This window comes from Odocoileus virginianus, chromosome 28, assembly GCF_023699985.2.
Source record: "Odocoileus virginianus isolate 20LAN1187 ecotype Illinois chromosome 28, Ovbor_1.2, whole genome shotgun sequence".
In the NCBI taxonomy this organism is placed as follows: Eukaryota; Metazoa; Chordata; class Mammalia; order Artiodactyla; family Cervidae; genus Odocoileus; species Odocoileus virginianus.
In genome coordinates this window covers 40,924,299-42,059,188 of record NC_069701.1, presented here as the reverse complement: position 1 = coordinate 42,059,188, position 1,134,890 = coordinate 40,924,299, and the positions used below count along the sequence as shown (strand labels likewise).

The following is a 1,134,890-nucleotide window of genomic DNA, read 5'->3' as shown; positions in this document are numbered from 1 at the left end:
TTCCCAAGAGGCCATCTTCACTCAGGAATGTCCTTTATTCTTGATGAAACAGTAAAAACTCTTAATTTTATGAAATATATGCCTTGAGTACATGAGTTTTTAATATTTTATGTGACGAAACAGGAAATATATATATATATAATCTAAATGTATAATACACAATAAATTTGTATATTATATAATTAATACCACATATTTAATAAATAAATATAAATACATGTCACTTTTGCTTTACATCAAAGTACAATGACTTTCTCAGGCTATACAGCATTGCAATTACTTGAGCTGAGAACTTAACTAGCTTCTTTCTTCTCTTGATCACCATTTTATTTGAAAGCATGATTGATTGACCAACTGTGGTTACTCGGACTAGGAGATCTGCAGTAAACTTTTTCAAAATGAATAAAGTGAGCTAGTCATTTCAAGGAAAACAACTGGAGGTTTTTATTGCCACTGATACCATTTGGGCTTTCAAGAAAAAAAATCAGAATCCTGAAAAAACCTGTATCTGCTACGTTGAGTAAAATGGCTCCCCAACGATTTAGACGGTGATGTTAACAATGTGATAGACTGATAAGTTCTTGTTTAGTCGCTAAGTTGTGTGCGACTCCTTGTGACCTCACGAACTGCAAGCCTCCATGGTCCTCTGTCCATAGGATTCTCCAGGCAAGAAGACTGGAGTGGGTTGCCAATTCCTTCTCCAGGGGATCTTCCTGACCCAGGGATCGAACCTGGGTCTCCTGCATTAGCAGGTGGATTCTTTACCACTGAGCCACCAGGGAAGCCCCATGACAGACCAACAGATAGATAGATAAATAGAGTATAGAATGAAATGTGTCAGTATCTGAAAAATCTACATAACTCCACGAACCAATGTTTTCCAGATGCCTTATACATGATATTACAAAAATCATACCTGGTAAAAGATCTAACCAAAGTGTGATTTAAGTCAATGGATTTTAACAGAACAGAGTATGAAAGTTTATTGATACGGTTTCGGATTCCACATTACAGCTAACCTTGAAGAAACTACCACTTGTTGTTTTGGCATAACTTCGAGGAAGCATGGGCTTCCCTGGTGGCTCAGTGGTAAAGAATCTGCCTGCAATGCAGGAGACTCGGGAGAGGCAGGTTCACTCCCTGGGTCAGGAGATCCTCTGGAGGAGGTATGGCAAGCAACTCCAGTGTCCTTGCCGGAGAATCCCGTGGACAGAGGAGCCTGGAGGGCTACGGTCCACAGGGTCGTGAAGAGTTGACATGCCTGAAGCGGCATCCGTGCACAGGTCAGATTTCACAGAAGGGTCCTGGAAAGGCCATCCAACTCCTCTTCCCTTTTCCTTCAACATCCGTCTGTGAGGTCAGGCCGTCTTCATACGCATCAACCAAAGCAACATTTTGCACAGATCAAATGCAGAAACGGGTCCTCCAACTGTCTTCCCAGGAGCCAGACACTGAAAAGATGTGCATAACAGGTAAAACAACACCGCTCTTCTCACTGAGATTTTTTATTTAAAAAAAAATCTGTATTTACTTTTCATTAAAAATATACCGGGTGACTGAGACAGTAAAGAATCTGCCTGTAATGTAGGAAACCCAGGTTCAATCCCTGTGTCAGGAAGTTACCAAGGTAACATGACATGGGTTTATTGTTTTATTTTAAAATGACTTTATACATTGTAATTTTTCAGCTTTAAGATGGTAAATATCAACAGGTATAAATGACATACACCAAAGCTCTTTGGGGTCTTAAGATCAAAATATTTGTGAACCACCATTGAGGGGTTCCTAGAGACATGGGAAGGGAGGACGTGGTGACCTTTTCGTTTACTGTATCCAGTTGTGGGAGAGGCTTGAGCTGGCTGACACAAAGATGCCAAGCCTTGGACATGCACCTGTCTTCTGGGCAGACATAGTCAGTGTCCTCTCTTATGACCAGCAGGACCCTTTCCTTCACTTCTTTTTCTTGTCGAGTATGTCTAATTATCAATTCTAGGAGGCACAATCTTGGAAAGATCACACCAGCTCCTCATCACTGGAAACATATCTCAAGCAATTGAAAGTAAAACTAAACATGGTGGGGAAAAGTCCTCCTGGGGAGAATTTGGAAGGTGTTTTTCAGTCACTAAGTCATGTCTCACTCTTTGCGAGCCATGGACTGCAGTGCACCAGGTTCCTCTGTCTTCCACTATCTCCCAGAGTTTGCTCAAATTCATGGCTACTGAATTGGTGATGCTATCTAACCATCTCATCTTCTGCCACCCCCTTCTTTTGTCTTCAATCTTTCCCATCATCAGGGTCTTTCCTAATACTTTGGAAGGTGTGATAAATGATTTCTGGTTCTGCTCATCCCTGGGAACCTTAGGAGCCTGGGCTGGACCATGGTGATTCCACGCCAGAGGGAATGACTTGAGACTTTCATCATTTATTTCTGATCTTCCCAGGGGGCTTGGCCAGAGCTAGCCTCTCTTTCCATCCTCATCCTCCTGCTGTCTCTCCCCAGGGGCAGGAGGTCATGTAGTCCACAACTAGACGTGATTTCTGAAAAGAACGTGGCTCACGTCTTCAGTTGTTCCCACCCAACCCTATGTTGCCCCTGGATGTGCTGATCTAGAAGCAAAGGGTGCTCAGTGTCCAGGACATCTGTGTGGTTGTGGGGATATCAGAGGCTGAGACTTGGAAAGAGATGAAAGGACAGAGTACCTGGGAAGGTCAGGATGTGAGTTGAGGAGGAAGATCGCACACAGTATGGCCCTGGAGGGACATTCTCCCAGGCATGACTCTCACATAAGGAGAAGCCGCCAAAGTATCACGCAAGGTTCAAAGTCTCGAACATCACCGAGATGATGGACACCAAGGGTGAGGCTTGTTCCAGCGCACTGCAAATGTGCAGTAAAGGTTTGGTTCAGAGAAAAAGTCACAGGTAGAGAAAGCGATTCTGAGAATATCGAGGCAGAAGCCAAATGTGAGGATGAGGAAACACGGGCGGAAACGTGATCTTGAGATATGCTCCTGAGATGATGCCTGGACTCTGATTGGCCGGTGACCCCACACAGGAAAAAACAAGCCACCTTGATGACACTCAGAGCCCCACTCTCCTAAGGAGCTCCTGAGAGCGGCTCAGTGGTCCAGGGAGAGAGTGGACTTCTCCAAGATCAGACTCCTTGAGAAGGTCCTTCCTGCTCTCACAGACAGGATCCTGGGCTGAACCAGCACCTCAGGGAAGAGCAATGGTGCACCTCCTCCCAGGCGGTGAGCTTGTGTCCGCTTTGCAGCCCAGAGCATCTGCGGCTTCTCGGATTCCCCTTGCCCACCACTTCCCTGTGTCCTCCCTGACCTGCCCTTGCTGTGTCGTTCATCCAGCCTCTTCTCCCTGCCCCCTGGGTTTCCACCTGATGCCTGATGTCTCAATAGGGACCAGACCACTAATGCCTAGGTCCTGCCCTTCCAGACGTTTCTCCATTGGGGTTTCCCCTCAATTTTAGTTGCCTCCTGTCTTCTCTCTTCCCTGCCCACCTTACTCGACCCCAGCATTCTCATCCAATCACTTTATGGAGTGACTTATGCCATTTTTACATGAGGACTACACAGCACAGAGAGACCAGTGCCTTAAACCATAGAAGTCTGAAACAAGTGCCTTAAACCAAACGAAGTCAGCAGTCACAGGGCTCCTGAAAGAGGCAGTCTAGGACCACGGATGAGCCTACCACAGCAAAGATGGCCTCGTCCTGACCAGCCTTCAACCAATGAAGCCACTGCCCAGCCCAGGGGAGCAGGTTCTCTCCAAACACAGGGCCCCAGGAGATTTTACTGAGCGAAGTACAAGTTATTCTTGATGACACTGATCTCCCAGTGATCAATCCTTTGTGTCATTAGAATATTGTTACTAGTGCATTAGGGAGCGACAGTCTAAAACCACCTAACATACGGTAAATCCTACCTGCTACTGATGTATTTCACTAGTTCAAACTTCCAAGGAACGGCTACTGTCTGCTTCTGAGCCTGCTCCAGCGCTCCCTCCCCACCGTGTCTTCTTCCGCACTCTCTCTGTGTCTCCGTGCTCCTGACGGTCCTTCTTCATCTTCCCAGCGGAGGGCACTTTTCCCCAGCCCCGCCCCTTTCCTCCCGATGATGTCATCCTCTTTAGCAGCTTCAGCTCTCACTTAGGATGTGGGTTAAATCTACATCTCCAGACCACAGCTCCCTTCCAAAATCTTGGCTATCTGGACGTCTTCACGTGGGTGTTCCACAAACAACCCCAAATCAACATAAGTAAAAATGAATTATCTCCTACTTACTTCCTTCTTCAAAATCTGCTTTAAAACTTTAAAAAAATTTTTAAATTAAAGTATCATTGATTTACAATGTTGTGTTAATTTCTGATGTACAGCAAAGCAACGTGGTTATATGTATGCATATATATTCTTTCTCAGTTTCTTTTCCATTATAGGTTATTACAAGATATTGAATACAGTTGCCCGTGATATGCGGTAGGTCCTTGTTGTTTATTTGTTTTATATGCAGCAGCTTGCATCTACTACATATAGTACAAATTTTGAGTACATCATACAAGTGTTAATCGCTCAGTCGTGTCCAACTCTTTGCGACCCCATGGACTGTAGCCCTCCAGGCTCCTCCGTCCATGGGATTTTCCAGGCAGGAACACTGGAGTGGGTTGCCATTTCCTTCTCCAGGGGATCTTCCCAACCCAGAGATTGAACTTGGGTCTCCTGCATTGAGGGTAGACTTTACCGTCTGAGACACCACGGAAGCAAATGCCCTATCTAACTAGCGGGAAGGGCAGGAACCCAACCCAAACCATCTGATCCCAAAGTCCCCCTGGCGCCCTCCAGTGAGTCCACATTTCAGATCTAGCGGACTGGGTCCTGTGTGGCGATGTAACTTGTAGCAATAAGAACATGCATTGAAGAGCAGACATTTGGGGGATGGTGTTAAACATGGCATTATCAGTCGGCAATTGGATAAGCAAGTCTAGGGCTGAAGAGAGATGGAGGCTGACGATGTGTGTTTGGGAATTGAGTGAAGAACAAGAGACCATGTGAGTGGATGAGATCAGATTCAAGGGCATGGTTTAAATAGAGCAGGACAGAAAGCTGAGAAATACGACCTGGAAAACATCAGTGTCCAGGGGATGAGAAAAGAAGAGGAGATGAATTAGTCCGAGTACAAAATAAGGGGAAGTTGGAAATAAGGGAGGGGGAAGGCAAGAAGCATGTAACCTGAAGGGTAGGGAGGACCTCTCAGAACCTGAGCCCGACCACGCGATGGGAGACCTCGTGCAGGAGTTTCCTAACAGCTGGCGGCAAATGACCAGATTCATAACCTACAGTTACGGAGGTCCAAGATCCAAAACAGGTCTCACTGGGCTAAAACCAAGGTGTGAACAGGGCTAGCTCCCTTCCAGAGGCCCCAGGGGAGAAGCCGTTCCCTTTTCGTCTTCTGGAGGCGCCTGCGTCTTTGACTGGTGGCCCTTCCCCTGCTCTTCAAAGCCAATCATCACATCACCCCACCTCTGTTTCCCGCATCACAGCCCCTCTCGACTCTCCTGCCCCACCTCCTTCTTCTTTTTTTTTTTCCATTTATTTTTATTAGTTGGAGGCTAATTACTTTACAACATTGCAGTGGTTTTTGTCATACATTGAAATGAATTAGCCATGGATTTACATGTATTCCCCATCCTGGTCCCCCCTCCCACCTCCCTCTCCACCCGATCCCTCTGGGTCTTCCCAGTGCACCAGGCCTGAGCACTTGTCTCATGCATACAACCTGGGCTGGTGATCTGTTTCACCCTAGGTAATATACATGTTTCAATGCTGTTCTCTTGAAACATCCCACCCTCGCCTTCTCCCACAGAGTCCACAAGTCTGTTCTATACATCTGAGTCTCTTTTTCTGTTTTGCATATAGGGTTATCATTACCATCTTTCTAAATTCCATATATATGTGTTAGTATACTGTAATGGTCTTTATCTTTCTGGCTTACTGCGCTCTGTATAATGGGCTCCAGTTTCATCCATCTCATTAGAACTGATTCAAATGAATTCTTTTTAATGACTGAGTAATATTCCATGGTGTATATGTACCACAGCTTCCTCATCCATCCGTCTGCTGATGGGCATCTGGGCTGCTTCCATGTCCTGGCTATTATAAACAGGGCTGCGATGAACCACCTCCTTCTTATAAGGACCCTGTGGTTACCTGAAGGGCCCGCCTGGTTGGCTTAGGGTAATCTGCCTATTTTACAGTCAGCCGGTTGGTAGCCTTAATTCCATGTATAACTTTTATCTCCTCTCTCCAAATCCAAGTCCTCATGGGCCCTGGGGATTGGGACACCTTTGGGTGGCTGACCCTCTTCTCTGAGTCATTAGAATCAGGATGGTATTGAAACAGCTGGAGTTGACGAGATCCCCTAGGGACTCAGGCACAGGTCTGCCTATAGCCCCCAGTGCATCTGAGCTGCTACTGAACACAGTGGACTTGCCACCTGGACCTAAGTAAGGAGGTAGACCAGATGCCTCCACCCACCTTTGCATCATCCATCATTCTCTCCCTGGACCCCAAACTCTTCTTCATGGACTAACTATACTAAGAGGTCTACCCTTGGAGTGGACATGCTCCCTCAAGCCCCTGGCTCTTTCTCAAGTGGTTTCTTTGCACTGGGTATCATCTTTCTTGGTTCTTCCTAAAATGGTTTCTTTGCATTGGGTATCATCTTTCTTGGTTCTTCCTGAAGTGGTTTCTTTGCATTGGGTATCATCTTTCTTGGTTCTTCCTGAAGTGGTTTCTTTGCATTGGGTATCATCTTTCTTGGTAACATCTACCATGTCTTCAAGGGTCAACTCCCCTCTGAGATCTAGAGCTCCAGTCACACCGTCCTGTAAACGGTGGATCCCTTGGGTTTCTTGGGGTCAGAGACCAGATCCCGCCAACTACCCCCCACCCTGCTTTCTGCTCAGACCCTAAGCTGGAGGGGACACCCAGCAGATCAGTTTGTTGAGTGTAGAGATGAATGAGTGACTGCATTGATGCCCGAGGCCCAGCTCATGAGGACAAAGCTGAGCTCCCATCTCACCCTCTAGAGAGAGCCAACGACCACAGGAAGGACCTGCACTCAGGGCATTTGTGTCCGGGCTTGGTGGGGGGCTGGAGTAGGGGGGGGGGGGGGAAAGAGAGACAAGTGGAGGGAAGGTGGGAGGCACGGAGGGAAGGAGTGGGGGAAGAGGGAGAGGAGCGAGAGCCCCCCTCACTTGCCTGAGGGTCCATACCTCCGTCTCTGACTCCCCAGGAGTGCCAGGAGCCACAGGGCAGGGGAACCCAACGGTCCTGCCGAGCCCGGATCACCTCACCATGGACGATTACTGCGAGATGAATCACTGCAGCACTGACGCTGTGGGGCTGGCTGAAGGATCCCTCGATGTTGGGCATGTGACCCTCCGGTCCCTCACCGTGGTTGTGTCCCTTTGTGGACTGGCGGGAAATGGAATCGTGATCTGGCTTGTCCGTCTGTCTCACAAGAAGACCTCCTTCCTCATCTACAGCCTCAACCTGGCCATCGCAGACTTCATGAATCTCAGCTTCCAGATTCTGTTCTCTGTCCGCCAGACCCTGAAGGCCGCTCCTCCACCGCTGCTTTGGTCTTCATGCCCTCTTCATGGTCCTGAGGTGGTTCTTCTACCTCGCTGGCCTGAGCATCATGACCGCCATCAGCTTCCAGCGCTGTCTGTCCTCTTCCCTATCTGGTATCGGTGTCATTGCCCCAAGCACCTGTCCGCCATCGTGAGCGCCCTCCTTTGGATTCTGACCTTTTTGTTAAACACGCTGAGAGGTTATGCCTGTGGTCAGTTATTCACCAAAGAGAAAAAGTTCTGTGATGGATTTAAAACTGCCACCGCTGTGTTGGTCTTCCTTCAGTTCGCCATCCTGGGCATATCCAGTCTGCTGTTGCTCCACCGAGTCCAGGGCAGCTCCCAGAAGCATCAGCCCAGAAGGTTCTACCTGGTCCTCCTGCTCTCGTTCCTGGGCTTCCTCTTCGGCCTGCCCCTCAGTATCATCCGGTTCTACACAACTGAGAAAAAAAATCACATCTTCAATGACATCTGTGTCCTCTTGTGCTGCGTCAACAGCACGGCCAACCCTGCCGTTTACTTCTTCATCGGGGGCCTTCAGAGGGAGCGGCCCACGGAGAGCCTCAAGGCAGTCCTTCAGAGAGCCCTGGATGAGGAGACAGAGGATGCCGAGGACCAGAAAGTGATTCCAGCGGGCAAGATGGACAGCGTGGGCCTCTGATGCGGGGGGGGGGGGGGGTCCCAGTGGATCAGTGGCCCTGGGGGCACGGTCCCTACAGTCTCGTGGCAGTCACTATGCCTCACCACCAGCAGGATAGAAGTGCTCAAGTCAGCACCCCCAAAGAGCTCCCTTCCCAGCCTCCTTTCTGTGTAAAAATCGAGAGCAGATCACCAGAAGTAGGTGTGTACGTGCGTTAAGAAACCAAATGCACACATTTCAGCCTTCTGCTTGTGCTCAGTCACTCAATCATGTCCAGCTCTTTGTGACCCCATGGACTGCCGCCTGCCAGGCTCCTCTGTGCATGCGATTCTCCAGGCAAGAATACTGGAGTGGGTTGCCATTCCTTTCTCCAGGGGATCTTCCCCACCCAGGGATTGAACTCAGGTCTCTTGTGACTCCTGCACTGGCAGATGGATTCTTTACCTCTGAGCCGCTGGGGAATCCCACTGAGCCTTTCAAAACCTGTCAAATTATCCTTCAGAAAGTTCATGAAGTCACACTGACCAACCTCAGAAGGTCGGCTTTAACATCTGACTTATTGTGAAAGCTCTGCTTGCTTCCAGGTTGGGATGCAAAACTCCTCTCGGGTAAAGCCTGGGCCTTGGAGATGCTGTGCCTTTGTCCTCTGCCCACTTTCCTGGCACCTTCTGGGGTCTGAATGCACTGCTTTTGTTGTCTTCTTCCTTGAATTTAAGTGATCTACTTTCTGGAATGTGTGATCTCTCTCAAAGTCCTCTCCTTCTGTCTTTAGAAATCCAGCAAAAGAAAGCTTTGTGACCAGTGCTATCTGGGGGACAATGTCCAGTTGGTGCTGGTTTGGCTCCGTCAGTAACTCATGCTCCAGGGACACTCGGCTGTCCATGTGGTCCCCAGACTGCTCTGGTCGTTTGAGGGAAGTGCTTCAGCCCAAGCTTGTAGGACCACCCCTGGTGAGAAGAAGGTGCTGGTGGGTCTTAGTTTTCAGGATCATCCCTGGAGTCTCCGAGTTAGCTCTGGGTTTGACATGAGGCTTGACAGGAGATGGGGCATGGGGCTAGTCTGTGGGGCTCAGAAAAAAGGACCCCGTGTGACAGGCTGCTGCTGCAGACGGGAACCCATCACTTCTCATTAGCCAAGCTCTGGCGACTCTTATAACCGGGGAATACTGCCCTAGAGCTGGGGGGACACTTTCTATAATTGGGGGACATTATCTTATAGTGGGGGAACACTGCCCCAGAGCTGGGGGACACTTCCTATAACTGGGGGACCTTACCTTATAATGGGGGAACACTGCCCCACAGCTGGGGGACACTTCCTATAACTGGGGGACCTTACCTTATAATGGGGGAACACTTCCCCAGAGCTGGGGGACACTTCCTATAATTTGGGGACCTTACCTTATAATGGGGGGGGATGCTGCCCTAGAGCTGGGGGACACTTCCTATAACTGGGGGACCTTACCTTATAATGGGGGGATGCTGCCCTAGAGCAGGGGGACACCACCTTCTAAATGGGGACACACCCTGTGCATTGACGACCAGCAGCCAGGATCCTGGGGCCTTTGACTGCAAGCGGCCCCTGCAGGACAAGGTGCAGGACCCTGACGCTGACCTCTACCCTCGGGCTGACCACCCTCCACCTTCCTGCCTGGGGCAGAGGGCGGAGGCCCCCACCCTGTGCCCAGGGCATACGGCGTGGGAGTCGTGGCCTCCGGGGGGCGTGCAGGGCTGCGGGCACCAGGGTGGCAGACAGCAGGATGTCTCCTCCCTGGGGAGTCAGCAAGGTGCCTGTCCTCCCGGGAACAATGGGGGGATGTTGACACCTCACTGGGGGGCCTGCCCATCACCCTGGGTGGCAGCCATCCCAGAAGCTGACTGCATGGTGTGAGCTGTCACCCCTCCACTGCTGAACCCCGTGGTCACATTGTCCTGCGTTTATCTGCATCACCACCAGTGAAGGCCCTAGACTGGGATGAGACCCAGATGGTCAGGGAGGACCGCCCACATTGGACCCACCCACTGGTCGGCCATGCCCCCAAAACCATCCTTGAATTAGGAGAGTACTCATCAGCATGCCTGGGCCACATCACCTGCCTTTTGCCAGTTATGTTTTCTTTCTAGAGTCTCCTGAAGGTGAAGGTGAACTGTTGCTTTGTTTTAGGAAAAACACCTTCATGGGGTCTTGGTGCACGCGCGCCGCTGTAACGAGTATTGCAGACTTGGCGACTCGTGAACAGAGCTGCAGGGCTCAGAGCTCCGGAGGCTGGGCGTCCAGACCTGGTCCAGCGGGGTGCCGGGAGGGCCCTCCTCTGGGTCGGGCTGGTGACGTCTGCCTGGAGCCGGGGGCTCTCCGGGGTCTCGATAAGGACCCCGATCTCCACGGGGCTCCACATGCAGGCCCACATCCCCTCGCAGAGGCCTCTCCTCCGACATCATCACATGCAGGGACAGGGTTTCCACACGTGGGTTTTAGGGGGTGCGAACATTCAGTCTGCAGCCCTGGGATTTGTCTCCACAAGGCCAAGACTCTTCTAGAACAGGGCTTGGAGATGGTGGGCAGGACATAGCTTCTTATCGTTGTATAATACGCTGTCTTTATGTCGGGTGACTTTACATCACAAACTGTGGCCCTTGGTGGGGTGACGTAGGAGTGGTCATTCTGCCCCCGCGCCTGCAGGAGGGGCTCTGGATCCCGGGGTGGGAGACACGCAGATGGTGGCGGCCTTCGAGGAAAGAGGACAGGGTGCGCTGTCTCCTCCCCTCGGCCCGAACCTGCGGTGGAGACTTCTTAACATGCCCCTGGGTGTTGCCGTCACCGTGGGGAGGTGAGGAGAGGCCTGTGCACGTGCTGTGTGGCCCAGGATCTGCAGGCGCATCAGCAAGAAGCGTGGACTTGGGTCCAGGGAGCCGTCGTCCACAGCCGGGCCAGGCCGGGCCTGAGTGTGTGCTCGGCGGCTGCTCCTGGCCACAGAACTTGCCGTCTATTTTTCCTAATTCTGGAGCACCTCCTGGTCCTCTTTGGAGGACCTGGGGTGGCCGCTAAATAGTTTAGAAATGGGCATATGACCCAGCTGAGCTCATCCAGGGCTTCTACTGAAGAAACCCTCGATGCACTCGCTCATCTCCTGCTGGACTTGAACCTGGGAGTTTGTACAACCAGAGTCACAGTGTCGTGATGCAGAGAACGGAGGAAGCCCATGTTGAGAGCCAAGGCCAGGGAGGGAGAAACAAGTTCCAACGGCCGAAACCCTGGGTCCAGCCAGCCCTGAAGCTGTCACTGCCTCTGGACTCGGCACGTCAACCAGGAGATTCTTTCTTTGTTCACCAGGTTCTTTTCTTGGGTAGGTCTTTTGGTGACTCATATGCAGAAACTCCATGCTGACGCAGTTTGCAAATATTCCTGGGGACTCTCAGGAATTCCTGGGGTTCCAGCAGAACGGGGACTGAGCTGTACTGCCCATACCTAAGCTGGACCTTCCACAGGTCAGCAACCAGAACCCAGCTCGCTGATCCCACCTACACCAGCCTCACCCCAGGATGGTGAGAGCAAGATGGACGGAGGAGCCTGGCAAGGACAGTGGACAGCAGCCTCCCCAGAGGTCTCTCCCTAGGGCAGCACATGGCAGGGTCAGGGATGACGCCCGCACAGCCTGGCCCCGGGTACGCGTGAAGCCTTCCCTGGTGGCATGGGACAAGCTACAGGAGGACCTACATCCCTGCAGGTTAAGATCCTTAGGATGACAATCACAACAACCGGGATGAGTGGTAAAGAACCCCCCTGCCAATGCAGGAGACATAAAAGATGCAGGGTCGGGAAGATCTCCTGGGGGAGGGCATGGCAACCCACTGCAGGATTCTTGCCCGGAGAATCCCCAAGGACAGAGGAGCCTGGCGGGCTACAGTCCATAGCATCGCAAAGAGTCAGACACTTCTGAGCAACTGAGCATGCACGCAGGAAACACAAATGAGGGAAATGGGCTGGTTTACAGTGAGAAGAACCATAAGCAAGACAGAAGAAGAAAAGAAGAAAGGGCTGCTTTGCAAAAACTACTGCGACCGCAAGGGCGCATGACTGGTGGTGACAGTCACTCTAGAACCAACCTCCATCCCCAGCACCGCCTCCGTTCTTGCCTGAAAAGTTCTCCTGCAGCTCAGGTGAGACTCAGGAGATGCCACACAAGGGCCAGAGGGGCTGGGGGAAGTGCTGGCTTCAAGAGGAGGGTTTAAAAACCATATCCTCTGTGGGGTGCAGAGAAGGCAACCCTCCTCCACTGTTGGTGGGAATGGAAATTGGTACAGCCACTTTGGAGGACAATATGGGGGTTCCTTAAAAGAAAAAAAAAAAAACAACTAGAAACAGAGCTGCCGTGTGATCCAGCCATCCTACTCGTGGGTTGTTGTTCAGTCGCAAAGTCGTGTCCAACCCTCTGCGATCCCATGAACTGCAGCACACCAGGCTTCCCTGTCCTTCACTTCTCCCAGAGCTTCCTCAAACTCAAGTCCGTTGAGTCAGTGATGCCATCCAACCATCTCACCCTCTGCTGCCTTCTCATCTGGGGGAAACTCAAACTCAAAAAGACACATGTACCCCAATGTTCCTTGCAGCACTATTCACAACAGCCAGGACATGGAAGCAACTTAGATGTCCACCAACAGATGAACGGATAAAGAATATGCGGTGTACACACACAGTGGAATACTACTCGGACACAGAAAAGATGGAAATGATGCCACGGGCAGCAGCGCGGGTGGACCTAAGTGAAGTCAGACAGAGAAAGACCAACATCACATGATGTCACTTAGACGTGGGATCTGAACTACGACACGAACGAACCTCTCTGCGAAAACAGAACAGACACAGAGAACAGACCTGTGGCTGCCAGCTGGGAGGGGCTCGGGGGAGGGCGGAGTGGGAGGCTGGGGTCAGCAGATGGGAACGTTTACAAGTGTTCTCAGAACGGACAGACAACAAGGTCCTACAGCACAGCACAGAGAACTGTGTTTGATATCCTACGATCTCCTCTAATAGAAAAGAATATTTTAAAAAAGATGAAAGTATGCATATATACATAAACTGAAACATTTTGCTGTCCTGCAGTAATTAACACAACACTGTAAATCAACAATATGTATTTCAATTAAAAATTCATTAATTAAATTTTAAAAAAATTAATTTAAAACTAAAAATAAAATCGCATCCTCTTTCTTTCAGCCTTTTTAAAAATGGAACTAGACGGTATGGATCCCTCTCCTTGAAATACGTCAGACAGGGCTCCAGTCCCGCTCTTGGTCACCGGCGGGCAGGGAGCCCACCACACAGGGCCCGGCCTCAGTCCACGCCATCTAGCTCCTGCTGCTGTCTCCCCTCCAGCTGGAGGACCTAGGGGAGAAGACGCGATGTCATCATGAGGGCCCAGACAGCCACGCTGCTGAAACACACCGATCCACCCCCAAAGAGGGTCACAGTCACGGGACTGAGAAAGCAGGTCTGCACACTGCATCTGCAGGGCAAGGAGACCTGGGAGGGATCCTGACTCTGGAAGGGCGTGTGCTGGCTGGGGGTCGGGGCGGGCAGGGGTCACTGCTGGGCTAGAAGGTCACAGCAAGCCCATCTTCACCAAGCTGTGTTTTCCTACATGTGCGGATCTTCCAGCTGCTGCCTCTGAACCCCACGCCTGAGTGCGTCTTGGTGGGAGCCAAGCCTTGCCCCTCACTAGTTCTTTGTGGGGAGGGGGTGTCCATGGCACTGCGGGGTGCTCAGCAGCAACTCTGGACTCTGTCTGCTAGACGTGGGGGTACAGACCTAACCCCGGGCGGGATAACCGTCTCTGGACGTGGCCTGACGCCCCCTGGAGGAGGGTTGCAGCCACATAGGGCTGCTCGACTCCCATCTCAGTCTGCACCTCCTCATGCATGCTCCCCTCTGCCCACCCCGCGGTCCTCCAGCTCAATGCGCCTCTTGATGTAAAAGGAAAGAAGCTTTGGGATTTATTACAACTCATCACTAAAGCAGGGGTCCCCAACCGCCGGACTATAGACCAGCGCCAGTCCACCGCCTGTTGGGAACCAGGCTGCACAGGAGCTGAGCGGCGGGTGGGTAAGCGAGCGAAGCTTCATCTGCCCCCCATCAGTCACACTACGCCTGAACCATCTCCCCCGCGCCCCATCCCTGGAAAAGCTGGCTTCCATGAAGCTGGTTCCTGGTGCTAAAAAGGTTGGGGACCACTGCCCTGTTATACGTAAGGCTCACCTCTGGGAACCCTGCCTCCCAGGTAATCAGCACCAAGTTAAAATACCTTCGTTTAGCTCACGGGAAACACTCTGACCAGAGCCAGCTGCGAGTGACTGCAAGGCAGGAGGCAGTGAGCCAGCAGGTGTTTGAGTCTGCTCCTTCCCCTCTTAGTACAGAAGGAGCCTGGATTCTGACTCAGGCAAGATGGTTCACTGGGACGTGAGTCCCCCATCTTCTCCGTCTACTGGCTTTCCCAATAAAGTCACCGTTCCTTGTTTCAGCAACTCATCTCTCAATTTACTGTCATGCATCAAGCAGGACGAGCTTGGACTCAGCAGCATTATCACCATTTATCACTTTCACGGATCCCATGTTCAACTCATCAGCCATCCTTCTCCTCTCATCACCTTCACTGCAGAGGGGCTGCCTCGAACTTGCCTCCATCACAGAACAGGGAAGGACCTACACTTGCCCTATTAAATTGATTTTGTTTCTCCTTCCTTTATTCCACTATTAATCAATAAGGAAAAACAGATGGTTCAGACAATGCGAAGCCAGTTGGACCCCCCAGTAGTCTAGAAATCACAGCGGTTGGTCTCACACTGACCGCATGATGGAGCTGCTAACTTTAGCATCCTCAGTACAGCCCCGAACAGCACATGCCAAGCTCTGATGGACCTGAAACATACTGGACACTTGGGAGACAGCAGGACAATAAGAAAAAAATGCCACCGTGTACATTAACCACGGACAGGGAAGCCTGGCGTGCTGCAGTCCATGGGGTCACAGAGAGTCGGACACGACTGAGCGACTGAACATTAAAAAGCTTTTCAGTCCTCTGTGGAGACGAGCAGGTGGAGGAGACGGGACTGGCGTTCCCTCGACAGATGTCTAACAGGGAGAGAAACCACCTCCCCCGGCTCACCTGGTTTTCGATGCAGCGGAACTGCCAGGGCCAGCGGCTGTTGTACAGAAACGGCCGCAGGTCGAACCTATTGTCGTCCGGGCTGTAGCTCTCGGCGTGGTACGCGGGCGTCAGTGTGGTCATTTTGTGTCTGTTCAGGGAATACTTGGAGAAAAACCGCTTCACTTTGTCGGCGACCTGGGAGGTGAGGGGCGCACGGGGCCTGGTGTTGGCAAAGCCGGGAAGCCCTCAGGCCAGCGTTCTCAGCAGCATCGCCCCAGCCAGTTAACATCCTCCCCCCAGCACCCCCAGAGTGCTGCCTTGGGACCTCCTCAAAGGCAGGAGTGGACCGATGCTGCTGCTCAGGCTAGAGCAGCTGAGTGAGCTGTAAGGATGCGGGTTCCTGACTCCAGCATCCTGGAAACTGCATGAGGAGACCTGGGCAGGGGTCCAAGGAAGATGTATTCCTATTTCATGAGGCTTCCAGGTGGTTCTGCAGGGATCGCCCTGTCTGTGGGCTTCAGCCCTAATGAGCCTGACTACTAGGGAAAAAGAAGCCATATCTGACCTCGGAGTTCGCCCTCTGCCCCCCAAAGAGGGAAGGAGCTTGCTTGTTGTGACGGGGTCCAGCCCCACTCAGATAAGCTCAGTCAGGGCTGCGGGAGGGCTGAGAATGGGGCCGTGGCTCCTCACGGAGTGCTCTCCTTCTAAAGTCACACAGCGGCCACCTGCTCCGGAGCCAGACTCACTCACAAGGTGAGCTCACCTGCTGACTCCCCGAGGGCGCCGGGCACGCCTCACCTGCCGGGGCGAGCAGGTGTCCTTCCACATGTTGAGGAGTTTGCAGAACATGCTGTAGGGGCCTGTCTTGGCGACCTTCCGGAGCCTCCCATAGATGGACAGCTCGGCGTACGTCATCCCCATGTCTTCCTGGGGACGAGAGAGATGTGTCTCACGAGTGACAGCAGGTCAACGCTGGGGGGACAGCCTGAAACCTCTGCTGGAGACGGAACCAAGCCCCCCGGCCCCACCTCCTCCCGGACCCAACCTCGAGAGACCCGAATCGAACATCAGAGGTCAGCAATGGATGATGCTGAGCTCTGGACTCCCAGCGGGGGACCCAGTGATTGAGCATGCTTGTTCGGGGGCAGATAGGAGGCCACGTAGGAGCCCTGGAGTGGGGAGGTGGCCGGGGAAGTGCAGTGACAAAGCCAGCACGGTTACCTCATCGGTCTGGGACACCCGCCCGTGGGCCAAGGGCTCCAGCTCAGCTGTGGCCGGTGCTGCCAGGATGCTGCGGTCAGGGCACACAGAGCTCGGTCACAACACCTGGGTGATACCGCAACAGACACCACGCAAGTGCAGAGATGGGAAGCGCCAACCTTCTAGCCTCTCGGGGGGCAGAGGGAGGCGGTGGCTGCCGAATCTGGCCACAGCCAGGGTGGCAGCAATGGGAAGGAAGTGGGTACCTGGTCCTGGCGCCCGAGTGCCCTTGGAGGCCTGACCGCTTCCATCAGGTGATGGGCGGTACGGAAGGTGGCTGAGGGGGACAGGGCGGCCAGGGCTGTGCTGAGAAGACGCATACCCAGCGGCCCACAGGCACAGCTGTGGCCTCGCGGGAGCACACACACCTCTGCAGGGCGGGAAGCTGGAAGCGTTCCATGCAGAGCTGGACGAAGGCTCTCAGGTCCGTCTTGCTGATCCCGCCGATGGGGTTGATGTCGGCGCTGGAGCAGTCGTACTTGGTCAGGTAGCCGAGGAGGCTGCAGTCGGAGAAAGGACAGGCGGTTTTGAGGCAGCAGACCCGGGAACTGCAGACTCCGAGAACCTGGGGGGCCTGGCCATCTGGCCCCTGGGCACCAGGACATGCGTCTTCCGGGGCCCTGGAGCCAGAGCTTGGCCGACTCGAGGGTCTCAAGAAGTCTGATGTGCTGGGGCAGACTGGGGAAGGGGCAGGTGCTGTGGACGGCCGAGGAGGGGTATCCAGCAAGCCAGAGGGTCAGTTTGGGGGATGACCAGTGCCAGCCACAAGTGGGGCTCCTTTAACCAACCCCGAGGTGGGTGTAAGGTCACTCCCCCTCCCATTAAACAGAAGGCTGACGGTACAAACAGGGTCCGGTCTGTGGGCAAGGGTCAGTATTCCCAGGCAGGAGCGACGGCCGTTTCCATCTGACCCCTGTGCCTCTCCTGCCCCTCGACTGCTCCCAAAGGTGCCCCCAGAGCTGCGGCACAGTGAGCGGGGCACGGACCCCAGGGGTGGCCTCAGGTGGAGCGGGGTCTCCTCCAGCCGGGGGCCACACACACCTCTCATCCACGTTGGCGGATCCAAGGACGAGAAGCCCGCCGGAGGCGCCGCGAGACCAGAGGCTCAGCTGAGCGAAGAGGTAGGCGACGACCATCCTCACCCGCGCCTGGCCCACAGGAGCGGGCGTCACCGTGCAGGCTGGGGCTGCGCACACACGCTAATACCACCTCCCCGCACCTCGGAGAGCAGGAACGCTTAAGAGATGCAGGAGCTGCTAGCGGCCAGAGAGCTGGAGCCCATGGTCCCTCCCCCGAGGGATCCTGCACTCAGCAGGAAGGGACCAGAGCCCGGGATGAGAGGTGGGCAGCGGGGAGACTGGGCTGCAGAGCCAGCGGGAGAGACCTCGGCTGCTCCGGCCAGTCCCTGCACCCCCGGAGAAGGCCACCATGGAGACAGGGCAGACCGCAGCAGACGCAGCGCACGCCCCCTCTTTCCCTGCACGGGCCACCCAGGGTCCAGCTCCCCTGTAGCCGATCCCCGAAGACGCAGAAGACACACACCCTCGTACACACTCACACACTCTCACGCTGATGCACACTCACACACACGTGCTTTCACCCCCACACACTCACGCACACTCTCAGATACCCCACCCCCTTACCCTTGCCCACTTCCCTATTCCTGGGCACACACCTGTGCACACTTTCACCCTCATACCCTCCCCGCACCTCTCACGCACACACGTGCAGACCCCCATCCTTGTCCAGGAGGCTGCACGCTCCGCGTCTCTAAGAGGCGGGCTGCTTGCGGACCCCAGCGCCGGCCGTCCCCTGGGCTCCCTGCAGTCCCCGCGTGCGGACAAGGTGGGGGGCGCACCTGCACGTTCTGCAGAGCCAGGTTCTCCCGGCCGCTCCCTCCGTGAACCGCAAACCGAGGGCTCGTGCCCGTCACCAGGCTAAAGATGCCCACGAGCGCCTTGACCGCTGGGTCAATGCTGAGACCGATGTGGTGGCTGGAAGGAGAATGGGTGGGCGTACAGACAGTGACAGAAACACACAGGGCATGGAGCGCGCCGCCTTCAAGGGCACTGTCCAGCAGCACTGAGCACATTCATGACGTGCCACCACCACCTCTAGTTCCAGAACCTTCCAGCGGCCCAGAAGGAGACCCTGTGCCCACGAGCGGTCCCTCCCCAAGCCCTCCTCTTCCAGCCCCTGATGACCACGGACACCCTTTCTGCGTGTGTGTGTGTGCATGCGCGCTCAGTCGTGTCTGACTCTTTGTGACCCCATGGACCGGAGCCTGGCCAGGCTCCACCATCCACGGAGTTTTCCAGGCAAAAATACTGGGGTCAGTTGCCATTTCCTTCTCCAGGGGATCTTCCCAACCCAGGGATCGAACCTGCATCCCTTTCGTCTCCTGCACTGGCAGGCGGGTTCTTCACCACTGAGCCACCAGGGAAGCCCTGAGATCTGCCTATTCTGGACCTTTCGTAGAAATGGAATCACACACGACCTGTCCTTTCGTGTCTGGCTTCTTTCACTGAACCTAATGCTTTTGGGTTCACCCAGGTGGTAGCCTGTGTCAGCGCTTCCTTCCTTTTTAAGGCTGAGAAGCACCCCCATGTGTGAACAGACCACATCATGATTCTCTCCTCGACTGCTGATGACGTGTGAGGTGTGACCATGCTGCGTGGACACGAATGTGTATAATACTTGCTCATGTCTTTGCTTTCAGCCCCTCTGCCTGGGGGCAGCACTGCTGGTAGGGGGCAGCTTTTAGCTGAGCTCTGCTTACAGAATGGGCAGCTACCTTATCTTTTCTTTGGAGGCAGAACAGATGGAACGTTCTGAACGGAACCAAGTCTCCCTGAACAGAAAGACGCACCCCCCTGCACGTGTGTCTGGTACATGGCCCCCGAGAAAGGAGGAGGAAGGCAGGGGGCTGTACCCCCAGAGCGGCGAGGGGCTCCTGTGCTCCCACCCGGAACGCATCAGCCCACTCCTAGGAAGGATGGAGGGGAAGGGGGAATCTCAGACATGGAGAAGATCTGGGGTGAAGCTGAAGGGAAAGCTGCTCGCCTCTGGGGTGCTCAGTGACCCACCAATGGGGTCTCGGGGGAGCTTCCTGTGGTCCCCGCCAGCCGCCGGGCCCGACACCAGGGACCAGCTACCTTCCGATCTGCTGGGCCAGCTCTCGGGCCCTGTCACAGGTCTCCCGGGAGGAGTTCTCGCTGGCCATGTAGCAGGTGGTCAGGACGCGGCCGCAGAGCTCCCGGGGGTCCTGGGGGGTGTAGCTGGGCTGGTTCACGATGGTTCGGACGTCAGCCAGCACCTCTGGATCTGAAACCCATGGGACAGAGGGCACGTGCTGTGAGTCCGGCGCCTGCACCACCCGGACCTGCTCCGCCGCCCGGCAGTCTCGCTGGATGACCCCACAGTGCCCGTTTCTCAGCTGCGGACGCTTCGGGAATGGCTGACGTCGTCTCTCACGGCGGCAGGGTGTGAACCTGGGCTGGCCTGACCCCAGGGCCCTGTGCTTTCCTCCCGGCCAGGCTGCCGACACACAGCAGCGGCAGGCACCCTGTGGGCTGATGGACCCAGCCATGTGGGCCTGAGGCCCTGGAAGGGACTTTAGCGGCCTTGCTGTGCCCAGGTCCTGAGACTTGGGTTGACGCTGGGACATCTGAGCATGCCCCCCACCATGATGCCCAGGAGCTGGGTTTGCCCCTCTGCTCCTCCCGCAGGCTGAGCCCCCGCCCCGGAATGTGTTCGGGCCCCAGGCATCACCTACTTCCACGCCTCACAGCCTCGCAGACCTGGTGGCACATGGAGTAGACCAGGCAGGCAGTGGCCGCGCTGTCCACCCCGCCGCTCAGGGGAAGGAAGAACCCCGCCTGGAACAGGCCAACCAGATGGCGGTGTGAGTGGAGCCTCATGCCCAGCAGTGAGCCCGGTTCCCCTGGCAAAAACAAGCGCCCACAAAGTGCTCTCCCCCGGGGAGGAGAAGGGAGCCCTGCATGTTCCGTAAGGCGAACGGAGCTCCACCGTGGAGGGCCCAAGGCTGTGTCTCTGCTGTGAATTATAGACGCGCACGACCACACAACTAGGCAGAAAGTCTTGTAACTCGGGGTCATCAGACAGGACCCCAAAGACAGAGCCAAACCTCAGTGCAACCTTGGCCAGGGTAGCCGAGACTCCTGACTGAGGCAGAGTCAGGAAATGTTTGCATGAAGAAATACCTGTCAGGGCTTCCCCGGTGACCGAGGAGTTAAGAATCTTTCACGCAATGCAAGGGACCCTGGCTCGACCCCTGGTCTGGGCGGACTCCGCCTGCCGCAGGTCACCTAAGCCTGTGTGCCGCATCTACCGAGCTCACACTCGAGAGCCCGTGTGCCCTCGAGCTCCGGCTCCACGACAAGAGGAGCCGGCACCGTGAGAAGCCCACACACTCAACCTGGAGAGCAGCCCCCGCTCGCGGCAACTAGAGAAAGCCCGTGTGCAGCAGCAAAGACCCACCACAGTCAGAAAGCAAACTAAATAAATTCATCTTAAAAAAGAAAGTCATCAGCATGCCACAGGGTCAAACGCAAACCCACTGTAGAAGGATTAAAGGCGGCTGGCCAGATCCCCCCATCGCCCCCGACATCTTACCTGTCGGCTGCGTCTTAAGAAGTCCCAGAGCCAGCACGCGGGTCCCAGGCTGGGGAACAGTGGGAAGCATGAGGTTGGCGAGCCGCCGCCCTGGTTCGCAGCTCACCTGGGGGCAGGTGCCCAGGTGGACGCAGGGCCGGTGGGCGGCGCCAGCATGCTGCCCCCGGCTGCTTTCAGCCTTTCGAGGGAATGAGTGCATCTGAAGCCTCAGAGCGGCCCCAGGAGGTAGGAGCGATCATTGGTCCCGTGGGGGAGATGGAGACACAGAGAAGCAAGCCCGGTGTCTCTATGCCCGAGGGCCCGAGGCAAGGCGGGTGGGCTGGGCGTGGGGCCCGCGGTCTAGTCACAGTGTCGACTGCAGGCCCTGGAGACCAGGGCGCAAGGCCCCCAAGAGGCCACGTGGCAGCACAGCGGGGGACGGAGGGAGTGCCTTGGGAAGGACAGTGCGCCGGTCGCTCAGTCGTGTCCGAGTCTTTGCAACCCCGTGGACTGTAGCCCGCCAGGCTCCTCTGTCCATGAGATTCTCCAGGCAGGAAGGAGTGGGTTGCCATGCCCTTCTCCAGGGGATCTTCCTGACCCAGGGATCGAACCCCGGTCTCCCGCATTGCAGACGGATTCTTTGCCATCTGAACCACCAGACCCCCCCCTCCACCCGCTCCCTTGCACACCAACAGCCCCACCTGATCTCCTCGGCGGGGCTGTGGTATTTCCACTCGATGGGCTCAGACACGGGCTCCAGCAGGTCCTCGTGGCAGGAGAGCGCGAAGTCCACCTTCACGCGGGGGTAGGAGCTCACCCTGCTGGCCTGGGAGGACACCCCCCTGAGAGCCTGAACCCAGACAGGTCCCTGGGATGACTGAAGGGGGAACACTACGCGGCTCAGAATCCCGGTGGGGACCCTTCACAGCCACCAGGACAGCCAGGACACAGATGGGTGCAGCAAACACTGGCGGGATGTGGGGATCTGGAACCATCGCACAGTGCCGGGGAGACGCGAGACGGAGAAGTGACTGAGGACCGTCTGGCAGGACCTCCCACCACTAAACAGAGAATCACCACAGGACCCCACAGCCAGCCCCAGGTAGATAACAGAAGACGCGCACACGTGTCCACACAGATGCCTGGCATAGGCCCTCAGCAGCACCGTCATCATGGACAGAACAGAAACGGCCCAAATGTCCACCGACGGGTGAATGGACACACAGCATGTGGGCTGCCCATGCAGTGGAATATTACTCAGCCATAAAAAGGAATGAAGAACTAACACACACCTCAGCACGGATGAACCACAAAACACTATCCTCAGTGAAAGAAGTCAGTTGCAGAAGGCCACATATTATACGATTCCATTTATATGAAATGTCCAGAATTGGCAAACCCATAGAGTCAACACAGACCGTGGTTGCCAGGGGCCCTGAGGGAGGTGAATGAGACAACTCATGGGTCCAGGGTTTTTTCAGGTGATAAGAACGTTCTGACACTGATTGTGGTGATGCTGCTCAACTCCACAAATATACTAAAAACCACTGCATCATGTGCTGAAGTCAGTGAATTATAGGGTATGGGAATGACATTTCAGTGAAGCTATTATTAAAAATATTTCCCCATCTTTGATGAGCATCCTATGGATGTGTTTATAATCGCTTACCGCCAGGTTTCGAGATGAAATCTCTGCCCTGTAGCTTCTGATGTCCTCCAAATCCAACGTGGCAGTGAGGACTTCCTAGAGAAGGGAGTTTCAGAGAAAAATCGTGATTTCCTATTTTTTCCCTCACACATCTATGTTCATAGGTATGCCACATTACACACAATGAGTCCCACCTTCTAAGGCAGGCACTGGGGGCCTGGGGAGAGGGGAGTACCACTGGTGGCCCACCCAAAGCCCTTCCCTCTTGTCATTGCCACCAGAATCTCTGTTGAACTGACACACTTGCTGATGAGACACAATAAATGTCTGTTGGGAGCTTTTGAGAGTTTCTTAAAAAGACACAGGGAGAGCAAGGGCCCTCTTTCTGCCTTTGAATGTGGTTGTATGCAGATGAGATGGCTGGAGCTGCTGCAGCCATCCTGTGACCATGAGGCAGCTGACAATGACGCCTACACAGAGGAAGGCCCAGCTGGAGAGTGACAAAGGGATGGAGCCAGAGCCCCAGCAGTCATCACACGAAGGCCCCAGCCCAGATGTGCTGCATGTGCTCCAGGACATGACGCTTCATTGCCTTTGAATCCAGAGGAGATGGAGGTTCTGGCACTTGCAACCAATAGCAGAAAACAGAAAAGTTTTAACTCAGCGATATTACTCCTTTCTTTATGAAAAAAATCCTAACCAGGTCACACCACTAGGATACTGTCTCATACATGCAGGTGCAGGACAGCAGGAACTACTTCTGAGGGGGACCCACGGTGGCCAGGCCTCTGCTCCTGCTGCTGGCCGTGGGCAGCCGTCTATGCCAACACCGAGCCTAACCCAAGATAGAAACGCCTGTGAAGAGACAGACAGCAAAGAACTCCCATGTCCACTAGTCCTTCTGTCATTTCCCAAGTGCTGACCACAGAAGCCACCAGGCTGCTCCTGATGAAGCCACAGAAATTGGGAAGACCCCAGAGGAGTGAACCCTTCCTGAGAGGAAGGCCCCAGTCCACTTTTCCTGGAACTAGGTTAGCTGCACAAAAAGGCTGGGTCAAGGCCATGGACCAGAGAGGTGGCAGAACCAAAGGGCACTGCCCACACCCCAGGGCAGTGATGCCACCTCTGCCAGGAACACTCAAATCAGAAAACTCTGGCTCAAGGGCCCCCCTGGGGGTGTGGGGCAATGGTCCCCAGGTTATAGTGTGGCAAACAATCACCCGGGTGCTTGGTGAAATGGGGGCTCCTGGGGGGCCTGGAACCTGCAGCCACCTGCACACCTGCTCATCCAGGTACAGGCGATCCCCGAAACTCACTGCCAGTCAGTCCCACCAGCAAGTACCTGTGGCCCGGACGTCTGGCCAAGAGTCCTGGCCAAGCAGACCTGCGCTGAGGCGTGTCTGGAGCAGACGAGCGCCTGGCCGTTTGCATGGACCTCACCCGCACCTCCAGAGGCCTTCCGTCTTAATCAAGGTTAACACTGAACAGCAGGAGGCCTCTGGGGACCCCGCCACCAGGAAGGCAAGGTCTGGGGACTATGCTCATTCCCACTGGGAAGGCAGGATCAGGGTCCCCATGGTCTGGGGACCATTTGCAGGGAACTGGCTTCTTCCAGCTGCTAGGGCCAGACTGCCAAACCCTGGGCTTCGTTCTGAGCAAGAAATACCATGAATTCATTCCAAGGTTCCTTTCCTCAGTCCATTCTGAAACTGAAGTTTCATTTCATAACCACTTCCTTGCCGACAACCCCAGTGAGACCGCACACGTATGTGAAACAGTGAAGCAACAGACATCGCATCAGAGGGTCCTGGAGAAATTCTTATTCGGAGACACCCGCTTGTGCTGTTCTGACAGAGAAATCCCCAGAAACCCTTTCTTCTCCTGCTACTACCTGCTTCTGTGAATAAGCATTTCCAACATTTGTTTCCAAAAACCCTGAAAAGACAAGACGAGAGATGCCATGTGAAGCCTATGCTGACCGCCTGAGCCCAGTCACAGCAACTCTTTTTGGCAGAACCGAAAGTTACTTTGTGTTTTGTTTGCAGATTTGGAATGGATTCCCATTTGGGAGCAATGACAGTCACTTTCTTTCTTGGAGGCTTAAAAAACTCTCGAGAGCCACACAATTCTCTTTGTTGTTGTTCAGTCGCTCCCTTGGGTCCGACTCTCTGCAACCCCAAGGACTGCAGCACGCCAGGCTTCCATGTCCTTCACCATCTCCCGGAATTTGCTCAAACTCAGGTCCACTGTGTTGGTGACGCTATCTAACCATATTATCTTCTGTCATCCCCTTCCCCTCCTGCCTTCAATCTTTCCCAGCATCAGGGTCTTTTCCAAAGAGTTGGCTCTTCACATCAGGTGGCCAAAGTAGCTTCAGCTTCAGCATCAGTCCTTTCAATGAATATTCAGGACTGATTTCCTTTAGGATGGACTGGTTTGATCTCCTTGCAGTCCAAGGGACTCTCAAGAGTCTTCTCCAGCACCACAGCTAGAAAGCATCAGTTCTTCAGCCCTCAGCTTTCTTTATACTCCAAATCTCACATCCATACATGACCACGGGAAAACCAGCTTTTGATTAGATGGACTTTTTTGGCAAAATGATGTCTCTGCTTTTTAATAAGCTGTCCAGGTTGGTCATAGCTTTTCTTCCAAGGAGCAAGCATCTTTTAATTTCATGGCTGCAGTCACCATCTACAGTGATTTTGAAGCCCCCCAAAATAAACTTTCTCACTGTTTCCATTGTTTCCCCTTCTATTTGCCATGAAGTGATGGGACCGGATGCCATGATCTTAGTTTTCTGAATGTCGAGTTTTAAGCCAGGTTTTCTCTCCTCTTTCACTTTCATCAAGAGGCTCTTGAGTTCCTCTTCACTTTCTGCCATGAGGGTGGTGTCATCTGCACATCTGAGGTTATTAATATCTCTCCCGGCAGTCTTGATTCCAGCTTGCGTTGCCTTGACCTCTGGGGAAACTCCTCTGAGGGCCCACGTGCACGGCTCTCGGCTGCTCTGCTCCTGCCAGATGACCGCATGATTGCTGGACCTCATGCGGTGTCTGCTCACTCCTGGGACTGGCTCCAGCCACCCGCCAGCCATGGGGTTCTTCCCACAAGCCCATGCTCTCCTCCCTGGAGCCGGGGACACCCGCCCTTCGGTCACCACCAAGCCCCCTCCTCCCCAGCGCCGAGCCTCTCCTGCAGCTCCACTGCAGCCCCGTGGGGACCTCCAGGGCGTGCGGGGCGGATAACCCACCACGGATCCGTCCGTCCAGTGCATTGTGTGGGGGCGTCCCTGTAACCTCAGGGTAGGAAACCCTCACCCCACCAAGGAGGTGAAGAGGAAGCAATCACAACTAGCAGGATCCCTCCCGGGGGGGCACATCAGACCCCCGGTAATGGGGAGAGCAGAGAACACAGCCTCTGAATGAGGGACCCTCCCGCCATTGCTCGGGCCGGCTCGAACCACATCATCCAGAGAGAACTGGGACCCCTGGGCAAAGATGCTGCCATTCATGGCTATGAGGGCACAGCCGTCGTAGTAGAGCCGGTCCCCGTCACACCCCTTCTGATTGGCCAGCAAGTAGATCCCGCCGTTCTGCAAAACACAGGGGATGGCAGTGGTCAGCTCTGATCCATCACCTTCACCCTCTGCCGGCCCAGACATGCGGGGCTTCAGGCCTCCACCCCCCGCAACTGTGCTGTACTATCAGCGCCCCAGCTCCAGCCAGTAAAACACACGCCTCCAGGGAAGGCCCCGCGGCTATGACGGCCTCGGCCTCCCAAGGCAGCAGGCGTCACACAGAGCGTCTACTCTCACCCCCAACAACCCTCCAAGGCGGGTGCCGCCACCTCCCCCAGGAGGGGGGAGAGACGGAGCTTCGGAGAAGGCAACTCCGGATGCTGCCCCCGGAAAGAGCAGACGCGGCCCCTGGGGTCACGCTGCCCGCAAGAGCGGCAAACTCATGGGCGTTCCCCGGGCCCGGCTATGGTGCCAAGGGGGTCCTGATTCCTGGTCACTTGTCCCGAGACCAGTGTGATGGCTGAGAGCGCAGAAGCTGGACGGCTGGGGTGTGAGGCCAGAGGCCACGCGACAGCCATGTGCTGGGTGCCCTGCTCCAGAGAGCGGAGGTGGCAACAGCGCCTGCCTCATAGGGTGCTTTCCATCACTAAACAAGGTCATGGACGTGGGGCCTGGGAGGGGGAGTCACAGGGGCCGGTCAGCCACGGCCGGACCCAGGAGCAGCGGGCAGCCCCACGCTCAGGCCTCGCTCTGCGCTGGGCACTGGGGTCCCGCGTGTGTGAGACACACGTGCACCCGTGTCCCCGCCACTGCCTACCTTGGTGGTGGCCATGGTCACCAGGTCTACCCGGGCGTGGGCTTTGCGCAGCACGTGGTGGCTGCCCGAGGCGTTGGTGAAGATCTCCACCCCGTCCAGGCCCATGTCCACGTGCGGGCTGTGGGCAGAGGGGGTCAAAGAGAAGAGACTCGTGTCCCCAGCCCGCCCACCCAGTCCCGCACCTCCTGGGGTATCTTCCCTGCCCCGGGCTGAGACGCCAAGATGGCTGCAAATACTCAGCCCCCTTGGGCCCTGCAAGGATGGGGATCAGAGGGTACAGAGGGCAGGGCTAACCTGTGGGGCGTCCAGAGCTCCTCACAGACCTCACTCCCGATGCAGGTGTCCCGCGTGGAGAGGACGGCGTCCCCAAAGGGCACAGTTTCCTAGGAGGGAGACCAGAGCTCATGAGGCCCCCGGCCGTCCCGTCTGGGCCACATGCTGAGCCGGGACCCCAGAGGCCACACATGGGACTCGTAGGAAGGCCGACGTTTTGTTTCAAGCCCTAATGAATCCCTCCTCCCCCGGGGAGCATTCCCAGCCCAGGGCCAGCGGGCATCTCCTCTGCCCGCCGGCCAGGGTGGTGCAGGAAGCCCCCTCCCAAGCTCCCCTGAGCCCAGCCCACGGTGTGAGCCAGAGGAGAGGAGGGGACATCACGCAGCAGCAAGGAGGCGCCCATCCCCCCCATGCTCCTGGGACCCTCCTCACTTGTGACAGAAGTCACCCCCCATCTGTGTTTTCCTTACATTTTCCTTACATTTCCTTACAGTGATGCTGTGACCCTGTCCCCAAGGGTCCTGCCCCCACGGCCCACCCCAGAGGGGCAGCCTGACGGACAAAGAGCTTTCTGCCCCAAGACTCACCTGCTTAGTCAGGTCCTGTAACATCCGGGGGAGAAAATACTCCTCTGTTTGCCTGGAAGGGGAACCACCACAGACCAGAGTTGGACCGTCTCAGGGAAAACACAGAAGGGCATCCGGATGCAGGGCAAAGCTCAAACTGAGGGCGCGGAGCCTGTGAGCTGGCAAAGGAACTATCAGGTTTTCACACACGCTGTTGCGACCAAGTTAAGGTAAAAAGGGAAGAGCCAGGCGACTCCATGAGGCTTCCGGGCCACGGGACACCGAGGCACTTGGGAGCTCCCTCACTGGCCCTGCTTGCCCCACGCTTTCATTACAGCGTCTGAGAGGCACATCGAGGGAACTGTCCGAGAAGGAGACACATTTCCCCACAGAGAAATGCGGCTGGAATTTCTGAGGAAAACCAATCAGAAAGATCGCACTGCATGAAGCCAGCATGCAGAGACAAGCCTGTATCATCACTGAAGCAATCATGTCCGAATCATGTAAGATGGAGCGAGAGTTTAATACACAACTCTGTACAAGCCATCCTAGAAAGTGAAAGTGATAGTCGGTCATTCGTGTCCGACTCTTTGCAGCTCCATGGACTATAGCCCACCAGGCTCCTGTGTCCACAGAATTCTCCAGGCAAGAACACTGCAGTGGGTGGCCATTCCCTCCTCCACGGGATCTTCCCCACCCAGGATCAAACCCGGGTCTCCTGCATCGCAGGCGGATTCTTTACCATCTGAGCCCCCAGGGAAGCCCAAGCCACCCCAAGGTCTACCCTAACAGGCAGAATTCAAATACTAGATCGTTTCCAAATCTGACCTCAAGTGGGCTGTTGCCAGATGTACCATGAAGACACTGAATTAACTAGATTTCTTTTTGCTTTCTCAGAATTCACAAGAACCTCCTGGGAGATCTTAGTGACTTTTATTTCAGTAATTTTTTTGATAAAGATTTTTTTCTTGATGTGGACCATTTTTAAAGTCTTTACTGAATTTGTTACAATATGGCTTCTGTTTTATGTTTTGGTTTTTCAGCCCTGAGGTATGTGGGATCTTAGGTCCCCAGCTGAGGATCGAACCCACATCCCCTGCACTAGAAGATGAAGTCCTAACCACTGGACCACCAGGGAAATCCCTTAACTAAAATTTAAGAGCAGAGACATTGAGGGGATGACACCATGGCGCCCTCATTAATGAAGGGAACAGACGCCGCAGACGCCCTCTGACCCCCGAGCTGCTGTGGCACCCCACAATGAGCACTCGATTCACCATCGGTAGGTTTGCTCATCATGACTGATGTTGCTGTATCACAGTCTGTTTTCAAGGGAGAGCTGCCCAAGGTTTCTCCCTTCATCCCCTCCTCCCCTCCTCAATTCACACATGAAGAAGAATGTATACAGGGCTTTTTTAGTGGTAAAGAATCTGTCTGCCAATGCAGAAGACACGGGTCTGATCCCTGATCCCGGACGACCACACATACCGCGGAGCAACTAAGCCCGAGCTCCACAATCATTTAGCCTGTGCCCTGGAGCCCATGTGCTGCAAATACTGAGGCCCGTGTGCCCCAGAACCCACGCTCTGCAACAGAAGCCCCCCCATACCGCAGCTAGAGAGTCACCCCCTCTCACCACAACTAGAGAAGAGACCACACGGCAACAAAGACCCAAGAATAAATACACAAAATTTTTGAAAAAGAATGTATCTAGACATATAACTGAATCATTTTGCTGCTCAGAAGAAATTAACACAACATTGTAAATCAACTATATGCCAATAAAATGTTTAAAAATCACGTTAAAGATTTCATTGGCAATAGCGGCGACAGTGAAAAAAAATAGCGATAACTATTAAGAAGAACGCAGGGTAGGCAAACAGGGACAATTCTGTCCCAGGGGATGCTTGGCAATGTCTGGAGACAGCATAAACTGACAGAGGGATGCAGACGTATCCCCCAGTGGAGGCCACGGACATTGCTGCACACTCTTCCAGGCACAGGACACCCCCACAGCAAGACCAAGCCAGATGTAGAATGATGGGTGACGGGTGACTGATAACTGAGCGTTTTTTGTGGTGTCTGATAAACTAGCTACAAATTAATTAGCAGCATCAGGCAGCCATCACTAAATGACAGGTCCCGTGTGGGACAGGGACGCCAGCCCGAATCTCTATCTCCCCCACGCATCCTAGGAGCGGCCACCATCCGGGCTCCCACGCGCAGGCAGACTCACCGGCTCCTGGACCACGGCGTGAACCAGCGCAGCTCGCGGTAGTTGCCCTCATTCGCCAAGGCCATCTTGGGTCTGATGAGCAGGATCTTCCTACAGACAGGGGAACAAGGCCGCTCCTGAGATGAGCACACCCCACGTGACACGGAGCAGCCACCAGTCCGTCCACCCTGACCATTGATGGGGACAGAGCAGCTAAGACCCGGAGGGTGGGCACTTGCCAGCAACTGATGCCCAGGGTCTGCGAACGGGACATTATTACAAGGCCGCCCTCCCAGGACTGACCTCCAGGCTGCAGGGCTGTGTGTCCCCAAACTCCGCCCATCACCCCTGTTTCTGATGTCTGAAGGTGTCAGTGGCGACAGCCCAGGGCAAGCAGTGCCACCTGCGACGCCTGCCTGCCTGGCACCCCACCCCCACGAAGGCAGTTCCAGAAGAAGCCCCTGGGGACCAAGCCCTGAGCCCAGGGGAAAAGGGGGTCGCGCTGCTCCCAGCAGTCACCCACCTGTTGAGAAATATCACCCTGCAGTTATAGCGGACATTTCGGTGCATCACAGGCCTGCGGAGAGAGGGGATGTACATCTGCAAAGAGCGGAGCCCCACATCTGCTTTAAAAGGAAGTTTCTCCCAGTCCTCTGTGGGAACCAGAAGGCCTCCTCTTCTCAAATGAAAGCGAGCAACGAACCCGAGCGTTTCTGCTACGGCACAGACTAAATAATGGGAGAGTCTTCTAACTCGCGCACAAAGTCCTTCCCACTCGGGGCCTGTCCTCTCCTTCCAGGAGGTCCTCAGACCATCAGGTGGCCGCCTCCTTCCCTCTGCGTGCACCCCTGCTGCCCTGTCACCTGCCCATCCCCTGCTGGCCTCAGGGACCCGCCCGCTGCACAACCCCAGTTCTCCGCCATGGCATCTCTCCTGACTGAGCGCCCCCCCACCAAGAATGCAGGGCAGGGGGACCAGCCCGGGGGGGGGGGCAGGGCAGGGGCAGGGCATGCAGGACACTGGACAGATCTGCTCGCCTCTCTGTCTGGTCCCCTCAGGACAAACACCCTCCCCGATCACCTGGAACCTTCCTCCTCTGCAGTGGAGGGGCTGGTGCTCTGGAAGCCAGGGCACTCTGCCGGCCGCTGGCCAGGGCAGCGCCAGGCAGGGATGACAGAGCCCAGCTCAGGGCAAGAGTGCAGGAGCTCAGGGCAAAAGGCATCAGGTACCCAGGGAGGAGGGCCTTAAGGATGGATCATCAGATAAAAAATAATACGGCCCAGGGAAAAGAGTAAAGAGGGCAGGGATGCAAGAGGAGATGAAAGCATCCGTAAGCAGTGTGCGCTGTCAAGTCAGGTGGCCGGGTTCCAATCCCGCTTCACACTGGCTGAGCTGAGCGGCCCCGGTTTCTCTTCTCGGGGCATTTTAAGGGGCAGGATGCAGGCGGGCTGCCTAGGCCCGGGCTCGGCACACGGATGCCAAGAGCAAGCACTCCCACCGTTCCAGTTTCCATTCCTCCCAGGCCAACCCAAACCCACCACGCTCACATTCATACAAAAACGTGTTCAGGGTAGGAGGTGAACATCTTTTAGACGAAAAAGAAACCCTCAGTGAATATCTGGTTTCCAGCGGGAGTAAGCCTCTCAGACAAAAACAAACAAAAAGCATGACCAGAAAGATTTCAAGCTCAAAACATAAAATTAAATAGCAAACAACAGACAAGGAAATGTAATTTTATCATATATGGGGACCGCTTGATATCTTTCATATATAAAGAACTCTTAATAAATCAGACACAAACACTTCAATTGCTGGCAAAAGAACAAGCAAGATAGTGTCACAAATGGCGAAAAAAGAAAAAAAAAAGAAAAGTTCAGTTTCATAAATCATGACAAAAATAAATATGATAGCTTTTTTTAAAAAAAGTTATTGCTCACTCTAAGATTTTGTCTATTTTGTTTTTTAAAGTTTTCTTTATTTTGAGCTAGCCCTCTGTGATCAGTGCTAAGGGTAACATGCCTCTAACCACAGAAAGCTGGAGGGAGACTCAGTGTCTTTCTCTTGGAGGAATAAGGCAATTCTAGATGGTGAATATCAGTGACATCATGGTATAACTGCTATTTTGTTCAGTGGCACTTACAGATCCAGGTAAATGTTGGATTTCAAAAGAAAAATTTCTTTTAAAAAATATTCCCCTACCAAGCAGCATCAGGTCTTAGGGGCAACACTTGGGACCTCTGGTCTTCACTGCAGTATGGGGGGTCTTTCTTTAGCTGTGGCGTGTGTATTAGTCACTTCAGTTGTGTCTGACTCTGCAACCCCTGGACTGCAGCCCACCAGGCTTCTCTGCCCATGAAACTCTCCAGGCAAGAATACTGGGTGGGTTGTCATTCGAACTCTTAGTTTCAGTATGGGGGAATCTAGTTCCCTCACCAGGGATGAAACCTGGCCTCCCTGTATTGGGAGTGCAGTCTTAGCCACCGGACCACCAGGAAAGTCCCAGAAAAAACATTTTAGAATATGATTGTTAATGTTTTAAGGGCAAAAACGTAGAAAAATTAAAGTCAGATTACAAATTCAAGGCCAGAAGAGGAAAACAGGCCAAGAAAACAAACAAAAAGACAAAAAGGGGAAAACAATAAAGAAAGAAAACACGGTGACCAGGACAGCTAATAAAGTGGCAAGAATCCGTCCATGTGGTGGGCTGAGTAAAGACCCCCACTGATGTCCCCATCCTGATTCCCGGGACCCGTGGACATGTCACCTCACGTGGCGAAAGGGACCCTGCTGACATCATTGAGCTACAGATCCTGAGACCAGAGATCCCCCCAGACTCCCCAGGGCCCTCCCCGGAACCACAGGGGTCCTTAAATGAGGGAGGAGGGCACCCGGAGGACACGCGGCAGCAGGAGCAGGGGCTGCAGCGACGTGATCTCTGGCTGTGAGGATGGACGGGGGGCCGCGAGCTGAGGACTGCGGGCGAGCCTGGAAGCTGGACTTGACAAGAACACCGATTCTCCTCCAAGAGCCTCCAGAAGCAACCAGCCCCTCCGACCCATGTAGACTCGTGACCTCCGGAACCACAAGACAGCAGGGTTGTGTGGTTCTGTGTTTTGCATTGTGGTAAGCTGTCACAACAGCACAGCAGGAAACAAACATGGTCCACATGTCAAGAATTATAATAGACGTGAACCAAGTGGGCCAAAAATCCCTCTAGTCACTGCTTAGAAGAGATCCTGCTACACAGCTGTCACAGCAGGTTGAAGTGAAGAACACATGCAAGGCTGAGGAAAAAGAAAGCAAACTTGGCTACATTCACACCACGTAACACAGAACAGAGACGCAAACAGAAGCAACACGAAGCCTGTCAGTCGGCCTGCTTACACAAAGTTGGTCACAGACACAATCTAGAATAGAATAATCCTAGGCCAGAGTCCTCCCCATGTGACCTGCACTCGGGGAATCTATACCATAAGGACCTACCGGTAGACCTCATTTTATTGCAGTTTGCTTCATTGTGCTTCGCAGATACTGTATTTTTTACAAGTTGAAGGTCTGTGGCAACCCTGCGTGGAGCAGGTCTATTGATGCCATTTTCCCAACAGCTTTTGCTCACTTCCGGTCTCTGGGTCACATTTTAATAATTCTCATGATATTTCAAACCCTCCACCAGCAAAAAGATGATAGCTCATTGGAGGCTGAGAGGATAGGATTTTTTAGCAATAAAGTTTTTTTAAAGTAAGGTATGTATGTGTATTTTTAGATAGAACAGTAAAATGTGAACATAAGTTTTATATGTACCGGAAACCTCCTCCCTCAAATTGGTGTGACTTGCTTTATTTCTATATTTGGCTTTACTGCAGTGCAGTGGAACTGAGCTTGCAAGGTCTCAGAGGTCTGCCTGTAGGCCTCGGGGCCTGCAGCTATGGGACCTACACCATAGACATCTCTACATATGGAGCCTGCACCCATGGACCTACACCGTATGCACCTACACCTACGGAGCCTCCACGTATGTATCCACACCCTCCGGAACCAGATGGCTTGTGTGTCAACACGGAATGACATGCGTGCATGCGTGCTCAGTCACTCACTTATGTCCAACTCTGCGACCCCACGGACTGTAGCTCACAGGCTCCTCTGTCCATGGGGACTCTCCAGGCAAGAACACTGGGGTGGGTTGCCATGCCCTCCTCCAGGGGATCCTCCTGAGCCATGTCTCCTATGTCTCCTGCCCTGGCAGGAGGCTTCTTGCCCACGAGCGCCACCCGGGAAGCCCAGAGTGACAGGGAGCCATCCCCAAACTGACTTCTAAGTGGGGAAAATGCTACACAGGAGACTGGGGGGACTGTGCTGTGCCTTGTGCAAGGCGTGTTCCCACGGTGCACAGTAGTGCTTGGAGAAACATAAAAAATCTCCCCAAAGCTGCATCCACCTGGGGAGTCAGGCGTCTGCAGGGCCAGGCAGGGAGCAGACGCCCCATCCCCGCTGCGGGGATGCCTCCGGACACGGCAGGCCCTGGAATTGGCCCTTCTCCCACGCCACCCCCCCAAGCTGCACTTACATCCCCACGTCGCAGATGATATCCTGAGTGACCGGAGACTCCAAAAGGGCCGCCAGGACCTGGAGCGAATGCAGGAGGGTGTCCGACTCGTAATAATGATCCCAACAGCCGTAGCCGCTGCACAGGAAGGGCGAGAACAGTGAGTGCCTGGGACACAGCAGGTGGGCGTGGGGTGGCTGGGGCAGGGGCCTGGGGCCAGGCCAGGGCGACCGGGCGAGGGTGCGACTTTGGCACCCGTATCTTTACAAAGCCTCCCAGGAGAGTCTATTGTTCAACTAGAGTTAGACTCACTGCTACAAAAAAGAAGAAAAGAGATGTATTGTGTTGGAAATTAATGGACTGGGCCCCATCCGTCGCTCCTAGTTTCAGTTACTATGAGAAATTTTCTGTCATGTCAAAAACTGTCTGCCCTTGGATTTTTTTAAACCTTCAACGTGGCCCAAATTACACAAATCTACAAGAAAGGGATGCAAAAGAAACTAAGCTGGAAGAAGAATATTCTTTAGGCAAAGGGGCCATGAATAACCATTCAAATGCCACTTACACGGCTACATGACTCTTGCAATTTACTCGAGCTTTCGGCAGGCTGAATGGTGTCCCCAAAAGAGACGTGTCTATGTCTTAACCTCCAGAACTTATGGCGTGCATGTGCATGCTCAGTCATGTCAAACTCTTTGCAACCCCATGGACTGTCGCCCACCAGGCTCCTCTGTCCATGGGATTCTCCAGGCAAGAATCCTGGAACAGGTTGCCATTTCCTTCTCCAGGTGATCTTCCCAGTCCAGGGACTGAACTCTCATCTCCTGCACTGGCAGGCAGATTCTTTACCACTGAGCCACCTGGGAAGCCCTTAGAACCTGTGGATGTGACCTCATTTGGAAAAAGTGTCTTTAGAGATGTGAGTAAGTGAAAAGATCTGGAGAGAGATGATCCTGGCCTATCCAGGTGGGCCCTAAACCCAACGAGAAGTGTCCTTACACGAGACAGAAGGAAAACCAGCGGAGAAGAGGCAGGGGCGGGGGGCTGGAGGGATGCAGTCATGAGATGAGGAGCTGGGAGTCAGGAGCTGGAAGAGGCAGGAAGGACCCTCCCCTAGAGCCTTGGAGGAAGCAGGACCCTACCCACACCTTGATTTTGGACTTCAGGCCTCCTGAACTGTGAAAAGAATAAATTTCTGCTGTTTTAAACCATCCAGTTTGTGAAACCGCAGTATAACAGCCCCTGAAAAAAACTAATACAATGCTCAGTGAGGTCCCAACATGGGCAGACTGGGTTGAGAGTAATTTTTCAGTGCAGGGGTCCCAGTAATGACATGTAGAATATTTGTAAACTACTTTTTTTTTTTAATATTTATCTAATTATATATTTGACTGTGTAGGGTCTTAGTTGTGACTGTGTAGGGTCTTAGTTGTGGCATGTGCAATCTTCCGTTGCAGCTTGCAGGCTCTAGAGCAAGTGGGCTCAGTAGCTTGGGCACAGGCTTAGTTGCCCTGAGGCATGTGGGATCTTAGTTCTCTAACCAAGGATCAAACCCACATCCCCTGCCTTGGAGGGCAGATTCTTAACCACTGGACCACCAGGGAAGTCCCTGTAAGCTACTTTTAAATCTTCAAAAAGTCCTTCACACTCACTACATAGCAAAAGTGATGTTAAAATGCCAAGCAAACTTTGCTGACATGAACACTAACCTCCAAACTGGCCTTTGTCATTCTTAATGCCTGGAGGAGCATTCCTCTGGGCCTCTGGTTCTGATGAGGAGGAGAGCCTGGTTCTTAGATGAAAATGGGGTCAGTGAGATGCCCTGTGTGGGATCCAGACCTGGGATGCCCTTTCCTCTCCAAGGACAGACTCCTGCTCAGAGGATGTCACTACCTCAGTTCCTAGGCCAAGTGTGAGACCAAACACCAATGCAAGGCCAGATGTCCAGCCAGCTTTGACATTGGCCCTGGACTGGGAAAAGTCAGCCTCTCTACAATCTCCTGTGTTACTCAACGTAGGAATCCAGGATCACCTAGGCAGGCTGGCCTGCTCTTGTCCAAGGGCATCAAGCAGGCCCACTCACGGGGCTTCTGACTGTCTGCTAGGTGGGCCTACATGTTCAGTTCTCAATCCCAGCCTCTTCTTCCCTGCCCTTTCACTGGGGGGAGCGATACAGTGGCTTCTCCCCGCCCACCCTAGGGCGTCCATGCGCTCTGCTCTCACCAGATTTCCAGTTCTGGTCCAAGCCTGTATCTTGCTCCTCTGTGTTTGGCAATTTCAATACCTACATGCACAGAGAGAGAGAGAGAGAGAAAGGCAATTTCAGCACCTACAACTGGTCCAAAGGAGGCAGATTCAACCTTCTGCTGCCACTGGTATCATAAAAAACCAAAGGGCATCTCCCAGCGCCTGCTGACACGCACAGGAAATGAGAGGCGGGGCCTGCAGGGATGAGCCTTAGCATCAAGGAGGAGAGCAGGGTTTGGGCTGGGGGAGTCACACACTGGTATAGCTCATTAACAGTCAGACAGAGAGGACTCTGTGCAGGGAGAAGGCAGGACCTGAAGGCACCAGTGACAGCTACCATTTGCCTCTGGGTTTGAGCAGCAGCTTCCAGATGCAGTCTGGGGAGGAGAGGCTGGCTGAGTGGACACACAATTCTGGCCACCCGAGATGACCTCTCATCAACTAGATTTGCTCTGAGCTCTGACGAGGTAAAAGCAGGTTGAGATTGAAAAAAATAAAAGGAAGAAGGCCCAAGGCACATGGCTGATATAAGACGCCCTCACCTGAATCACCCTGTTTTTACTGTGGTTGGTGGCCCTGCTGCAGGAAGCAACTGAGGATGGCCAGCCTGCAGACCACCCAGGGCAGCCCCATTTCAGGTGTAGAGGTCAACGGTGCAAACTTCCACTCTCAAAGGTGAGCTGGTACAGGTGATAACTACACGGACCCTGTCACACACACACAATGGCCACACCTGGTCTCTAAGCTGGTGGCCTCACCCGTGTTCCACTTCCCTCTCTGGACTGGATTCGGCTCTATATATGCCACATGGGACCCAAGGTACCTTAGGACCGGCTCACTCCAGCCTGCTCATCTCCACCTCCAGGGCCAGACTTTTCTTACCAAGTGTACACACCACATGCCCCAGTCACTGTAACCCACCCCCACTCCCCCCACCTCACTCAGGAGGAGGACCTGGGCACTCGGGCATAGGCGTGGTCATAAGATAGGTTATCTTATCTGTCCTCATACCCATGGCCACGAGTTTCTCCAGAGGAAGGCTGCGTACGCGTCACAGCAAACCTGGTGACCAGAGCTGACCTTCACCTGTCCACCCCACGCCAGCCCTAGACTCACTTTTTAAAATCCTTTGCAAATTGCCCTCAAAGTCCAGGGCCCACTGGTTGAGCGCACAGGTGGCCACGGTCACCTTCCGCCCCATCCTGGCTGCAGACGCCTGGGCAAAAAGGCCGGCCGGATAGTGGGACTTTGTGTCCTGCGGAGAGAGGCGGCCGCGGCTCGGGTCCTTCCGGGTTGTCCCTGCAGGGACAGGCCCGCAAAGATGCAGCGTCTCGCCCCGCCCCTGATGGCCCCGCCCCTCGGGACTAGGCTTCAGAGGCAATGGTGATAGGCCCCGCCCCCGGATCGCCCCGCCCTTCAGGACTGGACTTCAGAGGCAATGGCGATAGGCCCCGCCCCCGGATCGCCCCGCCCTTCAGGACTGGACTTCAGAGGCAATGGCGATAGGCCCCGCCCCCTGATCGCCCCGCCCCGCTGGCGAAGCGAGGCCGGGACTGGACCTCCGAGCCAGCGACGGCAGGCCCCGCCCCCAACCGTCCAGTCCCCGCTCCGCCCCGCCCGTGGAGCTCCTCGCCGCGCCTGCGCGGGGGGAGGCCCGCCGAGCGGCCTGGGGCCGGAGAGAATCCTCCCCCGGTACCTCTGCCGGCGCCCGCCTGACGCAGACCCAGGCGGGTGGGACCGTCTCCGGGTTCTGGATCGCAGGTGGAAGGGCCGGCCGGCCCGCGTGCCCCCATCCCTCTGTTTCATTCCACACCTCCCCGCAAACTGCGTCTTAACAGTCCTGTAGGAGTCCCCCGCCCCACGTCAGTTACGTTCCTTTTCGTTATTGCTGCGCTTCGGCACTGCGCAGTAGGACTAAAGCACACTTCATCGGTTCATCCCCGACGGGCATTTAAGTGAGCAGCCCCGTGCCAGCACACACGCGCTTGAACATACACGCACTGCTACTTCCGTTCCTATGTTCGTCTCCTTGGAGGGCACCTGTAGTTTCTTTGCATCTACGGTTGCCAGTTTCCCCTGGGGCTGCAGCTATCTGCACCTCCCCAGACGCCTGACCTGGGTTATGCATATGTGCAACTTGATTAAATGTTGCCCAATTTCCTCTGTAGCGTTTGAACCTGTTCACTACCAGTAGTTTTTCAGCTTTTGTTTTCACATTTCACCCTTTGGTCCCCTTAGGGGACGAATTCATTTTTTTCCCCCATATGAGCAAGCAGCTGGCTGGCTATCTTTGATAGAATAGGCACTCTTTTCTCCCGGTTTGCAGTGCTGCTTCTCCTATACATACACATTTTTACATTTGAAACAAACTTGTTTCCTATTTATAAAGCTGGACTTGTTCATGATAGACAATTTGGAAATCTCAGAAAAGAATGAAAATGTTTATATGTTCATTCATTTAATTCTAACTTTGACCCTTTGGGGGATAGTTTTCTTTGCCAGAAACACCTCAATCCTTTTCAGTTAACTCAAATCTCTCCTGCCAACCATGGCTGCAGATGGTGACTGCAACCATCAAGTTAAAAGACACCTGCTCCTTGGAAGAAAAGCTATGCCCAACCTAGACAGCATATTAAAAACCAGAGACATTACTATGCCAACAAAGTTCCATCTAGTCAAATCTATGTTTTTTCCAATAGTCATGTATGGATGTGAGAGTTGGAGTATAAAGAAAACTGAGGGCTAAAGAACTGATGTTTTTGAACTGTGGTGTTGGAGAAGACTCTTGAGAGTCCCTTGGACTGAAAGGACATCCAACCAGTCCATCCTAAAGGAAATCAGTCCTGAATATTCATTGGAAGGACTGATGCTGAAATTGAAACTCCAATACTTTGGCCACCTGATGCGAAGAACTGACTCATTTGAAAAGACTCTGATGCTGGGAAAGATTGAAGGCAGGAGGAGAAAGGGGATGACAGAGGATGAGATAGTTGGATGGCATCACCATGTTGAATGGACATGAGTTTGAGCAAGCTCCACAAGTTGGTGATGGACAGGGAAGCCTGACGTGCTACAGTCCATGGGGTCGCAAGGAGTCGGACACGACTGAGAGACTGAACTGAACCATGGCTGATTCTAGGCCTTAGCCAGGAATGGAACAAATCCTACAAAGTCAGGTTGGAGTGGAAACTAAGCACATTCTTTCATAATGATGTGAGCATGTTATTTGATAAAGAGAGTTGGTTTGGAGGGGTTCCTACTGGCCAATTATGGGACAATTTGTATATCCAAAGATAATAACTTTTTTAAAAAAAGGTAAATGACAGTTCCTCAATGAGCAAAAAATTTACTAGCCCATACTGACAAAGAACTAAACATGGAAGGGAAATTCTTTACAGAAAAAAATGCCAACTAATCAATCCTGAAAGGATGATGAAGTTAGATCACCCTTTTGCATCAAGAAGTTTGATTCTGGCAAGAGTCATCATTAAATGCTAGATAATTGGACCGAAGGTTATTTGGGAGCAGTGTATTTACACAGTTTCAAAGTATCACTCTACAGCTTATTCATTAATCATGAAAGTGGAGACTTGTCAGAAACCACCTGAACCACAGGATCAAACTCACCATCAACGAAGGGACAAAGTGACATCGTGTTGCACCCTGCTGTGCTGTATGACATCTATGTAGGATATTATCCTGCCCCCCAGTGCATCACCTAAATGCGAGGGCAGGGACTTCCCTGGTGGTCCAGTGGTTCAGACTCTGGTTTCAACTGCAAGGGGCACAGGTTCCATTCCTAGCTGGGGAACTAAGATCCCGTGTGCTATTCAACATGGCTGGAAAAAAAAAAGGACAAGGAAAACAACCAAACCAAATCAAGAGACTTGCTGTGAAGAAAAGCTAGCCTTGACTCTTCAAAATGGTCAAGGACCAAGAAGATACAGTAAAACAAAACAGAAAGCAGTGCTGGGGCAGAGGTCTAGATTAAGGGAGGCTGAGGAACCAAGATAACTAAATGCACAGTGTGGTTCCCCAATTGGATCCTGGATTTTTAAAATGAGCTATAAAGGACATATGGGCTTCCCTGATAGCTCAGTTGGTGAAGAATCCACCTGCAATACGGGAGACTCTGGTTTGATTCCTGGGTCAGGAAGATCCGCTGGAGAAGGGAAAGGCTGCCCACTCCAATATTCTTCAGCTTCCCCTGTGGCTCAGCTGGTAAAGAATCTGCCCGCAATGTGGGAGACCTGGGTTCCATCTCTGGGTTAGGAAGATCTCCTGGAGAAGGGAAAGGCTACCCACTCCAGTATTCTGGCCTGGAGAATTCCATGCACTGTATAGTTCATGGGGTCACAAAGAGTTGGACACAACTGAGCAATTTTCACTTTTTCATAAAGGATATGATTGGGACAATTGGAGGAAACTGAATATGAGTAATATATCAGACAATAGCATTGAATGAATGCTACATTTCCAGAGTATGGCGACTTTATTTTGATAATGTAGGAGGATGTCCTTGTTATTAGGAGATGGATACTGAAATATTCAGGAAGGAGGTATCATCTATAGCTAATTAGTGTTTCAGGGAAAATACACACAGCTACAGGAAGGCAGAGAGAAATTAAATGTGGCAAACTGTTGACAGCTGCTGAATCTAGGTATGTGGGTGTTCACTTTACTATTTATTCAACTGGTTTGCATGTTTGACATTTTCAAAATAAAAAACTGCAGAGGGAACAAATGTTTCCATGAGGGAGACAGAAACGCCCGAGCAGACCCCTCTGGCAGAAAGGCTGATGCCCAGATATTGCAAATGGAGCTGTCCCTTGCCACCAGACGCTGTCTGGGTTCCGCAGTCATCCAGGTCGAGGTCATGCCCTTGCAAAAGTAGCCTGTGTACCATGATTGAGGGAGACAGGGGTATGTGAGAGAGGGTTGGCCACTCCTGCTGTCAACAGAAATAATAAACGAATCTATAATAGGAATAGAAGAGTTTTATTTGAGCCAAATAAAGGATTATAGCCTAGGAGACTCTGATTCGAGAAGCAATTAAAACTACAAAGTGGGGGATGGTTATAAAGGCAAAACCCCCCAAAATGATGAAAGCTATTTGTCAGTAATTGTAATCTCAATTGGCAAGAGGTAAGTATGTTTGTTAAGCAAGGATTATTGGAGTCCAAAATGGTTGCCTAATGACAAGAGGAGGCCTTGAGTCTTTGAAGTTTGCTGCCGGCAGCTGGCAGATGGCTGTTCGGAGACTTAGCTGGTGGTGTCCTTGAGGGTGATAAAGTTCAGGAAACTCGAGTTCTCAGTGACGCAGGAACAGGTCTGAGACCCAGTCCACAGTGGTCATCCAGATCCATTTCAAATGCCTGAACCGTAATTCTTCCCTTTTGATTTTTTTAAACGACCTTCTTTGTTTTGAATGGTTAAAGCGGATGTAGAACGCCCTGTTTAATAGGCCACAGACAGGTGTTTTTGGTGAGCCTACAGTCGGGTTGACTCAGGGCTGGAATGAATGCCCCAGTCCTTGCCATGTGAACCAGGGGACCACTCCGAGGGCCTCTCTTATTAGGGGGCTTCGCCACGTGGTTGACCTAAGCTGCAGCCCCCCACCCCCGCCCCCCATCCCTCATTCAAATTCTCCCTCTGCCCAACCCTGCTACTTCCTGCCCTCTGGGCGGCCCTGCGCAGCTGATCGGTACCCTGAACTCCATCACTGGCCCCCTTCCAGGCGAGCCCTCGCCTGTGATGGCCTTCCAGCTGAGAGCTCTCCGAATAAAACTGCAACCTGCACGCCCTGCTTCAGTCTCCTCCACACCAGTTTTCACCATATTCCTCAATGACGGTTTGTTTACTGATCCCGCTTCCCCCGTATCCCCTCCCCCTATGTGCACCCCAAGGGCAGCGATCTTGTCTGTTTCGTGGGTTGATGTGGACCCCACTGGCAGAAGAGGAAACAGGCTGGGGAGCTCAGCGGCCTGCCCACGACCGCGGCTGGGGACGCGCCCCCCAGCTTGGGCCGCGCTCCCGGGGCCCCCGGGGCCCGCCCCCGCCGGCAGGCAGCGCGAGGGGCAGGCCCTCGGCTGTCAGTCTCGCGCCCAATGGCTGCCGAGTGGAGCGCGCGGTGGCCCGGAGTCAGCCCACGGGGTGGGGCGAGGCGCCGCGGCCAATCGCCGGGCCCGAGGGGCGCCGGGTCGCGCGGAGCCCGTCTGCGATTGGCCGCCTGTCTCTACACCTCATCGGGGGGACCCAGCGGCCATCGGCTCAGACCGCGCGGGTCAGAGCTGGCACGGAGCCGGGTGCGCAGGTGAGCAGGACCGCGGCGCCGGTGTGGGCTGCGCGCAGGTGGGTGCGCGCAGGGGGCGGATGGACAGATCGGGGTGGGGGGGGGGGCGCAGCCCGGGGGTGGGCTGGGCGTGGAGGGCGGCGGGTGATCGGCGTAGGAGCAGTCGCATGGGCAGGGGGCGCGTGCGTGCGTGCGAGCAAAGTCTGGAGGTCTCGGGGCGCGGGTTGGCCACCCGAAGGCGGCCCTTTGGGGATGCTAGTCCCCCCGGCGGTGGTCCGGAGCTCGCTGGGCGAGCCGAGACGAGGCGGAGCTCGGTGAGTGCCTCTTGGGCCGGGGGGACCGCTTCCTTCCTCGCGTGCCCCGCGCGAGTGGATGCAGTTTTCTCTTGAGGAAACATGGACCATCTGTCTGCTCCCTGAGAAGCGGGGAACCGGGAGCAGCGGACTCTGAATTGCTTCTGAAATGAAATGAAATGAAGTCGCTCAGTCGTGTCCGACTCTTTGCGACCCCGTGGACTGTAGCCTACCAGGTTCCTCCGTCCATGGGATTTTCCAGGCAAGAATACTGGAGTGGGTTGCCATTTCCTTCTTCAGGAGATCTTCCCAACCCAGGGATTGAACCCCAGTCTCCCGCGTTGTAGGCAGACGCTTTACCGTCTGGGCCACCAGGAAAGTCACAGAATTGCTTCTAGGAATAGACTAATTGCAGGGGGCTGGAGGGTGGGGGTCAGCCCGGCCTGCAGTGCAGGAAGTTAGTTGCTCTCAAAAGACCAAAGCCGCCCTCCTTCTCTCCCAGCGTTCCTCACTAACTTAACTGACGGAGTAGTATTGCCTTTCTTGGACATTTTATAATTTTAGGGAAAAGGTTTTTAAGAGTAGGAATTGCTCTGGTGAGATTTCAGACAAAAAGAGAACAGAGGGAGGAAAACTGCAAATGAGGAGATCATGTTTATCAAAAGTGGTGTTTCCTGAATGTCTGGCACTGTGCTGGGTTCTCAGAACACCCTGCATTCTAGACATCGCTCCATCTTACAGATGAGAAGACTGAGGCTCCCCAGAGGTGCAGTGACATGTGGAGAGTCGTGTACTTACCGACATAGCCATGGTTCAAACTCAGAGATACTGGCGACAGACTGGTTTGGAGGGAGGAGTCCTCAGGGCACTGCCTGCATTTACTGGGGGGGTGGGGGGTGAATGGGCAGGTGAACAATTCCAGGTGCCTTGAAGGGCCCCAGGAAGACCAGAGGAACAGGCCTGAGGGGGTGGAGTTACCCCACCTGCAGGACACTCTCCACTGAAAAACCAGGATGGTTTCCCAGGCAAAAACCCAGAAACAACCATGCAGTTACTTCTTACAATAATTCTCATAAAAATCCTTGTGTATACCTACTGCTTAAAAAAAAAAGTTACGGATTTATGTAGTAGATCTACTAAGATTAGAAAGAGCCAAGAAGTGAAGTTGCAAAAGAATTTGGAGGTAAACTAATTTGGGGAGGAAAAGAAGGAGGGAGAGTGGGTGTGTATGGAGTGACAAGTAGCTTGCGTGACAATCTGGAGAATAAGCAGCAAAGTTCAGGGACTCCTGCGGCTGGACTGAGGGGATTTGCACTTTTTTAAGAAATAATTTTGATTCTTTATTTCTGGCTCTGCTGGGACTTTGTGGCTTCACTCTGTGGCTTTCTCTGGTGGCAGCGAGTGGGGGCTACTCTTTCGTTGCCCTGCACAGGCTTCTCATCGCGCAGCTTCTCGTGTTGTGGAGCACGGGCTGGAGGGTGCTTGGGCTTCAGTAGATGTGCACCATCAACATCCCAACGCAGGCTCAGTTGCTCCAAGGCATGCGGGATCGTCCTGGATCAGGGACTGAGCCTGCATCTCCTGCCGTGGCTGGACTTCCTGAGCCACCAGGGAAGCCCCTGGCTTGGCCGTTTGACTTCTCAACGCGATTGTGTTACAGGGGGCATGTATGTTGCCACTTTTGAGAAACAGAAACCCTTGCATCTGCAGTCAAACCTGCAGTTTACCCTTTATAATTCAGAGAGTTAGAATTAGGACTTGGTGTTTCTGGAATTTCCTTCCAGGGCTCTTGCCTGTTTCTGGAGGCGCCAGAAGGGCCCCAGGCATGGGTTGCTCTGCCCCAACCAGGACCTTAGCCCTCTCCATGGCAGTCGGGCCAGAGCTCCCCAGGGCCACGCTCTGGGAAGGGTCAAGAGCCATCTCTGCATTTGGCAACCGAGGCTCGTGAATTGCATGTGCAGGTGAGGGCATGACCATCCCATCCGAAGTGGGTGGGAGGGTGTGAAAAAGCTGCAGGTAAACTCAAGTGTCACCCCACACATCACTGCCCCTGCCTTGAGGACCGATGACCTCCCTGCCCCCGGAGAGAGCCACAAGTGTTCCCGGAACTGTGGATTTAAGGACTCCAAGAGCTATTTCAACAGCTCTTTTTATTGTTAAATTGTTTTGTAACACAAGTACATGTCTGCTAGAAAAATCAGGAAAAGGGGCTGGGGGAGCCCACGTGGCGTCCCGCACCATTGAGGATTTTGGTGTATGGCTTTAAAACATTATGTGCCTCATCAGGTCTTAGCTGCAGCATGTGGGATCTCGTTCCCCGACCAGGGCTTGAACCTCAGCCCCCTGCTTTGGGAGTACAGAGTCTTAGCCACTGGATCAGAATGAGTTTCTGAATAGCTTTTTAGTGATAGATTGTCTTACAGCTCGCCCTTGTGCTGGTACATACCAAGGAAACTTCTTCCATGTTGTTAACCTCATTCTTCGTAACAGCTGCTGCATCCTCCGCTTTCCCAGGGCGTCGTTGTTTTCCCATCGCCTTACTGATAGTCATCTTCTCATCTCCAATATGTGGCAAGTGCTCCAGAATGAAAGTTCTTGCGTCTGCCTTTTCACATGGCCGTCTATTTATGTCCCTGGATGAATTCCGACAGGTGGCGACTGAGCTAGCCTGAAGGTCTAGGAACTGGCCAGAGGTCCTGGCCTCTGGAACTGTCCTCCAGTTGAAGAGTAGCTGCCCAGCCCTCACTGGGCCTGAATTCTCTCATTCCTTTAAGTACAAGTTAGGGCACATCTGTCCTTTTACCTGTCTCTTACTCCTTAAACGGGCACATTTCTAGAACAGAACCTCTGCAGTTCAATAATGTTCCAGCTGCTTGTCTATGTATGTTAGGGTAGTACCGAGCCCAACACTCACAAAGATTGACTGTTGTCATCACTACTCTGAATTTATTATTATTATTATTTTTGTCTTGGCTGTGCTGGGTCTTCGTTGCTGTGTGCAGGCTTTCCCTGCTTGTGGCAAAAGCGGGGCCTACGCTTTGCTGCGGTGCGTGAGCTCCTCATTTCGGGGGCTTCTCGTCATAGAGCGTGGCTTCAGGGGTCGTGGTGCAGGGACTCTGTCGCTCTGTGGCAGGTGGGCTCCCCTGGGACCAGGAATCAAACCGGTGTCCCTTGCATTGCGAGGCAGCCTCTTAACCCCTGGGCCGCCAGGGAAGCCCCACTACTCTGGATTTCACTCCTTAGCCTCCCAAGTGTGTCACAGGAGGTGGCGTGCCCGCCAACCCAGCTCCATCCCCATAGGTCCGTGCCAGCTGCCTTCTCCACTTTCCTTGCCTCAACTTCTCCATCTGTAAAAGTGGGCCCAATAACGGCAACTCTCCAGAGTGGGGTGGGAATTCTGTGGGTTCACAGGTGTCTGCAGCTTGATAGATCCCCAGCGAATAGTGGCCCCCTGTGGCTGCCTGCGTCACCCAGGGATGGCCCCGACAGTATCTCGTGCTCCCCTGATACCTTGCTGCTCCCCCATCAAGAGTCAGAGCCTGCTTCCCCTCCCCTTGAAAGGTGGTGGGCTTCTGACTCAGTGTGGCCAACATAACGCCCTGGGAGTGATGTCACATGCCTTCCCATGAAGAAAAGGCAGCTTGGGCACCTCTCCCCTCCTCCCTGAGGCCTCCATGCTGGGAGGAAGCCCAAGCTCCACCCGCACCATCACATCCCAGGCTGGAGCTAACCTAGCCAGCCTCCCCAGATCCCCGACCCACAGAAACACTGAAAGAGGACAAAAGATGGTTTGGTTTGGTTTTTGACCGCACCACTTGTGGAATCTTAGTCCCCTAATCAGGGGCTGAACCCAAGCCCTCAGCAGTGAAAGTGCAGAGTCCTAACCACTGGACGGCCAGGAGAGTCTCAAAAGACTGTTGTTTTCAGCCTCTGCATTGAGAAGAGACGAGTTGTGTGGAGGGCAGCAGGATGCTTCAGGGTTGGGCATTGCAGGGGCATTCGCCTTAGACCTCTGCCAGGCTGAGCTTCACCCCAACGCCCTGTGTGAGCCCACCTTCCTGAGGCCTGTGTGGTGCTGGCGGCGGTCTTGGCAGTGGCTGCCTTTCTGGAAAGAACTCCGATGGGGCTTGAGAGGGGTTCTGAGCACCTGGCCCTGGGACCTCATTTATCCCACAGAGTGGGTTACTTAGTAGATGAGGAAACTCAGGCTAGCGAGTAAAGTAGCTGCTCACAGTCACCCACTTTGAGTTCCAAGTGGGAACATGTTGGCAGCAGGACGTGATCCTGCAGGGAACTTGCAGCCTTACCAGTGACATCCGGGCCTCCTGAGCATCACTGTGCCATCCCACCTCTGCCGTGCTTCTGCATCTCAGATGCCTCTCCAAACACCAAACCCTCAAGATGCCAAAAGGGCTGCCACAGGACTTAAGCCATCTGTTGCATGGATCCCGGGCTGTTGATGGTGGTGTTCTCAGCAAGGAACGCTGAAGGCACTCGCCTGGCCTGCTTAACTGTGAAGACACCGCTCCCCCTGGGACTATGTACTGGCCAGACCGGCCCTTGCGGTTCTTATGATTGCAGGACAACTTCAGCAAAGCCAAAGAACAAGGTTTATTACTCACAGGTCCTGTGGGTACTTGCCTGCCTGCATCCACTCAGCCAAACTGTAGGTGGAAAGAGGATGAGTGTGTGGGCCTGGAGCCCTGCCTTCACGAGGGCATGAGAGTGGAGTGTTTAGAGTTTCACGGGCTCACTCTTTTTAAAAAATTTTTTGTTTATTTTTAAATGGAAGATAAGAGCTTTACAGTAGTATTGATATCTGCCATACATCAATATGAATCAACCATAGGCATACATATGTCTGCTACCTCCCACCTCCATGAACCTATTTGCAGGGCAGCAGTGGAGACACTAGTCATGCATGGATGTGAGATCTGGACCATAAAGAAGGCTGAGCACCAAAGAATTGATGCTTTCGAATTGTAATGCTGGAGAACACTCTTGAGAGTCCCTTGGACTGCAAGGAGATCAAATCACTCAATCCTAAAGGAAATCAACCCTGAATATCCATTGGAAGGACTGATACTGAAGTCGAAGCTCCAATACTTTGACCACCCTATGCCAAGAGCCGACTCATTGGAAAACACCTTGATGCTGGGAAAGGTTGAGGGCAAAAGGAAAGGGGGTGACAGAAGATGAGATGATTGGATGGCATCATCGACTCAATGGACATGAGTTTGAACAAACTCTGGGAGATGGTGAAGGACTGGGAAGCCCAGCAGGCTGCAGTCCATGGGGTCGCCTGTGGAGCTCAAAATGCGGCCCGGGGAGCTGACCAGGGTGCCGAAAAGCCCCATGCAATTCCCTGGCTCCTCCCTGCGTGTGTGTGTGTGTGTGTGTGTGTGTGTGTGTGTGTGTGTGTGTGTAGGCTTTGAAGTCCCAAGACACTCGGGAAGGTCACTGGGTCCAGGAAGTCTGCAGAGAACCAGGCTCCAAGCCCAGATCACTGTCTATGATGCCCTGTATTCATGGCACTCAGTGGTTCTGGGAATGCCTAGGGGGAAGATGCATGCTTGGGGGCAGGGGTGGGGCTGGGGGTGGGGGTGGAGTGGGCAGGGTGGGACTTGATCCAGGTCGATGGTACAGACATTCCGGGGGCGTGTGCGCTGCCCCGTGTGAGTCTGCAAAGAAGCCAACTTGGGCTGTTCCTCAGTCCACCTTGTTAAGGCTCGTCTCCAGGGCGACTCCTCCAGGAAGCACCCCCACATCCAGCCCCACCCGTTGTTTATAAGTGCTTCCTCCATGGCAGACGTGTGTGCCAGGCAGAGAAGCTACAAGATGAGATTGCCTTATCCTGGAGATCCCCACCCATGGGGACTCTTGTACTTTCAAACCCTGGGTGCTGAGCCATTACCAGGCGGGACTTGGGAAAATTATCATTTGGGTCCTTATCTCCCTGAGTCTTCGTGTGCCCTGCAGGACTTTGTTCAGCGGGTTGAAAAGGATCTCGCAGGCCTGTGGAGCGTAAGAGCCTAGAGAGTTGAAAGGGGACAGTTCAAGAAGGGAAACCCACATTCCGCAGTGGAGCCGCTCGGCAAGAGGTTGGAGGTAAGCCTCAGCGCCGCTGCTCGTTTTCAAAGGCAGCTGGTCCATCAGTGCTCAGTGTCGATTCCTGCCTGACTCTTAGGGAAAAAGTTAATTACTTCCTGGACACCACCCTCTCCCCTATTTTCAGCCATCTGCTGCCAAGGGTGTCCCTTCTACGTTCGTTAAAAATTCAGTGCTTATGACAGAGAGGCGCAGGGATGGTTCAGTGGTAGACTTCTCACCTGCCACGAGGGAGGGCCACGTTCATTCCCGCCCCCCCCCCCCCCGCCCCGTGCAGCCACAGCGTTCCCTTTCTAGGCTTCCCTTGTGGCTCAGGCGGTAAAGAATCCGCTTAAACAGTGCAGGAGACCCAGGTTTGACCCCTGGGTCAGCTGGATCCCTTGGAGAAGGGAATGACTATCCACTTCGCTATTCTTGCCTGGGAAATCCCATGCACAGAGGAGCCTGGCAGGCTACAGTCCAAGGGGTGGCAGAGAGTCAGACACGGCTAAGCAGCTCACACACACATGACCGAGAGGTGAATGAAGGCCACTACAAGCTCAAAATAATTATGTGGGCTTGTTTTAATCCTTAGAAAATATGCTTTTGGTGTTCCAAAGTTAGCTCTTAGCCTATACTGTTCTGGCCCTTTTGCAGTTTTCCAGCACGTTAGATCAGAGTAACTGCCACGTACCAGGCTCAAAATTCTGCGTTTTGGGCTGTAAACATGAGTGGCCCTCTGTCCGTAAAGAACTCTTTGGTCTGCCTTGTACGTCATAAATGCTCCATAAACCAACCTGTGAAAATAAAGTGATTGCTGCAGTTTTCATCACTGAAAAATTTTAAGTGAATGTACAGTTGTATTACAGTGATTCATCTTCACATTTAAAATAAAACCAGCATTAAAAGACTTATATATAAAAAATAAACAGTTCCCTACGTCATCTTAGAGTCTCACTTCCCAGAAGCAAATGCTTTTTCATTTTCTGAGCTACTTTTGTGTTGTTTTTTACCTGCTTATTTCTAAATGATTTCCTTTTAGCACCCTCAACTTTACACATTTTTTTTCTGTCTGGAAAAATTATTATTTACTGTTAAGCCATGTAATGTACTATAATTATGGTTTGGTGTTTTTCCCCTTATATGGCTTTTTATTTATTTATGTATTTGGAGTTAGTGGTTGCCTCACTTTTTCCATATGCTAAGTTTTCTATATATCTGTTACTAATTGTTTTTCCTGCATGTTATGACAGAGCCATCATCAGTAATTTTTGTGTGCTCTCCAACACAACAAAATGTATTATTTTCATTCCCTGCTCCCCCCGCCCCTGGCCCAAAGTCATCCATCTTGTGCCATTGTGGACCAGTTACTGTCTGGTCCACTGCCCAGCTATTATCTTGGGATTTCCTCTTGTTCTTTCACTGGCCTTTTCTTTAGCAGCTGAAGTTTCCCTCAGAATATTTGAAGTTTTCCATCTTGTCTTCTAGAACCAGCTTGCTACTAGCACGATTCTTAATCCTGGATTTTTTCTGGAAGCATTTAAGATCATCTTTTTTTCATGCCTGATATTTTTAAACGTCACCATTGTGAGCTCATTCTGGAAGTCGGGGTGTCACTGCTTCCCTCATATTATGACCATGGGTTGGCTTGTCTCTTGGTACAAGATGAATGGCTATGGGTGGGAAGGAGGAATGGAAATGATAAATTGTGTTGGAATATGTAGAAAAGTTATTAATGTGTATGAGAGCTCATTAGAGCATTCAGAAAAAAAAAAATTAGTGATAGATGCATAGAAATCTTAGCGAATGGAAAAAGTGAGGCAACCATTAATTCCAGGAAGAATAAAAAGTCATACTGAGGAGGGAACATTTTATGAGACCCAGATAAGACCGGTAAAGCGTGTTCTAAGCAGAGAAGCAGCAGGCATCATGAATAAGATAAATCACATTCATGGACGGATAGAGCCGTCTGTGTGCCTGGAGCAGTGGGTATGATGGGAGCGCGTGGGGGAGGGGAGGCAGGAGCATGTGGTGGGAGGTTTCTGAGCCACAGGTATTTGGGTTTCTGTAACAAGAAGGATGTTCTGCTGTTGTTGGGAAATCAACTGAGATAAGATCACAAGTAGGGCCAGGTGGGAGGCTATTGCAGGTTCCGGGAGTGGGAGTCCCTGCCTGGAATCACCCGTCCAGGACAAGGTGGAGAGTCTGAATGAAGGAGTCCAGCCCCGCGGAGGCCTGTGAATGACGGCAGGGGGCTGCAGTGTCCGTTTGTCAGGGGATGACCTCAGCGTGGCTTCTCCTCCCCGCAGGGCCCGATGGCTGCGAAGTCCCAGCCCAGCGTCCCTAAAGCCAAGAGTGCCAGCGGCATCACCAACGGCAAGGCTGCAGCCCAAGGGCAGTGGGGCCGCGCCTGGTAAGCTTCCCACCGCCTTCCCGGCTGGAAAGTAAAGGGGGCTCTCGGCGAGAGGCTGCCAGCCTTTGGGATTTCAGGAACCTGTGAAAGCGATTCTTTTTATCAGCAGGACTGTCATTAGTAGCAGTTTGCCAGTTTAGAAAGTTAGGAACCCAAAGAAGAAGCTACCGTAAAAGCCGCCGTCAGGGACGGCAGGTGTCCTGGTCTGCCCTCAGCGTGTAAGACACGGGGCATGGGGACTTGGTGAGGGTCCCGGATGGCCCAGAACAGGAAGCCTCTGGACCCGTGGGGTGTGGGAGGCCTTCTGTGCTTGGTCCTGGGCCCCGGGCTTTCTGGGGTGCCCCTGGGCCCGTCGGCCTTCAGACTGCTCCAAGCGGAGCGTGCGAGTGGGGTGCCTTGCCTACGCGGTGGGGGCCTTGGCCCTGCGAGCCGACAGCCTCCTCTCGGGAGGCGCTGGCTGGTGTGCCCGCGTGTGAGGTCAGGGGGCCGGGCCGCCCCCGTGACCTGCTGCCGTCCGTCGGCCCACAGGGAGGTGGACTGGTTCTCCCTGGCGAGTGTCATCTTCCTGCTGCTGTTCGCGCCCTTCATCGTCTACTACTTCATCATGGCCTGCGACCAGTACAGCTGCTCCCTGACGGCGCCCGTGGTGGACCTTGCCGCCGGGCGGGCTCGGCTCGCGGACATCTGGGCCAGGACGCCGCCCATGACCGCGAAGGCGGCCCAGATCTACGCGGCGTGGGTCACGCTCCAGGTCAGCCCTCCTGGCCCCCGCGGTGGGGACTCAGCCTGCACGCATGTCCCCTCCTCGAGGTGGGCCTGGCCCCTGGTTGGGGATGGCATCCAGCTCACAGTGACATCCTTATTCCTGGGACCCAGCCAGGCCTCACCCGCCGCCTGACGGACTTAGCTTTGTCTTCAGCTCAAGGACCACCGGGTGACATCTCAGTGTCCGGCTCGCCTTCCATTGAGCCTCTGTGCTGAGCAGAGAGCGACACCACCTGGGAGAGTGTGAGGGCGTGGCTCCCGCCCCGGAAGCCATGTGCACAATGGGAAGCATGGCCTAGGATTGCCCAGCTCCTAAGAGCTGCTCTTGGTCTTGGCCAAGCCAAGGCCATGTCCCCAGAGGTGGTCACACAGGCCTGGCCAACGAGGGGGGCGTGGCCTTGGCTCTGCTGTGACCTCACTAGCTTCCTAATCAGGAGTTCATCAGAAGGCTGTCTGCACCATGAACTTGGTGAACAGGGAGTGTTTGTTATCTGAACAGACAGGATTTAGTTTCTGAATATTAATGATGATGCTATCGTTATCCTGGGAAATGGTGCAGGGAGGTGCCCCCTGCCCACCCCAGCCCCCTGGGGTTTCCTGGGCTCTGACCTCTGCTAGCTGTTTCTCCCTGCGATCCCGGCTTTTGGGCTTCAGCTTCCCTCTCATTTCAGGCCTCTTGGTCCTTTTGAGTAAAAGGTGATTTGGAGCCGCGAGAGGCACAGTAGCCTAAAGGCAGAAACAGTCCACGTGTGCATCGACAGACGTGGACACACATGTAGTGTGATCCAACCACGCAGGGCAGTGTTGTTCTCATGGAAAGGGGTGAGGGTCTGACACAGGCTGCAGCCTGGTGCCCTGAGAACTTGGTGTTCAGTGAGAGAGGTCGGCTCCGCAGGGGCGTGTCCTGCCTGATTCTGTTTATATGCGAAGTCCAGGACAGGCAGATCCAGAGACAGAAATTGCACCGGTGGTTGTCAGAGGCTGGCAGGGAGGGGCCGCTGGGAGGGACTGCCAGGGGCTGTGGGGCTCCTCTTCGGGGTGATAAGAATGTTCTGGAATTGGCCACTGGGAGCAGTGGCACGAGCTCGGGAATACACTGAGCTCTTTCAGTGAACACTTTTCAAGGGTGAACTATGGAATGTAAGCCAATGGGCTCTCCCAAAGGGAGTGGCTGAGCCCCGTGAGGAGACGACATGGGTGTTCTGACCGGTGGTGACGCGTTTCCTGTTCAGGGCTCCCTTCAAAGCCCGCAGTCAGCCTGCGGTCAGCGTTCCCAGAGCCATAAGCTCTTCTGGAAGAAGTAACCAGCCGCAATCATGGTTTCTCCCACTCGTGCGGTGCCTGCACACGCGTCGTCTCAACTGAGAAAGCACAGCCGTGTCGAGGCACAGCCAGGCCCCGCAGCCCACGGGGAAACCAGCTGAAACATCTCTGCGTTTCAGGTGCTTCTGTACATGCTGCTTCCTGACTTCTGCCACAAGTTTCTGCCGGGCTACGTGGGGGGCGTGCAGGAGGGCGCCGTGACTCCCACAGGTAACCCAGGGCCGCCCCGCTCGCCCACGTGCCGCCTTTCCCTGTCCATCCTCTTACGGGGCCTGACCCCCACCCACCCCGCCAACACACACACACACACACAGAGCTTCCAGGGACGGCCGCCAGAGGTGAGATCAGAAATCACATTCCCAACCAGGGACCGAAATAGCCCCCGCTCCCTGCCGGTCATGTGGCTGGGCTCGGGAGCATCTTCCCGGCAGGGACACTTGGAGCGCCCCAGGGGCATCGCGGGGCCCAAGCTTTGACTTAAGGGCCTTAGGGCCGCCTGGTCCATTCATTCCCCGTAGTCACTGAGACCCTGGCCCGACCCACAGAGAGCTCTTGGCTACCCTCCCCCCACCCCAGCTCCACCAGGAGCCACAGGGGACCCTTGTCCCTTCTGCTGTGGCTCCAGCTTCCGGCAAACTGCAGGCTGGTGACTCAGCCTCGGGCCGGCTATAGACGTCCTGCGCCCTCTCTCCCACTCTTAGGGATTCAGCCAGCACGCGCGGTTAGTCCCCAGCTCCCAGTGTGAGGTGTGCTGCCGGCGTGTCGGCCCTGAGTGCCTGAATGGCACCAGCCACTGACTGGCTCTGGGGCTGGGGTCTGGGGGCCCCAGAAAGGAGCCGGGAGCAGATACAGCGGGCAGATGGCCCCGCTCTCGCGTCTCCCCTCTGCAGGAGCCGTCAACAAGTACGAGGTCAATGGCCTGCAGGCGTGGCTTCTCACGCACCTCCTGTGGTTTGCCAACGCCCACCTCCTCTCCTGGTTCTCTCCCACCATCATCTTTGACAACTGGATCCCACTGCTCTGGTGTGCCAACATCCTGGGCTACACCGTCTCCACCTTCGCCATGGTCAAGGGCTACCTCTTCCCCACCGATGCCCGGGAATGGTATGTTCTCAGCGGCTGCGTGAGCCCTAGGTGGCGGGTCAGTGCCTTTTTCTGGGACATTGGGCTAGGACATTGCAGAAGCCTGAGGATTGAGCATCCTTGAGGAGGAGCTCAAGAGACCGCAATGGACTCTGGGGGGCATCCGTATTGAATGGGTGGCTTCTCCTGCCTTGGGGAGGATGCAGTTGAAGGTGGCCAAGTCTATCTTTGGTAGCTGAGTTATCTCCAGCAGGGCCATAGGGAAGAAGGAGGGCGGGAGAGGCAACGCCTTCTTGCAGGCAGGAGCAGCCCATTCCCTCTTTCTGTGAAACGTCAGTGCGGCCTGAAGCAGTCTTAGTGAGAAGTCTTGTTACCTCGGTGGCTTTAATGTAATAGCTTCCCAGGAAGAGCCTGACTGATTGGTGTCCATTCTCATGGAGCCTTGGGTGAGATAGTTATCAACCATCCACCTACCCATCTCTTCATACACCCATATATCCAATTCTTCATGCATTCATCCACCACCCACCCATCCATTTATCCATCGTCCATCCAGCACATCCACTCATCCATTCATCTGTTCATCTACCCGTCCAACCACCCATCCCTCTATCCATCCAGCACATCCATCCAACCATCCATCCATCTCTTCATACATCCATATATCCATTCTTCATCCATTCTTCCACCACCCACCCATCCGTTTATCCATCCGTCCATCCAACACATCCATCCAACCATCCACCCATCCACTCATCCATCTAGCCACCCATCCAACCATCCACCCATCCACTCATCCATCCAGCCACCCATCCAACACATCCATCCAACCATCCACCCATCCACTCATCCATCCAGCCACCCATCCAACACATCCATCCAACCATCCACTCATCCACCCATCTACCCATCCAAGCCCCCATCCATCTATCCATCCAACACATCCATCCAACCACATACCCATCCACTCATCCACCCATCTACCCGTCCAACCACCCATCCATCTATCCATCCAACACACCCATTCAACCATCTACCCATCCACTCATCCACCCATCCAGCCAGCATCCATCTATCCATCTATCCATTCATCCCACATCCCCTGTCCCTCCCTCCCTGTCTCCCTGTATCCATCCATTCACCCAGCCATCCATTCATCTATCCATGCATCTACTCATCCCCCCTTCTCTCCCTCCCCGCCTCCTTCCATGGACACATTCATCAAGAGATGTTTGTTGGGTCCCTCCTGTAGACAGGTGTAGGCAATGATTCTTGTTCTCGGGGTGATCGCATTTTAGTTTTGGTTCCAGATGAAAGCAAAGTGTGCTTCCTTTAACTGTTACCCCTAGGCTCTTAGGAAGCGTGTTTGGATTATGGCACTTTGAGCTTATGTGATGAGCAAGTAACGAGGCCTGTCTTCTACACCTTGTGGAAATCATTTTCTCTGCTTTATAATCACACCCCCTATTGTAGACTTTGTATATTTTGCTTCTTTCTGCTTATCCTAGTTGAGGGAAATGGACATGACAATATATTTCCCTAACTAACAGAGAAATCCCCGTGTATGTGCAGCAGGTGGTAGAGCAAGTCTCCAGCTGAGTTACCCTGGCTGACTCTCTGCTCACTCCTCTGGTCAGGTGATGAGGGCAGCAAAGCATTTAAAATTTGCCCAGCAAGGCATGGGTGTGGGCCCTGGAGCTGGGCACCTGGCTCTGAGACTGGTGCTGTTTTTGATGTCTACCTCGGCATCATTTATAACCCCGCTCGCCCACGGGGGCCCAAATGCTCTATGAGTCATTCAGAATAAAGTCTCTGTCCAGCCGAGCCAGTTGGGCAGCTCGCCTCTGGGGAGCCTGGAGGTGGGAGGGAGGATCCTGGGCACCTGCCCAGGTTACAGTCTCCCTACCTTCATTACAACAAAGTGAGCCTCTCAGCTTGAGGCTGGGGCTGAATGCGGAGTGAAGTGTCACGGCTGTCGGAGAGGGGCCCGAGGCTGACGTGGCCTCCGCGCGCTGGGTCCTTGCAGTTCACGGCAGGCCTCCCCCAGGTCTTCTCTCTTGGGCCTGCAGTACCCAGGCTGGGCTGAGCACCTGAGCACCAGCCAAGGAGGCTGCTTGTGAGAGGCACTCGCTGACAGCATGCATCTGTCGTTTGTGTTTTCAAGCAAATTCACAGGCAATTTCTTTTACAACTACATGATGGGCGTTGAGTTTAACCCCCGAATTGGGAAGTGGTTTGACTTCAAGCTCTTCTTCAATGGACGCCCTGGGATCGTCGCCTGGACCCTCATCAACCTGTCCTTTGCAGCCAAGCAGCAGGAGCTCTATGGCCATGTGACCAACTCCATGGTCTTAGTCAACGTCCTGCAGGTAGCCTGCTTGTGGCCTGGGTCAGGGGTTGTGGGCTCTGACACCAGCTGGGTGCTGGGGAAACCCGAAAGCCAGATAGCTTTCAAAAGACAGTAAGAAATATTAGTCGCTCAATCGTGTCTGACTCTGAGACCCCATGGACTGCATAGCCCACCAGGCTCCTCTGTCCATGGACTTCTCCAGGCAAGAATGCTGGACTGGGTAGCCATGCCCTCCTCCAAGGGCTCTTCCCAGCCCAGGGACTGAATGAACCCCGGACTCCCGCATTGCAGGCAGCTTCTTTACCATCTGAGCCACCTGGGAAGTCTCTTGAAAGACTGTAATCTGCGCCTTTCGAAGGGGGTTGGCACCTTCGCACGTGTCTGGGAGGCTGGCAGCGGAGTGGGAGGCGAGGGAGTCGTGTCCTCACCTGTCAGACACTGCTCTGGCCCCGGGGACTCGCGTAGCCCACGGCAAACTCCTGTTTGCTGCTCAGGTGTGTCAGTGGTCCTGGCAACACAGCTCTGACGGCTGTGGAAGGACCCCGTCCCAATCCCCCGCCCCCACAGCCATCTCTCTGCTCCCAGCTCCACAGCCCTGGACTTCGGCGTCCAGGACGCTGCTGGGCGCCCCTCTTGTGGGCCACGTGTCATCTCAGACTGCGGACGGGGACTCCCTCCCCCCACTTACCCCCTGATGGCCCAGGACCAGCAGGAAGTGCAGCAGCTGCCCCACCAGGGGAGCTCGGGGACACCCAGGGACCCCATCCCGTCCTGGAGAGTGGTTTCCCCCTCTGCGCCCGTGGTCAGTACCTGACCGCTCCTGTGTTGCAGGCCATCTATGTGCTGGACTTCTTCTGGAATGAAACCTGGTACCTGAAAACCATCGACATCTGCCACGACCACTTTGGGTGGTACCTGGGCTGGGGGGACTGCGTCTGGCTGCCGTACCTGTACACGCTGCAGGTGAGGAGATGACCAGGGAGCCCCCGTGACGCTCACCCCCCCCCCGCCCAGCAGGACCTTCGGTGGCTGGGTCCCTGGGCCCGCCCAGCGCTGCCCTCAGAGCAGACAAGCTGAGCATGTGCCAGGCCTTGTCCTTGCCCACGTGTCTGGATTTTTCAGGTTGGGGGGGGGGCACCAGAACCTGGAGAAGGGAGGCTGGCGCCCTTTGAGGGAGAGGAGAAGGCTTAGTGTGAGTCACCACAGGCCGCTGTAACAAGTATCTCAGACCAGGCGACTTGAACAACAGGATTCACTGTCTCCAGGAACAGGACTCACCATATCCGGTCCTGGAGGGTGGAGTCCCAGACCCAGGTGTGGTCGGGCCTCTCTCCTGGGCGTGCAGACGGCCGTCTCCTCCCTGTGTCCTCACAGGGCCATCCCTCTGAGTGTGTCTGTGTCCTGACAGCAGTCATGTTGGATGAGGCCGACCCTGGTGGCGTCACTGTACCGTAATCGCCTCTTTAAAGGCTCCTCTCTAGATATAGCCACTTGCTGAGTCCTGGGCTCAGGACTGCAACCTGTGAACGTGGGGGACACCACGCAGCCCCGAAGACTCAGAGAACAGGGTGATTCAGAGTAGATTTGGGTCTAAAGAAATGACTTGTGACACCAGGGAGGAAGAAGCTGGCTACTGATAGTCATATTTATTCAGATCTTAACAGTGAAAGGGTAAGAGTCCTGCTCTCCTGTTTTTTTTCCCATGAAGGCTCTGAGTATCCACACGCATGAGTGGTGGACATGCCGGCGGGTCCTGCCCGCTTGGAGCTCATGGCCTGGCAGGGAAAGGCCCCATGCGGGCAGCCCAGGGTGGGGAGGGGTCGCTGACCGCTGAGAGAGGGCCAAGGAGGCGCCCCCAGCCTGGGCAAGCGTCTTGGGGTGGCCACAGACAGACCAAGAGCAGAATGAAGAGTCTGGGGGTAAGAACACTGCCAGACCAGAGGCTGGGGGATCAGAGCCCACTGCCAGGCGGGAGGCCCGCAAGAGGGGAGCGTTCCAGGGGAGAGGAGGGTGGAGGCTGGCCGGGGCTGCAGGCTCTGGGAGAGGCTCCCTCACATGCGTCACAGGAGTCGAGTGTAGAAGCCTTCCTGGGGAGCCGGAGGGGCCTGGCTTTGCACCTCTGCTGGGCCACCAGCCAGGGGATGGGGCCTCGCGCGTCTCTAGAAAATCAGGGCGGACTCACCTCGGTTAGGGCTAGGCTGATGACTCAAGGTAGGCTGGGCAGCTCTGCCCTGGTGCCTGCTATGTGCTCCATGCCACGGGAGCCACCTCGGGGACGGGCGCTGGTTCTGAGGCTGTTGCGTACCTGCTAAGTCACTTCAGTCATGTCTCTCTGTGACCCCGTGGACTGTAGCCTGCCAGGCTTCTCTGTCCGTGAGATTCTCCAGGCAAGGAGACTGGAGTGGGTTGCCGTTTCCTTTCCCAGGGGATCTTCCCGACCCAGGGCTCAAACCCACATCTTTTATGTTTCCTGCATTGGTAGGCGAGTTCATTACTGCTGAGTCACCCAGGAAGCCCTCTGAGGCTGTTGGGGGATGTCCAGCCCTCCACACCGCTCCCAACTCGCAGAGAACAGCCCTACCTTCTTCTGCGTGGTGTGCGGGCCCCCGTGTAGGGTGGCTGCGTGCCGAGCCCGGCCACATGCCGCCTGCTCGTGGCGTGAGCCCAAGTGAGGAGGTGCGGGGTGGAAGAGAACAGGCTTCTGGGCACATGCGTGGTTCGCAGCAGCTCAGGTGGGCTGCTTTAACAGACTGCAAGTGTGGAGGGAACCCATGCGGACAGACCTTGTAGGCTGGCCAGGACGTGCATGGGCAACGTGGTGAGCAGTCAGCCAGCCCTGCGGGCAGTGATGGCAGGGCTGCTGTTACCTGGCTGACCACCCTGCAGCATCCCACAGCAAGAGCGGAAAGCAGAGCCGGCAGGGTAGAGGGGAAAGAGCCTTGGGCTGGAGGCTGGAAGTTCTGGCCTCCGGTCCCCACTCTGGGTCTTCTGCACAGACCCTCTGGACCCATTTCTCCACTTGGTGGTTGCAGGCTCTCTGGTTCCCTGAAACTGTGAGCACCATTTTCCAGGCATGCAAACTGATAGCAGGAGATCACACACACACACACACACACACACACACACACACACACACACGTATGTGTCTGTTTATTTGATTGTGTGATTGTGGTCCTGTCAAGTCCAAACTCTTCAGGGCAGCTGGCAGCAGGCTGGAGATCCTGGGATGAGTTGGTATTGCAGCTGGGTCTGACAGCTGTCCACTGGTAGAATTCACACTTGTTCCTGAGTCTTTTGTTCTTAGTGTCTTCAACTGATTAGATGAGGCCCACCTGCCTTGTGGAGGGTGATCAGCTTCATGCATTCTAATTGGAAACGTTAATTGCATCTTAAAAATACCTTTGTAACAACTAGATTACTGTTGGACCAAGTATCTGGGTCCCGTGGCCTAGCTAAGGGGACACAAAAAATTAACTATCCTATTCAAATGGTATTTTTAATATTATGCTGTATGTGTTAATTGCTCAGTCGTGTCCAACTCTTTGCCGACCCCATAGACTGTAGCCCACCAGGCTCCCCTGTCCTAGGGATTCTCCAGGCAAGAATAATGGAGTGGGTTGCCATTTCCTTCTCCAGAGGATCTTCCTGACCCAGGGTTGGAACATGGGTCACTTTCACTGCAGGCAGATTCTTTACCAGCTGAGCCATAATTGGAAGTCCCATTATGCTGTATATTTTACATTTATACTATATGTGATGTGTGTGTGTATAGATAGAGAGGCAGATAACTAACTAGGTGTGTGCATGCTAAGTCGCTTCAGTCACATCTGACTCTTTGCGATGCTATGGACTGTACTCCGCCAGCCTCCTCTGTGCATGGGATTCTCCAGGCAAGAATACAGGAGTGGGTTGCCATGCCCTCCTCCAGGGGATCCTCCCAACCCAGGGGTGGAACCTGCGTCATTTGCACATTTGCTTGTTTGATCCCCTCTGAGGCGGGTGCTTCTGTTCACGGGAGAGGAAACCAAGGTAGGGCCAGGTGGGCAGCTGGTCAGGGGTACAGCTGGGGTGTGAGCCGGGCCGTGCCCCTGAGCCCGTGGCCTGCCCGCCCCCCGGACAGGCCAGCCCTGACCTCTCGCCTCACCCCGCAGGGCCTGTACCTGGTGTACCACCCCGTGCAGCTGCCCACCCCCTACGCGCTGGGCGTCCTGCTGCTGGGCCTGCTAGGCTACTACATCTTCCGGATGACCAACCACCAGAAGGACCTCTTCCGCCGCACGGATGGGCGCTGCCTGATCTGGGGCAGGAAGCCCAAGGCCATCGAGTGCTCCTACACATCGGCCGACGGGCAGAAACACCACAGCAAGCTGCTCGTGTCGGGCTTCTGGGGCATGGCCCGCCACTTCAACTACACGGGTGACCTGATGGGCAGCCTGGCCTACTGCCTGGCCTGCGGCGGCGGCCACCTCCTGCCCTACTTCTACATCGTCTTCATGACCATCCTGCTCACCCATCGCTGCCTGCGGGACGAGCACCGCTGTGCCAACAAGTACGGCCGCGACTGGGAGCGCTACACGGCTGCCGTGCCCTACCGCCTGCTCCCCGGCATCTTCTAGAGGGGGCCCGTGCCAGGAGGAGCCCCCACGGGGCGGTGAAGAGCGCGGTCCCAGCCCCGCCCTCCAGGAGCCTCTGCATCCTCACGTTCACTGGAGCTCTTGCCCCGAGCACAGTGGCCAGGGTTCACACCAGCTGCCTTCTCACCGTGTGCGGCGCTACCAGGGCGAGAGGATGGCTTGTCTCCTCTCTGTCTGCGGTCCAGACAGTGGGTGTCTGACATCAAAGGGGACCTCCTCCAGCCCCTGTGGTCACTCCTGCCCTTAGCTCTTGCTTAGACACAGTAGCACTGGGCCCGCCAGCTCTGCGGGTTGTCGCCCTCCCAGCGTTCAGCTCCAGGTGTTGCCTGCGTCACCCGCGCGGCGCTGGTGAGCTGCGCCCGTCAGACTTCTCCTCTGTGCCCGCACCGTGTTACGTTTGTCTGTGGAGGGCTCTGAGGGGCGCTGCACGAGGAAGGGCCGCTTCTGGTTCTGGTTCTTTACGAACTCTGCTCAGGTGACCCAGAGACCTTGGCCACCATCAAGGGGGTCTTCACCCAAGCCTTCTCCAAGGAGACCTGAGCCCCAGCCTCAGGAGGCGACCCCTTTCTTACCATGGCCGGCTCCTCAACCCACGGGTATTCTTGACTTTTAGATGTGACTGGCCTGATAGAGTTAATCTTTTATTCAGGTACTTGGGAGACATCGCGAGTTCAGCTCCTGACCACCCCGATAAAGCAAACACAGTAAGTCCCTGACATACGAACAAGTTCTCTTCTGAGAAAGCATTTGTAAAGTCCGATTTGTTCATTAAGTCCAACAGAGTTCGTGTAGGTACCCAGCTAGCACAGTTGGCTGTTTAATACTGTACTGTAGTAGTTTTATAGTACTTTTCCTACAAATAAAACATTTTTAATCTCACAGGATGTAAGTTGAAAAGTACAGTCGTACACTACAGCGGCTGGCATCAAGTGAGCGGGCAAGAAGGCTTGCTGACTGGAGCGGGGAGAAGAGGCGGGAGATGGTAGAGCTGAACGATGGTCAGCGGCAGGAGACAGGGCCAGCTGCAGTGCCACGCCTAATGTGGACAGAACACATGTTTGCATCTTTGAAAGTTCACATCTTAAAGGTTCCTATATAGAGGACTTCCTGTGTCCCAACAAAGCGAGTCACATGAGTTTTTTGGCTTTGCGGTGCATATAGAATTTATGTTTACACGATTCTGTACTCTTTTAAGTGTGAAATAGCACTGTCCTAAAGGACAGTGTGCATACCTTTGGTTAAAAAATGCTTTATTGCTAAAAAACGCTGAAATGATGACCGTAGTAATATCAAAGGTCACTGATCACAGATCAGTTCACAAATGTAACGAAAGTTTTGAAGTACGGCCATAAATGCCGAGATGTGACAGAGGGACACAGAGCGGGCAAAAGCTGTCGGAAGAATGTCACCAGTGTGGTTGCTGGACGCAGGGTTGCCAGAAATCTTCAATTTGTATAAAAGCACCATATCTGCAAAGCACAATAAATGAGATGTGACCGATTTAAACCTCCCCAGTTCAGACTTCTATGTGGTTTGTCTCCCACTGGTACCCGGCCGTAGACGAGGGCTCAGGTTTTGGTGTGTAGAAGGGATGCTCAGGGAATGTTGGATCAGAATGTTGGATCAACGGTCTGCCTCATAGCTCTGGGTACCCATCGTGGGATTCAGGGGAGGGACCCCCTGCTTCCCCCACCGTCAGCCCTCAGCTGGGGCTGCTCTTGTGCTGGGTGTGAGAATCCATTCCATTTGCCAAAGGGAGAAGCTCCATTTGGACCGCCTGCCCCCAGCAAGAGACTGGAGAAACCAGAAAGCTGGTGCTAGGCTTGCTTCACGCCTGAAGGAACCGAGGACCAGGGTGAGCTGGGAGCCCCACGTCCTGTGCAGGGAGGGCAGGTGCAGGACAACGTCTCCCCTGCTCAAGTTAGAATCGGTTAAGCAAAGCCAGGCAGGATAGCCAGGAAGGATCAGGGCCTTTTTCCCACCTGGCCTGACTTAACTGTGTGGTTCAGTTGCTAAGCTGTGTCCGACTCTGTGACCCCATGGACTGCAGCATGCCAGGCTTCCCTGTCCTTCACCATCTCCTGGAGTTTGCTCAGACTCATGTTGGTTGAGTCAGTAGTGCCATCCAGCCATCTCATCCGCTGCTGTCCCCTTTTCCTGCCCTCAGTCTTTCTCAACATCAGGGTCTTTTCCAGTGAGTCAGCTCTTCACATCTGCTGGCCAAAGGATTGCAGCTTTAGCTTCAGCATCAGTCCTTCCAATGAATATTTAGGGCTGATTTCTTTTAGAATTGACCGGTTTGATCTCTTTGTTGTCCACGGAGAAGACACTTGAGTCTTCTCCAGCACTGCAGTTCAAAAGCATCAATTCATCAGTGCTCAGCCATCACTATGTGAGCCGTCCAACTCTCATATCCCTACACAATTACTGGAAGAACCATAGCTTTGACTATACGGACCTTTTTTGGCAAAGTGATGTCTCTGCTTTTTAATCACTGTCTAGGTTTGTCATAGCTTTTCTTCCAAGGACCGAGCGTCTTAACTTTCATGGCTTCTGTCACCATCTGCAGTGATTTTGGAGCCCAAGAAAATAAAATCTGCCACTGTTTCTATTGTTTTCCCATCTATTTGCCATGAAGTGATGGAAGCAGATGCCATGGTCTGGGTTTTTGAGTGTTGAGTTTTAAGCCAGCTTTCCCACTCTCCTCTTTCACCCTCATCAAGCGGCTGGGCCGGCTTAGCGCCATGGCTTCCTGTGCTGGCGCCCCACGCCTGCCCACTGCAGCTCAGGGCTCAGAGGGGGTCCTGGGCATCCATGTCTGTCACCAGCCACACGAGGCACTTGAGAAGCAGCCAGAGCACTGGGCCCCCACTGGGATGGCTCTGAGAACAGTGGACCCCCCGTTTCCTCCCATACCTCAGGTGAATTCACTTTAAGAAGGCCGGAGGGTGGTGTCTGTGAGCCAGATCTTGTCTTCCCCGTTCAACAACTGTGTGACCGCCAGCAGGTGACTTCCCTCTGTGTGTCCTTGTTTGAAGAATAAGGGTGATGATTCTTTTGCCTTGTGTGAGAAGCCTTCTGAGATGGATTTCCCAGGAGAGCTGTAGGTTCAAACCTTAGATCGGCCTATCTATCACTTGGCCAGGTCTCATGTGTTTGTGTCAGCGTCTTGGAGCTGGGCTGCAGTTTGATCTGTTTTGTCCAGCACGCTCAGCCAGCACAGTGAAGCCGGGCACCTCATGCAACAGGGCAGGTCTGTCTGCCTTAGCCCACCTCTTCTGGGGCCTGGAGTGTCACCCTGTGCATGGAGAGACTGGTGTGGGCAGTGGGGAAAGGGTGGTTCCCACACCAGAGACTTGCTGCCCACAGTGATGGGCTTGGCTTCACTACTGTTTCTGGGGAGTTATTCCAGGAGGGTATTCCCCTAGGTCTTGGAACTCCCTTCTCTGGATGTGGGTGTTGTTTCATTGGTGAGAAGCCAGGCCAGGCAGTGACACAGCCAGCTTCTCTGGGTGAGAGGCTGAGTTGAGTAAAATATATAAAATTAAGACATAAGATCACACCACACGCTTCTTTTCTAGAAAGGGCAAGTCATTCTCACCCCATGGGCGTGAGACCACAGTGACTGGGAGGCTAAGAGGGGACGACATTCATTTCCAGAGATTCAGTGCCCTGCGTCGGCTCGTCATCGACGACCCGCGGGCAGACCTGTGCCCTGCGTCGGCTCGTCATCAATGACCCGTGGGCAGACCTGTGCCCTGTGTCGGCTCATCATCAATGACCCGTGGGCAGACCTGTGCCCTGTGTCGGCTCGTCATCAATGACCCGTGGGCAGACCTGGCCATGCCACCCAGTTCCTTGTCCCAGAAAACAGGCAGTGGTTGGAGGTTAGTGCAGGACCAGTGTGGTCACCTGGACAAACGGGGGCTCAAGGAATCTCTCGGTAACCTTGACTGTCGTTAAGTGCGAAGTCGCTTCAGTCGTATCTGACCCCGTGCGACCCCGTGGACCAGCCCACCAGGCTTCTCTGCCCATGGAATTCTTCAGGTGGGAGTACTAGAGTGGGTTTCCATGCCATTCTCCAGGGGATCTTCCCACCCCGGGGATTGACCCAGGTCTCTTGCGTTGCGGGCAGATTCTTCACCATCTGACAGAGCCCAGGGAAGCCCATGGACATGACATAAATCACCGGCTTCTCTTGCTTACCTGTGTTCCACACGAATACCAGCCCAGTGAGGGTAAATTTCTGACTATTTCATGCCCTGATTGTATCCCTAGCCCCAGAACACTCATCTGCCACAAGTCGGAAGCTGACCTTTACAGTTCCTACCGTGCTCCAGCCACCATCATGGAAACCTTACACATACCCTCCGACCCTGACAATAACCCTGGTGCTAAATACTATTGTCACTCCCATTTTACAGTTAGTGAAACTGAGGCACAGATGGTCAGTGAGACCCGTCCAGGTTGCAGGCTGATGCATGGCAGAGCTGGGGCTCAAACTCCATCTGGTGTAGAGTCTGTGCCCTTGACCACCTCCCTCTGGAGCTCCGGGTGTTAAATAACCAGACAGGCTGTGCCACGAAGCAGGGAAGGTCCAGAGGCAAAGCTTTCCACCAGCACTTTCCAGACAACGGATTGCACCCCGCTCTTGGGTAATAAAATCGTTACTAGGACGGGCAAGGTTATGTGCTATCCATACCTGTGTTGTAAGTGACTCCTACACTGAATGGCTTAAACCAGCAGTACACTTGATCTCACCCAGTTTCTGAGGTTCTTGACTCCAGAAGGACCTTAGCCAGGTGGTTCTGGTTCAAGGTCTTTCACAGGGTTGGTTGCGGGCAAGGTGTTGGCCTGGACGGCATCACCTGAAAGGTCAACTGAGGCCAAAGGACTTGCTTGCAAGGCAGCTCCAAGTGTGTTCGACAATTGGTGCTGGCTTCGGGCTTCCCTGGTAGTGAAAGGTTGTTGCTGAACCACGAGAAGACGCCGGGATTCTTGGCCTCCGGAGAAGAATTCAATCCGGGGCCAGAGACGAGACTTGATTGCTCAGGGCTTTTGTGTAATAAAGTTTTATTAAAGTATAAAGGAGATAGAGAAAGCTTCTGACAGAGACATCAGAAGGGGGCGGAAAGAGTACCCCCTTGCTAGTGTTAGCAATGGAGTTATATACTCTCTAATTAATTATTACAGTGAATCAAAAGAATGTCTGGAGGTTGTAAAGACCTCAGCAGACCTACTCCCATAATTTACATTTTAAGATAATAGGATTAGGCAGAAGGCTTAATCCAGAGACTGTCCTCAGGCAGGATACATTATTGTTATATAATCCTAAGCAATGTAGAGGGGGAAAAGTTTGTCCTTTCCTCTCCTTGAGAATTCCAGACCCCTCTGTCCTTGGGGACCCCTAGACTTCTTATCAACCTGCCTAGGAAATGACTCTCTCAGTAGCTCAGCTGGTAAAGAATCTGCCCACAGTGCAGGAGACCCCAGTTCAATACCTGGGTTGGGAAGATCACCTGGAGAAGGGTGTGGCAACCCACTCAAGTATTCTTGCCTGAAGAATCCCCATGGACAGAGGGGTCACAAAGAGTCAGACGTGACTGACTAATGTACATGTACGTGTTCGCTGGGGGCCTCAGCTTGTCCCCACGTGGGTTTCTCCATAGGCTGCTCAAGGGTCCTCCCAGCACAGCAACCCCCATGGTGGGTGATCCCCTTCACGCAACGTCCTTCACGCCAACCTGGGAAGTCCTGAACCCCACCTCTGATATTCCCCTGGTGACACAAGTCAGTGCCTCTCAATGTGGGAGGGGGCTACACAGGGGTTACCAGCAGCCGGAGGTGTCATCCTGGAGGCAGGCTGCCGTAGGTTACTTGACAATAAAGGAACTTGCAGAGGTCCTTGGAGGTCTGATGGTGGCAGAGTTCCACTAAGAGGTGAGAGCGGGTCACCCTCCACCGACTGCACCTCCTGCTGGGGTCCAGGGCTCCCTGTGGCCTGTAGCTGCTGCCTGGCTCTGCCTTCTGGCCTGGCACCTGGATGGCTCTCAACACCTGCCACTCAACAAAGAGCACCTGAGCAACCACGGGACATGTGTCAGAGAACTCAGTCAGGTGACGAGGCATCTTATGATCAAGGGGGGAAGGAGGGGCTTTTCAATAAACTTGTTTTATTTTTAAAAAGTTATTTGCTTATTTTTGATTGTGCTGCGTCTTCATTGTTGTGCACGGGCTTTCTCTAATTGCAGTGATGGGAGGCTACTCCTCGTTGTGGTGGGTGGGCTGCTCACTGCGGGGTCTCTCTTGTTGCTGAGCATGGGCTCTCGGGCCTGTGGCCTTCGGTGGGTTTCAGCATGCGGGCTCAGTAGCTGCGGCTCCCAGACTCTAGAGGGTGGTCTCAGTAATTGTGGTTCACAGGCTTAACTGCTCCATGGCATGTGGGATCTTTCTGGACCAGGGGTTGAGCCCGTGTCCCCTGCACTGGCACACAGATTCCTCTCCACTGAGCCACCAGTGAAGTCCCTAAAAGTTGTTTTAATTAAAAAATAATAAATGCAAACTTGGGTCAGATGAATACCCACATCGAGGAAAGTGAATCTTGACTCCAGCTCATATCGTATTGTCGGGGGACTGTGTGATTCCCTCGGTTCTGTCTTGCCACAGCAAAAATTTGAAGCGGCGGATCAGTGTTACAACTCAGTTTAAACAAGACCAGTGTTACAGCTCGGTGACAGCTTAGTCTTATTTGGCAACCAAAGGAAAATCCATCCTTGAGGTGAGAGGGTGGGCCAACCCTGAAGCTGGGAAGAGAAGAGGGAGGCTCAATTTTGGCTCCTGTTTTTGTATGTTTTTTCTCCTCCCTCTGAGCCTGCCCTATGCAAATTGGGCTAGCCAAGAAGGGGGCGTGAATGATATTTTCCATGTTCAGCTGTAGTTTTATATATCCTTGTTGACCTGGACAGAGACAAAATGGGTTAGACAATTGATAATACGTGGAGCAGTCATAAGCAACATCAATATGATGATAACAGGGATTAGTAGGGGCATTCAGTTCAGTTCATTAGCCAACTCCAAATACCCCCTTCCTGGGAGAAGGATCCCTCAAAAAGAGGTTGTGATCACCCCCAAGAACCCTCCAGCTTGTTCTCTGAGATCCTATAGGGTCTGAATGTTTTTCTTGAGGACGGTAAGACTTTCTCTAACTTGCCTGGAGGTATTTACCCAGAAGCAACACATCTCACTCAAGATGGCTCAAGTGCTCCTGGTTCAGGGAACAGGAGACCTATCTCCTGTCTATTTGGGGGACAACCTCTGCCAAGCTGTGTTGGCTCTTTAGAGCTATCCTGGGAAAGCTTATCCCCAGAAACTTGATTTTGGGGGTGTTCATTAGAATGGCACTCATGTGTAGTTCTGAATAGGTATCTGAGATCTCCCAGGGGCTCCCAGGGGTATTGAGTGTCCTCTTCTGTTTTCTTCCACAGCTTGACTCGTGAGCAGTGAATCCAGGAGTCATGTCCTGGTACCTTGACTGCTGTGGGTGCAGAAAGTATTACAAGGTAGGGGCCCTTCCATGTGGACTGCAGTTGAGCCTTTGGGGACCCATTTTTCCAGACTTTAATTAGGACTTGAGCCCCTGGAGCATATAGTGGTGGCTGTTTAGAATCTTTTGGGTCCTTGTTGACACCCCACAAGCATATATCCTGTTGGAGTTGCCCAATGGCCATGGAGGGTCTGAGCCTCTGGATCTAGGAAGAGGTCATTGACATAAGCAAAAGGTCTCCCATAGAGCATCTCATAAGGACCAAGACCAACCTGTTTCTTAGGGGCGATACAGGTGCAGAGGAGAGCTGTTGGTAAAGCCTCCTTCCATCCCAGGGAGGTCTCCTGGTTTATCTTTTTTATCACTGATTTTAATAATTGGTTGCCTCTTTCTACTTTTCCTGAAGACTGAGGCCTCCAGGCACAATGGAGATAATAAGTAATGCCCAATGCTTTAGAGACCCCTTGGGTGACCTTAGAAGTAAATGATGTCCCATTGTCACTTTGTAACGACCTGGACAGACAAAATCTCGGGATGATTTCATGGAGCAGTTTTTTTTTTTTTTTAACCAGCTTCTCAACCTTCTCAGTCCGAGTGGGAAAGCCTTCAATCCATCCTGTGAATGTATCTATCATGAGACTAATAGGTATTTATACCCTTGAGAAACTGGCATCTGGGTGAAGTCCATCTGCCACTCCTCTCCTGGGTAGGTCCCATGCTGCTGGATGGGCTGGGGTCTTTGAGCTCCTTGGGGGTTGTTTAATTGGCAGGTGGGACAAGAGGGGACCACTTGCCTTATCGTCATTTGGAGGCCTGTTCCTCTGAACGTCCTTTCCAGTAATGTTTGGAGGGCCTTCTCCCCTAAATGAGTGGTGGCATGTAAGGAGCTAACCAACTTCCCTTGGAGGTTCCCAGGCAGAAAAAGGAGTCCCTCCTTTTGGAACCACCCAGTATGATCCTCTCGAAAGCCCTCACTCTTAGCTTTAAGAGTCTCAACTTCAGTGTATGAAGGAGTTTCTGGCAAACTAGTATGTGGACCTAAGGTGGCAACCCCTATTAGGTCATGGTTCTGTAACGCTGCTCTCTTAGCTGCCTGATCAGCTGCTTGGGTCCCTGGTGCCACTTCTGTGCTCCGTTTCCGTTGTCCTTTACAGTGGGAGACTGAAACCTCAGCGGGCAGATGGACTGCCTCCAAGAGCCTAAGGATTTGATCACCATCCTTTACTGGGGACCCTCGGGTGGCCAAGTGGTCTTTCTTTCCAAACAGCAGCATGTGCATGTAGCGCCGTGGAGTCAGTGTAAATGGCTGCTGTTCCTCCTTTTCCCAGCTCTAAAGCTCGAGTCAGGGCTTTGAGCTCAGCTCATTGGGCTGAAGTACCTGGTGGCAAAGGTTTAGCCTCTGTGGTCTCAAAATTGGAGACTACTGCACACCCAGCTCTTCTATTTCCATCCAAGTCAAAGCTGCTTCCATCAATGTACCAGATTTCCTCAGGACTGGCGAGAGGATCTTCTGACATTCCCTCTCGGGGTTTTGTCCAGTGGCCCAAGGTTTCTAGGCAAGAGTGAAAGGGGAGAGAGTCCTCGGGGGTAGGCAGGAGGGTGTCTGGGTTAAGAACCTCACAAGGGGATATAGTCAGGATTTTCCATCAGCACTACTTGATACCTGAGGATCCTTTGATCAGACATCCATAAATGGTCTCTCCCATTCAGGAGTTACTTCACTTGGGGGCTGGTAAAAATAGTTTGCCCCAGAAGAGAGTTTTAAAGCATCGTCTGTCAGGACTGCAATAGCTGCAAGATTTCAAAGGCAGGGAGGCCAGCCTTGGGCAGTTGGATTGAGCCTCTTGGATGAGTAAGCTACAGGCTGGGGCTCAGGTCCCAACCTTTGAGCTAACACTCCCAAGGCTATACCTTCCTTTTTGTGGACACAAAGTTGGAATTTTTTTGGGGGGGGTCTGGCAACCTCAAGGCAAGTGCTTGAGTTAAGGCTTGTTTTAGTGTAGCCTCTGCCTTCTTTTGAGGAGTTCCCCACATCAATGGAGTTGAATCATCCTGTCCCTTCAAACTTTCCTAAAAAGGAAAGGGTTTTTTTAAGAAAGCCCTTTAAAAGGGCTGGGCAATTAGCCCATAGTTGGGTATCCAGATTCTACAATTCCCAGTTAGCCCCAGAAAAGCTTGCAATTGTTTTTGAGTCATAGGGGAGTGTAATTTGAGGAGTCCTTGTATTCGATCAGAGGACAGCCTCCTGGACCCATGAGTAATCTGAGCTCCCAGATAAGCGACCTTTGTCTCGATCATCTCTGCTAAAAAGTTTAGAAACTGAATTGCATGTTGTTAGGCCATTTTCTCACCCAGAGAGCAGATTAGTAGGTCATTTACATATGGTAATATTCTCCTATTAGGTCCCAGGTCCAGAACTAGCAGATCCTGGCTAAGAGCATGCCCGAACAGGTGGGGCTGTCTCTGAACCCCTGAGGTTATACTGTCCAAGTCATCTGTCGGCATTTTTCTCCTGGAGCCTCCCACTCAAAGGCAAAAAAACCATTGGGATTCTTTAGCCAGTGGTATGTGAAAGAATGCATCTTTGAGATCCGGGACTGTAAACCACTTGGCATTGGGCGGGATCTCTCTCAAGATTCCATGGGGATTGGGTACTGTGGGATGGAGGGGACTGCAGCTTCATTGACGATCCAGAGATCTCGAAACGTTCACCAGGTCCTGTCCTTGTCCTTTACAGGGAGGATCAGGGTGTTACACAGCAGATTTGTGGGGACCAATAGCCCACAGGCAAGAAATTTATTTATTAGAGGCTGCAGTCCTTCCCGAGCTTCTCTTTTGAGGGGATGTTGCTTCCAGCTGGGAAACCAAGTGGGCTCTTGGAGGACAGTGATGACTACTTCAGCTTGGTGGGCTCATCCAGGAATCCCCTGGCCCCACATCTGGGGGTTAATTTTGTCCTCCTGTAGTTATTGGTCCCTTCCTATTGGAGAGGGTGTAATGGGTTCCTCAGTAGTAACCAGGAGCTGTAGGGCTCCAGGGACTGAAAAGCTTCGCATCACAAGGGTGGTCCCCAGTTTAGGGAGTATGTCTCTTCCCAATAAGGGAGTAGGACACTCAGAGACCACCAGTTTCCAAATGTGGGAAATATTTGTCCATCCCGTCAACAAAGAAGTTCTCAGGTGAATCTTTTTGTAATTGTTTTTCCTGTAGCACCCAAAATGGTACAGGTTTGGGAAGAGAAGGCTCCAGAGTAGGAGGTCAGGACAGAGTAGGTAGCCCCTGTGTCAACCAAGAAATTCTCAGACCTACCTGCCACATCCAGTTGCACCCTTGTCTCCAGCCCCATGATGGTTATCTGTGACAGGCAGCCGTGAGATGTCAGAGGAGTGGGTAATTTCCTCGGTTCTATCTCGCCACAGCAAAAATTTGAAGCAGCGGACCAGTGTTAAAGCTCAGTTTAAACTTTAGACCAGTGTTACGGCTCGGTTATAGCTCAGTTTTATTGGGCAAGCAAATGAAAATACTTCCTCGAGATGTGAGGGTAGGCTGGCCCAAAAGAAGCAAAGAGAAGAGGGAGGCTCAATTTTGGCTCCTCTTTTTATATATTTTTTCTCCTCCTCCCCCCACCCCCACCTAAGCCTGCCCTGTGCAAACTGGGCTAGCCAAGAAGCGGGTGTGTTTGTTTCACCTGAAGTTCTCACTCCGGTCCGTGGGTTTTCTTTTGTTCCATTTTCACGGGCTTTTCCCTTTCTTTGTCTTTTAGCCACCACCATTTTGGACTCCTTTTTCCTATCCTAACTACCTAACAATATACAAAAAATTGAGATGTAACAGGTAAATCAATAAAATCTTCTTTAAAAATAAAAGAGGCGGGGGGACATCCCTGGTGGTCAATGGCTAAAATTCCGTGTTCCCAATGCAGGGGGCCTGGGTTCAAACTCTGGTCAGGGAACTAGATCCCACATGCTGCAACTAAAAAACATCCCGTGTACTGCAACTGAGATTCGGGGCAGTCAAATGAATACATATTCTTTTAAAAATAAATTTAAAAAATGAAAGAGAATCGTCTTGGTTAGGCAAAGATTTCTTTAAAAAGGACAGTGAAGCACTACCCACAAAAAAGAAAAGACTGCATTTCAAAGAAATTAAGAGTTCCTTTTCATCAAAAGGGAACATTCAGAGAGTGAAAGGGTAATTCACAAGGAGGGAAAGGTGTGTGCAGTGATGCTCCCTCCACTGGAGGACTCACAGACAGAATGTGGTTAGATAGCATCACTGGCTCAATGGCCGTGAGTGTGAACAAACTCCAGGAGGTAGTGGCGGGCAGAGAAACCTGGCATGCTGCAATCCACAGGGCCACAAAGAGGGAGACATAACTTGGCGACTGAACAGCTCCAGCAACAAGCCACTAAGATAGTGATGGGCAAGCTGATTTTTGTCAAGGAGGAAGAGACCTGAGAAAAGGACCAATAGCCCTATGAAAATGTGCTCGTCATCCTTATTGTCAGGAAGGTGCAGATGAAACCACCAGCCTGGGTGGGGGGAGCGAAGATTAAACGGCCCAGAAGCCCACCTGTTGGTGAGGATGTGCAGCCTCAGGCAGTCTGCCCCGGACGGGGGTGCAGACTGGGATGGCCCCTTCAGGGAGGAGTCTGGCAGCATCTCAAAGCCCAATGCCTGTGTCCACTCAGAGTAACTCCCCTCGCCAGGTTGGCCTCCAGGGACCACGCGTCTCTGCTCACAGCAATGTTCACAGAGGCACTGCTCATAAACAGGAAGGACCCCGAAAGCCTGTGGACAGCAGAGTGAGTGAGCCAGGTAGCCCCCTCCCCCAGGCTACAGTGCACGGGAGACTCGTGTGCATGGGGCGGAGAGAAGGAAGCCCGACCCAGGAGGAAACACTCCCAGCAATTCCAAGGTCAGGCCAGCCTCGTCACTGCACCAGGAGACAGGGGGCGGTTACCTCCAAGGCCAGCAGGGCTGTGGCCAAAGTGGAGGGTACAGGGCGGCCCTGCTGGGGACCAGAAACACCTGAGTCTCCGTCCAGTTATACAGGAACAGCGAACATCAAGGTCACCCCGGTGTGCCCGTAAATGCATGCGCTCCATTACCTCAGCATCTTGTCTTTCCACAAAGAAAGAAAGGAGTCAGGCAGCTCCTCTGCGTGGCCACACAGAGGAAGGGCTGGTGCAGAGCTCCTGAGGGTGGAGAGCTAGGCCGTCCAGCGGCCTCTGGGAGGAAAGCGCCAGGCCGGCAGGGGGCAGCTGTGCTACAGATTTTGGCAGAGACCCTCTGAGTGCAGAGGGGGGTGGCAGAAGGACAGACGCCCTGAGCAGACGGACAAGAGGGAGCCACAGAGCCCCCGAGCTGAACGGCAGCCGGCATTCATCACACACGTGCATTTAGAAGTCCATCCCTTGCAGCCCACTCACTCACGCCTCACCTGACCGGGTGGATGTGTGCATCCTCCGTGAGGTGCTCACGGAGACAGCTTTAGGAGGGGATCGCGGACTCAGGAAAGCAGGGCTGTTACAGCTTAACCCAGTGGGTCCCCGTGTTTGCGCCCTGCATGCCAGAGGCTATGCCGTGATCCTCTGAGCAGACGGGTTCCAGGAGTCCCATCACCCCTAGCTTGTGGGACCCCAGCCGCTGGGATGGGAGATCCAGAGCCGCCCCACTCCCTGCCCCACTGGATATGCGCCCTTTCAGTCAAGGTGCTGGGATGTCCTGCCCACAGAGGGGACTGCACTGCTTCTGCCCCTGCCTTGTCCAGGCCAGGATACCTGCCTCCACCAGCCTGTCACCTTCCTGCCCAAGGCTGAAGGCAGCTTTGCCCAACAGTCAACTCTCCTGCAGCGCCCCGGGCTCACATCCCAGGGGCAGGCCTCGGGGGTCCGGCGGGGGCCTGCGTCTCCATTCTTCTGCAGCAAGGCCGATCCCTGGAGGGCCCCACATGTCAGATCAGCCGCAAGAGTGGATACAGGATAAGCAGAAAGGAGGTCATAAACACTGGACTGCAAGCCGGGACCTGGCAGGCTGGAGCTGAGGTCAGGGCGGGGCCCTGAGGTCACAGCTGTGTCACAGCACAGTGCAATTGTCCTGCGTCATGGTGGCCCCAGGCCCCCCCACAGCCAGCATCCTTGGTGAAGCAGGCAGAGAGGCTTGTCATCGCCTCGAGAGGCTTGTGAGTTTGCACACGTTGCATTCACGAAGTTTCAGTTAAGCAGATAGCTCGTTTTTATGGAAGGGCTTTCCTTTGGTGGACAGGGCGGGGAGGGCGTTCCTGGGCCGCTCTGTCTGTGACGGTCATTCGGCCCTTTGTTTCCGTATCTCTGGTTTGGCCTAGATGCTTTCACTGTTTAATTAGAGGACTTTGAAATCTTTTTTCCTAACAGAAAGAGAAATGTTGCTGAACAGACTGATGGTTGCTGAATAAACGAGAACCCCTCCTCTGAGAACCAGGCCTGCACCTGCCACGTCTCTTCCCCGGGAACTTGGAGGTAAGAGGGGGCTGGTGGCTTTGCAGGAAGCAAGATGTGCTTGGGAATTTCAAACTTCCTGCTGACTAAGGTGTGTATAGTTAAGGCTATGGTCTTGCCAGTAGTCATGTACTGATGTGAGAGCTGGACCATAATGAAGGAAGAACACTGAAGAATTAAATGACGTACTGTGGTATGGGAGAAGACTCATAAAAGTCCCTTGGACAGCAAGGAGATCAAACCAGTCAATCCTAAAGGAAATCTACCCTGAATACTCATTAGAAGGACTGATGCTGAAGCTGAAGCTCCAATATTTTGGCCACCTGATGCCAAGAGCTGACTCATTGGAAAAGACCCTGACACTGGGAAAGATTGAGGGCAGGAGGAGAAGAAGTCAGCAGAGGATGAGATGGTTGGATGGACATGAATTTAGTTATGCAAACTCTGGGAGATTATGGGGGATCGGGAGGCCTGGCATGCGCAGTCCATGGGGTCACAAAGAGTTCGACATGACTTAGCGACTGAACAACAACAAAAATGAATGGTTTCACATTTTCTCCTTTCAAAAAAAAAATTAAACAAAATTTTATTTTTGGCTACACTGGGTCTTCGTTGTGGTGGGTGGGCTTCTCACTGCGGGGGCTTCTCTTGCTGTAGACCACACGTTTGCGGGCAGGTGGGGTCAGTAGTTGAGGCACATGGGCTTAGTTGCCCCATGACCTGTGGGACCTTCCCAGATGTGGGATCAAGCCCGTGTCTCCTGCATTGGTAGGCAGATTCTTAACCAGTAGTCCACCAGGGAATTCCTCATCAAATTTTCTCCTGATGCTTCTTTTAATCTTCTTCCTTCAGATATATATATATATATGACTTCTAAGTAGGGATTGAACCAAATTACTTCTGAAACAGTCTAGAATTCAATACTCAAAGTCTCAGGAATTCCCCAGTTTTTGTAGGTCTGGGCACCTGAGCAGGCTCCCAGGCCCCAGAGTCAGGGGCTCCTGGCAGAACACAGAGCAAGGCAGCCTGGGTTTCTTTTCATGTGTTCAGACAGCCCCGCATATTCACATTTAAATTAAGATTCTATTAAGGAAAAGGGTCCATTTGGGGCTGCTTCTGGCCACTGGTAAATGAAGATACGTCGGCATTTTCTTTCAAATGTGTTTTTGAAATTCACAAGCACTTGCATTTCTCATCAGTGACACAAGCCAGGGTGACACAGGTGAGGAAATCTTCAGTGGAGCTCTAAGGACTTCAGGGAGCAGAGCCTTGACTTAACAGCAGGTGCAAAAAACGAGACCCAGATTTCCTCTCCCTTCCTGTGGGCCCTGACCAGGTGAGGTGGACACTTCATTGTTGTTGTTCTCTCTGGAGGATGAATTTGGCCTCCAACGCTATCAGGGGATACAGGTGAGTGAGGAGAGGCGCCCATGATAAATTTCAGTCTAGCAGACAGGGCAGCTGTGTTGAATGGGTGAAACCTTGGTCCAGGTGGTGGGCTTGGTGTGGAAGCTGAAAAAGAGTGAGATGCTGTTTTGGGTGGAAAATGCCGGTAACTGGCATGACGATTGTCCAAACTGGAAATACGGAAGCTCTCCAAGGTTGAAAACGTCGAGCATCTCTTCTGACCAGAAATAATGCCTGGCACACAGTAGGTCTGCAATAATTTTTGGAATGAGCTGATGAAAAATCAGACCCACAGAGGAAACTTCTTTCCAAGCTAACCATAGTCCGCTCTGCAGGTGTCCCCATGAACCAGTGCACCCAGGAGCAGGGAAACTTTCCAGAAAAACGCAACTAGGAAATGCTTTAGGCTTTGTGGGTCAGACAGCGTCTGTCACGACCGATCGGCACTGCTGCTATAGTAACAGAGCACCGGAGACAATGTGCAGACAAATGGGTGTGGCTGTGTGCCAACAAAACTCTAAGAAAACAGACGGAAGCTGGAAGTGGCCCGTGGGCCATGCATGTGGCCCTCTGTACTAGATGGACCCATCACTTCTACAAGATAGAGACAGCACCTTTCTATTCTTTCAGGACCCAGAACTGGATATGTAAGTTAAGTACAAATGTGCTAAAATTGCCCCTCCCAAAGGGAGCCCTCCTACACTGTTGGAGAGAAGGTAAGCTGGTGCAACCGCTATGGAAAACAGCATGGAGGTTCCTCAAAAAGATAAAAAAAAAGAGTCACCATGTGATCCAGCAACACATTCCTGGGCATTTATCCAGACAAAACTCTAATTTTAAAGGATACAAGGCTCTCTATGTCCACAGCAGCACTATTTACAGTAGCTAAGACATGGAAGCAACCTAAGTGTCCATTGACACGTGAATGGGTAAAGAAGATGTGGTACATATATACACAATGCAATACTACTCAGCCGCGAAAAAGAGTGAAACAATGCCATTTGCAGCTACAATGCCATTTGCATCCTGCCATTTGCAGGATGGACCTGGAGATGATCAGACTAACTGAAATAAGTCAGACAGAAAAAGACAAGCACCACGTGATATCACTTACATGTGGAATCTAAAATACAACACAAATCAACGTGTCTGTGAAACAGAAACAGACCCACGGACACAGAGAAGAGACCTGTGGTTGCCGAGGGGGAAGGGTCAGGGGAGGGCTGGAGTGGGAGTCTGGGGTTAGCAGACGCAAACTATTGCACTTAGAATGGATAAACAGCACCGTCCTCTGGGCAGCCCAGGGAACGATGGTCAATACCCTGCGATAAACTGTAATGGGAAAGAATGCGTAACTGGATCACGTTGCCGCACAGCAGAACTTAAAACATTGTAAATCAGCTACAATTTTAAAAAGAGAAGAAGAAAAACTGCCTCTCCCTTTCCCTGTTGTACTTAACATTTTTTTAATGTTGTCAAATTACTCTGCATTGTGTTAGAGGTCAGTTGAAAGGCTGAAAGCCTTTCTTGGCTCCAGAAGGAAGAACATGGGAAATCTTTCCTAACTTGGGTCTGAGCGCTGTGGTCTAGTGAGCGGCCACCAGGGGACAGGCAGGACTCACAGGAAACAGCTGCTTTGCAGGAAGAAAGAGCAGGACCCAGCATCTTGAAGGGCTGCACCATCCCAGGCCACATTGTGCAAGTCCTGGGGTCCAGGACGGAAAACGCTGAGCCAGAAGCCTTCTTCTGATGCCACCCTCTGCAGACAGTTTGCTGACACGTATTAACTTATGCACGCGTGCGGCTGCTGCTGCTAAGACACTTCAGTCGTGTCCGACTCTGTGTGACCCCATAGACAGCAACCCACCGGGCTCCTCTGTCCACAGGATTCTCCAGGCAAGAATACTGGAGTGGGTTGCCATTTCCTTCTCCCAACTTGTGCATACAAATACTTAATTCTAAATGTATAACTGTGATGTCCTCTGGACTAGACCAAGAAGTCTGGCATTCTAGGAGAGCAAGCCAATATCGCTTTGGGCCTCACTACTTAAATAATTAACCTCAACGTTTGTTTAGGGGAGACATCAAGTGCTGTGCAGGGCACGTGGTGGTGCTGAGCCTCACCTGGATGCTGTTATTGTTGTTTAGTCGCTAAGTCATGTCCGACTCTTTTGTGACCCCATGGACTGTAGCCCCCAGGCTCGTTTGTCCATGAAATTTTTCAGGCAAAAATACTGGAGTGGGTTGCCATTTCCTTCTCCAGGGGATCTTCCTGACCCAGGGATTGAACCCATGTCTCCTGCACTGTCAGGCGAATTCTTTACCACTGAGGCACGGATGTATATCATCATAGAATAGGACAAAGAGAAAAAGAATGCTCACCCCTCTCCTGTGAGTCTGAGGATGCAGCTCCTTGTCCAAGTCCTCCCAGGCCGACTTAGAACGTCGCCTCCTATGCACAGCCCTTATCACATCAGATTACAGTGATTTTAAATAACTTTTCATTTAATTTCACTGTGCTGTTCCTGCACGGCTTTTCTCTAGCTGCCGTGAGTGCCGGGCTTTTCTCTAGCTGCCGTGAGTGCCGGGCTTTTCTCTAGCTGCCGTGAGTGCCGGGCTTTTCTCTAGTTGCGGTGCATGGGCTTCCACGGCGGTGGCTTCTCTTGTCGTGAAGCAGCGGGCTCTAGGCCGCACGGGCTTCGATAGTTGCAGCAAGCGGGCTCAGGTGTTGCAGTTCCCGGGCTCCAGAGCGCAGGCTCAGGACTTTAGTTGCTCCTCAGCACGTGGGATCTTCCCGGATCAGGGACTGAATGCGCGTCTCCTGCACTGGCAGGCAGATTCTTTACCATTGACCACCGGGGAAGCCCCAGTTGCTTTTCCTAATGGTCTGAACCTTTCCCTTCCAATCTCCATAACACCCTTTGTTAGACTTTTGCTTCTGTGTGTTGATACTGAACATTTAGGCTCATGAGTGACTCCCGGCTCTGTAAGGGTATGGGGTAAAGCAGGAACGCGCCCCTTCGGGGACTGTTCCGTCCTGGGTTCAGCAGCCCTGTTCCCCTCTCCAGCAAACGGCAGGCTCAGGGAGTCGGCGGGTTGGAGGCAAATCCCTCCCCGCTCTGAATCAGTTCTAGGTTGGGAGTTCCTTCTTTATCCTTCTCATGTTTTCCAAACTTGCCAAAACCTGGAAGAAGTTGTCTAGAAGCCAAGTGGAGGGGAGGGATTGATTTTGACCTGGTGCCAGGCAGTGTGGGAGGCCTCCCAGGAGAGAGGTTGGGGGTCTGGCCGTGACACCAACATGCAGACCACCAGGGCCACTGTAGCTCCCAGGGCCCCCTGGCCAAACCCCCTGGTTGGGAGAACGGTGAAGGGGCTGCTTCAGGAGACCCCAGTGAGGCAGGTCACGGGCCGCACCCGGCAAAAGCCACACGGCTCCAGGGCAGCCAGTGCAGGTGGTCATTTCAGAGCCCGGCCGCTCCAGCGAACTGCCCAGTGCCTGCAGACGGCAGCTCACCCCGCAGGCAGGCCGGCTCTGGGGGCCCAGAGCCGAGGTCCTACCTGGCTCTGCAGCTGCCCCTCGGGCGGGCACCTCGCACACGGCACAGACAGCCGCACCCTCTGTCTTCCCCGCAGCTGGCTCACGCGGCGCCATGAACGTGCCCCTCATCTGCGACTACGGCTCGGGCTTCAGCAAGGTGGGCTTCGCGGGGACAGAGGCGCCCCTGGCCGTGTTTCCAACCATCCTCGGGAAACTGCGCCACGAGGTGAGTCCCAGGCGTCCTCCCTGGGGGCCGCAGCCCCTCTCCAGCTAAGATGCAAAGGGCCTTGAGCCTTGTCTTAAGACATCCCAGCAAGAGGACCTGGCTCGAGAATGCTACACGTTGCTTCGTCTTTGGCTTTGTGTTGCTTTGCTTGAGCTGCTGGGACAAAGGCCCACAGCTGGGGCAGCTAGAACAGCACACAGATACTCTCTCCAGGCCTGGAGGCTGGAATCCGAGACCCGGGTGTGGGTGGGACTGGTCCTCCTGAGGCCTCTCTCCTGGGCGCGGAGGCGGCCGTCCCCCCCTGCATCCTCACAGGGCCGTCCCGCTGGGTGTGTCTGTGTCCTGACCTCCTCCTCTTGTAAGGACAGCAGTCCTGCGGGTCTAGGGCCCCACCCTCGTGGCCTCATTTTACTGTGATCACCTCTTTAAGGGCCCGGCTCCCAGTACAGCCACACTCTGAGGTCAGGGCTTCAACACAGGGTTTGCTGGGAGGGCATGAAGTTCAACTGATAACATGCTTTAAGCAGTAATGAAAGGTGTGCTCTCTTGGGTGGGGAAAGGAAGTACCAGCCTTGCCCAGTCTGAGCCCCTTCTCTCTGAGGCCGTCCCCTCCCTCCTTCTGTGTCTCCTGGCTGCCCCTCCAGCCATGCCCCCTGGAGCCAGGTGGGCCCGTCCTGTGCATCCAAGAAGCAGAGAGAGGAAGGGCGGGGGGCGGGAGGAGGCAGGGGGCTTCTACAAGTCAGAGGCAGGGGAACCTGTTGGGTGTGCAGGATTCCTTGGAGACTGAGCCACTCGACCTCCCGGAAGAGCCGCCCAAGCTCCCCACGTCTAGCCTTTTTTGCTAGTGGTGGCGGCTGACTTCCGGTCCCGTAGGCTCCGGAGTCTGGGGCGGCGTGAACGCTGGAGATAAGAAAAGGCCGCGAGAGCCTTGCTTAATCCACTTGCCACAGCTCAGCTGGGTGAGAGAGGGGTCCCGACACCCCTCCAGGCCCCTCCCAATGCGCAGCGGCAGGCAGGGCTCCGGCCACCGTGACGGCTGTCGGTCACGGCCAGGAAGGAGCAGACTGTCCGTCGGCCCCTGCCCTCCCCCCGCCGCATCCCCAGAAGCAGGGGCTCGGCCCGGGGCCTCCCCTGGCTCCTGCCTCCCAGAGGTTTGGGGCCTTTGAGCCCCCTCTGCTGTCCACTCTTTCTGAAACTGAACTGTCTCTGAATAATTCCCCACCAGCCTCGAGAGGATGGAAATGCATTTACCCCCCTCCTCACCCACCCTGCTTTTTAGGGGTTTATCCACTCAACAGTTGGGAGTGGGGAGTGGGGGTTAGCTGGGGGTGCATGGAGGAGGGAGGCTTATACTTCATAAGTTTCATTCTGGAGCCCCAGGTCCAGAATCAAGGTGTTGTTGACGGAAGCAAAGAGACAAACTGGCACAGCCTGAAAGCTGAGAATTCTGTTTTGTTCGATGGATTTGCTGAGGACTTTGGTCCAGTAGACAGGCTCTCAGATCGCTCTGAGGATCTGCTCCGAGGGGTGAGGGAGGAGTCAGGGCATATAGTGGTTTTTGTGACGAAAACCAGGTAGTCAGTACATCAAAAGTTTGCTGTTAGTTAAGGAAAAGCGCATATCTCGAGTCAATAAATTTAGCGGTCTTCTGTTTATGGGAAGAGGCAAGAGTCTGGGCTCGTTGGAATCATCCCTTTGATGTGCACTTTGTCTGGCTCAGCTGGTAAAGAGCCTGCCTGCCAATGTCGAGACGCGGGTTTAATCCCTGGTCGGGAGGATCCCCTGGAGAAGGGATAGGCTACCCACTCCAGTGTCCTTGCCTGGAGAATCCCGTGGACAGAGGAGCCTGGGGGGCTACAGCCCATGGGGTCGCAAAGAGTCGGACACATCTGAGCACTTTCAGACTAGCACTTTCAGCTGTCTGGGGCCAGCTGCTTTTCTCCATCCCGAGTCCCCTGGGGGTGCAGTCGGGGCGGCTGCAGCGGCCGAGGGCTTGTTGGCTGCGACACCCTCTGTTCACTTATACGGCAGGTGACAGGGTGTCGAGGGCCACACTCTCCAGGGTCTGGGGGAGGGTCCTCCCGGCGTCTCCCCGCTTCCGGTGGCGTTCACGGGCCTGAGGCTGGGTCTCTGTGGCCTCTGCCCCCATCGACCCGTGGCTTCTCTCTCCTCCTTCCCCTTTCCTGCCCACTCTCCCCTCCCTTCTCTCACATAAGGACATTTGCCACTGGGTCTCAGGCCTGCCCTAAATCCAGCTGCATTCCAGATCCCTAAATGAGTCACATCGGCAAAGCCCCTGTTTCTGAACAAGGTCGCACTCGCGTGGGTTCTGGGGGCTGCACGTGGACCTGTCTCAGAGGCCGCCATTCAATCCTCTGCAGCTGGTTTCTGCTGGGGCTCCCCTACCAGCGGCCCCTGAGAGGTTCTGCAAGGAGGAGGCACCAAAGCCTCCGGAAGGCGGCAGGAGGGGGCAGGCTTCCTGTTTTCCCACGCTGTTCAGCCCCCCGACCCCCCAGCAGCAGGCAGTCCTCACCCTCCCGCTTCATCCACAGATCGCCCTGTGACCCGAGAGAGCCCCTCCCAGCCCTGAGGGGCCTCCTCTGAGCCCTTGTTCTGCAAACCCACTGCCTGGTTCTTCCCACAGCCAAGCGGCCTCCAGGGCGTCCTACTGTCTGCCCTTTCGTTCAAACTCCCAGCGCGGTGTAACCGCCCCCCTGTACTCGGGCCCTCTGTTTGAAACCCTTGGTGTGACATCTCTTGCCCCAACAGGTGTGATCATTTGTCTGGAAAGGTCAAACTTAACGTTGACCCTAAAGGGGTGGGAAGAGGGGCTCAAGAGGGAGGGGTTATGTGTGTAACTCACACTGATTCATGTTATGTATGGCAAAAACCATCACAATATTGTAAAGTAATTAGCCTCTAACTGAAAGAAAGAAACAAAGAAATAGCCTAAATCCTAAAAAAAAAAAGAAAGAAAGAAAGAAAGAAAATTAACATTGGCCCATAGAACAACATTCTACAGCCCCAGGGAGGACATAATACCTGTTCGCTCTACAAAGAGGTTCAGTGAGAAAAAGAATGTAGGTTACATACCTGGGGAAGCACAAGATTACTGCAAAGAAGCTCAAATTCCTCACCAAAAAGCCACGTGTGACCAAGATGAGTGATCAGGCAGCAAACCCTCTATTGGAACTGCAGCCTCCTGGGTTCTCAGTCTTCGCGTTATGTGAGGCATCTCAGTGCTGCCTGTGCGGGCTTCAGGCGAGTCCCTGGTGAAGCTTCTGCCTCCACGAGGGGCCGGCACACGGCAGGATGCTCCACTGTGCCAACCACACCGTGGTCCCTCCCGGGCCCTTCTGTGAAGCAGCGGGAGGGCAGGGAGACCTCGGTGGGGGACCTCTGGCCATGGAGGGGCGGGACAGGCTCTGCCCAGAGTCACTCAACCACTGTAACCAAAGCGATCGTCAGACCGGAGCACCGTCCACGTCAAACCAGGACGAGGCTGCCTCTTCCTTGTTCCCGCAGGCACCCCTGGTCCCTCTCCCTCCTCACGAAGATTGGGCTGAGCTGAAATCTGCCCCTTGCATCACTGGATACTTTCGGTTTATAAAATGTGTTCCCAGCCACAGACTTACTAGACTTGATCCCTGGCAACACTGTGGCCAGATGCAGGGCCGGCCGGCCGTTGTCACACCGGCCAGAGAAGGAGGCGGAGCTCAGAGAGGGCGGACTCCATGCGTGCGGCTCACGGCCTCTTCCGCCCAAAATACAAACTCCTGAGATGGAAGAGCTGTGTGCGGAGGAGCCGTGCTGCTCCCTGAGGGGGCCTCTCTCTCCGAAATCCGCTGCAGCAGGGCAGCCTGGCGCCGCCAGGCCACTGGATCAGCAGCATCCCTGCCGCGTGCACCATCGCAGGCTGGCGCCGTCGCAGCGTGACCCCCGCGCACCAGCACACCGCCACCGCCCTCTGCCTCCGCACCAGGGCCCGCCTGCCCCGGGACACCAAGGCCGCGCTGCCCGCACGTGACTGGTAGCCGACAACGGGGCGCGGCGGGGACACGCAGGAGACCCGCCTCTGGGGACACGAATGAATGAACGGCCCTGATGAGTGACTTTGGCTGAAGGACTCCTCAGCGGCTTTGCCGACTGGGCGGTCTGCCAGGCCCCCACCCGCCCCACCTGGCCTCAGACTCGGGCAGCCGCTGGCGTCTCCCCTCCTCATCTGGCGTGTTCCCTAATAAAATCCTCGTACCGTCCATCTCCTCTTGGTGTCTGGTTCTTGGTGGACTCAGATTTACACACAGCCGACTCTCAGATCGTTTCCAGATGATGGAATGCATGGTTTAATCTGCATGAAAGCAGATTTGTCTTCCCCCCAAATAACGAATTATATTAAATTGGAGACTCCTTGCTTACTTTCCAAAGCAAAGATAGAAGCCAGCGTGTCCGGCCCCCACCCCCACCTCCAGAGCTCCTTCCTTCCCGCCCCTCTCTTTGGGCCTTAGTCTCCTCACCTACAAAGTGGGCAAAGAGCCTGTCCCAGCAGGGGTTCCCAGGTGCACCTTCTGCTTGCAGGTCATCTGCTGAAACCCCTTGGCAGTGTTTTGACACAGTGTGGGGGTCTGAGGAGGCCAGCAGTGATGCTGTGACCCAGAGCGGTCCCCAGCAGTACGTCGGGGTTCCCCGCCGTCCGCAGTGCACCCACAGACCAAAGTCGAGGGAGATGCTGCTGAGGGCAGACATGCCCTGGCCTGTGTGTTTCAGAAGCTGTTGGTGGGAATGCAAGAGGAAGACTGGTTCATTGGAAATGAGGTTCCGAAAAACCGAGAGAAACTCAACCTCTTATACCCCATCTCTCGGGGTGCCATCACCAACTGGGACGACATAGAGAAGGTAGGCTGTGGCTTCTGTTGGGTGGGGCGTGCTCAAGGGCCCCCACCAATGCCTGGGGTGGCCTGCTGCCCGGCACCTCGGAAGGGATGTACTGACAACATCCAGGGCTCTCCCGGCATCTCCTGGCTCTGGGTCCCTGGAGATACTACATCACAGTATTCACCATACGGCTTTAGAATTACAAACCTGGACCTGAATCCCATCTCCATCATGCATGACCTGCATCATTTTGGACCCGTAATTTGGCTCTCTGGTCCTCAGTTTCCTAATCTGTAAGAAAGGGATCTAACTTTTCCTACCATGTAATGCTATTGTGAGAATTAAAGGAGACAATGGATTTAAGAAAATATGAAACTCACTCCACACCTATTAAGATAGCTATTATCTTAAAAACAAATAAACACCTCACCCCTCACCCTCCACCAAGTGACAAATGTTGGTGAGAATGAGGAGTCAGAAACTTGGAATTCTCAAACACTCTTGGTGGGAATGTAAAACTGTGCAGTCACTATAGAGAACAACATGGTGGCTCCTCAAAAAATCATGCTAGAATTAACATGAAAGTGAGCGTGTTAGTCACCCAGTCACGTCTGACTCTTTGAGACCCTACAGACTGTAGCCTGCCAGGCTCCTCTGTCCATGGAACTCTCCAGACAAGAATCCTGGAGTGAGTTTTCATTCCCTTCTCCAGGAAATCTTCCCGACCCAAGGATTGAACCCAGGGTATCTTGTAGATCAATCTCCGGAAGATTCTTTGCTATCTGAGTCAGCAGGGAAGCAATCCCCCTTTGGAGTGAATCCCCAAAGACTTGGAAGCAAAGCCAGGAAGAGATATTTGTACACATGTGTTAATAGCAGGAAGAGTCACAACAGCTAAAAGGTAGACGTGGCCTAAGTGTCCTTCAGTGAATGACAGGATGCACACAGTGTGGCCCTTCCATGCGATGGAATACTACCTGGTCTTTAAAAGGAAGGAAATCCTGACACAGCTACGACGAGGGTGAACCGTGAGGACAAGATGCTCAGAGAAGTAGGGCAGTCACAGAAGGACAAACAGTGTATGACGCCACTTCTGTGAGGACCGAGGGTCATCAAGTTCATGCAGACAGAAAGTTGGAGGTTGGGGACCAGGGGCTGGGGGAGGGGATGGAGACTCAGTGTTTCCTGGGGACAGACTGTCAGTTCGGGGAGATGGAATGTTCTGGAGGCGGACGGAGGTGATGGTCGCACAACAGTGAGCATGTACTTAATGCCCCTGGACTGTACGCTTGGAGAAAGCTTACAGTGGTAAAGTTTATGTTCTGCATATTTTTGCTACTGTCGTTCAGTCGCTCAGTCGTGTCTGACTCCTTGTGACCCCATGGATTGCAGCACACCAGGCCTCCCTATCCCTCACGATCCCCTGTAGTTTGCCCAAGTTCATGCCCATTGAGTCTGTGATGCCATCCAACCATGTCCAGTGCAGTAAGGATGGGATGGACACAGCTAACTTGAACCACTCTCTCAATAACTGAGGGCTCCATATGTAGTCCAACAGGTTCACAGTGCCTTGGACGACGCGGTAACTATCCAGGGCTTCAGGTCATCCCAACACGGAGTGGCTGGAAAGAGAGGTGGTCACCGGTCCCCTCCCACGGTCTCCGAGGGCCAAGAACTTGGGGGCAGCTTAGCTGGCTGGTTCTGGCTCCGTTCTCACGGGGCTGCAGGCAGGTGTTGGCTGTGGCTGCAGCATCCAAAGGCTCGACTGGGGCCAGAGGACCCATTGCTGAGACGCTCTGCAGGGCCAGCAAGGCGGACCCTCTCGACGTGGCCTCTCGGTGGGGCCTCCATACGGTCCTCCCGGCCCTTGGCTGGCCTCCTCCGGGGTGGGCAGCGGTAGAGGCCGGGGTGGGGGCTGCAGGGCGTGACAGCCACACCCCCTCTCTCATCAGATCTGGCACTACTCCTTCTACCAGATGCTCCACGTTGCCCCAGAGCAGCACCCTCTGCTGATGGCAGAGCCGCCCTTGAACTCCATGTCCAGAAAAGAGAGACTGTCACAGGTGAGAGGCCAGGAGGCGAGCTCGGGGGTCAGGGAGCAGGCTGGTGGGGGGCAGCAGGGGTCCCTCCCAACCTCGGGGGAGACAGAGACACCAGCGAGAGCTGACTTCTTGGACGTCGGCAGCAAGAGGGATGGCTTCCACCAGAGGGCTCGCCAGACCGTTGAGCACAGGTAAGTTGTTGAAGCTGAATGGTTTCATCTAGACCTGCAGCCGCTCTATGTGCAGGGCGCTTACGTGCCCCTTTGGGCGGGCAGGGAAACTGGGGCTTCCAGGAGCCGAGGAAGTCGTTGGCTGAGGTCACACAGCGAGTGCCTGTGGACACACCGAGACCCCTGGGGTCTGTGTTCACAGTGTATTCTCAGCACTGATGCTGGCTGTGTCCAGCCTGCCGGTCTAAGCCTGACTTCAGAGCTCCGGGACCTCCTCCATCTCTAGGCCTCACCCCCGGCTTGCCCCCCAACCCCAAGGAGTGGGTGGTGTGTGCTGGTTGGACTGCCCCAGCTTGAAGTGGGTTGAACTGGGTGACGGAGCCTATCAAGGCTGGTGGGGGAAGGAGTATGCATGCCCAGCGCAGATGGCAGAGTCCTCCTCAGGCCTGGCATGGGGTCCAGGTGGGGTAGGGGCCGCAGGGGCTGCCTAATGAGGACATCGGCGAGCTAATTAAGTGAGCAGCCACGTTCTGCCACCTGGCTCGGACTCCCTGGAGCTCAGCGGCACGTCCCACGGTGAGCGGTGACCCAGCGGGCATGCCCAGCGGCCCGAGGCACCACCTACCCAGGAAGGAGGCTCCCTCCGTGGCCCAGAAACAGACAGCGTCCATCGCAGCACAGATGTGAGCTCGCCTCTTTTAACACGGAGCTTGAAGGCGCTGACGAGTCCTCTCCTGCATGTGGACGGTGGGTCACAGAGATGGGCCACGCCAGGCGGCATGTGGACCCGGCATAAGCCTCAGTCCTGCCACGGCAGACAGCAGCTTCGAGAATGCCCAGGACCTGAAGGGGCCCCTGTGAGCTGGAGAGAGGAGAGAGAGACAGAAGCATCCCTCCCCACCGAGGGAACATGCTGCTCCAGACAGTTGTGTTCGGGGCTCCCCAAGGGAAGCAGAACCAGGAGGAGATACACATGCGGTGGAGGAGACACAGAGAGTCAAGGGATTTAGACCTGTCACTCCTAAAGGAAATCAACCCTGAATATTCACCTGAAGGACTGATGCTGAAGCTGAAGCTCCAATCCTTTGGCCACCTGATGCGAAGAGCCGACTCATTGGAAAACACCCTGATGCTGGGAAAGATTGAAGGTAGGAAGAGAAGAAGACAACAGAGGATGAGACAGTTGAATGGCATCACCTACGCAATGGACAAGAGTTTGAGCAGGCTCCGGGAGATGGTGATGGACAGGGAGGCCTGGTGTGCTGCAGTCCACAGGGTCGAACATGACTGAGTGACTCAGCGACACCAAGGAGAAATACGCATTATTGTAAGGAGTCAATGACGGTCGTGGGAGCCGGCAAGTCCCAGCATCTGCAGCCAGCAGGACGGACCCCAGGACAGCCAGCGGTCTGAGTTCTAGCCCCAAACCACACACACACACACACACACACACACACACACACACACACACAAAACTGATGTCCCAGGATTTCCTGAGGGCTCAGTGGTAAAGCTCTGCCTGCCGACGCAGGGGACATGGGTTCGATCCCTGATCTGGAAGAGTCCACACGCCTCAGGCAGCGGAGCCCGAGCGCTCCCACCACCGAGCCTGGGCTGCATAACTCGGGGGTTGCGGTTATGGGGCCTGCAGACCCAACAGCCTGGGCTCCACAGCGAGAGGCCACAGTGACAGAAGCGTGTGCTGGCCGCAACCAGAGGAAGTGCCGGCAGCAGCGAGGACCCCGCACAGCCAGAGATAAAAAACTAATAATAAGGAATATATTAAAAAAAAAAAAGACCTGATGTCCCAGTTCAAAGGCGTTCAGCAGGAGGAATTCCCTCTCCTTCAGGGAAGTTCAGGCCTTTTGTTCCGGTCAGCCCTTCAGCTGATTAGATGAGACCCACCTCCCCTGGTGGCGCAGGCAGTAAAGAATCTGCCTGCAACGAAGGAGACCCAGGTTTGATCCCTGGGTGGGGAAGCTCCCCTGGAGCAGAGAACAGCTACCCACTCCAGTAATCTTGCCTGGGGAATGTCATAGACAGAGGAACCTGGTGGGCTACAGTCCATGGGGTCGCAGAGAGTCAGACACGACTGAGCGACCAACTCTTTCGCTTTCACGTCACTGACTTTGGGAAGAACAATCTGCTTTGCTCAGTCTATGGGTGGCGCTAGTGGCAAAGAACCCGCCTGCCAATACAGGAGACTTAAGAGACACAGGTTCAATCCCTGCGTGGGGAAGATCTCCTGGAGAAGGAAATGGCAACCCACTCCAGTATTCTTGCCTGGAAAATCTCGGGGACAGAGAGCCTGGCGGGCCACAGTCCACGGGGTTGCAGGAGTCGGCCATGACTGAGCTCAGCACTCAGCACATGCACTTAACTGCCAGTCTCATCCGGAAACACCCTCAGACACACCCAGGCGTGTTTGACCCAGTGTCTGGCCCGTGTGGCCCAGGCAAGTTGACCACCCTCATACTAACTGCAGTGCCAGCCACAGAGCCTGGCTCGGGCGCTTCCCCACCACTCCCAGACCCGCTCCCTGCCTTTCTGCCTGAACTGTCTCTGAATTTACTCCCTAATTGTATCAGGATCCCAGCAGGAAACCAAAGGACGCCCACATGGGGTAGTGTTGATGAGTTTATTGAAGAGCCGACATACACGTGTGAGCCCAAGTCTCAGAACAGTCACATGAGAGGTGCCGGGCTCCGGGCTGGTAACTGGAGCCGACACACGCCCAGGGCTGAGCGGGCAGCCGTGGGCACCAGCTCCCAGAGGGGCCAGGAGGCAGGGAGTGGGGATGTCAGCGGTCCTCCGCCACCTCCCACCTCCCTCGTTTCTCCTTCGGAGCCCCCTGGGCAGATCCCAGCAGGTCACCCAGGGCAGGGGGACCTGTGAGCACAGCCCAGGACAGAGCAGTGCTGGAGAGCGGAGGCTTCTGCAGACAAACGAGAGGCAGCCGGCTGTGGGGCCTGCACTGAGGCCCCGGAACGCCACCTCCCTGCCAACAAGGGACTTCACATCTGCGGCTCTGCGCCGAGCTCCCCGTCCGCTCCGGCCTTCCAGCCGGTCCCCTCCCTGCCTTTGGCCCTCGGTCCAGCAGCTGATGTCCGGGGCTCCTCCTGGAGACAAGCAGGCTGAGGACTGCGGGGCTGGTTCTCCTCTGAGAATAAATGTGTATCTGAAGAGGGTTTCTGGGGGCCAAGTCCCAGGAAAGAAACCAGTGTGGGGAGCAGCCCAGCATACAGGGAAGGGCGCGGGCTGGCATTGAGGCCCCCAAGTGCTGGCCCTGTGACCTCGAGTGGGTGACTGGTCCTCTTGGTGTCCTGGTGTCCCCTCAGGAGGATGACGGTATCGCCCGGGGTGCTATGGAAATGAGATGAGTTAACCGCTCTAAAGCACCTTTCCCAATGCTCGGCACCATCAAGCACTCACTAAATGCTGGTTCTTGTCCCTAGGCCTCTGTTTTCTCATCTACGAAATGGGAGCTTGACCTCAGGATCCCTGAAGACCCTTCCAAGCTCTTGCCAGCCCAGGGGGAGTGGAGCTGGTTTTTGTCTTTGTGTTTTTAAGGGGAAGGGTCTCTAGTTGAATCATAAAAGCTGCCCTCCCACCTCCACTAGGATCCAAATTCCAGGATCCAGGTGGGGGGGAACCTAAGAATGGCAAGACTGACAGGCTAATCTTCGTATGGACATGTGTTCTCACTTCTCTTGGTAAATCATCAAGCCCCCAGACCCTGCTCTGTAATAACCCCCTTAGAGGGAAGCATGCTTTGTGAGTAACACACTCAGTGGTGTGTGTTCTGTGTATAATGTTGTTTAAAAAGGATGTCTTGACCTGGTTTGGGGTCTTGGCTAGAGGCTGGTTAATTTCCATCTTGGGCAGCGGATTAAGCCCACACCCCAACCACTCTGTCTGTGGTCCCGTCACACACCTCAGGGCACTATACACCTGCCCTAATCGCTTCAGAGATGGGTACTAGACCGTTAGGGTGTGTTTCTATGCCCAGGAGCCCATGACATTAGTCAAATGAGCCGATTCAAAGGATCCCTTGAAACCTGGCAGACCCCCCCGCTGGCCATCAGTGCTCTGTCCCCGGCAGCTCCAGCTCACTGTTACCCTGTTCCTGGGTGCACCCCCGGCCCACCCCCATGGCGCAGCCTGGCAGTTGACCCTCGTTTGGAGCTGCATGTGACAAAGTTCCATCTATCCGAGGGACACCATGTTGAGTCCGCCATCGAAAGAACCAATACAATTTCCCTGCTGGTCCAGTGGTTAAGAATCCTCTTGCCAACCAATCATGGGTTCAGTGGGGACATAGCTTCAATCCCGGGTCTGGGGATATTCCATACACCATGGGGCACCTAAGCCCGTTCACCACAAGTACTGAGCCCGTTCACCACAAGTACTGAGCTCACGTGCCTGGAGCCCAGGCTCTGCAACAAGAGAAACCACCCCCACGAAACTAGAGAGGAGCCCCCGCACCCAGACCAGAGCCAGCGTGCAGCAACCCCGCCCAGCCAAGAAAAAAGAAAAAACCAGAAGTGGTTGCCTCTGGAGTGTAGGGGCAGGAATAGACTTGGCAAGGACTTGTAGTCCCGTGGACCCCAGTGTCGCCATCTGGCGGCAGACTCGCTCACTCACCCAACCAGGGTCACAGAGGCCGTGCCCCGCAGCCCGTGCTCACGTCCCACTCCTGCCACCTGCTCCCTCACGTTCTTGCCCACCGGTCTCTCATGTGGACGGGGCGGGGGGAATCCTACGTCACATCCACCAGGGGCCGCCCCCGTGGGCCGTAAACACGAGGCTGTGGCTCCCCTGTTTGCTGCTTCCCCCGTGTACGTAGCACCCAGGAGAGGTTTCTTGACCAAGCCATGTCTGGACTAAGTGCCTGGCCTGTACGTGACACACAGTAGCCGTTAGCTTTCATTGCTCCATCATGATGGGACAAATGAGTTGTCTAAAGTCCAAGTGTCGGGATTTTGAGGACGTCTGGAGACAGGAGGCCCTGGGACCTGGCCTTTGCTGTGGTGCTTGCACTGGGACACACCTCTCCTCCAGCAAAGAAACTATACGACACCAAAAATAACTGCGTCATGTGCACCGGGGACAAATTCTGGACCAAAGGATACAAAGAGACCGAAAAACTCAACTGCCACTTCTGAAGAGCTGGCAGCAAAAAAAAAAACTGTCAAAAACTGGGTAGTGGTGGCAGAAGCAGGGCCCTGCGTGTGCCCCCTGCTCTCAGCACCACGAAGCGGGGCAACCCCCCTACAGCACTCCTCTGCTCACCCCGGGACACACCCCGACCCCACTCAGGGGGAGCAGGCACCTGTTAATTGTTCCTGCCACCCCGCCTTCTGCAACAGGGGCCCCGCCCCGATCAAGCCTTGCCTGAGTGCCTCGTCTGGCCTCTGATCAATTTCTATTGATTGGGGAAGGCCAAGAACCCTGCTCGGTATGGGTCTGCCCGCCCTCGGAGAGAGGAAAGAAGGGTGTACTCAGTGGAGGGACCAGCAATGGCTTCTCAGAGGCTTTGGGAATCTGTGTTTTCCCCACTGTGAGGAAACGGTGGCTTACAAGACGATGTGAGGCCCTCTAGCTGGTCCTGAGAAAGCGCAGAAGACGCTCCCCCTTTTGGTACCTGGGAAGGGTGCGAGCCCATTCTGCAGACGGGGAGTCGGTGTCATGTGAGCTCGTCAGGGCAGGGCTGGGGTGAAGAGTGGCATTCCTGACCCGCTGTCTGGATCCCTCTGGGGCAGTCACGTGCCTCTGGCCAGAGGGACTTGTTTGCTCATGGAATTTAGGCAAAGTGCCCCCTGACTGCGTTCACATCTCCCGCAGATCCTGTTTGAGACCTTCAGCGTACCTGCCTTATATTTAGCCAACCAAGGAGTCCTTTCTCTCTATGCTTCCGGCCACACCGCTGGTGAGTTGCCCCTGGGAGCCCATGGCCATGCCCACGCCCAGCCCTTCCCTCTGGCTGCCCACTCCCTTGTTGTCAAATAGAAAAGAAAAGAAAAATTCATAAAAGCCACTTACGAGCCCTTTTCATGCCTCGTGGTTGAACATTCTCTCCCACCTCCCGCACTGAGTCACTTTTTTCCTGAGCATCTTTATTGAGGTATGATTGGCAACTATGAACTGCAGTGTGTACAGCTGGATACACCTTGAGGTGTGGATACACTCTGAACCCACCTGCACAGTCAAGAGGACGAACTTACCCATCATCCCCAAATACTTCCCTCCCACCCCCACACGCTGCCTCCTCCAGTCTGTCCTCAGACAACCACCAGCCTGTCCCCACACATGAGTCTGCATCTTCTGGAGTTCCCTACAAGTGTCATTATGCAGCGGGTACCCTTTCCTGGGCAGCTTTTGCACTCAAAATGATTATCTGGGGATTCACTCTTGTTGTTTATATCAACAGCTCATCCCTTGCTGCTGCCGAGTAATGCTCCTCGGTATCAGTGCCCCTACTTCATCCATTCACCCAGGAATGGACATTTGGGATGTTTCCAGTTGGGGACTTTTATCAATAAAGTTTCTGTGGACATTTGTGTACAAGTGTCCATCTGTGTACATTTGCACAGACATTTGTTTTCATTTCTTTTGGGCAAACACTTAGAAGGGAGGTGACTGTGTTATGCGGTAGAGGGTTGTTTAACTTTTTAAAAACTCAGCCAAACTAGTCACAGCGTGGTGATGCATGGGCTGTTCTGTGTGGTCCCACACAACCGTTGTGAGAGGCCCGGTTCCTCCAAGGCCCTTGATGGGGTCAGTCTTTCATTTCTGGTTTTGAGCAGATGTGCAGCGGTGTCTCATTGTGGTTTCGATTGGCATTTTCCTGAAGACCAATCAGATTGAGCATTTTTCACGTGTTTATTTACCATCCGTAGATCTGCTTCAGTCTGTTCGAATGATTTGCCCAATTTTCTTTAATTGAGTTATTTATCTTTGAGCTTTATGAATTCTTTTTGTATTCTGGGTACAAGTCTCTTATCAGCCAGACGTTTTGCAGCTATTTATTCCCAGTTTATGACTTGACTTTTCACCCTCTTCACTGTGTATTTTGAAGAGCAGAAGCTTTTAACTTCAAGGAAGATCAATTCATCAGTTTAGTTTCTGTGGATCTTATTTTCAGTGTCATAACTAAGAAATACACGCTGAGCCCAAGAAGTTTTCTGCTGCTTTCTTCTAGAAACTTTGTCATTTAGTTTTCCATTTAGATCCATTTCGAACAAATTTTTGTATATGGTATGAAGTATGAGTGAAGTTTTATGTGTATATAGAGGTCTCATTTCCCTCACAGTATTTGTTTAAAGACTATGCTTGCTTCATTGAATTGCCTTTGCACATTTTTTAAAAACCGGTTGTCTGTGTGTGGGGGTCTGTTTCTGTGCTCTCTCTTCTGCTTCATCAATCTATTTGTGCGTGCTCAGTCGCTAAGTAGTGTCTGACTGTTTGCGACCCCATGGCCTGTAGCCCGCCAGGCTCCTCTGTCCATGGAATTCTTCAGGCAAGAACACTGCAGTGGGTTGCCTGCTCCTGGCTTAATAAGTCTTAAAATGAGAAAACGCTGGTGCCACGCCCTTGTTGTTCAGTCGCTCAGTCATGTCCGTCTCTCTGTGACCCCATGAACTGTAGCACGCCAGGATTCCCTGTCCTTCACCATTTCCCAGAGTTTGCTCAAACTCATGTCCATTGAGTCGGTGATGCCATCCAACCATCTCATCCTCTGTCATCCCCTTCTCTTTTCTTCTCCTCAATCTTTCCCAGCATCAGAGTCTTTTCCAGTGAGTTGGCTCTTGGCATCAGGTGACCAAAGTATTGAAGCGTCAGCTTCAGCATCAGTCTTTCCAACAAATATTCAAGATTTATTTCCTTTAGGACTGACTGGTTTGATCTCCCTGCAGCCCAAGGGACTGCCAAGAGTCTTCTCCAACACCACAATTCGAAAACACCAATTCTCTCGTGCTCAGCCTTCTTTATGGTCCAGCTGTCATGTGCATACATGACTACTGGAAAAACCATGGCTTTGACTATACAGACCTTTGCCTGCAAAGTAATGTTTCTGCTTTTTAATACACTGTCTAAGTTTGTCATAGTTTTTCTTCCAAGGAGCAAGTGTCTTTTAATTTCACGGATGCAGTCACCATCCACAATGATTTTGGAGCCCAAGAAAATTAAATCTGTCACTGTTTCCCCTTTCCCCCCACCTGTTTGCCATGAAGTGATAGAATCAGATGCCATGATTGTCGTTTTTTGAATGTTGAGTTTTAAGCCAGTTTTTTTTCCCTATTTGACCCTCATCAAGAGGCTCTTTAGTTTCACTTTGCTTTCTGCCTTTAGAGTGGTATCATCTGCATATCTGAGGGTGTCGATATTTCTCCCAGAAATCTTGATTCCAGCTTGTGATTCATCTAACTGGGCGTTTCACGTGATGTAGTCTGCAATAAGTTAATTAAGTGGGGTGATAATATACAGCCTTGACATGGTCCCTTGCAGAAGGGAATGGCAAATCGCTTCAGTAGTCTTGCATTAAGAACTCCATGAACAGTATGAAATGGCTAATACCTGAATGTCTGATTTAATTAGAAAGCCTGCAGGCTTCCTCTCCAGCACATTTAGCCATTGGTCTGACCCAGATTGGCACCATCCTAGCACACTCTCCTGCAGGGAAAGAAAGTTTTCTCCTCGGATCCCTTGTCTTCCCGTCTGGTTGTTGCTCCTCTGCCATGTCTTCAAGCAGACCTGACAACCACCTAGCAATGCCCTGCATGTGACATGATGATCCCAGAGTGCTTTCTTGCCTAGGGATGACGATTGAGTCTGGAGAAGGAATGACGTACTTCGTGCCCATCATTGACGGCTGTCCTTTGCATCAGTCAACCTTCCACATGGACATTGCGGGCCAAGACCTAACCTTGTACTTCCTACGTCTGCTGTCAGAAAGTGGGCACTCGCTGGTGAGCACAGGTAGGATGCTGCTCTTCCCAGCCAGGTAAACCGGTCTTCGGGCCGCAATAGCCTCCTTAGCTTCCTCCACCTACAGCCCTCAATTTGTAAAGCACAGGCTACTTTACCACCATTCTGGTCCTAAAAAGCAATGCTCTCTATGTCGAGGGACATTTAGTGCATTGATGATGGCAAAAAGGATGATGGTGAAGATGAGGTTATGATGGTGATGAGGGTGGTGATGCGGGTGTAACGGTGATGAGGAAGGTGCTGACGGTGGTGGTCATGATGATGATGGTGGGGAAGGTGGTGAGGTGATGCTGACGCTGATGCTGATGAGCTAAGCTCTACAGAGTGCTTACCCTGTGAAAGGCAGCTGGCTAAGGAAACAGTCCGCATGCATTCTCTCATTGCTTTGTGCTTCAGTACTCTGAGTAGAAACAATTACCTCCATCGCAAGAGGAATAGGTTTAGGAAAGTTAGATGACTTCAGCTTCCTGTGACTAGTAGGTATAACTTCTGGGAAGGGAATCCAAGGACTCCAGACAAGGAGGTGCCTGTCCACTCTTCACCCACTTCCTGGACTAAATTCCCAGCCTGTAGACCCTACATGACCCCCATTCCCACCAAACCTGTAACCCACCTTGTGGTTTCTGGTCTTCTCAGGTGAGAGGTCTATATCCAAACCATGCAAAGCGTGGAACCCAGAAGAATAGTGGCAATTAGAGGAAAGCAAGGGACAGTGGTAAGGATCGACTGGGATGGACTCATACATTTCACAGACACCTCACACTTAGCAAAGTCAAATGTGCATTACTTCCTCTCATCCTTACAGCAATACTGTGAGGAATGATCAGTCCCACTCTTGAAGACGAGGAGAGGGAAGGTTAAGAGGATAATGAGCTTGAAAGTGAAAGTGAAAGTCGCTCAGTTGTATCCAACTCTCTGTAACCCCATGGACTATACAGTCTATGGAATTCTCCAGGCCAGAATACTGGAGTGGGTAGCCTTTCCCTTCTCAAGGGGATCTTCCCAACCCAGTGATTGAAACCAGGTCTCCAGCATTGCAGGTGGATTCTTTACTAGCTGAGCTACAAGGGAAGCCCAAGAATATTGGAGTGGATAATCTATCCCTTCTCCAGAGGATCTTCCCAATCCAGGAATCAAACTAGGGTCTCCTGCATTGCAGGCGGATTCTTTACTAACTGAGCTATCAGGGAAGGTTGGCACTTGGTAAATGGTGGAAGAGGTAATTTGAACCTATACTTGTCTCACCAAAGCCCAAACCAGGCAAAGAAGGGGAAACTATAAGGTGTTACTCAGGAGGCAAGGAAAGAGAAGGGTGTGACCAACAGCATCAGTTGTTGGAGGGAAAGAAGTCAAGAAAAAGTCTACTTTCAAATTTCACCTCTCCCACTTCTGCCATTACCAACTGACAGATTCATCATCCTGGTTTAGGTGAAGTGACAAGGTAAAGGTCAGATGTCCATGAGCTGAAGAACCGGTGGGATTTCCCGGTGAGCGGGTGCAGGGAAAGCCCTCTGACCCAATCTCAAAAGCGATGATGGATCAAAAATAAAAGTGTAACACCAAGAGATGTAGCTGAGTCTGAAACCTGTTGTCAGGAGTCCAGAAGGTGGGATGTTTCTGGAATAGGGGGCTTCTGTTGTCTTGGGCAGTTCTCCAGAGGAAGGGGCAGTTGTGAACTGTTTGGAGGCAATATTCGTAGCAGGTAGGGATGCGAGCACCATCACCTCCTAGATTAATAGATAATAAAATTGAACTTGATTATCCAGCCCCCAAAGCACACCGCATATAAAATGAAGACACTTCTCAAACATTTGCGTTTTAGTTCAGAACATCCCTAGTCCACCCTTCTCAGGCACAGAGCTGGCCCCGACACGTGTTGCAGATCAGCAGGTACTAGAGTGCTGTTTAGTCACTATGTTGTGTCCAGTTCCTTGCAACCGCATGGACTGTAACCCACAAGGCTCCTCTGTCCATGGGATTTCCCAGGCAGGAATACTTCAGTGGGTAGCCATTCCCTTCTCCAGAGAATCTTCCCAACCCAGGGATCGAACCTGAGTCTCCTGCATTGCAGGCAAAATCTTCACACTGAACTGCGTGAAGTCTGGTACTAGAACATGAGATGACAATAGAAATTGCGGCTGCAATGGCTCCGTCTGGTCCCCCCACCTGCAAGGAGCTGAGGCTTTAGAAGGAGGCGCCTGGAGAAAAGAAATCCTTTTGTGAACTCAACTCACAGTCAGACCCTTTTCGTCTCTTCCACAGCTGATCGGGAGTGTGTGCGGGACCTGAAAGAGAAAAATTGTTTTGTGGCTTTGGACTTTGAAAAAGAGAAGGCAGAAGCCAACTCTCCCTTCTACCCACAAAAGTGTCAGCTGCCTGACGGCCAGGAGATAGACCTTGGGAGGGAGAGGTTTTTCTGCCCTGAAGCGCTTTTCCAGCCAGACCTTATAGGTGAGTCCGTGGAGGGGGTCAGAGACGAACTACACACAGGCAGATGAGCGTGTCGCAGGGCAGAAGGAGACGGGTTACCAGGAGGGCATTCTATTTTGAGCAGCAAATAATAGCAAGCTGACACCTCATTTCAAAAGGTCCCCTGATATCACTTATTAAGCACCCAAACACGGCTTACCACTGTTTAAGAAACAGTCTCCAGGACTTCCTTGGTGGTTCAGCAGGTGAAGAATCCACCTGCCAATACAGGAGATGAGGGTTCCATCCCTGTGTCGGGACGATCCCCTGGAGAAGGACATGGCAACCCACTCCGGTATTCTTGTCTGGGGAATTGCATGAACAGAGAAGCCTAGTGGGCTACAGTCCATGGGGGGTCACAAAAGAGTTGGACATGATTTAGTGACTAAACAACAATTAACATCAACATACCCATATGTTGCTGACCATTTGTACGTGTGTTGTGTCCTTTCAGCCTTCCCCAGATCTCACATTATTTCATCTTACAGATGAAGAAACCTACTGTAAAGTGTTAGATCATTCATCAAATGTGATGAGATACTACCCTGGACAATAAGTCTTTTTCATTACGTATTATTTATATTCTACCTACTTACAAAATAGTTCGGAATATAGATGTTCAGACAAAGCAAAGAAGCAAAACCCATGGAATTTGAAGGAAACTTTAAAAATCTGGCTGATCCAGAGATTTTAAATGAAGGTTGAGCTGACAAAGCTCTCTGGCAGACATGGGAGAACAGGAAAAAAAATGATGAGGTATAAAATTCCCTTTGATTGGGAAAATGAAGTCTGCAAAGTAGTCAGGGAAAGCCAGCTCTTGCCTGAAATCAAAGCTTAGAGATAATTGGTTACATTAATAAGGGACAAAGGGGAATAAAAGATGTAAACTTCCCCAGAATGTGTACCTAGTAAGGACCCAGCATTTTTATCTAGTACAGGTGAGCCAGGTTCTGAGTTCTCCAACAGGCTGTGAGGGGGTGAAGGTTTAAAACATGGCGCACGGCTCCAGATTTTCAGGGTAAATGAAGAAGCCGTTGGGTGAAGTTTCACCCACAGCATGAAAGCTCTCTTCTGGGTCTAGGTGGACGGCAGCTTTGCGGGCACAACTGTGACTTTGACGGTAGTTGCAGGTCCACACGTCTCCATGGCTCCTGCGAGTTAGACTTTCCAGTCCTTATCCCAGGGCCACACGGCCGGTACCGTCACAGCTGGGGACACAGTGATAGGCACCAGCCATCCCTCCCAGGACCTCACAGTCTCCGAGAGACAGGACCACAGTGCACACGTCCTTTAGGTCTGTTCTCATCGCCTCTGAGGCCACGCAGGCGAGGGATGAGTCAGGAAAGGAAGGACCAGGATGATTTTCCAAGGCCACCTGAGCAAAGACCCTGTGGCTACAGAGTCCTTTCATAAGGAAATGGATGCCAACACGTTAAAAACGAATAACTCACAGACGCAGAGAACAAACACGCAGACACCAAGGGGGCGGGGTGAGCTGGGAGACGGGCTGACATTTATACACTGCTGATCCCGTGTGTCAAGTGGACCGCTAACGAGAATTCCGCACAGCTCAGAGAACCCTCCCCAGGGCTCTTTGGTGACCTAAATGGAAAGGAAACCCAGAAAAGAGGAGATGTATGTATGCATATAGCTGAGTCACTTTGCTGAACAGTACAGACTAACAAACAACATTGTAAAGAAAGTATACCCAATAAAAATTAATCTAAAGAATTTTTTAAAATTAAAAATTAATAGCTGTCGGTGACATTTGGATGCAAGGTCTTCCAGATGAGCGAGGAGAATTAACATTTATTTCTTCAGTCGTGAGTCGCGGACCCCACGCCTGCACTGGGCAGTTCACGTACTTTATTGTGTTGAACCTGTAAGGGCCTCGCTGTCAACGGTGCTGTCTATCCACTGCACTTGAACTGCCTGAGACTCGGGGGCCCCCACCTCCCTGGTCCCTGCCGGGGAAGGGAGGAGCCCAGGGGTGCAGCCACTAGGCCTCTGGTCCCCTAAGTTTCCTCCTTGTTCCGTCCATCCTGACAGAGCGGAACGACCTGGGCATCCACATAAAGGCATTCGAATGCATCAGCTCCTGCAACCCTGCCCTCTGGAAGATCCTTTTTGGCCACATCATCCTGTCGGGCGGTACGGGCACCTGTTCTGGCCTGAGAGCCCGGCTGCAGAAAGAAGCATCCGCCCTGGTCTCCCCGAAGATTAATGTGAAGGTAGGGCCCCTCCACCCACCCTCTGAGACTCGGTGATTTATTCCATGTTCCTGGAATGCCTCTGAGGTGCCAGGTGCTTGCAGAAGCCTCAGTTAACAGAAAGCAACAAAACTCTGGGAGCTTACGTTCCAGTGTGTGTTGGGGGGAGGGTGATAAGGAGTAAGCAATTCAGATCATATGTACGGAGGGTGATATGCTGGGAAGCGCTATGAGCCTCGGGGTCGGGGAGACAGACAGGAAGGAGAAGGGGAGAGAGGTCAGGGCAGGGGCACTCCTGGAAAGGTGGTGTTCAGTGAATACTTGAAGGAGGAGAGGGGAGCAGGTGGATATGTGGGGAAGAGCATTCAGGCACAGGGAATAGCCCACACAGCGGCTGAGAGGCAGATTTCTTAAGGAAGTGCTGAGGAAAGTTGGCTGGGCTGAGAGAGGGAGCGGGGTAAACAGGGTCAGAGAAGCCATGCGAGATTTTACCGTGAAGGAGCCTGGAAACCAACAGGAGGTTTGGGCAGAGCAGTGACAACATCAGGCCAGGCTCTGGAGTGGGGGTCAGGCTGCTGTGTGGGGAGTGGACTGTGCGGATGGAGCTGGGAGGTGATGCTGGGGTCCAGATGAGGGATGCTGGTGGCTCAGAGTCAGCAGCACGGAGGGTGTGGGAAGGTGGCCAAATTTTGAGCTCACACTCAAGGCAAAGGCAGTAAGATTTTTGGAGAGATGTGAAGTAGCAGTGAGACAGAGGAACCCTGGGCATGTCCTGAAGTTCTAGCCTGAAGTCATTTTGGACGCATCCCCTTGGGGATGTCCCCTGTCTGTCGGGGAGCAGAATTCAGGAGGGATAGAGCTCAGAGGTGGGAGGAGGCTGGGCTCCAGCTCCACACTGGAGACGTCATCAGAGGCGGGCCGCCTAGAGACCAGGGGCGGGGGTGCAGACAGGGCACAGGGCGGAGCGCTGCTTGCAGCCCCTCGGCCCATCGGGAGAGGCTGGAGGAACAGGGATGCCCGGGAACTGGAGCTCCAGAGCGCAGGCAGGAAAGGAGAGAGGGCAGCCCTGCTGGGAGCAGCAAGCTGGCCTAGAAATCCTGCAACTTCGGCAAGTGGGGCAAGGCTGAAGACCGGTTCCTGGGGGCCTGGGATTCAGCATCTTCTGTCGGGTGAGACAGACCACCTGGAGGGCCTAGATAGCCCATGTCTGGAGGGGACTGGAAGGACTTTTGCTTCAAGAAGCACAGAAAAGCCAGGCGACAGCTGGGAAGTGAGATCAGAAGGAGTTTTGCGGTTGTGGTGGCGGTGGTTTTAAGACGGGAGAGCTACCTGCCTGTATGACCTCTGCCGGGGACTATCTGTGGGGAGAGGAAGCTGACGGTGCAGAGAGAGGCTCCGCTCACGTCCCCCACCCCATCCCCACTTCCCGGATCCAGGTCTGCAAAAGGCAGGCCGGCTTCCACGCAGCTCGGGCTTTAGGAAGCCAGGGCCCCTCCCCTGCCTGACCCTCCACCCCTGCCAGGGGCTTCCTGCCATGCCCTCAGCACCATGTAAACTTTTCTTCTTTACTTTCAAATTCACAGCCTGTATTTCTTTAGAGCAGTCTTAGGTTTACAGAAAAACCGAGGAGAGAGCGAGTTCCCGCATATCTCTCCCTGTGCGCACAGTCGCCCCTGTGAGCCCAGCCGTGGTTTTCCTGGGTGCATTGGTTACAACCGCGGAACCGATCGTTGTCAGCTGAAGTCTGTAGTTGCCATTAAACTTCACCCCTGGTGGCGTGCGTGTGACGGGCTTTGAGGAGCGTAGAAAGGCATGCGCCCACAGATAGCCTGTCCCGCAGAGGAAGTAATTCCTCATCCACGGGGGCTGTCACAGGATAGTTCACGTTAATAGCGCCCTGGGCGCTGCCCACTGCTCCCCACCTCCCCCGTCCCCGAGCAACGACGGATGATTTTAAGTCTCCATAGACCTGCCTTTTCCAGAACGCCACGTAGCTGGAATCAAATCGTCGGAAGCTCGTGTGGTTGGAATCACAGAGCATGTAGCCTTTTCACATGGGCATCTTTTTTACTCCATTTTTCAAACATTTTCTTTTTTTCCCCCCTGTTTATAAAAGTAGCTCTATAAGCAAAGTTTATGCACTGGGTTTTTTTCTGCTTCTGTTAGGTCCATACCATTTCTGTCCTTTATTGTGCCCATCTTTGCATGAAATGTTCCCTTGGTATCTCTAATTTTCTTTAAGAGATCTCTAGTCTTTCCCATTCTGTTGTTTTCCTTTATTTCTTTGCACTGATCACTGAGGATGACTTTCTGATCTCTCCTTGCCATTGTTTGGAACTCTGCATTCAAATGGGTAGATCTTTCCTTTTCTCCTTTGCCTTTATTTTATTTTATTTTATTTTTCCTTTGCCTTTAGCCTCCCTTCTTTCCTCAGCTATTTATTAGGCTTCCTCAGACAACCATTTTGCCTTTTTGCATTTCTTTTTCTTGGGAATGGAATTGATCACTGCCTCCTGTACAATGTCACGAACCTCCGTCCATAGTTCTTCAAGAGATGGGAATACCAGACCACCTGACCTGCCTCCAGAGAAATCTGTATGCAGGTCAGGAAGCAACAGTTAGAGCTGGACATGGAACAACAGACTGGTTCCAAATCAGGAAAGGAGTACTTCAAGTTTGTATATTGTCACCCTGCTTATTTAACTTACACGCAGAGTACATCATGAGAAACGCTGGGCTAGGTAAAGCTCAAGCTGGAATCAAGATTGCACGGAGAAATATCAATAATCTCAGACGTGCAGATGACACCACCCTTATGGCAGAAAGCGAAGAACTAAAGAGCCTCTTGATGAAAGTGAAAGAGGAGTGAAAAAGCTGGCTTAAAACTCAACATTCAGAAAACTAAGATCATGGCATCTGGTCCCATCACTTCATGGCAAATAGATGGGGAAACAATGGAAATAGTGACAGACTTTATTTTGGGTGGCTTCAAAATCACTGCAGCCATGTGTGATTTTGGCTGCATCCATGAAATTAAAAGATGACTGCAGCCATGAAATTTAAAGTGACTGCAGCCATGAAATTAAAAGATGCTCATTGAAAGAAAAGCTATGACCAAACTAGACAACATGTTAGAAAGCAGAGACATTACTTTGCCAACAAAGGTCCATCTAGTCAAAGCTATGATCTTTCCAGTAGTCATGTATGGATGTGAGAGTTGGACTATAAAGAAAGCTGAGTGCAGAAGAACTGATGCTTTTGAACTGTGGTGTTGGAGAAGACTCTTGAGAGTCCCTTGGACTGAAAGGAGATCCAACCAGTCCATCCTAAAGAAAATCAGTCCTGGGTGTTCATTGGAAGGACTGATGCTGATGCTGAAGCTACAATACTTTGGCCACCTGATGTGAAGAACTGACTCATCTGAAAAGACCCTGATGCTGGGAAAGATTGAAGGTGGGAGGAGAAGGGGACGACAGATGGCATCACTGACTTGATGGACATGAGTTTGGGTAGACTTTGGGAGTTGGTGATGGACAGGGAGGCCTGGCGTGCTGCAGTCCATGGGGTTGCAAAGAGTTGGACATGTCTGAGCGACTGAACTGAACTGAACTGATACACTGGGTTTGGAATTTCAGTCCCAACTTGCGCCATGAAGAAGCATCTTCCTGTCTCTCCCTCTGACTGTAAGGAACCAGCTCAGCGTGAGCCCAGGCTGGGTGGCTGGGGTTGGAGGGATGGGACCACCCATGTGCTCTTGGTTAAGTAGAGGCCTTCTTTTCCCCTCAGAGACTGAGGACCGAGGGTTGGCCCCCAGGCACAACAGTGCTTCTTGCTCTGGGTGGTCTCTGCCTCCTCCTCCAGAGCCACTGGGGCAACAGGGAAGACTCAGGAATTTCATGGAAAGATAAATGTATCAGGTATTATATAATCAATACAGGCCTCCCTTCCAAAGTCAGCAGCCGTCTTGTATATACATTAGAAAACTCCATTATTATTATACAAATCCATGTAATACTGGAAAATTAATCCCATCCCTTCCTTCCTAAGCCTGCAACCCTCATCATAAAATAGGATCCACCAGGGCACACATTTATATTAAAGAACAGTGCCCCCGCCTTTGCGCTTCCTAAGGCTGCCGTCTTCTTTATACAGTTTCCTATGATGCTACATAAATATAGGTAATGTTGGAAAATTGTTACTGACCTGCTTCCTCACCTCCCAAGGCTGCAGCCTCCTTCCAGCATCTCACATGAGATGAGACATTTACATAATTATTAGAAAGCTCTTAGCCCTCACGGCTTCTCACTCTGAAGTCCTGCGCTCTCCTCAGGAATGCTTTTCCGCTGCTCCTCCTCTTGACCCTCCGAGTTCTTACCTGTAAAAACCTTGCATTAAACCAGGAAGTGAAGGTATTAGTAACTCAGTCATGTCCAACTGTTTGCCACCCCATGGGCTGTAGTCGGCCAGGCTCCTCTGTCCATGGGATTCTCCAGGTAAGAATACCAGAGTGGGTTTCCATTCCCTTCTCCAGGGGACCTCCTCGACCCAAGGATCAAACCCCGGTCTCCCACATCGCAGGCAGAGTCTTTACCACCTGAGCCCCTTAGGAAGGGAAGCCCCTAAACCAGAAAGAAGGCAAGCTTAGCCAGAATGGAAGACAAATGGAAACATGCTGCAGGCTCGCTGTGCTTTCTGACCACCGTTGCAAAAAGCACCCGTCACACTGTCTTGCGTTGGCTTAGCCCGCCAGCCTGTGGCTGGACTGAGGTTTGAACCCAACTCTCCATCCCTACTTCTGAGCCCTCAAGTTACCCCCCAGCCCCCCACCCCAAAAACTTCTCCATATGAAGCTTGAAGGCGTCTCCCTTTTCCTATAACTTTATTGAAACTTAGCTCTGGCTCTGCCCAAGTTCTCTCCCATCTAGACATCTCTGGAGAGAAGGGGATGTGGGTTCACCTTTAGTCATCTGCAGGGCTCATTGTATTGTCCCCTAAAGAACAGAATGCTCTCCCTAAAACAGACTCCTCTCCCTTCGGAGAACAACTGGTTTCCATGGGGCAATAGCTTCTCCTGACAACCTAGATCTTGCTATAATAATGTTCTTGTGCCATGATTTCCCCTTATTTCTTTAGGAGAATTCCCCCCCGCCCTTAGAATCCATTTCCAGATGGGAGTTTCCTGAGCCAGAAATATACGCACTGTTAAGGCTTTTGGAACCTACGGCCAAGGTGCCCCTGAGAATAGCCAGCCTCCAGTCCTGTCAACACCGGGGAGACAGTGTCTCATCCACGCTGTTCCTTCAGCATCAGTTCAGCTCAGTTCAGTTCAGTCGCTCAGTTGTGTCTGACTCCTTGCGACCCCATGGACCGCAGCACTCCAGGCCTCCCTGTCCATCACCAACTCCTGGAGTTTACTCAAACTCATGTCCATTGAGTCGGTGATGCCATCCAACCACGGCATCCTCTGCCGTCCCCTTCTCCTCCCTCCCCCAATCCCTCCCAGCATCGGGGTCCTTTCAGATGAGTCGGCTCTTCACGTCCGGTGGCCAAAGTATTGGAGTTTCAGCCTCAACATCAGTCCTTCCAATGGGGTCCATCATTTTTAAAACTCTTTTCCAAGTGGGTGGATGAAAAATAACTGTTTTAATTTTGTTTCTTTAATGACTAATGAAGGTGAGTCTTTGGCAGGTTTCCCAGCTGTCTGCAGTTTTTCTCTTTTCCTTTTTTTAAATTGAAGAACAATTGTTTCTCAGTGTAGTGTTCATTCCTGCTACCCACCAAAGCGACTCAGTGACACACGTGTATTCATTGTTTAACGTTCTACCCCATTATGGTTTATCTCAGGATACTGAATACAGTTCCCTGTGCTATATACCTTCTTGTTTATCTTCTTTTACTTTAACATAGTTTTGTAATCACTTATTCCAACCTTCTGGCCATTTTTTTTCTGCTGGGGGCTTTGCTCTCTTTTGAATGAACAGATATCATTTTAGACAGGACATAGCTGGGGTCTGTGGCTCATCTAGAGTGGCAGCTTGTTGATGGAAAAAAAGTGAGAACATAGGGTCCCAGCTCTTTTCCCTGCCTGATGCCTGACCCTGAATATGCCTCCCATGCCCCTTCTGATCCTTTTCCTTGTGGTTTTTTTTACCCTTAAAAATTCAGCAGTTTTTCTTGTCTTAACCAATAGTAGCAGACGGTTTCCAAGCCAAGCATGGTTCTGTGGCAACAGAGTCAGCAAGCTTCCCGTGACTGAACCTGATAACTCATCTCCCCTCCCTCCCACGTCCAACTGGACCTTGAGTGTTTGAGATCCTCCTTCTAAATCCCCTTGCCCTGCAGTAAGTAGTGTGCTCACCTCTCTGATTAGGAGAAGAAACATGTTGAACTGTGATGTATCTAAGCGCCTTAAGGAAAGTCAGTGAACAGGTGAGGATGACACCATCTGACCTTGAGCAAGTAAACTCCTTCAGCACCTCGGTGATGCCGCCGGCAGGTGGGTGTGCAGGCGTTGACCTGCTCAATCCAGGGGTGACCTGACTTGGATAAGAAACACTGCTATCTGCCACACACATGGCTAATGTCCGTCTAAAAGTAAGAACAGAGCAAAAGCCAGAAAAAGTCTTGATGTGATGCCCCAGGCGGTAGACGAGATCTTCTCCACCTGGTCTGATTATTGGATTTTTTTGTTTGTTTATTTGTATTTTTTTCTGCAAAATGATGTATGCCTTTTGCATGGTCTTAATATGGAACTAGTGTATCGTGTATTTTAGAGTGAATCCAAGAGTCAACTGTGAGTCTTTTGTGTTCTTATTGCTTTTATCTATAATTTTAAGCTACAAGCAGTGGGATGAGGGCCACAAAGCATCTTTAAAGGTTGGAATAGACTGTACTTGCTTTAGGGGTGGGGGAATGACTGCCTGTGGAGTTCGCTCAGGGGTTGGCATTTCGTTCCCCCAGTTTGTTGGTATTTGATCCGGGTTTCCCTCCCTCTCTCCCCTCTGGCCCTCCGTCCTGCCTCACCCTCCCCCCTCCCCTCCTCCACTCCGCCTCTGCCTCCTCCACCCCCATGCAGGTATCCACCTGTCCGTACTCCGTGTATGGTGCGTGGGCAGGTGGCTCCATCCTGTGCTCACTCTCCACCTTCAAGGACATGTGGGTCACCAGAGAGGAATACAGGGAGATGGGCTCCTCGGTCGTCGGGAGGAGAACCCTCTGATCCATGGCTGGACTACATCACCAGTCTCACCATCTCCAGGCTGAACCTCGGCTTGACTGAACTGATCAGAGCTCACAACAAACTCAAATGTGGGCGTGGCCCTTCCTCCCCCTGACTTCGATTAAAAGGGTCAACAAAGAACAGACAGCCTCTTTGAGCAAGGCTTGGAGCATTTTGGGAAATGCTCACAGGGGTCTCTCTGCATCAGAGCAGAGTCATGAGTGGAGGGGACCTCTGGCAACTGTGTATCAGTCAGCGTGGCTAAGCTGTAATGCAGAAACAAACATTCCCCAAGACTCGGTGCCGCGGAACAAGAGGCCTTCTCACCCATGTTGCACGTCCACTGGAGGTCCCAGGGACTCTCTGCTCCTTCACCCTCACCCCAGAAGCAGGCTGACAGAGCCGACACCATCTGGAACACTGTCTCACCCTGTGAGTGCACATGTGGGTGGCCTGGAGGACCTTCCACTGGCTGCAAAGGTACACACTGCACATCTATCCACAATTAATGGTCCAGAGCAAGTCACGTGGCCCCAAACCACCATGGGGGCTGGGGAGGGCCACCCTGACGTGCACTTGACCTCCAACATGGGAGGAACAACATAGATGCTCTGGTTCCTGAAAGCACAGTTAGGTTCATGAAAGCATATCCTTCACGTATTTATTCTTCATTTATTCCACATAAATACCAGTAAAATTGTTTTGTATGTCACCGAATTAATACTTAAAATGGCATACATCCTTTACCAACTGTACGGTTTCAAGTAAGGATTTAATCACTGTAAAATATTAGTTTTAGAACTGCATAATATGAACGTGGCTAAAAGCCACATGCGTTCGTATGTGCTGAGTTGCTTTGTCCTGTCCAGCTCTTCGCAACCCCCTGGCCTGTGACCCCCCAGGCTCCTCTGTCCACGGGATCCTCCAGGCAAGAGTACTGGGGTACGTTGCCGTGTCTTCCTCCAGGGAGGCATCAAACATGCATCTCTTAAGTCTCCTGTGTTGGCAGGTGGGTTCTTTACCACTAGCACCACCTGGAAAGCCAAAAATCATAGCTTCTTATTTATGTTTGTTAATCACATTTGTATAGTAATGCCAGTCTTTGTTCTGTTTACTGTCTTATGTTCCAGGGTGTAGGATTTTTATTCCTTTAAAACTGGGTACATAATATGTATACAATAAACTGAAATATCTGTATTTAAAAAAAGAATATGCGAAAGCTGGTGGTCATTGCTGAAGAGAGATATTACAGACTTTGCTACATAAGAAATAAGTCTGTGAGATTGGCTTATTCGAGCTGATTTCATGGTGCAGGAGCCGAAGTTGAGAGAGAGGCTCACGAACTTGAGCAAGGTCATTTGACAGGGATGGGTTTAAATCTGGCAAGAACCCCAAGTAGGGCCACCGGAGATCAGGAGCAGAGAACTAAGGAAAGAATGTCAGCACGAGCATCCCGAAGTAGTTCCCACCTAGAGGCCCGCATTCCCCCTGCATCCATCAGCAGCCCCTTTGCATCCTCCTCTCCCCCAGCCCCCGGCAACCTCTCACCTACTCTCTGTCCCCGTGGAAACGCCCTTATTCATTTCATAAAAATGGAGGTACACAACACATGGCCTTTTGGTGTGGCTTCTTTCACGCACTGTATTTCCAAGGTGCATCGTGTTGGAGCCTGTGTCAGTAAATCCATGCCTTTTCGTGGCTGAATGGCATCCCACTGTATGTCTGGACCGCATTTTGTTTTTTCACTCATCCTTTGATGCTCACCACTTCTGTGTAGACCCATAAGCGCCACCCACACACCCTCCTCCCTCCCTCCTGCCTAGATTGGAGCCGACCTTCAGCTGACCTTGGGAGCCCTGGGTTGATGGAGGCTGAGTCCTGGAATCCCTGCTTGGAGAAGAGGCACTGGAATTCTTAGATGCTCAATCAACAGACTCATCTTGGGTTAAGCTGCAAGACCAAGGATCATCTGTTGAAGCAGCTGGTGTGTCCCTAAACGATACATGTGTGGAGGGCACAAGGAGGGGACGGTTTCATCCTTTGGTGCCTGAAGCCAGCCAGCCCTCATTTCTGAGTTTGATGACATAATAAATCACACACCCCTTTTTGTTATAATTAAGTCTCAACTGAATCTTTATCTCTTGGGAGCCAAACAAAGTGTGCATAGTGCAATTTATAATAGCCAATTAGAAAGTAAAATTGACAAAGTGAAACAAATACTATGAAATACCCAGAGAAGAAAAGTAAACTAACAAGAAATATAGGAGCCTTCCATTAAGAAAACTGTAAGTTTCTATCGACTTCCTAAAGAAGACGCCAAAACAGGGAGGAAATGACATGCTTGAGAGTGAGAAACAATACATAAAATGTCAGTTCTCCCCAGTTCACCCAGAGAGCCAGTGCAACCCTAATCAAATCCCAGTGAGATTTGAGTGGAATTTGATGAGATGATCCAAGGGTCATTCAGAAGAGAAAATACCAAAAATACAGGCTCCCTCTTGGGGTGTCCAGAGCCACCCCTTTCACAACAGCCAGCAGCACACCCAGGCCATGGCCCCAGACACACCTGAGTCTCAGCGCTTCTCAGAGAGCCACTGCCCAGCACCCTAGGATGTGGTCCTGGCTGGTAAAGGTCCCCAGGATACGGAGCACAGCATGTTGGAACAGGACTGATACAGTTATGGTCCAGCCCTCTTTCTCCCTCTGGGTCTTCCTCTGGGGGTGGTTTGGATGAAGTTTACACCTACCCTCTCCTGCAAGTATGGGCATAGTGGAATGTCACCCAGGCCAGGCCAGTGAGACTCAATTCCAGGACGTTAGCTGTTGGATAGCAGCTCCCATTGTGAGGGAGCTACCCCTTAGATAGAAGTCTAGAGCTGCTGACTGCAAGCTACCACTTTGGAGAGCCTGCATGAGAACTAAGCCGTGGCAGAAGATCCTGGGGTGGGGAGAGGAGAAGGAAAGGGTGGAAGAGGGAGAGAGACAGAGAAACAGAAAGAGAGAAAGAGAGAGAAAGGGAAACAGAGAAAGAGATTCTGATGCCTCACAGCACAGCTTGAACCAACCAAGCCTGAAATCCACCACAGAGTCATTGTTTGGGAAGCCAGTATATCTTAATTTTATTTAATTTAGTCTGTAGTTAAAGATGATTCTTTAAAACAGAAGAGGTCTGGGAACCAACCTTAGGTATTGTGGATAAATATATAAAAATGAAATCCTTTTCCTTGTCAGTGTATTTGGGATGGAATTTTGCCCTGGGATTTAGACTTGGACAATCTTTTCCAAAGAGAAAAAGGTGATGACAGAGGATGAGATGGTTGGACATCACCAACTCAATGGACCTGAGTTTGAGCAAGCTCCGGGAGAGGGTGAAGGACAGGGAAGCCTGGTGTGCTGCAGTCCATGGGGTCACAAAGAATCAGACGCGTCTGAGCGACTGAAGAGCCACAATCTTTGCAAACACCTGGCTTTGGAACATACCTCCTCCTGGGGCATATTATCCACTCATTCTCTCATTTTCTCATTCACCCTAAAGCCCCTTTCTACCAGGAGTGGGGTGTGGATGGTTGAAGGCAGGAGGTCCCCTGAAGTCTCTCTTCTTCCATCTGAGAGAGGGGGTGTCATACAGCTAGCAGGTTTGGTGAGGTTTTATTTTCCTGGGGAAAGGGCCTCGGTGCCTGCTAGGAGGGCTCTCAGTCTTGACATCGTCACCACCAGGGCTGTGAGCCCAGGCGGACTCTCCAGCAATGCCAGCCTCCAGCAGAAGGCCTCTGGCAGCTCTCTCTCCAATCCCCACGCCTCAGCCGCCAGAACAAGTGCAGGCTGTGGATATGGGAGCATCCTCACCTCCCTAGTCTTTCCTTCATCTCTTCTCATCATCATTCAGCCTGTGATTATAGCAGGTCTCAAGCTGAGTGCTCAGGATAGAGTAAAGCATTGACCTTGCTTTCCAAACTCCCCAAATAGCCAAGAGAGGCTTCCAGTGCAGGTGGGTGGGGGGCGATGCTGGTGGGATGCCCAGAGCGACGTCCATCTTGAGTTCCACAGGACAGATGTGAAACCCACCCTGCAGTTGTGAGCGGAGGGTGTGTCTGACTGGAGAGGTGAAAAGTCCATTCAGGGAGGGTGAGCCAAGGGGAACTTATGGCTTCATACACAGAGATCCGGCTTGCCTGGGGAGTGTGGTTATCAGCATTCAGCAAGTGATTTACACTAACTACTCGAGAGTGAGTTTCCCCTATTAAATACACAGCAATTAGTGATCCTAATAGTCCATTGCGACTTACTTGGATGCTGAGAATGGCTTTGTTAAAAGCCAGTTGAGAGGTGGGGGTAAATAACAGTAAATTCAGCCCCCAGGTGACTCTCCTGCACCTGGAGACTTTGGTCTCTGCCTTTGGTTGGATTCCCAATCCGAGCCCAGGGTGTTGCATGCCCCGGGCAGCTCTTTGGACTCAGATTAGGGGGCTGTTTATGCTCAGTCTGGACAACAGCCGTGAGGGAAGACGGTTCAGCTGGGGCCATCCCATCCCTCCCAGGACTTCCTGACTTGAGTTCATTTCAAGTGAGCCCCTCCCAGCTCATTCTGGGCGCCACCCCTGGCCCAGCCCAGCCTTTATCTGTGCTCTTCGTGCTGGATGCTCGGGCGTGGAGAGTCCAGGCTAGAGGTGACCCATGGGTACCACTTCTTGTTCTTTACTTTCATCCAGCTGGCCAGCCAGTCAGCCCTTCATCCATCCATCCCCATTCATCCATTGCCCCCTCCCTTCTCTCCTTTATCTGTCCATCCATCCACTCCTTCAACCATCCATCCATCCATTTACCAATCCATCCATCCCTTCTCCTTCACTTCATCCACCCACCCTTCCATCCCTCCCTGCCTCCCTCCCTCATTTGTTAAATACTGAGGTCACACCTCGTAAGTGTACAAGTTTGCAGTGAAACACTAGGATTTGAAGTCTGGTTCAAACAAGCTATATGACCTCATGCAAGTTACCTAACTTTATAGCACAGTGTCTTCTGCTGTAAAGAGGAGAAGACAAAAGAATTGCAGTGGATTCAAAGAACTGACCCATATAAGAGGCTTAGAAAACTGCCTTGTGGTTAAAAAGTGCTCAGTAAATTTTCTGAGCACTTTTTTTATTTTTGGTCTTTTCTCAACCTTTATTTTTTTAACCAAAGTGAAATTCACATAAAAATTTGACAATTTTAAAGTATACAATTCAGTAGCATTTGGTACATTCAAAATGTACAATTACCACTCCTATTTAGTTCCAAAACATTTTCTTCACCCCGAAAGAAAATCCTGGGCCATTAAGCCACTTCTTTCTGCCCCAGGTAGTCATCAATCTGTGTTCTGTCTATATTTATGTACCTATTCTGGATATTTCACACAAATGGAACCATATAATATGTAGTCATTTATGAATGAATTCTTTCACTGAGCATAATATTTTAAGGTTTACTTATCATGTAGCATTTATTAATAGTTTGTTATGTTTTATTGCCAAAGGAGAACATTCTGTGTATGAATAAAACACATTTTTGAAGAATTACTTGGCAGTCCTGTGGTTAAGACTTTGCCCCTTAATATAGGGGGCATGGGTTTGATCCCTAGTCAGAGAGCTAAGATTCCCAAGATCCCACATGCCTCACGTTGAGTACTTGTTTTATTACCGCTATTATTAAATATTCACCAAGAGTTACTGTAAACCAGATTTAAAGAGATGTTTTAAAGAGAAGTCCAGAAAAAGTTCTGGAGTTCAAAGAAGGTTTTATAGAGCTGGTAGCATGCTAAGGAATTATATAATACTCAAGTTTGCTCAGACGTTGGAAGACGAGGAGCTTGACTTGGAAATGTGGTAGTTAAATGCTTCCAGAGAAACCTTTTTGCTCCTTTGAAATAAAGACAATACTGTGATCTTATTCTTATGTTTTATTTCTGTTCAAGTCATTGTTAAAACTTGGTGCTTTTTTAATGCAAATCATGGCACTGCATCAAACTAAAAACTTTTGATGAGAAGACTGGTTTAACATACCGGTATTCTTAATTACCAACATTTTAGTGAGCAAAGCAACTCGCTGTTTCTGTATCTCCATAAAGAACAGACCCAGATGGTCTTCCAGATGTCTCCTAACTCTGGACAAAGTCGGGGTGCATGTTAGATTTTCCAGCACCAAAGCTCACTGATTTACAGAAGATGCTGAAATCTGTGACTAGGTGTCTCTTGAGAAAAAGCCATAACGCCAGGGGAAAACGGATAATTTAAAAATAAAAGCTAAGCTGTGGAGTAGTTGAACCCACTTGGAAAGTCTCAAGTTTGCTGTCTGCAACTCCCACCAGGCGGACCGACTGCCAGGCTCGACAGTCAGGGCGCGGGAAGGGCACGGGGAGTGGAGAGCTGGTCTACCTGGAGCAGGCTGCGGGCGCAGGGCGCGGGAAGGGCACGGGGAGTGGAGAGCTGGTCTGCCTGGAGCAGGCTGCGGGCGCAGGGCGCGGGAAGGGCACGGGGAGTGGAGAGCTGGTCTGCCTGGAGCAGGCTGCGGGCGCAGGGCGCGGTGCGTCGCCGCAGTCTGCGCAACTTGCAACCTCAGGCTCGTAGCCGTTTTGGCACACCCAACGTGGGACGGAAGCCTGAACTTTAAAGGAAAAGTCTACGTAATGCAAAGCAGACACCATTGGCTTCTCCTTTCACACAACTCCCTCCTTTCCGAAGGAGAATGGCACGATGGGGAGAGAGGAACTTCGCAGTCATGGCGGAGCTGTGACCTGTGACCTCAGGCAGGTCACATGATCATTCTGAACTTCCCTTGACCCAGCATCGCCATTTCTGACCGTCCGCTTTTCTCTATTTCTGTCCTTATGTCTATGTCTACCTCATCTCCTGCACTGGAGAAGGGAATGGCAGACCACTCCAGTGCTTTTTGCCTCGAGAACCCTATGAACAGTAGGCTATGACAAACTTAGACAGCATGTCAGAAACCAGAGACATCACCTTTCCAACAAAGGTCTGTCTAGTCAAACCTATGGTTTTCTCAGTGGTCACGTACGGATGTGAGTTGGACCATAAAGAAGGCTGAGCACCAAGGAGGTGATGCTTTCGAACTGTGGGGCTGGACAAGATTCTTGAGAGTCCCTTGGATAGCAAGAAGATCAAACCAGGCAATTCTAAATGAAATCAACTCTGAATGTTCATTGGAAAGACTGTTGCTGAAACCAAAGCTCCAATAAACTGGCCACCTGATTCAAAGAGCTGACTCATTGGAAAAGACCCTGATGCTAAGAAAGATTGAGGGCAGGAGAAGAAGGGGGTGGCAGAGGATGAGATGGTTGGACGGCATCACTGACTCAATGAACATGAGTTTAAGCAAGCTCCGGGAGACGGTGAAGGGAGGGAAGCCTGGTGTGCTGCAGTCCATGGGGTCACAAAGAGTCGGACACAGACTAGTGACTGAACAACAACGGCATCTCTGTCTCTATGAGCAGAGCTGCTACGAGAATGAGTAAGAAATGGCATGTACAAATGGTCAAGCTCTCTCCAAGCATAAGACATTGGCATAAACCAGGGGTCCTCAGACTGAAAGTGCATCCCAATCACCTGGAGGTCTTTCTGGTGACGGCTGTTCTGGTGGGTGTGAGGTGATATCTCCTGGTTTCGATTGGCATTCTCCGATACAAACTCTTCTCTGGTGTTGAGCAGCTTTTCAAGCACCTGTTGGCCATCACTATGTCTTCTTTGGGGAAACTCAGATCTCCAAATATTCAGATATTTTGTCCATTTTTTAATTGAATTTTTAAAAATATTGAGTTGTATGAGCTGTTTGTATATTTTGGATATTAACCCCTTATCTGTCATATCATTTGCAAACATTGTCTCCCATTCCATAGGCTGTCTTTTCATTTGTTGAAGGTTTTCTTTGCTGTGCAAATGCTTTTAACTTTAATTAGGTGCCATTTGTGTTATTTTTGCTTTTATGTCTTTTGCCTTAGGATATGGGACCAAAAAGATATTGTTACAATTTATGTCAAAGACTGTCCTACCTATGTTTTCTAGGAGTTTTGTGGTTTCGGGGCTTACGTGTGCATGCACGCTAAGCTGCTTCAGTTGTGTCCGACTCTTTGTGACTCCATGGACTGTCGCCTGCCAGGCTCTCCTGTCCATGGGATTCTCCAGGCAAGAATACTGGACTAGGTTGCCATTTCCTTCTCCAGGGGATCTTCCAGACCCAGGGATTGAACCTGCATCTCTTATCTCTACCTGCATTGGCAGGCAGGTTCTTTACCACTAGCTCCACCTAGCAAGCCCTTCAGGTCTTACACTAGGTCTTTAATTCACTTTGAGTTTATTTTTGAATATCAAAAAGACCAAAAATAGCAAATGTTGGAGTGAAGTGGAAAAAAGGGAACACTGTACACTGCTGGTAGGAATGTAAATTGGTGCAGCCACTGTGCAAAATAGTATGAAGATTCCTCAAAAAACTAAAAATAGAACTGCTATATGATCTAGCAATTCCACTCCTGGGTATTTATCTGAAGAAAACAAAAACACTAATTTGAACAGATACGTGAACGTCAATGTTCATAGCAGAATTGTTCACAGTAGCCAAGACATGGAAGCAACCTAAGTGTCCGTCAAAAGAAAAACGGATAAAGAAGATGTGGTGTGTGTATATACAATGGAATGCTACTTAGTTCTAGAAAAGAATGGAATACTGCCATTTGCAACAACGTGGTTGGACCTAGAGAATACTGTGCTTAGTGAAATAAGTCAGGAAAGACAAACACTATGTGTCATCACTTATACGTGGAATCCAGAAAATAAAACAAATGTACATAACAAAACAGAAACACACTCACACATATAAAGAACAAGCTAGTGGTTCCATCTCTCCCCTCTCCTCCCATCCCCAGCCTCTCTCTTCCTGAGTAAACTTAGAGAAAATCTTATATCTGCCCTCATCGACATTTTATGCCGCCTTCTTTAGGAAGGTTGTGAGCAGGAGGGTGGGCTTCCAGGAGGGGGCGCTCTATGGAAAGACGCATAAACTCATTTCTCCAAAAACAAACACAAAATGATAACCCTGACTCTGCTCTCTTTAAGGCATGGACAAGTTCCGAAATCCAGACTCAATGATCGTAGCCTCACTGTACTGCCCACTTTGCCCTAAGGAAAAATTTCGCTCAGATCCTGAACTGGTAAGAACTATTGGAACTGTTGCACCTTACAGTTGCTGACCTGGGGTTTGTCTCCTATAGTAAGTGGATGGGGAGCTGATGTTGTCTGGGAAATAGAGAGATGCAGAGTGCAGAGCAAGGCTGTGAAGACAACCCTCCATCCTAGCCTTCCCTAGCATTTTCCTGGGTGCATTTCCCACAACCCCTTGCAGTGAGTGGTCCAGCTGTGATGTGGACGTGACCCATGGATACATTTCCATCCAAATGAAAGTGCATGTAAGGCAGAGGCTCTCCCACCACCGCTGGATGTTCTTCCAGGTGAGCACAGATGTGTAGCTTTCCTACTGGCGGCTTCCCAACCCAGGCGGTTTCTGGAAGTTTTCTGATGGCAGCAGTGGTGGCCTGACTTTAAAGCCAAAGGATGTCACAGCAGCTTCCCAGCTAAGCAGGTGGCTTCCAGTGAGCCGGGAGCCCCTTGGCTGGCCCAGCTATGTTTTCAGTCATTCCTGAGGCCACAGCTCAGTATCTGCTTTCTCAGGATCTCCTATGACCCCACTGCCCTGTTACTACCCCACGACGATCTCCTTTCGACTAAAATCAGCAGGAGGGAACCTCGTTCTCTGCAAGAGCCCCAGTACTTACAACATGGGAGTGTGCTTTCCGGGGAGAAGGCCCACTGTTCCCTCGGCTTCTCAGTGGGGCTATCACCCAAGGGAGGCTGGGAACATCCCCTGTTGGTGGTCCACACGACATGCCCCTGGGTCACAGCAGGTGTCCCAGAACATTGGTGGGGAGTCAAATCACTGTGAACTTGGCATCTAAAGGAATGTTCTGAAAAGCACTACTAATTTGCATGCTCCCCATCTGGAGTTTCAGATCCTGGGTCTAATTAATGCATTGCTCACCTGCAGCCATTTTCACTTTCAATTCCATTAAACAAATTCAATGGCTTGTTTAATAAACATTACCGAGTAAGACATGAGAGACACGGGTTTGATTCCTGGGTTGGGAAAATCCCCTGGAGGAGGGCATGGCAACCTGCTCCAGTATTCTTGCCTGGAAAATCCCATGGACAGAGGAGCCTGGTGGGTTACAGTCCCCTGGGGTCGCATAAGAGTTGGACAGAACTGTGTGACTGAGCATGCATGTGTAAGATGCGTTTCCCCAGACCCTTTGCTTGGAGCTGGGCAAATGGATTGTTGTTGTTGTTCAGTCGCTAAGTTGTGTCCTACTCTTTGTGACCCCATGGCTGCAGCACCAGGCTTCCCTGTCCTTCACTATCTCCTGGAGTTTGCTCAAGCTCATGGGTATTATATCAGTGATGCCATCCAACCGTCTGTCTCATCCTCTGTCATCCCCTTCTCCTCCTGCCTTCAGTCTTTCCCACTGTTAGGGTCTTTTGAGTCAGTTCTTCAGCTCAGGTGGCTAAAGTATTGCAGCTTCAGTCCTTCCAACAAGTATTGGGGGTTGACTTCCTTTAGGATTGACTGATTTGATTCCTTTGCAGGCCAAGGAACTCTTAAGAGTCTTCTCCAGCATCACAGTTTGGAAGCATCAGTTCTTCAGATGCATTTGCCATAATTCCAGGGGGACCCCCACCACTGTATAAGGAGGAGGAGCCCCAGAAAGCAAACCCTTGCCTTTATGGTCACCACAAACATGCACCAGCTGGCGAGAGAGCCCCGAGGACAAGGCAGCAGACACCCCACGTCTTGTGAGCGCCTGTCATGGCAGATTGCAAACTGGTTCCCTTCCTCTCCCATCAAGGGAGGAGTCTGTGTATATATCCCTTAATACAGGTTGGTCATGTGACTAACGTGGGCCAATGAGTGGCAGGCAACTGCAGAGAGGATGCAGGCAGGGGCTTGAGAAGCACATGTGCATCAGGCTCGCCCTTAGAAATGCTGCAGCCGCCACCTGGTAACTGGTGGACCCACCAGAGATGATGGGAGATGCAAGGCCTACTGATCCCCTAACTCCAGCTGACCACCAGCCAGTCAGCAGCAGAGGTGAGCCGCCTGACCACCTGCTGACCACAGACAGTGAGGAGCCAGGGAGGCCAGCCCGAGTCACTGGGGCACTTGTGCCTACGTGCTAAGTCGTTTCGGTTGTGTCCAGTTCTCTGTGACCCCATGGACTGTAGCCCGCTAGGCTCCTCATCCATGGGATTTTCCAGGCAAGGATACTGGAGTGGGTTGCCATGCCCTCCTCCAGGGGATCTTCCCAACCCAGGGATTGAACCTGGGTCTCCCGCATTGCAGGTGGATTCTTTACCATCTGAGCCACCAGGGAAGCCCAGAATTTGAGTATTTTTCCAAAGACAGAGTCCACTCAGGAACATTTTTCCCTTGAGGAGGGGCTGTTTAGAACCAGGGCTCAGCCATCTCCCTGAGAGACAGATTCATAAATGAGGCAGATTTCAAGAGAATTCACTGCAGGCCACCAGCTCATGGCCCTCCCCGGCACCTCCCACCGCTCCCTACCAGACGGAAACCCCGCCCTCCCCCGCATGGAGCACGGTCGGGTGTCTGTGTGTGGGAAGGAGGGATGCACAATTCCAAATTCCACTTTCTCCCTGGGGGACCAAGACCAGGTCAAAAACCAGTTCCCAACAGCAGGTCAAGGCGAGAAGGCCAGTCACCCAGAGTCGCTCTGAAGGGCGCCGTGCCTGTGCTGGGGACCGAACCTCGTCCCCTGGGGTCTCCCCCCACGCGCCGCCCCCGCCACGCACACAGCCCACCTCTCTCCTGGCCTGTGCATCGGCTCGGGGTGCCAACTCGCTCCTGGCTGGCTCATCGTCCGTCGCTGACTGAGTTTCTGCCCAGCTCAGTGAAGTCCAGCGGTACCAGCAGGGCCCTCGGGCTTGTGGAAATGCAGATTCCCAGCCGCCCCAGCCCAGACTCAGGACTCCTGGGCAGCGGCCTGGCTGGGAGTTAGCACCCGGGTCTCTGCCTAAGTCAGGGCCAGGCTGGGCTTCCCAGGTCGCTCAGTGGGAAAGAACCCGCCTGCCAACGCAGGAGACTCAAGAGATGCGGGTTCGATCCCTGGGTTGGGAAGATCCCCTGGAGAAAGAAATGGTAACCCACTCCAGTGCTTGCCTGGAGAATCCTATAGACAGAGGAGCCTGGCGGGCTATGGTCCATGGGGTCACACAGGTTTGGACACGACTGAAGTGCCTTAGCACACACACAGGGCCTGGGACGCCCTTCAAGGCCGTCTCTACGTTTCAGAACTGACCAGCAGGTGTCGCCCTGACACCAGGCTGCAGGTCGGGCCGTCCAGCTGCTCTTGGCCGAGCCGCTGAAGATCGGTGGGCAATCACCTTCGACCAGGCCCTGACCAGGAGCAGGAGGGCGCGCGTGAGTGCGTGTGTCCGTGTGTGTGTGTGCATTCAGTGAGTGGAGTCGCTCAGTCATGTCCGACTCTTTGGGACCCCACGGACTGCAGCCTACCAGGCTCCTCCGTCCACGGGATTTTCCAGGCAAGAGTACTGGAGTGGGTTGCCATTTTCTCCTCCAGAGGACCTTCCCCACCCAGGATCAAAGCGAGGTCTCCCGCATTGCAGGCAGACACTTTACCGTCTGAGCCACCGGGGACAAGGAGGAGTGAACGCCATGAGTACGTCCCTGACAAACCTCAAATCAGACCCGGGAGTGGGAGGAGGGGGCAGCTGTCCGGCCTCGCCCACCCCGGTGAGCGCCGTAACCCCGGGGAGGCCTTGCGGGGACCCGCTTTCCCGGAGGCGCTGCAGCTGCCCCATCACAGCGAGGGTGCAGACTGGCCGAGGAGGGCATGGGGAGCCTGGGGACTCGGTGAGCGGCAGTCCCCGTCACCCTGGTGGGGCGGGGGCGCATTTCATTTGGCAGATTCTCTGAGCGCCCATCAGGCACCAGGCAAGGTCTCATTCAGAGCTGGAGAGACGCTGCCGCCCGTGAGCTGGGGCCCCGGGGGGAGTGAGAGGACCAGGAGCGAAGCCGCGCGGAGCCCCCTCCTGCCTCTGAGGCCCGGTTTCCTCCCGACACTGCCTGGCGGGATGACAGCACCCATCCCCAGTCACTGGTCCTCCCCGCCAAGGTCGGAGCGCTGGGGCCATTTCTGGGGCCGCTACGTCTCCTGCTAGGACCCCCATCCGTTACAGAGAGCGAGCCTGGCCAGGCTTCCCTTTCAGAACCACTTTCCTGGCAGGAGGATGGATTGGGGGGCAGGGCCAAGGGCGTGGAGTCAGCATCCAGAGGCCAAGGCCACGTGGGCCTGCGCGGGTGCCCGTCCTGGGTGGTGGAGCTGGTGAGCGTCTGGTGTCCTGTGGAGACTACAGGAAGCTCATCAAGCACGTGGACCAGCGCTGCTCCTAGAATCTTCCCCGAAACATGGAGAGGGGGCTGCTTATTTCACTGAACAAGCTTGGCCTGATTCATTCTCCGGCAGGAAATTCCGAGGACAGCGACCCTCGGGACGGAGGGTGACCCCCCCACCGCCCCATCAAGGCGTCTTCCTGCTGCACCTGGCCCCGCCCCGACAGCGCCCCAGGGAACCTGTCCTGGCCTCCGGTGGCTAGTTGGTGAGGGTGGTGGGCAGGAGCCACAGGGAGGGCTCGTCCCTGCCAGGAAGGCGACCAGGGAAGCATTGAGGGTGTCCACGTGCAAGGCCAGGACCGCACCAGTGCCAGGCATCTTGGCCCTGCAATCAGTAGAAACTGACTAAAGGCCAGACGAGAAACTCGGGCAAGGCTTTCCTGGGGCTCCTGTTGCAGCAGGGGCGTGAGAGAACAGAAACAGATCCCCTTGCTCCCTCCCCGAAGGGGGATGCGCTGCTTCCTGGTATGGGGTGAGGGTAGGGGTGTGTCCGGGGAGCCGGCCAGAAGGGTGGCCGAGGGGGCCTGCCCACCCTTGGCTGGTGCTGACTGCAGGGGGCTTGCACAGCGCCCTGCGTTTGCTCTCAGCTCTCAGCAGTTGGGCTTTTGGTCTCTTCGCGTCTTGTCCAAAATTCGCCCCAGTTGCACATAATTGGGTTTCCCCGGTGGCTCAGATGGTAAAGAATCCACCTGTCAACGCAGCAGATGCGAGTTTGATCCCTGGGTTGAGAAGATCCCCTGGGGAAGGGAGTGACGATCCACTCCAGCATTCCTGCCTGGGAAATCCCAGGGACAGAGGAGCCTGGCGGGCTGCAGTCCACAGGGCCGCCAAGAGTCCGACGCGCCTGAGCGACTGAGCAGAGTTCCTTGGTACTTTGTTGCTTGAGGAGACGCTTGTCCAGGGGCGAGCACCGCAGCAAAGGGTCCCTGGTCCCAGCCTGCTCACCTGGAGTGCAGATCCTGCCTGTCCACCGTGTCGAGCCATCAGGTGCGGTCCACAAAGAACTGAAGGCTGCCAGGAGGGGAGAAATCCTACCATCACAGGCGGGGAAGCAGAGGCGCTGAACCCGGCCATTCCGCATTTGATCCACCAGCAGCTGCGTGTCTGGCATCCCAGCCCCTCTGGGGCTCAGTTCTCCCGTCTGCAGGTTGGGGACAACGTCAGGCCCCTGGAGACTCACAATCCAGCCTGTGAGATGCCTGGCAGGGCGCCCCACTAAGGGCTCTGTGCCTCCCATCGCAGGGCTGAGCCAGCAGAATCTCCAAGAACGAAAGAGGAAGCAGAGACCCAGGAGAGGCGGGCAGCCTGTCGAGTGGACAGAGAGAGCTGGCGGCTCGGATGCCGCACTCGGCCCCGCTGCTGGGCGGCACGGCAGGGCCTGGCCTGAGCTGCCGGACCCGCGGCCTCACTGGGGACCGGGGAACCGCGGGAAGGCCCCGCAGAGCTGTTGAGAATGAGAGTCACGGGCGAATGTGCGCCTGGCCCAGCATCACTCAGGCACTAACGACGTGGGCACAGACGCCCCAGCCCCTTCTCACGGTCCAGTGGCCACAGGCAGCTCAGAGCCAGACGGCGCTGGGTGCTTCTGAGCAGCCGCCCTTGGGGGTCCATGGGGCTCTGAGGCTGGGCGGGCGTCCAGCTGCTCCGCTGACTGGGGAGCAGGCTCACGTCCCCTGGAGAGAGCTGAAGAACTTTCCCAATGGTTGGCGGCTTCCCCAGGCCCTCTGAGGGGACCTGCGGGCCCTGGACTGAGCTTCGTCTTAAAGGACCAGGCTTCCATTACCGGAAGGGGCGCGCACACCCCCCCCTGCAGTCTCCTCCCGCTAAACCGGCTGCAGGCAAAGCCCGGCTGAGGGGCTGTGTGGGCCCACAGCCCCTGACCGAGGCCCTGGGTGTCCCGCGCAGGGCCCCTCACGCCCCGAACAGCTTAGGGAGCATCTTCGTGGCTGTTGGCTCAGGTGGCGACGGCAGGGACAGGTGTTGGGTGTGAACAAGTGTAGAACTCATGGCAGACGGGTGGTCTCTGCGAGCTCACCCAGCCGGTCTGTGGACGAGGGGAGCCTGTGAGCACCTGGGGAGCCCGAGCTGCCCTCGAATCGGGTTTCCACCTCTCCGCGCTCCAGGTTCAGCTTGGATTCCCCTAAAGGAGCCCTGCACGCAACACACAGCGGGGTTCTGACCTCGCAACACCTGCGGAACAGCGTCGCAGGGCTTCACCTCTCCTTCATCCAAGTCGGCATCCTCCAGCGGTCCAGAGGTCAGCACGGGGCTCTCTGTGCCCCCGCACAGGTGGTGTCACTTTCTGCTCCCTGACCCTTTTCTCCAAACCAACGGAGAGATGCCTCTGATGGAGGGCTAGATTGGGAGAATAGATGGATTAGCTAGCTTGAGAGCGAGAGAGATTGGATGGATGGAGGACTGGATGGATGGATGGGTGGGTGGATAGATGGATGGATTGGTAGATGAATGGATGGATGGACGGATGGATAGGTGGGTGGATGGATGAGTGGATTAGATAGAAAAATATGAAGATAGAAAAATAGATAGAAAATATTGATAGATTATAGATAGAAAGGCAGACAAGCAGATACATTGACAGGTGAGCAGGCAGGCCTGCAGGCAAGCACCATGAAGAAGCTCACCCAGCCCCCTCAGTGCGGGCTGCCCCTCCCACGCCCACCCCAGGGCCCCTCCTCCTGCCTTTCCTGCAGACTCGGGATGTTCTTGTCACCTTTCCCCTGGTGCGAGGCTTCTCTGTATGGATGTGATGATGAGGCCCGTGGTAGAAACTAATACAGAGTAATTATACTCACTAATGACGCCCTTGCTGAAAGAGATGGGAATCCAGACCACCTGACCTGCCTCCTGAGAAACCTGTATGCAGGTCAGGAAGCAAGAGTTAGAACTGGACATGGAACAACAGACTGGTTCCAAATCAGGGAAAGGAGTACGTCAAGGCTGTATATTGTCACCCTGCTTATTTAACTTCTATGCAGAGTACATCATGAGAAACGCTGGGCTAGAGGAAGCACAAGCTGGAATCAAGATTGCCGGGAGAAATATCAATAACCTCAGATATGCAGATGACATCACCCTTATGGCAGAAAGTGAAGAAGAACTAAAGAGTCTCTGGATGAAGGTGAAAGAGGAGAGTGAAAAGGCTGGCTTAAAACTCAACATTCAAAAAAACTAAGATCATGGCATCTGGTCCCATCACTTCATGAAAAATAGATGGGGAAACAGTGGGAACAGTGGCTGACTATTTTTGGGGGCTCCAAAATTACTGCAGATGGTGATTGCAGCCATGAAATTAAAAGATGCTTACTCTTTGGAAGGAAAGCTATGACCAACCTAGACAGCATATTAAAAAGCAGAGACATTACTTTGCCAACAAAGGTTCATCTAGCCAAAGCTGTGGTTTTTCCAGTAGTCATGTATGGATGTGAGAGTTGGACTATGAAGAAAGCTGAGCGCAGAAGAATTGATGCCTTTGAACTATGGTGTTGGAGAAGACTCTTGAGAGTCCCTGGGACTGCAAGGAGATCCAACCAGTCCATCGTAAAGGAGATCAGTCCTGGGTGTTCATTGGAAGGACTGATGCTGAAGCTGAAACTCCAGTACTTTGACCACCTGATGCAAAGAGCTGGCTCGTTTGAAAAGACCCTGATGCTGGGAAGATTGTGGGCAGGAGGAGAAGGGGACGACAGAGGATGACATGGCTGAATCTCATCCAACTCGATGGATGTGGGTTTGGGCAGACTCTGGGAGTTGGTGATGGACAGGGAGGCCTGGCATGCTGCGATTCATGGGGTCACAAAGAGTCAGACACTACTGAGCTACTGAACTGAACTAAACAGAATGACGCCCTTTCTCAAGCCCAGACTGGGAGCTCACAGTAACAGCTAAGCAGGAAGCCCCCTGCCAGGAAGCCTCTGCAGCCGCAGCCTGGCCCCAAGTCCACGCTGACCAAGGCCATGGATGGACCCTCCCCTCTGGACTGCACCGTGTCCTCAGACCCTGGCTCTGCTGCGGGCCAGCTGTGTGACTCCCGGCCAGCGGCTCAACCTCTCTGAACCTTAGCGCTCCCCGCGCCTGCCAAGCTTCTCCAGTGTGTTGTCAGGAACCAAAGGAAACAAATGCCCTGCAAATTGTACTGCTCCTGTTACTAAGTCACTTCAATCGTGTCCGACTTTGCGAACGCATGGACTGTAGGCCTCCAGGCTCCTTTGTCCATGGGATTCTCCAGGCAAGAATACTGGAGTGGGTTGCTATGCCCTCCTCCAGGGGATCTTCCCTACCCAGGGATTGAACCTGGGTCTCCTGAGTCTCCTGCATTGGCAGGCAAGTTCTTTACCACTAGCGCAATTTGGCAAATTAAGAAATGTTGGTTATTACTGCTCTGCTGCGGTCTTCACTGATGTCCCAAGACCAGTTTTAAGAACAACGATGACGACAATAAGGTCTGATGCTGGTGGCCACAGTGAGAACATAGCAACAAGCCCGTTATCTCCCAATTGCCGATCGTACCGTATCGGGGAGGTTCTCAGCCCAGCGCTTCCCGTGCGTGACTTCAGGTTATCCCCTGGGGAGGGAGCAACATTGCCCCATCACTGGGATGGGAAAAGCAGATCTCCAGGAGGTGAGTATGTGGATGACTGCGGGTCTCCAGACCCTGAACCGTGTGGAGACAGTCTGGCTGTCCGGAGTTGGTCCCTCATTCGGATCCTTAAATCAGTGGTTTCTAGAAGTGACTCCCATGAGTCATCCCATCCCAAGCCTTAGGATCTGCCTCTGAGAGGAGAGCAGAAAGGACTGGGCCAGTTGGGTCTGGAGTCTCCCCCGAGTCTCCCCCAGAAGGTGGACCCCACCCAGGCCACCCGTCACAGCCCTGGGAGACTCCTAGTCTTGCAGGCCCATCCTGACGGGGCTTCCTCTGCTTCAAGGTGGAGGAGGGTGAAGTGCTGAGTGAGGTCACCATGATTAATCGGTGAGCCGGCTTGTCCTAGAACTGAAAAGAAAATGGGTCACTCTCAGAGGACCCAGGTGAAAGCATGCACATGTCACCTCTGAGTCTGCACATGTCCCCAGCCAAGGGGAGAAACTTCTCGAAGGAGTCGAGAAGCAGGTGGCTTTGAGGGAAAGTCGACCTAAAACCACAGGAGCGTGGCAGATGGCAGGCGTGGTTACAAGTGGCATCAAAGAGTCGGAATATTCTCTTGAGCTTACTCTGTCCACAGGCATCCCCGTCTTGAGTAAAATTTGTCATTGTTGTTCAGTTGCTCAGCTGTGTCTGACTCTTTGCGATCCCGTGGACAGAGGAGGACCAGGCTCCTCTGTCCATGGGAGTCTCCAAGCAAGAATGCTGGAGTAAGTTGCCATGCCCTCCTCCAGAGGATCTTCCCAACCCAGGGATCAAACCCACCTTTCTTACAACCCCTGCATTGTCAGGCAAGTTCTTTACCCCTAGTACCATGTTGGCTTAGTCTAAACACGTTTAGAGATCCAAATACATAGAGAGATTCACGTATATGTAGGTTCAAAAGAATTTTGAGATAAATGCTTGCGTGAGACCCTTCAGCCGTTGCCAAGGTGACATGGAGGCACAGAGAGAGCTTTGGGTTTGTTCTTAAAAAGAGATGTAATCCCAACTGAACCAAACCAAAGTGAAAGAAAAGAGATTATGTTTCGTCTTGCATACGTGAAAGGTCCAGGCATCAGTTTTGGGTATTAGTTAAGTTCAGGCAGATTTGTTGTATAGCAAAATATCCCCAAACTTAACAACACCATTGTGTTATTGCTCATGAGTCTGTACATCCACTGGACAGTGTACCCTTAGCTGAGGCCGTTAGACTGGGGACTGGTGGTTCAGAGTGTCCTGAGTCATGTGCAGGCCAGTTGGCTCTGGAGGTCAGTTGGAGCTGAAGGCCAGCAAGATGATGGGGGTGACTGGGCCATGTGTCTCTCACTGCCTCGCAGGCTATCCCAAGAGCAACCCTACATATAAACACCTTCCCCGTCTCTGCTTGGGTCACATTTTCTACTGTTGCTTTGACCCAGGCAGGTCATGTGGCCCAGCCAGCCCAGATTCAAGTGGGTGGACGAAGGGACTTGACTTATTGGGAGGACTCTAAAGTCACAGAGATGGGAAAGATGTGTGGCCATGTTGGCAATCTACCACACTGGGCTTCAGGTTAGGCTGGATCCAGGAGCTCAAGCAGCATCTCTGCTTCTCCACGTCAGATCCTCTCTCAGGCTGGCTCTCCCTGGGGCTTGGCATGCTGGCCACCAACAGAGCAACTCTGGACTCTTACCTTCGCAGCTCAGGTCCATGAGGACGGAAGACTCTCACAAGCTTCCAAGTCCTGGACTTGCCTGACCCTGGCTCTGATTGAGTCAAGTGCCTATCTCCGAGCAGACTCTGTTCGAAGAATGTGATGCTCTGATGGCCTCTTTTAGGGACCAGAAGGGAAGTGACATCTGTCCAACCACGTGGACAGAGGAGGAGGGCAGAGTTTTCTTTTCTGACCAAGAAAACCAGGGGCCAACATCAAGGGTGCTCAGTGGGCAACTGAAACTAACATCGGGGGAGTGTTGGATGGCCAGCGAAGGGTCTGTTCATGTATTTTGCCCATTTTTATTCAGGTTGTTTGTCTTTTTATTGAGCTTTTGGGGGGCTTCCCAGGTGGTGCTAGTGGTTAAGAACCCACCTGCCAACGCAGGGGAGGTAAGAGACACGGGATCAATCCCTGGGTCGGGAAGATCCCCTGGGGGAGGGCATGGCAACCCACTCCAGTGTTCTTGCTGGAGAATCCCATGTTCAGAGGAGCCTGGCGGAATACAGTCCATGCGGTCACAAAGAGTCAGATACAACTGAAGCGGCTTGGCCCACAAAGAGGAGTTCTTTACAAAGGCTGGATACGAGTCTACGGTGAGATATGTATTTTGAGAATATTTCTTGACGCTTGTGGCATTCCTTTAATTTTCTTTTTTTAAGGTGTTGTTTTAATTTTTATTTTTAAGTGGCTTTATTTATTTGCTTATTTATTTTTATTTTTTGATTGCACTGGGCCTCCGCTGCTGCAAAGGCTTTTCTTTAATTGCAGTGGACGGGGCTGCTCTCTGGTTGCGGCGGACGGGCTTCTCAGCGCGGGGGCTTCTCCTGCTGCAGAGCCCGGCTCCAGAGCTACCCCACAGCATGTGGGATCTTCCTGGACCAGGGATCAAACCCGTGTCTCCTGCATTGGCAGGTAGATTCTGGGAAGACCAACTTTTGTGTATACTGTGCAGTAAATGATGAGTTTCATTTCTTCCAAATAGATCTCCAGTTATCCTGGAACATCCAGGTGACCTTCTGGGGCCATGATGGAATTAAATTAGAACTTCACCACTGGGAGACGAGTGGGAAAACTCAAGTGTTTGAAAGTCAAGCAACTCATTTCTAAATAACCCATGGATCAAAGGAGAAATGATAAGGGAAATTAGAGAAGTAAAGAGACAGCCCTGGTCGCTAGGACAAAGCTGGGACTCAGCACCTCCTGTCTCCATCCCTCCGTCCACACAAACTCTCCCGCAGTCTCCTTGACAAAGAGGTGAGTGACGCGCCTTCCAGAAAACACAGCAGACCTCCGAGAAGCGGTGCTGCAATGCAGCGGCTGGTATGTGAGAGAAGCATCCGGAGGTGAACTTCATTTTCTCGTAAGCCTTCTAATTTTTAAAATTCTAATCATGCATCCACTCAACAAATACACATTGAGAACATTTCTCAGGCACCAAGAAATCACAGCCATCACAGTCTTTGTTCACAGGGAGCTTCCCAATGAGGGACACAGACAAAAATAAATCACCAGGTAAATAAAGAGCCGACTCACCAGGAAAGACCCTGATGCTGGAAAGGATGGAAGGCCAAAGGAAAAGGAGGTGGCAGAGAATGAGGTGGTTAGATAGTATCACCTACTCAAGGGATGTGAATTGGGACAAACTGAAGGAGATAGTGAAGGACAGGAAAGACTGGCGTGCTGCAGTCCATGGGGTCTTGCAGAGTCGGACACGATTTAGTGAATGAACAGCAGCAACAAATAAAATAACTGCAAATGTGCTGTCTTCTGTAACGGAAACGTGGACCCCCCTGCCAGGGAGCAAGGGGAGACAGGGCTGGCCAATATCCCCTTGACTTTTGGTTGAGCCTGTGAAAATACTGTTTCCTCTCTCTACCTAATATTTCAGAGGACTTCCTGTCTCTCCACAGATATCAAGATCACAGACACCAGGGATTTCTTCCAAGTCTGCAGCGGGGGGACCACTCTCTCCCTCCCAACCTGGGGGCTGGCTCAGGGCCCCGCTTGGGGCCTCTCATCCATCTATTTCTGCCTTAGATAATAAGCCTGCTGCCCAGGGCCTGGTTCTGGAGGGGCGATCAGTCACTGGTGAATGTCACTGATTCCACTCCCCATCCTCGGGTCTGGGTCACTGAGGGACAGACTGGGAGGCCAGGAAGAGCAGCCCACGGCAGGGGCAGTGGCCGGGGCATGGACTGGGGGTGCCTGAGCTGGAGCAAACCTTGTCCTTAATGCCTTCGGCCTCCAGCACAGCTGAGGCCTCTAGGCCTGGGCTTCCCAGGTGGGCCGGTGGTAAAGAACCCGCCTGCCAATGCAGGAGACGTAAGAGACGAGGGTTTTATCACTGGGGCCGGAAGAGCCTCTGGAGAAGGGCCTGGCAACTTACTCCAGTCTTCTTGCCTGAAGAACCCCATGGACAGAGGAGCCTGGCGGGCTATAGTCCATGGGGTCACAAAGAGTTGGACATGACTAAAGCGAATGAGCACGCCAGGACTGGAGGGAATTTAGAGGCCATTTGATCTGAGCTCTCAGCCAAAATTTGCGAGGCCTTTATCATGTTCCCAAGTGGCCATCCAAGTGCCCTTTGATCACGTCTGCCATGAACCACTCTTAGATCCCCAAGTCAGCCACACCCTCCTGGGAGAGGTGACAGGGAGCCCAAAGCCAAGGAAACAAAGTGTCCCAGGTGGGGTAGATGCTTCATTAGACAGTCAACACTAGGGGAAAAGTACTTTATAGTTTTCTGAGCCTGCCGATAATTTTCTGTGACACATTTTCTGTGTCACTCAACAGATGACTCAAAAAAGCCAACCCAGGTGTTTCTCCTAGGGTCCTGGGATGAACCTCTACCTCGAGTTTGGTCCTGAGGGTCTGGTGAATTCAGGAGGTGTCCTGGGCTCCTTCATGGATTTGGACAGAGTCTTGGGTTGGAAGTCAAAGCAGGAAGCCCCTCAAACCCAAGGGCCCAGGTGGATGATCTGGGCCAGCAAGTAGGCTCACGCACCACCTATTTTGAGAAATGGGGCATCAAAAATAGAAAGGCCTTAATTCCACAGCCTGAGAGTTTCATCTAGCGAGTTGGTAATAAGGGAAGACAATAAGTCCCAATCCTGTGATACTGGCACAATGGAATCTTTTTCTCAAGTACCTTGAAATCGTTGAGGGAAAAAAAAATGGCTAAATTGTCTTTAAAGACAGAACAAAAGTTGCCAGCAATTTGGAGGCAGAATAACCTGGCAAAGGCATAAAGGGTGGCCCCGTTCACCCTTCCACGGTGAGGCCGCCATTCACCCGTCCCGGGAACCTCATGCCCTGGTTTGACGCAGCAGCCTTTAAAGCGTAGCAGGAAGTTGTTTGGGGGAAGTTCTGGTAGAAACGACTGAGGTCAAATGTTTCTACTAGTGCTTGGTCAATGCTGCCCCAAACCCAGACGAGCATCTCTTTAAAGATAAGCAACAAATATTAAAGAAGGAGGAGGAAGAGGAAGGAGAAGGAAGAGGGGAGAAAGAGTTTACAAGCTCTAGAATTGAGGGTATTCGAGTGATTGTCTTTTCTCCTCTCAGACAATTCCTGGGCGACTTAGTTTTGGCTGAGCCGAAACATACACAGAGTTAATACTGAATGAAAGATGTTTGCCACAGTCTTTGAGAATAAGAGACATCCTTTTTACCTGATTTCTGAGAGCACCATCTGCGTGGAGATCGGCCTTGGAGACCCCTCACCATGATGCTAGGAGGATGCCAATCAGTGTTTATGAAATATTTATCGAGCAGGGGCTTTGGGCAAAGCTTGGTGAAGGAGGTCCCCTGGGCTGTCGGCAGCTCACATTCCAGGGGACGGAAAGACTGTGGCAAGTACAGCGAGCCGTGTGCAGTGGTGGGAAGAAAGGGAGGCAGCAGCTTAAAAGAAAGCCGGTCATGAAGGGGGAGAGAGGCAGAGGGAGCGGCTGCCCTCGGCAGAAAGTGGGCTGGGGGTTGCGCAGGCAGGGACGGGGTGGAGGGGCCGTCAGGCGGGGGCCCAGAGAGGGAGGAGGCGCGACAGAAGGCAAGTCGGGCAGCGGCCACAGGACGCCTGCCATTCCCTGGAGTTACTCAAAGAGGTGCTCACTCGTGCCGGAGCTGAGCCTGGCCTACGGATTAAGACATGGTGCAGAAGGAGAGAACACGGCAGGGAGCACGGCAGCACACGTCTTAACCAAACCTGCAGGGCGGGGGCGCAGTGAGACGCTGAAAGCACCGCCTCCAGGGTCTGCAGACTGAACGGGGATCCCTCTCCCCACCAGGCCCCCATCCCTGCCCGTCTACAGTCTGAGATCTCAGGCCTCGAGAGCAAAGATCCAGAGTAAATAAAATGGCTGGAGGGAACCCAGAAGAAAGGGTGTAGGAAAAAGAGAACTAAAGGCAACCTGATGGGCTTGGTGTCAGGGGAAAATTGAGGAGAGGCTGCTGGAGTGTGGGAAGACATAGCCACAAGTAGACATGATTAAAAAGAAAAAAACCCAAGCAAGTTAGGGATAAAAAAAAGGCAGGTATTAACACCAGCAAAAACAAAATGTTGCGTGAGAAAAAAAAATCAGTTATCCTTGACTCAAAAGCAAATGACAATTACCTAGTTGCAATAATGAAAACGCAGAAGAGTGATTGGCCCAAAGTTTGGGCTGCAGCTACTTTGAGGGACTGGGAGAGGAAATGATAACTTAAAGAGAGGTAAATGCCTCAGCATCCTGTAATATTGCCTAAAGCTGTTGAATCGAGAGACTATGATGAAAGGAATGTTTCTTTAAGTGTATAGATGATGTAAGTATTCAGTACTGAGAGGCTTAACTGAGAGTTGAAAGCCAATGTCTTTGAGAAGTTGGGGTGTGGGTGGGGACAGTTGTTTATAAGCCCTTTAGCAATGTTTGACTTGCTGTGTGTGCTAAGTCACTCTAGTCATGTCTGACTCTGGGACACTATAGCCTGCTAGGCTCTTCATCCGTGGCATTCTCCAGGCACAAATACTGGAGTGGGTTGCCTTGCCCTCCTCCAGGAATATTTGACACATGTGTCCTCTTAAATGTATATCTGTATACACACACACACTCTCTCTTTCACACACATGCATGCATGTCCTACTTACAGAAAGATGAAAAGGAGGAATGGAGAAGAACCAGCCCTGCCTTCTAGGAGGGGGTATGATGAAGGGTAATAGGGTGTGACAAGGAGCTTAGAAGCTGGCAAGGGCATCTCTGGAAGAGCCCGGATCTTCTCGTCTAAAGTGGATCATGACATTTTAAATCCTCATTGTTGCTTTTAAACTTTCCAAAACCAGGAAGGAAACCTTACTGCCCCGGGGGGCAGGTGCCCCTGAGACCCAGGAGTCACTGGAGATCTGGGCTCACGATTTTGTCCGCATGTTGCCTTCTTCGCTGAGAAGCCAGGGTCCAGCCCCTTTGACCTCTGCCCGCGTCCCATGCCTGCTGCCGGGGGCTGGTGGGCACCATCATAGCAGGCGAGGGGACGCATTTGATCATCTTCCTGAGAGCAGGCAGGCTCACCAGGACAGTGTCAATCTCCTTGTTCACGGGAGGGGAGACCGTGGATGTCTGGGGTGGGGGCGAGCACTGCTGGGACTCACCGTGGCAGAGGCTGGGGACTCTGAACCCCGGAGGATTTGAGACCAGACAAGGACCCGTGACCCCTGTCCTTGCACAAACACAGGTATGACAAGGAGTCCCCGCTGAAGACATTTACAAGGAACACAGCCCTTGGCCAAGGCTTCCCTGGCATCTCAGATGCTAAAGAGTCTGCCTGCCAATGCAGGAGACTCGGGTCTGATCCCTGGGTCAGGAGAATCCCCTGGAGAAGGGAATGGCAACCCACTCCAGTATTCTTGCCTGGAGAACCCCATGGACAGAGGAGCCTGGCGGCTACAGGCAGAGAGTCCGCAGAGAGTCGGACACAGCTGAGGACTGACACTTCCACTTTCACTAGCCCTTGGCCCATGCTGCTCATTCTTCAACACCGTTATTTCCCACCTACCGCCCGTTTCACTTTTCCAGAAAGCCCAACCCTGCTCCGGGTTCAAAGGCAGCACCACTGACTCACAGCTCTCCTGGGAGGTAGTGATGGGACCAGAGTTGGCATTTTGCAGCCACTCAGACACAAGCGATTCCCAACTCAGGATCTTAGCAAACCCCCGGGGGCCCCAGTCTCCTCTGTGAAGTGAGAAGAGAACCCAGCTCCCGAGGTTTGGGCTGTGACTCTGCAAAGCAGGAGCTCGGAGATCACAGGCCTCCAGAGAAGCCCCTGCCGGCAGCCCAGCCAGCCATGCCTTCCCTGGCGGCCGGCTGCTTTCCACTCTCTCTTCCTCACAGATTCTCTTGCCCTCTTTATTTTTTCTCTCTCTGTCTCTAAGATAATCCTCAATATGATAGCAAATTCTCAGAGGCAAACGCACAGACAAAAATCACACGTTTCCAAACACCATGTTTCACCTGGGGGGACGCACGGACGGCCACGTTTTCTAACACATTGCTCTCTCTGCAGAAGGTGGTAGCGCAAGGACACTGCATCTGAAAGAGCAGACTCTGGGCCCCAAGATGGCAGGCGCGCCTCCTGCCGAGCCTCTTAATAGCTGTGAGCCCCGGAGCCCAGCGGAGCTGCAGTGACTCAACAGTTGGAGGGAGGGGCGGGCAGGGGAGGAGGGGACAGAGCGGGAAGGGGAGCCGGAGCTGGGGGTGGCGGCAGGGTGGTGGGCGAGGTGGCACCCTAGTCCAGAGCCTACAGGACAGGGGCATCCTTTTGGACGTGCCCCAGTCTGGAGGGGGCTTCTGCTGTCTGCATCCTCCGGGAGGATGTTCACGCTGGGGAGGTCACGCTGTCTGCGTCCTCTGGAGCCAGCTCCCCTCTGCCCTTGGGGCTCTTGCCTTGGTGCTGGCCTCTCTCCTGGGACAGGTGGTCTAGGGCCGCTTGGATCTGTTTTCCCAAGGAAGCAGCAAGACCCCAGGGATGGTGGTGATAAGGACCACCCCCAGAAGAGCTATTTCTCCCAGCCCTTCTCTGCGCCAGGTCAGAGGAGTCTGTGATCACCTCTCTAGAGGTCCAGTCTGGCTGGCTCCTCTGCTCCACCTCCCACCGTCTCCTGAACCCCCCCGCCCCCACCGCAGCTGCCCTTCTCATCAGTGTACCAAAACCATCCTTGTCACGTCACCAACCACTGCATCTGGGCAAATACAGGAGCTAACTCTCAACTCACCTTCCCTCCAGCACTTGACGTGCGGATCATCCCTCCTGGAAACATTTAGCTCTTCTAACTGTCTTCTAAGACGCCATGGTCTCCCGTGTCAGGAAAAATAGGTAAAGACTTTAAATGGGCAAAAAACAATCACCAAAACTGCCTAGAAATTTCCTGAGTGTCCTGTCTACTGCACCTGTCCATTTTTTTCCTCTATTTTTCCTTGAGCTATTTTACAAGTTGCACCAAACTGTTGTGGAAAACGGAATAATGAAAATGATTCCCAGGCACTGAAATGCAAATTAATTGCCGCTGCCGGAATGAAATTGGTTTTCGCCCTGTAGACAGAACTGCCAGGAATATATGTAAGTTTGTTTGTGGAATCCTTACGTCCTCTATAATGCTCTTTAAATTCTCCCGGCTGTAACATCTGACTGATGTCCTTGTTAATTAGCAAGTCAGAGAAACCCTTGGGGGTTCATTTTATGCTCATGTGAGCGTCGTGATTCTGCCTTTTGTTTATTCTCTGCTCCTGCTCTTCCTTCTCCTTCTCTGGAGACCCCTCCTCTTCTTCCCAGCTGTACCTGTGGCCCTACTGTTGCCCTCGGGTCTCTGCTCTTGTCTATCTATCGGCCCCCCTGCCCCCGCCCAGTGATGCTGCCCAGCCATGGGCTCAGCATCCAGAGACGTTAGAGGTCCTCAGACTTCACCCCGAGCCCCGCCGTCTCCCGTGGGCCGCATGCTAGCAAACACTGTCCCCTACATGGCCATTCGGCCACCTCAAGGCTCCATCAAACTGGCCACCATCGCCTCTCCCTAGTCTCTGACGTCTGTCACCCCCAGCCCCACCTACCCTCTGACTCTCAGCCAGAGGGGTCTCTGTGGCTCCACCCACCTCCCCAGCCTCCCTGCCTCAGTCTCCGCATTACTCACTGCTCTTCACACCTCAGCCGTGGCACTGGCCTAAACTGTTTGTCTGAAGAAACTGTTCCTCTGGACATATCCTTCCCTGCATTATCTGCCTGGTGAATTTCTCACTTTCTTCAGATGTCAGCTCAAATGTCACCTACTCCCAGGCTTTTCTTCACCTTCCTCTGAAAACAGCATCACCTACCACCTACCAGCCCTTTCCCCGGTTAACCTTTCTTCAGGGCATTTGGCGCATCTCACATAATTTGACATCTTAATGTGCTTTTTATTGCCATCTTGTCTGTCCTTTAGAATATAAATACTTTTATCTGTTTTGCTTATAGCTGCAGACCCAGAATCTAGGGACATACTTGGTACATAGTAGCTTCTCAATAAATAGTTATTGGGTGATTGATGACTTTCCCCATAAGGCAGCTCCCTTATGGGTGGGTATGCACATAATAGGCATAGGTGGGGACTCAGAAGATGAAATAAACACTGCAAGCAAAGGAAGACGTATGAGCAAAGTCATGCAGAAAAGCAAGTCTACCACAGGTCTCCCGCTTACTGTCTGTCTGCATGTGTCCCGTTTCTCTTCGATTCAACACGTCTTTCGAGGGTGTCCCGTGTGCCAGGCACCATTCTGGAGCTGAGATCGAGAGGTGAGTAAACCCTGATCCCAACCCTTGGGAAGCAGTGCAGTGAGAGGTCAGGGTGTGCAGACAGCTGATAGCCAAGGAGCCGCTGCTCTCGTGGGGTACCTGGCAAAGAAGAGGGGAGGCACGGGGCCCATTCGTCCTGAGGAGGTCAGGACAGCCTTCTCAGGGACAAGCAGCTGGAGTTTGAAAGATGGATGAGTCTGAGAGTGGAGTGGACAAAGTATATGTAAGAAACTGTCTAAAAACATTAAGTCATCTTACGGGATTGTTGATATGTATTGAGAAGAATTACATCAGTCAGGGTAAGCGAGGTTATGCTGAACTAACAAGCATCCCCTAAGTCCCAGTGGTTTAAACAGCGCCAGACGGTTTCTTCGCTCAGGTAGCGTGTCTATCATGCGTCAGCAGGGATCAGGAACAGCAAGCAGAGAGACTGTTTGTTGTGGTCACTTGGGGCCCCGGGCTCAGGGAGCAGCTGTGTCCTCAAACCCCGCCAGCTGCCGTGCAGATGGAAAGAGCCCTGGAGAGTCTCAGGCCCGCACTCCAAATGCTTGACCTACTTCTACGCACAGTTCATTGGTCGCGCTTGTTCCATGCCTCCCAGTCCCCACAGGGAAGACAGGACCCGGCACGAGTGGGTATGCACAGGCACACTCTGGGGGTGCCTGGGACCCATTCTTAGTCTGCTCTTTGCAGCAGAAGCCCAGTGGGGCGGGGGCGGCCTGCAGTCCGGCTAAAAGGCTGTGTTTCCTAGCTCCCATCCCTCCAGCTACAGCCACATGGACAACAAGGTGCTCGTGATGTTCTGGGGGGGCTTCTGTGAAAGGGGCTGCAAGGGGCGGGCCCAGCCCGGCCTTCTCCTCTCCTCCTGCCTGGGCCTCAGGAAGGGGACAGTCATCCTAAAAAGGCACGGCCACCAGCATGAAGACAAACTCTGCACACAAGATCTGAACAGCCCTCTAGAAAGCATCCTGGTCGCACACCACCCCTGGGAGGTCTGCCTGGCACTTCTCATTACCTGGGGAGAATAGATCCCTTCCTCATTAAGCCCGGGCTTATAAACCAGATCTCTGATCCAACACCCGGAGATTCTGACTCATGGGTCTGGGGTTTGTGCAGGAGCCTTCTTCCCTAATAAGCTCCCGAGTGACTGATGAGTGCGTGGTGCTGCTGACCGTGGACCACACTTTGAGATGCAGCCTGATGGATGGGGGCGGAGCAGGGGGCCGAGCCTGAGCAGAAGAGGGAAGCTCAGCCTGGTCCTGGAAAAATCGTGGGATTCCTGGTTACAAAGCAGTTAACCCACGAGCCCTCCCAGGTGGGGACTGAGTTTTGCTCATCGCCACACTCATTCACCATATCAGTCTTTTCTTCCTCAACCCCCTCCCACGCCCACGAGCGTGCTAACCCACCTAATATGTGTGTGCACTGAACAGAATGACATCGTTCCCTCTGCAGTCCATTTTTAAAAGCTTTTTTGTTTGTTTTTGGCCGCACCACATGGCCTATGGGATCTTAGTTTCCTTTAGTTCTCACTTCTCAGGGACTGACCCCAGGTCCTAGGCAGCGGGAGAGCGTGGAGTCTTAATCACTGGACCCACAGGGGGTTCCCCTCTGTGGTACCGATTTGAATCTCACCCTGGCCCAGCACTGAGTCCTGTGCGGAAGGTGGGTCCCACATTCGGCCTTGAAGCAAGCGCCCAGGTGACGCCCATACGGCTGGTCTGCAGACCACGCCTGCAGAAGCAGGGGCCAGGGCGTCCCCTCCCCACCGGCCAGGATACAGACCGGGGCTGAGCCAGCATGTAGTCTTCTGGGGCTGGCAGTGGGGAGCATGGCAGCCCCTCCGCGAGCCCCCCAGTGCAAGGGGCACCGTGTGGGAAGCCCCCAGCAGCCCCGGCTCCCTCTCCCTGGGCTGCGGCCGATAGCACCTGTGCACTCATGGCGGTTCCTGAAGTTCATGTCTCAAAGCCAAGCACCCAGGGCCTCCTCGTTCCTTCTTGAAGTCCCAAACCCCCGTGGGGCCCAGATTAAGAGGATGCAGAGAAGGGTGCCTTCCAACCGTGTGGTGATGTCTGCCGGGAGCTCTGGTGTGAATTGGACTTTTCAGCCCCAGCCCCAGGATGGGAAACAGCACAGACAGGGGGCAAAGGTCTGGACCCCAGGAGGGTGAAGACACGGGGTGGGGCGGGAGGCCAGGATGGGGCGCGAGGTGGGACCCGTGGGCACCCCTCCATGGCAGCCATGTGGCCCTGCCTCTGCCTCTTAGGGCTGCTCCACACACAGCCCAGCTGTGTCTGATCGCTTCCGTCACGCGTGGCCTGGAATTCCTCATCTGACGATCACCTGCACCCCGTGGGCCCCCTCTGTCCCCTCCTCACTGCCAGAGCTGCCCCACCCCCAGCACAGGAGTCTTGGCACGTGTTAGGGCCCAAGACATGTTTCTTGAGTGGACTGAACAGACCACTCAGCAGATCCGAGGCCTGAACAGACCTGCCCGGCCAGGCTCATATCGGGAACTCGTTTGGCAGCTTTAAAGTCGGCGGCAGTGAGGACTTTTGGGGGCGTGACCATCTACGTGTTTTGTGACTTATTCTCAGAACCAGCATCACAGAGGCCCGTGAGCAATTACAGTGAATTAACCTCAATCTCACTCCAGCACAGCCCCTGCCGGGCACTCCCTATAAAGACTGCTATATCCGCTTGGCAGGAACAATGAAGCACGGGCGATGCTTCCCCAGAGATGCTGACCAGCCTCCCGAAATGCGGTCCCCGAGGCCCACAGTCACAGTTAGGAATCCTGTCTGAACCACCGGTTCTGCGGCCTCCGGACAGAGCCCACGGCAGGGGCGCCTCTGACCCGGGCACCTGCGGCTTTGTTCTCCCGTGGCTGGAGGTCCCCACGTAGCCCCCACCAGCTTCTACCCTCCACGTGCCACTTTGGGAGGGAGAGTCTTTTCCAGGCAGCCCAGTCCAGGAAATGGCCTCTCTCCCTGGGTGATGCAGTAAACCTTCACGAGAAGCGTCCGTGTCTGTCTGGGGGAGGGAGACTAGGGGGTTGAGGCTTGTTGAGCAGACGTGTTATTCTCTCTGGCTGCAGTGGACGAGGGGAGTGCATAATGGCCCTGGGCTGAGCAGGGCTGTGAGGCACGGGGCTGGGCTGGAGGGGGAAGGATCCCAGGCACCCGCTGAGAAACAGGCTCTTTGGGATGCGAGAATGAGCTGTAATGAGCCAGAAGGGTGTTTATGCTTCCTACTGGACTCCCTGTGGTGAGGAGCGTGAGAGTGCTGGCCGTTTCATTATTGAGACTCCATTGATTCTGGAACATGGCCACAGGTGCGCACATGTTCCTCGTCATTGTCAAAATGGCCTGACCTAATACGCTCGGAGCGAATGCAACAGGCTTTCAGGGACGCGTCGGGTAACAGCCAGTGATGGTCAGCAGGGCCCCTGCAAAGTGCAGGCTCAGTGAGGGTGTGGGAGACGAACTCCCGAGGAAGCCAAGGCACAGGCGGACAAAAACGCAGGGCAGCCGGGTACCCTGGCATCTCAGACAAGCCACCAGGACGCTTGTAGCAGAAATGTGTCCTGAATATTGCATGGGACATATTTATGCCGTAAAACGTGGTTGTCTGGGGATTTCCTGGCAATCCAGTGGTTAGGACTTGGTGCTTTTACTGCCGGGCTCTAGGTTCAATCCCTGGTCAGAGAACTAAGATCCTGCAAGTTATGAAGGGTGGGCAAGAGTAATAATAATAATAATAAAATTAAAATGATTGTTTGAGAGTCCAATGTACCAGGGGTCCTGTATTTCAGCTGGCAAACCTACCTGGGAAGCAAAGCTCCTCACAAAGACTCCTAAATGGACTGCAGAACGCCAGGATGCCAGCACCCCAGGACGACAGCACCCCAGAAACCCAGGGACTGCAGCAGGCTGGGCTTCCCTGTCCTCCACCACCTCCCTGAGCTTCAGACTCACGTCCATTGGGTCGGTGATGCCATCCAACCATCTCATCCTGTGCTGTCCCCTTCTCCTCCTGCCTCCAATCTTGCCCAGCATCAGGGTCTTTTCCAACGAGTCACCTCTTTGCCTCAGGTGGCCATAGTATCAGGTAACCAAATCCGCTTAAATGGTTTGACATATTGTATCTGATAGACATTTTTTGCTTCTGAAAATGTCAACCTCTTGACAGAAAGGAGGTTAATAAATAGGCTAACAAGCTATTATTTAGCAAGGTAGCTTCTGCAGCTACACTGCTGTCCACACTGCTCTCACAGGTTCTCCAGACCACGCAGGTGGCCCAGGGCCACACATACAGCACACGTCTTAACCAAATCAGCCGGGGGTTCTCATCCCACTTTGAGAAAGACCACTTAAGGCTCAGAGATTGGCAAGACCTATCCCAAGCTCACACAGCGTGTTAGTCAAGGTGCTTTGGTTGTAAGTCAAGGTGCTTTGGTTGTAAGCAATGACAAACCTAGACAGTGTATTAAAAAGCAGAGACAGCATTTACCGACAAAGGTCCATCCAGCCAAAGCTATGGTTTTTCCAGTAGTCATGTGTGGGTGTGAGAGTTGGACCATAAATAAGGCCAAGCACTGAAGAATTGATGCTTTCAAACTGGGGTGCTGGAGAAGACTCTTGAGAGTCCCTGGTCAACAAGAAGATCAAATCAGTCAATTCTAAAGGAAATCAACCCAGAATATTCATTGGAAGGACTGATGCTGAAGCTGAAGCTCCAATACTTTGGCCACCTGATATGAAGAGTCAACTCATTGGAAAAGACCCTGATGCTGGGAAAAATTGAGGTCAGGAGAAGGGCGTGACAGAGGATACGATGACTGGATGGCATCACTGACTCGATGGACAGGAGTTTGATCAAACCTGGGTGGATAGTGGAGGACAGGGAAGCCTGGTGTGCTGTAGTTTGTGAGGTCACATAGTCAGACACGACTTAGCGACTGAGCAACGACAAAAGGGGAAAATGGATTCTGACCAGTATATGCAAAACAGAAATGAATTAGAAAATGAGGCACAGCACACAACGTTGATAAGAAGAAGAGAAAATGTTGCTCCAGAGGTGTGCAGACAGAGCTTCGTATCAGGTCAAGCGAGGGGACTGTGGTCAAGACCCTCCCTGAGGGCCAGATGTCCCAGCCAGGACACCTGAAGACTGACCCAGATGGGAATAGTCCGGCCTGACTGGCCAAGTAATTCATAGCAGGCACATCTGATTGGCTGGAAAGTTCAGGGGAAGTCTATCAGATTGGCTAAAAAGTATAGGACAGTTCCATCTGATTGACCACATGATTCTGAGCAGATGCAACTCATTGGCTAAGTAGATCAGCGGGAGAACATATGATTGGCTGGTTCAGAACACCTTCCCACACCCAAAGCGCAGGAAGACTGGTAAAGCCAAGGTCTGGTGCTTTGAGCTTCCTTCATAGTGTTCTTGGAGGGACAGTAGTCTTGAATCAAGATCTTATTTCCCTGTCCAGGGATTGAACCTAGCCTCCAGTCCACCAGGGCCTAGAGGCTAGAAGCAAAGTTCGGAGTCTTACTCCATCTGAAACCAAGAATGTTTCAAGGAGGCAAAAAACTGCAAAACAGATACAAAGTTTATTATTAGAGATGAAGTACAATATTTGGGAGAACACAGAGAGAAACAGTTTTATTTATTTATGTCAGAGGCATGGCAGAGAAACACACCAAAAGAGGAGCGCAGGTGTCCTGAGTAAGGAGCACAGTAAAGAGGTGATTTACATCACCTTCTATAGGACAGTCCTTCTGGGTCTTTTCCTATGTATGGTCAATTAACTTTTTCTTTCTCCACACCTGACTGGTCTTAGACCCTCCCCAAGATGCATGCACAGCTTTTTTCTAAGATGGATCCCTCCACAGAGGCCTATGGGTGCATGCCCACCCTTATTATGGGGTGGGACCCCCTCCGTTTTCAACCCCCATGAAGCTTTCCTGGGCATGTGCAGGCAGGGAAGTCTTCCTTGACCTCAGGAGTGCGTGCTTCATCTCTGTGCTTTAGCAGAGCTCAGCTTTTGCCACTAGCTCTGTCCTTGGAGTGTCCTTGGTGGGGCCTGTCCTCCCCACCAAGACCCAGGAGAGCAGGAGAGGAGAAAACCTTCCCCGCTCGGCTGGGGCGCTGTGGGCTGGGAGCTGACCTGAACCGGGCGGCCCGCATCCGAAGCCCTGTCCTCTCCATTCCACCTGTTGCGTCTCTTCAAAGCTGGCTGCGGGGAGGGCACGCAGGCCCCAGGTTGTCTCGCTCTGTGACTGCCCCCAGGCCACACAGCCAGCGCTCAGCTGCCTATGGGATGAACGAACTGGCCCGCACATCGCAGATCTCGGACGGCGGCACTGTCTTGGTTTCCCAGCCCTCCTGTCCTTGTTTGTCATCCTTGCAGACTGCACCGACATCACAGCGGCCACAGGTCCTGGTTTGCCAACACCATCCCTGCTTGATGGGCTTCCCTGTAGCTCAGCTGGTGAAGACTCTGCCTGCGATGCAGGAGACCCCAGTTCGATTCCTGGGTCGGGAAGATCCCCTGAAGAAGGGATAGGCTCCCCACTCCAGGATTCTTGGGCTTCCCTTGTGGCTCAGCTGGTAAAGAATCTGCCTGCAGTGCAGGAAACCTGGGTTCGATCCCTGGGTTGGGAAGATCCCCTGGAGAAAGGAAAGGCTGCCCACTGCAGTATTCTGGCCCGGAGAACTCCATGGACAGTATAGTCCATGGGGTCGCAGAGAGTCGGACACGACTGAGCGACTTTCACTTTCACTTTCCCTGCTTTATTCCTGCTGCCCATGTGATTACCGGTAAAACTCCCCTCCTCAAAACCGTCCAGTGAGGACGACAGAGGGTCCCCCCAGATGGGGAGGCTCCTCTGAGGAGCACGGGGAAGGCGGCCGCAGGTGGTGGGATTCACCGTGTGCACCTGGCGTGTGCTGCTTGGGGTTATTTTTGCCATTTTTATATCCAGTATTTCCTTGTTACCTCTCCCAGAAACATCAACTGAGATGAAGTAGAAAGACGTCTGGCCTCTGGCTCATGTCTTCTCGGCTGCAAGCTCGACTCCAAACCCCAGGTTCTGTTCGGGGTCTGGAGTAGGGAGGCTTTGCAGAGGCTGCCCTTAACGTCAGTAGACTGTCTCCTCCCAGGGTCTGTGTTCAGCAGATGACCCACCCCCCAGCTCACCGCGCTGGCTCTAGGAGGGCAGCTGGAATCCCAGACACACCCCTCCCCCTACCCCACCCAGCCCTCCTTCCCACCCTGGCCAGCCCCCCGCTCAGCCTGAGCTCTGCCACAGCCGCGGGGGAGAGCCAGCTGACCAGGGTGGACGTCTCAGAGCAGCCAGAGGGACTGAAGGCGGGCGCTGCAGCGGCTCACCCCAGAGAAGCCAGCCCCGGCCGAGAGTGACCCTGCACCCGCCCCACTGCGGCGGCCACGTCCTCCGCTCTCTGTGCAAGCTCTGGGCCGCTAATCACACCAAGTTCAGTTCAGCTCAGTTCCGTCGCTCAGTCGTGTCCGACTCTTTGCGACCCCATGGACTGCAACATGAGCCACCCCCAACCTGGGATGCACGAACAGGAGTATTACGTCCACAACAGGGGAGGTGAAGTGCAGCTGGGCTGCAGGCTTATAGTCCCAGACTCTGGAATACAGCACTCACTTCCCAGCACCAAACTCTGGACGGGAGGCGGCGGCATGTTAGTAACAGACCCAGGAATATAGACGAACTAGACATTTTCTAATTTTGATCTTAAATAAAGCCATTACGCTGAACTTTATTTAATTCTAATGCAACGTTTTACTTCTTTCCCTAGTTGCTAAGTTGAGATTTTCCCCCTACCTATAAGTTTGATAACTTAGATATTGTAAGCATAACTCTGCAAATAATGTCATTAAATATGTCTCCTTACTATAATATTATCTTTTGTGGCTTTTCTTCTTCTTCCACCTAGGATTTTTAATTTTTCAGCTACAGGTGTATTGTGTTCTGCTGAAAGTAATAGCTGCTCTTCATGGAAATGAGTATGTGTTTACCTCTAACCCCATTTACTGATTTCTTTTCTCAAGCATGGCCATCATATTTTGCAAGTGGCTTTCACTATCTCTCAAGAGGGCCTCGTGGTTTTGTTGTTTAAGCTGTTAATATGTGGAGCTGTATTGATATGTGTTAATCATCTCTCAAATTCTTGGATTAACCCTACTTGGTTATGTTGAATTAATTCTTTAAAAAGAAACAGAATAGATCGAGGAAAAGTGGCAAGGAAAGACAGGGACCCTTGAGCCAGGAGAAGGGTTGCTTCAGGGGAGCGTGAAGATGCGTAGTATGGGAAATAGTGCCCGGTCATGGAAGACAGGTGGTCCTGTCCCGCACACCCCAGAAGGCTGAGCTATTGGTTGGATGTTCATTCCTTTGTAGCAACAGTTTCCTCAGACAGAGCTCTTCCTGGGTGCCCGCCTCCAGGGGGACCGCTTTGCGCACGTTATCTTTTGAAGGTTGGTAACCTCCTGCGCTGGGGATCCGGTCTTTCCCTGGAGCACAGTTTCTGACACTTGTCCACCTTGTGCAGTGGGCACCCGTCGTGGGATCCCGCTCGGGCCCTGTCCCTGCTCGGAACCAGCAGGGCCTCTCCACGTGGAGCAGCTCCAGTGCCGAAGTGGCCGGTCCCTCACTGAGCAGCCCCTGGGTCTGTGCCTCTCGCCCTCCACGCGTCTGCAGTTACAGTCCCCGGGGTGACCAAGGAGACGTCCTGCTTCACGAGGGTTCAGCCACAGAGGGAGGGGTCTGGAGAAGGGAGAGTTCCCAGCTTGGGGTGGGGGGTGCTCCTGCTGCCAGGGTGCTGGGGGCTGGGTGCGGGGTTTCGTGCGTCTGCTGGACCTGCAGGCGGCTTCTCAGAGTCACGTTCATGTGGGGACCCTCTGAGAAGCTTCCAGAGAATGCAGAGCTTCCAACCCCCAGGCAGGAGCTCGATGGCCGACCCTCCCTGAGACCTGGCCACACATCGTTCCTCCGGGACAGTGAAGGTGAGATGGGAGGGGGCAGGACCCCCGGGGAGGCTGACTCCTGGGCCCGGCACAGGGACCAGCGGCCAGCAGGGCCAGCGGGAGGGCCCCCTGGAGCCCGGGGAGCAGGCCGGCCAGCAGGAGATAATTAGCATCTGGGTGCGGCTCAGTGTGCTGGCACAGCCAGGGCTGGCAGTGCCCGTCCTCCTCTCTCAGGCCAGCTCAGTGGAGATAGGTGATAGGGGTGCTCCTGGAGTCCACGCTGAGCTCTTGGCACCAGCCTGGGGCTAAGGGCATCCTGCGGGGTTGCGTTTAGCCCTGGGAGCCAAAGGCTGTGTCAGAGATGAGGATGGAAGCAGAGGAGAAACTTGTTTGGGGACAACTCGAAAGGTCCAAACCCCAGGATCCTGATTCCTGCGGTCAAAAAATAGTCACAACCTAAAAGTTGAGAGTTGTGTTTTATTTGGCAGAAATTTTTAGAACTCAAGCCCGGGAGGCAGTGTCTCAAGTGACCCTGAGAGAACTGCTCCAAGGAGATGATGAAGGAGGAGCCAGGTTACATAGAAGTTTTGCCACAAAGGGCAGGTAGTTTGAACATCAAGAGGTTATTGTTAATTACAGGAAACCAGGGGCTTCCCTGATAACTCAGTTGGTAAAGAATCCATCTGCAATGCTGAGACCCCAGTTTGATACCTGGGTCGGGAAGATCCACTGGAGAAGGGATAGGATACCCACTCTAGTATTCTTAGGCTTCCTTTATGGACACAGTGTCAGACTTTATTTTTGGGGGCTCCAAAATCACTGTAGATGGTGACTGCAGCCATGAAATTAAAAGACTCTTACTCCTTGGAAGGAAAGTTATGAGCAACTTAGATAGCATATTAAAAAGCAGAGAGATTACTTTGTCAAAAAAGGTTTGTCTAGTCAAGGCTATGGTTTTTCCAGTGGTCATGTATGGATGTGAGAGTTGGACTGTGAAGGAAGCTGAGTGCCTAAGAATTGATGCTTTTGAACTGTGGTGTTGGAGAAGACTCTTGAGAGTCCCTAGGACTGCAAGGAGATCCAACCAGTCCATCCTAAAAGAGATCAGTCCTGGGTGTTCATTGGAAGGACTGACACTGGAGCTGAAACTCCAATAATTTGGCTAACTTGTGTGAAGAGTTGACTCATTGGGAAAGACCCTGATGCTGGGAGGGATTAGGGCCAGGAGGAGAAGAGGACAACAGAGGATGAGATGGCTGGATGGCATCACCAACTCAATGGACATGAGTTTGGGTAAACTCCAGGCGTTGGTGATGGACAGGGAGGCCTGGCGTGCTGTGATTCATGGGGTCAGAAAGAGTCGGACATAACTGAGCGACTGAGCTGAACTGAACTGAACTGAACTGATGACTCAGCTGGTAAATAATCTGCCTTCAGTTCAGGAGACCTGTGTTCAATCTCTGGGTTGGGAAGATCTCCTGGAGAAGAGAAAGGCTACCCACTCCAGTATCCTAGCCCGGAGAATTCCATGGATTATATAGCCCATAGGGTCGCAAAGAACTGGACACAACTGAGTGACTTTCACTTTCACAGGAAACCAGACATCCCAAGTTAAGGAACTGAGTGCTTTTCTATGTATGGGAGGGCTTCCCAGGTGGCACTAATGGTAAAGAACCCAACTGCCAATGCAGGAGGTATAACAGACGTGAATTCGACCCCTGGGTCGGGAAGATCTCCTGAAGGAGGGCATGGCAACCCACTCTAGTATTCTTGCCTCGAGAGTCCCCATGGACAGAGGGGCCTGGTGGGCCACAGTCCATAGGGTCGCACAGAGTCAGATATGACTGAAGCAACTTAGCATGCATGTATGCTCTGTATGGGAAGATGCAAGTGTCTGGGTTCACTGAAATCATGCCTTTCAAATGCATCTCAGCTATCTGGGACCAGTATCACGTGTCTTTCACACCCAGAGTTCCTCTGTGCTCACCGTAGGGAGTGGCTGCAACTTGATGGCTGAATGCCCTGGAAGGCTGGAGTCCATGATAACTCTGACATCCTTGTGTACTGATATGGCAGGAAATACTTCATTTCTCACACCAACCATCCATCCAGCACCACACTGACCTAGTCCTCATGGTCTGCCGTCCAGCTCAGCTCAAGTTTACTGAACACTTGCTATATGTGACCACTGGTCCTGGTTCCCAAAGAACCATCTCCTCTATTTCTCCTAGTAGCCTCTGTGTAGAAATTCTTAACCCCACTAATTGCAGGGAGGGAACTGAGGTTTGGAGAATTTGTCACTTGCAGAATGGGGAAGGTGGAGCCCAGGTCTGACTGCGATCCTGGCTCCCCATCACCCAACACTCAGTTGCTCCCAGATCTGAGAGCGGTCCTGATGTAAGGAAAGGCCAGCCATTCGGAACACAGAGAGCCAGAGTGAGTGGAGATGCGTTGACCTTTCCTGGGCCTGGCAGTGACCAGCTCATGGGTGGGGTTGGCCTGGTGCATTGGCCCACAGCCATTCCATCTGCCTTCTGGGGAGCCTGCCTGTATTGCAGAAGCTGGGAAACTGCAAACTGCATTTCTCGGGTTCTTCTCCCTTGTGAGGCAGGAGGTAGACAGGCTCCAGGTTGAGCAACTCGAGTTTCTCCCCTGCAGACAGATGCTCCACAATAGCAGGAGTGAAGAGAGAAGACCTGAGCCTGCCCAGATAAGAGACAAAAGACCACATATCCCTCATTCTTTAGGTCCAGGAGCCCTTTCTGACTACCTGCGCAGGAAGGCTCCTTGAAGGTCAAAAAGGGAGTGATGTCAACTCCCCATAGGCCTCTTCTCTAGAGCCCACCTTGGCTGAGAGCTGCGTGCATGCATATGGTGTGGGGGGGACCCTGAGATGAACCAAATACGGAGCAGAGAAGACAAAGCAGATGACTGGCTAGAGGAGATCTGAAAGAAACGCCCCAAATAAGTGATCCAAACCACCATGAGGGCGTGCCTCTGTCACTGAGACTGCCCCTGTGCCTATCCACACATCCTCTTTTCCTCCCAGTAAAGACTTTTCTGGGCTTCCCTGGTGGTTCAGATGGTAAAGAATTCCCCTGCAATGCGGGAGAGCTGTGTTTGATCCTTGGGTTGGGAAGATCCCCTGGAGAAGGAAATGACTACCCACTCTAGTGTTCTTGCCTGAAGAATCCCATGGACAGAGGAGCCTGGTGGGCTGCAGTCCATGGGGTTGCAAAGAGTCAGACACGACTGAGTGACGGAGCACAAAGACTTTACTTGCTTCACTACTTTTTGCCTCTTTGTAGAAATTCATTTTCTGCAAAGGTGATGGGCCAGGGCCTTTTCGCTGACCACTGTCCCTGGGGGTCTACTGGCCGGGATTTAGCACTCTCACTCTCATGGCCTGACTTCATTCTCTGGCCGGGAAACCGAAACCCTGCTTCACGTTGCGCAGGTTGAGGCCACCTGAGATCACGTGCAGCTGGGGTTCTGAATGAAAATTTTGCTGAATGCAAATTACACAGGGAGGACCCTGTCCCCCGTTATAGCCGTGTGTGAGCTGTGAACGGCCTGTGTTTCTGCTATAGATGCAGCCGTGGAGCTGTGGGTGCCGTGGCCTGGCCGCTGGTTTCATGGCTGTTGAGGGGTGGCTGCGCAGGTGGCAGCAGCCGACCCCCACATCCCAGTCCCTGGGGATGTTCGAGAAATCAGCTCTTCCAAGGGCAGCGTCCTGACTGAGCTCTTCTGGCCGGGCTCGCCTGGAGGCCCAGCCTGGGACTGTGACTCCTGCCAGTCCAGGATCCTTTGTCTTAAAACCTAAATCAAGAGTGGTATTTGTTTCCTGCAACTTAAACTTAACTGATGACTCTGGGAATTTTTCTAGCAACCCAAGAGACAGAGAAGAAGCAAAGGTTGAAGCTGTCTTTTTTAAAAAACATATTATTTTTATTTATTTATTTATTTGGCTGCATCAGATCTTAGTTGCAGCATGAATGATCTTTAGCTGCAGCTTGCAAACTCTTAGTTGCTACATGTGGGATCTAGTACCCTGACCAGGGATCAAACTCGCCCTCTCTCCCTGCATTGAGAGCTGGGCGTCTTAGCCACTGGACCACCAAGGACGTCCTGAAAGTATGTCCATTTTATAGATTAGGGACCCCAGGCAAAAGAGGCTAATCAACCCAGAATCCCTCATGGTGCTAAGACTACCCATGGGGTTTTAACTCCAAGCCAGGAGGGGTGCAGTGCAGACTAAAAGGAAAACCTGCTGTCAGTGTTTGGACCCCTGCCTGCTTTGGATCCCAAAGTATTTCTTCCCAGAAGAGCTTCACTGGCAACTCTGAGTCTAGTCATCAGTGTGATCCCATTGTTGAGCTCCCAGAGAGTGGGATTCATGTCACTTGCAGGAAACAATACAAATGCGGTAGGATAAAAGTGATTGTTTTGGATTGATTATGCAACTTACAATCCGTTATAATAGATGCATATAATATGCAAATGTATGCACACACTTCCGAATGTGAAACTGCATAATCTCTTACCTCACCCTTTGAAATCTCTGGCAAAATGCAGTGTCGGCATCGGGATCTGTTTGGACATCAAACTGAGCTCAAATAAGGAGATTAGAGAAAAGGGAACTGCCGGCCTGTCTTTTTCCATATCATTTCACGATAATTTCGTGGATCCATCTTCAGGATCAAGGCAGGATGCTCTTAATGCCTTTAATGCAGGCTAAGAGCCTAGAAAAGCACTAGGTGGTCCCATTTGCTGTGGCAGCCACAACCATGGCGGAAATGACCAGTGACCAGGGTCCCATCAGGCCTGACCCCTGCCCAGAGCCCTGCAGGGCAAGAAACCTGTGAAGAAGAGGGCCCTCCTCTCCCCTTAGCTTCAGCGGGTATCCAGGGTGGGGATTGAGGGGCAGGATAGGGGATGTCTGGCATCATGGCTGGATGGGGAGGCCCAGGATTGGGACCGAATCGGGTGCTGCCCAGTCCTCCAGGGTGTGGGCTGGAAAGAGGCAGCTTTCCCTGCTCCCATCCCCAGGGTCCCCATCCCCAGGGCCTCTGGTGGAGCCTCAGTTAGTGGGGGAGGGAACTAGGATCTGCCCCCCTCACCCCCGCTGTGGTCCTGCCGCCCACTGCCAGGCACCCAGGACAGTCCTGGAGCCTCACCTACCACCCCTTGCACAAGAGCGCTTCCCAATGGGGCCCAGGACAGGATGGGCAGGAGAGCCGGCCCGTGCTTCTGCAGGTGGGGAACCAGGTCAGAGCGGAACGGAAGGCAGGCCTGAAGCGTGTCCCTGACTCTGGGCCCACCTGCCACAGCCCCTGTCTGCTCCTTCCCAGAGATCCTACGCCCCCTCCCCCCTCAGTCCCCCTTCCCCCGCCCGAGCTCCAGTGTGAAGCCTGACCCACCTTTCCTGGCTGGTCCTGGCACACTTGCTATTTTCCGCTAACTTCCGTGCCCACTTCCCAGTACTCCCTGAAAATAAAAGCGCAGCCTAAACATGGAGAGCTATATTCTATTTGATGGACAGATCTGAGGACTTAAGCCCCAGACACAGCATCTCAAATAATTCTGAGGGGCTCCTCTGATGAGTTGTGGGGGAAACCAGGATATATAGGGCTTTTTGCAAGAAAGACCAGGTAGTCAGAACATCAAAAGATGACTGTTAGTGAGAGCTGGACCATAAAGAAGGCTGAGCATCGAAGAACTGATGCTTTTGAACTATGGTGCTAGAGAAGACTCTTGAGAGTCCCTTGGACAGCAAGGAGATCAAACCAGTCATTCCTAAAGGAAATCAACCCTGAATATTCATTGGAAGGACTGATGCTGAAGCTGAAGCTCCAACACTTTGGCCACTTGATGCGAAGAGCCGACTCATAGGATAAGACCCTGGTGCTGGAAGATTGAAGGCAGGAAGAAGGGGAAGACAGAGGATGAGATGGTAGGATGGCATCACCAACTCAGTGGACATGAAATGAGCAAACTTCAGTAGATGGTGAAGGACAGGGAACCCTGGTCTGCGGCAGTCCATGAGGTTGCCAAGAGCGGGACACGACTTAGCAACTGGACAACAGACACCTCAAGTTAAGGAATTCAGTGCTTTTCTCTGAATGGGAAGATGCAAGAGTCTGGGCTTGCTGAAATGATGCTTTGATAAGCAGTTTATCTCTCTGGGGCCAGTTTCCTGTGCTTTCTCATCCTGAGTTCCTTTAGGGCTCACCTTCCAGCCAGGGGGGTGGTGGCTTGATGGCTTCAACACCCTCTGTTTGCTGATATGGCAGCAACAGGACTCCAAGCGTCTTCAGGCCTCTGTTTCCTCACCTTGAGCACCGAGAGATTAATCCTACACCCGAGAGATGATAGGAGAGGGGAAACTGGGAGGAGCTTTACAAAGGGCGTGAAGATTCAGTTCTGCAGGATGAATGAATGAGTCCTAGAGAGCAGCTGTCCAGCACAGGGCCTGTAGACAACAGTACTGTATTGTGTGCTTCCAGAGGGTTCGATCCCTGGGTTGAGAAGATCCCCTGGAGAAAGGAATGGCTATCCACTCCAGTTTTCTTGCCTGCAGAATCCCATTGACAGAGGAGCGTAGCGAGCTTACCGTCCATGGGGTCACAAAGTCAGACACGACTGAGCGACAAAGCGCAAGGCAGAGTCGAGGAGGGGTGGTGACCATGTCCCGGCGCGTCACATGCCGTCAGCCGCAGAAGGATGGCAGATGCTGGCCGCCCAGAGGGGGGCAGGGGCTCGCACACCCTCCTGGGCGGTGTGCGCGCTGCCCGGCAGACTGTTGGCTTTGTCTTCCATGTCTGCCTGCCCTCCCCTCCACCCAGGCCAGCACAGACCCCTTTGCACCCCGAAGCTCAGGGCAGGAATCAGGAACTGCGGGGTATCCACAGGGAGCTGTTTTGGAGATAATGAGGTCAGGCCAGGTGCCCCCTGCAGGGGATGGGGAAAGGGCAGTCCCCCCACTAGGGTCTCCCCAGTGCTCTCCCCTGAGCCCCTGAAGACCTGCTTCTGGGGGCCGCAGCCCCAGGCCAGCATGTGCCCCGGGAGACGGTGACGGGGGGAGGGGGGGAAGGAGGGGCCTCAGCCCGGCAGGGCTTGCTTGCCCACCAGCACCTGGGGGTCAGGCAGGTTGGGGTTGATTTAAAGGAAGTGAAGACACGTGATCTCCTCACGCTCTGGGCTAAGACCCGGGTCTGCTGTAAAGAGACAGAGACCCAGGTCAAAACAATGGGGTTTGCTCCTTGATTTACCTGGACAGTGTCTGACAGAAGTCAGAAGCCATGGAAGTCAGAAGTCCTTGAAAACCCCGGACAGAAGAATCGAAACTCATGGTCCATTCTCGGACCCCTGGCGGGGGCCCTCTCTCCAGTGGTTCTGCCATCGGGAGGCGCTGAGCTGGGGACCCAGGACCTGCATGAGGGCCTCTGTGTGGGACCCACGGGCAGGGGGCTGGGGCCGGGAGCGAGGTAGAACCCGAAGCCGCCCCAGTGGTCACCCTGCCAGCCGGGGAGCGCCCGGCTAGCTCAGCAGAGCAGCTAATTACACCCGGCAGACGCACACGGTCCCAATCGATGGCCCCAGAGCCTAATTCAACAGCCGTCAACGGCATCAGACGCGTCCAGTCTGTGTGGCCTGGCTCCCGTGACAACCGGATAGAAGCTGGGTAACCGCGAGGTCAGCATGCTGCTTCCAGCCCTGTCGCCGGGGTGAGTTCGCATGTTAGACTTGTAATTCCTTCCAGGCTGTTTGTAATTGGCCCAGTGGTCAGTCTGTAGATGAGAAGGGGAGAAATTACCTTCCATGTGGCCAAAGGCTCGCTAGAAACTGTTGACATAGAGGGGCGAAAGATGGCCTGGTCACCCCCTGGTGGCCCCACTGGACCAGAGGGAGAGTCTGCAGGCCCTGTGCAGCCCATCCTCAGCCGGCCAGCCCTGGTCCTCGGATGGCCTGCGACGGGGCTGCTGATGACGCGTGCTTAGGGCACAGCCTGGCTCTAGAGACTTCAGTATCCAGGAGACAGCGGGTCTGCTCTGAAGATGGGGAAACTGAGGCAGAGGGGTGTGTGGCTTTCCCCAGATCAGCCAGAGAGAGGAGGGTTCTCACTGCAAACCCTTTTCTCCGCAAGTCACCCGGCACTTTGACCTCGGCCTGGACGAGACCCCAGTCCGCCCCCAGCCTGGCTCCACCCACCAGCTGCCTGTAATCAGTGCACAAGAGCCTCCGGGCACACACTGCGTGTTGCGTGTTTTTGTTGTTGTTTTTGGTTTTTTTAATTTTTGGTTGCATCAGGTCTTTGTTGCAGCGTGTGGGGGCTTCTCTCTGGTCATGGCGATGGGCTTGGCTGCCCTGCGGCATGTGGGATCTTAGTTGCCCAACTGGAGATGGAACCTGGGTCCCCTGCATTGGAAGGCGGAGTCTTAAGCCCTGGACCTCCGGGAAGCCCGCTTGTCCTGTGTTAGGGGTGGGATATTTGTGTCCCCAAATTCACACGGTGAAGCCCTAACCCCGGGGTGGCTATTTGGAGTCGGGGAGGTAATAAGGCTGAGTGAGGTTGTAAGGGTGGGGCCCTGACCCGATGGGCGAGCGTCTTTATTGCACACTCTCTGGCTGCTGTCTTTGTCTCTCTCTCTCTGTCTGCCTGTGCGAGCTCAGAGGAAAGGCCGTGTGAGGCTGGGGTGAGAAGGCAGCGGTCTACAAGCTGGGAAGACAACTCTCATCAGACACCAAGCCAGCTGACCCTTGATCCCTGAGTTCCAGCCTCAGGATTGAAAGCAATAAACGTCTGTTGCTTGAGCCCGCAAGTCTGCGACACTTTGTTATGGCAGCTGAGCTAAAACAAGAGGCTTCGGATAATGATCTCCTTTAAGCCACCTTATAAGCAAAGGGTCACTGAGGCTGAGAGGGAAGGGGACCCCCTGCATGTGGGGGACTTTGGTGCTTTCTGAGAAGGCAGGTGCAGACACAATAGACCCCAACTCCCCAACCCTGGATTCTGTTACTGTTCCCCAGCATGACCATTCACAACACCGAGGCTCAGGCGTCCTGGGGGTTTCTCAGCTCTCCTCATGTATTTTGCCTTGTGATCATTTCTTACAGAAGAGAGCGCAGGGCTGGGGAAGCAGCAGTGAACAAAAGCATGCACCCCTCTGCCCTTGTGGAGCCCAGAGCTCCGGTGCAGAGAGGGGCTCAGAGACCCCAGTCATGTACGTCAGGGGTTAAAGCCCTGCCAGCTTGTACTGAGCACTCAGGCTTATAATTAACACTATTATCATTAGCACTTATTGCATCCTTCTTAACAGATGTTGAGGTGCATTTTTGGAATATTAATGTTTACCGAACATTTACCCTCCTAGAAGCAGGCTTTGGGAATTTAGTAGAACGACTCTTTCTTCCTGCAGTGCCCGTTCCAGGGCTGGGGAAGCAGCTGCAGGCATGCTGCGATTTCAGAGCGTTGGAGACCTAGTGGTTTCCTCCCTTGAAAAGGGACCCCAGGCTCCCGCCCAGCCCAGAGCTGGACGAAGCTATACCCCCTCCCTTGCTCAGAGGTGAGGATCCAGGATTCGGGGGCCAGCTCACCACTCCCTGTGAAACTGGAGGAAGTTACTACTTGAACTTTGATTCAGGTCTGATGAAAGAGGACTTTTGTGTGCTGACTCTGATTCCCTTGGAATTTGTTGGAGACAGAAGAAGGGATGTCAAACACTCTCCTCAAAGTAGGAGGGGCAGGAGCTTTTTTATTTGTTTTCAGGTTTACCAGATGGAAATATCGACCCTGTCAGTCCTGTGTTGGGTCAGGATCTTGGTTGGACTTCCCAGAATGTAGGAAGAAGGTCTCAGGCTGGTGTGGGCTGGCAAAGAAGACGTCGAGTTGTAGCATCAGCCGGTGAAGTGAAAAGCTGTTCAGTTCTGTCCAACTCTTTGTAGCCCCATGGATATACAGTCCATGGGACTCTCCAGGCCAGAGTGCTGGAGTGGGTTGCCGTTCCCTTCTCCGTCAAGAAGCAAGAAAAAAACACAGCCTGAAAAGACAGAGCAACCGTCAGAGCAAGTCTCAGATATGACACAGATGTTAGAACTATCTGATGGGGGATTTAAAACAATTGTGACTAATACACGAAGGCTCTGATGGAAAAGGTAGATAGTACATGGGTAATGTCAGCAGAAAACAGATGGATAATGTCAGCAGAGAGACGGAAACTCTAAGAACCAATCAAAAGGAAACATTGGAAACAAAACCCACGGTAACAAAAATGAAGGATGTCTCCAATGGGCTCATCACGAGCTGTAAGGCAGCAGAGGAAAGAATCTGAACTTGGAGAAAGGGCAAGAGAACCTTCCAAAACGAAACTCAGAGAGAAAAAGAAATGTGAAAAGAACAGAATATGTAGGAGCACGTGTGTGTGTGCCCAGTCGTGTCTGACGCTGTGCGACCCTATGGATTGTGGCCCGCCAGGCTTCTCATCCATGGGGTTTTCCAGGTAAGAACACTGGAGTGAGTTTCCATTCCCTTCTCCAGGGGATCTTTCCAACCCAGGGGTCGAATCTGCATCTCTTATGTCTCCTGCACTGACAGGCAGGTTCTTTACCACTAGTGCCACCTCGGAAGCCCGTATGATCCAGAAAGTATACTCTTGGGTATTTCTCCAACAGATTCAAAAACTTATGTCCACACAAAAATCTGCATTTGAAAGTTTACAGCTCTACTCATTATCACCAAAAGCTAGAAGAAGCCAAGGTATTAATAGAGGAATGGATAAATGAACTGACATACATCAATACAGAAGAACACTATCTGGCAATAAAAATGAATAATCTATAGGGCCACAAAAAGACACAGAGGAATCTTACATGCATATTGCTCAGTGAAGGACAGATCTAGAAAGATGGAAAAAATGATCTTCTATATAAAAAAAAAGAAACTACTGACAGAGTAGGAATTCAGCCTGTAGAAAGGGAGAAAGTATTTGCAAGCCATGTAGCTGAGAGGAAGTTAATGCCCCTAATTTATAAGGAATTCCTACAACTAAACAGCAACAAACAAACAATAAATAAACCAATTCAATAAAGAAGTTGTGGTACATATACACAATGGAATATTACTCAGCTATATAAAACAATGCATTTGAGTCAGTTCTAATGAGATGGATAAAACTCCAGCCTATTATACAGAGCAAAGTAAGTCAGAAAGAGAAACACCAATACAGTGTATTAATGCATATAAATGGAATTTAGAAACACAGTAATAACAACCCTATATGCAAGACAGCAGAAGAGACACAGATGTAAAGAACAGACTTCTGGACTGTGTGTGGGAAGGCGAGGGTGGGACAGTTTGAGAGACTAGCATTGAAATGTGTGTTACCGTATGTAAAATAGATGACCAGTGCACCCAAAGCTGGTGCTCTGGAACAATCCAGAGGGATGGGGTGGGGAGGGATGTGAGAGGGGGGTTCAGGATGGTGGGACGCAGGTATACCCATGGCTGACTCATGTCAATATATGGCAAAACCCACCACAATATTGTAAAATAATTAGCCTCCAATTAAAATAAATTAATTAAAAGCAAACAATTAATAAACCAGTTCAAAACTTAAATACTTAAATAGACATTTCCCCAAAGAAGATGTGCAAATGGCCAACATACATGTGAAAAGACACTCAGCTTCACTAATTCTCAGGGAAATGGAAATCAAAACTGCAAAGACTTATTACCTCTAAGATAGCTATTATCAAAAGAAAGGTAAGTGTTAGTGAAGGTATGGAGAAACTGCAACCTTCTGCAATGTTGGTGAAAATGTAAAATGGTGCGAGGACTGTGGAAAACATTATGGAGCTTCCATAAAATTCTCTAAAAATAAGACTGCCATATGATCCAGCAATCTCACTTCTGGATATACCACCTAAAAGTATTAAAATCAGGATCTTGGAGAGATCTATGTACGTCCATGTTTACTGCAGCATTATTCACAGTGGCCAAGATAGAGAAACTACCTAAGTGTGCATCATCAGCTAATGAATGGGTAAAGAAGATGTGGTTTATACACACAGCAGAATATTACTCAGCCATGAAAATGAAGAAAATCCTGCTGTGGACCACAATGAAGATGAAGCTTGAGAACATTTTGCTAAGTGAAATAAATTGGCTTTAGAAGAACAAAACCCTTATTAGACTACTTCTACGAGCTCTCTAAAATAATAAAATTCAGTGATAGAGGGCAAATTTGTGTCACTGGGGTGGAGGGGAGGGGCAACCGGGGAGATGTCTCAGAGGCGTGAAGTTTCAGTTAAACAAGATAAATAAGTCCTGGGCGTCTGCTGTACAACACATGTCAACGATGCTGTATCCTGCATCTGTATCCTGCTGTATCCTGCATCCTGCATGTGAAGCTCTGCTAGTGGGTAGATCTCTGGCCATGTGTTCTAGAGATTTCTTTTTAAAGGAAGAAAATGTCCATCATACATCAGTGTGGTAGACTTTTTAAAAAGGAATCCTTAAATTCTCTACAATTTTTGCTCCTTTCTTGACCCAGCTACAGAGTACCCAAATGGCAGTGCAGACCCACAGTTTCTGGAGTGGGCAGTGGTTCAAGGCCAGTGGCATCCGGATGGCGGGGTCAGAGGGCTTCTGCCCATCTGGGGTGCTGTTGGGTAGAGGCCAGTTCCCAGGGAAACTGGTAATTCACATTGAGGAGTGTGGCTCCAGGCCAGCCATCCACATTCCAGAAGCATCTTCTCAAAGTACAAACCGAGGGCATGTGTAGGGGGACTCGCAGGCAGCCTGGGGTGAGAAGGAGCCTCCAGACCCCTCGGAGGGTGTGTCTCAGCCTTCTCCCCATTCCCTTTCACATCCCACATGTAGAAAGGGATGTCAGGGAATGAGGGGCCTGGTGTCTAGGAGCCGGGGACCCACCTGAGGACCATGAGCCCAGGCAGACGTGTCCCAGCGAGCAGCTCCTGGGTGCAGGCTGCAATGAAGATGGTGCACTTCACGAAATAAAACCAAACTCTGAAATGTCCCTTGGTGAGCACCTGTTTTCTTCCTGACTGTCCCTTTTTTTTTCCTTCTGCTGCCCACCTCGGCTTGCAGAATCTCCTTTTCACAACCAGGGATGAACCGAGGCCATGGCAGTGAGGGTGCTGAGTCCTAACCATGAGCCAACCACGGAACTCCCTTGATGGTCTTTTTACTCACAGAGCCTGGTTCTATCACAATATCATTGAGTGTTTATGTTCCCATAAGGAAAGCCCGAGACCAGAACCTTCCAGAACAAGCACAAGGTCCCACGGCAGGTCAGTTCATGCCCCTTCTCCAGACCCCGGGCTGGCAGACTGTTTCTACCACACCTTCTGCAGCCTGGAGCCCGCCACTGGGGGCAATTCTGCACCCCCATGGGACAATGACAATTATCTAGAGACATCTTTGGTTGTTAGCACGGGGAGCTGTCACTCGGGTGCAGTGGGTCAAGGTCAGGGATGCTGCTGGACCTGCCAGCACACAGGACGGCCTTCACCCCAGAGAGTGACCCAGCCCGTAGGCTGGACCTGCCAGCACACAGGACGGCCTTCACCCCAGAGAGTGACCCAGCCCGTAGGCCAGGGATGCTGCTGGACCTGCCAGCACACAGGACGGCCTTCACCCCAGAGAGTGACCCAGCCCGTAGGCCAGGCAGGGAGTTTGAGAAGCGACTTTACAGTTTAACCCCCACCTAGCAGCCATCTCTAAAGGCATGAGGATGAACAGTATTTAAAAAGGGAAAAGTTGGTCAGACTAGACAACAATTCTCCCAGCAACACCCAGCCTGGGACTCGGAGCAGCTGTTTCTGGCATTGCTCGAGGTGCCTCTCCCGGCCCGGGCGTGGCCGAGACCAGCTTCTCTGGCCAGAGTGGGTCTGCAGAGTGGAGGCGAGTCCTCCAAGGAGCATCGCTCAGTGAGCTGCTGATTTGGCGAGTTGAATGGTAACCCCCTCCCCACCAAATATCCATTTCCTTGATGCTTTCCAATTGTGGCATTGGAGAAGACTCTTAAGAGCCCCTTGGACTGCAAGGAGATCAAAACAGTCCATCTTAAAGGAAATCAACCCTGAATGTTCATTGGAAGGACTGATGCTGAAGCTGAATCGCCAATACTTTGGCCACATGATGCGAAGAACTAACTGACTCATTGGAAAAGACCCTGATGCTGGGAAAGACTGAAGGCAGGAGGAGAAGGGGCTGACAGAGGATGAGATGGTTGGATGGCATCACTGACTCGACGGACATAAGTCTGAGCAAACTCAGGGAGATAGTGAAGGACAGGGGAGCCTGGTGTGCTGCAGTCCATGGAATTGCAAAGAATCGGACACAACTTAGGAACTGAACAATAATAACCACTCACCCTTGAACCTGACAACGTGACCTTGTATGGGGAAAGGGTCTTTGCAGATGTGATGAAATAAAAGGTCTTGCGATGCGATTATCCTGCATCGTTCGTGTGTGGACGTGTGCTCAGCCACTCAGTCCAGCTCTTTTGCAACCCCACAGACTACAGCCTGCCAGGCTCCTCCGTCCGTGGGCTTTCCCGGGCAAGAATCCTGGAGTGAGTTGCCATTTCCTCTTCCTGACCCAGGGATCTAACCCACGTCTTTGGAGTCTCTTGCACTGGCAGGCGGATTCTTTACCACTGCCCCAACTGAGTGGGCCCTAAAAGCAATGAGCAGCACCCTAACAATGACAGGAAAGAAGATGCAGACCCACGGCGGGGAGGAGGCCGTGTGAAGACGGAGACAGAGGCTGGAAGGATGCAGCCATGAGCCCAGGATACCTGCAGCCCCCGGAGGCTGGAAGATGCAGGAATGACCCTTCCGAGGAGTCTCCAAAGGAACCACAGCCCCGGGACTCCCCAACCTCAGATGTGTGGCCTCTAAAGCTGAGGAAGGATGAATTTGTGATGGTTTAAGCCCCCAGTGTGTGGGAAGTTGTTATGACAGCCTCAGAACACTTGTAAGACAGTCTTTGCCTTTTGGTTTCAAGTGCTTCAGGGAAACTGCCCGAGGATAGCAAGAATTCAGAAACATTCGTGAGTGTTTTCATCCAGGATCTCAGGTCCCAGATCACCAGGTGTTCTCAAGCGCCTTTCAAAACCAGACGCCACTGGAATGAACAGATTGCCGCAGAATGAAAAAGGCTGTTTGTGAAGTGCCTTCTCGGCTCTGCTAGGTCACGTTCAGCGATGATCTGATGGAAACAAACCCTAAACTCCGTGTGCACGGTTCTTGCCAGCCTTGCACTTGGCAGCTTTTCACAGCATCCTGCAGCCTTGCATTATCAGGCAGGGCAGGAACGTGGCGTCTCCACCCCACGGATGGGAAATTGACCCCTGGGGACCAAGGAGCAGGAGACTCAGTTCAAAGTGATTCGAGGCAAGTGGCTCAGGCGGCTGGAACCTAAGAGCCAGCCAAGCACCGGGGGGCAGTCACTGAGTCTCCACGTCTTCTTCCCTGTGTTTCTCCCGGCTCCATTCTTCACCTCCGTGCCTCTTCTCAACATGATCCTGAGACTCTGACGTCCCTTCCTGGGCACACGACGGCACCCTGGCATTTGTTCTTATATCCAGGGCTCAGGCCTGGCACGTCTTAGAAGGGTTCTGCCTTGGCCACTGCTGACTTGAAGTTCTCAAGAATTTATCCTTGAACGTGTGTTTGGTAACTGAAGTCCAATGACAGAGCGGAGCGGGTGTGTGCCAAAGGAGAGGTGGGCCACATGCCTGCCCACCATGCCATGTTGTCTCCTCTTGTATAGCATCTGTGACGGCCCAGGAGAGTGGGAGGTGGACCCACGGTGAGGCACGGGCGATGAGCAAGACTCAGTGAGAGGGAAATGTAATTGTGTTACATCTGGAGACCTGTAAGTGCAGCTGAAGGACTGATGCTTTCCAACCGTGGTTTGGAGAAGACTCTTGAGAGTCCCTTGGACAGCAAGGAGATCCAACCAGTCCATCCTAAAGGAGATCAATGCTGCATACTCATCGGAAGGGCTGATGCTAAAGCTGAAGCTCCAAGACTCTGACCACTTGATGCAAAGAGCCGACTCAGTGGAAAAGACCCTGATGCTGGGAAAGATTGAAGGTAGGAGGAGAAGGGGATGACAGAGATTGAGATGGTTGGATGGCATCACCGACTCAGGGGACCTGAATCTGAGCAAGCTCCAGGAGATAGCGGAGGACAGAGGAGCCTGGCGTGCTGCAGTCCATGGGTTTTCAAAGAGTCGGACACAACTTAGTGACTGAACAACAACAACGCTTTCTTAAAACCTTTGGGATGCCTTGGAAAATCTACCACAACGTTAATGAGTTATATATCCACTTGTGTGTTTAACCTCCGTCTCTCCAGAGACTCTGAGTTAACAGGGGCAGAGACATACTTCTTTGGATCACCGCTGGGTCCACAGAGGGAAGAGTGGTACCCTGTGACCAGGAAGCAGTCCATCACTGATTCTGGAACATGAAAAGAATGGCGAGATTAAGATACTCAGTAAAGGTCACACCAAGGGCTACACCCAGTTCTCCTGCCCAGCAGTCCAGCATGTTATCTCTCTGACAACCCTCCCCTCTTGGGCCTAAGATCAGGAATGACTTTTAGGACTCCCTGGCACCAAGTGTCCACGTGGCCTGATGCTGTGGACTCACCCTAATGGACTAGCACCTCAGAGCAGGACCTGAATGGATGGCTTTCCTTAACCCAGCTTCTACCTTCTTGGTGATCCTGCCAGTCAGCCTATTCTTATTCCAAATAAGCATGTCAGACCTCCCTCCTGGGGGCATCAGGGTATCTGACTTGGTCGGGGGCAGGGAGCATATTCACAGAGGCTGGATCTCGACCACCCTCCGGGTGGGTGTTTAGGGTCTCCTCCAATTGACTTTGTAGCAGAAAGTCACCTGGAGCTGCTGTAGACTTACAGGCCGACACATGACATAAGCAGGGAGTAATTTGGTCCTCCAATAATGCTCATTTAGAAATTAATCAATAATGATCAAACGTTACTCACTTGCCAGGCAACGGGCCAGCGTCAAGGGGGAAGAGGGCTGATTTCAGCAAACTGCTTATTACGCAGAGTGAACGGTGGGGGTCTGAGGCCCCCCTGGTTCCCCGCCAGGACAACCATTGGCAGGCTCCCGCCGCTCCTGCTCCGGTTCCCGGCATCCTCCGGTCATTGCTGGCTGGGGTGGGCAGGGGAGCGCCTGCCCTCCGCTACAACCACGTGCAGGCTGCCCAGGCCATTCCTGCCTGGTTACGTAACCCTGATCTCGGAGAGGGAGGGCCGGGCTTGCCTCTGCCGCTCAGCGCCCAGCCCCAAGCCTGCAGGAGGCCCCAGGGCAGCTGCAAGCTCCAGGAGGAAAGATAGCTCTGGCTGTCCTGCCCGCAGAGCAGGTAACTGAGAGCTTGATTTGGTTAAAGAAAAGTCTAAGTACGAATGAAACTCTCAGGTATGTGTGTTTAAACCTCAAGGAATACGGGGTCTCAGTGAAGACTCCGGTGGTGTTGCAGGCACACGTGTGGGCTCGTGCTCCCCAGCTCCACCCACCCTGCAGATGGGAAGACTGAGGCTCAGGAGCCAGGTCACAGGACGGCATCGCACTGACTTGTGGGCTCTCCCCTTCCTGGAGGCTGCTTTCGGGGTTCCCTCTGTGATCTCGAAAGGCCGGAGCTGACCCACCTCACCTCCTCCCAGAAATCCAGAAGGAAAGGCTGACGGCTCAAAACATGCCTGTGAATCCTTCAACGCCCCGCCGTCAAGACTTGGGACCGAATTTCATGCCCTGAATAACGGTCGTCTGAGCACCTCGCGGCCAATGAGCAGAATGTAACAGATGAGAGGCTGCGTGACTTCTGGGGCCAGAGGCCGGGTCCTGAGAGGCAGTCCAGCTTCTGCCAGCTCTCATCCCCGCTTGGGACCCAGCTGCCAGGCTGCGGGGAAGCCCGGGACCCGTGGAGAAGACGCGGGTTGGCATCACACACCAGCCACGTGAGCAAGGACGCCTCCGAGAAAACCCAGGGCCACCAGTGGCTGGCGGTAACACATGAAGGAGCCCCGGTGAGGCCGGTCACCCCAGCGACACTCGGGAGAGAGAGAGACGACGCTGTGGTTTTCAGACTCTACTTCCTGGGGTGGCTTCTTGATCAGGAACAGATTCCTAGAACAAGGTTCTGACGAGGGGTTCAAGACCCTGCGGCCCGCGGGGCAAGTGCAGACACACAAGAGGGGCGCCATTCAACGGCCCCCTCTTACACCATGACCCTGGGTGCTGAACCGGCCATCCAAAGGCCCTGTTGGCTTCATGCTCACCCCGTTCCAGATTTTCATACATGCTGTGTCAACCTCTGACCCTCAAAGTTTTGTTGAAAAGGCTGCCACATTTAAAAAATGCATTTACCACCCAACCGACATGGGCAGAGCAGCAGCCCCCATGAACTTGGCAGACTTCCGTTCTCCCCTGGGGGGGCCCGGACTGCCCGCCAAGCTCGCACCATCATTGAGCTTCTCAAGGGCCTGAGACGTGTGTGTTTCCAGGATAGCTCTCCTGTCCCTCACCCCCACGCCCTACCCCCAACTGACATCCCTTTCCTTTCCTTGCAGTTTCCTGATCCCTCCTTATTTCTTCATGGAGCGAAGACATTCTGGGTGGTTTTCGGCGCTGATGTCCTGCATTTGAGGCTGTGGGGGCCTTTATTCTGGGGCCCACGCTGGTGGGAGAACCATCCTGTTTTCTCCAATGTCCCCTAAGTGACTGGTTTGGTAGACTCTGAAGCCACGGCCCCTCCATTGGCTGGGCTTGCCGGAGAATCCTCCTTCTAGGAGGCAGGGAAGTCTGGCTCCACTCATGGGAACAGAGTCTCTCATCCCGGGCGGGGGCTGTGGCGGCCAGGGTCCTGCCCTCCGGGGCCGGGGCCGTCTTAGCTCTCCTGACTGGCCCGAGCCGGCCCCCAGCAAGGAGGACTGCCCTGGACACACCCGTGAGGTCATGAGGTGCGGTTGCTTCCTGGGGACGCGGTCCCCCCCCCCCCCACACCCCCTGCGTTGCCCGAAGCCCCGGGATGACCCTTCCCTGTGCCGTTCCATCTGGTCTCATGTCCCCGAGGCTCGGGTATTCCTTTTCTGTGTCTAGTTTAACGAATCAGTACAAACCGAGTGGCTCCGAAACACCAGGAATCGGTTCCCTCCCAGCTGTGAGCACAAGTCTGGAACCGCTGGGAGCAGGCCGGGCTCCTGGAGGCTTCCAGGGGTCTTGCACCCGTTCCTGCCTCATCCAGCTTCCGGGGCTGGCCAGCAACCCTCGGCATTCCTGGACGTGCAGACCCACGGCTCCCGTCTGTGCTGCCATCCCCACCTCGGCTCCCTCTGTATCTCCACGTCGTCCCCAGTTCCCATAAGGACACCCATCATTGGATCTGCCCCACCCCCCCCAAATCCAGGACCATCTCATCTTGACATCCTGAGGTTTATTATATCTGCAAAGATTTGGTTTTCAAATGAGGTCACATCCCCACGTACCAAGGCTGAGAACTGAGGGGGTGGCATCTGACCTCTTACAGCAGGCTTTGTGCTTTCACGTTTTCCCTCCTACCTTTTCTGCTTTTCTTGTTCTTTTTTAAAATTGAAGTATCGCTGATTTACAATGTTGTGTTAGCAAAATCCTTCCATTACGCGAACATGTGTGTTCTTTTTCAGATTCTTCTCCATTATAAGTTATTACAAGATATTGGCTATAGTTCCCTGTGCTGCATGGCAGGCCCTTGTTGTTTATTTTGTATCCAGTTCCATTCTACTTTTTTAAAAAGAGATTTACTTATTTATTCATTATTTTGGCCGCATCAGATCTTAGATGCGGCACACAGGGTCTCCGTGGCTGCCCGGGGCCTGCTCTCTGGTTGCAGTGTGTGGGCCCAGCAGTTGTATTGTCAGTTGCCCCTCATCATGTGGGATCTTAGTTCCCCGGCCAGGGATCAAACCCAAGTTCCCTGCATTGGCAGGCGGATTCTAAATCCCTGGACCACCAAGGAAGCCCCCCATTCTGCTTTTTGATAGAGAACTTATGAACCAGTTCATACTAGGGTATGAATTCTTGATCACTGCTCAACAAAAGCAGTATGAATGTTCTGACTGCCTTATCAGTGACATAAGTCCAATAGAAAAACATGCCTTAGTCTTCGATATGCTGGCTTCGGGCACATAGACCTTGTCCTGCTTGATTCCAACGGGACAGCCCTCCCGGGGTGTAGACACAGTGCTGGGTCTCTGAACGCTCACGACCGGCCTCCTGGGAGCAGCACGCCTGGGCACGGCTGCGTTCACAGGGGCCCATTGCCTTGCGTTTACTGAACATCTGACTGCGTCAAGCTCTGGACAGGATTCTGGGGTTCCAGAGAAAGAAAGGTGAGAAAGATGCAACATTTCTGATTTTAAAGGCGGAGGAAGGGCCCATAAGCCAAGAAATGGGGCCGGCTGCCTCTAGAAGCTGGAAGAGACGAGGAAATAAATTTTCCCCTGGCGTCCCCAGGAGGAACACAGTCCTCCTGCTGGGAGCCCAGTGAGACCCTTGTCAGACTTCCAAGTTCCAGAACCGCAGGACATAAATCCGTGCAGCCTGAAGCCACCTGACTCTGTGGCCATGTGTTCCAGCGGCCGTAGGGAACTAGGACCAACCATGACTGGGTTTGAGAAATACCTGGTGTAGCCCAGAGGGGTGGTGTGAGCCCCCTCCCAGGACACAATGACAGGCGGGCTCTGGCAATTCCTCATTTTGGGGAGAGAATGAGAAAATCTTTAAGTGAATGAAGGATATCAGTTGCACGAAGCTTTGTAAGCAGAAACACAGTTTGTTTTTTTCTTTCGGTAGGGATGTTACAGAAGTGTGCAGAGTCTGAATAGACAAAGAGGAGGACCGAGCCAGTTATAAACCAGAGGGCTCCCAGCGCTTTGCGCATCCAGGGCTGGGGCTCCGCCAACCACGCCATCACTCCCGGGAGGCTGTGCCCCTAGGGGGTGCCCGAGGGAGGCTGCAGGACTGTAAGTGCTTTCTGCCTCTGGGCGCATCTCCCAGCAACACTTATGCCCTCTGTCTACGGCAGATCCTCCCCATGACGCAGTTGGTACGGTCTGCTGACTTCTGGGCTTTGGCAGAACCAGTGACACTGTACTCTCTCTGCGATACCCACCGGGTCAGCCAGTGATTCCTCCTCGGAGGTCAGAGTCTGAACTTGTAGGGGCAGCTGTTCCCCGTTTCCACCTTCCCCTGTTGGAGCAGCCTCGGCGTCCTCACACGGCCCCCATCAACCAGATCTAAAGAAGCTGACCCCAGGCAGCATGCTGCCACCTACTTCTTGAGCAAATTCTGCTGAAACGACTACTGGGTTTCTGTCTCCTGACTGGACCTCTGCTGTTGTTCAGTCTCTAAGTCATGTCTGACTCTGTGTCCCCGTGGACTGCAGCACGCCAGGCTTCCCTGTCCATCTCCAACTCCCAGAGCTTCCTCAAACTCATGTCCATAGCGTTGGTGATGCCATCCAACCATCTCATCCTCTGCCACCCTTTTCTCCTTTTGCCTTCATTCTTTCCCAGCATCAAGGGCTTTTCCAATGAGTCAGCTCTTTGCATCAGGTGGCCAAGGTATCGGAGCTTCAGCATCAGTCCTTCCAGTGAATACACAGTATTGGACCCCTCGCAGCATGCTATGTGTCCTAACAGAGTCACAGGTGGGTGTTTAGGCAAAGCCATGGAGGAAGCGATTTATCCTGCTGGGCTCCCTGGAGGAGGGGGTTTCAGGATCCACGGGGAAAGGAGAGCTCTTTGGGGTGGGTGCTTTTTGGGGTGGACCATTTATCCTGGCATCTCCTGGCATCTAACACACAGTCTCCAGACCAACGCTGCGCTCCTCTGTCGAGGTCGCCCTGGAAACTTCCCAGTTGTGCAAATTCCTCATGGTAGAGGCAACACTGGCGGAGTCGTCTCAACGCTGGAACAACACACGAGGACCAGCAGGTGGGACAAACAGGAGCCCAAACCCCGGACCCAGGGCCTGGGGGCCTTCAGGCACCCAGTGTCTCCGAGCATCCTATGGTCCCTCCCTCCCGGGGGGCCACCATCAGCACTCACCGAGAGAGGTGGGCTGAGGTCGTCACCTTGGAACAGCAGCCCAAACCCCGGACCCAGGGCCTGGGGGCCTTCAGGCACCCAGTGTCTCCGAGCATCCTATGGTCCCTCCCTCCCGGGGGGCCACCATCAGCGCTCACCGAGAGAGGTGGGCTGAGGTCGTCACCTTGGAACAGGAGCCCAAACCCCGGACCCAGGGCCTGGGGGCCTTCAGGCACCCAGTGTCTCCGAGCATCCTATGGTCCCTCCCTCCCGGGGGGCCACCATCAGCGCTCACCGAGAGAGGTGGGCTGAGGTCGTCACCTTGGAACAGCAGCCCAAACCCCAGACCCAGGGCCTGGGGGGCCTTCAGGCACCCAGTGTCTCCGAGCATCCTATGGTCCCTCCCTCCCGTGGGGCCACCATCAGCGCTCACCGAGAGAGGTGGGCTGAGGTCGTCACCTTGGCAAATGGAGCCATCCTGAAAGGTTGAGAGCAAAGACCTAACGTATCCTTAGAAATGTTCTTCATGTTCCTTAAGAAAAAGCAGTTTCTGGGAAATCCACTGGTGCAGATAAATTCCAAACCGTTGCTCGCATCTCCTGCCTGCGTTGAATTTGCACTGTTGCCGCCTCTGTCTTTCATCTTCCTTCAGGGAGCTGTGCCTACCCCTCTCCCCGCCCCAGGGTCATCAGAACAGCCCGGCCCCCTCCCTCCCGCCAGGTTGAGCAGACATCCATAGTCTCGGGGGTTTCGCTGATATCATTTGGAGAGCCAGGGCCACTAACTTGGCTGACCGGAAAGAACTTGAGATGATGTTGTTCTGTCCTTCTCTGGCCCCTAGAAACTTGAGCTTATGCAACATGTTCTTTTTCGGTGGAAAAAAGAAAAATCTTCATTGATCACTGTCTGGGTGGCAGAACAGGCAGAAATGTGAAATACAACATTTTTCACATTTTTGTCTGCGCCGTGTGGCCACTTCACCCTCCTTGTTTTCTGGTTTCCCTGCTGTGATGAACAGCTCAGACCTCTTATTTCTTGGTCTGCCCTCCAGAAGCGGTTTTGGGGTGTCCCATCCTAGGTGACTCGTCTAGAGGGGCCCCATGCACCCACACTTCACCTGTACATTTTCTGTTTGGGGGCACTATAGCTGCTGTGACAAATGACCACAAAGTGAGAGGCTTGAAACGACAGAACTGGATTCCCTCATGGCCTGGAGGCCAGACGCATGAAGGCAAGGTGTGGACAGGGCTGCCTCCTTCCAGGGACTCTGAGGGGATCCCTTCCAGGCTCCCCCCAGATTCTGGTGAGGACCAGCATCCCCTGCTTGTGGCGTCCTCCCTCCCGCCTCTGCCTGACCTCACGTCACCTTCTCCTCTCTCCTCTCGAAGGACACTGGTCACTGAATTGAGGGTCCCCCTTAATCCAGGTGGATGCATGTCGTTACACATCTGTCCAAACCCACGGAATGTGCAACACCAGGTGGGCCCTGAGGTGAACGGGGGGCTTTGGGGCTGACACCGCGTTACTGCAGGTTCCGTCGTTGTTGCTGTTCTTCAGTCGCTAAGCCATGTCTGACTCTTTGTGACTCCATGAGCTGCAGCGTGCCAGGTCCTCTGTCCTCCATTAGTTTGTTCAGATTCATAGCCACTGGGTCAGTGATGCTATCTAACCATCTTATCCTCTGCCACCTCCTTCTCCTTTGGCTTTCAATCTTCCCCAGCATCAGGGTCTTTTCTGATGAGTAAGCTCTTCACATCAGGTAGCCAAAGGATTGGAGTTTCAGCTTCAGCATCAGTCCTTCCGGTGAATATTCAGTACTGATTTCCTTTAGGATTGACTGGTTGATCTCCTTGCTGTCCAAGGGACTCTCGAGAGTCTTCTCTGGCACCACATTTCGAAAGCATCAGTTCTTCTGTGCTCTGTACCACCTTGTTGGGGGATGTTGATGGTGGGGGGGCTCTGAGTGGTTTTCCAGGGGACAGAGGGTATACAGGATAAGAAAACCCTGTGCTTTCTGCCCTATTTTGCTGTGAACCTAAAACAAATTAGGAAAACAGGATGACTTATAGATACAGACTTTTAAAATACTCAGTGCATGGTCAAGTCTGAATTTCAGATAAGGAACAAATAATTAGTTTAAGTGTATCACCTGCCATATTTGGGACGCATAATCTATCTGCTGGCAAGCTTACTTTGGAGACGGACAGGAGAGGAGGCTGCAGACTCGGAGGAGGGGCGCCATCCCCGGTGGACCGTGGGCTTCCCGTCTCCGGGGTCGCCACCCACCTTGCTGTCTGCTGCTCCCAGACGGAGGTTATAGGTTTCCGTGCTGACGGGATGAGGCCACAGCCCTGGACCTGACCTTCACACAGTGTCAGAGGTCTGCGGAGTCCCACTCCTGCGACCTCAGTGGATGCGGACGGTGCGCCCCAGCCTGGTCTGGGCGTCACCCGCTCAGCTAGAGGGGGCGGCCCTGGGACAGGTTTCCTGGAGCAGCTGTCCCAAATTTCCGCCTTTCATCTTCCATTCCAGCACCTGCTGAAGTCTTGGGGGATTCCTCTCCAGACACTGAGCGCCCGTTCTGGCTTTCATCATTGTGTCGACAATTCATTTATTTACTATTATTTTATATTGGACTATAGCTGATTAACCAGGCTGTGTTAGTCTCAGGTGGACGGCACAGTGATTCATTTATACATATCCATATATCTATTCCTTTTCAAATTCTTTTTGCAGCTAGGTTATTGCAGAGTATTGAGCAGAGTCCCCTGTGCTATAAATTTTGCTATTTATTTTATTTTATTTGTCTATTTTATTTTATATATTTTTTCTTATAAAAATGTTGATAGTTGATTCAATATTGTGTTTGTTTTAGGTGTACAGGAAAGTGACCTAATTATATAAAATATATGAAAAAATGCAAGTTGCTCAGTCGTGTCCAACTCTCCGTGACCCCATGGACTGTATAGTCCACGGAATTCTTCAGGCCAGAATACCAAAGTGGGTTGCCTTTCTCTTCTCCAGGGAATCTTCCCAAGCCAGGGGTCAAACCCAGGTCTCCTGCATTGCAGGCGGATTCTTTACCAGCTGAGATGTCAGGGAAACCCTATCTATCTATCTATCTATCTATCTATCTATCTATCTATCTATATCAGATTAAATTCCACTATAGGTTATTACAAGGTACTGAATATAATTCCATGTGCTCTACAGTAAATCCTTATTGCTTTTCTATTTTACATACAGTAGTTTGTATCTACTAATTCCCTCCTCGTAATTTACCCCTCCCTTCCTCTCCATTTGGCAAATTTGTTTTCTGTCTGTGAATCTGTTTTGCATAGGGGTTCATTTGCATTATTTTTTACTTTTTATTTTTCAGGGAAGTTTTTTCATAGCTGTGTGTGCATATCAATACCTCACTCTTAATCTATCCTGCTTCACCCTTTCCTCTCCACTGATAACTGTAAGTTTGTTCTCTAAATCTTAGAGTCTGTTTCTGCTTTGTAAATAAATTCATTTGTGTCAATTTTTTTTAGATTCTACGAATAAGGGATCACATGATATTCGTCTTTCTGTGTCTGACTTGAATTTCACTTAGTATGATCATCTCCAGGCCCACCCAGGTTGGTGCAAATAGCATTATTCCCTTCTTTATAACTGTGCCGACAATTTAAACTGGACATTTTTCGAATCTCGCTATCTGGTTGCTTTCAGATACAGCCTTTAAAAATCCTGCATGAATCCCCCAGTGTTGAGAGCCGGGCTCCGAGGACCAGATGTGCCTGGCCGCCGTGACGGTGGCCTACTGAGTGACTGCCCGGTTTTGCTTGTCAACAGCTGAAGGAGCAGCTGGACTGACCGAGTGAGTTTAAAGAGCCTGGCCAGGCTCAGGCCTGCGGCTCTGCCTGGACAGGACGTGGGGCCCAAGGGCCGCCCCGCCCGGGCCCCTTCCTCAGAGGCATCCCCGAGGCCATGGACCGAGTTCGCACGCTTGCCGCTGAGACAGCACAGAGTGTCTGGGAAGCAGCTGTCGGGCGGGACCTGACCTCCAGCTGCGTGTGGAACACTGTTCTCATCACAAGTCTGCTTTCAGTGACAAGTAACCGGGGTTCCTGCCGTTTCAGTGACAGAAGGCAGGGAGGGTGCTTTAAGGCTGATGTCTTTGGGAGAACAGTTCACAGAAGGGAAGATGGCATGATACATGTACCAGGGATGAGGTGATCAAACCTACCCGTGCTCAGAGAAAGCGAATGTGGACTGGGAAAGCCCTCCACACCCAGCAGATCTGTAAGGGTTAGAGGGCAGCCGATGCCCAGTGCTGGGGAGGTGGTGGGGAGGCAGAACCCTCCTGAAGCACCTACGGTGGGGGCAGACCCCAAGCTCACCAGGCTGGCCAGGATGCCCAGGGCCCTGTGGGTCTGCAGTCCAGCAGTCAGGCTGGGGAGGGCACACGCGAGAGAAACCCTCCCTGCAGCTTCCCCAGCAGGGCTCACACCAGGGACCCGCATAGCCCCGGCTGTGGAAGGGAGGCCGTGGGCCCACCCGGCATCGCCATTAGTGCTGGGTTAGAACATCGTGATGCGGAAATGGACTCGGCACCTCGCTCCATGGCGCAGGTGTGCCCACGCCAACGTGGAGACGGCTCGTAACAACAGTAAGTGCCCTTCACACCCGTTAGGATGGCCACTGTCAGAAGGACAGGAAGTGACAGGTGTCGGCCAGCACGTGGAGAAATCAGAAACCTGTGCACTGTTGGTGGGGATGGAAACTGGTCAGGGCTTCCCTGGTGGTTCAGATGGTAAACAATCCACCTGCCAATGCAGGAGACCAGGGTTCGATCCCTGATTTGGGAAGATCCCCTGGAGAAGAAAATGGCAACCCATTCCAGTGTTCTTGCCTGGAGAATCTCATGGGCAGAGGAGCTGGCAGGCCACAGTGCATGGGGTCACAAAGAGTCAGACACAACTGAGTGACTAACACTTTCGGTTTCACAGCCGCTACGGAGAACAGTATGGTAGTTTTCCAAAAATTAAAAATGGAGCTATCATAGGATCCCGCAGGGCCCAGGGAGGACCCCACAGCTGTGCTTGGCCTGAGAAAGTCTCCAGGTTGCAGGGCTGCCCCTGGGCTGCTCTGTGCTGCTGGCGAGGGGAGGGCTGGGGTCTGGGGAAGGGCCGACTTGTAGAACTGTCTGACAGCTTCAGGGACCACAGCGTCTCCCCAGAGAAACAGAACCAGCAGGGTGGCTATGTATACACACACGAAGGTATGAATTATAAGGAACTGGCTCCCATGACTGTAGCTGCCGGGAAGGGCAGAGCCCAGAGAACCACTGGTGCAATTTCCAGCCCGAGCGCAAGTCCAGAGGCAGGAGAAGACCAATGTCCCAGCTCCAGGACAGTCAGGAAGAGAGAGCGCATGCTCCCTTCCTCAGCCTTTCGCTCAAGTCGGCGCCTCCCTCAACTGATTGGACCTGGCCCACCCACTTTGGGGAGGGTGATGTGCTGGCCTCAGTCTGCTGATCCAGATGCTAATCTCACTCAGAACACTCTCCCAGGCAGACACTCATGTCTGACCCAATATTCAGGGCCCCCGGGGCCCAACCGAGTGGACACATAGAATTGACCCTCACACATACTGGACCACAGCGCTGGGAAGAAAAGTGTCCAGCTGGCTCTTGAGCCAGCGCCAAGCCACCCAGGCACACTGCAGCCAGGCCCCATCCCTGGGCCTTCCGGCCCGGCTCCTGCTTCCCTCTGGGTTTCCCAGGCTCCGTGCATTCCTGAACAGACCTCTTGGTCCAGTGGGGTCTTTCTCACGGAGCCCGTCCTGCATCTCCGAACAATCCTGCCCTGTTTTATTGTTTGCAGTAAACAAGCTGGATTATGAAGAACAGCGTCCTTCTTCCTGATTCTTGCCCTACACAACCCACCCAACCAGCCGGGCCTGTTCCTCACGACACTGGCCCTGAGAAGCTGGCCTCCGCCTCCCCGCAGGGCTGACAGGCCTGCAGCTGCCCCTCCTTCTGCGGGCCTTTTGAGGTCATGAAATTCCTTAAGAAAGCTAGTTTCGGGGGGGAGGGTAAATGAGGAGTTTAAGATTAACAGATACATACTACTGTATATAAAATAGACAGATATTAGTAACAAGGACCTTCTGTAGGACAGAAGGAACTTAATAACTTGTAGTAACTGATAATGGAAAAGAATCCGACAAAGAATATATATATATATATATTTATGTATATGTAACATATATGCAACATATATATGGGCTTCCTTAGTGGCTCATATGGCAAAGAATCTGCCTGCAATGCAGGGGACCTGAGTTCGATCCCTGGGTCGGGAAGATCCCCAGAGAAGGGAATGGCAACCCACTCCTGTATTCTTGCCTACAGAGTCCCAAGGACAGAGGAGCCTGGTGGGCTCCCATCCACGGGGTTGCAAAGAGTGGGACACGGCTGAGCGACTAACACGTCTCTTTTTCGTATTCGTGTGTGTATAACTGAATCACTCTGCTGCGCGCCTGAAACGAATGCAACCTTCCGAAGCAACCATACTCCGCTAAAAGAAAGGGGGAGCGAGAGAAACAAAAAGAAGGAAAGAAGGCCAGTTTCATTCCACCCTCACTGAGCAGGTGTATTCAGCACCCAGCACTGGGACATCTCTGAGCCAGACAATAAAACACAGCACTGAGGCTTCAGAAGTGACTGAGACGCAGATACTCCCTCAGTCTAACGGGGAGACACCTCTGCCGGAGAAGGTGGAGGCATGGGGGGTGTGTGGTCCCCAGGGATGTCACCCAGCCTTGGAACATCAAGGCAGGCTGCCCAGAGGGACCCCTGTTCCAAGAGAGTCCTGAGTCCCCCATGGGGTTGGAATTGCCCAGGGTCAGCGGGAAGGGCATTTTTAGCAGAGGAAACACCATCAGCGAAGACGGGCTTGCCCAGGCTGTGTGTGGTTCTCCTGGAGCGCAGAGGGCAAGGCTGGAGGGCCGTGAGCCTCAGTGGGGCCCAGAGCTGGTGCCAGGCCACTGCCTGCCTCTGTTCCAGGGGGCCAGGATTCATCCTGCAGACAGCAGGGGCCTCACGGTAGCTCCGGGGCACGGTCAGGAGTGCGGGTTTCTCTCTTGACTCTAAAGGACCAGAAATGGGCTCCTTGTTCCCAGAGGACCACAGGTCTGTGGGAGGAGGGAATCCTGGAATTCCCCGGGGCCCACTGCCACCCTGGCTGCCTTCTTGAAGAGGCTCTCAGTTGCTGCTGCATCATGTAGGGAATGCTGACCTCGGGAGACGAGCAGCAGGTGCCTGGGGTTGAAGACACACAGCTCTCGGCACCCTCTGGGACAGAAGGGGGCCTGAAGGTGCCACGGATTGTCACAGCGCGGAAGGCGGCCCTACCCCCACCCCAGCACTGGATTCTGAAAGGCCCCGGGACGGTGTGGGGACAAAGGTGTGGTGTTTGGCTGTCCCGGCAGTCTCCTCCATCCTCCCCAGCGAACAAAGAGCTGATTGAACACCCCAGTTTCCTGCTTCCTAAGCCCTCTCCTATTTATCTTCCTCAAGGTGCAATTGAATCGAGGAAAGGGAGGGCCCAGCGGGGGTAAAGCTGTGATTACTGGGTCTAAACTATAGAAATATGCCCGGTGAGTAACCGTGAACTGGTCCCGCCAGGCGCAGAGCCCAGACTCCAGGGCAGCCCTCGAGAGGTGGACTCTGATCAGAACTTCAAGCTGCTTCAATTTTCTTGAGTGTTTTTGTGGCTGAAGCCCAGTGAACGATCATCTTTGCCAATGCGTAAATTAATCTCTCTCTGCCTTAAATCACATCAGAGTCATTATGTCCTGTTGGGAGTCAGACTGAAAGTCAGGCCTCAAGGTCATCTCAAGGTCCTCACTACATACAGATGAAGGGACAACCAGTCTCCATCTGGAGCTTCTCCTCTGCCCCCACGGTCCTGGGACCATCGCCTAAAGAGTCCTAGGTCATTTGTACTGGGTCTGCTGGTTTCTGTAAGACTGGAGTCCGGTGAAAATGTCTTTTCCATGGATGGTTTATCGAGTTCCTTCCCTGGTGACAGAAGTCAGCTCCCTATGCCTGAGACGTGGAGCAGTTCAGCCTCAGGGCCTTATTTCCTGCTAAACAAAGCTGGGAGATAAAGGTCATCACCCCCCCATTTTCAGAGCAGAAACAGGCACCGAGACGAAGTCAAGCGCCTAAGGGCACACAGCCAGCCAGCGGCTGGACTGGGCTTTCGTCACCTTCCATCCTTATTGATGAAGACCATGTGCAATAAACTGCCCAGCTTAATGTGCAACTTGGCGGGTTTTAACAGGTCTGCACACCGAGGTTTCAGCCTCGGCACGACTGGCATTTGGGACTGGGAAATTCTTTATTGTTGGGGGAGGAGGGTCTGTCCTACACGTTACAGGATGTTTAGCACTGTCCCTGGAGGCCTCTGTCTGCGAGACACCTGTCCCCAGGTGTGACAACAGAACCATCTCCAGACAGTGTCACACCATGGGCCACAGCGTGCCCACGTGAGGTCCACAAGTGTGCTGTGCACACCCGTGAAATCGGCACCGCATCCACAACTGTGCCCATGCCAGCGCCCCCCTAAATTTCCGTCCCCGCCTTGTGATCCCCTCTACCCAGGTAACCGCCACCCAGACAACTGCCTGTTACCTGCTGCTATAGATTTTTCCAGTATTTTCTAGACTTTTGTATAAACGGAATCAGACAGGATGGATTTTCTTCTTTTGATTCTGAGCTTCATTATTTTCAAACTGCCCATAGCTCACCCTTCTGTATTCCCGGGTTGTCTCCGAGGTGTGGAGATACCACGCTTGGCTTACCCATTCACCTGTTGGTGGATGTCTGGGGAGCTTCCAGCTTTTGGCTTTTACAAATTGAGCCGTGGTAAACATTTATGCACATGCCTTTGTGCAGACACGTGCCTTTGTTTCTCCTGAGAAAGTACCTCGGGTAGAGTGGCTGGGTCATACGGAGTGAATATGTTTATTTTCTGTTTTAAAATGCTATTTTGTTGTGGGTTTTTTGGGGGGGCGGTGCTGTGCCGGGTCTAACCTTTAGTGGTGACATGTGGGACTTAGTTCCCTGACCAGGGCTTGAACCTGGGAACCCTGCGTGGGCACGTGGAGTCTTGGCCACTGGACCACTAGGGACGTCCTCAGAGGGGGTGTGTTTAAAGTTTCAAGACGCTGTCATCCTGTTTCCAAGGTGGCCACAGCTCTGACTCCAGGTTCCTCACCTTCCATCTCTTTGCTCCTCACTTGTGAGTCTCCAGGAGAAAGCAGACCTGGTGGGTGGGATTCCTGGGCACCTGGAGACCCGCAGGGGATTATGGATCATCTAGAAAAATGCCAAGAAGAGGATACTGAAAAGCCTGTTGAAAAGCACCAAAGACATCCTCCACTGGATGGGCCAGTGCAGACCCCAACCAGGACCTGCCCCGAGCTGGACCCCACGCCTTACTCCACAGGTCTTACCTTCTACATCCTCGATGGAGAAATTGGCTTTCTGAGAGCCTGGGGCTCCCCCCAACCCCAAAACAGGCCATGTTCCTTGGGTAAATTAGCCAGTTTCAATGACTCGAAACTCTTTTCAAACCGGGAAATACGCTCCACTTAAAACACACACTCTTGTCATCATGGGAACCTACTTCTCGTTTGTCAGTTTCACACGACTGTTTCACATATTGATTGTGTCTGTTTCTATTTGACTTTTTCCCTTTGGTTGCTTCCAGGAGCAACATATTTGGATCACAGAGATGAAGACATAGTAAACTTCCAAAGAGCCTAATATGTCTAGTTACTTTTCTTTCCATTCACGTGGCATCATCTCTTAACTGCAAATTCCACTAAGCGGAAAAATTTTTAAGCCACACGGTAAGCCTGGAAGTGCTGGAGAACTGACCAGACCTTGTGAGATTTTTTCCTTTCTTTAAAATTCTTTACAAATGATTTCAAAATGGATCTAATGACACAATAGATAATCCTGCATTCTTGCATTAAATGAGATTTATTTTTTCAAAGATAAATATAAACCTTTCAGCCCAGTAAACAAATAAGAGTACAAAGGCTTTTCTTATTTCTAGAAATGTGGGGATTAACATTTGATCCTTAATTTTAATGAGAAACAGATTAGTTCTGTGTAGGACATTAAGGATTAGTCTTAGGTATAATATTATTTTAAACCATAAGTTCTTTCACTCAGAGATTCTGGTGAAACTTCAGCTCCTTGACTAGATGGTGAATCAGAGTCATTTGAAAAATATGGCTACTATGGAAAATTTCTAGAATGATGCCAAGAAATTATGATCTCTGATAAATGAGACTGGGGGTCAGACTAGGAGAAAAACTGATTTTTTTAATTGTATATCCCTTTCATAATGCTTGGAATATTTTTTTTTTACAATCTGTATAATAGATTTATAATTTAAAAATAATGCAGAACATGATTTTCACTATTAAGAGGCAAATATTGTTCATCTTTTAGAATTTATTTTTGCAAGTGACTTTTTATGCATTTAAGTATGTATACATGGATGTGAAGTTGTGAAAAAACATATAATAGCAAACATTTTCAGACACCATGTTTCAAGCTGCAGCGGATGGAAGATGTCTTTCTGTATTAGCAAATCTGTCTTGTTTAGCTCATCTGGACGGTCAGTCCGCGATCAAGACAGGGGCTCAAGATCTTCCCACAGCCTGAGTGTACCAGTCAGTTTTCCCCACAGTAACAAGCAGCCCTGAACTCTCCGTGGCTGACTGCCCCAAAGCGTGTGTTTCTTCTTCACTGGACATGGGGCGGGGCGGTGGCCTCCGCTCCTCCAGGCCTCCCAGCTGGGCTGGGCCCAGGCTGTGGGTCGGACGAGGCCCAGGTTAGCTCCCCGCCACGTGCCCCTCATTCTGGGACTGAGGCTGCGGGAGCAGCCTGTGTGGGGTCTGCTCTCCTGGTGGACACCAAGGAGGCGGCGGGCCGGCGGGCACCCAGGCTGCTCTTCCACCGTCAGCCCAACATGACGGGCCCCGTCACCCACTGGGCAAAGCAGGACAAGAGGGTGGGGGGGTGTGCTCCACCTGCAGAGGAAGGGCAGGGTGGGTGGGAGAAGACAGTAGCTGTTCCCGGAACAAAAGGGCAATCCAGCACACGTATGGAAAGAAAGGAAAGAGGAAGTTGGGGTTCAACTGGGTAACTGGGTAACTGTGATATTTTGTTGTTGGCACAACAGTTCTTTAAATCTTGGTCCATATTGGTTTTTGGGCTTGAAAGGTGAGCATGTTAGTGAGTAGAACATAATTTGTGTTAATAATACCATCATGGATAGCTAAGAATAACTCACCTTTTGAGCACTTGTTATGAGCATTTTACTTGAATTTATTCCAATTTTCATCCAACCAGATAAAATAATCATCATTATTATTCCCATCTGAAAGATAAGAAAACTGACGCTTAGAAGATTGATTTAGTTGTCCAAAGTCACATGACTGGTAGGTAACAAACACAGTTCTGTTTGGTTCCAAGATAAGCTCTTTGACGCTATAAATTCTGAGGCCACTGTTTTAGAAGTATGTGCATGCCTGTGAGTTTAATATTCTCTTTTGTTACCGATAGAGGAGGGGAGTATATTGCCTGCTCCCAGGGAGAGGAAATGACTCACATCAGAATAATCCATTGAGTGGTGGATGCCATGAATGAAGGCTCAGTCCCTAAGAAGCTTGTTCCTGCATTTCTGTATAAAACATGGACTCACCATAAGCATCTCTGAGGCTGGTCTATGCTGTTTCCTATTCTCCTCCCCTTCCTGAACACATCCCAGAGGACACTACATTTCCCAGCCCCCTTCAGGTTGGACACAGCCATGTGACCAACGTGCCTTAGTCAACAAGGAACAAGCATCAGCAGATGCACAGGCGGTTGAATGCTGGTGGGGGTTCTTTCCCTTTGTGGTAACAACCTACAGGCATGTGAAGGACAGCTTTTCTGGAAAGCCACCCAGACCCACGGTGGGGATGGAGAAGCAGACTGTGATTGTGTGACTCCAACTGGAGTTGGGGGACGTTTGTCATCACAGCGTAACTCAGCCTGCGCTGGCTGATAGAGCTCCTCCTGGCTGCCTCCAGCACCACACATCTCTTTTGAGGGCTTGATCTCCGACCAGGTCATTTAAAAGAAATATTTCTTCATCTATTATGTCAATAAAAAAAATACGAGCCTACTCTGCCATCTTCTTTCTCTCTGATCTAAAACCAGCTCCCCACTGGCAGCCCGTATCTGCCTGCACTGGTGCAGGATGGAGTCCCCATGGTCGGGAGCCCAGAGAGGGCCCCCACCCAGCACTGTCGTAACTGGACGGGGCGGACGGCTGCCCCTGAAGCCCGTCCGGCCCCGCAGGCAGGTCCCTCGGTGCAGCTAACAGGAATCAGGCTCCCATTTCCAGCCACGTCTTAGAATTGGGATAACTATGCCCCCATCTTTCAGGGACCACCGGACTGTCTGTCAGGCCTCAGCAACCCAATGAGCCCCCAGCTTTCCTCATGCAATAACCATCAGCACTTTTCCACAATGTGTTGGGCAGGCTCTTTCACAGCCATTTCAATAGTTATTAATCCCACGACCCAGGGAGACATGTTAAAAATAAAGCAACTAAGAGCTGAAATTAAATCTTTGGAAGCAAGTCAGGGTTCCACGTGGGACAGTATTTCAGCCCCATGTCGTGGCCGGTGGGTAGAACACAGCCTCTCCTTTGCTTTTGCACGACAGGACCCACCTCCCACCACGGAGACAGCATCCACCCTCCATCTTCACCTAAGGTTCGGCCTGGGGAGTCTTAAGCCAGACAAAAGCCAGCTCCATCTCGCTGCTTTAATTTTTTCCAACCGTGCCTTCCGCTTAATTTGCCATTTTTTCACAACACACGTGGCAACAAAAACTCGTCACCTTGCAAGCTCTCATTATGGAATCAAAAATAAAACTGAATGAAAGAATTCAGGTATGGAGTCTATATTCAGTGGTTGTGAAAAGCATCAATGGCAAATTCCACAATTAAATAAAAGCGAATGAAAGAATTCAGGTATGGAGTCTATATTCAGTGGTTGTGAAAAAGCATCAGTGGCAAGTTCCACATTTGCCTTTGCATCTTTTGTCCGTCTTCACTTAGGTTCAAAGCTCCTCTTTCCTTTGCGTCTCTTATGGCGGCAAAATACAGTCCTCTCCCGGCCTGTGATGCTCTTAATGTCAATTCTGCAGCTTTCACGCTAAAAGGCACTCAGGGAATCCATGGGAAGGAATCATTAAGTGGAAGACACTGGTTATAATTCTTTGTAATGTGCCTTCCGTAATTAAGTTATTACTGGACCAATTAACCTTAATGCCAGGGTTTATCACGTGAAAAGACTCGCTGAGGGAGCGCATTAATCATTCGTAATGAAGCGGGCTTGGGAGGACCTCTGGGTGGTCCAAGGGTCGAGCTGAAACCCCTGTTTGTTCTCGGAGGGTACTGCCCTCGGAGGGTTAGGAAGCCCATCTGCGTTCCTTGCTCACTCCTCCAGCCAACACGGGGAGGCCCCCTACAGAATCCACACTGGGCCCATTTCACTTCTACCAGACCCCGTGCAGCGGTCAGGAGGGCTCCCCCTGAGACAGTCCAATGCGTTCTGCAGGGGGACAGACCAGGCTCCAGAGGGATGTGCCCTGGGGGACCTCACACCTCCAAGAGGCACCAGGGAGACTGTCTTTAGTCCAGTGAACGGTGACATGAGCACTCTCCACCAGGACGGGCATAGTCAGGCACTGTCTTTCAGACAGAATCCAGGTTGAAATGGGCCTGTGTGAGGAGGGCAGCCAGCTACACTCACTGTGGATGAGAAGGAAGCTCCCGGCATCATCGTCCAGCAGCCATCGAGAAAGGTCATAGCTCACAGAACATCAGACCGTGGCTTCCCGGGGCTAGGAGAACAGAGGGAACGGCAGTCAGCATCCCGTGACAAACTGTGGGGGCAAAGAACATGAAAAAGAACATGTATGTGTACAACTGAATCACACTGCTGAACAACAGCAGTTAACGCAACATTGTCAATCAGCTATCGTTGTTGCTCAGCCACTGGGTGGGCAGACCCAGTTCTGCTTGGCAGAGACTTTGGCAAGAAGTGTAAGGGGAGATTCTACTACTGTTAAAAAAAGTCATTTACTTAAAACACTTTTTCTTTTATTTTTTGGAATTGAAAAAATTTCACTGACATATAGTTGGCTGCTAAAGCTGAAGCTCCAATCCTTTGGCCACCTGATGCTAAGACCTGACTCACTGGCAAAGACCCTGATGCTGGGAAAGACTGAAGGCAGGAGGAAGAAGGGGACGACAGAGGATGAGATGGTTGGATGGCACCACCGACTCAATGGACATGAGTTTGAGCAGGCTCTGGGAGACAGTGATGGACAGAGAAGCCTGGCGTGCTGCAGTCCATGGGGTTGCAGAGAGTCGGACACGACTGAGTGGCTGTATTGCTATACAATACGGCCTTGCTGCTTATCCACCCCGTATAAGGGAGTCTTTTGCATCTGCTAACCCCAACCTCCCACTCCTTCCCCTAATTTTAATTGAACATGTAATTTAAGCATCCATTCATTTTACTACTCTTAGCAAACCAAATCTGTGTTCTCAGAATTCTGAAACATGCTTCCAAATCAGTCCTCAGGGTCCCTGTATGTTCCTCCCCAGATTCTAGAGTTTGGATGTGGACTCTGAAGGCAATGCCACAGGGACTCTTGACCCGATGTCAAAGAAAGCTCTTTGTGTTGAACCCAAACTACAAGAGTGAAACAAAGCCTAATTCTACATCCACCAGACATCTCATCAGTGACTCGAGGGCGGCCCTAGCGCTTCCTTCCACTACTAGATCAAATATCTTTAATTCTCTCCAACGGTCTTCATGACGATATCAGCTAGCACTGAAAGAGCTCTGTCTTTGTGGCAGCCTCTGTCTTAGGCACCTCCTATGCACAATTTCATGCACCCTCGTAAAATGCAGTGAAATACACACTAATGCCTACTGTAGTTGACCCAAGGGCTTCGGGCTCAGCATGCATAAGTAAGCCCCCACCCCCAGCCCAACCCACCCACCAGGCGGCCCCTCTCTTAAAGGCGGCTTCTGCTCCCCGTCTGCAGGACTTCTGAGATGTATGCTTCCACTGACCCTTCTTGTCAAATATGTAACAATCACACAATTGCACGTTGTTGACGGGGTGTGGTGGGTGGTTTTGAGGTCCCCAAAGGCGCAGCTCACAGTTAGCACCAGCTTCTGCTGTCCGCCTTGCAAATCAGAGAAGTTCTGGAATCAAGGAGTTTGTGTAGCCCACCCTCCTCCCCACCCCAGCTTCTCCTCCCCCTCTCCACCGCCCGCCCCTCCTACTTCTCCTCCTCCTTCCCCCTCCCCAACTCTCCTCTCAAATTCAGGCCTCTCGCAGGCTCAGGGATGTGCCTGGACCAGGGAGCTGGGGGACACCTTCCGACAGGGCAGGGTGGTGTCCACCTGAGAGGTCCTTTGTATCTTTCTTGTCTGCCTTGACAAAAATCTGCTGTTCTATTACTCTATCATTTTAATTGTTGTTGTTGAGTTGCTTAGTCACGTCCCACTCTTTGCGACCCCATGGACTGCAGCACGCCACTGGCTTTCATTATCTCCCCGAGTTTGCTCAAACTCAAGTCCATTGAGTCGGTGATGCCATCCAACCATCTCATCCTCTGTCGTCCCCTTTTCCTCCTGCCTTCAATCTTTCCCAGCATCAGGGTATTTGCCAATGAGTCAGTTTTTCGCATCAGGTGGCCAAAGTTTTGGAGCTACAGCTTTAGCATCAGTTCTTCCAATAAATATCCAAGGTTGATTTCCTTTAGGATTGACTGGTTTGATTATTTTAATAGTTAACAACAACATAACAAAGATAATAATGCAATAATAATGATAATCACATGATCACTAATGCAGATGTGAGTTTGACTGTTAGCACCCTGTTCGCAGCTCCGTGCAACTCCACATTTCCACCTCCTCGGGGAACATTGGGTCAATACAGGAACAATGCAGTGGGGTAAGGGCATGTATCTCCTTTCAGGCTCCCTCCAGTCTTCAAGCTTCCGCCATTTCTCCATTCCCACCTTGAAGGTCAGATTCTGGAAACTGAAAGTGTTGATCACTCTGTCGTGTCCAGCTCTTTGCGATCCTGTGGGACCATAGCCCACCAGGCTCCTCTGTCCATGGAATTCACCAGGCAAGAATACTGAAGTGGGTTGCCATTTCCTTCTCCAGGGGATCTTCCCGACCCAGGGGTCAAACCTGGGTCTCCTGCATTGCAGGCGGGGTCTTTCCTGTCTGAGCCATTATAACCCATGTTTTTGGAGGAATTTGACAATCTAAGAAATGAGGTTTCAGAGCCCAGCACGGAGCAGCGTTCCCAGAGGAGAGGCTCCCCTGGAGGGTATGAGATGATTCTCGGGGTGCCCAGACTCCCGGCTGCCCCCGACACCCAGTTATGAGCATTGCAGTGGCCCAGGCTTGTCTGGCACAGTGGGTTGCTGGTGGGGGGGAGGGGGCTGCCCTGAGCAGAGGGTGGTGTGGTTTCCAGTTCCCTGGGCAGCAGACCAGCAGGAGGAACTCAGACCCCTCAGCTGGGACTCTGGAGCTCCCCTGACTCCAACCTGTGAGCCCCAGACACGGCCTCCAATCGGAGGCCCCCATACCCAGCCCATCCCAGGCGGGTGAGGTGGGGGTTCAGTAGCTGACACCTTGTTTTCGTAAAACCCTGCAGATCCTACCCACACTCTGTCCTGTGTGCATGCCGCAGTCCAGAGAGAGAAAGTTCAATCATGTTAATAAAATGGTTCCGTATTCTGCTTCTTTGTCCTAAGGGTGGACCCGGGGTGGAATTAGAACATCCGGACCCTCCAATCCAGGCTGTCAGCGGAGAAGGCATCCATCTCTCGCGCAGAAAATCAAATAATTCATCGCTGACATTTTCCTTTGACTTTTATGTTACCTCTTCCCTCTAGAATTAATTTCCTTGACTCTGACCTGGGAAGGGCGGAGGAAGAAGGCTTTGTTACAAGCGGGAAACCTACCAAATGCCCAGGTGGTGGCAGCAGGCCAGATTCTTCGCTGAAGCCATCACTCACTTATTTGAAATGAAAATGTTTTACTCTTTTAAATATGACTGCCTTCAGAGTACTGGATGCCTGGAAGTGATCTATCAGCTCTGCACGCTTGTGAAACTTCAACTGTCACGGGATTTGCTTTCTGGGCATGAGAACCCCAGCGGTGCGGTCAGTAGGAACACTTCCTGGATGGCCCCTCCCATCTGGAGACCCTGAGCCAAGGTGGCCTGTCCTCTGTGTCGGGGCATGTCCCCTCTCTGTGATGGATCGGGAATCGGAGATGTTTACCCTGGGACGGTTTAGGGGAGCCCTGTCGTCTACAGCACCTCAAACACTGGTCCCCAGAACAGCTCCGTCACGCTTCTTACATTAAATGGCTTCAGAGACCGGCTGGTGGAGAAGGTCACCCAGAGGACGTGGCCGCTGACTGACCCGTGGGCTAGTCCCAGGCAGCTGGCTGTCCCTCACCCATCCCCATCCCTGAACCTGTCCTCTGCCCACCTGGGCCCGCAGTGGGAGCCACATTCAAGGGCGCGGCCTGGAGAGATGAGAGGGGTGTCGAGACCTCCGCTGTGCACGTGACTGAGCCCTGAGCTCCACATAAACTTCAGGATTTGGCAGGTGGTCATGAAGACACACTAGTTTCGAGTACACATCTGTATGTAAGTTTCCTGCTAATTCCACTTGCCTGTCTGGGGCGGCTGCCTCTTCCTTTCATCTCTCCTGGCCCTCCATGCGGGGGCCAGTGTGTGAACCAACCCCTAGCCCTAAACTCCACCCCCCCTGAAAACACGAAGGGTGCCCTGGGGACAGGAAATGCCACACACCCCCAGGATTCTAGCCCAGGGAGGGACCTAGTGACTGTGTGCCATCAAGGCTCTCTGAAGGGAGGGGCCCGTAAGCCAGGCTTTGGAGGAGATGGGGACAGAGGCTCAGGTCTCTGAGAACCTCACGAGGAGCCTACAGCTGATCCAGGAGGTCTGGGAGGCTACAGGGGTTATAGCAGGGGAGGAATCCCATCAACCCTCGGGAGGTGGTGAGCTGCAGGGCTGGAGGCCGCTCAGAGCCAGCAGCAGGTGACAGAGGTCAGGGTTCAGGCACCTCCTGAGTTGGGGAGGCACGTTGGATGTAGGGCAGGTGAAGGAGAATGTGAGGGACTTGGAGATGTGAGGGGCTGGGGTGGGGGACCAGGGCTCCCAGGGGCCTCCAGGTCCCCTGCCTGGAGCACTAAAGCTGCTACCAACATCCATACAGTAACATTTTCCATTTCTTTTGGGTAAATTTGTGTTTTCAATCACTAAGTTGTGTCAGACACTTGTGACCCAATGGACTGCAGCACACCAGGCTTCCCTGTCCTTCACTGTCTCCCGGAGTTTGCTCAAATTCATATCCATTGAGTCGGTGATGCTGTCCAGCCGTCTCATCCTCCGTAGTCCCCTTCTCCTCCTGCCTTCAATCTTTCCCAGCATCAGGGTCTTTTCAAATGAGTCAGTTCATCACATCAGGTGGCCTAGGTATTGGAGCTTCAGCTTCAGCATCAGTCCTTCCAATGAATATTCAGGACTGGTTTCCTTTAGAATTGACTGGTTTGAGCTCCTTGCAGTCCAAGGGAATCTCAAGAGTCTTCTCCAACACCACAGTTCAAAAGCATCAGTTCTTTGGCACTCAGCCTTCTTTATGGTCCAACTCTCACATCCATACACAACCACTGGAAAAACCACAGCATCGACTATATGGAGCTGGGTCAAATATACTAAGTATATGTTTAATTTCAGGAGGAGTTGCCCAACTATTATCTGAAGAGCTTGTCTGCTTTTACATAGCCATCAGCAATGTGTGAAAGTTCCAGCCATTCCATGTCTTCAGCACTATTTTCTTGCAGCCCTTGGACTGCAAGGAGATCCAACCAGCCCATCCTAAAGGAAATCAGTCCTGGGTGTTCATTGGAAGGACTGATGTTGAAGCTGAAACTCCAATATTTTGGCCACCTGATGCGAAGAGCTGACTCATTTGAAAAGACCCTGATGCTGGGAAAGATTGAGGGCAGGAGGAGAAGGGGACAACAGAGGATGAGATGGCTGGATGGCATCACCGACTCAATGGACATGAGTTTGGGTAAACTCTGGGAGCCGGTGATGGACAGGGAGGCCTGTCGTGCTGTGGTTCATGGGATCGCAAAGAGTCAGACACGACTGAGCGGCTGAACTGAACTTAACTGAATAGGTGTGTAGTTTAAATCTGCCTTCCTTTAATGATTAATGAGATTGAGCATCTTTTCATGGGCTCACTTGCCCTCTGAATATCCTCTTTGGTGAACACATTGTCCTCATCTTTTGCCATGTTTTCCTTAGGCAGCCTGTTTGATTATTCCTGAGGTTTTCAAGCTCTTATTTCAAGTATTCCAGATCCAAATCCTTTGGCAATCTGTGACTTGAAGGACTTTTCTCCCAGTCTATGTCTTGCTTTTCATTCTCTTTATAGCATATTTTTCAAAGAGCAAAATTGAGAAACTTTGATGAAGTCCAGTGTATCCATTTTCTTTTCTTTTATGGATAATGCTTTTGTTGTCATAAGTAAAAACCCTTTGGCTAACCCAAGACAGAAGAGACTTTCTCCTAGCTTTTCCTCTAAAAGCTGTTTAATTTTATCTTTTATACTGAGTTCTGATCAACTCTGAGATCATTTTTATAAGGTGTGAGGTTCACTTTTCCCCCCATATGGATGTTCAATTATTTCAGCACCATTTGTTGAAAAGACCATTAAAAAAAAATCTTTTAAAATAAGTTGTCCCTTTCTGTCATTTATCCATTTTTCAATTGGTGTTTTTAAAGATTTCTATTCCTTTCTAAACAGACATTTAGTCTGTAAAGAACCCATGTTTTTATAGCTTGTAGCCCGACTCGGCGACCCCTGGACGGTAGCCCGCTGGGCTCCTCTGTCCGTGGAACTCTCCAGGCAAGAACACCGGAGTGGGCTGTCACTTCCTTTTCCAGAGGATCCTCCCAGCCCAGGGACTGAATCCGTGCCTCTTGCATCTCCTGCAAAGGCAGGCAGATTCCTTACCACTGGTGCCGCCCGCGAAGCCAGGAGACAAGGCTAAGTCCACCCAGTTAGTACTGTTGGTAACAGGCCCTGTTCTTAACCACAACCCTATACCTGCCCTTTACTGAGTCTAGTTTTTTTCATTCTCTTCAGACAATGTTTAGTTTTCCGCCCTCTGAGTCTCACAAAGTTCTCATTATATTTGTCTTGGTACTTATTTTTCCCTTTAGTTCTGCTGATTCCAAGAATGTCACTGGTTTCTATTCCAACTGTTTATTGTTCATAAACAGAAAAGTTATAAGTTTCCTATCGTCCTCTTACTAAGCTCTTTCATGAGCTTTCAGTTTATTTCCTTAGATTTTTCATCTAGAAAATCAGGGCACCTCCCCAAATGGTAAATTTCCCTCCCTTTTCAAATAGGTATATTTGTTATTTCATTCCCTTATCCCATTGCATTGGCAAACACTCCTAGAGAAATACTAAGTGCTGGTTATGTTAGCAAGCTCTCATATCTTATTCCTGAATCAAATGAAAGTGATTCAGTGTTTAACACTGAACATCACCCTGGCTTTAGCTTGATATTTAAAACAGGACAATATCAAAGCAGTCTCAAACAATTCATTTTTGTTTACTAAGAAGTTTTGTTTGATCAAACATATCTCCTAATAGATTTCCTTAGAGTGAAGCCTTCCAGCCGTATGGGAATAAACCTCACTTAATCAGACTGTGTTGTTTCTCCAGAACCCTGCTGCATTCCGTCTGTAGATAATTTAAAAGGTTTTGCCTAAGTTGCCTGCTTGCCGAGCAAGCCCCAAGAGCCTCTGAGCTAGTTAGAGGGGGACCTTCCGACAGGCTTCATTTCCCGGTGACAGCCTCCGGCAGCTCCTGCTGTTGTGCGTGGGGCCAGGCCCCTTCTCCTTCAGGGACCTTCCCTGGCCTCCTGCTGCCTCCAGGCTGATCTCAGCTGTCCCTTTGGGCGTCACCTCAGGGACACCTCACGGGATCACAGACAGAGTTCACTTTGTTGGGGTTTCCCCTGAAAGCCTTTTCTGGGAGAAGGACTTAGATGAGAGATGCTGTATTTGAGAGTGGGTACCTGGAATCAGTAGTGAGGGCGTCAAGACAGGGAGACACAGAAGAAGAAAGCCCCAAATAAAGGGGTTTTGTTGAGGTCTCCGCCGTAAGCCTGGGAGGCCCCAGTGGCACCTCTTAGAGGCCTCAGCGTCCCCAGCAGGACTGGTCACTCTCTGGGGAAGGCAGAGACTCTCCATCTCCAATCTCCCAGGATGCTTCCGGGAAGGCTGAGCACCGCCCCCTCACCCCCAGGGCCATGTAACTCCTGCAAGCTTCAGGCTGCACCGGTGCCTGCAGGAGGCCGGGCAAATGTGCTACAGCAGAAAGCAGGAAGATGCGGGCCTGGAGGGAAGCCTTTGTCCCCCTGCCGGTGGCTCCCCCATCCTCCAGTCCAGCAGGAAAAGCTTCTGACCAGCCTCTCTCACCATCGCAGGTTCCAGGGGAGCCGACTCCCCCTGGGTGCCTGCCACGCGAGCAGCCCCGACTCTCTGCTCAGACATCAGTCCCAGGAGGCTTTTCAAAACAAGTCCGTGGAAAACAACTCCGTGGAAAATTAAAGGAGAGTAATAAAACTCTTAGTTGAGATACAGAGGGTTGCATGGGAGGCTTGCTGGCAGGGGAGGTAAGGGATGTGCAAGATCTGGGTATATACTTATAGTGTCGGGTTGTGGGACCCAGTTAGAAATTGTCATGAAATTACAAAGAAAGGAATGAGTGGTCCAATATTTGATGTGGGGGGAACATGAGGAAAGTAAATCTCTTGTTATAGTGGAAAACTCAGGGAAAAAAATTGCAGGAGTGTGGGAGTCTGGCAGGGATGGGGGAATGGGGAAAACGTGCTGGCTGGAGCACCTGCCTTTACCTGGCTCTGTCTGCGTCTTCTCCGTGAGACCCATAGCTTCCTGGCCCCTAGGTTAAGCTGGAGGGTTCAGCTAGGCTGCCCTTCTCACCTGGGCAGCCTAAGACCTCTTCTCTGAAGAAGGATGCTGGCCTGCAACATCCCAAATCAGGAACTTCTTCAAGCGAGGGACCGGCCAGGCCTGCCGCTGAATGCAATGAGCATCTGGGTTAATCAAAGCCACAAAATATTTATAATGTTTTTCCCCGGACAGAGGAGCTGGGTGATTTCGCATCTCTTCACGGTACGATGCCCCAGTTTCTAGTTCTCTGTAAAGCAGTTACTCTTTCTGGGAAATCCTGGCCTGCCTTGTGCTCAGGGGTACAACCCAGAAATATGGTGACTGAGAGTCAGATGCTTCATGTTTTACAGGGAAAAAAGAAACTCTCAGAGGTGGAAAATGTCACATCTTCCATTCACATATCATCAGACATGTTGGGGGTGGGGGTGGGGTCCAGGAAAAGACAGCTTCCAGAAACAAAAACAGACAGTCCTGACACCAAAAAGAGAAAGAATGACTTCCCTTTTCCTACCCTGAGATGGAGCTAAGGCGCTCTGAGACGTGACCATGCTGGGTCCGCCAGGAGGAAGACCGCTTCGATCCGGGATGTCTAGGGGGCAAACCACTGGCAGACCCCGGCTCTCCAGGGCTGAGGGTGCCCCCGACGTGTTCCCGGGGCACTGAGGAGTGAGGAAAGGCACCACTGCATGGTTGTTGGGTCCCCAGTCTTCTCACAAGAGAAGCCTGGAAGGACGTTGTCTCATCCATGCAGGGCTGAACTGGATACTGAAATGGACACAGAGAAACTGGGACGAAAGCAGGCTACTGTCCTTAAAATGCCAAAAGATGTGGCTCGCACAGAGCCCTCTTGTCAAGCAACAAACACATCAGAGGGACTGGAGAGGGTGGCCGACAGGTGTCCAGTGGGGTGGACAGGCGGATGGAAGCCTGGGCCCCCAGGGAAGTGTTTCTTCAACACAGATGGGTTCTGGCGTTGGCCCCCTCTGTGATAACAGCCACTTCCTCTGACATCTGCATGGTGGTTCTAGAAATCTGGGCAGGAGCTTTTAGGGGTCAGGAATCTGATTGGGGGGAGTGATATTGTGGGAACTTGAGTTATAGTCGTAGGGCAAAAATTCCATTTAAAAATTTTATTTTATTTTATGTTGAAGGGTTTCCCAGGAGGTACTAATGGTAAAGAACTCGCTTACCAGCACCGGAGACTCAAGAGACACAGGTTTGATCCCTAGGTCTGGAAGATGCCGTTGAGTAGGAAATGGCAACCCACTCCAGTATTTTTGCCTGGGAAATCCTGTTGGCAGGGGAGCTTGGCGGGCTAGAGTCCGTGGGGCCTGCAGAGAGTCAGACACGACTGAGCGGCTAACACACCGAGTTGATGAAGTTGGGTTAGTTCCAGGTGTACATGAAAGTGATACAGTTCTACATATACACGGATCTATTCTTTTTTAAATTCTTTCTCCACATAATTATTACAGAATACTTAGCAGAGCTCCCTGTGCTACACAGGAGGTCCTTGTTATCTATTTTAAATACAGTAGTGGCAAACACCAGAAACATGTTTTATTTGGGATCCGGGGGGGATGGGTGGAAGAAAGCCCTCCCCCCACCCCCTCAACCCCTGTAAAGCACTTCCCAGAAGACCCACCACTGAGGAACCCAGAGAACAGAGGTTCTGCCAACCGCGCCCCCCCCCCCCCCCATGCCCGTCCCCTGCTTCCAGGTGGAAGACACTCCACCGCCAGGATCCTGCCAGGCCTTCATTCTTCCCGTTTGAAGGATCATTATTATTGGATTGATTGCCTCCTTTATTCATTCAGTAAATATTTTATTAGATCTCATGCTTAAGGGAGCAGAGGAGAGAAAGGAGTTTGCATCCGGCAGCTGCCCTAAAGGACTTCCAGTATTTTACCCCCATGTGTCCTGAACTATCAGGCCCTAAACACAACTTTTTTTTTTTTAAATCTAAGTGCTTTTAAAGACTTCTTTGAAATGTGGGACAATTACGCAAGCAGGAAAAAAAAAAGATATCTAGAGCAAATATTTAACTTTGCCTTAGGTATGTTGAAGTCACTGGCCCATGCAGATCTCTCAGGCATGTCCTATAAAATTGACTTAAATATATATATATACACGTATATATTCTTCACGGGGAGACGTGGATTGAGGTTTTGTATAGGGGAAGGCTTGCTGAACGTCACAGCCCGGACTCTGGTGTTTGCCAACCACACACCGCCCTCCCCCCGACATGCACGCTTTGGCGGCCGGAAATGCTTTCTCTTGGCAGAATTCTGGCAATCTCAGGACCCAGAAACCTCCCTGGCGTCCTCAGAGACAGGTGGAGTGACCAGTGAATCATCAGGGTCTTGAGAAAAGTTATAAGCCGACGGCTCTGACCCCCCAGGTTGGGAGGAGTAAAGCCAGCTTCCCAGCTCTGAGTGGGGGGCGGGGGGGGGGGCAGGGGCTTAGGACACCCGCCTTGGGGTTATGGCAAACCTAGCGCTGCCGGGGTCCTGGATAATAACAGAATTCCCCGGAGGGTGCCTCCTCTGAGCCGCGGGCTTTAATTCCCCCACCCGGGTTGGCTGGGAGGGCCGCGGGCCGAGACGCGGGTCAGCCCGCCCGGAACGGAGGCGCCCATCCGGGCGGACGGCGGCGCGCTGCCCAGGCACAAAGTTTGCATCTGCCCCGCAAACCCTCGGAGGTGCGGGCGGCTCTGCATTTCCGAGCCCTGCAAACAGAAAACGCTCCTGGGCCGGAGCCGGCCGCGCAGAAGGAACCGGGCTTTACAAAATCCAGGGACGTTAAGGTCCGCTGGGTTTCACCGGTTGGGGGGGCGGCGAGCCACGCAGCCCGGGGCGGGGCGGGGCGGCGGGCGGAGGCGGCCCCGGGCGCCCGCCGGCCCCCGGTTGCTACAACAGACCCCGCACGCCGCGGCCGAGTCGCCACCGCGGGCTGCAGCTGGACAGGGCCAGGTGGGGAGGGGTCGACTGACCTCGGCGGGGCGGGAGGAGACCCCGGGCGAGGGGCGCACGTGAGTCCCGGGCTGCGCGCGTCCTTTGGCGCCAAGGGGACCCCTCCCCCACCCTCGCTGGCCCCGACCGCTCGCGGCCGGCCGGGGGAGGGGCTGTCCGGCCGCCCCTGCCCGGAGCCCCCAGCCCGGCTGCCGCGCGGGGCGGGGCCGCGGCGTCCCCCCGCCCCCCAGCCCGAGCACCTGAGCGGCGGCGGCGGCGGCTCCCGCGCTCGGGCCAGCCGAGGCTCGGCGTAGCTCCGGAGCCCGCGGCCGAGCCCGGAGAGCGCAGACGCCCGCCCTTCCCTGGGGGCTCTGACCCGCCCGGACTCCCGGAGCCGCGCCCCGAGCCAGGTGAGGCGGCGGCGGCGGCGGGGGGTGGGGTGGGGGCGTCGCGGGGCGCTGCGGTTGCAGGGTGGGGGTGGCGGGGGCACCGTGTGCGGCCGGGAAGGACAGTGGCTGGTCCCTTGGGAGCCCGGCCGTGCGGATAGCTGCCCTTTGGGTGCTTCTGGCTTCCAGGAGCACCAGCCACTGGGTAAGCGCGGTTCTGGACTCACAGAGGCTGAGGGTGGGGGGTTGAGAAAGGGTCCTTCGAGTCCTGCTGGGACTAACTTCTCTATAGAGACATCCCCACCCAGCCGCCCCCACCGTTTCGTTCGGGACTAGGGGTCGATTTAAACTGCTTTGGAAGAGGCTTGGGGGCAGAGCGCAGGAGCACCCTCTTCGTCCCCTGCGCCCATGAACCCCCTTCACCTCTAGCGCCTCCCCTTGGGGCACCGCAGGTGTACCTACCTCCGCCTCTTGCCCGGGGTCTCCTTGCCTTAGGTCGCCGCCCACTGGCGCGGGTACCTGGGCCCGCTTGCCTGGCGGTGGAACTGGCACGGGGCCGCCAGAGGGCGCGCGGGGGGCGGGGACCCGTGCCGCGGTCGCAAGGTCCCCGGAGACCCTGCGTCGGCTACCCCGGCCCCGCACCGGCTCCCAGAGCCCCCATCCAGGTGCGCGCGGCTGGAGCAGCGGGCTCGGTGAGGCCGGGGCCGGTGCACCTGGCGCAGGCCCGGGAGTCGTGGATGGACCCCGGGGCCCCTGGGGTCGAGCAGAGCCTCCGCCAGATGCCTGGCCTCTGCCCGCCGCGCGCCCCAGCCGGGTTGGGGGGCCCGACTGAGGCAAGTGAGTGGCCCCCCTTGCTCCGCCGCCCGTGAATTATGCAGGAGGCTGGCACCGGCGCGCTCGAGTTGCTCAAGTTTCCCTGGCAACTTTCGCCCGGGCATCCCTCCCCGGCTGCCGGGCAGCTCCGCCCGCGTAGCGCCGTGGCCCTGGCGCCTCCTCAAGGTGTCCGGGGCGCCGGGGGCGCCTGGAGACCGCGACCGCGCACTCGCCGCCTGAGTTGGGGCCGCTGGATTTTGCGAGCAGGTATGATCCTGGTGGAGGGTCTTGCCGCCTCTGATCGGAGGGTGGGGGGTCGAGGTGGACCTGGCCCCAGTGTTCGGAAGGTGCCGGGGACGGGGTGGACCTCGCCGCCGGAGTTCGGAGGCTGCTGGACCGCGGTGCGCCTCCTCCCGCGCCTAGGTGCGGGGAGGGTGGGCGCGTTGGCGGGGTCAGTGTTTCCTTGGGGCTGGGGGCGTCCGAAGGGGGCGAGGCCGCTTCTGGTGACGGTGGGCTTTCAGGCGGAGCTTTTAAAGCGACCCTGGGCGGCTAGATCTGAGAAGTCGCTTGGGCCCCGAGATGGGAGCTTAGTCCGGGGTACCTGGGGGCCCCGGTGGGCGGCAGCTATGGGCACGGTCCCAGGGATCCTCAGAGACCTTCCGAAAATAAAGCGGTTCCCACGTGGAAGTTCGAGGTAGTAAATTGGATAGTTTCGTGACCTCTTTTTGTTTGAAACTCAAGTTCCAGGCTTAATGAGGTCAACCCGCTAATTAAATTAAGCACCAAGAAGCAGGGAGGTAATTTCGGAAGTCGTCCGCGGAGGGATGGCTGCGGCTCGGTCTCTGCCAGGGACTTGCCCTCCGTTCGGCCGACTCGGCCTCAGGGAGAGCCCGTGGGTTCTGGGTCCCACCTCCATCCCAGTGTCGGTGGCCGCGCTCAGTAATCCTTCCTGACCACCTGTTCCGCTTGGGGGACTTCGGGATGTCCTGAAGAGCCCCCGGAGGTGGCTGCTTTTGGAGACCTGAGTTTTCAAACCACTTGTCTGCAATAACAAGGATGCTATTTGATGAAAAGGCAGAACATCTGTGTGCCTGGAACTTTGTACCCACTGAGGGCTTGGCAGTGATTAAATGGGGAAGGTCAACGTGGCTGTTCAGTCACTAAATCGTGTCTGACTCTGTGACCTGCTGTCCTCCACTGTCTTCTGGGTGGGTGTGTGTGTGTGTCTGTGAGAGTCGCTTAGTCGTGTCCGACTCTTTGTGACCCCATGGACTATAGCCCGCCAGGGTCCTCTGTCCATGGGGATTCTCCAGACAAGACTCTGCGATCCCACAGACTGTTTCTGCCCATGGAATTCTCCAGGCAAGAATACTGGAGTGGATTGCCCTTCCCTTCTCCAGGGGAACTTCCCAACCCAGGATTAGAACCCTGGTCTCCTGCAACTCTACTATCTTCTGGAGTTTGCTCAAATTCTTCTCCAGTTGAGTCAGTGATGTTATCTAACCATCTCATCCTCGGCCACTGCCTTGCCCTAAGGGGGATCTAGAAGTGGTAGCATGGACCTTTGCCCAGGAAGTCACAGTATCCTTGAGGAGGCCGGAGGACGACCCTGTCTGGATAGGAATTAGGCCACTTTGCAAGTGGCTGGATGTAAAACTCCTGGGGCGCAGGCTTCTCCTGGAAGCCGGTTCCATTATTGTGCAGGGGAATTTCTGCTTTTCCAAGAAGAAAGAATTGACTGGAAAGCTGGTGCTTCTTTGGGCTCCCTTGGAAGAGGCTGTAATTCTTCTGGAATCAAAAGGAGTCCTTGACGAATGAAGTGATTTTACCTATAAAGGTGCTTGCCTGTGGGCGCTGTTGACAGCACTTGGCTGCTCCGAACAAATTAGATCCCTTTGAGGGCTGGGGGAGGGAAGGGAATCTTTCTGCCTCCTGGCTCCCAGCACAATTGCTTTAGAAAGCCCTATTCATATGCACGTGTGATTCCCAGAGGTTTTCCTTCTTTTGTTTTTCTGAAGTGCTTGGGGCTGTGGGCGCACCCCGCTTACTGGCATCTAGGGGTCACTGCGGGCAGGCGATTTGGTCCAAGCCTCTGGGGGACCCCTGTGTAGGAGAGGCCCTGGACTGTGGGGTCAGGTATGAGGCGTGCCACCAGGAGGAGGAGGAAGGCGTTCCAAGATAGCGCTGCATTTTGTATTTCATCAGTGATGGGGAAAAGGAGGGAAGAAAAAGCTTGAAATAAGAAAAAGGTGTGGGGAGTTAACCAGTGTGCAGGAAAACAGTAGTCACACTGGCTTTTATGGAAAAATGATTCTTTATCTTACGCCCTCTATTTCCAGATGCTAGAGTCCTGGCGTCCTTGTCACCTCGGGTGAGTGCAGGAGGCTTTTCCAAAGTGGGGCTCAGCTTGGGAGGTGCTGAGGGAGTTGTGGGGTGCGTTTGTCATGGACCCCAGCCCCTGGTTGCCGGGCTCCGCTCCCCAGGTTTCCATCTCCTGCCTGGTAATCCCAAGGCCAGCTTGGCGACAGGCTCTCAGATCTGGAGTCAGTCGTTGCTCCTGGCGTCGGGGGTGGGCGGAGTGTGTGGCTAGAAAAGCCTGGAGAAAAGTATCAGCACAGCCTCCTTGCGCCTCACACTGTCCTGAGCCCCAGGGAGGGAACATTTAGGATCTTCCAAGTCACCCCCGGGGCCAGTTTATTGAATCCTCTGCTTTGTGGGAAGGACTAGATTGAGGAGGAAAACACCCCAAACAAAGGTCCGATGTTTTCGTCTTGGAAGCCCCCTCGCCCTCACCTGGTACTGTCTGGGTGAAGGGCTCAGAGCCAGGCCTGGGGACCCTTGTGACCTGGCCTTGACCCGCCCACCCGAATAAGGGGCTGGGCATTCATTCAGAGGCGGTGTAGGTTATACTGCATTTTCTCTGTGTCTTGCAAACATGAGCCCATCAAATAGTCATCTGGGGGCCTGGAGCTGGGCGCAGGGGGCCTGCTCCAGAGGTTCCAGGCTGGAGAGGAGAAAGGAGGGGTCGGACAGTTAGTGTTGGCGGCACAGGAGTAGTGATGGAGGTGACCGTCGTGTGCTCTAGGGCACAGAAAGTGTCCCCAGCCCAGTCTGGGAAAGGAAGGCGAGGGGTATCCAAGAACACCTGGACGAGGCCCGGGGTGTCAGATCATGTCGCTGTGATGCCCTGGGACCTGGCAGGAATGTTCTGGTTCTTATTCTGGCCGCGTCTCCCCTTCTGCCCACCTTGCTGTAGGTGGCCTCATCCAAGTTTCCTGAAACTCCAGGAAGAGAAGGACTTCCCTGGTGGCCCAGTGGATAAGACTCCACTCTGTGCTGAAAGGATGCAGGTTCAGTCCCTGGATGGGGAGCTAAGATGCCGCATGCCTCGGGGCCACATATCTGGAACATAGAGCACAAACAATATTGTTGTTATTGTCGTCAGTCATTAAGTCTTGTCCCACCCCGGGGACTGCAGCACGCCAGGCCTCTCTGTCCTGCATTGCCTCCCAGAGTTTGCTCAAACTCACGTCCATTGAGTCGGTGAAGCCATCCAACCATCTCATCCTCTGTCATCCCCTTCTCCTCCTGCCCTCAGTCTTGCCCAGCATCAGGATCTTTTCCAATCTTCCCATCCGGTGGCCTAAGTATTAGAATTTCAGCTTCAGCATTGTAACCAATTCAACAAAGTTTTTTAAAAATGGTCCACATCAAAAAAACAAACAAACAAAAAAAACCTTCCATAAAGAGATTGGTGCAATTGGTTATTCCCATTTTACAGATCAGGAGCCTGCAGCCCAGAGGAGTGAAGCCACTTGCCCCAGACCACCCGGCAAGGGAATATGGGAGCTGGGGTTGCACCAGGCAGCCTGGAAGAGCCCAGCCCTAAGCCCCCACACTGCACACTTCACCCAGAGGGAAAACTCATCCCATTAGAAGTTTATTTTTCTTGTTACTATGGTGTGAGAAAAACTGTAGCCAGCAAGTGAAAACCAGAGTTTCTGATCACACTTCCTGATGTGATAGACCTTTTTATTTTTTCTTCGAAAGCAGATACAAGAAATGCTTTGAAGGGGCTCACAATGTTGCTGTCACTGGCTCCCGTGGTCATTCTGAAGTGGAGCTCTGGGCGGCAAGGATGCATCCAGCACAGGCCTGGCCACCAGTGAAGGGGCTTCCAGTCTTGGTGGAAGGGGAAGGGAGCCCGCTTCCCCACCTGAGCCGGCTCGGGGCCAGTACGCTGGGTCAGAGCTGACGGATGTGCCCCGGGATGGGCCAGCTGAGGCTCCTGTCACCTCCTGGGGTGGGGGGGGTGTAGTGGCAGAAGCCAGTGCAGTGAGGGGCGGGACAGGGCTTGAAAAACCTCCTGGGGAGGTTTCCAGAATGCTTCCTTTGACTCTCAGCACTGAATGGAAGCCACAGGCCCCAGAGGTCAAAGCTGCCGAGCTCCTCCGTCCCTTCCTTCCTCTCCCTCCCACCTCTCTCTCCCCCTTCCATCCTTCCTTCCTTTGCACAGGGTGTCGAGCTTGGTCTGGGGAGTAAACACTGACGTTTGGAAAGGAACTGTTCCCTGACTTTAACTGTATCTCTGCAGCCTAGAGTGTGACTTGATACCCACCTTTTCTTGACAGGTAACTGAGGGCCTATAGAGGATGTCTTTGCTCGTCTCCTTTCCTGAATTTATACCCCCTGCTTCCTTCCCCTAGGCGTTTTACCCTGATGTCATAGACTTATTTTTGTTGTTCAGTCACTAACTTGTATCCAACTCTCTGCAACCCCATGGACTGCAGCATGCCAGGCTTCCCTGTCCTTTGCTATTTCCCAGAGTTTGTTCAGATTCATGTCCATTGAGTAAATGATGCTATCTGACTATCTCATCCTATGCAACCCTCTTCTCCTTGCCTTCAGTCTTTCCCACCATCAGGATCTTTTCCAGTGAGTCGGCTCTTTGCATCAGGTGGCCAAAGTATTGGAGCTTCAGCTTCAGCATCAGTCCTTCCAATGAATATTCAAGGTTGACTTCCTTTAGGACTGACTGTCCAAGGGACTCCCAAGAGTCCGCTCCAGCTTATGGGTCTTTATGCTTGTCGGTCTCTTATTAACTGATCAAGTGTAGTTCTCTGCAAGGAAAATATCCATACATTGACTTTAAAATCCTGTGACCTCAAGCTACTAAGTATTAAAAGAAAAAAAAAATCCCTTTTGGATTGAGAAAGCCCCGCGATCAAGCAGTGTGAGTACATTGCAGATTTTTAGAAATGGAAAATGTTCCTGGAAATGCCTCTCTTAGCGATCAGGAGGTGGGTGTTTCAGGTGCTTGAATTAAAGCCTTTGTTTGGGGTTTGGGAGTCTGCTCCCCACAAGATTCAGTGAGGGCTGGAAGGCCCTTGGCAGGTAGAAGATGGGAGGGGCTGCTGGGGGAAGGGGGGTGTCCCAGGCCTTGCTGTGACAGAGTGATTTCGGGGAAGACTGATTCTCTTTAGACTGGGCCCCTTGGAAAGGGTTCCACTTTGGAGCCCCCGCAGTGGAGGAGAGGAGCGTAGGTAAGACTCAGCCCAGCCCTGCCGGTTCTGGCAGGAGTTTCCCCCGGGGACGGGGTGACACCTGGGTGAACGAAGCGGCACGGGATGCCACCTGCTGCTCCGCGCGGGCCAGGCCCTGTGGACGGGGAGTCCTGCCCCAAACTGTGCTCACGCAGGGCTCCACCCAGGTCAGGGCCCATCGTCCCGGCCAGGTGGGGAGTGGCTCCCCCCGGGACCCTTCCTGGGGCTCTCAGGGGCCCGTGGTGTGGCTAGAGCCTGGCGAAGGGCAGGACGGAGCTGCAGGACCGTGGCCCTCCAGACTGGGTCTCAGGAGGGGCTCAGGGAGAGGGTCACACCTGCTGGGGGCCCGGCTTGGAGGAGGGAAGCAAAGCCCTGGAACCTTCCTGGGAATTCTGGGCCCCCTGCCCTGGAGGAGGCAGGCTGGGTGAGTGGTGGAGGGGTGCTTCTGCCCGCTGGACCGCGCCCCTCAAAGCCCAGGGCACAGCGGCTCTTTCTCGGGGTTTTCCTGATCCCTACCCCCATCACCCTGGACGGGGTCTGGCAGACTATTGCGCTGACCTATGCTGCGTGGGGGACCCGTCACCAGGCCGGCAGGTCGCCAGGAAAGGACCAGGTCTTGCTTCTCTGTTGCCCAGGGTTGGGAGGGCACCGGTTCAGAGTAGCCCTTGTCACATGGCTGGATGGCATCAGTGGGTCCAGACTTCCCCTCCCACTTGGGTGTTCAGCTCCCAGGCAGGCCACTGGCCCGCTCTTTCTTGGCCTCACCCTGAGGCTTCAGACCAGGGGACAGTGTGGCCGCTCCCTGCCACCCGCCTCCAGGATACTGGGTCGTGGCAGGTGGCACGTGGATCTATGGCACCCGGACGACCGCCGGGGTGTTCACAAAGCTGGCACCCGGGGAGGGGGGATAGGGCAAACCTTCAGCTGTGGTTAAATGGTTTTGTTGTTGAACCTGGAGTCCAGGTGACGCTGGCGGTGGAATTCCTGAAGACGGCTGTGGTGAGCCTGGTGTGTGTGGTTAATGATTCTCCAGACACGGGGTGGTAATTGGCACGCTCTGGGTTTCCAAGGGTTTCAAGACTTCTTGGCTTTCCTGTAGGGAAATGGTCCAAAACTGCGTGGGGGGCTGCCTGGCCCGGGTGTGTCCTGATTCTTCGGGGTCCTTCTGGGCATGTCCCGGGCCGGTGAGTGACGGCAGAGGAGTCTGGATTCTGCTCTCTCTTCGTCAGCCTGTTTCTGATGAGGGTCTTTGGGTTGAGGGGGGCGGACACCCGCTCAGGCCGGGGTCAGGGGTGTTTTAGGGGATCCAGGCTGTCACTGCAGGGTCAGACGGCTCGCAGAGTCGTCTTTCCCTCGGCCTCTCTTTCTCGGTGGCCCATCTTGATGACTCTACGTTGTGAAAATCAGGGATATATGTGTACCTGTGGCTGATTCACATTGAGGTTTGACAGAAAACAGCAACATTCTGTAAAGCAATTATCCTTCAATAAAAAAATAAATTAGAAAAAAACCAGGGTAACAGCGAGTGTGTGAGCCTGCAGAGCTCCATGCGTGGACGCACCCCATCCTTGATGCAGTCCCGAGAAGTGGACACTTCTGTCCTCACGCCCATTCTCTGGGGAAGCAAACCAAGGAAGAGGGAGCCAACCTGGCTGCCAGGACCTGGGCCAGGCAGCCGTCCACTCCATGGTGCAGAATTAGGGACCCTCCCTTCCCTCGACTCTACACATGGACATCACCAGGTGGTCAGTATGGAATCAGATTGATTATATTCTTTGTAGCCGAAGATGGAGAAGCTCTATACAGTCAGCAAAAACAAGACCTGGAACTGACTGTGGCTCAGATCATCAGCTCTTTATTGCAAAATTCAGGCTCAAATTGAAAAAAGTGAAGAAAACCACTAGGCCATTCAGCTATGACCTAAATCAAATCCCTTATGATTATACAGTGCAGGTGATGGATAGATTCAAGGGACTCGAGCTGGTAGACAGAGTGCCTGAAGAACTATGGATGGAGGTTTGTCACATTGTACAGGAGGTGGTGACCAAAACCATCCCCAAGAAAAAGAAATGCAAGAAGGCAAAGTGGTTGTCTGAGCAGGCCTTCAAAAGCAAAGGAGAAAGGGAAAGATATACCTAAGTGAATGCAGAGTTCCAGAGAATAGCAAGGAGAAATAAGAAAGCCTTCTTAAGTGACCAGTGCAAAGAAATAAAGTAAAACAATAGAATGGGGAAGACTAGAGATTTCTTTAAGAAAACTGGAGATACCATGGGAACATTTCATGCAAAGATGGGCACAATAAAGGACAGAAATGCTATGGACCTAACAGAAGCAGAAGATATTAAGAATAGGTGGCAAGAATACACAGAAGAGCTATACAAAAAAGCTCTTAATGACCCAGATGACCATAATGGTATGGTCACTCACCTAGAGCAAGACATCCGGGAGTGTGAAGTCACTTGGGCCTTAGGAAGCATCACTATGAACAAAAAGCTAGTGGAGGTGGTGGAATTCCAGCTGAGCTATTTCAAATCTTAAAAAATGATGCTGTGAAAGTGCTGCACTCATTATACCAACGAATTTGGAAAAGTCAGCAGTGGCCACAGGACTGGAAAAGGTCAGTTTTCATTCCAGTCCCAAAGAAAGGCATTGCCAAAGAATGCTCAAACTACCGCACTATTGTTCTCATTTCACACACTAGCAAAGTGATGCTCAAAATCTTATAATCAAGGCTTCAACAGCATGTGAACTGAGAACTTCCAGATGTATAAACTGGATTTACAAAAGACAGAGGAACCAGAGATCAAATTGCCAACATATGCTGAATCATAGAAAAAACAAAGAATTCAAAAAAAAAAACTACTTCTGCTTCATTGACTATGTTAAAGCCTTTGACTGTGGATCGCAACAAACTGTGAAATATTCTTAATGAGATGAGAATATCAGACCACATTACCTGCTTTCTGAGAAATCTGTAGGCAGGACAAGAAGCAGCAATTAAAACTGGACATGGAACAACAGACTGGTTTTAAATTGGAAAAGGAGCACGTCAGGCTATATATTGTCACCCTACTTATTTAATTTATATGTAGAGTACATCATGCAAAATGCTGGGATGGATGAATCACAAGCTGGAATCAAGATTGCCAGGAGAAATAGCAATAACCTCAAATATGCAGATGTAACCACTTTAATGGCAGAAAGTGAAGAGGAACTAAAGAGCCTCTGGATGAAGGTGAAAGGAGAGTGAAAAAGCTGGTTTAAAACTCAACATTCAAAAAACTGTGATCATGGCATCTAGTCCCATCACTTCATGGCAGGCAGATGGGGAAAGTTGCTGGAAAATGGTGGAAACTGTCATATTTCATTTTCTTGGGCTCCAAAAATCAATGTGGACAATGATTGCAACCATGAAATTAAAAGATGCTTGCTCCTTGGAAGAAAAGCTGTGACAAACCTAGACAGTGTATTAAAAAACAGAGATGTCACTTCCTGACAGAGGCCTGTGGAGTCAGTGCTACGGTTCTTCCAGTAGTCGTGTGTGGATGTGAGGGTTGGACCGTAAAGAAGGCTGAGCACTGAAAAATCGATGCTTTAGGACTGTGGTGCTGGAGAAGACTCTTGAGAGTCCCTTGGTCTGCAAGGAGATCAAACCAGTCAATCTTACAGGAAATCAATCCTGAATATTCATTGGAAGGTCTGATGCTGAAGCTGAAGTTGCAGGCCTTTGGCCACCTAATGTGAAGAGCTGACTCTTTGGAAAAGACGCTGATGCTGGGAAGATTGAGGGCAGAGGAGAGGGGGTGACAGAGGATGAGATGGTTGGGTGGCTTTCCTGACTCAGTGAACATGAGCAAGCTCTGGGAGGTAATGAAGGACAGAGAAGCCTGGCGTGCTGCAGTCCGTGGGGTCACAGTCAGACACGACTCAGCGACTGAACACTAGCAACAGGCCTTCGCACCCCCTGTCGTCTTAGGGATGATGCCCAAGCTTCCCTTTCTGCTCATTGCAGGATGAATGCAACAGGGTAGCACAGGGCTTCTCAGACTTTTGGTCTGAGGATCCTACCCCCCTCTTTGAAGAGTTTTAGGGACCCCCGAGGACTTTTTGTTTATGTGCGTTTTATCTATGGATATGTATCCTATTAGAAGGGCTTCCCAGGTGGTGCTAGTGGTTAGGAACCTGCCTGCCAGTGCAGGAGATGTAAGAGATGCAGGTTCATTCCCTGGGTTGGGAAGATCTCCTGGAGGAGAGTATGTCAACCCAGTCCAGTTTTCTTGCCTGCAGAATCCCAGGGACAGAGGAGCCTGGCAGACTACGGTCTATAGAGTCGCAAAGAGTTGGACATGACTGAAGCGACTTACATGCACACACACATACTGTTAGAAATTTAAAAAGATAATTTAGAGATATTTAACAGTGCATTTAAAAATGACAGTAGCTAAACCCAAATATGTTAATGTAATTAATGTCTTTTTATGAAAAACAAAAACAAACAATAGCTATTTTTCAAAACAAGCTAAGACAATGAGAAGTGTGGCATTGATCCAGAAGGTTATCAGGTAGTCCCCACCCCATGGGATGGGATTGCTGGTGGTAGGATGTGGGCTCAGCCAGGCCAGAGCTGGTTCGGTCCACAGCTGGGGTTGTATCTGACTCTTTTTCGACCCTATGGGTAGCCTCATGCCAGGTTCCTCTGTCCATGGGATTCTCCAGGCAAGAAAACTGCAGTGGGTTGCCATTTCCTCCTCCCAGGGATCTTCCCGACCCAGGGATCCAACTGCATTGGCAGGCAGGTTCTTTACCTCTGAGCCACCCAGAAGGCTAGATGGTGTGGCGGTGACATTTGGGAGCCAGGCAGTTCCTTAGGCGAGAAGGCTGTGTCTTGATCCCGGAGGGGGGCCGCCTGCAGCGGGACGGGTGGACGGAGGTGGCTGGGGGCCGGGGCAGCCCCCGGGAGGGAGGGCGACTTCACCTGAGAGGAGAGATCGTCCCACACTTCTGCCTTTCCAGACTGAGTGCCTCTGTGTCACCGTCTTGCCCAGGCGCCCTGGCCGGAACCCTCTCCACACCGTTGAGTGGGGTGGTGAGAAGGCGCCCGGGTCTGGCTCCTGGTCTCAGGGGAGCCTCTAGCCGCCCACCATCACTGTGCTGACCGTGGCGGGCGCCGTGCGGATGCCCTCCGTCAGGCTGGAGAGGCTCTCTTTTCTTTGCTGAGTGTTTATGTCATGAAGTGGTGCTGTGTTTTGTCAAGAGCCTTTTCTGTATCTCTTGGGATGATCAGCTGCATTTTGTCCTTTATTCTATTAATGTGGTGTCTTACATTAATTGATGTTTTTTGATGTTAAACCAATTTTGCATTCTTGGGATAAATCCCACTTAGCCATGGTTTATAATCCTTTTGGTAAGCTGTCAGATTCGGTTTTCTAGAATTTTGCTGAGCTTCTTTGTGTGTATGTGCATAAGAGTTTGTCGTTGTCTTGGGATGGTATCACGGTAATATTGGCCTCATAAAATTATTGGGGTGTATTCTCTTCTACTTTTTGGAGGAATTTGAAATGAGTTGATATTCTTTTTTTTTTAAATTGAAGTATAGTTGATTTATGTACCGCAAAGTGATTCAGCTATACATATGTATAAATCCTTTTTTGGTATTTTCCCATATATATATGTAGTTTATCACAGGATATTGTATGTAGTTCCTGTGCTATACAATATATGTGTAGATGGATCATGCTCAGTTGTGTCTCTTTGCGACCGCATGGACTGTAGCCCGCTGGGCTGCTCTGTCCATGGGATTTTCCAGGCCAGAATAATGGAACAGGCTGCCATTTCCTCCTCCAAGCGATCTTCCCACCCAGAGATCAAACTCGACTCTCTTGTGTCTCCTGCATTGGCAGGTGGATGCTTTGCCGCTGAGCCGCTTGGGAGGGCCTTGTTTGTCATCCATTCTCTATATGATAGTCTGCGTCTGTGAACCCAAGCTCTGAGTTCCGTCCCCCTTCCTTCCCCAGCCCCTGCAGCCTCAAGTGTGTTGTTTCTGTCTGCGCATCTGTTTTTGTTTCATTGACAGTTTCATTTGTGCCATATTGTAGATTCCACGTGTAAGTGATCTCATGTGATACTTGTCTTTCTCTGCTTTACTTAGTGTGATAACCGCCAGGTCCATGTTGCGGCACATGGCATTATTTCATTCTTTCCATGGCTGAGCGATATTCTATTGTATACATGTACCGTATCTTCCATCTATTCCTCTGCCAGTGGGCACTTTCGTTGCATCCATGTCTTGGCTGTTATGAATAGTGCTGCTGTGATAGGAGGACCTGTGTGTTTTTGAGAAATTAATTCTTTCAGTGTTTCAATGTTTGAATTCACCAGTGAGGCCGCCTGGGCCTGAGCTTCTCTCTGTGTGAAGTTTTGAATCTGTTAACTGCTTCCTGCTGGGTTTGCTTGTGCCCAGGTCTTCCGTTTCTTCTTGAGTCCTGGTGGTTGGCTTCATTTCACTGAAATCTGATTCCTCTCAGCATCTAACTCATTGCCCCTTGGTCGTTCATAGCGTTCCCTTGCCTTCCTTTGTGTTCCCGTGAGGCTGGTAAGGTGTCCCCCCTTCATTTCTGAGTTTGGTGATTTGAGCGTTCCCCCTCCTGATCATTCTAAATGAACAGTTTGTCAATTTTATTGACTTTTTCCAAGAACCAGCTTGGGTCTCGTTCGTTTTTTGCTCTGTTTTTCTACGTTGGTTTTCATTAGTTTCCGCCCTCACGTTTATGACTGCCTCCTTTCTGCTTGCTCAGTGTTAGCTGCAGCCGGAGGAGACAAAGGATGAGAAGAGGGTTGGCACAGAGGCACCTCCGCGGTCCAGAGGGGAGGGAGGGCTTGGTGAGGGGCTTGGGAAGGAGGTGGGTAGGATGAGCCTCACTGAGAAGCCGCACTTGAGCACTGACTTGAAGGAGGAGAGGGAAGTGAGAAGTAAGGATGGAAATTGATGTGTAAAGCACTGTTTTGCACTTAACATTTTAAAGTTGTGCTAAGACGTATGTAACACACAATTTACCATCTTAACTATGTTAAGATGCTCACTCACCATCTCCTCCTCCAGCCCCGGGCCCCCGCCATCCTGTGGTGTTGGAGAAGAGTCCCTTGGACTGCAAGGAGATCAAACCAGTCCATCCTAAAGGAAATCAGTCCTGAATAGTCGTTGAAAGGACTGATGCTGAAGCTGAAACTCGAATACTTTGGCCACCTGATGTGAAGAGCTGACCCATTTGAAAAGACCCTGATGCTGGGAAAGATTGAGGGCAGGAGGAGAAGGGGGTGCTAGAGGATGAGATGGTTGGATGACATCACTGACTCAATGGACATGAGTTTGAGCAAGCTCCGGGAGATGGTGAAGGATGGGGAAGCCTGGCGTGCTGCAGTCCGTGGGGTCACAAAGAGGCGGACACGACTGAGCGACTGAACTGACTCACTGACCGAACCCTGTTAAGCCCACAACTCGGTGGCATTAGGAGCATTCACACTGTCATACGACCATCACACTATCCATCTCCAGAGCCTTCCATCGCCCCAGACTGACGCTGTGTCCCCATAAACACTCACCGCCCATCTCCTCCCCCAGCCCCCAGCCCCCACCATCCTGCTGCTTGTCTCTGTGGGTTTGATGACTGTAGGTCCTCATAGAAGTGAAAACACACGTCGCCTGTCCTGCATCTGGCTTATTTCACTGGGCGTAGTATCCTCAAGGTTCATTCATGCTGTGTCTTGTGTCTGAATTTCCTTCCTTTTTAAGGCTCAATAATCCTGGTGGCGCAGGGGTGAAGAATCCACTTGCTGAACAGGAGACTTGGGTTTGATCCTTGGGTGGGAAAGATCCCTAGGAGAAGGGAATAGCAACTCACTCCAGTATTCTTGCCTGGGAAATCCCATGGACAGAAGAGCCTGGCGGGCTACAGTCCATGGGGTCGCAAAGAGTCGGACGGGACTGAGTGACCAAGCAACAAACAGCAAGCACCTTCCACTGTGCGGATGGACCACACTTTGTGTATCGGTTCTCGGTCCATGGACACTCAGCTGCATCCACCTTTTGGCTGTTGTGAGTGAAGGTGGAGATTCAAGCCCTCCCTTTCAGAAGGCACGTTTTAAAGCGATGAGCAGCCCAAGGCCCATCTGCTCTCAAGATGGCAAAGCTGAGACTCTCACCACTCTCCTTAGCCCGATTACTCTCCCACGGGAAGAGGCCCATCTTTCCTCCTGGGTGTCTCCACAAGGCGGGGGGTGACCTCATACGCTGGAGAAATCCCACGTCCAGTGTTCCCACCCCCAGGGGGGAAAGGTGCTTCTGCCTGGGAGTCTGGGTCTCCCCTCTGTGGGTTTGTCCGGGACCAGGACAGGACCGAGGAGGGCGCCGGGCCAGAGAGTAGCAAGGGTGGGAATGCCTCCTGCATGATTCGCTCATTCACTTCGTTGGTCAGTTGCTAAGTTGTGTCCAACTCTGTGACCCCATGGACTGCAGCACGCCAGGCTTCCCTGTCCTCCACCACCTACTGGAGCTTGCTCAAACTCACGTCCGTTGAGTCGGTGATGCCATCCAACCATCTCATCCTCTGTCGTCCCCTTCTCCTCCTGCCTTCCATCTTCCCCAGCATTAGGGTCTTTTCCAATTAGTGGGCTCTTTGCGTCAGGTGGCCGAAGGATTGGAGCTTCAGCCTCAGCATCAGTCCTTCCCATGAATATTCAGGGTTGATCTCCTTTAGGATGGACTGGTTTGATGTCCTTGCAGCCCACGGAACTCTCAAGAGTCTTCTCCGGCACCACAGTTCAAAAGCATCAGTCTTCGGCGCTCAGCCTTCTTGATGGTCCAGCTCTCACATGCGCACATGACTATTGGAAGAACCATGGCTTTGACCAGGCGGATTCATTCACTGACTCTGTGCCTTCTGATGTCCCAGGATTTCTCTGTTCTGAGTCCTTCCACGCCCGTTGCCGTGGGACATGCTCCTCTGCTCTCTCCTGATCAGCTCTGTGCGTTGCTTTGCACGCGTGTGTTATTTCTTCCGTGAGGACTTAGCCCTTGTGTCCGTGTGGATCCAGTTTGCCCCTTTCTGCACAGGAGGACCCGCCCCTTTCCCTGCTGGCTTTGCTCCCCGCTGTCCTGGCTCCAGCTCCCAGAGTCCTTTTGGGGATTGCTTTTCTATCAATCTGGCTCAAGTCCAGCGTGTGTGTTTACAGTCCCTCTGAAGGAAGCTTTGATGCTTGGCGGTATGAGCTCCTTTAGACCGCACACAGCCACGTTGCAAATTGTTTACTTTTGTGGTTGAGAGAACGAGTCCGTTCAGAGGGATGGGTCAGCTCAGGGCTTCCCATCAGGGAGGATCGAGCTTAGACAGGCTGGACCCCCCGGGCTGAGACAGTCCAAGGTGATGCTGGAGTGCTGAGTCAGTGTCTTATCTTCTGCATCTGGGACCGTTGACTCCTGGACGAGATACCTAGGTCGGCGCCGATCAGCTCTGTTCGTTCAGGATGGTGGTGCCAGCCCCATGGGGCTATGGAGCCCTTGAAACGTGGCTAGTACCACAAGTTGAAATGTCAGTATTTTACATGTTTTGGATTCCATAAAATATGTTATAAATATTCATTTCAACTGGTTTTCTTTTTTTCTTTTTTGAAACATGGCTACTCGGAAATTGAAAATTACATTTGTGGCCTCAATTCTGTTGCTGCCACAACAGAATTGTAGCATCCCTCACTGCGGGCTGCGATCGGCTTCCTTATTTCTTTGTCCCCTGTCTCCCCACCACCCCCCGCCAAGTGCCTCCTGCTTCCACCTGTCATCCCACTGTCTTTTTCTCAGATGGAACCCCCTTTCTGCAGAGGTGATTCCTGGATTTAGCAGTAGGACTTCATTGGAGGAACAGGGGAGAGGTGAGAACTTCTGTTTTGTCAGCTTTCTACTCCAGGGTGGGCTCAGTCCCACCTCTCAGAGAAACTGGGGGTGGAGGAGACCCCAGAATTAACTAGGATGGATCAGGGTTCCAGAATGCTGGTGCTGGGGGGGCCCAGGCCCAGCCTTTGGGAGCACACTGGGCCTTAGAAAGGAGAAGGGACCTAGCCAGGTCCCGGTAGGTTTCCTGCAGGACCCCTGACCCCCAGGGCTGAGCAGCTTCCCCTAAACCCTGAGGCTGTGGACTAGTGTAGATGCTCCACCCAGACCAGGCCCAGTGAAATAGCTTTTGGGGTTTATTCTCAAAACAACACCGAAACACCTAGATTCTTACTGGAAGTGTCTGGGAACAGTATTATTATTATCTAACCTTCACTGCTGTGTCTGGACAGAACAGGATTATTTTTATGTAACATTCATTGCTGCCCCTGCACGCACAGACAGTTTCCTGGCCTCCACTGGAGTGTCCGCCCAGTACTCAGGCTGCCGGGGTGTGCAGTCACCTGAAAGGCCTGGGAGATTCCCCAGCAAAACGTAACCCGTGCTTGGTTGTGGGGTCACTGAACTGCGGGAAGGAGGGGTGGTTTGGGGCTTTCCCAGAAGACAGGAAATACCTCCAGGGTAACGGACTACTCAGCCAGCTCCACGATGCTTCACGTCTTCAGGCAAAAATGATTTCTTTGCCGGGCTTACTTAATTACATCGTAATAAATAGGGCATGAAATGGTACGGACCTAACAGAAATGGTATGGACGTAACAGAAGCAGAAGATAGTAAGAAGAGGTGGCAAGAATACACAGAAGAACTGTACAAAAAAGATCTTCACGACCCAGGTAATCACAATGGTGTGATCACTCACCTAGAGCCAGACATCCTGAAAGTGATGCCTTAGGAAGCATCACTAAGAACAAACCTAATGGAGGTGACAGAGTTCCAGCTGAGCAATTTCAAATCCTAAAAGATGATGCTGTGAAAGTGCTACACTCAGTATGCCAGCAAATTTTGAAAACTCAACAGTGGCCACAGGACTGGAAAAGGTCAGTGTTCCTTCCAATCCCAAAGAAAGGCAATCCCAAAGAGTACTCAAACTACCACACAATTGCACTCATCTCACACGCTAGTAAAGTAATGCTCAAAATTCTCCAAGCCAGGCTTCAGCAACACGTCAACCATGAACTTCCAGATGTTCAAGCTGGTTTTAGAAAATATAAAGGAACCAAAGATCAAATTGCCAATATCTGCTGGATCATCAAAAAAGCAAGAGAGTTCCAGAAAAACATCTATTTCTGCTTTATTGACTACGCCAAAGCCTTCGACTGTGTGGATCACAATAAACTGTGGAAAATTCTTCAAGAGATGGGAATACCAGACCACCTGACCTGCCTCTTGAGAAACCTGTATGCAGGTCAGGAAGCAACAGTGAGAACTGGACATGGAACAACAGACTGGTTCCAAATAGGAAAAGGAGTACGTCAAGGCTGTATATTGTCACCCTGCTTATTTAACTTATATGCAGAGTACATCATGAGAAACGCTGGGCTGGATGAAACACAAGCTGGAATCAAGATTGCCAGGAGAAATATCAAAAATCTCAGATATGCAGATGACACCACCCTTATAGCAGAAAGTGAAGAAGAACTAAAGAGCCTCTTGATGAAAGAGAAAGAGGAGAGTGAAAAAGTTGGCTTAAAGCTTAACATTCAGAAAACTAAGATCATGGCATCTGGTCCCATCACTGCATGGCAGATAGATGGGGAAACAGTGTCATACTTTATTTTTTTGGGCTCCAAAATCACTGCAGATGGTGATTGCAGCCATGAAATTAAAAGATGGTTACACCTTGGAAGGAAAGTTATGACCAACCTAGACAGCATATTCAAAAGCAGAGATGTTACTTTGCCAGCAAAAGTCCGTCTAGTCAAGGCTATAGTTTTTCCAGCAGTCATGTATGGATGTGAGAGGTGGACTATATAGAAAGCTGAGTGCCAAAGAATTGATGCTTTTGAACTGTGGTGTTGGAGAAGACTCTTGAGAGTCCGTTGGACAGAAAGGAGATCCAACCAGTCCATCCTCGAGGAGATCAGACCTGAGTGTTCATTGGAGGGACTGATGCTGAAGCTGAAACTCCAATACTTTGGCCACCTGATGGGAAGAACTGACTCATTTGAAAAGACCCCGATGCTGGGAAAGATTGAAGGCAGGAGGAGAAGGGGACGACAGAGGATGAGATGGTTGGATGGCATCACTGATTTAGTGGATGTGAGTTTGAGTAAACTCCGGGAGTTGGTAATAGATAGAGAGGCCTGGTGTGCTGCAGTCCATGGGGTCACAAAGAGTGGGACACGACTGAGCAACTGAACTGAACTGAAATAGGCCATGAAATAAACAATGCCATCACATAAAATAGAATAAGATAAAACAATAAAAAATATAGTTACATATGTCTTCGTGGGTAGCTTGATTATTATTATTTGCATTTTATTGCCAGCTTTTGTCAGAATACATGTTGTTGTCTACCTGTGTCAGGCACTGCCATGCCAGTGATCTTGTGGCATCTTCACAATCCACCCTAGGGGTGGAGGAAGTATTTTTATACCTATTTACAGAAGGGGAAACTGAGGCCCAGAGAGGTGCAGTGACTGGGGTTTTGAGTCCAGCAGGTGCCTTTGTGCTTTGACCAGGCCAGCCTCAGAGCTGGAGGGATATGAGCATTTTGTCCTGCTTCTCTCCCTGAGTGTCTGTCTGTCCTGATGTCTCTGCTGACCACTTACTGTGAAATCTGCCCAGTGACTAGGTGTTTGTATAGCCCCATCCCCCGACCTCTGGGAGGAGGGATGATGATGAAGGCAGGTTCAGCTTCTCAGATGTCCTGACTCCAGCAGGCCCAGACCCTGGACGGTGCCTTTGTCCTGGTGGGGACGAGTGCCGTGATCCAGAGCATCCTTCTCCAAGGCTGTGGTCGGGGGTGTGTGGCCTGGAGGGTTTTATCCACATGGGAAGTACCATGCTGCTGCAGGACGGAGCAAGGCTCCAGTGGTTTATGTCTCTGTTCTTGCTCCTGAATCTTAGCAGCTTTGGGGAGTATTGACTGGCCCCCCATGCATGCTGTAGTGTCCTGACGCATGACTGCTGTGTGACCTTGGGCCAGCCAGCTGACCTCTCTGGGCCTCAGTTTCCTCTTCCTGAAAATGGGGTAATGACATATGTCTGGCGACATTGACTGTTAAGTGAAATCACCTACATAAAGTTGAGACTGTTGTGACTGACCAGGGTTCTTGGCCTCCTTAATCAATAGAAATTGATCAGAGGCCAGACAGGGAATCCAGTCTTTATTGGGGCCCCTGCCGCAGCCAGGGGGAGCAAGGACAACCAGCAGGTTCCCTTGCTTCTTCCCGAGGGGGAAGGAGCTAGTTCCTTCCCTGCGGTGAGGGTGGGTGTGTCCAGGGTCAGACGGGTGCCTCGGGTGGCCTGCCTGCCCGTTAGGCAGTGTTGAGAGCAGGGGGCGTGCGCGGGGCCCTGCCTTTGCTCCTTGCTCTTCAGAAGTGCCAGTTGGGTTTTTTGGTCTCCTTGTGTCTTTTGTGCAGAATTTGCCCCAACTACCCATGCAGTGTTATTTTTAGCTCCTGATGGTTTCCTTGCTGGAGCAGAGGTGTGTCCAGGTGCAGGCACTGTGGCGAAGGGCCCCGGGTCCCCACCCGTCTCACCGAGATCCACCTGCGTGTGCCGTGAGCCTCTCGCGTCACCATCATTGGCAACACCTGTCTGTGCTCGAGCTGTTCGGATTGGACTTGGGCCACGTGCAGGTCGGAGTCAGTAAACTGCCTTCCCCTCTCCTGCTGGGACCTCCTGTCAGGCCCCGTTGTGAACTCCTGCCCCGTCTGGTCTCTGCAGAGCCTCTGGTCTGAGCTGTGAGTGCATTGGGTTTATGGGGGGCTCAGGGTGACAGTGTCGGGGCAGGGACCCAGCAACCTCTCTGGGTACCCGTTGCCCCCGCAGGGGTCCTCGAAAGCCTTGGGGACCCACCCGAGCTCCTCTGCTCCCTGGTGCATTGGGGAGGTCCCCTGGGGGGCTCCCATCGGGGCTGACACTCCCCCACCCCCCAGGATCACCAGGGAGAGGTGGGGGCTGTTCCAAGTGGGTCTTCTTGGCCGCGCTTTTGTTCATTTGAAACTTTATCCCGCTGTCGTTTACTAAAGAGGGAGGGGAGGGCCTGGAAGGTGGGGATGGAATATATATTAAAGTGATCCGGTTAGGAGCCCTTTCTGGAAAGCCTGCACTGTGACGGGTAGGGCCTTTGGTGTTGGACAAGCCACAGTTCCATTCTGCTTTGTGACTGCTGCCTGCGTGAACCACCTGTGCGATCTCGGGCGCTGCCTGGTCCTCCACCGCGTGGGGCTGGTCACACCGACCTAATCAGTAACAGTTAGATGGCGGTCTGTCAGCTACCAACCTGCACAACAAAAGCCTGCAGAACTTAGGGTAAAATGGCTACTGCTCCTTTCAGGACCAGAGTAAATATTTTTTGCTTTATGCTGTAAAGTCTCTCTACAAAGCAACAGCAGTCACCAGCATCATGTGAATGAATGGTCATGGCTGTGCCCCAATAAAACTTTATTTAGAGGAACAAGCTGTGGGCCAGATTCGGCCCACGGGCAGCAATTTGCCAGCCCCTGGCTTGTATATCTCACCATTTGAGCAGGAGGAGGATGGGTGGTCCTTGTGGTCACCGAGTTCAACCGTGGTCGGCTGGTGAGCAGGCCTCACTCACGTCTCTAGGGTGGGCTAGCTCTGGGCTGGGGGTGGGCGGTAACTGCATCATCCATTTCTCACCACCCCCCCGGCAGGCCAGCCTGGCCTGGTCACTGGGGGGTCCCAGGGTCCCCGAGAAGAGCAAGAGGGAGCAAGTGCCCATGCGTCCCTCTGCACTGGGCCGTTTGGCTGAAGCGAGTGGACTGGCCAAGTCCAGGGTCACTGGGGGGCCCTGTGTGGGTTCGGTGCAGCCCTGTCTGCGTGTGGTCCCCCTGCTGCTGGTGTCGCGCGGAGCACCCAGCTGGGGTTTCACACTTTCAGGGGGCACTGGCTCTGTGGTTCGGCTGGCGGGCCTAGTTCCCATTTTAGCCGCGTTCTTGAGTGACCCTCTGCGGCAGCTCTTATGAAGCTGGTGTGGAGCCAGAGCAGAAGCGGAGTTAAGAGCGTTCTCCGGAGGTCAGGGACCCACAGGGTCTTCATTAGTGATGAGCGATTTTCCAGAGGGAGCGGAGGGGTCATGGCAGAAAGGCAGGAGTGGGAGCTGTGGTCCTGACGGGGCTGCTCAGCAGCTCTGGGAGCCCGGCCTCAGTTTCCTCATCAGAAGAATGGGTAGATCAGACAAAGTCACGTTCTTGCCTCCCCAGACTTTTAAAGCCGTGGCGCAGACAGTACAGTGGCGAGGCGGAGTCCACACTCGGACATCCTGGAGGGTCTCGGGAAGGTCAGCCTCAGAAAGGTGCTGTGACAGAAGCTGATGAGATGCTTTTTCCCCTTTCCTCCTCATCCCTGAGAATGTTGGCGTTTTGCCTTGTATTGAGGTTTTCTGTCCTCCCTCTCTCCATAAAGTGGATTCTGAATCCTTGTGAGCTTGTGTGAATGAGGTTCTTTTTTATTATTGAGGTGAGATACACATAAAACCAACCATTTAAAACTGTACAGTTCAGTGGCATTTAGTACAGAAAGTTCTGGTTCTGTCACCCCAAAAGGACACCCCTCTCCCAGGAACAGTCCGATCCTTGCAGCCCCCAGCAGCCATCTGTCTGCTTTCTTCTGCCTTTGTGGACTGACCTACTCTGGACGTTGCATGTAAGCGGCTGGTACGACGGGAGGGCGTTCATGGCGGCTTCTCTCCGTGATTAGAACGCTCCCCGCGTTCGTCCACCTTGTGGCCGCGTCAGGGCGCCGTCCGTCTTAGCGGCTGAGTTCTCTTCCCTTCTCTGGATGGAGAACGTTTCCTCTGGTCTCCTGTTGTGGCTTCCCTGATGGCTCAGTGGTAAAGAACCCGCCTGCCAGTGCAGGAGATGCAAGAGACGTGGGTTTGATCCCTGGGTCAGGAAGATCCCCTAGAGTAGGAAACAGCAACCCACCCCAGTGTTCTTGCCTGGAGAATCCGTGGACAGAGGAGCCTGGCGGGCTACAGCTCAGGGGGTCGCGGAGTCAGACACGCCTGAGCACCACCAGCTCCTGTCGGTGAACACGAGCTGTTCCCGCTGTCTGACTGTTGTCAGTGATGCTGCTCAGGCAGTCAGTTCAGTCGCTCAGTCGTGTCCGCCTCTGCGACCCCATGAACCGCAGCACGCCAGGCCTCCCTGTCCATCACCCACTCCCGGAGTTTACTCAAACTCATGTCCACTAAATCGGTGATGCCATCCAGCCATCTCATCCTCCGTCGTCCCCTTCTCCTCCTGCCCTCAATCTTTCCCAGCATCAGGGTCTTTTCCAATGAGTCAGTTCTTCACATCAGGTGGCCAAAGTATTGGAACTTCAGCTTCAGCATCAGTCCTTCCAATAAACACTCAGGTCTGATCTCCTTGAGGATAGACTGATTGGATCTCCTTGCAGTCCAAGGGACTCTCAAGAGTCTTTTCCAACACCACAGTTCAAAAGCATCAATTCTTTGGCACTCAGCTTCCTTTATGGTCCAGCTCTCACATCCATTCATGTGTCTTTTTCAGTTTTGGCTTCTTCTGAGTATATGCCCAGAAGTGGTATTGCTGGGTCCATTCCTGTCCTTTAGTTTTTGATGAAACAGCTTCTTTTCACCTTTGGCAGAACCAGGTTCCACTCTCTCAAGAAGGCCTGCAGTTATGGGGCTGCTCCCGCTGCCTTTCTGGGTGAGAGGTGGTGACGTTTCCTCTGACGGGGGCCCTCGGGGAAGCCTTCTGTGCCCGCTCTGTCACTCCCCAGGGCTCCAGGGTGACCCTCATGCGTTCCCGTCCCACAGAATTAGCTGGAACACTCTCGGGGTGCCGCAGAGCAGAGCTGCGGGCCCGGGAGCTGGATTCCAGGAGCTCTGCTCGGGCGGAGGGGCCCCTGGGGGCGGAGCGGCCGGCTCTGTCCAGGGCACAGGCTGGTGCCTCCTGACTCCCAGCCCAGGACACCGGGCCACTCTGTGCCCGGGGTGAGGCCTCAGGGCCACAGAGCTGTTTCAGGACGCTTCACAATTATGATTTCCATCTCTCCAGAAATGATGAGCACTTCTAAAAATAGCTGCAGAATGCTGAAGGCTAACATTTTAAAACAGTTCAATAATTTAGTTATTCTCCAGCAGGGACAGGGAGGTCACTGTAAAGTGGGTGCTTTTAAAATTTCCTAGAACCCAGTCGCTGCTTGCTGTTTTTCCCCCGGACAATTTGAGATGTAGTTCGCACACCATGCAGTCCACACGAAGGGTTGAATGCACTGCATTTTTAGTAGATTCCTGGGTTGCTCAGCCATTACCACAAGTAATTCTGGGACATTTTTGTCTCCCTTGAAACAAACCCTGTACCTGCTAACAGTTTGCCCCTGACTCCCATCCCCACCTTCCTGGCCCACTGGCAACCTGCTTTCTGTCTCCCTGGGTGTGCCTGCTCGGAGCACTTGATGTCAGTGGAACCTTTGTAACTGACTTCCTTCACTCAGCATCCTATCTGGGCGGTTCATCCAGGTGTGTGCTGTGTCTGCATCCGGGCTGAATGTGGCTCCGTCGCATGGCTGGCTGACATTTTATTTATGTACTCGTGGCTTGGTGGACCTGTGGATTACTTCTGCTTTTTGGCTGTGACGAAGAGAGCGGCTACGAAGATTAGGATTCAGGTTTTGTTGCGGTCATATGTTCCTTTTTTTAAGCTTAAAATTTTTTTAAAAATTCATTTTTGGTTGCATTGGGTCTTCATTGCTACCAGGGCGTTTCTCTAGTTGTGGCGAGCAGGGCCGCTCAGGCTCTCATGGCGGTGGGTTATCTCGCCGAGCACAGGCTCCATAGCACGTGGGCTTATCCGTTGCTCAGGGACATGTGGAATCTTCCCAGACCAGGGATCAAACCCATGTCCCCTGTATTGGCAGGTGGATCATTAACCACTGGACCACCAGGGAAGTCCTGGACCTAATGTTCTTATCAATTTTAGGTATATGCCTTGACATAGAATCATGTATCTTCGGTCGCGTGGCAACTGTGTGTAATTTCATTTGTTTTGTTTTCCACAATGTAGTTTATAACATAGAAAGAACCTCTGTATTTTAAAAATAATTGCAGTTGTAAGAAAGAATACAGAACCACCCTCTGTACCGTCTACCCAGCTGGCCCCACGAGTCGTGTCCTGCAGAACCCAAGGATGACATTTAGTAGGATGCTGGCCGTGTCGCCGTCCAGACACAGTGTTGCCATCAGGGCCAGGGTCTCTCATGCTGGACTTCTATAGCCTCATAGACTCCCTCCTGCCTCACCTGCTTCTCAGCCCCGGCAACCACTAATCTGTCTTCCGTCTCTATAATTTTGTTTCAGTAATTATACAGAAATGAAATTATACAGTAAACAGCTCTCTGGAGTTGGCTCCTCTGTCATCAGAACTCTGCAGAGGGGCTTCCCTGGTGGTCCCCTGGAGTAGGAGGTGGATACGCTCCGTGTTCTTGCCTGGAGAACCCCATGGACAGAGGAGCCTGGCAGCCAGAGTCCATGGGGTCGCAAAGAGTTGGACAGGACTGAGCGACTGACACTCTCACTTCCACTTTCCGAGCATTAATGCTGTGGGTTTTGTGTGATGTTGGTCTTCATTTCCCTGGGGTGAACGCCCACAAGTGTCGTCTGTGGGTTGCACAGTAGCTGCATGTTTGGATTTTTAGGAAACTGCTGCACTGTTTTCCTGCATCGCTCTTGCATTTTATACTCCCATCAGCAGTGTGAGAGCTTGTCTAGCTTCTCACCAGCGTTTGGTGTTACTGTGTCTTCCACTGGCCGGGATGGTGTAGGGACGTAGGTTTTAGTTTCTTTGTTTTAGTGGCTGATGACGTTTTGAGCATCTCCCGTGCCCCTTTGCCACCTGGCTGCCCTCCTTTGTAAAATGTCTCTGCGTGTCTTTTGTCCCTGTCTTAATTGGATGGTCTGTTTTTTTTTTTTAATCCTCTTTATAAGTTTTGAGAGCTCTTTATACCGTGGACACTAGTCCTCTGTTGGATGTGTGCTTTGCAGATATTTTTTCCCATCTGTGATTTGTATTTGTATCCTCTTTTTCACAGAACGAAAGGTTTTCATTTTGATGAGGTCTGATTTATCAGTTATTCTGTGTGTGGCACATGCTTTTGGCATCCGTTTGGCATTCCTAACCCTAGAGCCTGAAGGTTTTCTCCTGTGAGAATTTCTTTTCCAAAGTTTCATAGTTTTGCATTTTACATCTAAGTCCATGATTCATGCTTTTAAAAAAATTTAAATTTTACTGAAAAAAATTTAATTTATTGTTTACTTATTTTCAATTTTTCACACTGCACCATATAGCATGTGACATCTTATTCCCCAACCAGGGATTGAACTGATGCCCCCTGCCTTCGGAGCTCAAGTCTTAACTCCCGCGCCACCAGGGAAGGCCCCAATGATCTGTTTAGAGTTGTTTTTTTTTTTTAATTGAAGTATTGTTGATTGACACTGTTGTGTTAGTGTGAGGTGTCCAGCACAGTGACTCAGTTATCCATTATTGTTGTTTAGAAGCTAAGTCGTGTCCAACTCTTCTGCGACCCCAGGGACTGAAGCCTGCCAGGCTCCTCTGTCCATTAGATTTCCCAGGCAAGAATACTGGAATGTGTTGCCATTCCCTTCTCCAGGGGATCTTCCTGACCCAGGGATTGAACCTGTGTCTCCTCCATTGGCAGGCAGATTCTTTACCACTCAGCCACCAGGCAAGCCCTCAGTTAAACATAGATGGATAAGATGGATACATGTCTAGTTCTTGTTCAAGTTCTTTTCCATTATGGATTATTAAAAATATTGACTACAGTTCTCTGTGCTATACAGGATGCTTTCATTGTTCATCTGTTTTACTACATAATAGTATATCCATCTTCCCTGGAGAAGGAAACGACACCCCACTCCAGTATTCCTGCCTGGAGAATCCCAGGGACAGAGGAGCCTGGCGGGCTATGGTCCGTGGGGTCACAAGACTTGGACACGACTGAGTGGCTAAGCCAGTGTATCTGTTAATCCTAAGCTCCTAATTTGTCCTCTCCCCACCCCTTCCCGCCTTGGTGACCATAGTTTGTTCTCTATGTCTGTGGGTCCGTCTCTGTTTTGTGGATAAGTTCCTTTGCGTCCTTCGTTTAGATTCCACATGTGAGTGCTATCCTGATGTTTGTGTTTCTGTGTCTGACCCGTTTCACTCAGCATGACTGTCTCTGGATGCATCTGTGTCGCTACAAATGGCATTATGTCACTCTTTTTTATGGCTGAGTAATATTCCACTGTATATATGTACCACATCTTCTTTATCCATTCCCCTGTTGATGGAATTTAGGCTGCTTCCATGTGTGGCCTGTTGTGAATAGTGCTTCTCTGGACTTGGGTGGTGGTGCATGCATCTTTCTGGATAAGTCTCGTCTGTGTGTGCGCAGGAGTGGGATTGCTGGGTCATCCTGTGAGGCTCGGGTTGGTGGTGCTGGTGCAGTTGCTCAGTCGTGCCCGACCCTTGCGACCCCATGGGCTGTAGCCTGTCAGGCTCCTCTGTCCGTGGGATTCTCCAGGCAAGAATCCTGGGGCGGGTTGCCGGTTCCTTCTGCAGCTCCAGCCATTAAGGCTCGGGTTAATGGCTCTCATTTGCTATCAGTGTCCAGTTGCTTCGGCACCTTTGTTGGGGGGCCACCTTCCTCTGTTGAGTTGCTTTTATGACTTTGTGTGGGTCTGTTTCTGGGCTCTCTGTTGAATTCTGTTGGCCTGTGTCCCTGCCTGTCCCCCAGAATGCCAGCGCCTTGGTTCCTTTAGCTGTAAGTCTTAAAATTGGGTGAACTGAAGGCTCTCAGTTTATTCTTTTTCAAATTTGTTTTAGTAATTCTAGGTCCTTTGCTTTCCCATATAAATTTCAGAATAATACCATCTGTATCTACCAAAAGAAAAAAAATCTTGCTGAGATCGTGTTTCACCCAAGTGTTTTCAATTTGGGGAAAGTTGATGTCTTGAGTGTGTTGAATTTTCCAACCCATGAACGGGGTTTGCCTCTCTGCTTCCTTGAAAAGTGAAAGTGAAAGTGTTCGTCACTCAGTCATCTCTGACTCTTTGCAGCCCTGTGGACTGTAGCCGACCAGGCTCCTCTGTCCACGGGATTCTCCAGGCAAGAACACTGGCGTGGGTTGTCATTCCCTTCTCCAGGGGAGCTTCCCGACCTAGAGATGGAACCCAGGTCTCCTGCACTGCAGGCAGATTCTTGACTGTCTGAGGGCTTCCCTGGCGGCTCAGCTGGTAAAGAATCCGCCTGCAATGCAGGAGACCTGGGTTCAACCCCTGGGTTGGGAAGATCCCTTGGAGAAGGGAATGGCTACCCACTTCAGTATTCTGGCCTAGAGAATTCCATGGACTGTATAGTCCACGGGATCACAAAGAGTCGGACGCGACTGAGCGACTTGCACTTATTGAGGCACCAGGAAAGCCTAAATCCTTAGATGTTCTTTTATTTTTCACTGATTTATGTAGACTTCAGCGTAAAAGTTTTGTTAGATTCACACCTAAATGTTTTTTTGAGAAGTTACAAATGGTATTGGATTATACATTTGGTTGTCCACATGTTCATTGCTAGTATACTACTGCTACTGCTAAGTCATTCAGTCGTGTCCGACTCTGTGCGACCCCGTCCCTGGGATTCTCCGGGCAAGAACACTGGAGTGGGTTGCCATTTCCTTCTCCAATGCATAAAAGTGAAAAGTGAAAGTGAAGTCGCTCAGTCATATCCGACTCTTAGCGACCCCATGGACTGCAGCCCACCAGGCTCCTCCATCCATGGGGTTTTCCAGGCAAGAGTACTGGAGTGGGGTGCCATTGCCTTCTCATTGCTAGTATAGGGGGATGCATTTGACTTTTATATGTTGATCCTGTATTTTGTGACTTTGTTCAACTCTTTTATTATTTGTAGGAAGTGTTGTCTTGGAGATTCCTTGGGATTTTCTACAGTCTTGTCACCTGCAAATGGGAGCAGTTTTATTTCTATCTTCCTGATCAGGGGGCTTACTTGGTGGCTCAGACAGTAAAGAATCCACCTGTGTTGCAGGAGACCTGAGTTCGATTCCTGGGTCGAGAAGATCCCCTGGAGTAGGAAACGGCAGCCCGGTCCTGTATTCTTGCCTGGAGAATCCCAGGGACAGAGGAGCCTGGCGGGCCACAGTCCACAGCGTCGCAGAGTCGGGCACGACCGAGCGACTAACACTTTCACTTTCCTGATCTGTACGCTTTATATCTTCTTTTCTTGCCTTTTCTGTTGCCTGGAGCATCTACTGCTGTGTAGAGTGAAAATGACTAGAGCAGACATCCTTGTTCCTCGTCACAGAAGGAAAGCGTTTCATCTTTCCCTATTTGGAATAATGTTAGCTGATTACATGAAGTTTTGCAGATTCTCTTGATCAGGTTGAAGAATTTCCCTTCTTCCTTTTTTGCGGGGGAGAATTTGTCACAGATGTTGAATTTTGTCGAATGCTTTTTCTGCATTGATTGCTTTGACTGTGTGATTTTCCTTCTTTAACCTATTGGTGTGGCGTATCACATAAATTAATTCTTTTAAAAAGAGATTGAACCAGCCTAGCATTCCAGAAATAAACCTTACTTGTCTTGATCTATAATTCTTCTCTTGTATGGTAATTGCTTAGCTCTTATTTGTTAGTATTTTGCTAAGGATTGTTTTTCCATCTATATTTGCGGGATATGGGCCTGTGATTGTCTCTTTGCCTGGTTTCAGTGTCAGTATCATATTGGTTCCATAAAATAGATTGGATTCTGTTTTCTGGAAGATACTGTATAGTGTGTACTCAGTTATTCAGTCGTGTCTGAGTCTCTGCAGCCGCATGGATTGCGGCCTGCCAGGCTCTTCTGTCCACTGAGTTTTCCAGCAGTAATACTGGAATGGGTTGCCATTTCCTACTCCAGATATTTTATAGAATTGATACTAACTCTCTGAACATTTCATGGAATTCTCTGGTGAAACTATTTGGGTGTGGCGATTTCCTCTTTCTTACAAAAACGTGTGTTTTATAATGAGGAACTCAATCTTGTTAATAGCCGTAGGGCTTCTGAGATTACCTATTTCATACAGAATGAGCTGTAACTTTGCATTGCTTGGAGAATTGGTTTCTCTCATTTAAATGGTGTACTTTAAGCGTGTGGAGCTGTTTACCCTCAGTGCCTGCAGGGTCTATAGTAATATCCTGTGCTACATTCCTGGAATTGGTAATTTGAGCCGTTTCTGTCTTTTTTGGATAGTTTTGTCAATTTTATTGACTTTTATGAAGAGCCAGCTCATCATTTCATTGATTTTCTCTATTGTTTTTTTGGTTTTGTTTTATTTATCTTTACTCCTTTGATTATTTTCTTCCTTCCTTCAAACCTTTGCTTTGGATTTATTTTCCTCACCTTTTACTAGCTTCCTGAGATGGGAACTTAGACTTCAATTTTCAATTATTCTTTTTCTTTTTTTCCCTTCTCTGTTTTCTTTTAAAAAAATTTTTACTGGAGCATTGTTGTTTTTAGCTGCTCAGTCATATCTGACTCTTCGTGAGCCCATGGACTGTAGCCTGCCAGACTCCTCTGTTCATGGGATTCTCCAGGCACGAATACTGGAGTGGGTTGCCATTTCCTTCTCCAGGGGATCTTCCCGACTCAAGGATCCAACCTCCGTCTCCTGCATTGGCGGGCAGATTCTTTGCCACTGAGTCAGCAGGGAAGCCCTTCTACTGGAGTCTAGTTGATTTAAAACGCTGTGTTAGTTTCCGTTGTCCAGCAGCATGACTTTTTGATGGTGTGAAAATGATACATATTCAGTAGAGACTGGACTTTGAATCTTGAATGTTGACCTTCCTGGGCCTGTGACACGTGGAGCCATCCTCTGTCGTGGCGGGAGCAGTGAGCTGTGGCTCAGCCACGTGGTCACAGGGGTGAGCGACCAACGCGAAACCACTCTGTACCCGGACGGCCATCCTGCTTTTCACTTTCAGGACAGTTCCCAGTAAATTTAGTGAGATAGTCAGCACGTCGTTATACAACAGGCTTTGTGTTAGATCATTTGGTCCAAGTGTTCTGAGTATGCTGAAAGGAGGTGTGACTGAGCTGTGACGTTCAGTAGCTGGGTGTATTACGTGCATTTTCGAGTTACGGTATTTCCTACTTATTTACCCAGATGGCACCCCATCATGTATCAAGGAAGACCTGTATTTCCTTGTTGAGATTTTCTGTTCTTTTATTCAGTGAGGTTTTCTGTTTTTACGTGTTTCCAGTGTGTTCACAGTTAACTTGTTGAAGCGTTTTTGTTTTTGCCGCTTCAGACTCAGTTTCAGCACAAACATCTCTGTCCGCTCAGTGATGTCATCCACCGGTTGGCTTTCACGCATTTGAGATCTTCCTGGATTGGGGGATGACGAATGGTTTTCAGTGGACATGTGCACAGTTTTGTATTCTGCCGCGAGACCGTCGGTCTCATCGAGCCTGCCGGTTTAGCCCGTTTGTTCAGACGTCACTCTCAGCCCGCTGAAGGCAGACGTCCAGGGTCCTTGGTTGAGCCCCGCTGATACCCCAGTGGGGAGGCTCCTTGCTGTTGCCTGTGGGGGAGGGGACCTGCTCCCCATGTGGTCTCCACGGATACGAGGTGGGGGTGGCCTCACTTGCTGGCGATGGGGAAGGTCCTTACTCTCTGTTAACACTCTTCTGACCACTGAGGTGAGGGAGGGATGCTGTGTGCATGTGGAAGTCCAGTCTCCACGTGGTGTCTGTGTTAATACAGTGGAACTGGAGGAGGATGCGTGCCTGCTCGGTGGGGAAGAAAGTTCCAGCTCCACAGCTTGGTTTATCTGCCCCCTCCCTCCCCGTGGAGGTTTGAGTGCCTGTGACGGCCACTCGAGGGGACGTCCAGGCTGCCCCCTTGGCCTCTGCTCCTGGGACTCAGGGTGGGGGCCGAAGTTCTTCTGTGACATCTGGGTGAAGTAGCGGAGTGATTGCCTGAACGTTTTTTTTTCCTGTTTTGCTGCCATTTTCCTGGTTTTTTTTCCTGGAGAGAGTAGTCATTCTTTGCAGCTTTTCCCCCCTGCTTCAACTGGTGTTTCAGCTGAAGCTCCAGTCATTTGGCCACCTGATGGGAAGAGCTGACTCTCTGGAAAAGGCCCTGATCCTGGGAAAGATTGAAGGCAGGAGGAGAAGAGGGCAGCAGAGGATGAGATGGTTGGATGGTATCGCTGACTCAACAGACACGAGTCTGAGCGAGCTCCGGGAGGTGGTGGAGGACGGGGAGCCTGGCGTGCTGCAGGCCAGGGCGCTGCAGAGAGTCGGACACGACCGAGCAGCTGAAGAGCAGCACCTGGTGGTCTGACCATCGGCTTCTCAGCTCCCAATCTGGGACACGAGGCAAAAACCCAACTCAGAGGACCGACGGCTGTGCCGCTCCCTGGGTCCCTGGTCCCTGACCCGCCTGCCTTCTCTCCACCCCTCCGAGTCTTTGGTTTGGTTCTTATACAACGTCCTGCGGTTTTTGTTGCAGGTTTTGGGAGGAGTGGGGGAAGTGCATCTGTGCCATCTTTCAGGAAGCAGAAATGCAGCTGATGCTTTTCAGCTCGCAGGCCTCAGAGCGCTTGTAGCTGTGACTTCTGCCTCCTCGTGGAGCCTCCGTCTGACGGCGCCCTGGTTGTCTCTCTCAGCTCTGGACATGTCTCCTGTCTCCCTGCCTTGACCCATTGGAGCGCGGTCGGTTCTGGTTCTGAGAAGCCTTCCGGCGGTGCCCAGTCTGCCAGCGCCTCTGGTGAGTTAGAACATCTTCAGTGCCATGGTGTGGACTGCCTCCCCGCTTTGGCACCCCGGCCGGAGGACAGCGGTTCCTCGTGGCCAGGGCTCCAGTCCCTGTGGCAGAGTTGTGGGGGGGGTTGTCCTGGGTGCTGGAGGAACACACCTGCCCTTGGTGCCCTTGGGGGGACTCAGCGGGACTGTGGCTGAGACCCCAGTCTGGCTGTTCGTCTCTGCTCCGAGATGTCCTGGCTGGACTCAGCTGGCACGGCTCAGGGTAGGTGGGGGAGGAGGTGTGACCGGCGCCCTGCCTCCACTGTTTCATAGGCCAGGAGATGCCTGCTTGTGTCCGGCGCGGGGACCACAGAGGGAAGCCTGCAGCCTGTGGTTCGGTGGAGCTGAGATGTGCTCTGAGCTCGCAGTCTGACGCCCATTGCTGGTTGCATGTTGACCATCTACCATGTGCTCCTCTGGAGTCGTTTATCTGTAATTTGTGCTTAAAATGGGCTTGTTCTGAGTGTTGCCTGGACGCTGGGCTTTACCACGCTGACCTCGTGAGGCAGGGGCCCCAACTGCCGTCCTCGGGTGAGGGGCTGGGCCCCCAGCGGTGAGACCCCCTGCTCCGGGCCTTGCTGGTCCCGAGAGGCTCTGCCCGGCTGTGGCTCTGCACACCCTGCGCTCCTTGTGGTGTCACAGCCGGCCGCCCAGCCTGGGGACCAGAGAGGCAGGTCTGTGAGGTCCACTCCCGCTTGGACATGTTTTTCAGGCTTTTTAAAAAATGTATCACCTATCCAAGGAGACATTTTAAACCCTTGTTTCAAATTGTCCACCCCAACGAGATTTTAATACATGGACGTGCTGTGTATCTGTTTATGGTTTGCTTGTATATCGCTGCTTTCTGCTTAAGAACACTGAGACCCATTGCACCTTCCCAGATCCTGATAAGAAGGAGAAGAACATCCTAGGGTTACGAGTACCCCAGGCAGGAGCAGAATGTCAGGGCCGCTGCCCCAGCCCTGGTCACCTTCCGCTTTAGGGTGGGGGAGCACCTGCTACCACTGGCTTCCCGGGCCTCCAGTCCTGCCTGAGATCCAGTTCAGCCCCTTGCGCTGTCCTTGTGCAAGCCCTCCCATGAGGCCGTGGTCCCTCCGTGTGCCGCGAGTTGCTTCTCTGGCCCCTGCTCCCGCCCTCCCCCCAGTGCACGTGGTTGCTGTCCTGGCAGGCGGGCGGTGACGGGGTTCTGGGAGGACTGCAGGCCCGCTGTTCCGGCCAAGTGGGCAGAGCCTGCAGTCCCCTCGTCCTCTGACCGTCCGAGAAGCTGGATGCAGTTCCCTCGTGGGGAAGCCCCTGGCGCCGATCTCCACAGCTGCTCACTCGCGTGGCTCCACGGAGAGCTGACAGGTGGGTGCACACCATGGGTGGCTCTCGTGGAGGCTGTGGCTACCCTTTCCTCTAGCGGCGGAGCAGGCTCGGAGAAGGAGGTGTCCAGGTTTGAGGGAAGGTCCAGCACTCGGCTGAACTGCGTGGCCTTGTCCCCACCCGCGAGCTCTGGACTTGGGCCTTGCTTAGGGTCTTTATGGTGGCAGCCGGGGGCAGGGCACAGAGCCCCCCAGCAGCATGTTTCTGCATTTGTTGGGGGGCCGTCTGCCCCAGGCTGGGTGGGGGCTTGTTGGCTTATGACCAGGTCGAACCTCCCTGAGGCTGGGTTTGTACCAAGGCCCACTCACCTTCTCCTGTCTCCTTTCTGAGAAAAGGACCCTTGACCGATTGACCCGAGCGCTTGCCTGTCCCTGGCCCGGGGTCGGGAACCCTGCGTCAGGGCTGGGCCTCCAGCGCTTCTTCGGGAACTCCTCTCTGCTGGCCCTAAGTGGTGGGAGCTGTGGTCTAAGAATCCATCTTTGTGATCGTGGTCATTGATACACCAGGGGAAGAGAAGAGGAACGGCTGGACTGGGCGGCCCTTTAGGCTGGGAGTGGATGCACTGTCAGCTTGCTCTGCCGGCCAGTGCGCCTTTCACCCGCAGAGTTGGTCATCTCCAGGACAGGGGGCCTCGGGGGGCTAGGTGTTTACAGAGGGATGAGCCTCAGGGGAACCTCCCAAGGCCTTTCAGCTGGAGAAGGATGGTGGTCTTGTGCTGTGGATGGAGGAGGGGAGTTTCCATCTCTCGGGGGTCAGTCTTCGTGAGCTCAGGAAGTGCTGCGTCCCGAGGGGGTTGGGGGAATGGAGGCAGAATTCTCCATCAGGCCCAGGTTTGTCTGCGTGCTTCATCTTCCTCTCAGCTGTTTTTCCTGCATCCTCAGGTGTCCCACAAAGGGACCCTGCCTTTCAGCGACCTCCGGATGTCCCAGAGGCCGCCGTTCATCGTGGACGCCCCTGCATGGGCGCCCCATGGCCCCTGTCCTGGCCACTGCGTCCCCTTGCAGTGGAGATGGTCATCATGTAGCAAAACGGTGTGGATTTCAGGGATTCTGGGTTTCAGGCCTTGGAAGCAATCCCTTCCTTTGCCACTTGGAAAAACATGGAAAATGACCCTTGGGTGGTAATTTAGGGAGCAGCCAGGATGTTACATAACGTGGCAGAGGGTTTCACTTCAGAGTAATGGAAATAACGCACAGTGTTGTGAATTCTCACCCGTGATTGAAGGTGCTACCTTGAATGGATGCAGAGATTACGTTTTCATGAAGTTGTGCTCAGTTGCTAAGTTACGTCTGACTCTTTGTGACCTCATGGACTGCAGCACGCCAGGCTTCTCTGCCCTTCACCATGAACCCTAAGCGTCCTGTGACGTATGGATTACCCAGGGTTATCTCATTGGGCCTTTAATGCCATCACAAGAGGCCTTACGACAGGCAGGTCTGAACAGAGGAGACCCTGTGAAGGCAGGGGCCGGAGGGGTGCAGCCGTGAGCGGGGACACCTGGAGCCCCTGGAGGCCGGAAGAGGCAGGAAGGCCCCTCCCCGAGAGCCTTGGGAGGGAGCCAGCTCTGTGACGCCTGGATTTCCGTCCCGTGAACCTGGTTCCAGACTTTCGGCCTCCAGGATTGGGAGAGGATACATTTGTGTCTCCCAGCCTGCGGCCCTTTGTCACAGCAGGTTCTGGACAGTCATATGCCACGTGAATCCCGATTTCACTGTGGTCGGGGGACAGGGTCACATTTCAGTGAGGAGGAAGGGAAGTGGGGCCTCGCGTGCGGCTGGGGCTCAGGATTTGAACAGACTTACTTTGATGGCTAGCTAGTCACCACGGGAAGACGTGATGCCCTTTCCCCAGGTCACAGTGGCCCAGCTGAAATCTTGGGGAGTGGGCTTGGCACTGGTGTGGGCAGGACTGCCATCACCCTGTCACTCTCTGCAGGATGCGCCCCAGGTAAACTGCTGGGAGAGGCGTTCAGTTCAGTTGCTCAGTCATGTCCAACTCTTTGCGACCCCATGGACTGCAGCACACCAGGCCTCCCTGTCCATCACCGACCCCTCAAACTCGTGTCCATTGAGTCGACAATTCCATCCAACCATCTCATCCTCTGTCGTCCCCTTCTCCTTCCATCTTCAATTTTTCCCAGCATCAGGGTCTTTTCAAATGAGTCAGTTCTTCCCATCAGGTGGCCAAAGTATTGGAGTTTCAGCTTCAGCACCAGTCCTTCCAGTGAATATTCAGGACTGATTTCCTTTAGGAAGGCCCTGAGCACCTCCCCTCTCAGCCAGACTGAGCCTGAGGTCCGCACGCCGGGCTCTCACTGCTGACCCCCACAGAAGTGCCCCGAGTGTCCCCCACGATGTCCGCTTTCAGCGCTTCCACCCGCTTGCAAGGCCTGGAGGTCAAGTGGGCACCCCGAGCCCTGCCCACACGCTTCCTGCCTGTGGTCTTTCTGGGTGGGTAAATTCTGCTCCGGCCACCCCAGGACCTTCACCTCTCACCAGAGCAGAGGGAGCCAGGAGGCCCAAGGGGTTGGGGAACCTGCCAGGCCATGCCCACCCCTCATGGGAACACGCGGCTCCACACTGTCCGTGGGCCTGTTTCCCGTGCCCTTGACTGTCAGGAGACCCCACCTCCCAGGAGGGTTCCCCGTCTCCACCCTTGCACACTCTCTGAGACCTGTCATTGCCCCCAGCTCCCAGGGCCTGCCCAGGACGCAGCTGCACCCTCTGGGCATCTCGGGGCCATTTGGGGGAACGAGCCCAGCGCCCCTGGGTTTCCTTCTGCTCCTCTGCCCCCCACCTCCTCCAGCCACGTTAGACCTGGTCGCCCACTGAGACAGGTGGGGAGGGGAACATCCCCCCGAGTCAGGAGGGGGACCTGAAGAGCTGATGCCGGAACGACGCTGGGCTTCTCAGAGCCCTGGGGTTGGAGTGCGATGTCGAGAAGGCCGCACCGGTCCAGGTGGACCGGAGTCTCCACGGGAGCTGCTGGTTTCTTCTGAGGACTGCGATGGAGGCCATGCGGTCTCGGGAAGGCCGTGCTGGTCATTGTGCTCCTCGTATAGATCCTCCCAGATCTCTCGGCCGAGGGGGGGCCGCGCCGCTCACGTGGACCCTCCCAGATCTCTCGGCCGAGGGGGGGCCGCGCCGCTCACGTGGACCCTCCCAGATCTCTCGGCCGAGGGGGGTCCGCGCGGCTCATGAAGATCCTTCCAGATCTCTCGGCCGAGGGGGGGCCGCGCCGTCATCTCGGCAGGCGGAGCCCTTCCCCTGAGCTGCGTGTGCGAGCCGGCCACGTCTACCACAGCCCCTGCACACAGCACCTGGGCCAACTCACCGATGCTCCCTGCTGGGCTGAGGACGATCGAGGATGAGGAAGAATTGGGTTTGTTGACCCACATGGGTCATCTCAGTCCTAGGAAAAGGGGTGTGTCTTTCATGTTGCTTTTGACTCGGAACCTGAGCCAAGGACCGGGAACTCTTGGGCGTCTTGTTGAAATCGCAGGTTCTAAGACCTCCTCCAGTTCAGTAGGAATCTGCCTTGTTAGTTTACTAACTGATTCTGCTGCAGGCCCCACTGAAAGAGCTCTGCTTTAATGTCGGGTCATGCTGTGTTTAGTTGCTCTGTCATGTCTGACTCTTTGGGACTCCATGGACTGTTAACATTGGGTTAAAGACCAGTAAAACTCCACCAGAACCATCAAGCTATGACCAGCTCCTGGGAGGACAGTGTGGCTTCGCAGCCACATGTGCTTTTTTCTCTCTGAGCCTCCTAGCAGCCAGGGGGAAAAGGGAAAGCTGCGCTAGCAGAGCTCTCTCTTCTAGTCTGAGTTCACCTGGAGATCAGGTTTCCTTAGTGCTCTAGTCTAGGAGGAATGCTCTCAAGTGGTGTTTTCAGTTGGGGTTTGACCAAAAACGCCCCAGTAGTTTTCATACTCTGTTTGACCTCAGTGAAAGCTGAGGACATGACAAAACCTTTTCTCAATTATTATTTTGGCTGTGATGGGTCTTCATTGCAGTGCACGGCCTTGCAGCATCACGAAGCTTAGTTCCCTGACCAGGGATCAAACCCATGTCCCCTGCATTGGACAGCAGATTCTCAAGTGCTGCACCATCAGAGAAATCCCATAGCAAAAACCTTTTTGAGATGGACACTAAGCTGAGAGGTTCAAGTGTATTATAGTCTCATATTTTGAGGTGATTCAGGCGTAGAATTCATGGAACTGTGGGCAGTGCTAGCTCTGCCCAAGGACAAGGCTTTTCACAAAAGAGAATCGAAGAAAAGAGATAAAAGAGAGTTGAATGATTCTATAGCATGTGATTCCATTTTATATGAAATGCCCCCAAAAGGCAAATTTGTAGAGATAGAAAAAAGTCATGAGTGGTTGCCAGGGGTGGTGGGGCTGGGAATTTGGGAGGTGATGGCTGAGAATGATGGTGTTCCTGAGACTGTGTAGCTGTTTTAATATGGGCAGAGGTGGTGGTCTACCCAACTCCATGATCACAGGAGAGCCCGCTGAATGGTACCTTCCTGAGAAATCTGTGTGCAGGTCAAGAAGCAGCAAAACTGGACGTGGAGCAACGGACTGGATCCAAATCGGGAGAGGAGTACATCAAGGCTGTATATTGTCACCCTGCTTATTTAACTTACATGCAGAGTACATCATGTGAAATGCCAGGCCTGATGAAGCACAAGCTGGAATCAAGATTGCTGGGAGAAATATCAATAACCTCAGACATGCAGATGACACCACCCTTATGGCAGAAAGTGAAGATGAACAAAAGAGCCTCTTGATGAAGGTGAAAGAGGACAGTGAAAAAGCTGTTTTAAAAGTCAACATTCAAGAAATGAAGGTCATGGCATCTGCTCCCATCACTTCCTGGCAAATAGATGGGGAAACAATGGAAACAGTGACAGACTTTATTTTCTTGGGCTCCCAAATCACTGCAGATGGTAACTGCAGCCACGAAATTAAAAGACACTTGCTCCTTGGAAGAAAAGCTATGACAAACCTAGACAGCTTATTGAAAAGCAGAGACATTACTTTGCTGACAGAGGTCTGTCTAGTCAAAGCTGTGGTTTTCCCAGTAGTCATGTGTGGATGTGAGAGGTGGACCATAAAGAAAGCTGAGCGCCGAAGAATTGATGCTTTTGAACTGTGGTGTTGGAGAAGACTCTTGAGAGTCCCTTGGACAGCAAGGAGATCCAACCAGTCCATCCTAAAGGAAATCAACCCTGAATATTCATTAGAGGGACTGATGCTGAGGCTGAAGCTCCAATACCCTGGCCACCTGATGTGAAGAGCCAACTCATTGGAAAAGACCCTGATGCTGGGAAAGGTTGAAGGTGGGAGGAGAAGGGGATGACAGAGGATGAGATGGTTGGATGGCATCACTGACTCAATGGACATGAGTTTAAACAAACTCACAGAGATAGTGAAGAACAGGGAAGCCTGTGGTGCTGCAGTCTGTGGGGTTGCAAAGAGTCGGACATGACTGAGCGACTGAACAAGTGAGTTGTATGGCATGTGGATTATATCTTCACCAAGCTGTTTAAAAAAAATAATTGATGACATGTTTGCGTGTTATGCTGAGTCCAAGATTGTGTGCTGGAGAGCTGGAAGGAGACGATTTGTCCCGACGGAGCCTCACGGAGCTTCCTTGGGGCAGGGAGGCCTCCGGGGCTGCAGCCTCCTGGGAGGCCTCTAAACCCTGGCCCCGAGCAGCGGGCCAGCCCTCAGGTCAGCGGGGCTCCCGCCCTGGCCCCAGGGTGTGTGTCGTGTGTCTGAGGATCCCAGGCGCTGGTTACGTGTTCTCACGTGTTGCTGTCTCTGTTCCCTGAGATATTTTTACCTCCAGGCCCGAGGCTGCTGAGTGAGATCTTTGGCTCAGGGCTTGCCCGCATCGAGGTGTGGAGGGTGGTTTCTCTGAGTGGAGCAGGCTGTGTGTGTCCTGGGTTCTCCCGGCAGAGGCTGGGTCTCTCCCTTGCTCTGAGCCTGTGCCAAGTGAGTGGAAGTAGCCCAACGGGAATGACTTAGATCTGGTCTCTGGGTGGGGCCGGATTTACTGAGGCTCATAGAGACAGCTTCCTGGTAAGAGAGAAGTTAGATGAGACTGAATGCAAGCAAAGTGATATTCCTGTGACTGTAAATTTACATGTGTATCTTACTCCAGTATTCTTGCCTGGAAAATCCCATGGACAGAGGAGCCTGGTGGGCTACAGTCCATGCGGTCGTGAAAGAGTCAGATATGAGTTAGCAACTAAACAACAGAGCGGCAATAACAGTTTCAAATGAAAAAAGTCATGTCGCCAAATCAGGAGTTTTCTAGGTTTGGTAACACTGGGCGTTAGCCACATATTCACAAGGGGGTGGCTCTTGTGAAACAGGGCTCCAAGGGGCTGTGTGGGGGGAATCCGGTGGAGAACCTGGTGTCTGGATCTCCCTGCTGTTCTGCAGACCTGGGATTCGCCCAGCAGAGGGTCTCACACAAGCCCCGGCTGGGCAGGGGCTGATGCCAGCCTGTGGTCCAGCTCTCCTGGAAGGGTCAGCTGCCGTGTGGCTTTATAACTGCGGGGAGTCAGCGATTCGTTGACTTCACCTTTCCTTGGAACGAACAAGGGAGAAGTCAGAGAGACTGTAGCTCACCAAAACAAACACATCAGCCTTCCACTGAATGACGTTTTTCGTATCTCGGACGGTTGGAAATAAAACTCAAGGTGTTTGCATGGATGCAAATTGTCCCCTTTGCTTCCTTTTCTCTTTTTTGCTGTTGACATTTTTATTCTATTACAAACTATCGCCTGTTTGCCTAGGTAGCGAGCCGGTCTCTGTCATTTTGCTGTGGTCCCATAGCCATGGATGGAAAAACAGGGCAATTTACCTGTGTGTCAGGCGCACAGCCGGGGATGGAGGGACAGGCTGCTGTTCTGCGTTCTCTGAATATTTACGCTCCTGTTCCTCTTTTGTGTTTATTCCTTCCACCCGGATGGCAGGTACACAGCCGCCTTCCAGCGCTCCTTCTCCCTGGGTGTTTTTAGAGAGAGCGGCTCCACTCACCAGAGCTGTCTCATAGTCACGAAATGGATTCAAAGTGATATTCAATCCGGCGACTAGGACGTTGGAATGTAGTTCAGGCCCATTGGGCATTTCTTTTGCACATCCTTTAATTCTTTGGGAATATAATGGGTTCAGTGCCGTGTTAGTTTCTGCCGTCAGTGAAGTGAATCGGCTGTGTGTATACATGTAGCCCCTCCTCCTGTGGCCTCCCTCTCACCCCTCCTCCTCACCCATCGAGGTCGTCACAGAGCCCCGATTTGAGCTCCGTGTTCCTTATGGTACAGACGCTTCCCACCAGCTGCCTGTTTCACACCTGGTAGTGTTTAAATGTCAGTCATATATACGCTGTGTCCACACGTTCATTCTCTACGTCTGTGTCTCTACTCCTGCCCTGGAACTAGGATCATCTGTACCATTTTTCTGGATTCCACGTATATGCATTAATGTATGATATTTGTTTTTCTCTTTCTGACTTAATTTCACTCTGTATGATAGAGTCTAGGTGCATCCCTGTCTCTACAAATGACCCAAATTTCATTCCTTTTTTATTGCTGAGTGATATTCCACTGTATAAATGTCCCACATCTTTATCCATTCATCTGTTGATGGACATCTAGGTTGTTTCTGTGTCTTGGCTATTGTGAATAGTGCTGCTGTGAACATAGGCGTGTATGTATCTTTTTGAATGGAAGTTTTCTCTGGCTGTCTGCCCAGAAGTCAGATTGCTGGATCATACGATATTTCTGTTTTTAAGGGAGTGAGTGAAGTAGCTCAGTCGTGTCCAACTCTTTGTGACCCTGTGGACTGTAGCCTACCAGGCTCCTCCCTCCATGGGATTCTCCAGGCAAGAATACTGGAGTGGGTTGCCATTTCCTTCTCCAGGGGATCTTCCCGACCCAGGGATCAGACCCGGGTCTCCCGCGTTGCAGGCAGACGCTTTAACCACTGAGCCGGCAGGAACCTAAATTGCTGGGTCCCGTGGTAACTCTGTTTTCTGAGGGCTCTGCACACTCTTCTCCATAGAGGCTGCATCTCTGCATCCTCACCAGCAGTGGAGGGGGCGCCCTTCCTGAGGAGATGCTGGTTCTGTGGCATCTGTATCCTGCATCCTGCCCAGGACTGTCTCCGTGGCGGTGTCCAGGGAGGGAACTAGTTCATGTGACAGGAAGCACACCCCTGGGCTTGCTTCTGTGTCTCTGATCAGGCCGCAGCTGAGGGGTCCAGGTGAGACCTGGGTGGGGCTTGCCCTAAAAGTGCAGCGGTGGCTGGTGGGGGCAGACACCCAGTGTATGTGATGCACACCTGTGTCTGCCGTCCCAGGCAGCACCGTGTCCTCGTCTTCACGTGGGGAGCCTGTCACCTGAGAACTTGTCCATGGGGACCGGTCCATCCCCGCACAGGCTCACCTTACCTGGGAGTTGGCCACTGTTCCAGGCAGTGCAGATGGGAAGCGAGTCGGATCCTGTTACCTGCCTTGTGGGGGTGGGGACGTTGTTCCTGCAGCCACCTCGAGCCAGGAAACGTGCCCACAAGCCAGGGTGCTTGTCCTCGTCCTCCGGTTACTCTGGGAGCAGGCTTCTCCAGATTTCCTCTCTGTGGTATTTGATTCTTTTTTTAGATTTACCTGTTTTACTTTTATGCAAGTGACCTACCTGCCAGTACATCAATCCAGGTATCAGATTCCCCACCTCTCCTATGCAGCCCTGCTCCTGAGAACTTCAGTCACTTACAGGACCGGCTATTCAGGGACCCTCAGACCACCCTCAAGTTCAGAGATTCTCTGGAAGAACTCGCAGGACTCAGCCAAGCTGCTGTAGTCACACTTCGTTGCAGAGAGAGGACACAGGTGGAATCAGCCGGTGCACAGGCTCCTGGGCCAGGGGCCGGGGGGCCGGGGGCCGGCTTCCAGCTGTCCTGTCCCAGAGGACTCTCGCAGCAACACTCGACTCTTCCAGAAGCCCTGTGTGACCGCACGTGTGAGCTGCCGCCAACCAGGAATCCTGCCCAGGGAGCATTAGGGAGTCCAGGGGTTTTCCTGGGGGTCGGTCACAGAGGCATGGCAGACCACCCGCAGGCGGAGCTTAGCCTCCAGCCCCTCGGTCAAGCCCGAGGCCCTCCCCATAAACCATGTTTTCAGTATAAATGACCTGTTGTGGCTCATGGCCTCGTATAAACAGTCACTCTTCTCAGGAGGACATTTCAAGGGCTCAGAGGTGCCCTCCCAGGAGTCCCATCAAGGGTCTGGACAACCCTGACCAGCTGTGTTCACCCTTCACGGCACAGCAGTATTTCAGAGAGTGGACTCTGGGTCCAGCATCACATCTTGGTTCTGCCCCGTCTTGGCTCTCTGGTTTAGGTATTTGTTCTATCTCTTTATGTCTCTGTTTCCTTATTGGTAAGATGGGGGCGATACTGGATAAGCATGGGGCAAAGAGCTTGAAGACTGAATGGCCACTGATGAAAGAGGGACTGCTGTAGCCACGCCGCGGACACGGAGGAAATGTGGCTGCCCGTGGAGGAGGGCAGGCGGCAGGTCCTCAAGGAGTTAAGTGGACCCAGCGGCTCCACTCGTGCGCACATACCCAAGAGGCATGGACACGTTCCCACATGTCTGCCCAGGAGACATGGACACGTGTGACTCTTCACAGTAACATTACTTCCAGTAGATCCCAAGTGTCAAAAACACTGACAGCCATCCACAGACGAATGGATAAACACACGTGGTCCCTCCGTACAAGGGAACATCATTCATCCATGGAAAGGCATGAAGCCCTGACACTCGCTACAACATGGATGAACCTCAAGAATATTATGCCAAGTGAAAGAAGCCAGACATAAGAGGTCTCACGCTGTGTGATTCCAGGTATGTGAAGTGCTCTGAATGAGACAGTGGGGTTCATGGTGGGGAGGGGCGGGGCTGGCTGGGGTGGGATTTGGAGGAGGAAGAAATGGGGAGTGGATATGATGGGTTGGGGTCTCCATTTGGCTGATAGAAATGGCCTGGAATTAGAAATGGCCTGGTGATGCTCGTACGAAGCACCTGAAAACCACTGAGCTGTCCTCTTTAAATGGTGAACTTTATTTCTGTATAAAAATTGCTAAAATAAGCCCCAAATACCACCACACGTGTAGGCGAATGGCCCAACCTGGAGTGTTCGTGTCAGCTGCGGGCAGGGTGTGCAGCTGCGGAGAGTCGCTCTGTTGCTGCTGGCGGTGCGCGCCGCGGCGCGGAAGACAATCCGACCGCTTCGTACAAAACTGAACAGTCTTACCACCTGTTCCAGTGACCGTGCTCCTGGGCGTTAACCCAGAGTTGAAAACTTAATCCACACAAAAACCGGAACACAGATTTTTATAATTGCCAAAAATTGGAAGCCACGAGGTGCCCTGTAATAGGTGGGTGGATGAACCGTGGTCCATCCAGTTGATGAAATGTTACTCAGCTCTAGGAAGAGATGAGCTGTCACACCGCGGAAAGACACGGAAGAACCTTACATGCTATGACAGTGTGAAAGAAGCCAGTCTGAAAAGGCTGCCCACTGTGTGTGCATGTGTGTGCGTGCGCGTGTGCGTGTGTGTGCGTGCGTGTGTGCGCGCGCGTGTGTGTATGTGTGTGCGTGTGTGTGCATGTGCGTGCGTGTGCGCACGCGTGTGCGTGCGCATGAGTGCATGTGCGTGCGCGTGCGTGTGTGCATGTGTGCGCGCGTGTGCACGTGTGTGTGCATGTGTGTGTGTGCGTGCGTGCGTGCATGCATGCTCAGTCTTGTCTGACTTTGTGGCCCCGCGGACTGCTAGGCTTCTGGGGGTTGCCATTTCCTACTCCAGGGAATCTTTCCGACCCAGAGATTGAACCTGAGTCTTGCGTCTCCTGCATGGGCACGCTGATTCTTTACCACTGTGCCACCCGGGAAGCCTGCAATGTACAGCTCCGACTAGATAAAATTCTGGAAAAAGCAAAACTGTGGAGACAGTGAAAACATCATTGGCTGCCAGGGGTGGGAGTGTGGAGAGGGGTGAGTTGAGAGAGCATTTCTCCCTCAGGGTTTTCAGGGCAGAAAATGCTCTCTCCGTGATGATGCAGTGGTGGATACATTAAACATCTGTCCAAACTCACAGGAGATACAAGACCAAGAGTGAGCCCTGTTTAAACTGTGGACTCTGGGTGATGATGACATGTCAGCCTAGGTTCATCAGTGACCAATGGACCGCTCTGGTGGGGACGTCGATGGTGGGCAAGCTGTACCTCTGGGGGGTGGGGTTGGGTAGGAGGTACACAGGAAGTCTCTGTACCTTCTTCTCAATTTTGTTGTGAACCTGAAACTGCCACACACAAAAATAAATGAATTAAAAAAGACAAATGAGAAAACAAAACTGCACGCCTTGAGGAAGAATAATCTGTTTTGAAGTGAGATGCCATTCTCTCTGTGGGGAGGGGGAGAGGTCTGCCCCCCGGACTTTTGCTGTTTTCTCGCATCCTTGGTGCCTGCGACCCCGTTCCCGATAACAGGTTACGTGCAGCCCTCGCCCGTGGTCTGCTCATCCTGGACTGGGTCGCCAGCTGTCTCTTACAGCCACAGGGCGTTGGATCTGCCCGCCAAGGCGTGACGTCCTGCCAGGGTCGCCGGAGAGCCGACCCGCTTTGGAGGCATCCTTGGAGGGCTGGCACTGGGGACCCTCGCAGTCACACTGTGCCCCCCTCCCTCCCGAGGCTGCGCCACCTGCAGGCTGTTACCCAGAGACCATGCAGAGGAGCTGGGTCACCTGTTGCTGCCTGGGGCCCTCTCTTTCCACAGAGCGCCTCTTAACAGGGGCAGCACCGCCGGGGGGAAAGGATGCTGTGAACTGCCCTCCCGTTGGCTGGGGGCGCCCGCAGGCCGGCTGCTGCCTGTCCTTCCGCTCCAGTCCGCTCAGTCGAGGCGCCAGGCTTCTGCCCGCAGACGCGGCTGCTTTGACTCAGGGACAGCAGTTTGTTGCTGAGTCTCTCATATCCGGATAAGAACTCGTTTTCATCAACTATTTACATTTATTTGAGTCTGACTTCCGTGATGGCCTTTGTGCTTTAGCCAGAAACAGAACTTGTAGTTTACAAAGCGACTGTGCAGAAATCGTCTGGAACTCAGACGATCGTCTGAACTCAGGAAAACGAGAACTACAGCTTCGTGTGACAGGTGAAGGGGGGAGGTTCAGAGAGGTCGAGGGGCTTTCTCAAAGGCAACACAGCGAGTGGCAGTACCAAGGCTGGCCCCTGATCGTGACACGCGGGAGCGTGGGCCCCAGGTCGGCCGTGGCGGGCCGGGCAGGCGGCAGAACCCCGGGGTGGGATCAGGGAAATGGTGCGTCATCGCCAGTGCTGCTGCGATGCCACAGACAGCTGCGCCCGGCAGGATGAGCCTGCCCCGGGGCCTGTGGGTGTGGAACCGAGACCACAGCTTTACGCTCCAGGGCTGCCTCTCCCCAAGCGGAATTTCAGATTTCACACGAGCACTTTGTGGGCAAAAGTGTCATCACCTCGGGCGGTGCAACCTGAGGGGCCAGTATGCTGGCTCCAGACAGCTGAGGTTCGTGTCAAAGGAGTGACTCTTGCATCTTCCGGTTCAGGGAAAACCGCTAATTTCATTAACCTGAGCTGTCTGGTTATCTTTCTTCATAATCTTCTGATGTTCCAGTTACTTGATTTTGTTTCAACAACGCCTGTATAACCTGGCTCTGCCTTACCTTTCAGGGCGGTCCCTCAGTGATCTAAGAGGCTGTTTTTCCGGGCTTAAGTCCTCAGAAAGCCCACCGAGTAAAGCGTAATTCTCAGCTTTGAGGTTGTGTGTTTTCAGGGGACAGCTGGCTTTCCTTGTTGGCAAGCAGTCTGCCCCTACAAGTTTCCTGTTCTTTTCCCCAACAAAGGCTTCCCGTGAAGCAAAGAGAGCCTTCAGTTATTTCTGATTTTAGAGTTAATATTGAGTTTATTCAAGGTACACAGCCTAAGACTTAGCTTTCCTGAGGCTCATAAACGTGATTTACGGCTGTTACTCTATTTATGAATCCCGAGGTGATTCTATAACCCCCTGAGAAGAGTGGGACTTCGGCACTTCCCCGTGGAGCAGTGGTTAAGATGCACCTTCAGCGCAGAGGGCGCAGCTTCGATCCCTGGTTGGGAGCTAAGGTTTCACGTGCTGTGAGGTGCAGCTAAAAAGTGGAAAAAGAGTGGGCCTTTGGTGACAGTGGGATCTCACAAACTCAAATGCCCATGAATTTTAACAAAAATTCTGTTTCAGGGATGAAAATCATTCTTTTATTACTTTGATTAGTAAAGTGTAACCTAATTATACTGAAAATCAGGGGAACTCACGTTCTCTGAAACATTCTAGATATTTTTGAACTTTCTTAAAATTATACTTTGGGTGCAAAGTCTTATGACTAAACCTGCCATTCTGTTGCCAATTTTGATTGGGATGACGAGTATAAACAGGTCCAGGGTGGGAAAGTGAAACCTAATTTCACTTTAAGATGATTTAAAATGTTACAGAAAAACCCAGACAGATTTAAAATGTTAAGAAAAACCCAAAGGAACCTTTTGGCCAACCCAGTATGATACTGGTTAGGTGCTTTTGGTATTTTTTTTCTTTTCGCCCTTAGGTTTAAGGCTTCTCGGGGGTTACAGAGCACTGGCCCAAAGACCAGCCCGGCAGTGTGGCCCTTTCGTCTCAGGCCCGGGATTGACCATCACCAGGCCGTCTGGCTGGGACCAGGCCCCTGTGGCTTTGTCCAGTCCTGCCTGATTCTGAGGCCTGGACTCTGCAGTCCAGTAGCCCAGGGCCCGCTCAAGTGCAGAAGGTGGGGAATTGTGAACACTTCGAATCCTCCATCCTAGTTCCTAAGGAAGTCTGTGGCTGACTCCCTTAGTTGCTTGCAGCTATTCTGTATTTTTTTTTGGGGGGGGGGGGCTCTCTTAAGCCTCTAATTACTTTCAGCCTGGCTCTGAAAACACTTGATGGCGATTTCAAACATCTTCAGGCCCTTCACAGCTGCATGTAACTTACAGCATTACCGGGCCTGGGTTCCACATTCTTCTGCGTCTCTCTGGCCGGGCCTCTCCTTGACATCAACCCCCTCCCACCCTCATCTGCCCTTTGGATCCAGCAGTTAGGTCATGTTTACTGGCTTGATTCTGGTTTTCCTTTCTAAATAAAATTTGAATTTAAAAAAGAGGGGTAATTCAAAGACGACCAGGGAGTGAGCAGCGTTGGGGCCTGAGATCATGACAGTGAAGGTGGTTTGTGCGTAGCTGAAGGTGGAGGGTCGGGGCTCCAGGGTCCCCGAGTGGACTCCCAGCCCTGGCCGCCCGGCACAGTGCTGGAGTCAGGGCCCACGCTGACTCCCACGGTGCCCGCTTCTTAGGGCACTTGAGGCCCAGGCACCTGCGGACAGGCCTCAGGTGCAGCCTCGGGGGGGCCACCTGGGGAAGCTTTGCCTGTGAATTGTCTGGACGCCCACCCTGGAGTTTCTGGGGATCTGTTTCATGTTATAAGACTTTGGGGTTCTCTCTCTGCAGTGAAGTCCATGTAACACGGAAACGGGGCTGCCCTTTGATCTGGTCACTCCAGGGACAGTGCTGTCATAGGCTGGGCTATGTCACCCAAATTCATGCATTAGTATCCTAATCCCCATATCCAGAAAGTGTTTAGTCTCCAAGTTGTGTCCGACTCTTTTTGACCCCATGGACCTGCCAGGCTCCTCTGTCCATGAGATTCTCCAGGCAAGAATACTAGAGTGGGTTGCCATTCTCTTCTCCAGCGGATCTTCCTGACCCAGGGATTGAACCCAGCTCTCCCTCTTTGTAGGGGGATTCTTTACTGTCTGAGCCCCCAGGGAAGCACCCCCATCCCCATATCCAGAATGTGACTGTATTTGGAGCTGGGCTGTTAAAGAGGTGATTCAGGTAAAACGGGGAACCTAGGGTGGATCCTCTTCCAGTGTGACTCCTGTCCTCATGAGCAGGGGGAATTTGGAGACAGACGTGCCCATCGGGAGAAGCCAGGTGAGCGTGAAGACGGCGTCCACAGGCCGAGGGGAGGGACCTCAGCTCCTTCCCTGGCAGGTCCCGCGTGGAACCTGACAAAGTGATCTTGCACTTGCAGCCCAGAAGCTGAGAGACAGGAAATGTCCGTTGTCACCCCATCTGCGGCGCTTCATCTCGGCAGCCCCAGCAGAGTCCTGCAGGCGCCGAGGGGTCAAGAAAGGGACAGGGACCTCCAGGCGGAGGGCTCCCTGTGGAGGCAGGGACATGGGGGGGACATGGGCACCCAGCTGGGCCGGGACTCTGGTCCTGATGGCCAGGCGGGGCCCCTTGACCTTGGGGAACCGGCAGGAATTCCACGGCTCAGTTCTCCCCTGTGATGGTGACCGTGGTCCCTCTGCTGTGTGGGGTCAGGAGGAGTCTCGCTCTGGGGATGGCCTCATTCTGTGGACAGTAGGTAAACCCAGGGAATGGGCATCTCTTTCTGGCAAAAAAAATTAAGTCCTTGGACTTGGGATTGCTGCAGGGCTGTGTGAAGCAGTGTTGGGATCTGGCTGGAGTGCCAGGGGGAGTCCCACACCCGTCCCCTCCCTTGAGAGTCCCTGTCACATCTGATCCGAGCGGATTGTGTGACTTGGACGTTAAGTGTGTTTGGCTTTGGCACAGCCTCTGCTCCGGAGTTCTCTCTGAGCATCACCTAATGAGACAGCCGCAAGAAGGATTTTATTCCTCCCTCCCTCTCTTCCTAATACTTTCCAAACAACCAGGCTTGGTTCTCTAGACTTTTTAAGGTAGTAAGGAAGAGAGGGCTTCCCAGGTGCCACTAGTGGTAAAGAACTCTCCTGCCAATGCAGGAGACATAAAGAGACGTGGGTTCGATCCTTGGGTCAGAAAGATCCCCTGGAGGAGGAAGTGCAACCCACGCCAGTCTTCTTGCCTGGAGAATCCCGTGGACAGAGGAGCCTGGCGGGCTGCAGTCCATGGGGTCGCAAAGAGTCAGACACGACTGAAGCAACTTAGCACACATGCAAAGAAGAGTGAACTACATGGCTTCTGTTTGGAGTGGATGTTTACCTTCGGCGGAGCCTGCTCCCCTCTGGAGGTGTAATGTTTTGGAGGAGATGCTCTGTTATTTTCTCGGGTGCCCTGCACACGACTTAATTAGGCAGGCTTGATTGCCTTCTCTGGGTCTCGCTTTTTCTGTCACCTTTGTGAGCCGATAGCCTCCTGATGGCTCGATAAAATCTCCAAGAAAAAGAAAGTCTTAATGAGTATAGATTTCCTTGCCATTTGCATTTGTAAGTGAACATTCTAGTAATGACTGAAGGCGGAAAGTGTAAAGTGGATTGATTAAGTAATTTTCCTGATCAAGGCGAGGCTCTTCCATTTCAGCTGGTGCAGCCAGTCCCATTAACCCTTGCCTTAAGTTTCCCTTTATTTATGACATCTTTGTGAAGGTTCGGGTTCCAGGGGGCAGCTTGGGAGGACACAGCATTGCCTTGTTCATCAGGGGCACTGGGTTCCAGCCAGTGATTGGAGTGAGAGTTCATGTAGGTGGTTCTCGGTACTTTTGCCTTAAGCATTTTTGCTCTGCTTTCTTCCTACAAGTGATGGGCCGTAGGGTAAATGTGCTGTAAAAGATAAAAGAGGAATGTTAAAAAGGACATAATGAAACAAATGAGTAACAAAAAAGGCTTTATTGTGAAATACAAAACATTTGAAGAAGAGCTGACTCATTGGAAAAGGCCCTGATGCTGGGAAAGATTGAGTGCAGGAGGAGAAGGGGATGACGGAGGATGAGATGGTTGGATGACATCACCGACTCGATGGATGTGAGTCTGAGCAAGCTCCGGGAGACAGTGGAGGACAGGGAAGCCTGGCCTGCTGCAGTCCGTGGGGTCACAGAGAGTCGGACACGACTGAGTGGCTGAATAGCGACGACAAGGTGTGTGTAAGTTCATGCAGCGCTGCGTGAATGATGCTTTTATCATGTTGGTTGTACCTGGACTCTTGTCTTCCAGGTCATCGTATCTACAATTTTTTTGCTTGTTGATTTGTCTCATTTGGCATCGCACTGATTCTTTTCTCTAAAACGTCTTCCTTTGTTAGGAGAGGTGCGTGCTCATGCGTGCTCAGTCTTTGCGACCCCGTGGGGCCTGTGAAGAGATGATGCAGGTGAAGTGAGGTCACGTGGGTGGTCACATATATCTAAGGACTGGAGTCCCTGTAAGAAGAGGCGGTCAGGACACAGACACTCAGACAGGGATGACCCTGTGAGGACACGGGGAGGAGACGGCCGTCTGCACGCCCAGGAGGGGGGCCTCTGGAGGCCAGCCCCGCCCACACCCGGGTCTGGGAGTCCAGCCTCCAGGACCAGGAGGAAATGGTCTGTCGTTTGAGCTGCCCAGGATGTGGGCTTTGTTACGGCCGGAGCAGTCTCACGCGAGGATGGAGCCAGCTGGGATGATACACAGAGCTTCACTTCGCGTTCAGTTAAAGCGCGATCATTCAGTGAGTACCAGCTGTGCTGAGTGCGTTGCATACAATTTTTTTAAAAAATTCTTGCCTTCTCCGGTACCACGGGGGCTGGCCCCCCACCTTACAGTTGAAGATGGTATGGCTGGTTCACTCCGGCCACATGGCCGAGGCTGGGGAGGTCAGCTCTGTCCAGCTTGAAGGCCGGAGCTGTCTCCCTGTCCCTGGGCATCTCCTGTCCCCTGTTCTGTCTGTCAAGTCCTGCTGGAATGTCTGGCTGTCTGGACATCCACAGTTGGAGAGGGGAGATGCCTCAAGGGGCCGTCTCAGCCCCACTGCCGGGGAGGGTGGTGGCTGCACCTGGTCTAGAACCGTCGACCACCCATGGGTTCCACCATCGCAGCAGTGGATGGCGGCCACCCATCATCCGTTCCCCGGAGAGGTGGCTCAGACCTCCCTTGTCCCCGCCGACATCCTGGTCCCTGGGGCTCCCTCACTGAGTTCTGACCCCCACCCTCAGGGCCTGGTTGTTGATTAAATGCTGGGGGCTCACAGCCTTCCACAGTGTGAGCATGGGTGCCTGCCTGTGGTGTTGACGAAGCTTTTCTCTAATGTACGCAAGGGGCCATCGGCCGGCTCGGACCAGAGCCTGGACTGGAGAAACAGCAGCGGTGGGGTGGTGTTGGCTCAGCTTTGCTGGCCGTGTCCCTTCTCCGCGTGCGCCTGTGGGCCCCACCTGGACACATCTGCTGTCTGGGGCTTATGGTCGACCACTTGCAGCATCCTGGCAGATGAGGTCTGTGCTGGGCTGGGACAGAGAGCCGCCCTGCTGGACAGGCCTGGCCCCTCCCTGTCCTGCCCGAGGCTCTGGTTTCCGCTTTCTTGTCTTTATGACCAGGCAGCCTGCCCCTCCCCCGGGCTCTGGGCATTGAAATCTGTGCAGCGGAGGAAGCCCAGGCCTTATCCTGCTTCATGCATCTCCCCAGAGGAGCAGAGGCCCAGCAGTCAAGGATTTAGAAGGGAGGTCCGGGTTCAGAATCTGCGTCTCAGTTGTGCAGCGCTGGACCTGTGATTGCCCTCCCCGGGCGCCGGTGGCTCACGTGTTAAGACAGGTGCTACTCCGTCTGTGTGCTTTGTCACTTACATGCACACGCACAGCCAACCCGTGATGCCAGGCGCCGGGTTAACGCTGCTGAATGGGGGATGGGATTCATCAGGGTGGGCGGTGCCTGGGAAACCCTTGGAGCCACAGGGCATCTGGCAGGAGACGGGGACGCCGAGGTCAGGAGGGGGCTCGGGAGCAGGAACCAGAACACAGTGGTGGGGAGGGTGGATGGCTGATGGCTGCCTCCGTCACCCAACCCGAGCATCTTGTCCACGGGACCAGAGAACCGGTCCTGGCCTTAGCAGGCATGCCCCATGGTTGGCAGCTTCCAGGGGCTCAGTGCCCCATGGTCTGGCAGCATCTGGGGTCTCAGCCTTCATCCAGGTGGGAGCCGTGCTCCGAGAACCCCCGCCTGCCTTGACCCACCACTTGATGGAGTAAGGTGGTGACCCCCTCCTTCTGCTAGAGAAAAGCTCAGGGTCCCCAGGAGACCAAATGGACATGAACTCTGTCTGGACGTTGTCCATCGACAGTCACCGAGAGTGGGCAAGGCTCTGAGGGGGGACCAGACGACATCCTTGGGCACCAGCATTGTGCATCCTGGCTCCAAACCCGGCCTGTCCAGACTCCTGACCACTGTGGTCTCTGCGGCTCTACCTGGTTGCCAAGGCAATTCGTGCGGCCACGGTTATTTCTGTCTTTCTGTTATTCACGTGCCTGTACCTTCTCATATGTCAGCTGTGATAGCTGTGTTTTCCTGTTGCCTTGCACAGATGCCTCCCTCCCCGGAGGACCCATGCGGGTCCCGGTTGGAAACCTTCAGCCTGAGGGACGGGGGCGGGGACGTGTTTCCGTGGGGCGAGTGGAGAGCCGTGGGGGCTTTTCTGGGCCTTCCTGATGGTTCAGGATGGGAGGGAGTCCGGGGGCCTGGCATGGGGAGGAGTGCTCTGCTCCTGTTCAGAAGATGCTTTGATGCAATGTCTACCCCTGTGGCAGCTTACAGAGGTGACGTGATGTCCGTCGAAGCCTTGGCGTGTTCTCTGAATGCACATGGGTTGAAGGCCATGAGCAGCACTGCCCAGCAGTTAGCAGACTTGACCCTCCTCCCTTGAAGCGAATTCCAGTCTAGCCAAGAAGTAGGCCTAGAATGTTCTCTGGTCATCTACCGCTGCTGGAGAAACAACCTTGGAACTTCGGGACTTAGACAGCCGCCTTTTTTGTTGCTCGTGACTCTCTGGGCTGGGCTTTTGGGCAAGGATGAGCTGACGGTACTCTCGCCCCTCCAGAATGTGGTCCCTGTGTCGTGGGTGGCTTTCCGGGGCTTGGGTTGGTGGACTTCTCTCGTGGGAGCTGGCTTCCCGGAGGTGGGTTGTTCCAGCAAGTAAAGACGGGAGCCACAGCTCTCAAGCTCTCTGCCGAGAAGCAGGATGGGGTCATCAGGCTGGGCCTGGGCCCCATGGGTCTGGTGTCCTTCTGAAGGACAGGGTGCAGGGGGTGTGAGGGGGCCGGAGGATGAGCCCCGCACGTTTTCCGCACATCCGTTCCGGAGCTTGCTTTAGTCTTGCTGGGACATCCTTGCGCTGCTCCCAGTTGTGTTGTTAGGCTGTTAACCCTTCTCTCCCGTTTTCCACCTTTTTGCCTTTTTGTCTGCCTTCCTGGAGTTTCCCCCAATTTTATCCCCCTGGTCTTCTGTGATCCTACTTCAAAAAAAAATTTTTTTTCACTTATTTTTAATTGGAGGATAATTGCTTTACAATATTGTGTTGGTTTCTGCCATAGATTATGATCAGCCATAGGTGTATGTATGTCCCATCCCTGTTGAACCTCCCTTCCACCTCTGACCCCATCCCACCCCCATCTGAGCTCCCTGCATCATGCAGCAAATTCGGTTTTAGACGTGGTGATGTACATGTTTCCATGCTCCTGTCTCCATTCTTCCCACTCTGTCCACAGTTTTCTCTATGTCTCTGTCTGGTTCATCAGTACCATCTTACTAGATTCCATATGTATGTGTTAATAGATGATATTTATTTTGCTCTTTCTGACTGACTTCACTCTGGATAGAAGACTCTAGATTCCTACACCTCACTAGCACTGACTCAAATGCATTCCTTTTTACGACTGAGAAATACCCATTGCATATATGTACCACAGCTTCTTTATCCATTCGTCTGTCGATGGGCATCTGCCTTGCTTCCATGTCCTAGCTATTTGTAGTAGTGTTGCAGTGGACATTGGGATACATGTGTCTTTTTCAGTTATGATTTTCACAGGGTATATGCCCAGTAGCGGGATTGTTGGGTCATGTGGTAGTTTTATTCCTAGTTTTTTAAGGAATCTCCATATTTCTTTCATAGTGGCTGTATCAATTTACATTCTCACCAACAGTTCAAGAGGGTCCCTTTTCTGTACACCCTCTCCAGCATTTATTTTTTGTAGATTTTCTTGAAGATGGCTATTCTGACCGGCTTGAGGTGATAGCTCAATGTAGTTTTGATTTTCATTTCTCTAATAATGACCGATGTTGAGAATCTTTTCATGTGTTTATTAGCCATCTGTGTGTCTTCTTTGGAGGCATGTCTGTTTAGGTGTTCTGCCCACTCTTTGATTGGATTGTTTTTCTGATATTGAGCTGCTTATATATTTTGGAGATTAATCCTTTGCCTGTTCTGTTTGTTATTAATTTCTCCCATTCCGAGGGTTGTCTTTTCACCTGATTTATAGTTTCCTTTGCTGTGCAAAGCTTTTAAGTTTAACTGGGTACCGTTTGTTTATTTTTGTTTTTATTGCCATTGTTCCAGGAGGTGGATCATAGAAGATCTCTCTGGTGCTTGTGTCAGAGGGTGTTCTGCCTATGTTTTCCTCTTAGAGTTTTATAGTTCTGGTCTTACATTTAGGTCTTTAATCCATCTTGAGTTTATCTTTGTGTATAGTGTTAAGAAGTATTCTAATTTCATTCTTTTACCTGTAACTGTCCGGTTTTCCCAGCACCACTTATTGAACAGACCATCTTTTCTCCACTGTATATTCTTGCCTCCTTTGTCAAAGATAAGGCACCTAAAGATATAAGGCCACCTGTGTAGGTTTGTCTCTGGGCTTTCTCTCTTGTTCCATTGGTCTCTATTTCTGGTTTTGGGCTGGTGCCACACTTTATTGAGGACTGTAGCTTTGTAGTATTGTCTGAAGTTGGGAAGGTTTATTCTTGCAGCTCCATTCTTCTTTCTCAAGATTGCTTTGGCTATTCAGGCTCTTTTGTCTTTCCATATGAATTGTGAAATCTTTTGTTCTAGTTCTGTGAAAAATGCCATTGGTAATTTGATAGGGATTGCATTGAATCTGTGGATTGCATTTGGCAGTATAGTCATTTTCACAATATTGATTCTTCCAACCCAGGAACATGGAATACCTCTCCATCTGTTTATGTCATCTTTGATTTCGTCAGTATCTTATAGCTTCTGTATTTTGTATAGTTTCTCTTTTGTCTCCTTAGGTATGTTTATCCCATTTTATTCTTTCTGTTGCAGTGATAAAACAGAGTTTGTTTGTAAACAGAGATTGAGTCCTTAGTTTCTTGTTCTGATTTTTCATTGTTAGTGTATAGGATGCAAGTGATTTCTGTGTATTGATTTTATATCCTGAGACTTTATTAAATTCACTGATTAGTTCTAGTAATTTTCTGATAGCATCTTTAGGGTTTTCTGTGTATAGTATCACGTCATCTGCAAACAGTGAGAGTTTTACTTCTTCTTTTCCAATCTGGATTTTTAACTTTCTTTTTCTTCTCTGATTGCCATGGCTAGAACTTCCCAACTATGTTGAATAATAGTGGCAAGAGTGGGCACCCTTGTCTTGTTCCTGATCTTAGAGAAAATGCTTTCACTTTTTCACTGTTAGAATAATGTTTGCTGTGGGTTTCGCCATGGACTGTATAGTCCACAGGATTCTCCAGGCCAGAATACTGGAGTGGGTAGCTGTTTCCTTCTTCAAGGGATCTTCCCAACCCAGGGATTGAACCCAGGTCTCCCACATTGAAGGCAGATTCTTTACCAGCTGAGCCTCCAGGGAAGCCCAAGAATACTGGAGTGGGTAGCCTATCCCTTCTGTAGGGGATCTTCCACACCCAGGAATCGAACCAGGGTTGCAGGTGGATTCTTTACCAGCTGAGCTACCAGGGAAGCCCTCTTATCATATATGGCCTTCAGTATGTTGAGGTTCTTCTGTCCTCATTTTTGGAAGAAGTTTTTTTTTTTTTTTTAATCATAAATGGGTGCTGAATTTTGTTGAAAACTTTTCCTGCATCTATTGAGATTATCATATGGTTTTTTATCTTTCAGTTTGTTAGCATGGTATATTACATTGATCAATTTGCATATATTGAAGAATTCTTGCATCCCTGGGATAAACTCAACCTGATGAAGGTGTATAATCTTTTCAGTATGTTGTTGGATTCTGTTTGGTAGAATTATGTGGAGGATTTTTGCATCTATAGTCACCAGTGATATTGGCCTGTAATTTTTTTTGTGGTTTCTTGATCTGGTTTTGATATCAGGGTGACGGTGGCCTTGTAGAATGAATTTGAAAGTGTTCCTCTGAAATTTTGGGGAAGGGTTTCCGAAGCATAGACATTAGCACTTCTCCAAATGTTTGATAAAATTTGCCTGGGAAGCCATCTGGCCCTAGGCTTTTGGTTTTTGGGAGATTTTTGATCACAGTTTCAATTTTAGTGCTTGTGTTTGGCTTGTTCATAATTTCTATTTCTTCTGGGTTCCATCTTGGAAGGTTGAACTTCTCTAAGAATCTGTCCCTTTCTTCTAGGTTATCCATTTTATTGGCATAAGGTTGCTTCTAATAGCCTCTTATGATCCTTTGTGTTTCTGCATTATTTGTTGTAACCTTTCCTTTTTTCATTTCTAATTTTGTTGATTTGATTCTTCTCCCCGCCCCCCCTTTTTTTTTTATAAATCTAGCTAATAGTTTGTCAATTTTGTTTATCTCCTCAAAGAACCAGGTTTTAGTTTTATTAGTCTTTACTATTGTTTCCTTCATTTCCTCATCTTTATGATTTCTTTCCTTCTACTAATTTGGGGGCTTTTTGCTCTTCTTTTTCCAGTTGTTTTAGGTGTAAAGTTTGGATGTCCGTTATTTTTCTTGTTTCTTGAGGTAGGATTGTATTGTTATAAACTTCCCTATTAGAACTGCTTTTGCTGCATCCCTTAGGTTTTGAGTGATCGTGTTTTCATTGTCATTTGTTTCTAGGAATTTTTTTTATTTCCCTCTTTATTTCTTCAGTAACCTGTTGATTATCTAGAACTGTATTGTTTAATCTTCATGTGTTTGTGTTTTTTACAGTTTTTTTTTCCTGTAATTGATATCTACTCTTACTGAGTTGTAGTCAAAAAAGATGCTTGATATGATTTCAATTGTCTTAAACTTACTGAGGCTTGATTTGTGACTCAAGAAGTGATCTGTCCTGGAGAATGTTCCATGTGCACTTGAGAAGAAAGTGTATTCTTCTCAACTTGGAACATCCTGAAGGTATCAGTTAGGTCTGTCTGATCTAATGTGTCATTTAAGGTTTGTGTTTCCTTATTTTCTGTTTTGGTGATTCTGTTGGTGTAAGTGGAGTGTTAAAGTCCTCTGTTACTATTGTGTTACCATCAGTTTCCCCTTTTATATCTGTTAGTGTATACTTAATGTATTGGAGTGCTCCTATGTTGGGTGCACAATTGTTATGTCTTCTTGGATTGATCCCTTGATCATTATGTAGTGCCCTTCCTTATCTCCTGTAACATTCTTAATTTTAAGGTCCATTTTGTCTGTTGTGAGAATTGCTACTCTGACTTTCTTTCTATTTCCATTTGTATGAAATATCTTTTTTCATTCTCTCAGTCTGTCTCTAGGTCTGAAGTGGGTCTCTTGTAGACAGCATATGTGTGGATCTTGTTTCTGTATCTATTCAGCCAGTCTGTGTCTTTTGGTTAGAGTGTTTAATCCATTTACATTTAAAGTAATTATTGATATATATTTTCCTATTGGCATTTTCTTAATTGTTTTGGGTTTGTTTTTGTAAGTCTTTTCCTTCTCTTGTGTTTAACATTTGTTGTAAAGCTGGTTTGGTGGTGCTAAATACTCTTTAATATTTGCTTGTCTGTACAGCTTTTGATTTCTCCATCAGTTTTGAATGAGATCCTTGCCAGGTAGCATAATCTTGGCTGTAGATTTTTCCCTTTCAGTACTTCAAATATATCCTGACGTTCCCTTCTGGCCTGCAGAGTTTCTGATGAAAGATCAACTGTTAATTCTATGGGTTTTTCCTTGTATGTTAATTGTTGGTTTTCCTTTGCTGCTTTTAATATTCTTTATTTGTGTTTAATCTGTGTTAATTTGATTTGTATGCATCTCGGTGTGTTTCTTTTTGGGTTTATCATTTCCTTTCCCATGTTAGGGAAGTTTTTGACTATAATCTCTTCAAAATTTTTCTCAGACCCTTTCTTTTTGTCTTATTCTGGGACCCCTGTAATTCAAATGTTGGTGCATTTAATATTGTCCCAGAGGTCACTAAGACTATCCTCAATTCTTTTCATTCTTTTTCCTTTATTCTGCCCTTCAGCAGTTATTTCCACCATCCAGCTCACGTATCCATTCTTCTGGTTCAGTTATTCTGTGAATGGCTCCTTCCATGGCATTTTTGATTTCAGTAATTGTGTTGTTCATCTCTGTTTATTCTTTATTTTTTTTAGGTCCTTGTTAAGTGTATTAATTGATTCTTGCATTATCTCCGTCCTATTTTTGAGATTTTGGATCATCTTTACTATCATTGCTCTGAATCTTTTTTCGGGTAGTTTGCCTATTTCCTCTGTTTATTTGGTCTTGTGAGCTTTTACCTTGTTCCTTCATTTGCGAAATATTTATGTCTTTTCATTTTTTCTAACTTAAGGTGTTTCAGGCCTGCTTTTGCTAGTCCTTAGTGTTGTATTCCTTTTTCCTCCTGGCTTCTTCCCTCAGCGGGTGTGGTTAGTCCAAGGGTGTGTTAGTCCAGCGGTTTGTGGAGGCTTCGTGCTGGGAGGGACTTGTGCCTGCACTCTGGTGGGAGGGAGTGCATTTTTTCCCTTTCCAATGGGCAGGGCTGTGTGAGGTGGTATGTTCTGGGGCGTGTGTGGGAATCCTGTCTTCTGATGGCCGAGCTTGTGCTTCTGTCTTGCCTGTGGTTTGAGCGATGCGTCTTCACTGGGTGCTGCCTGGTCTTGGGTACGGGTGGCGGCACGAGGAGCGTGCTCGCAGATCAGTACCCCTGGGGTCAGGGGTTCTCTGAGCCTAGTGTCCTAGGTTCAGTGCGCCCGCTCCAAAGGCTCTGGCCTGATACCCGGCTGGTGAGCCAGGGTTCCACAAGCCTTTTGTTATGGCAATAACGGGGATTAAAACAAACACACAAAAACAGAAAATGAAACAAAACAAGAAATGAAAAATGCACTCCGACAAATGGTAAATACAAAATCAGACAATAACAGAAACAAAGGAACACAGGCAGGAAACCCAAAGAGTCTGAAGGGAAGGCAGTACGAGAGAGTGACCTGGTGAGCCAAGGAAACCGAAAACGGCATTGATCAGTTAAAAACAAGATAACAGACCAGAAAATAAGACCAGAGGGAGCGCCAACTGGGGAGCAAAGCAAAGCAAGCAAACTAACAAACATGGTGAGATAGAGAAAAGCAGGAAGAGAAAAGACAGAAAAGCAAAGCTAAATAGAAGTATGTGTGTCTGATTGTGTGTGACCCCATGGGTTGTAACCTCTCCAGGCTCCTCTGTCTATGGGATTTTTCTGGCAAAAGACAGTTCTCAAACACTTAGAGTTAATAATTTTAATGAAATCAATAACCACAGCAATGGAGAAAAGAGAAAAGAAAAAAAAAATCCAGAACCAACTACAGAACATTGTATCAGAATGTAAGAATAATAATAACTGCTCTTCTCAGATCTCAGCTGTCAGCATCCTTTCCCTTGCTGTGAGTCACAGTCCGCCTCTGCCTCGCTAGGATGCCCTCCATCACTAGGCTGGTCCCCGGGCCTTCTGTGGGGACAGCTCACCCTCTACCCTGGCCCTGTCCTCCACATGATCTCTCAGTGTCCAACGCTGCCAGAACTGGGACCTTTTCTTTTGCAGGAACTCGCATTGTCCTGTTACGTGCTTCGTAGACAGTCTGCCTAGTTGATGGTGTGAATTTAATCTGCAGCCTGTCCGGCTGGCAGAAAGGCTTTCGACCCTCTTTCCTAGCCACACCGCGCCCGGAGTTCGGTTGTGGTTTTACCGCCACCTCTGCGTGTGGGCCATCCACAGGGGGTTTGCTCCTGAGGCTGCCCTGGAGGACGTGGGTCTGCCCCGGTTAAGACCAGGTGTGGAGGTGGCATGGCCGCTTCGACTGCAGGGGCCCTGGCAGTGCAGGTATGAAGGGGAGCAGGTGGCCCCAGACACGGGAGATATGGACCTGTCTTGAGTTGGTTCTAGCCTTCAGCAGCTCTGCCCCCGTGAGTGAGCATGGAGGTGGCCAGCTGCGTGGGTCACGGACACGGGTGGCATGCAGGAACACCGTCTGAGCTATGGCTCTGTTAGTCTTTCTCCAGCCTCCGGCAGCATTCAGAGGGCCTCCCTGACTGGTCCTTCTCTGTTGCTGGGTGCAGCAGGCACTCCAGGGCCCCCCAGCTGGGGTCCCTCTCTGTTCAGCCTATCAGGCGCTCAGATGGCCATCCTCTCTGGGGTCTTTCTCTGTTTTCAGCTGCTGGTGCCAGGGGGCTCCAGGGGAGGGAGAGGCTACAGTGATGGCTTCACTCGCCGCGCGTGACTCGGCAGTATCGCCTTGCCTCCGTGGCTGCCGGCCTCTGGTCCACCGTGGTCTCCCTCGTGTCTCCTCAAGCCATCTCCCTGCAGTCAGGAGCCGACAGCTCCCAGCCGCTGTGTGCTCCAGGGGACTTGCGTCCCTGGCCGCGGCCAGGATTGTCTGTGTGGTTGTCACTCCATTCAATCACAGATCAGCTGTGGCACTCGCCAGCAGCCTCAGATGCTGGCTCTCTGTCCCAGACAGTTGCCCCGTTGTGGGGATCTGACCCCTGCTCAGTTCCCCCAGCCCGTGGGTGCAGGTCCAGTCCTGCTCTCGCTCTCTTTTCCTCTCCTTCCTTTTGTGAGGGTCTGTGTACCCCTTGCTGGGGGTCAGGGACTCCTGCCTGCTCTCCGATCTCCCACAGCTGAGGACGTGGCCCTGGTGCACCCGTGGAGAGAGCGGTACCCCACGTCCACCCGCTCCTCTGCCACCTTGTCCCCTCTTGTGAGCTTACTTTTAATTTGCTCACAGTCGGTCTGTCTTCGGCTGTTTATTTAAGATGGACTGTTGGCAATGTGATGGGAAGGATGGTCGATGGTGGGTCATCCCACGTGAAGGGTCAAAGGAGGGGATGGACCATTTCACTGGGGAATCCTGACATCTGGAAATGAAGTTCTTATCTCGGGTTCATTAAGTTTCTCAGAGACATCTTGAGTTCAGGGTCCCAGTGAGGGGAAGGGGCCGTGGTGGGGGGCAGAAATCCTGCTGTTGCACCCTTGTTCCCTGTGTGGTTCCATCCCCCCACATTCAGAGTCTTCCTCTAGAATGTCCACTTTCTCTCTTTCATGGGATGGGGATGAGGAGAGTCACCCAGCTGCCTGGTGGGAGGACAGGACCCAGGGGTCTGGCTGCTACCGGACAGCCTTTGAACCGGTCTTCCTGCCTTCGGCCCACTGTGAGAAGCCCTTGAGTCACTTCCGAGCCCTCTGGAATTCCGTGCTGCGAGCTGGTACCGGTTCACGCCTGGTGCCCGCCACGCTCACCAGCCTTCGGTCAGCAAGGAGTGTCTGCTTTGCTGTTCTAGCGGCTCCTTTTCTGTCTTTGCGTTCATGTGTGTTAAAAGCAAAATCACTTTCCTTTTTTCGCGGGCTTTCGAGGGGAAGCAGGGCTGTGGCCAGTCTGCCCTGTAAGAGTGGGGGTTCTGTGATGAGGAATAACGGGGCGGCCAGGACAGGGCTGTGATGGGGGGTCCTCTGGGAGGAGGGGGGCGCTGTGTGACCATCCGTCCTCACCCCCACCCCCAGGGCTTCTCTTTTTGATTTTTCTCCTTTTTGAATCGAGGGATAGTTGGTTGGCAGTGTTGTGTTAATTTCTGTTGTACAGAAAAGTGATTCAGTTATACACATGTATGCATTCTTTTCAGAATTGGTTCCCATTGTGGTTTATTTATGGGACACTGACTAGAGCTCCCTGCATTATGCAGTAGGACCGTGTTGTTCATCCGTGGACCGTGGTGTTCATCCCTGGGCCGTGGTGTTCATCCGTGGACTGTGGTGTTCATCCGTGGACCGTGGTGTTCATCCGTGGACCGTGGTGTTCATCCATGGACCGTGGTGGTCATCTGTGGGCCATGGTGTTTATCCGTGGACCGTGTCGGACCATGGTGTTCATCCGTGGACCGTGGTGTTCATCCGTGGACCGTGGTGTTCATCTGTGGGCCACGGTGTTTATCCGTGGACCGTGATGGACCGTGGTGTTCATCCGTGGACCGTGGTGTTCATCCGTGGCCCGTGGTGTTCATCCGTGGACCGTGGTGGTCATCCATTCTCCCTGTAACAGTTTGTCTCTGCTAACCTCAGACTCCCACTGCTTCCCTCTCCCCACCACCCCCCAGCCCCTTGGTGACCCAGGATTTTTCTCCAGCAATCTACTGAAGTGTCACAGGTGGTGGCCAGAGATTGTAAAAACCCCACGGGGTTGTAGTTCCAGCACTTTCTAGAGGCTGAAATTAATTTAATAAGTTATAAAAATAACTCCTGGGCTGAAATTAATTTCACCCATGTTGGCCTGTGGGCAAGCGCAGTGTGCTTTATTTATGTGGATTGACAGGCTTCTTTAAACATGCCATCTGTAGGTGTCTTCTGGAGGCCTGCATCTATTTCAGTTAGGACCTGAATGTTGTTTCTGTTTGTTTTTCTGACTTGGACTTAAGCCGTGGGCTCGTAGGAAGCGTTGTTAGACGGCCTAGGGTGGAAACTTGATGTTTTCTTGCCTTTCTCCGGCTCCCACCCTGGCAGGAAATGCTGTTTTAACTGCCCAGACCATCAATTAGCCAAACGTGTCACCGCCTCCATACTTTTGCATGGAAGCCACTTCCTCTGTTCTCTTCACTTCCACCCTGTACCAGTTGATCAAAAGTAGCAGTAGGCAGCATCCATTCAAATAAAGCAAAGAACACCCCACGCCCTGTGGCTTGGGGGTGGGGGCGCGGTGGGGCGATCTGGTTGGGGGTACTTCTGGGAAGAGGATCCCCAGAGCCAGTTGCTTCTGCATCACGTTTTTCTGCAAGATGGAAGTAATGACATTTGTTCCCAGGAAAGTCAGCCGAGCTCCCTGTCATGCCCATGTTGCAGGGGACGCCCCATGCTACCGGGACCCTAAATGGAGCAGAGATTGCTGACGCCTGAACCTCGGGGCTCTCCTCCACGGACCACCTCTTGTTTCTGAAGTCTTCTCCCAGCGTCGGGTTGGCCTTTTGAGTGTGTGAGTCCTTCACTTGTCAGGTTTTCCCCAAAGCACATCATGTTTTTGGTCAGTGTTATAAATGGTATTATCCTTAAGGTTCAATTTCCAGTTGTTCCTGCCACTCTGTAGAAACACAGTGGGTTGTTTTTTTAAAAAATATTTATTCGTTTATTTTGGGTGCACCAGGTCTTAGCTGTGGCATGTAGAATCTAGTTCCCTGACTAGGGATTGAACCCCTGTTCCCTGCATTGAAGGTGCAGAGTTTTAGCTACTGGACCACCAGGGAAGTCCCCACAATGGATTGTTTTCTCTTCATCTTGTATCCTCTTAACTTGCTTAAGTCACTTACTAGTTCTAGTAGATTTTTTTTTTTTTTTGAGGATTCTGATGAATTTTCTGCATGGACAATGATGTCTGCAAATAAAGACAGTTTTATTTCTTCCCTTCGCATCAGGACGTGTTTTATTTATTTTTCTTTTTATTGAGCAGAAGCTGTGAAGTTGGACATCTCTACTTTGTCCCTGATCTGTGGAGGGCTTTTTTCAGTCTTTCACCGTGAAGTGTGATGTTCGCTGTGGGCTTTGCTGAGACGCCTTTTGTCAGGTTCTTCCTAGCCCTGGTTTGCTGAGAGTTCTTGTCCTGAATCAAGGTTGGGTTTTGTCGAACGCTTTTTCTGCAGCTGTTGAATTGATCTTATGGTTTTTATTTTTAGTTTGTTAATATGGTGAACTTCATTGATTGATTTTTCAAATGTTAAATCAACCTTGCATTCCTGAAATAAGCCACCCTTGGTTATGAATTATTATATATTGTTGGATTTTATTTCCCACAGTTTTGCTTAGAATTTTTGCATCTGCATTTGTGAAGGATATAAATCTGCTTTCTTTTTAGTATCAGGGTAGTAATATTGACCTCATAGAATAATTTGGGAAGCATTCTTCTTGTCAGTTTTCTGGAAAAAAAATGTAACTTCTCTAGTTTTCTTTTGATTAGCTTTAATCTGGTATGTTTTCTCCTGGCCTCTTACTTTTCATTGGCTTTCGTCTTTATTTTTAATGTGCATTTATTATCAACAGCTTAGAGTTGAGTCATATTTAATGTGAAAATGATAATAGTTTGATTTAAATCTGTCATCTTGCTATTCGTGTTCTTCTTGTCCCATCTGTTTTTATTCTCCTCTTTCTGCCTTCATTTAGATTAGTAGAATTTCATCATTCTATATTATTTCCTTTGTTGATGTACTAGCTATAACTCTTTGTTTTATTATTTCAGTGGTTGCTTAGGGTTTCTCACACACATCTTTACCTTCTTACAGTCTCTTCAGGGATATCGTACCAGCTTGTGTACAGTATAAGCACCTTATGATGATGTGCTGCCTTTTCCCCTTTTCAGCTCTTCTGCTTTTGTTGTCATATATTTTTCCTACATATTTAAAAACTCCTAAATGTGTATGTAGTTTTATAGATAAATACATATTAGTAAATATATATATATATATAAATAGGTTTAAATAAGAGAAACTCGTGTATCTACCCATGTGATTGCCATTTCCCGTTGTCTCCATTCTTTTGTGTAATTTCATTTTTTTTCTGGTATCATTTCTTTCTGCCTAAAATTTCTCCTTTAGTGTCTTTTGCAAGGAAGACTTGAATTCTTTCAGCTTTTACATGTCTGAAAAGTCTTCATTTTTGAAAGACATTTTCCCTAGTCAAGTAATTCTCATTTGATTTTTTTTTTGGGAAAATGCTTTAAAAACATGGCCCTATCGTCCACTCTCTTGCATTGGTTTCAACCAGGAATCCACTGTCAATCTTAAGTTTGTTTTCTGAATATAATGTGTGTTTGTTTATTTCTCCTTTCTCTTGTTTTTATGATTTTTCTCATTATCTTTGGTTTTGATTTGTTATGATGTGCCTTGGTGTAGCCTTCTTTACAGTTCTTATGCTTGGGTTTCACTGAGCTTCTTGAGCCTGTGGGTTTATAGTTTTCATCAAATTAGTATTATTTTTGGCCAAAATTGCAAATAATTTCATGTTTTCTTTGTCATCAGGAACCCTGGTTCTATATGTGTCAAGCCGACTGAAGTTTCGTAGCTTTCTGATAACCTGTTCTCTTTTAGTAATTTATTTTCTTGCTTTTCTACCATATTTTCAATTTCATCATCTTTTTATCTGTTGTCTGTTTTGCTGTGAATCTTGTCCAGTGCATTTTTCATTTTAGATATTGTCATTTTCATCTTTGAACACTTGATTTAGGTTTATCTTTCATGTCTCTGCTTGCCTTTTTGAACATGCAGAGATCAGTTAATATAATTTTTAATGCTTTTTCTGCTAATTATAACATCTGTGGCAGTTTTGGTTAGTTTTGACTGGTTGGTTGTATTCCTCATTGTGGTTCGTACTTTCCTGTCCTTTGCATACCTGATTATTTTTTATTGTTTCGTTAATATAGTAGTATTTCTACTGCTAAGCTTTGTAAGCTGTGGGTTTTTCTTGTTGAGTATGTATATTTTTGACTTTGGGTAAATGTTCTTGACCTTTGTCCTGCTGATGTTCCTTGTTAACATTCAGTTACAGGCAGTCTGATCCGTCCAGGCCCTGCTTCCTGTGTTTGCTCGCTGGGTGACAGCAGCACTCACTCGGGGCCTGGGTGTCCCCACTGCTGAGGACAGCCCTCTGTGTGTCCTGTGTCCCATGAGTCAGGAGGTTTCCCAGTCTGTCCAGCGGGAGCAGGCAGTGTTCCTGGGCCTGTGCGATCCATGGGCATTGTGACCTGCCGTTCCCCTGGAAGGCTGGTCACATCGTGTGGGCCGATCTCATCCTTCAGAAGGCTCCAAGGACCCCCTGCAGGTCCCTCGTGGCCTCTGTGTTCCAGTCCGTCCTCTCCTGTTCTCGGCCCCCCGGGGCGGTTCTCACCTTGGCCCCCCTGCGTTCTCAGCCTGTTGCCTCCACTCAGAGGACTTGCCCAGCGTATCTTGGTCCCTTCTTGGACCGTGGCCCAGACACTGTGAATGCAGGAAGCTGAGAGCAGCCCCAGGACTCACCTGGTCTGTTTCCTGGCTCTTTTGCATCATGGTCCTGCATGTTTGAAAACCACATATCATGTATTTTGAGCATATTTTGGTGGTTCCAGGCAGGAGGGTAAACCCAGCACCTGCTGCTCTGTCTACCTGGAAGTGGAGGGCTCTCTCTCACCATTTTGCCTCTTCTGCCCCGTGTGTTTTGCCTCCACGTCCCTCCGTCCGGCCTGGATTCTGTTCCTCCCCACCTGCTTGCCTTCCCCTTGCTCTGTCGCCCCATCCCTCTCGCTGCTCCAGCATCTGCACGACCGCCGTCGGCAGCCTGGGCTTCCTGGTCACCCCGCCTCTCGGGTTCAAGGGCAAGAGGTTTTCCATTTTCTGGAGAGAACCGTCTTGCCCTTGTTGTGTTGATTGCAGGTCCCCCTACAGTCCCGGACCCCATGACTGTTCGTTTATTATTCTTCAAACTTGTCCTCCGTTGGACTAGGTGCTAAAGAAGCAGCAATACAAATAGCAGGCTCCGTCCTGGCTGTCCGGATGGTGACAAAAAATAAAAAATATACAGATTTAACAAAAACCAGGGTGTTAATTTCAGCCAGGCAAGCATGTGCTGTGTTTGTGTGTGTTTTGTAGCTTGAGAAAGGGCAGTCAGGGAAGGCGTTTCTGAGTGGCTGGGAGTAGGAGCAGGGAGGGGTGAGTTCCAGACGGAAGGAACAGGAAATTAAAGGTGGATGCGTTCACTGCATCCTTGCCCAGGGGCTCCAGCGTTGAGACCCAATCTGTGCAACTCCCCAAAGCCTGTCTCCCTTCTGCTGCTTTCCTCTCTCGTCACTTTACTAGCCAGTGGCTTCCAAGGGCCTTTTGTTTTTTGGCTGCAAGGCATGCGGAACTTCTTTGACCAGGGATTGAACCCATGTCCCCTGTATTAGAAGCACAGAGTCTTAACCACTGGATCACCAGGGAAGTCCAAGCGACTTTATATAAATGCCAGTGTGATTATCTATTACTATGATTGTTTCGTTATTCTGAAGAGGTTACGGGGTGTGAGATTTTGGGTGTGCGGTTTGCCCAAAGAGGAATCAGTTGAGAAGAGCTTTTGAATGGTGCTCCTCTCTTGAGTATAAATCCTTGGCGTATTAGTTTTCTGTGGCTATTGGAGTAAATGGCCGCGAGGTGGTGGCTTAAAGCAACAATATTCTCTGACAGTTCTGAAGGTCACAGTCCAAAATCAAGGAGTCATCAACTCAGGTACCAGGAGAGGATCCTTCCTCACCTCTTTCAGCTCCTGGCGGTGGCTGGCAACCTTGACTTGACCTTGACCCATGGACACATCCCTCTGCCTCCATCATCACCTGGCCGGCTCCCTGTTTCTCCTGCCTGTGGTCTGCATCTTCCCATGGCGTTCTTGTAAGGACCTCAGTAATGGATTTAGGACCCGTTCTCTTCCCAGCGGCCTCCCCAGTGTCTCAGATGGTAAAGAATCTGCCTGCAGTGCGGGAGACCTGGGTTCGCTCCCTGGGTAAGGAAGATCCCCTGGAGAAGGAAATGGCTGCCCACTCCGGCCTTCTTGCCTGGAGAACCCCATTGACAGCGGAGCCTGGCGGGCTCCAGTCCACAGGGTTGCAGAGTCGGACACGACTGAGCTGCTGGCACGTACACGTTCACTTTCCCCTTGGCTGTGGGTGTGAAGTGGCCTTTCTCGGGGGTGTTGGCCTGGCTGATCAGGGGAGTGGATTCCGCAGTAGTCCCTCGTTACTGCCGTCCTGGGGGATGACTCACTCCCACGCCGCAGGAAGTGGTGCAGACGCTGAAACTAGCACAGCCGTCAGCCTGCTTGGCGGCATTTGGGACATTCATCCTCACTCTGCTCAGAAAGCTCAGATCACAGCAGGCCCAGCCGCCCAGCTAGAAGGAGAACCAGGTCTCGAATTCTGGAATTGATTTCTTCCCCACCTCCCCGACCTTTTTTTTGTTTTTAAACTGTGTCCTCCATGAGCGTTGGGAATGATTCTCCTTTTGTTGTTAGTGAAGTTGACAAAAGTCCAAATGCTTAAAAAATTAATGAAGTAGGTTTATAAAACACCGTCAGGAAGTCACCATCACCCCTCCCACGTGGGAGAGACTGTGTGACGTTGGGTGGAGGACGGCATGCTTGCTTCTCAGCCCAGGAGGCTGTGGGACTGTGAAGCGCAGCCCTTACAAGTGTCTCTGGAGAGTCCCGGATCCGTGTGTGCGTGCATTTTCCATCACGTTCCCCCTCTGCGCGGGCTCTGGGAGGCGTGTGGAGGGGCCACTGTGCCCGATGCCCGCCTCTTCCTGCCTGCCGTGCGGGGTCAGACCCTGACCTGCAGAGCTGCGCGTTGCCCTAGCATGAACTGGGCAGTCTTCTGGAAGGCAGCCTGGCTTCGTTCTCTTGTGGGGGAGCCCACGGAGAAATACACACACGCTGATAACACAGCTCAGTCACGTGTAAGAACGCTTTCCGAGGAAGCTATTCGAAATATGGGAGAGGATGCTTAAAAGACAGTTTCTTTTATGTTTTCTTAATATGTATATTTTATTGAAGTATAGTTGACTTCCAGTGTTTAAGGTTCGCAGCAAGGTGATTCAGTAACACATATACACATGTATTATTTTTCCGATCATTATCCATTATAGGTTATTACACGATATTGACTATAGTTACCTGTGCTCTATAGTAAACCTTTGTTGCTTGTTGCATATCTATTTGCTTAAAATTAGAAGTCTAGCATTCTATTCGTACTAAGTCAAACAAGTGGAATGAAAATGTCATAAATTTTTTACTTAGGCGAAAATTGATGTTTTCTAAAATACACATATTATGCATCCTATAATATGTATATGTATACATGTAGTATGTATGTATGCATACTACTATATATATATATATATATATATAAAACTTTTCTACTACACTTGATAAGCCTTGAGAAAGAAATTTAAAAAAAGAGATGGAGAAATGGGAAAACATAGACTGAATGAAATGGGAGCACTGAACATGAAATAGAAAAAGTGAAACAAACTAGATAAAAGTAAAAGATCCTCACATAATCCAGTTGTTTTTAAACATGGCTGCTCATTAGAAACATATCTGGAGCTTTGGGGGGAAAAAGCAATATCTTGGCATTTGTATTTTTCAAAAAATTCCAGGATAATTCTGATCTGCATCTGGATTTTTAAAAGGCGGTTTCTTTTAACTAAAGTTCCCGGAGAAGCGTGATCATGGCCCCCGTCTGCGTTCTTGGTGTCCGAGCCTCTCCTGGGCATCCTTCCTTCCTTCCTCCTAGCGAGGTCAGGCAGGAAGCTGGCGGGTGGGGATGGCGGCTGCCAAGGTGCTTTGTGAGCTTCCTTTGCTCCGGGGGCTGGTGAGTGCTGGGCTGGAAGTCCTGAGTGTGCTGGCCCCTTCTGCTGACACAGTCACCATGTCCCAGATGGCATCAAGCAGGTGATGCTTGGGTCCTGTTGGAGACTTGAGCACCCATGGGGGTCCTCTCCTGACGCCCGTCCTGCATCCCTGAAACAGGCCTCCCAGCCTAGAGCTCCGGCATGGCCCGGGGTGTGCAGGAGCTCGGGAGCCGAGATGGGCCTTCCCAGATGGTGTGAACTGAGCGTTTGTGTTCATCTGTTGAAGCCCTCACCCCCAGTGTGGCCGTGTTTGGAGATGGGGCCTCCCTGGATGTCATTAAGGTTAAACGAGGTCACGAGGGTGGAGCCCTGATCCTATAGGATTAGTGTCCTCCCCTGGGTTGGGAAGATTCCCCTGGAGAAGGAAATGGCAACCCACTCCAGTATTCTTGCCTGGAGAATCCCTTGGACAGGGGAGCCTGGCGGGCTACGGTCCATGGGGTTGCAAGAGTCGGACATGACTTAGCAACTGAACCAGCGCCACCAAGAAGAGACCCAGAGCACCCCCTCTCTGCTTGAAGGGACACGGGAGGAGACACCGTCTGCAGCTAAGAGGAGGGTCCTCACCAGGGAGTGAGCACACGAGCGCTGAACCCCGGGACGTGTGCTGGGCGCCTGTTTTCCTGCAGCCCCTGTGACTTTATTCACAGGGCCAGTCCACAGTCCCGAAGAAACAGCTGCTCCTGCCTTGTTCCTGGGGGTCCCCGAGCTTTTACACCTTGACTCTGCTGAGAGCTTGGTGTGAGAAGTGGCCCACACGCCACCTCCCAGCAGCCCTGTCTCATTATTCGGGGACTGGAGCAGGACTCCAGATGGAGTTCGACAAGCCTCGTCCTTCCTATTTAAAAATCATAAATCAAGCTGGCAAGCTGTTGGATAAAATATGTTTTCTCTTTCTGCTTTTCACAGATTAACCTTCATACTGACATAAGTTTAAACGTGTGGACATTTTATATGACTGATAGCTGGCAATATACCAATGTGACTGGAGTTAATTATTATTTATACACTTGGGTACTATGTTGATGCCCAATGATATTCAGATAAGTTATAAACATCTTTTGTTAATTACTATATATTCCATAAAATGTATTTGTCTTCCCTTCTGTTTAGCAAAATTGCTATGCATGTTGTTACAATCCAGGTTTTTTTTTTTACATAATTTATGTTCCATTGAGAGTGATCATCTGAATAATTAAGAATTGAATATGTTCACAGTGTACAGAACCTGGATGGATTTTCATAAAAATGTAAATTAACATAAATTTAAGCATGAGCTTTTTTTCAAAGGGTTGTAGACACAAGAGCTTCTAAAATTTCTAATCACCCACTCTGAGGCAAAATACATATTAAAGTTAATGACCATGGTAATTTCAAATCACAGTACTTTAACTGGACGTATTTAAATTCAGATTTCTGAAAATTTAATGTCGTTGAATCTTTTTATGAACCTACAGTGAATCTCAGTTCTGCCACTCAGATGTCGTGTCTTTTAGTTGCAGCATGTGAGATCTAGTTCCCTGCATGCATGTGCAAGATCAGTTGTGTTTGAGTCTGTGACCCCATGGACTGTAGCCGCCCAGGCTTCTCTGACCATGGGATTTCCCAGGCAAGAATACTGGAGTGGGTTGCCATTCCCTTCTCCAGGGGAGCCCTCCCCACCCAGGGATCGAACCCAGTTGCTTGTGTCTCCTGCATTGGCAGGTGGGTGCTTACCACTGCTGCCACTCGAGAAGCCTGTGTCGTGTCTAGACTTACGTAGATACACATTTTGGACGCACATGGATTCTTCAGTATTGTCATGTGTGCCCTGGAGGCCCCCCGCACTGTTGTGACTGTCGCGTCTCTGTAGGGCGGGGATGGGAAAGGAAGAAAGAGCCGTGCCCAGCAGCACTGTGGGTGCTGCCTCCCCGTGTGCCCACCGCCTCCCCGCCGTCTGCAGAGACGTGGCTTGTGGACCTGTCTCGTACCCAAGCACTTCCCCTGCTCACGTTCTCTGCAAGCTCAGACATCCTGTCCGTCAGTCCGTCCGTCTGTGCAGCACTGGAGCGTGTGGAAGAGCCGTCCTCCCGTGGAGGTCAGCAGAGGACGAAGAGAAGGTGATTTCCTGCCAGGGGTCACCGAGATGCTCCCTGAACATGGCTTCCCGCCAGGGGTCACCGAGATGCTCCGTGACCTGGCCTGGGTCCTGAGGACTAGGAAGGGTGGATTGTTGGGTCAGCCAGAGGACAGCATTGCAGGGAGGTTGCTCACGACAAGGGGTCTCTGCTCCCGGGAGAAAGCTGGATGACATCCTAAGAAATGCATTAGATTCTCAACCCTGGTCGGGCATGTGTACCTCCTGGGGGCACCTGAATATGAGTGACTCTGGCATCCCAGGACAGCCTCCTGTTCCTGCATCTCAGTGAGGCTGGGAACTCCCGGGACAGGCTGAGTGTAGGGGTTCCAAGGAGCAGCTCTGTCGGCTGGGTGATCTCTCTGTGGGGTTACCCCAGGCTGTGCTGAGGTGAGTCGGACCCAACTTCTGGGCTTGGTGTTTGGACCTCATTCTTCTGGCTGTAGGGGGCATGGAAGGCCCTTGAGCTGTTGGACAGATGTGTCCACTTAGGGGGGCATCCCCAGAGAGCGTGCAGGACCAACTCACACTGGGAGTGTGGCTTGGTGACTTTAAACCCCTGGAGGGGAAGATGTTTCTTTAAGATCCTCTCCTGGGAAAACAGAAGAAGAAATTGGAAACCATGGTTGCAGGTTCCCTCAGCCTGGGATGATAGGAATTAAACAAAACCCATCCTCAGCTTAAACACTGTCATTACGGGGGATCGCAGGACCGGGCTGGCTGCAGCCCCACCTAGGGTGCAGCCATGGCCGTCCCCCAGGAAGTGACCACAAAGCTTCCTGCAGGGTCAGGGGCTTGGCGCCTGGACAGAGTGTCCTGCCCCCCGCCCCCAGGGCAGCGCCTGACACCTGGTGCAGAAAGCTGTTGGGGGCCCCCATGCTGGATCTGAAAAACTGAACGCCTTTCTGTTACAGACTCAGCTGGGTTTTCAGGTCTCTGGGACACTTCGTCTCCCCAGGACGTCTCAGCTCAGCAGCCTTGTCTGATGTGCCCAGTTCCCAGACTCGCTGCCTTGACTTTGCTGCCGGTAACCCATTGTTTGGCTCCCCTGGAGGCTCAGATGGTAGAGAATCTGCCTGCAATGCCTGAGACGCAAGAGACTCAAGACAGTGGCAGCCCACTCCAGTGTTCTTGCCTGGAGAATCCCACGGACAGAGGAGTCCATGGGGTCGCAAAGAGTCGGACATGACAGGGTGACCCACACACAACCCATAGTTTAGCAGAGACCTCGGGCAGCCCTCCAAAAGCCAGAGCTTGCTGTTGAGCTGGAGCTGCCTTCCGCCAGCCGTCCGTCCAGGGACTCTGCTGTGGTTTGTCCAGACCGAGTGGGCAGCTGGGAGGTGGGCCAGGCTGGAGGCAGACTGCTGAGTGCTTCATGCCAACACCGTCAGCCAAGCCAGATGCGGCTCACGCACAAAGAGGAGGCTGGTTAATAGCGAAGGGGCACACACAGAGCCCCCCCTCGTCACCACCATGAGCTGGATCCTAAGAGCTCGCGTGCCCTCGGGGGTGCTTTGTCTGGGTGGGTGTCGCCTCCCAGGGGAGCCCCGGGGTGCGGCTGCACTCCCAGGGGGTTCCAGCAGAGGGAGCAAGGGAGGAGGTGCCCCGGCCGGGTCCCCACGCCCCTCACCCTCCTCACAGCGCATGGCCAGAACTCCCCAGGGGGACCCACCCCAGCCTCAGGAGCCTGGGGCTGCAGGGCGCCCAGCGTCTGGAGACCACCCACCGTGCAGGCCCCAGAGGCGTGTTTGGATGTTGCCTTTTGTGTGTGATCCCAAATACAACAGGCTTTTCAGAACCGGAGAAACTAGACGGGACTAGAGACCTTTGTCCCGACTTTCAGGCCTTGGCCCAAGAGAAACTGCCCAGGAGGCTGGCCTGAGGCAGAAATGGCCCAGGAGTTAAAGAGGACCTTGCTTATGTGCGCAGGACCAGGGCGGATTGCTGTGTGCTGTCAGCCCTCAGGTTTTCTCAACCTCAGGATGCTGTGAAAAAGAAAATGTCACCCCAGAGTATTATATATATTTTAATATATACGGGTGAAAATTGTATATGTTTTTGTCTGTCAGTAATATGTTTTGTAATTTATTTGTTTTTACTCGGCTTACCCCATGACTCAGTGGTAAAGAAACTGCCTGCCGATGCAGGAGACCCAGGTTTGATCCCTGAGTCAGGAAGATTCCCCTGGAGAAGGAAATGGCAACACACTCCAGCATTCTTGCCTGGAGAATTTCAGGGACGGAGGAGCCCAGCGAGCTACAGTCTATGGGGTTGCAAAAGAGTTGGACATGACTTAGCGATGAAATAAATAATAGTATTTGAAAGGTGGTGTTGGTGGTTTATTTGTTAAGACATGTCCGACTCTTATGACCCCATGGACCGTAGCCCACCAGGCTCCTCTGTCCCTGGGATTCTCCAGGCAAGAATACTGGAGTGGGTTGCCATTTCCTCCTCCACAGTGTTTGAATGTCTGTTAGTATTTAATAGTATTATGTATAAACAGCGTATGTAATGTGTTTTATATAAACATGTTACTGTGTCTTACATAATACATTTTAATAATATATATTATGTGTATGTAGCATTCTGCCCTCTGTCCTTCGTCTTCCCTGGTGAATAGGAGGGTGCTTGGTACCCCAGGAAGGAGGTGATGAGGCCATCACAGGCAGATGTCATAGTCCTTAATTTTTTTTAAAGTCTTTATTTTTAATTATAAACATCATAAACATAAAAAGGTAGAAAAACATAGTACCAATTCTGTTGTGGTTGTTCAGTCGTTAAGTCCCGTCTAACTCTTGGGGAACCCAGGGAGCGTGTCAGGCTCCCCTGTCCTGCACAGTCTCTCGGAATTTGCTCAGATTCATGCCCTTTGAGTTGGTGCTGCCATCTAACCGCCTTATCCTCTGTTGCCCTCTTCTCCTACCTTCGGTCTTTCCCAGCATCAAGGTCTTTTCTAACGAGTTGGCTCCGCATCAGGTGGCCAAAGTATTAGGGCTTCAGCTTCAGCGCCAGTCCTTCTGGTGAGTATTCAGGGTTAATTCCCTTTAGGATGGACTGGATTGATCTCCTTACTGTCCAAGAGACTCTCACGAGTCTTTTCCAGCACCACAGTTCGAAAGCTTCAATTCTTCAGAGCTTGGTTTTCTCAATGGTCTGCCTTTCACATCTGTTTATGACCACTGGGAAAATGGTAACTTTGTACACATCTGTGTTGGCAAAGTGATGTCTCTGCTTTTTAATATGCTGTGTAGGTTTTTGGTCAGCTGAGCCTTGGCCCCCAAAGATACCAGGCTGTAATCTCTGGATCCCACGAATGGGACCCTATAGTAAGTCCCCTGTGTACCAATGAGTTTTTGTTCTGAGAACACATTTGTAAGTCCAATTTGTTTGTCATTCCAGCAAAGTTAGCCTTGATACCCAACTAAAACAACCGGTATATAGTCCTGTGCTGTAATAGGTTTATAATACTTTTCACACAAATAATACATTAAAAAACAAAAAATAAGGAAAGCAGTTTTAATCTTGACAGTACAGTACCTTGAAAAGTACAGCCGTAGAGTACAACAGCCAGCACACGGGCTGGCGTCGGGTGAGCCGGGAAGAAGTTACTGACTCAAGGAGGGAGAAGGGGTGGGAGATGGCAGGGCTGAAGGATGCTCAGAACAGGAGACGGAGGGCGGGCTGCACTTTGATCACACCTGCCACTGATGGACCGCACGTCGCATCTTTGGATGTTTGCACCCTGAAGGTTTGAATGTAGGGGACTTATTATATTATGGCAGAGGGGGCTCTGTGGATGTGATGAAGTTCAGGATCTTGGGGTAGGGAGGATGTTTTAGACGATTTGGGTTGGCGCTGACTGTCATCTCAGGGGTCCTCATTAGAGGAAGGCAGGGGGGCTTGGCAGGTATAGGAGGGAGAAGGCAAGGGGACAGCAATGCAGAGACTGTGCGCGGGGGAGTAGGGGGCGCCCCAGAATCTGAGAAGGGCGAGGAGACAGATTCCTCCCTGAATCTCTAGGAGGAGCCAGCACTGACCACACCTTGGCATTAGCCCTGTGTGGCTCATTTGGGATTTCTGCCTCTAGGACTGTGAGAGAATGCCTTTCTGTTGTTTTATCCCAATAATCTGTGGTCATTTGTTATAGCAGCACCAAACCTGCATCTCTTGAGGAGGAGATCTTGTGTTTTTTCCTTCCAGACGTTTGTAGTTTTGCTTTTTCATGCCTAGGTCTTTAGCGTGTGTGGCGTTGGCTCGTGTGTGGGGAGGTGGGCTCCGTTTCTGACACTTTGCGTGTGAACAGCCCACAATGTCAACATCGTGCATTTATCGGTTCTTTTCCTCCCAACACATGGACACACATTGCATCCCCATGTTTGCAAGGCCTGTCCCGAGTTCTCTGCTCTTCCTATTGATCTGTATCTGTCTCTGTAGCAAAGTCCTCCTGATCTCATCTTATAACTGTTTAGGGAGATTTGGCATCTCTTTGTTTCCAAAGTTAGTCCTGGTATTTTTTAAAAAAATTATTTTTTGACCGTGCTGCAAAGCATGTGGGATTGTTCCCTGATCAGGGATTGAACCTGCGCCTCCTGCATTGGAAGGGTGGAGTCTTAACCACTGGACCGCCAGGGAAGTCCCTGTCCTGGTTATTTTCGGCTCTTTCTCCTTTTCGGCAAACGTTACGACCAGAATAAGTTCTGTGAACAGTCCTGCCAGGGTTTCTGTTGGAAGTTGCCTCAAATCTGTGTTTTGTGGAGAACTATTATCTTTAAAATCTTAAGCCCTAGCTTCCATGATTATGGTGGATCTCTCCATTCATCTGGTCTTCATAGGAAGACCTGTGTCTTTCTTATTTTGTTGTTCTGAATAATGTCCTTTTCATTTTCTCCATAAAGGTCTAGCATAGGTTGCTTTAGATAATTTTTCTTATATGTCTGTGGTTATTGTTGGGACTCTGATAGAATTTTTAATGCCTTTAAATTATTTATTGCAAATGTAGCAACTTAGTTAACTTTGTGTATTAATTAATTTCTTGTCTAGCACTTGCTGAGCATTTTCACTGGTTTAAATAATTTATTTCCAAGTGCTCGTGGCTTTTCCACACAGAGAAGCTGAGTATCTGAAAAACAATTCTCTCCCCCAACCTTTTTAATCCTGAAACAGTGTACCCACTTATCTCTTGCCTTGTGTGTTAGTTATATTGATGGCTGCTGCAGGATTGGGGCAGATTCACTGCTCCAGTCGGGGAAATGCTCCTTCATTGTGATCTTCTAGATGTTTGGGGCCTGACTGAGGAGGTTTCCTTTCCTAGCCCCCTGACATCCACCCCGTGGCTGTCAGAGTCCAGGCCTCTGGTCCCCCAGGACACAAAGCCTATCGAACAACAGCTTGGGTTTTCGAGGTGCTGGGCGGGGCCGCCTCCCAGCAGAGGAGGTCTTGACCTGTTAGTCCTCATGTCCTGATATCCCAGGGACCCCTTTTCTTCAGCGTGAATGGATTCTTGCTACTGCAAAAGTGTTAGATGAGTGAACCACGTCTTTTGTGATGAGGTTAGAAACGGGGGGCACACTGGTTGGTCAGAATCTCTTCATTTATGCTGGAAGAAAACCAAAATGTGGGCCTGTGATAAAAAAAACAGGCCTTCTTTAGAATCGCGTGGCCCTGTTTACGTTGGAAAAGACCCTGATGCTGGAAAAGATTGAAGGCTAAAGGAGAAGGAGGTGACAGAGGATGAGGTGGTTGGATGGCATCACTGACTCAATGGGCATGCGTCTGAGCAGACTCCAGGAGATAGTGGAGGACAGAGGAGCCTGGCGTGTTGCAGAGTTGGACGCAGCTGAACAATATTTACAGCAGATGCTCAGAAGGGAGCCCCCTGCAGCCCAAACTCCGCAGCTGGCTCTCCAGGAGGAGGGGAGGTGGAAGCCGTGGGGGCCCCGCGCCTATAGTCCAAGGAGCACAGGGTCCTAAGGGAATTCTGCTGCGTGGAAGGGAAGTGGGTCCATCTGGTGAACGTTCCAAATCCCAGCCTTTCCGTTAACCCACCTAGAATGCCTCTCGATGCCTTGCACGCCAGTCACCACACAGAACTCGCCAGTCACCACACAGAACTCGCCAGTCACCACACAGAACACGCCAGTCACCACACAGAACACGCCAGTCACCACACAGAACTCGCCAGTCACCACACAGAACACGCCAGTCACCACACAGAACTCGCCAGTCACCACACAGAACACGCCAGTCACCACACAGAACTCGCCAGTCACCACACAGAACTCGCCAGTCACCACACAGAACTCGCCAGTCACCACACAGAACACGCCAGTCACCACACAGAACTCGCCAGTCACCACACAGAACACGCCAGTCACCACACAGAACTCGCCAGTCACCACACAGAACACGCCAGTCACCACACAGAACACGCCAGTCACCACACAGAACTCGCCAGTCACCACACAGAACTCGCCAGTCACCACACACAACACGCCAGTCAGGCATGTGATCCTCCTCCTTACGGTCAGTGATCCTCAACGGAGACATTTTAATTCAGCATCTGGCTCGTCAGCAGTTCTCTTTCTGATCTGGGGAGATCGATTTTGGCCGAAGGATGTTGAGCAGCGGTAATACCCCTGGAGCCCTTTTCCTTTGGGTGGAGGAGTGTGTCCAGTTCCCTGCCTTACTTGTCTCTACCCAGTGAGCGTCCAGGGCGGTTGTGCTCGGCGGGGAGCTGGGCTCTGCGGGACATGCCCTGCAGGCGTGCGACGTGCCTACTGCGGGAGGTGACATTTGCCCTCTCCAGGAGCAGGTGATTCAGGGGTTAAGTGGTTTGGGGAATGTATTGCATCAGCCACTCTGAGAGACGACCACTGAAAGCACACCAGTAAGTCCTGCAGTAAAGTGACTGGGCTTCTCTGCTGGCTCAGACAGTAAAGAATCTGCAATGCAGGAGACCTGGGTTTGATCCCTGGGTCTGGAAGATCCCCTGGAGAAGGGAGTGGCTGCCCACTCCAGTATTCTCGCGTGGAGGAGCCTGGCAGGCTACAGTCCATGGGGTCTCAAAGAGTCGAACACGACTGAGCAGCTAGCACTTTGACTTTCAAAGTGATTGGTCCGTGTTTGTTTCATCTAGTTTCCCAAACTCCTTTGGCCAGGGATGGACTGGAGTGTCTGTGATGGCGTGGTTTTCAGAGCACTAGCTGAGAATCATCAGAGGTTAACGGGGAGGTGTGGACAGCGGGGCTTCCCGGGAGAGACGGAAGGAGAGTGAGTGTGGTCTGGTGAGCCAGGCGTGAAGGAAGGGCTGGGGGAGCTAGGCAGAGACACCCCGGGCAGAAAAGGACATCAGCAGTTCATGGGGGAGAGAGGACAGCTGTCCTTCTTGGAGTTCATCCGAAGATGCAGGAAGGGACAGACATGGAATTTACCTAGACAGTGGTTTCAGAAGAAAGCCCGTCTTGATGGCGATTCTCCTCAGAAATATAGTCCATGTGTCTAGTAAAGAACATCCGGAGGGCCTCACCCCTTAGGCATTTCTTGTGGTTGCCATAGCAAAGGCCCCCAGCCTGGGGGCTTAGACAGCAGACACTTCCTGTCTCCGGTCCTGGAGGCTGGAATCCCGGACCCGGGTGTGAGCAGGGCTGATCCTCCTGAGGCCTCGCTCCCGGGTGTGTGGACGGCCGCGTCCTCACAGGGTCGCCCCTCCGCGCGCGCGTGTGTGTGTGTGTGTGTGTGTGTGTGTGTGTGTCCTGACTTCCTTGTGTGATGAGGACACCAGTCGCATTGGACTGTCTGTTGTTGTTCAGTCACTGAGTCCTGTCTGACTCTCTGCGACCCCGTGGACTGCAGCACGCCAGGCTTCCCTGTCCTCCACGGTCTCCCGGAGTTTGCTCAAGTTCATGTCCGTTGAGTCGGTGATGCCATCCGACCATGTCATCCTCTGCCCACCTTCCATCTCTCCCAGCATTCGCTGGAGGAGGGAATGGCGAACCCCTCCAGTGTTCTTGCCCCGAGAACCCCGTGAGCCGTACAAAAAGGCACGTCAGACAGGCCCCCCCCCACCCAGTGACCTCATTTTACCATGATCACCTCGTGAAAGTCCCGAACTCCAAACACAGCCACCTTCTCGGGTGCTGGAGGTCAGGACCCCAACGCGTGAAGTTGGCGGTGGGGGGACGTGGGCTGATGCCACGTTGGTGGGCGGGCTCTGCAGTCTCCCCCCGGCCTGCGGTGTGGTAGCGGACGCTGTCCTCGCAGATGGGGTGGCTGCCGCGTGGCACCATCTGGGCTGCAGCTGCGGTCAGTCTGCTGGAGCCGTTGGGGGCGTGGCGTCCCGCAGGGGTCGCCGGAAGAGGTGGCGTGTGGCCTGAATCCTGGTGTCGCCCCGCCCTCAGGGGTGTGGTCTGATCCCTAGACCACGCCTCCTAGATTCTGACGCAGTTACTGGGGGGCCGGCGCGGCAGAAGCTTCTAGGGCAGCCCCCACGCCCCCCACAGCTTCACCAGTGCTGCAGTGCCTCCCTGCCGCTTCTCACTGCCTCTGACGTGCGGCTGCAGGGAAGTGTGTGTGCGCGCGCTCAGTCGTGTCCGACTCTGCGACCCCGTGGACTGTAGCCCGCCAGGCTCCCTGTCAGTGGGGTTTCCCAGGCAAGAAGACTGGAGTGGGTTGCCATGTCCTTCCCCAGGGGATCTTCCCGCCCCAGGGGCTGAACCTGCGTCTCCGGTGTCTCCTGCATTGGCCTCTGGGCTCTTTGCCGCCTGGGAAGCCCAAAGGGAAGAGCAGCGCAGATTAAATGAGTACTGAGACACAGGCGTGCTTTTCTCGCACCTTCCCAGGCGCCTTCAACCTCCACCTGGCCCACTGCTGCCCAAAGCCCACCTGCCCTGCACCCCCACTCCCTGTCATTCTGTGTTAACTCACCGTCCTCTGTTAGTGACTTTCCAAGGGAGTGGCGGAACCTGGGCCCCTCCCGAATCTAGTTCTAGACCTACCGGTTCTGGTGGAGGCTTTGCCAGTCCTTGGCCATGACCTTGACCTGAGTTCTCTGTCTGCACAGAACCCCAGAGCAGCTCCTGGGAGAGCAGGGTCTCACTGCTATGAGGACCAGCCGGTTTAGTATATTTGTAAATAAATAGTCACAAAACCTTGCTTCCTGTATGTTAAATACGTCAGGTGTCTGAGATTCCACTTGAATAAAAACTTTTTTTTTTTCCCAAAAAAACCACATGTGTGTGTGTGTGTGTGTGTGTGTGTGTGTGTATTAACTGTGGCCCACCAGGCTCCTCTGTCCATGAGGTTCTCCAGGCAAGATTACTGGAGTGGGTAGCCATTTCTTTCTACAGGGGATTGTCCCAAGCCAGGTAGTGAACCCGGGTTTTCTGCATATCAGGCAGATTCTTTACCATCTGAAGTCAGCAGGGAAGCCCATATGTGTATACACACACATATAAACTAAACCAGAGCTGATGGAACCCTTGCCTTTTTATAGGTTATCTTCATACATGTGATTCTTGCAGCTTTGACCTTGGTGAAGTCATTCTGTTTTTACTATGTGTCTTCTGTCCCAGGGCAGCTTTCATATTTTCTCTGTGCCTGAGGAAGGAACCAGGAGGAAATTTGTTAGGGGACTCAGGAGACAGTTTGAGATTTTATGTTTTCTTGGAACACTTGCGTGCTTTCTTGTAACATTTCGGCAGCAAAATGTGGCGTTTTTGTTAAAATTGCTTTTCCACTGTTACTTTCCTTTACCCGTATTAATAGGTGCCCAGCAGGGCCAGTGAAGCAAACACATTCTGAGAGATGTTGAACTTTATCGACTTGTATTTGTATAGTTTGGTATTTTCCCCGAGAGGTGAGTTACACTAGAAATGTCTGCCCACAGGTGGTGAGGAACCTTCCCTTGCGGGTCCTGCCGCTGACTTTTCCTGGGGAAGCTGGTTTCCACACTGAGTTGTCGTCCTTGGCTCCCTCTCCTGGGAGCATCCCCCGCCCCCAGCAGTTTGGAGAAGGCCTGCTACCCGCCATGGCTTTGCCCCGTGTGATGCAGGACACCCACTTCTGTGCGAATTTCAGATTGCTAGTGTTTCAGTGCAAATACCCTGCTGGCTCCGCAGGTGAAGAATTCGCCTGCAATGCAGGAGACGAAGGAGACGTGGGTTCGATCCTGGGTCAGGAAGAACCCACTCCAGTCTTCTTGGCTGAAAAATCCCATGGACCGAGGAGCCTGGCAGGCTACAGTCCAGTGGGTTACAAAGAGTCAGACACGACTAAGCACCTCGCACCCCATGTCCTACCCAGTGTTTAGGAAGTACTTAGGATGAAACGTCTCTGTTGTTTATCCAAAATGCGAGAGTCCCCGGGTACCCTCCTGTCACGCGCAGCCCCAACCACAGTTAATGATTAAGTGTTTCTGCAGGTGTTTGCTTTTCCCATGGATCAGCTGATTGAGTTACACACACTCCTTTTCAAGGTCAGGATCAGCCTGCTGGGGCTTTTGGCCTGAGCTCCCAGGACGTCCTGGGAAGAAGTGGGCACAGGTCTGCCTTTTCCCCTCAGGCCCGTCCAGTGGGTTTCGGTGGCAGACACGTCCATGTCTGACCATCATCTCTAAGCTGATGTAGTAGCAATGGTGGCTCCTTCTGGCCAGATAAGGACCCCCACCTCCAGCTTTGGTCTTGTGGAAGGACGCCCCTGGGCTCAGGTATACTTTACTGTTCAGACTGTGTGTCCACAACGGGTCACCGGCCTGGGCACCGCGGCTGCAGAGTCACCCTGGAGAAACACGGTGTTGCCAGCGTTTGTACATCCCAGTGTTTGCCCATCGTCTGACCTGACTCACAACCACCTCTGGATCTGGACCCGCGGGCTGTTCCCACGCCCTGGGCAGCAGCAGCTGACCGTTAGTCGCTCGGTCGTGTCTGACTCTGCAACCCTTGGACTGTAGCCTGCCAGGCTCCTCTGTCCGTGGAATTCTCCAGGCAAGGACACTGGAATGGGTTTGCCATTTCCTTCTCCCGGAGTTTGCTCAGATTGGTATCCATTGAGTCTGTGATGCCATCTGACCATCTCACCATCCACCGCCCCTTCTCCTTTTACCTCAGTCTCTCCCAGCTTCAGAGTCTCCAGGCATCTAAAGGTCACATCCAGCAGGGGGACTTCCCTGGTGGTCCAGTGGCTAACGTGGCCCCAATACAGGGGGCCGGCGTTCCATCCTTGGTCAGGGAACTAGATCTCAAATGCCGCAACTAGCATCTGGTGCAGGCAGATAAATATAAAAAAGTAAAGACAATGTCCATATTGGGGCCTCACCTAGACCAGTTGAATCGGACCTCCTGGCACCGTTGTTTTTTAGAAAAAGATGTCAGGTGGCTTCCGTGTGCAGCCAGGACAAAGAAATACTGTTCTGTAGGATCGCTGTTCATTTGACAAGCTGTGTCCGACCCTTCATGACCCCAAGAAATACTGTTCTGTAGGATCGCTGTTCATTTGACAAGCTGTGTCCGACTCTTCGTGACCCCGTGGACTGCAGCACACCAGGCTTCCCTGTCCCTCACCATCTCTTGGAGTGTGCCAGGTTCATGCCCATTGAATCGGTGATGCCATCCAACCATCTCATCTCTGCCGCCTTCTGCTTCTGCCTTCAATCTTTCCAGCATCGGGGTGTTTTCCAGTGAGTCGGCTCTTCACGTCAGGTGGCCAAAGGATTGGAGCCTCAGCATCAGTCCTTCCAATGAGTATTCAGAGTTAGTTTCCTTTAAGATTGACTGGTTTGATCTCCTTGCTGTCCAAGGGACTCTCAAGAGTCTTTTCTAGCACCACAGTTCAAAAGCATCACTTCTTGGACGCTCAGCCTTCTTTATGGTCCGACTCTAATCCACGGCAGTGAAAGTGCAGAGTGCTTACCACTGGACCACCATGGAGTTGACCTTTTCTGGAGGATATTAAAACCTGGAAACCTTGTTGGAAATGATTTTGTATATAATATTTATGCAACTATATAATGGTACTTCCCTAGGGGCTCAGACGGTAAGAACCTGCTTGCCACATAGGAGACCCAGGTTCGATCCTTGGGTTGGGAAGATCCCTGCAGAAGAAAATGGCAAGCCACTCCAGTATTCTTGCTTGAGAAATCCCATGGACAGAGGAGCCTGATGGGCTACAGTCCATGGGGCCACAAAGATTCAGACACAACTGAGCAACTAAGACAGCACACACAATGATGTACATAATTTATATTTGTATTATATTATAATTGTGTGTATATAATCATATTATATTATAATAACATACAATTATTTCCATATTACAATAATTGTAACTGTGTTCTACTTTATATAGTATATATGTGACATATAATTATGCCAGGCACTTATTTTTTTCATGTGTAAGTGGTGAATGAGCGAAGGCAGGAGTGAACGTGTTGGTGGAAGTTGCAGCCAGACTGGCTGGGACCTTCCTAAGGTCGAACCCGGGTGGCCAGACCCTGTCCTCGGCCTCCGCCCCCCCCCCCCCCCCCCACTCTTCAGTTTGTGCTCTTGTCCGGTTGGAAAAATATGAAGCTCAACTGACAGAGGCGTTTGTCAGTGAATTCAGGAGTCCCCGGGTGCTCTGAAGTTTTAGTGGAGGATGGGATGTACTTTGGAAATTTTAGGCTTCCCTGGTTTCTCCAATGCAGGAGACCCGGGTTTGACCCTGGGTCGGGAAGATCCTCTGGAGAAGGGAATGGCAACCCACTCCAGTGTTCTTGCCTGGAGAATCCCCTGGACAGAGGAGCCTGTGGGGTCAGACATGACTGTGTGACTAGCTTGGTAACTTTCCTTTAAGAAACGAGACCCTTCCTGGGTGATCCGGGTAATCTGCTGGCTGAGATGTTTGACCAGGGACCCTCTCGGGAGGTGTGAAGGCAGAAGACCGAGGACGAGGCCAGGCTGGGGTGTTGGGTGGATCTGTTCGCAGTTGCTCAGACTTGAGGCCCACGGGCCAGGGAGAGAGCTCGGCGGCAGGAGCTCTGACCGTGCGAGTCTCTCGGTTCTGGGAGGACCTGGGGAGGAGGGCAGGCTGGCCAGGGAGTCGCAGCAGCTTGCTCCAGCCCCGGGTGCTGCATGGCCGACCCCAACCAGGCCAGATTTTGCTGGTGGTCAGGATGAGCCAGATATCAGGGTTTTTCCTGAGAAACCTCCGGGTTAGGACTCACTCAGCTCCCCTGCAGGTTGGGCAGAGCCGCATCTATGGACCCCGTGTGCGAGGACAGTCCAGGTGCTCTTGGCAGTAGGGGAGCCCCCGACCCAGTTGTGGTCTTGCCTTTCCCTGGGTGTGGGGGGTGCATTTTCTAGGGTGGCGTCTGCACTTTGCTAGGCTTTGAGTGTCTGATCAGGGGCTAGGAATGTCCTGGGACCTGGTGGCCCAGCAGAGAAGCATGTCCATGGGTGTCCGCTGACCTTAAATGAACTCTGGAGGTAAATGGTGGGTGTCAGCCTTCTCAAACTGGACGCCAAGTTGGCACTGGCTGAGCTGTGTCCTGCCTGGGACTTTTCTGAGGCTCGTCACCCCAAAATGAATGGCTTCCAGGTCCGTGCTCCCCAGCCCCTAGGGTAGTCGGCCAGGTGACCATCTTCCTCCCTTCCCCTCCCCCTTGCTTCCCCCCTGCCCCCCCCCCCACTTCTACTGTGAAATATTTCACGCACAAAGAGATGCCCAGAGAAGAGCGTTGCAAGCCTCTGTGTCCCAGGTTTGTCGAAGTCTGGCTTTCTGTCTCATCACCTGGAACTGTTTCGAGGAAACCAAAGTTACAAGTAACGTCACAGGCGCTGTGACCCCCTTTCTGCCCCCCCGCCCCCCACTTTGGCGTTCCTGTCGCTGTGGGTGCCTCTGCCCCGTCAGTCACGTCGTGTGCACTTCAGGCTCCAGGCGAGCCTGCATCCTTCCAGCCTTTGTGAGCAAGGATGCCGTGTCTGAACGGTCCTTTCTCAGGGCTCCTTTCGGGGCCCTGTGGGGGTCGTTGGGGTCCATGGTGCTCTCAGCTGTGCTGTCCGTGGGAAGTAGAGACCACACCCTGGTCAGGCAGATCCTGAATGGTCAGGGTGGCGTGTGAGCTGGGTTAACCAGGGCACCCGTTTTGCAGGGAACAGCCTGGGACATCTTTCTTGTTCACGTGAACTTGACCTTTGACGTCCTTCACAGAGTTCACACAGAAGTGCAATTGCTGGTTTGGCATGCACCCCCCTGCCCCAGGACCCCTGGTCATCTCAGGTTTTAGCCTGACCTTTCTGGCTGCTGCCTACAGAGCTGGGGGTGTTCCTGGGCAGGTTTTAGCCTGACCTTTCTGACCGCTGCCCACAGACCTGGGGGTGTCCCGTGGGCAGCCTGCCCTCCCAGTTCTGTCCTGCTAACGCCCGTGGAACGAGGCGGCAGTCGGCCCCCTCACCTGGGTCCTTGCCGGGGGGCTTTTATTGCACTTGATGGTGAGGAAGCTGCCCTCCCAACCTCCGCGGGCTTTTGGGGACCCCCAGCCCTCCCCCATCAGCCTGCCCCCATCAGTCTTTGGGTTCCGCTGTGCTCCTGGGCCTGGAGATTCTCTCATTTCTGAGCCTGGCCCTGCCTGCTGGGTCTATTTTTGCACAGTACCTATCATTGCTGTGTTTGAAGCAGAGGGGGTTATTATAGCAGGTGCTCGGTACCCTTCTGACCCACAGCCCGCATCTCTCTGCCTGCTGCTCCTCCAAGAAAAACAGAGAGCTGTTCCTCTTACTCCCGAACGCTTCAGACCGCCCCGCCGCCCCCTTGGTCCGTCACCGTAAGCCGCGGCCGGGCTCCTGTTAAGTGCTGGTTTCCGAGCACCCGGGCAGGGCTCTCGGGGCCCCACAGGTCCTGCCTGGCTCGGGCTCCGGGAGGAGCTGGGGTGTGTGGAGGTGTGTGTGTGTGTGTGTGTGTATTACCCACGCAGGTCTCCCAGCCTGCGATCACGCCCCTGGACACCGGTCTCCGCCACACCCCCGCTTCTCTCTGAACCTCCCCTGATGTCTGTCTCCCTCCTCCCTTCTCCGAGCAGACACGCGCAGCCATGCCACGCAGCCCCACGTCCAGCGAGGACGAGATGGCCCGGAGCTACTCAGACTCCTCGGAGGAGTCGGACTCGGACAGTTCCAAGGAGGAGACCATCTATGACACCATCCGGGCCACAGCCCAGAAGCCAGGTGGCGCCAGGGCGGAGGAGGGCCAGGCCCACACGCTGGTGCTGCGCATCGTCATCGAGGATCTGCAGCAAACGGTGAGCCTGCCCGCCGCCCGCCTTCCGGCCCATGGCAGGCGTGACCTGGACTCCAGGGGCCTCTGCTCGCCCCCTGCCCCGCCGGTCCCAGAGGCCCGAGCTGCTCCCGCCCCCTCCCCACGAGCGCCCCGCCCGCCCCTCCTGCTGGGCCCTCCTCCCCCTCCTCGCTGCACCTACTGTGTGCAGGGATGGAGGCCAAGCCTCAGCACGGAGACCAGGCCTGCAGCGGCAGCGAGCACAGTGGGTGCCTTAGTAAACGGGCTGCCCGCCCCGGGCAGGCCCTGCCACCTCCCCTGGCACTGCGGCTCCCGCTTCCTGGCATCTGCGAGCTCTGCCCGGCATACCCTTCCCCGCCCTGCCCGCCGGCAGCCCTGAGTCGTCCCTCGAGGTCTGAGCCCCGTGCTGTCTGAGGCACACGAGATGGTCCTTCTGTGGTGAATTTGCATGAGGTCCCTGTGGCCACAGCGGGTGCCGGAGAGGGGTCTCCCTGGCTGTGGTGCTGTTGTGGGGGCCTTGGAGACGCAGGAGGGGCTCCCTCTGGGGTGGGCAGCACAGGTGGCAGGGCAGCACGCTGAAGCTGGGCGGGTGGAGCCTGGCGGGGGCGGGGGGTGGCACCAGGCCTGGTGGGGGACCTTTCAGGCTGGGCGGGGCTGGACCTGAGCCCCCCGTGGAGTCACGTCCAGGGTCTGGCTAGTGGATGCGCGTCCGGGGCCTTGGGGAGGCTGGCAAGGCTCAGTGACCCCAGGAGGGGCTTTCCGGAGGCTGGCAGGCGGCACTGGACCCACGGCCGGCCGAGTGGGCCCCTCCCAGTGGGTTTCTTGTCTCTTGGGATCAGGTGACCGGGGTCTCAGCCTGTGCCGATGGGCTCCCCGCCGGGGCGTCTCGTTTCTCGTGGTCTCTGCTCCTTAGGTCTCCCTGGGGCTTGTGTGCCCGAGAGGAGCCCTCCTGTTAGAGTTTAGAGAGGAGGTGGAGAGGTGGGGCTGGCGGGTGTAGACTGGGCTGGGGCGGGTGTAGACGCCTCTGGGAGGCTCCAGCCTGTGTGGCTGAAGGCCCTGCTGGGAAGGGGCCCGGCTGGGATCCGAGGGACTGGGGAGGCCCGCAGCGCCACCTCCTGGCCGAGTGGCGCCAGTGCGACCCTTGGGGTCTGACCCAAGCCCAGTCTCCTGCGCCTCAGGTCTCCTAGGAAACCCCCGCTCCTGGGGAGGGGCCCTGCGCCCTGGGGTCATCTCAGGGCGAGCTCTCACGACCCCACCTTCCAGGGAGAGCGCGGGAGGACCTGAGCCCTAGGACCAGCCTGGCAGCAGGCCAGGCCCAGCGTTCATTCTCCCTTCCGTGTCATCTGACATCTCTCGTGAAAGTTACGTGGTTATTATAAAAGCCTCAGGTCGTTTAGAAAAGCACAGATGCCAGCTCCTGGAGCGGTTGTCGCTGACGTTTCACGGACGTTTCAGACGTGTCTCTCCAAAGGGTTGCAGGTAAAGGGTGGCCTGGGTAAGCACAGACTCAAAGTACACGCTGTTAATAATATTATCAGCCTCATTAAGGTGACTTAATTTGAAAGTAAAAGGAGAAAAACTCAGTGAAGGAAAAGCTGAACTTTAGTAATTTTTTTTTTTTGCCACAAGAGAGACTGTTTTCAAATGAATCTATCAAGTTAAAAGAAATGATTGCAAAAAACACTGGAAGGCTGATCTCTTTATTGGTTTTCACTTTTGATTACAGTTTTCTTTCCTCCTTTTTTTTTTTTGCTGTAAGGAACTTAGTGTTCTCTCCCTGTATATTGGGAGTGGATTAAACTAATTGCTGTAATAAACAGCCCTCCAAACCTCAGGCACCTGACACATAGATGTTTTATTTCTCAGTCCCCTGGGGATTGGCAGGGACGCGGAGGGGGTGGTTCACATCCACACAGCCATTCAGGGATGCAGGCTCCCCAGACTCTGGAGTCTTTCTCGGGTCTCCCGTACCTGCTCAGAGGGAGGGAAAGAGGAAGCTCCTGGACCACATCTCTCCTCCCACCTTCCCTTGTGTCCTCTGGAGGTTGCTTCTGACTGCACGCACCTGACCCATGCGTTTGACCCATGCACTTGACCTGCAGCTGACCACATGCTCCTGACTGCACGCACCTGACCCATGCTCTTGACCTGCAGCTGACCACATGCTCCTGACTGCACGCACCTGACCCATGCGCTTGACCTGCAGCTGACCACATGCTCCTGACTGCACGCATCTGACCCATGCGCTTGACCTGCAGCTGACCACATGCTCCTGACTGCACACACCTGACCCATGCGCTTGACCCATGTACCTGGCCGCAGAGGAGGCTGCGGAACGTAGCTGAGCTCTGAGACTGGGAAGGAAAAGGTCAGTGTGTGGAGAACAAGCAGCTGTTTTGCACGTGCACACACTCACACACACACACACACGTGTACACATGAGGCCTCTCCTCCCCACCCACCGATTCTTGCTGGTGTAGGGCTCCCTGCCCGGGGTCGCCGTCCACCCCACCAGACGCCTGTCCTGGTGCAGCCTTCACAGCCCTGGGGTCTCCTCTCCCAGGGTCACTGCTCGCTGCCGGGCGCACGGCAGCCTTCTCCTGTCACTGCTCTGTATTCCGTCCCACCTCTTAGGTGGATGGAGCTGGCCGTCCAGGGTTTTCTCGGGAGGAGGTCCTGGGGGCAGTGCTTCCCCAGTGACCGGCCCGCTGGTCTCACCGCTGGTGGTCGTGATGCCCATTGAGGCCCATTGCCCGTGGGGGATGCAGTGGGTGAGGGTCCCGAGCGCCTCTGGCTGCAGCCTCACCCGTGGAGCAGTGCACAAGCTTGTTGCATATGCGTTTCCGTGTCAGGAGTGTTATTTAACACACGCGGTGCACTCAGGATTAGTGCCGGGCTCACGGCCAGCAGCCTGTGACTCACACTGGAGGCAGCTCACCTGACACGTGACTTCTCCCTGAGGCTCGACCCCACCTTCTCGTCCGTTGTCACCAGACCCCGCTTCAGCTCTGCCTGGGGGCCATTTTAAACCTCAGAATCACCAGCGAAAAGCACCGAAATGCAAAACAGGGCTCCAAATAGACCCGGATAAAGACAGTTGTTTATAAGATCGCAGCGGACACAGAAGGGAGCTAGCTGGTCCTCTGCTCAGACCCAGCTTGGAACCGGCATGTCTGCTCTGTCTGCGAGTGGTCACAGCGGTGCTGCTCATATTGATTTGGGGTTACCAGTAAGTTTTAGCAAGGAGGCAAATTCCCAATACAGGATCTGCAAAGAATAAGAACTGTGTACGTGAACATGTCAGCTCATCTGTGGTTTTCCTGTGTAACCTTTGAGCCATAGTTCCTGCCTCGTGTCGCCCCAGACCTATAGGGATGTTGTTTGATAGTCTGCTTGCCCTGAACCTGTGCTAGACGTATCTTGTCCAGGACTTGATTTTTTTTCTTTACTGGGTTCCTAAAGAATTGACTTCAGTTACTGACCCAGGTAGCTCAGATGCTAAAGCGTCCGTCTGCAGTGCGGAGACCTGGGCTCGATCCCTGGGTGGGGAAGATCCTCTGGAGGAGGGCATGGCAACCACTCCAGTATTCTTGCCTGGAGAATCCCATGGACAGAGGAGCCTGGCGGGCTACGGTTCCTGGGGTCACAAAGAGTCGGACACGACTGAGTTGACTAAGCACCTAGGAAGTGTTTGGCGCTGGCCATGCTGTTTTTCCTGAAGAAGTCTGTTTCCTATATTTTTCCTTTTCCCCTTCCTCTCTCTGGGAGCTGTTCTCTGTCTCAATGACACAGTTTCCCCTTTTTACTGAAATAAGTTGATTTGCAATGTTGTGTTAGCTTCAGGCATATAGCAAAGTGATTCAGGTACACACATACATGTATCAATATGCGTAAATATCTATTCTCTTTCAGATTCTCTGCCCTTAAAGGTTATTACAGAATTGAGTATAGTTCCCTGTGCTATCCTGTTGGTCCTTGTTGGTTATTTTATATGCGTGTATATGTTGGTCCCAAACTCTTAATTTCTTTGGTAACCGTAAGTTTATTTTCTGTGCCTGTGAGTTTATTTCTGCTTTGTGTATGAATCTTTTTTTAGATTCCACATGTAAGTGATGTCGTGTGGTCTTCGTCTGACTCACTTCACTCAGGATGATCGTCTGTAGGTGCATCCACGTTGCTGCATCCTTTTTATGGCTGAGTAATAATCCGTTGTACGTGCCACGTCTTCTTTATACATGTCTGTCGATGGGCATTTAGGTCGTTTCCAGGTCCTGGCTACTGTAAATGGTGCTGGAGTGTGCACTGAGATGCATGTGTCTTTTTGAATTGCAGTTTTCTCCAGATGCGCGCCCAGGAGCGGGACTGCGGGATCACATGGCGGTTCTGCTCTCAGTGTTTTCGGGCACCTCCCTGCTGTTCTCCGTTGTGGGAACACGGTCACCTTCAGTGTCGGCTTTTCCTCCTCTCGTTCCGTCATCTTTTCTCTCATTCCTTTGATCACCTGTCATTTTCCCTGTTTGTCCTTTCTTTACGGTATTTTCAGATGCATCCATTCTGACTTCTGATTGATCACCGATCACTTTGTTTTTGTAGCCCTGCGCTTGCTGTTTTTGGAAATTATTCTTTGGAGTTATTGTTTGTTTGGAGTAGGTTTCATGGCTTATTATTGTTCCCCTGGCACGAAGTACTGAGCTCTCTCTTCTTCTAGTCGGGTGTATTTTCCTCCAGAGCAGGTGAACCTGGTGTCTGATTTTTACATGCTGTCCTGCTTCCTTTTCTGTTTCTTTTCCTGCAGCGTCTTCCTTATTTCTGCGCTGTTTCTCCTGACCTGTCTCTGTGGTTTGTCAGTGACTGGAATTTCTGTTTGTTCTGGTCTCGAGAGTGAGTCAGACTTGGGGGTCTGTCTGTTGGCCCTTTTACAGACAGGCCCGGGGACAGGGAGTGCTGAGTGTTTTTAGAAGGTCCAGGCTCTCTTTTCTGCGGTTTCCTGGTGCAGGGAGCTGCCCACTTCTTGTGAAGGGGCACCCTGACACTCCCACTCAGAAGCCCCGCCAGGAGGGGTCTCTGCTGGGTAGTCAGCCCCAGGGGGCTCCTTTGTCCCCCAAACCCCGGCTCAGTCAGAGGAAGGAAGAGAGAAGGACGTTGAGTTCACATCTGTCAAGATTTGAGGATAGTAGTGCATAATGTCTGGATTTTTAGATACTTCCCTGGTAGTCCAGTAGCTAAAAATCCACACTTCCAATGGGCAGGGGGCAAGGATTTGATCCCTAGTCAGGGAACTAAGATCCCACATGCCACAGGACGCGGCCAGAAAAAACAAAAACCCACAAAATACCTGGATTTTTGTCCCCACCAGTGAACATCGGGGGATTCTCCCCTCGGAGGGTTCGGTTTCCCTGGAGCATCCAGGAGGGATGTTTCTGGCCATAGGTCATGCCTGTTTTGACTTTGGATGCTTTCATTGTTTGGGGTCATTGCGTCAGACCGACGTCACCCCTTGTTGGCCCCTGGTGCAGCCCTGCTTATCCCCTCGGGGAGCTCAAGTGGGGACCTGGTGACCCCCCCACCCCCCCCATCGGCGTGGATGGATCCTCACGCTGCAGGTTTAACCCTCTGAGCCCCTAGATCCTGTTACTGTTTATCAATGCTGGAGGATTCAGAGACTGGGGAAGCACTCCCCTCAGATTCAGACTCCATTCCCGAGGCTGAACGGGAAGGCCGAGGGCGGGGTGAGGACAGAGCCCCTAGGGTGACGTGCCCCCTTCTCTGCCATTTCCCCGAGGTGGGCTGCCCGCGTCCCTGGGGCTGGAACTCCAGGGCTGCAAGCCTGGGGTCCCCTGGCAGGTACACGGTGAGCCGAGCGGCTGGACTTACAGATGTCAGTGTCCTCCATGGCTTTCCTTGGTCAAAGCCCGACCATCAGCACCATCCACCCAGGGAGGCCCTTTTCCTTGCAGTGGGGAGGGGCCGTCTGCCAGCCTGCCTGCTGAGAGGTTCCGAGGGCACCCTGGTGAGTGTGTGACGTCAGGCCAGGCTGTCCCAGGCCTGCTGATGGGGCCCAGAAGGTGTTCTGTCCTCAGGCCATGGGCTTTGGGGACCCACAGGGGGCTTCCCAGGTGGCGCTAGTGGTAAAGCATCTGCCTGCCAATGTGGGAGACACAAGAGACTCAGGTTCGATCCCTGGGTCGGGAAGATCCCCTGGAGGAGGGAATGGCAACCCACTCCAGTATTCTTGCCTGGAAAATTCCCTGGGCAGAGGAGCCTGGTGGGAGGTGCCTGGTGGGCTACAGTCCATGGGGTCACCAAGAGTCAGACACGGCTGAGTGACTAAACCGCCAAACCATTGGGAGTTACTGGTGGAGACACACCTGCTCTGCAAAAGGAAGATTCTTCCCCAAAGGAAGATCCTTTCAGGGTCTGGACTCCACTCCCAGGGGCATAACTGTTTCCAGAACCTTCTGAAGACCACCTCTCTTCTCTTTCTTTGTCCGAGACAAACAAAGGCCCTGGAGCCTGAGACTAGAAATCCCACGGGTGTGAGCTCTTGGGACAGAGCGGCCCTTGTTCCCACGAGAAGGCCTTACCTAGGTGAGTCCTGGAGGCGGGACTGAGATTGGCCTGGAATCCTGCCCGGAGGGCTCTCGATGCTGCCGAGCAGGTTCCTCTGCCCAGCGCCAGCCAGCGGCTTCTCAGGGGCACATGTGGCTATGCCACTTCTGCACCAGGAGGGTCCCTCCCCAGGTGAGGTCCCTCCCAGGTGGGGTCCCTCCCCAGGTGGGGTCCCTCCCCGGTGAGATCTCTCCCAGGTGGGGTCCCTCCCCAGGTGGGGTCCCTCCCCAGGTGACGCCCCTCCCCAGGTGGGGTCTCTCCCAGGTGGGGTCCCTCCCCGGTGAGATCTCTCCCAAGTGGGGTCCCTCCCAGGTGGGGTCCCTCCCCAGGTGGGGTCCCTCCCCGGTGAGATCTCTCCCAGGTGGGGTCCCTCCCCAGGTGGGGTCCTTCCCCAGGTGAGGCCCCTCCCTAGGTGGGGTCTCTCCCAGGTGGGGTCCCTCCCCAGGTGGGGTCTCTCCCCAGGTGGGATTGCCTCCCCAGGTGAGGTCTCTCCCCAGGTGAGGTCTCTCCCAGGTGGGGCTCTCTCCCAGGTGAGGTCCCTCCCCAGGTGGGGTCTCTCCTCAGGTGGGATTGCCTCCCCAGGTGGGGGTCTCTCCCAGGTGGGGTCCCTCCCCAGGTGGGGTCCCTCCCTAAGTGGAGGTCCCTCCCCATGTGGGGCCTGGACATGCTTCTTGGCCGGAGTGACTGCTCTTTCTGTGTCTCAGTGGGACTGAATGTTGAGCTTTGGATGGCAAGCGCTGGTCCTCCTTCCAGGAACACCCCCTCGGGTTGCTGCACACTCTGGGGATCAGAGTCCTGGGTGTGGGGGGTGCTTAGGCCTTGCTGTCGAGTGGGCTCCCGGGCATGACGGGTGGGCATTCCGGCTGTTCGCCGGAGCATTGCAGATGCCCAGGGAGCTCACTGTGGGATGGAGGGTTGGCACGCGTCCATTAACCTGGCCTTTTAAGCAGAAGGCGTGTGCCAACATCATTAGAAACTGTAACTCTTGTGTTCTTTCTGCTTGGGGTGCAGCGAATAGACGTGGAACCAGCCCTGGCACCGGGGCCCCCACAGTCCTGTCCAGCCCTCCCTGAATGTCACGCCACATGGACGGCGCAGGAGAACACAGAGGGGACGGGGATGAGCTCTCTGGGTTCCCCTGGGTGTATATGGCTTCAGCCCTCTCACCCATCTCCCCCCAAGAGTTGGCACCGAGTAGATGCAGGGAGCTACCAGCCCTCATGTCAGTCCCCGCCACCCGCCTGGGCGCATAAACGGGGTCCGTGGACCTGGTCTGCCTGGCAGAGACTTTGGGAAAATGCCTTTGTGCTTTAATCAGTGCTTCTGTCTGTTAGATAGTTGCGTCTTCAAGTTTATGTAATTTGGAAAATGCGTCTCAGCTGCTCTCCTCTCCCCTAGGCCACAGTCATCTCCTTTCACCTGTTTGTCTCTCACTCAAACTTCTCCCCAAGAGCAGTATCCCATAACATCCCACATCCTGTATCTTCACTGCATCCTGCATCCCTGCAACACCCCGTATCCCCGCCCACCTGCCCCCCACACCCAGCCCCACACATCAGTTGATAGCAGCACTTCTGGATCCATCACTGGCCTCCAGTCAGGCCGTCAGATGGGCTTAATTCAAGGACCTCGACCCTCCTGCTCGTCACTGAGGCTTCAAACAGAACTCCAAGCCCGCAGAAGTTTCACCTCCCCCTCCATCGGGTTTTTAATCCCTCCTTTATCCTGTTGCCACAGGCAACCATCATATTTGCTTTTCACATCTGAGGCTTCCTGTGTTGTTGAATAAGGGATGGACTTTAGCCTGTCCTGGCAGTTTTGAGTCCATCTCCTCCTGCGGTAGTGGAGAATCCAGCCCTATGGCTGGCCTCTGGCTCTGCAAAGACCAGGAGGTGGGCATGCATCGTGAGAGAAGGTTCTGGAAGGGCCTGTGCAGGAGTGGCTGGTTGCCTTCAGATGCTCCATCAGAGCGCATGGCTGGGCAGGTGTCCCGTTCATCACTCTGGGCTCCCCGGGGGTTGGAGTCTCCTTCCAGACTTAGTTCCACTCCCAGATGTGGCCTCGGTTCCCTAGGAAGTGTTTTTCCCGGGGGTGGTGAGGTGGGTTGGATGGACCTTCTGCCGTGTTCTCTGGACTTCCAGGTGCTGGGTCAGCGGAGAGCGGGAGGCTCGGGCCAGGGGACTGGTTGGCCGAGCCTGGCCACTGCAGCCCAGCACTCAGGGTCCCCTGCTTCCCGGGCTTGTCTCATTCAGACAGGATTCCTTCTTGGGGGACTCTCATCCCTCATGACAGCCGGGCTCGGCAAGGCTCTCCCCGGCCCCCCACAGGAGGCCCTGTTAGCACCCACGTCTGTCCAGTGCCTGCTGCCCTTGGTCACATCTCCGGCTGGACCTCCCGTCCGGGGCACAGACTTCATTTCTCTCTTGAAATGTTCTCAGTTGGAAGCTCAGAGGCCCCTTGACTCAGATGGTCCAGAACAGATGCTACCACGCTGTCCCCTTCCCTCTGACACTCCAAACTTGGCCCGCAGCATCCCTCTCCCTGCCGCCGCCGTGGTTACCGTAGAAAATCCCAGCCTTATGGAGGTGTCATTACAGGCCATGAAGTTCACTCCCTTTGAAGGGCACCATCCAGTGGTTTTCAGTAAGTCTGCTGAGCTGGTGCACCCACCATCCAGGTCTGGACTCGGCCCATCACCTGTGTTGTTCCTCTCTGCCACTCATCCTCCATCCCCCTTCCAGCCCTGACAATCGCTGACCGTGTCTGTCTCCACACACGGAGCCCCCTCTTCTGGACGATCCACGTGAGCACGTCACGTGGCGTGTGGGCTTTCACGTCTGGCTTCTCTCACCCAGCAGCATGGCCGTGAGGCTTGTCCTCATGGTGGCATCATCTGTGTTTTATTTCTTCTTATCGCCAAGTAGTAACTTACTGATCATGTGGTTCGTTCCCTCCCCTGGTGATGGTCAGTTGGGGGGTTCCCACTTTGGGCTGTGAACCTTCTCTGATTGCTTTGTCTGAGCCAGAACCCAGGAGCTACCCAGGGCCTGCCATCACCCCTCAGCCAGTGCACTGACAGGTCCCGCCCTGGACCTTCTGAATCCCTTTGAACCCGCGTCACCGTCTCCCCACCCCAGCCCCGTCTCTCCCATCTTCCCTCTGGGGGGCTGCGGATGCCTCTTTCCTCAGAAGTGTTCTGCACCTGCTGAAAGTGAGTTTTTAAATGTGAACACAGTTGCCGCTTTGTTGTAGAACCGCCCTCCCTCCGCGAGTCTCTCTGGTTTTAGGGTCAGATCAAGTGTACATGGCATCCTGTCCCCTGCAGATCCACCAGCTCCACGTTTAGGAATCATGAATTCGTCTCAGCCCCCTCCTGCACTGCACAAGTGGTAACTTCTGATTGAGCCCCAGGTGATGAGAGATGAGCTTGTGAAGATCTTTGGCCCGGACCTTCTGGGCAGAGGGTTGCAGGAATGGCATGCCTGAGGTGGGGATGGATGGGGCTGGTGTGTCAGAGCAGTGGAGGAGGTCAAGGCTGCCAGCTGGGTGGGTGCTCGGGGCGGAGGGCGGTGTGTAGGGGCCGAGGTGGGGTGGGGTGTGATTCCCCCTGAAGAACAGTGAGGGCTTCGGAAAGGTTTGCTGCAGAGCGCGTGACCTCTTCTCTCAGCTTCTCTCAGGGGAGGACGGAAGGAAGCAGGGGCAGGTAGGAGGTCCCTGCGAGAGTCTGGGGCCAGGGGCAGCGGGAGAATGTGGAGACAGGGGCAGGTTCCTGATGACAGAGTTGGGGTCATCACAGCAGATGTGACTCTCGCAGGAGCGTGTGCTCCGGCCAGGAAAGAAAGGGTCCTTGGCGACTGGCGGCAACATGATTTTAAATGTACTGCCTGCATCTTTGCACCTTCTCAGGAAAGGAACAAAAAGACTCCTTTTCTTTTAAAAATAGAGATGTCACTCACATACCGTGCACGCACCATACCGTTTTTCCCATTAAAAGTGTACAATTCAGTGAATTTTAGTTAATTCAGAGGTGAGGGCACCCATCACAACAGTGAATCTTATTTTTATCACCCCAAAAAGAAACCCCATACCCATTGGTGGGGATTCCCCACCCCCTGCCCCAGGGGTTCCCCACCTCCCTCCCCCAGGGTTCTCCGCCCCCTACCCCAGTCCCTGGCAACCACTGGTCTGCCTTCTGTCTCTGGATTTGCCTGTCCTGGAGGTTCTGTGTTGGTGGCATCGGTGATGCGTGGCCTGGGAAGAAGGCTTCTATTTATTTCCTCCTGTTGTCTGCCTCTCCTGTTGGAGGCAAGCCCCACCCCACAAGTCTTCCCTGCAGAACAACACTTATCCCGTTGACCTTAAACACCTCCATTCACTGGCCGCGGGTCGCCCACAGCCTGGGCAGCAGAGATGAGAGCATTCTTCGTCTGTCTCACTGCCGTTTGTCTTCAGGTTTTCCTTACCCACCCGCTGTTTGCTGACCACAAGGAAATTCGTTTGGCATTTTAGACATAATTAGAAAGTTAGTGTGTGTGACCCTGATTTGAGTACATGTTCTGCCCTAAAAAAAGTCCTCAAAGAGGATTCAGTGGGCAGAAGGAGACAACAGTGATCACGTCCTTCATTCGAGAGTGGTGTTTCCAGCTTGGAGTGTGGTCCAAGGCCGACTCCAGTCTAGCCAGGGAAACCCTCAAGAGACCAAGGAACGCCTCAGGTTCCAGATTGATGTGTCTTTTTTAATTTAGAGAAAATTGAAAATACAGGAAAAGACAAAGAATAATACTATCCGTACCAGTTTTTATGATTTATTATGCAGAATTGACAGTGGTTAACATTCTGTCATTTTTTAATTACAGGGTTAGAATGTTGCAGATAAAGTCAGTGTCCCTCTCACCCTCCTGGCCATTCTGCTCAGGGGCAGATGTTGTCACGAACCCCACTCATCCCTTGTTCTTCTGTGTGTGTCAGCGGTCACTGTATGGTGTTGTGTTGTTGAGTAAAAAAAGAAATTATAGGTAACCTGGTATCATGCTGGGCATGTCATTTGTAACTTATGTTTTCCACTAGATGTTATGTTTTTAAGGTTTGTCTTTATTGTTTTTATCCATCCATTTATTCATCCATCCATCCATCCATCTCTCCTTACACCACCCACCCATCTGTCCATTTGTCCATCCATGCATACACCCATCCATCCATGCATCCATCCATTCATCCACCCAGCCATCTATCCATCCATCTGTTCATCCATCCATCCACCCGTCCATCTCTCCATCCAGTTGTCCATCCATTCATCCATCTGTCCATCCATCCATCCATCCACTCACCCATCCATCCATCCGTCTGTCCCTCCATCCGCCCAGCCAACCAGCCAGCCATCTGTTCACCTGTCCATCCATCCATGCGTCTCTCCCTTCATCCATCCTTCTCTCCATCCATCCATCCAGTCATTCATCCGTTCAGCCAGCGATCCATCCATCTGTCTGGCCATCCACTTATTCTCTTTGCCTTGCAGAAATATGTGGTTTGGATATTTCTCTCTACTCTGAGCCACCCTGCTTTGTCCTTTGTAGTGTGCATTTGGATCACTTGGCAGGGACAGAAGCGTGGAATCTGGTTTTCTTTGTGGTTTCGTTAATTGCTTGTTAAGGCCAAGGAGAGCCCCCTCCCCTGGCCCCTGACTCCCCCCACCTCCATTTTCTCTGTGACTTGGTGGTAATCAGCCTCACTGTCCTTAAGTGCAGTGGTTTACACTTCACGGTTTTAATCAGGAGATTGATGCGTCATCGGTTGTTGAAACCAAAGGGGAAGGCTTTGGGGCTCTCTGGTGAAAGCCCGTGAGAAAGTTGGGCTGTGACCCGGCTGGTTGTCATTCACGTCCCGGGGCAGCTCGCTAGAGGCCAGGAGGAGCTTTATTTTCATAGGTATCATTAAAAAAATCAAAAGCCTGTTTAACCAGACCCAGCTTTGTGTGCTGTAGGGATTCTGCACTCCCTCTCCCTGTTAGATGTGAGGCTGACGCTTCGTCTGTGAGCGGGACCGGTGCGGCTCTCCGGGTAGATGCGAGGCCGACGCTTCGTCTGTGAGCGCGACCGGTGCGGCCCTCCGGGTAGATGCGAGGCCGACGCTTCGTCTGTGAGCGCGACCGGTGCGGCCCTCCGGGTAGATGCGGTTAGATGCGAGGCCGACGCTTCGTCTGTGAGCGCGATCGGTGCGGCTGTCCGGTTAGATGCGAGGCCGACGCTTCGTCTGTGAGCGCGATCGGTGCGGCTCTCCGGGTAGATGCGAGGCCGGCGCTTCGTCTGTGAGCGCGATCGGTGCGGCTCTCCGGGTAGATGCGAGGCCGGCGCTTCGTCTGTGAGCGCGATCGGTGCGGCTCTCCGGGTAGATGCGAGGCCGGCGCTTCGTCTGTGAGCGCGATCGGTGCGGCTCTCGGGGGTCTGCAGCCCGGACGGCAGACGTCTGGCTTGGTGTGCTCGTCTCCTTAAGCTGTGTGTTAACACCCTCTTAAACCCCTTAGAGAAAGTAATGCCTGGCTCTGGAATTATTGCACGTCCTGTCAGAAGCTTTGTAAAGCTCACGTTGTGGTGGGAATGCTGTGGTTCAGAGACCACCCTGGGGAAGCAGGGCTCTCCTCCTCCCCCTGTCGTGTCCCAGGCTGATGAGAATGGTCCAGAACGGGCAGAAAGAGGGCGCGAACCATCAGTATTTAATCTTTTGTGTCAAAGCCGAGGGGGAGACCCTCTGATCTGTAGTTGGAGTTCTGTTTCCCAGTTCTGATGCTCTGCTCACCACCCTCCTTTCTAGGTGGATGGATGGGAGCTCTTACTCCGCTTGATGGGCGCAGTGTCTGGCCCTGTGCTCTGGGCCACACCTCCTCCGTCTCCCTCTCTCCCCTGGACTCCACGGCCCCCCGAGTGAACCCTCCCAATTCACGGCTGCATCCTGTGCTGTGGGGCCAAGTTGAAACTCCTCAGCCCTCAGGTCCCTTCATTCCAGCCCCGCCTCTGGCAGCTGTGTGATGCTGGGGGCAGACCTGAGGGTCCAGGGTGTTCCCTTCTGGGCTTGGGGCTGCTGATATCTCCGCCAGGAGAACATGGGGAGCAGGTGATGGATTTGATGCACTTTCTTCGCTGGGTTGGCGGGCACATGGTGAGCACCTTGAGTTTGCTGTCAGCACGGCTTAATCCTCCTCCTGCTCTTACCGCTTCTGGGAGGACCTCTTAGCCAGCATCAGATCCTCCACTTTGCTCTGTGCTTGCCGGAAATCATGGGGACTGACAAGGAAAACAAACTCACCTCCAGGGAGGGTGGGAATCTCTGGCAGAGCCCAAGCCAGTGCCTCTTGGGTGCCAGGACTTTGATGGTACAGAGGATCACTAGCTGGCCCCTCAAAGGTCACCAGGTCTGCCCACCGCTTCATCACAGCATCAGGGGCTGCTCTGAAACTTTTATCCTTTGAAAAATGTTATCCTGATTGGAAGAACCCTAACCCATGGCCACTTTGGCCTTTGTTAGTGTTTAAACATTCAGAAGCACCAGTGTGGCTCCTGGCCGTCACCTTCCTCGGACCAGGCTGTCCTTCTTGGTCAAGGTCACCCACGGTTTTCCCCCTTCTGTGTACTTCCCTTCATGTGTGACCTGTGACAGCATTTGGCTATTCTCTACCACGAGCCCAGCCTGTTGGATCTTTGTCCACAGCAAAAAGCATCATTTCATTTGGGCAATTGCATTTGGAAACCGTCCCGGTCACGGTTTGGGGGGCAGAGGTTCGCAAGTGGCGGGTGAATGGCTCTCAGAGACCAGGCACCCCTCGATTCACCTCTAAATGACTCCTGGCAGGTTCTGTTTACTGAGAGTCTTTGAAATGCATCATGAACGCATTGAGGACGACATGAAACGTGCTTCTTTTGCAATGAAAGACGTGCTCAGAAGCAGGGATTTCTTTCAGAACATCCTGCTTTCCTGCTGAAAGCACAGGGCTCTGTGTCTCCAGCTCGGTATCCGGAATGGGGTGATGCCGGGGGCTCCCGCAGCAAGATGACCCCCGAAGGCTTTGTCAGTTCCCCTCCCCCCCTCCTCTTCCTCCTGGCTTTTTCCTGGAGAAAGTCAAGAATGAGCTGAATTTAAGTCTCAGCTGAGGTCTGTGAGCGAGCGGAGGAGGTGATCTGAACAGATAGGTAATTCAGCCTGTGTTGTTGATGGTTCTTCCCTTGGCCTCCAGACAGCTCCCTCTAATGACGCGTATTTCACGCAGTGTAATATTTACCGTTCTTTCAAGCTTTGTGTGTTTCAAGCCTCTTACTCCTGTAACATCTCACAAAACAACCACTGCCATCAGCTCCGCTTCCCAGGGCCCAGGACAGATTTGGAGAGCAAGTTACTCTCTGACATAGAATTCTCTTGCCATGTTTTTTTGTTTGTTCATTTGTTTTCAGTTTTGTCTGAGTCCTTTTTATTTATTTCTAAAAAAATGTAAAATTTTTATTGGAGTCTAGTTGTTTTACAGTGTTGTGTTAGTCTGTGCTGCACACAGCAAAGTGAACCAACTATATTAAGTGTATATTTATATATAATATTTATATATCTGTTTCTTTTCGGGTTTCCTTCCCGTTTACGTCATCACAGAGCCCTGAGTAGAGCTCCCTGTGCTATCCGGTAGGTTCTCGTTACTTATCTGTTTTATACATAGTTGTGAATACTATATATACGTCAGTCCCATCTCCCAGTTCATCCCATCCGCTTTTCCGCCTGGGTGTCTGTGCTGTTCTCTGCGTCTGTGTCTGTATTTCCGCTTTTTGCAAATAAGATCCTCTCCACCATTTTTCTGCGGGCTTCCCTGGTGGCTCAGTGGTGGAGAATCCGCCTGCCAGTGCAGGAGATGCCAGTTTGATCCCTGGGTTGGGAAGATTCCCTGGAGAAGGAAATGGTGACCCAGACCAGTATTCTCGCCTGGAGAATCCCATGGACAAAGGAGCCTGGCGGGCTGCAGTCCATAGGGTCTCAAAAGGGTCAGACATGACTTGGTGACTGAACAACAACAACATACCGTTTTTCTAGATTCCACATCTATGCATTAATATGCAGTATTATGCAGTACTCATTGTCACCATCATCACTGCCATCATCACCACCATCATCACTGTCATCACCACCATCATCACATCTTCACCATCACCACTATCATCACATCTTCACCATCATCACCCCCATCACATCTTCACCATCATCACCGTCATCACCACCATCATCACCCCCATCACATCTTCACCATCACCACCATCATCACCCCCATCACATCTTCACTATCACCACCACCACCACCACCATCACCACCATCACATCTTCACCATCATCACCGTCATCACCACCATCATCACCATCATTACATCTTCACCATCACCACCACCATCACATCTTCACCATCATCACCACCATCACCACCATCACATCTTCACCATCATCACCACTGCCATCACCACCACCATCATATCTTCACCATCATCACCACTGTCATCACCACCACCATCATCACCACTGCCATCACCACCACCATCATCACCACCATCACATCTTCACCATCATCACCACTGTCATCACCACCACCATCATCACCACCACCACCATCATCACCACCATCACATCTTCACCATCATCACCACCATCACATCTTCACCATCACCACCACCATCACATCTTCAGCATCACCACCACCATCACCACCACCACATCTTCACCATCATCACCACCATCATCACCACCACCACATCTTCACCATCACCAGCACCATCACCACCACCATCATCACCACCATCACATCTTCACCATCATCAGCACCATCATATCTTCACCATCATCACCACTGCCACCACCACCACCAGTACCGTCATGATCATTACCCCCTACTAGATAGACTCGGAGCTCCTTAAGGAGTGGGAACCCTTATCTTTTTTGGGAGGGACACAGTTCAGCCCGTAACAGCACATGTCGTCTGTTCTGTATGATCCTTACAATAGACCTGCCAGTTGTGTAGTTGGCATGGTTTTCATCACAGAAACAGGGAAACCGCTGAGCAGCTGCGTTGCCCAGGATCACAAGGTTAGAATATGAAGCTGGGTCATAAACCCAAGCCTTTCTGACCTCCGAGCTCCTGTTCCTTCTAGCAGTTTCTCAGTGGGGCCGTCCTGGCACTTTTGGAGCAGGACATCCCTTCGTCGTGCAGGGCCCACCCACCATAGTGCACAGAGGCGGCCTCCCAGCTCTGCCCACTGCGTGGCACTGGGCGCCAGGAATCTCTGGGACCACCTACAAATGCCACGCGGACTCCCCGGGGCCCGACTCCCAGCCTGTGCTCCACTCAGCACCCGCCTGCTGGCAGCTTCCTTTCTGCCGGCCACAGGGAAGGACCCTCAGGCCCTCTGGATGCTGGTGTCTAAGGGAACTGGAGCTGTGCAGTTGGAACCAGAGGCCAGCAAGGATTCTCCAAGCAGGAATTGCAGGGGCATGCACAGCCCCACTTGCTCACAGCTGGGAGAGCTCAGAAGGACTGGGAGTTCGCAGACACTCTTCTTCCTCAGCCCGAGGTGGTGGGGGCTGGCTGGCAGTCCCCGAAGTGAACAACTGGGCCCCCACCTACCTCGTGGCCCCGAGATGAACTCTGAGCCTTACTCTCCAGTTCAGCCTTTGCCATTGGAGACGGACAGATGGCACATCCATGCCTGTGGGGTCAGGTTTCCTGGCAGTGGGATTCTGGGCTGCCTGCTCCACCAACCTCATTGTTGAGAAAAGCGGGATCGTCTTACCCCCCGGGAGGCGTGGCCCAGGCGGAGGGTCAGGGAGAGAGAAGGGCCCTGGCGCCGCCTCGGGCGTGCGGGCGCCCCTGCAGAGACCTGGTTCCAGCCTCTGGCGCAGTCAGTCCTCTTCCTATCCGAATGCTTTCACAGCGAGTAGGCAAAGTTTTGAGCCCCTGCTGATGGCTGTGCAGTAGAACATAACTTTAATTGCGGTCAGAAGTGGATTCGGCCTAGCCTTGTTTTCCTGGCTCATGGGCGGGTCTCACGGACGGGACCTGGGAGTTGCGACCAAGTCGCGTGTTCAGGTCCTGGCGGCGCTGTTCTGTTCTTGAAAAGCATTCACAGTTGGTCTGCGGGAACCGTCTGTACCATTTAACCTTTTCAAAAATTAACTTTCATGGCACCGGATACGATTTCTAAGTCAAACCCTTTTTCCTAGTTGCCTCCTTTATGGTTTGGGACGGGCGCTGTGAGTGTTTTTACAGTCGGGGGTGGGGCGCAGCCGCTGGTGCCCCGGGCTCTCCCGTCAGTGAAGTGAGGAAAGGAGACCTCTGTCTGTCCGCGAGACGGCAACGGAGAGCCATCGCTGTAGAAATCCAGCCACGCTGCGGTTTGCTCGAGCCGTGGTCCTCAGTCTGTTTCCTGCGTCAGCTGCGGTCACATCACCCTGACACTTGTGAGAAAGGCAGCTTTGTGGTCGGACCCAGGCCCGCTGCATGGGACACTCTTCCCAGAAGGGGCAGGGTCATCCGTGTGTGTTTTAACAAGCAGGGAAGTTTGAGAAACTCTGTCCAAGTGAGAGAACCGCCCAAGGCAGTCGGTGATGGTGAGTGACGTCAGAAAACGCAGCTGGTCCCCGAGTGAGAGCCGGGGCCCCGGAATCAGTGATTCCATCCGAGCTTTTCCCCTTTTATATTTGCCAAGGAGATAAGGAGGTCATGGTTTTCACCTCAAAGCCAGGGAGTCCAGAGCTCAGAGGAGCCCTCAGGATGGAATGGAGGCCCCTTGGGCATCTCTGACCACATGCCCCGGGGGGTTCCTGCATTGCTAACCAGGGGTCTTGTCCTCTCCGCAGAAGTGCATTCGATTCAACCCAGATGCTACGGTGTGGGTTGCAAAGCAGCGGATTCTGTGCTCGCTGAACCAGAGCCTGAAGGACGTCCTGAACTACGGGCTGTTCCAGCCGGCCAGTGACGGGCGCGACGGCAAGTTCCTGGATGAGGAGCGGCTGCTGCGCGAGTACCCACAGCCCACGGGCAAGGGCATCCCGTCCCTGGAGGTAGTGCCACCTGCCCAGGGCCAGTGCGATGGGGCGGGGCGGGGGTGGACACGCCTTCCCAGACTCCTGGTTTGACTCCTGTTTGGAAATCACTCTTAAATCAATAGTTTGCATTCGTGAGCTCACAGGTGATTCTGTCCTGGTCTGCAGACCAGGTGGTGCCCGTGGTAAAGAACCCGCCTGCCAGTGCAGGAGACGTAAGAGACTCGGGTTCGATCCCTGGGTGGGGAAGATCCCCTGGAGGAGGGCATGCAACCCACTCCAGTGTTCTTGCCTGGTGAATCCCATGGACAGAGGAATCTGGTGGGCTACAGTCCATGGGGTGGCGAAGAGTCGGACACGATTGAAGCGACTTAGCAGGCGCACATGCAATGCGTAGCTGTTTGTTTTCTCACTGTGGATCAGACGGACTTGTTGGAGGGACGTCCTGCTGCAGGGATGTCTTGCTGTGAGCGAACCGTGGGTCTGACTCAAGCTCATGTCTCCGGGACCTTTGAGTCTCAGGGTGCAGAGTGGGCTTTGCTTCTGCCCCACTGGGTCTCTCCCTGGTGCGGGTGGCCGGCGGCCATCCAGCTGTAGTCAGAAGCTGAGTCTCGGGAGTGACCAGTGGGCTGTGAGCCCCTGTGGCCGGTCAGGTGCTCCTGGGTGGGTGGGCTGCCTCGTGACGTTCGGGGGGCATCCACTGGCCGTCTCACATCCACAGAAGGGGCGTCCCCAGACCCTGCCTCTGGGGAGCTGAGATTTACATATGGAATTTCCACATCATTTTTAAAAGATTATTTAATTAAAAAATTTTTTTTAATTATGAAAGTATGATAACACATTTACAGGAGACTTGGAAAGTACAGAACAAAGTTACATACAGTTCCACAATGTGTTACAATTGTTTTTTAAGTAGATAAATTAAGATTTTTTTAGTTGGAGTTTCAGTATCAAGCTCTCAAAAATTAACGGAATGAACAGACAGGAAAGTAGAAGGATACCGTAGACCTGAAAAGCACCACGACCCATTCAACATAATTAAGATTTATCCGGTTTTCACACGACAGCAGGATACAGAGTCTATTCAGGTTTTTTTAAACTGAGTTTTACTGAAGTATTGTTGATTTACGGTGCTGTGCTAATCTCGAGTGTACCGCAGAGTGAGTCGGTCATTCATTTACGTGTATCACCTTTTATGGAGTCTTCTCCCGTATCGGCCGTTACGGAGTGCGGAGTGGCGTCCCCCCACCGTGCGGCAGGTCCTTGTTAGCGTCTGTTCTGTGTACAGTGGTGTGTGCACAGCGGTCTGTCTCTCAGTGGCCCCTCCACCCACACGGGGTATTAATGCAGAGACACGAGTCGGAGGAGCGTGGACATTTCTACAGGTGCCCCACGCGCCCCTCATTATCAAGCGATGGTGTTTGATTCTGCCTGGCCGACGGCGAGAGCCCGGGAGTGGCATCTGTGCCCTCATGGGGGTGACTCTGAAGTCAGAGACGCCGAGGTCTCTGAAGTCAGAGAAGGCCCAGGCCGCACCTCACCTGCATGTTCCCAGGCCTGATGGGGATGTCGAGGCTGAGGTTCTGCGATCCCCAGCGTGCCCTGGGCCAGGGAGAAGGTTTCCCACGGAGGAAAAGCTGACGTGCCTCTCGGGAGTCATGTGGGCCCCTGTCCCGGCCTTGGTTTGCATCTGTGAAGTGGGGATACATTGAGCAACCCCTTGTTGGGGGCCTGCCTGCTCAGCACCAGCCCTTTCTCGACACGGGACAGTCAGGGTTCTGGTTCAATGAGGCTTACACTCTGTGGGAGGGGACAGGCCAGGAGCAGTAAACCCACAGCTCCTTTAGGGGCTGATAATTTCCATAAAGACAGTAAAACAGGTGGGAACAGGAAGTCCAGAGCCTACTCTTGATCGGAAAGCATCTTGAGGAAGGCTGGCCCATCCCACCCCCGCCCCCAAATCCCTGAACAGGAGGAAGCCGGGGAGAACCGCGGAGAACCAGGGAGAACCGGGGAGAACCGCGCAACCAGAACCGCTGTCCTGGCTTCCAGAACAGCTGGCACACGTGCGCTTCTGACGTCCTGCCCGGGGACCACGGGAGCCGGGGCTGTGACCTCAGACAGCCTGGGTCCCGTCCTGGCCGCCGAGGGCCCTGCGTGTTCCCCACGCCCAGCCTCTCTGAGCCACAGGTTCCCAGCTGTGAAGGCAGGGCAGCCTTCGGGCCGCCTTCTCCACGGCCCTGAGGCCCGGGTGGGCTGCTCCACGAAGCACCGCTCTGAGCACACAGCCTGGTGACGGGCGAGCCCGAGCGGCGGTGCTGCAGCTGCCCCTGCCGTCTGCTCTCGTTGCCATGGAAGCATCACTCACACGTGCCTTCATTCATCTCCTTGGACCACCGTCCTGCCCGATGATCTGCTGGGCGGGGCTGAGCCAGGCCTGGCGGTGGACACAGCAGGGGCGGCGTGGGTCTGAGCCTTGGATCACTGCAGTAGGACAGGGTTGGCTGCCTACGACACATGGAGAGAAGGGCGAGAAAAGGATTTGTGTTTCTGAGCCTGGGTCCCTCTGTAGCCACACGTTGCAAACGATTGTGATTCTGGAAGCAGGACATCCTCCTGTAAGTGCTCACCCTCCTGCCGAGAGATGTTACCGACCCTACTGTGTTTTTTTATAACTGGAAGAAGCACCCAGTGCCTTGAAGTCCTACAGATCCATCAAGTTAGCAAACTGTGACAGTCTCTCACGTCACTCCCAGGGGCTTCCCAGGTGGCTCAGTGGTAAAGAATGCCTCCCAATGCAGGAGACGTGAGTTCGATCCCTGGGTCGGGAAGATCGTCTCGGGGAGGAAATGGCCACCCACTCCAGTATTCTTGCCAGGGAGCATCCCATGGACAGAGGAGCCTGGCGGGCTGCCGTCCGTGGGGCTGTGAAGGGTCAGACACGGCTGAGCAGAGGCGCACGCACGCAGCCGCGTCCCCAGGGCCGCGGATGAAGACGGGTGGAGAAGACGCGCGTCCTCGTCTGGATGAGGACAAGCAACAGGGAGGTTCACGGCCGTCCCCTGGACGCGGTGTCCCGCTGGACTCTAGAACCAGGGGGCAGAGTCCTAAAACGGCCTGCGTCTCTTCCCACAAGGTCGGTTCAAGAGGATGGCCGCTGACTGTTCTCAATAGCACACATGATCCAGGAACTGGGTGCTGCCTGCGTTTCACAGGATCTTCTGATTGCACTGGTTTATTTTGGCACCTAAAAAAAAATAAAATAACAGGTTCCGATCTGTGGCACCAAGGAATGTGGTTTCTTACGGGATTGCTCTTCTGTTTGGAGTTGGGGGGTGGCCATAAGGGGGTTGCTCTGGAAACGTGAATGGAATCAGACCTTCAGAGTTAGCTCATCCCCCGCTCTGAGCCTTCATGTCACTTCCGTGGTTATTTAAACTCCGCAGAGTGAGAGGGGGGAATCAAAGGAAGTGGGGGTGGGAAGGGTACAGTGTTTGCCCAGCACTGGTCCTGGGCCAGGAAGCTCACGTTCCTTCCCGGGGCGCCCTGGGAGCTTTGAGTGTGATCCCCGTGTGACTGACAAGGAAGCGGAGGCTCCGGTGAGGCAGGCGTTCAGCCCCGTGACTCAGCTGCTAGTGAAACAGGGCAGGACCATGTGCTCCTGACCCCCCATGTCCTCTGCCCACCTTTTGTCTGTGGAAGAACTTTACCCAGAGAATAAGTTTAATCAGACAAGGGAGAACATGCAGAAATAAAGGAAGATGTTCAAAGGAGACCAAGTCATAAAGGTTAGTCTCTAAGTGAAGTCAAGGACTTTTAGTTCTTCCTCAAGGACTGTAGATAATTCTCTGAGCCATGTCATGTCCCGGGAGCTGTCTTTTAGATCCTGAAACCCCCACCAGGTGGAAGAAGTTAACTCCACGGTGACCAGACTATAGCTGTGACATGCATCCTTGCACGTGTGCGTGCTAAGACTTCAGTCGTGTCTGACTCTTCATGACCCTGTCTGTAGCCCGCCAGGCTCCTCTGTCCATGGAGTTCTCCAGGCGAGAATACTGGAGTGGGTTGCCACGCCCTCCTTCCCGACCCAGGGACCGAACCCACGTCTCTTACATCAGCTGCCCTGGCAGGCAGGTTCTGTACCACTTAGGCTGCCTGGGAAGCCCAGCTGGGACGTAAGCTGCCACAGTTCCGGAAACTGGCCTCAAAGAAATGGGAACAAACCAACCTCGCAACTAAAGACGAGCTGTACCTAAAACAACCAAGACGATGCTGGTCAGACCACCGATGACCCATTTCAAGATGCCTGTCAGAGCCGACTGTGCCTGCAGCCCCCTCCCTCCGTCAGTGAAAGCTCTTGCCCAGTGACTGTTCAGGAGGGGAGTCAGCCTTTGAAGAGGCACTTGGCCCCCACTGCCAGTTGCCAGCATCCAAAATCAAATAAACTTCCCTTTCCACCAACCTGGCCTCCTGATTGGCTTTGAATGGCGAGCAGCTGGACCCCACTTTTGGTTACCCTGGGACAGTGGTGGGGCTGGAATTGGAGCCATGTTTCGACCTAGAAACTTAGTGACGCCCAAGCAGCCAGCATCTTCCCAAACCCACCCTGGTGCATCTACTACAGAAGCATCCAGGGCACCTGGGAGAAGCGGGGGGCATCAGGCGGGGTCACTGCGGATTCAGAAGCAGCCTGCAGCCCCGCCACACCCACCTGGGCACTGTCACTGCACCTGCCCAGGGTGTGCCCTCTGTTCCCCTGTCTTCTCCAGGTTAGCGGAGGCCCTGACATTTGAGGGAGTGAGGCTGAGCTCTGAGGTCCCAGGCGGAGACTGTGGGCTGGCGGCTCCACCAGGCTGGGGCTTCTGTTGTGGTTCAGTCGCTCAGTTGTGTCCGACGTTATGTGACCCCATGGACTGCAGCGTGCCAGGCCTCCCTGTCCTTCACTATCTCCTGGAGCCTGCTCAGTCTCATGTCCGTTGAGTTGGTGATGGCATCGAACCATCTCATCCTCCGTCACCCCCTTCTTCTCCTGCTCTCAATCTTTCCCAGCATCAGGGTCTTTTCCAATGAGCTGGCTCTTCCCATCAGGTGGCCAAAGGACTGAAGCTTCAGCTTTAGCATCAGTCCTTCCAGTGGAATATGCAGGGTTGATTTCCTTTAGGATGGACTGGTTGGATCTCCTTGCTGTCCAAGGGACTCGCAAGAGTCTTTTCCAACACCACAAAAGCATCAATTCCTCGGCCTTCTAATGCTTGTTTAATAAAGGTGGCCGATGCTGGGGACATGGCCGATGTGAGAAGTAGGTCCCGATTTGGTGCCTCGCTGACAGCGGGGAGACTGGCTCACTGGGAGAGGAGGCAGAGGACTCCAGGCTCCCGGGTGCTTGTCCCTCCAATTGCTCTCGTTTCTCCCAGTGACTTTCCAGCAGCATCTCTGCAGAAGTTACTCATGCGCTGTCGCAGTCTCTGCGCTTCGAATACAAACGGTTTATTTAACACCACAGGGTTTGCTCGGGAGCCCCTGCCGTGGGTGAGACAGCCATGGAAGAGGCCAGCTTCCCCTCCCAGTGGCCAGCCGTGTGAAATGCTTACCTGGTTTTCTTTTCTTTTTCCCCCGTTTCTTTGTGTCAGTTTCGCTACAAGAAGCGGGTGTATAGACAGACCAACCTAGACGAGAAACAGCTGGCCAAGCTGCACACGAAGGTAAGCGAGGAGTGTTGGTGTCGGCTCGTGGTGTCATTCCTGCGGCGGCGTCTCCAGAGATCAGCGCGGTTCTCAGACAGTGGTTCTTCTTCCCGGGAGATGTTGGGACTGAAGGGACCCCTGCAGCCGCCAGAGCCCCGTTAGACACCGCCAACGTCTCCTCCCGTGGGAGGCAGGCTTGGTAGATGCCCGTGTAGAAGGGAAGTAATGTCACTGAGAGAGGAGACTGGGACCCTGCTTTCTACTCACCTCCCTCCGTGTTTCTGGAAGGAGGGGTGGCCATTCCCTCTGAGCCATTGCTGCCCAGATTGGGGCCAGCACTGCAGTAGGTGTCTGCTGCTGCCGCCCTTGTGATTAAAGTGCTGTTTACATAAGCTGCTCGGAGGCCGGACGGCTGCTCGAGGGCGGCAGGGGAGAAGGAGAGGGTTAGCAAAGGTCCATGGGCTGTTCTGCAGGCACAGCTGTGCCCTGCCAGGGATGCTGTGTGTGTCCAGGGTGCGCTGGAGCGTGTGGCGGGCACCTCGCCCAGCACAGAGCACGCGGGGTGATGCCCAGGGATGCTCGGGGATGCCCTCCCCCCGCCCCGCCCCTCCCCAGGGAGCCCAGAGCATCTCCTGCGGAGCTCGGGCAAGGCCAGCGTCGGGTCGCTGCCTGACGGCCTCCCCGAGCCAGCCCTGACCTGCCCAGGTGAGCGCAGCTGGGGCCACGAGCACAGGGGGCCTCGCCGCCCTGCAGGGTGCCCTTGTTGTCTTTCGCCCCCATTCGTATCAGGAGGGACGTGAGGATCTTCGCTGTGTTCAGTGGGTTGTCGCCTGCCAGTTGTGGTGTTCTTGTGCTCAAGCTGTCCAGACGCAGCTGGTGGCCCTTCCCCTGGCTCTCCACACCCTTGGCGTGTCCCCACTGTGCTTTCAGCGCTGGCGGTTCTCAGGCACAGGACAGTTAGGCTGCCCTTGGGCTTTCTCTGCCCAGCCCTGGGATCCGCCCGCACAGGGGTGTTTAGACTCCAAGTGTGGGTCCTTTGGTTTTTTAATTACCCTCCAGCATGTAGATGAAAATGATGAAAATGTGTTTGTGCCTTTAAAATAACGTCGATTTGTAAATAGCAGTGAAGGTGTTCAGTGTAACCAAGTGTGTCCTCTGTCCTTGGATATTTGTGAATTTTTATTCCCCCGGTGTACAGAAAGCGTCCAGGTGGAGATTCAGCCTTTGTCCCTCGGCTGAAGGGTCCCGGGGCTTCGGGGTGTCTGGGAGGAGGGCTGTGGAGTGGAGGCGGAGGACTGGCCAGTGAGAGCCCTCAGTTTATCCGACAGAGCTGTCTCGGATTCCTTGGTTACGGTCAAACGGCCGGGCTGTCTGTCTGATGGACACATGATCGTTATTTCCCTGCAGGTATGGCTGGGCAGCCCCATCAGGGCTGAGTCCCCAGTAGTCTGGTCTCTTGAGGAGTGACTGTCTCTTTCACCTTGACTTGCTTGCATTAAGCCGAGTGAGCTGTGCCCTTTTGCTCCCCGTTGAGCCTGCCGCTTTAGAGATTAAGAAGCACAAATACCAATCCCTGGGCCTCAGTCACCAGGGATGAAGTCAGAAGACCTGGGGTGCGCCCTGAAAAGTGTTGTTTTCAAAGTGGTCCAGGATGCTCAGCCTTTTGAAAGTGAAGAAATGTCCTGTGACTCTAGGCAAGGACAGGAATCGGTGAAGATGGTTTTTAGAACATTCATCCAGGGTGGGCTAATGGCATTTTCCATGTACTGGGCTCTGAGCTTGGCCCTGGGGTTCCAGGCACAGGACAATGCTACCCCATGAGCCTAGGGTCTGCAGTGGGGCCCCTTCAAGGGGTAGCTCTCCTCCCTGGAGAGGAGGCCAGCGTGCATCCCAAAAGGAGCCTTCCCGTGGTCTGTAGAGACGTTTCTCCATAAAACCACTTTTACTTTTCTCTCCAGACCAATTTGAAAAAATGCATGGATCACATCCAGCATCGGTCAGTGGAGAAAATTGTCAAGATGCTGGACCGAGGCCTGGATCCGAATTTCCACGACCTGGAGACCGGAGGTAGGGCTGGTTGGAGAGACTTTGGGAAGGCCCCCTGAAGCGTGGGTTCAGGGAGAGGAGATGATGCTCTTGTTGAGACTCCACGTGCACCCACAGCATCACCCTTCACTGGGTCTTAAACGCGCTTTCTGCCTGCTCCCAGGGCCCGTGTTGTACCCGGAGTTGCCAGCAGTTGGCCAGCGCCTGGCAGGTGGTAGGAGCTCCGTAGGGACCTGAACTGAATGAGTGAATGAACGCGTAACAGAGCTGTGTCTCCCTCCCTGAAGACAGGCGCCCACTCGCAGGTGTCTAACTCCCGCCGCTGGAAACCGAGTCTCTAAGTGTGGGGCCTCGGATCACGTGTGGTCGAGAAGAGTACAGGCCGCCATCCTCTGGCCGACTGACCTTGTGGCTGGACGAGCCTTTCTGTTTTTCTTACCAGTTCCAAATGGGCACTTTTATTGAATCTTCTCTTTGCTCTTTTGGTTTCCGGTTTTATGGCTAAGCAGTTGACACAAACCTTGCCTTAATTTCCGGCGTGCAAACGACTTGGTTTGTGGGTGCCCTGGGGAGTGACCACTGAAACACGTCTAGTTAACATCCAGCCCCACCCAGAGTTCCGCTTTTTTTTAAATTTTCTTAGGATGAGAAATTTTAGGAGCTACTCTCTCTTGTTCAGTTGCTCAGTCATGTCCAGCTCTTTTGCGACCGCATGGACTGTAGCCCTCCAGGCTCTTCTGTCCATGGGATTCTCCAGGCAAGATGCTGGAGTGTGTTGCCATTTCCTTCTCCAGGGGATCTTCCCAACCCAGGGCTTGAACCTGCTTCTGCTTCGTTGTCAGGAGATTCTTTACCACTGAGCCACCAGGGAAAACCCATCTGCTTTCTTAGGCACTTTAAATATGCAGAGTATTTTTTTTTTTTGCTGAGCCGCACAATGCCATGTGGCATGTGAGATCTTAGTTCCCCAACCAGGGGTCCAGTCTTTGTCCTCTCCGTGGGCAATGCAGAGTCCAGACCACTGGCCCTCAGGGGCCTCCTGGCAACATGGCATGATTAACTGTAGACCCCACGCTGCCCACGACATCCGTGGGGCTTACTTATCTTACAGCTGGAGGTCTGGGCCCTTAGCTGCCCTCCACCTGTTCTGCCCACCCCTGCGTCCTGCCCGGGGCGGCCACGGAAAAAAAAAAAACATTCTGTTTTCTGTTTCTGTGAGTTCCGTTGTTTTAGACTCCACACGTCAGTGAGATCGTTCAGTGTTTGTCTTTCTCCGTCTGACTTATTTCAGCATAGCGTCACACCCTCACGGTCCATCTGCATCCTTGCAAATAGTGGGGTTTCCTTCTTTTTCATGGCTGAATAGTATTCCACCACGGGGCCAGGCAGTTCTTCATGCTGGGGGCTGTCTGTGCACCGTGGGAGTGTTTACGGCTTCCTTGGCTTTCACCCATGAATGCCAGGAACACCCCAACTAGCTGTGGCCACCAAAGATACCTCCAGACATTATGCAGTGTCCCCTGGGGGAAGGCATCGTCACCCCAGGGAGAGCCCTGTGCCCACGGGACACGTGAACTCAACCAGCGGAAGTGAGGCTGTTGTGAGAGCCGGGAGCAGCTCTGGTGAGGGTCTCCATGGCAACTTAGGGCTTCCCCCCCTCCCCCCAGCAGGTGGGTGATGCTGAGCAGAGAGCGTTCATCTTGGACTCAGCAAGCAGGGACTCCCTCCCCTCCCCTCCTGGGATGGGGCAGCCCGCCCACCCCATGTCAACGTCACATGCACATGTGGCCCTCACAGTTCCTGAACCACCAGCAGGTGTGTTTGTCAGCTGAGGAAGGGAGCTCTCTCATCACTGTGGGGGCTCCTCTGACCCCTAACGTGGGGGCAGGACCCACCCCTGTGCTCCTCCGGCCGTGTCAGTCCCTGTCCACGCAGAGGTGGCCGTGCTGGGACCACTGTCAACTCCTGTCCCCGAAATCTAGCCGCGCCGTGTGAGAGCAGGGCTGCTGGCTCATCAGTGACGCACCTGCAGTGTCCGAGGTGCCAGGGGACAGGACAGTGTGAGTGGGTACTTGGAGGGGTCAAGAGATCGCAGGCCTCGAGGGCGTGAGTGCAGAGGCCTGGCTGAAGGTGAGCAGCTTACCAGCCCAGTGGACGTGGTGAGACGGCGAATCCGGGGGTCTGTGTGCTGGGGCAGGGGGGGCAACATGGACAAGCCGGGCTCCTGGCTGTCCTGATGGCTGATGTGGGCACGAGGCTGAGGGGGCTTCTGTGGGTGGGGACCCCTGGAGGAGGAAGCTGTGCCATGCCTGCTGGGGCCTGACCTTCCAAGGGCAGAGGTGGTGAGGTAAGGCCCTAGGGCTGGGGAGAAGGGCGTGTCCCAGGCGGCAGGTGGGGGGCGGTGCGGGGGGGTGGCCGCTGTGAAGAGTCTGGATGGGGAGCAGGGGGGAGGCAGGGGCGGGCACTAGAGGTTCTGACTCCCTGGGTCTGAGCACCAGGCTGGAGTTGAGGGGCAGGCAGTGAGCACGTGCTGGTTCTGGCCCCGTGGTGAGCGGGCTGCTCCTGTGGGCCTGGCCACCTAGGCTGGTGCCCAGCTCATGGTGGGGTAGGGGGAGTTCTGTCCATCATGGTGACGTGGTTCCCGGCACTGAGGCTTGGACCACAGACGGGTCCGTGGGTTCTTGAACGTGAACCTGAGCCTCCAAGGACAGTCACAGACCTGAGCCGGGCCTGGGGTCTGTGGTCCCTGACCTGGCTTCTCTCCTTGGGTGGCCTTTGGCCTGGGGCCCTCCTGACCTGGCTGCATCCATGGCTGTTTCCTGATGGTTCTTCTGGGCTGAGCACCACGCCTTCCCACTGGCTCCTTCCCACTGTGAACCAAGCCCGCCAGCGTCTCGGGGTTCCAAGAGTTTGAAATGACTCTTATTCCAGAGCTGACCCTAATGGAGCTTCTAACTATACGTCAGCATAGACCCCCAGGTTGCTTCCAAACGGGGGTCAGTGGGCATTCGCTTGGCCTCCCGCGTTAAAAATGCTGCCCTTGGCCTTCGCTGGTGGTCCAGCGGTTAAGAATCTGCCTGCCGATGTGGGGGACACAGGTTCGATCCCCATTCTGGGAAGACTCCACATGCTGCGGAGCAACTAAGCCCGTGAGCCACAGCTACTGAAGCCTCTGTGCCCTGGAACCTGTGCTCTGTGATGAGAGAGGCCACTGCATTGAGAAGCCCCCACTCCAGAGATGGAGAAAGCTCACGCACAGCAACGGAGACCCAGCGCAGCCAGAGATAAATAAAGGTTAGAAAAAGCAGCCAAATCGAAAAAAAAACACTGTCCTTGTTGTGATGGACGGAGTCATCGCAGGAACAGGTGCAGCGGAGCCACAGGCACCCAGGAAGGAGGAAGACAGAGGAGGATGTTCCTTACTGTCCCCCGAAATTGAAATAGACTTGACCCGCCGGTCGCAACCCGCAGAGAAGGTTGCATTTGGTCAAATAAACGCTGCGGTTTCCTGACCCAGCCCCGTAATGACGGCCTCTGGACTCACCGAGCCAGTTCTGTGAAACCCGTCTTCCCCCAAATCCACATGAACTAGCGCCTGCCAGGGCACAGGCTCGAGGGCAGGGGGCTCCAGCAAAGGCTGAGACCAGGCCTCCCGCCTGCAGGGGCGGAGCAGGGCAGGGCCCCCGTCCTGGGCAGACGGTCCTGTTCCAGGACGTTCCAGGGTCTCACCCAATAATTAACAGTCATCAGAGGGTTTGGGTTGGTGGTTTCTGGAGGTGAGTCTGGGTAGATAAATTATAATTTTTTATTTATTTTCACTTTTAACATTTTTTTTTTTTTTACTTTATTTTCTTTCTTTTTTTTTTTTTTTAATTTGTATTAGTTGGAGCCTAATTACTTTACATCATTACAGTAGTTTTTGTTATACATTGATATGAACTAGCCATGGATTTACATGTACTCCCCATCCCAGTCCCCCCTCCCACCTCCCTCTCCACCCGATCCCTCTGGGTCTTCCCAGTGCACCAGGCCCTAGCACTTGTCTCATGCATCCAACCTGAGCTGGTTATCTGTTTCACCCTAGATAATATACATGTTTCAATGCTGTTCTCCTGAAACATCCCACCCTCGCCTTCTCCCAGAGTCCACAAGTCTGTTCCATACATCTGAGTCTCTTTTTCTGTTTTGCATATAGGGTTATCGTTACCATCTTTGTAAAGTCCATATATATGTGTTAGTATACTGTAATGGTCTTTATCTTTCTGGCTTACTTCGCTCTGTATAATGGGCTCCAATTTCATCCATCTCATTAGAACTGATTCTATTTATTTTCACTTTTAACATTTAAAGCAGAATTATTCAACAGCTCTCACGTGGAGGCTGCCAAATGGTAACTTTCTACATCAGTTTTACTTTTTGTAACTACTAGTCTCTGTACGGCAGAACTTTCGCTTTCCCCTGAAAGTGAGAGTGTCAGTTGCTCAGTCCTGTCCCACTCTCTGCCGTCCCCTGGACCGTAGCCTGCTAGGCTCCTCTGTCCGTGGGATTCTCCAGGCAAGAAGACTGGCGTGGATTGCCATGCCCTTCTCCAGGGGAGCTCCCCAACCCAGGAATCGAACCTGAGTCTCCTACATTGCAGGCAGATTCTTTACTGTCCGAGCCACCTTCGACGCTGTTTTTTTAGAGTGGTTTTAGGTTTACAGAAAACTGAATGGAAGGAACAGGGGTTCTGTATAACCACCCACCTCCCAGGCTTCTCCACGCGAACGTCTGACATCGTGTGGCCAGGGACACCCTGATGAGCCAGGGTTGATGCGTTAGTGTTAACTCAGATCCACTCTTACACTCGGGCTGCCTCGGCGTTGTGCATTCTGTAAGGACAGATTCTGTGCAAACGTGTAAGGACACGTATCCACCATCAAGCAGAGTTGAGTTTTGTTTCCCGAAAAACCCTCTGTGCTCTGCCTGTCCCCCCCTCCCACTAACCCCTGGCAACCACTGTTCTTTTTACTGACTCCATAGTTTGGCTTTTTGCAGAATGTCATGTCCTTGGAATCACAGAGTGTGTGGCCTTTGCAGACTGGCTTCTTTCACTTAGTCACAGGCATTTGCATTTCACCCGTGTCTTTTCATGGTTTGATAGCTCATTTTTTTTTATTATAGTCGATTTACAATGTTGTGCCAAACTCTGCTCTCCAGCGAAGTGACTCAGTTTTACACATATAGACATTCTTTTTTTATATTCTTTTACCGTCATGGCTTATCCCAAGATATCGAACACAGCGATAGTTCCCTGCGCTGTTACAGTAGGACCTTGTTCTCCTGTCCTGTATGTGATCGTTTTCCTCTGCCAGTCCCACACTCCCGGTCCTTGCCTCCTTCGTTTGTGCCTTTTTAGTTCCAAAGAGTATTCCACTGTCTGCATGCACCACAGTTTTTATCCATCTACCTACAAAAGAGCACCTCGGTGGCTTCCAAGTGTTAGTGATGAAAGTTGCTATAAACATCCGTGCAGGTTTCTGTGTGGACAGATCTGACAGTGATCAAACACAGTGGGTTTTTGGTTTTTCTTTTTTTAAGTCAGTGGTCTTAGGGCCATTTTTTAAGAAATTACTTCTTTGTTTAATTTCAGCTGTGCTGGGTCTTCGTTGCTGTGCGTGGACTTTCCCCAGTTGCGTGGGGGCTGCTCCCCCGCTGGTGTGTGTGGGCTTCTCGTTGCAGTGGCTTTTCTCGTTGTGGAGGACGGGCTCTAGAGCCTGGGCTTTAAGTAGAGTCGCCAAGCTCCTGGAGGGAGTCATCCACTGCAGCCCCGGGGAGGCAGAGCCGCCCCCCCTACGCCCTTTATTCCAGATGCTGCACGGCCATCCTCCGCAGCTCTGATGATCCCAGGGTGAACCCGTGTCCTGGTGGCTCCTGGCTGAGATCTGTGACTTCCTCAAAGCCAGGCGCCAAGAGGCAGAGCCCGACCGAGAGCCAGACTTCCCTCCTGGAGCAGAGAGCTGGAAGCGGCTTCCTTCCCAAGCGCAGGAAGTGCAGTGAGGCTCACGATGCGCGTGCTGCAGCCCTGCACATGAGCTGCGTGTCCTGGGGGCGCTCCCAGGCTGAGCGTGGGGGCCCGCGTGGGGCAAAACGGCAATTCAGGACTAAGGGATGCACAGGCGATAATTAAATCCCGGAGGAGCAGCCTGTCAATTAAAACAAAGCAGTCCAGGTTATTCCGACTGTCTGGTCCCCATTCGGATGGAAATTTGATCAGGTAACAGTGAGAGTAGCAGAAAGAAATAGACTCGTCCAGTGGGGTCTTGGCTCATCTCCTGCTTTGGTGGGAACCTCTGGGATGAGACGGCTGGTGTTTCGAGCCCTGAAAAGGAAGTGAAACTAACAACTGGAGCAAAACTTAGGGTTTTTTTGGTGCTGTCTTCCCAAACTTGAAAGTAGCCCAGGCACGGTGAAGACAGGGCTGTAATAAAGCTAGAAGCGTCTCTCAGCCCTGGAAGAATCTTGATGAGAAGTAGAAATTGAATATGCGTTGATTGGGCTGGTTTTGCAGAGCCCCTGCGGTGAGTCCTGGCCTCATTTCTGAGCTACAGTGAAGACATTAGCTTCCAGGCGGAGGTAGCTCATCATCTGGGCCAAGATGTGCCCAATGCTGCCGTGCGCCCCTGCCCAGCTCCCGCACGGCGCAGTCAGAAGGATCCTTGGGCGGTGGATCCCGGTCCTTGGATGGTGGTCCTTCGGTCCATATCCTGCTGTCTCATCCTCGCCCTGAAGGAGTCTGGTGAAATTCCCCAGAAGTCACAGCACCTTGAGGACATGGTCCTGGGCCCTCGTAAACATCAGTCCGCAGTGGGTCCGAGATGCACCAAGTACCCAGTGCCCATGGAGGCCACTTGAGGGCCACCGAGCCGTGACCCCAAAGACATCTGGGCGCGTGTGGCTGGTCAGGTGTGAAAGAAAGCCTGATTTCTGGTTCAGAGAGACCTGCGTTTCCGTGAGACTGCAGCAGCACACGCAGGCCTTGCTGACTGTTTCTTGTTGGTAGCGCGCCGTGTTTCAGAAAGGATCACAGGTGGGCTCACGAAGTGAGACCCGCACGTTGCTCGTCTCTCCGTGGTCGTTACTGACTGTCCTCTGTGTCCCTTGCTCCCTTCCGTAAGTTACCTGGACTCCTTCAACGTCCTCTTTCTGTTCCCGGATCCCTCTGTCTCTGTAGGCCCCCTTGGTTATGATGCATTGCAGGGCTGTCCTTGTTTTCGATGACCTTGGCCACCTGGAGGAGAAGCGGTCAGGTGTTTTGTGCATGTCCCTCTGTTGAGGTTTGTCTGACGTTTGGGCCATGATTAGACAGGGGCACGCAGGTTTGGGAGGAAGGTCACAGAGGTGGATGCCGTCTCGTCACAGGGTATCAAGGGCACGCTCGTCACTGGGGTGTGGACCCTGCTCCCCTGGCGGAGCTATGCGTCCAGGCTTCCTCGCTGTGGTTCCTCTTTTTCCTCCTTTATCGACTGTCTTCTGGAGAATCACTGAGCCCCACCCACACTCACAGGTGAGGAGTTCTGCTCCGCCTCCTCCAGGGCAGAGCAAATTCCATCAACTGCTTGGAATTCTTCAGCAGATGACATTTGTCTCTTCTCTCCCATTCACTTACTTATTCAATCACAGTTATTTTTACCAGCGTGGACGCATGGATATGTAATTATAATTTGAGTTGTCATACAACACCACTTGGACTTCCCCGGTGGTGCGTGTGCTAAAGAACCTGCCTGCCAGTACAGGAGACATAAGAGATGTGGGTTCGATCCCTGGGTTGGAAAGGTCCCCTGGAGGAGGGCATGACAGCCCATTCCAGTGTTCTTGCCTGGGGAATCCCAAGGACAGAGGAGCCTGGCGAGCTACAGTCCATGGGGTCACAAAGAGTCGGACACGACTGAAGCATCTTAGCACGCACGCACACACACACACACACACGCACGCATGTACAGTGCTACTTAATGTATTTTGTAGTTCGGATGGTTCCAGCCTTGACCGCTGGGGGCTCTTGCATTTGGCTCCTGTGTCAGCGTGGATTCTTCTCTTTCTCCTCCTCCTTCCTGCCCCTGACCCCCTCCTCTTCCTTCTTCGTCGTCGTCTCACACCGCTTTCTTGCTTCTGGGCACCAGAAGGTGTTCCAGACTCAGCCTGTCTGTTTCCTGCCCTAGTCACAGACTCTCCCGTTCCTCCAGCAGTCCTGGGGGGCGGTGGTCTTAAAGACCAAGACCTGGATGCTGAGGGTGCTCATCGCCTCTGGGGAGCCGTTGCTTGTGTGCTGTCTCAGAGGAGGGAGCAAGGAGACACGTGTGTGCACCTGTTCGTGAATAGATACAGGTCTGTAAATGTTTCCGTGTGGACCCATCTGAATCTAGAGTAAGCTCACCATGAGTTCACACTGATGTCCCCAGTCCTCCTCGGTCGCCATAAGGGTCATTCCTCTCCCCACACCTTGCTTCACTGTAACAGCCCATGCAGATAGTGAGAAGCCTGGGTCCATTCTCAGCCGTCTGCTCATGTCTAGGGTAGAAATATAGTGGTGCCCAGATTGTTGACCTGCACCCCACAGTGGAAGACAGCTCCATCCCCTGGAGAACAGTGCTCGTGTGACGTTCTTTTTGCCTTTGCTCACTCCCGCAATCACCTAGGTCAGCGCTTTATTCCCCCACCTCCGGTGAGGTGGTTTTTTATATTTTTAATACAAGTAGACTCTTTTGTCACATTCTGCATTCCATCCTGGGATTCCACATCTTCTAAATGAAACTTTTAAGCTTTATTTTAAAAAATTTGCATACCTTGAGCGTCCCTCTTTGTAGAGTTTATGGTTTTGACAGCTGTTTGATTCTCATATTCATCATTACAGAATCATACAGGATGGTTTTGCAACTTAAAAAAAAAAAAAATCCCCTGCCCTTTTCACCTGTTCATCCCTGCCTCTCTTTAGAACCCTTGGCAACCACTGATCTGTTGAGCATCCTCATAGTTTTGAGTTTTCCAGAATGTCTTGTAATTGGAATCCTGCAACACATAGCTTTTTCAGATTGGCTCCTTTTGCTTAGCAACATGCATTTAAGATTGAGCTGTATCTTTTTAGGACTTGATACACTTTTCTTTCTGGTCACTAAGTAATAGTCCATTGAACAGATTTCCCAGTTTTGTTTATCCCAGTCACGAACTGAAGGACACTTTGGTTGCTTCCAGTGTTTGGCAGTTGGCGGGTGTTCAGAGCAGAGGGTCTCAGACTCAGCTGCAGGTTAAAAGCCACCTGGGGAGGTTGTACCACTCTAATTCTTGGGTCATGCGCCACAGTGGTTCTGTTAGTGTCTGAGGTGGGAACCCGTGATGTCGCTGTGGAGCTGAGTCTGGGCAGCCGTGTCCTCCAGCGGAGCGTGCCCTTGGCCCCCCAGGCTCACTCCTCGAGCTGCGGTGTCTCAGCCCTTCAGCCCCATCCAACCATGTCTGGGAGCGGAGCCGGCACCCTTTGCATGAACGAGCCCCGTGACCGATGCGCTTGCCTGCCACACTCTGAGGGCCGTTGCTCTAGGTGATGAGCAAGGACTCCCCGAATCCCACGTGTCCCGTCGCTGGTCCTGGGGGGCTTTGAGGAGTTGCCGAGGTCCCTGGATTCGTCACAGAAATGTGGACATGTCCGCCTGTGATGTCGTGACATTTGGGGCCATGTCAGAGTTTTGCTGACGTGGAGGAGAGATACGGGCAGAAGGGCAGGGCCAGGAGTGTTGCCCTCAACTCTCTGCTTTTTTGTTTGTATGAGCTTCTCAGGTCTCCCCTTCCAAGGAGACACCTTCATTGTGGGGACTTCTAGAACATTCTAGGCTACTTCTCCCCTGGGTTTGGCAGTCACAGTCTCAGATGGGAAGGTGTCCTGGGTCATTGTCCAGAGTTCTGCATTTGGGTGGCAGAATTTCAGTGTGACTTAGAAGGGATGTGTTGTGTTTTAGAGATGCATGTTTTAACCAAACGGATTGTTTAGGAACGTGAGGTTGTATGAACGTGAGTGAAGGCAGAAGCCCCGAGTCCACTGGAATACTGTCCCTCTTGCGAGTGTCGTGGGGACTCAATTTCCAGGTTAAACTGGAACCGTGATTCTTACCTATCCTGTCACTGTGGATCCTTTGCCTGCTTGGGTGAAGCATGTTCAGAGCCGTGGCTTCCTGTGGCCCTTCGTGTGGGCGGAGCTTTGCAAAGCAGATGGGGAACCCGCAGCCTGTAGGGTTCAGGGTTTCTGTCAAAATCATAGCTGAGCCCAGGCTGGACCTCAGTGGTTCCACCCCCAGGTCAGGCTTTGCTGGCCGGCGTTGTTCTGCACGAGGCAAATGGGCCGTGGCCTGAGGTGGGCGTGATCTCTGAATTAGGAGTAGCTCAGTAATGGGTTTTATATTCAGTGATGGGCTAATTACTTACAAAGGTAAATGCAGTCATGGTTTGTGTCCCCTCAGTCTACCTTGAGACCAAATATGAGTCTTCTGTTGTTCGGTTCAACTCATTCTTAGCCGTGCCTGTGTGCCGTCTCTGTCTGTATGCCATCGGCCGGCACTTTGCCTTACCCTCCCTCCCTCCCGCCCTCCGATCTACCCAGCTACCTGTCCACCCTCCGTCCTGCCTGTCTGTGTGGCCGTCTGTCCTGTAGGAGTTCGAGGAGACACATCTGGTCCTCCCCTGGGGCAGCTGCCGTCCCTTCACAGGGCCGGTCACTTAGTAGGTCTGCAAATGTTCGTTTCACTGGGTCTGTGTCCGGGGGCACCGTGACTGTCTCTTGCTGAGAAAAGCGTCTTGTGGGCTTTGTGCCTGTGCAGGGGGCGGGGGGACATGGGAGTGAGCAATGGCTTCATGGTTCATTTTAGAAATTACTTTTATGATTATATGATAATGAAGGCATTGCGTAGGTTTTTAAAAATACTGAAAAAAAAAACATGTTGTTGTTCAGTCGCTCAGTCATGTCTAACTCTTTGCCAGGCTTCCCTGTCCTTCACCATCTCCCAGAGTTTGCTCAAAGTCATGTCCATTGAGTCGGTGATGCCATCCAACCATCTCATCCTCTGTCACCCACTTCTCCTCCTGACTTCAATCTTTCCTAGAATCAGGGTCTTTTCAAATAAGTCAAGTCTTCGCATCAGGTGGCCAAAGTATTGGAGCTTTAGCTTTAGCATCAGTCGCTCTGATGAATATTCAGGACTGATTTCCTTTAGGATTGACTGGTTTGATCTCCTTGCAGTCCAAGGGACTCGCAAGGGTCTTCTCCAGCACCACAGTTCAAAACCATCAGCTCTTTGGTGCTCAGCCTTCGTTATGGTCCAACTCTCACATCCATACCTGTTTACTGGAAAAATCATAGCTTTGACTAGACAGACCTTTGTTGGCAAAGTAATGTCTCTGCTTTTAATACGCTGTCTATGTTTGTCAAACAATAATAAAGGAAATAAAACCATTTCTAGCCAAATCCCCTGGAGAAACTCTGACTGTGGGCCAAGCACTGCTCTGTCGTAAGATGTGGCATCTGATCCACCCAGAGCCCCACGAGATGCCGGTCCTACTTTGATTCCCGTCGTACTGGTATAGGAGGGCTTCCTGGGTGGCTCACTGGTAAAGAATCTGCCTGCCTGCCAGGAGATGCAGGTTCGATCCCTGGGTCAGGAAGACCCCCTGGAGGAGGAAATGGCAATCCACTGCAGTATTCTTGCCTGGGAAATCCCATCGACAGAGGAGCCTGGCGGGCTACAGTCCTTGGGATGGCCAAGAGTCAGACGTGACTTGGAGACTAAACAACAATAACACAGGTGTGGAAACTGAGGCCCAGAAGGTTTGGAACACATGCTGGAGGCGGCCCAGGCCAGAGCTGGGCGGCGCTGCCCCTCTGGGAGGTTCTCACCAGGCTCCCATCCTTCTGAGGTCCCGGCTGCGCCCCTGAACCTGGGCTGGAGCACATTACCAGCTGAGGGGTTGGCAGCTGCCCTGTGCCTGCACAGTGTCCTGCCGCCTGCCTTCCAGCCACCGGGCCTCACTCCACATCCAGACGGACAGGAAGCCTTGTAGTCGGTGTCCTCCCCCTGGGTTTGTAGGCACCTCCCATGCTCACGGCCGAGAACCTGCCTTTCAAAGCATGTCCCGGTCATTCCTGGAGCCAGAATTCCATCAGGCAGTTTGTAGGTTAGAGGGGATGCTGTCTTTAGAGTCACCTCCAAAATGAGAGAGACTGGTCCCCTGTGAGGTTATACTCATGGAGGTTCCGGTGCACTTTTTAAAACTTAGAAGATTTCAAAATGCCAAAACAGAAGTATTTTCAAAGAACCAGGCTGTCAGGCGATTGCCGTTCCCAAGCGTGCTGGAGGCGGGATCACGATACCCGGTTATAGACAGTGCAGTCCTGTGGGGCCGCATGAGTGAGCTGGTTGACGAGCATCTCCTTGGTGCTCCCACCCACCCACGTGGGGTCTAAGCTGGGGGTCTCTCCTGACCTCGCCAGGGTGGGTCCTGGCTGGATCTGAGCGTGCCAAGTCTGCTGGGTCGGTCAACGAGGGTCTCTGAAATTCTTATGACACGGTTACGGGTCACTCAGTGTCCCTGGTTGGCGTCCAAGGGCTGAGGTCCCGTCTCATGCAGGAGACACGCAGCGCCCGACGGGGTGTCTGCTCCCCTCCACCCGCCTGCGTGCCCAGCGCTGGTCCCCGGGGGGCGGCCGGGCCGGAGGGCTCTGTGATGTGGAGTGTCACCATCTACCAGCACCTCCCTCTTAGACTGCGGTCTCAGTGTAAAGTGACATTGAGGTTGTCAGCTATGAAAACAGTGCCGCATAAACAAAAAATTCCTCCTTTGGACCGCCTGGCTGTGGCACTGGCCAAGTGCAGACCGTCAGTAAGAAAGGAAAACCCGAATCGTTTGGAAGGTTGACCTTGCCCTGGGCGCCGTCAGTGCGGATGTGCGCTCATATCACACACGAGGAGCTGCTGTAGAGACTTGACTTTGGAGGGTGGTTGCTGGCGGCTCCTGACGACCCCATCCTTACGCCCTTCCCAGGTCACCCTCACCCACACCCTCCTGCAGTGTCCTTTCTCTGCCAGGCGTGGCTAGGCTGAGGCAGTGAGGGCCTGGCCCCCTCCCTCTCCCGTCTCCGGTGGGTGGGGGTCTCTGAGTCTTTCTTTCTGCCCATCAGCCCTGTGTCCACACCGCTGTCCATGATCACAGCCGGTCTGGATTCCCAGACACCCTCTCCAAGTCCTGATTTTCTTGCCTTGCTGATGTTTTTTGTATAGGGAATGTCCCCACTGTCGCCACGGTCCTTTAGTCATCCCAGAAAACTCCTTTGTTTAAATATCTCTGCATGAGAGGGCGCCTCTGGTAGATTTTCAGCAGGGATGTGTCTGTGGCATTTGTGAGCGTCATACCATTTCCCTCGGAAGAGAACACATAAGTTGTGTGTTCACACACTCTGGGGTATGTCTACCTGCTGCAGACAAGTTACAAGGAGCAGGTTAAACCCATGGATCTCACCACGAAAAGTCAAGGCACAGAGGGATTCCAGCAGTGCATTTTAAAAGCCCCCCAAACAAACCCCTTTGCCGATAGATCAGTGTCGGAATTACAAATAGAAGGGAGTCGTCAATCTGAATTTGTGATGAAGTTGCCTTTTCTCAGGGTGCAGGGTGATGTGTTGGTGACAGGTGGTCTGAAGGGAATTCTGCCCCCAGGTGATAACCCACTTCTCTTACTCTCGAAACTTGCTCGAGGCTAGAACGACTCATTATTAACTATCAGTGTTTCAGGGGAGCCTGCGTGTTGTCATATTACTCTTTGCCCTTCACTGTAAGTTAAGAGCCTCATCAGGGCCATGCAGTCTGCTCGACAGGGGTGATGGCGGGAACTCGAGGGACAGTGAGCAGAGCTGTCTGATGACAGAGGCTCGTCCTTGGCCACAGCCACCTGCAGACTGGCCCACCTGGCCAGTGTGGGGCTCCTTCCTGACCCCTGTCCCCACGCAGGCGGACTTCAGCCTTCTGTCCCGGGCTTTGTAGATTGGTCCTTGTTTGCATTGGTCCCCTCCCATCGTGATGACTGTCGGGGTCTCTGTGCTGGCTCAGTGGAGACCCCTGCGGGGCACGAGCCTGTGTCTTAACCCACGTTTGTTTCCCTTCAGCTCAGCCCCTGGCGTCTCCCAAGGTGCCTGTAGATGTTGTGAAACTGACATGAGAAAGGCAGGTGTCTGCCTTTCCAGTCTTTTAATTTTGTTTTTATTTATTTATTTTTACTTTCTGGCTGCACCCTGCCTCACGTGGGATCTTAGTTCCCCGACCAATGATTGAACCCACGACCCCAGCAGTGGAAGCGTGGAGTCTTAACCACTGGACCGCCAGGGAAACTCCTTCCTCTGCATCGTTACCTGCAGCCCTGACGGATGGCTCCTCCTGTAGGGAGGCGTCGGCTGGGGCTGCGGGATTCTCTGTGCTGCGGGCAGAGGCCGCTTCCCAGACGCAGGGCCCACGAGGCGATGAGGTTGAATGTTGCCTCTGCCCCCGTTGTAGTTTTGCACGTGACCCCGAGAGTCACCGCCGTCGCCTCTAGCGTTGCCAGAGCTAGGCTGGAACTGCGTGGACGGTTGGGGTCAGCAGGTGGGTGGGGACCGTGTTACTTTGGGGAAGTCAGTTTGTCGAACTCTTTGGGATGTTTGAACTTGGCCGTGGGGGTGATATGACTGGGCTAGTTCTAACGTGCGTGTGTTTGGGCCCCTAGAGACTCCCCTGACCTTGGCTGCTCAGCTGGACGACCCCGTGGAGATGATCAAGGCCCTCCGGAACGGCGGGGCCCACCTGGACTTCCGCGCCAAGGATGGCATGACAGCCCTGCACAAAGCCGCCCGCACCAGGAACCTGCTGGCCCTGAAGGTAACACAGGGCCCATCTCACACGGGGACGCCCCCTTGTCTGAACCCCTGCGTCTGCCCTGAACCCCTTCCTGCCCCACAACAGCCACCCCAGGGTGACCCCAAAGTTGGGTTCTCACTGGAGCTTGGAAGTGCAAGCTGATCACAAAAAGTCCTCTTTCCCTTCCCTTTCAGCTGAAGGGCTCGTATTTTCAGCTCAAACCCACTGCCTCCTTAGAAAGGTGGGTTTGAGCTGAAAATATGAGCCCTTCGGCTGAAACAGAAGGGCTGCAAATCCAGCCCGAGGCCGCTGAGCCAGCCTCGCTGCTGCCGCCCCTTTCCTGGACACTGGGAGCCGATGCTGGCGGGGCAGGGGGTGCGCCTCAGCCCCATCTCGCTCCCCACACTGTTACTCAAGCACGCTCTACCAGCCCAGGCTCTGCCGTGCCGAGGAGCGCGGGACAGCGGGCTCAGGCCCTGGGCCCGCTCTCTGTCAGGGCGAGGAAGGGAGGGGACCCACTGCTGTGGGCGGAGGGCCCCCAGATGGTGCTGTTCTATAAAGCAGATTTCTTAACTTCATAGCGGCCGCCCTTGTTCAGCTGGCTTCCTTGGAAATCACATGTTTGTGACAACTCTGGCTCATTTCAGCCCCTGCAGGATGCGCACAGAGATGGTTTACACTGTACTTTTAGGTTCAACAGTACAACTCTTTCCTGCAAATGTCGTCTCCCGCCTTACTCTCCACTGGTCCACGGGGGTCAGCCGGGCAGCAGGTACTGCCCGAGGGTCACCTGTGCAGAACACCTCCATCCCCCGGGTGTGTCAGCGTGTGTACATGCCTGGTACCAGATGCTGTTTCAGTTCCAGGAGGCCAGGAAAAGTACAGGAACCCAGGGCTAATGGTCACCTGGGCCTGGGAGCAGGGGGCATGACCCGCCTCTTCCTTCTTGATTGCTTCATCCTGCAGAAGGGGCCATGAGACCAGTGACCTCACGTTGGTGTATTTTTTTTTTCAGACCCTCTTGGAGCTTGGCGCGTCCCCGGATTACAAGGACAGCTACGGCCTGACCCCGCTGTATCACACGGCAGTGGTCGGGGGCGACCCCTGCTGCTGTGAGCTGCTGCTCCACGAGCACGCGGCCGTGAGCTGCAAGGACGAGAACGGCTGGCATGAGATTCACCAGGTGCGCGGAGCTGCCCTCACCTGCCAGCCGGGCGGACAGGGCTGGGGTGCAGGGCGAGCACCCCTCTGCAGGAGCCATGGGTGCTCTGGGCGCCCCCCAGCCTGGGCCCCCCTGTAGAGCCTGGGACCAGGGGCTTTCTGAGTGTGGGTGACCCAGCGCAGGGCCTGATGTCCTTGCATGAGGCACAGGTTTCCGAGACACCCCCTGCAGCAGTGGGGCTGGGGGAGTGTCGGCTGCGGTTGTGGAGGAAACAGAATCCACCTGGTGGCTCCGATGAAGCGTCTTTACTGGACGGAGGGCACGGAGAGGAGACAGTGTTCAGGGAAGCGGGCGGAGCCTGCAGAGGAGGGCGCCCAGAGCTGGGCAGAGTCAGGGAGGATGCGTAGAAGAGGCACCTGGGTCTCGGTCCTCCCGCCCTCCCATTGGCTGAGTCCCTCCAGAGCCAGCCAATCAGAGCCCGGTGGTGCAGGGGTGGACATGAGGGCCTCCCTGCGGATGGAGGGGAGAGAGGGGCAGGGATATCCCGCCAGGAGGTCATGGAAGAGGCTCTGACGGTCTCACGCTTGCCTTTACATTGCAGTGACTTTCACTGCTTCTCAGTGTCTTTCACTGTCCTTCCCTTCGACACCGTCACCTTATACACCTGCCCATCTCAGCCGGTTGACGCACCCACCCCCGGCAGGTGGAGGGGTGCGGGGGTGTGGCGGTGGGCCCACCCCAGCCAGGTGCGCCTAGCGTTCAGTTCTGGCGCGTCCGCGCAGTCTGGAGGAGCATCCGGTTCCCTCCTGTGGTGTGAGCTGGGGGCGACGGGCCTCTGCGACCCTGCTCACCAGGCCTCCATTTGCCCATCTGTGAAGTGGGCTCAGCAGGGCCTCCCACACTCTCAGGCAGTAGAAAGGATGGAACGCTGGCTCTGTCAGGACTCGAGGCTGTGTTACTGGTGAGGCTGAGGGCCCCGTGAGAGGACAGCTGCTTGGCGAAGGAGTCTCGTGTTTCCACACACCTTCGTAAGCAGCTGTACCCACGGCCCACATGGGGCACCTCCTTCTCTTCCTCCTTCTCTGATTCTTTTTGGGAGATGTGAGATTTCTTCCTTGAGCTGTCAGTACAGCTTATTCTGGGCTGGGATTGCAGGACCCCCCCCCCCCCCCCCCCCCCCGCCTCAGCATGGCCTGGGCCACCTGAGCAAGTGTTTTAGCCTCTCTGAACTTCTTTGTTAAATCTCTAGAGTTAGCTGAGTAACAATTCAAAGAGCTCTTGAGACAGTTAAATGACACAGTTATAGTGCCTGGCATCTAGTAGGTGCTCAATAAGTGCTGGCCACGCCCCCATCGTCATCATTATCACCTGGCCACGCCCTGTGGTGACATCTTTATGATATGGCCATGGCCGTCATCACTGTCTTTATCTGGCCACACCCCATCGCCATCATTACCTGGCCACGCCCCCACTATCCCCACCACCATCATCTGGCCACGCCCCCATCATCACCATCATTATCACCTGGCCACGCCCCCACTATTCCCATCATCATCTGGCCACGCCCCCATCACTCAGCCTCACCGTATCCTCTTGGCCCTGTCTGGTTCTGTCTCTAAGGAATGATGCTTGACAGAGGGCACCTAACCCGTTTGCTCACAGGCCTTCACACAGATCTCATTTGATTTCCTGCAACAATTTTCTTAAGGATGTTTACCTTTCGGTCTTAATTTGTATTGGTTGCTGTTTATTATTTATCATTTTCAAATGAGAAGCTTTAGCCTTAAGGAAAGTACAGCTTCGGGCCACTGCTCCCTCCTGTCCCTCTTCCTCACAGGGCTAAGCCCTGCTCACCCTCAGACCTGGGCTGCAAGTCCTTGGCGCTCCCCCGACCCCACAGTAGTGGGACAGGCCCCCCGGAGGTTCCCTGGTGGCGCTCACAGCCGGGTGTGGTTCTGGGTCTGTGTGGGCGCTGCATGCTGACTGTTGTGCTGTCGTATCTCCAGCTTGTCTTACAAAGCACATGCTGTAGGAGAAATGCCCCAGTGTGATGCGGACTCAGGTAGTTTTGCTTGTGGCACAGACCCAAGCAGAAGCCTTTGCGGCGCGATGAACTCTGCGTTGCTCTGGTTGCATTGCGCAGCCCCAGGGGGCACTGTTCCACGTGCTGTAAATTCAGGCTTGTAGCTGTATCGCAGCAGGTGTCCAGCAGGCGGCAGTGCAGTGCCTGGAGGAAGGAGCAAGTCTTTCTTCCCTCATTTGCGCCTATCGTGTGTTTGGCTAGTGGTAGGGGGAGGGGGACGCTCAGCATAGGTGAGGGAATCCCAGATCCCAGATTCTGTGGGGAGTCTCCTCCGAATGCACCTGCCCAGGAAATTTGCAGGAAGTGGTTGTGGGATGGAGCCCCAGACACATGCATTTTCCAAAAAGCGTCTCAGAAGAAAATAGTTAAGCAACGTGAATGTAGGGGGTGCTGTTTTACATTCTAGCTACTTTCTGACCTCTGTCAATCCTTTTAATCTGTCTCCCAAGGGCCAGAAAGCACAACACCCTTTTCAAATAAAGGACAAAGGGTTAGCACGACTTATCTTGGGGGGAAGACACATTTTTAATAAGCTTTGAGGTCTTTTTGTCAAACAAGTACTAATTTCTCTTATTTTAAAACTGAGTGAATATTTTAACTTCAAACTTAAAGAGGGCTTGCAGGAGTAAATACAGAGAAACCTCGGTACTCAGAGACCACGTCTGAGTTTTTCTCATTGTCCCAATAATGACAAATACAGTAAAAGGACACGGGGCCTCCCAGATGGTGCTGGTGGTAAAGAACACACTTGCCGATGTAGGAGACGTAAGAGGTGCTGGTTGATCCCTGGGTCTGGAAGATCCCCTGGAGGAGGGCATGGCAACCCACTCCAGTATTCTTGCCTGGAGACTCCCGTGGACAGAGGAGCCTGGAGGGCTACAGTCCACAGGATCATGAAAAGTCAGACACGACAGAAGTGACTTGGCACGCACGGTGAAAAGATCCAGGCTGGGAGGCTGCAGGAACCCTTCCATCTGGCAGAGTTCATCCGTCTTCCCTTGGTTCTCTCAGGGGCCTCTTCTGAAGGTTGCAGGGTGGTCATGTGGAGACTGTTGCCTGGTGTGGATTTGCTCAGTGTTTCCTGGTGATGAGATGCGTGATGGGCATTTTTGCAGGAATATCATGGAGGGGACATGTGTTTCTGGTGGTCCAATCTGGGGGCAGTGGTGACCGTGTGCCGTCACTGGTGATGTTCACTCTGATCCCTGCTCACCTGGAATCTGCCGGGTTCTCCATTGCACTTTTCTCTTCCCTTTGTAGTCAGGGAGTATTTGAGAAAGCCCGTTTCCCCGTCTCCCTCTCACCTGCTAGTTTTAGCATGCATCGGTATTTCTTGCCTGAATTAAGTAATTAACTGCTAAATGGAGATTTTCCTACTCCCATCCTTACTTCTCACACTAATTAGTTGGCTTTCCATTATCAGAAGGCGCTTTCTCTTCCTGTTTGTTTATTCACTTGTTTATAATAATGTGGTTTCATGGATTTCTGTTTGTTCAAGAGGTAACTGTCTGTTAATGTTATCCCACTTCAGGTCCAGGGAGCCCCTTCAGGATGGCCTGTGTGTCCTGTGGACACATCCTCATCCTTTTTCCTTCGGGCTCAGCAAGGTATTCCAAGCTCATCTTATTTTTTCGTGCCTCAGCCCTCGAATCAGCCATCTCTGCTAGGAGTCCCGATTCTTTGGAGTCCTGAGTGGTGTTTAGAGCCTAAGATCTGGGTATTAAGTGCGCTCACTGCTCCTGGGCTGTTCCTGACCCCAGGCCCTCTCAGAGGGGGTTGTTTTTTCATCTCCCAGTCATGCCTGACTCTCTGTGACCCCGTGGACTGTAGCCCACCAGGCTCCTCTGTCCATGGGATTTCCCAGACAAGAACACTGGAGTGGGTTGCCAATTCCTTCTTCAGAGGACCTTCCCAACCCAGGGACATCTCCTACGTTGGCCAGCGGGTTCTCTACAGCTGAGCCAGCAGGAAAGCTCCTCCTATCCTGCTCCACCTCTAAGTGGTGGGTGCCCAAGGCTCTGCCCTTGTTCTCTCTCCTCTAAATGCTCTTTCTAAGCGACTACATTCAGACCTGCGGGTTTAAATATCCTCTCTTAGACTGAACCAGCGAAACCACCATCATTCAGCCATTTTTTATGAGAATTGGCCATTTCACACGATTTCAGTCCATATCTACCAACAGATTCCACAACTTGTTTCAACTCTGACTCTCCCTGAAACTCCAAACTGGCACATGCAAACACTTGGGTGGCGTCGCCACAGAGGAGTCTCATAAACATGGGATAGCCTGTTTTGGTGAAAACAGAAATTTTGATTTATCGTTTCTCAGTTCTTGAGACCTTCACTTCTCATTTTCCCCCTGTAGGTTAACACCACCCTCATCCAATCTTTTGCCGAAGCCAGAAACTCAGGTGCATGTGTGTGTTAGGTCAGCGTTAGGGGCGTGTGTCCACATACATCCAGGCATGCCTGCACAGTTACTCTTTTGCTTTTCTATTGAGAACCGAAATCTCCTATTGAAATACCTCTTTTTCTGGTCCAGTGCCACAGAGGTTCCTCTCATTTTCTCCCGCACTGCATCACTGACTCCCTCCTTTGACACTGGGAAACCTGCTCCCGTTTCCCTTCATTTATGTACCTGTTTCTCACCGCCCCCCGCCCGCCAACTGACTGCAGCCGGTCTGCTCACTCCTCTGGCCACCGCCTCGCCCCGATTCCCTCCTCCCTTTCCTGTGCGCCAGGCCGCTTCTTCAGCAAACACGGCTTCTGTCACCTAACAGTTCAGCTCAGTCGCTCAGTCGTGTCCGACTCTTTGCGACCCCGTGAACCACAGCATGCCAGGCTTCCCTGTCCATCATCAACTCCTGGAATTTACCCAAACTCATATCCATTGAGTTGGTGATGCCATGCAAGCATCTCATCCTCCGTCGTCCCCTTCTCCCCCTGCCCTCAATCTTTCCCAGCATCAGGGTCTTTTCAAATGAGGCAGGTCTTTGCATCAGGTGGCCAAAGCCATGTAACAGCCAGTGGTTTAAGAGAAGAGATGAGCAAAGATGATCCTTTAGAAAAGCGATTATGGGAGTTTGTTGTTGTTCCAGCACTTGTCTGAATTTTCTGGTTTTGCTTGTTTTCAGACACTGGGCTCTGAGAAAGACAGGGGTGGAGAGGAAGCCCTTAGGGGTTCTTTCCCAGACAGTCTGCCCAGGGTCAGCGGCGCTATTCTGTCTCTTCGCATTGATCGTGTCGTGACCCTTGGTGAGGAGAGCGAGACACGATCCCATGATGTCGCATAAAACCTCACAATTTCAGATTAACCATGGGAAGGGGGAGGGTGGGTGTGGAGTGACGTTAATTTTTTTACGCCAATGCAGCTCTCTTCGCTTCTGACTATAGGGTAGTTAAGCCAAATACAGTCTTGCTTCCTGGAAGGCCTTTGGAGAGAGTGGTTTGGCGAGGGCTCCTTCAATTTGAGGGTCAAAAATCTCCAACTGATATAAGGGGAAAATTAAAATTATGCCTCGGCTTACGTCTTGAAGAGCCCCAGGCACAGTTTTAGCTGAGAGGGGTTCACAGGGCGTTACCTTGGCAGCGTCTGTGTGTGTCTGTGTGTGTCTGTGTGTCTGTGTGTGTGTGTCTACGTCTGTGTGTCTGCATGTATCTGTGTGTGTGTGTGTGTGCCTGTGTCTGTGTGTCTGTGTCTGTGTGTGTCTATGTGTCTGTGTGTGTCTGTGTGTCTGTGTGTGTGTGTGTGTATCTGTGTGTGTCTGTGTGTGTGTGTATATCTGTGTGTGTCTCTGTGTGTGTGTCTGTGTGTGTGTGTATCTGTCTCTGTGTGTGTGTCTGTGTGTATCTGTGTCTGTGTGTATCTGTGTGTGTGTGTGTCTGTCTGTGTGTATGTGTGTGTCTGTGTGTCTGTCTGTGTGTCTGCGTGTGTGTCTGTGTGTCTGCGTGTGTGTGTGTGTCTGTGTGTGTCTTGTTTTCTCTCCTGCCTTCAGCTCCCACTTTTCCCTTCCTCTGCGTCGGTGGCCCCGGCAGCTCTGAGCTTCTGTGGCTCTTTTTTTGCCGACCCTCCTGGAGGAAAGAGAGAACTTCATTTTCTCTGTCGTTCTGACAAATGTTTCAGCCTCCGTCTCCGCGGCTCCCTAGAGTCACTTGGGCATCCCCAGCCCACGCCCATGGCCAGAAGCTAGAAAGTTCTGGGTGCGCTGTAGGCGTGGGGAGGGGCGGGCCCCCAGGCCTCTGGGAGCGGGGTCGGGGCCCCAGAGGAATAGGCAGGTGCTGTCGCCAGGAAAAGGGAGGGTGGTGCAGGCAGGTAGAAGCAGCCTTGTCTCTGGTGATGATCTGCTCTATAAACGGCACCGGTGTTGAGAGTGGGTGTTTCTCAAGGTTTTTTTTTTTAAGCTCATCCGATTACTAATCCCCCGTATCCTCCTGTCCTCTCTCCTCTGTTAATTGGCGAGGTGTAGCGCTCTTCTCTTGCACGGCACAGAGGTGGAAGTTCTGCTCAGCCTGTCTCAGTTATCAGAAAGGCAGGGCTAACGAGCTGAGTGCCAGCCCGACCCCAACGCCCCGCAGCTATCCGTCCTGGCCGAGCCAGCTATCTGCTCTGCCCAGCGTGTCCCGCCCTCCGTGTGTGCAGTCCTGGGTCTGGACCCCGTTCGCTGGCCTCTCGTGTCTCCCCGTCCACGCTGTCGCCCCAACACAGGGACAAGGGGCCTCAGCACCTTGGTGCTGTGCACCACTGGCGGTGCGGGCGGTGCTGCTGGATGGGGTGGGGTTAGTCAGATAGGATCTGCTGCCCAGGGTCAGGAGACCCCCCCCCAGCCTCTGGACCCCCTGCGGGAGCTGAACAGCCCCTGCCCACTCCCAGCCTCAATGCCAGCTCTCCCCGCTTGCTGTGGGGGTGGGGGGCAGGCCTATTCCTGAGCATCACTGGGGGTCTTTTCAGGCCCCGTATTCACGTGACTCATGTGAACCCCTCGAGTAGGGTTTCTGTTGGCACGTGAAGACATAGGCTCCGAGTGAAAGCTCTGGGAAATCGAGCCAGGTTTGGTGGAGCCCAGAACCCTGTTGGCTCCCACGTCACCCCCTAAAGGGCTCAGAAAAGTGTAAATCTCGCTGTGGGGCCACCTCCCCTGCTGCCTGCACCCCTTCAGGGTGGGTTCATGTTAAAGTCTTAGCGGGGCTGCCCCTGCCTGGAGGACAGGACAGGGGGGCGGGGTCTCTCCCCAGGACACAACAGGTCCTCGCACACCCACAGATGTTCTCATGGGTCATCCTGGGGTCCGGGGGCTTGGATTAGCAAGGCCAGGCACGGAGCATCCTGATCCACGTTTCCTGGGGCCGGTTGCTGAGGCCAGGGAGCAAAGAAATACCCCCTGGGGCATGTCTCTCTGGGGTTCCCCTCCTGCGGGTCCCAGTGGAAGGAATGCGTGACCCTTTATGCAGACCCACCCTTCTGTTGAACACAATCCTCAGTCCTACTGCGAGCCGCCTTCCTGCTCCCCACCCTGGGGTCTGTCGTGGGGGCCTGGTCCAGAGGCAGGAGCGGGCTGTGAGCTGTGCCGGCTGCCCCGTCAGCTCTGGGGGAGCCGGGTACGCCCCAGGCAGCTCTGCTCATGGTGTGGACTCTCGTTTCAGGCCTGCAGGTACGGCCACGTGCAGCATCTGGAGCACCTGCTCTTCTACGGGGCCGACATGGGGGCCCAGAACGCCTCGGGGAACACCGCCCTGCACGTCTGCGCCCTCTACAACCAGGTCAGTGAGCCGGCACGCGCCCCACACCCCCCATGACTGTGCGCCCCGGGGCCGGGGCTGTGCCCAGCGCTTTGCAGGGGGGTGTCCAGTCCCAGCTGCTGTGATGAAGCCCCACAGATGGGGCGGCCTAAACAGCAGATGTTTTTCTCCTCACAGTTCTGGCTGCACGTCCCAGACCAAGGGGCTGCCCTGCTTGGTTCCAGGGCAAGGCTGTCTGCCCGCTTTGGGTTTGCCTGCCCCCTTTCGGCTGTGTCCTCTCTCGTGCAGAGACAGAACCAGCCATCCACTGTCTCTTCTGCCAAGGATGCTAATCCTATCAGATCAGGGCCCCACCCTCACAGCCTCATTTAACCTAATCACCTCGTAAAGACCCATCTCCAGACAGTCACACTGGGGGTTAGGGCTTCAAGGTAGCACAGACCCTCAATGCTTAGCTGGGAGAGGTCTTCACCAGCTTCTTTGAGGATGGTTATCCCTATCGTGCGAGCTTCCCAGGTGGCGCTAGCAGTAAAGAACCTACCTGCCAAATGCAGAAGACATAGAAAATCAGGTTCCATCCCTGGGCTGGAAAGATCCCCTGGAGAAGGAAATGGTAACCCACTCCAGTATTCTTGCCTGGAGAATCCCATGGACAGAGGAGCCTGGTGGGCTACAGTCCACGGGGTCACAGAAAGCCGGACATGACTGAAGCGGCTTAGCACACACGACACACATCCCTGTCATAGAAGGAGAACCTGAGTCACGGGCCGTGAGAGGAGGGTCCTGGACGCAGCTAGTAGGGTCAGAACTGGGCAGAAACCCCCCACAGCAGAGTCTGCAGTTACCGTGTCTCACGTACCCCAGAGCGGGTCTCCCCTGGGGCCTGGAGGCGGGCAGGTAGGAGCCGTGAAATGGGGATGGGAGCGGCTGACAGAGCCCCCAAGATGATTTTGGCACCCCGCTGAACGCCAACGGGACTGCCGTGTAACAACACAAGGCTTCCATCGTATGTACACACATGTCCCTGGTGGGCCTTTTCCGTGTAATTCCTTCTTGTGTGCTAAGTCGCTTCAGTCATGTCCAACTCTCTTGTGACCCCATGGACTGTAGCCTGCCAGGCTCCTCTGTCCGTGAGATTTTCCAGGCAAGAAGTGGGTTGCCATGCCCTCCTCCAAGAGATCTTTCCTACTTAGGGCTGGAACCCACATCTCTTATGTCTCCTGCATTGGCAGGTGGGTTCTTTACCATGAGCAACACCTTGGAAACCTAATTCCTTGTCCACTGTGGTTAAATAAGTAAAACAGAGCAAATGTTTGACCGTCTTGAGCGTGCAGTTAAGGTACGCATCTCAGTAGCGTTAAACATGTTCACATCCTGCACGAGCGTCACCCGCACCCGTCTGCAGAACTTCCCATCTCCCCAAACTGACACTCTATCTCCATTAGCCCTCTCCCCGTCCCCTCCCGCAGCCCCCACCATCTGCGTTCTGTCTCTGTGAACTTGACAACCCTAGGGACCTCCTACAAGTGAAATCGCATAGAATCAGATCTACTTCCCTCAGTGTACTGTCCTCAAGTTCATCCAGGTTGTAGCTGTGTCACAGTTTTCTTCCTTTTTAAGGCTGAGTAATGTTCTCTCGTCATAGCTTTCAAAAGCTATAATAAACCTAGGCACCATATTAAAAAGCAGAGACATCACTTTGCAGACAAAGGTCCCTCTGGTCAAAGCTGTGGTTTTTCCAGTGGTCATATATGAATGTGAGAGTTGGACTATAAAGAAGGCTGAGCACCGAAGAATTGATGCTTCTGAATTGTGGTGCCGAAGAAGACTCTTGAGAGTCCCTTGAACTTCAAGGAGATGAAACTAGTCAATTCTAAAGGAAATCAACCCTGAATATTCACTGGAAGGACTGATGCTGAGGCTGAAGCTCCAATCCTTTGGCCATCTGATGTGAAGAGCCAACTCATTGGAAAAGACCCTGATGCTGGGAAAGATTGAAGGAAGAAGGAGAAGGGGACGACAGAGGATGAGACAGTTGGATGGCATCACTGACTCAGTGGACATGAGTTTGAGCAAGCCCTGGGAGATGGTGAAAGACAGGGCAGCCTGGCATGCTACAGCCCATGGTCGCAGAGAGTCGGACACGAGTGAGTGACGGAACAGCGGCAGCAGTTTCCCCTTGTGTAGATGGAGCACGTTTTATCGTTCCATCCGTCAGGGAACACGGGATGCTGTGAACACAGGAGTGCAGGTCTCTCTTCAGGACCCCGCTCACTTTTTGGCTCCACGAGTGGAGCCTTGATGTGAGCAAGTTTATATAAAGCCCTTGCTCTCCCAGGTGAGATGGACTGAAAACTCAGGCGAGCTGCGTTGCCTGCATGCTCAGAAAGCAGCAGGGGGTGGGATGCGAGCCCTGCCCTCCAAGCAAGACTCCTAAGTGACGGGAGTCAGTTTGCCCTGGAAAACTCGCATGCATTCTTCACAACCCAGTTGAGATACCTGCCCTCAATCAAGCCTTTCCTTGATGAGCCCCTGAAAGAGTGAGTTGTGCTTTTCACACCATAGCCCTTTGCAGTACAGCCCAGGGGAGCTGCCCAGAGCCAGGCCATTATTAGGCCTTACCTGTCTTCCCTGCAGGCGTCCCCTTGCCCCTTGGGCCCACCTTCTCAGGGACACAAACCGCCATCTCTCAGGGTGCCCCCTGATCCTGGCACAGGAGAGCAGCTTGGCCAGATGGGGCTGGGGAAGCATTTCAGTCTGACTTCAAGGGATTTCCTGAAAGCTGCTGGCCTGCTCTTTAATGAAAGCATATTGATGGGATTTGCACACAGCTGGGGCCCTAGGTGTTCCAAGGCACAGGGATGCTGGAATGGATTTATTAGCGCGGGGATATCTTGCTCGGCTGGGCTAGAAAAACACACATCATGAGACTTGGCTTTGGCTGGTAAAACATCTGTGCCAACATGTGCTTCTTAATTATTGCCTTAGATGGGGAAAGCATTCCTTAATTTTCCCTGGTAGATTTTAAGCATATTTTATCATGGGGGAAAAAAAAAACCTAAACAGAAAACTGTTTTCTGTCTTTTGAAATAATGGAGGACGGGATGATCTTTGAAAGTGTAACCTTTTTTATTGGAATGTTGGGAACCTGTATTCTGAGTTATTTCTGGGGCTGGGTTCCCCCTGTGTCCTCTGGACCTGTCCTCATCCCAAACACCGATGGCTTTGGGATGACCCAGAGCCGCCCAGGGCTCGTAGGAAGACCCTGCCTCTCTTGCCTTGGGTTAGAGAGGCCAGCCGACTTTTTCTATAAAGAGTCACTGAGTGAATATTCTGGCTTTTCAGACCACATGGACGTCTTCACAGCTACTCCACTCTGCCTCTGCCGTGTGAACTTAGCCACAGACGATATGCAGATTAATGTGTGGCTGTGCGCCAATAAAACTTTATTTATAAACCAGGCAGCGGGCCAGTTTAGCCTGTGGGCCCCAGTTTGCCAGGCCCGGGCGCAGAAGGCTGCATCTGGTCTCTCAGCAGGTGTAAGTTAAGGACAGACTCCCTGCTCCAGGCCGCGTGCCTTCCTCCCAGCGTGCTGGGGAGCCTGGCCGAGGCGTGAGGGCCGTCTCCTCTCCAGGGTCCTGGGCCCGCCTGCTGCCGTCCAGCCCTGCCCACCGGACCCTCCGCAGCAGCACGGGCAGAAATGCCTTTGGGGCCCCTCCTGTTTTGGACACCCAGCCTTGCATTCTGTCCCAGAGGCCATCATGGAGGGCCACAGGCTCGCTGGGTGGCCCGTGGGTTCTGGACAGCACGTCCAGTTGGGAGTCGGTGAGTGTTCTGGGATCCAGCCTCCTGAATCCCTCGTGCCCCTCCCTGGGATGCTAGTGTGACCTTTAATCTTTTCCCTCAGTGCCGCCCACTTCCCAGCCATCGAGAAAAGCTGGTACAGATGGCATCTCAGTGTAATTCAGAGACACACAGCTCCGTGAACACTAGCATCCTTCTGATGAGCCGTCCTCGGGGGGACGGAGGGGTGGACGGAGGGATCAGGGGTCCCCCAGCCTCTGTCATGCACACCTGGCAATTGTGTTGATACCTAACACGAGGCCCTGTCCTCTCCAAGTCACCAGCGTGCTGGCCTCCTCGCTGAGTCCACTTCCTCTTTCTGCACACACGGGATGTGTGAGGCTGGGCTCAGGGCCAACGAGAGAAACTGCTTCAAGCAGAAGGAGGTGTTGTATAGGGCACTCTGGAGAGTGATGCTGAGAAATAGACTCTCGCGGGGTGTCAACCTGATGCCTTTGGGTCAGGACAGGAGCCAGGGAAAGGGATTAAGAAGCTGCCTCAAGACAGAGCTGCAATGCAGGGAGACATGGCAGTCTGGGTTCCAGAAAATCCCTCCTCTGTAATGTGGAGATAATTATACCTAACTGGCAGGGCTGCTAAGAGGCTTAAAATAGAAAACAAACATATGGTATGCCTGGCAAGCGGTAGATTTTCAGTAAAAGTGACTATGATGGTGATGATGATGGATGGTGACTGGTGATGAAGGTGATGATTATGGTGGTGACTATGGTGATGATAATCAAACCTATGGTTTTCCCAGTAGTCATGTACAGAGTTGCACCGTAAACAAGACTGAGCATTGAAGAATTGATGCTTTTGAATTGTGATGCTGCAGAAGACTCTTCAGGGTCCCTTGAACGACAAGGAGATCAAACAGCTCAATCTTAAAGGAAATCATCCCTGAATATTCATTGGAAGGACTGATGCTGAAGCTGAAGCTCCAATACTTTGGCCACTAGATGCAAAGAGCTGACTCATTGGAAAAAAGAGCTGACCCTGATGCTGGGAAAGATTGAGGGCAAGAGTTAGAAAAGGGGCGACAGAGGACAAGGTGGTTGGATGGCATCACCAGCTCAATGGACATGAGTTTGAGCCCACTCCAGGAGATAGTGAAGAACAGGGAAGCTTGATGTGCTGCAGTCCATGGGGTTGCAAAGAGTCAGACACAACTGAGTGACTGGACAATAAATGGTGATGCTGATGGTGGTGATGATGGTGGTGAAGGTGGTGATTAGGATGGTGATGGTGATACCACTTATAATGCTGTTAATTTGACTTAACGGAATTCTCATTAAATGTGAAAACATCAACTTTATGGATTGATTGTGTATTTTATCAGTTTTAGGCAAACCTCATCTTTACACTTCCAGTAAAACACACTGTGATCAGAATATTCTCTCTTTTATGAAGTCAACTAATTAGGGCTTTGATTGTAAGCAGCAAACTGCATCTAATCTTCCAGCTCCCTCGGTCTGTTGGCTGGCTTTCCAGGAGCCCCAGAGGGAGGGGGGCAGACAGCCTGGTGTTTGTTTTTCTACCCTGGATAATGAAGGGAGGGAGGGAGAGAGTTTGAAATATCAAAAGTTACTAAGCCAGGCAAATTTGCCTGGAAGGTTAAAAAATAAATAAGCCCTGCCTCTCTGGAGCAGGCCTCTTGAGACAGGCTGTGTCCTGTCTGGTCTCTGCCTTTTCCACACCCCACACCGTGGCTGTCAGCATCGTAGCCAGTGGGAGTCTCTGCAGAGGGTCCTCATAGGGGCGACCGTCTCCTGGGCGTTGAGGGTATGCAGAAAGATGGCCCACAGTCATTCCCCTTAGATTCTCCTGACGAGCCTTTGAGGGCTGCTGTTGGTTGTCATTCCCTTGTACAGGTCAGGAGTCACAGGCTTAGTCCAGGCGGCTGAGTTGTGAATGCCAGAGCCCGGCTCAAAGCCCAGCCTGCATCTCTCCTCCCCCAGGTCCTGGGGACGGGTTCCTCTGACCCCTTGACTGGAGGTAGGAAGATGCTCCACTGTAGTCAGGTGAAGCCATGTGTCAGGGCGCGTGTGCGGTGTGGTCCTTGGGGCCCTGCCCTTCACAGAGGCTCGGTCTTTGGAGCCAGGTTCCACCCCTCGCTCTGGTGACAGCAGCGTCCCAGCTGTGCACTTTACCATTTTATTGATCGCACGTATCTGGACTCTTCCTGGATTTATGTCTACCAGGACAGGCTCGTTTTAAGGGATCATTTAAACTGGAAACGAATTCCTGACTCATAATTTGGAGTGCTGAGTAGCTCATGTCTGTGACATTTAAGCGACTATAGTCACGTCTCCAAAAGTCATCCCTGGATGATAATTGGATGTTCTTCCTGATGCTTTGGCCCTCAAGACACGCAGGGTGCGTCTGTGTCTGCACCCGACGGGCTCCTTTAAAACGATGAAGACACACCTCACTGTGTCCTCAAGATCCCCTCGCAAGGGGACTCACGGGGCAGCCAGCAGCCGCGCACGGGCGCCGCGAGGCTCCCCCAGCCTCTTCTCTGGGCCAGGACCTCCTCTCGGTTGCTTCCTGAAGCTGCAGGTTTCATTCAGGCCTTCCTGAACTCTGCTGCTTTATCTGTGAAATGGGCCTCCTCCTACCTCTCGCAAGGATGCTCTGCGGGTGGAATCAAGGGGTGGGATCGGTGTGCTTTCTGAACTGTAGAGCGTGTGTGTGCGCACACACACACCTGTTTGCTCACAGCACACACGTGCACACAGACATATACACCTGTCTGTACACACAAACACATGTGTGCACACAGACATATACATCTGTCTGTAAACACACACATATGTGCACACAGACACACACACCTGTCTGCACACACACACGTGCACACAGACATATACACCTGTCTGTAAACACACATATGTGCACACACACACACACACCTGTCTGTACACACACACGTGTGTGCACACACACCTGTTTGTACACACACGTGTGCACACAGACATATACACCTGTCTGTGCACACACACACACACACACGTGTGCAGACACATACACCTGTCTGTACACACACACACACACACACACACACACACACATGTGTCGTCGTCATAAAGTCACGGGAACCGCCTGCCCTTCGGTTTTGAAACCTCTCCTCCTTCCGAGTCTGGCAGCCATTAGAATGACAGGGTGTGTGCCTCAGAGCTTGGTTAACATTGACTCAGAGCCGTCCCTCTGGGGGGGAGCGGGGGAGGTTTCTGGGATCCTGGCTGGCTTCCCCCTGGGAGGATGTGACTGGCAGTGCCTGGCAAGGGTTATTCTTCGCTTCCTAGGAGATAAACCTCCCTGATGGGAGTTTTCAATGGAAGTCCTTGCGGAGCGGTGGGGAGCGGTTACACGGAATTCCTGGTCTGACTCCTGTCCTGGGTTCTGATGGGCCCCAGTGGCTCCGGACATCTGGGATGGTCACCTGGTGGGTCCTCCCTGGCCTCCCTGGAGCTGGGCCAGGGCACACTTAGGCCAGTGCGAACTCAGTTCAGAATGAGCCCCCAGGCAGCCTTCAGGTCCCCGAGCCCTGGGGGGGCTCGCCCTGGCTCAGTGCCCCCGGAGTTCGTTCTCGCTCACCTGCACCCCTCCCCCCACACCCCGGGTGGTAACCTGCAAATCCCGCGCATCCCCGGGCCCCATGTCCCCTCAGGGCCAGGGCTCTCTCAGTCACCCTTTCCTCTTTCCTCTCTTTGCAGAGCACTGCTCACTGAGATAAGATCACGCTGCTGTTTTAAGTAGCTGACTGACTTCGGGTCATAATGAACAAGCCCCAGCTGGTGGGGTGGGTTCTGGCGGTCTGGTTAGGGGCCAGGAGCCTGGGGCAGGACCCGAACATTCAGGAGCCCGAGTTCCAACAGAAGCTGATTCACAGAACCAGCGGGGCGGGAGGTGAGGCTCCGAAATCAAGTGACAGGACCAGCCTCACTCCAGGGTGTGTGACCTTGGGCCGGCATCCAGGGCTCATCTCCCCTGGAAGTAACGCCCGGGGCTCTTGTTTTACAGCCTGGGATTAACTGTATCCCAAATGTGAAAGGTATGTTTGCCAAGCAGAGGTCCATCTTTAAAATTTTTCTTTTAAGTGTTTTTAGTTACTCAGAGCTCCGCTTGAAATCAGATTCATGGAAAAGGTGCAGACAGTGTAGACCAAGACTGGGGTTTCCCTGCAGTTTCCACCTGTCAACGTGGTGCTGGCCTGCCCGCCGTCTGAACCAAGGGCATCACGTGCTCACGACTGTTTCAGCAGCGGGCTCCCGGCCGTGTGTCCTTCCAGCCTCTTTTTCTCTCCTAACCTCTACCTGCGCATGTCCTTCTTGGCACCACGGGGGCTGCCCTCCATCCCAGGGGCTACCTGCCTTGGAGACCCAGCCCGCAGTGGTCCTCAGGCCCTCTCTCCAGCCAGAGGTCCCCAAAGGCGGCCTCCATCCAGGCCTGTGCAATGTGCACCCCAAGTCTGCAGTGACCCCCACAGCCACCCACGTGTGCCGCTGAGGCCCGGGACCCCGGCCGCCCGACAGCAGTCTTTCCTGCAGAACTCGGAGCCATCCCGCCTGTGGCTGGCGGGTTTGTGAGCAGACCCCACCCTGTCCCGTGTGTCTGCCTGACCGCGGCTCAGAGAACAAGGGTCCTGCTGCCTCGGCTCCTGTTTGCTCTGTGCACGGGTGTCCCCCCCATTCGTATCATCGTCCTGTGATAGAGGCCCCGGGGGGCCCTCACCCGGGCCTTGGGGGTCAGGGCGGCCCCAGCGTGCTCCGGGCTGGGCCTGGCGGGCCCAGAGCCACCTTCCTGCCGGCGTTCTCTGTCTGTGTCCACCTTCCTGCCGGCGTTCTCTGTCTGTGTCCGTTCGTCTCTCCCTTGGTCTCTGTCTCTCTGTTGGTGTCTCTGGCTTTGTCTGTCTTTCTCTCTGTCTCTCTTGGTCTGTGTCTCTCTTGATCACTGTTTCTGTGCTGGTCTCTCTGACTTTATCTCTGTCTCTCTGTGTCTCTCGATCTCTCTGACTGTCTCTTTCTTACTTTTCTATTGATAATATTTAACACCTTTATTGAGATTTATCTCACACACCATACAGTTTGCCTGCCTAAAATATACAATTTGGTGTTTTTCAACCTACTTCAGTTCAGTTCAGTTGCTCAGTTGTGTCCAACTCTTTGTGACCCCATAAACCGCAGCACTCCAGACCTCCCTGTCCATCACCAACTCCCAGAGTCTACCCGAACCCATGTCCATTGAGTCGGTGATGCCATCCAACCATCTTATCCTCTGTCATCCCCTTCTCCTCCTGCCCTCAATCTTTCCCAGCATCAGGGTCTTTTCAATCTGCATACACATTGGCTAACTACCCCACAGTTACTATTAGAACGTTTTCATTGCCCCAGACCACTCCCCACACCCAGCCCCCGCCCTGGGCAGCGCTCACCCTTTCTGTCTCCGGATCTCCAGCCTCGTCTCCAGGCCACTATTCGTCCAGATCCTCCGCCTGAGCCGTGTGTCCTGGTCTGGCCCCTGCCCTTCCCAGGGTAGTGGGTCCCCCGGGGTTGGGGTGGGGCTGCTGGCCTGGCCCTGTAAACAGGTCCCTGGGTGGAAAACCCTGTCAGTTGCCTCATGGACTCTTCATTCCGCAGTTATTTACCAAGCGTCCAACCTGGGCAACCTGTTGCCTCTGCTCTGGGCTCTGTAGATGCAGGTGGACCAGGGAGATGGGCTTGGGGCGGGGCTTGCCCCGTGGGAGACAGTGCAGTCCCCCTGCATGAGGCGCCAGCGCCTGTGGGCACTTGAGCATCTAAATACTCTTCCCCAAATATAAGCTGCTCATGCGTAACAGCCCAGCTGCCTCCAGTAGGCAGAGGACTCGTATCATCACCGCTTCTACATCAGTCTGCTTCCACTGGTCTCTCTTTCATTTTACTTGGTGCTCCATGCGGTTAGCAGGATCTCAGTTCCCCGATCAGGAATTGTACCTGGACCCCGGCAGAGAACGCATGGAGTTCTCACCACTGGGCGACCCGGGAGCTCCCTTCACATGCCTTTTTCTCTGTGGGTATTTGACCCCACTCTCCCCATCAGGACTTCCAAGAGGGTTAGCCTCTCCAGGTGAATAGTAGATGCTCACTAAATGGACAGGACTAGATCCCTTTTCATTGTACACATAACACAAGGAAAGAACATTGGCTGCCTCTTAAAGACATTAGAAAGTGTAAGTACAGAAAATAGCAGCAAAAGATTCCTTCTGATTACTCCCTCACCCTTTCTCCTTCCTGAGAAAGTAACTCCTGTTAACGGGTAACTTCTTTTCAGGATTATTCATTGCTTTCTAAAATATAGACTGTAGAATGGAAATGAAGTTAAGCCATGTTGTCGTCCTGAGGCTCATATTTTCCAGTTAGACGTTTTGGATTTTTTTCTAGTTACTTTATTATTGGCGTATGTTGGTACTTTATTATCGGCGTATGTTGGTACTTTACTATCGGCGCATGTTGGTACTTTACTATCGGTGCATGTTGGTACTTTATTATTGGCGCATGTTGGTACTTTATTATCGGCGCATGTTGGTACTTTATTATCGGCGTATGTTGGTTTTGTTTTGTTTTTGCTATCACTGTCTTGGCAAAGAACGTTCTGTGGAGAATACCGTGGAGGTTCCTTAAAAAGCTAAAAATAGAGCTACCAAATGATCCAGCAACCCCACTCCTGGGCATTTATCTGGACAAAATGCTAATTGAGAACGATCCCTGCACCCCAGTGTTCATAGCAGCCAGGAGATGGGGGCGACCTCAGTGTCCGTCAGCGAAGGAGTGGATGAAGGAGTCGGGGTGCATGCACACCACGGGACAATACTTGGCCGTAAAACAGAAATAATGCAATTGGCAGCGACATGGCTGGACCTAGAGATGATCATGCTAAGTGAGCCAGATAAAGATATGTATCACTTTTGTATGGAATCTGAAATATGATGCAAATCAACTTACTTACAAAACAGACTCATAGACGTAGGAAAAAACATGGTTACCAAAGGGGAAGGTGGGAGAGGGATAAATCAGGAATTTAGGATTAACAGGTACAGGTCCTGCTAAATATAAAACAGATAAACAACAAGGACCTCCTGTATGGCTCAGAGACCTGTGCTCAATATCCTGTAATAGCCTATGATGGCAAAGTATCTGGACAAGCAGTGCGTCTGTGTATAATTCAGTCATGCTGCTGCATACCGGAAACATCGTAAATCAGTGATACTTCAATGGAAAGTTGTTTTGAAAACAAAGAATATTCCAGAATGATTCCCACTTTTCCTTATTTTAGAGTATTTTTGCCATCTCCGCGTTTTCTCTTCTTTCCTTTTGTAGTTTACTTGTGGTCTTTCAACTAGTACATATTTTATATGCGTGTGCATAGCTCTCTATAAATTGCTCAGTTGCTCAGTCGTGTCTTACTCTTTGCAGCCCAATGAACTGTAGCCCGTCAGCCTCCTCTGTCTGTGGGATTTTCCAGGCAAGAATACTGGAGTGGTTTGCCATTTCCTTCTGCCTGCATCAGTTCAGTTCAGTTCAGTCACTCAGTCATGTCCTACTCTTTGCAACCCCATGGACTGCAGAATGCCATACTTCCCTATCCATCACCAACTCCCAAAGCTTGCTCAGACTCATGTCCATTGAGTCGGTGATGCCATCCAACCTGTCATCCCCTTCTCCTCCCGCCTTCAATTCTTAGAGCATCAGGGTCTTTTCCAATGAGTCAGTTCTTTGCATCAGGTGGCCAAACTATTGGAGTTTCAACTCCAGCATCAGTGAATATTCAGCATTGATTTCCTTTAGGATGGACTGGTTTGATCTCCTTGCAGTCCAAGGGACTCTCAAGAGCCTTCTCCAACACCACAGCTCCAAAGCATCAATTCTTCCATGCTCAGGTTTCTCCATGGGTAGTCAGTCTTAAAAAGAATCACTGGCCATGGGGTGTATGTATGTGAAAGTTTTATAGATTCTGCGGAATTGCTGTCCCAAGTCTTTGCAGCAGTGAAAGTTCAGCTGACAGCATCCGGGCCATCTACCCTCCTCCTGGTCGCTCCAGTGAGCAGAAACGCCCTCCTGTTGACTTTGTTTCCACGTCTCTGAACTCCTGTGAGCTCACCCTGTGAACAAGCTCCTTTGGAAGATGTATGTGCGGTGATTTGCAAACAGATCTCTTCTTCCCTCTGCAGGACAGCTGTGCGCGCGTGCTTCTGTTTCGAGGTGGAGATAAAGAACTGAAGAACTACAACAGCCAGACCCCGTTCCAGGTAAGCAGACTCCTCCAGCCCCCGCGACGCCAGGCCGCGTGCCCGCACTGGTTTTGGGGGCCGGGTCTGCGTTTGGAGCTGGGATCCTGTTTCAGTTTCCCTGTCCATGCTGGCTTCCTTCCGATTAGAACAAACAGCTGAGGCAGCCATGCCTCCGGGGGGCGATTCACGAAGGCAGTTTGGGAAAAGCAGAAGGACGTGGACCTTGTCATCGCAGTGGCGGGCAGTGCTGGCTTTGCTGCCTGTCGTGTGAATGGGGACCATCTCCTGGGGGATGGGGGTGGCTCGCATCCGTCCTGTGCCCCCACCTGGCCTGCTGTCCTGGATAGAGGGCGAACAACCCAGCTCGGAGTGGCCACGGGGTTACGAAGTGGATTGAAAAGCCAGGGTCCTGATTTTTACTTTGTGGTAAAATATGTATTACACAAAACATACCATTGTAGTCGTGTCAGAACGTGCAATTCAGTGGCCGTGGGCACACGGCACAGTGTGGAGCATCACTCTGTGTGGTTAAGAGCTTTGTCATCAGCCCTAGGGAAACAATGCTGGACCCAGAAGAGTCACTCCCTGACCCTCCCTCCCACGGCCCCTGGACACCCGCTCCTTCCCCTGCGCCCCTGGGGACAGCCGCCCCTGGACGTTTCAGAGGAGGGGCTCATACCATACGGCGTCTTTTGTGCTCAGCTGCTTTCACTCAGCGCGGCCTTTTCAGGGTCCATCTGTGTTGCTGGCTGTATCGCTGCTTCATCCCTTTTTATGGCTGAGTAATACCCCATTTTATAAACGTGGGGCTCATCGAATTTTGATGCAGCTGACCAGATGGTTTAGGATGAAAGAGCTTTTTTTTTTTTTTTGGCTAAATGCCTGAAGTTACAGAAATGCTTTTTCTTCCTAAACACAGTCGGTGCGCTCTCTCTCTCCTCAAACTGAACATTGAGGTGCCTGTGACTCTTTTTGTTTGGAAAGGATTTTTACAGCTTCCTGGGCAGAGAGGGGTCTCACGTTTGGCCCCGGCTTCCCTGGGTGACGGCTGAGCCTCTCCTTGTCATTGTGTCAGCGCTCAGTCGTGTCCGACTTGTTGCGATGCCGTGGACTGTAGGCCACCAGGCTCCTCTGTCCATGGGATTTTCCAGATGAGAGTCCTGGAGTGGCTTCACCATGTCCTCCTCAAAGGGGTCTTTCCAACCCAGGGAGCGAACCCGCATCACCTGTCTCCTGAATTGCAGGCTGAGTCTTTACCCACTGAGCCGTCAGGGATTCCTCCACTGAGATATTGGTGATATAGATGGGCTTGCTGTCTTTGTAAGAATCACTGTGTTTTTGGCTGTGCTGGGTGTCTCTGTTTTTGCCTAGTGGCGGCCACTCGCTGGTTGTGCTCACAGGCTCCTCACTGCAGCGGCCTCTCTCGTTGCTGAGAACGGGCTGCAGGCGCGTGGGCTTCAGTCGTCACAGCGTGCAGGCTCTCGAGCACAGGCTCAGCAGTGGTGGGGCTTGGACTTCGTTGCTCCAAGGCCTGTGGGATCGTCGCAGCTCAGGGATCACACCCGTGTCTCCCGCATTGGCAGGCAGACTCTTTACCACTGAGCCACTGGGAAAGGCCCTGATGGCTTGAGAATGAGTCAGCTCAATCCCCAGGTGGAGCTGGGTGTTTAACAGTTGGCGTTAATAAGTTTGCTCAGCTCGTGAGCAGCGGCGGGCTTGGGTTTTACTCTGCGTCTGTGGCTTAAAGGTATTTGATGTGAAATGAGTCATGCAGGTGAGTTCCTGGTGTGCTGTTGGGTCTGTGAGGACTGTGCTTTCATCCCCAGAGCATGTCCTCTTTGCAGTGGTGATAATGAGGGAGCCGTGGGCTCTTGCCACTTCATGGTGGGACTCATCCGTGGGTCGGTGGTCTAGGTTTAAATATCTTGCTGCTATTAAGTGATACATTTCCATGGCCCTTTTTTCTGAAGTCAAACAGTACTTAAATTGCTTAGAGAACAGCAGCTAATGCCCTTGGCTGGGAAAGATTGAAGGCAAAAGGAGAGGAGGGCAGCAGACGATGAGATTGGATGGCATCACCAACTCGATGGACATGCATGAGCTTGGGCAAACTCTGGGAGTTGGTGAGGGGCACAGAGGCCTGGCGTGCTGCAGTCCATGGGGTCACAAAGAGCGGGACAGGACTGAGCGACTGCAGAACAACAACAGCAGTGCCCTTTGATTCAGGTTGGCACGGGGACGGCAGCACAGAGCCCTTGCTGCCATTCTAGGCAGAGGTTTGTAACCGCCGCCTGACTCTCCAGCGGAGTGAGTCGTGCGCAGCATCCGGGACAGAAGGTCACTGTTGGCAACCCCCCTTGTGAATCCCCACTCCCGTCCCCACGGGCAGCGACCACCTCGGGGGACACCCCCTCCTTCCAGGAGTCCTGGCAGGAACGCTTGTGCACCCCACTGGCAACAGATCCACCCCAGCTCACACCCGAGGCCATCTGTCTCGATTTTGCTAACAGTAATCAATCAAGAGCCGCAAATGGTTCAGGAAGACAATTTCGCCTGAATAATAGGGCTCTGTGCCCTGCAGACATTGTTCACGGGCGGGGCAGAATCAAAGCCTGGGTGCACGCTCTGCACACCCAGTACGGGCTCCGACTGTGCGTGTACAAGCTGGTCACCCCTGTCTCTCCGCCTCCTCATGTTTTCATGGTACAAAGAGACTGACCTCAGCCTCTGCAGTCTTGCCTGTAAAATGTCCCCAGCATCCATGTTGCATTCATGATCCTTCCCCGCCCTGTGATGAAAAATGAACCCCTCACTGTTGATTTCAGGGAGAATGTTAGCTTGCCGCATCATTTAACAGAGCTCAATTGTGTCCACCTGGGAAGCCTTGATGGTATTCAGCTGCTGTTGTGAGCAGGGGCTTTTCTAACAAACCATGGGATATTTGACAGACTTCATCTGGCCAAACTTTGCTTGATGATTTAATCCAAAGGCTGGAGCAACAGCAGCAGGACTCAGGAACTTGAGAGAAATGCAGGTTCTCAGGCTTCCCTTTCGGTCTCCTGAATCCAAAGCTTGCATACGAATTTTGAGGGTGATGCAGTTCAGTCATAATGTTAATGATGATGGTGGTGATGCTGCTGGTGATGTTGGTGATGATGGTGGTGGTGATGGTGATGATGTTGGTGGTGATGATGGTGGTGATGTTGGTGATGATGGTGGTGGTGATGGTGATGATGTTGGTGGTGATGATGGTGATGATGTTGGTGATGATGGTGTTGATGATGGTGGTGATGATGGTGGTGATGGTGATGATGTTGGTGGTGATGATGGTGATGATGTTGGTGGTGATGGTGGTGATGTTGGTGATGATGTTGGTGGTGATGATGGTGGTGGTGGTGGTGGTGATGGTGATGATGTTGGTGATGGTGGTGGTGGTGGTGATGATGGTGGTGGTGATGGTGATGATGGTGGTTGTGATGGTGGTGGTGATGGTGATGGTGATGATGCTGGTGTCTAGTGTATTGATGATCATAGTGATGATGACTCTTCCCAGTTGCACAGAATCTCAAAGCTCACAAATGCTCTTCTGTACATTTTCATTTAATGTTTGACAATCCAACGAGGTGGGATTTTTATGCCCAGTTTATGGGAGACGTGGACTTAGGGATGGATGCCTAGGCTTCCTGAACTAGTTAGTGGCCATGTCCGCGGCCTCCAGGCCATCTGAGTGCCATCCTGGGCTCTGGTCTGGGGAGAAGGCAGGCATGTCCTCTGGCCTGTGACTGCTCTTCCATCCTGGCATGGAGTGAACAGCGACAGGGAATTCTTTGTTTTCTAGATTGCTCAGTCCAAGAAAGCAAGCTTGTCCTGGTTCCAAAGCTAAAGGAAAGTGGGATGGAGAGAATTCTAAAGAGGCGGAAGGTCTAAGTGAAGAGAGTGTGCAGCCAGTGGGGAAGTGGGGAGAGGAGCAGCCGTGGATGCTGGGACGGCCGTGGTGTCTGCGGGGTTAGGCTCCCGTGCTGTGAAGTTGCTGTAGGTTCAGATCGGCAGTCAGCCGACTCAGTTGAGGAGGTGAACCCTCTGTGATTTGGGTGGGCCTCTCTCCCATCAGCTGGAGGCCTTGGGAGCAAAAGCTGAGGTTTCCCAGAGGAGAAGGAATTCTGCTCCAGGCTGTAATACAGAGACCCTGCCTGGATTCCCAACACTGGCCTACCCCGGACCTCACACTTGCCAGGCCTCACAATCTCATGAGCCAGTTCCTTAAAATAAATCTCTGTGTGTGTGTGTGTGTGTGTGTGTTCACATCCTCTATGTCTTTCCCTGGAGAGCTCTGGCTGGTGCCCAGGAGGATGGCATTGAACCCTTCCCGCCCGCCAGCGGCTCCATTCCGCAGGGGCTCCGTGGTTCTGAGGGCAGGCCTCCAGCCCCTGTGTGTTTGGAGAAGCATCTTCCCCCGCACCCACGCACCACTGATGTGTTGGTCCCCAGGCTGCCCTCTGCAGCTGCTCTCAGATATCAGGAAGCAGAGAGACAGGAGAAAACAGGAGGAGGCAAGGCAGTGAGTCATTTCGAGCATCTACCGTCCGGCTGTCCTCCAGGGAGGGGCTTGTGAGAAGGGATCAGAGGCAGGACTGGGGTGGGGGCTTAGGGAAGGCCCTGCTGGGAGTCTTTTCAGTGAAGGTCATGCACAGGGGGCAGAGCTCTTGGCCCCGCAGATGCTGGCCTTTAACACACATCACTCGTGACGCAGGTTTCCACCGTCCCCTCCGTATGGAAAGGTGAGCGGACGCCAGGGTCCACAGCTCGAAGGGGATGGTGAGGGTCGCTCACGGCCTTGGGCCCCGAGTCCTTCCTCTACTGTTGCTCGGGATGTGACAGGATGAGAAAGGCCAGCACTAGGAAGGAGGGTGTTCACATCCTAAGGTCTCGGGCGGTAAATCGCTGAGCTGTGCCCGGTGCTGGCAGACCACCATACATTCCATCTCCTCGAGCCCTTCCTCCTGTGATGTGCTCTCTGATGCCCAGGACATGGCCGTGGAGCTGTGGGTTCTCTGGGGGACACGTGGTTCATGGGAATGACCTTGGGTCCCTCCTGAAGTGTCAGAGCCTAGCTCTTGTCCTTCAGACCCACGAGCATCTCCTATAGTTCTGACTCGGCTCGCTCATCCCGGGACACAGCCAGAGACGAACAGACATTCTCCCGGGTCACATTCCATGTCGGGCAGGGCGGTGACCCCTTGCAAGTGACCGAGTCTCCCGTCCTTCTCCGAGAGCTCTGAGCCGCTGGGTTGGGGGATGGCCCAGCGACAAAGGCAGCCTGACATTCGAGGGGTGGCGTCTGGGTTCCAGGTGCTGTATTTTTTCTGGGAAGTCGATGAAACCGACTCAGCAGGCCCTTGGGTGCTATTTCCTCCGGGCGCCTATTCGGACTTCTTCCCTTGTTAGTGACTCGACTAGGACTGTTCGGCGGTGTGGAGTCGTGGGGAAATCCATACGGACTGCAGTGCAAGGTCGAGGTGGGGCTCCCTGCCTCAGCCTCCCTGGTGCAGGCCATGGGCAGGGCCCCAGCGGGACTGCCTTCTGTGCCACAGATGGAGTGAGGTGACGTGGGGGACGCGCAGAGTTTACGTTAAACTACATCAGAGGCACAGAGACGCACAGACACACGGACGTGCACACGTGGATACAGTGTACACACAGACACATGCACGCACCAACACAGAGACACACACTTGCACACACACGGACATGCATGCATAGATACAGACACACTTCACACACACGTGCACACACAGACACACATATGCACATGGTCACACACACGGACATGCATGCATAGATACACACTTCACACACATGTGCATGCACACACATATGCACATGGTCACACACATGGACATGTACACATAGATACAGGCACACACAGACACACACACAAACACATAGAGACACACGTGTGCATGCACACAGACACACACATGTACACACACCAACACAGACACACACTTGCACACACACGGATATGCATGCATAGATACAGACACACTTCACACACATGTGCACACACACATATGCACATGGGCACACACATGGACATGTACACATAGATATAGGCACACACAGACACACACACACAAACACAGAGACACACATGTGCATGCACACAGACACACGTGTACACACAGACACATACTTGCACACACACGGACATGCATGCATAGATACAGACACACTTCACACACATGTGCACGCACACACATGTGCACATGTGCACACATGGGCACACACATGGACATGTACACATAGATACAGGCACACACAGACACACATAAACACATAGAGACACGTGCACACACATAGACACACATGTGCATGCACACAGACACACGTGTACACACACCAACCCACAGACACACACGCACACATAGGCCCTCTGGAGGTGCTTACCTCGCTGAGGGTTCAGAGTCCACAGCCATGCCAGTAAATTCAACCCCGATGGCGTCCATATAGCCTCATCCCCACCAGGCACACGGTGGCTCCTTCCCTCATCCTCAGAGGTGGTCCCGGGTCCTCCTCCTCCCCGTCCCCAGGCTCAGAAGGACCACCAGCCATGTGACCCCTGCACATCACCCAGGATGGACCCGAAGAGCGATCCCAGCTTGACCTTCAGCTCACCTGGACCAGTGCCTCTGAGCCTCAGGGATGCCCTGGGTCTGGGGGGCAGAGGGCCAGGGGAGGGGCAGGGAGCATGGTGAGAGGGGAGGGACCAGCCCCACGTGGGCACGGCTGCCTCCCAGGTGAGGTGGGCACGTCATGACAGGTGACAAGACGAGAAGGCAGGGCCGAGTGGCAGGCCCGAGGACCCTGGTGTGAGGGGACCGCCATCAGACCCGAGCCGAGACGTGGCCGCTGCTGGGGAGCGGGCCCTGCTCTCCCGGGGGACAGGGCACGAGCCAGGGCCCAGGGCTTGAGATGACCGTGACGGTTCCAGGAACGGGGTGCCCCCGAGGGAGGCGCGTGGCGAGGGCTGCAAGGGCCCCACCCCGCAGGGCAGAGGGCCTGTGCTGGGCTAAATAAGGGCCCCAGGAGAGGTGGGTCCTGACCTCTGGAACCTGCGGCTGTGACCTTGTACAGCAGGGACCTTACCAAGTGGCCTAGGATCTCGAGGTGGCGGTTAGTCTGGATTGTCTGGGAGGGCTCTGCGTCATCACTAGGGTCCTTCCACGGGATGAGCACAGGGGAGGGGCCCGTGAAGACGAGGAAGAGATGGGGGACGCAGCCACCAGCCCAGAGCTCCAGCAGCCCCCAGAAGCCGGAAGAGGCAGGGAGGACCCTCACCAGGAGCCTTCAGAGGGAGCCAGCCCTGCCTACCGCCAGGGTCGGGCCCCGCCAGCCTGACTTTGGACTGTGGCTTCTAGAACAGGGTGAGTCTCTGCTGCTCGAAGCCCGCGGTGTGTGGTCCTCCGCTCCAGCCACTGCGGGGGTGCTGCCACAAGAGCCCGCTGGTGGCGGGCCTGCGGCCGGCTTGCCGGTTCCCGCTGTCTACGCCCTGAACCGCTCAGCCCGGCGCCCTGCCATCCGGCCCTGAGCCAGGCTCCTTCCTTGGTTCCCATGGTTTCCCTTCTGCCCTCGGTGAAGACTCACTAGCTCGGGCACATCTCTGCTCCTTGCCACCCAGGAAAGCCTCTAGGGATGCCACGGTGCGGGAGCTGGGCCCCACAGCCACGGGGTCATGGCCTTTGTGGTTCCTGTGGTGGGTCAGTCTGCGGGGCTGCTGGACCAGGCCCCACAGACAGGACGGCTCAGACAGCAGGCATTTGTTTCTCGCGGGGCTGGAGGCAGGGGAGGCCAAGGTCAACGGTGCTGGCCCTCCGGTCCCTGGTGAGGGCCCCTCTTCCAGCTCAAAGACGGCTGCCTTATCAGCCTCTCCACTTTGAAGCCCCCTCCACCCGCGCTCCGTGAGAAGCAGCCTTTAAACCCTCGCAGGATGAGTGATGAAATGCCAGGTTTCATCTGAGCCCTTTCAATGAGTGACAACAGGAAACTACGTTTTTCAGTCTGACCGGATTCTCTTTTCTCCTTTGGGTATGTGTCTCTGGGGTGTTTAGAAGCAGCTCGATGGGGCAGGAGCCGGCATTGTGGGTGCCTGCCTCACGTCTTGTGATCTGCTGACCTTCCACAGGGCTGGGTACCCAGCTCTTAAGCCATAGTCTGCAATCCGGGAGGTGGATCTCAACTTAGAGACGTAGACTGTGGCCTGCCCATAGTTTTGCGTCTTTATCTAAGTTTTCTGTTTTGTCTTTGGCCAGGTCACGTGGCATGTGGGATCTTAGTTCCCTGACCAAGGATCGGACCCATGCCTCCTACATTGGAAGTGCAGACTGCCTGCCCAGAGTTTTTAAAAGCTGGATTCTTTGCCAATATTTAAATATCCTGCAATTTCATATAAAATTACAATTTCCAGCTACCCTCGAATAATTGAGGAAAGCAGGCACACCAGGCAGTTGGCGTGTGTTGGCATTTGGCTCGCATGGGGAGCTCCGTCTCCTCGGGAAGCTCTGCGGTTGCCCCCTGCCCCAGTCCCTGCCGCTCCTGACTGCCTGTCCCCGCCTACCTCTTCTGCTTTGCAGCCTGGCTGATCCCTCTGAGCACTTCCACTGATCCCCCGCTTAGGGCGTGCGGTCAGGGAAGCCACTCATTTTTAAGTCGTTTCTTTTAAAGTTCTTATTTGGGATTCAGACCCTGAGTTCCCATAGAAACAGGGAAGAGGAAGTCGTGTTTCTGGATCAGGGCACAGAAAGCCGGGAGACCCAAGTTTTGGGCTGATGGACTGTGCTTATCTGTGACAGAGAAGGATCAGGTTTCAAGTTCATTATTCCAGACAGCACACGCCGAGTTCCCAGGAAGAGCCACGCTCTCGTCTAGGTGCCGGGAGACACATCAGTGAACAAGGACACCCCTGCTTTCACGGAGTGTGCGTTCGTCAGACTAATGATTAACAATTAAACAGATATACACATACTGCGTCAGAGTTGCTAAACTAGTTGAAGAGAGAGAAGGCAGGGTGAGTGAGTGGGTAGAGAGAGTGAGTGGAGCTCCTGGGGCCAGCATCTTTAGTGATGGGAGCCTTGCGGGACCTCTGATGTTTGAGCGGAGGCCAGGATCGTAGGAGGGAGGAGGCAGTGGGCCATGCAGACGCCTGTGGGCGAGAACACCCAAAGGCCCTGGCATCTTCACCCTCCTGGCCAATGTGAGGAGCAGAGTGGGTCAGCCAGCTGGGGGGGTGGGTGAGGGGAGACCAGGGAGGGCCCCCACGACTGGGCGAGGACTCTGGGTTTTACTCTGAGCGAGACGCACGGGTCCCACAGGACAGAGGGAAACTGAAATGGACATCAGCCCATCCCATCCCTCCGCCTGTTGTGATCTCATTGGCTCAGCTGGTAAAGAATCTGTCTGCACTGCAGGAGACCCAAGTTCGATCCCTGGGTCAGGGAGATCCCCTCTGGAGGAGGAAATGGCAACCCGCTGCAGTATTCTTGCCTAGAGAATCCCAGGGACAGAGGAGCCTGGCGGGCTATCGTCCATGGGATAGCAAAGAGTTGGGAACGGCCGAGCAACTAACACGCACATGATCCTGTGTGAAAAGCAGGGCTGACGTTTGCCCTTTTTGTGGCATGCGTACAGGGCGCCTCGTGAACTGATCCAGCTTGGGGTCAGGACAGGGAGAGTCTCCTAATTAACTGATTGACTTGCAACACTGCCCAGGGCTAGGGGGGTGATGAAGTGGAGACCGAGGCTGGGAAGGAGCTGGCTTGAGGTCAGAGTCATCAAACGCGGGGACTGAGGGCTCCAGGGAGCCCCGGTGGACGCCTGGTTCAGGTAGGGGTGTCGAGTCCTCGGAGGTCTTCCCCGGAACCCTTGCACCGCAGCGGAGGCGGTGAACCCAGGTTCCACGGGTTTAAAGTTACAGCACAGGCTGTCCCCCTAGACAGAGCACTGTGCAGCCAGCCTTGAGACCCCCAACCCAGACACACGGGCAGGGCTGGGCTGGGGCCGGGGGCTTGGTCTACAGATGCTGCTCCTCACGAGATGAGAAAAGGACCCTCAGTCACCAGGGAGCGTGTGAAGGTCGGGATGCATGTGGGCGCCTGACCCTGTTATGTAAGAACAAAGGAGAGGCAGTCACTGGTCCTCAGCTCCAGGAAGGGGAGAGAAAAGAGGTGAAGAGCATTGGGGAAGCCGCCCGGCCTGCCACCAGTGGGCAGAGCTGGGAGTCAGCACCCTGGAGACCCCGAGTGTTGGAAGCCAGGCTCCTCCATGTTGGAGGTGCAGGTGAGACTGGAAATGGTGTCTCGGTTAAACCTGCAAGGCCTGTAGGCCCAGGCTCATGGGGTCCTTGCTGACCTGGTGTGTGCTAAGTCACTTCAGTCATGTCTGACTCTCTCTGACCCTATGGACTGTATCCCACCAGGCTCCTCTATCCGTGGAATTCTCCAGGCAAGAATACTGGAGTGGGTTGCCATGCCTTCCTCTGGGGGATCTTCCCAACCCAGGGATCAAACCCATGTCTCCTAGATGTACCTACATTGGCAGGCGGGTTCTTCACCACTCGCACCACCTGGGAAGCACGTCGCTCGCTGATGTCGCAGCTCCCAACTCATGCCCTCTGCTGCAGACATCCAGCCTCCTACTCTTCCTCAGGCAGCCAGACACGTGCTTGCCCCAGGGCCTCTGGGCCTGCTGTCACCTCTGTGAATAGAACCCCTCCTCCAAGCACCCTGTGCTTCATTCCCTCCATGAGGGCCCCCCCCGGGGTGCACCCTCCCACCGTAGGACCAGCTCACCGCATCCAGAGTTTCCATCCTGTGTGCAGACGCTTGAGACTGAAAATGGGGACAGACAGTTGATCATCACCAGTCTTTAAGGGAAAACCGCCGACGGGAAAGGCAGACACCGAACAGGCAGAAATAAAGACGCTAGATGGAAACTGGGGGATTCAGAGAACAGGAGGGGACTTCAAAACGTATACCCCGTACTCACAGTGTGGTAAGAGAGGCTAGAGCATCATGAAGTGGGGGTTCAGGGCGCTTATGAAGCCATAATGGCAAGTAGGCTGTGAGCCCAGAATCGCTGAGGAGATGGACGGAAGGTTGGGGTGCCAGGTAACCCAGGAGTCGTGAGCAGGTTTGACACCTGAATATTGGGATTTCTGAGAGAGCAGAAGTCAGCAAAGACATCGTGCAAGACGGTGCTGCCAAACAGAAGGATACGAGATTCCCCACTGGAAAGGCCCCTGCGTTTACATGTCAAATGCAAGCAATTGTCAACAGCAAGGACAGGGCTCATGAGAGCTCAGAACTTCGGGAATAAAAATAAAACTACGGTTCTTAAGTTTCAAGAAGGAAAAAAGCAATTTCTGTATAGAGGTCCAGGGGTCAGGCATTTCCGTGACGTCCTGGAAGCTCACAGACCATAAATTTCATTCTCTAGGGCGCACGTCACTTGGAAATGAAGGCGGCAGAGAGATGGCTGAAGTGTTTGCACCCAGAGAGAAGGCTGTTGTCAGAACCTGGTGACCCATCGACTATAGATCAATAGAAAAGCAGATTTCTAAATGTCGCTCTTACTCACTCGAGGGAGAGAAACTCATAGTTGGCTGGCGCTCCCGACTGTGGGGAAGATAGACTTAGCCAACCTCGCGTAAACACGGGGTGGTGATTAGGCAAAGCCGGGACCCGCCTGTGTTGGGTTGTGTGATGGGTGAGCTGAGCCCTCGTCTTTCCTGGCAGGACATTGGTAACTAATATTTAAATGGAAAGAAATCACGGCAGAGCACCAGGAGCGTGCTGGTTAGAAACAGGGGTCCAGGGGTTAAGACTCCGCGCGTCCGTTGCCGGGGGCACAGGTTCGATCCATGGCTGAGGAACCAAGATCCCACATACCATGAAGCGCTGCCAAAACGAAAAAATAGAACTAGGAGGCCGAGGACTGAGAAAGCAAGCAGATGTGAGTGTGGAGGGGGTGTGGGTGTGCAGGTGGTGGGTGCGGATGGCCTGTAGGTGATGGGGGTGTGAACAACCGTGAAGAAGGATCTGACTTTTCAGACCGCCCATCCGGCTGTGTGGCATTGATAAAAGCAAAAATTTTATTTCGTTTTTTAAAGACAGTCCTTCCTCCTCCCCCTTCCCCTTCCCATGAGCTCCCCTCTGCCCAGTGAACTCCTACTCACCCTTCAGGACCGGAGCTCTTCATCTGCAAGCTGTTTGCCTGCAGCCTCGGGCAGCCCCCCAGGGGTGCTTTCCTTTTGGTTCCGGTGTTACTTGACACACACCTGTCACATATTGTATCAGCGTGGACGGTTGTGGCATCAGTTCCCCTGTAAAGCCCGTCTCTTTGATCTTTCGAGTCCGAGTGCCCAGCACCAAACCAGGAACAACCTAACTGGAGATGGAAGGAGCTGTGATTGGCCTTTGTTGTTGTTATTCAATCACCAAGTGGTATCAGACTCTTTTTGACCCCATGGACTGCAGCACGCCAGCCTTCCCTGTCCCTCACTATCTCCCGGAGTTTGCCCAAGTTCATGTCCATTGCATCCATAATGCCATCCAAGCATCTCATCCTCTGTCACCCTCTTCTCCTGCTGCCTTCAATCTTTCCCAGCATCAGGGTCTTTTCCAATGAGTCAGACCTTTATCAAGTGGCCACAGTATTAGAGCTTCAGCATCAGTCCCAATGAATATTCAGGGTTGATTTCCTTTAAGATCAACTGGTTCAATCTCCTTGCTGTCCAAGGGGCTCTCAAGAGTCTTCTTCAGCACTATAATTCAAAAGCATAAAATCTTCAGCATTTAGCCTTCTCTTTGGCCCAGCTCTCACATTCGTATGTGACTACTGGAAAGAAAATAGCCCTGGACCTTTGTTGAAGGTCCTAGAAAATAGGACCTTTGTTGGCAAAGTGATGTCTTTGCTTTTTGACACGCTGTCCAGGTTTGTCACAGCTTTCCTGCCAAGAAGCAATTGTCTGCTAATGTCATGGCTGCAGTCACCGTCCGCAGTGATTTTAGAGCCAAGAAGAGGAAATCTGTCCCTGCTTTCGTCTTTTCCCCTTCTGTTTGCCACGAAGCGATGGGACCGGATGCCATGATCTTAGTTTTTTTAATATTTAATTTTAAGCCGCCCCTTTCACTCCCCTTCACCCTCATCAGGATGCTCCTGTGGTGTAATCCTCTTAATTCCTCATGCCGGCCACTAAGCAGCAGTGTTGTCCTGGGACAGCTCGGTCCAGGAGCGCAGGTTGGGGAGCCAGGTTGATGTTTACTATTTCCGTCCTGAAGAAATACCTGTCCTGAAAGTCAGTCCTCGGATCGCTCATCAGTTCGAAGGAGAAACGACCCCGTGTCAGTCAGTTCAGCTGCCGTAACAGAGGGTCACAGACGGGGCGCTTAAAGAACATTTGTCTCTGTTGGCCCCCGAGGCTGCACGTCCGAGACCAAGATGCCCGTCCCCCCAGCGCCTGGTGAGGGCACGCTTCCCGGCGCGCAGATGGCCGCCTTCTCACTGTGTCCTGCAGAGGTTGCCGGGGTCCCTTCTTATCCGGGCACTGACCCCATCAGGGCCCCCTCCAGCCCTCCTTCCCTCCCAAGGCCCCACCCCCAAACACGCCCCGCTGGGGCTTGGAGCCTCAGTGCAGGCACTTCGTGGGGAGGTCAGAGCCCCTAAACCCAAACAGCGGGATGGGCGGGTGTTTGGGGCCAAGGCTGTGTTAAGGCGGCCTCGCAGCTTGCTGTGATACTTCCGCTGCCTGTGGTCCCGCAGTGTGTGGACGGCACCCTGCCGTCCCTCTGCAGACGTACTTCTGGGGGCAGACGTGCACACGTGTGTGTCAGGCTAGAAGCCTCCACAGTCCGTCAGGAAACGCCCGGCAGCTTTCTGCAGAGACAGGAGGGTGGAGAGGCTGGTGTTTACTGAGTGTCCACTGCGGGCCACACGGGAGCTTTTAGTGGGGGAGTGTCGTCCTCGGATACCCTGCGGGTTTAAATACTGTGAACCCCTGCTACAGATCGGCTAGTAAAGGCAGAAGTGACGTTTGAGACTGTCAGTCTCCCCATTTACATCTCACTTCTAGTGACCCCATCTGCCTACTAGGATTCAAGCTGATGTTCAGTTCAGTTGGAGGTGGTTATTCTGTTCACACGGGAGGGACAGAGTTCTAAGCGGAGTAGAGGGTTTCTGGGTGGATGAGGGCAGAGGGACCCCGCCTTGGAAGTGTCTTCCCAGACCTGGAAGTGGGTGGGAACAGAGACACAAGCGGTTCTCTGGTCCGGGCGGAGCAGGGAGGCCAGAGTGACAGACACCCAGAGGCCTTGAGCCATGGATGGAGCCCCAGGTGCCCCGAGGCGGGCAGGCAGCGCAGAGGCCCCTGAGGCATTTCCAGGGAAGCCTGCAGCCAGGGGTGGGAAGCGCCAAGGAGCCGTCTGGGGCCTTGGTCGTGTTAGGACACAGAAAACCGCCCTGGGAGCCTCAGGGTGCCTGCCGCTCCTGGAGACCCCCCTAACGCCTCCCTCCTCCTGTCCGGGCTCTTGGACCCGCAGCCCTGAGCCTGAGGGTGGCTCCCGGGTGCCACCAGCCTCGCCCGCTTGCACCTCCGCCCCCTCCCGCCCCGTGCCCGGCCCCTCTGGGGTGCGTGGGCCAGGTCCTTCATTTCCCCTTTCCTCCCTGCTGACCGTGACCTCTGCGGCTTCGCAGCTGCTGCTCCCGCTGCCTGGGGCCCCCTCCGCCCCCCACGCCCCCCTCCCGGCTCATGTACCCACCTTTCCCCCAGGGAGGCTCCAGCCCTTCCCTGAAGTGGGGTGTGGTGCCCTCCTCACCGGCATCGTCGCTGCCTCTGGGGTCTCTGTCTGCCTCCCGCCATGGGCAGAACCTCGTCTCGTCCCCATGGGTCCTTGGCTGACCCTCCGCTGGTGGCCAGCAAGCGTCTGTTTGTTGGTTGAATGTCATTGAACCCAGCTGACTTACCTGGGCTTTTACAGGTGCTCCAGTGGCCTCTGCCCTTTAAGCCGTGTGATACGCTGACCCCCCTCCACCTTGAGTGAACGCGAGTGTCCGTTTGGAGGGACTTGCCCTTCCTCGTGGGGGAGGGAGCCCTGTGTTCAAGTAGGGTCCCAGAGCGTTAGCTCGATCGATGGCTTTCACGAGGGCTGCCTGCCTCCCCTGTCCCTGGTTTAGTCGCTCAGTCGTGTCTGACTGTTTACGACACCCTGGACTGGAGCCCGCCAGGCTCCTCCGTCCATGGGATTCTCCAGGCAAGAACACTGGAATGGTTAGCCGTTCCCTTCTCCAGGGGGTCTTCCTGACACAAGCATTGAACCCGGGTCTTCTGCATTTCAGGCGGATTCTTTACCGTCTGAACCACCTTCCCTGCTCAATGTCACCCAGTCCTCTGAGCGTCCCTTCCAGGCATGGGGGTTACAGACGTGCCTGGGACTGTCACCCCCTGCGATGCTGGTCCCCTGAGATCCTTCTGGGGTTCTGTTCTCACTCTTCCCCCGACCCCCCACACACACAACTGTTGCCTCGCCCAGTCCACAGACGATTGGCTGACTCGGGGCTAATTGGGTTTTGTCTCCTAGGAAGCTGGGATGAAGGGGGCGAGGGCAGGGTCCTAAAGACGCCCTGGCAACCCTGACCCTCAGGTAGCAGCAGGAGGGGGCGATGGGGCACCCCGAGTGGAGGAAAGCAGCCCAGAGGTGGTGTGGACCAGGGGAGTGAGACGGGCGGACACACACACACACACGAGCGCGTGCGCCCTCCTGCGCACTCATGCAGATGAAGAGGTCAGGCATCCTGCCCCAGGTCTTCCTGGGGTTCCCCCAAAAGCTCCCTCTCTGGCTGAGCCCACCTGTGGGCTTGTGTTCGTCAAGGGCAGGCAACTCCGGGTTGAACAGGGCGGCGCCTGTGGACCCAGAGTTCCTCCTCCGAGTCCCGCCTGCCTCTCAGCTCACACGTCTTTCCCGTGGCCGTCCAGCGAGCCGCACCCAGGGCCAGCCGGAGGGCACGCGGTGGGCACGTGATCGCCTGGGATGAGAGGTAAACGCCAGGTGCACACAGGAGGGGGCAGACGAGGCTGAAGGTCGGCCCCTGTCACCCCCAAAGGCAGCCCCAAGCCCGTGTGGCCACAGGAAGCTCTTCTCCAGGGCATGTCCGGCTCCTCCAGAGCCTCAGGGTCAGGGAGACACCACGGGGCTGATGATGACCCGGCCACCTGCGTCCATCCGGGGCGCCTCTGCCGAGGTTCTTGTTCAGGCCCGGGGGCGTCATGCTGGGTCCTCGGAACAGCCAAGCGACAGGTCTCGGAGGAGGTCTCTCAGTTTGCTCTGTGGTTTTGGACGCTTGGCCATGTCGCGTCAGGACTTTTGTAAGATATCTGGGCACTCCATCAGCGGTTCTCCTCGAGGGATGCTTTCTTCCACCCCCTCTCAGTTTTGAAAGCATCTGGGCATCTGATGTTTGTTGTTTTTAATGCTCCTTCCAGACGTAAGCAGTGTTGATCCTATTGCTTTATTAAAAGCCCGGAGTCCCTTTGCATCGCTTCTTAGCTTGTCCAGGGCTGGCACGTCTTTTGCCCACGCCAGGTGGAGAAGTGGGGTTTGGGCTGGACATAAGTGCCGCTCTAATGCTGCAGATGCCGGCAGTTTAAAAGCTGCAGCTTGCAGCGACATTTCAGGAAAAGTCATGCCGATCCAGAAATCCCAGGGGAACAAAGGGACATTAAAGAGTGAGTTCCTGCAGGATGGAGGTTTCTCCCGGGAAGCGCGGTGCGGACTAAATCACGCCAGGGGCTGACAGTGGGCACCGGTGTGATTTACCTGCCGTTTGGGTTATTCAGGGATTTTCACTTGCTCTTCATCTCTGGACCTTCTCTCATTTAGGGAGGGCTGTCGGGGGTGGCGGTGAGCAGCTGAGCCCTGGGAGGTGGAGGTGGGTGAGACGCAGGCCCCCCATGACGCCCCCGGCCAGCACCGGTGCCACCTCGGTGGAGAACGGTTTTGGTCGTGCCGTCTGGGTACTGACATGGTCATCAGAAACCAAAGTGTTGCCGATAAATAAACAGATAAATAGCCAAGACAGACAGAGGCGGGGCTCTCTCCTTTTGCCTGTTGCTTTAAAGGTATTTTTAAAATCTCAGGTTGGTTTTCACACTAGGATTCTTCCCCTGACGGTTTTTAACGTTTTGGGAGTCAGCTCTAGAGAGCTGGCATTTATAGAAGAATGTTTATTCGAAAGAGAGGAAACTCGGCCAGCTGTGACACTGAGAAGGCCAAATTGATCTCAATTCGTGTGAGACTTCAGCCTGGGGACCCAGGAGTGAGTCCCATGGTGAGGTTCGCCCAGTGCTGCTGGGGTGGGGGCCCTATTGCACAGCTGTCTGATGGAGACCTCCAAACCCGTGTTTTATCAGGGACGGTTCACAATAGAAGGGGCAGACTAAAATGCCTGTTAGCTTCACAAAGAAGAAACTCCGAATAAAGATTCATTCTGCCTTTCAGAACTTGCAGTTTTAAAAGTGTCTTGGAATTTTTTGAAAACTACAAATGCCCAAGTATTAAAAAAAAGAAAAATGTTAGAGAAAAATACAATCTCACACACATATATATATTTAGGTTTTATCAGCAAATTGTTTATTTCATAAGCCTATAGTATTAGTTTTGTTATATTGATAAATGATATCTATTAAAAATGGCATTCTCAACAGCACATGCCACCATGCATGCGTGCTCAGGTGCTTCGGTCGTGTCCAACTCTTTGTGACCCTATAGGTTGTAGCCCACCAGACTCCTCTGTCCATGGGATTCTCCCGGCCAGAACACTGGAGTGGGCTGCCTTGCCCTCCTCCAGGGGGTCTTCCCCACCCAGAGATCAAACCTGTGTCTCTCGTGCCTCCTGCATTGGAGCCCACCAGACTCCTCTGTCCATGGGATTCTCCCGGCCAGAACACTGGAGTGGGCTGCCTTGCCCTCCTCCAGGGGGTCTTCCCCACCCAGGGATCAAACCTGTGTCTCTCGTGACTCCTGCATTGGCAGCTGCCACCTGGGAAGCCCATGTTCTCCCACAAATAAAGTTAAATAAAAAAAGAAATAAAGTAAGTTACAAACAAGGATATCTTATACAGCACAGGGAGTATAACCCACGTTTTATTATAATTATAAATGAAATGCAACCTTTTAAAATTGTGAATCACTATGTAATATATCTTTTTTTATGTAGTATATCTTAAACTTTTATAATATTGTACATCAACTATACTTCAATAAGAACAAATTAATTTTAAAAGGGAAAATAAATAAAAGTATCATCAAGCTGCTTTCTCGCTGGGTTTCTCATCTTAGAAAGTCGCCTTCTGGGGCAGATTCTGTGTTTTATTCGTCTCTTAATTGAAGCCAAGGACTCAGCTCAGGGCCCAGCCCAGAGTAGGGGTGCTTGTTGACTGAACCAATAAATGAGAAGTTGGTTAGCATCCCAGCTTTGGAGATGAGCTTAGGCCCCGACAAGGTGGAATTGGTTGTCGCTTTAGATGGTAGGGTGTTGGGCAGGTGGGCATGACCCAGAGTGACCTCCTAAAATGGATTCTGATCAGCTCAGCAGTGTCTTTGAGCCCATAGGCCTGGCGGGGATTCCTACTGTTGTCCCTAGCCAGCCATGTCATCTGGGCTAGTTACTAATGTGGGACTCAGTTTTTCTACCTGCAAAATGGGTCTAGTAAACACTGGGGTAAGTGGAATAGGGCAGCTGACATGGGTCCACACTCCAGCTTCATCACTTTGGTTTATAGACCTGGTCCTGTCAAGATGCAGGCAGCTCAAGACAGGAAGGTTCTAGAAGGTAAGTCCAGTTGTCACTGTGACTGGCCTTGGTGAGTTGGAGCAGCTCGTCTCCTTGGTAACGTGCATGCCTGCTGCCTTCGGAGTCACGTGCTGGGTCTCCTTTGTGCTAAGGGGCCCCTTCTCCTGTTAAATCATCACCATCAGTGCTTTGTGATTTAGCCTCTTTCCTGTCATTGAGCACGTAGAATGATGAGCATCATGCAGTCGGAGGGGTCTTGTCTTTGAGGAAACACGGTCATCACAGTAGCCGTAGACGCTGCTGAGGGCAGGGATGTTTGCGAGTCACTTGGTCTGGGGTCTCAGCAGGCTTCCCTGGGGAGGACCATGTTCTCCAGCATCTGAAGCCTGAGCTGCAGCTCAGAAGGGTCCGCGTGTTTGGAGGTCCCCGCCACGAAGATGCCGGCTCTGCAGGGCTGGGGGTGCGCGGGGGAGGGGGCGCTGGCCCTATGCGGGGCGTGTTCCCTGCGGTACAGAACGCCGTGGGTGGGTTCGGGATTTGCAGTAAGGGGGTGAATGCTTGGTTTTCATATGCTGTGTTTTTGTTGTTGTTTTGTTATGCCTGCTTTTTGAAAATTATGGTAAAACGCATCCCGTGTTGCTAGATCGTTCCACTTTTCAAGGGAATTTAGAAATTCAGATTCTTTTCAGTTGTGGTAAAATATACATAATGTAGAAATTACTACCTTCACCGTCTTTGAGCACACAGTTCAGTGGTGCTCAGTACATTGATGTTCTTGAGAATTCACCCCCACCATCCAGCTCCACAGCCTCTTCATCTTTAGAAACAAACTCTGTCCCCGTGACGCAGTCACTCCCCAGCCCCAGGCACCCACTTTCCTACCACCTCTCTGTTTGGATCTAGTGCCCCCTGGGGCCCTCACAGGAGGGGAGTCTTAGAGGATCTGTCCTTTTGTGCCTGTCTTATTTCACTTGGCATCACGTCCCCAAGGTTCATCCCCATGGTTCATGCCATGTGTCAGAATGTCCTTCCTTTGTAGGGCTCAGTACTGTTTCTTGGGCTCCAAAATCACTGTTGTTGGTGACGGGAGCCACGAAATTAGAAGACACTTGCTCCTTGGAAGAAAAGCTATGACAGACCTAGGCAGCATATTAAAAAGCAGACACATGGCCAACAAAGGTCTATTTAGTCAAAGCTATGGTTTTTCCAGTAGTTGGATTATAAAGAAAGCTGAGCGCCGAAGAGTTGATGCTTTCAAACTGTGGTGCTGGAGAAGACTCTTGAGAGTCCCTTGGACTGCAAGGAGATCAAACCAGTCCATCCTAAAGGAAATCAACCCTGAATATTCATTGAATGGACTGATGCTGAAGCTGAAGCTCCACTACTTTGGCCACCTGATGCAAAAAGCCAACTTGTTGGAAAAGACGCTGATGCTGGGAAAGATGGAGGGCAGGAGGAGAAGGGGGTGGCAGAGGATGAGATGGTTGGACGGCATCACCGACTCAACGGACATGAGTTTAAGAAACTCCGGGAGATGGCGAAGGACAGGGAAGCCTGGCGTGCTGCGGTCCGTGGGGTCGCAGAGTAATTTCTGAGCAGCAGCAGCAGTGACCCGTGCACAGACGGGCCTCATTTCGTCTCTCTACCGTCCGTCGTGGACTCGTGGCTTGCTTCTGCCCCTTGGCTACCAAGAGTAATGCTGCTGTGAACACAGGTGCACGGGTGCTTCTCCCAGTCCCTGCTTCCCCTTCTTTGGGGTAAACATCCAGAAGTGGGGTTGCAGGGTCACGTGGTCACTGTATGTGTAACTTTTTGAGAACCCTCCGTACCGCTTTCCACAGCCGCCGCTCCGTTTTACGTCCGCACCAACAGTGCACAAGGCTCGTGCCTCCACACCCCTGCCGACACTCGTGGTTTTCTGTTTTGTTTATATACTAGCCATCCTGATGGGGTGAGGTGGTGTGCTGTGTGGTCTAAGTGATTCCATTTCTATGCCAACTGCCAGGACAGTGTCGTTCGGAGGCAAGAGCCACAGCGGGGGTCTGGTTAGGAGACGCCCCCCCACCCCGGGTGGTGGACCCCAGGCGGGGTCTTTGAGGGCCTGGTTACCTCTGTGCTAACAAAAGACCCCAGACCTGTGAGCAGAGGCCTGCTCTCACCCTGGGGCACGGGGGCCCAGCAGCCCAGCTGGGAGAAGTGGGAAGGGGGGCTGACTTCCTGGAAACTGGCAGGACGTGGGTGATGCGGCGAGCCCTGCTCTCCGGCCAGCTTCCTGCACCGGGGCACCCCGGCTGGTAAAGCAGAGGCATGAGACCCATCAGAGCCTCGTTGTTTCTGCTGATAGTTGGGTTTCGATCCCTTCTTCATCCTGTTCCTGGGTGTCTAAGGTGATACCCCATTTTGTGTAGGGCTTCCGGGGTTCAAGGTAAAAGCTGGTGCACCTGGAGTAATATTTTCCACAGCTTCTGTCAGAGGCAGTGATTTCGTTTCCTGAAACGGGACTTTGCTTTTGTGGCTGAGGTCTCAGTCGCCAAAGCAGAGCCACACTTCTGTCTAGAACCAGATGTCTCCAAAATGTTCTCTTTTCTTCCAAGACCATCACAGTTCCAGCTGGAAAAAGCCATTTCCAGTGGAAACTACAGTGTCACAAAGATTATGGTAATTCTAAGAAGTTTTGAGGGGCCTTATGGAAGCAGGTAATAAATATTGCATCTAGAGACTCTTCCAGAGTTTTCTAAAAGAATAATATTTGTTATGCTAATTTTGAATCACCAGGGTTTCTGCCGGCTTGAAAACGGATGATGTTTTTCATTCTCTTTTGAAGCTGTTAGGAGGATGATTTTCACTTTGGAAAAATAATCGGTGTAGTTGAGAGCGTGTATCTGTGCAGAGTCCTGCCCACTAGACAGGCAGCAGCTTCAGCCTGCCAGGGACTCAGGAGGTGGTTCGACGTTGGCGCCAGCTCCCAGGCCAGCACTAACCTTTTTAAAGATTCATTGATTCATTTATTTAACGGCACCGGGTCTTAGTTGTGGCATGCCAGATCTGTTTTTCAGTTTGCAGCACACGAGATCTTGAGTTGTGGCTTACTAACTCTTAGCTGGGGCACGGGGGATCTAGTTCCCTGACCAGGGATGGAATGCCCCCTGCATTGGAAGTGCAGTCTCAGCCACTGGACCACCAGCGAGGTCCCCAGCAGTGACCTTTAACTTAGCAACATCTCAGGATACTTTCTCTTCTAACTATGAAAGGGGTCGGTGAGGTCTTAGAGATGACCCAGAAAACACTGACTCCTGGTGAAAGGCACCTGGAGCCAGAGCACCGTCCTGACTTCACCTGCCCTCGTCTCCACCTGCTGGAGCCGAGTCAGCAGTTTCATTGAGATGTAATTCATGTGTCGTACAACTCACCTGTTAACTATGTATGATTCAGCAGTTTTCAGTGTATTCACAGAGGCCTGCAGCCCTCATTGTGGCCAATGATAGATCACTTTTCCACACTTGAAAAAGCTCTTGCATCGTCATCCCCCTAACCCCACCCCACGCCCCCTCCCTGTCTGTGTGGCTCTCCCGCATCTGGACTTTGCGTGTAAACTGTTCTACAGGTTCTGTCCGTTTGTGTCTGTCTTCTTCACGGAGCAGCATGTTCTCAAGGCTCGTCTGTGCTGTAGCCTGTATCAGGGCTCGGTCCTCTCCACAGGAGCGGTATTGTATTGTATTGAGGACCGTAGTTTGTGCATCCATTCACCAGCTGATGGCTTCTGTGCTTTCTTGCTGTTACAAGATGCTTTGAGTTCGGCCGGGTCAGCCTCCACAGACAGTGACCTCTTCCCAGACCTGCCAGTTACTTGGGAGTGGTTAAGCCTCTGCATCCAGTCCTGGTCAAATGGCATGATGGAAAGAGCCAGAATAAAATAAAAGCAATGAGCAGAATAATCCTGACTAGCACATGTTCCTTGCATCAGTCAGCATAGACTAGATTGTGTGCAGTAACAAACATCCCCACATTTTCGTTGGCTGCCAGCCATCGGGTGACAATGCTTTAAAGGCTTCACCCCAGTTTAGCCTTGTCCCAGGATCCAGACTGGAGGAGATACAGGTCATTCTCTGGGCAGAGGGATGGAGCTCAGAAGGCATCAGAAGGGCTTGGAAGAACATGCCTCCATTCCCAGCGGTGGGATGGGGGGATGGGGGGCTGCTAGTCACTGGCAGTGGGCACAGATGTCCAAGCCTCTTCCAGGCAGAAGTGGAATGACTGGAATCAAGAAAACTCTACCCTAGGCATTGGGCCAACTATAACCACATCTGGCCCATTGCCTTCTCTTTGCCAGTAAAGTTTTATTGACAGCTGCGCCCACTTGGGTACGTGTGAGCTATGGCTGCTTTTGCCTGGGGCAGCCGAGTGGAGTAGTCTCCATAGAGGTCCTCCGGCCTGCAGAGCTGGGGACATCCGCTCCTGTGCTCCCCACCCCCACGGGCGTGGCAGCCCCGTCGTCACTGGGGCAGGGCCAGCTCACAGTCCTGTGGCCAGCCTGGCTGGTTTGTGGTTGTGTTGTTCTGTCACTAAGTCGCGTCTGCCTCTTTTGCGACCCCATGGACTGTAGCTGCCTCCTCTGTCCATGGGATTCTCCAGGCAAGAATACTGGAGTGGGCCACCATTTCCTCCTCCAGGGGATCTTCCCAACCCAGGGATCGAACCCAAGTCTCCTGTATTGGCAGGCGGATTCTTTACCGCTTAGCCACCGGGGAAGCCCAACTGACTGTTTTATATGTGTATAAATATATGCGAATCTGACTGCTATATATGCTGTGGTTGGCCGAATAATGATCCCCCAATGATGCCTGCATCCCGATCCCCAGACCCTCTGAGGATGTGACCCTAATGTGGCAGGAGGAGCTCGCCGAGGTGCTGAAGTTCAGGAGCTTGAGATGGGATGAACTGGGCCGACTCAGTATCAACAGAAGGGGCCTTAGAAGAGGGAGGCGGAAGGGTCAGAGTGAGAGACGGTGATGTGATGGTGTGGGAACACAGATCAGAGGGAATAAGGGATGTGCTGGCCGTGTAGTGGAGGAAGGGACCACAAACCAAGGATGCAGGTGCCTCTGGAGGCTGGAAAAGCAAGGAAACTGATTCTCCCCTGCAGCTCTCACCCAGAATCAGCCCTGATGCTGCCTTGATTCTGGGACTTCTGAGCTTCAGAACTGAGAGATAATCAGAGTTGTTGTTTTGAGTCGCTGCATCTGTGGTCCTTTGTCTCAGCTGCCACAGGAAACTCATCCCGGTCACTGAGTCCTCACGCGGCCCTCTGAGGCGGGTCCCGTCCTTGTCCTGGTCACTGCGTCCTCACGCGGCCCTCTGAGGCGGGTCCCGTCCTTGTCCCCTTGTGACAGGGGAAGAACCAGCACAGGGACGTCAAGTGGCCCCATCGAGGGCAGAGCTGTGTTCACACCCAGGTGTCCTGCTGGCTTCAGGGCACCCCTCAGATTTCTCTGTAAAAAGTTACTTCTTCATTATGATCCAAGCTAACGAACAGTGACTGTGGGTAAAGTCACACTGGAGAAGGTTAAAGACCTGATGAGCCCTTGGACACATGGCTCCTCCCGTGGATGCCATTTCTTTTAAAAATAAGTTTTAGCTCCTTTTACAAAAGCACTTTTATGTATGTAGTTGGTTGTGCCGGGTCTTGGTTGCAGCCTGCGGGATCTTCCGTTGCAGCATGCGGTATCTAGCACCCCAAACAGTGATTGAACCTGGGGCCCCTGCTTTGGGAGCCTAGAGTCTTAGCCTCTGGACCCCCAGGGAAGTCCTGATGCCATTTCTTTTTGCACCAGAAGCTCCCTAACCCTCTTCTTCTACTTCAATGAGCTTCCCCAGGGCTGTGTTCCCCTCAGAGTCCCCGTTAGAATCGGTCTGCTCGCCCTTCCGCCAGCCCCACCCACCCAGGAGGTACTGGGAATTACTTTGGGGTCACCCTGCACCCTCTATCCTGTGTGGGGTGTTCTGACTCCCGTCTCTGGCACAGGCTGGGTGTGGGGGTGATGAGGGACCCGCTGCCCATCCAGGTTCGGGGTCGCGGGCAGGATCCCACCTGCCAGCATGTGAGCCTTTGGTGATACTCCTATGAGGTCTCCTTGCCTTGCTCCCGATTCTGCCCCGTGGGTGACTTTGGAGGAAGCTGGCTCTTGCCCCAGGGAAGGGCATGACTGGTGCCTCCACCCCGTCTCAGCTCCTCCCAGGGATCGGCTTTGAAACAAACCACCTTCCCCTTCTGCCGTGCGATTTCTCTCCATCTCGAGGCTCTGAGGTCCCATCCCGTGTTCCATATTAAAGCAGGCGGAGACCCCTGCAGCATCACTCCCCAGGAGGGCCCTTTCTGAAGGTGAGGTTGCCATAGCAACCACAAGGCTTCCCATCCCGCGAGCACACCTCAGGCCTGCCCCAGCAGGAGCCCTTCGTCTGTGGCTGGCCCGGCCCGGGAGCTGGTTCTTCGCTGAGTTAGATGTCCCAGCTCTTTGGCCAGCTGTCTCTGGCCTCAGTTCTCCCTGCAGATAGACAAACCTTTTCTTCTAGACACATTGGAAGCACAAGGGGTGGAGAGGACAATGCCAGGCTCCTCGGGGTCTCTCCTAAGTGACTAAGGAACTGTGGAGTCTGAGCCGTCTCCAGAGACGGGGACGGCGTCAGTAGGAACGTCCTCATTCACCCGAGTCTCAGGACTTGTGATTCGTGGTGTGTGCTGAGGACCACCTGGACCTCCCCGTGTCTTAGTGGCAATTCCATATCCTTAAGAGCCTTCCTCCCTCACTTGAACCCCTGCAGAGACGGGGCGCGCGTGTCTTCCCCGGGGGCCTGCGCGCGTGTCTTCCCCGGGGGTCTGCGCGCGTGTCTTCCCCGGGGGTCTGCGCGCGTGTCTTCCCCGGGGGTCTGCGCGCGTGTCTTCCCCGGGGGTCTGCGCGCGTGTCTTCCCCGGGGGCCTGCGCGCGTGTCTTCCCCGGGGGCCTGCGGCTAGGCTCTCTTCCCTGCGTGGACCTGCACTCTGCCTCCCCGTTTCCCCCATCGCTCCCACCTTGGCCCAGACTCATCCATCCCATGGAACAAGCCCACCCCCTCTCACCCCAGGCAGCGCCATGACCCAGAACGCACAGCGAGAGGGAAGGCATCGCAGGAATTTTAATTGTGAAATCTTTTCTTGAGATAGAGTTCAGAATCCTCATGAATATTTAACTGGGATTCAGAGTCGGTGTTCAGGGATTCCTACTCATTGTAACACCATGGGAAGTTTTAGTGTTTATAAAATAGATACAAAGAATCTTTTGTCTCCATGTGTTTCTTCTGAGTCTGTTTCTCCTTGTGAGCCCTTATTTTTTTTAAACAAAGAAGCTAACATATTGAGATGCCTTAACAAACATATGATGTGTACTTACCTGGGGCTCTCCTTCCCAACCACATGATGGAGCAGAGGGTTCCCGTCACGGGTTTTTACCTCTCAGTGTTGTAAATGGGTGGGGACGAACCCACCAGGAGACAGAACAGAGAGTGGTGATTGATAAGAAGTAAGGATGAGAGGCCTCCTTTCATCAGAATGGGCCAGACCAGGGGATCTTAAAAGCCACTGCGCGTCTGTCTTGTTATTCATCAATTCTGTATTTGCAAATTCACCTGCTTGCTAAAATTTACGTTTAACCCCCACATAAAAACTCGCAGCACTTTTCTCATTTCTGTGCTTTTTGTTGGTGTCTGACTGTTTGTGACCCCATGGACTGTAGAGTCCATGGAATTCTCCAGAATACTGGAGTAGGTAGCCGTTCCCTTTACCAGAGGATCTTCCCAACCCAGGGATCGAACCAGGGTCTCCTGCATGGCAGGCGGATTCTTTACCAACTGAGCTATGAGGGAAGCCCTTTTGCATAAGATCGCCCCCCAGCTGTGGTACTGAAGAGCTGTCTGGGGTCCGAAGTGCATGAAGCCTGCCTTGTGCCTTATGGAGAAAATATTAAGACGTGCATTAGACAAATTTCATCCAGGCATGAGTGCTGGTGCTCCTGGCTGTGAGTTCAGTGTTAATGAATCAACAGTGTGTGGTAAATACAGAGTCTTTTAACAGAAATACACAGAAAGCAAGGCTGTGTCATTATCCGTTGATGAAAATGGGACCGTGAGCCTGCAGGAACGCAACCTTTCTCTCTGCGAGGAGTCCTGGTTCAAGGGTGTTTGAATTCGTGTTCACAGGGACTTCATGGGACGTAGCTGCCCTGAGTGTGTGACAAGGGGCCATGTGTGCCCCCAGCCCAGTGAGAAGCTCGGTCTGGCCCGCATGGCCGGATAGGCAGGGGACGCCCAGCCCCCCCAGGTTCATGGCGACATCATACCTGGTCGATTCACCTGTTGAGAATCCAGCCTCTCTCCTCACCAGGTCTGGTCTGCAGGGCACGTGGTGTAGGTTTGCGTTTATTTTTGAACCCTAACACAGGCACGTGGGCAGCAGGGATCTGCCTCAGATGTTTTCCCCACCAGGTCGTACGTATCTGGCTTTCACACAGGGATGTGTCAAGACCTCTGCTCCGTGTTACTGTGGGTGCAGTGAGTGGGCCCAGATACAGCACAAGATGAAAGGACACGGCCGTGAGCGGGCTCTCTCCTCGTTAAGCAGCCTGGAGCGTTCTGCAGTGACCAGCACCCCATGTACAAGTGTTGAGAGGATGTTCTTCGTGTCGGTGGGCAGTCTTCAATGACATGCATGCTTCTTAGGTCGGAGTCAGCACAGCAGGAGACCCTAGAACGTTTATTCCAGGGCGTCCCCGATGGAATGGGGCATCTGTGTAACCACTGCTTTCTTGAACCTACAGAGACAGCTTAAGGATTGATTCACACAGGTATAAATAGTGGCGTCCCCGAGAAGCCCCGCACGCCTTCCCTCTGGGCTGTGGACTGTCATCTCGTAGCTGGCTTTGTTGGCTTCCTTACCCACTGGTGGAGGGAAGCCCAGGAGAACAGCCTGGAGTGAGCAAGGGTGAAAAATTCCAGTTGCCAAGATTCTGCCTCCTCGGGGGCTGAATGGTGGTGGGAGGGAGGGTCTGGTTGACCTTGTAGGATTGGGGGTGGGCAATGGCCAGAGATCAACAACTCTAGAGAACAGCATGTCCCCAGAGTGTTGAGTTTTGGGAGAGACAGAAGCCAATCCCATAGTTGCTTGTGACAAGTGCCATTTTTCCAAGAAGACTGCAGCCTGCCTGTGTGCATGGGGTGGGGAATGCTCCTGGAAGGAAAGAAAGAACATGAAAGAGAAGCTGATGCAAGATTCTCAGACAGGAATCTCAAGGTTGTCTTTCAGAGTCATGAGCCATCTATGGTGACATCTGCTTGGATGAAACTTTCTGACTTGGCTGTCCACAGAAGCCATGTGATGGATGGAAAATGCTTCAGCCAACAACCTGAGCCCCTCAGCCAGGTCCTTCTCCCAGAGTGGAAGTGGGAGGGATCCTGACCCTTGCACATCTGAAAACCAGAGTTTCACAACAGCACCCGAGACCTGTCACTGGGTGGTGATGGACGAGTCTGGCTTCTCAAGGCTGGATGACAAAGGCTGGGAGAGGAGAGGGGCTGTTGACTGAGCTTGTCAGAGTTCAAACAAAATGATGCCGGTGCTCAGGAATATGAGTGAAAGCTGAGGGTCCAGGCAGGTAGCAGTGTGGGGATCCCGTTCCCGGCTGTCACGCCCTGTTCCGCCAGACACACATCCCACACGCATCTCTTATCGGCCCCTCCCACCACTCACTGCAGACTTTTTCTTTCCCTGGATAATTCTTACCACCCATTTGGCACCCACTGTCTCTTTGGTATGGAGATTCCCCGCTGAGCTTTGCCTGTTTTGGGGTTTGGGTTTAAGCCTCTTTGTTAGGTTTATAATCATGTAATAGGTATTATGCCTCTTACCAATCAAAGGTTACAGATATTTTTCAAGTTAATATTTTCCTTTGGCTTTCCTTGTCTTTTTCTTTAAGCTCAGGAAATTTTGTTATGTTTTATTTATTTTTTAAATGTTTTTAAATTTTCTTTAAAAAAAAAATTGAGGGGAGTCGCTCCATGTGGCATGTGGGATCTTAGCTCCCCAAGTAGGGATGGAACCTGTGCTCCTGCTTTGGAGGTATGGAGTCTTAACCAGTGGACCACCGGGGAAGTCCTTTAAAAAATATTTTTTAAATTTTGTTTATTTTTTATGTCTCCTCGTTGTCTCCCAGCCCTGGTGACACATTTGGAAGTTTTCCACCCATGCGTTTGAGGGTTCTTTATCCCTTGCTCGTTTATTTCCCATTTGCTCCTTTTTCTTCCCTGAGCCTCTGGGTTTCTTGTGCTCAGAGGAGTCCCTTTTTTATTTCATGCTATTTCATTTAATTTCAGTTCCTATTTTATTTCAAGCAGAGAGATAGACTCTCTGCTCTGAGTTTTCTGAACACAACTTGATTGTGTTTGGTTCGTAGAGGCAGTCTTTGTTAGGTGTGCATTCCACCCTGGCCGTTAAGTGTTGATTTTGAAAAGAATCCTGCCAGTGTCACTGTAGATAATGGTCATTTGCTGTGGCTACTTGGGAAACTTTCTGTTTGTCCCTAGTTTTGAGCATTTGTGGGTCTGGATGTAGTTTTTCTTGTATTTATTTTGGTTGAGATTTATAGAACGTTTTGAATCTTTGGGTTTGTGTGTTTCATCAGTTTAGGCTTCATGTTAAATAACACTTCTGCCCCTTTTATGTCCTCTCTCCTAGGTGTCTGATCACACAAATGTCAGAGCTTTTCATGAGTTACAGATCTCCTTCCCTTATATTCCATTCTTTCTTCTCTGTGCTGTAGTTTGTGCATTTTCTTTTGACCTGTTTATCCAATCTCTTTATCCATCTTCTATGTGTAATCTGATTCTAAGCCCATCTTGTAGGCTCTTAATTAGAGATAACTGCATTTTCAGGTCTGGAGTCTACAGTTGATTCTTTTTTTGGTGCCTTTCAATTATCTGGCAAAATTCAACCATCTTTTTGCTATTTTTTCTAGTTTTTCCTCTATTTTCTGGAAGACACTAATTGTTTCAAAGTTCTTGCCTGTGCATGCTAAATGCCTGGACCATCCATGGGTCTGTTTCTATTGACTGTTTTTTTCCCTTTGTTTTCCAATGTTGGTGCTGTCTCTGGGAATGACTAGTGCTTGTTTATAGAGATAGTGCTTGCATATATTTACAGAACTATAAGAACTCCAGGGGACGGATCTTCTTTCACAGAAGATTATCCTTTCTTGGTGCAGTGGGGGCTTCTCACCTTCATCTGTTTGGAGACTGGTCTGAGTCGAGGCTGGCTTGCAATTCTCCAAGGATTCGTCCTCCTCGGCCACTCCCTTTCCTCTGAAGGTGCCCTCACCTGAGCCCTAAGATCTCCCAAACGAGAGCCTGGGGTGCCCACCTGTCACTCCCCGTGGTGGGCCCTGCCCTCCAGTTCTCATAAATAGATTTTTAGCCCTCTGTGCCTCTCGGTCTCAGAGGTTGCTAAACATCTTGAGCAGACAGCAGCTGAATGTCTCTTTCAGTTTCCCACTCCTCCCTTCCCACCCAGACTTTGGCCCTTCACGCCTGCGGTTTTGACTGTTGGGCAGCCTTACTCGATGGCTAAAACCTCCACTGATTTCTCTGCACCCAGCAGGGACTGGCCCTCAGATCCTTGGCCGCGTTGCTGAGTCTAGAATGTGTAGATGCTTCAGTTCACAGCTGTCCCCTCTCAGAACTCTTCACTCTGGCCTCTGTCACTTCAGTAGCTCTCTGATGCTTTACGGAGATGTCTGTTGTGTTGCATTTGTTTATTCTCTTCTTTTTGGCAGGATCGTGCATCTGATGCTAATGACTTCACCATAACCTGTCTGTGCTCAGTGGAGGCTTATTCAGATGATTTTCTGAGTCCTTTTGACCTGACCTCAAAGTTCTTGATGGCTTCCTTATTTTCTGGTGTGACCAGATGTTTCATGCTCCTCTAGTAAATTTCTTGTCTCAGACATGACATCAGCCATTTTTCTGGGGCTGCCTTGTTCCTTTTATTGCAAATGGGTTTTAGAAGCCACATTCCAAGTGCCAGGAGGGGATTTTTTAATTTTATTATTAGAAATTTTTTTATGTGAGCCATTTTTAAAGTCTTTATTGAATTTGTTACAACATTGCTTCTGTTTTATGTTTTGGTTTTTTTGGCTGCGAGGCATGTGGGATCTTAATTCCCCAACCAGGGATTGAACCCAGACCCCCTTCACTGTAAGGCAGATTCTTAACCACTGGACCACCAGGAAAGTCCAGGTGGGGGGGGGGTCTTATTTTAAAGATTATGAGTATTACTATATTATAGTAGTATTATCATGGGCTTATGATAAAGGTCATGTATTTAAAGATACATCATGAGTCTTCCTACTGTTACTGATTCTAAAGACACATCATGAGTCTTCCTACTGTTACTGATCCTAATTCAGGACAAGGTTTGTACTTAATCTCCTTGAACCTCTATCTGTGTCTCCTTAAGCCACACCAAAAACTGCAAGTTTTATCAGCCACATCAGTCTCATCCTGGTTTCTTCTGCCAGGTACACACAGAATTCTCCCGGTCATCATGCCAACACTTCCACCAGTGATATCACGCTCACGTGGTTTAAGATTTTCATTTGCAGTCAGGTTTTTTAATCAGAGTAGTTCTCATTAGGGATGTGCAATAAATTACTGTGTTTAATCTTTATTTGTGTATGCTTTGCATACAGGTTCCTTTGTTTTTATTCTTTAATGATTGTTTTTTAAAGTTTTAATTTTTTAATAACTACAAAGTTTTCATATCAAATCTGTAAAACAAGGTAAATGCAAAGAAGTTCAGCTTTTCTCCCTCCCTTTTCTATGCTATTCTTTCTCTTCCCCTTAGGTAATAATGTTTTAAAGCGTATCCTTCTTTGTTTACAGAGAGTGATTTTTGAACTGATAATTATTAAGTGCCTACCTTTTATGGAGTATGTATGTGTTAGATGGTGCTGCTGGTAGTCTACAAGCACTGTTTCATTTTAGTTGACAAGATGCTGTGAGGTAGGCTCTGATATTCCCCCTGTTTACAGATGAGGAAACCGACGCTCAGAGATATTGGCTGACATAGGCCAGGTCATACAGCACAGCGGTTGCACCTTGGAACTGGAAGCAGGGTCTTCTCCCTGCGTGAGCGTGGAGTTGAGTTTCCATAGCTTCGGAAACTGTCAGTTACCATGCTGTAGCTGGTTGCTTGTGATGAATGGTTTAAAATACCCTCATAGTCTTTGGCACTTTCCCCCTGATTGCTATTCCGCTTCCGAGCCTCCTGGGCTGGACCTGGCGTGGATGATGAGCTCGGAGTGGTTGGCGGCCTGCTGGTCCTGGGACGTGGCTGTCAGTGAAGTTTTTATCGCCGGCTTCTCCCCATGGAGAGAGGAAAGCTGTGACGATTTATCAACAGCACGTCTGACTTGTGTCCTCGGAGCTGGTGCAGGAGCCCCGTCGGGCGCCCCGCGACCTTCCCGCCTGAAGCTCCGCCCCCGCCAGCAGCGCTCTGGCTGGAGATGAGTTCCTCCTGCCAGCTTGGCTCTCCTCGGCGGAGGTGGGTGGGCGCCTGTGTTCCAGCACCTGCTTTTCTTTCCTGGTTCTCACAGCGAAGCAATTTACAGTGTGGGCTGGCCTGACAGCTTCCGGGGCTCACCAGGTGCGACCTTTGCAGCGGGCGGGACTGCTGAGCTTTCTGAGGCCGGTACCAGCTCTGTCTCCGCCCGTCCCCCACCCGGCCCTGCCCCGCGATGGCGCCGGCCAGTCACTTTCCCGTTACCCTGCTTTCCCGCTTCCACAAAAATAAAGCAGCCCAACGTGCTGGCCGGGTGTCCTGAGCAACCCCACCCCCACATGCATGTGCAGATACCCACACACACACACACACGCACGTATACCCCCTCACGTACACACAACCCGTACACACATATACACACATACAGATGCACACATATACATAAGTAAGCGAAAGTCACTCAGTTGTGTCTGACTCTTTGTGACCCCATGGACTATATAATCCATGGAATTCTCCAGGTCAGAATACTGGAATGGGTGACAGCCTATCCCTCCTCCAGCAGATCTTCCCGACACAGGAATTGAACTGAGGTCTTCTGCATTGCAGACAGATTCTTTATCAGCTGAGCTAGTAGGGAAGCCCACACATAAACATATACACATATACCCATATACACCACACACACACTGCACACACGCATCCCACACATACATACCCAGATACACATACACAGATGTATACACACATACATACACATATACACACACCACACACATATACACACATATATATGCACACGTATACATATATACACGCATGCCCATATACCTCACACACACACCCCCTTACACATCCCACACATTCATCCCCAAATACACATACAAACACACATGTACACACTACCCCCACATATACATACACACCACACACACACACATATGCACACATATACATGTATACACACGTGCCCATACACCTCACACACGTGCACCCCCACATATACACGTATACACACACACACCACACACACATACATTTACATGCATATGCACATATGCACATATACCCACACACATACACACATACATTTACATGCCTATTCACATATGCACACATATACACATACATTTACATGCATATCCACATATGCACACATACCCACACACACATACACACAAAGGTACACAGACACCACACACACACACATCCCCCTTGCACCGGACCTCGGGCCCCCTGGGGACTTGGAAGCGAAGCCCCGCTGCTGAGGCTGACGCTTGGCCCCTGGCACCACCGCTGGGCCTCCATTTCCCCCGGGACCCGCCTGGCCCCGGCTCACCTCTCCCCAGGCTGCCGTCCCAGACGTGCGCACGTGCGGGCCGGGAGGAGGGGCAGACGCTGCTTCAGCCCTCCGCGCGGACAGCAGGGAGACGCTGAACGGTGTGCAGGCTGCGGGGGGGCGGGGAGACCCTTGCCGTGTGAATGACACCCGCGGATAATTATATCCTGGTCCTCCTGTCGGTGACTCAGTCTCCATTAGAATTCTGGAAACCACTTCTGCGGCTTGCTTCGCTGGGGGAGGGACGGGGCAGCGGGGTGTGTGTGTGCGCAGGATTGAGCATCCCTGGTCTCTGCCAGCCCTGCGTTCAGAAGCCCTGGGGATGCATGTGCCTCCGTCCAGTCTGACCACGTGACAGGCCAGCAGAGGAGACGTGGGTGGGCTCTTCTGTTCCGACTCCCACCCTGGCCCTGCTCGCTTGCACTCACATCCTCCAGCCTTTCCCAGAACAGCACCCGTGAGGATGACATCCATCAGGAAAGGTCCCAGGGGGCCAGAGCATGTCAGCCCCTGTCTGCCCTCTGCCCAGGGAGCAGTGGGCAGTGGAGGGGGAGATTTGTCCCGCAAGATTCGCAGGAAGCCACCCCGCTCACCTTACAGTGCCTTCGGGCAGACCGCTGATGGGGTCGCATCTCCTTTAGTTCTTCCTTTTCTGCAGAAAGTATTTCTGCAGCACGTAGACCTCCCTGGACGCATCGACTCTGGAGAAGGGCCACGGTGCCCGGCAGAGAGCGTGCAAGGAGGCCCAGTGGCCAAACGTGGACAAGCAAGACCCAGGTGTCTGTGGCCAGGTGTGTGTTCTGAAATAAAAGGATGCAAGAAAGATGATGGAGTTTATTTTTTAGAAAGTCGTGATTTGCTCCAGGGTGATTAGTCAAGTAGTTCAGAAGGCTTCACAGCACAGTCTTGAGTTTACAACCTCCCTTTTGCCCCATGCTGGGCTCCTTCCTCGCGGACCCCCTTCACCCCGCAGGTGGGCAGGCAGGGTGGCAGCCCCCCATGGGGGAAGCCTCCGTGGGTCTCCCTCCTTCCCAGCCTCCCGAGGTCCCGCGCGGGTGCTCTCAGGATCGGAGGACGGCTCACAGCGACGGGCTCAGAACCCCGGACCCTCTGTTCCGTGCCTCCGGGTGCAGTGCCCCCGAGGACCCGGGCTTCCCCTTAGGTGGGCTGCAGCTCTGCTGAGCAAATGCCTCAGAGCTATTCTCGGATCTTTGTCTCATTATCTGTCCGCAGACGGCACCGTGAATCATAACCGAAGAATTAAAACGTGCGGCGCCAGCATGTCGTTGCTAAGGGATTTTATTTCGGGGGGGAGGGCGGGGTAAGGTCTGCTAATGTGTGCCAGCAGATATGGGAGCAGCAGCTGTGTGCATCTGAGATGAGAGGCCCAGGGGCAGCAGAAGTGTCTCCAAGGACCGAGGTCTACGTTTAAAAGAAGGCGTCTGGATTTTGATCCATAGTACCAAGACCAGGGATGGTCTTGTAATGCAAGAAGCAGTACCTGGACCCCACCCAGAGGTAGTGGTGAGCATGAGCCGACGGTGCAGAGAAGCCAGCTGACCCTGCAGCGCATTGCAGAGACAAAGGAGGCAGAACCAGTGCTCAGACCACAGGAGATAAAGGGAGTTTCAAGAGTGGACGGTGCTCTCATCTCAAGGCTTCCGGAACGCTTTTTGTTGTTTAGTTGCTCAGTCGTGTCCGACTCTTTGCCACCCCCTGGACCGTAGCCCGCCAGGCTCCTCTGTCCGTGGACTTTTCCAGGCGAGACTACTGGAGTGCGTTGCCATCTCCTTCTCCAGGGGATCCTCCCAACTCAGGGGTCGATTCTATGTCTCCCATGTCTCCTGCATTGCAGGAGGATTCTTGATCGCTGAGCCGTCAGGGAAGCCCCATCTGAATGCTTTAAGTGACCCCAGTTTTCTTCCTTTTCGTAGACTCATCCTTTCACATTTGCTTGCAAGATAGTTATTTGGAGGGGCCAGTTGGTGCCACCTCAGAGTTTTTGGTCTCACTGTGGGTTTCCTTGGGCCTCAGATGGGCAGGTGGGGAGATTTTCCTCCAGCCTTGCCCTGGGGAGCTGCCAACTCCCCTGGTGGCCTGTGGGCTCTGCCCGAAAGAGAGACCCAGGGAGTCAGGGAGAACCCCTGAGGAGCCGAGGATGCCCTTGTTCTGGTGGCCCTGTGTGAGCCGAGCTGCTGAGGCCGACAGGTGCCTGAGCATCTCCAGGTCCCCAGACGGTCTGGGAGCCCACGTGGGCAGGTGAGCGGGGCTCCCAACGTAAACCCTTCGCGGCCAAGGCTCCCTGTCGGCTGCACCTCTGTGTGTCTGTGTGTGTGTGAGTCGCTCACTCATGTCCGACTCTTTGCAACTCTGTGGACTGTGGCCCGCCAGGCTCCTCTGTCCGTGGGATTCTCCAGGCAAGAAGACTGGAGGGAGTTGCCATTCCCTTCTCCAAGGCAGCTGCACCCGTGTAAATATGCTAAATCACAAAGCGCATTAATTGAAAAGCAGTAAACCCTCTGCTTTCCAAGTGTGGTGCTGGAGAAAACTCTTGAGGGTCCCTTGGACAGCAAGGAGATCAAACCAGTCCATCCTAAAGGAAATCAACACTGAATATTCATTGGAAGGACTGAGCTGAAGCTGAAGCTCCAATACTTTGGCCACCTGATGCGAATAACTGACTCACTGGAAAAGACCCTGATGCTGGAAAAGATTGAAGTCAGGAGGAGAAGGGGGATAGCAGAGGATGAGACGCTTGGGTGGCATCACTGACACGATGGACGTGAATCTGAGCAAACTCAGGAGATGGTGAAGGACAGGGAAGCCTGATGTGCTGCAGTCCATGGGGTCGCGAAGAGTCAGACATGACTGAGCGACTGAACAACAAAATCCTCACGTGGATGCTCTAACAATAGCATCCCGATGTCAGCTGCTTCCCCTAAAGCAGACTGAGCATCACCTGAACACTTAGCAGCGGTCCCCAACCTTTTCGGCACCAGGGACCAGTTGCATGGAAGACGATTTCTCCCCAGACGGAGGGCGTGTGGGTGGTTTTGGGGTGATTCAAGCACATCACATTGTGCACTTGGTTTCTATTATTGTATCAGCTCCACCTCACATCATCAGGCATCAGATCCCGGAAGTCGGGGACCTGTGATTTAGATGCTGGTACAGTTAAATCAAGCCGTGTGTTGCGAGGGGCCAGGTCTGCTCTGACTGGGCCAGCCAGCAGTTACGGCAGGGCCCCGTGTGTCCACTTCTTTCTTCCCAGCAGAAGGCCCTTAGGGCTTATATTTCATTGTGAGTTCTGGGGCAAGTCTTAAAATGCGCTAACATCCAAAGACAGAATCATCTCTTTTAGACCCCAGACCCCAGTGTGGGAACATCTGCGTCCTCAGCTTCTCTCTTTACTGGTTTGAAACAAGGCTTCTTTAGGAAAACCGTGCCTTTCTTCTTTGCCATCTTTCCCCCTTTCCTCCCTTCTGGCTGCGTCCTCTGTGTTTTTCTTCCTTCCAGACTTTACCTGCTGTTTACAAAGAATCGAAACCACCACCCCCAGATTTTTCCTAATGCAGTCAACGTCTCATGTTTCATCGCTGTCTTGTTTTATTCCTAAAGGTATTTAAATGCAATTTTCTGTTATTTAATCGTGTTGAATTTAATTCACATCCATCCCATGCATTTAGCAGGTAGACTCCTCTGGGTATTTGGTGTATCTCCCCCTGAGTGGTCCACGTTTTAATGATAGGAGCTGTCATGTAGGATGTGTGTGAGAAAAGAGGGAAGAAAGTGCTCTTTATGTAATGTTTCTCTTGGAGCAGTGGGATCCATTGTAAGTTGATGGTTTTTTTGTCTAAAGGACCTGACCTAGGGTGAATGGATCTGTCAACACGCTGGGAGGAGTTGAGGGAGGGGAAGAGGAGGACAGGATGTCAGGGTTTCGCTTCCTTTTTCATGTCTCCGCTGGAGACGTGGGGCAGCCCGTGGTCTGAAAGTGGAACTTGCCTTTGAAGGTGTGTGATGAGACCACAGCTGCTGGGGGGCTGAAGACACAGGGCAGGTTCCACCGGAGATCTTCAGGCTTCGATGGGAGTGCTTCCGTTCAGAGCTCAGCCTTTCCCCCCTGTGACACGTGACGGCAGTTTTAGTGAACAAGTTTCTTTGGTTGTTTCGTGTAGAAGATGAGCCAGTAAAACTTCTCCTGAGGACCAAAGCAGCTCACTTTCCGTACAGCCTTGTGTTACCACAAGCACGATTGTTAGCTTTTGTCATGTATTTGCTAAACTTTCTTCACATCCCTGAATAAAACGAAACATTCTGTGTGTGTATATGAGGTCAACCTGGAAGTTTTATCGCCAGCTTCATAAGCTGATCCCTGCTACCGCTGTCCTCCCCTTTGTTACCGGAGTGCGGGGAAGAAGCGATGTTTCTGGGGAAGTAGCAGTGGCTTTTCTCTTCTCACACTCCCTGGCCCCGTGGAAGCTGCAGGGACTGTTTTTATTAGCAGTGGCTGAAGTGAGGTTGAGTTTTTCATTTCTTGGTCTGAGTCTTGGAATCATCATCTTTTCAAACGTCTGGGGAAATGGAACGTTCTTTTTATTTTTATTGAAGTATAGTTGCTTTACAATGTCGTGCCAATCTCTACCATGCAGCACAGTAACTCAGACACATACAGACCTTCTTTTCTACATTTGTTTTCCTTGCCATTATGGCTTTTCACAGGATGTTTACGGTGGTCTCCTGTGCTATGCGGTAGGACTTTGGTGTTTGCCCATCCTACATACACTGTTTGCGCCTGCTAACCCCAACCCCCAGGCGTCCCTCCTCCAGCCCCCTCCCCTTGGCAGCCACGAGTCTGTTGTCCGCTTCTGTTTCATAGATACGTTCGTTTGTGCCGGATTTACTGCTCAGCCATAAACGAGAATGAAGCAGTGCCATTCACAGCAGACGGACACAACTAGAGAGCATCTCACGAAGTTCAGTTCAGTTCAGTCGCTCAGGCATGTCCGACTCTTTGCAACCCCATGAACCGCCAGGCCTCCCTGTCCATCACCAACTCTTGGAGTTTACCCAAACTCACGTCCATTGAGTCGGTGATGCCATCCAGCCATCTTATCCTCTGTCGTCCCCTTCTCTTCCCGCCCTCACTCTTTCCCAGCATCAGGGTCTTTTCCCATGAGTCAAGTCTTCGCATGAGGTGGCCAAAGTATTGGAGTTTCAGCTTCAGCATCAGTCCTTGCAATGAACACCCAGGACTGATCTCCTTTAGGATGGACTGGTTGGATCTCCTTGCAGTCCAAGGGACTCTCAAGAGTCTTCTCCAATACCACAGTCCAAAAGCATCAATTCTTCGTGCTCAGCTTTCTTTATGGTCCAACTCTCACATCCATACATGACCACTGGAAAAACCATAGCCTTGACTAGACAGACCTTTGTTGACAGAGTGATGTCTCTGCTTTTGAATATGCTGTCTAGGTTGGTCATAACTTTCCTTCCAAGGACGAAGTGTCTTTTAATTTCAAGGCTGCAGTCACTATCTGCAGTGATTTTGAAGCCCAAAAAGTAAAGTCAGCCACTGTTTCCCCATCTCTTTGCCATGAAGTGATGAGACCGGATGCCTTGATCTTAATTTTCTGAATGTTGAGCTATAAGCCAGCTTTTTCACTCTCCTCTTTCACTTTCATCAAGAGACTCTTTAGTTCCTCTTTGCTTTCTGCTATAAGGGTGGTGTCATCTGTATATCTGAGGTTATTGATATTTCTCCGAGCAATCTTGATTCAAGCTTGTGCTTCCTCCAGCCCAGCATTTCTTACTAAGTGAAGTCGGTCAGAAAGAGAAAGACAAATACCATGAGTTCATTTTATTTTAAAGGTAGCAATGGTGAGGTTTATAAAAGGAGGAGGAATAAATATAACTTAAAAATATAACTTGAAATGAAATGAAAAAGATGGGTGACACCAAGTGTTGGTGAGAACGTGGGGTAACCAGAGCTCTCGTGTGATGCCGATGGGGGCCCAGAACAGCACCCCCACTTTGGAAGGACGGCATTTTCTTGTGAAGTCAACACTGCACCACCCCCATCCCCAGCCATCACCCTCCTCGGGAGGTTGTGAACCGAGAGAACCAAACGATCCCGGGATCGTTTAGAAGGAGCAGCATCGCAGTGAGTTAGTCAGAAAGCCATTGTGTGCACACAGGTGCGGGCACACTCGCCACGCCAAGCAACACGGAAGCCTTTGTGTGACCTAGCTGCATTACACGGTGTACAGATTCCCTTTGCTGATTCCTTCAACTTCTTAGACGCGTTTGAGAATTTTCTTAAGGTAGTTTTGGGGGTGGGGGAGACAAAGGGTTTGTGTAAAAGTGAGACAGAGGACGCAGTTTCTGCTCCTGCATTTCATCCGTGGCAGCCACCCTCAGCCCCACCATCTGCATCCTAAACACAGACCACATAGAGGAGATTGCCCAGCCGTGTGTGCCCCTGACACCTCCGATCCGAGTGTTTGCTGGGGGAACATACGTGTCTGGGATTGAACCCATGTCTCTTACATCTCCTGCATTGGCAGGCGGGTTCTTTACCACTAGCGCCACCTGGGACTCCTGTGAGACTTCAGTCCTTATAAGAGGAGGTCAGGACTCAGACACACCCAGAGGGATGACCCTCTGAGGACATGGGGAGAAGATAGCTGTCTACACGCCGAGGAGAGAGGCCGCAGGAGGGACCAGCCCTGCCCTCCCTGGGTCTGGGATTCCAGCCTCCAGGCCTGGAGGCATGAACGCCTGTTGCTTTCACAGCCCCGTCTGTGGGGCTTGGCTCTGATGGCCCAGCCAATTGATTCACGGGTGTCTAGTGGCCTCAAATGTTAATCCTTTCTTCAGTTGCCGGCCTGTGGAAAATGGTGCTGACTTTCTGCTTCTGAATCAAATCTCATTATTCATCTCTCCTGGACCTCTTTTCAAGTGAGAAGAAGATTCATGTGAGTTGGCTAAGCCCCGGTGCAGGAGAGCTTTCCGGGATGAAGGCCATGCGAGACTGTGTATGGAGCACTGGGCTACACCCCAGGTCTTTGGGGTCGGACGATGAGGTCCACCTTCATGACAGGTACACGCCTGACTTCCTAGAGCTCTTAGAGCCTGTTCCTTCAGCTGGAAAAGGAGACAAAGCAGCCCTCCTTCCCAGACGTGAGGATGAAATAAGATCCTGCATTTGGAAGCTCAGGCGAGTGTGTGTGTTGAGTCAACGTGAGCCGTTTTCGTTGCTGTTATATTAGCTTGATCACCGTGGACATCTTTGTTACAGCATGGCAGAGGCCAGTCTAGGAACATCTGTAATCCCCCAAGTCTCAGATTCCCACACACAGTGGTCTCATTCATTCTGCCCCATGAGTCAGGGACTGAGGGGCCAAATAGGAGAAAACACAGGTACCCAGTGGGTTCATGGGACCAACCTGCTGGTCCCAGCGCGAGCTGCTCTCTTGAAGGCTGTTTTTTTCCCCCAAACATTGAAGAACTGTTTGCTTTTTATCAAGATTCCTGGGAGCAGACGGTGTCCTTCACAGCCATTGCTACTTCAAAGAAGAAATTTGCGTTTTATTGGCAGATCCATCTGGGAGAAGGATGATGCTCTGGGTCCATAGGAAGGAATCTTTGTGTGTGTGGTAGACTTTTACACCTCTCTTCAGATGCCTTTCAAGTCTGTTTTTCCCTTGACGATCATGAATATTTTATACAGCTGAAGACTGGATGATCTTGCATCGAGGGTCTCTTCTGCGTCAGAGGAGCTGGCGTCGCAGTCGCAGTCCCTCCGCAGATGGAGCCTGGCAGGTTTCTCCCTAGCTCGGCATTGCCACAGCTGGCAACTGAGAAGCTAAAATCGAGGTAGACCAGTTGGATCATTGTCTCACCTCCCGTGTTGACCGTCAGGCCACAAACTTCTGAATGTTGAAGATGGGTTTTTTCCCATCAGTGTGAATTCTCAGCACCCACCTTGGGGCTCAGCCTCCCCTGTGAAGGGGGCAGTTCTGGTGCTGGTCCGTAGCCTCCCTGGGTGATAACTCATGGATGCCAGGGCCCTGATTCCAGCACCGTGTGTGGCACCTTGACGTGTAGACGCTGGAGCCCCGAAGCAGATCCTAAATGCATGTGTGACCTCGGGGACTTCCACCTGGTCTCCGGTGCAAAAGGACAAACCAGACCACCCCCTGGGACCGGGGAATGTGCCCATGCTGTGGTCACTGGGCCGGCGCTGTTGTGGTTCGGTCACTAAGTCATGTCTGGCTCTGCGACCCCATGGACTGCTGCACACTGGCCTCCTATGTCCTCCATTACTGAGCAGTGGACTTCGCTCAGACTCATGTCCATTGAGTCAGTGATGCCATCCAATCATCCCATCCTCTGTCACCCCCTTCTCCTGCCCTCAATCTTGCCCAGCATCAGGGTCTTTTCCAATGAGCTGGCCCTTCACATCAGGTGGCCTAAGTATCAGAGCTTCAGTTTCAACATCAGTCCTTCCAGAATATTCAGGGTTGACTTCCTTTGGGATTGACAAGTTTGATCTCCTTACTGTCCAAGGGGCTCTCAGGACGGCAGTGCAGAGTGGGATTTTAGGAGACTGAGGAGCACGCCTGCAGCGCCGTGCAGCCCCTCCCACAGAGAGGAGGAGTGTATTTTCCCTCATGCCGAGGCTCTGCTTTTGTGCTTTGACCAGTAGAACATTCCGGAAGCCATGCTGCAGACTGATGTTCCAGACCCTGCCCTCTGGAGGCTTCACGGCTTTAGATTTTGCCCACACAGAACCCTGTCCTGAGGCCACCGTGGAAGGGAGCTGGTCGGCTCTACGGAGGCTGGGTGGGCTGGTGGAAGCTAGTGCGTGAGCCGAGGTCCAGGCTGAGGCACGTGCTGAGGCCGTCACACCTGCCGGCCCACCTGGACCCCCATGTGAGGCAGAGGGAGCCCACATCAGGGTCCGTGGAGGCTTCTTAGCCGCCACTTTGCTTCCCGGAGGCTTCTTAGCCAGGGAGATCCTTCGTAGATGCGATGGCAGGTTGAATGCCCTTTTATTCCCAGTCTGTGAGGTTTTTTCATGAATTCAGTTTCTTCAAATGCTTTTTGATAAAGTATCACAATTGATAACAGTCACTGCAGCCACCAAGATGATCCTGTAGAAGGACTTCCCTGGTGATCCAGTGGCTAAGATTCCATGCTCCCAGTGCAGGGGGCCTGGGTTCAATCCCCGGTCAGGGAACTAGATCCTGCATGCTGCAGCCAAGACCCAGCACAGCCAACTAAGTAAATAATTTACAAAACAGAAATAAATGCTTTTTAAAAAGATGACCCTATAGATTTCCCCTTTTTCTTTTAGTGCCATGGATTGCACTGATGGCTCCTTTATTCCTGTAAGAAGCCTGCGTAGAGGTGTGGTCCTCTTCTTTGAACAGATAGATCCCTGCATTGATTTATGGGCTTCCCCGGTGGTTCAGTTGGTAAAGAATCCGCCTGCAATGCAGGAGACCCCACTTCAATTCCTGTGTCGGGAAGATCCACTGGAGGAGGAATAGACTACCCACTCCAATATTCTTGGACTTCCCTGTGGCTCAGCTGGTAAAGAATCCGTCTGCAATGTGGAGATCTGGGTTCGATCCCTGAGTTGGGAAGATCCCCTGGAGAAGGGAAAGGGTACCCACTCCAGTATCCTGGCCTGGAGAATTCCATGGACTGTATAGTCCATGGGGTTGCAAAGAGTTGGACATGACTGAGTGACTTTCATTCATTCACTGCATTGATTGCTGTTGTTTGGTCAGGATGCCAACCTCTGCAGGAGATAGGACTCCCGCCCTCTGGACCCCTGGGACTGGGGTCATGTTGGCCTCGTCCATGGGGTTGGGGAGTTCTCCCTCTTCATTCCCTGGAGGAATTTGGGTGAGGTGGGTGTTAGTTCCTGCTTATGTGTTTGGGAGACTTCATCTGAGAAGCCCTCCGGGCCTGGGTTTTCTTTGTGGAACGTCAGGCTCTGTTGTGCGCCATTTATCAGTATGAACGATTTTAATCCTCCAGGCATCACAGAATGGCTAGGCTTGCAATGATTCCCAGTTACAGGGCAGGCGGTGTGCCTTGTTGGTGGTCTCCATTCTGGAGGGGTCCACTGGGTAGGCTGTGGCCATGACCACGGCACCATGCTGCCCACATGAAGGCTGACCACTGCCCAGGGCTTACCCTTCACTCCTGGGCTAGGGGACAGGGAGGCCGTTTCACCCCCAGCCTTGGCGGTCCAGCAAAGGCGAGGCCTCGCCTGGGCAGGCCTCCCAGGAGTGCTCAGGGTCCCCCTTTAGCCTGGAGAGGCTGTTGGGCCACCAGCATGGCGCTGCCCGTATGGCAGCCTTGGCGGTGCCCCGGCTGCTTCCTCTGGCTTGGGGCCCAGCCTGAAGCCCCTGGAGACGGGCCTTCTGGTGGGACTGATGCTGCTCGCCTCCACTGCCCAGCAGGCGCTCCCTCCCAGCAGCCCACCAAGGTTGGTGTGGGGTCCCCGAGCCCCCAGGCACCACTGCTGCTGCTGCTGCTGCTAAGTCGCTTCACTCATGTCCAACTTTGTGTGACCCCATAGACGGCAGCCCTCCAGGCTCCGCCATCCCTGGGATTCTCCAGGCAAGAACACTGGAGTGGGTTGCCATTTCCTTCTCCAATGCATGAAAGTGAAAAGTGAAAGTGAAGTTGCTCTGTCGAGTCTGACTCTTCGCAACCCCATGGTTGCAGCCCACCAGTCTCCTCCATCCTTGGGATTTTCCAGGCAAGAGTACTAGAGTGGGGTGCCAATGCCTTCTCCGCCCGGGTAACACATCAGTTTGCAAAGGCTCCTGGCCCCCTGGGATTTGCCAAGGCCTTGGGGCTATGGTCTGGAATCTGCACAATTGCCCACTGTCTGTCGGGCTCCAGGCTTCAGCCTAGAGATGATGGACACCCCCTTGGAGTTGGTCAGGTGGAGTTTGTGACCTCTGACCCCCTAAGCCTGGGACCCACTTCCCTCCCCACATGCTTGCAGGATGCTCAGAATTCGGACACCGTCCCAGGCTCTGGGCCTCTGGGTGTCGGTCACTTCCCGATTGGCCATAGAAGTCTGGAGCAGCGGATGTGGTCATCTGGAAGGAAGACCGAAGAAGGGGGCGGCCCGAGACCGCAGTTTCCATCACTGTCTTTGCACGGAGCTGTTTTCCAGTTTTGGCGAGGACGTGCCAGGCTCTCAGAGCGCCTATAAATAGCTCTCTGTGTCGGGAGGCACATTTGGTTTTGGCGAGAGGCGGAGGCTTCGTTCGGGGTGGGGGCGTGGGTTTCCTCCACATCCTGGCTGCGGGGCCCAGGAGATGACGGTTTCGCCAGTGATGAGAACAAAAGCAGCTTCGCCTTCAGCCTGGTCCCAACTGCAGCGGGGTCACAGCAGCACCCCACTCAGAGCACACACCGCACACGCACATAGATGCATACACACGCGCACACATGCACGCACACACGCACGCGCACGCACACACACACACGCACACACGCGCACATACACACCGCGCACGCACACACACACCACACGCACACACACGCGCGCGCGCACACATGCACACACGCGCACATACACACCACACACGCACACACACACCACGCACGCACACACACACCACACGCACACACACCGCACACACGCACGCGCACACCACATGCACACACACACACGCGCACACACACGCACATGCACACACACGTGCACACACGCACACATGCACGCACACACCGCACACATGCACACACCACACGCACATGCACCACACGCACGCACACCACACACGCACATACACGCACACACACGTACACACACGCGCGCACACGCACGTGCACACACGCACACATGCACGCACACACCGCACACATGCACACACCACACGCACATGCACCACACGCATGCACACCACACACGCACATACACGCACACAAACACCACACACGCACACACACCACACACGCACACACGCACATGCGCACACACACCACACACGCGCGCACACACACGCACATGCACATGCACACGCACACAGACCACACACGCACACACACGCAAACACGACACGCATGCACACATGCGCGCGCGCACACCACACACACACATACCACATGCACACACGCACATGCACACACACACACACATGCACACACACACACAGATTTATTAGGGGGCCAAGGAGGCCAAGATCTGAGGCTGTAGTGAACTTAAGGCCCAGCATTGCCAATGGTGTAAGTTCCAGTCCAAAAGCCGGCAGGCTCAGGACCCAAGAAAAGCTAATGTTGCTCCCAGTCTGAAGGCTGGAAAAGACAGATGTCCCAGCTCACAGGTGGGCAGAAGTCCCCTCTTACTTGACTTTTCTGTTCTAGACATGTCATCAACTGATTAGCTGAGGCCCACCCACTCTGGGAGGGCAATCTGCTTTATTCAGTCTACTGATTCAGATGCTAATCTCATCCAGAAACACCCAGGGTAACTACTGGCCAAATGTCTAGGTTGTCTGTGGCCCAGTCAAGTTGATATGAAGAATTAACCATTATTCCTGCTCTCAGATCCCCCGGGTACAAATCCCCAGAAGCAGGGCTGCTGGATCATGTCTATGTAGGATTTTTTTTTAGGAACTTCAACAGTGTTTTCCACAGCGGCTGTACCATTTTACATCCCCCCTGCACAATACACAAACCTTCCAATTTCTCCACATCCTTACCAACACTTCTTATTTTCTGTCTTTTGATAATAGCCTTCCTGATGGGTGGGAGTGAGTTTTACCTTTGAGAGTGTGGCTGGAAGACAAGGAATGATGCTTTTTATTTTTTAACTGCACTGTGCAGCTTGTGGGATCCTAGTTTCCTGACCAGGGATTGAACCCAGGCCTTTGCAAGGAAAGCATGGCATCCTACCCACTGGACCACCAGGGAATTCCAACAAGGAATGACTCTGACTAGTTGTCCCCTAAATGACATTGGGTTACATGTCATGGGTCACCCTGTAGACCCTTCGTTTTATGTTCATGTCATAAATGCCAGCAGACTAGGTCACTGGCTTCTCAGGGCCTTTGTGGACCTCCTGCTTAGGTTCCTAACCTCTGTCCTTGTTGTGTTTCTTTCTTTTTTTTTTTTTCTGATGTGGACCGTTTTTAAAGTCTTTATTGAATTTGTTACAATTTTGTTTCTGTTTTAAGTTTTGGGTTTTTTTGGCTGAGACGCATGTGGGGTCTTATCTGCCCAACCAGGGGTCGAACCCACATCCCCTACATTAGAAGGTGAAGTCTTAACTGCTGGACCACCAGGGAAGTCCCCCTGCTGTGTTTCAAGGATCCACCCCGTCTGAAACCTGCATCCCAGATGGACGGTCACGCTCAGGAGGCTGGTGAAGCTCCATTCACCAGGTGCTTCTAATCTGCTTCTGTGTCTGCAGAACCTCTGTGTGTGTGTGAGAGAGAGAGTTGCTCAGTTGTGTCCAACTCTTTGCGATCCTCATGGACTGTAGCCCACCAGACTCCTCTGTCCATGGGATTCTCCAGGCAAGAATACTGGAGTGGGTTGCCATTCCCTTCTCCAGGGGATCTTCCTGACCCAGGGATTGAACTCTGGTCTCCCACATTGCAGACAGATTCTTTACCATCTGAGCTATGAGGGAGGCCCCACAGGGCCTGTCACTGAAATGGCCTTTGCTGTCCACTCTCAGGACCCCCAGCTGGTGCAGACAGGGGCTGCCGGGGCTCCCCTGACGTTAGCAGACCGGGAGGAGGCTGAATTCGTTCTCCAGGCTGTCCCCGTCAGTGGCATCCCTGCAGGACACCAAGCATTAGGTGATGCCCAAGAGCTGAAGTGAGTGTCACCGCCAAAGACAGAGGTCTGGGGTCTGCGGCACCACAGCCCCTGGCCCCCACATGGAGCCGCGTCAAGCAGGTTTCTCCAGGGAAACAGCTGGCAGGATGGAGACACGTATGTTTAAGAAATTTCTTGCGGGAATTTGGCTCCCAAGACTGTGGGGGCTGGCAAGTCTGCAATCGGAAGGGCAGGCTGGGAACTCAGGCAGGAGCTGGTGGTGCAGCCTCAAGGCGGAATGTCTCCTCCAGCAAATCTCAGCGTTTGCGCTGAAGGCCTCCAAAGGATCGGGGAAGGCCCACCCACATTATCGCTGCCAGTAGACTGACGGTTGACGTGTGTCTCTGCAGGCTGGCGTCTGAACGCCTGGCTCATTTGAGGATGGAGACGGCCACTCTCCTGGGTCCAGGGCTTCCCAGTGGGGCGTGGAGAGCCCTGCCCCTGTGGGGCTCTGCATCAGGTCTCCCTGGGGGCCCCAGGGTCACCCCAGGGCCTTTGTCGTTGCCTGCCTGGCTGCCTCAGTGCTTCATGGACCACGTGGCTTCTTTGCTTTAGTCACTGTGTCTGTGTGGCTTGAGCTGGACCCTTGCCTGTAGGTGCTGGTTTAAGCTGTGTGTAGGTGGAGTTTCTGCTTCACTGAAACCCAGTGAAGAGCTGTGAGTGCTTTTTGAGGTTCCCCATCCCTCTAGCTATGGGGACAGTCAGAGGAACAGATGCCTCCCCCCCACCTCTGGGGAGCATGTTGGGACCGGTCAGGACTGGTGGGAATGCAGCATGCATTCCGGGGGGTTTCCAGGCTCAGTCCCTTGACCTGCCCCCACCGTGGCCTTCTGGGCAGAGGACTGTCTGACGCAGATTCTTGTGGAATGACGACCTTGTGATGCAAGAATGGCCAGGGCCCCGGAGAAGGGGGCCAAGGGGGAGGCGGAGCCTCTGGTCGGGCTGGTGGGCGTGGTGGCTGCTGTTCCCGTAGCTCGGACGGGTCCACGCTGTGCATGGGGCTTGAGGGCCTCCGCCGTCTGAAATCAGACAGAGATGAACGTTGTTCAACCTCACTTTGTTGTGGTGTCTAAACAAACTCATAGAAAAAGAGATCAGATTTTTTGTGGTTCCCGGGGCGGGGGCTGGGGAAATGGGTGAAGATGGTCCCAATTTGGACTTCCAGTTACAAGACAAACTAGCCCCGAGGATGCCGTGTTCAGCACGATGGTTGTTGGTAGCACTGCTACGTGTTTCACTTGAAAGTTGGTAAGAGTAGATCCTTTAAGTTCTCATCATAAGTGAAAAAAAGTTGTTTGTTTTTAAAGAAAATCTTCTGGATAAATTGTTCACATTTGAAGAAAGATTATTTATTTGGCTGCACTGGGTCTTAGTTGCAGCATGCGGGTTCTTTGATCTTCCTTGTGACACGCAGGATCGTTTTTAGTTGCGGCATGTGGGATCTAGTTCCCCAACCACGGGTTGAACCCCGTCCCCCTGCATTGGGAGCGCAGAGTCTCAGCCACTGGGCCACCAGCAAAGTCCTAGGGAAGAAACGGCGTGTGTGGGTGATGGACGTTAACTAAACTCACCGGGGTCATCGTTTCGCAAAATAACATCCAAGTCATCAGGCTGCACACCTTCAGCTTAGTGCTGGGTATCGACTGTATCTCAGAAAGCCTGGAAAGGGGGAATATCTCTTGTTTTTCCAAAAGCAGCTCTGATTGGTCGTCTTTTGCTCTTAGGCCGTCAGGATGGGCAGTGTGTCCCGCACTTGGCGCTTTAACATGATTTCCTCTTCTGGCAGGTGGCAATCATTGCCGGCAACTTCGAGCTGGCCGAGTACATCAAGAACCACAAGGAGACCGACATCGGTGAGTAGGCTGGCTGTCTGCCCATGAACCGCGCGGGGACTCTGTTTGGTCACCTTGCCGGATTGGTTTGGAATCTGCTTTAAGCCAGACTTCACGGGAACAGAGTCTGAGCATCTTCTCCGTCTCTGTTGCTGCATCTTCTTGATGCGTGGCGGGGTTGGGGTACGGAACCCCTTAGATGTCAGGCGAGAGCTTCGGCGATGGCTGCAGGGCCTTGCCATCCAACCGGAGAACCAGATCGCCTTGTGACCGATTGAGATGGGTTTACGGGGGGGGTTCTGTAACACACGCGATTCTGTTTAAAGTCGGAGATGGCGATGAAAGGAGGCAGGAAGAGCCGGGGGCGTCCCCCTCCCCCTCCCGCCTCTGCGTCCCTGGCTCTGTCTGCTGATAACCGCTCCCCTTTTCAGTACCCCTCGTGCCAACCAGGAGGACTGTCCCTGCGGCTCCTCCTCTGTCCCATCGCCCTGCCGGTGGCTGGGCCCAGTCTTGCATCTTGGAAGAGCCCTCTGGCCTGTTCCCTCCGGCCCCGGGCTTACACCGGACTTGCAGCGGGGAGCAGGCCCACTGGACCAGCAGCGGTGAGATCTCTAGACGGCGCCATCCCATCCAGGGGGCGGGCCCCGGGGCTCCAGGGTGCCTGGAGGAGTCGCCGGGTGGCCTCTGTGTCTTGTTGCCTGGATCGCTCCCCCCAGATTGGGCACAGGGCGGGTGAGCGATCCCATGCATCTGGCTGTCTGGTCTTTTTCGTGTTGGATGTCTGGTGGGCGCCCAGCTGCCTCGAGAATCGCACAAGGATGCGGAGCCGATGTCTCGCTTGCCTCATCCGGTCCCCAGTGCCAAGCATCGGGGCCTCCCGCGCCCGATGTTGATGCGAGTCCTCCCACGAGCCAGGGCCAAACCTCCTAATTGCTCTGAGATCCGGGCATCCTGCCTGGCCGTGTCGGCCTCTCCCTAAGCACACTATGCATGTGGATGAGTTCATGTCTGCACAGCTCGCTAGAGGATGAACTGAGCCCTCCCAACTCTTCCCACCACCCCCTAATACGAGAGAGTGGTACAAAAATACCGGTTGCCGTGAAGGGAATTGGAACTGTTGTTGAGCAGGGCAGACTACCAGGAGGAGGTGTGCAGGTCCCTCCCACGACCCCGGGGTGGTTAGCAATCCGGGGATCCAGGATCTCTGAGTTCCTGCGATGGTGACAAACTTGGGGCTACCGTCCTGACTTCCCCCTGAGCCCGGGGAGGCGTGAAGGGGCTTCCTTACCCAGGCTGGCTGTCGGGAGGGAGACAGGAGAAACTAGAGATTCTGCCCACTGCCCCCCAGCCCCGCCCTGCAGATTCACTCCCCTTCTCGCCCCAGCCACGAACTCAAGAAAGTGCTGATTTTAAAACCCGGATCGGGGAGGTTTCTGGCTTGTCTCTCCTGTTCTTTATCTGGGATGTAAACGCCTCTCTACAAACATATTTTCTCATTATAAGAAGAATACCTGTTTGTGGGTGAACACATATTAATTACCACTCACCCACTCCCATCAATGATTTCTTTAAACCGTAAGGGCTCGGCCTGTCGAGAGACGGGATGATCACGGCGGTGCGTGCGGCGTCCGTGGTTCCGGCTGCAGGGATTGGGGTTGGAGGCCCTCCTGCTGCACCTGTGTAGACACCGGGGTCTCCGGGAAAATGCGGGGTGGCGTTTGCTGCCAGCCCATGCTGTCTGCTCCCTGTGCCAGGGACTTTTCCTGCTGTGCTCTAAAGGGGACAGTTAGCACGGGAAATCTGTGCTCCCCCGCCGGGTCCTTCCAGGATCTCCAAGGGAGGCGAGAGGGGTGGGGGGGAAGACTTCTTGCCTCTGAATTGTCTGACTCGGCATCTCTGACTGTGAACTAGCAAACTGTGCCATTTAAGTCGGTTCTGCCGAAGACCTCGCAGAGGCTGCGGGCCCTTCACGGGTGCAGACGTTGCTCAATGTGTTCATTCTTGGACTCGCAGTAAATCCATCCTGAGATCTCGGTTCTGCAGCCTGTGAACTGAACCTCTGGGTTTGAACTCGGTGGTTTGCTCTTTGCCCCGTGGCCACCCCAGCTTTGCATCTGCCCTTGTCACCAGCGGGGCCGGATGCCGGATGTGTGGCGGGGAGGGTCTGGCCCCGTCCCGTGCCCCGAGTGGGTCTCGCTAAGTCCTCTGCGGGGGTCTGTACCTCTCTGAGAGCCGCCCTGCCTCTGGGTAGATGAGTGACCCCAGGCAGATGTCCACCCCTGCCGAGCCTGCGTGCCCAGCATCTCATGTTCCGTCACTCCCCCAAGGATGTGTCGCTGTCTCTGTGTGACCGAGGATGGGTTGGATATAGGACGCGTGGCATTTGGGTCGACTTTGCCGTGGAGAGGGTGCCAGACCACAGCGGCGGGAGCACAGCGTAAGTCCGGGTGGACGGGAGGCCAGCCCGGTGCCTTAGTGAGCTGGTGCTGCAGGCAGCTGAGGCCGGGTGTTGTTGGGACCCCGGGGGGGTCGCGGGAGCTGGCCTTGGCCTTGTCTCACCCCAGGGTGAGGCGACCCGTGTGTTTACCCACTGCCTCAAGTTCCTGTTGGTTCAGGCTTGCTCTGTGCCAGGAAGGGCCCTTCACTGGGCGGTTAAGTGCCTCTGGGGTCCCGTTGAGCACCTGGGCAGGGTCCAGGGTCCACGGGCATCTCCCAGCCAGGACTCCCCCAGAACCACGTGCCAGAGTGATGGGCCGAACCAGGCCCATCTGACCCGAGGAGGGGGGCGACTCTGAGCTCTTCATGACCAGGCTCCCCATCTCCACGTGCACCCAGAAAAACGAAGCCACACTCGAGAGCTTCAGGCAGCAGTGCAGGCTGGGGCCGGGGAGCTCGGGGGTCTTCACACAGGCTGCTGTTGGAACCAGGGCTAGACGAGTGGGTGGAGGAAGGAGAAGGGGGAAGAGGGTTCTTGGGTCCCAGACCGCTGACAGCAGGATCGCCCTGCAGGAAGTTCTCTGGTCCCCTGGTCCCGGCTCTGGGCTCTGCGGTCACCAGAGCTGAGTATGTGTCTGCCGAACTCTGCTCCCCAGACGGGCTGAGAGGGCTGGGTGGAGGAGGAGGACACTTGGGAGATGGCTTGAGGCCGGGCCTGGGAGCTGCAGAGGGGTCATCAGAAGCAGTAGGATTCGGACTGGGGTACAGACACTGCAGGGGCTTCCAGGTGGCTCGGCGGTAAGGAACCCACCTGCCAGTGCAGGAGACTTGGGTTCAGTCCCTGGCTGGGGATCCCCTGGAGAAGGACCTGGCAACCCACTCCAGTGTTCTCGCCTAGGAAATTCTGTGGACAGAGGAGCCTGGCGGGCTACAGTCCATGAGGTCACAGAAGAGCTGGACACGACTGAGTGACAAAGCGCAGGCACACACGGGGTCCAGGGCTCCCGTCAGCCGCGGGAGGTCACCCACGGTGCCGTCTGACTGTCCCCTCTGGACCGTTCCCTGCCTGGTACACGGTTCTTGTTTAGTTGGTCAGTCGTGCGGCCGGTCAGTCAGTCGGTCAGTCTTTGCGACCCCGTGGACTGTAGCCTGCCAGGCTCCTCTGTCCTCGGAACTTCCCAGGCAAGAATATTGATGTGGCTTGCCACTTCCTCCTCCCGGGGATCTTCCCGATCCAGCCATGCCACCTGTGTGTCCTGCAAGTCTCCTGCAATGCAGGCCGATTCTTGAGCACTGAGCCGCCGGGGAAGCCTGGCGCACCGTGGGGCCTTGGGAAATGCCAGCCGAGTGGGCGACCCCTCCCTCTGCCAGTTTGCCCACTCCACCTTCAGCCCTGCTCTCTCTTCTCAACATAAAACCCTGGCCTCCTGGCACCGGGAGTTGGGGGTTGAGGAGCCGAGTCCTGTGAGCATGTCAGTGCTGGGTTGGATGTGTTTGCCGGAATGTAATGCCCTCATTCCCCCAAGCGTGATCTGAGTGGGGAACACGGGGGCAAGTGGGTCGTGTAGGGAGTGGGGGTCAGTGTTTCCACCCACAGCGGGTCACTCTGGGGCCATGTGAGGTTGGGGGTCTCTGGTGGGTCGTGTGTGAGGGCCTCTGGCCATGTGGCTTTGCCGTTCCAGCTTCTATGAGGGTCTTGGCTCCGGGACCCCACCTCCTCCGTGACCTGTGGGGGTGCTGACTGTCTGTCTTGGTCAGGGTGACATTTTATCTGCCCCAGACTCTTGGGTGGTGAGCATCTGGTATGATTGCAGGGGGAACTCCAAGGACCATTTGCCTTTTGCTGCAGCCTTGAAAATCATGGTGGGGGTGCTGGGGAGGGCTGGGACGGGGACCTTCTTTCTACTTTATGATCTTCAGCAAATTTGAACTTCTGAGCCACACCACGGTGTAGAAGGCATCCAGGAGAGCGAGGTCTCAGGTCCTACGTCTGAGGCTTTGGGCTCTTTACTCTGCCGGGACGAGCCCATAGTGCTTGCTGCCAGGACTGTCAGACATCAGTGGGGGCTGGGGCAGCGTTTTGGGGGACCCAGCCTCACTTGTCAGGATCCCGAACTCAGAGGAGATGAAGGTGAGACTCAGCATTGCCTCCGCGGTGTTGGGTTGCATTTTTGAAGATAAAACGTGGTGGAAGGATCCCCAGATTCCAGGTTGGGCATGGGGTTGGTTTTGACTCTTCAGAATGAGTCCATTAAAATGTTGCTGACTTTCTGCCTATAGCCCAATGAGGTGCCTTTCTGAAAAAGTCCCTTGAACAGCTCAAGTATTCCCCCCACCTCAAGCCACAAAGCCTTTGTTTTCTAGACACGAAAGTGCCCGGCCGAGAAATCAGGGTACTTCAGAGGTTCTGATGTGTCACTGAGGGGAGAACACTGAACCTGTCGGGTCGCGGTGAGCTGATGAATGGGCCCTCCGAGGTCTGCGGAATCCGGAAGTGGGTCGGGCTCGCCGAGTGGATGCCACCCTATCCCTTTAAAAGAGAGATTGCATCTTGTCGTGAAGCGTTCTGTTCACAATCCGGCCAGCGTGCAGGTTGCTGCTCACCGGTGCTGTGCTTCAATTTTTTTCTTTTCTTTTTTTAAAAAAAAAAAAAAACTCCCTCCCTCTTTTAAAGAATTAATTGTGACCTCCATTGGGTGGTTTTATTTGCCCACTCGGAGAAAGTGATGGTTTAAAAGCGAGCGTGAATACCAAAGTTAATCCTGCTTGTTGTGATCCGCAGCTGAGCTGCGGCTGAGTCCATGAGCCCAGCAGGTCTTAAAAGCTTTTGCCATCCAGCCTTTGCGATGGCTTCTGTAGGATGGAGGTCCCCCAGAGCAAGGCTGTCGGGGAGCTGGGGAGCTCGAGTCCGAAATAGTCATGCAAAGATTAAGCGTGTTGCAAGCTGATAAGCTTTGGACTGAGATAACCTATTTTTTTTTTTACCACCTTTGTTATTTTTGTTTTTGCCTGGCTCTATGGGGACATGCACTGTCAGATGGATTAAATGACATGGGTTGTTCTTCTTCAGCGGAACAAGGTTTGTTTTCCTATATCTTGTCCTTCCGCAGCTACGGGGGAGAGAAGCGAGAGGTTCTGGTTTTTTTTTAAATGAAGCCCATTGAGCTGATGTGTGAGTTTGGGTGTCTGATGAGCCGCCTGAGGATCGCTTGGATACTGTTGCTAGGTTCCGAGACCGAGTGTCTATGTAATTACGCTTTAGATATGTATAGATGATGAAGAGAGGGTGGTGTTTTCAAACAGATTTGTTAATGCATTATTTTGGGTGTGTGTGTGTGTTTATGTGTGAGAATGTAAAATCCGTGCTGATACGGAGCCATGATGCTTTGAAGGAGGAAAAAAAAAAACCTGTTTGGTAGCTGTCACCTGCTGTGAAATAAAATAGATCCGATTTGAAAGAAGTAGTCAGGTTTCCTGGCATTCGGACTAAAATGTGCCACTTACCACGAGATGTAGACAATGGTATTAAGTAAACACAGCATCCTTTGTTTGCACGGAGAGCCAGCAGGTCCTGGGGAAAACCCAGCGTTCTGACCTGCTTCATCTCATCAGATCGGCTCATTTGGGGTCAGCACTGCCGCGTGTGCCCCTCCTGAGTGTGGGGAGCGAGGCTTCCCTGGGCCGGTCTGTTCCCCGGGACGGTGCGGCCATCACAGCTGCTGCCCACATTCCCGGAGAATATTTTCAAAGCACGTTGCCGGGGGGAGGAGGTGTGATGGAGCCCCAGCAGCCGCGGCCGCTGAGCGGATGTGAGCAGCCCGCCGTCAGCCGTCACGGCTCATCCTGCTCCGCGTCACCTCCCTCTCGGGGCCGGGGGAGCTGTGGCGCGCGTGCCGGCCACCCGTGGGCGCGTGGCTCCCTGCGTGCCGAGTCCCATCCGCTGCCGGGGTCTCTGCCGTCCTGCTCCAGGCTGCGGTCATGTGCCGGCTGCTGCGGCTCCCCTCCCCCACGCTCACCATCAGGTGTATGAGTCTATCCCCAAATCCTGGGAGGTAGCTGCTGCCCCAGCTGTGACCCTGCGCACCGGTCGCTCTTGTGTTCCGTCGGGATGGGGTTTTCACGCATGGCCGACGGCCGGTGAGCATCTGCTTGGGGTGCATGGTGGCCTTGGTCTGTCGCAGACGCTATGTTCACCGGCCTTCTGGGGACGCTTGTCGTTTAGGTCCCGAGAGGGTGCAGCCACATCTGTCCGTGAGGCCTTGTGTGCGTATAGATGTCACACTATACTCTGTGTCCTGCCCCCGAGGCTCCCCTGGGCCTCCCAAGCCGCCCCTTCCCGTGCACACGGCCTGGGAACGCTTCTGGAGGCAGGCCCAGCCTGGGGACGTGTCCCCCATGCAGGGGGATGAGAGCGGCCGCTAGAGCGCGCGTCCCACCAGAGGTGCCTGGGGGAGCCGCCCAGCAGCCCGCATGCATCTCCTGCTTCTTGCCCTCTGGGTTGAACAGGTCCCCAAACCTGAGTCTTTCCAGGCTCTCTGCTTCCCAGCCCAAGCTGTGTGGTCCCCTGGGGAAGACCCCTCCCCTGCTCCTCGTCCCACAAGGAAGAACGGCAGCCCCCCAGATCCCTGTCTTCCGCAGCCTCAACCACACAGTCTCTGCGAGACTCTGTTCAAGGTGAGCCCGGCCCTGAGCCCTAGCTTCTGAGCCCCCCGAGGCCCCGGTGCCTTTGGCAGCCTTCATGGAGCAGCCCCACCTTCACGGCCCTCCAGTGAAATTCACAGACAAGATGACATAACGCGCGCAGAATTTTTAAAGATCAACACAGCATCCTGACTGTCCCGGCAGAATAGGAAGCAGAGAGGGACAGGCGGTCTGTGACCTGTGTGTCTCTGAAAGCGTCCCACATGGGAGGACCCAGTCTGGGGGCGAGGGCCGGCCCCCTCCGAGCGCAGTCTCCCTCAAATCCCAGAGACCCCCACCCCGCCCCGGGCAGCTGGGACACCCACAGGGCCCTGCCAGCCCCTGCAGTTTCTTGGCTTTGTGTGGTCCGCTTAGCAAAGTTCTGAACCAAACATCATATACTCTCTTTCACTTACACGGCGTTTGTGTTTTGGGAAAAATTCAACAAATACCTGTGTGGAAGGATCTATGTCTGTGAGTCGGGGTGTGGGGTACGGTTTATGCTTTGTGCCTACACGAATGTCTGCTGATCATTCATAGTTCATCCAGCTGTCCCGTGACAGCTGGACATCTAAGGAGTCTGGCCCTTGCCCACCCCTTGTGACAAGGAAACCCCCCCACCCACCAACTAAGGACATGGCCCCCAAGGCCCCCCGCCCGGGGTGGACACCAGCCCGTGTGGGAACCACAGCTGCGGTGTTGGGCTGGTCCCGGGACAGGAGGGGGCGGCGCCTGACTGCGGCCGCCTTGCCCCTGCCTCCCCACTGCAGGGCTGCTCTCCATCCCCAAGTTGCCTGGGTCTGGTCCTCCGCCCCGCAGCCTCTCCGTATGCCTGGGGATGGCTGTTCTCCAACGAGGGGGGTCTCTGACCCCGTGACCTGGGGCCCCCATCCCGGGCCCTCTGCCCATAAGGGGGACGCCAGGATCCAGGGAGTGGACAGGGTGAGCACAGACGCCCTTCCTGAGGGCGAGGTGCGTGGTGGCTGGACACAGATGGAGGCGCGTCCGTGCTCGCCCACCTCTCGCTGCCTGGGACCCTTCGTCATTTTCCGATGTGCCCCAGGGTCCAGCCCAGCCCTGCCAGGCCCATCCTCTCCTCCTTCTGCGGTTCTGCCCTGGATGCGGGTCCCAGAGAGGAGGAGGCGTGCCCTGGGGCCCCTGGCTGAGTCCCTCACCCCGCTTCCTGCTGCCCTGCTCACTCCCCACCCACGGTCCTCTGGGGCTATGTCCCCCCCCGCCCCCCGCGTCATTCTTTTCTCCCGCCGCAGCTGCCCTGGTAGACGCCCCGGCCCAGGCTCCGGGCAGGGTCAGGGCCAGGACTTTGTGTCCCAGCTGGAGGACTGGACTTTTGGTGGCCAGTTCCCTTAAAGATGGAGAACGTCTGGACCTGTGGGAGGGAGTAGGGAGGGGCTGGGGTCAGCACTAGGGGCCATGGAGTCCCAACGGGCCGTAGAGTCAGGACGGCTTCCTGGAGGAGGCGGCCACAGGCTGTCCTGATCTGAACGGCAGAAGCTGTGCTGTTTCGCTGCTCTTTTGTGCCTGGATTGCGCCCAGTGCTCTTGTGCGATCCCTGCCAGGGAGGTGGCGCTGTCCCCATTTTACAGGTGAGGAGAGTGAGGCTCCAGGCGCAGACCTGAGTTCCAAGTCCAGGTCAGAGGGAGCTGGGGTTTGGACCGGGCCCCTCCATGCCCGCCAGGACGCTGCCCATCTCTCTCCCCGCCACTGCAGTTCCTGGACCCTCCCTCCTCCCCCCGCATTGCTGTTCCCCCGCGGCCCGGCCTCCTGGGGGGTCGGCAGGTGGCTCCCGAAAGCTGGGCACAGAGGCGCTCTTCCCCGAGGACAAGCTGCCCCTTCCAGGGGGCCCCGAGGGCACCATCCTCCCCCCACCCGCCGGCCGGTGCTCTAGGTTGACTTCACCGGCGCGCCTGGGTTCTGCCGGCCGAGCCCACCCTCCTCGGCATACGGCAGACCACTTGCCCCAGCCCCTGTTGTCGTGTCTCCTGATGACGCCAGGTCTCCAGGTCCCATCCCAGAGCCTGCTGGTGGCCATGGAACCTTCCAAGGAGAGCAGCCTCCCACCCCTGACCACTTCCAGCCTGGTGTCTTTATCTGAGCCATTTTATCCAGGAAAACCGGTTTCCTGGCTGCTCCGAGATGCGCTGAACGAGTGACCGTGGGCTCACCAGCCCCCTGCTGCCCTTCCCTGGGGCTCCCCACCTCTTCCCAGGGAAGCAGCCCCTTGTCCTCCTCTCCCCTCCCCCACCTCCTCCAGGCCAGCTGACCTGTCCCCCCCCCCCGGTCTCAGGGTGTCCCTCTTGGGGTGGTTTCCAGACCCCCTCCCCGTCCCTGTTAGCGTTAGTGAGTTAAGCATGTTTGCATCATGGACGAAGGGACCAGTACGGCCGAAGGAGACCAGGTTCTGGAAGCCGCTGCCCACCCTTGATCCCCACGTCCCGAGAGAAAGTCTGGCAGGGCCTCCTGGAAGGAGAAGAGGCCAGGCCCCTGGGAGATGCGCCCCTGTCTTAAGATTTGTGCACCCCCCTCCCCGTGCTCACGGTGAGAGCTTAGAAGGCCCAGGTGTTTGGGGAAGTAATTATCCCCTGAGGGGTGACGGTGACCTCAGGGAAGCCCGGACTTCCATGTGAAGGAGCCCGTGTAGATGCCTCCGGAACCCAGGCTGCCTGGGGAGGTTGTGGGCCTGGCCTAAGTGGGGATGGGAAGCCCCCTTCCCCACAGGAAGCAGTGGGACCCCACCAGGTGGCCCCACCTTCTGGGGATGGGAACCTGCAGCTCCAGGGAACAGGGCTCTCAGGAGGCTGCTCCAGTCCACTTCCTGGGCACCGAGTCACTTCACCCTGGCTGGGGCACCCTGTGGGGTGGACAGACCGGCCAGACCAGGGCCCTCGAGCTGCCCCAGGTCCACGCCCCCAGGCCTCCCTAAGAAGACCCGTCCAGCTCCCGGTGGAAATTCCCCCGTGCGCGCCACATGTGTGCCTTCCCTTTGAGGCCCTTCCACGCAGATCAGACGGCGGCTGCCCGTCCACCCGCCACCCTCTGTCCAAGCCACGAGCTTTCCTGCAGCACTCGGCCGCCTTCACGGGTCACCTCCGCCCTCACTGTGGGTCTCCCGGCAGGTGCCCCCCACCTTCTCCTTCAGCGCTGAGTGAGTGTGTAAGTCATTCAGTCGTGTCCAGCTCTTTGCCACCCCACGGACTGTCGCTGCCTGAGCTCCTCCATCCATGGGATTCTCCAGACAAGAATGCTGGAGTGGCTTGCCATTTCCTTCTCCGTCTTGCCAACCCAGGGACCGAACCTGGGTCCCTTGCGTTGCAGGTGGATTCCTAATGTCTCCATCTACCTAGAAAGCCCATTCAGAGTAGAAGCTCGTTTCCCAGAAGTCAGGGTGCACGGTGCCCTGGACCAGATGGGGAGACCGCAGGCCCAGGCTCTGGGCCCTCCCCGTCCGCAGCTCCTGGGACCTGACTTGTCGCTGCAGAGCTGCCGGGCGCGTAGCTGCTGATGAGGACAGAGCAGGCGGCGAGCAGTGGGGCGGGAAGCAGCTTCCCGAACATCTGGCGAGCCTTGGGCCCTGGAACCTGTGGCGAGAGGGAGAGAGAGCCCATCTGGGCTCTGCTCCGCCCTGACCCTCATCTACGTCCTTTCATCACGGTGTCCCTGACTCACCAAGTCTGGGAGGGACGACAGGACCCCAGACAAGGCCCGAGTCGGGTCAGCGTCCTGATGCCCGCAGAGGGGGTCCGCACCCCCTTGTCCTTTTAGGGACCCATCCGTTCTCAGCGAGCCTGGCAAAGCCCCATGTGGCCTTTAGGGAAACACGCACAGCCTGGAATTTCTGGACTTCGTTGCGTAGAACCACCTGGAGCGTGTCCATCTCAACTATGTCAGGAAATAGGCGCAGGAAGCTTCCTTGTCGTGAAGGTGTGAAGGCGGCTGTGTAGGGGGACCAGAAAAAAGCATTAGGCCAAGTGCCAGAAGGACGTGGGTTCTATCTGGACTCGTCCCCGAGAACTTGGGGGAGCCCCGAGCGTCTCTTCCATCTCAGCAGCCCCTGCAGACGTGAGCGCTGTCTCCACTCTGCACTGCAGCTGTGCCCAGGACTCATGACTCGGCCTGGATTCAGATAGAACCAAGTGTCTCTCTTGAAGTTCCTCGGGGCTTTGCAAGCATTTGAGCCTCATACGCGGGTGGAGGGTTTGGAAGACTATGTGGGGTGGAATTCAACTGAATGCAGAGAAGGTTTCTATTCTAGGTTTAATGAGCCTGAGCGGAAAGACGCTGAGGTGGTTTTTGAGAAGGAAGAAGCCATCCACGTGTTCACAGAAGAGGTGTCGATTTTAGCCAAGCTAGAAGGGACACGTTGAGGAGCTGAGGGAGCAGTAGGTGGGCAAAAATAAGGCCGAAGGAGAGAAAAGTCATCCTTTCTTGGCTTGTGGGGTGATGAGTGTCCAGTCCTCAGTCATCCGGGTCCAGGCACAAAATAGACACCAGTGTGCACTCATCTCTGGGGCCATCAGGCTGCCCTGACCAAGGAGCGCACCCAGATGGGGGTGTCTCCAGGAAAAGGACCATAAGTGGCCCCAGAAAGTGTCTTCTGGGAAGGCCCACAGGAGTCTTACAAGGGAGAGCTGGAAAGGGAAGACAGGACAGATACTGTGTCCTGGGGAGCGGCGGGGGCAGGATGTGGCTGGACCCGGGCTGGGGGCAGGACCAGCCCTTGTCTTAAACCATGGTACCTTCATTCATCACTGGCCAGTGGCCAGTCCTAGGTTCTGTGGTCATCCTGCAGCCAGCGGGGTTGGGGAAGGATGCTATGCCAGAGAAAGGCAGGTAACACGCGCTTCTGGGCACAGTAGGTGGTTCCTGGAGAAATCTGGTCCAGATAGCTCAAACCCCCAGGGTCACATGCGTGTCACTGGGGCGAGGTCGGGGTCCAGCCCAGGTCTCCCCACTCGACCTCTCATCCACTGTGGGCCCGGCTTTCTTGTAGACTTTTCCACCAAGTGGAAGACAAATTCGACATGGATGTGCCTCGGGAGGGGAGAAAAGTGCTCAGGACACTGTGTTCTGCTCCTTTTGTTACAAATTTAGGGCTTTCCAGGTGACTCAGTGGTAAAGAACCCACCTGCCATTGTAGGAAATGCACGAGACTTGGGTGCAATCCCTGAGTCGGGAAGATCCCCTGGAGAATCACATGAATCCCCGGTCACACGTGTTTCTCCCACCAGAGGAGCCTGGTGGGCTACGGTCTGTGGGGTCACAAAGAGTTGGACACAGCTTAAGAGACGGAGCACGCACACACGTTACGACTTTATCAACATCCTTTTCGGTGCCCAGAGCAGATGATAAAACAGCGATGAGGAAGGGTCATGACGGGATTGTGTGGCCAAGGGCTTGGGGTGGGGGTGAGGAGCCGGCGATTGTCTTTGCTCATTTCTCGTGGAGACATGCTGAGATTCCAGTTGTTCGCATCTGTGCCCCTCTGCCAGGTGGACAGGTCCTAGAGTGCACCAAGGCTGGTGTGAAGGACTGTTGAGTCCTTCTGGAACTCCAATGCCTGGGGGTAAGGGTCTTTGTCAGTGCCGTTTCTGGATGGACCAGGCTAAGTGGCGGTCAGAGCTTTGGGGTGGCCAGGCCCGTGGCCCCAAGAGAGGGTGTCCTTGCTCAGCTGAGCTGCTTCAGAAGAATCGCACCACCGTCGCTCAGAACTGGGGATGCCTGTGGTTGACAGTGAGGTCATGAGTGTCCTTTGCCTGCGGGGCCTGGGACAGAGTGGACATCCTATAAATGTCAGGTGAGATGTTTAGACATGTATTTTCTTCATTCCATCGAAGGCAGGCCTTGTGCTGAAGCCCCGCCTCCCAAGCCCCATCCCCAGACCCTGCCATCTTTCCAGTCACACGTGTTTCTGTCACGGACCATCTAGTGCTGGTGAGGACGGTTTGTCCATCATGCTGGACACATGTTGCTGATGCTGGGAACAAACCCAATTTTGTCTACTTGGCATCACCATTTAGTGTCCTGATCCTGAGAGGCGTTCATGGACAACAGCAAAGTTTTATGTGAACTGGCAAAAAGTTGGGGAGAACGGTGAGAGTGAGGGGTGATGGTGGCTCCGTGGGCACTGCCCTCCGCCGGGGTCCTGGCAGTGATGCTGCAGAAGGGCGGGCGAGCTCCCGGTGGTCCCGCTCAGCGTCTCTCATGAAGTAGCCTTGGATATCTGAGGCAGCTCCCACCTGCCCCGAGCCATTGGCTGAAGGGTCAGGGATCCTGCCCACTTCCGGCCTGAAATCTGCCATTTCCGTTCTCTTATTTCACTCATTCCTTGTGTGGTTCAGCTGCATCCATTTGTCTTGTGAGCACCTGCCGCTCCTGGGGGGCTTTGAGAGCGTCGGTCGCTGGAAGACTTCCCTCTTCCGGGTGCTAAGGGGTCTCGCTGCAGAGCGTTAGCACTGCCGAAGCCAGTCCGTTCAGACGCCTGTGAAGGCAGAGCTCAGGCTCTGCGTCTCAGAATAGCCCTGAGCTCTGGAGGCTCCGGTTGTCGTGGCAACGGCTCTTTGTTTGGGGAACCATGAGCTATTAGCCTGTGAATAGCATGGGTCCAAACTGCAGGTTTTGCCTTCCTTGGGGGCAAACGGACTTGGGGGACTGTCTGCCGCCTCCCCTTTCTGGAGGTGTCCGTGAGTGTCTTTGGTCTTTCTGACGTTTGGGGCTGAGTGGAGGATGGCGAGTGCAGTGAATGACCGTGCGGAGGTGATGAACAGCAGAGGTGTGCTCGGCCTGCCCCAAGGAGGCGGGTTCTTTGGGGTATCATGGGTTCCCTTCCTGAGCCAAGAGATTCCCACACTTGGTCGGCTTGAGTGCGGCCCCAGATTTCAACACCAGGCAGAGCAGCCCACGCCTGACACTTAAGACAGTGGTGATGAAGATGGCTATGATTCAGCTTGAATTGGCCCTGCAAGGAGTGAGGAGGAGTCAGGTGGTGTCTGGGGCTTGGAGGACACACCCCAGAGGGCTGGTACGCATGTGGCCCAGGGACTGGTCACCCCTTCCCCGGGGCCCCTGTGCAGCAAGACCACGGTCCGCGCAGGGCGTCTGTGTGGCCGCGCCGTTCCTGCCGGGGCCTTCCAGGAAAGGTCCTTGTCCTCCCACCCCGAGCCTCAGCTCACTGCCTCTCCCGCTTGTGCTTCCTCTTCACCCACGTGTTTTCCTTCCCTTTCTGCTGTTAACACTCCTCGCAAACTCCAGGGTTGGAGCATGCACCTCTAGGGTAGGGTGTCTCGGCTCCCACGCCCCGCTGTCCACTCCACAGACCGAGCTCCCTGCTGGCCCGCGGGACAGCAGTCAGAAGATGCAGGATCCACACCCTTCATCCGAAAAAGGATCTCAGGAGTGAGAGCTTTGTTCCTGCCTCATCGGCAGTCAAACTTGACCTGAACTGATTTGAGGCTATTTATAGCCTTTATTTACCCTACTTAGGGTGACGATCCATCTGTCCACCCCCTGCAGGAGCCCGCCTGTGACTGATGATGGGACTCAGCCCAGACCCACCAGGGGTGCCGAGTAATAGACAGAGTATAGGCTGCATTGTCATGACAAAGCCACCAACTCAAAAATACCCACACACAAAAATGCCCACCCCGCGCCCTTCAGCCTCGGTGCCCTGGAAGTGTTTTTCCTGAATGAACAAGTGTTCTTAACCTCAAAGTAACCCTGGCTCTACCTTTTAAGGGTTTTCAAAGGATCCTTTCAGAATGGTGTTGCCTCCGAGGATGGGGTCGTCTCTACTTTAAGTATTAAAGGAAGTCTTACATGGAAATCGCAGAGGCCTTCAGACTCTCTCCGTCAAGGTCAGACAAGAACCTTGCCTCTGTCACTGCACACCCTCGGCCGCCTCCTGCCTCACGTGTCAGTTTCCCATCAAACCCCGAAGGGGCCCGGGAGGGCGTGACTCCCTCTGCTGGGTTTAGGGTTTCTTCTCTTCCCATCGGAGACGCTGTCATTTTTATTTCTTCCAACGTCTATTTCCACTTTTCCTGCCTGGCTGGTTCGGCAGATGGGTTAGAGGGTTGTCAGGGTCTGGGGTCCTTGTGGCCTGGGTGTGATCACTTGGCCCACACAGGCTGCATCCACGGTCTGCCCTCTGTCCCTCCCCCGGCGCCCTGACCCTCTTCCCTGGGGTTGCAGGGCTGTCCCCTGACCCCTGTGGGACCCACCCACCAGGTAGCAGGGCCCCTCAACCCCAGGCTGCAGACTGTAAGGGGCTGAACTGTGTTTCACGTTAGGGTCCTGACGCCCCATGCCTCAGAGTGTGGCCTTATTTGAAAATCGGGTATTTACAGAGGTGATCAACTTAGGCTGTTAAGGTGGGCCCTAGTCCAGTAGGACCGATGTCCGTATCACAAGAAGAAATGTGGAGACAGGCTTGCACACAGGCAGAGCGTCCTGTGGAGACAGAGGCCGAGATCGGGGTGATGCCTCTATTGCTGATGCTAAGTATGGGGTTGTCCAAAAAGTTCATTCCAGTTTTTCCACGGGAGAGGAATAAAAAACCCGAGCGAACTTTGTGGCCAATTCAGTAGGAGCCAAAGACCCCCAGAGATGGCCCAGAAGTCTCCAGCACCAGCAGGGAAGAGCTTTCCTGCTCCCACCCCCAACAGCCCCGAGGGAACCCCCCGCTAACACTTCGGACTTCCCACTTCCAGGACTGAGACGATGTGTGTGTCAGTTGCTCAGTCCTGTCCGACTCTTTGCGACCCCGTGGACTGTAGCCCGCCAGGCTCCTCTGTCCATGGGATTCTCCAGGCCAGAGTGCTGGAGTGGGTTGCCTCTCCCTTTCCAGGACATCTTCCCCACCCAGGGATGGAACTCGTGTCTCCGGCCTTGGCAGGTGGGTTCTTTACCACCTGAACCACCAGGGAAGCCCACTGGGACGATATGTGTGTTGCTTCAGCCCCAGTCTGTGGGGCTTTGTCCCCGCAGCCCTAGAAAGCAGATGCACCGTCTCCCTGGCCAGCAGCCCTTCTTCCTGTGGCCGTCTCAGTTAGGGCACCAGGAGCAGACACTGTGACCGCCCCAGATTGGTCCTGGCAGCTCATCCGGTTCACTGGGCTCCTGTCTGCCTTCCCTCTAGATGCCTCCCGAATCTGCCTCCTCGCCTCCCGTGGGTTTGGGCCTGTTTCTCCCTCACCAGGACCCTGGCAGCGGGTGCTGGTGGTCTCGGCTCTGGTTCCGCCCCCCTTCGCCGCCGAGCCCTGCAGCCCGAGCGCATTTCCAGCACTCAGATCCTGTGGTTCCGCTTGACCTAGGTCCCCTCCGTGGTGCCCCGGGCGTCCTCTTCCTGTTAGAACACCAGTCACGGTGTCAAACCGCATCTCAACTAATTACAGCGGCCAAGACCCAGTTTCCAGATAAGGTCCCGTCACAGGTTCTGGGGGGAACACAAATTTGGGGAGGGGGGGCGACAATGTCAGACCCAGTGCAGGAGTCAGTGGGCATCATGTGTGGGGATTTCCTGGAGGAAGGGGCCCAGGCACTTTCAGCAGCGGGATGGGATACAAACCGCTGGAGGTGACAGGTGATCCCCCCGAAGTCCTGGCGGGGCAGCGGGGCCGTGGTGAGTGCCCTAAGGGGGCTCCCGCCACTGAGTGGCCTGATGCCCTGCTCACCCCACGTCCAGGACGACGACTTGGGCATGACATGCCCCAGTCACTCGGCGGCCGCTGAGCCCCGGCCACTAAGCCCAGGTTCAGGGCGGGCGGGACACCCGGCGCCCTCAGGAGCTCTGTGCCCTGGGGCCTGGCTGGGAGTGGGTGCCGTGGGCATCCGGGTGGGCGAGGCAGGCTGGGTGGCCCGCAAGTCTGCATGGAGCTTGCTTGGCTCCTCACAGAGCGAGCCTGCTCTAGAAGCTTCAGTCCCACACCCCAGGTGAGACAGGTGAAGCTGTGGGTCCCGACAGGTCTCATAACTACAGGGTGGCATGTCCCCTCTGTCTGTGCCCGGGGGCATGGTCCCCATCCTTCGTGTGGGTCCAGGACTGGCCCAGAGGCCGCCCCACGGCTCAGGCTGGAATTTACCCCTCCCAGTCCTGGAGGCTGGAATCCGGGTGCGGGCGGGGCTGGCCCCTCCCGAGGCCGCCCTCCTGGGCGTGCAGACGGCCATCTCCTCGCCGTGTCCTCCAGGCTTGTCCCTCTGTGCGTCTGTGTCCCGACCTCTCTTCCTGTAAGGACCCCAGTCCTGTGGGGTTAAGGCCCACCAGTATGACCTCGTAGTTTACCCTAACCACCCCGTTAAAGGTGTGACGCACCTTTGGTCACAGTTGTAGGTCCCAGGGTTAGAGCTTCAACAGATGAATCTCAGGGGGTGCAGCCAGTAACACACGGTGCCCACCTGGACGCAGCCTCCGTCTGGGAGCCCCGCCGCCTGGCCCCAGGACACTGGCACTTTGCGTGGGAATCAGGCGGCTGAGCGGAGGAGACCTGCTAACGATGAGGAGTCCCCGTGTCCAGGACTGTCTGCCTCGGGGCCCCTGGCCTGCAGTGACGCCCCAGGCCTGGCACAGGCAGTTCCCAAGAGGTGATCCTCCTCCTGGATGGGGGGCAGGCGCTCCCCACAACCAGGCGTGGACACAGCGCTGCTGGACGCTCGGGCTGTGAGCATGGACTCTGGAGCCAGTCTTGTCCATCTGCATCTCAAGTCTGCCCCTTGGGGGCTGTGTGACTCTGGACAAGTTACTCACCCTGTCGGTGCCGCGGTTGTCTCCTCTGTGTCTCGGGGATAAACAGCTACCAGCCCCCTTGGGTGGTCCGAGTTGTCGGAGCCCTGCCTGGCTGGCAGCGGTGGCGTTGGAGGGACTCATCATTGTAGGATAAGCCCCGCTTCACAGACGGAGAGCCTGAGTCCTGGGAGTTGACTCGACTTGGCTTGAGTCCCCCTGAAGGGCGTGGGGGAACCCAGGCTTGTCCAAGAGCAGGCCGCACAGCTCCGGGATCGGGGCCCATGTCTGTGAGTCACCCTGACCCCGGGCAGGTGAGCACCCACCTCTCCTGCAGGCTCTGGGCCACACAGTCGAAAGTAAGAGAGGAACAGTCTTCCTGTCACCCTGGCTATTTGTGTTTTCATTACGCCATCCAATGCCTGCGGGCTGCTGGATCTGCATAATTAGCGTGGGAGGGTGGAGGTCCAGCTGGCAGTCCCACCCAAGCACTCACCCAGAGTTGACACGGATGGAGCCAAGTGGTGACAGACATGCCGTTGATGTGGCGTCCAGGTGGCGCGGAGGTGGGAAGGAGGGCCAGCCATCTCTGGCACCACCGAAAGCCACCAGCCGCATCCCTGCATGTCCGCCAGGACATGGTGATGTTCGGTGGCCCGTCGGCAAGAATGGGTGTTTAGCAGCCTCGTACCCGCCTGGTGCTCCCCCGGCCAGAACTGCCCACGCCGCTGGGAACTAGTCGGGGGCTTCGTGCTGCACACTGTCCTTTCTGCACAAGCTCGGGCGGCCATGGTGACCGGGCAGACCCAGGAAAACTCGCACCCAGAGGGACCCGCAGGGCTTGGGTGGGTGGTTGGCTCCCGCCTCCTTTCATGAACTGGTATGAAGACGTTCTTGCTCAGTGACTGTTGATGGTTTTCGGCTGGCTCGGTCTTCGGCATCGCGTGGACTTTCTCCAGCGGCAGTGAGCAGGGCTCCTCTTGCTGCAGAGCAGAGGCTCCAGGGTGCTTGGGCTTCAGTGCTTGTGGCGCACGGGCTTAGTTGCCCCAAGGCATGTGGCGTCTTCCTGGGCCAGGGATCGAACCCGAGTCCCCTGCATTGGCAGGCGGATTCCCAACCCCGGGACCCCCAGGGAAGTAAGACTTGTGCTTTCATTGTCCGTCCTTGGAGGTCGCTGCCCTTGTAGCCTCAAACCAGCCGAGATCAGCCGCGAAGCGTGATTGTGACTTTCTGAAAATCCAGCGCGGGGGAACACTTGGGACTCTTCACATCCAACGTCAGCCCTGGATGTTCCCGGGTCTTACCTGCCCTCTGGTTTGCATTTCCGTCTCGTTGGCCCTGGAATGCAAATCACCCGCTTCTCGCAGAGGTGGGTCTGGGCTCCTCCGTCCCTTCTCCTGTGTCTCAGGTCCTCCTAAACCCTCTCCCCCCTCTGGTGCCGGAGGGAAGCGTCAGGCCGTGGCCCCGAGTTCTCTCCTGTTCCTGCTTTACCGTTGGCAGGGAGCACGCAGCCCGGCTATGCCGTCTACAGTTGGTGCCCGTGTTTGGCCAAGAGGCTGCAGACCCAGACGGCTCCCTTGTGGTGTGAGCCTCCAGGACACGGCCTGCCGTGGGGACTTCACACAGGTGGGGGCCACATTGTCAGTGTGGCCCCCTCCCGTGGTACCTGCCGGGCGAGGGGAAGGATGATGCTGGAGCCCAGGGCCGGAGCAGCAGCTGGGGGAGCCACTCAAGGGCTGGGGCCGCCAAGGAGAGGCCCCCTGACCAATGCTCTCAGGTGTCCTATCTGGTGATTAAAGTCTCAGGGTCAGAACCTTGGGCATCATCCTTGCGGACCCAGAGGGTCCTTGGGGCCGGGCAGCCCCTGGCCCAGGTCCCTTCTGCCCCCAGACCCCGTCATCTGACTTGGGAGCTGCCCTGCGCTTTGTGATGCCCACCCTGCGATTCTCTTCCCGGTTAGATCACTCGTTTGTTCCTGGGCTTGTATATGCAGGACGTGGCCACCTCCGGCTTGCTCCCTCCCCTCACCCCTGGCAGGAGTTGGCCCTCAGCCGGGTTTCTCCGTGATAAACAGACATGCGGCTGCCACCTGCAGGCCCTTTTGGCCTGGGGTCTGCGCCCTCCGGCTCGTCACGGGGCATGGCCCCTGCAGCGATGCCTGTAGGGTGCTGGATTTGCTCCCAGCTGGAAATTCAAAGACGGGGACCCCTGGTTCTGAGCAAGGGAGAGTTAACTGTTGTTGAAGAGGCCAGTTCAGGGCAATTACTCCCAGGAGTGGGATTTTAACACCAATTCTAAAACCTATTTTCCACCAAATAAGACTTCTGATGAGCATTTTGATGGAATGATACATTCTAAGGTGCGTTCAGGTTCGGGTTGGGCTGGGAATTTTTTCGCCGTCAGAGAGCCCAATTATTCTGCCTCATTTCAGAGCCCATTTTGATGCTGTTGATGTAGGAAAACTTATGACTTTCTATCTCGATACACTTTTGAGTCGTCGGAGCCTTCCCAGACCTTGTTTTGTGGTATTTTTAAAGCATTAGTCCTCACGACCCATTTTAAAAGGACGTTTGGAGGAGTAAAAGCGTTAGTAGATTTGGGACCTATTTACTTCCAACTGGAAGCAGAGGCTTCATAGCCTCTGTTTCACCGCTGTGAAACGCGGTGCTCCAAGGGCGGGCTGGAAGCTCACAGGCAGGAGGCAGGACGTCTCCCCTGGGGCCCGACCGAGATGCCTGGCAGGGTTGCCACCCCGGACCTGCAGGGCTTGTGGACTCCGCACGTCGGCCTCTCTCCTGAGCGCGTGGACCCCAGAGGGCCTGCAGTGTCCTCGGGGAGGCCCGCTGGGTGAGCGGCGCCGGTGTCACCTCCCGGGTCCTGGGGCAGGGCCTTGTCTGAGCTGCACTCGGCCTTCCGGAGAAGGGCGCCGTCTGAGTGCCCGGAGTGGTGCGCGTGCACCTTTTCCTTATTGGCTTTCCTCTCCCCTCGCTAGATGACACCCTCCGTGAAGGACGTGTCACTATGACTCCATCCTGCATGCTTAACACAGTGTCTGGCACACAGCAGGTGCTCACCCATTGTTTGCTGGATGAGAGAAGGACGGCGGGGTGGACGGGTAGTTAGTTGGACAGATGTGTAGCTGGATGGGTGGATGAGTGCATAAGTGGATGGGAAGGTAGGTGAGAACATGGATGGAGGGAGGGAAGAAGAAAGGAAGGAAAGAGATGCTGTTGATGGTTTAACCTGGTACAGTTGGGCTCGAACACAGCTTCCACTCAAAGTTACAATGAGGGAAAGGGGTGGAGTGGAATGCAATAAGATTTAGCAGCTCAAGAACCTGGCCAAGCTTCCCACTCTCCCACACGGTAAGTGCTCCTGCGTGGTCATAGACGAGAATTAGCAGCCACAGTCTTGTCTCAATGTCAGCATCTTTCTAAAACTAATAATAGATGATTTCATGTCCATTTTCTACTTTTAGCTTGACTCCGCGTAAGGGGTGGTGATATCTATTCATCTACCTGTGGTTTTGTCCGTCCACCTGTCCACTCTCCTGTCTGTCTGTCCATCCACTCACCCGTCCACCCTCCTATCCACCCATCCGTCTGTCCATCCACTGACTCAGAGCAGTAGGTGCTGAGTTCTGTTGACTGTGCCTGGCACCAGGGCCGCACCGCGGGTAAACCGGGCTGGAAGTCACGGGCAGAGAAGACTGCCCCCCGTTCAAACAGAATCCTCGTGGAGGGCGCCATGCGGGCTGGACGCTGTCTGGAGGGAGGAGTCAGCCGTGTGGAGTTGCGCAGTCCCACATTGCTGACACAGCTTTGGCCAGCACCATGATGGGAAAGAGCTGACGTGGGCTGGCCTCAGCGCCTCGGGGAGCCAGGCGTGTGTGCTTGAGCGGGGCAGGGGGCCACAGTCCTGGGGGAGAGGTGGGACACAGGAGCTGGGTCCTCAGGGCCCCTCAGTAGCATTGGGCTGGGTTTCGTTCTAAACCTGATGAGAAACCCTGGAGGGGTTTTGGCGAAGGAGTCACCCTGATCTGTATTTTCAGAAAGAGCCCATCCGCTGCTCCCTGGACAGTTGGCCTTTGGGGAGGCGAGGGAAGCAGCGCCTGTGTCCAGAGGATGCTGTGTCTGGGAGGTGGAGTGGTGGCGGGTTGGGAGTCTGCTTTGCTGCCTAGGATGGGGAGTGCAGGGTGACGCCGGGGCGGACGGCAGAGACTGGAGGAAGTAATGGGCTTGGCAGCGGGCACAGGCACATGTATCGTTTTAGACACACGTCCCCATGGCCTCTGCCCGCCTGACATGACTCGCTAAGGATTCAGTGAAGAAGCAGCCCGACCCTGCAGCGCTATGCATATTCCGTGGCCGCGCTGCCAGTTTTTTTTCCTGCGAACGTGGCGCTGAATTCTGATGGCTGCATTTAAAACGCGTTCCGATCAGGGGACGGGGAGCAGATGCTCCGGTTGTCTTCTGAGCAGTACCCGCTCTCTCTCTCTCGACAGAGCACAGGCTGGGTACAAGCCACACCCTAATTTTAGCTCCTGGCACAGTTGGGCTGGGATGAAAGCTGAGAAGCACAGGTCACGGGTGTGCTCTGATTTGAATAACTCCCCCTTCCCCCCAGCGTCTTGCCACCCGCCCTGACAGTCCGTGCTTTCAAGATGCCGAGATGGGGCCGGCGGGGCTGCAGACATCCCCGGATCAGCCACGCTCTGGTCCGGGGACCCCTGTGATCACTGGCCGCGGGCACACGGCGCCGGCCCATGGACGTGCCCCCTCGTCCTTACCTGCCGGTGCCACCCCTGCCCAACCTTCAGGTGAACTCACAGAGCTCGGAGCCCACCGTGAATGGGTTCCAGTGTCTCTCTAGAGACGCACGTCGCTGCAGCTCACCTCTCCCGCCACGTGTGGAAGCCGCCATGCCTCATAACTCCTCCCGGGGAGTCCTGGCCCCCCGGACTCAGGTCTCCCCGTCGTGCTCCATGGCGCCCCGGGCAGTACACACTGGGCCCCGGCACGGACCGCAGTGCTGGGTGGGGGGACGTGCAGGACCCCTGATCACCCGCCAGTCAAAGTGGTGGGTGACCAGAGGCCCCCAGGGAGACCGCGGACAGCTGGCAAAGTAGTGCTAGGGGTTCCGGGCACAGACAGATGCGGGCGTGTTTGAACCCCCAGCTCTGCTGGTGGCTTACCGCGTGGATTTCCTAAGCTCCTGGTAATGGTGATTTGAGAAAGCAGGAATCGGGTGCCTCGTCGTAGGGCCAAAGGCACACCCTGCAAACAGCAGGGACGGGGGACGCCGGCCAGGCAGAGGGCAGTGTTCCTTTGCACACACAGCTGCTCTGGGTTTGTTTTCCCTCTTTTGAGAGAGACATGGAAGTAAAGAGTCTTTCCCTCTCTTCCTGATGCTACAAATTGCAGAGGCGTGGTGCGGAGCCAGAGAGCTCACCCCTCCCGGGGGTGGTCGCGGGCGCTCGGCTCCGGCTGGTGGGCGCCAGGCGGGAGCGCGGGCGGGCTGCCACCGTGTCCTCTAGTTGTGCAGGTGTGCCCAGCAGCATAGGCTTCGTGTAGGGAACTTCTCAGTTTGTGTGTATTAGTGACCTATTAAAGTGAGACTGTTGGATTTGGCCTCGGATCTCCTGTCCGCAGCCCCTCTTAGAGATGTTAGCATAGAGCCTGCCATAAATAGTGCTGTAATTTTTAAAGCACCCTCCCCCCTGCTCATCCGTTCATCCACCTGCCCACCTGTCCCTCCATTTATCCATGCATCCACTTACCCACCCACATCCTCGTTCACTCTTCCAGCCATCCATTCAGCCCACACACCCATATACCATTCATCCATCCATCTATCCTCCCATCCATCCACCCACCCGTCCATCTATCCATCTGTCTTCATCCATCCATCTGCCTATCCATCCCTCATCCATCCATCTATCCATTCATCCATCCCTCATCCACCCATCCATCCATTCATCCATCCCTCATCCATCTGTCTATCCATTCATTCATCCCTCATCCACCCAGCCATCCATCTATCCATCTGTCTTCATCCATCCATCTGCCTGTCCATCCCTCATGCATCCATCCATCCATCCATCCATTTATCCACCCATCCATTCTCCCACCCATTCATTCATCTGTCTATCTGTCCACCCACTTATCTATCCTTCCTGCTTTCCTTTCTCCCCTTTTCCCATCCTCCACTTACCCATCCATCTCCCCTTCCTTTCTTCTTCCCTTCCTTCATGCTTCCTGTTTTCCTCTCATCCATCCACCCACCCATCCATCCATCTATCCATCCATCTGCCTATCCATCCCTCATCCGTCCATCCCTCATCCACCCATCCATCCCTCATCTATCCGTCTATCCATCCATCCATCCCTCATCCACCCATCCATCCATTCATCCCACATCCACTGTGACCTTGTGGCCACATCTACCAGGCCCTCTGTTCAGGGTGCGCCCTGTATGCAGAAGGCAGCTCTCTTGCCTTCAAGGGTGGCCAGTGTATCTTCACCCACTGTCTGCTGTGAGTTTGGGGGCCAAGATTTGAACCCACACTCCTATTTTCTCACTGCTGTTCATGCCCAGGGAGCCTCCTCACAAACCGTGGGTCCTGGACCAGCGGGAGGCTGGGCTGGGCGGTGGCGCCTGGCATGTTCTCTGCACGCGGCTCCACCCTCACCTTCCCAGCCAAGCTTTGACCTGATCCACAAACATGAGTCTCAAGATCTCAGCCTGTCAGTCTGTGTGACGTGTGTGGCCCTACTTGGGCCCTTCAGCGGGGCAGAAAGAGAAGCCAGCAGGAGAAGGGTGCTGGGTCCCACCGGGCTGTGTGTTCTGAGGGTCGTCCAAGGTCCAGCCAAGGTGTCCACTGCCAGGTTCTGTCCCGGTGGTCGTAGGGGGCCAGGGTCAGGGCCCGCTGAGCTTCTGTACAGAGGAGGGCGGTGGGGAATTCTGCTTCAGTCGGTGCTGAGTACCTGGGACACCCCTCGGGGATGGTGCGGTATGGGGGTTGGAATTCACACCCTGCCCCCAGGTTCCCATGAGGGTCAGTTCCCATGAGGGGCTGGAGGCGTGCCTGACCCAGCGCAGGGCTCAGCATCTCATACTGTTCCCTCCGTGTTCTGGGGGTGTCCCCAGCTGGAGGGCGGGGCTCACGCATACAGGGTGGTGTTGGGCGACGCTCTCCCCGGGTCCAGGGACCCGTGGAGGATGAATGGCACAGTGTGTGAATGGCAGGAGGAGGAACAGGCAGGTGGGTGGGCGGGGCCGGGCAGCGGGAGCCATGGGCGAGTTCCGCAGGGGTGCCCTGGTTGGAGCTGCATTTGAGGGACTCTGGGCCCAGTTGGACTGGGAAGGAGCTTGGCCTGACTGAAGGGCCACCATCCACAGGCTGTTGGGATGGTTGGGAGGATGGGACCAGAGCCGGGGCCATGGAGGGCAGAGAGGTCCCGCCGTCGTCTGTGACTGGGGTGGCCTGAGCCATCGGGTTTCCGAACTCAGACACCCAGAGCTTCCAGTCACGTGACCAGGGTGGGGGGGGGGGGGAGGCGGAAGCAGGGCAGGCATTGTTAATTATCGCTCGCCGGGCCAGAGGGCCGTCCTTTCCCTGAGCTGGGCCACTGGAATTGTCCGGTGTTCTGGGACGGTGGGTCCAGGCCTCAGACTGTCGCGCTGCTTGGATAGTAATTAGGACCTCCAGGCCGGTTTTCCAACAGTGGGGGCCGAAACGTGCTTCTGACCTCCTGCAGAAATGCAACTGATGTGGCCTGTGCCCCGTCCCCCTCCTGAGGGGGGCCACGGGTGCAGCAGGTGACCCGAGTCCCATCCCCTCTCGGGGCGGGTTGGCCATGAGTTGGGCTTGGCTGCCATGGCATCTGCTCCCAGCCGGGCGTGGAGACGGCTTCTGGAGCTGGACTGTCCCATGGTTGCCGCCAGGGGGCTGGGCCTTGCCACCCACATTTCCTGCATCTCCCTAGAGAAGGGCCCTTGCTAGCTCTCTCCTGAATGGGAGATGAAGGTTCGCCCTTGCAGTCGGAGCCTCCTCTGCCCCGGGGGCCAATTTGGGTAGTGGTGGCGGCCACGGTTATCAGCTGGTCACCTTCTCCTGGGTGGACTCACCAGGATTTATGCCGTTCCTGCAGGGGTGGGAGGGGGGTGACTTTCCTTCAAGTGATGGTTAACAAAGGGCCTTGGGGACTTGAAACAATTTGGCTCTTGATCAAAAATGTATGTGTTTATTTAGAGAATTCATATTTGATCTTTACAGAAATTACACGAAGATGGATTCATCTGAATTCACTCAAATCCCCACTCCTCTGAGATAACCACTGTCAGTACTGAGACATCTCATCTCTGGGCGGTCTCACGGGGTCAAATAGCATGTGCACGTTCAGCCGTGTCTGGCTCTTTGTGACCCCATGGATTGTAGTCAGGCAGGCTCCTCTGTTCATGGGATTTCCCAGCCAAGAATACTGGAGTGGGCTGCCACTTCCTCCTCCAGCAGATCGTCCCAATCCAGGGGTCCAACCCGTATCTCCTGAATCTCCTTCATTGGCAGGAGGATCCTTCCGACTGCGCTACCTGGGAAGCAAGTTGGATAGTGTCCCCCCCCCCACCAAAGAAAAATTTATGTCCAGCCAGAACCTCCGAATGTAACCTTATTTGGAAATAAGGTCTTTGCAGATTTAATTAGTTCAGTTAAAATTAGGTTGCACTGAATTAAGATGGGCCTGAGATGCATTGGCTGGCGTCTTCATAAGAGAAAAAAGAGGAGGGGGCCTTCCCTGATGGTCCAGTGGCTAAGACTTGACACTCTCAATGCAGGGGGGCCTGGGTTCGATCCCTGGTCAGGGAACTGGATCCCACGTTGCTGTAACAAAGACCTGGTGCAGCCAAATAAATGAATAAATGTTTTTTTAAAGAGAGAGAGAAAAGAGGGGGCCTCAGGCTCAGAGACCTCTGGGTATGCACACAGAGAAGGCGGGGCAGAGGCTGGAGGAACGCGGCCGGAAGCCGAGGGACTCTGGAGCCCCCAGAAGCTGGGAGAGGCAGGGGGCTGCTCCCCTGCACCCCCCGCGGGGAGCTGGCCCTGCTGACACCTTCATTTCGGACTTCCGGCCTCCAGAGCCCGAGAGACTGCATCGCTGCTCTTCTGCCCAGCTCTCGGCAGGTTGCCATGGCAGCCCCAGGACCTCCGTTCGGAGACCACGCCCGGATGTTAGTGTTACCTCCTGCCTTGACTGGGAGTTGACGAGGACGCCCAGACATCATCCCACGCGAGGCCAGCTCCAAGTTCACAGGCGCTGTTTGCTTGGTACACCTGCCTAGGTCGTGTGGGCCAAGACCGGGCCGCGCGGGACCGCGCTGGCCTTAGAGAATGCAGGAGCGATGCCACAGGCGCTCCCCAGGCCCAGCTCTGGTTCCTATCTGTCCTCTTGGGCGGGGAATATTCCCTGCGGCGCTGGAAGGTTCCGGAGCTCCCAAAGCTCCAAGCAGCAGGGCTGTGGGAGGCGCTGGGACCCCTGGTCCAGCCCCATCCACCTAGGGTCCTGGAGTCCAGTCCCTGAAACAGTCAGGCTCCATCATCCCCTTTTGGACCTGCCAACGCTCCATCTGTCCTTGCAAATCCAGCACCAGGCGTCTGAGATTGCCCCTCCCTGCAACTTCCCTCATCGCTGGGTCAGGGGCCCTCAGCTTCATCTTGTGAACAAGGACCCCACGCTGGGTTCTTCCTGTCGACACACGTGTGCCAGCCGTGGGTCTCAGGGAAAACACCCCCCTGCCCAGAGCCCTGGGCTTCACAGACCGCAGCCTGCCCCCCTGCTGCCCTCAAAGGGGCGGCACCCTCAGTCCTGTCTGCTCTCCACGGTCCTCCCACCCGCACCCCACATCACACAGAGAGCCCCCTTGGCCTTCAGTGCCGCAGGTCCTGGGGAAAGTGAAAAGTGAAGGTGTTAGTCGCTCAGTCGTGTCCGACTCTGTGATCCTTTGGACTGTAGCCCGCCAGGCTCCTCTGTCCATGGGATTCTCCAGGCAGGAATGCTGGAGTGGGTTGCCATTCCCTTCTCCAGGGGATCTTGCCCACCCAGGGACTGAACCCAGGTGTCCTGCGTTGCAGGCAGATTCTTTACGACCTGAGCCCCCAGGGAAGCCCTAAAGCACCTTCTAAACCAGCAATCCCCAACCTTTTTGGCCCCAGCGGCCAGTTTCACGGAAGACTGTTTCCATGGACCAGGGGAAGGGGGATGGTTTCGGGCTGATTCTCACAAAGGAGCGTACCACCTGGGTCCCTGGAATTCCTAGTTCCCAGTCAGGTTCACACTCCTGTGAGAATCTAGTGCCGCTGCTGACCCGACAGGAGGCGGAGCTCAGGCAGTAACGTGATGATGGGGAGTGCGTGTGAATACAGACGAAGCTAGCCCCCGCTCACCTCCTGCTGTGTGGCCTGGCTCCTAACAGGCTGTGGACCTGTCCTGGAGGGCTGGGGACCCCTGTTCTAAATGCTTTGCGAGCAGCAGGGTGTTGTGTCTGGATCAGAGTGCTCGTCTCCCCAGCAGACCCCCCAGGTCTCCCTCACGATCAGCCTACACTGCAGATTCCACTCCTCTATATGCAGAGTGGCCTGTAAGGTCTTGCTTTTAAAAGAAACTGTGTTTATTGCTTTCAAGGGTGTGTAGGAACTGGCCCAGAATGCCTGGTAGACCTCCCTATGTCAGTGGTTCGTATTAATTGATCACATTGTGTTGTAATTATCTGTTTAGGAGTCCGTCTTTTCCACCAGACTATGAGGACCGTGGTGGACCTGACCCTTGCACCCACTGAAGGGAGCTGAGCCCCACCCTTGGGTCCAACTGGCCCTGAAGCACCTAATGACTGTTTCTCTCTTGGGTATTAGGTTGCCAGCTTCTAATAGTTGTGGTGAGATCTGGCTATGAGTAACCAATTAATTCCAAAATTTTCAAAAGTTTGTCCTTCCAATAAAAGCTCAGCTATGTATTCCAGCCATGGGGCAGTGTTCCCTGGTGTCTGAGGCCCAGTTCCTTCTATCTTATTGCTCCGCTCTATGTAGACTTCATTCCCAATTTCCCTCATAGTCCAAAGTGGCTGCTTCAACTCCACCCATCACATCATCATTCTAATCAGCCACAAAGAAAAGGGAGTAGGAGACAGGCATGTCCCTACTGTGTAATGATGCTTCTAAATGGAAACATAGCTTTTATTTGCATCTCAGTGGCTAAGACCTTACCATACAGCTCCCTCCTAGAAGGGAAATGCCATCTTCCTGGGAGACCAGGTGACCAACTAAAGGGCCGGGTTCTGTTACAGAGGAAGAGAGCAGGACGGAAAGGGGAGAGCCGGGCAGGAGGCTGAGCCTCACCAGAGCCGGGCAGGAGGCTGAGCCTCACCAGAGCCGGGCAGGAGGCTGAGCCTCACCAGAGCCGGGCAGGAGGCTGAGCCTCACCAGAGCCGGGCAGGAGGCTGAGCCTCACCAGAGCCGGGCAGGAGGCTGAGCCTCACCAGAGCCGGGCAGGAGCCTGAGCCTCACCAGAGCCGGGCAGGAGGCTGAGCCTCACCAGAGCCGGGCAGGAGGCTGAGCCTCACCAGAGCCGGGCAGGAGCCTGAGCCTCACCAGAGCCGGGCAGGAGCCTGAGCCTCACCAGAGCCGGGCAGGAGCCTGAGCCTCACCAGCCCTTTACTCAGCCTTTACTGAGGAGATCTTTTCTGGAGGAAAGTCTGTCCTTTCCCTGTGAGGTTTTGTGGTTCGGATCTAAGGGATGGAGAGGAGGGACTCGGTAGGATGGAAAGTTTGGAGACCTGGGCATGATCAGCAGGAGTTCTGTGCGGAAACGGACAGTAGGAGCGGCCAGGACACGTTTTCAGCAGCTCTGGGCCCTGGCTGGGTGCGTGGGAGGGAGCCCTGCAAACCAGCCGTGCCTGCCACCAGCAAACGCAGGCTTCTCATTCAGGGAAAATCCAGTGAGAACCTCCCCCCTCCCCGCTCCTCGTGGTCGTGAGGCTGGCCAGTGCTGGGTGGGGCTTGGAGCAGACGTCTCCAGGGTCCAATCCCAGATGGAGCTGGGTGACCTTGGGCATGTTGCTTGACCTCTCTGAGCCACTCTGGCCATCTGAGTACCGACCTCCTAACCCTGGTGTGAAGGTTCAAGGGGTCAGGGAGGAAGTTCTGACACCTGCTGCCACAAGAACCCAGAGGACACGTGGAGGGAAGCAGGCCGGTCAGAGAGGGACAAGCCCTGCTCAAGCCCATCTGTAAGAGGACCTGCAGTCGTCAGCTCAGAGAGACAGAAAGCAGATGGAGGGACCCCAACCGCGGAGGGGTTAGTGGGGAAAGGGGACAGGGGGTCAGTCTGGGGAGACGTCCTCCAGACTAACGGCTGCACGGCAGCGTGAATGTGATTAGCACCACTGAGCTGTACACTTAGAAATTGCAAAAATAATAATAATAACTTTCTGCACGTGCATACAGCTTTCAGGATCTCAGTTCTCCAAGCAGGTGTTGAACCTGGGCCCTGACAGCAAAAACTCGGAATTCTAACCACTAGGCCACCACAGGACTCCCAGAAATGGTGCATTTTATGTTGTGTGTGTTTGACCACTCTTAAAAATAATTGCTTTAAAAGAAGATAAAGTAGAGAAGCCCGGTAAAGAGTCTGCCTGCAATGGCAGGAGATGCCGTTTCAGCCTTGGGTCGGGATGATCCCCTGGAGGAGGAAATGGCAACCCACTCCAGTATTTTTGCCTGGGGAAGCCCATGGACAGAGGACCCTGGCGGGCTGAAGTCCAGAGGGTCACAGAGCTGACACAGCTGAGTGAGCATGCACACCGGTGGTGGAGCATTTATCCCATCATCAGCCGGAAGACAGGATAAACGGCAGCTGTCAGTAGCTTTGACAGCTCCTGTTTGCGTATTTTCTGCTTTGGTTTCCTTCTGGCTGCATAGACGCCACAAGAAGAATGTTCAAAGGGAGGAAGGAGCCAGGCATAGCTGACGTGTGTGTCTGCACGTTTCATCCTCACTCGAGTGCTTCAGTTCCCATTTGATGGAGGCGGAAACCGAGGCTGGGATGTTGGTGTGCTCCGGTGGAGGCAGGGCCCCCCCGCCAGCCAGGCCCCTCATTTCTTGGCAGGCCTGCTGCGACCACCAGCCACTGTCCTCGCCGAGGCCACTGTCCCTGCAGTGGGTGTGCCTGGCGTGCTCGCCGTCCCGGGGGCTCAGCTCAGGCTGTTTACACCACCGGCTGTGACTCGGGGCCCCAGCCGTCCATGCTCCTAGGACATGCACCCCTGAGCGGGGGCCCCAGGTCAGCAGGCCCGCGTGTCTGCGTGGCACTGGTCCCCAGAATCTGGTACCAGTTTGATTTCCTGGCGGCCTCTGACGGGGACTGGGGTCAGGCTCATCCCACAGGGCAGGGCAGAGCTCTGGTTCTGTCAGGCTCATCCCACAGGGCAGGGCAGAGCTCTGGTTCTGTCAGGCTCATCCCACAGGGCAGGGCAGAGCTCTGGCTCTGAAGTGAGATGCCTGTACCCTGGGGTGGGCTGTGGGAGGGCCCGTGTCTGGAGGGCCCCCAGCCTGTGCTCTTGGTCGCGTGGGCAGAGTCCTGGCTTCTACCGAGCTCCTGCCGGCTCTGCAAGACACAGGTCTGCAGCCGAAGCCTGCTGGAAACACTGCCCACTTTATTCGCTTCCTGGACCCTCAGGACATGTTTAGAATGTCAAAGGCCCAGATGGGGCCTGCGGTAAAGAAGCCCCCAGCTTTGTTTGACCTGGCATTTCCCAAAACTTCTGTATTGCACCATTTGCCTCCAGGGCCCTCAGGGTCCCATGGAACTCACTTTGGGAAAGCCATGCTGAGTCAACACCAGAGTCACCGTGTGAATGCTGGGCCTGGGGGGCTCCCCGGAGGTGGGCTGGGGGTACCCCCTTCCCTCTCCAGGGGTGCTCAGAGAGCAGGCAGCTGTCATGCAAAGCCTCGAGTCCCCAAATTCCTGGTGGCTCACAGCAGATCGTTTCACCCGTACTGTAAGACACATTTCGATAAAATAGTCACTCGTCGCGGCATTTGAAATGAGATTTTCTGTAGAAATCCAGGGTGCCGGCTTCTTTTTTAGGAAGTCGTAATAATACAGCCGTAGCTAAGAGACTCGGGGAAAGCGCTGTCCTGGGAGAGGCCTCCTTCTGCTCCGTGGGCTGCAGAGTGAAGCGCCTCGGACCTCACGCTCTTTCAGCAGCTGAGGATGCACGTGAAGCCGCCCCCAGCCGGGCCCGCCCGCCTCGGAGCCCCAGGAACGCGCGGCCCACCCTGGCCAGCCCCCTCCTGCCCAGCACCCCACCCCGGGGCCCCCAGGCACGTCTCCAGGTCCTGTCCTCAGCTTTGGTCCACACCTTCCCAGGGGACCTGCTTGGAGGCCAGACTATGAAGGCTCGGGGAGTTTACGAGGTGGGGTGCCCCCCAAGGAAGAGCTAAGTCAGTTCATTTATGTGAAGACCCCGGGGCAGGTTCAGATGGCTTAGACACGGCGTCTGTGACCCAGGGTCCTGAATTAATGGGGGACTGGGCACGGGGACCCGGCACTTGGCAGGGGGAGACCAGGTTCCGCATCAGGGGAGGTCTCAGGGCAGAGATGAGCCCCGCGGGGTGTGGGCACCGGGCCCCTGTCCAGAGAAACTTCAGGTGGGTTTGTGGCGCCTCTGTTGGATGGGGTCGGGGTAGTCCCGCCCCGATGGGTGACCTGGAAGCCAGGCATGCCGCCCCCCCAACTTTGTTAACACCAGCAACAGACTCTGGGGTGGATGCTCTGTTTCCTGGCCTTGCATTCTTGCTTAATAGCACAGAGAGGGCCTGAGAGACAGGGCCGCGTGGCCGGACCCCCTCATCAGACGGGTGCTGGGGGAGGCAGGACACCCCGCCCCAGCTGCCGGAGGAGCCCTGCACCCTGGACAGCTCAGCTGAGGCCCAAAGCAGAGGCCAGTGGCTTGGTCTCCCCGAGGCTATTGCAGGACCCTGCTGGGGGGTGGTGGGGGCCCCCCTTCTGCACCAGCCTGCACCCCTCCCCTATGAAGCCACGACCTCAGCCAAATGCTCCGGGGCCCTGACGGCCCAGCCGAGGTAGCACCCCTGATCAGAGCAGGGGAACAGCCCCGGCCCCCTGGCTCCGACCTGTTCGGCAAACCGGGATAAGTTCCCAAATCCGTCCTATGCCCTTGGGCACATGTGTCCTCCTTGCTGGGGACTCACCAAAGGCTCCAGGCTTGGATCATCCCCTTAGGTGCCCACGGCACCCGCTGGGGTAGGTCCTCCAGGCGCCAGAGCGAGTGCTGACATAAGAGAGAGCAGACTCCGGGCCCCTCCGCAGCCTGCATCCCGGCTGTGTGACCTTGGGTGGGTTACTGACCCTCTCTGAGCGGGAGTCACCTTCCTGGTATCATGGGGCCGTATTGCTCCTTGTCGCGTTGGTGTTGAGATGAGGCATGCACGGTGCTATAGCAGGACTGAGACTTGGTCAGCAGAGGGTCGGCGTCTACCAGCATCAGCATCACCATTGTCACTATGACTAGTTCACAGAGGAGCTGCCTGAGGCCCCGAGGGCGCAGTTATCACCCCAGGAGGCCCACGGAAAGGTGGGGGGGGGTCCTTTTTTGCCCAGATAGGTGGGCCTGTCCCCTGCTGTCTCCCTCGGACTGCACGTGGCTGCTGTCCTCCTGAAGGCCCATCCCAGACCCTCCCATCCCCCTCCCTGCCTCTCCACTTTGCAAAAGACACGAAACCCAGTGTCGGGGGGCGCCCGGCTGCTGCCCTGGGCCGCCTTTATCCTGGGGGAGATGGGAACCATCTGCCCTTTCCTGCCCCGCTGTGAGCTGCTTGCAGTTCGATGGCAGGAAGCTCGGGGTCAGGCACTGGCGAGGTCAGCACAGCACCACCTTGCGGGGTGTCTGTTGTCAGCCTCACTGCTGGCAAATTGGAAATACACACTGTCTTTTCCTCCTTTGGTCTAGCCCCTTATTTCCCATCTCTCGGTGGGATGTGTAGGAAATGTGCATTCATTCACTCGGGGCCACCTGTTTGATGCTCTTTATAGACCTTTATTTATTTATCCGGCTGTGCCGGGTCTGAGTTTTGGCGTGTGGATCGCTGTTGTGGCGCGGACTCAGTGATTGTGGGGCACGGGCTTAGTTACCCCGCGGCTTGTGGGATCTGAGTTCCCCGTTCGGAGGTCCGACCTTCGTCCCCTGCATGGGAAGGCGGAGTCTCAGCCACCGGAGCATCAAGGACGTCCCCCTCTGTTCAGTTCTTAATCTCACCAGGCCTCTCTCTCCTCCGTCGCCTGAGTCTTGCTTCCTATGGGATCTCAGTTTTATGGTGTTGCCCCGCATCCTGCCTCAGATCCCTGGGAACGGTCTGTGTGGATGACTCGGGGGCGTGATAACCCGCCTCTCCTGTCCTTCCACCCATGCCCTTGGGTCCACAGCAGCCTCCTGCCCCTCCCAGTTCCAAGGTCAGAGTCGTCAGCTCAGCCCGTGCTGACTCTGCAGAAGCTCATGAAGCCAAACAGGAGAAGCTTCATGGACTTACCTGACCGCCCGGATGGGCTCGTGTTATCGCAGCCCACTTCTCAGCTGGAAGGAGAAGCCTCTGGCTGTGATGGATGAGCCCCTCTGCGTAGAATCACATCCCCTCCAGAAACCCACTCCGAGTGCTTTTGTTAGCTCACTGGTCTTCTTGTGTTTGTTAATTTACTATTGTCTGGTTGAGACATATTTTCTTTATTTCTCCTTCCAGAAATGATTTTTTTTTTCTTCTAAGAAAATTTGTTTCCAAGACCCCGTTGTATCACTAATGTAACTCTTTGGGGAAAGTGGTTTAGCAAAAGTGTATCCATAACTGCAGAAACCTTCAGCCCTTCCACCTGGCAATTCCAGTCCTAGGAATAGAATCGCAAGATGTTCTTAGCAGTGATGTTTATAAAAGCGAAAAGCCAAAAACTACCCCAGCCTGACGGTAAGGAGTTTATCACATAAAATAAGGGCATGTGGACTCTCAGGATATTCTGTGACACTCCAAGTCATGGCCTGGGATGCGGGGGCGGTAGGTAGTTGCTTTGAAGGGCAGAATGCAGGACCAAGCTCACCTGTGCAGCTTTTCTGCTGGGAGTGGACAAGTCTGTGCCTCAATGGAAACACATGCAGTGTCTTAAACAGCATTCTTTTTTTTTTCCATTTATTTTTATTAGTTGGAGGCTAATTACATCATTGCAGTGGTTTTTGTCATACATTGAAATGAATTAGCCATGGATTTACATGTATTCCCCATCCCGGTCCCCCCTCCCACCTCCCTCTCCACCCGATCCCTCTGGGTCTTCCCAGTGCACCAGGCCCGAGCACTTGTCTCATGCACCCAACCTGGGCTGGTGATCTGTTTCACCCTAGATAATATACATGTTAAACAGCATTCTTAAAGATGTGGCTATGGTGGGCTGGACTCGGAGTTTAGGGAGCCAAGTTGTCATCCCCCTAAAATGGAAAGGTGCGTGCCAGTTTGAGGCAGAAACGGAGCTGTGTGGTGGTGACTGAACAGTTTGTGTTTGGTACACGGGCGCGGTTGCTGACCCAATTAGGAAAATGGGGCGTTTGCTGGGTCCTTTTAAAGCAGAGTATTAATGAACTGAACTGAGGCCGTGGAGGACGTGTTGGCTGGGATGACGGCGCTGGATGTTCTGTCCGTCCAGAGACGTGGAGGGAGGCCGGCAGGGCTGGGCATGTGTGGACCCTGAGCGGCTCGGCTTCCTCGCCCAGCAGAGATGCGGGGGGTCACCGGTGGGGTGCAGAGGCTTTGTGGGCCCTCCCAAGGAAGGCTGGGGGTCCCTGGGGAAGGATTCCTGAGACCCAGCATCCCAGCCTGGGGACAGGTTGAGGGTGACACAGCTGCTCACCCACGGAGTCGGAATCTAGGGACGAAAGCTTGAAGCCCAGCGACTTGTGGCGGGTCCCCGTTCCCAGGCCGGGCCTGCAGGATGCCACTCGGGGGGTGTGGCTTGGAGGGGCCTTGCCACCTCGTGGGCCTCTGCACCGAAGCTTCCTTCAGCTTCCAGGCAGGGCTTGGCTTCCTGCCCGAGCACGACGTGAGCCGCTGGCTCCCTGGAGTTGCCGGGTTCGGTGAAACGTGCTGCACTCTGCTCAGCAAGGCGGCCTCCTGAGGCGCCCACAGCAGCCACGGGACCTCAGCAGGCAGGCTGCAGACCCCACCCCTGCTCCCACTTCTTCCAGGGGAAGGGGTCCCTGAGAGGTCCTGTGTGCAAAGGGCATCACCAGCGCCCCGCTCACAGATGGCTCAGCCTGACGGTGGTCGCAGAGCCAAACCTCAGCACAGGTGAAACCGGGGCTTGGCGGATGGCAGGCCCCCTCCAGGAATGGCTGCAGCCTTGGGCCTTCATGGCGCACCGCTCGACCACCTCGGGATGACCCATGGTGTCTCTTAGAGGCTTGGGAGCCGACCCAGACTGCTCCCCTGAAATCCTGCTACTCAGCCCCGAGAACCCTCTGCACCTCCCAGCCAAGCATGCTGCACAGGGCCCTCGGATTTGCCGGCCAGGACTTTCAGGGGACATTCTACTCGGCCCTTTATGGATATATGGGGAAACTGAGGCCCAGCAGGGGCAGGACCCACGGCCCAAGCAGAGGTGGGGTCAGGATACTCGCAGATGACTCAGCTGGCTTCCTCCTTCGTCACCCGCCTCCTGGGTGATGCCCTGCCCTCCCCGAGTCAGGTCCCACCCAGCTCTCATCCGTCCGGCGGTCAGGGCGCCACCGCCTGGCTTTGGCCCAGGCTCTTCTCTGGTTGTGGCGAGTGGGGGCCGCTCTGTAGCTGTGGGGCGGGGGCGTCTCTTGTTGTGCATCACAGGCTCTGGGGCTTGTGGCCTTCGGTCGTTGCAGCTCGTAGGCTCAGGAGTCGTGGCTCCCAGGCGCTAGAGCACGTACTCGTGGAGAACGGGCCTAGTCGCTCTACCACACGGGGGATCTTCCCAGACCTGGGATGGAGCCTGTGTCTCCTGCATTGGCAGGTGGATTCTTTACCACTGTGCCGCCAGGGAAGCCCGCCGTCCGGCTCTGATGCTGAGATGGAGGCGCAAGTGAGGTCAGTGCTGCCCCGGAGTGATGGACAAGGGGTTGGATGAAATCTGGCACTTCCTGAGCCTTGGTCTTCACATCTGTAAAGTGGGTATGAAAGGCCCCCACCTCACTGGGCTGCAGAGAGAACAGAACGTGTAGCAGGTCCAGCCCTGGGTTGCGCCATGTGGGCATTCAGAGTAGGGGGCCACGGTGATGACACCGGGGTTGGTGTTAAAGAACCGACCACTGCTTTGGCCCTCAGAGCCCACACCCTGCTCCTCCCCGGCTGCTCACGGGAGGCAGCCGCCGTCCCGATCTCGTCACCTTACTTTCCGAGGCCACTGCCCATTGACCAGCTCACCAGAGTCTCCTCTCCCCTCCTGCTGCCTCTGGACATGGAGGTCAGGGACTCGGTGTGGTTGGGGGAACCCATGTGAAAGAGGGGGTCCCCTGACAGAAAGTCAGTTTCTTTGGGGTGAAGATTCAGCAGTTGGGGGTCACAGTCAGGGCTGCATGAGTAGCTGGAAGTAGAGGGGAGAGACCCCAGATCTGCACATAAATCCCCCTAAATCCTTGACTGACTTCTGAACTATTTGTCCAAAGTGAGAGTCCAGGGATCCCAGTGGAACACAGTAGCTTAAAACACAAAGAGCCAAGGAGAGATAGTGGGAAGCCGAGCTCTGTCTTATTAGAGGAGTTTGGCAAACACTTGAGATTTTCTGCCAGAACCCCAGGAGGGCCCCAGAAGCCAGGACCTCCCACAAGGACCAAGCAAACAGAGATTCCTGACAAAAGCATCAAAGCCGTGCCTTCACGGAACAGTGTTTTGATAATTTTACTCCCTGCTAGAGAAACTCCACACTCTTCAGAGGAAGATAACAAAGCCCAGAGTCTGTACACCATATCAAACGCAATGGCTGATACAGAATCAAATATAACTAGACAAGCAAAAAAGCAGGAAAACATGGTGTGTAACTAAAGGGAACCACAATTAACAGATGACCCAGATACGAATGGCCAGACAAGGACCTGAAATGTTAATAACCGTAACATGTATTTTTTACATTCCCATTTTGTGCCAGGTCTTGTGTCTTGTGTAAAGCCTCTGTCCTGCCCCATGCTTTCCAGAAGGTTCCAACTGTGGGGAGGAAGTGTTCGTGGTGGGAGGAGCTCTAGAAACAGATGTTTCACGTAGTGAAGCAAATGCAGGGAAAGCCGCAGTGATGAAGTCCAGGAGGTAGGGAGGGAAGTGCGTCCTCCTGTTCGTTCATTTACTGATGCAGGTGTGAAGCACAGATGTTGTGAGAGGCTGAGCTGTGTTCTGGTGATGGTGTAATGAGTCAGACAGACTCAGGGGACCTCCTTGGTGGTCCAGCGGTTGAGAATCCACCTTCCAAGGGCAGGGTACCTGGTTCGATCCCTGATCGGGGAACTAAGATCCCACGTGCTGTGAGACAACTAAGCCCACGCGTGTGCCGCAAGTAGAGAAACTGTGCATGCCAGGCGAAGACCCAGTGCCACCAGAAACAAAAACAAAAGGTAAAAGAAAGAATTTTTTTTTTTAAAGAGAGACTCAGTCCCTGTGGACAAAATACACCAGTGTAAGCAAACTCACAAGTGTTGCGATTTCAGATTTTGATGAATGCAGTGAGGGAGTAGTAACGTGGGGCTAAGAGAGAGAATAAGAGGGTTGTCCTTCTAGAAAGAACAGTCAAGAAACACTTCTGTGATGAGACGACCTGGAGAGTGATGCTGAAGAGCTGGCCTTGGAAGAACCAGGGCAGGAGGGGAGGGTAACGGAGTCCAGGTAGAGGCCACAGCAGAGATGATGCCCAGAGCTGTGTTCCGGGCGCCAGCAGGGCTGGGAGCACCTCGGTGGCGGGGGCGCGTGGAGAAGCCAGGGAAGTGGACGTGACGGCGTGGGGACCCCCGGGGCCTGCAGGGGAAAGGGCACGGTCGGCCACATGTGGTGTCTTTGAAGGTCGGGCAGCTCTCAAAAAACCAGCGCAGACGGTGCCTCAAACAACATCCGTTGGTGCCTTGCTGAAATCCTGGAGGCTGGATGTCCAAGATCAAGGTGCTGGCCAGTTCAGTTCCTGGCGAGGGGCCTCTTCCTGGCTAGCGGATGATGCCTTCTCGCCATGTTGTGGCCGAGAGACAGATGCCTCCCACGCCTCTTGTTATGAGGGCATTGATCCCATCACCAGTGTGGCTGAGACGGTAAAGGATCCGCCTGCAACGAGCAGCCATGGGTTCCATCCCTGGGTTGGAAAGACCCCCTGGAGAAGAGAATGGCAATCCACTCCAGTATTCATGCCTGGAGAATTCCCTGGGCAGAGGAACCTGGAGAGCTGCAGTCCACGTGTTGCAAAGAGTCGGACACGGCTGAGCGGCTAACACACGGCACAGTCCCATCCCGGGGCCCCACCCTCATGACCTCATCACGTCACCTCCCAAAGGCCCCACTCCCAGTGCGTCACCCCGGGGACCGGGCTTCAGCACGTGAATGCGGGGAACGCAGCATTCCGTCTCTAGCACCCTTGTTACCCCCAGCCAGCTCCGGGACTGCCTTCCAACAAATCCCTCTGTGTGGTTAGCTCTCCAGCATGTCCGGAGACGTGGGCGGCCCATGACCTCAGGGGTCCTCTGTGGTCCTGGCCCCTGCAGTCCGGTCCCAACCATCCAGGCACCCAGAAGACTTCCGGAAGAGGTGTCTGTGCCTGGCCTTGGGGCTCCGGATGGTTCCGTTGAGTAGTGGGCTGGGAACTGCTGACTTGTCTCAGCGCCCTGAGCCCAGGTCCCCCTGTGGGGAGTCCAGGCGTCCTCACCACTGGGCTCTCAGAGGGGCCTCCAGGGTCACCCTGGTTTTCTGTAAGGAGCCGCTGCCCCACGTGGCCTGGTAAGAGCGTTGGCCCAGCGCGCAGTATCTCTCCAGGACTTGAAGCTGAACAGAGGAAGGAGACGGGGGGCGGAGTTTGGAGCCTGGGGTCCTTCCGGAATGCACCATCTTCCTTGTGGTCAGCCCCAGTTCGACCGCCAAAGCCCGTCCCCCTGTGCCCGCTCTGACTTGCTCTTGGCCCTGGAGCCCTGTCTCAGGGCTGGTGCGTAGCCCCTGCCGGAGTCCCCAAGCCTGGCGGCCCTGAAGGGAGACCCCCCCACCCTGGGGAGAGACCCCTCCACGCTGGTGGGCGGTTCTGCGGCCCCCTCATCGGTGCCCCTGCCTCCCCGCCAGGGGCCTCTGCGAATCCTCCAGGAGCACTGCCTCCCCCCGCTGCGGTCCCAGCTGCTGGAATGTCCCACCTCTCGCAGATACCTCCATGCTGGCTCAGAGATAACCCCCGCACTATTGCCGAGACGCCTTTTTATATCTCCTGTTATTTATAAACGTATGATTCATTGAACAATGATTGTGAGATGGAGAAATGTTGCCTACTAATATTTAAATCGCAGTTATCTAAAGCGACGCGGGAAGGAAGCGAGGTCTGCTATTTTGGCTCAGGTGGGGAGTGGGCAGGAGAATCCAGGTCTGGCCCCACAGGCCCGCCGGGGACCCGCTGCCTCCCTGGCCCTGCTCCCCCGAGCCGGGCGAGGGGCTCGCACACTTCAGCGGTCTCCTGCCCGGCAGTTGGCTGTCACTTCTGTTAGACAAGGCGGAGGTGGGGCTGGTGGGCCACTGAGACCCTCCGGAGTTTCTTCTCTTTTCCGTTCCCCACGGGCCTCCTGTCTGACAAGAGGCTGCAGCCGCCTCCGCGAGTTTGCGTTGGGGCAGAAATAGACTCGGGCCCCTCCTGCCTCCACCCCAGCCGGCGCTCCCTTCTGCAGCCCGCCGCCAGGAGCGGGGGGTGGGCCCTGACTGAGCCCCCAGGCCACTCGGAAGGAGAAGGGAAACAGTGCCCATCTCGGGGACTGCAGGACCCTTGGCGACGTTTACGCCCCAGCCCCACTGGCTCGTCCGCCAGGGTCTCATGGAGAACATTGCTCCGGCTGTGGGTGCGGGGAGGGATGGTCCTGGAGGGCTTCTGTGGCTCCCGGGGGCCTGGGGTGCCTGGGCTGGGAGCCCCGCAGCCAGCCTGGTGACCAGCCACACGCGGCGGCTCTGCAGAGCCGGTGCCGCCCTGAGCTGGGTCAGAGCCCTGGCCATTCGTCTGGTCACCTGGAGCCCCGGCAGCCCTCGGAAGCCCCGGGATGACCCCAGCTGCCCCTACCCCCAGGCGGGCAGGACACGGCAGGGACGCTGAGGGCCCGGCCTGCCCAATGTCCCGCGCGCCTGCCCGGCAGGTGAGATGGACCCAGAGCCCTGCAGGGCGGGCCTCCTCGTGGCCGGCAGGACCTGGGCAGACACGGGGGTGGGTGGAGGCCGGGTGGGGCACAGAAGGGAGGAGTCCACCTGGGGGGCCTGGAAAAGGGCCCGGGAACTCTCCAAACAAGTGGAGACGGGACGGGCCACCTCCCTCTTCTCTGGTTCCTTAACTCACGTCCAGAGCTGTGGGAGCCCCACTCCCCCACCTCATTTGCTGAGTGATGGGGAGCTGGACACGGGACCCGCTTGATGTCCCATGGAACCAAGTAATGCCCCCCGGAAGGACTGCTGACATGGGAGCCCTGAGGGTGGGGGTGGGTCTCTCCAGGGACTGGATCCCTCAGGGAGACTTCCTGGAGGAGGTGGCACCCAAAAAAACTGTGTATATGCATTCTAAGGGACCTGGGAGAGCTAATCACAGACATGGGGCCAGGGTGGGGGCCAGGGAGACTCATTTGCTATTCACTCGCAGAATTTTTTTTTTTAATTAAATGTTTTATTTAACCATTGATGGCAACTTTCAAACCCAGGCACTTGTAAATATTACTATTAGTGATTTGGTCCTCACCTCCTGTGTGGCAGCACCAGGCATATCCCCGTCAATGGAAGAGGAAACAGGGTCAGAGAGAGGCGTGGTGCCTCTCCTGGGGTTACAGAGCTGGGAGGTGGGGGCGCTGGGATTCGACCCCAGAAGGCTGACCACCACAGTTGACCCCAGGAGTGCACTGGGCTGTTCCCACCTTGCAGGTGGGGAATCCGCGGACTGGGGTGTCTGGCCAGCCCAGGGCTGCTGAGCCGTAAGACACAGAGCCGGCCCTGGAGTCGGATGCGGGCCGGCCCAGGGAAGGAGGTGGGCTGACCGTCCCTGCAGAGCGGCCCTGCAGACTCGCACCAGGCGTGTTTATAACACCTGGCGTGTCTTCCCTGCCAGGACTTCATAGCGTCTTGAAATGTTCTGATGTGCGAAGAGCCTTTTTTATACGAGCAATGAAATTATTTTCAGCCTGTTGTCAGGCAGTTGTCAAAAGACGTGGCAAATGAAGGGCTTAGACCGTGAAGGTTTGGGAGGCAGGTCTGAGCAACCGGGGCGGTGGGTGGGGTGCAGGTCCTTTAGGTGAGCGGGAGCGGATGGAGGGCTCATGCAGAGTTTATTGTTGGTTTATTACCTCTTACAAAGGGCTTGGCACCGGACTTGGGCTGGCTGGGGCTGGACTGATGGCTAATGGGCCAGGCCAGACGGCTGACAGTTTGGAGTTCATTCCAGGGTGACCTTCTTCCTTCCTGGAAGCTGTCTGATTTGGGGAGGCTCCATCTAATCCTTCCTCCTGCTTTTTGTCCTTCAAAGAGGCCCCCAACTCAAAAGATGCTCAGTCATCCTTTGGGGTGGGTGGGCGGGTGAGCAGGTGGACAGAGTCACCCCATGCCATGCCTGACCCCACCCACTGCCACTGGCCACCCAACCTCACCCCAGCCCAGCTCAGAACCAGAATCTTTGCTCTCCGTTCTCCCCCTCATTTGGAATGAAGTCCCGTTGAAACCAAACCTCCGCAATGTGGCCAGCACAGCCCCTCGCGGTCACTGTGGTTACTCAACGAAGGACCTGGCAACAGAACAAAGGTCTGTTAGGAGTTGATGGGAGGAGAGCTCAGCCAGCTTGTGCCTCTGAGCTCTGACACCCCCAAACCTGCATTATTTCTTGGGGTGAAGTCTGTGCTCTGAACGCCTCGGCCTTCCCTTCCAGCATGTGGCGGGTTTGGAAATGGTGTCTGTGTGACGGGAAAGGAGGCCGGTGTGCATGGGCGCAGAGCCAGCACACAGGTAGTGAGCTCCCTGTTGCTGGAAGCATTCAAGGAGAGCTTGCCTGCCTTTGGGGAGGAGGTGGACGAGGTGGGTGGAGTCAGGAATGGACCCCCTCCCTCCCAGCAGGATTTCTGGTCTGGAGGGCCAGGCGCACAGTAGGTCCACACGAGAACCTTAAGCTCTTGCTGCTAATCTCAGTGACTCGTTTGCACGGATTCCTGGAAGTGGTGGTTGGGAAGGCCGTCTGCTTGTTAGAGGAATGGGAGTGAGAATGGGAATCGTCGGGCTGAGGATGCTTCCCGGGGCCCCTCACATTCTGTTAGGCCCAAAGGCTGCGCTTACGCGCCCACCCTGCCCCTCATGCAGCCTGGGAGGGAGCCGGTCTCCATCCCGCTCACCGCCTCGTCCCCTGGGCCTGCACAGCCCGGGTCCACGAGTGCCCTGGGACATGGAACCTGGAGGTGGGGTGGTCGGGAGCTGGGGGCCCCCCTCTGCCCCAGGGTAGCCAGCCGGCCTCTTTCCTGGTTCTGGGATTTGCCTCAGACTTGTCTCACCTCTTGGGCGGGCAGCCGGGGGCCCGGCATTTCCAGGCTCTGCTCCTGCTGTGGGCAAGGCACCATGAGGAACTATCACTCTGTATGCAGGACCGGGGAGGCGGGCTGGGAGCTGTCCCCCCCTAGGCCCCGGATGCATGCTCTTAGGGCATCTCTGGCTCTGCTCCCAGCGTGGGGGCGAGGGCTCCTCCTCCCTCGGAAAAGACGCGGGATGTTTGCGGGGGGCGCCAGTGAAGCCACCTCCTCCTGACCCCCTGCTCCCCAGGTCCACACCGGGAGCCAGCAGCGGCGGGGGCACTTCCAGCCTTGGGCTTGGTCACTGCCCGCCGGCCCTGGACCACATGTGCTCCCTGCCAACAGCAGAGGCCAAGGCGTCGCGGGCACTTGGCGCGGCAGGAGGCCCGCAGTCTGGGGCGGCATCTTGAGCATTGCAGAGCCTCCCACCCACTCCCCGGAGGGTTTCCTGGGGCCCATGTCTCAGGGCCCCAGCCTCCAGGGGTAGGAATCTCCCCCAGGTCACTGTCACGGGGGCATCCTGTCGCAGCCGGGGCAGAAAGCCAGCACACCCCTGATAAACTGGACACCCCCACCGTGAAGATCTCTGACAGTTCCTACACCGGGGGTGGGGGCAAGTGGCAGGCTCCCTAGGCAGGAGCGGTTGTCCCCTTGTTGGTTTCTGCATTTGAGAGAGATGCTTCTGGAAGCTTTGCAGCCTGGCATCCACGTCCAAGGACAGCCTGCCCCCTGCCAACACCTGCTCTGTCCCCCAGGGACGCGAGCGGTGTGGGGCAGGTCGTGAGGTTTTCGTGGGTGAAACGCACCAGCGGTTGAGTGTCCCCTAGGGCGAGTCTTAGATGTGGCCTGGGTCTCCAGCGTAGCGGGCGAGGTCACCCGGGGCAGAGTTTGAAGGCAGCTCTAAGCCCTGCGATGGGGCATCGTGGGAGTGAAATGACGATCAAGTGCTCAGCTGGTAACGGGCACCCGGTCCGCGCTCTCACCACCCTGGACAGGCGTCCCGCCAGCCCCAGGTGTCCCGTGGAGAGAGGCTCCCAAGGCTTCCGCCGCTGCCGTTTTTGTTGACACAAAGCGAGCCGACCATATGGAATTCAACTTACAGGCTGCCGGCGCTTTGCCTCATCTCGTCCCATTCTTCCTCTCTCTCTTTTTTTCCCCTTCAAATTTCAGAAGCAGCTCTCTTAGCAACCGAGAAAACGCACTCTTAATTACAGCCCCAGCAGCAAAGACGGCAGAGCTCCCTTAAGCTTTCGGAGAGACCTCTCTCCTCCTGCAGAAACAGCCCCGTGCCACCTGCCGTGGGGCTCCCCGCCACGGCCCCGCCCTCTGCGTTTGCCGCGCGGGCAGAACTTTTCCCCGCCGCCTCTCCGCACGTCTCCCGGACTTCTGTAAGAAGCGTGCAGCCTGGCTCAGAATGGGCTTTTTATCAGCTGCCTGGAATTAGGGCGAGCTTTGGCTGGGCTGCAATTTTAATTGTTTCATCTCTCTTTTGTTTCCAAAAAAAAAGAATTAGAAAGGGGGATGGAAATCCTGTTTTCTCCAGGGTCATTACCTCCATGGGGGGGAGCCAGAGAAGTAATGGGTCCTTGTGTCTGATTCTTGCCAACCGAAATCTGGGTCACGTTCAGAGATTCCAGAAGACCGGCCCTGACCGCCCAGTGAACGCGGGTCTGGCTCGTGGCTTATCTGGAACCGGGACGTTTTATCTCCGGGACCGACTCCCCACGTCTGCTGGCGGACAAACGGCAGCGGCGGCGGCAGAGAGCGAGGAAAAACTTGGCTTTTTCTTTTGAATGAAAATCAGCAAAGCACAGGTGCTGTGCTGTGTCGCCCCGGGCGGGTCTGAGCTGGAGCGACCGGAGCCCCAGCCCCAGCGCCCGCCCTCGGGTGGTCGGGGCTCGGGGCTCACCGATGCCTCCCGCCTGCGAGCCTCCTCCCCGATGTACTGATCACAAAAGCAGGGGAACGCCGCTCACATGACGGGCGCGGGGAGCGGCCGTGGGCTCTGAGAGCAGCCTCAGTCTACGCACGCTTGGCTCCCAGCTGACAGACGAGTATGGGGTGGGCTCCGTCACCAGCGCGCTGGGTCTGGCCTGCCCAGCTATGCTCGGAGGCAGGCAGTGGCCAGACGCCCGCCGCCGCTCCCCGGGTCCAAACTGCTCCGGCGCCCAGGGGCCGGGCTGCCCTTCCCTTCCTCCCAGTTGAGAAGGTTATATAATGAGCGGACCGCTGCCAAAGTCGGAGGGAAAATGAAGTCTTTGTTAAATGCCTTCACCAAGAAGGAAGGTAAGCGGAGAGCCAGCCTTAGGGCGCGGAGCGCATGGGAACAAGCAGCTTCCGACCCGGGCGAGGGTGTGGGGGGGAACCGGGGACTCCGGGTCCTCCTAAAATTGCCGGTTCATTCATTCCTGCCGTGTTAAGGGAGTAATTACTTCTGGTGGGCGATCGGGCTTTGTTGTAGTTGATCTGGACTGTTAACCCACTTGAAGGTGCCGGTTTCATTCCCCAACCCCCCACCCGCCCAAGTCTCCAGCCCCTTGCAGAAATGTAGCTTGTGCATCCTTAGTGCATCCAGAACCTAACTGTTAAGGAACTAAGTCCTGTGGAAAATAGGAAGTTTGGCTGTAATCTGTCAGCTGCCTGGAGGCTGCTGAGCACTCAGGCAGAAGCAAGGAGCCCCAGCCCTGGCCAGGGCAGGCGCTGGCTGCCCTGGCCAGGTGGGCGCTTTCAGAACCGCCGCTCGGAGTCCCTCGGCCATCCCCGGGTTGTGGTTTCGGGGAGCGGGTGGGAAATGCACTGTGGCAGACTTTGAAAGTGCATCTGCTTTTCTGCATACCTTGGGTAATTTGTATTGTGGAAAAGAAACGTATAAATACATGCATGGAAGGCTAAGCTAAGAAAATATCCACCCACTTAGAGTTTGCAGATTGTCTGAAAGAAGGAAACAGTTGGGTGGAATATTAATCATTTTCAGACAGGAAAAGAGTTATTTCTAACCCTTTGCACATTAAAAAAAATAAAACAGCAACAACATTTCCACGGCGGGTTCTGGTTAGTTGGTTAAGACAGGGAGCTCTCATTTTATGAAACCGGGAGGTTTATGAAGATGTGAGGTTAGAGGAATTAAGGAGATAATTCCCAGCCCAAGCCAGAAAAGAAACATGGAAGAGATTTCCAATTACACCACACAGGAAATGAACTTAATGTGAATCTTGGTAATTCAGTGAGATAGCGTTCATTAGAATGTTCACCGAAACGTCACCTATGAGAGTCCAGCTGAGTGGCTTACTGGCTCCTTGGGGCAGAACGTATTTGCAGAAGTCCCAGCTCTTTCATCCCTTAATCTTCCAAGGGCAGCTGCCCCCTGCCCCCGCCCCATGAATTGCTGCCACTGTCTGAAAGACCTCTTCCGCCTGGTTCTCAGGAACATACAGAAAGACAGCCTTTGTCTGAGCACATTTGCTTACTCGATGAGCCCAGATTCACCTTCTGGGACTTTGATCTTGGTACTGTGTGCTCAGCATGGGTGTTTCTGTTGGGGGCATGGTGTTCTGCTCACCCTGTTCCCTTCTCCCCTAGACTGTGCTTCCCCTCAGGAGTCTGTCGTAGCTATTGGCAGGGTTCCCCCCAAATTCCATCACTTTCCAGCAAGGGCGTTTGTACTCGCTTATATCCATCAGAAAAATATAACTGACTCTAAGGTCAGGGAATCTGGGAGCCTCAGCATGAGTTCGCATCATGGGGTGCAAGTGTTTCCTGGTCTGGGGGAGTCCCCTCCGAGCTGGGGCGACCCCTCCCCTCCATCCGCGTGAGCTCTGGCTTGTCCTCGGGTGGGCGCAGGAAGGATGAGCCAGGAAGTCGAGGGGGCTCTGTTGTGAGCATGTGCTCAAGAGGCTGGCTTCCTCTAGGTGCTGTGGTCCTGCCACTGACGATCTCGGCAGGAAGAGCATCGCTCTCTGAGATCCTGGATCCGCCGTCCTAGTGAGGGCTCCTGTCCCCCCTGCCCCTCTGCCGGGTGGGGCTCCAGTCACCCTCAGTCCTTCCAGAAGTCTTCTGGCCACTGTCTGATGCTGGCAGTGGGAGTGACATGGGGCTAGTCTCCCCAGTGACTGGCAAAGACAAACTCGGGACTTTTCCTTGAAATAGACTTCCCCCCAGAACACCTGGACTGATTCACCAGGGGCCAAGCCCTGGACAGGGCAGCCTCTCCGGCCCCAGAGATGGGGGTCCACGGGGCACGCCCTTCTTGCCCCCTGTCTCCCTCCCGGCCGGGCTGGCGCTGAAGAGATCCTTTGCTTTGCACAGTTTGGAGTAGATTCGAGTGCTGGTGCGCCTTGCCCTGACAGACGGGCTTCAGAGGAAGCAGGTTGGCGTCTCTGCTGGAAAGAGCGTGACCTCTCCCGCGGGTCACTTCCAAGTTCTCATGATGAGCCAAGATGTGAAATCCAAGTGTGCGTCCTTGGGAAGCCTCGTGCCATTTCCATGCAGCTACCCCGGGCTGGCTGCCGTCTGCTTTCCCAGGGTGGTCCTGCCTCCCAGGGAGGCAGCGAAGGCTGCGCTGGGTCGCAGCTGTCTCGGTGGAGCTCTGCCAGCACCACCTCCATCCCCGTGAGCGCGGCCCTCCAGCGTGGCCGGCAGCAGGGGGTTGCCCAGGTTCTGGGTGGGGTGCAGCTGTCCTTGGTTCCCATGACGAACTTCACCGCCTCTGACCTCGGGCAGCCGGGGCGGCGGGCCGTGCGGGACTCGGTCCTGAGCTCGCCTTTCTCCTCGGAGACACTGGTCCTCCCACGTCCCAGCAGCCCCTGGGAGGGCGTGCGTCCTCCTGCCGCTCTGCAGTCCAGTGTTGGGAGGGACAGAGCGAGGAGGCGCGTGTTCGTTGCTGCCTGTCGCGGCTGCTGTGTTGCTCCCCTGCGGCCCGGAGGCTTGCGTCTCTTTAGACGCCTCTTCTTGGAAAGGACAGGCTTCGCTGGGGGCCCGGTGGGCGAGGAATCTGGCTGCAGCGCAGGAGATGGAGGAGGCCTGGGTTCCATCCCTGGGTCGGGAAGGTCCCCTGGATGAGGGCGTGGCAGCCCACTCCGATATTCTTGCCTGGAGAATCCCAGGCCAGAGGAGCCTGGTGGGCTACAGTCCATGGGGTCACAAAGAGTCGGACACGCCTGAGCGACGGAGCACGCACACACTTGGCAAGGACACTCTGTTTCTGGCTCCAGCCCTCGGAGAAACCCGGGGTGCCGACCACGTGGGTTCCAGCCCTCACAGTCCCCAAGGACCGTGTCCTCGTTCTGAGCCCCTGGCTGGGCTGACATCACAGGGCAAGGGGCTTGCCTCTGGTCTAGAGCTTCATGAAAAGCGTGGCGAGGTGTGTCCACCACCTCCTATTCGATGCTTGCTGCCAAGTCCCGGTTTGATGGGTGGAGAAAGCACCACACTGGGTTTCAGGCAGATGGAGTCCCACCAGGAGAGCCACGGAGCCGCGTGCACGTGCCCTCCCTGCTGTGACAGCCCCACGGACGGGGCGGCTCAAACATCCCCTGTCTCCAGTCCTGGAGGCTGGACTCCCAGACCCGGGTGTGGGCGGGGCTGGTCCTCCTGAGGCCTCCCTGCTGGGCGTGCCGACGGCCGCCTCCTCCCCTTGTCCTCACAGGGCAGTCCCTCTGTCTGTCCGTGTCCTGACCTCGTCTTCTTACAAGGACCCCCGTCCTGTGGGATTAGGGCCCCCCAGTGACCCCATTTTACCTTAATCACCTCTTAAAAGACCCCGTCTCCAAAGACGGCCACATTCTGAGATGCTCGGGGTCAGGCCTCCAACACAGGGATTCGGGGGGACACGATCCAACCCCCAGTGCAGGTCGTGGCGAGGAGGAGGAGGAACTCCATGGCTGCCTTCGTGTCCGCCTGTCCTTGCTGTGAGCCGGGGCAGCCAGTCCGTCCACGGTCTCTGGGCCACTGGAAGTGTGGGCACCACGTGGATGGAAGTGGGACCCGAGCCCCTTCCATCTCAAGCGCTGTCTTGAGCCTCCGTGCAAGGGGGGCGCACTCCGCATCCACCCGTGTCTGCTTCTGTGTTGGGGCGAGCTCTGCACCCACGGGGGCCCTCGGGGGCTCAGCACAGAGCTCACAGCGTCCATGTCCTGGGCAGCTGGGGGGGCGGGGGACGGGCACCCCTCCTGGATGACGGTGCCACGCGCGCTCACCCGAGTCTCCCGCTCTCTCTGACCCAGTGCCCTTCCGAGAGGCCCCGGCGTACTCCAACCGCAGGCGGCGGCCCCCCAGCACGCTGGCCGCCCCCCGGCTCCTGCTGCGCTCCAATAGTGACAACAACCTCAACGCCGGCGCGCCCGACTGGGCCGTCTGCGCGGCCGCCTCCCACCTCAGCCTCTCGCCCCAGCTGCTGCAGCAGACGCCCAGCAAGGCCGACGGGGCCGCCAAGACCCTCGGGAGCTACACCCCCGGGCCCCGCAGCCGGTCCCCCTCGCTCAACAGGCTGGGCGGAGCCGGCGAGGATGCCAAGAGGCCCCGGCAGCCCTGGCACGTCGGGTAAGGAGCGACCTGGGCGGTGGGGGGCACGGGAGGGGAGCGGGTCCAGGGGGACCGGGGAGAGGGGCACCTCTGTGCTAGGTGCCCTGGATTCTGGACCTCGGGGCGCCACCAGAGGTTGAGCAGGATGCCTGCTTGATTCCAACGCGGATGCTGAGAACGCGTGAAAGTCAGAGCCCCGCTCTGCCCCGGCTCAGACTGCCCCCTGAGAGCAGTGACTGCACCAGGAAGGGTGGGTGCCCCTTGGGCTCCTGGGGCGGCTTGGGCTGTGGCGGGTGCCCGGGGCTGTTTCATTTCCTTGTGCGTCGGCTTCGGGGTCTTAAACGTGAAGTGTGGATGGAGAAGGCGCTAAGGGCACCGGCCCGCTCTGGGCTGCGAGCTCCTCCAGGGGCTGTGTGGGGGGTTTTGTTTGGAATAGAGTTGATTTACAGCATCGTGTCGTGTCGGCCGTACCGTAGAGCGACTCAGTTATAGACATTCTTTCTGCATGTTCTTCTCCACTAACGTTCATCCCAGGAGACTGGGTGTAGGTCCTCGCGCTGCTACGCTGGAGGGCCTCGCTGTTCATCCGTTCTGTCTGCTAGTTCACTCCACGAGCCCCAGGTTCCCCCTCCACCCCTCCCCTGCCCCTGGCAACCACAAGTCCATTCTGTCTGTGAGTCTGTTTCACAGGCAGGTTCACTCGTGCCGTATTTCAGCTTCCACGTGTAGGTGATACCGTACGACGTCTGCCTGTCTGACCGACTCTACTCGCTGTGATCATCTTTAGGTCCATCCAGGCTGCTGCGATGCCGGAGACCTTGGTTCGATTCCTGGGTTGGGAAGATCCCCTGGAGAAGGGAAAGGCTACCCACTCCAGTATTCTGGCCTGGACAATTCCATGGACTGTATAGTCCATGGGGTCATAAAGAGTCAGACAGGACTGAGAGATTTAAAAAAAAAACAAAAAAACCAGGTTGCCGCAGATGGCGTTGCTTTGTTCTCTTTTATGACCAAGTCGTGTGTCGTTGCGTGTGGTGTGTGCCGCACCCTCTTTATCTGTCCCTCTGTTGCTGGACACTTGGGTTTCTCCCTGGACCAGGCTTCAGCGTGCACGGTCCTGAGCCTGAGTGAGCGCCCGCGTTCGTGGCCGAGGCGCCCTGGCAGAGCCGAGGGTATGACAAGCCCCGGCCAGTGCAGTGACAGCCCTGCCTGGTCCTGATCTGTCTGCCCACGAGGCAGGGATGAGGACGGGGAGGGGGCGTCTCAGCAGACTCTGAAGCAGCCAGGGGCTGCAACCCCATTCCTGTCCCCTCTCTAGACGGGGGGATAAGGCCAGCAAAGGCCAGACCTGGCATGAACCCCCCCCCCCCAGGCATCTCGCTGGGGCTCTGGGCTCTCCCTTGCTCCGTCTCCTATGCCAGCCGGGGCGCTGCAGTCCCACCCAGAGCTCCAGCTTGCAGGCACACCCGCCCCCTCCTCGCGTGGCCCCCGGCGTTTGTCTGTCCAGGCTGAGACCTGCTGGGGTTGGACTCCTGGCCAGGGCCTCAGTGCTAGTCGGAGCAGCGCTGTCTCTGACCTCTCACCCCCGCCCCCCGCCGCAGTGTCGCGTGGACACGCTGCTCCACGTGCCTTGGCTCACCCCCCTCGTTCTCCAGGGAAGACCCTGCGTCCCCATTTCCCAGATTAGAGCACTGAGGCCGGGTCCTGGAGCCGGCGCAGGTCGTGAGACTTTGTCCTTCTTGAGCTCTGCCCTCACCCTTGGTGGTCCCGGGAGAGCCGGCGCACTGTGTGTTTGGCCTGGCTCCGTGGCTGGCGAGGGGCAAGTGCCCCCTTTGGTCCAGCCATCTGCCCGGTGACCCGGTTCCCCGTCCCGCCGCACACCATTGAGTTGGCCTTGCCTAGCCTGCCTGCGGTACCTCTAGCCAGCCTGGGTCCTTCCTGATGCCACACCCCCAGCTCCGACCAGGGATGCTGGGGAGGGGGACCAGGAGTCTGGGTGGAGGGGTCAGTGATCCAGGCGGTCCTGGGGGAAGGCCGACTGCTGTGAGCAGGAGCAGCAGGCCAGGTGTCCAGGCTGCGGTGTGCGGGTGTGGGGAGAACCTGCCCTTGGGGACCCCAGTTTCCTGGCCCCTTGGCGGGGTCCCAGCCTGCCCCCTGGGAGCCAGCACCCCCCAGGCACACCTTGGCGCTGGGACCCGTGCACACCTCCCCCTGCCGTCTCATCCTCAGGCCCGGGAGCCCTCCTGGCTCTGGTCTAGATTCTCACTCTGAGTCACCCCAGGGAGAAGCACCAGGTTCCGGGAGCCGCTTAAAGCTGAATTAAAGGGTTCCCCTGAGGCCTCAAATTCCACTTCACACGGTTAGCTGGAATTATGGCTGTAATTTTAAAGAGAGTGGGTCCCCTTCCTCCAGGACGAAATCTAATAAGATCCTGAAGGCAGGGTGGCCGGGGACTTGGAAAAGCTGCAGAGAAAACTGCTGTGGAGAGAGGCCAGCGTCACATGCTGCAGTGCCCCGTCGGGCTGTCCCTGACGTCCCCGCGTGGGGCGTGTGTGCCCGTGTGCATCCGTGTGTGTGCACTGGTGTGTCTGTGTGTGTCTGGCACTGTGTGCGTGGGTGCTTGGGTGCCTGTGTGCCTGCATTTCTGTGTTTGTATTAGATGCACGTGTGTTTGTGCGTGTGCATTTTCCGGTACTTTTTATGTCCAAGTGTGTGCATGTGTGTGTGTGCGTGTGTGCCCGTGTGCGTGCACTGACGTCTCTGGGTGTGCCTCGTGTGTGTTGGGTGTGATGGTATGCACGTCTGCATGGCCGTGTGTGCTTGTGTCTGGGTGTGCATGCGTGTCTGCGTGTGTGCCTGTGTGCACACTCGTGTGTGATGGTCACAGCCCCAGCCTGTCCTGAGTGCCCGCCGCGAGGACTCCTCCGGGGCCACGCGCTTACACCTGGCGCATCCACTTTGGCGACTGTGAGATGAGGACCGTGACGCAGTGGCTCCCTGGCTGCTCCCGAGACGGAACACGTGACTGCGTGGCGGTCCTCGCGTGTAACAAGCCCGCGGTCCACAGTGGCTGCAGCCGTGCTCAGCTCTGTGTCCACCTGGGGGCAGGCGCTTGGCCCGGTGCTTCCTGTCGCCCGGCTGCGGTCGCCCCGGGAGAGAGACTGCTGGGATGCAAGGCTTTCAGTGCTGATGCCGGCTGGCTGCCCGTCCCCGTCGGGGAGGGCTGTGGTCCCGGCCCAGCCTGCCCCGCCCTCCCGGCCGATTCCCGTCCTTCCCTCGGCAGCCCGTCAGCGCCTGCCTGGCCCCTGTCCATCTGCTCAGGACCGTTCACTCATCTGTGACAGCCGCTGCGTCCTGACAGGAGCCCACGGGAGGCCTGCCCCCAGAACCCCCCTGTGCCAGTGGGAACCTGCCAGGTGCCCTGGCTCCTGGGGCCCCCAGGATGATGGTGGCATTTGAGCCGCATGCAGGCTGTCTGCTTCCACACCCGCTCAGATGTGAAAGTGGCCACACACGCGCCCCAGTGATGGAGGGCCTGTGTGTGGGCACCACAGCGCATCCCCTGGCGGCTCAAGGGGGTGGCGACTCAGGGCCCAGCACTTTCCCGGGACAGACGGGGCCTCCGGGCGGAGGACTCGGCTCCTAGCCTCGGGGTGGCCCAGGCAGCCCCAGAGCGCTTTCTGTCTCTCGCAGAACCTGGAGGTGGGCTGGGGGCACTCCCCAGGCGTGGCGGGGAGAGCCCCGGGCCCCCACAGACCCCTCTGTCCCAAGGTCCTGGCTCAGTAGGTAGCCGCCAAAGTGCTGGTCGTGTCCAGCTGTCTCCTTCCTGCCGTGTGACTTTAGGCTAGTCGCTTGGCCGTCCCGCGCCTTCGTCTTCTCGTGTGTCCAGAGGGTCTAACGGGCTCATGACGAGGCTGAAGCCGAGTGCAGCAGCTGCCACGTATCAGGTCGTGGCTCCCACTGAGTTATCCGGGAGCACTGGGTACTTCGTGTCCTCGTCGCCACGGACACCTTGAAAGGCCCTCAGCCGCTGTGGGGCGGGCACCGGAAGGTCGTCCTGGTGACGGCCGCGGCTTGGGCCAAGAGGAAGCGGAGCGCGGCAGATCAGTCGAGTCCCGAGCTCCTGGGGGTCCCCTCTGGCTGCCCCCGTCACACTCTCCCCTTGTTCTCTTGCTGCCCGCGGGAAGGCTGGCCGCTCGGCACCCCCCGCAGGCACTGCCCTGGGTGCCCACTTGAGGCCCTGGAAGCCTCGGCCAGGCGTGTGACAAGGGCCACTGTGTGGCCAGAACCAGCTTCAGGCCCAACCTCAGGTGCAGACGACCTCCCCCGCCGTCCCAACCCCCCTCACCCATCCCTGGGCCCCTGCGGCTCTGACTGAGCCTCCCGGGCTGGGTCAGCCTCCCCCGGGAACCGCCCTCGAGAACCAGCGGACCCTGGTGCCAAGCAGAAGAGGGAGGAGCTGTCCAGAGCGGATGGGAGCCCGTGTCCCTGATGCCCTGGCCGGCGTCCTGCCTCACCTGGAGGCTCTGCGCGCACCTGCCCGAGGCGCCCTCTAGTGGCGCCCGCTGGCATGGCTGGTCCAGGTCCCTGAGAACCAGCTTTGCCGGTTGCTCCATCATCACCCACCCCCTGGGCGTGGAGAGGAGTAGGACCCTTCCCAGCTCTTGATGCATTATTGCAAAGCCCGGGCCCTGGTCCTGAGGGCCGCCCTGGCCTCACCGGCCCCAGGGAGCATGCGGGCCACCCTCCAGTCAAAGGAGCCGTTCCCGGGTGGGTTCGGCTCAGCAGAGGGGAAACCTGCTGTGTGCAGGCGGGTAGCCTCGCTGGCCGGGTCTCCCGCCCACGGGGAGACAGCAGCACCCGCTGGCTGCACAGGTGGGCAGAGCCGGCAAGGCTCCCGCCGCCAGACAGACCCCGGCAGGGGCTCGACCAAGTCCGCTTCTCACCCTACTGTTTCCTTCCCTAAATCAGGCTGTGCGGGCCGAGCAGGGCTTCCCGGAGATTCCGGGGTGGCAGGACCCTGCCCCGCCCTGCACACCCCTTCCAGGGGCTGTTCCCCCACTGCGCAGGTTGAGGGGTGAAGGGGCACCCTGGAATCCTTCTGGAGTGCATCTCTGTTCATCTGCAGGCGGCCTCACCCCGCTCCTGGGGACACGGGGACCGGAAGGGCAGAGCTGTGCGCCCCCAGGGCACAGGGGCCTGGTTTCCTCGGTGAGAACCACGGGGAGCTCCCTCCCTCGGCCAGGCGGACCCAGAAAGGTGGTGGGGACCCAGGCAGGGGTGAGCCAGGCTGTCCCCTGACCCCTTGCTGTGCCGCCTGACCCAGGCAGCCAGGGGCGCGTCACCCGCACATCAGGAGTAGGGGGTCCATGATGCGCTGAGCCCCTGGCCCCAGGGGAAGCGTCGCCCCGGAGGAGCAGGTTCCTCCTGCCTGCTGGGGAATCGGGTCCAGGCACCCAGGCCCTCACCTGTCACTCGGTCTCCCCCCACACGACTGACACTTGGGGTTTGCTCTCAGCTGGGGGCACAAACACACAGGAAGACTGGCCTCTGGTACAGCGGTGGATGCCCCAGAGCTGTCGTCGAGGACGGGGAGCCCCTAACAGAGTCCCCGGGAGTCAAAGCTCATGCAGGTCACCCCTCCTGGGGTGAGGGGGCCGCCCCCCAGGGTGGAGAGAGGGGCCAGCCAGGCGTCGGGGAGAGGCAGGGCATCCCGGGTGACCGGAGCAGACCAGAGGAAACTTTAAGGGAAGAGGCACCTTCCAGACCGTTCCCATTCCATGGGGGCTCTAGGTGCCTGCCCCCTGCTGCTCGGAGCCAGGGTGGCCTTGGGGGTGTCAGGCAGCGGGCCCCAAGGTGGGCACACCTCTGACATCACAGCGGTTCCCGCTTCTCTGGAGTCCGTGAAAGCCTCCGATGTGCACGCGTGCCCCAGGTCGCGGTGCCCCAGCCAGCAGGATGGCGCATCTAGTCATTGTCCATTCCTGCAGCACTTATCAGGACCGCGTGGGGAGGCCATGGAGTGTGGGGTATGGGCCCCAGGACCGACCCAGAAGCCCAGCAGGGGCCAAGGTGCCCAGGGCCACGTGCAGGCTGAGGGCTTCGGCGCTTCTTCCTGGCCTGAAGGCGGAGAGGGAGGTGATGCTGACGGTACAAGGGGCGACGTGGGGTCTGAACTTTTATGCTTCAGACACACTGTCAGCGGGGCAGGGCTTTGTGCTGGAAGCCACCCTCTGCCAGAGCCTCCCGCTGGTAACCTCCAGCACCCTCTTGTCCCCCCATCCGGTGTGAGCCTGGAACCTGGGAGACACCCAATTTCTGGTAGATCCCAGCCCAGAGCGGGGAGCCTGCAGGCAGCCCTGGGCTGTGGTCAGCAAGCCAGGTGTGAGGTCAGGTCTGTATCTCTGTGCCTAAGGTGTGAGGTCAGGCCTGTATCTCTGTGCCTAAGCCATTGTTTATGGAGCCTCTGTTTTTTCACCTGTGAAATGGGGCTTTACAAGGCTCAGATTAACCTGGAGTGGGAAGATGCTTCAGCATCTGTGTGGGACCACACATCACTGCTGGTACCTAGAACCATGGGCGCACGCTGATCTTCAAGGACCAATGTCTTCCTGTTCTTAAGCAAAGGTTTCCCGGGCTTGGACTGATGCTCCCAGGCTAGAGCCGTGTTTGCTTTGACTTTTCTGCCCAGTGACACATACTCTGGAGCCGGCTGAAACCAGCTGGCTGACACATGCATCTTATCACCCACTTTTCAGCTAAGCAGAGTGGTAATGGCAGGAGTGTTCATACGACACCTGTGCAGAGCAGTTCCTGCCGACTCACTCTCGGGTCTCACCAGATCATCCTGTCTTACTAGATGGGGACTTCCAGAGGTTAACTGACTTGTTCAGCATCTGACAACAAGTGATCAGCTCGGCTCTGGCAGGGTTCTTTAGAAATTTGGATGGAAGAGTAGATAGGTGGTGTTTGTATAAGTGGTAGGAAGGATGGAGGATGGTAACTGAGTGGGTGGATGAATGGTTGGATTCATGGTTGGTGGATGGGTGAGTTGATGGATGATGAGATGGATAGCTGGATGGATGGGTGGATAGTTGGATGGATGGATAGAAGCATGGATGGATAGATGCATGGATGATTGGATGCCTGATGGATGGTTGGATGCATGGTGGATGGGGTTGGTTGATGGATGGATGAATGCATAGATAGACAGCTGGATGGATAGACAGGTGGATGGTTAGATGGATGAGTGGATAGATGGATGACTGGATGTATGGTGGATGGATAGATGGATACTTGGATATATGATGGATGGAGTGGGTGGATGGATGGATGGGTGAGTTGATGGATGATGGGTGGATGGATAGAGGGATGGTTGGATGCATGATGGATGAGGTGAGTGGATGGATGGAGGGATTGATGGATGGTTGGATGCCTGATGGATGGGGTGGTTTGATGGATGGATGGTTGAATGGATAGATGGATGGCTGAATGCATGATGGATGGGGTGGGTGGATGGATAGATGGATGGATGGATAGATGGATGGTTGGATGTATGATGGATGGAGTGGTTGGATGGATGGATAGGTGAGTTGATGGATGATGGGTAGATGGATAGAGGGATGGTTGGATGCATGATGGATGGGGTCAGTGGATGGATGGATAGTTGGAAGAATGATGGATGGGATGGATGGATGGATGGATGGATAGAGGGATGGTTGGATGTGTGATGGATGGGGTGGGTGGATGGATGGATGAATGGATGGATGGTTGAATGCGTGATGAATGGGATGGGTGGATGGATGGATAGGTGAGCTTATGGATGATGGGTGGATGGGTGGATGCCTGATGGATGGGGTGGGTGAATGGATGGATGGGTGGATAGATGGATGGACAGTCAGATGCAAGGGTGATAACTGCTATCGAAGCTGCAGTGACAGAGCTGGTGGGTGCTGGGGTGGCAGGCTCCATCTGTGTTCCCTCACGGATCCTCCCAGGAGCCCCACACAGCAGACCCCACTCGGCCATCGCTCAGCGCCTGTGGCAGGTGCATCAGGGGAGATCCAAGCACTACTTTTGGAGGCCGGGTCGAGGAGGGCTTCTGAGCCTGGTGCAGGGTGTCCTCTTAGAGCCCCCACCCTCTGCTGACCCCAAGCCTCTTCCAAACCCTTGGATCTAGGTAGAGCGGCTCCAGGAGACACTTCCTGAGGAATTGAGTTCCCTTGGTTCCCAGGACTTGGTTACCTTCCCCCTACACGGGAGCAGGAGAGGAGAGCCTGGTGCTGCTCAGCCCCTCATAGTGAAGGCGCGGTCTCCTGCCTTCCATCCCAGCCCCAAGTCAGGCTGAGTTGAGGCAGATTGAATGGATGGATCCACATCCCAACAGGCAGGCAGGCAGGCCATCCTCTCTGGAGGGAACTCTGAATGTTCTGGCTTTTCCCGGGTTCTTTTCCACCGCAGGCAGGGGGCCTAGCTTGTCCTTCTTCTCCGTGAATCAGCCGTCCTGCCAGCTGTCACCTCTGGACCAGCAGTCACACAACCTGTCCCTTGCAGGCCTCACTGCCCTGGGCTCCGGAGTATTTGGTGTCAGTGACATCTGTGAGGAGGGAGACTCTGACCCTCCGGGTGGATCCTTGCATCTGTGCGTCAATCTGTACCTGGCGGAGGGGGAGGAGGGAGCCGCCTGGAGCTGCCTGGTGCAAAGGTCACGGGCATCTCTTTCCAGGATGCTGTGACCTCCGTCTTGGTCAGAGAAGCCTGGAGTGGGGGGACAGGCAGAGGAGGGGGCGTCCCTGGGGATGGAGAGCGTGCGGACACGGGGCTGCGGCTTGTCACCACTCTGCCCTGAGCCCGGGTGAGCACCCGGCCAAGGTCACGCACCTGCCCTCTGCTCCCGTGGTTTAGGGAGGGCTCTGGGCTTTGGGGTCAGGCTGGCAGAGCTGGCAGTCAGTCCCCCTCCTCTGACAAGCATAAATTATGGTGTCAAGTGAGCACATCACATGTGTAGACATGGGCTCCCCCGTGCCTAGCTCTCAAAGTCATGCCCTTGAGCGAAAACGTAAGAAGCGCAACAAAACACAGCACCGTCACGCTTCCGTGAATTCTTGCAAGCGAAAAGCAACATATGTTATTATTTATCAGGAATGCTGACGTGGGTAAAGCAAAGCCCAAAAGGAATCGGGGGGTTCACATTAAATCTCCAAAGTGAGTGGTCACGTCGTATTCTAGAAGCTTCCCTGCAAGCCTGTTCCACACCTTGCAGGAAGCTCAAGCTTCCGTCTGGGGGCTCCCAGGCCACGGTGTGTGTCGTCTGAATGGAGGAGCATGGTTGGGGACCCCACCCTTCGTGGTGATGAATTTGTGACACGGGTGGGCCCCTCCTGAGACTCAGATGTGGCTCCCCGGTGTGGGACTCTGCCCCCAAGGTTATTAATCCTCCTCCTCCCCATCACAGGCAGGGTGCCCTCTTGGGAGGATGCCAGCCGGACATGAACGCTTTTCCAGGAAGCTTTGGGGCATCCTCCATAAATCCCTGCCCAGATTCATCCACGTGCGTGTGGCTCCTCCTCCCCCCGGAGGAGAGCTCAGTGTGGCTCCTCAAGGTCACCCCTGATGAGCACGCACTCTCCTCCCCTCCCAGGAGTCAGCCCTGGTCACCCATCACCATCACAAAGACGGGGCTGTCGTTACGGAAACCACTTTGCACGTTTCTCTGGAGCTTGAGCTTCTCCCTCGCTCACTCTCTCTCTTTCTCTCTTTCTCTCTCTCGTTCCACCACTGTGCCGTTAAATTAGGCATCCACTCTCAGTGTCAGGCCCGGATAGTTACTCTGGAAACACACGCTCTTTGTAAAATACTCACATAAAACAGGAACGCATTCAAGTCCCACTTGTGAAATGTCTCCGGGGCAGTCAGGCGGGGCTCCGTGCCCCGCGATGGTGAAATCTTGTGCCACGGGTTCTGGGTGATGCCTCGCCCAGCGTGGTTGGCACTTAGAGTGAGACAGGTCAGACAGCAGACACCCACGGCGTGTCTCAGTTGCCGCTCCACTGGAGTCTCTGTATGGAAAAATGCACGGAACATTTACCACCGGAAGCATCTTTAGGTGTGCAGTTCAGTGGTGTTAAGTACATTCACGTTGTCATGCACCCGTCCTCTCCATCCATTCTAGAACTTGTTCCGAAACTGAAACCCCGATCCCTTAAAGACTCGCTTCCAGCCCCGCCCGCCCTGGTCACGGATCTCACTGCTCGGGTTGCCTGCTCTGGTGGAGTCGGGCGTTACCTGTCCTTCTGCAACTGGCCTCCCTCAAGCAGCGGAACGTCCTCAGGTTCCATTCATGGTGTCACCTGTGACGGAACCTCCCTTCTTTAAAGTCTGAACGACATTCCACCGTATGGATAGACCACATTTTGGGCCTCGGTTCATCCATCAGTGGACACTTGGGTCATCTTTTGAGAGTCACGCTGCCATGCACGTGGTGTGCAGACATCTGCTTGAGACCCTGCTTTCACTCCTTGCGTACCTTCCCAGAGGTGGGATTGCTGGAATTACCTGTGTCTTTTAACCACAAATGCGTCTTCACGTCTCCAGCCCCGTCTAGAACCCTGAGCTCCGCTGTGACTGCTCGGGGCTGGACGCTTGTCCTGGACGGACGGGCCGCGGGTCTGCAGCGTCCCTGCCGCGTCTCAGGCCATGACCCCGTCTCTCTCTGTCCCCACTTCCATGCCGCAGCCCAGCTTTCCCGCCAGGAGCCAACAAGGACACGCTGTCCGCCTTCGAGTTCCCGGGGCCCAGACGGAAGCTGTACAGCGCGGTGCCCGGGAGGCTCTTCGTCGTCGTCAAGCCATACCAACCCCAGGTCGATGGCGAGATCCCCCTGCACCGTGGCGACAGGGTCAAAGGTCAGTGTCCACTCTGCCTCCGGGGTGGGGTCAGGCCGGGGTGCCTTGGCCTCAGCTGACCCCCAGGGCATTGCTTCCGCGGGGCCCCCTGTGGAGACACAGAGTCCTGAGAGGGCGGAAAGGGGATTCGGGTGGTCCTCGCGGTGCGGCCTCGGCGACTCTGATGCCCATCGGGAGGGTCGGCTCGTGCCCATCTGGCATGGGAGTCCACTGCAGAGACGGCAGGGGAGGGCCGGGCGAGGCGTCGGCAGGCAGCTCCTTCCCACTCCCAGGGACTCAGGGGTGGGTGGTGCGGGGATTGGGCCGAGCACAGGACGGAGCACGTGTCTTGGGGCTCCGGGAGGGGCATCAGGGGTGCCTGCGACATTCCAAGGCGAGACTTAAGGATGCCCAAAGCATCCTGGGAAATGGAGGTGAAAAGCCTCATGCGTGGCAAGAGTCAGACTCTGTTCCCAGGGTCCTGGGGAGCCAGCGAAGGATTCCCAGGGAGGGGAGGTGTGTGAGGCCTTAGGGAGAATTTGCTGTCCTGGAGGCCACAGGTCGGAGCTGCAGGTGTCCAGGTGGGGGCGGCTGAGCTCACCGGGGGGGCAGGAACGGGCGCGCCCCCCCCCACCCCGGTGCTGGAGGACAGGCTTCCAGAGGACGCGGGGCAGGCAGCAGAGGGCGCCGCTTGCAGGCTCAGTCGGTCAAGTTCAACCCATCTGGCCTTGGCCAGGCGGGGACCTGCTTCCTCCTGCGCACAGTGCAGCCATCTGGCCAACATCACCTGGATTTATATGTTTCCGAGGACAGCTGGGCCCCGTTCTCCCTCTCAGCTCCTTCTGCTGGTCCAGATGCCTGCAAACTTGACCATCTGGTGGCATCAACAAGTCCCAGAGGCTCTGTTCATTTCATTCCCATCATTTTTTTTAACCTCGGGTCACTGCTATGGGTCTCTTTTCAAGTTCACTTGCTCTTTCCTTCAAAACGTCCTCGTCTCTGTTAAGTCCATCTTGTGAATTTTTCAGTTTTGGAAATAACATGTTTAAACTCTGCGGTTTCCACGTGTATTTTCTTCTTCTATGGTTTCTTTCTATTTGCTAAGCCTTCCTGTTGCTCTGTTGAGATTTTCACTCCTTCGGAAGCACGTGGTGTTTAACCCACCCAGCGAGGGCGGCTGTCGCCGCCCCTCTGAAATCCCTGTCTGTCGTCTCTCCTCAAGGGTCTGGGCGGGCTCACCGGGTTTTCTCTCCCCTGGAGCGTGGGCCCCATCCTCTGGGGTCTTCGTGTCCGGTAATCTCCTGTTGCGTTCTGGACATCAGGGTGTTAGGCTGTGGCAGTGGCTTCTGTTCCTTCCTTTCTCTCGTTGTGGAGGGTTGCCTGGGTGACAGCTCAGGTCCCCAACTTGAGCTGAGCTGCTCTGCGTCTGTTCAGAGCTGTGGGGGTGCCGAGCTTGCCAGCCCCTCTCTGGCTCTCTCCCTGGTGGGGACACCTCCCCTCGCTTCCAGCTGGCTGCTTTCCTGGCTTCTTCATTCTGGTTCTGCAGCTGACTCAGAATGCAGGTTTCTCTTCACGTGCCCCCCGACAGCCCTGCCCTGGGCACCACCCTGAGTCCAGCCTCCAAGCCGTGCAGAAGGGGCTTCTTTGTCCAGCTCCCCTCCCCTTTGTCCTCAGCGAGCGTGCTGCCCAACAGACCTGCCTACTCCTATCCACCTTCTGCGGTAAAGAACCCGCCTGCCAGTGCAGGAGACGTAAGAGACAGGGTTTCGATCCCTGGGTCGGGAAGATCCCCTGGAGGAGGAAATGGCAGCCCGCTCCGGCATTCTTGCTGGAGACTCCCCTGGACAGAGGAGCCTGGAGGCAGCAGTCCCTGGGGTCACACAGACCCATACCCAACTGTGTGCACACACACGGGGTTTACGGCTGCCTTCAGCGTGGGGTCCGGGGGGGTCTCTGAGCTTGGAAGTCCTTGATTGTCTCTACATAGTTTAACACAACATTTTTGCTAACTTTTAAAGTATAAGCATTTAAACTACATAACTTGTAATGTGGAATTTTAATACCAGAGCCCATTGTGGGGTAGCCTTTTTCCCCCTGCATGTGGGCTAATTTTCAGTTGGCCCTGCGAGAGCCCCCATCTGGCCAGCCCGCCACCCGCCCACAGGGCACAGCCTTTGCCGACTGGTTGGCTGGCGCCCAAGGAGGTGCCTGCCCATGGCTTCGTGCAGAGTGCAGACGGAAGGCAGCTAAAAGGCCCTTGCTGAGCACTTGGCCATCCCTGGACAAAAGCCTCCTGACGGCGGCGTTAGTTCAGAAGGCTGCTCCTGCCCGGGGAAGCGGTGGGGGGGCGTCTTTCTCACTGCCCCCAACTTGCAGGCCGAGGGAGGGGCGGATGTGGAAAGTGCCCAGGAGCTCCCTTCCCGGGAGAGCTGGCGGCCACGGGGCGCCGGGAGCCAGAGACGCCCAGGTCCCGCGGGCCCTCCTGCAGCTCTCACAGGGGGTCCGTCTGCTGCAGCCGTGACCGCCCCCCGGCCCAGCCCTCCTCCCAGGCAGAAGGCAGGCAGTGTTCCCCGGCCAGGAGAGCCACCTCTAGGGGCAGCCACCATTCCCAGAAAGCTGGGAAGGGCAGGCCGCCGGGGCTCACTGTGTTGAGCAAGCTGTTGCCTGCTGACCCTTGGGCGGTGGCAATGCTAAAAATAACCGCACCTCTTCCTGGAGGGGTGGCCCCTGAATCTGCAGTCAGCTGCCCGGGAGGCAGGGATCTGGTGGCTCACCTGAAGGTAAAATGGGTCCGAATGGGCTGCTCTGTCTGCACGCACCCCCTCCGCCGGGGCCCCCAGATACAGAACACTGGGTCTTCTGGCCCCGCCCAGCTCTGAAACCAGCTAGCCCGCAGCCCTGGGCTTTTATTCCCCATGGGTCCATCCGTCCACCTCACTGTCCCCTCAGGACTAGTGGCGGGGGTGCTGCAGCAGGCTGGCCTGGGAAGGGCCTGGGGAGCCCTCCCAGTGACCTGGGGCCAGTCACGTCATGTCTGGGGGCCACGTGTCCTTGTCCACGTGTCAGAGGTGTTAACAGAGGAGGAGATGCAGGTGGAGACTCATCGGTGCCTGCTGTTCGTCAGGCTTACCGTTGGGGACAGCTCGTGTTTTCCATGCAAACCTCCCAGCAGCTGTGGGCCGCAGGCATCGGGTCCCATCATGTGAGCAGCACAGACCACTATAACAACAGTCCCCGGACCGGGCAGACTCCTCGGGATTCATCGTGTCCCGTCGCGGGGGTCCGGGGGCAGGTGGGTGGGCCCTGGGGTCCCCAGGCCGGGCAGACTCCTCGGGATTCATCGTGTCCCGTCGCGGGGGTCCGGGGGCAGGTGGGTGGGCCCTGGGGTCCCCAGACCGGGCAGACTCCTCGGGATTCATCATGTCCCGTCGCGGGGGTCCGGGTGGCAGGTGGGTGGGCCCTGGGGTCCCCAGACCAGGCAGACTCCTCGGGATTCATCGTGTCCCGTCGCGGGGGTCCGGGTGGCAGGTGGGTGGGCCCTGGGGTCCCCAGGCCAGGCAGACTCCTCGGGATTCATCGTGTCCCATTGCGGGGGTCCGGTGGCAGGTGGGTGGGCCCTGGGGTCCTGCTGACCACCCGCAGCTCTCATCTTATTCACATCTTTTCCGCTCAGCCCTGCAAGGCAGCTCTTAGTGTTCCCAGCAGACACTGAGCCCGTGCCTCTGGGAAAGTGCACACCAACATCTCCCTGGACTGAGGGGCGCCTGGGCACAGGGCACTGTCCTCCTCCTGGTGATGACGGCTTGAAGTTCTGGGTGGTGCAGATGTCCATGCCTATCCGGGACTGGGTGCAGAATGCGGGCCGGCCTGGGGCTCGGGCTCTCTCAACCCAGAGGCCAGCCCCTCCCCTCAGTCGTGTCCTTCCTTGGTTACCAGGCAGGGTGGGCTGGGGTGGGAGTGGGGGCCTGTTAATTTTGCCAGCCTAATCCAGCATGGGTGGTTATTGTTTTTCTGTTTACGAAGGAGGGTGCATGTCTTGGGGGGACAAGGCCGGGCCTTTTGGGGCAGAGGCTTCCCTGGCACCTTCTCCAGCCAGTTCGTTTCCGCCTCCGGGAGCTGGCCGACCAGTAAAGGACAGTGAAGACCGTTGCTTCTCAGGTGTAACGTGTTGACTTTTCAGTGACTTAAAGCTAGAGTTAATGTGTGAGCCCAACCCAGCTACCTCTTCGCTGTACCAGGGGCACCTGGTCTGCAGAGCCATTAAGCCCCTCCCCAGGGATGCAGGTGGACAGACCGCCGTGACTGCAGGCCCACGGCGAGGCCAGGTGAGCCAGCAGGGTCGGCTGCGACTCACCGAGGGACAGAAGTGAGTCCCTCACTTAGCACACAGCCTGGTCCAGAGGGGACCCCGCCCCGCCCCTCCACATGCCTCCTCCCTGCCTCCTGCTTCTGAAAAGAGGACCCCCAGCTACCGTTGCTGAACCAGAGGCCCAGGACCAACTTGGGCCCTTTCCCCCTCCCTCGCCCACAGACTGTGGCTCCTCTGCCCCCCGAGGTCACTGGGAAGGGTCCCCGAGCGGACCGCATCCTCCCATGCATCTCCCCGCTCTCGAGTCAGCTGTCCACAGCCGCTCATTCTCTCCACGATCTCATGCCAACAGTCACGCCCAGAAGCGTGTTCTCGATACAGATTCTAGGGGATCTGGGTGTGTAGTCCCTGGAGGATGTGGGGGGCGGGGGGGCGCAGTGATGGCCGGAGGGCCCAGCTGTGAGGTTAGCATGTCCTTTTCACACCTGGGGCCGCTCTGAGCTGAGGAGCGTTCTCCTGCTCTGACAAGTGGAGAAAGCGAGGCAGGAGTTCCGGGAGCTGCCCGGGTGTCTCCCTGGACGGCTCCTCCTCCCCCAGACCCTCTAAGACAGCACAGTGGCCTGCTCACAACTACCAAGAAGGCAGGTGGGTGGGCGCCCTGGCAGGTCCCTGTCCTCCGCTGTCCATCCGGGGCAGCACTCCGAGATGATCCTCTTGCATCCGAGCTGGGCCCCTGTGATGTACGTCAGCCAGGCTGTACCGCGTGTGAGACCAGCGTCGATTTTTGGAGAAAGTGGTCCAGGGGATTATGATCACCCTGGCCGGTGGGGAGCTTGCCCATCTCATTCGTTCGGGCATTTCTTCAAATTATCAGGCAAGGACTTTTAAGGCTGATGTTCTCTGTGCCGTTGACCTTCAAAACTCATGGGTCCAGGTGTCCTTTATCTGGTCTCAGATTTTAAGATGAGGTCTGTGGTCAGGGTCCTCCGCAGCCTTGGTGCCTGGGGCTCCCAGGTAATTTACAGAAGCTTCAGACGTGCAGAGATTATACTGACCTCCTGCGGCACAGCCATGCTCTGAGGGAGCCAGGGCGTTGTGGGGGGGCGGGGAGCGCCCCCAGCCCAGCATCACAGGCCTAAGAGACAAAGACCCTCCCCACCGAGTTCTTATCCCTGACAACCGAAACATTTGTCCAGGCAGTGCCTGGGCCCTCTTGTCTTTGGATTTGCGTTGCTCACCGACGCTCGGCGTCGGTCAAGTTTAAAAACAGATACTCTTCATCCTCGTGAGGCCCTTGCGCACCCAGCGCTGAGCCCAGGGAGGGGGACCCAGCGCGCTCAGCCCTGCAGGCAGGGCAGCTGTGTCTCCCACTGCCCTTGCTTTCGCTGCGCACAGTGACGCCCGCCCTTCACGGGCTCCCGGCTGCTTGTCAGTCAGTTTCAGTTGCTCACTCATGTCCGACTCTTTGCGACCCCATGGGCTGCAGCATGCCAGGCTTCCCTGTCCATCACCAACTCCCAGAGCTTTCTCAAACTCATGTCATTCGAGTCAGTGATGCCATCAAACCATCTCATCCTTTGTTGTCCCCTTCTCGTCCTGCCTTCGATCTTTCCCAGCATCAGGGTCTTTTCCAATGAGTCATTTCTTCAAATCAGGTGGTCAAAGTGCTGGAGTTTCAGCTTCAGCATCAGGCCTTCCGTTGGATGTTCAGGATTTGTGTATTGTCCCCTGCTGCTTGCAGCACCAACATAATCCGTGGGTTCTTCATTAATAAGCCAGCGAAGGCCCGGGACCACCCGTGTGGGGCGTCAGCCAGCCCGCTTCAAGCCCAGGTGGTGTCCTGTAGCCGCCAGTCAGGCTGCTTCTCCATCTCCTGCTGTGATTTCTGCTTCATCAGACTAACTTAGGACTTCCTGTGAGCCTGGACTCTTGCTCCCCAGTCCCTAGCTCGGGACCTCATGGTTTCTTCTCTTCATTGGGGTTGCCTGTGTCCCAGCTCTGACTCTTGAAATAACTGATGATGAGGACTTGGAGGCTCCTAACCTCCCGTCTCAACTGGGACCCAAGGGACAGGACGCAGTGGCCACATGCCTGTGCTGCGAGATACAAGGACACAGGGATGCCCAGCGCTTGCATCCTGCCACCCACGCCTAACAGGCAGAGGGGGCTCGGAGGCTCCGCACTGCCCCTTCCGAGGGACGCTTTGCCAGGCCCCTGGTCCCGCGCTGGAGGGGGCGTGGTCAGCCGTCAAATGGACCAGAGCCGCCCGCCCATCACGGGCCTCGCCCCAAGCCCCGCCCACTAACCCCGCCCCTTTCCGTGTGCAGTGCTGAGCATCGGCGAAGGTGGCTTCTGGGAAGGCAGCTCCCGCGGCCACATCGGATGGTTCCCCGCCGAGTGTGTGGAGGAGGTCCACTGCAAGCCCCGGGACAGCCAGGCAGGTAAGCGGACCCCGCGCTCGTGGTCCACCTCTCCCGGGCCTGGGTCGGCGTCGTTGGTGATGTCGAGTGCGCGGCAGGTGCTCCCGGCGAGGACATCTCTGATCCTCCGAGCGGCGGACGCCATGCGGCCGGCCTTTGTTCGAACCGGAAACCGGCGCGGCGGGGGAGGAGCATCCTGGAAGCGTGTCGCTAAAACGCTGCTCAGTGCACTTGCCAGGAAACTTGGGCCCATGCGTTCGAGCCTTTGGAAAAAGGCTTCGGGGGTTGATTAAATGCTTGGAACTATTCTATCCATCTCTCACGCCAACTTTCATAACAGGCAGCTTTGCGTTTCCCACCGGCTTCTGCCAGGCCCTCCCTGAGGACTGGAGGTTTGATGTCTCAATGAAAACTGCTAGAAAGAGGTTGGTGCTCACCGAAGCAAGTCATTCCAGCCCCTCCCCAAACTCCCAGGTACAGCTCTGACACCCGCCCTGAATGTGGTTGCCAAAAGAATGAGTGGATTAAAATGTTAAGAGGGCTCCACTTATAGAAAAGTGTGCTGAGAAAAAAACAGATGAGCTGGAGACAGGTAGAGCAGTGGTTTCTTATAAGAGCCTGGTCAACGCATGCCCTGCCCACTTCTGGTAGAATCCCAGTCTTGGGATGCCGCCCATGGCTGGAGTAGCCACATTTGCTTTGCAGCCAGTAGCTTTGCTGTGTCTGTGGGCAGTCTGGTGGCCCATTCGAGGCTCCCAGTCCAGGTCTCGCTGGGCCAGTCTGACCGGGAAATTAGCTGTCCTGAACAGGCGAGCCCGGAAAAGCGGGATGTGTCTCTGGTCTGCTGTCATTGAGGGAGCCCAGCTGGTTCCCTTGCTGAGAATGTGATTCTATGAGCGTGTCGGTCTGTGCTAAGCTTCCTACAGTCCTGCTCAGGTTAAACCGAGAGGGGGATGGTCACCTTTGCCATCTTGTGGGGGTGTTAAGATAAGAGCTGTCACTCACTCGACGCTGAAAGGAAAGACTGGTTGTGCTGGGCTAGGTGGACCAGTGGTCAGCGGGCAGATGGGAGCGTGTTTTCATGGGTTTGGTGATGATATTCTGAGCCCCCTGGTACAGGCTGGACTTTCTGACCCTTCCAGTGCCCAGCACGCACTGGCCCACACCTGTGCCCTCCTATGAGCAGCTGCCCAGCCTCTCTGGCCTGGAAAGGGCAAGGCCGCGGCCCGTGAGCTTGACTCACCTTTCCAGGTTGCTGGACACCTCGCTCGCCTCTCCCCTCCTGACCCGGAGGAAATCCAGCCCTCCCTCCCTCTCCCAGTTAACAGCTTCAGTGCCACTGGGTTCCTGCCCCCGCACTTCCACTGGAGACTCAGGCATGTTGGTGCCTGGTATTGCTGGCAATTTCACACCTGCATGGAAGAGCCCAGAGCGACCACGTGTGAGGGTCGTTTGGGCCTTCCTGCTCCCTGCGTCCTCCAGAAAATACCAGCTTCCTGGAGGGGAGGGTTGTTGTTCAGTCGCTCAGTCGTGTCCAGCTCTTTGTGACCTCATGGACAGTGGCATGCCAGGCTCCCTGTCCTTCCCTATCTCCCGGACACTGCTCAAATTCATGTTCGTAGAGTCAGTGATGCCATTCAACCATCTTATCCTCTGTCACCCCCTTCTCCTCCTGCCCTCAGTCTTTCCCAGCATCAAGGTGTTTTCCAGTGAGTCAGCTCTTTGTATCAGGTGGCCAAAGTACTGGAGCTTCAGCTTCAGCATCAGTCCTTCCAATCCATGCTATATGTGGATAACCATGATAGTGTGTGAGCCACACTATGGTTAAGGATCTTAGGAGCTGGACATTTTTTCCACGAACGTGGTGGCTTCAAACACAAGTGTGATATCCTGTGGTTCTGGGGGTCAGGAGTGCGGTGGAGGGGAGGGTGGTCTCATGGTGGTGTCAGCTGGGCTGTGTTGCTTTGTGAGACCTCTAGGGGACAGTCCGTTTATCTGCCTTTTCCAGGTTCTGGAGGCCACTGCCTTGACTGGTGGTCCCTCCTCCGTCCTCAGACCCCCCAGTTATGGGCCAGGTCTCAGGCTGTTTGTCTCTGACCCTTGCTTTGCCTCCTTTTCTCCACTTTTCAGAACTCAGAGGAACCTGGTGGGCTACCGTCCGTGGGGTTGCAGAGAGTCAGACATGACTGAGTGACTTTCACTCTTCACTTCACTTAGGGTAGGGGAGTCCAGGGTGGCTCCTGTTGGGTTCTCTTTGCCTTTGGCTTTCTGAGATTGCGACTTAGCACCATGTTTTATAAAGGTGATGACTTACATGCAGTAAAAATGCCCACGTAGTAGTAGAGTTCAGTGCGTTTGGAAAAATGTGTGCACCTGTGTCTCCAACTGCAGGCAAGAAAACATGTCCATCGCCCCCAAACGGTCTCTCTGGCTGCTTTCCTGTCACCCACCTGCCAACCAGAGGCAACCCTGCTTCTGATTCTTTCACCGAACCAAACTTGGGTCCACTCACCCAACGTGCAGTACAGTCAGCCTACTGACACTGGGTTGTTGTGAGGGAAAATGCAGCGTTTATTGCAAGGCGTCACAAAGCAAGGAGATCGGGCAGCTCAAGTTCAAAGCCCCACGTGTGAGGGAGAGGGGCGTGGGGGGCGTGGCCAGCTCGTGTGCAGTTCTCTGATTGGTTGGTGGTGAGCTAACAGCGTGATGTTTCTGGAAGCTCAACCATCACCTTTATGGTTCCATCCACTCCAGGGTCTATGTGCTTGTAGGCAGCATGCAGTTAACTTCTTCCGCCTGGTGGGGGTTTCAGTATCTGCACAACAGCTCAGGAATGTGGCTCAGAATATCGTCTGTAGCCCTTGAGGAGGAACTGAAGGTCCTCGACTTTGTTTTACGGCAAAACTATTATTATTCCATCTGGCTTGACTGTTTCCCTTTGGTTTTGTATTTCTCTGAATTAAATTTGCGCTTTGGAACTTGGGAAAGGCCTGGGAAGCTAAAAGCTTTTCTACAAACAAGAGGCAAGGTACACGAGGGCTGGGGGGTTCTGTCTCCAGCAAGTCCCCACAGGGTTCTGCTCGGTTTTAGCTTGCCACCGGAGATCGGTGTAGCCTGCGGCTGTTTCAGAGCTGGAACTTAGAGCACGTGCTCCTGAGCGCAGCGTGTTTCACGCTGCTGAATGCCGTTGCAGGGGTGTACGTCGGGGCTCTGTAAATGGTGTTGTCAGTGAGTGTTCCGCTGTATATTTATGCCCCAGGATGTTTATGCACGCTCTTGGTAATGGATGTTTAGGTTGCTTCTCAATCTGGGCTCATGACTGAAGATGCTACGCACATTTTGTACAAGTCTTTCTCCAGATGTCTTTTCCTTTCTCTTGGGGGGAAGCACCTAGGGTCACAAGATACAAGTGTGTTTAATTTTATAAGAGACTGCCAAACAGTTGTCCAAAATACTGTGCCATCTTGTACTCCAGCCAGCCATGTGTGAGCATTCCAGTGGCTCCACTTCTCAGCAACATTTGATAACATCAGTCTAATTTCAGCCATTCAGATGGGTGTGGAGAATATGTTACTATAGGTATAAGTTGCATTGTTCTGATGACTAATGTTATTAAACACTGCAAAGGTCCATACAGTCAAAGCTTTGCTTTTTCCAGTAGTCATGTATGGATGTGTGAGTTGGACCATAAAGAAGGCTGAGCAACAAAAACTGATGCTTTCAAAGTGCAGTGCTGAAGAAGGCTCTTGGGAGTCCCTTGGACTGCAAGGAAATCAAACCAGTCAATCCTAAAGGACATCAACCCTGAATATTCATTGGAAGGACTGATGCTGAAGCTCCAAAAGCTTCATCTGTTGAAGAGAGCCAACTTGTTGGAAAAGACCCTGATGCTGGGAAAGATTAAAGGCAAAAAGGAGAAGGGGGCGGCGGAGGATGAGATGGTTAGATAGCGTCACTGAATCAATGGACATGAATTTGAGCAAACTCTGGGCGATAGTGGAGGACAGAAGAGGCTGGTGTGCTGCAGTCCATGGGGTCTCAGAGTTGGACACGACCTAGTAACTGAGCAACATGTGCTTACTTACCTTACTTACAGCTTCTCTTGCCAAGTATCCGCTCGGCTGTTCTGTCCGTTTTCAACTGGGCTCTTTATCTTGCTATCACCGGCTTAGAGGAGTCCTCTACCGATTCCGTGTATCAGTCCTTGATCAGGTATCTGTTGCAAAGACTTTTCCCAGTCTGTGACTTAGCCTTTTTATTTTCCATGTCTGTTAACAAGTGGAAAGTTCTTTAAAATTTTAAATAAAGTCCAATTTCTCCATTCTTTGCTTTCACAATTAGCACTTTTTATAGCGCCTGTTTTTTAATGTTGAAAATTATGTTGCGTATACATAGAATCCAGGAGATGGGAGAAGGTATTTTTTAAATGTTTCCATGCAGCAAGCTCCTTCTCCACAGAGTTGGCTGGCTTGAGCCCTGAGAAGCTTTCTCTTTGGTGTAGAACCACTTTTATATCTGTCTTCGCTGGTGGTTCAGTGGTAAAGAATCCGCCTGCCAATGCAGGAGATGCAGGTCGGGAAGATCCCCTGGAGGAGGAAATGGCAAACTGCTCCAGTATTCTTGCCTGGGAAATCCCACGGACAGAGGAGCCTGGTGGGCTACAGTCCCTGGGGTCACAAAGAGTCAGACATGACTGAGCGACTAAACAACAGTTTTGTGCATTGTAAAGCGAACATGTTGCTACAGATCTCACCCACGTGCATTAAACAACAGGTGAGTGTTTCAGGGAAGGAACAGTGTGATGGGGAACCCTACTCAAGGCACTTTTTGCCTGTGAGCAGGACCAACTGATTTCTCGTCGCCTAATGACAAAGAGCAGAAGCCAAGGGTAGCCAAGGGCAGGCTGATACAGTGGCCTTGGGTCACTGGGTTGTTTGCTGGTATTTAATATCCACTTGGTTCTATGAAGAGTTTGGTGGTTAATTTCTCTAACAAAGGATGCACTTGCTCATCTTGACCTTGGTTCTGATTTCTTACTGTTTCCAGCAGGCTTTTCTCTGTGGCATCTCATCCGGGCTGGAGTAAGCAGGGCAGGAGCTATCCACCTACTTGAGCGCCCAGGTCTCAGCACCAGGCTGGGCGGGGGTGGATCCTCTCAGACTTGTAACGCTCTCTGCTCCGGCATAGGCCTGCTTTCGGGCAGCCCCCAATGGGGTGCCCAGCGTGGGATCCTGATTAATCCCCACGTGCGTCCACCTGGAGTGAAGGGGACTCGGGGGGAGCCCCGGCTCCTCCTCAATCCCCCTGGCTCCCGGCTGGTCCTCCCCCAGGGGAGCACCGTGGCTCTGCGTGGGTTTCTTCACCCGAGAAGGACATGAAGCCTCCAGGTGATGTGTGTGCAGCATCGGAGGGGGAGCAGAGTTGTAGGAGGTCTTGTTTCAATGCGGGAGAGACAGGGGTGGGTCCCGATTTATACAGACGCACCTGTTTGCACGCATCAGCCCAGAGTTGACAACAAGGTGCCGTGGGTAACGATGTTACGGTGCAGTGTGTGTGTGGAGGATGGCGATTTGGAGGACATGGACAGTTAACTAGGTATATTAGGTAATTAGGTAATTAGGTCTACAGAGTCAGTGCCCCAGTAGCCTTGATGGAGTGCCAACCCCTTCGATGCTCTGAGGGCACGAGGTACTCTGGACGGCAGGAGTGGATCCATATCGTGCTGGCTCCCCCCACCTCCCTCCAGCCCCTGTGGGTCTTGGTCTAACCAACCCTCCCCCTTGCATTCCAGAGGTGGCCGAGGTGACCACAAGAGGACTGGCCGGTTCTGGGTTCCATGAGGCGCCCCCCTCCACCAGAGCTGTGATGAGGTGCAAAACGCCAGTAGGAAAGAATCTGTGTTGTTAGCCTTGGCGTTGACGGGTTGCTCTTCATCCTAGCTCTGTTTCTGCTTGGCAGTTACCCTGGTCCCGCGGCCCCACCCCACTGCTGCGGACACCTCAGAGTCCCCGCACCCTTAGGGGGTCGCTCGGGCCGTGGTGCAGACCCGTGGCCCGGGTTCTTCTCCAGGGCGGCGGGAGGACCAGCCCATCATGGGCTCCTCTGCTGACAGCGAGACCCCTGCTCTTTGACCCCCACCTGAAAGCCGGACGATCCCTGAGGCAGACGGGGTGTTTGAGTGTTTATTTCCTTGCTCCCAGTAAATGGAAGTCTAGCTCATCTCTGGTTTCAGCTGCCGTGACCTGATGGGAATGATGCCAAGGCCACGGCTGGTCACTGTCAGCGCAGTTGCCCCGTGTGCCCCAGACCCACGTGATCCTGCCTGCAGAAGGCGTGAGATGGAGCCCCTGGGACCCCCAAACCCCTGGGACTGCTCTAGACCCCCAATGCCCTCCAGAGCCCTCCCTGTACCCCACTGCAGGCCCCAGGCCTGCCCCGGGCTCACCCCAAACTTTCAGTTGCCATCTTGAAGCCTCCTCAAGTTTGAGGGTGGGATGGTGAGTGGATGTGGGGCTCAGCACCCCCAGACCAGGTCCCCCCGGAGTCTGTCATGGCACAGAAGCCCCCTCCTGCAGCAGTATGCCCTGAGGTCCTCCCTGCCGCCCCATCAGGCCCACCCTGGGATCTGGGCTGAGCTGGGCGGAAACCTTCTGCGTGCCTGGCGGCTTTATTCTCCAGGCAGGTCACCTCTCAGCCTGGTCTGCAGCTGCCCTGGGCTCAGTCCTGCTCGGTCCACGTCCAGCAGAGAGGTTTTAATAGGAGATGGAGTCTTCCTGCCTCCGCAGCAAGCATCCAGGCCTGGCCCTGGTTAGGTTGACTTGCGTCGTCTGTAGTCCCGCACCCCAGAATCAGACCCTGTGGCTGGGGGGTGGGTGTGACCGTGTGACGGGCCCGGGCAGGGCTGAGGGAGGCAGTGTGTCCGGGCTGGTCGTGTGCTCCCCCAGCCACGGGGCTCCACGTGCTGCAGCCGCGGCCACCCCTTCAGCTGAGAGGCCAGAGCCTCTGGGCTCTCTGACCAGGAGAGGAGGCCAAGCCGTGACCCACCTTCCCCCTGGGAGATGAGGCAGGAGCTGTCGCCGCATCTCCCAGCAGCTCTGGGTGCGGCCACGGGGGCAGGGCCCAGCGCAGTCCTGCTTGAACAGACGTCCCATTAGGAGCATGCGAACGGTCTGCAACATGCCACAGTGGGCGTGGTCGGCTCCAAAATAGAATGTTTTTGTTATCTTTAGAACATTTAAAAATACAGGCAAATGACTCTATTAGCACAACTGTAATCCAAAATATTAATAAGCGACGAGAGAGCTGGCTTCCCGTTACTAGCTGTTCCCTAACGGAGCATGAAGCAAACATGGGGACTCATTGTCCTGGCTGCTAATGATCGTGTTTTTGTTAAACAACCGTGGCAGAAGCACACAGCCTCCCCCCACCACTGCCACCACCCTCTTTCTTTTACGCCATTTTATTAAAATACACTTGGAGCCTCGCCGCCTGGGTGTGCGCGCCTTGACTCCAGGCAGCTGCTCTGTGTTTTAAATACCAGTTTCCACGCTCGGGCTCGCCCCCAAAATAGAGCTCTGGCAGGTCTGTCTGCTTCTGTCGGGAGGATTCAGTCCTTGGTGTCACCCTGGGACCCCTCTCCCCTCCCCGCGGCAGTGGCGGCCGGCCCTTGGTTACCGCGGCAACCTGCTGACGCGGGTACCAGCCCTGCCCTCCTTCTCCACGGCCCCTCCTGGCACCACAGGATGTGGTGTCTCCAGCTCTGTCCTCCGTCCCCACGGCCTCCTGTGGTCCCTGCTGGCCAGGCTTCTGGGGTTGGGGGGCAGGGGTCTCACCCGGGGTGGGCAACTCTTGCTCCCACCCTGGGCCTCCTATGTGGATGGCAGTGGGCAGAGCAGGGCTGCTGTGACAAAATGCCGCAGACCAAGGGGGCTTAAACAGCAGCTGTTTATCTTCCTGAGTTCTGGAGGCGGGACTGCGAGGGCCAGGTGCGGGCAGGGAGGGCTCCTCCTGAGGGTCCTCCCCTCGGCGAGCCGGCGGCCACCTTCTCCCCGTGTCCTCACGCGGCCTTCATGCTGGTGCATCCCTGGTGTCTCCCCTCTCCTCACAAACACACCGATTCTGTTGGCTGAGGGTCCACAGCTATGACCTCATTTAACTCTAATTATCCCCTTAAAGACCCTATTTCCAAATGCAGTCATACTGGGGATTAGGGCTTCAACCTGTGAGTCTGGGACACCGTGCAGTCTATGATGGTGGTGAAGAGCCGTGCTCTGCTCCGCGTGGGACTCTATACTTCCCCACCCCCCTTCGTGCTGTTCAAACCCGTCCCCGTGGGGCTGTCCCGTTGTCTGAGTTTCAAGGACAGCACCTGTGCTGTCTTGTCTCGAGACTATTACCTGCCCACGTTGCAGGCTGACCCACCAGCATTTGGAAATCTCTCAGGGCCAGGCCCAGAGCCGTCCTCTGCTCTGGGCCAGGTATAATCTGTGTACCTGCTGCCAGCCAAGGGGATGGAAGGAGTGGGCCTGTGAGTTAGTTTGTAAATATGATTCGTAAGGTGGGTGGACCGAGGTGTGTGACCCTTCCATGAGGGCAAAAAACCAGGAGGATACAAGTAGTTCATGGTGGCGTTCCCCACACAGGACATGGGGTCTGAGATGGACCAAGTGCTGAGAAGGTCCTTCTGGGATGGATGAGTAGATGAGGGAAGGGCAGTAAACGGACAGGTGGGTGAAGGTTTGAGTGAATGGCTGGATGGGTGAAGGGACATGCGGGTGAAGGTTTGGGTGGTCAGGTGGATGGGTGAATGGATGACTGGCTGGCTGGATGGGTGGGTAGATGGATGGATGGAGAAATGGATGGATGGGTGGATGAATGGATGGATTGATAGATGAATAGATGGATGAGTGGATGTGTGGAGAGATTGGATAGATGGGTGAATGGACATGTGGGTGCAGGTTTGGGTGGATGGGTGAATGGATGAGTGGGTGGGTGGATGTGTGGATGGATTGATGGATGTGTGTATGTCTGGATGGGTGGATGAATGGACGGATTGGTGGATGAAAAGATGGATGGGTGGATATGTGGAGAGACTGGATGGATGGATTGATGGGTGGGTGGGCGGATGTGTGGATGGATTGATGGATGTGTGGATGGATGGAGAGATGGATGGATAGGTGGGTGTGTGGATGGATTGATGGATGTGTGGATGGATGGAGAGATGGATGGATGGATGTGTGGATGGATTGATGGATGTGTGGCTAGTTGGAGAGATGGATGGATAGGTGGGTGTGTGGATGGATTGATGGATGTGTGGATGGATGGAGAGATGGGTGGATGGATGAATAGATGTGTGGATGAATTGATGGATGGATGGGAGGATGGTGGACTTTGCGTGAGGATGGTATCGACCATTCTCCCTCTCATACACAGCTCATCTCAGTTCCAGTGATGGGGCGTCTCTCATTTTAAACCTCTCCATCTCTACTGGATGAGGTCTCTTTAAAACCATCGAGTTTGTGGACAGCAGGGAAGGTGGTGGGCTACTTAGAGACCTAAGGAAGTACCAACACCCCAGCACGGTGTCTTCGAGTCTGGCTCTTGGAGATTGTTCAGGGAGCGATCCCTTCAACTGACCTAGAGTCAGTGATCTCTGTCTCTGACTGCCCTGCCTCACCCCAAATACAGGGAGCTGGGCCCCCCTCCCCCTGCAGAGCTGGCAGAAAAGTGCTGGGGCCTGGGGACCCTGTTTAGGTAATTGGCTGGCCCGTCCTCATCATCCATGAGTGATGGCCTCTTAAATGCCCCAGAAGATGCTGTTGTCATGCCCTGCAAGAGGTGGGATGCTCCCAGGATGTGCAGGTGGACCCTGACCCACCATCTGTCAGTCTAGAGAGGACAGACCCGCAGGCTCTCCCTCGGTACCCAGTCTAGGGAAGCTTAGCCAGGCCAGGAGCCCCCCTCTAGTGGGGGCACAGACAGGAGCCAAGGGCCGCCCCGCCGAGTGAGCCGTGGCTCATTTTGGAGAATGAAAGCCATCAGATGGTGCTCTGTTACTGAGTTAAGATGTTGTTTTTGGCTCCTCTGAAATAGACGATAGGAAACAGATCCGGGGATAATGAATAAACATTGGCTTATGGGGGCTGCATGCTGGGAAAGATGAAATCTCACATTGGCAGATGACATGGGAGACATGCATATGTAAGGAGACATGTAAGGGCCAGCTCCTGCTCCTGCAAATCGTGGAGCCAAGGAAAGCATCTGGGAGGACACTCTGTGTGTCCCCTGTGCCTAGCCAGGCGGGGTCTGGGGGTGTGGGGGAGCCAGCAGCAGGAGGAGGAGGAGGAGGAGCCCGGGGTCCCAGGGGACCTGGCCCCAGGCAGCCAAGGAGACAGGGCAGGAAGTGGCTGCTTGGGCACCACTCACAGACATAAGCCAACAGTCAGCCCTCATCATCCTCAAATGCAGCTTCCAGAAGCTTCCAAGTGGTTGATCAAGGAACTTCCCTGACGGATCCCTTGGTTAGGACCCGTGCTTCTACTGCAGTGGACGCAGGTTCAATCCCTGGTCAGGGAACGAGGATCCCACATGCCATGTGGTACAGCAAAAACAAACAAAAATGTGGTTAATCACATCAGGTTGTCAGATTAGTGCTGGACGGTCAAGCCCTGACTCAGATGACTTCCCTCTATGAGCTAGAGGACGTCCAACGTGGCATCTTGCTTTCTGTTTCCTTAAATTGAGATGAACGTCTCAAACAGTGAGATTTACCCTTTTCAAGCATAGAATTCAGTGGTTTTAGGCTAGTCTCAAGGTTGTGCAGACAATTCCAGAACGTTTGATCATCGCAAAAAGAAACTCATTCCATTAACAAGCATTCCCCATCCCCCACTTCCCTCGGCCCCCGGGGACCATTCATTTACTTTCTGTCTCCTTGGATTTGCCCATCCTGGACATTTCCTACAAGTGAAAGACTCCTGTATGTGGTCCTTGGTGACCAGCTTGCTTTCGCATAATGTTATCAGGGTTCATCCGTATTGTAGCCTGTGTCACAATTTCATTTCTTGTTCAGGTTGGGTAATACTCCCCTGTGAATATAGACATCATTGTGTTGATCCATTCATCAGTTGGTGGACATTTGGGTTTCCATTTCTTGGCTTCAGCAAGTGCTGCGGTCCATGGGGTCACAAAGAGTCAGACACGACTGAGCGACTGAACTGAACCGAACTGCTATGAATGGACTTCGCAGGTGGTTCAGTGGTAAAGAACTCACCTGCCAGGGCAGGAGACGCCTAAGAGATGCTGGTTCGATCCCTGGGCCAGGAAGATCCCCTGGAGGAGGGCCCAACATCCCACTCCAGTATTCTTGCCTGGAAAATCCCACGGACAGAGGAGCCTGGCCGGCTACAGCCCACGGGGTCGCAGAGTCGGACACGGCGGAAGCGACTTAGCAGGCACGCACTGCTAGGAATGTTCATGTACAGGTTGTTGTTGGAATACTTGTTTTCAGTTCTTTTGGGCACACTTAGGAGTGGGGTTGCTGGGTCCCATGGCAGCCCCGTTTCACCTTTCGAGGAACCGCCAGACCGTCTTCCATTTTCCCTTCCCTCAAGTGGGGGATATGAGAGTTCTGATGTCTCCACATCCTTGCCAACACCTATTTTCTGTTTTTTAATAATCGCCATCCTAGTGGGTGTGAGGTGGCATCTCACTGTGATTTCCACCTGCGTTCCTCTGATGACAGTGATGTTGCGCGTCTTTTTTCGTGCTTACTGGCCGTTTGCGTATAATCATTGGAGGGGTGTTTACTCTTGAAATTAACATGTTTATCATCCTCGTCATCTTTCCTGATAGCTCAGTTGGTAAAGAGTCCATCTGCAGTGCAGGAGACCCCGGTTCGATCCCTGCCCTGGGAAGATCCCCTGGAGAAGGGAACGGCTAGCCACACCAGTATTCTGGCCTAGAGAATTCCATGGATGGGGTTGCAAAGAGTCGGACACGACTGAGCGACTTTGACTTCACTTCACTTCACTTCACTTCCTACACGTCATGTTTGGTCCTGCAGTGAATTTGGGAAACACAGAAAGGTATAAAAAAGAAAATAAAACGCACTCATAATCCTACCCCCATGTTGATAATCACCAGTCAGTCCTTCTTTGAGTATAAATGCCTAGTAAACAAAATTGAATGCCTCCTTTTAAATTCTGGATCTTACTTTTGCTCTTTCCCGCGTGACGAAGGGCATGGTGTCATGGGCTGAGTTGTCTTCAGAAGCACCGTTTCCAAAGGCTCCCGTGCGGTCCCGGAGAAACCACTGAGACACAGTGTGCATCACTGATGTCACCGGTGTGACCTTGACGTGACATTGGCCATCCTGCTGCCTGCTTGGCTATTGCAAGTAGCACTTCAGTGAGCGGCCTCTCAAGTTAGAGCTTCCACATCCATCTCCTTGAATCGGCCCAGGCACTCCCCACAGCTCAAGGCCACCTCTTTTCCGTCTTCAGCCCTAGAACTGTGCTGATGTCTGGCTGCCTCCCATCTGTCTCCTCCAGGGAGTCCCCGAGTTTCCTCTCTGGGTGCAGCTCTTGGTGGCTCCCTGGAGATAGGACCTGCCCACAGCCCTCGGGGCAGGGGACTTGGGGACATACAGCGCACCTTTCCTCAGATCAGCAGGGATTGTCTTCATGGGCAGGCCACACCCACCCACCGATGCACGGGCAATATGCTTCTCTTACACTCAAGTCACCGTCCTGGAATTCTCATTTTTGCACCACCCCATCTTCATTCTGCACTGGGTCCTGAAACGTTCATAGCAGCTCTGCTGACCTAGAGGTGCCACCCCTGCCCCCACGTTATGCTTGAGGACATGTGTCTTGTGCTCACATTCAGAGGTCTTCACCCTCCAGAGCGTTGCCAGCTTTAAACAAACACACTTTGTTTTGAAAACTCGCAGGGTTTCCTAATTCCTGATGGCATGGGCTGGGTGGCTTGGGAGTTTTCCTGTAGCTCAGCTGAGGCTTCGATTTGGGATTTGGCATTGTTGATGCAACTGCCAAAACCCGAGGATGGGGCTTTAAACTCTGGCAGTGGCTGAGCTGACCACACTGGGCCAGGCTCACCACCTGCTAGGACGGGCGCGGGGTGGTATCCTCTCCCGCCCAGGCAGCCAAAGCCCGCGGTGCCTCAGCCCTGGCTCCGGTGCGCCCCTGCGGCAGGAGCCCCTGCCTCTAGGTTGTTTCGATTAGAGATTCGTGCTGTGAAGTCACTGCCGAATGCAGCCGGATCCCCCAGGAGCGTGGTCCAAGCCGGCACAGCTGTCATCTGCGGCGAATGCGCCCCAGCAGCCTCTGCTTGTTTAGCCAAGATGCAAATGTGCCCTTCGCTGAATCCAGGAGGTTCTCCACGCACTCTCATGTGCGGAGGGGGCTCCCCTGGGCTTCTCTGTGGAGCCCCATTCCCCAGGCTGAGCACCTTCCTCCAGCGGGTGCCCAGGGAGCCAGCTGCATCTTCAGCATGGCCAGCGGGAAGCATGAGCCAGAGCATCGCAGACTCCACGTCTCTGACCCCCACCCACAACCCTCCCTGCCTGCCTTTCAGGACCAGCCAAGGGTCCCACGAGCCTGTTAGCTCCAGGAGTGCTGTGTGGGGAGGAGGGACCGAGCTCAGAGCAGGGAGGAGACGGGGGATGGGGGTGGGGGGGTGGCTTGCACGTGGTTTCAGCTCCTCAAAGTGCTGGTTCTCTTCCCCAGTCTCATCCTAGGCATGCAAGGGGCCGGCAGCCCACCTGAGGGGCTGTTTTACAAAAGACCCTGGAGGTTAAGTCACTTTCTGGCAGTTATACTGGGACCCGGGCTCTCTGGCCTTCTCACGCATGGTGACATCGGTTCAGATGGGTCTCTCAGGGCCAGCGGGGGCGGGGGGAGTTGTCAGACCATAGAGCCGGACCGCTCCCCTCGACAGTGCCTGACCGTGACCTTGATGGGCTCCGAAAGCTTCCTCCTGAGCAGGTCAGCAGACATGTAAGTAGAGCGAGGCTGTAGCAGCGTTAACCGTTACTTCCCCAGCCTGATTCGTCTTCTGAGGTTGTATTATTGGAGCCAGGGTTGGGCTGCCAGCTCCATTTTGCGGAAGGACTCCCAGGGAAAGAGCAGGAGAGACGGCCAGGCTCTGATCCCATACACCGGGTACTGGGCTAGAACTTTCTCTCCCCGTAGACCAGAGCTTCATCTGACTCTCCCCTGACCCGCTGTCAGCAGAGATGGGGGCCCAGGCCACGCCACCCCGCTGCTGTGACTTGCCCCCCAGAGGTCACACCCTCGCCACGGTCCCTTCCACGGCTCCCGTCGGGGTGGGAGATGGGGGCAGCCTCGTGTCTCCAGCCTCCTGGGTCTGCAGGAACCCGCGTGGGTGTTGGAGCCTCTGCACGGGCACAGATCAGAGCCTTGCCGGTGGAGGGGTCACGGACCTCACCGAGGGCCAGATGAGGGCTGCCTGCACGTGTGTGCACACACACCTCTGCACTCGCACACCTGAGCAGTGTAGCATGCACGAGCACGCGTGCCTGCCTGTGTGTGCACGCATGCGGTTCTCTTCCAGAGGCTCCAGGAGCCCCCCCCCCGCCGGCCTGGGCCCCAACTGCGCCGTGTGCCCCTTGAACACCTGCCCAGGTAAGCGCACAGCTCCTGCCTGGCTTCAGGGCCGGGCTGTCCTTGAGCCCGGGCCCAGGGACGGAACCCTAGCAACGATCTGACCTAGTTCCTATTCCTGAAGCGCCTGGCTTCGCTCGTGGACGCTCCTCGAAGGAGTCTCACTGCCAGGGTGACCGTATCGTTTATCATCCAAACAGGGACACTTCTGGGAGCAAAGCAGGGCAGCTGGCACCACTCACCAGCTGCCAGGTGCCCGGGGCCGCCCTACTTACTGCGGGAGCGGAGGCGTGGCGGGTCCGGGTGGGAGGAAACCAGAGCCAGAGCCGCTGGGCTGCTCACACGCCTGCTCCCGCATTCATTCATTCATTCATTCACCCCGCCACCCTCGCCCTGGCCGACACCTGGGGCCCCATGGAGGAGAGCCCGCCCCTGAATTCCAGGAGGGGAAGGAGAGACTTCATCAGGGTGAACAAACCCCACGGGGAGCCCCAGAGGCTAACAGCATGACTCCCAGCACTGCGGGCGCTCAGCACAACGCCCCCCCCCCCCCACTCTGACACTGGCGACCCGCCTGCGGACCCTGGGGGGGACTGGGCATCCAGGGGACAGTTCCGGGTCCTGGAGCATCACTCGGGGGAGTGGGCCCAGGTGTGTCCCCTCTGGATTTGTGTCCGACGACCCTCTGAGCCTGAGGGTGGCCCGGATGAGTCCCCTACCCCCAGGGTCGATCCGGAGGGTCCCCCACTGGGGCACAGCGGCTTGGGTGCCCGCGTCTCTGCACTGGGGATCCTGGCTTGGCCCAGGGACCTGGGGACGTCAGCTGCCTTCTCCCTGTGCTCAGGCCCTTCGCCTGCAGACGGCCCTGTGTCCACCCGCCCTGGGCCTGCAGAGAACTCAGGTGACGCCGTAAAGGTGCCCGGCATCTGCTCGCGGCTCGGAGGTCCCGGTCCACTGCTGCCCGACAGTCAGGGTCCAAGCCCTGCGTGGCCTCCCGGGTCTGTGGTGACCAACTGTGCAGCGTGGCCGGGCCTCATGCTGTGCACGCCAGGGCGGGCCAGCCAGGAACCGGCAGGGGCCCTGAGGTCGGGTTTGCACCGCAGGCAGGAAGGACCCTGGAGCTTCCTCCCCGAGACCGTTGCAGCCAGCCTGGGGCCTATGCCCAGGCTCTGCTCCAGGCGTGCGCCTCCTCCGGGCAGTCTCCACGTCTCCATCAGCGCTGGCCTGGGGGCCGCCGCCCCTGGAGGCTCTGCGGCCTCGCCCCATTGTGGCAACAAGCACGGTGTGTTTGGCAGTCTGCTGTTTGCAGTCCGTGAGCTCTGTGTGTGGGGCCAGGCACAGGCTCAGTGAATCCGGGGTGGGGAGTCAGAGAGGGCCAGGGGATGGAGGGAAGGCCCCCCAGGGGAGCACACTGCCTCTGCAGCGCCCCCTCCCCATCCAGGATGCCACCGCACCCACCCCGCCCCCTTCCTCTGCTTATTGACCCGTCAGGAGTGCAGTGTGGTGCCCGCTGGCTCCGCAGGGGCCGGGGGCCTCTCCCTGCGGAGACCGGCCTGTCTGCTGGAACAGGGTCTGCTCCGAGCCCCCCAGGGCGGTCTCCCTCGTGCCCACATGCCCGCCATGCCCCGCGTGTGCTGTGCCGGTTCCAGGGCCCTTCGCCCCACTCACTCCTTCCCAGCCTCTGATCCCAGCTCAGACCCTGCATCAAGGGCCCACCTGCCCTGCTCTTTGCAGGATAAAACTTGGCTTGTTGGGGTCTGTCTGTTCATCCTCTGCTCCCCGAGTGACAGCAGGGACCTCGCCACCTCATTCACCACTTTGTCCCCAATCCTGGGTCTCGTGCAGACCCCGCACTGGGTCATGATCAGCTCCATGAATGGACCCACCAGCAGGCGTGACCCTGCCCTTGGGGACAGGCAGCAGGGAGCTCGCCTTACACAGAGGGGCCTGGGGTGTGGGACTTGACAAGGAAGGAAACAGGCTCTAGAAGCTCCGCAGCATTTGGAGGGACCCCCAGCTAGCAAGTGGCTGCCCCGAGTCTGACAGGCCTGGGTGTTGTGTCTCCATCCCCAGCTCCCCCATGCTGGCTTCTTGGTCCAGGGGGCTGAGCGTCCGTCAGGAGAGACCCAGAGGACCCGAGGCAGTGACCCGAGGAGTGGGCGCTCAGAGGGCAGGCAGTGGTGGCCGAGCAGAGCCCCAGGCAGAATGTTCTGCAATCTTTTTGTTTTTTTAGATGTGTTTAAATTGAAGTGGAATTCACACAATGTAAAATGAACCAATTTAAACTGAACAGTTCAGTGGCGTTTAAAATACCCACCTACTTGTGCAACCGTCACCACCATCTAATTTTAGGACATTTTCGGGACTTCCCTGGCCGTTCAGTGGTTAAGACTCCCTGCTTCCCCTGCAGAGGGCGTGGGTTCGATCCCTGGTTGTCAGGGAACTGAGGTCCCGCATGCCATATACCACCAGGCCAAAAATAATATCATTTTAGGACATTTTCATCACCTGCTAATCTACTTGCTGTCTCTATAGATTTCCCTTTTCTGTCCATTTCACTTAAAAGGGATCACATAGCATGTGGATCTTCGAGTCTGACTTCTTCCACTGAGCATAATGTTCTGAAGGTTCATCCGTGTTGTCGCATAGCTCATTCCTTTTTAGGAGGAAGTAATTTAATAGCCCACCATATGTGTGTGTGCCACACTTTGTTTATCCGTGCATTCATCCATCAGTGGACGCTTGGCTTGTCTCCACTCCTTCAGCTAGTGTGAGCGTGCCTGAGTGTCTGCTTGGGTCCTGTTTTCAGCTCTTTGGGGTCGCACCTAGAGAGGAATTGCTGGATCATACAGTCACTCTTAGGAGCAGTGGCTCAGGTGATAAAGAATCTGCCTGCAATACAGGAGACCCAGGTTCTGTCCCTGGGTCTGGAAGACCCAGGGAAGATCCAGGAAGGTCCCCTGGAGAAGGAAATGGCAACCGACTCCAGTATTCTTGTCTGAAGAATCCCACAGACCGGCGAGCCTGGTGGGCTTCAGCCCAAGGGGTTGCAAAGAGTGGACACCACTGAGCAACTAACATTTTGACGATCACTCTACGTTTCATTTTTTGAGGACCTGCCAGGCTTCTCCACACTCTGAACTCTTGACCCTGCAGAGAAAGATGAGATGGCAAGTGCTTCCCAGAGCGGGGGCAGGGGCGTGGGCTGGCTGGCTGTGGGGGCGCTCCGCCTACCCCCGCCCGGCCTGGCACCAGCACGTGGGGCACGAAGCCCAGCCCCCGGCGGACGTCTGTGGTGACGCTTCCCCGAGTCCGTGTCCCCGTCCCCCGACTTCGCGCCTCTCCACGGGGCCGGGGCCCTGCCTGCCGCCTCCTAGTGACTCAGGTGGGTGCTCAGGAAGCACCCCGCACCCGCCTGCCACCTTGGAGCTGGCCGAACGGACAGTCATCGGAAAGAGTTCGTTATTTGCTAACGAGTGTTAACCAGCCTGAAACAGATTTAGAATTCAGTGTGGCTAAAAATCATCAGTCTTATGCCGTTTAAAAATTGCTTGTCATTTTGTATGCCAAGAACTCTTCTAGCAGCCTACTTTTCCAGAATGATCGCTGATTGGAACAAAAACATTGCCACTAAAATTAGAGTGACAAAATGGAGTTGTTATGAAACAAAAAAGAAATCGGCAGGTACATTTTAACAAGTGAGGAACACCCCCCCACACACCTGTGGGAGCACCACGGGCTTGGCTGCCCCATATGCTCCCAGGAGCCTTCATTTCCACGTGCGGGTGCTAAGGTTTGACCAAACCCTCGACGAGAACCCATCCGGGAGAGGGTGATTGCTTAGGAGTGGAAACTTTTAGTGAGTTAAACCGGGGCCTGGAGATGAGTAAGGGAGGCCTCGCTGGAGAACTCTAATAAATAGGATGCTTTTCAAATTAGCATCAAAATCCAGACATTCGTATCTTTAAAGAAGAGACCCTCCTCCCCGCTGCTGTCTCCCTCCCCCTCCACTGGAGCATCACCACGTGCTGCCCCCATGACAGGAAAACACAAGGACCACGGCTTCAGTGAGGCAGAGGTTTGCTTCTTTGTTGTGTTAGAGGAGATGGAGGAAGGTGGTCCAGTGCTGGGGTGGGGGCCCCAGCCCATCCCATTGCCCCTCGTTCACATCGGGACAGCCTCCCCCTCCATCTCTGCCCTCCAGGCTTACAGGGATCTAGGCTTTTCCTTCTTTGCTGCTCCATCATCCTTAACAGGGCTTCCCTGGTGGTTCAGACGATAAAGGATCTGCCTGCAATTCAGGAGACCCGGGTTCGATCCCTGAGTTGAGAAGATCCCCTGGAGAAGGGAATGGCTACAGAGTATTCTTGCCTGGATAATTCCATGGATAGAGAGCACGGGCCTGAGAGCCCCAGTCCATGGAGTCACAAAGAGTCAGACACGACTGAGCGACTGATACATCCTTAACAGGCTGCCTCATGGTTCAAAGCAGCTGCTTAGATTCCACCCATCGCATCCAACGTTCCAACAGAGGGAAGGAGAAGAAGCAAACCGTGGTCCCTCATTTTATGTAAAGTGACCACTGTTCTCCCAGCTGCCGGCCACGGTGTAATCTCAAGGAAGGTTGAGAGCTGTAGCCCTTATTCCAGACAACCTGAGGAAAAAGTTTAGAACAGATGTTGGGGGAGACAGTTGGCCACTTTGCCATTGTGTGTCCTAAGATACAGCTTTCTTCCTATTTCCATAGTGCACACTGCATCTGGACAACCTCCCACCCCCCCGCCCACGGCCTCTTCCATCTCAGCCAGAGCAGCTCAGGATGCAAGGCATAAGATATCATTTAGGTAAAGGTTTGGGATGCTGGAAGTAAGAAAAAAAAATTTTATTTCACACACAGGGAAACTGAAGCTTGTGGAGTACAAGGGACCTTCCCGAGGTGCTCGTGCCTGCACACTTAGGCTAGCCACCCTGGGGGGCCTGGCTCAGATTTCAAAGTCCCATCAGATTTATCACCTTCTGAGATCCTGGACCAGGTCAGAACCTGTGTCCCAAAGCAAGGAATATTACCCCTTGTATCTGTCAAGCCTCTGTGTTACAAATGATAAAAATCAAGCTCCACCTGGCTGGGGTCCAAAAAGGAATAATTTGAAAGGTCAGGAATAAGGGCTTCAGGCATGGCTGGATCCAGGTACTTAGCATCAGGCAGCCCTCTTTCCGCCTCTTTTCTCTGGTTTCCTCTGTATGAATTCTGTTCTTTGGCAGCCTCTCCCCATACCCTGGGGAAGTGGCCGCCAGCAGCACCAGGTTAAGGTTCAACTACTTTAGCAGCCGTTGAAGGAGGAGAGTGCCTCTTTCCCAGTCGTCATAAGAGAAGGCTCAGGATTGAGTCTTGATGGGATGGTTTAAGTCATGTGACCAAGGGGGTAGGGTGGACCCACTGACCAGACCAGGACCCTGTGCCCATCCTCGGGGGTAACTGGGCATGGCACACACACTAGACTTGGGCTTGTCTCCCCGGAATCAGAAAGCGGACCCTGGTGGGCTGAGCACATCCTTCCCTCCCACCCCTCCCCCTGCACCCTGTGATTCCTGCCCTGGCTCTTCTCCCCTCAGTAAAAACAGCCGTCCCAGGCTCTGCCCTCAGGGCCTTGCTCACACGCTTGTCTTCCTGTGTGTGAGGCTCTTCCTCTCAGTGCCTAAGAATCGAGTAGGATAAGGATTCTGACACCCTCTCTGGACCCTCAGTGCCTGCCCAGCCCAGGGCTTGGGGTGGGACGGGTGCTGGTCCATGTATGGTGGCCAGTGGGTGGAAGGACGGGTGGCCAGAGTGATGCATGGATAGGTGGGTGGAGGATGAAAGGATGGATGGATGGGTAATGGATGGGTGGTGGTGAATAATGGATGATGATGGATGAATGGATGGATAGATGGATGAATGGATGGTGAATGGTAGATAATGGATGGGTGATGGTGAATAATGGATGATGATGGATGAATGGATGGATGGATAGTTTGGTGAGTGGTGGATGAATAGATGGTGAATGGTAGATAATGGATGAGTGGTGATGGATAATGGATGATGGATGGATGGATAGTTTGGTGAGTGGTGGGTGGATGGATGGTAGATGGTAGATGGGTGTTGATGGATAATGGATGGTGATGGATGGGTGGATAGATTTATGAGTGATCTAATAACCAGCTGGGAGAAGGAAGAATTTACTGGTGGATCACACAGGCCTGATTAACTCCATGCAGTTTGATGTGGTGATGTCATTTTACACCAGCATTTAACTTTCAGACGTTCAGTACTTTTAAAAAGCATTTTAATAGCGTAGATGTGGCAGGAGATCCAAGCCAGCCAAGCGTCCCTCCAGAGCTGGCGTGAACTGGCCCTGTGTTTGCACGGGTCCCTCGTGCTGACTCAGGCCCCCTGGTCTTGCCCAGCCCTCCTCCCGCCTCACTAGGTGTGATTCTGGTGGGAAATAGAGCGTCCCGCCGGGGCGCCTTCCGTCTGAGTCCTCTTTATGACGTGCAGCCTGGGCCCATCAGCAGGGATGCATCCGTGTGGCCCGGCAGGTGGAGCTCTAACACCGGGCGTGTTGTCCTGTGTGGTCACCCCACGCTGTCCCTGAGGCCATCGCCGAGGAACTCACCAACTCAGGGCAGACGCTGTCCTCCCGCGTGGCTGACCGTGCGGCCCAGCGAGGGAGCAGAGGGGGGGCGGGCGCCCTCGCACTGGCCGCGGGGAGCCTGGCCCCCCAGGGGCTCGGGGACCCCTCCTGCACGTGCCAGGACCGGGGCGGACGTCGTGCCGCAGCCTCAGCTCCGTCCGTGAAGACCCCCAGGCTCCATGCTGCCTCTGCCCCTCGGTCCTTCGGCGCCACGTAGACGGTGGTCCTGTCGCTCGGCCTTGTTTGGAGGGTGACTGAAACGACCCCGTGGTTAGAAAGCCTCTGCACACAGCGGACACGCAGTGAACGGTGTCCCTGAGGCTTTAGTCTTGGCTGCAGCTGTAACTTGGACCTGCCACCCCACATCCCTGGCCTCTATTTTCTGCACGAAGGAGTGGAGACTCAGAGCGGCTAAGGGATTTCCTTCCCATCACCCCGCCATCGACTGGCGAAGGCGGAGCTTGGGCCCAGAGCCCTCAGGGAGCTCACTCTTCGCCACGCCAGGGGAAGTCGGGGGCCAGGGAGGAGCTTTTTTCTGCCAGCTTCCTTTGAGCCTGGTACGTGATGGCCCCAGGGCCTCCCGCCCAGCCCGGGCAGGATGTCCCGCCCCCTGGGGCTCTCGGCCGAGCGGCGCCTCACGGTGGTGCCGGGTGGGAGTTACGTGGCCTGACCCTGGGTCTAGACTTCAGAAAGATGCTTCCCTCCTCCTGCTCCTTCTGAGCCCCTCGGACAAGGCCACCACTGGCCAGCTGTCCCTTCCTCCTTTGGGGCAAAGTGAGGGCACGTGTCAGGTGGCCACTGCGGACGGCCAGGGTGCCCGCGACTGCTCATGTCTCACCTCCCCAGGTGAGCGTCACTGACCCAGAGGCCCTGGGTGCGCCTGCCTCTGGAGCAGACGGAGCCCCCGGCCATCCAGGAGGGCACAGGCTGAGAGGTCGTACCCTCCGCCGCCCAGGCACCCGTGCGCCTCTGTGGTGGGCTGCCCGCCTCGTATCCTGGACCGTGGTGGGCACCTGGGGTGGGAAGGTGGTGTGCTCACACCCCCAGAGCCAGCTCAGAGCTGCGCTCCCTGGGATTCACAGCACTGCTGCCCAACACGCAGAGGCAGGGACGCCTGCATCCAGCTGACCTCTGATTCCAACACTCGGCCCCCCGGGGGCCCCAACACCAGTGATGCTCGGAGACCTGCCGCCTCCACCCCTGCGTTTGGGGGACCGCGATGGACGTGGGCGTGCTTGTCCCTCCGCTTCAGAATAAGCCTGTTTAGGCCGCGTCTGGGAAACGGCAGCACTTGGATCACGAACGTGACGGCTTGGGCTTCGCTTTGGTGGGGTGTTGCTTTCTTGTCTCGGCTTCCAGATGAAAGATTCACGAGGTGGCGCGGGCAGGTGGAGCAGGAGAAGGCAGGATGCGGGTCGGGGGCTCCCGAGCACCCCTGCCGGCCACTGACGGGCAGCCTGGACTGCGGCCAGCAGGTCTCCGGCTGTGCTTCCTGACGGGCCGCCGCTGCAGCAGTGTCGCCCGGGAGCTTGTCAGAAGGGCAGATGCGGGACTCCCCCGTGGCTGAGACCCCAAGCTCCCAACGCCCGGGACGCGCAGTTTGGATCCCCGATGAGGGAACTAGACCCCACAGGCTACAACCAAGAGTCTACATGCGGCAACAAGACCCAGTGCGTGCGTGTGTGTTCAGTCCCGTCAGTCATGTGACTCTGCATGGCCCCAGGGAAGCCGTGCAGACTGCTCCATGGACTGTAGCCCGCAAGGCTCCTCTCTCCGTGGGATTCTCCAGGCAAGAATACTGGAGTGGGTTGCCATGCCCTCCCGCAGTGGATCTTCCCAACCCAGGGATCAAACCTGCACCTCTTGTGACTCCTGCATGGGCAGGCAGATTCTTCACCACCTGGAAAGGCCAAGACCTGGTGCAGCCAAGTATTAGTACAAAGAAAATGAAAGAAAGAAAGAAATGCAGGTGTTTGGGTTCTGCTCCAGAATGGGGAAATCCAGGGCTCCGGGTGCTCCTCGAGTCAGGTCCTGGCTTAACCAAGTCAAGGGCCATCGAGGAAGGTTCTGCTACTCAAAGTGTGATCCACAGGCCACAGCAGGGGCATGGCCACCTGATAGGAAGGCAAGGTCCCCGGCACCTGGGACCTACTGATGGGGGCCCTGCACATTGACAGAGTCCCTGTGACTTGTGGGCGCGGTGGGGTTGGGGGTGCATTTGGAAGGCTTGAGCATCTTCTCTGGGGTCGGGGATGACCTGGTGGGCCCAGGACGGCCCAGGGACCCCAGCCACCTGCCCCGCTTCCCTTCCTGCTGACCCCACTCGCCCCTCCTGAGCCTCCCCTTGCCCAGCCCCACCCCATCCAGATGAAATGTGCCCCCTGCACTCCTCACACCACGTCTGACTGCCTTGAGGAAAGGTGGGTGAGCAGTCACGGTTCTGAGAGATTCTGAGCCTCTCTCCCTGAACCAGCTTTTGGGAGAACCAAGCCACTTCTGCAGGATCACACAGGCTGCCCCCACTAAGTCGTCTGGGGACAGAGGGTTGCCCCCCAAGCTTTCCAGGATACAACTTCATCTTGTACCAGGGCAGGTGGTGGTGGTGTGTGGGGGTGGGGGGTCTGGTTATTCAAAACCCAGATAACCTGAAGCTGTTTTGTAACATGGAAATAGCCACCAGTTTCCAAGCAAGGGAAAGCGTCAGTCGCTCAGTCGTGTCTGATTCTTTGCGACCCCATGGACTGTAGCCCGCCAGGCTCTTCTGTCCGTGGGATTCTCCAGGCACGAATACTGGAGTGGGTTGCCATTGCCTTCTCCAGGGGATCTTCCCGACCCAGGGATAGAAGCATAATGCAGAAGCTGTCCTAGTGTAACCCCACCTCCAGCGTCCTCCCCACCACCCGCTCCGAAGCCTCCGTGTTGGAGGAACCCCCTGACCCAGTGACCTCACCTCCACTCTTTGCCGTTTCTCTGGACCCTTTAGGCAGCAGTTCCGGTTCTGTGTTCCCTGTCTCAGCCACGAGATGGCAGCGATGGGGCGCAGAAGCCATGGAGAGGGGCGTGTGGGTCCCTGATCCAAGCGGAGCCCTGAGAGACCGTCCTCCAGGGAATCGGGCAGCCCTGCACCGGGATTTCTGGGGGAGCACGTGGTCAAGGTTACTGTTTGGAGCAGCCGACAGTCAGAGGCCTGCAGGCACTCTGGGCTCTGCAGGGCCGGGCTGGGGACGCAGCAGGAGACTGGCCGGAGGATGGACCGTCCCGGCCCGGGGACAGGGCCCTGGGGATGGGGGAAGAGGGTCGGACCCAGCCCTTCTGCACACACTCACCTCCAGGAAGCCCTGGGGATGCTGACATCCCGTGAGAAGGCTGCACGTGGATTTTCTGTCTGTTCCAGACCCTGTGTGAGCTCGGGAAGCAGGCACAGAATCGCCCACACCATGCAGAGCGCGAGTGGCGGGGGGCTTTCATCTCAGACGGGCAGAGTGGGGTGAGGCCGTGGAGCCCAGAGCCTGCCCCCGCCTCACCCCTGACGGTCCCCACGGCGCCGCGTGGGCCGGCTGGGCGGCCCTTCTGCATCTCAGTTTCCTGGTGTGTAAAAGAGGGCGGAGGGGGCTTCCCAGGTGGCAGTGAAATGGGAAAGAACCTGCCAGCCAGTGCAGGAGACGTGAGAGATGCAGGTTTGATCCCTGGGTTGGGAAGATTCCTCTGGAGGAGGAAATGGCAGCTCACTCCAACGCTCTTCCTGGAGAATCCCATGGACAGAGGAGCCTCGTGGGCTACAGTCCACGGGGTCAAAAGAGTTGGACACGACTGACGCGAGTTAGCACGCAGCTTGCAAAAGAGGGAGGGCCATAGACCTTACCCTGTTCCATTGGTGGAATCAGCCTATTTTAAAAGCGTAGAGCAGGGGCTTCCCTGGCGGCCCAGTGGCTAAGATTCCACCCTTCCGACACTGGGGGCCAAGGTTTGATCCCGGGTCCAGGAACTGGATCCCACAGGCTGCACCAAGACCCAGGGCAGCCAAAATAAATAGATAATTTTTCTAAATGTAAAGCTGTCAGCACAGCAGCTGGCCCAGTATAGGCAGGTGCTGTTATGCATGATATTATTAAGTGTTATTAAGGACAGGGAGGCCTGCGTGTTGCCGTCCTTGGGATCACAGAGAGACACCACTGAGTGAATAAACAAAAACAATGCTGAGTGTCATTAATTCACCAGCCATCGCTGCTATTCACTGTCTTATATGTCAAACGGATTTTACTCTAGGCTGAAATAATTACACGCAGGGTTTTCACATCCAGGGGGTCGTGCAGGACATTTCCAAGCACTTCAGGTATTTTGCTTTCTTATCCCTATCACTATGATTGCATAACAGTAATTGATTATTATTGCTGTTGTTTGTTCCTTTGGGGAGACCCAGCACCCCCTGTAATCGATATCTCTCCTGTCCGGGGCCATCTTTTTTGTTTTTTGTTTTTTGTTTTTTAGTTTTGGCTATGCTGGGTCTTAGTTGTGGCATTTGCGATCTTTGTTGCAGCACCTGGGATCTAGTTCCCTGGCCAGGGATCAAACCCAGGCCCCCTGCATTTGAGAGTGTGGAGTCTTAGCCACTGGACCACCAATGAAATGCCCAGGGCCATCTTAGACCCAGCCATGTTAAGTAGGCCTTGCTCGCCCCTCAATTCAACCAGCGTTGCCTGGGGAACTGCTGTCTCTAAGATGGTCAGCATGGCCTCAGGCACCCTGGTTTTTCTCATCTGTGTCTTCCGGCTCCTGCCGGCGAGGCATCTCCACTAACCCTGACTGATCTGCGCTGTTCAAGTTACGTGGAGGCCTTGGGGAGCCAGAAAGCTCTCCCCTGTATCCTGCCACAGCCTTGCCCGAGCCACTTGCAGCCAAAATATGGGTCCCTGGGACCTGGGTCCCAGGCCTGGCACACGCCTCTCCTTATGGGTGCATCGAAATTTGTCAAACACTTTTTCCGCATCCATCGATGTCATTGTGTGTTTTTCTTTTTCTGTTTGTAGGTCATTTGTGTCAATTGATTTTTCACATATTGAACCGGCCTTGCATTCCTGCAGTAACAGTCACTTGGTCATAAATTAGTCTTTTTATACGTTGCTGGATTTGAGTTCCTAGTATTTTGCTGAGGGCCTTGTGAGGCAGACTGGCCTGGTTTTCTGATACTGCCTTTGTCTGGGTTGGGTGTCAGTATAATGCTGTCTTCATAAATTAAGTTGTGATGTGTTCCCTCCAGTTCTCTTTTCTGGGAAAGATTATGTAGAATTGGTGTTTGTTTTTTGTTTTCTTTTCTTGAAATGATTCGTGAAATTCAGTGAAATCATTTGAGCATAAAGACAGCTTTTCTCCAATGTTTTTTTAAACTATTCGATGTCTTCAGTACATATAAGAAAATATACATTTTTCGATTATCTACTGCTTCTTGGATGAATCTGGGTAGTTTGTGACTTTCAAAGAATTAGTCCATTTTAAATTGTCAAATTTATCTGAGTTGTTCAGAGTCCCTCATTATCTTCTTAATGTCTCTTCTGTAGTGATAGCACCTCTTTCATTACTGATATTGGTGATTTTTGTCTTCTTTTTTCTTTGCCAATTTTGCTAAAATGTAATCAGTTTTATTGATCTTTTCAAAGAACTAGCTTTCAGTTTCATTGATTTTCCTCTTTCCTTTTTCTAGTTCAACAATTTCTTGCTTTTATTATTTTCATCCTCCTGCATGCTTTGAATTTATTTTGCTCTTTTTCTAGTTTTATGACTCAGAACATGTGTTCTTGGTGAATATTCTGTATGCATTGAAAAGAATGTGCATTCTGTGGAGTGTTCTATAAATGTCAATTAGATCCTATTGATGTTATTTTTCAGAAATGTTTATGCCTTTGTTGACTTGCCCTGTACTAGTTCTATTGATTGCTAAGAGAGGAATGTTGACATTTTCCAATATAATTATGTACTTGTCCATTTTTTCCTTTCAGTTCTGTCAGAGTTTGTTTCATGTGTCTTAGAGTTCTGGTGTTAGGTGCATATTTATTCAAGACTTATGTCCTCTTGGTGGATTGATCTTTTTATTATTATTTAATGCTTCTGTTCCTCCCTAGTAATTAGTACTTGCAGGATATATCTTCTCCATCCTTTCACTTCAAACCTACCTATGTTATCATAGAAAAAGCTGATTTCCTTATAAGCTGCAGATCATTGGGCAGTTATTAAAAACCCATTCTAACAGTCTCTTATCTGTTGTGTCGAGACTAAATTTTATCTAATTATTGATGTGTTTGTATCTACCACTCTAGTTCTTGTTCCCTCTGAGTTTTGTTCTCTTTTTTTTTCTTTCCTTTTTCTTTTTTAATCTGGATCGTTTACTTCTCCGTTCTAATTTACTTACTGAAGTTTTTACTTGTATATCTTTATCTGTGTGTGTGTGATTGCTGTGGTTACTTACCTTTCTGCAGTTTTCTGAAAGTTAATGTTTTACTGCTACGAGTATAATGTGAAAACCTTACCACCATGTTGCTCCTTCTGTTCTCCTTTCATGTTATATTTTTCCTGTGTGTTAAATCTGGATGTATTGAAAACCCTATCATATGACCTAATAGTTCTTACTTTCAGCCATCATAAATACTGTAAAGACTCTCAGAAGGGAAGAGCTTGTTGTCCAGTCATTAAGTTGTGTCCAGCTCTCTGTGGCCTCATGGACTGCAGCGTGCTGAGCTCTTCTGTTCTCCACTGTCTTCTAGAGTTTGCTCAGCTTCATGTCCATCGAGTTGGTGATGCTGTCTTCACCATCAGAAGTGAAAAATATCCTATTACCTAGATATTTACCAATTTTATCACACATCCTTTATTCCTGATTTTCAGTTTCTCTCTTGTATCATTTCCTTTCCATTGGAAGAATCTACTCTAGCATTCCTGTTAGAGTTGGCTTGCTGGCAACGCGTTCTCTTGGTTTTTCTTCATCTGAGAATGTCTTGGTTTTGCTTTTATTCCTAAGGGATATTCGCTGGATATAGAGTTTTGGGTTAATGGCACTTTAAAAACACTGTTTCACTTCCTTTTGACCCCCATGGTTTCTGATGAGAAATCTGCAGTCTTTCAAATGACTGTTCATCTACATGAGATGAGTCCTATTTCTCTATCTGTTATGTGATCCTCTCTGTCAGGCTGGATATTTTTTATTGATCTATCTTCAAATTCAGGTTCACTGATTCTTTCCTCAATCTTCTGTTTTGAACCTGTCCAGCAACTATTTTTATTTCTGTTGTTTCCCTTGAGAGTTGGCATATTTCTAGTTCTTTATATGCCAACTGAGTCCAGCTTGTATCACGGAAATTTTGAATATTTTGTTATAATTCTCAGGGTCTTGTGTAAATCCTCTGTGAAAGGTTGATGTACCCAATTACTTGGTTGGGGTGTGAGCCCAAGTTCCAGCCACTTTTTCATGGGTGTGATTCCAATGTCAGTTTAGTTTTCAGAGCGTTGCTGTTCAGATATGCCTCATATATACAGCAACAGGGGCCAGTCTTGGAGATGGGTGACGGATCACCTCCTAGGCCCATTCTCAGTATCCTTCACAGGCCGGTTAAGGCCCGATCCACCCATCCTCAACCCGAAGCAAGCCCAGAAGCTCATGTACCACTTTACACAATCATGCTTCTGCTCCCTCCACACCACAGTCTCCCTGACACTTTCCAGTGCTCTGAGCAGCCTTGTTGGGCCCTCCAGACAAAAAACTGAGACCTTAATTCCCATGCCTTGCCATGAACTTACTGCAAATATGTCTTCACCTGGGGCCACATGGCAGGAGAACAGAGAGAGAAGGAAGCGGTGAAGATTCATCCCATGTTTTTGGAACCACAGCTCCTATGGTCAGAGAAGGTCTCCCCTCCTTCAGAGTTTTAGGTGTCCACCCAACCAGTGTCCACTGCCAATGTGCCACTGCAGGATTCCCTGGGGCCGTCAGTGGGAGAAAATGCAGTAAAGATAAAAAGGGCGGTACACACAGACACACACACTCTGGGCCCCAGGGTTCCTCTGTCCTACTCCTCATGTCAAAAGGTGAAGTCTAATCTCGAAGCTCTTTTCATCTGCTCTTCGTGTGCAGGCCTGGCCTTCAGGTGACCTTGGAGTCCAGCCCGCTTGTACCTGATGAAAATAAGTGGAAACTCACAGCCTGTCTATTGGTGCTTTGAAATCTGGCCTCCTTCCCCAGTCTGCCTGCTGCTATTTTCAGTCCACAGGTAATTACCCCAGCATCTGTCTGGGTTTATAGCTGCACTCACTGGGGGAGACACAAGGGAGCATGTGCTTCCCCCATCTTTCCAGGAACTAGAACCCCTTGCTGAACTTGCACCTGTGTATAGTAGCATTGTCTGCAGACGGTCAGTTTTACTTCTTCTTTTCCAATTTGCATTTCTTTTTCTTCTCTGATTGCCGTGGGTAGGACTTCCAAAACTGTGTTGAATAATAGTGGCAAGAGTGGACATTCTTGTCTTGTTCCTGATGTTAGAGGAAGTACTTTTGGTTTTTTACCATTGAGAATGATGTTTGCTATGGGTTTGTTGTGAGTAGCCTTTTTCTATATTGAGATAGGTTCCCTCTATGCCCACTTTTTTGTGTGTGTGTGTGTGTATGCTTAAAGATTTATATTTTTTTTTCCATTTATTTTTATTAGTTGGAGGCTAATTACTTTACATCATTACAGTAGTTTTTGTCATACATTGAAATGAATTAGCCATGGATTTACATGTATTCCCCATCCCGGTCCCCCCTCCCACCTCCCTCTCCACCCGATCCCTCTGGGTCTTCCCAGTGCACCAGGCCTGAGCACTTGTCTCATGCACCCAACCTGGGCTGGTGATCTGTTTCACCCTAGATAATATACATGTTTCAATGCTGTTCTCTTGAAACATCCCACCCTCTCCTTCTCCCAGAGTCCACAAGTCTGTTCTGTACATCAGTGTCTCTTTTTCTGTTTTGCGTATAGGGTTATCATTACCATCTTCCTAAATTCCATATATATGTGTTAGTATACTGTAATGGTCTTTATCTTTCTGGCTTACTTCGCTCTGTATAATGGGCTCCAGTTAATGGCTGAGTAATATTCCATGATGTATATGTACCACAGCTTCCTCATCCATTCGTCTGCTGATGGGCATCTGGGTTGCTTCCATGTCCTGGCTATTATAAACAGTGCTGCGATGAACATTGGGGTGCACGTGTCTCTTTCAGATCTGGTTTCCTTGGTGTGTATGCCCAGAAGTGGGATTGCTGGGTCATATGGCAGTTCTATTTCCAGCTTTTTAAGAAATCTCCACACTGTTTTCCATAGTGGCTGTACTAATTTGCATTCCCACCAACAGTGTAAGAGGGTTCCCTTTTCTCCACACCCTCTCCAGCATTTATTGCTTGTAGACTTTTGGATAGCAGCCATCCTGACTGGCGTATAATGGTACCTCATTGTGGTTTTGATTTGCATTTCTCTGATAATGAGTGATGTTGAGCATCTTTTCATGTGTTTGTTAGCCATCTGTATGTCTTCCTTGGAGAAATGTCTGTTGAGTTCTTTGGCCCATTTTTTGATTGGGTCGTTTATTTTTCTGGAGTTGAGCTGGAGGAGTTGCTTGTATATTTTTGAGATTAATCCTTTGTCTGTTGCTTCGTTTGCTATTATTTTCTCCCAATCTGAGGGCTGTCTTTTCACCTTGCTTATAGTTTCCTTTGTTGTGCAAAAGCTTTTGAGTTTCATTAGGTCCCATTTGTTTATTTTTGCTTTTATTTCTAAAATTCTGGGATGTGGGTCATAGAGGATCCTGCTGTGATTTATGTCGGAGAGTGTTTTGCCTATGTTCTCCTCTAGGAGTTTTATAGTCTCTAATCTTACATTTAGATCTTTAATCCATTTTGAGTCTATTTTTGTGTATGGTGTTAGAAAGTGTTCTAGTTTCATTCTTTTACAGGTGGTTGACCAGTTTTCCCAGCACCACTTGTTAAAGAGGTTATCTTTTTTCCATTGTATATCCTTGCCTCCTTTGTCGAAGATAAGGTGACCATAGGTTCGTGGATTTATCTCTGGGCTTTCTATTCTGTTCCATTGATCTATATTTCTGTCTTTGTTCCAGTACCATACTGTCTTGATGACTGTGGCTTTGTAGTAGAGTCTGAAGTCAGGCAGATTGATTCCTCCAGTTCCATTCTTCTTTCTCAGGATTACTTTGGCTATTCAAGGTTTTTTGTATTTCCATACAAATTGTGAAATTATTTGTTCTAGTTCTGTGAAAATACCATTGGTAGTTTGATAGGGATTGCATTGAATCTATAGATTGCTTTGGGTAGTATAGCCATTTTGACAATATTGATTCTTCCAATCCATGAACACGGTATGTTTCTCCATCTGTTTGTGTCCTCTTTGATTTCTTTCATCAGTGTTTTATAGTTTTCTATGTATAGGTCTTTTGTTTCTTTAGGTAGATATACTCCTAAGTATTTTATTCTTTTTGTTGCAATGGTGAATGGTATTGTTTCCTTAATTTCTCTTTCTGTTTTCTCATTGTTAGTGTATAGGAATGCAAGAGATTTCTGTGTGTTAATTTTATATCCTGCAACTTTACTGTATTCATTGATTAGCTCTAGTAATTTTCTGGTAGAGTCTTTAGGGTTTTCTATGTAGAGGATCATGTCATCTGCAAACAGAGAGAGTTTCACTTCTTCTTTTCCTATCTGGATTCCTTTTACTTCTTTTTCTGCCCTGATTGCTGTGGCCAAAACTTCCAAAACTATGTTGAATAGTAGTGGTGAGAGTGGGCACCCTTGTCTTGTTCCTGATTTCAGGGGAAATGCTTTCAATTTTTCACCATTGAGGGTGATGCTTGCTGTGGGTTTGTCATATATAGCTTTTATTATGTTGAGGTATGTTCCTTCTATTCCTGCTTTCTGGAGAGTTTTAATCATAAATGGATGTTGAATTTTGTCAAAGGCTTTTTCTGCATCTATTGAGATAATCATATGGTTTTTATCTTTCAATTTGTTAATGTGGTGTATTACATTGATTGACTTGCGGATATTAAAGAATCCTTGCATTCCTGGGATAAAGCCCACTTGGTCATGGTGTATGATTTTTTTTAATATGTTGTTGGATTCTGTTTGCTAGAATTTTGTTAAGGATTTTTGCGTCTATGTTCATCAGTGATATTGGCCTGTAGTTTTCTTTTTTTGTGGCATCTTTGTCTGGTTTTGGAATTAGGGTGATGGTGGCCTCATAGAATGAGTTTGGAAGTTTACCTTCTTCTGCAATTTTCTGGAAGAGTTTGAGTAAGATAGGTGTTAGCTCTTCTCTAAATTTTTGGTAGAATTCAGCTGTGAAACCATCTGGTCCTGGGCTTTTGTTTGCTGGAAGATTTCTGATTACAGTTTCGATTTCCTTGCTTGTGATGGGTTTGTTAAGATCTTCTATTTCTTCCTGGTTCAGTTTGGGGAAGTTATACTTCTCTAAGAACTTGTCCATTTCTGCCAAGTTGTCCATTTTATTGGCATAGAGCTGCTGGTAGTAGTCTCTTATGATCCTTTGTATTTCAGTGTTGTCTGTTGTGATCTCTCCATTTTCATTTCTAATTTTGTTAATCTGGTTCTTCTCCCTTTGTTTCTTAATGAGTCTTGCTAATGGTTTGTCAATTTTGTTTATTTTTTCAAAAAACCAGCTTTTAGCTTTGTTAATTTTTGCTATGATCTCTTTAGTTTCTTTTGCATTTATTTCTGCCCTAATTTTTAAGATTTCTTTCCTTCTACTATGCCCACTTTTTGAAGAGTTTTTATCATGTGATCTTACATTGCACATTTCTTTCTTTCATCAGCTTTAGGAAGTTTATATTCATTATTTCTTTTTTTCATTTTTTACTGGGGTGTAATTAACATAGGTTGTTTTTGTTTAGTTGCTAAGTTGTGCCTGACTCTGCAGCCCCATGAACTGCAGCCCACCAGGCTTCCCTGTCCTTCAGTATCTCCCAGAGTTTGCTCAGAATCATGTCCATTGACTCAGAAATGCTATTCAACTGTCTCATCCTCTGTTCCTCAGCAGATTCCCTTGTGGCTCAGTGGTAAAGAATCCACATGTAATGCAGGAGATCAGGTTTGATCCCTGGATTGGAAAGATCCCCTGGAGAAGGAAATGGCAATCCGTGCCAGTATTTTTGCCTAGGAAATGCCATGGACGGGAGCCTGGTGGACACAACAACAGTAACTGATACATAACATTCTGTCGGTTTCAGGTATACAATGATGCAACATTTATATATGTTGCAAAGTGATCAAGTCTAAAGTTGTTATAACATATAGCACCACACATAGTGACAACATTTTTTTTTCTTTTGGTGAGAATATTATTTCTTGAAGTGTTTATTTTTTTGCCTCATTCTCTGGAACTCTGATTACCCAATTATTATATATCTTTTTATGCTGTCCTTTGAAACCCTGATTCTCTTTTCATGTTTTTCAGTCTTTTTTTTCTCTCTTCTTCATGTCAGATAAGTTCTACTGACTTATCTCCAGCTTCACTCACTCTTTATCATCCCCATTCTACTGTCTAAGCTCTCCATTGAATTTTTTCCAGATATTGTATTTCTAAGTTTTTAATTTTCCATTTCGTTCCTTTTACTGAAAGTACCAACTTCATCTCCCTTGCCTCAGGGGAATAGTATAAAAATGACTTTAAAGTTATTGTCTACTGATTCCAGCATCTGTGTCATCTCAAGACTGGTATCTATTGGTGATCTTTTTCCCTTGAGTATGGGTCCTATTTTTCTGGAGATTATTTTTTGCTCGACATTGTATGAGGTTGTGTAGACTGGGCTCTGTTATATTCCTCTGAGGATTCTTTATACTTCAGTTGACAGTTACTCACGCTGCTTAAGTTGCATCTCATCGTCAGTGGGTCAAGTGATTTAATCTTTTGCTGAATTTATCTGAGTCTGACAGGCACACTTGCGAGTCAAGGTCAGGCTGAAACTTCTGCGGACACACCCGGGGTTAGGGATGCCTTTCCTCTGGCTTGCTCTCCTCCGGGACTCTCTCCAGTACCCTTTACACCTGCCTGAGCTTTCCCCGCAATTCCTCCAGCCAGGAAGATGGGCGGCTTTCTATCAGCCTTTTACCTGCCGATGCCTCCCGGCTTTGTGTGTGCAGCACGCCCCACAAGATGGAAACGTGCCCCTGTCCCAATCTGTTGTTTCTTTCTACAGAATCCCTGGGTCATCGTTGGAGGGGCGGGGGGCGGGCGATGGGGGGAGCAGGTATTTTTATTGCCCAGAGTCACGACTGTGGCCAGTGGGAGGGTCGTTCTGTAGCCGTTTCACACCACCGTGCTGAGAGCACAGCTCTCCTGTGCTGGGGTCTCATCTGGAACTTTACCAAGAGCCTTTTTCCACTGCGGTGCTGACAGCAGCAGGGCTGGTGGGACGGGAGTCACCTGCTTATTCTGCATTTGTGGCTTTCACATTCGTGGTGACTCTATATATAGGTACAAGCATTTCATGTTGAAATGCAGGTAATTTCACTGTGAACTACTTCCTTGTTCTAGTTCGCCTGCGTAGTACAGTCAGAAGCTGTTGTACTGGGATTAGCGATACGGGACAGGTGCGCTGTCTGTGCATTTCACATCCGGAGAGTACATGGGGTAGCACCACTTTCTAAAGGTGGTCTGTGAGGTCTGAGAAGATCAGGGACTGATGGATCCGATGCTGTGCGGCAGCCCCTTGAGCACTGACCCTCTCTGATGTGGGTTCTGTCTTTCCCCAGACCAGCAGTCCCTATGGGCAGCACTAGAGATTAGCACAGCGTCCACCCATCGCTATGAGGAGCAAAAAGGGAACGGCCAGCTTTTCTGGTGAATGAATGCTTGCTGTTAAGTTATTCACCCTTGTCCAAAGGACCCTGTGCTCCAAGGAATCCATCCGTGGGGCACATGCTTCACCAGTAATTTGAGGAACTACAGTGCCTCCTGGGGGTTTCCCAGATGGCGCTAGTGGTAAAGAACCCGCCTGCCAATGCAGGAGACGTAAGAGACGCAGGTTCAATCCCTGGGTCGGGAAGATCCCCTGGAGGAGGGCATGGAAACCCACTCCAGTGTTCTTGCCTGGGAAATCCCATGGGCAGAGGAACCTGGTGGGCTATGGTCCATGGAGTCGCAAAGAGTCGGACACGACTGAAGCGATTTGGCGGTGGCAGCAGCGTCTCGTGGGGACTTAATCTGGGTGAAGCCGCCCCCGTGGGCTGTTACGTTGCAGCCCTGTGCGTGGCTGCGTCTGCTGGTGGGAGTCCTGGGAGTAGCTTGGGAAGGAGAAGAGCCTCCCGGGTCGTGTGGTGCCGTGGGTGGGGTGCCTGCAGGGCGCCAAAGCTTAGGATGTTTCCATCTGCTGAGATCTGTGTCATCTTGGCCGAGTCACTGAAGCTCTTTGGCCTTCCTGACTGTGGAATGGATTGGTGGGCAAGGTGGTCTTCAGGCTGCTTTCTTCTCTCAGGATCTACATGCCTTTTTGTCTCCTTCCCTTCTTCCTTCCTAACATCCTTGGAACTTTCTGCGCCAGGCATGGTTCTGGGCTACAGAGAACCAGGCATGCGTATCTATGGGTGATGAGGGTGGAGGTTTGTGGATGGGGGACAGATAGGCATGCTCTGACATGTACTCTGAGGGTCCCTGTTGGGATGGCCAGGCATGGACGGAGTAAGGGGTCTGGGCGGCCCAAGAGCGGGGTTGGGGAGACCCTTCCAGGAGAAAACCCTGAGCTGAAGGATGCCCGGGCACAAGGCACGGCCCCAGCGTCGTGCCCAGCTGCTGCCGGGGTCTGGCTGCTCCTTCCCGGTTGCCCTCAGAGCAGCCCAGAGGCGGCACAGACCCCGGGGCGGCTGTAGCACACGTCTGTCGGGCACATCCTGGGCAGGCGTGCCAGCTGCTCTCCTGAGACTCTGCAGAGAGGGAGCCCTGTCCTCAGCCCCGCACACAGGTATCATACACCCATTTCACAGGCTGAGCGTTGTACAGATCATCAGCTGTCCACAAGTGGTCCCTTAGGACGAGGGTCGGATCACACGCGGCACAGACCAGGGGACCCGGAGGACGGCCAGCTGCCTGGAGAGCCAGGTCTCGTTTCAGTGGACAGCGCCGTCCTTCCCCTGCGGGGCTGCCCTCCCGCGGCCCCAGGCAGCCAGAGCGGGAAGCTGTAGGCACCAGGGCTCCCTGTCACGGCCCCGCAGGCCCCCTGCAGAGCTGGGGCCCGGCCCGAAGACCCACAGCCAGGGTTCCGGGAGCTGACTGCCCGCAGCATCCAGAGGCCGGCACCAGAGATGGGGCTCTTCAGGGAGCTGCCCTGGACACCCCTCTCAATGCCGAGCAGCAGGGGTGACCGTTGACGGGTGTCTGTATGTGTGCATGTGGCTGCATTGTGCTCGTGAGTGTACGTGGGTCTGTTGAATGCAGATGAGCGTGTGGGTGTGTACATGTGTGTGCTTGAGTACACACACGTGTGGCTGGGTCTGTACTCCCTCCTGGCACTGCCCCCACCCCGGATTGTCTCACACCCCTCGGAGGTCACCCCATCAGCCCCTGGAAGCCTTGTCTGTGACCCTGCCCTCTGGCCCCGCACTGGCCCAGGCTCGGTGTGGGTGTCTCCTCTCCTCCTGTGACTTCCGTTGACGCCCTCTCAGGTCCCTGGCTGGCAGAGTGGGCGTGCAGACCCCAGTCTGGGCAGCAGGAAGGCTGAGAAGGACAGATCAGCACACGCGTGTTCTGCTCTTCGAAGACTTGTGTTCTCCATGAGTGTGCCCGCAGTTCTCACACTCAAGAGCTTCTGTAGACACTGCAAGATTGCAGCTAGGAGAGAGGCGGGCAGTGACCCTGTGCCTGAAAGCTAAGATGTGGTAAATGGAGATGTGAGGCTGCCTTTCGAACCTGAATTGCATTCCCGTCTCCAGAAGTGCCGGGTGTACCTGAGCCCCCCAAGGTGGCTGGAGAGAGAAGGCCCGCCCAGGCCACACGGGGGAGGGAGGGAACCAGGCGGCTCACAGGAGTGTAGGGAGAGGCGATGGGCATCCCGACCCACCCCCTGCCCCCAGCCCGTCACAGAGGGAGCCTCTCGCCCTGGGGGGCTGGAAGGGGGTGCGTCCGATGGATGTTTCAGGAAGCTATTTCTGTGGGCAGGGTGGAGCAGGGCCTGTGGTCCTTGGGGTCCTTGCTTGACTCCTGTTGCAAAGCAGAGGAGATTTGGTGGAGAAAGGCATTTTAGAGTGGGAACCCACGGGGTTTAGGGGCAGGAGGCCCCTGGGAGAGCTGGGCAGAGCTGGCCGGGACCTTAGTGTCCCCCCGGAGGAGGGAGACGGTGGAAGAGTGTGCCCTCCCCCTCGAGGGCTCCCTGCCTCTCCTGCGGGCCGGCTGCTGTCTGCCCGAGGAGCGGCCCCCAGCGCTTTGATTATAGCACCTGCTTGTCCCAGACAGTCAGCACTAATGAACCAAGTGCTGGCTGTGAATTGTGCCTTGTATGTACGAGTAACAGAGTTCAGAGGCTGCTGTGACAGTTCGCCAAAGACCGGGGGCTTCCGCAGCAGGCTCTCGCCATCTGAAGGCTGGGAAGTCCAAGGTCGAGGCGCCAGCCATTGGTTTTGGCTAGAGCCCTCTCGCTGCCCTGCAGACAGCCGCTCTCACCGCGTCCTCACGTGGAGGAGAGGACGCTTGCTCATGCCTCTTAGAAGGACACTAATCCCTTCATTGGAGAAGGAAATGGTGACCCACTTCAGTATCCTTGCCTGGAAAATCACATGGACGGAGGAGCCTGGCGAGCAGTATCCCGTGGGGTCGCAAGGAGTCGGACACAACTGAGTGACTGACACACAGTCCCTTCACGGGGGTCCCGCCTTCCTGGGCTCATCGCTTCCAGAGGCTCCACCTCTGAACCCCACTGCTCGGGAGGGTGGGGTTTCAGCATATGAACTGGGGGGTCCCTTGGCCTCCACTCTGCAGTCCTGTCTCACGAAGCCTGTTTCCCTGGCCTTGTGCTGTTAGTGGCTGCTGGGAGAGCTCCCCCACCCCCCCAAGCCCACCCCAGCCCTTCATACCTGCGTTCTGGGGTGCCCACCCCGCCCCCAGATGCACTTGGCTTCTGGGTCTTTCCTTCCTTCCTCTCCTGGGTCCGTATCCCTTTTGGATCTGATCAGCTCTCCAGCCACAAGTGCCCCTCCAGGTAAGATGTGTCTGAAGTTCCCGGAGAATCCCAGGTGCCACGAGTCCAGGCTCAGACCTGTCGAAGCTCGCAAACTGCAGGCAAGTCATTGAAGGCACGGACTTTCCACCTTCAGCCCGCGAGTTCTTCCTCTTATCAGTGCTGCTCACGCCTGTGCAGGCAGACTTCAGAATGCACAGCTGTCCTCCCCACCACCCCCGCCCCCAGGCGCAGAGCGTGGCCCAGAGCCAAGCGCCCTGCCCTCCCCTCCTTATCTCTGCCGGCCAGGGGGGTGGCCACAGCCTCTCTGCCGAAACAAATTAGGGCTCCTGTTGCTTCTCCTCCTAGGCCTGCCTGCCTGTCACCTGCGAGTTCTTCACAGTGGGGTGACCCAAACCAGCTGGTGGAGTGTGGTTTCTGATGCTGGGATCCCAGGCTCCTCCTTGGTCTGGGGTGGTTTCTAGCAAGAGGAGGGAAATTTGCCCAGAGCGGGGCCCGACCTAGGCAGGGAAGCAATGTTCCTCCCGCAGGAAAAGCTCCCCAAGCTTTGCACAGCGGCCTGAGGGGTGGGGGGACCCCTTGGCCTTCTTCATTCAGCCCAGCAGGCTCCTGGACAGCCGTGACCGCCCAGACAGGGTGACAGCCGGCCTGGGTTCTGAAGGGTGAGCAGGAGTTGGCCAGGAGGAGCGGTCTCTGTGTTGGAGAGAACTGCCAGCTGCCTGCATCCCTGGCCCCTGCGTCCCCCGGGCTGTGTGTCCTGCAGACAGGGCAGTGGTCTCCAGCGCTCGGAGGCTGCCGGAGCGTGCAGCTGCCACGGTGCCAGTTGAAGGGGCAGCAGGTAATGGTGGATCATGCAAGATGGGCTTAGTTATCCTGTGCTGTGCACGAAGTGGAGGCTGAGAGGTCCAGCCCCTCAGCGGGGACAGCACGGGAGCCACGGAGGGGATCTGGGGCTGTGGACACTGAGTCTGCCCTCGAGACTGTCCAGAGTCCATTGCCACGAGGACTGCGTCCCAGGGGGCCCGCAGGGGGAGCAGAGGAACCCTGGGTTGCGGAGTCCAGCAGGCATCCCAGGCCTGGTTCTCTCTTTGCCGGTTCTCCCGGGGAAAGCAGGAAGGACTTTGATAACCGCTTAGTGAGATAACGGAAGCAGCGTGCCCAGCGCACACTAGGTGTCCTGTTAGTTTCCTTCCTTCTCGGGGGGTTGAGCATCAGCTGCTTAAGTTAGGATGAGGAGTGGGATGCAGCCGGGCCCGCCGAGGGGTTGGGGAGGGCCCAGAGACCCCTACCAGCTGGGAGCGATGAGTAGGCACCCCATCTTAGAAAGGAACTGGACTTAGAGGTAGGGGAGAGATGTCCCTGGTGGCCCAGTGGTTATGACTCTGTGCTTCCAATGCAGGGGCGGGGGGAGGGACTGCGATCCCTGGTCGGGGAACTAAGATCCCCACATGCCACACAGTCAAAAGATAAATTCATTTTTTTTAATTGCATAAAAAATGATAGGAGACAGTATCTGGTGGGTGCTTGGTAGACAATAGGTGAAGGTATGGGAGGGGTAGGTGGAAAGGGAACTGGATGTGTGGGTGGGATGTTGGGATGATGGACGGGTTAGCAACACCTCTAGGAAGCTGACTGGGTCCAATGGTGGGAGAATATGCCTGGTAGACCCACAGTGAGCAATAGATGAATGTATAAGATTGATGAATGGGTGGTTGAAAAGAGTGGGTGACTGCTTGGATAGACGAATAGATGGCGGATGGGTGGATGGATACAAGGATGAATGGACAGGATGGGTGGAGAGGTGAATGAATGAACAGATAAAGGACTTCCTTAGTGGCTCAGTGGTAAAGGATTCACCTGCCAGTGCAGGAGACATGGGTTCAGTCCCTTGATGGGGAAGATCTCCTGGAGAAGTGAATGACAACGCACTCCCAGTATCCTTGCCCAGGAAATCCCATGGACAGAGGAGCTGGCGGGCTGCAGTGTATGGAGCCGCAAACAGACGACGACAACACAGATAAACCTCCTCCGCTCCCCTTTATTGCCCATCAGAGCTGTCTTCAGCTGTGACTTGTCTCCCTGGCCGCGGCCGAGAGCGCCACCTGCCCTGGGGCTGCGGGTCGGGGCGGAGCTTCCCCTCAGTGGAGGGGCTTGGGTCCCCTCCCGCACCCCGCATCTGCCTGATGGAGGCAGCCTGGCTCTGGATGCCTGGAGCACCCGGGGACCAGCCCCTCCACCTGCTGCCGCCGGGCTGCTCCAGCTGACGTCTCCTCCAGCAGCTCCGCTGTAGGCGGGCCACAGCTCCCAATTAAACTGTTGAAGTGACAAAAGACCCCGGGTAATCATGTGATTAAAAATAACCGGGGCCGGCTGAGGCTGTGGCCCGAGAGCCTGTCAGCGCGGGCAGGGGGTGAGGGGGAGGAGAAGGAGGGCTTCAGTCCCAGCCCTCTGACGCCATCGCCCCGGGGAGGGTGCTTCTGCCCCTCCCTGTTTACAGCCGCGGGATGTGTGAGACCCAGAAACCAGGTTTAACCACCCAAGGAGGGTGTTCTGGGGCTCTGCGTGCGGGGACGGTGCTCCCAGCATGGAGGACGCCCAGGCCACAGGGACACAGAGCAGACGTCTGGATGGACGAATCCACGTTCACTGAGCACCTTCTGTGTTCCCAGCCTGGGGTGGCGCCCTTTCCTAGGGGCTGTCGTAAAACTTCAGTGCAGTCAGATGTTAACATTTTCATTCGTAGGAATGTGAAGCCCACAGAGCCATTTATTCAGCGGGTGTTGACTGAGCATCTAGGTGCCAGGTGCTGTTCAATCTTCTGGGGACTGTTGTTGCTAAGTCATGTCCGACTCTTTGCGACCCCACGGGCTGCAGCATTCTAGTCTTCCCTGTTCCTCACCATCTCCCAGAGCTTGCTCAGACTCATGTCTACTGAGTCGGTGATGCCATCCAACCATCTCATCCTCCGTTGTCCCCTTCTCCTCCTGCCTTCAGTCTTTCCCAGCATCAGGGTCTTTTCCAGTGAGTCGGTTTTTCTCATCAGGTGGCCAAAGTATCAGAGTTTCAGCTTCAGCATCAGTCCTTCCAATGGATATTCAGGGTTGATTTCCTTTAGAATGGACTGGTTTGATCTCCTTGCTGTCCAAGGGACTCTCGAGAGTCTTCTCCAACACCACAGTTTGAAAGCATCAGTTCTTCAGCGCTCAGTCTTCTTTATGGCCCAACTCTACATGACTACTAGAAACACCATAGCTTTGACTATCCAGACCTTTGTTGGCAAAGTGATGTCTTTGCTTTTGGTATGCTGTCTAGGTTTGTCATAGCTTTCCTTCTAAGGAGAAAGAGTTGTATAATTTCACGGCCCCAGTAACTGTCCGCAGTGACTTTGGAGCCCAAGAAAATAGTCTGTCACTGTTTCCATTTTTTTCCCCTTCTGTTTGCCATGAAGTGATGGGACCAGATGCCATGATCTTAGCTGGGGATCAATCAGTGAGCAAATGCAAAAACTCCGCTCTCAGGAAGCCTCTCTTCTGGCTGGTCCTGTGATTGATCCTCCAGGGTCTCCATCCAGCAGAACAGGCCAGGCTGGGGTTGTGTGCCCCCTCCCATGGTTTGTTTCAGGCTCATTACCTGAAGCACAGCACATCCCCCGGATAAGAGGGGCTCTGATGTGCCAGCCAGCTGCTTGGTTAGGAAGTTGGGGGATCTTTCCTCTCTGTGTCCTTAACCAACTAGAAACACTCCAGGAACCAAATTGGCTTCAGGTCACAGAATAAAAGTGGAAAGGGACCTCGTCTGGTCCAACCTGACCCCGGCCTGTGGCTGCACCCTTTCTGGCCACCTCTCAGGTCAGTCAATTCCTCAGCTCAACATTGAGCACAAATGTGTCTTCTATTGATTTTTACATGTTGGGTACAACCTCTCTTCCAAGGTCATGAGCAAAGCACCGTTGTCACAGAACAGACCACCGAGTTCATCTTTTAATTATGTTTTATTGAGGTGTTTTTCTTTCTCTAAAAATAGTACATTCCTCATAGAAAATCTAGAAAATATAAAAAAGAAAATTAAAATCACCTGTTACCCCACCATTAAGAGACACATATTGTTAACATTTTAGCATATTTCCCCACCACTTTTTATTTCCCAACCAAAACATCCGTGGTTCCTTCAACAGCTCCTCATCTAAAAGGGTTGAAAAAGTGAAAGTAAAAGTCACTCAGTCGTGTCCGACTCTTCGCAACTCCATTGACTATACAGCCCATGGAATTCTCCAGGCCAGAATACTGGAGTGGGTAGCCTTCCCCTTCTCCAGGGGATCTTCCCAACCCAGGGACTGAACCCAGGTCTCCCGCATTGCAGGCGAATTCTTTACCGGTTGAGCCACCAGGGGAGCCCTCTAAAAGCACTTTCCAGACTTTTAATCATGATGGCGAAAAACCCAGGATCTCTTGCACCCATTTGGCTGACCCTTCATCACATGTGGAGGCCACTCAAAGTGAAGATGACGTTCCAGATGAGGGCTGAATTAAGGGCGTTGTCTTTTTCATTGGCAAGTATTAAGAGAATTGTAAGGTATTTGGAAATTCCCTGGCAGTCCAGTGGATGGGATTCGTCACTGTCTCTGCCAGGGGCCTGGGGTTCCATCTCTGGTCGGGAACTAAGATGTCATAGCCACGCGGTGCAGTTTTCAAAGGTTGCGATTTTGTGTGTGTGTCCATCATGAAAGGATCCCCACACTCAGTTAATTAGCACACCCTTCACCTCGCTTGTCTCCTGTGTGGCTCTTTTCTGGGTGAGAACATCCAACTTTATTTTCTTTGCAAATTTCAGTTTTGCGACAGTGTGATCAGCTGTGGTCACCACGCTGTACATTAGATCCTCAGACCTGATTCATCTCATTACTGAACACTGGTACCATTGACTGCCTGTCCCATCTCCCCCAGCCTAGTCCCTGGCAACCACCATTCTCCTGTTTCTATGAGGGTTTGGTTTTTTTTTTAGATTCCACATATAAATGAGATCTTGTGGTATTTGTCTTTCTCTGACTTATCTCACTTAGCAGAATGTCCTCCAGGCTCATGCATGTTGTCACAAGTGGCAGGATTTCCTTCTATTTTATGGCTGATTAATATCCTACCATGCATGCACACCGCATTTTCTTTGTTCATCCATCCATTCATGGAAGGTTTTTTCCATACCTTGGCTATTGTGAAAATTCACCGATGAACTTGGGAATGCAGTTCTCTCTTTGAGATAGTGATTTCATTTATTTTGGATGAATACCCAGCAGTGGGATTGCTGGGTGATACGCTAGTTCTCGTTTTAATTTTCAGGGGAATCTCCATACTGTTGTCCATCGTGACTACGCTGGTTTGCATTCCCACTGACAGTACACGGAGTTGAGAGAACTTTTCTTGGGCACTGGGGAAATCAGGGTGTTGAAGTTGAAAGACCGGGGACTTTGTGGTATGACAGACCTGGGCCTTGGTCCTGGTTCCCTCAATGTGTGATCCCTGGGCTCCAGGTTCAACCGTCTGTAAAATGGGGGTGGTCATGCTCCTTTGACAGACTGTCAGGAGGCAAACAGGATTGTATGCAGAGTGCTTGCGGCATGGTATGTGCCGATCAGCAATTATAATAGTAGCTAAAAAATAGAACCAATGGGCTTCGAGGCCCAGGGCAGCCTTACTAGGAAAGCTGGGTAGAGGGGGTGAGTGGGGCTCAGCCCTGGTCCCCTTGGGCTGCCGGTGTGGAATCTCACAGTTGATGTTCAGTCGCTCAGTTGTGTCCAAATCTTTGCGACCCCGTGGACTGCAGCATGCCAGGCTTTCCTGTCCTCCACTATCTCCCGGAGTTTGCTCAAACTCTTGTCCATCAAGTAGGTGATGCCATCCAACCATCTCATCCTCTGCCACGCTTTCCCCTTTTGCCTTCAACAGACAGGGCAGCTTAAACTGTGTGCGTTTATTTTCTCCCAGTCCTGGGGGCTAGAAGTCCGAGATCAGAGTGTGGGCAGCTGTGGCCCCTCCTGAGGCCTCTCTGCCTGATTTGTGACGCCGCCTCCTCACTGCGTCCTCACGAGGTCATCCCTCTGTACCCGTGCATCCCTGATCACCCTCTGTGTATCCAGAATTCCTCTTCTTGTGACCCCGGTCCTACTGGATTAGACCCTCTGTATGACCACATTTAACCTTTATCACCTCTTTGAAGGCCCCATCTCCCAACCCAGTCACATACTGGGATGCTGAGAGTTTGATATATGCAGTCAGTGCTTGCAGGCCTGCATGCTTAGTTGCTCAGTCCGACTCTGTGTGACCCCATGGACTGTAGCCCGCCAGGCTCCTCTGTGCATGGGGATTTTCCAGGCAAGAATACCGGAGTGGGTTGCTATGCCCCCCGCCAGGCTCCTCTGTGCATGGGGATTTTCCAGGCAAGAATACCGGAGTGGGTTGCCATGCCCTCCTCCTGGGGATCTTCCCGACCCCAGAATCAAACCCACATCTCCTCTGTCTCCTGCACTGCGCAGGCAGATTCTTTCCCTGCTGAGGCATCAGGGAAGCCTCATGCATCGTGGGTTGGCGGGCAGAGGGGACCACAGTTCAGCCCAGAGCAGCCTCTTTGGGATCTACATGGCACTGGTTGATGTCCCCTTAAAAGGCTTAGTATCTGGAGCGGAACAGAACACACAGCCCCTCCAGCAGGCACAGACCTGAGAGGTCGAGCGAGCCGGTGAGAAGGGGGTCTGGATACAGAGGCCAGTACGTCCTACCCTGACGGCCACAGGGTCTCCCCAGTGGTGAGCGGGCGAGGAGAGGAGGGCCTTGTTGCAGGTGGGCTCCTGCCTTCCTCTGGGAAGAGGAGAAAGGATGAAGGGAGACCGGCCTGCTGTGGGCCTGGGGGTTGTGCACCCCGAGTGCACATGCCCTGACGCATCGGGTCCCTGGTGGGCGTGGCTTACAGGCCGCACCAGGTCACTGGGTAACACGCCAAGTAGGTACATTCTGCCACCAGGTGTCCAAACCAAGATGGCGAAAAAGGCAACATCTTGGCTGGAGAAACTCAGTAGCCTTGCTCATCGGCACCCCGTTTGGCCCCAGTTCTTGGGTTAAAAGTCCTTCGGTTGGCCACGACCCCTTCCCTGCCTTGGACCTGCTCTGTGCCCCTGGGTCCTGATCCCCATTTGGGGTGGTGGTGGGGCCCCCGGGGGCCGATGGGCAGCGCATGGACTTCAGAGCCTCCCAGAATCTGTGCCGTCCTGAGCATCACTGGAGGGAGCATAACGCTTACTTTGCTGATGTATTTACCACTTCCGCCGAAGAGCAGCGTGTTTTCTGGCGGGCTGAGCGTCCGGCTCACCCTCCACCCTCCCTGCTTCCCGTCTGTGTGGTCAGGATGGCGGGCTGACGAGCAGCCCACTGCGGAAAGACGGAAGGGGAGCACCCCACGGCCGTCCCTCACCGCCTCCTGATGTGTTGAAACAGGGGGGATGAGTTTGGGGTCTCAGCTGACCAGAAGGGCACGCACACCAGATGTGCAGACTCCAGGGCCGTTACCCGCGCGGGGACAGGCTGCCTCTCTCCACGTGTCCTAGGCCACCCCGTGTCCTTCCTCGAGGCTCGGGCGGTGGCCTGTAACCAGCCCGTGAGAGCTGCCCTCCAGGGGCTGTGGTCAAGATGACCAGACCGTGTATTTAATTCAGAGGTGGGCGCGTAGAAGGTACACGCGGCTCGGCTTTTCTGCCAAGTCACACCTTCCTCCCTCTGCAGGCCTACTTGTTCTTCGGGTGAAGGATCTGATCTGCTAGGTCTGTCAGCACTGTGAAACGCGTGTCCTTTCTGTGAAGCCCCTTCTGGTCTGGTTTTACTGCCCGTGGGACGGCTGTGGCGTCGGGACTTCGGGACAGTCGTTGAACCCACCACGTGTGTGAACCGCTCTGTCCCCGGGCGCAGACATCCGCCTTGGCTCCCAAGGCTCCCGAGGCCTGGCGTGGCTCCCCCATTCCCGGTGCTGCAGGCCGCTATGCTTTAAACACCATTCCTACATTTCTCTCCCGGCAGACCCAAGCAGGAAACACTTCCAGAAGGTTCCCTTCACGGGCTGTCAGCCTCCACGGCTCAGGTCAGAGTCACCTCCACCTCCAGCCCAGGTGAGGGCACCGGGAATCAGGACACAGAGGACCCCATCCAGCCCCAGCACCTCCCTTCTGGGATTGAGTTACAGCATCCACTCAGTTCAGTTCAGTTGCTCAGTCGTGTCCAATTCTTTGCGACCCCGTGAATCGCGGCATCCGCTCCTCTGGACCAAATTCCTTCGTCTTTCCAACAGAGTTTTAACGAGTTTGGGATACTCATCTGTCATGCACTCTTACGGCCACACGGCTTCATTTTGTATGAACTCGTGGCTCCTCTCGTGGGCTGGAGGAATGAGACCACTGAGGGGCCCAGACGCCAGCTTCCTGCTCAGATGCAGCCTCTCCTCCGGACCGGGGACCCAGGTTCTGCTTGGCTTCAGGCAGCCCTGCCTCCTCCACTGGCCCATAGATGCAGAAGGGAGCCAGGCCGCAGCTCCGAGGGTCAGCCCAGCGGAGGATTCTGGAGAAGCTACAGTTCGCTTCTCGCTTGGCGTCTGTGTGACCTCGGTCAGCCCCCCGCTCCCAGCCCTCAGGTCCTGCTGTGTTGGCGGGGGCCATGCCACCCTCCAGGACTCAGTAACCAGGTGGTGATCGGGTCCTGGTATCACAGGGGCCTCACACCTGGCGCTGGCAGTCAGGAGGCCTGAGCCCTTGTCCTGCAGAGGACACCCAGGCCCGCCGCTCCCTGGCTCCTGCTGGGCATCCTCGTCTTGTTCCTGCCTGTTCTCCGTGGTGGCTTCTTAACAGACGTATCTTTTGTCTTCTTGTCTTCATGCCAACTTTTGTTACTGATGGGGAGCATGTGACAGGCCTTCTTGCCATATACATGCAGGAAAACTGGCCCTGTGGAGCCCCTCCTCTAGCATCATTGGTCCTCTGAACAGTGGAGCTGAAAGCGTGTGGGTGGATGGCGTCCGTGCCTTCCTGGACGAGAGCCGAGGCTGCGGCCCCACCCTGGGTGGACTGCCCCCCACAGGCCCCCACCCAGGGCCGGCTGCCGCTCTGGCCAGTTAGCACCAGAAGCATTTACAGACATTGCCTTGGAATTGGGACATGCCCTGTATTGGTTGCCCAACCTCTTCCCCACCCAGACCAGCTGAAAGAGCATCTTTGTCAGAGAGAAGAGGACTTGGGAGGGTGGGTGACCACCTCGGGGAGGACCCCAGAAAGGACAGGTGCCCACCTCCAAAACGCTTTCTCCTCCCCATGCCAAGGGCCCCTGGAGCCTCCTCTGACCCACAGGTACCCGGAGTTGGGGTGCTATCGGGGGCACCCCGTCACTCTGCTCTGCTCCACCCATCCCCCCTCCAAGGCCCCGCCCTGGGCTCTGGAGCTGTGATCTGGGAGAAAAGTCTCTGTTACAAGTTTGCTCTGTCCCCAAGATGCCAGGGAAAGGGAGGTTTTTTTATTATTATTTTATTCATTTGTTTATTTTATTTTCAGTTGTGCTGGGTCTTTGTTGCCGCGTGGGCTTTCTCTCCTTGCAGCGAGCAGGGCTACTCTTGGTTGCCGTCCGCAGGCTTCTCCCTGCAGCGTCTTCTCTTGTTGCTGAGCACGGACTCTAGGGCATGGGCTTCAGTAGCGTCTCTCGCTCCACAGCGTGTGGAATCCCCCTGGACCAGGGATCGAACCTGTCTCCCCTGCGTTGGCGGGCAGATTCTCAACCACTGGACCACCAGGAAATTTCCTGAGAAGGAAATTTATAAGCCAGTGTTTCAGGGACTCTGGTCTTTCCAGGTCACTTTCTGGGGAGCCCTTAGGCTCAGCTAGACACACTGTCGTCATCCTGGGAACATCGGTGTTGAGAGTCCGTGGTGCTCACAGGTCATCATCGGTCATTGCCTGGCCTGAGTCCGACCGTCTGCTCAACCCTCGTGAGGCTGCACAAGTCAGTTTTCCCATCTGAGAACTGGGGGTACAGTCAGGCCTTTCTCACACGGCTGCTGCGAGGGGCAGGTGGGTTTCCAGTGGAGTTTGCAGTGCAGACCCCAGCTTGAGGCGGATGTGGGTGCTCGGGGGGCAGCGCTGGTGCATTTCTGGCTTGGGGAGGGGGCGGGGGGGGGGGTCTGAGCAGCTGAGTGTCACCATGTCCTCTGTGGCAGAGAGAGAAAGCCCGAGCTCTAGTCTTCCTCCTCCTCACAAGGGCACTAACCCCATCCTGGGGGCCCCACCCTCATAACCTTATCTAACCCTAATCCAAATACCATCACGTTGGGGGGTATTTAGTATAGGAATTGGGGGGACACCAACATCCAGTCCACAGCGATCAGTGACAAGGTTTCAGGGTCAGGATGGGGTGGGCACGTGTCAAGGATGAACAGGAAAAGCTCAGTGAGGCTGTGGCCTCAGGAAGGCAGTGCATGTCACAGGTCCTTGGCCCAGAGCATTGTCCCCAAAGAGGCAGCCTTGTTGTTTCAGGAGCAAAAGCAGAGCAGCAGGGAGAGCCCCACGGGGGGCACATGGGGGGACAGGAGGGCCAGAGCTGGGGGGACGGGAGGGCCAGAGCTGGGGGGACGGGAGGGCCAGAGCTGGGGGACGGGAGGGCCAGAGCTGGGGGGACGGGAGGGCCAGAGCTGGGGGACGGGAGGGCCAGAGCTGGGGGGACGGGAGGGCCAGAGCTGGGGGACGGGAGGGCCAGAGCTGGGGGGACGGGAGGGCCAGAGCTGGGGGGACGGGAGGGCCAGGGCTGGGGGACGGGAGGGCCAGAGCTGGGGGGACGGGAGGGCCAGAGCTGGGGGACGGGAGGGCCAGAGCTGGGCGTCCGGCTGAGCGGCCACATCTGCAGCTGGAGTTGCTGAGGTTTGAGCGAGGGCAGGGGGGCATACAGCAGCCGCCCAGCCCGCCGCTCTGTGAGGCTCACGCTGGGACGCCCAGACCAGCAGCTGCCCCCGGGGCACCTGCCAGGCTGCCCTCTGCCTGGATGGGCACCAGAGCCCACTCCCACCCCTGGAGCTCTGTACACTGGGTCCCACGTGTGGCCCAGTGCCAAGCGACTCACTTCAGGTCCCTTTCTTCCCGGGGGCAGGTCCTCGGCACCAGAACCCCTGGGGGTCTCAGTCTGGAGGATGCACTCAGTGGTGGGCACGCCCAGCAAGCCCTGCCTGTCAAGCACCTTGACGGTGCCCGGCACCCACAAGCCCACTGCATCAGTGTCCTGGGGCGGCCGTGACAGATGGCCATGCCCTGGGCAGAGAAATCAATTCTCCCACGATCTGGAGGCTGGAAGTCTGAGATCAAGGTGTCCCAGGGCCACACTGCCTCCTGGGCCCCGACGGAGGGTCCTTCCTGCCCCTCCCAGCTCCTGGGAGCGCAGGTGTCTTGGGCTGTGCCTGCGTCCCTCCAGCCTCTGCCTCCGTCTCCACACAGCCTCCCTCTCTGTGTCTCTTCTCTCCCTTTACAAGGATGCTTGTCCTCAGATTTAGGGCCCACCCGGCTCACCCAGGATGACCCCAGCTCAAGCCCCCTGACTTATCACAGCCGCAGACTTCTTTTCCAGAAATGGTCGTGCTGACCAGCAGTGCCTTCCTCCTTTCTGGAGAAGCTCCCAGTGACCGTTTACAGGTGGAGACGTGAGCTTTCAAATCTGCCCGCGGTCACCAGCTGAGCACCCGCCTATCCTGGCCAGGGGCCTCTGCCCATCCTCTGCCTCCAGGGTCAGCTGCGTCCTCACCCAAGAGCCTCAGACGTGGACTAGCATGGGTCCATCTTGACCAGGCCGCAGGGGGCCTCTGATGAGAATGTGGCATTTAATGAAGGCTGCCCTGTGGTGACTGTGGAAGAAGGTGAATGACCTGGATCAAGAGAACCCGGCAAGCAGCAGAGTAGCCTGAGGTCATGTCATAAGGAGTATATGTCCAAGACAAGGGAGGTGAAAGGATTACACACACCCATCACTCCCTCTGCACGCTTTCTAGTCATGCTGGGCAGGGGCTGGCTCAGGGACCCCAGCATCCCCTGGCGTGGTAGGTTCCCTGTCAGAGCAGGGGCCCCACAGCAGGGGCCTGTAAATCTGCCCACCCTGGGCAGCCGTAGCCACCTCCACCTCCCCACGCTGACCCCCATGATGGATCCCTCCTGTTGGCCGCCCCAGCCCAGACTCGGTACAAGCCTCTCACTGAGCAGAGATGCTTTGCAGCCGCTGAGGCCTGCATCCACCCCATCTCCAGGGTAACGCAGATTTCCCCCGTGCGCTGCTTAAAATACCCTGCCATTCCCAGCCACACGGAGCATGCTCTGTTCTCAGCCGGGCCGCCTCCCCTAGGGCCCTGCTCTCCCGAGCGGTCGCTGGGAAGGCCCCAGGGCCAGCAGCCCTCCTCTCCCCTGCGTGGCTGTGTCCTCGGCCCCTGGGATACAGGCCACTGTCCCACGTCCTCTCCTGACGGGAGGGTTGATGCTGGCCCTCCCTGCCACACCCAGAAACACCTGTTGTGTCCACGTCCTCCCGGGCCCTGGCCCTCTAGACTCAGCAGGGACACAGCTGAAGGACTCCGTGTCCTTGCGACCCCAGGGTCCTGCTCCAGGTCGGCGGAGCCTGCGTCTGTGTCACCAACCTGATTGTGGATGTCGCTGCATTTGGCCAAGAGACGCAGGCTGTCCTGTCACTCATCACGATGTGGGCTTCTAGGTACGCTTTTTAAGTCTGACCTTCACACACATTCCTTTAACATCTCTCCGATTTTAATTATTCTGGTTCTTCAAAACCTCAGAAGCATCAGGCCAAGACATTCCCAAGTAAAGAAGCTCCAACACTTTTGCTCCTGGCCCGAGCTCCGTCCAGGGGCTCCCGGCCCGAGCTCTTTCCAGGGGCTCCCGGCCGGAGCTCGTCCAGGGGCTCCCGGCCCAAGCTCCGTCCAGGGGCTCCCGGCCCAATCTCCGTCCAGGGGCTCCCGGCCCGAGCTCGTCCAGGCTGCCCTGCAGGGCCCAGCCCCATGCCTCTGCCCGGCCGCGCCCCGCCTTGTCCCACCTCCCTGGCTGATGGCCGTCCCCCAGTGCTGGCGCTCCCCTCTCTCACCCCTCCGCACCTTCTGCCTCCTGCTGTGAGCCCGTCCGTGGCAGGGACCCAGCCCTGCTCTGTGCTTCCATTCCTTTAGCCTGTCCACGCCAAGCCCAGAAAGGCACCAGAGAGCCAAGTGTCGGAGAGTCACCTCCCCACATCTCAGAGCCTGCGTTTGTCCTCCATCATCCCTTGAGCCCTGCCCTGACGCCTTCTCTGCACCTCCCCCTCCCTCAGCCCTACCCACCTGCCAGGACCCCCCCACTCCAGGGGCCCTGCCTACCTCCGACCTGCCTGTCCAAGCTCATCTCCATCCCCTGGGCCAGGGCTCCCTGAAATCTGCCTTGAAGGGCCAGAGAGCAAACATCTGTCTTTGCGGGCTGGGGGTTCTTTGGGGCATCTACCCCCTTGCATTGTAGCGCAAGAGCAGCCACACACACAGTACATGGCGAGTGGGGGTCACTGTCCCAGCAGAACGTTAGTGACAAAGAGGGCGGCCTCACCTGCAGACCCCAGGGTGGCCAGGAGTTCAGGCTCTGCTTCCAGTAGTTGTGTAGTTTCCGGAAAGAGACAGAATCTCTCAAAGTCTCAGTGTCCCCATCGAAAATGAAGATGGTCTTTATACCACCACGCAGGGCTGGAGCGAGCCCAGACAAGGCGATCCAGGGCAGGCATTCATGGCTGAGAAGGATTGTTACGATCAGTTATGCCGGCCCCTCGACTCCTCCCTTGTGACGATGTGCCCCGATTTGCCCACCTGTGTCTCCGCTTGGGCCATGCCTCCTGCCGGAGATGCCCGTCCCTCACTGGTCTCTCTGCCGAACTCCTGCTCCTCCTGCGAGACCCAGCTGGGAGAGTCCGTGCTCTCCTTTGCCCTGTAGAGCATGACCCGTCTCGCTGCCGCAGCCCACCCCACTCTGTTGTGGTGATCTGTTCCGTGTCTGTCTCCCCACCCTCCCCGCCAGCCTGCACCTCGTCTCAGCTTAGTCATCTCTCCATCCCCAGCATCCGACACGCAGAGATGCTCAGACTCATTCATTCAGCAAAGATGCGCTCCTGCAGGCTGTGTGTGCCAGACACGGTTCCAGACACGGGGTTCCGGCAGCAGGCGGGGAGGTAGCCACCGCTGTTGAGGGGGTGGGCGGGCAGTGCTGGGGAGCAGAGAGGCCGGCCGTGTGCAGCAAGGTCACTTATGGCTGCGTGGAGGTGGGGTGTTTGACCTGGAGGAGATGAGGGGTGAGCTGTGCAGACGCAGGTAAGGGTATTCTAGGCAGGACAGCAGGTGCAAAGGGCCTGGGGCAGGAGCGGGCTTGTGTTTCAGGACCAGCAAGGAGGGTGTCATGACGGCAGCATGGTGGGAGGGGGATTCCACTGAGAGGTGGGCTCAGGAAGCCTGTGGACTGCAGTAAGGACTGTGGGGTTTGTTCTGACGCATAGGGCCATTCAAGGGTTTGAGCAGAAAATGATGTGTTGGTGGAAAGTAAAGGCTGCGTTATTCAGGAGGCCAACAACCTAGGGAGCAGGTGGGACTTACCAGAAAGCTAACTCCCTGCTGCCAGCTTCGGTGAGAGCTTTTAAAGGGAGAATTTCGGGGGCAGAGGGCGGGGGCTACACGTAGAAAGAGCACAGTCAGCTCTGACAGTCATCTTGAACTTGTCATGAGTGGTGTGACCAGCATCACTGACTCTTTTAGGTCCAGTTAGTCTTTGGTTCCAGGGTTGATGGTTCCCATTTCCTGGAGGCCAGTTCTCAGAATGGTGGCAGCTTTTGTCGCGGCTACGGTCTGATCATCACGTAGGTAACTTCTTTCACCTGCTGGGGGGTCCAGTATCTGCAAGACGGCCGGGAATATTACCTGTAGCCCTTGAGAAGAAACTCAAAGTCCTTCACTTCAATGGCTAAGCTATTATTGTGTTGTCCTGTTGGACCACTTCCCCTTTGCTCCTATCTTCCCGCTTCTCTGGTAGCAGTTATTCTTTGGCTGAAGTTTCTCTACAGACAAGAGGCAGGCGGAGGACGTGGGGTTGGGTGGGGTACTGTGGTGGGAAGGCCCCTGAGGCGGGAAGGTCCTTCTCGATTTCAAGGCTGCAAGCAGCATTGATGGTGAGTGCTAGGAGTGAGCGAGCTAGGATGAAGTCACCGCTTGCCCTTTTCAGGCCCCTTCCCTCTACACGGGGTGGGCACCATCCTGGATGAGGAAAGCAGGCCGTGGGGAGGCTGACCCCCTCGCCCAAAGCCAGAGCCTCCATGGCAGAGCAGGACCGGAACTGAGGCCCAGGACAGAGGCACCCACGTGATCCATTCCTTTAAAAAAAAAACCAAAACATTTATTTGGCTGTACTGGGTCTTAGTTGCAGCATGTGGGATCTAGTTCCCTGACTAGGAATCGAACCCAGGCCCCCTGCATCGGGAGCTTGGAATCTTAACCACCCGAGCCCTGGGAAAGTCCGTCTGTTACTTTTCTCCTCCCGTCTTCAGTCTTTCCCAGCATCAGGGTCTTTTCCAGTGAGTCAGCTCTTCACAGCAGGTGGCTAAAGTATTGGAGCTTCAGCTTCAGCATCAGCATCAGTCCTTTCAATGAACATTCAGGACTGATTTCCTCTAGGATGGACTGGTTGGATCTCCTTGCTGTCCCCGGGGCTCTCAGGAGTCTCTCTTGGAACGTGCTCTTGTTTAACGAGGGCCACAGAGCAGCTGCATTACCGGAGTGCTCATTTGCTCCAGGCTCGTGTGTGCAGGCAGATGTGTCAGTTGGGTAGAAATTCATGTTCTCTGCCCATCAAGCTAACAAGCCCAGCCCCGTTCTGCCCAGGCGACCTGGAGCCCTGGTTTTCGTGCTGGGTTCCTTGGAGCCCTGGGCATTGATTCTACTTTTGCTGACAACTTGTCTGAGTCTGTGTGGTAAACCGGCCAGGGGCAGGCTGCCAGTTTGTCTTGAGTTAATTGGCAGTCGGGAGGGGCCGCCTTCTACCAGATGAATGCTGTGTGATTGCTTCAGAGACGCCGTGCCTCAGACGGGCGCGCTAGCTGCGGATGGATCGGTCCCCTTCTCGCTCATCCCTGGGGAAGCCTGTGTGATGCTCTGAGCATCCCGCCAAGTCCCATCTGTGTTCGTGGAGGAGTGCGGCCCTCCTGTGTCCTCAGCGAGCAGGTGGAGTGGCCTGGGCACTGGCTGGGTACAGAGCCGAGAGCATCTTTCCCTCGTTGGTGCCCAGGCCCTCTCTTCTCCCAGCTGTCCCTATGGCAATAGTAAACAGCGAGCTGGGAGGGGGTGTGGCTCCGCCCGCACCTGCCCGCTCTTGCCCTGATGTGGAGTGCTCTGTCGTCCTCTCTTCTTTTTATTTAATGCATTCGCGGCACAGAACAGGAAACGCAGCGAGAGCCTTCATCAAGCCCTAAATAAATAACTCTCGAAAAATGTCAGCCAACAAAATGGCCAGAAAACCTCTCTGCCTGCTTCCCCCACAAGAAGAGCATCACCCCGTTGCTTTGTGGGTTTCCTTTTGTTCATATCACTGTTCACGCACAGAAGTGGAGACCAGTCCACGGCCTGCAGGGGACGGTGTGGTGGGAAAGACGCCTGCTTCTGCCGGGCTTCCAGCTGAATGTGGGCCTGGATGATCTTAGGACCTCAGGAGGTCACGTATGGGGAGTCGTAACTCAGAGTGGTCCTGAGTGTTGAGCTGTGTTTTCTCATCTTATTATAACAGTCCTGTGTGGACTGCAGAGCAGGGATGGTGGCATGCATTTTACAAGCGAGAAAACAGCTTAGCAAGGGGAACACTCTTGCCCAAGGGCATAAATTATGAAGCAGCTCTGATTCTGCCTACAGAGCCAGAATCTAACACCTTCTCCATGACTCCAGCTCCCAGGGTGCGCGCTGCTATGCCTCGGTGCCTCCTCCGTTGTAAAGCACATAACCTGCCACCTTAGCAACCAGAAAGCGTTGGAAACTCCCCAGAAGTCAGTGAAGACTCAGCATCCCCACTGCAGGCACTGCAGGTGGCTCTGCCATTCTCTGGAAAAAGACAGTGAATGTGGCAGTGTGTACACGAAGCACAGGCAACCACCCACCCTGCGTTTTCCAGGCCGTCCTTCTTTTTTGTTGTTGGTTTTTTCTTTGTCTATGCCATGAAGTTTGTGGGATCTTAGTTCCCTGATCAGGAATCAAACCCAGGCCTTCGTCGGTGAGAATGCAGAGTCCTAACCACTGCACCACCAGGAAACTTCCCAGACGGTCCTTCTGATGCTGATGCGTCTCCCCTTGGTTGCCTCGCACTTTAAAATCTGCAGTGTGCTTAAAACGGTTCCCTGAAAGGGGCGAGACTTATCATCCCCAGTTAGGTGGTGAAACCACCTCCAAGTGATGGACTGAAAAGTCAGGTAACTAATGTAGCAGTCAGCAGCTGCTGCATAAGAAGCTGCCCCAGACTTAGTGGCTTGAAGCAGTAACCACTTAGGTCATGACCCTGTAAGTCAGCAAACTGGGCTGGGCTCTGCTGGGAGCCTCTGCTGTTATCACTAGATGTGTCTCGTGTCTGTAGTGGCAGGTGGTAAACAGCAAGCAAGCCGGCGGGGATGCTGGGGCACTAGTCTCGTGGTCTGGCGGTCCAGCCCGAGCTTCTCGACCTGGCCGCTGGGCAGCATTCAGGACAAACAGAAAAGACACAGCCTCTGGAAATCTGGACTCAGAACTGGTACAGTGTCACCAACACTATGTTCTGTTGGTCAAGGGGTCATGGGGCCAGCCAGGATTCATGGTCTGGGAAAATAAACCTTGACGCTTGTGGAAGGAGTTCAAAGTCACATTGCAAATGGGTGTGGATACAGGGAGGGAATAATTGCCGCTATTGTTGTGAACAGTCTACCACAGTCGACTGCCACCTGCCTTCCAGGGTGATCTTCATCTCTTTTTCCCAGAAAAGCTCCCATGAACCTCACAGACATAGACACTCGCTCCTGCCTGTTGGTTCCCGTTGGCTTTGTTCACACCTCTGTCCCATCTCTGATCCCAGAAGAGTCTGATTTTATCTGCCTACCTAGCCAGATGGCAGCTGTTTCGTGGCCAAGACCCTGGGTCTCCAACCCCTGCTTAAAGCCTAGCCACACGGGGCTCCATGAAGCTCTGGTGGGTAGATGTGGCTGACCACAAGGGTCTGGGCCTCCGGTCTGGTAGCTGGACCTCTGCTCTCCCAGCCTCTGAGATGGCCAAGAGCCCTCACCCCCAGCTTCCACACTGGCCCCAGGAAGCCCAGGTCCCCTCCAGGATATCAGTGAGAGCTAAGTGGGCTTCCGCCTCCACTTGCTCTGTGTGTTAGAAGCTAGGATTTCACTGATCACAGCAGGCTTGGAAGGAGGTTTATAAGTCCCCCATGAACTTGAAAGAACTTCAGCTCCAAGGAGCTCAGTCAAGCCTGGAAAAAACACATGTAGCTGAGACCAGCATGTCCGAATTGTGCCTCAGCCTTGCCACTGCTGGGTACCTTCACACCCACTCGTATGGGCGTGCGGCTGTTGGAGGCGGCCACCTCGACTGTTGGATGGGACTGGTTATAAGAACGAGCCCACCTTGAGTGATGCTGAGCGTGGATGCCACAGCCCAAGAGGGCTCTGCCTCTTCCCTGCATCCCCACTCTTCCTGTGTGTCTTTTCATTCACTTCAGTTGTCTGCAAAGGATGATGGGAGAATCCATGAAGATGGGGAAATCAGTACACAGGGTGCCTGCCGTCTGCTAGTAGGAAGTGGACCTCAGTAACGGACTGCACTTCCTGTTGTTATTGGTACTGAGATGTTTAAGCGATCCTGACACATCTCGCCCTCGTGGAACAGTGGCCTGCATTGGGTTGAGGTGGTGTGAATGTGCCCACAGGTCTGTGTGATTCAGCGTGTAATGAGCCTTTTCAGGCATCAGGCGCTCCCTCTGACCCCAGTAGCTCAAAGCTCCAGCCGGCTGGTGGCAGCGGAGATGATGCATCTGGCAGAGGCCTTGGAGGGATGTCATTCCGGGCCACTGCTCACCGGCAAGCTCTCAGCTCTCTCTCGTGTTACCCTGATACCCAACGAAACTCCTCCTGCGAACTTTGCTTTTAATAGTCCCCAAATGTTGCAATATGATTCACGTTAAATATGGCACAGAACCAGCTGCAGATAAGTTAAATGTTGCTGGTTTGGGGTGTTAGTGGCATTTATAAATTTCGTAGGAAAACATTTACTCACCGAAATTCCACAGCTAAAAAAAAAACCACTCCCCTTAGTACATCCTACAACACTCATATTTTTTTGCCTGTGTTATTGAGGCTAATGACAGTCTTCAAATGAGATTCAGGATTTTTCTCCCCCAAGAAATCTCACTTTAAAGCACCATCTTCCAAAATCATAATATTTTCTTTTACTTTCTTACCTATGAAAGCTGACGACACATGGTGAAACCGATCAATCACCAGACCAGCTTTTCTCAGTAACCAACCCCAGCGTGTTCCTCACCTCTTGCTTAAATAAACCTTCGGTCTCCTGAACCTTCCCTGAATTTCAGAAAGTCTGGCCCGAGGGTTAACGGTCAGAGGAGTGAGACCACGCAGAGACAAAGAACAGCAGTCCAGCTGGAGAGCTCGTAGCAATTTAAACGCTAGATCAGCCAAACAGCAGAGCCGCAGGACCTGTGCTTCCTTCCTGAAGGACCTGGAAACCGATGTCTGATGCACATTCCTCAGTTGTTTTTGCAGAAACCGGACTCCCACCAGATGGAAGCTGCTGTCCACCAGCAGGTAGACCCCAGACCAGTTGGAACCAGAAGGTTGGCGACTAAGATTCATGAATCTCCGCTGTGTTACCTCACCACCAACCAGTCAGAAAATTGAGTACGCACTGACTGTGCACCCGGAATCCTCCCCCTCACCTTGTCTTTAAAACTGTTCCCCTAAAGCCAGAAGGGGGTTCGGGTCCTTTGAGCTTGAGCTGCCCGTTCTCCTTGCTGGATGCCTGCAATAAACACTGCCCTTTCCTTCACCATAACCTGGTGTCAGTAGATCGGCTTTATTGTGCATGGTTGAGCAGATGCGAGTTCGGTTCAGTGATGACAGCCGGCACTCAGCAAGTGTTGGTTTTCTTGCCTTCAGGCTGAATTTTGTCTTGTCTGGTTTTAATGATCATGGAGACTTTTTGTTTCTGTCTCTTAATTCATCCCCTCTGAACTGCTCCCCCGTGGGGTATGTGGACATAAATGCACTAACCATCCACTCCTGACCGGTGCTGGCCACCTGATTAGCTCCTTAGACCTTGAGAGATCTCCATTCCCAGATGCTGAGCATGTGGGTTCTCTGAACCCAGAATCAGCCTGGCTTCTGGCTGCCTCTGGGCTGGTGTCTGGACTCAGGGCTGCCCAGACTCGACCTGACCACAGGGGGCCCAGTTCAGCTTGGTGTGGGGTGATTGGCAGCAGCTATATGGTCACCACGATTTCTTAGGGAAATTCCAGCCTCTTGCATCCTCTGAATTACACGCCATCTGACTTTCTAAAAGGAAATGTTAAGAGATTAGAAGAGAAGACAGCCTAGCTAAGATCTGGAAGGTTCTGAGGATGCTGAGGGCTTCTTCTGGCAGTTATAGGTCTTGAGAAATTTTGTGCATATTCATAAACATGCACTCACACACATACATGTGCTTGCACAAGCACGCATGCACACGTTCACACGCAGACATACACACATAAACACACACGCGTGCCCCAAAACCCACTCCCTGAGCCTCTTTCTTCACTGACCGAGTGGCCTACAGGACACCCCTCTTGATGAGGAGTCCAGGGCTGGCTGTGAGTTTGGGGCTTTTTCCACACGCCCTTGATCAGGCCAGGGGTTAAGCCACAAGAAGGCGCTGTGCCCCTCTGACCCAGAGTGCTCAGGAAAGCAGAGGAGACAGCTGGCCCGTCGCAGCTGCTCAACAAGCCACCATTTTTTTGTTTCTTAGATTTGCTCCTCGAGCTTTGTCTGACTGCCTCTTCCTCACCCCCTTACTTACTGGCGTCCTGAAGAGAGAATGGGACCTGAAGAGTGTCTGTAGCGTGTTACCCAAGTGCGGATATTTGGCTCCGATCTAAACGGCGTGGGGTTTGTTGATCACCTGTTGCTGCAGGGCAGCGTTACCGCAGGTTGAGAGGCTCACCCTGTGCTTGTGAGCTCACGGCCTCTGTGGGTCAGGCTGGGTGTGGTTCTGCTGGCTCCTGTGCTGGGGGGGGGCCCAGGCTGCATCCTCGTCCAGAACCTCGCCTGGGGAGGGGTCCCTTCCAGCCATCTCGGGTTGTCAGCAGAACCGAGCCTCCTAGGTCTGTAAGGCTGAATGCTTCCGTTTCTTGCTGGCTGGAGGCTCCAAACCCCTCTCTCTACAGGCAGCAGCCACCCCCGGTTCCTCCCAGGTGGCATTCCCCAAGACAGTCACCTGCTCCATCCCACGGGCAAGAGAGAGGCTCCAGCGAGAAACTTGCAGCAGCCTCCTCGGTGACGGGCCTGTGCTCGGACGCAGACTGTCCCTTTGCCGTGTTCTGCTGGTCAGAGGCACATCCCAGGTCCCACGCTCACGGGGTGGGAATCTCACTGGGACGTGGGCTCCTCAGGACTGCTTAACGGTCTACCTGCCACAGAGACTGTCAGCATATTTTTCAACCCCCATCAGGGTCTGCTGGTACTTGGTAGAGCATCCTGTCACGGGAAGGGACGTAGGGACCCAACAGAAGACTGGGAGCCAGGGCTCTCCTGCGACAGTGGCGGGGTGTTTCTCCACCTGGTGTCCCTCGGGAAGCTTTGGTTATTCCCAACCCGTGCGTTGGAGGCTTCGCGTCTTCCAGAGCCCATTGTGCCCGCTGCCACTGCTGCTGTCATCGGGCCTGCTTTTGAGCTGAGAGATTCTTTGAAAAGCTCTCTAGGTAAAAGCTTCATGTGCCTTTGAGGCACGGCAGGGTGGGAGGTGAGGTTCTGACTCCTATTTCTAGCTCGGTTCCTCTCAGTTCTTTAGGAGACCATCTCTCGCTGCAGCTCTGAGAGTCCGAGAAGCACGATGCACCCATTTTTAAAAGCAATTATGTGCGAGGATCCCTTTCTATTTCAATGAAATTCTTACATTAAAAACCCATAATATACCTCATTCCAAAAAATTCACATCACACCCTTTATCAGCCAATGCCCAGTCAGAAGCAGACACACACCTCAGCAAGTGCTTCAGACAGAGAGGGTGGAATACAGGAAATTTTTTTAAAGATTTTTATTTTGATGTGGACAATTTTTAAAGTCTTTATTGAATTTAATACGATGTTGCTTCTGTTTTATGCTTTGGTTTATTGGCCACAAGACCAGGGATCTAGCCCACACCCCCCTGGACTGGAAGGGAGAGTCTCAACCCCTGGCCCAGCAGGGAAGTCCCTGGAATGCAGGAGATTGATTTCAAAAGTGTTTCTGGAGAATCCAGTGTGTTTCTGTGACAAGACTTTAGGAAGGGCGAGAGGAAGAGAAAGGGGTAGGTGATGCCACCCAGAGAGGGGTCACCGCAAGAAGCCACTGCTGCCCCTGACTTAGGGCAGCAAAAAGACCCAGACCCCCCGCCCACCAGGGACACGCAAAGCCGTGGCGCCTCCCTGCTGCCCTGCACCAGGGTCTCCTCTCCAGAACCTGGCTGCTGCCCCGGCCAAGGCGTCTGGGAAACGCATGTCCACAGTCACTCCCCATCAGGGTGCAGAGGGGGGGAGGGGGCAGGACCCCAGGGGGGCACACGTCGCCACTGGGGTGGCAGGCAGCGTGAAACAGGCTGTGACCGCGCAGGGTCTTTCAGAGTGTGCACGCTCGGGGGCCGCCTGACTGGAAGACAGGAGTGAGACGGATGCTCCCGCTCAGGGAGGTGGCCATCGTCACCCCAGATGTTGCCTGAAAGGCTCACGCCGCCTGAGGGTCCTTGCCACCAGGGGTGTAGTGTGGGGACTCGATCAGCATCATCGGAAAGCTCCAGACGAACAAAGGATTTTCTTCTCTTAATGTTGAAGGCACTGGCATTTCCAGAGAGTCCAGTGTGTTTTCTGTGTGTCTCGCGTGACAAGAGTGTAGGATCTGAGCTCGGGGGGTTATGAGAAGGTCTTCCATCTGCCTGGAGGTAGCTAAGAGCTGATCGCACCCAGCCCTGCCAGCACTTGCTGATTGTACCTTCCAGCACTGGGACCGCGGACCTCAGCCCACCCCCAGACACAGGACTGCCCGCCATGAGAGCACTGCCAGGGGTCCTGCGACTTGCAGAGTGGTGCCCGGGGCCTGATTCCGCCTGCAGCTGCTTTCAGAGAATAAAACAGCGCTTCCCTGGAAGTCAGGATTTGCTCATCATTGAGATTCTGTCGACCTCAGACCCCAGCACTCCCTGCTGTCTGACACCTGCTCCTTGACGCATGGCCTGCCTGGAGGCGTCTGGATCTGTGGCTCCTGCTCATGACTTTGGTTTGTGTGTTAAACCCAAGGGACATCATGTAACTCATTGGGAACCGAGCCAGATGCCAGGGACGCAGTGTCAGAGATGGGGAATGCTGTGAGGGCCCGGGAGCAGCTCACACTCTAGGAAAACCCCCCACGCCCCGACACGCACAACTGTTGGCTGTGACACCCGTGAATGGGACTTGAGAGGGAGGCTGGGCCCCCCTGGCAGTAAACATAGCACCTGCCTGGGAGATCGGGTCTGCACACGACGAGAAGAGACGTCGCGATGTCCTGGGCATGCCTGGAAGGGGGTCCCGACGTCCCAGGAGCGTGTACCGAACGCCTTTGGCTTCTGGAAAGGAGCTTGGAGCTGTCAGTCTCCTTGGCAAGCAGACGAATTCCGAACCCGCAGCCTGTACCTGTCCCCCCACAGAGCGTGTGTGCGTGCGTGAGTGTGAACGTGTGAATGCACACACGCACGCACCTGAGCCTCACGAACGCATGACTGTCAGTCCTGCCGGTTTCTAAGACATTAGAGGCAAGTGTTTGGCTGAGAGACGTGAACGCGTGTGGAGACTACAGCCTCCCGCCCCGGAAGCTCCGTGGGTGTGATGCGCGCGGGTCTGCCGCTGTCTTCACCGTGCAGTGAGCGAGCGCCTGGTGCTGCAGGCCCACCCCCGCGGGCCCCCTCTCCATCCCCCGAGTCAGCGCCTTGTCCGTCCCCGCCGCCCCGATGCAGGAACACTCTTGTCTCGTCTGCTGGGGCCGCGCTGACCAGGACTCACACGGCAGACATTTACTCGTCACGGTGCCAGAGGCCGAAGCCCAAGGTCAAGGCGCCAGGTGAGTCCCTGGAGAGGGCTGTCTTCCTGGTTAGCAGGCAGCCGCCTTCTCCTGGGACCTCGCAGGCTGGAGGGGCCAGCTCTGGTCCCTGGCCTCTCCTTGAAAGTGAAAGTTGCTCAGTTGAGTCCAACTCTTTGCGACCCCATGGACTATACAGTCCGTGGAATTCTCCAGGCCAGAATACTGGAGTGGCTGGCCGTCCCCTTCTCCAGGGGATCTTCCCGACCCCGGGATCGAACCCAGGTCTCCCGCATTGTGCATCCTTTACCAGCTGAGCCACCAGGGAAGCCCCTGCCTCTCCTAAATGCTAGTCTCCTGGTGGGGTCTCCACCCTCGTGACCTCCCTCTGACCCTCATCCCCTCCACAGGCCACCCACAGAGGGGCTTGGGCCGCAACGTATGAGTTTGAGGGGAGGAGGACACGATTCAGTCCGTAACACGGCACAGAGAGCTTCAGGAGCGTCCCTAAAGTCCCGGAGCCCCTGGGCGTCAGGTCGGGGCTGCAGACCAAGGCCCTTGTGACCACATGGGGTGGAGAAAATCCTTTGTCATCTCTGGAGTCATGGGCGGACGAGCCACATCTGGGGGTGTGTGCGATGCCCGAGCCACGTCCACCTTTGTGATGGGCTGGTTGGACAGGCGATGACCCCACAGGGCCCTCTCCAGTTTCTGCCGAGTGTTCATGTGTGCAGTGGGTACAAGGGGGCGTCTGTGGGGCACAGGCCTGGGGACGCAGGGCCGTCTGGGTCGGACCCGCCTCTGCCACCGGGAGCCCCCGCCGCCCCCCTGCCAGCTGACTCGTGATTTTCAGGTCGTGTTCTTGCGGGCCCTTTTTCCTGAAGCTGAATCTCAGAGAGGGCGAGAGCTTTGTGGAAGGTCACAGATCAGAAAGGGCCAGCCCTGCACTCAGGGCCCAGTTTGCCCACCGAATGGGTCAGCTACCTGGCAGGAGTTGCAGCCGAGAGCGGCTCGCCCCCCCGAGAGGCTGTGTGCCCTTAGGTCACTCACTTAACTTCTCTGGGCCAGTGTCCTCATCTCTGAGTCTTCATGGGGCATCTGCTCCAACACGGCTTGGGTGGGCAGGACTCTGAGGGTAACTCACACCTCGAACCAGGCAGCGTCCAGCCTCAGGTCTGCAGGGAGCAGAGGATTTGTGCTCTTCACGTTGGCGCTGAAACAAAATTATTCACAACCCCAACATCCCATTTTAATAATTTGTGTATTAATTGTTAAGTTAAGTGATAAGTAACGGGTTTAATTCATTGATAATTAGCGTGAGATAATTCATTATCGTCACCCCATCTGACAAGAGGCTGGACCCGTGCCATGCAGCTGGTGGGTGTGGGACCTGGCTCCTTCTTGTCCGCTGGCCACGTGGCCTGCCTCTCAGAATCCAAAGGACCTTGACTGAGAGTCACCAGCCCTTCAGACCCATGGGGATCCTGCAGCTCAGAGGTGAGGGGTCCTGTCCCGGACTACACGGTGAACTCGTGGCAGCTATTCAAGGGAAGATGTTGATGACAGATGAGATCAAGGAGCTAGAGCCTGGCCTCCACCCCACCGGTGAGAGGGCTTCGCTTGGAAGGAGGCAGGCTCAGCCACCCGCCCGACAGCAAGCCCTGCCTGCAGCCTGCTCCCCACCAGCCCTCACGCTGAGTGTGCAGAGGGCGTGCAGGTTCCCCCAATCCCTCCAACACCTGAAGACCCCCTCGCCCCTCCCCCAGGGACGCAGGGGCCAACGGAAGGCCCAAGGGGTGCCTTCAGCCAAGAGCAGCTTCCCTGAGGTCCCGTCCCTGTCTTTGACCTTGGCTCTGCGGAGTGGCACGGCCAGAATGGACTCCACCCGGCCGGCCGCCCCGCAGAGGGCAGGGCTCAGAAACCGCTGGGATCGAGAAAACCCTGGTGGCAAGATGAGAAAGCGATTCCTCAGGACAAGGACGACGGCAGGCGCTAAGTGTTACCTCGGCCCCGTGCTAATCGCGGGGTTGAATCATTTTTCCTCTCCCCGCTAATGGCATGCGTAATTGCACTGGTTTTCCAGGCGTCCTTCACCCGTACTTATTTAGACTAGTGACTGATGCATTGCCATGGAAACCGGCACTAGGAAAAAAAAAAACCATCCCTGGTACAGTGGGAAGTGAAAGGATGCGGGCTCCAATCTGGAGCTTACAACTTGTGTCAAAGAACCGAATTTTCCGCCGATCCCGACGTGCGGTCTCCCAAAGTCAAATCTGAAAACCTCCCTGCGGATTAAACACTTGGAGCCATCTTCCTTCTTTCTCTGCTTTTTTTTCCGCCTTTTGTTCCGCAATTCTGACCCTGGAGGGCTGCAACTTTTTTCCTCTTGGATTAACAGACAATAGTAGATGAGGCCGGCCCTGCGGATGCCGGCTCCGCGTGGACCGGGACCAGAAGCGGGACCAGCCTGAGTGAGATGGTCACACCCAGGTTAGAGACGATGGCTGAGAACTCCCGGTTCAAGAAGAAAGTTCATTTCGGAGGTAGGATGCGGGCTCCTGAACCTGCTCCCGGCGGCCGCGCGCATCTGTGTTCTTGACCCACCGGGGCTGGCGCTGGGCGAGATGGGGTGGCTGGCTGTGGAGGCGATAGCTCTGCGCTGGGTGTGTTTGAGAATTACTCTATTTCTGGTGGTGGTGTTTCACCAGGGAAGGCTATTGTTTCCCTACCGGCTTTCTACTGCTCCCAAGATAGAAGAGAGAAATCAAGGTAGCCGTCAAGTCACCCAGGCAGATTTGAGCATCTCGGATACTGTTATGTCCCAGGGGCCTTTCCAGATTCTCCAGAGTCCTTTCGAGCTGTCATGGGGGCGGGGGGCGGGGGAAGGTGCAGGGAGTTAAGACCGACTGGAGCATCTATTCCTAGTGAGCACTGTTGTTAAGTTCCAAGGGCGGACGACTGCATTGTGAATCGCCATGGCTTAAAGGCATAGATGTGTCCAGGGTTCCTGTGTGTTCCCCCTGACAAGCTGTGTGGCACGTTTACCCAGAGTGGACAGGGGGCAGCGTGCCTCCTCCCCATGCAGCCTGCCCTTCTGCAAAGAAAGCGTGACTGGTGTGCTTTTTAGTTCTGTGTGTGTGCGTGTGTGTGTGTGTGTTAAATCAAGTGAACTGGGTGCTTCTCCGGTATGGTAGCCTCTAAGACAAGAAAACACCGTCTGTATTTTCAGCTTGCATCACCTTCTTCAACTTCTACAGTAGGTTGTAGGTTGTTGCCAACTGCGCCCTCTCACTCCCAGAAGCGGAGGACAGGGGACGTGGCTCGCTTTCGAGGGCTCTGGGCGGGGAGCTCAGCGAGCCTTGAAGGGCCGCCCCCCTCGCCGCCTCCCAGGGGTCCCTTTGCGGTCTGCAAGGAGAGATTGAGCCATGAATGGCTTAGGCTCCGGCAACGCCCGCCCCCCCCCAAGTCTCACCCGCTGGTCCTCACCCCCCTGCCAGCCTCAGTGTCTGTCACAGACCTGTAGCATCTTTGGGGGCAGGTTGGTGGGTTTCAGGGAATGCGCACCCGAGGGGCTGGTGCCATTTGTAAGGTCACTGTCAGGGTGGGTCTTTGTGCGATCTGTTAGCGCCACCTAACCCTGGATCCCCCTAAGCCTCCCAGGAGCCCCTGGTCCTTGCCAGGGTGAATCCGGTTACTTCCTTGGTCCTGAACCGTGCCGCGTCCAAGGTGTGTCTGCGTCCAGGCCAAGCTGGGACGTCTCAGCGACCTGCCCACACGATCAGGGCGGTTTCCTGGAGCTCAACAGGTCCCATTTTTCTCCGTGTCCTATTTCCTAAGCCTCAGCTGCCAGGGTCCCTAAAAAAGATTTTAAGGAACTAAAAAGAATCCTTCCGCCCCCAGTCGGTTCCTGGGTTTAAATCCAGCTCTCGCTGCTCACACCCTGTGTGTCCTTGGGCCTCTCGTGTCACCTTTTCGGGGCCCTCCAGGGGGAAGGGGGCTGAGAACCCTGCCTCGAGGGAGGGGCGTCGTCAGGATGGGGAGAGGGGCTCCCCAGTGGGGGCTCCCCTGCACCTTGGTTCTGTGCCAGGCGCTGCGACGGGCAGGGAAAGGCTGCAGTCAAGTGGGACCCAAGAGGCGGTGCTCCCTGGGGAGGGAGGGGTCTTGAGGTTGGAGGGGCCAGTGATGGTGGAGGCCACGGACGGGGGGAGCACAAAGAGGGTCGGTCCAGGTATCCTGGCCGGACGGAGGGAGGAGGGCTGCTGCCCCCCAGGGCCTGGCTGCCAGATTCGGTGCCAGGAGGCTCCCAGGTCCTGGCGTGTTTTCAAGCGCCCTGCCCTTCCGTATGGTCACGCCAGCCAGGGCAGCTCGGTCTCCCCCAGCCCCTGAGTGCGCCCCGTGATGGAGAGAGATGAGGACAGCCTTCTCGGCGTGGATGCTCCCGCCAAGCTTAGCAGCAACATGCAGTCAGGCTCCGAGTCCTCCATTTACCGTAATTTCCACTTAAGCTGCCTGTCTGGCTCCATGGATCGGTATAAATGCTTCCACTGAGCCGCCTGGGCTGATTTTTTTTTTAAGCCTTGTAATTACTGTAGAGTAGAAAGCGACTCATTGACAGCCAGCAGCTTTATTCATTTGTCCAGACAATTTGGGAGGGTGGAGATGGGGAAATGTGGCCAGGAACCTGGCTTACTCGACCTCCCCCGAGTGGAGCCCCAGCCTCCCTTGGCCCAAGGGCAGCAAGATGCGGAGAGAGGTGGGTAAAGCAGAGCCTCAGACCTCTGGTCACAGCACCGGGCGCCTGGGTGGGAGGCATCCGCTCGGGTGTCCCCGCACCCTGCAGGTCCCACTCATCCTCAGACAGGGCTCCTGAATCTGAAAGCCTGGGGTCCAGGTTTCCTGCATTCCCTAGTGATTTTCAAAGCGCAGCATCGTAAAGCATCTCCTGCAGGGAATGACTCATCTAGAAGGCTTGTCTTGTACAAAGTGATGAAGGGGACTCGAGTGTGAGCCATGCCCTTGAGCCGGGCTAGGGTCCCAGCTCTGCCACCCGCAGGTTGAGCGCCTTGAAAACGGTCCAGTTGTGTCTGGTGTTCTGGCCGAGCCTCGTGGAGCCGTGGGAGGCCAGAGCAGAGACGTTTCAGAGAGCAGCCTGACAGCCAGTCCGGCCGTCCCTCAAGAGCTGTGTGACTTGGGATCGTTGCTTAACGTCTCTCTGCGTTGGTTTTTCTGCCCCCGGAACAACAGCATCTGGTTCATGGTGTGGTCGTTGATTAAACCAGAGAAGACGTGTCAGGGCGATCCTAGGTTGGCATCCAGAAACAGAACCCTGGGGAACCGCTACCCTAATGCGCCTAATGCACAGGGCTTTCCTTGTCCCACCCAACAGGAGGGTGGGGCCAGGCCCAGCCTCTTCCTCCCTCCCGGGAAGGGCGGTGCGGCTAGACTTCCACAGTGCAGATGGGAAAGGGAGCGTGCCCTGGGGGGACCTGGTTTGGGGAAAGGAAGCCCCTCCCAGCAGACGCCGGCTCCTGCCTCATTGGCCGAGACCCAGTCACACGGCCTCCCCTGGGAGGAGCCTGGGGACGTCTGTTGGCCTCCCCTGTCCCTTGGAGGGAAAGGAACTGGGAAGGTGGGTGTCGAGTGGCCCACAGAGAGAGCTGGCGAGGAGGCAGGCCGTCTCAGCACGGGGCAGAGCGGACCAGCAGGGCGGGGCGGTGGATGGGACAGCCTGCCTTTCCCTGCGATTCCCCTCGACGGGCAGGGAACGCCTGCAGTCACGCGGGCCCAAGAGGAGGTGCTCCCCGGGGAGGGAGGGGTCTTGAGGTTGTGTGTGGGGGGCAGTGATGGGTGGAGGCCGCAGACTCGGGGAGCACAGAGGGATCGACCTGCCTAACAGTTCCTAACAGGGACTCCGGGTGGGGACCCCAGCTGCCGCTCAGCCTCGCCTGCACGGTCGCACTGCGGGTACCACGGCTGAGGGCGCAGGGTGGCCGCGCCGCGGCCCCGGGGGTCACCTGTGATGGTGATGGAGGGTGACGGGTGTCCGCACAGATCAGGATCGTGACGGTGGCAATGACGCCCCTGGGATCCTCACCCCGCCTCTGCCCACGCCCCGTCCTCAAGCTCTGCTTCGGAGGTCCGGCCTCCCTGCGGCTTTAAGTCCTCCTGCCCGTGTACACCAAGCATCCTGGCTGAGCCACGGCCCTTGCCCGCACCCGCCCTTGGCTCCCCGGCGCATGGGCTCATCTCTCCCGAGGCAGGGTGGGTGAATCTGGTGCTGGCGGGCCTCGGCAGGTGGGCCCCCGAGCCTGCCTTCCCTCCGCTGAGCGGCTGCTGCCCGTCCTCCAGGTGTTCCTGTCATCTTGCAGTCGGCAGCGGGCTGGGACGACTGAGGAGAACCCGGGCGTGCTGTGTCCGGTCCTCCGCAGGGCTCTCCGTCTGTCCCGGAGCTGGAGACCAGCCGCGTCTCCACACCATCCTTTGCCTTTGGGTTTTGGCATCTGGAGGTCTGGCTCTTGTGTGGTGCCAGCGTGTTTTGGGGACCCTACGGGACTGGTGATGGCGGGCACTCCCCATGCCCACCCACCCACACCCACTCAAAAGTGAGTTCATGGCAAGTTTTTTAAAACTTCTGATGGCCCTTACCCAGGTGGATGAGCCCAGAGCCAGTCTTCCCAGGTCTGGGCAAGAACAAAGCTGATGACACACGGCACACGTGTGTACCCTTCAGGGAGCTGGCAGTAAAGAGAACCAGGGACTCAGCTGTGTGTTGGTGCCGGAGCCCACTGCGAAGGCGGCCCGGACCACCAAAACCGAGGCGCTTCAGGGGTAGAGCATCTGACCGTGGCAGCGGGGCTGCAGGCCTCGGGGGGAAGGGCTGCTGTTTGTCCAGAGGCTGGTTCTATTCATCGAAGGGACTCGGGCACAGGTCGAGCCACTTGTCTCCCTTTACTTATTAAAAAGCAGAGACATCACTTTGCCAACACAGTTCCATATGATCAAAGCTATGGTCTTTCCAGTAGTCATGTACAGATGTGAGTTGACCCATAAAGAAGGCTGAGCGCTGAAGAACTGATGCTTTGAAACTGTGGAGAAGACTCTTGAGAGTCCCTTGGACTGCAGGGAGATCCAACCAGTCCATCCTAAAGGAAATCAATTCTGAATATTCATTGGAAGGACTGATGCTGAAGCTCGAGTACTTTGGCCGCCAGATGTGAAGAACCAACCCATTGGAAAAGATCCTATACTGGGAAAGATTGAAGGCAGGAGGAGAAGGGGACGACAGAGGATGAGACGGTTGGATGGCACCACCGACTCGATGGACATGAGCGTGAGCAGGCTCCGGGAGTTGGTGATGGACGGGGAGGCCTGGCGCGCTGCAGTCCATGGGGTCGCAAAGACTCAGACACAACATGGCAACTGAACAACAGAAACACAACACACAGGAGAGGCTGAGTGTCAGAGGAGCCGGCGCCCTCCTGGGTCGCTGCGATTCTGCCGAGCCATCCACGGACCTGAGCTCTTTCTTGTACCTGCAAACAGAGAAATACCCTTGCTAGAGTACTGTTCTTTCTCCTGGGGAGTTTTTGACCTGAGAGTGGGATTCCGAATTCCTTCACTGAGGGGTTTAAACAGTGTTCCGAGCAAGTTTGGCCCCATGTGCTGTCCTGCAGAGACGGTCTCTCTGTGGTCATGGTGGGCAGGTGATGGCCAGAGATGTCTGTGCCCTGATCCCTGGAACAGGCGATTGTGTCCGGATATGTAGCCAAGGGCAAGGAAGGTCACAGATGGAAAGAAGGTTGGTAGTCGACTGACTTTAAGATGAGGGGCGATGATCCTGGGTCCCAGGGGTCCTTAAATTGGAAGAGGGAAACACAGACTTCAGAATCAGAGTGATGGGGATTTGAGGGTTTGACCTACAGTGCTGGCTTGGGAGGTGGAGGCAGGGACCACAAGCCAAGGAATGGGGAAGCCTCTAGAAGCCAGAAAAGGCAAAGGGACAGGCTCACCCCTGGAGCCTCCCACGGGCAGGACCCCCGCCACACCTTGATCCTAGCTGCTGAGACCCCCCCGCGGATCCTGAGCTATGGAGTCGCAAGGTCATAGTCTCCTGTTGTTCCTGGCAGGTAGATCCGTGGTCACTTGTTACAGCAGCCACAGGGAGCTAATCCCCCAACCTTACTGGGCGCGTGGGATGAAGTCCAGCTGTCTTTGAGGAACAAGGTCCCTATTTTCCTTCCCCTCCTCCATGAGGCCCGTATCAGGCTCCCGGAAGGTGCTAGATCCGTGGTCTGCAGCTGATGTAGTGACCGAGTGAGGGAGCCCGGCTGCTGTGGTGTGACTGTGAGAAGTGGCTTCAGGTCAAAGTCGCACCCCTCAGCCAGTGGTCCTCAGAGGTGAGGCCTTACCTCCGTGCCCAGCGGTGGGGTGGGCACCTGTCAGCCCAGAGCTGTGACCGTAGTGGTGGAGCTGGGTGCTGAGCTCCCTGCCCACCCCCCACTGCCCCCCGCACTGCGTGGGCTCACCAGCCCTTCACGCTGGTTTGCCCCCTTTCATGAGCCCTGGGGTCTGGCCCAGGAGGGAAGTCATGGTGAACTCGAGACCCCAGCCCGCCCCCCCACACACACCTGCCTCCAGCCGGCCCACCTGTGCCCACCGAGGCTTCTTCCTACACTCCTGTCTAGGGTCCTCCACCGCATGGAGCCCATGGGCATCGTCGGTTTTAAAGCAGAGAAGTTATTTCTGTCTCCATCCCCGTCGGTGGTTTCTTTCCTCCTTGTGGTTCGGAGCTTGCCCTTGGCTCACCGGCCCGGGTGTGGCCTGAACGGTGCCTGACTTAAAACTCGCCAGAGATGGTGGGAGCCTCGTGGGCGGGAGGCGTGTGGATGCTGGCGGCGGCCCCGCGGCCCGACTCCACGCAGGAGGCGCCAGCTCGTGGGCTGGCTGCACGCCACGTGGTGAGGGTGTGGGGGCCCCCACGTGCAGGGGTGCCCTCCGTCCTTTCTGCCTCTTTGGGGCGAGGGGCTGACTGTGACAGCCAAGAAGGCGCGGAGTCCAGGGGAGGGGCTGGAACACGGGGGAGCTGTGGGGGGAGGCGTGGGGGTTCTCAGAGGCCACGTCCTCTTCTCGCTGTCTTTGGAGCGCTGTCTCTCTGTGTCTCTCTGCCTCTCCCTGTGTGTCTCTCCGTCTCCGTCTCTGTCTTGATCACTCACCATCTCTGTCTCTCTGTGCATCTCTGTCTCCCCCTCTGTCTGTCTATCTCTGCATCGTTGTGTATATCTGTCTCTGGATGTCTGTCTGTCTCTCGGTGCCTGCCTCTGTCTGACTCCCCTTTGGCTGGGCTTGAGGCTCGGCTCCAGTGGACACAGCCAGGCAGGACTCTGAAGGCAGCGGAAGCCCCCGCCTCTGAGTTGCTGTCCTGCATAGCGAGTGAGCTCAGCCGGTTGTCAGCTCACAGGCCTGCAGGGCAGCCGTGCGAGGGGCACGCCTGGGTTCTGTGCTCCCCTCCCTTGGACTCCACGCTCCCTGTCTCAGGCTCCCGGGGGCAGCGCGTCACCGGGCTGGGCCACAGCCGGAGGCCCAGGGGAGCTCACTGATTTGGGTGAGGGGGGGACGAACTGGGCCGCGTGACCTGGAAATGTTGCATCGTCTTTCGCTCAGTGTCCCGTCCCTGGCCGGTCTTGACTCTCTCATGGAGCGGGGAGGCGTCTGGACCTCCCGGCCCCAGTGCCCTCCCTCTGGTTGTGCTGGCCCAGGGGCATCTGCCTCGGGCCAGGTTGGAGGTCCTCCCTGAGGGCGTGCTGCCCCCGGGGATGTTAGGAACCCTGCATGTTATCACGGTCAACACAGAGAATAGGACATGGAGGCAGGTGTCCACGGCTGCCCTGGCTAGCTGCACCATCGTGGTGGACCCGCTGCCCATCTGGACCCCTGGGTGAAATCCGGAGACGCTGCCTCAGTCCACTTGGGTGACGCGAGTTTCTGTCCAGAGCAACAAAGGAGCTGGAAGATAGGGAGGGCTCTTGTGGTTCAAGAGACATAAAACCCACGCGAGCCGAGTCAGAGGAGGAAAGCTTCCCCCGCCACCCCGTAGGGACGCAGCGGCCTCTCCTGCCCCCCGAGGTGGAACGTGGGGCCCAGCAGGTCCCAGAAGCAGGTTCTGGAAGCAGGATGTGGGGGCCTTTTGGGGAGCCACGCCAGCTCAGCCATCTCTCTAGGCCTACACGTGTCACCACTACCCTGAGCCTCTTGCTTCAGCGTCCGTTCTTCGTGCCCCCGACGAGGTGAGCCCCATGACAGCCTCGGTGCCCAAGCAGAGGCGCCCTCCATTTACACGGGGGACAGAGACTGATTACTCTTATTCCAGGCTCCCTGGAGGGGCTCTGATGAGGGTCCCAGAAGCAGGTTCTGGAAGCAGGATGTGGGGGCCTTTTGGGGAGCCATGCCAGCTCAGCCATCTCTCTAGGCCTACACATGTCACCACTACCCTGAGCCTCTTGCTTCAGCGTCCGTTCTTCATGCCCCCGACAAGGTGAGCCCCATGACAGCCTCGGTGCCCAAGCAGAGGCGCCCTCCATTTACACGGGGGACAGAGACTGATTACTCTTATTCCAGGTTCCCTGGAGGGGCTCTGATGAGCCGGGCCGGCAGTTCTGGTCAGGGCATGAGGTTCTGAGTACAGATGTGGTTGGGGTCTTCTTCTGTCCCAGGGGCAGAAGGGTGCTTTTCAAGACGGCTTCCTTCCCCTTCTCCAACAGCAGGGGCCGACAGCCCACCGGGAAGGGTGTTGGACACGGGATGGCATTTCACCCTCCCCACAAGGCCGGAAGGTCCATTCTGCTGCTGGCCCTATTTTACAGATGAGAAAACTGAGGCTTGGAGAGGCTATTTCCTGCCCAGGGCCATGCCGCTCTCTAGGACTAAAGCTCACGTTGCCTTGTCTAGACGCAGCCTTCCCTCCCTGCCTCTCCTGTCCACAGCAACTCACGAGTGAGGGGACCGCCCCACGTGGGAGCCAGGTCGGGGTCCGGGCCTGGCGTTCATGCGGCCTCAGCCCTGCTCTGGGGTTCTCACCCTCTCCCCACGGCCATTTCTTGCCCCTACAGCCCACATCGTCCCCACACCACGGTTTGAGTCCTTTTTTGACCTTTCAGAGTCTTGATCGGTTTCTCTGAGACGGTTCCCCTTCTTGTTTCCTTTGCCGGGAACAGTGACACTCAACCCAGAGGCCACGAGACCTTCCCCGGCTTCCTCGCCGAGCCAGGAGGGATCGTCTCCCAGCAGCTCTACGGGAAGGGCTATTTTAGATGCTGACAATCTGAATCTCGTCATGCAATCTGTCACTCCCTTTCACGAGTCGCACGAGGTATAGGGAATGGAATTTCTAGGTGTCTTTTTATTTCCTCTCCATGTGGGTTTTTCTAGGCCATATTCCGAGAAATCTTTCAGGACACACCAGCTTGATCACTTTGTGACCCTCTTCCAGGCCGGGGGGTTTGGTCCCCCGTCACATGGGTGGTGGAGGGGGATGGGTCACCCCAAGAAGGCCCAGCGGCTCTGGGTGCATTTCATCCAAATGTCTGGCTTGACAGTGGAGAAAATGAGAGTCCAGGGCTGCGGGGAGCGGTCGCAGGGCGTTTCCCCCAAGGTCAAGGCCAGGACTGCGGTTTCTCGGTTTGCTGGGTGGCCGCTTCCACTCCCTAGCGTCGGAATTAAACTCAGTCTTCTGCGCGGTATCCTCAACTTGTCCCAGTTTCACACCCAGGGAGGTGGCTGTGCCAACGCTGGATGAGAACAAAGGCTCCCAGAAACGTGGGCTTTTTCCCCCTTGGCCTGGTCACTCCACAGCTGTTGAGCACCTACTGTGTGCCAGGCTGTTTAGTAGGAGCTGGGGGCCCAGCAGCGCAGTCAACTTTGAGGTGGGGGAGGAACGTCCCAGAGAGAATCTTACGAGTGCGAAGGCCCCGGGGTGCCAATGAGCTCATCCGGTTCAAGGAAGAAAAGAAAGTGTTAGTTGCTCAGTCATGGCCAACTCTTTGTGACCCCCATGGACTCTAGCCCACCAGGCTCCTCTGTCTGTGGGATTCCTCAGGCGAGAATTCTGGAGTGGGTAGCTGTTCCCTTCTCCAGGGGATCTTCCCGACCCAGGGATCGAAGCCCAGGTTTCCTGAATTGCAGGCAGATTCTTTTCCATCTGAGCCGCCAGGGAAGCCCAAGAGGAGGCTGAGAGAGAGGAGCGGAGTGATCCAGGAGGGAAGAGTGAGCAGAGAGGAGGGGTCAGAGGCAGACGGGGCCTCGTCGCCACAGACCTGTGTCCTCAGGGGCACGAGGACACAGAGGCAGCTCTGATTTCATTGGGAAACCATTGGAAAATGGTAAGCAGAAAAGTGGCGTCACCTGATACATTTTCTGAAGCTAATTCTATGTAGAGGTTCAGAAGATGATGTCCATTCGGACTAGAGTGGTAGTGACCACTGGCCTCCAAGCTGATTGGGACGCGACGTTTCCATGTGAAGCAATGAGCCTGAAACTAGCCCAGGAGGTGGGCCCGGTTGTGAACCATTCACTTCAAGACGCTTCTGTGTGGTTTAGGAAGCATGAGTCACTAGTTCCCGCTTAGGTGGTTAGTTTTTCAGCCTCCCTTTTCATAAGCAGAGGGGCCTCCCTCTCTGATACTCACAGAGGCCTGTGATGCCTGCTAAGCTCTCTCCATGTCCAATGGAGTGTGTTCCTATCACATCTTGGGTGGTTTTCCACTTTATCCTAGAAAGAATAGGCATCTTCCCAGACAGGGGCCAAACTCAGCCTCTGCCTTGATCTTGTCTGGTCTCCCTTTCTACCCTGGCCAGGACTCTTGGTTGCCAGAAAGCCAGTTCTGCCAGGCTTGAGCAAAACATGGAGTGTACTGACTTCATGACAGAGAAGACCATGCGTGGCCCGCATCAGTCAGCGTATCCCGGGAAAGCTGCAGTAACAAACACGCCTCTGATCTCAGTGGCCTGAAACCACAAAGCTTTCTTTCCCACTCACACCACCTGTTTGTCATGCATCCCAGGGGGCACACTTGGGGACCCAGGTTCTTAGAAGAACCATCATCTCAGACATTTTGGTTGCCATGCCCACAGGCAAAGAAGCAGTGTGGAGGTGAAGGGGGCTGGGGGCGGGGGGATCTTGGATTGGGAACTATATGTTCCATCCATCTAGGAAGTGACATGAGTCAGTTTTGGGAAAGCTCATTTGGACAAAATGAGTTTTGAGGATCCATCCAAGCACACACCCAGAGGGAATAAAGCCAGAAATCCTGAATGAGTAGCCTTCATGACCACCAGCAGCGAAAATCCAGGGATTCTCAGCGACAGGCCCACATGTCCCTCTGGCCCTGGGCCAGCTCTCGGCCCTGCCTCCTGCTGTGTGCCGGCTGCCTTCACAGGCTGGTTCCCCCCGTGACATGCTATGATGCCCAGTGGCTGCCCACAGCCCGCGTCCTCCCACCTCATGGCCAAGATCGCCTTCCGCAGCCTCCAGACTTCAAAACTCCTCAGAAAAAAAGCCCCTCTGCAGGTCATGGATGGGTTGCTGGTGAAGATGCCTCCTCCCAGGGACCCAAGAGGATGCTGACCCACGAGGCTGTGACTCGCAGTGGCTTGGGTGACCTCAGGCAGCTCGCTCAACCTCTCTGAGCCTCATCTTCCTCACTTGTCAGCCAGGAGCAGTAACAGTATTGAGCTCATGAAGATAAACCACTTAGAATAGCTGTGGATGTTTGGAAACACAACAGCTGTTGGCAACTCTCAGCCAGGCTCCAGAGGCACAACGCTGGGGGTCTGCGCTCACAGGATGTTTGACCTTGGAGGCCTCCTTGAGGAGCAGAGGACCCTAATCCTACATGCACAGGAGGATAATAGAGTGCTTCCCACTTGCCGAGCACTGTTGCAGCATTTTCCATGTATTAATTCATTTACTCCTCAGTCACTTCCCTGTGAGTAGGAACTGTTATTATCCCCACTTTACAAATGAAGAGCCTGGCGACCTGCAGCCAGTAAACAGCAGAGCTGGGCTCTCTGAATGCAGGCCAGTGTAGCCTCAGAGCCCACACCCCTCATCACGGCACTCAGCTACTTCTGCGAAACAGCGGCAAGAAATCCACTCAGCCCTGGCTGCTGCAGGAAGACCAGATCAGGTGGAAGACTTCACTTACTGAAAAAAAAGAGCTATTTAGTAGAGCTGCAGTGATGACAGCAATGATGGGAATGATGTTAATGGTGATGGTGCTAATAGGGATGTGGTGATTGATATTGGTGATGGTAAAGATGATGATGTGATGATAGTGATGCTGGTGGGGGTGGTGATGGTGATGATGATGGAGGTGGTAATGGTGATGATGTCGGTGGTGAAGACGGTGGTATGGTCCTGATGATCATGATAGTGGTGATGGTAAAGATGATGTGATGAACGTATGATGATGGTGGTAGGCGGGTGTGACTATGGGATGAAGATGTGATGGTGGTGAAGATGATGGCGGTGTGGTCCTGATCATGATGGCGGTGATGGTAAAGATGCTGCTGCTGCTATGATGAGGCTGATGATGGTGGCACCGGTGACGGTAAAGGTGATGATGGTGATGGACCCCTTTGCTGTCCCTCAGGACCGTATCTCAGAGCAGAAATCTGATTGTGTCCAGAAGCCAGAGGGCGGGGAGTGTCCGTGCAGGGGGAAATTTTTCACAAAGCAGTCAGAGATAATATGATCACCAAAGCTCCCCTTTCTCTTATAAAACAATTGTGGTAGCAGAAGGGAACCCGTTGTTTTTAAGGCCAGATTAAAAACTTGGTAAATCTCATGTTAGTCTACATCCTTCTCTCTTTTGTCTAAAATTTTCTTGGTCCACAAAATCCAAAACTCTGGGAACCCCTGGCTAGCTGATCTAGAAACGGTCTCTTTCTGAAACATTTGTTTCCACTGGTAAACACGTGGACACGTACACACAGAACACACACACACGTTGACTGCACGCCCCGCTCCTGCGACCTGGAACCTGTGACCTAAGCCAGCAGCCGGTGCCAGCCAGCTCTCGGAGCCCCGCAGTTCCCTAGACAACCAGCACAGAGCCTGCACGTGGGGCTTAAGCAACAGGAAGTGAGCAATTGTGATAACAGTGAACAGCCCATCCCCACAGTCCTTCGATGGTTTCCTGAGCTGCGTTGCTTATCCCCACTTATCCTGCAGGGCCTGGGGAGTGTGTTGCCCCGCTCGGATGTCACAGGGCTGGCCTGGCCCGATGCTCTGCCTGCCCCACACAGTTATCTGACTCCTGGGGCCCTCAGCCCAGCCAACATCCCCACCCCACCCCCAAGATCCTGAGCCCCAGAGAGCAGAGGCCCCACCCTCTCTGAGTCCTTCTAATCCCCTCATGGGGGGCACAGGGCCTGACCTCCAGGTGGCCCTGAGAAATGGTAACTTGTGGAGCAGGACGCCAGAGAGGAGGACGGGGACTACCTGGGCACATGTGGTCTGGCTGCCAAGCACAGCAGACATGCATCCGGCCTGGCTGGACCAGTGCCCCCGGGTCCCTCCGACTGTGTGCAGTGTGTTTCTGTTTGCTGATTTACAGTGGACTGTTGGGATTAGGTCTGCCAGCTTCAACATTGCATGTCTGCCAAGAGTTAGACACCAGAGGTGATACAGAGAGAACCAAGGCCAGATCCCTGCCTTTAAGCACCAAGAGGGCACTCAGCCCTCACCAGGGACCCGTTGGTGTGGTCTGCTGGTTCTCAGCCTGGCCCTGTCTGCTGGCCAGGAACCCATCCCAGCCCTGTTGTTTAGCAGCCGTGTGCCTTGGCCTAGGCAATTGTCAGCAGACCCATCTGTAAAATGGGTCCAGCAGTCTTACCTCCCTCACCAGGCTTCTGTGACCAACAAGTGGGAGCCTGGATGGGCACAAATTGTGACCCAGGGGAGGGACTCAATAGATGTTAGCAAGGACAGAGATGTTACAGACCCAGGTTCCTGGAGTCTTTAATCAACAGAAATTGATAGAGGCCAGATGAGAAGTCAGGCCAGGGTTTACTGGGATGCATGCTGCCCCACGAGGGACAGAGAGCCAGAAACTCGTTCCCTTGCTGCTCTCCAGGGGAGTGAGCTGGTCCCTTAAGTGGGGTGAGGGTAGGGGCGGGTCAGTGGGTTGGGCCAAAGGAGGGACTGAGGGGGTCTGCCCACCCCCTCGGTGTGTGCAGAGATCATGCATAGTACCTGTTTTTGCTCCCTGTTCCTCGGAAGGGGCCGTAGGGCTTTTTGATCTTTTTGTATCTTGTCCAGAATCTGCCCCAACTGCACATATGTGTGTGTTTTGTTTTGAGTCCCTTAGAGTTTCTTTATATCTGTCACTCAAGGAGACGTTTGTCCAGGTGCAGACCCTGCAGTGAGGGGTCCCACACCCCAGCCTGTCCCAAAGACAGTGATGACAGAGCAGAGACAAACGCCAAGCAGAAGCGAGTGGCTCACTCCACGGCGAGGACACGCGGGGACAGGAAGGGTGGCGTGAGGTGGAGAGGAAGCAGGGGACCACCCTTGGCCGGACTTGGCGGGACCTGCAGAGTGGCACGCGGGCCCCTCCCCAGGGGCCGTGACGGGCAGATGAGTGGGCGGGACCTGCAGAGTGGCACGCGGGCCCCTCCCCAGGGGCCGTGACGGGCAGATGAGTGGGTGCAAGAGCAGCACTTGGAACAGGGCCTGGGACCCAGTCAGTGCTCAGAGTCAGGGACCACGATGGGGATGCAGCTGTTAGCGAGGTCCAGGGAGCTGTAACTTGCGTGTCATTGGAGCCTTGGGTGGCGTGATGGGAAAGGCCGGGGGAGCCGAGTCACGGAGTGCCTTTAAGGCAGTGTTAGCTGCTGTGACACGCAGGTCCCTGAAGCGTAGCACAAGGCAGGACAAGGCTGCTGCCCACGTTCACAGCTGACGCACAGCGACCCAGGCGTTGCTAGGAGTCCTTGAGGATCCCATCATCCTCTCGGGCCTGGGAGTCCTAGCTCTGAGCTGGGAGAAGCAGCAGGAGAGGGCGTGGAGATCTCCCTGGCCTCCGCAGAAGCCAAGCTTGGAGGGACACACACACCCCCCTCCCCTCCCCACCTGCGGTGGCGTATGCTCAAGTTCCATTGGTGAGAGCTGGTCACGTGGCCATGCCTTGCTGCAGGGGGTGCTGGGAAATGTAGTCCTAAGCTGGCCACCTGCTGCTCTCGGCTCCCCCAAAGGAAACACCACACTTTATGTTAATAGAAGGGGGTGTGTATTTTTGCTGCATCAGCTGCCTCTGGGCCTGAGGAGAGTCGGCTGTTATCAGGCATACCCTTCTCAACGCCCTTGCAGTTGTTCACGTTTCCACTGCAGATGTGCTTTTGGGTTTGGATAAAGTTACATTTGCTTTGAAACGTGGGGTCAGGGAGCCGGACCACAGTTACGAGGGTTTACATGAGCTTTGAGCCATCCTCCTGAAGCCAACTGCAAAACTTTTCCAGGGTTTGGGAAAGAAGGTATGCAGGAGGTTTGTGGGGGGAAAATATCTGAACAATAAATCAGAGGCAGCCGTATTTCTTGCATTTGTGCTATTGTGGGTTTGTTCCCCCTCCAGCTCTGAGCTATCAATTAAGCCTAACTACACCATTCATAATTTCCCGTGAAATTTACCTCAAAATGTGCTGAGTAAGAGAAGTAAGCAGAGGACTTAATTAGGAACTTATCATGTCTGTTTGGTTTTTGTTTGTTTTAGGAGAAAGTAGTGATAATCAGGGGCTTCCCAGGTGGCACAGTGGTAAAGAATCCACCTGCCAATGCAGGAGACACAAGAGATTCGAGTTCAATCCCTGGGTTGGGAAGATCCCCTGGAGAAGGAAATGGCAACCCACTATCCTAGCCTGGGAAATCCCACTCACAGAGGAGCCTGGGGGGCCTACAGTCCATGGAGATGCAAAGAGTTGGACACGACTGAGCGACTGAACACACACACACACAATGATAATCAGCAAAATAGCAATAAACATTCTTTTTTCCCCAAAGCAGTCATCCACAGGTTATCAGGTTTGCTGGACGGCTTGGCAGCATCACTTGAGAATACCATTCTAGCAGATTCCGTGTGCCGGGTGGGCCGCCACTGCTCCCACTGGGACCTGCACGGCCCTGTCTCCTTTGCAGAGGGCATCCTCCACCACCTGGGGACCCTGGGACTCAGCCTCCATGGGGACCGGAGCGCGGGACTCTCCAACAGTCATCCTTGGCGTTCATCGGCGTCCCCCACACTTTGCAAAGTTAGGCCGCAGAGCAGGGCCTCATCTCTCTCCCAGATCTTTCCCCAGGAGAAGCGGGTCCCACGCTTCCGAGGTCAGACAAACACGGGAGCCTGGCCAGCCTCTTGTGGTTTCAGCGTTTGGGGACCGTGACTTTCTAAATGATGTCTCTCTTCCCTCTCTGTGCAGAAACTCGTGCAGACCGCAGCAAGAAGCTCTTCCGGCACTACACAGTCGGCTCCTATGACAGCTTCGATGCCTCCAGGTAAGACGTCTTTCCTCCTGCCAGGCCCCCTCTGCTCAAAGATGCTCGTAGGCGTCAGGAAGGCGCTGGACCATCCTGCATGGAGCACTCGGGTCCTTGGCTTGATTCCTTCTGTGTGACCCCCGTCACCGTGCCCCACCCTCACCCCTGTGGACATGGGCTGGGATGATGGAGACCACCATCTTCCAGAGGACCCGCTTGAGAAGTGGTCTCTGGGCCGCCCACGGCTCACAGTTGGGCTGGAGCGCACGGATGGAGTGGCCAGGGGAGAGGAGGAGGCGAGCCTGGCCTTGTTTGGGGGGAAAGCAGGACAAGTGGGCAAGATGACCTTGCTGGGCCGCAGGAGCCTGGAGGTGGCTGCATGTGGCAGCGTCTTCCTGGGGGACATGAGAGTAGCCTCCGCTTCCATGTTATTTGCATTTTCCCCGCTCCTCCAGCCTCTGAGTCGAAGATTTGGTCAGAGGAGGGCTCATCCTGGTGACCCGAAAGCTGGCAGACCTTGCAGGAGGGGCAGGTTTGCTTTCTGGTTCCTTCAGAAGTGGCTCATTTGGTTCCTGCAGAGAGCGTTGTGGCATGGGGCGGGGGTTCAGGTTTTCCAGCAGAAACACACTCATGTAACGCAGGGAGCCCTTCCTCGGGTCCTGGCACCTCTGCCTTTTAGCTCTGGGGGCCGCGGAGGCGGACCGGGGTCCTGCTGGGCGAGGGGGAGCGCCGTTTCGGACCATGACTCCAGGAAGAGCTGGGAGGGAGTGGCACTTCTGGCCCGTGTTCCCACCGCTGCGTCAGCTTCTCCGGCTCTGAGTGTCCCCAAGCGCGAAGTTTCTCTGTCCCCCCACCCAGACTAAGGACTCTTACTGGACAAGGTGGGGGCGGGGAGCTCAGTGAGGACCAACCGGAGGCCCCGTCTGGAGTTCCCTGCCCACCCCACCTGAGAAGGGGGGGGGAAGGATCCGGAACCCCGCCCCTGGTTCTCCCCGGACTCTCTCGGTGGGGTCTTAATGCTCGTCTGCCTGCCGAGGGGCGGGACCTGGTTTCATGTGTTTGTTTTTACTGAGTTAAAATTTCCATAACCTAAGGTGACCATCGGAGAAGGCAATGGCACCCCACTCCAGGACTCTTGTCTGGAAACTCCCATGGACGGAGGAGCCTGGTAGGCTGCAGTCCATGAGGTCCCTAAGAGTTGGACACGACTGAGCGACTTCACTTTCACTTTTCACTTTGATGCGCTGGAGAAGGAAATGGCAACCCACCCCAGTGTTCTTGCCTGGAGAATCCCAGGGACGGGGGAGCCTGATGGGCTGCCGTCTGCGGGGTCTCAGAGAGTGGGACAGGACTGCAGTGACGCAGCAGCAGCAACGTGAACGTAAAGCGCCCAGTTCGGCAGCGTTTAGTGCCCTCACAGTGTTGTGCAACCATCGTTTTTATCAGGCCTCGCTGGGGGCCCAGCGGTAAAGAACCCGCCTGCCAGTGCAGGAGACACGGGTTCGGTCCCTGCCCCGGGAAGATCCCCTGGTCAAGGAAATGGCAGCCCACTCCAGTACTCTTGCCTCATGGACTATGGTCCATGGAGTCACAGAGGTGGATATGACTTAGCAGCTAAACAACATCACCTTTATCTGGTTCCACAGCATTTCTGTTGCCTGGAAAAGCAGCCCCCTAACCCATGAAGCAGTCTCCATCCTTCCCTGCCCCATCCCCCTGCGGCCACCAGTCTGCTTTCTGTCGCTAGAGACTTGCCTGTTCTGGACATCTCCCAGAAATGGAATCCTGCAGTGTGGAGCGTATGCAGTCCTCTGCGAATGGTTTCTTCACTTAGTAGAATATTTTCAAGGTTCGTCCATGCTGTGGCGTGTGTCAGGGCTTCATCCCTTTTTTTCTCTAATTTTTTATTGAGGTGAAATACAAGTGGGCTTCCCTGATAGCTCAGTTGGTACAGAATCTGCCTGCAATGCAGGAGACCCCCGGTTCGATTCCTGGGTCGGGAAGATCCGCTAGAGAAGGGTTAGGCTACCCACTCCAGTATTCTTGGGCTTCCCTGTGGCTCAGCTGGTAAAGAATCCACCTGCAATGCTGGAGACCTGGGTTTGATCCCTGGGTTGGGAAGATCCCCTGAAGAAGGGAAAGGCTACCCCTTCTCCAGTATTCTAGCCTGGAGAATTCCATGGACTGTACAGTCCACGGGGTCGCAAAGAGTCGGACACAACTGAGCGACTTTCACTTTCAGTGCAAAATGCAAGTAACGTAAACTTTACCAGCGTAACCACGTGTCAGCGCAGCTCAGTGGCATGGTAGTTGATCAGGCGCTCAGTCGTGTCCGACTCTTCGCGACCCCGTGGACTGCAGCGCGCCAGGCCTCCCTGTTTTCGCTGTCTCCTGGAGCGTGCTCATACTTGTGTCCTTCGAGTCAGTGATGCCATCATAACCGTGTCTGAGTGCACAGCCCGGTGGCATCAGGTACGTTCACGGTGTGTGCAGCAGTTCCCGCCATCCTTTGCCAGAAAACTCTCATCTTCCCAATCTGACGCTCTGTCCCCATTAAACGTTCGCTCCCCACCCCTCCCCCAGCGCATGGCCCCACCGTCCTGCTTTCTGTCTGAGAACCTGACCGCCCTGGGGGCCTCCTTGTAAGTGGAATCATCTGCTGTTTGTCCGTTTTATGTCTGGCTTCTTTCACAGAGCATAATGTCCTCAAGGTGCATCTGTGTCATACCAGATGTCAGAATAACCTTCCTTTTTGATGATGAATAGTATTCCATCATGGGGAGGGACCACATTTTGTGTATCCATTCATCTGTGGACGGGCACTTGAGTTGCTTCCACCTTCCGGCTATTGTAAATAGGCTGCTGTGGACACTTGTGTACAGGTATTTTTTTTGAACACCTGTTTCCAGTTCTTTTGTGCGTATACCTAGGCGGGGAACCACTGGTTCTAGGGTTCCCCTATCCCAGCCTCCTTTCTCTCATAAACAAGATGTGCTGGGACAGAAATGTGATTCCCAGCAGAGCAGCCAGTCCCCTCTTTCGGGGGACTTTCGGGCTCTTCAGACCTTTCTGAGACCGCCCACCTTCTGACCTTAAAAGCCCAAGCTGTGATCTGCAGCGTGGCTGCCAGCGCAATCCAGAAAGGGCGCTCAGAGAAGCGATGGTTTCCAGGGAGTCAGGCCTGCCCCGGGCTTCTGCCGATGAGTCTCTATCTGGGTCAGATGAGTTGTTTGTGCCTTAGCAGGAGGCCGCCCATCAAAGTGGACCCTGGGCCCATGGTCACGGTCAGCACGCTGTCACACTTGGCTTCCCTTATAGCAGGGAGGGGCACCTGAGGCTCCAAAAACACCCGGGAGCTGTTGCCATGGTGACTTGGAGGGCCGTCCAGGCTGGGCGTGGGGCTTTGAGGGAAGGGGCCTCTGAGAGCTGGGAGGGCCGGGCATGGCTCACCCACAGGCTGTGGCCTTGGCAGAAACGTGTCCCCATGAGATCCGCCACCAGCGGAGAGTAGCCAGCAGGCCACCCTCGGCGTGTGTGTGTGTGAGGGCGGGTGTGTACGCACGCTCAGCGCTCGGGACGGGCTGGGCTGCCTCCCCACAGAGGAGCCGTGAGGGGCCTGACTTGACTGAGCTGGGAGGAGGGAAGACCCTGGGGCTGGGCAGGCTGGGCCATGTGTCCTGTGAGTGAGAACAGGTCCAGAGAGCAGCAGGGCTGTCTGCTGTAGCTCGGCCAACAGCGGACGTGTGGAGCCATCCTGGCTATTCAGCGGCAGCACAGAGCCTCCCCCACCTAGGGAGGAAGTCAAGCGGGGCGGGCGTCGTCTTGGTGGACTGTCACAGAAGGTTGGGCCAGATGACCTCCGAGGCGGGGGCCGGGTCAGCATCCCGTCATGGCCGCAGATGAAGGCTTGGGCTCCCTGCGTGCCCAGTACCTGCTGAGGGCCGGTACCCGGGACCGCAGAGGAGGGACCTGCTGGCCACACCTGGCTCAGAGGGTAGCTGCTGAGCAGATGGTAGACGCTCTGGCCTTGACCGCACTTTAGAAGCCAGCCGTCCTCTCCCACAGGAAGGAGTTAAACAGGCCCCACGTGGACCCCACATGACGCGGTGTTGCCATGAAAGAAATCAGAATGACGATCGTTCTGTTTAACTTCCTGCCACGTGCCAGCCACCTCACATGGATCACAGCGCCACTGACCAATGACCCTAACAGCCCCCTGGAACGCTGGTGTCATTTTCTGCTTGGCAGGCGGACCCTGGAGAGGAGATGGCGGGAGTGGGGTGCCAGTTAAGGACCTGGCCCTCAGCCGCACGAGTGTCTGAGGCCATCAGAGTACACCGCCCATGCCTTCAGCACCCCTTCTCCCAGGGTGAAGCTCCTTACTGCCCCGGGCCAGCCCAGGGACCAGCCTGGGATTGAGGAAGACGGGTGAGGTTGAGAGGCCATATTCTCTGTCAGGACAGAACCACCGCCCCATGCTGGGGGCTGGGAGGTGGGAGCAAGGACGTTGCCTTGGTTACCACAGCGCCTCTGAGCTTTTCCATAAAGGGCGCAGGGGCCCACCTGTGGGATCCTGCCACGGCCCCCAGCTGACCTTATCCGAACCGTGAGCTTGGCAGAGGCATTGGAGGGCGGGCAGTGAGGCAGCCTGGGGCTCCCGTGCACCATCGTCTCCCAGGCCTGGCAGGGGCAGCTCTGGAGTGCATGTTGAAGTGAGAGGCTGACCTCTGGTCCTCTGGGTGAGCGGTGAAGAGCATCCAGGGGGCTTGCATGCCACAGTGTGGCCTCACACCAGCTGGGCACTCGTTAGCCTGCTTCCAGGTTCATGTTAGACACAGAGTCTGGGGACCGCTGCAGCCTCGGGCCAGTTACCCACGGTGGGCGGTGGTGTGGCAGCCTGGACCGGTGGCTCCGGGCTCAGGCCTCCCCTCGGCAGATGCAAATGTGATGAAAGAAAATGCAAGCAAGGGAAGCAAGACTCAATGGAGACAGTTTCTGAATCAGTCGGGAGGTTTCTCCCCTTCCCACACCCTCTTATGTCAGAAACTTGACTCGGAGCTGAGAGCAGAAGGGCGCAGACACACCCGGTCATGGTTGAGCGTGTCTGGTTGCTCGAGCTGATTCCCGTCTCAGATTCCCTGCCATCTGCCCATGCTGTACATGGTAGAAGGATCTAGAAACGTGGACATGTGTCCAGGTCAGAAGGCAGAGGACCTGGGACCTTTTCTACAACAGAACCTCAAAGTAGGTCAGTGTCATATTTTAAAACACTTCTCAACACAGGAAATAGCATCTGAAGTTCTCCGTGTCCTTAAATTGGATCCCCAGCCTCATTAGGGTGGGGCCTCCAGGGGAGGTCTAACTGGGAGAGGCAGGGGGGACTTCAGGGTCTCACCCCAGGATGATTAGACTCCATCTGTTCATCCACTCATCTACCCGCCAGGTACGCATCCATCCAACTATCTGTCTACTCAGCCAAAGAGCCAGCTAGCTGTCTTCCCAGTCATTTACCCATCCATCCAACCATCTATCCACCCAACCACCTACCCATCCATCCATTTGCCCATTCATCCTTCCATCCATTCATCCCCTCCATCCCTTTGTCTATCTATCAGCCAGCACTCATCAAAACATAACTATTCAGGATGTTAAGGACATGGGGTTAAACAGGACAAGCTCAGTCTCTGACCTCATGTAGCTTAAAGTCTAATTAGTGAAGAGCGCAAGCTTAACAAATAAATAAGCCAAAAGAAAAAAACCCTCTCTGTGATTTTGCTGTGAAGCGGAACAGTGTTACCATCCAGTAGCCTCTTGGGCAGGTTGCAGAAGGCTCGCTCTGGTTAGGGAACCAGGGAAGGGCTCTCAGAGGAAGTGACTTTTGAGTTGAAACCTGCATTGTTATTGTTTAGCCGCTAAGTCACCTCTGACTCTGTGCAACCCCGTGGACTGTAGCCCGCCAGGCTCCTCTGTCCGTGGGATGCTCCAGACAAGAATGCTGGAGTGGGTTGCCATTTCCTCCTTCAGGGGATCTTCCCGACCCAGAGATCAAACCCGCATCTCCTACGTCTCCTGCATTGGCCACTGAGCCAACAGCGGGGGAGCCTGTGAAGACTGAGGAGGGATCAGCAAACGCAGAGACACTGGGGTGAAAAGAGGCTGGCGGCGGCGGGGAGCCCGGAGAGCAGAGAGGATGGGGTCAGGGTGGACCTGGGGCTTCGTGGAAGGAGTGTGTGTTTCTCACACTTACATCGGGGGAGACTGGAGGGCGCCAAGCCCAAGAGGGACGTGGTCTGGTCCACTTGGCTGCAGGAAAGCAGAGGATGAATGGACGAATTCTGAGACCTTCGCCACCATCCTGGTGTGGTTTGGCAATGGTGGGTTGGGCTGGGGGGGAGGTGGGGGTGGAAGGGTGGATAGAGTCAAGGGACGGGGTGACGCTGGAGTGGATGGGAAGTGCCAAGGCCTGGAGGTGAGGGTGACGGACAGCAGGGTGGTAAAGCCCCCTTCCCTTGGGCTTTACAGGGAGGGGCCCCCGGAGGTGAGGGGGTCAGATCCAGTCCTTCCAGCAGCCCTGCCGCCCAGGCAGCTTCTCACCGACTCGGAAGGATCGTGCTCACAAATGAGGGTCTCCGAAGGTGCTCAATCTCATTATTCATCCCCTTCAGAGAGACCAATTTGCTCTTAAGAGATTGAATTAGCAGGGTGGCAAATCTTCCCTGTTCAGCAGTTGAACATCACGGTCCGCATCTACTTATTCTCATGGCTTTCAGACATCATAGTCCAATTTTTATCTTTTGAAAATGGTAATTGGAAATAGATACACACGTTAAAAAATTCAACATGCCCACAAGTGCTACAGGATGCAGGCGTGCCTGCCTCTCATCCTTACCACACAGCCGATTCTCTCCCCCGGGAGAGCCTCCATTTCTGGGTTCCTGAGGCTCTTTCCCGAGATGGCCTCTGAGTGCGTGCATACCGCGTGCGTGCTGGCACTTCAGTCGTGTCCGGCTCTCTGAGACCCCGTGACTGTGGCCCGCCAGGCTCCTCTGTCCATGGGATTCTCCTGGCAAGCATACCGAACCTCCTCCAGGGGATCTTCGTGACCCAGGGATCGAACCTGCGTCTCCTGCAGCTCATGCATTAGCAGGCAGATTCTTTACCATTTGAGCCACCCGGGAAGCCCCAGGCGGTGCATATTGTCTGAAGCCTTTTAAAGCCCTCAAAAATACAGCATCCTGAGTTTTCAATCTGACTTTCTGACCAAGTCCCTGCGTGACCTTGGGCAACGCACTGTCCACCTCGGTCCCTGACCCGCCCCCCAGCCTGGTTCACAAAGTGCGGCTCGTGCTCCTGACTCGTGCCGTGTCCCCAGCGGTGTTGATGTCAGGATGAATGAGAAGACATGTGTTTGGTGCTTGCAGCTCCTTCGAAGCATGTGCTCTATAAATCCAGAGGGATGCTGGATGTGAGCGCGTGTGTGGGTAGCTGGCTTTCCTTTGAAACTCTAGCTCTGTGTTCTGGAAGACTGCCTCAGTGTGTAGGTAGTAAGAACTGAATGGCAAGAGGCACTGATTTTCCCCCCCTTCCTCCACCATCATTTTATGTTTCTACATTTTTTATTATTCCTTAGACTCAAGAAGGAGGGATCAATCTCTGAGGATGAGCACTGGCTAGATTCAGAAGGAAAAGCACTCTTGTTCTCCTCTCTGTTAATTGATGACTGGACCCAGGGGTTGGGCAGGATCCCTTGGGCAGCTCCTCTGGGAGAGGGAAAGAAGCGGTTTTACTTTTTAGTCGATACATATCTGTATTTTTAGTTTTTGAATTTGTACATATCTATATTTTTGTGTGCATGCGTGAGTGCTTGGTCCTGTCAGACTCTTTGCAACCCCATGGACTGTAGCCCACCAGGCTTCTATGTCCAGGGGTTTCCCAGACAAGAATACTCAAGTGGGTTGCCATTTCCTTCTCCAGAGGATCTCCCCAACCCAGGGATCCAACTAGCATCTCCTGTGACTCCTGCATTGGCACGTGGGATTCTTTAGCACGGCGCCACCTGGGAATCTCTACATTTTACAATTTTTTAATGACCTATTTCTTTTGTAATTTTGTGAAACCAAGGAAGAGAGGGCTGGCTCTCGGGGCAAACTCAGAAGTCACCCCAGGTGCGTGTCCCCGCCCTCCCGTCTCCCTCTCCCAGGGTGGCCGCCTGCGTACGTAGGGCAGCTGGGAGCCAGGTCTCCTCAGCACCAGTCCCAGCCCCACGGAACAGGCCCCGGTCTGAGCCTGTCGTGAACAGAAAGGCGTTCAGTCGTGTCCGACTCTTGGCGGACGTGCGCTATACGGTCCGTGGAATTCTCCAGGCCAGGATGCTGGAGTGGGTTGCCTTTCCCTTCTCCAGCGGATCTTCCTGACCCAGGGGTTGAACCCAGGTCTCCTGCACTGCAGGCGGATTCCTTACCGGCTGACCCACCAGGGAAGCCCTAGCCCACTGTGATTCCGCAACAAGCGCTCTTCTCTGCAGTCTGGCCCTGGCTCCCTTTCTTCCCGCTCTCCTCTTCACTCAATTCATCACAAGGGACTGAGCAGCCCACCCTCCTCCCCACCCCCTCCACTGCAAGCCGGCCCCCCAGCACCAGTCCACACCCTCTGACCCTCCACTGTCTGACCGCACAGGAGACCCGCTCCTTACTCTCGAGCTAAGATTTTCCCTCCCTTCACAGATTTTGGTTCAAGCGCTACATACGTATAACAAAATAAGTCACCAATTTAACTGAACCACAAGGCAGGGCTGGAAAAGGAAGGAAGTGTTGTCTTTCCACCTCCCCCAGCCTCATCCACACAGCCCCACATGGCAGTCAGACAGTCAGTTCAGTCCCTCAGTCGTGTCCGACTCTTTCTGAACCCATGGACTGCAGCATGCCAGGCTTACCTGTCCATCACCAGCTCCCGGGGCTTACTCAAACTCACGTCTGTCAAGTCGGTGATGCGGTCCAACCGTCTCATCCTCTGTCATCCCTTCTCCTCCTGCCTTCAATCTTTCTCGGTATCAGGGTCTTTTCCAATGAGTCACTTCTTCACATCAGGTGGCCAAAGTATTGGAGTTTCAGCTTCAGCATCAGTCCTTCCAATGAACAGTCAGGGTTGATTTCCTTTCGGATGGACTGGTTGGATCTCCTTGCAGTCCAAGGGACTCTCAAGAGTCTTCTCCAAGGGGTTCCCTTGGGGCTCAACTGGTGGAGAGTCTGCCTGCAACGTGGGAGACCTGGGTTGGGAAGATCCCCTGGAGAAGGGAAACGCAATATTCTGGCACTATTCTGGCAGTATTCTACCCACTGCAGTGTTCTGACCTGGAGAATTCCATGGACTGTATAGTCCATGGGGTTGCAAAGAGTTGTACATGACTGAGTGACTTTCACTTTCACTTTCTTTACCTGGATGGTTAACAATACTTAAAAAAAAAAAAAAAAGAGTCTTCTCCAGCACCACAATTCAAGAGCATCAATTTTTCACTGCTCAGCTTTCTTTATGCTCAGCTCACATCCATACATGACTACTGGAAAAACCACAGCTTTGACTAGACGGACATTTGTTGGCAAAGTAATGTCTCTACTTTTTTAATATGCTGTCTAGGTTAGTCATAGCTTTTCTTTCAAGGAGCAAGTGTCTTTTAATTTCATGACTGCAGTCACCATCTGCCGTGATTTTAAAGCCCCCCAAAATAAAGTCAGCCACTCTTTCCACTGTCTCCCCATCTGTTTGCCATGAAGTGATGGGACTGGATGCCATGATCTTAGTTTTTTGAATGTTGAGTTTTAAGCCAGCTTTTTCACTTTCATCAAGAAGCTCTTTAGTTCCTCTTTGCTTTCTGCCATAAGGATGGTGTCATCTGCATATCTGAGGTTATTGATATTTCTCCCAGCAGCCTTGATTCCAGCTTGTGTTTCATCCAGCCCAACATTTCCCTTGATGTACTCTGCATATAAGTTAAATAAGCAGGTGACAATATACAGCCTTGAGGTACTCCTTTCCCAATTTGGAACCAGTCTGTTGTTCCATGTCCAGTTCTAACTGTTGCTTCCTGACCTGCATACAGATTTTTCAGGAGACAGGTAAGGTGGTCTGGTATTCCCATCTCTGGAAGAATTTTCCACAGTTTGTTGTGATCCACACAGTCAAAGACTTTGGCGTAGTCAATAAACTAGTAGATATTTTTCTGGAACTGTCTTGCTTTTTCCAACGAATGTTGGCAATTTGATCTCTGGTTCCTCTGCCTTTTCTAAATCCAGCTTGAACATCTGAAAGTTCACAGTTCATGTACTGTTGAAGCCTGGCTTGGAGAATTTTGAGCATTACTTTACTAGCATGTGAGATGAGTGCAATTGTGCGGTAGTTTGAACATTCTTTGGCATTGTCTTTCTTTGGGATTGGAATGAAAATTGACCTTTTCCAGTCCTGTGGCCACTGCTGAGTTTTCCAAATTTGCTGGCATATTGAGTGCAGCACTTTCACAGGATCATCTTTTAGGATTTGAAATACCTCAACTGGAATTCCATCACCTCCACTAGCTTTGTTTGTAGTGATGGTTTCTAAGGCCCACTTGACTTCACATTCCAGGATGTCTGGCTCTAGGTGAGTGATCACACCATTGTGATTATCTGGCTCGTGAAGATCTTTTTTGTATGGTTCTATGTATTCTTGCCACCTTTTCTTAATATCTTCTGTTTCTGTTAGGTCCATACCGTTTCTGTCCTTTATTGAGCCCATCTTTGCATGAAATGCTCCCTTGGTATCTCTAATTTTCTTGAATAGACCTCTAGTCTTTCCCATTCTATTATTTTCCTGTATTTCTTTGCATTGATTGCTAATGAAGGCTTTCTTATCTCTCCTTGCAATTTTTTGGAACTCTGCATTCAAATGGGTATATCTTTCCTTTTCTCCTTTGCCTTTAGCTTCTCTTCTTCTCTAAACCATTTGTAAGGCCTCCTCAGACAGCCATTTTGCTTTTTTGAATTTCCTTTTCTTGGGGATGGTCTTGATCACTGCCTCCTGCACAATGCCACAAACCTCTGTCCATAGTTCTTCAGGCACTCTGTCTATCAGATCTAGTCCCTTGAATCCATTTGTCACTTCCACTGTAGAGTAGTAACGGATTTGATTTAGGTCACACCTGAATGGCCTGGTGATTTTCCCTACTTTCTTCAAGTTAAGTCTGAATCTTGCCAGAGAGACCACTTTCAGTGTGTTCACTTCATTCTCCTGACGGTTATCTCGCTAACTCTCCAGTTACCCGCTGTTTTAATTGTATGTGTGTGTTCCATCACTCAGTTGTGTCCAACTCTTTGAGACCCCATGGACTGTAGCCCGCCAGGCTCCTCTGTCCATGGGATTGTCCAGATAAGAATACTGGAGTGGGTTGTCATTTCCTTCTCCAGGGAATCTTCCAGACCCAAGGATTGAACCCGTGTCTCTATGTCTCCTGCATTGGCAGGTGGGTTCTTTAACACTAGCACCACCTGGCAAGTCCATGTCTTCACTGAACAATGTAAAGCATCATTGCCTCTTTCCTATAAAAGATGAGGCTTTCATCTATCTACCCCTCTTCTCCCCAGTTTTGAAAGTCACTGTTGATCTCCTGATTACCTTTAAATACCATTCTCAAACTCCTCTCTTGCTAAGTAAATTTTAGGCAGGATCACTTGGCCCCTTTGTTACATTTATGTCCATATTTAAGTGTTCCAGCTTCTGTCTCTCAGTTGCATTCAAAAGTTAAAAGCCAGGACTTTCCTGGTGGTCCAGTGGCCAAGAGTCTGTGCTCCCAATGAAGGAAGCTTGGGTTTGATCCCTGGTCAGGGAATGAGATCCCACCTGTTTCGACTAAGAGTTTTCATTCCGCAGCTTAAAATCCTGCATGATCCTGTTTGTTCAGTCCCTCACGTCGTGTGCGACTCTCTGCGACCCCATGGACTGCAGCACGCAGGCTTCCCTGTCCTTACCCATCTCCCAGAGCGTGCTCAAACTCACGTCCATCACGTCAGCGATGCCATCAACCGTCTCATCCTCTGCTGCCCCCTTCTCCTGCTGCCCTCAATGTTTCTCAGCATCAGGGTCTTTTCCAACGCGTTGGCTGTTCCCATCAGACGGCCAAAGCATTAGAGCTTCAGCTTCAGTACCAGTCCTTCCAATGAACATTCAGGACTGATTTCCTTTAGGATTGACTTGTTTGATCTCCCTGCCGTCCTGGAGACTCTCAAGAATCTTCTCCAGCACCACAGTTCAAAAGCAGTGAAGACCTGGTGCAGCCAAATAAATATATAAATTAAATACTTAAAAAAGAAAGTTAAAAACCAGCAGGAGACGTTAATTACTGTGATAACACACACATTTACATGAGCACAGGAATGGGGCTCAGACTCCAGCTCCACATTACAGACGCATGGGAAAGGTGTCTCTAGCATCACTGGCAGGTGGATCCTTTTTCTTCCCGTCTACAAGTTTGTTCAGAATCATGACACATTTTCGCTCAGTACTGGGGTCGTGATGTTCATGTTGCCTTTCCTCTTTTCTTGCGGGAGAGCTGTCTTCTTTAGCGTGTCATCAAATATCATCGTGTTCCACGGGGTCCCCGGCACACTCGTCAGAGCCCTCTGGCTCTTGGCTCTGGTACGGACGTCAGCGCACAGTTGCTGTTCTGAGAGCCCCCTTCCGTGAGCTACTGGATAAGAGAACTGTCCCTTGCTCTGCTGGGACACGTATTCAAGTAACAACCTCAGAAAAGGTACCTAGGGTATAAACTCTTGTAACGGAAAAGTCTCTGGTTTTCACACGTGCTCAGGGTTGCAGAATTCCAGATTCAGGATGGTCATCCTGAAAGACACAGGCAGCGCCGGCTTTTCATCCCCCCTTTCCTTTTTGCCAGCGACAAGTTACAGTGCAGATTATTTGCTTCCCTGGAACTTTGTAGGAATATCACCATATCTATTTCCCCTGGATGCTCTGAAATGCCCTGGTGATGGGTCTGGGTGTGAGTCTTCTTTTTTTTTTAATTGAGTATAGTTGCCTTACAATGCTACATTAGTTTCTGCCGTACAGTGAAGTGAATCAGCTGTGTGTGTGTGTGTGTGTGTGTGTGTGTGTGTGTGTGTGTGTGCGGGTTCAGTCATTCAGTCGTGTCCGACTCTGCAATCCCACGGGCTGTAGCCCACCAGGCTCCTCTGTCCATGAGATTTTCCTGGCACAAATGCTGGAGTGGGTTGTCATTTCCTCCTCCAGGGGATCTTCCTGACCCAGGGATTGAACCCAAGGGTCCTGCATCTCCTGCATTGCAGGTGGATTCTTTACCATGCACGTTAAAGTGCAGTATTTTTCTCTTTCTGACTTACTTCACTCTGTGTGACAGACTCTGGGTCCTTCCACGTCTCTACAAATGACCTTTATCCATTCAGCTCACCTCCTGGAGGCTCCTTCAGACTGAAGCAGCTTCAGCTTTAAGAATATCCTTGTACTGTCCTCATGAAAACCCCCTCACTTCTCTGTCTCCATCTTTCTGGATTCCAGGCTGGACCGTTTGAGTTTTGTTCTCCTCGTCCCTTCTTCTTTCTCATGTTTTCTGACTCTGCCTTTCCGCTCCACATTCTGAGAACTTCCCTAAACTTCCAACCTGTCCCTGTAAGTTATCGTTTTGGCCATTGCATGGTGATGTTCCAGGAACTTTTCCTTTCAGTGATGGGATAAGCTGCCCAGGCTTGAAAGAAGTGGTTGGGGGTCTCTCTGGGGACAAACTGCGGAGCTGTGCGTGGGCAAGTTCTGTTCTCAAGGCAGAGGCCAAGTCCACTGCGTGTTTGTTCCTTCAGACCCGGAAAAGAGAGGCACCAGAGGCCTGCTCCTTGCCCCACTCCTGCCGGGAGCTCGAAAGCAGACTCTGGTACTTGAGCGTGTGTGCAGGATAAGAAGGGTCCAAATTGGAGGCCGAGCGGCCGGTGTGTTTTCATTCTGGAGTGAGCATGCGCGCCGGAGCCAGTGACCAGGGGGCGGTGATAGCAGGCCCTGGGGGTGCTGGGTCCACGCTGGGTGGTGGAAAGGAAGGACGCCTTCTGGTCAGGGAGCGGTGCTCAGTGCAAAGGGCTAAACCCTTGGGCCCCCTTCCCCGCCTCACCTCACCGGCCCTGTGACCCAGACCAGAGCGTCGCTGCTCCACCTGGTGTCCAAACCCAGTAATTCAACTGCTGTGATTCTGCCTGGGTCACAGAGCCCTGAAAATGGGACTGAGCAGGCAGCACAGGCCTGGCTCTTGGTATCTGTCCTGGGTGATGCTGGGCCCCAGCCCCTCGGACAGCCAGGGGTCACTGGCTTGGTGGGCCAAGTAGCCTCAAAGCACTGGACTCAGGGCTTGGGGTCTTCCTGGTGTCCCCAGACCAATCTGAGGTGAGGTTGCTCTGGCTGGGGAAATGCCCAGACCCTCTACAAGGACAGGCCTGGGGACCCAGCTCAGAGACTGTCATGCAGCGGGGTGGGGAGCCCTGGGCCCACCAGCTTGGGGGAGGGGCACTGAAGCGAAATTGCTGAGCCTGGCCAGTGGGGACCCCAGGACCACTTGCTCCAGGTGCAGAGAAGCAGGGCTGTCTCCTCAGCCTTTGCAAAAAGGCCCTGGAACTTTTGTTCTGGACCTGGGGGCCGGGAGGCAAGTCCCTCCCCACAAGGGAGGCGCCTGGCTCCACGCTCCCTGAGGCCACATTTAGAACATGCCCAGGTGGCCAGTGGGTGTGTGGGCCGGGGGCGTGCAGGCGGATGGGGGGACAGCGGAGAGACAGCTGGGGAGGAGCTGGGGGAGGCTGGGGTTCCGGCCGCACCCCCACCCTGGGCCGCACCTGCCTGTCCTCCACGGGGGAGGAGCAGGTGCCGGCCAGCGCATCGCACGAAGCCCCCAGCCCCCACACCACGCGGCCAGTTTGCACTGGTCCTCCCTGGTCACGGCTTCTGCGATCACTGCTGCCAGAGCGGCTCTGCCCCGTGCGTCCCGGCACCGTCTGGCCTCCCCCTGCCCCTGCCCTGCCTCAGCCTGCTTTGCAGCTTGTGCCAAAGTCCATAGCGTGAATATCCCCTCCCTGACCGATGGCAGGCTGCCAGTGTGAGGCCCCTGAAGGCAGAGCCGGCCCTGCAAGCTTGTAGGAGCCCCCGCCTCCACCCCCAGCCAACGTCCACATCCTCCAACCTCCGCGGCCCTGGCTCAGGGTCTGAGACACAGCCAGCCCTCAAATATGTCATCAGGTGCACTAGCCTGAAGTCCTGGGGGCAGCTTCAAGCCCAGGCCTGCTGGGTCAGATGCCAGCATCCCAGTCCCAGCTCTGACACTGGCTGCCTGCCTGGGCCTTAGCTTCCCCACCTGTAAAACGGCCACGTCATCCCTAAGGTGTCTCCTGGTTACAGACTTCTGTATGTCCTGCCTGAAACTGCCGTCAGCACCAGCCCATGAGCACCTCTGAGTGACCCTCCTGGAAACTGCAGGCCCCGAGGTGTGGGCACAGGCAGTCAGGGGGCACCAGGCCAAGGAGAAGATGAGGAGGCCGGTTCCCCAAGTGCCCCAAGGCTGTGCCGGCGCCCAGTAGGCCCTCAGGAGGTGCCTGTCCCGGGGGCCCACCTCTGGCCAGTGTCTGGTGCTTCGAGTCTCCCTCCAAGAAGCAAGGAGGAACCAGAGGAGGGGCAGCCAGACCCCCCTCACCTGAGCCTCACCAGAGGCTATTCTGCCTTTGCCCCGTCCATCCTGCACCTGCCGCATCTGTCTTCTCCAGGACAGGACCGGGACTGACTCAGACCTGTCACCTCTTCCCTGTAGCTGGTATAGAGCCTGGCAAGTGCTCAGAGAACGGGAGCAGGGTGGGGGTGAAGAGGGTACAGCGGATGCGGGACGGGAAGTGGCTGAGTGGATGGAGGGATAAATACGTGGATGGATGGATAGGTGATGGGTAGATAGATGGATGATGGATGGATGATGGATGGACAGATGATTTTTTTTTTAATTTTTTTATTTTTTTTTCTTTCATTTTTTTTTTCCATTTATTTTTATTAGTTGGAGGCTAATTACTTTACATCATTACAGTAGTTTTTGTTATACATTGAAATGAATTAGCCATGGATTTACATGTATTCCCCATCCCAGTCCCCCCTCCCACCTCCCTCTCCACCCGATCCCTCTGGGCCTTCTCAGTGCACCAGGCCCGAGCACTTTGGACAGATGATTGATGGCTGATAAGTGAATGGGTGGGTGGATGGGTGAATGGAAAAATGAATGAATAGATGAGTAGATGGGTGAGTGGATGGAGGATGGATGGATGGATGGTTGGTTGGATGGATGGATAGATGGATGGTTGGTTGAGTGGATGGTTGATTGGATGGATGGAGGAGGTGGATGGATGGATGAGTGAATGGGTGGATGGATGAATGAAAAGATTGATGAATAGATGAGTGGATGGGTGAAGGATAGAGGTGGATGGAGGATGGATGGTTGGTTGGTTGGATGGGTGGATAGATGGATGGTTGGTTGGTTGGATGGACGGATGGAGGAAGTGGATGGATGGGTAGGTGAGTAGATAGATAGATGGATGGGAGAGTGGGTGGATGATTAGTTGAGTGAATGGTTGGTTGGATGGGTGGATAGATGGATGGTTGGTTGGTTGGTTGGTTGGATGGATGGATGGATGGGTGGATGAGTAGATGGATAGATGGATGAGAGAGTGGGTAAATGGTTGGTTGGATGGAGGAAATGGATGGATGGTTGCCTGAATGAGTGGGTTTGGTGGGTTAGTAAATGGAAGGAAGGCAGGCAAGCCAGAGCTCTGGCCTCCTCACGTGGAGCATAGACATTTCCGAAGCAGAGGTGGCCGGGTAGCAGACCGCAGCAGCTGACCTCTCCCTGGTAGCCAGTCAGCCTCAAGTCCCATCAGTTCCCCTGGCTGGACCCTGTCCCCCATCACCTGGACGGGGGCTTCTGCCCTCTGGCTCATCTCCCGCTACCAGGAGCTCCGTCCCCTCCCAGTCCACCCACTCACGTGGTGTTTCTGAAATGTGAGTTTCCCGCATGCTTGCAACCTTCCCTGGCGCGGTGCCTTCCACAGCTTCGTGGGGCGTGTAGGAGCCTCGCCGCCCCCAGGCCCCCCTGCCCCTCAGTGGACCCGCGTGCCTTTGGCCTCGCTGGTCTGCTTCCCAGCGCGCACGTGCCCTGGATATCCGGGGGACCCTCCCCGACCTCCGTCAGGTTTACTGCGGAGGTTTACACGCCTGCCGTGTGCAGAGCGCCAGCCCCGGGAGCCGGTCCTCACGCAGAAGCGGAAGTCGAGGCGTGGCTGTTCGGAGCAGCCCCAGCCCCAGTTTCACAGCGTTTTCTCAGCGCCTCCTCCCAGCCTCTCGGGGAGAAGGCCGTCCGGCTGCGTCCGCTCTGCACCAGGAGACCCACCTCGGGGCGGCGGGCGCTCAGCCTCGGCCTGCGGGGCTCACGGTGCTTGCCCCCGCTGGGCCTCCTCCCCGTCACTACGGCCTGGGCCCTCTTTAGAGCCATCTTTTTTTACACGTGTCTCCGCTTGTTTTGGATTTCCTCCCCATTTAGCTCACCAGAGAGCATGGAGGGGAGTCCCCTGAGAACAGTGGGTTCTCACTCGTCATCCACTCTGTACAGTGTCAGTCCTGTATATGCGTCAGGCCCAGTGTCCAGTTCGTCCCAGCCCCGTTTCCCCCTGGCGTCCATGCGCTTGTTCTGTCCGCGTCTCTTTTCCCGCTTTGTCCGTAGGTTCATCCGTACCATCTTTCTAGATTCCACATAAGTGCGTTAGCATGCTTTTCTCTTTTCACTTCTTCACTCCGTGTGATTCTCTAGGTCGGTCCATGTTGCTGCAGGTGGCCTTGTTGCCTCCTTTTTACCAGGGAGTGGCGCTCCATTGTGTGCATGTACCGCGTCTTTATCCGTCCCTCTGTAGAGCCATCTTATGCCCAGTTCTGATGTATTACGTTGTGCAAGCCCTCCTTTTGTGTCTTCAAGACGCATTGCTGTGGGGCACGCCCATCTCACAGGCAAGGTGTCCTCTAGGGGTGATGAATATTCTGGAACTAGACAGAGCTGGTGGTTGCATAGCATGTTGAATGCTCTAACTTCCAACTGCAATGTTGGCTTCACAATAAATTCCCCATTTTATATGTTGCGCCTCGGTGGTTTTGACTAGGAAATAATCCGGCTTTTTCTAAAGACGGGTGTGGTCCGAGCAGCAGGCAAGCAGGACTTTCCTGCCCCAGGCAGGAAAGCAAAGGCAAAAGGCAAGGGCCACGTCCAGGGGCACTGGGTCAGAAACGGTGGGCGGGAGCCCCAGGCCCCTGGCCTGTAGGAAGGCGTGGCCTGGAAGCCCTGCGGCCTCCTGCCCCGAAGGTGCGCTTCACGCTCAGCAGCCCCGGGGTGTCTGAACACACTCCAGTGGCTGCCAGCTGGCAAACAGGGCTTTGCTGATTCCAGCCCAACTATGCGAATCAGGGTCAAAGTGGAGGCTGGCGTGGCGGCCGGAAGCCGGGCCTGGCAGATGGCGCCGTCACGCCCCGCTCCCTGGCCTGGAGTCGGTCCTGCGGAGCCCAGGCTGTCTGTGGACAAGCGAGGGCTGGAGGCTGAGCTGGGGGGGTCCGGGGGAGGAGGGGCGGGAGAGGTGAGCCCCACGGAAGGTTGGAGCTTCCGAAGCTGGGTTCCGGCTGACGGCCGGGAGGGTCTTCAGTCCTGTTCCCGAGGTGCGGCCTCTTCTGCTCACCAGTCTCCTTTTGTGCCAAGCCTCTCGGGCTCTTGGAAGGGCAGGTGGGGGTCCCCCAGCAGCACCACCTGGGGATGTACTGGGGCTGGGGTCCGGGACCTGAGGCGGGTACCGCGGAGGTTGGGGTGCTCAGCTCTTTCTGCGTCACGTGGTCTCCACCCAGGGCGTGCAGAGATGTTTTACCTCTTCTCTGATCTCCTCCTGTCCTGGCGCTCAGATTCCCTGATCTCCCATCCTGGTGTCTTTTTCCTGATGGGCACACCGAGGCAGAGAGACCTGTAACCCGTCAGACATGGCCCGGCCATCACCCCTCCCTTGGAAGGACAGTGGGGGCACCCGTGCATTCTGCCAGGCGTGGTGTGGGGTGGGAGGGGGGGCGCCTGTGACCTGCCCCAGCGTTCTTTCCATGGCCTCGCGTCCCTGATGGGGGAGAGCAAGAGCAAACACGTGAGGTCGTCTTAGGAAGCCCGGGAGCAGGTCTCTGAACGTGCGTGTCGGGCCCTGGGAACCACTTCCCGCGTCTCAGGACAGTGAGTGGATAAAGCGATGGGTCCACGAAGACCCTGGGGAGGGGGGCCTGGGTACTGAGAAGGGGGGGCACGGATGGGGACCCAGCACATCGTCTGTCTCTTGTTATATATTCACAGAGGAAACTTGTGTCATATGTGTAGGGACTATTTGATGTAAGCAGCGTGTGTGGTCAGCTGAATAATGGCCCCCAAAGACATCTCTGTCAAGTCCCCAGCACCTGTGAATATCACCTTATACAGCAAAAAATGGGGGTCTTTGCAGGTGTGGTGAAGGATGCTGAGATGGGGACATTTTCCGGGATTATCGCGGTGGGGGAGGTGGTGTGCTAAATTTCATGACAGGTGTCCTTGTAAGAGGGAGGCAGAGGAGTTGTGAATACAGACGAGGACGAGGAGGCCAAGCGATGCTAGACAGAGGCTGCAAGGACAAGGTCAGAAGCCCAGGGTCGCCTGGGGCCCCCAGGGGCTGGAAGAGGCAGGGAGGACCCTCCTCTGGGGTCCCTGGCAGGAGCTGTCCCAGCTAATGCCTTGATTTTGGCCCGGGACAACTGACAATGAACTTCTGCTCCAGAAGAGCGAGACGTTTAGCTTCCGCTGTTTGAAGCCACCCAGAATTGGCCCCAACAGCCCCACGACACTCTCACCGGACCAGCGGGAGGTGACAGATTCTGCAGAAGCAACGGAAAGTGGGTGCTGGCCAGTGAAGATAGGGCCAGGCCTGCATCTAACAGAGACCCCAGGTGGACCGCCATGAGGCTGGGGGTGGATCAAAGACCAGGGTAGGGGGAGCGGTGGCAGACAGAAGCCTGGGCCGGGTGCAAGGCTGGAGCCACCCCCGGGCGAAGCCTCTCCTCCGAGCCCCGGCAGTGCCCCCTCTGCTATTTCGCCTCAGACGTGTCACCCTCGGCGCCTGGGTTTCCTTCCCTGTGGATGACCCCTGACCTCCAGGCATATGGACCCCACCTGCCCTCTCGTACCGTCTAGGGCGTGGACCCCAGGGTACCCGGCAGACTCCTCCCAGCGGGCAGCTCTGTCCCTCCCAGACTGGGGCGCACAGGAGGGTCACCATCCTGCACACGCCCCACTGGGCCCTGCAGGCCGCCTTTCTCTCTGGTCGGCCCCTGAAACCACGTGCCCGCTCACCTGCCCTCCCGTCCACTCCTCCCCGGAGGCTTGGGCCCACCCGTGCTCTGGCCAGCAGCATGGGGTGCCTGTTTCTCTCCCAGGGAAAAGCAGCTGCCCGCTTCTGGAGGAAGCCCCCCGATCCTGCCCAAGATGGGGTCCCCACAGGGTTCAACCTACACTCGTCCACATCCTGCTCCCATAAACCAAGGACAGTGAGCCATCGGGTCCTCCAGCGGTCAACACAGAACCTGCGTGTTCAGAACAGTGGGGCAGGGAGTGGTGGGTCTTCTGTCACTGGAACCACGAGCTCCGACTGACAGACGAAGAGAGGACGGGTGGTCTCTGAGGGGCATGTGGGGGCTTCCTGTCCTCACTCTGGGTCACTGTGGTGGCAGCCTGGGCTCAGACTACTTCTTAAACCAAAAGGATGGAGCAGGTGGGAAACGGCGTGACCTGGGCAGACTTCAGACCTCCCAGCTCCCCTGCGTGGATGGGGTGCGTGCCCCGCCCCAGGGAGGTGGTGGGAGCCCCTGGATTCGATTCCCCGGCGTAGCCGGGGCGTGCCGACTCGCAGCGATGTGCCTCTCTCAGCCTCCAAGGAGACGATTCCCAGGAGGCCCAAGTTCCATCTTGATCTAATTAGTTTCCGTGCTGGGAATCTGATGGACTCTTTAACCTTACGAGATGAGGCGCCCGCCGGCCCCGGCTGAAATTTGTCAGTGTCACATGTTGACTTAGAGTTGGGTCTTACAAAGAATTTTCTTCCGAATTCTCCTCCGCTGGAGACCTGAGAACACAGACACACCTCCCCGTGCCAGCCATTCGCTGGTCCTCTCCAGGCCGACCCCCCACCCCGAGGAGCAGGGGCCCCGAGCCGCCCGGGTCGCCGCGGCCGGGGCAGGTGACGGCAGAGCCAGCAGCGAATGGCGCGGTCGCCGTCTCAGCGGGTAATTGCATGTGGTCTAATCACTGGCCTGGCTTTGGTCCTCCGACCCCGGGAGAGCGTGGCTTACAAGGAAAGAATGCATGGATACTTCCGCCGCGGTACCGTCTGCCTGCTCACCAGTGCCCATGCCAACCTGCTCCTCCCCGCTCCCCAACAGCTCCCCAGGCAGGGCCTGGGACGCGATGAGTCAGCCCCAGATCTGCGGCAAGCTTCGGTGGAAACACCCCCGGCCTGCACGGCGAGCGGGGCCTGTCTCGCCGTCTCTCCGCGGGAGGGGAGGGGCGGCTTGGATGGTGTGGCTGTCTCAGTGCTGGCCCCCAGTGACGCCCATTTCCTGATCTCTGAGCGTGACTATGTCACATGGCCAAGGGGGACTAAGGCTGCACATGAGACCTTGTTAGATGTGGAAGTTAACGTGGTAGTTGCTCAGTTGTGTCTGACTCTTTGCAACCCTGGGGACTGTGGTCCACCAGGCTCCTCTGTCCATGGGTTTCTCCAGGCAAGAATACTGGAGTGGGTTGCCATGCCCTTCTCCAGGGGATCTTCCCAAGCCAGGGTCGAACCCGGGTCTCCTCCATTGTAGGTGGGTTCTTTACCTCCTGAGCCGTCAGAGAAGCTGTTAGACGTCAGCTGACCTTGAGACTGGGACATGACCCGAGCATCTGGGTGGGCCTGCTGTTGATCGCAGGGTCCGTGTTAGGGAGGAGGGACGATCAGAAGAGGGGGAGAGGAGATACGGTCAAAGAGCAGAGGATGGAGTGATGGAGGAAGGGGCCAGGAGCCAAGGGGTCCTGGCGGCCCCCAGAAACAGGCAAGAAGCAGATTCTCCCCCGGGCCTTCCTGGAGGAGGCAGCCCTCAGACACCTTGACCTTAGCCCAGTGAGGCCTATGACCTCCGACAGCGTGAGAGAATAACCCTGCGTTGTAGATGCTGCCCGGTTTGTGTTCAGTTTTTCCAGAAGTGTCAGAAAGTAATACAGGAGTTTCAAGCCTTCAGCGCGCTGAGACTGAGCAGTGAAAAGAGGCCCTCTGATCCCCATTCATTGTGAGACTGGCAGGGAGACCCCATTCTACAGGTGGGGAGACTGAGGCTGCAGGAGTTCCAGCCACTCTTCCCAGGCCAGGAAGGGACTCGTGATCCCGGCTCCTCTCCCAGACTCTGCCCACTGCACCCCGTCCCCCACTCACTGGCCTCCCTGGGACCCCCCGGTTATCCCAGAGGGTCGCGGGCCAGGAGATGAAGTCTGGGCTCGTGTGCCTGACAGGAAAACCCATGGGGGTCCCCCGGCTCTGAGGCTGTGCCGGGGGCCGCCGAGGAGGAGGTAGGTGTTGGCTGCCGCAGAGCCCACTACGTCTGGGAAGAGACGCTGGCCGGGAGCCCGGGGCCTGGGGTCAGGGCTGGGCCACCAAGCTGGACTCACTTGGCATCTCAGTGTTGCCCCTCGAGGGAGCCAGCCTTGCCCGAGCAGGGTGCTGGCCGCCATACCAGGAACCTAGGGAGACCGCAGGGCCCTGAGGAACCCACAGAGGCCCCCACACCCGCACAGAGGTCGGTGCCGACGGAGTGAGGAGCACGCGGCCCCGGCCTGAGCGGTCTGTACAGCCGCCTCGCCGAGACTCCCCCGGAGTGAGTGGCCTGGGCCGTCCTGCGGGTGCCCACATACTGGCTGACTTAGACCAGCACTCATTTGCCCAATCCCGGCGGTCTGAGATCAGTGTGTGGTCAGGGCCTGGGGCCAGGCCCGGGCTCCGGGAGCATCAGTGAGGTCACACGTAGATGCCACCTCCGCATGCCGTGTGTGGAGACCCCACAGACTCTTGGAGAGCAGGGCCGACAGGAGGGACAACGCCCCCATCTCCCTCAGCGCTGGGGCAGTGGGGGGCTCCAGGGCCGTGGGGATGGTCCTCAGTGCCCTGGAGTCACGGGAGCAGGCGGGGGCATGGGGCAGGCGGCTGGAAGGGGCTGGGGGGTGGGGGGCTTTCCAGGGAGGTGACGTTGAAGCTGGACCTGCAGGGGTCCTAAAGGCCTGTCCCTCCCGGCTCCCTCACTGCTCCAGGCCTGAGGCTCTGGTCCCTCAACAGCCCCGTGTGATGGTCCTGGGGAGACAGGATGTGGGCCCCAGCCCCTGAGTTCTGCAGGCCCTGGGGGAGCTGCCCCAGACACCGCATGTCCCAAAGAGGGTGCCGAGGGCCGAGGAGGAGCTCTGTGGTCTCAGGGGGCCGAGGGGACTCTGCAGCCCAGACTCTCCACTCGATGCCCAGCTCAACCCCCACGGGGGCTGTGTGACCTTGAGCTAGTCACTGCACCTTTCTGAGCCACACCATCCTCGCTGGAAAGTGGGGGGAAAACCCTGCCTCCCTCCTGCATGTGTTGTGAGAGAGAGGATGAGTGTAGGGGCTTCCCTGGACCCAGCGGGTAGCGAACAAGGCTCGGTCACCGTGGATGTACTGTTTGTGTCATCTACAGTCGCTCTGATAAATCCTGCGGTCACCTGTGGTCGGACCGTCTCCCTGTTCTCAGTAACGTGGAAGGAGGGAGGGTGGTCTTCATAAGTACGCTGTGCTGTGCGTGCTCAGCCATTCGCTGAGTCCTGTCCGACTCTTTGTGACCCCATGGACTGCAGCCCGCCAGGCTCCTCTGTTCAGGGGATTCTCCAGGCAAGAATGCTGGAGTGGGTTGCCATTTCCTCCTCCAGGGCATCTTCCCAACCCAGGGATTGAACCCACGTTGGCAGGTTCCACCTGGGAAATCTGTCTCGATAAACTCAGACAGCCTCAGATCCTCTGATGGATGCGCGTAAGTGATCTGGGGGAGGAGAAGGGAGAGTCAGTGGAGAAGGCACCAGGGTGGCCATCTTTCAGAAGACAAGTAGGAAGGGAGGAAGGAAGGAAAACAAATACAGATGCCGCCTGGCCTGGTAGACAGGCGCCTGGAACCCAGCAGGTAGCAGTCAGAAAAATGTCTGTTTGGGGCAAACTAGAAACAAGCAAACCATCATTAGACCTCGAGGAGGAGAGGTGAGCTGCCCCTGCACAAGGGAACGGCAAGATGGATGGGCCGGCACACAGCCAGCCATGTGGTGTGACTCCGGCTTTAATAAAGAATAATGAGGACAATAAGGGAGAATTAGGAGATCTTGGAGAACAGGGATGGGGAAGGGAAGGCACCAGCCGGGGCTGGAGCCCTGGGAAGTTGAAACCACCTACAGCCTGGTGACCTGGAGGCCCAGCCAACTGTCCGTCTGCATCCTGCGGGAGGTGGGGGGGGAGGTCCCGCCCAGCTGGGGACGGCACCTCCGTCCTGAGACAGTGTCCTCCCTGGGGAGACGTGTGCAGATGGCAGGTGCTTGGGAAGCAGTGTGAGCAGCAGCTCGGCTCACGGGGGACCAGCCAGGGCATTTCCCCCACAAGAGCCGTGCCAGGGGGTGTCTCTCTGGCTCAGAAGGAACCTCACTTCTGGAGCTCCGTCCATGTCAACCCTGAAGGTCAGAGGGCACACTGGGTCTGATTCTATAAGTGAGGGACCTTCCACCATGGTGGGTGGCTGTCACATGGGAAGTGCCAGCACCAAGAGTCCTGGGGATGCTTGGAGGAGAGAGAAGGTACAGAGTCACCTGCTGATTTCAAAAAAAGAAATACACTGCCTCACTAGATCAGCTGGGCCACGGAGACTTTTCATGGGCATCAGGCATCACCTTCCAGAATGGAAACCCCCCGTGTTGATGAGCTCGGTGGTAGAGGCAGGGGCGTGTGTCAGCGGACGCAGAGTCTCAGCCTAGTGATGACTTCTGTCAGGTCCAGACCTCGGCGCTCAGCCTCCCCTTCGGTAAGGCAGAGGATCCGGTCCACACCATCGCCAAGTGCCTGTAGGGCTGTTGTTCAGTCACTAAGTCGTGTCCGGCTCTTTGCAACCCCATGGACTGCAGCACACCAGGCTTCCCTGCCCTTCACTGTCTCCTGGAGTTTGCTCAAACCCATGTCCATTGAGTTGACGATGCCATCCAATCACCTCATCCTCTGTCACCCTCTTCTGCCTTCCATCTTTCCCAGCATCAGGGTCTTTTCCAAAGAGTCAGCTCTTCACTTCAGGTGGCCAAAGTATTGGAGCTTTAGCTTCAGCATCAGTTCTTCCCATGAATATTCAGGGTTGATTTCCTTTATGATTGACTGGTTTGATCTCCTTGCTGTCCAAGGGACTCTCAAGAGTCTTTTTCAGCACCGGAGTTCCAAAGCATCAGTTCTTCAGTGCTCAGCTTTCTTTATGGTCTAACTCTCACTTCCGTTAAATCTAAAATCCATCATTCTTTGCTTCGGTTCACTTTTTGGACATTCCCCAGCTCTGCCATTTCTTTCGTCCGTACCATATAATGCCCTTGTTGTTGCCACTGTATTTATTTCTTTGACTGCACTGGATCTTAGCTGTGGCATGCAAACTTTTAGTTGCAGCTTGTGCGATCTAATTCCCTGACCAGGGATCAAACCCAGGCCCTCTGGGGCCTGGAGTGGAGATTCCTGGCCAGTAGACCAGCAGGAAGTCCCTGCTGGCATACTTTGGATCAGCCAGCATGTTTAGGGAGTCAGTGTTGTAATTACTGGGAAATTAGTCTTGGCTAAGACCAAGAAAATCACTTTCATTTTGCTCTCCGCTTCTGAACTGAGTCTGCCTGAGACAAGGGGCTGTCATCAGACCTTCCTTGAGAACTGAAGGTTGGGCAGGACTTGAGGTCTCTGTCACCAGGGCTCCTGAGTCCTCGTGGCCAACCAGCAGTCCGCAGAGGAGTGGGGCCCAGAGGACCCTTTCTCAGCCCAGAGCATAAGTTGAAGGCTACTGGATTTATCACGAGGTCTCGGCATCCTGAAATCTACACGTGGTCCATATCCTCTAACCTAATCAACCTTCCTCCCTTCCTCTCCAACCTCTGAAAGTGTGAAAGCATTAGTTCACTCAGTCGTGTCCAGCTCTCTGTGACCCCATGGCCTGTACCCTGTAGCCCACCAGGCTCCTCAGTCCATGGAATTCTCCAGGCCAGAATATTGGAATGGATAGCCGTTCCCTTCTCCAGGGGGTCTTCCCAACCCAGGGATCAAAGCTGGGTCTCCTGCATTGCAGGCAGATTCTTTACCATCTGAGCCCCCAGGGAAGCCCCTCTCCAACCTCTAGGTGTCTATTAAGAAGCTTTGGGCTGCAAGTAGTAAGAAGCCCGCTAACGGCGGCTGAGACCACCCTGGTGAGTCTGGAGGAAGGCGTGGCCGGGCTTTGTCCCAAGGGGCAGTGGCATCTCTGCAGGCCTCCTGGCCTTTCCCTCAGGGCTGTGGATGGTAGCCACAGCTCCACGAGTCATGTCCTCAGAGCAGATCTCAGGCAGGAACATAGGAGATGGACTACCCTGATGATCCAGTGGTTAAGACTCCATGCTTCCACTGGAGGAGGCACGGGTTCCACCCCTACTTGGGAAACTAAGATCCCACATGCCACAGGGCATGGTCAAATAAATAAATAAAAATAAAGATGGATGCAAAAAAATCCATCATGAACAGAAAATCAAAATTTTTTTAAAAAAGAGTATATAGGAAGAAAGCATCCAACTCTTCTGATCTTTCTTCATGCACAAGTGAAATATTCTCCACAGGGCCCCAGGAGACTCACCCTCAGGCCTCATTGGCCAAAACTGTGTCCGGTGACCATCCATAATTGCAGTGGAGGCCGGGAAAGCAAGGATCTCACTTTCCCAGCCTTGACAGTAGAAAGCAGGCTGGGGGAAGGAGCTGGGTGTGTGAGGGACAAGGCTCAGTGCCCTGTCTCTAAGCAACAAGGATGCTATAAAAGTGACGGCTGTTGAAGCGGGTGTTGGAGGGTGAATAGGAGTCAGGCATAAGTGACAGCCAGCCTACAGAGCCAGCCGATAGTCTGTTCTGGGCAGAAGCAAAAGAATGAGCCCAAGAACAGCACACTTGTCAACCAGGAAAACCTGTTTGGCCGATGGCCCGTTTCTAGCAATGGGGAATTGTAAGGCACGGCACCTTCATAATTAAACATGCTGTTTCAACACTGAACCTTCACCACACAGGTGTTCCTGCGCCATTTTTCATGTGTCGTGCCTGCCTTTGCCTTTGGCTCTGCTCACACCACTGTGTTCTTCCTCGCTTGCATTCAGCAAAGTGTGTGGACACCATTTCTTGCTCTCGCCCTTCTGGTGTAAAGCAGGGTGTACCAGCTGAATCTTCCCAGGGTGCCCCTGGGGGCTCTCTGGGCAGCTCAGGAATTGACAGGAAGTCCCAGATGCCTTCTCCAGAACATGCTGCTAGAACCAGCCCTCACCCTCCCCCAGGGTCCTTCCCCACCCGGCCAATGACCACCCCCCCCCAAGCTGTTTGGTGTCGGGCCATTCTAGGACACCGTGCCAGCCGCAGACTGCCCAGCTTTGCCTCCGGCTGTGTGTTCTCACACAGATCGCTCAACCGCCCTGTGCCTCACTCGCCACATCCAAAGTGGGAGTAAGCACAGCGCCTCTTTCATGGGGTCGTCGTGAGGATTCGGGACGGTTAGCATGGGAAGCGCTGGCAACCGAAAGTGCTCAGAGACTGAGCACAGTAATTATAACATCTGCAACCTTTGCTGGAAAAAGTGAAAGTGCTAATGGCTCAGTCGTGCTAAATTCTTGGCGACCCCGTGGACCATAACCCACCAGGCTCCTCTGTCCATGGGATTTCCCAGGCCAGAATACTGGAGTGGGTAGCCTTTTCCTCCTTCAGGGGATCTTCCCAACCCAGGGATCAAATCTAGGTCTCCTGTATTGCAGGCAGATTCCCTACCGTCTGAGGCACCTTACTTATCCATTATTACTAATCAAGCCAGAATTCAGGCCTCCTCCCACTTTGACCCAACAAAGCACAAAAGCCTAGACACGGTAAGGGGGTGGAGGGTGTCTCTTTGCGTTTCAGAAAGGTATCTCTATATGATCCTTCTGAAACTTTCTAGGGCATCTCACAGATGACCCCATTTCTAAAGAGTTTTTTTTTTTTCCTTTTTAGAAGAAAAGCTCAGATGTTGTATCAAACCAGGCACCTGTGTGCGGTCATATAAGTGTTGCTTGTGTAGGAGAATTAAGACTTTTCTTAGCTTTTATTATATGTACGTGCATGTGGGTTATCTTGAGATGGTCACATGCGTATATTATTTGTGTCAATTCAAGTATCTTTAGGACATTTAGAACAGGTCTTTATAACCAACGGCCCACAGGCCCAATCGGGCCCACCAATTGTGATGGGAAGCTATTTTTGTAAATAAAGTTGTGTTGGAACACAGCCCCACCCAGTCACGTGCATAGTGTCATGGCTGCCTTTCAGCCGCAACCAGCAGAATGAGTAGCTGCAACAGGAACCATATGGCCCAGGAAACCTGAACTGTCTCCTCCCCGGCCCTTCACAGAAAGAGTCTGGCAACCTCTGATCTAGAACGTTTCTGAGCTCCTTTCAAAGGGGCTCCATCCACCTGAAAATATGCCTCCTTCCCCTTTTGAGGGACCTTCAGTGACCTCTTATCTCAGCCTCAGCACTTGGATCAAAAATAAAATGTTCCTGTGGCAGGAGGCTGGTGGTCTGGGGTGGACAGGAGCGGTGGCCAGAGCCTCCCCTCCAGCCAGGCCTGACCTTGGAGGTCAGCGCCCTCCTGGTTGGGCAGTTGAGCCTGACGCAGGGAGCTGTGAGCTCAGGGTGAACCTCCAGCCCCTCGCCCCGCCTTGGTTCCACCTCCTCTCCAAAGCCAGGGTCACCGGGCGACAGTCACGCTTAATCTGATTCGGTGGCTTTGTCACTGTGGACAACGCCCGCCTGCCACAGGGGACTCGGGGACGGGCCTTGCCAACCAAGCCCGGCGTCTCTCCCCTGGCCCACTCAGCGTGCTCTTTGGGGGCAAACTCGAGGCCGACAGATGGGCGCCTGGCCTGTCATTGGGGTCACCAGAGGAAGAGGCGCCACGGCAGCCCCTTTCTGCGCTCCCAGAGAAATGCCAGGCGCTCGACCCATTCCCCTGGTTCTGGTTTCTTCATGCCTTTGGTTTTTGCTTTGTTTTGTTTTTTTGAAGAACATTCAGTTCAGGGTCAAAGGCCAAGGTTGATGAGTTGGCCAGCCCCGCAACCCTGAGCAAACCCTTCTGCCAGCTTCATGGATTCTCTGAACGATCCCACCCGCCTGGAGGGTCCTGAGGGTCTCGGGGAGCAGCTTAAACAGGGCCGTGGGTGCCACGCTCCCCCTGCAGGCGGCCGAATGGGGGGGCTGGCCATCTTGTCCTGGTTTGCCTGGGACCGGCCTGGTCTTAAAACGGAAAGACCCCCGTGTGTGAGGGAACCCCTGAGTCCCCAGGCAGTCCAGGACCTGGGTCACCCCGTCGGCATCACAGGCTGGGCGCAAGAGTCCCGGTTCTGGTTCATTCACTGAGTCACTGAGCATCATTTACGTGGCTGCTGGCATGGTCTGATCTTCCCTTTGGCAGACGGGAAAACCCCAGCCCAGAGTGGGTGAGGACCCTATTACCAACCTTTGCCATAGCCAGGACTAGACAGTGGGCTAGAAAATGAGGCGGGCAGGACCAGACCCCAACCTGGGGGCACTCACTCACTCCTGAGAGAATCCGGCGGTAAACAGATCATGGTGTGGCTGGAACAGGGAGCAGCCCCGGGGTTCAGATCACGAAGGCTCTTGGCCACGGCGGGAAACTTGGGTTTTTACCCAATTCTGATGGGAAGCTGTGGGAGTATTTTAAGGGAGGAAGATATGACCTGATTTAAAGTTTTTCTAATAAAGAATGCATTCAGAGGAGACTTGTTGCAAAGCTTCTGTGGTCCTCGGGTGAGAGATGCTGGGGCCTCGGGATTTGGGGGGGTCAGGACAGGTGTGTGGCTGCCGACTGTGTCGGTGTCCTCGCTGATGGCCTTTGCTGACAGATTGGGAGGGCACGGGGGCTTCAGGAAGACTCCTCGGGTCGGGGTCGGCAGCTGAGTGTTCTGCGTCCCACCTGCACGGGTACCCAGGCTCTGTTCCTCTGGTCCCAAAACCAGGAGCACCTTTCCCCTGGGCTCTGGGGTGCACATCCTGCAGGGCTGAGCTCCCCTGTCTCCTGGTGACACGCCCTCAGCCATTGCTCCTGGGACAGCACGCTCGTCTGCGCGGGCAGAGCCCTGGCGGCTCCCACCACTCCGCGATCACAGGGAGGGACCTGGGCGTCCCTCCCCCGAGCACCCCCTTCCTCCTGGGTTCCGGACTCACTGGTGTCCTGCTCTAAGTAAACCTGCGTGGAGGCTGTGCAGGTCCACCTCACTTTATTGCTCCTTGCTTTATTGTGTGTTTTACAACCTGAAGGTTTGTGGTCACTCTGTGTCCAGCAAGTCTGTTGGCGCCATTTTTCCAGCAGCGAGCATTCGCTCACTTCTTCTCTCCGTTGTGGGTCTTCCCAGGTGGTGCTAGTGGTAAAGAACCCGCCTGCCAATGCAGGAGATGCAGGAGACACGGGTTCGATTCCTGGGTCGGAAAGCTCCCCTAGAAAAGGAGATGGCAACCCACTCCAGTGTTTGTGCCTGGGAAGTCCCATGGACAGAAGAGCCTGGGTGGACTGTGGTCCATGGGGTTGCAAAGAGTTGGACACAACTGAGTGACGAACACTTCTGTCTTTCCATCTGTCTCCGCGTCACCTTTTGGTGATTCTCCCAACATTTCAAACGTTTTTACGGTGATTACAGTTGCTACAGTGACCCGTCTTTAAGGATCTTTTCATGTTACTGTTGCAAAAAGATTACAACTCTCTTGGCTCCGATGATGGTCAGCAGTGGCAACTCCCAGGCTCTAGAGCGCAGGCTCTGTAGCTGTGACACAGGGGCTTAGTTGCTCCGCGGCAGGTGGGATCTTCCCAGACCAGGGAGAGAACCCCTCTCTCCTCCAGGGAAGTCTTAAAGTATTTCTTAAGTATGGTATGTACATTGCTTTTTAGGCGTAACACTTTTACACGTTTCGTGGACTGCAGAGTTGTCTAAACATCACTTGTATAGGCCCCGAGAAACCCAGAGTTAGTGTGACTCCATTTCCACATACACTTCATTTCCGCACTCTGGAATGGAGCCCCCAGTATCTCTGAGGTCTGCCTGTACCTTTGTAAGGAAGGAAGCCTGGGGACGCTCTGCTGACGTCACCGGCAGGTTCTTTTATGTAGGGAGCAGGTAAAAATATTTCAGTCTACAATGAACGTTTTCAGAGTGAATGCCTAAGGAACCTTCACGCTTGCTGATCAAGTCTGCCACCCTCTCTTGCATGTCACATTTGCTGTGTGCTTTTTTAATTATTATAGTTGATTTACAGTGTTGTGTTAGCTTCAGATGTATATAACAAGGTGAATCCGTTAAATACACACACACACACACACACACACACACACACACTTTTCCAGACTCTTTAGCTTTATAGATTATTGCAAGATGTTAGATCTAGTTCCTTGTGCTATACAGTAGTCCTCGTTGTCTATCTGTTTTATATCTACTAGTGTGTATCTATTAATCCCAAACCCCTAGTTTCATTTTCTGTTTACCCCACTTCTTACCCCTCTGTGATGTTTCAAGGCTGCAGTTGACATCCAAGGTCACAGAGCTGGTTTGGTGAAGTCAGGACCCCCTCCCCAGGCCTTTCAGGTTCCTGCATGGTCGTTTTCCCTTTTAGATCGCATTTCTATCCCTCTCCTGGGAGCGCTGATCACCTCCCGTCATTTCCACCGTCCCTTTGCCTCCTCCACCAGCCACTTGGCAGGTAACACGGCCGAGTTGTGCTTGGGAGATGCTTTGTGGTGATTTATCACAAAATAACAAGACAATTTAATTTGAATCAAGTTCTTTGCACATTATTGCTTCTATTAGGAAAAACTTGTCGCTGTTTATCATGTTAGCGATGAGCAAGGAGATGCCCCAATCTCGGGCAGGGACAGTTCTGATTCAGTGTTCTGAGTCGCCTGTGAAACAGCTCCCGTTAAGAGTGCATCTCTGCGGATCGGGGCTGTGAGTTCCGCGGGGACGGCCCGTCATCCGCACCCGTGAGGCTGAGACCATGCCGCTCCGTGGGCAGGGCCCCCAGGAGCTGGGAGCCGCGTCACCTGCGAGTGAACTGGCCACCTTCGTTATCACAGAGCAGCCTCGCCCCGCCTGCCTCTTAGAGCACCAAGGTGGCATGGGCTTCCTTCCTGTCCCCTGGGAACCAGGGCCGCCGCCTGCTCACTCGGGTCAGGGAGGGCATCAGGCATCCTCTGACCGGGATGCAGGAAGCAGGATTCAGGGAGAGTGGTGTGTGTGGCCGCAGGCCGAGAGGTGCCCCTTCGGAGGTGAGTGACAGGTGACTGGGGACCCCCTCTCACCCACTCATGACCTGCTCACCCTTCCCAAGGACTGGGACGTGGCCCCGCCCGCCCACGGAGCCGGCCCCCTGGGTCACCACAGCTCCAGGGAGTCAGGCCACTCGCCCACACCTGGCATTTCTGCCCAGCTGGGCCACCTGTTGAGGTCCCGGGCAACCCCTTGGAAGAGCCGACGGGCTCTGTTTAGCCTCGTCCTCCCTCTTTGGCAGAGCCTGGAAATTTCTAGGACAGCCACTGCCGCTCGGTCCCCGGAGGCCCCTCTTTCTAACAGTGTCCCAGTTCCCAGCTCCATCAGGCTCTGTCACCGGAATGCGTTTCCACGGGGAGTCATGCAGACACAGCTTCTCTCTGGGCCCCGCTTCCCTGCCCTGGAGCGGGCCCCGCCCCCCGACAGCTGCTCCAGGAAGGAGCTTTCGGAGATGATACACGTTCCGGCCTCTCTTCCATGGTCTCCCCAGGCACGGCTACTCCCACAGCCTCCGTCGCTGCAGAAAGACACCCCCCCGCCCTGTGGGCCCTGCACCCTGCGTTCCGGCTGCCCCAGCCCAGATCCAATCAGCTGGGTTCATCACACCCACAGCCCACCTTCAGCATACCTTCTTAGCACATGCACACGAATGCTGAAATGATCTTGGCAATTCTGCCTTTGGACCCTCCTTCCCGTGAGTCAGTCATTGCAGGAAGAGCCCCCCCAGTGGCTTCTGGGATTTCATCGCCTTGAGCCACCTCTCTGAGAAGTCTCTCCCCGTGAGAAAAATCCGTCTTGCAGGTTGTTTTCACGTGCGAGGATGTGTGATGGATACAAAATTTAGCACCTAATGAAGTTGACCTCATGTTCAATTTCAGAGACACTTCATTAAACACAGACTCATTTCCTTGTTGTTTGCTGTTTGGATTTTGGAGTCAGTGGGTTTTCCTTTCCAGCTTGCAGACGTTTGTGGGGTCCTCAAAGCTTTGAGGCTGCTTGACTGGGGTTGTAGGGCCCAGCTGCCGAAACCACACTTCTGCTGGTGCCTGGTGGTCCTCACCGCCCCCTCCCTGCAAAGCTGAAGGGGGTCAGCGCTTCTGAGACCCCGCATCCAGACCATGCGTCTCCTGCTGTGTCTCCTGCACCCCCATGGGTGCCTGTCCAGTGTCCTCTTCAGCGACAGGGCTCGGGCTGTCCTTGCACCCTATGGCTTCTCCTGCTGGTGCCTGGGGAGACTGTGACGTCAGCTGCAGCAGACCTTTGTGTGTGACTCGCCGAGCAGGAAGCATGGCTGTGGGACATGTTTAAGCCGACCTTGGGTCACCCCAGTGGAACTCAGGCCTGGCCGGGAAAAGGCTAGCTTGGAAGCAGTGGATCAGCTGCTTGCTATCATTTTGGCCTTAGATCCTACTGGGGGAAGCAGGTGCTGTCCTGGTTCTGCCTGAAGCCGAATTCCAGCCTCAGGCCACCCTTGGACCTTGTCCTGAGTGTGCAGGCGGCCCTCAGCCATGACCCGGTGTGATCGGCCCCTCCTGCCTCCCAGGTGGACCTCAGGACCTTTATCCCCGAGGTTCTACCTCTGTCTGCAGTGTTCTCTCTGTCTTTCCACTTCCAGCTTCCCAGCCCACTCCCTCCTATTCATACGTTGGTCTTCCTCCTACAGGAAGTCTTCCTGCCCTGTTCTGGTTCACGCAGCACCGTATCCTGCACATTTGTGTAACACAGAGTCACATGTGACTTCCCACTTTCTCCGTGTGTGAGTTTCCTGATGCTGCTGTAAAACGACCACAGACCGAGCAGCTCCAAACAGCAGAAATGTATTCTCTCCCAGTTCAAGATCAAGGTGTCGGCAAGAATCTTGCCCTCTCTGAAGGTTCCAGGGGAGGCTCTGTCCTTCTGTCTTCCAGCTTCTGGTGTTTGCTAGCGGTCTTGGTGCTTCTTGGCTTGTGGCTGCATCCTGCCCGCCTCTGCCTGTCTTCACAAGGCCTTTTCTCCCCTGAGCCTGTCTCCCATCTCCCTCTCTTTTCTCTTCTAAAGACCAGTCATTGGATTTAGGGCCCTCACTAAATGATCTCATCTTGAGATCCTTAACTAATTACATCTGTAAAGACCTCATTCCCAAATAAAGTCACATTCACAGATAGGGGGAATTGGACTTGAACATGATTTGGGGGTCTACCATTCAACCAACCCACTACCCTTGACATATCTACAAGGGTTAGACTAGGTCTGGCTTGTTGCCTCCAAAAATGCCAAATACCCAGTCTGTTGCCTGACCCTTAGTAGGTATTCAGTAAGAAATGAAGGTGTCAGTCACTCAATCATGTCTGATTCTCTATGACTCCATGGACTGTAGTCCACCAGTTCCTCTGTCTGTTCAATTCTCCAGGCAAGAATACTGGAATGGGTTGCCATTCCCTTCTACAGGGGATCTTCCTGACCCAGGGATCAAACCCGGGTCTTCTGCATTGCAGGTAGATCCATTACCATCTGAACCACCATAAAGAATGACTGCATGGATTTATGAATTAACATGGTAGCTTACCCTTGGCCTCAATTGTTTCTGAACTTTAATTCAAGACCAAAACCCAATCCCAGCGGAGCAGGGACAAAACAAAGCTATTTGATTTGTCAGGGTCACTTCCCAGCCAGCATCCTGAGAGTCCGGGTGAGGCCATCTGGTCTACCCCAGCGGTCCTTGTGTTTAAAGTTCAAATGCCCACAATGAGCCCTCCCACGTGGGATAGGGCAGACAGAGCCACCCCAGGGCCCACCTGCTCACACATCTCGGCCGCCAGGGCCTGGCTTCCCGTGGCTCCAGGTTTACACCTCCTCCAGGACCAGACGCCACTGCCAAGGGAGCTTGTTCAGTGACTGACAAATCCTAAATGCCAGCTGTCATCGCTGGCATCTCTGCCATCTGGACCCAAGTGAAGCGCAGCCTACCCATCGTGGGGCCACAGTTAAGGCCACTTGAGACCCGGCCACCTGCAGTCTTGCAAGGCAGACGCTAGGGGAGTCTTCAGGCCTGCCAGTGGGGTGGGGACCCTGAGACCCTCTGTGTGGCCGACCGTACACCTGCCTCACTCCGGTGTATTCGGCACTCCTTCCTGCCACGTGCTGGACTGTCTGGGGTGGAAACATGAGAAGCTGGCACAGCCTCTACCGCGTGGCTCCCAGGAGACTCACAGCACAGGTCGTGTCTCCAAGTGTGGACGTGGTTATGTGAGGCTACCTCCTGCCTCCCCAGCAGCCCACCCCCCGAGGTAGACATGTGTCTACGGGTACCGCGTGAACTCTGTGCTTCTATGGCCTGTACCTGCATGAACTTGAAAAAGGTGCCTGCCCCTTTCTCAAGGCCCTTTACTTGCAGCTGAGAGCCGAAATCACCACCAGAAACATGGTTCTATGACGGCCATGAGCAAATGGTATCCTCTGTAGTTGTTCTGTGCGCAGCCTGCACAACTGTACTTGGCAGGGCTGAATGCCCACCTCCTTTACCTTCCACGGCTCCCACTGCAGGAAGCTTCCAAAGGAGGGTACTCTTGGGGTGTGTTAAACTGCTCTCCTGCCCTGTTCAGAAGACACGTTTGAAGAGAGCACAGCTGGATTACAGCTTTTTTCCATCACACAGCATCTCACCAAGAGTAGATGTTGTGCCCTGCAGGGAGATTCAGGGAGGATGGGAGCGAGGTTTGGCCCTGGGGGCCCACAGGTGACAGCTTCGCAGGTGAAAAGGTCCCCCCAGGGGCTTGGGCGAGGCTGGAGGGGACCCCCATGTACAGACTGTGCGGGGGCCCCTTGTTAGGAGGATTTGGAAGGAGAGAGACTCGCATTTGGGGAAGGCTCCTTCTTGAGACCCGGGGTGTGGGATTTCCCAGTTGGAGCCCGTGCCCAGGGATTGTGCCATTCAGACAACATCGGAATGCGCTCTTGTTTTAAGGGAATGACTCTTGCATTGGAGTTTCTATTGCTTTTCATGAATTGCTACTGAGATTGCGGGTTTCCATCAGCCTGAGCCTGCCTTTCCACTTCCTAGGCCTAGCTAGCTGCATACAGTAGGCACTCCACAATTCTGAGCTGCCCTGCCCTCTGCGGATGACAGGAACTGACCCGGAGGCCTCTTCACTCGAAACCCTGCGGTCTTCCTCAGCCCCTGACGCTGCCACCCCTGTTCTCCACGCTGTGTTCCTTGCCCATTTTGCTCCATTCCGTGTGGCGCCAAGCTGGGTAACCCCCAGGATGCGGTCACGGTCTCCTGGGGAGATCCACACGTGGGAATGCTGATGAGAGCACTTCTCCCTGTTGTAGGGGAGCACTGCCCTCACCTGCTCTGCAGAGTCCCTGCAAGGAAGGTATGAGTGCTCCCACTTTGCAGATGGGAAAAGTGAGGCTCTGAGAAGCTAAGCTGGTACCTGCCTGGGTTGGGATTCAAACCCAGGTCTGTCTGTGAATGAAACTGAGATGGATCATGATGGGCAGGGAGCCAGGGGCTATTCAGTTCCTGAACTAATGTAGGAGAGAGGAGTTTGGACTGTCCTTCAGATCGGGGATGAAGGAGTCTGGTGTTTTCTCGGCGAGCAGGATGACAGACACACAGGTCGGGGCAGCCTCAAGTGAGTCAGGAGTTGTTCGGTGAGTTAGGAACTGCTGAGAGGTTTAAGAGGGAGCCATCAGCCGGGGCGGGGGGGGGGGGGGTGGTCCTTACAGGAGGTGGCAGTGGGCACATTCACATGATGGCCCTCCCTTAGGATGGTTGGTGTTAACGTGCGCTGCCTACCCGGGCTCAGGTGGGTTCTTTGCTAACTCCTCCTGAAGTCCACAAGGCGTGCCTTGCTATTATTACCACTTTGCCAAGCGGGACCCTGAGGTTCCAAAGGTCAGAGTGCCCTTGGGGTCAGAGCAGAGCCAGGATCTGAGCCGGGCTCTGTGTGACACCCTTACCCATGACGCCCGAACACCCCCGCCCTGTGCGGCCAGTAGGGAGGGTGCCAACCACGTCCAGACAGCCACACTGTCCCCAACAAGTTTCCCCAGCGTGGGGGACAGCTGAAAGGCTGTCGTGGGGGGGGGGGTGTCATCTGGGCGGTGGGCAGAAGAGCTGGCCCACGGTAGGGCCTCATGATGGAGAGCAGGACAGGTTTGCCTTGGAGCCAGGCAGAGACGGGTATCAGGGGCCACGTGGGTCCCCAGGGAACCACAGGGCTCCGGCCCCTCGGAGCGGGCATCGTCGTGGGAGTTTCCAGGGGCTCCCGCAGGGGGTAGTGGAGGGGCAGAAGGCGAGGCTGCGGCAGCCTGGGGAAGCGGCCGGAGTGGGTGGCGGGCTTGTACCCGAAGAGCCAGGGAGCCCTCCAGCCGGAGGAGTTCAGAGGCGGGAGAAGGGGTGGTCAGGGGACAGTTGTGTCTGTGTTCTGGTTGGGGAAGACAGGGGATGGAAAGTGAAGAGGCTAGTGGGGGATCCGCCCCCTTGGAGCACCGCGTGCCCAGCTCTGCCCCCCCTCCTGCGGTTCCCAGGTGCTGGCTCCCCGCCAAGCGGATGGCGGTTAACGCGATAGCTCCCTGGGGCTCTCGGGTCCCACCGCAGGCTGTGGGCATCCTCCAATCTGACCTCACAGGAGTCCTGGGAGGCCTGCGGCTTGTTCTCAGCACGCTGTGATGTGAGGGGGCCTAAGGCTCAAAGAGCCCAGTCTCCGACTAAGGCCAGGCCAGCACGTGACCTGCCCACAGGCTTCCAGGCCTGGACTCCAGGCCACGTTCAGTCCCAGACCTGGGGCTCCTGTATCCAGCAGGCTGACCCCGGGGCTGGAGGCAGAGCCAGTGCCCAGGGACTGACCCCCTCCTCCCAAGTTCCTAGGCCACCCTGGACTGCGACCATCCAGGATGGTGTGGTCTGCCCGTCGTCAAGGTGTGTGTCCACCGCGCTGGCCCTTTCCTGGAGGACAGGGTCACACCCACGAGTTCTTTTGTGCGGCCTCCGATGTGTGGGCCGAGGGCTCGGGAGTGGGGCAGGACACCCGTGTGTCCTCCGGCCGTAGCCCCCCACCTCTCAGGAGCTCCCTGGCTCCTCCGTCCCTGCAGGGTGGTGTTCTCGGCTACTGCCCCGAGCTGGGTCCCAGCAGCCCTGTCCCTCCTCCTGACTGCTGGCCCGGGTTGTGGGGCTGCTCCCGCAAAGCTGAGGCCACGGGATTCCTGCAGGTGGCAGACTCGGCGCTGGGCAGAGCTGATCTTCAGTCCTGGGACCTGGAGCCCGGTCCACGCGTTCTCAGTCCGCATCCCGGGCCTCTCCCTCCGGCTGGGGCCCTTCCCCTTCACCCTGCCCTCCCACCAGCCAGCCCCTGAGGACCCTGGACAAAGCCTCCAGTCTGCGCCACCCCCCCACTATCCCCAGCGACTCTCCCCCTCCCCCTGACTTACTTCCGGGGCAGCGGGGACTCCTGGAGGGAGGCAGCCCGGAAGGTGGGGGGCTCCGGGGGGTTCCCCTGCTCCTGGTGCTGGGTGCTGCGGGCGGCGATCAGCTGGCGACGCGCCCGTCCTGTGGATGGTGGGAGGTTTTGGCCACCTAAGCAAAGTTGGAGCTTTTGGGGTTTCTTTCCTTTAAGAAAAAAAAGAAAAAAAAGCTGTGCCAAACGGCGGTTGCTGTGGCTGCAGGGGGAGCCCGCAGCCCCTTCCAACCCACCTCCCCCCGCCCCAAAGAGGCTGGGCTGGAGTGACCTGCCCCCTTCCGCTGGAAGCACCCCCTCCCCGCCCGCCGGCCGCCCCCTCCGCCGGCCTGCGGTTCCTCTGCGCGGCCGGCCTGCGGTTCCTCTGCGCGGCCGGCCTGCGGTTCCTCTGCGCGGCCGGCCTGCGGTTCCTCTGCGCGGCCGGCCTGCGGTTCCTCTGCGCGGCCGGCCTGCGGTTCCTCTGCGCGGCCGGCGTCACGCCGCCGAGCCGCCGGCAGCTTTGTGGGCTCCGCGCAAGAGCGAGGGGGGCCCCGCGCGCCCCCGGACCGGAGGGAGGGGTCGCCGCGTCTCCCGGTGCGGCCGCGGCTGCAGGGGGCGAAGAGAATCGGCGGCTTCTGTAAAAACAAAACAAAACAAAATAAAAAACCTTTCGGGAGGAAAAGAAAAAGGAAAACTGCTGCCTCATGTCTCCGCCGGCCGAGGGCCCCGCGCCGGCCGGGGCGCCGCGTGCGGCCGGGCCCCGCGCGCGCCGCGCCCCCCGCGCCCGCGGGCCGCTCGCCGTGCCGGGGCGCCCGGGGCCCGCCCGCGCCGCCGCCGCCGCCGTGCATGACTCCTGCCTCCCGCTCGCGCCCGCTCCGCCCGGCCCCCCGCTCCGAGCCCGCCCCTCCCGTTAGCCTGCCCCCAGCTGCCTCCGCTCCTCCTGCGCCGGCTCGCCGTCTCCACGCTGCCTGCCTGGGTCGGGCGAGCTGGGGTGATTAATTGGCTACGATGATGAACGTCCCCGGCGGAGCCTCGGCCGCGGTGATGTTGACGGGCTACAATAATGGGCGCTGTCCCCGGAACTCTCTCTACAGCGACTGCGTTATCGAGGAGAAGACCGTGGTCCTGCAGAAGAAAGACAATGAGGGCTTCGGATTCGTGCTCCGAGGGGCGAAAGGTAAGAGCCGGCGGCTCCCGGCCTGGGTGCCTCCACATGCGTGTGTGTGTCTGTGTGTGTACACGCCTGTGTGAAAAACGTTCCCCAGCTCAGAAAGAAGCCCTTTTCCTGGGGGTACTCGGTTGCTAGACAACCATGTTCTTTCACATCCTGCCTTTCTAAACACTGGGGCTTCCTTCAGGAATATTTCCAGTTTTCTGTACACAGTATTGCTCTGAACAAGCTCCTTCTCCTCTCTCTCGCTGTCCTCCTTCTCTCTCCCTCCCCCCACTTCTTTTTAATTCATGGGTTTCATCTGTGTTTTGTGGCTTGGTTCAGTCTGGTTGTGACTGGCTTCGGAGCTCCTGGTGTCAGTCGCCCAGAATTACCCAGTCCCGAGTTTGCTTCAGGGATTTCTGAGCTGCCCCATTCTGGGAGTGGGCTTCGGCCCCCGAGTGCAGCAGGCGGCTGGCTGCCCGCCTCTAAGGTGACTTTGCAAAGGGAATGTGGCAAGATGGTCCCCTCCGCCCTGGCCCAGCCAGCGGCACACACGTCACGTGGCCCACGGTGGGGGGCTCCGGGAACCTGGTCCTCGGCAGTGCGGTCCCCTGCAGCTCTGAACTCGGGAGGGCACCCCCCAACACTGCCAAAATGAAACAAAATGGCATCTCCTCCCGGTGAGAGGAGACATCTGTGCCCCGCGCGTGTGGGGAAACCATGTGCAAGTTTGATCTTGGAGCCTCAGGGCTGCGCTGGGGGTGGGGGGGGGGGTCCCGCACTGTGCTGTGGGGGGAGGTGTCCTGCTCCGGAGCCAGCCCCACCTGCTCCAGGCTCCGGCTGCCCAGGCAGCGGCCCATCCACGGGGAGGGGGAGATTGCTCTGCCCCTGAGAGTCCATGACTGTGAGGTGTCTCCCCTCCCCCGGCCAAGGCCGGCTTCCTCCCCCTCCCCCCCCCCACCCCCAGCCCCTCGGGACCACCCAGGAGCGTCCACCTCTTGCCCCAGAGTTTGGCTCCGCAGCTCTGGCCCCCGGAAGCCAATGCTGGCTCTGCTGAGCAGCGGGGCCCCAGCCCTCCTGCGGACGCTGGCCGCAGAGTGGCCACAGGGAGCCGGGCTCCTGGCAGACAGGACTCATAAGCAGATTCCAAATCTGCAGCCACCCACTGGGTCAGCGTTCTGCTCCGTCCATGCTCCAAGTTGAATTCCCTTGGTTGCGAGTCTACGTAGATGTAAATTTGGCAAGCGGTTCAGTGTGGTGTTTCTGTAGCTCCATGTGGTTATGGGGGGAACTTTTCCATTTTTAGAACTGAAAATGTTTAGTCACTGATGCTTTTAAAGAAAATGACAGGCATGTACATATAGACATGGACAGGGGAGCACGGTATCCTGTGTGTTTTAGGCACAGAGGCTGAGAGGCACCAAAAAGCAGTTGGGTCCATTGCTTTAGTTGGTGTCGGCCCATGACTGTGAGTGTCAGCCCCTTCCCAGGGGAGAGCTGGCCTGGGCCACCCGCTTCCCATGGAGACACAGGGCCTGCTTCCTCCCAGGGTCCCATGGGAGGCCTGGGCTAACCTGCAAACATTTCCCAGCCTTGTAACAAGGTACACCTTGTCTTCCCAGCGGATACGCCCATCGAAGAATTCACGCCCACGCCGGCATTCCCGGCCCTGCAGTACCTGGAGTCTGTGGATGAAGGCGGGGTGGCATGGCAAGCCGGACTGAGGACCGGGGACTTCTTGATTGAGGTAGGGACACCGGTGTTCATCTCCTTCTGCCTGGGGAGAGCGCCGGCTCTCTTAGGGTTGGGTCTGTGGTCTTGGCGGCGTGGCCAGTGAGCCAGGCTGGGGGCCCTGTGGAGGCTGCCTTGGCTGGGGGCTTTCTCGGTTGTTTCCACCTATGGTGGATGTCATTTCCTGCGGACAGCATGTTGGGATTGTCTTTGAGGCCTTGGCTTTTATCTCTTTGGAGGCTGGCAGTGTCTGCAGCTTGGCTGTTGATCTTGAAGTAGAAGGTAGAAGTAAGAGGAAGCTGGTTGCCCTGATGTCAGGGACCGTGCGGGTCTGTGGGTGGCTTAGCTGTGATTGTTTGAATGGACCCAAGAGAAGCCGTGGCCCACACTCGTGTCCCGAGGGCAGGTGGAAGGCTCGGTGCCGTGGGTCTCGCTCCTGTGAGGTCTGTAATGTCGGTGGTTGAGAGTCTTGATTTTCAAATCGAAGTAACTGGCCTGTCAGATGGGTGATGATCCTTGAAGGACCAAGGAATCTGGGCAAGTTGGGTGGCTGGAGCTGATGGTGCCAAGAGGAAGCTTGTAGATTTAGATGCTGTGAAAACCAGCCTTTGCTAATAGGTGAATGGAGGGAGCCCTCTCGTCATTTAAGAAAATCCCACCAGACCTGGGTTCTCAGCCGCTGCAGGTCTCACCTGGCGTTGCCATGCTGTGTGCGCAAGGTGCCAAGCTGCTGGCATGCCTGAGCCCCCTGCCTTTTGTGGGTTTAGGTGTTACTTTCAAAAGGAACGTGTTACTCTTTGGAAATATCAAGAATAGAAGAATATATTGTGCCTTGAAAATATTCTAAGACGCTCGGTAAGCTCAGATGGCCCCCACGGGGAGTTCACATCTCTTGGGAGAGCGTTCCTCTGGGCTCACCCTCAGCCCTGCCTCGTCTGCTCTGGAAAGGCACCGCAGGTGGAAAGAATGGTTGCATGATCTCCAGCCTGGTGCTCCGGGCCTCCGCCGTGGGGCCAGCCAGACACTTGTTCATCCTGGAAAGGAGGAGATCCAGGTCATGGTGAGATGGCCGCTTGAGGCCATTCGTCTCTTATATGCCTCAGCTTCCAAGAGTGCTTTCTGAGCTGCAGTTCTGTTCCTGATCTCCTGGGTGTTTCTAAGGAGGATGTTTCTAAGGATGGAAATCTGAAGGAAAGATGCTGTTAGAAGAGAGACCCAGGTAAAATGGAGAAGGTGCTTTACTTTATTCCAGGCATAATGTGTTGATGTCCCTTTATGTGCTGGGGGGAAAAAATGTATTTAAGTGATTGCTGACCAATCAGAGCCCGGCTCAGATGAAGAGTTGTGCTTCTTCAGGTTCTTGTTCATTTAAACTGTGGAATGCATATCCAGCATGGTGGAGACCGGAGCCCGTGGTGATTTCACGGGTTAACTCGATTTGTAACCTCATGAAAATGCAGAGAGACTGGGTTGAATCATCTTCTGTAGGATGCAGTTGTGATGTAAGTTCCCTTCCCGTGTGTGTGTGTGTGTGTGTGTGTATGAGAGAGACAGAGAATCCAGTAGGGTGACAAAGCTGTTGCTGGTTCTTGGTTTTAAATAATAAATGAGGGCTGCAGATGCAGGAGCATCCCTGTTAGTGAGGCTCGTCAGATTGTTTCCTTGATAAACTAGTCAATAAAGAAGCGTGGGGTGGCCGTGAAGCGTGCGCTGGGCCCACCCCTCTCCCAGACGGCAGAGTCGCGCTGGGTTGGCAGAGGGGTCCGCAGCACTTGCCTGGGCCAGGGGAGAAGACAGGCTGCCCGGGTCAGCTGGAGGGCTCCATGGAAATCAGGAGCATGAAGAATTTGTGCCCTTCTGTTTTCAAAGCACCTCCTCTGACATTGCTTTTAACCTCTGATATGCAAACATGTTTGCCATTTTGGAACAGCTTTCGTATTCCAGGTGACCTCTGAATTCCAGGATTCCAGGCATCCTGCCCCAGAGCTGCCTTAAGGTTCTGTTGGTCTTTTTATGACCTGGAGGAGGGATGGGCCCCAGACAGCCCCAGGCCCTATCAGGCTGCTCCCCAGGGGTCCTCCTCTAAAGAAGGCACGGGCTGGAGGGACGCCGGGAACCCACTCCTCCTGTTTCATGCCAAGGTTTCATTGATGGGGGCTCAGAAATTCTCCTTCAGGTGCTCGGGTTTGAAAGACCAAGGCTCTCCATTGATCTGCTTTCCTCGCTGCCCGATCCCACCCCTGGAATGGTAAAATCACTTATAGCCCTAGAGGTGCATGTTTTTTCCAACAGAAAATTTTTCTACTATTTTCGGTGAAAAGCTTCAACCTTGGAGAGACTGTTTAGATTCGCATGCTTTGGTGGATCTTTGGCTTGAATGGACGCCATGCTGGAGGCTGGGGTTTCTGGGCTCTTGGTCAAGTGCAGGGTCCTAGCTTCAGGCTGCAGGTGCAGGCGGACACAGGCGGACGCGGGCGGACGCGCCACGTCTGTCCACATCCCTTCCTCCCACACACAAGCCTTCCTTTCTCTCTGCTGTTGGAAAGGAGCGCAAAGCCTGTCCGATATTTATCTTCTCTATAAAGACCCTTGCTGCAGTCTGAACTCTGGGACTGAGGGGCAGCTTCTGAAGCGAATGCTACCTCTCTAAAGTCTTCAGCATCTCCCGAATGTCATTTTCCCCTCTTGGACTTTGTCAGGATGCACACACGGTCATCTGGCCGGCGTTGACCCCTGTCAAGAAGGGTTTCCTTTGTGCGTGTGTTTCTGGGGTGCCCACTCTGTAAATTTCCTCTCTCTGCCCTGACTTTTGGGAAGAAGGAGCCTACGTTTAGCTGTTGGTACTGTTTCTTTGATGACCACGCCCCTCCCCTCCCACCAACAAGCCAAACTTTGAGTAGAGCTCCGTGGAAAAAGGCTGTCTTCCAGCTGGGGATGGGTCTTAGTGTCAGCAGTGTGAAAAGTCCCCTCAAGGTGGAGGACAGGGGGTGGGTGCTCCATGCATGGGGACGTTCAAACAGGTGGCTCCACAGACCATGCGTGTTTACCGTTTTCGGGTCAGTTTGCTGGGCAGAGCCCCCTGGATGGCCAGGGACACTGAAGCTTGCCCAGAGCACTCTTAGGGCGGCGGGAATGGGCACAGTGGGAGCCGAGTGTCCCTTTGGGACCTGGGGGGAGGTGATGCTCAGAGAAGTGGGTGGTGGCAGTGAAAGTCCGGAGGGAGAAGCAGGTGGCAGAGTTAGGGCACATTTCCTCGCTTGCGAGTCAAATGTGAGGTTGGGGCCACCATCTGGCCAGGAATGATTCAGGCCCACGTCTCTTTTGGTTACAACAGGAAACCCAATTGAATACTGGTGAGGCTTGCCGGAGAGTTGAAATCGGAGGGTCCAGAGGCAGAGTCCGCCTCAAGTGCAGTGTGTCGAATGTACTCTGTCTGCTGTTTCTTTGAGATTATCTGGGTGAAGCCTCCTCAGCCCCCTTGAGGTGGGGCAGGAGGGGCCGCTTATGAGGAGTCATCAGGAGGACGTAGATGTCACGGGTGACAGTTTCCTGTGGAGTAATTCAAGAGATTGGAGGTGGGGATGCCATTTGGATTCCTGCAGGGACTCAACAAACTGGAGCAACCCCCAGCCTCACCCAGTGAAACTCGGCGGGGCACCAGCGTCACCTGCAGACCTCCCAGAGACCCTGAGACCTGGGCTCAGCCCACACCTACACAATCAGAATCACGAGGCAGGAGTGTCGGTGTTTTTAGGGTGCTTCAGTGATGATGCCAGGGGTTCCAATGGGCAGGCAAGATGAAGACCAGCTGGCCTCATCATGGTTGCTCTTTGAACCTTTTAATTTAGCATTCTAACAAAAAATTAGAAGCAGGCACTGTGCTTATCTCGTTGTCTCAAGACCACGACTGGCTTTCTTCCACAGACCTCCCCATGTGGAAGACTGAGTTTTTTCGCCTGCTTTACTTTAGTATAATCTAAAATATCTTATATCTCAAGACTTGCTTATAATACAGGTAAACAATAAACATCAAAAGAGCAAACAGCGTTACAGTAAATATAACAAAAGGCTCATATCCTTATCTATAATCATCAAGGGTGTGTCTGCCAGGCATTTCACTACCCGTCCAGCCATCATAATAACCCTATAAAATAGCATCCGTGTCATCTCCATACTACAAATGAGACTGAGGCTCCGAGAGGTTTAATCACTTGCCCAGGGTCACACAGCCGGTGAGCTAAAAGTCCAATCCAGGCTGTCCGCGTCAAGACCACCACTGCTCAGAGATGCTGAGGAGATGCTTTGATGCGCTGGATGTGTGCATAGCCATGGAGTAAGAAAAGGTACAAACGATGAGATCCCAGTGTTACTTTCAAATTAGCAAACACTTTTTTTTTTTTATTACTGTACCCATCGCTGGTGATAGCACTTCTAGGTTGCTACACAAAAGAATAAATTGCCATAAAGTTTCTAGAAATCAATGTGACCGTATATAATAAGAACAATAAAGCTGAACCAGGAATTTTACATCTAGGAAGCCATCCTAAGGGAATGATCTTAAAAAAACTGGGAAGAGATCACAGTGGCTCAGAAAGAAAGAGGTGGAGGCAGAGGGGAATGGTTAAGGGGGTACCATGCATCTGCTGTGGATTTATAAGAAAGCATCAGAAATTATGCTTGCAAGAAGTTCTTCCTACCAACAGGAAACAGTTGCCTTATATTGGGTGAAGAGGGAAGAATTAAAGTTATCTGCACAACATCATCTAAATTGTACCACCTCCCTCCAAAATAACCATAGAAAAATAAGGAAAGAAAGCGTTAACCCGTAGGTGATGAGATCACTTGCGGTTATTTTCTGTTTGGCAGACTTCTGTCTATTTCTCAGATTTTCTAGAATGACAGTATTCATTGTTGACAGGGATTCATTTCATAAACAGAAAATTATTCCTTAGAAGAAGCCATCTCACGTAGATGCGCACTATCTTAGCCTTCATGCCCCGGGAGTTACTGTTTGCTTTCAGGGCAGCACTTTTCCTGGGCATTAATTGTTTTCCTGGGGCTACCCCTCCCCAGCTCCATGCGGTACTGGAGACTCCCATGGTTTTTGTGATTGTTGTCTTCGTCCTAAAGTGGCCAATCTCGTTTTTGTGTTCATTTCCCTAAATAGGTTTTCCCTTGCAATTAAAGCAGGCAGCAATATCCTTCATCCTTGAAAAGTGATGCTTGAGTTTGCTAATTACTTTTCCTCGTATTAAATACTTGTACTAAAGATGGCCTGGAACTGTATTATAATCTCGGTTTTCACTGAAGTGAGGATGCTGAGGGAGGCCCTGGTGTTTTCCTTAGGGGCCGTTTGAGTACCTTATAAAATGTTTGTCAGACTGCTGCTTGAGAACTGAGACTTAGAAAGTGTCATGCAGACCCTAGAGCCTGTTTGTCCAAATCGTTACTTTCAACCCAGCCGGAGATGTAAACAATTGTTACAACCTGGTGATAATCGGTCAGCCTCCTCAGCTTGAAAATTAAGTATTACGGGAGGAGAGTAAATAAAGTCCAGGTGATTTCTGATCAGTGGTTCTGCACGTCCCCTGTCGGCACGCGTTCCCTGGGTCTCGGCATCCCTGTCAGCAAAATGGGTGGTTGTGTGAGCTCCACCAGAAACCAACTACGGTCGTCCCTGGGTGTGTCTGTGGGGGCGGGGGGTGTTGATCCCAGCACCCACTGCAGAGAGCAAAATCTCGGTGCTCACTGCCCTGGTCAGTCCTCTGTATCTGAGGACTGTGTGTCCACGGAGTGGGACCTGCAGGCGTGGAGGCCGCCTGTGCATCTATTGAAAAGAATGCGCGTGGACTCACACAGTTCAAACACACATTGTTCGGGGGTCCCCTGTGTGTGCCGCCTGAGTTTAAATGCGCGGGCTGCTGTTAGCTCGTCTTGTTGGCTGGGAGATCGTGGAGGGCCAGCAGTGCTGGGCATAGTATCCTGTCAGTATTTGTCGCTGATCATCATCTTGTCCTTCATCACCATTAATGATGCCTGACTCAGGAGATGAAGCCAGTGACAACGAGCTGAGCCAGTGATAAAAAGTCATACACAGAAAATAGACACGGCTGCCGGGGGCGTGGGGCGGGATGAAGTGGGAGTTTGGGGTTAGCAGACGCAAGCTCTTATATATGGGGTGGACAAACAAGGTCCTCCTGTCCGTCGGGGTTTCCCAAGTGGTGATGGTGGCAGAGAACCCGCCTTCCAGTGCAGGAGACGTGAGAGACGAGGGTTCGATCCCTGGGTTGGGAAGATCCCCTGGAGGAGGGCATGGCCACCCACTCCAGTATCCTTGCCTGGAAAGTCCTATGGACAGAGGATCCTGGTGGGCTACAGTCCATGGGGCCGCCAAGAGGGACAACTGAAGTGACTTAGCACAGCACTGTATAGTTAGGGACTATATTCATATGCTGTGATAAACCTCGTGGGAAGTATATAAAAAAGAATGTGTATGTGCGTATACACGCACACACACGTATGTATGTGCAAGTATGTATAACTGAACTGGGCTTCCCTGGTGGCCCATGGGAAATGACCCACCTGCCAATGCAGGAGCCTCCGGTTCGATCTCTGGGTCAGGCAGATTCCCTGGAGAAGGAAGAGGCAACCCACTCCAGTATTCTCGCCTGGACAGGGAGCATGGTGGCTGCAGTCCATGGGGTCACAGAAGAGTCGGACACGACTTGGCGACTGAACACCACCACCAAAATAACTGAACCACTTTGCTGCATAGCAGGAATGAACACAACATTGTCAATCAACTGTCCTTCCATGAAAAATCATGTTGTGATGATGACAGCTGGTTGTTACCGCTGTCCTTTCGAGCGTGTAGCCCACCATGGGCCAAGCACATACAGTTGGGCACTTCCGGCCAAGAGTGCACTGGCTATAGCTTCCTGGTGCCTCTCTGTGGAAGGGATGCCAGCTAATGCAGCCACCTGCCCCGCCCAACCCCAAGCCCCAAGCATCCTTGGCAGGCATACCTTCAGATTTGGCTTGAATTTCTGCTCCCCGGGCACTCGCTGCCTTGCTCAATCCTGTTTTGGCACAAGCCTGCCTTTTAGGTAATCTTGGAATTTCTGCTCCTGATTCCCATTTTACCCTCTAGTGACAAATCCCAGGGCTGAGGCCAGAGCCCTTTGTGATTTCCCCAGTGCCAACATCCTTGTCAGCCATGGCACATGGCTCACATTTCTCCATCCTGCCTTCCAGGATATCATGAGAGGCTACATCGCGTGTCCTGCCGGTGGCATGTGTGGCCAGTTCAGGAGCTCTACCACTCTCTTACCCCGCAAAACTCTTAATTTCTTATTTAAGTCATTTTAAATGGGTATTTAATTCAGTAAGTTGAAGAGGAAATCCCAGCTGATGTTAGCAGGAAGCTAGGGCTACTGGTAAATTCTTGACCTTGAATCACATCGGTACTTTGATGGTCAAATTATGTCAGATTCCTATTAAACACAAGCAGGGCCTCACAGTTGTCCTGGGTCCCTCAGAACATGGAGTGTTTCTGTTCTGAAGCCTTGCAGCTTCTGACTGTGTTAGTTTTGGAAGGGCCCTGGGACCCCGGCTCGCTTCCCACTCCCAGTTCCCCAGCACCTGGGCCGCCAGCTCCTGAGACACTGCAGGGAGGAGGCAGTGGCCGTCTCCATCTGCCTCTCCATCCCCTTGCCTGGCCTTGCTGAGGTCTGAGCCTCCAGCCATCTTCTCAGCGATGGTTGAGAGACATCCCTTTAGTAGCAAATAAAAGTCAGCACAGAGGAGTTGAGCTGAATTTGTTGTTTGCCTTCAGAAGATACCAGTGCCCAGGGCAAACTGCTGTCATTCCAGTCTTTGCCCTCCAAGGCTTCTACCACTGGGATCTTTGCTGTCTGAGGCCATAGCACTGGGGTCTTTGCTGTCTAAGGCTCATTGCACTGAAGTCTTTGCTCTCTGAAGTTTTAAAGAGGCCACTGCTCTAAGGGAAGTGCCTGGGAAGCTGGACCCCTTTCCTGCACGTAGACATAAGCCCCTCCTATACCTGGAAAATAGTTCACTTTGTCCTCCATATTGGCTGAGAACAGGTGGTCCAGGCTGAAGAGCAGCCCAGAATCCTGCTGAGAAGGTGGATGCGGGCGGTTTAGCTATTGCAGATCTGAAGTCTTGGCTCGTTCATTTTGGGGTTCTAATTTGAAGCATCAGTGATTTCAATTTCAGGCTAAAAAAAGGTTCAGAATCACTTCAGGGGACCACGGCTGCTGTGCTCAGGGCTCGGTGGGACTGGCAGATGGCTGTGCAGTGGGTCGGATGGAGACGGAACGGAGCCGCGGTCAAGGGCACAGGCTGTGAGTGTGATCTGGGGTAGAATTGAGGGCCTGTCACTCCTTCACTGTGTGAACTTGGGCACATCCCTTCATCTGTCGGCCTCAGTTTCAAACGAAATAAACATGTGTGTGAAGCATGCAGCTCTGGCACAGCGAGCTCTCAACAACTGGTGGCAGTTGTACAAATCACTTTTGCAACTTCATTCATTCACTTCTGCAGCACACACTGGGTGCCCATCGGGTGCTGGGCTGGCATGTGCTGTCAGGAGAAAAGACACAAATCAGACATGGTTCCTCGAGAAACTCAGCCTGGAAGGAGAGCAAAAGGAGGATATGGTGAAGGCCCCGATTTATATCGGGAAGAGGTCTTCGTGAAAGAAGTTGTGATGGCTCAACACTTTGATGAATAAATGGGGTTCCTCAGGGCAGAACAGGAGAGGGGAGGGAGCTCCAGGGAGATGTTGGGAGATCAGAAAGATTAAGGGCGGATTTGAGGAGTGATCAGATATAGCAGAGCTGAAGGTGACTGGGGCTTGTCCAGAGAAGGTCTGCAGTCAGTTTGAGTAGGGGTGACTGTGTGACGGGTCAGCGGAAGAGAGCTACAGAGGGAATGGTGGCGTGGCCAGACCTGTCCAGGGTGCTGGACCGCCGCAGGGCTTGGGTCTGTCCAGGGTGCTGGATCGGCGCAGGGCTTGGGTCTGTCCAGGGTGCTGAAATCTATCCGCGGGGGAGGGTGGGCGGCTGGGTGTATCTCTCCAGGGTGCTGAACCAGAGAAGTGAGAGGATGCAGCCTCCCATCAGGAGCCTGGCGAAAGGGCTCAGCCCTTCCCCTCCCTCATTCCCTTCTCTCACCTCTGTGTCCTGTGTCCTTGGCCTTCCTGGACACAGCAGCTTATGATTCAGTGAGTGTGCTTGTCTGTGGGTGGAGACAAATCTTCTGTGAGGAGGGGTGAAGGGATCAATGTGATTAAGCATCTGTGCTGTTTCTGTGCTCAAAGCCAGCCTTCCCTTTGTCACTGCCGGCTTGTCAGGGAGGGCTTCCAGGCTCCCTCTGGTTGCCCCTGACTCTAGTGTGCTTCCTTCACTGTCAGAATCTTCTCCCGTTTGGGCAGTTGATGCTGGCGGTCTTCCTCCCAAGAATACCTGCTCCCTGTGGTCTGGGCAGTCTGCTGACCTGGTCTCTACTGCGTGCCCAGTGCCTGGCATAGTATCTGATGTATAAAAGAGACCCCAAACCACACGCTCAACGATGGACACTCTGAGAAAGTAGGTGTTTTATGCCCATTTTGCAGATAACGAAACAGAGATTAGTTAGCCTGCCAGGGCCCCACAGGGAGATTCTGAATCTCAGCTGACTCCAAGCTTGGGTCTGGATGATGTTCTGGGTCACTGAAATGTAGTGTTATAATGATCTTTCTCAACCCATGAAGATGCAGTACACCCATCCCTGGTGTAGACTGGGGTGAGGTTTACAGAAAGCATAGTGAGCTGAGATCGCCACATATGAAGCTTCTGGCTCAGGCTTCTCTGATGGGCCTCTTGGTTCGCCTGCAAGGAGTCCTCCTGGGTCTTTTCCACCTGCCCTCCCTTCCTCCCACTCACCCACCTCCCAGGGAGCTCTGCAGGCTCTCGTTAGCGTTGATTTGTCTCAGTCTGCAATGCCCTTTTGTGGGGAGTCTCATGATGCAAGTGGTTAGGTTGGCAAATGAACTGAAGGAAGGCCTGTGCTAAATGCCTTGTAGGGTCTTTTAATTGATGGAGTTTGTCAGCCTCGGGAATGAGAGGGGGTGTGTGCCCACAGTAAGTAGAACTGAAATGAGAAGGGGCGGGGAAGGCGGTGTAGAAGGCCACAGTTGCTGTCTGATGCTGCAAAATCCTGAGAACGGTCTCTTTGCTCTGGTGGCGTGAGACCAACCCCCCACCAGCCTGTTTTCCACGTCTGCCTTCCCCGGGACCTTCCGTGTCAGACAGCAAAGTTCCCAGTGTGCATCCTCTGTGCTCAGCCCTCTGTGGGCAAGGCTGGGGGTCTTGGAAATGAAAGGAGGCCACGTCTGCCTCGAGGGGCAAAGTGTGGGGGGTGTGCAGAGAGGCCTGTAAACCTGGCTAGGGTGGAGAGGGAGGAACGGATTATTCGGATGAGTGGGGAAAGTGGCGGATCAGCCTTGATCCTGGCCCTCTCTGCCTGGTCTTCCAGATGTGCTCCATACCCCCTGCACCCACGGCACCAGCCCGCACCCCCTGCCTCTCTCTCTCTCTCACCACTGCTCCGCGCGTTCTCTTTGGACGTCTCCCCTCTTCCACCTCCTCCTCCTCCACCAGGGTAACTCCAGCACGCCCTCAGCTCTCTGCCCAGCGGCCCCTCCTCAGGGAAGCCTCCCCAACGTTTCCAGGACATCCGCTCACAGCACCAGTCATCAACCCTGCCTGGCCTGAAAGCTCCATGAGATAAACGGCCATCATGGACTGGGTAAAGGCTCAGAGGCAGGAATGTGCAGGAATGTGTGGGAAATGTCAGTAGGCCCAGGAATGATGGGCCTGAAGACCAGGGACGGCCTTGAAAGCCAAGCTGAGTAGTGAGACTTCACTCTGTCATGGAAGCAAGCTACCTCGGGTGTTTTAGCAGGGACGGCCGTGGCCTGTGAGTCTCTGGGCTCGGGCCTTGTGAAGAAAGGACGTGGAGGCGGAGAGACCAGCTGGGGGCTGCTGCCCTTGAGAAGCAGGTTAGAGCAGAGATGAAAAACGCAGTTCCAGGAGTCAGCCCACCTGGGTCCAGATCCAGCTCCTCTGCGTGTGTGCTGTGTGGCCTTGGGCAAGGCACACAGCCCCGCTGTGCCCCAGTGGCCTCATCCGCAAAGAAGACCCCTAGTCTGCACAAGGGCAGTCACTGCTATTCTTGTTGCTGTTGTTGTTAGCCCGAGGGACGGTTACAGAGCCTTCTTGGCCAGGCCAGGCACTCCCCTCCCCCCACTAGGCAGAGTCTCACTGCCTGGGGACCTCTCCACCATGGGACTCACCATGATGAGGTCAGGTGTGAGCTCCGGGACCCCCAGTGCCCAGCACGGGTCCTGGAGAGCTGAGGCTGGGGCTGGGAGAAAGAGGGCAGGAGGGCAATGCTCCGCCCTTGAGCTGGCCAGAAACCGAGGCCTGTCGTGGTCACTCCTGGCTGCAGGCTGCCGAGAGCCAGGCTGGTGCTTGGCGGCGTGGCTCCTGGTACAGCGACCCAAGTTTCTGGGCTTCTCCCAAACAAGAACACTGGACTGGACACCCTCCCCAGCCCATTTCTGTGTCAGTTGCTGTTGCGGACACACATCTCTGAGTTCTGTTGTGTACTGGCCTGTTTAGGCCTCACCAGAAACTTGAGAGGTGCATTCTCACACTGTCCCCATTTCTCAAAGCAGGAAACTGAGGCCCAGAAAAGTCCCCACAGCAGCAGACTCGGGGTCCCAGCGCCGCTGCACGGTGAGCAGGCCCCAGTACCGCGCTGGGTCACAGTCCTGCCTCTCAGACGCTTGAGCTGTCACCTCCGGAGAGTCAGGTGATTCTGCCAGGAGACACGGTTACTGTAACGAGGTTTATCTTCTCGGATTTTTATTTCTTCATACGTATCTGTTAGAGATACATTTTGTCACGTGTGTGCCACAGGTACTTTCTTCCTTGTGTATGTCATTTTTTATTGTGGTGAAATATACACACCACTTTGTCAACAAAGGTGCATATAATCAAAGCTATGGTTTTTCGAGTAATCATGTATGGATGTGAGAGCTGGCCCGTAGAGAAGGCTGAGTGCCAAAGAATTGATGCTTTTGAATTGTGGCTGGAGAAGACTCTTGAGAGTTCTTTGGACAGCAAGGAGATCAAAGCAGTCAATCCTACAGGAAACCAGTCCTGAATATTCACTGGAAGAACTGGTTCTGAAGCTGAAGCTCCAATATTTTAGCCACATGAGTCAAAGAGCTAGCTCATTGGAAAAGACCCTGATGCTGGGAAAGATTGAGAGCAAGAGGAGAAGTGGGCGGCAGGGGACGAGATAGTTGGATGGCATCACCAACTCGATGGACATGGGTTTGAGCCATCTCTGGGAGATGGTAAAGGACAGGGAAGCCTGGCGTGCTCCAGTTCATGGGGTTGCAGAAAGTAGGACACAACTTAGCAGTTGAACAACAATAATTTTTAACATACAATCCCGGGGCATTTGGTACATTCACAATATTGTGCAACCCTAATCTCTGTCTAGTTCCAGAACCCATTGTGTCACCCCGAAAAGGCATCTGCATACTCACTTACGCACACTGTCCCTCCCCCGACTCCCCTCAGCCTCAGGCTGCTGCCAGTGTGCCTTCTCTCTATGGATTTGTCTCTTCTGCACTTTTCTATATGTGGACTCCTACAGCCCATGGCCTTTTCACAGAGCATAGCGTTTCTAAGGTTGCAGCCTGTCTTCTCTTTCCACGGCCAGATAACATCCCAGTGATGGATGAACCATGCTTTGTTGATCCATTCGTTGGTTGATGGATGTTTGGGTTGTTTTTACCTTTTGGCTGTTTGTGGATAACACAGGTGTGAACATAAGTGTACAGGTATTTGTCTGAGTCCCTATTTTCAGATTTTAGGTGTGTGAACCTGAGACTGGGCTTGCTGGGTCAGAAAGTAACTGTTTATCTAAACTGCCGACCGAACTTTGGGTTGAATCAGTATTCACTGAGCACTTAGTAAATGACCGCCTTGATGCTGGGCCTGGAGGAAGAAGCCAGGAGGAGGAGAGATAGCCCCGGCCCGTGGAGACAGAACTCAAACCCACCGGCAGCGTCACTGCTGGAGAGCTGTGTGTGCTCACTCAGTCGTGTCCAGTTCTTTGCCACCTCGTGGACTGTAGCAGCCCTCCAGGCTCCTCTGTCCATGGAATTTTCCAGGCAAGAATACTAGAGAGGGTTGCCGTTTCCTCCTCCAGGGGATCTTCCTGACCCAGGGACCGAGCCGCCTGCATCAGCAGGTGGATTCTTTACCTCTTGAGACAACTGAGAAGCCCGTTTTGGAGCCAGTGCGCTGAGTACACAGCCCCCTGTAGGACCAGGGCTGTTCAGCTCCTAAAGATGTGAGCTGAGAGCGACAACCCACTCGGAATTTCTGGAAAGTGAGCTTGTTCTCAGGTTGCATGTGCTGACCGCAAGTAACGCAGACTACAGTGACGGCGGTGACGGTGGGAAAGGCTCGAATTTCTTGAGTTCTTCCCGTGCACAACAGGCGTGGTTTTCAGAGTTTCCCACGCGTGAACCACGCTTAGCGCTGAGTTTGGATATTCCGATCAGCAACTTTTTCCGCACAGAGAGGCTGGGGCACAGAGGGAGACGCACTTGCCCACAGACACACACGGGTGAGGGGCAGAGCCGGGCTGTGGCCCAGGCCGTGACTGCTTCCGGGCACACGCTCTAAGCGCCTCCGCCACATGGCCTGGAATAAGGAGTGGAGTAACGGGGCTCGGCTGGACGGCATCACCGACTCGATGGGCCTGAGTCTGAGTGGACTCGGGAGCTGGTGATGGACAGGGAGGCCTGGCGTGCCGCGATTCACGGGGTCGCAAAGAGTCGGACACGACTGAGCGACTGAACTGAACTGAACAGAAAGGGGCTCGGCTGGACGGCATCACCGACTCGATGGGCCTGAGTCTGAGTGGACTCCGGAAGTTGGTGATGGTCAGGGAGGCCTGGCGTGCCGCGATTCACGGGGTCGCAAAGAGTCGGACACGACTGAGCGACTGAACTGAACTGAACAGAAAGGGGCTCTCCAGGGAGGAACCGTGGTGGGCTGGAGGGTCGCGGAAGGCTTCCAGGGGCGGGAGAGAGCCGCAGACCCTGCTTCCCAGGAGGGCCTGAGATGGTCCAGCCGCACAGAGCATCTTGGCCAGCGTCCCAAACATGACGAGCCGAGGGGTGGGGCCTCGAGAGGAGGGGGCCTGGGGGCCGGTGGGGTGGGGACATCTCCCAGGCCCGACAGGGCACCCAGGGCACCCAGGCTGGTCGCTAGAGGTGGACGTTCCTCAGAGGGCTGCACCTGCCCCGGGTGTGTCATTTCCGAAAAGGAGGCACAGAAGCCTGTTGCCGCCGGATTTACAGAGGCCGAGATGGAGCTGGTAGAAGTGAGGAGGAGCAGGGGCCAGAGGGACCAGGTGACTGCCGGCTGGGCGGTGAGGAGGACGATGAGGACGATGAGGACGGGCTGTGAGGGCCGCAGACGCCGGGTTCTGGGGGTCCTGGGTGGGCCACCTGCCAAGACGACCAGAGGTGGGAGGGATGGACAAGCCTGGAAAAGGGACACCTTGGATGAACGGGGCATGGGTCAGGTGTCTGAGGCAGGCGGTGGGGACAGCGGTGACAGCAGGGAGGGCCAGTGCAGCTTTGAGTGATGGACGTTCCCCCAGACATGGGTTCCTGGCCGCTTGATCAGTGTATGTTTCTCCTGCTGCTTCTGCCGCTCAGCTGTATGCACAGGGTTGATCTCACACTTCTCCCAGCACCAGGAGGTCAGTTCTCTTGCTGGTCCCATTTTGTAGATGCGAACGTTGAGGCTGAAAAAGACCAGGTGATATGCCCAGACTCACAGCTCTCACGGTGGGTCTAGGATTGAACTCAGAGTGTGGGGTCAAGGCCTGTAGTGCCCCTTGTCACATTTCCAGGTGGGTCCTACTGCCCAGCCTGGAGGCCCAACTGGAGGTGATGAAGTAGTTCAGATCTTGAGCCGAGGCCCTGGCTAAGCAGATTGAGTCCATGGAAGGCAAAGGTCACCACTGATTAGAGGATCCTGGGGGCCTTCCTGGAGAAAGTGAGGGGAACTAACCTAAAACGCTTAAGGAAGTTGGTTGAGGATGTAAGCAAAGCAAAAGTGCTGCATCTCCTCCATCCTCTCGAACTGTGTTATTCCAGAACTTTCCCTACAACGGACAGAACCCAATCCAAACTGGTTCAGCATGCAAGGAGAATTTACTGGTTTGAGTAGTTGAAAATCCCAAAGAAGTCGGGCTTCAGGCCCGGCTGGATCTGAGTGCTCCGTGATGTCCCCAGGATCTCACTCCGTCTCTGTCTTCCTCTGTGTTGGCTTCCTTCTCAGTGGGTTCTCTCCACAAGGGTGGCAGGCTCAGTCTCCAGCAGCTGAAGGTTCTCATCCTGTCCATGGGAGAACCCCAGCAGAAAGGGCATCTCATTGGCCTGCCTTGGGTCACATGTCTACCCCTGAGCCAGTGACTGGCTAAGCTGATGGAAAATGGTGATTGCCCAGGTTGGATCACATGCCCTCCCCAGACACCTTGGGCGGGGTCAGCCCCCTTGGCCTCAAGAGCTGAGCATGGCTGGGCAGGCTCCCAAAGAAAGGTGGAGTTTCAGGTGTGGGAAGGAAGAAGATGAATCACTGGGTAGGCAGATTCAGCAGAATTTGAAAATCACTTTAGGCGTGGACCAGACCACGTGGGATCAAGTATGTCTCTGAGTTATACATCTACAGACTTATTTCGAGCAGCCATTATGCAGGGCCAAGCCTAGTTGCTGAAGCTGAAGCTTTAGTACTCCGGCCGCCTGATGCAAAGAGTGGACTCATTGGAGAAGACCTTGATGGTGGGAAGGATTGAGGGCAAGAGGAGAAAGGAAGACAGAAGATGAGATGGTTAGATAGCATCACTGACTCAATGGACATGAATCTGAGCAAACTCCAGGCGAGAGTGGAAGGCAGAGAAGCCTGGCGTGCTGCGGTCTGTGGGGTCTTAAAGAGTTAGACATGACTTAGCCTGGAGGCCGGAGAAAACCGAGATGAATCGGGCCTGGTCCTTCTTCCCAAAGAGCCTGGATTTAGACTCTCCCCAAGCCTCATGCCCGAGCAGAGGGCATCCATCACACACTGTGTTTCCTCCGTCAGTATCTTCAGGGGGGGAGGGAAGAAGTGCAAACATGACCAGGAGGAATCCGGGGAGGACAGACCTCCTGCTGTGCCAGGCGGAGACGAGAGGGCCGCCCTTGGGGGCTGTGGGTACTGGGGGAGAAGCCGGGGCCGTACTGGCTGTTCATCGTGAGGGTGGGGGTTGAGCACCTGTGCTTGGCAGACGGCAGACGTAATAAGTGGGTGGTCCGCTCAGCTTGCGTGCTAAGCCACTTCAGTCTTGTCGACTCTTTGCGACACTGTGGACTGTAGCCCGCCAGGCTCCTCTGTCCATGGAATTCTCCAGGCACAAATACTGGAGCAGGTTGCCATGCCCTCCTCCAGGGGATCTTACCCACATCTCCTATGGCGCCGGCATTGCAGGTGGATTCTTTATTGCCGAGCCACCAGAGAAGCCTTTCGGTCAGCTTGGCTGTTGTAAAAATTACAATCAACAGGGCAGCTTACACAGTCAACATCTGTTTTTTGTGTTTCTCATTTATTTCTGGAGGCTAGGGAGGCCAAGATCAAGGTGTCAGCCAAGGGGACTTCCTGGGGGTCCAGTGGTTAAGACTCCACGCTCCCAATGTGTGTGTTGGGGGAGGCGGGGGGAGGCCCCGAGGCCCCATCCCTGATCGGGGAACTAAGATCCTACATGCTGAGCTGCACGGCCAACAACAGCAGAAAGGTGCCGGCCGTTTGCGCTCCTGGTAAGGCCTCTCTTTCGGGCTCCTGGATGGCTGCCTCCTTGCTTTGCCCTCACACGTTGGAGAAGGAAAGAGATCTCTCTGGCACCTCTTCTTTGAAAGTGAAAATGTTAGTCCGTCATGTCCTACTTTTTGTGACCACAGGGACTGTAGCCCACCAGGCTCCTCTGTCCATGGGATTCTCCAGGCAAGAATACTGGAGTGGGTTGCCATGCCCTTCTCCAGGGGATCTTTCAGACCCAGGGATCGAACCCCAGTCTCCCACACTGCAGGCGGATTCTTCACCGTCTGAGCCGCCAGGGAAGCCTGGTGAAAACTAATCCTGTTTTGGGGGCCCCACCTTCATCTCACCCGAGTCACCTCCTAGATGCCCTACCTCCAAATACCATCACATCGAAGTCGGGGCTTCAGCTGAAATAACACGCATCCCGTCCACGAGCGCGTGCTTGGGGGAATGAGCCCCTGGGACCTTTGAACGCTGCGCAGGGTGAGGCCCGTCTGGCGGACAGTCCGTCGAGCCTGAGACTCAGTCGGTCACACCGATGGCCTCGTTCACAGAGGGGCAGCCGCCAGGGAAGCCAGAAACACGACCATCTCGGCCACTGGCCTCCAGCCCACGGGTTGCTGGGGTTCACATGGGGTTGGACACTCTGCCCTTTTCTGAGCAGTCTCTCTGTCTCGTGAGAGGGGGGTGACAGAGGTGCCCCGTAGACCCTGGGGGCTTGGTCAGCATGACGACCTTGAAAGGGAGGGGCAGGGCAGGACTCGAACCCATGTCCAGCTCCTGCATGCTGTGTGGCCTCCTCCTGAGGAGGCGACCCTGAGGGCTGGCGGGAGCCTGGTGCTGGGCCCCAGCCACTCAGGATCAGGCCGCCTCTTCCTGGTGGCCCGGAGAGGGGGCGTGTCAGCCCCTGAGCTCGAGGTGACTCAGCCCCGGGGCTGGGGGCGGGGCTGGGGGCGGGCACAGGCATCATGACCTTGTCGCTGGGCAGCAGGCCAGCCCTGCAGCGCCAAGTGGGCTGGTGGCGATCGGTTCCCATTCTTGGGTCTGGCCTGGCCTGGTCTGTTCCAGGAAGAAATTTTGTTTGTTGTCGGTTAATTTTCCAGGAGTCTTTTTTAATGAGCCTTCCGGATAGAATGGCCCGATTTGGTTTGATTTGGCTTTTTGTTTTCTGAGAACAGGCTGTGTGCCCAGCAGTACCCCGCCTAACCCTGTTCCAACCTGGAGGCCCCCGTCCCTCTCTCACCAAGACTTTCTGATTAACCTCTTGCTTGTCCATTGTCTCTGCTCGGCTGGGGTCACCTTCAATGGCCAGTGACCTCCTTCTTCACTTGTTTATTGAGATACAGGTGCGGGTCTTGGCACAAGACACGGGCTGTTATCTGGGAGATAAGGGCCTGATGGAAGGACTTAATTGAATGATCACAGCAAAGTGGGGCTCGGCAACCAGGAGGCCCGGCCAGCAGGTCTGGGCACAGATTCTGATGCTGTGGTCTCTCTGGCTTCACTCAGATTAAGCCTGTCTCTGGAAAGATCCCCTGGAGAAGGGAACGGCAACCCGCTCCAGTATTGTTGCCTGGAGCATCCCCATGGACAGAGGAGCCTGGCGGGCTACAGTCCATGGGGTTGCAAAGAGTCGGACACGACTGAGTGGCTAACAGTTACACCTCACTAACAGTTTCACTCATGTGTGGAAGGTGTGCCTTCAAAGATCCCCCCTTCTCTTTACTTCCAGCAGAAGGGAGCATGCCACCTTGCTCTGAGCAGGCGCTGACCTGCACGGGGCCTGCAGGCTCTGCCCTGAGATGCAGGCCCTTCTTTGTTCTTGCCACTGCTTCCCCGCCCCCACCCTGAGCTGTCCAGGCTAGGAGGCTTCCGGAAACGGAGGGACAGGGACCAAGAATTGCAAAGTTGGGGTGAAAGAAAAGGAAGGCTATGTGATTCCACTCATAGCAGGTCCCTAGAGCTGTCAAACCTGTAGGGGAAGTGGCTGGTGGTAAGGGGGAGGGGGCAGAGACTGGGACCTGATGCGCTGGAGATGGACTGGCGTGATGGCTGCACGGCAATGCAAATGCCACTGCACTCTGCGCTTAGAAGCGGTTAAGATGGTGAAGTCTGTGTTCTGTGTATTTTACAATTTTTTTTTAATTGTTCTTCTGAAAAAAGGAAAGCAGTATTGTGACTTTTAAAAAATACTTTTTGAACAATAAGTCTTTACCGTTTAGACCACAGGCGTGTCATAGCTGTTCCTTTTTCTCTGAACCAGATCACCGACTCCTCCCCGCCCGCTTCGAGTGGTCCTGGGCTCACACGGGGCGTGGAAGTGCTCTGTGCCAGAGCCTGTCCCCCGGGGCACCTGCCTCCCAAGTGAACAAGACGTTCCCTCCCTGCAGCTTCTTTGAAATGGTGGAAAGTTGGGGAAGACCACAGATCCTGGGGGCCCCTCCCTCTCCCCAGACCCCATCTCAGAGGCCTCCAGAGGCCTCCTGGCTTGCAGCACTCCTCTCTTCCCCCACCCCCATCCCTTTGATCAGCTTCCTGTGTATTCAGGGCACTCAGCAGCACAGGGCATAGTTTGCATGCGTATTTAATTGTAGGTCAGTCTCAAACCAGTCGATCCTAAAGGAAATCAACCCTGAATGTTCACTGGAAGGACTGATGCTGAAGCTGAAGCTCCAATACTTTGGCCACCTGATTCGAAGAGCCAACTCATTGAAATGGACCCTGATGCTGGGAGAGATTGAGGGCCTGGAGGAGAAGGGGACGACAGAGGATGAGATGGATGGATAGCATCACTGACTCAATGGACATGAATTTAAGCGAACTCTGGGTGATAGTGGAGGACGGGAAGCCTGGCATGCTGCAGTCCATGGGGTCACAAAGAGTCGGACATGACTTAGCGACTGAGCCACAAAGGCAGTCTTCCTGACCCCCCTGTGACCCTAAACTCTAAGAGGGCAACGCCTTTGTCTTTCTTACTCACCTGGCATGTAGGAGGTGCTCAATAAATCCTTGTCAGATGCAGGAGAACCATGCAGAAGTTCAAGAGAAAAAGAGCAGGACAGTAAGTCCCCTACATACGAACCTTCAGGGTGTGAGCTTTCAAAGATGGGAACGTGCGTTGCATCCACGCCGGGTGTGAGTGAGCTCTCCGCTGGCCCTCCGTCTCCTGTTGCTGGCGATGCCTCAGCTCTGCCATCTCCCACCTCCTCTCCGTCCCCCAGGCAGTAGGTCCTCTGGCCTCTTCACTCGATGCCAGCCCTTTGTGCCAGATGTCGCACTGTACCGCTGCACTTTGCAGGGTGCTGTACCGTAAGATTCAAAACGATCTGTTATGTTTGTTTGTTATGGATCACTTGTGTGAAAAGTATTAAGAACCTACTGCAGTACAGTTCTAGACAGCCGATTATGTTAGTTGGGTGCCTCGGCTGTGTTGGACTTAGGAACAAATAGGAATTGTTCGTATGTTGGGAACTTACTGTACATACATGCAGGCACAGGGCATCCCCCAAAACCTGCGTGAAAGACACAGGTTTTAGGACAATCACTGTGGTGTGGAAATGTTTATGCTTTCTTTAAAGTATGCAAAAATATGGTATTTATTCCCCATGCTCTGAATTTTCCTCGGGAACATCAACGTGTTTGAAAAGTTCTGAGATTCTAGAAATTGCTTGCTAAAATTATGGGAAGGTGGGTTAGGAAGGGCTGGGAGGAAAGGGTTATAAAGGGACACAAGGAATCTGCTGGTGGTATTGGGTATCTGTTATTTTGACGTGTGGCCTCATCAGATATACCACAAATTTTTTTTTTAATCCATTGGCCTGTTAGTGGATGTTTGGTTTGTTTCCAGTTTTTGGCTGTTACAGATAAAGCTGCTGTGAAAATTTGTGTGTAAGTTTAAAAAAAAAAGTTCCGTGATAACCAGTTTACCTGGGAGGAGGGCACGGACGGGTCTGGGGCTGAGTCAGAGAGGCAGGCCTTGGGGAGAGGAACTTTCTCTAAGACTCGTGTTTGTTGCCTGATTAAACCTGGACAGTCCGGCCGGCACCCAGCTGCAGAGGCGGAGGGTGGCTGCTGCGTCTCCCTGATCTCTTGAAGGCCCTGGAGTCCTGAGCCGCCTTCGGGGGCGCGGCTCCTCTGCCGGCGGTAAATCCCCAGGAGGTGGCTGCCCGGCTCGGGTCACCCACCATTTCCCAGAAGACAGGGCTGGGGGGTGCGGGCAGCGGCAGCCGGCCTCCCCACCTGGCTGATGGGCGCCCGGGGGACGCTTCTCAGCTTCCCGTGAGGTGCAGTCAGGAGGCCTCGGCCACAGCCCTCAGGAATCAGCAGAACTTGACTCCGTTCGGAAAAGTGGTTCCCCCGGAATGTCCCCGGGGACCGCTGCATGCTCGGCCTTTGTCGTCTGCTGTCTGCACCTGGTCATTTCCCCCCAGTGCTGCAATTAGGGATTTAAGTTTGAATCAAGCAGGAAATCACAGTTTTAAGGCCCGTGGCGTTTTCAGCCGCAGACATGTACCTGGAAGGCAGCCTGAGTGCCCGATGGTTTGCGATCAGGGGATCAGGGCCCGACGCAGGAAGTGTGGAGATGGCTTCTTCTGGTTTCCTTTTAGAGACCCTGATGCCAAAGCCTATGAATCTGCCCACTGCGAAATACCCACAAATAGCCTCCCAGAGAGGCACTGCGGACACACAGCAACCCCGGTCTCTGACCTTCCCCACCCTGACGTCCCGTCCCTTCTGACCCTCTCCCCCAGCCTGAGAACTCCTGAGACAGAGTGTGAACTTGGTCACCCAGAACAGCCAGCCCCGATGACAGTCCCCACGCTGGACCCTTCCCTGGGGGGCTGCCTTCACAGGACTCCAGCCACAGCTGGAGTCATACCAGATGCTGTAACTCAGAGACCCCAGGATGAATAAGGCTGTGTTTTTTGTTTTGGCTGTGCCGGGTCTTCATTGCTTTGAGCGGGCTTTCTCTAGTTGCAGGAAGTGCAGGATACTCTTATTGCAGAGCACAGACTCCAGGCCTTCAGGCTCGGTAGTTGCAGCTCACAGGCTCTAGAGTGCGGGCCCAGTGGTTGGGTTCCGGTGCATGGGCTTAGTTAGGCATGTGGAATCTTCCTGGACCGAGGATCAAACTCGTGTCCCCTGAGTTGGGAGGAGGATTCCTTATCCACTGCGCCAACAGGGAAGTCCACGATTGTCATTTGAACAATGGAGGTTTATTTCTTGCTCCTTTCAAGTCCCTAAAGGATGCTTCCAAAGGGCAGCCAGCCCTCATCCACACTGTGGTCAAAGACCCAGGGTCTCCCCTTCTCCTGGCTCTTCAATTCCCGACACGGGGACACCCCAGTCTCCAGGCTTCACTGGGTCTGGCCGGCCGGTTACTTCCACGCACGCACCACCAGCTGGAATCGGAGTCCTGAGGGGGAGGGGGGCCCTGGTCTCACTGGGCAGTCGAGAGAGCAAAGGGTCAGTCTTCACTCTTGGCTGAGGCGTGACTTCCCCTAGAGCCTGTGAACAGACTTGAGCACTTTTCAAAGAAATGCATCGTGGAAAAACTTACCATTAGAAAATATCTGCACAGTATCTCTTGTTACTTTTCGCAAGGGAATGGCCAGTATGTGGTTTTAGCTGGAATTTTATAAGCGGAGCAAGGAGGCCCTTCCAGACTCTCAGTCACATCCCAGGTGGTCACTGTGATGATGTTGGTCACTCATACTATCGGATTAGCATCCACATCCCCATTTTACGGCTTCCCTGGCGACTCAGCAGTGAAGAATCCACCTGCCAATGCAAGTAACACAGGAGACATGGGTTCGATCCCTGGGAAGATCCCTGGAAGAGGAAATGGCAGCCCACTCTGTTCCTGCCTGGAGAATCCCACGGACAGGGCTTCGGTCTGTGGAGATCCCACAGAGTCAGACACGACTGAGTGACCAAATAAGGGCAACAATCCCATTTCACAGATGAAGATGATGAGATTTCAGGGACCAAGCAGCTCACACAGGGTTCAGAGCCCAGACTCAAGAGCATTCTGTGGAAGGAGGACAGGGAGGCAACCCCTGCGTCGCGGGAGACCATCTCCTTCCTGACCTCCAGCCAGAGGGGCAGCTCTGTGTGAGCAGGCGGGCAAGTCAGGCATCCTTGGGCCACAGTCCTCACAGGGTAGAGGGGCAGGGAGCCCTCTGGGGTCGCCTTTATAAGGGCACTGATCCCGTTTATTAGGGCCCCACCCTCGTGACCTAATCATCTCCCCAAGGTCTCTCCTCTACCCACTATCACCCTGGGGAGTTAGGATTTCAACATAGGATATGTTCAGCAGTCTATAGCTGCTGAACATTGAGGTTTGTCTAGGAAATCTCCCCATTGCTTTTGTTGGTAATTGTTCAGATTTTCTGTTCTTATTACACAAGAAACTCAGCCAATGGAAAAAAACAAAAAAAAACGGGCTCCCATGACCACCTCTGATTCAAGGGAATGTCTCCCAAGTGGTGGTCCCTCTCTTCTGAGCCGCCTGGACTCTGCTTCAGTGGAAAGGGGGAGAGGGACCAGCTGATTCACCTTAGACCCCAGCTCCAGGAATAGCCACTGGGGAGACCCGGGCCAGGCCTCAGCCCCAGCCTCAGTGTCCCCGTCGGTACGTGAGGCCAGACAGGCGGCAGTGTGGGGTCAGTGACTGCAGGCTCGCAGGCCCCGCTTAGAGCCCGTCCTCGGTCAGCAGGAGCCGTTCCTACCCCAGCCTTAGCTTTGGGAAGCTCCCTTCCTGGCAGCAGGCTCTCCAGACTCGGCGGTCTCTCCGCCAGCCCACGCCTCCCGGACCCCCGAGCACAGATGCTCCTGCTCAGAGCCGCGCAGCCATGATCAGTGTGTTCACCAAGTTATGGGATCAGCTTCTTTGCGGGGGAAAGCTAGCCCCAATTGCTGCGTGCGTCCCACCCCACCACGGGCTGCTGCTGGCCCCAGGGCGCCTTCCAGGTTCCTCTGCTGGGCGGGAAGCGCTTACTACAAGGGGACCCACCCCTGGGGGGCTCTCCGCAGGCCTGGATCCACAGGTGAAGGGTCTTGTGGCTCGCGGGCCCCATGGGAGACTGCCGGTCACAGAGCCCACGCGCTGGCTTTCTGGGGGCCCAGGTGCCCGGGGCCCAAGGCGGCTGCTCCTTGGCATTCCCTGGGCTGTTGGCATGCTGGGGGTGCAGGGGGCCAGGATCTGGGGTGCAGAGGCCCAGGATCAGGGCACAAGACTGCTGGGGTTCTGGGGATGCAAGGGGCCAGGATCTGGGTCATAGGGGGCTAGGGTTGGGGTACCAAGGCTGCTGAGGTTCTGGGGATGCAGGGGGCCAGGTTCTGGGGTGCAGGGGGCCAGGCACACTCAGGCTCCGTCTTTCTCTGCCCCCCGCCCCAGCACTGGTGGCATCCCTGAGCACAGCCCCACCTCCCCATCTGTGAAGAACACACACGGCCCACTTCCTCCAGGCACTGGGTCTGATCACCCTAACTGCGCCGTCCTTCATGTGAAAGGGCTGGATTCGGCTCCCTGGTTCAAATGCAGAGCGTCCAAGAGGGAACCTGTATCAAGAGTCAGCTCTTGCCCCACGGGGGCCAGAGAGCCCGGTATGCCAGGGGGCTGGAGCACAGGTCTACACGCGCCAGGACAAGGGTGGTGGTGATGGCGAGAGGGGAACGGGTTTACACACGACACACGTCCTCGTACGGGCAAACATACACACAGGCGCACTCACACACAAGCCCTGTAGTGGGGCTAATAAAGGCCACTCAGAGGTCCTCGTCCTGGGACCCACGGGTATCCATCCCCTTACAGGGAAAAGGGGTCTTAGAAGACGTGACGGAATAAAGGATCTTGGCGTGGGGGTGTGATCCCAGACTATTCAGTGTGTTGGTTGCTCAGGCGTTTCCGTCTTAAGGCCCCCAGGTTGGGGCAGTTTGTTCCAGCAGCCCCAGGAAGTGAATGTACGCACGTGCACGTGAACACACTGACACGCCCACCTGCTGGGATGTGGTGACGCAGAAGAGCAGCGAGACGGCCCGCACCCGCGGGTGGTCAGGAGAGGGCCCCAGAGGGGGCGAGACTTAGGTTGAAACCTCCGCACCCGTGGGTGGTCAGGAGAGGGCCCCAGAGGGGGCGAGACTTAGGTTGAAACCTCCGCACCCGTGGGTGGTCAGGAGAGGGCCCCAGAGGGGGCGAGACTTAGGTTGAAACCTCCGCACCCGTGGGTGGTCAGGAGAGGGCCCCAGAGGCGGCGAGACTTAGGTTGAAACCTCAAGGGTGGTGGTGAGACTCGGGGAAAGGCAGGCGGGGCAGAGGGGGTGGAGTTCTTCAAAGGCCCTGCCCAGAACTCTCTGGGAGTGGCAGGTGAGGTCAGAGGAAGGGGTGGGGCCCAGATCCTAGGGGGCTTTTAAGATGCAGTGAGGCCCGAGGCCGAGTGGGAGTAGGATGGAGGATTTCTGAAGCCCCGCCTCTTCCCTGGTGGCCCAGATGGTGAGGAATCCACCTGCGATGCAGGAGACCCGGGTTTGATCGCTGGATTGGAAAGATTCCCCTGGAGAAGGAAATAAAATGGCAACCCACTCCAGTATTCTTATCTGGAGAATTCCATAGACAGAGGAGCCAGGCTACAGTCCACAGGTCACAGAGTCGGACATGACTGAGCTAGTAACCCACACACACCCGGACACCTGTCCTTCCAGAAACCACAGCCGGAACCTGATCCCTCCATCCCCTCCCTGTTTCTTTTTTTTTTTCAGTTACACTCACTTAATGATTTTTTAAACTGTGGTGAAATACACATGGCGATGGGTACCATCCTGTCCATCTCTCAGCGTGCGGGTCAGCGGCCTTCAGTACGTTCATAATGTGCAGCCATGCCCTCCCTCCAGCTCCCGAACTCTCCATCCCCACGAAACACTCATCCCGCCTCCCTCTCCTCCCGCCCTGCCCCCAGCCTTGGCAACCACCATCCTGCTTCCTGTCTCTAGGAATCGGACTCCCCCAGGGACCTCCTAGAAGCGGGATCCTTCGGGGTTTATCCTTTCCCGGCTGGCTTCTCTCACGGAGCAGCATGTCCTCAGGGCTCATCCATGTAGCCAATGCCAGAATTCCTTCCCCTTCTCAGGCTGGAGAGTGTTCTTTCACGGGGCTGGACCACACCCTGTTTATCCACGGGACACTTGGGCTGTTTCCACCTTTTGACTGCTGTGAACATAGGTGTGCAAATATCTGTCTGAGTCTCTGCTTTCCGTTCTTTGGGGGGGCAGGAGGAGAAGGGGACGACAGAGGATGAGACGGCTGGATGGCATCACCGACTCAATGGGCATGCGTTTGAGTAAACTCTGGGAGTTGGTGATGGACAGGGAGGCCTGGCGTGCTGCAGTCCATGGGGTCGCAGAGAGTCGGACACGACTGAGCGCCTGAACTGACTGACTGACCCAGAGGTGGAATCACTGCATCAGGTGGTAGTACTGTGTTTAGTTTTGTAAGGAGCCACCGAGTTGTTGTCCACAGCAGCCGCGCCATTCTACTTCCCCACCAGCAGTGCCCACCGTTCTGTGTCTCCAACCGTTGTTATCCTGGCTTGGTTCCTGTGTAGCCATCCTTGGGGGTGTGAGCTCTGATCTCATTATGGTTTTGATTTGCATGATGACTGGTGATGTCAGGGGTCTTTTCATGTGCTTATTATTGGACCTTTGTATAAATCCTCTTTGGAGAAATATACATTCAGGTCCTTTCCCTGCTTTTTAAGTTGAATTTGCTTGTGGCTGAGTTGTGGGCATTCTTTGTATATTCCAGATATTGATCTCTTATCAGACGGACCATTCTCAGATGTTTTCTCCTTCACTGGTTGCTGTCACTCTGTTGATTGTGCCCTTTGATGTACAGAAGGTTTTTTTTTATTATTATTTTGATGTAGTCCAGTCTGTTGTTTCTTTTGCTGCCTGTACTTTGCTGTTATAGCCAAGAAATCATTACCACCCAGCCATCGCTTTCTTTTCTCTTTTCGGTTTTCTCGGCAGGTCCCAGGCATCGCATCACTTCCCCTGTAACACTTTAGACCGAGTTCACGAGCACAGCCTGGTTCTCATGAGGCCCAACCCCAGTGTCCCACCTGAGCGTTCAGCACGGCCCCCACAGCCTCATCGGAAACCCACCCACTGTCACCTTTCTCCCCAGTCTTATCGGAAATGTCTCATCAAAGCCCTGACTTGGCTCAGGATCGGGTGTGGTTCATGGTAGCTCTTTCCCCCGAGTTTCTTTTGGTCTCATCCACTTTCCCTCCTTCTCCTGCCGTTGATGTGTTAGGGGACTGGGCCGGCTGCCGCACGCCTGGACCCATCTCTGCCTCCCAAGCTGTCCTCTTGGTGGACATGAGCACCGGCAGCCCGTGCCCGGGGCCCAGAGCCCACTGGGGCCCCACACGGTCGGTGCACATCCTGTCAGGAGACAGAGATCTGGTTCCCCATCCTGAGTGGCAGAAGCTGGCGTCAGGTGGTGGCAGCTGCCTCCCCCCTTGAGGAGCCCCCCACCTGATGACTCCTCTCCGAGACCGGGCGTCCCTGCCTACGTGGCTGAGCGGCATCCTCTTTCCGGCGGGGTCTGCGTACGTCCTCACCCAGTTGCAAATCACCACCTTATTTCAGAACATTTTAAAGATCAATAATAATTTCTTTTCTGAAAAATAATGATTCCTGTACATTTACCCTTTTTTGCTTTCTGTGGCATGATCATCTTTGTCGAGTGCCCACCGTGTGTTGGACCAATACCAGTTGGAAGAGGGGCGTCTCCAAGCCAGCGTCAGATATAAGTGGGGGTGGGGCAGTATTTGTTGCAAAAGAAGATTCTATAAAATAATCAAAGTCTAGACTGTTATCCAGAGAAGGCAATGGCAGCCCACTCCAGTACTCTTGCCTGGAAAATCCCATGGGCAGAGGAGCCTGGTAGGCTGCAGTCCATGGGGTCACTAAGAGAGTTGGATGCAACTGGACGACTTCACTTTCACTTTTCGCTTTCCTGCATTGGAGAAGGCAATGGCACCCCACTCCAGTGTTCTTGCCTGGAGAATCCCAGGGACGGGGGAGCCTGGTGGGCGGCCGTCGGTGGGGTCACACAGAGTCGGACACGACTGAAGCGACTTAGCAGCAGCAGCAGCCTGTTATCAGTGAAAGAAAGGAACCACTGGCTGAGCCAAGGACGTGGGTCTGGTTCAAAGGTGCTTTGCCACAACTGACCCGAGACGGAGCCACACGGAGGGCCGTTCGGATGTCAGGATGGAAGCAGCAGGAGCGCTTGGCGTGGGTGCCCGCATTGAGGGCCGGTCGGGTCCGCTCCTGTCGGCGAGAGGAGCGAATCTCACCAGAATAATTGGTGCTTTAATGTAACCTCTCTCAGGAGAGTGGACGTTTTCCCTGTACTTTTTCTGGTTTGTTTATGTTTTAATTTTTTTTTATTTCGGAGTATATTGGGTGCACAGTGTGTCTTGGTTTCGGGTGGACAGCAAAGTGATTGGGTTACACATACGTGTACATCCAACCTTTTTCAGATTCTTTTCCCATGTAGTTTATTATAGAGGAGCGAGTAGACGTCCCTATGCCAGACAGTAGGTCCTTGCTGATTATCTGTCTCATATATATTATGTTGATCGTCTATTTCATATAACCAATAGACATAGATGTACAGGGTGTATCTGTTAACCCCAAACTCCTAATTTAGCCTTCCCCCACGCCTTCCCCCTGTGGTTACCCTAAGTTTGCTTTTGAAGTCTGTGAGCCTGTTTTCCGTTTTGTAAATGAAAACCACTTGAGCCTCCAAAAGTCATAAGTTTTTTTTTTTTTTTTCAAAAATAAGGGGAAATCTAATTAGTCAACTTCCCCACGTGATGCTGAGAAATGTAATAGAGATAATTACCTCTGGAAGCAGCCTTCCTCTTTGGAGACTTGTGTTTTCCACAATGGGTGCAGACGGGCGGTCAGAACGAGCTGGAGGGTGATCCAATTACCCGGCAGATTTCGGCTGGGTCTTGGGAGGCCTGGTGGTGAGAAGGGCGCCTGAGAGAGGCTGCTGATTAGATCAGGGGGCCGGCTCCAGCCTGCTCAGGATGTGGGTACTGACAGCCCCACCTGCCCATCCAGGAAGCGCCCCCGCACGCCGGGCCCGTGTCCCCACTGCTGGGGGCCCCGCACTACCCTCTCCCCGCAGCCTTTCCAACCGCCCGCCTTGCTTGGAGCTCAGCTGTGTGCCTGGCTCCCCGGGCCCGGGAGGTCAGTGTCCACCCAGCCACCTCGCTGCGCTGATGAGAAGCCCAGGCCTCAGGGGCCCTCCCCACGATGGGGACGCCGATGCTGAGAAAAGGGGGCATGACCGCGGTTTTGTTTGGGGGGGGAGTGTGTGCCCTCTTGCATGCCGGGGGACATTCTGATGACAAGGCCTCCTCTCGGGTTGCACCTAAATGTCACTTGCACAGAACCTCAGGGCCCAGGGAAGCCCTCGATGGCCTTCCCTGCTTGTGAGACTGGGCCAGCTTGATCCTGAGAAAAATCAGCTCCTCTCTTCGTAAAGGCCCGGCGGAAGGAACTCGCCTACTGCCCCGGTCGTTGGTTGGGTGGTCTACAGTGTCCTCCTCGTAGCTAATCCGAAGCGCTATTCTTGCGATTTAAATCCATGCCTATGTGTCTGGGGACGAGGACCCCTGGAGGTGGCAGCTGGGTCACCACAGGCAGAGCGGGGTGACAGGTAGAGGACACTGGAATGGGTGTCATCGCAGTGGTCTGCCACGGAGATGGGGAAACTGAGGCCCAGAGACAGGGTGGGCTCACCGGTCGGGGGTCAGTGGGGAGACCTGTAGCCTCCAGGCTCAGGGTGGAGCCACAGAGCATCCAGGGCAGGTGCAAGAGGTGGTTCTGTTTGCCCCAGCGCTCCGCCCCGCCGCTTTGCATCTGGGGGGTGGGGGGGTAGGGGGACATTTTAGTAAGGACAGAGGGGCCTGGGGAGAGGGCCCAGCTCCATGGACAGCGCGTCCAAGACCTTCTGGGCGGGATGCGGGAGCCAGGGCCTCTTCCTGTGCCGGGAGGTGGGGGCGGGCTTGGGGTGCTCGTGGGGGAGGGTGATGCTGCCTCGGGCATCCACTGGGCTGCACGTCCCCCAGATTCAGGCTGCAGGGGCCACGTGAGCAGCGGCACACGCCTGCCACCCGCCCTATCCGAGTGCTGGCACTTCCCTCCCAAGCTGGAATCGACTCCAAGATTAAAATTAATTTCTCTTCCGTTTCACAACAACAATTGCTTGGCCTCTCCCTAGTACATCCTGTCTTTGATCGCACAGAACACGCTCTGCCTTGTCATGCTGGGGCCCAGAGCCCCAGAACCGGGATCGTGGACCCAGCCGGAGCCTCGGGCCGGCCGCTCGAGCTGCCGCCCCGTTCACCCTGCCAGTCAAGCACTTCTCCCAGGACTCATCCTGGTGGGGGGGGGGGGTGCGGGGGGCAGGCAGGGCACTCCGCAGCCTCTCCCTACCTGGAGATCCGGCCCACGGCTGGAGGGAAGGCAGAACTCAGGGACGTGCGCTCAGCAGATCAGAGATGCCATGGGTGAGCTCTGCCCGAGGCAGGCTTGGTGACCCCGGGCTAGCCTCCTGGTCGCCATTACTTCTGCAAAAGGAGCCAGATACTCACCTCTCGGGGGCTTCCTGGGTGGCGCTAATGATAAAGAACTCACCTGCCAATGCAGGAGACACAAGAGACAAGGGTTCGATCCCTGGATCGGGAAGATCCCCTGGAGGAGGGCATGGCAGCCCACTCCAGCGTTCTTGCCTGGAGAATCCCATGGACACAGCAGCCTGGCGGGCTCTAGTCCATCGGGTCGCACAGACTCGGACACGACTGAAGCAACTTAGCACGCACGCATGCACTCACCTCTCAGAGCTCCTGCAAGACCGAACGAGAACCCTGTGAAACGCGCTGTTTGCATACTGAGGCACTATTCTGGTGCTGTGCGTCAGATCCTCACCATACAGAGTCCTCCCACTGGTCTTCACCAGTCCGTGTGCAGGGCAAGGGTGACTCCGCCCATTTTGCAGATAGAGAAACTGAGGCCCAGAGAAGCATGACAGAGAGCCGCCCGGGTAGGAGAGAGAAGGAGGGGGCATGTGCGTCTGCTCCCCACCTGCCTTCCTCCTTCCCGTCCTTCACGTAACAAGCATCCCTGCCGTGTCCGCCCCTGCTGTCCACCTCCTGCCTCTGCGGCCCCCTGCTCTGGAACAACCCCACTGACCCTCATCAGAACTCAGCTCCTCTCCAGGTCCCCTTTCCCCAGCTTATTCTGTGGCCTTCCCCACACACACGTGGGCTACCTGAGAAGATCTTCAGGTTTAAGAAATCTCCCCTTTGCCAGGGATGTTGGTATTTTAAAGGGTGCCCTTGAGGTATGACCCCCACCTAGCCTGTAGCAGTCAGCATAGCTAGGTCAGGCTGCAGTAACAAACAGCCTCAAGATCACAGTGGTTTATTTCCTGCTCGCCCTCGAGGCCAGATGGCCCTGCTCTGTCCCACAACATCCCCACCTAGGAGCCCAGATGGATGGAACCCCTGCACACTGGCCATCACCAGCTGCTGGTGGCCGAGGCGACGGGAGGGGGAGCCTGGTGAATGGCGTGGCGACTCCCTAGGTGGATAACTTGTCACTTGCGCTCCCCGCTCATTGGCTATGCCTAGCCTCAGGAGGGTGGAGAGATGCCACCTTGCATATGCCCAGGTGGAGGCAAATTGGGATTCTGGTGAACAGAGCCCCAAAGCAAGAACCTTTTGTGCTAGAATTCCTGGCCAGATGGAGGGCTGGGGATTGGAGACGCTTCCAGGCAAAGCTCCTCACCGTGGCCGTGCCACCGTCCTAACTCGCGGGCATCTGTCTGACTTGCTGTCTGTGCCAACCCTGGGTTAGGGGTCCCCAAAAGTGAAATATGTGCAATCAGAGGAGCTGGTGACCAGCATCTCACCCTTGCTGGCTGGCTCAGACCTCGTCCCGTGCCTGCTCGGGGCCTTGAGGTGTCAGGACGGGGTTCGGGGAGGGATGTTTCTCCACACAGCAGCGGAGACCCTCCCCCTGCCGCCTTGCTCTGGGGTGAGAGCCGCCAGCTTCTCTTGCTTTTCCGTGAATCTGCTGACTGTTGGACTCAGTGGCGTGAAGCTTCCTGCTTGGGATTTGATCGGATGAGACAAGGTCCTAAATCAGCCGGGCATCCCGGCCCGCCTGTGATGAGAAGTGGATTCTCCCCAGGACGTCTCCCTGCCTCTCAGTCGCAGGCTTTGTGCCATATTCAACACAGACACACCGACTGCTGCGTTTGTTTCCCAACTGCCCCTAAAGACGGAGCGCATGCTACGTGATACCATGGGAGAGAAGACCCTTCAAGTGTTTGCACAAAGGCTGAGGCGTGGAGTGGACCAGAAAGCATGACTAAATGGGCCCAGCAACCTGTGTTGCTGGGGGTGTTCTCCATCGCCAGCTAAGTTGTGACTCTCGGCAACGGTCTCCTAGCAACCATCCACGGGTGCGGGGTACCACGCTCAGCTGGGATGGGGGACTGGGACCGAGGCTGCCAGGCAGGAGATGCTGGCAGAGTTGTAGGGAGGAGGGGGCGGCCCTGGAGGCCTGGGCTCTGCACGTGAGCAGGGTCCACTAAGACTCCAGACCCCCGTGGACCAGTGGTCTCCTTGGGGCTGAACCAGGGGGACCACTCCCCTCTGTTACTCATCCTTCTGTGTGCACATTTCATACACGAGCTTGTCCTACTTTTCCATTTTTGCACAAAGGTCTTTTATTCCGTTTGCTGGTTTTGTTGGCAAGCAGCAGGGCTGGGTTGCATCAGCATGGGTGTGATGACCTCTGGATGGAATGGGGCATGGAGGTCTGAGATCTACTGAAAAGGCAGTGGGGCTGAACCATCAGAGCTCACTTCCCCTTCTGCTAGGACTCTGGGCAGGTTCCCTGATGTCTGGGCCTCAGTTTTCTGACCCAAAGAGAGCGACGGTCCTTGCCTTCCGTTCCTGGGAGGGCATCTCTGGGACCCAGGAGCGTCTTGTCCTGCCCGATACGCGTCTTTGTCAGCTGGGGCTGCAGCCACGTGGTCTGACAGTGTGGTCTTTGATGGGTGCTGGGGGCCACCCCATTATCAGTTTTGATCTCTGGAAGAGACTGGAGAGTAAACCTGTTAGCCTGAACCTCAAGAGACGCGGACTTGATCCCCGGGTGGGGAAGATCCCCTGGAGAAGGACCCGGACACCCGTTCCAGCATTCTTGTCTGGAGAGTCCCGTGGGCAGGAGCCGGGTGGGCTACAGTCCAGGGTCCCAGAGTCGGACACGCCTGAGGGGCGGAGCACGCATGGTCACCAAGGAGCGGTGCGTGATGGAGCCCAGGCTGGACCCCAGCGCCCTGGTGGGGAGCGTGTCTGGATTGGGGTCCGGGTGGACCTGTCCACCGGGCAGAAAGCAGGCAGAGATGGCTCTTGGCTGGTGGTACTTGCTGGAACTGACCCTCAGGTGGACACTTAAGGACCAGGGCAGGAGGGCGTTTGTCCGGAAAGGCATCACTGGAGCCTGAGCCGGGGCAGCCCTTCCAGACCCGGGAGAGGTGTTGCCGGCAGAGGGACAGCCAGCGCAGAGGCCGGGAGGCAGGCGGGGGTCCCGGGGCGTGTTCTGGGGGCCAGGAGCCCTGCGGGAAGCCAGCATGTCGTGGCGGGGGCAGCGGGGGTGACCCCGGGGAAGCAGCAGCAGGAGCGGGGCGGCCCGGAACCTCGTCTAAGCTGGGGGAGGTCAGCTGGCCGTGGGTGGGGGGCAGACTACGGGAGGGCCCACCGAGTCAAGTGCAGGCGTGTGGTGGACGGGAGGGCGGGTCGGAAGGATGGTCTGGGGGGAGAGTGGACGGGGCTTGCGGACGGTCTGAATCTGGGGGTGGGTGACGAAAAGGGGAATCAGGGTGACTCCCGGGTCGGCCTTGAGTGGCCGGGCGGATGCTGGGGCTTGTGTGCCGTGAAAGTGAGGCCGGGACAGGTGTGGGGGGATGTGGGGTGGGGGGAGAACCGGGGCCCCGCTCTCCAGCTGTGTGGTTGGAGGTGCTTCCTGGGCCTGCAGGTGAGGGGTGGGTGCAAGGCCCCTGGGCGACTTAAGACGCCACTGTCTGGGCCAGAGGACTGTGGCCGGAACCGAGGGGTTTGTGGGAGAAACAGAGGCGGCATCCACGGGGCCCCTGGGGCAGGAGGACGGGGAGCAAGGCGGGGACCGCTCGTGGGGATTCTCTCTGCAGAAGGGAGCAGAGAAATGCGGCCTGGGGGCTGGGAGGGCCGTGGCATCGGGCAGCCTCTCCATCTTGACTCTGTCAGCGTGTGGGACCAGTCCCACGTCGTGGGGTGTCGGGCCCCTCCCGACCCTGAGAAAAATAATGTCTCCAGACGGTGCGCCGTGTCCCCTGGGGATAGGCGTGGGGGTCCCCTGGCCCGAGGACCCTGCGTCACGCAGGGGTGGGTTCGTGTCCACTTTTGTTCTTCATCAGGCTGCAGGGCGTCTACTTGAAGGCAGGACTGGGTGCTGGAGGGAGAAGCGGATGTGGGTCCTGCGAAGGTGGGGGCGGGGGACCATTGCTGCCCGCTGGGAGGGGGCGGCGTCCACCAGGCCCCCCCCCAGGGGGGGACCTCTCCCCAGGAAGGGGGAGGAGGGGACCCAGTGCCGCCACCCTCAGGGACCATCTGTCCCCGGAGAGTAGGACGTGCACCTCCCCCACGGGGACTCAGGTTACCCCCTCCCCCAGGGGGGACTCAGGCCACCCCCTCCCCCCCATCCATCGTTCTCAGCACTGGGGGCTGCAGGTCCCCCCACCATCACCTGCATGCTCAGCCCTCTGAAGCCTGGGAGCCTGGGGTAGGGGGCCTGCCCGTCTGGGGATAGGATGGGCCCAGGAGGATCTGGGCAGGCTGAGGTCTGCCTCCCCTGTCCCCCACCGCTCCCAGTACACACCAGGGCGTCCTGCCGAGATGACCACACTCCTTTTTCTGTGTGGGAGCGGAGGCCCCGGCGGTTCCCGTTTCTGGGCCGTCTTCCCCATTCTTGGTGACAGGTCTCGGTGTCCGCGCCCTTAGGACTGAGGCTGCGGACTGTCCCCTCAACCTCAGCGCCCTGCACAGCCCAGCAGTGTCCCCTCCAAGTCCGGCCTGGCTCCCCGCTGCCTGGGAGGGAAAGGAAGGTTGGAAGACAGGCCCAGGGCCCCTCTAAACACTGACGGCCTCTGATCGTCTCTGGTTCATGGGTCTGGAGCCAGGTGGTCAAGCAGAACTTTCCAGAAATATCCATCTGCCTATGGCATCACTGGCCACACATAGCTGTTGACCTCTTAAAATGTGGGCATGTGAGGAACTGAGCTTTTATTTTTGTTTCATCTTAAGCAATTTAAACTAAAGTATGGGGAGGGCGAGGGGAGGGAGGGAGGTCCCAGCGGCAGGGGGTGTGTGTAACACACAGCAGAAACGAATACGGCATTGTAAAGCAATTCTACTCCAGTTAAAAGCTTAGTAATTTCTTAAAAGTGGGAAAAAGTAGAGCGTCCTCAGGTAACTGAGTCACTTTATCGGACTGACATTCTGTGAGGCCCTGCTCTTGTTCATCGCTCCGTCGTGTCCGACTCTCTGCGACCCCGTGGACCACAGCACGCCAGGCCTCCCTGTCTCACCAGCTCCCGGAGCTTGCTCAAACTCATGTCCGCTGAGTCGGTGATGCCATCCGGCCATCTCATCCTCTGTCGTCCCCTTCTCCTCCCGCCTTCCATCTTGCGCAGCATCAGGGTCTTTACCGATGGGTCACTCTTAAGGTCATGGTTCACTTAGAAGAATCCCCAGCTGCTGAGCTGAGGCTGGCGACTCCCCATCCCCCAGGGAGCGGCTGCAGTGGGGCCCAGAGGCAGAGGCTGGCGAGAGCCTTGGCGGCAGGAGACCCAGGTGTGGGGACAGGCGGGGAGGGTGGGAGCAGCAGGCAAGGTCAGGAGTTCAGGGTCCATTTCCGGGGTGGCAGGGATAGGCAGTCACATGGGGCTGTGTGTGCATCTCAGCCTGGCTGGCTCCCATGAGAGGAACAGTTTGGAGGGTGCAGTGGGCTCCAGAGTGTCCCCCCCAAACCTCAGTCTGCTGGCAACCTCAGTTGGAACTAGAGTCTTTGCAGGTGTGATTATAAGGGGCTTGAGATGAAATTGTCCTGCATCTCTGGGCCCTAAATCCACAACTAGTATCCTTCTGGGAGGAGAGACCACCTGATGTGAAGAACTGACTCATTGGAAAAGACCCTGATGCTGGGAAAGATTGAGGCAGGAGGAGAAGGGGACGACAGAGGATGAGATGGTTGGATGGCATCACTGACCCAGTGGACATGAGGCTGAACAAGCTCTGGAGCTGGCAATGGACAGGGAGGCCTGGCCTGCTGCAGTCCCTGGGGTCGCAAAGAGTCGGACATGACTGAGCAACCGAACTGAACTGAACTGGGAGGAGAGGAGACACAGGAAGTGGGGAGAAGCCCCCACATAGCTGGGAGGGACTGCGACCAGGGGGGCTCCTCAGTGCCTCCAGAAGCTTCAGTTTCAGGCCTGTGGCCTCCTACTGTGCCCTGTGGGGGACAGATGCCCGCTAGACGGCCCGCTGGGTCCAAAAAGTGCCAGGGAGCCATCAGCAGTTGTTCTTGTCAGCTGGCGCCCTGCCAGGCCCGGCAGTATGCTTTACCCTGAATCGCTTCCGGGACCAGCAGAACGGGCCAGGGCCCCTCCTGGAGGAAGCAGACTCCCCTCTAGGAGCTCCCAGCACGGGGCTGACAGATCCAGGAAGTTTGTTTTAGCTCCAAGAAGCCAGAGCTCAGACGCTGATCTTCTCCCAGGTTGAGGGAGGGGCCACAGATGACCTTGGGCGTGGAGACTGCCACCCCTCTAATCCCTTCCCTCTCCCCAGCACGGCCCCTCGGGCTGCTGAGGCCTGGGTAAAGGCATGCCTTCCCCTGGCAATACTTGTCGGGCACACTTTATCACATTGTGCCATGAAGTCGTATGTCATGTGTTTCCTGGATAGTTTACAGGTGTTGCCAGGAGAGATTCATAGCGGTGGTCCTCATCCATCTCCAGACTACCTCTAAATCATCCTCACCCACGTGATCTGGCAAACCTCCCTCCGTCCACAACGGTCACCAGCCTGGGTTGCCTGGGTGTGTCCAGTCCAGACTGGCCCTGGACTGGAGCCGGGTCTCTGGATTGAGTAGGCCTGGGTTTGAGTCCTGCTTCTCCAGGTATTCCTGCTGTGACCTTGGGCCATTCTTTTTCAGCTCCTGCTTGTTACCTCAGCTGTAAGTTGGGGATCGGATGGAGGGACATCGTGAGAACAGAAGTCTCAGTGTGACCTCGGGCCTCCTGGGAGGTCACAGGCACACTGTCTGCAACCCACTGTGGGTCTTCCTGCCCTTCCCGAGGGGCGATCCGAACACTTAATTCCCCAGCAGCCTCTAGAGCAGGTGCTGTTCCCACACCCCCTTATAGGTGGGGGAACAGGCCTGGCGGGTCTCACACCTGCCCCCGCAAGTGTCTTCATCAGCTCAGGCTTAGGCTGGCAGCTCAAACAACAGACATTTCTTTCTCCCAGTCCTGGGGGCTGGAAGTCCGAGATCCAGGTGCGGGTAGGTTCATTTCCTGGTGAGGGGCTTCGCCCTGGTTTGCAGACGGCCACCCTCTCGCCGTGTCCTCGAGTGACGGGGAGGAACCTGCAGTGATGTCTCCTCCTGCAGGACGCCAACCCTATCAGAGCTTCTTACTGGACGCCGACCCTCTCAGAGCTTCTCACTGGGCGCCGACCCTGTCGGAGCTTCTCACTGGGCGCCTACCCTCTCGGAGCTTCTCACTGGACGCCTACCCTCTCGGAGCTTCTCACTGGACGCCTACCCTCTCGGAGCTTCTCACTGGACGCCGACCCTGTCAGATCAGGGCCCCACCCTCGTGACCTCACTTAAGCGTGATTACCTCCTCAAGGAGTCTGTCTCCAAATGCAGTCACTTTGGGGGCTGGGACCTCAACAAATGAATCTGGGGGGACACGCACATCCAGACCATAACAGCGCGCTTTGCACTTGGCCTGAGGGCGAGCTCAGCTCAGATGAAACAGCCCAGCCCCTGATTTCAGAGCAGCGCGGAAAGAAGGACCCCACGATGGAGTCTCTCGGGGGCGGGACAGATGCCCACAGGTGGTGGCAGCACCACCCAGAAGATGCAGGTCTCCAAGTTCCTGGTGACCCCGATGGGGTTACCTGTTCGGCTTAATTCAGCCTTTCATCGACAGCCCCTGAAATCTGCTTTTCTCCCAGCCCAGCAGAGGCTTCTTAAAGGCAGCACAATTTGCTGTTGTTGTTGTTACAAAACAAAAAGGCTACAGTGGAGAAATGGTGCTTCTGCCACGGGAAGGACGGCTTCCCAAGTGGCTCAGTTGTAAAGAATCCACCTGCAATGCAGGAGACGCAGGATAGGTGGGTTCGATCCCTGGGTCAGAGAGATGCCCTGGAGGAGGAAATGGCAACCCACTCCATTATTCTTGCCTGGACGGTCCCATGGACAGAGGGGCGTGAGGGGCTGCAATCTTAGAGGGTCGCAAAGAGTCGGACACGACCGAGCACGCACTCATGTACACAGCTGTGGGAGAGACTGAACCGTGCCTCAGTTCGGCTGGCTAATGTTATTAGGAAGGCTGTGATTTACTAGAGAGGCTAACAGTTTAGGCTCCCAAAGTGCCAGGCATTGTGGGAAGATCTTAACTTGCCTTCTTACCTGGAAACCCCATGCCCACCCCATGTCATTTCTGGGGAATCAAAGGTGAGATGGGTGTGGAACAGATGCACTTGTGACCCCAGGGGGTGGGTACCTGTTTCTACCCAAGCATGGACACCAGGGAAGAATGAAGTGAAGCAGGTGTGTTCTGGACCAGGCAGATCCTCACATTAGGGAGTGTTAGCGCCCAGGGACCGAGGCCAGCCCAAGGGTCCGTCCCAGCAAATATTACCAGCCCTAGGACCCTAGGGGGTCCCCCAAATAGAACAGCTGGGTCTCCCTGTGGGTCGCTGAATCACGGTCCCCAAGTCGTCGACACCTTCATTCTCCTGACCTGTGAGCATGTTGCCATTCGCAGTAGCAGGGACCACAGATGTGATGGAGTCCGGGACCCTGAAACGGGAAGATGATCTGGGATTATCCATCGCGGGCCCGGTGTCATCACAAGTGTCTTTCTAGAGGGAAGTGGAGGGGCATCTGAATACAGACGGGGAGCCGGCAGAGGGTGGGGTGTTGTGGTCACAGCCAAGGCTCACCTGGAGCCCCCAGAAGCTGCAAGAGGCAGGAACGCTCCCCCCACCCCTGGAGGAGCCTCCAGAGGGAGCCAGGCCCGCCCACACTTTGATGTCACCTACAAAGCTCTAAGACGAGTTTGTGTTAAGCCACTGAATTTGTGATCATCTGTTAGAGCCGCAATAAGGAGTCTAATGCCCTCGCATCTGGGCTGAGAGGCCTAAGTGATTAACATTCTGCAAGAGCTTAGAGCAGCACCTGGGGCGGGCGAGGTGGGCGGGGGCTGCTCTCCCTGCGGCCTGGTCGCCTGGGGGACGAGGAGGGTGCTTGATGGAAACCCCGGAAGAGGCAGGATGGGGGCGGCTGGGCAGGTGGGCAGGGATCCCTGCCTTGTCCATCTCCTGGCTGCTGCTGGGGTGTCCCTGGTCCCCCACAGAGCTCACCAGTCTTTGATATTTGTAACCAGCATCCACGCTTCCAGGCCTTTCTGCCCAGTTCCCCGTTCTGCGTGGTGTTGGCGTTGATATGTGGGCTAACGTAACCGGAAGTTTGGTCCTGCTGTCTGACTCGAGGTTAATTATGCTGGAGTATGGTGTTCATAAACTGCATGCCTCGCCATTCTCCAAGCAGCCAGGCTTCTGCTCTGGGACTTCGTTACAGTCCCAGCCCCAGGCCTGGGCTTGGGTCAGGGGCCCTGACGCCTCGGGGGGTTCTAGCAGGAAGGTTGCCTAGGAATCCTGCAGCTCCGTCGGTGGAGAGCGAGGCGGGAGGTGAGTGCCTGTTAACCTGGGGACCTGGGTCCTGAGGCCCAGGGACTTCCTCCTGTGGGCCGTTTTCACTCCGTCAGCACCGAGTACAGTCACCCCCGCCATCCAGCACTTCAGCCTCACACGTGCCTGACCCGGCCGACCTCACTCTGCAATCCTGTTTTCTGGCTTGGTTCGTGTTTGCGGGCAGCGACCCCCACCCTGGTACTGAACGCTGGTCTCCGTTCCGGCCGCCCTCTCAGTTTCCAGATTCACCCTGAACTTGAACTTGCTTCTTGGGCTCGTGGGTCCTGGAAACCTGAGGGCTTACTGTGTTGCCTCTGGCTTTAGATGCTGCCTCTCCCCTTTGGGGGCCGGGGGGCTTCCCTGGCGGCTCAGATGGTAAAGAATCCACCTGCAATGCAGGAGACCCAGGTTCCATCCCTGGAGTGGGAAAGATCCCCTGGAGGAGGAAATGGCAACCCGCTCCAGTATTCTTGCCTGGACAATCCCATGGACAGGGGAGCCTGGTGGGCCACAGTTTGTGGGGTCACAAAGAGTTGGAGATGGCTTAGTGACAGACTTTCACTTTCCTTTTTACCCGGCCCCCCAGGAAGGCCGAACTAAGAGTACACGTGTCCTGTCCCAACAACCCTTGGTTTTCACGACCCGCTCAGGGTCTTCTTGCGCCTGGCTCTTTAACGATTTTCTTTTATGGCATGTTTGGCAAACTATAGTGCTTCCTAGGTGGTGCTAGTGGTAAAGAACCCACCTGCCAATGCAAGAGATGCTAGAGATGTTGGTTTGATCCCTGGGTCGGGAAGATTCCCTGGAGAAGGGAATGTCCACTCACTCCAGTATTCTTGCCTGGAGAATCCTTGGACAAAGGAGCCTGGCGGGCTCCAGTCCGTGAGGATGCAAAGAGTCGGACACGACTGAGGGACTCTGAGTATACATTTGGCAAACTGTGGCCAGCTCTGATCCACCAATCAATCGTCTTGGTGCACCCTGCAAGCAGGCGGGGTCTTATATTCTTAAAAGAGTTGTAAACACACACACAGAAGGATATGCGACCTTGACCCTAAAATACCTAAACTCTGGCCTTTGCAGGTGACACCTGCATCCCTCTTGCATGTCCGCAACTACGTGTGTTTCCCTGCAGGAGAAGCGGGCTGCTCACTTGGGGGCCATTCAGGTGGTGGTCTTGGCAGAAGGCCTGCCTGGGACACAGCCAGGCTCTGGGCCCCTTGGGCCTGGAAACGCATTCCAGCCCCCAGCCTGGCAGCCTCAGCCTCCCTCCTCCTGGCCCACCCCCCACCTCAGGTGTAATGTCTTTACCTGGAAGGACTCGCCTGGGACCCAGAGCTGGGCGCTGAGTGCCCGATCCTGGGCCTGCAGGAAGCGATGCGCGCCCTCCCACCCTTGGGACCTGGTCCTGCCTCCTGTCTGCCCCTTCTCCCCCTGCGTCTGCCTCTGAGTCACGGCCCAGCTTCTCACACGGATTCTCGAATCTCATTCCTCTGCTGAGCCCACCCTCCAGGGCTCCTCTCGGGGTCCCCCGGGCCCGTCCCCAAGTCTCTGCCAGTGCTTGGCCCTATGTGGGGGTCACCGAGGGCCCCTATGCCACAGTGGGCAGGGCGTGGCCTCGTGCTCTCTGGGGCCTCCGTGTCGGTTTATCGGGGCAGGCGTGCTGGGCAAGGCGTCTGTTAGGCTGACCCTTATCTGACTGCCCCATTTCGCCAGCTGACCTATGACAGCGGTGCTTTCCTGGGGGCCCACCCAGAGAGAAACCCGTGGCCTTCCTGGCGCAGGCTCGGGTGCCCACACTGTCCTTCGTCCTGACATGCGCCTTGGCCTCCAACAGGCACCAGGAAACGCTTCTCTCACCCTCGCGTTGCCTCTGAGCCTGAGGGGAGCCTGACCAAGGAGCCCGAGAGGCGGGGACAGAGCCCTCCCTGAGCACCCACAAAACCGGCACCGCGGGTCTGCGAAGCTGAGCTCCGCGGGCAGGCGGCAGCTGCTGCTGCTGCGGAGCCCAGCGCTGGACCAACCAGCCCGACGACCGCCACCCAGCCAGCCAGTCCTCACCGGGGAGGGCAGGCAGGAATGTTCCAGCCCTGCTTCCCGCCTGAGCCCACCGGTGGCGACCATTCCTCCCCTGCCTCCCAGGCTCCGGGCTCAGAGAGGCCGAGGGCTGCCAGCCCTCCGAAGGCCTTGTTTGCAAAGGGCTGCAGACAGCACGTGGGTGACGGCCCCGTGCATGGTGGGGATCGAAGCAGGCTGTCTTTGCTTCCTCCCTCCTGCCTCACCAAACCTCTGGGACCCCTCTCCTCTCTCGGAAGCCTCTGCCGCAGGGATGGGAAACGCGGGCCTTCCTGCTGCTAAGATAAAGCGGTGGAGTCGGGCAGCTGCAGACCTGTGTTGGGAAGGATTCCGATGCTCACTCCCCGCTCAGGGAACATGCAGATCCGTATGGATCCGTGGAGGCCCCTGCCATCCTTTGCTCTCACTGCACTGGACCTGTTTGGTCACGAAACAACGGCTGGACCGCAGGGCGGGCCGGGAGAAGACTGGAATGCTGCATGTGTTAGTGTCTCAGGGGCTGTAACAAAGGACCGCAAGCTGGGGGCTTAGAACCACAGAAATAGGTGTTCTCGTCGTTCTGGATGCTCGAATTCCCAGATCGAGGGGTCAGCAGGGCCGCACGCCCGCTGAGGCTCAGGTGAAGATGCTGTCTCAGGGAAGATGCTCTCCCGGCTTCCGCGGGACGGCCGGCCATCCTCGGCTTGCGGCTGCTTCCCTCCCGTCTCTGCCTCTGCCATCGCGTGGCCATGCCCCTCTGTGTCGGCGTCCACATTTCCCTCTTGTGATAAGAACAGTGATTGTTTTCGGCTGCGCCACGCGGCATTCAGAATCTTAGCTTCCCAGCCAAGGATCAAACCGACATCCCCTGCGGTGGAAGCACAGTCTTAACCACTGGACTGTCAGGGACATCCCTGAGAAGAGTCATTTTGGACTCAGGGCCCGCCCTAGCCCAGTACAACCTCATCTTAACTTCCATCCTAATTACATCTGTTAAGACCCCGTCTCTAGGGAAGGCTACATTGACAGGTGCTGGGATCTAGGACTTCAGAGTATCTTTTCAGGGGGAGTCATACATCCACCCACGGGCTTCCCTGGTGGCCCAGCAGTAAAGAATTTGCCTGCCAATGCAGGAGACGTGAGTTTGATCCCTGGGTCAGGAAGATCCCCTGGAGAAGGAAATGACAACCCACTGTAGTGTTCTTGCCTGGGAAATCCTATGGACAGAGAAGCCTGGTGGGCTGCAGTCCACAGGATTGCAAAGAGTCAGACACGACTTAGTGACTGAACTAACGCCAACAGTTATCTCCATCCACAGCACTGTCACACAAGCCAGGCCTTTCAGAGCCTTTTCTGGTTACACTTTGTTTTGGGGGGACCAGGGAACATGAAAAAGGTCCCAGATTGCAAACTCCTTGGAAAATAATTGTCATTATCCATGAAAATTGATAATGTACCAGCTCTAAGAGCCAGCGATTCACTCTGGGGCACACTTACCACCACCGTGTGCCACACTCACACACACGTGTGGAGGGGGACACAGGCGAGAAGGTTCCGAGCCGCTCCGCTCACAGTGGCAAGAAAGTGGGGATGACGTGTAGCTATTAACTAGAGAAATGATCGAGAAACTGTGGTGTGGTCCTACAAGGGGTACCATCAGCAGGGAGAGGATGAGTGAATGTCAGCCATGCACATCTTGCTGATAAATCTCAGAAGCAGCGTGGAGGGAAAACTGAGCTATAGAGGAAGACGTAAAATATGATCGTAATTTATGAAAGGTTCCCTAAAGAGGAGGCAGAATGAATCAATGGATTGTTCAGGGACAGAGCATGTGATAACACACGAAAAACACAGATGCAGGGTCCCAGTTACATTGGGGTGGAGGCGAGGCCGGCTGGGGAGGCACCTGGTGGCCTCAATGTTGTCATAGTGCTCTTTTATGGAACGATGCTTCATCAAAATGTGTGTGTGCACAGTCACTTCAGATGTGTCCAATTCTGCAACCCCATGGACTGTGGCCTGCCAGGCTCCTCTGTCCGTGGGATTCTTCAAGCAAGAATACTGGAGTGAGTAGCCATGCCCTCCTCCAGTGAGTCTTCCCAACCCAGGGGTTGAACCTGTCTTACGTCTTCTGCATTGGCAAGCAGGTTCTTTATCACTAGTGCTACCTGGGAAGTCCTCACAAAAGTATGCATTTATCTAAATACACTTATAATCGTGGGAGGAAGGAGAAAAGTCTTTGAGAGTACCTACACGAGTGTGTGTCTGTGTGTGTAAGTAAAGACATCTGAGCAGCCACAGATGGACCGGAAGGCATCAGAGCACAGACCATGCTGGCCTCTCCCTGGACACCGGGGAACTGAGCGGATGGCCCTGGCGGTGGGGAGGCAAGCAGGGTCCCAGGAGGCGTGGTTCTGCACTCACTGGGGCTTTTCGTTTGCACCCATTTCATTGCACTTTCCACGGGCATGTGCCCGAGCAGCGACTGCTTCCTGGAAGTTCACAAGCTACACCTGCGCTGTTTGGCCCTTTCTCGAGTTGCCTTAGCACCCACTCAGGGCCTCGTCCTCGAGGAGACCCCCCAAGCCAGGGCTGCTGCTTGGGCTTCTTGCAGTGAGGGGCTTGGGAACCTGCAGAGCCCACCCGTGAACCCCGCCTGGGAGCACCCGAGCAGGGCCTGAGTCAGGACACCACATGTGTAAGAGGTCGGCGTCCAGGGCTCTTTTCGGGGGCGGCCCTCTTGGCTCCAGGCCTGAATCTGTTCTTGAAGAGAAGGTGCGTATTCTAGACCCTGCCTGCTGTGGCCTGAGGCCCCACCTGGAGACCCGGGCCCGGTCGGTGGGATTCCAGGTGCCCACCAAGAATTGCACCAGCAAGGCCAGAGGCGGGGCATCGTGAGTGGGCTGCAGCTCTCTGGGTCATCCTCACTGGCCCCACTGCCCATGTTCTCGCACTCAGAGCCTGTGTGCAGGTGGGAGGGGGCCCTTGTTGGAATATATACCCCGACAGGTGACACAGGGAGCTCCCCCCAAACCGGCGCGGAACCCAGGGTCCCCAGGCAGGACCTTCCCACAAGTGGCCTTCCCATCCCCCATCCGTCCCTCCCCGCGTTCTGTCACACCCGGCCGCCTCCTCCCTGGATGCTGAGCGAGACGCTCTCCCCCAACAGCGGTCTCAGTGCGCGCGTCCCCGGGGTGTGGAGGGTGGGGGCCCTTAGCAGCATGCAGGTGAATTTGGGATGAGGCTTTTCGTTCCCTTTCAGCAGCAGCCTAGTTTTATGATACTTAGGTGCCCAGGAAGAGAACAGAAAATTGCCTTTTTTCACCATTTTCAGTAGAAATGAAGACAGTTTTCTAAACTCCTTCCTTCATCCTGAAAGGCCCATCCTGGGTGCCCAGATACTGAGAAGTTCTCCCTAAAGAGTTAAAGGAGTAAAGAGCCTGAGGAGATGACACCTCCCCCAGGATGTCCCCTTAGGTTGCCCTGGCCAACGGGTCCCCTCCCTCTGTGGGTTTTTAGCTTTTCCAAAACCGTGGTTTGATGTGGAACCAAAGTAAAGCACAGGAAGATAAACAAATGCAGAAACGCCCTCAGACCTGAAGTCCTCCGTCCCTCTCCCACGCCACTCTGCTCCGTGGTACTGTCCAGCGGTGGGGGGATCCATGAAGGATGGGACCAGTGCAGGGCAGATCAGGCAGGCCAGGTGGGGAGCAGCCGGGGATTCCAGTTGGACCTGTGGATTCCGGGCTGATGATGCTGTCTGGATGCGCCCTGGCCTGTCTCACCGTGCCCTCTGGGAGCATGACCCTGACCAGCACCTGTGAACTTGCCCTTGGCAACGTTAGTGAACCTTCCGTCAGGGGCATCTGTGAAAAAGACCTTTCCTGCACCATTTTATTTTTTACTATGTATTTTTTTTTTGCCTGGGCCAGGTCTTCATTGCAGCTTGTGGGATCTAGTGCCCTGACCAGGGACCAAAGCCAGGCCCCCTGCACTGGGAGCACGGAATCTTAGCTACTGGACCCCCAGGCAAGTCCCTTCTGCAGTGTTTCAGCACCAGCCCTGGGAAGTGGCGCCTTTGATTTGAGAACCTCAGTTCAGTCGCTCAGTCCTGTCCGACTCTTTGCGACCCCATGAATCGCAGCACGCCAGGCCTCCCTGTCCATCACCAGCTCCCAGAGCTTGCTCAGACTCATGTCCATTGAGTCGGTGATGCCATCCAACCATCTCATCCTCTGTCATCCCCTTCTTCTCCCACCTTCAATCTTTCCCAGCATCAGAGTCTTTTCCAGTGAGTAAATTCTTCCCCATCAGGTGGCCAGAGTATTGGAGTTTCAGCTTCAGCATCAGTCCTTCCAATGAATAGTCAGAACTGATTTCTTTTAGGATTGATTGGTGGGATCTCCTTGCAGTCCAAGAGACTCTCAAGAGTGTCCTCCAATACCACAGTTCAAAAGCATCAATTCTTTGGTGCTCAGCTTTCTTTATAGTCCAACTCTCACATCCATACATGACTACTGGAAAAACCATAGCTTTGGCTAGACGGACCTTTGTTGGCAAAGTCAAGTCTCTGCTTTTTAATACATTGTCTAGGTTGGTCATAACTTTTCTTCCAAGGAGCAAGCGTCTTTTAATCTCATGGCTGCAGTCACCATCTGCAGTGATTTTGGAGTCCAAAAAAATGAAGTCTCTCACTCTTTCCTCTGTTTCCCCATCTATTTGCCATGAAGTGATGGGACCAGATGCCATGATCCTAGTTTTCTGAATGTTGAGCTTTAAGCCAACTTTTTCACTCTCCTCTTTCATTTTCATCAAGAGGCTCTTTAGTTCTTCTTTGCTTTCTGCCATAAGGGTGGTGTCATCTGCATATCTGAGGTTATTGATATTTCTCTCTGCAATCTTGATTCCAGCTTGTGCTTCATCCAACCTGGCATTTCACATGATGCACTCTGCATATAAGTTAAATAAGCAGGGTGACAATGTACATCCGTGACGTACTCCTTTCCCAATTTGAAAACAGTCTGTTGTCTCACGTCTGGTTCTAACTGTTGCTTCTTGACCTGCATACAGATTTCTCAGGAGGCACGTCAGGTGGTCTGGTATTCCCATCTCTTGAAGAATTTTCCACAGTTTGTTGTGATCCACACAGTCAAAGGTTTTGGCATAGTCAATAAAGCAAAAGTAAATGTTTTTCTGGAACTCTAGTGTTTTTTCAGTGATCCCACGGATGTTGGCAATTTGATTTCTGGTTCCTCTGCCTTTTCTAAATCCAGCTTGAACATCTGAAAGTTCACGGTTCACAGACTGTTGAAGCCTGGCTTGGAGAATTTTGAGCACTACTTTGTTAGCATGTGAGATGAGTGCAATTGCATGGTAGTTTGAGCATTCTTTGGCATTGCCTTTCTTTGGGATTGGAATGAAAAATGACCTTTTCCAGTCCTGTGGCCACTGCTGAGTTTTCCAAATTTGCTGGCATCTTGAGTGCAGCACTTTCACAGCATCATCTTTTAGGATTTGAAATAGCTCAACTGGAATTCCATCACCTCCATTAGCTTTGTTCGTAGTGATGCTTCCTAAGGCCCACTTGACTTCACATTCCAGGATGTCTGGCTCTAGATCACACCATCGTGGTTATATGGGTCATGAAGATCTTTTTTGTACAGTTCTTCTGTGTATTCTTGCCACCTCTTCTTAACATCTTCTGCTTCTTCCATACCTTCCATATCTTCTTAGGTCCATACCATTTCTGTCCTTTATCGAACCCATCTTTGCATGAAATGTTCCCTTGATATCTCTAATTTTCTTGAAGGATCTCCAGTCTTTTCCATTCTGTTGTTTTCCTCTATTTCTTTGCACTGATCACCGAGGAAGGCTTTCTTATCTCTCATTGCTGTCCTTTGGAACTCTGCTTTCAGATGAGTATATCCTTCCTTTTCTCCTTTGACTTTCGCTTCTCTTCTTTTCTCAACTATCTGTAAGGGTTCCTCAGACAATCGTTTTGCCTTCTTGCATTTCTTTTTCTTGGGGATGGTCTTGATCACCGCCTCGTGTAGTGTCACAAAGCTCCGTCCATAGTTCTTCAGGCACCCTGTCTATCAGATCTAATCCCTTGAATCTATTTGTTGCTTCCACTGTATAATCTTAAGGGATTTGATTTAGGTCATACCTGAATGGTCTAGTGGTTTTCCCCTACTTTCTTCAGTTTCAGTCTGAATTTTGACAATGAGGAGTTCATGATCTGAGCCTCAGTCAGCTCCTGGTCTTGTTTTTGCCGACTGTATGGAGCTTCTCCATCTTTGACTGCAAAGAATATAATCAGTCTGATTTCAGTATTGACCATCTGGTGATGTCCATGTGTAGAGTCTTCTCTTGTGTTGTTGGAAGAGGGTGTTCCCTTCCCTTTTGGCTTCCGTTGTGGCTCAGCTGGTAAAGAATCCACCAGCAATGCAGGAGACCCAGGTTTGATCCCTGGGTTGGGAAGATCCCCTGGAGAAGGGAAAGGCTACCCACTCCAGTATTATGGCCTGGAGAATTCCTCCATGGGGTCACAAAGAGTTGGAGACGACTGAGCGAGAACTTCAGAGCTTTTCTTAAAAGGATGCTGCTTCTTATAAATTCCAAAGCCTCGGCATTTGTGGGTAAGCTGGTCTTGGATTATAGAAATCTGGAAACTCTAAATTGCCTGTTAGTCACCATGGAGACAGGTTCAACATCCTTCTCAGGGTTCCCAGAGGTTCCATTTGGAAGCAGCATTCATCTTTAAAGGACCATTTGTTTTTCAAAATCAAGGAGTTTTAAGATGAGAGAGATTTCAGTCGTTCTTTGCTAGTGTCATGTGGATCCCCACGGGGCCCCTCGCATAGCCCTGGGATTTATAAGCTGCTTTAAGTATTCAGAAAGCCTAAAGGAGCTAGAAAGGCTGGCTGGGTACTCCAGGATGCCAGCTCTGTGTCACGTTCACGTCTGAGCAAAAACCGCATCTGCTAACGGGAGTTTCTGGACCTGTTCTGTCCACTGGCACCAATCAGCAGCCCTGGCTGGCAGTTACGTTTGTTTTTAATTAATATCAAATGGAAAATTAATTATTACTTCACAAATGCAGCCTGCTTGGAAAGCCATCATCGTCGAAATCGTGGAGCACGGGGACTCCTTGAAGCCCGGTTCAAGCTTCTGTGTTCGCCTTTGAGAAGCCTGAGACTCCGAGCGCAGTGGGGACTGGCCTGAGGTCACCAGGCGTGACTTCTGCCACCCCGCAGCCCCTCTGGCAGGGCGGCATCAAACCAGACTCGGGCATGGAGTAATTCTTTACCAGTCAGGCAGCAGGAGGGGCCTGGCAGCGGGGTGCAAGGCCCTGTAGGTTGCAGGCAAACATGTGCACTTTCCAAATCTTAGACTGAGCCAAGCTGACGGAATTTCGGGGACAGTGAAGCACCCTTCCAAGGCCCCATGGGTCCTGTAACTAGTTGGTTGTTTTCTTATTGTTGTAAAATACATATAAAATTTCCACCTTAGCATTTTAAAGTGAACAGTTGCAAATGGTATTAACTGCATTCTTTTTTGCCTTTTCATAGTGCAAAAAAAGAATTTTTACGAAAGGGAAAGATTGAAGGCAAGAGAAGGGGGTGGCAGAGGATGAGACTGTTAGATAGCATCACCGATTCAATGGACATGAATCTGAGCAAACTCCGGGAGATTAGGTAATGAAGGACGGGGGAGCCTGGCCTGCTGCAGTCCATGGGGTCACAAAGAGTCGGACACGACTGAGCAACTGAACAACAGCGTTAAGTGCATTCACAGTCTGGTACCACCATCACCACCAGAACCTTCTCATCTCCCCAGAAGAAAACCCCATTCCCATCAAGCGGTCCTCCCCTGCCCCTCCCCCAGCCCAACAACCACGTCTTCCATCTGTGTCTGTCTGCTGTTACCACTTCTGGACGTTTCGTATGAAGGGAATCCCACCGTGTGACCTTCCGCGTCTGCCTCCTGTCACTGAGCAGGTTTTCAGGTTCATCCACACGGTGGCCTGCGTCCGTGCTTCATTCCTTCCGTTCCTTTCACTGAAGTAAAGGTGATTTACGGGATCGTGTTAATTTCTGCTCTTCGGCAAAGCGACTCAGCTAGACACACATATATGTTCTTTTCTACGTTCTTTTCCACTATGACTTATCCAGGCTGTTGGGTCTGGTTCCCTGTGCTGTGTATAAAGTAGGACCTAGTTGCTTATTGTTGTTTAGTTGCAAAGTCGTATCTGACTCTTTTTTCAACCCCATGGGCTGTAACCCACCACATTCCCATGGAAAGTCCATGGGATTTTCCAGGCAAGAATACTGGAGTGGGTTGCCATTTCCTTCTCCAGGGGATCTTCCCGACCCCGGGATCAAACACGCGTCTCCCACATCGTAGGCGGATTCTTTCCCACTGAGCCACCTGGGAAGCCCGGGCCTTGTTGCTTATCCATCCTAAAGGTGATGGTCTGCATCTGCTAACCCCAGACTCCCGCTCCCTCCTCCCCCACCGCACCCCCCAGCCTTGGCAGCCTCAAGTCTGTTCTCTGTGTCCCTGAGCCTGTTTCTGTTTTGCAGATAAGTTCATTTGTATCTCATTCCTTTTTACGGTCAAATACCATTCCACTGTGTGGACGGGCCCCTCTGGCTCCCGTTGTTCTGGAGATGGACACGTGGGTTGTTTCTCCCTTATGGCCGTTGTGGATCGTGCGGTTTTGAACACCCAGGCACAGGTATTTGGACACCCACTTTCGGACCTTTGGGGGCGCATCTCCCAGGAGTGGGGTCCTGGGTCCTAAGGTGACTCTGTAGTTATCTTACTGAAGACCCGCCAGACTGTCTCCGTACCTGGCGGGTTGCACGGCCTCAGTTGCACCTCTCTGGGGGCCCGACTTTGCACAGACAGAGCAGCCTGCTGGGAACTCCCCCCCACCCCGCCACACCACCTCGGCAGCCAGGCCCCCAGATTTCTCTTCCCTTCTTACGCTCGAAAGATCACGTGCTCAGTCGTGTCCAGTTCTTTGCAACCCCGTGGACAGTCGCCCGCCAGGCTCCTCTGTCCATGGGATTCTCCAGGCAAGAATGCTGGAGTGGGTTGCCGTTTCCTTCTCCAGGGGATCTTCCCGACCCAGGGATCAAACCTGCATCTCCTGCATCTGCAGGCAAGTTCTTTACCTCGGAAAATAGCTGCCTTCAGAGGCAGTCCAGATGCCTTCATTTCTCTGTGTGTGTGTGTGTTTAAACGCCCTCTGAGCCTCTGCCCATCCCGGGGCTGAGGGCTGAGGGGTGAGCAGGCTCCTGGCCCCTCTCAGTCTGGTCCCTAAACAGCCATAAGGCTGCTCAGTGCCCTGGGTTTTCCCGATTGAGCCCCACTGACCACAGCCGCCCTGGGGCAGCATCCTCTCCAAGCAGTGAAATTCATTAGCATCAATCTGAGTTTCCATTACCGCGTATTCAAAAGCAGCAGCTTCCTTCCGGAGGATTCCTGGGGTCTGTGTGGTGAGGGTTATTTATAGCCATCTGAGTGAGGTTGTGCGTGATAAACCGTGCTGAGCTGAGTGGCCTATAATTTGAGATCAAATTCTATCGTCTGCTGTAAACAGACGCGACTAAACAGAGCAGACTTTTCATGCTGAATGGGCCTCTGTGCGTGGGGGGGGCCCGCGCCCGGGAGGCCGTGTGGGGAGCCGAGTCCTCAGAGAGAGGCCAGGGCAGGACAGAGCCCGTAGCTGACCGACGGGGGTCGTGGCCGGCAGGAGGGGACGGAGCAGCCCTCACTGCCTCCCTCCGCCAAGCATGGGTTGGGCCCTGGCCCTCCCTGGACGCACTTTCCTGATGAAGAAACTGAGGCTCAGAGAAAGGATGGGTGATGTCGCCTGAAATGGAAAACGCACAGCATGAGCCCTGTGAGCCTCAGTTTCATTCACGGTCTTACTCAGGACTGTGGCCCGGGAGACAGGAGCGGAGAACGCCCCGAGGAACCGCTCTGAAGAGCTGGGGGAGCAGCCGGTGTAGACTTGATTTTAGCGAAGGGGGTTCATGCGGTCAAGCTCAGATCTCATTAGAGAGTGGTGACTAGCCACGAGGGACAAACATGTCAGTTCATGATTTTAGTGCTTTTCCACATATGCGAAAGTGTAAGAATTCAGGTTTGTAAAATTTTTTTCTGAAATACAACTGTCTGAGGGCCTGTTTTGCCTGTTTTCCCGAAGCATGGAGTCCCTCCCCACGCCTTCATGCTGACCTCGTTTCAGGGTGTGCAGTAGGTCAGCACCCACAGTGGCTCACAGCTTGATCCTCAAAGACGCAGATGGGGAGACTCGTTCCTGGCTTTGCAGTGACCTGCCCACAGCCCCCGGGTGTCACATCTACAGAGCTGTGCTTGAACCCAGCCCGCCTCTGAGGCCCGTGGGCCCCGTCACTGTCCCCAGGTGGACACCCCTAACCTGGCCAGCTAAGCACATCCTCACGCAGCCCAGCCAGTGGCTGAAAAACTAGCCTTCCAAAGAGAGGCAAGAAAAAGCCCCTTGCACATCAGGGAAGATCTCCAGCCAAAGCCTCCGGGGAAGTTTACCTTCACCTCTTCCGTGTAAAGTGTGGTGGGAAGTGGGCACGATACCTGGTGCTGCCGTTGCTGTGTGACCCTAGGAGTGTCGCTCAGCCTCTCTGGTCGAGTCAAGTGGACGGTAGGCAGCTGCTCACCCTGCCCCACGAGGACAGGCCAGAAACAGACTCCTCTTCCTAGGAGAGGGAGGGGAGGCAGGGGTTAAACCCCGTCAACAGGAAGAACACTGGGTGGCCTCCTCCTGACCCAGGCCTCTTGTCCATGTTCTATGAAGCATGTGGCTTCGTGGGCGTGGGCCCGGGGGCCACTTGAGGGCCACCAGCCCCTCCTCCAGGCCAGTCTGCCCAGTCCCAGGCAGGGTTTCTCTGAGAAGTCTCTGGACCAGTGGCCCAGCAAGCGAGTGTGTTCATCTGGGGGAGGGTGGCTCCAAATGAGAGCACCAGGAGGAGGGTTTGGTGGTGACCAGGTCCCCAGGTCCTTGGCATCTGCTAGTCCACCACCTGTGACCTTCCAGGAAGGCCTGGTCCAGAGTTTAGCCCAGAAACCACTTCACTCAGTAAAATGTCCCCAGGCCTGTGCTGTGGGGCCCGGGCAAGTTGCCAATACCCTGTGCCTGGACCACGTCTTTTCTGGCTTGAGGTGGGTGCGTGGTCTCGGGATGTGGCTGGATGCCTCCTGGAGGGTCGTCTCCCTCTGAGGGGCATCTCACGTCCTGGCGTGGATGCGAGACCCATCTGACCCCAGCTCTGTGGAGAGGCTGGTGTCCAACCGGTGCCCTTGCTGGCCGTGACCCCACCCGGGTACCTCATCTCCGAGCCGAAACTCAGGCCATCGCAGCAGGGACCTGGGGCGTCACTAACCAGAGGCTGAGCCTCGCCATCTCCAGGGCCAAGTCCAGGAGTGAGGATGTGGCGAGAACAGTGCCGCTCCTGCCTGTCGCCTGGCCCTCCTCCCTGCCAGTGCCTTCCTGCTGCTGCCTGACCAGTCTTAGGGTCGGGGCTGGGGCAACGCCGAGGACTGGAGACCTGTGCGGTCTGCGCCACCTGACTGCATCTGGCTGGGTTCGGGGGGATCAGAGAGGCAGCCAGGACTCGGCCTGGCCCTCATGGGAGAAGGGCGCCACGTGTTGTGGGTAATTGTGGTGCTTGGTCTGTGATGTTTGCAGGCAGGTCAGTGGAGGAACAGAGTAGCCAAGGCTCTAGGACCTTGGACTCCAGACACGGCTCTGGGGAAGCAGCATCAGCATCACTCTGGAGCCTGATTGAAACATAAGACTCGGCTCCACCCAGCACCTGCTGAATCCCACCCTGAGTTCCAACGAGATCTCAGACAGTTAGCGTGAACGTCAAGGTGGTAAATGCAAGCTAGGATCTCAAGAGTGGGTAGGAGTCCCTTGGCTGGAAAGGGTGGGGGGAAGACACTCAGAGGAGTCAGAAGGGCCAGTGCAAAGGCAGTGGGGCGAGAGTAGTCGGACTTGCTAAGGCTGTTTCTGAGGCCCTCGGTCCCGGGGAGAGCTCGGAGGCGCTTTACAAATAATGGTTTGGCTGGTTTTCAGATGGGTCTTAACAGTCACGGGGTAGCTCAGATCATTCTTTGGGTGCCTCTGGCCAGGAGTACTCCTTGGCAGTGGGGCTCTGAGAAGCAGCCCCCACTTACTGGGGCCCATCTGGGGCCCCCAGGCTTTCTGGTGTTTTCCCCCCAGAGTCTCTGATGTTATTTCACAGTATCTTTTTATCTCAGGGAGGGCAGGGACAATAATTGATTTCCGAGGGATCCTTTCAATTCTGTGTGTCCTCCTGGGGGCTGCGTGTTTCCTGCAGGAGACATGGGGCGAGGTGAAGTCGCCGACGCAGCGGCTGCACTTCCTTTGAGTCCTGTTCCAAAGAGGAATGTGGCTTTGGTGCCAGGCTCCCAGCTGGACTGCGGTGGTGACCGCGGACCGGAGCCAGCCTGCCTGCCGTCTTGGGGCTGGTTGCCATCAAGCTTCCCAGCTCCCCTTTGCTCTGGCTCCAGGAGGAGAAACAGCGAGAAATGGGCTGGAAACTTAGCATCTGTAACTCGGGCTGTGTCTGCCGGGGCCAGGAAACTGTGGGGTCCAGCTTAGTACCCCCTCGCCTCTGCCTGCCTCTTTGGAAGAAAGTGCGGGATGGAAAAGTCCTCGATACGTCCGCACTGTCACTGAGCAGTAATTGGAGTGAAATCGCTAAAAATAAGGTGACTGGAGGCCGCGGGCCATTAAGAACCTGGCAGGAGCTCGCGCCACCGGCGCTGGAAGGGGAGAGACCAGCTGCATTAGGAAAACTCAAGGGTCGAAGAGAGTTTGACCCAAAAATGAGTGGTAATGGGGCCATCCTGAGAAGAGCCCGTGCCGGGCATGCATGAGCCGGGGGCGGGCACTCAGCTCACCCTTAGGGTGTGCCAAGCTTGGTTGCTCCCAGGACCGCCCTTCTCACTACGGGTGCACCAACCCCAAGGCGCAGGACCACGTACCGTGTGACCGGGCGGCCCAGCACAAAAGCCTCCTTCCGACGAACTGTGCTCAGCTAAGATTCAGAGTGACGGGAGGGGGCGGGCATTTTTATGGACAAAGAAATGGGGCTTGATAGAAAGAAGCCGTCCAGGGAGCGAACGCTGTTCTCCATTACATGGACTGCCCACTGTCCCCTCCTTGAAGCCTCCAGCCGGGTCCTGCCCAAGACCAACAACTCCCTGCCCCCGGCTGCCCCGCCCCGTCCCACCCCGCCCGAGGCTCCTCTAGGCTCCAGCTGCACGAAGGGGCTCCTGCCGCCAGGGTGATGCCTACACGCTGGCTGCCAGGCTGCCGAGCCCGCCCTGTAGCCCTCCGGCCTCCCGCACACGTGTGCACGTGTGTGTGGTCCCCTGCGTGCCAGGCCCAGGACCGCTCTGTTCGTGTGTGGCTGTGTCAGGCCGTGTGTCTGCATGTGCACACCCATGACAGTGAGCATGGCGCCCACAGGGCCGGGGAAGGTCTCCTTCCCGAAGCCGCATCATCGTCCTGACGCGGTGACCACAGCCCTTCCCTGGGCCGAGGGTCTGTGTCCGCAGAGTAATGGCAGCTGATTGGCTAAAGGGTGATCTGTCCAAAATATAAATACTGATTCAAGGTGAGGCAGTGACAGCCAGTACGCAGAGGGAGGAGGTGTGCTGCCTCTTAATAGCACGCAGTATACTCGATAGGTAAAGGTCTAATTTTAATATTTGATGTCAGAAGAGAAAAAAAAGTGAGACCCTCTTGGCTTAAAAAAAACCATCAGTTCCCAGCTCCCCCATGCTACAGACTGCAGCAAACACAGTTGACCAATATTCCCTAGATTAACAACACATTCCCGAGACTCAGGGAGCACAGTGATCTAAACAGTCTCTTGTGTGTGCACAAAATGCCCAGTGGCACCATCAAGTTAGTTTTGATAGACAAGATCCTTGCACAAAAGGATATCTAAGTGTAGTTGATTTTAATTTGCAACGTAGAATAGTCCCCCGCCCCCCGCCACCGCCAGAGAAAATTGTGAAAGAACTACTAGAAAATGTAAAAGACCAGTGAATGTCAAGTATGTAGTCAGACATGTGAAGGATGTGAAATTATGAGAGGAATACGCTCATCCAGGAAGTGACGGGCAGAGGAGCTTGGCAGTGGACCTGGGGCTCTCTTAAGGACAGAAGCTGAAGGTCAGCCCAGACTAACTTCACACAGATCTTGGCTGAAATCACCAAAGTCAGACTGGATACCAGGACAGCCTGCACACCCCACCTCTTGCGCCCTTGCAGCATGTCTCAGACCACCGGGTCAGCTTTCTCTCTGGCCACTGGAGCCCGAGCCCACCAGAGCCAATGGCAGGAGACGCACTGCCTGTCTCCTTCCCCGAGGAGTGACTTCCCGACGTCCCCGCAGGAATGAGCGAATAAAGCTCGTCAGACGTTCTCCTGGTCAACTAAGAGCTAATAAGCGTCACTGAAGGATCCCGACTGTACCTTCCTCCACAGCCAGCCAGCAGGCCCTGGGTGTGAGCTCCCTGCAGGCTTCTGTTCTCCAGAGCCAGCATGGGGGGGTGGGCACTGAGCTGCCCCCGACCAGCCTCGTACCTGCCACAGGCAACTGCCCCTTCTGTGGTTTTTTTCAGTCAGACTCCACTGCAGACCAGCAATGAGACAAGTACTGTAAAGACCTTGAGGATAGACTGTTAGCTACATTATGAGTCTTTTCTTCTGAAAATCTTCCAGGAAGTAAATTTTGAAAGGGCATCTTTAAATTGCTGACTAGAGGATCACCAGTTTCCCCCTCAGTCAGCCTCTCCCATCAGGAAACTTCCAAAGCCTCTTATCCATCTCCATCAGAGGGCAGACAGACTAAAAACCACAATCACAGAAAACAAACCAATCTGATCATGTGGACCACAGCCTTGTCTAACTTAATGAAACTATGAGCCATGCCGTGTAGGGTCACCCAAGACGGACGGGTCATGGTGGAGAGTTTGGACAAAACGTGGCCCGCTGGAGAAGGGAATGGCAAGCCACTTCAGTATTCTTGCCTTGAGAACCCCATGAACAATATGAAAAGGTAAAAAGATAGGACACTGAAAGATGAACTTCCTAGGTCGGTAGGCGCCCAGTATGCTACTGGAGATAGCAGAGACATAACTCCAGAAAAAGTGAAGAGATGGAGCCAAAGCAGAAACAACACCCAGTTGTGGATGTGACTGGTGATAGAAGCAAAGTCTGATGCTGTAAAAGCAGAGACATTACTTTGCCAACAAAGATCCATCTAGTCAAAGCTTTCGTTTTTCCAGTATGGATGTGAGAGATGGACCATAAAGAAAGCTGAGCACCAAAGAATTGATGCTTTTGAACTGTGATGTTGGAGAAGACTCTTGAGAGTCCCTTGGACTGCAAGGAGATCAAACCAGTCAGTCCTAAAGGAAATGTCAGCAGTCCTGAATATTCATTGGAAGGACTGATGCTAAAGCTGAAACTCCAATACTTTGGCCACTTGATGCAAAGAACTGACTCACTGGAAAAGACCGCTGATGCTGGGAAATATTGAAGGCAGGAGGAGAAGGGGATGAAGAGGATGAGATGGTTGGATGGCATCACCAACTCAGTGGACATGAGTTTGAGTAAACTACGGGGGTTGATGGACAGGGAGGCCTGGCGTGCTGCAGTCCATGGGGTCACAAAAAGTCGGCCACGACTGAGCAACTGAACTGAACTGGTGCCCACTGCAGCCCAGAGTGCTGGTAACCCCTCTCCCAGGCCGCCCAGGGCCCAGTGGACTCACCATCCAGACCATTCCGAGGGGCCTGAGGGCCCCAGGTAGCTGTGCGCCCATCAGGGGCCCCAGTCCCGCAGTGCAGGAGGACGTGGGGCGGGGGCTGGCGTCACCCAGGGGACAGTCTTCACGAGGCTCCCTGTCCGGGAGAGTGGCCCCTCAGTGAGCCGCCCCAGGCCCTGGGCATCCTTCCGGCCCCACTGCACCCTCCTCTGGAAGGGGCTGCTGCCCTCGGGTCAAGCCAGCCCGCCCCCCGGCAATGCTCAGAGCTCCACACCCGCCTCCCCAAGGTCACAGTTATGTGCTCCCTCGGTTCGCTTTTGTCTGGTTGCTCTGAAGTCCCCCTCCCGTGGATGGGAGAGCCGTTGGGAATGTTTACTGAAGGAGGAGACGAGGACGGGGGAGAGGAGTGAGTCTACAGGAGCGCTGGGAGCTCCCGCCCGTGGGTTAAGTGTCTGCACAAGTGATGGCCCTGGGCTCTTCTTCTTGCCTGACTTCTGCTGGGCGCTGACCCCCGTCTGCTCACATCACTGCGGCCCCCAGCGTCTGGGTGGGTCACTGCATGTCCCTTGGGTCTGGGGAAGGCTCCGTGAACGTCTCCTCACCTGCCAGTTGGGCTGAGAAGGAGGACAGTCGCAGAGGCGGTCTAGGAGCCAACCCCTGGCTGTCCTGTTTTCTTTCAGGGTCTTTCGAGCTTTCATGAAAACGTGAAAGTTCAGGGGGTTGGTGTCCTGTCTTCTTTCAGGGTCTTTCGAGCTTTCATGAAAACGTGGAAGTTTAGGGGGTTGGACGAAGGGGTTAGAGGAGGCCCGGCCCGAGAAAAGCTGCACAGCATGGAGGAGGCCACTCCCGCAGACCCCAGTGCTAGGCCTCGCTGGCTGTGTGGCCTTAAGTAAGTTACTCAACGTCTCTGTTCCCTAGTGTCATTATCATTACTCTTGGTGGTTCATCTGCTCAAGAGCATTTGTGCTCCTCCTAAGAAAAGGCTTGTTGGACCCCAGCTTCACAGCGGAGACAAACGCAAGTATTTCCATACCTCTTGTTCGGTCGCTGTCGTGTCCGACCCCATGGACTGCAGCACGCCAGGCTTCCCTGTCCTTCACTATCTCCCGGAGTTTGCTCAAACTCATGTCCATTGAGTCAGTGGTGCCATCCAACCATCTCATCCTCTTGATTTCCATACTTAGCATATCGGTTAAGGAGACGAAATATTGAAGTATAGTTGATTTAGAATATTGTGTTAGTTTCAGGATGGCTGCCTGGGTTTATATCACTCAACAGAGCTCATTTTTGCCTGCTTCCCAAGTTTATGTAAGGGGAGTTTGGGCATCTAGATTCTTGGATGACCTGCACCTTTGACCATGGTGATGCATTTGAGGTTTATCCTCAGATAAGTATGTGCCCTGTCTGTCTCCCCAGGAAATGTAAAGGATTCCATTTAGTAGACGGGTTTTTAGCCCCTCATCCGCAGTCCTTGGGGCCAGGTTTGTTTCAGAGCAAAGGTGGTAAAATAAGTATGCATTGCGTGCTACGTGCTAAGTTGCTATAGTCGTGTCCGACCCCTTGTGACTCCAGGGACCATAGCCCTCCAGGCTCCTCTGTCCATGGGACTCTCCAGGCAAGACTACTGGAGGGGGTAGCCACGCCCCTATCCAGGGGGAATCTTTCAGACCCAGAGATCGAACCTGCATCTCTTTAGTCTCCTGCATTGGCAGGTGGGTTCTTTACCACTGTTGTCACCTGGGAAGCCCAAGTATGCTTCCCAGTGTATTTACTTTACACTCTCAGCTAAATTTTACAAAATATAAGTTTCTGTGCATTTTGTATAATCCCAGGGACTAGCACCATGTAATCAGCACACTGACTTTTTGGCCTCGGAACATCTGGATGTTCACATCCTGAGGGGTAGATGCAGCTGATTGATGCCTCTGTTTCTCTTTGGACCAGGTTTTCCCGCCAATGAAACTACACAAAAGGAGGAGAAACTCTCTGTCTCCAGGGCCATTTTGACAGGGAGTTTGGGAGGTGGTGTGGATCTCTTTCACTGTGTAGATATCCACTCTCCTGTTGGAGGGGACGTTAGGTGGCCTCCCGGCTTTTGCGGCTGTAACCAGGGCAGTTTTCCCAGGAGGTGGCACAGAACTTTTCTATAGTGGCCATTCCAGTCAAATCGCCCTCACACACTTGTCACACTGGGTGGCCGGTCTCAAAGTGGCACAGCTGTTGCCCAGAGCTTGTTATTGTTCAGTTGCCGAGTCATGTCCGACTCTTTGCAGTCTCATGGATGGTAGAGCGCCAGGCTCCTCTGTCCTCCACAACCTCCTGGAGTTTGCTCATATTCATGTCCGTGGAGTCGGTGTTACTATCTAACCATCTCATCTTCTACTACCCTCTTCTCCTTTTGTCTTCAATCTTTCCCAGCATCAGGATCTTTTCCAATGAGTCAGCTCTTCCCATCAGGTGGCCAAAGTATCGGAGCTTCAGCTTCAACATGAGTCCTTCCAAAGAATATTCAGGATTGATTTCCTTTAAGATTAACTGGTTTGATCTCCATGCTGTCCAAGGGACTCTCAAGATCCTTCTCCTGCACCACAGTTCAAAAGCATCAATTCTTCGGTGCTCAGCTTTCTTTATGGTCCGACCCTCACATCCGTACATGACTAGAAAAACCTTAGCATGTCTTGACTTTTTAATACGCCGTCTAGGCTTGTCCAGGAGATAGTGGGGGACAGAGGAGCCTAGCTTGCTGCATTCCATGAGGTTGCAAAGCGTCGGACAGGACTTCGTGACTGAACGACAACAGCGAAAGACTTGTCACAGCTTTCCTTCCAGGGAGCAAGTGCTCCTTGCCCAGACTTGTAGATTTTGCCAGCCTAGGAGCATTCAGCGTTTCTTCACTGGCATTTCAGTTCACACTGCCTGATTCCCAGTGAACTCTCGGGAGCATCTTTTCATATTTTATGAGCCGTGTGGGGTTCCATTTCTAGGAAATGCTTGTTTTCCTCTTTTGCCTAGCTTTCCCTGTGGTTGTTTATCTTTTTCTTCCTGGCTTGTGTTCTTCGTGCATTCTGTTTGCTGCTCTTCAGCTTGCCTCTTTCGTCTTTTTGATGATGGGCTCTTCTTAATGTAATATAGATGAATTCATCCAACTTTTCCTTGAAGGCTTTTGCTTTGTTGTGACTTAATTAAGAAATTATTTTCCACCAAGAGGTCATCAAAATATTTTTACCAGTCTTGCTTTCTAGGAATTTTGTAAGTTTGCCTTTCACATGTAATTCTTTAACCCAAGAATTTGTGTGTGTGTGTGTGTGTGTGTGTGTGTGTGTGTGTGTGTGTGTGTGTGTATGGTGTGACATAGGGATCCAATTTCATCTTTTCCCCCAGGTAGAAAATCTGTCTTTACAGCATCATCTATGCAGTAAGAACCTTTTCTCCAAGTGTTGACTCAGTCATAAACCAAGGGTCCACATGGATGCAGGTCTGTTTCTGGGCTGGGAATTGATGCCTTTGTCATGGTTACGTCTGAACACACCTTCCTTCCCCCACCCAACCCACCTTGTTCCTCTTTTTTTTTTTTTAGATTTTTTTTTTTTACATGGACCATTTTTAAAGTCTTTATTGAATTTATTAGAATATTGCTTTTGTGTTTTGGTCTTTTGGCAGTGGGATATGTGGGATCCTAGCTCCCCAACCAAGGATCAAACCCACACCTGCTGCATTGGAAGGCAAAGTCTTAACCCCTGGAACACCAGGGAAGCCCCTAGGATTATTTTAGCTATTCTTGGATCTTTACTCTTCCATATATTTTCTTTCAATTGGAAAATCAAGTTACACCAAATAACAAACAAAAACACCCTATTGGGATTCTTATTAGAATTGTATTGACTCAAAGTAGACCAATTTGGGAAGAATCCCCACCTTCATCTTCCTCTCCAGGAATGTATCTATTTCTCCATCTGTTAAGGTCGCCTTTTGTTCCATTCAAACAGATTCAGTTAACTGTCTTCGTAAAGACCAAGGGCAGCAGTTTTAAACTTATTTCTAAGTGGTTTCTTTTTCTCTCTCTCTCTTTTTTTTTTTTTTTTTTTTTTTGTAGTTTCGTGGTATATTTTTTTAAAATTACATTTGCTGATTACTGCTGGAGTGTAAAAATGCCGCTGACTCTGGTATATTGATTTTTTTCATTCTGCTACCTTGCTAAATTCTCTTATTAATTCTCATTTTTTATCTGTTGGTTGTGTCTTTTATTCTTTTTCTCACTCTGCTGACTGGGACCCACCTGCCATAAAACATTAAAGTGGTGATACAGGACCTACTTGTCTTGATCCTGATCTGAAAAGAATCACTCAAAATTTCTGTTGACTCTAGGTGTTTTTGGACACACAGTTTATCAGGTTCAAGTATTGATATTTCAGTCTCTTCCCAGTGTGCCGAGGGGGTTCAGTTTAATTGCGAATGGATATTGAATTTTATCAAGGGCGTCTGTACATCACTTGATAGGATCATGTGGCTTTTCTCCCTTGCTACTTCATTACATAAATCGATCTTCTAGGAGGCTCATCTCAGGCTCCTCAGATAAACCAGCTCTCCATGATGAAGTGATCTTTTTGAATTGTTGCTAAATTCCATTCACTAATGTTTCATTTAGGATTTTTGTATCTAAGTTCATGAACAAGGCTTCCTGTAATTTTTCTTTTCTGAGACTTTTTCTTTTCTGATCTGAGAATCAAGTCAATCTCAGACAACAAGCTGGGAGGTGGCTTTCTCTCTTTTTTTACCTCTGGAAGACGTTATTTGGGTTCGAATTGTTTGTTCCTTCTGTGAGGGGTCAACCCTGCTCCGACGGCCAACAGAGCCTCATATTTTCCTGGTGAAAAGAGGCGTAATTGCGGGTGTGATGTCTTTTGTGACTACCGGACCGTTCTGGTTTTGATTCCTTCTTGAGTCATCTGTGCTAACTAGGGATTCATTCTAAACTCCTTCCCCAGATATTTGAGGCCCCCCGAGCAGACATTTCCAGCCTCTCCTCTGCCTTCTCCACCTTCAAACAGCCTGCACTCCAGCCAAGCCGAGCTTCATTCAGAGACAAACACAAATCGAACACCGCCATAGCCTTCCCGCCTCTCCCCCCGCAGTGGCCTGGGACTCTGCTGTCCCCGCCCGACCCCTGACCCCACAGGGGCTGGAGAGGGCCAGAGCCCAGCCAGGCGGAGGGAAGAGCAGGCACCCGGCCCGGAGGGGCTGCTTCTCCGGAAGGCACCCCGCGGGAGGTCGTCTCAGGTGGGACCTGCAGGCGGAGGGTGATGGTGCCCGGTGAGGGCGCTCTGTCGTCCCCACTGTGGCCGGCGGCACAGGTGACCTTTCACCTGGCTTCTCCAGCAGACCCCAGAGCGCCCACAGTGAGGTCCGGAGCAAACTGACCCTGGGCTCCTTTGGCCTCCGTGTCTCCCAGAACCACGGTTCTGCGTGTCCCAGTCTGAGTCCTCGGGGTCGCGGAGGCTGTGGAAGGACAAGCCCCAAGAAAGCAGGGCAGGGAGTGAAGCCAGGGCAGGACCCGGGAGCCTGCGGCCTCCTGCCCCTCGTGTGCCCCCGCGGCCCCCGCCCTGCCACCGCTGACCCCCCGGCTGGAGGGAACACCACACCTGGGAGCAGGTGCACTTCCTGCTCAGCACTCTTCGGAGGGGCCGGGGGTCGGCACGGGGGCCTGCTCAGGGCTTTCAAGATGGGTGTGAGTACAGTTACAGACAGACCTCACTCACTATGGGGGCGTGGAGGAGCTCGAATCTGTCCACAGCCATCGGAAGGCTGAAATGAAATGAGCTAAAACATTCACAGAGTGTAGGAGGGGCTGGACGGTGGCCCCCAAGATTCATGTGAATGTGACCTTGTTTGGGAAAAAGGTAACCAAGGTTAGCATCCCCAGACCAGGTCGTCCTGGCTCAGCCAAGTGGGCCCCAAAGCCAGTGGGGGTGTCCTCGGAGGAGACAGGAGAGGCCACGGAGAGTGAGGACGTGACCCCAGATCGTGGAGGCCCCTGGGACAGCCGGGTGTAGGCCCGAGGGTCCCCACCAGGTCGGAGCCCCCTCACCCCGGTCCGTCTTCTCGTCCTCCCCCCAGCAGGACCTCAGAGAAAGGGCCAGGCCCTCCCCTGGTTGTGGGTGGGCACGGGGCACCAGTGCCAGCTGCCCAGCCTGTCTGCCTTGGGCCAACGACGGGCCCTGTCTGCTGCTCCCAGGCCGCCCAGGTCCCCTCCCAGCCTTCAGTCTGCAGCGCGGACCCCACTTCCTCCTCCTCCGAGCCTCCTGTGACCCCCCCCACCCCCGCTCGGAGCGAGGGCCCTGCTCTGCCATCCCCCGTGCTCTGTGTGCATGCCGAGTCACTTCAGTCGTGTCTGACCCTGCGACCCTGTGGATCGTAGCCCGCCAGGCTCCTCTGTCCACGGGATTCTCCGGGCAAGAGTCCTGGAGTGGGTAGCTATGCTCTCCTCCAGGGCATCTTCCCCACCCAGGGATCACACCCGCCTCTCTTACGTCTCCTGCTCTGGCAGGTGGGTTCTTTACCACTCCCAGGCACACCCATGGCCCTGGACGAGGCCAGCTGTCTGTGGGGCCCCGGTGGGCAGGCGCCTCCTGTTTACCACCGTGCCGCAGCAGGAGATGCCTATTAACCCCTCACTGAGACAATGAAGGGGGCAGGATGGAGAAGCAGCGGCCCCACTGCCCGAGCAGCACCTGCCCGCTGGACCCCCTGCTCCCTATGTGGATCCTGCTCTTGGCACTTTTTGCTTCCATCAAGTCCTATGGTCCTTTGGGCACAGCAAGGCCTGGGGGTCCCACGCCAGGACCCCCGCCCCTTGAGGCCACGTCTGAGTCACGGTGCTTCTCCCGCCTCAGAAGCTGGAACCTCCGTGAGCAGAGCTTCCGAAGCCCCTGCCCCTCGCTCCTTCTCAACCCTGGCCTATCTCTCATCCCCGTGGTCCCCAGGTTCCAGGTCAGCCAGAAGGAAATACAAGTGGGCGGCCTGTGAGCAACGAGGCGTCCGGCTCGGCCATGTGCCCTCAGGCCTTCCATAGGTCTGTGGCAAGACCAGCTGTGTGCCAGGGGCCAGGGGCCTGGGGCCTGTCAGATCTCGGGGTCGGGGGGCTCTCCAGAGTGGGAAGTCCTGGGGCAGCCAGGATGAATGACCACACAATGGGCTTAAACACCAAATCCATCCTCTCACAGTCTGTCAGGCATAACCCCAAAATTATGGTGTCAGGAGGCTGAGCTTCTCCAAAGGCCCCCGGGAAGGGTCCTTCCTGCCTCTTCCAGCTCCCAGAGGCTCGGGCTGTCCCCGAGTGGAGTAGGTGGTGTCCCAAGCAGTGGGCCACTTGAGGGGGACAAGTCCATCGGGTTTGGAGCCCTTCTCAGCCATCCTGGATTCAGTTCACTTTTTAAGCATTTTATTGAGGTGAAGACTAACCATTTTAAAGCATCCGGTTCAGTGGTGTTAGCATCCAGCCTCGTGCCAGCACCCCCCTAGCTGATTCTAGAGCGTTCTCACGTCCTCCTCCCCAGATGAAACCCTGATCCGTCAGCTGTCACTCCCCTCCCCCTGCCCCCGCCTGGATTTGCCCGTTCTCAATGTTTCGGGCACAAGGACTCGCCCGGGATGTGGCCTTCAGAGCCTGGCTGCGCCCGCTGACAGCAGAGTGTCGTGGGGGGTCATCCGCGTGCTGGAGTGTTCCGTGCTTCATGCCTGCTTGTGGCTGAAAAACGTCCCCTCATGGATGGTCACGTGCGTTTGCTCTCCACTCCTCGGGCGGTGATACTGGTGTTTGATGGGCAGCCAGCTCCCTTGTAAAGGGACCTGTTGATACAAAGCACTCGGGGCCCTGAAGAGCGTCCTTCCTGTCTTGATGGGCAGGGAGGCAGGGCCAGGCCTCTGAGGACGAGGGGATTCAGGTAGGACCGTGTCACGGGCCCTCCCGGTCGTGACCGGCTGACCACGAGATGTCAGGGGTGGCCGCGTGCGTCAGGCCTGTGGACTTGGCCAGGGCGGCCCGGGAAGGTCAGCTGTAGGCCAGCCTCGCTGCGCCACGCCTGACACCGTGGGCCCCCACGGGTGTCCTCAGCAGTGTATCGGAGGGGACAGAAACAGCTGCAGAAAACCCCACCCAGCTTCCGTCCGCCCGCCTCCCTTCCTGCATCAGCAGTCACTGGAGCCGTGAGGCTCCCGGGGCTGGGCCCCCCAGGAGGTGGAGCGGTCTGTGAGGACCCCATCACAGGGTGCGGAGGTGGGCGCTTCCTATCGGCTTTTCTGGCTCCTTCCTTCACGGGCAGGATCCTGGAGAAGCCTTGAGCTTGTTCTGAGCCTCTAGGGCACTTCGGAGGGAAGCTTATGTTGGAACGACTTTCTGTCCACGGAGGGTGGAGAGGGGACCCTGGTGGCTCCCTCCGTCTCCCCCTGCCTCGCCTGGGCACCTCCCAACAGCCAAGGAAGGGCAGCCCCCAGCCAGCAGGCTCGGGAGCTGTTAAAAGAACAAGGTCGCCCCTCTGTCCCTTCCGAAGGTGGACGTTGCGCTTGACCACAAAATAGCCCCCCACCAGGCTTCCTGGCCCTCAGCATCTGTCTGCTCAGTCACTCACTCATTCATTCGACAGTCGGGTTATGAACTCCCGTTCTCTGGTGGCCTCTGAGCACTTTGGAAGCCCCGTGGTGCAGGCGGGTAGGCAGGATCAGCGGGCCCGGTGACGAAGCAGAGGCCGGGGGCAGGGGGACAGTGGTCCAGTACCACAGTCCTCCAGGACGCCTCTGCCAGGAGCTGAGCACTGGAGAGCTTTGCTAAAGCAAAGAGAGCTAGAAAAGATCTCTCTTTGAGGCCCCAGGATTTAAGTGATAATAAAGCCACTGAAATGAGTAAATATTTAATTACCATAACCAAAGTTCACTTACTGTTACAGGGAGTGTTCATTTTAAACTAATTCATAGGTGAGATTTCTCACTGGGCCAGAAGTCTCAGGGCAGCTGATGACGACCGAGAGGGGATGGTCCATCCGAAAGGCGGGGGGGGGGATCCACCCAGCCAGACAGCTGTCTTCCGATAGTTCACAGTCCACAAGTTACACTTGCTGGGCTGTGCGTGTGCTGATATTTGAAACAGTGTTGGTGGGGGGGCTTCAAAAAGGCAACAGAGGTGGCCTGGGGCCTCTCCTGGGCTGTGGGCCTCACACGTGATCCTGGGCGCAATGTGGGGTGACAGCCCCAGCCCCCACTCATGGCCAGCGCCCCAGAAAACCTCCGGCTTCCTGAGTGAGTCTGTCTTCCTTTCACCCTGGTTTCACTGAGCACCTGTCTCATGGCAGGCTGGGGAGGGGGCACAGCTGGACCTGGGTTGTTGCCACAGCGAGATGGACCAGCCTGGTCTCCCCGGTGGGAAGTGGGAGCCCGTTTCAGGCAGGCGAGGCTGCAGGCATGTAGTTGTCGCCGCGTCGGCCCACAGTGCAGAAGCGTGGGGAGCGAGGAGGAGGAAGCTGTGGGCCCCGAGAAACGGGGCACGGAGCTCGCCCAGCAGGCTCAGCTCGGCCGGGGTGCAGCTCACGTCCGCTCAAGGGGGTGGATTACGGGACCGTTCACCCCTCGGTGGAGGGTTTGGGCTGTGTCCACGAGAAAAGGTGCGCAAAGAGTGTGCCCACCCTGCAGCGAGCCGGGCCCTTCTGCCTCGTTATCCGGCCCCAACCTGGTCCCCGCTTGAGGCAGCCAGAGACCAGGGCCCCCAAGGGCCCCGCTTTCCCCACGGCCTCCACGCAGTGGTGGTCTGTGCACCATGAGGAAGGCGGGAGACCACCCTCCCAGCTCAGCGGGCATTTCCCAGTGTCGCTGTGACCTGGCTTGGGCTCACTCCCAGCGGAGGTGACAGGGACAAGCCAGTGAGCGCGGGACAGTGTCTTTGGAAGAAAGAGGGTGACGTGTCAGAGGAGGGTGAGCTCCGAGGTCTGCAGGGCCCAGGACTGGGTCCCCCTAAATTCACATGTGGGAGCCCTAACCACACGCGTGGCCGTTAACTCGACACATCTCAAAAGCCAATACTCAAGAGACAAGAGTTGGTAGCAAAGAAAGTTTGCTTAATTCAGGAGGCCGGCACCCTGGGGAGAAGGCAGACCTGTGTCCAAGAACCAACTTCCTCCTGCCAACCAGGGGGGCAAGAGCTTCTAAAGGGGAGTTTCGGGGTGCACAGGCGGAGGGAGGGGCCGCTGCAGGACAGCTCAGGCCGCTCCAACAGTCGTCTTGGGACCAGCAAGTGTGGTCTGGCCAGCATCGTCCTGATCGATTTAAGTTCAGTTACTCTTCAGTTCCAGGCTTGGCTTGTTCCGGTCTCCTTGAAGTCGTTTCTTGGAACTGTGGCAGCTTACGTCATGGCTGCAGCGTGGTCCCCGTGGGGTTAACTCCTTCCACCTTGGTGGGGCTTTCGGTATCTGTAAGACAGCTCAGGGGATCTGGCTCAGAACATCGTTTAGAGCCCTTGAGGGGGTCTGAAGCTCCTTCCCTTTGTTTGAGGGCCAGACGGTTGCTTTGTCTTGTTTGACTGCTCGTCTTTGCTTCTGCCTGTTCCTGCTGTTCGGATGAAACTTATTCTTTGGCTAAAGCTTTCCTGCAGACAAGAGGCAGTGGAAGACACGGGCGGTTGTGGGGGAGGGCGTGCACCTCTCCTGGGAAGGCCCCATGGGGTTCTGCCCAGTTACAAGGGTATTTGGAGGTGGGGCCTTGGAGAGAGAATTCAGGTTGGACGCAGGTGGAGGCCCCCCACCCCTGCCATGGGATCAGCATCCTTCCAGGGAGCGGAGGCTGTAGCAAAGCGCTCCCTGCCACGTGAGGACACGGAGATGGCGGCCGTCTGCAGGCCAGAGAGAGGGCCCTTAGCAGAGCCCGACTGTGCTGACATCCCGGTCTCGGACCTGCAGCCTCCAGACCGTGAGACCGTCGAGTCCTATTGTTTAAGCCCCAGTCTGAAGTATTCTGGGGGCTTCCCAGGTGGCACTAATGGTAACTAACCTGCCTACCACTACAGAAGATGTAAGAGGTGTGGGTTCGATCCCTGAGTCAGGAAGATGCCCCGGAGGAGAGGGCATGGCCACCCACTCCAGTATTCCTGCCTGGAGAATGGACAGAGGAGCCTGGCGGGCTACAGCCCGTGGGGTCACAAAGAGTCGGCCGGGACTGCAGTGACTTAGCACGCATGCTCACTGCCGTGTTTTGTTACACAGCTGAGTCACCTGAGCTGACTCACACAAGGTCTAAGAGTCGCGTTTGCATCCCAGCTCTGACGGGTCCGAGCTGAAGGGACCTCAGGCGGAGGAGGTGGAGGGTGTCGTAGTGGCCAAGGTGCCGAGTGGTGTCCAGAGCCACTACAAACGGCACCTGTGCGCCATGTGGCCTGCGGTGTCGGCTCCACGAGGCCGCCAGTGACTCCTGACCGTAAATCTCCGTGTAGAGCCCAAGGCTGGCAGAAATCCTGCCTCTCCCTCTGTGTGGGAACCGGTGATGGCATCTCCTCCCCGGGTGGCTCAGAATGGGTTCCGTTTGCCTCCTGTGAGCACCAGTCTGCCCCAGGGTCGGGCCCCTTCTCCTGTCCTTGCCTCTTCCTCCTCTGCCTTTCTTCTCTCATCACATGCTCGTTCTGGGCCTTCTTCACGCCAGTTCTTTGCCTTTTCTTTTTCAATTTTCTTGGTCACGCATCACAGCATGTTGGGTCCTATTTCACGATCAGAGATTGAACCTGTGCCCCCTGCATTGGAAGCTCAGAGTCTTAACCACTGGACCACTGGGGAAGTTCCTGTCTTTTGCTTTTTAAGATTTAACATATATCAGGCGCGGGGACACTACTTACTAGAGTGATTTTTCAAAGGGCAACAGTCCTGCCCTTAAGAGGGCCCTCCTCAGCCCCAGAGCCCCTGGCCCTTGTTTGCTGCGGGTCTTCTCCACAAACACCTCTTCTCTCTGAATTATGGACTCGTCATGTTCTCCATCGTAACCCACCGTTTTTCAGTCAACACAGGGAGACCGTGTCTCCACATCGGTAGGTACCGTGATCTGCGGTCTTGGTGGCTGCACAGAGCCCTGCGCGCCTGTTCCGTCTCCCTGGCCCTCACTGCTGGGATTTCCTGCAGGGACCATGCCATTGACGTGCATTTCCCTGGGGTCTCCTTGCCCCTCTCACTGCCCAGCCTCAGTCTCTGGCCTGGCAGGGCCCACCTAATGGGGGTCTCAATGGCTGGTCTGCCTTTAGAGGGACGGGGAGGTGTACTGTTTTGTCCTCTGGGTGATCTGTGTGGCATGGCATCCTTGAATGTGTGAGGAAGCCGCTTCCAGGAACCCTGCTGTGACTCTCCGTGGAACCCAGCGCAGATGTGAGAAGTGATGCCGGAAACCCAGCATCCCTGCCAAGAAGGCTGAGCTGAGACCAAGTGGCAGTCCCGGACTCGAGAGTGACCCTGCTTTATTGAAAAGAACACCTCCTGTTTCTGTAATTGTATGAATGCCCAAAGATGCGTGCCTGCCGTGCTCCTGGGAAGGGGGTGGGGCTGGGGGAGGGGAGAGGGGAGGCCTGTGCTCTCCTGGTGATTCAGCAGCAAAGCACTCTGGGATGACGCGATGGAAGCACCACCCACTCTGGCCGGTGAGGCTCCGGCCGTCCAGGGTGGCAGCCTGCGGGGCACACGCCCACCGTCAGCACTGGCTGTGAGCTGTGCTTCCTGCGCTGCTCTGGGAGAAGGGGTCCGGAAAGACAAACAGGAGGAAGGAAACGCCCTGTTCAGAATTGACTGGCCTCATGGCCAGTGTTGCCAGTTGGCCTACCAGGAGACGGTGGTCGAGGTCAGCGATGGATGCTACGAGTCCACGCCTGTCCCTTCCGCGAGCACTTGGCTGGCCGCCCGAGGGCCACCGCTGAGATCCCGCGGAGATACACTGCCTGGCTCTGAGTAACCACCTGTGCCGTTGGTTCCGGCTCTTCCTCTAGGGAAGCAAAACCAACAGACCTGCACAGTGACCTTCTAACAGCATCCCTGCCCCCGGCTGCCTCCCTCCTGAGCTCTTGCCTTCCCATGCCTGCAGGCATCTCTCTAACACCAGGCAGGTCTGATGGTCACGTGCTCAGAAAAGCCTTTTCTGGCCTTGCTTGATTAGAATAGCTCTCACCACGTTACTCACCTCCAGGGCAGGCACCTGTGCCCCCCTCCAAGAACCTTCACACTCTGGTTAGTTGTTCAGTCAATGTGCCCACAGGCTGGGAGCTCCATGGGCCAGGGTCAAATCTGTCGTATTCCTTGTTGTCTCCCAGAGTAGGTGCTCATTCAAGAGTTCAAATTGCTTTTGGATGGATGGATAGAAGGATGGATGGATCAGTGGATGAACAGAGGGAGGGAAGGAGGGAGACAGGGATGGATAGAGGATGGATGGATCCATTGATGGAGAGATGGAGGGATGGATTGGTGGATGGATGGAAGGAGGGATGGAGAGAGGATGGATGGAGGGAGGGATAGAAGAATGGATGGATCTATGGGTGGAGGGAGGGAGGGATAAATAAAAAGATAGAAGGATGGATGGAGGGATGAAAACACACCTGTACTTAACAAAGAACAGGGACACATTCTAGCCAAATTTTTTAATGACACTCAGAGTTGGGAGTGTTGTAGGGCCCTGTGGCCTGGGAGTCAAGGCTTCGGGACCATGGGCAGCCTTACAGGCTGGCTGCTACCCCGTCCCTCCCTTGTGCTGTCCCAGCTCCTCTCTGCTGGTCTGTTCCACTGTTATTAGCCTTGAATTTCCTGATTCTAAAAGTAGTCAGTCCGTCGTGTTCCACCGGCCATCCCTGACCCATTGGACAATGCCTTTTGCATCAGACCTTGGCAGTGGCCCCTGGCCAGCCAGCGGATGAGCCACCCCTGGGTCAGATGCCTCTCTTGGGTCATGGGGCTTCCAGGGCACAGAGAATGCTGCCCAAGGTGGAGGGGGCTGGCCTGGGCGGTTCCAGCTAGAAGGAGCTGTGAGATGACACTCACCAGGCCTCCATCCAAAATCCAGGATGACCTCTACAACACTTAAATCAAGCCCCAGGCCCCATTGCTGCCCCCAGAGGTTGTGGCAGTGAAGCTCGGGGGCTTGTCCTCAACCCTCCGACCTCCACATCTCTGCTGACCCTCTGGACAGGCTCCAGGTCAAGCTGCAAACAGTGGGCAGAGCCATGAAGTGAGCCGTCTGGGTGGGGAGCCAGGCGATGGTTAAGGACGGCCTGGAGTGGGTGGTCGCCGCATTCAGGACAGTGGTCAGGGCAGCCCACCTCCAAGGCCAGAGAGAGAGCCTTGTGGATGTCTGGAGAGTGAGTGCAGACCCCACAAGCCGTGCCTAGACGCTGGAGGAGGGGAGGGAGGTCTTGGACTGGACTGAGTGAGCTGGGAGAGTGGCCGCTGGTGGACAGAAGGGGTGTGTCTGGACCAGGCCGGGGGGACCTCATGGGTCACTGTGCAGGGTTGGCTGGTTGTAATGCCTTATGTTTTGTGCCCTGGGCAGCGAGCTCTTTGGCTTCCTGGCTGAGAATGGACGGCAGAGGAGTGAGGGCAGCTCAGGGAACCAGCCCTGAGGTCCCTGCCCACATCCACGTGCCAGCCTCCTGACAGTGGGCATGTGGGTGGATGGACTCGAGGTCGACTTTGGAGCAGGTGGGAGCTGGTTTGCTGATGGTGGGGTAGGGGGTGAGGCAGGCCCCAGGAGGGCTCCGGGGTTTTATCCTGAGTGACGCAGCACAGAGCTGGGCAGCCCTGGGGACCTGGGAGTATGGTTAACCAAATCGCCTGTCCGCTGGGCTGTCTGCCCATGTTCTGGCTGAAAGAAGAGGCTGGGCTGGGGCAGACATTCAAGCCTCATCTGCCTCAGACTGAGAGTCAGGCATCAGGACCATCTCTATCCAAGAGGTTAAGGGAGAGCTCACAGAGGCCAAATGGCTTCCCAGGGCCGCACCGCGTGGAGATGGCAGAACAAGGATGGAAGCAGGCTCCTCCATGAAGATGCTGGGCTCTTCACACTCCACGTGCCTTTCCGGACACCAGCCTTCCCCCAGGTTTGTTTCTGGTGTGGTTTTTTTTTTTTGCATCAATTAGCTTAAAAAACCCAGTGAAGTTGCGCTGTCAGTCAGAGGTAAAAATAAAGAAAGCCCATGCAGCCCTCATGCAGCGCACGTGTGTTCTTAAATGGAGGACCTCTCTGCAACAGCAGCAGGCCTTTCCTCAGTTCAGTGCAGTCGCTCTGTGTATCCAGCTCTTCGTGACCCTGTGGACTGCAGCACGCCACGCTTCCCTGTCCTTCACTATCTCTCAGAACTTGCTCAAACTCCTGTCCATAGAGTCGGTGATGCCATCCAACCATCTCATCCTCTCCTGCCCCCTTCCACTGCTGCCCTCAATCTTTCCCAGCATCAGGGTCTTTTCCAGTGAGTCAGCTCTTCGCATCATGTGGCCAAAGTACTGGAGCTTCAGCTTCAGCATCAGCCTTTCCAATGAATATTCAGGATTGAATTCCTTTAGGATGGACTGGTTTGATCTCCTTTCTATCTAAGGGACTCTCAAGAGTCTTTTCCAATACCACAGTCCAAAAGCATCAATTCTTTGCCACTCAGCTTTCTTTATGGTCCTTTCCTAGTTTAATGGAATAACTGGTCCGTTTGCAGCTTTATTTCAGTGACCACAAAACATTTTCCTCCCCTGCCCCTCCTCCCAAAGAAAAAGAATCGATTTCCCAGCATTGTCCCTCCTTCTAGGTCCTCGCAGACAACTTTCCGAGAGACCGTGAGCCTGTGTTTATCGTTCACTCACCCTCCTCTCCTCCACCGTCTGGCGTCTTACTCCCTGGGTCACGTCTCTGGGGTAGTGTAACTGAGGATGGACACTTGCCAGTGATGGCAGAAAAGGCTGGAGCGTTGAGAGTGCCTGGACGTGGTGGGCTCCGAGACAAGGCAGGTCAATGGAGGGGGTGCTCCAGGGGTTCACAGAGAGGACACGAAATCCAGCAGACCAGCCCCCAGGTCTGCCCTCACCTGTCCAGCCTGTCCTGGCCGCTGCGGGCAGCCCGGGCCCCGGGACCTCCCCCTGGTACACAGACCTCCCGCTGGTCCTGGGGCCAGGGCCACTGGCCTTGCTCTGCCCGTCCCAGCCCCAGCCTTGGCGGATTTGCAGGTTCTCTCTGGCTGTCCTGGGAAGCCAGGCCAGGTGGCCAGTGGTGCCAAAGATGGAGGCAGATGGGGGCCTGGAGAGGGAGGAACTAGCTCAGGTGCAGGGTCTCCGTGAGCCTCAGCCAAGGCGCTGTCCTTGGTCCTGGCCGGTGACCCGCTCCCCCCTCTTCATCTTGAGCTCACGTCCAGGGTCTCCGTGAGCCTCAGCCAAGGAGCTGTCCTTGGTCCTGGCCGGTGACCTGCTCCCCCCTCTTCATCTTGAGCTCACGTCCAGGGTCTCCGTGAGCCTCAGCCAAGGCGCTGTCCTTGGTCCTGGCCGGTGACCCGCTCCCCCCTCTTCATCTTGAGCCCCACTCGGTCCTGCTGGCTGCAGTGAGCGAACCCCCGGGTGCCCCGAGGGAGACCGTGTCAGCAGCAGCCCAGCCTGCTGACTTGTGCTGCCTGTCAGTGGCTAGACTTCCTCTTGCGGGTGGGGCATGGACGTGGTTGACTGTTCTGGATGCAGGTGCAGTCTCAGACTTGGAGTCGGCCCACTGGTGCGGCGTGGACACCGGGGCATCTCAGGGAGCAGGGCTGAGCGCTGCCTCCTATCTGTTGAGGGGGATTCGGGCACAGCTGGTCCCCATCAGGCCCACCCCACAGCCGACGGGGAGGAGCTGGTCTGAGAAGGCCCCCTCAGCCCCATCCTCCCCAGCTCGCCCTGCTCCGGCCTCAGCAGGAGCCAGCTGTGCCCCTGCCTGGCCTCCCTGCAGCTGTGACACGTGACCCCAGTTGTAGAGGCTTAAAGCAGCACCCTTTACTACCTGGGAGCTCTGGAGGTGACAAGTCCAAAACGGTCTCACTGGGCTGAAGCCAAGGTGCCGGCTCTACAGGAGAATCCACTCCTGGCCTGTTCTTGCTGGGTCTTCTGGGAGGCCGTGTGTGGAGGGGCCGTCAGGGCAGATGGCGCACGGTAGGTTTCAGCCAGTGATTGCTCCCCTGTCCCCTGACTCTGTCCACTCTCCAGAGTCTCAGGAGCCCCCCCATCCCTATGGCTCTGGCTCCCACCCACCCCTGCCTGAACTGTTCTTCTTGCCTGGTGGATGCTCTGCTCCTTACCAGGGCCACTGCCCCGCCCCCCAGGCCTTATCACATGGCTGTGCCCCATGCTGTGGTGTGGCCACGTCTGTCTCCTTCCCCATCAAGTCCCAGCCCGGGCACAAGGCTGGCACAGAGGCTCCAAGGAGACCATGTGGGCTTAAGGTTGTTATGGGAGGGTCCAGCACCAGGCTGGGGGCCTGGGTGCCACGTTGCACCTCAAAGCCCTCTGCATCTTTTCAGGCGACACTAGGTGGTCTCCTGTCTCTGGCACAGTCGGGGGCTGGTTGTAAGGTTTGGCCCAGAGAGCCCACCAATGCCCAGGTGCAAGCCTTTGCCTGCAGGATAGACGCGAGGGACCCCCAGACTCGACCTTTCACACCGGACTCTCAGTGGCCAATTCTGGACACAGCCACGCAGCCCCATTGAAGGGCCAGCCCAGGCTGCCCCACGCTCAGCCACCGCGTGGTGGGGTGGAGCTGTGCCAGCAGGCGGCCAACACGGTCGGTCACCAGGCAGGGAGCAGGGCCGACCGAGTCTGAGGCTCTGGCCCCCGGGCCTGACACGGAGCCTGCACATCCTGGGTGCCCCATACAGACTGGCTCCTTCCCTCCAGCCTCTGGTCAGCGGGTCCCCCCAGCTTCCCTGTCGTAAACACGGGCCTGGGTCTCGCAGGGCCTCCTTGAAGTGACACGCGTTTAAACCCAGCCCCGCCTTGGATGTTCCCAGGCAACAGCTCCCACCCTTCCATCCTCTCCCAGCCACGCGGCGACCGGACCTTGGTGGGGCTGCGTCCCACTGCCTGCCATCACGGGGGCCACGCCAGGGCCTCCCTCCGCTTTAGCGAGAAGTCATACCTTTGTTGTTCGTTTAGATGCTTGGTCGTGCCTCGTGGGTCACTGGCTGGAAATGAGGGTCTTGAACAGTAGGAAGACTCCACTACAGCCGTCCAGAGCGGAGCTGGGCCGGGGCGATATTCACACCCTGGGTGTCTTCACACGGCAGTGGTGGGGTGGGTGCAGAAGTTTGAAACGGACCTACATTTTTTTCTTTTCCGTCATGGTTTATTGCAGGATATTGAATCTAGGTCCCTGTGCTATCCAGTAGCTCCTTGTTTGTCTGTTTTTTATGTAATATTAATCAGGTGACACTAGTGATAACCCGCCTGCCGGTGCAGGAGACATAAGAACTGCAGGTTCGATCACTGAGCCGGAAAGATCCCCTGGAGAAGAAAATGACTGCCCATCCAGTATTCTTGCCTGGACAAGAATTCTTCCCATGAACAAAGGAACCTAGCGGGCTATGGTCCATAGGCTTGCAAAGAGTCAGACACGACTGAAGCGACTTAGCGCAGCACATTAACAGCTTGTATCTGTTAATCCCAAAGTCCTGATTTGTTCATTCCTTACCTCTTTCCCCTTTGGTAGCTGTTCATTTGTTTTCTATGTCTGTGAGTATATTTCTGTTTTATAAATAAGTTCTTTTGTTTTTTTTTTAAAAATGGTTTTTTAGATTTCAAAAAGTAGTGATATCATATGGTGTTTGTCTTTTTCTGTCTGACTTACTTCGTGTAGTGCAATAATCTCTAGGTCCATCCATGTCGATGCAGATGGCCTTGTTTCATTCTTTATTATGGCTGAGTAGCATTCCCCTGTGTATACGCACCGCATCTTCTTTATCCGTTCACCTGTCGATGGACGTCTCGGTGGTTTCCATGTCTTGGCAGGTGTGAAGAGTGCTGCAGTGAACATGGGGGTCCATGTGTCTTTTTGAAGTAGAGTTTTTGCTGGTTATGTTCCCAGGAGTGGGATTGCTGGATCATTCAGTAGTTCTGTTTTTAGTTTTTGAGAAAGCTCCATCCTGTTTTCCATAGTGGCTGCACCAATTTACATTCCCATCAATGGTGTAGGAGGATTCCCTTTTCTCCACACTCTCTCCAGCATTTATTATTTATTCTGACTGATCTGAGGTGGCACCTCATGGTGGCTTTAATTTGCATTCCTCTAATAATTAGCAGTGTTGCGCATCTTTTCGTGTGCCTGTTGGCCATCTGTATGTCTTCTTTGGAGAAATGTCTGTTTAGGTCTTCTGCCCATTTTTTGATCAGGTTTTTTTTTTTTCTGTGTGTGTGTTGCTGAGTTATATGAGCCGTTTGTATATTTTGGAGATTAAGCCCTTGTTCATCACATCATTTGCAAATATTTTCTCCCAATCCGTAGGTTGTCTTTTCAACTTGCTTATGGTTTCCTTTGCTGTGCAAAAGCTAATAAATTTTATCAGGTCTCATTTGTTTATTTTTGCTTGTATTTCTGTTCCCTTAGGAGACTGACCTAAGAAACATTGCTAGATTTATGTCGGAGAATGCTTTGCATGTGTTGACTTCTAGGAGTTTTATCATGTCATGTCTTAGATCTAAGGAGAAGGACCTACTTTTAATAAATCAGAGTAAGAAGACTATTTACCCTAGGGTTTACACTCACCTAGTGTTAACACCTGTATTCAGCAAAAGCCTCACACTCACCTGTGTTCACATGTGCCCATATTCAGCACAGACTGAAGAGAAACGGCAGGTGTGGGAGCCCCTTCTGACACCGCTGTGGGCACAGGGTCAGAGCAAGAAACGCGCTGACAGTCACCACAGTAGGTGACCTCTGAGCACATGGCATCCTGAGGGTCTCAGCCATCACAAACGAGCGACACTTTCTTGGAAGCAGCAGTCACTTTCATTTGAGAACAGAATCCGTCCCTCAGTTATCTCTGAGCTGGGCTAGGAGCCTTTGGCTGGCTGTTCCGATTGCTCCAATACTGGGAAAATCGGCAGGTGGAATCGTGTGACAGGTCACTTGCCTCGGCTGGCAGGCCCTGGTGTGTGACCCCCGGGGCCCCTCAGGCCGTGGACACCACGCCTCCCACCTCTCCAGAGGACACGCGGTTGTCGTCTCTGGACGGACCACAGTCCTGCCCTTCTGGGGACACAGTCAGGGCGGGAAGTCCGCGTCTTCTCCGCGCACCTCCCTGCTCGCTGTAGGAGGGGGTGGTGTGTCCCGCCTGAGACCGCACGTTCTGCGTGTGACGTCGCCATCCCCAGGGGAGCAGGCTGTGCACGCAGCCCGAGTGTGGCTGGAATACAGATTCAGAAGTAACGTCCAGCCCTCCTTCCTCCGGGGCCAGGGCCCCCTTTCCTGGCGGCCTGTTGTCCTTCTGAGAATCGCAGACACACTCCGTAGGCTGAGGAAGGTGAGAGCTGGCGGGGCAGGCAGGGGCTTTGGGCGTCCCCCGGCCCGGAGTACACCTCCGTGCCTCCCTTCGCTGGTCTGTGAAACGGGAGCAGTGTGTGTAAGTGCAGACAGGACGCCGTGCTTGCTGGGTATAGGTTTGTCGGGCTGCTGACACAAAGACCCGCAGCCAGGGCACCTTAAGCAGCAGAAACTACTGTCTCCAGTCCTGGAGGCTAGGATCCGAGATCCAGCCGTGGGCGGCGCTGGTCCTCCTGAGGCCCCCCCCCCCGGGCGTGCAGACGGCCGTCCCCTCCCCGTGTCCTCACAAGGTCATCCCTCTGAGTGTGTCTGCGTCCTGACCTCCTCTTCTTACAAGGACACCAGTTCTGTGGGTCTAGGGCTTCATTTTACTTAATCACCCTTTAAAGGCCCAGCTGTAGATACAGCCACATTCTGAGGTGCTGGGGTCAGGACATGGGCATTTCAGTGGACACCGTGCAGCCCGTGTGGGTATTTCTGGGCACCATTCAAGTGCCTCATGCCCCATCCTTGAATCCCCCGAAGCCCTTGGAGAGTGAACTGGGAGGAATCAGGAGGCCTGGGCAGCTGACTGCTGACCTCCAGCCCCCCATCCTGTGCACTCTCTGCCCCCCACTAAGGCCTCCCCAGACTGGACATCATGCCCAGAGGGGCCGCCCTGAGCCCAGCCAGCCCTTCCCGAGGCCTTCTGAGCCCCGTCACAGTCCTCCAGCTCCCCCCACCCCCACCGCCACCCTGCTGGCTGATGGAAGAAAGGTGATCGGTCCTGACTCCATGCTGGATGCCAAGGTATCTGCCACCGCTTGGGCATCGAGATCAAAGTCCAGGGACACCTCCAACCTCAGCTCGTCCCTGGAACCAAATTTCTCTCCCTCTTGGTTCAGGGTCTTTGCCAGGCTCGGGGGGGGGAGGATCCTGGTGACACGGGCCATGGGGGGCTCAGCTTGTCTCTGGAGCCGCCAGCGAAGCAGCAGGTCCCAGGGAGCTTCAGGGTGTGGGAGCAGAGAGAGCGTTTTCCAGAGCAGAGCTCCTGCCGCGGACAGGGCCACGTCGCTGTCCTCGCCGACCACGCGTCCTGTGATGCAGTGTTGGTCAGGCTTCCAGGAGCTGCATGGCTGCCCATGGCCAGGCAGGGAGCCCCAGGCTCTGGCCACTGAGTGCCCTGTCCTGGGAGCAGCATCAGTGCTGCCCGCCCCTGCCCAGCCCCCGCACGCCCATCGCCCGGCTTCGTTCTGGAAACCGGCCTGTGTGCCGTGGGTCCCTGTGTATGAACCCGAGGCTCTGGGAGGCCATGTGACCCCTGCCCCCGAGCCCAAGCTGTGCTGCCCCCAGAATCTGAACCTGGCCTGTCCCCTGTGGGATCCCACAGGGAGCCGGGCAGCCACAGCTGGGGCTTCCTCACCCCCGGACTGTCCAGATTACCCCCAGCCCAGAGCCCCGGGGTCCAGGACCTAACGACCGCTCAGTCTGCTGCAGGAGGTCGGTGGGCACCCAAGGGGCAGTTCTGAGTCCCTCCTCCTCCCTCTGACGGGGGGAGAGGGGGACTGCCACTGCCCTGGGGGCTTCTGGGCGCCGCTGTGTCCGTTGGAGAGAGCCTGGCAGTCAGAGAGAGTCAGTCCCGGGAGGGTGCGGAGAGCAGGGCTCTGCCTGGCCATGGCTGATGCCACCAGGCCCTGCCGCAGGGGGAGGGACAGTGCTCACTGTCACGGGGGAAGGAGTGCCCCCAAATCCTTAGCATGAGACACACTCTGCAGGCACTGCAGCAGAAGGTGGGAGTGGCCTTCCCTGAATTTGCGGGGCTTGGGGCAGGAGTGTCAGCTAGGGGCCCACTTCCTGTCCTCACCCCAGGAGCCGCGGGGCTGGCAGGGGACACGGCTTCAGACACCGGCTCCCAGAACTTTGAAACTCGATCTGGTTGGCGTCGGAGGTGCTGATGCGAGATCATGTTCGTGTCTTGGTCACGCTGTTGGGTGTTTTCTTCCTGCTGCACGCCCTGTCCCCCACGTGGGGCCGCCTCCCTCGCGATTTCTGCCGTAGGATGCGATAGTTTCTTTTTCCAGAGGGCTTTAATGGACATCGCTAAACTTCACGTGCTTCGCGTTTTGACGTATGTGTACACAGCTGAAACCGTCACCAAGGTCAGGATGATCAACACTCCCACCGCTCCAGAAGTTTCCCATGGCCCTGCGTGACCCCACCTCCTGCTGGCCACCATCGCTCAGCTGGCTGCTACGGCAGAAGAGTTTGCTTTTTCTGGAATTTTACATAAATGGAATCACACTGTCTGCGCTCTTTTTTTGGTTCCTTTCGCTCAGCATAATTATTTAAGATTTGCATGTGACGACCGTCCCCTCCCCGGGTTTCGAGTGAAGGTCCTCTCTAGGATGAGCCACTTTCGTGAATGTCCACTCACCTGCTGACGGGCATTTGACTCTTAACAGTGCTATGACTATTCATATTCAAGTCGTTGTGCAGGCTTGTAATTTTGTGTCTCTCGGGAGACTCTTTTTGTGTCTCTTCTCCGAGAGGGAACGGCCAGGTCGTGTGGTATTAATAGATAGATGTTCAAAGGCATTGCCAGCCCGTCTGCCCATGCCCCTGCTGAGTTCTGCGCTCCTGCCTGCCTGTATGAGAGTTCCCGTCCCTCCACGCCCTCACCGCTGCTTGGCGAGGCTGATCTTGTTCGTTTGAAACCTTCTGAGAGGTGTGCAGAGGTGTCTCCTGGTTCTAACGTGCATTTCTCTTAGGATCCATGATGCTGTGCTTATTATCACCCTGTGTGTCTTCTCTGTGAGCAGAACTAGAAAGATGCAGGGCGCACACCAGGTTGCCGGAATCTCCTTGTCTTATTCTCCCTCTCTCTCTCCCCCTGCCCCGTCACTTGGCACCTACATCTTCGGTTGTGTGACGGCAGGCTCTGTGTCCCTGGAACCACACTGATAGCTCCTAAAAGGACGTGTATTTGAGGCCCCAGTGGGTGGGGGGACCCTGGGGGTAAGTGGGCGTGAGTTTCTGGGTGCCCTGATTGCCCTGCTCCCCGCTCCAGGACTCCCCAAGTTCTGCAGCCCCTTGGTTGAGACAGGCTCTGACAAGGTTCCCTCTCAAGAAGCCAGCCCAGCTGAAGTGATCTAGCGAGGAGGTGGCGCTGTCTTGATTCTGGCCCCAATCTTTCAGCGGCTAACAGACTGAGTGCCAGCCCTGCCCACAGAGAGACGCAGGCTGCTTCCGGGTAAGGCCTCCACAGGGCAGCTGGTGACGAGACCCCGGTCACGGATCCCCAGAAGCGGACTCGGGGGCACCCTTGACCTCAGCTTCTAAGGAGAACCAGGCAGCCCTCTCTGGGTCAGGGCCGCCTGGAGAGCAGGCCCCAGGGAGGTGGTGGGGCCCGAAGTTCCGCCACCAGGAATTCAAAATAAAGTTGTTTCAACTCCTGACCAAGGACGGGAGTGCGCTGTGCCCCTCGCAAGCCCCGTAAGATCTAAAGGAAGGAAGGGCTTCAAAGGGCCAGGCAATGCAGCTCAGCAGAGCAACCAGCTGAATCCATTTTTATTCTGGGTTCTTTCAACTTCCAATGACACAAGCCCCTTCTCCCCTGTCGAAGCTGCCAGTTTTTAGGTCAAAAAACAAAAAGCGGCAGTTTGTATGGTCCACCTGAATAGCTGAGGCTTAACTGGCATCTAACGTGCAAGTGACTGGACAGTTAGGGGGCGGGTCCCCGGATGCACGGCTGGATGCAGAGGGTACCGCGCTGCGTCTGCATCTCCTTCCTCTCTCTGTCTCTGCCTTTCTGGCCCGGTCCGTCTCTGTCTCTCTCCGTCTCTCCATCTCTGTCTCCCTCTCTTGGTCTCTCCTCTGTTGCCCTGCCGCCCATCCAGGTGTGGGTCTGTCTCTCCCACCGCTGATGACCCCGCCCTGTTCAGACCACCTTTCCCAGGAGATCTGGCAGAACCCAGGCAGGATTCTGATGGGTCTGACTTGGGTCACACGACCATCCCTGAACCAACCACGGTGGCCTGGGAAACGGGAAGCTCTTAATTGGCCAGGACTGGGTCATGTGGGTGTTCCCCCTGCCAGAGACGGCTGCCCCCCCACGGACCTTCTGGGGAGGCCGGGGAAGTAAAGCTGAAGGGAGGGAGCTGGGGAGCCCCTGGGCGAACAGAGCTCGGGGCCCCATGTCCACCACCTGCAGCCTCTTCTTCTCCTGGGCCCTTATCCCTGTGTCCGCCCACCTTCCACCCCGGCCCAGGGCAGGGACCGGGAGTTCCCTCCAGCCCCTTCACAGGGATCCAGATCCTGCCTCTCCACCCTGGGGCCAGGCAGACCGACTTCCCAGGCACAGCTCCAGAGCCCCACCATTCAGGACCCCCACAGCTGAGGCTCCCCACTGAAAAACTCAGCCTCTGTGCACCAGCGCCGAATCAGATCTCAGAGACAGACTTTGGATGAAGGAGAGAATAGGTTTGTTGCGTTGCCAGGTGAAGGGGACAGAGTGGGCTTGTGCCTCAAAACTGTCTTCACCCTGGAGGGATTCGATGAGTTTTATAGCGGTGGCTCCGCGGTGCGGTTGCTAATAAGGATCAGGGCGTGTTCAGAGCTTGCACTCCGTTACTCTGGCCTCAGGTGGTCTCTTGATAAACAGGTTTTTAAACCGTGACCTTCTCTGGAATGATAGTTCAGCTGGGGTAGAATCTGCCTGCAATGCAGGAGACGCCGGTTCGATTCCTGGGTCTCTGCTGGAGAAGGGACAGGCTCCCCACTCCAGTATTCTTGGGTTTCCCTTGTGGCTCAGACGGTAAAGAATCCGCCTGCAGTGCGGGAGACCTGGGTTCCATCCCTGGGTTGGGAAGATCCCCTGGAGAAGGGAAAGGATACCCACTCCAATATTCTGGCCTGGAGACTCTCCACAGGGTCGCAGAGAGTCGGACACAACTGAGCGACCTTCACTTTCACTTGCACTTCTCTGGAATGAAGAATGCTAACATCTTCCATCTGTTGGGGGTTTTAGTTCGGTTAGTGTTAGTCACTCTGTCGTGTCCGACTCTTTTCGACCCCATGGACTGTAGCCCACCAGGCTCCTCTGTGGAGTTTTCCAGGCAAGAATACTGGAGTGGGTTGCCATGTCCTCCATGTCCTGGGGATCTTTCCGACCCAGGGGTCGCACCCGGGTCTCCTCCACGGCAGGCAGATTCTTCACCCTCTGAGAGCGCTTGTGGTGTAGTTCCGTGTGTTCCTTGAGGAAGAACCAAGACTGCACTGTTGCTTCTTGGCCGCCTCTCCTCTGTCTCTGCACGCCCGTCCCTTCTCTGATTCGAAGCTGTTTGAACTTACCCATTGGAACTCTGGGAAGGTCACAAAGGTGAATGACACCTGTTTCCTACAAACAGGAATTGGGGACCATGGAAAGGCTTCCATGCCCAGGAGCCCCACAGCATCCAGCTCACTTTCACCACCACCTCGGACCGCATGGTCACAGCTCCCCAGCCCCAGGATGCCTAGGACCCCCACAGCCGTCCACCGTGGAGGCTCAGCCTCTGAGCCCTGCACACCCTCCCTCGGCGCCGAGGTCTGCTGGGAGGGCAGGGACCCCAGAGCCGGACTCACTTTCCCCTGCTGCCTTCGCCCTAGGGTGAGAGGAGGCACTGCAGGCCACGCCCAGAGTGCCCGAAGCTGGAGAAAGGGCAGAGACGGGGGCTTAGGGCTTCCTCGGGGGCCGGGAGCGTGGCTCGGCTGTGGCTCTGTTGATCACTGCCCAGCTGCAGTCTGAACACACAGCCAGGCTTCCCAGGCATTAGGCAACTAGCTGGCACGGGGGTGCCAGGGGCTGAGTCCCCAGGAAGGAAGGAAGGAGGATGCTCTGCAGTGAAGCTGGTGCCACGAACGAAAGCCTCAGAGGCCACGCCCTACAAACAGACCGTGGCTTCCCTGCTTAACTGCCTCCCGACCAACACCGCACACCCGTGAACCACACCCAGACGGCTCCATTCTGCCGTTTATTCATTGCTTTCCCGAAAAGAACAAACCCCTCTCCTCCCGGAAGAAGTGGGCAGCCCAGCAGCAGTGTGCCGCCCACGCAGGGGAGGAGGCGCTGGGTGGATCCATTCTCCGGCAGGAACGGGGGGGCTGTCTTCCACTGCAGGCTGGCTTTAGGGAAATTCAAGCCCTTTCCCTCCAGCCAGAGGTTCTACCCAGAATACGGTGTTCCCCAGCTCCACGGAGCCCTGAGAATTTCTGCCGCCTCCGAGAGCGTCAGATGTCTTCTCTGGGATCACTTTTATTGCTTTTTCTGGGCAGTGAAGCTGAGGAGCTCCCGCAAGGACTTTTCAAAGGACTGAGATGGGGAAGGGAACTTAGCTGTCTGTGTTTCTTCCATGTCACTGCCTTTTCCTGATATTCTTAAGCTCACGGCCAGGATGAGTCCTGGCTGTTGCCTTGTTTTGTTTTTTATTTGGCCGTGCCAGGCCTCAGTTGGGGCACACGGGATCCTCGATCTTCCTGGTGGCATGGCGGATCTCTAGCTGCGGCGGGTGAGATGTAGTTCCCTGACCAGGGGCCGGGCCCGGGCCCCTAGCGTTGGGAGCACAGAGTTTTAGCTGCTGGACCACCAGGGAAGTCCCTGTGTGGAATGTTTTCAAAGAGAAAGTCGGGATCCATCCCGGGGCTGGAGACAGCTCCTGCCCTCGCGGGGTCCCCCCTCCAGCCTCGCCTGGTGACCGTCTCGGGGTCAGAGGTGGCGGCTGCAGTTGCCTGTTGCTGTTTGCAGTCGCTCAGTCCTGTCTGACTCTTTGTGACCCCATGGACTGCAGCACGCCAGGCCTCCCTGTCCTTCACTGTCTCTCAGGGTTTGTTCAAACTCGTATCCCTTGAGTCGGTGATGCCGTCCAACCATCTCATCCTCCGTTGTCCCCTTCTCCTCCTGCCTTCAATCTTTCCCAGCATCAGGGTCTTTTCCAGTGAGTCAGTTCTTCACATCAGGTGGTCAGAGTGTTGGAGCTTCACCTTCAACATCAGTCCTTCCAATGAATATTCAGGGTTGACCTCCTTTAGGATGGACTGGTTGGATCTCCTTGCAGTTCCAGGGACTCTCAAGAGTCTTCTCCAACACCACAGTTCAGAAGCATCAATCCTTCAGCACTGAGGCTTCTTTATGGTCCAGCTCTGGCATCCGTGCGTGACTGCTGGAAACTGGTTTCCAGATCTCCTGGTGGGAGGTGTCCTCTGACCCCTGAATAGAAACCACCCGACCAGGATGGAGGTCGCGCTCTGACCACCTCCCCGGCCTCCTGGCCCTCTGTGAGGGCACCCCCAGCCTGCAGCCGACTGGGAACTAACTGCCTGAACGTCGCCCTTCAAGGGTCGTTGTTCCCTCTTCTGCGGCCTGTTTTGGTTTGGATTAGGCCCGTCCACTGTAAGCTGCTTGAGTTAGAAGACACACACCCAGCGTGTGCAGCCTCCTGATCAGCCCTTCAGCCAGCACTGGGCTTCGCAGCTGTCTCAGCTCCAAGCGCTGAGGCTCAGTTTCCAAATACAGTCACATTCTGAGGTACGGAGGGGGAGGTCAGCACTTCAACATATGAATCTGGGGGCACACAATTCAGTCTGTCACAGCACCCCCAATAAAAGATGCTCTGCGGACCACCTTGTCATGGGTCATAGCCAAGTGTGCCTGGAGTAAGTTGGAAGGGAGCCCCCTTCCGGGGGGCCGGGGGGAGGGGGTGGCAGGGGGCCCTCGGCATCCCGTGCCTCAGTGAAGGGGAGCTGCATCCTGCGAACAGAGGAGCTGATGAAACCAGGCAGGCTGCTTTGATCGTGGTGGGCAGGTGTGTGGCCAAGCAGAGTCTTCCTTCTGTCCAAGTAATTAATGAGACACTTCAAAAGCTTGAGGCTTTCCTGCTCAAATCAATTATTCAGACTGATGCATCCAGAGGGCCCCAAACAGGAAGCGGGGAGGAAGGAGATTGCTAAGTGGATGCAGTAGAGACTAAATGACTGACTTGTCAGCAGCCAGCGTCACACCTCACAGCGTCTGTGAAACACCCTCGCGGCTAGGTGCCCGCTCTCTGCCCACTGGTGGGGGAGGGGGCTCAGGTTCTCAGGAAGACCAGTGAAAGTGTCAGCCACTTGGTCGTGTCCCACTCTTGGCGACCCCGTGGACTGTAGCCCTCCAGACTCCTCTGCCCGTGGGATTCTCCAGGCGAGAACACTAGCGTGGACAGCCATCCTCTTCTCTGGGGGATCTTCCCGACCCAGGGGTGGAACCTGGGTGCCCTGCCCTGCAGACAGATTCTTTACCGTTTGGGCCACCAGCGAAGCCCAGCAAGACCAGTAACTTCTTCCGTTTTCAAGATCAGCCGTCACCTGTCATCTTCGTCACTGGTGACGGAGGACCCCAGAATGAGCCCAAGTGGATAGTCTGGGTGTTCATTCTGGCATTTGAACTGCGAGCACCACCTTACCCTGCAGTGAGCCTGGGGCAGGGGGCCGGTGAGGGTCTTCTCAGCCCTGGGCTGGGGTCAGGAGGTGAATAGTCCCTGTCTGGGGCCGGATGGCAGCATCACTTGTCCACTCCCGTTGGGGGTTAGCTCCTCACCGCCCAGTGAGAAGTGAGGATTCAAGGCAGGGAAGTGTGGTTTTGCTGCGTACAAATAATGCCGTGAAACAGATGATTGTGAACGTTTCAGGAAAGATTATAGGATTTCCCATGGTACTCTGCTTTTGCTTATGTTTGCAGTTTTCAAAAAAAGAAACCTAGAAATGTTTAAAAGATAGTAATAATGCCTACTGCTATGGCTATTTCTATTGTGGCCGTGATGGGAAGACAGAGGCTGGATTTACCTTTCCACAGGCAACAACCAAAGCTCAGACAATACAGGAAGCAATAGATTTAAGATTCGGCATCAGACAACAAATGACTGATCCCTGAAAGATGGGAAACAAAAGAGATTGTTACCGAACTCAGGTTTGGCTACTTGTGGCTCAGTATTCCAAGACTTAGAAGCAAGTGGTGAGTAGAAGGAAAGACAGCTTTTTTGAGGAAGTGGGGCATCCTGGGGAGGAGGTGGACTCATGTCCCAAAGACCAACCTCCCCCTGCTAATCAGAGCTCTAAAGGGGAGTTTCTGGGGTGCACAGATGGGAGGAGGGGGCTACATGCAAAACAGCAGTCAGCCCAAAAACCATCTTAGAGTTGCTCCTGTGTGGTCTGATCAGCATCATCTCGGTTGTTTTAAGCACAGTTCGTTCTCAGTTCTAGGGTCGGTTTGTTCCCCTTTCCTTGAGGCTAGTTCTTGGAATTCTGGCAGCTTATGTGGTGACTGCAGTCTGGTTGCCATGTAGTTAACTTCTTCGACCTGCTGGGGGGTTTCAGTATCTGCACAACAGCTCCAAGGACATGGCTTAGAATATCATCTGCAGCCCTTGAGGAAGAACTGAGGGTCCTTGGCTTTGTTTAGTGGCTAAACTATTGCTGTTCTGTCTTTCTTTAAACTTTTATTTATTTGTATTTTGGCTGCCCTGGGTCTGTGTTGCCGCATGCAGGATGTGTCTAGTCTCAGCGTACGGGCTTCTGTTTTGAGGCTCTAGGGCTTCTTGTTTCAGAGCATGGGCTCAAGGGTGTGTGGGCTCCGTTACGGCGTGCAGGCTTCTCCAGTTGCGGTGCATGGGCTTAGTTGCTCGGAAGCATGTGGGACCTTGGACCGGGGATCAAGCTTGTGTCTCCTGTTGGTGTTGGAGGGTCTCCTGTGGAGGTGTGGGTCAGCAGTGGCTGACCACAGAGACGGGGATCCTGGCAGAAGTGAGCCCTCCCGGAGGTTGCCTGTTATTTTGTCTTGTTTGATTGCTTACCTTTGTTTCTGCAGTTTTTACATCTCTCAGATTAGATTTATCCTTTTTTTTTAAAAGCTTTTTTCTTTTTTTACTATCTCTCCCTCTGATCCTCCAGCTCTGCCTGTCCTACTGTTTCTTTTTTTTCTTAATATTTATTTTTATTTATTTATTTGGCTGTACTAGGGCTTAGCTCTGGCATACGGGATCTTTAGTTGCAGCAAGTGAAATCTTTAGTTACGGCGTATGGGATCTAGTTCCCTGACCAGGGATGGAAGCCCGGCCCCCTGTATTGTAAGGATGGAGTCTTAGCCACTGCACCACCAGGGAAGTCCCACCTCTGGTTAGATTTTTTTCTGTGGCTAAAGTTTTTCTGCAGACAAGAGGCAGGTGGAGGAGATGGAAGCAGGGGCGGTCTGTCCTGGGAAGGCCCCACAGGGCCCTGTTCTGTTATGAGATGAGCACTCTAACTGCCCGGCTTCCTGCACCTAGAGTTTCTAGGCTCCGCTTGGGGAGCGAGAACCCCAGCAGAGGCCAGAGGGGTGGTCAAGCAGAAGAAATGGAGCTGAGAGCCGGGGGACCCGCAGGTAGTATTGGCAGGATAGAATTCCAGAAGGGCCACTGCGGAGAGTTCAGCAGAGCTTCGATCAGCACCCGTGTGGGCGGAGACGACAGGAGTCTGGAGAGAGTATCACCCAGAGGATTAGGGAACCAGTATCTGGAGCTCACTCAGGATGGGGGAAGGTAGGAAGTACCTCTTCCCGCCCACCAGGCTGAATTCACAGAGCATCGCGGAGAATCCTCAGAAGGGTCTCACTCCCATACTGGAGAAGAATTAGCCTTGAATTAATCATAGCTCAGATCTCCCCCAGTCAGTCAGTTTAGTTGCTCAGTCATGTCCAACTCTTTGCGACCCCAGGGACTACGGCTCGCCAGGCCTCCCTGTCCATCACCAGCTCCCAGAGCTTTGTCAAACTCATGTCCATCGAGTCAGTGATGCCATCCAACCATCTCTTTCTCTGTCATCCCCTTCTCCTCCTGCCTTCAATCTTTCCCAACATCAGGGTCTTTTCCAATGGGTCAGCTCTTCGCATCAGGTGGCCAAAGTATTGGAGTTTCAGCTTCAGCATCAGTCCTTCCAATAAACACCCAGGACTGATCTCCTTTAGTATGGACTGGATGGATCTCCCTGCAGTCCAAGGGACTCTCAAGAGTCTTCTCCAAGACCACAGTTCAAAAGCATCAGTTCCTGAACGCTCAGCTTTATTTATGGTTCAACTCTTACATCCATACATGACTACTGGAAAAACTACAGCTTTGACTAGATGGACCTTTGCTGACAAAGTAATGTCTCTGCTTTTTAATATGCTGTCTAGGTTGGTCATAGCTTTTCTTCTCCCATCTCCCCCACAAAATCTTAAAACCAAAACCTGAAAGAATCAAACTTTTTCCGGATTATTACCCACACCCAGAACAAAGCTCAGGAATGTCTGTAAGAATACAAAAATATCGAGCAGCCATAACGTGAAATTTGCAGTGTCTGGTATCCATTTGGAAATTCCCAGACATGAAAAGGGTGGGAAAACACCACCAGTCATGAGAAAAAAGTTCAGTTAGTCAAAACTGACCAGGGATGGTTACAAATGTTAGAGTCCACAGGCAAAGGTAGTAAAGAATCATTGTAACTCTATTCCACATGCTTCAAACATTAACAGAAACACGGACTTCTTTTTTAAGTCATTGAACTGTACAATTAAAAATGTGTAAAGTGACAGATTTTATGTTATGTGCATTTTACCACAAGTAAAAATTTTAAATTTAAAATTCAAGGGTTTCCTTGATGGCTCAGCTGGTAAAGAATCTTCCTGCAAGGCAGGAGACCTGGGTTCAGTCCCTAGGTTGGGAAGATCCCCTGGAGAAGGGAAAGGCTACCCACTCCAGTATTCTGGCCTGGAGAGTCCAGTGTTCCACTATACAGATGGACTGTATAGTCCATGGGATCTCAAAGAGACCTTTTTTTTAAGTCACTGAACCGTACACTTGAAAAAATCTAAGATTATAGATTTTATGTTATGTGCATTTTACCACAAGTAAACTTGTTTTAAATATAAAACTCAAACTTCTAGAGGTAAACAGCAGTCAGTATCTGAGATGAAAAAATACACAGGGTGGGATTTGGGGCAGATTGGAGGCTGCAGAAGAAAAGAAGAGTGAGCTTGCAGAAATAGGATTAGAAACGATTCAAAGGAAACACAAAGAGAAAAAGAAGTGTCATTTAAAGAAAAAAAAACCCCGTTTCCGTGAGCTATAAAACAGCTGCAGACAGCCTGACACATACGTAGAGAGGATTGAGGTGAGGAGAGGAAGAAGAACAAAGAATATTTGAAGACATATTGATAGAAATTTGATGTTCCCAAATTTGAAGTGGTCTGTGATCTCCCAGATCCAAGAAGCTCTATGACTCCCAAGCTCAGGACATATTGGGAAAAAAACACACCAAAGCATGTAGTTTTCAAATTGCTCAAAACCAGGGATAAAGATAAAAATCTTAAAAGCCACCAGAAAGGGGAAAAAGCTGCATTACGTGAAGGAATAAAGACATACATGACAGCAGATACATTTTCAGGAGCAAATCAAGTGAGAAGACGGGAGAGGTGTCTTTGAAGCGCAGAAAGGGAAGAAAAAACAGCTATTTTAAAAACAAGACTTCTTCAAAATAGAAAAGCTGTGATACTCCGTCACCAAAAGACCACTCTATAAGAAATGTTAAAGGACATTTTTCAGGTAAAAGAATGACAGCAGATGGAAATACTCAGAGGCCCGAGAGGTGCCAGAAATGGTACCTGCATGAATATGCAGAGATTGTCTTATTATTCAGGGCTTTCCCGGTGGCTCAGATGGTAGAGAATCTGCCTGCCATGCAGGAGACCTGGGTTCCATCCCTGGGTCAAGGTGATCCCCTAGAGAAGTGAATGGCTACCCACTCCAGTATACTTGCTGGAGAATTCCATGGACAGAGCAGTCTGGCGGGCTACAGTCCATGGGGTTGCAAAGAGCCAGACACAACTGAGTAACACTTTATTACTTCAATCCCTTTAAAAGTCATGGGTGTTAAAAAGAAATGATAACAGTGTACTCTCGAGTTATGTCATGGAAAGGTTATATGTATGCTGCCAATAGCAAAGAAGCTAGGAGGAAAGGAGCGAAGAGATTCTTATCCTGTTTGTGAAGTCCGAAAGCATCACTTGATTATATGTGAAGGATATACACCATAAGCCCTAAGGCAACACTAAAATAGCCAAATCATAGCTCATGAGCTGATAGAAGGTATAAAATGGAATCATAAAAAAATACTTAAGAGAAGGCAGAAAAAGAGGGAAGGGGTACACACCAGACAAATAAAAATAAATGGAAATAAGACAGAGCTCAACCTAGTCATATCAACAATCCCATTAAATGTAAATGGTATAAATACCCCGCAATTAAAAGGCAGAATTATCCAGTTGGATGAAACAGCAAGATGCTTGCCTCCAAGGCACACACTCAAATTATGAAGATGTAAATATGTTAAAAGTAAGAGGATGAAAAGAATGTACCATGTTAACACTAATCAAAAGAAAAACAGGGTGGGCTAGATTAGTACCAAAGTAGATTTTAGAACAAAGACTGCCAAGAGAGTTATAGAAGATTATTTCATAATGACAAAAAGATCAGTTCTGTAGAAGGATATAAGAACCCTAAGCACCTAATAAGAGGCAACAAAAAAAACACAAAGAGAAATAGAAAAAAACCCACAATCATAGTCAGATTATTTCTGTACCCCTCTTTCAGTAACTGATAGAACAAGTAGACAGAAATCAGTGGATAGAAAATTTGACCACCACCAATTAGCTAACTTACCTGACATGTGTAGACCTCTTGATGCTTTCTTTTCAAATGCACTTGTAACAGTTATCAGATAAACCATATTCTGGTTCATAAACCAAGTGTCAATAAATGCAGAGTTATTCAAGCCATACAGATGTGCTCCCTAACCACAAGGGAATCACATGAAGAATCAAGTAAGAGAAAGATGTCTATAAAATCCATGAATATTTGGAAATTGAAGTATGTTGTTCTAAATAATGTGTGGCTCAAAGTAGAAATCCAGTGGGAAATTACAAAGTGTTCAAGCTGAATGAAAATGAAAACACAACAAACATATCAACACTTGTAGGATGCCACTAAGGCAGTTCTGCCTGAGACATTTAGAGCAGAAAATTCCTCTATTAGAAAAGGAGAAAGCCCTCAAATCAGTGACCTTAGCTTCTACTCTTAGAAGCTAAAAGAAAAAGCAAATTAAACCCAAGTAAGCAGAAGGAAATAATGATAATTACAGCAATCAATGAAATAGAAAATAGAAAGATGATAAGGAAAACAAAAATGATGCAAAAGCTGGTTCTTTGAGGACATCAATAAAATTGATAAACCTCTAGCCAGACTAACCCGGAAAAGAAAGAAAAGAAAAAGGTACAGTCTACCAGCAGCAGAAATGAAAGCTGGGACACGACTGCAGGCCTTTGTCAAAGACCAGATGTTCGCATGTACATGTGCGTCCAGTTCCAAGTGCTCTGCGGTTCCACTTTCTAAATATCTCTGTCTTGGACCACCCTCGCGATTACTGCCTCTCCATAGTAAGTCTCCAAATCAGGTTTTGTTAGTTCTCCAGCTCTTCTTTTTCACAAGTGTCTTGGCTATCCTCGATATTTTGCATTGCTGTGTGAATTTAGCCATCAGATCATCATTTCCTATAAAAAGCCTGCTGGGATTTTGACAGGTCAAGTTGGGGAGAACTCACATCTGAATTGACAGGTCAAGTTGGGGAGAACTCACATCTGAAGACAATCTTGACCACACGGTTGTGGGAAATCCCTCCTTGCAGTCAAGCTGGTCACCTCTCTGCAGTGTTTTACAGTTTTCAGTGTGAAGGGTGCACGCCTTTGGCCAGATTTATCCTGAACCGTTTCATAGTTTTTTGAAGATGTTGTAAAGGTAATTGTAGATTTCTGCCTTGAGTGTTTGTTGCAGCTGAGGTCAGAAATCCCAGTTACACCGACGGTCTCCAAAGGGTGCCGTAGGTCCTGCCCCTTAGGCGTTCAGCCCTGGGGGCTGCAGTGGGAGAGATCTGAGGGGAGAAGAGAGAGGACCCTTCTGTGTCATGACTTTTTTTTGTTAGTACATCCAACTGTCTGCTGTTTGTCCTGTCGTCCATGGTGTCACCTCGTGTCCTAGCTCCACGTGGCATTTCTGTGCTTGAAAGACGAAGGGTGATCGAGTTCCCGGTGGCATTTCGTCTCGATTGGTATTTGATGTGTTTGCCAAGTCTGTCCGTTTGAAGGGAGAGCTGTTCCAACAGTGGCTGTGACTCAGGCCCTGGCCCTGCACCCAAGTCTGCAGCCCTCTGTGTCTCCGCCGGGGGAGGGGGCGTGTGCTGGGCGTCCCCCCCACATCCCGGGAGCACAGTCAGCCTGACACCCAGCCTCCGTGCGGTCCAGGGTGGCGCTGCGCCCCTTGGAATTGTGGGGCAGCTGGGCGCCACAGGAAACCGCATGCCCACCTGGGAACTTGCTTGGCATCACTCGGGACTTAACGCTGGGTGGGGGACAGACCGAGTGGGGCCTCCTGCCTGCCTGGGGGTCAGTGGTGAGCGGGGTGTGGGGGGGCCGCAGTTGGCAGGACGAGGGCTCCTCTTCCAACCTGCCTGCAGCACCACCAGCCCCCCACCCCCGCCCCCCGCCTGGCCTGTCCTCAGAGCTTGTCCACACCCAGCACCCCCGGGCCACATCAGGCCTTGGAGCCAGGGATGCATCCAGGGCTCCCTCACCCACCGCACCTCCAGAACAGGCTTCCAGAAGCTTCTGCATGGAAGCCCTGACTTTTCAGTCCCTGCCCCCCTTCTGGGTGACCTGTGGAGATTTGAGGGTGGGCAGGCCTGGGCACTCACCGTATGGTAGTACCTTTGATCACTTTTCACCTGTAACGCCTGAGCCTGGCGCCCGTGGCTGCTCTGTCCCCGGCTCTCAGACACGCCTGCCTGCAGGAGGCACGCGGTAAGTGAGGGGTGGAGGAGGAAAGCTGTCAGTGCCCGGCCTGCTATGCAATGAGCAGTTGAAATATGGGAGCTGTTAGGACCGTGTGAGTCACAGCCGTGATGCCAGGACATTTATAGCCATGGCTTTATAAAAACACGATGAGGGGCCAGATGAGGATTTACAGCAACTTTATCCACAGTCGCCAGAACCTGGAAGTGAGCAAGATGTCCCTCAGTAAAACTGTGGTACATCCATTCAGTAGACCATCATTTGGTGATAAAAATAAATGAGCTGTCAAGCCACAAAAAGACATGGAGGAACCTTCAAAGCATCTGACTGAGGGAAAAATGCCAGTTTGCAAAGGCTCCACGCTGTGTAATTCCAGCTGTATGACATTCTGGAAAAGGCAAAATTCTGGAGACAATCAGTGGATCAGGAGTTGAGGGGGAAGGGAGTGACTACACGGACCACAGAGAATTCTTAAGGTAGTGACGCTATTCTGTAGGATGCCGGCATGGTGGGTACATGATAGTATGCATTTGTCAAAACCCACAGAACATACAAGGGCTTCCCAGGTGGTGTTAGTGGTAAAGAATCTTCCTGCCAGTGCAGGAGATGCAGGAAACCAGAGTTCCATCCCTGGGTCAGGAAGATCTCCTGGAGGAGGAAATGACAACCCACTGCAGTATTCTTGCGTGAGAAATCCCATGGACAGAGAAGCCTGGTGGGTCGCAGTCCATGGCTCCGCAAAGAGTCGGACGCGACAAAGTGCGCACACATACATAGAATGTACAGCAGCAAGTGGGAGCCGAGGTTTTAGTTAGTGGTGATGTGTGGCGGTTGGTTCACCAATTGTAACACCCTCCCAAATTCTTACTTGCGGCAGAGTGGGATTCTTAGGGAACCTGTCATCCAAAGAGGACAGAGAGAGAAGCAGCTCTGGAACCGTCTGCAGAGTTCCAGGGGGGTGAGGACCAGACCGTGTCGCTGGCCTTCTAGTCCGTCAGGGGGACGACCCCCCCCCCAATCCCATCAGAGCTGAGGTCCCAGAAGGAAAAGGGGGGCTGGTGGAAGGAAGTGGCTGGTAGGTCAGGGAGGTGCGTGTGATCGCTGGTTGGGGACTTCGGGCAGGTGCAGATCTGGCGTTTTCTCCTCCCTGCGCAGCTCTGGGAGGCGCCCAGGAGCCCGGCAGTCCCGGGCACACGAGCACAGGTGGCCTGCCTCCCAGATGGAGGTCATGGGGCTCCATCACCCACGTGGAGACTTCCTGCCCGCAGGGGCCCCCATTCCCTCAGTGGCCCCAGGTTGTTGCAGTTTCTCCTTCACATTTTTTTTTCAAATTAGCCTCGCTACCACGCAGCGGCTTGCTGTCCTCTATGCCTGCAGTCTCTTCCTCTGGGGCACGCAGCTGACACTACTGCCCAGGGGTGTTCTGCCATCAGGCTTGCCAGCACACCGGAGCTCTTGTTCTGTGGCCGGAGCTCCAAGTCCTCCATCCATCTGCCACGCGGATGCAGACGGACCCCAAGCCCAGCAGCCCCCTGTGGACACAGCAGCGGCGCCTGGGCCCTGAATCTCGCCTTGGAGGCGAGCTGCCACCTCGAGACGAGCAGTGACTTCCCATGGGGCTGAGCGCCTGTTCATCCGAGAGCGTTGGTTTGAGCAGCGGGTGTGAACTCGTGCAGGGACAGCACACAAGTCCCCCGGGTGAGCCCTTGGCACCTGGGGGCAGTAGAGCCAGAAGGACCTTCATGCCGCCCGGCTTATCCCACGCGTCCCCAGGGAGGGCACGTGTCTGGCCAGGGGTCACAAGCGTGAGTGTTTGTCACTCAGCCGTGTCCGACTCTTTGTGACCCCAAGGACTGTGCAGGCCGAGACTGCACAGTTCCCCGAGCCTGTGTCCAGGGTCCCAGTGTGTCCGACTCTCTGTGACCCCATGGTCTGCAGCATGCCAGGCTTCCCTGTCCTTCACCATCTCCCGGAGTTTGCTCAAACTCACGTCCATCGAGTCTGTGATGCCATCCAACCATCTCATCCTCTGTCGCCCCCTTCTCCTCCTGCCCTCAGTCTTTCCCAGCATCAGGGTCTTTTCTAATGAGTCGGCTCTTTGAGTCAAGTGGCCAAAGTAATGGAGCTTCACTTTCAGCATCAGTCCTTCCAATGCATATTCAGGGTTGATTTGGGTTGATTACCTTTAGGATTGATTGGTTTGATCTCCTTGCTGTCCAAGGGACTCTTAAGAGTCTTCTCCAGCACCACAGTTCAAAAATATCAATTCTTCAGCGCTCAGCCTTCAGTATGATCCAACTCTCACATCCAGACATGACTACTGGAAAAACCATAGCTTTGACTAGATGGACCTTTGTCAGCAAAGTAATGTCTCTGCTTTTTACTGTGCTGTCCGGGGGTCCCGGTGGGCAGATCCTGAGAATGTGATGTACAGGCACCATCAGGAGGGGGCAGGCTTTGCTGTCCTGCCAGACTTGGCTGAGAGGTGGCCTGGAGCTTCTGGGTCTTTGCAAGCCTGTACCTGCCAGGGAGCCTGGATTCCAAAATGTCCTGAGAATAACGCAGAAAATGCAGCTCTGTGTCCTGACCCATTCATGCTGCTGTTAATGATGCATGGAAACGGGCCGCCTTCCAAAGGCGCGATTTTCCAGGGAATTCCTGGAAGGTCAGCCGTACGAGACTCCCCTCTGTTCGTCTTGGCTGAAGCAGCCCTGTGCAGGGGTTCTGCCGTCCAGGGGTCGCATGTGGGCTGCCCCACTCCCCAAACAGCCATCTCGGGCAGAGTGCGTCCCAGCAAGGAGCCAGCTGCCGTCCTCCCAGGGGACAGCAGCTGCGGACTTGATTTGCGATGTCCGCAAGGGTCGTGCCTGTGGCCTGGTGTCCAGCAGCTCAGCGGGGCGGGAGGCTTCCAGGTCCTGAGCAAGTGGGGCATCTTTCTGGGCCATGTCAAGCCCTCATTTTCAGGAGCATGCATGAAGGGGGCTGAGCATGATTGTGGACACAGTGTGAAAGGACCCCCTGGACGTGAGGGCTCACCTCCCTGGAGTCATCAGGGAGAGGGACCTTTCCTTCACCTTCTGGGGACCCCGGCTGGCTCTGAACATTAAATTGACAACGATTAAGAGGAGAAAAGCCCACAAGTCTTACGGAATCCACGGCATCCAGGTGGGCTGCGTCCCTGCAGCATCCCGGGTGTGGCCTTCAGGAAAGGCCTGCGATGCCCTGGGTTCTGGGGTCAGGGGTCCTTGTGGGTGAAAAGCATGTCCTCTAAAAATGTGTGTCCCATGCTGACCCCAGCACCTGTGAACGGGATCTTGGCAGATGCAGTCAGGTTAGGACGAGGGCCCTGGGGCGGCCCCTAATCCAGTGACTGGTGTCCTTATAGGAGGGAACTTTGGACACACACAGGGAAGAAAGGTCCTTACAAGGACCTGGGAGTCTTACCGAGAGAATGAAGACCCGAAACAGTGACCGGAGCAGGAAGGGTTTATTCCTTTTAGACAAAGAAACAGTGACTGTGGGAAGAACAGATGAGACAGGGACTTACTGGCGGTCCTGTGGTTAAGACGCCGTGCTTCCAACACAGCGGGCGTGGATTGGATCTGTGGTTGGGGAACTCAGATCCCACATGCCACTTGTGGCAAAAAAAAAAAAAGAATTGACAAGACCCAGGGTTTGGGGTAGGCCGCGGTGAAAGAGTAACTGGGAGAGCAGAGTTTAACAAGGTTGGTTTGTGCGGATTTCTCGGCCAGAGGCTCTGGGGGAGGGTCCTTCCTGCCTCTTCGGGTTTCTGGGCTTCAGGGGCCCTTGGGCTGCGGCCGTATCACTAGGCTCTGCCTCTGTGGTCTCACGATCTTCTTCCCTGTGTGTGTGTCCAAGGTTCCCCCCTGTAAGGACACCAGTCACTGGATCAGGGCCACCCCAGGGCGCTCGTCCTAACCTGACTGCATCTGCCAAGACCCCGGTCACAGATAAGCACCTGTTCACAGGTGCTGGGGTCAGCATGGGACACACCTTTTTTAGAGGACATGCTTTCACCCACAAGGACCCCGGACCCCAGAACCCAGGGCATCGCAGGCCTTTCCTGAAGGCCACGCCCGGGATGCTGCAGGGACGCAGCCCACCTGGATGCCATGGAGTGCCCACCTGCCTACCTCCCGGAGCATCTGCCCAGGGCTGCCCATGCTGGTCAGAGGGGCTGACTCCCAGGGCCGGGCCTGGGTGGGCCTCCTGGCCTGGGTCCATAACACGCTCGTCTTCCCTCTCCCGCCGTGAAATTCAGATGTGGGCTCCCAGGGGCCAGATGAAAGCTTGTAATTCTCCATTTCCATTTCAATTGCCCGTCTAAACCGTTAGGAGGGAACTTCCCTGATGGTCCAGTGGCTAAGACTGTGTTCCCAATGCAGGGGGCCCGCATTTGATTTCTGGTCAGGGAACTGGATCCCACATGCCATAACTAAGGTCGCATCCACAACTGAAGATCCCACATGCAGGGGCAAAGATTGAAGTTCCCACCTGCCGCAGCTCAGACCAGGCACAGCCAAATAAATAAATACTAAAAAAAAAAGAAGGAAAAAAAACCATTCAGAGGACAAAGCATCCCTCTAGCAGATCATTTGCACCAAGAAGACTTTAAATAAGTGCTGTTTTTCAGGTCGGTTATTATACCAGCTGGGGTTTCCAGGAAATTTCTCTCTTCTGGGTGGGTCCGTTCCTTCCTCAAGGCTGAGGAGAGGTGGGGAAAGTCAGGCGTGCACCTTGGACTGGCCCCGTGTGGGATGGGGCAGGTGCAGAACCAGCTGAGGCAGGATTTGCCCCGAAGGTTCCACGACTGGAGGAACCTCAGGCCTGCAGGACAGGTGCCTGCTCTGTACTCTGCTGACCAGCCCAGGGAGGGGCCAGAGCAGCCCACCAGCTGCAGAGGCGGGCAGCCCCCGCTTGGTCCAGCCAGGGGTCTGCACCCCCCCCCAGGGAGGGCTCGGACCGGGTCATGAGCACCCCAGACGTGGAGCGATGGCATGCCCAGAGGGGCCTGTTCCGAAGGAGAGAGACTGCAGAAGCAGGCAGAGTAGCTGGGCAGAAAGAAAAGTCCATGCAGCGCGTGGCCTCAGTTCTGGGCGCAGAGCTCTGAAAATCCTTGGGATTTGTTGTGTTTGGTGTGCTAAGGAGATGCCTCTGGGGGGCAGGGCGAGGGGGGCCACCCCAGAGGGCTTCAAGATGGGGCTGGTCGCTAGATAGACCCTCCCCTGGGTTGGGGGGAGCTGGAGAGTGGGGTCAGTCACCATCAGCCAGTGATTCAGTGTCACCCCCACATAATGAAACTTCTGAGAGCAGGGCTAGGGCGGGGGGGCTGCCCTCTGCCAGGCTTTCTCTTGTGCATTTCTCCATCCGGCTGTTCCCGAGTCATGTCATTTATAATAAACAGGTAGTTTATTATAGTAAGTAAAGCACTTTCGTGAGTTCTAAGAACCATTCTGGGCTTCCCCGGCGGCTCAGCAGTAAGGAATCCGCCTGCGATGCAGGAGACACAGGTTTGATCCCTGGGTCAGGAAGATCCCCTGGAGGAGGGCATGCCAACCCACTCCAGTGTTCCTGCCTGGACAGTCTCGTGGACAGAGGAGAGGCAGGCTACAACCCACAGAGTCGCAAAAAGTCGGACATGAGTGAAGCAACTTAGCACGCACGCACGCCCGCGAACCATTCTAGCAAATTACTGAGCTAAATAAGGGGATCGCGTGAACCCCCGGCTCCTAGCCAGCCAGTCCGAGCTGCAGTGTGTGTGGCCCAGATGGGCAATATCAGAGTAGGCCTGGGGGAGCCTGTGGGGTCTGCAGGGACTCAGGATTCGAGTGGAGGCTGGCGTGGGAAAGTCGGAGAACTGTTGTTGGACTGAATCTGGTGTCTGAAAAAGCGCACGGGAACAACAGTAGCTGTTGCTTGAGCACCCGCTGCATGCAGGCTTCGTGCGTGATCCCCTCCTGTCTCCCCAGCAGGCTTGCGAGGTGGACGCAGACACTAAGCCACACCGCTCTGATGGGGGCGGGGGTCCTGAGACTGGGAGGCCAGGACTCAGCTCTGCCAGGGGCTGGGGGCAGAGGCGGCCCAGGAGGGCGGTGTGGGGCCCTGCGGTGGCTGAGGCCCCGGGCTAGCACAGGCTGCCGATGAGTGGAGGAGTGAGTGAGTGAGTGGAGGCAGGGGGCGGCCTTGAGCCCGGGAATGGGAGCTCAGTAAGGTGACCCACGCAGGGAGAAGCTGGTCAGCCTCGCCGGGCCACGCTAGATGAGTCGCGTTAGTGGCCCTGGGCGGCCCCTCCATCCACGGGGGCGGGGCTGCGCCCCCTGACAGGCCACGGAGCCGGTGGGCCTGGCCTGCAACGCTGACTGCCTCTGCCCATCAGGCTGCCTATCCAGGACAGCCTTTCCTCTGAGTTGGAGAAGCATCTCCAGCCCCTCCACCTCCTTCCTCCTGGGGCCACTCCCATCCCGGAAAAAGCCCGTGGCATCTCTCGACCTCAGGCTGGACAGTCAGCCCCAAGGCCCGTGGACTGCCCTTGAGCGCTACCGTTGGTCTCCGAGGGCTTAGGAGGATGTGGCCCCTGCAAGGCTGTGGCACGGGTGAGGACCACAGAAGTGACAGCCTGGCCCAGGGCTCCCCTGACCCATGCTTCCAGGGCTTCCTTCTGGACTCAGAGCAGGACAGTCTCAGCACAGGCCGAGGTCTTGAAGGGAGAATGAAAAATAAACACTTGGTCCCTATTCTCAGTTATTGGCTCAGGGTTCCTGAAACTCTGAAATTGGGGTCACTAGGGCAGTTGGTGCCCCAGTCATCTGGGGGGGGGGGGTGGCCCCACCTCACCCTGAGCCGTGGCCGCCCTGCTGGTCCAGGCCAGGGGGAGGCCGCGGGGGGCACTGTCTGCTGTGGACCAAGGTGGGCAGGCCCTCCTGCCCTTGCCCTGGGGACCTCTTCCCAGCTGCCCCCACTGTGTGCCCACATGGTGCTCTCCTAAGGGCGCTAATCCATCAGGTCAGGGATCCACCCGCCTGACCTCCTGTGACCCCAGTCACCTCCCAAAGGCCTCGCCTCCCAACACCATCCCCCTGGGGGTGAGGGCTTCAACATGTTGGGGGCAGACACGCTCAGTCTGTAACAAGGGGAAGTCACTTCCGGCTGGTGCCGGCAGGTCCTACACTAGGGCTCCACCTGTGGGGCCTCATTCAGCCCCCAGATCCGCTCTGAGATGGGCACTGGGGTGGCCCCATTTTACAGATGAGGAAACTGAGGCATGGAACCATACCATGGTCCAGGGTCTCTCAGCCAGACATGGAGAGTGTGGCCATGACCCGGCCTGTCACTGTCCACCCAAGGGTCCCCACTGTCCCCTGCCCCCGTGACGGTGACTGGCCCATCACCGTCAACCCCAGGGCCCTCTCCCCCCACCCCTGGCTGAGAGGTGGCAGCCAGGGTGCATTTCCCACCCAGCCTGTTTCTTGGCTTCTTCCAGGGAGGGGTCCTTCGCTCACTGCCTCCCGAATCGGGACTGCAAATCGGTCCCCTCGTTTCTCTGCACCTCCCTCTGAGCTGAGTCGAGAACTGCCGGTCCTCGTCTGACTGCTCTGGGGGAGCTTGGCCGGTGCCCCCGCCAGGCCGCTTGAGGGCTCCAGACAGGGTCCTCCAGCTGCCCAGCGCCGGCTGCCCGCCCACCCACTCACCTGGTTCCAGTTATTACAAGCAGGATTGGTCAGTCGTCCTTGAGAAGACCCCTTCTGGTGGATCCCACAGGGACGGTCGGCCCACGAGGCCCTGAGAAGCCCCTGGGGACACCCTGCTCGCCCTGCCCCGGGGTCGGGGGTCGCTGCCAGGCTCACCGGATGTGCCCACAGGTTCAGGTGTCTGCTCTGAGCTCATCATACACAACAGCTGCCACGGGAAACGGTCTTCTGGGGGCGACTGTGAGTTGTTTGCCGGTCTTTCTGGGCCACTGGGGGACAGGGGCTGCTGCTCGGGAAACTGCTGGCTACACTGGAGGAGCGGGGAGAGTCTGGCGCCCCAGCCTGGGCCCCCCGGGGGAGCGCTGAGTGCAGCCCGCCTGAGTTTCCTGGGGCAGCCGTAACAAAGGATCACCGACGGGGTGGCTTCAGACAGAATGTTGACTTTTCCCTGGTGGTCCCATGGCTAAGACACGCCCCTCCCAATGCAGGAGCCCCGGTTCTACCCCCGGTCAGGGAACCAGATCCCACACGCTGCAACTGAGGCCCGGAGCAGAAAATATTAATATTAGTAGATTAATTAACTTACAAAGAAGTTCTGTCTTGCCCCTGCTGACCCAGCAGTCTCTCCATCTTAGTCCACAGCCACCTGTGGGGCGGCAGACCCCACGCTTGCCCACTCAAGCCTGCCAGCCCACTCCCTCCGTGCAGAGGTGACCAGGTCAGAGGGGCTGAGAACAGCCCCCATCAGCTCTCCTGATGAAGCCGAGGACGGCTGGTCTGGGGCAAGTGATGTTGGTTCCTGTCCTTCGCCTTCAGCCAATGGAGACTTTTTTTTTTTTTTTTTTTTTTTCATTTTTGGCCACACCCCTGGCATGTGGGACTTCAGTTCCCTGAACAGGGTTCCCACCTGGGCCCCTGCATTGGAAGGCGGAGTCTTAACCTTGGGACCACCAGGGAAGTCCTGGATGGAGATGTGGAGGCTTCAGTCAGGCTGGGTGGGAAGGACAGATGTTCTCAAATAAAGAGCCGGCCCTGGGGACCTCCCTGGTAGCCCACTGGTTAGGACCTCATTCTCTCAATTCAGGGGCCTGGGTTCTACCCCTGTTCAGGGAACTAGATCCCGCAACTAAGACCCAGCACAGCCAAGTACATAAACACTTTTTAAAAACAGAGCCGGCCCTGGCCTGAGAGTGCGTCCACAGGCGAACGGAGAAATGGGATGTGGTTTGTTCATCAGTGGGCTGGGATTCAGCCTTCGATGGAAGGGGTTCTGGCACAGGCTGCAACAGAGATGAACCATGAGAACACTGCTGAGTGAAAAAAAGCCAGTCCCGAAAGGACAAATCCTGTACAATTCCGCTTATAGGAGGTCCTTGCTGTTGTTAGTCCCTAAATCATGTCCGACTCTTTGCGACCCCATGGATTGCAGCACGCCAGGCCTCCCTGTCCATCACCACTCCTGGAGCTTGTTCAAACTCACGTCCATTGAGTCGGTGATGCCATCCAACCATCTCAGCTTCTGTCGTCCCCTTCTCCTCTTGCCTTCAATCTTTCCCAGCATCACGGTCTTTTCCAACAAGCTGGCTCCTTCCATCAGGTGGCCAAAGTAGTCGAGCTTCAGCTTCAGCATCAGTCCTTGCAGTGAATATTCAGGATTGATTTCCATGAAACTCATAGAGACAGAAAGCAGAAGGGAAGGAGGCTGGGGTGGGGAAGGGGGGCTGTTTAATGGGCAGAGTCTCAGTTATGCTGGATGAAAGTTCGGGAGTTCTGTTTTGCATGAATGTGAATATACTTATCACAGTAGAACTAAATATTTAAAAACTGCTCAAGTGGTCAATTTTAGGTTGTATATATCTTACCACAGTTAGAAATTAAAACATGGAAGCATGAGCTCTGGGATGTTTCTGGAGGGGTGCATGGAACCGTTTCAAGGTCTCCACGGCACCGGCTTCTCCTCCCGTTTCTAATCACCGAGCGGTGGGTCCCCTCTGAGCCGTGTGTCTGACCCTCCATGGAGCACCTCTCACAGGTGATGTCGCGTGTGGGCGCCCTGCAGCCCTGTAGAGAGGGTGTTAGGGTCGGTGTCAACCTCCCTGCCCCAGCTGCACAGAGAGGGGAGCCCGCAATCTTCAAGCAGCAGGGCTGGGACCTGACCCGTTTCCCCCGTCTCCTCCTCAAGGCCCATCCCCCGGGACAGAAGCGGCCTAGCTTCCTGCTCTCACATCTGCCTCTTGCTTTTGAAATGCCACCCCAGGTCCCTCTTTCTGCCCCAGCTCAACACTGGCCAGGGCCAGGACCCTGGTTGTCTTATGGGATAGAGGGGGGCGGGTGTGGCTCCCCCAAAGCCCTGTCCAGCTGCCCGCTGTCCTCGCCCGCTTCTGAGCCAGCCCAGAGGCCCCACATGTTGTCCACAAGCCTGGGCAGGCAGCTCTGCGCCACTGGGTGTCCTGGGCCCAGTCCCTTGGGCAAACTGTGGCCACGGACCCCTTGACAGCTCTGGCTGCAGCTGAGCCTCCCAGGGGGAGACTTGGAAGGGCGGTCTGGGCCTGGTGGCTGTGTTCACTGGCAGGGTCACTGGACCCCAGCCCAGCACAGGCCTCAGGCCAGCGGAGATCAGGGGACTCATTGGTCCCCCCTCCCCCACCTCCGTGCTGTCCTTGTCCTGCCCGTGGGCGGCTGGCCCCGGGACCAGATGGCTGAGCGAGTGTTGGGCTGTAGCACCAATCCGAAGTGAGTCAGCCACTTGGCGATCAGTCTTTTAGGAGTTGCTGAGTCCTTCACCTGCCCTCTGAGTTTGAAATCCACCGAGCAGGTAACTCACCTGAGAGTCACACGAGGACTCCTGGACCCAGGGCTGGGATCCAGTGCACCAGACCGGCCCCCTCCCCGGTCCCTGCTCCCCAGGGAGCCCCCACCCCCAAGCTGGCGGGGCCTCCGCAGGACCGAGGCGGCCCAGCCTCGCGCCTGTTTCTCCGCTTCATTCGGTGTTAGTGTGTGTGTGAGCGCCGCGGTGCTGCCTCAGCAGACGAGCACAGCCAGGCGCTGCAAGCCACAGGCGTTTGTGCTCTCGCAGTCCCGGAGCCCGGAAGTCCTAAATCAGGCTCACTGGGCTGAAATCCAGGTGTGGGCAGGGCTGGCTCCTTCCTGAGCTCGGGGAGGGGGGGGGGAGGGGGGGTGTCCTTCCTGCCTCTTCCAGCTTCTGGGGCTCCTGGTGTCCCTGGGCTGGCAGCCACATCCCTCCAGCCTCTGCCTCATCTTCCCGTGGCCCCTCCCCTGCGTCGTCCCGCTTCTGTCTCCATGTACATCCATGATGAGATGTAGGGTCCGAACTAGTTAGTCAGTTTAGCGGCTATGTTGTGCCTGAGTCTTTGTGACCCGGTGGACTGCAGCATGCTAGGCTTCCCTGTCCTTCACCAACTCCTGGAGTGTGTTCAAACTCATATCCATCGAGTCAGTGATGCCATTCAACCATCTCATCCTCTGTCTTCCCCTTCTCCTCCCACCCTCAATCTTTCCCAGCATCAAAGTCTTTTCCAAGGAGTCAGTTCTTCGCATCAGGCGGCCAAAGTATAGGAGCTTCAGTTTCAGCATCAGTCCTTCCAATGAGTATTTAGGACCGATTTCCTTTAGGGTTGACTAGTTGGATCTCCTTGCAGTCCAAGGGACTCTCAAGAGTCTTCTCCAACACCACAGTTCAAAAGCCATCAATTCTTTGGTGATCAGATTTCTTTATGGTCCAATTCTCACATCCATACATGACTTCTGGAAAAACTATAACTTGGACTAGATGGACCTTTGTCGACGAAGTTATGGCTCTGCTTTTTAATATGCTGTCTAGGTTGGTCATAACTTTTCTCCCAAGGAGCAAGCGTCTTTTAATTTCATGGCTGCAGTCACCATCTGCAGTGATTTTGGAGCCCAAGAAAATAAAGTCTGTCTCTTTTTCCATCGTTTCCCCACCTATTTGCCATGAAGTGATGGGACCAGGAGCCATGATCTTAGTTTTTTGAACTAGATTTAGGATCCACACAAGAGCCAGGGTCATCCCATCTTGAGACTCTTTTTACTAATAAGGTCACATTCATAGGTTCCCCAGTTAGGACACAGACCTGTCTTTGGGGTCATCCCCATCCCATGAGGCCTCAATTCTGGGTGGTGCTCAGGGGACGTGGGGCAGGTGTGCTGGCTGCTGAGACTGGAGAGCAGCTTGGGAAACCTGTTGCTGTCCTTGCCAGCCTGCCCTCTGCTGCATTGGTCCTGGCTTCGTTCATCTTCCGTGGGCCCCCTCCTTATGCACTCTGCCACCGCTCCGCCTGCCCTGGAAACCCTCCCCTCTTGCCTGCCACTCACAGGACGAGGGCCCAGGCTCCTCGTCCCCAGCCTCCGCAGGGCCTGGCTGCCCCAGCCCTGCTCTTTCTGGCCTTGCGCGAGCTTTGCCTTCCCTCTGGAGGCTGCCCCACTCTCCCCAGCAAGGCTCTGTCTGCAGTGCCCTCTCTTCCCTACCAGGCTGCCCCTCTGACCTTCCGTGTCTTCATTGCCTTCCCCTGGCACTGGGTCACCTGGGCACATCCCGCCTACATGCTTCCTGGACCAGGTTGCAAACAGGTCCCTCCCAGATACTCACTCAGCAAATGTGTCCACTGAGGCATGCCTTGCCCAGCCGAGCCAGCTGCATCCTGGGGGCTGCAGGGATAGGAATGTGTCCACACGGGGCCACCACTTGGGTTTCCTATTGGGGGAAGTGGAAAGGAGATGCGGACAGACTGGCCCCAGCTTACACGTCATGTCCCCACCTGTCCTGGAGGGCTGGGTGTCCTCTCCTGGCTGAGGAGGCAAGAGAGTCCAGCCTTCCTGAAGAGCTGGTTTAGGTAGTGATTCATCCTTCTGGCTCCTTATCAGGGCTGCAGGCATAACGTCAGAGAGACCAGGACCCCAGGCATAAAGATGGGGAACCTCTGAGTTGGACAACACCAGGTTTCTCAGTGAGGGACTGGCTTGCACTTTAAAGATAACCACATTAAACAGCAGTTTTAAAACAAATCGAAAGTTATTTGATCTCTTAATCTGTAGTTCACTGTTAGTCACTCAGTTGTGTCCAGCTCTTTGCGACCCCATGGACTGTAACCCACCAGTCTCCTCTGTCCATGGGATTCTCCAGGCAAGAATACCGGAGTGGATAGCCATTTCCTTCTCCAGGGGATCTTCCTGACGCAGGGATCAAACCCAGGCCTCCTGCGTGGCAGGCAGATTCTTTACCATCTGAGCCACCAGGGAAGTCCAGAAAGTATGTGGAAAGTGTTGGTCACTCAGTCATGTCCAGTCCTTTGGGACCCCGTGCAGTGTACAGCCTCTCTGTCCATGGAATTCTCCAGGAAGAAACCCTGGGGTAGGAACAAGGGAGTTCTTCCTGACCCAGGGGCTGAGCTCAGGTCTCTTGCATTGCAGGCAAATTCTTTACCCCCTGAGCTCACCAGCAATAGTTCAACAGGTCAAGCATCCAATAACTTGAATTATCGTGGCCATCACCTCGCTTTCACAGAATGGCTGCTGAAGGTGCAGCCTTAGCATCCACATTCCAGTCAAGAAGGCCAAAGAAAATGACTGATTAGCGTCTATATCAGAGAAGCCGGACTTTCCTAGAATTGCCGGCAGATTTGCAGCTGCATCTCCTTGGCTAGAACTCTGCTGCACGACCCCCACCAGTTTCAAGGAAGACTGGGAAATTACTCACGCTAGAATCTGGGGACATTGCTGCCCCAAACCACATCAGGATCACAGCGAGATGGAAGAACTCAGCCATCGGCTCGGTGCTGGGCAGTCCCGGAGCCAGACATTTCCAAACCCTGTCCCCTAGGACCCAATGCTTGGGAACCCCTGAGGGAGGGAGAAGATTAGCAGACCGTGCCCCAGCCCCTTCCCCAGCTTCCTCTGGGGGTTATTCTGGGGCACAGCCCAGAGCCCTGCCCTTGAAGGGGCTCAGGAAAGGCCATGTTTGTCTCCTTGTGGGAGAAGCAGCGTCTGCTTCTTTTTGCCCACCCCCCCCCCCCCCGCCATGACTTCCTGGCACAAGAAGTCAGAGCCAAATCGGGGGTGCCTGGCTCCCGAGCCACACGGAAGGCATCAGCCGGCTCGGACCCCAAGTGCTCACGGAGGGGAACTGAGTGCGGGGAGCAGGCCCTGGGCAGTGCGTCCTTGTGTCCACCAGGCTCCTGCTCCAGGCTGGGGGCCAGCTTCTCTGCCCTTGGGCTCTCAGGAGGTGGCCGTTGGCCTCTCCTAGGGGCGGGGACGGGGGGAGCGCTCAGCTGGCCTGGGTGGCGGCCCCCTGGGGACCACACAGCAGCATGCTGCCCGCAGCCCCCAGCCTCCGAGGAGCGGCCTCCAGCCTGCAGAACCAGCCCACACGCTGACGCAGCTCCGGTTTTATTTTAGGCCCAGCCTCATGCTCAGCACAGTCCAACAGACTTGAACTTTAACAAAAAAAGAAGCATGACGGGCCCAGCCTCGCCCTGCATTTACAGCTGGCCCAGCCCCCCGGCTTCCGGCCACGTGGGGTCGGCTCAGCCTGAAGCCGGGCAGAGGTGGGGTGTGCGGGGGTCTCCTGGGCTGATGTCCTCCAGCGGCTGTGGGTGGCCTTCAGCTCTGGTCACCAGACCCATAGGTCTGATGGTCTGATGCTGAGGTCTGATGGCCCAGGCCCGGGGGTGCTGGGCATGTCCTCAGGGCCCCAGAGGAGAGCGTGCGTGTCTGCAGGGTCAGGCCCAGCGCCCACCTCGCTCACACAGCCTCACCCTGGTCCGCGCTTCTTTCCTTGGGCCCCTGGCTGGTATCCGTGTCTTCCCTGGCTCTCCAGGGCCCGAGGCCCCTGCCCGTTCTCCTCAGGCTTTCGAGCCCTGAGTGTGGGCCGGACTGCCCGCCTGGCCCTCCGTACAGGATTCGGGGACCTCCCGCATCGGTGCTGTGGCGATGGCCCAGGCTCCCACTGGTCGACCATCCTCATGAGTTGTCCATTCATAGCATGTAACCCAGTGCTCAGCCTCACGGACATCAGCTGGTCCAGTGGATGGAAGGACGGGTGGATGGACAGACAGACAGGTAGATAGGCCGATGGGAGTTAGGGTGGGTGGATACGTGGGACAATAGAACAGGAGGACCTGCTGCGTGGATAATGCATAGGTGGATAGACGGACGGACGGACGGATGGATGGATGGGTAACAGGAGGGGGCAGCGTATTTGTAGGAACTGTGTCGGACTGAGGGTTTCCCTGGTGGCTCAGCTGGTAAAGAATCTGCCTGCAATGCGGGAGACCTGGGTTCGATCCCTGGGTTGGGAAGATCCCCTGGAGGAGGGAATGGCTACCCACTCCAGTAATCTGGCCTGGAGAATCCCATGGACTGTGTTATATTTTTATAGTCCATGGGGCCGCGCAGAGAGTCGGGCATGACTGAACGACTTTCACTCTCTGGGGCTCTAGCATCACCCTCTCGCCTTCTGTCTGGTGGCTCTGGTCTTCCCTCCAGCGTCCGCCCTGCTGCATTCAGTGCTGGGGGCGTGGGGGTGGGATCCGCGGGCCCCCCTGCTCAGAGCCCTGGAGTCGCCCTCCTGCATGGCACCCGGCTCCCTGCCCCGTGCACAGGGGCCCAGCGCCCCTCCCTGAAGGTGTGAAACCTGGTGGTCTCAGCCCCGTGGGCTCCCGTACGTGATCAGAGTCAGACACAGGACCTGCCTTCTGGGGCAGTGAGGTTGCAGGGGCTCCTGCCCCCCACCCCTCGGTACAGTCCCCGGCAAATGCTGGCCCTTCTTCCTTCTCCTCAAAGAGGCGGAGCAGGAGCCCAGGCAGGAGGCCCAGCTGCCCGGGGCTCCACGAGAGCCCACGGGGGTCCCTGCGGTGGAGCATCCCTCACGCATAACGAGCGAGGAAGCAATGATACGCACTGCAGTGCGGATGAACCGTGAAGACATGATGCTGCTGAGAGAAGGCGCCCAGAGACCCCCTTCTGTGTGATTTCATGGGTGTGAGATGTTTCAGGATGGGCACGTCCATGGAGGTGGGAAGCACATAGCTTAGTGATTTCCGGGGCTTCCCTCGTAGCTCAGTCGAGGAGGAAAGAATCCTCCTGCAGTGCGGGAAACCCAGGTTCCATCCCTGGGTCGGGACGATCCCCTGGAGAAGGAAATGGCCACCCGCTCCAGTATTCTTGCCTGAGAGTCCCATGGACAGAGGAGCCTGGCAGGCCACAGTCCATGGGGTCCCGAAGAGTCAGACATGACTGAGCGACTGAACCCACTCCCCAGAGGCTGGGGGCGGGGCAGTGGGCCTGAGAGCTCGTGGCTGGGGTTTACTCTGGGGGCAGCGAGAATGTTCTGGAAGCAGCCGAGGGGTAGGGTCACGGCACTGTGGGTGAAGTAAATGCCACTAATTACAAAGGGGGACTTTTACATTACGTGAATTTCACCTTAATTTTTTTAATTTTATTTATGTACTTTTGGCTCTGCTGGGTCTTCGTTGCTCTGCGGGCTCTTCTCTAGTTGCGGGGAGCGGGGCTGCCCCTGGTTGCCATGGGCGGGCTTCTCATCGCGGCGGCGTCTCTTACTGTGGCGCACCGGCTGCAGGGCGCTGGGGCTCAGCACTCGTGTGCATGGGCTGGGTTCACCGAGGCATGTGGGATCTTCCGGGATCAGGGTTTGAACCCGTGTCCCCTGCAGTGGCAGGCGGATCTTAACCACTGGATCGCCAGGAGAGTCCCTCAATTTTTCCTAAGGTCTGCATACTAAAAAGAGAAATCAGGGGAACAGGGAGGGGCCGGGTGGCTGTTGCAGAGAATCCCAGGGGTGGACAGGAGTGGGGGGCTGGACCCCCAGGGTCCCGGTCCTCACGTGGAGCCGGCAGGAGGCTTGACCAGCCCCACCTGTCTGTTTCTTTCCCTCCCTCGGCCTCAGGGGAGACGTGAGCTATGGGGGACCAGGGTTCTTCCCTCAAGGTCTCCGCCGGGCAGCTCACCTGCGGGGTCTGCTCTCCCGGCCACGCTGAGCCACCAGCGGCTCCCCCACCGAGAGGCGTTTGGTGGTCCCACGGCTCGGCCCTGGCTTTGGCGGCTGGAGAGACGAGCAGGTGGTAGGGGCTGTAACACAGGCCAGACACCACCCGACCTGGGGGCCATGGATGCCCCCTTGTACCCCTGACGGAGCCACCAGATCCGGGGATGTTGAAAGCTCACTTTTTTTTTTTAGCCCAAGAGGCATGTGCTGATTGCTCATGTCAACTGCAGTTTCTTTCTTTTTCTTTGTTGTCTATTTCTCTGGTGAAAGGGCTTCAGCACAAAGAGTGCATGCTCATCACTGGGACCCTCAGAGGGCCTGTCCACGGGCTGGCCCTTTAATGAGGGGCCCGCCAGGGCAGGCGATCGGCCTGTGCTCACAGTGGCCTGGCATCTGTTCTGTTCTGTTCTGTGCTTCTCAGGGAAGCAGTTGCCCAAACGCTGTGTCCTTCCACAGGGGGTCGTGGTGGCTCCAAGTACAGGTCGGCACGCAAAGCTATGCCCGAGCCAGAGAATTGTGGGGATGTGACTGAGCTGGGGTCCTGGGGGCTGAACTGCGTCCTCCAGAAGGATGTGCAGTCCTGATCCCTCCCAGCCCCTCAGACGGGACTGTATTTGGAAAGAGGGTTTGTAAAGGAGTCATTATGCTGAAGCTGAAGCTCCAATCCTTTGGCCACCTGATGCAACGAGCTGACTCATTGGAAAAGACCCTGATGCTGGGAAAGATGGAAGGAGGGAGGAGAAGGGGGCGACAGAGGAGGAGATGGGTGGATGCCATCACCGGCCCGATGGACGCGAGTTTGAGCAAGCTAGGGGTTGGTTATGGACGGGGAGGCCTGGTGTGCTGCGGTCCATGGGGTCACAAAGAGTCGGACACGACTCAGTTACTGGACGACAAGCGTGTTTCCACCACTTGGCTGTTGTGGAAATGCTGCTGTGGACGTGAGTGTGCAGATGCCTATCCCGCCGCTCTTTCACGTCTTTGGGGGACAGACCCTGGCTTGTAATTGCTGGGGCGGACTGTCATTCTGTGTTTCACGTTTCATTTATTTGGCCGCGCTGGGTCTTAACTGTGGCAGGCGGACTCTTGGTCACAGCGTGTGGGCTCTAGCCCCCTGACCGGGATGGAACCTGGGCCCCCTGCACTGGGAGCGGAGTCCTCGTCACTGGGCTGCCGGGGGAGGCCCGTGTTTCACTTTGTTTTTTAACATTTTGTATTTTTTTTTTAAGCTATTTATTTATTGGCTGAGCTGAGTCTTCGCTGCTGTGTGCGGGCTGTGTCTCGTTGGGTGTGCGGGCTTCTCATCGCAGTGGCTTCTCCTGTTGCAACTCACGGGCTCTGGGGGAACCAGGGCCTCCAGGGAAGCCCCTGGGTTTCACTTTCAAAGGCGCCTTCAACCAGCTTCCCACGCAGCTGCCCACTGGCCATGCCCATGGCATGCTCCCTGTTCAGCGTGGGAGGTGGACTGTGCCGGCTGAGGGTTGTTAGGCTGCGCCTGCCTCCTGGCAGGGGGACTCCACACCTCTTCTTGGGCGGGACCCCACTTTAGAATCTGACGAGGACGGGGGGCCCTTATCCTTGGAAAATGCACTGAGGCCCCCAGTGCTGCCCACGGCCTCAAAGCGGGTCGGAAAAGACACCCTTTGGGGGAGGGGGTCCCAGCAAGATGAGCGGAGTGCAGGCTGGGCGGGGGCCCCACCCCGGGGGAAACCATTGTGCAGTGAACAGCCTGCGCGGTGGTCTGGGGCGGCCCTGCCTGCCGACACCCAGAAGCGTGTTCACCCCCTCACGGACGGGAGGTGTTCCCGAGAGCTGCGCCCAGGTGGAAACATGTGTTCGGCCAGTGCAGCCTCTCACCGCCAGGCAGGGCCTCCTCCCGCCCAGGTGCCGTGAGCTGCAGGGAGGAGGCCCAGGAGGGGAGGTGCGTGGAGCCCCGCGCCAGCCTCTGCCCTGGGCACCCGAGCTCAGGACCCAGAGCAGGGCAGTCCGGGGCTGCAAGACGGGGACTAGACACCCAGGTGGACCGCAGGGCCGAGGAGCCTCAGCTCAGCGTGGCGCCAGCCAGCCAGCGAGCGAGAGTGGATGAATCGCTCTCAGCCCCCGTGTGACGTGCAGACGGGGCTCCCCGGGGCCCCGCCTCTGCTGAGCTCCCGCCCGGTCACACCACCCAGGTGTCCTGCCCCCGCTGGGGGGACCAGCGTGAAGCAGTGTCCACCTCCCCTCGGCTGGGACCCTGGCCTTCCCGGGTCCCCACCCTCCCACCGAGTCAGGTTAAGGGGCGTCCATTCATGGAAATCAGCCACAGGTCACCCCATTGCCCGCCCTGCCCCAGGCTCGGGAGGCACGTGTGTGCCTTTTGGTCCTCGGGGACCCCGTGAAGTCACCCACCGTTGGCCCGTTTTAGAGATGACACCATGCCCCAAAGGGCAGCTCCCAGTGACCAGTGGAGGGGCACGGAGCCGGGACCTGGCTCCTCGACCTCAGATCATGCCTTTCCCTAAAAAAAAATACATATATATATGTATTTTTTCTTTAACTGTGGCAGATACAGGTAACGTGAAGCTTTCCATCGGCACCACTTTTAAGTGCCTGGTTGAGTGGCGTTAGGTGCAGTCTTTCGTGCTGTTGTGCACCCATCACCCCGTCCATCCCCGGAACGCTCCATCTCCCCGGACTGAAGCCCCGCCCCCACCAGACACTCACCTTCCCTCCCTCCTTCACCCCGTCCCTGTCCCCCGCCCCATGAATGTCGACTGCAGATCCTCCTGTGAGAGGATCACCCAGTGGCTGTCTTCTGGCATCTGGATTCTTTCCCCGAGCATAATGTCCTTGAGGTTCGTCCACGTTGCAGCAGGTGTCAGAATTTCCTTCCTTTTTAAGGCTGAGTGACATTCCCTTGTATGGAGGGACCACCCTTTCTCCCTCATCCATCCACAGACACTTGGGCATTTTACACGATGTGGCTGTTGGGAGTCACGAATCCACAAATGTTGGCACACAGGTGTCTGTTCAAGTCCCTGCTTTGGGGCACATACCCAAAAGAGGGGTTCCTGGATTGTATGGATATTCTGTGCGTTTTTGAACAACCTCCACCCTGTTCTCCACTACCCCATCCTGCGTCCCCACCAAGCTCTTTCCTTTTGGCATGCAGTCCGCCGTGTTCCATGGACGTCTCCCTGAGACCAGGCGATGGGTGAGACAGTGGCGGAAGGTTAGGTGTGCTGGGTCCCCAACGTGTCTCTCTAGCCCCAAACCTGGAATTGTGTGCGTGAATTTAACCCGCTCTGGTTATCTCGGGAGGTTCCAGTGACAGAGACTGGGTCTCCAGCGTGTCCCTGAGGTTCTGAGTCCCCTGTTTTGCTGATGAGAAAGCTGAGGTCCCATCCGGGAGTCTGGTGCCCTCGGGCGCCTGGCCTGGCCCTGGGGACGGCGTGGTGCAGCCAGCGTCCCGTGAGCCGGCAGAGGAGCAGCCGCTGACCCAGGACCTGGCTCAGCGGGACAGGTGGGCACGGCCCAGCCCGCGGGCCTGCCGGGTGTCTCCAGGCTCCCTCCTCCGGGACCTCATGTCTGAATCACGAGTGATGGGGACACAGGAGGCCGTGAGGCTGGCACAGAGGCCCCTGCCACAATCAGCACCCCCATATGGGCTCCACCAGCAGCGCCCCTTCTTTCAAGCCCAAGTCAACTGTAATTACTCATGTTGGTGCTGTGGGCAATGCAGCTGGAGGGCCTTTTTCAGCAACTGCCCTTCTGCATTAAGGGCAAAATGATTCTTTTAAACACACCACGTACGTCAGCCACGTTAGGATTCCCCCACCTGAGTCAGGCCCACCTGAGCCCACACCCTCCCCGGGGCCCTCAGGGTCTGTTCCGGGCCGAGCGGGGTCTCCCCCCGAGGAGCAGGCCTGGGTCAGCCCCTGGCTGTCCCCAGTGGGGGTCACCAGAGTCTTGATTGGGCTCCCTCTTTGGGAGGCTCAAGGCAAGGGGTCCTGAGAGGCTGGGGGAGCCCAGACAGAGGAGGGGCCAGAGCAGCGTCCCTCCCCTGGGGCAGCTGAGGCCCTGGGGCGTCTGGCCTGCAGCCGAGGAGGCCAGGTTGTTGGCACATCACGAGGAGGGGGGGGGCGGGGGCGGGCAGGGCTGCAGGGAGGGGCTCACGGGGAAGGAGCCCCTGGGGGGCCAGAAGGGGGCAGGGGCAAGGCGGTGGGACACAAGGGTGAAATGGCTCAGGCCCCACTGAGGTTGTTCTGGAAGCGGGGGTTCCCTCCTGCTTTATAGGAGGGGAGGGGGGACCCAGCCCCACCCTCTCCCCACCCCCACCCCACCCCATGAAGGGAGGTCCTCAAATTCAGGAGCGCAGGTGGCTCCTCACCCCTGGGGTATCAACCTGTCTGTCCCATGAGGAAAGAGATTCCTCCTCCTCGCACCCCCAGGCCAGCACGCCCCACCAAGGGCGCAGATGCCCGTTCCCTAACCCCCTGGAGTCGGACGGGCACAGGGACCCTTCAGCCCAAGAGCGGGGCACGAGGGTCAAGGGGAGACGCCCATCAGCTGGCTGCCCCCAGGCCACGGAGACGGGCGGGGGCTCCATCCAAGGGGACGAGAGTAGAGCCTCTGTCCCGCCCGGGGCCCCGTGTGCCTCCACCGTCACCCCCAAGCCCTTCATTTCTCCCAAGGCCGCTTCCTCTCGCTGTCGTCGCGGTGTGACCAATGCTCTGGCCAGAAAGTGGGGAAACAGGAAGAAACGGCCTCCTCCCAGCCCACCCCCAGCTGCCGACCTGGGGCTCACGGAGGGGAGGGCGGTGCTGCTGCCCTGGCCTCGGGCAGGCCGCTGCCTTTGCCGTTAGCCCGTCTGCTGTGTTGTGCTGGCTCAGGAGGAGTCCAATGGAAGCGGTCCCTCCCCCGCCCCCACCTCGTGAGTCTCAGCAAGTGGCATCACCACTGGGCCCTCAGGCCCATGAGGCCCATGAGCCAACAGGTGTTTCTCAAAAGAAGTCACGTGCAGGGTGGGGCGTCGGGTGGCTCCAGGGTCCCCAAGCTCTGTGCCTGCAGGACACTCTTCAGAGCATCCTCTTTGTTTGGACACTCAGCGTCACTGGGCCCCTGGATGGTGGCTGAGTGGCCTGCCCTGCAGCCTGGGACCTGCTGCGGACCGTCCACACTCTCACCCTGGGCCCCACTTGGCCGCAGCCTCACAGAGGGCTTTGTAGGCGGGTGGGGAACACATGCTCCAGCGTGGCACACGCTGCCTCCAGACTCCAGAAGGGCTGCCAGGCCTCCTGCGTGTGCGTGTGCATTCACCTGAGCCCGTGCAGTTGGAGTCCTACCACCTACCCAACCACAGCGCCTCCAGGGCATCTCAGAGCACTTTTGGGGGTTCACCTCCCCACTTGCATTCACGGATAAGGCATCAGAAGTGCCTGCTGCTTCCGGCTTATCAGACACGCTCCCCACAATTTCATCGCACAGGACCATCGAGGCACTGCGTGGAGAGCTGGGCTGGTCGGCTCTCTGCGGCCGTGATGGGCAGAGGCAGACCCGGCGTGGCCCTGAGGCCAGGCCTTGCAGGGGGCGGGGCTGGGGGCTGCTGGCCTCCTACCCGCGGGGTTCAGTGATGTAACCACAGGTGGGTCTCCTCGCCAGGACACCCCACTTGCCCCCTCAGCGTGAGGACCTGGAGTCGTCCTTCACCTGCTGATGTGCCGGCCCCGCCCCCTGCTGCACAGTGAGCGGTGAGCCCCAGCGGGGGACACGCCCTCCAGGGGCGCGCACAGCCGCACGCCAGCCCGAGTGGACACGGACGCACGTCCGCGGCCCCACCACGCGCCTCGATGCTCAGCCAGGGTGGGAAGGAAGCTGCCGGCTCTAAGCCTGTGCTGGACGCTGGGCCCTCCGGCTCGCCGGGACAAGGAGGCCGCCTGCTCCCAGCCCGGGGTCCCACCTGCAGCATCTTTACAGGGGGTGGGGACGGGGCCGTGGGGCTGGAGCGGGCCCCCAGAAGAACCTGCTGGACCACGGCAACCCGGGCTGCTGAGAGGGGCGCTGGGGGGCCGAGGCACCCCCTCATCTCCCAGAGCGGCCCCAGGAGGGGGTCTCAGGAGGGGTAACGCAGAGTCACCCTGGACGAGGGACAGTGCCTCTCTGCCTCCTGTCTCCTGGTCCGACCGCGGTACAGCTGGGGGAATAGACGTGCTCCCGGAGGCCAAGGGGAGCCCAGGGCATCCTTGAAGGAGAACAGCGGGAGTCCGGCTGGCCTGCGTCTGAGCCCTAGCGGGGCCCTGCCTGGAGCTGGAGCGAGGGGCCGGGTCTAGAGGGATCCCCTTCTAACCAGGAGACAAGCCTGGGGTTTGGACAAACTGTGGTGGGAGACAAGTGCGGACGTGATCATGCCCCAACTCCTGCATGGGCTCGCACCCCCCGCCAAGACCCGCAGGACGTGGCCTGCAGCGTTTCCCGAGGGGCGGGCAACAGCCCCACTCAATCGGGGGTCTGCCCGCCGGCGCCTTTTGAGTCGTGTCTCACGTTCGTCTTCACCACGGCAGGGCTTTCGGGGGCCTGAGTGGTGAGGCCCAGCGGAGAGCCGCACCTGGCGGCCTTCTCCCGGGGCAGGGGAGCAGCAGGCGGTATAAGTGCTGAGGGCGCGGGGGCGAGAAGCCCGCAGCAGCACGGTTTGAGAGCCTGAGGGCACGGGGACTCAGAGACCCCAGATTGCAGGATCCTGGGCCGCGGCTGGAGAGCATGCTGAGACAGACTGCCCCGAGGGGCCCCGCAGGCCGAGGCTCGGCAGCACCTGCGTCCCCTGGAGACGGGGGGGACCCAGGGTCCAGGCAGATGGAGGAACCGTCAAGGACCGCGGGGGCCGTCAGGGAGCCGAGCATCTCCGCACGCGGCCCGGCACCCCTGGTCCCCGCCGGTTCCTCCATCTGCCTGGACCCTGGGTCCCCCCCGTCTCCAGGGGATGCGGGTGCTGCACATGGCCCAGCACTGCCTCTGGGGGCGCGTGGTCACGTGGAAGAGAGAGGGCGAGAGATGGGTGACCAGAAGGTGGGGAGTGGACACACAGGTGTACACGCACACGTACACACGCGTGTGGGGACAGACGTAGATAGGCTCACACCGGTGTGTGCTTGTTCTTTTTAACAGAAGGACGGTCCTCACGCAGAAATGTTGTGGGGTGTTTTTTTTTTGCGTGTGCTGGTTAAAAAAGAAAAGAACCACATTTATTTTACAGGGTAGTATTCACAAGTAGTATTATACAGGAATGTTTTTTAATTTAGTGTTTCCTCGTGGTAGAGCAGAGGAAGAGAGAGAAAAGACTTTTCTGAGGACAAATTGCTGTAGATTAGATTATGAAATGGGGTGAATACTTCACAATTAAGTTGACATTTTGAAAACTAAAGTAATATAAGTGAACATAACCACAAATTAAACTAATAGCATTAGCAGGGAAATTATTTCAAGTATCAGTTTGTATACCACTGCACAATGAAAAGAAATCTTATTCTTCAGTAATTTTATTGTTAGTAACGATACTTATAAAGTTCGCCTGAAACTGTGTAATGAGAGATGACAGGTGATTGATAAATACCAGGTAGATAGAGGGATGGACGGATAGACAGATAGAGGGATGGATGGACAGACAGACAGAGGGATGGATGGACAGACAGGTAGAGGGATGGATGGACAGACAGATTCATAGATCCGAGGGCAAGAAAATAAGTCATTACCTTGACTTATTACCTTGGTTCAGCCACGTCCGACTCTTAGCGACCCCATGGACTGCAGCACACCAGGCTTCCCTGTCCTTAACTATCCCCTGGAGCTTGCTCAAACTCATGTCCATCAAGTCGGTGATGCCACCCAACCATCTCATCCTCTGTCGTCCCCTTCTCCTCCTGCCTTCAGTCTTTCCTAGCATCAGGGTCTTTTCCAGTGAGTCAGCTCTTCACATCAGGTGGCCAAAGTATTGTAACTTCAGTCATTAGGAACCCAGATTCTTTTAGCAAAGATAAAGAGAGACAAATATAAAATCAAAGAAGGAAAACCCCGCTACTCTAAAGCTCAGCTGAAATGATCTATAAACTCACAAGGAGCCTTGAACATGTGTCTCATCGGCAAGCAGGGGCAGTGCTGAATATGCTCAGGGTCACCTGGATCGGGTGCAGGAGTGACCTAGACACTCCTCCCGAGCTCAAGTGGGACAGGGGCGCCTAAGAGGGAGAGACGCCCAGAGCTTCCTGCGGGGCCAGAAAGGAGGGCAGCGGGGAAACCAAAGGCCTCAGGGATACAGCAGCTCCCGGCGGCCCGAGCTGGCATGATCTCAGCCGCCACACGGAGTCCTGCCAGGTCTTGATGATGGAAATGAACAACTGAGGAATACATAAGGAGAAGCGACAAGTTCCCGGCAGAAGAACCCCCAAAATGTATGTGGATGGTCTGCGCTCGAAGAGCCAGGCCTTCAGGCCCACCCTTAGGGGGCAGCTGTGCATAGTGACCTCCTTCCAAAGAGGACAGTGTGGGCTGCAGGGAGAGGACAGCCTGGTGAGCTCCCCTCGTCCCAATGCGCGGGGCAGCGGTGCCCACAGCCGCCAGATGCCCTGAGGGCGTGGAGGAGAGGCACGTCCTCCCCAGACCCCCTGCCCTCCTTGCTGGGGAGAAACCCACGAACACCTGAAGGCTGCTCAGAACCATCCAGGTCATCAGAAGGAAGGCAGGTCTGAGCTGCCACAGCCCAGAGGAGCCTAAACGCCACGTGTTGCCCTGGGTGGGACCCTGGGGCAGGAAAGGGACACTGGATAACCGTTAAGGAAACCTGAATTAAATGTGGGCTTTAGTTAACAACAGTGCATCAGTACTGGTCCACTGATTGTAACAGAGGGGCCGTGTTCATGTAACGTGTTTGTAACAGGGGAGACAGGGTCAGAGGCGAGGGATTCCCTGCTCTATCGCCACGATTTTTCTCTAAATCTAAAACCATTCTAAAATCAAAAAGTGTGTTTAAATACAAAACACAGTAACTGCAGTGGCTTCAGACGGGTCAAATATGTTTTTTTTTAAAGCATCCCTGAATTCATGATGAGTCTTCTAGAGAATGGGCCGCCTTCTCTTTCATTTTGGCCGGAGCAGAGTTGATCTGCAGCACTGTTAGTGTCACGTGTTACTGTGAAGTGGTTCAGTTGTGCAAACACACACGTCCTTTCTGTTTTAGGTTCTTTCCCCACGTCGGTTATCACAGAATGCTGAGTGGAGTTCTCAGTGCTAGACGGCATGGGGGGGTGGTCCTTGTAGGGTATCTGTCTCAGGTGTAGTGGTGAGTGTGTGTGTGTGACCACAAGCTTCTGATTTACGCCCCCCACCCCGTGTTTCCCCTTTGGTAGCCATGAGTTTGCTTTTGATATCTGCATGTCTCTTTCTGTTTTTGCAGATGATGAGTTCATGTGCTTCATTTTTTTAATTGGATTGCACACAGGAGTGGTATCACTTGATGTTTGGCTTTGTCTGACTTACGTGATTCACTTGGTATGACAGTCTCTCGGTCCATCCGTGTTGTTGCAGATGGCATCATTCTGCTCTTTTGTGGCTGAATGATGTTCCATCGTGTGTATGGGCCACATCTGCTTCACCCATCCCTCTCTCGATGCACACGCAGGCTGCTTCCGTGCCCCGGCTGCCGTGTACAGGGCTGCGGTGAGCGCTGGCTGAATGCGTCTCTTTGGATTACGGTTTTCTCCAGGTATATACCCTGGAGCGAGACTGCAGGACCACGTGATAGCTCTATTTTTTTAGTTTTTTAAGGACTCTTCATCCTGTTCTCCACAGTGGTTGTACCAGTTTGCATTCAAGAATGGGTCACTTGAAGGAACAAGTTCGTTACTCTGAGAACGGGCAAACAGAAAGGAAGAATGAAGCATGCATCTTGCCCTTCTTAAAGAAACGGTCCCTCAGGGCAGTCAAACAGTTGAGAAGGGGAAGTTTCTCTTTACAGATTGTCTCAAATGAAACGTGGAGAAGGAACACCCTAAGTAGAACATCACCATTTTACAGCCCCCGGGCAGTAAGTGATCCAAGCAGTGACCATTGGCGGCTGCTAAAAATGTTACTGACGAACCAGTGGGGCATGGATCAGGCTGACCATGCCCAAACCCATCCGTAAGTCTTCACATCCCAGAAAGCCTCGAGCAGACCCTCAGAGGCTCCGATGGGGGCACACAGCCCCAGCTGTGACGTCCGCCTGGCCCAAGGCAGACCTGAAGGCGCTCCAGCCTCCAGCCCGCGGAGGGTGGGCAAGCAGAAGACGGAGGCACACGGTCAACAAAACCAAGAGTGGGTGACGGCGTCCCTGCTCCAGCAAGTGGACCGGGAGGGAGTGACAGAGGAACGGGGGAAGGCTGCGGAGTGGAAAAGACTTAGGAGTCACGCCAGCCGACACAGCGTGCGGCTCGTGTTCACTCCTGGTCCCGGTGAAGCGGCTGTCGTCCCGGCGACACTTACGAGACAGCTGGGAAGACCGCCAGCCGTGACGGGTGCTTCCTGACCCCGGGAATGAGGACTGCCTTTTAGGTGTGATAGTAGTGTTGTGAATGCGCTTTTAGTGTGAGACTTTGTCTTTTCACACAGAGCTGCCTGGACTGCTTTCAGGCAGGGTGAGAGGAGGCTGGGGCTTGCGCCAGGAGGACCGTGAGGGTGAGGGGGCGGCTTGGAGGACAGTCCCCCGATTACGCTGCCACTGGCTGATGAGGCCTTGGTGATGCAGAACAGTCCCTCTGCTCTTGGTTACTTGTAGGACAACATTCCGTAATAGAAAATGTAGAAATGAGCTTCCTTTTTAATTAATAGGCTATTTCTCTGAGCATTTTTTTTTAATTATTGGAGTATAGTTGGTTTACAATGTTGTATTAGTTCCAGGTGTACGGCAAAAGAGTCAGTTACACATATACACGCATCCATGCTTTCTAAGATTCTTTTCCCACACAGGCTATTACAGTGTTGAGTAGACTTCCCTCTTCTCTACAGTAGGTCCTTGTTAGTGATCTGTCTGACACATGGGCTGCCCTGGGGGCTCAGGCAGTGAAGAATCCACCTGCAATGCGGGAGACCTGGGTTCGATCCATGGGCTGGGAAGATCCCCTGGAGGGATGGCCACCCACTCCAGTATAGTAGTGGGTATTTGCCAATCACCATCTCCCAATGTATCCCCCACCTTCACCCCCTGGTAAGCATGTTTGTTTTCCACATCTGTGACTCTGCTCCTCTTTTAAGCAGGTTTTGAATTTATAGGGACGAACTGAGCAAAAAGTACAGCGTTCCTTCATCCCCTCTCACGCCTCCCTACCTACCCACTTCCGTATTTTTAACATCTTGCTCCAATGTGGTACATTTGTTACAGTTGATGAGCCAACACTGACACAATATTAATACGTTATTATTAACTAAAGTTTACATTCAGTTCAGTTCAGTCGCTCAGTCGTGTCCGACCCTTTGTGACCCCATGAATCGCAGCACTCCAGGCCTCCCTGTCCATCACCAACTCCTGGAGCTTGCTCAGACTCATGTCCATTGAGTCGGTGATGCCATCCAGCCATCTCATCCTCTGTCGTCCCCTTCTCCTCCTGCCCTCAATCTTTCCCAGCATCAGGGTCTTTTCCAATGAGTCAAGTCTTCGCATGAGGTGGTAGCCAAAGGATTGGAGTTTCAGCTTCAGCATCAGTCCTTCCAGTGAACACCCAGGACTGATCTCCTTTAGGATGGACTGGTTGGATCTCCTTGCAGTCCAAGGGACTCTCAAGTCTTCTCCAACACCGCGGCTCTAAAGCGTCGATTCTTCGGCGCTCAGCCTTCTTCACGTTAGCGTCCCCTCTTCGCTGTGTGCAGTCTCTGGGTTTGGACAGCTGTCACCGCTGGGGTCCTGTGCAGAGTGACGGTCATGGCTCTAAAAACGCCCTGTGCTCCCCGTTTATCCCTCCCTCCTCCCAGCCACTGGCAACCACTGATCTTATGCTCTACACAGTTTTGCTGTTCCCAGCATGTGATGTCGTGGGCATCATATAATGTGTAGCCTTTACAGACTGGCTTCCTTCAATGAGCAAGGTTCACTAAAGGTTCCTACGTCTCTCAGGGCCTGAGAACCCGTTTCTTTTTATCACGATAACAGTCCATTGTCTGGAGGCACCAGTTTGTTTATCCACTCACCTACTGAAAGACTTCTTGGTTGCGTGTAAGTTTTGGCGACTGTGAATAAAGCTGCCGTAAATGTCCACGTCCAGGGTCTTGTGTGGGCAGGAATTTCAGCTTATTTGGGTGAATGGTCACCAAGGAGCCTGACTGCTGGGTCCTATGGTAATAGTATGTTTAGTTTTGTAAACCACTGCCGGACTGTCTACCAAATGTCTGTACCTGTTAGCACTTAGACCAGCAATGAGCATTCCTGTTGCTTCACATCCTTACCAGTATTTGGTGGTGTCAGTGTTCTGGACTTTGGCCATTCGAGTAGGTATATACTGGTATCTCATTGTTGTTTTAATTTGCATTTCCCCAATGACATATGATTGGAGAAGGAAATGGCAGCCCACTCGAGTGTTCTTGCCTGGAGAATCCCATGGACTGAGGAGCCTGGTGGGCTACAGTCCATGGAGTCGCAAGGAGTCAGACATGACTGAGCAACTAGGCAATGACATATGATATTGATCATCCGTGTGTCTTCTTTGGGGAAATGTCCAGCTCTTTCCCCTGATTTTTATTTGGGTTATTTAAGAGTTCTTTGTGTATTTTGGATGCCAGTCCTTTATCTGATGTGTGTTTTGCAAAACTTCCCTCCCCATTTGTGGTTTGCCTTCTTCTCTTCACAGTGTATTTTGCAGGTTTTCACTTTAACGGGGTGTTGTTTATCAATTCTTCCTTTCATGGATAGCGCTTGTGGTGTCTTATCTAAGAAGTCATTGCTAAATTCAAGATCACCTAGATTTTCTTTTACACTATTTTCTAGAAGTTTTATAATTTTTGTGTTTTATGTTTAGCTCTGTGACACAGTTGAGGTTAATTTTTGTGAAAGGTGTAAGGTCTGTGTCTAGATTTTTTTTCTTTTTTTGCATGTGGGGGTCCCATTGTTCCAGCACCATTGTTGAGAAGACGATCTTTTGTCCACCGAGTTGCCTTTGCTCCTTTGTCAGAGATCACTTACTGCACTTGTGTGGGTCTATTTCTGGGCTCTCTATTCTGTTCTGTGGATCTGTGTGTCTGTCCTTTGACCGGTACTTGATTGGTGAAGTTTTATAGTAAGACTTGAAGTCAGGCGGTGTCAGGCACCTGACTTTGTACTTCTTCAATACTGCGTTAGCTATTTTGGGTCTTTTGCCTTTCCATGTAAAGTTTAGGATCAGCTTGTCAGTATTCACAAAATAACCAACTAGGACAGAAGTCAGGTCTTTGGCGGCGGGGTAGGGGGCCTTAAATATGCACTTCCTGTCAAGGAGCACCAGATATTGGTGAAATGTGAAAGACAATTAATATGAAAGACAAAGCCCAAAACAAATATATCGTGAAGGGAAGAAAAAGAGGAAGCAGATTATGCAGGGAGAATAAGATCGTGAAAAGACATTATTAATATGATCAGTGAGATAAAAGATATTGCATCTTTTAAGAACAAAATGCTCTTTTATAAAGTAACAGAGAACAAAGGAGCTCTTGAAATTAAAAAATATTATAGCAGATATGAACATCTGGATAGATTGAAAAATAAATTGAAAAAGAATCTTCCAGAAAGAGAAAGATGTGGAAAGTTGGGAAGATAATTTAGAAGGTCCAGTGTGTGCTAAATAAAGGTACCTCAGTGCTCACTTTGGCAGCACTTATACTAAAATAGAGGTACCTCAAAGAGAAAATGAAAGAAATGTTCGGGAAATAATTGAAGGAAACGTTCTAGAATGGAGGGGCGCAAGTTCCTGACGAAAAGGGATTCGTGAGTCCCCCGTATGAGAGATGAAAACAGACACACACACCAAGGCACATCAACAAATTCCAGAAAACCTGGACCAAGAAAATGTCTTCCAAGCTTCTCTATCTTGGGGGGACGGGGTCAGTCTTTTTAAATGTTTTTGTCTGTTTCATCAATTTGAGAAAAGGGTATTAAAGTTTCCTACTGTGTTTGAAGAGCTGCCTGTTTCTTTAATTCCGTCAAATTGGGCTTCATTATACTAGGTGCATAAACATTTGTGACTGTTACGTCCTCTTGTATCATTATGAAGTAGCCCCTCTTTATTTCTGAAAATGCTTTTTCCCTTAAGTCTGTGTTTTTCCCTTAAGCACTGTTGATATATAAATTACATAGCATAAAATTTCAGCCCCTGGAATTACGCAGCACAGTGGATTTCAGCACATTCAGAGTTGTGCAGCCATCACCGCCAGCCCCATTGGGGAAGGCTGTGTCACTCCAAAGAGGAGCCTCCTGCCCACCGAGGGGCTTGTTCCTCCAGCCCATTTGGCTAGTGTGAGTAATGCTGTTGTGGACTTCTGTGTGCGGGTGTTTGTCTGATTGTGTTTTCAGTTCTCCTGGGCATGTACGAGGCCAGGAGTTTCTGGATCGTAGCATAAGCTCTATGTTTAACTTTCTGAGGAATTGCCAAAACACTTTTCTAAAGTGGGTGAAGTCTACTTTGTGAGATTTAATATAGCCACTCCATCTATGGGAATTCTTTTCCGTTTATTTCCTTTCAATCTGTGTTGAGTGCGCCAACAGCATATTTGGGCCCTTCTTTTTCATGTGTGTTTTTTTTTAAACGACATCTGCTTTTTACCTGGAGTTTTATTGCATAAATTTCCGTTGCTGTTCCACATCGGCGTCCCAGCTTGCTGTCTGTTTCTCTTCAGCCCTCTTCTCCCTTTTCCGCTTTATTTTGGATGATTTGACTCCTTTTAAAACTCTTCTCTGCTTTTAGCTCTATTTCTTTCCATTCTCTTGAGTGGTGGCTCTAAGATTATAGTATACATGCTTACCTTTTTCCATCCGCTCAGAATTCACACTGCACACGTCACATAAAGCATAAAAACTTCACAACCTTAGAGATGTATCTGCCTCAATCCTACAACAACTGCCCCCACGCACTTCTACCCACATTAGAAACCCCACAGAGCAGTATCATTTCTGCCTAAAACACTCGTGTCTGTTTAATAAGGATAAAAGAATCTTCCATATTTTGCCCAGGTATTTATCATTTCTGATATCTTCACACCTTCTAAAGATTCATCGTCATTTTCCTCCAGCTTAGAGAACTTCCTTTAGCTTTTTTGTAATGCAAGCCTGCTGGCAACAGCTTCTCTTGGTTATGATTTCTTTACAAAGGTCTTTATTTTGCCCCCATCCTTTATATTTTCAAGTGGTTACAGAATTCTAGGTTGACAGTTATTTTTTTGCAGGTTTAAAATGTTGTCCCAGGCTCTTCTTGTCTGCGTAGTTTCCGATGTGAGGTCCACATAGTTCCCGTGTGAGTAATGTGTCCGCCTGCCTGCTTTAATAAGATTTCGGGTTATCTTTGGCCTTCAGCAGATTGACTGTAACGTGCCTAGGCCTGAGTTTTCTTTGTGTTTATCCTGTTTGGGAATCACTGGGCTTCTCGAATCTGTACATTAATGTCCTTCCCCCAGTTTGGGAACGTTTCAGCCTTCGTTTTTTCTCTTTCTCCCTCTTCTAGGAGTCTTGACTTTGTCCCCTTCTGGGCCTCCTAATTTTCATCGTCTTAGACCTTAGATGTTGTCCACAAGTCCTTAACACTGTGTTCACTTTTGAAAATCTCCTCTCTCTTCACGTTGGGTAAATTCTGTCTCTGCATTGAAGTTCGCTCTTTTCTCTGTCACGTCCATTCTGCTGTGAGCCCATCCAGTGCGTTTCTGCAGATTCCCTCGTGGCTCAGATGGTAAAGAATCTGCCTGCAATCTGGGAGACCTGGGTTCAACTCCTGGGTCAGGAAGATCCCCTCGAGAAGGACATGCAACCCACTCCGGTATTCTTGCCTGGAGAATTCCATAGGTGGAGGAGTCTGGCAGGCTACGGTCCAGGGGGTCAGAAAAAGTCAGACATGACTGAGCGACTTCACTTTTCACTTTAGTGTGTTTTTAAATTTCAGATGCTGTGGTTTTTTCAGCTCTAACATTTCTTTTTTCTTTGGTGAAATTTCCTAGTTTTCATGCATTAAGAGTGTATTTTCCTTTAGCTGAGTATTGTTATAATAGCTGCTTTAAAACCCCTGTCTAGTAAATCCAACGCCGTTGCCATCCAAGTCTGTGTTCTATCCCGTATATAACATTATATCCCGTATCACGGCAACTCTGGCTTCCGCCGCGTCTCTCGCGTGAGGGCTGGGGTTTCAGTTTGGTTGACACTCGCCGTGGTTGGATTCAAGTCGCAAACTGGCTCGGCTACGGAGGCAGCAGCTCAGACACACTCAGGTGTTTCAGCCTCATCTGCAGGCAGCTCTGAGTTGGCCCTCTGCACACACAGTTCAGATGTCAACCGGAGACTTGGGAGAAGTTTACGCGGAGAACATGGGACCGCCTCTTCGGCTCTCTTCTGTCTGGGACTCTCCCTCACTTTAACAGCCGTGGACACGAAGGGCCGCGTCCTCTGATTTCTCAAACCAGAGAGGCTGCCGCTCCTAGCAGAGCATCAGGTGACTTACACCACACCACCTCCATGGTCCAAAGCTTGCAACTTTCTGCTTCCACGCAAAACCTGCGCACCTGTGTTCATGCTCCAGAGCTTTCAGGGAGCTGTTTCTGTTGGTTTGGGTTTGAGGATGAGGGGACTGTATTCTGTCCAGACTTTATGAGCTTACTTGTACCACATCCTCCAACCTCAAATTTCATACCTCAGGCAAACTACTGTCTAGCTGTACAGTTAAAGCCATTTTCAAATAGACAGTGTCTCAAAAAAAATCATCTCCCAAACTTCTTTTATTTCAAAAGTACTAGAGACTGTCCTCTAACCAAAAAATGAGGTTCTGAATCAAATACATATACATACATGGGGTCCAGGATTCAGAAGACCCAAGACAGGGCAGAATCGGGAATCCTGAGGGTGACTGATGGGGGCCCAGGCCAAGTGTACACAGAAGCCACATTGTTAAAGAAGTCTGCAGGAGTGGTTTCATCAAGGCGGCAGACTTCACACCCGATGTCCCGGGTTCTGAAAAGAGATTTATGTAGTTAAGGAAGTGTTTGGATGTGAATTACTGTCAAGCACACAGAAAATTAAACCAGTATAAAGACACCAGAAAATCATCTCACTCCAGGGAAAACAAAATGCACTGGAAAAGACGAAGCGATCGCAGCATGCTGTGCTGTTCACCTGTGAACAGACCACACGCTGACCTTCAGCCCCTAACTTGTGTCCGACGCTTTTGCGACCCCGCGGACCATAGCCCGCCAGGTTCCTCTGTTCATGGGGTTTCCCAGGCAAGTATGCTGCAGTGGAGTTGCCATTTCCTCCTCCAGGGGACCTTCCCAGCCCAGAGATCGAACCCTCATCTCCTACATTGGCAAGCAGGTTACTTTACCACTGAGCCACCCGGGAAGCTAATTAATAGTCATGATGTAAGCGCTTCATTTGATTGGTTAAAACTCCCATGTAACCGTCACCAGAGGGCAGAAGTCCTGGGGAAGTGGGGGGATGAAGAATTCTCCACGGAGGGTGACTTTGACCTCCCAGAGGACAAGGCATTCTTGGTTGTCACAGCTGGTGGAGTTGGGGGCAGGGGGCGGAATTGCTGGATCTCGTGGACACAGTGCAAGGAGGCCGCTAAACACCCTTCGGTGCCCACCCAAACAAAGAATTAATTGGTCCACAATTGCAATAGTGCCACAGCTAAGAGAGCAGAGCTAAATCATCGTTTTCAGTGGCGGCATATCAGCAGATGATATTGAAAGCATCAAGGAGGAGCAATGTAAGCCTGGTCAGAGCTGCAGTGATGGACGCAGAAAGAATTGGCGCAAGGCTTTGGTGAGAGGTGGGGCGGGGGTGGTGTGGTCCTGTTGGCTTTGTAACAAAAGCCTTACAGAAGTCTGCCTCTAAACCATGTACACGTACAACCTGGATACTTAAGTGGAGGAAGAGTTACTTAGAAAGATGCACATGTGTGGAAAGGCAGGCAGAAGTTTCCTGAACCCCAGGTGGTGGCCAGGCTGGTGGCGCTGCCTCTGCCAAGATGTGACTCCATCAATCGCACCGTCTTGTATGTGAGAACTGTGTACGAAGAGAATGGTATGCTTCTTACCAGTTAGCGAGATCTGTGATTTGTGAGTAGCTTCTCTCTGCTCCAAGGCTGGAGGATCTGGTGTAGCCTGTGAATGTGGCCGGTGGTGAAGGCGCACGCCTCCTGGTGGCAGCATGCCAGAATTGCAAGCGTGGTGTGGTTTTTATTTCTTGTTAACATTTTCGAGGGTCAGTGCAGTTCAGGATGGGCTTCACTGGTGGCTCAAGTGGTGAGGAATCTGCCTGCAATGCACGAGACCCAGGTCTGATCCCTGGGCTGGGATGCCAGCCCGGACAACTGAGGAAACAGCCAGCACTTAACCCACTCATCCTGTCACCACACGAGCAATTTGCGGCTCTCAGGATGGTGGCTGGCTCCGAAGTTCCGATCTGGCTGAACTGAAGCTTCAGGTTGTTTGAGGCTGAGAAACCGAAGCCCTCCTGTCCCTCTGCAGTGGGAGGCTGGAGCAGCCTGTTCCCATCCTGCCTGATGGTCCCGGGCTTGCTGATTCCAGGCTGAGCGGTTGGCGCCGGTGCCTCTGCCTGCTCAGAGGAGGGCTGTGTGCTTGCATCACGGCACAGCCTCCTGGCCCTGTGTGCTGTTAGTGTTAGCGCGCTCAGCTGAACACCAGCCGCCGGCCCACAGAGGCCCCCACCCTGCCCACAGCTCTGACCTCGGTGCGTTTCTGGCTGTTAAGGCCAGACTCTATCCAAAGCTTACTACCTTGCAAACCCGGTGAGAGCTTAAGTTGGGTGGGGTTGCGGAGAGCTGGAAGGGGAGAGGAAAGTGTGAGGGGTCACAGCCAGGGTGGGTTCTGCGGTGGGGGCTGTGAGAAGCCAGTCCTCCCCTCACACTGCCCTTGGCGGGTCCTCGAGGCCCACGCCACGGCTGCCCTGACTCGGCACGGACAGCAGGCGGTGGTCCCGCCCCTGGCCCACCCACCGCACACAGGGCCTCCGGCGGGCAGCTCCCAGTCCCGCACTTCCCGCGTCCTCACGGAACCTCGTGCGGGGGCCCCAGACCTGACCCTGGTCTCCCCGCCGCTCCCGCCTCCCTTGGGGGCCCTGCTGCCCACGTTGCCAGCCCAGGCTCTGCCCTCTCTGCTTCCGCTCTTGGCCCCAGCCCACCGCCCATCCGGAGCAGCGGGTCCTCCCGGAACGTGGATCAGCCACGTCACTCTCGCGCCCGAAGCCTCATGTTCTCAGCTGGCTCTCCAGGCCCCGCTGGGTGGGCCTTGGGCCGCTCAGAACCTCGGCGTTCCCTCTGCCCGCTCCCCGCCTGGTTCGCCCAGCTCTGTGCCCCCTGCCGTCTCGCCAGCCCGCACTAGGCCGCTGTCCACGGCCCTCCCTACGCTGCCCCCCATGATGCCTTCACCCGGGAGCCTGCCCCCACTTGCCCAGCCCTCTTCCCCAGGGGGCGCTCCACACAGCCGAGAGGACTCTGTTCTCTGGCTCACGTGCTGTTCGGCTCCCCCGTTAAAATGTAAGCCCCCAGCAGGTGGGGACGGACCGTCCTCCTGGACCTCCCCATCCCTCCTTCCTGGGTTTAGTGGCCGTCAGAGCAAGAGTGAGGGTTGGAATGAATCTGGAGCCTGTGGGGGAGACGTGGAGGGCTGAGCAGGATTCTGGGCCCGTGTCCCGGCGTCTGCAGTCCCGCCGAGGCGGGCCGTGTGCTTCCGCCCAGGGAAGCCTGGGGACAGCGGTCTCCTCTCCCAGTCAAACCCTCCGTCACCCTCTCCTTCCCGTGAGCTTCTTCCTGAGATCATCTGGTTTCCTAGTCACCCTGAGAAAACCGGTGAGAAACAGTGGCTGGGAGCCACCTCTCAAAGAGACGGCAGCCACCCCCCTCGGCCCCCCAGAGGGAGGCTGCACCCCCAGGGCAGGGGAGAGGGACTGGCTGTCCTGTGGGCCCGTCCAGGCCTGAAGGGGTCCCGGGGAGCCGGGGTTAAGCAGGGCGAGCTGGCCTGGAAGAGGCCCGCTTGTGCCCCCTGGTCGTCAGGGCCGGGCACCTAGGGTGTCTGTTGCGTCTGTGAAGACGCACCACGCTTGTGAACCTGTGACTGACCGTGTTTAAGGAATCCACAGCCAGCCGAGAAGTGCAGCAAAATGGGGCCGGGGTGTCGCGCGCTGCTCATTCCCTGATCACCTGGGCAGTGCTCAGTGCACGGGCTTCACCCTCCGTGCCCAGCGCTCACACCAGGAGCTGTGGGGGAGGGGACTGCAGGGGGCAGGGCCCACCTGGGTGGCGTGTCAGTGCCGGGGGCGTGAGGGAGGGAGCCAGGCTGGAGCCCTGGAGCCTGAACCCTGGAGATCAGGGGAGGTAGCTCGGGGAGCTCAGCCCCGCCCCCGCTCTGAGCCGGGTCCACCTTCCTCTCGGTGGTGGGCTCGGGAGAGGTGGAGGGTGGTGGGCACAGGGGCCTGCAGCCTGGCTGAGCCCTCGGAGGTGCCCAGGGCAGGGGCCTCAGGCCCCACCAGCCCACCGGACATCACTGGGGTCCTGTCTACCTTCATGCCGCGAGTGCCATCCCAGTAGGGACGGATGGGAGTCAGAGGGCAAGGACAGGCGGTGATCAGCACCAGGAGCTCCCGGCCGAGGGCCCGCATGGACGGCGTGTCAGCCAAGGTCCTGGTGACCCTAGCGCCATGGTCCTGGGAGCGGTTGTCCCTCCCCTGAGCAGAGGGACCCAGCGGCCTTAGCACCTCGCCAGCCAAGCTGTCTGTCTTTTCTGGCCTCTGGACCAGAGAGGAAGGAGGGAGTGCCCGGAGGGAACAGGGGTGTCCAGGGCGAGGGACGAGGAGGCCAAGTGTCGCGTTCCCTCCTAACCGTGCCTGTGGAAGGCCCGCCGGGCAGGGAGCCTGCGCTGGGCTTTGGCGCGAAGCTGGCCGCCCAGCACCTGCTCCTGGATCTGCCCAGGTGGACACCTCCGAGGCTCAGGCCGCTCAGGAGGCGGTCCTGCACCCCCCGGCAGCTGCGGGGACATTCACTCTCGGAAAGCAGCCCTGGCCGGCGCCTGGCTGGAGGCCCGGCCTCACCCTCCCGGTTTCCCCGAGGCCCCCCCTCGCTCCCACAGGGCCTGCCCGGTGGGACCCCTCCAGCTGGGCGCCGCGTCCCCCCGAGCTCACCGCCCGCCTCCTCTCCCCGCAGGTGAACAACGAGAACGTCGTCAAGGTCGGCCACCGGCAGGTGGTGACCATGATCCGCCAGGGCGGGAACCACTTGGTCCTCAAGGTGGTCACGGTCACCAGGAGTCTGGACCCGGATGACACCGCCCGGAAGAAAGGTGCCCGCCCCCAGCCTGCCGGCCCCCAGCCTGCCCCAGCCCCTAGCCTGCCTCGCCCCCAGCCTGCCCCGCCCCCAGCCTGCCGGCCCCCAGCCTGCCCCAGCCCCCAGCCTGCCCCGCCCCCAGCCTGCCGGCCCCCAGCCTGCCCCGCCCCCAGCCTGCCCCGCCCCCAGCCTGCCCCGCCCCCAGCCTGCCCCGCCCCCAGCCTGCCCCAGCCCCTAGCCTGCCCCGCCCCCAGCCTGCCCCAGCCCCTAGCCTGCCCCGCCCCCAGCCTGCCGGCCCCCAGCCTGCCCCGCCCCCAGCCTGCCGGCCCCCATCCTGCCCCGCCCCCAGCCTGCCCCGCCCCCAGCCTGCCCGGCCCCCCCGCCTGCCCCAGCCCCTAGCCTGCCCCGCCCCCAGCCTGCCCCGCCCCCAGCCTGCCGGCCCCCAGCCTGCCGGCCCCCAGCCTGCCCCGCCCCCAGCCTGCCGGCCCCCAGCCTGCCCCGCCCCCAGCCTGCCCCGCCCCCAGCCTGCCCGGCCCCCCGCCCCAGCCTGCCGGCCCCCAGCCCCTAGCCTGCCCCGCCCCCAGCCTGCCGGCCCCCAGCCTGCCGGCCCCCCGCCCCAGCCTGCCGGCCCCCCGCCAGCCCCGCCCCAAGCCGGCCCCCCCCCCAGCCGGCCGGGCCCCCCCGCCCCAGCCTGCCGGCCCCCAGCCCCTAGCCTGCCCCGCCCCCAGCCTGCCCCGCCCCCAGCCTGCCGGCCCCCAGCCTGCCCCAGCCCCCAGCCTGCCGGCCCCCAGCCTGCCCCGCCCCCAGCCTGCCCCGCCCCCAGCCTGCCGGCCCCCAGCCTGCCCCAGCCCCCAGCCTGCCCCAGCCCCCAGCCTGCCGGCCTCCAGCCTGCCCCGCCCCTAGCCTGCCCCGCCCCCAGCCTGCCGGCCCCCAGCCTGCCCAGCCCCCCGCCCCAGCCTGCCCGGGGGACGGGGGGGCCATCTCCCTGCCTCCCGTGCTCAGGCGCCCACAGGGCGTCCCGTCGCTCGCCCTCTGCGGGGCTCCCAGTCCCCCGCTGAGAGCAGGAAACCCGTGGGAAAGGGCGCTTAGGAGGTCAGGGCCGCCCCAGCCTCAGGCCAGGCTGTGTTCAGCAGACACACGGGGGCCTGGGGCTCCGGCTCCAGACTCTTGCATCGGCCCTAGCAGCAGCTCACGGCCTGGGCCAGGGGGAGGCAGAGGTCCGAGGGCCCACCCCGCCTCCCCAAGAGCAGTCACAGCTGGGGGAGACCGGGCCTGAGTGAGGCCTGCAGAGGGGCGCCAGGAGCAGGCCAGACGCCCCCTTAGAAAGGAGGCTGGAGACGCATGTGAGAACTTCCAGCGCTTCCCTTGATCACCGCCGGCTCCCCGCCCTGGGGGCGAGGCCCCGCCTGAGCCTCCCCGGCAGGTCAAGGGCCTCCTGACGGTCCTGGAAGGGTGCGCGAGGGCGGAGTCCCGGGCCGGCTCTCACCTCCATCTCCCCCGCCCGCCCCCAGCTCCTCCGCCTCCGAAGCGCGCTCCGACCACGGCCCTCACCCTTCGATCCAAGTCCATGACCTCGGAATTGGAGGAGCTCGGTGAGTGCCCGCGGGCTGGCCTCGCAGAGCCGCAGCCTGTGCATGCCCCCGCTTGCCCGCTTGCCCCTTTCCTGGCCCTAGCGCCCGGGAGGCTGTCAGGAAGCCCCCCGGAGCGCGGTTCTCCGCGCTGGCCCCCTGCGCCCCTCCTGGGCTCGGGGGAGCTTCGCCATTGGGCCTCCTCTCTCTTGGTTCGTCTAACATTGTTCTGTTTTGAATTTTTGGGCCTCTCACTAGTGGATAAAGGTAAGCAGACCCCTGCAGTCTAGGGTGCCCGCGAGATCTTTCCTCTCGCGCATGGCTTGGTCCAGAAGACCGTGGCCCCAGCTGAGGGTGGGGGCAGACAGCAATGGGCTGGTGGGCTGCAGGTCAGGGCACGGGGCTTGCTGGGGCCTTCTCAAGGGGACCGCAAGAGATAGAGGGCTGTGGCCGCTGGGCCCCGGGGCGTGGCCTGGGGAGGGCGCACAGAGCCACGTGGGCCCTGGGCCTGGCGGCCGCGTGGCTCATGACAAGGATGCCACCTGCTGCTGGTGAGCTGCCATCCTGGGCAGTCACCGTGGCTCAGGGACACGTCCTCCAGGAGGCTGCTCTGACCACACAGGAGCGGCCAGCGGGCTGATGGCTCGCTTGGCTGAGAGGGCTCGGTGGGCAGGGAAGAAGCGTAGCATCTGTGACTCGGCGCAGGGCAGGTTCCAGGGGCACGAAACCAGCCCTGGGCCCCGGAGCCGGTCCCCGCAGGCCCAGCCCATCCAGGGAGCAGAGTCTGAGCACACTCGCTGGTCTGGGACTCTCTGGGCGCTCCGATCGGGCCCCGGCCTTAAGGGGAAGACCTTTGGGCCCTTCTGTCCAGAAGGACACAGCAGCCTCTCCCGCTTTGCAGCTCCTCTGACAGGGTCTCCCGGGGCCCGGGCCGGCCCCTGTGAGCGCCCCTTGCCCGTCGCCACATGCTGGGGCTACACCTGCAGCTGGGTTGAAGGCCTAGGTCTTCTAGAAAGTGGCAGCCCTGCCGTGGGGCCTCCCACCCCTCACCCGGAGCCCCCTTCCTCCAGCCCCTTCTGGACCACACCTTGTCAGTCCAAACAAGACTCCAGAAACCACCCCCCTGCACCCAGGCCTGGCCCAGCCCCCCGAGAGGGGCAGCAGTGTGACTGTCCACGGGAGCTTCCCTAAAGCTGGGTGGCGTTTGCCACAAGGTCTCCCCCAGGAGGACCCAGGCAGGTCACCTCTCGGGGGGCTCCAGCTGCGTCAGCCCATGGCTGAGGGTCCTTCCTGAGAGCCGCCTCGGCGCATGCCGCCCACCACTGCAGGGGGAAGGGGGACAGGGGCTGTAAGAGGAGAAGCCCTGTCCCCCGCGGACAGGGCAGCCCCCAGGTCCCAGGAGAGCGGACTGCGCCCCCTCGCCCGCCTGCATCTGCCTCGGACCGCGGGGCCCCCGTGGTGGGATGGGGGGTCATCAGGCCCCCAGCGAGGGAGCCCAACCCAGACCCCAGGAAGCACTGCCCCCGCCCCCGCCACCCTGGGACTCACACTGCCCTTTCTGTTTGCAAGCCTCCGTCCGGAAGAAGAAGGGTAAGGGGCGAGCCCACCCCCCGTGGCCCTCAGTCCTGTCCCGACTGTGTCGTGACCTGTACTGTCTCCTCCCTGCTCCGGGTCCTCCAGGGGTGCCCAGCCCGGGACGCGTCCCGTCTCAGTGTGACGTCCGCCCCGCCCCTCCCCGTCTGTGGTCGCCCAGCGTGTCTGCGTCTCCCCGAGTCGTGTCCACATCATCGACGTGTCCACCGTCATCCAGAGGGGCCTGTCTGGGTCAGGGCTGGGGGGCCTTCCCGCGGGCGGGTGGTCAGGGTGTGGGCCAGCAGGGCCCCTGGCAAGCTGTGGGCAGGGACCGCTGCCCTTTAACTCCCAGAAACCCCTGTCCTCCGGGAAGCCTGCTCTCCACGGGCAGGAAGACTGCCCTAGAACTGGCAGGCCACACCGCTCCCTGCCCCCGACTGGCGGTGGCTCCACTGGGGACCCGGCCTCCGCTCTGTGAGCAGCGCCCCCCCCCCCCCCCCGCCCCTGGCAGCCAGGCCCCTGAGGACATGCCCGTCCCCAGCAGTCCCCACGGGCAGGCTGCTTCTCATCTGGTCGCTGGAGACTTAGAGGTGCAGAGGAGGGAGGGGAACTATCACAGGCCAAAAGACACGACGCAGCACAAGAAACACTGAGATGGGGGGGGGGGGGGCGGTCCTTGGAGTCCAGCGGGACCGCATCTGGGGTCTCCGGTCCAGGAGCACCAGGGCGCACCTCTCTCACCCACAGTCTCCCGGGGCAGGCCGACCCTGACAGCCTCTCTCTGCAGCGGTCCTGGGCCTCCACCCCCCCGCACCCTGCTCGGAGATTCCCCATGGGCTTTCCAGGCTCCATCGCCCTCTTGACTGTAGGGCGGGTGCCCAGGGCACGGGAAGTTCCCTGGGGTCACCTTACCCTCTGAACCCACTTCAGGCCAAGGCCAAGGCCAAGCCCAGGCAGCATGAACCGCTGTGTCTGCCCACCACGCCTTCCAGAAGAGGCCCCACACCTGGGCCGCGGGGGCCCCGTGGCCGTCATTGGGCTGGTGGGGAGGGCTGCCGCCAGGAGGAGCAGCTCAGACTCAGGCTGGCCGGGCCTCGGGGCACGTGCGGCCTGCCCCCACCCACCCCAGGGGCCCCGCAGCCAAACACCCTGGACTGCAACGACGACAGAAGTCGTGTCCCGCGTGGCCTGCCTGGGCCGGGGCAGAGTCACACAGAGGACACGCAGGACTCCCGGAGAGGGGGCCCACCTTCCTTGCACAGTGGAGAAAGTTGGATGTGAATTTGAATTTGACCTTAGATGCCCCCATTCAGTCCTTGAGGAATCTTCCGAGGACCTGCTCTGTCCCCAGAGGTTGTCTTCATGGCCACTGCGGGGGAGCCAGGGCCACCGTGAGGGCCACACGGGGCCAGGGAGGCTCCAAGCAGAAGCCAGAGGGGAGGGGCCTGCTTTACCGCTGCCTCTGGGCCAGGGAGGGTCAGAGCGCCCCGCCCCACCCCTGGCACGCCCGCACGGCCTCTCCTGGGAAGATTAAAGAGATGGGCAGCTGGCCAACAGCTGCCGCTTCACCAGGAGCGGCCTGTCTGTGCCATCCGGTGCCATCGATGCTCAGCTTCCTCGGAAACTGTGTCGTGGAGGAAACCCTGAGTGTGTGCCCTCTCACCCCAAAACATGGCGAGGCTGGCCCCGCCCCCCCCCCCCGAGGGCCCGGCAGGACCCCCTGTTCAAGGTCACAAGAAGGGACAGGCTTCCTGGAGGTCCCCGAGATTAGGATGCATTTTGTGAAACGACCGCCCGAAATGCTCCAGGACCTGAGAGTCCGAATCTCAGCTGGGCCAGGCATTTCTGGAGCAGCTGGGGGCACCCTCCCGATGGTTCTGAGGAGCGGGGCTGCTGGATCCAGCCTGGAATGTGGCCCCAGACAGATGGGGGCCCAGGGATGGGGGGGTGTCTGCAGTGGGTGGGCGCCCCGTTTCCCCCGGGGGAGACTAGGCCACCAGTGCACGGTGTCAGCCTGGCTTCAGCTTCCCCTCCTTACCCCAACTTGGGGGGGAGGTCATTCCACTCCTTGATTCGACGCCTCCCTCCTACAGACCAAGCCGGTGACATCTGCCGAACGACCTGGGGCTTCCCCACCAGGAGAGCTCGGGCACACGGGCGACTCAGCCTGTGCTTGGGGGAGTGCTCGTGGGTGGGGGCTCCGGGGTCAGGCAGGAGCACCCCACTCATGCTCTGGTCCCCGAGAGAGGCGGGGTGCCTGCGGCCTGCCCCCCATGCCTGACATCCGCCCCCTCCTCCCAGCAAGTGTGCAGCCTGCGGTCAGTGGGCACCATGCCATGTGTTTGCTTAGAAAATTAAAATACAGGGTTGCTTCCGGGGTGTTTGCATCAGCTTACTCCTAGATTGTTTCTGAAGACTTGACAGTTTTCCAGCCTGTTGGCAGGGTGGCCTTCGGCCTCAGAGTGCTTCACTGTAAGGCCGCAGGGCCCGGGCTGACTAATCTCAGCACCGACAGAAACCCAATCCCAGGCTTGCATAAACAAAGCAGAATAATCCTTGTGAGCCTGGAAGCAGGAACAAAAACCCGTCTCACAGTGTTCCTAAAAAGCCTTTGTGGGCCAGTAAACAAGCCCTGCACCGCGGGGGCTGAGCCGGCTTGAGATGAGTGAGGCCCGGAGGGGACCCGGGCCCCCAGGGGACAGAACCCGGGCCTGCCGTCTGCATCTGAATGGAAGAAACCACACTAACCACCCTCAGTGGGAAACAGAATAACATCCCCCAACACAACCCCTGCAGAACAAGGTGCTCTCTTGTGTCCTGGCTCCAAAGACTTCGTCGTAGGTGTCGTGAAGACCAGAGGGCCAAGGTTACACAAAGGCCGGGACTGTCCACGTCAGGGTCACCGTGGCTCCAGGGATACACCTCCAAATACACCCCAAGACCACCCATCCGGATGCGGCGTGGTGAGCAGGGTGCTGACTTCTCAATCAGCCTGACCAGGCAGGCCATTCCGACGGCAAACCTAGATTTCCACCGTCAGCCAGGGCTCTGCAAGCTCCCCGCTGGTCCCGGAGTTCCAGCGGCACAAAAGGCGTCAGCCCCTCATTTTCAGGCTGCAGGATGGGGACAGTCCCCCCTATAACCAGGCTCTTGTTAAGATGAGAAACGGAATGAAGGCGCCTCGAAGTCCCGCCAGGGTCGCCTTTGCCTCCCCTGCGCACACCCACCGTCGAGGGTTTTTGGCAGTGCCTGCCACACGCCTGGGGCCCCAAGACCACGGTGTTCCGCTGGCTCCGTCCAGGCCTGCTTCCTGGCTTCCACTCCAGCCTGCTCAGTGGGGTAGACTGGCCCTGTGAGCTGGGCAAACCACAGAAGTCGACTCACGGGGCCCCATTAGGGACAGGAGGTCTCGAAGACCCAGCTGTATAACTATGTCAGGAGCCCCGTCCCGTCCTCACAGGAGGCCCTGCAGGCTGCAGCCACTCAGCCTTGCCCTAACTCGGGGGCATCCCCTCCCCCGGGGGGAGGGCAGCCTGCCCAAGCTGCACAGGCCGAAGCTGAGGCTGGGCCCAAGAAGGCGGCCAGACCCCTGGACAGATGTCCCCACGTGGGAGCTGGCCCTGACACCCCGCCATCCCTGGAGGAAGAGCCACACCCCGGCAGAAACAAGGCTGGCGGCCAGCGTGAGGGGCCTGGATTCCAGGGACGGGCCGGACGGGCAGGAGGTGGGGGAGAGCCGCACAGCAACAAGGGAAAGCCCCACCCCAAGAGAAGCCCGGCCCAGGCTCTCTTCGCGGCGGAGGCGCACTGCTGGGACGGGGTGGGCGCGGGGGCTCACGAGGCAGGAGGGTTCCCGGCCCCGGGAATGCAGGCAGGGAAGAGCGCGGTGGCCACAGCTGGGGGTCCCCACCAGACGCGGATGCTTCCGACCAGCTCCCAAAGGGCAGACACTTGCTGGGTCTCGCACATCCACGGGGAAAAGGCTGGGAAAGCTGCAGGTCCCAGAGTGAGGAGGACCCTCACTGAACCGCCACCTGAACCCCTCTGCCTTTCCAGGCCAGGCGCGCTGGCACTGTGTGACCCTGGCCCTGGTCCAGGATGGGGTCTTGAGAAGCCAGCGTCCTGCCCGTTGGCGGTGGGCGGGCCCTGGCGGGCCCCTCTTGTTGGGGGTCTGGGAAAACTTTTCCAGGGGCTGCGCTTCTCCTGGGCGGCCCCTGCTAAAGGCAGCTGCTGCAGCATCTTGGGCCGGGCACCAGGGTGCCAGTCCTGTGACTCTCACGCTGGCCTCGCAGCTTGGGGTCTGCTAAGACCCCAGAAGCTTGAGCCTTTCTGACAGCATGAGCTTTGTGGGGAGTCACAGGACCCCAGGAGGGGTTGGGGTTCAGCTCGGAGAAGACCTCAGGCTGTGGACAGAACGCTCTGGGGCTGCAAGGAGAGTGTGGTGCCTCACGGGGTCCCACCAGGCCCTCCTCACCCTGGCTTCCCACTCCCCAGGGGCGCCTCCCATTGCAGCAAACCAGGGTTCCCTTCCAGACGCTGGTGCCTGAATGCAGCCACTGGGTTCCCCCCCACCAAAAAAAAGTTTAAATTTATATTTTCAAATAATTTTTTAAGCTGTAAGCATCACTAATAACTGACCCTCGGCTTGCTTATTCACAAGCAACTAAGGCCTACTTTCTGGGGTGAGGGGAGACTTCCTGAGTGGTGGCTGCCTCCACTCCCCAGCCCTGCCCCTGCCTACACTCCACGCTGCCCAGTCGCCTCCATCCTTGGGTGCTGGGTCCTGAGACCCTAGCAAGTGCATTTACAGGGGAGCTGCACCACTGAGCTGTTAGAAAGAGATTCACGACGTTGACTTAGCTCCCGCCTCCCGGAATGAACAGCTCTAGTGTGAAGAAAGCAATGCCCCCGAGTCGCTGGGCCTTGGAGGCTGCGTTGCTGTTGGGAGGGTCTCCTCTCCCTCCTGTCCACATGCGGGCCGGGGGGCCGGGTCCTGTCAGTGTCCGTGCTTGCGGCTGAAGCATGCGTGCGCCATACCACTTGCACGAGAAAAGCTTTCTTCAAACGCAAAAGGCACTTTTCTCACAGCCCCCTGCCCCATTGTGACGCCCGTCCTGACGGTCCTGCTCCTGTTGCAGATAAACCCGAGGAGATCGTACCGGCCTCCAAGCCATCCCGGGCTGCTGAGAGCGTGGCGCTGGAGTCCAGGGTGGCCACCATCAAGCAGCGGCCCACCAGCCGGTGCTTCCCCTCCGTCTCGGACATGAACGTGAGTGGTCACCCCCCCACCCCGGCGTCCACACCCGGAGCCCTGATGTGAGCGCACAGGCGGGCACCCCAGTGCGGGGCAGACCGCAGCAGAGGACGGACCACTCACCGTGGACCCGCTCCCTTGGCACTGAGGGTCCTCCCACAAGACACCTGCAGTAAAGCCAGCCTCCCGGTGGAAGACGCCCAGCCCCACCCTCGTGGCAAGCTGAATCCCAGCACGCACGGGGGGCCCTGCCTCTCCGAGGTCTCAGGCCCCCGTGAGTCCCAGGGGCCGAGTCCCGCCTGCAGTGGCGGAGACCACCACGGCCGCCAGCGCGAGCCGAGCCCAGGAGGCTGCTGCTCTCAGGTCCCAGACACGCCCCTCTGCACCCCAGCTTCGAACCTGCGGCCAGAGCTGAGCACTCTCCGTGACACTTAAGTATTTTCTCTGACTCCGCTTCCGGCTGACTCACTCTGTTTAACCTTGCCTTTTCTTCATAATGCCGAACCGGCACGCCCAGATGGCAAAGAATCTGCCTGCATTGCCGGAGACCTGGGTTCGATCCCTGGGTTGGGAAAATTCCCTGGAGAAGGGAAGGGCAATCCACTCCAGTATTCTTGCCTGGAGAATCCCATGGACAGAGGAGCCTGGCGGGCTACAGGGGGTTGCAGACAGTCGGACACAACTGGGCAACTAACACTTGCACTTTTTTTCACCTTTCTTAATAATACCCATGAGTGTTGTTAATTTGATGTGCCGGTTTTCTGTAATACACGTTATTAGTAACAGGATGTTCACGCTGCCCCCCCCCCCCCCCCATCTCAGACACTCCGGAGGCGGCTGCCCTTCGTGGTAGCCCCATACCCACCCTGTCCCAGAGATTCCAAGCCCAGCACCCGGCAACAGAGGAGAGTCGGCCTGGCGGAGGCCCAGAGCCCTGTGAGGCGGGGTCTCAGAGAGGCAGACCCCTTAAAGCGTGCGCCCGGGTGTCCTTTGGGCTCTAATCCATCTGTGCCCTGAGCCACCCTCCAATGCCTCCGGGTAGGGGCCGGCCAGCAACCTCGGCTTTACAGTCCAGAAGCAGCAGGTGGGGTGGGGGCCGGCCAGGGGGTCTGCTCCCAGTGCAAAGGAGGGGCGTGCCAGGCTCCTCCTGGGCCGGGGAGAAGGGCAGCGCCTCCGCAGGTCCCACATGCTCACTCGCTCTGCACCGCGCTCGGCGGGCTCTCCACCGCAGCCACTGCCATCTGCCGCCCTTGGAGGCAGACGTGGCCGGGGTCCGACGCCCAGCGCCGGATGCACTTTCCTCCAGGACGCGTGTCCTGGCCCTTCTCTTGCTCAGTCGACGTCAGGCAGATCTCGGCTCCACCCAGCAGGGTCCACCAGGGTTTTGAGGGCAAGGAGGGCCCCCTTCTGAGTCCTGGATGCTCGGGTGCTCCTGGGACAGCTGGGGAGAACCAGGGGGCAGGGCTCTGTGTCTGCTGGCCGCGGGGGGCTGGTCCGCCATGTCCCACTCGGCTCTCCGGTTTGCAGTCCATGTACGAACGCCAGGGCATCGCCGTGATGACGCCCACCGTCCCCGGGAGCCCGAAGGGCCCGTTCCTGGGCCTCCCTCGAGGTACGATGCGAAGGCAGAAGTCAATAGGTAAGCAGAACAGCCACGCCCACAGAGGTGGCCCTGGGCCCTCGGCGGGGCCCCTCCGTGACCCCACGCCTGCCCACTGGAGGGCACCCTAGGGAGCCCCTGACCCTCTGAAACTTCCCTGCCCTCTGGAGTCCAAATCCAAGGTGACTTCCGACCTCACAAGCCAAGTATCCGTGATGATACCAGCGGGGCGGGGGGGGGGTCCACAGTCCAGGGTGGGTGGCGGTGGCCAGGCGAGGGTCAGGGGTCCCCTCACCCCCACCCCGCGTGGTCAGTGACCAGCAGGGTGGGCCCACACCCCTGTGGACGGCCACTGCCGCGTTTGGGGGTGCGCTCGGCGGACACACTACGTGGGGTGGCTGAGCCGGCTTCTCACTCCCTGAGAGGACAGTACCGTGGCGGGCGGGGACTGCTGCCTTCTCATTGATATCACATGCTTCCTACTGACTGTTCCGAGTGAGGTCAACACCGCCCCTAAACCCAGCCCTTCTGACAGTCCAGCCCGGCCTGTGCTGCGTGAATTCCCAGAGGCCCTGCGGACCCTGGGCGTTCGGCCCCGCCGCATGTCGAGCACTGGGGCTGCCCCAGCGGCGCCGTGGCCAGTCGGAGGGGGACCGCGGCGGGCAGGACCTGGGCGGTGAGGGACGGCGGAGGTGGCGTCTGCGGGTCCTCAGTCCCCCCTGCCCCTGAGGAGTTCAGGGCGCACACGCCATCTCCTGCCGTGGCTCTCGAACTGGTCAATAACAATCCATTTCCTCCTGTCAGACAGCAGAATCTTTCTATCAGGTTAGTGAACCTTGCGGTTTGGAGTCTGTCACGTGAATGTAATGGTTTCCTCCATAAGGCGTATTCGTAAATCACTCCTTGGGAGGTGCACGGGGCCACGGGCTGCGTCCCTGCCCTGCCGGGATGCCCTCCCACGGAGAGCCGTGTGAGATTTGGAATACCCTTATCGAGCAGAAGTTTTCTTTGGGATAAGCTTCCGGAGTCTGTCCTAGGAGCTTTTTTGATTTGAAGTTCTCTCTTCTGTTACCGCTTTGAAAACCCTGCATGGCCCCCCCATGGGATCCGCGTACCTGCCGTCTGTCCACATCTATGTCCTGCTTCCCGGGTCCAGAGTGCGTCCTGTTGATGTTTTTTATATCTTGAACTGTCGGAAGAAACCTGGAAGCCCACCTAAAGGGCACACCAGAGCTCTGGGCCCCAACATGGCTGTCTCCCTCCCCCGTGGGTCCCCAGGACCCTCTCACCCAGCCCCACAGGCTTCACTGGGTCTAGTCGTCCAGTGTAACCGTAGTGAGTGGGGACCATGGTGAACTCCCAGGCCCATCAGCCCAGCCCAGAGGGTCTCAGGACCCAGAGGGGCTGTGTTCGCTCAGGATGCTACTCCTGGGGTCCTGGTTAGAGCGTTGGAGCCACCCAGCCATCCTCCTGGGGGCCCAGGACCCTTGGGGGGGGGGCCCAGATGAGTCAGGCAACGAAACAGGCCCTTGTTGAGCAGACGAGGCTGCCCCAGGGCCTGCACCCCCGCAGGATGTCGGTGCTGTGATGCCCCCGGGCAGCAGCCCCTTCCACCTCCCTCAACCAGTACAGCAGCTGGTGTGCCCTTTGTCTCGCTTCCAGTGGGCAGCTCCACAGCCTCAGTCCTAAACCCCAGAATGCCCCCCGGGCACCCTGGCCAGGTCTGAAGGAATAGAAGCCCCTGATCTCAGCTGTCCGCCCCCCCCACACACACACACACACGCACACACACATGCATACGTGCAGTCCCGAGGAGTGGGGCACCCTCACCGCCCCGGATCACACCACTGCCCTGGGGAACTTGGAGGGCCGCGCCCGGGGAGGTGGGCGGCCCCATGCCCACATCCTCGTCCCCCAGGTCCGTGGACAGGAAGGCTGGGGAGCTCCTCCAGCCGCTTCTCCCAGGTTGCAGACGGCCCCAGAGAGACAGGACACCCTGCAGACAGGTGGGCTCAGCAGCACACACTCTGGGCCTCCCGGCGCCTCTCCATTTTTTGGCTCGGAACGGGCCGCATGACCTCTTGACGTTGTGGCTTGCGTGCTGTGTTCCGTGAACCAATGTGCATCGTGATTCCGTGTGAGTTTGGAGACTTAGCGTGTCACACTGCCCTCGGAGCGTCGCGGGCAGTGTGTCCTCTCCGTGATGTAAGTCTAAACCTGTCTTCTGCTTGTAGGGATAACGGAGGAGGAGCGTCAGTTTCTGGCCCCGCCCATGCTCAAGTTCACCAGAAGCCTGTCCATGCCGGACACCTCCGAGGACATCCCGCCTCCGCCGCAGTCGGTGCCCCCGTCGCCGCCGCCACCCTCCCCCACCGCCTACAACTGCCCCAAGTCCCCGACCCCGCGGGTCTACGGGACGATCAAGCCCGCCTTCAACCAGAACCCCAGCGCCAAGGTGTCCCCGGCCGCCCGCTCCGACACGGTGGCCACCATGGTGCGGGAGAAGGCGCTCTACCACCGGCGGGAGGGCGACCGCTACTCCCTGGACTCGGAGGATCTCTACAGTCGCGGCGCCGGGCCCCAGGCCAACTTCCGCGGCAAGAGGGGCCAGATGCCCGAGAACCCGTACTCCGAGGTGGGGAAGATCGCCAGCAAAGCCGTGTACGTGCCGGCGAAGCCCGCGCGGCGGAAGGGCATGCTGGTGAAGCAGTCCAACGTGGAGGACAGCCCCGAGAAGACGTGCTCCATCCCCATCCCCACCATCATCGTCAAGGAGCCCTCCACCAGCAGCAGCGGCAAGAGCAGCCAGGGCAGCAGCGTGGAGACCGACCCGCAGGCCCCGGAGCAGCCCGGCCAGCTGCGGCCGGATGACAGTCTGACCGTCAGCAGCCCCTTCGCCGCCGCCATCGCCGGGGCCGTCCGCGACCGCGAAAAGCGGCTGGAGGCCCGGAGGAACTCCCCGGCCTTCCTGTCCACGGACCTGGGGGACGAGGACGTGGGCCTCGGGCCGCCCGCCCCCCGGGCGCGCCCCTCCAAGTTCCCCGAGGAGGGCGGCTTCGGCGAGGAGGACGGCGGGGAGCCGCTGTCGTCACCAGCGCCCCGGGAGCCCGAGAACCACTTTGTGGGTACCGGTGAGGCCGGAGCTCAGGGTGAGGCTGGCAGGCTGCCGAACGCCCCGGGCCAGGCCAAGGCGCCGGAGGGCAGCCCCGCGGCGCCTCCCCGGAGCGGCAGCGCGGCGGGCCCTGAGAACTACGTGCACCCGCTCACCGGGCGGCTGCTGGACCCCAGCTCCCCGCTGGCTCTGGCGCTGTCGGCGAGGGACCGGGCCCTGAAGGAGTCGCAGCAGGGCCCCAAAGGGGAGGCCCCCAAGGCCGACCTCAACAAGCCGCTCTACATCGACACCAAAATGCGGCCCAGTGGGGAAGCCGGCTTCCCTCCGGTCGGCAGGCAGGGCGGGCGGGGGCCCCTGCGGCGGCAGGAGACGGAGAACAAGTACGAGAGCGACCCGGGCAAAGACCGCAGGGACGACAAGAAGGGCGTGCTCGTCCACGTCGTGGACGCGTCCCAGCAGAAGTCAGCTGGGCTGCTGATGGTCCACACGGTGGACGCGGCCAGGCCGCAGGACTTCCTGCAGGAAGAGGACGCGAAAGCCGACCTGGAAACGCGGCCAGACCCTCCGCCATCCGAGGCGCCCGAAGGCGCCCCCGAAACCGAAGGTGCTTTCCCGACCGCCGCGGGCCCCGAGCCCGCGGCCACCGCCGCCGCCGCCGCGCCCGGCAGGACCGTCGTAGCGGCGGGCTCCGTGGAGGAGGCGGTGGTCCTGCCGTTCCGCATCCCTCCCCCGCCTCTGGCCTCCGTGGACCTGGACGAGGATTTTATTTTCACAGAGCCATTGCCTCCTCCCCTGGAATTTGCCAATAGTTTTGATATCCCCGATGACCGGGTTGCTTCTGTCCCCGCTCTCTCAGACCTGGTCAAGCAGAAAAAAAATGACACCTCCCAGTCCCCTTCCTTGAACTCCAGCCAGCCAACCAACTCTGCAGACAGTAAGAAGCCGGCTGGTCTCTCAAACTGTCTGCCCACCTCATTCCTGCCGCCCCCTGAAAGCTTTGATGCCGTCACGGACTCCGGGATCGAGGAGGTGGACAGCCGGAGCAGCAGCGACCACCACCTCGAGACGACCAGCACCATTTCCACGGTGTCCAGCATCTCCACCCTGTCCTCCGAGGGCGGGGAGAATGCGGACACCTGTACAGTCTATGCAGACGGGCAAGCCTTTATGGTTGACAAACCCCCAGTACCTCCCAAGCCAAAAATGAAGCCCATAATCAACAAAGGCAACACCCTCTACCACGACGCGCTGCTGGAGGAGGACGTGGACAGCTTCGTGATCCCCCCACCTGCACCTCCGCCGCCGCCTGGCGGGGCCCAGCCTGGCTCCACAAAGGTCATCCAGCCAAGGACCTCCAGGTTGTGGGGGGACGTCTCGGAGGTCAAAAGTCCGATTCTCTCAGGCCCAAAGGCGAACGTGATTAGTGAGTTAAACTCAATCCTGCAGCAAATGAACCGAGAGAAATCGGCAAAGCCAGGGGAAGGACTGGACCCGACACCGGGAACCAAGCCCGCCGGCCTCACCCCCAGGTAAGTGCCCGCGATGGGCGTTCCTCATCCAGCGCTGACCAGGAAGTGCCCCGGGGAGCAGAGGCACTCCCGAAGCGGATCCAGGAGGGCACACCCAGAGCCGGCCGTGTCGGCCTCCTTTCTCCTGGCCTGGACTCTGGTGCCGCGGACCCCCACGCAGAGATGGGCCATGAGACCTGGCCACACAAGCCGTCCCTGCCGTGGCTTCGAGGGAGGAGCCCCGCTCTCTCGCCCCCCATCCTCCAGATCCACCAGAACCCCAAAGGGGCCATTCTGGAACCCACCCAGGAGGTTTCAGGGGAGGGAGCGCACTAGCCAGGGGGTACATGGGCAGCGTGCGATCGAGGGTGTGTCGGGGCCTCTGACCCCCTCCCCCCGTCACTACCTGGTCTGGGCTGGGGAGGAGTCTGTTCTGGACCCGCTGCCCCAAGTGAAGACCCCAGAGCCCACCCTGAGCAGGGCACGCGTCATGGGAGAAGAGCGTGCAGTCGTGCCCACGTGGGCGCTCACAGTGTTGGGGCAGAGTGTGAGGTCCCACCTTCTCGGAACGGGGGACACACACAGGGCCCTGGTCCCAGACCCAAGCCTCGGGGCTCTGCCAGGCCCCCACTCGAGCCCATGCTTCCCACCCTCAATCTCTGCACTCGGTTTCCCTCACCCGAAACACACACCGCTTCCCGGGTCCCCCAGGCAGCATTCTCCTGTCCTCCCGCTGGTCTTTAATCCCGGGTTTCACTGTTGCAACTAACGAGGTCGTTCTTTGTACGCCTACTGGGCAAGGCATTTGACTCAAATACCCAAGTCCATCCATCAGTAATCCTGAAGGACGGTGGGGTCCTGAGAGCCGCGACTTCCCTGCTCTCTTTCGATGTGGGTCAACCAAGTCACACGGCCGGATCATGGTCCTCCTCGGAGTGCTAATAGGCCAGCATCCACAGAGAGAAGCATGCCAACCAGCACCGTTTTCAAGGGGGCCCTCATCGTAACTGTGGCGTTCAGAGTCCTTCCAGGCTCCCCGATTCCGAGAGACGCGTGGATGCATGCATGCGTTACACATTTGAGGGGCACAAGGAAATATCATGGAACGGCGCCAGTCTTTAGTTGCTAGGTTATGTGAAAATACAACAATCAAGATGCTTTATCTGTGTTTCACATTTGACAAAACCCTTGGATGTGGGTGAATAATGTTTCTAACAGCTGCTGGGGAGCAGGTGGTAGTAACCCATTTCTCGGAAGGGGCAATGGAGATGCAGAGAGGCCGGCAGCCTGTCCACGGGCACGGGCAGTGGCGGACAGAGCCGGGGCAGGCCGAGGGCTTCTGACCAGCGTGTCCGTCACAGTGACATCCGCGATACGAAGACGTGCAAGTCATCTCCTCTGGGCAGCGTGGGGGGCAGCGTGCTCCACAGGGCACTCCCTCCAGAGGCTGGGCCCTCTCTGACTGTGGGCCTCCCTCACCCCTCTCCTGGCTGGGTGAGCTGCTCGGGGCTCATGGCAGAGGGGTCTCAGCAGCAGGCATCCCTGGGGTTGGCCTGGGTGGGAGATGCCTCAGAGCAGAGGTCAGCTGGTAGAGTCCTGATGGACTTGAAGGGTTCAGGCCCTGCCTTGTGATCGACCCCAGTCTTTTCTATTATTTATAACTCAGTGCACACGGCACAAGCAGTCACTGACATCTACGCACTCCCAGCTGCAGGGCCCCGGGCAGCACAGGCCCAGAGGTGGGGCCTGAACACGTTCCCGGGGTGCAGACAGGAGAACCGGGGTCAGAGGGCGGAGCACTTGGTCACGAGCCCTCAGCTGGAAGGCACAGTAGCAGACCTCCAGGTCAGGGAGCTGCCTCGGGGTTCCACTTCTCTGCTCTCCTGGAGCCATGAATCAGCCTGGAAGGAGGGTCACCCAGCAGAACGCCCACAGGCCCGAGCTTACCAGGGCAGGGCTCTCCTGAGGCCTCTGGAGCCCCTCAAGTCCAGTCTTCCATGCTTATCTGGAGACTGAGACCCTGCAGGGTGGTCCCCAGGCGTCTCCGCACACGGCCCGCCGCCCCTGGGGCAGCAGCCCCTTCCTCCCTGCTCACTGCCAAGGGCTGCAGTGAGTGGGACCAGGAAACTGAGGCCTAGGCTTCAGCCAGCCAGGCACCAGAGCCCAGGACCTTCCCAGCCAGGGCGCATCTGCCTGGATGTCTCAGCCCTACTTTTAAGTGCATCTAAAAATTAAGAGCTTGTGTGCAGCCCTGGGCAAAATGAGGCACAAAATTAGATGAAGAGAATTCCTATTGAAGGAAAAGAAATGAGCTTTTCTAGGGAAAAGCTGAAAACCCGCCACGCTCTTTGAAATGATGGACGAGCAGAGGTGCACACTCATTCCCATAGAAACGGCCTGAGCGCCCCAGGGCCACCCCCGGGCGTCTGACCACTGCGAGGGCAGAGACCAGGGGCAGATTTGCCCCGCTTTCACTCGTGGTTCCTCCTTCGCTCCCGCTGCTGCAGCCCAGGCCCAGGTCAGGAGGAAGACGCTGAGCACCCAGGCCCTTGCTCGCTGGGGTCCAAGACGAGCCTGAGCCCTGAGTTTCTGCTGCTATGATGAGTCCCCAGAAATCAGGGATGACATGGGCTCTGCCACCGTCCTGATTGCAGACACACTGGCGGGAGGCCGAGGCCCGTCCCACTGCCCCCTGACTCCCACGCAGCTGCGGCTTCTCCCCAGGCCTCATCCAGAAGCACCCCCTCACCCTTGAGGGGGGCATGCAGGGCTGGAGACAGGGCTCCTCTGGCTGCCCTGGCTGAGTTCCCCAGGAAGGATCTCATCTCTAGACAGAGCGTCCACCAAGATCGAAGCAAAGCTTTGCTCAGGCTGGTGCCACCTCGGGGCGAGTCAGCCGTCCTCCAGCTCAGCGCCGGCCCATGCCCCCTTCCAAGGAATGCCCAAGCACCGCCGACACCCCAAGGATGACCTCCCTGCCTGCGCGGCCTGCTCTCAGAACCCTTTGGTACCCCAGACACATGGGCACGCACCCCTCACTTCAGGACACAGGATGAGTTCCTCCAAGTCACAGAGCTGAGAAGCCAGAGGGACGCTCACCTCTGGCCCCGGAGCCACAGCCCAGCCCCGCGACCTCCCATGGGGCTCTCTGCAGGTCCACGGTCACGGCGGCCCGGGCCGCCAGGAACAGATCACCCCATGTGTGCCAGGCACTGTGCCGGGCCCCAGGACTCCTCGCCGAACAAGGAGACATCCACGGTCTCTGCCCCTTTGAAGAGCTACATTCTCAAGGGGAAGCAGATATGAAAAAAGACGACAAACCCAAAGTGCGCAGCGCGAACTACAGAGGGACGAAGATGTCCCAATGAATCATGGCCGTGGGCAGGGTGGAAGGAAGTGGCGTTTGAACCACCTGAGAGACAGCTGGGCGGGAACCCGGGAGCAGGGCGTCCAGGCGCCGGGACCAGCAAGCACGAAGCCGGGGGGCCGGCAGGTGTTCCCCACCCGGAAGAAACTGGCCAGAGCAGAGGGAGGGGCTGTGAGGACGGTCTCGGAGCATCTTGCGTGCCGAGGTGGAGGGCTGTGTCTGAGTGGTGGCAGCCCTCGAGGACTTAAGCAAAGGCTTGGCACGACCTGACTTGCATTTCATGAAGCTCACCAAGCAGCTGTTTGGTCAGCGGGTCATGGTGACGCAGGGAAACCCAGAAGCAGACCCGTGTGCGGTCCCGGGGTCTCCGCTCTGGTGACAGACCCCGGGTAGATGGGAGTTTGACATATGCGCTTTGACCTAAAACAAAGGGCCTTGAGTCAGAAGACCATCATTTTTTTTAAAGCAAGACAGCTCTGCTTTGCCCATCCTCCCACGGGGAGCAGGAGGTCAGTGTGGGTTTGGCTTTCGTTCTCTGGCCGTTGGGAGGAGGATCAGAGCCACAAGTGGATGCTTGCAGGAGACCCCACTGCCTTCCATCCAGGGGGCGCAGCATCGGTTGACCCTCCAGGAGCCCCTCTGGATCCCCTCACTCTCCTGGGTCCTCTGGAGGAACCCGGGATGGGCCTTCACCTCCTGGAGGTGCCGATGGAGCTCCAGGTCCCCCGGGGCAGGTGGGGTTCAGGCTGCCTGTCGGTGCAGCACTGCCCAGTCCCCAGGGGGTGCCCGCGCTGAGCACCCACACCCACTGCCTGGCCCAGCGGGCACCTCTAGCTCCTTGCTGGGCTCTCGGCAGTATCATCCTGAGAGCCTCTTGGTTTTAAAATAAATCAATTTGGGTTGTTAAAAAATTATCTCTGCCCAGCTGGTCCCAGAGCACAGACTCTGGAACTGACTCGATAATGGAAGGCGCTTAATGGCACTTTTATCACGGCAGCGCCGTCACGGAGGTTTTCTCATTTCATGGCAGCAACTGAAACACTGAGGGAGTGTCAGTGACTGGAATCATGGGTGATTAGGTGAACGCGCGCCGCTGTGTTCCCTCGTACTCGGTACATACAGAGGCTGTTCTGGTCCGACTGCAGCAGCTTATCCTTCAAGGGCCATCCACAATTCAGCCTGGTCACCAGGACCCCTCAGCCAACGTGTGTCGGGGGTTGGCCACTGCCCGCTGAAGACCGGGTGCATTCTCAACCTGCTCGGGTGTGTCAGACGGGCTGCTGAACCCGAGGCGGCCTCGCGGCCCCCACGTCCGGCTCCGCTTGCCGACCTGGCCAAGTCACATAACTTCCTGACTTGGTCTGCCAGCTGCCCACATCCATGTCCCCCGCCTCGGTTCACTCCACAGTTCTCAGCTGGACCCCCATGCATGCCAGGCCCAGGACGCAGACCCGCCGGGACCCTTACGGTCACCTTCCCAGTCTTTTTAGTGCCCAACCTTTAGAAACGTTACAAAGACAGAACTTAGACCAGTTTGGAAATCGGCCCCGTTTCACACACACGACAGGGATGCATCACACAAACTCGACAGTGACCACACGGGACGCAGGGGCCGGCGGGGCGTGCTGGGGAATCTCTGCAGAGAGGGCTCAGAACTCCGAGACCACCTCGCTGGGCAGCCTCCGGCCCACAGCCAGGCACTGTCCAGGGGCCGAACCGCGTCTATAAACACGATGAAAAGGCCCCTTGAGCCCTGGCTTTCCCCTTCCCCAGGCAACTTGTGCTGACTGATAAAATAACAGCGCATCTCTGAGTGTGTCATTAACTCTTGATTTCTGTTTCAATGCTCATGTTTCCATATGGATTGGATTGAAGAGGCAGGATAGAGAGTAATAATCCAAGAGAGGGCGTGTGTGCGCGAGTGTGTGTGTCTGTGTTTCTAAATCGGGGCAACAGATTCTTGTGTGTTCCACCCGGGAACCCAGCGGTTGCTTAGCAACGAAACAGTCTCCGCAACCGGGAGACCCAGTGAATAATACCCATCTGATTAACTGAGAGTAAACCAAGCCACCGAGGAGGAGGGCGGGATGGACCACCCCGGGTGACCTCCACGCAGCGCCTCGAACGCTTTGGTGCCTCTTTTCCGTAGCGACGTCCCACGGGGCCGTGGGCAGGCTCCCAGCACAGAGCCAGATCTGACGCCCCCTTTATCAGCTGCCGGCCTCTCAGCCCTCAGCGCGGACTTGACGCAAAGCCCGGCCTGCCTGAGCGGGCGTGCGGAGGATTGCTGCCTCCTAGGCTGCAGAAGACAGAGGGCAGCCGGGAGCCCGGGTCTGGGTGCCAGCGGGAAGCTGGCTCCCAGGCCCGCACGGGGAGGCTGACGCCCCCTCTCAGCATCCTCCTGGTCTCGGTCTGTGCTCACTCCCCCGGCCACGCAGGGCAGACGCGTGAGCTTCCCCCGCCGAACACGCAGAGTCAGGCCCCTCTGGCATTCTCCTCCAGGCAGCTGCGTGCACTGCCCACCCCACTCTGCAGCCAAAGAGGGCCCAGCATCCGGGCCTCCGCCTTCATCTCGTCCGAGAGAAGCTGCTTTTTTTAATTGTCATTAATTTTGCAGTGTTGTCTCAACCCGCTCCCTCCTGTTTCCATCTGCTCCCGTGACGGGTGGTAACAGAAGAGGGTCGTGCTGAAGAGACGTAAGTGCCGCGTGCAGAGCCCCCTTCTCTCTGGCGTGCTTTCCTGTCCCTCGGTCTCACTGCCCACCGTGGTCTGCTTCTGACGCCGCACCCGGCTGCCTGCAGGGCCCTCTTTCTAAAGGGCATCCCAGCTACCTGGGAATCGCTGGGGTGTTCCCCAGGGTGGGGTGGTGCTCACGCCCACCCTCTGGGCTGAGAGAGACCCACGGGTAAGTGTGGCCTGGCTCTAAAGAGCTGCTGTCACGGGGGGATTAACCTGCCTCCATGTCACAAAGCCAGCAAGCAAGGCCACCTCCCGACGGGACAGCCCGGCAGGTGGGCCCGGTCAGGGCCACAGGGGGGCACGGTGCGCTCCTGAGAGACGCCCACCCACTGCGTGGAAGGCCGTCTGCACCCGGAAGGTCCCTCTGCGCCCGGAAGGTCCCTCTGCGCCCAGAAGGCCCTCTGCGCCCAGAAGGTCCCTCTGTCCACGGAAGGCCCTCTGCGCCCAGAAGGCCCTCTGTGCCCGGAAGGTCCCTCTGTGCCCGGAAGGTCCCTGTGCCCAGAAGGTTCCTCCGCCCGGAAGGCCCCTCTGTCCACGGAAGGTCCCTCTGCACGGAAGGTCCCTCTGTCCACAGAAGGTCCCTCTGTCCATGGAAGGCCCTCTGCGCCTGGAAGGTCCCTCTGCGCCCGGAAGGCCCTCTGCACCCGGAAGGTCCCTCCGCCCGGAAGGTCCCTCTGTGCCCGGAAGGTCCCTCCGCCCGGAAGGTCCCTCTGTGCCCGGAAGGCCCTCTGCACCCGGAAGGCCCCTCTGGGTGGAGCGGCCCCACCCCCACTCGGGTCCCTCCAGCTGCCTGGCTGCCGTCAGTGGTTGCAGTGAGCCTCCCCCAGCAGAGGGGAGACAGGACCCCTCAGTGGGGACTGCAGTGCATCTTCGGTCCGACCTGGGCCCCAGAATCTGCAGGCTTCTTAAATCCTTGCTGTGTGCACGGCACATCTCTTTCCCCTTGACTAGGGTCAGGGGGTGGGGCTCTCCCGCTCCCTGCCTGTGACGCCCTGGACCAGCAGGGCTCCCATTTCTTCATCCTGAATGGGGGGTCATCCTCAGAGGCCGCCTGGGGCTGCCCTGCCCTGCCAGCACCAGTGCAGCCAGTAACCAAGGCCCCTGGAGGTTCTCAACGGAGTGTCTCCTATGTGCAGCATCCAGTCCTGGAGCCCCTGACCCTCCAGGAAACCACACGGGAAGCCCTGGGGGTGGATCGGGGTCCGGCCGCAGGCATCCCCCAGGCCAGGGAAATGCTTCTCCCAGGACAGGATCAGAGCCCGAGTATGGCACAGGCCCCTCCTTCAGACCACGTGCAGGCTCCACGCTTGACCCAGCGCCCAGTGGGGAAGGGCCAGGAGGCTGAGGCTTCCTGTAACCCACCCACCACCCCTCACACACACACACACACACAGGGCAGAAAAAACACAGACAGACACACACACACACACACACAGCAGAGAACAGACAGCCTCAGAACAGGGCGCAGGCAGGCTGGGCTCCGACCCCGACCGTTTCATCGGATGGGGCAGCACCCAGGAGCCGCGGGGCGTCCCACTCTGAAGCGGCCAGCCTGCAAGGTGCCCTTCCCCGCCCTTTTCCTGTAAAGCCAGAAAGCCTTGGGTCTGACAGGCGATGAGGAGGAGGGGTCTCCTAACGGGTTCCCTTCCTTGAAGTGGAGGCAAACGCCGCCGCTCCTCGGGCGGCATGGTGACACAGCGGGACTGGGCCCTGGCCGCCCGGCTCCTCTGTGCCCACCCGCCCCTGGTCTGGCAAGGTGTGTGCTCTCTGCCGGCACGCTGGCCCTCAGACGCCCTGCTGTGGTTTCGGTGCCCCCCTCCCCCCAGAGACCACGTCCTCGTCTGCTTTGTGATCGGACTTGTAATGGTTTTCTCTGTTGCTGCTGTTTCAGAGGCCCCGAGGTCATGAGCACCGTCTCAGGAACGCGGAGCACGACAGTCACCTTCACCGTTCGCCCTGGGACCTCCCAGCCCATCACCCTGCAGAGCCGGCCCCCGGACTACGAGAGCAGGAACTCAGGACCCAGACGCGCCCCCAGCCCTGTGGTCTCGCCAACAGAGCTGAGCAAAGAGGTCCTGCCCACCCCCCTGCCCGCCGCCACTGCGGCCCCCTCACCCACCCTCTCGGATGTCTTCAGCCTTCCGAGCCAGCCCCCGCCCGGGGACCTGTTTGGCTTGAACCCAGCGGGACGCAGCAGGTCGCCGTCCCCCTCCATCCTGCAACAGCCAATCTCCAATAAGCCTTTTACAACTAAGCCTGTCCACCTGTGGACTAAACCCGATGTGGCAGACTGGCTGGAAAGTCTAAACCTGGGTGAACATAAAGAGGCCTTCATGGACAATGAGATCGATGGCAGCCACCTCCCAAACCTCCAGAAAGAAGACCTCATAGATCTGGGCGTGACTCGAGTCGGGCACAGAATGAACATAGAAAGGGCTCTCAAACAGCTGCTGGACAGATAAGGGTGGCTGCTCCTTTCCGCCACAGACTCCTTGTTATAAATAGAGATGGGCTTGCACTGAGATGTTTGGATGGTGAGCGCCAACCCCGTTCCGTGGGCTGGTCTCCTGGGGACCCAGAGAAGCGTGTGTGTCCGTGGCGTGGCTGAGCCGAGGCCTTCCAGCCCCGGCTTTCTGTGTGGGCTCCTTTGGGCTGTTTCTGTCAAAGAGGGGACCGGGGAGGGGTCCTTCCGAGGTGGCGAGGGACGCGTGCGCAGCCTGCCTCCTGCGCGCAGGCGACCTGGCCTCGCCCGGCCCAGGAGCTGCTCGGCCCGTGCGGGCACCGTGCTCCAACAGGCAGGCGCCCCTGCACTCTAGACACATACCTCCCGCGGCCTCCCTGCGCGCCTGGCGGCCCGCGGCCCAGCGCCAGGGCCCTCCTTTGTCTGCGGCCTCTCGAGGGCACGCGGTGCTCACGCGCTCCTTTTCTTTCCTGGACGTGGCTCGCAGCGAGACGCCCACCGACGCGCATACCCGGTGCCCTTCCTGGAAGGTGGAGAAACGTCTCCCCTCCTCTGCGGATCCTTTCCCGCCCCTCCAACGTGCACCCGTGCTTCTCTGGCCCGTTGAGGCTCTTGGCAGTGATGGGCTGTTCTGAATGGGATCGTGCCCAGCTTTGCTTAGCTTTCCTTCTTTCTGCAAGTCTGTTAGCATAATTCCAAAGTGGCCAAACAGATGTCACGTGGAGTTAGTCGAAGCACAAAGTCACGATTCCAGGCGGAGGGAGGCCCGGCTGCCCGCGCACGGCTCCAGGGCCAGCGTGTCCCCGGGCGGAAGCAGCTGTCAGCTGGGAGCGGCTGTCCAGAAGCGTGGGAAGGGGCTTCTCTGCCTTTCAGCATTCTTTAAATTGAAAGGTGTGTTGAATTCTGCAGACCTCAGAGCAGGTGAGCATCCACTGACACGCGGGACGACACAAGGTCCACGGTGGGCATGGCTGCTGCTGGGGGCCCTGGCCCCCTCCATCTCGGAGCCCCGCCGAGGGCAAGCATCACTGCTGAGACAGCCCTTTCGTCCTCTGAGGCCAGGGAAGACGGTACCGAGGGGCCTTCCCCCTTTTCCTCTGAGTGTCCAGGATCCCCACCAGCTTGTCTTAATAGTACAACAGGTTTTCAGAAAACCCAGTGGGCGTGGCACACAGACAGGACCCAGGGTGAGGGTGCAAAGCAGAGAGAGGAAGGAAGGACAGAGCAGGGAGGTCTGGTGGGCAGCAGTCTGGCCTCCGGCAAGGCTTTCCTGGGCCTTGCGCCCTTCATTCCCCCAGAAAGCCCTTCCTTGTGACAATACCTCTGATCTCCACGGGAGGTCGCCACCGGCACCGGAGTCTCAGAACACCCAGTCAGGAGTCAGCACGTCCTCCCACATGTGGAAGAATGTCAAGTTTTTGGCTTTTATTATGATTTCAGAACTAGCCTAGCCCATCTCTAATTATAAAAACATGATTTTTTTTTCCTTTTTTTCTTTATGCTCACAATCAAGTGTCTGGTTAGGTCTGGAACAGCTCTAGAATGAACACGTAAAATTTAGCAATTTAAAATCTTTCTTTACTGCAAGTTTAAATAGTTGTACAGATAGTTTATAAGCACAATATTTTAAGGAAAAAAAGTGGCTGGTCTACTAGGCAGCCTTTGTGCCACTTCAGTGCTAGAAAGTTAAAGAAAAACAAACTTTTGTGATTTAATACTACTATTTCTGTGGAATAATTATAAAAGTATGACCTTTTTAAATCAACCTTATTGGATGCATCTGAACCAGCAGAGCTGTGTTATATTTTCTATCTTTGCTAGAACTTCGTCATCGAAGGACAATTATTTCTTCAAAAGTGGTTGTAATTCACAATGCAGAAGTTTTCTGCAAAAACAAACACACTCACCATACACACAATTTTTCCAGCCAATGTCCCTGAATTGGAAATTGAGTTTTGGACCTTCTGTTCCAAAACCTATTGCAGGTCAATCTTGGTATCTGAACGAAATCAATTTAATATTAAGGTGTTTTACTTCCATGTACTTTCGATTTTTCCATCATGAGATGAATATAACCCCAGAGAAGTTTCAAGCCAACATACTGCGGGTGGCCTGCTAAGGCTGCCGACAGTTCGGAAAGTGTGAGATGGTGATTTGGCCCTCATCTGTCTTCCGTCTGGTGATGTTGCGAAACCCAGTGAGCACAGCACCCCACCAGGCTCGTTTCTCCTTTGCCTACTGCCAGTCTCACCTCTCTGCTCAGTGCCAGGCAACATGCTAGACAGGATGAGAGTGAAAGGAGCCCCAGGCAGACGGTAACCAACAGCAACATGGGGCGTTACGGTTACTGAACTTGAGTAGCCAGGAGGTGAGGCTCGGCTGCTACTCCCTTTCTTAAAGAGACTTCCAAGTCACATGCAACTGACCAGAAGCAAGCAAAGCTGACAACACTGGCGGTTCACACTGTCTCACTATAGAGAAGCAACAGGCCATCAGAACCTGCACTGACCAACAAAATAAACACGTTGCCAAGATGAATCGGTCTCTAGCTCTCTCCACCGGTTTTGCTACAGAAAGCAATAGTTCCTCATTTGACCCACCGCCCACTGTTCTCCCCCTTGAGACATGTCAGGACCAGGCCCTACCCCACGCCCCTCTTCAACAGTGAAACAGATGTTAAACTGCTCATATAAAGATTATGTTAATACTTATTCCAGGTTTTAAAAAGATCCACTTTTGTTATATACTGTAATTTAAATAAATTGCATTTACATGCCTAGTTTCTGTAATATTGTGTATACAAAACCAAAATTGCTCAAGATGTAAATTATGTATACCTGCCAAGATACCTTCTCCAGGGTGTCTGTGCACATTTTAAGTTAATCCATAATATAAAAATGACTCAATGTGACTGTTGATTTGCTGAACTTTACATATCACAAAGTGAATCACTTGTGATACTTTAGTTAATAAAATGGTGATTTTTTTTTTTTTTATTTGTTTCTGAGTTATTTAACAAGCAAGCATTACCCAGGGTGATCGGGCAATGACTTTTTGTGTGTGGACCACAAATATTGGTTTCTCCCATTAACAAAATTTTTGTTTTTTTAGAAACTAGTATGTTTCACACTATAGTTTGTGTAACATGTGTTCGCATTATCTATGTTTCTGTTACTTTGTGCTTTTATTCTTTTTAGACCTTATTAAAAACATAAAGAGAAAAAAACAAGCTCCTGTAATTTGCACTTTCTCCCAATTCTTAAAATCTCTTGTATGGCAACCAAAATTACTGTAAAAAAAATAATAATAATAAATATACTGTTGCACTAAGGTTGTGGTTCTGATTGCAAACAGTGAGGACTTTCTGAATTAAAAAGTTGCCAAGCTTACAATCCAGCCACTTGACCTCTACGACACTGACCAGATAATATCTGCCCAAAGAGTGAAAATTCTTTCAGTGAGCTCCTCTGCCTCGGTTCCATCTCCCGCAAGTTTTCTCAGCATAGTGGAAAGGAGCATTATTTTAGAACTGCGGACGTCTGTGAGCACCGCTGTGAGGGAGCTGAGGCCGGGCCCTCCTTTGTCTGGGACGGAAGCAGAAGGGCGTGGTGGGCGAGCCAGGTGAGACCTCGCTCCTCAGAGCAGAGGATCCCGCACACCCAGAGCGGGCTGTCTCCTTGCGGCCGGGCACGCCGGCTGGGCAGCCTCTCTGGCTGACACAGAGCCAACCATGCTTTCGTGAACAAATGTGCACTAGGGCTTGGGGCAAGAGAATGTGTCTTCTGGCAAAGAACTGAGCCAAGAAGACATGGGCTATTCCTTCCACTGTAGGGAAGCGTATTTTAAACTTAAATGTTGAACCTCTTCTTGGGCCTCATCAGTGAAAACTCACGGTCTTTAGTTCCGGAGCAGTTTCTTCTACTTTGGCACATCCTCCCCTTGAACAGCCGCCACTGTTTCTATGTTCATGACGAGTTCTCAGCCTCACATCTTCTGTGGTTTATGCTCCCCGAGGTCCAACTGCTACACCACCCAATGGCCCCTCCCCGATCTTCACCGCCCCCCAGCCCCACTGTCCAGTGGCTTCCTCCAGATGAATGTATCCGTCTGTCTTGTTAAGGAAAAAATAGATACTGAAAGACTTCTTCCGTCTATTTGTACTTTACCTGAGGCATTTTAATAACCAGTAAACTGGGACGTCTTGTGTATTTGTAGTGATCTGTGTACACGCGCAGCAAGGTGTCAGTCCCACAGCTGCCAGGTGTCTAGGCAGCCGCATGCAGATGGGCCTGCCCCTGCTTGGTGGGCAAGTGGGCAGTTCCAGACCGGTTTCTCAGACTTCAGCAGGGCCGATCACTTCCGTTTTTAATCCACGCTGTACCAGTGCTTTTGTCTCTTTACTGTTCCTGTAACATGTTTCTGCAGTTCGGAGTCTTTACCGTGTTATGTTTAAAATTACAACAGTCACTGTCCATTGCTTCTCCTCTGGAACTCTCTGTTTATAGCAATTCTGAAATTTTACTATGAGCCTTCAAATAAATACAGAAACAAAAAAGAGGAAAACAAGTAAAGTGTGTGCCTTGGGTGTTTTCAACCTGATCTGCATAAAACCATATTGTATTCAAATGCTGTATATTTAATGAGAGGGTAAATACACCTTCAATGTATTAATGTAGCTGATAAAATAGTTATAGTGCCTTGGTTTCTGAACTGAGAAGCCCCTGTCAATGCACAACGAAAAGTGAAAAAACGACTCAAGAAATGAAATGTTGAGAAGACCTGGACATGATTCTGGAGCCTTTCTCATCATAAGACTGTGGAATATGCACAGTCATTTAAGTTAAAAAATAAACATAAAATTGAAATAAGACTGTGTTATCAATTAATTTTCCTTTAAAAGTGCTCTCTGCTATACTACTTTCAGTATTTTCATTTAGTAAAAACACAAAAACATGGTTGAGAATTTGCAAGGAAAAGAAAAGGACATCTTTCAGACCTACTTCCCCAGGTTGTGTCGCCCCCCAGTGGTCCTTGTTGGTAATGCTTATCCAGTCAGCAGCACCTATCCATTATCTCCACGTTTTAAAAAAAAAAAAAAAAAGCTTATTTTTAATGATTGAAGCCACTCATCACAGAACTACTTCCATTTTTTGTAAGCTACAGGCATGGCAACACACAGTCTGTTTTTTAAAAAGTGTGAGAAGTCATCAGACTATTCTCAAGGCCAAGGTCTCTCTCCATTTACTCAGTTAAAACATTAAGCTCCCCAGCACAGCCTCAGTCATCTTGGAAGACAGGTCTGAGGTGCAGAAAGCGTGTTAGGAACCGCCGCCCTCCTGGGACTAGACTAATCCCAGCAAGAGTGGAAGTCCACAGGGCACTTCCACCAGGTCAGAGCAGCAGCCCCATCTTCAGGGACCCTCAGCAAGCAGACGAGACCCTCCCGGAGGCAAGGCAGATGCCGCCTGCTGGGTCCACAGCCAGTCTCTGGGTCCTTCTGCCACGTGTCTGGGCTTTTTCACCTGATAAGATCATCAGCCGTGCTATTACCAGGCCAAGGCCCACCAGATATGCAGATTTTTCATTTCAATCCACAGATACAGCCCACATCTGGGAATCTGAAGGGGGTGGTCAGGGATGACAGCCAGGCTTCTTGAGTGGTGAAACTGCACACACCACTGCGGCCTCTGCTGGAGGTGCGCAGGAGTCCCAGAACCAAGGGGGCGAGCCGGAGGCCATGGCCGTGGGGCAGGGAGGGCGGGCAGGCAGGCCCTAGTGGGCCCTATGTGAGACGGACCCCGGGAAACGGCCAGGTGAGCAAGACAGCGGAGGACATCTGACCACTCGCCTGCACCTGCTGGTCTGCAACCTGTCCCGACGCCTCAGGTCCTCCTGCCGCCGCCCACTCAGAGAGTCTTCTGCGCCAAGGGGCTCAAATAGAAATTAAATGTGTTCTTCAAACCCCAGAATTCAAGAGAGCAGCAGGAGAACACAGTCCCGGAAGCTCCAGGAAAAGAAAGCACAGCACAAGGCGGAAATCAGTGATTCCCAGGCACGGTCCTGAGAGGTAGTGTAGCGCAGCCGCCTGGAAACAGGAGTCAATCTCTCTGCGCCAGGCACCGCTCAGAGCGCTGCCCGCAGTGAGTGTCTCACGGCGCTGAGACAGGAACGAACAGCCCCATTCCACAGATGAGGAGAGTCTCACCAAGGTCCACAGTGAGCACAGGAAGCTAGAGCTTCCTCAGCCAAGGCCAGTTGTAGGAGAGAACCCAAGAAGCACTGCTGGTGCCAGGAGCCACCCCTGACGACAAGGACACATCGCTCTGCTCCCCTCCAAATGCCTCTGTGAAGGGCCAGTGGCCCAGGGGGCTGGGCAAAGTGGGGGTTCCTCCCAGCTGAATCACTTGGGTCATGAAAAAGGGACATTTAACTCAAAGGGAATCTGGCTCCCTCATTCCCTCGGCTAGAATCAGCGAAGCCTGGACCTCAGGATCCCAGGTTTTCACAAAGACATGATATTCGTAAAATGACCCCCAGCTTAGAGATGGGTAACACCTGGTTTAACTCCCACCAGAATCGCACAAGGTGAGTATCGCAAAGCTGGTTATCTCCTTTACCCAGCAGGAAATGGAAGCTCAGAGAAAGCAGAGGCCACGTCCCATGGAGTCCAGCAGCTGGAGACAGAGTCCTACCCAGGGAGCGGCCCGGCCATCCTCCCGCGAAACTCTCCCGCCCCCCGCCTGAGCTACCACAACTCTTCCCAGCGCGCTCCTCTGTGGCCCAAGCCAGTCCACGCCACCTTCTGCAGCTTGCAACTGCAGGTTCCCGGCTGCCAAGCATCTGACCCCCACGCCAGAGTGTCTTCTCCCACCCCCTGCAGCCTCTTTCTGCAGTGAGAACTGGGGCAGCCCCTTCCTCCCCCTTCACGACCTCCTCAGAGGCAGAGGAAAGCCAGCTGAACGAAAGATGAGATAAGGAGTCAAGAAGCTGCAGAATGAGTTTGAAAAGGAGTCTAACAGGCCCCACAGCTTTGAAGCTTCATGTGAAACCAAAGGCACAGAGCAGCAGCTGCCTCCCCCGACCCACCACCCCCCCCACCCCGACCCCACCCCAGCCTTGGCGCCTGCCATCTGGGCAAGCTAAAAATAAAGACTCCATTTTCCAAACCAGAGTTATAAATGTGACTACAAAGGCCCTGATAAAAACATCAAGGCCTTGGGGAAAACCGGGTGGCCTGAAACCTTTAGCACCCCACCAGCGCACCAGGAAAGCCCAGCTCTCCCGCTCCCAACAGGCAGCAGTGACCGGCTTTTTCTGGCAGCCCAGGAAAATGGAGCGTAGAGAGCATGGCGCTTCGTGGCCGGAGGGAAGAAGGCCTCAAGAGAAGACAGATCTAGCACAGAGCGCAGGCCACAGTGTACTCACGGAGGCCACACAGAAATGGCCACACCCATCCCAGCTCTCCCTACAGTGGCCCAAGTGGGCGAACCCTGCCCATCTCTCCCAGCTGTCCCTTCCTGCTCACCTTGCTCCCCGCCACATTCCCACCTTAGGGCCTCCTCCATACCTGCTGAACCTGGAAGGTGTTCATCCCCTATCTTTGCACGGTCTGGACCACCTGGTTGAGAGTTGAATCACCCCGATCACACGGTCACCCCTGCCGGTTTTCTTTGGTAACACTTCAGACCGCCTCAGGGTCTTATTAAGGGGCTTGGTGACGATCTGCAGCCCCTCCCACGAGGACAGGAGCTTTGCCCATCTCAAGCGCAGCTGTTGCCCGGGCGCACTCCGGGTGACTGCAGGCGCGGCGAGTCTCCCGGCACCGGGCGCTCAGAGGACTTCCCTCAGTTCCCAGCTTCCAGAAGAAGGCGCCGGTCCTGCCGTCCACTTGCAGAGAGGCGGACCACAGAGGCGGCAGCGGGTGGCGAGGCCTCCGCCCTCTCTGTGCGCCCCCAGGCAGCCCCGGGAGCTGCTGCCCGCCTCTGTGTGGTTAAGGGCCGTAAAACGAGACACAGAGGGCCCACAGGGGCCGGGCCGGGCATCAAGGGACCTCGCACGCCATCTTGGCAGCGGCCCGCACCCCTGCTGCCTGGGGCTTGGCTGGCGTCGAAGCTGCCTCCAGCTGGGGACGCCTGCGCCCACGGCCCTGGGCCTCAGCGGAACCAGCCAAACTGCAGCCCGGACCCACAGCACCTCCTCACAGTCCGGCTCTCCCGCCGCCAGCCGACGCCGGGGCAGCAGGTAGAGGACGCTGGGCAATCGGGCCACGTGCCCCACAGGAACCAATCACAACAGGCAAAGGGACCACGGGGCACGTGGCCCACGTGGACCAATCAAGATAGTTTTTAAAAAAGACCGCAGGGACACGTGCCCTGCTTGGACCAATCAACGTTGGCAAAGCAACTGCTGGCCATGTGCCCATAGGGACCAATCATGACAGGCAAAGAAGCGCGGCTTCATGGATAGCCCAACCAAAGCAGGCAGGGCAACCAATCCGGAGGTCAGGAGGCGGGCTGTGGACAAGGCGGCCCCGCCCACAAGGGCCCTAACTCCGGAAGTTGTAGACATCACGTCTTCCGCGGGGCCTGGAGGAAGCAGGGAGAGCGGCTCTGGAAATTCAGAGCTCACCCCGTCTGCCTTTCCTCAGAGAGGCCCATGTCCGCCCTGACCTGCCCACGCCTACTCTGAGCTGCCACGCCGGGGAGGCAGCCTTGTCGTGAAGCCCAGGCACCCTTGGGACCCTCGTGCTTTTCCATCGGGAGCCCACCGCTGAGGGCCGTTGTCTAGTAGACTTGCTGTTTAGAGTTTCAGGACTTCACCACTGCAGTCCTGCCACCAGACTTTCCGCATCTAGGCGATATTGCCTTCTCTGTATTGCCACCCTGCGAAGCCTGTGGGGTGACAGCTCCCTGACCAGGGATGGAACCTGGACCGCGGCAGCAAAAGCCCAGAATCCTAACCACTAGGGCACCAGGGAACTCCCTGGCCTTCCCTCCTTTAACACTCACTGCCTGACCTCCTCTCTGATGATGACGAGATGCGCTCGCCCTGTACTGCTTCCCTTCACCACAAGCCTTTGTCACACGGTCGCAGTGTCCCGGCTCTTAGTCATGATGGTGGTGCAGTATCCTTCCTGAAGAATAAACTTACCCCCAACCTTCCAGCTGTTCGGCAGGGTTCCGTGTAGCTGCGTGGCCCTGAGTGCATGCCCCACTCTCCCAGGCGGGCACTACGATGCCTCTGAGGACAGCCCATCTGGCCATGCCTAATGCCCAGGAGGGTACCCCCATTCTCGTGAATCGAGGGGCTGGTGGTTTCGTCCTGGGTGCCCCCCCAACCACGTTCATTGTCCAGGATGGGACCTCATCTGAGAACCAGGTGCCCCATTCCCACCTGCACTAAGCACTAGTCACTGAACAAAGCAACCTCTGGGCTTCTCAGTGCTTCCATATGAAATACGAGCTGACAATCCCTGCGGCCCAAGGAACTCTGTGGGGGCAGATGAGGCCCTGCATGGGAAATTATCTGGCAGCGCAAAGTGAAAGTGAAGTCGCTCAGTCATGTCCGACTCTTTGCCACCCCATGGACTGTAGCCTACCAGGCTTCTCCGTCCATGGGATTTTCCAGGCAAGAGTACCGGGGTGAGTTGCCATTTCCTTCTCCAGGGGATCTTCCTGACCCAGGGATCGAACCCAGGTCTCCCACATTGCAGGCAGACACTTTACCTCTGAGCTACGGACACAAAGAATGTATTTAAACAAACACAGGCTGAATTATCTTTTTAATCAACAAGTCAAAATACATGTGGTACAAAACCAAAAAAGGGTGGGGGAAGGAGAGGGAAGAATGAATTGAGAGATAGCATTGACATATATGTTAGGGGAAGCACACTGATTGAAACCGCCCACCCTGGCCAGGCACCATAGTAACCATTTGCATGAGTTGTTTTATGACAGGAGATCCTGATAAGGAATATGGAACTAATAAGCCACCACCAGCCGGAAGAGTTCGGGAAAGGTCAGAGGAGACACTGCCTGTTCGTCCATTTCCCTGAATCCCTCTCACTAGCATCCATCTTGGCTGAGCGATGCGTGTGCCACCAGGAAAGGCTCTGAATTAGAATGATTGGCCAAAGACCACCCGGAAACTAATCCCATCACCATAAAACCCAAGACCACGAGCCACCCAGCAGAGCAGTTCTCTTGGGTTCCCTTACCCTCCTGCTCTCCACCCAGGTGCCCTTTCCAATAAAATCTCTTGCTTTGTCAGCGCATGTGCCTCCTCGGACAATTCATTTCCGAGTGTTAGACAAGAGCCCTGTTTCGGGCCTTGGAAGGGGTCCCCCTTCCTGCAACATATATACTGTCATGTATAAAATATGCTAGCTGGGCAAAGCTGCTATATAACACAGGGAGCCCAGTCTGGCACTCAGAGATGACCTAGAGGGGTGGGACTGGAGGGGAAGAGAGGCTCAAGAGGGAGGGGTACACATACATGTATGACTGATTCATATTGTTGTGCAGCAGAAACCAACACAACATCGTAAAGCAATTATCTTCTAATTAAAAAACAACAAAAACTCAGAAAGAATCAGGAAAAAGCATGTCTCCCTGCTCCCCTGGGCTCCCCAGATCCCGGCCCCCGACCCTGAAGCCCATTAAGGATTCCCTGGGATTCATTCCTGGCCTGGTGCATACATCCGCAAGCATATGCATATTAATCATTTTAAAAGCACGAATATAGCTCACTTTACACACTGCTGGGTAATAGTCTTGCTCTTTTTAAAATTATTACGAAATATATCAGGCATGGCCAAAGGAAGGGGGGAAAAGTGCACCAAGGTTGCCACCCAAATGAAGACACCAAACACTACAGGTAACTCCAGGCCCCTTGGACCCCCTCCTCCTGAGTCCACTTCTTTCCTCCCACCCAGAGGTAACCACTCCCCTTGAACTTGGTGTTTATCATTTCTGTGCATGTTTTTATGTTGATTGCTTGTATACGTGTTCATAAACAACATGTAGTGTCACTGCACATGTTAAAAGCCTATATAAGTGGTCCCTAACTCATGCATGATAAACCTGCCATCTTATACAGAGAACAGTGCCCAGCACTGGTTCACTACCCCTTTAAGTGTCTACTACCATTGTCATCCATAGTATGCTGATTCTTGGTGTTTGTGAACGCTGCAGCTGGCTTATTTTCAATATGACTCTTGAGATTCATCAAAGACAACAGATGTATCGCTAAATCATTCATGTGCAGAGTTGAATATTATTTCATCATATGAATATATAAAAAACATATCCATTCATTTGTTGATCCATCTTTAGAGTATTTCCCTTTTATTTTTTGGCTATAAAAACAGTGCTTTCAACATTATGCTCAATGAGAGACGCCAGTTATAAATCACCACATGTTTTATTATTCCATTTACATAAAATGTCCAGAACAGGCAGATCCATGGAGACAGAAAGCAGATTAAGGGCTGCCCAGGAATCAGGGGGAGGAATGGGGCATGACTGATAATGGTATGGGGTTTCTTTGGGGTGATGAAAATGTTCTAAAATTACACAGTGGTGATATTCCCATAACCCTGTAAATACACTAAAGTCCACAGGACTGTATACTCTTAAGTAGGCGAATTATATAGTAGGCAAATTATAGCTCAATAAATCCATTTTTTAAGGGGGAAAATGCTTCTGTAAATGTAACATGGGAATCCCAGAGTTGACCTAGGAACAGAAAAAGGATGTTTATGGGAGAATTTATGAAATCCAAATAAATCTGTCATTTAGGTAATAGCATGGCAGGAATGCAAATTTCCCAGCTTTAATAAATGGACATGGCTAAGTAAGAGGTTAATTTTAGGGGAACTTGGTAGACAGTACACAGGAATTCTCCATTTGTATTCACAACCTCTCTGCAAGTCTAAAATGACCTGAAAATTTTAAATTTATTTTAAAAATGTAAAAGGCAATGCTGCTGGAAACAGCCACATGCATCTACCTGCAAGTGTCCCAGGGAGTGCTCCCCAAGGGCGTGGTTCCCCCACCCCAGCCTCCACAGAACCACATTGCCCTTCGGATGCTGTCGGTTCCCCTACACAGATGTTCCACTCCACATTTGACGGCCACTGTGCAGGGAAACCTAGGTCGTCTCCTTAACGTGTGTGTGTAAGCACATCCACATTAAATCCACAGAAAGAGAACTGTGGAGTTCACAGGCATCTTGTACATTTTCATTAACAGTTGAAGGGCCCAACCACCGGACCTTCTGGATGGCATCAGGGCACACCCGTCAGCCCAGGAGCAGTCTCCAGCCCAGGCCAGGCCCCCTCTTTGGTGGATTCAAATGAGAAATTCAAATATAAGTGACATACATGCCTTGTAAGTTAATGCCAAAACTTAAAGAAAGCTGCAGTAAATACTCTCTTGGAGGAGGATGAATTAGAAGTTTGGGATTAACATATACTCACCAGTATATATAAAAGAGCTAGCCAACAAGGACCTACTGTATGGGAACTGTATTCAATATCTTGTAATAACTTACAATAGAAAAGAATCTAAGAAAGAATACATATATATGTATATATTTAATATATATGTATATATAGATATAGGTATATTTATGTATATATTTAATATGTATGTATATATATATAAGTATACATGTACATATTATGTGTGTATATACAACACATATACACATTATATATGTATATATAAATGTATATGTATGTTATACATGTATATATGTGTGTGTATAACACATGTATATAACATATATATTATATGTGTAAATATAACATAATGTATATATAATATAGGGGCTTCCCAGGTGGTGCTAGTGGTGAAGAATCTGCCTGCCAGTGCAGGAGATATAAGAGACGTGGGTTCGATCCCTGGGTCAGGAAGATCCCCTGGAGGAGGGAATGGCAACCCACTCCAGTATTTTTGCCAGGAGAATCCCATGGATAGAGGAGCCTGGCAGGCTACAGTCCTTGGGGTTGCAAAGAGTCAGACATGGCTGAAGTGACTTAGCACTCACATTGAGTATATGTATATAAATATTATATATATGTGTGTTTATATATATAACTAAATCACTTTGCTGTATCCCTGAAACTAACACAACATTGTAAATCAACTATGGTTCAATACAAGTTTTAAAAATATCTCCAACTGCTTCCCAAGGGCAGGAATGGAGGCAGGTCAGCTGCATGGGTCTGGCTCAGGCTCTCAGTTCCAGGATTGGCTGGGAATGGAGAATTCGTTTCCAAGGCGACTCACTCACACAATGGGGGGCCACAGTTCCTTGCCCCCTTGACCCTTCAAAGCGCTCTTTGAACTTCCTTATGACTGGGGGGCCAGCTTTTCTCGGAGCAAATGATCTAGGACAGCAAGGCAGAAACTGCAGCGTCTCTTAGGCTCTCAGTTTGGAAGTGACACTCCGCCATTTTCACAGTATCCTATCATTATGCAGGTCTGCCCGATTCTGTGCGGGAGGGGGCTGCACAAGGGTGTGGGACTAGGAGGTGAGGACCACTGGAAGCCATCTCAGAGGCTGGCTCGAAAAACACCATTGTACAGTTTATGGACGAAGGTAGGACTAGAAAAAATATTTCAGTCAATAATATTATAAAGGAGCAGGGTAAAGGGATGTGAGAAGAAGCAACAGGAGGGATTAACATCCTCAATTTAAATAAAAAGCACCTACAGAATGAATATAGAAGATGTGGTACGTGTACACAATGTAACACTACCCAGCCATAAAAAACGAAATAATGCCATTTGCAGTGACATGTATGCAAGTAGAAGATTATCATACAGAGTGAAGTTAGGTCAGAAAGAGAAAAACCAATGCCATATGATATTACTTATATGTAGAATCTAAAATATGACACAAATGAACCTACCTACGAAACAGAAATTGAATCATGGACATAGAGAAGAGACTGGTGGTTGCCACGGGGGAGAGGACTGGGGAAGGATAGGGGGGAGTTGGGGCTAAGAGATGTAAGCTACTATATATAGAATGAATAAACAAGGTCCTACTGCACAGCACAGGGAACTGTATTCAATATCCTGTGATAAGTCAAATGGAAAAGAATTTTAAAAAGAACATGTATGGACGTGTAACTGAATCACTTTGCTGTGGAGCAGAAATTAACACAACACTGCAGGTCAACTATAACTCAATATATATAAATAAATAAACAGCATCTACAAACACCACACTTACTGGAGAAAAACTGAATGATTTCCTCCTAAGACTGGGAACAAGAATATCCATTCTCAACACAATGTCAAAAATCCCAGCCAGCACAATAAGGCAAGAAAAGAAAACAAGAGGCATACAGACTGGAAAGGAGAAATAAAACTGTCCCACGTCTCAGATGATACAATTATCCATGTAGAAGACCCCAAGGAATCTACCAAAAAATATTTCTAGAATGTATACAGGAACTCAGCAAGGTTGTAGGATACAAAATAAGCCTATATAAATCAACTGTACTTCTACAGACTAGCAGTGAATATACACAATGAAATTAAAAATACAATGCCATTTATAGTTGTTAAAAAACAAAACACCTTAATAAAACACATATAAGAACTGTATGTGGAAAACAAAATGCTGATGAAATAAGTGAAAGAATATCTAAATAAGTGGAGAGAAATACTGTTTTTTGTAATAGAAGGCTCTTTAGAGTGAAGATGTCAACTCTCCTTCAATTGATAAATAAATTTAACACATTTCCAATCTAGAGTCCCAGCAAGATTTCTTGTAGATACAAACAAGATTATTCTAAAATGTATATAGGAAACAAAGGAATTATAACAGCTAAAACAATTTTAATTAAAAAAAAGAAGAAGAAGAAAAAAAAAGTGAGAGAAATCAGTCTACCTTATTTCAAGACTTACTACATGGCCCCAGCAATAGAGACTGTGGGGCACTGGTGAGAAGATAGGTACAGATCACGGGAACTGAGTGGAGAAGCCAGTTATCAACTCGAACCCCACATTCTCACCAAAGGGAAGAAAATTTTTTTAGAAATACGAATAATACTGTATTTTCTGTTTTCAGTAATTTAAATATGCGGGCATTTTTTTTTTTTTGAGCTGCCGCTGCTGCTGCTGCTAAATCACTTCAGTCGTGTCCGACCCTGTGTGACCCCATAGACGGCAGCCCACCAGGCTCCCCTGTCCCTAGGATTCTTCCGGCAAGAACACTGGAGTGGGTTGCCATCTCCTTCTCCAATGCATGAAAGTGAAAAGTGAAAGTGAAGTCGCTCAGTCGTGTCTGACTCTTCGCGACCCCATGGACTGTAGCCTACCAGGCTCCTCCATCCATGGGATTCTCCAGGCAAGAGTACTGGAGTGGGTGCCAGTGCCTTCTCCTTTTTCTTGAGCATACACATGGAAAAAGGTAACCCCAAAATACAAAGGGTTAAATTCCAAAAATTGAGTTTTATTTATGACATTCATCTGTAAGGACTTTGGTCCTGAGAAGTTAAGTATCGTGATGTCCAGTGTCTGAAGGATCTTCCCAGAAAACACGAAGCCCTTTTTGATCTGGTCCTGCCTATGTTTCCACCCTCACCATTCACCATGCTCCACAAATGCCTGAGGTTTCAGCAGTATTGATGCCCTGTTCACACACAGTCTCTGCCCTGCTGGTCCTTCTGCTCAGAACACCCTTCATCTCTTAAGATGCTGCCCAAGCCCAACCTCATCCCAGAATTGTTCCCTGACCCCATCCACTCGCCATCCTCTGGATGCCTGGGGTTCCTGTGTCTTTCACATGGTATCACGATTGTCTATCCCTATATCTGCAAGCTTCAGGACTGAGACATACTCTCTCTGTCCTTAAAAAAAAACTATTCACCATTTTAGCATACAATTCAACCAACACCTCCATCTACTGTCAAAACATCATCACCCCTAAAGGAACCCAGTGCCCATGAGCAGTCACTTCCTGCTCCCCCTAGTCCTCCAGCCTCTGGCAACCACTAGTCTTTCTATATGCAGGTTAACTGAAGCTGTCTCTTCTATCTCTACATTACCAATTCTTATGAAAAAGGAAAGAATATACAGTCAGCCCTCTGTATTACTGCGTTCTGAATCCTCAGATTCAACCAACCATTGACTGAAAATATTTGTGGGGAAAAAATTCTGGAAAGTTTCAGAAAGCAAGCCTTAAGTTTTCCACGCACCGAGCAATTATCTACATACCATTTACATCACATTAGGTATCATATGTAATCTAGCCAGGATTTAAAGTATATGGGAGAATGTGCATAGGTTGTATGTAAATACAACATTTAACATAAGCCACTGGAACGCCCACAGATTCTGGTGTGTGCAGAGGTCTTGGAGCCGACTCACTGGGAAACCACGGGGCCCCTGGAGTGGAGAATCACCGCCGCTCAGAGGGAAGCCAAGCTGGGCTGCGCGGCTGACGCCACCCAGTGGCCAGTGTTAGCAACTGTCTTGCTTAACCTCCTTCCCTTCGGTATTCTACCCCCGCCCGCTAGGACCCTGTCCAAACTTGCCCTTTCCACCTCCTTTCATCAGTCATTAGCCTCCTTTATGCAAAATCTCCACTGAATATCAAACAACCTCCTCCCTACCCCCCACACAGATCTGAGGACTAGACAGACAAGTTATGTCAGAATCTCTCTTTGCCAGTGGGCAGATATTCAGACCCCTACCCTTTCCTTGAGGCAATGTCCCCTCAAGGTCCCAGGCCTTACTCAGGTCCTCTGTACCAGCTGCACCCTTGCTGGACCTAAACCCTTATCCCCTGCTCCACGTGCCTAACAACCCCCTAGACTCTGGGTCCAGGTACCGACAGGCTGATGCCCTCATCAGGAGGTCAGGACGGCCATGTTCTGTTGCTGCGTCCTCTTCGGTTTCATCTTCCCAACCCACAGATGTTCCTTACCTTCCCACAAGCTTTCCTCTCCACTGAAAAGACACTTGTTAAAATTACGCACTCTTCATGTTTTACGGCAAGAGGGTTTTCATAATGTCTAGTCCCAAATACTTCCAGAATTAACAGTCCCTGTTTGAATTTTCCCATGAGCTTCTAGAGAATCGTGTGTGTGTGTGTGTGTGTGTAATATTTATTTATTCGGCTGTGCTGGGTCTTAGTTGCAGCATATGGGATCTAGTTCCCTGACCAGGGATGGAACATGAACCCCCTGAATTGAGCATGGAGTCAACCCCTGGACCACAAAGGAAGTCCCTCACTTGTGTTTTTTTTTTAAAAAGGAAGCAAACCTAAAAGGAGAGAAGGAAAGAAAGAAGGGGGCCATTCACTGGAAAGAAAATTAAACATAAGCAACAACAACAAAAAATACGTTTTCACTTATTCGATTGTTAGAGATTTAAAGCTTTTACAATATGAGTATTTGCAAAAAAACAAAGAAACACCCACTCCTGTGTGAGTTCAGGAGTGTAAGACTGTTGCAGCCCCACAGTGCAGCCCACCAAGCTCCTCTGTCCACGGGGTTTCCCGGGCTAGAATGCTGGGTCGGGTCGCCATTCCTCTCCAGGAGCTCCTCCCCACCCCGGGACAGAACTCGTGTCTCCTGCATCGGCAGGTTCTGGGTGGGTGGGGGGGGGGGGGGGGGGGTCGGGCAGGGAAATGAGCTGTGAATAGAGTTTGACTCAGGTTCTTACTCAACCAGTCTGGAGACAACTTCCAGGACAGCTCCGAGGGACTGTCCGAGGGGCAGGAGGAGCGACCAGTGTGTTTACGGACGAGGGGCTTCCCTGGTGGCTCAGAGGTAAAGCGTCTGTCTCCAATGCTGGAGACCCGGGTTCAATCCCTGGGTCAGGAAGATCCCCTGGAGAAGGAAAGGGCAACCCACTCCAGGACTCTTGCCTGGAGAATCCCATGGACAGAGGAGCCTGGTAGGCTACAGTCCATGGGGTCGCAAAAAGTCAGACACGACTGAGCGACTTTACTTACTTTGAGAATACACAAAGCCAAGTTTACAGCTTATAACAGTGCACTGCTGGGAGTCCTCCAGTGATCCAGAGGTTGGGACCCTGAGCTTTCACTGCTGGGGCGCATGTTTGATCCCTGCTCCAGGAACTAAGATCCCTCAAGCCACATGGCAAAGCCAAAAATATTTTTTAAATAAAAAAACAAAAAGTCACTGTTAGCCATGAGCAACAGGTATCTCAGTTAATAATTTCAGTGTTTGGTTTTTTTTTCTATGTATGGGAAGATGTAAGAATCTGGGTTCATTAAAATTTCCCTGAGGCATCTAACTACCTAGGGGGCCTGTTTTTCTAGAGTACAGAGAACTTTGTCTTGTTCTTTGTCCTCAATTTCCTCAGGGTGCACTGTCCATCAGCAACTGCAGGGACTAATGATTTGGTCCTTGTAGGACTGGATGGTGGGCAACATTCTTTGCCCTGGTTTATCTCTCTGTCTCATCCAAAAAACAAAACAAAAAAGTACTGAGGCAGGCAAGACTGGTGTGGCAGCTACATGAACTCAAGCTCCATTTTCTGCTCCGCCATCCTCCGAAAGTACCTTCACAGTGCCTCACAGTCCAAAATAGCTGGCAGAGCTCCTGCCATCACTCTTATATTCCTAACTATAGAAAGGAGAAACAGGGGAATGGGGACTGCCTGCTAAAGGGCACAAGGTCAATGCTTCACCTCTGAGAATCACTGGCTGAGCGGCACAACTTTTGACCTGAAGCCACTTCTCACGTTCACACCACAGCAGCTTGGCTCGCTCACTCAGTCACTACATCAACAGCAGACCACTGATCCAGCACCTTCTGGGAGCCTGATATGGGGCCTCATGGAGGAGGGGAGAGAAAACAGGGACCCCAATCCTCAAAGACAGCTGGACTTCATCCCACACCCCCACCATGGACAGATTAGCTCCCTGTGGCTCCAATAACGAATGACCCCAAGCTTACTGGCCGACAACAGAAGTCTATGACCTTATGAGTCTGTAGGTCAGGATCCGGGGGAGGTCTCAGAAGCTAAGATCAACTTGTAGGCGGGTCTCCTGCCCGCAGGAGGCTACAGGAGTCAACCTGTCCCTTTCTGCCTTTTCTCATTTCTAAAGGCTTCCCCGTTCCTTGGCTCGTGGCCCCTGCCTCCACCTCCCAAGCCAGCACTGGCAGATTGAGTCCTTTTCCACATCATCACTGATTCTAAAGTCTGTTATCACCCTCTTCCAATTTAAAGACCCCTGGGATTACCTGAGGCCCACTGGACAACCCCCAACCAAGGCCAGCCCATTAGAGACCTTACTTGCTGGGTAGGGTGACAATCACAGGCTCCTGGGACTGGCAGATGGACATCTGTGGGAGGTCACTATTCTGCACCCCTGATTATCAGACCTACAGAGATGTTCACACACTTCTCATACAGCCCCCCCGGGAGGGGGGCTGCCCTGGCAGTTCAGACAGTAAAGAATCTGTCCGCAATGCGGGAGACCTGGGTTCGACCCCTGGCTTGGGAAGATCCCCTGGAGGAGGGCGCATGAGACAGTGTTTCTGTTTGTAACGGGAGGTTTAATTAAAGAGAAAATACTGACACTAAATCTTGAGACAGTGCAGGTGAGCTGGAAATCTCTACAGCTCACAAACAGCAACTGAGTTCTCCTGGATGATTGGTTTTTTTCTTCAGAAATTCGAAAAACTTATTTGGCTGCGCCAGTTCTTAGCTGTAGCATGTGGGATCTGTGTGGCCGCACGCAGGATCTTTAGCTGAGGGATCTTTGTCGGTCGAGGCAGGCAGGATCATTTTTAGTTTCGGCATGGGACAGGGGTCTAGGTTCCTGACCAGAGATTGAACCCGGGCCCCCTAAACTGGGAGCTTGGTCTTAGGCACTGGAGCACCAGAGAAGTCCCCTGGATGGTTTTAAATGTAATTGAATAAGCAGTATTACAACTGGTAGTGGGGAGGAAAACAAGCTTCTTGCCCAACCTATTCCTACTGCCTATCTGCATATTTGCCTATGTTCCCTCTACTGTCGTTTTTACAGTCGTACATGCAGAGTCTGTCTTCCCAGGGGAGAACAGACAGGTCAGAAGAAATATCCAAAGGGGTGACAGAAAGAAAAAAAAGCTTAAAACATGGGTCTGAGATGGTAAGATTAGGGAAAAACAAACTCCTAAAATGAACTGTTGTGTCTTACTGTTAAGACGCACACAGTCTCCCTTAAGGTGTATCCTGGCACAACACTCCAAACTCGAGTCCAGAGAATGACCCCCGGGGCCCCTGTCTGGGAGGCAAGAGGACAGCTTTTATTCCTGTTTTCTGTGGAAGAAACTGGTCAGCCGGGCAGTACAGGCAACAGAACATGCACGTGCTGCGTTGGTGGATGGACCTACAGAATGGGCTGCCCTTCTCTGAAAGCCCCCACCTGCCCACCAGGCTCTGTGGTCAGCAGGACACACAGACATGGCCAAGACACGTCTGCTCCTACTGACCCCCGCCTTCCTCACGGTCTGCCCACACCCCACCGAGGGGAAACCTCCCCAGACCATTTCTCCATTTCTCCAGGACCAGCGCCCCCTGCAGGCAGCTGTGGGCAGGGCAACCCAACCTCCAGCACCAGGGCCTCCTGTCCCGAGCAACCCCTGCCACGGGAGGAGGGCTGGGCATGCCCAGACCCGGATCCTGTGAGCAGAGCCGGCCAAGAGGCAGCTCCAGTGTCCACGGAGCACTGGCGTCACCCTCGGGCTTGAAGGAGGTCAATGAGGCAACTCAGCAGAGCCAGAAGTTTCTATGGGAGGCCTGGCAGGTGACCCAGGCTTCCAGCCCCACCTCCAGCGCCTGTGAACGCCCGGAGGACCCAGGTCAGCTCCTGCCAGATCCAGGGAGACAGGAACACGATGGGGGGCGGCCAGGGCCGACTCCCCAATTCCTAAATTTTCAGAGAGCACCACTCTAACCATGGGCCAACCCTGGCTGACTCAGCAGCAACCTTCCTCCATTTTTAGCTTGCAGACAAAAGGCAGCCTGCCAGGCAAGGGTCCTCGGAGGGGCTGGCTGCTCTGTGATACAGCTCGCCCGGGAGGGCACAAGGGCCCTGGGGGTGGGGGAGCTGATCTTGCATAAGCCTCAAGGTTCTCAATGGCCACACGAGCTGCCCACAAGGGGGGACCTGCCTACTGCCTTGGAAACTGGGGGGCTGGTGGGCACACAGTGGGCCCCTGCCCCTCTGGGGTCTCCAAAGCAGAAACTAGGACCAAAAGCAGATCAGGGAGACCAGGACGTGTCATCGGAACATGTCCCGCAGCCACACCGTACTCTCCCCCCGACCCCCACCTGGGTCCTCCCGTGACCTGCCCCCAGGCCCGTCCGTCCTCCTTCCGGAACGGGGCTTACTGCGCCCAAGGAAAACGCTACCTTTGGCTACCGTGCAACCACCACTTGACTTACTTTGAGAACTATAATTCAGAAATGAGTTTTAAACATGGCATTTTCTATCTTGCATGGAATCCTTGTGCAAATAATTGACAATTCAAGTGTTAAAACATTTCAACTTCTAAAAAAAGTAAGTTTTAAGAAGTGTGCCTCTTCAAAAGGGAACCTGGTTGGCCTGGAGCTGATAAACACCAGGCTTTAACCTGCTGGGTGCTGACAGCCAGGCCGGCCCCCACCAGAGAATAAAGTGACCACATGTAGAGTGACTCGGCAGCAAGTGGGTCAAAAAAAGTTTATTTTGAATATTTAATTTAAAAAAACCATACCAATGAGGTGCGCTACAGAAACGTAGATACAAGGATCGCATATAAAACCCAACCTAACTCTGGTAGAGCAATGCACTTCAGGAAAGAAGATGTGTCCCTTGCGGTCACTGAGGTCCCAACACCTGAGCAGTTCCACACGGTCACTCGGGAGGGTGCTGAGCGGGCCTCCCAGCCCCTCCCAGGGGATGGGCTCCCCACAGCAGCCCAGGAGAGCTCACGCTTGCTCGCTTCACATTCTCAGGCAAGTCAATCCATTACATTTTGCTGTCATTTAACATGCTATTTTGGCAGAAAGAGTACAGCTCCCTTGATGGGAAGCATTTCTGCGGTTCACAGGGGGAAGGGACCTGCCTTCCCACAGCATCCAGGAAAAGAAGAGAAAGGCAGGGCTTTGCGAAACCCAGCAACCACTGCAGGATTTCACAGCGAGAGCAGTGCCTCCACGCGACCAGAACACTCCAGTAATCAGCAACACTAACTTCCCATCAGGCCCTTCCCTCTTCCTCCAAACCCTCAGGACAAGGCCCCCACCACAAGGGGTGGTCCTGCCTCCCGACAGCGGGGCACAGACAACCCACACTCGGGACTGAAGGTCACCAAAGTGACTCCACACCACCGTTGATTTGGCAAAAAAAGAAAATACCTTAAATGCATAAAAACAATCAGCAAGTCCTCCAAGGAACATGATTACAATATATTAGCAAGTCCTGGGGCGTAAACATTTCCAAAAGCATCAGCAAAAGTATTAAATAGAAAAGCAGGAGCGTACACGCCCCTCCGCACCCAGGAGGCGCCAGGCCCGGCGGCCGTGGCGGGGCAAGGCGCCTACTGCCGCAGCTCCACGTAGTTGGCAGGGAAGAGCCCGTACCTGCCCTTGCACAGCCCGCGCCACCAGCCATCGTCAATCATCTCGATGTTGGTGATGATGTCATCGGGGTCGAAGGAGATCTCATCATCGCCCGCTGGGGAGGAGGCCAGAGAGCAGTGGTCACCCTCAGTGTCTCTGGTCAGCCCACCACCAGGAGCAAGACCCACCAGCAGCCTCTCGAGTTGGCAGCCTCCCACAGAGGCTCCGTGGGGGTGCAGGGTGCTGGGGTGGAGGATCCACAGGGGTGGAGGGGTCCCGGTCTCCCCTGCTCAGTGAGGGTAGCTCTGTACACACATGGGCAGCTACAGAGAACCGATAGAGCCCTTCATACAAATCCCTAAGCCAGGACTTCCCGGTGGCACAGTGGGCCAGAGTCTGTCTGCCAATGCAGGCTGCACACCTTATCTGGACGATTTCACATGCCGTGCGTGGAACAACTAAACAACTATGCCCCCACTACTGAAGCCCGAGCGCCCTGGAGCCCACACTCTGCAACAAAAGAAGCCAGAGTGAGAAGCCCTCACGTCAGAATGAAAAGCAGCCCCTGCTCCCCGCAACTGGAGAAAAGCGCGCACAGCTAGAAGATTCAGCACAAAAAAAAAGACACCCTAACCCAGACCAGGTGGAATGGGACTGAGGAAGATAGAATTCCCTGCACTGTATCTGCAACTTTTCTATAACCTTGCAATTGTTTAAATATAAATTCTTCTTAAAAACTGTAAATAGCATTCTGAGAGTCATAACTCGAGAGAGGAGTCCCTGGAAGTCCCCAGTCCCACACCCCCACCAACCCTCCTTCTGGCCCACCAGCGGTTTCTCACCAGCCTGGTAGTCGTAGAGGGCGATGGCAGTGATTCCAAGGTCATTTTCGTATTCGTCGTAGGTACCTTCCTCTGGAATAAAGCCAGGGCCGAGTCTGAGAGGGAACCAGAGCCCCACGCCCACTCCTGGCGACAGCCCTCCCAAGGTCTGGGAGGGGCCGTCGGGAGTCAGCGGCCCCAGCGCCGAGGCCGCCAGCCCCTCCCGCCGGCAAGGGGAGCCACCCCGAGGAGCGAGCCCGCAGAGGGGTCCTCTCGGCGGAGACCGGCACAGCTGTCAAGCTGTAATTGTTTACATTTCAAACATTCAGCACTATTGTCAGGAAACGTCCATGTCCTGAACAAATGAATGGCGAGTGGGAGACACTGATCACACCCGCCATCGTGCTCAGGGGAGGGGAGCGCTCTGCCCTGGGCAGGCTCTCGTGCTGGTTCCCGTGTCACTCCCGGAGGAGAACGGGCCCCCAGGCTCATCCACCCACTCTACCTTCAGGGTGCCGGGGACCTCCACCTTGTGACCTCCAGACACCGCGGCCTCACCTCGGGGAAGACAACAGCAGGAGACCCTCCTCCACGCCCACCCCCTCAGTGCCCCCAGCACGGGCGGGGGTCTCCCTGGAAGCCCCTGGGCGCGGGGCCACAGCAGAGGTGGGGCAGCTCAGCCCGCAGAAAAGGGGAGGTTTTCAGAGGAAAAGCAGCAGAGGGGGCGTGACGCAGGAGATCCCGCACCTGCTTGATAGCGGCTCGGCGCCTCCGTGCTTTCGTAGACGGCCTCCGAGACGTAGGCCTCCGGGTACCCTGTGGTCTCCACGCTGTAGCCCAGCTCAGGCTCGGTGCCGGAGCTCGGCTCAGCCCGGAACGGAGCTGCGTCCTGGGGAGTCAAGGGCAAGTTCCTGTGGCCCCACCGCCCAGAGCCACACGGAAACCCGGCAGCCCGGCCGAGACGGGACAGACGCCGAGGGAGGCGGGTCACCCACCGACGTCCTGACGGGGCCCCTCCCCAGGATCCCCTCTCACCTCGACCCTGAGACCCACCATCACTAAGGACCTGGCGGCCACAAGAGATGCGCGTTCCTGGGGCAGGCCTGGCCTGCTCTGCTTCAGGCCCAGAGCACCAAGGCACCCCAAACCCCCAGACCCCCCAGCCCCCTGAGGCTCTGACAACAGCTCCAGGGCAGCACCCCAGCCCTCCAGCCAGAGCAGATAAGCCCGCGCATGGCGGGTCCCATCCCCACCAACGCTGCGGAGGCGAGGCATGGGATGGACCACCAAGCCTCGCACAAGAGCACAGGGTGCGCTGCTGACAGCCTCAAGCTGACCACCAGCCCAACCAGGCTGCGCCTGGGGCTCCCTCACAGGTCAGAGCAGCAAGGTGCCCGCGGGGAGCAGCTGCAGAAGAGCCAGAGGTGGGCAGGGGTGCAGCAGGCGGGAGAGCCCCTCTGGGGGCCGTGGAGAGGAGGGCTGCACCTCGGCCAGACACGGGAGCCCCTCAGGGCTGAACAAAGCAGCGACGGACTCCTGGCAGCATCCCCCAGAAGCGACAGGGGCAGACCGGAGGGCAGGGAGCTGCTACGCTGGGGGGTCACCCTGAGCAGGTCAGTGGGGCGGGGGCAGCCTCCCTCACTGCCCTCCCCCACCTCACCCATCGGGTGGTTCAGGCAGGCTGGCAGGCTCTGGGACATGCGGGGGTCGGGGCGTGGCCTGCACAGGGCCCTTTCCACGGGATTAGTTATAAAACCCCACCTGCCCGGCCAGCCCCGCCCACAGCTCTCCCACCCCGACCCCTTATGTTTCCTGAGTCAAGCCAGTGTGCGTGCCTGGGACTCAGGGAGTGACCGCTGAGAGGTGCCGTCTGAGGTGACGAGCGAAGACGGGCAGGTGAACAGGACCCTGGGGCAGAGCGGGGACTCGGGCTCGGGGGTGTGGGTGTGGATGGTGGGGGCCGAGCTGCTCTGGGAGAGGGGCTGCAGGGGCCTTTGGCCGGGGGTAGGGAGGTTGCTCAGTGACCAGGGGTCAAAGGGCAGGTCCCGGGGACCAATGACTCTGCAGAAAGGGCCGAGGGAGACAGGAGGTGAGGAGTGGCCGGCAGAGAGAACAAGGGAAAGGGCAGCAGACTTCTGGCTCCCGCGTGTCAGGAGACGTGCGGGGCAGGGGAAGTTCGAGGGGGTGTACACCCCGCACACAGGAGGACTGCTCTCTGGGTCCCCGACAAGAGCAGGGTGAGGCCCCATCCATAGGGCACTGGGCTGGCAAGGGCGTCTCCAGGAGTCAGAGCGTCACTGGCAAACCATGACAACACCAACCTCGTAGACAGGGCTCGATGCTGGCCTCTCCTGAGTCGGCTGGGGTGTGGGGGACGCGGGTGGCGTGGGCTTCTGGGCCCGGGCCTGCTCCTGAAACACAGAGAAACGGCCATCAGCACGTCCTCAGGCCACTCGCTGCCAGAGGAAGCAGCAGAGACGGGAGCAGACAGACTTCAAGGGCGCGTCTGCCTTGAAGCCAAGGTCATCTGCACTACCAGGTCGGTCACAAGTCCTCCAGGTGCTGGAACCACCAGCGAGGAACACGCCCCAGGCAGCGTATGTCCTTGAAGGGCTGGAAACAGAGACATTCCTTCCCAGGGGCATGCTCACTCCCAAGACCTGGAGGGGAGGCATCTGTGGCCCCCTGCCCACCAGACGGAGCACTCAGATGCATGCGGTCTGTGTCCTGCCTCTGGACACCGCTCACAGCCCAGAGAGCGCTGGGGCGACCAACGCTGTGCTGAGGGGACTCACACGGGGGAGGCGGGCGAGGCGGACGGGGCTGGATGCAGTGAGGGACGACACGGCAGAAGGGACAGCAAGAGACCCTCAAAAGCAAAAAGGAGGGACAACCACCACCAGAAACCTCTGAAGTCTTCCAACTTTTCTGCATCTTTCAGATCAGATCTCAGGGATTACACTCTCGAGTCATAAAAAGGAAGGTGTTATATAAAAAAGACACCAAGTTACCAGGAAAAATGCCTCGGAGTGCGGGCCTACAACAAAGAAAAACTTAAAAACGCCCAACTAAAAACCTGAAGGAGAGAGCTTTAAGGTTCCTTGGCAGTTAAGGAACAATACAAGGAAATTAAGAGTTGGCTGTTATCCATGACAAAGCATGCGTCAGGGCGTCTGGAATCCCCATCCAGCACTCCCTGCCACTGCATGGCCCCTGCCTCCACCCCTCACCCTCCCCTGATGGGGTTTTCAGAGCCCCAACCACCAACTCGGGGAAGAAATGTTCGTGGGTTTAAGTAAAGCTTTACGATCTGTGAGACACCACAGGCATTACTACAGATTCTGCGCTTCCTCACCACCGCAGAGTCGAGGGTTTTCACACCCGCTTCCCGGGCGAGGACGTGGCCGCGGCTCCCTGAGCTGATCTGCCTCCAGCCGCCCGACTGAGGGGTGACAGACTGGCACAGCACCATCGGACATCAGTCCACCCAGAAGGGTTTTAGGGCTGGAAGGGCCGCCCCATCCTTTTCACCTCTAAAGGCTCCCATCTCTACTTTCCCTCGTGGAAAAAGTCTACAAAGAATCACAGAGCAGCCGGCAGAGCCAGGCTCCAGAAGCAACAGCAAGAGCCCGCAGACCCACTCCCGCACAGGGACTTCTCCTGTGCCCCCACCTTCCACCCAAGGCGACGGGCTCCCCAGGGGCAGGGTGGGGACAAACTGCCAGGGAGATGTGTGGATGCGGGCTGCCTGTCACCCTGGGCTGGGTCAACACGGCTGACGGGCGGGTCAGCTGTCCAGCGTCCGGGGACAAGAGCCTAGGCCACCTGTACGGCTGAAACCGTCAGTGCGAGAAGGCGCTGTGCCTACAATGACCCCATGAACTGGAGACATGAGCGAGAAGCACCCAAGGCCCGTGGGCTCCCAGGCCCCTGGCGCCGCCCGCACTCACGTCCAGCTGCCGCCGTGCCTCCTCCTGCTCCTGCCGCTCCTGAGCCATCCTCTGCGCCCGCTCCGCCTCGGCCTTCCGCCGGTCCTCCTGTTCTTTCTCCTTTGCCAGGTTTTCAAAGTTCGCTCTGATGTTACTTGTTTTGCTGTTCACTACAAAGGAAGCAGAGACTTACCCAGAGTAATGCCATCTCCCCCACACCCAGCTGGCCCAGGGGACCTTCCCCGGGGACCCAGGCACTGGCTGAGCGGGGACGCGCCCCCTTGGCTGCCAGCCCAGCCTCCGCCAGGAACGAGCCTTTGCTGCTGTGTCTGCTACACATGCAGCGGGAAGGTGGGCACAGAGCCCTGCATCTGGAACATTCTCATGCTCCAAACATCACTACATGCTTTACCACCAGACACTCACAAGGAAGGTATCCCTAGGGAGGTCCTCGATCGAACAGTCAGAAGCAATGACTGAGCTCCACCCCCGTAACGTTTCCTGTGACAAAATGGGAGGGCCGGGCACCCCTCGAGGACCCCGGCGGATGGGCCGTGGGGCCTCCAGGGAAAGCACCTGCAACTAGGTGAGATGCAGGCTGATCTGACACTTCCTGGGACAGGGTTTTCCCTGAATTTTGATTACAATGGGCAATCACTTGCCATCCCCCAAACCCACAGATAACCAGGTTCTCCATTAACACTCCACCGGCTCCTGTCAGCTCTCCACTTGCCCTCGGCTCCGTGCTGGAACACCGCACGGCACGGAACTTCTGGGAAAGCCCTCAGGACTGCCGGGGGTTTGCCAGGACTCACCTGCTTCAACAGGGACAGTCTTCTGGTAAGACGAGGACACCGCGGCAACATCCTCAAAGGTGGAGGCATTCTGCCGAGACACGAGCAGGGGTCAGGAGGGCCGGGTCCCCCTCTCCTGCTGCCAGCACAAGTGCTGAACCTGCTCAGGTGCTAAGCCAGCCCCAGATCCTCCTGGGGAACCAGCCCGGGCCCGGAGATCTTGTACCCACCAGCCCACACGGTAACGGAGGCACAGAAAGTGTGCCAAGACGCCCCAACTGGTGACCCAAGAATCAGCGTCAGAGAAGAAACTCATATGTGGGGGGAATCAGTAGGGCCAGGGGTTTTACAGCAGTAAAACTAGTACAGGAATCTATAGTAGGGAACGAAAGTTATCACACACTCATCCAGACCCACAGGACATACAACCCAAAGGTAAACCCCAATGCCGCCCCCTGCTGTGGGCGACTGAGACAGGTTCAACACAGGTTCACAGGGAGGGGTGTGTGTGTTGGGGAGTACATGGGAAACCTCTCCATCTTCCTCTCAAATTCAAGAAAACTGCTTTAAGGGCAGAAAAACCAAAATCCCATCTTCACAACCGTAAACCCAGCATGTCTTCCTCCTGAGGGCTCACCGCCAAGGAGACCCAGTGTTTACAAGGGAGCCCAGAAGCCTCTGCTGTGTGGGAAGAGAACACGAGCCTCCCCTGCCCCCAGGATGGTCTGGGTGGCGGCCCCGCCCTGCCAGGCGCCCTCCTGGTCTCCTCTGACCAGCCTCCCAGTCTCCTCTTCCGCCACCATCCTAGACGTGGCCTTTGTCCACACGCTCTGCAGGCCCCCACCCCACCAGCACTGCCGGCCCTGCCTGGCAGCCTGCCCCAGCTGTCTCACCAGCCCTGCCTGCCCCCCAGTGACCCAGCTCAGCAGGTGCCCCAACATTCACCTGCGGAGGCCCTGCCCGCTCCGTCCCCCCACCCCTTATACCCGGGGACGTCAGCATCCACCCCCAGCTCCAGCTGGAAGCCTGTGATCAGACCACTGACGCCGCCTCGTATCTGGGGCCCTGGCCTGGCAGGTTCTCCGAGACCCACTCTCCACCCCGCGGCCAGGGGGTTGCTGGCTACACAGCCCATCCGTGTCCCTCACCCACCAGACCCTTGCCCGAACACTCAGGGCCTACCAGATGAACGTAAAAGCCTCCCAGGGCCTGCGGGGCTCCCGAGCTGGCTTCCCACCCAGCCACGTGCCGCCTCCTCCGCAACAGGCCTGCCCGCTTCCTTCTGCCCACCTGCACCGGCGAGGAGGCCCGGCCCCACGCCCACACTCGCAGTGCCCCGCCTCCAAGCCCTCAGCTCCCCCGCATCAGTGAGCGCTGGCTCTGCTTCCTCAGGACACTACCCGCCACCAGAGTCCCACGCTCAGGGCCACGGGACGGGGCCCCAAGGGTCAGCCAGGAGCCTGATGGAAGGGAACTCGGCGGGGACAGGCCCTGTCATCCAGACTCCCACGGGCAGAGCAGCTGCAACCTCCGGCCACTGAGCCGACAGGTGCCCAGTGGGGGCCACCCCGCACAGCTCGTGGGTCCACCCCTCCGATGCAGCTGGAGTTTAGACCCCCAACCACCTGATGTGCTAAGGACTGGCTGACGGAGACCCTGAAAGAGGTCAGGAGGGCGCCCCGGGAGAGCCGAGAGTGGAGCTTGCAGGGTAGACTGTCACAAGCCCCTGCAGTGGAGGAGACGTTCTGGACCTGCCTTCTCCAAGACACAGCCACCACCAGGCAGCCAGAACGACCAAGGAACTCAGCTCCCTAGGTGGTTCAAGCTCAGCCCTTTCAACACAATCAGCCACCTGGCCAAGGGCCCCACGCCCCACTATACAACACGACAAGGACCATAACCGCCTCACTGTGAGGCCTCGGGAGTCCCGGAGAGGACCCCGGGACACGAGAAGGGAAGCCCAGCACTTGTGTCAGCTTCCTGCACCGCCACGGGGATGACACACACCTGCCTGGGGGGCTTTTCAAAGATGTGCCGGGTGCCCCCTAGGAGGCCAAAGACCACCCACAAAACAACGGCCGACCCCTCACCCCTCGGCAGGACACACCGAGCCCAGAAGGAGAAGCACTCACCTTATCCATCCGGTCCTTCTGCACCCCGTATTTCCCACCGAAGCCTTTGGAGTAGTCTGCAATGTGATGACACGGCACTCAGCCCCGGGCGGAGGACCAGTGGCCGCCGACAGCAGATGCATACATGCAGATGTGGACACCCCGGAAAGCGCACCCAGAGCAACACACGAGGGCGTGGCACCAGAGCCCTTGCCTGCAAGGCAAGTGGGCCTCCACCCAGGGTCTCGGCGGCAAGCAGAGGATGGGGAGGAAGCGGTGGGCATGCTCTGTGTGCTCCCGGGACGAGGGTGTGGGTGCGGGCAGCAGGCAGGGCGTACCTCCTAGCACAGCCTCCACCCAGCCTCGCCCACTGCTGCTATCCTACCCTACCCAGCTTTAAAGAAAGGCTCTGAGGTGCGGTTTCTCTCGTTCTTTTGAAAGAGAGAAAACTCCCATGGACATCTATCAGCCACACTTATGCCACAGCCACACAGGTCCACAAGACTGTCACACTGCCATGCAGTGTTAACACCACACAGAGCCAAGGCCACATCCATGTGGTTTGCGGGGTCAGCCCCAGGTGATCCTCTGCCTCCCTCCCTGAACACAGGATAAGGGCCTCTCAGGACTAACACCTCTCCAACTGCATGTCCAGGTCCTGAGGGAACTGCCCTGAGCAGAAGCACATCTGCATCTGGACTCCCAGCACCACCCAGACCCTCCTGTGATTCCAGCTTCCTGTACCTGAGCACACACCCAGACCCTCCTGTGATTCCAGCTTCCTGTACCTGAGCACACACCCAGACCCTCCTGTGATTCCAGCTTCCCGTACCTGAGCACACACCCAGACCCTCCTGTGATTCCAGCTTCCTGTTGTGAGCACACACCCAGACCCTCCTGTGATTCCAGCTTCCTGTTGTGAGCACACACCCAGACCCTCCTGTGATTCCAGCTTCCTGTTGTGAGCACACACCCAGACCCTCCTGTGATTCCACCCAAACCCTCCGGTGATTCCAGCTTCCTGCTGTGAGCACACACCCAGACCCTCCGGTGATTCCAGCTTCCTGTTGTGAGCACACACCCAGACCCTCCTGTGATTCCAGCTTCCTGTTGTGAGCACACACCCAGACCCTCCTGTGATTCCAGCTTCCTGTTGTGAGCACACACCCAGACCCTCCTGTGATTCCAGCTTCCTGTTGTGAGCACACACCCAGTTCCCTCCTGTGATTCCACTTCCTGTTGTGAGCACACATCCCCCTGTGATTCCACTTCCTGTTGTGAGCACACATCCCGATCCCTCCTGTGATTCCAGCTTCCTGTTGTGAGCACACACCCAGACCCTCCTGTGATTCCACTTCCTGTACCTGAGCACACACTCAGACCCTCCTGTGATTCTGCTTCTTTTATGTGAACACACACCCAGAAACGTCCTGTGATTCCAGCTTCCTGTACCTACTGTCTGCTTCGTTGTGAAGGAGTTACACGCAAACAAGGTCATCAAAAAATAAAAACTCCAAAAAACACCCCGACAACTGAGACCCCAAAACCATGTGGACAAGCCTGCCCTGTGCCCCTCTGGTCCAAGGCCAGTAGTCGCGCTGAACCAAACACATTTCTCCCAGCCTCAGAGGCAAGAAGGCGGCTTATTCCACAGTCAGAGCAGCTGTGTCAACAGTGAGAGTTGCCGGGGGAGGCTGAGGGAGGCCAGGCACCCGCTCCAGAGACCAGTCACCTGCAGCTCACGCTCCCTTTTACCAAGCGCACACCCGAGAGGTTACAGGTGAGAAACTGAGTGGGGAAGAGTGCGCAGGGGGTTCCTCTCCGCAGAGCAGTGGGGAAAGAGCCAAGCCCTGCGGTGACAGCGGTGACCAGAGGCCAAGCCTGAGGTCTGTGCTAAGCAGGGGCACGGGAAGGGAAGAAGGGGGCTGGGAAGCAACTGTGCCTTGCTGGGACCCGTGCTTGGCCAGTTTCTCCTTGTAATCAAACCCCACAGCACAGGAGTCCTGCCTCTCGGACTGAACACCAAATCTGCCTCCGAAACCAGTCTTATAATCTGAAAATCCACAGGAGACCGTGGAGAAAACAACCAAAAAAGGAAAACAAATTTGGTTAAAATCGTAGGTTTGCAGGAATCAAACACGGCGCTTCGAGAAAACAAGAGCCCCGTCGAGCGAGGGAGCCACAGAGCCAGCTCCCGGCATCACCAATGGTCACAAAGGGCTCAAAAGGTTGAAGGACAAATGAAATCTGAACGGGTCAGCCAAAGCTCGAAAGCAGGCTAGGACCTGTCTGTAAGCTGGCTGGGAAAAGCCATGACAGGCTCCGAGCTTTGTCTCGAGGGTCCTGCCTGCACTGCAGACAAGAACATGTGTCTCTGCATACGTCAAAGAGACACTTCACACACACAGCCTGTCCCCAGCCCTGCGGCAGCCCTGCTCTGGACCCACCCCCTGGGAGGGCGTAAGCCAGGCTCTGGCAGCCACTCTCCCAGGGACACAGCTCACCTCCTGGCTGGGAGCACCGAGCCGCCCCTTCAGCCACCCGTGCGGGAAGAAGCAGCCCCTTGGAAACTGCAGTGGCAGCCAGGGCTGCAGGGCACAGAGGCCTCACCGCAACCCCCCAGGGGATCACTACAGGCAGAGGGGTCTTTTCAAAGCTGAGGGAGGCAGAGGGACCCTCCCCGCCCCCCAGGGAAGACACGACACACCGCCACACAAGTACTGCGAGGCCCGGCGCACAGGAACCTGTGAACAAGGCTGAGCTCCGGGAGGCCGCGGGGGGGAACGCACCTTTCTGGGACTCATGCAGCTGGGGCTTCTCCTGGTGGTCCCAGCCGAGGGCACACTTGTCCTGTCTGTCCGTCTGCACACCAAACTTCCCCCCGAAGCCTTTCACGTAGTCTACAGACAACACAAAAGGCCAAAACCGAGCATTAACAGGCAGCCTGCCTAACAGGGAGAAAGCACGTTTTCCACAAAGTTAAACACACACAGCTCGCTCAACCCTTCCTTGCTCCTGTATGTGAGTGTGCTCCAGACCTTTGGTAAAACTTCCAGTGACCTTCATTAAAAGGACCTCCGCGCACCATGTCCAGAAAATACCCTGAGCTACAATCTGGGTCTCCTGGATAAACACAGATGGGACCCCAGGCGGGAAGACCCAAGGCGTGCTGCTCAACCAGCGGGGTCTCTTCCGCACACAGACGGGAGACTTGAGGGCCGTCACCAGCCACTCTGCTGCGGTGTCAGAGCCACAGGCTGGCCAAGGACTGCGTTTCTTAGTTAACAGCGCTGGTTTGTATGTGCTGTTTTCAAGTTCCATGTTTAACAGCACATCTGCCCTCAGGCCTCCTGGCCATGTTCCGGTTCTCTGTGTCTGCCCTGATTATCATCCGGCACATTAACAGCCGCTGGCTGGAGAATGAGGTAAAGCTGAGGCCACCTTTCTGGGACTCGTGCTTCTCCGTTTTGCCTTGATACTCGAAGCCGACTGCGCTCTTATCCACCTTGTCCTTGTCGATACCATACTTGCCACCGAAACCTCTGGAGTAATCTGCAAACAAGAAAAGGCATCGTCACACACTGCCACAGGAACAGCAAGCAGGCTGTGAACCTCAGCAGTCTGGAAGGAAGAACTTCTATCACTCCTTCAAACCAACCAACCAAGGGGCTTCCTGGTGGTTCAGCGGTAAAGAACCCGCCTGCCACTGCGGGAGACATGGGTGTGACTCCAGGTCCGGGAAGATTTCCTGTGCTGCAGAGCAGCTACGCCCGCGCACCACGACGACTGAGGCAACGTTCTAGAGTCTGGAAACTGGCAGCTATTGAGTCCACACGCGCTAGAGCCTGCGCTCTGCAACAAGACAAGCCACTGCCCTGAGAGGCCCATGCAATCACAACTAAAGTAGCCGGCCTGCTGCAACTAGAGAAAAGTCCTCACAGCAACAAAGACCCAGTGCAGCCAAAAAAAAAAACCAACAACAACCAGGGGGACTTCCCTGGTGGTCCAGAGGCTTAAGACTCCACGCTCCCAAAGCAAGCAGCCCAGATTCAATCCCTGATCAGGGATTTAGATTCCAAAAGTGGCAATAAGGATCCTAAATACGGCAACTAAGATCCCAGCAGTCAAATAAGTAAATAACTGGGGGAAAAAAAACTTTAAGGCCTACTCTAAGATTGCAAATGTGGAAAACACTTAAAAATATTATTTATATGTACAGAAGAACTGCAAAAAGTAGTAAATACAGCAAATAAATAATTGCAGCATCTCTCCTTTATTCCAGAAGACGGCATGAAGACAAAGTTGACATGAAGCTTCTGAAATCAAGGATGAGCAATAGGAGCAAGCTTTTAGAAGGTCACTCGAGGCAGGGGCTTCCTTGGCAGTCCCGGCAAAACCAATGCAGGGGGCACGAGTTCAATGCCTGGTCTGGGAAGATTCCACTTGCCACAGGGCAGTTAAGCCCATGTGCCACAACTACCGAGCCTGTGTGCTGCAACTATTGAAGCCTGAGCACCTAGAGCCCACGCTCTGCAACAGGAGAAGCACCGCAATGAGAAGCCCATGAACCGCAACCGAGAGTAGCCCCTGTTCACCGCCAACTAGAGAAAGCCTGCACAGAGCAAGGAAAGGCAGCCAAAAATAAAACAAACACTAAGTCACCCTGCTTCCTCAACTACAGCAGAGGCGAGATGGGGCATCTCCAAACAAACAGACTAAATGAGGAGCACCTTCTAGGAACGTCAGTTCCGCTCAAGGCTAAGTTACTATAAACACTAGATAGCTGTTCTTACACACAGCAGGCTCCGTCACAGACCCGTGAGCCGGGACTCATCCCCACCCGGGCAGGCCCAGAGCTGCCAAGGACACCTGCACTGCTCCAGGCACTTCGGCCTCTGCTCCCCAGCTTCCTGGAGGCGTCGTTATTCTTCTGCAAGGGCATCTGCAGAGAAAGCCTGGCAAAATGAACAGGATCCAACAGCAGGTCCTGATGAGCACGTGCACATGGGCAAAGGCGTCCAGGTGTGTCCCCAGCACACGGAGGGGCAGCCCAGCGCCAGGGCAGGCAGGCCTCGGGCAGAAGGAAAGCAAAGCCCTCAGGTCCAGCCGCCCTTCCCTCAGAGAGACGCCTGGTCACTGGTGCTGCCAGTGGCGGCTTTCATTTTCGATTCTTAAAAAAATCTGGAGATTTACAAAATCATGTGAAATCTCAATTTCTATGTTGCCAATGATTCAAAAACTTGAATGTAGCAGACGAATGGATGAGGAAGCTGTGGTACATATACACCATGGAATATTACTCAGCCATTAAAAAGAATTCATTTGAATCAGTTCTAATGAGATGGATGAAACTGGAGCCCATTATACAGAGCGAAGTAAGCCAGAAAGATAAAGACCATTACAGTATACTAACACATATATATGGACTTTAGAAAGATGGTAATAACGATAACCCTATATGCAAAACAGAAAAAGAGACTCAGATGTATACAACTGACTTGTGGACTCTGGGAGAAGGCGAGGGTGGGATGTTTCAAGAGAACAGCATTGAAACATGTATATTATCTAGGGTGAAACAGATCACCAGCGCAGGTTGGGTGCATGAGACAAGTGCTCGGGCCTGGTGCACTGGAAAGACCCAGAGGGATGGGGTGGAGAGGGAGGTGGGAGGGGGGACCGGGATAGGGAATACATGTAAATCCATGGCTAATTCATTTCAATGTATGACAAAAACTACTGTAATGATGTAAAGTAATTAGCCTTCAACTAATAAAAATAAATGGGGAAAAAAAAAAATAAATAAATAAATATAGTAATTTATACAAGATGCTTAAAAAAAAACAAAACTTGAATGCGCAGGCCAAACAAACACACCATGCAGAAGAACCAGCCAATCTCAAGCTCTGCAACAGGGGTCAAGCCTTTGTGTCCAACTCCACAGACACGCACCTCAGTGGGCAGAGCGCTGTAATGGACCTCCAACAGGGGGCACCACAGCAAAGGGAGGGTCAGGGGGCTGCTAAGGACAACCTGGCAGCATCCAGCAAAATTTTAAGTTCAACATCCTTTGACTCAGCAATTCCAATGCAAGAATTTATCTTTTAAATAATCACTTTTGTACGTAAGATACAAGGACAAGAATATTCACGGGAGTCAATTCTTAACATCCAAAACTGGAAATAAGCTCAACTCCACCTTCTAGAAAGGAACAGTTCAGGGACTACACAATCTTCATACAGTGGAGAAGCGAGCAGTCATCGAAACGACGATAAACCACCTACACCGACCAGGTAAGAACAGGGATGTCCAAATACTTCAAATTAAGAGATTTGTATAAATAAAACATAAACCAATCTGCAAGGGGAGAGAGAGCTCGCTGGGCTTCAGTAAACGCACATGCGACGAGGGGCCCTGGGCGCCCCAACAGTCAGTGTGGTGCACAGCGGCCCGCCCACCCACCTCTCTGTGACTCGTGTTTCTCCGTCTTGCCCTGGTAGTCGAAGCCCACAGCACTCTTGTCCACGCGGTCGGACTGCACGCCATACTTGCCACCGAAACCGCTCGAGTAGTCTGGGGAGACAGGGCAGCAGCGGGTAAAGCGTGTCAGGGCAAAACATCACTCTGGTTAAAAGCAGCAGGACAAAAGTTTCAGGCGACAATGCACCAGGAGATAGGGACACGTGTGAAGCAGCACAAGGAGCCACCCGCCATCAGATATGGCGCTGGGTGTAGTCTCATGTCCCTGCAGTCTGGCCCCTTCCGGCGGCTGGAGGGCAGAGGTGAGCCACAAGTTACTTTGTAAGGTAACCATTCAAATAAAGCTCAACACATAAAGAAAGGGACATGGCCACATGGGTCTTTCCAGAAAAGACCAGAGCCTGCCAACACCCTGGGCTGGGCGGACCAGGCGGACCTGCCCCCAGAGCGCGCCCAGGCCAGCTACTTCCCCAGTCATCGAATGCCCTGCGAGAGGCGTAAGCAAACAGGCTCACAAAAGCAGCTCGAGTGCTTTGGGAGAGCGATGTGCTTTCACTGAAAAAGGGCTTACGAGGGAGCACAAGCTTGTGAAGACCAGCCAGCACCCTGTTCAAGACGGCGCGGGCGTTATGCAAACATCAGCAACAAAACAGCTCTGGTTACTATCCTAAGGGGAAAGTCTGCTTTGCCAACCAAGCTTAAGAATGAACTGTTCCTGAGGCAACGCTGCTCAGAGGAGGGGGAGGCAATGGGGTGACATAAGACGCCAGGGTCCATGTGCTGCCTGCCGGGGACCCCGCCACACCACACCACAACCCAGATGCCTGAAGGAGAGGGCAGTGTCCTACCCATGGCGACACCTGCCCCCCCCCCATGAGGCCTCAAGGGACATGCTCCTGCCCTTCAAAAGCAGGGGGGGCTTTCTGCATCTCCTCCATCTCACCTTTCTGCGAGGCATGTTTCTCGGTCTTCCCCTGGTACTCGAAGCCCACAGCAGACTGCAGTCACAGAAAAAGAGGAGATGCAGATTTCAATGTCTGGATCCACAACATATGTGACATTTTAAAAAACACAAAGCATGTTATTGGTATTTTATTTTTTTCTTTCCTAAGCTACTAATGCCCAAAGCACCAGTATTTTGAATTTGCACACCTTGAAACACTCACTGAAGCCTGGGGGCCGCCCCAGCCAATGAGCAAGGCGGCCCTCAATGCTATGACAGAAAACGAGAGAGCCGCCAGCCCTGAGCCAGGGCTTCAGACCAGAGGAACAGCATCAGACACAGCACAGCCCTGGAATTAGGTGAGGGGAGGCGCTCTGTCACTGTGACACAGGCAGAGACAGAGTCCCCACTGTCCCCCAGGACACACCAAAAGCCATCCCAGGCACCAACACGGGGGTTTCTACAGCCATCAGGGGAAAGCCCTTACTCTTGACCGTGCTCACCTCTTAAAACAGCCCACCATCTCAGAGCATCTGTTGGGGGGGGGGGGCCCTCAGGAGCCTGTGCTCGGGACCCCCGCCTTGCATTCCCAGAGTCCAAGGCCCCTCTGCGCCACTCCGAGACGCCCAGGGAACACTCGGGGCAAGCTCAATCTACAAGGTGGGGCCTCGGCTGCCCAGGACGCTTCACTCACCTGGTCCACTCTGTCCACCTGGACACCAAACTTGCCTCCAAAGCCCCGGACGGAGTCAACCTGTGAGCAGTGCTTGGAGAGCTTTGACTGATACTCATGGCCGACAGCCGACTGGAACAGGGGCAAAAGTGAAGCATCAGACACCCACCAGCATTGCCACACTGGACCCGCCCCCCGACCCGGAGGCAGCCTGCGCTTCTGCTCGGCGTGGGTGATGCAAACAAAACCACTCAACGTGGAAGCCGGCCCAGGGGGAGGTGACTCCGGGGCATCACAACGCCAGGGTCCCAGTCAGGTGTTCCTGAACCCTCTCCACACCAGGCTCCCCAGAAGTTGCCTGAACCCAGTCACAGGGGGCCTCCTGAGGTGCCTGGGCGTGAAAAACCAGGAGGCCAGGCCCCAGCCAGCACCACAGAGCCAGCAGCCTGCCAACGACTCCTGAGACCACTTCCAGGAAGACTGCCGGCAGTGATCACCATCCTCAGGTGGCCCTCCTCAAAACACATGTCCCAAGAATCGGCACAAACCAGAACACAGATGACATGCTTCAGGCACACCACACGTTCAGTGTCAACACCTGCTACACACCCAGCCCACCCAGCTGTGCAGTGGGGCCTGCCACCGCCTCGCCACCCCCCCAGTCAGGGAAGCAGTGACCTCTCAAGGCCACGTGCTGACCGAGCAGTCCACCCCGAGCTTGCTGCTGTGTGGTCAGCAAGCCGGGGCCTGAGGCCCACATCCAGCACCGAGGTTCTTTGTAAATAAAGCGTTCTGGGACATACCACGTGTGTTCATTTACAGAAAATCTACGCCTAACTTTGTGTCAAGACAACACAGCTAGTTCAGGAGCCGCCCGAGACCCTGCGGTGGCCAGGAAGCTAAAAATATTTACACCCCGCGCTCTGAGCGGCCCCGTGCTGCTCCAGTCGCCCAGGCCCGACCCTCAGAGTAAGGCAGCAGGCACCCTCGGCAGAATGGACAGTGGTCACGGACCTCTCTGTGGACACTGAGGACACAGGACAGATGACTGACGCATGACCCGATGCCAGGCAAGGAGGCAGCTCGTCCAGAGCCTAAATCCTCCTCAGGGAGTCACCCCCACCTTGGCCCCCTCCTACAATACAGCGAGGGGCCTGCCGGCGCGCTACCAACTCCTCTCCCACTTGTTTACCCGGAACTTCGGCGGCAGCGTTCAGGGTCCAAACCCCACAAGGTCACCACCACTGCCAACAGCTCTGCAGGCAGCTCAGGGCGCACTTTCTTCCACAGCCAGGGAGCAAAGCAGGTTTCACTTTCCAGTCCGAAGCTGTGACTCTCTCTCCCTCCCAGGCTGGATCTGATGCCCACAGCTAACAGCTGAGCACCACGGCCTCGGAAAACCCGTGGCAGAGACCAGCCATCTGCAGCTTCGGGACTCTCACCCAGACAACATCGACAAGGGAACGCGGAGGCAGCAGCGTGCCCAAAGGACCCCCGCGTGACCTTCATCACTAAGAAGTCAGAGAGCTGTTCCACAAACACGGCCAGAGTGAAAGCTCAGCGATTCCCCCGACTTTCTGATCAAAACAGCTCTCTCCCCCAGACTGGCCTTTGTCCTACACTGACGAGACTCTGTTTCTTATCAGACAGTCAGCACCAGGCAGAGCACTGTGGGGAGCAACGGTGACACTCGGGTCGTGGGGGGCGCCCCCCTCTCAAGCAGGTGCTGGCCCACCAGTGCCACAAGCTCTGTCATTCCGGGCGGAGTCCGATCCGGGCACAAGGGGGACGGGCTGGAATTACAGAGGAACCCGCCCCCAGCTGACACCTCAGCACAGAGTGAAAGCAACATCTCAGGTTACCCCACCTGGGAAACGCGCACCCGCTTCACTGCACACGCAGCACACCTGCTCGGGTCTACTGTCCTCTCTGCAGGGCGGACACAGCCCCCAGCTGATCCAGCCCCTTCTCCAAGCACCAGCAAAGGATGCTGCACTGTTAACAGCTTCAGTCCCACCTCCTTAGACCTGCCTGTCCTCAGCGTGGTGGGCCACAGCTTGACGCCAGCGGCCAGGGTCCTCTCTGAAGGTCACTAAGTGTGGGAAGGACAGCGGGCCAGGTGGCTGACTTCCCAGCCTCAACATGAAACCAGGCGCTGGAACTCAGCTCTGGGCCGCAGATGGGAACCACTATGGCTATGCCTGAACCCCAGGTGATGCCCAGGCGGCAGCCTCCATCCCCGTCAGAGCCAGCCTCTGGTAGGACCTCATTTCCAGCTCCAGGCTCCCAGCACACCACTACCCCCCCAGCAACTCAGAATCTGAAGAGAGCTTCCAGATACCGCAGCCCTTCTCAGCTAAGGTCAATTGAGAGAGGGTGCCTTCTGGCAAATCTCATCCTCAACAAGGGGCCTCCCAACTTTTCAATGAAGGGGGCAGGCCGAGAGACAATCCTGCTGACCCTGGCGAGGCCAAGCACGCCAGGACCCGGACACCATGTGGGCCGGCACTCACCTTGTCCATCCTGTCCTGCTCCACGCCAAACTTCCCTCCGTAGCCGTGCGAGGCTTTGGGTCCCGTTTCCAGCTCCTTCTCCTTGAGGGTCTGGTGTTCTTGAAACACATTCTCCCGCAGCTTGTGGATACTTGGAGGGAAGAGATGGAAGACGAACAAATCAGTCAGACAGACAGCCGAGACATGCGTCTGTGCTTTCTGGGAGGACAGACAAGGACGTCATCTCTGCAATCTTTCGTTCCCAGGTGGCTCCCCAGCCCGGCCTCCCTCGTGTTCACTTTACTGCACCTCCAGCTGCCCCCAACTCCAGCAGTTCTCGGAATCATATGCAGGTTAATGGGAAAAAAAAACAAGTCTAAACACACACAGTGAGTCATCTCCAAGCCCCTACAGAAGCTGGGCTATGATGTGGACGGCATTCCACCAAGTGGAGGACAGCTCCTCGGGTTCACCAGACACCTGACCGGGGACAGCCAGCAGGCAAACGGGAGACAAAGTCAACAGGCGTGCACCCGGACGACCCGAGGCCAGGAGCCCAGAGATGTGGAATATTCAGACAGTTTCTCGCCACGTGAAGCACCCCAGCTTTCCATTCAAAGGTGAAGCAGGAGGCTTTCAGAACTTAAGATGTAAAAGCCACTTTCACTTTAAACGCTAGGAGCAGCAAGACAGATCACTAGATGCAGCCAGAACAGGCAGGCCGGGCAGCTGTCCCCCAGGGCCGCCGAGGGCCACCTCACACCACAGCCACACCTCCACATCCGGACAGCAAACCCAGACGTGCGGCTTAAAACACCAACGAGGCCTGGCCACCTTCCGAGCCCCTGACGAGCTGGGGAAGGAGACCAGCCTCCAAGCACCGTAGAGGGACCTCAGGATGCCAAAAGCAGTTCTGCCTTGGGTGTTCTCTGAATTCTAACCCACCCACAGGCTGCCTGACCAGAGAGAGTTCCTTTCTTCTCCAATCTGCCCTCCCCGACGTGTTGTGAAACCACGGTGAACAGCTAAGAGGCTAAGAGGCCTGGATGACAAAAGCAGGTCAGCAGTCAGTCTGACCCCAGAGCAGGGAACCTGGGACAGCTCCCAGCAGCAGCTCCTCCGGCCGGTCCCAGGCCCTTCTCCGAAGAGCTGCGAGGTGGCGGGCTCAGCGAGTCAGGGAGGGAGGAACACTTGGGTCTAAAATGCCCACACTGCAGACTTCACCCACTTTTCTGGATGAACGGCTGAACCCTTCTCAGCCAAGAAGAACCTCATTTCACTGCAGAGATCCTAGAGCCAAGGAAGACCAGTGCTCTACAAACGACCCAACCGGTCACAATCAGGGCAGGGGCACAGACACCCTCACTGAGGCCAGCACAGGCGGAAATACAAGTCTGAGCACATTCTCAAAGGCCCCTTTATCTACACCTCCCAACAAGAACACAAGCTGCCCCGGAGGTGGCGAGTTAAGACTGGCCAAGTCAGGGACAATCCCTGCTTCATGCATTTCTCCTATCTTGACCTTCATGAGAACAAGAAGTTCAGGCCTCAGCTCAGGGTATCCAACTGACAACAGAATAATAACATTATAACAAAATAATACAAATTAAGGAGGGGGTGTTTCTGATCTCATGTCTTCAAAGACAGCCACAGCCCACGCTTTAGAAACCTCCCATCTGCAGAGAGAACAGCTTAGGTAACTGTGCTCCTGGATGAAAACCAGACTGGAGAATCAGGAGTACAGGAGACACCGGCAATGAGAATTTTAAACCACTGAGCACGTCTGTACAGATGCACATACACAAACACCTAAGTATATATGCGTCAGGCCTCATTTTCACCTACTGTGTGATCTACAAAGGACCAGACAACGCAGAAGCAGGGCACTCGCGCTCACCAGCGGGGAGCGTGCCCTGCCTCGCCCCTTCACGTTTCAGAATGTCACCGTCACACAAAGATCAAGAAGGTCTCTTACTTGATGTGCTCCTGGTGCCCAGATCCTTGCACGGTCTTGGCCCCCCATCTCTGCTCTTTTTCACTTACGTCATTCTAAAAAGAAAAATAAAGAAAGAATACACCCCACACCCTGGACTGTAAAACAGCCCCCCACCCACCCACCCACCCACCCAAACACCTGGGAGGATCCACTTCAGGAGACGGGAGAGGGAGGCAGATTGGCGGCTCCTACCACGAAATCGGGGTCAGTCTCCCAGTCGTCAGCTCCCCCGTCGTCCGGGGTGATGGACACAGTGTGGCCGGCTGAGGCTTTCCACATCTGCAAGGGCAGCGTGGACGGTCACAGACGCCAGGAGAGCCCTGCCCAGAGGCCCACATGGACGCTCTACCCAGGACCCCAAAACCCTGGACAGCACAGGGAGGGCAGGGACCTACATGCTCAAGAGGTCCACTCATGGGACTTCCCTGGGGGTCCAGAAGCTAAGACTCCTTGCTCCCAATGCTGCGGGCCCAGGTTCAATCCCTGGAGAGGGAACTAGATTTCTACATGCCACAACAATTAAAAAAAAAAAGGTCACTCATAATCCCATGCCTGAGTGACACCGGAAGGATCAAAAGAAACCTAACATGAGAGCAGTCACAGGGCAGAAACACAGAAGAAATACTCCTAGCTACAACTCAAATGAGAAAATTTTCTGCAAAATAAAAAAAGTCCCATGTGCTACTTCACTCAATGGGAACCTCCCCAACTAAGTCTCCTGACAACAGTGTTGTCCAACACTGGGAATGCACTGTCACCAATGGTAAAGTTTCCTGTATTTTATCACAATTTTTTTTTAAAGCACCATTTTGACTTAAAAATAATTACTGGAAACCCTACAATGATTTTCTTAACTTAGACTCTGACAAGTCAATAAATCATTCAAGGGCTGCTTTGCCATCTACTTGGGGAAACGCAGAACAAAGAGAATGCCAACTTCTGTGCCGGGCAGCCCCGAGGCAGGCCGCCTTGCCTCCTCAGCAGAGCCCTGAAACTCTGGAATTTATCGGCTCAGAGAACAATGACACAGCCTCGCAGCCGGACCACACTGCTCTTTGCATCACTGCAAAGGCAAAATCTAGCCTTTCAGAACTTCAAAAGAAAGTGACGAGAAGAATGGTTTCATTCTCCCCAGAAGTACTCATAAAACTGCACACAGGCCAGGGAGAAACTGAAGGCTTGTTTGCACGAAACCAGAAGCCCCCACCCTGGTGTCTGAGCTGAGGACACTGCCAGTCTCACTTGGTGGGGCCACATGCTCTGTGCTCTGTGTGGATCCAAACAGGACGGGAGCCCTTCGCAGGCCTGAGACTCCCCCAGGCAGCTCCACCTGCGCCCCCAGCTCTGCTAGGTCACAAGTCCAAGGTGGTGGCGGGGGTGGATCGAGGGGAACAGCTCTGATTCCCAGATTGGACTCCTGCCACGTCACCTGGGTAGGGAAGCATGTGCCACCAGGTGGGCAGGATCAACGCAGTCCCCTGGACACTGTCCCACCGGGACCCTTGCTCCCCTCTGACTAGGTCAAGCAAGGCAGGAAGCGCCCAGACACAAACTGCTTTGGACACAATCTTCGGGAACCGACAGACCGGCTCAGCACCGGCAGGCATAACCAGCATGCCTGTTCACAGATAGAGACACAGTTCCCCGAAAGCCAAATGCTCTGCCCTAAGCCTCTGCCTCCCCAAGTCAAGACTGCCCGTGGTACCACACTGGCCTGAGAAGGGGCTGCCCACCCACAGGACTCCAGTTGCCTAGTGGTCTCCTCAGCCAGTGAGGGTACGGTCGGTCATGCAGAAGGACAGGGTCTCCAGCGAGATGCACTCCCCACCCAAGGCCAAGGTGAAAGCCGCGTCCTGGCCTGTGGCTCCTCCACGCTGGTGGCACAGAAGTCGCAGGGCCCACTCTCCACCCGTCTCTCCGGAAGCCAGCCTCAGTCGTGGGCAGGTGAGCACTGGCCGGCTCGCCCCAGCATCATGGCCACAGGCTCCCCACTCCCACGTAACAGGAAGAAGGGGCCAGGGGGCTGCCAGGCCAGGGTGGGGGGTGCCCCAGGTCCTCCACTCCAGGGTCGTGTGGAATCCGCTCCGCTTTCTAGACCACAGGCAACACCGAAATTGACTTCATCTTTCAAATAAGAAAATTTCCTCCCAGAAAGTTATCGTCCCTATCTCCGCAAACCCAGGGAGAGAACACCCCTCGCATTCCTTGTCAAAGGGGTTTCCCTGCCCGCCCAGTGGAGCACATGAGCACGCTCACAGTGCACAAACCTTTCCTCTCCAAGTACAGATGCGAGACGCTCACAAGACTCTGCTGAAAACGCAGTAATCCAACGAGGAATTCCCAGGCATTGGGGAGAGCTTCTGTCTGTAAAAAGATTAAGAGTAAAAAGCTCAGAAGGATATGTGCTAACAAGCACCCTGGGCACATCTTTGTGTGCTGAGATCCTTTTAGAATACCTCTGAAATCCTCCCCAACATAACAAGGTTTTGTAAAGAAATGTGAAAAGAGGGTAGGAAGATTCGCATTTCTCTAACCAAAGAGTTCAACTGACTTTCAGCCAGGGAGAAACTACAGGAAATAAAGAAGTTCCATCCAATTTACAACTGTATGAAGTTTCTTCTTAATGCAAACAGAAATCATTGCCTCAATTTAGCGTACATTTTTGTTTGCTAAAATCCTGAGAGCTTTCCATTTCTGGTTCATCCTAATTTATTCTGCAATAAAATTCTATTACTCTGGGTGTGTGTGTATATATATATATATGATATATATATATATGCTTCCCCGGTGGCTGAGACAGTAAAGAAGCCGCCTGCAATGCGGGAGACCCAGGTTCAATCCCTGGATGGGGAAGATTCCCTGAAAAAAGGAATGGCAACCCACTCCAATATTCTTGCAGGCAGAATTCCATGGACAGAGGAGCCTGGCGGGCTACAGTCCATGGGGTCACAGAGTCGGACATGACTGAGTGACTAGCACTCTCACACTTCCACATACGTATGTGTACATAAGAAGCACTTCCCAAAGGGATGGTGAGATGGCTGGGCTAGAACTGAGAGCAGTGACAGCTATCGGAACGTGAAGACCGGTGACTCGGGGAGCAAAGAAGCAAGCTGCGTCTCTAAGGAACGAGTAGGGTCACTTCATAAGACCCAGACTCCAGTTCTGCGACCCACCAGCTCAGCAGCTCTTCCCCAAGACCACACGATACCCTGACTAGACACGGCACTGCTAGACACTACAGATCCTAGAGTCCCCTTATCCCCCAGAGCAGACTGGTCACGGGCACGCGCCGTCTGTGCCGGCCTGTGGCCTGGCGTGCACTGGCAACCAGACGGAAGGTGCTCTGCTGGCCTTCCTCAGCTCTGCCTTTAGAAACCCTAACTGTGTAGGCTGCTTGACATTCTGGGTACCGCAGTTATCACCCTGCATCTATGAAAATCTTCCCAAGGGTAGTGAGTGGTAGGTTCAAATCTATAATAATCTATTCCCTCTCAATATTTTTAATTAAAAAAAAATCACGAAAGCAACTCTTTGAAAAACTGAGGAACTTTTGTTTTTTTGATCCAAAGATAACGCCTCTGGACCCCTACCTCATACCACACACAAAAATTAACTGGGAAAAAACGGATCAAAAAACCTAAGTGTCTGAACTAAAACTACTGAATTCTTAGAAAAAAACAAGAATAGATTCTCATCACCTTGAATTTGACAAGACCTTAGATGTGACACCAAAAGCACAAGTGAAAACAGAAAAAAATAAATTGGACAAAATTTTAAACTTTTTGCTTCAAAAAAAAGACACCCATCAAAGTGAACACAATTTACAGATTGCGAGACACTATTTTCAAATCATCTATCCAGAATATATAAAGAACTCTTAACCACATTTTTAAATGGTGAAAGGATCTGAACAGACATTTCTCCAAAGACATACGAATGGATGATAAGCTTGTGAAAAGACAGTATCACTAACCATCAAGGGAATGCATATCAAAGCCGACTTCTGAGATACCATTCCACACATTCTAGGGTGGCTACCATCCAAGAAACAGACAAGAAGTTTGGCGAGGGTGTGCAGAAATCAGAAGGCTCTTACGCTGCTGGTGGAAATGTTAAATGGAAGAATCTGGCAGTTCTTCACAAGGTTAAACACAGAGGTGCCATATATCCCTGAAACTCCACTCCTAGGTATATAGAAAAGTTATTCACAGAGCATCACTCCTAACAGCCCAAAGTGAAAATAACCCAATATCCTTGTGAAGTGATAAGACACGCAGCACGTGGTCTATCCAATCAATAGAATGTTACTAATATCTGACGATAAAAAGAGTGAAGTGCTGACACCCATTACAACATGGATGACTCTTAAAAATCTTACACTAAGTGAAGAAGCCGGACACAGAAGACTGTATATCATACAGGCCCATTTCTATGAGTGGCCAGATCTGGTAAGTCTACGGAGAGAAAAAGTAGAATAGTGGTTGCCTAGTGTCGGGGTGAGGGAACCTGATAAGGTTTCTCTGAGGTGACGAAACCACCGAAGCTGAGTTAGCCGTCCACTTGCCCACCCTCTCCAGTGTAGCAGAGGAAACAGGTCTCACAGGCCCACTCTCCACAACACCATCACTCTGAGGACTCCCTCCCACCCCTGCCTCCTGCACAGTGAAAGACAAGACCCCTGAGGGACAAGGGCCCCAGGACAGGGCCCACTGCAACACGGGGCAGGCCCCGGGGCTCCCAGCTGTCTCTCTCAACCGTGCGCTCCCCAGCCCCTGCTGCACTGTGCTGACCAAAGATCTGAATCACCAATGACTCCATCCAAGTTCAGTTTTTTACAGATCTGTCTCTCAAAATGCTTCAAATAAAAGGTCGGGAGGGACACACTGCCAGTTACTGAGGGGGGTGTGGAGCAGAACATAAAGGACAACCCCGCACAACCCTCCTCGCTCCTCTCTCGGGTCTGGGAACACTTTCAGCCTCTGGCACCAGCGCAGTGACTCACCCGCCGTCAGGCCCTGCCCAGTGCCGGCCAGCTGGGCGGCGGGGCGAATCACGCGGTCGGCCCCAGCGGGTTAAGCCCCCACGGAGCTCCGGGGGCCAGGTCTCCGCGGAGCCCAGCGGGGTGCTGGCCCGGGTCGCCTCGAAGCTCCATCCAGCTGGAAGTGGGTTCCTCACCCCGCTCCCCCGGGCCCGACGCGGCCAGCTTCCACAGGAAGGAAGCCCTGTCCCCTCGCCCCAGACCCTCTGCAGGGGCACCAAGCTCGCACCAGAGTGACTCCCTTCCAGGTGACTGCAGCTCGCACCCAGAGGAGGGACTGTTCCCAATCCAGAGCCGCTCCACTGTGCCGCCGCGCCGGTCGCTGCATTTCCACTGACCTGATTGCAACATCTCCACGCAGGTGTGGGCCCGGGAGCTGGGAGCAGCGGCCCGCCCTGCCGTTGGGAGACCCCGGCCCCTCCCCCCCGGCCCTCCGCCCCCTGACCTCCCGAGTCCGGGACTCCTCCTTCCGGTAGGACTCCTCTCTGTCCCTAGACCCTCTCGGCTCTCCGCCCCCTCCCCCTAACACTCCAGGTCCTGGACCCCCTCCCCGGCGGTCCTCGCTCTTCCCAGGACCCTCTGGACCCTTGTCCCCCTTCCCCTAAACACTCGGGGCCAGGCCTCTCCGCGCCCCCCGCCCCCTTGCCCCTTCCTCCCGACCCCCAGGTCCTGCACCCCTCCTGTAGAACCCCTCTCCTATCCTAGACGCCCCCCTCAAACCTCTGGCCCCTTCCCCTCAGCCCCCGGCCCCTTCCCCTCAGCCCCCAGCGCCCTTCCTCAGCCCTCGGCCCCTTTCCCTCAGGCCCGGCCCCTTCCCCTCAGCCCCGGGCCCCCTTCCCTCAGGCCCGGCCCCTTCCCCTCAGCCCCAGCCCACCGGCCCCTGTCACTCAGCCCCCGGCCCCTCCCCCTCAGCCCACCGGCCCCTTCCCCTCTGTCCACCGGCCCCTTCCCCTCACCCCCCGGCCCCTTCCCCTCACCCCCCGGCCCCTTCCCCTCAGCCCACCGGCCCCTTTCCCTCAGTCCCCGGCCCCTTCCCCTCAGCCCCCCGGCCCCTTTCCCTCAGTCCCGGCCCCTTCCCCTCAGCCCCCGGCGCCCTTCCTCAGGCCCGGCCCCTTCCCCTCACCCTCCGGCCCCTTCCCCTCAGCCTCCCGGCCCCTTCCCCTCAGCCCCCCGCCCCCCCCCCCCTCAGCCCCCGGCCCGCCCATCCCCTTCTCTAACCTCGGCCCCCAGCCCGGGGAAGCCTCGCCCGCGCTCCCCCCGCGCTCGAAACCGCGAACGGAAATGCGGCGAGACCGCCGCGGCCGCCGCTTCCTTCCCGTTTCGGGACGTGGCTGCGCCCGGGGACCTCAGCTGAGGAACCAGCCCGCTCCCCCACCCGGCGAAGGCCGAGCTCGCTCACCGCCTACTGGGGTGTCGGTCTGGTCCGGCTCGGCACTGCCCAGCCTCCGCCGCGCCCGCAGGTCCCAGGCGCCCCGCTCCACTTCCGGTTCCGCGGACGGGGGCGGGGCCGCATCCGGGTCTCCGAGGCTCCGCCCCCGCCGGCACGCCCCCGCCCCCGCCGGGTCCGCGGATCCTGCGGCCTCACTTGTCCACGTGGCGCCAGCAGTGCCCACCCCTGGCGCAGGCGCGAGCTCCGCCCGGTGCCCGCCTGCGGAGCCTGCCTAAAAGTGAGATGACGCTGAAGGATAAATTTACGGAGCGCCCGCTGTGTGCGGACCAGACTGTGCTCACAGTGCTGGATTCACAGCACCGCCCGAGGTGACAAAGGGCGCCCGAGCGGAAAAGGGGACAGTGCCAGGTTCTCTGAGCACTGAGGACGCAGGAGGTAAAAGTGACGGCCAGTCACCTGGATGGAACAGGTGACTGTTCCTCCGTTCATGCGTCCATCCGTTACCTATCCGTACCTCATCCATCCATCCATCTTCTCCTTCCATTTTCCACCAGTCAATCATCCAACCACCTGTCAGTCTCTTCGTCCAGAGAAAGCCAGATATGTATCAGAAGTAGAGGTGAGCAGAATAAACGTGGACTTTGCCCTTAGAGACCTTTCAACCTAGAAGAGGAGTCAGACATTAATCAAATACATGTATACTAAGGAAATAAGACAGATGCTCTAGAAAATGTCAAGGTTAGATTGGAGAGATGGTAGGACCCCAAATCCTTCAGCAGATCAGAGGCTTCTTCCAGCTATTAACCTTTGAGCTGATACATGATAGCCAAATGGAAGTAAACAAGGAAAGAAGGGAAGAATTTTCCAGGCAAGAAAAGAGTCTATGCAAAGGCCCTGAGGCAAGAAAAGAATGAGGTCCTCTGTGCTCTGAGAAAAACTTGGAGAGTAGACCATTAGATATTTTCAGGAGAAGACTTTCTGAACCTAATTTCTTGCATCTTTTCATACCCAGTTTAGTTCAGTCACTCAGTCGTGTCCGACTCTTTACGACCCCATGAACTGCAGCACGCCAGGCCTTCCTGTCCATCACCAGCTCCCATAGTACACCCAAACCCATGTCCATTGAGTCAATGATGCCATCCAACCATCTCCTCCTCTATCGTCCCTTTCTCCTCCTGCCCTCAATCTTTCCCAGCATCAGGGTCTTTTCCAATAAGTCAGCTCTTCATATCAGGTGGCCAAAGTATTGGCGTTTCAACTTCAACATCAGTTCTTCCAATGAACACCCAGGACTGATCTCCTCTAGGATGGACTGGTTGGATCTCCTTGCAGTCCAAGGGACTCTCAGGAGTCTTCCCCAACACCACAGTTCAAAAGCATCAATTCTTCAGCACTCAGCTTTCTTTATAGTCCAACTCTCACATCCATACATAACCACTGGTTTTTCCAGTGGTTCATACCCGGAAAAGTACTAAATTTATTAACAGGCGCATCTGTTCTTTCTGACGAGCACAGTCCTCTGCCAAAGTGTGTATTTGACTTCACATACCCACCCTTTACTTAAAGTGGTGTATATATACTGACTTCCCTCCCCACTTCAGAGCAGTTCCTCAAAGATACTTAAAAGGCTGTCTTCTGGGCTTTAGTACTCACTTTGCCCCAAATTTACAACTCTCCCAATTTTTTTCAGTCATCGTCACCAAGGAGTTAGCTTGATGCCTGACCACACACAGCGTTCACTGTCATAGTGATGGAAATGAAAACACTTGCGTTTTATCTGTCTGGCCTCAATGCTTTGGATACACACCCCATTCTTTCCTGCTTCCGTGCCTTGCTGGAATCCCTCCCTCTTCCCCTACGGCCTTCCTACCTTTTTATGTCCTTACCTTGCTCACTCCTCAACCTCCAGCTCAGAAGCCATCTCCAGCATCTCTTCTTGGAGCTCACCTTGACATGTCATGGGTATTTCAAAAGAACCAAGTTCACAGCCGTATTCTCACTCTCCCACTGCAGTCTTGGTGCGTTTCCTCCCCCACCCTCCAACCCTCACCACCATCCCTCCCACCACCCCACCCCTCTAGGGCATCACAGAGCACCAAGCTGAGCTCCATGTGTTATATAGCAGCTACCCGTCAGCTCTCCAAAAGAAAAAAAGATCCATACTTTAGAATGGGAAAAAGGGATGATTAGATATTCTTTTAAGAGAACACTTAAGGCTCCGATAATCATGATTCTTTGGGATATGTGCCTTTAAAATAAAAAAAAAAAAATTTCACCTAGATTATTCCACTCCTCTATAGAGGTAGAAGTTAACCTGTAGAAAACAGACAGCGATGCAAATAATTCTTGTCCGTAGAAAGGCCCATTAGCTGTGTCCAGTAAAATACAACTGACATTGCCCTATGGATAGACCATTTTTTTGCAAATTCGTTTCAGCATTCCTGTCACTTCTCCTTTGAACAAGTTGTAAGCTCTTAGTGCTTCATTTATTATTAAGTGAAATAAAATCTTTGATATGCATTCATTTTATATGTGTAGAAAATCATGATTTTATCTTTCAAAAAATTATCCTTTCACCTCTGACATCACCTTCCCCACCCATACCCCCTATACATCCTCAAACCTGACAATTTAACTTTATAAATGTATCTGTGTCTACTCCCTTCTCTCCGTCTTACTCACCGCCCCCAGTTTGCCTGAACTGTCCATCCCAGGCCCTTACCTGGCTCTCTTCCGATTCATTCTCGGCTCAGCAGCCCGATTTCATTACAATACAAACTGTGTGATTTCTACCCCCTGCTCAATCTCGTCCAGGGACTTCCCACTTATTTTTTTTTTTATATTTACTTATTTAGCTGTTCTGGGTCTTACTTGCTGCATATAGGATCACTGATGTTCATTGCAGTATGCAGGATCTTTTTTTTTTTAATTTCGGCATGCAGAATCTAGTTCCCTGACCAGGGATCAAACTCAGGCCCCCTGCATCGGGAGTGCAGAGTCTTAGCCAGTGGACCATCAGGGAAGCCCCCCCCCCCCCATTTCTTCAAGAAAAAAGACCAAGGTCCTTGCAGTGCGCTTCCCACCTGAGCTGGCTCCATCTCAGCCCCTGCCCCGCTCTGTCACCACACTTCTGCCCATCTCAGCCACTGCCCCGCTCTGTCACCACACTTCTGCCCATCTCAGCCACGGCCCCGCTCTGTCACCACGCTTCTGCCCATCTCAGCCACGGCCCCGCTCTGTCACCACGCTTCTGCCCATCTCAGCCACTGCCCCGCTCTGTCACCACGCTTCTGCCCATCTCAGCCACGGCCCCGCTCTGTCACCACGCTTCTGCCCATCTCAGCCACTGCCCCGCTCTGTCACCACACTTCTGCCCATCTCAGCCACTGCCCCGCTCTGTCACCACACTTCTGCGGCACAGAGCTTCCTTCAGTTCCTCCGTGGAGTGAGGAACAAAGTGGATCTTGTTGTACGAATGAGGTTACTTTGGAAAGCACCTAAGGATGGGGCTGGTTGCCAGGACAACCTTCTATGTGATTGGAGAGCTGGAAATTCAGTCCCACCCTTGAGCCCTGGGGAGGGGAAAAGAGAAGGGCTGTGGGTTAAATTCATCACCAATGGCCAATGAGTTCATCAATCATGGGTGTGTGATGAGCCCTCCATAAAGACCCGCAAGGACGGGTTCTGGGAACTTCCGGTTTGGTGAACATGTGCAGATTGGGGGAGAGCGGTGCTCAGACAGCATGGAGCTCTGAACCCCTCCTCACACTTGCCCTGTGCCTCTCTTCCATCTGGCAGATCCTGAGTTTATAACCTTTTAAAATCAACCTGTGATCTAGTAGGTAACACGTTTCCCTGAGTTCTCTGAGCTGTCTGGCAAATTCACCAACCCTAAGGAGGTTATTAGAACCGGACTTGGAACAACTGACTGGTTCAAAATTGGGAAAGGAGTACTACAAGGCTGTACGTAGTCACCCTGCTTATTTAACGTCTAGGCAAAGTCAAAGTGAAAGTGAATTCGCTCAGTCGTGTCTGACTCTCTGCAACCCCATGGACTGTAGCCTGCCAGGCTCCTCCATCTATGCGATTTTCCAGGCAAGACTACTGAAGTGGGTTGCCATTTCCTTCTCCATAGGATCTTCCCTACCCAGAGATTGAACCTGGGTCTCCCATATTGTAGGCAGATGCTTTACCGTCTGAGCCACCTTAGTCTTCTATGCAGAGTACATCATGCGAAATGTTGGGCTGAATGAATCACAAGCTGGAATCAAGATCGCAGGGAGAAATATCAGCAACCTCAGAAATGCAGATGATACCACTCTAATGGCAGAAAGCAAAGAGGAACTAAAGAGCCTCTTGATGAGGGTGGACGAGGAGAGTGAAAAAGCTGGCTTAAAACAAAAATTCAAAAAGCTAAGATCCCATCACTTCATGGCAAATAGAAGCGGAAAAAGTGGAAAACTGGCAGATTTCCATGGGCTCCAAAATCACTGCAGACAGTGACTATGGCCATGAAATTAAAAGACACTTGTTCCTGGAAGGAAAGCTGTGACAAACCCAGACAGTGTATTAAAAAGCAGAGACATCGCTTTGCTAACAAAGGTCCATCTAGTCAAAGCTATAGTTTTTCTAGTAGTTAGGTACAGATCTGAGAGTTTGACCATAAAAATGACTGAGCACTGAAGAAGTGATGCTTTTGAATTGTGGTGCTGGAGAAGACTCTTGAGAGTCCCTTGAACTGCAAGGAGATCAAACCGGTCAATGCTAAAGGAAATCAACCCTGAATATTCATTGAAAGGACTGATGAAGCTCCAATACTTTGGCCACCTGATGCGAAGATCTGACTCATTGTAAAAAACCCTGATGCTGGGAAAGACTGAAGGCAGGAGGAGAAGGGAATGACAGTGGGCGAGATTGTTGGGTGGCATCATGGATTCAATGGACATGAGTGTGAGCAAGTTCCAGGAGTTGGTGAAGGACAGGGAAGCCTGGTGTGCTGTAGTCCATGGGGTCACAAAAAGTTGGACATGACTGAGCGACTGAACAACAGTCAAGTTGAAGATGCAGTGCTTGTCCCCAAACAGGGATCAGATTCATGCCCCCAGCAGTGTAACCATGTAGTTCTAACCACTGGACCACCAGCGAAGTCCCCGTGTATGGATTCTGAATACAGCACTGAGGATCCAGCCCTTGGGATGCCTTGCTACTTCTGGTCTGTGAAGAAGTCCAGCATAGCCTTCTGGAGTGAAAGCGATGCCACAGGATGAGAATCCAGGCTTCCCAGCCAAAAGCCAGTGCCAGCTCTCAGGTGCTTGACTGAGGCAGTCTTGGACTTTCCAGCCCCAGAAGAGTTGTCAGATGACTGCCATCACATGCGTGGTTCCAGGGAAGACGGGCAGGAGAACCACCCAGATTGCCGGTACCCCAAGTCAAGAGAAACAAGAGATCACTATTTTTTATTGCTGTTTTGGGATGGATTTTTACAAAGCAACAGATAAGATAGCAGATGGTGACCTTTTAGGGAATTGTGAAATCAATTTTCAGGGGGAGGAAAACAGCATAAAAATGTATGTAAGACGGCAGAATAGAAGATATGAGTTCATTTCATACATAATAGTTTCAATTATCTATCGCTGTATAATAAGGCATTCCAAAGGTTCGCAGTGGAAAATAACCACCATTTTATGCTGAAACTTCATGGTTCGGGAATTTGGAAAGAAGAGCAGGGGAGACTTGTGGCTCAGCGGTGAAGAATCTGCCTGGCAATGCAGAAGAGGCAAGACAGGCAGGTTCGACCCCTGGGTCGGGAAGATCCCCTGGAGGAGGTCAGGGCATCCCACTCCAGGACTCTTGCCTGGAGAGTCCCACGGCCGGAGGAGCCCGGCGGGCTACAGTGGGGTCACTAAGAGTTGGACACGACTGAGCGACTGGGCACACACAGCAGCAGGGGACGGCTCTTGACCCGCTGAAGCCTCGGCCGGGATGGCTGGCTGAGGCCGGATGAGCTGACTGGGGCCGCGTGTCGGAGGCCTCGGCTCTGACTGCTGGGTGAGCCCCTCACTTCTCCCCTCCCTGTCTTCAGGAACAGGAACATCCAGCTTGGCTTCTTCGCTCCCAAGAGGCTGGCAGGAGCATCCGGGCTCTCACTCTGCACAGCACTCCATGCGGCAAGCTGGTGCTTCCTTATATCTCAGCGGCCCTGGGTAGTTGCTCTTCTTACTTGCTGGCTGCTTTCTGCAAGGCTTCTGCTGACCTTGCCCCAGAGGTCCATGAACATCCCACTTGCTACATTGTCTTGGTCAACCAGTAAGTCACAGGCCAGCCCAGGTTTAAAGGGTCAGGGGTGGAGGAAGGATTAAGACCCCACCTCTCCATGAGAAGAGATAGAATCTGTAGCCTAGCTGGCCTTTTGTCACACACTGTGTTTCTTTCCTTTATTTATTTATTTTTTGGCCATGCCCCAAGACGAACCAAAGAATTGTTGCTTTCAAATTGTGGCACTAGAGAACTCTTGAGAGATCCTTGGACTGCAAGGAGAGCAAACCAGTCGATCCTAAAGGAAATCAACCCTGAATAGTCACCAGCATGCTGCAGTCCATGGGGTCGCAAAGAGTCAGACATGACTGAGCAACTGAACTGATTCATTGAAGGACTGAGGCTGAAGCTGAAGCTCCAGTACTTTGGCCACCTGATGCAATGAGCTGACTCACTGGAAAAGACTCTGTTGCTGGGAAAGATTGAAGGCCAACGGAGAAGGGAATGGCAGAGAATGAGATGGTTGGATAGCATGATTCAGTGGAAATACATTTGAGCAAACTCCAGGAGATAGTGAAGGACAGAGGAGCCTGGCGCGCTGCAGTCCGTGGGGACACAAAGAGTCAGACACGACTTAGTGACTGAGCAACAAATACGACATGTGGGGTCTTAGTTCCCCAACCAAGGATAGAACCCGTGTCCCCTGCATTGGAAGCATGGAATCTTAAACACTGGACCACCAGGGAAGTCCCACATACTAAGATGTCATTGTTTGCAAGACACAACCTGACTTCATGGGTAAAAAATGTGAAATAAATTGTCACAGTAGAAGTGATGAAATGTGTGTATACATGCTGAGCTGTGGCATAAAACGTTTTCCACTGTGGGTTGCAGATAAAAGTTTAAAACTGGGCTAAATTTCACTCCAAAGTGAGGGCCAAAAGCAATTTCCAGACATCTAGTCCAGACTGAGACAGTTCATCACCCGGAGAGCGTCCCAAAAATTCAAAATTTTTGTTATTATAAAACATTTCACACAAATGCAAAAATAGAGTAATATAATAAACCCTCATGAATCCATCACCCATCTTTAACAATTATCCACCCACACAGTCAGTTTTGTTTCATCCGTATCCTGACCTTTCCCTGCCTCAAGATTATTTTAAAGCAAACGCCAGGTACTGTATTATTTCATCTGTAAATACCTTGGAGTACAGTCTTACCACACGCCTTTGTTTTGTTGTAATCACGGTAATCCACTTGACTTGGCAATAAATAAAATTTACGGCCTTAATCACGGAAACAGTGAACATGTTGGGGGTGTGGGCATAGGAATGCTACAGTTTCCATCTACCATAAAGAGCTGACAATAGGCCAAGTTTAAACTGGTGCAGGGACTTCGCTAGGGGTCCGGTGGGTAAGACTCCACATTTCCAATGCAGGGGGCCCTGGTTAGGGAACTGGGTCCCACATGCTGCAATTAAGACTTGGCACAGTCAAATAAATAATGAGACAAATAAAATTTTAAAAATTAATGTTACTTATTTGGCCTTTGCGGCTGCTCACAGGCTTTCTCTAGTTGCAGAGCACAGGCTTCTTGTTGCAGCGGCTTCTCCTGATGCGAAGCGTAGGCTTTAGGGAGCACGGGCTTCGGCAGTCACGGCACATGGACTCAGTAGTTGCAGCTCCCAGGCTCGAGAGCTTGGGCTCCAGAGCTCATGGGCTGAGTTGTTCGTTGGCATGTGGGATCTCCCTGGACCAGGGATTGAACCCGTGTCCGCTGCATTGGCAGGCGGATTCTTACCCACTGGACCACCAGGGCAGTCCCAAATATTTTTTGAAAAATAAAAAAGGAAAATTGTGAATTTGAAAATTGTGAATCAAGAGGCCATGTTAAGCACAAATTATTTAGGGGTAAGGAAGCAAGCAGCGGAAATAGTTAACCCAGTTGCACACAGACCAGAAAAGCAGAAGTAAGAGAGTGGGGTCATTGGTGTTTTACTTTAAGTGATGTACATGCTATTACTTTGATTAAATAAAACATTAACAAGAAGATAAGGTGTTGGAGAATTGATGACTAAAATCTCTTAGGCCCTAAAGGTTGTGTAATACTGCAATCCCTCAGTTATATCGTTTTCATTTAAAATAACATTTCATTAAAAAAATTTTTCTCTGTGCCACAGGGCTTGTGGAAATCATTTTATTCTATTTTTTATCTGATTTGTTTTGTAACATTTTTGGCTGGGCCACACAGGCGGTAGAACCTTAGCTCCCAGACCAGGGGGTTGAACCCCAGCCTCAGACGTGAAGGCACAAGAGTCCGAACTCCTGGACCGCCGGGGGAGGCTCCAAACCACCTTATCAAAGAGCAGAGCGCCCCGTCTCCCTCTGCAGCTTGTGCGGCTCTGCACACTCAAGCTGAAGGATTAGCTCTCCTACCAGTCAAACCTGTAGGCATGCAAAGGGTCATTTTGTTGATTTTAGAGTACTTCCGCGTTCTTTGGCCGCACCCACCGCGTCGTCCCAGCGCGAGTGTTCTGGAAGCTCCTTCCCCTCGCGTCCCAGCCCGGCCCTGCTCTCACAGCGCCCTTCACGGGATGAGTCCCCGTTCCCACCAGAGGGGGGTCCCTGGGAGGGGCCAGTCCTAGCCATCCCAGGATCTCTGGGGCAGGGTCCCCTCCAGAATTTCACATGGTGGTAGCCCCACAAACACACCTCGAGGTGCAAATCTCTGGGACCTGTGGATGTGCATTAATTTGGAAAAGTGATCTTTGAGAAGGAATGAAGAGAAGGCTCTTGGGATGAGGTGGTCTGGGATTACTGGGGTGGGCCAAAGACAAGTCTTCGTATAAGAGACAGAAGATAAGACATGCAGGGGAGAGGCCACGTGAAGACAGATCAGAGGAGAGGAAACGCTGGAAGAAGAGAGAATAGATTCTCCCCTCGAACCTCCGCCAGGACCGGGCCCTGCTTCCTTCCCCAGTGCGTGTGCGCACTGCACATCGGGCTGCACACAGCGCTGGCCTGGACCACAGGTCTTGAAAAGGTGCCCCGCTGAGGTCAGGACAGGAAACAGCAAAGTCACCGGCTACTCATTCTCACCAAGGGATGAAGTCAAGGACGTGTAAGAGACAAGAGGGTTTGAGACATTCAGAAACGTACTGAAGGGCGTGTGGGGTGGTCAGACAGTAGCTGTGGACCCACACCTACCTGCCTGCCAAGATTACAGGGAACACACATCCTGGGGGAGGTGAGGACTTAGCGAGAGGCAAAGATCAAAAACCAAAACCACAGTGACCTCAAACACGGGCTTCCCTGGTGACTCAGCGGTCAAGAATCCGCCTGCCAATGCAGGAGACTCAAGTTCCATCCCTGTGTTGGGAAGGTTCACTGGAGCAGGAAATGGCAACCCACTCAAATATTCTTGCCTGGAGAAGGATAGGGGAGCCTGGCGGGCTATAGTCCATGGGGTCGCAAAGAGTCAGACACGACTTGGCAACTAAAGAAATAACAGAGCTCAAAAACGCATGATGTGAAATTTAGAGAAACTTACAGGCAGCACTTACCAGGATACAGCAGCCTAGCATAGTGTTTAATGGTGAGAAGTTTTTTAACGGGACCACACCTGGACCACGGTGTGAGTGTCCTCCCTTCTCCGTGGTGGGCAAGTCCTGGGACTGGCCGTGAGAGGAGAAGATACATGGCTAACGAGCATTCTTAGAAACGCGAATCTACAGTAACATCTCCTGCTTTCTTTTAGAATTTCTCAATTGGTATTTTTTTAAGGCATAAGTGGAATCAGTGAATCGAGTTGTCATAAAACACCTGCAGCTTATGAATCATGGATGACTGTTTCCAGAAGCTTTCAGATACTCAAGGCTTTCTTGGCTTTGGCCAGGCAAAAAGGGAAATGTTAGATGAGAAGGACACTCCATGGTTTCAAATTTCACACTTGCTAACCCTGCATGAAATTTAAATTCTCTAAATTCTTAAAGAGATGGGAATCCCAGATCACCTTACCTGCCTTCTGAGAAACTTCTTGTATGTGGGTCAAGAAGCAACAGAACTGGACATGGAAAAACAGACTGGTTCAAATTGGGAAAGTAGTGCGACAAGGTTGTATGTCGTCACCCTGCTTGTTTAACTTACATGTGGTACATCATGAGAAATGACGGACTGGATGAAGCTCAAGCTGGAATCAAGATATGGGAGAAATATCAATAACCTCAGATATGCAGATGACACCACCCTTAAGGCAAAAAGCGAAGAGGAAGAGCCTCTTGATGAAGGTAAAAGAGGAGAGTGGAAGAGCTGGCTTTAAACTCAACATTCAAAAAACTAAGATCATGGCATCTGGTCCCATCACTTTATAGCAAATATATGGGGAAACCATGCAAACAGTGACAGACTTTATTTTCCTGGGCTCCAAAATCAGTGCAGACGGTGACTGCAGCCATGAAATTAAAAGATGCTTGCCCCTCAGAAGAAAAACTATGACAAACATAGATAGCGTATTAAAAAGCAGAGACATCACTTTGCTGACAAAGGTCCGTCTAGTCAAAGCTGTGGTTTTTCCAGTAGTCATGTACGGATGTGAGAGTTGGACCACAATGAAGGCTGAGCGCTGAAGAACTGATGCTTTTAAACTGTGGTGCTGGAGAAGACTCTTGAGAGTCCCTTGAACTCCAAGGAGACCAAACGAGTCAATCCTAAAGGAAATCAACCCTGAATATTCATTGGAAGGACTGATGCTGAAGCTGAAGCTCCAATACTTTGGCCACCTGATGCAAAGAAGTGACTTATTGGAAAACACCCTCATGCTGGAAAAGACTGAGGGCAGGGGGAAAAGGGGACGACAGAGGATGAGATGGTTCTATGGCATCTCTGATTCAAAGGACATGAGTTTAAGCAAACTCCAGGAGATAGTGAAGGACAGGAAAGCCTGGAATAGTGCAGTCCATGGGGTGGCAGAGTCGGACACAACTGAGTGACTGAACTGAAACTTGTGTGTGTGCTAACTTGCTTCAATCAGACTCTTGTCAGACGCTTTGCGACCCCAGGGAGTGTAGGCCGCTAGCTCCTCTGTCCATGGGATTCTCCAGGCAAGAATACTGGAGTGGGCTGCCATGCCCTCCTCCAGGGCATCTTCTCAACTCGAGGATCGAACCCACGTGTCTCTTTATCTCCTGCATTGGCAGGCAGGATATTTACCACGAGCGCCACCTGGAAAGGCCCTGTGAACGCTGACAACTAGGAAATGCAGAAAAGAAGGGCTGCTCCTAAGTTAAACTGGAAGAGCCGCAAGCACAGGTTGTAAGGAGGAAACCACACGACGAGCGACAACGGTGCGGACAGAAACAAGCAGGGATGCCTTCACGCGCATAAAGCAAGCACGATATGCCATTCAAAAGGGGAGCCCGTCAGCCCTTGGGGGGTAGTTGGAACCGGGAAGAAAACCGAGGCCATGGTCAGCAGTGCCCCCACACACAGCCCAAGTGGGCTTCCTGCGTCCCCAGAGCTCCTGGCGGTAACCTCTGTGAGGGCTGAGGCCGGGCAACGTCCTGGGTGAGCAAAGGCAACGCTGCTCCCAGTGCTGCTGCGGGGCCCTCTGTGGGCGGCCACCCTCATCCCCTGCCCCGCCACCCGCTGGGGCCCAGCTGTCCCCCTGGGATCCTTTCAGCCCCTGAGCGTGGGTGTTCCCAGCCCTCTGCCACGTCGGACTGAGACACGACTCGGGACTTGGCTTGAGATATCAAGGAGACCGTGAATCTGGAAGGACACAGCCCTGTGTGAAGAGCAGGAGAGCAGAGCCCCCACGGGGAGGAAGCAGAGCAGGGCAACGTGCCCACACCCCCCGCTGCCTCTGGCACAGGTGCCCCTTCTTTGCCTCTCCTTGGCCTGAAACAGACCCCAGCTGCGGCTGCTCCGCAGGTGATTCCTAAAGATGCATCTCCTGCAAGAGCTACTGTTCCTGCTGCTCTGGGGCTGCGTGAGTGCGCTCCGGAGCGACAGGCAAGTGGGGCTGCCACAGCTCATGCTGGGTGGGGCGGCCTGATGCTGGACGAGGGTCTGATACTGGACTAGGGCCTGATTCTGGACCAGGGCCTGATGCTGGACGAGGGTCTGATACTGGACTAGGGCCTGATGCTGAGGGCAAGGTCTGATGCTGCACTAGGGCCTGATGCTGGGAGGAAGGTCTGATGCTGGACTAGGGCCTGATGGTCGGGGGGGACATCTGATGCTGGACTAGGGGGACGGCCTGATGCTGGGGGGGAACGTCTGATGCTGGGGGGAAGTCCTGATGATGGTGGGCAGCCTGCTCTCAGATATACAGAGTTGTGATTATAAATCTCTATGAGAAAGCTTTTTTTCATACTTTCCTGACCACCTTGCTGTATTCTTTTTTTCTGAAGCATAATTGCTGTGCAATATCGGTTTGATTTCTGCCATACATCAATATGAATTAGCCATAGATGAACATATGTCCCCTCCCTCTTGAATCTCCCTCCCACCTCCCCTTGCTACATTCTTGTTTCTATGGATATATGAATAATAAAGACTGTTGACTAAAATAACGTAAAAAGCTCCCACACACAAGCGTGCACACGCACACTCCCTAGTGCATCATTCGGGTCCGCATCAGGGTTGCCACCCCGCCCTGGGATCCACGGTGAGCCTTGACACCCGCTCTTTGTTCCCATCCTCGGCCCGCTGCCCACGCCTCAGCAGCAGAGGGGCCCTGTCCCCGCAGGTGCTGAAGTGATGGAGCCTCTTGCCTCCAGAGCCAAGAGCATGAACACCCCATCGGTCGTCCTTTGGGGACACCTATGCTTCCGCCTTCTAGCCTTTCCATTCTCTCCATGCGTTTCTCTTACCAGAGTGTCCATGTGATGACACGGGCTCCCATTACCAGCTCTGGTCTGTTCTCAGTGAGAGTACAGCTTACCCTCGGCACACTCTATTGGCAGTGGGAAATTTTCCTTCAGTACTTTATTGAAAGAAAGCAGTCAATAACACTGTGATAAAAATAGTTCAAAAGTAGACTGTACATACTTTGTCACATATTCAGGAAGTTCACCAAAGATTAGTAGAAAAACAGAATGGTAACAATGAATTGTACAAGTAAATTAAAGGTGGAACCCACATGTAAAGAGACATGCCGTCTCTGTCTACTGAGACATCACTGCATAATAAATAACACACCGTGATCTGAACGCATCTCTTGCTGGCTTTTTTAATGTGCCGCTGAATAAGTAAAAGTTACATTTGCTGCTTATACAATCCAGAATGGCTATGTCATCAAAATCTAAAAATGTATGCCTAGATCCATTCTTTAAACAAGTTTACGAACAGATGTAAAAAGATGATTTACAGAAGAAAAATAAGGCCTTTGTCAGAGCTGCTCTACGCTGCTGTCTGTCCGGACGTGGCTCTTTAACCGTCCAGCGCACTGGCTCTGCAGCGGGTGCAGGGCATCGCGATTGGTCCCCGAAGAGTCGGTGCCCTTGACCCTGCCTCCCAGGAGGAGGGCAGGGACGGCGGCGGGCACAGCGGGCTGTGGGTGCCCAGGCCCCACCCCCTCCACCCCCGTCAAGTCTCTCTTCCCCAGCTCGTGGCTTCTGCCAGTCACCCGAGAGGAGGGATCCGGGTCCATAGAGACCAGGTTAAGGGAGAGATTGTCATAGGCTTCTTCTAGTCCTGCTTTCAGCCCAGATTTCAGTAGAAGCTCACATTCAGCACCCGTACTTTTACATCACTTCATGCTGCAGACAAAAAGCATTTCTTGCTGGAAAAAGTACAGTTTAGGTCAGTCATTAAAATGCGACAATTGGCTGAAATTAAGTTTGCTCATTTCAGAGTGATTGTTGGAGAGCTTGGTTAACGTTCTGGAAGGATAATGCACACCGTGTCATGATGGTTTTACAATCGCAGGAAAACCCCTTCTCTCATGGTTTATCATTTAAAAATTAAACAAGAATAATTACAATAAATGCATCATTTACAAAAGCCCTATATTTGTTCATAGGATTTATACAGACAAGCATTACAGTACATTCATTTGAAAGACTAAAATCAGGTATCAGAACATGAATTGATCTGAAAGGATATTTATAACCTGGCTATACAAGAAAAAGGAAGTATATAAATGAAGTCATAAGTTTACATAAATATAAGAAACATTAAATTTTAAAACATTTTCTCTATGGTATTCATGAATTTTTCACTAAAAAAAGTCTGTAATAAAATACCTTAGGGGCCATACAACAACTTTAAACAGATTAAAGATCGCATCGAGTTCAAAATGTCTTTTGTCGTATTCTGGACGCTGTATAATCACCTGTAGCATTAGTGCAGGTAAACTGGAAACACACACACAGACGAGTCAGTCCTGGGGCGGCGGCTGCTGCCCGAGCCCCTGCCCCTCAGACACCCCCACCCCATTCTGGGCTTCCGGGGCTTTGAGAATTCAGAGAAACATGAAGGACCAAGCAGATCAAGGAGAGAACTCCGTGGCTGACTTTATTCTCACATATAGCTAAAAGCTGCTGCTAAAAAAAAATAAACCCCAATCCAGATTTCTAGCGGAGACGTGAACAGGACAGAGCAGACAGCCTCCTGCCCTCAGAGCGGCTCCAGCAGGGCCGGGCTCCCGGGCCGGACCCCCCAGGGGACCACCCAGAGCAGCGCCTGCAAGGGAGGGCGGCCCCTCAGTGGCGGCCGAGCCCCAGATGCTGGTGCACCTCCGTGTGAAACGCTGGCCTCCAAACGAGAGGCCAGGGCGGGGCAGCCTCGTGAACCCCGACGCTCTGGGCCCTGTTCCCTCCGAGAGCGGGCACGCGGGTCATGGCCGGCAGCACTGCCGTGGTGGGAGGGACACCCGCGCTCGGGACCGCGGGAGACTCGGGCCTGCTCTGACCACTGCGGCGGCAGCTGGGCGCCAAGGTCACGTTCTCTGCCACTGAGGGCTCTCCAGGGCGGACCCCCGGAACCTGCCGACCCTCCACTCCCAGGGCGTGGCCTCCATGCCCCCTCGGGACCAGGCTGGCCTGTACTCACCCCGAAGCTCAGCAGGAGTGAGTCCTGACTGTAGCGGAGTCCAGCCTCTGCGTTCCCGCCATGCTGCCGGGTCCCAGAAGCGCGGGAGGAAGCGTGCAAACCCAGAGTGCGGTTAGTCGTGGAACGTCACGGGCTGGAGGACACACACACTCACTCCCGCAGCAGCGCCCACTCCTACTGAGGGTCTGGGGAAACTTCTAGAGGGTGGATGATCCAGAGGGAGCGAGCCTGGGGCCCCACGCTCTGCTGTCCTGGGGGCCGGGCCGCTCTCCCCAGGCGGCGTCAGGGAGGGCGGAGGACGGGGCTGATCTAAGAAAGGGGAAACTCAGGCTCAGCCGCCCTCGGAAATGGCACCACTGACGTTGGTTCAGTCCCCCACCTCTGCTCCAAGTTGACTAGGAAATCTCCATAACCCCCTAGCAGAAACCCGCTACCCCCAATTCAACATTTTCCGTCTTCCCCTGGGCCCACCAGGAACACCTCTGATGAGTCTCTGGCCAGGGTTCCAGAGAGGGCTGAAGACAGCGGGGGCTGCTGATGGAGCAGGCCACCTATCTAAACCCTCTGATTCTAAGAGCCCCGGACACCTGCTGCATTGCGACTTCAAAAGCCTTGAAAACAACCCAGTTATACAGTTTATGCCCTGCCTATCTCACGCAGTTTGTAAAAGGTCATCTCCTATATATTATATTCCCAACACCTCTTTCTAGGATTCTTTCTAATTTATCTAAACGCTAATGTCTACATCAGCATGTGCATCTGGCAGGGAAATGTTGGATTTATAATGAGGAGAATGGAAAATAAAAAAGCAAGCAGTAAGACTCTTCAATCGACTGAAAGCTAAGCTACAGTTGAGATTTGTAAAAATGAGCTGCATGCTCCTTGGAAGGAAAATGCTGTTTAAAACAGGAGAGAGTCACTGGGTCTCCCCCACCCCTGGTTAAGCACATTATTGAGTTCTGGTGGATTGACGATGCCGCTTCCCTGTAAGCCCCCTCACCCAAAGTGCCCAGCTTAGTACTTTGCTCTGTGAGAGCAAGTGAGAGCAAAGCTTATAAATCTACTCATGGGAAGGGCTAATAACAGGAACAAAATGGCACCAAAGACACCCTCCAGGCCCCGCTCCCACGGGGTGAGCGCACACTCCCTCTGGGATCCCCCAGTGTGGCCGGCACAGCCAACCGGGGAGAAAGGAGCCACTGAGATGCCGCTGTCACGGACAGGACCCTGGGGGCGTGGGGGGCGTGTGCACAAGGCATCTGAGCCACAGAGCCTGAGCCCGGCCCAGGCTGTCTGGCCGTCTGTCTTGCCATCAAGTGGGGACACAGCGGCCCTGAGCACCCAGCCTGAACCAACAGCGTTCTCTGGCAGAGAGGCTGTCAGAGGGAAAACCAGAGCTGGGTGTGAAAGGACAACTGCCAGGCCGGTGTACTTACGGCCCGGCCGAACTCGGGGGAGGACCTCTCTCGGCCTCACCTTCTTCCTTCGCCCCATCGACTGACAGTGTGCAGGGGCCCGAGGGTGGGGACAGTGAGGACGGGAAGGGGGACGCTGCTGTCGCTCACAGGGACTCGGCCACCCTCCCAATGCGGAGAGTCTTGAGGGGTGACCGGTGTGGCCTGAGAGCGGCCCTGCTGTTCTGTGAAAGAGCTCTTGAGCGCTGCTGGCCACACACACATCTTTACAAGCACGGGTGTCAATCTAATGCTCTGAGAACATACACGAGCCTTAGTTTTATTAGTTGCAAGAATATGCTAATATTCAACCAGACAAGAACTTGGGAAAAAAAAGCATGACTGTTAAACATTTATAAACAGATGTTAGGATTCACTGGAGAACACTGACCCTCGGGCATGCAACGGCACTGAACAGCCCCGTAACCTGGGAAGCAGGCCCCTCCAGCTTGTCAGCATTCTGGCCCGGGCCGCGCCCGCCGCCCGACCTGCCACCTACCGTCCAGCTGCATCTTCTTTGGCTGCACCGAGGGCGAGGACAGTGAGGACGGGACCCGGTGGTTTGCGGGCAGAGTCTCTGCGCACGCAGCAGCTGAGCCACAGACATCCTGTGGTCTGAATGTTTTCCTCCAAGAAGGCGCCCTCCTAAAGCTTTTATCATCGTCCTTGGAAACTACAGGACAGAAAACAAGACAGATTTTAAAACAAAGGACAAAAACCAAAGCCACCAGCCCCTTAAATGGCTGAGTTTGCTACTGCACTTTTGTCCACGTGTATTTCACCCCATTCACGATGACCATGTGGCTGATTTGCCCAAACTGGGAACAGAGGAGCGTGGCAAGGGTGGCTAACACGCGTGCCAGGACCCTGACTGCACCCTAACTGGACCGCCCGTTGCCCTGATGGACATTCCTCCTGACAGTTAGCAGGTTTCACTTCTCATTTTGGAGAAATCACCTCTTGCTATATAATACAACACACTGTCATTTGCCATGGAAACATTTTCAAGCTGTAACCAGTTCTGTCTCACACTGGAACAGAGCCCATGGATGCTTCTTCAGCTGTCCGATTCTCCTTGTCAAACTCGCGTCTCCTTAAGGTCCAATGAAGAGAAGAACTACAGTGTGGGACTGAACGAGTCACGGTTGTGTGTCAGGGGAAATTAATGTTTTGTGTGTTTTCAATACACTTATGAAACAGTCCCCCAAGTACACGGGCCCTAGAATAGGGTAAGGCCATCCAGTTGCTCCCCGAAACACAACTCACAGACACCATTCCTAAGCAGAAACCAACGTTTCAATATAAAATAATTTTGAGAGAGACTAAAACTTAAATAGTAAAAAAACCCACAAAAATCCCAAAACAGAAACTAACCCACTGTCTCATCTTACTGAAGACACTAGTTTCTAAGTGACTCACCTGTTAACAAACGTTTGGGAGCAAAGCCTGACTTGTGAGGTTAACTACGCCCACCTTCAGAAGAGACACCATGGCCACATGGCTCACACAAGTGCGACAGAGTAATCTACACTAAGGCAACTTGGAAGATCAAGCTGAAAACTTACTTCATCAAACCTTCTGTCGGTTCCCATGACCAAGAGGTTGTTAAACTCTCTTTCCAAGACAGCACGAGCCTGAAATGATAAAGAAACAGCACTTACCCTAAAACTTTCAACAATCTCATTTGAACATCAGCACATCACAACTGTTTTTTAAACCAAGACTTTAAAAAAAAATTCAACTGTGACATTGTTTGAAGTCAGGGGTTTAACGCGGTGTCTACGGAGGGGGTGATGAGAAGAGGGAGCCGGGGTCTCTTGGAAATTACAGGCAAAGTGTGCCCTGTGGGCTGGTGGAGAGATCACGGTGCTGACACAAGATACACAGCCTTCTGAAGAAGAACAAAAAAGTCCCCCCATTCTCAAGTGAGCCCACGAGTCAAACAGAAGCACACAGGGCAATTTCCCCCGGAAGCAGGATTAATAAAGCCTTCATGTGGCACACACAGAGTCATCTCTGTCCACCGAGAACTAAGTACATGTCACTCACAGCACACCGCCGTGAAGGAAAGCTCCCCGTTTTATGAAAGACTCTCGTGCTTCCGACAGAGAATGAAAAGTGGGCAGGCACGAACACGAGGCATGAAGCGTCTCTGACTGTGGACTATCCCGTGAGGGACTTGGTGAGCAACAAGGGGACCAGCTGTCTGAGGGGTCAGGTTTGGTCTCCGTTTGGGGAGCCAGCTGTGCATCTGCACCGGGAGACAGCCTGCTTGCTGGGCCCGAGTGCGGCTGGTCGCACCTGTGTGTTCTGCGTGGGGATCTGTAACAAGAGGGCCAGCGCATTGAAGTCAAACGTCTCGTCCAAGGCCAGCAGCGCCCCGTGCACGCCGCTCTCGACAAGGTTGTTCGCGTATTCCTTGAGGCCAATGGAGAGGATCCAGCGGATCACTCGGTCGTTGCTCCAAACCAGCACGTCTGCAGGGAACAAATTTGGAAAGGAGCCTCAGAAAGCTGTTTTCCCCTCGTGCACCTGCAGCCGCGGCAAAGGAGTCCTACGTGATGCTGACCCTCAGCTCCTGACGAAAGCCAGGACCCCCCCAAGGGCCGGGGGCACGGCTCCGCAGGCAGCCAACCTGCTGTGCTTGGACACTGACGTCCCGGCCCCTCTCCATCCTAACGGAGACTGTCCCACTAGAACTCATTCCTCAAGCGAGTCCCAGAGAGATGAAGCAATCATGTGCATTTCCAGGGAACAGAGAATGAGGATCCAGGTATCAGAAAGGAAAGCACACACAAGAACGTGAACGCACACCAGGCAGGAACATGTTTCAGACACAGACTTGAGTGTCTTTTTTTTTTTTTGAATGTTTGTTGATGTACTTTTTTCCCATCACAAAAAGGACTCAGTACCATATCTGGACACCTTGCTCAATTCAACATAAACCTCTCATTTATAATCTTGAAGCCTTTTTTCTTCAAGTCATTTTTGTTGTCTCATTTTAAAAAGAGAGAAACGTAAAGATATTGTCCAGTATATTAGAGATCTGTGTGTGGGGGGAAGATCTTAGTTAAGTAATAAGTTACAAAATTTCCTCTAGTAGAGTGCTAAAAATATATCCAGCTGATCACCAATGACTTTCAAAGACAGCGTGTGTCAAGTGTAAAAAGGTTCAGAATGGATTCAGAAAACAAACGAGACAGACGCACAGCTTTCACTTCCAATGCCCTTGTCTGCGTAAATGTTGGCTCCTGGTTTTTTCATGATTCAAATGAACTCAATCACACCAAGATGAGCTTTTAATGGACCATCTCCCCAACCGTATTTTTATCTTTACTTTCCTTCTTAGTAAAAACTGGAGATGAAAACGGCACTTACATGCACAGGGCTATAGTAAGGATTAAGTGAATGAACCTATGAAGGTACCTGGCCTCGTTCAATAAGTTTTGTTACTGTTACTGCTATCAATGATCTATTTTCTGAACATTCTGGGAGGTCTTACACTGAGCTTAATGGCTAATATCCTTATTGAAAATTTATTTTATTCATTTTTGGCTGTGATGGGTCTTTGGTGCTGTGTGCAGACTTTCTCCAGTCATCATGGGCGGCTTTGCATTGCGACGGTTTCCCTTGTTGTGGAGTCCAGGTCGCGGGCATGAGGGCTTATCTGCCTCGTGGCGGATGGGATCTTCCCAGACCAGGGATCAAACTGATGTCCCCTGCATTAGCAGGCGGATGATTCTAACCCACTGGACCACCAGGGAAGTCCTCCAGCTAACACTTTATTTAAAATCGCTCCACTGCACTCAGGCGCTTAGAGGCACCCCTCCAGGGAGACCCTGCATGGACAGCCCGTGGCCCCTCCGGCCTCCCCACCTGCCGTGTAGCTGAAATGCCTCCGCCCCCACCCTCCCCAGCTGAGACGCTCCCATCCAGCTTCAAGGCCACTCCCTTGGCCTGGGCAGAGGACCACGCTGCCTCCTCGAGTCCTCTGACGAGGCCAGAGCAGTGTCCTTCCCACTTAGAGCGTGCAGAGCAGGCCGTGCTCTCCTTGGCTCCGGAGTTACCTGTAGCGTGCGGCAGCATTTGTGCGAACAGGACACACGGCACAGCGAGGGGAGTCGTGGGAAATGCTCTCACCTCAAGACACACGACCTGCAGGCCGACGTGAGCCCAAGGACAGAGCCCAAGCTCTCGGGCCACGGAGGACGATCTCAAACACACTCCCTTCCATCCCCCACTCTGTAACGATTCGAGGTGTGTTTTCTCCACAGAAAGCATTTCCTGAATTGTTCTTTCCAGTAGGAAATCACTGAGGTGCTTATACACTGGGAAGCGAGAAGTAGGACTGTACTAGCCTTTCAGTTCATTCTGGCTTTCTTCTCTTTTCCTTTCCAGTTCTTTTCGGTCATAATTCAATCTTCACAGGCACACAATTCCACACTGCAAACTGTTTCTGTTTCCAAGAGAAAAAGAAAAAATTTAGACCTGGCCACAGGCAAACATCTCTCAGCCAACTAGTAAGAACTACTTGCACTGACTGACCTGTGAAAGCTATCAACCATTTTCAGTTGTCCGCAAAGGTCTTTCTTGGTCCAGTGGTCAAGCACCCGTGTGTCCACAAGGCACTCCATGAAGTAGCTGCGGTACTGTGGGAGGCCCAGGCTGGGCACTCACTCGGTGCCGATCCGCTCGTGGCTCATGTCCCCGTACGCGAGGGTCTGCTTTCAGTAACTAAGGATGGTTAATTCAGGAACAAAACCCATGGAAACTGTCACAAGGGCCATTTAAATCATCTTGAAAATGGATTTTTGAACAATTACATATTCTCAAAGGCTAAGCTAAAGACAACATTGTTGTTCATAACTTCAAAATAATTTGATCTTTTATTTGCTACCTTTTAAATTTGCTGGCAAAGTTTTATACAAAAAAATTATACCATTAAAAGTCTATGACTCATCTGTATTAATAAATTTAACCTATTTACCAAACCATGATAAAACTGTAACTGACTACACATTAATTTTTTGAAATAGCTTTTATATATAATAATATATCAACAAAGAATAGCCACGACTCATGAACAAGTTTGAAGGATCAACATAACTCTACTCTCTAAAAGTATCTCTGGCTGGCTTTAATTTTATTTTCAACATTTTGTTTTCTAAATTTCTCTAGCAAAACATCTGCTAATTTCATAGTTAAGTGAAATGAAAAACAGGTTTTAAAAAAAGAGATAAGGAAAACAATAACTAAATGGACTGAAAGAAGAAAAAGACAGACCCACAGTTACAGTCAGGGACCTCAATCTTCCTCTGAGTTACTCAGTAACTGACTGAACAAGGAAGCCAAAACAGACAACCAACCAAGATCAGGAAGGATGTAGAAGCCTTTAAACAATTCTCCAGCAAGAACACTGGAGTGGGTTGCCATGCCCTCCTCCAGGGGATCTTCCCAGCCCAGGGATCAAACCCAGGCCTCCCACACTGCCATCTGAGCCAGCAGGGAAGCCCTCTTAGACAGCACTGTCAGCCAACTTGGCCTGACTGACGTTCTACAGAATTCTCCCTCCAACAGCAGCGTGATAACAGTCTTTTCAAGGGGATATGGAACACTCTTCAAAAGACAGACAAATCTCAGCATACTTAGAGTGACTAAAATCATACAAAGTATGTTTTCTGATCTCAACAGAATTAAATTAGAAATTAAAAAGACACTGATATCCAGGAATCTCCCAAACATCAGGAAATTAGCTTATTTCTAAATAATTCATGTGTCAAAGAAGGAATCACAAGTGAAGTGGGAAATATTTTGAAGTGAATAAAAGTGAATATACAATATACTAAAAAGCTACAGGACACAGCTAAATCAGTACCTGGAGGGAAACTGATAATATTAAATACTTACACAAATGTAGAGATTGTAAATCAATAATCTAAGACTCTATCTTAAAAAACTTATAAGAAAAAATAAATGAAATCCACAGCAAGCAGAAAGAAGAAAATGAAAGGGCAAAAATAAATGAAACAGGAACCAGAGAAACAAAATGAAACGAAAAAACTAAAATCAGGTTCTTCATAAATATCAATAAAATTGACAAAGCACAGTGATCGAGAAAAAAAGAGAAGACATAAACCACCAGTATCCAGAATGAAAGAGGGGACGACAGTACAGATCCTACAGACACGGAAAGCGTGGGGTAAACTGTGAACAACTTTAGGCAACTTGGATAAAATACCCTAAGACACAGCCTTTGAAAGCCATTCAGCGAGAAACAGATAACCTGCATCTATCAAAACTCGAATTTGTAGTCAGAAATCTTCTTATTTAACCACACGTACAAAATCTCTACCCTAAGTGGCTTTACTAGTGAATCCTAACAAGCATTTATGCAGAAAATACTAGTTCTACACAAGCCATTCCAAAATAGTGAAGGAAAGAACATCTAACTCATTCTGAGGCCAGAACTCTCCTGATACCAAGAACAAGACAAACATTCCAGGAACACCCATGTCCTCGCAGACAAGGACGCAGAGTTCCTCAATGACCCATCAGGGAGTCATAATCCATCACAAGCACAAGACGAGGTGACAAGCAGGGTTTACCCCAGGAACAGAGGGTCGGGCCAACGCTTGAAAACAATCGGTGAGACTCACCACGTCAACGGGCTGAAAATAAAAATCACAGTATCACCCCAAAAGATAAGAGAAAAGGCATCTGACAATAGTCATCATTGATATATGGAAATCTTAGCAATCTAGGAACAGAAGAAAACTGCCTCAACCTCATAACAGCATCTACAAAACATGCAGAGCTGACATCACATGGTGCTTTCCTCCGAAGATCAGGAAGAAAGCAAGGATGTATGCTCTCATGGCTTCTATCCAACTCTGTACTGGAACTCCTCGCCACCGTAACAAGACACAAAAAAGAAATCGAAATCCTATGGATTGAAAAGGTAATACAACCGTATTTGCTGATGACCTGATGATTAACATGGAAGACCAACTGACAAAACAGTTACAAGCATGAAAGTGACTTCAGCAAAGTTGCAGGGTACGAGGTCAACATACGAGAATGCACTGTATTTCTAAATACTAGAAATAAACCGGAAATTGAAAATTTGAAGACTATGCTTTATTATAATGTCATCAAAACCAATGAAATCCTCAGGGATAGAGCTAATGGAACATGTGCAAGGTCTGCACAATGAAAATAAACACGTGACATGTGTATACACTCATTCCAAAGAAGGCACCTGATGTTCTTCAGTCCAAGAAGACTAAGCTATGTTCTGAGGAATTCTCTACGCTATGGAATCCTTGGAAATAACACCTCTCGACTACCACCACGTTCTGTCTCAAAAATACAGCCTCTAATCTATTATTTACACCAACGAAGCTAGAAGGAATAACTCAAACTCCAACAAGAACAGTCAAGTTCTAATAATAATAAAAAAAAAGACTTTCTAATAGAAAATAAACTTCTATAAATAATCATGAGTGGAAATAAAACACGAAACATTTTTAGACATCATCACAATATCACATTTTCACTCTTTCAATTACAACTCTCATCTCATAGGCCTGACATTTATAGCATGAATATCTGGTATTATTTTCCTACTTGCTGATTATGTTTTTTTAAATAGACACAAAATGCAAAGACATTTCTAAGTAGAGAATTCCATGGAAGCAGACATCTCCTCATTTTTGTTCACTCATTATATGCTCTATTCACACTTTAGTGGTCGATAATGTAAGTTCCTGGGTGGATCAGGCTCAGCCCCAGGGACACCCACATTTCCTGGGCTGTCATCCCAGCCTGGGGGAAAAAAGCACACAACAGGGCGCTCTCATGATCAGAGAACATTTGGGGCAGAAGAGACTCTGTAGGGTCTATTTTTCCATCACTGAAATGGTCACAAACACAAATCAATTTTCTGAACTCTGAACAAGGTGAGAGTGATGGCATGGATCCTGTTCAATCCAGTACCACCAGTGGGTATCACAGTCCTATGCAGACACCTGGGAGATGCTACTGGCTAAATTAAGACATCGAAGGCTCTGACCACACCTTGATGTCTTCCTCCCGGGAGCCCGAGGCCATCTCAAACTTCCCTTCGGCTCAGGAACAGGTCACCGTGTGCCAGCACAGGGGAGACGCAGGCTACCCCATCTGCCCTTGACGGCTTCACAGAAAGGGGTCCTTGCGTACGCTGAAGACCAAAACTTAGCAATTCCGGTGTCACTGGCATGGCTCATCCTTGTTTGTATTTCCATTGCAAAAAGCAAAAGCTCAGCTTAATTTACATGTCAGTTTAATTCCCATGATGCAGGCAAAGTTCTGCCTCTTAGTGTAAAATACACTGATATTTAAGTAGTTGTGAAATGCGCTCTTTTAAATTCACTGATGGTCATTACTGACTGGGTTAAATAATCAATGAGGATATTTATCTGAAGCAGTGGCACAGAATAGCTAGGTCAAGGGGTGGGGGAGTTCACAGAATCATATTAAAGCTACTTTCCTCTTCTGTTAAAAGTGACACAATTGGCTTTACTTCAGAAGCACAAATAGAGGGAAATGGGTGTTACAACTGTCAGTTTGTAGTCAGGAACACTCTGATTCAGAATTCCTTTGCTTTTTTGGTTACATAGGTATCTTTTCAGCGTCCATACACAGCATTGCCACTAGTGAGCCCCTCAGGCGAGCTCCTGCCCACACCTGGTAGACTTTTGAATTGTCAGGTGTCACAGAACAAAGTCTGTGGGATCACAGGTAGGAAAATCACTGTTTTTAATCAAACTGTCTCAAAGCAAGGTTGCAAAACAGTTGTGACAGAGCTTTTGTTTTTGAGTTGAACTGGGGAACTAAAAATTCAACATGTGCATTGAGCAGCAGTGGGCTCAACTTCCGAGAATTCCATCAGTAGGAAGGACTCTGGAACACAGGATTAGGACAGTCCAGTAAATACCGACAGAGGCAGAGTCTCTATGGCAACTCTTCGGTTGGAAATTTATTAAAACATGATTTTCTCATTAGCTGATCTCATAACTAACGCTACCCCACCAGGACTGAAATACATCACCCAAGTAGCCGCCGAAGCCACGGGGCTTTGCAGGAAAGAACATGTGTCAAACAAAGTGATTTATGTCCAGGAGAATTAACTGCCAGAAATGTTCAAAGTTGTCCATGAGACGTACTCTTTAATCCTGTGCTTTGCATGGCTAATGCTTTCAAACCATTAGTAGTATTCTGACTAAATCAAGATGCTGAAAACGTCAAGGAAAGTAAATTACAAGTTCTCAACCTCCAACTCTTTTTGTTGCTGTATATATAGTGAAGAATACATTATAGAAAGTCTCCAACCTGAGCCCAGCTTCCCTCCTCATCCTCCTGGTGTTACGTGGTTAGGGATGCAAAAGAACAGAACCATTAGTACCGGTGAGCGGGGACACGAGCAGGCTCACTCTGCGGGGGAGGGCAACTGCACCCGGAGAGACAGGGGTCACAGCGCAGAGCGGCAGGCAGAGTCATGCGAGGGCCACGACCCAACACTTCGTGCAAAGAGCAGCCCCCCGCCCCCGGCAGGCACACCCCAAAAAGAGAACACTAGGCCCCAGGGTCAACTGCGGTCTCCCGGGAAGGAGACAGGCATCGAGTCTATTCTACAGGGAGTGAGTCTAGGAACTTAAAGTTCCTGAAACAAATACAACACAAGACAAAATACGGACTGTTTGTACATTTAACTAATACCTAAGAGAGATACTTATCCAGAACAACTGAATATGAAATGACATTTCTGTTTTCCACAAAAGGGCCAGGAACGGCACCGCCCTGACCCGGGGCCGCGCGGGGAGGGAGACGAGCGCGGGGCCGGGACTGACCGTGTGCGGCGTGGCCGTGAGCGTCTCCATCTCCTCGTGCGTTAACCAGACATTTCCTGTGGTCTAGGGGGGCCCGTGGCCGGCCACATCCAGGCAAGGGCAGCAGTGACAGGGAGGAGAGGCGGCAGACACGTGAGCCGGGGCCGGAGATGCGGGCGGGGGCAGAGGCCGGCCCCCCACCGCCCCGCGTCAGCCCCGGCACCTGGAAGCACCCCCAGCACTGCTCCCCAGCCACACGGAGAGAGGCCCAAGCGCCTCGTCTGCGTGCTGACCGCCTGAGCCAGGCGAGACCGCGAGAGAACAGAGCACGCTGCCCACGTCTGAGAGCAGCGAGGAACGCTCAAGGAACGCCCAGTGCGACGTGCTTAAAGGGTCTCACCCAGACGGAGCTCAGCAGCCCGCTCTCGGTTCTGGGGGGACGGCCCTGAGAAGGTGCCCGCCGGGGACTGGGTCTCTCTCTGTCAGAGGAAGCTGCGGGGGCCCCGCCCCGGCAACGGCACTCCGCGGCATCACCAGCCAAGACAGCTGAGCCCCCGGGGGGCAAGCAGGCTCCTCACGGTGAGGGCACCACCCATTTAACTCAACTCCTAAGAAGCTCCCTTTCCTGAGACACTTTATAGAATCTCCAGGGAACCCTCAGCGCCTTCATTTCTCAAGAGGTGGCTCTGGTGAACCCTCCGGGGCTCAGAGAGCAGAGCGGATATGCTGGTATGCTGAGAACAGGCGCATCTGTGCGGCCTGAGCTCACCACCGTCACGCGCACACTTAGAGACACAGAAGACAGGCCCCACCTGCTCCTCAGGGCAGGTGCGCCTGGGGGGCCGCGTCTCCTCGCCAGGGCTCCTCTCCAGGGTGGATACACCGAGCGTGGGGACTGAGCTGTGTCCTGAGTCTGCACTCGAGAAATGAGGAGCAGGCCGGCCCTCATCCCCTGGCAGCAACCCACGTTTCCACCAGATTCGTTTTAAGTTTTCCAACTAGGAGGACCCTCTTACAGGACTTCCAAGGTCTTCCCCCGTGGAGGAAACGTGGATAAGCACGATACGACGTGGTGTGAACTGGCAGATGTACGGACTCTTAAACCCCCGAGAGCCCAGGATTTGCGCCTCCCAAAGCGGACAGGCTGCACAAGTCAGATGAGGGGAAGATAACGCAGCCCGCGGGTTCAGCCTTTTCTCTTTCACTTTCTTGACATTTATATTTACATTTTTTAAAATATATTTTCAAAAACTTCCTTTTTTACAATTTTCACATTTTCAAAAAGTCCCATTTTTATGTTTTCAAAGACTCCCATTTCTCTATTACAATGCCACTGTAGCCCAGCTGCTACAAAAACAGTTTGAAGTATTTAATAATCCATCTTTTAACAATACAACTACCGCAAATGAAAAGCTGTCATGGTTTGGAACGCTAGAACTTTAAGCTGGAACAGTGGATGTCTGTAGAGAGAACCTCGGAAGCGACACAATCGGGGGGCGAACGCTCCCTATGGAAGCGGGGCGGCGTACCGTTCTGGACGTGGGCGGGGCGGAGGGGCTGGTCAGGGACATGATCTCCTGGATGGCCAGCCGCAGCTTCAGCCGGTGCAGCGGGTTGCTGATGCCGATCTCACGCTGGATCTCCGTGTCCGACAGGGCGGACATGATGGCGCCGCTCTTCACGTTGGCTCGGCAAGCAGCCACGTACCAGGCCGGCATCCCGACCCAGAGCTGGGGACGGGGGACAGGAGGCAGGAGGTTAGGCGTGGCTCAGAGGGACCGACACACCAGCCCAGGGCGGGGGTGCGGGTGGGGGCAGGGGCGGGGGGGCGCTCACACACCTCCAGCCAGACCACAACAGTAGGCCCGTCCCACTGTGCGAAAGGCAAGCCTTGTCTCCGGGCTTCCTCGAGCAACTCGTGCCTGCAAATAATGAGACATTCAAAATTCAAGAATCACCGGTACACACGGATGTAAACAAGTTAGCCTAAGTATTTATTCCCTTCATACATGTTTAAAAGTGAAACAGTACGTATCTCATCAAGCTCCTTTAATCTTCTAGACCCTTTACTCAGTGGCAGCTCAGACCTATCACAAAGAATACCCGAGTCAGGAAATGCTGAAGGAGTCCCCGCAATTCCCTACAGAACCACCTCCTTCCAGGATGAAGGAGTTACTGCCAAGCTTAAAGAATTCAGGAGTCTGCACAACCAAGGTAGCATAGTCAAGGAAAAACATATCCACTCTTCCCTCTCTAAACAGTGAGGGCGGATCTGTAGAAGAGGCAACCACAGCGGGGTCTGAGCAGAGGAGCCTGTGCCTGAGAAAGCTTCAGGGACGCAGAGCATTTCACAACAGACACACACAGAGCAACGCAGACTTTCAACACAGGACGCTCTAACCCGGCACGCTAGCAAAGGGGCGGACAGGGCTGTTTCTCTCCTACAACGCTGTTCAGCTAATGGCCTCTGTGCTAAATTAAGACCCTGGTTACTCTTTTTTGGCTGTGCCACCATATGGCCTGGAGGACCCTCGTTCTCCAACCAGGGATCAAACCCCAGGCCCCTGCAGGGCAAGTGCAGAGTCCTAGCTACTGGACTGCTCGGGAATCCCCTGAAGATACACCCCTGAAGCGGCTTTTCAATATACTCACATAGCATCAGACTTCACTTAAGACTATGACGTCTATGTGTGGTTAAAGCTCGAAATATTTCACATAAAATTTCAAGTAACTGTTCCTTTAAGTCAACTTTAGGTTTCCTACAATAGTAAATATTATATTTTCTAGGAGTAATTATACCAGAAAACAGAACATGTATCTTAATAGCTCAAAAAGTGAGAGTGAAAGTGAATTCGCTCAGTCGTGTCTGACTCTTTGCGACCCCATGGACTGCAGCCTAGCAGGCTCCTCCATCCATGGAATTTTCCAGGCAAGAGTACTGGAGTGGGTTACCATTTCCTTCTTCAGGAGATCTTCCTGACCCAGGGATCGAACCCAGGTTTCCCACATTGCAGGCAGACACTTTACCATCTGAGCTACCAGGGAAGCTTCTTAATAGCTCAAGGAGAGTTTTTTAAAAAGGCAAACTTATAAAATTCCCATATCCCAGGGGAACGAGGCATATACCACTTTGGAGTTCACGTTCCAACCACAACCACCATCCAGAAGCAAACGGAAGACTTGCCTGGCTTCTGCTGGGGTTTATTTCCTTCCTTGGCTATAAGATACTGCATCGCCTGCTGTCACCAGCTCACTCTCAGCTGAAGCCTCGCTTCATAGAGCCGGCTTGAGAGGCGAGCCTGGGGGCCGCCTGCCCTGCGGAGCGCTGCGCCAGCTCCGCTCGGGCGGCACGGCGGGCCACTGAGCTGGGGCTGCCTCTGCCCCCTCGAGGGCCAAACTCGAGGCCCCAAGTGCAATTCAGTAAAACACGCACTCTAGCAGTAAACTGGCGTGGCCTGCTTCCTTGCCTTAAAATTAGAGTCACAGGAGAAAGACCTTCGGAAATACGGTGAATTCTATGGGGAACAGATGTGTCGGAAAGAAAGCCTCGCCATCTGCGGACGACAATGGGCACTTTATTTTTTATTTTATTTTTTGACAATGGACACTTTAAAGCAGGATATGAGCACCATGGTCAAGCTGTCTTTCCTAAGAAGATGGCTGTGTGAGCTTCTGCTCATCAAACGCTACATGCGTGGCACCACCCGGACAACAGGTTTGGCCCTGTTTTCTGAGCCTGACCGTCCGCCCAGCCCAGCGCCTCCCACGAGGGATCGCTGGGCTCCACTTTACCAATACCGCCCCCCACTCCTGCAGCGCTGCTCGGCTCAGAGCCTGGAGCTGGGCCGAGCCGCACGGGGAGGCTTTGGGACACACACAGCCCAGCAGACCTGCTGATTCGGCTTCCCCTGCGAGCTGGCGCCCGACAGTGTCTACCAAGGGGAAGAGGAAAGACAGCAGTCAGAGCAGAGGCACGTGAGGCCGGGGGCGAGTCCCCGCACACCCAGGACGCCGCGGCGACCCACAGGGACGTGGACCATCCCGGCGGCCGTGGCCCCCACTCCTCGCAGCACTTCCAGCACCTGCTGTGCCCGCCGTGCTCTCTCTGGGAGTTTCCACAGAACGTGGAAATCTGAGATTCACCAACCCTCAAAAGCTCTCTGAAAGTGGATGCACTGGCTGTGTAAACTCAGCAATTAAAAGAATACCTTTGAGACAAACTGGGGCTTAATAGAAAGAAGTAGTTTTGAGAAACAAATTGATTCTCACATCTATAATGCTATAAACGTTGAACTATATTCAAGTGATGTTTTTTCTAGAAAACTGGAATATTTTTTCACATGTGTAGATAAGGCATTTTCCCTGAAGTCAGTGTTGTCTCGGGTTGACTGACGGAGCTGAGATTACCCGCTGTGGTCAGAAAAACCTTTGTACTTTGAATTGTTCGCTCTGAAGCCAGCAGAGTAGCCCAGAACTTGCCACGCATGACAATACAGCACACGCGCAGAGTGAGACGCTCACCCTGACACCCAGCTCCAGAGAGACCTGCCTGCCACACACACGCCCTGCTCCACACGCTGGGGAAGCAGCCCAACAGAGCTCTGTCCTCACACCGCCGAGGGCTCGAGCACACCTCCTGAGAACGGCAAGGGAGCGCATGAAACGCGGCGACACCTGCCGGCCAGCGGACACTACGCCGGGTCCCACGTGCAACGTGAGCTTTCGGGAGCAGCGGTGGGCGGGCCGCAGGGCCACAGACTCAGCGTTCCTGTGATAGTTACATATGAGGATGTGAAATAAAACACATCAGCAAAATCCAGAGGACAAATTCTCCTCATGCGGGCCCAGGAGGCAAAAGGCCTAGTCTGCATATTAAGTTTCATAAACCCAAGTGGCAGTGACCCCAAGTTATTTTAAAACATTTTTATGCAGTTCAAACACAGCAACATTCATGTCAGATTTTGCTGTTAAGTGGCTTCCTCAAATTTCCACTTACAGGAACAGAGACTTGAGTGTCCCTTCCTACAGTGTCGTGAGCAACCACAGGGACATTTCATTCGGTACTTCACCAACATTATTCAGGCAAGGAAACTGGGGTTTCTGAGAAGAGAGCTAAAATGAGGCACATTTCACAAAAGAAGACTAACAGGCAACTCCAGGGCTAAAGGCAAACTGGCCTCTGGTGGAGGGGTCCGGTGGGCTCCAGGCTGCCGCTGGTTCTCAGGATGCCCGACGGCAGCCGGGCGGCTCTGCCCGCTGTCAGACCGACCACAGAGCCCACCGGTGTCCCCGTCTAGAGGCCAGGACTTCCACCTTACCATCACCTTCCTGACGCACAGGTTCGCGCTCATCTGAGGCTACAAGGCGCTCAGGCCTCTCGCTCACCTGTCAGCTCACTGGGACAGGCTCGGTCACCTCCTGGGCTCTGGTCAGGGAGGTGCCGCCCGACACGCAACCTGTCCTGGGTCCGAACACGGTCTACACCCAGAGACACGTGCTCACGCGATCTCCCTGCCTGCCACGGGGGCACCACCACACCCAGCTCCTTTGCAGGAAGCTCTCCCCCATTACTGCCTCCTTTGGAGCCACGACAGCTCAGAATCAAAACTCAGTAAGCTTACAAAACAGTCTTTTTAAGATAAAAATACAGAACCTATCAGAGGAGAGGAAAAAAGGGCAACATAGCAACTATTTCCTGTCGGCCTGCGGGCATGAGGAGCAAACCCAAGAGCTGGTGGCGAGTCCCCGCCAGGCCGCCCTCAGCCCCAGCCACGGGTGCCCCCAAGAGCCGGCGGCGAGTCCCCGCCGGGCCACCCTCACCCCCAGCCACGAGCGCCCCCGAGAGCCGGCGGCGGGTCCCCGCTGGGCCACCCTCACCCCCAGCCACGGGCATGCCACTCTTCAGGGGCCGGCACTGCTTAAGGCACCTCATCACTTCTACACAGGTGTATCTGCACAGCAGACGCTCGTAAAAGCCCTTGAGGGACACACTACAATGATCCCCATCTCACAGACGGGAAAACTGAGGCACAGGAAAGCTGAGCTTCCCCACGCCCCAGAGCACACTCGTGAGGAGCCAGGATTCAGGCGTGAACCACGACCCATCCTCGTCAGACAGCCTCCCAAGCGGACGCAAAGCCCGTGTGTGAGTCCTTCCCAAGTCCCAGATGCTCTAGGTCCTCTGGAAAGTGCAGTTTAAGGCAGGCTTTGGGTTCAGTGTTCGGAAGATAACACACATACAGAGCAGGATGCCACATTCAATCAGTAAACATCAGTTCAAAACCAGGAACAACTGAAAACTGTTCAGCGAGGTTGACAAGAAACAAAAAGCTTACTTTTTCTGAAGCTTCCGATTTTTTTCAGCTTGTCCTCCCAATTTGCTGAGCCCGAGGGCATCCTGAGATGAGTTTTCTGTCTCTGAAACACCAGCTAGGAAGAAGCAGAGTGGTTGAGACATGAAGAGGAAACCGGCAGGGCCAAGTCAGGCGTTTCTGTGAACAGCCGGAGGACAGCGCAGAGAGCTCTAGAGGCCGACTTTCTGACCAGACGCCGCCACACGGGAAAGCGCTCCAGGGCGGCAGCCCAGCCACTCGGGAGACCCTGAATCAGGCGGGGCGGATGGACCCACCAAGAAGACGGACGCCTCCTCCGCTCCTGCCCCGGGAGGATGCCAGCGTGAGGGGCAGGAGCCTCGTGGGGACAGGGCGGGGGACTCGCCGCGGCCCTCCCCCTCCCCGCGGGGAGGCACCCACCGGGCCCCAGCGCCTCCTTGCCGGGGTGTCCGGGCCGGCCCTTCTCCTTCTTGCCAAACAGGCGGCCGATGGAGGACTTGATGCCCTTCTTCGGGGCTTTGTGCAGCGAGTCCTGGCTGATGGTGCTGCTGCTGGGGTTGCCCCCGGGGCCATCCTGAGAGCCGGTCGAGCTTCGGGGAGAGAGAAGGACCTTTAACCGGCGCCCTTGAGCGACCACACCCCGACACGGCTACTGACGGGGCCGGCCTCCCAGCAACACCCGCGCCTCAACCTCGAGCACACAGTGGAGGCTGCTTCACCAACCACACTCCACACAAGCAATGCAAGCTCCCGGCCACAGACATCCGCCCCGGGAAGCTGAGAGTCTCTGACTGGAGCCCGGGGAGGGCTTGACTCCAGGCCAGCTGGTGCAGAGGGCGCTCCGACCCTCCCTCAGTGTCACCGCTCGGCGGGTGATGAGGATCCTGGAGGCGAGTGCACCCCGCCTCCCGCAGGGCGACCGGGAGCTCAGCAGGCGGTGGTCTGAATGAGGACAGTGTCAGTCACAGGAGGGGATGGAGTCTCCTGAGAGGAGACCCTTGAGGAAAAGGGAGGGACCCTCAAGAGGGAACCTGAGAGGCACGGGGCCATCACCCTCAGGAACATGCCCTGGGTGGGGCAGACCTCTAGCAAGAGCAGGAAGAAAGCTCCCACAGGAGTCAATCCGCAGAGACAGACGTTTTCTAAAATCAGTGAGGCCACTGAGCTCTTCTCCCCCAGCACCTGAAGTTCACCACTAAACACAGGCACCGAACCCAGTGGGATTCCTTTAAAATCATCCTTCTAACTCTTTCAAGAGAAGAGGCGCAGGGCTCCTGAAACTGATGACGAGCGCGCAGGCCCCTTACTTGCGGGCGTCCCTGATGTCCTCCGTGCGCAGCGCCCCCGTGTGCAGCCGGTCCAGCCGAAGGGACCGCGGCGAGGCAGGGCTCGAGGTTTCAGATTTGATGGTGGTCTTCTCATTTGGCACCTCTTCCCGTAGAGCTGGCAGCTGAGGGAATGAGCTAAGTGTAAAATTGGCTAACAAGAGACTGTGTCAAAAAAGGCAGTCATACAGGCTTTACATTATAACCACAAACATATTTGAAAATCTATTAGCTATGCTATCCGCCAAGTACAAAAAAATGCCTTGTACCAGCTTAATGCCATCTTAAAGGACTGTCTTGTAGAGAAGCGGGGCGTGGGGCAGCGAGAGCACCTGACTGAGTGCAGAGACGGAGGCGAGCCTCCCTGGAATGCAGCGACCAGATGGCCCCGCAGGGCAGGACAGCAGAGCGACGCCAGCCCCAGGAACCCTGCATGGCACGAACTGCCCTGATGAAAGGACTGTGCTCATCGCCAGATGCTGCTCAGAAGCACCACTAGAAGGGTAAGGAACCTCTCAGCAAGCCTTCCAGACCTTTGTTTGAAGGAGAAAAGGACACAGCTTGTACCACCACCCAAGATCATTTGTAGTGATGATGCAGGTTACTGGAACCCGTGACATCAAGTGAAACACAGGAAAGGTACCTAACCCGGCATGCGAACACCATGTGTCTGGCTCGTATTTCTCTGTAACATACCACTGGGTGTTACCCAGTGAAGTGCTTACACGCAATTCCAGTGTAATTTACTCACTGTGGTCTACATAAAGCACCCCTAGGTCCTCACTAAGAGATGATCTTGTAGCAACCTAGAGGGGTGGGATGGGGAGGGAAATGGGAGGGAGGTTCAAAAGGGAAGGGATATATGTATACCTATGGCTAATTTATGTTGAGGTTTGACAGAAAAGAACAAAATTCTGTAAAGCAATTATCCTTCGATTAAAAAATAAACTAATTAAAAGGAAAAAAAAAAAAGATGATCTCTCCTGGAGTCCCAGCTTTTCCGCTCGTCCCGGGTGTGAGGACAGGAGAGACAGTGGTGGCAACAGTGTGGGGAACAGATTAACCCCTTCAGGGTCCAGACAGGTCTCACTTACACATTTGGGTCTGTGGTTAAGCCAGGGGAAGTCTCTAGAAACATGCACAGCAAGTATTTTTATGAACAACGAGTGTGTTGTTTTAACCAACTAACCTGTGCCTTTTGAATGGGATTCTGTAAAGAATACTGATCCACTGCAGCCCCACAGGAGCTTGGTGACAACAAAGTGACTTCGTGCAAAATACAGCTGAGCCAGTTTAACAGCGGCTGGATAAACTGCACCCTCCCCTGATCTCTACCAAGAACCCTCAGGCAACAGAAGGCTACAGAGGCTAGAAATTATCCCCTCGGAACTGAACAGGGGTCAATCTCAAATTCAAGTTACAATAAGAATTTATAAAAATCAGAAAACAACACAGAACAGAGAGGGGAAGTGACATGCCTGGGTTGACCGTGGACTCAGGGGAGACGAACACCTGCCTCAAAGTCAGGGACCGCGGCCAGCCCCTTCCCCGGGCTTCCTCCTGAGGAAGGGCTCTGGGCCCCCAGCCTGGCCGCCCTCCCCCAGGAGGGAAGCCCGCCCCCCTGGTGCCCACGTGACTAGGATGGGCAGGACCGTGTCCTCACGTAACAGGAGGGCAGAGCAGGCCACAGAGCCGGTGAGCGGCACACACAGGCCACCAGCCCCAGGCTGACGGAGCAGCTCCGCTGTGCCCAGCAGAAGGGCTCCCGGGCACTGAGCTGCCTGAACTGGAGCGCGGCTGCCCGAGACCTGCGGGAAGGTCCCCGGAGTGGTCGGTCAGTGGGCTGGGAGTGGGAGAGGGACGAAGAAGGCCAGCCCTCGGGGCACTGGACTCCAACAACAGGGGCCCATGCAAGTGACCCGAGGGGGAGGCCCCAAGCTCCCTCCTGAGGCTCCCTCATCAGGGATGCCGTGAGGGACACGAGGGCCTCTGGAGGAAAGTGGGCTGGACAGCAGCAGGGTTACGTGTCCAGGCTCTGATCAGACGAGTCCGCACCGCACTGCTGGGTGCGTGAGCCTGGGCACGGGGCCCGGCCTCTCTAAGCCTCAGTGTTCACGTCTGCTGAATGGGGACGACAGCAGCCTGGACCCCACCTGGGTGTCCGCCGGATGAGATGACACTTGGGACGCACTCGACGCGGTGCCTGGCGGGCAGAGTCTCCTGCACACTGCTACCCCCGTCATTAGAGGGCTTCCCCCAAATCTAATACCTAAGGCTCTGATTCAGTCACTGCTTTTAAGAAAACACTAAGTGGAAATTCCATGGTGGTCCAGACGTTAGCACTTGGCACTTTCACTGCCGGGACACCGGTCTGATCCCTGGCTGGGGAATTAAGATCCCATAAGCTGTGCGGCATGGCCAAAAAAATAAAATTTTAAAAATAATAAATACTACTATGTCTATTATAAATAAGCATGAGATGATTAGAAAGCAAACAAGTGGGAGATAGGGAAACTGTTACAATTGTCTCAACGAATGACCTATTTCCAACAAAACAATCAGCATATTTCAAGTGGTGGGTGAGTTTCAAAACTTCCATTAAAACGTCAATTATTCACCAGTACATAACCACACAGTGTTCACGTGACATGATAAGCACTCTTTAACACTTCACAGAGAAACAAAGCCATGCTAAATTACTAAATAGTTTACCTTTTGAGGATGCTTCCTTAAATAACTAGGCTGATAGATGCATGTAAAGAAATGGAGACAAACCAGGTTGATTGCGACTTTGAAGCTAAAAATTCAAGAATCAGTATAGGCAAATACAGGAAAGCAAAAATGATGGCAAACCTATAAGTGAGATTAAGACTTAGAGAACAGTAGCTGGAAACAGAACTTTTTTTTTTTTTTGACCACAGAAGTTAAATAAGCTATTCACAATTTACTAGAGAAACACTATAAATTATTACTCAGGAAAATACAATTCTGTGACAACATCGTGATTTATTAAAGCACAGTATTCTGTACAACAAAGGGCCTCAACAGCTGTCTGTTCTCAGCCAAACTTCTCTATAACTTATTTCTCTTAATAAAAAACATGTTATACTTTAAAATAGTAATTTAACTGATGAGGAAGTTACCATAATACCTATTTTAACACTGAATAAATCTAACCACCTATTAGACATTAATGTAAAATCCTTAACTAGAATTTGATTTAAAACTTCTGAAAATAAATTCATTAAAGCAGGTACCCTATGAAAATGTGTAGGAATGAAAGCTAGCATAATAGCAGGTGGAGTCTTCACATTTTATGAACCATAGGAGATACTTTGTAAAAGAGTCTAGTAGAGACATTAACCATGCAAAAGCTGATGAGATTTACAGTCTTAAATACAAGCACCAACACAGAAAGGATATTGTGTCAAAAGCCCATTAATTCTACGCTTAGAGGATCATTTCTTTATGTAAGCATAATCTCATTTATAAATTGCACAGGTTATGTAGTGTATGATCCATCTACATTATGCTTGTAACTGCATAGTGATACAATAATTCAAACTTACTGCTCTGGGGGAAAACACCATTTAATGAGACATGAAGAAAACACAAACACGACTAAAGGGACACACGCTGTGGACACAGCACCGCTGCGACCAGAGCAAGTGGGAGGACGGGGAGCGGAGATGGATGGGAAACTACAGCCTGGGGTGGGTGGGAGGGTGGGAGGCTGGGGTCTGGGCTGAGGACGACTCAACAGACAATGGGATGAGACCGGAAATCAAAACCAATGATGAAAGCAGACACGCCGTCAGAGAACTCCACAGCAAGGAAAACACACACAGAACTGTTCTTTTACAAATACTCGGAAAGAAATCAAGTATGAAACCACAGTGAAATCATCAAAGAATTTTAAATATCAACTCATTAGCCAATGATGCAAATTATACAAAGTGTGTCAAAAGACCACAAAATGGACTAGTTACCACTTCACATGCATCTAGAATGATTCACACTTAATTTAATGATATGCTGACTAGCAATGCAGCTAACATGAAATGGGTGGTAACAGAAAAAGCGGTAATACAAGCGCAGTTACAAAGCGGAGTGTTGTAAACGTGATTTCATGGGGTAAACAGCAAGGCACTCAGAAATCCTACGCCAAACACGCAAGAAAGCTGGAACACGCGCTTTAGAGCCGCACACTCTGTCACCAAAAGCCCTAGGTCGTCACCCCGTTTTTAGACTCAGAAGGGTGAGGAAGCCCGACTTCTTCCCTGGGGCACCGGGCACTTAACCTGGTTTCACACGCAGAGCTGGCCCAAGTGCGCAACCAGGTTCATTCATCAGCAAGCGGGCCAGTTTAGATGTTTGATTCTGTTCCCACCACACGCCCTGCGCCCTGCAGCCAGGCATCCCCAATGTAAAATGTGCTGCGCGGTTTTCACACGCCATGAGAGCTGCCTATGGTTACTTTCACGAAACTATTCCCTGAGAACAGAAACTCCCCTGCAGCTGCTGTGGCCAGCGCAGGCCAGGCCCAGCGTTACAGAGGCCGGCTCTGAGTTCATGACAATGTGCTAAGCTGGCGGTCCAAATATCAAGACTAATTTGTTGCTGTGCGATTATGGAATGATTAAAGACTAGCCGATTTTAAGTATCTTAGACCTCTGAGGATGGCAAATGTACCTGATTTTCTTCTGGGTAAAAAGAGCAAAAAAACAAAAACAAACAAAAAAAGAAAACCAGTGCTCTGGGGGAGGGACGCGGCAGGGAGGAGGGACACGGCAGGGAAAAGGCAGACACGTACCAGAGTCATGATGCCCAGCCGGTCTACTTCCCGCGCCGGGCTGTGCGGCATCCTCCGGGGTGTGGATCGCCCGCTGCTGGGCGGGGAGGAGCCGGCGAGCGAGGAGGCGGGATACGGGGGGATGGAGCTCATTGATCTAAAACGACCAAGGTTGTCTAAGCTCCCGCTGCCCACCCTGCTCTCGATCTCCTCCGCCCGCTGCTCCGTGTTCTCCTTCTCCTCTTGGATCAACCTAAAATAGAACAAAACCTGTCACCTGCCTTTGTCAGCAGAGGAACGTGTCTGGACAACAAATTTGGGCTTGCATTCTGTGTCACGATTAGCAAATTCCAGGAGCAGTTGCTCAATTAACATCTCGGCAAAAAAATTTGACTTTCCCTCTTTTGAATATTCTCAAACTTAGAATAGCTTATCACCGAGTCTTACAAAGTGGCCCCGATCATTCACATTTGATTTTACTTCTTTACTCTAACATTCTGATGGGGCCTGCGCAGCAAGTCTCCCTGTGAGGGGATATCTGAAGTTGACAACCTTCACCTTCCCTGCTCTCAGGGCAGAGATGCACGCCAGTGCCTCAAGTCTTTTCCACTGGGAATCGGGAACTCTGCACAATCAAAACAGCCATTCATGAACAAGCTGGAGTTCCTAAACACAAGTCTCCAGACCAGATGAAGGGCTGAGTTGATCTTTTTTTTTTAAGGTTGTATTTGAACAAACGCATCACTTGATGAGGTTCTCCACCAGCTTCGTGTGAGTTTCTGGGTTCATGTCAATTGTGCTACATTAATCTATAACTCACGATTACTGCTCTTCTCCCCTAATTTGTAGTGGAAGATTTTATGCAGCAGTTTAAATACTTGATTATGCAAATAAAATAATTTTCATATTAAAATACAAAATTCTTACAGGTCGTCACCTCTCCAGTTTCACTTCTACTTGTACATCCTGAAAGTTTTTCACTGTTGATAACAAGTCAATGGACAGAATTTACCACTGCCATCAAGTCCACTTGCTGCATAAGGAAAAGTCACTCTTACCTGACAACATGCAGGTGAAATGCAAGAGAACAGCATCGAAACATGTGTATTACCTAGGGTGAAACAGAGCACCAGCCCAGGCTGGGTGCATGAGACAAGTGCTCGGGCCTGGTGCACTGGGAAGACCCAGAGGGATCGGGTGGAGAGGGAGGTGGGAGGGGGGACCGGGATGGGGAATACATGTAAATCCATGGCTGATTCATGTCAATGTATGACAAAAACCACTGCAATGATGTAAAGTAATTAGCCTCCAACTAATAAAAATAAATGGGAAAAAAAAAAAAATAACCGTTCCCTAGTTCCTGCGGGGATGGGGAAGACACCTCTCTGAGCCTGTCTGTGCTCGAACACGGCCCACGAGCAGTCCGTCTACAGCGTCAGAAGCGCAGGCAGCACCACCTGCGTTTGCTGGCTGTGCCGCTCACCCCTGCCTTCCCCCCGAGCCCCCCGTGCTCAGCTGACAGGAACGGGCACCTCAGCCTGGGCTGACGTGATGAGAACAATCTGAGCAGCAGCTTTGCCAGGTCCTGCTCAGGGTCACCGGTCTGCGCCCACTCTGAGTATGGACTCGGGACGGGGCATGGCTGTGTGGGTGTGGCCCAGGCAGGCCGCGGGGCCCCCCAGCCACCCGGCTGCACCCAGACCCAAGGCCCCCTGCTCACCACAAGGCAGGCCTTCAGATTCTATCCCATTTTGTAAACTGTTATAACTGCCAAGACAGTGTCTAAAGAAAACATCTTAAATATACTGATGAGATGAGAAAAACTCAAACACACGTCCTTGCACCACTGTCCTGCAACAAGCTAATTTTCACACTGTGCTAACTTAAAAAGGAAAATGCAGATCTGAGTGGGAATTCGCCAACCCCAAACCCCAGCATTTCTGTTCCAGGTGGCTTTGCATACCGGAACGTGGGAGGCTCCAAGGGACACACGAGGGCGAACCCTCGGTGCTGGAGGGCGCACAGGCCGCAGGGGACACCGCCTCGGCATCTCGCCCACCTTGGGGTTCAGAGCTGGGGGGGACACTGCACAACCCCCCACACGGAGTGCGGCCACCACACTGGACAGAGTGCCCTGCAGGACTGAGCTCCATCATCAAGGGCGATCTCGGAACTGAAAATTTTGAACTGAAAATTCCTGAAGCAGACTCAAAATCAGTTTTCTTCCTGTGGACACTCAGACTTCTCTGAGGACAAGACAGCTCCGCAGAGGAGCCGAGTCTCTGGGGCACTGGGCTCGGGCGCACCCACCGGATCTCTTTGTTGATGGCGTCCAGCTGCTCCTGGAGCATCATGGCCAGAGTCTGGGCATCGGCCTGCCCACTGGGGGACAGCAGGGCGGCAGAGCTGAAGGGCGTGGCCCCGTCGCCCTCGCCGTCAGACACGTCCACGTCGCTCTCGAATGCCTGGGCCACGTTGGCCAGCACGCTGGCCTGCTGTGCGCGCTCCCAGTCCTGCTCGTTCAGCGTCTGCACCTGGGCACGAGAGGACCGCGGCTTGTCAGCAACATTCGGTGCGGCTCACGGGGATCAGGAACAGAACACAAGCTTACATGGAAGCCCCGACTGTGGATAAACGGCCATGCTTATGAGACACTGCCATCTCTTAAGCGAGCAGGACTGAGGAAACGGGAGGAGGAGAAGCCAGCTCTCAGATGGCCTGGTGACACTCAGGTCTTAGCGTGGACGGGAGGCAACCAATCCTATGAGGTTATTCACAAGGGAGGGCTGATGGAGTCACAGACAAAAACCGAAAACTAAAAAATGCATCCATGCCACCACCAGCCGGGCTGAAGAAAGTGAGAAAAGAAAATCCTTCAGCTCTGCAGCTGCTGGGTCCACCTCGGCGGTCATCACTTGTACTAGCTCCCCGAGAAGCGCAGTCCTCACGGGTTCCCAACCCTCTGTTTTCCGGGCTGAACATGCGTAGACAGGGGCGAGCGGGGACAGCCAGGGGACAGGAGGGCCAGCTCCCCGCCTCTCCTCCCGGGTCGCAGGCACTCGGGCCGTCCTGGGGGCTGGCCCCTCACACCGCAAGGCAGCTCTGTCATCAGAGACGCACGGGAGAGCACCTGCTGGGGCCCGTGCCACCCGCCCGCTCCTACAGCTCACACCCTTCTCTGCCTACGGGTTCACCCCCATCAGCTCGGGCAGCACATCCTCTCCCTTCTCCGGCCTTAAAATCGCACCACGGGAACCAGCAGATTCCTCCTCCAGGGCTCCCTGCGTGCCCACTGCAGCCTCTGAGAGCTCCCCTGGAGCGGCCTCTACTGTACCCCTCCCACCCGGTCTCTGCAAGCAGGCGGTGTGCCCACCCTGCAGAGCAGTTCCCCGGGGGCTCCGAGGACCCCATGTTACCAAGCCCCCACCCCACCCCCCGTGTCTCTCCCTCGGCTCCAGGCCCCACCCTCCCTGGGGCTCTGCCTCAGTCCCTTGCGCCCCTTCTCAAGCTCAGAACGTGGGGCGCCCCCCGGCTCTACCCTTGCACCCCATCTCTCTCCATGGGCACCTGCCTGGTGACTTTATCTTGCTCGTGCCTTTAAACACCATCTGTATGCCCACGACCCCAGTCCACCTTGAGCTGAGTGAGTCCTCTCCCAGATCCAGGCCGGAACACTCAGCTGCTGACCTGACACGTCCCCTGGACAGGCCCGTCCACCTCCACAGGGCCCTCCTCACCACAGGAAACAGGCTCCGGCCTCGAGCTGCTCAGCCCTGAGCCCGGGTCCTCCCTGATGCAGCCCTCTCTCCCTTGTCCCCACTGGCTGACACGACCCTTGATCTATCTCCGAGTGGCTACTTCTCTTCCTGCCCCCGGGCCTCTGGTTCAAGGTCACCCTCCTGGGGTCACCTCGCTGACCACCCTGCTCACACATGACCGTCCCCTCTTCCTCGGACAACGGGCACTCTGGTCTCTTCTCCCTGCTCATTACTGTCCGGCAGGCTGCGCAGGTTTAAAAACGTGCCCACAAGTTCTTCCATCCTCCTCCCTTCAAGAGGCAGACGGGGCAACTCCTGCTCAGCTCCTGAGCAAGGCAGGACCTCGCAGCTCACTCTCACAACAGAAGTGAAGGTGTGCAGCTTCCGGGACCGAGGCGCAAAAGGCCCCGGGCTCCGCCCCGCGCTCTCGCTCGCAGAGGGCGCTCAGAGGAGGGCCAGGCCATGCAGAGGCCCCGCCAGCCAGGTGAGTCTGCGAGCCTGCCATCCAGCCCCGGGGGCCTTCCCACGCCTGGCCCCTCAGGAGGCCCTGACTCGGCTACAACGCACAGAAACTGTGGGCCGTGACCTGCTCCACGCGACGTCACTAAGCTTTGCAGTGAATCGTCATGTAGCAGTGGATCAAGAACACACATGGTTTTTAAGTCACTGCTGGGGTCCTAGTTCCGATGATGTCTGGCCTAAACTAGCTGCCTACTGAACTTGGAAGCTCAAAACACAGAGACATGTGAAAAATTACATGCCATGAACGAGGCAGAAATACAAAGGCACTTAAACTTCCGACGAGAATTCTTCTCACTAAAACATGAGGGATGTGTGGATCCATTTACTCGCACACTGATTTCAAAACTGTGCTAACTAGTACTGTGCTGGGCCTCACAGTAAGCTATAAGTTATCAAAACTGGTTCTTAAAAAAAAAAAAAACCCATGCCTTAAAAGTAAACTCTTAACCAGAAAAAGGAAAATGGGAAGACGTAAAGCGATCTACCAACACTTGGTTCCAAACCCCCGTCAGGACCACAGTGTGAGGGGCAGGGCCTCTCAAGGTGCCCCACAGGGATGGGCGGGGGCAGGGGTGGGGGGGGCCTCGCCTTGGACGGCTCATCACGCAGAGCTGCCAGCCGGCCTTTCTGGGGGCGCCGCAGGACCGCCGCGCCACCGAAGGAGTCTGCAGGCCCGTCGGCCACAGGGAACCGGAAGTCCGGGACGCTGCCCAGGTGCGGTCGGCTGGAACACACAGGAAAGAAGAGCGCTGTCAGAAGGAGAGAGCTCGCTCTGTCAGTCAAGCCAGAGCCTGTCCATTTGGAAAATCGGCAATTTCACAGAAAAGGGGCCCCGAGGCGGGCACTGCCCTCGTGGCTCCAACAGCAGCAGGCCGCCCGCTGCCCCGTGAACACTCAGGTCTCAGCGCCGCCAGCTGGGAAGCCCCCACATGTGGGGAAGGCAGTGCTGACACGAGGGTGCGGTCGGCTGCCCGGGGCTCAGGGCCCGCCGTCCCCCCGGAGCACGCCCTCAGGTCCCGGGGCGGGCCTGCACCTGCTCTGCGGGTTCCTGGGCACCCGCACTCCCCTCCGGCCCGTGCCTGCTCTGCCCTCCACCTCCCGCGTGACGTCCGCAGACCACAAACACCCGTCTTCCTGGAACACCGTCTGCCCCACTGAGCTTCTAACAGCGCCTCAGACAGCCTGCAGCACAAAGCCCTCGGACCCACAGCTCAGAGCTGAGCCACACGGTGTTTCCCAGGAGATGCAAGTCTGGAATCTCCCAGAGCCACACTTGTCTTCCCTCCTGTCTCGCCTCCCTCCTAATGGAGCCACTCCTTTCTCTGCTGAACTTCTACCGCAGCACACTTGGGAATCGAGTGGGAGCTAAGACACAGTCCCGCCTGGGACTGTGTACACTCGCGGGTCCTCTGAAGGCCACAAAGGCCTCTGGGTTGGGTCGCCCCCACTACCATCACTTCCCAGTCCCCTCGCGGAATGCAGCCTCTGTCTCTCTCCCCCACCTCACCTGAGGCTCTTTCTTCCAGGAGGTCTCAGAGACAAGGTGACCAACTTCACTGGGAGGTCCTGCCAAATACGCCAAGCCCGCCTTGCCTCTGAGCCAGGTTTTAGCCCCCACTCCCTGCCCCCCGAGCCAGCCTGCCCTGCCCGCAAGCCCAGCCCTGAGGCTCCACCTGTGCCTCTGAGCCACTGACCCCTCGAGAGCAGCCTCCTGGAGACACCCCTCCCTCGCCCAGCCACTGCAGCCCCCCATCTTCAGAGCACAGTGGCCCGTCCTGCCCCACGGCTGCCGCCTCTTCTCGGCTCTCTCTCTCGCTGACACACAGGGGACTGGTGACCAGGCTTCTCCCTCTGAACCCCCAAGCGCGCCAGGCCTTCGGGTCCCGGCATCAGCGCCCTCCTCGTTACCCAAAGCCCCTAGAGCAGGAGGCTGTGTCCACCTCCTTTTCCTCCACCGTCTACACAGTCCTCCGCACACTCACCTCGCCCACCCCAGGAGCAGGGGGTCTCCCCCTCTGACAGCACCAGCCCCACACCCTGGAGGAGCTCTGCGGGCAAGGCTGCCCATGTCCCCACCCGTCCTGCAGGGCATGCGTGCCCCTTGACCTCCACCCACCGTGGTTTCGGACACAGGGCCAGTTTCTGGCTCTGCCTCTGTCTGCAATGATATCCCTTTTCTCTAGAAGAAGGCTGGGCACAGGCCCTGGACCGCGAGGATCCCCTAAACACGCAAATGCAGAAATATGCATGTGGGCTCCAAACTCTCTCCTAAGTCAGGATTCAAGCAGGAGTCGATTTCCTACAGATAAATGAATGTCACCAGTTAAGCACTTTAATAACCTTTGCTAAAGTTTAAATCTCCCTTGTGACCATTTTCCATGAAGCAGCCAAAGAAAAATCTAAATACTTAGTAAAAATTACTGTCCCTATAACAAGGAGTAAGAAAACAAGGATGCTGAGTAATCTGCTGGCCTCATTTACAAGCTGGGGGATTCCTCCCATGGCAGCCAACCACAAGTCATGTCTCAGTCTCCGTTCATGTAAAATGACTACAGGTCGTTAATCTTCTGCGATTCTTAAGAAACACCAGTGTCACAGTCTGTCAGGCCCCTCAAATGAATACACCCAAATATCAGCTGGTCCGCCCCCCACTTCCAAACCTCCAACTCTGGTTTTGAGTTTTGTCAATACTGTGACCACCACTCTCCCTGGCACCTAGTTCGACCCTAAGGAACGATGCTTGTCTCTTCCCTCTTGCTGGCCACGAAACTACAGGCTCCTTGAGGCGCGACTGTGAGCGACTCCCAGGCACGCTGTCTGCAGAGCAGACGGGCCCTTGTCCCCCTCGGCAGCGCGGAGGGGAGCTGCCCGGGGGGCGCCCTACCCGTGGTGGAGGGGAGCCCCTCGCAGCCTCGTCTGCTCCAGTTCGGCTCTCAGGGTTTCCAGGTTTAGAATCAGCTGGTCCTACGAAACAGCAAATGACACAGTCTGCACCGTTTGCTTTCCAGATGTAAAATGACTTGCGCCAAAATGGGCATAACAGCTTACGTTACTAGTTATCAACTCTGAACACTTTAATTCTGAGAAAATTTCCTCTAAGAGTCCCACAGCAAACATAAACACTCAGAGCAATATTAAACTTATAAACCATAATGAATAAGAAGTTACATTTCAGCTGTAGAAAAGCTTCTGGAGGAAATATGGCAAGACATCACCAGTGATGAGGTCTGCAGAGAGAGGCTGGACTTGGGCCGGGGGCGGCGCCAGGACTCCCTTTGCTGCCCTCGCCCCTCACTGCTTTAAATGTCTCCACGGAGCTCACACCCACTCCTCTGCACCCCACTCCACCTCCTCATGGGGTAAAACAAGTCACATGGGCCAAGTTTCCAAGTCGCTCCGCTCAACGCAGCAGCTCTGGGCTGTGGCTGCGGCAGGCACTCGCCGAGTGCAGCCCCAGAGTGCAGAGCTCCATGTGGAAATCACACAGAAGATGTCAGGACTCACGGTGAAAAACACAACACAAAGCAGCCCATTCATTTCCAGGAAATTTTAGATCGTATAGTGGCTCATAGTATCTTTCTGACGGACAGCACTGTCCATGTGAAAGGCTCATGCTTTGTCTCAGCTCTCGGGTGAACCCAGAAAGGACTACTTGGAATTCTGAACCACACACGGCGGCCACACACTCTAAATCCACCTATAATGCAAACACACTCAATGTTCAAAACCAGAAATGCTATACACGGTACAGCAGTGGACGAGCCACAAAGAAGATGTAACTCAACTTCTGCTAGGCATCTGTAGTAACTGTAACAATGAACCCAGCTCAATACAGCTCTTGACAAATTTCTGAATGATTTAGAGATTTAAGTACCTTGTCGTTTTGCATTTCTTCTAACTGCTTTTTCGCATTTTCAACTTCCCGTAGGAGAGAATTCTGAAAAAGATACAAACAGTGCTTTAGGGTCAATTCTTACAGACACTGCGTGGACCGCGGGACGGCTACACTTCTGTCTGAAAGCGTCAAGCACCTCGGGAAGAGTGGCGGGCCTCGCGCCCAGCATGAGGTGCCTCTCCTCCTTTCCTGACTGATCTAGATACAAGGAGGCTGGGTCCCTGGGGTAAGTGGAACTGCTTTAAACTTGTTTTCAGCTTGTGCAGTTCAGTGGTCACCCAGGAAATTGGCGTAGGTTTCACACACAGAATTCAAACCCAAGACAAAGCCACCCCCACCTCAGGGCTGGCCCGCAGGTCAGGGTGAAGTGAGGGGCCCGCCCTGTGGGGTCTCTAGTGGGTTTTGTGGGGGAAAAACGTGCTGCAAACTTGTAGTGACCACTGGTCTCTCTCGGACAAGCGTCGCCCAAGCGCCAACCTCTGGGATGGTTCTGGGCCTCATCTTTAGGGCACTGGTGTAGCTGGGACAGGTTTTCACCAAACCTGAACCAGACTGCTGCCCACTGAGATGCTCTGATGGAGGCTTGCAGACATTTTCCAAAGCAAATGAAAAGAGAGAAGGCTGGAGTTGGAATATGAGAATGCTTACTTTGAGTTGATTCAGTCTTCTCTATCACAGCGTATAAAAGCTACTGAACTAAACTCACTGACCAGGCGCGTCAGGCCTCAGCTGCATCACATGGGGCCGCCTTTGTTGGGGTCACCCCGCAGCATGCCAGCTCCCCAACCAGGGGCCAGCCTGCGTCTCTGAGCTTGCAGGGCAGGCTCTCAACCATCGGACTGCCAGGAAAGCCCCAGACATAAACTTCTAAGAAAGAAACCAAGGGTGACCTAGAATAAAGGTGAGGGTGGGCCTAGCAGCAAGCCGGAGCACAGCGGCTGGCAACCTCGGGGCCAGCGGCGGATTCGGCTCACGGATGCTCTCTGTGAGGCTGCAGGCACACGGCTGTCTGCTCCTTCATATACTGCCTGTGGACGCTGTCACGCTTACTGAGTAGTGTGAAGGGCTGCTACTCAGCTATTCGTAACCAGTAAAGACCGTCACTGTGGGGCCCTTTATGGGAACAGTTTTCCAACTCCTGACCTGGAGGTCCCACCCCGCCGCCGGCCCCCCGACAAACCCGGCCGGGCTGGGCCAGACGCGCCTCTCTGTAAAGTGGCCACGGGGCCAGCTCACCTTATCCTCCAGAGCAGCCATTCTCTCCTTCAGATGAAGCTGAAGCCTCTCGTTTGATTCAGACAGAAGCTTATCCACGGTATCTGATAAGCGTTTATTGTGTTCTTCATTCATTTTCTCTCTCTGCCTTGCCTAAAACAGAAAAACAAAAACTCATCAATTTCAAGAACAAGCACGGTCATTACTTTAAAATCAGCGACGTGAGCAGCGACGTGAGCAGCAACGTGAGCAGCCCGTGCCCCAGCTCCCCAGGCGGTCCCCTGCCACGGCCCCCTCTGGGGGGGCGCTGGAGCACCAGCAGGGCAGATGGGCGGGTGCAGAGCGCGGCAGGGACTTCACTTGTCAAAGGTCACTCCCAACACTTCCATTTGGCAGAGCACCTGGGGGACCTTACTGTCACTAGCCATTGCCTGTCGGAGGGGCTCGGGGAGCAAGCAGATTTATACTTAGAAACAAGCAGACTTTAAAGGGGATCAGCTCACACACACATTGGTGGAAGAATTTCCCAGTATAAAAACAGAAGCCTGAGTCTGGATTAAGGGGGTAAAATGAATTCAATTTATAAAGCAAAAGGTTGAGAAAATTCATTTTGGAAAAAAAGCACGTGGAGACAGACTTCACATGTTTTCTTTATACACTACATCACTTGACCTCTATGTGCTGATTGCTGCTGTTCAGTCAGTCGTGTCTTTGTGACCCCATGGACTGCAGCACGCCAGGCTTCCCTGTCCCTATCTCTCAGAGCTTGCTCAAACTCATGTTCATCGTGCCAGTGATGCCATCCAACCATCTCGTCCTCTGTTGCCCCTTCTCCTGCCTTCAATCTTTCCCAGGATCAGGGTCTTTTCCAATGAGTCAGTTCTTTGCATCAGGCATTGGAAAAAGCATTGGCGCTTCAGCTTCAGCATCAGTCCTTCCAATGAATATTCAGGACTGATTTCCTTTAGGATTGATAGGTTTGCTCTCCATGCAGTCCAGGGGACTCTCAAGAGTCTTCTCCAACACCTCAGTTCAAAAGCGTCAATTCTGTGGCGCTCAGCCTTCTTTATGGTCCAACTCTCACATCCAGACATGACCACTGGAAAAACCATAGCTTTAACTAGGTGGACCTTTGATGGCAAAGTAATGTCTCTGGCTTTTTAACATGCTGTCTAGGTTGGTCATAACTTTTCTTCCAATGATAACTCATGTTCAGTTCAGTTCAGCTGCTCAGTCGTGTCTGACTGTGCAACCCCATGGGATGCAGCACGCCAGGCTTCCCTGTCCATCACCATCTCCCAGAACTTGCTCAAACTCATGTCCATTGAGTTGGTGATGCCATCCAAGCATCTCATCCTCTGTTATCCACTCTCTTCCTGCCTTCAATCTTTCCCAGCATCAGGGTCTTTTCCAATATGATAATTCATATTAAAAAACCTCAAGCAATTTTTAAATGTAAAAACAAAGTGGGCAAGTCTGTGTTTTATAAAACGAACATGATGGAGAAGAAAATGGCAACCCACTCCAGCATTCTCGCCTGGAAAAGTCCACGGACAGAGGAGCCTGGCGGGCTGCAGTCCATGGGATTCCATGACTGAGCATGTGTGCACGAGGGTGGAGGGAGATGGGCTGGTAGCAATAAAGTGGTAGAACTAAAAAAAAAAACTGAACATCAATTTCATGGTTTAAAAAGCTGTTTTAGGACCTACTGTATTAAAAAAAAAATGGAGAGAAGACAAAAGAATGATATATTTGAGATTGGCCCTGTGTTGGAAATTGCTGAAGCTAACTGATGGGTCATGGGTATTTATTATACTCCTTCCACTTCGGGGCATGTTTGAAGTTTTCCATCATAAAAAAATTAAAAAACAGATTATTTTCTGTTAAAACAGAACCTTCTCCAGCAACACAATTCAAAAGCATCAGTTCCTTCAGCATTCAGCCTTCTTTATGGTCCAACTCTCACATCCATATGTGACTACTGGAAAAAAAAAACAATAGCTTTGACTATATGGACCTTTGTCTGCAAAGTGGTATCTCTACTTTTTAATATGCTGTCTAGGTTTGTCATAGCTTTCCAAGGAGCAAGCATTTTTTAATCTCACGGCTGTAGTCACCGTCTGCAGTGATTTTTGAGCCCAGGAAAATAAAACCTGTCACAGCTTCCACAATAAGGCATCGGCATTCACATATTTTTAAAACGAAAGTTTCCTTTGAATTGTCTTAGTCATAAACAGCACCCCTATCTCAACAGCCTCTGAGCAGCAGCTCTGAAGTAAGGAAGCACGCCGCTGATTAGGAGACGCTGAGCTCTCTGCCAAGGCGGGGAGGGCGCCTCACCGCGGGTCTCCTGATGGGAATCGGAGTCACTGTCCCCCGGGAGCCCACATGTGATGCTCTGCAGTTCAGGCCCAAGAACACAGGTGCGGTAGGGGCAGTACTGACGCCTAAGGCTGGACCTGGGACCCCCTCCATTTCCTGGAGGGTCCACATCGACGTGTGACCAACCCCACCGGGAGACCTCTCTCAGGACTCGCTGACGCGAGCCTCCACCATCGCCCTTTCCTGACGCGCCTCCTGTCGCAGCGCAACTGCGGTTCTCCTCCTGCCCAGGGGCAGCCACCCCGCACACACCGTGTCTGGACCAGCAGTCTGGCATGTGGGACTCCAGCGCCTCCTCCGAGGCAAGCGAGCTGCACGCCTAGGCGCCGTGCCTTCAGCTTCATGGGCCCCGGGCTGGCACCTCAGGTTTGTCCGAGGGGCACTCTAAGGCCCACCTGTACCCTGAGCAGCTCCCCGACTGGCTGCTCAGAGCAACAAGCAGCGTCCTTGGACGTGGGGACCCCCTGGCCCCTGCCCACCGCCTACGGGTGACCACCTCTGGCCCTGCTCCCGAAGAGGCGGGTGCCTGGGTCAGCAGATGAGGCCACACACGCACACGCTTGATGGTAGAGACGGGGCGGCGGCCCAGACGTGGCCTCCCCGCCGGCACACGCACCCGCTGCAGCTCCTGGTTCTTCTCCTCCAGCTGGGCCTCCATCTGCCGCAGCCTCTCCTCGATGTTGCCATGCCTCTCCTCCGCCTGTCGGCCAAGAACAGCATCAGTCCCGCTCGCAGCGACCCCGTCCTGACGGCACGCGGGCTATGACTGCAGGGGCGGCAAGCGGGCCATGCTCTGTGCGGGCCACTGGCCCCGGGTTCGCGGGGGGGCACGCCCGCACGCCTGCTCACGCAGCCTGAGCAGCTTCGCGTGTGACACGTGGGTGACGGAGGGTGCTGGTGACGGGCTCGTGAGAGGAGACGTGCTCCCCCCACCCTGGGCCCCACACCCACGGCCGCTGCGCCCCCAACTCGGACTGCGTGTGGCGAGCCAGCACGGGCAGCAGGCAGCGGCAAGCGCGGGACACGCGAGGCACACGTTCTACCTTCCTAAGCTGGGAGGTAAGTTCGAACAGTTTAGCCTCCTGAGTGGCAGAGCTTCCGGAAGACAAAAGGTCAGACTACAAGGCCGACCAGGGGCAGGCAGCAGGGATGCAGGGGGAGAGAAGAAACCGGGCCTTGAGAGGAAGATCACAGGCAGACGGGCGCCCCCTGGCGGCTGTCAGTGACCCTGCCGGGCGGGCTGGGGGGGCTCTGCGAGCGCCTGACACTGCCCGGACGCTCCCGACAGCCGCGCCAGCACAGGCCCGGCCGCCCCTCCGTGCCCAGCCAGTGCCCACCGGCAACGCGGGGCCACACCTTTCCCTTCAGAAGGACGGGGTGGCCGGCCGGCAGTGCGGACTCCCGGGGACGGCGAGCTGGGAGCGGGGCCCCGGGTCTGCCCGTGCCCTGCAGTGACTTATTCAAAAGTGTGTCAATAAAGACTTAACAGTCCCCTAAACGAGAATGGGATTTTCCTAGGTCTGAGAAGAACTGTCCTACTAGGGCTTTGAGCTGCTGGCTGACTGAACTCCGAGCCAGTGACTCAGAGCTGAAGCGGCCTGGGGACACAGAACACGGACAAAACGGAGGGAAAAAACGTAGGGGTGACACAGAAGCGCGGACTGTCCGACACACAGGGAGCGCTCCCATCTCAGACGGGCAGCACGACCCCCATGCCCGCGTGGCCTGAGCAGCAGGGGAAGGGGCATGGTGGGATGGCATGGTAACAGGCCTTCCCCGCGGCCGCCCCCAGCGGACCCAGCGCGGCGCCTTGGAGAGCACGGCCACCTCTGCGCCCCCCCCCCCACCCACCTCCCCGGCCCCAGAGCAGCACCTTGGAGAGCGCGGCCACCTCTGCGCCCCCCCCCCACCTCCTCGGCCCCAGAGCAGCGCCTTGGAGAGCGCGGCCACCTCTGCGCCCCCCCCCCCACCTCCCCGGCCCCAGAGCAGCGCCTTGGAGAGCACGGCCACCTCTGCGCCCCCCCCCCCACCCACCTCCCCGGCCCCAGAGCAGCACCTTGGAGAGCGCGGCCACCTCTGTGCCCCCCCCCCCCCACCTCCCCGGCCCCAGAGCAGCGCCTTGGAGAGCGCGGCCACCTCTGCGCCCCCCCCCCGCCTCTGGCACCAGCGCAGCACCTTGGAGAGCGCGGCCGCCCTCTGCGCCAGCTCGGCCTCCACCTCCGGCAGCGTCTCCGCCCTCCGCAGCGTCTGCTGCAGCTTCTGCTCCGCCAGCTCCAGGCGCTCCTGCAACTGGCGGTTTTTATCCTCCGTCTGCAAAGCGAGAGCAGAGCGTGGGAACGGGCCAAGTTGCTGAGACAAAACCTAAACGCACGTGTCTACTGGATCAGTTCTGTTTCGGCAGCCGCGTCACGGTAAATTTCTCTCTCAGTGTTCCTGCGCTTGGCCTCAATGGGCAGAACACCTCCCACCAGAGTGTTTGCTTTTCCTAAACATCCCCGAAGAAGTCTTAAAAAAAAAGTTCTTCTATATTAAAGAAGATCAGCTTTCTGTAGAATCTTATTCATTCTTGTTGACAAGTTAAGGGAAGAAGGGTTCAGTACTGACCCTTCTTAAAACATCACCAGAATCATTATTTGAAGGGAACCCTACTGACCACAGAGGGCCACGGGCATCTGAGCCAAAACACAGCTCCATTTCCACTGAGATGCAGACCTGATATGTGTGCCTGGTGAAATGCCAGTCAACTAATATTTGTAAACGTACCATTATTCTTTTAAAAGATCTTCTTACTCTGAAAAACTTTCAATTGGAAAATTTAGATAGATTCTTTTTTAAAAAAGAAAAAAAAGTTAAATTATCTATAAGCTCAGGTTCCTGAGAGGTTAATGTTTGTTTCTATTTTTTCTGTGTGCGTATTGCTCTATGAACAATACGATATGCTTCAAAACCCTCAGAAAACAACAGCATATGGTATATAGTATTTTCTGATCTGCCTTTTACAGCCATTACTTTGTACATCGTAATGCTCTTAATTAGCATTCCACATCATAAATTTCAGTGGCTTTCTAGTATTTTATTTTTGTGGTGGGGCCAATGACACACTTTGGCACACACCAGACCGACTCACTGTGTTTTGGAGCAGCCAGGTTTGGTTTTCCTGGTTGAGTCCTGATGATCTGAGACCCCACGGAAACAGGAGCAAGTGAGGCTCAGCAAACACAGGAGGTGCACACCCTAGTCAGTCCGGAGCACTGAACCTGCCTTCTGTCACAGTGACCCCGGTTCCCAGCAGGCAGCTGCTACCATGAAGGTCCCTGCTGCTCTCCGCTCTTTCAGTAAAAACGCTAACGAGCCAACAGATCCACATTCACGAAGACAAGAGTCAGGCGTGGAATTCCACAGAATGGTTAATTCAAACCTGTAAGTTGCAGTCACCCCCGATTTTTAAAAAATGTATTTCCTTCCAGTTCCGCTGATTTACCATGATGTGCATCCACCCTTGTGAACGCAGTACTTCAGGGTTATAAAGAACTTTATACTGGGACTTGATTTCCAACATGGCAGTCACATGACATGGTCTTTACTGTCCTTCTCAGTAACGCACTACTATAAAAGTCAGACACAGTTCAGTAAAGGCCATTACCTGTCGATGCATAGAATCCTTATTTGCAATTTCATTTTCAAGTTTATCGTTGAGGTCGTGCACAGAGGTGGCTTCGCGCTGTGCGGCGAGGTAGCGTTTCTCAAGGGTAGTGATTCTCTCCTCCATGTCCTCCTTCTGGGCCATGGCCTACGCCGGGCATTGCAGAGGGGGAAAGGTAAGTCATTATCATGGAACACTCTGATACACTTAAGGGTAAAAAAGCTGGGCTAAATCCTAACTTTCAAATCAAACATAAAGTTAGCGTCCTCAAGATTAAAGTCCTCGACATGGCAGTCTTCTCTGATGTGAGCAGAAACGCGCCTACCTCAAATGTCACATTTGCCACGACTGGCACCCGTCTCTCTGAACGTTCTACCCGGCCACTCGGTTTGCCAAGCTTTTTTTCTACATAATAAACCCAAACAACAAACAAAAAGTATACCAAACTACCCTGTTAGTGCAAGAATTCCAGGAAGGAAGGTAAGAAGTCAGGACCTCTGTCTGCTACACCATACAGGCGGGCTTCATCAAGAACAGGGAGGGACCTTCAACAGATCCAACAGGGAGCTCTGAGGCTCGTTTCCTCGGGTAAAAGTTGGGAAAATCTCATGCAATTTCCTCAAAATTAAAGTAAGAATATTAACAGGTGGAAAGAGAAGTCCAAGTTTAACACAACTGGAAGCAGCCTTCTCAAGCCCAGTTCTTCTAAAGCAGAGTCACACCCCGTGTATGACGCGCTCAAACCAGGACCAGAACTTGCTGCTGGTACAACTCCTGTCTGCCAGCTCAAAATCCATTTCAGGTCCCTCCCTGGTCACTAAGTAACCAATGTGGGCAAAGTCTGAACATGAAAAGTGAAAGGTCTTAAAAACGCTTTTTCCAGAATTCTCTACGTATTAAACTCTGCCACCTAATCTCCTCCTATTGCCAAAGAGTAGTGTGAACAGGTTATACAAACAGGTGCAAATGTTTCTGTTTTGAGTTCTCACACAGAACTACTGACACCAAGCTACTGAACAAGCACAGCTGCTCTAACACGTGTTGGAGGGGTCCTCTCCGAGACGGTCTCCCGGGGGAGGGGAGGGCAGGGTGGGCGCCGTCTGTCTGCGTACAAAGGCGAGGGGAGGCTCCCAAGAGGAGGCCGGGGCCCCCAGCACTCTTCTGCTTTCAGCGACCGTGAGGTCGTTTCTCATGAGTCATGACACCCGCAGACACGACCTCCAGAAACGCCATGATTCCACACGGTTACACAGCATGGACCTGAGGATCCAAGGGTGAGCCCACACCATGTGACTTGTCTGACCGCTGCTACCAACGTCACACATCCCCTCAAGGATGTCAAGAAGCTCAGGAAACTCGAGAAGATGGCCGGGCAAGCTGCCTCGGCAGAGCCCGCACAGCAGGCTCCCGTCTCTCCGAGAGAGCGGCGCCACAGACGCCACCAGGCTCGCCTCAGTGAGTCAGAGGCAACCTCAGCATCAGCAGAAACACAGGCGGCCCGCAGGTGGGGGCTGAACTGGGGGACTGCGGGTGACACACACACACACACACACACACACACACACACACACTACTGATCACACGCGTAAACTCAGCATTGAGTAAGGACCCGCTGCACAGCCCAGGGGACGCCACTCGGCGCTCTGTGGTGAAGTGAATGGGCAGGAAACCCAAAGAGAGGAACACACACACACACACACACACACACACACACACACACGGCTGACTCACTTTGCTGTACCGCGCGCGCACACACACACACACACACACACACACACACACACGGCTGACTCACTTTGCTGTACCGCAGAAACTGACACAGCAGTGTAAAGCAACTACACTTCACTAAATGAATGAATGAATTTTTAAACAAGGAACACATTGGGCCCCCTAGAACTTGCAGAAATGCGGAGTCCACACCCAGGGTGCAGCATGTGCAAGGGCCGCCCTCATGTTGGCCCACTGCCAACGGACCGCCCAGACCCGGCCTCTCTGCCCCAGAGCCGCAACGCAGAGGTGAGGAGGCGGCTGGTCGCAGCCTCGGCAGCGCTCTGCTCTAGCTCACGCAGCCATCCAGAGGCTGAGATCGCCGGAGGAGCAAGGGACCCACATCCCCCTCAGGACAACAGAGACAGCCGCCGTCACTCACTTCGCGGACGTCCCGCTGCAGCTTTGTGTTCACTTCCTCGGACTTGATGAGGTCCTTCCGGGCCGTGTCCAGGTCCTCCTCCAGCTCCGTTACGTGGGCAGACAGGGCTGCCAGGCGCTCCTTCATCTGGCTCTGCTCCCGCGACTGCTTGTCAATGACTTCCTGGAGCTCGATCACCTTGGCCAGGTCTTCCTCGTGGCTCAGAGAGGCGTCGGAGGATCTCTAAGGGGGAAAGGAAGCCTTAGACGGCCGTGTTTCGGGAGGGAGGGAACAAAGCACTTCCGGGAAATCAGTGAGGTTCCCAACAGCCCCGCACAGACTGGATGGTAAATGGAGAACTGGACAGAGCACGAGCCCGAGGACTTGCCTTTCCATTGGCGCTCGGCGTGTTTTCCTGCTCGTGATTTACGTCAAGCACCCCATCCGTTAGTACCTTTTTCTGGTTATTCTGCTCTTTAAGAATCATCAGCTGAAACCAAAAAATTGAATGAGAGTAAAGCAATAAGTAAAGACAGCAAAACTCCATTTGGAAAAACTCTAAACTGAAAACACAACATAAAAGGAACAAACATGGTGATGCTATCCATCCCGAATACAACCAGGGGATTAGAGTCAGAATCCACCTTCTACTGGACAAAGGGGCACTCAAGAGATCCTGCAGCTCTGAACCACGAGTCGGGTTTACAAGTCATTAAAACAACCCGGATGGGCGGGTCCTCAACCAGAAAGGTAAATGACAGCTGATGTCCACCACTACAGCCTTCACACTCTTTTGAAATGGAAGGGTAGGAACGACAACCTGTAGCTGAAATCGCGCGGTGACTGGCCAGGCTCACCTCTTTGTGTGTGGTGCCTAGCTCCTCTTCCAACAAACTGCACCTTTCCAGCGCCACGCGCAGCCGCTCCCTCACCTGGAACAGAAGGCGCCGTGTCACCGTTCATGCGTGTGTTCACGGGTGCATGTACGTCAGGGCCCCCTCACTGTACACGCATCCCGATACGCGGCTACGGTGAAGGAGCACCTTCAATGTCTCTCATTGACCCTAACGTCAAGGAAATCCGCTTGTTAACAGCTTTCAGCTCCAAGTTTGAGAAAAAACATGTTACCTTAAATTAATTCTACTACCCAGTTCTCAATTGCAAATTTATATATAGAATATAATAAATCTTGAGACATGTATGCCAACTAATACTTTTCAACTGGGGGCTTCCCAGGTGGCTCAGTGGTAAAGAATCTGCCTGAGAGGAAAGGAGAGCAGGTTCGATCCCTGAGTAGGGAAGATTCCCTGGCCACCCACTCCAGTATTCTTGCCTGGAAAGTCCCATGAAGAGAGGAGCCTGGTGGGCTACAGTCCACAGGGTCGCAAAGACTCGAACCTGACTGAGCATGTACACAGGCAACACTTTTTAACCACAGAGACCTCTGTGACTTCTTACAGAAAAAACGTTGTTTACAAGAACACAAGATGCTCAGAAGTAAACCAGTTACACAAACACGTGCATCGTCCACCTAACCAGGCAGCAAGTGTACAAATCCAGGAGGGCCGGGAGGCTGGTACCTTCTCGTCCAGGGCCTTGTGGTGCTCGAACAGTGATTTCAGCGCCTTGAGCACCTCCACCTCGCTGGACACGCCGGCGGGGGACTGCGCCTGCCGCTTGACCACCGTCATCCGGAGGGACCGCTCATGCCGGGAGACCAGGCACTCCAGGTGCTCCAGCAGCAGCTGCGGGGCAGGGCCGGGGCAGCACCTTCAACCGCAAGCTTGAATCCGGGGCCAAAGACACCCCTCGGCCTCACGCTACGGCCAAAACCGTGCTAAGCAGGTCGGAATCCCGCCAGTCCAGTCCAAAGTTAGAGTGGACTTCCCTGGTGGCCCAGCAGTTAAGACTCCACACTTCTGCAGGGGTCATGGGTTTAATCCCCATTAGGGAAAGTAAGATCCCACACAAAGTGAAGCATGGACAAAAATGTGAGTCAAGAGAAACCCCCCTCAAATGTACTAAAATTACATTAGCTCTCAACATAAATTTGAAGCAAGGTATGAGAACCCTGAACTGATCCACCCTGGTATGCTCAGCGGGAAGATGTGAAAAATGAGCTGAAAACCAGAGTTCAAAGACAGCAACGCGGAGCCCAGCAGTGAGCCCCGTGGGGCAAATGTCAACACGTGAGACCCCCCTACTGACCCTGGTGTTGTTCCTTTCTGCTTTCAGCTCCGCGATTTCCTCTTCTCTTTCAAGAAGCTGCTCCCTGCATACATTTAGTTCTTTAGTAAGTGCTGCGAACTCCTAGAAAACAGTTAAATGAGTAAGTGACTAAATGTAAACACAAATCAAAAAGAGACTGAGACTCTGAAGACTGACCCTGTCAAGCCTCTCCAGGCTCCCTCCACACAAAGGATCTCCCTGCCCCTCCGGAGAAGAGGGGGTCCGCTGACCCCAAGACCACACAGACCAGCACAACTTAGACCGGCCTTCAGCTTCCACCTCGACCTGGCAGGCCCGCGCCAGGGGAGGACCTGGAATCCAAGCCTGCCTTCTCCAGACCCAGGGAAGTCTGAGATACTTTCCTAAACATAAATCCTAACAACAAAGTGGATGAAGAGATTCTTCAACGACACACAGACAAGTGGCCCAGAACCCCTGGGGAGAGCGAGGAAAAACGTAAGGTCCGCACGGCCGCCAGGCTCTGGAGCACTCCCCTGGGGAAAGGCTGACGGCACCCTAAGGCCAGTGTTAGCCTGACTCCACTGAAGTCACCCGTCATTCAATAAGCTGGGTAAAATGGTAAATTCATGCTATACGTATTTTATCACAATTTACACGCGCACACACACACACACAACTCTTTGGAGACAAGGTGGCTCCTAAGAGCATCGATCAGCTGCAGAACGTGAACAGCCCTTCACATCAGGATTTCCGCGCAGACTGGCAAACACAAAGCTCCAGTCCCGCTGGGAAGAAGCAATCCAGCGTGTTCTCACACCAGACAGACTCTGCCCACGCAGCACGGGCACTGAGCGTCATGGCTGGGAAGCGGGCAGGGAGGGGAGCCACGGGGACTAATCTCCTCTCCACGGCTCCCCAGGATCAAGGGAAAGATGCAGACGCTGTTCTCCGAGTGGGGGGATGTCTATGGGAAGAGCAGGCTTTGGAGGGAGCGCTAAATGTCCAGTTTCAGACAAGCTTCAGCTCAGACGTACTCAGGCCTTTAAGTGGCAGTGTCAAGTCCAGAGCCTCCCAGCCTGCAGTCCTAGGCGACACAGGCCAAGGTGAGACCGAGCGGCAAGGCGCTGAGCGTGGGCAAGAGGAGCCGAGGTTTGAGCCCAGTGAGAAGCCACTGCTGGGAAAGGAGAGGCGCCGGCAGGGGAGGCCAGGAGGGAAGGTACCATCTCAGGAGTCAGGAGCCCTGCGAGGAGCGGCCAGAGTCAACGGGTGCCTGGAGAGGGTCTGCTGAAGTGGAGGCCAACAGTGGCCGGGACCACAGCAGGTCAGCAGCCCTGGCAGGGTCGAGAGCCCAGTGGACAGAGGATGAGGGGGGAGGGCAGCGGCGAGCACACGCTCGCTCTCGGGAGGGACTCTGCAGTCAAGCGCTGAAGGCAATCGGGCGACGGTTACAGGAGACGCAGGGTCAGGAGAGCTCTGATACAGGATGAGCTGACGATGGGGGTCCGGGGCGGGGTGGGAGCTGAGCGGGCAGAGGGCGCCTTTCCCGGGCGCACGGCTAGGTCAGATCCATGGGCCCAGATCCAGATGAACAGCGAGCTGGTGGGGGCACTTTCTGGAAGTCCTGCTTTAATCTCTCCCAATTTCACTGAGAAAACAGATGCCTCTGCGCTGAGAGGAAGGGTGGGTGAGACTCACTGGGGGGAGGCGGGAGGCAGCCGTCACGGAGCAGGGCAGGACACGGACCGCGGCCGTGGGCCTCCCAGTAGACTGCGCGCCGCGTGGACGGGGGACTGACACAACAGGAGCAGGTTCCCACCGGGTGAGAGAGGTGTGTGTGTGTGTCTGTGTGTGTGTGTGGGAAAGGCTGGAGAGGCTGTCATGGTAGTGGTCTGTGGCGTTTCCGTGGGGGAAGACAACTGGGGAGACGTGGAAGGCCGAGGGACCAGGCATCATGGGGGGTGTGGCGAGCAGGCCCTGGAGGCACGACTGTGCGGCTGTCTCCCCACTTCCACTCGCAGAGGACCCTTCCCCACATTCCCACCAGCTCCCTTTTTTAACCCCTTCAACACCAGACGCAAGCCTGTATCTTTTATACACAAAGATTCCCCTAATAGCGCCAAACTGTCTTCATTCCCCTATGAAGAGGCTATCTAATTCCCATCATTTTGGCTAAATATAAGTGCTTCTTACAATGAATCCAACAGTTAAAACCGTTCTATGAGATACCACTTTGAATACACTAGAAGACAAATGTATAGAACTTCACAATTATTTTTACTCCTTAGAGAAAAACTCTTCTCTTTGCTCAAAAGAATTCAACTGAAAAAAAGTATCAAAGCAAATTAAACTTAGGAGTTTAGATAAACATTAGACAGGAAATTCCAAAGTTTAAGATTCCAAAAGCATGTTCATATGTGCACTGCATTTGTATTATTTTTGCAGAAAAAAACTAGGAGAGCCTGAATAAATTCCAAATATGTGCAATAAATGACCTACATGATTTCCACGATAAGAACCTAATTGTCAGCATCCAAACTTTTTTCTCTTTAGAAAAAAATGTTTGTTTAAAAAATATTGTAAGCCAGTTAAAACTGACATTCTATTCACTGTAATTAAAGTTTGAAGTTCACTCTTTGAAAGTGAACAGATACAACAATCATGGGAATATTTTCAGTTTAAAATATAAGTCTGTACAATACAGATTTGCATTTCCATTTGACATTTTCTAGGACTGAGACCAGGGAAAATAACATCCAACCATTAACGTCAGTTTTAAAAACCTGATTTCACATAATGTGTTAAAATACCAATACTCATCATTTCTGAGTCTGGACAACAGGACCAGGTTACTCAAACCAGGCATGACTGGTCCAAGTCCACAATCGAGCTGATTTCACAGCGCGTCCTACAGACGGGATGCGACATTCGACTTGGAAGTGACGACCCTGCTCTATTCCCAGACGCGGCAGGAGGACTTGGGGTGGGGGTGGGGGTGGGGCGGGGGCAGGGAGAGCGGCAGGGTCTGGTCAAGGTCCACCCTCACGGGGTCCCAAACCCTTCCGTCTCCTGCCCACATCCCGTGTGCTTCACCTGACCGCCCTGTGTCACACACAGTTCTACACCTTCTAATCTCCATCAATAGTTCTAGTTTTTAATTACTTATTATTTTTGCTAACCTGCTGAGAAAAGAATAAAGCTCCACTGGAGGCAAAAAGTGTATGTACTCTTAGTAAAGGGACATTGGAGTGTAACAAAGGATGGAAATGGGGTCTAATTCTTAGAAAACCAAAATGAACACCCGAAAACTGACTTGCAGACCTCACTCAGATCATCTACCAGCCGCAGCTATTTGCTACAGTCAGGTGTAAAACTAGATTAAACTCTGAATTCAAAGATAATTAGAGGCTTATATATTCAAATGAACTAGCAAATCACATATTTGAAACTCCAATGTATTGATTAAAAGTTGCTTAGAAAGGTTATGTGTAACTGTTTATATTGTGACCTAATGATGGGAGGATGACAGAGGGACACTTAGAAAGAAAAAGACCAACTTTACACCTGTGCAAAATATGAGTCACAAGTTCACTCAGTTCAGTTCACTCACTCAGTCGTGTCTGACTCTTTGCAACCCCATGAATCGCAGCACGCCAGGCCTCCCTGTTCATCACCAACTCCCGGAGTCCACCCAAACCCATGTCCATCAAGTCGGTGATGCCATCCGACCTTCTCATCCTCTGTCGTCCCCTTCTCCTCCTGCCCTCAATCTTTCCCAGCATCAGGGTCTTTTCAAATGAGTCAGCTCTTCGCATCAGGTGGCCAAAGTATTGGAGTTTCAGCTTCAACATCAGCCCTTTCAATGAACACCCAGGACTGATCTCCTTTAGGATGGACTGGCTGGATCTCCTTGCAGTCCAAGGGACTCTCAAGAGTCTTCTCCAACACCACAGTTCAAAAGCATCAATTCTTCGGCGCTCAGCTTTCTTCACAGTCCAACTCTCACATCCATACATGACCCCTGGAAAAACCATAGCCTTGACTAGAGTTGGCAAAGTAATGTCTCTGCTTTTTAATATGCTGTCTAGGTTGGTCATAACTTTCCTTCCAAGGAGTAAGCATCTTTTAATTTCATGACTGCAACCACCATTTGCAGTGATTGTGGAGCCCAAAAAAATAAAGTCAGCTACTGTTTCCACTGTTTCCCCATCTATTTGCGATGAAGTGATGGGACCGGATGCCATAATCTTAGTTTTCTGAATGCTGAGCTTTAAGCCAACTTTTTCACTTTCCTCTTTCACTTTCATCAAGAGGTTCTTTAGTTCTTCACTTTCTGCCGTAAGGGTGGTGTCATCTGCGTATCTGAGGTTATTGATAGTTCTCCCACAATCTTGATTCCAGCTTGTGCTTCCTCCTGCCCAGTGTTTCTCATGATGTACTCTGCATGTAAGTTAAATAAGCAGGGTGACAATATACAGCCTTGACTTATTTAAAGTCATGAATGTGATAGCACTGGATTTTCAACCACCGATTATTTGCAAGCAGAGAAAAACGCATAAGCAGTTCAAAGGTCCCAATACATGTGATTTTTCTTATTTCTAAGAATTGTTGTTGCTGTTTAGTCGCTCAGTTGTGTCTGACTTTGCGACCCCATGGACTGCAGCATGCCAGGCTTCCTTGTCCTTCACTATCTCCCAAAGTTTGTTCAAACTCATGCCCATTGAGTTGGTGATGCCATCCAACCATCTTATCATTTGTCGCCCCTTCTCCTCCTGCCATCAATCCTTCCCAACATGAGGGTCTTTTCCAACCAGTCGGCTCTTTGCATCAGGCGGAAAAATATTGGAGCTTCAGTTTTGGCATCAGTCCTTTCAATGAATATTCAGGATTTCTAAGAATAGAGACTGACAAAATTTATGCTCATACATAGCATTTGGCAATTAAATAATGGAGGTTGTATAGTCTGAACTTAAAAAAACATGGTGCAGAGCAGTACTGCAATGTGATCTCAATTCAGTTAAAAGCAAACACAATCTTTCATATATATATATATATGAAACACACACACACATATTTCTTATATAAGAAATAGAGATGGCTACCCACCAAACTGCTATGCAGATTATCCGCTGTGGCTGGGAAAGTAGGCTGGAAATGGAAATTCTTTTTTATTTTCAATTAAGTATGCACTCTCTTTGTATTAAGAAACAAAAAACAGGGACTTCCCTAGCGGTCCAGCTTTCGCTGCTGAGGGCCTGGGTTTGATTCCTGGCAGGGGCACTAATATCCCACAAGCTCACGGCCACAGACAAATAAATAAATAAAGTAAAAGAATGGAATTAATAGCCCAACTTACACACACACACACACACCAAAGGCCAATCCTCATTTCTTTTTTCCCTTTAAACAACACTAAACCGCAGGGCATGAGCAGAGCAGGGACCGCCCGCGTGGCCGTGACTCACCCAGACCCTCCTCCCGCCCCTGTGTCTCAGTCCCGCCCGCGCCCCTGCCCTCCCGGGGCCACTGCAGGGGGTCCTCGGCCTCGCTGACCGGGCTCCACTCGCTGACCCGCCTCCCTGCTCTCCTCCCCTTGCCCTGGTCCCCTGCTCTCCACTCAGATCCGCTGTGCTCCGGGGGCTCCGTCCGAGGGCCCCTGTTCTCCCTACACACGCAGTGCCCATCTGACCTGTGTCAGGCCTCAGCCCCCAGGCTGGGCAACTGTCCACCAGCCCCCTGCGCATATCCACGTGGCTGTCTTAATGGTTTTCCTCATCTCCCTCCTGGCCCCTCGGAGCAACCACGTGGCCTCCCTGCCCCGCCCCCAGGTGAGCCAGATGCCGGGACTGCTGAGGCTGCTGACTGGACCTCCACCCGAAGCTCCCAGACTGCATGCTGCCACCTCCTCGGCCTGGGCCACTGTGCCCTGCCCCGAAAGAAACCCTGCCCCGTCAGAAGTCACTGCCCATCACCCCTTCCCTCCAACCTCTGGCAGCCACTCGTCTGCTTTGTCTCCAGGACTTGCTTGCTCTGGACACCTCACACAGACCAACGTGCACGCTTGTCCTTGGGGGTCTGGCTTCCTCCACTCAGTGTAACGTTCTCAGGGTTCACACACGGCACCGTGTGGGCCACCGCTTCACTCATTTTCACGGCTGGACAATGATTCATCAAGTGGGTGCAGCACATTCTGTTTACCCACTCAACTGTTAGTGGACATCTGGGTTGCTCGTGCTTTCTAACTATGAGGTTGGTACAAAAGTAATTGCGGTTTTGGATCGTGGACGTTAAACCATTACAACTGGGCTCAAACACACCTTTCTTAACCAAAATAGGAACACTACAATCAACACATTTTTGCCAATGAGAAATAAGTTTGTTTACTCCTGTAGGGTAAAAATCTATGCTTTGGGATTCAACAAACTCTTGGAAAGCATTTTCTGCCTCCTGCTGGTTGTGGAAGCGTTCCTCCTGCAAAATGTTGTTGAGATGCCTGAAGAAGTGGCAGTCAGCTGGCGACAGGTCAGGTGAATACGGTAGCTGAAGCAACACTTCGCAGCCCAACTTGTTCCGCTTCTGAAGCGCTGGATGCGCGACATGCAGCCGGGCACCGTGGGGGGGGAGCCTGGGCCTACTCTGCTGACGAATGCCATCTGCATGGGTTGCAGTTTTGGGTGCATCTCATTGACCTGCTGAGCGTACTGCTCAGAGGTCATAGTCTCACCAGGATTCAGAAAGCTGCAGCGGACCAGATGGGCAGCAGACCACCAATCAGTGACCATGATCTGTTTTTAGTACAAGTTTGGCTTTGGGAAGTGCTTTTGAGCTTCTTATCAGTCCAACTGCTGAGCTGGTCTTTGCAAGTTGTATAAAACCCACTTTTCATCATATGTCACAATCCGAAGGAGAAATGGTTGTTGTTGTGAAGGATAAGAGAAGGCAACACTTCAGAATTATTTTCTTTTTAAATTTTTGGTCAGCTCATGAGGCACCCACTTATCAAGACTTTTCACCTTTCCAATTTACTTCAAATGCCAAACAACCATAGAACAGTCGACACTGACTTCAACAAGAACTTCTCACGTAGTTATAAGAGGATCAGAGTCAATGATGCTCTGAGAGCATCTGGTCACCGTCAACTTCTGATGGCCGGCCACTGCGCTCATCTTCGAGGCTGTCGTCTCCTTTACAAACCTCCTGGACCACCACTGACAGCAGCAGTAATGGCAGCAGCACTGAAGGGGGCTTAGGATAGAGCGCACACACACACTCTCGCAGCGGTGACAAAGGTATACGTGATAAAACTCTCCCTTCCAGTGCCCGCCTGCTCTCCACACAATCGGTAATTAAGCTATGCGCTCCCTGCATATGTATGTGTATATGCATGCCCACAAATATATCCATCTCCCCTTCCTTTTCTATAGTTAGGGACATAACCTAAAGATGCTTCCCCATCAGTCCACAAAGTTCTTTTCCTTTTTCACAGCTGCAATGACTGTAGATGCCAATGAATTCAAAGCGGTAACTTACCTTTCGTGCACTTGCTGATGGACATGTGCGTCTGTGCCTCCGATCTTCTGCTGTTACAAACAACATGGCAACAAATGACCTTGCACATACGTCATTTTGCACGTGTGCCAAGTTTATCTGTAGGATAGCCTGAGAAGTTCTGAGTCAAAGGACATTTATTATTTTAATGGACACTGCTGAACGATTCCTCATGGGCCAGCAAGGTGTGAAAACATCTGTTGTTCTGAAGTCCCCTCATCCTGGCTGTTATTAAACTCTGGTGTCAATGTTTCTTTTTTGGATCCACCCTCCTCCTTTCTCACCCATCACACACAAGTCTCCAAAACCTTCTTCCGTGCTAGACACTGGCGGCATGCCCGCCACAGGCTGCGAGCAGCAGGCACCACGTTCCCTGGAGCGCTCTTGCACTCCCCTGACCCTCTCCGGGCAGGGGATTAGCTGACGTGTCTCTTACAAAGAAGGCTCAGCTTGTTTGTGAGGTTATTATACTTCCTCATTTTCTCACTTGACCACGTGTAACATGAATGCCACTTTATCCTCATTTAGGTTACTGTCATTTTTCTTTGATCAAACACAAGTGAGGTTGGTCTGTTTTCACTTATCCTACTGTATCTGCATGTTCCTATACTGTTCTGCAGAACGGCTTCTGACCATCTTCTCTTAAACTGAAACGCTCATTAGCAGGAGTACACACATCTGACTTACATGGTCTTTCAGTGCAGTCATGCCCAAGCACTTAGATAACAAAATACTTTACTGTAAACAAATGCTAAAAATTCACTTTATGTTACAATTAGGGTAGGTACTGATTTCTTAAACTCATATGTGTTTAGGTAGATTTTTAAACAAATGCAATTTTACAAGAAAACAAATTATAAATTATAATTATAATTTTATAATTCCCAGGGGCTGGGAATGCGTGTTTATACGGAGACGACTCACTTTCTGCAGAGCGGAAACTAACACATTGTGAAGCAATTACGAGTCAGTAAAAAATGATAAATGAAAAAATATTATAAAAGGAGCTGCCGGATCGCTCCGAGGAGACCTGCTGGCTGAGAGGGGTACGTGTTTCTAATGCCGTAAATTACAGCGTACTAGATAAACACCACTTCTGCCACTTTTGTCATCTCTCTGGACAGTCTATAATGTACAGGGTTTTGAAGTCTTGATGAAAAAAGAGTAAAGATCACAAACGACTCTCGTCATGCCCCGATGATGGGCTGCTCTGCACAGGTTCAGCGGGCGTGGCCCCTTTACAGGCCTGGGTAGATGAGGATGGCCTCGCTGCTGCTTAAGCATGAAAGAAACTTCACTTGCAAAAGGAAAAAGGCATTAATTTTGCTCAAATGTTACCACCACTTCTCCATTTAGAATAGTTGCCTTTTCTAACCTCCTCACGGTAATAAAGGACAGATTAAAATATTATGCTATTACAAAACAGTAAAAATAACCATAAACCTTTGATTATTTGGTTGGATATCCAAATTACTTATTTTTTATTACATATATAGTATACATGCCCAAATATAAGGCAATTTCAAGTACAAAGCAACTCCCCTAGCTTCCCATTAAGACAACTGCCAACTGGTCGGCCACTTTAACATACACTTTTAGGAAGGCAGGTTGAACAGTCAACTCTGACTCAGGCATGGTCCTACATATTTATGAAAATAGATAAATAACTTATTCTAGTTGCATGTGAAGTTTTTGTGTCTAGCAAGCGTATATTCTACCTGCAGTCACACTGCATGGACTGAACACATCTCTGAGAGATCCTTTATGCTTTCTACTCTTTGCTGTGACCATGGCGGGCCTCCTTTTGGGGAGCCATTTGGGAAACATATGACACTGACCACCACGTGGGCACCCCCATGCATCTTATGTTAAGGCAACAATGTGGGGCGCTGCACGTGGCTCCAGCTCCGGGACCCCAGGCGCTCACCGCTCCCTCACCCCCACGGCCACACTCCAGAGCCACTGGTGGTCCTGCCACAGCCTCCTGGCAACGGCGCCACCATGAAACACGGGCAGATAAATGTCCGGAAGAGGTGGGAAGGACAGCGATCAAGCACCCTGAACCTGGAGAGGAAGCCGACGCCACCTCGAAGGAAGGACCACACTAGAAGGAGCAGCCCCGCCCAGTGGTAAGGCACCGTCAAGCCGCCCTCCCCGCCCACCCCTGGGCACTGCTCCCGGCCTGCCCAGGAGGTCACAGCTTAGCAAGTCTCCACAAAGCTCTGTGGTTGCTCCAGGTTTTTCTGATTTACTCACAATTTTAGAATATTTCAGGCTTGTCATTAGCTGCCATAGTGCCTCAATTTTGTACCACCCCCCCAAAAAAAGCCACAATCAATTCTTTTACTTGGGTTTAAGCAGGAGAAGGGGGCAACAGTGGCCTCACCAACTCAATGGACAGGAGTTTCAGCAAACTCCAGGAGACAGGGAAGGAGAGGGAAGCCTGGCATGCTGCAGTCCATGAGGTCGCAGAGTCGGACACAACTTAGCGACTGAAGAACACAGCGGCGCTCTGTGCAATTACTGTATGACGTTATTAAATGAGAACATCGGAGACACGTAGGCGCCTTCAGACCCTGCCTTCCAGGGCCCTCACAGGTGTCGGCAGACAGTTGCACAGGAAGGCTTATAAGACAGGACCTGCTCTGTTGCCCTGTGAGACTGCAATGTCGGCAGGAAGAGAAATTTCTACCATGTTCCCAGCAGGTACTACTGAAGAGCAGCTCTCTGACATGCAACAGGGCCAGCAAACACTGCCCCTGACTGTGCTCTGGAGTGGCAACATGGCTCTGGCTAGCATGGAACAGACACGGGGACCACGACTGAGGCTCAAGCCTCAGCACGCAGGAGACCGAGGACGGCTGAGGGCCACTGTCCGGATACACCAGACGCGAGGCAGGGGTCTCGGAGTGAATCAAACGACGCGGGACAAAGCCATAGCCCAAAGGGCTTCCTTAGGGAGCCCCTCCTGGGGCTCTAGTGACTCAGTCAGTAAGACACAAGCTTGAGAGTGAGCAGCTTCAGAGGGTGCATGACCACACTTACAGCATTTCCTGAAACTCTGCGGACAAGTCAAAGAAACACAGGTGCGTCCGTGTTTACGGCCACACACCCAAGGCTGAAAGTAATAAGTACAACTGAACTTGAAAAAGGCTTTTGATTCTCTGTCATGCAGTTTTCTTAACAAGAATGACATTGGCTACTGGAAAACCACGGAGCTGATTGGTGGAAATGATACAGATAAAGGGTTTATTGTCCATACAGCGCCTCGCTGCCCGCAGGGCCGCCCCTCAGCCTGGCGAGACCCTGTCCGCCCATCAGGAGTCTCCCGCAGAGGCTGGCAGACGACCGGCTCTGCCCCTGGTCACCCCCTTCCTGGGAGCCACACTCGCCAGGCCTTGGTCAGCGGGTCTCCTCCCACCCCCACCCCGTGTCACAGCCGCACACTCTCCTGCAGCCTGAACGGGGCCTCGGGCCAGGCTGAACCACTCACCTCCTGGTTGAGGCTCTCCCAGGCCTCCTGCAACATTTCACTGCAGGGACCCTAGTCTACCCTGCGGAAGATGGAGTCCCCTCATTGTTGAAAACTCAGCCCCCGCGAAGAGCCGGGCACCACGCAGGTGTACAGGCGGTAGCTCTACATGGAGTCCGGAATACACCACCTCCGACAGCGACGGTCGCCACTTTGTAACCTTCCTCATCTCCTGTGGGTCTGTGTATCCCTGTCCTGCAAACCTGTCTGACAAGAGTCCCCTGTTACAAGTTTTACCCTTTAATTTAACAAGAGGATACCTCAGAATGAATCAAAGGCCCAGGGACACAATCCTAACTGAAGCTACAATTATGTAACAACATAACCACAGGTATACAGTTCTTACTCTGAGGCTCTATTAAGCTTGGTAGATAGAAACACAGCCTGAAGAATGAGTTGCCCTGTTAGCTCAGACAAACAATTTACTGAACAACGACAAGAGCTTCTGAGGCACTATACTAAGTACACATGAGGTTAAAGATTAACGGCAATAACTTTATTTTCAATTAACGCTTTATAGTTTTCAAAATATTTTCATATATGTTATTACATTTTATTCTCAGCCACCCAGTAAGGCACTCACAGTGACTTCCTTTTACAAATCAGAATACACAGGCCCAGGCAGGTTAGTGAAGTGCAAAGGTCACTGGGTTAATAAGTGGCTTGCAGGGGAGAACCGAGTACAGACGTTACGTTATCTGCAGGAGAAGATAACCGGGTGAGCACCAGAACCAAGCCCACAGGCAGCCTGAGCTGCCCCCACCTGCGCTGGGGGGCGCGGGGCAGGGGGCGCGGTAAGGGGTCTGCAGATGCCGCCAACCCCCTGCAGGTATCACAGCGGACGCTCCATGCAACTTCCCACCAAAGCTGCCTGTAACACTGGGAAAGAGAGTACCCATGTTCTGTAGATGACAAAACAGTCTCAGGAGTGAAACACCATGGCTGAGATCGGGATGCTATTAAGCTGAGGACGTGAAACAGGTGCAGGGGGTGGAGAGAAGGAAAGACTGGGTGGAAAAGAAAGAAACCACTCAACAGCGAGTGAAGAGGAAGGGACTGTCACAGCCAACAGGAACATCACCAGCATCCCCACAGGGAAAGCGGAAGGGCGGCCACACGCCCGCAGGAGACGATCTCGTGGTTCTCCTGCTTCCTCACGCGTGGCCTTGGGATATGCCCACCCCTACTGCTTCATCTGCTTTTTCCTTAAAGTTGAAGGCATTTTAAAAACTGGAGAAAAGACAAAAAGAATAAAAAGTCAAGCCAGCCCCAGGCAGCAGAGTCCATCACATTCTCCAGACGGGCAGCCCCTGAGGCCTGGCAGAAATCAGAGGTGTGAGGAGACCACCCAGGGCTGGCCTCGGCCATGAGACAAACGTGGGGTTTAGAACAAGGGAGCGGGAAAGGCGTTCCGGGAGAAGGGACGTGTGCAGGCCACGGTGTGAGGGCAGGGGAGCAGGCTGAACAGACGGGCTCGGCAGCAAGGACAGGCATCTCTGGAGGGAGCCGGTGTGGGAGCTGAGGGAGCTGGGACGCGGGCCGGGAGCTGGCACTCCAACAAGGAGCTGAGCCCGGCCTCTGCGGCCAGGGAGGGCACTGCACACAGCCGAGGCTTGGCTCGCCTGGGAGCTGGGCGGGCTGGCAAGGAAGGGCAGGAGGCGCCCCGTGAGGCTCAGCACCCAGGGCCCACGCCGGGAGCCAGGAAACGGAAGGAAAGAGCAGCAGTGTTAGCAAAGAGAAACCGAGACTGTGCCGCGTGGTCCTGGAGGGGACAGCGGGCGGAACGTGGAGGCGGGCGGCGGGGAGGCTGGGTGGCCGGCACAGCTCTGCACACGGGCCACGGCCACGCTGAGCCCAGGGCCTCGGCGCGTGGTGCGTGCCGACCTCGGGGCTGAGGACACAGCCATGCAGTCCCCTTGGAGGTGGACCACCTGCACCTGTTACAGACAAGAGGCAGGAGGCCAGGATGCGCGTGTGTTCGCCTGACACAAGAGGAACACTTCTGTCCTAGTGAAGACAGTCATCCTGCTGCCTGGGGGTGGCAATGGCTTCCTTTCCCTCAATGCTCTCCACAGAGGCTTTCCTAACGTGAAGAAAGGGAACCTAACACCTGCCACTGGGCACGGGAAATACACACAGGTGGGGACACAAGCTCCCTCTAAACTACGGACGATGTTTAAAGGGACCATAAACGCAGATTACGTGTGTCAGTATGTCTATTATCATACAACTTCCAGTGAGAAAACCTTAAGACGAAGTTAACTGAAGCAACACCGATAGGGTTTTCAAAGCACAGGAAAACACACATTCCAAGGCGACACCAAGGAATTTCACTTCCTGAGGGAAATAAAACTGAGCAGCAAGATGAGGTATTAGCCTGAAGTCGCTCACCCTGAACAGGTACACCAGAAAGTGTCTCACTTCCTGGCACTGCCTGGCCCTTTTAGTACAAATAGGCAAGTACTGGACATCCAAGGTTTGGACAAAGCAGGCACAACCTATCAGCAGGAATGCGCTTTCAGGCAATCTCTTCATTCATTGTTCAACTTTTTGGGGACGAAGAATTTCTATGGTTTGCACAAGAAAACAACCTTGGAATGTACATTCTTTCCAACTTAAACCCTTTGTTCTAACCACCCACCACCTTTTCCCCACATGGGCCTTTCCACTGCTCAGGGCATCAGCAGGCACCCTGCTACACACACCAAAATGGCAACACTTTTCAATTGCGAAACTGTCTCCTGGAAATGGAGTAAAGGTCATCAGGAACAGGAAACAGAGAGAGAGACATGACAGGAGGAAGAAAATCCCAACCCTGATTTCAATCTCTATTTTCTGTACTCTCTGCTCTCCAGCAGGAGGTCAGAGCAGAGGAGAGCTGGTCACGGCCGCCGTCCCTGAGACCTCCTGCCGGGAGGAAGCCGTGCCATCTGCTGCCAAAGCAACTGTTTTCTTCCACTGTCGGTACCCACGATCAGGTAGTTGCCGCCTGCTGTCTATTTTGGCCACTCAGCCTCGGAGGCCCCACCCTCCAGCTGGGGGGTGCTCTGCCCTTGAGGAACAGCACATGACCCGCAGGAGGAGCTGGAAGCACCAGCCGCCTGCTGTCCCGGCCTCTCCTGCACCTGGGGTCAGCACAGAAGAGCCTCAAACTCACCCATCACAGGCCTGGAGCTCAGACTCCGGCCAGGAAGCCTCAAGCAGCGTCCAGAGGCGTGGCCATCTGCAGCTCCGGGCAGCGATGCAGGCAGTGCGGGTGTGGTCTCCGGACAGGCAGCCTCCCCAGAGCCTCGCACAGCAGCACGGGGCCCGAGGCCTCCAGGCCTGGCCCTCCCCGCTTCCCCAGGACACTGGAAGGCCGCAGGGGCCACACGGTAACTTACTTTCTGGGTAGATCACGCAGGTGGTGTGTCATTGAGCCCCCAGACAGAGCAGGCTCATTTCACTCACCACGGAGTTCACCCACGTTTCCGAGCAAGAAGTGTGAGGGCATGTTAAACACGCCGCTGCCTCCCCGACACCCCCCCTTGAGGACGCACTGGGGCAGGGACAGCTGCTGCACACACCGCACATCTTTCCCCAGCTTGCACCGTTTGCTCGCTTCCCTCTCTTCCCTGCCGGTCACAGCTGACCCCCTGTTGTGGCCACGTTTCCTGGCACCCCTCGGCTTCAGCCTGCAGGAGGCCAGGCGGCACTGGGGAGGCTCTGCGGAGGCTCAGGGCAGCCGCGCAGCCTGCAGGGAGGGCCCAGCCCTGCCCCAGCTCCTCGTGAGGCCTGACCTCCGAGGTACACGGACGCAACGGCGGCTCCCTCCACACAGGCAAAAACTAACACGTTTAAGACAATCCTCGCAGTCTCCCTCCCATCACTTGATTCCTGGCCCTTCTCACAAAGCCTCCATCAGCACTCATGGCGGGAACCACACCCCCCATCCAAGTGTGCCGGGACGCTCCCCGCCAGCGGCTGAAGGACTCAGACTTGGCCCGGGAGAGGGACATCCGTGCCCAGCATCACGCCTCACTCCTTTGGCCTAGCCACGGCCAGCCGTTGACCCTGCCCTCCGCCACAGAAAAGGGCAGTGCAGGAACCGGAGAACACAGTCAGTCACGGGGCCAGAGGGACCAGAAACTGCCCAGGGCTTCCCCCTCAGCCCCAGACCCCCGAGGGCGGGGGCCATGGCGCAGGAGGCCCCTCGGAGACCCTCCAGAGACCGGCTTCTGTCCAGGACGCTTTGCGCTCAGGGGCGAGTTCCCCCTTACTCTACAGAGAGGCGACCGGAGGTTCCAGGACGTGACCTGGGGACGGAAGCAGAGCGGAAGGTGCGGGAGGGCTCTGCCGTGGCCGCAGTCACATCACCGGTGAGACAGAGGACGGGCTGCTCGTCCCGCCACGCGCGCCAATCCAGGGCCACAGCTCCGCCTCACTCACTGCCACAGTGGCCCATCAGGCGTAGCAGGAGCCTCACCAGGTGCCGACAGCTGGCTGGGCGACACAGGAGCTCTGGGGCTGCGGGCAAGCGCTGCAGGAACGCGTGTCTGCAGAACGTGATGAGGGACAGCAGACAAATTCTAAAGAGAAACAGAAACGTCTAGACCCTAACAGTCTAATTCATCAAATGAAGGAGCCGCAGGAAGAGTCAGACAGAATCAGACGAGACATCTAAGGAGAGCTGACCTCAAAGATTCTGGGCATTAGAGGAACCAAAGGCCAGCATCAGGAAATCACCAGTTCTGCACCACGGGGCCCTGCCAGGCGCTGTGCTGAGTGCCAGGGCAGAACAGCAGGGGCGGCGGGCTCCGAGGGGACCACTGCAAGGCCCCGATTCCGGGCGCTGCCCGGCCGCCCACAGGCAGGGCGTGCGTGGAGGGGCCCGGGCTGAGCCCGCAGGGACACAGAGACGCTCCGCGGAAGAAGCAAACCCTGGCCCTCCCGGGACCAGCCCCGCAGGCCCTGGAGGCACCCTGCCCACCCCATCTCCTCCTGTGGGAGAAGCCCCCGGGTCATACTGCCTGGGGGTCAGCACTGACCAGCAGCGTGGTCTGCCACCTTCCGGCACCTCTTCATCTATGAAATGGAGTACATAAACGCACCCTGCTTTCTATTAACAGTACTGTTTGAAGTATACCCTGCAGTATCACGAGTCTTCGCTGAGATAACTCATACAAAGAGGCTTAGAGGCTATCGTATATCACTTATAGATGAAATTAAGGAGGAAAAAAAAAAAAGACACGGGAATTCCCTGGTGGGCCACTGGGTCAGACTCCACGCTTCCACTGCAGAGGGCATGAGTGTCATCTGTGGTCCAGGAAACTAAGACCCCATGCCCTGCTTAGCACAGCCAAAAAAAAAGATACAAGTGAACTTGTATACAAAACAGAAACAAACCCACAGACAAAGACAACAATCTCATGGTTACCACGGGGAAGACTCGGGAAGGGCAGATTGGGAGTCTGTGGCTCACACACACACCAGTACATGAGAAACAGACAACCAACAAGGGCCTCGGTAGGGCACAGGGAACTCTGTTCCGTAGCTTTTTGTTGTTGTTCCGTAGTTTTAATAACCTATGTGGGAAAAGAACCTGAAAAAGAATACACACATGTGTATGTGCAACCCAATCATTTTGCTGTACACCTGAATTAACAGAACACTGTAAATAAACTATACTTCAATTCTTAAAGGGTCAGAGGCAATAACTGTTGGCTGTTTCTCACCTAATCTTCCTCAACACGCATCCACACAGCCCTTAGACAACGCCTTACCCACCGCAGACATTAAGAACAGCTAAATGAAAAGGAACAGTTACTGTCCCTCTGCTGAGAATGCTGAAGGCTTACCTCTGCGAGATGACTAATGAAGGTGACCAGGGAAGTCCCACCAACCGTGCCTGAACAGGCTGCTTCCTCGGAATTGCACCCGCCTTGACTCTGACCTGGGTGGTGCACGCACGCGCGCACGTGTGTGTGTATGTGTATGTGCGCGCGCGTGTGTTGATCTACCTGGACAGACAGGCCCAGGCCCGAGTGTGAGAGACCCATGCACATCTGCAGGCCTGCTTTAAACTCTTCCACCAAGCCCCCGTCATCAGCTCGAGGACAGAGACGTGCTGTTTCTGTGTGAAACGCCTGCAGACAGCGTGGGCAGGGGTGAAAGGCCAGTTAGCCAACAGGCGGAGGGAAAGAAGCTGAGCCACAAAACAGCAAAATAAAACTCTACACACTCCTTCTTCAACCCTCTGCCCCAACTGGATTTCACATGCAGTCACAAATGAAGTCCTATTTTATGTTGTGATGTGCGTGAAAACAAATAACACATCAGACTATTCAAATGAATACTCAGACTACTGGAAACGCATCCCCAGCCACGTCAGTTTCCACTTTAGGGAATAGATACCCTGACCTTACCTGGCATTCATGCTTCCCGTGAACCACTTTACAGGTGGGGAGGAGAGCGGGGGCCTGGCTTCTAACAGCACCTTCTGGTTTTGAGAGAGATTAACGGCTCTGAATATCAATCAGTCTCGAGCAGAACTCAAACTTCTATAAAGACAACTGGACAGCTTCAGCATACCACTGCCTGAAGTCGATGTTCCTGCCACTGTTGGCAAAGGCTTCAGATTACACAAGCAGGGCGGATAACTGGCCCACGTGCAAAGCAGAAAACCTTGGAAATTCAAGGGAGACTGCAAGTTCCCAAGTTCATTTCCAGAGCAAAATGAAACCTCCCCACAGAATAAGAATGAGACTCAGCTAGCCAGGAGTAAGAACTCCCTGGGTGGACCTTCCTTGCCAAGGACCCATGATCCAAGCTGCCAAACTCAGCCAAAAGCTCACTTTCGGCCACAGGGAAAACCTACAAAGTGGAAACATTTTGTCCGCATCTCTAATTAGCAACAGCAGGCAACAAACCTTCACTGTTTCCTTTCGGAGAGAGAGGGGGGCACCGCTGCTCAGGCAGAACCCAGGACAGCTCACGAGACAAGGACGCCGGCGCCTCGCCTGCAAAGGGCCGGTGGGACAGGAGACACCAGGTGTCTGAGGGTGCCTTTTCCTACAACTCTGAATTCTGAACCAAGTAAACCCTGTATGTATCTGAGAAACATTAACTCCAAAAGAAAAATGCAAAGCCTAAAATTAAGAATAAACAAAAACAAATGAACCTAACTGTATCAAACTTTACTTGTGTGGTTCACATTGCTTTAAAATCTGTTATTCTATCTATACATTCTTCAGATATGTTTATTCTAAGGCCCAAATCAATTGCAAAGAAATTCTAATGCTTCATACAGTAGGGTGATTATAATAGTATGGTAATAAAATGTTGAAAACATTTCATGTATATCATAGGACAAAATAATGCTAATATCATTAGACATCAAAACTCAGTGTAAAATAAGAATAAATATAAAATAAGTGGAAAGGCTCCATTTTAACTTGTTAAGGAAATAACAATATGAAATCCAGGGTTTTTAGTAAATGAGTATTTCTATCTAGCTCTGTTCCTCAGAAGGACCTGAGAGATGCTAACCCGTGACAATGAGCATACCTGGGCCCCAGGTGCTGAGTCCTAAATCCCTCCCCACAGAAAGGAACCAGGGCTTCTCAGAGGGATGAGTCTAGATCTGAGGCAGGAAAAACAAAATGTGGGCCTGGGACAGGTTTTGTGCCAGAAAACAAGGAAACGTTCAGAGACTAGGGGCCTTGGCCCAAGGCTGCAGGAGCCAATCCAAGGGGGTCAAGGTGCCCATCTCGGAAGGATGATGACAGCAGATGAGCACGCTGGATAAACACCAATGCCAGTGCCCACAGGGGCCGAGAGAGAAAGAACAGCGAGAGGCGCGCCCTAAGAGGCAAACCAGTGAATAAACGGAGGACTGAGCGTCGAGAAATCTCCACTCTGCAGCTCTGAATGTAAGAAGTGAGGTGGCAGGAACACCAAGTGGCCACTAGGGCCCTCGGAGGTCGCCGAGGGGCAGCAGGAGGTGCAGAGAGAGTCAAAGAGGGGTCTGAGATCACCGCCTCTGCCCGGCGAGCCCACCCTCCGCCACGAGAGCGGGACCACTAGAAACCACTCCGTCCCGCAGTGAAGCCAAAAGCGGGAGCAGGGAGGTAAGGCTGGGAGGCCAGGAGGAGCCACTAACCCTGTGGAGCTGGAGCTACACGTTATTTTTAAGGACTGTTTCCTTAGTGGAAATGAAACTGCTGCCGGAATATGAGCATTTTTGAGGAGTTTTATACACAGGGTAGAGCTGGTTCTTTACAAGAGTTAGTTGCCAGATTTCTTAGCAGGAGCTAAGAGTTAGCAAGCAGAGGACAGGGTCAGAAGAATGGCCTCCTCTGAGAGAACTAACATACTCACAAAGAAAAAAACATCTCATGTGAGGATGACCTCTAACCCAGCGCGGCTGGGGCGGGACGGGGGGTGGGGACCTCCTTGGGTCAACCTGTGTGTGAAGACAGGGCCCAGATCTCACCAGCGGACCCCGGAGGCGGCTCCAAGAGTCAGGAAATCACAGGCCCGCAGTCCGCCCACAGGAGGCGGGCCATGTGCGCCAGGCCAGGACCTGGGAGAGCGCACGTCTCCCGGGCCCGGACCCCAGTCCGGCACAAGGGCTCCGTGGGAACTTGGTGGGGGGGGGGGGGGCGGGCGCGGGGCGCGGGGCTCAGGCCACCATGGGTCACAGTCGAGCCCAACAGTATAAAGGGCTTCAGAAACCACCCCCACTTGGAGTGAGCACATCTTCTAAGGGGGCTTCGGTCCCCTCCTCCCCCCAAACACGCCTGCAGTGAGGCTACTGAAAGGGCACCCCTGAACTCAAGGGCGTCCCCAGAGCCCGCCCGGGCGAGGCGCACTCGCTGCGCCAGCTGCCCCTCGCTCGGACCCCGAGCTCGGTCCTCCCTGACTGACTCCGTCAAGCGGCCCGCCTCGCTCCAGGCACCAAAAACGAACCCACAGTGGGGACAGGGGTTCGTTCAACCTGCTGCGAACTCGCCCTCCTCACTTCAACCCTGGGCTGCCGACAACTCTGCACCATGGGGGGTTCAGGGGTGGCCCTGCCTTGAGCCTCGACAGGGCCCCCGAGGCGCCCCTCCCGCGCTCGCAGCTCTCCACTCGCCGGCACAGTTGCCCTGCTCCTGGCTCAGCCCGACCACTGCTGTCACCGGAGGACCTCAGTCCCGAGGCGGCCTGGGGTCCTATATGAACCCATCTCAGCAATCACAGGCTCTGGGACAGAGTACAGTCTGGGGTCGCACCCGCAGTTCACCCTGAACACGTTCTCTTTTTTTTGGCTTTACCTACTGGAGTTATCTGAGCTGTCTTTTTAAAACCTCGACTGTTGCCTTCAAAGAGACTGTAAAATCACTGCGCTCAACTTTAAGAAAAAAAAAATCTTCATGTTCAACCTTAAAGTGAAACTGGAGGGAAGACTGAAAGCACTCATTTTTTTCAAACTGAAGAAGAAAACCCGCAGGTGGCCATGTCACAGAATACAGGTCCCGGAATCCCTCAGCCTGCTCCATCACCAGCAGCCTGTCACCACACGGCCACCCTGGGCCGGCAGGGGCGGAGGAAGAGGGGGACCGGCTCTTCTGTCCCCAAGCTGAGTGGCCACGTGCTCCACCTTCTCCCCAAGTTCAAGCGGCACTGAATCAGCCCAGGCAAGCTGGGGACTCTGATCAGAAACACAGCCATGGGTACTACGCAAGGAGCCCTGGCTCCTGTGTTCTCCCGGATCAATTACAGATGATCAGCAGAATCCCTGTGACCGTCACATGTGGCTCCCTTTGGTGGCTCCGATGGTACAGGCTCTCCTGCAATGCAGGATGCCTGGGTCGGGAGGATCCCCTGGAGAAGGAAATGGCAACCCACTCCAGTAATCCTGCCTGGAGAACCCCATGAACAGAGGAGCCTGGCGGGCCGCAGTCCATGGGGTTGCAAAGAGCCAGGCACGACTGAGCGACCCTCACTCACACTCCACCAGGGCTTCCCCACTCCCAGTCACAGACGCACGCAGTTCTAGGTCAGCCTACCAAGAGCTAGAAAGGCTGAGGACACCTTAGAAGAGGTCCGCAGGCAGCCACAACCTGAGACTGCAAACAGAAGGGAAGACAGTGCCTTCCCTCGGGGCATCTGGGCGAAGCCGACTCTGGGGAGGAGAGGCAGGGGACAGTCAAGCAGAGGGGACTGGCCAACACAGCTCTGGACGGTTCCTTGGGCTGGGAAGACAAAAATTTGGGTGCAGGCCTGACAAGTCGGGCTGGACGTTAGAGACCAAGCTCCCCAAGAAAAGGGAGGCACAGAAAACGTGCCCAACACTCTGCCCAAACCGGCTGAGTGCTGAGTATCAGTCACCTCGTGGTGCTGAGGAGACGGGGGCTTCAGGACCTGCCGAGGAGGGGCCCTGGGAGCACCCCAGGCTTCCAGACGGAGATGCTGGAGGGCTTCTCCCTGGGGTCGGGTGGGGGGGGGGGCGGCGGGGAAGGTGGGTGAAGGCTGCTGAGACTCAGCTCACAAGGACCCCCCAGCCTCAAGCCACTCAGGCCCTGAGCGAACACAGAGCTCTGTCCCCACGAGAGGTCGACGTCAGAGGAAAGCCTGGAGAAGACAGCATCACTCAGCACCTCTAGGGTTTTCCAAACGTAGTGCCCAACATGCAACCAACAAACCAAAAAAGAGTGTAACAACAAACAGGACCAAGAGAAAAAGAACTGAAACAGATCCAGAGGGATCAGATGCATATCAGCATATCAGAGGTATGCTAGATGTATCAGATGCAAATGTCACCAGTTCAAAAAATATACTTGACCAAAGGAAAAATTTCTGAGAATCAAAACCGATGCTACAACTTTAAAATAACAGTGACTGAATTTAGGAGCTCAGTCTCTGGGCTTAATATCAAATTGGACATAGCTGAAGAGAGGATCAGTGAACTGAAGGATGGATCGGTTAAAAATATATATATAAGAGGGAAAAAAGTATAGAATATATCGAAGGAGCCCATTGTTAAACTACGTTGTTAAAAACTATAAATGGGGCCCCTCATGGGAGAGAAAAGACAGAAAGGGGAATAAGAAATGCCTCCAGGGGTTGAAACTAAAGAGCCTCTTAATGAAAGTGAAAGAGGAGAGTGAAAAAGCTGGTATAAAACTCAACATTAAAAAATGAAGATCATGGCATCCGGTCACATCACTCCATGGCAAATAAATGATGAAACAATGGAAACAGTAACAGACTTTATTTTCTTGGGCTCCAAAATTACTGCAGATGGTGAAATTAAAAGATGCTTGCTTCTTGGAAGGAAAGCTATGACAAACCTAGACAGCATATTAAAAAGCAGAGACATTACTTTGCTGACATAGATCCATTTAGTCAAAGCTATGGTTTTTCCAGTAGTCATGTATGGATGTGAGAGTTGGCCCATGAAGAAGGCTGAACACTGAAGAATTGATGCTTTTGAGCTGTGGTTTGGAGAAGACTCTTGAGAGGCCCCTGGACTGCAAGGAGATCCAATCAGTCCATCCCAAAGGAGATCAGTCCTGGGTGTTCACTGGAAGGACTGATGCTGAAGCTCCAATACTTTGGTCCCTGATGCGAAGAACTGACTCTTTGGAAAAGAACCTGATGCTGGGGAAGACTGAAGGCAGGAGGAGAAGGGGACGACAGAGGATGAGACGGTTGGATGGCACCACCGACTCGATGGACATGAGCGTGAGCAGGCTCCGGGAGTTGGTGATGGATGGGGAGGCCTGGCGCGCTGCGGTCCGTGGGGTCACAAAGGGTCAGACGCGGAGCGGCCGAACTGACTGGCAGGGACGGGGGCAAGAGTTGGCTCAAGAATCAGACCATCAACTCAGAAACGAAAACCACACACTGGTTTCAGGCTCTGCGGGCGCCTAAGGCAAGAGGAAAATGTCAAAGTGCTCAGAAGGAAAAAAGTGTGGCTTTTAATGGCACAGCAACACTGAGGGCTGACTTTTCAAGAACAAGGAAGTCAGAAGATAATGGACTGGCATCTGTAAAATGCTGAAAAACAAATACCCACCAACCTGGAATTCTATACCCAACAAAAACACTCTTCCAAAGGGAAAGCAAAATAAAGACTTTTAGGGCAAATGGAAATGAGACAACTCATCACCCACAGACATGAACTAAAAAATATTAAGGCAGTTCTTTGGGAGAAAGAAAAGTAGTCTCTGACGGAAATATAAAAAACAAGTAAAGACCAACAGTGAGGTAACTGTGAGGGTAAATATTAACTCTACAAAACAATGATGATAACACCAAGAATATATCTAAAGTTTTAAAGTATAACAGTGACAAAGAGGGAAGAGGAGTGTCAGGGAGGCAGCAGAAGTACTCAGTTAGACTCAAGTGTAAAAGACACGCTGCATCTGCGAATGTGCTCCCAACAGCCTGGTGGAGGAGTGCAGATCCAGAAAAACACTTCACATTCTAACAGAAGGCAAGAGGAGAGGACACAGAACAGGGGGGACAGACAGAAAACAAACAGTAACGTGGCATCTACACACGGAACTATCAAAACTGTAAGTAGAGCAAATACTCTCATTAAAAGGCAAAAAGTGTCAAACTGATTTAAGTTAAAACTACACACTATTCACAGAGGTACATGTGAAGATGGAAAACCACAGACAGGTGGAAGCAAAACACACCCATGCACACAAGGACAGAAAACTGATGTGGCAATATCACTGTCAAATTGTGTCTAAAGTAAGAAGCATTACTAGCAATAAAAAGGAGCATCTCATACTGATGCAAGTTCAGTCTAGCAAGAAGATGAGCATTCTAAATTTGATTGTACCTAATAACATAACCTTAAAATATCAATACATAAATACTGACAGAAATAGAAAAGGAGTAACAGCCAAGCTCATTAATTGCAGTGGGAGACATTGAAGACACACCTCTCACGGAACTGGACTCCCGGTAGGTAGTCACAGGCAGCCATGAAGTACCTGAAATGCGGCTGACTCCACAGTGAGACGTGTTGCAAGCATGAAACACCCTGGATTTTAAAGACTTAGTGTGAAAAAAAGAACGTAAACTATTTCATTAGGTTTTATCATGCTGACTACACACTGAGATGACAATATTTTGGATGTGTTAAAGAAAATATATTACAGTTAATTTCACCTATTTCTGCTTGATTCAAGGTAGCTACCAGAATCTGAATTACATGATTAACAAACCTGATCTAACTGATACACATGGGACTCTGCGTTCCCACTAATACACATGATTTTCAAGTGCCTAAGGAACACGTAACAAAATATATGTATATATATATATATATATATATATATATATTGGGCCATTAGGAAAGCTCGAATTATTTCAATGGCCTGAAATAATGCAGGGCATACTTAGGGACTGCAATGGGCTGACAGTTTATGCGCCCTCAAACGTCACCCCGCACGTGGAGATGGCACTAGGAGGCAGGGGCTCTGGGTGGGGATTGGGGCAGGAGGGGACAGGCTGCCGTGCTGAGGACAGGGAGAATAGGGCAGTCTAGGAGCCGGGAAACAGGCCTCACCAGACGTGGCCCCGGCTGGCACCTTCATCTTGGGACTTCCCAGCCTCCAGTACTATAAGAAACAACTTTCTGCTGCTCACCAGCTAGTCTGGGGTATTTGTAACAGCAGCCCCAAAAGACTAAGATGGGGCTCTTCATGGAATTAGGCTAGAAATCAAAAAAGGGTAACTAGAAAAACCTCCCCAAATATTGGCAAGTTAAATGACATCTTCTTTAAGAACTTAATAATAATTTTAAAAAACACAATGAAAATTAGAAAATACTTTTACATAAAAGAGAAATGAACATTTGGCTTATTCAAATTTGTGGGATGCAACGAACTGTGTTTAGAGAGTAACTTAAACACATATACTGGAAAAGAAGGAAGGCTAAAAATCAATTAAGCCTCTAGCCCAAGAAACCAGAAAAAAAGCATAGCAAATGAAACACAAGGCAGATGGAAGAAAAAGGAGCAGAAAATAAGGAAACAAAAAGCAAATATGAAATTTTTTTAGCAAAGCCAAAAGTTGGCTCTTTGAAAGGACTAATAAAACTGATAAAACTAGAGAGACTGACTAAGAAAAAGAGACAAAGCACAAATCAGCAGTATCAGGGATTTTTAAAAGGGGAGACAACACATCTTGCAGATAAGATATTATGAACCACAGTTCACTTACTATTGGAGAGTCTGCTGGCCTCGATCAATTCCTAGCAGGGGGGAAATGCTTTACCTAGACAGATCCGAGAAGACATACAAAATCAGAAAATTTATTTGCATGAAAAAAATTAAATCTGAACTAAAAGCCTCCCCACGATGAAACCAACAGGTGTTGCCAATCAATTCTTCCAAAAATCGAGGGAAGAAAGCAGCAATCTCACAGGAGCTCTCGGGTAAACAAGGAACACTCCCCACCTTGTTTTATAAGACTAGCATAGCCGTGATGCTAAACCCAGCAAGGAAAAGAAGTGCAAGAAGGTCAAATCACTGACTCTGAGGATAGATGAGATAATCCTAAATAAAACACTGACAAATACAGTCCAATAAAAGGAGAATATATCGAGATCAGGTTGGGATTGTTTTACAATCACAAAATTTTTTTAAAGTTAAATCACCATATAAAAGAAAAATCCCCTGACTGTTTCAAAATCTGCAGAAAAAAAACTGAAGAAAATTTAATTTTAGTTCATGACTAAGAAAAAAGTCATAGCAAACGAACAGGAGAATTTACATATTTTGATAAAAATATCTACGAAAAAGCTAATACCATAGGTGATGGTGAAATACTGAAAGCTTTTCCTCTGATAATGGGAAAGAGACAAGGATGCCTGTTCTCATCACTTCTGTTCACCACTGTACTGGAGATGCTCGTCCGTACAACAAGGCAAGAAAAAGAAAAGGGTTATCACAGTTGGAAAGGGGAGGAAAAGCACTTATCTGCAGACATAATTGTGTATACATAAAAAATACAATAAGAATTATTTGAAATAAACGGATTGAAGAAGTGAATATAGCAGTCACTTCTATCTCTATATATTAAGCATTTATAACTGCACTGAAAATATCAAGATATCTAATTAAAAATGTACAAGACACAGAGCAAACTATAAACTTATATACTGTGTTCAAGGATTATAAGAACAACATTAAAAAGATGTCATTTCTCCCACACTGGTCAACAAATTAAACTTAAATTCAAACTTAATTAAAATCCCAGCATTTTCTAGGGAAAGATGGCCAAGTAGATTCTAAAACTTATCTGAAAATGCAAAGGGTCAAGATTACCCAAGGTAATACTGAATAAGGATTCAGCTGTAGGATATAAATTACCAGATATGAAGACTGACTAAATCAACGGGAATTCAGACAGTGTGGTGTTTGTGCAAAAAAGACAACAAGATCAATGAAGAGAGGAGGGTCAAAACAGACCCACGCCTTTCCCGCCACGTGGTTCATAGCGGAGACGACACTGGGCAAAGCAGAGTTTAAAAAAAGGAAATTACAACTGGATACCCATACACTCAAAGGACAAAAAAAGGAATCGAGGCCCCTATCTCACACCATAAACAAATACCGATTTCAGACGGATTACCGATCCAACTGTAAAAGATAAACAATAAAGCTTTTACAAGATAGTATCTTCATGCAGCTTCATGTTAATATCTTTCAATGGCCACAAGTGCATTAAATATTACTGAAAAGACTGATCACCTGGGATACATTAAGATAAGACATTATATTTTTTAAAGGACACCACTGAGAGAGTAAAGGCCAACGCACTCAAGAAAGTAAAAAAAAAAACCCTGCCATACGTGCACGTACTCAGAATGTATAAAAAGAACTCCTAAAATCAATACGAAACAGACAGACAATCCAACTGAAAAATGGGCAGAAGACAATTATTTCATCAGAAAAGGTACACAAATGGCCAAGAAAGGCCCACAGAGGAGCAAGGGCTCTGCCTGCTTGTGGGGGTGCGCTTCGGGGACAGACGGGGAGTAGCAGGTTCCCACCCCCCCGAACTGCAACTGCTCAACACGCCCGACAGCGACAACCAGAACCAAAGACAGCAAGGGGCGTTCTGCTCAACACCCCAGAGGCCCACACGGGGCGGGGGCATGACCACAGTCAGCACCACCACCTCGGGCAGAACACTCTCCATCCCCTGGCAGTGCTACGCCTCTGAACACACCCAACAGAAATGCGTACACATCTGCACCAAAAAGCAAGTAAGAACATTCACGGCAGCATCTGTAAAACCTAGAGACAGCTCAGATACCCATGAACGACAGCAAGAATAAATCATGGGACATTCATGTGTGTGCTCAGTTGCTCGGTCACGTCCAACTCTCTGCGACCCCATGGACTGCAGCCCACCAGGCTCCTCTGTCCATGGAATTTTCCAGGCAAGAATACTGCAGTGGGTTGCCATTTCCCACTCCAGGAAACTTACCCTACCTAGGGATCAAACCGCGTCTCCTGGACTGGCAGGTGGGTTCTTTACCACCGAGCCGTCTGGGAAGCCCTGTGGTACATTCATACACTGCGTTACATAGCAGATGAGAACAAAGAGACCTACATGGAGAGAGCTCACAAAGATAATGTTGAACGAAAGAATCAAGAAATAAAATACACATATTACTTCCATTTACATAAAGTCAAGAACATGTCAAATTAATCAATGATGAAAAGACTACGGTTAGCTCTGGGAGAGATACTGGGAGCGGGTGGGAGGGGCCTCTGGGCAGCCTGAGAATGTTCTTTTCTTGGCCTGGGCAGTAATTACAAGAGTGTGCTCACTGAGTGAAAAGTCACTGCAATGCACACTTATGATGTGTGAATTTTTCTGACCTATGTTCTGTTACAATAAAGTTTTTAAGTACATTGTTACTTCCTACATAATCTGGCAGGAGTAAATTCACACGCCTACCTGGTCACACAATGAGCCACCACACAGACTAGAAATGCCAAGAAAGGGCAGGATCCACGTAAGGCTTCCTTACTGCTTCCCGTGTTTCTAAAACTGGCTCAGGTTCTCAGCAGGTGAGCGGTGACATCATCGCCTTCTTCACTCAACAAGGCATTTCCAGGCTACACCACGGAGCAGCAGCTGGAAACAGACCACTGAGCAACTGTCCCAATGCTGGCGCAGCCGCCTCCGCAGCACGAGGCTGGACTTGACAGAAGTCCCGGCCCTTCCCTGTTTCGGCCTTGTGCTCATCCCTTCAAAAAACTACGCGTCCACGGATGCACCTCAAATTACGAGAAGACAAATACGACTATGAAAAAACAAAAGAAAAACGCCAAAGGACTGAGAAGATTTACAAATGCTACAACGAAGTCCCAGTAAGGCACAACTTGGGCCATCCTTCAAAGCCTGTGGTGGGGGGGGGGGGGGTGGTTCAGTCCAAGTCGTGTCCAGCTCTTTGTGACCCTGTGGGCTGCAGCACACCAGTCCTTCACTATCTCCTAGAGACAGTGGTACTGATGATAAAGTTGGACCCAAACAAACCTGGTAATCTACAAGACTCAAATGCGAAAAAAACTTCCATGATTCTCACATCTGAGAGAGAAGGAACGTTATAGCAGTGACATCAAATTCTTGTTGCTAAAGAGGAAATCCAAATGTTTGGCATATCAATCTTTCAGGAGACTTGATGAAAGCCAAGAAATGCATTAAGGCTAGTAATTATTCATTTACTAATTTACCACTGCAGACCCATCACGAGAGAATGCACGCATGATTATTCAGGTCTACCTGACACCAGCATAAAGGCACCTGTTATGAGTAAGTCAAATGGCACCTCCACAGCCATAAACACCCAAGGAACCTTCGCGTCTCCCGCTATACTCTGCACCACCCACCTCACAGTCTTCAGCTGAAACCTCCCTGCACCTATCATTAGATCCTCAATCAGCGCCACAAGAAAAGGCCTGGAAACATGGCTCCAAACCCAGTACCCTTAGATGAAAAACCTTGCTGTGACTGTGAGCTTTATAATTTTCAGCTGCTAAAGAGAAAGTGCCGAAGGAACCCATCTTCAGTCTTCTACCCCCTGAAACAAACTTGACTTACAAAGCACCTGGCTGCTGAGAAAGGCAAACTGTAAATATATTCTTCCTGGGAGAGTCATTCCATTTGTCCAGGACACTGCATTAGGAAACTGGAAATACTTGATACAAGCCATGGAGTCGCAGGATCAGGAGGGGAAAGGCTTACGGCAACAAGACGGAAGGCACCACGGAGACTGGTTCCTTGGTGGCCCTTTTTTCCAAAACTCTGCAGTGCTCCTCCAAATCTAGGCGGCTCCTTCTGCTGCCCCCCGCAGAGAGACAAACAGGACCGATAAGGTGTCTTCACAGGACTTGACAGTACACCACAGTTCGCTCTAGCTAAGAAGTTTAATCTCTCAGGAACTTTATCTGTACGTGACTTACAAATAACAGAACCACTGCACAAGTGATGATGGGAAAACACACATCTAAAATAGCGGCACCCCCCAAAAAAGCCTTTAGACAAAAACCTGCAGGGGAAGTCATCCATACCTGTGGAAGCGCGGTATTGAGCTGCCTCTGCAAGGAATCTCTTTCGTGACCAACCTCGTGCAGTTTCCCCTGGGTTAATGCCAGCGTTTCTTGGGTCTCTCTCAGCGTGTCGAGAAGACGGTCCCTCTCTTCCAGCATGGAGACCATCAACTGTTCAAAATGTGAATCTGCATCTGGCTGTGAAGGGGAGCTGGACCCTTGGCTCCCACTTCCTCCCGGGGGGCCTTCTGCTTCACTGATGGTTGGCATCACCTCGCACATCATCTTGAAAAAAGACACCCAGACCATAGTCATCAGGCGCTTCTAAATAAAGTCTTCTACAAAGCTGTGACTTTCTAGCTATTTGGAGCTGATAAATGAAAGGCCTTGCTATTCCCAGATCTGACTGTTAGGCTCTGTAGAGAGAAGTACGCTTGGAAAATACACACAGGCCTATCCTAAGTGCAAGGCACACCCAAGATGAAGACATGAATACTGACAATAATCAGCGAAGGGTTAAAGACCAAACAGACTACCCCTCACATAAAGGACAAACCCTGTGGCATTTTGTTTGCAAAGCTGTACTTTCTGATTGTTGAAAAACAAGCGTGCTTCTGTAACCCGTTTTTTTTTCCTCCTTATTTCCCGGTTGGGGGGGGGGGGGGGAGAGAGAAAGTCAAAACACGTGCCACCCAATCATGTTTCAGGAAAAAGCACAGAAGGAGCATACAGTCAGTAAAACTGACAAGTACAAAACCCATCAGGCATCTTACAGGAATGTGTGCAGTCAGCTCTGGGGAAGGACTGACTGGCTCCCCAAATTCTTGGGCTGGATTTGGTAAGCGCTAAACGGGAACTAGGCTCGTTAAGGGCTACGAGAGGTGCCTTTGCAAAGGCTGCGATGGTTGGTCAGTCAACCTCACTTATGTAAGTTCACAGCCTCTTCCCCCCCTACCCCACTCCCCTCCCCCAAAAAATATTCCACAATGGAAACATAGCGGGTCGAGATGGACGGATAGGAAGGGAGGAAAAGTGAAGGGTGAGATTCCGAGAGGCTCCTCTGTCTCAAATGTAATTACGGGGCGAGGGGCGGTGCTCCGGGCTCGGCGGACCCCCGGGACGGAGGTGCCCAGGGCCGCGCACCGCGCACCCGACGAGAACGACACCTCTACCCGGCTCGCACCCGCGCCCCGGTGCGGCAGCAGCGGGGACCCCAGGGTGCTGGGGACCGGTCTCCACGGAGTCCGGCCTGGCCCGTGGCTTTCTGTAGCTCCGAGTCCTCGTCCCCGCGCCCAGCGCTGGGTCACCTGGCGCTGGGGTCAGGGAGGTGTGGGGGGGGGGGGGGCGCACGGCCCCGCGAGCCCGTCCGCCGGGGGTCCCCCCGCGCCGCGCCCGGGCGCTGACACTAAGCAGCCGCGCGCCGCCCGGGGCCCCGCTCCGCCCCGACCCTGCCTCGGTGCCCCGCTGCCTTACCTTGCTCGCCGGCGGGAGCGGGCGAGGACGTTCCGCGGGCGGCTGCTCGCTCCAGGCGAGCTCCGGGCCCAACGAAGGCAGCCCGCCGCCCGCCGCCCGCCGCCCGCCCCGCGCCCCGCGGACCCGCGACCCCGCGCCCGCCGCCCCCAGTCACTGAGGCCGGCCCGCGGCCGGACACTGGCGGAGCGCAGGAGGAGCGGGCCCGGCGGCGCGTCGCCGGCGTCAACGTGCCCGACGTCGGGCGCGTCGGCGCAGCGTCAGCGCCGAGCGCCGCCGGCACGCCCCGCCCCGTCCCCCACCCCCGGAGAGGCGCGCGGGGGCGGCCGAGTGCGCAAGTGCCACCGCCTCCTCAGTGGGGCGGGCTGGCCCCTCGGGCTCAGATTTGGCCGTGCCCAAAGCCCCGCCCCAGACCCCGCCCTCAAGCCACACTCCGAGCCCCGCCCCCAAGCCCCGCCCGGGTGGGTGGGCCGCTGTCGAGCCCCGCCCCTAGCCCCGCCCAGGTGGGTGCGCCGCTGCCAAGCCGAGGCTCTGGACTCCCGGGTCCCGGGTCCCGGGTCTGTGCCGCGTCGGGGGAAGGATCTTCCGTCTGGGGCTGTCTCCAGATCTCCGCTGACAGCCGCCGGGGTTCACCAAAGGCCGTCATCGAGCGTCCACTGGCGTCAGGTTCTGAGCCGGACATTTACCGAAGGTCGCCGCTGCATACACACCTGATGGTAGAGCGCGCCCCGCTGCAAGTCACCTGCTCACAGCCTGCGGACAGGCCTCTGGAGCCTCCCAGGAACCCATCTTTGCAGGAAGGACGCGGTCTCAACGCAGGACCCGTTACCGAGCTTCACCTGCAGCACCGGAGGAGACAGGTGGCAGTGTGATGTGGACGCTCCTGGGCGCGACGCCGAGAAGGCAAACTTTGGAGCCAGACGCTCCAGCTTCAACTTCCAGCAGACGCTTCTCCCCGCAGTGTGGGCCTGAGCAACGGGGGAGCCCACCTGCAAGATGGGGGAATGAATGATACAGACCCACCCCAGGGTTGTTCTAAGAAACGGAATTTGTAGGGAGCCACCTAGTCAGGAACCTAATTCGGGAAATACTCAGCGAACGACGGGCATTTTTATCTTTCTCAAACGTTGTTATCCCTTTCATAGCCATATGTCATCCTTGCTCAAACGTTTAAAAATGCCTTCTATGCACCAAGTCCTGTGCTAGACCTTGCAGATACAGATATTAATAAGTGTACTTTAAATAAATTAAAGCAGGTGCTCATCACTCAAGGTCTGTCTCCTGGATCACAAGCTGAAGTGTCTGGGCATTGTTGCCAAGTGATGCTGGCCACTGTTTGGCTAAGTCTAAGCCACCAGGGTATCCCTTTAAGAAAAGGCTGCATGGGGGCGGGGGGTGGGGGTGGAGGGGGCAGGAGAGGGGAAGTGTGAAGTCTTCCAAGGTGAATTCCTTGAGTCCCAGTTGTGAACTCACCAAGAACAGGTGCTAAGAGGTCAGGGACCACACCTTTCATTCATGTATTTGTTCATTCAATAAATATATGAATGACTCCATATAAATATGAATTTGTGCCCCTGATCCTGGGTCTGGAACAAAGATGAAGATCCAGCTGTCCCCAAGTTACCAGCTTAACTCATGCAGCCCATATTGCAGCCATGCTCAGAAGGTACCTGCATCCTAAGAGATCAGCATAGTACTGAAACTGTCCACAGGGTGAAATGCTCACTGATTTCATGACCATTTACAGAGCTCTGTGAACCAGGCATGGCCCAGGTGTGGGGAACAGGAGACTGCCAAAGACTTCCACCTTCACCCAGCTCACAGCCTGGAGCCGGGAAGAGAAACAGACTATCACAATACCTGTCCTATAGAGTGTGTGACTGGGCGTCCTGGCACCACAGAAGAGAGGGAACCAACTCTCCATCTGGCATCACGAGGGCTTCACAGAGGGAAACATCTGGGCTGGGTCTCAGGATGTGCAGTTTTCCAAGCAGAGAAGGGAGAAGCCCAGCCCATTTGGTAGAGCAGCAGGAAAATGAGAATCCCAGATTTCACTCGCTTTCATTCATTCATTTCATTCCCTCAGATTGCCAAATCAGTAAGAGGAAAATCGTAAACAACCTCCAATGACCAGCAAAAAAAAAAAAAAAAAAAAGACTGGTTAAATCGTTGCACTGCAAATGACAAGAAAGCTTGATGGTGTGTTTTAGATGACCACCAAATTACAGGCAAAATTCCTCATCCTGATTGTAATGGTGGTTACATGACTACATGTGCTGATCAAATCTCACACAACTGTACATTTTCTAGATATTTTATTTTTACTTTATTATTTATTTATTTGGCTTCATCTGGTCTTAGTGGTCCACCAGGGAAGTCCCCAGAACTGTACATTAATATGTTATTTATGCCTTAATTTTTTTTGCCTTAATTTTTTAAATGGGAAAAGATTTTAAAAAATAACAAGTTACACACAAGAATATACAGTGTGAGCCTATATTAAAAAAAAACAGTTTGTGTTTAGATAAAGTATGTATTATGTAAAATTTGTTATCTTGTATCTGAAAAATTCTAAATATTATTAATCAAACTGATAAAATTTTAATGAGTTTTACATGAGATGAAATATTCTGGAAAACTAAAATTCAGTTTTAGTCTCGAGTTTATAAAAGGAAACGTATGTCCATATAGGAAAACATTGTTACTGTATCCAATTGTTTTATGTTTCTCTATATATGCCTGTACATAGATACTCTTGGAAAGAGTTAATGTCAGCCTGTTGGCAGTGGTTGTCTTTGAGGAGAACTGTGGGAAGTTTTCACTTTCTTCTTTGTGCTATCCAGATACTTTATCATGAATGTACATCCTTTTTTATCATTAGTGGAAAACCCCCCACCAATGTTACTTTAGTAAAACCTAGGCAAGAACAAACCATGGAAAATTGCTTTCAGGAAGCTCAGATGAAATTTCAATGTAGTAATTTATATCACTCAACTAAACTCTTTACCAGAAGTATCTACCTGAAAAATATTTCAGAGGCTCAGTCAGAAAACAAAGAGCATGGAAAATGTTTTCTTTCCAATTCTTCTATTAAAAGTCAATAAAATATTGGAGGTACAGGTGTGGAGAATTTTTTGGCCAGAGTTGTGTTTTCACAAATGTGCCTGCCAGCTTGACTCTCCAGATGATGTAGATGTCGGCTTTGAGTGTGGCCTGGGCCACCTCCCCTGTCTAGAAATGTACGGGGCTCAGGAGGAGGGCTCCTGTGAGATGAGAGTGTGGCCTGGCCTCGGTCACAGAGATCTGAGTGTGTCCCAAGTCTATTAGAATATGCAAAGCAACCTAATGAATGGTGTGTGTGTGTGTGTGTGTGTGTGTGCATGTTAGTCGCTCAGTCGTGTCCGACTCTGTGACCCCGTGGACTGTAGCCCACCAGGCTCCTCTCTCCATGGAATTCTGCAGGCAAGACTCTGGAGTGGGTTGCCATTTCCTTCTCTAGGGGATCTTCCCGACCCGGGGATTGAACCTGGGGCTCCTGCATCGCAGGTGGATGCTTTACCATGTGAACTACCAGAGAAATCCCACTGAATGGTGGTAAGCAGTACTGTTGGAAGGGTAGGGGAACATAGGTCCGAGCTGAAGGCAGGTGGTGGAGGCTGTGGCTGTCCATTCAAGAGGAAAGAGCTGAAGCTCAGAGATGCAAAAAGCATTTGTGCAGCAGCACCCAGCTAATTTGAGAAGAGCTGGGACTGGAACCTTGAGTGAACTAGGGGCTTAACTGCTGATCTAGCCACTATGCTTGTGAGAAGGAATGGTCTCTTGAAGGGACCCCCAAGGACTAAGCATTTTATCAGTGGGTCTCAGTGCTGTCCCAAGAATCCTGTCCCCTGCAGAGGAGGCGGGGGCCCTGGGCTTCACTAGCTCCAAGACTTTAACCATTAGAACCAACCCTATTTGGCTTTCCCAGGATCCCGGCCAATGGGGTGGGAATGGGGGGTGGGGGATGGCTGGCAAACAAGGAGAAAGGAAAAGAAAGAAGACTGTTTCTGTCTATGCAGTTCTGAAAATCATTTCCCACATGGCTGCTCCTGTAGCCTTCCCACTACACACAGGAGGAAACTGAGGTCCCAGTGGCCAGTAAGCAGGGAAGGTCACGGGCCTGTGTGTTGCCGTTTCCATGGCAACTCTGTTTCCCACAGTCACCCAGTTAGCTGAAGTTCTGGTCGGTGGCTGAACCTGTCGGGAGCTTGGTCGGTGCACACTCATCCCCAAGAGCCTCAAGGAGAAAACCCCCTTTGCAGATCATTTACAGGGAACCCCTTACTCATGGAACCTCACTGAATCCTCCCCAGCGTATCCTCTTTCCCTTCACGGAGATGAGCACTGAGACGTGGAGGGACCAGAGTACCTGCCCAATGCCCGCAGTTCATGGTTCAGTAGAAGCTGGGCTAACCCCACACTGACTCTAAAGCCAGTTATTGTGACGTTACATCAGAAAGAGTCCCCAGGCCCTCAAAGCTGGGGACAGAATCCCTAGACCAGTGCGGGGCCACCAAGGCACTAAGTCTGGCACCCGTGGCGGGTCTGCGAGCCTCTCCCCACCCTGGTCTGTGACGCGCCCCACTGCCCCAGCAGTGCCGCTCACGGGGAGGCACTAGCTCCTCGAGGATCTCAGGGCTCCCACACGGGCATGAAGACTTCTCTTTCTTGCATCTGTGCAATTATATTTTAAAAGCAAGTCATAAACTCCTTGCAACTTGCTTCTCTCGACAACTTCATTATGTGCTTCACATAGAGCCGATCCAATAAAAACACCCAGCAATTGGAGGAAGAAGGGTCCAGGCAGGTAGTTCAGACTCTCCAAGGGTTCAGCTGGGGCCCCAGCACTGACATCTACCTTAACCTTGGGTGAGGTCCATACCCATGCTAAGCCTCAGTCTCTTCATCTGTAGACAGGAATAATTACAGTGGGACATTGTGAGACTCACAGATGGAGACAAGAGGTGACTGTCCTGGCAGTCCCACTGGCTCCCTGCCCAGGCCAGTCATCAGGCCACTCTTTGAAAGACACGTTGCACAGTAGTTACAAATGTAGGCTCTGGAGCCTGGTGGGCTAGTTCAACTCTTGGCTCTGCTTCTTTGTATCATGGCTGTGCATTCTTAGACAAATTGCTTGACCTCTCTGGGCCTCCATTTCTTCATTCCTAAAATGAAGATGATAGAACCACCTCATAGGGTGGCTTTGAGGGCTATGCAAGTTGTATAGGGCGATCGCTATTATTCACAGCAAATAGATGAGGAGAAAATGAAAACAGTGACAGACTTTATTTTCTTGGGCTCCAAAATCACTGCAGATGGTGACTGTGGCCATGAAATTAAAAGATGCTTGCTTCTTGGAAGAAAAGCTATGATAAACCTCAGCATATTAAAAAGCAGAGACATCACTCTGCCAACAAAGGGCCATCTAGTCAACGCTACGGTTTTTCCAGTAGTCGTGTATGGATGTGAGAGCTGGACCATAAAGGAGGCTGAACACTGAAGAATTGATGCTTTTGAACTGTGAAGTTGGAGAAGACTCTTGAGAGTCCGTTGGACTCCAAGGAGATCAAACCAGTTCATCCTAAAGGAAATCAGTCCTGAATATTCACTGGAGGGACTGATGCTGAAGATGAAGCTCCAATACTTTGGCCACCTGATGCGAAGAGCTGACTTACTGAAAAAGACCCTGATGCTGGGAAAGATTGAGGGTGGTAGGAGAAGGGGGCGACAGAGGATGAGATGTTTGGATGGCACCAGCAACTTCATGGACATTCTGAACAAACTGAGGGATATGGTGAAGGACAGAGAAGCCTGGCGTGCTGGCATGCGTCCATGGGGTTGCAAAAAGTCGAAAACAAGTGAACGGCTGAACAACGACAACAAATCATCACCTGAGGTCGTCCCTTTCATCCGCGCCATGCCCATCCACCCTGGAGAGAGTCAGGATTCAGCTGAGTCTTCTGACATCTCATTGCCCTTTGCCCCTGCAAGGCTAAGAGAGTGACTGGACCCTAATCTCTTCAACACCACATAAGCGACAGTGCAGGCATTTGTGGGGTTTCCCTCTCTGTCATCAGGCTTCCAGAGTGCTTCAGATGGTAAAGAATCTGCCAGCAATGCAGGAGACCGGGCTTAATCCCTGGGTTGGGAAGATCCCCTGGAGAAGGGAATGACTACACACTCCAGTCTTCTTGCCTGGAGAATCCCAGGGACAGAGGAGTCTGGTGGGCCACAGTCCATGGGGTCACAAAGAGTCGGACATGACTGAGCAACTTTCACTTCACTTCCCCCTCTCTGTCAGGAGAACAGTGTGGGGAGAAAGTCTTGTGGTTCTTCCTCCTGTCTGCTCCCTGACCTTCAGAACACGTGACCGGAAGCTGTGGCAGCTTCCTGAGGCCACAGGGGGATAATGCTGCCCATTGGGTTTCCAGGCAGGAATTCCTTCCCACACTTTCTCAGGAAAGTTACATTTTAGCCAATCCGAAATAGTGCGAAAAACCAGTCTATACATGGAGACAAAGGGAAAAGCATTCTCTTTGGAGAATGAGATAGTCGACATGAAGAGGTTACTGGTTGGAAGGAATTCACTGATGGGGTCAAAAGCAAGGGCAGGCAGTTGCAGAGGGGTGCAGAGTTCGGGATGGCAGCGGAGGGGCGACCATGGCCGGAGGGAGGCGGCCCGCGGGCACGACAGATACCACTTGCCGCTTGCCTCCTGTTATGCCAGCCCGGAGATGTGCTTCTTGTTTAGTAACAGGTACAAATTCCAGACCTGCCGGCTGCTCTGGTTGTGGCTGGCGGAGGCCGAGCAGACACTGGGTTTGCCTAACACAGATGAACAAATCCAGGAGGTGAAATCTAACCTGGACAACGCCGACTTCAAGATGGGAGCTGAGGAGAAGAAGCAGTTATGACGTGATGTGATGACTCACGTGCACACGTTTGCCCACTGCTGCCCCAAAGCTGCTGGCATTACCCATCCTGGAGCCACCTCCTGCTATGTGGGAGACGATACAGACCTGATTGTTCTTAGAAATGCATTTGACCTGCTTTTGCCAAAGCTTGTCAGGGTGATCTCTCCGCTTGCCGACTTTGCTAAGGAATGAGCTGACCTTCCCACCTTAGGTTTCACACATTTCCAGCCTGTTCAGCTGACCACAGTTGGGAAGCGTTGCCGTCTCTGGATTCAGGATCTGGGCATGGATCTCCAGACCTGAAGCGTGTCCGGGATGAGCTGCACTTCCGAAGCGTGAAGGGCGCCACTGGCAACCAGGCCAGCTTCCTGCAGCTCTCCGAGGGAGGTGAGCAAAAGGGAGAGCGGCTTGACAAGATGGGACAGAAAAGGCAGGATTCAAGTGGGCCTTCCTCATCACGGGGCAGACCTACACGCGAAAAGTAGATGGTGAGGCGCTCTCTGTGCTGACTTGCTTGGGGGCATGGGTGCACAGGATTTGTACCGACATACGACTCCTGGCAAACCTCAGGGAGTTGGAGGAACCCTTTGAAAAACAGCAGATGGGCTCAAGTGCAACCCCTACACACTCAGAGCAGTGTCGCAGCCTGGCCCGTCACCTGATGACCCTTGTCACGGACCCCCTGCAGACAGCATCTGTGCCGTGGTTTGTGCACACTCGATGACCGTGCCAACAGATGAATCTGTTTGGCTGAGGCGTTTCTCACTGCAGAAAGTGAAAGTTGCTAAGTCGTGTCTGATTCTTTGTGACCACACAAACTACAGCCCACCGGGCTCCTCTGTCCCTGGGATTCCCCAGGCAAGAATACTGGAGTGTGTAGCTAGTCTCTTCTCCAGGGGATCTTCCCATCCCAGGAATCGAACCCAGGTCTCCCACATTGCAGGCAGATGCTTTACCAGCTGAGCCACAAGTGGAGTCCAAGAATACTGGAGTGGGTAGCCTATCCCTTCTCCAGGGGATCTTCCCTACCCAGGAATCAAACCAGGGTTTCCTGCATTGCAGGTGGATTCTTTAACAATTGAGCTAGGAGGCAAGTCCTTCTCACTGCAGATACTATATTAAATACATTGCAGAACATTTCTGAAGTATTGGTGGGATACCCCACTGTAACTGAGTGGCGTGTTCTGTAGGAGCGGCCTTTCACGGCCACAGAGAACATCATTATGGCCATGGTGAAAGCCTGGGGGAACCACCAGGCTTGCCATGAGAAAATCAGAGCACTCACGCAGCAGGCAGCTGCCGTGGTCAAGCAGGAAGGAGGTGACAATGACGTCGTCGAGAACATCCAGGCTGATGCCTACTTCAGTCCAGCCCACTCCCAATTGGACTGTTTACCAGATCCTTCTTTCACCAGCCGTGCATCCCGGCAGGTACAGGGATTCTTAGAAAAGGAGGTGTGTCCCTTGTGAAAACCACATTAAAGTGTAATGCAGGTGAAGGCAGAAGTATGTCTGTAGACTTGGAAGAGAATTAAACAAAAAACCATTGTTGGCTCTGTCAACTTTTACTGCAGAGTCATAAAAACTATTATCTAGTGTCGTATTTTATCTCTAGAATTGCTACCATAAATTAATACAGCACTTTTTTTCCCATGATGCTTTCATATTTCTTGGGTTTGCAATGCAGAAATAAACTGCATTGAACTCTGTTTTCCACAGGAGGAAGAAAAAGCAAGGGCAGGAGGCACCGCCACGTGCAGATGAAGGACATGGTCGCCGTCCGGGAACCAGGTCAGAAGCACAGGTGCCGGGTCAGCCACCACGAAGCCCATCTGGTTACGGCTGTGGCACAGTGGCAAGCGCCTGCCCAGGGCCCTGTCTCTGCCAGGGTGAGCCATTCTCGTGAATAAAGTAAATACGATTGAGTTTATACACACAGGACACTTCACACACCTGCTATGAGTGGTGTTCTAAGGAATAAATGAACAAGCCCTTAAACTGGTGATTTTAACGTGTGATTCTGTGTAAGGCTGTTAAACTTTCTCAGGGATCTCAGTGTTGCGTGATTTGAGTCCCACCCAATAATACATTGTGCCCACATCTCACTGTTTGAATATTCGCTGTAAGCTATGGTTTTGTGAAGCAGACGAAATTTCACCGCTAAAAATGTGAACTCATGGAGATGGAAACAGGTATTCCATGACAATTGAAATCAAAAGAATGCTGGAGTAGCAATACTCATATCAGACAAAATAGGCTTTAAAATAAAGCCTGTTACAAAAGACAAAGAAGGACACCACATAATAATCAAGGGATCAATCCAAGAAAAAGAATAATTGTAAATATATATACACCCAACACAGGAGCACCTAAATATATAAGGCAAATGTTAACAGATATAAAAGGAGAAATCAACAGTGACACACTAATAGTGGGGTACTTTCACATCCCACTTACATCAATGAACTGAACATCCAGACAGAAAATCAATATGGCCAGATGACTTAAATGACACATTAGGCCAGATGGACTTAAGTGATATCTACAGTGTTCTACCTCCAAAAGCAGAATGCACATTCTTTTCAAGTGCACATGGAATATTCTCCAGGACAGATCACAATGGAGGCCACAAAGCAAGCCTTGGCAAATTTAAGAAAACTGAAATTATATCAAGCATCTTTTCTGACTAGAACACTATGAGATTAGAAATCAATTACAAGAGAGAAAAAGCTGGGAAAAAGTGACTTTGTGAATGAACTTTGAGGACATGATGCTAAGTGAAATATGCCTGTACAAAAGGAAAAATTCCACACACAGGAGGTTCCTGAGTCAGTCACTCAGTTATGTCTGACTCCTTTCAACCTCAGGGACTGCAGCATGCCAGGCTTCCCTGTCCATCACCATCTCCCGGAGCTTGCTCAAACTCATGGCCAATGAGTCAGTGATGTCATCCAACCATCTCATCCTCTGTCGTCCCCTTCTCCTGCCTTCAATCGTTCCCAGAATCAGGGGCTTTTCCAAGGAGTCAGTTCTTCGCACCAGGTGGCCAAAGTATTGGAGCTTCAGCTTCAGCATCAGTCCTTCCAAAGAATATCCAGGGTTGATTTTCTTTAGGATGGACTGGTTTGATCTCCTTGTAGTCCATGGGACTCTCAAGAGTCTTCTCCAACACCACAGTTCAAAAGCATCGATTCTTCAGTATTCAGCCTCCTTTATAGTCCAACTCTCACATCCATACGTGACTACTGGGAAAACCACAGCTTTGACTAGACGGACCTTGTTAGCAAAGTAATGTCTCTGCTTTTTAATATGCTGTCTAGGTTGGTCATAGCTTTTCTTCCAAGGAGAAAGCATCTTTCAGGTGAGTTAAATCCATAAAGACACAAAGTAGGATGGTGGGGACCCAGAACAGGGCTATGGGAACGGGGAGTGAGTGTTTAATGGGGACAGGTTTCCAGTCCAGGAAGATGAAAGTGTTCTGAAGATGGGTGGTGGGGATGGTCGTACAACAATGTGAATATAATGCATGCCACTGAGTTATACATGTAGAAAGGGTTAAGGTGGTAACTTTTATGTTCTATATATCTTATCATAATAAAAAAACACCTGGAACTCTCCTCTTGCTCAACCTGAAGAATGCTTTGGACTCCTTAATATCTGACTAACATCATCAAGTGAAAGAAGTTTTACGACTGGAATATTTGTCTTGAAACAAAGGCTCAAGACTATCAGACAGCAATTAGTCTTTTAAGTATCATATATTTGTGGAATTATCTTTAAATTTTTGATCATTTATTTTTAAAATAGAAGAATATTTGATTTACAAAGTAGTATTAGTTTCTGGTATATATATATATATATATATATATATATATATATATATATAAACTTTTCCATTACAGGTTATTACAAGATATTGAGTACAGTTCCCTGTGGTATACATAGGTCCTTGTTGTTTATCTATTTTACATATAGTAGTGTGTACACGTTAATCTCAAACTCCTAATTTATCCATCTCATCTTTTCCCTTTGGTAAGCAGAAATTTATTTTCTTAGTCTGTGGGTCTCTTCCTGTCTTGTAAATAAGTTCCTTTGTATCATGTCTTTTAAATCCCACATATAAATGATATCATATGGTGTTTGTTTTGCCCTGACTTAACTTCACTTAGCATGACAATCTCTAGGTTCATCCTCGTTAAAATGATTTTTAATTGGCATTTGTCATTTGCTAATAGTCCCTTCTTTTTATGTTTTCTGTTATCCAGTGTCTGCATCAGATAGAGATCCTTTCCACACACTATTAAAATATGCAATATCATCAAAATCTATTAGTTTATGATAATCAAAAGCCACAAGTACATGATTTTTTTTTTTTACAGAAAACCTCTGAACCTGCTTATTAGGGTCCATCATCATTGAAATCATATAACTACAGTGTTTGGAGGAATACAGGGTAATTAGGGTTTGGGGAATTCTAATACCTCGTTCCCAAGTCTCAAAGATGAGTATCTGTTGAGAATTTGGACACTGTGAGTGCTGACTTAGGAATGAGGATAACACCGAGAGGCTTTGCCAACCAGCACCCGCCCCCACGGCCCCGGAAGGCAGAACAAGAAACGGGTGTGTTGTCTGAGCTCCTTCCTTGAATGAGTGAATGATCTCATTGCAGTTGGGAAAGCTTTTTCTTTCTCCCCGACACCTCCTTAAAATCACTCTAACTTTGACGAATGATATGATAGCTGTGAGACGTTGCCATTTTTACCCATTCCATTCATTTATTCAATAGACGTGATCATGTTGAGCCACTTTACGCCAGGCACCGGGCCAGGTGCTGGAAATACATCAATAAATCAGGTCAGCAGGCTGAGTGTCCAGGCAGAGAAACAGATGAGTAAGTGAAAAACTGCTTCTGGTTTGAAAATCGCATGTGCTGTGGCCAGGAATGGCTCTTGAGATGAGCTCACATTGGTTGGATCCTCCACACTGAGATGCAGCGCTGAGGTCGCCCCGTGGCCAAGAGCTCCTCTCTGCCCTTCTGCTCCCCCAACCCCTACTGTTACATGGGTTGGCCAATAAGCTTCCATGGGGGAGAAGCCAGAAAGAGGTGGACAGACGTGCAATCGACATCGATCAACTGATGCGTCCATGTGTCAAGCTAAGAGCTCTTATGTGCATTTTGGATCTTTGCCTTGGACTGCCTGGTGTCCATCTTTACCAAGTTAATTAGGAATCAAGGGCTTGGTATTTCATGCAAAAAAAAGGGGGGGGGGAGCTGAAAAACATTTTGCTTGAGATTGGCATGTATATTAGTTCACTAGGGCTGCTATAACAACATTTCACAGCCTCAGGAGGCTTCCACAGCAGACATTCACTGTCTCCAGTCCTGGAGGCTGCAGTCTGAGCTGGTGTGAGCAGGGCTGGTCCCTCCGGAGGCCTCTCTCCTTGGTGTGTAGACGGCTGTCTTCTGCCCGTGTCCACACAGGGCCGTCCCTCTGCGTGTACGTCGTGCCCTAACCTTCTCTCCTTATAAGGACACTAGGCCTGTGGGATTAGGACCCACCCTAGTGACCACATTTTACCTTAATCAACTCTTGACAGTCCCCATCTCCAGATTCAGTCACATTTGGGGTGCGGCGGGTCAGGACTCCTGCCCAAGATTTGGGGAAGGACACAGTTCTGCCCGTGACAACTGGCTTCAGCGGCATCTTTGGCCATCTGTGATGTAGATCCACTGGTCATCTCCCCACCTGCAGGGTTAACTTCCTGCTTATCACATTTCCATTTACAAGCTCTGAACATTGACTAGTTTAAGCTGGAATGGCCAGGGCCAGCTCAAGGATCACAACATACCTTTTACCCCATTGAGAACATTGTTTTAAAAATGAATCTGAATTTAGCAACTAATAATGTTATGTATCCTTCAAGGTAGGCTTCAACAGTACATGAACTGAGAACTTCCAGATGTTAAAGCTGGATTTAGAAGAGGCAGAAGAACCAGAGATCAAATTGCCAACATCCGTTGGATCATCGAAAAAGCAAGTGAATTCCAGAAAAAGCATCTACTTCTGCTTCACTGACTATGCTAAAGCTATGCTATGCTATGCTATGTTGTGTGGATCACAACAAACTGTGGAAATTTTTTCAAAAGATGGGAATACCAGACCACCTTACCTGCCTCCTGAGACACCTGTATGCAGTTCAAGAAGCAACAGTCAGAACCGGACATGAAACAACAGACTGGTTCCAAATTGGGAAAGGAGTAGATCAAGGCTGTATATTGTCACCCTGCTTATTTAACTTATATGCCGAGTATATCATGAGAAATGCTGGGCTGGAGGAAGCACAAGCTGGAATCAAGATTGCCGGGAGAAATATCAATAACCTCAAATATGGAGATGACACAACATTTATGGCAGAAAGTGAAGAGGAACGAAAGCCTCTTGATGAAAGTGAAAGAGGAGAGTGAAAAAGATGGCTTAAAACTCAACATTCAGAAAACTAAGATCATGGCATCTGGTCCCATCACTTCATGACAAATAGATGGGGAAACAATGGAAACAGCAACAGACTTTATTTTCTTGAACTCCAAAATCACTGCAGATGGCGAATGCAGCCATGAAATTAAAAGATGCTTACTCTTTGGAAGAAAAGTTATGACAAACATAGAATATTATACAAAAAAAAGAGAGAGAGACATTACTTTGCTGAGAAAGGCCCGTATAGTCAAAGCTATGGTTTCCCCAGTAATCATGTATGGATGCGAGATTTGGACTATAAAGAAAGCTGAGCGCCAAAGAGTTGATGCTTTCCAACTGTGGTGTTGAAGAAGACTATTGAGAGTCCTTTGGACTGCAAGGAGATTCAACCAGTCCATTCTAAAGGAGATCAGTATTGAATATTCATCGTGAGGACTGATACTGAAGCTGAAGCTCTAATAATTTGGCCACCTGATGCAAAGAGCTGACTCATTGGAAAAGATGCTGATGCTGGGAAAGATTGAAGGCAGGAGGAGAAGGGGGTGACAGACGAAGAGACGGTTGGATGGCATCACCAATGCAATGGACATGAGTTTGAGCAAACTCTGGGAGATGGTGAAGGACAGGGAAGCCTGGCTTGCTGTAGTCCATAGGGTTGCAAAGAGTCAGACACGACTGAGCAATTGAATGACGAACGACAACAAATATGTAATGTTATTCTCTCCCCTCCCTCCCCAAATAAAGACAATAAAATTAAAAAAAAATGTATCTGGAGGAATTTCCCTGGTGGTCCTGTGGTTAGGACTCAGTACTTTCACTGCTGAGGGTCTTAGTTTAGTTTCTGGTCAAGGAAATAAAATCCCCCGAGCCACGCAGCCACAAAAAGAAGAAGAAAAAAAAAACCCCAGAATCTGGAAATACCCGAGATTCTCATTTTTAAATTATGTCCCCACTTTTTAATTATATCCTTACTACCACACCTGAAGAACATCTAGAGTAATTTCTTTCTACCTCATTGGTGGAGCTATAAGGTGTTAATGACCATTTGCCTTTCTTTGTGGCCGGAGGCAGATGTGTTTATCCTGGCTTTTAGTTTTGTCTAATTGTGTGTGTTTATACCGTGTTTAGGGCACCCCTGGTGGCTCAGATGGTAAAGAGTCTGCCTGCAATTTGGGGGACATGGGTTGGTTCCCTGGGTTGGGAAGATCCCCTGGAGAAGGGAATGGTGACCCACTCCAGTATTCTTGCCTGCAGAATTCCGTGGACAGAGGAGCCTGGTGGGCTACAGTCCATGGGGTCTCAAAGGACTGGACAAGACTGGACAAGGCTCCTGTGATTTTCTTGTGCCGCACTGATCTTCACATCCAATGCTTATTGCAGGCCACTTCTCTGGAGGGCATGCAAGTTTAGCTCACAGTAGTAGGATGAGTTCGACATATGAGGCAGACTTGCTTCCCGTGAACGGAGCCTGGACCGCCCGCTCGAAACCCACGGGGCCCTGGCCGCCTCCTGCCCTCCTCACCCGGCCCTGCCTGACTCCACCGCTGCCCGCTGCCCAGCCGGCCCCTCTGGCCGCACCTGTCCCTGGCCGGGATGATGAGATGGTGATGGCAGGGGTGGCCCGCGACTTGGCGGGGGCTGACGGGGAACACCACCGCTGTCCCCTGCCGCCCAGAGTTCTCGGAACCTGCTGGCTGTGGTTCGGGACAAAGAAAGAGAAATGAGGCCCATTTCTTGGGCACTGGGGGTGGGGATTTTTTTTTTTTTAATCTGGATTAAAATATTTAGCCCCGAGTAACATCTCCCCTGCCCCAAGGCCACAGCAAAGCCTGTGAATGCAGGAAGGTTCCAGGTAGCATGGAGGAGCAGGGCGCCCGGAGCACAGAACCGCCCACACTGCGCCCTGAGGTGCCGCCCCAAGGGATTTCTGAGAGCTGATTCCCAGAGCCGGGCTTCTGGGAACCGCCCAGCCCTGGACCTGGCCTCATAATTCACGCCACCAGCTGGTCTGGGCTTCCACCCGGGCAGGATGGGGACGCACGGTTTCTCTTTATCTGGCTTCGCAGCGTGGAAGTTGCAGCAGGTCCTGTGCGTGGGGAGGACGGAGGGGGAGGCGTGGGGGAGGCTGGGGTTCTCTGGGTCAGCAGGCAGGGCCTGGCGGAGCTCTGTCCGCCTGCCTGTCGCTCTGCCTCGAGCCCCAGCAAGAAGCGGGTGAGCAGCCCCACCTGCGGGCTGACCACTGCCCGTGGAAAGGCCCCTGGGAGCCCGCGGGGAGCAGTTCCTTCCCGCTGGACCAGCCAAGCGGCGCACCGTGACCCAGCCCACTCTGCAGGCCCCTCAGACCAGGCTGGAAGGGCCCGGATCATCCACGCCCGACCTCCTTCATTCAGCGCTCACGGAGAGATAGAGGGCCTGCAGGCAAGGAAGTGGGGAACAGGACAGGTAGGATCCTGGGGAGGAGACAGGACTTCGGGAAGGGATTGCCGGTCATTTCTTCAATCACTCGGTGAGACATGCCCCACGGGGAAGGACGGGGAGCAGGGAGAGCTGAGACCAGTGGCAGCGCTGCCCAGAGCTGGTCTGATGGGGGAGGATGGTGGGCGAGAGCTCGGTGCTGTGGCAGCCACGTGGAGGTGGCGAGACCTGGCTGCCCCCCAAGTCCACACTAGGCCTGTCTGAACAGACCTGCTCGGGCACCTGAGTGAGCTGCCAGTAGCCCTGACCAGACCTCATCTCCTCCATCCCACTGGGCAGTGGGGGACCCCGAGGTGTAAGATGTAGTCTCACCCCAAAGGAGAGGCCATGCCAGGAACAGCCCATAGACTTTCGCATCAGCACCTCCATCCCTAAGTACAGTTTGAGTACCTTCCTCTGTGCAGCGGAGGGTAGAAATATCCGTCTCCCACCCCTGGTCCCCGGGAAACTCTGACTTGGCAGATGTAATCCAGTTATGGATGTCACGATGAGACTGCCCAGGATTTAGGGTGGGCCCCACATAGAGTGAATGTGTCCTCATAAAAGGAGGGGAGGACACAGACCCACAGGGAGAAGGCGTGTGAGGACGGAGGCAGAGGGCATAGGGATGTGGCCGTGGCCCAAAAATGTGCGTGCGTGCATCACTCGGCTGTGTCCGACTTTTTACAACCCCATGGACTGTAGCCCACCAGGCTGCTCTGTCCATGGGATTCTCCAGGCAAGAATGCTGGAATGGGTTGCCATTTCCTCCTCCAGGGGATCTTCCCCACCTAGGGATCTCCCGTGACTCCTGCATTGGCAGGCGGATTCTTTACCATCTGAGCCACAAGGGAAGCCCTCGGGCCCAGGAACGCCGAGGAGTTTTGGCCACCATAGGAAGCTGAGGGAGCAGCATGGAAGGGGATCTTTCTCGGAGCCTCGCAAAGGAACCAACCCTGCTCACACCTTCATTTGGGATTTCTGGGAATGGAAGCACTTGGTCAAAAAGTCTAGGGCCCTCAGAATAGGAGAGAATACATTTCTGTTGTCTCAAGCTGTCCAGTTTGGTGGTGGTGGTGGGGGGGGTGTTCCTTGGTGGCTCAGTGGTCAAGGATCCACCTGACAATGCAGGGGACTGGACAATTCCAGCCCTGGTCCGGGAAGATCCCACATGCTGCAGAGCAAATAAGCCCGGGCCCCCCAGCTGGAGAGTAGTCCCCGCTCGCCGCAACTAGAGAAAGCCTTCGCAGCGACGAAGACCCAGCACGGTGAAATATAAAAACAAAACTATTTTAAGGAAGAAGCTGTCCAGTTTGTCCCTCTTACCATCCCATGTGGGGGTAAGACCACGGAGCAGCAGGCACAAGGCAGGAGAAGCACAGGAAGATGGAAAGAAAGGTGAAGCCCTGGTTCCCGTGGGCGGCGTGCAGGGGAGCTGGGAGCAGGGAGTGCTGGGAGGTGTGATCAGTCCTGGCGCGTTTTAGTCCTCCGGTGGGCGGCGGGACCTGGGCGTCCGGGGGAGCATATAAGACTTTCCTCTCTGTTCTCTTGTATCAGTGAGCTATTGCGGATGGACAGCTTTTTCAGAGGGCCCAGGATGTGGAGTCCAGTGTTGAGCTTGTTTTCTGTACATTCCTGCCTGAGGTTCAGGCTGCTCACACGGGGATAAGCGATGCTGGGGAGCGTCAAGCACCTGGTCCAGGTGGGCACGCCTCATCAGATCCCCAGGGACCGGAGTGGGATGCCGGCACCAGTCACACAGCCAGTCCCGAGACAGTCACTGACAACAAGAGAAGAAAAGGGTCCTTTACATCAAACAATTTAACACTCTTTGACAATGTAACTTTGACCTCTAAGTAAACATCTTAAGACAGAAGACACTCCACCTTTGCCCGAAGGCTGGAAGCTCTTTGCACCCGGAGATCTATCCCTGTGGGTGGCAGAAAAACTGGTTTTCTCTTGCCCCTGACCGATTTCTCACCACGCGATACTGATATTGCCTCTGGGGGCCAGAAGCTGTGATCCTGCCTACCCCCATCCCCACCACACGCACACACACACACACACACACACACGCACACACGCACACACACACACACACACACGGATGCTTTCGTCCTTGCTGTGCCTCCTGGGAGTATCTTCAAGCGATGGCCGGTGTCTGCAGGACAGGGGCGGCTGCCGGGTGGAGACCACCGTGAGTCCCCCTCGAGCCCTGTCCCCCACTCAACGGGCACCCTGGCTCCAGAAAGCCCGCCCACCGCGACCCGGGCTGTCAGGGCTGGTTCCTCCCCGGCTTCTGACACACTTGGGCTGGAATCCACAGCTCGCCCAGCAGCTGGCCACCCTTGTGGCCCTCGAACCTGCCAGGCTGGTTCCCACCTCTGGGCCTTTGCACTGGCTGTTTCTCTCTTCCCAGAACACCCTGGCCTCGCCTCTCTCATGGCTGATGTCTCCCCGTCACTGAGTTCTCACGCCGTGGAGTCACCTCTTCCAGGAGGTCACCCCGCCAAGTAGCCCCTCTCGCCTTTCGAGGTCTCGGGGCAGCTCTTGGCCAGCTCCCAGTGGAGAGGGGGAGGCCAGAGCCTCAGGCAGTGGGGCGATGAACCTGGTGCTGAGAGAGGAGGGAGGGGTGAGGTCACTGGGCCACCTCCTGCCTCAACCACGGCAAGCCCGTGATGTTCCATGGGGCCAGGTGTCGAGGACATAGCGGGGGAGAGGACGCAGCCTCGGCCCTCAAGGAAACTTGTTTCTGTGGGAGCAGAAGGAGTGCAGAGGAGGGGAGCCTCGGGGGGAAGCATCACCCTTGGCCCGGGAAAAGCAAGGCGGTCTTCCTGGAAGAAGCAGCGTGGAAGGTGGGACAGAAAGGATGAGTAAGAGTTAGTCATTTGTGGAGAGTCGGGGAGGAAGGTCCAGGCAGAGGGAGCAGCAGAACAAAGCCTGGGAGCAGAGCCTTCACGAAGCTGGGCATCTACAAGACACTTCACCCCTTTTTCTCAAAGAAACGGGGGGGGGGGGCAGGCTCAGCTTTGCCAGAATTCCCAGAGAAGCGGGTTCCTCCCTCCCACCCCTTCTCTGGCCCCCCCTCCTGCCCACCTTGGGACAGTGAGGGGACCCCCAAGCCAGGCTGCTGGGAGGAGCAGGCCCGCCCCTCCCCACGCCTGCAGGCTCCTTCCCCCCACCCCCCCACAGCTGTGCCCCGGGGCTCAGGGGGGCGTGGGAACGGAGCCTCGGGCTCCCGCCCACTGGCCAAGCAGCAACCTGCCTGGAGATGACAGGCTGCGGTATCTCATGAGAACAAGGATGAGGACCCCTAATAAAAACAAGAAAACAAACCCAACCAGACCAGCAAACCTCACCGCTGCGGTGTGGCCAGCCAGGCTGAGCTGGGGGCTGACTTCTCTGGACTCCGGGCTGAGCTAAGCCCGCCTGGGACGGGAAGTGGAGGAGACAGGGCAGGCTGGCGGGCAGGGCCAGCGCGTGGGGCCCGGAGGACGCCTGCTGGGCAAATACAAGGACCCCGGTGGCCACACGGAGGTCTGGAAGCGCCTGGCCTTCAGACACCCCAGTGCCCCGGCCCTTGGCCTGTCTCTGCTCAGGCGCACGGAGCCCAGACCACAGGCCCCAGGCTGAGCCCAGGCCTGAGATGACAGCCGGGGAGCCTGGACGGGTGCACAGGCCGGGACAAGACGGCTTCCACGGGCCCCTTGAGATCGGCCGCCAGCCCGTGACGCTCCAGCCCACGCGATGGCGCCAAGTGGCAGCGGTCCGCCCAAGCCTCAGGCTCTGTGGGGCGCCGTGTCTCTGGGCCAGAGCGCGGGGGTCTGGATCCGGATCCTGGCTTCCTCACTTGCTGTGTGATCGTGGGTAGATGCCTCTGCCTCTCTGTGCTCGGCTGGCTTGTCTGCGGTCTAAGAGGAGGGCAGTCCCGCCATGGTTCTCCAGAATCCGCCCCTCCCCGCAGGAGACAGGAGTGAGTCCACAGCAGGGAGGGCGAGGGGCCAGCTCAGGGGAAGGGGTCTGAAGCCAGCGACGGACATCGGGTCTCCTGAGCTTCCGGGTGAGGGTGGGGGTGCTTGGGGATGGCACTGAAGGCCACGGGGCCAGGAGTGCAGAGAGAGGAGGCCGGACGCCCTGGAGGCCCAGCCTGGGACCGCTATGGACTGACTCCGCCAGAGTCAAAGGGAGCCCTCGGGGGCCTAGGGGCTTGCTGAGCAGACGCAGAGACCACACTCCCCAAGGAGAGCAGTGGATGAGCAGTCAGCGACCCCCACGTGGTGTCGCCGGCCGCCTCCTACGCGCAGGGGTTCCCTGGCTGCAGCCTCCCCACCCCCATGTGACTGCGGTTGTTACTAAGCAGTCTTTTTCCTTCCTCCCATACTCAGGGGCCGGGGGGCAGGGGCAGGGCAGGTCTCCTTCCTGGGGGCTCCGTGTGCCCCCGCCCCGCCCCGTCCTGGGGATGGAGCAGGAAGGTGATGATCACTGGGGTGAACAGCGGCCAGGAGCCCCTTCTCCGTCACTGAGGACCTTGGATGGCTCAAATGCCCGGCCGTAGCCAGGAGGCTGGCCCCAGTCGCCTGCTCACTTCTTGTGCCTTCCACCCACACCCCCACCCCCACCCCCACCCCCCTGTGCCCGTTACAGCCAGCAGGGTCCTCGGGGCTGGGCGCGTCACAGTGAACAAACGCAGGTGTGGGGGGGCTTCCCGTCCATGAGGAGAACTGACAGCATCAGAAGAAAAAAAGAAAGAAAAGAAAGTGAAGTCACCTGTCGTGTCCGACTCTGTGACCCCGGGGATTGTAGCCTACCAGGCTTCTCCATCCATGGGATTTTCCAGGCAAGACAGCAATGCATAAACAGAGCCACTTCCCCTGCTGAGAAGGCTCCAAGGCGAGCATGTGAAAGTTAAAAACAAAACCCCGGGCCGTCTAGGTTTTCCCCTGAAACCTCTATCTTTCCGGAACCCAGAGCCCCCAGCTTGGTGCGGGTCTTACTCGGTACCCGCAGCGCTCAGCTCTGCCGACCCCATACCCACCCCTTCCCCCCGCTGTGGCCAACCCCTGGGCTCCTTTTTCCGGCTCCTCACCCTGCGGAGATCCCCTTAACCATGGGGATCGCACAGGGCTCCACCCAGAGCCTGCCTCTCCATCTCATCCCCTGCTGACTAGGCAGTGACAGTCCCTGGAATGGGTTGAATCGTGCCCCCCCTGAGATTCAGGTCCACCTGGAACCTCGGAATGTGAGCTCATTTGGAAATAGGGTCTCTGCAGATGTAATTAGTTAAGATGGGGCCACACTGGAATAGAGTGGACTCCAAGTCCAGTGTTCTTATAGGAGGACCGTGTGAAAACAACCAGAGGAGACGGTCAAGTGCCAGAAGGGGGCAGAGACCACGTGCAGCTGCGAGGCAACGGACCCCAGGATCACCGGAAAGCACCAAAGGCTGGAAGATGCAAGAAGGATCCTTCCCTGGGCCCGCGGAGGAGCTCAGCCATGCTGACACCTTGACTTCAGATTTCTGGGCTCCTGAACCACGACAGAATAAAGCTCGGTTGCTTTAAGGCTCCCAGTTTGTGGTCACTTATTATGGCAGCCTCCAATCTGTGTCCCACCGAGACCCTCAAGTCACCCCTGCAAGTCCCCCTGCCTGCCAGACGCTCCTCTGTGGACATCTGTCCCCATTTCAGAATTCCTCGTCCCGGAATCTCATGCAGGCCGCCCAAGCCAGAGCCCCTGACTCCTCCCTGCCCTGCACCCCAACGTCGACATCTAGTGACTCACCCAGCCCTGCACATTCCACCTCCTGAAGCTTCCTTAAAAGCCAAAGAGATGCAGCCAAATGCAATCCCGAAAACTTTCCGACAGGTCTCTGGATCTCAAAACAAATAAAACCCAACTCCGAAAGACATTCCTGGAATAACTGGGGAAATCTGAACTCAGACTGGACAGCAGATGCCGAACTGTTGATTCTCTGGTGTGATACTGGTCTTGTGGTTCAGGGGGAAGATGACGTAGAGCCAGGAGATTCAGATGAAGGACTCGTGACGTACTGCCAAGTGGTTCAGAGAAAAGAAATCGACCTGTCTCGCTATCTTTCTACTGAAGGAAGGCAAAAGGGGGGAACATGGTCATGATTGTTGAGTCCAAGTGGGGGCTGTGGTTGCCAACGGTTCTTCCAACTTTCCTGCAGGGTGAAAAACTTCACAATAAAGAGTTGGGGTCGGTGGGCGGGGGTCGGGGCGGGGGTCGGGGCGGGGGTACGTCCCTGATGGTTTGGTGGTTAAGAATCCATCTGCCAACACAGGGCACTGGGGTTCGATCCCTGGCCCAGGAAGATCCCACGTGCCATGGGGCAACTAAGCCCACGCGCCACAACTACTGAAGCCCAAGCATCTAGAGCCCCTGCTCTACAACAAGGGGAAGCCCGAGCTCCGCAACCAGAGACCAGCCCGCGCTCCCTGCGGCTAGGGAAAGCCCGCGTGCGGCAGTGAAGACCCAGTGCAGCCAAAAGAACAAAATTTAAAACCTTTATAAGCTAAAACAAAGAGAGCCGGGGGAATCTCCTGAGCTCATCCTGTTCTCGACCCCCTGCCCCTGCCCCGCCCCGGCTCCCAGCACCCTCTCCTGCCTGGGGCGTCTCTGCTCCAGCTCTCCAGAGGCCCCCCCGGCACCATCACCGCCTGTACCCGACTCCCGTCCCCTCCAGCCCACTGTCCAGGCTGCAGCCGACTTAGGGCTCCAAACCAGAACCTTAACCTGCCCTTCTGAGCTTGACACCCTCCAAGCCTACTTCTCGGGACAGAGTTCAAGTTTCTTACGTGACTACGAGGTCCTTGGTCACCTCTCCAGGACTGCCCTGCTCTCAACTTCAAGCTCAACATTCCATCACGCTCTCTCCACTGACCTTACCTCCCACCCTTCATGTGACTTTTCTGCAAGTCACGTGCCACCGCCATGGGCTCTGTGGGGCACGCTCACCCTGCACACAGTCTGGCAGCTGGAATGCCACGTAGTAGGTACTTTTTGATGGCCTCTCTCCCCCACCCGACGGTTGTCCCCAGGAGGGGAAGGACTAGGGCTGCATTTGTCATTATGTCCTACCCTCCTGGCAGAGAACACAGCGCATTGTGGGTACGCAGTAAATAGCTGACGAGCGGATGGCTCTGTGGGGGCTGATGGTGGATGGATGGGTAGATGGATGGATGGATGAATGGGTGGGTGGGATGGATGGATGGATGAACTAGGACAAACAAAGGGGTCATGAGACCCTGGAGAAGGTGGGGGTCAGGTTTAACTGAAGAAGGCCTGGGAGAGGAGCTGAGAGCGTGGCCCTTTGGATGAAGCTGCGATTTGGTGAGCACTTCCTCTTTTCTGGACACTAGGCCTGGTACCTGACATGTGTCATCCAGCTTCATCCTCAGAGCAGCCCTTGGAGTGAGACATCTTCCCCTTTTCTAAGGCTGGTTTCATTCAGATCAGTTCAGTTGCTCAGTCGTGTCCGACTCTTTGCGACCCCATGAACCGCAGCATGCCAGGCCTCCCTGTCCATCACCAACTCCCAGAGTTCACTCAAACCCATGTCCATCGAGTCGGTGATGCCATCCAGCCAACTCATCCTCTGTCGTCCCCTTCTCCTCCCTCTTCAATCTTTCCCAGCATCAGGGTCTTTTCCATTGAGTCAGCTCTTTGCATCAGGTGGCCAAAGTATTGGAGTTTCAGCTTCAACATCAGTCCTTCCAATGAACACCCAGGACTGATCTCCTTTAGGATGGACTGGTTGGATCTCCTTGCAGTCCAAGGGACTCTCAAGAGTCTTCTCCAACACCGCAGTTCAAAAGCATCAACTCTTCAGTGCTCAGCTTTCTTTATAGTCCAACTCTCACATCCATACATGACCACCGGAAAAGCCATAGCCTTGACTAGATGGACCTTTGTTGGCAAAGTAATGTCTCTGCTTTTTAATATGCTGTCTAGGTTGGTCATAACTTTCCTTCCAAGGAGTAAGTGTCTTTTAATTTCATTGTTGCAATCAGCATCTGCAGTGATTTTAGAGCCCAGAAAAATAAAGTCAGCCACTGTTTCCCCATATATCTGCCATGAAGTGATGGGACCAGATGCCATGATCTTAGTTTTCTCAATGTTGAGCTTTAAGTCAACTTTTTCACTCTCCTCTTTCACGTTCATCAAGAGGCTCTTTAGTTCTTCTTCACTTTCTGCCATGAGGGTGGTGTCATCTGCATATCTGAGATTATTGATATTTCCCCCACCAATTTTGATTCCAGCTTGTGCTTCCTCCAACCCAGCATTTCTCATGATGTACTCTGCATATAAGTTAAATAAGCAGGGTGACAATATACAGCCTTGACGTACTCCTTTTCCTATTTGGAATCAGTCTGTCGTTCCATGTCGAATTCTAACTGTTGCCTCCTGACCTGCATATAGGTTTCTCTAGAAGCAGTTAAGGTGGTCTGATATTCCCATCTCTTTCAGAATTTTCCACAGTTTATTGTGATCCACACAGTCAAAGTCTTTGACGTAGTCAATAAAGCAGAAATTGATGTTTTTCTGGAACTCTCTTGCCTTTTCAATGATCCATCAGATGTTGGCAATTTGATCTCTGGTTCTTCTGCCTTTTCTAAAACCAGCTTGAACATCTGGAAGTTCACGGTTCATGTATTGCTGAAGCCTGGCTTGGAGAATTTTAAGCATTACTTTACTAGTGTGTGAGGTGAGTGCAATTGTGTGGTAGTTTAAGCATTCTTTGGCATTGCCTTTCTTTGGGAAATTCACTAGAATTCACAAATTCAGTAGAATTTGGGAAATTCTACTGGCTTCATTAGTAATTGTTATTATTTTTTTTGTGTGTGTGTGTCAATGGCATGTTTATTAAACAAATGCTTATGACAGATTTTTTCACAACAGCAACAAATGTTATTTCACTACATCAAATCTAAGAAAAAAAGACAATCACAACAAGGTTGATGGATTTGGATTCTTTCCTTGTTTTCTGTGGGGTAAAGCCAGTCTCCTCAGTCGTTTTCCTCTGTTTTCTCTTCTTCAAGATCGCTCGATTTCATTTTCTTTACCTCCTCTCTGGCTAAGTGTCCCCGGAAGGCTGCCTGGATTTTGAGAGCAGCATTCTCTTCCATGTCCTTGTCTTCTTCAGGAGATTCCTTCATGGAAAGGAGAATAAGTAAGAGACTGTTAAACATCCGCCATATTTTGGTGCCATAAAAATAAATGCCTAAATTTAATCAGTTTAGGGATGTAACAATCGAGGTGGGTTGCTTCCTGAGGGAACTTTACGTATCATCAGACTGTATACGTACCAAATGCTGTCGTTGTTGCTTAGTCACTGGCTTGTGTCCGACTCTTCGTGACCCCAGGGACTGTAGCCTTCCAGGCTCCTCTGTCCACGGGGTTGCCTCGGCAAGAATACTGGAGTGGGCTGCCATTCCCTTCTCCAAGTAATTATTATTTTAATATAACTTTTATTGGGAATCACATAGACACACCGCTATGAAATAGATAAACAACAGGGAGCTGTACTCAATATTTCATAATAACCTTTATGGGAAAAGAAGTTGAAAAAGAATATACATATATTCATATATTGAGTCACTTTCGTGTACACCTGAAACTAACACACACTGCAAATCAGCTATACTTCAATAAAAATAGCTACAAAAAACAATTACCGAACATCTTAAAAAGTGTTTTTAAAGAAATAACTATTTATTTGGCTGTGCCAGGTCTTCATTGCGGCACACAGGCTCTGCCATCTTTGTTGCGGCCTGTGGGATCTAGTTCCCTGACCAGGGTGAGATTGGAGGGCCCCATGTTGGGAGCACAGAGTTTTAGCAACTGGACCATCACCAAAGTTCCTTAAAATTTTTAATTAGCCAAACTTTGCGTAAAATACAGCATTTAAAAGGTACACAGGAGGTGTGTGTGTGTTAGTTGCTCATCGTGTCCGACTCTTTGCGACATCATGGACTGTAACCCACCAGGCTCCTCTGTCCATGAGGTTCTCCAGGCAAGAATGCCAGAGTGGGTTGTCATGCCCTCCTCCAGCGGGTATTCCTGCCCCAGGGACCGAGCCTGGGTCTCTGCACTGTGGGCAGATTCTTCACTGTCTGAGACACCGGGGAAACCCACAAGAGGACAGGCAGCGAAAACGATGCTCCCCACTGCCCAGTTCCCAGACCCTGGAGGACAGAGGCTTTCGGTAAATAAGTGTTGAACTGAATGACATTCTACACACGCAGAAACCGAAGCTGACAGAGGTTCGGGAACTCGCCCGACGTGTCACAGCTTGTTACACTGGCAAAGTCAGGATTATAATCAGGTTCCGGTAACTCCTGACCTGCCGTCTCAGCCTAGCAGAAGAAGTGGGGTGAGAAGGGCAGACGTCGTGGGGATCACAGAGGAGCACTCAGAGGCAGGGCACCGGGGCACATTTCGGGGACAGGAGCAGTGGGGGGTGGGGAGGTAGTCTGGCCAGAGGGGTGGGCTTGTGTCAGGAGACAGATGGAAGCAGGGCTTGGCATCAGGTCTTCACTGCCAGGCTCAGGAGCAGGCAGGGGCAGCTGGCTCCAAAGGGCAGGAATGGGAGCAGGAGAGCCAGGCGGAGGGCCAGGGCAAAGGTGGTGTTTGCGGAGCCGGGAGGGCAGGAGGCTGGGGCGAGGCAGGAAAGCTGGTTCTCCCGAGTGGGGTGAAGACAGCTGCCGAGAAAGGAGCCAAACAGAGGAACTAGCCAGGCTGCAGTGCCTGCACCTGGCCCTACCTGCTCATCCTCACCGCATGGTCATTAATCACCTCCTGGCCCCGGGAAGGAACAGGCCGCCCTGCCCACGCAGCCAGCCTGCGGCCACAGCAGGACTTGGCAGAGACCGGGCCACACCGGGGCTGCCGCCCACTCCGAGCGCTGACTCACAGGCTCAGGGCGAGCAGCCTGGTTTCAGCGGCTCACAGGGGCCCCGCGGCCACTGTGTGTGGCGGGGTGCAGTGGTCTGAGCGCCTCTGCCCTTCCTCACACAGGCACGGGAGGTTGTACTGACTTAGGATTAGGAGTCCTCGCTGGCTTTGCCGCCAGGCAGCTCTGGGACTTGCCCCAGAGCCAACACCTTGCCTCTCTCTGAGCCTGGGTCTTCCCTGCTGTGAACTGGGATGATGACTCCCCAAGGTCTGCCGGGAGACACTCTGTTCACGGCACCGGGGAGGCATGCCGTGAAGGTTGGTCCCAGTCTCTGCTTCTCCCTGGGCCTCAGTTTCCGTCTCTGAAATGAGGGCGAGGGGTAAGGATGGTGGTGAGGCTGTGGGGCGTGGCCCGCTGCGCCCAAGCAGAGGTGGAGGGTGGGGTCCGTTCTGTCCTCGGGACCTTGCACACGTGCGATTTGTTTTTGAGGATGAAATCTGCAAGGGGGGACCATCATAGCGGTGTTAGGGGCTCGAGACATGGGGAGTGGATGAGGAACAAAGAGCCCTGGGCTCCCCAAGGGCCGGCGTCATCTGGGACACCTGGGTATTCTGGGTGGTTGTGGGGGGAAGGCATGCCCCTAGGGAGTGTTTGGGAACTACAGGGTGATGGCTGGCTTGTTACGGTGATTGTGGGTCCTGCTGGATATTTAGGGGGGCAGGGGCAAGGTGCTGATCGTTCTGCACACTGCACTCCAGGCGCATGAAACGGGCTTTAAGAAGGGATGTTCGTTATAAAAAAACTTGGACACGACTGAAGTGACTTAGCGCACACACAGGCAGTGTATGTATATGCATGTCAACGCTACTTTCTCAGTTTGCCCTCCTTCCCTGGTGGCTCAGAGGGTAAAGCGTCCGCCTGCAACACGGGAGACCTGGGTTCGATCCCTGGGTTGGGAAGGTCCCCTGGAGAAGGAAATGGCAACCCACTCCAGTACTCTTGCCTGGAAAATCCCATGGATGGAGGAGCCTGGTCGGCTACAGTCCATGGGGTCGCAGAGAGTTGGACACGACTGAGCGACTTCCCTTTCACTTTTCTTTCTCCTTCCCCTGTTGTGTCCACCGGACTATTCTCCACGTCTGCGTCTCCACTCCTTTCCTCCCCGGCAAAAAGGTTCACCAGCACTGTTTTTCCAGATTCCGTATGCGTGTGTTAACACATGATACTTGTTTTTCTCTTTCTGACTTACTTCGACCTGTGTAACAGGCTCTGGGGTCATCCACGTCACTACAACTGACCAGATCCCTTCTTTTTTACGGCTGAGTAATGGGCATTGGAATTTGGACACAGGCTACGATACGGATGAACCAGGAAGAACCGGTACTGAAATAAAGAATCCAGGCAGGAAGGCACAAATCCTGTAGAATCCCAGCCCTACGAGGTCCCCAGACGCACCAAATCCATAGGGAGAGACAGAGGGTGGCGGGGACCGGGGGAGGGGGCGGGGAGCGAGCGTCTCAGACGGACAGAGCGCCAGCGTGGGAGGATGGGAGGTTCCGGAGATGACGGCGGTGATGCTGGACATCGGTGTGCATGTGCCGACTATTCCTGAGCGGTGCGCTGAGTTTAGGAGGGCGAATTCTGTGCCATGTGGGTTTCACCACGACTGTAAGGCAGGCGGGGAGGCTCAGAGCCCTCGGTCCTGACCCTCCAGGTCAAGCTGGCCGGGATTCTGGCTGATGGGACTGTAGACGGTGTCTGGGGGAATCAAGGCCCCCCTGCCCGGGTGGCTGGGGATGGGGGTGGGGCTGGGGAAGGAGGCAGCGTGAAGACACAGGCAGAGGGGTTGGGGGGGCCCGGGGGCCGTCCCCACGGCTCCCTGCACCATCCGCTCAAGCAGAGTCCTTTCCCTGATTCTCATTCCCTGACATGACGTATAACAAGTACAGTTGTGACCTGTGTAGATGAGAAGGTGGGCGGGGCAGTCATATTTGGAAATATTAATGCTTGGTATAGTATTAATTTAAAAATTACACTTTTACTATTGTAAATTAATTTTTTGAAATTGATCTTATTGAGGCGTAGTGGATTTGCAACACTGTTAATTTCTGCTGTATAGAAAGAGACTCTCTCTATATATATACATACATACTTGCTCATATTCTTTTCCATGACGGTTTATCGTAGGATACAGTTCCCAGTCCCCTGTGCTTCGCAGTAAGAGCTTCCTGCTAACCCCAGACTCCCACCCCAGCCCTCCTCCCCTCCGGCAACCACAAGCCTGCTCTCTGTGAGTCTGATTCTGTCTTGTAGCTAAGTTCACTTGTGTCGTGTTTTAGACTCCACATGGGAGTGATGTATGTGTCTCTCTCTTCCTTCCTCTAGCACGAGCACCTCTAGATTCTAGTGTAATAATCTGCAGGCCCATCCGTGGTGCTGCAGATGGCATTATTTCCTTCTTCTTTATGACTGAGCAGTACTCCATTGTGTATATGTACCACTTCTTTATCCATCTGTCCACGGACACTTAGGCTGCTTCTGTGTCTTGGCTATTGGGCATAGTCACACGTCCTTAAAAAAGAATTATTTAATTTACTAACTTGTTTGGCCGCGTTGGGTCTTCGCTGTGGCTCCAGGGATCTTCTGTCGTGACCCTTGGGCTCCGTAGCCCCGTGGCATGTGGGATGCTCCCGACCGGGAATCGCACCCGCATCCCTGCACTGGAAGGTGGGTTCTCAACCACCAGACCACCAGAGAAGTCCCTGTACTCTCTTTCAAAAGAAATCTTTTTAAAGATTCTGCCGCAGTTGACAAGGCAAGAGAGAGGAGCTGAATGGGCCACCTGAACCAGGCTGAGCGTGGGAAGAACCAGAGGGGCTTTGGGGTGGGTGTAGCTGGGAGTGCAGTGTGCGATGGGAGTGCAGTGTGCGATGGGAGCGCAGTGTGTGATGGGAGTGCAGTGTGATGGGAGCGCAGTGTGATGGGAGCGCAGTGTGTGATGGGAGTGCAGTGTGCGATGGGAGCGCAGTGTGCGATGGGAGCGCAGTGTGTGATGGGAGTGCAGTGTGATGGGAGCGCAGTGCGATGGGAGTGCAGTGTGCGATGGGAGTGCAGTGTGCGATGGGAGCGCAGTGTGCGATGGGAGCGCAGTGTGTGATGGGAGTGCAGTGTGATGGGAGCGCAGTGTGATGGGCAAGAGAGAGGAGCTGAATGGGCCACCTGAACCAGGCTGAGCGTGGGAAGAACCAGAGGGGCTTTGGGGTGGGTGTAGCTGGGAGCGCAGTGTGTGATGGGAGCGCAGTGTGATGGGAGCGCAGTGTGTGATGGGAGTGCAGTGTGATGGGAGCGCAGTGTGCGATGGGAGTGCAGTGTGATGGGAGTGCAGTGTGCGATGGGAGTGCAGTGTGATGGGAGTGCAGTGTGCGATGGGAGCGCAGTGTGTGATGGGAGTGCAGTGTGTGATGGGAGTGCAGTGTGATGGGAGCGCAGTGTGTGATGGGAGTGCAGTGTGATGGGAGTGCAGTGTGATGGGAGTGCAGTGTGATGGGAGTGCAGTGTGATGGGAGCGCAGTGTGTGATGGGAGTGCAGTGCGATGGGAGTGCAGTGTGATGGGAGTGCAGTGTGCGATGGGAGTGCAGTGTGATGGGAGCGCAGTGTGTGATGGGAGTGCAGTGTGCGATGGGAGTGCAGTGGATGAGCGAGTGTGATGAGTGCAGTGTGATGGGAGCGCAGTGTGATGGGAGTGCAGTGTGATGGGAGCGCAGTGTGATGGGAGTGCAGTGTGATGGGAGCGCAGTGTGTGATGGGAGTGCAGTGTGATGGGAGCGCAGAGTGTGATGGGAGCGCAGTGTGTGATGGGAGTGCAGTGCGATGGGAGTGCAGTGTGATGGGAGTGCAGTGTGTGATGGGAGTGCAGTGTGCGATGGGAGTGCAGTGTGATGGGAGTGCAGTGTGTGATGGGAGTGCAGTGTGATGGGAGCGCAGTGTGTGATGGGAGTGCAGTGTGATGGGAGTGCAGTGTGTGATGGGAGCGCAGTGTGTGATGGGAGCGCAGTGTGATGGGAGTGCAGTGTGATGGGAGTGCAGTGTGATGGGAGCGCAGTGTGATGGGAGCGCAGTGTGTGATGGGAGTGCAGTGTGTGATGGGAGTGCAGTGTGATGGGAGTGCAGTGTGCGATGGGAGTGCAGTGTGATGGGAGTGCAGTGTGATGGGAGCGCAGTGTGATGGGAGTGCAGTGTGATGGGAGCGCAGTGTGATGGGAGTGCAGTGTGATGGGAGCGCAGTGTGATGGGAGTGCAGTGCGATGGGAGTGCAGTGTGATGGGAGTGCAGTGTGATGGGAGTGCAGTGTGATGGGAGTGCAGTGTGATGGGAGTGCAGTGTGTGATGGGAGCGCAGTGTGATGGGAGCGCAGTGTGATGGGAGCGCAGTGTGATGGGAGTGCAGTGTGATGGGAGCGCAGTGTGATGGGAGCGCAGTGTGTGATGGGAGTGCAGTGTGATGGGAGCGCAGAGTGTGATGGGAGCGCAGTGTGTGATGGGAGTGCAGTGTGTGATGGGAGCGCAGTGTGATGGGAGTGCAGTGTGATGGGAGCGCAGTGTGTGATGGGAGTGCAGTGTGATGGGAGCGCAGTGTGATGGGAGCGCAGTGTGTGATGGGAGTGCAGTGTGCGATGGGAGTGCAGTGTGATGGGAGTGCAGTGTGATGGGAGTGCAGTGTGATGGGAGCGCAGTGTGATGGGAGTGCAGCGCGATGGGAGCGCAGTGTGATGGGAGTGCAGTGTGCGATGGGAGTGCAGTGTGATGGGAGCGCAGTGTGATGGGAGTGCAGTGTGATGGGAGCGCAGTGTGTGATGGGAGTGCAGTGTGTGATGGGAGCGCAGTGCGATGGGAGCGCAGTGTGATGGGAGTGCAGTGTGTGATGGGAGCGCAGTGCGATGGGAGCGCAGTGTGATGGGAGTGCAGTGCGATGGGAGTGCAGTGCGATGGGAGCGCAGTGTGATGGGAGTGCAGTGTGATGGGAGTGCAGTGTGCGATGGGAGCGCAGTGTGTGATGGGAGCGCAGTGTGTGATGGGAGCGCAGTGCGATGGGAGCGCAGTGTGATGGGAGCGCAGTGCGATGGGAGTGCAGTGCGATGGGAGCGCAGTGTGATGGGAGTGCAGTGTGATGGGAGTGCAGTGTGATGGGAGCGCAGTGTGTGATGGGAGTGCAGTGTGATGGGAGTGCAGTGTGTGATGGGAGTGCAGTGCGATGGGAGTGCAGTGTGCGATGGGAGTGCAGTGTGATGGGAGCGCAGTGTGTGATGGGAGTGCAGTGTGTGATGGGAGTGCAGTGTGATGGGAGTGCAGTGTGATGGGAGTGCAGTGTGATGGGAGTGCAGTGCGATGGGAGCGCAGTGTGATGGGAGCGCAGTGTGTGATGGGAGCGCAGTGTGTGATGGGAGTGCAGTGTGTGATGGGAGCGCAGTGTGTGATGGGAGCGCAGTGTGATGGGAGCGCAGTGTGTGATGGGAGCGCAGTGTGATGGGAGCGCAGTGTGATGGGAGTGCAGTGTGCGATGGGAGTGCAGTGTGATGGGAGTGCAGTGTGCGATGGGAGCGCAGTGTGTGATGGGAGTGCAGTGTGTGATGGGAGCGCAGTGCGATGGGAGCGCAGTGTGATGGGAGTGCAGTGCGATGGGAGTGCAGTGCGATGGGAGCGCAGTGTGATGGGAGTGCAGTGTGATGGGAGTGCAGTGTGATGGGAGCGCAGTGTGTGATGGGAGTGCAGTGTGATGGGAGTGCAGTGCGATGGGAGTGCAGTGCGATGGGAGTGCAGTGTGCGATGGGAGTGCAGTGTGTGATGGGAGCGCAGTGTGATGGGAGTGCAGTGTGATGGGAGTGCAGTGTGATGGGAGCGCAGTGTGCGATGGGAGCGCAGTGTGATGGGAGTGCAGTGTGTGATGGGAGCGCAGTGTGCGATGGGAGCGCAGTGTGATGGGAGTGCAGTGTGATGGGAGTGCAGTGTGTGATGGGAGCGCAGTGTGCGATGGGAGCGCAGTGTGATGGGAGCGCAGTGTGCGATGGGAGCGCAGTGTGATGGGAGTGCAGTGTGATGGGAGTGCAGTGTGTGATGGGAGCGCAGTGTGTGATGGGAGCGCAGTGTGATGGGAGCGCAGTGTGTGATGGGAGCGCAGTGTGCGATGGGAGCGCAGTGTGTGATGGGAGCGCAGTGTGATGGGAGCGCAGTGTGTGATGGGAGCGCAGTGTGTGATGGGAGCGCAGTGTGATGGGAGCGCAGTGTGTGATGGGAGTGCAGTGTGTGATGGGAGTGCAGTGTGATGGGAGTGCAGTGTGCGATGGGAGTGCAGTGTGATGGGAGCGCAGTGTGTGATGGGAGCGCAGTGTGCGATGGGAGCGCAGTGTGTGATGGGAGTGCAGTGTGTGATGGGAGTGCAGTGTGATGGGAGTGCAGTGTGCGATGGGAGTGCAGTGTGATGGGAGTGCAGAGTGTGATGGGAGCGCAGTGTGATGGGAGCGCAGTGTGATGGGAGCGCAGTGTGTGATGGGAGTGCAGTGTGCGATGGGAGCGCAGTGTGTGATGGGAGTGCAGTGTGCGATGGGAGTGCAGTGTGTGATGGGAGTGCAGTGTGATGGGAGTGCGGTGTGTGATGGGAGTGACCTGCAGCTGCTATAACAAATGGCCCCCACACTGGTTAAAGCAACAGAAACATTCTCACACAGTCTGCTGTTGGCAGGGCCGCTTTCTTCTGGAGTCTTTGGGGAAAGAGTCTGCCCCAAGCCCCTCTCTAGCTTCTGGTGGTTGCAGAAAATCCCTAATGTCTCCAGGCTTGTAACTGCAAACCTCCAATCTCTGCCTCTGTCCTCATTCAGCATTCTTCTTGTGTGTCCCTCTGTCCAGATTTCCTCTTCTTAGAGGGACACCAGTAGCCTCACTGCAATATGACCTCATCTTTTAAAAAAATATTTCTTTTTGGCTGCACTGGGTCTTCGTTGCTGGGCTTTCTCTAGTTGCGGTGCGCAGGGGCTACTCTTGGTTGCGGTTCATGGGCTTCTCATTGCGGTGCTTCTCCTGTTGCAGAGCGTGGGCTCTAGATGCTCAGGCTTTAGTAGCTGTGGCACACGGGCTTAGTCACCCAGCGGCATGTGGAATCTCCTTGGACCAGGGATAGAACCTGTTATTCCCCTGCATTGGCAGGAGGATTCTGAACCATTGGACTACCTGGGAAGTTCGACATGACCTCATCTTGGTCTGATCACATCTGCAAAGACCCCACTTCCAAGCAAGGTTCCCTTTGAAGGTCGCAGTCGGATGTAAATTTAGTTGGAACGCAGTAGAAGGGGGATCACGGAAGGGGCCCCAGGCTAGGGTCCACTTTCATGGTCCTATCAGACCATGAAAGGTCATGGTCTGATTGCCTCTTGTTGGTAGAAAAGCTTTAGCTTCCAAGGCCTTCCCTGAATTCCAAAGAATAAATTGAACTTAATCAGAGAAATGAGAAAACACAGAAACAAAGGAAAATAGTCAAACAAGGCAAAACAGTAATAACTTAGCCACTGTACAAAGTCAAGGACCCTTAGTTCCTCCTCCAGGGCTGGAGGTAATATTCTGAGCCATGGCATTGAGCTGCTTTGCAGACACTGGAACCCACACCAGGCGGGAGAAATTAAATGTGTGCTGCCCACAAGCACGGAGACCCCAGACTGGCTGAACCAGAGGGTTGATGATGCTGACTCCCAGTTACCTCACTGTCAACCAGTCAGAATGTCCACGAGCTGGTCTCACACGCCGCACCACCCCTCCACTTTTCCTCTTTTCCCTCTGAAATTTCTAAGCAAAATCTGGGGAGGGAGGAGCTGGTTCTGTGGGTCATGAGTCAAACTTCTCCCCAGGACTCCTGGCTTCCTCAATAAAGCTGTCTGTTCTTCCCAGCTCTTGCCTCTCAGTATTGGGTTCTTGAGCGATGAGCAGCTCAACCTGAGTCTGGTAACAAAGAGAGCTGGCGAGAGGGATGATAGAAAGGCTGACCAATAAGTACACACTCTGGGCCCAACTGTGCACAGTTCCCCGTGAGCAGAAATTCTTAACTCGGCGCTCCTGTGCTGGAAGGGAGGAGACCAAGCCACAAGGCCCTCGGGACCCACAAGGGGCTCGTCTATGGGGGGCTGCCTCACACTGACGGATGACGGAGGCGGAGCCCTCTGGGTGGGCATGTGTGGCCACCGCGTGCCCGCCGGGCAACGCTCTGGCAAGTGTCAGCTCCCAGGCGCTGCCGCCGAGGCTCACCCGGCCTGGGCCACGGACCCCGTGTCCGGCAGATGGCCGCTCCAAGTGAACCGACAGGTCCTTACTTTTTCCAGCCGTCTCCTGGGAGTTGATTCTTGTGAATTACGAACAGGGTGTAAGCTGACCAAGGAACGGGAGGGCAGGCGCAGACAGACCTTGGAAGCCAATCAGTCACGGCTGGAGTCACCGCTGAGACTGCTCATGGAGCGTCTACCCTGTTTCAAGTGCTCTGCTCCTACAAGCCTCCTCTGCCCCTCTGAGGCTGGCGTTAAGTGTTATCATCTGGGGCGGCTGTATTTCCCAAAAGATGGTTATGACAACATCTCCAGTTCCACACGATCTTCTAGAACCTTCCCACTGCCCCAACCAAGGAGTGGGGTCTAACTCTTCCACCTTTGAACCTGGATGGGCTGCAGATTCACGCTGGCCGGGATCCCTGAGCCACTCGGACAGGCCGGTAGGTAACTCGGCTGCCCTCGGGCCACTGAATCGGGAGGAGGCCCAAACTGGAGGCCTGGGTCCAGAACCGGCCGTGAGCCCTGCTGGGTCCCCAGCCCACAGGCGCCCCAGGAGACAGGACCTGGCTGGTGTTTTGAGCCACCACGTGTTGCGGCCGTCTGTTATACAGGAATGGATCACGACGTTGACAGCCAGTTTCTTAGTGAGAAAGATCGAGGCTCAGAGAGCTGGGGTCAACTTGCCCGGGGCCACACCGCAACCCAACAGGACAGTCTGGATTCAAACCCAGTTTGATGACATCCCAGCCCAGGGTCTACACAGCTAACGTTTTCTCCACCTGAATGTGTGCACAAATGCGTGTCACTGAGGCTGCCTGGGCCAGGAAGAAAGCCCTTAGGGCACATTCCTGGTGGCCCCGTGGTTAAGAATCCGCCTGCCAATGCAGGGGACACACTTATGATCCCTGGTCTTGGAGGGCTCCACATGCCACGGAGCAGCTAAGCCTGTGCGCCCAGGGCCTGCGCTTTGCAAGCGGAGAAGCCACCGCGATGAGAAGCCCGTGAACCGCAACCAGAGAGCAGCCACGGGAGAGAAAGCCCGTGTGCAGCAGTGAAGACCCAGCTCTGTCAAAAATATAATGAGTAAATAAGAAAAATTTTGAAAATGCCACTCAAAGCCTTTGGTGCAGCTGCAGGAGGAACAGTGCTGGGCTGGGGGCAGAGCCCCGGGCTGGGAGACGCTCAGCCGCCCCACCCCGCCCCGTCTTCACCCACCTGGTGCCTCGCATGCTCGTTCCTCTGTGGAAACTCCCTGGAGCACCCGCTGTGTGCAGGCTCCCGCTCAGCTAGGCGCTCAGAGTCAAACGTGAGCTGAAGTTCCTGCCGCCGCACGCCCCTGGTCTAGTGAGGAAGGCAGGCCCCTACCGGTCCACCACCACCCAGCCCCCGCCCGTCACGGGGGCACACGCTCAACACAGAGGGTGAGTCGCGCTGCCAGCGGGGCTGACGCTGTGTCTGTGGGGCCTCTAGAAGGGGACCCTGCCTCCCCAGGAGGGTGGAATCCGTGCCTGGCTGCTCATTGCTGCAGCCCCCTCGCTTGACGTGTAACAGCAGCAGCTACTGTGTCCAAGGAGGTGGGTAAGCGCTGGCTCCGTTCCAAACACGTGACATGCACTAATCGGTCTCTTTATGCCCATCTTACAGATGAGCAGGACTGAGGCAGGGAGGAGCTGTGTAACGTGCCCAGTTCACCCAGCCAGCCGGGACAAGGCCTGGCTGTCTGGGTCTGGAGTCTGTGCTTGGAGCCACAGGCAGTGGGTGCTGAGAAACATCTACTAAAGGCGGACCTGGGGTGATATCTGGGTGGAGGCTGGGTGTTGAGCAAGGCAGCAGGAAATGGAATTCCAGAGGGTGATAAACATCTGTGGCTGCTGGTTATGGTGGAGCCTGTGAGCCCCGGGGGAGGGAATGGAAGGCTGGCTTAGGCTGGGAGCAGAGGGGTCAATAGGCTTCATTCCCTCGAGCTGTGCCGTCGGCCCCCTGGGTGTGTCCAGTGGGATGGTTTCAGGCAGCAGTGAGGGAAGCGACCTGGTACTAAACAGCAGAAGTCACAAGGTGACCAAGATGTTCTCCTCCCAGTTATCCAGCAGTCCTGAACAAACTGAGATTCAGTTTCAAGGTCATGATGACGAATTCCTTTTTTTTATTCTTTTTTTTTTTTAACAGAAAGAGCAGCTCCTGGGTTCAGAGCCTTGAAGGGTGGCTCAATCTATCAACAGTTTTAGAATATTATTTTTCACTGCATTCATTGTTATAGTCACCTTCTGCTTACTCCAAGTTAATGCCCTGTTTCAGCTGGTATTAGGTTTATGGCAAACATCTGAAATCCCCAAGTCACAGAGGTTTCCGTGCATTACTCTCATACAAATGCAGTCCTGAGGTGACCTTTCCAAGGCTGGTAGGGAAGTTCCATGACCACCAGGAACCCAGCCTTTTTCTCTCTTGTCACTGTACTCCCTCATGGTGCAATATAGCTGCCCATGCTCCATCTATCATGTCTGCATTCCAGCTTGAAGAAAGGAAGAAGGGAATGCATTTCCTTTTTTAAAAAAATACTTCTAGGACGTTCCAATCACCACTTCTGCCCATCTGTAGAACTTTGGCTGAGTGGCCATACCTTGCTACAAGTCAGGCTGGGAAATAGAGTCTGGATCCCGGGAGTGAACAGTTAGGGCTGCAGTGTAAAGTGAGAAGGTGTGAACAGATACTGAGGGCCCCCGCCATGTCTGCCATTACTGCTTTCCTTTTGTGATGGAGAAATTATATTCCTCTTCATTTAAAGTTGGGTGAGGAGAGAGGGTCACTTTGGAGGAAAAGATAAAGCAAAGGAACAGGTGGCACAGAGCAAAGACAGAAACTGCCAGCTAGGGGCTTCCCCGGCGGTCCAGAGACAGAGAATCCACCCGCCAAGGCAGCGGAGGCGGGTCGATCCCTGGTGTGGGAAGATCCCACGTGCCACCGGACATCTGACCCGTGCACCCCAACTACTGGGCTCACGCTCTGCAACGAGAGCAGTCACCACTCGCAGCAGCCAGAGGGCGCCTGTGCCGCGCCCCCGCCCCCAAACTGCCAAGCTGGCCCTGGGATTACTGACGCTTGGGAAACCCGCTGTGAAGACAGAAACACGAAGTGGGTGTGTGAGCTCAGGATCAGGTTGGATCTCAGGCCCTGGGGGGTGCGGAGAGGGGCCTGTAGCAGGGGAGACCCTGGTGGGGGCAGGGATTTAGGGAGGAAGTTTGTCCCAGAAGAGAGGCTGAGAGGGTCTGAGCCAGGCTGGGGGGGGGAGGGGGTGGATGCCGGAGTCGGGGGTGAGGTAGGGGACGGCGGTCACAGGCCTGCTGAGAAGGGCCCTGGGTAACCCCCCCGGTTCCTGCCAGCCTGCCTGTTCGCTTTGGCAGGAGCAGCTGAGGTCAGGGCCTCGCAATGGGGTTTAAGAAAAAGGCGGCTTGGAGCGGAGGCGGTGAAGTAAAAGGGGGCCAGGTCAGAGGCTGCTGGGGTCCGCCTGGCGAAGCCCGGGGCGGTCCTGAGTAAGTGACATGCTGGTGCACCGTCGCGGGCGGGACTCCTGACCTTGCCTGCGTCCACTGCCCTTGCGCCCTGATGTCAGGAGCCGGGCCTGGAACAGGAAGACCATGACAGCGGGTGACCTGCACCCTGTGACCTGTGACCCTGTGACCTGTGACCCTGTGACCTGCGTCTGTGCCCAGACTCCCCCGAGCAAGCGTTCCGTGGACGGAGGCAGCTCCAGGTGGCAAGGGCTTGCCGCCCCAAATAAAAAGGGGTGGTGACAGAAGTGTGGCTCTCCTGCTCTGCCCTGGTCCCCGGGCGGGAAGCCAGCGGATGGGCCTATTTCCAGCGCTGCAGTGTTGTGAGTAGAGTATTTTTGGAGCACACAGCCTTATTTTAGCTTTTGGGGTCGCTCCCGCCCTGCGGTGAAGACGGCACAGCCTTCCCCGGGAGCCCCTGGCTCTGCTTCCCACCCCAAGCTGGGCCACTCTTCCCGGGCCTGTGTGGGGACTAGAAAGTTCTGCGGGCCAGGCTGACTCAGTTGGTCTGGCAGAGTGACGGGAGACCTCACTTCTCTGCCTCCTGCCTTGAGACCTTGCTGATCACCAAGCTCCGGTGCAACCTTATTTCCTTCCCTGTCAAAGCGGAAAACCACCTCCCCTGATACAGTTCAAGGTTCTGTGAGACGAAAACAAGAGGCAAAGCTGCCATATAGCCTTAACCAGTGCCACCTTCCTCCTAAGGGACAATTCCAGTCAGCACATTTTTTTTCTCTTGTAACTTCCCTGAACCTGCCTGGAACCAGCCCCACTCACCTACTTGCTGCCTCCTGAACAAGCCCTCCAATTTCTTGCCTCCTGGCCTTTGCATTCGCTGTCCTGTGCCTAAACCACGCCCTCTGGCAAACTATTAATCCTAGGAAACCCAGCTCCAAAGGCCCCTTGCTGAAACACAGTAGAATGTCCTGGATATTGCAGGGGCCTCGGAGTCAGGAGGCTTGGGTTCTTGTCCTATCTCTGCCTTGTAACTTGGCAGATCAGTTTGACTCTCAGGACTTCAGTTTCTCCACCTGTAATTGTTTCTCTGTCTTAGCATCAGCACCATGTTTTATTCATCCGAGTCCTTTCTTTCCTCCCCAGGGCCTAAGGCAGTCACTATGCCAGGGTAATAATAAATCGGCACTAACTTCTCGATGACCTCGTCCTCTGGAAGCCCCAGGGGAAGGCAGAGTACCCCCAAATTTACTCACAAGAAACTCAGGGTTGAGAGTTCAATACCAGTAAGAAGTGCGTGCCTGCAGGCAAAGGTGCGATCCCTTCCTCTGTGAGGCCTTATCCCCTGCGGGAGTCCAGACATTGGATGCTCAGAGTTATAAGGACTTAGAGCTCAGCTTCAGGGACCCAGCAGGTGTCGGAGGCAGCTCAGTGTCCCCCTCCTGGGGGGGGGGGGGGCCTGTGGGCACCGCGTCTCTCCTGCTGGGACAGAAGCGGCTCCCATCCTGGTAACATCTACTCCGTACGCACTGGGTACTCACCACACTTGCTGACGAGTGATGAGTGAATGACGCTGGGCAGGCTCTTCACCCTAGACATCACTTCCTTTAGCTTTTAAAGATTCATTTCCTTTAAAGACAAGCGGCCGTGCCTTTAAACTTGTTTATAATATGTGTTATTTCAGGCTTCTCTGGTGGCTCCGTGGTAAAAGAATCTGTCTGCAATGCAGGAGACTTGGGTTCAAACTCTGGGTCGGGAAGATCCCCTGGAGGAGGAAATGGCAACCCACTCGAGTCTTCTTGCCTGGGAAATCCCACGGACAGAGGAACCTGGCAGGCTACAGTCCATGGGGCTGCAAAAGAGTTGGACACGACTTAGCGACTAAAGAACATATATATGTGTGTATATATATCTTGGCTGCCCTGGACCTCTGCTGCTGGGCTCAGGCGTTCGCTCGCCGGGGCGTATATATATTAATATCTTGGCTGCCCTGGATCTCTGCTGCTGGGCTCAGGCTCTCGCTCGCCAGGGCGTATATATATTAATATCTTGGCCGCCCTGGATCTCTGCTGCTGGGCTCAGGCTCTCGCTCGCCGGGGCAATGGGGGCTCCTCTCCAGTTACAGTGCGCAGGCCTCTCGTGGGAGTGGCTTCTCTCACTGCGGGGCCTGGGCTCTAGGGAGGGTGGGCTCAGTGCTTGTAGCAAGGGGGCTTAGTTGTCCTGTGGCGTGTGGGATCTACCCGACCAGGGAGTGAACCTGCGTCCCCTGCATTGGCAGGCAGTTTCTTGTCAATTTTTGACAAGTTGACATTTTTAGTTTTTTAAGCTGTCGAATTGATCAATTGATCAGTCTTTCATTTTACAGCCCTCTCGTTCTTCAAGATGATAAATTCTCCTAGGGTTCTTCATTATAAAAAAAAAAAAAAATCCAAATTTTGTCTGCACCTGGGATTTATCTTGGTAGGAGGAGAAAGGTAAGGATGCAACGATCTTTCCCAGTTGTCCTAACCCCAGTGACTGGATTTTTTTCCCTCACTGATTTGACACACCATTTTTATGTTCTAAATTCCTGTTTGATCACTAGGATGCTTTTCAGGGCATCAGAAAATCCAGTGTCTTTAAGAATTGTAAAAAGAAGTGTCAGCACGTGTGACGGAACTCAGGTGGGAAAAGTTGATTCGGACACCCGGGGTGCTAGCTGCTCCCGGCTCCGCCGTCTGCTACACAAATGCCCATGTGATCACCAGACTGCGCAGGGGTCCCTGTACCCGCCCTGTGCTCTCTGGACTACTGACGGAATCCCCCAGCACCCGACTGCTCTGAGGCAGGTCGTGTAATAATCCGTCTTGTAGGCAAGCTCACTTTCTCAGCACCATGGAGCCGCTGAGCAGCAGAGCCGGGACTCGAACCCGGGTCGTTGGCGCCAGGGGACGCTATGCCTCTCAGTGCCGCTGCTCTCTTCGTCCCTATTACATCGCTCTTACTAATTCTGTTATCCTTGGCCTCTACAAGGCCCCCCATCGTGTGAGAAAGAGGAGTCTGTCTCTAGTTTTGTCCACTTCTCTCTTTCCCTGTCTTCCATCGTGTCCGACTCTTTGCAACCCTGCGGGATGTAGCCCACCGTGCTCCTCTGTCAAAGGAATTTTTTCTGGCAAGAATACTGGAGTGGACTGCTGTTTCCTTTCCCAGGGGATCCTCCAGACCCAGGGATCTGACCCAAGTCTCTTGTGTCCCCTGCATTGGCAGACGGATTCTTTACCACTGCGTCACTTGGGAAGCCCGTATCGTCCTCCTACTTACATTCACCTGTATTTCCACAGTTCTCTGGCTAATGGTCTGGGCTGCAGATGACATCGGTGCAATCAGAGGACAGCGGACTCTGCTTTCTTGCAAGAGGACTCGGGGCCTGGGTCACGTGTCTCTCGGTGAGAGGCACTGCGGCTGGCTCCCCAGGCATCATTTGATGCCTCCAAGGACCTCGGGGAATGACTGTGTGATCTGAGTTTTATACTGAGACAAGTTGGTATAAAGGCAAGTCATGTGAAACACAGTCACTCGGGAATAATTACCATAATGACACTGTGACCTTAACCACATGCCGGTAACCCCCAACCACTCATCACCACTTGTCTCCGTGGACCCTGCAGCAACTGGCTGGGGGGGGGGGGACAGGTTGCTGTCAGGGAGACAGGGAGCTGGGGCTCCACTGGGGGGTCGCCAGCTCAAGGGGAGGGAGTGGGCACCACCCCCACCCCATCTGAGCTGTCAGCCCTTTGCTGAGAACCGACCGAGTGAAGTCTTGGGTGTGTGGGTGGATGTGTGAGCAGACCACACATTTCAGAGCACTCAGACCCAAGACGTGCGCGCTCTTCTGCACGGGCCTTCAACCCTGCCTGGGGAGGGGACCCTTGGGGCGGCCGGCGGCGATTCAGGGGGTGGGGGCCTCCCTGGGGTCCCTGGCTGGACTTTGTTGGGGCCAGGCGGTCCAAGGGGTGCCTGCTGGGTCTCCCATCACCGCAGGACCCGACGGGCGGAGAGGCCCCCCGCACTGGGCAGCTGGGCCTGGCCTTTTATCATCACAGCCGACGGACTCCCCTGCTCAGCGAGCACGCGGTGAGCCTCGGCAGCTCTGGAGGCCGCCGGGAAGGGGAAGCGCGCCCAGTGGGAAGGACAACGCCGCAGCAGCAGCGGTCCACTGCGGGTCGGGGGCATTGGGCAAGGCCACATCACACTGGGTGTCAGAGCGGGTCTCAGGCCCCCCTGGCACCGGGGTGGGCGTTTAAAGAAGCTGCTGCCTGGGGCTGGGTGCCCCTTCTGTTCCTCACAAAGCTGGGACCAGGACCCAGGACCTGGGGGCCCTGCAGAGGGGTTTCTCCAGCCAGAAACCCCCCTGGAAGGCGTGATGGGGACCCAGACTCCCAGAGGTGGGCATGTTTTTATTTATAATGTTGTTGCTTTGATGCAAAAATAAGCCAGATACAAACTTATGCTTCTAGCCCTCGTAACTTATAAAAGGACTACAAAATTCAAATTAGAGAGAAGCTTGAAAACCAATTTAGATTAATAATGTAACTAAATGGTTAATGTGAAATAGGATTTTTAGAACTGTAGTACAGTCACACACAATAGAATATTCACCCCTTTCACCCAGTGTCGTCCACATCACCCCATCTGTCGAGAACTCTGTCATCTCCCCAGACAGAACTTCTGTCCCATGGAACAACACGTGCTGAAACAAAATCATCTGTGTCTAGACTGTCACCAGGCAGGTGTGGGATGGGGAGCATGGCCCTGCCTGGGAGACCAAATGGCCCACGCTTTTCCGTGTCGGCCTTCACTTGATGGGGCACCCCGCTCACACACTGACCTGGCCTCTGTTCCCATGACAACGAACGTGGTTGGCACCCACGTGGGACTCCTGCCACAGTCTTTAACTGTCACTGACTTAGGGAGCTGAGGGCTTGTGTGATGCAAATGGTTTTCAATTGCAAGTTCTCGTAAAAGAGGTTTGCCTTTCAGCAGATGGTGGGTGACTGGTCACTTTCGCTAAGCACGTGCAACCCTGCGTCAGGCTTGCCTGTCTTGGTTCCCAAATGCAATGCACACAGAAATCCTGTGGCTAGGAGCTGCCAGCAAGATGACTCAGAGTAGTTATCATGGAAATGAAAATATATAACTGAGAAATGTGTGGAGAGCCTGCGGTCTCTAAGACACAGAGCCGGGGCTGTCCTGAGAGGGGCGAGGCTGTGCCGGGGGAGGAGGGAGGCGCTGTCCAGGGAGCCGCTGCTGTTCAACAGGAGAGCGCGCCCCAGAGAGGGGGCCTGGGTGGGGCCCGAGGGCGGCCCACTGCACTGTGGTGCCAGGCGCAGAAACGGGCACACGCCTCTCAGGTGGGGCGCCGAGTCTGTTTGTGGTGGGCGGGCTGGCCCTGTGGTGCCCACGAAGTAATCCCAGGAACCTGTGACCTGGCCCCTCGCACAGCAGGGTCAGCCCCAGGACCCTGAGAAAGGGACGGGGAGAGGGTGGGGCCGGGGGGCCCCCACTCTGCAGTGTGGTTTCGGGATGACTGTGGGGTGTCAAGGAGGAAGGGGAGCAGGTGGGAGCCAGGGGGGAGAATAAGATGGAGGAGGGACTGTCAACCCCCTACTCCCCAAGGGAAGAGTCTGGAGGGCGTCAGGACGCAGGGACCCACAGCTGTGTGCACCCAGAAGCAGGGCTGGGGGCAGCATGGTGAGGAGGGGAGATGATGCCTGGGGGGCTGGGAAGCACGGAAACCTGCGGGGCTGGGAGACAGGGTGACCCTTCATCTCAGGAGACACTTGTTCAACACCCCTTCATTGCCGGCAACCTTCGGCAGAGCACACACACTTGGACCCTTTCCCTCCGCAGGGGAGGACTGAGAGCAAAAGTGCCTCTTTTGCTTTCAAGTCAATTGTTTGCCTGTGTGCACACTTGTATGCATTTGTCACAAAAACTTCACATGACAGAAGGCTGATTTCTCGTAAAGCTGCCAGAAATCTCTGCTGAAACTGCAGTAGCTCTGTCGGGTGGGGCGTCGCTGACTGGCCCCCAGGTCCCGGTTCTGATCAAACATGTCTGTTTTAGGAGGGGAGAAGACCCAGGACGGGACTCCCCTGGCAGTCCAGTGGCTAGGGCTGTGCTTCCACCGCAGGGGACACGGATTCGATCCCTGGCTGGGGAACTAAGGGCCCTCTGTGCACAGCAAAGTCAAGCGTCAGACCACGCAGAGCAGAACAGTGTCTGACAGCCCTCTGGGCGCTGGGAGACATCAGTTTGTCTTCAAGTTAAGACCAGCACTGCAGACGCAGACAAGCACTTGCCATTTACCTAACGGCCTCTTCGGAGAGTGGTGGAGCCACGAGGGGAGCGCCCCACCAGTCCCTGTGACACCCAGGGCCGCATCTGGCAGACACCCGAAAGCCACAGCACAGAAGCGGGGACATGGACAGCACACACGAAGACCACTGTCCAGAGCTGCCCTGATGCTGGCTCTGTGCCTTCCACCCCCGGGGCCTGCACTGTCCAGAAAGCTGCCCTCTGACGCTATGTACCTTCCACCCCCGGGGCCCGCTCTGTCCAGAAAGCTGCCCTCTGACACCATGTACCTTCCACCCCCGGGGCCCGCTCTGTCCAGAAAGCTGCCCTCCGACACTATGTACCTTCCACACCCGGGGCCTGCACTGTCCAGAAAGCTGCCCTCTGACGCTATGTACCTTCCACCCCCGGGGCCCGCTCTGTCCAGAAAGCTGCCCTCCGACACTATGTACCTTCCACACCCGGGGCCTGCACTGTCCAGAAAGCTGCCCTCTGACGCTATGTACCTTCCACCCCCGGGGCCCGCTCTGTCCAGAAAGCTGCCCTCCGACACTATGTACCTTCCACACCCGGGGCCTGCACTGTCCAGAAAGCTGCCCTCTGACGCTATGTACCTTCCACCCCCGGGGCCTGCACTGTCCAGAAAGCTGCCCTCCGACACTATGTACCTTCCACCCCCGGGGCCCGCTCTGTCCAGAAAGCTGCCCTCTGACGCTATGTACCTTCCACCCCCGGGGCCCGCTCTGTCCAGAAAGCTGCCCTCCGACACTATGTACCTTCCACACCCGGGGCCTGCACTGTCCAGAAAGCTGCCCTCTGACGCTATGTACCTTCCACCCCCGGGGCCCGCTCTGTCCAGAAAGCTGCCCTCTGACACTATGTACCTTCCACCCCCGGGGCCCGCTCTGTCCAGAAAGCTGCCCTCTGACGCTATGTACCTTCCACCCCCGGGGTCCGCTCTGTCCAGAAAGCTGGCCTCCGATGCTATGTACCTTCCACACCCGGGGCCTGCACTGTCCAGAAAGCTGCCCTCTGACGCTATGTACCGTCCACCCCCGGGGCCCACACTGTCCAGAAAGCTGCCCTCTGACACTGTGTACCGTCCACCCCTGGGGCCCACACAGGCCCCGCTGCTTTCTCTGTACACTTGCATGTCCTTTCGTGTCGCCATGCTGGGGAAGTTCAGTGCCGCCAGCCTGCGCCATCATCTCAGCGCCTGGAGGCCAGCTACGGCGGAAGCCTTCTGACTGCTAGTGGAACACACGGATGCTTCCACCGGCCTGGAGCCCCACCATCTGGGGGCAGAGCCTTGTGCAGGTTCACCTGCCACCAGGCTCTGTGGTTTTGCCCCAGTGGCCCACAGGTACCAGGGCAGGCCACCTCCAGACCCTGGGGAGGCCGACAGCGGTGCCTGTAGGAGGCGCTTCCCTGCTCCGACCTCAGATCTGTGCCTCGGGTGGTATGATTAGGTCACAGGACAGGTCTACTGGGGCTGTTCCAACTGCCTCACTGTGCCGGGCAGTCCCAGATGTCAGTGTCTGGGGGACAATGCTTCAGCCCCGAGGATGCAGCACGGGAGTAGGCCTGTGGCAGCGCCAGGCCCAGGCAATGGAAAGCGCTGGGTGCTGTAAGCACGTGTGGTCCCAATGTCCGTGAGAACACCTGGAGTGACGGAGGGGCAGTCTCTCCTCAGGGTGAGAACTGCACGGACGCAGGCCAGGTCTCAGCATCCTTACCTGTTGGCAGCAGTGTCTGCCGTAAATCACGAGGGACGGGCACCATCTCATAGTCTGCCTCTGGTCAAGACACGTGGACACACTTCCCAGACCACCCATTTCCCAAGGCAACCCATCGGCCAAGCCCCACCTTTATTGGTGGTGATTATGTTACTACTAAACACAGACTCGCCCTGACCCAAAGCCTCTTCAGCACATCACCCTGGGCCGGACCACATGGCTCTGGGACTGAATGGGCTCAGCTCCCACACTTGTGATGCATGGTTAACACCCGTGTTCCCAGCCAGGCTTCGGAGTCAACTGAGAAGGGCCGCTTCTGTCTTGTCTGCTGCCTGGGCTCAGCGAGCACTGCCTGACGCTGTCAGTATCTGCTGGAGGCTGGGCCCACAGCCGGGCGGGGAGTGCTGCTAGGGTCTTGGCAACCCAAGGTCAAGGTGGCATGGCATGATGTCGGGAGCTTTCCCAAGGTCACAGCTAGAAGGCACGAGGCTGGGCTCTCGGATGCCTCCTGCAGGGAGGCAGTGAGTACCCACAGCAGGTGAGCACTGCCCTCTGGCAGATCACGGCTCCCCGGGGTAAACACCCACTTTGGCATGGTCCCTGGAGCTGGTAGAAAACGCAGGCCCCCTCCTCACAGGCTGGGCCTGTGATGACCTTCAAGGGACACTGAAACTGGCTACTGTGGAACTTCCGAGAATACGTAAAAGAAAATCACCCTCAGTGGGAAGAGGAAATTCTTTGTCCTCTCTGTCTGCTGAAACCTCCTTTTGTGGAGGGTTCCTCTGGAAAGGCACTTGCTTCAATAGGATTACCTTAGAAGCAGGAAGAAAAGTTGCTTCTTAGAATCACAGGATTCAGCTCCCTTGCCAGTTTTGTTATCAGAAAAAGTGGTTTTCAGCGATGCACCGTGGAACTGGAGTCACGATACGCCTGAGAACCAGCACGTGCCGAGTGCTCGCTGCCTGGCCCCACGGCAGGAGGCTGGCTCCCCCAAGCCTTGAGAGTCTGGGCCGCCTCCCAGCCCTGTGAGGGCGCGCCTCACCCCTATGCCACCCGCCCTGGAGACGGTCGGCACCACCAGCCTCCAAGCCTTGGGCAAGCGCAGGGGCAGGAGAACGAGCCAGGGCTTCCAAGCATGGGCTCTGGAGCTGGGCAGCACTGGACGCCAGCCCAGCCCCCAGCTCCTCGATGCTGCACGTCCTCTCGTGTCCAGGAGCACCAGTGACAGCACCGGGTTTCACAGACCCCTCCTTAGTACTGGGTGCGGTGCCACACGCCCTCCGGAGGAACTTGTTAAATGGGGACGCCCTCCTGGGGCGACCATGGTGCCCCCTGCCCACCTGGCACAGAGAAGCGCGGGCCCACAGCCGCCTCCCTGAGTCTTCACGGGGCTGGCACGGACGCGATGTGGTCAGGACTGTGCAGCCGCCCTTGGTCCCTGCGAAAGAGCTGCTGGGTCGTCAGGAGGCTCCTGGGGCGGCGGAGCCCGAGTCCCAGGCCATGAGGGGCCCGGGGTCGGTGCTCCCGCTCTGGTGGGCCTGGGCCCGCTGGTCCTCCTCGATGAGGTCCGCCACCACGTTCAGCTGGCAGCCCCGGAGCGCGCCCACCAGGCGGGACACAGCCGCGTCCTGCCTCGCGCTGCTCTTCCAGACCCTCAGCAGCTCCCTCACCTGCTCCGCCAGGTTTCGGGGGTACTTCTCCTCGATGGCTTCGATCTTGATGTCAGACACGCTGAGGTGACGAGCCAGCCTCTTCCAGTCCTTCCCCACGTTATCACAGATGATCTCCATCGCTGCCTGCAGGTCTGGTGGGGGAAAGGGGCAGAGTGGTAACCCGCGGTCTGGGGAGCTGTTTAGAAAGCAGGTAACCCCACACTGGCTGACGGGCCTCCTGGTGCTGACCCAGGTGCTGGGGACCCGAAAGGCCCTTCCGCAGAGGCAGACGCCATCCCTCAGCAGAAAGGCCAGGGAGGGCACAGAAAACCCCACGCTGCCGCCAGCCACACCCTGAAACACCACCCACGAGACACGGCCTGCTCTGAACACTTGCTGGTTGGGCTATGCTGTAATGGAGACACCCACTCAGGCCAGAGTAGAGTTGCGCCTCTATCCCACCCTGTAACGGAGTTGAATGAGGGGCCCCTAAGGGTACACGCCTGTCAAATCTCTGGAGCTGTGAATGGGAACTTACTTGGAAAAGAGTCTTTGTAGATGTGAGTAAGCTGAGGATCTTGAGATGAGGGGGTCATCCTAGATTATTCAAGTGGGTCCTAAATCCACTGACAAGACTATGTGCCAGACTGGAGGCAGAGACTGGAGGGTGCGGCCACAAGCCAAGGAATGCCTGGAGTCCCCCAAGAGGGGACCAGAAGAGGGAGGAAGGACGTCCCCTAGAGCTCTCAGAGGGAGCATGGCCTACCGACACCTGGGTCTGACTGCCGGCCCAAGAAACGTAAGAGCATCAGATTCTGTTGCTTTATCTCAGTTGCCACTGAGATACAGTCATTTGTACGGCAGCCCTAAACAGCCCACTTGCTACTCTGGAAGATGCTCTGACTGACACCAGTCTTCAGTTTCTGGCTACTACATCCTCATTTGCTGAGAAGTCACTCCTGAGATCAGACTACAGACAGCAGAAGGCGGGTAGAGAGTAAGGACAAAACGCTTCTTGGAAGCAAAGCTTCACCTCCAGCCACAACCCCCTGATACACTGTTAGCCTGTGTGCCAACTCCTCCAGCCCCATGAGGTGGGCACCTGTGTTACTGACCACTGGCAGAAAGCAGGAAATGGAGGCCCAGGGAAGTTAACTGCAAGTCACTTCCTGAGGTTACACAGCCAGTCCCAGAGCGGCAGAGCCAGGAAGAGTCCGCTCTTAACCCTTATACAAAAGCAGCCCCTTATCAGCCCGTCCTTCCTGCTGAGGCTCTTATGGAGTACCTTCACCCCTGTCCCGCCCGGGAGGTCAGCAACGTCTTTTTCTGTTCAATAGCTTCTAATGTTCCCGGAGGGAGAGGGGTGGAGGAGAAAGCACTGACGCTGGATGGCTGGATGGGCGGGGGGCGGTGGTTGTCCACGCTCTGCAACTTAGGCCAGGTTAACTTCTCTGAGCTTTGGTTCTCCTGTCCGCAAAGCAGGCACGTTCCCGTTTCCCGGGGCTGTTTAGGGAAAACCCACGGAAACCGAACCCGGAAAAGGTTGGGCGCCTGGAAGATCGACATCTGACCCCGCCAACAGGGCCCCACAGGGTCCGCTGCTCCGGCGCGGCCCGGCCCCCACGCCTCCCGCCCGCACCCACCTCGCTGCTCCGGCGCCCCCCGCCCCTACCCCGCTCCTCCGGCCCGGCCCCCGGCCCCGTCCCCACCTCGCTCCTCCGGCGCCCCCCGCCCCTACCCCGCTCCTCCGGCCCGGCCCCCGGCCCCGTCCCCGTCCCCACCTCGCTCCTCCGGCGCCGCCCCGCTCGCCGCGCCCCGTTCGAAGTCGTCCAGGCGGCGCAGGAGGTCCGCGCGCTTCAGGGAGCGGAGCAGCTCGCGTAGGAGCCCGGTGTTCTCGGCGCTCAGCTCGTTCTGCTCGAGCAGCACGGCGAAGAGGTCCAGGCCGCTCTGCGCGAGCTCCAGCTTTCTCTTGGTAACGCAGTTCCGGCACAGGAACTTGAGCTGGGCCAGGTCGCTGCCCGACAGCCCGGCCGACACGGAGTGCAGCAGCACCAGAAACGGGTCCATGGCGGCGGAAGTCCCCGCGGGACTCAGCCTAGTGGCAGCGGATGCCGCTCTGCGAGCCCGAGTTCCCGTCGCCGGAAGGATCCCGCCGTGCCGGTCCCTCTCGCGGGAACTCCCGGGACTCGCGCATGCGCTGCAAGCCCAACCGTAGCTATTTCCGCCCGGGAGGCTCCCTGCCGACGCCAGGCACCGCCCCTAACCCGGAAGATCTCCGTCCATGCTCCCTAACGAGGTTCTCCCTGGGAGGCCCGGCAGCTTTCGGGGTCCCAAGCCCTAAACCCAGAGCGCACTCGGCCTCCGTTTCCTTTGGAACGTTGCGCAGCGGGTGCTCATAATAATGAGTGAATTTATTTATAACATTTGTGGAAATGCATGTCGTTTGGGCTTCCCTGGGTGGCTCAGTGGTAAAGAAGCAGCCTGCCAATGTTGGAGAGGCGGTTCGATCCCTGGGTTGGGAAGATCCCCTGGAAAAGGACATGGCACCCCACTCCAGTGTTCTTACCTGGGAAATCCCCTGGACAGGGGAGCCTGGCGCGAGGGGTGGGGGGGGGGGGGGTTGGGGGTCACGGTCCATGGGGTCGCAAAAGAGTCAGGCAGGACTTAGCGATTAAGCAACAAATGTCCTTTAGTGCCCCCTGCAGATCTGTGTGCAGGAAAGACTATTAGCTTTATTTAGTTTTTAAAATTTAATAAAAATTTGATTTCTAAAGTTACCGTCGTTATTGCGTAGAAGGCTTTCTAGCGTTTCTCAACGCCTACTGTGTACCACGGAGTGGGTCCTGGAGACAAATTCGGGAACAAAGTGCGGAAGACCTCACGCGTCCGCCCGGAGCTTGCAGCGTCAGTGCACAAGGTTACATCATACAGAGAAGAAAGTGCAGTTAAGCCAGAAGTCAGAGCATGGGGCCGGGGAGCAGCGGGGGCAGTGTGGTTGGGGTGGGGAGTGTGGAGGTGGGGGTCTCTACACGTTGAGAAGGCGGCTTTGGAGCAGGCCCCCAGTGTGCAGGCGTGAGGGGCCAGGTAGAGGGGTTTAGGGGGTGTGAGGGCCCCCCGGCAAGAGCAGAAGCACAGAGGAGGGCGCAGGGTGCTGGGGCAGAACTGGGAAGGCAGGGGGTGGTCGGTGAGGGGAGGGGTGAATTGGGAGGAGCCAGGTCAGAACCTGGCTTTACCTTCCCTGAGCCCCTGCAGAGGGTGAGTGGAAGCCTGAGGCCATCTTGGAAAAGAATTGAGGTATAATTCATGTTCCCTGCAACTCACCCTCCTAAAGTGTACAGTTCAGTGACGTCGCTTGTGGTGCAGCGGTTGAGCCTGCCTTGCAATGCAGGGAGCGCTGATTGGAATCCTGGTCGGAGAAGCAAGATCCCACATGCCGGGAGGCGACTAAGCCTTCCTGCCACCACTAGAGAGCCTGCAGTCCAGCAGGAAACACCCCACGTGACGCAGCGAAGATCCCTCTTACTGCAACTTAGAGCTGAGTCAGACAGACAGATATACCCGTATTTTAAAACGTGAACAGTTCAGTGGTTTTCAGCATATTTATACTGTTGTGCAACCCCTACCGTGAGCTAATTTTAGAATATTTTCATCACCTTTGTAGAAACCTGGTACTCATCAGCAGTCACCCCCCACCCCCCAACTCTTTCTCGAGCTTCTGGCAACCACTAGTTGACTTCTGTCTGCCTGGATTTGACTATTATGGACATTTCACGTAAGCGGAACCACACACTGTGGGACCTTTTGTGCCTGGTTTCTTTAACTGAGTGTGACGTCTTCAAGGTTCGTGCATGTTATAGCCTGTGACAGTGCTTCATTTCTTTTTATTTCATGTGTGTGCTCAGTTGTGTCCGACACTTTGAGGCCTCATGGACTGTAGCCCCCCAGGCTCCTTGAAATCTTCCAGGCAAGAATACTGGAGTGGGGTGCCCTTTCCTCCCTGAGGGGATCTTCCCTCTCCAGGTAGAAAAACCTATGTCTCTTGGGTCTCCTGCATTGGCAGGTGGATTCTTTACCCCTAAAGTGCCACCTGGGAAGCCCTCTTTTTACTTTATTTATTTTTGCCTGTGCTGTGTCTTCATTTCCGTGCACAAACTTTCTCTAGTTGCTGCGAGTGGGGGCTACTCTTTATTGTGGGCTCTAGGCACATGGTAAGGAATTCACATGCAGCGCTGGAGACCAGGGTTCTATACCTGGGTTGGGAAGATCCCCTAGAGGAGGGAATGGCAACCCACTCCAGTATTCTTGCTTGGAGAATTCCATGGAGAGAGGAGCCTGGTGGGCTACAGTCAATGGGGTCACAAAGAGTTGGACACGACTGAGTGGCTAACACAAAAATTAGGCACATGGGCTTCAGTAGTTGAAGCACATGGACTTAGTTGCCCTGCGGCATGTGGGATCTTCCCAAATCAGGGATTGAACCCATGTCCCTTGCATTGGCAGGCAGATTCTTAAGCACTGGTATTAGGGGAATTAAAGTGGAGGAAAGTCTTGTTCAGGCTTCAGAAGTAGGAGACCAGGCTTCTGGTCTGCTCCTGACCCACCTGGATACTGCCCAGATGCTGTGCCTGCACGCGCCCACAGCCAATCACGTGGCCCTTAGGTAAGAAAGGGACTGGGTCCTGGGATCTCTTGAGGCCCTGAGGGTCTGGCCAGGCCCCCAGGGTCTAATGAAATCCTATGACTCACAAGGTGAAACAAACCATAATGTAAAAAAGTTAAAGTAAAACCAGAGCTGCATTTTTGCAGGCAAACTGATGATATCCGTTTACTGAGTGGGATTGTAAGTGGGAGCCCCCTCAAACTGGGATTTGAAGTCTCATCCACGGGATAGACACACTGCCCAGGACCTTTTCCCGGCTGGGACTCCAAGTTGCATTTAACGAGGGAATTCCCAGCGCCGTTCAAGTCTGGATGTACGTTTTTGGCCCAATTTGGTGATGTGTGTGCTGCGCTGTTTCTTCTTTCTATTGTTTCTATTTCTTTTCTTTTAATGACCGTATATTGAGATTAAACCAAATATCTATAAAAAGATTGAAATCGTTTATTTGTGTGTAACGAGTGGTTTCTTTTGTTAGTGAATCTTTTGAACCTGAAACAAAACTTTCAACAAAACAACTGGTTTTCTTGTTGTTGCTGTTCAGTCACTCAGTCGTGTCTGACTCTTTCGTGACCCCGTGGACTGTAGCCCACCAGGCTCCTCTGTCCATAGGACTTCCCAGGCAAGAATACTGGAGTGGGTTGCCATTTCCTTCTCCAGGGGATCTTCCGGACCCAGGGACTGAATCTGAGTCTCCTGCATTGCAGGCAGATTCTTTACCATTGAGCCATCAGGGAAGCCTCAGAACAAATGAATCACCAGGAAAGTCATTTTTTAATGGGTCAATAGTATCCCATCGTATGGGTGGGTCACCTTTGTCTATTCCGTCATCAGTGGATGCACCTTTCAGTTTTTTTCTGCCTTTTTTTGTCGTTATGAATAATGGTACTGTGAACTCTGAGCTACATTTTAAAAGAATCACCAGGTAGAATCCAAGGGACACCTCAATGATCCAAATGAGAGGTGAGGGGACTTGGACCAGGTGCAGTGGAGGGGATGAAAAGGCAGATCCTTCTTTTGATCTGGGCGCATGCAAATGAGGAGCATTGAGGATGCTCAGCTGGTCTGAAGGGTGGAATGTCTATCAGCTCACCTGGGGAAGGTGTGGGTGGGTTCGAGGCAGCAGACAGATGGGTCCCAGTTTAGACATTTACCTCTAGCTTCCTGTTTACATTTTAAAAATAGACATAATAACAGGAACAGGATAAGCAGTCAGGCTTTGTCTCCTGTGGACACTAAGATAACGGGAATGGCAGGAACAGCAAGTGGCTGAGCCCTGCATAGGGAAGAGACAGAGAGACCACATACTTCTCATTCTTGGGGTCAGGAAGACCCCCCAGACTATACACGCACAGAAGGGGTCCTCAAGGAAGGGGATGCTAGGCCATAATATGTTCTACCAACGGCCCAGAGCCCCTTGCGCTGGAATCCATCTTGGCTAAAAGATGTGCATGTACACAGGAGGGCCCCGCGTCAGACAAGGCATGGACTCAGGGCCAGAGAAAGCCCAGAAGGACTTCCCCAAGTAAGTCATTTGTTGTTGGTTTTCAGTCGCTAAGTCGTGTCTGACTTTTTGCGACCCCATGGGCTGCAGCATGCCAGGCTTCCCTGTCCATCACCAACTCCTAGAACTTGCTCAAACTCATGTCCATTGAGTCGGTGATGCCACCAACCATTTCATCCTCTGTCGTCCCCCTCTCCTCCTGCCCTCAGTCTTTCCCAGCATCAGAGTCTTTTCCAATGAGTCAGCTCTTCGCATCAGGTGGCCACAGGATTGGAGCTTCAGCTTCAGCATCAGTCCTTCCAAAGAATATCCGGGACTGACTTCCTTTACGTCGGACTGGTTGGATCAAAAGCAGTCAATTCTTCAGTCGAGGGATTTAAAGCGCCCCAAAGTGTGCATCTCTCTCTCAGTCTGCTTGTGCTTTCTCTACAGGTACCTTCTCCCACAATAAATAGCTTCCCTGCCTCACTGCTTTCATCTCTTTGCTGAGTTCTTTCTTCAAGCAGGCAGGCGCCAGGGCCCTGCTGCTACCCACTAGCTCCTGGTGGTCTAACCGTTAGGGTCTGGCGCTCTCACTGCCGTGGTCTGTGTTTGATTCCCAGGGAACTGAGATCCCACTTCAAGTTGCTGCTCCCTGTGGCTGCCCGAGATGAGGGTTAACATGGGGAGAACCTGCTAGACATGTTCACAGACAATGGGGTGCCGGGGGCCAGGGTTTGGGACAGAAATCTGGGCAGGAGATGTGAATTCCGGAGAGTGAAAGTCGCTCAGTCCCGTCCGACTCTTCGCAGCTCCATGGACTGTAGCCCACCAGTTTCCTCTGTTAATGGAATTCTCCAGCAAGCATACTGGAGTGGGTTGCCATTCCCTCTCCAGGGGATCTTCCTGACCCAGGGATCAAACCCAGGCCTCCCGCATTGCAGGCAGATTCTTCCCTGTCTGAGTCACTAGTGAAGCCCGTGAATTTGGGAGTATCCTGCAAATAGATGTTGCTTGTGATGGTTAATCATATGTGTTCACCTGACTGGGCTAAGGGCTGCCGAGGGATCTGGCAAAATATGGTTTCTGGGTGTGTCTGTCAGGGTGTTTCTAGAAGAAATTAGCATCTGTATTGTCTGAGGAAAGCGAGTGACCCTCCCCAGTTCAGGGGGGCATCGTTCAAGTAGGATGAACAGGCAGAGGAAGGGAGAATTCCATCTCTACGGGAGCACTATGGCCCCGTGGCCCCCCCCACCCCCATCATCAGGCCTTCAGACCGAATGACCCACCGGCTTTTCCGGTTCCCAGCTTGCGGGTGGCAGACGGTGGACTTCCTGGCCTCCATCGCTGTCGTGTGAGCCAGTCTTAGAATAAAGCTTCTCTTTTGTCTCTGGACAAATTGGCCCTGTTTCTCTAGAGAGCCTTGACTAATGCAGCGCTTAGAGCACCCACAGGCTGCGGTCACCAACGGAGGGAGAGCTGATGGAGGGCAAGGGCCAAGGCCCCGGGGTGTCCCGTCGTAAGGGAGACGTGGAGGAGCCGGGGCGGAGGCTGGGGTGGCAGTGGGCCGTGCAGGGTTAAACCCCGTCCCACCCGCTGCACCCGGGAGCCTTCCTGACTTACTACACATTTTCCTTCCTGCTCTGTTTTCTTCCCATCTCCCCCGCAGAGCCTCCGCGTGTTACAGGCCAGGCTACAGTCCACAGAATCGCAAAGAGTCGGACATGACTGAGCCACGAAGCGTGCACACATGGCCGGTCAACAATGTTGCGGGAGTTTTAGGTGAACAGCAAGGAGACTCAGCCATCCATACACACGGATCCATTCTCCCCCACGCCCTCCTCCCATCCAGGCTGGCACAAAACATGTGGAGTTTCACGTAAACAGAAAGAGGCTCATAGACTTAGAAAACAAACTTATGGTTGCTGGCAGGTGGAAGGGATAGTTAGGGAGCTTGTGAACCTCACGTATACCCTGCTATAATCATGATGGATAACCAACAAGGACCTGTTGGGTAGCTTATCTTTTCATCTTCTTTACATGATATTTCACAAAACAAAAATTTAACTTTTATTGATTTTTTTTTTTTTGGCTGTGCTGGGTCTGCGTTGCTGTGTCTCCTTTTCTCTACCTGCAGTGAGCAGGGGCTGCTCTCCGGCCGTGGTGCGCAGGCCTCTCTCGTGGGGGAGCCCAGGCTCTTTGATGTGTGGGCTTCAGCGGGTGTGGCCTGCGGGCTCAGTCGTTGCAGCTCACAGGCTTATTTGCTCCGAGGCAAGTGGAATCTTCCCGGACCAGGGATTGAACAGGTGGATCCTTATCCACTGTCTGGCATTGGCAGGTGGATCCTTATCCACTGCACCACCAGGAAAGTCCACAATTTGACTTTTGATGAGGACCAGTTTGTCAAATTTTACTTTTCTGGATTTGACGGTTATAAGGCTATTCAAATTGTCTCCTTCATCTTGATTGAGTTTTGGTAGTTTGTGCAGTTTTGAGGAATCAGTCCATTTTCCTAAAGCCTTAGAATTTATGAACACAGTGATTTGTAGTATTACCTTATTTTATGTCATAGTCCATTAGCGCTGCTATAGCAAAGTGCCACAGATTTCCTGAGAAATCTGTATGCAGCTCAAGAAACAACAGTTAGAAATGAACATGGAATAACAGACTGGTTCCAAATTGGGAAAGGAGTATGTCAAGGCTGTATATTGTCACCTTGCTGATTTAACTTATATGCAGAGTACATCATGCAAATTCCAGACTGGATGAAGCACAAACTGGAATTAAGATTGCCAGGAGAAATATTCTCAGATATGCAGATGACACCACCCTTATGGCAGAAAGAAAAGAGGAAATAAAGAGCCTCTTGATGAAAGTGGAAGAGGGGAATGAAAAAGTTGGTTTAAAACTCAACATTCAAATAAAACTAAGGTCATGGCATCTGGTCCCATCATTTCATGGTAAATAGATGGGGAAACAATGGAAACAGTGACAGACTTTATTTTCTTGGGCTCCAAAATCACTGCAGATGGTGACTGCAGCTATGAAATTAAAAGATGCTTGCTCCATGGAAGAAAAGTTATGACCAACCTAGACAACATATTAAAAAGCAGAGACATTACTTTACTGAGAAAGGTCCGTCTAGTCAAAGCTATGGTTTTTCCAGTAGTCATGTTTGGATGTTAGAGTTGGATTATAAAGAAAGCTGAGCACTGAAGAATTGATACTTTTGAACTGTGGTGTTGGAGAAGACTCTTGAGAGTCCCTTGGACTGCAAGGAGATCAAACCAGTCAATCCTAAAGGAAATCAGTCCTGAATATTCATTGAAAGGACTGATGCTGAAGCTGAAACTCCAATACTTTGGCCACCTGATACGAAGAACTAACTCATTCCCTGATGCTGGGAAAGGTTGAAGGCAGGAGGAGAAGGGGACGACAGAGGATGATATGTTGGATGGCGTCACCGACTTGATGGACATGAGTTTGAGCAAGCTCTAGGAGTTGGTGATGGACAGGGAGGCCTGGCGTGCTGCAATCCATGGGGTCGCAAAGAGTCAGACACGATTGAGCAACTGAACTGAACTGATTGACTGGGTGGATTATACACAACAGAAATTTATTTCTCAGGGACACAGAGGTGGGAAATCTGTGAGCAGGTTGTCAGCAGGTTTGGATTCTTGTGGGGGCCGGTGCCAGAGAGCAGACTCTGAGCTCTCACTGTAGTCCCACGCAGAGATAAACAGACAGAGAAGCAAGTTCTCTCCAGATGTTTTTAAGGGCATTAATCTCATCATGGGGGCCCCACCTTCAAACACCATCACAAGGTGGGAGGGTAGAGTCTCAACAAATGCATTTTGGGGGGATGCATTCAGTCTGTGCCTCCCCCGGTGGCTCAGCGGTAAAGAATCCACCTGCAATGCAGGAACCACAGGAGACACGGGTTTGATCCCTGGGTCGGGAAGATCCTCTGGGGGAGGAGATGGCAACCCACTCCAGGATTCTTACCTGGAAAATACTATGGACAGAGGAGCCTGGCGGGCTACAGTCCATGGTGCCGCATAGTCAGACGCTGCTGAGCTCGAGTTTCTGTCTTTGGTTCCTCTTATAGTTTGACTCCATTACAGTCAGAGAACACACTCTGGGTGGTTTCCATTCTCTTAAACTTGTTGAGCTTGTTTTAAGGCCCAGCATGTGGTCTGTCTTGGTCAATGTTTCATGGATGCTTGAAAAAATGTGTCATTGGGTAATGAATCTATAGATGTCAAATAGCTCCTGGGACAACTCCCCCAGCCCTCCCAGACCTCTTCTCACTCCTTCAGGTGTTCCGACTGAAGTCTGCCCAGCGGGAGGCTTCCTCTTCTCCACTGTCCCTCGGGGATGCCCTGGAGAGGGGCTGTAGTGCTGTGACCATCCGCCTTTTGGGGGGCTGTCAGTGTATCATGTAAAACCACCCATAAACCATGCCTTAGCCTTCTCTTCCTCTGTGAACTGACCATCGGGAAGGCCCTGTGAAGCCGTAGCTGAACATGAGTAAAACAGTATACTCATGAGTATAATGCCTGCTCCGGATTCTTTTGTTTATGTACCTAGAAGTGAAATTACTGGATCGTACGGTCATTCTATGTTTCATTTTCCTGAGAAACCATCAAAGTCTTTCCCAGAGTGGTTGCACCAGTTTACATTTCTACCAGCAATGCACTAGGGTTCCAATTTCTCCACACCCTCATCACCTCTTATTATTTTCTGGTTTTGGATCCTAGGCATCCTAGAGGGTGTGCAGTGGTGTCTTGTGGGTTTGATTTGTTTCCCTGGTGACCAGTGGTGTTGAGTATCTTCTCATGAGCTTATTGACCATTTGCACATCTTCCCTGGAGAAATGTCTAGTCAAACTCTCCGTCCACTTTTAACTGGGTTGCTGGTCTTTTTGTTGCTGAGTTGTAGGGGATCCTCAGATATTCCAGATATAAGTTTCTTATCAGAAATATGATTTGCAACTATTTTCTCCCATTTTGTGAATTGCCATTTCATTTGGTTGGGTATCCTCTGACCCCCCCCCCCCCCAAATTTTGGTGACATCTAGTTTTCGTGTTTTCCTTTCACTTAGCATTGCCTCTTAAAAAAGAAAGAAAAAGCATCTTTTTCCGGTTTTATGGATGCATACTGGTATTTTTTTATGTTCCAATAGTAGTTTATTCATAGATACTGAAACTTGCATTCCATATAATATTCTCATGTCACAGATATTCTCCCCCCCCCAACCATTTCAAATATGCAGGTCATTCCCAGCTTGTGAGCCACACACAGACAAGCAGCCAATTGTCCTGGAGGAACTGCTGCACACACAGTGACCAGCTCATGCAGGAAGATCTCGGCAGTGTGACTTGTAATTGCAATAAGTTTACCACCAAAGCATACACAATAAGCGATAGTTTGTTGCGTTTCGCTCACAGGGTGGAGCACGCCCAGCACTGAAAATGCATGAACTACTGCTACAAGCCTGTGTGCTCAATCACGTCTTACTCTTTCATAATCCCATGGACCATGCCTCCCCAGGCTCCTCTGTCCCTGGGATTCTCCAGGCAAGAATGCTGGAGTGGGTTGCCATTCCCTTCTCCAGGGGATCTTCCTGACCCAGGGACTGAACATGCGTCCCCTGAATTGGCCGGTGGATGCCTCACTGCTGTGCCACCTGGGGCGCCCATGCACCTTGGCCTTTACTCCCAAGGATGATGAACAGAGTTGCTTTTCTTTCTTTTTCTCTTGTGTCATCTCAGTGTCCCGCCAGCCTCCTCCTCCTGTTTGTTTTGACCTCTCTCATTCCTGATGAAGCCTTTCCATAGATATCTGGGCACTGTGGGCTTTGCTTGGAGGCAGTTAGTCTTTTTACCAAAATATAAAGTTTTTTCCCTGGGTGTGATGAAGCCGAAGGACTCTGAGGTGGGGGGAGGTCACCCTGGGGAGTCAGTGCAAGCTGGGTCCTCATGAGCAGAGAACTGGAGAGACAGCTGCGGGAGAAAGACTGGCTGCTGTGGCCAGACATGGTGGGAAGGGCCCAGCCCCGCCCACACCTTCATCTTAGCTCTGCGAGGCCTGTGTCAGACGCCTGTCTGTAAGACAGTACGTTGTTGTAGTGGTCACTAGGTTCATGGTCATTTCCAGGGCAGCAAACAGAAACAACACAAGGCCTCAAGTGCCCAGTCTCGTCCATCCCCAAGTGCAGCTCCCACAGGCAGCCAGAAGAGGGCAGCAGCCACACACAAGTGAAACCGGGCAAACTCCGTTCAGTCGCTCAGTCCAGTCCAACTCTCTGCGACCCCATGGACTGCAGCGCGCCAGGTCTCCCATCCATCACCAACTCCCGGAGTTGACTCAAACTCATGTCCATCGAGTTGGTGATGCCATCCAGCTATCTCATCCTCTGTCGTCCCCTCCTCCTCCTCCCTTCAATCTTTCCCAGCATCAGGGTCTTTTCCAATGAGCTGGTTCTTCGCATCAGGTGGCCGAAGTACTGGAGTTTCAGCTTCACCATCAGTCCTTCCAATGAATATTCAGGATTGATTTCCTCTAGGATGGACTGGTTTGATCTCTTTGCAGTCCAGGGGAACTCTCAAGAGTCTTCTCCAGCATCACAGTTCCAAAACATCAATTCTTCGGTGCTCAGCTTTCTTTATAGTCCAACTCTCACATCCATGCGTGACTATTGGAACCATAGCCTTGACTAGATGGACCTTTGTTGTCAAAGTAATGTCTCTGCTTTTTAATATGCTGTCTAGGTTGGTCATAGCTTTTCTTCGAAGGAGCAAGCGTCCTTTAATTTCATGGCGGCAGTCACCATCTGCAGCGATTTTGGAGCCCAGAAAAATAAAGTCAGCCACTGTTTCCCCATATATCTGCCATGAAGTGATGGGAACAGATGCCATGACCTTAGTTTTCTGAATGTTGAGCTTTAAGCCAACTTTTTCACTCTCCTCTTTCAAACCAGCTGCTGAAGTCAGGACGGTGGGTAGGGACCAGGGTTACAGCTGGGTGAGGAGGGCTGACCAGAAGGGACCAGAGGCCTCTCTGGGTGCCGGTTACAGAGGCGTGTGCATTTTGTGGCAATTGACTGTATACTTTGGATCTGTGCAGTTTTATCTATACTGAAAAGTGAAAACATCAGTTGCTCGGTAGTGTCCGACTGTTTGCGACCCCATGGACTGTAACCCACCAGGCTCCTCTGTCCATGGGGTTCTCCAGGCAAGAATACTGGAGTGCGTTGCCATTCCCTTCTCCAAGGGATCTCCCTGACCCAGAGATCAAATCTAGGTCTCCCGCATTGCAGGCAGACTCTTGACCGCCTGAGCACCAGTGAAGCCCTTTTATGTATTAAATTAACAAAGAAAATTTAACAAGCACTGAACCACACAGAGGTGTCTAAGGCCGGCCGCAGCTCAAGGCGGCCTTCACCTTCAGGATCAGTCACTGGCATGAGTGACCCCCGCCCTGGGCCTCAGGCCCCCCAGGAGCACCAGTCCTTCACCCTCCATGCTGGGGCTCAGCCCTGGCCCGCTCCCGCCACTCCCCTGCAGGCACCAGGAGCAGACACCGTTTGGCACCGGGGGCCAGGGGCCTGGGTCCGAGGGGCGGCTGTGGGGGCCGCTTGCAGTGAGACTAGAGAGGAGCCCTGACCCTGTCTGGGTGTCACTGTCACTGTGCCTGTCTGGGAAATAACGATGCCGTCTGCCCCGCTCATCTCTGGGGGTCCTTCCGCTGCCAGAGCCCAGGTCTTTGTGAAGTTAATTTGGTGGCTCCCCCACCGCCTCCTCCCACTCTTGTCCAAGGCCTGCATCGCTCACCTCAATTTCTGCATCTCTCCTCCCTGGCTCCCAACCCCTCTGCAGTCTCCACCCAACACCACCAAGACCTCGACATGTGTGAATCAGCTCCATCCCTGCCCTGGTGGAGGCCGCCAGCCCCTGCCAGGGACTTACCGCCAAGGTCAAAGTCTTCGGGGAGCCGGGGGGCTGGTGTGCGCAGGTTCCCAACTCCCCACCTCCCGCCCTGCGCCCCTCAGACGTGATGGACTTCTTGCTGCCCCTACAACCTGCCCAGCATGCGGCTGCCTCAGGGCCTTTGTGCATGCCTCTGCTGCTGGAACCGCTTGCCTTTCTCCAGGCTTTTATATTCCAGCTCCTCCTTGCTCAGACTCTGGGGGCCTTCCTGCTCAACTCGGTCACTCTGAGTGACCCTCGGCCACATCCCTGTTCTATTTTCATCAGCACCCCATCCTTCCTCTGAGATGATGCTGTGCTGGGGTGCCTTTTCTCACTCCGCATCCGATGCCCCCTGCAAGAGTTCACCCCTGAGGGACGGGGCTCTGTCTGCCTTGCTCCTGGCTGCTTCTTGAACATTGCAGGGATGCTTGTCTGTAAACTCTGGTGTCAGGGAGCCCTGTGCTCTTGGGGGGGTCACCGCCCCACTCTGAGACGTCTCCCCACAGCCCAGAGGGGCTAAAGTTCCCCTGTGAGCCTCTCAGGCCCCTGGGAGGCCCCACGAGAGGGGGGGGGTCTTCTGGCGACGCTGGCACTGGGATCCGCCCTCAGCAGGACTGAGGAGGTGGTTTCAAGCTTTAAGGACGTTCCTGATGGCAGGGCAGCCAGGGCCTCTCGGGCTCAGGTTTGCTGAGACTTCCTTGGGGACATGATAGCACCAGGGGTGCCCTATAGGCCTGCGGTTGAGGCCTCACTGGTTTGGATGCAAAAGAGAGCCTTCCAAGAAATGATGGTGATTATAGGTGATGGGTTAAAGAAAAAGTGTCCCCACTTGCCCAAATGAAAACACTGGCGGGGTATTTTCCTGATGGTCTAGTGGCTAAGACTCCCCGGCGTGCAATGCAGGGGGTCCCGAGTTTGATCCCTGGTCAGGGAACTAGATCCCACAGGCCTCAACTAAGAGTTCACAAACTGCAACTAAGACCCGGCGCAGCCAAATAAGTAAATAAACATATATTAAAAAAAAGAAAACACTGGCAGGACTTCCCTGATGGTCCAGTGGCTAAGACTCCATGCTTCCAATGCAGGGGGCCTGGGTTTGATCCCTGGTCAGGGAACTGGATCCCACAGGCCGCAACTAAGAGTCCACAGGCCACAACAAAGACCCAGCGAAATAAGTATATTAATAGAAAAAAAGAAAACACACTGGCCATCCTGGATGGTCCCCTAAAGGTCTGGGGGCAATTTTAGGTCCACGAAATCTTCAATACTACTCTGTCGGGCTGTCAGGACCAGGGGATGGGGTTTAGGGATCATGGAAGAGGCTGCTGGAAAGGTGTGCCCACCCCACCCCCTACATACGTGTACATGCATGCATTGATGTTGTTCAGTCACTCAGTCGTGTCCGACTCTATGTGACGCACTGCAGCACGCCAGGCTTCCCTGTCCTTCACCATTTCCGTGAGTTTGCTCAGACTCAGGTCCAGTGAGTCGGTGATGATATCTAACCATCTCTTCCTCTGCCACCCCCTTCTCAGTCTGCCTTCAATTGTGCATAGGTGTAGACAAAGCAACGCAGAGACGCATACACAGGCACAATCACACACTTGCACCCACAGGTCCACACAGCCACGCGCATGCACATCCTCTTGGATAAAGCCCCAAGAACATCCAGAACGGGTCTGCTGTCCCGTGTCGAGGAAATGGAGGCTTATGAGTTCCCTGAATTTGCAGGTTCAATCACGGGGCTCTGAGGTTGGCCCCTTGAGTTTCTGGGGGCAGAAGTCATGTGGACAGGGTTTGGAAGGAAGATGTCGTGGATACAAATTTATTCAGATGCATGTTCAGTCTCTGTGAATCTGTGTACATTCACTTTTTAAAAAAGAAATGGTTTCCATAAAAGGATATTCGGTAATCACCTCATCTTTAATACAATGTTTATATACAAAAACCCCATTTCAAACTACTTACTGTACAAGAGAAAGCAGAAGCATCAGATGGCATGATTTTAGCAAATAACAAAAAGCTATGACACCTGCGGACGTCCCTCCTAATCGACAGCTGACGGGAAATGTCCGCGCTCACCAACCACACGTTCAAGACAAGCATGTTCGTGTTTTCGCCCCTCCCTTTGCTGGAACATTTCTCTTACATTTCTCTGCATGCTTGAGAAACTTCAGATCATCAGTTAGTATAATGGGGCTGCAAGTTGAGACCATTCCTATCAGCTTATGAGGTTTGTTTTTACAAGTTTTTTAAAATGAAAATTTCCAACAGTAACATTCCTGTAAGTAAAAATATAGAGAAGTGTTACCAAAATAGAAGCCTTTATTAATAAAAATCTTTGGTAGTAACAGTAGTTTAAATTCCTCTCAATGATATTTGGTTAGCTAATAAAATGAATGCCTTCCACCTTTGAGCTACAGAGGAAAAAACCCTTACATCCACTGTAGAACTGATTAAAAAAAAAAACAACAACCCAATAAATATGCTGAAGCTGCAAAAGTACCCCTGGAAGCCTTAAGACGTCTGGAAGCCCTGCAGCTGTCTGCAGAAACACCTCCGAGGTCAGAACCCCTCACCGCTCCTTCTTCTGTCACCCCGCCGGCCTTTCTGGTGGCTCAGGCGGTAAAGAATCCACCTGCCATGCAGGAGACCCAGGTTCGAACCCCAGGTCGGGAAGATCCCCTGAAGAAGGGAATGGCAACCCACTCCAGTATTCTTGCCTGGAGAATTCCATGGACAGAGGAGTCTGGTGGGCTACTGTTCATGGGGTCTCAGAGTCAGACACCAACCGAGCAACTATCGCTTTCTCTTTCGGTGTGGTGGGGGGAGGTGCACGGCTGACAGGGGGGACACCAGAGGTGCCTGTCACTGCTCATGCAGAACACCCGCACCCTGCTAGTTCCCCTAAGAGTAAATTTGGGGCTCCCGGGCTGTCTGAGTGACACAGCCAGGGCACCTCTCATTTTGAGCAGTGCCTCGGTGTCTGAACCCGTGGAAGGAAAAGGTGATGAAACAATCTCACTTTCTCCACCTAGAGACAGGTGACGTCGTTTGGAACGGGTGTCAATATCGTTTATCCCTCATCCATTTCTCTGCTCTCAAATCTCTCACCAGCTTTTGCCCCATGCCTTGGAATTCCACCTCACCTTTCTTAACGGCATCTGGAGGGTTTAAAGAGATGACTTTTGGGGGCTCACCTCCCCAACTGCCAAGGAGACCCCAGACTGCAAGCATCGCATCCACAAAACACCTGCATCTGCTGCATGCCACCCTGCCCCAGCAATCATTTTGATTAACGCTGAACACTAAACAGAACAGGATTCCCTGCATAATGGTTTTGTGCAAAAACAAGAGAAAACGAAACAAAGTAGAAAAAGATGGAGAAACGCTGTCCTACTAGAAGGCGGTTTTCCAGGTTTGCCACAAACCCAGGAGCCCCCGGGCCAGGTGGGTGTGAGAAGCCGCCTGCCAGGGAAGGAGAGAGTGCGCGCGCCGCGGCGGCCCAGCGGCTACAGGGCGCCTGCGGGGCAGTCGGGGCCGCCCGGGGGCGGGGGCGGGGGCGGGGCGGCGGGGGCGGGGCCGTGGTTGCTGCAGGGCTCCGCCTTCTTCCGGTCCTTCTCCATCCACGTGTCGAGCAGCTGCTGCTTGCCCTGCTCCTCTCGCATGAACAGCTCCACCATGAGCACCTTCTCTTTGTGGATCTGCTGGCTGATGTCCTTGGGGATGTCGGGGATGACCCAGTCCACAAAGTCGCTCATGAACATGACCAGGTTCTGGAAGGAGAGTCGGTGTCGGGGGGCTGGGAAGGGCGACCCCGGAAACGCTTCCACCTCGCCCTGCGCCCCACTGGACACCGCCTTGCCCCGCCCATCACCCCGGCCCTGTGACCTCAAATACAACTTGCAGCTACCCGGCCTTGGTCTCCCCGGAGGGCATAAATGAGACAGGAAGTAGGGCCTCTTAAGCCGGAAAACCGTCTGCATGACTCTGAATCTCCAGGCGTAAGAAACGATCTGATTGGTTGTGCTGAGTCGCTCAGTCGTGTCCGACTCTTTGCGACCCCATGGACCGTAGCCCGCCAGGCTCCTCTGTCCACGGGATTCTCCAGGCAAGAACACTGGAGTGGGTGGCCATTGCCTCCTCCAGGGGGGTCCTCCTGACCCACAGATGGAGCCCAGGTCTCCCGCATTGTGGGCCGATTCTTTACCAGCTGAGCCACCAGGGAAGCCCAAGAATCCTGGAGTGGGCAGCCCTTCCCTTCTCCAGGGGAACTTCCCGACCCAGGAATCGAACCAAGGTCTCCTGCATTGCGGGCGGAGTCTTTACCAGCTGAGCTACCACGGAATCGGTTACACATCACTAAATACAACAAGTGTTAAGGCTTCAAAGGAAAATAGTTAAAATGCAAAGAACACAAAACAGATGGAGCTTGAACCATCCCTGAGGACTCCGCAGGCCCTCCTGCCCTTTGTCAGGCCTCCCAGGATTGCCCTGAATCCATGCCAGCCGCCTTCCTGCTCACGTTCTGGTCTGTAGCCTGCAGACGAGTTGGCTTTCATAGACTGACGGAAATCTCTAGTTTTCAAACTTCCATCTGACCAGCACTCGTGAGCAGGTGTGGCTGAGTTAGCTGACTGGCCATAGCAGGGCGCCGGTTCCCCCGTCCCCCATCATCTTTCTTGGTTGACGCTCCTAGCCCCCAGCTGTGGCCGCTGACACTCACAGGGGCCTGTCTGCAGGGAACCTCCCCCTCCCGCCTCCCTGTTCCAGCCTGAAGCCAATGACAGGCCACGTGGTCAGACCAGAGTACTCTCCCGCATCAAGGTGGGCCCACTGTGTGGCAGGATTCACGCGCTGGCCCAGGTCCCCTTCCTGCTGAGCGACGCCCCCACCCCCTGCCCCACAACAAGGCCTTCCCTCGGTAACCCGCTTGCACCAGAATCGGCGTCTCAGGCTCAGCTTCTGGGGAACTGGGCCCCAGACACTAGTCTGACTGCAGTGGATTGTGGAAGGCTGCTGGTCGAGGCAGGGGGACCTGGGGGCTGGGGGTCCTGGTGGGGGCCACAATGTGTAGAGGGGCAGGGCTGGGGCTTGACCCCAGTTCCTGGGATCCCAGGGCTAGGGGGACATATCGGAGGCAACCCCAGCACGACCTCCCCAGCTGGGATCTTAGTGCTGTGTGCACCGGTCAGCTTCCTGGTCTGGATCTTGGCCCCTGGGAATTGCTCAGGCCTCAGGATTAGCTCCCCTCCCCAGAGACTGGGCCTGGCAGTGCCGGGTCCCCTGCCTGCTGGAGGTGGGGGCTGGTGTCAGCTGGGACCCCGCCAGCCCTGACCACCTCCCGTCCCTGCCAGCTCTGACTGCGGGGGCATCTTCTGCTGCACAGTGCAGGGGTCGCTAAGGGGCTCCCCTCTCGTCTCCTTCAATAAAGACGACTTGTGTTTAACTAGACCTGCCTCCTCCATCCTTCCGGTCCCTCCCGCCTTCCTTTAACTCAGGAGGGTATGGGACCTCTCCTCCTTCCCTAGGGCCTGGGGTCACCAGCACCACCCCACACCCCGGGGTGACCAGGGTGAGTCCTCCAGCCTCCAAACCCCCGACCCCGGCCAGTTCCTGCCGTCCTGACCCTTTTCTGGGCAAGAGCGCCTCCTTGGCGACTCAGCCCCCAGCCCTTCCAGGAGCTGAGCAGGCCCTCGCACCTGGAAGACGATGACAAAGGCCAGCCGGGCGGCCAGGACGGCCCAGAAGTCCTTGGAGATGTCGTACTTGTGTTCTGACCACGGCGGCTCCCGGTAGTCCTTGTACCTGCAGAAGCGAGGTGGGTCTTCAGGAGGAGCTGGGGTCCGGCCCCGCTGCCGGGCCCGTGTCAGGAGGGCCTGGGCCGCCTGTAGGGCAGCCCCAGCCCTACCGGCTCACACAGTGTGGGGGGCTTCTCCCCACACCGAAGGGGACCCTGGTGCCCATGTGGGCCAGGCAGGCCTGAGGGGGTGTCCCCATAAGCCCAGCTGGGGGCCCACAGAAGGGGGCTCTGGGACCATCTGGCTTGGGGGTCCCAAACTCTGAAGGCAGTGCAGCCCTGGTACCAAAAAGAACCGCCCGCCCCGGAGACTTCAGTGGGTCACACAGAGGGCATGGGGCCTTCTGGGTGGAAGCGGGTGGGGTCCCTAACCCAGAACCTCTACCCAGCCCCCTGGCATCCACAGAACTCCAGGCCACATGCTGTGAGATCCAGTGTGAAAACTGCTTCTCCAGGCTTTCGCCTCTGTGGGGGAACTGTTGCAAAAAACGAAACGTTCTTGCAAAGCAGCCCATGTATGAAGGCTAAACACACAGTTGGTGCGGTCAGGGCACCAGGAGACTGTCTCCAGGTCCATCCCGTCCCCTGCCACCCTGCCAGCCCCAGGGCCTGAAGGGCGCCTCCCCCCAAGCGTTACCTTCTTACCTCCGAGCGATAAATACCCGCCCACCCAGCTTCTTATCGCTCTAGACGTGGCTCTTGACGCCCTGCTGGGAGACAGCACTCACTCCCAGGGTCCCCAGGCCCCACCTCTGCCCCGTGTGCGGCGGGGGCACGGGGCTTCCAGGGCTCTAGTTCTGCCTTTTTCTCAGAGGCTCAGAGATGCCCGAGGTGGGGGCAGAGGAAGAAGGGGAGCCCGGGGTTCTTTCCCCACCCAGGCCCCCCCAGCTGCTCCAAATTTGGGGTGCCCGGCTTTAATGGAGCCGACCCTCTCTGTGTGGGAAGAGCTTCCCCAAGGCTGTCTGAGGAAGCCCGGCTGGGGCAGTTTGTAGGTGCAGGGCCGTAGGTGCACTCTGCCCATCACTGAAAAGCTGGGTCCCCATCGGGGGGCCGGGAGAGGAGGCCCTGGCGCTGGGGACGTGGGCCTGGTACAGCACGGACCTGGCTCCCACCTCGCTGTGTGTCCCCGTGGCATCGCTCGACCCCTCTGCGCCTCGGCCTGGCATTCCCTCACTGAGTCACGTCCCAAGAATTCCCTAAGCAGCGTGGCACACCAGGCCCCATTCCGGGGTTAGGGTTGGTGGGGGGCACAGACAGGGGCCCTCGTCCATAGAGCTTCGTGTCTTCTGAGGCAACAGGACAGACGTCTCAGAGAGCCCGGCACCAGTAAGCTGCCAGCCCCAGAGATAGGATCGGGCAGGGAACGCTCACGCTGGTGCCAGCTGCTGGGCCGTGCAGAAGTTGTACAACCTGATCTGTGGGAACAAGCGGCCACTGCTCTCCCACTGTCAGCAGCCGCACGCCCCTGCTCCTCCCTCTTCCTTCTGTGCTCAGGGCCAGCCGCACTAGGGTGCTGGGAAATGTGTTTGCGCTACCCGGCGAACTCCTATACATACCTCAAAGCCCACTTATAGATGTGTCCAGATGCCAAGCCCCATCACCTGCACCGACCTCTGTCAGAGACGATCTTACTGTTTTCCCGGCTCAGCTCTTGCACTCAGCCTGCAAGCTCCCCCCACCGGGGATGCTCATGCCCTCTCTGGAGCTGGCTGTGAGCATTCAACGAGACCATGCTTGTTGCAGGGCAGGGATACACGGCAGCAGTGATCACAGCTCTCAGCTGCTTTCTTCACACCCACGGCCGCAGGCTGGGCTGGGTGCTGCTCCACCTGCAGCTGACTCCCCTGGGAGGTGGCCTGACAGGGAGCAGCCGGCAGCGTGGAGCTCACAGCACTCACAGGACTTAATTGTGGCCAGTGGACAGGTGGGCCTGACTAAAGCCAGAGTCCCAGGGAGCAGATAGGGCTGGCCCATGACCTTCCACCTCTGTGGGGGACAAAGGTAGCAAGGGTCTTGCTTAAAAAGGGGGTGTTTGGGTGGCCCAGGAGCTAAGAGTCTGTGCTTCCAGCGCGCAGGGCCTGGATTTGATCCTCGGTCAGGGAACTAGACCCCACATGCTGCGACTCAGAGTCGGCATGCGGCAGGGAAGACTGATCTCACATGCCTCGACTAAGACCTGGCAGGGCCAAAAAACCAAGAAACAACCCCCACAAACCCTCGGGGTCTTTGCCCCATCTCCTCAGCTCTCCTGCTGTCCCCCTGTGTGGCCAGGACTCCTGACCAACGCTCAGATGGGGGGCTGCTTTGGAGGGCTGGGTGCCCGGGGCCCCATTCTCGAAAACTGACGCTTACCCTGTCAGTTTTTTGAGGGGATTTATAATAAAACGACCACCTATCTCCCTGCCTTCTTTGTTCTAAATCATTCTTCTCTGAAATTCATTTTGAGTTAAACAGGTCAGCCTGAGCATGTTCTTGGCGTGGGGCGTTCAAACAAAGCAAGAGAGGCGAGCGGGGGGGCCCGAACTGGAAGCTCGGGCGTCTCTGGGGCCCGGGCCTGCTGACGATGGGGAGGAAGGGGCCTTGAGCTGTTGCCCTTGACCCCCAGCTCTCCAGGCTGACCCTGCCCACGGCGGCTACGCGGGAGTTGGAGCAGACCACCCGGCCTCTCCTTGATGCATCTGCTCACATCTGTGTGCCCTAAAACGTGCGAGGGGTGGGCCTCTCAACAGCAGGCAGCATGTCGTCTGCCCTCATTGGCAGGCCTGGCTCCAACTGACTCATGTTCACCCCTGTGTGGGTCCCAGATTAAGTGCAGTCCCTGCCCTGACCCGGAACACAGCACGTCTTGTAATTTAATCCCTGGGTGGGGGGTCACGGGGCCAGGTGCTGGTCAAAGTCATCAGCCGCACCTACAGCGGGCGGGCCCGCCTGCCGGCTCCAGGGACCCCAGGTGTGCTGTTTTCCATTGCTTGGGCCTGTTTGTTTTGTTTTTCTTCTTCAGCCATGAGCTACAGCTCGTTGCTGTTAGTACCCTGGACCCTGGCAGCCGCCCCCACATCCTGCTGCCAGGTCAAGGGTGTGAAGACAGACAGGTGGGCCTGACAGAGCTGGGTGCACAGTGAGAGTGGACAGGCTTGGAGCAAACACCGCCCTGCAGAAAGGGCCGGGCTCCGTCGCTGCGGCTTTGCGACACGTGTCCTGGTCCCTGTGGTCTTCCTGTTTTGAATCTCAGGTGGTTTAGACTGTTAGCAGGCACTAACCGAGCTGCGATCACACTGTCTGCACTCTGCCCCCTGCTTTCAGCCTCATCTCAGCCCGTGGCCCATCACACCACAGTCCTGTTTCCTGAGCCGGGATATGGGGCCCCTGCCCGATGCCTCGGTCTCACCGTCCACCAGGCTGGGCCTCTACGCTCTACGCTCCAGAGCCCACCCATGCCCACCACCCTGCCTTCACCCACACGCCCTCTCCCTGGAACGCCCCCCATGCCCCCCCTTCCCCTAGGCTTCCAGCTACTACTACCCCTTTAACTGGGTCTGTTTACGCTTCTGCTGTCCCCTGTACAAGGTCCTGGACAGCAGGGATCATGTTGCCCGTGCCCGAGTCCCCAGACCCGAGCCCCCAGCCCCTAACCCCTCCAGGCTGGCGCATGGAAGATGCAGAGTGAATGGCCAGGCCTGGCTGTGCCCCTCGCCCCCACCATCCACATCCCATCCCTGCCTCCGTCTCTCCTGGGGCACTCCCCGCCTGCTCTGAATGACTGTCTCGGGTATCTGTTGCTTTTGCCCACCCAGCATCCATGACCCCTTGTTTGAAACCCCAGTTTTCCTCGAGATGCCCCCAAATCTATGGCCACAACCCCACACCCTGGCACACAACCCAGGCCTCACCAAAGAGAGACCCTGCACTCTGGCAACAGTGGTTGGTTCGGGGGGGGGGCGGGGCGTGTGACCCAAGGCAGGTCAGTGAGACTCAATCCTAGGACTTTTGCTGACTAGTGGGAAAGAAATATTCTTCCCACCAGGACTTTGGAGTAGAGAGGACTGCTGGGGGATTCCCTTCTGCCTGCCAGAAGATGATGCCAACGTGCAGGAGGCATGTTGAGAGGCAGTGTCAGAATGGGCCTGGATGACAAGTGGCAGTCCCTGGATCCAGCCGTGCCTGAAGCTATCATGGACTTCTTAGTTAAAGGAAATGATAAATCACCTCCTACCTCCAACCGATGGTGAAGGACAGGGAAGCTGCAATCCGTGGGGTTGCAAAGAGTCACACATGACTGAACAACAAACAACCTCCAACCCAGGAATCTTTTTTTTTTCTTTCTCTGAAGCAAGATTGACCTGTTCTGTGATTTGCCTGGAAAGAATTCTGGCTTGAATTGGGGTTTTTCCAGAAGCCCCACAAATGGGGCTCTTTAAAGAGCATTGCTGGGGATTTCCCTGGTAGGCTGGCAGCCTTAGCTCTGAGCTCCCAATGCCGGGGGCCTGGCTTTCATCCCTGGTCAGGGAACTTGGTCCCACATGCTGCAACTAAAACCTGGCGCAGCCAAATAAATATGTTAGAAAAAGAAAGAAAGAAAGAAAGAGTTGCTGGGTGGTACCTGCAGATTTGCACTTCGTAGCCCAGGTCCAGGGGGTCGCTGGGAGCCGTGCCGTTCTGGAAGTCACTGACGTTGAAGGAAGAGAGGGTGTGGTTGACGAAGCCGTGCATGGTCCCCGTCTCGCTGTACATGTAGAGGTATACCAGGCGAGGGATGAAGTCGGACGTGAAGGAGATCACAAACGCCTGGCCAGGGAACAGAGCGGTCAGCGCGGCCCCCAGCGGGGATGGTCACTGCCCCACCCGAGCCTGGGCTGTACTGCCCTGGGGCCTGGCCAGTGACCCACGTTGGCAAACGTGACCCCATGGCCCTGGCTCGCCAAGTGAATGAATGAAGGGTTGGGGGCACCCCCGTCAGCCCCTCCAGCATCCTGAGGAGAGCGCTGGGAATGGGAACAGGGTGCCCCTGAGCGAGGAGGCTGGGGGGCAATGCTGGCTGCCTCCTGCTGGCTGGGTGGCCCTGGGCAAGTGCCTGACCTCTCTGTGTCTGCATTTCCTCTTGCCAGACAGGGCTAACTGCACCCATGGGAGGTGCCTCTCCTTCCTGAGTTGTTTGAAAGGGAATGAGGCACGGAGGGAAGGTGCCTTGTAGACTGTAAAGTCCAGACACAACTCCCCTATGCTGGGGCAGTCCCTGGGGCAACGTGGTATGATGCCAGTGGCGGGGCAGGGACCCGAAGGCCTAAAGACCAGCTCTGCCTCTCGCTGGCTGGGTGACCCTGGGCAAGTGGCCTGACCGCTGTGTACCTCAGCTGTATCATCCGCAAGATGGGGCACTACCTCTGCCTGCAGGGGCCACGTGTGCACTGCTGGGTAGTCTGCGAAAAGGCCTTAGCAGGGTCTGCAACGTTCAAGATGCTGCTGTCACTGTTATCGTGGCAGCTGGCTGTTCTCACGAGATGCCCCACTTGTTCCCGGCTGCTCTGGTCACAGCACCCCACGCTTACACTGCACACAGAGGGACTGTACCTCCTTAAAACGTGGCCCCCGGCTCAGCCTGGATGGGTGGACGAGCTCTGCCCACAGCCTCCCTTTATGGACGGGTTTCAAAGCCTTAAGCCAGCAGGAGTGGGTGGCTGATGGGGGCTGCCTGCCCGCAGGGACAGCAGGTCCCAGGTGTCTGAGGGTCTCTGTCTGGGCTGAGCATCACTTCCTGTGCTATGGGGACTGAGTCAGCCCCATGACTGACCATCTGCTCCGGGGGGCTGTCTGCCTGCCCCGCCCCAAGATGCAAGGTGGCAGCTTCTGAGGGGCTCAGGCTCGGCCGGTGGGTTGGAGGGGTGAGGGCCATAGGACTGCAGACACTCTGAGGTTCTCATACTTGGGGTTCATGTGTCATGAAGGTGAGGAGCAGATGCGGGGGCAGAGAGGGCCATGGTGGGGTGCTGTTCCCAGCAGCTCACACGCACACAGGTGTGTGTGTGTGTGTGTGTGTGTGTGTGTGTGTATGTGTGTGTATGTGTGTATGTATGTGTGTGTGTGTATCTGTGTGTATGTACGTGTGTGTGTCTGTGTTTATGTATGTGTGTGTGTCTGTGTCTGTCTCTGTGTATGTATGTGTGTGTGTGTATGTGTGTGTGTGTGTGTGTATGTATTTGGCTAGCAGGTTCCTCTTCTCTCCATGTTTCATTTCCCAAACCTTTTTTAAAGAGCAGGTGTGAGCTTCTCATAAAGGAGAAAAAATTAACTGTTTTAAAGGGCAGAAGAGCTGCTGATGAGGACTCTCTCTCTGGGTCTCCCTCTGCCCTGTCTGGCTCTATCTCCTTCTCTCAGGACTCCAGGGAGAAAGGGGACTTAGGGACCAAGGTGGGCGCAGTGGAGGGTGTTGCCCAGGGTTGTGGAGAACGGCTGAAGAGCTGTGTCATTCACGCCTGGAACTCGCCCCCACTCCTCAGCAGACCCAGGAGGCAGTCCCTCAGTGGGGCTGCCCGAGGCTGCAGTTGGAGATCAGCTTCCCGGAAGGGGCCCCGGCTGCGCAGCGGCTCAGCCAGTTGAGGTCCCCACGTCACTTACGTTGATAATGACGGCAAGCTTCCCGACGCCTCTGAGGATATTGTACCAGATTCCTGGGAGAGGGGCAAAGAAGCACAGGTTCAAGACCCTCTTTGCTGGGGCTCTTAGTAACTTGGGCAAGCTGGCGGCAGTCTGGCCTTTGCAGGGGCTGGTCTGGCCCTCTTGTGGGGCAGGTCAGACTGGTGGTAACTAGGAGTCGTTTGGGGATGGCCCAGGGTAGCCTGGTGAACTGCAGAGCCCACGGCTTGAAAGGGCTCATCGGCTGTTTGTAAGCCAACTAGATTAACAGAGGGATGCTTGGAAACACCTGGTTCCCAGTTCTAAACAATCTGCCATGAAGCTGTGTAAACAACTGACTGGTTTTTCTAGAGAGACGAAGATTCAATCTAGATGTAGCTTCCCCTCCTCAGAGTCCATGCAGCAGTAATTAGAGATGGAATCCACAAAATTTGGTGTCCAGAAGCTTTTACATAACTCTAGTGCTAGGAGTGCCTGCTCTTTGGAAGGAAAGCTATGACAAACCTAGACAGCGTACTAAAAAGCAGAGACACTACTTTGCCAACAAAGGTCCATATAGTCAAAGCTATGCTATTTCCAGTAATCATGTATGGTTGTGAGAGTTGGACCATAAAGAAGGTTGAATGCTGAAGAACTGATGCTTTTGAACTGCGATGTTGGAGAAGACTCTCAAACCAGTCAATCCTAAAGGAAATCAACCCTGAATATTCATTGGAAGGACTGATGCTGAAGCTGCAATACTTTGACCACCTGATTCAAAGAACTGACTCACTAGAAAATACCCTGATGCTGGGCAAGATTGAAGGCAAAAGGAGAAGGGGGTGGCAGAGGATGAGATGGTTAGATAGCATCGCTGACTCAATGGACGTGAGTTTGAGCAAGCTCTGAGAGATGGTGAAGGACAGGGAAGCCTGGCATGCTGCAGTCCGTGGGGCTACAGAGTCAGAGATGACTGAGCAACTGAACAACCACAGTGATGTTAAAACCATACTCAGGGAGAGGCCAGATGCAGAGCCAGGGTCCGGAGCAAAGCCGGGGCTCCTAGCTAGTGAGGCCAGGAGCACATCTTCAGTGAGGTACAAACCATCTCCATCTAGACACCCCCTTGGTCCATCACCCGGAGAAGCAGGGCTGTACCTCATCACAGGGGAATGTGGATGACCACACAGCACTTGGAGCATCTCCAGCTGCCCTGCTGGCCTTGCTCCCAGGAGAGACGAGAACCAGGAGGCCCAGGAAGGAAGCCTGAGGGCCCAGGGTTGGCCCTGCTCCTTAGGGCCCCAAGGCTGTGGCTCCTGGAAACGGGCCCAGCATCCCTGGCCACCACTGTCCCCACCCTGACGGCATCTTATCAGGTCAGGAACACATCATCACAGACTTGGGGCTGAAACTCTGTCCCACTCACCCTCTCCCCCTGCCTGGAGCCAGATCTGAGACGGTGCCAACAGAAAGGGCTGGTGGGGGCAGTGGCAGGGTGGGGCATCTTCACCCAGGGCCTATAAGGCTGTGCATGTGCGTTCCTGCTCTTGCAGTGAGTGCCTGTTTGCAGGGTGCAGGCTGATGGTCGGCAGAGACTGCAGGAGTTCAGAGCATGTGCCCCAGAGTTGGAAAACCACCGGCTCAGACCTAGCCTCTGAGGGCAGGTGTGAGGGCGGCTTCCCAGCCCCGGCCAGGGACCAGCCCATGAGGGCAAGTGTTTCCAGTGCCCCAAATATGGACCTTTGTTGGCAAAGTGATGTCTCTGCTTTTTAATATGCTGTCTAGGTTTGTCTGGGAGAGTTTCCAAACTTTCCCAGAGCTTGCAAAAACTCATGTCCATTGAACTGGTGATGCCACCCAACCATCTCATCCTCTGCCGCCCCCTTCTCCTCCTGTCCTCAATCTCTCCCAGCATCAGGGTCTTTCTCCAATGAGTCGGCTCTTTACATCAGGTGGCCGAAGTATGGGAGCTTCAGCTTCAGCACTGGGTAAGTGTTTGCTCAGTGACTATGTGAGCATAGAAAGTCCCTCCAACCAGACTCTTGGAAGCAGAGGTTGCCCAAGCAGAGGTCGCCACATCCAAGGGTCGCAGGGGAGTTTCATCAATCTTGCCTGCTACTGAAAAAATGCTGTTGCTGCTGTTTACTCCTTTAGTCATGTCCGACTTTTTGTGACCCTATGGACTGTAGCCCACCAGGCTCCTCTGTCCCTGGGATTGTCCAGGCAAGAACACTGGAGTAAGTTGCTATTTCCTCCTCCAGGGGATCTTCCTGACCCAGGGATAGAAGCTACGCCTCCTGCGTTGGCAGGAGGGCTCTTTACCACTGAGCCGGCGGGGAAGCCCCACAATGTCAGTGGGTGTATACAAATCGGGATGGTGTGTTTTTAAAAAAATTTAGACTAGCTGCTTCTGCAAGAGCCTCAGCGCCCAGCTGGCCTCTCCGTGACAACAGCTGGAGGCGGCTGGCAGTGGCGCCCCCTTCAGGCCACACCATGCACTGCAGCTCTCTCTCTACCAGGCCAAGTCCCTTGATCACAAGTGGCTTCAAGAAACACATTTATCCAAACCCAGACCCTACTAAAGCGTGGAGAAGAAAATCCTCCAAGGGCTGGGTGTTTCAAGGGAGCCAAGAACAGGCACTCTTGTCCATTCATTCATGGGTCCCACACAATCTGAGCTTGAGAACTCCGGGTGGGGGTGCTGGAGTGCTGGCCAGTCCTGCAAGTTGAGGCCTCTGGGCAGGGGGCTCCCTTGGGAGGTGGCTCCTGAGCCCAGCAGGAGGAAACCAGTCTGTCAATGAGCTGAGAGAGGTGACAGCAGGAAATGGGGATGGCGCGGGGGAGACGGCTGGGCCAGAGGGAGCGCTGTGTGGTGGGGGACTGAGGCTGTCCAGCGCGCCCTGCGGTGTCTCTCTGCCCAGGCCGATGGCTCTCTGTGTGACCCGACCCCCCCCACCCCTAGAACCCCGGGCTCCAGGACGCAGGTCCCAGCCCCCCGGATTGGCCCCTGCTGGAGTCTCGACCCACTGGATTATTCGAACGCACGCCGCATGATGAGAGCCACTGTCCCGAGGACCTCTAGTTAAGTGTGAGGGGCTGATGCCGCCTGGGGTGAATCTCAGCCTCCTTCTGACACCTTGCAGGGCTCCACCTCATTTCATCCGTCTCCTTCTTCAATGCCCAGCCTGGTTCGGAAGAACAGTCTAGGGAGGTATTTGGACGTGCCTGCCAGCTTGCAGCTCCCAGGGGCTGCACACAGGAAGGGTTTCTCACCCGGGAGGCTCTGAAGAGGGAGCCCAAATGGCAGGAAGATGCCGGCCCTGGGTGAAAGGTCAGGTCTGGGAGGCTGGAGCCGGCGCCCACGTGTGCAGGGGGCTGGGTCCCCTCGGCCTCTGCGCCTCCCTCTCCGTTACTGAGCAGGGCGGTGACGGCACTGGTGCTTCCTCCACACACTCCGGGCACTCTGGGTGCAGTCACGGGGGCCGCAGGGGCCCCTGTCCCTTCAGGGCCCCACATGGATCACAGGAGGAACACAAAAGCCTCTTCAAGGAAAGGTTACAGTGGAGGAGCCCATAAACAAACCCAGATTATGCTTCGACCAACGCGGCAGGAAGCAGGAAGTCAGCAGCTGATCTGTAAGCAGAGCTGTGCAGCCATGAGCAGAGACCCCGAGGACGTGCTCCAAGCCCTGCTTGTGCTGGAACAACACCAGGGCCAGGGAGGGCTTGGGGGGGGGGGGGCGCGTCCTGAGACTCGCTTCCATCCTGGGGGGCTGCAGGGTTTAGGGTGCTGCTGTGGGGCATGGCGGTGGCTCCGCCAGGCACAGGATGCCAAAGCAAACAGTGGCCGCTGTGGACTTGCCTGGGACCTCTGGGTGCCTGAGAATTGGGCCTTTGTAAGGAGCAAATGGTAGGAGTGGCGCTTTTTCTTCACGGCCACTGGGCTCGGGCTCAGAATTCCCAAGGAGCGTGCAGGGAGTACCTGAAGGCTGCTGTGTCCACCCCGTCCACGCCACAGGTGTGCCCTCATGGAAATGTGCCAGGAGGGGCCGAGGGCTTGAGCTAATCTAGTCCAGCTTGGCTCTGCTCAGCACCTGGCCTCAGCCTCCCCATCTGGAAAGTGGAACCGAGGATTCACCCCAGTGTCCTCACCAGGCTCCTTGGGGACACAACAGCAAAAAGCCCCAGAGAAAGTCCAACATCAGACATGGCTCCCTGGGCCATCCTCAGAGCAGGCCATGGGGCGCTTCAGAGAGCCCTGGCTTCACATCACCTCGATCTCGAGGCTGTTGTTCAGTCGCTCTGTTGTGTCCAACTCTTTTTGACCCCACGGACTGCAGTCCATCTCCCAGGGTTTGCTCAAACTCATGCCCACTGAGTTGGTGATGCCATCCAACCATCCCGTCCTCTGTTGTTGGGGGATCCGCAGATCTGGCCGGTGGCCTAGAGCGGAGCCCGGCCTGTGTCTGGATGGCCCAGGAGGGAAGAACCGCTTTCACACGAGAAATTGCACCTTTCAGTGAGAATCCTGCACATCGCCTCACAGTCCACAGAGACAAGAACGTTTACTCTCTGGCCCTGCATGGAAGCGTGAGCTGGGCTCTGACCCAGCACAGTGGCAAAGCCCACTGCTCTGGATGCCTCTTACCCGGCCCCGTGCCTCTCAGAGTCGAGGTGTGTGAGGCAGAGGCTCACTCCGGAGCCACAGGTGAGGCAGCATCAGGGACACTGGGAGCCAGAGAATTCACATCCTTTTACATCCTTCAAAACCACAAACTTTGGTGGAAAAGGCATCTCTTGGCTGAGTCTTTACTGGTTGTCTGGGTCGCCCGGACAGGAAGGAGACTTAAGTGTCAAAACACAGGGCAATGACCTCTGTAGGGGAGCTGAGCTCAGACGTCCCTCCTGGTGGAAGAGCAAGTGTTCCTGGACCTTCTTAAGCTTGGGCCCGGCAGGTCTGACACCACGGATCCCAATGCACAAATGTGAACCAGGTGAAATCACCGATATCTGAGCATGTTTAAATGGTGAAAACGGCCATTTCATCCAGTACAACCTGAGAAGGTGCACTGTGTGAAGCAGGATTCCAGCATTTCGGGGACTGATGGTGGAGAATTGGTAGGCCTGACACCATTGGTCGGTGGGGGCCACACCACAGGATGGAGCAGTGGCCAAGGAGTCCCCAGCCTGGGATGCGAGGACCTAACGCCAAGGGCAGGAGCAGCTTTTGGAAGGAGTGATGACAGCTCTGCGTGTTTGCAGGGTTATGTTTGGGCTAAACAGTGAAGAGTCTGCCTGCCATGCAGGAGACCCGAGTTCAATCCCCGGGGTGGGAAGATCTCCTGGAGAAGGGAATGGCAATCCATTCCAGTATTCTTGCCTGGAGAATTCCATGAACGGAGTAGCCTGGAGGGCTACAGTCCATGGGGTTGCAAAGAGTTGGACACAACTGAGCAACTAACACAAAGGTCCGACCCAAAGATCTGTCTGTGTGGTGTGCAGCCTTTAATTTGGTGGAATGACAGACGACACCCCTGACACACAGTTCTATCTTGTTTGGGAGCCAGCACAGAACTGGCACAGGTGCTGTTCTAACTAACATTGTATTCAATAGGAAATAAAATAATACATTTTGTAATTTTCCATCTCATTTCAAGATAAATTCCCAATAAAGACTTTTTGTTTTCACCCTGAAAATTGAATCTCGGTTTAAGTTGATTCTCTTTAAGGTAAGATGGGCATTGTCCTTGCTGATGAGGGCTGGCTCCGGCTGAGGCATGTGTGGGTCTCTGAGCCCTGCCTGGACAGATGGGTACCCATGTCTGCTTACATGCTTTTGGTGACAGGGAGCTCACCACTGCACAAGGAAGCTGGCTCCATTTTTGAGGTCCCTGACTATTCGAAAGTTATTCCTGATGTTCAGTGTACAGTCCCACAACCCCCAGTGCCTTAGTGACTTGGGGTTAAAAGGCCCAGACTGCTCTTGATCCTGACCCGCCAGGAAGGTTACACGATGCTCTTCCTTCATCAGTAGAAGGGGGGCTCCCTGCTTTATCTTTTCTGTGAATGTTAAATGACTACATGATACACTGTGTAGGAACACACTTGCTGGGCAGCTAACACTGTCTTTCCCAGTGGTCTGGCTCTGTGCTCTGGGCCCACACAGACATTTGGGGTGGGGTAGGGGTGCTGGGGACCAACAGAGAAAATGCATCTCATGGACCTGCCGGAGCAGCAGGCTGAGGAAACACCTAGTCATCTGAGACCTGAGCTCTTCTCTAACGTTCTCTGTGGCCCACACATCTCAGGAGTTGGGGGGTCGGGGTTCCCTAACGTTCTCTGTGGCCTGTACATCTCAGGAGTTGGGGGGTCGGGTGGGGCACACGCATCCCGCCACCCCTGCCTTGTGTCTGAGTCTCCCTCCAGGGCAGGTGCAGTGAGGAGTTGGAGCCCCACCTGGCCAGCTCTGCCTCTGGCTTCCGGGGAGTGGGATCCTCTCCCCAAACCCAGGGCCCAGACACTCACCGATGTCCTTGGCTCTGACGGCCACCGGCCTTCGGAGCTCGGTGACAAACTTCTTGGCGTCCAGGCGGATCTCAATGATGTTGTTCAGGAGTGCGAAGAGCGGAGCCAGTGGGAAGGATGCGACAAACAGGGTGACAAAGCCGAACTGGATGACTGCAGAGAGGGGCGGCGGTCAGCACGTGCGGCCCCCAGCCCAGGGCGGCGGGACCCTCGCCCTGGGCCAGATGGCGCCCTGCCTCCCGTGTGTGAGAGGGGATCTTGGGACAGGCCCCGCAGCCCTGGGTGACCCCAGGCCAGGAGTCGGGTTCTGAACCTTCACATTGAGTCTTGAATAATGTGCGTGTACTTACTTATAGTCTGATCATGAAAAAATTTACCAGTGATGGAGAAAGGGTGCCTGTGAGCACAAAGGCCCAGAGTCAGTCACTCTGTGTCCGGGCAGGGAAGGGGCCCTAATGCCTCCTAGGACCCGGCGGGGGGGGGGGGGGTGCCAGCCTCAGTGCGCCTCCAACAGCCCGCGGCATCCACTCCATCAGGCCTCAGGGAGCCAGCGGGGGACCACCGTCCGCTGTCCCGGACAATCTCACCCCTCTGCCTTGTTCCCTCTATCTTTCTCGTCATCTTCATCATCGACCAGCTGACTCCGGGGCACCTTCGGCCTCTGAGGTTCTAGCCCACAGAGGCCCAGTGCCCGGGAAGGTCAGGGAAAGGTTGCTGAACGGAAGCAAGTGGGGGAAGGGGGTTCAGGGATTGTACAGCCAGACGCTGTCCAACGGTGCTTGGTGCCAGGCGGTAAACAAGGAAGCCGGTAGAATGTCAACCGGGCCGGCAGGCTGAGTGTGGCCATTGTTAGCGGGTGGGCGGGTGGGGCTCGGGGTGAGCCTTCATCCCGGCGCGGGGTTGCTGGCCCCTTGCGCCCCACAGGGGCTCTGTGGGGTGCTTCTGGGGGCAGTGGTCTTGTCTGAAGGCTCTGCAGATGGAGGAGGTGATGAAGGCCCCCTGGGGGGCCAGGGGCCGCTCAGCCCTGAGGCTGCAGGTTCTCTGATTCCAGAGTGACACTGCCTCATCTTAGACAGACAGGCTGGGGGAGGGCCGTGGGGGCTGGGGAGAGGGCCGGTCCTGCCCAGCAGGGACTTGACTTCCTGCCGCTTCATCCCAGTTGAGTCAGCCTGGATGCGGAGACCAGCAGGCATGGGGTGGGCTGCTCCCTGGTGGGCAGCCTGTCCCAGGAATTTCATTTCACCAAACCCCAGAGGACCCTGAACTCTCTAGCCACCAGGAAAATGGAAATCTGGGGAAACGATGGAGCGCAGTCTTCCAGTTGATCACAGGCTGCAGTTCTTGGTGTCTATCTCCCATGGGGTCAGGTGGCTGGCAGTGGATACCCTCCTCCAAGACCCCAGGATGAGTGTCAACAGGCAGGCAGGGGGCAGGCCTGGGTGGGGGTGGGGCGCTCGCAGGGCAGGGAGCTGCCCGCCTGCCTCTGGTTCAGCCCGGAGTTGATTCTGGGAAAAAACAGGGGATGCCATGGGACCTCACGTGGTCTCCTTGTTGGGAGTCTCAGGGCTGTTTCTGCACTGTCATCTGAGAAGCTGGGAGTGACTGACTGCCCCCGGGGCTAGAGCAGGTACTACTAAATGTAACCACTCCTGCACTCCAAGGCCACTTGGCCCGAACCACCTCACCCTGTAGAGCAGTCCCTGGCTGGTTCGCCGAGGTGCCTGTTAAAATGCCAAGTCCTGGGTCCCACCCCAACAGACCGGGAATGGGCCCAGGGAACCCGCATTTGAGCTAAGCTATCCATAGTGGTCAGGGGACACGACACTTGGGACCCCTCTGCGTGAGTCTCCGCCTTCGCTTGTCCATTCACTCTGAACACACACTGAGCACCCACGGAATACCTGGCCCTGTTCTAGGAGCAGGGGGTGCAGCAGTGAAGAGGAAAAAGATCCTAAAGGCCGGCTTTCACAGAGCTTTAAGTCTACAGGAGAGACAGATGGAGGGGCAGTGAGAGAGTGCCGGGGAATAAAATGTCAGCTGTGGGGAGAGGCAGAGAGCAGGGCCCGGGCCGCCCTGTCACACACTGGGGAGATCCCTCTGGTGGGGGACGTTCTGAGCAGAGCCCTGCAGGAAAGGAGTGATGCACCAGGGGAGCGAATTCCAGGCAGGACACAGCTGGTGCAAAGGCCCTGAGGTAGGCGCGACTTCTATGCATTTGGGTAATAGGAGAGAGAGGGCTTCCCTGGTGGCTCAGCAGTAGAGAACTGCCTGCAATGCAGGAAACATGGATTCAAATCCTGGGTCAGAAAGATCCCCTGGAGAAGGAAATGACAACCCACTCCAGTATTCTTGCCTGGGAAGTCCTACGGACAGAGGAGCCTGGTGGGCTATAATCCATGAGCTTACAAAGAGTTGGACACAACTGAGCAACTGAACAACAACTGCAAGAAGGCCAGGGTAGCCTGAGCGGGGGGTGGAGGGAGGTGGCATTCGGGAGGCTCCAAGCGGCTGCCATGTGACCACATCTGGCAGGCTGTCTCTCTCCCTCGCTGCAGCCCCGGGATTCATGGCCCACCCTGGGCACCGCCCGTCCAGAGACACAGCTGCGGGTGACAGGGCTCAGTCCTGGGGTGTCGCTCGGAGCCCTGGGCAGCCCCGCCCCGCCCCGGGAGGGCCCCCGCGACTCACTCATCTCCATGTACTCCGGGGTGAGGCCCGCGAAGGGCTCCAGCGTATAGTCCACCTCGTACCGCTGCTTCTTCTTCACGTGCTCGTCGTGGTCCGCGGGGCTCTGGTGCTTCAGCCTCAGATATCGGATGAATTTCTTCATTTTCCTGGAGGACGCCCGATGTCGCCCCGGTTAGGCTTCCAGGAAGGTGGGCTTGGGGGTGTGACCCCTCCAGGTTGTTTTAAAGCCTGAACTGACGTGTCTGTGATGACCGCTCTGTTGATGGGCTAGCTCCTTTGCCCTCTCCCCCAGGGGCACGCAGGGGGCAAGCCTCACAGCTTCACTTGTGACATGAGGTGGTGGTACCCAGACTTTTTGGCACCAGGGACCAACTTTGTGGAGGACGATTTTTCCTCAGACTGGAGGGGGGGGTCATGATTTCTGGATGATTCAAGAGCATTTTATTTATTGTGCACTTTACTTCTAACCTTAGCTGCTGCTGACCTGACAGGAGGAGACAGTCCTCAGTCCCGAGATTGGGGACCCCTGACATAAAGAAACGGAGGCTGGGGAGGGCCCCAAGGTGTCAGGGGTCTGGACGGGCCCGAGCAGACTTGGGTGCCTTGGATCACAGGGGCCGACACTTGGATTTGGGGGCACTTATCTATATCCTTTTCTGATGAGTCAAAAAAGACACTGACGCTGGGAAAGATTAAGGGCTGGAGGAGAAGGGGATGACAGAGGACGAGATGGTTGGATGGCATCACCGACTCAATGGCCATGAGTTTGAGCAATCTCCAGGAGATGGTAAAGGACGGGGAAGCCCTGTGTGCTGCAGCCAATGGGGTCGCCAAGAGTCAGACAGGACTGAGCGACTGAACAAAAACAGTCTATATCCTGCATCCTCGGCCACTGGGAGAGGAGGCGTCACCTGGCCTCGCCCCTTCCGTCGTCCACCAGGCAGTTGTTCCTGCCCATCTTCCTCGTGTCCTCACCACCTCCCTGTTTCTGGTGCCCCCGCCCTGGTCCAGGCCCCGCGTCACCTGCTGCCCTGACCACCGGGAGGCCTGCCCCCGCCCCCATGCTTGCTGAGACCCGAGGCCGGAAGCTACTCACGGGATGCCGATCTCAAACAGGTTGTTCTGGATCAGCTGCTTCCCCAGCATGATGATGCTGAGCTGGATGCAGAGCTCCATCAGGCAGCCCCCCGGGGCGCACTGCAAGAGAGGGTCGCATCAGCCCCTGCCCCGCCCCGCCTAGCTCCCTGCGAGGGGAGGCTGGCTCTCGTGCCGAGGGCTGAGTTGCGTCCTCCATGTCCCGGCCCCTGGAACCTCACAGTGGGACCTCATTTGTTAGCAGGATCTTTGCAGACGTGACCGAGTGAAGATGCAGTCATGATGGTGGAGAGTGGGCCCTGCTCCAGTGGCTGGTGTCCTTTGAAGAAGAGAAAACACACAGGTGCACGGGAGCGGGGGGAGGAGGCCCCCTGAGGATGGTGGCAGAGACTGGAGAGGCACATCTGTCAGCAGGGGACGTCGAGGATGGTCAGGGGCAGAGAGAGCTGGGAGAGGCCTGGAGGAACCCTCCCTAGAACCTTCGGAAGGAGCACAGCCCTACTGACACTGTGATTTTGGACTTCTGGCCTCCAGAACTATCAGAGCTTAAAACTGCTGCCTTAAGCGACCTGGTCTATGGTGTCTTGTTACAGTGGCCCCTGGGGTTAGTTCAACCTGACCAACAGGCTGTCGGGGCTGGAACCAGGCCTGGAGACAGAGCCCATGGGCAGGGCTGGGCGGCAGTCTCGCTGGCTGGGGCCGGTGCAGCTGGGAAGCCGCACGGTGAGGCAGCTGGCCACCCTGTTAGGCCTAATGCCTTGTTCCCCGTGGGCTTGTACCGCCATAGGCTGGTGGGGGCAGGGAGCATGAGCAGGAGACAGAAGCTTAACTTGTCCAGGTGGTGGGAACTGAGGGGATGCTGGGTGACACTCCAAGGCACAGCTGACCCTCTCTGAGTCCTGGGCCAAACTTCATATACCAAAAATTGCCAAAAAATTTATCTGGAAGAGCCATCATTTCATTAAAAAAATAAAGATGCTCTATGCTTTATTCTTTTTCATGAAGGCATTTCCCCCAACTTCTCCAACAGTTAGAGAGCTTGACAGGGTGTCATCCTATGTAAAGGACCTGTCAGGTAGTGGGGGAGCACTTGGAGGGCTTTTTACAAATATCCGCTACTGTGGATGAGGCCTTGGGATGTTCGGGGCCAGCACTCAGCTGGCTGAAGCTCTAGACTTCACCTCAGGTGGCCAGATCACCCAGTACCTAATCCTCTCCACCCTGTTTCACATGATCTTATCAGGAAGACCTGGCCCTTTCTTTCTCAATAAAATGAACTATTCTGGGAAATAGAAAAGCCGATTAGTTTCCATGAAACCTGAACTGCTGACGGGCCCTGAAATGTGGCTTGGTCTGATGGAGCCAGTGGAACAAGCCTGGGGGCCAGGACTCAGACACCTGAACTAGACCCACAGTGGCTGGAACCGCTGAGTAGGAAGCAGAGACGACCCACACTGGTTGGTGCGGCGAGAGATGAGCATTTCAACGTTGAAGTAGAAGAATTGTAATTTCTTTTTTTTCTCACTAGTTCACCTTAACCAAAGAGAAAAACACTCAAAGTCTTACAGGAAAAGAAGAATAAAAAAATAGGTGTAATTTTTTTGGTTTCCATGACCCTGAAGAGACATTCTCCTTTTAAGCTGACGCTATATGGACATGCCATGGAAGACTGAAGCCCACCCCAGCAGCTGGATAAGAGAGCAGGGGCCTTGTGGGCTGGGAACTGAGGTGTGCTGTGTGAACCTAGGTGGGGAAGCAGAGTGGGACCTACCTCCTCCATCCGGAAAGATCGGAAAATGTACACATAGTCGCCCGGGCGTCCAACAAACCTGCAATCGTGGGGATCAGTTAGAGAGGGGCGAGCGGGCTCTGGGAGGTCCTGAAGGTGGGAGCTGGTCCTTGTCTGGTTCCCCAGGTCGGAGCCAATGATGGGGGTCAGTTAGAGAGGGGCGAGCAGGCTCTGGGAGACCCCAAAGGTGGGAGCTGGGTTGTGTCGTGGGTCCACAAGTCAGGGCGCTAGAGTCCACAGGCTTTCCCCCTGCCGGCTTCATCTAAGAACCGACCACAGTGGCTGTCTTTTGGTCAAATGTTCATGTGATTCCCAAGCCCGCAGGTGGGTAAGAAGACGTGGCTTCAACAGGAAACCAAGAGGCCGAAGGGCAGATGGAGGGAAGGGAGCCCAGGAGGGGAGAAGGCAAACAAGGAGCCATGCTGGGGACCGCAGACAGGCTGGGGTGGGGGTGGCCCCCCGAGGCCACCTCTCAGTTTTCTGTGGGGTGTGCGGCTGGGGGTCATCTGAGAGCCTGTTCCATTGCTGTGGGTGCTCTCAGGGGGCCTGGGCACCTCGGCCCAGCTCTGGGACCCTGGGAGGGGCGGGTGGCTGCGGCATTTGTAAATCGCATGATGCTGAGGACGGAGCCTCTGGGAGGGGTTTTGGGATCTGACCAGCCAGGCCCTGGCTAGGGCAGGGGCGGGGGTGGTGGGGAGTCGTGGTTGGGTGGGCCACAGGCCCCTAGAAACCCAGGACAGCTCCAGAGGGTCAGGGGGTGGGGTTCACTCCACCACTGGCCCAGAACACCAGTGGCTGCCCTTTCATACCTTCTCTGGCAGCCCTTACCTCCCCAGTGGGGAGCCCCTGGAACTGGCTGCCTGGAGCCCCTGCTGTCTGGAGTCCCCAGCGCCTGGGGTCCCTCCTCCCCAGGGTCCCTGCCCCCTGGGGGCCCCGCAGGAGCCAGGCCTCTGCCTGACCCCAGCAGCAGCAGGAGCTCACTGACTGCTCCGCCTTGGGCCTGGGTGCCTCCTGCCTGTGGGGAGATGGGGGCGGGGGGGGGGGGGCGGGTGAGCCTTCTATTGGACGGGGAGGTGCAAGCTGGGGAAGGCGGTGCATCTGAGTCACCGAAGCAGCCCCTACCGGCCTTTGAAGAAAGCCACGTAGAAGATGGGGGTGTAGGAGTTGACGAACTTGAGCAGGAAAGCCTTGAAGATCAGCCTCTCCTCAAAGCTCTTCTCTGTCTTTGGAACCTCTAGAGGGAGTGAGATGCAAGCTGCTGAACCATGGCCCCGGTCCAGGCGGGTCACTTCACTGGGCCGTCAGAGGGGCTGAGTGACCAGCCCAGGGCCCCAGGGCAGGCGACGTGCGGCCGCCTGGCTCCAGGGCCCGGCCGGGGCACTCACCTATCTTGGTGAGCCATCTGGCTATGCAGCCGTACACCTCGTCCAGGAGGATGATGACCACCAGGTTGATGATGACCGCGGTGGCTGTGACCGTGACCCGGATGTTGGACCGCACGGACGGGGAGGAGTTCATGGCTAAGGCAGCGGCTGTGGAGATTCTGTAGATGATGACGCCGAGGACGATGGCGAAGGTCACGGCGATCTGCGGAGGGAGGAGGAGACACTGTCGGCGGGACCCCCTGGTTTCACTGGACCACACCCTCCGACTCCCTGGGCCCTGCTCTCCCCAACCTGGGAGTGCTTCAGCTTCAAAACAATGACAGGCATTTCGTGTCACCCACCAGATGCCAGGGGCTTGACGGGTGTTAACGTCACAGACTTGTGAGGGGCCAGATTCTGTTTTATAGAAGAGGAGACTGGTGTTCAGAGAGGTTGGGTAACCAGGCCAGGTCACCCAGCACATGAGCTGGGGCTTTCCTGGTGGGTCCAGCAAGCCTGGAGTGCACGGCTTTGCGGGGGCCTGCGGTGAGAACCTTGACCGCCTTGCTCACTGTCCCCAGCAGGACACAGGGTGGCTGCAACCCCAGTAACTGGCTTGTGCGCTGGCAGGCTGACAATTTGGGTGGGCTTTGCCCCCAGCCTGGGTGACCCTGAGTGGGAGCAGTGATGTTCTCGATGCTGTTGTGGGAGGCAGGTGGGGCATGGGGTGGTCTGATCCCCTCCGGCAGTGCTGCAGGCCTGCCTGGGACAGATGGATGGGGTCCCTTCTCCTGATCTCCCCAGGAGACCCCCCACACCCCTCCAGCTCATCCCCCATCTTGACAAACCCACCGCTGCACCAGAATGTTCCCTAAAACTTGGAGGCTGGAGGCTGCTTGAGAGACAAGGGTGGGTGTTGGCTAGGATGATGAGTCTGTTCTGCGTGGAGCTGTCTCTCTGTCTGCCTGGGCTCCTCTTCCTTACCTTCAAAAACCCTGACTCACCCGGGAAGACCCTGTCCTCACCCTGTCCTGCCCTAAGGGTGAAGACACCTGTGGATTCTAGTCCTGAGGCGGCCCTGAGGGTGGAGGGCGGCTGTGCAGTGCCATCACCTGAGCCTGACTGCACCGTGCCCTCTGCGTGCCCCGATCCCTGAGTCTCACTTCCATGGAGGGTGTGCAGGGGACCTGCCCTTGCCGAGACGGCCCCTCGCGACTCCCGGGATAGCCCTGGAGAGCGGGGTCCGCGCTGTGTACCTCCAGGATGCAGCTTGGTAGGGCTCTGCCTGCTTCACCCCAGAAGGAGGCTGCAGCAATGGGGATCTCAGGAAGCTCCTATTTTAAATTTCTGCCTGGTGACTCTGCTGCTGCCCACGCCTGTGGGTGACTGAATGGTGACCACACCCGCCCAGGGAACGTCCGCACCCCACACCACACCCCAAAGAACGGGCTGCCCTGTGGTGAGGTGTGGGTACCACTCCTGCCAGCTCCCAGAATGAGGGCTTTCCTGGGAAACCCCCATGCCTCTGCCAAGAGGCCCCACCCCCTAGGGGAAGGCGTCGCCCTGGGCTTGGAGACCCCCCTCCTGCATTGTGCGGAGGGGTAGACGGGGCTCTGGGCCTGCAAGGAGACTCAGCAAGGTGCCCCCTTTCCTGCTGGTGCACCCCCATGACCACCCTATAGCTGTGTCCCCTCCTGGAAGGAAGGGGCCTCAAGGGCCAGGGTTTGGACACATGGGCACCTTCAGGACCAGGAGCATGGGGGCACCGGGTAGGTGCTCAACTGATATTTGTTCAGAGAATGAAGCTCCTGTGTTCAGGACAAGACTGATTCACCTGTGATGGGGGTACCAGTCCCTCAAGGTCTGCTGGTTCCCTCCCCACTATCCCGCCTTTGCAGGGAGTGACAATGTGCCCATTTCCCAATCTCTGTGCAGACAGGGCTGGCCAGCACAATGCGAGCAGAGGTGTGGGCAGGCCCTGTGGGAAAGCACTTTCAAAGAGGGGCTGCCTCCACTGGCATCCATCTCCTTCCCCTTTCTCCAGCCTGGAGAATGGAGGTGATGTTGGAGGTGGAGCAGCCATGTCGTGACCAAGAGGACATAGGCACAGACCAGAGAGGTCAGTGCCTGCTGGCATCATGGAAGTGCTGGACAAGCCCTCCACTGCCTACACCTTGATTCTTACTATGTGAGAAACTCAAAGCTCCCTGAAGACGATTCACAGAGTGACATGTAACTTGAGGGCTCCTGTCCAAACTTGCCGTGGTGCAGAAGGGCCCACAGCCTCCCACCGCCTCCATCCCCGTGCTGGATCTTCTGTGGTAACACTGATTCTTCTCTGCCAGGAGGGGCTGAACCTTGGTGCCCGAGTCCCATTTCCCGTACCCCATCCCCTGCTGGTGAGCTGTGGGCAGGGACCACATCGTCCCAGGTTACCTCTCAGCACCACTCATGTGTGTCTGGGACAAGTGCTCCAGGGCTGGGCCCACTGCCACTGGACTCATCTACAGACACAGGAGCCCTCCCTGCAGTGGCTCCACGGTCTTGGGGGTCCTCACTATGGATTTCTTTATATCAGTGATATCCTTCTTAACCACGTGCAAGATTGTGAGAGGAAATGGAGTCCTCACTCTGCTTCTAACTACTCAGCTTAGAGGGCCTCAGCTGCCGCCCCCACCGCCCCCAGTGGGAAAACAAGCCCATCTGCATGTCTCCAAGTTCACGTAGAATAGCGAGGGTCTCAGGGTGGACGGCCAGCCTGACATACAGCCTGCGGAGAGGGTGAGACCTCCGGCCTCTGTGTCCTCACTAGCAGGTTGGGGGACAGGCAGGTGTGAGCCCCTCAGGCCACTGGGCACAGCCCAGCCCTCGGTCTACAGCAGCCACGAGGGCCCCCCATAGCGTCGGGGGCTGAGACCCTAACCTAAAGCTCCAGGGCTGGATGAGGGGATGGTCATTTCCACAGTGACCACAGCTGGCGCTGACCTGTTGGGGAGCACTGGCTGAGGCCTTCCAGGGACGCAGCCCGATCATCTGGGCGTTAAAACCTTCAGAGAGAGCTGGCCGTCGTGTCGCTGATTTATTCAAACCCACAGGGTCCGGATGAATCCAGCATCACAGACCCATCCTGACTGCTGTCCTGTCTGTTATTCATTTCGTGGCTGTCTTTAAAACCCCTCCGTCTTGTCTTAAATAATACCTGTGAACTCCTGGGTGTGAATGACAAGTTACTCACATGTGTCACTGTCAGAATGAAAGATGTGTCAGGGACGATCCCCCTGGGTGTAGGGAGCCCCCTGGGGTCACGACAGAACCCCAGCCCCTTCCCATTTGAGGACACTGGTGGAATCCCCCCACCCCTGCCTGGCCTGGGATGAGGACGACTGCCACGTGGACGGCTGACCCCATCTAGGTAAACACTGCATGCCGTAGTACACTGCCCCCCTCGGCCTCCCGGGACTCACCATGAAGATGATAGAGACCAAATTGGTGAAGTAGGCAGGGAACCGGTCTCTCCAGGTCAGCTTCACCTTGTCCGTCTACAACATGAAACAGGGCTGGGTCAGCAGTGGGGACCATCCTCGTGGACAGGTGTGGGGGTGTGTGTGTGTGTGCACGCGGACATGTGTGTGTGTGGGGGTGAACAACGTGGACCACAGAAACACGCTTGGAAAAAAACAAAAACCCTGCAGGTGATGAATGAAGGCAAACATCCAGGCTTTATCCCTGATGAAAGGATGCTATGAAATGACAGAAGTAATAGTTGTCTACAAATGTGAGTCTTCTCTGTTAGGAGGTGTGATGGCGCCAGAGGCTTTTCTAAAGGAGACGCTCAGACGCCCCCATCCGGGAGAAGCCTGGCCTCTGTCTCCTGGCTGAAAGTCTCATCTGCACGGCGAGAAGATCTAAGCTGTTTTTTTCCTCCACCACCCAGACCATAATAGTTATTTTCCTTTGCAGAGCAAGTTGAGACAAGCCACCAGCACTATGAGTTCAAACGCTGCCTGCCGCGTAGCAACGGTGGTCGGTGGGGACACACGGCCCTAAAGGCTCTGGGGCGGGAACTGCGGGATCTGGAGGGACTGAAGTAGATGCTTGTCACTAACCTGGGATGTTTCTAGAATGGGGTGGATCTTTAACGCCAAAAAAAAAAAAGTGCATGGATGAGGTCAAAGAATGCTGGCAGGCCTGAACCCCCGAGGCCACGCATTCCAGGGAGGGTGGCATGCATGTTAATGAGACCAGGGACCGCTGGCAGGCAGCTGTGGCAGGCACGATTCACAAGCCCCAGAGACAGCCGAGCTCCCGCCCACGACCCCACGGTGGCCATGCAGAGACACCTGGACACACGTCACAGCCTGAGGGTGCGGAGGAAGGCAAAAGAGCGTGGATGTGGATGTTAACATGATAATACAGCAGTCAAGAGTCGGCTGAGGAAACACAATGAACTTTGGTTCATCTGCACACACTTAAGACGCGCGACGCCCGATGACACAACATGTACCAATTTCACCCCCGCCATGGCGGTCTTAACCCTCTGCCTCCATTTGTTTGTTGGCTCCTCCGGAAGGTGCCGGCGCTTCTGGGGCGGGTGGAGGGAACAAGAGAGCACCGTGGGGTGAGACCGCGGCCCAGGCCCCCGTTGCCCCCTGGGGAAGCCAGCACCTCCCTGACTGTGCCGGCTGCTGGGGCTGATTCAGGCTCTGGGCATCTTAAACCCATTGGAGATGGCAGAGACACCCATTCTAATATAGCGCATGTGTGCTAAGTCGCTTCAGTCGTGACCCACTCTGTGACCCTATGGACTGTAGCCCACCAGGCTCTTCCGTCCAAGGGCTTCTCCAGGCAAGAGCACTGGGGTAGGGTTGCCATGTCCTCCTCCAAGGGATTTTCCCAACCCAGGGATCGAACCCGCATCTCCTGCATTGGCAGGTGGGTTCTCTACCACTAGTGCCACCTGGGAAGCCCATTTTAAAAGAGAGGCTGCAACAAGGTAATGGAAATAGCCCGGAAGCTTGGCGGGTTCCGGGGGGCCCCCTCGCCAGATGGTGGCCATAGTTCATGGTGTGTCTTATGCAGACGTGGGTTACCCTGCGCATTTAACACCAACGTGCAGGAAGCCACACTCCGCAGCCTAACACCCATGAAAAGGGGGAATCTCTTATTTTCCCCCAAACGAATTTGGTGCCATAGCCAGGGGAATAAATTAAAACCATAAAGTTGGGGGACAGTGAAAGGGTGGAAAAAAATCAAGGGTGTGGCCCCCTGGAGGCCTTCAGGGCCTGAGGTCACCGTCGGACGCTGGTGAAAATGAGCCCCAACCTTCGCTGCTCTTGTGGTCAAAGAGCTCAGGTCAAAGCCAAGGAGCTGGGTGACGGGGAATCTGGGGGGTGCTCCTGGCACAGTGCAGAGCTCGGGTTTGGGGGAGCCCCTGACTTCAGTGGACGTGATGCTGGCCCCTAAGCCCCTTTTCCCCCAGGAAGGGGTGCAATCCCATCCTCACTCACACCAGGAGGGGCCGCTGTAGAACTGTGGGGTGGGCTGTCTGGGGGTGTGGACGGCACACAGCAGGTGGGCATGGTGGCCCTCAGTAGGGGGCTGGGGGCTTCAGAGCAGCAGCACCCATGCCTCTCCCTTTAGGAGGGGAGACGCAGCCTGGGGAGAGGGCGCTGACGGAGTTGTGGGGTCAAAGGCACAGGGCGGCTGCTCCAAAGACAATGGGCACGCGGCAGGCAGATGTTCCGATGGGTTAAATGAAAGGACAGTCTCCTCATCGTGGCGAAGGCTCACGCTTTTGTAGTTATTTCCTCTGCACCCCCGGTCCTGCTCGGACTCTGAGTTCAAGGTCGTGCGCCTGCTTTCTAGCTGCTGGGGGACTGACCTGGACTCTCTCTGTGCTGTGGGAACTGGGGTCTGAGAAGGGGTTCTGCTGCACCCACTTTGCCCACCTCCTAAGGGGGGATTGTGGTAACTGGGACCCCTGGCCACGCTGTACCAGCAAACTCTGTCCACGGAGCACAATGACAAGAAAAGACAATGGTCGCTCCCAGAGGCCAAGGAACACTAGGATCTGGAAAGACCACTCTGCCCTTGTTCCCATCCCTGCAAGGACTGACCTTCCAGCCTCAGAGAGAGGTTGACAAGGGCCTGGGGGCTCTTGCCCCATGTCATATTAAAAAAAACCCTCTGATGAAAAAATAACCGAGCAACCCTAGAGGTTTGTGAGAACATGACTGCTAATTTAAATGAGAGGTTATGGGGAGAAACGAAGGCATTTATTACATATTAAGAAAAGGTGGCGGCCACGAGAGGATCACAAAAACACTTTTCTTTCTCATTCTTATCCTCTATGCGTGAGGCAAGGGACTGGCCATCCACTCAGGGGCCCTGTTGGGGCAAACCCTTCCATTCATCATTCAATGCAGAGCATGAAGGTTGGACATGACCACCCAGAGCAAGAAAAGCTGCAAAACCACTTGGTTTTCTTGATGTTGAGGTGTTGGCTGAAGTTTGAGATCACCCTCAGGACAGAAGGGGGAGGTTGACCTCTGCAAGGGTGTGACAAATCTCCCCTGAAACCCCGCCTGTTTTTTATAAATAAAATTTTATTGGAACACGGCCAGACACATTTGTTCACCTGTTGTCTGTGGTTGTTTTCATCCTACAATGACAGAGGCGCTGTGACAGAGGTCTGGAGGGCCGAGAACATTTACTCTCTGCCCCTGTCTGGGGGCCGCCCCCTCCATCTGCACAGCATGTGCTGACCCCTGGCCTGTGATGTTGATGGACATGCAGTGTTTGACTGCTGGGAAAGCCAACTGGCAGCGGCCACCGTACCTCTTTGTTTTTGGATTCTTTCCTAAGAGACTTCTCCAGAACTCGGGCTTCATATTCAGCTCTGGGATGGTCCTGTGAAAGAAACCAAGTCAGCGAGGAGTCTCGTCAACTGCGAGTCTGAGACCCTTAATAGGAGCACAAGTGGCAAATTCACCCCAGCACTCCCTCAGGGTACCCACTGGGGCCAGTTCCTAGCTGGCTGTTTGTACCATTTCCCATTCAGAGCTCCCTGCATGAGGTTCATCCAGGATGCTCCCCCTTGTTGGGAAGCCCAGTCCACTGGGAAGGCCACTGAGTCAGGCTCCGTGGTCCTGGAGGCGGGTCAGTCTGCGCCGGGTTGCAGCCTGTCCTGCAGCCCACTCTGAACAACCAGCCATGAACTGGCCCCTGGGGACATCCTATCAGGAGCCGCGGGGTCGGAAGAGACGGCGGTTAAGTGTCAGCAAGCGCAGGCAGACCAGAGGGGCCGGGCCTCAGGGGAGCCCAGAGCAGGTCAGCGAAGGGCACTGGAATAGAAGAACGGGGGTTAAGAGAGGCCCGGAGGTGGGGGAGGAAGCAGAGACCCCTGCCCGCCATGGAAGAGGTGTGGGGAACCGCTCAGCAGAAACAGAACAGGTGAGCCAGAAGGTCCCTCTCCCAGGAGACAGACGAGTGACAAAAAATTTCAAACCTTGACAGCCTCCTTCCGGGAAACAGAAATGTAAAACAAAAACAAAAAGATTTCATTACTTGTGTTTGTTTGTTTGTTTTTTAAAGAAAAAAGTCCTCTTAGAGGTGATATTCTTAAAAAAATGGGGTGAAGGCACAGGTAGACAAGGAGGGCTTGCCAAAGGCTGATGCTACCCTAGGGTGACTGAGTGTGTTGCTGTTTCTGCAGGTGGAGAGTTCTAGGTGATTCCTGATTGGGTGCTGGGCTGAACTGTCTTAGGCTCAGGGAGGAGACTCAGGCCAGACGGCTGGGCACAGGCTTCCTTCTGCTCTGAGAGCTGACACCTGGGGTTCACGTCATGGAGGGGCTGGCCCTCTGACTTAGGTGACCAGCCCCAGAAGAGGCCCTGCCCAGCGCGGGGGCTCACTCTTGGGGGTCTCATTCAGGCCCCCCAGGGCCCACGTCCGGTGCTCCGATCACTACCCCACTACCTAGTGCCTGAGCCATCAGGGTGAAGACTTCATGGGACAGGTTCTGAACAGGTTGAACTGTCCCAACCCCATGGATGTCATGAAAAGGACATTCTCAATCTATTCCAAATTAGTAAGATGACACGAACCCTATTTGAATCTGTTAAATCTGCTCCGGCAGACAGCTGACCCAGGGCCCACCATGGGGGATGGAGTACCCGTCCCATGCCTCTCTCTGCACCTAAGGAGACACGTGTCTCTCTGGTTGCATCAGCCTTGGTCCTGCCATTTGTGAAACAGGATGATGAGACCCGCTGCAGGAAGAGGTTGAACCTGGAGGCGGGAGACCAGTTGGGGGCACTCACAGTTGCCGGACCCTGCTCAAAGAGCTTTGTATCTGCTGACCTACCGAGACCCCCCTCAAACTCCACTCTTCCACCCCTATTTGAGAGGTGAGGACATGAGGCACAGAAAGGTTAAGTAACTTGCCCCAGGTCACACAGCAAGGGCAATGCTGAAACAGGACAACCTGATCCTGGAGGTCGTCTTGGCACCACGAAGCTGCTGCCTCTTCCAGCAAACTAATGCCCTTGTCTGTTGACAGTACAGTCAGCTCAGAACCCACACAGCTACACATCTGACTGAAGAGTGATCCACCAACTCAGTCTTGGAGGTAGCACGTGTGTGGGGACATATAATAAGGAGTGAAGTTGCTCAGTCGTGTCCGACTCTTTGCAACTCCATGAACTGTAGCCTGCCAGGTCCATGGGATTTTCCTGGCAAGGATACTGGAGTGGGTTGCCATTTCCTTCTACAGGGGATCTTCCCAACCCAGGAATCGAACCGGGGTCTCCCACACTGCAGACTCTCTACCATCTGAGCCACCAGGGAGACCTAACATATAATAGGGATATATTAATATATAATATAATAATAGGGATATTTAAAAGGATGATGAAAGAGGCTTTCACATTACAATGAAAATGCATGAGTGGTTTCTCTTTAAAAGAACTGAGCAAAAGACTCCGTAACACAAAGCCGCTGTCAGCATGGCCAAACCTAACGGCTCTCCTGTTCGGGGGATCTTGTTCCTTTTCATTCCCCCTCATCCCACAGGGATCCTGCTGGAGCTGGCAGTTCAGGATGGGGCAGCAGCAAAGTGTCTCCTTAGCGACCCTGGGGAAGCGGGTTCACCCACCATCTCAGTGGCTGTTCAACTCAGAATGGCCCTCTTTTGGCGCACAAAGATGCCCAGCACATGGCTTCCCTTTGTTAGTGAAGGGTCAGCCCCACATCTCGGCCAAGCCTGACTGCAGGCTGACAGCTGGCTCTGGGGATAGCAGGTTTGGCACCCAGGGTGAAGGCTCATGGCCACCTCTGGGGACTCGACCTTGTGGGTGGTGGCCATCCCCTCCCCAGACCCGTGGTGCGGCCCCCAGACTGAATGAGATCAGCGTGGTGAGCCTTGGCCTGCATCCCTGACCACATTTCTGGGTGGTGTGTCCATGTGAGCACGGAGATTTAAAACACTAGAGTGGACACTGAGCAGTCACCCTGGCAACCGCGGGGGATTGAGACATCGGGGACACGAACTGAGAAACAGGCAGGGAGCAGCCTCGCCTGGACTTTACGACCTAGTGAGTCCCCCACAAAAGGAACGGGGTGGGGATGGGAGAGGACATAGGGGGCGCAGCTGCTAAGCCCACTCACCTCCTCCTCCTCAAAGCCTGTGAGGTCCCAGCGGTAATTGAGCCGCATCTGTTTCCGCTTCCAGTGCTCCATGAAGGTGGCAGCTGAGGTCAGAGAGAACCAGGCGGTTAGGGGCTCAGAAGCCCCACGACACCAGGTGACATGAAAGCATTCTCCTCTCCTGCACCATTTGGAGAGTGAGGGCAACAAGTGCTGGACCAATATTAAACTGTTCAGTTCTCCCACTGGCTCTGAAAGGCAGGGATAGCCTATTGCTCATTTTACAGATGAAAAAAATGGAGGTACAGGGCCCCTGAGTCCCGGACAAGGTTACTCAGCCAGCCGGTGAGGGGCCTGGGCAGGAATGTCCCAGAACTTGTGTTAACCATTCCGCTCCATCGATCTTGGGGACCCCAAGTCACAGGAGGGGTCCTGAGATCAGAAAGAGTGAAGGGTGAGCCAAGGCCACTCACTCAAGCTTCAAACCCCTACAGGTGTTTTGCCTGCTGAATTGTGTTCCTAGGTGCTACGTCCTGCTTCATATTCCCAAGAGTAAGCACAGTTCAAATGCCATCTTCTCCAGAAGGCTCCCATCAATTCCCTCAGTGTCAGGAAAAAAACCAACTCCTCCGGAACCTTTCATGCTCATGGGGCCCATGCTACCTTCCATTATAATCCCTGTCCCATGTCCTGCGGCCTCTCTGGGGTGTGGGGGCGGGGATGGAGTCTCGTCCTCTGGGTCCTCCACAGAAAGCCCAGTGTCTGGCACAAACAAGTGCCTTGAGGGAGCTCATTGAAAGCATAAAGGGTTTTTAAGAGCACACACTTGCAAGGGGACACCACTGACTGAATCATTCATCATTAATGCTTCCATCCAACACAGGAAAGTCAGCAGAGTCTGGGTGTTGGAGGGATGATACAAGTGACCATAAAAGTAACCAGAGCTCTGGATTCTTGAGCTGTTATGTGGTAGGCACTGTTCAAAGAGCTAACACGTGAAGTATTCAGTTCAGTTCAGTTTAGTCATTCAGTTGTGTCTGACTCTTTGCGACCCCATGGATTGCAGCATGCCAGGCTTCCCTGTCCTTCACCATCTCCCAGAGTTTGCTCAAATTCATGTCTAATGAGTCGATGATGCCATCCAACAGTCTTAGCATTAATCTCATTTAAATCTCACAGTGATCTTTGGAGGGAGGTGCTATAACGTCCCACCTTTTACAGATGAGGAAACTGAAGCTCAGAAGAATTAAATGACCTGTATGATGAATAGTGGTGTCAAGACAGAAATGTAGCGAGAACTTCAGTGCAAATGCCCTGGTGTCATTCTTCACTAGGAAAGAATGCAGGCTTTGGACCTGGCAAAAAATGGGCCTGAATCTGACTCATTTCCTGGTTCAGAGAACATGCCCATCCATTAAGGTGAGGCGAGAACAGTTTTGCATGTATCTGCACATAATGGGTCCACTCAAGTATCAGCTACCACCCCAGCCAGGTCTAGCCAGGAGACAGGAACCTCTGAGGTCTTTTGGACTGGGGTAATTTCATCCTGGGACTTAGCCACATAGACAGTGGAAGAGCTGAGACAACAAGCAGGGGATGGTGAGACCACCCGGAGGTTAGCAACTGCAGGAAGCTGCTGCCAATTTAGGGGTGGCAGGACAATGGGAGCTGGTGTTACCAGGGCGAGACACTGGGGCTGCCCAGGAGAAGCTAGGATCACAGAGGGAGGGGTTTTCCAGTGGGAGTTAGAGCCACGCAGGGAAGGCCAAGCGTCTGCCAAAGATGCTCCTGGAAGCACGGGGAGAGAAGGAGATATACCCTGGTTTCTCCCTTCCTCACGCCTTTGGATCCCCATCGGGGCCTCTCATTGGCCGACAGCCTTCCAGGAAACGGGACAGCAAAGGAGCCTGGGAAATGTAGTTCCCTGAGACACAAGTGCACTCAGCAGAGGCATCATGGTGGCGGGGACTCCAGGAGGAAGCATGTGGCCAGTGGGGCAGGCCCTTCAGCAGCCTCCTGAGAAGGAAGGTGTGAGGATGTTTCCTTGCGCCTCTCGGTGTGTCCTTGGCTCACTGCAGCGGAGGGCCCTAGTAGGGGCCCATTCCCATACCCCCACCAGTTTTGGAAGGCCTGCCTCTCCTTCACAGTGTTTTGACAGCTGTGTCTCTCTGGCTTCTGCCTGCACATGGCAAGGCCTGTTTGCGACCTCGGGCTGAGTGGGGGAGGAGGGCTGGATCTCTGCTCAGTGGGGAGCTGGCCCGGTTACATCCCTTGTCCCCACCCTCCCGCATGCCTCCCCGTTCCCAGGCTCACTGACCCACACCTCTGCCTCCTAGACCTCCACTCCTTCCACTCACCAGCCTGCAGTGTGGTAACCCCTACCTTTTAATGAGGACTCAGCCTACACCATGCTCCATGCTAGTGACTTACTAACATCAAGAACCCTCAAAACAATGTGATGCACTAGAGAATGATTTCCACTCATACCTTTACACGTGAGGACAGAGGCTCAGAGGATTGTATGCTCTGCCCAAGGTCGACTGCAGGATAATAGCAGGAGTGGGATTTGAACTGAGTTCTACTTGACACCAGAGTCTACACTTAACCATAATATTGACTGACCTTCTGCATAGATACTTAACGTTCTTTAAAGGAGTAGCAATTGTATTGTAGTAAGTCTGATGGTTACATCAAAAGTTGTATTGCCATTTTATGGATGAGGAGATGAAGGCACAGACAGGGTAAGTAATTTGCCCAAGGTCCTACAGTTAGGCAGCTGGTATTGAAACCCAGGCATTCTTGCAACAATGTTACTGTTAAATGTCTTAAGATAGATACAAAGGCTCTCTCCCAGGAGTATTTGTAGTTTGACCAGGACCAAGGCTGGACCTGAGGTCACAACTTGGTGGCCAAGGAGATGGTGCATGGACAAGGCTTGTTGGCCTCAGTTATGTTTAAGAAATGCAGACATTTTATATTAATCATGAGCTTCCCGTTTCTCCTTTAAAAGTCTGAAGTCTCCTTAGCCAAAGTTGGGGCATGCCTTCTCCTCTGGGCAACAGACCGCACCATGCCCTATTGCCTCGGCGGGCTCTGTGGTGCTGAGCTTGTCACACTTGTGCTTTGGAGCAAAGGGGCGGGCCTGTGATGTTCAGGCTTGGCCAGCATCATGGGTAAGGGGAAGGCTCACACCAAGCTGGCGGCAGTCCCGAGATCTCAGTTCAGAATCAGGCATGGCGAGCAGTGTGAAAAACCACCTGCTACTGGGTTAGATCTGATAGACAGAGTGCCTGAAGAACTATGGATGGAGGTTCGTGACATTGTACAGGAGGCAGAGATCAAGACCATCTCCAAAAAAAAGAAATGCAAAAAGGCAAAATGGTTGTCTGAGGAGGCCTCACTATGAAAGCTATGAAAAGAAGACAAGCAAAAGACAAAGGAGAAAAGGAAAGATATACCCATTTGAATGCAGAGTTCCAAAGAATAGCAAGGAGAGATAAGAAAGCCTTCCTCAGTGATCAATGCAAATAAATAGAGGGAAATAATAGAATGGGAAAGACTAGAGATCTCTTCAAGAAAATTACAGATACCAAGGGAACATTTCATGCAAAGATGGGCTCAATTAAGGGCAGAAATGGTATGAACCTAACAGAAGCGGAAGATATTAAGAAGAGGTGGCAAGAATACACAGAAGAACAATATAAAAAAGATCTTCATGACCTAGATAATCGTGATGGTGTGATTACTCATGTAGAGCCAGATATCCTGGAATGTGAAGTCAAGTGGGCCTTAGGAAGCATCACTATGAACAAAGCTAGTGGAGGTGATGGAATTCCAGTTGAACTATTTCAAATCCTAAAAGATGATGCTGTGAAAGTGCTACACTCAATATGCCAGCAAATTTGAAAAGTTCAGCAGTGGCCACAGGACTGGAAAAGGTCAGTTTTCATTCCAATCCCAAATAAAGGCAATACCAAAGAATGCTCAAACTACCGCACAATTGCACTCATCTCACACGCTAGTAAAGTAATACTCAAAATTCTTCAAGCCAGACTTTAACAGTACATGAACCGTGAACTTCCAGATGTTCAAGTTGGATTTACAAAAGGCAGAGGAACCAGAGATTAAATTGCCAACATCTGTTGGATCATTGAAAAAGCAAGAGAGTTCCAGAAAAACATTTACTTCTGCTTTACTGACTGTGCCAAAGCCTTTGACTACGTGGATCACAAAAAACTGGAAAATTCTTAAAGGGATGGGAATATCAGACCACCTGACCTGCTTCTTGAGAAATTTGTATGCAGGTCAGGAGGCAACAGTTAGAACTGTACATGGAACAACAGACTGGTTCCAAATTGGAAAAAGAGTACGTCAAGACTGTATATTGTCATCCTGCTTATTTAACTTATATGCAGAGTACATCATGAAAAACGCTGGGCTGGATGAAGTACAAGCTGGAATCAAGACTGCAGGGAGAAAGATCAATAACTTCAGATATGCAGATGACACCACCCTTATGGCAGAAAGTGAAGAACTAAAGAGCCTCTTGATGAAAGTGAAAGAGAAGAGTGAAAAAGTTGGCTTAAAACTCAACATTCAGAAAACTAAGATCATGGCATCTGGTCCCATCACTTCATGGCAAATACACGGGGAAACAGTGGAAACAGTGACAGACTTTATTTTTTGGGCTCCAAAATCATTGCAGATGGTGACTGCAGCCAGGAAATTAAGACACTTGCTTCTTATGACCCTAGACAGCACATTAAAAAGCAGAGACATTACTTTGCCAACAAAGGTCCGTCTAGTCAAGGCTATGGTTTTTCCAGTAGTCATGTATGGATGTGAGTTGGACTATAAAGAAAGCTGAGCACTGAAGAATTGATGCTTTTGAACTGTGGTGTTGGAGAAGACTCTTGAGAATCCCTTGGACTGCAAGGAGATCCAACCAATCCATCCTAGAGGAAATCAGTCCTGAATACTCATTGGAAGGATTGATGCTGAAACTGAAACTCCTATACTTTGGCCACCTGATGCGAAGAGCTAACTCATTTGAAAAGACCCTGATGTTGGGAAAGATTGAAGGCAGGAGGAGAAGGGGATGACAGAAGATGCGACAGTTGGATGGCATCACCAATTCAATGGACATGAGTTTGAGTAAACTTTGGGAGTTGGTGATGGACAGGGAGGCCTGGTGTGCTGCGATCCATGGGATCTCAAAGAGTTGGACATGACTGAATGACTGAACTGAACTGGGCTGGGCTGGGCTGGGCAGAGGCGGGAAGGAGAGCCCTTCCTTTGCAGTTGTGTCCCTGCATCCCTCTCTCACTATAGCAGCTGTGTGGACACCTGTAGGTCCTGCTGAATTCCCATCCCTTCCTTTCGAGGGGCCCAATGATGCTTCTCCTACATCACACAGACGTAACTCGATGTCTGTGTCTGGTGCTGGGTGTGCTGGGGGACCTCCTTGCATCCAGCCTGCGAGCCCTTTGCACAGATGGGCAAACTGAGCCCCCAAGGAGTCAGGCGATTGGTTAATACACAGCAGAAACCTGGGTCTAGGATGTCTCCCCGCAAGATTGGCCGGGATGAGGGGCGTGGCTTCCCACCCACATGAGCACAAGCCATGTGCCAAACGTGGTCAAGGACACTAAAGACAAGAAGCGAGGCCCTCGACCCCAGGAGCCACACAAAGGGGCCGAGGAGACAAGTTCCCTTCCCTAAATCCAAGTGCAGAAGGCAGTGCCACAGAAAAGACAAGCAGTGAAGAGCGAACCCAGGCCAGGGTGCAAGCGGATGGCTGAGTTTCTTCCTTCAAACATGTTTTAATGAGAAGCATTAGGGAAAACACATTCTTGTAGAGGAGCCCAGAGGTGGCAGGTGAGCGATGGACCCTGGATCTACCCTGGGTAGAAGCAGGTGTGGGCTTGGCCTGGGACCGCCCTCCACCCGCCGCCCTCAGTCTGGGTGTGTACCATGGGTTTGACAACAGTGCCCGCTGTGGGGCCTCAGGTGCGGCATCCACGTGCTGGGGGCTGGACAGAGGAGCGGCCCTATGACCCAGCTCACCTGCAGGATCTCACCACCTTTCATTAAGATGCCGACACAGGGTTGGTCCTGTATATACAAAGCATCCAGACTATTTACAGACACATCCGTCACAGAGGCAGAAAGCAGACTGGTGGCTGTCAGGGGTGGGGGCAAGGGGAGGAGGACAGATTGCTCAGTGGGCACTGGGGGTCCACCTGGGGGGGTGCTGGTGAGGATGGCTTGGTGTGGGGAGGGTGCTAAATGCCACTGCACAGTGCACTTAAGACAGTTAATTTACCTTATGTGAACTTCACCTCAGTTAAAAAACAAAACACAGAACGACGGGTACAGATCCTGCTTATATGTTTAAATTCCCTGCCATACGCTGGGGCTGCAGAGAAAATGGACCAGAAAGACACACCCGCCTGGTTACTGGGGGTGGGGGCAAGCTGTCCATTTCCTCCAGGGGTTCTCAGGCTATGGGCTGTATTAGAACCCCCGCAGCAGGGGCCTGCCGAAGTACAGACTCCGGGCACCACGCTGACCCAGAGTGTGCAGCCTGTGCGAGCTCTGTGGCTGGCCCAGTGCACACGCGTCTGCACGCACTGACCGACCCACCCTCTGCCCTTCCTTCCATCCACCTCTCTGTCAGATGAGCTGTCAGTCCGAGCTCCTGCTACCCCCGGTTTCTGGTTCAGCTCTTCTCCCAGGCCACATCCCATCCCATCTCCCCTGGACCTGCTTGAACTGTCCAAACTGCCTTCACTCCGAGGCCTAACCCTAATTCCCCAGTTTCTGGGCGCCTCCTCGGCTGGCTGCTGGCCTCTCTGAGACCTTCCTTCCCTGAAGCATGGCTACTGACGCATGGCACCATCTTGGATGCGTCATTAAATGCTCCTGGTTCCGCCCTCCCACTGTCTTTTTTTTTTTGTAGGATATTTCTTCTTTTTTTTGGCTGTGACTTGCGGCACATGGAATCTAGTTCCCCCATCAGGGATCGAACCCACACCCCCTGCAGTGGCAGCCCAGTTATAACCACTAGACCACCAGGGAAGTCCCCTACCCATTGTCTTCTGTTGGAACATCAAGGCCGCTCAAGCTGCCATGGGAATCACAGAGGCCATGGAGGGAAGGCTCTGGCCAAGGCCGAGTGCTTCTGCAGCCGCCCAGAGAACGGCCCCGTTTCCCCTGTGAGGCCCAAGCTCCTTGTGGGCCAGGGGGTCTCGACTCCTGAGCCTGGACCAGGCACTCCTGAGCCACGAGGGCGCCGGGGCAGGCAGGGCGCACCCTTCTTAAAGTGCAGTCCCCGAGAGCAGAGAACAGCTTCACCAACCTCTGGCTCCTGACAGGGCACATTCTCCACACATGGAGAGCAGGGATGGGTCTCCTCAGGCTGCAGGGACCAGGCAATGGTGTGAACCTGCCCGTCAGCCCACAGGGGAGCTGAAGCTCCAGCCCGCACAAAGGCCCTGACCCTTCATGGTCTCACTGATCCTACTTATTTATCCCCTGAACAAGTGTCCACTCACGAACCCGCTGCTGGCCTTTGAATTCCAGCAGAGATTAAGTCTCTCTCTGTCCCTGCCCTGCTCGGGTGACTCAGCCGGTGACCTGCCAACTGCATTCAGAGCCTCGGGCGCGCAGACCCCGGGAGGGGTTTCAACTACACCTGTCATTCCACTGACGCTGGGACCATCTCTCTACAGCTCCTTGCAGCCGGGCTCAAATCTAATAACCCCCTTTGTTCTGCCTGGAACTGACAAGCCTTGAAAACCCCATTATTATGCTATAATTTCAGAAAATTGATCCTGGTGCGAACAGCTAAATGAAGCTCAAAGTTGCTTCATCTTGACACCTTACTGGAGGTTTTGACATGCTATAAATCCCAGGCAGTGGAGTGCTCAGCCAAAGTGCAGGGTTCCAGGACCAGTAGGTCACCCCCTTGGGCAAGCCAGACCCCATGGAAACAGCGGCCACAGCGACTCCTGGGGCGCTGACCCAGCCCTGCTAAGGGCAGAAACAGGTTTGGGGTTGCTCTCTGTTATGGAGTGAGAAGAAATGTTCACAGCTGGAGGACAGGAAAAGAAAGGACACAGTGGGAGAAGAAACACCAGTGGGAAAATGATCCTTTAGAGGGTAATGAACAAGTAATTGAATAAGGGATTAAAAAAAAAATCCTACTCAACAATAGCAAGCTTGCTGCTAATTACACTTGACAGCAAGTGTGAAAGGACTGGGGACAGAGGGACTGTGTCTCCTCCACCCTGCGGGCAGGGGCGGGGAGTCAGCGGGCACCTCTCAGCCCAGCAGGCCCTTTCCTGTTGATTCTGTCTTGATTTATAAGCTCCTCTTTCCCTAAGTGCTTCCTGGGAGCGGTTTGGCTTTTTTGCTCCCCCCCCCCCCCACACACACACAAAACGGGAACATGTAGACTGAACTTGCCCTTGACAGACAGGCACCTTTGCGGTTTCCTACAGTGGAAGTGGAGCTGGAGGAAGGGGGGTAGACAGTGGAAGCACAGACACCCCCATTTCCCTGTATCTTGGATAGAGGAGGATGCAGCCGTCTGTGTTTCTCCCAAGGACAGGGCTGCTGGTGAGGGCTGGCCGGCACATTTCAGGGTGTGAGGTCGTACCGCTTTGCTTACAGTACATGCTCAATAAACAAGCATGGCATGAGCAAGCTGGCTTCATGGAGAGAGTGCACAAAATCCAACCAGCTCCTTGCCATGCTGGTGGGCTGAGCAGCATTGCTGCCTGCCTGCCCCTCACCACTGGCTCGTGGTAAATCTCTGCTTCCCCAGGAGGACACGGAAGGGGTGTGGAAGATGTTTGGACAGAGAGGTGAGACCACGGCACTAGCTTGGGCTATGGACGCAGGCGGGCCAGGGCATGGATCTGTCATGTCTGTTACAAATCTGTTAGCTGTGTGATCTTGGGCAAGTCACTTAACCTCTCTGTGCTCCCATGTCTTCATCAGAGAATAACAGGGTTTCTCTCCAGGGCTGTTGTGGGGACCAGTGAACTCTGTGTGAATCTCTGGAGAGGGAAGGGAGCCTGTCTGCCTGGAGGGAAGCTAGTCACCTGGAGAGAATGAATTTAAGGTCATCCTGCCAGGAATAAGGGCACACATTAGCCACAGCTGGTTAGTACCACTGGCAATGGGCGTGGAGCCCAGGGGTCACATATATGAGACTGGGGAGCCAGATTTCTGGGGTTCAAGGTCTTGTGTCTTCCCCTTTAAAAATTTTTTTTTGGTCATGCTGCACCACACGGCAAGTGGGATCCTAGTTCCCAACCACGGATTGAACCTGTGCCCCTGCGTCGGAAGCAGGGTCTTAACCACTGGACTGCGAGAGAAGTCCCTTGCCTCTGCCTCTTGTTAGCTTGTGTCACCCTGGGTAAGTTGCCTCAATGGTTTATCTGCTAAATGAATGAGCAGAGTCTGCTTTCCTCTAAGAGTCACTGGGCGAACAAATGAGTCTCCATACATAAGAGGCTCAAAACAGTGCCCGACACACAGTAGCACCAGCCAGGTGAAGCCAGTGTTCTTTTCTGAAGGAGATGAAGGGACACAGTTCACAGAGGCCCCCCAGGCAGAGGTGAGAGGTTAGATCTGAGCTCCAGTCTCACAGGGTCTATCTAGGCTGTTCTCACATTTCCAAAAAGCAAATGGTCACCCATCGGCTGTAACAGCTAGCACAACGTGACAAGTAGCACCAGGCCCAGCCCTAAGACATCACAATGCGACTCATGTGACATTCCCAACTGCTCCCTGAGGTGCGTTGGATTACTAGCTCCATTTTACAAATGGAGAACCCGGGGCCCGGAGAGGTGAAGCGACCTGAGGTCACACAGCTGTTAGGTGACAGAGCTGAGATTTGACCCTGAGTCTGGCCCAGTGGCTGGCGCTGTTACCCAGTGTTGAGCCATTCTGGCACACAGCCAACCTAGCTGGGCATTGAGTTGGACCAAACCACCCAGCCTGCAGCGCGCAGCTGGGCTCTACTGTGGGCCTGCTGCAGGGTCAGCCGCCCCATCTTGGAGCAGGGGAACTGGGAGATTTCGTGCTCAGCTAGGAGGTTCTCCAGCCTCAGCTCAGGCTCAGTGGAGCCCCACTTTCCTCATCTGTGAAATGGAGACAACCTCTCAGCTGCGGGGATGCAGTGGAACAAAGGACAAGAAGCATCAGGCCCCATGTCAGACACAGACACATCAGCTCAGTGACTGATGGCCATCAATCCTACATTTATAGTCAGACTGATCCCAGAATTAATCATCAGAACTAGGGTGTGGGGCCAGGAATATTCTATTAAGCCACCTTGAGCCACACACAGACGTCACTTCCCCATGTTCTGCAGCAGCCTTGGCAAGGAGTCCTCCAACCTCAGCTTGATTGCTTCCTGGAATGAGGTGCTCACCACCTGTCAACCCAGGCTGGTCCAGCACTCTCTGTTGGAAATCTCTCCCTTGCACTGAGTTGGTGACCTGTGACTCTCATTCTCGGCCTTGTTGGGAGGACCATCTTGCATCATGATGACTGAGTTCACGGTGAAGCTATGCTTGGAGTTCCCCAGAGCCTGGGGGAGGGGCGGTTCTGCTATGAGCCTGGGGGAGGGACGGTTCTGGTATCTCTATTACCTGAGTGTCCACGGGCTACACGCCATTTCTGAGCCAATGAGGGAGGGATGAGTCTTACCCTAGCCTCCTCCCAAACAACCAGGGCACTGACTAATGGGGTCTTCTCATACTCAGGGTGACCACACAGGAAGGCGCTCTGAGGACCACGCTCGTCCTGTGGGTGCAGCACCCAGCCATTTCCTGCAGGTGACAGGGAAGGTGTGTGACACGCTAGGATTCACTGAGACATGGCCAGTGGCCAGAATCCAACCGAGCTCTCAGGGCTCCTGGAGCAAGACCACCCCTGAGGCTGACCATGGAAAGTCATTCTTGAGGCTGGTAATGGGGTGATTAGTGGCCAAATGGCTCATGACTTAATTGGTTCCCAGGCGCTCAGCTGAAGTGAGCTCTGATCAGAAGAGGAGATGTTTGCAGAAGAGGACAGAGAGCCTGTAAGCCACGTGCTGCCCAGAGATGCTTGCAGAGGTGGACGTGTCTGGGCTGCAGCAGGTGGATGGCAGGAAGGGGAGCCTCTGGGCCCACCAGGTGCGCAGGATGCAGGGTGATGCTCATGTGGTATGGGGGGGCTGTCATTTGTATCCCTTGACCTCCAAGTGGCACCTGCTTGGCCAAGCCCAAGGCATCTCCTTAGCTCACAATAAGGCAGGCAGGGGAGCCCTTTGGGATGGTCACTCTACTCCATTGGGGGCCCTCAGTTTGGAGAAGCAGTTCCAAGGTGCCTGGGCAGGACAGTGGGAACAGATGGGACACTGCTGGGGGGCCCAGCGGAGGGAGGGTGGGAGCAAGAAGGCCCCTGACTGCTTTCTTGCACGTCCCCACAGTCCTCTTTTCTGCTCTGTCTGCACTCGTGGAAACTGGCTTCTTGCCGTCACCCGCGGGAGCTCCTGGGGCCATGAAAGCCCCCTGCCCCCCCACTCAGAGTCGGGCTAGCCTCCTTCCACCACCTCCTCGGCTGCTCTGTGCATCAGTCGCCATCTCTGACACGAGTTTATGATGAGAAAAACTCTACACAGCAGAGGCGCGCTGGCTCCTTAGCCCTCTCAGTGAACATGAAGGCCTTTGTGGCCCGCGCTGGCCTCTGGGGTCCCGCCTACTCCCTGCGCCCGCAGGCTCCTTCAACAGGCCTGCAGCCTCGCCACGGGGCCTTTGCGCCTGTTGTGTCCTCCTGCAGCCTGGGTGAAGGCAGTGGACACAGCGGTTTTCACCTCCGATGGTTTCCCTGGAGCCCAGAACAAACACTTAACTAAACACCGGTCAGTACACGCCCTACACATCAGGCACATCTACCGGGTCTCACACCCCTGCAGTGTGGCAGGCAGCCCCGCCAGGGGTTTGTGGTCACAAGGGCAAGACTGTTTATTGAGAGTCAGCCACGTACATACTGAGTGTTGGCTGAGTTTTGTGCTGGCTGTAAAAGATCCTTATCCCACCCCCATTTTACAGGCGAGGAAGCTGAGGGTTGAATGATGGGATGGGGAAGTGGTAGGGCTGCACTGGAGTCCCCTGGGGGTGTGAAAGGGCACACACGGACCAACTAGATGGGTGTCCTTGAATGACCTTCCAGGGGCTTGGGCGCTGAGCATCGTATGTTCACGTCTGCTCGTGCGTCACCTGGGGACCACAGTAGGTGTTGGCTTGGCCACCACCCAGGCCAATGGATCCTGGATGAGGGATCAGAGCTGGCCGGTGGTGTGTGGAGGCTGCTGCTATGAAAACTGGGTCCCCTTAGCCATGCAGGCAGAGGTGTGCTGTGCCCAGGGCACAAGGCCTCGGTGGAGAAGATGCTCAAAAGGGGCTTCTGATGAGGAACCCAAGCCCCTCTTCAGATCCGAGGTGGCGGTGGGGTGGGAGGGAGGTGGTCAGCGCATGCACGTCTTCTAAGAGGAGGTGCTGCAGCTCAGACCCTCACCAGGACCCATCCTCCCTGGTTTCCAACAAGTGTAGAAATGTGATTGGGCAGTGATCAGACACCAGAGGACCCGGTCCGTGGTCCACACAGGAACAGGAGCCCAGAGGGTGGGCCAGGCTCTCCCCTCCTGCCCTGACCCCTGATGCAGTCCTCGGCTCCTCTGCATACCTGCCTCCAGATCTCACAGGTTGGGCCAAACCCCATGCCCCTGGCTCCAGGAAGCCTTGGCCAAAATGGGATAAAACCCCAACCACCCCCCAGCACCTGGTGCTTCCCTGGGCTTGGTGAGCCCCTTCAACACTGATGGAGTCTGAACGTAACCGCGAGGGCGGCAGGGGAGGCTGCGGGGCCACGAACGGCAGGCTCAGGCCGGGAGAGGGTTCTGGAAGCGCGCGGGCCTGGAAGCCCGCCGCCTGGGCATCAATCCTGCTCTGCTGCCCGCAGAGGCTGGCTCTTCTCTCCTGTCACCACCAAGCTCTCCCCTGGCTTGCAGCCTCGTCTGAGCTGGGAATCCAAGGCCCCAACTCAGAGGATTCTGAGGTTTTGAGGAGTCCTCTTTAGATCGAGGGCGGGTCTCCCACTCCCCTTAGTAATGGAGGCTTGTACTGAATTCTCTGTTTGATGGGATCCTCATGGATCTAAATCACACTGACAGGTAAGAGCCGCACAACTGGCTGGCTAGTGGCACCCTCCGCCCCCCGCCCTTGCCCCCGGCCATCACCCCACCCCCCCCCGCCCCCCGTGGCCCACTGCAGCCCATGGAGCACCAGGACACACGGGGCATGCGGGGCCTGGGGCTGCCCTTCAGCAGGCAATGGCGCAGCCCTCTGTGCGTCTACAGTCTGTCTGTCCCACATCTCAGCGCCCCTGCCCCTTATATCTCCAGAACCCAGCTCAAGAGGCTCACGCCTCTTCCAGGCAGCCCCTCCTGACCGCCCTGTCACAGAGGTCCTGACCCTTCCCTCTTCTGCTGTCTCTGTGCAGCTCCATCTCCTGCTAGCTGGGACCCCTGAGCACAAAGACGGGGGCTCTGGTGCCCGGGAGATGGCTCAGCACATGGGTGCCCAAGCCCCGAGTCTCCTGCTGGCAAAGGCTCTACACAGGGCTGCGGAGGAGGAGGTAGGCCTGTCCGCTAATCCAGAAACGTCTGTGGAGATGCATGCAGCCACCACTCACCCACCTCCCACATTGCCTCAAGCCTGAGACGGGTACCAGGCAGGACCTGCATTCTGGATGAACTATGGGGAGGCGCCATCTGCCCTGGACTCCAGGTGGCAATGCAGTCCAGGGGTTAAGGGCATAGGCCACGGTGGCTCAGGAGGTGGGTAATTCCAGACAATTCACATCCACTCTGGGTCTTGACTTCCTTATCTGTGAAATGGGCACGTGGCACCCATAGGGGTGCTGAGGGGTGCTGAGAGACGTGCCCCAGGGCCTGGCCAGGCTCAGCTTCCCCAGCATCATCGGGAGAATGGTGGGAGGAAGGCAGACCCCTTGGTCCTCCTCCTCCGAAAGCAGCTGCCCTTCCTGAGCCAACAGAGCCCAGCCCCAGGAAAGAGCTCCATTTCCGGGAGAAATCACCCTCCAAGACTCCGAGGGGCTCCTGGCCCGGTTGGATGCATCTACAGTCGTGTGCATCTGCAACCTGGCACAGCCCCAGGTGCCCAGCAGATGGAATGAGAGCCGACCATCCCTCCCATGTGCTTTCCTGGCACATGCCCCTGCGGGTAACCTCAAGGAGAGGGAGGAAGGGTCGGGACCCATCCGAGGTCGCCCCTGCCCCAAAGCGGCACTTGCTTACCCCAGAGGGCCATGAAGATGGAGAAGAAGACGGTGGCAGGGTTGTCAAAGAGGTGGCTGGCGCGGGCAGTGGCGCATGCGGAGCTCATCTTCCAGTAGCTGCAGGTCTTGTCGCAGAGTGGGCACATGGTGATGTTGTGTCTCTGGTCGCACATTTCCATGCTGGAAAAGAGAACAGCCTGGAGTCCCCCGGCCGATGGTCAGGGCCCCCACTGGCCCCCGCGGACCAGGACCTTCTGGAGCCATGCTGTCCTTGCTGGGGTGGACATGGTTCGGCTTGCCAGCGGGCTTCCACCAGAGACCACATCCCTCTTCTCCATCCAAGGCCCCAGCTTGGCATCCCACTCTCTGCCCCCCTTACCTTATAGCCTTAGTGACTTTTGAACAGGGTCCCACACTTTAATTTTTCACCCAGCCTGCAACTTCTGTCGGTGGCCCTGGGTGTGGATCCATGTGACTTGCTGTGTGTTGGGACAGGGTCGCGTAAGTGTTCATCTCTGGGGTGGCCCCGGGCAGTGGGACTCACGGCCTGCCCTGGAGCTGCCCCTAGAAGTTGAGGTCCCCAGCAGCCTCCCTCTGAGGACCAGGCACCGTCAAAGCTGTGCTAATAGTGAATGCCATCCAAGTCCTGATGTAACAAGGCCCGGGAGACCCGGAAGAAGAAAGGAGTCAAGACATGAGGATGCTATGCCCCTCCTGAGCCCTGGCCTCGCACCCAGCACCTGCTCAGTCCCATTCCTGCGGGCTTCAGTCCACCCCTGTGGGGATGCCCTGGGTACCAGCCTGCGGGCCTTGCTGGGCACTCTGGACCCATAAGAAGATGGAGAATTGGTCCACCCAGACCTCCTTTCAGGAGGCAGGTCGCTGAGTCGGAAGGAACACACCCACAAGCTGCCTGGGGTTGTGGTCCCACCAGGCCGGGCTCACCCTGGAAATGAGGGGTGGCCCCTGAGTAGGAAAGGGCCGTGCTCAGGCAGGCTTTCACTCTGCTGAGCAAATGTGAAGTCTGGGGACTGCGGGGAGCTCTGCAATGCCCAGGGCCCTCCTCCTTCGCCCTGCCAGTTCTTAAACTCTCTCTTACTAATATGAAAAATGTAGTATTTAAAGGCTCACCAGCCATTGCAGGAGACTGCACCGAGTGTCCACCCAGTCTGGACCAACTCTGGGGCTGTTGCAATCCCACCTTCACAGAGGAGGAAGCGAGCCCAGAGAGGGGATGTCACGTGTCCAGGGCCACACAGCAGAGTGGGGCTTGCGCCCGGGGCTCTGTCCCTGTCAAGCCCATCTGTCCCTGCCCGGCTCTCAGCTGCCGCCCAGAGGCCACAGGGAGGGCTCCCTGCTGAGGCCAGGAGGCTTGGCTCGGCTCCTTGAGGGGCAGTTTCTGTCCTCTGTGCGCCCGGGGCTGGTCCTTGAGCCTCAGACTCAGCTCCTGCTTCTGGAAGATGAGGAGAGAGGCTGCAAAGGGCCTTGCCAGCTGCGCCCTGCCCTGCCCCTCTCCTCCCTGCTCACTTGGACCAGACGCTGAGTAATAATTAGGCACAGGCAGGACTGGATTCCCAGGGGTTAGATGGCTTTCTGGGTGAAGTGGGGGGATGAATGGGGTGACTGCTTTTTGGCTTTTAAGAAAAATTTCTGGATGCACATGAGCTTATGCACAGGATCCTGGCTGGACCACAGCCACTGGGGAGCATTTGCCAAGAGGTTGTGGGGGGCTTCCTCTGGCAGCACTGCAGGCATCTTGCTCAATTCTCTTCTCACAGTGGCTCTCCCCAAACAGTTATTAAAAAATTGTGTACCTGCTGTGTGTGGCAGGCACGGTGCCAGGTACGGTAGATGGAAAGACAGACGGTGGGCAAGGCTATTGCCTCAGAGCATGTGGGGAAGTGTATGTGTGTGTGTGTGTGAGCATGTGTGTGTGCCTGTGTACAATGTATGTTGGGGGGGTCAGGCACACACAGTTTGGAGGGCAACAAGCACTTGGGAGCCAGCCAGATCTGCGCGTGAATTCCAGCTCTACTGATCGTGATCTGTGTGGCCTTGGGCAGGTCGTTTGAACTCCTTGGGCCTCAGTTTCCGTATCCATAGAATGGGCATGCTGAGACTACAGAGCTCATTTTTTTTTTTTAAGAGTCACGGCAGTTTATTTAAATTGGGTTTTTTTTGGCCATGCTGTGTGGCTTGCAGGATCTTAATTCCCCGGCCAGGGATTGAACCCCGGTCCACGGCAGTGAACGCACGCACTCAGCCCTAACCATTGGACCGCCATGGAATCCCCCAAGAGCCCATGTTATTGGGTTGTCAGGAGGCTTAACCAAGGGAATGTACAGGAAGCCCTGGGAACAGCACTGGGGTATTTAAACCATCCTCCTGTTCACCATCGCTGCCGTGGGACGAACGGAGCGACGGCAGCTGCAGTGACCAGGAGGAGGTACAGGTACCGACTCGAGGGGCCCATCTCTGGTCCTCCCCGAGCGCCCTCTCTTCTGGGGCTTCTCCTGAAAGGCAGAGGGGCAGGACACCCACCCGTGCCTGACCCCGGCCCCTCTCAGGGGACCAGTGGATGGACACGCCACTGTCAGCGTGTGGCCTGGTGCCACTGGGTGGGGGGGCCTGGAGCCTGAGGGTGGGAGGGGGCTGGGGAGGCCAGGGCCTGAGTCTCTGCCTACCCGTGAGCCCCATGGCTGCCCAGCTCTCTGCCCTGCCAGCTTAAACAACACCAGCCAGACAAAAAGCCTGTTTCTGCTGGTTTTAAACCCTCAGCCTCTCCCTTCACTGCCTTCAGCCAAAATAAAGACGAGCAACAGGCGCCTGCTCTTTGGAGCAAATAGAGGGACGGGCGGTGGGGCAGCATGGTGCGGGGCGCGGGGGCACCAGCCATCCTGCAGACTTGGCTGGGCCAGGCTCCAAGGGGAACACACACCTCACGCTTGGTCCAAGGCACCAAGCGAGCGGAGGCCGAGGTCAGACGGGGCTCCAGAGTCCCCAGTGAACGCTGTCTGTAACCCTGGCCACGTGACAGAGCTGGCCTGGCCTGGCCCGGGGCTGTCAGCACCCTTGCGGGAGCGCCTGAGCCTCCTGAGGCAGAGTGTCCAGGCGGAGACCACCAGCCCTGCCCTCCCTCCACGACCGGGAGGGAGACGGATGGAGCAGTCCCCGATGGGGGCACCCTGCCTTCCACTCGCAGAGTCTCTCACACTTTGGAGTGAAGGCCCCTCCTTGTCTGGGCTACTCTGATCTCTGCCTTCATTAAACCCGAGTGCAGTGAGCTTGTGTCATCAGCAAACAAAGGGACAAGCTTTCTCCTGCCTGCGCCCAAAATAACCCTGGAGGGGACAGAAGCCAAACTCCTTTAACTTTCTGATTCCGGGTGGGTGGAGTACTTTATTGTCATTTACGTAGATGGTTGCATGGCATCACCGACTAAATGGACAGGAGTTTGAGCAAACTCTAGGAGATAGTGGTGGACAGGGAAGCCTGGCAGGTTGCAGTCTATGGGGTCGCAAAGAATCGGACACGACTTAGTGACTGAACAACAACAACATGTATTCAAGCATCCATTGCATAAAACTTCACTGTACATGGGCTTTCTACACCACTGAGTGGGTCCTAAGGAGCCAGTTTCTTCCTCAGGTCAAAGACTCCTTCATCGGCCCTTTTAAACCAGAGCTCTGCTTCAGAGATGCTGGGCTGAGTTGTAAGAAGGGTAACCTGCCCTATGTCCCAAGACTGTCCCGACAGACCGCCCCGGCTCCAGGGAGGCGGGCAGGGCGTCTGCCTCTCTAAACCAGCACTTTGCCTGCAGGCACAGTGTTCCTGATGGAAGTTGGGGCTGGCATCCTGAGCTCACATCATAAACTGCTATCCCTGGGTCGAGATTGGCAAATTCCGGGAACAGCGACCAAAGAGGGGGGATGCTGTCCTCAGACTCCCACTGCCTGAGTCACGCTCTGGCTGCCAGTCTGGGAGAAATGCTCCCGGCATGAGGCCAGGCCGTCTCTGGGGTCTCGGCCTCCTTCCCAGAGCTCCCCACGCCTGGCCTGCTCCCTGGGGAACAGCAGAAGGGCTGTCAGCCCTGCGCTCACGGGCCGGGGTCTGCTGCACCGGGGCCAGCCCCTGCAGACCAAGCTGCTGCTGCACGATTTCCCCACACTGTGGGGAGCAGGGGTGCGGTGCAGACAGGGCCTGGCCGGCTGAGTGTGCTGCCCTGAGGTCTCTGAATGGTCCTGCCTCACTTCCTGACCTCACAGGGAAGCAGTGAATTTTCTTGTCATATAATGACTAAGGACTGAATGGGAAAAAAAGCTTCAAAGGACAAAAAGGAGTCGGATATTTATTTTATGTCTTCCTCTCAACAATAAAACGTCTCCTAGGGTGAGCGTGCCTGCAAAGGCCGCCCACGGTCTCAGATGGCTATTAAAGCCTTTGGCCGGGGTGACTCTGGTCCTGACAGTGCCCTGCCTGGCCTGTGACTTCCCGGTTTGTAGAGGGGTGGTGGTTGCTGAGCGGGGCATGGGGTGTTGGGGTGAGGGGCCCCAGTCCCAGGGAGCTCTGCTCCTGCAGTAAGGGGAACGTGGCTCCTTAGTGAGATGAGGACGTCTTTGGGGAGAGGGGCTGCCCGCCTACCTGGGGATGTTGTCATCGACAGTGGCCCATCCATAGAGGAAAACGATGATACCGACCACGGAGGCTGGGATGAGCATCTGGGTGTAGACGCCCAGCCAGGCGAAGTACAGGCCAATCTTCTCCCCAAAGTACTTTCTGCACCGCGGGGCAAAGCCAGATAGAGACATGTTTACTCTCAACCCATACCAGGGGCAAAATTTACACCACACCCCCTCCCCAGCATGAACAGCTCACACGGGGGTCCCTGGTTCTCAACCAAGCAGAGTGGGGTGGGGGTGGTTCTGAGCCAGGCTGTCATGTTTGTGGGGGGCTCTCTGGTTTCATGGTGTCCACCCCTCCTCTGCTGAGCCCTGAGGACGGGAGGATTTCCACCTGTAATGCCCATGCTGCAGGGCGAGAAGCTGCCCGGAGGCAGTCAGCTCTGTTCCAGCCTCTTGCAGCCTTAAAACAGTTAAAAACTCCGGCCCTGAGGCACCAATAACTCCATATATTGAGCATCTCTGTCTTCTTTACGGGCTGGGCTCTGATCTATGTGTCCCCACAGGAAAAACGTTGCCTGGTCTGTCTGCCCTGGGAGGGAGGTCTCTCAGGAGAGGACACGGTGTCCGGAGGGGCAATTCTTACAGATTCCCAGGCAGCGTTTTTCTTCCTTTTGACACAGAATGAAACCCCACCAGATGCCCGACTGGGTTGAGCCAGACTGAATTTAGGGGGAGACTGAACATGACAGATGAGAGCCAGTCCTGCAATGAATCTGAATAAACTGCTTGATCTAAGGCTCGGCCAGGCTGCCAGTCCTGCTGGGAGACCTCAGCTCCCCTGCACAAGCTCTTCGAGCTCGAGCAGGGGCCCATGCTCTGCACACTCAGTGCAGTCAAGAGGCACAGGGATGTCTATCCACCCAGGCCTGCTCTCAGCGTCCCCACTTACCTGACCAGGTCGATGGGCTGGTACTTGTAGAAGACCCCGTAACTCGCCCACTCTTCATACAGGAGCTGGGAAAAAGGAAGTGGTGAGGGCTGGGGAAAAGTAAAGTGCTCCCAGGTTCCTCGCCAGAACACAGAGCTGCCAAGGCACTCAGCTCATGGCTACATCATTCAGTCAACAAACTCATGGAGAAAGTCAGCCCTGGGCCAGGGACCATGCTGGACACTGGGATGTGAGATGAACACCGCAGACACCCCCCTGAGCCCTGCAGCGCCCATTCTGGTGGGGGAGACGGGCATGGAGAAACGGGTCCAAGGTTTCAGCTCTGGTACGGGCCTCAAAGAACCTGCAGGCAGTGGTGGGGTCCTCGAGCAAGTACAGACCTATGGTTTTAGGTGGCGGTGGGGATGGGAAAGAAGCTTCTGGCATCATTATGGAATCCTCCCTCTTCACTATTTGATCTGGGATTTAAAATGGCCTGCCACTGTTAGACACCTCACTTTCTTTGTTAAAGACAGACCCACCAGGCTTTGGAGCAGAGAAATCCCAGTGGTATGATTTTAACAGATCTCACGAGGTGCAAAAAAGCCGACGTGGATCTCCTGAGACAGGCTGTCTGATTAACATGGCCGAGTGAGATGAATGAGATCCACAAAACCCACTACGCCCCAGGCTTGGGCAGGATGGTAATGAGCTTGGCCTTGTGGGAATGTGTATATTCATATGTCTGTATGAACATGTAGGGCATCTTAAAGAAGATGCTGGGTTAGGACTGCTGGTTTTAATAAAGAGATCCCATGCGTGTGGGTAATTAATGCTCTACCGACCTTAACCCAAAGCCCACGGTGACACTGCTGGCTGGAGGGAAGCTGGCCCCAGCTGGGAACCCAGTGCCTTGGCTGCCCGTCTCTGCTGGCATCAGACGGGGAATGGACAGGAGGCCAGCGTGGGGATGCCTGTGAGGACTCACCAAGGTCCCTGGGTCTCTCCTGTACACTGAAGCTTGACTTTTGTCCTTTTCCCTTTTCTTAATATTTAAATTTAAAACTTGTGAGAGTCTCTTACATTCAGATTCTGCTGTGGCCCCAAATACACCAAATACAGCTTTCTATTTTGTTTTTTAAAAACACAGCCTTTTATATCATCGCCCCCAATACCCTATGCTATGGAATGAATGTTTGTATCTCCCCAAACACAAATGTGTTGAAGCCTTCGCCACCCAATGTGACTGTATTAGGAGGCTACATATTTATGGAAGTAATTAAGGTTAAACGAGGTCATGAGAGCAGGGTTTTGCTCTGACAGGACTTGTTCAGTCGCTAAGTCACGTCTGACTCTGCAGCCCTATGGGACTGGGGCCCGCCAGGCGTCCCTGTCCTTCACCACCTCCCAGAGCCTGCTCACATTCACGTCCACTGAGTCGGTGATGCCATCCAACCATCTCACCCTCTGTTTCCCCCTCCTGTTGCCTTGACCGCTCCCAGCATCAGGGCTCCACTGTGACCTGTCTGTCTTGGGCGGCCCTGCACAGTGCAGCTCACAGCTTCACTGAGCAACGCAAGCCCCTTCACCACCGCAGGCTGCAGTCCATGAAGGGGATTGGAAAAGACCCTGGCAGGACTTGGGTCCTTGTAAGAGGAAGAGACACCAGAGCTGGCTTTCTTCTCATGCACACATGGAGGAAAGGCTACACGGTGGGAAGGCGGCGGTCTGTAAGTCAGGGAGAGAGCCCTCACTAGAATCCAACCCTGCCGGCACCTGGATCTGGGACTTCCAGCCTCCAGGACCATGAGGAAAAAATGTTTTCTGTTCAAGCCGCCCCATCTGGTACTTTGTTACATCAGCCTGAGTGAGTATATTCTCCCCACTGACTTGGAAGACCCACAGCTGGTGGGATGGTTTCCCCTACACAAAGATCCCTTCAACTGAGCCTCTGAAAATTAAAAATGTGTAAAAGGCTCACTCAGAGGGGTCTAGCTTCCACAGACCAGGGAGTCAGGGGTCCCTAGAAATGAACCTTCAGCAAGTTCAGCAAACTTTCTTTTTTTTTTTTTTTTCCATTTTCCATTGCCTCTCTCCTTCTGCAGCTGGAGCATAATACTCAGGAGAGCACAAGCACTGTATTTCATCAGAAGTCAGCACACAGGGGCAAAACAAGCAGGGAGGAGAATGCAGGGAGGAAAACAACCGAGAACAGCTAAATGCATTCTTAATAAACTACAAGCGAACTGTGCTGTCAAAATACTGGGTTTCGCCTACTCTGATCTCTCTAAGAGGAGCTTTCTTTGAATTTTAAGTCTTTCTGTAAGTGGCAACAGGATGTGTTCAGCATGACTCCAAGTCTTGAAAGAATTAATGGCAAGTCTGGTTGCTGGTGGGGGAAACTTGGTAGCTTCTGCACAGGGCCAACCCCATGTCGGAGGAGAAAGGGTCCAGGAATTAGAGCCATGCTGCCGGGCTGGGACAATGGCTCTGCTGGGTCTGCAGTGGGTGTCCTGGGCAGACCCTCCCTGCCGAGTCCCATCATCTCCTTGATACAGGAGGAGCCTGTCCTTCCTCCCAAGTCATGGTGAGGACTCAGACGGACCCAAGGCTTTGAAAGTGGAGTGCTGGGGGCTCATTACGTGTCATCTGTCTGATTATGCAGAAAAGGAGGAAAAGCCTACAGTTTTACTCTCTAAAGGGAGAGGTCTGAGCCAGCAAACTCCGATAAGATGGCACAGCACCTCTGGAGAAACAAAGCAACCATCACGGAAGGCAGCTTCCTCCCCTCAGCTGAAATTTACACTCTAGACGCACTGGAGGCGAATCCGAGGGAGGCATGAGACAGACCCTGGGATGGAAAGGGGGAGGCACAGAAGGACCCACTTGAAGGCTGGGCCTTGTCACACTGGTCACCCTGTTCCCGGGCCTGCCCAGTGGAACTGGTTGCAGCAGGCCAGCCATCGCCCACCAGTAGACATGACAGATAGGGGTACAGCTCAGCTTTCTACATAAACCATTTTATCTCAGTGGACTTTTCTTCCTGCCAAGAAGAGAACATCAATCACCCTGCAGCTGCCAGCACAAGGAAATCAAACATCAGATTTCCTGGCTAGGGTTGGCAGAGCTCTGCGGAGCCCTTCGGCCTGTGAGCAGGTGGGAGATGTCTGGGGCCCTGGGGCAGGCTGGCTGGGGGCTGGTGACTCTGGTCACGGTGACCCTGGAGCCTCCCAGCACCTGACCTCAGAGATATCTTGGTTCCAACCACCGGCATCTCTCCGGCCCAGACCTCCCACCTGGGCCCACATGGTTTGGGGGAGGGGACGGGGGGGGGGGCGTCACAGCACTGAGGTGGTCCGTAGTTGACTATACATGGACTTGCCCCTTGCTATCTACCTCTGGGATGGAGGCACCAGTAGGGCCAGGTTTGTCTGGTCTGTGTCATCCCCAGCTTCTCAAACTGGGCACATGACAAGTTTCCAGCAAGCAATTGTTGAATGAATGGATGAATAAATGAATTACGGGCCAGGGCCCTGTGGCTCTCAGCACAGCACACCAGAGGCCACCTCAGTTCACACCTGGAGTAACCCTCCCACCCCCTGATCCTGGAGGAGGGAGCTCTTGGCCTCAAGGCCCCACGGGTTTGCGGTCCAATGATCAGGCCAAGAGCTATGGCCGTGCTCGGCCCAGCTCCCGCCCGCCTCCCCTGAAACACTCCTGCTTGTGCCCTGCTCTATCAGACCAGCACAGGAAAATGGCCTTGGCTTGGCTCGCCCCACTTTCTGTCCTGTGTCCTCAGGCACGTGGGGCTCCTGCCACTGACAGGATGCCACAGATTTTTTCACTGCAAAAGCAAAATACTCAGAACCAGATCACTTAGGGTGAAGTGATCATGGGAGAATGAGTTCTCTGAGCTGAGACCCAAACGTGTCTGGGGCATTTCCTCTTCCTCCCTTCCGTCTTTCCTTCATTCCACTCATCCACCACTACTCATCATCTATCCCTCCTTCCTATCCCTCATCCATCCACCCGTCCATTTGTCCACCTGTCCATCCACCTACCTGTCCATCCACCTGTCAATCCATCTGTCACCCACCCATCATCCATCCACTCACCCAGTATTCTCAGGCCTTGTATTTGTTGCTGGGACATAAAATTAAATAGGGAGAGGTGGGTGGAGGGCAGGCAGCATTCCAGGCAGAGAACACGGCTGGGTCTGGATAAACCTGGAGCTGTCTGCTGGGCTGGCACACAGCGGTGCCGAATAGTTCCTAAGTAATAACTGGATAGCATAGTCTTGGCACTGACGTGGCCATCAGTCAAGTCTTCTATGATTAGGATGGCGGTCAGTGAGGCTGAAGCAGGGGGAGGAAGGGGGGAGACTGGGGTGGAGGGCCTGGGGCCTGGAGGCTGAATGGCCAGAAGGGGCGGCAGGGAGTGGCAGGGGCTGCAGAGGGATGCAGGAGGCTGGGCTCTGAGGCCAGGGTTGGTGCAGGGCAGGCCCGTGGACCGGATGGGGGAGATCTGCAAGTCACGGACTCTCAGACGAATGCCAGATGTTCCACTAAAAATAACCAAATATGTAATTTTTGTGCTAAATCAGATAGCATCTTCAGTTGGATTCCTGGGCGGGCGGGCGAGTTGTATCAAGTACCAGAGATTTAAAAGCATGTATTGGGGGCTGGAGGGAGGTGGGAGCGGAGAGCATTTCACATACAGAGGCTTGGGGCCCTGGTGACTGGGGACAAGGCCTCCATTGTGAGGTTCTCAGGGAAGCGTCTCCACCATCATCTCCACCGTCATCTCAGCAGGATCCACTCTCTGGGAGCAAGAGGCAGGGCAAGGGGGGTGGCTGAAGGAATGCAGGGTGGGGTGGCTCCCTGAGGTGAGGGAGGGCTGGGCTTGTTGGGGAGATGGGAGGAGTTCATGTGGAAGCAGAGAAAGTGTTAGCTGCTCAGCCGTGTTTGACTCTTTGTGACCCCTTGGACTGTGGCCCGCCAGGCTCCTCTGTCCATGGGATTCTCCAGGCCAGAATACTGGAGTGGGTTGCCATGGCCTTCTCCAGGGGATCTTGCCAACCCAGGGGCTGAACCAGGGTCTCCCTCACTGCAGGCAGATTCTTTAACTGTCTGAGGCACCAGGGAAGCCATGTAGAGGCAGGGAGGCTGGTATCTGGGAGTAGGCAAGCGAGACAAGGAGAAGAAATAGCAGTGGCGGTGCAGGAGTGGACTGTCCGGAGAGCACGGGTGGGTGGGATTAGGAACCAGTGAAGCAGAAAGGGTCACTCGGTGTTTCCCAAAGTGTGTCCCACAAAACACTAGCTCCATAACTTCCCCATTAAAAAGGGTTCCAGGACAGGTAAGTTTGAGAAGCACTGGCTTGACCACCATCCATGGTGTCCCCTACAGTGCTGCTAGGGGCAGGGGCACTCCAGGTGGCTGGCCTCGTTGTTTCCAAACTCATTTCCCCGGAAGCTGGGGTGATTAGGCTAAATGTCAGCAAAGAACCGTGGAGGTTCTGGCTGCTCCAGATACAGTCGGTGCATGAAGGAAGGGCGGGTGAAAGGGCAGGCTCGGGGAGCTTCCCTTCCCCTCACATGCTCGGACGACCTGCCAAGGATGCTTCTGAGGATCAGAGCTCCCTGATGGCTCAGCGGTAAAGAATTCACCTGCAATGCAGGAGCCGCAGGAGACCGGGGTTCAATCCCTGGGTGGGGAAGATCCCCTGGAGGAGGGCATGGCAACCCACTCCAGTATTCTGGCCTGGAGAATCCCACGGACAGAGGAGCCTGGTGGGCTCCAGTCCGTAGGGTGGCAATGAGTCAAATATGACTGAAGCGACTTAGCACGCACACAGCATGAGGAATAGTCCACCAAGGCAACTTCACCCACCTTCTCCACCAGCTGTGGGGCTGCGACTCTGGGACCCCTGCACCCCTTGGGGCCTTACTGGCCCCAAGGCCCCTGACCCCAAGGAGCGGGCTCCCGGGTCTGCACACCTACCTTCCTGTCATTGAACTCCACGTTATCCCCTTCATAGTCTCCCTGGAAAGAGAGAAAGGCTCTTACTCTCCTGTGACCTTTCCACAAGGCAGGTGGGCTCATCCCAGGAGAGAACCTCATACCGTGCACAAGGGTGCCCAGGTCCCCTCCTCCCGTGATAACACGCGCCGTGAGTTCCGGGCTGTCCTGCCAGCCCTCCCTCCACTTCCAGAAAGCCCAAAGCACCTTCCCCTCGATGTAGACCCAGGAAGGGCAAGCAGTCAGTCCCTTGGAACTGGTGACACAGAGGAAAGGGGCTTTGCGGGCTGGAGGGGTGGTCAGTGAACATCCCATCCTGCCAGGGACATCCTGCTGTCTTGTCTCAGACACCACCTGGGCGGTGCCCCTCTCCCTCTCAAGAAGGGTACCCCCCTCACCCAAGGAAGATGCACCTCAAGGTGACCCTCTCCCTCTCAAGTGTCCCAGGAAGGATGCTGACTTAGATTGGTGAGGCCAATGTCCTCATCCTACAGATAGCAACATCGGAGCTCAGAGGAGCATACTGACTTCCCTGGGAGAGACGCGAGATCTGGTCAGACCTGGGACTTGGATCCAGGTCTCCAATCCCAGCAGAAAAGGAGGGCCTAAAAGTCAAAAGGGAGCCCAGTTTCCCAGACAGGTGACAAAGACGAACAGAAGTGTGGGAGAGGCTGGGCTGAGGGGGTCTGCCTGGTGCCTGCTCCACTCACCAGCTCCTTCCACGAGCCCCACCAGCCCAGCTAGCCCCCTCCAGTGGTGAGAACGTGATCACCAGACCAGACCACTAACACCTGTGGTCTCTGAATGAAGATGCTCTGGGAGCAGTTTAACCAAGTTCCCCTCAGTCTTTAGGCTGCCTCAACCTTTATGCCTCCCCAGTGCTTTCCCTCTTGGCTGAGATGGCCCCATGACTCCAGGAGCGCCTCATTCCCACAGAGGTCAGTTTGTTGGTGACCTGGAAGGGGGCAGTTGCCAACCAGGAAGGAAGCCAAAAAGCTGTCCAGCAGCAGTTTTAATGCCAAGTCCTTCTCCGGAGTTGAACGCCAGTTACGGATCGGAAGGCTCTTCCTCCATCCTCCATGCACAGTCATAACTGGTTGTTGTCTGGTTGGCCATGACCCAGAGCCTGGTCTGACGGATGGATGCTCTTGCTGAATGAATGGACAAGTGAGGCCCTGGAGGGGGTGGGGTGCCCCGGGCCACATACTGAGATGCGATCTAGCACAGCTCAGCAGTAAGAGGCTGATGGTGAGAGCCATACACGCACAGGAGGAGAAGGTGCAGCTTCAGTGCAGCCAGCATCCTCTATTTAAGGCATGGGGTCCAGGGGCTCCATTCAGAAGGATTTATCGGCCCAAATATTTGAATGTCAGCTTCAGTACTTAATGGTGTGCGTGTCCATCAGCTGCACGGAAAATTCATGGACAGAAAATCTCATATTCCCTGGAGATGACTGAGGTCCATCATCTGGCTGGAAAGAACCCTGGAAGCAGAGCCAGCATCTGGGCTCTGCCCCTTGGCTGTGTGCCGCTGGGCAAGTGAAGAGCAGCTGCAGTCTCAGTCTCCCCATCTGTAAAGTGGGAACAGTCCCCACATGACAGGCTTCCCTACTTCCCTGTTAGGTGCAAAGATGATGATGCGAGAGGAATTTCCAAGATATGGAGCTTGGAAATGCCTTTTGTGGGCCCCGTGGATTAGACAGTCTTGTACTCGTTGCTTTAAACTACAGTGAGAATCCATTCTTAAGACAAATGTACCAGCCAAGCCTGAGAAGAGGAGGTGCATCGGGCTCCAGGGAAGGTGGAGGTGGTTGTGCAGCAGGGGGTGGAATAGCCTGTCAGCCACATCTGTCTTCTGGCCCCAGCTCCCTGACAGGGGTGCTGTGTGACCTTGGGCAAGTTACTAAACCTCTCTGAGCCTTCGGGTCGGCACCAGCTTAAGTGAGATAAAGCTCCTACTAAACATGGTTCTTTGTATACAATTAAGTGCTCAGAAGCATTGATTTCTCCCCTTTCCCTTTTGAGACTTAAAGGGCTGAATCAAGCAGGCAGGGAGGCCCTGAAATGTTTTGGCTTCTGTCCCTGACCTCTTGGTAGGGGTGACCAGCCAGAAGGCAATGCAGGGCTGTGTTCCTGGTGCCCGTGGGGCTGAGCAAACCCAAGAGGCACCAGTGGGGTGCATGAGTGAGGCCCCTTCCCGGGAGGAGCCAGGAGCTCCAGCCAGGACCTGTGGTCTGAGGCTGGTCCTGGAAACATTTATCCAGCAATAGGTCAATTGTCTAGACCACCTGACTTCATCCCACACCACATTTACTGAGTACGTAGAAGGTACTCGTTTTGCCACATGCAAAACGAATGACGGGCAAATAGTGTTTTCTTAGTGGAACAGAGAGCAGGCAGGCCCAGAGAGGAAGGGAGGACTCAGCCGTGGGGGGGAGGGGAAAAGGCAGGCTCCAGGTCGTTGCTCTCTCTGCCCTGGGCGAGGGTCCAGGCAGAGAAGGTGAAGAGCATTGCAGGCAGAAGGAACAGCAGGAACAGAGGCACAGAGATGGGAAAGCGGGATGGGCTGATCCCCAGCCCCCCAGTGAGTGACAACGGGCGGCGGCAGGTCAGCTAAGCATCCTTCCCTCTGGGTCAGCAGCCCGGGTGGACGGCTCTTTGCTGTCTGACCCCCCCTGTTTGTCCAACCCAGTGTCGCACTGAAAGCCCTCCCACTTCTGTATTCCCATCACCACCCTCTGCAGCCCTGGCAACTGGACAGGGCGGGCATTATTCCCAACTTGCAGATGGGCTGCCTCCAATCAAGGCCGCAGAGGAGGGAGTGGCCATGACTAGAATCTGGGTCCTTGGACCCCCAGGCCTGCCCCTCTTCTCTCTTAGCCTCTGCAGTAACACACATTTGGAAAGTTCCAGAGATCCTCTGTCTGGGGTTCCCACACTGCTTAGGCCCTACGGCCCATCCCCATTGCCCTGCTGAACTCTAGTCCCTGTTTCCATGGAGATAATAAGAAGAGAATCCTCTTTCTCTCCATTGCGAGCCAAGACAATGTGGCTGTGGCCACAGGCTATATTTGTCAGGGGGTACCAGTGGGATTTGGAGATGCAGCTCAGGAAACTGGCCACTGGCTCTGCAGAAGCAGATACTCGGAGAGCTCTGCCCAATCTGCCAGAGCCCTGCGGGGCAGTGGGCGGGGAGGCTGAGCCAGTGCACAGTTCTTGTGGAGCAGCTGGCCTGAAGTTCAGATACACCTGGGGCGCTGTAGCACAGCGCCCTTGTCCTGGAGGAACGGTTCAGTGAGAAAAGATGGCTCTGCATGTAAGTCTGGTCCCACCTGAGGGAACCAGGAAGGGCTGTGAGCCAGTGACGTTTTTACAGGAGTGCCAAAGCAGGAAGCCTGAACTGCAGGATGACGAGAGCTCCCTGGGGGAGCTCTGGTGTGGTGTGACCCTGGGGACCTGGGGACTCACATGACATGCAGAGATGGACAGTATGGGTTAAGGTTACTTACATCGTGCAGGGGGTAGGCCGCCGAGTAGACACCATTGGCCAGCAGGCTCGTGATGCCTTGAAAATAAAGGCAGAGAGAGGATTACGGACCAGTCACGTCTCCTGCGGCTCTGGGTTCAATCAGAGAGGTCCCAGGACTGTCTCAATCATTGAGAATTTTCTCAAAGCGAGCCACACCTGGCCGCACAAAGCCCGGCCACCTTTCTGCGGTTTCCTCCCCGGGTTCGACTGGGAGATGATAAAAACATGCTCTGTTGGCAGAATTAGAAAGACAGAGAGGAAACCCCAAGAGGAAGTGACACCTGGGAGGAAGAAGGGACCCCCAAACCTGCGATTCACCAGCTACCCCCACCTGCTTGAGGGCAAGCCTGCAGATGAATGAGGGAAGTGGAATGTAAGTGGTTAGAGAAGCTGAATCATGAGAAAAATATGGATGGGAAAATTGATGGTGTCAGAAAACACACATACAATTTGGAATTAGATTTTAGGTTGATCGGAAAAGCTGAAGAGGAGGCCTGCGGGCCCCACGCGGGGCAGAGGCACTTACCGTATCTATCACACTTGCGCCTCTTATTTAAAAGGGCAGAGTCCTTCTTTCTTCCCTCTCCTTGCCCTGTTTATACATTCGGCTATTAGTTATACACGAATGAGGCCCCAAGGATCAAAGCTGTGTCTGGGGGGCAAGGCGCTCACTTTTGCTGTCCAGTGTTCCTGGGGGGCAGTGGAACGACGGCCGGGTCCTAGTTTGTTGCTCAATGCCCCGCACTGGGAGCAGGATAAACCTAACCACACCTGCACCTCCCAGAGTCCAGAGGTGTGGACTCCGGTGCCCAGCCCCAGAGTAAGGGGGTAAGGCAGAGCCCGGCTGTGCACAGGGCCTGGGGTTCTTAGAGATCTGATCTGGGGAGCTAGAGCTGCCCAGGAGTTTCCACGAATCCCTTTGCAGGTCACAGAACCCTCCACCTGGCCCAAGAGCCTTTCTAGGCAGTAAGTGGGTCAGACATTTCAGTGGCCTCATTGTCCCACTGGTGACTACTTTACTCTGGCATGGATGGGAAAGTCTCTCTGTGAAATCCACTTAGAAATAGACCATCTCTTCAGTTAGTGATCTGGGGTAACCAGGGCATCTGAGGACGCTTAGAAACCCAAAGCAGAGTGAGGTGGGAGCATGTGGCCAAAGTCCCCTGGCTGGAAAGTTCAGCTATGATAAAACGTGAAGGAGGGGCCTGATTCAGGTTCCCTGGCTCCTTATCGTCCCCAGAACTCTCTCAACACGGTGCTGCCACAGGGCCTTTGCACAGGCTGTACTATCTGGAAGGCCCACCCCTCTAACACCACCTCATCAGAAAGATCACTGATCACTGATTCTAAATCCCCCCTTACTCCCTATCCCCTTCAACCTGCAAGACTATGTTGTGGTTTACCTGGTTCTCTCTGATCTGTCTCTAGACAGAAACTCCCTCTAGAGCAGAAACTCCCTGAGGGTGGGTTCCTACCTGGCACAGGGGTTAGTGGGTGACAGACCCCATCTATGAATCTGGAGGTCAGGAGGGCTTTCAGATAAGGTGCCAGTGTGAAATGGGGAGCAGAGAAGGACCATCTGTCTGCTCTGTCACTGTTGCTGGTAATCAGCCCCGCCATGGAACTTGCCAGAAGACAGAGACAGCTACCCCCTCACCAGGATGACCTGGTGTGGGGTCGGCTCTGGCTGAGAAGTGCCCAATCCTGAACTCTTTGCAAACCTTCACAGCAACCACACAAATATTCACCAGCAGGGACCCCATGCATTTAGTCACCCAGTCATGTTTGACTCTGCGACCCTATGGACTGTAGCCTGCCAGGGTCCTCTGTCCATACAGGGACCCTACAGGGAGACTGAGGTCAGGGACGCATCGCTGGGGCTAGACCCATGCTTCTCCCACCTCTGGTGGCCTGGGTCGCCCTGGAGGATCTCGCTCCATCGGCGGCTAGGCTATGGGGTCAGTTTTCCTGGCTTCCTCTTGGCTCCCAAATCGCTCCCTGCCCAGTGACTTAGGACACAGGCTTAGAGATTTCAGTCCCACAGCGCCCTGTGACCACTGGCCTCACTAGGCAGGGGACATGCAGCCCACCCGACCCTGGAGGCGGCATCCTCTCCCTCTCCCCCGCATCCTGGGCCTGCTCCAGGCTTCAGCTGAGAGCATCTCACTCTTTCTCCTGCCCCCACTCCACAGGAAGCCAATAGGGAAGGGGTCTCCCCTGGTGTACAGGCTCTTACCAGACCCTCCCTGCACCCTTGAACCCCAGCCACCAAACTTCAGATGCTTCTAGAGCATGAAGGACTGTGCTGTGAGCTTAGCTCTCAGCAGTTGTAAAACAGCTCCAGGAGAAGTGAGGAAAGGGTGGGGAAAGGTGTCCCTTTGTCCTGAAATGATTTGCTTTAGTAAATTCAGCCCACGTTGTGGGCAAGGGACCCCCTTGGGGAGGGGTTACCTTCTGCACGCTTTGATCAGAAAGGTTTTGCACCTGTGGTTGAGATGTTCTGTAAACTGGTACCCGAGGAGCCCAGTGGCAATGGTTTTGCGGCAGGTTCTGCATCCGGGCGCCCCTTCCAGCAGGGCCGCGGCCCAGGGTGGGAGGCGGGGGAGGAACCTTCCAGGCTGCATGTGTGTCTGGCTACTGGCCGAGGACGGTGCCCTCACGGGAACCCTAACGACCTCCCCTTGGACTCAGAGGGTCAAGAGCAGGGTGAGGCCCCTTGGTGGCCCCTCCAGTTTCCTGCAGGCAGGATTCACTACTTCTGCTGGGAGAGGCACCGCAGGCCACCACCGACGCCTCCAGCCAGAGACTAGGATCCTTTGGTGCTTAAAGGGCCGTAAAACCGCCTTGTGGTCCTGGAACAGCTCTCCTGCCTTGAAACGGTTACACAGGCTTAAATCAAAACCCTCTGGAAAGCCCCAACCCAGCCGCCCAGCCCCCACGGAGAAGATGGGGAGGAAGATCACACAGCAAGACAAGTGCTGACCTCAAGCCCCAAGCATGCCCTTACCCATGCTGTACTTGGCCTTGGTACACGTTGTTCTCTTCAGGATTTCATAGACCTGTGGTGGAGACAGGGGCGGGGGCTGCAGTTACTCCATTGAGGGTGGCTGGGAAGGGAGGTGGTGACCGTGACCAGCCTCCCGCATCCCCCTAGGATGGTGTCAGGACAAGGTCACCCTGAAAGTCTCTTGCTGAGTTGGCGCCCAGGGATATGGGTGTCCAGTGCACGGCGTGTTTCTGCCCCTCCGGCTGAGAGGTGAGCTGGAATTCAGAGGTGTGAGGGCCCTGCCCACAGGACCACTCCCTGATGAGGCCCTGGATGTTCTAGAAACTCAAGCTCCTTTCAGTTCAGTTCAGTCGCTCAGTTGTGTCTGACTCTTGGCAGACCCCATGGACTGCAGCACGCCAGGCTTCCCTGTCCATCACCAACTCCTGGAGATCGCTCAAACTCACATCCATCAAGTCAGTGATGCCATCCAACCATCTTTACTAACAAATTACTTCACTTCGATCCTTGGGAGCCCAGGCCTGGGGGTCTGCCTGTCTGCATTTGAGTCCTTGAAGCTGTGGGGTCTTGGGCCAGCTACCTCGTGCCCTGAACCTCAGTTTCCCTATCTGCAGAATGAGATGAAAAGAACTGACCCTGCACTGTGTTCAGGTCATAGCACTCCAACCCCCCAAGACCCCTGAGGTCCCCTGCCTCCCAGTGCCCCTCAGGCCCTGAGCTGTCTGACTTCTGTTCACCTGCCCAGCTCTATCCCAGCAACCCGGCCTCCTGTCTGCCCCTCACTCACTGGCCTTCTCCTGGGACCCCAGGGTCTGCACCCTGGCCATTCCTTTCACCAAAAACACTTGTCCCCCAAGAGCTAAGTGGCTGCAGGACCACCTTAACAAACAAGCAACCGAGAAGCCACGGTCCCCACTGCTCCACCTTCTAATTTTGCTCTCACTCTCCCTTTCTTTTTGGCCGTGCCTCGTAGCTTGTAGGATCTCAGTTCCTCGACCAGGGATTGAACCCTGGCCCCAGCAGTGAAAGTGTGGCTTACTAACCACTGGATTGCCAGAGAGTTCCCTAACTCTACTCTCTAATCCTGGATCCCTCCACACTTGCCAAGTATCAAGGTACCTGTTGCTTCTCCCCTCCCGCCTGTCTTGGGAAGACACCAGGTGCTCAGTAACCGATTGACGAGTGAATGAATGAATCACCCAGTGAGCTGGCTCCCTCCCTGGCACTTTCTGAGTCTCATCGGTGGCCTCATCCTGACCTTGCTGCTTCTCCCGCAATCACCTCTTCCCTTGCACATGCAGTTACAGCCCTGGTTCACAACCACCGCTGTGACCCCATATCCACCCTCTTCCATGTCTGGCCACTGGTGGTGATTTTTCTAGGACCTTGCTCCACAACCATCTGTGGCTCCCTAGTGCCTACCGGTGGAAGATTCAAGTCGCAAGACCCAAGGGCAACCTCTGGCCCTTCCTCATGGTTCTCTGATGATCCTGGCTCCTACCCACTTGCACATTAGGTTGCCCCAATGCCAGGAGCCCAGGGAAGGAGGCAGGAAGGACTGTCACAGCCTTGTCTAGAACGATGCTGGGTCTCTGAGACCACAGGATCGAACTAACCAAGGGCAGAGTTTTAAGTCACCAAAGAGTTTCTCTGGTGCATTGGTGGTTTAAAAACTGGCCTTCAAGGTCTCTGGGAGACAGTGACTCCCACCCCAGAGGTAATCAGAACCAAGGATGATTCAGCTAACACTGGCTCTGACAGAATAGATTTCTGTGACTTGGGGATCATGTCTGAATTCAATTATAAAGCAGATCCTAAACAAAATGGGGCCCCGAGCCTTCATTCACATATGCCCCCCCAACCTCGGGCCACCTCCTTGACAACAAGAATGAATTTACAAATTTACACCCTACCCTTCCAGGAGCATCCTAGTGATTCCCGGTAATATAAAACCAGGGCACACATAAATCTAGAAACGGCAGGTTCCCAGGTCTCCCCACTGGCCATTCCAATCCTCCCTCATCCCAAAATGACAAAGAAAAAAATGAAACCATTCAGGTTCAACTGGGTCCAGTTCTCTGGAACAGTCATTGGCCAAGAGGAAGTTACCTCTCCTGGACACATATCAACCCCAAACTACACCAGCCGTAGGCATTTCTGCGTAAATGAATTCCTCCTTGTTTATTATAATGAGATTGAATTTCACCAATAACACAGTCAATACTAACAGTAGGCCCTGCATCCAGGTCACCCTTGGAGGGGGCACACGGCAGCCCTTTGAGCAGGAGGCCACCACGGAAGCTGCCAGGCTGGGAGGGGACACCGGGTGGGTGGGACCTGGGTCTGCCTGTCCAGGCATTGGCCCCAGCTCCCCATGCCAAGGTGGCATGCACCACTGTCCCGTGCCTGGTGCCTGCCAGCCTTGAGACACAGGTGTGAGGGGCAGCTGTCTGCTCAAGGTCAAGAGGCTGCCTGCTCTCTGCCCTGCCCCTCTCCTCGCTGGGTTGGGAAGAGAGGAAAGCAGCAGCTTGGCCGCCAGGTTAATCCTTGTTTAGATAGAAGTTGGGTCCCGAGCTGGGGACAGCCCAGCATGGCTGGTGGACAAGTTGGCGGCTGCTGGATAAATATTAAACCAATACCTGGAGTAGGGCAGAGTGGCCTGGTCAGATTTCAAACCACAGTTTGCTCGTCTGGAAATCTAGCCCCAACCCTCATGCCTTTGTCTGCACCACACTGTCAGCCCCGCCTGGCCGGCCTGCTCAGAAACCTCCAGGCAGAGAGGAACGTACAAACTCCATAAGGGCAGCTGCAAGGAGGCAGGAGAGGCGTGTGGGGAGCCGCAAAGACAAGGGAACATTCTGAAATAACCCGCGGGGTCTGGAGTCCCTCTGCCTCTTTCCTGAGGATCCACCCGTGCATCCCCTGGGCTCCTCACAGCCCGCTGGTTTTATTATTCTCATTATTTCCATCACAGACAATTAGAGCCCCTCCACCCAGGGGAATTTAGCTGAAATGAAATTATCATCCTGTTTCCCAGGGGCCACCTTGCTGGGGAGCTGTGGATTCCCATGAGTGAGTGATACTTACTATTGTGCTCCGGGTTTTGCTGTCGAAAAAGGAATCCTTGTCAGACAGGTCAAATCTGTTGAAATATTGGGGGGAAGAAAGAGACACAGCTCACTGGAGTTGGCTCTCCTGGTTTCCAAGACCCTAAGGGGTCATACTACCCCTGTGAATGGTGACCATGAAATCGGCAAAGCTCAGTCCGCCTGCTGGGTGTGACCCAACCCTGGATGTTTGTCTCATCCTCACCCCCTGGGGAGGCTGGGAGACCCACATGGGGTCGCGGTGTGGGCGGAGGAGGTGACCCTAGCAGCAAATGTGGTCAGATCGCCTCTTCAAGGACTTTTTCTTTCCGAGGACACCCTCAGGGGGCCATTTCACTTCTGCTTCAGTGACACCAGGGTGATCACACTCTTGGGTACTTTAACATTTCAGACAGTCTCACTGTAATTCCCAAATGGTTTCGGTCCTGAGGTCTTGGGCCACACAGATGTCTTAGGGCTAGAGGGCAAAGGGACATGTCTGAAATGTATCACCCACTCCCCAAGACAGTCAGGGTTGAGCTGGGGAGGGCAACTCGGGGTGGGGGTGGCTCAGAGCCTGGAGGAGAGCCAGGCCTGCAAGATGGGGTGCCGAGGGAGGCGGGCGTGGCAGAGCCGAGAGAGGCCAGGGCCGGGCCCTATGGGCCATGGAAGGTGGGTGTCTCCCTCTCAAGCCCAGGGGCTTGGGTCCTGGGGCTGGAGGGGGAAGCTGGGCTGGGGCACTTCCTCTCTCTCATGTCTGATCCCCAGCAGGACTGGGAAACAGCGATGGAGCATGTGGCCCCTGCCCTATGACTAACGCCCGGGCCAGAGCAGAAGCTCCAGTTCTGAGCTGAGGCCCAGTTCTGTGGGTCCCATGGGACAAGGGGTGTCCAGGGGCCTCCCACCCCCCACAGCTTTGTAATCCCAACCCCACAGGATTCCCAGACTCCAAACTTTCTATTTCCACTCCCACCCACGCTCCAGCTCTGCCCGGAAAGGCCGTGCAGCCGCCACTGACCCGGGTAGCTACGCCCTACTGCCCATCAAGAGTGGGGGAGGAGGGAAGGTTCCAGAAGGCTGTAGCCCTGCCAGGCCGCCCGGCTAGCTGCAACACCCGGGCCCTAGAACTCTGGCTGGGGGGCTGCTTTCCAATTCTCAGCTCCCAGAGCTCGGCAGACCTCAGGGGCTACAGTCAACCTTGCCCAGTTCCTCAGAATGTGTCCTGAGAGGGACGGAGTCAGGCAGCGGTGGGGGCCCAGGCCTGCCCTCACTCGGGCCTATGCTAGTTTTCCTGAGTGTCACCCAGTAGAAGGGTGAGAGTTTGTCCCCTTAATTCCTCAGTTCATAGTGACCTCAGAGGTTATCTCCAGGGCCCCTTCTGTGCTTGAGAACCACAAGTTCTTACGGGAATATGCTCCAGGGGCTGAAGTGGCCACTTCTTTGGGCAGGGGAGGGATGGAGAATTCTGGTTGGTCCTGCAGACTGTGTCATTAGGGCAAGTCCAGAGTAGGGTGGTGTCACCACACAGCAGGTCCCGCCCTCTCCGGGAAGGGGTGGGCAGGTGGGGCCCCCACTTACAGATGCTGCTTCTCCCGGGAGAAGGGGTAGGAGAGCCTCTTGGTGGTCTGGGGCCTGTGCTCTGCCACCTTGGGCTGGATGGGGTCTGTGATCTTCTGGAGCACAGAGTTGATCTTCTTGAGGAGGCCGCGAGTCTCGCTGATATGATACAGCTGTGGACCAGGCAGGGTAGGGGGGCGCGTCATCTGCTGGGCCCTGACCCTGGGCATCTCTTCTGAGCTGGTTGGGGAGGCAGTCCCTTCCCCCCTACCCCTCCAACCCTGGAGCTGGCCGGCCTGGGAACAGGGGGTGGGGATGGGCCAGGATGCCTCCTCTACTCCTGGGTTTCCTGAAAGCTGGGTTTCCTGAAAGCTCAGAGTTTCGGGAGATCCCAGCCAAAAGGGCAGTTCTAGTACATTCCAAGGAACTTCCCCCAACTTTGCATTTGTTTAAAAAGAGGCGATCCAAAGGATGCTGGTGGATTTGAGAAGCTGGGAGCTGACATTCCTGAGAACAGCTTCCCTCTCCACGCTCACAAGTAAACCCTGAGGCCTCCCTGAGCTCCTGGGACACATGGGGTTCCCAGCTTGAAGTTGTCGGAGATCAAGAAGAAAAGCCCCAGCAGGCCAGAAAACGTAATCATATGAAATGAGTCTGATGAACTAGCTGAAATACTGAACATAGGAACAGTGGAGCAGGAAGTTTCCCTGTGTTTGTGTTTATGAGAAGCTCCCGGGCTCCTATGCCATCTCCGTGGGGCCCAGACTGTAACCTCCGCCCTCCCAGGGGACCCTGGAACTCCCCTGCCCTCCCAGGGTGGGTGGGCAGCTGAAGCTCCCTTGGGCTTTTTCCTAACAACCCGGACCCTCCCGATGTTGTTCTCCTGCCGGCTTCCCTGACACACAGACCCAGGGACCCCTTGGGAGCAGAAGCATCATCGCTGACCTTCTTTGTTGGCATCTTCAGTTTCAAAAACTCAGCCTCTCGGCACAGCACATTCCAGGGTGCGTGGATTTTTACAAATCCAACCCCGTGAATTTTTGTCTAGAAAGAGGGGAGAGGGCCTCAGTCAGCGTGGGCAGATGTTTGGGGCTGAAAACCATTTTTACCTTCAGGGCAACTACAGTTTACAAGATGGCAGCAGGTGGGGCTCCTTCTACTCATCAACTCCAGGCTCCTCTGATGATGCTCCCTGGCACCTTAGAATCCCCTGCAGATGGCACAAGAAAGCTGGGGGTTGGGTGGGCCCCTGGCATCCCACAGGAGTGATGAACAGGGAGGGGTTGGGCGCGGTGCCTGGAGGGAGGTCTTGACCCCACAACACCTGGGAGGTACTGGGGGTGGGGGGAAGCTGAGGGCCCCCAGAACAGTCTGAGCCATGTAAGACCTTTCACATCCAAGACTCCAGGCCCTTCGACTGAGGGGGTGTATTCAGTGTCCCCAGGATCCTCAAGCAGGGCTGAGGAGCTGACAGTGAAGATGGTCCCCTCTGGGCACCTCTGTGGGTCAGGACACGCCTCTGACTGGATCTGGCCACCACCCCACCCCCAGCCCCTGTCCGCCAGCTTCCCTGGGTCTGCACTGCCTTTATCCTAATGTGGGCAGCTGGAGACCCGCCCGTGTGCAAGTCCATCACCCTGACTAAGCGGCTGTGAACTTGGACAGTCACTTCTCTCTGGTCCAGCGCGTCTGAATGACAGGATCAGGCAGCAGAGGGTCGCTGAGTGCCGTTCGGCCAGGGACCACACAAACTATGACAAGAACTTTGAGGACAGGCTCCAGTGGTAATAGCCGCCTCTCCCTGCCACCCCGGTCCAGCCAGAACCCGACGCGAGATGGGCTGTTCCCTGCGCCCTCCTTGGCGCCAGGGGCGCACTCCACTGAGGCAGGGGCCGCTCCGCCTGTACTTCTCCGCCCCTAGCCCACCAGGACGGCCGCTCCCGCAGTCCGCCCACTGTGCGAGTGGGCGGGGGGCGGGGGCCCCACTCCAGGGCCACCTCATCGGTGCGCTAGCTGACCGGTGGGGCCGGCGGCAGGCTGAGCCCACTGTGCCCGCAACCTCAGACAGTGATCCCAGGACCACGGTGGCCACCGCGCTCTCTGCTGCCTGAGGACCTCTCTCTGCCGAGAGCCCGGGAACGACCTTGCTGGAGCGGCTGGCACGTCCTCAGACCTGGAAGCTTTCTGTTGCCACACCTTTCAGCCCGGGTGCAGTGGCAGCAAGGCAGGCTCTAGCTATCGCGGCCCGGCTCGGGCCCTTTCCCCAAGCAAGTGACCGTTAGTGAGCAACTGTCCACCAGCGACCGTTAGAGGTCCTGCTCAGCCATTGGTCAGTGCCATGGTAAGCCCCGCCCCCAAGCAAGCGGCCATTAGTGAGCAACTGTCGACCAGCAACCGTTTGTGGTTCTGCTCAGCCGTTGGTCAGCGCTACGGTAAGCCCCGCCCCCAAGCCGGAGGACACCCCCCACCACCACCCCCCCGCCGCTCCCTCCCCCTCCTATATAAACGGAGCCCGAATTTGGACTGAGGGACGATGGTTTTTTGAGAGGCTAGTCTGCTGTTTTCAGTTTACTGGCTTTCTGGTTAAAGTCGTTATTCCTTGTTCCAGCAACTCATCTCCCCATTTATTGGCCTGTCCTGGGACTAGCAGAACAAGCTTGGGCTCAGTAATACAACGAGCTCGATGGGGAAGGCTGAATCACTGCTCCCTTCATGGATGGGGGACACTGAGGCTTGGAGAGATGAAAATTAAAACGAGAGCCACCATCTGACCCAGCCATCTCACTTCTGGGTAGCCAGCCCAAGACAATGACATCAGGATCTCGGAGAGACAAGTGCACTCCCATGTTCACTGCAGCCTTGCTCCCCGAAGCCAAGATATAGAGACAGTCTGAGGGTCCTTCAGTGGGTGAGCAGATCAGGAAAGTGTGGGAGATAGATACAGTGCGGTATTATCCAGCCATATAAAGAAGGCAGTCCCGCCATTTGTGACCACACAGACAAACCTGGAGGATAGTCTGCTCAGTGAAACTAGTCAGACAGAGCAACAAGTATTGTATGGTATCACTTACGTGTAGAATCAATAAAAACCTATTTCACAGGCATGGAGTAGAGGCGCTGGGTCAGGGGGATGGGGAGATGTAGGTGAGAAGGACCAACTTTCAATTATAAGATAAAGTTCTGAGGACCTATCGAACAGCAGGGTGACTGTAGTTAATAATATGGTATTGTGTATGTGAAAGGTGTTGCGAGACCAAAGCATCCTCACCATACACATGTGCGCACACACATACATGCACGTACACACACACACACACACAGAGTTAACTGTGTCAGGCGATGTGTATGTTGGGCAACCAGTCCATGACGTCTATGGGCATCAACCCATCACAACGTAGACTTGAATACACACAAACCGTATCTGTCAATGACTCTTAGTGAAGCTGGGCTTCTAAAATCAGCGCCCGGCACCTGGGAGCTGGCAGGTGTGGAAACCCGGGATCACGTGCAGACTGTACACACTCTTAATCACAGGTGAGACCTGAGGCAACCCAGCAACTCTCCACTTTTCTTTCTTTCTCTGTTCCCCTTGCCATTTGTGTTTAACAGACTCTCAGTATCGAGTGAGCAGGGTCAATGCGGCAATAATCTTTCCCCATCTAAGGCATGCACATGTACCACCAGCAGACTTCCCAATCGCCCCGAGATAACTGGGGTGCCGCATCACAAAAAAGCAAGGAAACACGACATTCGCCGGGACAGAGCTGCCCGACGGCAGTGCGGACTATGGTCCACCAAAGGGACCCCCAGGGGCTAGGAGCCCACACTGGGACCCTCAGCTTGAGGTCACACTTGCCTTTCCACCATTCTGAAGGTCCTGGCAGAAGAAAGCCAGGCCATGGAAGGGGGGTGGTGTGGCCAGGCCATGGGACTCAGGGCAGGACTGACTTGGGTCTGTGGGGGGCTCCACGTCCAGTCACCACCCTTGAAGTGTACAAAGTTCTTGGGATCATTGTAGGTTTCTGGCAAAAAGCAATGGAGCCAAAGCCACGTAGGATGGCGTTTAAGGAAAAAACCTCACTGAGGATTCACGCAGCGCCAGCCTCGGGCCCCAGTGAGATGCAGACTCCCGGTCATCCATGGCTATTCCTGCCGCCCGCCAGGGCAAGGGGAGCCTCCTGGACACCGGGAGCCATGTGGGGCTCCTCCCCCACTTTGAGTGAAGGGCTGCACCCGCCTGGATGACCCCGGCTTATCCCTCCACCTCTGATGCTGAGGCCCCTGCGCCTCCCACGACTGGAGGATCCAGCCTCTCCCGGGGCCTCCGTGTCACTGCACAGGCCTTGTCCACGCGGCCCCAGCAGGCAGGGTGAGGCCTGTGTGGAGCCTCCCAGGTCGCTGGCCTCGCTGCCCACATCGGGGCCGTGCAGGAGCACCACGTGTCCACTGAACGAGTGGATGAGGGCCCCTAACAATGACAGTGATGATGACGACGAGGAGGAGGTGAAGGGGGCTGAGATCCAAGTGTCAGTCCCTGATTCAGGCCTCTGTGCGTATGAACTCATTTAACTTCATGACAAGGTTGTGTGTGTACGGGGGGGGGGTGGGGGGTGGTTGGCAGGTCCTGCCACTGTTCTCACCTCGGAGCCAGCAAGTTCACTCTCGGTGTTCAGGGGCGGCTACAGCCACTGGCCACAGACTGGGCAGCTTTAACACAAATTCATTCTCCCCAAGTTCTACAGTCAGAAACCTGTGATCAACGTGTGGGCAGGGCTGAACTCCCTCGAGAGGCTCCAGGGGAGGGTCCCTCTGGCCTGGTCCAGCTCTTGGGGGACCCCAGGCCTCCCTGGGCTTGTGGCCACATCACCCCAACCTCTGCGTCTATCTGCACAAACCTTCTCCCCTGGGTGGCTCTGTGCTTCAGATCACCCCCTCTTCTCTTCCAAAGACACCCGTCATGAAATTTAGGGTCCACAAGCATCCTAGGTGATCTGGTGCAGAGGTCAGTAACGTTACTTCCATCTGCTGAGACCTTTCATCGGAATAAGTCACCTTTGCAGGCTGCAGAAGGATGCACGGCTTTCGGGGCCACCACTCAGCCCACCATACTTGTCATGAAGCCTCACTGGGCTTGGTGCAGGGAGCTTCGAAGAAGCAGGACTCTAGGACCTCAGTCCCAAGGCTGCCTCAAGAAGACAGTTAGGATCAGGACACTCGGGCACAGCGACCAGATAAGCAGGGCTCAGAGGTGTGCTGGAGGGCGTGGGGCTCACCTGCAGGGAGCCTGGAGCCTGCCATGACGGCCCAGGGCCGGGGGACGCAGCACATGGGTTTGGGAATGCACACATCCCAGCACGGACGAGGGGAGGCAGGCCCGGGGGCTCAGGCCAGGGGAGCCCAGATCGTCCTGCTGCCCTCAAGGGGCAGGTCAGAAGGGCACAGGAGGGAGCCGTGGTTTCAGCGACCTGGGTCGCAGTCGGTCTGCTCCTGTGTCGTCTCTGAGAGTGACTCAGCCTCTGTGAGCCCACCTTTTGCTCCTCTGCAAATCTTCGCCATTCGTGACTTGCTTCACAGGTGGGGGGAGTTCCTGGCGCTCTCAGCACCCCCGCCCAACCCGGTGGCTGAGGCTTGCGGCCTCTCCATGACCTTGAGGCCGCTAAGGCCAGCCCTGCACAGACTCTCTGTGCACAGAAGCTGGAAGGCGCTGCACCTGCCCTAGGAAGCCCTGGGCACCAAGGCCTCTAGCCTGCGGGCTCCTGGGCGGGGCTGAGCACATGGGGCGCTAGGAATGACCGCGGATGGCCCCACACGGCCAACCCCGTCTTTCCTGTTAGAGCCCAGGTTTATTTTTTTGTGCTCTGCTCAGCCGCACGCAAAGACCCAAAGTACATTCCCCCGAGTCTGTGGAGATTTCTCTCAATGTTCGTCAAGAGGCAGTGCCGGGCGGGCATCGCTGGGAAACACGCTCCGCTGTTTATGTGAGCGACAGGGTCCCTCCCAGAAAAACAGCTGGCAGGATCGGGAAAGGGTCGTGGGACTCGGTGAACACACGGGATGTCCTTGTTCTTACACACATGGGAGGTTTTAAACCCTGGCGCCCAGCCTGACAGCAGGCTGCTCCCGGTGGGAAGCAACCAAGAGACGCCGGTCCCCTCCCCCAGCCAGACGCCCCAGAGCGGAGGCTTCTGTCCAGACCAGCCCCTTGGGTGGGGAGTCTGGAGGCCACAGAACCACAGGGACCTTGAGCCTTGGCGTGAGCGTGTGGAAAGCCGAGGGGCTCGGGGAAGGGACAGGGTCAGGGTCCTTGCAATGGACTGCCACCAAAGGCTGGACAAAGACAAGAAAGAACAAATGTCACACCTTAATGTTGCTAAAGAGCCAAGAAGGCCCAGAAGAGTGACCCGGACTGAGCCGTCCAAGGTGCGGAGGGGACGGGGAGGCTCGCCCAGCACAGACTGGATGGGGTTAAACCTCCACTCCCGGCTCAACTCACAGGAACGGAGACCCCACCACTGTCGTTCCCGGCACTTTCCTTTGAGAAGGAAGAAGGGAATCACAGAACAAGCAAAGACGTCCCCGAGGGGGATTCCTGGAGCTCGAGGACGCCAGGGCCCCTCTTCGTCCCCTCGGCTGCCTGAGCCTGCGTGTTGTATATCACGGTCACCCGTCTCCGCTGAAGGGCGGGCTCCGAGGTTGTTGGAAGGTTGGCCTCAGCGAGGCTGAGCATGGGGTCCCTAGCTGCCCCCAGAGGGCTTCCGGGCAGCACACCTCCCCAGCCCACCCTGACCCCACAGCTGCCGCCCACCCCAGAGGGCCCCCTCACTGCCATCAGGGAATCAGGGGGTGCCGAGAGCTCAGGCCCGAGGGTGCTGGGGGCCTCCACGGCATCCTGTGTGTGCACCCCTCCCCGGCTCACGGTCCAGCTGTGGGGAGCGTGTGTACACAGCAGGGACACACAGACGGCTCCAGAGCACCGCCCGGCCAGGAAGCCCCGGAGCCCCGGTGGGAGGCCTGGGCCGGACGTCTGACCACTTCCCCCTCTGTGCCCTCGGCTTCCTCAGCACCAAGGATAACCCCACCGCGGGAGGGCCTCTGAGGCCAGGGCTGCTCTGCGGGAGGGGTCGTGTTCCCCTCGAATGTGCTCAAGGCACGTGATGCCCGGTCAGTCCCTAATGACCGGGCGCAGCCTGCTCTTCCTGTTGGCACCGGGGTCCCGTGTGGGTGTGAGCTGGAAGGCTGGTTCCAGGCTTGATTGTCTGCTCAGGTGACCGACGTGCCCCCAGGAGGGACAGCGCCTGGCACGGGGTGGGCCTCATCCTCCTTCTCCTGATCGGCGCCAGGACCGCCCTCCTTCCAGTCCCAGAGGTGGAAGACAGGGGCCCTTTTTCGGTCACCTGAACGTGTCATCTCACGGGAGTCCAGCTTGATGATATCTGCTGAGTGATCCAGGAGGGCCAGGGGGACAGTCCCCCCGCGGTCTTTCCCCGACCTCTGGCCGCACCTCCGGGTTCACTTTAATACTCGTGGACGAGGGGGCAGGCTGGGACCGCCACTGGGGTCTGACCCTGGCTTTCTCATGCCCGCCCTCCACCTGGACGCCTCCCAGAGGAGACAGGAATGTGCTCAGTCCCTGGGCAAGGGTCGGCAGGGAGGCATTTCTGCACCGTGGTTCCTGCTGACCACATCTGCACCGCCCGGGAGGAGCTGCTGCAGTTACTTGGGCGCGGTCACATGGGGCGCTGGCATAAGCATGCCTTCAACACATCCTGGACGTCGCACCCTGACTGTCTCCAGTGAGCCTGGACGCAGAACGTGCTGTCTGAACGAGCTGGGGCCGCAGGACTGGCTGGGGCGGATTGACCCCTCAGCTCTTGCCATAGGCTCTGGCTCCCAAGGCCTGGCTTGTTGAAGGAATAAAAGACATGTATTCATTCACAGGCCTACTTTGATGATGAGTGGGTAGATTACTCAGATCCAGCCTCTCATGGAAAACCATTAAAAAAAAAAAGTATCACTCACTAAAGTTGCCGAAGACCTGAGAAGACCCAGAGGAGCAACTGCCCAAGGTGGGGAGTCTAACAGAAGACCCCTCCCTCCGGATGGAGCTGGAACTCCCAGGAGATGACACTGTCAGGTGACCCAGAAAGGGCCTCCCTCCTCCAGACCCAGGAATTACAAGGAAGGTGGTGCTGGTGCCAAGCAGGAGAAGGAGCGGGTGAGGACCCCAGTGGGTCCAGGCACGTCAGCCTGTGACCTTGGCTCAATGTGGTCCTATCCATAACGCCCTCACATGAGTGGAGAATGCAAGTGCCAAGTCTTTCTGGATAAGGGCACCTTCTTCCCAGGCTGGGGAACTGCCCCACGGGTTATGGAAGGGTGGTGGCCAGTGGGGAAGAGCGCCAGGCCCACCAGGATGAAAGACAGCTAGAGGAGAACCAGCAGAAGTGACCCCCTCAGCTTGGGATCCCGAGAGGATTAGATGGATAATAAAACTAATAAAGCTCTCCTCGTTTACAGAAATAAACCTCAAGATAGAAAGGTCCTGCAAAGGACAGGAAATCATTTAAAAAAATGACACAGCCAACTTGGAAAAGAACCAAACAGAACGTGCAGAAATAAAAAAGTGTCATAACGAGAAGCGAAAATAGAAGACACTTTTGAAGACCTTGACCTCTTCAGGAAAGGGAGACACGTGGGCACAGAGCAGGAGCATGCTGATAACATATGCAGCCCCCTGCCCACTCCCTGCTCTCCAGGAAGAAAACCCAACCCTGATCTGTAGCTGGATCATGTGCCAATTTCCACGGTGTAAATACTCCCGCCATGGCCTGATTCATGTACTAAAGGGTTTACACCTGGATGGCAGAGTTCCCGAGGAGCCAGAAAGAGCTGACTCTGGCACACAACCGGCCTAGAGACATGGGAGGACGTCAGAACCGCACCTGAAGGGCACAGATTTCAGCCTGACTACCTGGGACCCAGGCGGAGCTGTCCTTGAGGAACTTTAAAGACAAGACTCTTAAAACATGTCCAGGATTCACTTTATAACAAGTACACTTCCACAAAACCAAGAGAGGCCCAAAGGAAGCCAGGTGGGGTGTATAAAAACCTTAGCACTTAGGACTCAAGAGACATAAAAACTTTACGGCCAAAGAAATGAATGTGTAACGGTGGAATTATGAATATACATATGACTAGCTTGGGGACTAGACAACGGCCCCTGAGACCTCACTGCAGGAGAGGCTCGTGGCACAGGCACTAAGCCTCCTAAGCACTCATAGGAGTGAGATGGGGGCTGAGGACCACATTTTGCTGCTGTTCAGTCACTAAGTCACGTCCGACTCTTTGAGACTCCATCGACTGCAACACACCAGGCTTCCCTGTCCTTCACCATCTCCCAGAGCTTACTCAAACTCAGGTCCATGGAGTCAGTGATGCCATCCAATCATCTCATCCTCTGACGCCCCCTTTTCCTCCTGCCCTCAATCTTTCCCAGCATCAGGGTCTTTTCCAATGAGTCAGCTCTTCACATCAGTTGGTCAAAGTATTGGAGCTTCGGCTTCAGACATCAGTCCTTCCAGTGAATATTCAGGGTTGATTTCCTTTAGGATTGACTGGTTTGATGCCCTTGCAGTCCAAGAGACTCTCAAGAGTCTTCTCCAACACCACAGTTCAAAAGCATCCATTCTTTGGCACTCAGCCCTCTCTACAGTCCAGTTTTCACGGTTCAGGGCAGAGCCTGATGTGAGGACCCAGCACCCAGGTTCAAGTGCTGGCTCTGCCCCTGTGGGGCCCAGGGCCCTTGATCTCCTTGCCCCACCTCTCAGAGCCTCAGTTCCTTCCCTCGGTAAAGGGATCTGACCCTGTACCACAATCCGGGTCAGGATGCCCACACAGGGTGGGGTGGGGACGGGGGTCTGCGTCCGGGCCGACAAGCCCCTGAGAACATCTGGTGCTGCACTGTCCTTACATATGGAGCTGCTGAAATTAGACTTCAGGTGCCTCAAAGTCGAGAAGCCCCACCCCAATGTCCAGGCTATGAGGAGGGACCACCGCCCCCCAACTCCATGCTCATCACCACACTGAGCCAAGTCTGGGAATGCACTCGGACACCAGCTCATGCCCACAAGGCCTCAACTGGAAACGGCAAGAAACATGCCCTTCCCCCCACCCTGTGTCCACGGCAGCCCTGCCCACCCCCAGCAGGGAGGACGTGCCATCACCTCCATTCTACAGACGGAAAAACTGAGGTCCCGAGTGGGGAAGCCACTTGCCTGAGGCTGATCAGCCCCCAGGAAGTGTCCGGGCGGGGTCTGGACACACACATGTGGCCTCAGAGGGGCTGGGCGGGGTCTGAGCCTGCCTGGGAGCTCAGGTACCCTCACCGCCTAACCGGGGGTCCTGGAGTCTGCTGTTGAGGTGGCTCCCATCTTCCAACAGGCAGCTCCTCGCTTGCTTTTCAAAAACCAACATCCACAAAGCTGGGAAAGAGATGCCGCCGTGGCTCACACCAGCGCCGGGGAGGAATGAGGAGAAACTGCAGCCCGCCAAACTTGGGGTACGGTGGCGAGTCCCGAACGGCAACATGAAAGCAAACTGACCTTGTACGGTTCACGTGTCTGCAGCCTTAACAATTCTGCCAAAACCGAGTCAAGTTCAACATCAGGGCAGTGCGGGCCTCTGTCACCTCCGGTACACAGCCGGGGTTTTCCTGTGTGGCCTTCTCGGCAATGACCAATGGACATAAATAATGCCCTGGCTTTGAGGTTGGACTTGAAAAATGCTGATGGGTTTCAGTTACAAGGAAACATGTTGGCCCACAAGCTGCTCTTGTCCATTTCCTGGGAACCCTGGCTACAGACCCGAATGCCATCGGAGGGACAGGGCAGAGGGGGATGGGCAGAAGAGGCGCTCCTGCAGAAGGAAGGCCTGGGCCGCCTGCCTCCAGGAACTTTCTCCCACCATTTCCATCCTCTCTGCTGTCCCAGGGGTCTCTGACATGACAGCCCTCCTGGACCCTCATGTGTGAAACTGACTTAGGGGGCCGTCTTCTGGATCAAGCTGTCAGATCCTAATTCACAACCGGGGCCCCTCTTGTGGGTGGCTGGGGAAGCAATTTTTAGGCTGAGTTCCTCTGGGCCCACGGTGCCTGGCAGAGGGTGGGGGGCAAGTGGGTCACCTCTGGTCACAGCCAGTCGGCCAGGCTCAGCCTCCATCCGTTCTGTACGCGAAGTTATGAGCACGATTCTTCCAGACCCACCACTCCCCGCTCTGCTGGGTCCCTGGCCCGGGCCATCCAGTGTGTGTGCGGGTCTCTGTCTGGGCTACCTCTGGGGCACCAGACAGGGGATCGGGGACTTGCGTGGACACTGCGGGGGGGGGGGGGCTTCCTTGGGGAAGTTTCTGACGGCTCCTGGGAAACAGGCCTGCACGCTCCTCGCACCTCCAAGCATGGACCAGGGTCAGCAGTTTATACACCCTGGGAGCAGGTGAGAAGCGCAGTGTGGGGCACTCCTAGACCTGCTAACTCAGAACCTGCATCCGGATGACCTCAGGGGCTTCCGTGCACACCCCGGAACCCTGCACCGAGGCAGCCAGGCCAAGGTTTGGTCCCCGCCAGACCACCTGCCCTGCTCAGCCCTCCAACCACGAGCCGTGCCTCCCCCACCCATGGCTGTACTCGAGGGGTCCCGCGTGAACTCCCCCCACTCCTGGGATAACTGCTCGTGTGTAAAGTCTCAGCTTTCTTGCGGGATGAATGGTGCCCTCCAAAAGAGACACCCACACCACAACTCCCCATATCTGCGAGGAGGGCTTTATTCGGAAATGGGGGCTTTGCAGACGAAATCAAGTTAGATAAGGTTACAGAGGATTAGGTGGGCCTTATGCAGAATGATGGGTGTCTTCATGAGAGGCAGAGAGACACACAGAGAGGAGGTTGTGTGAGGGGGAAGCAGACGCTGGGGGGCTGTGGCCACAAAGCCAGGAATCCCTGGAGACCCCGAAGCTGGAAGAGCCGGGAGTGACGTTCCCCCAGAGCCCGGGTCGGGGTCCGGGTCCTGTTGACCCTCGACTTTAGACTTCTGGCCCCCAGAACTGGGAGAGAATCGATCAGTATTGCTTTAAGCCTCCCCCCACCCCAGTTTGTGGATGTCGGTATCAGAAGCCCCACCTGGGGCAACCAATGTTCCGTGTCCCTAACATCCACCAATTGATCACGACCTCAGCCAGGCCGGTCTTCCCCCGGTCATCACGGGATGTCTTCTCAACAATAAACCTCCTGACTCGGGAGAAAGGCTCGTGATGCACACAGGGGCCTCACCTGTGTGGGGCTCGAAGCCCATGTTGCCCCGGAGCGGCTCAGCCTCACACACTTGCTGGCCAAGGGGGAGCAAAGGGGGTCACACACCTCTGCGCCCCTGTGACCTCCACACCCTGCCTGGTCACAACTGCAGACGACCAGGCCAGCAGACATCTCAGGAGGACGGACTTCACCTGCCCCCATTCCTCTTGCTTCACTGTCCTTTTGCATCCCCCCATCCCTGCTCCTGGGCTTCCCTTGGGCCTCTCTTGCCATTTAGCCGCTAAAGAATCTGCCTGCAATGCGGGAGACCTGGGTCCGATCCTTGCGTTGGCAAGATCCCCTGGTGAAGAGAAAGGCTACCCACTCCAGTATGCTCGCCTGGAGAATTCCATCGACTCTATAAGTATAGTCTATGGAGTCGCAAAGAGTTGGACATGACTGAGCAACTTTCATTTCATTCATCCCTGCTCCTGGTCAAGCCTGTCCAGCTGGCCCTCATGTTGGGGTCCGGGGGACACTGGTGACATCTGAGGACATTTCTGGTTGTATTTACGAATGCTGCAAGATATCAAATGCCAGCACCGCCAAGGCTGAGAAATCCCACTTTAAGACTCTTCATCTTTTGGGGGTCATTGTTTGAGTATCCAATGGAGTCCATGGATTTCTTTCTCCCTGGGGAAGACGCATAAGCCCCAAATTCGTTTCACAATGGGCAAGGTGATGTGGCTGGGCTCTCTCCTAGGCTATCTTGTTCCCCAAACCCTCTCACTTCTTGTAATCAGAGTACCCCAGGAATGAGTCATCCCGGGCATCTCTCCGCTAATGGTGCTGGCTGGACCCGCACACACCCCGCACCCTGCCTGTGCCCGGCAGCCCCTGAATAGAGCAGGGAAAGGCAACAGGCTTCCTGGGGCCTGACTCATTTCAGGGGAAAGCTCAGGGTTGCAGCGGCCATGGAAATGTCGGTTATGATCTGAAGACACCACAGGAAGATGGCCCATGCTCAGCGCCAGCTTTTTGAAAGCTTGAATTGTCTGGTTTATGCCGCAGTAACATTTTCATCTAAAAAGGGCCCAATCAGGGACTTCCCCAGTGGTCCAGTGGCTAACACTCTGCCTTCCTATGCAGGGAGTGTGGGGTCAGTCCCTGGTTGGGGAACTAAGATCCCTGCAAGCCTCGAGGTGTGGCCCCCCAATTTTTTTTTTTTTAAAAAGGTCCAATCAACTGCTAAAAAACTTTTAAGGCTAAAGAACCAAATTATCACTGAAATCTGGGGTCACTGTGATGTTGTGATTTGTACTAATAATAAGAAATATATTTTTGGTCTTTGTCCCCCACTCCTGGCACAGAGCTCCTAACTCTGGGAATTTCCTAAGTGGGGAGAGCAATCAAGGTGTCTCTTGGTAGGTGAATGAGGTGACTGTTCAGAGAGTGCCTCCTTTCCAAAGGGGGGCATTGCTTGCCAGGGTAATGAAGCACATGGTTAGAGGATTGGAACTTCCAGTCCCTCCCCCACACCACCTCCCCCCACCACGTCTGGGAAAGCCAGAAGGGCTTCTGGTTGAAGCAATCTCCAACAGCCAGTGATTTAATCAATTGTGCTTGTGTGATGACTCCTCCATAAAAACCCCCAAACAGGGTCTGGACAGCTTCTGGGTTGATGAACACATGCAGATTTGGGGAAAGCGGGGCGTGGAGAGCTTGAAGTTCCGTGCCTCCCCTCCACACAGCCTGTCCTGTGCATCCCCTTCCATCTGCTGTTCCTGAGTTTATTACCTTTAACATTAAAGCTGTGACCTAGTAGGCAACATGTTTCTCTGAGTTCCCTGACCACTCGACAAATGAATAGAACCCAAAGTCGTTAGAACCTCTGAACGGTAGCCAGTGGGTCAGAGCACAGGTGACCATCTGGGCTTGCAAATGATGGCTGGAGTGGGGGGAGGGTGTTGTAGGGCTGGGCCTTTAAGCTGTGGGGTCTGGCAGTACCCCCAGATAGGCAGAGCCCACACTGAGTTACGTTGCAGGACCCCAGAAGGTGTCAGAGAAGGGCTGGGTGGTGCTGGGGGAAACAATGCGTGCATGTTGGAATTGGGAGAAGAATCCTCACCACTTATTGGTACAACTCAATCTTTTCTGGTGGCCATAACCACTGTCTTTATGCTTCATGTTTATTTCAAAGTCAGGAGTTTTAAAAAAGATATGTGTGGCGAAGGATTTGATTGGACTTGGAAAGGCTCTTCTTTCTCCTTTGTGAGGATGGCCATTCCATTATTTTATGAGCAATAATGATAGATGACTGAATATTCACATTACCAGTGAGAATTTCCCGAGTGCCAGACTCTAAGTTAAGCACTTTAGGATAAACCAGTGATGTAATGGCTTGTTTCCCAGGTGGCTCAGAAGAAAACCTGCCTGCCAATGCAGGAGATGCAGGAGACCTGGGTTCAAACCCTGGGTCGGGAAGATCCCCTGGCGGAGGAAATGGCAACCCATTTCAGTATTCTTGCCTGAAAAATTCCACGGATAGAGGATCTTGGGGGCTACAGTCCACAGGGCTGCAAAGAGTCGGACACGAATGAGCACCTGAACACGCACAGAGTCATGGAAATACTGTTGTTATCTCTGTTTGACAAATGGTGAAGTTTTGTTGTTGTTCAGTCATCAAATTTTGTCTGATTCTTTGCGACTCCATGGACTGCAGCATGCCAGGCTTCCCTGTCCATCACCATCTCCCAGAGTTTGCTCAAACTCATGTCCATTGAGTTGGTGATGCCATCCCACCATCTCATCCTCTGTCGTCCCCTTCTCCTCCTGCCCTCAGTCTTTCCCAGCATCAGGGTCTTTTCCAATGAGTTGGCTCTTTGCATCAGGTGGCCAAAGCACTGGAGCTTCAGCTTCAGCATCAGTCCTTCCAATGAGTATTCAGGGTTGACTGCCTTTAGGAATGACTGGTTTGATCTCCCTACTGTCCAAGGGACTCTCAAGAGTCTTCTCCAGTACCACAATCTGAAAGCATCAATTCTTTGGTGCTCAGCCCTCTTTGTGGTTCATCTCTCACGTCTGTACATGATTACTGGAAAAACCATAGCTTTGACTGTACAGACCTTTGTTGGCAAAGTGATGTCTCTGCCTTTTAATACGTTGTCTAGGTTTGTCATAGCTTTCCTTCCAAGGAGCAAGCGTCTTTTAATTTCATGGCTGCAGTCACCATCCACAGTGATTTTGGAAATAAAATCTGTCACTGTTTCCACTTTTTCCCTATCTACCATTTATTTGCCATGGAATGATGGGACCAGATGCTATGATCTTAGTTTTAAGCTAGCTTTTTCACCATCCTCTTTCCTCATCAAGAGGCTCTTTAGTTCCTGTTCACTTTTTGCCATTAGAGAGGTATCATCTCCCTATATGAGGTTATTGGTATTTCTCCCGGAAATCTTGATTCCAGCTTGGGATTCATCTAGCCTGGCATTTTGCGTGACATACTCTGCCTATAAGTTAAATAAGCAGGGTGACAATATACAGCCTTGATGAACTCCTTTTTTCATTTTGAACCAGTCTGTTGTTTTATATCTAGTTCTGACTGTTGCTTCTTGACCTGCATGCAGATTTCTCGGGAGACAGGTAAGGTGTTCCTATCTCTTTAAGAATTTTCCACAGTTTGTTGTGATCCACACAGTCAAAGGCTTTAGCGTACTCAATGAAGCAGAAGTAGATGTTTTTCTAGGATTTCCTTGCTTTCTCTATGATCCAAGAGATGTTGGCAATTTGATTTCTGGTTCCTCTGCCTTTTCTAAATCCAACTTGTACATCTGGAAGTTCTCAGTTCATATACTACTGAAGCCCAGCTTGAAGGATTTTGAACATTACCTTGCTAGTATGTGAAATGAGTGCAACTGTACAGTAGTCTGAAGCTTTATGTCTTGCGAAGGACAGGCAGAAGGTCTGGTGTCTGGCCAGGAGGGTGTGAATTATTGGACCCTGGGGTAGGGGGTCCTTTCAAACTTGAGATTTTGAAGTTGTAGTCAGGAAAGAGTGGCAGAGACAGAGAATGAATCCCCGGTGAACAGACAAGGCACCCGTCACACTGCACCCAGGATCATAGTTCCAGGGACAGGCTCCACCACCAGGCTCCCTCCAATCTCTCCTGCTTCTGACGGAGGCCACTGGTTCCTCCAGTTATAAAGGACACGCTGAAATCAAGCCTCTATAGTAGCCGCATTGTTCCAACAAAAGGCCACGGGGCTGGCTGGGTGGGACTGGGAAAAGCCAGTGTGAATGACTGCCCTCTCTCCCGAGCGGCCCCAGCTCAGGTCTAAGCCAAAGCGAGACAGAAAACGCTGAAGGACCAGCATATGCCTGTCTGCGGCTGCTGCGCTCAGAGCGCTTCAGAGACAGGCTCTCGGCCACCCGGTCAGGATCCAACCTTTGCGTCCTGACCATCAGAATGTTTTAGGTCCCTCACATCCTCACAACTCCAGTGGGAACCAACCCCACAGCTGAACTCACCGAGACCTGCCAGGTAACCAAAGCCCCACCAGAGGGGTGGTCCCTGCTGGCCTTGACCTCCGGGTCAAGGTGGAACGAGGGCCGTTAAGCATGTTTGGTTGCTTTCAGGCAAAATAGCATCAAAGTATGAAAGAGTGTTCATACCTGCTCCCCGGTCACTAGCTTTCTAGCCTGAGTACCGCGAAAACCTTCTCGTCACCAGACCCAAAGCGTTCACCATTTAAGGACTGGGTGGTTCTCATCGAATAAAACAGGAAACTAACACCACCTTCTGTTTTGAACGTTCTCGATGGACTCACGGCTCCCGAGGTCTACCTGCTGGCTACGTTCTCTGCTCTGAGCATGCTGTCAAGACTTCAGCTGATTCTTGGTTAACCTGCACAGCGACAGCTCCTCGGGCTGGGGGCCTGACCTCCCAGTGCTCACGGAAGGAAGACCCGCACCCCCCCGTGCACACAGAGGTTAAGCGGCCGGTGCGGGAGCACCAGCAAGTGCTCTGAGAAGCTGAGGGGGCGGACTGATGGTCCCCAGGGTCACCAAGGTCATCTCTGCACACTGGCGTGCTTTTCTGCCACCGGGGCAGCCTGCAGACCAGGTGAGTGGACCTTCTGCTTTGCCCAGGAAACATGCCCTGAGAAAGGCTCTCCGGCTTTGCCAAGGAGGGGAGCTCCGGAAACCAGTGTGACGACGGTCACCGAGTTCGGTGCACCAGGGCCCCCAGGGGATCAGCCTGGCCAACCTCCTCACTCAACAAGCTGAGAAACCGAGGCCCTGAGAAGCCGAAGTCGAGTGCCAGGGAGGCTCCCCGGAGAGTTTCATCCTCTGCCCAGCTTCCCAGGGGAGGAACTGACCGGAGCAGGAAATGAACCTCCCCCCCCCCCCCCCCCCCCCCCCCCGACCCCGTCATGGGGGAGGAGCCCAGCCCCTCCTCCGGGGCAGTGGTGGGGGCCGTCCGGCAGCCGCCTTCCCGCCCGCCTGCCCGCCCGTCCAGGATCAGGGCCACTTACATCCTCGTCCCGCTCCAGCTCCAGGCCGGCCTCCACCAGGTTGCCCTCGTACTCCTCCCGGCGGAAGCGCTTGTCATCCTCGTGGTAGTCCAGCGCCGGCGGCTCGGGCTCGCCCGCGCCCACAGGGCCCGCCTTCCCGGGCAGGGGCTGGTCCTGCCGGGCACTGCGGGCGGCCAGGCCCGCGTCGCCGTGCTGGGTCCTCCTGGCCAGCGTCCTGCCGCCCGAGGCCCTCTTGTGATGGTACACCAGGACATAGTCCACCTTGCGCTTGCCATCGCGGAAGTACAGGCCGTACTTGCACTCGGCGTCCGGGTCCACGGACAAGGAGTTCAGCAGCTGTGGGGAGGAGACAGCTGCTTGCCGTCAGGGGCTCGGGAACGGGCCTGCGGAGGGGAGCGCGTCGCCAAGCCACCGGCCACCCAACCGCCCGCCACCCCACGCCGCCCACTCTCTCCACTGCGGCCCTCTGATGGCGGGGGCTCAGACCGCCTGAGCATGCTGCAGAAGGCCCTGCCTTCCAGGGACTGGCATTCAGGAGGAGCCGTCCCTGCTCAGATCACATGCAGATGCCAACCTTGGATGCTCTCACGCAAAGGCGTCCTGGCTCTGCAGAGGAGGGGGGCGGGCTGCCTGGGGAGGACCAGCGGCTCAAACAGGGTGTGGAATCTGCAGGGCCAGCCCCTCTGGGGTGCTCCTCTCACACAGAGTCCTGGGCGGAGCAGAGCAGACCACGTCTGCTGGTCGTGACTCTGATGGCCAGGGAGCCTGGCGACGGCACGTCAAGGTGACCGCCAGCCTGTTAGAGCCCTCGCCTGGCCTGGCTCTGCCACCAATGAGCCGTGCGGTCAGGGGCCAGGCACCTGCTGTGTTAGTCTGGGTTCTCCCAGATCGACTCCCAGACCCTGAGTCGAGTATTTGGGCTCAGCGGGTGGTCTCAAGGGCCAGAGTGAGGGCAGAGGTGGCAGAAGTGGGATCAGGGGTCAGGGGAGCCGCACACACAGTTCTGCCTCAGTTTCCTCCTCCGCCTGTCCAGGGGGCCAAGGAGATGGAGCCTGTCGGGCAGGGCTCAAAGTCCAGGCACCCCCACGGGCACCACAGTGCATGGCTCTCAAACTCCCACGGGAGTCAGACGGTTGTCGAGGATATTAGGGTCCCCAGCAAGCTGGTCTCGGAAATAGGAGAAAATAAATAAAATCACACTGGGAAGAGGCCTCACTCTGCACCATTCAGAGTCCTCAGGGCTGGGCTGGGGCTGAGAGGCCGGGTCTATGGCCCGTGCTGGGAGGGCCGGGGGGCTGAGGGGGCAGAAGGAGGCCCGTCTCCCCTCCCCCAGCCAATGACAGAGACCACGGACCACCCCAGCATCTTTGGTGGGTCATGGGGGACAGGCGGGAAAAAGCTGTTCACCTCAGTTTGTCGGGGAAACTGAGGCCTGGTGAGGGGCGCCTGAGGCGACAATGCAGGCGGGCTGAGTACAGCCTGGAGTCCGCACCCAGGGACCCCCACCCAAAGGTACCAGGGGCCCGGGGTGACACTCCTTCCCAGCACGGCTACATCCACTCATGCAGTCCCTGCTCGAGGCCCACTGGAATCAGGGCTACTGGATCTCGAGGAAGTTGGGGCTCCAGCGAGTGAAGCAGTTAGCCCCGGCTGCCCTTGCTGACGCTTCATGGCCTGCTCCACTGGACACTGTTGGCATCACTGCAGCCGCCCAGCTGAGCCACGGTTCCAACCCCCCTGCTCCCAGAACCACAGGGAAGGTCAGGGTGGAGGGGGCTTTGGGGCAACGAGAGCCCCCAGGTACATGTAGGCTTGGTCCCTCTCCAGCTAGGAGCCCTGGGGGACACTCTACCTGCTCTGGGCTTCGGTTTCCAGCTCTGTAAAATGGGTGGGTAATGGAAGCTGCCCCCAGCAGCAGCGAGGAGGACTCCCTGAGTTAAAGAGCACCTGGCCTGGGTGGACCCTCCCGCTAACTCTTGGGACAGGCGCCCGAAGGCCATCCCGTCTCCCGGCCTTCCATCCCGGTGCCAATAGCAGGCGCTCATTCCCCTGGATATCCCAAGAGGGGCACGGAGAGCTGGCAGAGAAGGGGTTCCTCTCCTCACAACGGGGGTGGGCAGAAAAGCCAGAAGGCCGCCCAGGGACAGTTGCAGACACTGGCAGTGCTCAGGAGTGACGCTGCTGCCGGCAGGCAGGGTGAGCGCACGGGAGGCGGTCAGAGCCAGGTGGACACACGGGCCCCAGGCAGGCAGGGCTGAAGGGCACAGGGCCTGCTGCCAGCATCCTGGGCACACCAGACCCCTGCGTCTCTACAAGGGGCTCCTCCTTATTTTCCAAACGGGCAACTTAGATCTTCCGAGCTGACCCAGGGGCTGTGTGCAGTGCCCGAGGGCGGGAGTGCTCCTCCTGGTCTCCTGCCTGCACCATCCTCCCGTTTCCTCCCCCACCTCCCCCCACGGGAGTCAGGACGCCTCGTCCCCTCCTCCCTGTCTTTTTAAATGCTCAGCACTAACTGCATGGTTCTGGAATGAACGTATGCGTGTGTGAATGAATGACACAGGTGTGGGTTTTGCACATGGCTACTGGTAGGGGCCACCAGATCAAGCATACGGAAGCTGAGACCCAGCCAGACCAGAGTTTAGACACTGCACCCACTACCCAGCTCTAAGACTCAGTTTTTCCATCTGCAAAATGGGGACAAAAACATCTCCTCGACTGAGGTTGGGGAAAAGTGAAAGTGTTAGTTGCTCAGTCATGTCTGACTCTTTGGGACCCCTGGACTGTAGCCGGCCAGGCCCATCTGTCTATAAAATTCTCCAGGCAAGAATACTGGAGTGGGTGGCCATTCCCTTCTTCAGGGGATCTTCCTGACCCAGGGATCGAACCCGGGTCTCCTGCACTGCAGGCAGATTCCCTACACTCTGAGTCACCAGAGAAGCCCAAGGAAGGTAGAAAGATGGCTCCTTGAGCTGAGGGAAGAAGAGGTCAGGGGCCCAAGTTCCCCTTCACAGTAGGTGTGCCCTGAGCCAAACACCACGAACAGGGAGAGGCAGTCTACCTGTCTCTGCAGAATTCTTCCACCTGCCTCTTCAAACTCTTAGAAAAGGACCGAGGAGGAGAGTGGAGCCCTGAATCCACACCTTGGTCGCTGCACTGGGGCCCAATTCTTTCTTCATACTTATTTTTTTATTGCAGGATAGCTGATTGACAAGGCTGTGCTAATTTCTGCTGTGCGGTAAAGTGATTCAGTTATACATATACACATAGTCTTGCTGCGAAATGTTCTTTTCCATTGTGGTTTCTCGTAGGATATGGAACACACCTCCCTGTGCTCTGCAGTAGGACCTTGCTGTTAAAAACCTACATCTGCTAACCCCAGTCTCCCACTCCGTCCTTTCCCCGCCCCCTTGACAACCACGAGTCTCTTCTCTGTATCCAGAATCCAGTATATTCTTTAATATGGTTTCTTACCTGGAGTTGGAGCTCCAGGAACCGAATTCACTCATTCGTGTGCAACAGACCAAGTCAGGGCATGTCTCAATGATCATTCTAAGAGAACCTGCTACATTCACTTTTTCCAGAAGTGAGGAAAATGAAATTAGGGACCTGCAAAATTTTTTTCCATCTTGGGACTCTCTGAATTTCAAGTCCAATCTGAACATCACTCTGAAACACTTTTACTCCAAAAAAATTTACATGAAATCACCCACATTGCATATTAACTTATGATTAATGGGCTAATTCCGTGATCCATAAACAGATTGTCTGAAACAGCAGATAGAGAACTCACTCTTATCTCGCAGGCAGGCAGATGCCAGCATCAAGTGTCTGTCTCCGGGGTGTCTGGGCTTGTTGGGACATAGATTCAAGGCCACTGACAGCCCTCAGTGTGAAGGAAGTAAGTAGAAGCACTCAAAGATTAACACAAAGAAAACTTCATGAAATGAGTTGCACCCGCCAATCTGGGCTCTAACTTTTGCATTATCTCTTATACCTCTTACTACAGGAACAAGGAAATGACCTTTACCCTTGAACTTGGGAATGAGAATAAGGAGAGGCACAAGGAGACTGGGGCAGGGTTTATTCTGATTGCCGATGTAAATGATGTCGACACCCCCAGTATGGGATGCAAGTCTGGGAACCGGATGGGGACTTTCTGAAAGGCAGTCCACGCCCTCTGGGCTTCATCTGCTGGGAGCCGCCTTCGCTGGGTGACTCAAGGTAGTGAGTGAGCAACAATCGCTGGCATAAGCGGTCTTAGGGATGCCCTGGGAGGCTCTCCCTGGCACAGTGCCTGCCCAGCGGCACGGACAGGCCCCCGGCTCCCGGAGTCACTGCGTCCAGCCTCTCTGAAGCCCTCTCTCTCTCTGGTGGGACGCTGCTCAGCCTGCCTTCCTGTGGCCATGTGCTCCTGATTCACAGCCCTCCAAGCCCATCATACCTGGAACCTCCCCATAGTAAGAGCTGTGTGCAAAGGAAGACTCACCAGTCTCCTCCGGGCTTATCTACTTGTTTCTGGACTGCGGAGATTTTGAAGGAAGGGCCGAGGGGCCTCTCTGCAGCCTTTGTGGTTTGAGGGGAGCAGAGAGCTTCTAGATGGGGGTAGGTCATGGGTCCCTGAAGTAAAGCTCAGAGCCCAGGAGCCATCTGCTAAGAGCTCCTGTTTTCATTTCACCACCTGTCTCTCTCAAGTTGAATCCGATCAACCTCTGGGATGTCTGTTTCTCTTCATTATCTTGGCTGCCACCCCTATCTCATGCCTCCTAACCCCTGCACCCCTCCTTCCCACCTATGAGTCTTTATATACGCCACTTCTTTGTATGGAAGGCCCCACCCCACCCAATTATGAATATAACCGGCCCCCTCTCCTCCAGAATGTTCGTGCCTACAGCAGGCTGTCCGTGGAAACCCGCCTCTGTGTCTTGGCTCTTCCGAGCTCACCTCCCAGCTGGTGGGCGACACAAGACAGTCCTCTGCCCCCCTCTGGCCCCCACTTTTTCATCTGCAGGAACAACACCTACCCTCCACGGTTACTGAGAGAGTAAAATGAGTTAACACACAGCGACTGGCCTATCACCCTGGACACGTCCCTTGTCGCTGTCCTGGGTAACCTCCACTACTGCTGCTTGAGCCCCAGCTGGGCGGGGTCCCCTGTCTCGTTCCCTCTGGGGGTGCCCAGGATCCCGCAGGGCCCAGCACATAGCAGACACACACAGTGTGGGCTGAAGCGATAACCCCTAAGCTTTCAAGGCCACCACCACCATCTGTCCCTAACACTCCCAGCATTTTGGAGCAGGCCCAGTTGTAAAAGACACCCCAAAGTCCATGGGAACCCAGTTGTGATCTGAGGCTGGAGGTCTCTGCCTTTGCTGGAACACACGCCACAGGCACCTCCCTGGATGCCCCCACTGCCTCCGGCAGAGGCTAGAGAGGCAGGCAGGAATAACCCTGGACTTGGGCAGAGTAGAACAGGGCAGCTGGGGCTTCCGCACTTCCTGGGGAGGGGCCCGGGTGGTACTTGGGGGAAGAGGGGAGACAGGGGAGTCTATTTTCTGGCCCCAGAGCCAGCAGAGTCAGCGGGGCTCCCTGGCTGAGGATTGGTCTCAGCCCTTTCCTCTTCTGGCAAACTTTGTTTCAACTTTATGCCAAAACCCTCAGGGGCGAATTCTGACCTGGGATCAGAGGCGACCCCACTAGGGGCTCGTGGTCACCTGATCGGGTGGGTGCTAGCCCACGCGGCCTGGCTACCATCCAGGCCAGGCCCAAACGCGGGGTTGGGGACCCCAGCCAGCGCGGAAAGACCGACCGGCCCCGGCGCCTGCTGCCCGGGGCTCGGGGAGCTCCCAGGCCGGGCACCCCGCACGGAGGCGCGCGGCTGTGACCCGAGGCTGCCGGCGCGGTGGGGCCTGGAGGCTGCCACCCTCCCCGGGCGAGGCGGCTTCCCCACCCCCACCCGTTGCCCCAAATCGGCACCAACGGGAAGGGAAGGGAGCGTCCCATCCCGGCCCCAGCCGCGGGCTCGGGCTCGCGCTGCGGCTGCGGGCGGGGACTCGGGGCCGGGGTGGGTGGGCGCGTGCCTGCGGCGGGGCCCACGTGCGCCGCTGGGCGCCCCCCAAGCGCCTAGAGCCCCGTGGACCCTGCGCCTCCGGTCCCACCCTCCCCGGGCGCGGCGCAGGTGCGCGGGCCTCCCTGGCGATCGCGGCTGGCGGCCGCCCGCACTCACCGTGCCCTCGGACGGCAGGTAGCCGATGTCCTCGATGGCGCAGATGTTGATGATGTGGACGCTGCGGTCCTCGGCCGGGAGCGTCGAGTACTTCTCGTTGACCCTCATCGCGGCCGCCTGTGCGCCGGGACCGCCGGGCGGCGCGCCCTCCCCATCCACGGCCCCGGCGGCCTCTGCAAGCGGACAGGCGGCGTTCGGGCGCGCTGGCTCGCAGGGGGCCGGGCCTCCCGCTCCGCCCGCCGCCCGCGTCGCCCGGCCCCGGCCCCGCGCGCCGCGGTGCAGGAGCGCCCACCCTGCGGGTACCGCGCCCGCTCGTGCCTGGACGCCCCGCCGGCTTCCTTCGCCTTCAAGAAAGATACCAGCACTGTGCGCTCGCTTATGCCGGGGCGGCGGCCACGCGGGTCAGATTTTCCGTAGAAATTTAAACACAGGAAGAAAGTATTCCATTCCTGCGGGGCCCCTCCAAGTTTTATTTTTATCCGAGGAAAGTGCCCCTCGAGTTGCTTTTGAGGGAGGCCAGGGTGTCACAGCAGGGAGGGAACGTCCACCAGCCCCCACCTTCAAGAAAAGGCTCGGATTGTGGTAGTCCTGCTGCGGGCTCACCTTGCCGCCGAGAGAGACGCTTCTGAGGTTGGAGTCAGAATGCTCTCCCTGCCCCTTCCCGCTCCACCCCTGGCTGACTCCTGGTGGCCACTCAGCTCTCACCTCCTCCAGGGAGCCTCCCCTGCTTGCTGCGTGCCTGCCCTGTCCAGCCCCTCCCCAGAGCCCCCACTTACTGAAAGTTTAGTACTCTTGTGCCCAGGCACGAGCAGAGTCTGGCCCGGTCCTCCTGTTGCAGAGGGGCTGGGGGTTTCAGAGGCCAAGGAAGGGGGCGGGCCCCTGCAGAGCTGCCTCCTGGGGTTATCTCTGCTACCTCCCAGAGGGATGGGGAAGGTGGCTTTGATCTCTCTCCTCCCTGGGGTAGCAGGGGCCCCGCCCGTGGTAGGTGTTCCTGGGTGCATTTTTAATCCTCCATCCCTGCAGGAGGGGGATGAAGGTCTCCAGGGGCAGCCATGCTCCGGTTTAGCCTTTGGGGTCCACACTAGCAACCCTGCCCAGTGGGAATGATGTCTCCTTTTTTCCTGCCTCTTCATTTCCCGTTTGTTCCTCTAGGTATGTACGGACCAAATGCCACTTCCTCCAGAAAGCCACCCTGGACTGCCCCTCACTTAATCACTCAGGCCCAAGAACGTGTCTCTACCTTGACGACCGCACTTTCTTTACTCCGCTTGGTTTAGCGGTGGCTTCCTACAGTTGCTACTGTGACACACTCCGTGGTGTCACAGAGTTGGACACCAGTGAGCAACGAGCACTTTCACTACTTTCATTTTTTTCATACAACCAGCTGATGCTCAATAATTGCACGGTCACTGAGGAACATTTGGGGTCTACAGAAATGATGACAAGCTGCCTTCTAAAGTCCTGGTGGCAGCAGCCTGTTTTGGCTCCAAGAATGGATTCTGGGATCAGACAGGATGGAGTGGGGGAGATGGGGTGGGGTCTGTTCCCGCTCTGGCACTGTCCAGCCCTGTGACTTTGGGCAAGTCTCCTTAAGCCTCATGGAGTCTCCGTTTTTTCCCATGAACATCTAGTGTGTGTGAGCTCAGATGGGGTGGTGGAGTCGGGGTGGGGTCTGTTCCCGCTCTGGCACTGTCCAGCTCTGTGACTTTGGGCAAGTCTCCTTAAGCCTCATGGAGCCTCCGTCTTCTCCCATGAACGTCTAGTGTGTGTGAGCTCAGTGTTGGGTTGGGGGCAGCGCTGGGCAGTGGCGGCCACGGTTACTACTCCCGTCATCTTCTCATTGCCGTGACCTTCTCTCCTCCCCCATTCAGGCTCAAGTCTGTAAGTTTCTTGAACTTGGAGAAAAGCAAGAAGGTTACTCCATCCTTGGGCTGGCCTTGCCAACAGGAGATGAGTGGCCCTAAAGGATTCTGTCTACACCTTGGACAGCTAGAGTGGGTTTGGAGAAGTGCTCTAGGCTGCCCAAGGTCCCGCCGCAAACAGTGTTTCACGGTCTCTGCCACACCTGGGAGATCTTACCCCTAAAAGTTCAAGTTTTCGGGGTTGGGAACACACACACACACACACACACACACACACACACACACACACACAGAGGATTATGTAACTTCATTCATCCTTGTTGGTAAACCACCAAGATTGTGTAACCCTAAAGTATCATCTTTCTAAATTTATTTTCAAATGGCGAAGAGTCTTGCTGGAGTCTATGAGATATTGTTTGTGAAGAAAGAGTGAAAAGGTAATTCCTCAACTCTGGGTACATTGACATTTCCAAACGTTTGGGAGGTGATGCTTGACCGCTGACCCTGGACCGGCTCTGGGGCTTTGTGTCTGAGACCTGGGGGCTGCAGGGTAGGGGACCGTGTCTTAGGCTTGGCAGCGCCGCATGTCCTCCCAGGACAGTGCTCCCCGTGGCTTTACCTCAAAAGCTGTGTTTCTCCTCTTGTTTCTGTGGTTCATGACCTAGCATGTTCAAGCTATCTGCTTGCCTGTAAAGCATCCCTTTCTTTGCTGCACATCTGTAGATTTCCCTGTCCTGCTCCCCTCCCTCATCTGTTTCCTCCTGTCCCCTCTCCTAGTCTTCCCAGGAGGATGGTTTAGGGGTGTTTCATCAAGAGGAGGGGAAATGCCCAGAGCAGGCACACGGATGGGTCAGCTAGGACCAACTCTGACTCTGGGCTGCTTACGGCCTGGACCAGGGGCGGGGGTGGGGTCATGGTTCTTGGATCTGGGGATTCCAGGGACCAACAAGGAGTAAAAACAACATTCCCCTCAAATCAGGAAGGGGGAGATGGGATTCTTCTAGAGAGATACCTCCAAAGTAGGAGGACTTCTCACGTGTGCGTGCTAAGTCGCTCCACTTGTGTCTGACTCTTTTCGACAACATGGACTGTAGCCCGCCAGGCCCTTCTGTCCGTGGGATTCTCCAGGCAGGAACACTGGAGTGTGTTGCCACGCCCTCCTCCAGCGGATCTTCCCGACCCAGGGATCGAACCCGCATCTCTTGTATCTCCTGCACTGGCAGGCGGGTCTTTACCACCAGTGCACCTCTGGGAAGCCCAGAAGGACTTAAAAGGGTGCCTTGTGTTCTGGTGATGCTTTCTCCTCCTGGGTTCGCTGCCTTCCTCTGTCTCATGGGCCGTCACGTTGGGATTCTGTCTCTCCTCTGAGTCGCTAATTGCTTATACAAGGATTTTCTAGACAAACTGTTGCATCAATTGTGTGTTTTCTTCTTTTTGACTCCGTGATTCTCACGGTTAAAAATCCACGGGGACTGGTTCCACCAGCAGGGTTAATTCTCGCTCACCAATTACTGAAAACCGGCCTCATTAACTTTTATTATGGGAAGTTCTGGACCTCCCGGCTTGCTGTGTTCCGCCACCGTGCTGCCCTTTCCTGTCACTGTGGTGTCACCCACCATCGGGCACTTTCGGCTTTGCTGACATTTTTAATAGTCCCCAGGAGCGCGGGCACAAAGTGTCAAGGAACACAGGAGAGGAGACTGAGCTCACGGCTGGGTGAGTGTCTCCTCTGGAAGAAGCTCTAGAGGGGCTCCTTTCCACTTTGTAACATGTTTCGTCTCCTGGGTGTCGGGTGTGATCAAGAACGTCTTGCCGTCTGCCTGCCTAGTGCACATGTCTGAGCCTCACCGGGCAAGCAAATCAAGCTTTGCAGGGCAAGCAGAAGAGGGCATGGTGAGCCTGGGGCAGCGGTCATTCCCGCCAGGATCTCTCCGACACGGCCCTCTGCCGGGATGGGGTGGTGGGGATGGGGTTTCTCCGCTCGGCTCTGAGCACAGCTGGAGCTGGACTGTGATTTGCCTGGTGGCGGTCCTGTGCCCTGTAGGATTCTCAGCAGCCTCCCTGACTCCCTCCCACCCCCCCACCTCCCCAGGGTGACAACCAACGCGTCTCCAGACGTGGTCAGGTGTCCCCTGGGGGCAAAACCGCTCCCTGTTGTGAACCCTGCTCCCAGGTGTCAAAGGAAGACCCAGGAGGTTGATCTTCCCACCTCTATTTCTCCGATGAGAATGGAAGCCTGGCGAGGTGCTTGGCTTTTTATTAGAGGTGCACGAAGTGGGAGTTTGGGGTTGTTTTTAATAAAATACACAGATGCCTCCCCGCCCCCCCCCCCCCCCCGAGCTGCTCTTATTTGGTGGAGGGGCTGGCATAGTCCAGGACACTCCAGGCTGCTCTGCCCCTCAGTTCTGGCCACGCCTGCTTGGGGAGCCTTCTTCCCAGGATGGATCTCTGCGCTCAGTGGTGCTAAATAAATGCTGTTGAGTCATGGGCTTCCCGGGTGGGGAGAGGAGCTTGGAAGAAGTGAGAAGCTCATGACTCAGGGCTATTGTGAGCGCAGGGCCCCCTCATCCTCTGCTAGCTGGGCCCCTCGCCCCCGTCACCTTGGAATATCCGGTGGGCAATCCCTGTAGAAAGAAATGAATGCCCTACAGGTATATGACCTAACCTGCTAAAACTGACTCGGATGTAATTATCCCCAGGGGAGACATGCCTGGGGCGTTTATAACTGAGATATGGTGGGCGGGAGACTGGACCCCTGTCATTTCCTTCCCTCGAATGATGTCAGAACCCTGAGCAGAAGCCGGCAAGCTGCAGCTGGACGGGGACACTCTGCGGGCATGGAGGCCGCCAGCTCAGGGCTCTGGACCGTGGCCAAAGCATGAAGTTCTGTCTGGGGGATTTCCCCCCACGACAGAATCCATGGATGTTGTTTCCATCAGCGGGTTTTCAGACGTTTTAAGTGTTTTATTAACCCAAGGCTCGCCTTTTGAGAATTCCTAGGAACTCTAAAAACATGCCCAGGGTAAGTTAGAACCCAGCTTCCTCACCTCCTCCTGGAAGCCCTTCTGGCTTGACTGGCATTACTCATCTCTGTTCTGCTGCCTCCGTCCAGGCACTCAAGCCCATTTCTGCTCCACCCTCCTCATGTCTTCTGCTTTATTTCTGCACTCTTCACCACCCCTCCTGTCTTTGGCACAATATAGATTTCCCTGTTTGTTTATTTATTTAACAAGCAGTGGGGCAGTACTTACTACAAGCCAGCGGCCTGCTAAGCTCTCTGCAAATATTAACTCGCATTCTTACAGTGATTACAACCAGCTGCAAGTGGATTCACACAGATGTATTCACTACCCCCCACCCCGACCCCGCCTGGGGTCCTTTTTTGGAGATTTGGGGAGAAGTCCAGACCAAGTTTCCAACAGCTCCCTTCACACCAGTGATCCTACAGTATCATGACCTGAATCCCCATGATGACGAAGCTTGGGCATTAGAAATCCCACCCACCAGGGATAGGATGCAGGATGCGACTGGGCCAGCCCTGGACCACCCTGCCCAGTAGAGTGTGGAGACTCTGCCCACAGTATGCTGACTGCCCGCTTCTTAAAATGAAAGCCCCATCCAAAGGCCTAGTGCTTCTTCTTGGGGCTTGAAAGAATAAAATAGCATCAGGCTGCCCTGCTCTGAGAAGCAGCCATTTCCTTTCATCAATGCTCCCCAAGAGAACAAAGGATTTCCAAGTCCCATGCACAGGTTGCCCTCATCTGGGCTCACCATATCAGGCGAGTCTTCAGGATCATGGAGCCCCTGAGAGATGGGAACCAGGAGCTCCGGCAGAAGGTGGCACGAATCCCCAGGCTGCAGAGCTGGGATGTTGCTCAGCCAGTGCCCTTGGGGTGTGTGAACCCGGAGAGTTGCTCTCACCCACACAGCCCAGCCGCCTGCCTCTTCCAAGTGCACGCATGCACGTGTCGAAGTGCATCACACCTTTATTATTGCCTGCTGCGTTCAGTGGCCACACACAACCCTCTGTTTCCCTAAAGACCCTCACGTCACAGCCTGGGTTGGCGACCTGAGTCTCCTTCTAGAGCAGATCCTCTTGGACTACCCTGTGTGACCTCACATGGCTTCCCCAAAGATCAAGCAAAACCAGAAATCCTTGGACGGAAGACCAGGCTTAGCTGTCGTTATGGGAAGATGCTGGAGCTTTCCTGTGAGATTCCAGAGTCAGAATAAAAGATCTGGGTTCTTGTGGGGCCACGGCCTTTCCCAGGAAAGCTCGCCGTTTCTGTGGTCGTGCCTTCACTCGTGAGTGGTTCAGGGCAGAGCTTCCGTTTTGTGTCACGACCTCTGCTAGGTCCAGAGTCTGCATCCTGCAGCTGAGCTGCGGGGCTGCAAGCTTCTCTTGGGTACAAGCTCACTGTGTCCTGTGCTCTGGGGCTCGCCCGGCTGAACACCCAGCCCAGAGCAAAGACCCGATGTTTTGGGGAGTGTGAAAGAGCAGATGAACAAGGGTACCAGGTCTTCCCGCCCCAGCGCTGGTGGTCAGAACTTCGAACCTCCTCCGGGTTTGGCGCCCTGGAACTCATCCTCCTGGTGCGACTTTCTAGTGCGCTAAAGGAGTAGATTTTTGAGCCTTACACAACAGCACTGTCCAGTAGGAACGTGATGTGAGCCACTGGCAATCTGCAATGCTGAAATAGCCATGCAATATTTCAGTTGTCAAGTCATGTCTGACCCTTGGAACCCCATGGACTGCAGCACGCCAGGCTTCCCTGGCCTTCACTATCTCCCAGATTTTGCTCAAATTTATGTCCACTGAGTTGGTGATGCTCTCTAAGCATCTCATCCTTTGCTGTATTACAAGAATAAAAATCATCAGGGGAAACTGATAAAATACTGTATGTAGTTTGTTCCATAAAATGTTATCTTTTCAACATATGATCAGTATAAAAACTGTTGAAGAGCTAGTTGACATTCTTTTTGCCCCATAAGAATTCGAAATCTAACATGTGTTTTATGCGTACACAGCATATCCCAGTTCAGACAAGCCCTGTTTTAAGGGTCAGATCCGCGTGTGGTCACGGGCGAGGTTCTGAACAGCCCAGCTACGAAGCCTTTCCTTATTATGCAGGGCAACTGTGTAGGATGGCTGTTATTTCTGCTTTATGTTTTCTGTGTTTTCTAAGATTTCTGCAATGAACACAAGTTAGTTTTATCACCCGGAAAAGGAAGACTATTATTAAAAGCTCTGACACACCATAGAGCCTGCAGGGTGATATCAAACCCTTTTGATTGTTTGAGGAAAAATGGCCACTTTAGAAAACCACCTTTGCTCAGGGCCAATTGGAGACACATTCCTAAAATATTTTGACAGTTTAGTCTTTAATTGCAAACCTCTCTGATTATATGGCTGGCCACACAGGGTTTTTAGTGGAGGAGGAAAGAGAGCTCTCTACTTGGAGACCTGAAAGGCATCACCTGACCCACCACCTCCGCGGTCCTCAAGCTAAGCACCAGTTCAGTACATGTGAACCGTTCATGCCCCTACTGGGCGTGGGAGCAGATGTTGTCTGAGATCCTGGCTCAGAGCGTGGGGTGGGGTGTCTTCTGCCTGCTCAGAGGGCTCCTCGACCCCTGGGCTCCTGCCCCTGCCTCTTCTGATAGCACTGCCTGGGCTGAAGCGGGAAGGGGCCATTCATTCACTCACTCACTTATTCACTCATTCATCATTCACACACTCATTTATTCACTCATTCATCATTCACGCACTCATTTATTCATTCAAATCACTCATTCATTCACTCACTCGCTCATTCACAGATGCACTCATTCATCCATTCACCTACTCACTCTCATTCATCCATTCACTCACCCGCTTGCCCATCCCTGCACTCGTCCTCTGGTTGCCTACCCCATCCATCCATTTCTGTTTGTGCAGATTTCACCCCACCCCCCACCCACTGCATAATTCCCTTCATTGTCTCGGTTCTTGTCTGCCCCGCCCCCTCCCTTGGCTAGAATGTCAGCTCCAGGCTATTTTGTCGTGATTCATTCGGTGACTTCAGATTTCCGTGCCTGAAAATGACACCAGAAAGTAAGCCACAAGGATCGAGGGCAAAGGAACAGAACTGAGCCAGTCGTTCAGTGAGTGTGGGCCCCAAAGCAGTTTCTGTTAAGATGTAAAATATTTGGAGGAAGGGAGACAGTGAGAGAGAGGAGCGTCTGTGTAACCCACGAGGAATTCACTTGGCCCCTTCAACCTCTGCGCACGCGCACGTACGTACACACACACACACACACACACACACACACACACACACACGGTCACACAGAGACCAACTCATCCTAAAGCATTAAAAATGGGCTCACAGTGTGTAACCTCCCCCTGAGGCAGGAGGTAGATGGGCCACCCACCCCGGAGAGCTGCTGATGTTCACTCCCCGTCGAAAAGATAAGAGACCACGTATTTCTTATTCTCGAAGTCAAGGAGACCTTCCCAGCTATAAAGTTCCTTGGAGGTCAAAAAGAGAGGGACATCACCCAAAGTAAGTGATGTCAACTACCCGTAGGCCGCTTCGCCAGAATCCACCTTGACTGAGAGGTACGCGCACATGGGAGGTTCCTGAGGTCAACCAAACACGGACCCAGAACCAGGCAAAGCAAGGCGACCGTTCAAAGGAAGTGAGGAGAAGTCGCTCAGTCGTGTCTGACTCTTTACTACCCCATGGACTGTAGCCCACCCGGCTCCTCCATCCATGGGGTTTTCCAGGCAAGAATACTGGAGTGGTTTGCCATTTCCTAATCCAGGTGATCATCCTGACCCAGGGATCGAACCTGTGTCTCCCACATTGCAGGCTGATGCTTTACCATCTGAGCCACCAGGGAAGGCCCAAAGGAAACCCAGAAGAAATGCCCCATACACGTGATTTAAACCACACGGGCACGACTCTCCCTCTGAGGTCCCCGTGTGTCTACACACATACTGTACTCTTTTTCTTTCTGATAAATACTTAACTTGTTTCTCTACTTTTCATCTTAATGGGAATTCTTTTCTGCAAAACCAAAGGGCCAGGGCCTTGTCACTGACCACTGGTCTAGCGGCTAGGATCTGGGGCTCTCTCCACTGTGACCTGACCTCAATCTCTGGCTGGAAACTGAAGCCTCACTTCAAGCTGCTGCAGGCTGAGGCCATGGAGGTCACTTCCTCACACTTACATGGTCCACCCAGAAGCTCATCCCCACTGTAACCCAGATCTTCCAGGATCTGCAGTCCTGCAGATCTCAGAGGGCCCAGGCCTGCCCACTCTATGGTGCCCACACCCCTGCCTACAACACCATCACTTCCCAAAGCGGTACCTGAGAGCCAATTTCTCTGCTTGGAGTGTGAGAATGATTACATCTGAAATAAGGCTTTTTAGAAAATCAAATGTCTTCTTTTTTGCCTCCTGCTCTGTTGAAGCTCCAATACTTTGGCCACCTGATGTGAAGAGCTGACTGCTTGGAAAAGACCCTGATGCTGGGAAAGATTGAGGGCAGGAGGAGAAGGGGCCGACAGAGGATGAGATGGTTAGATGGCATCATGGACTCAGTGGACATGAGTTTGAGCAAGCTCCAGAAGATGGTGAAGGGCAGGGAATCTAGCATGCTGCAGTCCGTGGGGTCGCAAAGAGTCAGACGCGACTGAACACCAGCAACACCGGCGACGACAACCACCCCTTCCGCCCCCCCCTGAAGTGGCAAGAGAGCCCTTTGGAAGAGGAGTTGTTAATTAACTGATGTTTTAGTCCACAATTCTTTTCTCAGGGCAAGCTCCTGGAGATGTTTATAACCATCCCCTTCTCCCTCCAGCTTTCTTCCTATTTGGCAGAGAGGCTGACCTCTGACCTCAGCCCCAGACCCCTCCTCTTGCTGGAGAACTCACTCCCGGTTCCCCGCAGCCACTCTTGGAAGAGAAAGCCCACCTGGGCCTTCATCCGGAGGACATCGGTGCTCCCAATTCCTTCTGTTAGGCAGTTAGAAACAAGGGGTCCCAGAGGGCGGTTAGAGGAAGCAGTGATTAGAGGAACCGTGCAGAGGACGAAGAATGGGAAAGCCCACGAAATCGGACACGCAGGCCAGAGGCAGACCCTCCAAGGAAGGCGAGCCCAACACACCCCTTTGCCTGATTGGCCCTGAACCCACGCTTTATTTACATTCCCTCCCCTGATTGGTCTTGGGTACAATCCTATTTTGCATGGGACAGAACCAATCAGGGTTCCGGACGCTTAGGGGAGGGAACAAAGGACGTAAAGAGGGAGACCTGGCCATAGTGGGACCACGCCTCTGGGGGTGGGTCTGCTCCCGTGTCTTGAGTATGTACTGTTTGCTGCTTGCTTAGCAAATCTTGTCTGCCTGAGCTGTCCTGGCCTGTCGTTTCAATTCTTTGCTAAGATGAGAAAAGAACCGAGGGGAAAACACCAGCCTGATAATTTCAAAAGGAAAACAAGGGGAAAAAAAAGACTCTGGATGGTGTCCTGAGATGGGTCCAGGCCCTCGTGAGCAGATAAGCATCAATCGCATTGTGAGGAAAAGTGTATTGAGGGGGGCGCTCTGCCTTCCAGGGGGAGACCAAACTACTCAGCCACCCCACCCCCCCCAAGCTGAGAATGGACAAGGGCCTGTGGCTTTGGGCTGGGATCCCGGCACACAGCCTCCTGGCCTCGGAGCTGGACGGGCCTCTGAGGCTGCTGTGACATCTGTGGTCAGCTTGCAAGGGAGTAACCAGGTGGCAGGCCCCACTTCCTTCTCCTGTCATAGCCTTGTGGACTTCAGGGACCATAAGAGGAGACTGCTCATCCTCAAATGAGGGCTGAATCCCCTCTCCATGGCCAGACACTTGCTAATGGCTTCACAGGAGTGACCTTTCCCCGTGGGTCCCTGCTCAGGTATCCCCTTTCCAGAAGGCCTTCCCCATCCCCCAATCCCGCCCTTTTGCTCCAAAGCACTTGTCACCTGACTGTTTTGACTTTCTCTTTATGCCAAAGACTCAGGGCCCCTATCTGTCACTCTCTGAGGTGTTCTCAGCACCCGGCAAAGCACACACAGCAGGTTGTAAAAATATTTGTAGAAAGTGTGAAGGCGTCCACAGACCTCAGCACCACGCAGAGCAAGCCGTGTTGCCACTAACAGGTAATTCTAATCTGATTCAAACAACCCCTGAGTCACCTGCCTTGGCTGCAGGAGGCCTGGAATCTTCACAAATGAGTTCTCCCCCAGGAGCCAGGAGGATGGAGGGGCCATGGGAGAGAGTCCTGGGGCCTCTGGTCCAGAAGCCGCAGGAGCCCAGGGAGCAGCCCTCATCAGATCTCTGACCTGCAGGAGGGAGGGAGCAGGGCTGGGCTCTCCAGGCATCAGTGCTTCCAGCTGGCCCTGGTGGTGAAGAATGTGCCTGCCAGTGAGTTGTGGGTTTGATCCCTGGAGCCAGAAGACCCCCTGGAGAAGGGAATGGCAACCCACCCAGGTTAGCATTCTTGCCAGGAGAATCCAATGGACAGGGGAGCCTGGTGGGCCACAGTTCATGGGGTCACAAGGAGCAGAACGTGATTGAGTGAATGCCGTCAAGGTCCCACTGCATGCGGTTAGGGAGCTGTGAGCCCCAGACACAAGCAAGAAGACAGGTCTGTCCACACAGAGCTCTGCGGTCACCCAGGGAAGTAACAAAACCTGGGGAGAAGCCTGGGGAAGAAAGAAATATCATGGTAGGTTCTGGAAAGTTCTCCAGAGCCAGTGGTTCTCAGCTGAGCCCTAAAGGGTGACTGGGAACCAGGAGGATAAAGAGGAGGGGACGGCTGCTCCAGGGAGCGGGAAGGTCTGCAGGTGCGGGCGCCAGGGGTCTGGGAGAGGAGATGGTGAAGCCTGGAGGGGAGGGAGGGCAGGGGGAGAGCCGAGGCTGCCGGTTCATCCATCGCATCAGTGTCCCTCCACCCTGGCCGTGTTGTTGCACCCCGGTCCCCCTGAAGTTACAAGGGGACACACGCGGAGCGTGGGGTGGGCAGCTTCCCGTGAGCGGCCACAGTGGCTTCATCACAAAGGGGACATTCACAGCCACTCAGGAGAGGGAGACTTTGGGAAGATTTTGACAACCAGACTCTGTTTTCATGCCAATAAAAGGATTTCTAATGATTGTCTTGCTGCTTCTTTTTTAAGAGCAAGGGGGAGGGGGGTGGATGGGTGAGGGACCAAGCCAGCTGAGTTGGTGGGCGGGGTGGGGTGGGCACCTCCTGCCTCCTGACAGTGGTGCGGCTGTGCCTCGGGGGTCCCTTCATCCACCACCCACCGTGGCGTGGATGTCAAGATGGTGGGCTGGCTTCATCCCTGTGCCTGGAGATATTTAACATTCTACAGGAGAGCACACATCTCTGTTTCCAGGCTTGGGAGACACACAGAATCAGCCCATCGTGGGAACGATGTCCAAGATTTAGCCGGTCATCCAACAAAGCTCCTGCATCTCATCCTTGCCCAGACAAGCAGCCACACTTCTCTCTACTCCCTGTCCTTGATTAGGCCATGAATCACTCTCAACTGCATGTTTTCAAAACCCTGTGTTCTGGAACACGGACAGATGCAAAAGCCAAGTGAGGATTCGGGGTGTGCGGCCCGGTGTGAGTGAGCGCCCAGGCTCCAGAGCGGCCATCCCAGGGCGCATCCCCCTCCATCCTTGCTCTGTTCTCCTGTAACCGTGAAGGTCTGCATTGCAGCCCTAAGCGCTTCACGGAAACAGCAAACCTCACGGGAACAGGAAACTACTGACCTATTTCATGCTCTTGTTGCCGTTCAGTCTCTCGGTCGGGTCCTTCTCTCTGCGACCCCATGGACTGCGGCACGCCAGATTCCCCTGTCCTCCACTGTCTCCTGGAGCTTGCTCAAACCCATGTCCACTGAGTCGGGGATGCCACCCAACCATCTCATCCTCCGCCGTCCCCTTCTCCTCCTGCCCTCAATCTTCCCCAGCATCAGGGTCTTTTCCAATGAGTCAGCTCTCCGCATCAGGTGGCCAAAGTATTGGAGCTTCAGCTCCTGAATCAGTCCTTCCAATGAATATTCAGGGTTGATTCCCTTTAGGATGGACTGGTTGGATCTCCTTTCAGTGCAAGGGACTCTCAAGCGTCTTCTCCAACACCACAGTTCCAAAGCATCAATTCTTTGGCGCTCAGCCTTCTTTAATATCCAGCTCTCACAGCTCTACACAACTACTGGAAAAACCATAGCTTTGACTATTACTAAAGAGTAAATGGCTTTTTCTTCGCACATACTTTTACTAGGTGAATGGAGCAACCAGCATCAGGCCCACAGACATCTGTGGGTGGGGGAAGTGGAGGAAGGGAAAAAACTTCCCATGGCAAAGGGAAAGGGAAGACAAGTTAGGGAGAAGAGGGAAAAAGGAAAACCTTTATTTTCTGTTGGTCGGACCTGGACCCAGTCCTGCTCTGGCCACTGCCTCGACTCGAGGCTAGCATAGACAGGGAGGGGCCCACATCTGTCTGACCTCTAGGGGCAATTTTAAAGCTCACCTCAGTCCAGGGCATCCTGCTGAAAAAATCTCTCCAGAGCAGAAATAGGGCCAAGAACAGAGAAAAAGTGCTGGAGCCCAGCAAAGGGCTCACGATGGGGATGAGGAACCTGTTTCTCAGATAAGCATCTGGCCTTGAAGAAGTATTCCTCCTCTTCTGTGGGGCTGAGGCCAGAGAACCAGCCCTGGGGGCAGGAAGGGGGTGGGAGAGGGGCGAAGGAACCACTGAGGGGTCTTCCCAACAGATGGACTACGGATGGTGCCAGAAGAATGGCCATGCTTCTGCTCCATGGATACGGGCTGCAAGACCCTACCCTGGCCCCGATCTACCCCCCAGGCTGGGGCTCCAACCCACCTTCCCCCCCCCCCCCCAGCATGATCTCAGGAGCAGGAAGGGCTTTGTCTGACATTTCAGAAGCCTCCTTCCTTCAACAAGTGATAAATCTGCCATGTACCCATCGTGGGAACAGCCTCCCTCTGTGTGCTGGGAAGCTGCTCCCCACCTGCACGCACCAATCCACTTTCAAAGCGTGGAGACTTCCAGTAAAGAAGAGGGAGGAATGAGGAAGGGAGTGGAAGAAAAAAAAAAGAAAGAAACAGGAGAACAAGGCAAATAAAGAGAACACAAGATTCCCTGGAAGCGTAAAGACCTGCATCTCAGAGAAGAGAGGGGGAAAACCCTGAGGTCAGAATCAGGACCCTCTCCTCCTGTGTCATATTAAATACAGTTACTGGGGTGGCTTGACTTTGATTTATCAAAGGGCCACCAAAAGGAGGAGAAAAAGATGTGCTATGAGCTGGTCATATTTGTCCAGAACCAAGGGGTTTCCAAAGCCCAGGGTGGGTGGGTACGGAATGCCCAATTTTCATCATCACATGTAGCGAAACACCAAGAAAACGCTGGGTGAGACATTTGGGGTTGCAGGGGTTCCCAGCAAAGGGTACTAATGCTGGGTGGTGTGGTAAGACTTGCATTAGTATGAATGTAATCTTATCTTTGGGAAAGGCAGGACTCACTCAGCTAAAATGCCCATCCCTGCTGCCAGGCTACTGGGCAGCAGACCAGGGTGGAACTTGCTGGGATTAGAGGGGCTGAAGGCTCCTGGTCCTTCCTCCCTGCCCACCCACCCCCCGACCCCCTCAACAAACTTACAGCACCAGGCACACTCGGGCCTGTGGCAGTGACTGCCCCAGGGAAGTTCAGCGTCTTGGCTAATGTTCAGGTCAGATTTCACATTCTGAGATTCTCAACTGCCCCCAAGGGCTCAGGGGGCAGCTGGGTTTGGGACCCACTCAGTCTCAGGGGAGCAGACACGCACGCAGGTGACCGTGGTGCCCTGGGACCAGTAACCCTTTATGGAGAAGGTGCGGAGTCCACAGGAGCCCCGGGGAGGGGACGCGGACCCTCTGCCCACCTCGCTCCAGCGTGATCCCTTCAGGATCCTGCACATTTGTTCCCAGGGCTCTACCTTTGCTTGCAAGATTCAGCTCACTGGGAAAGTGTCTTTAGGGTCTTCTGGAAGATAAGTCCCTGGGGAAGGACATCTGGAGCACACACCCGTCCTTTGCAGATGTTTGTAAATATCTCTCAGGAATGTGGCACTCCACACAACGAAAGGTTCTCATCCTGATTCCATTTCTGAATTCAGGACTCACCACATCTTACTTAAAGAAGAAAAAAGTCATGTCTGTCTTCTCAAAGTACTCTCGGCTGCATTCCCTATGACTCATTCTCACACAAAGTCTATGAGATACACGGCACAGGTATCATCAGACCCATTTTGCAGATGAGGAAACTGAAGCCTCAGCAGATTCAGTGACCCATTCACGGTCATGCATTTGGAAGCAGCAGAGGTAGGGACCCTTCCCTGACCACTTGAGCCCAAGAGCAGGCTTCCTTCCCTGCTGTCAGTCTAAAATGTCAACTCTCACGGCCACGCGGTGTGCACGCCCCTCAAAGGCATAAAAGGATCTGCAAGAGGCAGCTGGTAAGATGCAGAGTGGGAACTCTGTTTCTGGACACAACAGTGTAGTGACTGTGTCAGTCATCCTTCTGCCAAGGACAACTATGGAAACTGGATAAAAACAAGCAGAAAACCCTCTAGGCATTGGGATGACTTGGAGGACTGCCAGGCAGACAGGACTCAAGGGCTAAGATCCCAGAGAGGAGGAGGCCATGGAGAACCGAGCTCAATGTTCTGCTCAGTTTGTTTCCAAGTTGTTCCCGCACAAGGCTGAGCAGCTGAGAACGGAGGCGGAGAGTGACAGCTGAGAGGATGCAAAGGCAATCAGAGATGTGGGCAGTTTCTTGATTCTGGGAAAGCAAAAACTGCAGCTCAGGGCTCACCAAGGAGGTCAGGGGGTGGGATGTTTTTGGTAAATTGTCCAGGTTTCAGATGAGAAACCCAAAAGGCTACAACATTCCAGAGGGAGACTAGCCTTCCCAAATCCTGATGTCCAGCCTAAGTCACCTCTAATGCTGATAGGAACGAGCCAAAGAACCTAAAACCCTCTCTGGAAGAAGCAAACATCATTCAGAGCCACTCCATTTTTCACACATAATATCCAGGAGTCAATGAGACATTACCACAAGTGCCAGGAGCAGGGTCAAGCCATTAAAAATTAAGCAATATAAACAAACAAAGGAGTCAGAAGAGAAGAGTCCAACCCAGAACTTTCCACAATGCTGACAGATACCAGGCCACCTTTAATTATAAGTGTGAGAAGCTCTATCAACCTCAAGTGGAGGCATACAAAGAAAACCACAGGTAACTACAGGCGCACCTTGCTTTATTGTGCTTCACTTTATCATACTTTGCAGACACTGCATTTTTTTTTTTTTTTTTTTTTTTTTTTTACAAATTGAAGGTCTGTGGCAACCCTGCATTGAGCAACTTTGTCAGCCCCATTTTCCCAACAGCATTTGCTCACTCTGTGTCTCTGTGCCAGATTTTGGTTATTCTTAGAATATTTCAAGCTTTTTCATTATTTTTGTGTTTGGTATGGTGATCTGTGATCAGTGACCTTTGGCGGTACTACTGGAAAAAGATTATGACTTGTTGAAGGCTCAGATAATGGTTAGCACTTTTTAACATTAAAGTATTTCCTATGAGTAAAACAAATATTTATTAAATAAATCAAGAAATACTAGAAAGAAGAAAGCACTTCGAAAATAATTTTTGACACTTTTGCTTTTTACTTTGTATATGTTAGTTCCATGACATAAAATGCTAACAAATTTTTTAAGTGAAGTATTGTGGTTGTTTTAGTCTCTAAGTAGTGTCTGACTCTTTTGTGATCCCGTGGATTGTAGCCTGCCAGGTTCCTCTGTCCATGGGATTTTTCTGGGTAAGAATACTGGAGTGAATACATTTCCTTCTCCAGGGGATCTTCCTGACCCAGGGATTGAACCCATGTCTCTGCATTGGTAGGCAGATTCTTTACCACTGAGCAACCCAGGGTAGTTGATAGTAAATCAAAATATGTACATTGTTTTTTAAGACATAATGCTCTTTCACTCTTAAAAGACTATATTATATTATAAACACAATTTTTAAATGCATTGGGAAACCAAACAATTCATGTGACTTACTTTATTGTGATATTTACTTTATTTCAGTTGCCTGCAACCAAACCTGGAACATCTCTGAGGTATGCCTGCATATAATAGTGAAACTGGTGAGAACAAAGGACAAGGCCAAAAGCTCTTAAAAGAAACCAGAGGAGAAAAGAAACCATTTTCAAAAGATCAATAATAAGGTTAATGGCTAACACTTCCACAGAAACAATGGAAACCAAAGACAATAGATGGCATATTTAAATTGCTGAAAGAAAACAACAGCCCACTTGGGATTTTATATCCTAAGTATCTTTCAAGGAGAAGGTGGGCTGTAAATATATGGAAGATTTAAATGGAAAAGTAAACTTGCTCATGATGCCACGGAAACTCAAAGAAAAGAAAATATTCTTAAAGCATTACTATAGGTATTTTTTTCTATGAATAAAGACTGGATTTAACGTTGATTTGGGGGTTATGCATCCAGTCCCTTTACGTCATGGCAAATAGATGGGGGAAAAGTGGCAACAGTGACATTTTATTTTCTAGGGCTCGAAAATCACTGTGGATGGTGACGGCAGTCAAGAAATTAAAAGATGCTTGCTCCGTGGAAGAAAAGCTATGATAAACCCAGACAGCATATTAAAAAGCAGAGACATCACTTTGCCATCAAAGGTTCACATGGTCAAAGCTATGGTCTTTCCAGTAGTCATGTAAAGATGTGAGAATTATACGATAAAGAAGGTTGAGTACCGAAGAAATGATGCTTAAAATTGTGGTGCTGGAGAAGACACTTGAGAGTCCCTTGAACAGCAAGGACATCAAACCAGTCAATCCTAAAGGAAATCAACCCTGAATATTCATTGGAAGGGCTGCTGCTGAAGCTGAAGCTCCAGTACTTTGGCCACCTGATGGGAACAGCCGACTTACTGGAAAAGACCCGATGCTGGGAAAGGTTGAATGAACAGGACAAGAGGGTGTCAGGGGATAAGATGGTTGGATAGCATCACTGACTCAATGGACAAGAGTCTGAGCAAACTCCGGGAGATGGTGAAAGACAGGGAAGCCTGGTGTGCCACAGTCCCTGGGCTCACAAAGCGTCGGACACAGCTCAGCGACTGAACAACAACAGATAAAGATTTATGAAATAAGTTAAAAAAAGAAAAGAATGAAGGTGGAATAAGGATGTCTTCTGATGAAGGAAAAATAAGAGAATTAGTTGTCTTCAGGTCTGCTTGGAAAGAAATACTAAAGGGAGTTGTTTAGACAGAAGGGAAATAATTCCAAATGGAAGTAAAAAGGAATCAATAACACAGGAAAGGGCAAATCTAAAAAAACATTGATTGTTCAAAATGAATACCAGTGTCTTGTCACAGTGGGGGATGGAGAGGGTGGGACAGACTGAAAGAAGAGCATTGACATATATATACATGACCATGTATAAACAGGTGGCTAGGAGGACCCTACTGTATATCACAGGGACCCCAGAGTGATGCTCTGTCATGACCTAGAGGATTGAGATGGGGTGGGGGTAGGGAGGCTTAAAAGGGAGAGGATATTTGTGTATATATAGCTGATTCACACTGTTGTACATCAGAGACTAACACAACATGTAAAGCAATTATCCTCCAACTAAAAATAAATTTAAAAAAATAATAGTGTCTTGTGGGGAATGAAATATAATTATATTATACATATATAATTATATTACGTATAAATACTCCAATTAAGTGACAAAGTTATCAGATTAGATTTTTTTTTAAACTTCAACTCTATACAATTCAGAGAAAGCACACTTTAATGTAAAGACTCAGAATGATCACAAGTTGAAGGATGGAAGAAATTATACATGCAAACACAATCCGAGAGAAAGCAGGTGTAGGTATATTCACATGAAGTAAGGCAGATTTCAAGGTAAGAAGTTTTCCATAGATGAAGAGGGGTGTCTTTTAATGGCACACCAGTTCAACAGAAAGACACTGTAAACCAACCATACTCCAGGGGAAATGGCTCACGGTGGACCAGCGAGGGGCCCAAGCGCTCCGGAAGTGGGCTGGGGCCATTTGAGTAGGATCTCTGGAGTCTGAGTGTTTAAGCGTGGTATCAGAAGTGGGTGTGGGTGCAGGGTGGGCAGGGATTTCACTCCCTGGGAGGGGTGGGGAGGAGGAGGTGCCGCGAAAGGTAGGTGCAGAAGAAGGTTCTGAACAGGGCCCCTCTCGGGGGCATAAAGAGAAGGAAGCCCATGATTACTAACAGGAACGAGGAGTCAGGCATCACTGCCGTTCCTACAGACACAGGGATGATACGAGGGCACCATACATACAGAAATACGTTGAAAAAGTTACATTCCAGAAACACACAATGTCTTAAGGTTTTCCTACTAAGAGATAAACTACCCCCATATCCTACATCTATAAAATACATTTGACATATGATTTAAATCCTTTTCACAAAGAGAATTCTAGGTCTATATGGCTCCATTGGTGATATTTTCTAAATATTTCAGGAAGAAATAACATCAATCTCCCACAAACTCTCCAAGAATAAAGGAAGACTAATTCTCAATTCATTTTAACCTAAAAAAATGACATTACAAGGCACAATCTCTCTCATAAGCACATATGTAAAAACCTTAACAAAAATATTAGCAAATAGATTCCATAAACAAGGGTAATATATTATGGCCAAACTGAATTTATTTCAGAAATGTACAGTTGGTATACTATTTTAATATTAACAAAATAAAGAAATAAGCAAATGGTAATCTTCCTAGGTTCTGAAATAGCATTTGGTAAAATTTAACACACTTTTATGATAAAAAAAACTCCTAGCAAGTTAAGGGTAAATGTCTAAATCTGCAACAAATATCATACTAAATGGTGAAATATTGAAAACTTTGCCCTGAGAATGGAATTGAAACACATTTGCCATCTCCACTTCTATTCAATGTTTCCCTGAAGGTCCTAGGAATGCAATAAGGCAAGAAGATGAATACAAAGCTATGGACTGGAAAGGAAAAAACAAAATAGACATTGTCTACAGACAAAATAATTCTGAATGGAGAAAACCCAGGAGTATCTACAGATAAACCATTAGAATTAAGAAATGTACTAGGCAAGGTCATTGATTATATTATTAACATTTAAAAGCTGATAATTTTTCCATATGCTAGGAACCAACAAAATCTAAAAAACTTTTGCCTTTTAAGATAGCATCTAAAAGTGAAGTAGTTAAGAACAAACATGATTTTAGCATGATTTCAACAAAGGAAACCAGGAAATCCATTCTGTGTTTATGGACTGGAAGTCTTAATATAGTATATGGTGTCAATTCTCCCCAAAGGGATTTATAGATTCAATGTGATCCATGTCAAAATGCCAGAAGTGTGTGGGAGAAAGAGAGAGAGACAGGAAAAGAAAGAGAAAGAAGACTGACAGACTGACAAGCTGATAGTGAAACTTAAAGAAATGTAAAAGGGCAACAATAGTAGAGAAAATTTCAGTTCAGGTTAGAGGACTTATCTTATCTGACAGGAAAACTTATCTACTGTTATTTGTAAATTTACTACCCAATTGCCACTGGGAGAAGGGTTGTTCTTTCCAATACACGGTGTGAAAGCAACAAATGGAGTGAACAGCCATGGGGAGAAAGATGAACCCTGACCTCTTACACCAAGGAGAAATAGCACAACACAGCTTCTAGAGATAGCATAGGGGGCTATCTTTATGACCTCGAGATGGACAGACATTTCTTAAATAGGGCACAGAGAACAGTAACCACAAAGGAGACGATTACTACCCCGGACTCCATTAAAATGAAGAACGTCTGCTCATCAAAAGATACTATTAAGTCAAAAGGTGAGTCACAAAGCAGGAGAAGGTATTTGCAGTATATATATACAAAGGACTTACATCAAATACACATAAATACATCTCACAAAGGGATCAAAAAAGACAAACAACCCAATTAAAAAAAAGAAACTTATATAGGCTCTTCCCCAAAAGAGGCTTTCCAAATGGAAAGTAGTTAAGTAGTGATCACCACCACTGGTCCTCAGAGAAACACAAATGAAAGCCACGGGGAGATTCTCCTACACATTCACCAGATAAGCTGATAGCAAAGAAAAACAAACCACACTTCACCCCCAACTCTGAATTCCATCCCAGGTAGGAACCCAACGGAAAGGTGTGAGGACTTCACCGGGGCCATATCTGTTGCTTAAAATACAAACTACGTGCATTTTTGTAGAGAACTAGGAGGACATAAACCCACTCTAGTGTTCTTGCCTGGAGAACCCCCGGGACGGGGAATCCTGGTGGGCTGCAGTCTGCGGGGTCACAGAGTCCGACAAGACTGAAGTGACTAAGCAGCAGCAGCAGCAGCAGGAGGACATATTGCTCACTCGTTCATTCATTCAGTAACTTCCTGGAATTTTTACCATTTGTTGCTGTTGCTCAGTTGCTCAGTCATGTCCGACACTTTGCAACCCCATGGACTATAGCACGCCAGGCCTCCCTGTCCTTCACCATCTCCCGGAGCTTGCTCAAATTCATGTCCATTGAGTTGGTGATGCCATCAAGCCATCTCATCCTCTGTCATCCCCTTCTCCTGCCTTCAATCTTTCCCAGCATCAGGGTCTTTTTTAATGACTCGGCTCTTCGCATCAGGTGACCAAAGTATTGGAGTTTCAGCTTCAGCATCAGTCCTTCCAATGAATATTCAGGACTGATTTCCTTTAGGATGGACTGGTTGGATCTCCTTGCAGTCCCAGGGATTCTCAAGAGTCTTCTCCAACACCACAGTTCAAAAGTATCAATTCTTTACCACTACCTTTGTCTGGTGAGCTAAATTCAAGACTAATATTTAGAAAACCCATCCCCACTGTGCATAACAGTGCCAGGAAAAGAGTAAGTGATCAAAGCACCATCTGCAGAATGCATGAATGAGCTAGCATTTATTCTATACCAACTATGTGGCAGGAATTGATTATACTTTGTACCTGTTGCTTTATTTATCTTCAGGAGAATCTCTAGCCAGGGACTAATAGCCTCATTTGATAGATGAGGAAACTGAGGCTTAGAGAAGTGAAGTAACTTGGCCAAGGTCAGGGCTTGGGACTGCAAAGCCAGAGTAGCAGGCACGGAGGTCCCCAGGGTGCCACTGCTGTGGCGGGGTGAAAGAGAAGGTACAGGCCGTGGGAGCTGACGTCCCTGATCCTATTTCCTGCCAGGCTGTGGCTTACTCTGCTGAGCTGGATTTTGGCACCTTTTCATACCTGGGATTTCCACCTTCCAGGTATTGCAGCCAACTCCCAACATAAGCCGTCAGAATCAATCAGGGACTGTCGCCGGTGGCGACTCTTGTGAAAAACAGTCGTGGTCCAGGAAGAAAACATATCCTGCTCATCCGGGAAGCATGTGCCCAGGTGTTCACAGGACACAAAAAGCAGCCCGAAGAAACCAGGCATAGCCCTTGACATTCAAGAAGAACCTGTTTCCGCTGGCAAACACAGCGCTCAGAATCCCGTCTGTCCACTTTGTGGTGCGGTGGCGTTTCCCGGTGAATAGAGACGGGTCTGGCGGACGCCAGGGCGTGCTACGCAGCACCTACTGGCCAGCAAGATGACTGCCATCTGTGCCCCCCGCTGGGGAGAGGGAGAGGAGGGGGGACGGGCAGGAGAGGAAGGGAGGAAGTGAAAACCAAGGGCCAAGTTTATTTCAAGTCTTGGGGCTCCTGATGTTCTCGGAGGTCGAGATTAGATCTTACGTCTCATCAATAAGCTACTCGTAACTCCTTGCCTCACCTCAAAAGCTTGATTAAACACAAGCAGAGACAGCCTCCATAACCATTTTTAAAGCAAGATGGGGAAGAACATAAACTCATCTTAAAAAAAAAAAGTTCCCAGCAAACCTTAAACTTTATTCAACCTTCAAAGAAGCTAAAACATCTAATAAATTGATACAGTTTATAGAAACGAGATAGATTATCAAATAGGAAAATGTTTACTATGTTTCAAAAATCCAAATCCACCGGTTCATCCATTGGGTAAATGTTTATCTAAAAGTTCAGGGGCAAAGTTAAACAGTTGGAATAAAATGGAATTAAGCCTTAATATTTTGTTTTACTTTGAGTACAGAGGGGAGACAAAAATAATATCTCATAAAACGGAAAGTTTCTATTTTCACCAAAATATTTGGAAAAGTTATTTTATTTTTAATTTGGATTACCTAGAGTCCATGTAACTTTTGCAAGGGAGGTTTCAGCAGAATCCTGGGAGCTGGAGCCGGACTGGAAACTGGCTTTGGTTATTATTTAAAACATTCATTCCACAAAGATACAATTTATTTCAAAAAATGTCAAACCAGCCAGAAACTGCCTGTAAAGGCAGTGGTTGTAAAATCTTAATGTCTCCAGGGGAAATTCCATCCTCCCTTCCTTTCCTTTGGCTGTATCTCAGGTAAAAAGGCTCATCTTACATCTTTACACCTAGGGTACCGCCCTACTAGATGCAGAGTTCTTCATTTCTTTCTTTTTCTTTTTTTTTTGGTTGCACCCCACAACATGTGGGATATTAGTTTCCAAAGCAGGCATCAAACCCATGCCGCCTGTGTTGGAAGTACAGAGTCTTAGCCTCTGGACCTCCAGGGAAGTCCCCAAGTTCTTCATTCCTGAGTTTCCCCCGCCTCAGTCTTTCACTTGTGATGATTTTATATGCAATTACCAAAATTACCTTAAAAAGTGGCATGGAAATGCTGAATTACAATAAAAGGTCCTTATTATTCAAACAACTGTACTGAAAATGTCATCTTTGTTTGTTTCCAGTTGAGAAGAAGGTCTTCAGAGACCCAAAAGTAAACAGAAGTTATTTTTAATACAAAGCTCTTCTTTTGTCTTTTTTTTCCTCCACCCTCAACTGCAGAGAAAGAATTAATTTTTGCCTGTTTTTCTGTCTTCATACTATATCAATTGGCCTCACACATGTAAGCTTTCTCTTTCACTCTGATCATTCAGGGGGTCATATATCTTTAATGTCTTTCTGTCTATTGTGGCCATTATTCTAATTTTTCCATACATCTTTTTCTTTGTTTTAAAATAGCTTCAGATTTACAGAAAAACTGAGGAGCTAGTACAGAGTTCCCTTATATACCCAGTACCAGGGTCCCCATGGCTAACAGCTTACATTAGTATGGTGTATCTGTTACAATTAAAGAACCAATGTTGATATATAGTTATTAAATAAAGTCCAGACTTCACTGAGATCTTCTTTGTTTTTATTTAGTATCATTTTTCATTTTTTAAAATATATTTTGTTTATTCGACTGCACTGGACTTTGGTTGCAGCATGAAAGTGAAAGTCGCTCAGTCGTGTCCAACTCTTTGCGACCCCATGGACTATACAGTCCATGGAATTCTGCAGGCCAAAATACTGGAGTGGGTAGCCTTTCCCTTCTCCAGGGGATCATCCCAACCGAGGGATCAAACCCAGGTCTCCCACATTGTGGGCGGATTCTTTACCAGCTGAGCCACAAGGGAAGCCCAAGAATCCTGGAGAGGGTAGCCTGTCCCTTCTCCAGCAGATCTTCCCTACCCAGGAATTGAACCGGGGTCTCCTGCATTGCAGGCAGATTCTTCACCAACTGAGCTATCAGGGGAGCCCATATGGTTGCAGCATATGAAATCTTTAATTGTAGCATATGGGATCTAGTTCCCTGACCAGGGATCGAACCTGGGCCCCCTGTATCGGGAGTATGGAATCTTAGCCACTGGACCACAAGGGAAGTCCCTTAATATCCTTTTTCTATTCCAAGATTCCATCCAGGACATCACATGACATTATTATTCTTCCTGATGCTGTTTCTGACTCACTCATTCAACTTTGAACGCTTCTTTGCTCCCTGGCAGATCAGGTGCATCAGGCTTACTTTAGTCCTTTCTAACCTGGGCATCTGGAATCATCCAGTTCTCGTAGGATCCCAGGTGGTCTCATTTATCTTAAACTGCCATGTTGCTGGAAAAACTGGAAATCACAATAAGCCAGGTTGTGTTTACATCTTCCAAATGTTTGAGCTGCTTTTGCAATATTCACAGCCTGCTCTTTGCCCAGGTAATTTCTGTGAAGCTCTCAGGTCTAGAGGTCCCGAAGCCGCACACATCGTTGAAGTGTTCCCAGAGATGGTCTTGGGTGGGTGTCAGGTGACACCAGCTCCTGTGTGTACCCCCTCACACGGGGCATCCCGATGCTTGGATAAACAGAATCCGCTTCACTGGGGACGGCATGTGCTTTTACGACATTTAAAGAGCAGAAAGTTGCCGCTGCAAACAGGCAGGCACTGGGCATTTTCTGCTGAATCATTTTCTTTTTTTGTGGTTATCCGTCACAGCTTTCTTACGCATTCCAGGAGTTTGGCTCTTGCCTGGGTGGCCCATGTCGGCTTGTGTGATGGCCAGACTGACTCAAAGATCAGCTCTCTGACCTGGGAACTGAACTCACTCCCGGTTCCTCTCCTGTACCTGGTCTCTGAACAGTCATCACATGTATTCCTGAGCAAGTGAAGACTGGACTGGGGGGAGGGGAGGAGGAGCATCGCTCTTCCGACCCAGGCCAGCCTCAAATGAACAGAAATCACCATTCTGCATCCCCGTTGGTCCAGATTCTGTATCACACACAGAGGAGGCCTCTTTCCATCTGAAGCCAGTCAGTGTGCTGTTTTATCCTCAGATGTGTGTGTGTGTTTTGGAGGGCGGGGGAGGGGTTGCCTATCCAGAAGTACTTTTTCTCAGGGATAGGAGTGGAGGCGAGAGAGCTCTGGAAAGCTAAGCTCTTCCCGAAAACCTCTCACCATAAGACACTGAAAACAATCCGTTGTGTAAATCATGCTCGGCTTCACATCCGGTAAATTAGAAGCCCCATCAATTCATTAGTGACTGAACCTTGGCCCCGGTGGCCTGGACTGGAATGCTTGTTGATTCTTTTGCTGGTGCTTTCTGGGTCTCACTTATGAAATCTTAGGGCCAAGTAGAGGACGATTAAATCTTTTGCTCTAAAATAGCCATATTCTTCAGATTTGTTTTCTTTCTACATGAACATGGCTTCTTAACATTAAACCAGTTCCAGAAATTTTGCTTTCAGAGCACATCTGGGGTGAACAATTTCTTCCAAAAAAGGAAGTAGTCAGTCCCAAAGGGCTGAATTTTTTTTTTGGAAAAAAGTTGAATATTGATTAATTTCAAACACAGAGGAAGTTTCAAGGATGGGACAAGGAACACTTGAATATCTTTTTACAAAGACTGACTGGTCATTTCTTCCTGCCCTGCTTGTTTATTGCTCTCTACCTGCTTTCATTTCTATTTCTGACTGTGTGTATCTACAGAGTATTTCTTTCCTGAATCATTTGAAAGTAGGTTGGAGGCTAAATGCTTCCGTGTGTATTTCCTAAGAATAAAGACATTCTCTTGCATAACCATAGTACAATGATAAAAATCAGGACATTTTTACATGAATACAATGTTATCTAATCCACAGTGTATATTCACATTTTGTCACTGTTTCAAAGCTGTCATTAATAGCATCCCCACCCCCATCCCAGTAGATCCAGAATTCAATCTAAGACCAAACATTGCTTTTTGTTGTCACATGCCTTTAGTGTCTTTTGATCAGGAAGAGTTCTCCCGTCTTCCTTTGTCATTCTGGATCTAAACAGCTTTTAAGAATACAGGCCAGTCACCATGTTCCCCCTGCTAATCAGGAAGAAATTTGTGGAGAGATAACCTTATGACTTTGTAAATGCTATGTTCTTTATCAAGCATTCACTGTCAATAGTAGCTACCACTACTTCTATATTTACTATTTGGTATTCAATTATAAGGAAGATCTTCCTTTCTCTCTTCTTCTCTATGGACTCACAGTTTTCTATATATGTAACGAACTTATGTTTTATGTTACTATATTATTTATTTTGATGGTCCAGTTGTTCTGAATTTGGCCAGTGATACTCCCTTCAAGCTGATTCCTCTGTCCCTTTTGTCAACAACATACAATTTAGTCTTGTTTTTTGATCCAAATTGATAATCTCTGCCTCTGGAGTTGAGTGTGTGTAGACAATTTATATTTAATGTAATTATCGATAAAGTGTAGTATAACTTTACATCTCGTCATATATTTATTTCTTCTTCAGAATGAATTGAATTTTTTTTTTTTATAATTTCATTTACCTGCACTACTGGATTTCTAGCTATATAATTTTGTTTTATTTTACTTTTTAAAGTGGTTGCTCTTAGATTTACAATAGGCACTTTTAAAAAGATTTACTTATTTATTTACTTTTGGCTGCCCTGAGTTTCCATTGCAGGTTTTCTGTGGTTGTGGTGAGCAGGGCTACTCTCCAGTTTCAGTGTGTGGGCTTCTCACTGAGGCGGCGTCTCTTGTTGAGGAGCGCGGGCTCTCGGCACACGGGCTCAGAAGCTGCCGCTCACGGGCTCTCGGCTCACAAGCTCAGAAGCTGCCGCTCACAGGCTCAGTTGCTTTGCAGCATGTTTGCGTGATCTTCCTGGACCAGGGATAGAAATCACAGCCCCTGAATTGGCAGGCAGACTCTTAGCCCCTAAGACCACGAGGGAAGCCCTATAATACTCATGTTAAACATATGTAGTCTACCTCCAAATCATATTTTACCACTTATATACGAAGACCCTTCAACTACATACTTCCTTTTTCCCTCTCATCCTTTGTACTAATGTCATCATACATTTTACTCCTATGTATATTGTATAATGGGCTTCCCTTGTGACTCAGCTGGTAAAGAATCTGCCTGCAATGCAGGAGACCTGAGTTCATTCCCTGGGTTGGGAAGATCCCCTGGAGAAGGGAAAGGCTACCCCCTCCAGTATTCTGGTCTGAAGAATTCCATGGACTGTATAGTCCATGGGGTCATTATATTGCGTAACAGCCAATTATTTTTCAGGGAGATAAAATATCTTTCAAGAAGATAAAAAATATATTTCAGCCAATTATCTTTCAGGGAGATAAAAAATAAGAAAAAAACTTAATGTTAATCCACATATTTGTTATTATTTGTTAACTACGGTGCTCTTTATCCCTGACTGTAGATCCAATCTTCATCCATTATCATCTTTCTTTTGCCTGAAGAACTTCCTTTATCATTTCTTGTTCTCCTGTTAATGAGTCTCTCAGTTTTTGTTTTTCTGGAAAAGTCTTTATTTCATTTTTAATTTGAAATATATTTTTGCTGAGTGTGAGCTGTAGATCAGCAATTTGTTTCTTTCAATAGTTTAAATGTGCTGCTCCACTGTTTTCTGATCAGCATATGTTTTGATGAGAATTCTGCTAATTCTTAACTTTGTTCTTTATATAGCATGTCCCTTTTCTCTGGCTGCTGTTAAGATTTTACCTTTGACACTTGTCTTCCCTGGGGGCTCGGTCCGTAAAGAGTCCACCTGCAGTGCAGGAGACCTGGGTTTGATCCCTGGGTCTGATCCCTGGATCAGGAAGCTCCCTGGAGAACGAAATGGCAGCCCACTCCAGTATGCTTGCCTGGGAAATCTCATGGACAGAGGAGCCTGGAGGGCTACAGCCGTGGGGTCACACAGAGCCGGACACGGCTTGGCAGCCACACCACCACCATCGTCCTTGGTTTCAGCAGTTTGACCTGGACGTGCCTTCATGTGTTTTCACGTTTTTTTCTACTTGAGATTTGCTAAATGTTCTAGATCTGTAGGCGTGTGGTTTTCATTTATGATGGAAAATTCTTGGCCATGACTTCTTCAGTTGCTTCTTCTGTTACACCCCCTTCCTATTTCTTGGACTTCCCTGCACTTATGGGCTGCCTGATATTGCCCCACAAATCATTTATGCTCTCTGTTTTTGCCTAGTCTCTTCCCACTCCGGGGTGGATTTGGAAGTGTTTCAGTCACTGTGTCTTCAACTTCTTCTGATCTTTTCTTCTTCAGCATCTCATCTGTCAGTCATCCCATTCTGTGCATTTTTCAAACCTGGAAGTTCTATTGGGACCTTTTTTTATATCTTTCATTCTTTTCCTCATCTGCTAATGATCCCTTCTCATTTCTTGAATGTTTGGAGCGTATTTTCCACTGCTGTTTTCACATTCTTATCCTCTAATTCCATCATTTGTACCATTTCTGGGTCTTTTACTCTTGAATGACTTTTCTTCTAGTTATGGATCATGTTTTCCTGCCTCTTTGCTTGCCTGGTAGATTTTTTTTTTATTGGATGCCAGATGTCATGGTTTTATGCTGTTTGGTGCTGAGTTTTGCTGCTTATTCCTTTAATTAGTGTTAGACTCTGTCTTGGCATGCAGTGACGTCGCTTAGAATCAGCTGAATTCTTTCGAGGTTGGCATCTATGCCTTGACTGAGCAGGCCCAGAGCAGCCTGGAATCCAGCTAACACCCTGCAACGTGATGCTCTGGGGACCACGGGATGCCCTGCTTCAGCTGGTGGGAACATGAGTCATTCCCAGCCACCTGTGAGTCCTCAGACGTGCCTGACCTCCTATTTCTCGTGGTTCTTCCCCAGCCTCAGGAATTTCTTCTCATACCTGGGAAGATTAGTGCTCACCAAAGACTCAAGGATACTCTAGCTTCCTCTCTGTCTCTCCTGCATCCTGTTCTCCATCCTCTGCTTCGTGAATTTTAACTGCCTTGGCTCCTTCACCTCTGATCGTTGTAACCTTGAGTCAGTGACACTGCTGGCTGTTTGGGCCCCCTTCCCACGCTACAGCCTCATTGCTGCCCCCAGGAAGGATGATAGAGCATTTATCGTGGGTCCAACCCTGCTTACTTCCTTATTATGAGGAATCATAGTCCTGCAGCTATCGGAGCTTCACAGATGACTCAGCTGGTAAAGAATCTGCCTGCAATGTGGGAGACTTGGGTTTGATCCCTGGGTGGGGAAGACCCCCTGGAGGAGGGAAAGGCTACCCACTCCAGTATTCTGGCCTGGGGAATTCCGTGGATGGTATAGCCCATGGGGATGCAAAGGGTCGGACACAACTGAGTGACTTTCACTTTCATCATCTTGAGCCGCCTGTTGTCCAGCATTTGAAAGGCACTGCTTCCCAGATTTAAAAAAAAAATTATTTTATATTGGAGTAAATTTGATGTACAATGCTGTGCTAGGTTCAGCAGAATGGTCAGTTGTATGCGCCATAGATTTTATAGGGCTTCCTAGCTCTTTAAGGCTCGGTGGGGGCTGAAGAGCCTGAGCCTTGTCGCCCCGTTGTGCTCAGCGTTACGAGTCCCGTCCTGTGCCTTTTTCACGCCCTCCACACCTTAGAGACTGTCCTTGCCCTCGTCTCACTGTGTGCTTTCCCGGGCCCAGCGCTGGAATCCGCTGTCTCTCTGGAAGCCCTGATTCCTTGTAGTGGAGAAAGATATTTAGAAGCCAAGATCTAGGTAACCAGGTGAGCTCATTGCTTCATTGGTTTGTTGGTAGCTTTTAAAAGATAGAAATGAAACACTTATGCAGGAAAAGAAGCAGGAACCTCAGGAGGAGTTCTATGTCCCTTTATCTCAAAATGAAAATGAAATGTCACCGAGTAGAAAGACTTCCTTCTGCTGATAAAAAAAAGGAAGGACAGGGAAACTGCTCTTTCAACAAACCTGCGTTAAGAGCTCCTGGATGGATACTAGACTCAGTTCTAGACGCTGAGGATCCAGCAGCTACCAAAACCAGACCAAGATTCCTGCCTTGGTGGCGTGTGTCTCCTGAGGTCACACCTTTTTTATGACAGTAAGTGTGGCCATTTTTATAATACAAATCTCCAACATCTGCATGAAAATCAGCCATGTTAACCATTACTTGCTGCTGCTGCTAAGTCGCTTCAGTCGTGTCCGACTCCGTGCGACCCCATAGACGGCAGCCCACCAGGCTCCGCCGTCCCTGGGATTCTCCAGGCAAGAACACCGCAGTGGGTTGCCATTTCCTTCTCCAATGCATGAAAGTGAAAAGTGAAAGTGAAGTCGCTCAGTCATGTCCGACTCCTAGTGACCCCATGGACTGCAGCCCACCAGGCTCCTCCATCCATGGGATTTTCCAGGCAAGAGGACTGGAGTGGGGTGCCACTGCCTTCCCCGAACCATTACTTAGTGCATGACTGAATCGCTTAGATGTGTGTTTCACTGAGACTAAATAGCTGGGTGTGTGTGAATTTAAATTTCAGATCTCAATATGACATTTGTAAGTGTCCTCCTGAGAAATCAATGACGTGAACCTAGGTGTTACATACCAAGTAAACAGAGTGAATACTGTGTGGGGAATGGCCCCACGCTCTGTCAGGAAGGTCAAGGCTCCTCTCAAGCTTTAGTTTCTCACGATTGCCCTGACAGCGTGGCACTCACAAAAACCCACTGTTTTTACAGAGAAATTGAATTGTGATGTGAAATTTGCCTGGGATTTAAGGGGTCAACTTCCCTGGTGGCTCAGTGGTAAAGAATCTGCCTGCAATGCAGGAGACGCAGGTTCGATCCCTGGGTCGGGAAGATCCCCTGGAAGAAGAAATGGCAACCCACTCCAGTATTCTTGCTGGAGAATCCCACAGACAGAGGGGCCTGCTGGGCTACAGACCATGGGGTCGCACGGAGTCGGACACAACTGTCGGCATCAGGACCAACGGGTGCTGGAGGAGGGGGAATGGGCCTTCCGTGTCGCTCACTTACTCATTCACTTGTTCACTGAGCAGGTGTGTACTGGGCGCCAGCAAAGCACCAATCCCTGCCTGAGATGCTGGACTGCAAACGTGCCTGAGATGGGGCTCCTGGGCTCTGGGAGAGAAAGCAGGTCAAAAACTAGGTGCAGTCAGATGTCAGAGCTGGTGCAGGCAGGGGAGGGGGAGGGGCCTTGGCCCCTTCTCTCTTCATTCCTAAGGGAAAGAGTCACTGGCCACGCCTCAGTCACCAGTGGGCAGGGGCAGGAACCGCATGGTGTCCCCCCAAAGCTGTGTGCACACCCTAACCCCTGGGACCTGTGAAAATGACCTTACTTGGAATAAGGGTCTTTGCGGATATAACTAAGAATCTGGAGGTGAAGTCAGCCTAGATTATCCGATGTCAGGTGTCCTTATGAGAGGACACACAGGACGGATGCAGGAGGAGACGAGACCGCAGCACGGAGACAGAGGCAGAAGCTGAGGGATGCGGCCGCGAGCCCTGGGAGGCGCGGAGCCCCCAGAGGCTGAAAGAGGCAGGAAGGCCCTCCCCTGGGGCCTCTGGAGGGAGTAGGCCCCTGTCAACACCTTGATTTTGGACTTCTGGCCTCCAGAATCCTGAGGCAATAACTTCCTGATGTTTGAGCCTCCGCTTGTGGTCATTTGTTCTGGCAGTGGCCCCAGGACGTGCACACAGCAGTCGTCATGAGTGAAAAGGTCCTAACTGGCAGAAGGACTTGTCCCTGTATGCCCTTCACAAGCTCAGCCCTCGGCTGGCCTCCTAACCTGCAATCTGCACCCTGGACACAAGTTTCCTCTGCATCTGGACCTGAGACTCCTGCTCCCAACCAGCTGCCAGGCAGGCTCTGCAGGGGACACAGCCCTTGGCTGGCTGGAAGGGCGACCCACTTCCCCCTTGCCACTGTCCCTCTGTGAGTGGCTCTCTCGGGAACTCACGGGGGCGGGGAGGCTCAGCCAGTGAGGTCTTGCCCTGCTCTGGCCATCAGAGTGTCTAAGAGCACGGGGTGCCCTAACACCCCCGCATTAGGGCACTTGGGTGCAGAGAGGAAGCTGTGGCCACTGGATCCTGTTGTCTTGCCCCTTCCTGGTCTGGGATGCAGCCAGGACAATGCAGCTGTCAATTCAGCAAATACTGACCACGCGGCACACACTCTGCTGGGCCTGGGCCACTGCCCACTGCTTGGGCTTTTCTGGCTCTCGCTTCACTTCTTTAAATTTATGTTCCATTAGATGCAAAAGCCCCAACACTTAAAAAAAAATTGCTTATGTGGAAATTCATTTTCTGCAGACAGTTTGCATTGTCTTTGCTCCCTGTCCATCTTCTAGAGATTTATTTTCCTCTTCTGATGTGTAACCCTTGTCCAGATCTGTCCACAAAAGCAGTGGTTGTGACAGCCCCCTTTCCCGTAGTGGAGACCACCCAGCTCGTGGCTGTGATGGCAAAATAAATGCTGGGGGAGGTGGGCGGAAATCAATGTGTAATTGCTTCCTTTTTCTTGCACGATGAATAATTTATGCTGGTTATGGACACTGCATTGATCAGGGGAGAAGGAAGGTTGACTCCCTCTTGGCACAGCAGTGCCCAAGCTGACCTTGTTCTCCATGCACATTTGTCTCCTCACCCAAACTCTGACGCTGCAGGCGCCAAGGGCCCATAGACCTCTCTGGGTCCATCAGCTTGGAGGGACTTCTCTGCCCTCTGAGCTCCAGATACACCATGCCTGCCCTCCCAGACAGCATGCGACACTTCTACCTTGAATTTGCCCCGAGTTGGGTGCTTATCTTATTTTCCAGACCAGGACTGGACAACTTTTTCTCTAAAGGACCAGATAGAAAATACTGCAGGCATCGTGGGTCATACAGGCATAACTGATGGCACTTAGAGCAAAATGAAGATGTAGGGCCTTTTGTAAAAAATAACTGGAAATTTTAAGATTGTGACATGGGGGGACATCCCTGATGGTCCAGTGGCTAAGGCTCCACACTCCCAAAGCAGGGGCCCTGAGTTCCCTTCCTGATCAGGGAAATAGATCCCACATTCCACAATTAAGAGTTCACATGCTGAAACAAAAGATTCTGCATGCTGCAGGGAAGATCTGGTGAAGCCAAATAAATAAATTAATTAAGGAAATAAATATAAAGAAGACAAAAGAGCTGTAAGCAGAAAACTATAACACTGATGAAAGAAATCAAAGATGGGATAAATAGATGGAGAGAGATACCATGTTCCTGGACTGGAAGAATCAATATTATGAAAATGACTATACTACCCAAAGCAAATTACAGATTCAATGCAATCCCTATCAAATTGTCAATAGCATCCTTCACAGAACTAGAGCAAAAAATCTCATAATTCATATGGAAACACAAAAGACCCTGAATAGCCAAAGCAATCTTGAGAAAGAAGGATGGAGCTGAAGAAATCAACTTTCCTGACTTCAGACTATGCTACAAAGTTACAGTCATCGAGACAGTATGGTACTGGCACAAAACCAGAAAAATAGACCAATGGAACAAGATAGAAAACCCAGAGATAAACCCACACACTTATGGGCACCTTATCTTTGACAGAGGAGGCGAGAATATACAATGGAGAAAAGACAGTCTCTTCAATAAGTGGTGCTGGGAAAACTGGACATTTTATAAAAGAATGAAATCAGAACACTTCCTAACACCATACACAAAGGTAAATTCAAAATGGATTAAAGACCTAAATGTAAGACAAGAAACTATAAAACTCTTAGAGGAAAACATAGGCAGAACACTATTTGACAAAAATCACAGCAAGATCCTTTATAACCCACTTCCTAGAATAATGTAAATAAAAAGAAAAAATAAACAGATGGGACCTAATTAAACTTAAGAGCTTTTGCATAGCAAAGAAAACCATAAATAAAATGAAAAGACAACCCTCAGAATGGAGAAAATAATTGCAAATGAAGCAACTAACAAAGGATTAATCTCCAAAATATATAAGCAGCTCATGTAGCTCAATATCAGAAAAACGAATAACCCAATCAAAAAATGGGCAGAAGACCTAAACAGACATTTCTCCAAAGAAGACATATGGATGGCTAATAAACACATGAAAAAGTACATAACATTGCCTATTATTAGAGAAATGCAAATCAAAACTAAATTAGGTAACACCTCACACTGGTTAGAATGGCCATAATTTAAAAATCTACAAACAATAAGTGCTGGAGAGAAAAGGGAACCCTCTTGCACTGCTGGTGGGAATGTAAATTGATACAGCTGCTATGGAGAATGGTTTGGAGATTTCTTTAAAAAACTAGGAATAAAACCACCATGTGCTTAGTTGCTCATTTGTGTCCGACTCTCTGTGACCCCATGACTGCAGCCTGCCAGGCTCCTCTGTCCATGGGGATTCTCCAGGCAAGAATACTGGAGTGGGTTGTCATGCCCTTCTCCAGGGGATCTTCCAGACCCAGGGATCAAACTCAGGTTTCCCACATGGCAGGCAGATTCTTTACTGTCTGAGCCTCCAGGGAAGCCCATATGACCCAGCAATCCCACTACTGGGCACGCACACTGAGAAAACCACAATTCTAAAAGACACATGTACCCCAATGTTCGTTGTAGCCCTATTTACAACAGCCAGGACGTGGAAGTAACCTAGATGTCCATTGACAGATGAATGGATAAGGAAGATGTGGCACGTATACACAGGGGAGTATTATTCAGCCACAAAAAGGAACAAATCTGAGTCAGCTCTAGTGAGGTGGGTGAACCTAGGGCCTGTTATACAGAGTGAAATAAGTCAGAAAGAGGAAAGCAAACACCATATATTAACACATGTGTATGGAACCAAGAAAAATGGTACTGATGAACCCATTTGTAGGGCAGCAATAGAGACACAGACATAGAGAACAGACCTGCGGGCACAGTGCGGATGGAGAGGATGAGATAAGTGGAGAGACTAGGGTTGAAACACACACATTCCCATAGATAAAACAGATGACAAGGGGGGGTTTGTTGTGTGATACAGGGAGCTCACACCTGGTCCTCTGCGACAACCTAGAAGAGTAGGACGGGATGGGAGGTGAGGGGGAGCCTCAAGAGGGAGGGAACACACGTATGCTTAAGGCCGATTCACGCTGACGTATGGCGGAAACCAAGACAACATTGTGAAACAATTACCTTCCAATTAAAAATAGATTTAATAAAGAAAGAAATATAGAAAAAGACTGACACGGATGATGAAGATGGTGACACGGGGCCCCTCTTAGTGCAGAGATTCATGAGCCTGCATAGGCCACATCCCATGAAGTGGTCCTGTAAATGGTCTATGCTGCAAAGACTCGATTTTGTTTTGGTACAGAAGCAACTGGAGATGCTATGTGAATGATTGTGTGTGGCTGTGTTTCAATAAAACCTTGTTTACAAAAACAGGAGGGGTGGGAGGCAGACTTGGCCTCTGGATAAGAGTTTGCCAACCCCTGCTCCATAACAACTGTACGTTTCTTGAAGGTAGGGTGTCTCCCACCCATCCATTCGACCATCCATCCATTCCCCACCAACCACCCACCCATCATCCATCTATCCACCCACCCATCCATCCTCTTGTCATGCATCTGTCCACCCATCCATCAATCCACCCACCCATCTGTCCATCTATCATTCATCAAACAAAGCATTACTGACCACCTACTGTGCTCCAGGCATTGCACCAAGAGTGAGGCTACAGAGAGCAGAAGCTGTTTCCTGCTTTAGGGACATCTCAGACATGAGAAGACATACAACCATCCTATTGCAACACGGTGTCTGAGACCTGCGGTAGAATGTGAAGGGGCCCTAAGGAGGGATTCACCACTGACTGGGGGTAAGTGATGCTGGGAAAGACTGCAGGCAGGAGGAGAAGGGGATGACAGAGGATGAGACGGTTGGATGGCATCACCAACCTGATGGACATGAGTTTGAGCAGGCTTCGGGAGTTGGTGATGGACAGGGAAGCCTGGCGTGCTACAGTCCATGGGGTCGCAAAGAGTCAGACATGACTGAGTGACTGAACTGAACTGAACTGAAGTTTGTTTTTCTGTTGTTTTCCCTCCAGCTTTGACCCTCAGATGCTCTTCATCTGTCAGGGGAGCCCGGCAATTCAGCACTGAGTCTTTAAGCTGTCTGCCCCCTCCTTGCTGCCTGCAGATGCCTGTGTGGATCACGGTGGCCCCCTGGTGCTCCTGCCTCTGTACATAAATCAGACCAATGTGTGGGCCAGGTCCTGCTCTCCTGTGGAGGCTGCTCTGGCCATGGGACTCACCCGGTGCTGACCCGGCTGTCAGCTGAGCCTGGGTTTCTATGCAGAGTGACCCCACTGGGCAGATGCAGCTCAGACAAGACACTGGTCATGTCGGTGGTTAAGAACTTGGGTCCTGGGTCAGAACAGATGTCTCTGGACTTCAGTTTCCTTTCTGTAAACCAGGGGGTGGGCCATGAACCCTGACCTCCCAGGGTTGTTGAGAGAATTAAAGCAGATGGTGTCCATGAAGCTCCTGACAGAGTGCCAAACCTGTGAGACCTGAGAAATTTCAGTCATTGTATTTCTTTTGGCCACTGTCTGAGGGACCCCTTGAAGAGAAGTTATTTTCTGTGGGGTGGACCCAGCCTCCCACATGAATGTCCTCTGCCAGCTTCTATTCCCCGCCTTTTGCTATTGACAGTCTGGTTTTCCTTGAGGAACCACTACTGTTTCTCAGCCTACAAGGTTCAGGGTCAGTGGACATCCCCTCTACACTTCCCCATGCCCTGAACCAAGACTTCAGGAGTGGCCACAAGGGTCTGCTTCTGGCCAGTCACAGCTTAGCATCCCCCAGACCATGGTGACTCATTCAAGTAAGATCATAGACCCAAACCAAGTCAGTACAATCAGAGCAAACCTTGGAACTCTTGCTGGAAGCTGGACGGCCCAAGGGACAAATGTTCTCAGTCCTCCAGAACTGTACAAGGTGGATGTCAGGAGGTGTGCCTGTCATATGGTCACCAAGAGAATCTTCCTCTGGGTGGACCCAAAGAACAGCAGAACCAACAAATCGAGAACGATGGAGCTTTGGAGGCATTGAGCCCCTGGATCCAGCTACACGTGAAGCTGATTTACTTTCACTGATAACCCAAACATTCCTGAATAGTACAGATGGGTTAAACTCGCCCACCTGTGTCCTTTTGAATAGTCTCTGCCCGCTGGACAACACCAAACTTAAAGCACAAACTAGCTGCAGCCTGCTTCCTTCCTCCTTTTCCTTCCAGCAGCAACTTTGGTCCTTCTCTGACTCGCAGCCCACAGACGGCCCGGGGCAGAGACACACACTCCTATGAAGATGCTGGGAAAGAAAGTTCTACATGAATTTATTAACAGAGCCTTTATTATTTTAAGCCATCTAGTGATGGTTTAAATATTTGGCATTTCTTAAAATAAACAGATCTTCCCAGCTGGGTCGTCTTGCCGTCTGGGCATGAGGTTGTGACTCCACATCCAGAGAGAACAAAAGCCGACCTCGCCAAGCCCTGGTGCTGGCAGCAACTGGGCCATCTCAGTGTTGGTCCAACCCTACCCCGGAGGAAAGCAAAGTGACCCCGTCCCCATGCCAAGTGTCCCGTGGTCACCTAACTGCGGGCACATCCGCACTGCACCTTTGCTATGGGCACTCATCATGTGTGTTAGCATTTGAGAAGACCCAATATCCAGACAAAGACTCAATTTGGTTTAATGCAGGTGCCCCCAGACTGGCCAGCTCCTGAGGGTGGAGATGGGGTTCCCTGGGGCATAAACTCAGCGCTGAAGCCTCCGAACATCTCTCCTCTTAATTCCTAGTGCAGCGTAAGCTTCTTGCAGCTGCTGTAACAAATCACCACAAAATGATGCACATTTAAGAGCTGACAGTTCCGGAAGTCTGAAGCCTGAGGTGGGTCTTGCTGGGCTAAAATCAAGCATGAAGTTCTAGGAGAGAATTTGGTTCCTGGCCTTTTCTGGTTTTTAGAGGCTCTGCATTCTTGCCTTGTGGCCCCTTCCTCCATCTTCAAAGTCAGCCATGCTTCCCTGCAACCTGGCCCCATTGTCACACCTCCTCTGGCTCTGACCCACCCTCCTGCCTCCTCCTCTTTCTGCACTGAAGGACCCTGGGATTCCACTGGTCCCAATCTCATCATCTAGAATAATCACCCCTCGCCACCCCAAGGTCAGCTGATCAGCAGGCTCTATTCCACTCGAAACCTTGACACGTAATGAAAGATATCCACAGGTCCTGGAGATCAGCACTGGCATCTTGGGGAGGTCACCATTCTGCCCACCCCACCCGCGAAGTGTGAACATGTCCAAATGTGGGTTAAGAAGAAATTGGCGTTGGTCTCTAGCATCATTCCTGCATCAGCTCACTCAATAAATGTTTACTGAGTAACTACTGCGTATGGGGGATATGAGCAAAAGGCAAAGGAGAAAAGGAAAGATACACCCATCTGAATGCAGAGTTCCAAAGAATAGCAAGGAGAGACGGATGGCTGGATGACACCATTGACGTGATGGACATGAGTTTGAGCAAACGCTGGGAGACAGTGAAGGACAGGGAAGCCTGTGTGCTGCAGCCCATGGGGTCCCGAAGAGTGGGATAAGACTGAGGAGCTGAAAAACAACAACAAGTCAGAGGATGACCCCAATCTGAAAGGGTCACAGAGGGAAGCTGCTGCCTTGACCGCCCTTAAGCCATGCGTGGTCCAGTCTCAGAAACCTTTGTTTTTCCTTGGAATTCTGCCTCAAAGAGAGATGAAGTGTGTGTGTGCCTTGAAGGCACACACCTGGGCTTGATTCCGTCCCCTCGCTTCTCCTGACATCCAGTCTTTTGGGGGAACGAGCTCTCACGTGACGGCAGCTTGTGTTTTAAAATACTCCGAGCAGCCTCTGGGATGTGGTTCACACGCTCCTGGCTTTCGATGTCAGTGCCGCCGGGGGGCGTGGCGGGGCCGCACGGTGTGCGGGGGGTGGGGGGGTGGGGGTCCGCAGTTTCACGGCTCCCGCTTCCCGTCTCTGGAGCCTCCCTGGGCAAGAGCTGGCTCCAGGGGCCTCACCCAGCCACTGGCTGGCGTTGGATAAATCTCCCCGCTGGGACTTCTCTGACGATTAACATGGGAAAGCCGAGTGGGTGAGCGGGCCGAGGAAGTGGATGCATTAAAAATAACGAGGCTGCTTAAAACAGACGCAGGTTCCGGGGGAGAATGTGAACCAAGCTGTTGGTTTATTTTAAAACATACTTGGTTTTCCATTCTGTCTCTGTTTAATCTCTTCTGATAGAGCTAACAGCAACAAAACAACAAAAACCCCTCCCTATTCTAAAAACTGAAGTTTATATATAGCTTGAAAAAGAAAATGGAGGGGATAAAAATATAGGTCAGAAGAGCACTAGAAGAGATGGGATTTCCTTGTGCCCAATGGGACCCAAGAGACACTGGCAGTGAAACTGACAGTGAAGCAGAGGGTCTCAGCTTTAAGCAGGATGTCCCATCGCTGTCCTTGACCATGGTGACAGGGTGATTTCGCTGTCGCTCAGTCGCTCAGTCGTGTCCGACTCTTTGAGACCCCATGGACCGCAGCACGCCAGGCCTCCCTGTCCCTCACCAGCTCCCGGAGTTTACTCAAACTCACGTCCATCGAGTCGGTGATGCCACCCAACCATCTCATCCTCCTCTGTCGTCCCCTTCTCCTCCCGCCTCCCATCTTTCCCAGCATCAGGGTGAGGGTAAACACTAACCGGGGAATCTGCAAGTTCAGGGTTTGAATCCTGCTCTCCCTCGGCCGCTGTGTGAACCGCTGGACTTCTCTGAAACACGAATACTAGTTCCCACAGGGGATGTCCTTGTGCCAGGGCTGACATGTGTGTAAAGCTCAAGGCCACGGCTGGTGCAAAGCGCCCGCTCTATACACAGACCAGCAGAGAGTCAGGAGCCGCACACCCTCCTGGAGTCTTGACTATGACCTCGCCTGTGAGGGCAGCCCTTGGCTTCTTGGAATCATCAAGCCTTTCAGTGCGCTCCTTCTAATTTAGACTAACGACATGTCCCATCCCTCGCCAAGGAGGTGACCGGGACAGCTGTGCGGACACCCAGGGGGACGCTGTCCGCAGGCTGGAAGAGGGCTGGAGTTACTGTGGGCAGGGACAGAGGGCATCCTGGGAGAAAGCTGTCTGAGTGAGAGGTGTCCCCTCGACCGAGGCTGAGGGGACACAACGAGGAGACCCCACAGCGGGCGTGGTCAGGTCCCTAGACTTGGGGGAGGGTGGACCAGAGTCCGACTTGTGCTTAAAGCATCTCTGGCAAGAGCTTGGCTGGAATGTCCTGGGCAGCAGGGTGTGAGTGGGGTGAGGATGTTAGAGAGTGTCCTGTGGACCGGAAGTAGGCCCCTGGGAGGGAGCCGGCCATGAGTCGTGAGACCCCGTGTGTCCTCAGGAGTGGGAGGTGGTCTGGGTGGGACACTTTCATTACACCAGGGCCCCAAACCCACAGACAGCCTCAAGAGTCAGCTTCATGTACAGGCCCAGCCAGGAGCCCCCCACCCCTCTGGCCTCCTTCCCCTCCCCCAACCCAGGCGGTGGGCGGGGTGGGGGAGGCCCCAGGGAAATGAGAGAAGGCAGAGGCGGGGTTGAGGTTCGTGAAATCTCACAAGGGACTGGACACTTTAATTATCCTCATGAGACTGTGTTTTTGTGACTCAACAGGGCTGGGAAAGCTTTCTTCTGACAGGGATCAGAAAGTCACAGGGCCAGCCTGAGAATTCCCCAGGCGCTGGGAAGACCAGCCTCAGACACTGGTGGGTAGTAAATGGGCTCCTGGAACCGAATGGATCAGGCCTGATTTACAGTTTTTGCTGACGGCTGTGTGTAAACACTCCCACTGCTGTCGAGTTCAAGGTTCCACGTGATGTCTCTGAATGCAGAGGTGGGAAGAGACACAGAGAGTTGGCTCTTGTGAGCAGGTGAGAGTGAGTGTGAACAGGTGTGGTGGATGTGAGCAGGTGTCAGAGTGTGAACAGGTGTGAGCGGTGTGTGCAAGTGTGAGCAGGTGTGAGCGATAGTGAGTGGGTGTGAACAGTTGTGAGTGGGTGTGAACAACTGTGAGTGGGTGTGAACAGGGGTAAGCCAGCCCCAGCACACCAAGGTTTCAAGGGCCTGTGGGAAGAACACAGGACGTCTCCTGCTGTCCCCTCTGGAGTCCTGCTTCTCTAATGCAATGGTTTCCCTGCTTCATTTTTCTTTAGAACGCACGTCCTCACCTTACATTTTCTGCATGCACTGTGTATTGGGGTGGGGATGGGGTCTTGCTTGTCTCCATCACTACCCCAAACTGCGTGAGAACAGGTGTGCTCTTTTGATCACGGTGAAACCTCCACCGCACAGCCTTGTGCAGATCTGGCTCTTCTCAATGCTTTTTGAATGAATGAATAACATCATGACTGGGGCACCTCCTCCAAGAAGTCCTCTCCAGCCCCCCAGCAAGGACAGGTCTCCCTACCACACACCGGTACAGTGCATTTGACGTCATAGCACTTAATACAGAGGCATCTGACAAGTCCTTGGGTTCCAGATGTGCATGACCTGCCGTGAGAGCAGCCTCTTCACGGCGGATCCCGCACGGGTCTTATTAACAGCCGTGTCCCCAGCACTGGCTCCGAGCCCAGCACTTAGCAGACCCTTCATAAATATTCCTGAACAGATGACCAAGGGGATAATTGACATGAGGCATAAACACAACAGGGGTGGGCTTCAGGGGAGCTCCAGGTGGTCCTCAGTCTCCTGATCACTCTGGGGCTCCATCAGAAAAGCAGGTTCTGCCAGCGATGGAAGAGCCGTGACTCAAAGTTTCCACCTCCAACCCGTACGGTCACACAGGATCCAGGCGACAGGGCAGCCACCCCCAAACATTGCGGGGCACCGGTCAGGGTGGAGTCTGGAGACAGAAATGCTCCCGCCCAGAAGGAACCGTGTCTCCTCCCCTTACTCCCTGCGTGCCAGACGAGTCCGCAGCCGGGAAGCCCCACACACCTTTGTCCCAGGAGGAGGGCGACCAGCAAGTGAGCAGCGCCAAAGGCCACTGGCTCATTCCTGAAACACGGATGGGCAAGGGTGGGCACAGTCCAGAGCAGAAAGTACCAGGGAGCATGGGGAGCCTGCGGCCTAGCCCAGCGCCGCCCTCGGGAGGCTGCCGGGGGCACCAGTCAGGCGTCCTGTGGATTTCAATCTGGGGGTGCATTCTGCACAGGCCCCCAGGCCTTCGGCTTTAATTCTCTGCTGTTGCCATCTTAAAATTTTCATCATTTTTGAAGAAAACCTGGCATTTTCACTCTGGAATGGGCCCCACTATTATGAAGCTGGTCCTGGTCATAAGAACTGGGATTTCATAAAGCTGGTGAAGGACGGGGCCTTGTAAGCATGGGCGTGGGGCGGGGGTGGGGGGGGGGAGGGCACAGAGATAGCAAACAGCTTTTACACACAAACAGCTTCATTCAAATGGAAAACAGGCCAAGGGTTTAAAAAGAAGTGCTTTTGAATCCTGTAGAATTAGCTTTTATGCTCCAGTTGGGGGTGCTGTGCTGTCTCCTGGGGTCAGGTGAGGGGGGTACTTTCAAGGAAACACATCCAGATTATGGCTTTATACAGCAGCCAACCCTGTATCAGGACCCACATCAGGACCCAAGACACACCTGGGCCCGTGTGTTAATTCATTTATCAGACACCAGGCATCTTTCTAAGGGGGCTTCCCAGGTGGTGCTAGTGGTAAAGAACCTACCTGCCAATGATGGAGATGTAAAAGATGCAGGTTCGATCTCTGGGTCAGGAAGATCCCCTAGAGGAGGCCATGGCAACCCACCCCAGTATTCTTGCCTGGAGAATAGCATGCACAGAGGAGCCTGGCGGGCTATAGTCCATGGGGTCACAAGAGTCCGACATGACTAAAGCAGCTTAGTACGCACATGCGTACATCTGTCTAGGGAAACAGGCAGTGAATCAAATAGACAAAAATCCCTGCCCACAGTGGCGGGTGTTCTAGTGGGGAAGAAAGAGCAGGAAATAAAGTCGGATGTACAGCGTGAAAGGCAGTGATGGAGCAGGCAGCGGGCCCAGGGGGCAGAGGCTGCTGTTCGGAAATGTCCTGAGTGCTAACAGAACACCATGGAGACTGCACATCACGGGCCCTGTCTGCTGCTGCTTTGCCTGCAACGTCCAGGTCACTGCAGGCCTGGCCTGGGCCTCGATCCCCTTCAATCTGTCTGCCGACCTGATAGCTGGGCAGAAAACCATGTAGGAAGGTGAAGGAGGCTGCCGCTGGAAGACACCCCCGGCTCTCCCACGAGCTCCTGGGCACAGAAGGAGTGGAGCTGGGCCCTCACACTGCCCCAGTTTCGCTCTCTCGTGCCATTTTCTGTCCTCAGCATCCCCGCCCTGCCTCCATCCTTCCACTGAAATCAGATGACTGAAGTGCAGCGGAGGGGTGCAGGCTTGTACCATCTCCTCTTTGACTTCAAATCCAGAGTCAAAGGCACAGACGAGCGGGCACAGTTTCCCATCGCTCTTTCTGCTCCCCAGAGTCCTGTCCTCAACTTCATCTTATTTTTGCTAAAATGCAAACTGGGAAGGCAGTGAAACTCAGTCATCCATCATCTTTGTCATTATCACATGAGCAGATGCTCTGAGGGGACATCTGGTCACCCTCTTGTTGTTCAGTTGCTAAGTCCTGTCCATGTCTTTGTGACCCCATGGACGGCAGCCTGCCAGGGTTCCCCGTCCTCCACCATCTCCTGGAGCTTGCTTTAGCTTTATTGCTAGTAGTGCTTTCTAAGGCCCACTTGACTTCACACTCCGGGATGTCTGGCTCTAGGTGATGACTGCACCGCCCTGGTTACCCCGAAAAATCATTAAGGTTTTTTTTTGTACAGTTCCTCTGTACAGTTCCTCTATCCTTGTCACCTCTTCTGAATCTCTTCTGCTTCTGTTAGGTCCTTACCATTTCTGTCCTTTATCGTGCTCATCCTTGCAAGAAATGTTCCCTCGATGTCTCCCATTTTTCTTGACAAGATCTCTAGTCTTTCCCATTATATTGTTCTCCTCTATTTCTTTGCATTGTTCATTGAAGAAGGCCTTCTTATCTCCTGTCACCCTCCTGTCTCCCCACAAAAAGGGGGCAGGGTGGAAGGGAATGTGTTCTTGTGAGAGAGTCAGTTCCTGGGTAGATTGATAAGAAGTTCAGGGTCTCCAAGAAGGAGAAAGGGGTCTGGGGCTCAAGGAGAAAAGGACAAATTTTTTTCTACATTGCTTTGTCTTAGTCAATATAACAATGTATCTTGCTCAGGGATATGTTTCTCTTTAACAAGAACCTTCTGACTAATCTTGTTACCTTAAGATAACATCTTGTTATATTGTGGGAGTGAGTCTGGTAAGACCTTAATATTGTTAGTTCTAATCTTGTTAATTTAAGATGTATGTTGTGGGAGTGGGTTTGCTAAAAGTATATAAAGCCTTGCTTTTCAAAAGGCCTTGTAAAAGTAGGAAGTCAAGAGAAGCCTGGAGTAACAGGTAAATTGGGCCTTAGAGAACAAAATGAAGCAAGTCAAAGGTTAACAGAGTTTTGCCAAGAGAACAAACTGGTCATAGCAAACACCCATTTCCAACAACAGAAGAGATGTCTTTACACATGGACATCACCAGATGGTCAATACCAAAATCAGATTGATTATATTCTTTGCAGCCAAAGATGGAGAAGCTCTATACAGTCAGCAAAAACAAGACTGGGAGCCAACTGTGGCTCAGATCATGAACTCCTTATTGCCAAATTCAGACTGAAATTGAAGAAAGTAGGGAAAACCACTAACCCATTCAGGTATGACCTAAATCAAATCCCTTATGATTATACAGTGGAAGTGACAAATAGATTCAAGGGATTTGATGTGATAGACAGAGTGCCTGAAGAACTATTGATGGAGGTTCGTGACATTGTATAGGAGGCAGGGATCAAGACCGTCCCCAAGAAAAAGAAATGCAAAAAGGCAAAATGGTTATAAGAGGAGGCCTTACAAATAGCTGAGAAAAGAAGAGACGCTAAAGGCAAAGGAGAAAAGGAAAGGTATACCCATTTGAATGAAGAGTTCCAAAGAAGAGCAAGGAGAGATATGAAAGCCTTCCTGAGTGATCAGTGCAAAGAAAGAGAGGAAAATAATAGAATGGGAAAGACTAGAGATCTCCTAAAGAAACTTAGAGATACCAAGGGAACATTTCATGCACAGATGGGCACAATTAAGGACAGAAATGGTATGGACCTAACAGAAGCAGAAGAGATTCAGAAGAGGTAGCAAAAATATACAGAAGAACTACACAAAACAGATCTTCATGACCCAGATAATCATGATGGTGTTATCACTCACGCAGAGCCAGATATCCTGGAATGTGAAGTCAAGTGGGTCTTAGGAAGCATCACTATGAACAAAGCTAGTGGAGGTGATGGAATTCCAGTTGAGCTCTTTCAAATCCTAAAAGATGATGCTGTGAAAGTGCTGCACTCAACACACCAGCAAATTTGAAAAGTTCAGCAGTGGTCATAGGACTGGAAAAGGTCAGTTTTCATTCCAATCCCAAAGAAAGGCAATGCTAAAGAATGCTCAAATTCTTTTCTTTCAATGCACACAATTGCACTCATCTCACACGCTAGTAAAGTAGTGCTCAAAATTCTCCAAGCCAGGATTCAACAGTACGTGAACTATGAACTTCCAGATGTTCAAGCTGGATTTAGAAAAGGCAGAGGAATCAGAGATCAAATCACCAACATCCACTGAGTCATCGAAAAAGCAAGAGAGTTCCAGAAAAACATCTACTTCTGCTTTATTGACAACACCAAAGCCTTTGACTGTGTGGATCACAACAAACTATGGCAAATTCTTAAAGAGATGGGAATACCGGACCACCTGACCTGCCTCCTGAGAAATCTATATGCAAGTCAAGAATCAACAGTTAGAACTGGACATGGAACAAGAGACAGGCTCCAAATCGGGAAAGGAGAACGTCAAGGCTGAATATTGTCACCCTGCTTATTTAACTTATATGCAGAGAACACCATGTGAAATGCCAGGATGGATGAAGCACAAGCTGGAATCAAGATTGTTGGGAGAAATATCAATAACCTCAGGTATGCCAATGACACCACCCTTATGGCAGAAAGCGAAGAAGAACCAAAGACCCTCTTGATGAAAGTGAAAGAGGAGAGTGAAAAAGTTGGCTTAAAACTCAACATTCAGAAAACTAAAATCATGGCATCCGGTCCCATCACTTCATGGCAAATAGATGGGAAAATAATGGAAATAGTGACAGACTTTATTTCTGGGGACTCCCAAATCACTGCAGTTGGTGATTGCAGCCATGAAATTAAAAGACACTTGCTCCTTGGAAGAAAAGCTATGACCAACCTAGACAGCATATTAAAAACCAACAAAAGTTCATCTAGTCAAAGCTATGGTTTTTCCAGCAGTCATGCATGGATGCGAGAGTTGGACTATAAAGAAAGTTGAGCGCCAAAGAATAGATGCTTTTGAAATGTGGTGTTGGAGAAGACTCTTGAGAGTCCCTTGGACTGCAAGGAGATCAAACCAGTTAGTCCTAAAGGAAATCAACCCTGAATATTCACTGGAAGGTCTGATGCTGAAGCTAAAGCTCCAATACTTTGGTTACCTGTTGCAAAGAACTGACTCCTTGGAAAAGCCCCTGATGAAGGCAGGAGGAGAAGGGGATGACAGAGGATGAGATGGCTGGATGGCATCACCGACTCGATGGACATGAGTTTGAGTAAACTCCGGGAGTTGGTGATGGACAGGGAGGCCTGGTGTGCTGCAGTCCATGGGGTCACAAAGAGTTGGACACGACTGAGCGACTGAACTAAATGAACTGAAGACTAGCGAGGGGGGCACGCTCTGTCCCCCTTCTTATGTCTGTCAGAAACTTTCCTGTCCCTTTTAAGGCTTTAACAAAAGTCTGCTACACGAAAGCTCTTGAGTGATCAAAACTGGTCCCTGGTCCCAAAGCTAAATCTTTGGAGACCATGAATCTGACATCATTCACTGTAAGCTATCACTTGGAAAGTGTATGCAGCTTTGTGGCCATGGGCGTGTCTCCTGACCTCTGTGGGGTCATGTGGCTCCTCCCTTGTCCTGTCCTTCCCCTTTCCCTGGTCCTCAAAGGACTACAGGGCAAGCGGACCCCAGGGCCATGAGCCGGGGCTGCCCTGCAGTGGAATCGCCTTCTCGATGATGAACAGGACCACAGTTTGAGTGACAGGAGCTTGTTGGGTGGCCGAGTCAGCTGTGTGGGAAGCTGTGTTCGGGTGTCACCAGGAACCAGTGAACTCAGCAAAAGGGGCAAAGGAAAGCAAGGTCCCATCCACCTTTGGAAGTGCCGAGACCATGGTCTTCTCAACCTCCAGCTAGGGTTCCGCTCCTTCCCCAGAGTGACAGCAGCAAGCGATGGGGCTCAACACCTCCCGGGCCACATCCTGGTCTGGACCCAGCGCCCCACTGGTGTACACGTGAGTCCCCCAGATCATCCAAAAGAGCCCTGCATAGAGCACGCCTGCAATCCATCAATGTCTAGGAATTGGTCCTAAATAGGATGGGGAATAACTCCCTCAAAGTTAACTCACGGGCATGTCTCCTGCTTTCCCCCTTGGCTTGGGGATTTTAAGCCTTACAGCAAACAATTACAGCGACAACGGCCACAAACCCCTAACCACAGCTCCAAGAGTGAAATGATGATGAGACAGAGATGGAGCGGAGCCCCGAAGCTTTATAAATTAAAGGGACAGCAGGCCTTTCATTAAATTAGGAAGGTCTGCCGAGCCCTGGGTGCAAGGCTTACAAACTGTCAACAGTCCACGTGTCTGGACCCCCTCGATCACCGCCCCGTCTCCTCTGGGTTCCAGGCTTTCTGCCCCAGTCCCCACAATGCAGCCAGTGCCAGTGGGAGCGCCACTTGGAGCGCGATTTACAAAGTGTCAAGGTGTAACCTCCTAGAGCCCCACCCATGCGTACCTCTGGCCCGGCGGTTCTACTCCCTACAGAGACGCTCTCACGTGTCACCGGAAGCCCTGCACAGAACACTCAGAGCAACTCCGCTCCCCGTAGCCCCTCTCAGAGCAGCCCGCCTGCCTGCAGTAGACTGTCAGGAACATGTGTGGGATGAGTGAGCTACATGACGCATGGGACACAAGGATGGTGCTCACAGCACACGCTGAGCCAGAGAAGCTGGAAGCTAGAGTAGTCGCGGCCCAGCTCCACTGGTACGTGACTCAAAACCGGCAAAATGCTCCGTGGCGTTGGAAGACACGGGAACTACTGGCGGTGTGGTGGGGGGCTGGAAGGGGTAAGAAGTGCCTCTAGGGGTCACATTCTTCTTCTCTCCTGAATGTGAGTTGCCTGGGTGTGTTTCCTTCATGATAGTCCACTGAGTTGTACTGCTGTGGGTGGAATTGCATTGTTCCCAGATTTATTAGTGGAAGCCCTAACCCCTAGCCAGAATGCATTTGGAGATAGAAACCTTATTAAGGGGGGAATTCAGAGTAAATGAGGTCATTAAGCTCAAGGGTGGTGCTCTAGTCCTGTAGGGACAACAGACACAGAAGAAAGGCCATGTAAGGACACAGCAGAAAGGTGGCCATCTGCAAGCCAGGGAGGGAACGCGCACCAGAACCCAACCCTGCTGGACTTTGACCTCGGACTTCCAGACTCCAGAAATGTGAGAAATAGATTTCTACTCTTCAAGGTTCCTGGTCTATGGTATTTTGTCATGGCATCCTGAGCTAATTAGCGTGTTTAGGATTCGTGCACTTTTCTCCACTTATGGTGTATTCGATTAAAACTTGACTTGAAAAAGCAAACCCAGTCCCAGCCCTCCTCTATTTGAAGTTCTTCCTTGGTTTCTCTTCTGCTCTTAAGATCAAGTCCAAATTCATAATTTGGCCTTGAAGACAGCATGATCGAGGCCCTCTTGGTCTCGTCAGCCTTAGACCATGCTATCTCAGATCCTCTGACTTTGTTTCAGTTGCTTGAACATGCTAAGCGCTTACCTGCCTCAGGCCCTTTGCACTTTTTGGTCCTATCACCTGAGACACTTTTCTCCACCTTTTCCTGGCATGCTCCTACCCATCCTTCAGGTTCCAGCTTAAACATGTTTTTCTTGGGAAAGGCTTTCTTGATGCCAAGCTGGGTGAGATTGATCTGGTATAAACTCTCAGAGCACCAGGCTCTTCTTTCATTACACACCTTCCAGTTGGAAATGTATGAATATTGCTGCCTTTTGTCTGTCTTCCCCACTAGACTGTGAACTCCTTGAGGGCAGGGACTGGTCTTATCCTCTGCTGGGACCACAGCACCCCTGTGAATGAAAGGGTGGCCGGATGGAGGGATGGATAGATGGTGGATGGATCCATGAATGGATGCATGGTTGGATGGTTGGTTGGATGGATGGATGGTTGGATAGATGGATGGTTGGAAGGGTGGGTGGATAGTTGCATAGACAGATGAATGGATGGATGGTTGGATGGGTGGGTGACTGGAAGGACAGATGGATAAATCTATGAACAAATGGATGGATGGCTAGATATCAATCCCGATAAAAGTATCTCCAACAGGCAGCAATTCTATTTACAACAGAATCCATCTGTTGAAACTTGGAGGTGCACGGATGAGTCAGGACTCTGGTGCTCTGCAGATATTTACAAAGTGATCTAAGAATACATCTCTCAGCATTTCATCGATATGGGGCAAATGGTGAACCTCTTTAAATATTTATGTTTTTAAAGCGCTAAAGCTTAGAAACACCTAAAAAATACTCCAGCTATGAGGAAAGGAGAAAGAATTTTTTTTTTAGTGGATAAAGGACATTTCCCCAACACCTGAGTGGGGGAAGTGAGTGGGCTCTGGCTCTTGCACCCTGGGTGTGTGGGCAGCTGGCATGGGCCAAGGCACTAGCCACGGTGGGTGTCAGAAATCCATGGGTGTGCCTCTGTGAGCTACAGGGTCAGACAGACAGCGGCGGGGACGGCTAATGAGGCAGTGGGTGTTGCAACGTGTGCTTAACTCTCCAAGGTCACCTCTCCCACCACCCCCAGCCCAACTCTGTGTCTTTCAGGTCCTCCATCCTCCTCTCCTCCCTCCAGGCCTTTGCATATACTGTTCCCTCCACCTGGAACACCCTTCCTGCAGCTTTCCATCTGACTAATGCCTACTCATCCTGGAAGTTGTCGCTTCCTCCAGGAGGCCTTCCTGGGATTCCCCCAACACATTCCATCAGACTTCCCTCCCACTGCTCACCCCACACATCCCTGTGCCCGTATATTCGCAGAGCACCCACTCCGTGCAGACAGATGTTGAGGTACTGAGAGTGGGTATGAGCAGGACAACCCCTGCCTCAGGGGGCTGACAAACCAGTGCAATAAATAGTGAGATCCGTGAAGAATGCAGAGTGTGTGTGCGCTCAGTCGCTCAGCCATATCCGACTCTTTGCAACCTTGTGGATGCAAAGGCTCCTCTGTCCATGGGATTCTCCAGGCCAGAATACTGGAGTGGGTTGCCATGCCCTCCTCCAGGGGATCTTCTCAACCCAGGGGTCGAACCTCTGTCTCTTGTGTCTCCTGCGCTGGCAGACAGGTTCTTTACCACTAGTGCCAGCTGGGAAGCTGTGGGGTGTAGTGAACAGCTATCAGACAGGCCGTGGACCCAGGAGGAGGGGAGGAGCCTCTCCTGGGTGGGTGGTGGGGGAGATGGCTGAGCTCATGCATCTTGACTCGGACAGGAGGGACAGCAAGGACCAGGGCCTGAGACGGGAGGGGTCTGTGTTGGAGGGATGGCCAAGCAGCCTGCTGTTTCTTGAGTGTCTGTCTGTCTGTCTGTGTCGTGACGGTGCAACTTCCTCGAGGTGCTCAGAGCAGGTTCTGGGGGGAGCCCGGGGTTTGACCAAGCACCAGCTGAGCCCACGTGGGTGTACTGGCCACCCGCCCCCACCTGCGGAAGGAAGCCAGAGGACCTTTACCCCAGCTTGTCTAATTCCTCTTCCCCTCCCATGACCGTGCAGTGTAGACGGTCCCCTGTGAAGATGGAGGAAGACGTCCCCAGCCTGGTCACATGTTACCAGCAGCTCCTGCAGAAGGACCAGGCAAAGCCTGCAGAGACTCCAACCTACAAGCACCGAGAAGCAATCCGGGCAAGGGGGCAGGAACTGGGAACAGCAGGGTCCCTGGCTGTGTGGCTGAGATGAAAGTTCCCTGTGTGGGCTGAATTTTGTTATTGTTCAGTTGCTCAGTCTTGTCTGACTCTTTGCAACGCCAGGGACTGCAGCACGCCAGGCCTCCCTGTCCATCACCAACTCCCAGAGCTTGCTCAAACTCATGTCCGTCGAGTCGGTGATGCCATCCAACCATCTCATCCTCTGTCGTCCCCTTCTCCTCCCGCCTTCAATCTTTCCCAGCATCAGGATCTTGTCTAATGAGTCAATTCTTCGCATCAGGTGGCCCAAGTATTGGAGGTTCAGCTTTAGCATCAGCCTTTCCAATGAATATTCAGGACTGATCTCCTTTAGGATGGACTGGTTGGATCTCCTTGCAGTCCCAGGGACTCTCAGGACTCTCCTCCAGCCGCAGTTTGAAAGCGTCCATTCTGTCACCTCAGAATTCCCGCCCAGGGCACTCCCTGGTGGTCTGGTGGCTGAGACCCTGCATGTCCACTGCAGGAAACAGGGGCACAGGTTTGATCCCTGGTCTGGGAACTAACACTAGACATGCTGTGGTGTGCAGCCAAAAAAAAGAAAAGGAAAACTCCTGCCTTGCAGGAGTCCTGACCCCCAGCAACTCAGAGTGTGGCTGTATCTGGAGCTGGGCCTTTAAAGAGGTGATTGAGTCAAGATGAGATCCCTAGGGTCGAGCCCTAACCCCACAGGACTGGGGTCCTTGTAAGAAGAGGAGGCCAGGACCCAGACACACTCAGAGGGATGATGGTGTGAGGACACGGGGAGGAGACGGCCGTCTGCACGCCCAGGAGAGGGGCCTCAGGAGGACCAGTCCCGCCCACACCCGGGTCTGGGAGTCCAGCCTCCAGCCTGGAGACAGAGAATCAGGCTGTCTAAGCTGCCTGGGCTGTGGGACTTCATTATGGTGGCCCTGGCTGACTAATGCATTTTCCTTTAAGGCGAAAAACAGGCACGACCTGTAACCTTTCCTAACTCTTGTGACGTCTGAGGAAACTCTTAAGGCTCAAATCTGTGGATATAGCCTGCAGGGGTGGTTTCTGGATCTCCTTCTGGAAGGCTGCAGGGGGCTTTCCACTGTTCCGGGGAAAGTAATAACAAAAGCAGGATTTATGGAGTTTGAGTATCTGCACTCATTTTGCAACCAACCCCCTGGAGGGGCGCCCTCTGACCCCACCTCTCACGTGGGGGCCCTGGAGCACCAGGAGGGGTGCCCACTTGTCCCCCTGCAGGAAGTGGCCCCGCTCCCTCCCTGGGGGTGGCCTATGGCCCTTCTGGAGCCTCACTGGGATGGGTGGAAATTCCTAGTGACAGTTCTGGTGGAGCCATGACTCCCTCCTGGGAAAGAACTGCATCCAGGGATGATCAGAAACCCTTGGATGAAGTCCCCACCGGAACAAGGCCCTGCCCATCACTGGTCCTGGCCTGTCAGGACTCACACTGGCTGCTCCACAGGACTTTCGCCCTTCAGTCCCCAACTGGCATGAATTCTGGCCGGGTGTTAAGAGAAGGAAATAACGAAATCTGCCAGAGCTACGTCATCTTTCCAGACATCTGGGGTGCATGTGGGAAACACCCGTGGCGTCTGGACCCAAGGGGGCTGTCTGGGCGCCAGGGGCCCATAGCTAATCTCCTGTGGAACGTGACTTCGTCTCGCTGGAGACTCTGTGGCTGGATCAGGCTTCCCTCAATTCCTTAACATCCCCTCACGGAGATGTGCAGGACACAGGATGCTGAGGGCTGCATCCACGTGGGCTTCCTGGAGGTGGTGTCTCAGCTCCCAGGATGGGCGGGGAGGTCAAGAGGGTTTCCACTCTGGGTAGTGACCCCTTGACAGCACTTAGGATGGCGCTTGGCACAAGTTTCCATGGCCATCACCAGCCACCAACTCTAAACGTCAGTTGCTTCATTCAAAGTTGAAGGAAGGGACTTCCCTAGTGGTCCAGTGGCTAAGACTCCACGCTTCCAATGCAGGGGGCCAGGGTTCAATCCCTGGTCAGGGAACTAGATCCCACATGCCACAACTAAGCATTTGCATGCTGTAAATAAAGATCCAGCATGCTGCAACGAAGATCAGAGATCCCACGTGCAGCAACTCAACTAAGACCCGGCACAGCCAGACACGTTAAAAATCAACACAGTTTGCGGAAAAGTGGAAGCAGCTTAAAGCGCATACCCCCAAAGACGAAGGCAAGGCGTACAAACAGGGTGGTAACGGCAGAAAGACAGACACACAGACAAATGGGAAAGAACAGAGAATCCAGAGATAACCCTTATGTAGACGGTTAAACTGTCTTCAACAAGAGCATTTGGCTGAACCACCGAATGCAATGGAGCAAAGGACAATCATTTCAACAAATGGGTCGGGGAAAACCGGATCTCCTGAAGCTAAAGAATGAACCCGGAACCTTACTTTTCATTACGTGCAAAAATTAACTCAAAATGGATCAAAGAGCTGAACAGGAGACTTGAAACTGTAAAATTCCTAGAAGAAAACATACGGGAAATCTTGACGACGTGGGATTTGGCAATGATTTCTTGCATATGACACCAAAATCAGAGGCCACAAAAGCAAAAATAAACAAGGGGGATTACAGCAAACTTAAAACTTCTGTGTAGCCAAAGAAACCACCAATAAGGTGAAAGGCAATTTACACATGGGGAGAAAATATTTGCAAACCATGCCTCTGATGAGGAGTTCATATCCGGATGACAGAACTCCTCAACTCAACATCCCAAACCAAAAAATCTGATTAAGATTGGCAAAAGACTTGAATACACATTTCTTCAAATAAGATATACAGATGGGCAATGAGGGTATGAAACGATGCTCAACATCACTAATCGTCAAGGAAATGCCAATCAAAAGCCCAACGAGGTATCACTTCACACCCATTACGGTGGCTACTATAAAAAAAAGGGATAATAACACAGGTCGTTGAGGATGCAGAGAAATTGGAACTCTTGTGCACTACTGATGGGAGTACAAAACAGTGCTGCTATGAAAGACAGTATGGAGGTTCCCACAAAATTAAAAATAGAACTATCCTATGATCCAGCAATCTCACTCGTGGGTACCTCCCCAAAAGAAGTGAGAGCAGGATCTCAAAGAGATGTTTGCACCCCCATGTCGTGGCAGCATTATTCACAACAGCTAAGGGGAAGAAGCAACCCTAGTGTCCACCAACAGATGAGTGGATGAAGATGATACGGTCCATCCACACAGTGGAGGGTGAAAGTGAGAGTGTCAGTTGCTGTCACGTCCGACTCTTTGTGACCCCATGGCCTGTAGCCTGCCAGGCTCCTCTGTCCGTGGACTTCTCCAGGCAATAATACCAGAGTGGGGTAGCCATTCCCTTCTCCAGGGGATCTTTCTGACCCAGGGACCAAACCCAGGTCTCCTGCGCTGCAGAAGATTCTTTACCATCTGAGCCGCCAGGGCAGCCTGTGGAAGGTAATTCAACCTTGAAAGGGAGGACAGGGCTTCCCTGGGGGCTCAGTGGTAAAGAACCTGCCTGCCAGTGCAGGAGATGCAGGTTCCGTCCCTGATCTGGGAAGATCCCACACGCCGCAGAGCAACTAAGTCTGTGTGCCGCAACTACTGAGCCTGAGCGCTAGGGTCCTCAAACCACAACAGGAGAAGCTCCGCAAAGAGAAGCCTGCGCACGGCAACAAAGAGCATCCCCGCTCACCGCAACGAGAGAGAAGCCCATGCCGCACTGAAGACCCAGCGTTCAGTAAAATAAACCAGCCACAAAAACACGAGTATTGCACGATGCCACTTCTACTCAAAGCACTCAAAGTAGACAAATGCTTAGGGGCAAAGGATAGTGTGGTGGGTGCCAGGGGCAGAGGGGAGGGGAGAGGAACTGACCGATGAGTTCAGAGTTTCAGTTCGGCAGGATGAAAAGTTTGAGAGATTTGCTGCAGCGTGTATCCAGTTAACACTGCCGCAGTGTGCACGGAAAGATGGGCAGGAGGGGAGATTTGATGTATCTTTTTTAACAATAATATTATCAGAGCTAAAGGCTCTTCAGAGGATCAGAGTGTGTGGGAAAGGACAGGTGCACCTGGGTCAGGGCAGAGAGGAGACCTGAGGAGACAGGTCGGCACGGGAGACGCATGCTGGGCTCACTTCCGAGGTCAGTGTGGACACTGGCGGTGCCCCACGCCATGCTGTCCTTGGACTTGGCGAGCTCCCTTCAGGGAGCTGGGGTCACATAGGGGTTGCGTTAACACAGGGAAGACACAGGCAGGCAGGCGGAAGCCGCAAGGGATGGAGGAGGGAGAGAGCAAAGTTGCAACCGGGACGCAGGCTCTGGTAGGAGAGAGTCTGGGTACCACATTGGATGCAGACGCCCAGAGCATCGGCATGTGCTAGGCTCGGAGCACAGGTGGGGCGCACCTGCAGGTAGAGAGGAGGTGGCTCGAGGGATGAGCAGGCGTGATGAGGGACCAGGGCTTGTCTCCATAGCAGTAAGAACTGAAATGCTGGGTGTAAATCGTCTCCAGAGGCTTCTCTTCCCAAGACCATGTAAGAACGTCGTCTCTGGTTTCTTAACTGGTGGCAGCGTGAGGCAAGAGCTCCTGTAAATGCCTCCTGTCACATGTGGTGAGAGTCTGCACGGGGTCTCCCATGGCCATGGTGCTAAGTGGAGCTCAGGGGCTCAGTATGGGGAGGGTGATCCCTTCTGGGCCTGGCCTCAGATCACTGGAGACCAGAACTCAGAGCAGGGCAGGTCTCGGGGGCTCTGGGTACTTCGGGACCCCACAATAGCGCCAGCTTTTTCACAGATTGAAAGCTAGAAATGGATTTATTACTTGGTCCACAACGCTTTCCAGTTCAGAAAGTGGGTTGCTTTCAGTTAAAAGAGAAACATTCCTTAATTGGTACTCACATCACGTAATTATCATTAAAATGATCAAACTGCACCCCTGGCTCACTCTTAACCAGGTGTGGAAAGCCACCTCCTGGTCCTCCAGACGGAGAAGCTCTTTAAAGACTGAGATGGTCCTTTCACTCACGGGAACTTTCCATCTTGAGTTCTTTGGAGCTGGTAAACTCACTTGATTGGTCAACTCACTTGTGAATCGTCCACAGGAAGTAAAATGGGGGGCGGGGGAGCCAAGGTTTTATTTATAGAAACCTCATCTTTGCTATCCATCAGAAAAATAAACACAACCCACCTCACACTAAAAATATGCTTCTGAAGATCAACAACGAAGCCATGTTTGGCTGACTCCATAGAGAAGCAGAGATTTCAAACCATAGCAATTTCTCACAGACTTTCCTAGAATAACCCTGGACAGGGTGCCAACAAGCATGTTTTTCTCATTGACATTTTAAGCAATGTCACCTCCTCCTTGATTCTGAAACTGGCAAAGAGAAGTCTTCTGCTCTGGGAGATTGGTACAAGCTGTGTGACATTTGTCAAGTTACTTAACCTCTCTGAACTGCAGTTTCAGTGTAGAAATGATCTCTACCTTTCAGGGATGCTGTGAGGAGTAAACTAGATAACAAACCCAGAATAGGGTTCTGAAGACAAAAGAAATGTTCAGTAACCAGTGGCGACAATCATAAGGCACTCACGGTGAGAATGTTTTTCCCACCAATTCTGATTCCACAAGTCAAGGGCCATTCACAGACTTGCTGGTGAACGTCGGCCTCCCTTGGGACCATATGGTAAACCTCTCCCAGGAGCACTGAAACATTATTTCCTAGGTTTAAAAGAAATCAGGGAAGTCACCAAAAGGATAATTCTGTCTTTCCATGATATATTTTAAGAAAAGAACGAAGAAGGAGAAGCCTGTTACAAGCCTTAAGTCCCAGAGGATGCTACATGACATCTCGACAGGCGTTACTCCTGTTGCAGGCACCGGAGAGCTGGCCGGAGCTCGGCAAGGTGCACGGTCCCACTGCGTGGGTGTGCACCTGCCCTCACCACTCCCTGACCACGTGACCATCACTGTGTCCTCCTCTGTAAATCGGGAGGTGGCAGCCCCTGCTTGGGAAGGGGCACACCCAGCATCTGGTATATAATCAATGCACCATCCATCTCAGCGTTGTCTTTACTAATAATAGGGATAGCATTTAATAAGCTGCTCCTTTTTCTCTCTTGTCACTTAACTGTGTTCCAGACCATGTCCGTTCTACTTACTCCTGTAAACCCCACACCCAGCACGAAGAAGACACTCAAAAAATTTCTGGCTGAAGAGGCAGGAATGTACCCTGTCCTCAAGGAGATGAAGCTGAGCGAGATAGGGACCTGATGATAACACTATGTGATAAGGAGACCCCAGGAGGACTTGTGTGGCTGTGGGGTGGGATTGGGGCATGAGCAGAACCCCTGATGAGCTCCTGGGGATGGGGAAGGTGGCAGGGGAGGCGGGGGGGGGGTGCTGTTCCTTGTGGGGTGTCCACAGATTGTACCTCACCCCTCAGTGATGAGCACTTGGGCCGTTTCCAAACACTCGTCACTGTTCTGTACAAAACAGTCATTGCCCAGCTCCTACTCAATCAATTATGTAGAATATGTTTTTTGAATTGGAGTGTAAACATCTGTTTTATTCACTCCATCCTCTGTTCATCCACCCATTCATCCAGCCAGCCATCTGTCCATCCATCCATCCATCCACTCACTAATCCATCCATCCACCCACTCACTAATCCATCCATCATCCATCCATGCATCCACCCATCCATCCATCATCCATCTGTCTATCAATCCATCCACCTATCTAACCACCCATCCATCCATCCACCCATCCACTCATTCATCCATCCATCCATCTGTTCATTTATCCATCCATCCATCCATCTATACAAACTTCCTCCCTCCCTCCCCTGATCCCTTCCTTCCATCCTTCGTTCCTCAGTAGAACTTTACATTTTTGTGCAGATTGGTATCTTATTCCCCTTAAGTTTAATCATAGGGTATTTCTATTCCCCCCACAACCTCGCTCTTTTTGATTGCATCCTTTCTCCACTGCAATTTCCAGGAATTACACTGATTCTTTTGCCAACAAGAACTCTGGAGAGTTGTTAGCATCTGACTCCCTGACAGAGCTGTTCTATTATTACCATGTTTCAGCTGATACTTTTGTGTTTTTCAGGTAGGCCATTATCTCATCTTCAATCAGTGGCTAATTTATTTCCCTCTTTCAGCTATCACAATTATTATTGAATTTTCTTGTTCGATAGCACATTCTAGAACTTTCAGACCATTGATAATTAACAGAGGTGATCGCAGCATCCTTGACTTGTCCCTGACTTTAATGAGACCACCTGTGACACATCACTATTCAGTGTGATTTTGGCCCTTGGCTTGAAATAGATGTTTCTAACTCTGTTTCAAAGCTGTCCTTTTTGGATTTTAAAGAGTTTTTTAGTGGGAAGATGTTCAGTTCTATCCAAATGAAGTGGGTGACAGAGGATGAGATGGTCAGGTGGCATCACAGACTCCATGGACATGAGTTTCAGCAAACTCTAGGAGATAGTGAAGAACAGGGAAGCCTGGGGTGCTGCAGTTCATGGGGTTGCAAAGAGTAAGAACAACTTAGCAATAGAACAATAACAACAACAGTGGGAAGATGTTGAGTTCTATCCAATCTCTTCTTCAGCATCAAGTCAAGAAGACCACACGTGGAGTGGAATGTAGGAGGCCATGATTCTCCTGCCCTGGCCTGTAGCTGCCCCCTTTGTCACGCTACTTTGCAACATTTCCCGTCAAGAGACACAGCGTATTTCTGCAGCTTCTGGGCTGGCCTTGTGACTTGGCTTGGCCAACAGAAAGAGGCAAAGTGACAAGCCTCACAGGGCCTTGAGAGCACTGCTCTCTGGCCACGTCCCTGTGAACAATCCCAGGCCAGCCTGCTGGAGGACAGGACTCCCATCATCATCCCTGCCAGCAGCCAGCTTGTCCATCATGAACCATGGCCACCCTTGAGCAGCCAAGCTCAGCTGACCCACTAGCTGTGGGTGCAGGACTGTCCCCACTGGAGATCGACCACACATCTAGCCCCAATCAGCCCCCGACCCACAGCCTGATGAGAGATAATGGGGGGCTGTTTGCAGCCACTAACTTCTGGGCGGTTCACTGTGCAACAGTAGATAACCACAGAAAGGCTGTTCTCTTTTGGCCTGTTGAACATGAACTGATGTTTACTGTCGTGTCCTGGAAATCATAGAATGAGCCTATACGTGTGATTGGGCCCAATTTTTTGACATGCTACCGAGTTGACAAAAACTCAGCAAATGTGACCAGGCACTCTTTATCAGAATTGGCTAAGGCTTTATAAAATCAAAGCCTCATTTTGTCTTATTGCTTCAAAAAATGATGCTACTGGGATTTCCCTGATGCTCCAGTGGCTAAGACCCCATGGTCCCAATGCAGAGGGCCTGGGTTTGATCCCTGCTCGGGGAATTAGATCCCACGTGCCACGACTGTAACTAAAAGATCCAGCACGATGCAGCTAAGACTCAGCGTGGCCAAATAAACATTTAAAAACTGGTGCTGGAGTCGACTTGTGGGAGAGGATGGGGTGTGGTCGCTGGGTTGCCCAGGATGCCGGGTTCCAGGTGTGAGATGCTTAGAAGAGAATGAGTGTGATCTCCAGAGTGAGGACACAGTGGCAGACACCTGGCAGTCTTAGGCCCTGTAGACACAGCCAGCTGAGGCCACTTTCTGACTGGGGAGGGGGGAGAGGGCTAGCAACAGTTGGTACCATCCCGTAGTTGGTCATAAAGTCTAAGCCGAAAGAAGCTCCCAGAACACTGCTGTCCCTGGAGTTTTGCTGTGGTGGTTTTAACCTGTGTCCTCAAGTTTTGGGGTGTTCCTCTGCTCAGAAGGGAACCCAATCTCCCGCTCCTTAAGTATGGACCGAGCTTAGTGACTCGCTCCTAATGAATAGAATAGGCAGAAATGACACCATGGAACTACTGAAAAGTGGGCCATCAGAGGCATTTCAGACTCTTCCCCACTCTCTCTCGGACTTCCTGCCCTGGCTGAAGCCAGCTGCCATGCTGTGAGGACACTCAAGCAGCCTGAGGAGAGGTCCATGTGGTGAGGAGCTGAGGCTCCGCCAACAGCCCTGTGAGTGTGCTGTCTTGCAGGCTGACCTTCCAGTCCCAGAACAACCTTCAGATACCTGCAGCCCTACATGACATCTTGACGATAACCTCACAAGGGCCTCCCGAGCCAGAATTGCACAGCTAAGCCATTTCTGAATTTCTGACCCCACTGAAAGAACCTGAGATGATAAATACACATGATTTTAAGCCACTAGGTTCTGAGGTTGTTTGTTTCACGGCGCAAGCTAACTAATATACTTCTTATGGTGGCTCTGAGTGGTGAGTTCATGCATGGCAACTTGTTCTCTTTCATGGACTCATGGTTCTGGCACAGTTTTCTCCACTCTAAGATCCCACTAGCACAGACCTCTTCGTTTACTGGATACCCTACTTAAAATGTGTGCCAACTCTTTGCTTGATAAGGAGTGAGCTTGGGTTTCTGAGACTGGTGCTATACCTGAGAAGCAGGTCTCTGACCAAAGCTCTTCTACGGACTTCTGCAGGAGAAGCCCCCAGAAGCTACCTGAAGTCTGTCCTAACCGCCCTGCCGTTGGTCACTGACCCTTGTGTGGGGATTGGCGGCAAGCTCAACACAGGATGCCCGGTGTAGACAGAAGCCATGTCATGGATAATTCCACAGTGGGATTATGTGGTTAGCGAGAATGCTGAGGTGGCTTGAAGCAGGGGTGGGTTCTGGCACGGCCCTCTCCCGATGTCTTAAAACCGTCTCATGGGAGTGTCACACACGATACCATTTTGGTAATGAAGCTCTCCCATGTAGCCAGCACCCAGGAGCCCCCCTTCCTGACCCCCAATGGGAAACGACTACCCTGATTCTTGTCTGCTCAGATGCATTTCACTGTTGTATGTTCTATGTAACTGGGGTCAGACGCTGTTCTGCTTGTTCTACAAAGAGCATCCTACAGCGTGCGTCCTTTTTGTGTCTGGCATCCCGTGTTCATGGCGACCTTGGTGATTGCTCCCCGACGTTGGGAGCAGCTGTGAGCAGCTCACCCCCGGGCAGCAGAGGGTTCTGGGGCGGAAAGGGGCCACGTGTGTGGTCTGGGTTGGTGGGCAGGCCCAGGCTGTGATCTGGCCCAGGGTTGGTGGGCATCCGGGGGCTCCCATCTGGGCGCCATCGTGCGCAGCGCCGCAAGGACTCTGCACGTGCGTCTCTAGACGACCAAGGCCAGGCGTCTCGAGGGGAGAGCAGCAAGTCTGCTTGGTTCAGTGACTCCCAACCCTCGAGTTTCCGGCTTCAGCTCCCACCCCCGCGGGCAGCCTGTGAGAGTGCCGTGGCCCCGCGCTCTGGCCTGAGCTTGGCACTGTATGAGTTTTGCATTTGAGCCCCTCTGGTGGGTGTAGGATGGTATCGAATTTTGGTTTCACTTTGCACTTCCTGATGACTAATGAACTTGCGGGCTTTTTCATGTGCTTACTGGGCCCTTTCTTTGAAGACGCTTGTCAATTACCCAATGTGATTTTGGGTTCTTGGGAAGCAAACCTCTCTCCTGAGAACACATTGATAAGCTTTCCCCCAGGAACGGTGCACGTTTCATTTTCTTTCTCCAAGTCTAGCCCAAACACACAAACGCGACTTCGAGCGGCTTGGGCCGATCCACTTTCTCCCCGGGGGCTCATTGTGCGTTGCTCTGACCCCACTGAATATCCCCGTCCAGCCGGTAATCTGGCTGGGCTACAGTTACAAAGGTTCGGTCACGGAGAGCCCGCCGGGAGTTCCCTGTTAAGTGCCTTCCCGAGACTTCGCTTCGGCAGAGGTGCGCGTCTGGTTACGCCCGGCCCCCAGGCCTTTTCAGAGCCCAACAATGGGGGCTACGCTCTATGCAGGACACTTGGGGCTCCCCTGCCCTCTGTCCTTGAGGAAACCCTTTGCACTGTTATCAGACACCACCCCCGCCGGGTGTCTCCAAGTGGACATGGGAGTGCCCTCGCTCAGATTCTCAAAAGGATGGGGACTCGGGTCCACTTGATCCTCAGGGAGCCACACGGGTCCTGGACAACCAGCAGCAGAGAAGAACTGGGAACGCATGCATTCGGCAAAGGTTTACTGAGCACCTACTGTGTGCTGGCACTGCGGTGTGCTGAGGATTCAGGACACACAAGAGAGGCTCCCCTGGACCACCCGGCGTTTACATCCGTGGAGGAGGAGGGGCAGACAGGCGCTGCTCAGTTGCTCAGTCGTGTCTAACTCTTTGTGACCCCATGGACTGCAGCACACCAGGCTTCCCTGCCCTTCATCATCTCCTGGAGTTTGGGCAGGTAGTAAGTCAGTCCAATAAATCAGATCCAGGTACAGTTCTCAGACCCTGCTTGGGGGGTGGAAAACAGGAAGTATTCTAGCCAAAGACTGGCATTTTCTTGCTTCCCTGGTGCTTCCCATCTTAGGCTGTACTGGTGGCTCAGACAGTAAAGAATTTGCCTGCAATGCAGAAGACCTGGTTCCATCCCTGGGTCGGGAAGATAGATCCCCTGGAGAAGGGCATGGCAACTCACTCCAGTATTCTCGCCTGGAGAATCCTATGGACAGAGGAGCCTGGCGGGCTATATAGTCCATGGGGTTGCAAAGAGTTGGACACGACTGAGTGACTAAACAACACTGGCAGTTTCCTAAATAGTTAAACACACTTTTATCTTATGACCCCTGTATTTCAGTTGGAGGCATTTATTGGAGAAATGAAAACATGACCACCATAAAAAGCACTGTTCCTTGAAGCTCCATTCATAAAGACTTCAAACTGGAAACAACCAATCTTTCTAGGAGGATGGACATGTAGCCTTTGGTCCATCCACACGATAGGATAGACCCAGCAGCAGAACCGCTACTGCCCTACACAAAACATCATGCTGAGCACCAGAAGCTGGATGTGGGGGAGTTCTCACCCTGTGCTTTCATTTATAAGAAGTTTAGAACAGGCAGAATTCATCCACGGTGGGGGTGGAATGGGAGGTTGATGGGGAACAAGTGTGAGGTCACTGTCTGGGAGCAATAGGAATATTTCATGGTTTTGTTTTGTTTTTAATTTCACTACATTGAGTCTTAGTTCTGGTGGCAGGCAGGCTTAGCTGTCCTGCGGCAAGTGGAAGCGCAGTTCCCCCCCAGAGATGAACCCGCGTCGCCTGCATTGGAAGGCAAACTCTTAACCACTGGACCACCAGGGAAGCCCCTGAATATTTCATATCTTAAAGGGTATGGGTTACACAGGTGTAGGAAGCTCTGTTAAGACCAATGGCACTTGAGATCTGGGCATCTTACTCTATGTAGTCGTTGTTGATGTTTAGTTGCTAAGTTGTGTCCGACTCTATGTGACCCCATGGACCGTAGCCCCAGGCTCCTCTGTCCTCTCCCTTCTCCGGGCAAGAATACTGGGGTGGGCTGCCATTTCCTCCTCCAGGGCATGTTCCCGACCCAGGGATCCAACCTGTGTCTCCTGCAGCTCTTGCATTGCAGGCAGATTCTCTACCACTGAGCTGCCAGGGAACAGTTATAATCTTTTATTTGAGGGATGGGAGGACAGAGGAGAGTGTTATTTCCAAAAGGCAGGATTAAGGGTAGAATGTGAAGCAGCCCAGGTGAGACTCTGGGGGCCATCCCCACTCTCCTGGTGGGTTCGGCAAACTCATCAAGATTCAACTGCGACGGCTCTTTGCCTTCTCCACAGCCGACAGAACAGTGATAAGAGCAAACGTTCAAACACTGCAGGCCCTTCCACCCACCACTCACCTCCCAGGGAGCCCGAGTCCAGGGAGGGGAGCCCGCTGTTCTTTGTTCAGGTCTCATGCCCTTGTGCATCACCCACCCCCCAGGACCCCAGCCCTAGAGGAGCCAAGCGCATTCTCCAGAGTCTCTGCTCCGTAGAGGGGAACTTCACCTGGCACCAGCCAAAGACATGGTGTCCCTTCTAAAGCGGCCGGAGGCACAGGTGATGCCAGACCTTTCTTAAAGGCTGGTCCCCAGTGCAGCCTCCTGAAGGGACTTTCAAGGCTAATTATCTGTTGACTCGAACCTCCTCCTTAGGTTTGGGAAGAGGGGAGAAAGCTCTGGCCTTGGAGTAAGCTAACAAGAGCTCTGGTCCCATCTCTGTCACCAAACTGCTGTGTGACTTCAGGAATATCACGCAGCTTCTCTGAGTCCCTATTTCCTGACTTTCTCATTCCAGGGTCTCTGGAGGGGATCCAGGGCATTGGTTAGCCTCTGTAAGGGCAGAAGAACACCTGTTCCAATGACTATTTATTAAAATCAAAGACATAATTACTTAAAGATTTCCCCTTCGAAATGGAAGTTGGAGAGCCTCTGTGTGTGAATGAGGCGGTCAGCTGAGGTCAAGACTCAATTTATGGCTCAGCTGGACACTTCTAACAACTCTTGGCGCTTTGGCCGAGTGAGAGGTTTAAATTGTTTGTATTCTTAGTCACATATTGTTTAATTTATAACCACAACCAACTGTCAGTGGTGTAAGACATGCTGATGTTAAAATATGAATTAAGAAAAAGTCCACATATGATAAAATCTAGTAAATTCAGCTCAAGATGGTTTCATAAGTTGATGGCTACGATCTTAAATCTATAGCCCAGGGGATTTCACTGGTGATCTAGTGTCTAAGACTCTGTGCTCCCAATGCGGGAGGCCTGGGTTTGATTCCCCAGTCCGGGAACTAGACCCACATGTGGCAACTAAAGATCCTACATCCTGCAATGAAGAGTGAAGATCTCATGTGCCAAAACCAAGACCTGGTGCACCCAAATAAAGAAATATTTTAAAAAATAAATAAAATCTATAACATCACCAACTCAATGGACGTGAGTTTGAGTAAACTCCGAGAGATGGTGAAGGACAAGGAAGCCTGGGGTGCTGCAGTCCATGGTGTCACAAAGAGCCAGACACAACTTAATGACTGAAGAGAAAGAAAGTGAAGTCGCTCAGTCGCGACCAACTCTTTTCAACTCCATGGACTGTAGCCTACCAGGCTCCTCCGTCCATGGGATTTTCCAGGCAAGAATACTGGAGTGGGTTGCCATTTCCTTCTCCAGGGGATCTTCCCAACCCAGGGACTGAATCTGGGTCTCCCATGTTGCAGGGAGACTCTTTACCATCTGAACCACCAGGGAAGTGACTGAACAACAATATAAAGAGATTGTGTATATTATACAGAACACATTATGTAGAGCTATGTCTGTATCATCTGCCTAACTATACGCATCTACCTATCCATCATCTAGCTACCTATCAATTAAGGGGCCCAGGGCTTCCGTGGTGGCTCAGTGGTAAAGAATCCACCTGCCAATGCAGGAGATGCGGGTTCGCTCCCTGGTCCAGGAAGATCCCACATGCCTTGCAGAAGTTAAGCCCGTGCACCACAACTGTTGAGCCTGCGCTCCAGAGCCTGGGAGCCACAACAACTGAAGCTCACATGCCCGAGAGCCCGAGCTCTGCAACAAGAGGAGCCGCCGCAAAGAGAAACCCGGGCCTCACAACTAGAGAAAAGCTCATGCAGCATCAAAGACCCAGCATGGCCAAAATTAAATTAATTAATAAAATTGTTAAAGGGAACTCTCCCCCTATGCTATACCCACAGTGGAGTACTCTTTGCTTAAAATCACTCCTTTTTCACACAGCACACAAACGAAATACACCTGACTCCCAGGAGGTCACCTGAGACCATGAACACTGTGCAAAGGGTCCTGAGTTGGCCCAGGCACCTGCTCCTTCCCAGGCTCCTCCAAGTTCTGGTCTTAGGGGTTTAAGGACAAACAGGGGGTGTGTAAATCCAAACTGGCAAAAGCCAGCTCAGGTTTGGCCTTCTGGAACTCTGCAGAATGCAGGGGGAGCCATGCTGATAGAACACCCCTAGCAGCAGGTACAGGCGACTGTGTAAGCGCCTAGGTGAGAGGTGCTGAGACACCGCTGGCCATCAGGGCCAAGGAAGGCCTCCAGAAGAGGGTGATGGAGCTTGGAGGGAGAAATGGCCCAGAGCCCAGAGAACAGGAAAGAGGGGATGAAGGACCAGAAGAAGGTCAGTGAGGCTGAACAGGGAGGGCTGGGGCTGAGACGCAAGCTTGGGGGCAGGTGAGTGTCACCTGTGGGCCAGGTGAGGGCTGGTGGGGTCCAGCGCAGTGGGGAGGAGGGAGCCAGCCTGGAGGCAGTGGTGGAATTGAGAAGGGGGTGGCCCAGACACTGGGAGCCGGGGAGGTTGTGAGGGGTGCTTGGGAAGGTGGGGGGCCAAGCGGCAGCGTGACAGCACCATGCAGAGCTGTGTGACAAGCACCAGTCCCTGTGGGTGGGCGCGATCTGAGCCCCCGAACTGAGGACAGGGCTGAGGACAGGAAGGCACGCTCTGCGGGCCCCACTCCAGCCCGGAGCCCGAGGTTCTCAACAGCAGCTTTAGCAGTGGGAATCTGCGGACAGACCGGGGCTTTCACCCTCTCCTACCCCCAGAACCCCCAGTCCCCAGCCGTTCTCTGACCAGGAAACAATGCAATAAAATATACGCCCAATTATGCCTTATTCTAATAGCTCACATCAGTATCTCCATTTCCATCCCAAACACTGTGTTCAGACTTCTCCAATGAAGTGCCATGTAAATGCATTAAAAAGTCACTATACGCCCGAGGCCGTACGTGGGCAGCAATCATTCCGGTTGAGTGTGAAAAGCAAAGGATTAAATCTTGGCTGTCAAGGGGAACGTTTGCCCTCCACGCCCAGAGGCCAACAGGGGGGTAGCCAGAGGGAGGAGCTTTCGGCTGCCCAGTGGACGTGGCACCTGGGAGGTTCCACTGTGCGTGTGGCAAGCCCGAGCCCAGCTGGGCGGCATCGAGGTGCAAGCCGCCGAGGCAGGCAAGGGGACCCCTGGGCTGTGAACGAGCAGCCTGGACTACCAGGCAAGACATCTACTGTAGACGCAGGCCTTCCGAAGGCTGAATGCATGAAACCAGTAATTTGTCTACCCAGGGGCCACGTGACCATGGTCAAATGGATTTCTGAAGGTTGGAAAGCTTTTGATACTTCATTACGCAGTGTGAAAACCCTGACACGTGTGCCCGGCACTGGAGGCGGAGGGCCCTGCCAGCTGCTGGGGGCACCCACGCCAGGCAAAACCAGGCTCGGAGAGGAGGAGCTGACGAGAGACACCTGGCTCCCTTCCGGGGCTCCAGCACAGCAAGGCCCCCATCCCCCCACCCCGAGGTCCGCCTCCCGGACAGAGGGCTGAGGAGGCGGCCGCTGAGTTGGGGAGGACCCCACGTCTGGAGCTGGGGACCCAGATCAGATCCTGTCCAGCGGCCCCAGTGCTGACCCGAGTGTCAGGATCCCCCCACCTCCAGCCACCCTGACCGATCTCCAGGGCAGCCGTGGCTGTGTGAGCTTGGGCATGTTACTTGGTGTCTCTGTGCCTTGGTTTCCTCATCTGTCAAAAGGGGCTCGTGATATTACTAATGCGTTACCAACTCATCAAGTGAATGTTAAAGGAAGTGATGCATGTGAAGGGCTCAGAACAGTGCCTAAAACAGGATGAGTGGACAGGAACCGTCAGTTATCCTCCATTCCCTCTGCCAAGCCCTGTGCTGGGGCTACAGAATGGACCCATCTGGTGAGGCAGACAGGACCCAGGCAGTTACCTAAGACCTGACCCGTCATCTGTCTGATGGAAGGGACAGCTCAGGTGAGGCAGGTGGTGGGACAGTTGGGTGGATGGGTCCTCAGCACACAGGGCTTACTTAGCCTGAATCAGGACCCTTCCACAATGGACATCACAATGCAAATCAACACAGGCCGTAAACTCCATGAGAGCAGGCCCGTGGCTACCCTGTATGTCCAGCTCCCAGCACTGTAAATAGCCCCCAAATGGAGCGTCATCTGCCTCTAAGTTGAATTATGCATCAAACTGCAGACACCAGTCAGGTTCCTCCATCAGTCAGAAGACAGCATAGAAGAGACCCTCACTGCATGTACAGGTGTGTCAGAGGACACGATCCAGAGAGGGAAAAGGCCAGCTATAGGAGGAGTGAAAATATCTGCATATCTTATCATTGGCAAGATATAACATCCAGAATATATAAAGAGCTCCTACAATTCAACAACAAAGAAGACAAACAACCCCTAAAAACTGGGCAAAGAAATTGAACAGATAAACAAAGGCTATGTGGTCTTCCCTGGTAGCTCAGATGCTAAAGAATCTGCCTGCAAAGCAGGAGACCTGGGTTCAGTCTCTGGGTCAGGAAGATCCCCTGGAGGAGGGAATGGCAACCCACTCCAGTAGTCTTGCCTGGAGAATCCCATGGACAGAGGAGCCTGGTGGGCTACTGTCCACGGGGTCACAAAGAGTCGGATACAACTGAGTGACTAAGCATGCATTGAGGATGGAAAAGAAAGAGAAACCCTCTTACACTGCTGGAAGGAATGTAAAACGGTGCCATGGCTGTGGTTTTTCAAAAAGTTAAGGATATGATCCAGTTATTCTGCTTCAGAGTACATATTCAAAATAACTGAAAACTGGATTCAAATAAGTCTTCCCAGGTGTCACTAGTGGTGAAGAACCCACCTGCCGATGCAGGAGAATTAATAAACATGGGTTTGATCCCTGGGCCTGGAAAATTCCTTGGAGGTGGGCATGGCAACCCACTCCAGTACTCTTGCCTGGAGGATCCCATGGACAGAGGAGCCTGGCGGGCTACAGTCCATGGGGTCACAAAGAGTCAGACACAACTGAAGCGACTTAGCATACACACACAGACTCAGACACTTGAATGCAAATTTTCATTGCAGCTTTAATCACAATAGCCAAAAGGGGAAAATAACTCAAGTGTCCATTGAATGAATGGATAAGAAATATGTGGTCATACATTCAATGGCTTGTTATTCAGTCATAGAAGGGAATGAAATTCTGATACCTTGAACCTTGAAAGCATGTAAAATGAAATATGCCAGACACAAAAGAATAGATACTGTGTGATTTTGCTCTTCTGAAGTACCTGGAATAGTCAAATTCGTAGAGACAGAGTGTAGGGTGCCTGTCAGTGGGGGAGGAAAATGGAGAGTTATTGCCTGATGACCACACAGGTTCTGTTTGGGGATGATAAGAAGAGTTTTAGAAATAGATAGTGGTGATGGAAACAACATTCAGAGAGGATTTGAATGCCACTGATTTCTATGCTTAAAAATGATGAAAACGTTGTCTATTTAACATCAACTAAAAAAACCAAAAAGGTGAACCCCTTACCTATCCTAACCCACACCTGTTTCTCCTGCTCAGTCCAAAAATCTTGCAGCAGCTCTTTGCTCTTTAAATTTTCTCTTACTCCCAGACCCTCCATGTGATGTGTGGCCAATTCTGGTCAGCCATACTCTCAAAACACACCCGCAGACTGCCCTCCGCTTGTCATCAACGTCTCACACCTGGATTACTGCAAGAGCCTCCGGACCAGCTTCTGCCCTCCCCGCCTCAGCCTTCCCCTCTTTCCCCTTCAAAACAGCCGGAGGGATCCTGCCCAAACCTAGATCCACTCCAGACCCTTCCAGAGGCTCCTGTCTCACCCAGCCCTGTGGCCAGGGGCCCATGACAATCTGGACTGCCCCTCGCACTCCCTCTGGATTCCATGAGCCCACCTGGCGTGCTTCGGGCACTCCAGGCGCGAGGCTTTGCACCGGCTGTTCCCTCTGCCCAGACTGCGTTTCCTCTGCCTCGTTGAGGTGTGCAGTCCCACGCTGCCTCCCGATGAGGGCTTCTCTGGCCACCCTTTCGAGTATATGTGCTGCCCAAGCAAGCACATGGCCACCCTTTTGAAAATCAGCCCCTATTCTGTTCGACTTTTCTTCATGGACTCATCACCAGCCAACATATGAGATACTGAATCTTCTATGTGGTCAAGAAAGCTTTACAAAGGCCAGGACTGCATCTGCTTTGTCCCCTGCTGTGTCCCAAGCCCAGAGGGTGCAGCGTCAGACACCCCACAGGCCTTGCATAGCTGTTTGCTGAACAGGCAACTGAAAGTTTCAGAGGGCCAGCCCTCCCATCCCCTCTGAGTGGGGAGCAGAGTGTGGTGACAAGGCACGGCCAGGCTGCCTGGGATTCAGATCTTGCATCTGCCGCTTCTCAGCTCTGTGACCTTCAGAAATTTCACCAAGCCTCGGTTTTCTCATCCACTAACAGGAAGACAACAGGGTCCACCTTATAGAGTGGGTGAGGCTCACTGTGATGACGCCGGGCCCACAGCAAACTGCTCAACCAACAGCCATCTTTACTCACCAGCCCTCCCTCCCTCTGTCCACGCTCAGGGTGGCATTAGTGGAGAGAGGCACATGGGCTGGCTTCCAAGAGGAGGGGACATCCCGGCAGGGTTTTGAGGGATGAGTAGGAGTGAGCTGGGCAGACGTGTCCTGGGGAGGGGTGCCTGCGTCCACCTCAGCCTAACTCCACGTGCCCTTGTGGGAGGTGCAGACCACGGGCTTATGAATAAATAGCTTATTAATAAACAACGAGGGAGCTTCTAGAGAAGGCGGAGAAGGAGGCAGCATCTGTAACGACTGTTGCAGGGAAGCAGACTGAGCCGGTCCTGGGGTAAGTCTCAGGACGCTGGGCAGGACGTCACATGGGGGCTGTGGGCTGGCGCGTTGACAGCTAGGGCACAGAGAGGTTGGGTAGGTTGAGCAGGGTCCCCGAGCCACCGCAGCAGAGCCGGGATTCAGAATCGGGTTCTCCACGGCTGCACCCCCCCGTGAGGACGTGTGCGGTCAGGGCCTCAGTGCCCAGCATGGAGACAGAGGAGGGGACTGAGGCTTCTCTCCATCCTCCACATCTGCGGCTTTATTACTTCCTATTGACCTGCACATGCCAGTGCGGCCTCTGGGCCTTAACTTTACTGAGACAGCTAGAGAGGAAGGGTGATGCTATCAGAGTTCGCCCATGTTCTTGCATGCTGGCTGTGGCAGAACCGGGTGCCCGGTGGCAAACCCAGGAATGGAGGTTGGAGCACTGGTCCTAGGGTCTTAGACCTGTCACTGCTGAAGCCCAGAGCAGGAGAAGGGGGGGCAAGACCCCTGCCCATCACAGAGCGGAGACGCAGGCGAAGGGAGCAGCAAGCCTGCTTTAGGGGTGGAGTCTGTCTGAATCAGACCCTCCTGAAAGCCCCCGGACCCTCACATCAGAGATGTGGCCCACCCCCCAATTTAAAGGCTCTCAAAACCAAAGAGCAAGCCCCCCAGCTAGCACACTGCTGCATGCAGGCATTATAGCTCCAGTGGCATCACTGGGTGATTCTGCCTGGTGTGGGGTAAGGGAGGGCCAGAAATCTCACGAGAGCTGGACCCAGGCATCATCCTGGGCTCCAGTCTGGGTAGCCCCGTGAACTAACCATGTAGCCTCAGTTTCTCTGTCTCCACAATGGGGGTGATTCTGCTCCCAGCTTACAGAGCTGGCTGAGGGTTAAACGTGTGAGGTGCTTAATTCGGTGCCCAGCAGGAGGCAAGAGCTTGCTCAGATGCTCACAGATGCTGAGTCTGGGACTCATGCATGCATCACGTGCACAGGGAGCTGGAGGTGGCCCCTTGTGCCGGCACAGCCAGGGCCTCCGTGCTGACTTTCTCAAGCCTTCCCGTTCCCGGGTCTGGCCTCCCCGCTCTGGCGGGCAGTGCCTACTGTCTTCCTCTTGGAAAGACTTTGATGGGTATGGTGTCATTTCTAGAAGGAGAGCACAGTTGGGGCTGTTTAAGAAGCAGACAGCAGGATAAGTTTCTCCATGGGCATCCCCCACCCCCAGAAGAGCTGAAGGTTGGGGGAAGGTGGGGGGACCAAGGAACAATGAGGAGGGCTTTCTCCTCAGCGGCTCCTGGTTGCAGCTGGCTTTGACCACCGGGCACAGCATACCAACCAGGGCGCTCCCGGCTGGAACTCAGCTGTGTAATTAAAGCCATGAGCCTGCTGTAGACCCTCGTCATTGTCCCTCTCTGAGGTTTATTTAATAACCTCTGAACTGGGAGGGGAAAAAAATCATCCAGGAAACAAGGCTTGGGTCATTTATTTTAAAATTATTGGTACAAAAATAGCCAGGGTCGTGATTTATGTGCGGGGAGGGGCCGAGGAAGTCAGGGACTCCCCCTCCCAACTGCCGTCCGAGTCTCACTTGTCTCCCCCTCCAAGTTTCACTGCAGTTTCCATTATGACTTCAAGTCATAGTAGTTACTTTATATCGCAAATAAATCTCCGGAACAGCACGGAAATATTATGTGTATTAATAGTGCCTGTAAAAACATCCGAAAACCTTCCATCCGCCTAGGGCTTGGACGATTCTGTCCCGGGAATGGGAAACCGCACGGCCGGCCGATGACGGCCCGGGGGCCGCGGCCGCCCCCAGCCCCGCCCAGCTCGCGGTCTGTCTGTCCGCTGTCAGTTTGCCTGTGAGTGCCCTCAGTGACCCGAGGCCGACAAAGTCCACCCACCCACCCAAAAGCTCGCGGGGGACGTCGCCGCCACCGGAGACAGGGGTCTCTGTCTCCTGCACCCTGCGCGCCCCTCAGTCCCTGGGAAGCCTCTGTCCTCTAAAGACCCCGACGCCGCTGCCGCCACACCCGGGTCCCTCGCGCCCCCGCGCCGCCCCTGGATACTCACCAGCTGCGGGGGCTTCCTTGGGGATCACTGCCTCGAGGCCGATGTCGCCCTCCAGCATGGCGCGGCTCACTGCCCGGCTCCGGTGCGCCCCGGACCACGGGATCCAGGAGAGGAGGGGCGACCGAAAGTGCCCCCCAGAGGTCTGAAGCGGCTCTGAGCGCCGGGGTCCGAGCCCAACTCGGGAGGGGACGGCCCCCCTCCGCCTCCCCAGACGCAGGACTCGAAGCCGCGCGCGCCGGAGCCAAACTTGGCCGCTCTCGCGCACTGCCGAGCCGTCCTCCCCCTCGGCTTTCTGGGCAGGGGGTCCCGGCCCGCTCCCTGCCCCGCACCCTCCCGCGGGGCTACCTGCGGACAACGCCCTCGCCCCGCCCAGTGCGCAGCGCGACTGCCCCCGCGGCCACCGGACACCGGGGGAGCGCGCGGGACGCTGGAGACCGGCAGCCACGGCGGCGATCCGCCGCGGGTCCCGCCCGCCCCGGCCCCCCGCTCTGCGGGGCGCGTCTCCACCCGCTGTCTGACCCGCTTATCAGTCGGGGTGAACAGTGGAGCCCTGAGCCGCTGTGCTCGGGCCCCCAGCCAGGGCCCCAGGGAAGGGGGTGCTGACTGCGGTGGGGTGGGGGCGGAGAGGAGGCAACGACCCAGTCCGGAGGGACTCGCACAGCGTGGGGCGTCAGCGGAGATTGCGCGGCCCCCTCCCCCAGACAGCGGGACCCCAAGTCATCATTCTCAACTTGTGGAGGAGGGAGGTAGCAAGCCCAGGGATGCGAAGGCGACCAGGAGGTTACAGGGCAAGTGCCCGGCTTGAACCCTCACCTATGCAGAACTTGGGAATCTGAACAAGGTGAGAACTATCCCCAGATAGGAGGAAACTCCTGTTATTCGAGGATTCTAGCTGGTGAGGCTAAGAGGACTCAGCCAGGGGTGCCTGCAGCGGCTTCCCCCACATCCTGCAGGCTGGCTCAGGGCTGGGAGCCCGAGGTACCACTCTCTAGCCCTGTTCCTGTTTAGAAGGTGAGGTCTGGACACGCCAGCGTCCCCCCGGGCAGCGGCGATGTGGGCACCGGGAGCTTGCAGAGAGCCTCAGGCAAGGCGCCTCCTGTGTCTTTGCAGACCTCACACCCCTGACATCTCCGGATAAATACCATCAATTCTGAGGCAGAACTGCCTTAAACAAAACGTTCACTTAAGCTGCTCCCTGATTGCTGCAGGGCCGTGACCGGACAGGGGCAGACTGCTTCACCTTTTGAAAGGCCACCTCCCACTTTCTGCACCCCGAGGAGCCAGGCTGGTGCTGGGAACCCACTCACCCAGGTTGGGGACCCCTGGCTCCCCTGCCAAGTAAGCACTCCGTGAGCCATGCCCGCTGCCCCCGGCTTTGGCTGGCTCTGGGAGGAGACTGGATCTGGCCCCTCTGTGGGGACAGACCACGTCCACTAGAAAGCCTCCTTGAGGACAGATGACCAGTCCTCCCTGTCAGCCCCCCCACCCCCGCCAGGCCAGCTGGGGTTGGTACCCATGTGCACCGATCAGTGGAAACACTCTAGTAGGAGCAAAACCACAAAGTGCTTCCTGCGGGAAAGTTTTCCCCTGCCCCCACCCCAGGCGCTGTGTACAGAGGGGGCCTCAGGCCTCCTTCCTCTCAGGGGGTCAGGGAGAGAGGCGACCTGGGATTGTCCTTGGGATTTCTCTTGTTTTGCTCTGGACTGAAAAACTGGGCTTTGAGGCGCCTGGAGGGGCGCTGTGGAGGGTCACTCTGTGCAGAGGCTGCCCAGAGGCTGTGTACCCCAGATGTGTAGCCCAGATGTGTACCCAGGAGGGCAGGGGAAGCTGGATGGAGAAAAGGCACTGCAGGGGCCCTTGCTGGGGCCACGTGAATTTCCCAGAGCCCTTCCAGCTGACCCAAACCACTCTTGTGTGGGAGTCCAGATACGAACTCATTTTTCTTGGAAAGGTCTGATAGCCAACGTGATACATAGCAATAGCTCCGTTGTGTAAATACACAGAGAAAATTTTAGAATTCTAACCCCTGGAATGATGAACTATAAACCGAAAAAAACGCTCAGGAGGAAAAAAATGTAAATAGGTCCTGGGGCTATTTTTAACCATCATTGTTTACCTTTTGAGGGCAGAGAAGAGCTATTGTCTAGTTAGCCAGGTTTAAAATGCACATTATTTAACGTATTATTATTAGCCGAAATATGTTAAACAGCCATTAATAGATGTTGATTCATTCTGATCGAAGCCATTTTTCTTCTTTTCATTTCTTGGCTCCAATTAGGCCGCATTCTGATGAAACCCTTCAGCTGTGTCCAACATATGCAAAAGAGCCCGTCGGAGATCCAAACCCTTTTAAAAAAGATATTTCATCCTATCAAGTTTTAAAAGATATTTCAGTAAATACCCAAACCGGCTCGTTTTTACAAAGATTGGTTTCGGCTGCTATTTTGGTAAATGTTGCCAGGCTGGGCTCCCCTGTGGCCTGGACAGGGAGCGAGTGCCCTAGGAGAAGCGGTGCCCGGGGTCCCAACTCCTTTTCCTTCCCGGGAGCCCCACCGCCCACCCCCTGCGCAGTCAGGAAGATGTTGATGTCAAAAGCAGAGTGGGGCAAGTGGACTGCCCCGGGGAGGGGGTACGCCTGCTGTCACAGCCATCATTACGGAATACAGTAATCACGCAGCACAATGCTTGTAATTATGGAAAATGGTTTCCCTTTTCGGCAAAGCGGGGAAGGGAGGGAGGGAGAGAAGGCAGTTTGCAGCGAGGGCCAGCACTCAGGCCCTGGGCTGGTTTTAAATAGGCTTTGCAGGGTGAGGCCAGGGCCCCGCTGGGACAGGCTCAGCCCTCCCCAGGCCTTATCAGGCTCCATTCAAGGTCTCCAGTGCCCCCCAGATTCTGCTTGGGGGCGGCTCAGAGGCCAGAGCTTCCTGGACGCGTGGTGTCATGGGGCCTACGGCCACCCCCCTACCACAGATCTCTGTGTGTGTCCCCTGCCGTCACCCAGACCCCTCCGAGAGACCGGGAGGTGCCCAGCCTGTCACATACGCTTTCACTGTCACTCATCCCTGGAACACGTCCGGGGTCACAGGGCGCCGGAATGCTCACTTCTGAGAGTCTCGAGAAGCCTGTTTTTATTCCAGTCCGATTCTCTGAGCATCTCTCGCTCAGGGCCTAGGGCCCCTACTCAGGGCTGGCAGGAGGTGAGGGTGCAAGGGGTGTCCCCCACCCCCTGAGCACCGGGTACAGTCTAAGGAGATAAGCAAGGCGGCAGAGGCGTTAAGCCCCGGGCCTCACAGGGAAGGAGAGGGACCCACCCAGCCGTGGACCAGTTGCTTCCTGGCCCCTCGGTGGGTGTATCAGTGGAAAGGGCCTTGGCAGGAGCTGCCTCTCGAGGGTTTGGGGAAGCTGGACAGAGGCACTTCCAGCCCAGAACCTGGCGCGTCCCAAGCGCTGGATTAGAGGGTGTTGTTTGTGTCCCCAGATGAGTGGGCAGGGCCACTTCGTCAGCACTTTAAGGCAGGGGAGGCGGCTCCTAGGGGGCATCTCTGAGCCTCGGTGGCCCCTGAAGTGGGAGCCACCTGGGGTGGGTGGGTTTCTGGGGGTTGAGGGTGGCTTTAGGGGAGAGGCCGGGAAAAGGAACAGAAGTGAGGGAACAGGGTGGCCTGGCAGGTGATGGGGTCGGGGGAGGGAGGAATCTGAAGGCAGGGCCTGGCGGACTGGGCTCAGGCAGCTGCCCTGAATTGAACAAGCAAGTCCTTTTTTTGGGAAAAAAAAAAAAAGTATTAGTATGGGGCGCATTTGACATAGTATGAGATCAGCCATTTCAAAGTCCAGTTCAGTGGCGTTTGGTACTTTCCTGGGATCGTAAAGCCACCACCCCATCGCCACAATGTAGTTTAAGAACATGCTCATCACTCTGAGTACAACCCAGGACCCTGGAGGGGTCACTGCCCCCTCCCAGCCCCCGGTAACCGTCAATTCGCTTTTTCTCTCTTGCGGATTGATCTATGACACTTCATATCAGTGGACTCATACCACATATGGTCTTTTGTGTCCCATCCCTTTCACAGTGGTTTACTTTTCTCATGATTTTCTTTTTTTTTTTTTTTCCAAATCTACGATGTTTTTGAGGCTCATCCACGTTATAGCACATTTCAGAATGTCACTTCTTTTTGTGATTGAATGATATTCTGTGGTCTGGCTAGGTCACATTTGTTTATCTATTCATCCACTGATGGTCCTTTCGGCTGTTTCCAAGGAGCCTTTTGAAAGGACTTGAGTGGGGGAGCTTCCCTGGTGGTTGAGCAGTTTAGAATTTGCCTTCTGATGCAGGGGACATAGGTTTGATCCCTGGTTGGGGGGGCTAAGATCCCACATTCTCTGGGGTGACTAAGCCTAAGCCCCACAACTACTGAGAAGCCCTTTTGCCACAATGAGTGCCACAGCGAAGACTCTAAGACCCAATGCAGACGAAAACAAATGAATTAATACACAGAAAAGGAAATGAAGTGTCTCACTAAAGTGCCTGCAAGGACTGAGGGGGTCCCAAGATGGCCCAAGGCCCTGGGGAGGCTGAGCAGAGTTCAGTGGCTAAGAGGAGGAGGGAGCAGGAGGAGGGGGAGGAGGAGGGGGAGAGGTGGGGGAGGGGGTGGAAGGAGGAGGAGGACTAGAGAGACATGGTGAGCTGGGAAAAACCAGCCTAGCCTCCTGGGCAGCTGGGGACTGGAGGCAGCTGCTTGCTGCTGATACCAGGGGCTCCTGACTGTGGCACGCAGTTGCTGGAGTGAGCCTGGCCCCCGCACAGATGCAGAGGACCTATGGCTGAAGCCGGTCTGTGTCCGAGGCCTTAACCTGTGCAGGGGCCTGTCGAGAGGCAGCCACCTGCCTGGTGCTTCCCCTTGGGGGTCTTTTTATTTAACAAGCACTTATATAGCGCTTACTGTGTGTCAGGCCCTGTTCCAAGCACTTCATAATTATTAGCTCTATGCAGTCCATTCTTTTATCATCCCCACTTTACAGTTAGGAAACTGAGGCTCAGAGAGGAACAGTCCCTTGCCTGAGGTCACACAACGGTAAGAGCTGGAACTCAAACCCTTCCTTCTTAGAGACTTATCAAATGTATTTTTGAAGAACTCGACACTGTGATTGGAAATGGAAAATCAGAATCACCAGCCATGAGCAGAAGGTGACAGTTTAATAAAAGTACAACCATGTTCAGGTCAACCTGGGGTCTCTGCCCCAGGGACCCTGAACCTGACATAATGCCAATCCCTGGGAGACCACTTGGTAAAGAGAGCGTGGAGCTCCAGGCACAGACTGAAATTTCCTACCTGACACATCCCAAATACCTGCAAGGTGAGTGAAAACCACACTGCGTTCTCCCCACGTCCCTCCCTCCATCGCCTGAGACTGGTTCCCTTGGCACCCGAGCAGGTCTGTAGAGCATTTGTGGCCCAGGGACTGCCTCTGGGGAAATATCAGAAATAACACTGATGGCTTCTGGGCATTACACAGGCTTTGTGAGCCCATGCTGTGGCCCTCATCTTCCCCCTCAGATGCAGGAGAGTAGCCTTGGCCTCAGAGATTTCAGGCAACACAAGTTGCTGGAATTAAATATTTGCTCATAGTCAAAGCTATGGTCTTTTCAGTGGTCCTGTATCAATGTGAGAGCTGGACCATGAAGAAGGCTGAGTGCCAAAGAATTGATGCTTTTGGACTGTGGTGCTGGAGAAGACTCTTGAGAGTCGCTTTGACTGCAAGGGGATCCAACCAGTCCATCCTAAAGATCAGTCCTGAATATTCACTGGAAGCACTGATGCCGAAGTTGATGCACCAATCCTTTGGCCACCTGATGTGAAGAGCCAACTCATTGGAAAAGACCCTGATGCTGGGAAAGATTGAAGGCAGGAGGAGAAGGGGGCAGAGGATGAGACGATTTTGGATGGCATCACCGACTCAATGGACATGAGTTTGAGCAAACTTCGGGAGATGGTGAAGGACAGGGAAGCCTGGCGTGCTGCAGTCCATGGGGTCTCAAAGAGTCAGACACAACTTAGCGACTGAACAACAACAGTTATCTTTACCCATGTGAGTTCAACCACATGAGGTCTGAGTTATCCTTCCCACTCATGGCTAAGGAAGCTGACTCCCAGACGGGACCAAGGCTTGCCCAAGTCCACATAGCTAGTAAGTGGGAGAACTGGGAGTCATATCCGGGTCCAATGGGTTCCAGAAATTTCTAGTCAACTCCAGAATTCTTTCCAGTGCACTGTACCAAACTCCCATTTGTTTCTCTAGAATTTGGAATTTGCATGGATGGACCCGCCACACTCCTCGCAACACATTATTATGGGTCGAGAAGGCCATGGAGACAAAAGAAAGAACCCATAATCAGCCCTTTTTATTTCCTACATCCAGAGTTCATGCTGGGGCCTCCTTGGCCTCTCCTCAACCTTAGTCTGTTTGTTTGTTTGCAGAATGAAGTTGGTGAAGGGCCGGAGGGAAGACATTCAGCTAGTGATCTTCCAGGTATGACTAACATCTTGTGGCCTGTTTACCCTTAAAGGCTGCCCATATTGTTTGAGTTTGGGGAGTTAAATGGACTCTAATTAATGGTGCAAATATTTACGCTTGATGCCCCATCAAAGAAAACAGCCATTTTTTGATTTTTTCTCAGAGTAAAGAGTATCGATGCCAAGGCTCTTGGCTATAAACCGGAGGTTGGTGGGGGAGCAGGGGGTGGGTAATGGTAAGGAGATGACAGGCTCCAGATGGTTTCAGAGTTATCTGAGGATGGTAGATGTATCTGTAATTCAACACACCTGGTGCTTTCTCCCCCCGCAAGGCCCAAGGACTATCCAGTGAGTCCTCAGTAGAGTGAAGGAGGAAATGGCATCCCACTCCACTATTCTTGCCTGGAGAATCCCATGGACAGAGGAGCCTGGTGGGCTATGGTCCATGGGGTCGCAAAGAGTCTCACACGACTGCGTGACTAGCGCATGCACACACATACACACCCCAGTTGAGACATCAAGCTTTTACTCAGGAGCCCAGGGTAAAGCGGTCTCCAGAGAAGGATCACTTCCCATAGAGTTTAGTTTAAAAATAAAACAATCAAGAAGGCATCTGTCATTTCCCAGGGGATCTGTTTCTTAGGGCTCAGCTGTTTTCAGGTACTTGGCCTGCGGAAGCATAAACTCCACCATCTGATCATCGGTACTTGTGGGCGAGTTGGCGCGTCCGATGACTGGAGGACCGGCCCCCCCAGAACCACAGGGCAGCCCTGGTGTGGCTCGGGTCTTCTGCACAAGGGGACAGATGCATCCCAAAGGCCAGCCCCTCTTCAGAATTGTCTGGGAGATGTTGATTCCCAGACAAAGAAAATGTCAGCGGCACTGCCCCTGAGGACCCCGGCCACCTCCTCCCAGAGCAGGGCTCCTTGAGGCCCCTGGGGGGCATTTTCTTCCCCCTCTTTCAGCCACATATGCAAACGATAGCCACTCAGAGAGAGGACTGTTCACAGACCCTCAAGATAACGCTTTCCCAGACTTGAGAGGGAATCTGAGAAGGAAAAGCGAAACTCTGACCCCAACTATCTCCAAAGGGCTCAGGGCCTTGACGACACTCCGCCCACGATGGCCTGGCGACGGCTCACGGGGCCGGTCATCCGGGGGCCAGGCCGACGGGGAGTGGCCTCCTTTGTCCTTGAAAAGCAGACTAAGTCGTGTCCCCAGGCCACCCTCATGCTCCCCGTTACGAAACATTTGATTTAAAAATCAACCAAGGTCAGCCTTTGAGACTTGGGGCTGTGCTGGCTGGAAGGAGGGCGTCAGATGGAGGCCTGGCCTGCTGGTTGGGCCAGCCGTGCAGGCTGCTGGGCTAGGCCGCGTCCCACTTTTTAAAAATTTGTTTGGCCGTGCCAGGTCCCAGATGCAGCACTCAGAATCCTTGCTCATGGCTGTAGCATGTGGGATCTTTAGTTGTGGCACGTGGGATCTAACTTCCCTGACCAAGGATCAAACCCAGCCCACCCATCCCACACTAGGAGCGTGGAGTCCCCATGTCTCCCTTTGAAAAGGCAGCCCTGCCACCCACCCTGCCCCCACTGCAGCCGTCAGCGACCTCCGGCCCATAGCACAGGTGGCCCTGCTGGTGAGGGGCAGGCCTGGCCCTCAGCGCCCTGCATGGTGAGCGGGGTGCTGGGGGCAGGGTGAGCCCTCCGGCGGCCACAGTGCATGGTCTGGAACAACATCCTGCTGTTGGCAGCACGTGGACCAGTTCTGTGGCCTTTGATCACGGTGGCTGGAGCATGTGGGGACGGAAGGACATCGTCTAGCTGTTTCCATGCACACGGACAGGACCCTCAACTCATCACCTGTGCCAGGGCTGGTGAGACAGGTTAGGAAGAAGTACCCAGAGCTGTAGTCTGGCCCCTTGTTTTAATTTGAGTCTAAAGAATGTAGGACCATTTTGGGCGAATGTGGTGGCTGTGCTTTCACTCTGGACAACAAGTCCTCTTGCGGTCAGAGATGTGTGGTGTGGATGAGTCCAGCGGGCATAGGTCCCAGCCACACACTCTCTGGAGCCTCCTCAGACTCTGCCTGGGTATCTGTTCTGTGGTTTGGGGTAACAGGGGCACCAATGTGCCCATCTTCAAGGGTGGGGACAAGGATAAGGGAATCCATGTAGGAAGCGTGCAGCCCAGCACCTTCTGAGCCCTTGATGTGAAATTGCTGTGATATGTATTAATACCATTTAGGGCCTGGTAGCAAACAGCTGGCTCCTTCCAGTGAGACATGGGGCTTTGCTTAAACAACAGGATTCACTCTCTCCAGTCCTGAAGGCTAGAATCTGAGGCCCAGGTGTGGCCAGGGCTGGTCCTCCTGAGGCCTCTCTCCTGGGCGTGCAGACGGTCGTCTCCTCCCCGTGTCCTCCCAGCGTCGTCCCTCTGTGTATGTCCGTGTCCTGACCTCCTCTTCTCATAAGGACTCCAGTCCTGTGGGATTAGGGCCCACCCTGGTGACCTCATTTTACTTTATTTATTTCTTTAAAGGCCCCGTCTCCAAATACAGCTGCATTCAGAGGGGCTGGGCCTTAGGGTATCTATCCATTTATGAATTTGGAGGTGGGCGAACACAGATGAGCCCAAAACAAGTTTAATGAAAGAACAGTTTGCAGAGGCGTGGCCAGGTTAGAGGGAATCATAAGAGTGGAGAGGCACGTAGGTGCTGGCAACATGCAGGTTCCCAGCGATGAGAGAAGGGGAGGGGCCGGCCTCGGGGGTCGGGCTGGAGGAACGGGCTGCCTCTGGGCGCTGTGGCCTCAGCAGTGGGCCCCAGCCTGGCGGGAGCAGCCAGGAGAACAGACATCAGTGTTCCTCTCCTGTCCTCCGGTCCCCGTGGCCTGCCTCATCCAGAATCCAGAGGGGGCCAGGGGCCAGTGGACACGGTCTATGGCCCTTGCCATCCTCTCCGGGCACAGAGCAGAGCCCGGCAGTGAGGGAGGCAGAGACTGTGACCCCAACCACGCGGACAGCTTAAGAAACCAAACAAAGCAGAATGAACTAAAACAAACAAACCGGCCAGCGGCTCTGTCCCTGCCAGCCAGTGAGTTTGGAGTGAACAATCTAAAATGCAAGTCACCCCACCTGATAGATAACTCCAGCTTCGCACTGGCCTGGGGAAGTGATTTTGCTTCTGGGACCCTTCAGGCTGCTTGGGGCAGTTGGTCCTGGAGAATGGGGGCTGGGGGGGTGGTGTCCAGAGGCAGCACCCTAAAGCTGCCGAGTTCTTGATAAATTCCATAAAGGTGCTTTTGCAACCACTGAGGACCGAAGAATCCCCGAGCACCCACGAGCTTCTGTGACAAAGGGGCCCAAATTGCCGCTGAACGGGGGTCCTGGGCCACCCCTGGGTCTGCTCAATTTCCCCACCCCTTCACTCAGGGACTTCCTTGACACAGAAAGGCACCAGCCCCTCACTCCTGGCTTTTCAGGCAGTTAGAGCTTGTGGTTCCCAGTGGACCCGCTGGGAGGCTGTCCTGGGGGACTCCTCAGGGAGGATGCGGTGGTTTTGGTCATTTGGGGGAGGGGTGCACAGCACCCAGCCTCCCTTCCTGTTGGGAGATCTTCTGGGTGTGGTGTTGATGGATAAAAAGCCACCCCTATAGAAGCGGACGGGGAAGTCCTCTGGGCCTGTTTCCCTGGCAACTGGGCCATGCTCAGGTGACCCGGGCTCAGCCAATCAGACGTGCCCGTGTGAGGTCTGGTCTCTGGACCAGAGAGGCAGGGTCAGGATTCTCTGGGAAGGCTGCGGCGCCGCTGTCCGGGGGCTGTGGCAGCCGTGTGCAGGGTCAGGGTGTCCCGGCGGCAGGGCCGGGGGCTGGAGCAAGACACTGGCCTTTCCCACGCGTGGCCTCCCAGGCGGTCCTCACTCTGTCTCCACAGGGCCTTGCATCACGCTTTGTCCCAGATGGAGAACCAGACTCTGCCTCTGTTGCTTGCAGCTTGGAATCCTGACCCACGGAGATTGCACTCATGCCCAGAAGCAGCTCATCCTGAGGTCCCCTAGAAGGCATTTAGAGCTCTGCCACCCACAGGCGGTCCCACATTCCTCAATCCAGGCAACGGGGCCAAGAGCACAGGGCTAGGGGAGGGGGGTTCCCGTGTGCTGAGAGACTGCTGACTCCACCTTCCTGCCTTTTGCAGGCACAGTGATCTTGGGCAAACGCCTTCCTCCTTATGTGAAATAGGGTCCACCAGCATCATCGTGGAGAAGAAGTGAGCCAGAGCCCAGAAAGCTGTGTTGCTCATAGCTGCCATTCAGTAAGCGCGGAAGGTTATTTTTAATGATCGTACTTCCAGAACCTTATTTTCCCTGTGCTTCATTTTCCTTAGCAGACTTTCAAATTATCTTATTTCTGAGATATTTTAAAGATCTTGGTAAGCTACCTTAAAAGTCCTTTCGGAACAAGATGGAATCTTTAAAGCTTATGCTCAGGTAGACCATGTCCTCTGACCGAGCACGAGAAGAATCTGTGCCAGCCGAGAAGAGCCCCGCCCCACCACTGCTAGAGTGCAGGGTGAAAAGCATTTTCATCTTCAAGATGCTCATCATCACTAATTATTAGAGATGTGTGAATCAATACTATAATGAGGTACCACCTCACACTGGTCAGAACAGCCATCATCAAAAAGCCTATGAATAACAAATCCTGGAGAGGGTGTGGAGAGAAGGGAAACTTTCTACACTCTTGGTGGAAATGTATGTTGGTGCAGCCAGCATGGAAAACAGTATGGCGGTTCCTTAAAAGAAGCTAGAAAATGAAGTTGCCGTTTGAGTCAGCCATCCCGCTCTTGGGCATATATCCAGACAGAATTCTAACTGAAAAAGACACATGCACTCCTATGTTCATAGCAGCACTCTTCACACTTGCTGAGACATGGAAGCAAAGTAAATGTCCATCGAGAGAAGAATGGATAAAGAAGATGTGGTACATATATGCATGATGGAATACTACTGAGCCATAAAAAAGAACAAAATAATGCCATTTTGCAGTAACATGGGTGGGCCTAGAGATTGTCATACTACGTGAAGTAAGTCAAAGAGAAAGACAAATACCATATGATACCACTTACACTTACAGAATCTAAAATACAACAAAGATGAACATATCTGTGAAACAGAAACGGACTCACAGACACAGAGAACAGACGGGATTGCCAGGGGTGAAGAGGGTGGGATGGACTGGGAGTCTGGGATTAGCAGAGGCGAACCATTATAGAGGAAGGATAAGCAACAAGGTCCTTCTGTATAGCACAGGGAACTATATTTAATTTTCTGTGATAAACCATAATGGAAAAGAATGTGAAAAAGAATATATGTATAACCAAATCACTTTGCTGTAGGCAGAAATTAACACAACATTGTAAATCAACTATACTTCCACAAAATAAATTAAAAAGTAGATACCCCAAAACAACTATTTTCATCTTTAGTAGAGTCTCTCTCTAAGGACTAACAGAAAAATATTTAGAAAAGCGGATGACGTGAGGTGATAAATATTCGTTGAGCATCTGTATTCCCCAGGCACAAGCCTAGCTGCCGAGGATACAGGGCTTTGAGAAAGTCCTTGCTGCTATGGAATCTCACTCTTATGCAGGAGAAAGAGAATAAACAAATGATGCGGTACTGGAGAGGGAGGGGGTTTGAAGAAAAATTAAGTGAAGGGAGGGGAGTGAGAATGACAAGATGCCATAGGCAGGGGACAGGCAAGGGGTGTTTGCACGAGGCCTGAGTGAAGAGGGGAGAATCGTGCAGGTATTCGAGGACGACTATTCTGGAGAAGAGGGCAACAGAGGATGAGATGGTTGGATGGTATCGCTGATTCAGTGGACATGAACTTGGGCAGACTCCGAGAGATGGTGAGGAACGGGGGGGCCTGGCGTGCTGCAGCCCATGGGGTCGCAAAGAGTCAGACATGACTTGGCAACTGAACAACAATAACAATAATTCGGGGCCCAGGGAACAGCTATGCAAAGGCTCCGTGGGCAGCTCACTTTACCCTCACAACTGGCCTGACTCTCAGGAGTTCTGATGAAGAATAAGGACGTGGAATCCTCCTGCATTTATGAACCACGTCCTCAGGCGTACTGCAGGTAAGTGTTGATACTGTGTATGTAGAGGGAAATATCTGATCACAATACAGTGTGAACACGAGAGGAACATCCAGCAGGCACACGAATTGTCATACAGCTTCAGGGTGAAGACACATGCGACGTGTGGTTGTAAAATGACAGCGTTTTACAGTTTCCAAAGCAGAGAGAAACACAAGTCTTTGTGTTCCTACCCTGGAAATGAGGCACTTCAGTCGTTTGTGAAGCTTGTCTCATAACTGATTCAGTGCCTGCTGCCTGTGTATTTTGCCAGGACTGGAAAATATGTGTCCAAATGTCTATGTACTCACTTAAAAAAAAGCCTAGGCATGCTCACTCACTCTGCATTGGAGACTGAGATAAGCTGGCATTTCCAAACACAGCCTAGCAGTCAAGTATTCCAGCATTTCTCTGAATTCGCCCTCACTTCTGTCTCAGACAGCGTCACTTATCTGAAGCAGAGGCCACGTGGGACCCACTGTCCCATTTTGCAGATGAGAGATCAAGGCCAAGATTGAGGAGAGGACACCCGAGCCCTTGCCAGCTGACAGCCTGTCGCTAGGACTAGGGGTTCATCTCGAACCTCGTCAGACTCCCAGTTGCCTCCCAGTATTTATTCCTGGCCTTTTTCTCCATAAGAGAATTCCTAGTTTTTTACCTGGCATGTGTTTACCCAGAAAAAAGATGGCATGGCTAGGCTTCCCTTACAGCTTGGTATGACCAATGGGCATGAGTCAAAAGCGTGTGGGTAACTTCCATGGAGGGAAAGTACCCTTCTCTGCCATTTCTCTTTCGTGTACTGGAACACAGATTTGATGGCTTGAGCTCAGGCAATCATCTTGGGCCACGAGGAGGATGCCTTTGCTGAGCATGGCAGAGTGGTCTGAGAGAGGGACCCCTGGTTTCTGGATGTGTTTATGAAGCCCCCACCAACCCTTCCGGACTTCTCTTATAGGAGAGTCACTTTTTAAAGAGAGCTTTTTTTGTCCTTTGCTGTTGGGCCAACACTTTCCCTGGCTCTCCGCCCCTCTGCCATGTGGCTGTTTGTGCAACTCTCTCATCACGATCGAGATGAACAACCCCAAGAGAGGGGGCATGAACCGTGCGAGGTCACAGAGCTTCTCTTATATAAACACTCACTTCAGACCTGCACAGGATAATTGCTAAAGCAAACAGGCCCCGCCTCCGGAGCGGCGGCCAAGGCCTGTGGCCTGAAGAACATTTCCCGACAGGGTGTTCACGTGACCACTAATCAATGAGGCTGGTGACACTTTGAAGGCCTTTGCCACTGTGGCTGCTGTCAGCCCAGCTCTGCCCCACTCTACCCGGGGACACACTGTAGGGCCCGGTGGGGACCCACCGGCTCTGAGAAAATACTTCCCTGGAGGGCCAGCCTCTGGGGCAGCTAGAGACAGTGAGTCAACATGCTCTGGCCAGGCTTCTGCTATGAAGCATCACCCATCGCCAGGAGCAAGAAGGTCCTTTAAGCTCTCCTCCTGTCCTTCCCTCCCTCCCTCTCTTCCTCCTTGTCTGCATTCCCTGTTGGCAGAGATTTTCTTTGAGACCCTAAGCGTACTAGAGTGTACCCCCCTTGCCATAATCGCCTCTGACCTTCAGCGACTCCTCCCTCCTCACAGAGACCGCTCCTCCGATTGCTGAAGAGTGATGTCTTTCATCCTGGCCACGTTCCTGCCATCGGGGTCTCCCAGAGCTCCCTAGCTGCCTTTCTCCTTACCCTACAACCCCACAGCGGCGTTTCACGACCTCTCCGCTTTGTGGAAAGAGAGACACAATTTCCCAGTAGAGTCAGATGCTCAGGGCCTCACTCCAGAGAGGATATAGAGGCAGCAGGTAAGTGTGGTTCTTCTTGGGTCCAGGATCAGGGACCTCACCACGGAAAATGCTGCCGTTGACGTCCTGTGTTTGGAGGAGGCCTCTGCTGTGGGACGTGCCTGACTCACAGACGAGGATGCTGAGAGTTGAGAGTTTGACCCGTGCATGTTAAGTGGCTTCAGTGATGTCCAACTTCATGTGACGGAATGGACTGGAGCCCGCCATGCTTCTCTGTCCATGGGATTCTCCAGGCAAGCATAACGGTGTGGACTGCCATTTCTTCTTTAGAGGATCTTCCCGACCCAGGGATCAAAACCCACATCTCTTATGTCTCCCGCATTGGCAAGTGGGTTCTTTACCACTCGCGCCACCTGGGAAGCCCCAGGTCACACCAGCTAGGCAGTTCTGGCACTAGGATTCAGCCCTGACTCAGACCAGATCCCTTGCGGCCCTTCCCAGCCTCCACTCTGGGAGGAAGTCAGCACATGTGGCCCTGAAAGGGAAATGCTGGGTCTCTGGTGAACAGCTGGAGAAGGAAAGTTTCTCACTGCCGTCAGGCACCTCCACCCCTTGCCAGGGACCCTCCCCACGGCCCCCACACTAGACAGCAAGATTGTCCCTCAGCTCTCTGATATCCTGCAGTGGTGCTCATTTCCACACAGCCGGTAGTTGCCAAGAAAGGCTGGTGCTAACTTTGTTTATACTAGGGTGTGACTGACTGATACATGTCTGACCGTTTTCCTTTGGGGATACCCGCTTTCTAATAAAGGTCTCTGAGGACCTAGAGCTTAGTGACAAAGGAATGGAGATGGAAGGATGCGGCTTCCAAAGCATAAGAGATCTTCCCAGGGAACCCTTGCAAGTTACAGCCCTGTGCTGCCAGCAGGAAGGGAACTTACGGCTGGGTCACAAATCCATGGGCTGTGCAGTTAGCATAGGAGTATCACTCACTAGGCAGCTCCTGGACAGAAATTCTGCCCGAGAAACGCTCCTGGCAGAGTGGAGGCGCCCTCAGCGAGCCCGGAGATTTACACACTCATCTTCTCTAAATGTAGATGGAGCAGACCACTGCATCTCAGCCCTTTTCTGAAAGGACCCCAGCAGCAGCCCCTCCTCCCTGCCTTTGATGTCCCCCTTGATCTCGTCTGGCCATCCCACCCTGAACACGCCTGGTCTCATCTGATTGGAAGCTGAGCCGGGTTGGGCCCGGTTAGTCCTTGGAGGGGAGACGCCCTGGAAATAGTGGGTGCTGCAGGCTTTGGGGCTTCCCTGGAGGCTCAGATGGTAGGAAGTCCACCTGGGTTTGACCCCTGGGTCAGGAAGATCGCCTGGAGGAGGGAATGGCAACCCACTCCAGTCTTCTTGTCTGGAGAATCCCACGGACAGTGGAGCCTGGTGGGCGACAGTCCATGGACAGGACTGAGTGACTAATTCTTTCTTTCTTCTTTCTCTATCAAAACTCTCCTGTGCTTGCTCTGAGAATCGGCGTTTCCCACAGTTCCTGGAGTGGACTCCTCCTGCCCTTCTGTGGGCATCAGGCCGGCCCCTCCCACCAGGAAGGCAGAGCGACGCCCCCACCGCGGCGGGGGGCGGCACGGAGGAGGAAGTGGGTCCCACCAGGAAGGCAGAGCGACGCCCCCACCGCGGCGGGGGCGGCACGGAGGAGGAAGTGGGTCTCGGGTCAGCCTCAGGGCGGGGATCTCCAGGGCCTGGCGACCCTTGGCAGCGGGCAGAGGGCCCCTCTGGACGTCCGATCGCTCACCTCACATTCCTCCTCCCTCTGGCTCAACTCTCAGACACTTTGAGAACAAACCAAAAATAAAAATGTATCCTTTTCCAGCTAATTCACTCGCTTTTGCAAAACCGCACCCCGTCCCCCTCTGTCCTTGTAACTTGTCCCCCACAGGAGGCCAGAGAGCCATTCCTGGGGGGTCGTGTTCCAGCTTTGGCCAAGGAAGCCCTGTAGACTCTGACCTCCGACCTCCATGGGGAAGCACAGAACGGGGCCACTGAGAGCCGCTTCCATGCCCTCTCTCCTACCGGAGAGGCCGCCCCAGCTCGGGTGCTGGGGCTCCCTCTGAGGGCCGAGGGGGCAGTGAGCCCACCTCCTCATTCCTCATCCTTACCTCCACTCATTCACTCAAGACAGAGTGATGTCATTCATTCATCCAATCACTAATCCAAGGACGGAGTGGGGGGTGCTGGTCAGACAGATCCAAGGCTTGGCACTGCTGGCTGACTTCCTCCACAGCAAGCAGAGGACTCTGTCTTCAGAGAGACCCCCCACCCTCCCCAGAGCCATCTGGCTAGTCCCTGGTTGCCAGGACAGCCTCAGAGTCCCGGTCCCACCAAGCGGGCCCTCCCTAGGAACCATTGGAAGGACGCCAATGGCTTGAGAGGGCGGGGTGAACCAGCCTTGGTCTTTGCCCACCAGGTGGGGCCTTGCCAGGCAGACGGAGCCCCTCCAAGCACAGGAGGCCTCGGAGAGGGTCCCTCCCAGCCCCAAGGCCACGAGCCGTGTGACCCACAGGCCAGCGGCCTCACCTCTCCCGGCCCAGCCTTACCCTCTCGTGTGAAACGGGGTCACGACAGCGTGTGGTGGGGACCAGGCCCCGCACTCAGCACCCCTGACACATCTCAGCTCTAGTGTTTCCCGCCCCAGGGTGCCGTGGGGTGGCTCCTCCTATTGGGCCCATTTTACTGATGAGAAAACCAAGGCGTGGAGGGTCAGGCAGTTCGCATCAGGGCCAACCTTGTGGGCCCCATGAAGCGCGGGGGCATGTCAGCCTGAGTGCTCAGCAGAACATCGGGTGCCCAGTTAGCACGTCATACTGGCGGTGCGGTGGCTCTCGGTGGGGACTCCGGGCCACGTCTGGGGACGTTCGGAGTCGTCACCACAGAGGCAGATGCTGCTGGCCTCCAGGGGGTGGAGGTGGGGTGCCTCTCAATGCCCGGGAAGGCCCAAGGCAGCCCCCACGGCCAGAGTGACTCAGCCCCAAGTGTCATCGGGGCCAGGTGGAGAAGCCAGGTCTCTGCTCCCTGTTCTCAAGAAGGGGCTTCCCGCCTAGAGAGGGTCTTGCATGAACATTCCCACTGTCGCCTGCCCACCCTGGAGGCGCACCCCCAGCCCCGAGTCAGGCTGGGCTGACCATCAAAGGATGCTGGGGTCTCTGGGACCTCCCTGGACCTGCGCAGGGTCTCGGAGAGCAGACGGGGTGTCCAGCCTGGGTTGGGCAGGGAGCAGTGTCCCCCAGCCCCCCATCCCATGGGGGGCCCCCTACTTACTCGCTAGCAGAAGGTCCACCGCTTTCTCCTCCATCCGAGCGCGTCCCGGGCGCGTGCCTCAGGTGGGCGCTGGCTTCCTGTGGCGGGTCGGGGCACCTCTACGCTGGAATCTTAGGTGAGGGGGTAGAGGCCACTCCAGCGGGCCAGCAGAGTTTGCAAAATGAGTCAGCTGGCGAGAGGGCTCAGAGCGTGTGGGTTAATCATTAACGCACGGCTTGGACACGTCCCCGGGATCCCAACGGACCCCTGCCTCATGGCATCCGCCAGCCCTGACCACCTATGGTCGTGGGTGACCCACTCATCAGGGTCCTCTTGGTCTGATTATCTGCTCAAGGGGAGGAGCAGTGCCCCAGGATCCTTCATCCGTTCATTTTCAGCTCTGAAGAGGCAAGGTTGTTGAAGGAGAGCAGTCCTGTCTCGCAGTGGACACTAACCCCTGGCCAGCAGCAGCGCCTCCAGATCACCCAGCTGTGCTTCTCTGAGCATCTGCTCTGTTCCCCATGCTGTGCCAGGCACTCAACAACAACGTGCACGCCCTGCGAATGGAGGGCTGCGTGCCTCTGTTCACAGGGGAGGGGTGAGGCCCAGGCAGGTGGCTGTCCAGCGACAGGTCTGGGTGAGAGCGGGGAGAACGGGAGGCGCCATCTCTGCCGCTGGTGCCTCTGTTTCCCCGGGGCGTCCCGGCAGTGCAGGGGTGGTGAGGGTTAAGAGGGGCAGAGCAGGAAAAATTCTGAGCACACAGTAAGCATTCAGTAAGGGCTGGCTGCCTCTCATGTCTCAAGGCCAAGGATCCTCACCTGCCTTGCTGGCCAACATGTCCGTACGCGGCCGTTTTGGAGGAGCACTTATGTTGGGGGACTCGGCCAAAGGCACAGTGCGGGCCGGTCTCCACCCAGGTGGGTCTGACTCCCAGGGATGAGATCTCTAAAAAGGCTGCATTTGGCCCCTGAGAGCATACTCATCATCTGGGAGTGGGAATTACACTTCCTTTAGGAAGGCGGGTTTGAAAGCAGCGGTAGCTGGGGGTGCCAGAGGGCTCCCCCCACGGGCCCCCAGCCGGCTGCCCGGTGTCCCAGCTCACCATCAGCACAGACCTTGCTCAGAGCAGGGGCCAGGGGACAGTCGCTGTCTTGATCAGAGAAAGGGTGTAAAGGTGTGGATGGTGGGGGAGGCAGGGGGGCAACGTGGGGGTGGGGGAAACTGGGACAACAGGGAGAATCTTGGGGGTGGCAGGGCAGGAAACTGAGGACCGATTTGCTGTTGGTCTCCCCAGAAATCAACTCTGGGGAGTTGATTTTATCGCAAAGCTGGTCCCGGCTCACATGGCCACTGCAAACCCATCCAGCACTAGCTCACGTGAGACTCAAGGGCAGAAAATTGGAGGCTGCTGCTGGTGAGAGATGCAATAGCGAATTTCATTCATTCATTCCTCATTCACTTGCTCACCCATTCATTCGTTCATTCGTTCATTCTTCCTTCCAGGAAACATTTCCTTCTGCGTCCAGAACGGCTACTTTGGGGTAGAGAAAAGAGATGAAAGTAACCTTGCTCCTGACAGCAAGCAGGGCGTGGGGGCAGTGCAGGGGGTCTCGTGGGGAGAACGTCAGGTTCAAAACTTCGCTTTGGGAGGTGAGACTGATGCTCTTCTGTTGTCCCCATTTTGCCAGAGCCATGCCCCCATCCTGGGCTCTAAACATGTTCTACGTGGACAGCGCCGGGTCACAGCGATGCTGCAGAACCCCCCAGGGGTCCAATTTTCTCAGCTGTAGGTCAGATAGGTCCACACGCAAGGTGCAGATGCCAGCACGTTGAAGCTTTGTTTAGCACTTAAAGCCTCCTAATGGGTTTTCAACATTTACACTTGTCTTATTATTAATACCAATTACTAAGACTCAACCCTGCCAACCGTGTGTCTCCTTTTATAAATACTGTCGGGACAAGGAGGTCACTCATGGCTCTTTGCTGCAGCTGTGGTCTTACTAGCAAAAGAAAATCTGAAATAAATTCTCAGGACAGAAGAAGGCACCTCATGCATGACGCTCTGAAGTTGGCTCTTTAAGAAGAGTCTCTGTTTTTGCTCAGGCTGTGGAATAAAATTTTTAGAGGACCTTTAAATCATGTGCATGGTGGTTCAAAGCAGGGTTCCGCCACCCGGCTGCCTGGAGGCGAGACGGGGTCACCTCTGGGGTTTGTTAGTGTATTTAAAAAGTGACAAATGGTTGTTTCTATAAGGAACTTAGAACTGGCTTTGGACAGGGTTATTGGATGATGAGGACGGAGGGATGGGGTGGACGGCTTCTCCCCATGCCCTCTGAGCCGCCCGCTTCACGCCGCTGTAAACAGTGAAATGTAATATTGCCTTATTTGGTCACGGAGCCAAGGAATCGGCTGCAGAAGCCTCTTTGCCTTTGACTGTGTGAGGAACGATTACCTCCAAGTCCTCGTTCCATCCGGCTCTGGATGTAGGTGCCGGCTCGGTCCACCTGTGGACTTCAGGACCCCCAGTCCGGTGTCTGGCCCTGATGGGCTTCTGGTGTAGCTTTCAGAGCTGCTTCCCGGGGTGCTGCCCAAGTCAGGGGATGTGCTCCCCGAATCTGGGGCCCCCTGGGCTTGCAGTAGGCTAGGTGTCTAGGTGCATGGGACCAGGTGTCAGAAGAACTGCCTGTTTCTCTGAGGTCTGTGTGGAGATGGGTGGATGGCATCACCGACTCAGTGGACATGAGACTGAGCAAACTTTGGGAGATGATGAACTTTGGGGCAGGGAAGCCTGGTGTGCTGCAGTCCACGGGGTCGCAAAGAGTCGGACATGACTGAGTGACTGCACAACAAAACAGATACTGGGGTGTCCAGTGTGGGCTGGGTGCTAAATCACTTTGGTCGTGTCCAACTCTTGGCGACCCCATGGACTGTAGCCCACCAGGCTCCCCTGTCCATGGCATTCTCCAGGCAAGAGTACTGGAGTGGGTTGCCAGGCTCTCCTCCAAGGGATCTTCCCAACCAGGGGATGGAGCCCACATCCCTTCTGTCTCCTGCATTGGCAGGCGGGTTCTTCACCACTAGCAGCAGGTATTCAGGGAGTGCACCAAACCCAGGGTGGCAGGCAACGAGCAGTGAGCTGTTGGCTGTGGCCGATGCCGCTGGGGCGCCAGGTTCAGGCTCAGCACTGCCACACGTCCTGGACGCGGAAGTGGGGTGGCCCTTCTGCTCACAGAGGAGGGACTGGACCACAGGCTGGCCATGGGCTGGGCCACAGGCTGGTCTGCCGGGGCGTGGCTGTCTGGGGTCCTGGCGTTGAACCAAGAGCCTGGTGGCAGCCACACAGGGGATGCTCCTGCCGCCAGGAGCAGCCTGGAGGAAGTTCCATCCCCTGGTGCAGGGGGTGGCCCCCATGGCCCCTCCACGAGAGTCTAGCCTCCACGGAAAAGGTGGCCCTCGCTGGAGGTCATCTGCTCAGTCACCGCTCTCCATACCTGGGTGTTCCTTCCAAGGAGTGACCTGGGGTGGACCCGACAGTGTGAATCACAAGGAAACGAAGAGGAAACAGAAAAGGCCAGTGGTGACTCACAGGGTGGCCGGGAGCGGGAAGGAAGCTCGGGTGCCTGGGGCGGTGGGTGGGGTGGTGGGCCCGGCCCAGCATCAGGAGGCCCTGAGTGTGGGCTCCAGCCTTGCCGTATCTTCTGGGTAGGGGGAGTGCTGCGGGCAAGTTGGTTCCCCCTGAGCCTCGGCTTCCCCATCTGTGAAACAGGCTTGCTGGGACCTGCCTTAGAGAGTTGT

General features: G+C 54.1%; 9 protein-coding genes, 7 long non-coding RNA genes and 1 pseudogene across 48 annotated transcripts; 7 read left to right on the top strand and 10 right to left on the bottom strand.

Annotated features, from left to right (window-relative positions):
- The first annotated feature begins 7,364 nt into the window (after positions 1-7,364).
- LOC110122818 (mas-related G-protein coupled receptor member A6-like) lies at positions 7,365-8,303 on the top strand. The gene has a single exon (XM_020870377.2). It carries the CDS (start codon positions 7,365-7,367, stop codon positions 8,301-8,303), a length of 939 nt encoding a protein of 312 aa, XP_020726036.2.
- Positions 8,304-13,394: 5,091 nt separating this feature from the next.
- NADSYN1 (NAD synthetase 1) lies at positions 13,395-39,173 on the bottom strand. Of its 8 annotated transcripts, XM_070457820.1 has the most exons (22): positions 38,817-39,171; positions 38,237-38,419; positions 37,097-37,157; positions 34,895-35,011; positions 30,854-30,907; positions 30,352-30,441; positions 28,137-28,188; positions 27,571-27,659; positions 27,277-27,394; positions 26,403-26,534; positions 22,964-23,038; positions 21,996-22,120; positions 21,316-21,364; positions 20,456-20,558; positions 19,836-20,004; positions 18,539-18,674; positions 17,722-17,828; positions 17,049-17,180; positions 16,642-16,746; positions 16,184-16,343; positions 15,439-15,615; positions 13,395-13,661 (listed from the first exon to the last, which is right to left on the bottom strand). In XM_070457820.1, exons 1-22 carry the CDS (start codon positions 38,911-38,913, stop codon positions 13,611-13,613), a joined length of 2,382 nt encoding a protein of 793 aa, XP_070313921.1. In that variant the 5' UTR covers positions 38,914-39,171; the 3' UTR covers positions 13,395-13,610. The 8 variants fall into 8 exon arrangements, 7 of the variants coding, with proteins under 7 accessions (XP_070313921.1, XP_070313922.1, XP_070313923.1 ...); XR_011484436.1 differs by lacking the exon at positions 38,817-39,171 and having other exon boundaries at positions 16,219-16,343; XM_070457821.1 differs by lacking the exon at positions 30,854-30,907 and having other exon boundaries at positions 38,817-39,173.
- A 4,156-nt stretch (positions 39,174-43,329) lies between these two features.
- On the top strand, positions 43,330-63,874 carry DHCR7 (7-dehydrocholesterol reductase). 3 transcript variants are annotated; one of them, XM_020874112.2, is made up of 9 exons: positions 43,330-43,433; positions 49,685-49,813; positions 52,102-52,205; positions 52,734-52,956; positions 54,413-54,503; positions 55,184-55,397; positions 57,541-57,745; positions 58,558-58,689; positions 61,878-63,874. In XM_020874112.2, exons 3-9 carry the CDS (start codon positions 52,108-52,110, stop codon positions 62,340-62,342), a joined length of 1,428 nt encoding a protein of 475 aa, XP_020729771.2. In that variant the 5' UTR covers positions 43,330-43,433; positions 49,685-49,813; positions 52,102-52,107; the 3' UTR covers positions 62,343-63,874. The 3 variants fall into 3 exon arrangements, with proteins under 3 accessions (XP_020729771.2, XP_020729772.2, XP_070313919.1); XM_020874113.2 differs by having other exon boundaries at positions 43,370-43,471; XM_070457818.1 differs by lacking the exon at positions 43,330-43,433 and adding an exon at positions 43,641-43,726.
- A 5,957-nt stretch (positions 63,875-69,831) lies between these two features.
- On the top strand, positions 69,832-111,638 carry LOC110125210 (actin, alpha skeletal muscle 2-like). Of its 6 annotated transcripts, none has more exons than XR_011484435.1 (11): positions 75,994-76,087; positions 76,299-76,403; positions 81,423-81,553; positions 86,318-86,446; positions 88,378-88,488; positions 94,482-94,566; positions 97,455-97,616; positions 99,888-100,076; positions 102,144-102,325; positions 109,380-110,003; positions 111,347-111,638. XR_011484435.1 is itself a non-coding variant. In XM_020874116.2 (11 exons), exons 4-11 carry the CDS (start codon positions 81,440-81,442, stop codon positions 109,521-109,523), a joined length of 1,116 nt encoding a protein of 371 aa, XP_020729775.2. In that variant the 5' UTR covers positions 75,994-76,087; positions 76,299-76,403; positions 77,582-77,792; positions 81,423-81,439; the 3' UTR covers positions 109,524-109,664. The 6 variants fall into 6 exon arrangements, 5 of the variants coding, with proteins under 5 accessions (XP_070313920.1, XP_020729775.2, XP_020729777.2 ...); XM_020874116.2 differs by lacking the exon at positions 111,347-111,638 and adding an exon at positions 77,582-77,792 and having other exon boundaries at positions 109,380-109,664; XM_070457819.1 differs by lacking the exons at positions 75,994-76,087; positions 111,347-111,638 and adding an exon at positions 69,832-69,919 and having other exon boundaries at positions 109,380-109,664.
- A 24,487-nt stretch (positions 111,639-136,125) lies between these two features.
- Positions 136,126-145,976, top strand: LOC139031910 (uncharacterized). The gene is made up of 3 exons (XR_011484434.1): positions 136,126-138,171; positions 141,986-142,281; positions 144,590-145,976. It is a non-coding gene; the product is annotated as an uncharacterized lncRNA (long non-coding RNA).
- A 10,934-nt stretch (positions 145,977-156,910) lies between these two features.
- On the bottom strand, positions 156,911-164,363 carry LOC139031755 (uncharacterized). Its single transcript, XR_011484231.1, has 2 exons — positions 164,220-164,363; positions 156,911-157,215 (listed from the first exon to the last, which is right to left on the bottom strand). It is a non-coding gene; the product is annotated as an uncharacterized lncRNA (long non-coding RNA).
- Positions 164,364-178,346: 13,983 nt separating this feature from the next.
- LOC139031754 (uncharacterized) lies at positions 178,347-183,309 on the bottom strand. The gene is made up of 3 exons (XR_011484230.1): positions 183,183-183,309; positions 180,668-180,754; positions 178,347-178,674 (listed from the first exon to the last, which is right to left on the bottom strand). It is a non-coding gene; the product is annotated as an uncharacterized lncRNA (long non-coding RNA).
- An 11,150-nt stretch (positions 183,310-194,459) lies between these two features.
- SHANK2 (SH3 and multiple ankyrin repeat domains 2) lies at positions 194,460-744,447 on the top strand. 7 transcript variants are annotated; one of them, XM_070457811.1, is made up of 26 exons: positions 194,461-194,863; positions 227,009-227,109; positions 282,320-282,538; positions 301,012-301,215; positions 306,828-306,899; positions 308,840-308,948; positions 323,697-323,848; positions 324,843-325,010; positions 332,713-332,829; positions 344,861-344,938; positions 394,328-394,394; positions 394,805-394,975; positions 444,246-444,561; positions 455,278-455,447; positions 462,063-462,176; positions 543,520-543,595; positions 583,822-583,904; positions 585,503-585,627; positions 718,154-718,289; positions 719,785-719,865; positions 721,411-721,431; positions 726,552-726,682; positions 728,195-728,306; positions 729,072-729,092; positions 730,502-732,908; positions 740,885-744,447. In XM_070457811.1, the coding sequence occupies exons 3-26, from the start codon at positions 282,332-282,334 to the stop codon at positions 741,453-741,455; spliced, it is 5,709 nt and encodes a 1,902-aa protein (XP_070313912.1). In that variant the 5' UTR covers positions 194,461-194,863; positions 227,009-227,109; positions 282,320-282,331; the 3' UTR covers positions 741,456-744,447. The 7 variants fall into 7 exon arrangements, with proteins under 7 accessions (XP_070313914.1, XP_070313915.1, XP_070313912.1 ...); XM_070457812.1 differs by lacking the exon at positions 194,461-194,863 and adding an exon at positions 195,554-195,919; XM_070457813.1 differs by lacking the exon at positions 721,411-721,431 and having other exon boundaries at positions 194,460-194,863.
- A 1,149-nt stretch (positions 744,448-745,596) lies between these two features.
- Positions 745,597-749,356, bottom strand: LOC139031909 (uncharacterized). The gene is made up of 2 exons (XR_011484433.1): positions 749,022-749,356; positions 745,597-745,983 (listed from the first exon to the last, which is right to left on the bottom strand). It is a non-coding gene; the product is annotated as an uncharacterized lncRNA (long non-coding RNA).
- A 13,789-nt stretch (positions 749,357-763,145) lies between these two features.
- CTTN (cortactin) lies at positions 763,146-790,830 on the bottom strand. Of its 3 annotated transcripts, none has more exons than XM_070457808.1 (18): positions 790,717-790,830; positions 786,544-786,640; positions 784,469-784,555; positions 784,256-784,329; positions 782,302-782,431; positions 779,810-779,920; positions 779,116-779,170; positions 778,155-778,265; positions 775,137-775,247; positions 774,485-774,595; positions 773,638-773,748; positions 771,717-771,772; positions 769,606-769,675; positions 768,812-768,960; positions 767,183-767,272; positions 765,609-765,750; positions 764,883-764,954; positions 763,146-764,155 (listed from the first exon to the last, which is right to left on the bottom strand). In XM_070457808.1, exons 3-18 carry the CDS (start codon positions 784,553-784,555, stop codon positions 764,019-764,021), a joined length of 1,617 nt encoding a protein of 538 aa, XP_070313909.1. In that variant the 5' UTR covers positions 786,544-786,640; positions 790,717-790,830; the 3' UTR covers positions 763,146-764,018. The 3 variants fall into 3 exon arrangements, with proteins under 3 accessions (XP_070313909.1, XP_070313910.1, XP_070313911.1); XM_070457809.1 differs by lacking the exon at positions 790,717-790,830 and adding an exon at positions 790,536-790,628; XM_070457810.1 differs by lacking the exon at positions 773,638-773,748 and having other exon boundaries at positions 790,717-790,826.
- Positions 790,831-807,739: 16,909 nt separating this feature from the next.
- Positions 807,740-880,842, bottom strand: PPFIA1 (PTPRF interacting protein alpha 1). Its single transcript, XM_070457807.1, is given in 30 exon segments — positions 807,740-808,138; positions 809,039-809,107; positions 809,775-809,950; positions 811,832-811,929; positions 812,019-812,194; positions 816,843-816,869; positions 817,361-817,423; positions 818,869-819,069; positions 819,180-819,261; positions 823,675-823,768; positions 824,092-824,261; positions 824,979-825,121; positions 827,709-827,738; positions 829,810-830,041; positions 832,099-832,322; positions 834,657-834,792; positions 836,953-837,032; positions 837,943-838,005; positions 839,200-839,331; positions 842,177-842,260; positions 842,604-842,678; positions 843,736-843,870; positions 845,204-845,350; positions 847,353-847,574; positions 847,720-847,821; positions 848,189-848,263; positions 848,912-849,076; positions 849,540-849,641; positions 879,174-879,437; positions 880,626-880,842. Coding segments are annotated over 29 exon segments (3,780 nt in total). The 5' UTR covers positions 880,626-880,842; the 3' UTR covers positions 807,740-807,925.
- LOC139031908 (uncharacterized) lies at positions 871,820-873,904 on the bottom strand. Its single transcript, XR_011484432.1, has 2 exons — positions 873,522-873,904; positions 871,820-872,492 (listed from the first exon to the last, which is right to left on the bottom strand). It is a non-coding gene; the product is annotated as an uncharacterized lncRNA (long non-coding RNA).
- Positions 880,843-887,218: 6,376 nt separating the features above from the next.
- Positions 887,219-889,092, top strand: LOC110143623 (adenylosuccinate lyase-like; annotated as a pseudogene).
- Positions 889,093-897,780: 8,688 nt separating this feature from the next.
- On the bottom strand, positions 897,781-902,520 carry LOC139031753 (uncharacterized). Of its 2 annotated transcripts, none has more exons than XR_011484229.1 (2): positions 902,286-902,520; positions 897,781-898,284 (listed from the first exon to the last, which is right to left on the bottom strand). It is a non-coding gene; the product is annotated as an uncharacterized lncRNA (long non-coding RNA). The 2 variants fall into 2 exon arrangements; XR_011484228.1 differs by lacking the exon at positions 902,286-902,520 and adding an exon at positions 898,391-898,547.
- Positions 902,521-905,486: 2,966 nt separating this feature from the next.
- FADD (Fas associated via death domain) lies at positions 905,487-931,110 on the bottom strand. 2 transcript variants are annotated; one of them, XM_070457806.1, is made up of 3 exons: positions 930,731-931,110; positions 928,968-929,101; positions 905,487-905,677 (listed from the first exon to the last, which is right to left on the bottom strand). In XM_070457806.1, the coding sequence occupies exons 1-3, from the start codon at positions 931,014-931,016 to the stop codon at positions 905,534-905,536; spliced, it is 564 nt and encodes a 187-aa protein (XP_070313907.1). In that variant the 5' UTR covers positions 931,017-931,110; the 3' UTR covers positions 905,487-905,533. The 2 variants fall into 2 exon arrangements, with proteins under 2 accessions (XP_070313907.1, XP_070313906.1); XM_070457805.1 differs by lacking the exon at positions 905,487-905,677 and having other exon boundaries at positions 927,396-929,101.
- On the top strand, positions 917,895-922,775 carry LOC139031907 (uncharacterized). Of its 2 annotated transcripts, none has more exons than XR_011484431.1 (3): positions 917,895-918,878; positions 920,910-921,123; positions 922,546-922,775. It is a non-coding gene; the product is annotated as an uncharacterized lncRNA (long non-coding RNA). The 2 variants fall into 2 exon arrangements; XR_011484430.1 differs by lacking the exon at positions 917,895-918,878 and adding an exon at positions 919,058-920,538.
- A 13,856-nt stretch (positions 931,111-944,966) lies between the features above and the next one.
- ANO1 (anoctamin 1) lies at positions 944,967-1,131,266 on the bottom strand. Of its 8 annotated transcripts, XM_070457798.1 has the most exons (28): positions 1,131,117-1,131,266; positions 1,039,723-1,039,895; positions 1,033,500-1,033,835; positions 1,016,628-1,016,726; positions 1,015,704-1,015,855; positions 1,014,127-1,014,181; positions 1,011,040-1,011,091; positions 1,008,559-1,008,624; positions 1,008,013-1,008,068; positions 1,004,487-1,004,528; positions 998,506-998,570; positions 997,576-997,710; positions 992,954-993,114; positions 978,598-978,680; positions 976,439-976,450; positions 975,769-975,840; positions 973,436-973,513; positions 972,396-972,470; positions 968,953-969,154; positions 968,690-968,801; positions 967,550-967,607; positions 965,780-965,880; positions 964,684-964,829; positions 961,996-962,148; positions 955,475-955,527; positions 953,463-953,647; positions 948,765-948,870; positions 944,967-946,838 (listed from the first exon to the last, which is right to left on the bottom strand). In XM_070457798.1, the coding sequence occupies exons 1-28, from the start codon at positions 1,131,148-1,131,150 to the stop codon at positions 946,575-946,577; spliced, it is 3,126 nt and encodes a 1,041-aa protein (XP_070313899.1). In that variant the 5' UTR covers positions 1,131,151-1,131,266; the 3' UTR covers positions 944,967-946,574. The 8 variants fall into 8 exon arrangements, with proteins under 8 accessions (XP_070313899.1, XP_070313898.1, XP_070313900.1 ...); XM_070457797.1 differs by lacking the exons at positions 976,439-976,450; positions 1,131,117-1,131,266 and having other exon boundaries at positions 1,039,723-1,039,891; XM_070457799.1 differs by lacking the exons at positions 1,008,559-1,008,624; positions 1,131,117-1,131,266 and having other exon boundaries at positions 1,039,723-1,039,891.
- Positions 1,131,267-1,134,890: the final 3,624 nt, after the last annotated feature.

Excerpts from the sequence above, each read along its gene's own strand:
- SHANK2 (XM_070457811.1), top strand. The coding sequence starts at position 282,332 with ATGCCACGCAGCCCCACGTCCAGCGAGGACGAGATGGCCCGGAGCTAC. Across the intron at positions 308,949-323,696 it reads CCACGACCTGGAGACCGGAG|AGACTCCCCTGACCTTGGCT; the intron begins GTAGGGCTGGTT and ends TTGGGCCCCTAG. Across the intron at positions 583,905-585,502 it reads CGTGCTCCGAGGGGCGAAAG|CGGATACGCCCATCGAAGAA; the intron begins GTAAGAGCCGGC and ends TTGTCTTCCCAG.
- CTTN (XM_070457808.1), bottom strand. The coding sequence starts at position 784,555 with ATGTGGAAAGCCTCAGCCGGCCACACTGTGTCCATCACCCCGGACGAC. Across the intron at positions 774,596-775,136 it reads GAAGCACGAGTCCCAGAAAG|ACTACGTGAAAGGCTTCGGG; the intron begins GTGGCCTCAGCT and ends TGTTGTCTGTAG. Across the intron at positions 765,751-767,182 it reads CATCGAGCCCTGTCTACGAG|GACGCAGCTCCGTTCCGGGC; the intron begins GTTGGTGTTGTC and ends TTGACTCCCCAG.
- LOC110125210 (XM_070457819.1), top strand. The coding sequence starts at position 81,440 with ATGAACGTGCCCCTCATCTGCGACTACGGCTCGGGCTTCAGCAAGGTG. Across the intron at positions 86,447-88,377 it reads ACTGGGACGACATAGAGAAG|ATCTGGCACTACTCCTTCTA; the intron begins GTAGGCTGTGGC and ends CTCTCTCATCAG. Across the intron at positions 102,326-109,379 it reads CCCCGAAGATTAATGTGAAG|GTATCCACCTGTCCGTACTC; the intron begins GTAGGGCCCCTC and ends ACCCCCATGCAG.
- DHCR7 (XM_020874112.2), top strand. The coding sequence starts at position 52,108 with ATGGCTGCGAAGTCCCAGCCCAGCGTCCCTAAAGCCAAGAGTGCCAGC. Across the intron at positions 54,504-55,183 it reads GGGCGCCGTGACTCCCACAG|GAGCCGTCAACAAGTACGAG; the intron begins GTAACCCAGGGC and ends TCCCCTCTGCAG. Across the intron at positions 57,746-58,557 it reads TCTTAGTCAACGTCCTGCAG|GCCATCTATGTGCTGGACTT; the intron begins GTAGCCTGCTTG and ends CCTGTGTTGCAG.
- FADD (XM_070457805.1), bottom strand. The coding sequence starts at position 931,016 with ATGGACCCGTTTCTGGTGCTGCTGCACTCCGTGTCGGCCGGGCTGTCG. Across the intron at positions 929,102-930,730 it reads GGCGGCGCCGGAGGAGCGAG|ACCTGCAGGCAGCGATGGAG; the intron begins GTGGGGACGGGG and ends TTCCCCCACCAG.
- NADSYN1 (XM_070457820.1), bottom strand. The coding sequence starts at position 38,913 with ATGGGGGCACGCGGGCCGGCCGGCCCTTCCACCTGCGATCCAGAACCC. Across the intron at positions 37,158-38,236 it reads TTTGCAAAGGATTTTAAAAA|GTATTGAAATTGCCAAACAC; the intron begins GTGAGTCTAGGG and ends CTGTGCATGTAG. Across the intron at positions 20,559-21,315 it reads TCTTAAGACGCAGCCGACAG|GCGGGGTTCTTCCTTCCCCT; the intron begins GTAAGATGTCGG and ends GGCCTGTTCCAG.
- LOC110122818 (XM_020870377.2), top strand. The coding sequence starts at position 7,365 with ATGGACGATTACTGCGAGATGAATCACTGCAGCACTGACGCTGTGGGG.
- ANO1 (XM_070457798.1), bottom strand. The coding sequence starts at position 1,131,150 with ATGGAGGAGAAAGCGGTGGACCTTCTGCTAGCGA. Across the intron at positions 1,039,896-1,131,116 it reads GGTGGACCTTCTGCTAGCGA|AGGCCGCCGGGGCCGTGGAT; the intron begins GTAAGTAGGGGG and ends GTCCGCTTGCAG. Across the intron at positions 1,008,625-1,011,039 it reads CAAGGCCAAGTACAGCATGG|GGCAAGGAGAGGGAAGAAAG; the intron begins GTAAGGGCATGC and ends ATGTATAAACAG.